General features: G+C 43.1%; 1 protein-coding gene and 1 long non-coding RNA gene across 2 annotated transcripts; one reads left to right on the top strand and one right to left on the bottom strand.

Moving 5' to 3' along the window:
* The first annotated feature begins 51,694 nt into the window (after positions 1-51,694).
* Positions 51,695-76,843, top strand: LOC144752156 (vomeronasal type-2 receptor 116-like). Its single transcript, XM_078640084.1, has 4 exons — positions 51,695-51,739; positions 57,331-57,558; positions 65,598-65,721; positions 75,942-76,843. Exons 1-4 carry the CDS (start codon positions 51,695-51,697, stop codon positions 76,841-76,843), a joined length of 1,299 nt encoding a protein of 432 aa, XP_078496210.1.
* A 323,467-nt stretch (positions 76,844-400,310) lies between these two features.
* Positions 400,311-932,419, bottom strand: LOC144752137 (uncharacterized). The gene is made up of 5 exons (XR_013594033.1): positions 932,103-932,419; positions 414,977-415,087; positions 413,420-413,868; positions 405,032-405,106; positions 400,311-401,310 (listed from the first exon to the last, which is right to left on the bottom strand). It is a non-coding gene; the product is annotated as an uncharacterized LOC144752137 (long non-coding RNA).
* Between the last annotated feature and the right edge of the window lie 221,014 nt (positions 932,420-1,153,433).

The following is a 1,153,433-nucleotide window of genomic DNA, read 5'->3' as shown; positions in this document are numbered from 1 at the left end:
TGAATACCCTATCACATGGTTAAAGAGCCCCTGCACATAAGCAAAGATGTCCCCTGCTTCTGAATTTTTGGCCACCCCCCCTGAATCCTTATGTTGGGCCTCCGGTTTTCAGGATCCTCCAAGTGCGCTTGGAGGTTGACCTGCTGCTTGTGTATACGAATTACCTCTTGCTGAAGCAAGAAGTGTTCTGTGTCCCTATCATCACTGTTATCCTCCAACGACTCAACACGTTCCCCATAGCTGTCAATGTCCCTGCGGATGTCCTTGATCTCAGAGGTGAGATTGTGCTTCACAGTCCGTAGGTCCTCCCGGAGCATCTTAAAGAGGGAGTAAAGGAAGGCCAGGGTCACCGGTTCATCCTGGGTATCTCAAGGCAGCAGGGCGGCCGCAGGTACTTGGGAAGAATGGGCCATCTTGAGAGGGCCTGCTGTGTACGTGAAAAGAGGTCTTTCACTGTGAGTTCAGGTTTGGCGTCTTTCTGGGTCTTATCTCTCCTGGATCGGGTGGAGGACATATCCCAGGCCTGTGCCGAGTGATGGGTCAATCAGGCTAACTCCTGTGATATGGCAGAGTGGGGTCACGCGGGTCAGGCAGGGGCACTGGGGTCAACTCCAATAGCACCTTAAAGCTCAGTCTGGCTGCCACCACGTGCCAGGCCCAGGGTGCGGCAGCCAAAATGCTACAGCTTCGGGCACACTCTGCCTCTCCGAGATGTCTCATAGCAGGTACTCACTCTGCGTGCCCCCAGGCCATACTCATCTCAGGCCACATGTCGCCTACACCCGGAGGGGCAAGCTGCATCTGTGGATGGTGTCCAGTAATGTCCTCCATGCCCAGACAGGGGTCATGATGTCCCTGGAGCCCCAGCCCCCGCACAGGCCCAGCTGTTAGCTGGCTTAGGAGCTTGCTGCACTGACCCTGCCAGGTGCAGCCTACCTCAGCTTGTGTCCTCCTCTGAAGGTGAGTCAGGAGACAGCACTGGGCCCCTTTGCCAAGGCCCTCTGCTTGGTCTACCCCAGAGCAGGTGGCTGCCACCGGCTCCAATCTGGTCGGCCGGAGCTGGGCGGCAACGTGTCGAGTGGAGCCCATCTCTAGGGGGTTCCAGTCATGGTAGGGAGTTCCTCCTTGATGGGTGTAGGTGCGCCTCAGATGCTGGGTAAGCGTTGTCACGCCAGGTCCGGGCGTCAAGCAGCTTACGGTGGCAGGAGGCCGCCTATCTTGTAGTCCCGGATAGTTGCTTTGGGCCAGGGAAGCAGTCAAATCACGCAGCTCGGTCACCGCTGAGTAGTAGGCTCCATTGGGGCTGCCTGGGCATACTCCCCCACCCTCAGGTCCACCCCCACCAACTCTGGTCACAAATCTCCATCGGAGTGGTTGCAGAATTCCGACCACGGCCCCCGGCCGAGCGGTCATCAGGCTCTGACTGCCATAGGAGGAGGCGGCAGGCAGGAGAGAGTCCCCTCTGCGGCACGGCTGCAACATGGAGGCAGGCTGTGCTGCCGCTGTGGGGTCCCTGGGACTCAGCCAGGTCAGCTGGGCATCCGCTGTGGCCCTGGCCAGATTCCACTCTTCCAGCATTCAGCAGTGGCCCCCATGTGAACAGTCCCCTCTGCAACTCAGACCCAGCGGGAAGGTAGACTGTGCAAATGACGTGGAGACCCTGGGGATTGGCGCGATTGGCTGGTTGGCGGCTCCGGCGCTGGCTGGATTTCACACCTCAGGTGTCCCAGCTGCAGGGTCGATGGAGGCAACCTGCACCCCAGAGGATGGTGCTGCGGGAGTCTGCAGGCTGGTGCTAGAAGTCAGCGGTTGGCAGAGAGACAGCGAGGTACATCTCGCCTCGCTGCCATCTTCTCAGACCAATGCTAACTCTTAAAGTACACTGGAGCCTGCCAACCAGGCCCCAGTGCCAGTGCTAACTCCCTAAAATACGATGCATGTGAATTGGCAAGGGTTTTGACTCTCTCCTAATACCGATGGCATGGGAGGAAAAGGGGTCAACAGGTCCTGCAGCACTGATTGTGCCACATTGAGCTACCCAAGTTCAAAGATGACATCAGGTCTGATATTGCTCCCAACGCAATATTGCCCTAACCATGGGTGCAAGGTCACAGCACCAGTTTTAATATATGTCAGACACCCCTAAATGAGGCCTCCTGAGCCCCGGAGGCAGGGTATATTATATTAAATGTGTGAACATGTAATTGCAAGCTTCTATGGCTCTATAGTGCCCTTTTTCCATTAAAGGACACTCTAAGTGATAGACAGTCCATAAGATCACATGTACGAAGACCCAGGACAAACCAGAGGCAGGCAGCTTCATCATGGCACCACCTAATATATAATATTTGGTATCAAAACATGCCTACTCACCCACAACAAGAATCTTATGCCGAGGGTGATGTGGGTCATGCACCTAGGTGGCTACCTTAGAACTTTCCCACAATGTTGCCCAGCTTCGCTGCGATCCGGCTGGCAAGTCCATGATTCTCGAATTTGCTGTCACTAACATAAGATTATATCTTCCTGCCAGGCAATGACATCACTCATAGGAATCAAGAACAAAGACTTGGGCAGGAAGCAGTTCACACACCCTTCCTTCAAAGCAGGCTAGAAAATTGTCACATGGAGGTGGTGAGTTCCAAATGCCGCACTGTCTCGGATATGCATGAAGGCCGAATCCGATGGGATAAAACAGCCCTCCCTCCTGCCCCAGGCACTATTTCACCCAGATAGGGTGGAAATTAATTAGTCAAGGAAGTGTAAACCCACAGAAGACTAGCCACAACTCCAGGTTGAGAAGCCTGGTCTGTACACTACATTAGATTGATACCATCTTTAGGAGAGGAAGAATAGAGGGTTCTGGGTAGAAAAAGTGACCCCCTCCCAGATGTGGTAACCTCAGGGTGGACTAGTTAAAAGGACTAGCAGCTAGTTGGCTACTTGCTCCCACAACCCTAACTTCACTAAATCTAGGATTTAACCCCTTGGCCTCTGCGGTAATTCCTCCGCAGTGCTGGGGGGAGGGGGGCTGCGTGGCGCTGCCATGCTGGAGACGGAACCATTCCGTCACCAGCCATGGGCGCGCTGTGCTTGTGACAGAGTGGTTCCATCACGGCCCTGCCCGCTAATTAGAATGCGCCGTGCAGGTGCGGAATCGTGGCAGCGTGGGCAGGGCGGGGCGGCGTGCTGGAAGGAACCGCTCCGTCACCAGCAGAGCGCGCCCATGGCTGGTGACGGAGTGGTTCCGTCACCAGCACCCAAGGGGTTAAGGGATACCCCTGACACCAGAGCCTCCGTTTCAACACCACTGCATAAAAAAGGACAGAAGAAGAGACCTGGATCTAGAACAATCAATCAGACTTGCACAAAGCAAAAGAGGGCTCCTCTGTACCTGCAGCAACGCTCCTGGAATTTTGCGATTGAGAGTCATCTCAGGCTCTCTCTTGGTTTCCCCAGACAGAGGGACCCCTTTGGAAGCCTATAACATCCTCAGACTCACTTGGACGAATGGCAGTAGCCCCCTGCAAACTGCAGGTAAAACAACACTTGTAATGGGGCCCTCCGAGGAAAAGCCCAAATCCAGTAAGTTTAATGCATTGTAGTAACTGCATTTCGGTGTTATACAAAGTTACAGTCAGCTGCCACATTCCCCAAGACCACTTGACCGTAAAGTTGCTTTCAGCTCCACATACCACTGTTGAGGCTTCTTGGTCAGCAGTCTTGCAACCAACCCCTGGATTTGATGCTGCACCAAGATGGAACTCCATCTGATGTTCATCCGCCATCAGGACTGGCCCTGTTGCTGTGGTTTTGCATCCTTTTCCCTTCAGCACTCCTGCGACTCCAATTCAGTACCAGGAACAGCCAGGCAAAATTAAAATGAAAGTCATGGCTTGATCATGCCGCCTGCACCAACTTTACCCTGCTAGGGTACAATGCAACTAGACCTGCAAGTTACTGTTTGCCACTTGTGCTTTTTAGGTTGAGCCTACAGTCAGTGCGCTAGCGCAGCCCTGGTAATGATCTGTGGCACATCAATACGTGAGAGAAGCCCCACCCACTCCCCTGCCTACATTTTTCATCGGCTTGTGTCTTTGTCCTTTGTAAATGCTGCCTTCAGATTTGTTTATAGGCTTGTTAGTACCTCCTTATTATGACAGTGTTGTCGTTTGTATCCTCCCATGGCTACTAGCCCCTTTACTTCAAGTATTACACGGTATATGCTATTTAAACTGTGAACACCATTTTCTTTAATGTGGTTCTCCTATTGCCTTCTCTACTCCCCCCTCCCTCTCATTGTATGTACCTTCTCAGCCCCTCCCCCAGCCTGCACTCCTGTTGTCCGTACCTTCTGCCCATCACTCCTGTTGCCGTGCGTCCCCCTACCCTCCTTCCCATTGTAAATGATGACTACCATTTGAAATGCAATAGGTCTTGTGTAACTGTGAGTCCTATTGCATTGCAAAAGCTTGTTTTCTTGGTGTGTTTGTGCATACATCCCACAAGGGCTTGTTGACTTCGGCTCATGGTGTGGCTTCTTGCCAGGCTTGTGTGCACGCTGTGGCGATCAGGGTGAATGCAGGTTACTAACCAGTGTATCTATGGAGAGGCTGGTATTGGATCACCATCAGATGTACTGCTGCTACTAGACGTGTGCACTTATTACATTGCATCCATCTGGGCCATGCTTCCAGCACTTCTGCATTGAAAGCCTGTCTGATAACGGGATGTTGATGGGAGAGATTATCGTCTGTTGTCTGCTATTTACGTTTGTGTGCTGGAGGTCATTAGCTCAGAGTTGGTCATCTTGTAGTTGTATCCCCCATGTAGGAGTTTTATTTGCCATCCAGATTATTGTGATGAGACGTGTTTCCAAGCTTTGTATATGTGTGTTAGAGTGCTTGAGTATGTTCGTGAATGCTTTGTGTGTATTAGGCAGGGGTCTCATTGTAATCATTACAACATGTTTTGCTTTCTACTTGCAACTACTTAAGTGACTGCAGATTCCCTGCTGGATGCAGGAGTAAAGAGGCCGTGGGAGTTCATTCACTGATTATCGGTGGTGCACTGAGTTCACGTTGAGAACGTCTTTCCTTCTGGTGCTCATTGTAGTTGCACATGACCCCCATGCTGCTTAACTCTGAAGACTGTAATGTTTGTTTTTAAGCGGCTCAAATTTCATAAAGCAATACAGCGATCTATACTTTACCCTACACCCAGGTACACTGGAGCATGAACGCATTAAATGAACCCGAGAACAAGGAGACTGTAATGGAGTCAGTGATAAGGCCTTAGCAGAGCAGGGACAGCTTCAGCTGCGCATCCCAATGAGCTCCTGGCTGTCTTTGGAAATGCAAAAGCATCTGCTGGCTGACACACTTCTACTGAGCAGATACTCAGCAGAAACGCTGGGAGTCATCAGGGCCTTGAAGGGAGAGACAAAGTCAGGGAAGCCAGCAGCAGGTCGGCCATCTAGAGCCTCGAAGGATATTTACCTCTGGGGCAACTCTAAAGCGCTGGGTCTGTGACGAGTTGAATTAGTGATGTTATTGTACTTTGTGTCCCACTCCACTCCTCCCACTCAGCCCCTCCCACTCCACTCCTCCCACTCAGCCCCTCCCACTCCACTCCTCCCACTCAGCCCCTCCCACTCCACTCCTCCCACTCAGCCCCTCCCACTCCACTCCTCCCACTCAGCCCCTCCCACTCCACTCCTCCCACTCAGCCCCTCCCACTCCACTCCTCTGACTAAGTCCCTCCCACTCCACTCCTCCCACTCAGCCCCTCCCACTCCACTCCTCCCACTCAGCCCCTCCCACTCCATTCCTCCCACTCAGCCCCTCCCACTCCACTCCTCCCACTCAGCCCCTCCCACTCCACTCCTCCCACTCAGCCCCTCCCACTCCACTCCTCCCACTCAGCCCCTCCCACTCCACTCCTCCCACTCAGCCCCTCCCACTCCATTCATCCCACTCCACTCCTCCCACTCAGCCCCTCACACTCCACTCCTCCCATTTAGCCCCTCCTACTCCACTCCTCCCACTCAGCCCCTCCCAATCCACTCCTCCCACTCAGCCCCTCCCACTGTGTCCGTTTTAGCAGTATGTGTCCGCTTCAGAGATTTTTTACATTTTCCATCTGCTCTCTATATAACATCTTTTGTTTCAGAAAATGATTCCTAACCCATTTCAACTCTGTACTAACCAATCACGGCGTACTGTGAAATAATTTTTCGATTCACAAAAGTGTTAAATGACTTGATTTTAGTTGCCTGGTTCAGTAAGAATCAACCTGTTCCAATGGGATTCAGTCCTCGTCCAGACCTTGATGCAACATAGCAAAGGCCTTAAGGTAATCCTATCGCCAAGATTCTTTTGTCCTAGCTCTTCTTGCATGCGAACCGATGGGGTATGTGAGGGGGATGCTCAACAAGCACCTTAAAAACATGTTCACAGCAGTCTGTAAATGTTCTGCCCTCTTGTAGCCGCAAATGTGATTTCCACATGGTGCCTTAGAAACAGGTTTTGCCTCATAAACCTTTAAGGCTTGGGATGGACTGCTCCCCAGTCTATGGGCTGCATTCACCAGACCAAACTCCTCTTTCTTGCTGTTAATGGGGGGTAGTGGGGCAGTTCATCCTGGAGCCAAACAGGACACGAAGATAGGAAAAAAGCCTACACTTTAGACAGGGTATGGTTGCACACCCTACATGTTTTTGTGTATGGTTGCACACCCTACATGTTTTTGTTCTAGTTGAACTGGGCCCACCACCAAAACAAAAGATTTGCTAATATTGGCAGAAGATCCACATTTATACAACATTTATGCACTTTTATACAACATCAGCTGTAAACTGACCGCGGTCCTGGCGGTCCAAACCTCAGGGGTCGCCACGCCAATGTACAAAACACCTTCCTGAGCTCCGGGGGGCTCTGCCCCGCCCGGACCCCCTCTTCCAGGGCCCCCTACCTAAGATCCCTGCCCAGGGCCGCCAAGAGCCCAGAGCCGCCCCTGGTGAAATGTCTTTATCGCCCTTCTTAAATACAAGGATTATGACTGAAGAAGGACGGAGAGCCTTACCTACCGGCTGCATTTAAAACCAACTTCAAAGCGGTCCCAAATCTCACTGCCACCAATATACAAATCAGGGGGTATTCCACCAGGGCTGGGGTCTTATTTATTGACGAAGCCAAGATTCCCTGAATGACTTCATCTAGTGAGAGAACAAGATTGGATCTCATTAGTACTGGTGAACCAATCCATGATTGGCTCGGATAGGCGTCCAATTACAAACCTCTTTAAAATGGGCAGCCCACTGGCTAGCAGCAAAATGATGGCATAAAGTGGGACAATTTCAACAAAAGAAGTCTGATAAATTACATGCCAATTCTACTTACACTTGCTTGCATTAAATCATCCCAAGCTATATCTTTTAAGGTACATTTACGTTTTTTAAGTTCCAATTATTAATACCTACGACAATACACTCATCCCCGGGCACACATTTTAACGCCTCTTTTAACCGTCATGGAGCCAGGGAGCAATTATGATCGAACCATTTAGGATCACGTGAATGGGTATTAGCAGCAAGTATGTTAAGTAAGGCTGTCACCTTATGAGAAGTACCCTCAAAGGCAGCTAAATTGCTCCATTAATGGAGTACAAATCCAGAAAACATTGGAGGCACTTTAATACAACCTGAAAAGAGGGATTTTTAAAAATGCTTTGGCTCCACATGAGACCACCTTAGTCGCCTAGCTTGATCTTGATTAGTCGCCTAGCTTGATCTGTTATAGAACCCTGGTAAATTCTTGGTTCGGAAACTCAACCCGCTTAATGAGAGAGAGCGTAGAGTTTGTTCACTAAACGGGCGTGCAGTATACAAAAATTAGAAATCATCATAGCACACTGGTATTATACAAGGATGTATAGAATTAACCAGTTTATCGAGGGAAAAGACTACGTTGTTGCTTCTTATGATTGCATTAGGTTCTGACCCACCCTAATATCTTCCATACCCCTCTACCAACGTGCATTTAGAGATATTGTTAGTGGGGTTAAGAGGGCTATCACATGAATGGATGCTAAAATCTCCAACTGTAAATAATTTGTCCAGACCAGGCCTTTTCTCCATCCATGTGCCTATAACAGAACTTAACATGGTATGGTTGGAAGACTTGTGTGACCCGGCTGTGCATTATAGGTAATCCGGGCAACTGTAGTACCACCAGCAAAAGTTACCCTCAGAAGAAATTGTAATAAATGTGATCCCAGGTCAACTTACTTAGGGGCATATTAATAACGGCCAGCGATAATCATCGCTGGCCGTGCTTAGCGATAATTTTATTATCGCAGGCTATCTCAGGTATTTATTGCCCTGGTAGCGCCTTATTAACAACGTGTTACTCCAGGGAGATAAAAATTCCAGAGATAGCGGGGTTATCGTCCTTTTGCAGGGAACATCGCTGGGGTCGTATCAGCATATTCCACCCCCCTATGTTAGGGATGGATAAATCAGGATTTTAGCAGATATTAAATTTTGACAAAAATTGCAGCTTTTGCAAAAATCTAATGTTTGCTAAAATCATGTGGGCTGCCATGTAAATATCACAATGTAAACATCAGTGATATTTCCAAATGACATCCACTTTGCATCTCATTAGAGATGCAAAGGGAGGCGTTGGGAAAAAGGGTGCTAACATGAGATGAGGCATGTTAACACCCTCTTGTAAATAGGGCGCTGGTTTTATATCCACTTTTTTGGCTTTGTAAGCCACAAAAACGGAAATAAAGCCCTTGTAAATATGCACCTTAATCTTCCCTCTTAAATCTAGAGAAATAAAGGTGACTAAACTCTCTTTATCCCTCCCAGTTGCCAATGCCACTGCAGGAATAAAATGTCTTGTACCATTCAAGAAAAATAATTGACTCCTCCAATCTTTCTTGGTATTGTGTTATAAAATATAACCAAGTTAAATAATTAAACGTAGACACAAGTCCAGTGATGTTGCATGAAAACAATACAAAATCTTGAGGGTGACTACTTGGCATATCAACGGTATACACTCAAAGTATCAAGTTTTTAATATCGAATTGCATTAATATCGAATTAAAAATATAGAATCGACACAATATCGAATGGACAGAATATAGACTACAAAAATATCGAATAGAATAGCAATAATATCGAATGCAAAATATAGAACGGACACAATATTGAATGGACAGAATATAGACAACAAAAATATCGAATTTAAGGTAAGTAAGTTAATTTAAAGATTTTATTAATATCCAATTTATCTTAAGTGTTTTTTTAATGTTAGTATATGTGTGAAAATTGTATATTCATTTTATAATTTACCTTAATTAATTAATTTTATGGTATTTAATTTTTGCGTAATATAATTCTGTAGCGGGTTGTGAGTTTATAGGGGAATAGGGTGGGAAGTAATTTAATTATAATTAATTAATTTTTAAATGTATTTATTGGTATTTAATTTGATGTCATTGTTAATTAATTGTTAATTGGTAATTAATTAAAATATAATTGGTGATTCAATTTAATTGATTGATTAATTGATAATTATGTTAATTGTATTAATTTATTTTCTGTAGCGGGTTATGGGTTTATAGGGGAATAGGGTGGGAAGTCATTTAATTATAATTAATTAAATGTTTTAATTTTTATTTATTGGTATTTAATTTGATTTAATTGTTAATTAATTGTTAATTGGTAATAAATTAAAATATAATGGGTGATTCAATTTAATTGATTGATTAATTGCTAATTATGGTAATTTCATTAATTTATTTTCTGTAGCAGGTTGTTGGTTTATAGGGGAATAGGGTGGGAAGTAATTTAATTATAATTAATTAAATGTTTTAATTTATTTCTTGGTATTTAATTTGATTTAATTGTTAATTAATTGTTAATTGGTAATTAATTAAAATGTAATTGATGATCAATTTTAATTAATTGACTAATTGATAATTATGTTAATTTTATTAATGTATTTTCTGTTGTGGGTTGTGTGTTTTAATTGTAATTAATTAATTAATTATTTTAATTGATTTATTGTTTTTTGTTGTTGTAATTTTTAATTATTTTTTAATTGTTCATTAATTAATTATTAATGGATAAAAAATGTGTATTAATAGGTAATAATTTGTATTAATTAATTTGTATTTGAACTTTTAATTGATTCATTTTTATATTATATAAAATTGTTCATTACTTTTAATTAATTTGTAGTTGGTATTAATATTTAATGTATTTTTATTTATATATGAATTATTTAGTTTCCCTAATGTTGCACTCTCTGCAGTGGGAATAGTCATTTTTAACCCTACGCTATCCAACGCTTTCCCTACTGTTGCACTCTCTGGAGTTGGAATAGTAATTTTTACCCTTCCGCTATCCAACGCTTTCCCTACTGTTGCAGTCTCTGGAGTTGGAATAGTAATTTTTACCCCTACGCTAGCCAACGCTTTCCCTAATGTTGCACTCTCTGTAGTTGGAATAGTAATTTTTACCCCTACGCTATCCAACACTTTCCCTACTGTTGCACTCTTTGGAGTGGGAATAGTACATTTAACCCTGCCACTATCCAATGTTTTCCCTACTGTTGAACTCTCTGGAGTGGGAATAGTAATTTTTACCCCTACGCTATCCAACGCTTTCTCTACTGTTGCACTCTTTGGAGTGGGAATAGTAAATTTTACCTAGTCGCTTTCCAACATTTTCCCTACTGTTGTACTCTCTGGAGTTGGAATAGTAATTTTTACCCCTACGCTATCCAACGTTTTCCCTACTGTTGAACTCTCTGGAGTGGGAATAGTAATTTTTAGCCCTACGCCATCCAATGCTTTCCCTACTATTGCACTCTCTGGAGTTGGAATAGTAAATTTTACTCTCACGCTATCCAACGCTTTCTCTACAGTTGCACTGTCTGGAGTTGGAATAGTAATTGTTACCCCTACACTATCCAACGCTTTCCCTACTGTTGCACTCTCTCGAGTTGGAATAGTAAATTTTACTCTCCCGCTATCCAACGCTTTCCCTACTGTTGCACTCTCTGGAGTTGGATTTGTAATTTTTACCCCTACGCTATCCAATGCATTCCCTACTGTTGCACTCCCTGGAGTTGGAATAGTAATTTTTACCCTCCAGCTATCCAACGCTTTCCCTACTGTTGCACTCTCTGGAGTGGGAATAGTAATTTTTACCCCTACGCTATCCAACGCTTCCCCTACTATTGCACTCTTTGGAGTGGGAATAGTACATTTTACCCTGTTGCTATCCAATGTTTTCCCTACTGAAGCACTCTCTTGAGTTGGAATAGTAATTTTTACAACTACGCTATCCAATGCTTTCCCTACTGTTGCACTCTCTGGAGTGGGAATAGTAATTTTTACCCCTACGCTATCCAACGCTTTCCCTACTGTTGCGCTCACTGGAGTGGTAATAGTAAATTTTAACCTTTCCGCTATCCTACGGTAAATATATTGTAATGTTTGTATTAATATTATATATATATATATATATATATATATTCACTGAAAAACCATAGGTTTTACACACGTTATAGTTAGGAAGTAGCATTTACACAACCTATGAAATTCACTGAAAAAAACATAGGTTTGACACCAGTTATAGTTAGCTGGAAATTTTACTGATATACAACCAATGAATTCCTGCTTCACTTTCACTTTCACCACTACCACATTTTTCAAATATAGAATTTAAGGAATAGCAAAATGTTTGCTCCTGATTTTCTACAATCTGTTCCCTAACATTTTTTAGAAAAAAAACAACATTAACTACTACATTTGCATAACAGTTGACACCAGACCTGTTTTCAAACTTAAATCCAACAATCTCTTCAATACTAACCGTTTTCTTATGCCTACCAACAACAGCTACATCTTTTTTTCGTCGTTTCTCAACTACTTCAGCACATTTCTCCTCATTTTTCCTTTTCTGACCAACCATACGCCTTTCAATTAAAGGATATTGAGGTAAACTTGGAGCATATTCTCTTCTTAACCTATTATACTCCTTCACACAATTTAAATCTGCACTAATCTTTGTCTCATCATAATCAATTAAATAAAGTCCACATAAAGTTTTAACTCGCGATAAAGCAACATATGCCATACCCTCTTTGAATACAGTGCTTCCAATATTTACCAAAGCACAATCTACACTTAAACCTTGAGATTTGTGAATAGTCATTGCATATGCCAAACAAATTGGAAATTGCTTCCGACGGACATATAAGTCTTTCACAAGCAAAAAACGATTTGAACAGCGACTAATTTGCTGAACTTCCTCAATTCCATCAAATTTTATTCTTAAAAATTCAATCTCATCTCTATTTGTATAATTAACAAAACCAACAACATTACCCATTGCTCCATTTACCAATCCTCTTTCTACATGTAAATTTCTCCTTAAAATTATCCGACAATTTAAACATACATACAGATTTTTCTCTAAACCAGCAGTTTTAGATATACTTTTTTGAAGAGAATCCAATTTTAACTTCAACTTTTCAGACAAAACAATAGTACTACCTTCATGCTCTATTCTTTCTTTAGCTTCCAGTTTCCTAATTTGTTGATTTTCTAAATTCAACATTTTCTCATTAAAAACTGAACATTCTTTCACAGTTGGCATCAAGCATATCACTGATTTATCTGCTACCTCTTTACTATATATTTTCTCAGGTACATTATCTTCATTAGGAAACAGCTTGGAAAGTAATCGTGTTCGTAGAGTGTGTTTCGCATTTTCAGTTAGTTTTCCAATCCTGATATCTTGAAGAATATTTCCATATTTAGTATCCTTTGCCTGTCGCATATTTTGAATCAGTTCAGTATACTTGAAATGTGACCATATATTAACATTTCCAATACTGCCCAGGCACTTTCTAGTATCCTCATGCGTAAGAGTTTCAAATACAGCATGTCCTTTCACTGGAGTTAGTTGGAGTAGATCTCCAAACACTATGACATGTTTACCTCCAAATAACACATCATACTCTGTCTTAAGTATCTGTTGCATTCTTAAATGCACAAAAGCAAGCATTAAATTAGATACCATGCTTACTTCATCAATAATAAGAAGTTTCATTTTTTTAAGCACTCTAGAAACTTCAAAACAAGCTTCTCCAGATAGCTTGTGATATTGTAATTTATTTTCATGTTCAACTGGCAACATCAGTAAACGATGTAAAGTAATACCTTTAATATTATGTGCTGCCAATCCAGTTGGAGCAGTAACAACACACGACAGTGTTGACTGAGTTCTTTGCTGTAAATATGTAGTAATTTCTTTAATTAGGAAACTTTTACCAGTTCCAACTTCTCCACTTACATATAATCGAATAGGTTCAAATGACATACATGAGCAATCTTTTCTCTCATGACGAAAGCCATGCTCAATGTGCTCTGTCACTTCATCATATATCTGTCTTTGCTCAATATTAAATTGCTTCTTTAATTCTTCTAAGTTGATTACTTCCTCTTGACCTTGCTGCATTGCTCTTTCCACCTCATCCATGACAGTGGCTGCTTCATTTTGGATAATTGGTTGTCCCAGTGGATCTTGACTTAATGAAGCCGAACTTTGACTATCTTGTGAACTATCTCTAGCAATCTCCGCTGCAATTGTCACTTCTTGCTCTATTTCATCATTCAACATTTGCAGATAATTAGTAAAAACAGTACATTCAATACTACTTTTAGATGCGTTGAATGAATCTTCATAACTATCAAAGTCCCCAAGTAGTTCCTCTTCTCTACGCCATAGTTTAAAGAGTTGCAAAAGAGCAAAATAGTAAAATTCTCTTTTGTCAGGTGTTTCGCAACTCAGTTTCCGATGATTAATCAAGTGTCCTTTTCTTTGCTTCACCAGACATCCTTCTTGTCCAATTACAGCATATACACCTTTATCAATGTTCCCTGTAACATTCCTTTTAAAAGTGTAGTTTTGAAGTATTTCATACAGACAAATGTTTTCTAAAAGAGTACTTCTATTTGGATAGTATGTATCCAACATATTTGTTTTCAGAATGTCTGTACTGTTTGGTTCTTTCTGGGCTAAATATTCAATTTCTTGCACAGGTTTTAGAACACGGTTTCGTGTTTCTGCAAGACCCAAACTCACCCAGAGAATAGTCCTTGATTTAGCATAAAGACTTGCTGATGATAATCGGTCACAACATTCATATGCTCCAATTTCTCGACGAGACAACATCTTCAAACTGTACGTATACAATTTCTTGCTTAGGCTCTTTTCATGAGAAATGTCTTCCCACATCTCCTTCAGTTCCGTCTTTTCAGATTTTGTGATGTAAGACGTTACATATCGAGCCACAGCAATAGAGTTGTCTGCAACATATTGTATGTCCATGTTAGCATTCCACATGGACAAAATGACTGGGTTATAGTCATTTATATATTTGGATTCTTCACCTCTTCTTAAATTGTACGTATTTTTAGGTGACCTTCTTCTGATGTTATGTCGCAAAGATGACATCAAATTGTTGACTCTTCCTTTTGAAAGTACCGGTCGTGCAAATCCAAAACGACATTTGGTGTAGAATTTACTCTTTGATTTGAATTTTCGCCGACAATATTTTCCACAACGATGACTTTGAAAGCGTAACACTTTTCCTCTTAAGTCCTTATCAGTTGTACTATTAGGTATGTCACAAGTGGCATACTGTTCAATAAAAGAGAGTACAGTCTCATCCGAGTCTCTTCCAAATTTAGGAGCATCCTTGATCCATAACAGCATATGAATATGAGGAGCACCTCTTGCTTGGTATTCCCTTCTCCAAAAGAAATCCAGTACTTCACCAAGAGGCGGATTTTTCTTGTTTGTAAGAAAATACATCATAGCTTCAAATCTATGATTAAAATATCTGCAAACATTAACCGGATCTAACGAACACAGTTCTCCGGGTGTCTTGTAGTTTATATTTTCTATGTTTGCATTCGCCTCCTGAAGAAATTCAAGTAAATCTTCCCAAGCATACTCTGCACAGCTTAGAGTTAAAAACCATGTTGGTGCTCCTAAGTTTCTAAGCATGCACTTCAAATCTCCATGACGACGGTACCAATACTCATTAGTACCACGCTGACAAGCCATTAAATTAATTAGGTGTGAATCCAAAACACTATCTTTCTGTTGCACTTTATCCATAAATTCCTTTGCTGAAATATTATGCAGATGAACTCCACTTTTTAAGATATGATTTACTGCATAAGAGAGACCAGATAAGTCACTCTCAAACAGAAGATGAAACAAATATGGAATGCATTGGCGAAACCTCGGATCTTCTGCATATAATCTTGTTGTCCGGTATTCAGATGCAGGAATCTGCATAGGTCGATCATCATATCGTGTACCTTCACCTGTAGGGAATAACTGTGGGAAACACTGACCTTCCAAACTTTCTTTCCACACACTAATAGGATTTCCTTTCGCCTTTTTCATCTGAAATAATTCAATAGCATTCCCTATTGCTTCTTTGGAATGCAGTGGATGAACACTGTAATGTTCATAAATTTCTTCACTTCTGGATAGGTCAACTTTTTCAATTTGTCCAATAGACAAATCACTCTCCTCTTCTTCACTTACATCTTCTTCTTCTACGTATACATCTTTATAGTACTTATTGTTTTGAACTAAATACAACGTTGCCTTTTTGACTTTTCTAACATCCACTAAATCTTGCCAGATTTTCTTACTCTTTGTAGGTACACCATTAACTAGAATAACTAGAGGTTCCTCTTCTACATTTTCAACACCAATTGTTTCCATATTTTTTTTTAAATCAAGTGGCAAATATACAACTCTACCCTTTAATCCTCTTTGTAAATCTGAAGGATTTAATTTACCAGTCTTAGGCTCCATACGAACAATAGCCTGAAAAGGATGTACACATTTGATCAGAATAGTCTCATAAGTATTTAAATCCATCAATTCTGATGGAATATTTATCAACTCTAGATTATTATGAACAGCTCTAGCAGGCATTTTATTTTCATTTAATTTATTATAACAATATTTACAAATATGTTGCTCAAAACCCAAATCAAAATAGTTTTCCACCAACAAATAAGTTGCAAAATCTTTCCATTGACCATTACTTTCATCTTCACTTTTTAAATATAAATCAACTAACCTAGTTTGACTTTTGTAATGAATGCGTCGACAACAGACACAAGAAAAATTTGGTTTCTCACCTGCAATTACCTTAAACTTTATTATTTCCTGTTCAAAATTTTCAATATTAACATGTCCAACATTTTCTAACACATTTCCTTCTATAATTATATCAGTTTCTGCATTACCTTCCTCTGGACCAAAATAACTTACCTCAATTTCTGCACAAATCTTCTTAACATCTAATTCACATCCATACAAGAGAGCACTATTTAACTGTTTAAAAAATGTGTATTAATAGGTAATAATTTGTATTAATTAATTTGTATTTGAACTTTTAATTGATTCATTTTTATATTATATAAAATTGTTCATTACTTTTAATTAATTTGTAGTTGGTATTAATATTTAATGTATTTTTATTTATATATGAATTATTTAGTTTCCCTAATGTTGCACTCTCTGCAGTGGGAATAGTCATTTTTAACCCTACGCTATCCAACGCTTTCCCTACTGTTGCACTCTCTGGAGTTGGAATAGTAATTTTTACCCTTCCGCTATCCAACGCTTTCCCTACTGTTGCAGTCTCTGGAGTTGGAATAGTAATTTTTACCCCTACGCTAGCCAACGCTTTCCCTAATGTTGCACTCTCTGGAGTGGGAATAGTAATTTTTACCCCTACTCTATCCAACGCTTTCCCTACTGTTGCACTCTTTGGAGTGGGAATAGTATATTTTACCCTTTGGCTATCCAACGTTTTACCTACTGTTGCACTCTCTGTAGTTGGAATAGTAATTTTTACCCCTACGCTATCCAACACTTTCCCTACTGTTGCACTCTTTGGAGTGGGAATAGTACATTTAACCCTGCCACTATCCAATGTTTTCCCTACTGTTGAACTCTCTGGAGTGGGAATAGTAATTTTTACCCCTACGCTATCCAACGCTTTCTCTACTGTTGCACTCTTTGGAGTGGGAATAGTAAATTTTACCTAGTCGCTTTCCAACATTTTCCCTACTGTTGTACTCTCTGGAGTTGGAATAGTAATTTTTACCCCTACGCTATCCAACGTTTTCCCTACTGTTGAACTCTCTGGAGTGGGAATAGTAATTTTTAGCCCTACGCCATCCAATGCTTTCCCTACTATTGCACTCTCTGGAGTTGGAATAGTAAATTTTACTCTCACGCTATCCAACGCTTTCTCTACAGTTGCACTGTCTGGAGTTGGAATAGTAATTGTTACCCCTACACTATCCAACGCTTTCCCTACTGTTGCACTCTCTCGAGTTGGAATAGTAAATTTTACTCTCCCGCTATCCAACGCTTTCCCTACTGTTGCACTCTCTGGAGTTGGATTTGTAATTTTTACCCCTACGCTATCCAATGCATTCCCTACTGTTGCACTCCCTGGAGTTGGAATAGTAATTTTTACCCTCCAGCTATCCAACGCTTTCCCTACTGTTGCACTCTCTGGAGTGGGAATAGTAATTTTTACCCCTACGCTATCCAACGCTTCCCCTACTATTGCACTCTTTGGAGTGGGAATAGTACATTTTACCCTGTTGCTATCCAATGTTTTCCCTACTGAAGCACTCTCTTGAGTTGGAATAGTAATTTTTACAACTACGCTATCCAATGCTTTCCCTACTGTTGCACTCTCTGGAGTGGGAATAGTAATTTTTACCCCTACGCTATCCAACGCTTTCCCTACTGTTGCGCTCACTGGAGTGGTAATAGTAAATTTTAACCTTTCCGCTATCCTACGGTAAATATATTGTAATGTTTGTATTAATATTATATATATATATATATATATATATTCACTGAAAAACCATAGGTTTTACACACGTTATAGTTAGGAAGTAGCATTTACACAACCTATGAAATTCACTGAAAAAAACATAGGTTTGACACCAGTTATAGTTAGCTGGAAATTTTACTGATATACAACCAATGAATTCCTGCTTCACTTTCACTTTCACCACTACCACATTTTTCAAATATAGAATTTAAGGAATAGCAAAATGTTTGCTCCTGATTTTCTACAATCTGTTCCCTAACATTTTTTAGAAAAAAAACAACATTAACTACTACATTTGCATAACAGTTGACACCAGACCTGTTTTCAAACTTAAATCCAACAATCTCTTCAATACTAACCGTTTTCTTATGCCTACCAACAACAGCTACATCTTTTTTTCGTCGTTTCTCAACTACTTCAGCACATTTCTCCTCATTTTTCCTTTTCTGACCAACCATACGCCTTTCAATTAAAGGATATTGAGGTAAACTTGGAGCATATTCTCTTCTTAACCTATTATACTCCTTCACACAATTTAAATCTGCACTAATCTTTGTCTCATCATAATCAATTAAATAAAGTCCACATAAAGTTTTAACTCGCGATAAAGCAACATATGCCATACCCTCTTTGAATACAGTGCTTCCAATATTTACCAAAGCACAATCTACACTTAAACCTTGAGATTTGTGAATAGTCACTGCATATGCCAAACAAATTGGAAATTGCTTCCGACGGACATATAAGTCTTTCACAAGCAAAAAACGATTTGAACAGCGACTAATTTGCTGAACTTCCTCAATTCCATCAAATTTTATTCTTAAAAATTCAATCTCATCTCTATTTGTATAATTAACAAAACCAACAACATTACCCATTGCTCCATTTACCAATCCTCTTTCTACATGTAAATTTCTCCTTAAAATTATCCGACAATTTAAACATACATACAGATTTTTCTCTAAACCAGCAGTTTTAGATATACTTTTTTGAAGAGAATCCAATTTTAACTTCAACTTTTCAGACAAAACAATAGTACTACCTTCATGCTCTATTCTTTCTTTAGCTTCCAGTTTCCTAATTTGTTGATTTTCTAAATTCAACATTTTCTCATTAAAAACTGAACATTCTTTCACAGTTGGCATCAAGCATATCACTGATTTATCTGCTACCTCTTTACTATATATTTTCTCAGGTACATTATCTTCATTAGGAAACAGCTTGGAAAGTAATCGTGTTCGTAGAGTGTGTTTCGCATTTTCAGTTAGTTTTCCAATCCTGATATCTTGAAGAATATTTCCATATTTAGTATCCTTTGCCTGTCGCATATTTTGAATCAGTTCAGTATACTTGAAATGTGACCATATATTAACATTTCCAATACTGCCCAGGCACTTTCTAGTATCCTCATGCGTAAGAGTTTCAAATACAGCATGTCCTTTCACTGGAGTTAGTTGGAGTAGATCTCCAAACACTATGACATGTTTACCTCCAAATAACACATCATACTCTGTCTTAAGTATCTGTTGCATTCTTAAATGCACAAAAGCAAGCATTAAATTAGATACCATGCTTACTTCATCAATAATAAGAAGTTTCATTTTTTTAAGCACTCTAGAAACTTCAAAACAAGCTTCTCCAGATAGCTTGTGATATTGTAATTTATTTTCATGTTCAACTGGCAACATCAGTAAACGATGTAAAGTAATACCTTTAATATTATGTGCTGCCAATCCAGTTGGAGCAGTAACAACACACGACAGTGTTGACTGAGTTCTTTGCTGTAAATATGTAGTAATTTCTTTAATTAGGAAACTTTTACCAGTTCCAGCTTCTCCACTTACATATAATCGAATAGGTTCAAATGACATACATGAGCAATCTTTTCTCTCATGACGAAAGCCATGCTCAATGTGCTCTGTCACTTCATCATATATCTGTCTTTGCTCAATATTAAATTGCTTCTTTAATTCTTCTAAGTTGATTACTTCCTCTTGACCTTGCTGCATTGCTCTTTCCACCTCATCCATGACAGTGGCTGCTTCATTTTGGATAATTGGTTGTCCCAGTGGATCTTGACTTAATGAAGCCGAACTTTGACTATCTTGTGAACTATCTCTAGCAATCTCCGCTGCAATTGTCACTTCTTGCTCTATTTCATCATTCAACATTTGCAGATAATTAGTAAAAACAGTACATTCAATACTACTTTTAGATGCGTTGAATGAATCTTCATAACTATCAAAGTCCCCAAGTAGTTCCTCTTCTCTACGCCATAGTTTAAAGAGTTGCAAAAGAGCAAAATAGTAAAATTCTCTTTTGTCAGGTGTTTCGCAACTCAGTTTCCGATGATTAATCAAGTGTCCTTTTCTTTGCTTCACCAGACATCCTTCTTGTCCAATTACAGCATATACACCTTTATCAATGTTCCCTGTAACATTCCTTTTAAAAGTGTAGTTTTGAAGTATTTCATACAGACAAATGTTTTCTAAAAGAGTACTTCTATTTGGATAGTATGTATCCAACATATTTGTTTTCAGAATGTCTGTACTGTTTGGTTCTTTCTGGGCTAAATATTCAATTTCTTGCACAGGTTTTAGAACACGGTTTCGTGTTTCTGCAAGACCCAAACTCACCCAGAGAATAGTCCTTGATTTAGCATAAAGACTTGCTGATGATAATCGGTCACAACATTCATATGCTCCAATTTCTCGACGAGACAACATCTTCAAACTGTACGTATACAATTTCTTGCTAAGGCTCTTTTCATGAGAAATGTCTTCCCACATCTCCTTCAGTTCCGTCTTTTCAGATTTTGTGATGTAAGACGTTACATATCGAGCCACAGCAATAGAGTTGTCTGCAACATATTGTATGTCCATGTTAGCATTCCACATGGACAAAATGACTGGGTTATAGTCATTTATATATTTGGATTCTTCACCTCTTCTTAAATTGTACGTATTTTTAGGTGACCTTCTTCTGATGTTATGTCGCAAAGATGACATCAAATTGTTGACTCTTCCTTTTGAAAGTACCGGTCGTGCAAATCCAAAACGACATTTGGTGTAGAATTTACTCTTTGATTTGAATTTTCGCCGACAATATTTTCCACAACGATGACTTTGAAAGCGTAACACTTTTCCTCTTAAGTCCTTATCAGTTGTACTATTAGGTATGTCACAAGTGGCATACTGTTCAATAAAAGAGAGTACAGTCTCATCCGAGTCTCTTCCAAATTTAGGAGCATCCTTGATCCATAACAGCATATGAATATGAGGAGCACCTCTTGCTTGGTATTCCCTTCTCCAAAAGAAATCCAGTACTTCACCAAGAGGCGGATTTTTCTTGTTTGTAAGAAAATACATCATAGCTTCAAATCTATGATTAAAATATCTGCAAACATTAACCGGATCTAACGAACACAGTTCTCCGGGTGTCTTGTAGTTTATATTTTCTATGTTTGCATTCGCCTCCTGAAGAAATTCAAGTAAATCTTCCCAAGCATACTCTGCACAGCTTAGAGTTAAAAACCATGTTGGTGCTCCTAAGTTTCTAAGCATGCACTTCAAATCTCCATGACGACGGTACCAATACTCATTAGTACCACGCTGACAAGCCATTAAATTAATTAGGTGTGAATCCAAAACACTATCTTTCTGTTGCACTTTATCCATAAATTCCTTTGCTGAAATATTATGCAGATGAACTCCACTTTTTAAGATATGATTTACTGCATAAGAGAGACCAGATAAGTCACTCTCAAACAGAAGATGAAACAAATATGGAATGCATTGGCGAAACCTCGGATCTTCTGCATATAATCTTGTTGTCCGGTATTCAGATGCAGGAATCTGCATAGGTCGATCATCATATCGTGTACCTTCACCTGTAGGGAATAACTGTGGGAAACACTGACCTTCCAAACTTTCTTTCCACACACTAATAGGATTTCCTTTCGCCTTTTTCATCTGAAATAATTCAATAGCATTCCCTATTGCTTCTTTGGAATGCAGTGGATGAACACTGTAATGTTCATAAATTTCTTCACTTCTGGATAGGTCAACTTTTTCAATTTGTCCAATAGACAAATCACTCTCCTCTTCTTCACTTACATCTTCTTCTTCTACGTATACATCTTTATAGTACTTATTGTTTTGAACTAAATACAACGTTGCCTTTTTGACTTTTCTAACATCCACTAAATCTTGCCAGATTTTCTTACTCTTTGTAGGTACACCATTAACTAGAATAACTAGAGGTTCCTCTTCTACATTTTCAACACCAATTGTTTCCATATTTTTTTTTAAATCAAGTGGCAAATATACAACTCTACCCTTTAATCCTCTTTGTAAATCTGAAGGATTTAATTTACCAGTCTTAGGCTCCATACGAACAATAGCCTGAAAAGGATGTACACATTTGATCAGAATAGTCTCATAAGTATTTAAATCCATCAATTCTGATGGAATATTTATCAACTCTAGATTATTATGAACAGCTCTAGCAGGCATTTTATTTTCATTTAATTTATTATAACAATATTTACAAATATGTTGCTCAAAACCCAAATCAAAATAGTTTTCCACCAACAAATAAGTTGCAAAATCTTTCCATTGACCATTACTTTCATCTTCACTTTTTAAATATAAATCAACTAACCTAGTTTGACTTTTGTAATGAATGCGTCGACAACAGACACAAGAAAAATTTGGTTTCTCACCTGCAATTACCTTAAACTTTATTATTTCCTGTTCAAAATTTTCAATATTAACATGTCCAACATTTTCTAACACATTTCCTTCTATAATTATATCAGTTTCTGCATTACCTTCCTCTGGACCAAAATAACTTACCTCAATTTCTGCACAAATCTTCTTAACATCTAATTCACATCCATACAAGAGAGCACTATTTAACTGTTTAAGTTTAAGTGCTGGACTTTTTGCATAATACAACTTTCTCACCAATTTTCTCATTTTAGTATCATGCACTGCTAACATCCTGAAGTGATGAAACACACTCTGGCATATTTTTTTAGAAAGACAAGCCAGAGAATGACCTTGCAGACCTATTTTTTCTCGCACTCTGCAATGATCTAATTCTTGCAACATAACAATTTTTTTCTAAGACTTTCTTTAGTGTACTTACGTAAGAAATTGCGAAATAAATCAATTGAATCCTGTCGTACACTACAAATGCTTCTACAATTCCAACTGTAAACAGGAACATTAGCACGTCCCCCTGAAGCTTCTCCAGCCATCACCTCTTCTGCATTTCTAACCACAATTTTCTCTTTCTCAATTACACATCACTCCTTCACCTCGTATCCTCGACCACTAGTGTCAACTGCATGCAACAAATCGTTACTTTGAAAGTAACTCTCTTCATTAAAAAATGGTTCAGACGTTGAAGTATGCATCCACTTCCCAGAAAACACTTTACAAAAATTACTCCTATTTATGTGTCTCTTCCATTTACTTTTAGCTTTTAAAACTCGTATTGCCTTATTTAGCGTATTTATTCTGTTAAGTACTAAAATAAATAATTTTCTTTTTGTCTCAAACGCGCGCTCAACAATACCCTCTATATATTGTTTCTTCTTAAGAAAAGCAGATCTTCTTTTAGAAACTTTCTCCTTTTGTAATAAATTCAAAACTACTCTGTTGTAAAACATACGCTTCCTGATTTGGCTAAATTGATTCATCCGAGTTTTACTGTACAGATTTTCCTGTCTCCTGATTCCAGAAACATTTTTATCTTTGGTTCCATGTCTCCCTCTCGATACTGGTATACTTTTTTCCTTGTCCACTTCAATACTAACATTTTTCCTTCCACATATTGCTCTCAAAAACTTTTTGGTTTGCTTACCAGGAGCACTCTTCTTTTTATCCGTCCTATGTTCTTTTGATACTTCTTCAATTCCTTTCTTCTTCAAATTGTAAGTCCGTTTATAGAGCTTTCTTTTTTAAGTTCTGGTCGGCATCTTAATTTAAGATTTTGATGAAATTCTCAATCTGTAAAGCACAAACATAACAAATATTATAGTTGACTGCTAGCATATAACGTACAAATTTAAACCACAGATTCATTTTCTAAGTAGAATAAAGAAAATAACAGAAAGTCTCTGAACAGAGTAGGAAATCCTGTAGTGAATGTTGGTTCTTAATTTTATCACACTCCATATCTGTTTTAACATTATAGACAGTTTTTAATTCTAATTTTTAAAGCATACAAACAGTACACTTTTTTCAAGAACTATGGGTCATCGTAGATGTTTTAATCTTTTTTACTACAATCTCTTTTACACTTCATGAGAACATGTCTTATCACTCTTCTAAAGCACATCAACGACGAATAGGACAAGAAAACTGTCTTCAAGAATGCTTTACTATCAAAAAAAAATGTATTTATTGAAATCTTCATAATTTTGTAGAACTTCCACCATTATATCATCAGGGACTTCTTCAAGTCCAAAGTCCTCATCTCCTTCTACCATCTCTAAGTAAGCGGAGTCTAAAGACATGTCCATAAAATAATTTTTTTCATCTATTTCCTCTTGAAAGACTGCGTCTAAAATTTCCTCCATCACTTCGTTAATGATTTCAAAATGAATTTGTTTGTCTTCTGAGGAATTCTCCATAACTAGACTCAGTTTATTCTTCTGTATCCTTTTAAAAAAATATAGAGACTAAATTATATCTTTTTTTCATAAATGTATAACTTAAAAGTACCTTTACTAATTTTTAAACTACATATATTTTTATAATTTCTAACTTATTAACTCTATATATTTTAAGATACCACGTTCCTCTTGTTTTGAAAAGAAATACGCAATATAACCCTAAACATTAACACTGATCTTTTTTTCCATTAAATATTTACTGTTGTTAAAAGACATTTTACTGTAAAATTTCTTTTTAGATTTTCTAGATATCACAAATATTGATAATCTGTAGAATTAATTTTTAGAGACCCATTTTTTCAGTTCACCAGTACAAAGAGCTATGTAAACTATATGCACTCTGAAGAGAAGGCTCACACTATACAAACCATAGCATTCACTTAACAGATTACTACTTCCCACAGAGACAGTTCCTTTTATGTTTCAACAGCATACTCACCATGTAAAAGTCATAGCATATACAAAATGTCATACTAAGCATGAAGAACAACCTCATAATAAACCTCTGCATGAATATTTAAAACAATGCCTATACATAGTATAATCACAGATATGCAGGAAAGATACCCATCACACCTAGAACCATATGATAATACCTCTTTGTAAATAAAGGAGAAAAACTGCCAAACATAATGCAACAAGATTTCAAAAATCATGAGCACTTCACAAGATTTAAGTAATGGAAACATGAAAGAATTATACTCCAATGATCCGTAAATCTGAACTCCATCAAAAAGAACACATGCACCAAGCCCATTAAAAGATAATTTCAACTGTCAGTGGAGAATATCTCAAAATACATATCTAGTATAAGCAGATACAACCCATGTGAATAATTCAAGATAAAATCATATTCCAAAATGAAATTTTACAAACATTTAAAAAAATCTTCTTCATTATTTTCATGTGCACCCAAAAAAATTGCCTATGCAAAAATACCAACTCACCTGAAAAAAAGAATATAATTCCTCAAATTCTGTAATTCAGAAGGCAGGTTGTTGCTTTTCAGCACCAAACACTGTAAAAAAGAAAATAATAAAATGTAATTAACTTATTACAGACTTATTTCTTACACAACATAGAGCCATTATAGCAAAGAACAAGCATAACAGATAAATTCCCCAAGATTCTCTATCATTACAATAAGATACAAAATGTCTCATTTATGAAACCATTGCGCCACAGATATATCACTATTTCCCATGTTAAAACTCATGCACCAGCGACACAAGGCCTTCATAACTAAAAGCCCATGTGACGGAGAACAAGTGCATAGACAGAAAATACAGGGCCAACCATGGGCATATGCAAGCAGTACACCTGCACAGTACCACCAAACCCCAGGAGCCACCATATTATAATATATATCCTTAATATAATAATCCTCTAAGGATGCATACATATTAACGTAGCGGACCATGGCAGGAATTTGGCGTGCTCAGCCTCTGTTCCACTTCCAAACACCTTGATCCACCCCCCTCTTCAGTGGGCTGCACGCTCTGCCCAAACCCCCTGTTACAGAGCCCCCTACATACACTCCCTGCCCAGGGCTGCCATGACCCTATACCCGCCCCTGGAAAATGTGTAAGACACAGCAACAGTAAAAATCAAAGAATAGGCAACATCTCATGAATCCGTTAATTGATCATGAACAGCTTTGTTGCAACGGAGGGATTATGGCCTTTGCAGCGATACAAGGAGTTCTGGGTCATTGGGATATATTCGCAGCGGCGCAAGATTTCCTGACAGACAGCTACATTGAAAACCCACCGAGCTGTCCTCTGATGGTACTAGAGGCTCCGGTAATAACAGATCATGAATGCTGCTTTCCTCTTTTCAATTGGATGGCTGACATGTTTTCGGATCATAACAGTGACTTCTTGTTAGAAGCAGTTGCTGCCTACTTTGCCTATACAATCCTGGGTTGACTGTTATGCAAGCCATTGACGTCCACATTTCGTTTTGCCTCCCTATATTTTTCACGTTTTCTTGGATACTTTCTTAACATGAACAGACCTATTGGCTTTACTAACAGTGGACATTATGATTTCCTACTGGTTAAATTTTGATCTTTTATGTGGACTAAATTTTTTTTCTTCACCTACTCGATTTTGAACTTTATTTTTTATTAAAGTCTAATCTCAACAATTCTATTGTATATCTTATCTTATGTTATTTCAAACGTACTCGAACCAAAACTCGCTAATATATGCTACATGTGCCCTAATTAATGTGTAAATATAGAATGAGTTTTTTATAACTGTAAACGCAATTTCGCATTTGAACTGCTTAATTCCGCCTCAGACACCTCTGATCATTTAATTTTCCATAAACTGAAATATTTTGATTACATACATGCACCTCTCGCCATTTTGTCCGTTTTGGCGCGTTTTTTTTCCCTTACACAATAGCATAACAGAAACGTGATAGTGCTTCGCATGCAGAGAGCTGATTGATAAAGACATAATGTCTAACCAATAGCATTTTCATGTATCGTTCCTAAACTGAAAGGCCAGAGACCTTCTTCCATTTATTAAAATATAATATACTTCCTCATAAGAGTGTATAATTAATTTTGCAAAACCATATTCATTTTTCATCAACTATACCGTTTGTATTCTATGTACTACTGACTATACCGATTACTTTGTTTTTTGCAATGTCTCTACTCGTATTAGATTAGAAACTTGCCTTGAAAACAGTGCATTTCTGCATAAACATTTCAAATATACACGTTCTCTCTTTTAATCCATAATCTCAACTAAAATGATTGTATACTGAAACAGTATTCATGTGTTCCACGTAACTTCAGCTGTACTAACTTAATATTTTCTTTTGTCGACCTGATTTACTCATACTAGAACCCACAGGCCTATAACAGCCCGTGAACCCTTTCTTAGTAGGTCGCGCACCATGCAGACAGTTGTACCTCTGTAAAAAAATAATTTATTACTCTTCTCAAGCACTACCGCAGTTCCGCTTCTCTCAGTGTTAATCACTGCTCCCACGCTTCTACAGACCAGACGCTATGTCGTATTTCACTCCTTATCACGCTTTAATCTCCACAATAACAAACACTTCTCCGCCAGCCACCAGAGAACAGAGTGCAGATGCAGAGGCACTAAGTAGTGAAATACAACATACCCTCTGCTCTATGGAAGCAACCGAGCGGTAATTCTGAAAGAAAACATTCACTAGCGCTCCAAAAAAGCATTTCAATTATATAAATAGTTTTTTGAAAATGTTCCAACTACTTTGATGCGACTATCTGGGTGTGCCTCCACAGCAAAGTTCCTCAGCCCGGACTGAAGGCAGACACAGACAGACACACACACAATAAGATAACACAGGGCAATGGAGACGGAAAACAGAAGGCAGATGAAGATGCAGTCAAACAGCAGGAGTGAGAGAGATATTTTTATACTCCGTTTGGTACCGCAATTTACGAACACATTTACTGCACAAATCTCTGTACAACCTCATGGTCAGAACTTTTCATTTTATTTTACTCGACCACCTCCCCCTCTCACCCCACCAGTACAAGCCGCGGCCACAAACTACAATGTAATTTTGTCGTCTGTCAGAAAGTTTAAGAATTCATTAAGCATTACCACTTTTTCAAGACGGTATCACCTGTAATGTACCAACTTTTCATTTTATTTTACTCGACCACCTGCCCTTCTCACCCTACGCCCACCAATGCAGGCCGCGGCCACAAACCGCACTATAATTTTGTCGTCTGACAGAAACTTTAAGAATTCATTAAACATTACCACTTTTTCAAGACGGTATCACATGTAATATACCAATTTTTCATTTTATTTCACTCAACCACCTGCCCCTCTCACCCTACACCCACCAATGCAGGCTGCGTCCAGAAACCGCACTCTAATTTTGTCGTGTGACAGAAACTTTACGAATTCATTAACCATTAGCATTTCACTTTTCATTTTATTTTACTCGACCACCTCCCCCTCTCACCCCACCAGTGCAAGCCGCGGCCACAAACTACAATGTAATTTTGTCGTCTGTCAGAAAGTTTAAGAATTCATTAAGCATTACCACTTTTTCAACACGGTATCAAATGTAATATACCAACTTTTCATTTTATTTCACTCAACCACCTGCCCCTCTCACCCTACACCCACCAATGCAGGCCGCGTCCAGAAACCGCACTCTAATTTTGTCGTGTGACAGAAAGTTTACGAATTCATTAACCATTAACATTTTTTCACGACGGTATCACATTTAATTTAACATTTCTCTCTCTATCTGCATTATCTGTCTCTCTGCTAATATAATTTTTTCACTTCATAAACAACTTCTCTCATTATATATAAAGGCTTCAAAATCACACAAATAATTACTATGTATATTAAAGATATTTTATACTTCATATTTCACATTTAAATTAAAAATAATTTTAGAAATACAACACATTATGACAGCCAAAAATGAGTTTAGTTTCAAACTATGAGGAAAATCAATCATTGTTTGTGAGTAAACCATATTTTACGGTACATGACAAAACAAACAGTTACAGACTTACCTTTACCAATGCTTTGTACGATGTACAATAGTGACAGTCACAAAATAGATATTCGTTTCACGGAAGTCTCAATTATGCTGCTATCACTGCAACCAAAATTCAATGGCACAGATATCCAGTCAATACAGACTCATATATGTCTCTTCAGCCAATCATATTTCCTCCCGCAAAATTTTGTATTCAAATTTACATTTCAGTTGGTTGTCCCTCACAATATTTTCAATGTCACATAAAAGTCACCCATCACCCACTGCCATCTCTGGCTGTTTCCATGGTAACACCTCATTCTGCACCTGGCTGAAGGCACAGGTCAAAAGTTCATATCTCAACGTTCTACAGCAAACTAACAACACTGTTTTCCCTCCAGAAACACCTGCCTATCCACAGCTCTGTTACATGTCATTTTTTTCACACCCAATACTACTTTTTCTTTTACATAACATTAACATGCTAGTCTTCAATCTTCACGTATTAGAATCAACCAATCATTTTTCATTTTTCAACCACACCAAGCTTCATCCATTTTTTTATCCTGACTTTCAGCTTCTAACTGCCATTCCACTTCCAGAACCCATCGGAGTACGAGTGCATCTGCCTTGAAAATGAAGGTTTGGCTTTTAGGACACAGCTATATTCACTGGAGTGGAAAATATGCAGCAAGCAGACGAATTTCCAACCTTGATTTACCAAATGTGCAGATAACGTGGATTGGGCAAAGAGGATTAAGATGTCACCAATTAATACCATTGGTGAAAACTTTTATGCATCTCCCAGAACCAGACCTTATAATTGTGCACTGTGGTGGGAACGATCTAGGCACATTGACTGGGGTAGGTCTGGAAATGCTTCTAAAAGACACCTTTCGACAATTGATGACACTTTTTCCTCGAACTCCCTTGGTATATTCCAATATATGCCAAAGACAGAAATGGAATTGGTCCAATCAACATTGTGCACAAATTGAGAAAGCAAGGAGACATGTAAATAAATCTGTTTCTGCTTTCCTCAGAGATTATAGCATGGGTTCTATTTACCACAACAACTTGCGTTACCACATGCAAGACATCTATAGGACAGATGGTGTTCATTTCACGGATGAGGGAAACAGAATCTTCCTCTGCAACATCAGACTCTGCATCGGTACTTACTTATAAATGCAGAAAAAACTCAATTAACACAAGGGCTCTTTTCAGAGCCACCTTATATCAAAGCACTCAAACTTCTGATTTATCTCCATTTTCACACTCTTGTAAATAGGTGTGCGCGCCCGAGTGCGCACACCCCGCAACTTTAAAAAAAATATATATATATATATATTTTCGCGTTTAAGGGCCTTACTGCACACCCTGAGAGAACCTACGCAGCAAAACAATCTCTACCTTCTCCCCTTTCCATGTTCCATCGCTTTGAAATGACAAAATATTTACTCGCAGTGACAAAATGGCGGTCAACACTTCCTGATTTTCTTCGAATAGAACGTTAACAGACGTCACGCAGCAAAAAAAAAATTCCGCTCGCGCGCGCTTATAGATATATAATTGACTTTAACTTTAATTTTCTCAGCAACTATTGAACAGATTTACACCATTCCAAAAAAAGCGTAATCTGCGAGCCGGACTCTACAGTTTTGCCAAATTTCTTATTAATCCATTCAGCCGTTCGACCTGTAGCCGTGTCTAAACGTCCTATGGAAAATAACATGGAGAAAACACGTTTTGGGACCCCCCTTTTATCTCAGCCCCCACTTCACCAATCCCCCCCAAACTTTCAGGGAAGGAGCGCAGCGGACCTATCCATCTTCTTTTAGAACTTCGCAAAGATTCATCCACCAGGGCCAAAGTTAATCCAAATAGAATGTTGAGGATTTCCTATGGAAACTAGGTCCTAACTATAACTACCTACTGGCGACCGCCAGTAGGTAATATATATATATATATATATATATATATATATATATATATTCACTGAAAAAACCATAGGTTATAGACCATATATAGTTAGGAATTAGCATTTACAAAACCTTGAAAATTCACTGAAAAAACCATAGGTTATAGACCATATATAGTTAGGAATTAGCATTTAAAAAACCTTATTTTACTCACACAAAACCATTGAAATTACATATATAGTTAGTTGCACTAACTATATATCGCGCACCTGCAATCCACTGCTGATGATGTCACATATTACATCATTCATGACATGGTCAGTGACATCACTGATGACATCACTGATGACATCTCAAATGACATCACTGATGACATCACTGATGACATCTCATTTGACATCAATGACCACATCACTGATGATATCATTCATATGACAATACAATGCATCTCCTCACATTTTAATATAACCTCTGTTTCACCCAGTGTTAAATACAGAATATAATTTTTGAAACCATTGACACACCAATACTAGTTACTACATACGCACTCACTGATTCCTACGTCTACACACACCTTCACTCATTCACCCATACTATCATTCATACATACAATCACTCATCTTTACAACACTATCATATGCACTCATACACCTATACAGACACTCACAGTCTGCCACTCATCCATGGAGTTACTCACACACCTAGTCAGTCCTGTAAAGAATCAATGACACTTCCATTTTCTTGTCTATACAGTTAAACATAGAGCACCTTACATTTTCAAACATATACTAACACATACTTACCTTGTTATACAATCATTGATACAAGTACACATTGATCTGCACAGAGTCACACACCTCCCAGCCAGCCACACACACACTCAGTCTCCCATACAAATACTTGGACAATCAATCAGTAACCCATATAGTTAATTATATAGCTACTGATCAAAACATGCAGCAGTTTACAGAACAACAGACATAATGATGCACAAATTAAGACACTTTAGTCACTAACCCATGCACTCAGTGAGACACATTTAATCACTCACTCATGCATTCAGTCATGCACCTACTAAATCCTTTGTCCAGACACTTATACTTCCACTCATTCTTCAATATGTAAGACACATTTTAACTTTACAGAAACATACAGTCACTGGATGTTGTCATCAGTGATGTCATCAGTGATGTCATTTGAGATGTCATCAGTGATGTCATCAGTGATGTCACTGACCATGTCATGAATGATGTAATATGTGACATCATCAGCAGTGGATTGCAGGTGCGCGATATATAGTTAGTGCAACTAACTATATATGTAATTTCAATGGTTTTGTGTGAGTAAAATAAGGTTTTTTAAATGCTAATTCCTAACTATATATGGTCTATAACCTATGGTTTTTTCAGTGAATTTTCAAGGTTTTGTAAATGCTAATTCCTAACTATATATGGTCTATAACCTATGGTTTTTTCAGTGAATTTCAATGGTTTTTTAATAGCAAATATCATAAGCTGTCGAATGTCAAGTACGTGGTAAGTGAAAACATTTTCGTGTTTATGCACACTGATCTGCTTTGAATGGTGCCCCCCCCCCTCATTTCTATTAGGAGTACTCTCTCTTTGCAGATAGTGAAAGGTAGTTAACGCAGGCCTTTGCCCCCGTTGTAATCCGTCGTGCCTGCTTCTCTCTCCATTTGATTGATTGTTATCCAAGTATTTACTGTTTTAGAATTAGTTCTCTTTGGTTCATTCTCTATTTACAAACAAACACAGAGTCGCAATACTCTGTTTAGTCTTTGCAGATAACGAAAAATCGTGTAAAAAAAAAGAAAAGGAATCGAGCAAAATCAGTAGGCCACTAATGGGATCTCTTTTTGACCTCGCTAAAATAGAAACATTAGGAACAACCCCTCATGACAAATACAAAACTAGTGAGATGAACTGAACTCCACACAATGATGGCTGCAAAACAGCTCGGCTCCGCCACCCACCCCGCCCAAAATAACGATAAAGAGCGGCTGCCATGATTGGTTGCGGAATGGCCACGACGGAGCTACGAAATGATGCTGCTCTCATGCTAACCCCAGCTTCAGTCTGAAACATCCAGAAACACTGTAGACTACCAATTCGATCAGTTCCGGTAGCGCCCCAATGTAACCCGGTAGAGAAGAACTAGCCCTCCCCTCTTTCACTGATGGTTCTTGTTGCCTGTCCCTTCTGTTCTCATTTAACAGAACTATTTAGCCTGCTGAAAGGGGTTGTGTTCCGACCGCTGGTTGGTGGAGACATTTTGACTATATTCTGGACCTGCGTTGTCGCGTAATGCGTCATATGACGCGCCGCGTTAGCGCATCCGGAAGTCATCCGGGGCGCGCAGCGCGTAACGTAAGCATAACAAGTCATGTGACTTGTTAATAAAACTTTTCATTGGTTCATTTTACTTTTCTTATTGTAATGATGAAAGGCTTGCTCATATGACCTAAAAATTACGCTTTTCATTACTTCCGAACATTATTTTTTCTTAAATATATGTTATAATGTTCCAGGCTAATGTACTTTCCCGGAAATTTTACAACTGTCCTGCAAGTAAAATATATTCTTTTTTCGAGAAAAAGAGCGTTTCTTCGTCCCATGATGGAGCCGTTGAGCAAAAGAGGGTCGACCTGCTGTCTTAGTCGCCGATACGCCTGAATATGAGATTCTTATCGATCACTTTATGTTGCAGGAATAGAAAACACAACAGCCCTTGACCATTTATCTTTACTGCGTTCCTTCGTATTATACCTTTTACCCTTCATGTAATTGGTCTGCTTTATTTCACTTGCCTTTTAATGATTCTAAAACAGTGACTATTATTACAAACTTTACCAATGTATATACTACTACCATGTTTTCTTTTAAAAACCTTTATTGTGAAAATTTCATTATACAAATACGAGCCTATAACCACGTGGGCCGGCCACGGAGCAAACTGTAATCGTATGTGATGAGTAGACATTTACACTGTAGAGGAACGTAACGGGCGGGCCATTAGGTTGCAAGAACTAAGGTGTCTAACAGTTATGGAATCGGTGGACGTACATTTTATAATTAAAATACGACAGGGCCAGTTACAATAAAATTATCTAGATATACATTTGCGGGCAAGTACCATGGGTGACGTTAATTCGAACTTTCAACAGTACAGTAATCAATAACACATCAGAACTTAATATCAATAGGGATGTCGAAATATTCAATCAATTCTCGTCCCCGCCCGCCATGTGCTTCAAAACTGCATACGTATCTCGTGATTTCAAGGTTCTGCAACCAGTACACAACAAGGAGTTACGAGTCCCATTTATTCCGGCGCCATTTTGGGCGAGGACGGGCAGGTCCAGGATATAGTCAAAATGTCTCTACCAACCATCGACTATGATGATGTTCATATGCTGTATTTATTAGAGTAACACTCATCTGCCCACATGAAATTAATTTACCACAATCTAAACATGTCATTTTAATCTTTCCAAAGTTCTTCTAAATATTTGGGACCGTTTCCCTTGCCTCTGAAGCTCTCAGTGCCACTTCTTTGATGAATGTACTAGCAGGTCAGGGGTTCTCCTCCAAATCTCTCTTTTATGCAGCACTATAATTAATTGGTGCCACCTCTCCATATGACGATGCATGGTATAGTTACCACAACTATATATTTTTTCGTTTCCTCTGGAGAGTTCATCGTGGCAGATGAAGCGTGTAACATACCGGGCATTTACCTTTTTTTGCATGTACAGGAAAGGAAAAAAAAATCGAGCGTTCGAGTTCTTAGGTGTCCCAGGGCCATTTTAGTGGACCAGGCCCAAATCCAAAGAACAGCTATCTCACAGGCTAATGGGGCGACCCACGCCGAGTTTCAGCATTGTAGGATGACCACACAAGTACAGCAACTTGCTAGACATCACCTCGGTGCCATCCGGATCTCGGCGCCCCACTGCAGATGAAGTGCCTCTCAACTATGAAACCACCAGAAAACGCTTGAGTCAGCTTTGTGTGAAGCCGCCATTTTGATTCAATCAATAGCGTCCCCCTGCACACATTCAGGGACCTGGTCGTGTCTTCAGGTCAAACGAATTTGGGACAAGATGCAGAAAGGAAAAGGAAAAAAGTTCCGCCGGACCCTGGGAGGTGGCCGCCTATGTCATGGGCGATCTTAGGCCACACCAGGGCAATAGTGAAGCTGCAGCAGGTGCAAATAAGCTTCAGACAGTGTTACAAGCGCTGCTCAGAACTCTCAACTATGACACCACCTCGGTGCCATCCGGATCTTGGCGCCTTGTGCTGGTTCCGGCCTATTCACACATCGGTCCGCTACTGACGCCACCTCACAGGCCAACGGGGCACCCCACGCCGACTTTCGGCGCAGCATTGTAGGATGGCCACACCAGTGCGGCAAATTGCTGGACACCACCTCGGTGCCATCCAGATCTCGGCGCGTTGTGCTGCCTTCGGCCTATTCGCCACAAGTGCGCACGCAACTCAGCTGCATAGCGAGTGAAACACCAAGGGGCGCCCCACTGCAGCCGAGGAACCTCCATCTTGGGGGCGACGCACAGCATCACATTGCTTTCCAATGCAGTCAGATCCTCAAACAGCCCCCACTGACTGACGCGAACTCACAGGCCAACGGGGCGCCCCACGCCGACTTTCGGCGCAGCATTGTAGGATGGCCACACCAGTGCGGCAAGTTGCTGGACACCACCTCGGTGCCATCCGGATCTTGGCGCGTTGTGCTGCCTTCGGCCTATTCGCACATCAGTCCGCTACTGACGCCATCTCACAGGCTAATGGGGCGCCCCACCCCGACTTTCAGCATTGTAGGATGACCACACCAGTACAGCAACTTGCTAGACATCACCTCGGTGCCATCCGGATCTCGGCGCCCCACTGCAGATGAAGTGCCTCTCAACTATGAAACCACCAATGTGACATCCGGATCTTGGCGCGTTGTGCTGCCTTCGGCCTATTCGCACATCGGTCCGCTACTGACGCCATCTCACAGGCTAATGGGGCGACCCACGCCGAGTTTCAGCATTGTAGGATGACCACACCAACTTGCTAGACATCACCTCGGTGCCATCCGAATCTTGGCATCTCAACGCCTAGTGGTATCTTCCATACAGAAAATATTGTTACGCTACCTTTGGCCCCATTCGCACATCAGTCCGCAACTTAGACATCACCTCGGTGCCATCCGGATCTTGGCATCTCAGCGCCTTGTGGTGTCTTCTCGTCAGAAAATATTGTTGCGCTGCCTTTGGCCCCATTCGCACATCAGTCCGCTACTGACACCATCTCACAGGCCAACAGGGCGCCCCACGCCGACTTTCAGCATTGTAGGATGGCCACACCAGTGCGGCAACTTACTAGACACCACCTCGGTGCCATCCGGATCTTGGCGCGTTGTGCTGCCTTCGGCCTATTCGCACATCGGTCCGCTACTGACGCAAACTCACAGGCCAACGGGGCGCCCCACGCCGACTTTCAACATTGTAGGATGGCCACACCAGTGCTGCAACTTGCTGGACACCACCTCGGTGCCATCCGGATCTTGGCGCGTTGTGCTGCCTTCGGCCTATTCGCACATCGGTCCGCTACTGACGCCGCCTCACGTGCCAACGTATTTTCTCCGCATTTTATACCCTATGCCGCATAACAGGTCATGTGACTTGTTTATAAAACTTTTCATTGGTTCATTTTACTTTTGGTTTCCTAATGATGGAAGGCTTGATCATATGACCTAAAAACAACACTTTTCATTGGATGAAAACTTTTTTTTTTTCCAAACGATGAAAGCCCCACCTTGTTTCTGGATGTTTCAGACTGAAGCTGGCGTCAGCATGAGAGCACCACCATCTCGTAGCTCCGTCGTAGTCATTCCGCGAGCAATCATGGCAGCCGCTCCCCACCAGAAGCCTGCAGGAGTCGGGGCCCCCAAAACTTTTGATGAATTCTCAAGGCGGAGGGGACGCTTTCGAGAATGGGGTCCAAGACCTAGCAGACAAGCGTCCGATTTCCAAGGTGTCCCAGGGCCATTTCAGTGGACCAGGCCCAAAAAGGAAAGAGCCTGCCGCCATTTTGAGAGTCCTGTGACAGCCGCCTATCGCTGCACCGCAAGAGTGGGCGCAACTCAGCTGAATTGCGGCTTTTGACACAGTGGACCAAAAACGGACGGAATGGCAACTGAAACGGTAAAGGGGCGCCCCACTACAACAGATGACACTCCACCTGGAGAGGCCCGTTCACGCCGCCTCCCCCGGGGCGCCCCACGCCGTTATTCGGAGCAGCATTGTAGGATACCAAAACCAGTGCGGCAACTTACTGGACATCACCTTGGTGCCATCGTTCTGCTGCCTTGGAACTATTCGCACAACAGTTTGCTACTGAAGACCCACCCCCCGCGACGCCCCACGCCGTTATTTGCTGGGTGGCAACTTACTAGACATCACTTTCGTGTCATCTAGATTTCAGCGCGTTCTGCTGCCTTGGAACTATTCGCACAACAGTTTGCTACTGATGACCCGCCCCACGCCGGAAATCTGGACGTTGTACTGCGTTGGGACTATTCGCACAGCCGACCGCTACTTCGTTGTTTTTCCCTAAAAATGTTTATATGTTATTACTATTTTTGTTTTCTTGTATATATTTATAAATTATTAAAGTTTTATAATCTTACTACTTTGTCGGAGTGCTATATATTTTTAATGTGACACATAATTGTAAAAACTTTGATGTACAAAGAGTCATCCCTGGAATCTTCCGCTTCACGCTCGGTCCCCTCCCCAATCACAATACAGGATGGTTTTCAGATAATAGCAACGCTTCTGCTGTGACGGATCTCATCGAGTGTGGGCCTTGATCTACTATAACTCCTTTGAAGAGGGGTGAATCTTTACAGCTGTGGCCATAAACTACATCTGCAGGGCTAGCTGATACCCTAGGACCAGCCTGGACAATCGGACACAGAGGAAAAGGAGTGTCAGAGGGTGCAGTAGTGAATAGGGCGAAAGGGAGGTGTCGGGCGGGCACAGGGTGTGATTCTCAGGAAAGAGCAGCGCAGATGGGGGGAGGTTTATTACCCATGCATAAGACAGAGAGCGGGGGTGACCACTGCCTGGGGGAGATGCTTGCGAGGGTGGGGAGCCATGCTAAGGATCGACAGCGTGCACAGAGTGGGTCTGGTCAAGGCATCTAAAATGGCTGCCGTGCACGACAAAAGTGTGGCATTTGAAAAAAGACAAGATGGCGCAGACAATGTTTTTCAACACTTCCTGATTTCCTTCGAATCGAACGTTAACAGACGTTGGGGCATATTACCAAAGTTAAGCGATATTTATCCCTAACGATGCATTGCAAAGATTTTTTTACCGTCAGAAATTATCGCAGATAAACCTTGCTATTATCAAAGTTTATCGCAAATACGATAAAAACCGACCGCAATGCATTAATATCGCTGAAAACTCAGCGATATTCATGCATTACCGAGCTAATCCTCTTAGCCATGTTATCCACCTCCCATAGGATAACATGGCTAAGAACTGCTCAGGGCAGCTGTTACTTTTTGGAGATATTCGCGCTTATCTCGAATATTTCCAAAAGTTGATAATAGGAGATAGCGATGTTAGCGACTGTTTCCAGTCGCTAACATCTTGGCATGCCCACTTTGCATGTCATTAGTGATAAATATCACTCACATGCAAAGTGGGGCCCAAGATGGTCGCTATCTCCTACTAGCCGTCGCTAACTGGTGTTAGCAACAGCTAGGTAATACAGATATAATTTTATCTCCGCGAAGCGGAGCGCTGTTACAGATATATATCTTGTTTTTGAACGTTAATTTCTCAAAATGCACTGAAGCACATATATTGAGACCTAGCAAAGGCACATCGGGCTACCAGTCCCTAATATTTTACCAAGTTTCGTGCAAATCCATTCAGCCGTTCGATTATTATTATTATTTATTTTTTTTGCCCCGCGGGGCCCTTTTAAAACCTCCACATCAAACCTAGGGGATCAGCGAGGATCTACTATGCCCCCTTATGGTCATTTGCCCCTTCGCTTTGGCCTCCTCTTGTCTCTCGATCCTACCGAGAGACAAGATGGCGGCCGCTACGGACTGTTTGGAATGTTTACAGACACCGGAGAGCCAATCAGCTTCGCTTCGCAAAGCTCCGTAACGCGAAAAGTACGCGAAGCGGTGCGCTGTTACAGATATATATCTTTTTTTGAACGTTAATTTCTCAAAATCCACTGAAGCACATATATTGAGACCTAGCAAAGGCACATCGGGCTACCAGTCCCTACAATTTTGCCAAGTTTCGTGCAAATCCATTCAGCCGTAAGATTATTATTATAATTTTTTTTTTTTGCCCCGCGGGGCCCTTTTAAAACCTCCACATCAAACCTAGGGGGTCAGCGAGGATCTACTATTCCCCCTTATGGTCATTTACCCCTTCGCTTTGGCCTCCTCTTGTCTCTCGATCCTACCGAGAGACAAGATGGCGGCCACTACGGACTGTTTGCGGCCACTACGGACTGTTTGGAATGTTGACAGACGCCGGAGAACCAATCAGCTTCGCTTCACAAAGCTCCGTTGCGCGAAAAGTACGCGTCCTAGGCCGCTGCCCGGTCCGCGCTTACAGATATATATCTTTTTTTAAACGTTAATTTCTCAAAATCCACTGGAGCACATATATTGAGACCTACAAAAGGCACATCGGGCTACCAGTCCCTACAATTTTGCCAAGTTTCGTGCAAATCCATTCAGCCGTTCGGTCTAAAAGTGAGGCCAACCGCCCTATGGAAATTAACATGGGAAAAACGCGTTTTGGGACCCCCCTTTTTTCTCGGCCCCCCCTTGACGAACCCCCCCCAAATTTTCAAAGGCTGCTCAGAAACAAAATGTGCCATTTTCCTGAAAATTTCAGCCAATTCCGTCCACAAACGGCAAAGTTATTAGACATAGAATTTTCAAAAATCCCATAGAGAAAAAATCCTAACTATATATACCTACTGGCGACCGCCAGTAGGTAATATATATTCACTGAAAAAAACATAGGTTTCAGGTCATATATAGTTAGGTATTAGCATTTAAAAAACCATTGAAATTGCTCCTGTATAGTTAGTTGGACTAACTATATTTCGCGCACCCGCAATCCACTGCTGATGATGTCACATATTACATCATTCATGACATGGTCAGTGACATCACTGATGACATCACTGACGATGCTCTGAGCTCTTACCTCGACAAATTTTTTAACATTTCTAAAACATAATATCTACATTTTTAACCTTGATTTTAAAAGTAGACAATATTTGCTTTAATGTAGAAAATGTTTTTTTAAAACTTTTAACAACAGTATATTACTTTTTAAAGTAGTAACAAATCTCACGAGGATGCGTCGCACATGCACGCAACGTAAGAGCTCCGTCCGCGCAACGTAAAAGCTTCCAGCTCTTACCCCCGAAAGTTTTAAAAACTTTAAATCGTTATATCTACGTATTCATTGCACTATGTAAAGGTACACATTATCTGGGATAATAAAGTTATAAATAAATAAACTTTAAAAGACCATATATAACTTTATTAAAGCATTTATAAATCTCGCGAGGGTGCGTACTACATAAGCGCATCGTATGAAGACGTAAGTGCTCCGTAAACGGAACATAAACGCAACGTAAGCTTACGTAAGCGCTCCGTAAACGCTCCATAAACGCTTCGTAAGCTTACGTCCAACCATGTGACCTCAGAACAAAAGATTCTATTGTTTTATAATACTGCCTACTCCAATTCTGGAACGACCCCTCCCATCTTATTTATTTATTTTATTTATTTAAAGCATTTGTAAAGCACTCTGTAACCCTACGGGCATGCTGGCGCTGAGTACATATAGCTAAGGAACTCTGTGGGGACAGGAGAGGACAGTGGGACATGGTGCTGATCAGATTAGATTTTTTTTATTTTGGTGGATTTTTTTGGGGATTTTTGGGAAAAGCCATGTCTTCACCTTTTTACGAAAGGTCATAAATTTGTTTGTCTTTCTGATGTTGATAGGGAGGTTGTTCCATAGGGCTGCAGCTATACTGAAGGCACGTCCCCCACAGGTGGCTTTCTTGATCCTAGAGATGCTAATGAAGTTTAAAGATGAGGATCGAAGAGATCGGGTGGGCTCATACCAATTAAATTTGTTCTGGAGTGGTCGGGGGCCTAGCCCATGAGCTGCTCTGAAGACGATACATAGGGATTTGAAACAAATCCTCTGATGTATAGGCAGTCAGTGTAGGTCGGCCAGAGCAAGAGTGGTAGAAGATCTTCGCTCACGAGAGAGAGCCAGTTTGGCTGCTGCCGCCTGGACACTTTGAAGTCTGGAAATAAGATAGGCAGGGGATTCCAGCAGAAGGGCATTGCAGTAATCCAGGCGGCTGAGGATGGTACTCCTGACTATATCGGCTCTGGTCTGTGGGGGCAGAAGAGGTAGCAGCCTTCGGAGTCCTCTCAGTAGAGCGAAGCAGCAGCTGACCTGCTTATTGACATTAGTTTCTAGGTTCAGTTTGTTATTAATAGTGACTCTGAGATTTTTTACTGAGTTCACTGGGGTGGGCGAGTCCCCTAACAGCTGAGGCCAGAAGTCTAGAGGTAGACTTTTGGGAATTTTTCCTACTGTGCAGTGCAGTATTTCAGTTTTCTCACTGTTAAATTGTAGTGAGTTCTGGTTGAGCCAGAGTGACATTTCCAGCATGCAGGTGTGGAAAGTATCCAGTGAGTTTGCATGGGCTCCATCGAGCGAGATTATCAGCTGAGTGTCATCTGCGTAATTTGTCACACTGATGCCATGGCTTTTGATAATTCGCATCAGGGGTTGCATATAAATGTTAAAAAGTATGGGGCTGATAGCAGACCCCTGTGGGACCCCATGCGGGACTTCGATAAACTCTGATTGGTACGGAGGGATAGCTACTGCCTGGCATCTGTCCGTCAAATAAGAGCAAAACCAGTCAAGCACGACACCTCTGACTCCGATGTTCTTTAATCTTTCTATCAGGATGCCGTGGTTCACCATATCGAAAGCGGCGGACAAGTCAAGCAGAATCAGGATTGCTGACTCTCCCCTGTCCGCCCTCATTCGCAGGTCATCCATGACTGTCAGCAGAGCTGACTCTGTACCATGAGCTGATCTGAATCCAAACTGCTCCTCTTCCAGAATGTTGCTGGTTTCTTCATCATTCTTCTTTGGCTTTTGAGGAAGAAACACCTTTTTTCATCAGCACTTTGCTCCTGAAAAATCTATTGAAATGTCTGAACAGCAGCAACCTGAGCATTCAGAACATGAGGAACTTGAGAATTCTTCCAGTTCATCTTCAGATGACTTTTTTCCTGAAACCCCTAGATCACCGAAAGAGTCCATAGTTTGGAAATGTTTTCAATTCCCAGATGGACAGAAAAAGGTAAATGCGCCTTTTGTCACATGTAAAATCTGTGACACGGTACTTTACAGAGGGGATCCACAGAAGAAGTACAGCTTTGGAACTTATAGCATGGAACGCCATGTCAAGAATATACACCCATACAATTGGTGTAAAGCTGTAATGAAAATATCATCAGAGGAGCAGGGCTCTGCTCCCAGCACTTCTTCTCAATCAACAGCACCACCAATGGCACACAGATAAGAATATGCATTACGCAAGGGGTTTGTAAATATGCCAATGAAACCATTACACTTTCTCTATACCAGCATTAATGTTAAACATTGCGCAAGGGGCTTGTAAATATGCCTCTCTTTTTTGTATAGTCTATCTCAATTTATGCCATCAGTAAAATCCTTTACGAATCTCTCACAGCATTTCATATTCTTGTCTGTGTGCCAATTTTATTACTATGCATGTATTTTCTGCTTGCACCCATGTCAAACATTGTGCAAGGGGCTTGTAAATATGCCTCTCTTTTTTGTATATTCTATCTCAATTTATGCCGTTAGTAAAATCCTTTACGCATCTCTCACAGCATTTCATATTCTTGTCTGTGTGCCAATTTTATTACTCTGCATGCATTTTCTGCTTGCACCCATGTCAAACATTGCGCAAGGGGCTTTGTAAATATGCTTCTCTTTTTTGTATATTCTATCTCAATTTATGCCATTAGTAAAATCCTTTACGGATCTCTCAAAGCATTTCATATTCTTGTCTGTGTGCCAATTTTATTACTCTGCATGTATTTTCTGCTTGCACCCATGTCAAACATTGCGCAAGGGGCTTGTAAATATGTCAATGAAACCATTACACTATCTCTATACAAGCATTAATGTCAAACATTGCGCAAGGGGCTTGTAAATATGCCAATGAAACCATTACACTATCTCTATACCAGCATTAATGTCAAACATTGCGCAAGGGGCTTGTAAATATGCCAATGAAAACATTACACTATCTCTATTCCAGCATTAATGTCAAACCATGCGCAAGGGACTTGTAAATATGCCAATGAAACCATTACACTATCTCTATACCAGCATTAATGTTAAACATTGCACCAGGGGCTTGTAAATATGCCAATGAAACCATTGCACTATCTCTATACCAGCATTAATGTCAAACATTGCGCAAGGGCCTTGTAAATATGCCAATGAAACCATTACACTATCTCTGTACCAGCATTAATGTCAAACATTGCGCAATGGGCTTGTAAATATGCCAATGAAACCATTACACTACCTCTGTACCAGCATTAATGTCAAACATTGCGCAAGCGGCTTGTAAATGTGCCAGTGAAACCATTACACTATCTCTGTACCAGCATTAATGTCAAACATTGCGCAAGGGGCTTGTAAATATGCCAATGAAACCATTACACTATCTCTATACCAGCATTAATGTCAAACATTGCGCAAGCGGCTTGTAAATATGCCAATGAAACCATTACACTATCTCTATACCAGCATTAATGTCAAACAATGCGCAAGGGGCTTGTAAATATGCCAATGAAACCATTACACTATCTCTGTACCAGCATTAATGTCAAACATTGCGCAAGGGCCTTGTAAATATGCCAATGAAACCATTACACTATCTCTGTACCAGCATTAATGTCAAACATTGCGCAAGCGGCTTGTAAATATCGCAATGAAACCATTACACTATCTCTGTACCAGCATTAATGTCAAACATTGCGCAAGGGGCTTGTAAATATGCCAATGAAACCATTACACTATCTCTGTACCAGCATTAATGTCAAACATTGCGCAAGCGGCTTGTAAATATGGCAATGAAACCATTACACTATCTCTGTACCAGCCTTAATGTCAAACATTGCGCAAGCGGCTTGTAAATATGCCAATGAAACCATTACACTATCTCTATACCAGCATTAATGTCAAACATTTCGCAAGCGGCTTGTAAATATGCCAATGTAACCATTACACTATCTCTATACCAGCATTAATGTCAAACAATGTGCAAGGGGCTTGTAAATATGCCAATGAAACCATTACACTATCTCTCTACCAGCATTAATGTCAAACATTGCGCAAGCGGCTTGTAAATATCGCAATGAAACCATTACACTATCTCTGTACCAGCATTAATGTAAAACATTGCGCAAGGGGCTTGTAAATATGCCAATGAAACCATTACACTATCTCTGTACCAGCATTAATGTCAAACATTGCGCAAGCGGCTTGTAAATATCGCAATGAAACCATTACACTATCTCTGTACCAGCATTAATGTCAAACATTGCGCAAGGGGCTTGTAAATATGCCAATGAAACCATTACACTATCTCTGTACCAGTATTAATGTCAAACATTGCGCAAGGGGCTTGTAAATATGCCAATGAAACCATTACACTATCTCTGTACCAGCATTAATGTCAAACATTGCGCAAACGGCTTGTAAATATCACAATGAAACCATTACACTATCTCTGTACCAGCATTAATGTCAAACATTGCGCAAGGGGCTTGTAAATATGCCAATGAAACCATTACACTATCTCTGTACCAGCATTAATGTCAAACATTGCGCAAGGGGCTTGTAAATATGCCAATGAAACCATTACACTATCTCTGTACCAGCATTAATGTCAAACATTGCGCAAGCGGTTTGTAAATATGGCAATGAAACCATTACCCTTTAAGCATCTCTCACGGCATTTCATATTCTTGTCTGGGTGCCAATTTTATTACTCTGCATGCATTTTATGCTTGCACCCATGTCAAACATTGAGCAAGGGGCTTGTAAATATGACCCTCTTTATCTTATATTCCATCTCAATTGATGCCATTAGTGAAATCCTTTATGCATCTCGCACACCATTTCATATGGTTTTCTATCTGCCATTCCTAACCCTCTCCATACATTCTCTGCTTCCACCCATGTTAAAGGTTGCACAAGGCGCATCAAAAAAAGGAGCATATTTACAAGTCCAATGAAACCATTACACAATTTCTAAACCAGCATTGAATCCAAGCATAAACAAATAATTTATAAAGAAGTATACCTTATAAACACACAGCTATGTCAAAGATTGCGCACGCAGCTTGTAAATATGCCTCTCTTTATCTTATATTCCATCTCAATTGATGCCATTAGTGAAATCCTTTATGCATCTCCCACACCATTTCATATGGTTTTCTATATGCTATTCCTATCCCTCTCCATACATTCACTGCTTCCACCCATGTTAAAGGTTGCACAAGACGCTTCTAAAAAAGGAGCATATTTACAAGTCCAATGAAACCATTACACTATCTCTATACCAGCATTGAATCCAAGCATAAAAAAACAATTTAAAAAGAAGTCTACCTTATAAACTAAAAAATACAAACTGTAACCACACACAGCTAACATTATGGAAAAAGGTAAAAATATAATTCCTTAATTCACACAGACACTCACTGTGATCCTTGTCAAAAATCTTTAAGCCACACATGTTATCAAAAAACATTTAGCATGGTAAATCATTTTACACACAGAGCACAACCCATTTAAATGAACACTACACTACAATGCAGAAACCTGACTCATTTTCAAAATACAACAGGAATGAAGCCCAATATGCTTGTTATGCTTCCCAATACTGCAAACAGTACTCTCGCTGTATATTACTCACCTTTAAAATCGCTTTTGAAAATATAGAACAGTGTCAAACACACAGCAGATTTTCTTAAGCAGAATCTCTGAAATGCACCTCAGACACTGAAACCAGAAATGGCACACTTTCCCACTCATTCTTCACACATTTTTCAGGTCTTAACCAATGAAATCTCTTCCCACACTATTTCAAAACTAAACTAACATTTCAATTGGTTGTACATTCCCACAATTTCAAACTCACATAATATTCACCCATCCCCCTAGTGCTCATTCAACCTGTCACCATGGTAACTCCCACCTAAGGAAGAACAGAGTTTAAAAGTTCATTATACTTTGTTGCAAATGAATCCATCAAGGTTGTTAGAACTTTCAAAATAACAGCTAATCATGTGCAATGTTCCTTTCAATGACCTTTTCTGAACCAATAGAATTGCTTCTTTTAAAAAACAAAACTATGCACCCTAATATGCTCTTTTCCATTTTCAGAAAGCACCAATCATTTCTTAAGCTTCAAGTGCAGTAAATGTCCTCTTTTTTTCTACAATGCAAGCTTTCCAACTGCCATTTCATTTACAGCCCTCATCTGAGTACAACCAGACCTGCATTTAGGATGCCTTCAGTATGGTTTGTAGGACACAGTTTTGTATTCTGGTCTAAAAGGTATGCAACAAACAGAGGAATTTTAAACCTTGATTTACCAAATGTGGATATTTTATGGATTGGCCAGAGAGAATTGAGATGTCACCAATTGATACCACAACCTGACCTTATAATTGTGCACTGTGGTGGAAATGACTTATGCACTTTGACTGGGGTTGGTCTGGAAATGCTATTGAAGGACATCTTTGTACAATTGATGTCACTTTTTCCTCAAACTGCCTTTGTCTATTCCAATATATGCCAAAGACAAAATTGGAATTGGTCCAATCAATTTTGGCCACAGATTGAGAAAGCAAGGAAACATGTAAATAAATCTGTTTCTGCATACATGAGAGACTATGGAATGGGTTGTATATACCACAACTACTTGCGTTACAACATGCAAGGCATCTATAGGACAGATGGTGTACATTTCACTGATGAAGGGAACAGAGTCTATCTCTGTAACATCAGACTCTGCATTGGTACTTACTTGTAGGTACCAAAAAAACACAACAAACACAACAGCTCTTTTTAGAGCCAACTAACATGTAAACACTCAAATATAATTTTTAACTTTATTTTTTGTATTAATTTTTACCGAGGTCCGCGCACCGAGCACTCACCGAGCAATCCCCGTGCGCGGACCTATCGTGTTTTCTGTTATTTAAAAAAAAAAAACACATTATTTTTAACCTTAGGAGTCCTTGAACGACCCCCTGGGAAGGCATAAGGGGTCAGGGACACTCTACCCTACCCCCTTCCCACGTTTTTAAGTTATATTTTTCACTCTCTTTTGGAACCACAAAACACCGTGCATTTACCGAGCACTCACGGTGCGCGGACCTATTGGAATAAAAAAAAAAACTAAATGGAAATGGACATCGTCTCCTCTGTAGATACCTTGTATTTTGTAATGCAAGTTATTGTGGTATATTGAATCCATACTATAGTCTTTCAGGAAAGCAGATTCCGATTTGTTCACATGATTCCTTCCTTTCTCAATGTCTGGTCAGAATTGGCATAGGGGGTCATGAGTTCCTACTCTGGTGAAACACACCTGCTGTTCTATATACTTACTTATGTTGTAAACTAGTGCATCAGAGACAGTCAGTGACAGAAAGGATACAGGACATGAAGAAAACAAAATTGTATCACTTTGCTACTACCTCATAAATTAGATTTAAATAAGTATAATTTTCAAAACAATTTTTCTTTACTAAATTAAAATGTATTTATCAGAATTTTCAAAATCTAAAAGAACTTGTAGCATTTCTTCATCAGAAATTTCATCCATCAAAGTGTCTGAAAATGATTTGTCAAACTCGACAACGTCTACACATTCCATTAATTCCATATCTAGTGTTTCATCAAAAAAATCTGCCATGGTATCTCCTTCGTGTTCTTCATGATTTGTTTCATCTATAGGATCAATATACACCTCAGAATAAGTTGCCTCAATAAACGTTGCTGTTATTTCAAAGAAGATGTTGGTAAGCTCCTCATTTTCATTCATCATTTTATGTTAGTGTATTATTAAAAGAAAGAGAAACAGCGCTTACTGCATGATTTCCTGCTCTGGTGAGACACACTTGCTGTTCTTTAAACTTACTTATGTTGAAATCTTCTGCATCAGGGACAGACAGTGAGAGAAAGGATGCAGGACATGAAGAGGAGATGTCAAATACACATTTAAGAAAATTTTGGGGAAGAACGGAAGTATTTATGAGTAAACTTACTATGTAACACAAAAAATTATCAGTTTGCTACTACCGCATACATTACATTTAGTTAAGTATAAGTTCTCATACAATATTTATTTAAAACTATTAAATTCTATAAGAAGAGTTACTACTGTGTAAATCTCACACCAGAAATTAAACACCAAAATTTCCACACAAAAGTACCTCAGACACTATAGTCACACAATGGCGGTGTTTCCCTGGACAGTGTATAGTATCAAGCAAGAATTAGAAATATAAAACACTGCATCTGATGTTGCCCTACTCAATCCATAAGTATAACAGAAAAACATTAAATAACTAACAGCAAACAGAGTTCTCCTTACAAATTAACAACTCACCTTCTAGAAAACTGTTGTACAGTAAATTCTGTCTCAATCTCACACCTCAGAAGTATACCTCAAACACTAAAATCTCAAAATGGCTGTGTTTCCCTCTCATTTTTCATACATATTCAAATACCCAGCCAATCACATTTCATCACACACAAAATCAAAACCAAAGTAACATTTTAATTGGTTCAAATTATCAACACTTTCAAACTCACATAATCTTCAACCTACCCCCAATGCTCTCTACCAATTACCATACTAACTCTCCACAAAACACCTACCTAAACCCAAAGTTGAAAGAGTCATCACTCAATGTTGCACTCAACCAACATCTAAACACTGAAACTTGTTATTTTAATGTATTTCTTTTTTGTCTTTTTGAGCCGCGGTCCGCATGGTACGTGGACCCTGCAATTTATTTATTTTTTTTAACCTTCGGGGTCCTTTACAGACACCATGACAAAACCTAGGGGGCTCAGGAATCTCTACCCTGCCTCATTGTCAACTATTACACTTCTGTTTACAACCACTATCATCTGCCACAAAAACAAGATGGCGGACAACACTTCCTCATTTTGACTGAATGGAATGTTGACAGACGTCCAACAGCCAATCAGAACTCCACGCACGCACGCTAAGGTCCGCGCACGTGCAAGGACAGTGCAAGGAAGGTGCAAACCCGTGAGCGCACTGTGTCCCGCCTATAGATATATAATTTGAAAAAAGAAGATTTTCTCAACAATTACTGAAGGGATTTTCACCAAATATACAAAAGGCACTTCTGCATACCAGGCTCTACCATTTTGCCAAGTTTGCAGTAATTCCATTCAGCCGTTCGGGCTGTAGCTGTGTCTAAAGGTCCTATGGAAAATTGCATTGGACTCAATTTCACATTCATCTTTCTCATAAACTACTGGAGGGATTTACACCAAACATACAAAAGGCACTTCTGCATACCAGTCCCTACCATGTTGCCAAATCTGGTGTAATTCCGTTCAGCCGTTCGAGCTGTAGCCTTGTCAGAATGTCCCTATGGAAATTAACATGGGGAAAACACGTTTTGGACCCCCCTTTTTTCTCAGCCCCCGCTTGACGAATCTCCGCGAAACTTTCAGGGAAGGAGCGGCAAATTTAAGGAAAATTACAGGCAGATCCCTCAATCGGCGCCAAAGTTATTCCCAATAGAATGTTTGCAATTTCCTATGGTAAGTAGGTCCTAACTATATATACCCACTGGCGACCGCCATTAGGTAATATGTATTAACAATTTGTATATTTCTTTTTACTTACATTAATTATTTATTAATTTTAAGGTTATTTAAGTATTTTAAGTATGTTTAAGTTAATTATATTTATTATTTAAATAATTTGTAATTAATTTAAAGCATTTTAAAAAATTCGATATTTTGACTAACTATATTTTTTACATTAATATTTTTGATTCGATATTTTTGTACTTACCTGTTTGGAGATAGGAGGTCGATATTTTGGTATTCCATATTTTTACCTCGATATTTTTCTAGGTTGATATTTTTGACCTCGATATTGTTTCAGTGATCCCACATCAACAGGGGAGCTTACAGACAAGGGCATATCTGAGCTCAAAAGAGTACCATAATGAACAGGTCAGGCCCATGTATCCAACTTGCTTAAGAAGCATATCTGTTAGCGATCATCAAAGCAGAAGATATAGGAGCCAGTCTATTTTAAATGCTTGACCAACAAGAAACAAGATTTCAAGAGGGGGAACATACCACTTCAGGCTTATAAAAATAACCAAGAGGAAGAGCATGAGTTTTTGAAGGTCTAACATTTCTTAGTGAGCCTTTGTTGGCCAATTCCTGTGCCCCTGTAGTTGGCCAATTGAAATTGATCACCGCACAGTCCAAAGCCCATTTCTTTTCATCGCTACCCACCCAGTTAATTCTTCTCACCATATTAATGTTCTATTAGATATGAGGGTGCACAGTGGAATGCATACCTAACTAATATACAACTTTATTCTTAAGTTCAACAAAGGTTTCTGGCCTGGACTCTTTCAGTGGAGACACATTTCCCAAAATAACCACATACGGGGATGCTTCAGGGGGGTAGATTAATTACAAGCCCACCTTGGGATATCTTGTGTGATCCACGTTGCAAAGGTGGGGGTTGGGATAGCAACTGGGGGCCTGAAAACAATGAAGAAACTGATGGAGTATTATTTCACGAAAATTGAGGCTGGGAATTATCAAAGAGATGTTTCGGCCTCACTGCGTGCCCATGAGGGATCCACAATTGAATAGGAAGGCGTTAGCCAAACTGTTTCGTGAGAGTTTGGATTCAGCTACTGGTTCACTCACTCTGTTCAAGGGGATCATGTTAGGAGACAGTCTAGTTTCGATGGCTGTCAGCCTTAAATTAATTGAGTCCAGTTCATCCCACAAAACGGCATTAAGTTCTGCCTTAAAAACATCAGCCAAAGCATCCTGTGAAATTACTTCTCTTTGTGCAGGGGCGGCTCATCTGCTAAGGTGGGAGAGTGTCGCCCCACTGCCTTGCACCCTAAAAAAAAGAAAAAGGAAATAATAATACCGCAAAGTTGTTAATATTTTATTTTTCCATGCTGAGGCAGTTTTGCAGGGCAGGGTTGGGCTGGGCATCAAAGGGGGGAGGAACGGTGGCACTCTTTAAGTCCCCATGACTGTTTGGCCAACCTCATTCACCACTATCAGGCGCTCCGTGTCTAGAATAGGCTGCACAGGGAGCATGGGGGGTTTCCAAGTGACCACTGGAAGCCTGACAGTCGATGGGGTAAACCATGCCCTCACCGAAAAAGGCAGTGCTACGCTAGTTCAATGTCCTTCAACACAACCCCTACAGCAAGTGCCAAAAAATCAATTGTATAGATTTTAGGGGCCACAGAAGAGGATAATGATGTGGGATGGAGTAGCCTTTCTTTTCCCCATATTTCACATCACTTAACTACAGAAAGGACAAGTACCAGCCAAAGAAGCTATAAGCAGGAACCATACCTTGTCTCAATTCAGGAGAAGCAAAGGAGGTGGCCCAGATCAGTCGAAGCCAGTCAATGATGGGCGAAGATGGGTCAAGTATTTGCCTGGTTGCGTCCCATGACCACAGATCACCTCAGCGTTATATGGGTATTAAGCCCCTCCTTCACTTCTCCTGGGCAATGTGGATTGTAAGCAATGTAGTCCCACACAGCCTCTGATCCCACGCCATTTTTGGCAGCGTCCCGTACTCACGGGTCTCACGCGCTGTTATTTGGGCATCAAGCCCATCTGTGGCTTCTCCTGGGCGATGTGATTTGTGGGCAATGCAGGCCACACAGCCTCTGCTTCCAAGAATGTTGCGGCACCTACTGTCATGATGTTGGGAAAGCAAGGGCTCATTAAGAGCTTAGTGCCAGTGTCCTGTGCTTAAGCATGTAAATAGACACGCCACTCCAAAGAAGAGTTTGGTTTTGCACCAGTCTTGAACTGCTGCCACTGTTCTCTTTGGGTCCCTTGTAGTCAGGTGGATTGAAGTCCATGTTTTTTGGGGAGATCAAAAAGTAAACACTCTGAGTCATCTGTATACAGCAACAATTACAAATAATAGAGACCCTTCACCTAAGACAGTGATTGGAGGTATTGTTTAAGTCAAACTGGTGTCTTTGACTAGGGCAGTAGTCGGTGGCTTTACCTTTAAACCTGGGGGTTCCCCTTTCCTTCACCGTTAAACTCAGTGTTTTCCATATCACTTCCCTCTAGTCATGCATAGTGTCAGTAAACAAACACTCAACTCAGGCCTCTGCTCAGAACAGAGGCTGTGGAGGTCAGGTCTATCATGCCCTTGTGCACCGGTCAAAGCTGCTATGCTTCCATGGTCCTCCAGCCATGAGTGTCCTTCCGTCCGGCTTCTTCTGGTCCTGCTGTTCAAGTGTATCCGGCTCCATGGTCTCCAGTCTCTTCAGGTGGCCCTCTTCTGCATCGTTGTCTCCCATCCTCTTTCCTCAATACTCCAAATGTCCTGAGACACCCACTGTGTTCAATTCATTTATGTGTGACGCTGCAAGGGCACAGATGCAACACAGCTGACAGCAAAGTCTCAGCCTGCCTAGATCAGCCTCGAGTTGAACTTGAACCTGACTAGTGAGTTTATAGACAACAGTGGGTTCATTGCTCTGTTTCCAGGCCACTGGTGATAAATGCTTGCAGAGTGACAAGCCTGCAGGTCTTGACGAAAGCCAAGTCACCTATTTAAGGGTAATAACAGGTTGAAACAAGTAGATCACTTGCTCACGTTTGGGTTAAAGAAGTTTCCCCATTTATTTGAAACAAAACTGGTGCTCATGTGAAGCGCTCTCACACCTGATATCTTCGAGTCTAGTTTGTGCTACATAAAACTGTTAAAAAAAATCCTACCCTTTGGAGTCAGAATAACATTAGTCTTAGTTTCACCAAAAGATAGTCTTATTTTCCACTTCATTTACCATTGCACCATCATGCATACCGACTGCCCACATTGGGGCCATGCATCCAAAGATCTCCTGTCCTGCAGAAGGAGTCGTAGCCCACACCAAAAACGTTGTTTATGGTGCAAAGAGGTACTCTATGATGAAGTATGCCACTTAAGGGTATGTGAGGGTTTTTGTCCTAAACATAAGATTGCTTCTAGAGTCCTAGAGACATATTTCTATGATCCTAGTAGGCATCACTGTGTCACTTAGATAATTAGACGGTAAGTACTTTGTGTGTTGTATGGTGCCACATTTATGCCTGGCACAAGCACTAGCTGGTGATAGTGGGTATGAATGACTCCTGTGCATTCCCTAACCCTTGGGTTAAACGTTCCAGGGGCCAACCCTACCCACATCATTTTCAAGATGGCAAAAGTGTTCATCCGCACTACATTTGGGATCTGAGGGCTAGGGGTGCGTGTGGGAAATATACTATGATATTCTTAATGTTCTCTCGTATAACACTAAATCAAATGTGAAACACCCCAAAAAACGCAGAGGCCAAAGACTTGTAAGACAATGGCAGGGCTCTAGAACAATCAGACAGTGGCTATATAAGAATTGTCTTGGCCTCCTGTTCCCTTCCTTTCAAGTGCACCCAAGTGTTATATGTAATAGGCCGGCACAGAGGTCTGGTACGACAAAACAGGGTCCTTCAGGAACCAGACAGTGGATAGTATTGCCTTGGCATTCTATTCACTCCCTTTCAAGTTATATGTGTGGCTCTGTAGGCCTGTCAAGCAGGATTAGATACCATGCTGCCAAAAGTAGGCCCACCGTCACACCCTACATGTTCTACAGAACTCAGAGGAGTCATCTCTGCCATTCAGTTCAGCCTATTGGCTGGTCCTAGGTGGTATTTATCATCTATCCACACGTATTGAAAGGCTAATCACTGGTTGGGAGCAGGCAGACAACTATGTTAAATAGACTCCTAACAGTTCAGGCATGTAAAGGGTAGCTTTCTAAAATGTACCCTTTCTTTTTATTGACAAAAAAATCTAAATTCACTACTGCATGTGATTTTTATAAATTCTTGTAGTTAGTTGTTGATTTTTTTTTCTAGCTAGTCTGATTCCAGAGATACTGTATCAGTATTTTAATCTGCACTTTGGATCTCTGTATGGGAGAGCCAACCGTCCAACAATGAAAATAGCTTTTGGGTGTTAGTCACCGTAAGGACATTTAAATTTAAATTTCTACGTGTTCAACTTTTAAATACCATTCAAACTGCCTTGTGGGCTACAATATTTAAAAGGGAGATTTTCACCTGTCAAAAAGGGTATATTTTGATGGCCGAAATGCTACAGTCATGCTAGAATGATAGGCCTAAAGCAATGTTTGCACTGCCTCCGTAGTGGGCAGCACAATGGGTGCTGAAGTCCACTAGTAGCATTTAACTCCCACGCCATGTGTAAAGATTGTTCTATATACAAGGGACTTAGATGCAATGTAAATATACCTGTTCGGAATATCCCAAATCAATGAGGTTAAACAGGGGGGCACAACGGCGTTACTAAAGGTTAGCAGGGGTAATGTGCAGAGAGTTATAAAGGCAGTTAAAGTATAGAGTGCAGAACAAGGCATAACATCTTGGGTGACTATACAGAAAACAGAGATGCCCTAGAAACGTCCTTTACGCTGGCTGTGCTGGGGAATTAGCTGTGGCATGCTGCAGTTCATTTGTTGTTGTTGTTGACTTTGCTCAACAAATGCCCAAAGTTGTCCTGATGCTGTAGGGACATGGAGAGGGAATAGTCGGCAGGAAGAATTAGCTGACAAAAAAAAGAGAAAGGTAGAGGGTGAGCTTATCTCTCAAACAGGCATGGCCCATTTTATTGATCACTTTCTGGACACCATATAAAGAGCTTTGAAGATTAATATTAATACACTTTCCCACTCTTTAACCCCACATCTTGCTCCTATTTTTCATTAGTGCATACAAATACATGTTATATTTAAAACAATTACATTTTATTGTTTTAAATATTTTAATGCCATTCATACTAAAATATTCAAATTAGTACCTGAAGTTTTAGTATTGTTCCCCATACCTTGATAGTTTATACATCCTTCATATAATTACTTTGTTATTTTACGTTATAAATTGATATGTTTTAGAAATATTTTTTTTAAATGTAACGGCATTAATTCTCTAGAATTAAAATTAAGATATGAGTATTAATAAACAGCCCCTCTTTTTCTCTCACCACAATTATTACCCAATCAGTATTATGACTTATTATCAAAATGTATTTTAACTTAATGGAGGGGTAATCGCCCAAACCTCCTTTTTCTCAAATACAAGAATATAAATAATACTTCCATAAATGTTGTTTTAAAAGGGTAAACCACCACAAAACCCCCTTTTATTAGTCCCATGTTCTTTACTTTATTTAATAACAATTAGTCTTTGTATGTCAACCACCTTTATACAGTATATATTACCATAATTTTTAAAAATGTATTTAACTAAAACATACTTACTTAAAATGATTACCTATACTTTCCATTCTGTGTAGTAAAGGCATGCATGGTCAAGGAAATACATGGCAGCGGCATGTGTATGGTAAAGGCTGTGTGGTAAAAGCATCGTGTGGAAAGAACTGTGTGGTAAATGCTGTTTCCCTAAATAGAGCCCATGGACATCATTTGGAGGTTTCCAGGGGTCGCAGCTGTGAACTCTAGCTTAGTCCTTGCTCCTCAAAGCACTCCCTTTGCGACTCCCGGCCTTCGAGAAGGCAATGTTTGCCTCCTAGTTAATAGGCCCCTGTGTGTGCTACATAAATACATCACACATTGCTTTAAGTTAAATGACAGACTTTGTCCCAAACTACACAGGGTTAAGCACATGCTAATTTAGTGACTATTTGTGGTTCACCCTGCAAGGGATTGTGGCTGTTCCTTGACAAGGGCTCACACCCCAGTCAACAGAAATTAACATTAGAAAAATGTGGGCTTCAATGGGATAAGTTGCACATATATGCATGTGGGTGTCCAGCAGGATATTCTGCCCCTAAGAGGTTAAACCTCTGGGGGCAGATTTACAACTTCTGGCGCATCTCTGCAAATCAGCAGGGATGCACCAGAACAGATGCGTCACGTAACCCCCCGCTTGCCCCACCACGGATGCGTTGCATTTACTAGGCGGCGCACCATGGTGCATGGCGGGGCAGATGCGTGACACTTCTTGTGGCATACGGGCGTTGCATTGCTTGAATCACTTCACGAGCCTACGCAACTCCTGCACTACACAGGGGCCACCCATACTTAACGTAGTGCGTCACATGCCGGCTTCAAGCAGGCATAAGGATTTGACACAGCAACGTCGTATAAATGACTCAGTGAAATCTTGCAGATTTTACTGCATCAGTTTTACGGGGCTTTCCTGCGAGGGAATGCCCACCCTGCGACAGAACGCCCACATGAAACCTGATGCAGTTTTCATGTGGTGCAGGGCTTTACAACGTGAGGCCTCTGCCTAGATGCATCACGTTGAAAGTAAGTTGCAACATGGCGCATGGTTTACGACGCCGCTGCATCACAAAAGTGATGCAACGGCATCGTAAAAATGTTGCAAGGGACTTGTAAATCTGTCCATCAGTTTGTCAGTCCCAGGGTGGGGAGTATGGATCTCAGTTCAAGTTAAATGATTTTAATTTCTGTGCATAGTGCTCATCATTGTGAAACCAAATCATTAACTAGGCAGGGAAGCAGAAGCAATTTCACTCCTCTAGGTGTTAGGAGCCTATCAGGGTGACACGTCAAGGGCATGGACCAGTGGTTTCCCCATCACGAGGTGCATGAATTAGTGTTCTGTGTATGTTTGGAATTCATTTGCTAGTTAATATTATATATAATATATTGTTAACAATTTCAGATGCTGCACTACGTGAGGAGTGTGCGCTTTAACACCAGCTCTGGAGAGGACATTTTCTTTGATGAAAATGGCGATGTGCCAGCGGTGTTTGATTTTATAAACATCCAGATATCCTCCGAAGGCTCCATGAGGCTGGTGAAGGTGGTGACCTGTGACTCCAGTGCCCCTGAAGGAAGGCAGATCAGGATAGAGGAAGATGCCATGATGTGGAACACAGGAGACAACCAGGTGAGAGTCTTTTGGGGATTACACTGTGGGTAGGGACTGGTAGTACTACCTGATGCAAGGACCAGATAGATGCAACATGTGATCATCCAGGCTCCAACTTGGACAAATTCACACAATTTGAAAAACAAATCCAGCAGTCAAGACTTCTCCTCCATCCCTCCTAAAGTGTGGAATGTCCCACCACTACACATAGATGACTCCTCCTACCTTTTTGAGTTCCACAAATAGCTGAAGACCTGACTTTTCGAGTAGTCCCACAAGGCCCGCGATGTGCCAAGACTTATACCTGCTCAGTTCCTAGACACTGTCCCGGCTGCAAGTATAGTCTACAAATCTGCATAACATTACATAACATAACATGACATAGTAACGCATAGTATAGCATAGCATAGCTTAATATAGCATAGCATAACATAATCTAGCATACAATAACATAACACAACATAATACAACATGACATAACATAACTAACTTCTCAAGTAAATGTTCCTTTATACGGATTATGAAAAAATAATTGGTTTTATTTCTACATTGGGTGTTCTTATGGTCTGTTCAGCTTGGAGAGACTGATCTTCACACTCGCTACATGTGCCATTTGCCTGGAGTTTAGAAATGATTTGTTTATCATATTTTGAGTGCTGAGTGTCATTTAAAATGTTGCTGTTTGCCCTAGTTATTGCGCTGGAAATGTGCCCTTCCTGCATAAACACTATGCTTACCGAAACACAGACAAACTTTCTCTGTGGTCCAAAAGTGTCTGTGTGGTGCATAGCAGCACGAAGAGCACTAGCGGCTGCGAGAGAGCAGAATAGTTCCACATCTTTTGTGTTATGGTGCTGTTTTGCTCTTTCCTCTTCATGCAATGAAGCACATCAACTTTACTTCCTGCGCTTCGGTGTGTCATTTATTTATAAATCTGGACCACTCTCTTCTCTAGTTAAAATTCACAACAGATATGTTTTTATTAGCCTTACGTTAACTTTGCTGTGCCTCTTTTCTATATGCAAAAGAAGCACATCAATGTATAGAGTTGATCTCCCAAGAGGGCTGATCTCTGCAGACATTGCTAGGCATGGGGCATGTCCCAATGAGCTCCGGTATTAAGCAAACGAGGGATTCTAATGAAAACATAGCAAGAAGACCAGCAGCCATATCAGTTGTACTTCCCATAATCTGGAACATTGGCACAAACGAGAAATTAATATCTTTCCCTTAATGAAGAGGAAGAGAAACCTGAACAACGTAAATCCTCTCTCACTTGCAAATGCTCGTCCCACCCTCACCAGATGGAATAAAGGATGTCCATGATGTGACTAATCTCTACTTCCATGCTATGAGAACTTAGCATTAGACAATCTAGCTCCCCTACAACTGAAAAGAGTCACCTCTAAAGTATCAAACCCCTGGTATCTTGGCAGGCTACATCAAGACAGAAGATCACTTCGAGCAATTGCACGACAATGGGGAGCTGCATCATCCTCCGACCACCTCAAACTACTAAAAGCATGAGAAACTCTTATTACGGAAAGATTAGATGATCTAAAGCTGACTTCATTAGCAAATAAGTGGACCAGGACAAGAACTGTCCCAAAAGATTGTTCAAAATAATTAATTCTCAATCTTAGGTCGTCGCCCACTCCCCCCAAGTCGATACAGAAACACTATGCAATTGCAAGGAATTTGCCTCCTTTTTCACAACCAATACAAAGAACATAAAGATTGAGCTTCTTAACGATCAATTATCCCATACTGACCCACACATGCCCATCTCATTGCCCTCCCTGATGACCTCGCTTTCTTAGTGGTGTGGTGTGGCTCACTTGTTAGAGGCGGCAGACCCGGGAGCAGAAGTCGGCCCGGACCAGGGTTCAATTCCCGACGCGGCAGGGTCGTGGACTTGGGTCAGCGGACTCGATAATTCTCTCTTCGGTGCTTACTCTAATCAGGGATTCCACTCTGCATCAATTCCGGGGATGCCTGGCTCCACCTTGGGGACTCCCAGCAGGGACCATCCCACAGGGAAAGCCAGGACGGGTTCCCCAGAGTTATACAGCGCCAGGAAACCTACGGACGGATAGCAGTGCGCTTTACAAGCTCAAATACATACATACATACATACATACATTATCCTGCAAAGCATGACCTCAAAAATAATGCCAACTGGGTCACCTTCAACCGCTACAGCGAAGAAAATATCCTAAAAACGCTGCATGTCTCTGAACCCCTCCAATCACTTTATTGACCCTCTCCCAGAAACCCACCTAAAAGAGTTCATCCCAATGTTAGTGCCTCTATGGACTAGATCATAAACACTTCCCTTCTCCAAGGAGCCATCCCAGATATCCTCCAAACTGGACAGGTTTCCACCATCCTGAAGAAACCTTTGACGAACCCGTCTAACTTGAATAACTATTGCCCTATATCCAACATGCCTACCCTGCCAAACTATTAGAAAAATGTGTTCACAAGCAGCTTAGCAACCACATGGACCATTTCAACTTGCTCAATCAATTCCAATCTGTTTTTCAGACAGAGCACTGTACCAAATCAGCCATCACCCACATTACACATGACACATTACAAATATTGGACAAAAAAGCTTGTTTGCTAATCCTGCTCGACCAATCTTCAGCCTTTGATACCATCAAACACAAAAACCTACTAGACCTCCTGAAACACAGAATGGGACTATCTGGTACAGTCCTAAATTGGATCACTTCCTTCCTCCAAAACAGAATACAAAGAATTAATATCAACCAATCTTTATCCAAGCCCACTCCTGTCACTTTAGGAGTATCCCAGGGTTCTTCCTTCAATCTGACACTCGTCAATTTGTTTATGGAACCACTCACCGAGCTTCTCAACTTCTCAAATGTCCAATATCCCATGTACACAGACAACACAACTCTACATTAAGGTCCACTCACTTGAAAACATCAAGTCCCTCAACTCAATGCTACAGAAAACACAGACATGGTTGACCAAAAAAACACTTAAAGCTAAACACCCCCAAAACAGTATTCCTCCTAATAGCCCCCCCCAGGCAAACAACCATCGTCCACGAGTGGATGAAGTACGTAACTGCACTCGACGGCCAACCCCGAATTATAGACTCTGTAAAATCATGAGGAATAACTTTGGATAATAAGCTTAATATGCAAAATCACATCAGCGCAGCAACAAAAGGAGCAAATTCTAAGATGAATACCCTGAGAAGATTTAAACCCTCCATACCCGCAAATGACTTTAAACAGGCAGTTCAGACTCCTGTAATTCCCATAGTGGACTACGGGAGCATAGCTCCCTGCAGCCTTCCCAGATCTATGACAGCCCCCTTAGAGAATCAATGAACTCAGCCGCTGGACTCATCACAGGCCCCAAAAGAAACTTTCACATCTCCCCTGACTGTCGTGCCCTGAACTGGCTACCTCTTGAAGCTAGAATCCAATTGAACATTTCCTGCATGGTACACAAGGCACTGCACCATAAAACCCCAAGATATCCAGCTGAGAAATTGGTACTATCCGGTGGTATCAGAACAACAATGAGTTCTGATACCTTCTACTGAAACCACAACAATGTTCCAAGAAGAAAACATACAACCGGACCTTCTCAGGAATGGCACCCAAGATATGGAATGCCCTGCCTCCTGACACGAGACTGAACTCCTTTATCACATCTCTTAAAAAAGAAGTGAAAGAGATCGGTTTGGCCAAATTCACTTGAACTATTTTTTTATCCATGTATATATGTGCTTTTCTAAACTAGCTACCATTTCTTTATTTATCTAGCTTGCAGTAGTATTATGCGTGTCCCTACCAACTGTATTTGCCCTGTAAAGCACTCTGATAATGGTGTTACAGGCTAGACACCATGTGTGGGGGCAGTGTAAAAAAAACATGAACTGAGTGTCACTCATTTAAGACGCATATCTAGGGCCTAGATTATTGTAAATTGTAAATTGATAAATTGATACTTGTAAATTGTAAATAGATTATTCAGATGGAGGTGATGAAAATCATAATTAGAATCCACTGAAATGGATTCGGGATGTAGCTCAAATGTGTCTTCAACTCCTTGGAGAGAAGAAGCGGTAAGACCTTACAATCATCTATGGAAAATGTTATACCTGGCATCATTGAACAGTATAATGATACGGTCAAGCGCACTCGAATGTAATCCTAGTTTTCAATCCTTCTGATAAAAGTTGCTGGTGCTGATGAGTTAATCCTTCTGAGAGAAAGGATGTGTCAATGATGAGTAGCGCTGTCCTTCACAATGGAGGGGCATCTCCCACTCAAACTCAGATAAAGCATTTAATCAAGTTCACAAATGTTTCTAATGTTTCAAATAATTGGTCATTCAAATCATATTTCATTCATCTTTTGTTCCCAAAAATGTATTTTCTTGTCATAATGGAAAAGATGCAATGTTGACACAATAGCCGTTGGGTAACTGGTTACCCTAGGCATTTTGGGCCACGGCCCTTCATCAGGGGGAAAATATTTGTAATTTTTTGGAAAGAAACGATCAGTCAGTCGCCGCACATGATCTTCAATCAGTACAATCACTGTGCCAAATATGCTGGGCCAATTATGATCTCTGCGCCCTGCTGGGCAACTTTTGAGCTCTGGCAACAGACCCCTGGGAGCAGAAGAGAAGACCCCCACTCCCGAGGGCCCCCTCGTGAGACACTGGAGATGGTATCACAGTAGCCAGACCCCCCAGTTGCCATAGGGGCTGTGGCATCTTGAAGGCGATGGAGGACTGACCCTTGGCGAGGGAGCACACTGTTGGGATATGGCTAGAGATGAATAACAGATGAGGGATGACTGCTGGGCCTTGAGGCGTCCTAGAAGCCTCAGCCTTGACTAGCTGTCTGGCCCTGATCTCTGCTGCTGAGTTGCATCCTGCTGGGCATCTGTCATGAACTTGAGACAGATTCTTGGGCACAGAAGAGAATGCCCCCCTTCCTCAGGGGCCTGTTGTGAGATACCTGCACCAGGATGACTGCACTGATTTTCCAGGCAACGTAGCAGAGGAATGGGATACATACTTCCCCCAGATGTCAAGGGGCTACAGGCCGCCTGCTTTAATCTCTATGACGGCAGGGGACGAATACAGGAAAGCCCCTGGACTCTGATCCTGGGGCATGACGACACAACTGTGAAGGTAAGAGAGCACAGTAACACTACCACTGAACCCTTTCCTAAACAACGGGCGGTGGAGCTTACCATAGGTGTGCCAGCACCGGGAGTACCACTTTCAAACCAGGGAAGCTGCAAAAGGTTCCAACGCCAAAGGGCGAGCCTCATTAGGAGTGTCCCACATGTTACTCTCCTTCCTGTACTGTGGGGATACCTCCTCTACTTGGTCAGAGTGCGACTCTACATAACAGCACTGTGTCCAACATCATGACACAGCGTTAATGTCCTCCAGACAGCTTCTCTTCACAGAGGTGCTTAAGCAACCACACACCATGGCTATAAAAAATGAAGTCCCTCGGTGAGCGGCCCCCTGCACCCTCAATGGCTCCTACTCCAGGAGTGACCATGGCCCGCATACTCCAGGAAATCCCCTCAGTCAGCAGAAGACTGGAAGGGATGGACCCCAACATATCTAAGCTGGCAGACAATGCCAAATCAATCCAATCGGACATAGAGGGGTTCCATGCTTAAGTCGAGGGGCTGGACCAGAGGCTGATGAATGTTAAGGATCACCTGAATGCAGTCCGTGATAGGGAGCTCGGCAACAAACTTGTCGATCTGGAGGTCCGCAGCCGCTGGGACAACATCTGCTTTTTTGGATTCCTGAGTACATTGAGGGCCGTAATGCCAGCATATTCCTAAAGAACTCTCTCCCAAATTTCATTGGGGCCGCGTTCGACACCCCTCTGGAAATAGAGCATGCTCATTGTATAAGTCCGTATAAGTCCTCTACACAAGGACTCTAACACATACCCGTGCCCACTCATTGTCTGCTTTTGCGCAATGAACAGACAAAGCAAATTAAGGCCAGAGAAGGCACACAAGGGTCATTCACCCATGCTAGCCACAGCATTCGGATGGCTGCGGAGTTCTTTAAAGAGACTAACGAGCGCTACTAAGGCCTTCCTCTCCCTCAGGTCCAGGGTTCATCAGCTAAACATCAAGTACATATTTTGTTAACCTGTAGGGCTTTGCATAACCAAGGACGGCAACTCCGTCGATTTTATGATCAAGAGGTCGTGCACTGGTTCTTGCATGCCATAGGGCAGCAAATAGTAGAAGTCCAATGTGGTGACCCTGAACTTTCCCATCCACCCAGACTCTCTCAGTTGCCGGATGGCAAGAGACAGACCAATGATGGGACTTGGCACCGAGGAAGGCACCAGGACAGAATAAAACACACCGATGACGGTAAAGTCTCAGCCCTCCAAACTTCAGCCACTTTCATATCTGACCAGCAGAGAGACAACTCCTGTTTCCCCCTTAAGCCCATAACGGAGGCTGAACAGGAGCAGAGGGGGTATGGAGGGGATGGTCCAGGCTGATGGCCCCCTCATTAAGCCAGACATGGGCCTATAGGACCAGAGGGACGCCAATCGGATGGCGGGCAGTTGAATATATTCTACACTGTATTACCTGTTACAGTGCTATACAAATTCAAATCTACATATGTTGTATGCACCATTTATTGGTGTCATTTGTATTGCTCCAATAACGTTACCTGTTCTATTATCTGTCTGATAGGCGAAACCAGTTGTAATACCTGCACATACACCTGCCCTCTCCTCACAGCCCCCTCCTGTGTCCTCACAGTGCCATCGGCTTTACTTCGGTACTGACTAGGTGACCATCTTATATGTATGGGCTCTTTAAATGCTCCTAGCGAGGGATCCAGTTGGGACAGGACAGGGCCACTGGACAAGGACAATGCAGCAAACATGGCTCTGATAGAGGATGTGATGCAGGATAATGGCTTGGTGGACCATTGTCGTCTGAGCCACCCCACAGGTACAGACTACACCTCTGCCTCCCCGACTCACGGCACACTTACTCAGATGGATTACTTCCTCATTTCCAAAAGGGTGGTGCAGCTCACACAGGAATCCCAAATCCAGGAAGCAGCCCACTCTGATCACCTCCCGTCCTCCTCGCCCTGGAACTGGGACTGGCCAGTCCTGGTCGCCAGCCCTGGTTGATGAACACCCAGTGATATAGAACCCCTACCGGCAAATCTCACTAGCAGACAGATATCAATTAATACCGCAACGATAACCATGGATCCATTGAATCTAGTAGGACCTTATGGGCTGCCGCAAAGGCTACTCTATGTGGCCAACTTATTCAGGATGCAGCACAAGCTATCAAGGAAAACACAGCTAAGCAAAAAACGCTCGAAGCTGACATTAGGACATACACTCCCTTATATTACATGCATTCTTTTCCACAACACCACAAACCACTTGAGTTGGCCAAGATTGATCTAAATACAAGGCAGAGTACGCCTTGCAGAGGATGAAGAGAGAAATTATAAGCACGTGTAAAAGGCGCGGAGGCTGCTAGCAGCACAACTCTGTCAGCGTGAACCGGCCATGGCTATATCAGCCATGAAGTTGGCATCTGGCGAGACCCTCACCCAACCCCAGGACATTGCAAACAAATCTGCTTCATTTTACATGGCCCTATATACCCCAGACACACGGGGACCTTTTTGCTATCCCTCTTCAGCTGCACAGCCATATCCGTTGCTAATGAATCAAATAAACCAATTTTATTTCTCTATTCTTCATTTGATCCACATTATTTACTCAATCACTTTTCACGTTTCACCTTTTCATCAATTTTTTGTACTCATTCCCATATTCAATTTCAAGATGTTCATAAACAGGAGATGTTTCTGCATGTCACAACTTTTTTTAAAATTCACCTAATGCATTTCGGGATATTTCCCTTCATCGGGGGTATCTATAAAAGAATTCTTAAACACACCATCAGCCTAGATATTATATAGCTATTTGCACTGCACTCTTCACTCTGTATCTGTTCTTTCCCCAGGCTCCCAGTTCCTTCTGCAGCGAGAGCTGCCTCCCTGGGTTCAGACAGTCTGCAAGGAAAGGATGGCCTGTCTGCTGCTTTGACTGTGTTTCCTGCTCTGCTGGTGAGATTTCAAATGAGACAGGTGAGTATCCTGTGAGTCTGATGAACATACACCACTAGTGCCCGTAGTGGGACATGGCCCTGTATGGAAAAGCACACAACCAAGGACTGCATATCTTTTGCTGTCATGACTCAAGCACGTCCAGTGCGGTAACATTACTGTCTGTCAGACTGTCTGTCTGTCTGTCTGTCTGTCTGTCCATCTGCCTTAACTGTGGAATTATTTACAGATTCCTTGGAAAACATTTTTAAATTGTCCTCTTCTCCTGGAGCTCTTCCCCCTTACTCCAGGGGGTTCAGTGACTACAGTACCTGTTTTGGAGTCAGTGGATTAAATGATTAAATACTCATGAAACAGCACCCTGTTTTTTGTCCCATCACTCGAATAGTATACGGAGTGCCATGAATGTCATATACTCAGGACAATAGACCAAAGAACTGATAAGAAAGCTTAGCTTGGCACAGAGTAAGGCATGAGCAAAGTAACCCCTGGATTAGGGTCTCAACCATTCAGAGGGCCCCTGATAGAGCCAGCTGTGTTCTACAGAGTCTTACCCCTGTGACCTTGAACAATTCTTAAACATATTTTTTAAGTACAGTTTATTTTTAATGTGGGTGATGTGTGTAAGATTTCACATCAACAACGACGACACAATCAAAATCATGAACACCTTCCACTCCGGATCTCTGTCAGACCCATGCCCACACCACATCTTCAACAAAGCTAGCGCCACCATCGCACCCCATATCTGCAAGGCCATCAACGTCTCCTTTGAGACCGCGACCTTCCCAGAGAGCTGGAAGCACGCCAAGATCAACGCCTTACTGAAGAAACCCAAGGCGGGTCCGAGGGACCTCAAGAACTTCCGGCCAATCTCCCTGCTTCCGTTCCCAGAGAAGGTCATCGAGAAGATCGTCAACAGACAGCTGACCTGCTACCTCGAGGTGAACAACATCCTAGACCTATCCCAGTCTGGGTTCCACAGCAACCACAGTACTGAGACTGCCCGCATTGCCGCCTCTGATGACATCAGGGCCCTGCTGGACAACGGCAAAACCACAGCCCTCATCCTCTTGGACCTATCAGCTGCCTAGGACACTGTGTGCCACCGCACCCTTCACACATGCCTCCACGATGCAGGAATCCAAGACAAGGCTCTGGAATGGACCACCTCCTTTCTCTCTGGAAGAACCCAGAGCGTCCTCCTCCCCCCTTTCTGTAACGAAGCCTCTGAGATCATAAGCGGTGTATCCCAAGGATCCTCCCTCAGCCCGACACTGTTCAATGTCTACAGGGCACCGCTCGCCCACGTCGCCCGACTGCAGGACCTCAACATCATTTCCTTCACCAAAGACACCCAGCTGATCCTCTCCCTCACGAAGGACCCCTCACCGCCAAAACCAAACTGCAGGAAGGAATGAAAACCATCGCCGAGTGGATGAAGATCAGCCGTCTGAAGCTGAACTCAGTCAAGACAGAAGTCCTCATCCTCTGCTCCACCCTCTCAGCCTGGGATGACTCCTGGTGGCCGCCGCACTGGGAGCAGCACCAACACCACCGACCATGCATGAAACCTGGGGTTTATCCTCGACTCAAGACTCTCCATGACCAACCAAGTCAACGCCATCTCGTCCTCCTGCTTCAACACCCTCCGCATGCTCCAGAAGATCTACAGGTGGATCCCCACCGACACAAGAAGAATGGTCACCCAGACCCTCGTCATACATACATACATTCGATTAAACATTGTTACATAGTACATTTTAGGTAGCAAAATAGTGCCCCATGAACTTGGAGGGGCTGAGGATGTCTCGTATTCCTAAATTTGGGTAAGAGTTGTCCTCACGACACGTCGCCTAAATGGTTCCCCTCCGGACCGCATCTTCTAAATAAAGAAAGTTTTCTTTCCTGCTGATTTTCTAACTCACATTGAGTAAAAAAATCTCTCCTTCAGCTAGATTCTTTTACCTGACACTTCGGGTTGCTTCAGGTCTACTATTACATCAGGAGGGTGGACCTAGCTCATACCTCTACCTCCCCCATTTTGTTTTTGGACTCCCTTTTACCTTGTGAACCCCCTGAGCACGAGCTTCACAAAGAAGAAAAAGGGGCAGGATACAGACACCCTGATCCCCTAGACCTGCTGAGGGGGTCCCACAGGGACCCCCAGGGCCAAAGAAAGCTTTTTTTTTTAAATCAAACCGGCTGAATTTGCGCTTGGTGCGAGATTCCAAATGACATTTTTTTTAAAAACAAGGCCCAGGATCCCTCGCTTCATTATTTTTAAGCCCCCGGGTGGGCCAGGTCCTGGGGGAAATGCAAAAAATTTATAGCAAGGGCCTGTGGGGGCCCCTGCAGCCCCGGGGATGGCCACCTCTCTGGGGCTTTTTAAAATATTTGCGGGGGCACACAGCCCCCCTGACCTCCGGGGACCACGACCTTCCTGGGGCTCTCCTGTTTTATTAAAAAAGGTATGTGTGGGGGGCTCCAGCCCCCCCACATGCCCCAGGGACCACCACTTCCCCGGGGATTTGCCAATAAAAATGCAGGGGCACGCAGCCCCGTGTAGCCCCGGGTTCCACCACCTCCCCGGGGCTCTCAATTGTTAAATTAAAGAACCTGTGTGGGGGACTCGAGCCCCCTCACACGCCCCGGGTACCGCCACCTCCCCATGGCACTTACATGCTTACTGGAGGTACCTGGTGGGGTAGTTGGGCCTTAGGGACCCTCAGGATTCGCCGTGAATTAATCTCCCAACTTAAAACGCGCACGGGTACTTTTGCCAACTTGTCACTTCACGCACCACTCCATCCATTCACCACTGTGCAAACGGGCCCTCTGGAGTGTGTTAAGAAGAAGGATTAATTCCCCTTGAATCCTGAGGGTCTGGAGGCAAGGCACTTCCCAAGCCCCTGTCATCCAAACCCAGACAGCCAATCCACAACCCCAGCAGAGGCCTACTTGATGGCTGAGCAAGAAAATACCTACTTTCTAAAAGTGGTATTTTCAAACACAATGAAAAATCACCTTCACTAAAAGATGCATCTTTAGATTCTGTGTTCAGGCATACGAAATATTATTTTTCTACCTTGTTCCCAGGGCCAGTGATGTTTATAAGATGTTATAAACAAACGCCCCATTCTGTACTATGGGGAACAGATAGCACTAAAATAGTGAAAAACAAAATTGGCAGTTATTCACTATCAGAACATGTCACACATATCAGTACATGTCCTACCTTTCACATACACTGCACCCTGGCCACAGGGGTACCATGGGCCTACCTTAGAGGTACTGATATGTAACAAAAGAGAAGGTTAGGGCATGGCAAGTGGGTACACTTGCCAGGTCAACATGGTAGGATTGTACTGCACACAGGCACCACAATGGCAGGCCTGAGACCTTGCTGCAAAGCTGCTTGTGTGGGTGGCACAATCCGTGCTGCAGCCCACTAGCCGCATTTGATTTTAAGGCCCTGGCACACTCAGTGCACTTTACTCTGGAATGACAAGTAAATCAAATATGCCAATCATGGAAAGACCAATCCATAATACAGCTTACAACAGGAGCACTTGCACTTTAACACTGCTCAGCAGTTAGAAAGTGTGCAGGGATACTAAGTCAGCAAAAAACGAGTAAAAACCAGGAGGTTAGAAAAGAAATGCTCAGGGGAAACACGCCAGAAGATGCCAAATCTAACACGAGGTTCGATTTTTTTCAGAAGAGATAAAATCGAGGCCCACTTCCAAATGGAGGGAAAAACACCTTCTGTGAACATTGAGGTTAAACTTGGGCCAAGGATCTAAGGAGCTTGTTTGAATATCACAGGAGGGAAAGGATCATAGGGAGAGCTCAATTTTGTTTTTAAAATATGAATAGTTATCTCATCCACAGTTACTTCTCTGAATTCTGAAAAGATGGGAGTATTCGGGCATTGTGGCCTTATATCATAAGTATCAGATTTTATCCTATTATCAAAAGTGGCATAGATTTGCTCCACTTTGCTTTGAAAGTGGAGCGCTAATGAATTACACAAGTCCTGAGAGTAATCATTCCCTTTTCTTTCAGGGAGTGTGGGCAGTTTGGTCACCATTCAAAGAGCTCTTTGGAGGAATGTTCAGCCTCCTTGAATATGTTTAGAGAAATACGTTTTTTTTCTGACAAGATCAGTTTTTTATAATCAGCTAATAGGATCTTGTACTTGGCAAGTTCATTATAGTTTGTTCTCCAACATCTCTCCTGTCTTCTACACTCCTGTTTTTTAGATTTAAGGGAGTCCAAAAGGTAGGGGGATGACAGGTTTATCCTAATGCTCAAGATTTTTATAAGGGGAGCTATATCATTGGTTGGTCAGTTGATGTGAGTCATTGATTTCAATGAATATAGATGTGTTCTGACTTTTGAGGTACTTTTGAATGTTGTGAGCAAGAGAGCTGGAGATTGAGACGGTTGTTAGCCTGCTGTTTCCAATTGCGGTATGATGTAGCTGACAAATTGGACAGACTAGGCTGGTCCTTGAATAAGTTGTCAAGCTCAAAGATAATGGCATAATGATCAGGGCAGGTCAGTGATAGAATCTCCTTGATCTTGAGTGAGTCGTAGTTAGTGAAAATTCCATCCAAGATATGACTGGCCTGATGTGTGGGGCCCATGACTCTTGAGCTTAGACCTGCCAATGTCATAGTGTCAAGTAGGGAAAAGGTATCTGGATCAGTGATAGCACTCAATATGACAACAATGTTCTCCGGGGCATAGGTTTCAAGACGTGTACGGGAATGCAGAAATCAGTGTTTGATGCCTGATTGGCCCAAGTGTCTGTTATGAAGAGCATGCCTAGGCCCTGAGAATCTATTAAATCAGCAATGTCCAATTTATGTTTGGGCAGGGATCGTGCATTGATAAGTGCCCCACGAGTTATTTGCCCAGGCTACAAAAGTAAGAAAAAAAAATCAGTTTTAGCTACCGCTAAGTTAGTTTTAGCTACCGCTAAGTAATAACTTTCCAAATTCTCATGAGGTCACCAATTTTTATGGAAAATAATATACAAGTTTAACAATGAATTATGGGAACCTAGCTGGGGGGAGAGATTGTAGGGGCTGTTTTGTAGTTTAGTATTTGCCGAGTTACCACAACCGCGTGGATGCACAGACTAGCGCTCGTTGTTGTTCTGAGGCGTTTGGCACGTTGCAAGCGCCATTATACTCCGGCTCATGCACTTGAAAATGCGCATTTCCTAAATATTCATTTATTGCCCATACCCTGTTTGTTAAATAAAGGATTGAGGGGCATATTATCAAGGGATTTATCTCTGCTTTTTTGGCTTTAAAAGCCAAGAAAGCGTAGAAAACATTATCTCCTTATCAGCAACAGGGTGCTAACACGCAAATTCGCATGTTAGCACCCTTTTTCTCTATGCTTCCCCTTACATCTCTAATGAGATGCAAAGGGGGCGTTCCAGAGAAAAATAATAGGAGAAATGTTGTTAAGCGACATTTCTCCTATTATCAAGGAGTTCGCTAACCCTCTTAGTGATAAAAAAGCAGCACTTACCGCGGTTAGCGCTGCTTTTTTTACACCTGGTATTTTCCTGACTTAGCCATGATATCCTATGGAAGGTGGATATCATGGCTAAGTTTGTGAGCCCCTATCATCAAGCTGACGCCAAACTTCGAGAGATAATCGTTGGTTTTCCAGCGATAATCTCTCATTTGGCAGTTAGCGCGAGGATTTTTATCACTTCTGAGATAAACCTTGCTAATAGCAAGTTATCTCTGTGATAATTTCCAGCGATGCTTAGCGTTAAACAATTTGTTGCTAAGCATCGTTAGCGATGAATTTCGCTAATCGTTGGTAATATGCCCCTTAGAGAGGCTCAGAAAGTTATTTACAATATTGGACAGTGGGTATTGAACCCTGCGCCTGCTTGTGAAACTGATTTCACCTTATAATTGGGGAGAATATTTCATTAAATCAAGCATTGAGAAATATATATACATATGTATGTATTTTTTGTATGTGTTTTTGGCAATCGTTCTTTCAGGGTTATGGAGGCAATGTGAATTGTGTTTGTGTAGACCTGTGTTTGCTTGTGCTAACATGTTAACGTCAAACTCTTGCAAGTTCCAATACTTGTTATTTATTACGGATGATGATTGCGTTGTATGAAGTTTTGTCCAGTAAACTGGCTGGTGCTACATTGCTTCAGTGGAATTCAGTTATTAGAGCCATGTGATGGGTCATTCCAAACTGTTCTTTATTAGGCATTGCCTAAACTGAGCAGACACTGCCTCGTAATAGACCTATTATTACCTCAACGGGGGCCCTAGAAGAAACCCTTTAATCACCATTGGTTGGATTCAATGTCAGTCTCATTATGGTTGCTTCTTATTCGTCAGCTTCTGTAGTCTTCCTTCCTCTTCGTATGTTTGTCCCTTCCCTGGAACAAGACTTGTGTTGTTCAGCTACTCATTTTTCAGGCGCTACTTGTATCTTTTGTTATCACACTTTACAAAAGTGTGTGCGTTTTTCAGCTACCTCCCGTGCATGCTTCATCGCCTCTGTTTACCTCCTCCCTGCTTCTTATGCCTACTCTACGTCCATTGTCCATGTGCTTGCCCCAGCTCCTTGCCTAAACCTCCATTGTCTATGTGCTTTCCTCATGCACCTCCCAACCTCTGTTGCCTGTGTGCTTGACCCAGCCCCCACAGCCTCCTCTCTGAGCAGGTGTGCTTGACCCCGCCCCCATGGCCTCCTCTCTGAGCAGGTGTGCCTGACCCCGCCCCCACAGCCTCCTCTCTGAGCAGGTGTGCCTGACCCCGCCCCCATAGCCTCCTCTCTGAGCAGGTGTGCTTGACCCAGCCCCCATAGCCTCCTCTCTGAGCAGGTGTGCTTGACCCAGCCCCCACAGCCTCCTCTCTGAGCAGGTGTGCTTGACCCAGCCCCATAGCCTCTTCTCTGAGCAGGTGTGCTTGACCCAGCCCCCATAGCCTCCTCTCTGAGCAGGTGTGCTTGACCCAGCCCCCACAGCCTCCTCTCTGAGCAGGTGTACTTGACCCAGCCCCATAGCCTCCTCTCTGAGCAGGTGTGCTTGACCCAGCCCCCACAGCCTCCTCTCTGAGCAGGTGTGCTTGACCCAGCCCCATAGCCTCTTCTCTGAGCAGGTGTGCTTGACCCAGCCCCCATAGCCTCCTCTCTGAGCAGGTGTGCTTGACCCAGCCCCCACAGACTCCTCTCTGAGCAGGTGTGCTTGACCCAGCCCCCACAGCCTCCTCTCTGAGCAGGTGTAATTGACCCAGCCCCATAGCCTCCTCTCTGAGCAGGTGTGCTTGACCCAGCCCCCACAGCCTCCTCTCTGAGCAGGTGTGCTTGACCCAGCCCCATAGCCTCTTCTCTGAGCAGGTGTGCTTGACCCAGCCCCCATAGCCTCCTCTCTGAGCAGGTGTGCTTGACCCAGCCCCCATAGCCTCCTCTCTGAGCAGGTGTGCTTGACCCAGCCCCATAGCCTCTTCTCTGAGCAGGTGTGCTTGACCCAGCCCCCATAGCCTCTTCTCTGAGCAGGTGTGCTTGACCCAGCCCCCATAGCCTCCTCTCTGAGCAGGTGTGCTTGATCCAGCCCCCATAGCCTCCTCTCTGAGCAGGTGTGCTTGATCCAGCCCCCACAGCCTCCTCTCTGTCGTTAAGTAAGCAGGTCCCAGCCCCTCCCAACCACCCTCTGTTGTCTATCTGCTTGCTGCCAACTCCTCCTTCCCACCCTCCCTTGTCTGTGTGCTTGACCCCTGACCCTTCTGTCTAGCCAACATTTCAGAATAGTATGACCTATGTTATGTTATGTTGGATTATATTAGTAGAGCGCCAATCACCAAAGGGCTCTAGGTCCTTGCAGCGTGGACCAGGACCCTAAACATCATCTGACAAATATATTGCTTTTACAAAATACCGCCCTGCCCTTCCATTCCTTCCAAAACATTGTTCCGCTCTTGGAGTTAACCTGAGTTTGGAGTTGCTACCAGGAGCATCAGGCCTACCTCTACTCACAGACGACTGTCAAGTCTTCACCTGAAGTCCTGTCCTTGACAATCCAAGCCCTGGAATCTTTGCCTTACAACATGTACAGTAAGACATAGTTCATAATACATACTTGCCAAAATGAACAAGCATTGCCAAAGCTAATAGGTCTCAACTAGTAGACCAACTGGCTTTGCCAATCCTCTTTGGCAATGCTGTGTCGCATCAAGGCTGCTCTGCAGCATGGCTAGAAAGAAAACGTTTGATTATGGGCCTTATATATACTGTTTTTGATTCACACCTGTTTTTAAAAAAGATGAATGCATCTTTAAAATTGTGTAGGTGTTTCTTATGTTTTTATTTACCTGGCCGAGATGGATTATTACATGAAAAAAGCACAAAACACTGTTTTATACACAGCACAAACATGCTCAAGCAAATAAAAAAGATTGCCAGGTTATGGGAGTCAGATGGGAGTTGGGTGGGAGGGAGGGACAAGTAACATGTTGGGAGGGAGGAGAATCAACCCAAAAGAAAGAGAATTAACATGGACCACAGAGGGCATAACTACTGTCAAGGGTCGCATCACCAGTTCTTGAGGGGGGAGAGAAGCTTATTAGCGAGTGAGAGGACCATGGAGGGGCCGGAAAAAAGCTTACAGGGGAGAAAGGTGGAATCCACAATCACTTTCAAGTAGTACTAAAACAAAAAGGGAAACAGTAGCCTCCTAAAAACAAGGAGTGAAACTGCACCAATCAAAGAGATGGTAAAGAGGCTATTCACCATGGGAGGAACAAAGAGAAGATTGACAAATAGGAACACAAAAAAGAAGCAGCCAAAGAGTTTGATAGCTAAGTCAATTAATGGTAAGCAGTGGTTGAGCTGCAACCCTCAGTCTGTTCTTGTTAACTTCAAAATATATGTTTCATAACTGGATAGCTTGCATTGTCTGATAGTTTCAACCTAGGAGTACGAAAATCGCTTCCTGAAAGCAAACAGGAGGTTTGAGTCACTATGTCAAGAAGCATTCTGAATGCAATAAGCAATACCATGAATTCTGGACTGTCTTCAAACTAAGAAGCTTTGGGCCATATGTATCATGCAAATTCGCATTCGCAAAGGCTGAAATTCGCAGAATTTTGGCCTTTGCGAATGCAAATTTGCTAAATGGGATGTATGAAGGAAAATCCGGTGCAAAATAAGGAATCGCAAATTTTGAGATTCCTTAAATGCAATGTATGAAGTTTTAAAAATATGCAAATTGTCCCTAAGGAATCGCAAATTACCACGGTAATTTGCGAATTTCTTGAAAAATGCCCGTTTTAGCATTTTTCAAAGTGCCGTGTGACGCACAAACATGCCCTTAGATCATGTATGTGCACCACATGTGCACCCATGCTTATTTCAGGGGTGCAACAGGGTGTCCTTTGGACACCCCTGCATTCTTGAAATTATTCTCAATTTGCGATTAGCAAATTGCGAATTGCAAATTGCGAATAAATTCCCATTCCTTCCAATGGGCCTCCTGGCCCATAGAAATGAATGGGAAAGTATTCCTTAATTGCGAATTCGCAATTTGCGAATTCGCAATTAAGGAATATCAAGAAATCACAAAAAAAATTTATTTTCTTGATACATACAAATTTGCGATTCTGAAATAGCGATTTCTTAAAAATCGCTACTACAGAATCGCAAATTAGTACCTTGATACATATGGCCGTTTGTTTAGCCTAGAGAAGATGTGCAGGGAAAGGTATGAGGGAAACCTGGGTATATCAATTCATCACAGCAGAGCATCTTGTGAGAATTGTTAGGTGTGATAAGTTTGTATTAATTAGGAATATTTTTCACATTCACCTTTCCAATGCATTTCAGTCCTAACACGTTAATTTTTATTGTGGTAATTACTTTTTTATTTTTTTATAGACTGAGATAACATATGATATTGATTTGTAGATATATCTTGTTGTACTCAATGACTCTCAGTTTGGCAGGAACCGTTTTACATAAAATCACCCTAATAGTGTCCCTTGTTGGTCTGTGAATCTCCAGTCTGTACCTTGTTCTTACAGTAGCTTTCATTAGGGAGGCTAATGAGACATCCTTCTTTATCATCCAAGAGGCAACTAAGGGGGGTTTCTTTGGGTCACAAAAGCTGCAGTTTCTCCCTAAGATCCATTTAAAACTTCCTAAGTACAGAGGTTTTACTTATTAATCAACTCTCTTCTTTTTTTCAGAGTCCCGTGACTGCTGGCCTTGTCCTGAAGACCACTGGCCCAATGAAGAGCGAACCCGATGTGATCTCACAACTCTCCAGTTCCTCTCCCTGGAGGAGCCTTTGGGAATCACACGTTCATGCCTCACCATCCTCCTCTTTCTAATCACTCTTCTTGTTCTCTGCGTCTTCAAGAAGTACCAGGACACGCCAATTGTCAAAGCAAACAATCGAGGTCTCAGCTACGTGCTTCTCATCGCCCTCATGCTCTGCTGCCTCTGTCCCTTCACCTTCATTGGCCATCCCATGAGGGCCACCTGCATGATCCGACAAAACTCATTTGGAATTATCTTTTCCATCAGCATTTCCACCATTCTGGCCAAGACCATCACTGTGATTATAGCGTTCAATTCCCGCGACCCCACCAGCCGCTCTTCAAGGTGGCTTGGGACCAGAATGCCCAGTGCAGTGGTCCTTCTGTGTTCATTTGCTCCAGTCCTGATTTGCACAGTCTGGCTGCTCCTTGATCCTCCGTTCCCTGTAAAGATCCAGATACGAGACATCACCATCATCCAGTGTGACGAGGGCTCCGTTCTCCTCTTCTATCTGATGTTGGGATATCTGGGCTTGTTGGCAACTGTCAGCTTTGTGGTTGCATTTTATGCCCGTAATCTGCCTCAGAGTTTCAACGAGGCCAAGTTCCTCACCTTCAGTATACTTGTGTTTCTGGCCGTCTGGATATCTTTCATACCAGCGTATCTCAGCACCAATGGAAAATATTTGGTGGCCGTCGAGGTCTTTGCCATCTTGTCATCGAGTGCAGGACTATTGTGTTGTATCTTCATTCCTAAATGTTACATCATTCTTTGGAGGCCGGACATGAATACAAAACAGTACTTAATGCAAAGGGCTATTTCTAAATGAAAAACAAGTTTGCAAATAATGTATAAAATATTCGATGTGTACAACCTCTCTTCTAGGCATGACTGCAGCAGTTGAGACCAACATGGCAAATCGGTCTGGTGGCTTAGTGGATTAATGCTGTTAGGAATGGCCCCTTCTGCAGGGTCACCCCCAAACTTTGTGCCTATTCCTTCCCTTTGTTGCTAAATTCATATGTGTTGGCTGTACGACTCTGTGCACGTTACTTCTCTTCTAAACAGTGCTAAATTGCTTGAACTCTCTTCTTACTTAGTAACATTGGCTTATCCACATATGCATATTTAATCTACCTCCAAGTCCCTAGTAATATACATTGCCTGTGCCCAGGGCATTTAAATGACATGTTGCTAGTGGGCCTGCAGCACTGCTTGTGCCCCCCACTTACGTAGCCTTTTAAGCATGTCTCAGGCCTGCCACTGCAGAGCCTTTGTGTGCAGTTTTAAACTTCCATGTAGACCGTACAAGTTAAATATCTTAGCAAACATAATAAGATGATAAGCGGTGCACCAAAACTTTTCAGGCACTCTCCCCCTGTCACCAGATCTGGGTTGAATCCATCATTTTCGCTACCCCAGTTCAGACCCAGCCATATTCAAATCCGTCTTTCCCCTGTGCCTCATGAGAACAGTGAAGGCCGAACTGCCAAGCCAGGTCTTCAATGGACTGGAAACAAGCATCCTGGGACCATTTTCGGGGTAACACCACTCAACAGCCAGGCTAGCTTGAATCCAATGGCAAAGTAAGCAAGTGTTTGCTAAGTTAAACCTCTTGCCAGGCCAAATCTTCCTTTTTGATACATATAAGTCACCCCTCTTGAAGGTCCTGGAAAGCCCAGAGGGCAGGGTTCAATGTATTTAGAAATCTGTACATGTACGCTATAGTTTTACATATCATGGCAGTGAAAAACATTGGGATACCTTATTACATGTTATAAGTTCAATTTCCAAGTGGGGCTATATACCTGGCTCATGTTTGTTATCTCTGGAATCCTAATTTAAAATCCTAACTTATGGTGACATTGTACTTTCAATTACAAGTCTGAAAATGCCACTTTTAGATAGTTAGCATGTTGTTGCCTTAGCCCTTTGATATATGTAGCCTGTCTCTCATCACATGACTCGGTTTAGTTGGCAGCTGGGCGCTGTGCATTCCTCTCAGACAGACACACACAATGGGAGCTTAGGTGTGACTGAGTTGGCCATTCTGACAGGATTGGTACACTTCTGAACCTATGGATACTCTGCCAGGAAAAAGGACTGACGTGCAGCTGAAAGGACTGCTAAGCTGCTGGACTGCTACTCTGCTCGACTCCTGCTTTATGTGTTGACTTGCAGCCTGCTGCCTTCTTGCCTGGTAGAGAAGGACTGGACATGCATCTCTTAAACATAGAACCCAGAGTGACTCGAAGGGCTAGCTGGCTGTCTCTTGACCTTAGGTGTGACCAGCAGAACCAACACATCTTATGTTCTGGGAGGTGCATCCACAAACAAAACCATGCATCGCTGCTGCTGCATACATCACGCCCCTTCACAGGAGGTCTGCATCACCCTGGCAGCTTCAGAACCAGAGCATTGCCACCAGCATGGCAGCACGACAATGACATCAGACTCCGCATCGCAGCCTTACAGCCCAATGTAATTGACGCATCGCCTCGGCTGTTTGCCATATCCTTGATGCCCGGACTTCTCAACAATGACACCCAGGACCTTGCACGGCAGCATCGCCACATCTCAGAACACACATCACTTTATTTCGCAATGCTTCTTGCATCAGTCCCACTCAACTCCCCACAACTAGATTTAAGGTACTTTGTTCAGCAGGCCTAACCTAGTCCCCATCACCAGCCCACGCTCCACTGAGGTTGATCTGAAGTTGTGGCTTTGTCCTGGTGCGGAGAGTCCAGAGATCCCTTGTTACTGTTGCGTAAAAATTTCAAATACTATCTTTGCATTTCTACTTATTGGATTCATGTCATTTTGGTCTTGTTTTCATTATTAAAATTAAATCTACTGTATTGTTCTATACCCAGTGAGTGATCACTTTGTGCGGAACCTTCACAGTTTTCACTGTTTGTTGAACCTGACTGCTCTGTGTCAAGAACGAGAGGGGAGCACAGGTTAATTTGGGATTGCTTGTGTCTTACACTGACTAGGACTGTAGTTGCTGCTTGACCAGGACTCACACTCTAGTTAAACAACAATATCTAACAACTGCATTCCCTCAATGAAATGGTGTTCAACCTCATGTTTACAGATGGCGGCTTTACTCAGGACTTTAATCATTCTAAGGTTGTTAAAATGATTTGGGTGACAATAATAATCTAATATTCAAGGTCAAGATGCCCTTAGGTGTGCAGTGAAACGTACAAATTCACATGCGATGTTCTGTGCTGTGTGAACCATATTTGATTTCAGAGCTATCTGAAGAAATAAGAGGTCATTTGTAACTGAAGAAAGGACACTGCTAAGTAATGAAAGGACGTTGTATAAGATAATGAGAAAATTTCAAATTGCCCTGTATTAACATGAGAGATGTATAGTGTTTTCAAACTGTACCTGTTTATGTAGATTATTAAAGATTGGTTAAACAAATAAAAAAAGTACAGGAAATTGAACAATTTTGAAAATAGCCATAAAAGCCAATTCACTGAGCCTTAACTATGCTGTATTTCTCTTTTTAGTGCATTCACTTTGTGCAAACAACATGTGCTAATCAATTAATTAAAAGCAACAATCAAATTATCAAGTGCACATTTCTTTTCATATTGTGCTTTTCTACAACTGCAATAATCAAGCTTGTGTAACATTTAGGTTTAAAATCATTATTATGAAAGAACAAATGTTGATGGTTGTGTCTTTCATATTGTTTTTCCTTTCAAAAGAACTTTGTCAATTGAATAAAAAAACAGCTGAATAGGCCTGTCAACATTCTCTGTCGTTTGTTTATTATAACATTTTAGGACAAAGCTCCTGAATTATCTTACAGCAACTGCACAAAGAGCTAAGGATTTGTGTAGACCTTCACTGCTGGGGGAACGAGACAGACACAATCACAGCATCCATTCTAGCTGAAGGCTGCTGGGGGACAATCAGGCTTTGGTGCTCTTATCACATAGCAGCTCCTCTGGGCCTTAACAGCAGGATTTCATTATTGTTCTGATTCAAGTGATTCAGATTTGAGCCACCTTTGAAACTCAGAAAGGGAGTTGTATCTGCTAATGTGCCTAGATGGGGCGAATGAATGTGTTAGTGCTAAAGGTACATAGCACAGTTTATAATACTATTTGCTGTTTACACAATATATGTAAATGTGTTTGCTGCCTTTCTTTTTATCTTATTTATGGTTACAGTTCATATCATGGGCGACAATCTTAGTTGGATTGTTCCACCTCCAGTGCTAGCTGCTGCTCTTAAAGAAGCAAAAACATCTTGGTGTGTGGATGGATTCTGGTCTCTAAGGAGCACCTGCAAAAAGATTGGCAGCAAGTTGCTCTGGTATTCTGAGACTTCTTAGAAAAGTCTTAGAAAGGTCAATGGGGATGCTGCTTCTTTTACTATCAGGACCCCAAAGTCTAGAATTCCCTTCCCCTGAAGTACGCCAGCTGTCCAATGAGATGTCCTTTTGTAAGGCCATGAAACTTGGCTTTTCACTTCACAGTCTGGCTGGTAAGCTAGAAATGTGAGGACTTGTTCTGGTGCTTGGGAGGACCCTGGGTAGCTATGTGCCTTACAAGAACTGAAGAATAGAGTACAATGTGCTCTAAATTAGGATTTTAAAATAAACATTTAAAAATGGATATCCTATTCTCTAGTGAGATTTGAGTGTGTTATTCATTCATGAAAGAGGATTTGTGTTAAAAGAACATAAAAGATGCAAAATATAAAATCATACATTTTATACACATCTGATGTCAATAGGTTGAAGGTGCCGTCTGCACCCACACATTTTAAAATTGGCACACTGTTTCAATCCATAATATTTTCCATGACATCTAAGATAAAATAATTTAAAACCATAAACATTTTGGGTTCAAGAGTTGACAGTGAGATTAGTTACTTGCCCTGTAATATCTTTGAGGGTTAGTTCCATCCCTTTTAGGACAGAAAGTACTGGGTTACACATTTGACACAGATGGACTCCATTAAATCAGTCTTGTCCTCATGTGCAGCAGCCGGAATCAATATGGAGGGAGTTGTGTTGGGTTTGTCAGCCTCTCAAGTGCCTGTGTGATGCCCAGCGCACCTCTACACATGCACAGATTAATTATGCCCTTACCATCCCCAGGGGGCATTAGACCCAGGTCCTCGCTTGAAGTCACCCTGCATGAAGGGCCTTGTGTGTGTCCTGTATTAGTACTAGTGGACAAAGGTGTATCTGGTTCAGGAAAACTACCTGTAGAGGCCATAGCTAGAGCTTGTTTTATGGCATCCAGCCTCTCTTCCACAATCCCAATATCATTATTTATGTCTCCCACGGCATCAGTCAAAAAACATGTAATTGTGTCAGATGAGTGCTGCTGCTTACTTCCCTCAACAGAGACACTGAATGCATCAGATTTCCTCCTAACCCTTGCAGTGACCCCGGCGTAACCTTCCACAAACCCAAGGGGGAGGCCCAGCCCATCCTCTGTCGACCACAGAAGGGCGCAGACAGGCCTGCCCTTGACCCGGGCTTCACCTGGGCGCAGACAGGCCCGCCCTTGACCCGGGCTTCACCTGGGCGCAGACATGCCCGCCCTTGACCCGGGCTTCACTTGGGCGCAGACAGGCCCGCCCTTGACCCGGGCTTCACCTGGGTGCAGACAGGCCCGCCCTTGACCCGGGCTTCACCTGGGCGCAGACAGGCCCACCCTTGACCCGGGCTTCGTCTAGGCGCAGACAGGCCTACCCTTGACCCGGGCTTCACCTAGGCGCAGACAGGCCCGCCCTTGACCCGGGCTTTGCCTGGGCATGGCCAGGGCACTGCTGCACCTGTCCTGCACTGGGGGAGGGGAGTGGTGCCTTTACGGTGTCGGGAGGGCTGTCGCTGCCTCTCGCACTACATGGAATGAGGGGGACTGAGTCCCACCCCAGCCACATGTCAGAGAATCGGGAGGAAGGTACATAAAAAATGGGTCCCAGACGGCCCTGTGCTGGCATCACATTTATTCTAACTCCCACCTTCAATGGCACAATTTAGAAATCACATGTATGTAAGTATGTATTCATGTTGTATTTACATAGAAAAGACCAGCCATAAATCCCCACAGCACTGAGCAGGGTCAGACACAAAGGAAGAGCGAGTGAATTGCAGTGACTCTGGCTTGTGAGAGTGGAGATGGACTGTTATATCGAGCCATGTAGTGTTCTTTAATGAGGATACATATTTTATTGTATATAATTAGTTAAAACCATTACAATTTTACCTTAAAATCATCAATTTAACAAAACATTCATATTTACATTTTCAATATCAGAAAAAAGAAAAACATAAACATCTAAAATCCAAGAGAAATAGAAGCTATTATACTAATTGATGCCAGGTACTGGACCTCCAGCATTTCATATTTTGAGTTCAAGTGTAAAAGTTGCAAATATGTGCCGCTGTAAACATGGCACTGTCTAAAGTCAACTTAACACTAACAAACTCTTGACATAGAGAGAAATGCACTGAAAGCTTGTTAATACCAATTACAAAGTTATACTTCTACTCTGAGCCCCCTATGGCGACCACCAAAATAAAGATTTGTGCAAAATGTACAGATATTGAGGTGGCCATATAATAATACACACTAAAATGAGCATTAAATGATTGTTTTTTGTAATAGTGTGCTGACTAGTTGCAGAAATGTATCTGCCCTACATGGAAACTGCAAGGTCTGGCTGTTTAATAATGCAATTACGGCTGGGCGGAATGATCTAACTTGAAGTGAACGAAAAGCATGGAGTAAAAATTGCCTTCTCAAATTCCTCCCATCTGTGAAAATGCACAAAAAGTGTGCGAGTGTCTCTTCTGCATGTTCGCAAAGTCTGCACTGGGAGGTCGGCCATGTTTCTTTCCATGCTGAGACCAGACCTTTTGATCAAATGGCTCCAAGCCGGGTGTGATATGGCTGTGGGGTACCTATCTCATATGAGGATTCAACCATCCAGTAGTGTTTTTTCTTTGTTAGTTCAGCTTTATCCATTAACCAGGCTTATTGTTTTGCTGCCTTAGTAGCTATTGTTTTGAAAGCAGAGAAGCTATAGTTTGTTTCCCAGGCTTCATGCAGGTTTAGCCTGGTTAGGGCATGTTCCAGTGCTGTTGGCCAGTCTTTCTTGCCTTTTGGCTGGTTCTTCAGTTCTGTCCAGCAAAGCCCAAGCAAAGGCTTTAATGAGGAGTGCTTCTGTTCTTTCCCAAAGTGGAGCAGATGTGGGTGTGTCCTTATGGACACATGGATGTCTTTCCCAATACTAGGTAAATAAAATGAGAAGGCCTGTTATTTTTTCCAAAATGTTTCCTCCCAGTATGATAGCAGCCCAGTTGAGGGTGTGTTAGTGGTGCAGGGATTCTGCGGAGTCACATAACTATGCTTGGGGTTATGGGACTTTAGTAGGAAGGGACTGAGTCATCCTACCACCTTAGTACCCATGAGCCTTGGACCGACTAGCTATAGTGTCTCACTTGCCCTCCTACTCACTCACGGAGGAACACGTTATGAGACACCCCAGCACAGAACACTCCTGACCCTCTCAGGAATTGCATTTGCAGGACAATCTTTTGATTAAAAAATGTGCACTTGTCCACAATAAGATCTGACAGAGACACAAGAAAAGTAGAAATTAATTTTTTTAACTTACATGCTCTAGTATGCAGTATACGTGGCACAACTAGTAGAAAAATGCAAATACGGTCAGCATAGCAGGTAGTCCATAAATCACAAAACGAGCTGTCATTATATATGACAGAATAGACTAACCTCCCTCCCCTTTTATAGAAGAAAGATGATTATATATTAGAAGGTCTGTGTGTGTGAGCAGTAGACCCCATACCTCAGTCCTATAGAAGGAAGATCTATATCACAGGTGCTCTTCACACTCTCTTCTCTGGAAAGATTTCTCTCCAAGTGTCTGCGTTACCCATTTGTGTACCCCCATATGACCAAACAGCGTGTTCCCAAATAACAGCTGCATTTACATAATTTGTCCAGAATGGAGCAACAAGGGGCATTGTTGTTTGACTTTGTCTGCAATGTTCAGACTAAATCACAGGAAACAAAAGAGCACATAAACAATATGTTGTATGTGAAAGTTGCAGCTTGGCACAAAGCAAAATCGGTTTGTGTAGTAATGTGTGCAAAGTAGAAGACATTCTGAAACTTACTCATGCTAACATAGGGAAGACGACAATGCCATTATGGGCCACTTGACACTGGAGCCACAGGCGGGGTTGAGTTGGACAATGAGATAGGAAAAGGGGGAGGTTGTGATGGCTTTGTAGATAATGTAATTGATTTGAAAGATGATGCGAGCTGGCAATTGGAGCCAGTGGGATTTCATTGGATGGGGTGGTAGCGTGGACTTATTTATTCAGTCATTGATGGGGTGTGCAATGGAGAGTACGATACAGCTAAGGGGGTAATGTGGAGTGTATGAGATCCTGAAACAGGCCATTGACACCTTCTAAATAAAAATATGAGGGTTTAGCCTATCTATTCCTTTCCTTTATTTCCTCTGATCTTTCTCCTTTCTGCTATATTCCACCTGAGACCTTCCATTATTTTGCTTCCTCTGATATTTCTCCCTTCTGCTATTTTCCACCTGAGCCCTTCTATTCCCATCCATCCTTCCTCTGATCTATCTCCCTTCTCCTATATTCCACCTTAGCCCTCCATTCTTTTCCTTCCTCTGATATTTCTCTAAGGGGTGGTCAGCATGGCTCACGGGAGGGGCCGTGGGGTGTCATGCAGATGGAGTTGAAATTCCAGGCAACTTCACAAATTTTTTATTTTTATTTTTCCACACGGACCCAGGTTTCGCGCCTCTGGTCGTGCTCCTGCTTTACTGCTTCCGATGCAGTGTTTTGATTGGTATTTGCACTGTGATATGGTGCTCAGCCAGGGAATGTAGGGGTGGATATTATCTCCATGCAGGCTGGAATGCAGCCTGCATGGAGAAGGGGAAAGTATCCATGACTTTTTTGGGGGCCCAAGAGGGCACTAAGTGTTGGGCAAACCACTACTCCACTACCCTTCTCCGGGAGCAGAGCAGCCCCGCTCACCCGCCCACCAACAAAGGAAACATAAAAGATAATATTTTAAAGTTATTAACATTTTATATTTCCTTTCTTTTCCTCTACTCAAAAGCAGTGGGGTGATGCTTCTCCGTCATAGCGGGTGAACCGCCACTGCTTTTTACCTTCTCCTATTTTCCACCTTAGCCCTTCTATTCCTTTCCTTCGCATCTTTCTCCCTCCATCAATATTCCCCTTAGTCTATACATTCCTTTCCCTTCTTTGATCTTTCTCGATCATTCTATATTCCATCATAGCCTGTCAATACTTTTCCATCCTCTGATTTATCTCTCTTCTCCAATATTCCACTTGAGCCCTTCCTTTCCTTTCTCAGATCGTTGTCTCTTCTCCTATATTCCGCCTGAGCCCTTCCATTCCTTTCCTTCCTCTGATCTTTCTCCCTTCTCATATATTCCACCTTAGCCCTTCAATTCCTTTTTATCTCTGATCTTTCTCCCTTTTTCTATATTCTACCCGAGCCCTTCCATTCCTTTCCTTCCACTAATCTTTCTTCCTGCTCCTATATCCCACCTTAGCCCTTTAATTCATTCCTTCCTCTCATTTTTCTCCCTTCTCCTATGTTCCACCTTAGCCCTGCATTCCCATCCTCCCTCTGATCTTTGACCCTTCTTCTATATTCTACCTTAGCCTGCCCATTCCTTTTATTCGTCTGACCTTTCTGACTTCTCCTATATTCAACCTTATACATTCCATTCCTTTCTTTTTCCTGATCTTTGTCCAAGGGGCGGCCGGAATGGTGGGGGGCGGGTGCAGGTGTTGTGGGGTGTCACGCAGGCTAAGTTGCAATTCCAGGGAACTTCACATAAAAAACGTTTTCAAATATTTTATCCCGCGTCTCTGGTCTTGCTCCTGCTCTCCTGCTTCCCACTTAACCCCTTGCGTGCGGCGTGAATTTTCATCCTGTGTGGGCGGGATTAGGACGGCTGGGGGCATCCTGCGCACACGCCTACCAAGACGCGTGACGTCTGCCTGCCGTCGCTAGCATGCAAGGTTAATGAACAGGAAGCAGGCCGGCATGCTCCCTCCCCTAAGGCAATAACAACACTGCAATGCAACTTTCTGATTAGTCTTTGTGCTGTGATGTGGCTATCATGCAGGGGCTGTGGGTGTGGGCATCTTCTCCATGCAGGGAGTAATGCAGCCTGCATGGAGAAGGGGAAAGTGAACATGATTGATTTGGGTGCGCACTTAGGGTTAGGCAAACCACTCCTCCACTGCTCTGCTCCGCCCACCCACAAAGGAAATGTTATTATTTATTTATTTATTTATTTATTTATTAAATTTATATTGTGCACAGCTACCCGTAAAGGGTTTCCCGGCGCCAGGGACAGACAAGAGAAGAGAGACAGGCAATTGCTGAGAAGGAAAAGAACAAGAGCAGTGACCGGACTAAAACAGAAAAGTTTTCAATTTCTTACGAAAAGCAAAAAGGTTGGTCTCTGTTTTTAGCGCCAACGGAAGAGCATTCCACATCTTCGGCCCCAAGTGAGCGAATGAGCGACCTCCCATTTTTGCCAATCGGATTCTTGGAATTACAAAATTGGCTTTATTTGATGACCTGAGAGGACGACTGGGCTGATATGGCTGAACGAGATTGTGCAGGTAAGTGGGGGCAGAACCCTGACGAATCTTAAACAGAAGACACAAGGTTTTGAAAGCCACACGATCAGGGATTTTTAACCAATGAAGGTCACACAGGGCTTGCGTTGCAGACATTCTCCGTGGAATATTGCACAAAAGACGGGCAGCCGAGTTCTGTACAACCTGGAGTATATTCATTGTGGCTTTATCGGCTCCTAGATAAAGCACGTTGCCGTAGTCGATACGGGACATTACAAGGGCCTGAACAACAGTTCTTTGGGTAGACTCAGGCAACATCCATAGGATCTTCTGCAACCAGCGTAAGGTATTAAAGCAGATTGCAGCGACCTTGGTTGCCTGTTGTCGCATCGAAAGTTTCTCGTCGATTAAAAAAACGAGGTTACGAACAACTGGCACGGGGGTAGGCAGTGGACCCATATCACTGGGCCAGTGTCTACGGCCCCACAGATCTTTATGTTTGCCTAGTATAATAACCTCAGTCTTATCTCCGTTGAGCTTTAGCAGATTGACTTGCCTCCAGGCCGCAACACGAGAAAGGCCGATTTTTAGGGCAGAGATGTCCTGAACCCTGCTGCCTGACAAGGAAAACACAATCTGCGTGTCGTCTGCATATGAGTATAGAGACAGACCGGCGTCCTCTACGATAGTAGCGAGGGGTCTGATGTAAATATTGAACAACAGAGGGCTCAATATAGACCCTTGAGGGACGCCGTAAGCAGATGAACAGATCGCCGATTCAGCGTTGTTTGAAAATACCTGAAATGTGCGCTCATTAAGAAATGAGGCCACCCAGGCAAGCGCAGATCCAGCAACACCAAGGGAGTGAAGGGACTCCAATAGAATGGAATGCGACACGGTATCGAAAGCCGCGCTTAAATCCAGAAGGATAAGCGCAAAGGTCTCACCACTATCAATACCGTGTCGGAGTCGCTCAGTCACCCCTAGGAGTGCGGATTCGGTGGAATAGTTGGCGCGAAAGCCTGATTGGGATGGATGAAGATATCCCGTATTTTCAACAAACTCATTTAGCTGGAAGTTGACATGGCGTTCCAGTATTTTGGAGCAAGCTGGCAGCAGGGATATAGGCCTAAAGTTGGCCAGGTTAGTAATGTCCGCACCAGATTTTTTTAGTAGGGGAACGACCATGGCATGTTTCCAATCCTGTTCAACCCGGGATTCACTGAGGGAGATGTTAAGTAACCTCATTAGGAATCTTCGTGGTTCAAGGTCAAGTTGTTTCAGTATCTTCATGGGGACAGGGTCCCGAGGAGAGCCTGACCTAATGCTTTTTAAGCATGACAGGAAGGACACATCATCAAATAATTTCCAGTTGTACAGAAACTCAGTAGGAGGGACAGAAACATTACAACTAAACCCAAGTAAGGAAGGGTCAGTAGAAGGTGGAAGGGAGGCTAGAGATTGATGGATGCCCTGAACCTTCGATATAAAAAAGTCCGCAATAGCATTGCAATGTATACCGTCTAAAGCCGGCAACGCGGGGACAGTGTCAGCACCTGTAAGTTTCTTGACAGTAGCAAAAAGAGTCCGAGGGCAGTTCTGCACTGAGGTGATTGTAGAGGTAATGTAAAGAGCTTTGGCACGTTTACAGTTGGCATGATAAGCTTTTAGCTCAAGCATGCAAGGTTAATGAACAGGAAGCAGGCAGGCATGCTCCCTCCCCTAAGGCAATAACAACACTGCAATGCAACTTTCTGATTAGTGTTTTTGCTGTGATATTGCGCTCATGCAGGGGATGTAGGTGTGGGCATGTTATCCATGCAGGGTGTAATGCATCCTGCATGGAGAAGGGGAAAGTGAACATGATTGATTTGGGCGCGCACTTAGGGTTAGGCAAACCACTCCTCCACTGCTCTGCTCCGCCCACTGCTCTGCTCCGCCCACCCACAAAGGAAACATAAAATGGTGATAATTAAAAAGGGGTGGGGGTGGAGGGGCTGGAGGTTGATTTTTGGTGTTTTTGGATGCTCTGAAATAGCGCTAAACATGGCAATACGATAAATGTGATGAAAAAGAAGAAAGAAGACAATACTGTCTCATATTCTGTTCCACAAACTTACCTAATCGGGATTTGAGGGGCAGCGAGTGCAGGCAGCAGTACTAGGCGGCATTGGGAGGCGGCTGTTTGTTTCCTGTCTTCTCCTACTGGACATGTGCCCTCTGATGGCTAGTGTTTACGGATCAATCTCAGGCGCTCTTGCAGGTTTTAATTACAGTCTGGACGGTATCCAAGATATGGCTCCTCCGAAGACTATGTCTAGAGGCACTCGGGCAGCAGGTCAGCTGCCGGTGAGCACCCTAAGTACAACCGGCGCTGGGCAGAACAACGAAACTGAGGAGGCAGCGTCAGCAACGCAAGAATGGGACAACAGTAACACTATACCAAGACTCGGTAGGTCGCAGGTGCAGCAGGAGAGCAACTTACTAACAAACTAGCAGCGGATATTATGTTGCAAGCGATATATGTGCAACAAAGTAATCATGAGAATACATCTAATTCCCCGAGGCGCTGTCAAAATGCCTTCCGTGATGGACCGGTGGATGCTGATAATTCTAAATCTAACAACGGGCACAGTATTGGCTAGGAGGATAATGTGGATAATGTCGCAAGTGTTGTAACATGCATACCTGAGCCAAGTGTTCAACCAGTAACGGCTGTGAATATTGCAACACTAACGGGTGCACTGAATAAGCATAAGTTGGAGGACGATGGGGCAATGAAGCCACCACAAAATGATTCTATTGTGCCTGGTAGTGCAATTAGTGCTATCAGCACGGCTGGAAGCAGATGCGAAAATTCAGCCATGGATGATCTTTTTGGCTCAATACAAGATCAGGGAGGTACGAACAGTCTCTCTACTACAATTTCTTCTCCAATGCTAGCTTCAACTTTCCTCAATGTTGAGGATTCGCAGTCTACACCCACCACAACAGCAGGAGGGCTCAAATATTATCTGAATCACAAGATGCCATGAAAGCCATTGGAAAATCTGGCAAACCTCCTGAAAAAAGGGCCTCTCCAGTATTCAACCCTTCTGCCAAAAATAAAACCACTAGATCAAAGATAGCGAAAGAGGGAAAGAAAAGTCATACTGTGATGTAACTACAGCAATGTCTGACATCAATCATACAGGCTAAAGACGCTCTATTGGCTAATCCCCTGCATAGCTGGGTTCAAGCAAAAGGAGGAGTTAAAACCATGATATTGCGTTTATCTGGTACAAGCCCAACAGATGAGGGATATTGCAATATGTGGCAGGTCTGGCCTGATAGCCCAGATTCAGGCCTAATATCTTCATCTCGTCAACTACCTACTTGTGACCCTCCGGCTTATCAATGGCCCCCTCAAGATCCGCAAAAGCCATCATTTGAGCACATAGGAGTGAAGGCAGAGGACCAAGATTTGCCGACTATCACTATGATTTTAAAAGCCCTAAAAGATCAGAAAATGGAGGCACAAGAGCATTATGCCCAAACTAGGGCTGACAATCATAGCATTCAGCAGTCTCTGAAAGAAATGTCACTCAAGGTTGGGTCATTGGAAACAGATGTTTGGGAACTTCAGCAGAGGGTTGCTAATACTGAGAAGGTTACCGCCAAAACAAGTAGCTTAGTCCAGCAACATGATGCTCAAATTAAACCTATGCAATCTAAGCTGGAAGATTTGGAAAATTGCTCGTAACAAAGGGTGGGCGTAGTATGCGTAGTGGGGCTACGCACAGCTACGCAAAGTGGGCATGAAACTACGCCCACCCACGCACCTCGCGTAGCCCCACTATGCGCCGCCTGCCTCCCTCTCGCCATCTCCTAAATATCTAATTAAAGCTAAATATACAACAAAAGTATATTAATGGCACTTAGCTGGTCCGCCACGTCCCGGGGCTCCCTCTTCTCTTTTGCGCCACCGCGTCTTCGATCCCAATCTCGCGAGAAATGCGCATGCACGGGCGGCCCATGCGGTGGGCTATGGGAGCGGCCATCTTGTTTTTTTCAATTGTCCCGCCCGCTCGCGTTGCCTTATTTCCTCTTCCGGGTTGCGCATAACGTGTTCGCATTGTGCAAGTCATGTTCGGGAACACATCTACTTGTTCAAGCCGACTAAGTGCGTGTTCGCGAGAAATCGTTTTCGAACTTACCCACGTGGTCGCGATGGGCGCGGCCATCTTGTTTTTCACACTCTATGCTATGGTTCTGGGCCTAGTTTTCTATCCAGCTTTACTTATTTTCACTGTTTTTCTGCCTTTTTTTTACTTATCATCTATCTCTCTCTGTCCTTAAGTTTATAGTTTGCATTTTATTTCTACTTTTACACCTTTTTTTTAACTTTTCTACTGTTTTATTTTACTTTTTTCTTTAAGCTCCTACTTCTTCCCCCTAACTTTTTTTCCTTTTGTTCTAACTTTTCTTTTCCGCCTCCACTCCAGAACCATGGCAAAGGGCAGCAGCAGTACCGGCTCGAAGGGCAAGGCGCCTGCGCCCAAGAGCCATCAGAATGCGACCTGCAAGGGTGCAGGCCCGGCCACTATTCGGGGAGGTGGAGGTGGCCGCCCTGGTTTTTTTCATCCAGCGCCACCTCCCCTTGACCTTGGCAGCAGGCGGCAGGCCAAGCTCCGGTTACCTCTCAGCGGAGCGTCACCGCTGGTGGGCGAAGGTTCGCCAGGCAGTCTTCCGCTGCTCGTGTATCCGGCGCACCCACCAGCAGCTTGCCCACCGGTGGGCAGACATTCTGGACAGGGAGCAGGACCTGTTGGGGTCGTGGGGCTTGGTGAGTAGCTAGTAATATATATATAGTAGTATAAGCATTGTGTATAATTCTTGGACGAATATGTAACACGATTACTGGTGCGCTTAGTTACATTGCAGATCAATTCTGTTTCAAAATCTTCTGTTATTGTATGACACAAGTGCTGCTCCCCACTTCTCTTACTGGTTTGTAACTTTGCGCTAGCTTGGGCTTATTATTGATGTTAGAGTTTACTTTAGAAAACTGAAGTTAGTTAATGCTATTTCTAGAGTCTAGTCCTTCCATTGTCCTTTAGTGAAATAGTGGTGGATGGATATAGGTTTACTTAGTATTAGTTCATATTTTTTAACGGTCTGCATGACACCTCCTCTGTCACTGAATGCTTAGTTAGTTCTTATTTACCCCACCCCTCCATAGAACCTTTTTGAAGTTTGTTTACTAAGTGGTAGGCTTAGCAGCAATAGCATTGTCAAGTCAGTCAGTAGCAGTTCATATGACGCAAGCAACCAACAATTTTGTGTATGCACAAATTTATGCTTGTGTCCTCCATCTCATCTATGCATTTTTGCGGGCAAAAATAAAATGGAAATGCCGACTTACTGAACAATTGACCCATCTGGATTCTGGAATAGGTGGTGTAGGTCAGGTGGTACTGGCTTTGTTAGTATATTCTGCAATCAGAATGATTATGGAACATTTGATTACTGTTCAATAAGTAGACGGTCTGTGAATCCTGCAAGCCAGTAGTCATTTAGAGGTCAATTTTATTGCAATTGTTGTTTCCTAAAATGTTTGAGCGGATTTTTGAATTATGTATTTGTTTCACAGCACTCAATGTTTCTCTTTCTTTATTATTTCTTACATGATCCACACCACCCAGGGGCAAGAAGACGGGTTCCGAGTCGGCGGGACAACCACCAGAGGAGCGCTCCTCTACCGAGGATCCTGCTGCTGGCCCCAGTAAGTCCTACAGTGCTTATATTATTAACAATTATATTTCCCTAACTTTTTAACGCACCTTATTTTTTCCAACCTATTAATTAAGCCTCCTTCCTAATTCAATTTTAGCAAAAGCTTCTTTCGTCTTCAATTTGTTTTCCAAATTTTGGGTATCCAATGCCATCCCTGACTTTCAGTTCCTTCAAACTGCCTCTGCCCGATGACTCTCTTTGCTACTTCTATTAGACTGTATGTAACTAAGCTTGCCCTGTTGGCCACTCTTTAGTTAAGGTATTCTAATGAATAAAGCTGTGATAGAATAGCTGTAGCCACTGGGTTCACTCCTGTCTTTTGCGTTGTCCTCTGTAATCTCTTGGCTTTGTCAATTCCCACCAACAAAATGCGCAACCAGATGTTTGCCTACTAATTTTTGTTTTAGTATACTACTACTACTGTTGTGGTTATTCTCTGCACAGCCACATACAGAACTATGCACAAGAAAATAGGATGTTGGTGATAGGGAGGTTGGACCTTACATACACCCCAGTCACAGAACTCAGAAGTACCCACAATTCATTGACCGACTACCTACCTATAGTGTCTCAGTCATAGTCATTTTTCCCACTCCCGACCCCCCACACGAAGATAGATTAGATACCCAATGATTTTATTATACAAACCAGAACATAAGTAACACCCTTTCGCTCACTCACTCGTGTATGTCCACAACACCACAGACACTCAAAATATACCATAGATTCCATGTGCAAGTTCAAAAACTTTATTTTTTTAATAACAAGCTTTGTATTGTTGTAACTTGTAAGATGTTCCATGAAATACATCCAGCTCCATCATGCAAAATAAAGAAGATTAAATACTATACATTTTGTACAACTAGTGCACGATAGAGAACTGTGGGAATTGTGAGAGACCCCTAACCGTTGAACGTATACTGGTTACACGGTTAGCTTAGAAAGCTCTGCAAATCTCTGGTTCATGGAAGGCAATCTTCTCATCTGCCTATGAGAAAAATGGTGCACGTTAGACAGTGAATACAATTATGCAAGCTTTTTGCAGTCATGCCAAAAATTGTAATATTATGGATAAGCAAAAGGGAGTAACAATGGCTCAGTCTACCTTTCCAAACACTAGAGTAGGAGTAGAGATGAGATGACCTTAGGGACCATCTAATAAATTAATACTAATGTCTGTCTACTGACTGTGCTGTACAGTAGTACGCAATTTGGACTAGTTATGACGATTTATGTTGTACTTAACGTTTTTTTTCAATATTCCTTCCTGGTGAAAAAAGTACAACTAGTAAAATAGGGGGAGGTGTGCAGGCATCTAAAAAGGTGTACTTGTTTTTATAGGTGCACAACCACTACCGATCACCAGTGCCGACGGAGCCAGCGGCGATGCTAATGCTGCCATCCAGGAGGGGACAGTGGCTGCGGCACCTGCAGGAGCATCAGTGGGGAGGAAACATCAGCGGTGGGCGGTGGTAAGTTATATTCATTACTTATTTGCATTACTAGGTGGTAGGGGAACATTTCCATCACTGTGCTATGAGACTTATTAAGAAAGTATGAACTTGAAGTTGTACTGGACAATATACAATGGTTGAAGGAGACACCCTTTGCAGCATTACCAGTGTGAGTTGAGTAAACAAGGCCTCTTCTATCAGACTCCAACTCAGCTGTGAAAGTTATGGAGAAGACTAAAAGTCAGATCAGATGACTTTGAGGGATGTGTTGAACAAAAAGGGAAAGAAGTGAACTAGGGTGGAAGGAGGAAGGACGAAAGAGATGTAATAAGACTACCATAGAAGGATACTTTGGAAGGTTCATGCAGGTGGCTGATAGGAATCCGATGCATGGGTTGTTGAAGGATGGGTGGAAGGAGAAAGAAGATGCATGCCTGGGTGGGTAACACAATATGGGTGCATGGATATAGTGGATAGCTAGAATCATCAGCGGTGTTTGTGTCAAACCCAAGGCAAAGAAGGAGTGGACGCATGGGTGGTTGTTGGTGAAAGTGAAACCAGCTAAGGCGATAATAAAGAATGATAGACATTTACTTTTAATAGGTGGATGCCCCCTGGATGAATTGTATTCATCATAGGTGGAGACTGTCACTGGAAGCAGAGTCTTACTTTGAAAATATAAAAGGAGATACAAAAAAGGCTGGTGTTCTTCTGTGTACTCAAGTCCACCCATAGTACTAAGGTAAGTATAATGCCGGAAAAAAACTTCAACAAATGTTACAGGCAGGGGAATCAGGAGGATAGATTAGATACTTAAGTTGCCACCAATTGTATGTACTGCGCTTGCTAGTGCTACTATGCCACTATGTGTTTAATTAATTTTGAAGAGTTTCAGTTACAATTCTGTTTCTTTTTTTATAGATACTCATACTCTTTCCCAAAAACCATCCCAGAAGGAGTTGGCAGCCAGGGCAGGGCAAAGGAAACTGCAGGCCATTGTGGATGAGTACCGCCGGCTGGTGGCTGAGGCCGCGGAGGAGCAGGAGGAGGCGGCAGATGCTGCCTCATCCAATGCCCCAGTCCCCAGCCAGGCCCCACCTGCAGGAGTACGGCGCCGTGGTCAGGCAGCCGCTCACCGCCGGCATTTCACAACATCTGCCGCCCCCCCACATCATGGATACAAATGTAGGTGCAGTGCATTTCGGCAACAACTTCTCCTCCAGGTGACAAAGCTGGAGGACCAATTAGAAGAACGCGTGAAAATAATAGCGGACAAACACCTCAAAGCCCGCCGACTATAATGGACCCTGTTCCTTTGCCCCTTTTTTAATACTTTTGTTGGTGGGTGGGAATTGGGTGTTGGGGTTTTTGTGTGACATTCTTTGGACTTTGACATTGGTTGGGGTTAGGAAAAGGGGTGGGTGAGGTGTGGGATAGGAAGATATTTTTTGATGGACATGAATAAATGGTTTTTATTTTCAACGTACACATATGATGTTGTTTTGTGGGTGGGGTTACTGTTTCACAAATTAATGTACGTCACAAGGTTTACTTCTGGATGCAGGGCAGAGGCCAGTGTTTGATTTAAATAATTTATTAATTGGCCACATTTGTAACAGGCAAACAGATAAATGCGGTACCCTTAACTGAGTTATATTTGTCCTATTAGAACTACCAGTCTCTCCTCCATTATACCTCCTTGCAAACTTCTCTTCTTACCTGTGATTGATGATGATTAAGTTCGGCACCGCAAGGGCTGCATGGTTTCCCAAGACAATGGAGAATATGCCGTGGTTGTGTGATGGTAGTAGTAGACTAGACACTGGCACTAGCATTGGCAAACAAAAACAAAGAGACAGTCATTTGCCTGAGAGAGAATGTGGGAGTAGTAGAAAAGTACAGTACATAAGACTGACAAAAAAATTAAATATTGCAACTGCTAAACTAAAAGAAATCAATGGTGTTGGGGACTGCCAAGTACAAGAAGATAAGAAGAAGTTCAACTGTAGTTGTGTTGAAGGAGTCAGTAAAACACAATCCTAATTCATAAACTTAAATGCTGTAAAATTTAATTCAAACAATGCCGCCAATTATTTAGATGTATTCGGTGGGTCCCTTTGGAAAATGATTTGCCTTGTACACTAGTACATACACTGAGCTTGGGTGGGCAAGCAGAAGAAGATCCTCGCTCTGCCTCGTTGACATTTAATTAGTGTTGCTTTCACCACATCTGCCCCAGCAAGCGTGTGATCAATTGTTGGAGTAGATTTAATGTAGTCACATCACACCTCAATATAAAACCACACAGCCCGGGGGAAGAGGGTTAGGGTTTGATGAATGGATGGGGGTTTGGGGAAAGGTTTGACAAAGAAAAACAGTACGCATGGAGACAACAAAAGCAAAACAATGAAGACGGTGATTGATGATCCACAACTACCCAATAAATCTAAAGTTAAGGTAGAAATAGGAAATGCATGCATGATGAAGATAAGTTATAATTTATAACTCGATGGTTAATAATATATAATGAGTGGTACTTTACTACTGCAACACAATTCAACAGTACAAGGAAGTATTTCTTATATATGATATGAATATGGCATTTGCCTAGGCTGTATGCCCTCAGAGAAACCGTAATACCTGCTGTAGCGGGCTGAAAGCTAGCAAAGAAAATTAAGAAATAGTTTCAGTGAACAATTACCAAACAAAGTCACAAAAGCCTAAAATAAATGACGAGGAAAAAGGAATCAAATAAATTACGAAAATGATACTAAAGTTACGGTATTATCCAGGTCCAAAATGTGTAGTTGTATCCCGTAATTCATCTTTGTCCTCCCTTCCATGGACACTGTGACTGAATATCATTCTTGGGTACCAGTGGCTGGATGATGATGAGGAGGATTGGTAAGGTAAGTGTGAGTTGTTGCTTCAAGTATAATAGCACTGGGTAAAAGGCCGGCCTGTAAGTGTTGATGGAAAAAAATGGGGTATTACAAAATAACTGAATAAAAACATGAAAATCAATTACGGTGTAGAGCAAAAAGACAAGACTGGTGAGCGAGAAAACTTTCAGACTGGGGCAGCTTGGATACATTGTGTAACTCTACTCTACTAGTTACACAGCATTCATCAAGAAGAACAACAAGATAGGAGCCAGCACAGAACAGTTACAGGACCACGCCACAACACCGGGCCGTGAGTCTGTGACCTAAACTCCATTTACCTAAATTTTTCACAGTTTTAAGAGTCCTAGTGTGGACTCCTGGAGCCCCTGCCATACCGGTGCTAGTTTTACCAGCTGCCCCACCTGACAGCGGGCAGCTGCAACGGTGCCCACAGTTTATTCATAGGGCCCCAGGGAGGGGTCAGGGCACAATGGAGCCCAAATTTGAATTCCTCCTTTCAGCTGCCCTGTGAGAGCACAAGCAGCTGCAACATTTGGGACCGTTCATCTTCTGCTAGAGTCCCAGGGAGGGGCTCAGAAGGCTCGGTGGTGCCAGTGATGAAGCAAAGCTTCGCATATTTTGCGGCTTGCCGAAATCAAGAACCTCGTTTATGTGTAATAAGGTAACAAAAGTGTATGTTTTACTAACATTTATTTTGTTTAGGCAAAGTTCCCGAAGCTTGCCTATGTGTATTTCTAATGAATTAATCCGTGTCCCTAAAAATGGCTGCCGCTTGTATTTTAGTTACTGCGCATGCGTCAGCCACACTCACGTGTCCTGACGCGTCTGCAGAAGTGGAGGGAAAGTTATGCGCATGCGTAATTCATAGCTGTGCTTATCATGTGGTACTGCTCGTGCCACTGCTCTTGTATCTGTATCCATGTAGCTAACATTTAGATGCAATAAGTTTATTTCTTGATGATGAGTTAAAAGTACAAACCCTGTGATGTGTTTTCATAATGACATTATTATGTATTAATTTGTTTTCGCTTACTTTTCATGTACCGCGGGAAATGGGGGTCTGAGTGAGAGGAGAGCCATATTGGAGGTCCCTTCTGCGCCTGTGCGACATTCGGCAGCACGAGGGACCTTGGCTGATGGAACATAGCCAGTTGGCAGTGATGGGCGAGATGCTCTTGAGAAAGTCACCTCTGCCCTGCGAGAACAGCGAATGTTGCTCCTCATATGATACAATGTTAAATTATCATTGTGTTTCTGCACAGCTTCTCCTGGGAACCCCAAACCTGCTAGGCGGTACCCAAATATGTTAATGAAGGCTTCAAATCGTGTATTGTGATTGGTGTGTTACCCAAATCCTACCTTAGGACCAATCGAAATTGAGGGATTCTGACACTTGCAACATTGGGGGGTGGTACACTGTCCCCAAACTGTATATCTACCCTGGGTTCACCTAGTGAACCGTCCGACTTGTCTGGTTTAGCTGACCTGTCACTGACCCAACGCACTCAATAGGTGACTGAAGATACAGAGCGCTGCGGAGCACTCTGTCCGAATTTGACCATAGACTAAGGTTCTACTGAACCTTAAAGTGCTGGCAAGGCACTTAGCTGGGAGTTCACTGACCCAATCGGGGTCTTGATCGATAGCTGCAGAGCGGGTGGAGCGCAGGCGTTGCTTCCGAACTGTGGGTTCCGGTCCTGTCCTGAAGAGGGTCCTGTCCTGAGGGTTTGCTGTCCTGTCCTGAGGGTCCTGTCCTGATTCCTATTCCGAGGGTATCCTGTCCTGTCCTGGGTGTCCATTCTGCACCTGCTGTCCTTTGAGGGGTATCCTTCCTTGAGGGTTTCCTGTCCTTAACTGACCCGTGGCCAGGGTTTGGTTTCCACACCTTTCTAGGTAAATATTGCTCTGAACCTCTTGAAAATCTTGCACCTTCTGAATTTCTAACTTTTGCTTTAATAAAGTTCAACATTGCATATGTGATATTTTCCATGCCTTTCTGCAACTATTGAAAGTCATTTATAATTTTTGCAAAGTTATTCCTATGCCTTCTCATTTGTTAGAAATTATATTTTGCATAGCAGTGTGTCATTTCCTGATATGGTCTAGAACTTCGTTGCCTAGATTGTTCAAAGGCCCCTTCACCTTAAGTGAAGCGTGTTATTCATTATAAGCTCTCCTATAGTCACTCACACTTAGGCTATCCCTGTTTAGATAATACTGACTTGCATAGTATCTTTTCTCATTACATTTTATTAGTACTTTGATGATTACTCTGTCATTATTTCTTTATGCTTATGTGATTTACGTTATCTTGGTTATTGATTGCCTTGTTTTATTGTACCTCATGCAAGAAAATATTGAATTTAGATAAACATTTTAAAACTTCCAGTTGTCCGTGGTCATTTAAACAGTATTTGAATGTTATTGGTTGGGTTTGTATTTTGCTGCCTTTCTTTTACAGCTAGCTCCCTGATTCATTGTGGTCATTAGGCACTCGCATCGGTGGATGGTAAGTCGGGTGCACCGAAAATTGGTAGCAGGGAACACACACACACCAACTTGATAGAGCTCGTGAAGTCACCTGATCGATGTATATGGTGATTTGAAGAGTATATGGGCCCTGAAGCCGGAAACGGCGAAAACTATTGGTCGGGTGGCCTCGCGCGCTCTATCAGTTTTCTGGTAGCTAGAGGATGGTTAGGGACTAGTTGAGAGTAAGGCAGGGATTAGTTGGACTAGTTAAGTCGGAAGCTGCTATTATATTAATGCTGCTATAAGAGCGGCTGTTCTGAGGGAACTGATCACTCTCTTGTGAATACGCTGCTGAAATTCATGAATTACTGTATTGCCATTATTCTTGTTCTTATATTGTTATATGTACTAATCCATGCAATTGTCAATCGTATTGTTTCTTGTTGTCCGAACTCCCCGGGGAATTGAAAGGGCAAGTGGTGAATAGAATCCATTGTCCTGAGGTCACAGGTTCGAGGAAAGTTAGGTGCAGGTTAGGATAACCGGGAAGCACTAACTAGGGTTTTCTGAATACATGTGTGAATAAATGACAGTAACGGGGTTCATTGGCAAAATTCCCATAGTGGCGTAACCTAGTAAGGGTCACATCGGAAGAGTAGCAGGTTCCTCGGAGCTAGCGTGAAAGCAGAGGAGTCCGCTGAGAAACCTTAAACTCGGAATATATCCCGGAAAGAAGTGGATGAGTTTAGGGGAATAACAGGTTCACCGATGCTAGAGTGAAGGGTAGGCGGAAGAGATCTGCCCGCAGCGAGTGAAAAGTAAATGGAAGTAGTTTACTTGCAGTAAAACAATTCTTTCTCTATCTAGACACTTGAGCACTGTGGCGAATGTGTATTTGTTGTAAAATAACCAAGCACTGAGCACTTTAAAAGAAAGAAAGTTTCCGTTACCTTGTGAAGGGAGGGAGTCAGTCGCGAAGCGCCTCTGACGTCACTCTGTGCCGCGCTGGGATTGGTAGAAGCAGCGGGCGGGTAGCGGAGCTGAAATTGTAAAGGAGGGGTGAGCGCCGGAGCGTGGGAACTGTCTCACGAAGGGGCCGCGCACCCATTGGCGGAGCTTATTTTGTGTTGCGCACCCATTGGTTGCACGAATTTTCTGAAGCGCGTTCTGATTGGAGGTAGTTTGTAAACAAAGTTAGCGCAGAAGTCGTATGTGGCACTCGCGGACTACAGAGACTCGACCTGATCCAAGGCATTTAGGGTTTGAAAGGGATCAGTGGAAGGCTAACAGATACGATATTATGTACGGAACCAAGAGAAAAATGTCCCTTGTAAGTAAGGTGAAAAATTATTTTAAAACGGACAAACCGATTAAATCTAGAGAAGGTGTTCTTGTCCCAGCACCCAATACTCCCGCCTCATTCATGATGTTTGACCGAGGGTACAATACCTGTGTGTGGTTGGAGAATTGGGTGAAATACACAAAAGATGACGGAGTATTGGCTTTTCCGTTAGATGGTACTTTCAATGGTAGGATCTTATTTAATTTAAGAACCCGAATGAATGAACTGCATCCCAGACCGAGACTAACGCAGTATGAGGCATTAGAGGAATGGGAGATTGAGGCTTTTGAAAGAGAAAGACCCCGAATGGACAAGGGTTTGACCAAGTGGTACCCCAGGCAGAAACAGGAGTCCAGGGATAAAAGGATGAAACAGTGGAGACAGAGCATGATTGTTGAGGGTCTGTTTCCCATGATGCCGGCATGTCATAACATTGGAGCGGGTGAGAAAAGTACTGAAAAATGTAAGCATTGGGGGGCCCTGGGGGAATCAGATGATGAATTGCTAGATGACATCTGTACCAGGAGTCCGCCACCTTACAATGAGGGAACCCGACCTTTCAGTGTAGGAGATGTTCCCCGACGCCACTTCCTAAAGGAAGAAGACAGGTCCCTGGGACTGGGAGGGGGTGGTCAAGTATTGCCCTATCCTGAAAAACCCGAACCGGCGGAAACAAGGGATATATATCCCAAAGTGCCCGCAAGCCAGGAAGAAAAATATTCACGTACGAAAATCTTTTTTCCCAGACCCTTGTATGAAAGCGAAGAGAAACCATCGAATTCAGGACTGCCTTTTGTTCAACCTCCATATGGGGAAGAGCGCAGGTCCTTTAATACTGGAACTTTATTCCCGAAACCAAATTATGGGGGAGGACCAAGTGAAACGCATCCTACTGCCCCGAGTTTTACTCCTCCGTTGACCCCACAGATATTACATGACACAACTTTAAGAAGGGTACTAGTGGAAAAGGAGCAAGAGGCTCTAGCTAGACAAAGGACAGAAATAATTCAGAAAATTTCCCAGTTAAATACCAGTCCTGAGGCATTGACTATTCCAGTAACTATTGGACCGGTGGTCCCGTTATACGGAAATGGTCAGGGAAATCCGATTACTCCAGTTATGACCCCAGTCATGGCAACCCCGAGACAGGAACCGATCATCATAGATGATCAGTCCAGTGAGTGCGAGTCTGAAGTTGCGTTCTTGGAATTACCAAACAAACAGACTGGAAAGGGAATACAGCAGAGGCATAACCCTTTTAATACAAAAGAAATTAAATTAGAGACAGCAACAGGTACTAGGAATGTCTCTCTGGTAACTCCGGATGAAATTGAGAGTTGGAGTCGTGAATTAGAGAAGCAGACTCCGCAAACAAAACCTTTAGACCTCTACAAGCTGAGGGTCGAAATAGAAGAATTAATGGCAGGAAATGTGGGGTTGGATCGATTGAATACCTACTCTGAAGAAGAATTGTCGTTCATATGTAAAAGCTTTACAAGGAACACCAGAGTGCTCCACGAAAAACTGACCGAAACAGCAGTTAGTATGGGGGTAGATATCTCAAAATCCAAGCCCTTACAGAAACCGTACAGAGCAGACTTCTCAGACAAAGATATAGAACACCTGAATGTGGCAGGGAAGAAGTTGCAGATTAAAGAATTAATGGGGGTACTGCAGAAATGGGGAGATGTGGAAAAATGGAGAAGCAGGTGGGCGAAAAAGAGGGAAGAGGTTCGCTCCCGACAAGTGACTCCCGAGTTTGCTTTAAGAGAGGTAGAAAAACCTGAGCAGTTATGCCCCATGCGCGAAGTTCCAGGAGGGAAATATGTGCATGTCCCCTGGTCTAGGCAGGATATTGTGTCCTTCACGAACGATTTTCCAAAATTACGAGAGAAACCAGTTGAGTGGTACAGGCAAGTGGAGAGGTTCGTGAAGGTACAGAAATGTCTGTGGAAAGACCTGGATGGGTTTTTCGACATTGTGGTTCCAGTAGATTTATGGACCCAGTGTAAAATAGCCATAGACTGGCCCAGTGAGGAGTATCCCAGAAACAAGGAAACTGGGGAGCCATCGAAGGATGTCATGCGAAAATATGAGCAGGTAATTCAGCACTTGAAAGAAAAGGTGCCCGCAAAAGAAACTGATTGGACAAAAATAGATAGAACAACACAAGAAAGGGACGAGACAGTGCACTCCTTCTATGAGAGGTTATTGCAGGTATTTAAAACATACAGTGGTATTGATAACATCGACCTGAAGGATATGACGCACTTTATTTACAGGTTTGTAAATGGTTTAAGACCTGAAATTTGTCAGTGGATAAAAGATAATAAAATCTGTTGGCATACTAAGAAAATGGATGAGGTCCTGCGGTACGCTAAGTACTGCGAGGACGAGATGGCAGAAAAGAAAAAGGCCCTCAAGGAAAAGGTGATGTGGGCTCAGGTGAAGCTCGCAGAACAGCAGGAAAAACAATTGAGTAACATGGTTAAAAATGCTGAGAACAAAGGTCCTGGGGGAGGGGGTGGAGGAAAGCCCCGGCCCAAATTTAGCAGGGAAGAGGCTATGAAGAAATTTCCCTGCCATCAGTGCGGCGAAATTGGACACTGGCGAAACGAGTGTCCCCAATTAGTAGATATTAATGAAAAAACTCCTGATTTAACTCCACAGACGCAGAAAGAAAGACCAAGAAAGACTCAACCCCAGGTAAAAACAGTTCAGGTGCCTCGAGCACCCAAGCAGGTATACAGGGGAAGACAGGCAGAAAATGAAGAGATAGAGGTTTGGGAAAGCGGGGAGAACAGAAATACAGCAACTTCGCAGTATCTGCTGAATGATACCTTCCTTTGTAATGATCAGGACTGACGGGGCCTGAGAGGGGAGGACGAGGAGTGCGTACTTGGCGCTTCCTTGCCGGTAGACCAGTCTGGACCATATATTGAAGGAAAGGTTGACGGAAATGATGTCACCTTTCTGTTGGACACTGGCGCTACCCGTTCTACTGTAAGAACAGTGGACGTTCCAAACCTACCCCTCTCGGGAGAAAATATCCAAGTAGTGGGTGTATCTAATCAATTGATTAGTACTCCTGTTACCGAACCAATGGAGATTTCAATTGGAAATTTTAAACAGATGCATAGATTTGTCGTCTGTGACACCAGTCCAGTGAATCTACTGGGTCGTGATTTGCTGTGCAAAATGAACTGTACCATCTTTTGCACACCAAAAGGTGTTGAAATACAGACCCCAGATGAAGATGGCATTTATAAATTATTGTTGCTTAGACCTGACTCAGAAATTAAAAGATTGACCATGCAGGACTTGCCCCAAGAACTACAGGAAGCCGTAAAGCCAGAGGTGTGGGATTTCACTGGAAAGGATGTGGGGTTGATGAAAGATGTGGACCCCATACAGATAGCCATCAAGGACAATGCAGTATATCCTAACACTAGGCCCTACCGAATGAATGCTGAAGTGAAAGCAGGTGTCACTTTGGAAATACAAAAATTATTAGAAGGAGACATCATACAGGAAGTGATGAGCAGCCCATGCAACTCACCGATTATGGGCATCAAAAAGCCTAGTGGCAAGTATAGGGTAGTGCAGGACCTGAGAAAGGTTAACAAAATTGTAGTTCCTTGCTGCCCTATTGTCCCGAACCCTGCAGTGATATTGTACCAGATTCCTTGGGATGCTGAGTGGTTCACTGTGATTGATTTATGTCATGCATTCTTTTCGATACCCCTGCACCCCGACAGCAAATTTCTTTTCTCATTTGCCTTCGAGGGTCACGTGTATTGTTGGAATCGGGTCCCTCAAGGGTATACAGAGAGCCCCTCTATCTTTAATCAGATCTTGAAAAAATGTCTAGAGACTTTGATCTTACCTGGGAACTCTGTGTTAGTACAGTACATAGACGACCTTCTACTGGCGTCTAAAAGTCACAGGGACTGTGTAGTTGACACCATTGCCCTCTTAAATCATCTGTGTGAGAAAGGGCATAAAGTAGCCCCTGACAAACTACAGTTCTGTGCGAAATCTGTAAAATATCTGGGACATCAAATAGAAAAGGGTGTCAGAAAAGTCACATCAGAAAGAGTGAGAATAATTCAAAAAATGCAGTTGCCCCGCACTCAAAAAGATGTCAGAATGTTCCTGGGTGTATTAGGGTACTGCAGGCAGTGGATTCTGGGATTTGCAGCCTTAGCCAGGCCCTTGATAAAAATGACCACGAGAGGAATGCCAGATGTTGTACAGTGGGACGATGAAAGTCTAATGGCTTTCACAAGATTGAAGAACTGTCTGTGTACAGCCCCTGCGTTGGGAATGCCAGATTATTCCAAAGAGTTTGCCCTTTTCTGTGACACTCGCGATAATTGCGCATTGTCTGTCCTGACTCAAGAACATGGCACGACCAGAAGGCCGGTGGCTTATTTCTCTGCCACATTGGACCCAGTAGCTGCTGGGTTACCAGGCTGTCTGAAAGCGGTAGCTGCTACCTGTGCAAGTCTGGAACAGAGTGAGTCCATTGTCATGGGACATCCTGTGACCGTGTATGTTTCACATGGAGTGGTAATTCTATTGACCAGAACTAAAACACAGTATCTCACCCCTAGTCGGCTGACTAAATACGAGAGGATTCTTGTGGGTGCAGCAAATGTGAGCATTGTTAGGTGCGGTATTCTGAACCCTGCCACCTTACTCCCCGACCCATTGGAAATAGAAGGTGGGGATGATGATGAACATGATTGTATTGACCTGACAGAGTTCAGTACTAAGCCACGCCCAGACATAAAAGAAGTACCATTGCCTGAGCATGATAAAGAACTATTCGTGGATGGTTCCTGTCTAAGACATGAATTAGGAGGCTTGAGTGCTGCTTATGCAGTAGTGTCTTTCACAAAAATTGAACAAGCAGGTTACCTATATAACATCAAGTCTGCACAAGTAGCCGAATTGATAGCCATGATAAAGGCTTGCAAAATTGGGAAGGACTTACGCATAACAGTGTATACTGACAGTCAGTACTGTTATGGCGTTGTGCATGACTTTGGCCAATTATGGCTACAGAGGGAATTCATGACTTCCTCAGGTACTCCCATTCGGAATGCAAAAGTTGTTCATGACCTTTTAGAGGCCATCCAGTTGCCCAAAGAACTGGCAGTGGTAAAATGTACTGCTCATCAAAGGAGCATGGACAGAGTATCACTGGGAAACGATTATGCTGATCGAGTGGCTCAATGGTGTGCCAAAGATCGGTATATTGTAAATCCAAAACGAGGGGGGCCAGGAACCAGCTGCCAGCTTCAGGTGTTTGAGGAAGTGCCTACATGGGATGAGGTGAGAGAGTGGCAGGAGTCGGCTCCTTGGCAAGAAAGAGAGAAATGGAAGGAGGATGGGTGTAGACCGAGACGTGTGGATGGTGTCATCTTGGGCCCAACTGGTATGCCTGTGTTACCCCGACACTTGCTTGGCACAATGGCTAGATTAATACATGAAGGATCACACATTGGTAGGGATGCCATGATTCTGGTATTTCAACAGACTTGGTACAGTAAAAAGTTCAGGAAGGTAGCAGAGTCCCTTTGCCAGAGGTGCCTGTCATGTCAACAGATGAACCCAGGCAAGAGGACAATGGTTGAACTGAGCAAGATTGGGAGATCAGGGGGTCCCTTTATAAGGATACAGGTTGATTTCATCACCATGCCCCGTTGTGAAGGGAAACGATATGTCCTTGTCATTGTTTGCGTATTTTCAAAATGGGTAGAAGCTTACCCTACTCCTCAAAGTGACGCACTGACAGTAGCGAAGTGTTTACTAAAAGAACTGATACCTAGGTTCGGAATACCATGCATTATTGAATCAGATAAGGGTGGACATTTCCAGAATGACATACTGGCTGAACTCTGTAAGGCCTTTGGAATAAGGCAGAAACTCCATTGTGCATACCACCCAGAGGCTTCTGGAATAGTGGAACAAGTAAATGGAACTATCAAAAACAGACTAGCAAAGCTGACAGATGCTACTGGCATGACCTGGGTGAAGGCCCTACCCCTGGTCCTGATGGGACTGAGAAGTGTTCCAGACCGCAAGACAGGCCTAAGTCCCCATGAAATCATTATGGGAAGAGTGATGAGACAAGCATGGGTGCCAGGAAGCAAACTGTTGAGTATTACTGATGATTTGGTGCTTGAATACTGCAGAAGATTGGGTGACCAAGTGCGTTCTATCTCTCGCCAGATTGGAGACGACGGCATCCTCAATCCAACGACTCCTCTCCACAGCTTGGTTCCAGGAGACTGGGTCAAAATAAAGAAGCACACTCGATCAAGCTGTCTGGCACCAAGGTGGGGAAAGAAACGCCAAGTAATCCTGGTGACAACCACTGCAGTGAAGGTCGCAGGTGTTCCTCAGTGGATCCACGCTGGACACACCCAGAAGGTATTGCCAGACAGAGGATTTGAAGAAGAAGGGCAACCAGCAGAGGACCCTGAAGGAGCCAGACCAGAAGCAACTGACAACGAGCAGCCCAGCACCAGTCAGGTTGCAGGAACAGCAGACGTTGGCCCAGGAGTAGTTGACTACGAACTGCCAAGAATCCAGCCTGCTGAAGAGGTCCAGGAAACTGAGCCAGGAGTAGCTGAAGACGAGCTGCCAAGCATATGGCCAGAAGAATGGATACCGATGATTGATCTGACCGAAGATCCTATCAGAACAAGAGAACGACTTAGTGAAGGTAGAGAGTGGACTAGTCAGGAAAAGCAAGGCACAGGCGAAGAACCTCAGCCGCTTGAGATTCAAATCAAAACTGAGGAAGGAGAAGGTCAGACAGGGACCGAGCAGATATTCGATACACCACCGCGAACACCTGATGCAGATAAGGGAGAGATTAGAAATAGAGTGATAGTTCGAGCAGAAGAAAATCAAGAGATCGAAGTGCTTGAACAGGATCAGAGAGGGTTAGGAGAACGGGTTCAGGAAACAGAAACAGAAATAAAGACAATCGAAAGCCAAAAACAAAATATTCCTGAACAAGGCCAGATTAGCAACCAGGCAGAAGAATTTGATGCTAGCCCTGGAACTAGCCAGATAAGGGAAGTAGGAGAAGAAAGTGGAGAAGAATTACCACAAGATAGAGAGAACAAGAAAATAAGAAAAGAAAGTGAAGTCCAAGTACCAACTAAGAGACTAAAGAAAAGAAACAACCTTGAGCCTAGGTTTGTAAAAAGATTAAGACTTAGGATAAAGACAGTGGAAGAAAAACGTGCAGAGGCAAGAAGAAGTGCTCGGATAGCAGAGCAAGAAGAAGACTCTTCCAAAAGAAGGAGTGAGCGAATAAAAAGACAAAACAAAAAGTACAAATCTCCTGAATGGACACTGGTTTTGGAAGAACTTGAAGATCTTGATATAACTGACGTGAGCGACGGGGAGCCTGTCCCAGAGTACTCAGCTGAAGAGGAAGACGAACCACCGTGAATTTGCACAAAGTAAGCTAAGTGTGTAAAGCCAAAAAGGGGGGTTCAAGAGACTCCTTCAGAGCCCAAAATGTCTGATTCAACAGTGAATGGTAGACCTAGTTGCAGCCGTTTCAAAACGTGTTGCAAGGTGTGTATATGTAGTGTAGTAGTACTGATAGTTATCTGGATAGGATTAACAATTTTCATTCCCTTTGCTGTAAGTAAAGATACTAACATTGTCCCTACTGAAGTTGTAAATACTGACAATGAGGAGCTAACAACACAGAGTGTAGAAAGACATGAGAGAGCATTGAGACAAACTAAACGAGACTTAGAAGCATCAGATGAGGGAGGACTACATTATCATGGAATGAAGAACAGGACACATTTAAATGTTTTCGCAAATTTGTTAATACACTATGTAGAGACTATGGAAATTGAAGATTGCTATGTCTGCATGAAGCTACCTACTTCGGTGGCTGAAGGCGTGACATACCATCATCTGCCATTGACATATGGAATTTCCTGTAGCATTTTAGCTAGTTTATTTTACAAAAGGGGACCGTTACAGTATTATTACTCTAACAATGACGTGATTTTTTCTGAACTTCCTATACGTGGGAACTTGAATCCTGTACATACCAAAACTGACACCATAAGATATATGGGAGACTACTTTCTGACTATAGGTAACATTGACATAGCAGACGCACACAGAGATAACTTGACTTGTTCTTTGCGTGAGCAGGAAAAGATGTTCCTGAACATGGCAGAGAAAAGGAGAATTAAAATTCAAAAGAAGGCTAATGACGAAAGTCAGAAAAAGCCAAAGTGGGCAGAGAACATGGAAGGCACCTCATCTGGTGGAGCGGGTCCTGCTCTGTTGCTGGATTTTGAAAAGAAAGGCAAGCTATGTCTTCACCGCGAGAAGACTAGCTATTATAATAATGTTTTCATTGGTTCCAGTGAATGCGAACATAATTACAAGGTAATTGGAGGTTGGGGTTTCAAAAATGGGTCAGAGCCTGTGTTTCCTGGAATTTATTACATTTGTGGGGACAAGGCTTATTTCAAATTGCCGGATCACTGGTATGGAATCTGCTACTTTGGCATTGTTTTCCCGAAAATATACCATGTGAATGGAAAAGCTGGAAGCAATGAAGTTACTAATGGCTTAGTGCGTAGTAAAAGAGAGAGTATAGGTGAAATTATGGGTAGTATTTTCAGTGCACTGATACCTGGAGTGGGAGTGGTTCTGAATACTCACAGAATTTGCAAATTGTCTACTATAGTAGATGTGCTGTCTACTGAAACAGCTCATGGATTTCTGCTGGTCAATACCGAAATGGTTGCGATCAGATCAATGGTTTTACAAAATCGACTTGCTCTTGACACCTTATTAGCGAAAGAGGGCGGAGTCTGCCGGATGTTGAAGGCGCAACATTGTTGCACTTATATTCCGGATAAAAGTGTGCAGATCAAAAGATATGTGAAAAACCTTACTAATTTGGCAAAGGAACTCAAACCACTCGAGGTTGATAGTGCCTGGAAGAGACTGGTAGATGGTCTTTCAAATGTAGGTCATTGGCTTGCTAGCATAGGTAAAAGCTTATTATTCAAAATTCTGATGCCAATTGGTATTATAGGTCTTATTATACTTTCCATTTTCTTATGCTGTAAATACCGCAAGCGCACCAAAAAGCACGAGGTAAATGCAAGAGGAGTGAAACGAAGTGTGGATGAGATTGAATTAGAGGAAGTGAATGATCAGATATACAAAAAGGTGAAGACTTCTCACCCTGCTAAAACTGAAAGAGAAAAGTTAGAACGGTTGCTGGAAGAAATAGAACTTTATAAAGTGTGAAAGAAAGTTGGCATCTGGTTCCATTATAATTTGTGATGATAGTAGATATCATCAAAGAGGGGATTGATGAAGCAAAGCTTCGCATATTTTGCGGCTTGCCGAAATCAAGAACCTCGTTTATGTGTAATAAGGTAACAAAAGTGTATGTTTTACTAACATTTATTTTGTTTAGGCAAAGTTCCCGAAGCTTGCCTATGTGTATTTCTAATGAATTAATCCGTGTCCCTAAAAATGGCTGCCGCTTGTATTTTAGTTACTGCGCATGCGTCAGCCACACTCACGTGTCCTGACGCGTCTGCAGAAGTGGAGGGAAAGTTATGCGCATGCGTAATTCATAGCTGTGCTTATCATGTGGTACTGCTCGTGCCACTGCTCTTGTATCTGTATCCATGTAGCTAACATTTAGATGCAATAAGTTTATTTCTTGATGATGAGTTAAAAGTACAAACCCTGTGATGTGTTTTCATAATGACATTATTATGTATTAATTTGTTTTCGCTTACTTTTCATGTACCGCGGGAAATGGGGGTCTGAGTGAGAGGAGAGCCATATTGGAGGTCCCTTCTGCGCCTGTGCGACATTCGGCAGCACGAGGGACCTTGGCTGATGGAACATAGCCAGTTGGCAGTGATGGGCGAGATGCTCCTGAGAAAGTCACCTCTGCCCTGCGAGAACAGCGAATGTTGCTCCTCATATGATACAATGTTAAATTATCATTGTGTTTCTGCACAGCTTCTCCTGGGAACCCCAAACCTGCTAGGCGGTACCCAAATATGTTAATGAAGGCTTCAAATCGTGTATTGTGATTGGTGTGTTACCCAAATCCTACCTTAGGACCAATCGAAATTGAGGGATTCTGACACTTTGCAACATTGGGGGGTGGTACACTGTCCCCAAACTGTATATCTACCCTGGGTTCACCTAGTGAACCGTCCGACTTGTCTGGTTTAGCTGACCTGTCACTGACCCAACGCACTCAATAGGTGACTGAAGATACAGAGCGCTGCGGAGCACTCTGTCCGAATTTGACCATAGACTAAGGTTCTACTGAACCTTAAAGTGCTGGCAAGGCACTTAGCTGGGAGTTCGCTGACCCAATCGGGGTCTTGATCGATAGCTGCAGAGCGGGTGGAGCGCAGGCGTTGCTTCCGAACTGTGGGTTCCGGTCCTGTCCTGAAGAGAGTCCTGTCCTGAGGGTTTGCTGTCCTGTCCTGAGGGTCCTGTCCTGATTCCTATTCCGAGGGTATCCTGTCCTGTCCTGGGTGTCCATTCTGCACCTGCTGTCCTTTGAGGGGTATCCTTCCTTGAGGGTTTCCTGTCCTTAACTGACCCGTGGCCAGGGTTTGGTTTCCACACCTTTCTAGGTAAATATTGCTCTGAACCTCTTGAAAATCTTGCACCTTCTGAATTTCTAACTTTTGCTTTAATAAAGTTCAACATTGCATATGTGATATTTTCCATGCCTTTCTGCAACTATTGAAAGTCATTTATAATTTTTGCAAAGTTATTCCTATGCCTTCTCATTTGTTAGAAATTATATTTTGCATAGCAGTGTGTCATTTCCTGATATGGTCTAGAACTTCGTTGCCTAGATTGTTCAAAGGCCCCTTCACCTTAAGTGAAGCGTGTTATTCATTATAAGCTCTCCTATAGTCACTCACACTTAGGCTATCCCTGTTTAGATAATACTGACTTGCATAGTATCTTTTCTCATTACATTTTATTAGTACTTTGATGATTACTCTGTCATTATTTCTTTATGCTTATGTGATTTACGTTATCTTGGTTATTGATTGCCTTGTTTTATTGTACCTCATGCAAGAAAATATTGAATTTAGATAAACATTTTAAAACTTCCAGTTGTCCGTGGTCATTTAAACAGTATTTGAATGTTATTGGTTGGGTTTATATTTTGCTGCCTTTCTTTTACAGCTAGCTCCCTGATTCATTGTGGTCATTAGGCACTCGCATCGGTGGATGGTAAGTCGGGTGCACCGAAAATTGGTAGCAGGGAACACACACACACCAACTTGATAGAGCTCGTGAAGTCACCTGATCGATGTATATGGTGATTTGAAGAGTATATGGGCCCTGAAGCCGGAAACGGCGAAAACTATTGGTCGGGTGGCCTCGCGCGCTCTATCACCAGGACGCATTTTTACAGCTGCCCAGTAATTAGAGGGCAGCTGCCACGTTTAGGCCTAAACTCTGGCGCACTCTTCTTTTGCTGCATGCACAGCCAGCACTGACACTCTTGGACAAAGGGCATTTGAGCCCCATGGGAGGCCAGTTTGCCTGGAGTCCGTACCTATGGTGATTCTTGCGCAAGGTGATTAGGGGTACACTGTGTTCATGATGCTGAATACATAATGTATTTATACAGTGATGCCTATTGCATAAATGTGATTTAGGCCTAATGTGATTCTTACCTCAGGTGTTTTTGCCTACAGTGATTGCATACTGTGTTTTAGGCCTGATCCTAATGTGATTATTATTGCATTTATTTTTTGTGATACATTTACAATTGGTGATTTGTGATTGTTCTGACAGTGTCCCAATTGGCACTGTTAGGTGTATATACTACCCTGTAGATACTGCCCTGCGCCAGTTGGCACAGTGTACATCGACCCGCGATCGTCTCCAAATTGGAGACGATCGCGGGTCGAGATACGGAGACGCCGACTTGAAAGTTATCCGAATTGACTAAACAGGCAATTGCCGTAAGGAGATATTCTATGGTTACCTACAGAGAATAGGAGGTGGGACCTTTGTTGACTACACTGAACTAGCCTTGGAATCAAACAAGGTTGAAAGTCCTAATTGAGAATAAAAAGAAATACCTGGGAACCGGTTGGAGTAACCAAATTCCTGGTCCCACACCAGTAGGATAACCGTATACAGAAAACCCCTAAATATATGGGAAGATAGTATCAGAGGAATTCCTTGGAAATCTCGCCATATTTTGAAACATATATTGCGCCCTGAAGAAGTTCTGCTTGGCAGTACGAAACTCGTTGGCTGGTGTCTTGTCTATAAGTGGACCATTAAAAGAACATTGAACTTTGTACATCACGACTCAGCGTCTTTATAAAAGGATACTTCAAAGGCTTATCATTCTCCCATGATTGATGGAGACAAACATTCGTAGTGGTGCTTTTCCACTTAGGATAAAAACAGATTTTCTCCCAAGTTTGGGTGGTGCTCTTGGGACAGGGAGCATGTGGAATGTGCACGCTGATTTATTGGAAATTGAATATTTTGGGTGATATTTGGATTGGTGCTGTGTTCTATGTGTAAGTGGTCCACTGTCCGAATTGTATTGTCACAAGAAACAGTGTACATTGTGTTATGGTAATACAAAGGCTATTTTTATATATAACCTTGTATGGAGTTCCTTTTGCGGTGTGCCTAGTGTGTTGCTGCTGTGTGTGTGTGTGTGTGTGTGTGTGTGTTGTGCAAACGCTTTATACATTGCCTCCGGGATAAGCCTGACTGCTCGTGCCAAGCTACCAAGAGGGTGAGCAGGGGTTATCTTGGCGTGTAACTCCCTTGCCCTGACTAAAGTGGTGGTCTCTGCCTGGCATTGGCGTACGCCTTAGCCAACCAGAGATCCCATTTCTAACAATGACAAAGTTAAATTCTGTGATATCAATGAGGCAAAAAATAGATGATTGCTTTCTTCTTCTTCATATCTGTTAATTTGTATTATTTAAGACAGGGATATTTTAACCTCTAATGTTGTTATTGTGAATCCCTCTGCTACCTATGGACATCCCTTCTTATTTCATTTTATTCTTTGTTATGCTCCAAATCTGTGATTAGCTATGATATCCTCTGGTTAGCAAATAAAAATGTATTTAAAAAGCAAAAACAAAAAAAAATGTTCTAACTGCCAGGACTGAGCAGGCATTGGGCACAAGTTCACTTTTAATTCCAACCTTTAAGACCAGGAGGGGTTACACCGTTTTACCATCCCGGATTAGTTGGAGACAGCGGGTGGCGAAGACACTGAATTGTTAATGAGTCAAGGGTAGGTGTTCCTGGCCCTCTTACGCGCTCCGCCCTTTCGCGTGCTAGCATTCTGTGCGCTGTGCACTTCAGATAAAGAGTCCCCGCGACGGACGTCCTTTCTTTCCGTCTGTTGCCGCCTTGAGTGTCTCCTGCTTGGAAGTGGCTCGGTCTGCGGTACTTCGAATCAGAAGAATAGTGGCTTGCTTTTGACTTGCTTCAGCTTTCGTTCCTGCGAGTGAAAGTCCTATGTTCTCCAAAGTTCCTGTCAGGTACCCAAGTAGTAGTTTTTCATTTCATTCCGATATTCCTGACATGTAAGCGTTAGTCCTAGTTTTACTTTTTGAATTCATTGCGCGTGCATTCATACATTCAGCCTTTGAAAGTAAAAGAAAACTCGCAACACAAAGACTGTTTTCTTTTGACCTTCTGTTATAAATAAAACGACTTTAATTGACTGCAGAAGAAGCCTGCGAGCTGGGACAGGAGTAGGAGTAATTTTGCTTCTTCCTAGTTCATTTTTGTTTTTACTCCACATTGTGTGCCTTGCTTGAGCCTTCTTCTGGACATACTAACTCCTAACATCGCAGAGCCTTTCAGACTGCTGCAGAGTTATGACGGGAAGTAGCTCTAACAAGTCCAGGGCTTTGATGAGTAGAGGTCTCATGAAAAATGTGGAACCACACGTCCCAGAATGCTGGGCGATGCTGAGGAATAAACCAGGTGTGATTTAGGACATCACAAGTGCTGCTTGACTGCCACAACTTCACTGGCAGTCGGGCACGGTCACAGAAAAGATGCTCCGAGCTGCACATTGAAATAGGAAGCATGAATGGCTAGTTAGGTCCTAAACCCATAGAGAGATGCTCCTGCTGGGTAACTATGCAAAGCGTACCCCATATCTGAAAGCTGCCACAGACTGAAGCTTGGTAGGGGGGCTTCAGCCCTAAGTAACTTGTGATGCAATGCAGGCTGGGTGGCTCTCGGCTGCAGACAACGCCACACTACCACTGCAAACCCAGTCTGGCTTACAGAAGAGTCATGCCAATGCCATCACTGGTGTGCTCATTCTATCTCAAGGCGCAAGCCATACCTCAGCATTATGGGTACATGTGATCACCTAGTAAACATCTAGTATACTCTGCAACAGGAAGTCTAGCTGAACCCAGCTGTTGACAAAGTGTGATGATGTGCAACATCTTTGTATTTGGGATGGACTCCGGTAACCCTTTCCCAAACTCCACTCTCCAAGCAGAGAGAGGGGGCAAACTCCGCCTGAGATGTGAAGTTTACCACCCATCCCTAGTTATCATACCTTAGTTGATGTATAGCGTTCTGTTCTGAATGTTCTGTTGCTAAACAAATTCTGTTACATTGCTATTTAAAGAGAGCACTTCCTTGTACTGTGCTTAATTTGGGCAGGTGGTCACAGGTGGGGCCCAACAACTGTGTCTTTTATGGGCTAAAGTTTCTCTTTAATCATGAGTTTGACCCAACACAGGAAAAAGGCACTAGGGTGAAAGTCGGAGACACAGTGGCAAAGAGAGGAAGCAGTGATGAAAAGGAACCTACTGGGTCATGAAAGAGTGGCAAGGAGAACAAGATGAATGAAAGAGGGCTAAAGAGAAAATAATAGGAGACAGCCTTGACATTCGGGAACATAACATTTGAATGCAGTGCTGGAATTCTTCTTAAAAAGATTTGGGTCTCCGCACTTATTCTTTTATAGCACTAAGGGGTATATTATCAACAACTAGCGATAATTTTTGTCTCTAACTTGTTTAGAGACAAAAATTATCGCCGCACATCGGCGATTTTTATCGCAGATAAACCTTGCTATTAGCAAGGTTTATCGCAAATGCGATAAAAAACGGCCGCAATGCATGAATATCGCTGAAAAGTCAGCGATATTCATGCATTACCGAGCTAATGCTCTTAGCCATGTTATCCACCTACCATTGGATAACATGGCTAAGAGCTGCTCAGGGCAGGTGTTAGCTTTTGGAGATATTCGCCCTTAGCGCAAATATCTCCAAAAGTTGGTAATAGGAGATAGCGATGTTAGCGACTGTTTCCAGTCGCTAACATCTTGGCACGCCCACTTTGCATATCATTAGTGATAAATATCACTGACATGCAAAGTGGGGCCCATGATGGTCGCTATCTCCTACTAGCTGTCGCTAACTGGTGTTAGCGACAGCTTGGTAATAGGGAGATCATTTTATCTCCGCTTTCTTGGCTTTTAAAGCCAAAAAAGCGGAGATAAAACCCCTTGATAATATACCCCTAAGTGGCTAAAATATTGCTGCCACCACAAATTTTAGGACAATAATCAGCCCAAAAACTCTGCCTTAAATTAGCGCTTGCAGTGCGCATCTAGGGCATGGCCACACATGACCACATGACATCAAGTGTATGCCACATCCTGGCACACAATACAAAAAGCACCTCACTGAAGATCTAGGGGCACAGTTATACGTGATGTTGTGTCGCTCTTGCACCACTAAATGTGATGTGGGTGCGTTGGACCTGGCCCTGCTTGCAGGGTCATCCCGAAATGTTTTGCCTTTCCCCTACTTTTCTGCTAACTTGGAATTGGTGGTTTGAAAGGAAACATGATAAATATGTATGTTTGATGTGTAAGATGGGAAATAATAAATACTGCGCAATGGTGTACGCAGGTTTATGTTGGCCATTGTGTAAAATGTTAATTTTAAAATAGACATCATTGCTGTGTGCTGGTGCCTGCCTGTCTGAGGAGGGTTACCAGTCTAGTCGTTTGTTTCCCAGCACCCCCAGCTTTTGGAGGGAAGCCTGGTACCCAGGGTGCTCTGTAGCTCCCCCTAAACCAGTTGGGACTGGTTCCCCAGGGACCCTTCCAGAAGCTTCCATTCCTTTCTAGTAGGTGGAGTGAGGGATGTATAAACAGCGTGGCTGGGACGCCATGTGCTCAGACTGAGCGTGGACCTGAATGAGAGGGGACACTCTGCCAGGAGGTACTGCCGCATGGGCCTGTGTGCTGGCCCCGTGCCCAACTGTACCCCTCTGCTGTCCACAGAGCTAGTGAGTCCCCTTTACTAGAGTGTAGACTGCGGTGCCAGGAGGAGTGCCACGGAACGGGGGATGACCGTTCCCAGGAGCTGCTGTCCTGTCTTGATGAGTGCCCTTTGCCTGCTGAACTTGCCCAGTATTGCCTGCTTGCTCTCCCGCCATAGCGCCTCATGACCGCCATAGTTAAAGTGCCTGCGCTACTCTGCACTCTAGCGCATAGGGGGACTATTTGCTTTATTACCAGAAGAGAAGCTCTATATGACCCTTTCCAAAGAGAAGAGGAGAGCTGCCTTGTGTCCCTGAAGCCCCTGGTTGGACCTAGCGCCTGGAGAGAGCTATATTTGTCCCTAGAGCTGTGGTGCCAACCAGCGCTTGGTGAGCGATGTATCTTAATCCTCCCAAGAAGAAGAAGGAGGTGAGGAGAGTGTGAAGCCTGTGGCGCTGTGAGGCCTGGGAGGGCTGCTTATTTAAAAAGAGTGGGTGCCCACCCTGCATTCACGCCCCCAGGAGGAGAATCCATAATCCCAGCGGGTCCCACGTGTGCCAGGGAGTGCCCCACGTTGCAAGGCAGAGCGGGTGCCCATCCCACGTTTGCACCGCACCGGGCTTCTTTACGGTAAACGGGAGCCCACCCCGCATGTGTGTCACCTCTGAATGTTTTAAAACACAGCGGGTGCCTACCCCGTATTTTGGTGTCCTCTAGCTGGTGCCTACCCCGCTTCATTCGAATGTCATCAAGTGGGTGCCCACCCCGCATTGCCACCCAAGAGTGGAGCTGCCTGTAGGCTTATTTCAAAAGCGGGAGCCTACCCTGCACTTTCAAATCACCAGGAATCACTGCCGCAGGCACCGACCCCACGCGGAAGGCAGTCAGCCTTGCCAGGAGGTGGGCAGGGCTTGGTTTACGTTGGAGCCTCGCGGGCTCCGTGCCGAAGTCCTGGGTCCCAGGAGGGGGCTCGGGTGAAGACGGGAGGGGCAGCGGTGTTGGCGGGGCTCTCGTGAGTAGAGGAGAGCCCCACAGGTGTGGTAGCTGCTGCCTGAGGCCCGAGGGCTCTGTGTGGTGAGAGAGCCCTGCAACCATCAAAGGAGACCAAAGGAAGACGTCCGGAGAGGTCCTGGCAGAGCAGGGGACTATCGAGGCACATACCGGTGCCTGTCCCTTGCTGGAAGGAGTCTGATGACTAGAAGAGAAATTCCGGTGAGTGGGGCTCAAGTGGGCAGCGTTGGTCAGCCCAGCTGTACCGCCGTAGCAGACAGCTGCCACCGGGGGCCCTTTTTGTTGATTTTAGAGCCCCAGAAGAGCCACTCCAACGGACCAGCACTTTGTGGGGCCAGTATTCTTTTGGGGGCATTTGTACCTTCCGAGTCCCGGAGGGGGACTCCCTCGTGCAGACTCACCTTGGCTACCCAGCGGCACCGCAGTTGCGGGCCGCAGCAACATTGGGCCTCTTGGATTCCAGAGCCCCCGGGAAGGCGGCTCCAACGGAACAGTGCTGACTCCAATTCCCACAACTGCCCAGCCGGACCGAGGGCAGTTCCAATGTTGGGCATTAATTCTAAGTGTTACTCTGTGTGTACTGCCATGCCAATGTTATGCATATTGTGTTTCCGCGCCTCACGACGGAGCCTTTATGCTTATAATTTATGTCACATTCTAACAGGAGGGTGCACCAGGTATTCATGCCTAGGTGCCTTTATAATAGTGTTGTGATCCTAGCAGGTGTATGCTAATGTGTCAATGCTAACGCTTTTATGCTCGTTACATTGCTGCTTGGGTTTATGCTAATGAAGTACATGCTGCATGTCTATGCCTACCTGATTTATGCTAAGTTCATGGCCTCACCAGCGGCTGATGGCGGTTACACGTTTACGGTTGGTGTTCTGCCTACTCTGATTTCTGCCTCAGGCTAATAAAACAATACCTCTATTCTCACATGCTACTATATACGGTGATCCATTCTAAGAATGTTTAAACCAACAGGTTCACGTCTAATGATAATGCTTTTATGCTTCGTGCAATGTGCTAATGAGATGCCTAATAGGATCTTTTAGGTTGCGTCTAATGTCGGCATAGGAGGGTCTAAGTTTATGCCTCATACTAAGGTGTCCCATGTCCAAGGGCATGTATGATGTGCCTTTCTAATATGTTACACCTATATTACTACTGACTTTCATTTCCCTTGCTTATGTCTTGTGATGATTCTGGCAGCGGCTCGATTGGCCCGGCCTTATAAAAATTCCCCTGTTTATGGCTGCCGGGTGCCAGTTGGCATCGTGTTATCAACTGTGATTACACCCTACTGTGCTTGGTTTCATACACAAGTTATTTTTCATGCAACCTGATGTGGAGTCTCTTTTTGTAGTGTGCATGGTGTGTCGCCTGTGTGTGCTGCGCTGATGCTTTACACATTTCCTCCGGACTTTGGCCCCCTGCTCTGCACCACGCTAGCCATTTCTAACAGGGTGGCTTCAGAAATCTGGAGAAAAGCAACACAGTGCAAATCACAGCATTGCATTACTCGGCCCCAGGGATGCATTTCAAAGGAGTTGCTTTGGTGCTCCTTCGAGACATCCTTGGAGTTGGATGCATTCCCAGATCTATCAGAAGTGGTATACCTGGGAATGCCCCATACGCTACTCTATGCCAGGTGAGGCATAACGAAGATTAATATCTTCATTTCTTCTCCTTTTTAGCTCTTTTTCTGTGTGTTGCATTCTGCAGCACAGATAGAAAGAGAAAAATGCCCCTTCCTGCATCAAAACAATCCTTCTTGCAACGCAGGAACCCTTGAATCATAGTGCAAGGATACCAGCGCTGGCATTGGGTGTCCGAAATGGCATCAGCGCAGGGACAGAGGCAGAAGTGCACTGTGTGAAGTGGACATAAATATGGCTAAAATGGAGATGCTGGTGCAGAGATGAGATGATATTGACTTTATGTCAATAATCAAATCAGCAAAAGCACTATTTCACCAATGTTCAAGGTGTGCGAAAAGTAAATGTAAGTACATTACTATTGGTTCCTCATTTTATGTATCTAATGTACTTCATGGATATTTCTCTACATTCAACGAAGGTTGCTCTGCTCTGGTCTGCATCCTCCTCAGAGAATGAACTTCCAGGTCCCAAGGCGAGAGACACTATTTCTGGAAAGTACAAGTGAGTATTACTTCTCAGAGAGGGAGTTTTGGTCACACCTCTGTAATAACTGTGGCAGCTGCTCAGGGAAATAGGGGCCTCCAATGGGCAACTAGTTGCCCTGAAACCTGTCATTATTTTGCCTTCATAAGATGCTTCCACTGGTACCGGAGAGTTATGCCAATGGAGCCTTATTTTTGGGCGTTTGTGAACCTGTACGTGAACCAGCCATTCTAACACTACTGCCTCGCCCACCTCCTACATCCTCCTCACGGAGGCTTCTCTTGGACTTGCAGCTTTGAGTCACCTCATCAAATGGAGCTCCACAGGTACTTGTACATCATATTCAGCCTTTGCACTTTGAAGACACTGGCGAGATCTGCCTGCACTCTGCAGTCTTGGGAACTGGAAAACCTCTCCACACCTGGGCAGCTTCTCCTGGGGGTCATCACCAAAGTGTACTCTGGAGAGACACTGAGTGAGGTCAGCTACAGGAAGAGACCAGAGAAAGCCACCTGTTATAGGTAAGTAAAGAGTGGTGATGTGTATCTCACTTCTAGGACCATTCCCCACCCTGTGTCTCTAAAAAACATTTTTAGCAATCAGTTCACCTCTTCCCAGGTCCCAAGACATTGTGTGGCACATTTATCGTTATTTCAGGAAAAGCAACATAACAAGACACCTGGCTGTGCTGAGTGGGATGAGGGAAGGAATGTGCTATATCTATCAATATATGGCACATTTATGCTCTCTCCTTGCACTGGCGCACACACTGCTGCTTAGCGCCAATGCTGGCCCCCTTGCTCCAAGGTGCAAGCATGCCTGCATTATAGACAGGATTGTTTTTGAGCATGCAGTGACACCTTCCTGCACAAAAACATTCCTCTACTACTTTTTCCTCTTTCTACATGTGCTGAAATAGAGGTATTTCTCCTTGTTACTCCTCCCCTAGGAAGGCAAAACATTCTGATGCATTCCAACGTCTACCGTTCATGGTAAATCTGTGAGTGCTTCAGAATACATGGGTGGATACGTGGGAACATGCACGCTCCACCTGTGGAAGGCCTCCCTGGAGCAGAGTAATCCACGGCTGCGACTTGGGCCTCCTTTAGTTTCTCCGAATTTACCAAGCCTCACGCGGCCAGGCAAGGTGGCCTCGCATGGCTTGGTAAATATCATTATGTTTTGCGTCACCCTACAGTCCTTTGCTTGGTGCAAGGGTAAGGCAAAATCCTTGACAAAGGTACCCAAAGTCTTTTTTACTATTACTCTTCTCTATGAACAAGCTCTTACAGGTAAAGCAGGTTCCTTTTGTTTATCATTTTTGTGCTTCATGTGCATTGCATTTACCTATGCCAGCGAAATGCACAAAAAAGAAGCTGGGAAAAGAAATTGGAATAGGACAACTTGGGGATGTGAAATAGCACTTCATCCTTAAATCTCCTAAGTTAAAGTTAGTGACTGTTAGAAATTGGGTTTATCGTTGGCAGCGGTATGCACCCTGTCCAAACAGGGACAACAATCCTATTCAAGGTAAGTCACAAACTCACCCTAGGCTCACTGGTGCTCACCATCCAGTAGCATTGCACAGAGCAGTCAGTCTTAAGTTAAGTGACAATTCTTTTTTTTTTTTATTTGTTAAAAACTATAAAAAGTTAAACAGTGAAAACACCATACAAAAATATACCATTAGCTTCTTACAAAAATAGAGCTTCCTTTAATAAATAAAACAAGACCAAAAGCACAGCAATCCAATAAGTAGAAGTCAAGATATGAATTTTTAATTAACCACATGAGCGCTAGCGAAATTCCGCTCCTGTGCTCATGTTTTAAAAAACCCATTATTCATGACGAGCTGGGCTCGTCATGAGCGTGCGAGGAGGCTACCTCATGACGAGCCCAGCTCGTCATGAGCGTCGAAGGGGTTAATAAAGGCAAAATAGTGCATAAACGCAATAAGCTCTTAAATAGTATATATGGCTGTGCTGGACTGGCATGAAGTCAAAAGTTCAGGCTAACAACAATGGAGCACCAGGCAGGATACAGGGAACCACTTGGGCCCACTGAACCAAAGCGCCTTGATCCAGAATGCATGCGCCGGGTCCAGTCCATGTGATGATCAAGATGTGCTGGTTCCGACTCACCCAAATGTGATTATGCACCAGTTTCAATAAGACTGCAATTTGTAATTTGACTTTACCATAAGGTGTGATTTGAAATAGTGAGTTAAGAGACACCAAACTCAACAAACATATCCCTGTCAGATTGGGAATTACACTTAAAAGATGTAGACATAATTTAGCGATAAACAATTAAAGATTAGCGCAGGACACACTGAATTTGTGAAGAGCTGTGTAGAATCTTCTTTGTGGAAACCAAAAAAACTTAGTTTAACCCTTTCTGTAGGTGGGCCTGGATATGCTCTGATGCAAGCTATAAAGCAACACAACTACAGACCCATCTCTCCTTTCCCCTTCACAGCCAAGGTCAAAACAACATCCTGCACCTCTTCCAATTGGGCTTCAGAAGCAACCACTACGCTGAGAGGGCTCTCCTTGCTGCTACAGATGACATCCTCCTTGACCGACCAGAGACTGCATCCCTCATCCTCCTCCTTTTGACACCATGTACCATAACACCTTCTGTGCAAGAATCCATGTTGTTGGCATCCGCGACAAAGCAATAGAATGGATTATCTCCTTTCTCACTGGCTGAAACCAGGGAGTCAGACTTTCACCATTCACATCAGAACCCACAGATATCAGCTGCTAAGTGCCTCAGCGATCTTCCCTGAGCCACACACTCTTTAACATCTACATGACCCATCTAGCAGCCATTATCAAAAGCTGTGAACTCAACAGCGTCTCCTATGCTGATGACACCCAGCTGATTTCCCTCACAGACATACCCACAGTCGCCAAAACAACTTCCACAATGGGATAACGGCAGTCATCCCCTGTATGAAGGATAGCTGCCTCAAGCTTAACTCAGACAAGACTAAAGTCCTCATCCTGAGTTCCTCCCCTCTGCCTGGGATGACTCTTGGGGGCCCACAGTGCTGAGAATCCCCCCCACTCCCATGAACCATGCACAAAACCTCAGCATCATACTGGACTCATTGCTCTCATTGAACCACCAAATCAATGCCGTCTCGTCCTCGTGCTGCCACATGCTCTCCCTCCTTCATAAGCTGTTTAAGTGGAAACCACTGAATCCAGGAAAATGGCCACCAATGCACTTATCAACAGCAGATTCAACTAAAACAATGCAGTCTAGGTGGGCACCACCCAGAAACTTCAAAGAAACTGCAGACCATCTCGAACGCCTCCGCCAGACTCATCATGAATATATCTGGCCGTAATGACATCACCAGCCACCCGAGAACCCTTCACTAGCTATCAGTCAATAAGAGAATCACATTCAAGCTTCTCACACATGCCAACAAAGCCTTCCACAACACCAGACCTGCGTACCTTAGCTACTGCCTCTCTTCTAGACTCCCACCAGATAGCTCCACTTCGCCCAACTGGCCCTGTCCACCGTCCCACAGATCTGCAAGACCACGGATGGAGAAAGATCCTTCTCTTAACTCACTGTAAAGACCTGGAACTCCCTGCCTCTGCACCTCAGTCAATTATCATCGCTGCTGCAATTCAGGAAGGACCTCAAGACCTGGCCCTTCGACTGAACTGCAGACCCAGCCCCCACTCCCAGTGCCTTGAGACCCTCACAGGTGAGTAGCTGCACTTTATAAGACCCTGATACATTGACTGATTGAAGGACATCTAGATGATGTGGAAAAGGGAAAGGGAGACCAGCGGTCATTTTGGAACCTGGTTTCAACAGGTTTTGGCATTGTGGAAACCAATGTCCTTGCTTCCAATTGGCTCACACACTTTTCTAGACTAAACTCTGTTATCGGAGAGGCTAGTTCCCCTTTGGCACTCATAACTGTGATACCTTAGTGGAACTAGGACACAGGCTCGATAGAGAGGAGCCTCCTAGCATTACACCACCAGGTCCTCATAAAGTTACAGTTGACCTCTATCGCAGTGAGATGGACCTTTGCGGTCCTTATTTTACAGTTAATTGTTAATGTTATATTGAAGGGGGTTCCATTCCACCTACCTGGCTGGGGGCAGAAATCTTTCACTTATATAAAAAAGGCTGTCCATCACCTCCATCTGTTAAAGGCATTTAAGACACTTTGACTGTTCCCACAAGTTATTCAGCAGAATCCTCCTATGAAGGTTACAAGAATTCCTAGATACCAAGGTAGTGCTCACACACTGCAGGCCGGCTGCGGGACAGCACCAGCATTCAGGATCAGGACGTCCTCCTCCAAATGCTTTTTCCTGAAGATGGTGGTTATGGGAGGCGGGAGGTTGTATGCATTGTTTGTAGATCTTTATTCTGCATTTGAGCTCAATCCTTGTCACACCACTAGCTCCAATCCAAGGATTAGAGGCTCCTTTCTGGAGTGTTTGAACCCCTTTGAGTACCTAGGATTAACCCTTAAAGAGCAGCTGGACTGGTGATGCCACCTTGACAGTTGCAGACCTCAACTGAAACATCATACTGAGGAGTTGTTAAAAGTACAAAGAAGCTCCAAATTCTGACCAATTTCACCGGTACTATAAATTTATAAACAAAATACCAGTGGGGCTGCCATTTACGGAGTGGTGCACAAGGATGCAGCAGCCCTTACTCTGGCAGGAAATCAACTTCTGCGCGTGCTGACAGGCCTCACTGGCTGCACCTCACTGCTTCCACTCAGGTTAGATATGTGTATTCAGTCGATCTTAGAAGGGATAGTGATGAAACCAATCCTCGATCTGGGCCACTCCCGAGCTTACATCATACTGACAGGGGTTGGAATAAATCTTGCGTCTGCCAGGTTCTGATCAAATCCCATGGATTAGATACATCAGGGACACACCGAGGAAGTCGAGCAATGGAATGTTCTTGGAAGACCCGATGACAGCGGGGTTTAATAGGAATGAATACCATCAAAGCCAATTATGGCAAGTAATCAATGATCCTAATACAGTCACAACCCCTACTTGACCCCCTAACCAACACTTTCCTCTTGGTGAAGGATGAGTTTTGGATGGAGCGGTTCCTTGACGAGATTGAAACTGTGGCAGCTATAACACTATACCTCCAGTTTTGTTACGGCACCGTTCCCCGGATCTCCTTCCCCTCAGGTTAGGGTCAGCCACATAAACAGGATAGGTGGACATGCCCCTCCTGTGTGGCCAGCAATTACACTGTGGAGCATACACTGTTCTTCTGCTCCACCTATGTGAAGGGGAGGAAAAAACGGATACTCCCAGTATGCCAACATTTAGGGTATAAAAGGATGTTGAGGCTCTTCATATTTTAAGATTGACATGTGTTGTTACCTTCTGATGATGAAGAGGACAAGGTGCCCGATGTCCAAGCGTAATGCGGGTCCTGCAATCACAACTGCACAGGGTGCGCAGAGTGTCTCTGCTCCACCTCATGCACCAGCACTTTCATGTTCATGACTGTTTCTGTCTATTATTAACCCCTTTGCCGCGGTGCAAATATTGCCGTGGTGCGGGGAGATGGGAGGTGAGTGCGGCGCTGCTGTGCTTGTGATGGAACAATGCCGTCATGAGTCACGGGAGGTGTGTGCTCATGACGGCGTGGTTCAGTCACAGCCCCGCACACTCATTAATTCACCCGCACAGGCGGGGAATTAATGCTGCATGGGAGGAGCCGCAGCCGCATAATGGAACCACGCCGTCATGAGCAAAGGCCGCCCGGGGCTCATGACTGAGTGGTTCTATCATGTGCATGCAAGGGGTTAACGCATTGGTTTCTTTTTTTCAGCTTTGCACTTGCTCCATGAGAATTAATGGACCAAGACATTCTTGTGTGCACCTTTGTGACTCTTTTTACTAAGTTCACTAAATGTTTTGGCTACATTAAAAAAAAAATGATGATGCATGTTTGATATAAGCAGGTTTTTCACTTATTTCGGTGTATGTTTATTTGATTGAAATATTCAATTCTAGGATTTATTGCTCTTTTATGGCTTAAAGACAAAATAAATATTTGAAAAAAAGTAAACTTGAAAGCTTATTAAAAGAACACACGTCCCTAGCACTAGATAGATCACATTACACCAAAACGTGGATTCTGTTTATGATAGCATCCAAAGACCTGATTGAAAACATAGACATGTGTATATACTTTTAAAAATGAAAATATTTGCACTTTTGAATATTTTCTAATAAACTAAAAAATAAACTTTATTGAAAAAATGAATAGAAACCGTTAGAAAGTGTATATAGTTTCCTTTTTAAAAGTATATGCTTATATCTATATTTTTGGTGTAATGTGATCGGGTGCTAGGGACATGTTGAGTTCTAAGTTGACTTAATATTCCTCCCAAACACAACTTTCACTATCCAAGGAGAATCAAGATTCTGCTTCTGAGGAGGCATATTTTCCCTTTAAGTAATAACGGATTTTCCTGGAGCAAATTATTTATGGTTTTGAACTTGAATTGTGCCATCCGAAATTTCACTCCTCAAGGGTGATGGGAAAAGGAGCATAAGCTCCTCCCATCACATGAAGAAAGAAGACAATAACAGGTAAGATAAAATAAACATGAAGTGGAATGGCAACGTAAATGTTATTTAAAAATGTGTTTAATTTTGCTATAGTGAGTTAGGATTCAGCCTATTTCATATTTGATTTGTAAGAAAGAAATTTATTTTACTATTATTTGTGATAGGAAATTAGTTGTGTAAAACAAGAGTTATAATTTCTATGTTGTCAATTCACACCAAGCAATCCGAATTGTTGAAATTGAAAGAGGAGTTTCATGGTTATTTCCGTTGGTTTATGTTATACTCTAGGCTGCAGACTACCTGAGAAAGATTCTTCTCTTTGATAATTTGCATCAAATGGTTGAACTGAGGATGGGATTTTCCTATAGAATTAGAGAAGCAGTTATGATATCCGTCTAGTGCAATTCTAGCTCTTCATGTCTCTTTAAAAAAGGTTGAGTATAAGTTACACAAGTTAATTTGAAAATGTGGAGCCCTCCTAAGACACAACCTATTCAGATGTCAATCCAGGTCTGTGCAAAATTGTTCAGAAAAGGGATCAATCTTTCTTCATTTTGTGAGTAAAAGCCTGACAGTGTTATCACTGTGTACAAAACATCTTCTGGTTCAGAGGGGACAGCTAACCACTAGTTTTTTCAACTAAAATTGAAACTTGTCTTTCATGCACTCCTGTGCTGCTAAGGATGTTCTTGCAAATATTACACAACATTGCCTGTAGAAAAGAAAAGAAATATGTGATTGATTTTGTTGTGTAAAGATACTTTATTTAAAGTATTTGAAATTCTTACTAATTAAAAGCCAATTGTGGATTTCACTGGGCTTTGGTTATGGTTTGTTTCTGTTTTCCATATTCAAGCATCCTATGTAAGTGTAAGACTGCTTGCCCGGTGGAATGCATATAGTGGAGGTATTTTTCCATGTATTGTGTCATTTTGGAAGACTGGATGGGGCGTTCTTTTAATAGTCTGATCTCTCATCTAATACACAACATTTTCTAACAGTACAGAGTTATGAATTACCCCAAATATTACTATTTTTAGGGTTTTCTTGTCATACAAAAGAAAGGAAATGTTTTTTAAATTTCTTTGGGTATGTTAATTTCACCAACTCTTTTGAAATGGGGAAGGTCTGCATTACCTTCTATCATTTCCTGCTAATAATTCATTTTACATTTGCAATGGTTGTCATTTGTCTGTCAAAGTACACCAGGATAGTGCTTGAAACTGCCCATGGTTACCAAGTGCTGTCTGCGGAATATTTTCTCTTTTTTCCACATCTACTGCAGTGAGAGTGGTAATGCTCTGAGGTCCTTTCAATAGACCCCAGTGTAGGTGCTTTGCCTCTGCAGAGGGTTGAGTGTCAATTTTACAATGAGTCCTGGGTTCAGCCTTGTGATCCTTACATGAAAAGAATGGACAGGTCACTTGCAAAGTGCAACATCTGTTCAAAACTGACATCCCAACACTACTGTAAGAGGGAGGAGGCACTTTAAGAGTGTCCAAGCATTGATTTAGCATCTTTAAAAAAAATGGATTTCAATTGTTTTTTAAAAGCAAATATTATTGTCAATGCCACAGGATGTAACTGGAAGATCATTCAAATGGTTTGCGGCCAAGAGATGATCGGAGGTTAGGAACCTGGGAGGGAATGCAGGAAGTTATGCTCAAAGTGCGTAATCTATGCTCTAGGTTATCTTTAGCAATGACTGCATTACTCAGCCCTCCCTCCATTATTCATCACCTGTCCTCCAAACTGAGCAAACAGAGTTGCACTAGAGTTGTTTTCTTCTGTAGCGGATGTCGGTGCAACTCAGATAGGTCTTCTCCATGGATGACTAGGGTCGGAGTGTGTGTGGTCAAGAGGGTGCAGAGGCCCGCCATCTATGGTGAGCTGGGTGTAGGCAAGCTCCCCGCAGTGCAAATAGTTATCCATCAACAAGGAGGTGCCAGAGTGCATATTTGGTAAGTGTAGAATTGCCTCACAATGTTGGTTGGTGCTAAGCAGTATCAATCCTTTACCTCTGAAACACAAGGAATTTAGTGTATATTTTTGAACAATTAGGGCTGATCATTTCCTTTCTAGCCACGTGAAGCTGTCTAGCTCAGTGTCCTAGTATTTCTGACAATGGGTATCTAGGCTGGCATTCAACCCTTCCCATCTAGACTAATTTCCTCTGGTAGTATCGAGATGAATGGCCCTGCACTGGAACTCTATATCTAGGGTGCTCTTGTTATTAAAGAATACTGCCCCAGATATACTAAGAACGACCCTGCGACCACAGACAGAGGGAGGGGGGTTGGTTGTGGACTGATGCGGTGACTTTGGTACCTCAAAGAATCTCTTCTTTGTAAATATCAGTGCCACACAGTGTCCTCCCTATAGGGCCTCACCTTTACATCCTGTCTAGTTCTGTTTGAATGTCACTAGGCTTGTAAAATTATGTAGCGGTTTGGGTTGCTTTCATACCGGGACATGTTTGCCACTCACTCAATGGAATTCTACATTACTGGTTTGTATCTTGGCCCTAATCCTTCACAGGTAGAGGTGAATGGGACATTGTGCATTCTCCGGGGTTATTTCCTGGGATAAGTAAAGTCTGTCTGCACAACTGAGTGGGGTATTAGTGAGCAGACAAGTCTGGGCACCCGCAGCGGGCATGTGCTGGTACCATTTGTTGTGTGCTTTGTCGTGCATGTGGAATACTAGAGTTTGATTCAGTTTAAGTGTGAGTGAGGTGAGAGATGTCCTATGTGAGAGCTGTAGAAATGTCGAGGTAGGCTCCATGTTTCTTGCTACGGATGGATGCCGACAACCCCATGGTAAATAGATGATGTAAAAAGATGGAATGATACATACGATTTGGAACATTGCAGGTCTGGAGGGATTTTCTGCAGGTTTCTTCCATCCACACGTGTTTGCTTGGCACAGTGTAAAGAGTCTGTTTGTAAAGAATGTCCATAAAAGGTAGTCCGAGGACTTTGTTGGCTTGAACCATCGGTCCTCGTTCTGTCTTTGGAGGTTGCTATTGAAAAGGTTGCGGGCAGCAGAAAAGCTTATGGTCTGATGCCTTGATTGCAGACCGGTTGGTTGAGAGATGTGGGTTTTAGGTTAGGTTGTTAGAGAAATATGCATCATTACTTGGTCTCAGAATTTCCTTCTTGAGACTTTTCTGTGTATCCTTTTTGTATAATATTTGGTGCAGTACTGGATGGGGGACCCCCGTTTGGCCATCTTTTAGGAATCAGTGAGTTTCTGAACATCGGTTGCCTGAATTTTTTATTTTGTAGGTCCTGTGGTCCTCCTTCCTAACCATGATAGAGGTTAGTGTTTTAGTGAGGTGATCTTTGTGTTTGTGGGGATTCTTCTTTTTACTATCTTTTTTTGAAGATCATCAGCCCACTAATAGCCTACTTTCACTAATGTGTGCATGTTTGTGTTATATTCATCTTACAAGCCTCACATTTGGTTATTACACATATCACTACTCTCTCTACAGGTATCTGTACATGTTCATTTTGTATGTTAAAGGACACTTCTGTGGTACTGCCGGCTGGAATAGATGACACTAGCCCTGTCCCATTTAACACTAACACTGGCTGGTGCTTGAGAGATGAGTGGGGTTTCACTTACAGCTGGTAGGAGAGGGTCCAGGGGTCGCCGGGCACTCAGTGCAGGGCAAGGGGAGCCGGAATATACCCAGGCATGACTCCTCCTGTCCCAGAGTCTGGCACAGGGAGGTAAGGGCTTAGACTGGACCAGAGGGTGATGAAGGCTCAGACTGAAGAGAGGCAGTGAGGGGCTGAGTATTGAGAGGGGCAGTGAGAGAGCTGAGAATGGAGCAGGGCAGGAGGGGTTGAGTCTGGACAAGGGAAGCGAGGAGGGCTTAGACTGGGAAGGGACAGTGAGAGATTGAGTAGGGAGTGAAGTCGTGAGGGTGTTGAATATAGAGCAGGGCAGTGTGGGGTTGAGTCTGGAGCGCTGCATTGATGGAGCTGAGTATGGTGCATGGATGTGAGGGGGCTAAATATAGAGAGGGGCAGTGCGAGTGCTGAGATTGGAGCAGGGCAGGGGGACTGAGACTGGATCAGGGGGCGAGAAAGGATCATATTGAGGCGGGACAGTCAAGAGTTAAGTGTTGAACTCAGCTGAGCTGGGAGGGGCTGAGTATAGAGCTGGACAGTGAGAAGGCAGTGGGGGCTCTGCAGCTGGACCAGGAGCGAGGAATGCTCAGACTGAAGAGCAGGAAAGTGGGGGTCTGGAAATGGCACAGGGCAGTGACTTGGCTGAGTATAGGGCAGGTCAGTCAGAGGCAGAGCCTGGACCAGGGGAGCAAGGAGGGCTTAGACTCAAGATGGGCAGTAGTGAGATTTTCAGTGTGGAGTTCAGTTGTAAGGGGTGAGTGTGCAGCAGGGCAGTAAGGGGCACAGTCTGGAACAGGGCATTGAGGGGTCAGAGTATGAAACAAGGCTATGATGGATGAGCGTGGAGCAGGGCAGTAGTTTTGAAGCAGATTGGGAGTGAGGGGGCAAAGCTCCAGTTGGTCAATAGGTGGTCATTGAGGGGCACTCAAATTGTGTTGGTAGACACAGCAGGACAGTGAATAAGCGTTTGCATAGTCAACAAGGGCAGTGAGGATGGTGGCTGGGCCCAATATAAATATGCTTAAACCAGTTAAATCATTTGGCACAGTGTGTACGGAGGGCTTGGAGCACAAGAACGGGGGGAGGGGGCCTGAAGCAGGGCAGTGAGAGAGAGAAGTGTAGAACAGGGCAGTTTCTTTTTGCAGATCTGTTACCTCTTTCTGCACTCCTCTTTTCTCTTTCTGCACCTCTTGCCATTTTCTGTACCACTCTTTCCTCTTTGTGAACATCTCTTGCTTCTCCCTGTACCTCTCTTGCCTGTGTCTGCATACCTGTTCCCTCTTTCTGTATCCCTTTCACCTGTTTCTGCAACTCCCTTGCCTCTTTATGCAGTTTTCTTGCCTCCTTCTGCACCTCATCTGCCTCTTTCTGCATTTCTATTGCCTATTTATGAACCTCTCTTGCTACTTTATGCACCCCTGTTGTCTCTTTCTGCACTCGTATTCTCTCTTTCTTGACCTATCTTGCTTCTTTCTGCACTTTTCTTGCTTCTTTCTGCACCTCTCTCTGCACTTCACTTGCTTCTTTCTGCACCCCTCTTGCCTCTTTTTGCACCCATTTTTTTCTTTCTGCACCTCTCTTGCATCTTTCTGTATCCATGTTCCCTCTTTCTCCTCCGTTCCTGCTTCTTTCTGCACCTCTCTTGCCTCTTTCAGTACCTCTGTTGCTTCTTTTTGCACTTGTCTTCCTTTTTTCTGCACCCCTCCTGCCTCTTTCTGTACTTATCTTGCCTCTTTGTGCACCTTTCCTACTTTTATCTGTACCCCTCTTGCCTCTTTTTGCAATTCTGTTGGTTCTTTCTGTGCTGCTCTTGCTTATATCTGCACCTCTTTTGCAAATTTTTGTATCCCTCTTGCCTCTTTCTGTACCTATCTTTTGTTTTTATTTACCTCTTTTGCCTCTGTCTGCATACCTGTTCCTTCTTTCTGATCCCTTTTGCCTGTTTCTGCAACTCCCTTTCCTCTTTCTGCAGCTCACATACTTCTTTCTGTACCCCACATGCCTCTTTCTGTAACCTTCCCTCTTTCTGTACCTCTCTTGCCTCTTTTTGCACCCTTGTACCGTGTCTGCACCTTTCCTACCTGTTTCTGCACCTCTCTTGTCTCTTTCTGCACCTCGGTTGGTTCTTTCTGCACGTCTCTTGCTTCTTTCTGCACCTTTCTTCATCTTTCTGGACTTCTTTGCATCTTTCTGCATTTATCTTCCTTTTTCTGCACATGTCCTACCTCTGTAAGAATAGTTAGAGATTATCATTTCAAAAACCGTTGTAAAATTCACTGAAAAAAACATCGTTTTCTGGAGCTTTATAGTTAGGAATTAGCATTTAAAAAAACCTTTGAAATTCACTGACAAAAACACAGGTTTCAAGGATGTTATAGTTAGAAATTAGCATTAAAAAAACCTTTAAAATTCACTGAAAAAAACATAGGTTTCAGGGACGTTATAGTTTGTTGGACATTTCAATCGCACAAATCAGAGAAATTCAGCCGTTATAGTTAGTTGAGCTAACTATAAATCACGCCCCTGCAATGCACTGCTGAAGACGTTGCATATTACATCAGTCATGACATTGCCAGTGACATCACTGATGATATCACTGATGCCATCCCAAATGACATCACTCATGACATCACATTACTGATGAGATCATCCACATGATAATCTGATGTACCTCCTCACACCCTAATATAACCTTTGATACACCCACTCTAAAATACAGACTGCCATTCTCGAAACCATAGACACACCAATACCAGTTACTACATACCCACTCACTGATTCATAGGTCTACACACACATCTACTCCCTCATCCATATAGTCACTCATAAATACAATCACTCATCAATACAGCTACTATCAATGTACTCATACACCCAAACAGACACTCACACATGTCACTCACCCATAGAGTTACTCACACAGCTAGTCAATAATGCAAATAATCAATCACACTCCCATTTACTCACCTACACAGTTATACACACACACCTCACTTATTTATACAGATACTAACACATAGTTACTCTCTTATACAATCCCTGACACAAGCACACACTCATCCATGCAGAAACTCTCACAATCACTCACTCTCACATATATTCATTTATATACTCCAACATTCACATGTACTGCCTTTCACATGTAGTTACTCATAGATGTACCACTGAGACACCCATTCACTCACTATGCAGCTATACACATACTCCCCCACCCATATAGCCGCTCACAGATGTACTCTTGAACCCGTACACCCAGTGAATCACCCACTCACACATCCATACAGGGATTCACACACACACCTGCCCATCCACACAGACTCTGACACACCCATTCAGATACTCAAATAACCAATTAAAAACTGATGTATAAATTCTCATGTAGCTACTCATCAATCCAAGTAGACACTTACACACCAACTGACAGACTGATACAGACATACATACAGATTACCAAAGGTTTCAGGGACGTTATAGTTAGTTGGACATTTCACTCATAGAAAACCATAGAAATTCTCCTGTTATAGTTAGTTGAGCTAACTACTCACATCCCTGCACTGCACTGCTGATGACATCACATATTACATCTTTCATTACATGGTCAGTGACATCACTGATGTGTTAGCAACTGATTCAGACATTGACACAGTTTATGTTGTCAGTTGGTGTGTAAGCGGTTGCATGGGTTGGTTAGCAGCTAAATGAGGATGTATATGGGCTATTGATTGGTTGTTTGAGTATCTGTAAGGGTGCCTGCGTGTCTCTGTGGGTGGGTGGGTGCGGGGCGTGACTCCGTGCATAGATCTGTGAGTGGATAACTCACTGGGTATATGTGTTCAAGTTTTTATCTGTGTAAGGCTGCATGGCTGTAGTTCCGCTTACCACTAACAAATTAACATCAACATTTAACTACTATAAGAACGTCAAACATGTACTACATGAATTACATCGAACTCACACCCATGTTTAAAGAGCAATATGTGTTAGAGATTGTAATTATACACTTCCGACACCCAACAAAATCACAATACTCAATGCCACTACGACTACGGCAGCGCCAAACAGGACAACAAACCTTTCCAAAATTATATATCCCCTCAACAGAACACTAGCTTAATCTACAGAGATGTGACAACCAAGTATGTATAAGGGAAAGAACTCAAACATCAACAATAATGTACACCACGCCAAGACTACCGGTGAAATACCATACACAATTCACTATAGAAATCAAAAACTTTTCAGTGTGTGGATATAACATTGATACGTGTAGTGTACTGAATAGTGGACACAACCATATTATCTCAGACACTGGGGAATATTTTGGTCATGTAGCTGTGTTCAACCCCCCTTTGAAACAGAAGCGGAGTAGACTAATCTAATGTAAACAATGTCAACGTACGACTATAAATATTTAGGCTACTCCTTGGGCGTGGTTCACTTCTGCAAAGAGAAGAGACTGCGGCGCCGCACAGGTCCCCACCCTGCCTCGTGGCTGCCACCATGACCATGTGCTTCCTTGATACAAGCCGATTGCAAACTCAGCGCCACAGCACCACAGTCTTATGTCTGTATCGACTAGTGGTTTCCATCGACACTGCGGACAGAAGGGTTCACAACTTGAATTCAACTTTGGATCTACATTTGTCTTCAGTATATGTGCCGAGAACTGCCTTCAATCTATTCTGCGGTCAGTAGAGTTGATACCAGTTGAATTCAGCTTTTCATCAACACTATGGACAGCATTGAATCCAGCATTGCTTTATTTAAGGCAGAGACAATTGTACTGTGACCTCAGATTCTGTTAACTGTGACAAAATAGCATTCATCGATCTTTGTGTTGACTACTGCCTTCAATCTACACTGCGTACAACAGTCTTCACAACTTGAATTCAGCTTTGCATAAACACTACGGACAGCATTGAATCCAGCCTTGCTTTATTTAAGGCAGAGACAATTGTACTGTGTCCTCAGATTCTGTGACAAAATAGCATTCTTTGATCTTTGTGCCGACTACAGCCTTAAATCTACACTGCGTACAACAGGGTTCACAACTTGAATTCAGCTTTTCATCTACACTACAGACAGCATTCAAGATATCCTTGATTTATGTAAGGCAAAGATAATTTTTTTAAAGGATGCCACAAACAACATTGCTCAATGACTGTAGTGAGTTCTGTTTTCAAATGTATACTGCGATCAAAAGAGATTACCGCTTGATACCAGTGGCGCATAAGCACTACAGACAACATAAAATCCAATCTCGATTTATTTAAGGCAGAAAAATAGTACTGTGTCGTCAGATTTTGTTAAAGTATGTAACAAAAAAATAATCCTCGATGTCTGTGTCAACTACAGCCTTCGATGTACTCTGTGGACAGCAGGGTTCACAACTTGAAGTCACCTTTGCATGTATACTATGGACAATAGGGAATTCAACATCGATTAATTTATTGCAGAGACAATTTTATTGTTTGTGTTCAGAATTGTTCAGATAGAAGGACTATTGTACATCACGCATTCCAGTAGACAAGAGACATCATACCACTGCACCCCCCGAACCATAACTCATCACAGGGTACACACACGCTGACTTATTTCGGTAACACTAAATCACTGTACCACAAGTCATTTGCCCGTTGCCCTATTAAAGCAGAATTTACTAGGCAAAAAACATTGCTCCAAGTACAGCCCCCCTGCATTACACATTATTGCAGGGTACATACAAGCTCAGTGCCAAAGATACTACAACTCAGTGCACCATAAATCATCGGAAAGAAGAGTGAACAGTTTTATGTCAGCAATGAGGCATACTATCACTTTAAGTGGAATTCATGCAGAATCCAATCGACAAAAAACATTACTACAATAACTGTGCCCCCTTCTCCCCCAGACCATGCCTCATCACAGAATATGTACACGCTGAGCACCAAAGATACTAGTAACTCAGTGCACCAAAAATGATTATCATGTGGCCTTACTAAGGCACCGTTCACAAGACAAAAAACATTACTATCAGTACAGCCTGCCCAGACCACGCATCATCGCAGGCTCCACAGAACCTTCTTGTTTTAGATACCACTAAATCAGTAGAAATCAAACTAAGTATAACACCCATCAAACCCTACACAATATCCCGTTATTATGCTTCCTTAAAAATCTTATTTTATATCACTTATACATTTAGTTGAATAATAAAATGCACGCTGCATACATGTTCGATCTTCCACTTCCACTATGATTGCTGATGATGCACTCCACCCTAAGATCTACACTGCAGACAGCAGGGTATTCAACTTGATTTCACCTTTGCATCTACACTACAGAAAGTAGGAAATTCAACTTTGATTTATTTAATGCAGAGACAATTATACTGTATGTATTCAGATTTTGGTAAAATAAGTTAAAAAAAACTTTGTTCTATAACTGTACTGACTACTAGCTTCTATGTACACTGTGCACAGTAGGGTGCTCAACTTGAATTTACCTTTTCATCTACACTACAGACAGCATTAAATTCAGCCTTGATTTATTTAAAGCAGAGACAAAAATAGAGCTGTTGCACTGCTAGGATGTGCAAGCACCTTCAATAGCTGCATCATGTGAGTTATGATAAAAAACAATGTACAAGAATGCGCCAAAATGTACCTCCACCACCAGCAATACCAAGTACTTCTGGGGTATCACCATCAACATCGCCACTGGAAATACGTCCCCAATTTGTGAAAGTTACAATGCACTGCATGAAAAGGAATCATGTAATTTGTTATGAGGAGCAATCCTAGTTTTCACAGCAATTGATAACCATCGATGCTAGGTTTTTTTTCCCCCTCAAAGTTCTTATTCTCCAGTATGCAACAGAGAATGATTACAGTGCCGCCCGTTCAGACCACACTTCATCGCAGGGTGAGCACACGATAAACACCAGACGTACCACTAACTCAGTACACCATAAATAATCACCACGTGCCCTTGTTAAGGCAAAATTCAATAGTCAAAGCACATTTTTACAAGTGCGGTCTGCCTGGACCACGCATCATCTCAGAATCCACACAAACTGCACCTACCTCAGTCCACCACAACTTATGAACTCTTTACGATAGAATCTTCTGTGTATTATTTGACATAAAATGCTCCTACCTTCGTACAGCAGAAGTCATATACCGTTAATGATTAAAATTTGTATATGATATCATGATGACTATTCTACTTCTTACCAACAACAACGCAATAAAATGGAGTCGAGCACACGTGCCAGTACCCACTTCAACTATCCATCTGTGTATTTATTGTGTTTGTAAAATGCTGCTCCTCTGCCCTACCATATTATATTGTGCTATAAATAGCATATGCAACCATCTTACCAGTGACAGTAAGTGTGGGCTATTCCTCCTTTTTTTTTAGCATATATATAGCGCAAAATCAACCCAAAACTAATACATTTTCAGGCACGCGTACATTACGTCATTACTCTACAATAACAGGATGTGGACGCAACTCTTAGGCTTGAACACTGATTTCCAGCACCAAGTTCTACAGTGTACCTGAATAAACACATACGTATGTATATATTAGCTGCCCTTCATGTGTCAAAAACTGCAACTTAAACCTTTCACAGCCCTGTATTCCTACAGCTACAACACTCCACTGAATGTACAACAAAAATTAATAATTGCAGAAATGCGTCATGTTCATCATCTTTTATGTGTGCAACTATGAACAAATATAGTGTCAGTAATACCCCGTACCTTACATGTTGGCCAAGTTGTGGGACTTTGCAGATATAATGAGACATTTCTTTTTAAGACCTCGGTGACGTCATCACTACAAAACGGACACCTGAATCACTTGATTTCTCATATAGCTCACTATGGGACCACACCCATAGTACCGGTATCATGGTTCAGAGCCTCGCGCAGCATTGACATACGTCAGGCCAGCCCACTCCACTTATGCTTCCAGGAAAACAGAACAATGAAACAGATTTAATTGTAGTGATTCCTTAGTTCCAGGTCTAGTTGTCAGAACGATACTCACACACTCCCTCATGGCTGGTATACACCCACACCACACCCATCCAGCACCTGCATCACAACACACGTGACCCTACCAATAAAAAAGATGGGGCGCACGTGCTCTACATCATTTTAGAGTTGCTCCCATCCCAAGCGCTGTGATTGCCCGTCCTAGTGATTCAAACGCCTCAAGTAGGCCCGAACCATGAGTAGGGCGGCCCACCACTACGTGTGTGGCCTCTTTGGTCACTGAGCTAGTGGTATCAGAAGCGCTGAGCGGGTGAGGATTCTGCGATGATGATGGGAGCACAAGTATGTCATTAGCCATACCGATATCAATTCTCGGCACCATATATGAGACTTCTTAGTGGCAGATCGGGACTACATGATGCAGAAGTTGTTCTGTCCACGAAAAGGTGAGTAGCGAGGTCTGTGTTTGCATCAGAGGGAGTCAATGAGCTGCAGCAGACTGGTTACAAAAAAGCAACGCAGCGATTTAGACAAACGCAGTCCTATATAATGTATAAAATTACATGTACATTATTTTTTCCAATAGCAGGAACGTTTTTATAACCGCTCAAACATCCGGAATATAAATTATACAAATAGTTCTTTTAAATGAGAGAGGGAACTTGTGTGAAAGGCCGATGTTATTCAACTCCCCATTAAGTAACAATTACCAAACATAACATCTTTCTTTCACTATCTTTTTGATGTAGTGCTTCAGGGTGCATTATGTCCCGGCACTTGGTGAAAAACACACTGGTGACAGAAAGTTGAGCCGCAAATATTCTTTGGAGTCAGTCTCTCATTTCCTCTCTGCTTTGATAAAAAAATTACACACAATGTTAACTTCCTTTTTATCTTACAGGTTGTGTTTCACAAAGTGGCGTCCCCCCCAACACCTCAAAAACTCAACCCACAAGGTTTCTGCGATGATGCGTGTCCATCGTAACAATGTTTGAGAAGGCTGCTAAAACATGTGGTGCACACTCTTTGATTAACGCCAATGGCACAAGGTGAGCAAAAACAGCTTCTTCGCAAAACAACGACAAGTCATCTGTGAATGGAGAGAGTGGGTAGTGTACAGCAGCTTTACTGCCTAGGAATGTACAATTACCTCCGAGCAGTGACAATAGATAGATTACAGCAGTCTGAGAGGCAAATCCACAAGCCCCTAACACACTATTGTATGTACTATACTATGACTAACTCTATATACTATATTTCAGATCACTTAACTGGAGGGTGCACTATGAACCAGCACGTACTTGGACACACAACCAAGACAAAAGGTGAGCTACGAGTATCTTCTCCACTATTAACTGCTCCATCTATAACGTTCACTCTCTCACAGTTTTAATGTTGTTTTCTCTATCTTTCTCTCCCTTTCACATCATTTCGCTTTCTCTTTTAAAGTTATGGATGCTGTTGTCCACTCTGCTGTGACCAACCAAAGCTGAGTTCAAGTTGTGAACTCTGTTGGCCACAGTGTATACCTTACAGCCCCCCCTGCCTTGCCATACTTTTTTTTGTAGCCCCAGTGGGTAACGAGGCCCTTGAGTGCCCCAGTAGGGAAGCCACATAGTCTCCCTCCCACAATACATAAACCCCAGACAGGTGATGGTCCCCGCGGCTTTCAGGACCTTCAACCCCTCCCCCCACATTTTTTTTCTTTTTACCCCCAGGGGGTGTTGCAACTATACTTATGCCATGGAAGTCCGAAACTAGCTCTATCAGATCAAGGCCAGGAGTTTGTGAAAGAAGTGAGTGACCAATCTCGGCCTAACATTTTGATAATGCAAAGATGATATTTTCTATTTTCCTTGCCAAATATATATTACCTACTGGCGGTCGCCAGTAGGTATATATAGTTAGGATTTTTTCTCTATGGGATTTTTGAAAATTCCATGTCTAATAACTTTGACGTTTGTGGACGGAATTGGCAGAAATTTTCAGGAAAATGGAACATTTTGTTTCTGAGCAGCCCCTGGAAATTTGGGGGGGGGTTCGTCAAGGGGGGGCCGAGAAAAAAGGGGGGTCCCAAAACGCGTTTTTCCAATGTTAATTTCCATAGGGCGGTTGGCCTCACTTTTAGCCCGAACGGCTGAATGGATTTGCACGAAACTTGGCAAAATTGTAGGGACTGGTAGCCCGATGTGCCTTTGCTAGGTCTCAATATATGTGCTCCAGTGGATTTTGAGAAATTAACGTTCAAAAAAAGATATATATCTGTAACAGCGGACCGGATGGTTCTCCGGCGTCTGTAAACATTCCAAACAGTCCGTAGCGGCCTCCATCTTGTCTCTCGGTAGGATCGAGAGACAAGAGGAGGCCAAAGCGAAGGGGCAAATGACCATAAGGGGGCATAGTAGATCCTCCCTGACCCCCTAGGTTTGATGTGGAGGTTTTAAAAGGGCCCCGCGGGGCAAAAAAAATAAATTATAATAATCGAACGGCTGAATGGATTTGCACGAAACTTGGCAAAATTGTAGGTACTGGTAGCCCGATGTGCCTTTGCTATGTCTCAATATATGTGCTCCAGTGGATTTTGAGAAATTACCGTTCAAAAAAAGATATATATCTGTGACAGCGGACCGGGCAGCGCTCCGCTTCGCGTACTTTTCGCGTTACGGAGCTTTGTGAAGCGAAGCTGATTGGTTCTCCGGCGTCTGTAAACATTCCAAACAGTCCGTAGCGGCCGCCATCTTGTCTCTCGGTAGGATCGAGAGACAAGAGGAGGCCAAAGCGAAGGGGCAAATGACCATAAGGGGGCATAGTAGATCCTCCCTGACCCCCTAGGTTTGATGTGGAGGTTTTAAAAGGGCCCCGCGGGCCTGGGGAGCGTACTACAAGGAAACAAGAATGATTGACTTTTAACTTATTGTATGTTTATAGACTTTTTTTTTTCTTTTTTTTCTGCTGAGTGACGTCTCGGCCTATCTCCACGGGATGCAGTCCCTACCATCTCTGCGTTTAAGCCCAGGGGACCGGTAGTGTGGTAGAGATAACGTCTGTTAACGTTCGATTCGAAGGAAATCAGGAAGTGTTGATAAACATTGTCTGCGCCATCTTGCCTTTTTTCAAATGCCACACTTTTGTCGTGCACGGCAGCCATTTTAGATGCCTTGACCAGACCCACTCTCTGCACACTGTCGATCCTTAGCATGGCTCCCCACCCTCGCAAGCATCTCCCCCAGGCACTGGTCACCCCCGCTCTCTGTCTTACGCATGGGAAATAAACCTCCCCCCATCTGCGCTGCTCTTCCCTGAGAATCACACCCTGTGCCTGTCCGACACCTCCCTTTCGCCCTATTCACTACCGCATCCTCTGACACTCCTCTTCCTCTGTGTCCGATTGTCCAGGCCGGTCCCAGGCTATCAGCTAGCCCTGCAGATGTAGTTTATGGCCCCAGCTGTAAAGAATCACCCCTCTTCAAAGGAGTTATAGTAGATCAAGGCCCACACCCGATGAGATCCGTCACACCACACGCGTTCCTACTATCTGAAAACCATTCTGTATTGTGATTGAGGAGGGGACCGAGCCTGAAGCGGAAGATTCCAGGGATGCCTCTTTGTACATCAAAGTTTTTACAATTATGTGTCACATTAAAAATATATAGCACTCAAACAAAGTAGTAGGATTATAAAACTTTAATAACTTATAAATATATACAACAAAACAAAAACAGTAAAAACATTTAAACATTTTTAGGGAAAAAAAAGGAAGTAGCGGTCGGTTGTGCGAATAGTCCCAACGCAGCACAAAGTCCAGATTTCTGGACGACACCCAGGTGATGTTGCCTGGGTGCCGCACTGATTTCGGTATCCGGCGTGGGGCGTCGCGGGGGGTGGGTCATCAGTAGCGGTCTGTTGTGCGAATAGTTCCAAGGCAGCAGAACGATGGCACCAAGGTGATGTCCAGTAAGTTGCCGCCCTCCGAATAACGGCGTGGGGCGCCCCGGGGGGTGGGGGGGGTGAGGCGGCGTGAACGGGCCTCCCCAGGTGGAGGCTCGTCTGCTGTAGTGGGGCGCCCCTTTACCGTTTCAGTTGCCATTCCGTCCGCTTTTGGTCCACTGTGTCAAAATCTGCCATTCAGCTGAGTTGCGCCCACTCTTGCGGTGCAGCGATAGGCGGCTGCCACAGGACTCTCAAAATGGCGGCAGGCTCTTTCCTTTTTGGGCCTGGTCCACTGAAATGGCCCTGGGACACCTTGGAAATCGGACGCTAGTCTGCTAGGTCTTGGACCCCATTCTCGAAAGCGTCCCCTCAGCCTTGAGGATTGTACAAAAGTCTTGGCGGCCCCCGACTCCTGCAGGCTTCCGGTGGGAAGCGGCTGCCAATATTGCTCGCGGAATGACCACGACGGAGCCACGAGATGGTGGTGCTTTCATGCTGACGCCAGCTTCAGTCTGAAACATCCAGAAACAAGGTGGGGCTTTCATCGTTTGGGAAAAAAAAAAGTTTTCATCCAATGAAAAGTGTTATTTTTAGGTCATATGATCAAGCCTTCCATCATTAGGAAACCAAAAGAGAATATGAACCAATGAAAAGTTTTATAAACAAGTCACATGACCTGTTATGCGGCATAGGGTATAAAAAGCGTAGAAAATCCGTGGGCACGTGAGGCAGCGTCAGTAGCGGACCGATGTGCGAATAGGCCGAAGGCAGCACAACGCGGCAAGATCCGGATGGCACCGAGGTGTTGTCTAGCAAGTTGCCGCACTGGTGTGGCCATCGTACAATGCTGAAAGTGGGCGTGGGGCGCCCCATTGGCCTGTGAGGTGGCGTCAGTAGCGGACCGATGTGCGAATGGGGCCAAAGGCAGCGCAACGCGCCAAGATCTGGATGGCACCGAGGTGGTGTCATAGTTGAGAGTTCTGAGCAGCGGTTGTAACACTGTCTGAAGCTTATTTGCAGCTGCTGCAGCTTCACTACGCGCCAAGATCCGGATGGCACCGAGGTGGTGTCTAGCAAGTTGCCGCACTGGTGTGGCCATCCTATAATGCTGAAAGTCGGCGTGGGGCGCCTCGTTGGCCTGTGAGTTCGCGTCAGTAGCGGACTGATGTGCGAATAGGCCGAAGGCAGCACAACGCGCCAAGATCCGGATGGCACCTAGGTGGTGTCTAGCAAGTTGCCGCACTGGTGTGGCCATCCTACAATGCGGGGGGCGCCCCGTTGGCCTGTGAGGTGGCGTCAGTAGCGGACCGATGTGCGAATGGGGCCAAAGGCAGCGCAACGCGCCAAGATCCGGATGGCACCGAGGTGGTGTCTAGCAAGCTATGCAGCTGAGTTGCGTGCGCACTTGCGGCGAATAGGTCGAAGGCAGCACAACAATATTTTCTGAATAGAAGACACCACAAGGCGCTGAGATTCGGTTGGCACCGAGGTGGTGTCTAGGAAGTTGCCGCATTGGTGTGGCCATCCTACAATCCTGCTCCGAATGACGGCGTGGGGTGCCCGAAGGGGGGGGGGCGGCGTGAACGGGCCTTCCCAGGTGGAGGCTCGTCTGCTGTAGTGGGGCGCCCCTTTACCGTTTCAGTTGCCATTCAGCTGAGTTTCGGCCGCTCTTGATGCTACAGCGACAGGCGGCTGCAACAGGACTCTCAAAATGTCGGCCTGTCCTTTGGATTTGGGCCTGGTCCACTAAAATGGCCCTGGGACACCTTAGAACTCGGATGCTCGAATTTTTTTTCCTTTCCTCTACATGCAAAAAAGGTAAATTCCCGGTACGTTACATGCTTCATCTGCCACGGTGTACTCTCCAGAGGAACCGAAAAAAAATATAGTTATGGTAACTATACCATGCATCGTCATATGGAGAGGTGGCACCGATTAATTATAGTGCTGCATAAAAGAGAGATTTGGAGGGGAACCCCCGACCTGCCAGTACATTCATCAAAGAACTGGCACTGACAGCATCAGAGGCAAGGGAAACGGTCCCAAATATTTAGAAGAACTTTGGAAAGATTAAAATGACATGTTTAGGTTGTGGCAAATTAATTTCATGTGGACAGATGAGTGTTACTCTAATAAATACAGCATATGAACATCATCATAGTCGATGGTTGGTAGAGACATTTTGACTATATCCTGGACCTGCCCGTCCTCGCCCAAAATGGCGCCAGAATAAATGGGAGTCGTAACTCCTTGTTGTGTACTGGTTGCAGAACATTGAAATCACGAGATACGTATGCAGTTTTGAAGCACATGGCGGGCGGGGATGAGAATTGATTGAATATTTCAACATCCCTATTGATATTAAGTTCTGATGTGTTATTGATTACTGTACTATTGAAAGTTCGAATTAACGTCACCCATGGTACTTGCCCGCAAATGTATATCTAGATAATTTTATTGTAACTGGCCCTGTCGTATTTTAATTATAAAATGTACGTCCACCGATTCCGTCCGTCAGTGATGTCATCAGTGATGTCATTTGAGATGTCATCAGTGATGTCATCAGTGATGTCACTGACCATGTCATGAATGATGTAATATGTGACATGATCAGCAGTGGATTGCGGGTGCGCGATATATAGTTAGTACTACTAACTATATATGGAATTTCAATGGTTTTGTGTGAGTAAAAAAAGGTTTTTTAAATGCTAATTCCTAACTATATATGGTCTATAACCTATGGTTTTTTCAGTGAATTTTCAAGGTTTTGTAAATGCTAATTCCTAACTATATATGGTCTATAACCTATGGTTTTTTCTGTGAATATATATATATACACATTTGTTTTTTTCAGTTTAATTCAGACTCATCAGAGCTCTCAGAAATGGAACGTTATGTAAGTGCGGCTTATCATCCACAGACATGGTTTAGATGAGTGAACTAATTCTACCATTTAAAGGTAGTGCTAATTCTTCTTCTTTAAAAGATTGTAAGTACTTGAGGGGTTGCTCTCATGGCGGTCTTATTGCATCTGTTGAGGGGCGGAAGGGTCATTATGGTGTGACAGAAGGAGTTGTGAGGAAGATGGGAGGGGGCAGGAAGTTGATGGGGTGGTAACAAATACGCTGAGGTACATTAAGTGATAAATACAAAGACTATAATGCACAGCTTTCCAAACTTTTTATGTTGGGGACACACTTTTTGGAGGTGCATAATTTTGGGACACAGTAAGGCAGTGTAGCGAGCGAACGTAGCATAGCGAGCCCAAACTACCTAAAGGTGATGCTGGGGGGGGGTTCTCACTCACTCTGTCTGTCTCCCTCTCTCTCTCCCTCTGTCTTTCTCTGTCTGTCTTTCTCTGTCTGTCTACCTCCCTCTTTCTCTCTCTGTCTGTCTCGCTTCCTCTCTCTCCCTCCCTCCCTCTGTCTGTTGCCCTCTGTCTCCCTTCCTTGGTCTCCCACTCTGTCTCCCTTCCTCCCTCTCTCTCCCTCTGTCTCCCTCCCACTCTCTCCCTCTGTCTCCCTCCCTCTCTCTCCCTCTGTCTGTCTGTCTGTCTCCCTCTGTCTGTCTGTCTATCTCCCTCTGTCTGTCTGTCTGTATGTGTCTGTGTGTCTGCTGTCTGTGTCTGTCTCTTTCCCTCTGTCTGTCTCTCTCCCTCTGTCTGTCTCTCTCGCTCTGTCTGTCTGTCTCTGTCTGTCTCCCTCTGTCTGTCTCTCTCTCTCTGTCTGTCTCTCTCCCTGTCTTTCAGTCTCTGTCTGTGTCTGTCTGTCTCTGTCTGTCTGTGTCTCCCTCTCTATCTCTCTCCCTTTCTCTACCTCTCTCTCTCCCTCCCTCTGTCTCACTCCCTCTGTCTCCCTCTCTCTCTCTCTATCTCCCTCTCTATCTCCCCCCTCTCTCTATCTCCTCCATCTCTATTCCCCCATATCTTCCTCCCTCTCCATCTCCCTCCCTCTATCGATTTCCCTCTCTCTCTCTCCATCTCCCTCTCTCTCTCTCTCTCTCCCTCTCTCTCTCCCCCTCTCTCTATCTCCCTCCCTCTCCATCTCCCTCCCTCTCCATCTCCCTCCCTCTCCATCTCCCTCCCTCTCCATCTCCCTCCCTCTATCGAGTTCCCTCTCTCTCTCCATCTCCCTCTCTCTCTCCATCTCCCTCTCTCTTTCCATCTCTCTCCCTCTCTCTCTATCTCCCTCTTTCTCTGTCTCTATCTCTCTTTCTTTCCACCTCCCTCTCTCTTTCCATCTCCCTCTCTATTTCCATCTCTCTCTCTCTCTCTCTCCATCTCCCCCTCTCTCCATCTCCCTCTCTCTCTCCATCTCCCTCTCTCTTTCCATCTCCCTCTCTCTCTCTCTCTTCTCTCTCTCTCCTTCTCCCTCTCTCTCCATCTCCCTCTCTCTCCATCTCCCTCTCTCTCTCTCTCTCCCTCTCTCTCTTTCCATCTCTCTCCCTCTCTCTCTCTCCCTCTTTCTCCCTCTCCATCTCCCTCTCTCTCCATCTCCCTCTCTCTCTCCATCTCCCTCTCTATCTCCCTATCTCTCTATCTCCCTCTCTCTTTCTCTATCTCCCTCGCTCTCTCCCTCTCTCTCTCCATCTCCCTCTCCATCTCCCTCTCTCTCTCCATTTCCCTCTCTCTCTCCATCTCCCTATCTCCATCGATTTCCCTCTCTCTCTCTCTCTCTCTATCTATCTTCCTCTCTCTCTATCTCCCTCTCTCTGTCTCCCTCTCTGTCCCCCTATGTATCATTCACTCTGTATCCTTCCCTCTGTCTCAATCCCTCTGTATCCGTCCCTCTGTCTCCCTCTCTCTGTTTTCCCCTCTCTCCCTGTCTTCCTTCCTCTATCTCACTGTCACCCTCCCTCTGCCTGTCACTCTCTGGCACCTCACCCCAGCCTCCCGGGCACGCAGGTCTTTTAGGCGTCACTAAGGGGATTGGGGGGGGGGGCGGACCGCACCGGGTGACACCATCAGTGGGGGTGACACCAATCTGTGAGCACAGCTCTCAGTGCTTCCTCCCCTCTGCAGACTGCTTTACTTTATATTTTTTATATTTATAAAGGAGGAACGGAACAAAAGATCACATTAAAAAAAATATTCTTCCTAGTTTAAATACGAAATGGACCAGTGAGGAACATAGAATTAAATGCGCGGCACGTTATAGAAAGAAGCAATTTTTACATAGAAATTTGACTGAGGAAATTGAGTAAATGCCGAGCCAGCAATACATTTCTCTTACCAAGGTCAGACAGGCAGTTTTTAAATTGTCCCACATTTATTGACAGAGATTGTTTTTTTTGTTTTTGCTTTTCAGTAAATTCGTTTTGGGACATGTTTGCATCGATTGGCTACTACGCACTCTCCTTTCAGATGTCAGTACTTTATAATTTAAACATTGAGGGAACAGGTAAATACAAAAAAATCTAAGGATCTCGCGTTTTTGAGGAGTTAAAGGCGTCTTTAAAGGACCATTTACTTGTTAATGGGGCTTTGTTGTGAATCTCCCGGGCCCCCTAGAGCAGAGTGTCTCAGAGTCGCTGCTGTGGCTGACTCCGAGACACTCTTTCAAAGGAATGCCTCCTAATTAGCAGTTATGTGCTAAGTGCCTCATCCTGCGACAGACCCAGCACTTGCAGAGGACACACTACTGTGTTGGGACACAGAGTTTGGAAAGCTCTGCTATAACGGAACCCCATTGGAGACAAGTGGGATGAGTGAGATGCTGTTTGTATGACATTCAGTCAGGCAGCTCCCTGCTGCACCCCTTTCTATATTGTGGCCCTTGTTCGGCCAAACTCACCCATGCACAAAGGCTACACTGTATACTAAGCAAGTTCCGCTGTAGTATTTACTAACATATATATATATATATATATATATATATATTCACTGAAAAAACCATAGGTTATAGACCATATATAGTTAGGAATTAGCATTTAGAAAACCTTATTTTACTCACACAAAACCATTGAAATTCCATATATAGTTAGTTGCACTAACTATATATCGCGCACCCGCAATCCACTGCTGATGATGTCACATATTACATCATTCATGACATGGTCAGTGACATCACTGATGACATCACTGATGACATCTCAAATGACATCACTGATGACATCACTGATGACTACATCCAGTGACTGTATGTTTCTGTAAAGTTAAAATGTGTCTTACATATTGAAGAATGAGTGGAAGTATAAGTGTCTGGACAAAGGATTTAGTAGGTGCATGACTGAATGTATGAGTGAGTGATTAAATGTGTCTCACTGAGTGCATGGGTTAGTGACTAAAGTGTCTTCATTTGTGCATCATTATGTCTGTTGTTCTGTAAACTGCTGCATGTGTTGATCAGTAGCTATATGATTAACTATATGGGTTACTGATTGATTGTCCAAGTATTTGTATGGGAGACTGAGTGTGTGTGTGGCTGGCTGGGAGGTGTGTGACTCTGTGCAGATCAATGTGTACTTGTATCGATGATTGTATAACAAGGTAAGTATGTGTTAGTATATGTTTGAAAATGTAAGGTGCTCTATGTTTAACTGTATAGACAAGAAAATGGAAGTGTCATTGATTCTTTACAGGACTGACTAGGTGTGTGAGTAACTCCATGGATGAGTGGCAGACTGTGAGTGTCTGTATAGGTGTATGAGTGCATATGATAGTGTTGTAAAGATGAGTGATTGTATGTATGAATGATTGTATGGGTGAATGAGTGAAGGTGTGTGTAGACGTAGCAATCAGTGAGTGCGTATGTAGTAACTAGTATTGGTGTATCAATGGTTTCAAAAATTATACTCTATATTTAACACTGGGTGAAACAGAGGTTATATTAAAATGTGAGGAGATGCATTGTATTGTCACATGAATGATATCATCAGTGATGTGGTCATTGATGTCAAATGAGATGTCATCAGTGATGTCATCAGTGATGTCATTTGAGATGTCATCAGTGATGTCATCAGTGATGTCACTGACCATGTCATGAATGATGTAATATGTGACATCATCAGCAGTGGATTGCGGGTGCGCGATATATAGTTAGTGCAACTAACTATATATGGAATTTCAATGGTTTTGTGTGAGTAAAATAAGGTTTTCTAAATGCTAATTCCTAACTATATATGGTCTATAACCTATGGTTTTTTCAGTGAATTTTCAAGGTTTTGTAAATGCTAATTCCTAACTATATATGGTCTATAACCTATGGTTTTTTCAGTGAATTTCATTGGTTTTTTAACAGCTAATATCTGTAGCTGTAAAATGTATTCTTCTTTAAATCCAAAAATATATTTTATATGTTTATTATTAACTTTTTTTTTAATTTTTTTTTTTCTTCGTTCCCGCTTCGCGAATCGGGAAGCTTCCCGTTAGCTGACCTTGATGCCGCGAAATAGACCGCGAGCCGGTAAACGTTTCTTTACCGCAACTGCCGCGTTAGAAAACAACATCGTGACGCCTCCCGTCCGCATGATGTTTCGCGTTGTCGCGTGATACGTCATATGACGTGCTACGTTAGCGAACTGGTACGCTTACCGAGTCGCAAAGCACAGGTTTCTGGAAGCAAACCGGGAGGCCCTGCAAAGCGCGTAACGTAAACACAGCAGGTCATGTGACTTGGTAATAACACTTTTCATTGGTTCATTTCACTTTTGGTTTCCTAATGATGTAAGACTAGGTCATATAATCTAAAATGAACACTTTTCATTGGTTGAGAACTATTGTTTTTCCCAAATGATGAAAATCCCTCCTTCTTTCCTCACTCTGACTTTCATCATTGTGAGAGAAAGACCCTTTGTTACCAGTGAGAAATGGCTTCTTTAGTAGCTTCAGCTGGTGCTTCCCCACCACCTCCACCACATCCAAGGAAGAGTGGACCACCTGCTAAAGTTATAATTCAGCAAGAAGAGGAAGAAGAGGAACAGGACGACCTAGATAATCTCCCTATTATGGCCAGAAGATCTGTTGTACCGGAAGTAACGGGACCAGAGGGCAGGGAGATGGTGCCAAATATACAAACGAGATTTCGTGAAGTAAAACAAGTCTGCGTACATTGCAGTGGAATTATTTGCTACGGAGAAAGTAGCATCACTCTGATCAACAGAGCTATTGACAATCATGCTCATGTTTGTCCGAAACGCCCCAAACAATAAATTCTTTTTTTTTGTTTTGTTGCTCCTGTTGAGCCCTTTACAATGAATCGTTTTCGTTGCCCCCTCCGAAAAAAAAACAAAAAAAATATAAAACTGTTCAGAAAAATTCAAAAAAAGTAAAAAAATGTTCAGAAAAATAATAAAAAAAATATAAAACAACAAAAACAATTAAAAAAAAGTTCTTTTCAGAACTACCTCCCCGTTATTAAAAAATTGGTACAATATTTGGAACTGTGCCAACCTCTATTTCTCTTAGTTCACTTCCCAGTTCGCTCCCCGGTACGCGAACCGGAAGCGAACCCCAAAATTTTTTTTTTAAAAAAGAACAGTAAGTATAAGGGAAGGAAACAGACAGTTATGTTCAAAGAAAGACAGCTATAGGGGAGTAAACTAGAGATACTATTACCCGTAATCCACTGCTGATGATGTCACATATTACATCATTCATGACATGCTCAGTGACATCATCAGCAGAGGATTGCGGGTAACAGTATCCCTAGTTTATTCCCTATAGCTGTGTTTCTTTTAACATAACTGTCTGTTTCCTTCCCTTATACTTACTGTTCTTTTAAAAAAAAAAAATTTAGATCAGTCAGAAACAGTGAAAGTAATGAAATATAAAAGACTACGTAGAATATGAGCACTGTATGCAACAACTTTGACACTTACAGAAGCCTCACCTTCTCCATGCCTCCTACACAGTTCTACATGTACATCATAAATGCAAACAGAACAGAATTAATTATACATGTTAAATGGTTTATTTTTGCTGTTCTCAGAATGTATCAAATTTCACTAAAACAGTGACTTGAAGGTATTCATCATATAACAGCGGGGAAAACAAAACACAATCAAAATGATTGTGTTTAAAAAACCCATACAACATAACAAATCAGAATTCAGGACTCCTTAAAGTTAACTTACTTTCCATGACGGCCAAGGATGTCCTATGAACAGCTTACACTCTGTTGTGCTGTTATTACTTTCAACCCGCCACTTTCTGAAAGAAAACCTCCATCGTTTTCAAAAACATGTTACATACAATAAATGACTTCTCGCTCTCTACCACACGTTTCCACAAGGCCAAATCGTATCTGAGCCATTTATAACTCTTAGAATTCTTTTAAGCCAATCCCGTCATGTTGTATTTCCGCAACTTTCACAATTAAAATGTTGAAGATCATTTTCACAATCCTGGACTAGTAATATCTTCCCCTTCTTGCTCAATCATGTTCTACATTTCCTATCACACTGATACTGCTTACTATGAAGCAGACTTACACTACCTTTATGACTAGTACAATTATTTAATTCTCTACATCACTTTTAATGACAAAGCAATGTAAAACAGTAGACAGCATTGCAGACTTACATTCCCTCTACTCCATGTTTTGATTGGCTGCTTCAATTAGCTTATAAAAAGAAACAGTTTTTCTGAACTCATTCAAAGTGCACGTATTTCTCCATGACGTCCAGTGTTATGGTAAGAAGTTATGTCTCTGTACTACACTTATCCTCAAGGCCAAATCGTGTAGGAGCCATTAGAACTTCTTGAAATTCCTCAGAGCACATCCCGAGATTCTTTCCCTAAAATTTTGGTTTTAAAAACACCAGGTAAGAGTTTTTAAGGTCATACGGCAATTTTTTTTTGAAAATTAAAACAGAATCATTGCAGAATGACCAGCCATTTCTACACTTTAAATAAGCTGTATAATATCCTGATGTTATTGAAGGACCATCATGATATATAATTGCTACAGTTACAAAAGTCCTTCCTGATATTGACAACTGTGAAGCCACAACATTTTTAATTAAAGTTGTCAATTTTGTTCCATCAGGCCTACATCGTCGGAACATTAAAATGACATACTGGCCATATGTTCGTATAAATAATGTGGACATCATTTCAGATTTACATTGGCTACACTCCATGTTGTGATCAGCTGCTTTTACTAGCTTATTAAAAGAGACTGATTTACTGTCTGGCAAAGTTAAATATATAAATCTTTCTGAGTCTACACTAGTAGTACTTGATACCCTACAGTTCTCGCAGTCATGCTGCCATTGATAAGAAAGCCCAAACAGGTGATCTACATCTACACCTTCATCATGCAATACATCAAGCATATACATTAAAAACTCCTGACAATCTTGCTGACTATTTTGAGAGAATTGTGTTTGGCCTGAACATCTGTCTAACAGATTTCGAATTTCAGACACACTTTCTATGTTTGTTCTATCAGTGCTACATTTCTCTAACACAGAATTTAACAAACTGCAAAATCTTTGATCAGAATTGACCTCAATCTCTTCTTTTACATTTTCTAGAGAAAACAAAACATTAACCACTACATTAGCATAGCAGTTGACACCAGAACTGTTTTCAATTTGAAAACCAACAACATCTTCAACAGAATCCTTTTTGTTTCTGCTTATAATTTCAGGTTCATCGACTTTTCGTCTTTTTGCTACAACCTCCCCAGTATTGGTCACATTTCTTCGTTTCCGGCCTACCACACGTTTCTCAAACAAAGGATACTGAGGCAAATGTGGCGCATACTCTCTTCTTAACCTATTGTATTCCTTAACACAATCTAGATCCGCACAAATGTTTGTGACATCACACTCAATCAAGTACAATCCCGATAAAGTTCTAACTCGTGACAATGCCACATATGCCATACCCTCCTTGAACACAGAACTGCCAATATTCACCAATGCACAGTCTACACTTAAACCTTGCGATTTATGAATTGTCACCGCATATGCCAAGCAAACAGGAAACTGCTTACGACGAACATATAAGTCTTTTACAAGCAAAAATCTAGCAGAACAACGAGCAATTAGCTGTACTTCCTCAATGCCATCAAATTTAATTTTTAAAAATTCAATTCCATCTCTATTTCTGTATTTCACAAAATCAACAACATTACCCATTGATCCATTTACCAGACCTCTTTCAACATGTAAATTCCTTCTTAAAATTATACGGCAGTTCAAGCACACATTCAGAGTCTTTTCAAAACCCGCAGTTTTAGATATACTCTTCTCTAATGAATCCAATTTTGTTTTCAGATTCTCAGACAAAATAATTGTTGATCCCATATGCTCTACTCTGTCAATAGCTTCCAGTTTCACAATCTCTTGCTTTTCTAAATGCAACATTTTGTTGTTGAATTTGGCACATTCTGCAAGAGTTGGCATCAAACATATTCCAGATTTTTTCTCAGTAACTTTCTGAAAAATATTCTCAGGCACAACATCTTCGTCTGGATATAAATTTGTCAGTAATCGTGCATGTAAAGCTTCTTTCCCATGCTCGGTCACTTTTCCAATTCTAACATCTTGTAGAATAGTCTTGTAAACTTCATCCTTTGCCTGACGCATATTTTCATGCAGTTCAGCATAATTGAAGTTTAACCATATATTGACGTTGCCAATGCTCCCTAAGCACTTCCTGGTATCTTCATGCGTGAGCATTTTGAACACAGGTTGCCCTTTCACTGGTGTCAGCTGCAGAAGATCTCCGAAAACAATGATGTGTTTGCCACCAAATAACACATCATACTCTGTTTTGAGAACTTCTTGCATTCTCAAATGCACAAAGGCAAGCATGACATTGGAAACCATGCTTACTTCGTCAATGATAAGAAGTTTCATTTTCCTCAAGACTCTTGAAACTTCAAAACAAGCATCTCCAGATAGCTTGTGATATTCTAATTTGTTGTCATGCTCCTCTGGCAGCATCAGTAAACGATGTAAAGTAATCCCTTTAATGTTATGTGCTGCCAGTCCAGTTGGAGCGGTGACAACACAAGACAGCGATGACTCTGTCCTTTCCTGCAAATAACATGAAATTGCTTTAATAAGGAAACTTTTTCCAGTTCCTGCTTCTCCACTCACATACAGTCGGACAGGCTTCAACGACATACATGAGCACTCTTTCTTGTCATGACTTAATCCATGATCAATTTGCATGGTAAGTTCGTCATATATTTTCCTCTGCTCAACGTTGAGTTGTCTTTCCAACTCTTCTAAGTTAACCGCATCCTCCTGAGCATGTGCCATGGCTCTTTCCACTTCATTCATAGCAGTGGCAGCTTCATTTTCGATAAGAGGTCCTCCTAGTGGATCCTGACTCAATGAAGCAGAACTCTGACTGTCCTGAGAACTGTCTCTGGCAATCTCGTCTGCAATCGTTGCTTCCTGCTCAATTTCCACATTCAACATTTCTACATATTTGGGAAAAGCAGGACATTCTATGGTCTCCTTGGCAGCATTGAATGAGTCTTCGTAACAAAGGAAATCTCCAAGCAGTTCCTCTTCTGCACGCCATGGCTTAAAAAGTTGCAAAAGTGCTAAATAGAAAAACTCCTTTTTTTCAGGAGATTCGCCACTCAATTTTCGATGGTTTATCAAGTGGCATTTTCTTTGCTTGACCAGACATCCCTCACTTCCTATTACAGCATACACTCCTTTCTCAGTATCTTCTTTGATGTTCCTCTTGAATATGTAATTTTGCAGAACCTCATACAGACAAACATTCTCGAGGTGACTGCTTCGATTTGGATAATATGTATCCAACATGTTGCTCTTCAAAATGTCGGTACTGTTTGGCTCCTTTTCCGCCAAATACTCAATTTCCCGCACAGGTTTCAGAACTCGATTACGCGTTGCAGCAAGACCAACACTCGCCCAAACGATACTCCTGGACTTGGCATAGAGACTTGCTGAAGACAACCGGTCAGAACTTTCGTAAGCTCCGATTTCTCGATGCGACAACATCTTCAGACTGAAACTGTACAACTTCTTGCTGAGGCTCTTTTCATGGGAAATGTCCTCCCACATATCCTTCAATTCTGTCTTCTCTTTTTTGGTGATGTAAGATGTCACATACCGAGCCACAGCCATACAGTTATCAGCCACAAACTGTATATCCATGTTAGCATTCCACATGGACAAAATCACCGGGTTGTAGTCGTTGATGTACTTGGACTCTTCGTTCCTCTTCAAATTGTATGTGTTTTTAGGTGATTTCTTCATCACATTATGTCGCAGCGAAGACATCAAACTGTTTACTCTTCCTTTAGAAATCACCGGTCGTGAAAAGCCGAAACGACATTTGGTGTAGAACTTGTCCTTGTTTCGGAATTTACGACGGCAGTACTTTCCACATCGATGGCTTTGGAAACGCAGAACTTTTTCTCTTAGGCTTTTCTTCTCCTTTGCGTTTGGAACAGCACACGTAGAATACTGTTGGATGAAACTCATCACTGAGTCTTCTGGATCCGTTCCAAATTTAGGTGCATCCTTGATCCACAACAACATATGTATATGAGGAGCACCTCTTGCTTGGTACTCCTTTCTCCAGAAGAAATCCAACACCTCTCCAAGAGGTGGATTCTTCTTATTCATGATGAAAGACATCATAGCTTCAAATCTATGATTGAAGTACCTACATACATTGACTGGATCCAAAGAGCACAGTTCTCCGGGTGTCTTGAATTCGATGTTATCTACGTTAGCATTTGCCTCTCGTAGAAATTCAAGTAAGTCTTCCCAGCCATACTCGGCACAGCTCAGAGTGAGGAACCATGTGGGAGTACCTAAGTTCCTCAGCATACATTTTAAATCACCATGACGACGGTACCAGTACTCATTAGTACCACGCTGACACGCCATGAGATTAATCAGGTGAGAATCCAAAATACTGTCTTGGACATTGACTTTATCCATAAAGTCACTTGCCGAGATGTTTTGCATGTGTATACCACTTTTCAAGATGTGGTTCACTGCATATGACAGTCCAGACAGATCGCTTTCAAACAGGAGATGAAACAAATAAGGAATGCATTGTCGAAACCTAGCATCTCCTGCATACAATCGCAAAGTCCGGTATTCAGAAGCAGGAATTTGATGAGGTCGCTCATCATATCTTCCTCCCTGACCTGTTGGAAAAAGCTGTGGGAAACACCGAGCTTCCAAACTTTCCTCCCAAACACTAATGGGACTCCCTTTGGCTTGTTTCATTTGAAACAACTCAATAGCATTCCCCATGACTTCCTTGGAATGCAAAGGATGAACACTATAATGTTCATATATTTCTTCACTAGTAGAGGGTTCTACTTTCTCAATTTGACCAGCACACAAATCGCTATCCTCTTCCTCACTTACTTCCTCTTCTGCAACATATACATTCTTATAGAATTTTTTTTTTTTTTTCAAATACAATGTTGCCTTTTTAACTTTCCTAACATCTACTAAATCTTGCCATATTTTCTTATTCTTTGTCGGAACCCCATTAACTAAGATAACCAGAGGTTCCTCGTCCACTTTTTCTACTCCAATTGTGTTAATGTTTTTCTTCAAATCTAGAGGCAAATAAACAACTCTTCCCTTTAATCCTCTCTGTAAATCTGATGGAGGCAATTTCCCTGTCTTTGGCTCCATTCTTACAATAGCCTGAAAGGGATGGATACTTTGAATCAAAATAGATTCATAAGTATTTAAATCCTTCAATTCAGAAGGAATCTCAATCAATTCCAGATTATTATGAACTGCTCTAGCAGGCATCTGGTTTTGATTTAATTTGTTACAACAATAAGTACACACACGTTGATCCAATCCCAAATCAAAACAATTTTCTACCATCAAGTATGTTGTGAAATCCTTCCATTCACTATTATTTTCCCTTTCACTTTTTGCATATAAATCCACTAACTTAGTCTGATTCTTATAATAAGTGCGTCGACAACACACACAAGTGAAATTTGGCCTCTCACTTGATTTGACCTGAAACGTCGCAATTTCCCTCTGGAAATTATCTGTACTGGAAACCTGTACACTATCTTCCACATTACCCGCTTCTTCTTGGTCAATTTCAACATTCTCCTCTTTACTTCCAAAGTAACAAAACTCAATTTCTTCACATATATTCTTCACATCTATTTCAGAACCATGCAAAAGAGCAGCGCATAATTGTTTAAGCATAATTGCTGGACTCTTAGCATAATACAACATTCTAACTAATTTCCTCACTTTATTATGATGCACTGCTAGCATCCTGAAATGATGAAAAACACTCTGGCATACTCTCCTGGAAAGACAAGCCAGTGAATGACCATGCAAACCTGTCACTTCTCTCACTCTGCAAGGATCTAATTCTTGCAACAACATCATTTTCTGCTTCAAACTTTTCTTATTAAATGACCGTACAAAATCACAAAGCAAATTGATGGAATCCTGTTGCACACTACAAATACTACTACACTTCCAGGTGTACACAGGACCCTTAGCACGTCTTCCTAAAACCTCATTACCTAACACCTCTTCTGCCTCTGTTGTCACAAGTTTTTCTTTTTCAACTGGACAACCATCTTTCACTTCATAAGCACGACCACTGGTGTCAACTGCATGCACCAAATCATTATCCTGGAAATAACTCTCCTCATTAAAAAATGCCTCAGAGCTTGAACTATGCATCCATTCTCCAGAAAAAACTTCACAAAAATTACTACGATTAACTATTCTCTTCCATCTACTATTTCTTTTGAAATCATAAATTGCCTTCTTTAGCTTCCTAATTCTATTGATTATCAAAATAAATAACTTACGTTTAATTTCAAATGCCTGATCAATAACTTTCTCAACTTTTTTTTTTCTCTTATAAAAAACCACTTTCTGTTGACCTTTCTTAAATCTTTTTTAACAAATTGCCAATTATCCTGTTGCGGAACATTCATTTACGAATGTCCCTAAACTGTTGTTTCCTTCTACTATCATGCACAGAGTTATCTCTTGCTCTAGCAGTAACATTTTTGATTGGCCTTTCCTTTCCATTTGAATTGCTTCTCTTTTTATGGACTGAAACATTTTCTGTAGTAATATTTTTTTTACTACACATATTTCTTATGAATGTTTTTGTACTCTTACCCGGTGCTTTCTTCGTGACTTGACAAATCTTTTTGTTAGAGGACTGCTGCTTCTTTTGATTGGCCTGCTGTCTTTGACGTTTTGCAGCCTTTCTCTCTCTTTCTTTCGTTGGCATGGTGAAATGTTGAAATGATCTGCAGTTGAATCTGTGGTAACATATATTAAAAAATGTTATTAACCACTATTACCAAACAGTAAATCAATAACAGTGATCAAAAACTTAACACACTACTTGACATTTTAAATAGAAGATTTTTTAGTCCTTGGCAAATTTACAATACAGAAATAGCAGAAAAGAAATGGAATTTATATTCATGTTACCTGTGCTATTTCATATGTGAATCTGATCTAATTTTATGAGCATATTTTAATATTTTATTGAAGACACTACACATAACCTGTTTTTGAAGGTGTCTTTATTTTTAAATTAAACGGTTTACACTTTTACTTTTTATTTATTATAAATTTTAAAAATAAATGTTTATAGTTCCATAGGCTCAAGCAGGTCAGCTTCCCACCCTATGTCATATAATTCGGACAAATCTGCATCCTCATCACGCTCTTCTTCATCCTCAGGATTTAAATCATCCAAGGGATCAACATCCACTGATGTTTCAATTACAAGTTCAATGATGAGGTCAAAATCAACTGATTGCAGATTGTCGCTCATGTTGATGTTGTCTTTATCTTTAAAGAAAGATAACAACAATGAGATGTTGCAGAGTAAGAGACAAATCTCAGAGATTATAATAGTAAAATTGTTTAACAAGAGTAACATTTTGCAGCTATTATTTAGCCATGTCCAGCGATGCTGAGCAGGTGAAGCCTATGTCTAATTTTTCAGTGAACAGGACTCATCTCTTCTTAACCTTGGATAAGCCTCACCAACTCTGTGTCCCCTGCACATACTTAAATGTAAAGGGGCAGATTTATGTTAAATGGCACATCCCCAGGCATGCACCAGTTAACGTGCACCGCTGCTCTGCCACCCATGGTGTGCCGTATTTACAATCAGATAGGAGAAAGCTGCGTCAAAACCCTGCGCCTGCTTTAAGCAGGCATAGGTCTTGACGCAACATTGTGGAGATGGGGCACCCCTGAGCCTTGCTTGAGCTGCATCGCACTTGCGATACAATTCCAGCAATGCGCCACCTTTACAGCACAGATACGTCACGCATCTGTGCCATTTTTGCCCCATGCTGCGCCGCATTGTAAATGCAGCACACCATGGGTGGCGGAACAGCGGCGCAAGATGACTGGCACATCCCTGGTGATGCGCCAGTCATCATAAATCTATCCCTAAGCTTCTTATCTTGTTACAGATGAACCGCCATATGTACCATCAAACTATTTTGCATTTCCTAAATAGCGAATTTTAAGGAATAAATAGCAATTCTTTACCATTCCTAATTTGCAATGAGCAAATTGCTAATTGCAAATTACCCATTCATTTCCATGGGCTAGGAGGCTCATAGGAATGAAGGTGCAATTTGCGATTAGCAATTAGCTCATCGCAAATTAGGAATTTTTCCAAGGGTGCATGGGTGTCTCAAGAACACTCTGCTGCACCCCTGAAAAAGAAATTTGGGGGCATATGGCGCACATACATGCCCTATTGGCGTCATGTGGCACCTTTTGTTTTTTTAAAAAAAAATCTTTTTGAAAAGAATTCGCAAATTACCACAAACTAGAAGTTGGTGGTAGTTTCCAAATCCTTAATGTCATTTTTTACATATTTTTTGTTTGATACATTGCATTTAAGAAATCGCAAAATTTGCAAATCCTTCAGTGCAATCGCAAAATAAGGAATAGCAAATTTTGAATTAAGGACATTTTAAGTCATTTCCACATGTGCAGTGTTTTGAAATTATGATTTGAAAATCGTTTTTGGGGAAAAGGAATGGTTTGCAAATTTATGACAAGGACATAATGGTGTATGCTTCTCTATAAGGCATTTCACTGTCTCTGATGTCATTTTTCCCATATTACATTATAAGACCTTTCCCCATGGAGCACATCCCTTGTAAATATGCTCCCACCTGTGCATGGTGAATTTAGATTTTGACTGTTTGAGTCACATAGCCATGTTAAAAGTGACCCAAAAAAATTGCAAACGCTTTAAAAAAACACATTCATGTGTCTTAAGCACATTTTAAGTCATTTCCCCGTGGACAGTGTTTTGTAAGTGGCGCAAAAGAGGCATACACCTATCATAAATCTGTCCCTAGCATTTTAAATGATTAATTCATGATGACGATAAGGTGTGGCCTATCCAGAGGTTTGTTTAAGGTGAGGCCTACTCAGGATTGCAGATTAAAGTTACGCTTGATGAAGAATACAGAGGACATAATACATGTAAAGCTCTACCAATGAAGTAAGTAATGTCCACTTCATTGCGCCAGTCATCATAAATGTATCCCTAAGCTTCTTATCTTGTTACAGATGAACCACCATATGTACCATCAAACTATTTTACATTTCCAAAATAGCAAATTTTAAGGAATAAATAGCAATTCTTTACCATTCCTAATTTGCAATGAGCAAATTGCTAATTGCAAATTACCCATTCATTTCCATGGGCTAGGAGGCTCATAGGAATGAAGGTGCAATTTGCGATTAGCAATTAGCTCATCGCAAATTAGGAATTTTTCCAAGGGTGCATGTGTGTCTCAAGAACACCCTGCTGCACCCCTGAAAAAGAAATTTGGGGGCATATGGCGCACATAAATTTTAACAACATTCCATTACCTCAAAAACGATTTTCAATTCATAATTTGAAAACACTGCCCACAGGGAAATTACTTAAAATGTTCTTAAGACACATGAAAGTGTTTTTTGAAAGCCTTTGCAATCTTTTTGGGTTACTTTTAACATGGTTATGTAACTCAAACAGTAAAAACCAAAATTAACATGCACAAGTGTGACCATATTTACAATGAATGTGGCCCACGGAGAAAGGTCTTTTAATATAATATGGGAAACATGACATCAGAGACACAGAAATGCCTTATAAAGAAGCATACACCATTATATCCTTGTCATAAATTTACAAACCATTCCTTTTCCCCAAAAACGATTTTCAAATCATAATTTGAAAACACTGCACATGAGGAAATGACTTAAAATGTCCTTAAGACACATGAAAGTGTTTTTTGATTGCCTTTCCAGCATGGTTGGGTCACTTTCAACATGGCTATTTAACACAAACATTCAAAATCTAAATTTGCCATGCACAGGTAGGAGCATATTTACAAGCAATTTGCGCCACAGAGAAAGGTCTTACATTAAAATGGGAAAAATAACATCAGAGACAGTCAATTGCCTTATAAAAAAGCATACACCATTATGTCCTTGTTATTAATTTTAAAAACAATTCCTTTTCCCCAAAAACGATTTTCAAATCATAATTTCAAAACACTGCACATGGGAAAATTACTTTAAATGTCCTTAAGACACATAAAAGCGTTTTTTGATTGCCTTTGCAGCATGTTTGTATCACTTTTAACACGGCTATGTAACACAAACATTCAAAATCTAAATTTACCATGCACAGGTGGGAGCATATTTACAAGCAATTTGCGCCACAGAGAAAGGTCTTACATTAAAATGGGAAAAATAACATCAGAGACATTCAATTGCATTATAAAGAAGCATACACCATTATGTCCTTGTCAGAAATATTATAACCATTCATCTTCCTCAAAAACGATTTTCTCAAGTCATAATTTGAAAAGACTCCACAGCTCCTATGCAGAAAAACACCCTGTCAGTACTAATACTTCACATTTTCTCCAATTACATTTTCTCAAAGAAACAAAATCTATTTGTAAAACACTTGAGACAAAGCAACATTTGAAAAACACAACTTTCTTCATAATTTTCTCCTTAAAGCACACTATTCTCTATCTAAATTAAAGAAATATTTTCTCACCTTACCAAATACTTTGAGTTTGAAAACAGTCTCAGAAACACACCAATTTGTCTTCAGCAGAGCAAAAGGTATGCACTCCAGACTCTGCAGCTATCAAAAGCACAGAAATGCTGTAATTCTTCACACATATCTCTCATGTCACCCAATCAAAACTCTTCCCTCACTTTTTTTCAAATGAAAACCCTTCCCCCCTCTGCCATTTCATGCCTTTTCTGCATAGCAACCACCTCTTGCAAGACCTCTGGTGTTTGCAAGTTCACACAACAATGTTGCAATTGAACTCTGAACTCTCAGTGCACCTGCGTATCCACTGCAATCTTTCATTTAATGATTATTTATTGACCATTCAAAATACATCTTTCAAAGAACTCACCCATGCACCCTAACTTTCTGTTTTCAGCAATCAAAATCCACCAATCACTGTTACTGCTTCATTAACACAGAAACTCCACAGTTTTTTTCATTTTAAACTCTCATTTTTTTCAACTGCCATTTCATTGCCACACTTCATCTGACTGCAGCAGAACCTTCTCTCACCATGTTTTCTGTCTGGATTGTTGGACATAGTTATATCCACTGGGCTCACAGGTATGCTGAGAACAGAAAATTACCTAACCTCAATTTACAAGATGTGGAAATTAAGTGGTTTGGCCACAGAGGATTAAAATGTCACCAATTGATACCATTGGTGAAAACCTTTATGCATTTGCCAAAACCTGACCTGTTAATTGTGCACTGTGGAGGTAATGACTTGGGCACTTTGACTGGGGTAGGTCTGGAAATGCTTTTAAAGGACACCTTTGAGCAATTAATGGCACTTTTTCCTCAGACTGCCTTGGTATATTCAAATATATGCCAAAGACAGAAATGGAGGTGGTCGAACCAATTTTGTCCACAAATTGAGAAGTCGAGGAAGCATGTAAACAAATCTGTTTCAGCTTACATGAGAGACCATGGAATGGGCTCCCTGTACAACAATAACTTGCGTTACTACATGCAAGATATCTACACAGGAGATGGAGTTCACTTATCAGATGAGGGCAACAGAATTTTCATTCTGAATTTAAGAATGTGCATTGGTACCTACTTATAAGTACCTAAATGTACCATAAACCCAAAAGCTCTTCTCAGAGCTACCCTACATCTGATCACTCACAATTATTATTTTACTCTAACTTTTTTCACTAATTTTCAACAAAGTACGCTCCCCGGGGCGCTACCCGGTACGCGAACCGGGAGCTAACCTCGCGAAATTTTTTTAAAAAATGTTTTTTTCCACACATATAAGCCTCCTCAGCCATCCTCACAAAACCTAGGGGGTCAAGATAAGTCTACCGTGCCCCCTTCTACCCATTCTGAACATTATTTGCCCTCCATTTTGTATCTTAATTCGACTGAAACACAAAATGGTGGACTCCCGTAATGCTTAAGGTTCGCGGACCGGGCCCTACCCACGCAAAAAAAACAAAAAAAATGTGGGTTTTTTTTGCCCCACGGGGCCCTTTTAAAACCTCCACATTAAACCTAGGGGGTCAGGGAGGATCTACTATGCCCCCTTATGGTTATTTCCCCCTTTGTTTTGGCCTCCTGTTGTCTCTCAATCCTACCGAGAGACAAGATGGCGGCCGCTACGGACTGTTTGGAATGTTGACAGACTCCCGTAACGCTTAAGGTTCGCGGACCGGGCGCTACCCACGCAAAAAAAAAAAAAAAACAATTTTTTTTTTTTGCCCCGCGGGGCCCTTTTAAAACATCTACATTAAACCTAGGGGGTCAGGGAGGATCTACTATGCCCCCTTATGGTTATTTCCCCCTTTGTTTTGGCCTCCTCTTGTCTCTCAATCCTACCGAGAGACAAGATGGCGGCCGCTACGGACTGTTTGGAATGTTGACAGACGCCGGAGAACCAATCAGCTTCGCTTCACAAAGCTCCGTTGCGCGAAAAGTCCGCGAACCGGAGCGCTGCCCGGTCCGCTGTTACAGATATATATCTTTTTTTAAACGTTAATTTCTCAAAATCCACTGGAGCACATATATTGAGACCTACAAAAGGCACATCGGGCTACCAGTCCCTACAATTTTGCCAAGTTTCGTGCAAATCCATTCAGCCGTTCGGGCTAAAAGTGAGGCCAACCGCCCTATGGAAAACTCAATGTTAAAAACACGTTTTGTGACCCCCCTTTTTTCTCGGCCCCCCCTTGACGACCCCCCCCAAATTGTCAGGGGCTGCTCAGAAACAAAATGTTCCATTTTCCTGAAAATTTCAGCCAATTCCGTCCACAAACGCCAAAGTTATTAGACATAGAATTTTCAAAAATCCCATAGAGAAAAAATCCTAACTATATATACCTACTGGCGACCGCCAGTAGGTAATATATTACCTACTGGCGGTCGCCAGTAGGTATATATAGTTAGGATTGGCCACCATAGGAAATCCGCAACATTCTATTGGGAATAACTCTGGCGCCGGTTGAGGAATTTGTGTGTAATTTTCCAAAATTTTGGCCAGCTCTGCTGCGCTCCTTCACTGAAAGTTTCGGGGGGATTCGTGAAGTGGGGGCTGAGAAAAAAGGGGGGTCCCAAAACGTGTTTTCCCCATGTTAATTTCCATAGGACGTTCTGACAAGTCTACAGCCCGAATCGCTGAACGGAATTACACAAAACTTTGCAACATTGGACTGGTACGCAGATGTGCCTTTGCTATATTTGGTGAAAATTGCTCCAGTGTTTTTTTTTTTAAATTAACTTCAAAAACACATATATATCTATAGGCGCGCTCAGAGCGCTCACTGGTATGCATACCGGGGAGCGCACCAAGCGCGCTACGGAAGTGCGTGAGCGGAAAGCTGATTGGCTGTCGGATGTCTGTCAACATTCTAAACAGTCCGGAGAGTCCGCCATCTTGTGTCTCGGTAGAATCGAGACACAAGAGGTGAAAAAAAATGGGAAATGATTAAAAGGGGGCAGGGTAGATACTCCCTGACCCCCTAGGTTTTCTGAGGGGGGCCTAGAAGGACCCTGAAGGGCAAAAAACGTTTTTTTTTTTCAATTTTCGCGGGGTCAGCGCTGTGTGCGTTCCCATGTACGCTCACCGGTACGCGCACCCAGAGCGTACCACAAGGAAAAACATTGAAAGAAAATAGTGTAAAACAAGAATTTTGAGTGCTTAGAGGTAGGGTAGCTCTAACAAGAGCTGTTGTGTTATGTGGGTGATTTAAGTACCTACAAGTAGGTACCGATGCAGAGTCTAAAATTCAAGAGGAAGACTCTATTCCCCTCATCTGTAAAATGTACACCATCTCTCCTATAGATGCCTTGCATGTTGTAACGCAAGTTGTTGTGGTATATAGAACCCATACCATAGTCTCTGAGGAAAGCAGAAACAGATTTATTCACATGTTTCCTTGCTTTCTCAATCTTTGGACAAAATTGGTTGGACCAGTTCCATTTTTGCCTTTGGCATATATTAGAAAATACCAAGGCAGTTTTTGGAAAAAGTTACATCAATTGCCCAAAGATGTCATTTAAAAGCATTTCCAGACCTACCCCAGTCAAAGTGCCCAGGTTATTTCCACCACAGTGCACAATTATGAGGTCAGGGTGTGGTAGATGCATAAAGGATTTTACCAATGGTATCAATTGTTGACATCTCAATCCTATCTTGCCAATCCACATAATATCCACATTTGGTAAATCAAGGTTGGGATTACTGCATATTTTTCACTCCAGTGAACAAAGCAATGACCCACAATCCAGACATTAGGCATCTTGGAGGTAGATGTGGTTGTATTCAGATGAGTTGTGGAAATGAAATGGCAGTTTGAAAGTAGGAGTTATGAAAAAAAGTGGTTGCGATTCAGTGCACTTGAAAAACAAGAAATGATTGGTGGTTTCTTAAAATTCTCCACTGAAAATTAGGGTGCATGCTTCTGTTTTTTTAAAGAAGTCATTCTAATGGTTGAGAAAAAGTCATAAAAAGAAACATTGCACAGGATAAGCTGCTATATTGAGAAGTCAAACACCCTTGCTGGGTTCATTTGCAACATAGTATCATGAACTTTTCACCTGTGTGCTGAGTTTGGTGGGAGTTACCCTGGTAACAGGCTGAATGAGCACTGGGGGGGTTGGGGAAATATTATGTGACTTTGAAAGTGTTTAAATGTAGAACCAATTAAAATGTCAATTTGGTTTTGAAATAGTGTGGGAAGAATTTTGATTGGTTAAGACCAGGGATGTGTGTGAAGAATTACAGGGAATCAGGGCCATTTCTGGTTGCAGTGTCTGAGGTGCATTTCAGAGATGCTGCTTAAGAAAATAAATCTGGTGTGTGTGACTGACAGTGTTCTAAATCTTCAAAAGCATTTTTAAAGGTGAGTAATGATTCATTTAATATAGATAGAGTGCTGTATGCACTATGAGGAAGATTAAAAAGCATATTGGGCTTCTTTATTCTTGCATTGTGTGTCATTTTTTTTGTAATGCTGGTAAAAAAATGTAATGGTGCATATTGGAAATGTATTTTGGAAATGAGTCAAGTTTGTGCCTTGTAATGTAGTGGTCATTTGAATGGGCTGTGCTATGTGTCTAAAACTATTTACTATGCTAAATGTTTTTTGGTAAAATGTATGGCTTTAACTGTTTTGACAAGGATCACACTGAGTGCCTGTGTGAAATAAGGAATTATATTTTCAAATTTTTCAATAATGTCACCTGTGTCTGCTCACAGTTTGCATCTCTTAGCTTAAAGAGTACTCTGTGCCTATGTCTCATCTCACTCTGTGCCTGTGTATCATCTCACGCTGTGCCTGTGTATCATCTCACGCTGTGCCTGTGTATCATCTCACTCTGTGCCTGTGTCTCATCTCACTCTGTGCCTGTGTCTCTTCTCACTCTGTGCCTGTTTCTCTTCTCACTCTGTGCCTGTGTCTCATCTCACGCTGTGCCTGTGTATCATCTCACTCTGTGCCTGTGTCTCATCTCACTCTGTGCCTCTGTCTCTTCTCACTCTGTGCCTGTGTCTCATCTCACTCTGTGCCTGTGTCTCTTCTCACTCTGTGCCTGTGTCTCATCTCACTCTGTGCCTGCCCCATCTCTTTCTTTGTGTGAGTCATTTCTTTCTTTGCGTGTCTCATCTCACTTATTTTTGAGACACAGGCAAAGAGTGAGATGAGACACAGGCACAGAGTGAGATGAGACACGCAAGGAGAGAGATGGGGCAGGCACAGAGTGAGATGAGACACAGGCAAAGAGTGAGATGAGACACAGGCACAGAGTGAGATGAGACACAGGCACAGAGTGAGATGAGACACAGGCACAGAGTGAGATGAGACACAGGCACAGAGTGAGATGAGACACAGGCACAGAGTGAGATGAGACACAGGCACAGAGTGAGATGAGACACGGGCACAGAGTGAGATGAGACACAGGCACAGAGTGAGATGAGACACAGGCACAGAGCGAGATGAGACACAGGTACAGAGTGAGATGAGACCCAGGCACAGAGTGAGGTGAGACACAGGCACAGAGTGCGATGAGATACAGGCACAGAGTGAGAAGAGACACAGGCACAGAGTGAGATGAGACACAGGCACAGAGTGCGATGAGACACAGGCACAGAGTACCCTTTAAGCTAAGAGATGCAAACTGTGAGCAAACATAGGTGACATTATTGAAAAATGTGAAAATATAATTCCTTATTTCACACAGGCACTCAGTGTGATCCTTGTCAAAACAGTTAAAGCCATACATGTTACCATAAAACATTTACCAGAGTGAGATGAGACACACGCAAAGAGAGAAATGACACACACAAACAGAGAGATGGGACAGGTACAGAGTGAGATGAGACACAGGCACAGAGTGAGATGAGACACAGGCACAGAGTGAGATGAGACACAGGCACAGAGTGAGATGATACACAGGCACGGAGTGAGATGAGACACAGGCACAGAGTGAGATGAGACACAGGCACAGAGTGAGATGAGACATAGGCACAGAGTGAGATGAGACACAGGCACAGAGTGAGATGAGACACAGGCACAGAGTGAGATGACACGCAGGCACAGAGTGAGATGAGACACAGGCACAGAGTGAGAAGAGACACAGGCACAGAGTGAGATGAGACACAGGCACAGAGTGAGAAGAGACAGAGGCACAGAGTGAGATGAGACAAGCAAAGAGAGAAATGACACACACAAAAAGAGAGATGGGGCAGGCACAGAGTGAGATGAGACACAGGCACAGCGTGAGATGATACACAGGCACAGAGTGAGATGATACACAGGCGCGGAGTGAGATGAGACACAGGCACAGAGTGAGATGAGACACAGGCACAGAGTGAGATGAGACATAGGCACAGAGTGAGATGAGACACAGGCACAGAGTGAGATGAGACACAGGCACAGAGTGAGATGACACGCAGGCACAGAGTGAGATGAGACACAGGCACAGAGTGAGAAGAGACACAGGCACAGAGTGAGATGAGACACAGGCACAGAGTGAGAAGAGACAGAGGCACAGAGTGAGATGAGACACAGGCACAGAGAGAGATGAGACACAGGCACAGAGTGAGATGAGACACAGGCACAGAGTGAGATGAGACACAGGCACAGAGTGAGCTGAGGCACAGGCATAGAATGAGATGAGACACGCAAAGAGAGAAATGACACACACAAAGAGAGAGATGGAGCAGGCACACACTGAGATGAGATACAGGCACAGAGTGAGATGAGACACAGGCACAGAGTGAGATGAGACACGCAAAGAGTGAGATGGTGCAGGCAGAGAGTGAGATTAATAATGAAACTGTACTGCACTGTTACTGTGACACAGTTGCAGTCCTATAAACTTACTTATGTTTTAAACCAGTGTTTATATGGTTCACTTATTGTAATTGCTATGTAGTATGTTAGTAGTGGTCTATAATATGTTATTTTTTCTTTACCACAGATTGTAATCATCTATAGAAAGATAAAAGAATATTCCGACGAAGGAAAGAAGAAGAAAAAGTTACAAACATGCTTTATTGGCCAAGAAAACACAATTAGAAGATTCATCCAAAACACAATCTTCAGTGAAAAAAAAGAATGCTCCTGGTAAGCAAACAAACCACTTTTTTAGGAAATTAAGGCAATTAAAAAAACATATGGATGTTGTTTCAAAGAAAAAAAAATCATCTGTAAATACAAAGAAAAAGCAGAGCCCTCCAAAAGATTTTAGACCTGTAAAAGGAGATGATATTCTCTATAGTAATAGACGGAGAAATCAATTTATTGACATTCATAGACAAATGTTTTATAACAGAATTGTTTTAAATTTATTTAAAAATTTGAAGATTTTTAAAAAGAAGACTGCTTTTTACAAGAAAAAAAAGTATAGTGAAGATTGAGGGTCAGGCATTTGAAGTGAAAAACAAATTATACGGTTTAGTAATCAATAGAATTCGTACACTAGATAAGGTAATCAATGTTTTGAAATCAAGATGTAAGTGGAAAAGAGTAATTAATCGGACTAATTTTTGTGATTTTTTTCTGGAGAATGGAAGCATAGTTCAAGTTGTGCGCCATTTTTTAATGAAGACAGTTACTTTCAGGATAATGATTTGGTGCATGCAGTTGACACCAGTGGTCGAGCATAAGAGGCGAAGGACAGTTGTCCGGTTGAAAAAGAAAACATTGTGCCTAGAAATGCAGAAGAGGTGTTAGCTGATGAAGTTTTAGGGAGACGTCCTAAGGCTCCAGTGTACACTTGGAATTGTAGTAGTATTTGTAGTGTGCGACAGGATTCAATTGATTTGTTTCTCAATTTCTTACGGACATATAGTAAGAAAAGTCTAAAACAAAATATGAAGATGTTGCAAGAGTTAGATCCATGCAGAGTGAGAGAAAAAACAGGTTTGCAGGGGCATTCACTGACTTGTCTTTCTAGAAAAGTATGTCAGAGTGTTTTTCACCATTTTAGGATGTTAGCAGTGCATCATAATAAAGTGAGGACATTAGTGAGAAGGTTGTATTATGCAAAAAGTCCAGCACTTAAGCTAAAACAGTTAAACAGTGCTCTTTTGCATGGATCTGAATTAGATGTGAAGAACATTTGTGAAGAAATTGAGATTTGTTATTTGGTTGAAAAAGAGGACAGTGGAGAAACTGATACAGTAATAGAAGGTAATGTGGAAGAGAATGTACAGATTTCAAGTACAGAAAAATCTGACCATGAAATTACAAAGTTTAAGGTCAATTCAGGGAAAGGCCTAATTTTTTTTGTGTGTGTTGTCGACGAACTCATTATAAAAATCAGACTAGGTTAGTTGATTTTTATGTAAAAAGTGAAATGAAAAATAATAATCAGTGGAAGGATTTTGCAACTTATTTGTTGGTAGAAAATTGTTTGGATTTGGGTTCTGATCAACGTATTTGTAAATATTGTTATAATAAATTAAATGAAAACAGAATGACTGCTAGAGCTGTTCATAATAAACCGGAGTTGGTAGACATTCCTTCTGAATTGATGGATTTAAATACCTATGAGTCTATTCTGATTCAATGTGTGCATCCTTTTCAGGCTATTATTCGCATGGAGCCTAAGACAGGGAAATTGCCTCCTTCAGATTTACAGAGCGGATTAAAGGGCAGAGTTATTTATTTGCCTCTAGATTTTAAGAAAAATATTGATACAATTGGTGTAGAAAAAGTAGAAGAGGAACCTCTGGTTATTCTAGTTAATGGTGTTCTAACAAAGAGTAAGAAAATCTGGCAAGAATTAGTGGATGTTAGGAAAATCAAAAAGGCAACGTTGTATCTGGTAAAAAACAATCACTACTACAAAAATGTATATGTTGGAGAAGAGGAAACAACAGTAGAAGAGAACATTGATTTCTCAGCTGTGCAAATTGAAAAAGTTGATGTCTCTAGAAGTGAAGAAATTTATGAACAATATAGTGTACATCCTTTGCATTCCAAAGACGTAATGGGGAATGCTATTGACTTGTTTCAAATGAAAGAAGCAAAAGGAAGTCCCATTAGTATATAGGAAGAAAGTTTGGAAGCTCGTTGTTTTCCTCAATTATTTCCAACAGGTGAAGGTGGACGATATGACGACCGACCTGTTCAAATTCCTGCATCTGAATACCGGACTTTAAGATTATATGCAGAAGATCCAAGGTTTTGTCAATGCATTCCATATTTGTTTTATCTACTGTTTGAGAGTGACTTGTCTGGACTTTCTTATGCAGTGAACCATATACTGAAAAGTAGAGTACATCTGCGAAATGTTTCGGCAAGGGACTTTATGGATAAAGTCAAACTGTAAGACAGTATTTTGGAATCTCACCTAATTAATCTCATGGCATGTCAGCGTGGTACTAACGAGTATTGGTACCGTCATCATGGGGAATTGAAATGTTTGCTAAGAAACTTAGGAACTCCTACATGGTTCCTCAGCTGTGCTGAGTATGCTTGGGAAGACTTACTTCAATTTCTACGAGAGGCAAATGCAAACATTGAAAATATTAAATACAAGACACCTGGAGAACTGTGCGCTTTGGATCCAGTTAATGTATGCAGGCATTTCAATCATAGGTTTGAAACTATGATGTCTTTTATCACAAACAAAAAAAATCCTCAGCTTGGAGAGGTTTTGGATTTCTTTTGGAGAAAGGAGTATCAAGTAAGAGGTGCTCCTCACATACATATGCTGCTATGGATCAAAGATGCACCCAAATTTGGAACATATTCGGATGACACAGTGATGAGTTTCATTGAACAGTATTCTACATGTGCTGTTCCAAATAGTACAGAAGAAAACAATTTAGGACATCAAGTTTCACGCTTTCAAACCCATCGTTGTGGAAAATACTGTCGTCGAAAGTTCAAATCCAAGGACAAGTTCTACACAAAATGTCGTTTTGGATTTCCACGACCAGTAATATCCAAAGGAAGAGTGAACAATTTCATGCCTTCTCTGCGACATACTGTGACAAGAAAATCACTGAAAAATACATACAACTTAAGAAGAAATGAAGAGTCCAAATACATAAATGACTCCAACCCAGTCATTTTGTCCATGTGGAATGCTAACATGGATATTCTAAAAGTTGCTGACAGCTCCATTGCTGTGGCTTTATGCGGGACTTCTTACATCACAAAATCAGAAAAGACGGAACTTAAGGAAATTTGGGAGGAAATTTCACATGAAAAGAGTCTAAGTAAGAAGTTGTACAGTTACAGTCTGAAGATGTTGTCGCATCGAGAAATTGGAGCATATGAATGTTCTGATCGGTTATCATCAGCAAGTCTATATGCCAAATCTAGAACAATCACTTGGGTGAGTCTAGGTCTTGCTGCAACACGAAACCGAGTTTTGAAATCTGTACAAGAAATTGAGTATTTGGCGGAGAAAGAACCAAACAGTACAGATATTTTGAAGACAAATATGTTGGATACATACTATCCAAATAGAAGTAGTCATTTTGAGAACGTTTGTCTCTATGAATTTATGCAAAGCTATACTTTTAAGAGGAACATCACAGAAGATATCAATAAAGGAGTATATGCTGTAATTGGATGTGAAGGATGTCTGGTGAAACGAAGAAATGGCCATTTGATTAATCATCGAAAATTGAGTTGCAAATCTCCTGACAAAAGGGAATTTTACTACTTAGCTCTTTTGCAACTCTTTAAGCCTTGGCGTAGAGAAGAGGAACTACTTGGAGATTTTCTTACTTATGACGATTTGTTCAATGCAACCAAGGATATGATAGAATGTCCTGTTTTTTCAAATTATCTGCAAATGTTGAACGAGGAAATACAGCAAGAAGCTGCAATTGCAGCAGAGATTGCTAGAGACAGTTCTCAAGACAGTCAGAGTTCTGCTTCATTGAGTCAGGATCCACTAGGAGGACCAATCATCCAAAATGAAGCTGCCACTGCCATGGATGAAGTGGAAAGAGCCATGGAACAAGCTCAGGAGGATATAGTTAACTTAGAAGATTTGGAAAAACAACTAAACGTTGAGCAGAAACAAATATATTACGAGCATGGTTTATATCATGAGAAAAAAGAGTGCTCATGTACGTCATTTATGCCTGTCTGACTGTACGTGAGTGGAGAAGCAGGAACTGGAAAAAGTTTTCTGATTAAAGCAATTGCAACTTATCTGCAGAAAAGAACAGAGTCATCGCTGTCTTCTGTTGTTACCACTCCAACTGGGTTGGCAGCACATAACAATAAAGGGATTACTTTACATCGTTTATTGATGCTGCCAGTAGAGCATGAAAATAAATTACAATACCACAAGCTATCTGGAGAAGCTTGTTGTGAAGTTTCCCGAGTCCTGAAGAAAATGAAACTTCTTATCATTGATGAGGTAAGCATGGTATCAAATGTAATGCTTGCTTTTGTGCATTTAAGAATGCAAGAAATTCTTAAAACAGAGTATGATGTGTTATTTGGAGGCAAACACATCATTGTTTTTGGAGATCTCCTGCAGCTAACTCCAGTGTTTAAAATGCTTACTCATGAAGATACCAGGAAGTGACTAGGAAGCATTGGAAATGTTAATATATGGTTAAATTTCAAATATGCAGAACTGCTTCAAAATATTCGACAGTCAAAGGATGAAGATTATGAAAATATTCTACAAGATGTAAGAATTGGAAAAGTAAGTGAGCATGGCAAAGAAGCTTTACATGCACGATTAATTTCAAATTTGTTTCCAAACGAAAATATTCTCCCAGAGAATATTTTTAAGAAAATTGCTGAAAACAAATCTGTGATATGCTTGATGCCAACTCTGCAAGAATGTTCAATCTTCAACAACAACATTTTAAAGTTAGAAAATCAAGAGATTGTGAAACTGGAAGCTATTGATAAAATAGAGCATGAAGGAGCAACTAATATTTTGTCAGAAAAGTTGAAATCAAAATTGGATTCTTTAGAGAAGACAATATCTAAAACTGCTGGTTTGGAAAAGATACTGTATGCATGTTTAAATTGTCGTATAATTTTACGACGGAATTTACATGTGGAAAGAGGTTTAGTAAATGGAGCAATGGGTCATGTTGTTGATTTTGTAAATTAGCGAAATAGAGATGGAATTGAATTTAAAATTAAATTTGATGGAATTGAAGAAGTACAACAAATCAGTCGTTGTTCTGCTCGATTTTTGCTTGTGAAAGATTTATATGTCCGCCGAAAACAGTTTCCTGTTTCTTTGGCATATGCGGTGACTATTCATAAATCTCGAGGTTTAAGTGTAGATAGTGCTTTGGTGAATATTGGAAGTTCTGTGTTCAAGGAGGGTATGGCATATGTTGCTTTATCTCAAGTCAGAACTTTATCTGGATTGTACTTGATTGATTTTGATGAGACAAAGATTAGTGCAGATCTAAATTGTGTAAAAGAGTATAATAGGTTAAGAAGATAGTATGCTCCAAATTTACCTCAATATCCTCTATTTGAAAAGCGTGTGGTAGGCCGAAAAAGAAGAAATGAGAAAAATTGTAGTGAAGTTGTAGCAAAAAGAAAAAAAGTAGATGAACCAGTAATTGTAAGCAGAAAGGAAAAGGATTCAGTTAAAGATGTTGGATTTCAGTTTGAAAACAGTTCTGGTGTCAACTGCTATGCTAATGTAGTGGTTAATGTTGTTTTTTTTTCAACAAACTGTACAAGAACAGATTGTTGAAAATTGGGATCAAAGATTTTGTTGTTTGTTGAAGTCTGTGTTTGAGAAACGTAGCAGTGATAGAACAAAAATAGAAAGTGTTTCTGAAATTCGAAATGTTTTAGACATATGTTCTGGTCTAAATCAATTTTCACAGAATATTCAGCAAGATTGTCAGGAATTTCTAATGTATATGCTTGTTGTATTGCAAAATGAAGGTATAGATGTAGAAAATCTTTTTGTGCTTTCTTATTAATGGCAGCATAACTGCGCAATTGTTCCTTTACAAGTACTACTACAATAGACACTGAAAGATTTATATATTTGACTTTACCAGACTGCAAATCAGTGTCTTTTAATAATCTAGTTAGAGAAGCAAATCAAAACATGGTATGTACTCAATGTAAATCTGCAATGCTATCAACATTATTTATACAAAGATATGGACAGTATATAATTTTATTGTTCCAACGATGTAGAGCTAATGGAACTAAATTGACAACTTTGATTAAAAATGTTGTGGCTTCTCAATTATCAATTTCAGGAAGAACCTTTGCAACTGCAGCAATTATTTACCATGATGGTCCTTCGACAACATCAGGACATTACACAGCTTATTTAAAATGTCAAAAAGGCTGGACTAATTGTAATGATACTCAATTGACTTTCAAACAACGTTTGCCTTCTGACTTAGAAAATTCTTACCTAGTGTTCTTACAACCGAAATTTTAGGAAAGGTAATTGGCCTATGAAGATTGGAGCAGTTAATAAAACTTAGTCTGCTGTTCAAAATTACTTTGTGAGTGAGAGTGATCAAGATAATAAATAATGTATAGTTGTCATAGAGGTAGTGTAAGTGTATCACATAGTCAGTGATATCAGTATTATAGGAAATGTTGATCATGAGTGAGCCACAGGTGAAAACATAAGTATTGTTACATGATGAAAAAGATGTTGGAGCTTTTCTTTCAGAAACTCGCGTAAATGGAAGTTTAAGAGTACTATTGAGCAATTTCCAAAGAAAAGGAGTTTCCATATACTATTTGGCCTCGTGGAGAAGTACGTGGATCACAAATGAGTTAAGATATGTTTTTTCTAAGTTTTGCATTATTTATTGAAACGTTGTATGGGTTTTTTAAACACAATCTTTTTGATTGTGTTTTTTTTTTTGCCCGCTGTCATATGATGAGTAGTATTGAACTCACTGTTTTAAGTGAAATTCAATATATTCTGAGAACAGCAAAAATAAACCATATAACATGTTGTACAAGTTATTTTGTTTTTTGTATTGTGAAATATATATTATACTTCCCTTGTCTCACGCTCACTCACCTTTTCCACCCTCTATCACCTCTCTTTACTCATCCTCACTGCCCTTCTCTCACTCTCCTTCACCACGTTCCCTTAATCCACTTCCCTCACTATCCCTCATTCCCCATTCATTTACTCCCCTTTCCCTCTCTCCCCTCCACCACTTTCCAGCTCTCAGTCACTCTACTTCACTCCCCTTCCTCTTCTTTCCTTCCTTTGCTCCCTCAGTAATTCCCCTTCCCTCACTAACCTTACTCCACTTCACTCACTCCTTCTCTCACTCCCTCTGTCCTCTCACATCCTCACTCCCCTTCCCTCACTCTCTCACTCTTACCCTCACTCCTTCCATCCCCTCACTTTGTCACTCCCCCTTCCCTCACACTCACTCCCTTTAACTCACCAACACTCCCTCATTTACCTTTCTATGCTCCCTCACTTAGTCTCATTCTCTTACTCCTACCTTCACTACCTCTATGTCATCACTCCCTCACTCCCATTGTCTTACACTCACTCGCCTTTATCCACCCTCTATCACTCCTCTTTCCTCAACCTCACTGCCCTTCTCTCACCCTCCCTCACCCCCGTTCCCTTACTCCACATCCCTCACTTATCCTCATTCCCCATCCTTAACTCCCCTTACCCTCACTCTTCTCTGGCAGTTACCTTTTCCCAGTCCCTCTGCTTCACCTCCCTTCCCCTTCTTTCCTTCGCTCCCTCAGTCATTCCCCTTCACTCAGTCACCTTACTCCACTTTACTCACTCCTTCTCTCACTCCCTCTCTCCTCTCACTTCCTCACTCCTCTTCCCTCACTCCCTCTTTGTTACCCTCACTCCCTCTGTCCTCTCACTCTCTCACGCCTCTTCACTCACCCTCCCTCACCCCCGTTCCCTTACTCCAGTTCCCTCACAACCCCTCATTCCCCATCCTTCTCCCCCCTTTCCTTTACTTTCATCCCCTATTCACCTTCTCTCAGTACCTATGCTTCAGTCCTCTTCCCCTCTATTTCCTTCCTTTGCTCACTCACTCATTCCCCTTCCCTCACTCACCTTACTCCACTTCACTCACTCCTTCTCTCACTCCCTCTGTCCTATCACATCCTCATTCTCCTTCCCTCACTCCCTCTCTCTTAGCCTCACTACCTCCATCCCCTCACTCTCTCAGTCCCCTTTCCTCATGCTCACTCCCTTTAACTCACCCACACTCCCTCACTTATCTTTCTATGCACCCCCACGCAGTCCCCTTCTCTCACTCTTTCCTTTACTCTCTCTGTCTCCTCACTCCCTCACTCCCCTTGTCTCACTCTCACTTGCCTTTATCCACCCTCTATCACCATTCTTTCCTCAACCGCACTGCTCTTCTCTTACCCTTCCTCACCCCCGTTCCCTTACTCCTCTTTTCCTCACTTATCCTCATTCCCCATGTTCACTCCCCTTCCCCTCACTCACCTCCCACACTCACCTTCTTTCAGTCCCCCTGCTTCACTTCCCTTCCCCTCTCTTCCCTTCCTACGCTCCCTCACTCATTTTCCTTCCCTTTCTCACTGTACTCCACTTCACTCACTCCTTGAGAATATGTAAGGAATATAGCTCTTTTTGGAGAATTGGAGGTAGTTCTAAAAAGAACTGTTTTTTTTTTTTACTTTTTCTGAACATTTAAAACAAAAACAAAACTACAGAATGCCAAACTGCTCAACAGGAGCAAAAAAAAGGGGGAAAATTAGTGCCGGGTGGAGCAGCGGTGTTCCTCCTTTCTGCGAACAACAAGTTTGACACTATGCTCCCCGTAGCAAATCAGTTCATCGCAGTCCTTGCGGAGCAATTTCAGACCTGCAAAGACCGGCTGCACGTTTGAAATGAGTCTTTCAGGTCTTCCGGAAGGTGTTGCTCCACCAGTCGAGGTGCTGCCGCAATTTCTTTGGGGATTGCGTGCCAGGTCCCTGACACTCTCCCTCGCAAAGTTATTGGGGTGCCTCCTCTCCACATGCCTGATTAAAGTGGCGTTGCCAAAACTGTACTTCTTTGTTGGGTCACCACGTGACAAGGTAGTGCCGCAGATTTTGCAGCACAGATTTGCTGCATTCACCTTCTTTTCACCTTCAGGGAAGGTAACATTTTTCCAAATAAAGTGCTCTTTTACTTTGCGCCGAGGAGGGTCCTCTGGCACAAACTCTTCATAGAGTCACTGGAGGTTGTCTGTCTTCCAGCCATTCTTTAGAAAAAGACAATATTCTGCAGAAGAACCAGGGAACAGCTCTTGCTCTCTCCAAGTTCAAAGTGGTAGTGAGGGAAATGGGAAGGGGCTTTCAATATTTGGAAAAGCAAACTGTTATGAACCAATGAAAAGTGTTGTTTTAAGGTCACATGGCTTGACGCGCTTACGCTACGCGCTCCGGAGCGCTTCTGGGTGCGCTAACGCGGCACGTACGTAGACGCTTACAGAGGCGCTTCCGGATTGGCTTACGCGGCGCGTCACAATGATGTTTTACTTGATTTTCAGAAATGTGTTTAGAGTCAAAATAAGTCTTTTTTAAATCAAAAATACTACTTTTATGAGCATGCTACTGAATGTCTTGCATTATTATTTACTTTAAATACATATTTATATATTTTTTTGCTCGCTGGAATAGCGCTTACGCTACGTGTACGGGTGCGTTTCCGGGTGCGCGTACCCTGAGCGCTCCGGGGTAAACAGATTTAAAAATATAAAAACAGGAAAAATACATTGAAAAATGAATGTTAGAAAAATATACATTATTTAAATAATTTTATAAAAAATATAATAATTAATAGCTATAAAAAATAGCTATTAAAAAAACTTAATAATTCACTTTAAAAACCGTAGGTTTCAAACTCGTTATAGTTACGAATTAGCTTTTAAAAAACCTTTGGAATTCACTGAAAAAACCATAGGTTTAACACTCGTTATAGTTAGGAATTAGCATTTAAAAAACCTTTGAAATTCACTGAAAAAACCATAGGTTTCACACCAGTTATAGTGAGCTGAACATTTTATTCATACAAAACCATTGAAATTCCCACGCTATAGTTAGTTGGACTCACTATAACTCGCGCGCCCGCAATCCACTGCTGATGATGTCACATATTACATCACTCATCACATAGTCAGCGACATCACTCAAGACAGCACTGATGACATCTCAAATGACATCACTGATGACATCACTGATGACATCATCCAGTGAATGTGTGTCTTTCTGAAAAGTAAATATTTTCTATATATGTATATCTAAAGGTCGACAGAAGAATAAATGGGTAAATAAGTGTCTAAATAGATGGTTTTTTTTGTAAAATTGATTGTATAACTGACTTATTAATTGTATCTTAGTGAATACATGTATTAACGAGTAACGTTTTAAAAAAATATATTTCGTTTTGCAATTTGACTGCTACATTGTTTAACAGTGCTCTGTGACCCTTACCTGCTACCCTATCCCTGTCTCTGCCGCGGGAAGTCCCGTTTGTGCGGAGGGAGAACCGGGTTGCTGAAATCTACAAACATCCACACATCGCCGCCATCTTAGGTGTGGGGGAGTGCAGGGACGCGGTCTGGCGCTCACAAGCACCACCCTGACACGAGCCTACTTAGGCAAGCACCACACCAGGCTCATCAGTAGATAGAAGCCTGTTGGAGCAATCAGAGCTCACGCCAGAAACTGTATTTTCTCTGTGTGCAAAGCTTCGTTTTTAAAGATTCAATCCCTCTGCAATTTGACTGATAAATTGTATTTTATTGCTTGCTGAAACCTCGTTTAAAAAAAATATATTTCGTTTTGCAATTTGACTGCTAAATTGTTTAACAGTGCTCTGTGACCCTTACCTGCTACCCTATCCCTGTTTCTGCCGCGGGAAGTCCCGTTTGTGCGGAGGGAGAACCGGGTTGCTGAAATCTACAAACACCCACACATCGCCGCCATCTTAGGTGTGGGGGAGTGCAGGGACGCGGTCTAGCGCTCACAAGCACAACCCTGACACGAGCCTACTTAGCCAAATGCTCTCCCGGCAGCGCAGCGGACGAGCGCAGCAGGCGCGCCGGAAACGCGCCAAAGTTGCGCCAAAGTCAAGCCCGTCTGCGCCCGTCCGCGCCGGGCCAGCGCCTTGCGCCATGCCCCCTGCCTGATCCTTGCCCCTTCGCTACTCAGCCAAAGAGCTATTTCTGCTTAATCGTCCTAGTTGTAAAAATCCGGTCAGAGCTAACTGTTCAGACTCCCTCACAGTCCCTACATGCCTGACCTGTGGCTATCGACCTACCATCTGCAATCATCTGAGTCTGGAAGCCTCTCCTGTTGTCAGGAGAAAGACTCTAAAATGCATTCTATTGAATATTAGATCCATGCCAAAACATAAATACGAAATTGAGGCGTTTATAACCGATCACGATACAGATGTAATGTTCCTTACTGAGACCTGGTCATCTGAGGCCTCTGGTCCAGATTGGAACATAGCAGTTCCGGAGGGATATTTTGTAGAGTACCTTAACCGACCCAGAAGAACTGGCGGGGGCATTGGTATCATCTACAAGTCCCATCTAAAAATATTCTGCCTACCAGAGTTAAATATGGAGGCTGAAGCCTTAAACTTCAAAATCAAATGCAATAACCGTCTGATTTTCGGTGGTCTGCTGCTCTACAGACCCCCAGGGCCAAAAGCTCCCTTCATCACTTCTCTCCACCCATATCTGGAATCCACCACGGACTCCGCCACTTTTACAATTCTAGGAGATTTTAATTTTCACCTCGAAGCTACTAATGATTCTGATTCCCCAACTCTCATTGACAACCTGCTTAGTTTTGATATGATCCAACTAGTGTGTAAGCCCACCCACATTGCAGGACATACTCTTGACGCCATTTTCACCAACAACAATAATTAAAAATTTTCTTCCACTTTGCCTTTTCCATGGTCTGATCACAGGGCTGTCTTCTTTAAGCTAAAATTTAATGACTCTGCAAGACACAGAAGACGCTTCCTGCCCCCGGAAAGCAAGCGTTCATGGAAACACTTAGACTCGAATCTGCTAGCAGTGGCTCTTGCCAATGACCCCCCAACATTTGAGCAATGTAGCATCGACACTGGAGCCTCCAGCTTTAACAGATGTTTTGCTCAGGCTGCCGATGAGCTAGCTCCTCTGGAGTCCGAGTGCCTAAGAAACGGTCGGCCACCGCCCAGTGGTATACAGCTGAGTTGAAATTAATCAAACTCAAATGCCGCAAAGCTGAGCGCATTTGGCGGGCCAACTACTGCGCTCTTAAAAAGGCCGAATACTCCAAAGCTCTGCAGGAGTACAAGGCAGCGATTTTTCAGGCCAAATCCACATTCTACACTACCAGAATCCAAGAAGCCCTAACTCTGCCAGAGAGCTCTTTAAGACTGTTACCCTGCTGGCAAAAACCATATTTACACCGGACCAGAACTTTGTCGGGAATATTGCTGATTTTTTCCAGAGCAAAGTACAGGCAGTTTATGACGGTCTTGGCACCGTAGTCACCAACTTCAATACCAGCCTTAACATCTCGGTCACTCCTATCCAGACCCCGGCAGTGGACACTGAGGAATCTTCACCTCCCATTTTCCCTGTCTTTTCTAGGTTTTCTATGCTAAAGGAGTCGGAGGTCGGGGACCTTCTCCTACAGATGAAATCAGGATCTCCACTGGATTCTTGCCCTCCGAACATTCTGCATTCTATTCCATTAGCTATAACTGGAGTATTGACCTCTCTATTAAACAAGGCTATAGGCTCGAACTCCTTCCCCTCAATCTGGAAGAAGGCCTGTATCCGCCCGATTCTGAAAAAAGACTCACTCAATCCCTCCGAAACTAAAAACTATCGGCCCATCTCCTGTCTGCCTTTACCAGCTAAAATCCTCGAGAAAGCCATGAACTTAGAACTGATGACTTTCCTTACGAAGAATAATCTTCTTGACTCTACACAACATGGCTTTCGAGCATGCCATTCAACTGAGTCTGCCCTTATCATGGCAACAGAAGATATCAGGAAGACCATGGACGACGGTGGAAGAACGGCCCTCATATTATTTGATTTAACCGCGGCGTTCGAGACCGTCAATCATTCGGTCCTACTGAGTCGTCTGGAAAATCTGGGCATCTCCGATGCCGCTCTAGCCCTCCTAGCATCATTTCTGACAGGCAGAATCCAACAAGTCCACTGGGATGGACTTAAATCAGAGGAATTCACTCTTCCCGGAGGAGTCCCACAAGGGTTGGCATTATCACCAACCTTGTTCAATTTATATGTCACCCCCTTGGCGAAACTGATAAAATCCCATGGCCTGAGATTAGTGTCTTATGCAGACGACACACAAATCATAGTGTCCATCGAAGCAACCGCAGGCCGTTTCAGGAATTGCCTTCTCAGTGTTAAAAACTGGGTGAGCCAAAACTTTCTCAAATTAAATACTGAGAAGACTGAAATCATAGAATTCAGTCAAAAGCCTTCGATATGGAGTCAGCTATGGTGGCCCCCGGAAGCCGGCTGTTGTCCTATCCCAGCCGAGAAGGTCAGAAACCTCGGATTCTTACTGGAAAAAAACCTCTCCTGCTCACCGCAGGTGAACCAAGTCACTTCAGCTTGTTTTCATATGATGAAGGAACTTAGAAAGATCTTGCCCTTTATTCCACCTACCTTAAAAAAGACTGTCATTGCTGCCCTAGTAATGTCTCGGTTGATTATTGCAACTCTCTCTATCTCGGTACGGGAGAGAATCAATTGATCAAGCTGCAGGCTATCCAGAAAGCGGCCGCCAGGGTTCTTCTGAACCTGCCAAAACGTCACCCCACCTCCCGGGCCATTCGAGAGCTGCACTGGCTGCCAATTAAGCGCAGAGTCCAGTTTAAAGCCCTCTGCTTGGCCCACAAAGCCGTTCACTGAAAAGGATCAGACGATCTGGCCAAACTTCTCCCGCGCTATGTGCCTAACCGAACTCTAAGATCGGCTAATCAAGACCTGGTCTGCGTGCCTAGAATCCGGAAAGTGCGTTGGGGTGGAAAATCATTTTCTAATCAGGCCTCCAAACTCTGGAACTCATTGCCTGTCGAACTTCGCTCACAAGCCTCCAAACTGAGATTCAGAAAATCCCTGAAAACATGGCTGTTCTCCCTGCCCTGATCTGTCTCACATCATCTTCTATCCTACAGCGCCAAGACGCCGCGGCATTCGAGCGCTTAATAAAAACTTCAGTCAGTCAGTAATGTTTAAATATTTAAATATCTGTATTAGTGTCTCACTTTGTGTATAAGTGGCTGCATACATGAGTGTGTATATGGGTTATTAGATTTTTTTTGGAGTATCAGTATGATTCGGTGGGGGATATTACTTAGCGTATAGATGCATGAATGAGGGACTCACTGTTTGTATGTGTTTTGAAGACAGCATGTGTGCAGGACTGTGTGGGTGGATGAGTCTGTGTATGGGTGTGTTAGTGAGTGCATGACTGTCTCAATAGTGTCTTTATGAGTAACCACATATGTTTTAAACTAGTATATGTGAGTATTGATGTATATAAGTGAGTATATGTGAGAGTGAGAGATTGGAAGAGTTCCTGTATAAATAAGTATGTGTTTCTATAAGTGATTGTTTAAGAGAGTAAGTATGTGTACGTTCCTGTAGAAGTAAGTTTAGTGGTGTGTGTATAGCTGTATATGTAAGTAAATTGATGTTTGATAGTTTATTTGCATGTGTGAGTATGTGTGTGATGAGTATCGGTGTGTAACAGGATGTATAGGTGTATGAGTACATATGATGAGTGAGTACATGTATGAGTGACTATATAGAACTGTTGTTGAATGAGTGCATGTGTATGTAGATTTTGGAATTACTGAATAGATTGTTGTAACTGGTATTGGTATCTCCATTGTTTTGAAATTTGTAGTTTCTATTTTTGAATGTGTGTATCAAATGTTATATTACGCTGAGAGGAGGTCTGCCACTCTTTCACAAGGATGATGTCATCCGTGATGTCATTTGAGATGTCATCAGTGCTGTCATGAGTGATGTAATATGTGACGTCATCAGCAGTGCATTTCGGGCGCGTGAGTTATAGTTAGCTGAACTAACTATAATGGGGGAATTTCAATGGTTTTGTATGAGTGAAATGACCAGCTAACTATAACATGTGTGAAACCTGTTTTTTTTCAGTGAATTTCTAAGGTTTTTTAAATGCTAATTCTGAACTATAACGTGGCTGAAACCTATGGTTTTTTCATTGAATTACTAAGGTTTTTTAAATGCTAATTCCTAACTATAATATAGCTGAAACATATATGTTTTTTTCAGTGAATTTCAAAGGTTTTGTTAATGATCATTTTTAAATGTATTAATCGTTATTTTTTTTATACTAACTTACTACATTGTTTCAAAGTATTTATTTTTAGATATTTTATTTTTTAAATTACATTACATATTTTTAATATAAATTGATTTCTTAACTTCGCCTACGCCTCACTATCTGACACTCCCGATCAGCCACAGGGTGCGGGGATTATTATTCCGACTAGGGGCAGGCTCAATTAAATATGCACTTTGTTTCCCCCTTGATCATCAGAAAGACCTTGATTCCCTGCCTTGCCCGTGTGATGGCCTGAGTGGTCAATCTGCGTTGCATTTTGTATTCTTTTGTACATTTTATATGAAATATATTGAACTGTTGTTAATTCTGTATTTTAAAAAACTTACACCTATTATTTTTAAAAATGTATATCTAATGATATTAACTATGGATAATGATGAACTCATATTTCACAGCCTTTTTCATGTAGATACTACCCCGGCAGAAGGCAGTGGAAAATTTGCGCACTTGCTGCCTTTCTTCGCAGGGGTTATCAATTATTGTTCAATTTCATATTCTGATTCAAAGTCATGGCCCTTTCTCGAGCCTTTTTGTTGTAGCTACTACCCCGGCCAAAGGCAGTGGGAAATTAGCGCACTTGCTGCCTTTCTTGGGTGGGGTCATCAATTATTGTTCAATTTCATATTCTGATTCAAATGCATGGCCCTTTATCGAGCCTTTTTGTTGTAAGTACTTCCCCGGCTAAAGGCAGTGGGTAATTTGCACACTTGCACCCTTTCTTATTTTTTACATTATTCCTCTTCCACTCAATCAACACATCATCCACATTTATACACACCTACTTGCTGCCTTTTTTGACTGGGGTTATCAATTAGTCTTGTATTTCATATTCTGTTTCAAAGTGAGGGCCCTTTATTGAGCCTTTTTGTTAAAGCTACTACCTCGGCCAAACACAACACGACATGGATAGGATTATGAAAAGCATCTAAATCTACAGCACTACATGCCAAAAAGAAATGCTTATTGTGTAAGTGACATTTTCCATCTGTAAGATATACGATCTGTCAATAGAAAAGAAACATGTTCTCAGTGAAGTGAATTGAGTTTTTGTGATATATTGAAACTCTTTTCACAATTTCTTTACTGTTGTTTGTCATTACAGTGTTTTTTGCTCCTCATGTTTATTATTTTAAGCTACACTCCAACTATTTTCACAACTTCATTACTGTAATATCGAGGTTTGTGGTGCTCACATAAAATATTTTGTGATTCCTTGAAACTATTTTTAACATGTGTTTACTATAATATCATTCTTTCAACTGCTTTCATAAAACATTTTTGGATACATTGCAACTATTCAAAAAAATTCTTTACTGTAATATCAGTGTTTGAGGTGGTAACAAAAAATAAATGTGATACATCGTGCTGTGTGGCTCACTACAATATTACAACAGAAGTGTGATAGTGTTTGCTGGTAGTGTAAAGATACAGACTGGGGTATTGAAGGTATAAAACACAAGTTTGACGGTGCATGGAAGAGTCCATGCCCTAAAGCCCACTTTGCATCATGAGTACTTCAGTACTAGCTGAATGATTACAATTCTGCAAGAAGAGTGTCTCAAACCATTTTTATTATATAATAATACATTTATTCTTGTAGTATCTTATAATTTATTAGAGATTCTAAAATAATTTCATCATGTATTTCATTTTCCTGATTATCAATTTCAAAAGTCATGTGATCATATTCGATGTCATCTAATCATTCCACAAAATCAGCATCCAAGATTTCGTCTAGGAAATCACAACTGATATCTGTAGCATTCATTTCTTCCTCTTCATTCTCGCTACTTACAAAAAAGTATGTTTAGCTCTTCCATGACGCTGTTACTAATTTCAAACCGTCTTCCAAATTGTTTTGTTGATTTTCCATACTGAATTTCTTATGTTCTAGATCCTGGTACAAAAACATAAACACTTCATTTCATCCTTACTGTAATATCAGCATACGTGCTGATTCTCATAAAATAAATTGAATTTTCAACAGTTGGAATAGGAACTGTTATGAACCAATACACTACATTACATATACTTTCTGGCTCTTTTTCAGCTAAATATTCAATTTCTTGTACAGATTTAAGTACTCGATTTCGTGTTGCAGCAAGACCTAGAGTCACCCAAATGATGCTTCTAGTTTGGAGTAAAGACTTGCAGATGATAAGCGATCTGAACATTCATACGCTCCAATTTCTCGATGAGATAACATCTTTAAACTGTAACTATATAATTTCTTACTTAGACTCTTCCCACATTTCCTTTAATTCTGTCTTTTCTGATTTTGATATGTAGGATGTTACTTATCGAGCAACAGCAATGGAATTGTTGCGGTAAGGGACGACGGTGGCAGTGTCTCCCGACCCCGCTTGTAGCCAGTAAGCACCTTCAGAGCGGAAGCTCTGCACGAAAATTGTTTTACTTGTTTTCTAATTGATAACTCACTTCTTATGTCACATTTTTAAAATCGAATACAAATTTTAAACTCCACTCACTCTGTGTACCCACGCTCATTCCCGGTGCTGCTAGGGGCTCAATTCTACTCCAGTAGTCTGTGCTCGGTATTCCAGCCTACCCGCCCCGGTCTGACTCGGTAGCCAATACCGTAGAGTGGAGGGCGGGACAGGAAGAACCAGACACTCCCAGCAAGTCGAGCGGTTAGCGCTCTAGATCTTCTGATCAAAGGGCTATTTAGGCAGCGAGGAGGTACCGGCTGATTGCGGTAAGGGACGACGGTGGCAATGTCTCCTGACCCCGCTTGGAGGCAGTAAGCACCTTCAGAGCGGAAGCTCTGCACAAAAATTGTTTTACCTGTTTTCTAATTGATAACTCACTTCTTATGTTACATTTTTAAAATTGATTACGAATTTTTAAATCTCGTACTTTGTGTTATCTGCGGAAAGTTAAAATTGAATACAAATTTTAAACTCCACTCGCTCTATGTACCCACGCTCATTCCCGGTGCTGCTAAGGGCTCAATTGTACTCCAGTAGTCTGTGCTCGGTATTTCAGCCTGCCCGCCCCGGTCCGACTTGGTAGCCAATACCGTAGAGCGGAGGGCGGGACAGGAAGAGCCAGACACTCCCAGCAAGTCGAGCGGTTAGCGCTCTAGATCTACTGATCAAAGGGCTATTTAGCCCCCTCGTCGGGTCAAGCGCGCAGCGGTTACGCGCAGCGGAGCACCAAAGAACGCGACTAAGACCAGCCAAAGACTAGCCCGTCTGCGCCCGTCCGTGACCAGACGGGGCTAGGGGCAATGGCACCTAGATCTGCTAACCCAGAGGTACGGTCCATTACTCGGGCTATTTACACCCCTCAGGTTCTTCTGGGCTTACGTAACAAACCTCTATAGGAATGCTCAAAAGGGGCAGATACCAGCCTGGAGGGCCCTTTCTCTTGCCGTCATTGCAAGACCCAGTTTCAAACTCAATCGGAGGACAGTGACCCTGCGGGTGATCCGCTCCATACACCTATCAAGGGCAGTGATCTTGCTGATTGCCACCCTACTCCAACTAAAAGGGTGGGTGCTAATGTATCACTTGGGAGTAAGAACCTTCTTTGCAACATTAGATCGCTATCGAAACACTCAACTGAGGTATGGGAACTAATTTCATCTGAAGAGCCTGATCTATGTTTTCTGACGGAAACATGGCTAAAACCCCACTCGGTTCCGGCCATAACTTTAGGAATTCCGATGGGATAAAAAATTGTCAGACTAGACCACCCCATTAAGGCAGGGGGAGGGATTGCAATAGTCCACAAACAAGAAATAAATATATATGTCCTAGACGAACTATGCACCCCAGAACTAGAACTGCTGATTTTTAAAACTAATGCTGCACCCAAAGGTAGCCAAAAAGGGGCTTTGGTCTATCGCCCTCCTGGGCCTTGCGCCAACTTCTCCATCACACTAGTGGAAACATTGGCCCCCCATGTAAGCAAAGACAGTGATTTCTTACTTGTGGGAGACTTCAACGTTCATAGCGAAATAAAAGAGTGCATTGAGGCACAATCCCTACTGACGGATCAGTCCTTACTGGGCCTAAAACAAGCTAATAGTGGTCCAACACACCAGGCAGGACACACTCTGGATTTAATCCTGTCCAACTCCCCATCAATCAACTGCCTACCTCCAACACAAGTAAAATGGACCGATCATTTTATTGTAGAATTTTACACCCCTCGCATTAGTACTCTTCCCTCAGGCCCGATTGCCTTGCCGAGTAAACGGAGGCAATGGCACAAAATGACCCAAGCTTCTTTTAAAGAAAGATTTGTAGAACCCTCCCTCACGCTCACTGAAGACATTGAGGTGGCCTTGACTAAATTTGAAGGGGCGCTTGTGACAGCAGTTTGAAGGGGGCAATGATATTGCCCCCTTGAAACTGTTTAAATCACACCCAGCACATAAACAAGAAGTCTGGTTCTCAGAGCAATTAAGGTCCCTAAAAAAAACGCCAGGAAAATTGAAAAGAAATGGAGATTGTCCCATTTGGTTGATGACAAGAGCCGCTACTGGGAATCCCTCTCCACATACCATAAAGCCATTCGCATGGCGCGCAAAAACCTTATTGTGTCCCAACTCGCAGCTGCTGGAAATACTCCAAGGGTGTTATACCAAATCCTGTAGTCATTCGTTAAACCGGTGGCATGCGAGAGCTCAGAGTTAGCGTCTCAGCAACTGTGTGATGACATCTCACAGATTTTCACCAAAAAAATAGATGGGATCTATGAGAAAATCATTAGCTCCAACATGTCCTTTTGTGGAGATAATTCCCAACCACAAATTAAGGAAGAACCTAACCCTACCTCGCACACCCGAGGCATATTTCCTCCTATCTCATTAGAAGAGGTTGTATCATTAAACACGCAAATCAAGAGCAGGTGTCCAGATGACACTATCCCAGCAAGAATTATGCCTAGGCTTGGTAAAGAACTAGGTCCTGGGATTCAGAGATTGGTAAATCTTTCCCTGAGCACAGGTGAGGTTCCCAGGGGGTGGAAAAAGGCTCTGGTAAGACCCAATAGGAAAAACTCCACAATTCCATGGACAGACCTGTCCAATCTTAGACCGATATCCCTGCTACCTTTCCTAGGAAAACTCACTGAAAAACATGTGAATCGCCACTTATCCATCTATATTGAACAGGCAGGAGGGCTGGATTACTCACAATCCGGCTTCAGGCCTAAACACAGCACAGAGTCAACCCTGATGTCAGTCACAGACGACCTACATATGTATCAGGATAGAGGCCACTCAGTCATCCTGGTACTACTAGACCTGTCGGCGGCGTTCGACACTGTGTCACACAACATCTTGGCAAGTCGACTGGCAAATATCGGTCTAGAGAACAAGGCTCTTACCTGGCTAAGGAGCTTCCTATCCAACCACACCCAATGCGTCACCATGGGTGCCTATCGCTCGGTGGAGGAAGAGATCTCTAAAGGGGTGCCACAGGGCTCTTGTTTGAGCCCGACTCTCTTTAACATCTATGTGGCACCCTTGGCTGGAATTATGCAAGCATATGGTTTTATCCCTGTGTCATCATTACGCGGATGACACACAGCTCCTTTTTCCCTTTAAATCTCTCACCACCGAACTCCTTTTCTCAGGGCATGAAAGCTGTGGCTCAGTGGATGTCATCAAACTGCCTGCAGTGTAATGTAAGCAAGACCGAAGTCATGTTGTTCGGGGAGGCAAAAATCCTCTGGACCCCAGATTGATGGCCACATGATCTGGGACCAGTCCCTGAACCCAAACAGATCGTAAAGAACTTAGGAGTCCGCCTAGATCAGGAGCTTTCATTGAAACAACATAGCAATTATATTGTGGGCTCGTGCTTCCACGTGATAAGCCTACTACGCAAAGTCTTCCCTATACTTCCAGACTCCATTAGGAAAACACTGATACAGGCCCTTGTCCTTAGCCACATTGATTACTGTAATGGCTTGCTACTATCTGTAAACAAGGGAGTATTAGCCAAACTCCAAGTGATCCAGAACACTGCGGCCCGCCTGGTCTTGAACGCCCCCCTGAACCGCGTCCAACCTCTCCTGGACAAACTGCATTGGCTGTCGGTCCGGCTGAGGATGAAGTTTAAGACATGTTGTCTAATTCACAAGAGCTTAAACGGACTAGGTCCTGCATATCTGAAAAATAAATTTATACCCTATGCCCCTGCACACTCCCTTAGGTCAAGCAATCAATTCCTATTATGTGTGCCCCGTGCGAAGAAGGCCAGGCACGGAAGCAAAGCTCTTTCTGTGGTTGGGCCATCGCTATGGAACAAGCTCCCTCTGGCTCTCAGACAGTGCTCAGAACATCTGCTGTTTAGAAAGCAACTCAAAACCTTTCTGTTTCAAAACTAGTCCATTTTCGTCTGTTTCCCCTCTGACTGTGTCTTGCTGTGTTCCTAGGGCGCAGAGATACTCCTCCGGGAGTCGATTCGAGCGCGATACAAACCCGCAAATAAATAAATAAATAAATTGGCTGCAACATATTCAATGTCCATGTTAGAATTCCACTTGGACAAAAGGACAGGGTTGAAGTTATTTATGTATTTTGACTCTTCATTCCTTTTTAAGTTGTAGGTATTTTTTTGAGACTTTCTTGTGATAGTATGTCGCAAAGATGACATAAAACTGTTCACTCTTACTTTCGATATTACAGGACATGGAAATCCAAAACGACATTTGGTGTAGAACTTGTCTTTAGATTTGTACTTTTGACGACAGTATTTCCCACAAGGATGGCTTTGGAATCGTTGACTTGTTGTCTTAAGTCCTTATCGTGTGTACTTTTGGGTATATCACTTGTAGCATATTCTTCAATAAAAGACAGCACAGTATCATGTGACTCTGTTCCAAATTTGGGAGCATCTTTGATCCATATTAGCATATGTGAGGAGCACCTCTCGCTTTATAATCCTTTCTCCAAAAGAAGTCCAGAACCTCTCCAAGAGGAGGATTTTTTTATTGGTGATGAAAGACATCATAGCTTCAAATCTATGATTGAAATACCTGCATACATTAACTGGATCCAAAGAGCACAATTCTCCAGGTGTCTTGTAATCAATATTTAGTATATTTGGTTTTGCCTCTTGAAGAAATTGAAGTAAATCATCCCAAGCATATTCAGCACAGCTTAGAGTGAGGAACCATGTAGGAGTTCCTAAGTTCCTTAGCATACATTTAAGTTCTCCATGAAGATGGTACCGGTACACATTAGTACCACGCTGACATGCCATGAGATAAATTAGCTGATATTCCAAAACATTATCTTTCTGCTGTACTGTATTCATGAATTCCTTTGCTGAAACATTTTGCAGATATACACCTGTTGTCAATATAGGATTCACTGCATAAGAAATTCCAGGCAAGTCACTCTCAAACAAAAGATGAAACAAATACGGAATACATTGTCAAAATCTTGGATCTTCTGCATACAACCTTGATGTCCGGTATTCAGATGCAGGAATCTGAACAGGTCGGTCATCATATCATCCTCCTTTCCCTGTTGGAAACAACTGAGGGAAACAACAAGCTTCTAAGCTTTTTTCCCATACACTAATGGGACTTCCCTTTGCTTCTTTCATTTGGAATAACTCTATAGTATTCCCCATGACTTCTTTGGAATGAAGTGGATGAATACTATAATGTTTGTGGATCTCTTCAGTTATGGACTCCTCTACTTTTTTAATTTGTCCAGATGTGGAATCACTATCTTCTTCTACAGTTATTTCTTCTTCTGCCAAATACACATTTTTATAGTATTGATGTTTTTTTATCAGATACAACATTGCCTTTTTCACTTTCCTAACATTCACTAATTCTTGCCAGATGTTCTTACTCTTAGTAGGAACGCCATTAACTAAAACAACTAGAGGTTCATCTTCAACATTTTGTACACCAATTGTTTCAATATTTTTCCCTGTTGTATCAATACAGATATTCTGATACATATTATCCAAATAGAAGAATAATAGATAACCCCAGCCAAGAAAGGCTGCAAGTGATCAAATTACCCAGTGCTTTCAGCCGGGGAAGTAGTTACAAAAAAGGCTCCATAAAGGGCCATGACTTTGAATCAGAATATGAAATTTAATAATAATTGATAACCTCTGCGAAGAAAGGCAGTAACTGCGCCAATTTCCCATTGCCTTCTGCCGGGGTACTATGTACATGAAAAAGGCTCGATAAAGTGCCTTGACTTTGAATCAGAATATGAAATTGAAGAATAATTGATAACCCCAGCGAAGAAAGCAAGCAAGTGTGCAAATTTACCACTGCCTTTGGTCAGGGTAGTAGCTACAACAAAAAGGCTCCATAAAGGGCCTTGACTTTGAATTAGAATATGAAATTGAAGAATAATTGATAACCCCAGCCAAGAAAGGCAGCAAATGTGCACATTTCCCACTGCCTTGACTGTGAATCAGAATATGAAATAGGTGTTATACTTAGTTTGGTTTCCACTGAGTTAGTGGTACTGAAACAATAACAAGGTTCTGTGGAGCTTGCAAAGATGTGTGGTCCGGGCAGGACGTACTGATAGTAATGTTTTTTGTCTTGTGAATACTGGCTTAGTAGGGGCAGTTGGCGATTGTGTGTAGGTTTGAGGGAGGTTACTTTATTTGGTACCGCACTTTATATGTAATGAATGAAGAATCAGTTAAAATCTGTCTGAATACCGCCATGTGGTTATGGCAGGAGGCAGAGGTAGCAAGAGTCCATGACTACATGACATTGATTACAGCTGTAAAATATTGGTAATATAGTGTGTGTGAATGCAGTGATGATAAGTGGTTAGTGGCACCTGAAGCCACAAAGTTCTGTGGAGTCTGCGATGATGCGTGGTCCAAGCAGGACACAATGGTGCACTGAGTAAGTAGTATCTTTGGCGCTCAGCTTGTACGTTCCCTGCGCAGTGTAGATTGAAGGTAGTTGTTAACAGACATAGATGAATGCTTTTTGTCACTTATTTAAACAAAATGTGAAGACATATAGTAGAATTGTCTTTGCATTAAATAAATGAAGGCTGACTTTCCTACTGTTCAAACTTTAAGAAAATCTGAGGACATTGTTCAATTGTCTCTGTTTTAAATAAATCAAGATTGTATTGAATGTTTTCTGTAGTGCTGGTGCTCTTGGTATCTAGTTGTCAATTCAACTGAGCACAGAATTGATTGAAGGCAGTTTTCAGCATAGATACTGAAGACAAATATACATTCAAAGTTGAATTGAAGTTGTGAACCCTGCTGTCCGCAATGTAGATAGAAGGTACTACTCGACACAAACATCGATGAATGCTATTTTGTACAGTTAACAGAATCTGAGGGCATAGTACAATTGTGACTGCCTTAAATAAATCAAGATTAAATTCCATGTTGTCTGTAGTACTGATGCACTCCTGGTACCAAGTGGTAAACGTTGTTGTTCGCAGTGTACATTTGAAGGCAGTACTTAGTACAGACATTGAGGAATGTTTTTGTGGCATCCATTAACAAAATTGTCTCTGCCTTACATAACTCAAGTTGTGTACAATTGTCTCTGCATTAAATAAATCAAGACTGAATTCAATGTTGTCTGTAGTGCTGATGTGCTCCTGGTATCAAGCGGTAAACTCTGTTGATTGCAGTGTACATTTAATGGCAGTACTTAGTACAGCCATTGAGGAACGTTTTTTGTGGCATCCATTAACAAAATTGTCTCTGGCTTACATAAATCAAGGCTAACTTGAATGTTGTCCGTAGTGTAGATGTAAAGCTGAATTGAAGTTGTGAACCCTGCTGTCCCCAAGGTAGATCGAAGGTACTACTCGACACAAACATCGATTAATGTCTTTTTGTCACAGTTAACAACATCTGAGGACACAGTACAATTGTCTCTGCCTTAAATAAATCAAGACTGAATTCAATGTTGTTTGTAGTGCTGATGCGCTCCTGGTATCAAGCAGTAAACTCTGTTGATCGCAGTGTACATTTGAAGGGAGTACTTAGTACAGCCATTGAGGAACGTTTTTTGTGGCATCCATTAACAAAATTGTCTCTGCCTTACATAAATCAATTTTCAACTTGAATGCTGTCTGTAGTGTAGATGTAAAGCTGAATTCAAATTGTGAACCCTGCTGTCCGCAGTGGTGATCAAAGGCACTAGTCAATACAGACATAAGTCTACGATGGTGTGGTATAACATAATGTCTCTTGAGTTCTAATAGATCTCCAAAAACTATGACGTGTTTTCCTCCAAATAATACAAAAAATGTGCTGCATTCTTAAATGCACAAAGGCAAGCATTAAGTTTGATACCATGCTAACCTCAACTATAATGAGAAGTTTCATTTTCTTCAAGACTCTTGAAACTTCACAACAAGCTTCTCCAGATAGCTTGTGGTATTCCAATTTGTTTTCATGCTCTACTGGTAGCATTAATAGATGGTGTAAAGTAATTCCTTTAATATTGTGTGCTGCCAACCCAGTTGGAGCAGTGACAACACAAGACAAATGTGACTCAGTTGTTTTTTGTAGATAAGTTGTAATTAGTTTAATTAAAAAACGTATTCCTGTCCAGCTTGTCCACTCATGTACATTCGGATAGGTTCAAATGATGAGCAAGAGTACTTTATTTTTTCATGAAGTAATCCATGGTCAATCTGTTCTTTCACTTGCTCATATATTTGTTTCTGCTCAACATTTAGTTGTTCTTCTAAATTTCCTAAGTTTGTTACATCTTCTTTAGCTTGATACATTGCTGTTTCCACCTTTTCCATAGCAGTTGTGCTTCATTTTGAACAATTGGTTCTCCTAGTGGATCCTGACTCAACTGGGCAGAAGTTTGACTGTCTTGAGAACTGTTTCTAGCAATCTCAGCTGCAATTGTAGCTTCTTGCTCAATTCCGTATTTCAACATTTTCACATAAGTAGCAAAAACAGGAGGTTCTATAATATCTTTAGTTGTGTTGAACAAATCATCGTAGCTCTGAAAATCTCCAATTAATTCCTATTCTGAACGCCACGGCTTGAAGTGTTGCAAAAGAGATAAATAGTAACATTTTCTTTTGTCAGGAGTATCGCAACTCAGTTTTTGGTGATTAATCAAATGTCCTTTTCTTTGTTTCACCAAACATCTTTCAGAACCAATCACAGCATATATACCATTATTGATGTTTTCTGTAAATTTCTGTTTAAAAGTATAGTTTTGCAGCATTTCATAGAGAAATGTTCTCAAGATGATAACTTCTATTTACATAATACGTTTCCAACATATTTATTTTCACAATATCTGTACTTTCTGGCTCTTTTTCTGCTAAATATTCAATTTCTTTAACAAATGTAAGTACTCGATTTCATGTTGCAGCAAGAACTAGACTCACCCAAATGATTGTTCTAGATTTGGAGATCTACTACAACTTACTCCTGTAAAAGGACAACTAGTATTTAAAACACTTGCGCATGAAGATACCAGAAAGTCTTTTGGTAGCATTTAAAATGTTAACATTTGGTCATATTTTGAAAATAAGGAACTTATTACAAATATGCGACAAGCAAATGATGCTGATTATGGAACTATTCTACAAGATATAAGAATTGGAAAAGTGACTGAACATGGCAAAGAAATTTTACAAAGACGATTACTTTCCAATTTGTTTCCAAATGAAAATATTGTTCCTGAGCTTTTAACTACTTTTAGAATAATTGATAACCACGGCCAAGAAAAGCAACAAGTGTGCACATTTCCGACTGCCTTTGGCCAGCGTAGGAGCTACAACAAAAAGACTCGATAAAGGGCCTTGACTTTGAATCAGAATATGAAATTGAACAATAATTGATAACCCCAGCCAAGAAAGGCAGTAAGTGTGCAGATTTCCCACTGCCTTCGACCAGGGTAGTAGCTACAAAAAAAAGGCACAATAAAGGGCCTTGACTTTGAATCAGAATATGAAATTCAAGAATAATTGATAACCCCAGCCAAAAAAGGCAGCAAGTTGGTGTGTGTATGTGTAGATGATGTGTTGATAGAGTGGAAGATAAAAAAGGTGAAAAATGAGAAATGCTGCAGACGTGCAAAGTACCCACTGCCTTGTAAGGGAAGTGGATCTTTGGATACCTAGCTCATTACACAGACTGTGCGTCGGATTTCACAGTGGGAGCCTGAGAAATGACTACCACATTGAAGCAAGCAATGTAAGCGCACTAAGTTCCCACTGTGGGCAGTAGGGCTGACAAATTACAACACCTGGCCAATTACAGGGCCTCTACTTTGCATTAGAATAATACTTGGAAAAGGCAGCAAAAAAGTCAGCAGGTAGGTGTGTTTCAGGTAGTGGATGCAGAATAAGGTGAAAATTAAGAAAGGTAGCAGATGCGCAAACAGCCCACTGTCTTGTAAAGGAAGTGGGTATTTGGTGTTCCAGTCCATTACAGACTGTGAGTCGGATTACGCAGTGGGAGCCTGAGAAACGGGTATCTCATCTAAGGAGTTAAGCAAGTGCACAAAGTACACACAGTGTGCGGTAGAAAGGATGGAAGAAAGGACGCAACTGTGCAAATTACCCACTGCCATTCACGGGTAGTAGTTACCAAGAACGTTCAATAAAAGGCCTGGACTTTGAATTTGAATTACTTGAAGAATAATTGATAACCCCAGCCAAGAAAGGCAGCAAGTGTGCACATTTCCCACTGCCTTTGGCTGGGATAGTAGCTACAACAAAAAGGATCCATAAAGGGCCTTAACTTTGAATCACAATATGAAATTCAAGATTAATTGATAACCTCGGCCAAGAAAGGCAGCAAGTATGCAAATTTCTTACTGCCTTCGGCTGGGGTAGTTGTTACAATAAAAAGGTTTGATAAAGGGCCTGCACTTTGAATACGAATATGAAATAGAAGAATAGTGATAACCATACCCAAGAAAGGCAGCAAGTAGGTGTGTGTACGTGTAGATGATGTGTTGATTGAGTGGAAGATGAATAAGTTAAAAAAATAAGAAAGGCTGCAAGTGTGCAAATTACCCACTGCCTTTAGCTGGGGAAGTAGTTACAACAAAAATGCTTGATAAAGGGCCTTGACTTTTAATCAGAATATGAACAATAATTGATAATCCCTGCCAAGAAAGGCAGCAAGTGTGCAAATTTCTCACTGCCTTTGGCTGGGGTAGTTGATACAACAAAAAGGCTCGATAAAGGGCCTGCACTTTGAATAGGAATATGAAATTGAACAATAGTTCATAACCCCGGTGAAGAAACGCAGCAAGTGCGCACATTTGCCACTGCCTTCTGCTGGGGTAGTATCTACATGAAAAAGGCTTTATAAAGGGCCATGAGTTTGAATCAGTACATGAAATTCAAGAGTAATTGATAGCCACAGCCAAGAAAAGCAGCAAGTGTGCAAATTTCCTACTGCATTCGGCTGGGGTTCTTGATTTGGAGATCTACTACCACTTACTCCTGTAAATATGCGACAAGCAAATGATGCTGATTATGGAACTATTCTACAAGATATAAGAATTGGAAAAATGACTGAACATGGTAACAACGTTTTACAAAGGCGATTACTTTCCAATTTGTTTTCCAAATGAAAATATTGTTCCTGAGCTTGTAGCTACTTTTAGAACAATTGATAACCCCAGCCAAAAAAAGCAGCAAGTGTGCAAATTTCCTACTGCCTTCGGCCGGGGTAGTTGCTATAACGAAAAAGCTCGATAAAGGGCCTTGACTTTGAATCAGAATATGAAATTGAACAATAATTGATAACCCCAGCCAAGAAAGGCAGTAAGTGCGCAAATTTCCTACTGCCTTCGGACGGGGTAGTCGCTACAACAAAAAGGCTCAAAAAAGGGCCACGAGTTTGAATCAGAATATGAAATTCAAGAATAATTGATAACCATCGCGAAGAAAGGCAGCAAGTAGGTGTGTGTACGTGTAGATGATGTGTTGATTGTGTAGAAGATGAATAAGTTAAAAAATAAGTGTGCAAATTACCCACTGCCTTTAGATGGGGAAGTAGTTACAACAAAAATGCTTGATGAAGGGCCTTGACTTTTAATCAGAATATGAAATTGAACAATAATTGATAATGCCAGCCAAGAAAGGGAGCAAGTGCGCAAATTTCTCACTGCCTTTTGCCGGGGTAGTATCTACATGAAAAAGGCTCGATAAAGGACCATGAGTTTGAATCAGAATATGAAATTCAAGAGTAATTGATAACCCCTGCCAAGAAAAGCAGGAAGTGTGCAAATTTCCCTATGCCTTCGGCCGGGTTAGTAGCTACAACAAAAAGGTTTGATTAAGGGCCTGCACTTTGAATATGGATATGAAATAGAAGAATAGTTGTTAACCATAGCCAACAAAGGTAGCAAGTAGTTGTGTGTACGTGTAGATGATGTGTTGATTGAGTGGAAGATGAATAATGTAAAAAATAAGCAAGGCTGCAAGTGTGCAAATTAGCCACTGCCATTCACGGGTAGTAGTTACCAAGAAGGCTCAATAAAGGGTCTGTACTTTGAATTAGAATAACAAAGAGAAGAATTGCTAACCATAGCCCATACTGACTCTTTTATAATATTGGTAGACTTTTGTTAAGCTTTTTATTGTACATGAACGGCAGTAAGTGTGCAAATTACCCTCTGCCATTCACGAGTAATAGTTACCAAGATGGCTCAATAAAGGGCCTCCACTTTGAATTTGTATTGCAAGAAGAATAATTGATAATCCTAGCCAAGAAAGGCAGCAAGTGTGCAAATTTCCCACTGCTTTCGGCCGGGGTAGTAGCTACAACAAAAAGGCGCGATAAAGGGCCTCGACATTGCATCAGAATATGAAATTCAAGAAAAATTGATAACGCCAGCCAAGAAAAGCAGCAAGTGCGCAAATTTCCCACTGCCTTCTGCCGGGGTGGTTGCTACAACAAAAAGTTCGATAAAGGGCCTTGACTTTGAATCAGAATAGGAAATTCAAGAATAATTGATAACCCCAGACAAGAAAGGCAGCAAGTGTGCACATTTCTTACTGCCTTCGGCCGGGGTAGTTGTTACAACAAAAAGGCTTGATCAAGGGCCTGAACTTTGAATACGAATATAAAATAGAATTGTAGATAACCATAGCCAAGAACAGCAGCAAGTTGGTGTGTGTACGTGTAGATGATGTGTTGATTGAGTGGAAGATGAATAATGTAAAAAATAGGAAAGTCTGCAAGTGTGCAAATTACCAACTGCCTTTAGCTGGGGAAGTAGTTACAACAAAAAGGCTTGATGAACGGCCTTGACTTTGAATCAGAATATGAAATTGAACAATAATTGATAACCCCAGCCAAGAAAGGCAGCAAGTGTGCAAATTTCCCACTGCCTTCGGTCGGGGTAGTTGTTACAACAAAAAAGCTCGATAAATGTCTAATGACTAATGTGGAGGATAGCAATGCTCCTGTTTCCTGTTTTTTATCAGGTTGATAGACTGTTCCATGTAACACAAAAGTTCATCGCAATAAAGGCATAGAAGTTTAAGTTTACCAAAATCAAGATCAATATGTGAGTATGGACTGTTTGCCAAAGATGCTATTGCAGCAGATGTGCTTGGTGCAGCAGCAAGTGGGTTGTCCTGCAATCTCTGTGTTGCAGCTTAAGCAAAGTTGATGGGGTGCAAGTTGTTTACGTGTTGCACTATATTTGCTTTGCCAAAGGAGTCTTTTTTGGATTGATCACCCCTTGAAAGAGTTGTTTGGCAAATTTTACAGGTTACTAATGGTTTCGTGTGTTTCAGTTAGCATGTGTCTGGACTTCGCTGGAATCTTCAAGAGACACATTAGGGCTTCCATAATACAGAAATACTTTGTACTTAGTGACATGCAATTTTATTTTATGTAGAACGGTTGAATGCTACATCCGCCTCTAGGACTAGTAGGAGGGTAGCATTTCAAAGTGTTTGCAAGGTTACACTACATGTGTCCATGCAGCCAAAGAAATCTTAGCATGGTTATGCATGGGCACCCTCTCACACAAAATGCAGCACTCAGCCTTCAAGATTGTAAAAGCTTGCCATAGGAGTGACTGATGAGTTTATATATGTTTTACATTAGAGATATACAGACCTGAAATCTGTTTTTGAAGGTATGGAAGAAAGCAGTGAAAGGGTGTTTAGAAGTAAAACTGTCCAGCATAAAATGTGCATAATTGTTATTTTTGTTGACTCTAAATACACCTTTTGGAATATGACCATGGAATAGTGGTGTAACTATATCATAGATCCTATTGTCTGACGTCTACCTTAGTGATAGTGGAATTACCACTGCTTTTTAGACTACCATTGAACAATAATGTGTGGAGGAGCGGTATTACTTGTTGACCTTCAAAGAGGAGCAAGATTTAAATTTATATTTCAACACCTTAACAAAATAGCTGCTCGATTTGAAAAAGAAAATTAAGTAGGAATGTTAGAGGAAGTCTGGCCCAACTCTAAAAGTATTATGCAAATCATGACAGCTGAAGGAAGTGTATCTCAACATTACTTCTTATGATAATCCGGACACAACACTAGATCGCAGGAGTATGCAAAACATCTAATTAGACATCTTGCATGCGATCACATCTTTCCTTTAAGACATACATTTTGTACATTTGTAACCAGTAAAAGGTAACCAGGATATTACATTTGGTTTGATATATTCAAGGTGGACCCATCTGCTGCATTCGAAACATTGGGCCTGTTGGAAGATAGTGAAAAGTAGCTTGTTATTAACATTGCATTGTTTAAAGGTCAATAGCTTTTTGAATTGAAAACTTTATATGTATTTACATAGTAAAAAAGGTAACCTCTCAACACTCAGTGGAAAGTGGTAATGAGTCCATAAATAGGAAGGGTGCATAGCCAGCTAAGCATCATGGCGGACGTAACTCTGAAAAGACCCTTGCAAATGCCTCAGTTATCTTACTATTAAGTTTTGTATATAAATTGATGAAGTATCTTGGTTGCAGACACCACAATACTTTTGAACAGACTCTAAATGTAAAGAAAGATGTACATTAGCACATTATAACAGCAATGCTAACAATTCAAAACGTATTTTGCAATATATCATGCATGATTCTAGGTGTTTTCAGATACAGGAAAAGAGATAGTCACAACTGTTGCAAACATATTCAAATGGCTTCACTACGAACATTATTGAAAATTCACAACTATAATGACAATATCTTACTATACTATGTTAACAATTAATGATATGTCTTTATCTAAAAAAAGGCCTTCTATGAAAAAAGAAAATACAGAATAATCCAATGTTCAGGACAACACTAGAGTGTGAGAACTTATTTATCATTGAAATGTTAAAGTCAAACCTGATGACTCCATTGGGTCTATTGCAATTTTCAGTAGATAATTCCCTAGAAATATTACATTGGTAAAAATCTCGGCAACTTGCTGCTGAGTTGGGTAGCATTCTTCAAACTGAGAACATAATAAGCAATGTATATGTTGAGCAAAAGTCCAGCCTGAATGTTAATGTACATAAAAACAATTAATCACAAAAGGTTTGAGGTTGAAAAGCAATCATAGGTTTCAGTGCTCTAGATACATTACAAAATCATTTAGAAAAATTAGCATTTAAAATATTTGAAAAACAATTGTTTGACAATTTGAACTATTACAACCAGTCATTTTCCAACAAGAACTTTCAAAATAGATTGATGAATCCACTTACCAAATATGTCCAATGACAATCAGTATTTGTACCAGTAACACTGAAATGTCACATAACAGATATGAATATTTCCCTGAAAAATAGAAGAGCGATATTTGTCGAGAAAGATACAAACAACACTGTTGCTGATATTACTAAACAGTAAAGTTAAAATGAAAGGATTTCAGTACACACATGTATTTGAAATTATTGCTTAAAGATAGGTAACTGTATTCGGAATGGAAATATACATACATTTGGTCTTGACAAACATACTTCAGGGGAAGATATCGATTAGCTGTAAAAATATATGAAAGCACATGGACTTGTTAAGAGGAACCAATATGTACATCATACGTTATTAGCCATAGTATACACAATTTACATGTAGCAGTAACTAACCTCATCAACTATCCCAAAAAAGTAACATTTCTTAAGAAAGAAATTAGTTTAACAACCTACCACAAACCTTTCTCAAACACAAAATGTTCATCAGAAATACCTTTCCTGCATTAAAGTAGTTTGTAAAATATGTCATGTGCAGAAAGACATAATCACGTACTGTTCTTCAACCTATTAACTTTTCACCTATATAGGAGAGAATTACACCAGCCAATGGAACATCATTAATCTAGACATTCAAATTATGTGACAGTACTGAAAAAATTATACTACTGTCAACAGAGAATTTTTTAGATGGTCTACGCAATCCATGCTTCTGGAATTTACTGAGACCATCAGGATACACATTACGGCCTATATCATCCAGAAGCTCTTGGGGGCATATTTACAATAAGTGGCAAGTCCCTGCATATCAGCAGGGATGTGCCACTTATTTTGCGCCATGCCTCCGCCACCATGGATGCGCCGCATCTACAATGCGGTGCACCATGGGGCAAAAACGGCACAGATGCGTGACACATCTGTGCCGTAAAAGTGACGCAGTGCTGGAGTTGCGCAGGAACACCTCCTTCTGGCGCAGGGCTTTACAACGTGACGCATCTCCCAGATGCGTCACGTTGTAAATACCCCGCACCATATCGCATCTTTTGCGCCACCGCTGCGTCACAAAAGTGACGCAACGGCGGCGTAAAAGACACGCAAGGGGCTTGTAAATCTGCCCCTCGGTACCTAGTGGAATTAATTTCTATGGGAAATGAAGATGAACAGGAAAAAACGTTAGAAGAAAAGCATTTTAGATGTAAAGAACAAATTTGATATGTTCACATTCAAGTATAAAGACATAAATTACTATAAAGATGTGTGAATATATAATTAGTAAAACAACTGTCACCCCGTCTTCACAGCTCAATACGCCCACAAAGTTTAAGTGAGGGATACAGAGTATAGTCCATGCAAAGGAACGGGTAAGGCCTGCCAAATGGATGCAGTTTGAAAACATGGCAGTTTTAGAAAGGGCACTCAGGCACTGTAGTGCCAAGTCTGACTTTTTGTATTTAAGGTTACTTGTGTGGGTGGCACGATTACTGTTGCAGGTCCACTAGTAGCATTTACATGAGCAGCCCTGGTATATATAGTATACTTTACTATCAAGTGTAACATAAATATGACAGAAATTCATGCACGCCCAATTTATTAAAAAAGGCATAGGAGGGCCACGTGACGCAGAAGGAAATACTCGGATCTACCATATACGATCAATAAGAATAGAGGCCTGGGAAGGCCACGTGAGGTAGCAATAAACATTGAAAGTTACGGGAGGATTAGGAGGGAGAGAATACAATGAAGCAAAAAGCACGTGGCGCACAAAAATAAAGCAAAACAGAGCTGAGAGGGGCATGTGACGCAGTAAAAAAATAATGCTAATATGAAGACAAAAATTGTAACAATACAGGCTAAAGTACGTAACACAGTTCAAAAATACGACACAGAAATTCATGCATGCACAATTTATTTAAAAAAGTCCTAGGAGGGCTTGTGACGCAGTAGGAAATATTACGATCAACCAAATACGATCAATAAGAATAGAGGCCTGGGAAGACCACGTGAGGTAGCAATAAATATTTAAAGTCACAGGATGATTAGAGGGAGCAAATATGATGAAGCACAAAGCATGTGGCGCACAACAATACAGTAAAACAGAGCTTGGAGGGCCACGTGATGCAGTAAAAAAATGCTATTATGAACGCACAATTTATACCAATACAGGCTAAAGCACTTGACACAGTTCAAAAATACAACACAGACATTCATGCACGAACAATTTATTTAAAAAAGGCCTAGGAGGGCCCTGTGACGCAGAAGGAAATATTACAATCAACCATATACGATCAATAAAAATAGAGGCCTGGGAAGGCCACGTGAGGTAGCAATAAATATTAAAAGTCAAGGGAGGGTTAGGAGGGAACAAATACGAAGTAGCACAAAGGACGTGGTGCACAAAAATAAAGTAAAACAGAACTGGGAGGGGCACGTGACGCAGTAAAAAATAATACTATTATGAACGCACAATTTATAACAATACATTCTAAAGCATGTGACACTCCAAAAATACGACATAGAAATTCATGCACGCACAATTTATTTAAAAAAGGTATAGGAGGTCCCCGTGACGCAGAAGGAAATATTACGATCCACCATATATGATCAATAAGAATAGAGGCCTGGGAAGGCCTTGTGAGGTAGCAATAAACATTAAAAGTCATGGGAGGATCAGGAGGGAGCAAATAAAATGAAGCACAATGCACGTGGCACACAAAAATAAATCAAAACAGAGCTGGAAGGGGCATGTGACAGTAAAAAAATAATACTACTATGAACGCACAAATTGTAACAATACAGGCTCAAGCACCTGACAGAGTTCAAAAATACGCCACAGAAATTCATGCACGCACAATTTATTTAAAAAAGGCCTAGGAGGACCCCGAGATGCAGAATGAAATATTCCGATCAACCATATATGATCAATAAGAATAGAGGCCTGGGAAGGCCAGGTTAGGCAGCAATAAATATTAAAAGTCACCGGAGGATTAGGAGGGAGCAAATACAATGAAACACAAAGCATGTGGCGCACAAAAATAAAGCATAACAGAGCTGGGAGGGCCACGTGACACAGTAAAAAAAAATACTATGATGCACTTACAATTTACAGTGGAGGCTGGTGTTGTGACGGCTTCTCCTACCTTTGCTTTTGTCGTCTCTTGTCTTCAAAGGCTGCTGCTTTGGCTGGGCTTGGGGTGGGCTGGACGCGGGCGCTGCCGCAACTGTGCCTCTGGTGGCCTGGGTGGGCAGCAGCAGCAGTGACACCACGTTGAGTGCCTCGAGTCCTCTTCCTCTCGAGCAAACAGTTCGTAGTACAATCGACGACGACGAGAGTCTGTCTGTTACCGCAGCATAGGCAGGCAAAAGAGAGCGTGCTCACGTCAGTGCCCGCAATATATGGGAACTACGGGGGCTGACCAAACCAAGCCCAGGTAGCGTTTTCGGGCTCTACAACAATGACGGCCCTGGGGGACCTCCCATTGGCTAATGTATTGGCTTCCAGGCTTAGTAATAGCAAGGAAGCTTTGTGGTGACATCTGGGGAGTGTGGCAGGGCGTGGAACGCGGATGTGCAAGTGTGAGTGTGTGCACGACAAATTAAAGAGAGAGACGGGGCCGGGGTTATCATGTGCGCAGAGGCAGGCCCAGAACCAGATCTCCAATGAGTGACCACTTGTAACCATTCGCGTAGCGCGCCCTGTGCTCTGTTTTGACACTGAGAGAGTGATCACAAACTTCTTTGTACTGCTAATCATATTCAGCACGTGCCCGCGCATACGCTACGAATACAGTTTGACGTTACGCATCGCATCAAAGGTTCCGTGTGACGTCATGTACAGCGCCCCGTACGCAAAAGGCGCAAATGTTTTTAATTATTTAAAAACATATATTTATGTATTTAATGTACATACTTACAGAACACATTATCTAGGGTAGTTATGAAAATAGTTTTTTATCTTTTAACAATCATATATTACTTTTAAAAGCAATTACACAAATCGTGGTGGAACGTCATGCCTACTCGCATCGTAAGAGCGCCGTAAGCATGTGATGTATTCCTATAGGTTCTGTATCGATCCCCCTATTCCTGACCCTATTCTGGTTAACAAATTAACTAGCAGCCATCCCATGATGCAGAAACCGTTATCTGATTACGCCAGACCACGGCACAGGAGCGCGTTATCTGATTAGGTCATAACGCTTGCCATCTAATTAGGCAAGCAATATTCCTCCAGCCCCTGATAAGGCATACGGAGTTCTCAAAACAAATCAAACCTATGACAACCTGGGAAAATCCCTGTGGCCATTGTTTTGATTTCTCAAAGAACTTCAGTAAAAGAATGTGCTAACGACCAGCTTGTATGACATCCTTATTGACGTATCTATGTCCATCCTTACGTCAATCTCGGCACCTTACAGGTATAAATATTACCGATATTGCCTTAAGCAAACACACGCGGTGGTGACGAGATCGGAGCAGCGAGACTTGCCGAAGCTCAGCAGAGAGCGAAGCCCACTGACGCTGCCCCGCCTTCCTGACGCGCTGAGAACGAGATGCTGCCTTTCTCCTGCCGAGAAATCCAGCTCCGGCGCTTCCGAGCAGCCCTTGCAGGCAGCCTGGAATATCGAGACCAAAGATCAGAGATACCATCCCTCAATCATCCTAGATTCAAGGTACGGAACTGAATAACCCCTTGCAGAGAATTCTTGAGTCAGTCACTTGGCAAAACAAACTTAACTTAAACTGCTACTTTCTATCCCCGCCCACGTATTAGGCTTAGGTCAGGTACACTGGGGTAGGCGTAGTTAGAAGCACCAGTTGAGTACGATTAGTCAAATGTTTATATGTATGTATCTATTTTATCCATTTTAAATAACGTATGGCTTAGAAACCATATCAATGTTTTTACAGTATTATTTTATAATTCTGCTTTTATTGTATGCACTTTACTTAACCATAAGTATTGCGATAATATCGATCCATTTCTCTTGTACGAGAAAAGAGACTGATCAATAAATAACATCTTTTATTGAACACGCCCGTCTCTTCCTTTTCTCTACAATCTGGTGAAACTAAGAATGCACGTACTGACTGAGTAAAATAAGTTGTCTTTTGTTTTCACACGACTCTAGAGATACACTCTTGATTAGGGGAGAGCAAAGTTGTCATGTTCTATGGTTGTCAGAAACTAAATCCCTTCTTGCCTATCCAGGGAGGTTCAACTCCTCCTTGCCTATTCGAGAAAGTTTCTAGTGAACTCTGAGCTAGCTGGCAAACCCAAAACTTTAAGTCTAATATCGACAGTAGAAGACCTAGTTAACGTCTGGTCTAGGTCTATACTATTGGAGGTATTATTCCAATGCGCAGAGCCTATTGGGATAATAGGAACTACACTACATGGCGCCCAACGTGTTTGGATAGGCGATAAAACTAACGCAAGACTTTAGAGTAACTCAGTCGTGCTCTTTCACTCAGACCCCTTTTTCCCATAATACTCCAAAGACGTCTGGAGTGGGTGAGAGGTAAAATCCGCCAAACCTCGCAGGAGGGAACTCCTATGTAAGGTTCTTGGTTCAATCAGCGTTCAAGGATACACTGTTCCAAAATATTGTGCATCCAATCTTTGTTTCCACAAGAAACCTGATCTGCAAACAAACAGAATAACCTTCCTGACAGTAAAATGCCAGAAAGTGATGATGAAAGAGAGAGAGCTAGAGTAGCAGCTGAACAAATAGAAGCTGATAATACTATGCAAGAAGCGGACCCGGATATAAAACTCATCCCGGTCAACATAAGAAGATCTATAACGTTAAAACTTATAGAAAATGGACTGACACCGAGAGGTGGTACAGTCATATTCGTAATTGAGGCACACGAATATCGGCAGACAGAGGTATTCTATTCATGGATAAACTTTCCAGCAGCAAATGCTGTAACGAAGGAGTTCCACTATTATAAAATAGAGGAACCTCCTAATGAGTACACTCCTGCTCTTGTTTAATGGCGCCCTAAAACACAACAAACACATCACCAGGCTCGGTCCACTAGGTAGACCAGGAGCAACGTGGCCGGTCCTAGCCGGATACACACCACATCCAGACATCGAAAGAATGTCTGCAGCAGATGTTTTAGTACAACTAAAACAATTAATTAAAATATATAGACAACTAGTCCAATATGTAATGCGGACTTCAACAATCCAACCTGTAATTAAAAATCCACAGCTGACCCCACATCAGGGGAACACAAATAAAATTACACCACAGAACATACAGTCCTGCCTAGGTAAAGTACCAGCTAAACGGGAACAAATACCATTCTGGTTAGCACAAAAAATCACCCAAATAGAGGCGGTGTTTCCAGACACCACCCCTGTGGATAAACACAGGATTCTGACCATCTGTCTTCCAATGGGAATCGCACCACACGTGGAGGACTGTGACACTTGGGGTACAGTCTTTGCTTCCATTTACACAAAAACACATGGTGTACCATCCATGTCGGTAATACCAGATGTGCTAAAACAAATTCAAGACAAATACGGTCCAGAACCCGCTTTAACTCTCGGTATGAAATTACTAAAAGACTTCAAGCAGGTCTCGGCAATATTACTAGCCAACATAAAAGGAGAAGCAGCGAATGTGGCGATCCGCCAGAGGTTAAAAGAGACAGATATAGCAGACCAACCAGCTGAAATTGCCAGAATTATAGAAAAATCCTATGAAGAACTAGGTAGAGATAGTTTGGGTGGAATACCAGTGAAGCCCCAACTAATTGAAAGTCCTGAAAAAATGTTTATTAAAAATAATCTAAACAGTCAAAAGAAGAACTGGGATGGAAACAAACAATCCAATCCAAAACGAAAGAGATTCCAGTCCAGAGGAAGGTCTCCTCGGCGGAGAGAAAGATCTCCGGACCAAGGACCCAAGTCTCCCCAAAGGGAGCCCTCTGTGAAAAAATACAACCTTAGAAATAGGGATAACATAAAGAAACCGGATAGATATCAAGATTTTGATACACGTCCCTCTCAATCTTTTCAGACTTCCTCGCAGAAATCGGAAAGAAGAGGACGATCGGAACCCAGGGAAGGGCACGTCAAGTCCAAAGACAAGGAACCTGCTCATCCAAATAAAAAATTACAGTTTCCAAAAAAGAAGGTAGCCAGTATTAAAGTATTCAACAATGCCGAGTATACTGAGGACACAGCTGAAAACGGAGAGTGGGCTCAGACAATGCTAGACAGCGCAGCAGAAGTGAGCATAGCACGCAAAGTCCTTATGAATCATCTGGAGACAGTGGACACGAATGAATACATTCAGGTGGAAACTGCAGACACCAGAGTTAGCAAACCTCACAAAATATATGAAATAACTTTACGTATAGAAGGGGATAAGACTAGGAAAATAAGGGGCCTTTTTTGGGATAATCTCTCCAAGGGCTATGACATCCTTCTAGCTGAAAAAGATTGGCCACCAGAGTTTGTCAGGGAGTGCCCACATGGCGAAGAAATAATTATGCCTGCCTTCTCAAATCATATTCCAATTCATAAAAAATATACACTTGCAAGAAAGTGGGCAGTAGCTCAAGCTCCTGCTTTATATAAAAATCATGTAGGATGGGATGAGGAATCTCCTCCTCACAAAATCCAGTTAAAATCACAACCTACTGCACAAAGGCAGTATCCAATCAAGCAAGAAGCTAAAAAAAAGGTAAAAGAAATTTTAGATCAACTAGAATACCAGGGGTGATTGAAACTTGCACCTCACAAATGAACAACCCTTTGTTTCCTGTCTCCAAACCAGACAATTCATATCGTCTAGTTTTGGATTACAGACACCTTAACTCATGTTGCAAAACTTTTGCAGTACAAAACTCGCATAGTGCTGCACTAATGAATAACATAGTGCGCAAAAAATATAAAACAACATTAGACATCTCTAATGGATTCTTTTGTCAAAATATAGCACCAGAGAGCAGATACTTGTCAGCGTTCTCAATAAATGGCGCTCAAAAAGAATTCTGTCGGTTACCCCAGGGGTACAAGAACAGCCCAGGATTATTCTCAGCGAGAGTAACAGAGTTACTACAAACATATGATGACGAAGCATTATCGTATGTCGACGACATATACCTAACAGACGATGACTTGGATACTCACTTGAAGAGAGTGAACACCATAATACTTGGGTTCGCGGCAGAGGGTTACAAATTCAACTTTAAAAAAATCTAGAATTGCCCATCTAACAGTCCTGTTCTTAGGATATGAATTATCAAGTGAAGGCAAAAGCCTGGCTGACAATTTCCTAGAGAAATGTGCCGTACTCCAAGCACCTAGAACACTAAAAAACCTACAGTCAATTCTAGGCTTCCTAAATTTCGGAAGAACATACATTGTAAATTACGCAGAAAGGGTCAAACCCCTTTATGATCTAATAAAACCAGATTTAAAAAAAAAACAATTGGACTCAAATACACACAGAAATTCTGAGATCCTTACAAACAGATATGTTAATTAAAACAAAACTAGAAACACGTGATAACACACGCAACCTTGTGATTCGAGTCATCCCAGGAAGATGCGGATTCACATACCTGACCTGTAATGAGGGAGAAAAGGTACCAATTGCATTCAAATCACACTTGTACACTAAAGCTGAAAAGAAATTCAGCATTAAAGAAAACATTGTTCATGCAGTTCAAACCGCAATAGCTAGAGAAAAAGATAAAGCTGACGGTAGACACATCACAGTCAGAACAGCAGAATCAGCCTTTGAGGCATTAACAACCCCGTGTAATTTACCAACAACAGCATTGAATCCGGAATGGATACAATGGGTGAATTCCATTACAATGGACAAAGTAAAATACTACTTTGATCCAGAACTAGAGGAACTAAAATATCTAGAATATGAAAGAATATTCCCTCTGCCAATCGACATTCTGCCATTACGACAGTACGCTTGTGTAATCTATACAGACGGACATGCTCAACCATCCGTTTGGGGAGAACAAGCATACAACCCAACATGTGAGATTACAAAAGAAGTGTTGCGCGGAGGTATACTAAGACCTCTATTAACAAAAACACACTCAGTAGACACTAATTCAGAACAACAGACTGAAATAATAGCATTGGAAATGGCGCTAGATAATGCAGATCGCGAATTCCCGACACTCATAGTGTCCGATTCGTATTACTGCGTCAAATCATATAACAGCGATTTACAGAAATGGATTCAAAACGGTTACAAAGATGACACAGGTGCAACAATAAAGCAAAAACTGCTTTGGGAACAAATAGTTCTGTTAAAAAAAGAACTACCGAAGACTCACGTGATACACTTACTGAGTCATCAGCGTGATGGCGTTCACGTTGCAGGGAATTCATTGGCTGAGAAAGCCACAGCGGTAGCAACTAAATCGGCTTCCGTAGCTAGGAAAAAGCGTGCAGTAAAATACATTGACGGTGAAACAATGCTGGCGGTGAAAACGTCATCAAAAGGCGACTGCTCAGCGTTACCGATCAGTTACCCACTCGAATATACATACATAATCGATGCGAACTCCGTTCCTTTTGCTCGAATCCCTGGAGTGGGGGATAGAGTAATTCCAAACAAGGACAGGAGAACTTTGTTAATAGCAGACGCACATATGGGCGAGGGTCTCAGACACCTCAAACTAAAAGATTCTCTGCAAGAACTACAATCAGTGTACTGGTGGCCAGGCATGAGCCTGCATCATCACATTTTTGTAAAAAAATGCCCGGGCTGCAACAGAGATCGCAGCGGCGAGAGGAACGGGGTAATACCATGGCGTTTCACTCAATAAGGGCTAAACAATAATCAGTGAAACAAGTGTAAATAATGCGTCCCATTAACAAATAAAGACTAGTTTCCACTTATAAATGTAGACCCCAGCACTCGCCTGACGTCGGGACTGTTATACAAAGATTTGTGAGTCTAAATGGCATATACGCTAGGAGCATGCTACGTTTGACCAATGTTTTCACTTTAGCCCTCAAGCTTGTGGGAAAGCACGGCCAAATGAGCATAGCGAAGCGGGATTCTTCTCACTTCCTTCCTGAGGGATACGGGATGGTGTAAAGAAAAAACCAAGGCATAAAGCAATCTATAACAGCAAAGGTATTAGGTTCTGGAGCTGGGTGGGTCAAACATCTAATAAGTGTCCAACGTAGTCTAAACAACTTGCTAAGAAATTCTCTGAGGGGATTCAGTCCGTACGAATTACTGTTTGGGACTAGGATGCTAGTCTTAGATCTTGACAGTCAGACTTCAGTGGTGAAAGAAAAAAGCTTTGATATCAAAGATCGTTTGGCTATTTTACAGGACTTAAACGAAACAAGAAAAGACCTGAGCAACATAAAGTTGAAACAGCAGCCAACAACCACTGAAGAACCACCACCTGTCCCAGCAAGACCTGTCTGGATTCCAAAAATCGGGGATCTAGTCAGAGAAAAGATCGCGGTAAAGAAGGAATTTGGGCCTTCTTACAGAAAAGCAGTTCCTGTCTTGTCCATCAACGGGACGAGATCAGTTGTACTACCGCCACTTGATGGTAAAAAGGAGAACCGAGTTGTATCCATCGACCTGGTAAAACCACAATCATGTGGCCGATAACAAACAGTAGGCCAAGTGGACTCCCGGTAAGTATTAGAACACCGAGGTTTGCTACAAGTACAGAGGTGCTAACTAAAAGGCTAATCACATTCGAAACGCCTACAGAACAAGTCAAAACCACTTTATTCGATTTTGTTAAAAATCATAAAAGCATACTACAGACAGTTAAAAACCATTCCAAAATTCATATAAAAATATACATACAGTACAATTTCAGTAAAAAATTATAAAACATTACAAGCTTAAAAATCATCATGTACAAATAGGTAAGGCAAAACAACAATCATCACAAACCCCAATATTACACTTGTAAATTCCTCTTCCTAATTCTAACAGCAGCGACAAGATAATTTGCTACGCTGAACATCACCAAGGGGGATTCAAGCATTTGTAAATACAGGAGTGCTGGTTTTGCCTGTAAAAAAGCTTTCTCTTTCAGTAAGGGTACCAAATACTTCTGTCTTGGAACATTATAAAAAGGACAGAACAGCATTAAGTGCTTGTTGTTTTGCAGGGAAAAGTCATCACATTTACATACAGGTGCGTCCTCGGGCTTAAACCAACCTTCACTATCACAAAGTACCGTATAAATCTGGTTAAATCGAAATTTAACCAGAAGCCACCTGTGAAATGGGATATTAACTAAAGTGAGGTACGGTTGAATAGCTATACATGTTATTGTCATAAAATGAGCTCTAACAGTGGGTTTTATTAATTGATGTTCCTCTCTCTCCAGGGTCTTGAGTTTGAGGAAATTGAGCTTAACCCAATCTAGGTCTGCTTTTATCAAGCCAAACGGGGCGGAAAATATCTCGGGGCGGCCTAGTTCCACTGAACACTTATGAATGTAAGACAGCCAAGCAATATCTTTATACTTATCAAGTTTTAAACAATCCATCAGTATTTTGTGATTAAGACCCAAGTTGTTATTGGTCCAAACCCTAATCCATAGTAGGATAGGTGCCATAGCGAGGATGTCAGTAATATAATCTGCTCCAAACTCCTGGTGGACTGAGAAAGTGGCTGTCGACGGAGGGAGCCCTAACATCGAACGAAGAAACTTGTTAACCTCCTTTTGTATAGTTTCAGTTTTCACATAACCCCAACAGACCTGCTCCATACCGTGCAATAGCTAATGTTTTTGCCCTATACAAAGCTAATAATGCACCACTTGGTTTCCCCCCAAGTCTCCTTGAGAAGCTCAGGATCGCATTTACAGAGCTCCTCACTGCTTTAGTTTTAGCTGTTATTTGTGGGGTCCAGTTTCCCTTGGAGTCAAAAACTACACCTAGGTAAGTGAAAACTTTAACATTAGTAATCACTTCCCCTTTACAGTAAAAGGATTTAATATTATTTTTAGCAGTCCCAAAAACCATTACGTGTGATTTAGCATTATTCACCACTAGGTCAAGAGAGGACATGAAATCACTAAATGTATTTAAAAGTCTCTGTAAACCTAAATGTGTCCTAGCTATCAATGCGGCATCATCCGCGTACAGAAGCACCGGAATATGAGTGTCTCCTGCACGCGGTGTGTCCGCAGAGACTGCCAGGAGGTTATTTTCCAGAGCATTTATGTATAAAGTGAACAGCATGGGGGCAAGGATGCAGCCTTGCCGCACACCCCTGCCTGATTTAAACCATGCTGTGCGATGTCCTACCTGATCCATTCTAATGGAAGCCTTTAAATCTTTGTGGAGTTCAGCTAAAAAATGGACCAGAGGAGGGTCCAATCCCAAACTTAACAACAAGGCCCACAGCTTTGCTCTATTGACTAGATCAAAGGCTGTTGATAAATCCATGTAAGCAACAAAGATTGCCCCCTTTTTAGCCTTTGTATATTTTGAGATGATCATATGGAGATTTAAGCATTGGTCCTCTGTCCCTCTTCCTGAGCGAAATCCATATTGGGCATTGGACAAAATGTCATTTTCTAGTGTCCACTTATTAATTTTAGCCAACAGAACTTTTCCCAGGATCTTCATAGAAGAGTCCAACCGGGATATAGGGCGATAGCATTTAGGATCACTTCTTTGCCCTTTTTTAAAAATTGGGACTATGATTGAACATGCCCATGTTTTTGGAAAACCCCCTATGAGTACATGGTTAAAAACATTCACTAATAACGTTGCCCACATCTCAGGGTTTGATTTATATAAATCCATGGGAACCCCATCAGGTCCTGGAGCTTTATTCTTCGCGGAACCAATTATTGCAACCTTAACTTCAGTTTCACTAAAATTTAGATTTGGCTGGGTAGCAGAATAACAAGGGATATGAAATGTTTCATAGGAATCATTACTCCCATAAATTGCAGAAAAATGATTTAGCCACTCTACTTCTGGAATATTTGCCTCAAGGTCTGTATTACGGGTTTGGGCAAAGAAAGGATTATTTATTATTGACCAGAATTTAGAACTATGTTTAAGGGTGGCCGAATCCATTAGAGAGTCCCAAGCTTCTTCCTTAATGGCTTTTTTACGTGACTTCATCACCTCTGCATATTTCTTCCTCAACTGCGCTACCAAAGACTTATTTCTAGGAGAATGTTTAAGCGCTGCCAACAATGCAGCATGAGCTTTGGAGCAAGCATGGTCAAACCAGCCAAAAACTGGGGCAGGTCCCTTCTTTGGTCTAAGTGCAAGCTCTTCTTCCACCCTGGAACATATAGCCTCAAATGCGACAACTACTTCTTTTCCCCCCATGTCCGGGTCCCTACAAATCTCAAAATCTACTATCATATCTTCTTCGATACGACCTAAAAAATCCTCTGGGCAGACTTTGCACCATTTCAATCGCCTCCCTTGATCTGCACTCTTAACATTCTTCCCAGCGGTGGCCAACAAAGCCCCTTTGAGAAAACCAAGCGACCCATCCATAACCAAAGACACCGGGTTGTGGTCACTAAAACTGCTTACGATGGCGTTGTAAAACAAAACATAGCGGAGGAGTCCCGGAGACAGGAAAATGTAATCAATAATTGATTCACTACCCCTCGCATTATAAGTGACCACACGGTCATTTGGATCTGAGAAGCCTGCTTCATATAAATCATTAGCTGATAGCAGTTCTTCCATAGCTGAACCCTTCAAACTATGCTCAAAATGAGGAATAATCGCAAGATCGGGCCCGTTAGGATCATTGATCTGACAGTATGACCCACACAAGTGAACATTAAAATCACCCATTAATATGAGTTGCACAAAAGTGGTTTGTTTTGACAAATAATCAGTTAAAAACAAAGATAAACTATCTAAAACAAAATTTGGGGGTCCCCCCTGCATTGAATTGTAACAGTTTATTAAGACTGTCTTAATTTTGTCCGGATGGAGAATTTCTAGTAGCTGAAAATAGTGCGAGTGACTAGGAATTTCTCTAACGCTACCCGCTATGTTGACAGACACCAATAGCAACAAGCCCCCTTTATCTCTTCCTGCCGGGGTACACTGTGCTTTAACAAAGAAGGAAGAATAACCATCCAGCCAAAAAGAATTTTCCCTTGACCAGGTTTCCTGCATGGCAACTATGTCATGTTCTTTTAACATTTGTAGCCAAATCGGGTCATCCTGTTTAACGCGTAAACCCGCAATATTCCAGGACAAGACCTTAACATTCCCCCTACCATGTTCTATTGGAGTCTCCCCGTCAATCGTTGGTGTAAGACAGGGTGATAAAAAGTTAGTATTATTATCCAAGCTATTTGGTATCGTATTTATTTGATGTATCAGATTGGGCTCTAGTCAATCCATGTCAGCCTGGTTTGAGAGAACTGAAAATCTATTTGACAGGGTTAGGTCAGCTACGTGCGTATTTCTTGCAGGAGTATCTGACCCACCACCCCTAGGTTTCATTTTCACCCATTCATTCCCTTGTGGAGGCGAAATATATCTACCCTCTGCCCCGACATTCCTATTATGCTGCGCCCTTCTATACCCACCGCCAGTTGTCATATTTGCAGGTGGATAAAAGAAGCCCAAAGGCATGGCACGCACACCCTTGCCCGCAGTATGCAAGGGCGAGGAATCCCAAAATAGACGACTAGTAACATTGAGTGATTTAAAATTTACTATAACACAATCCCCTGCCACACATTTCTTAGTTTTTCCCACCCAATTTACCCTTCTGCTCATAAGTATGTTATCTGCAATATCACCTTCACCCGTACAATTCGCATTGCACCATTTTTTAGTGTGGTTAAGAAGTATTTCATAATATTCTTCTTCCCCAACAGTAAGTTTAGGCACATTTACCAGTACCGCCACAAAAGGAGTTGCATCTGGGGGTAATTGTACCGGGGGCACTCCACGCGCCCGTACGCCCTGCACACCTTGTTGCCCTTCCAAAAGGACTGGATTGGTCGCTGGTTGAGAAATTGGCGTATATCTGCCATTTACAACTTTCCCTTTGTGGTGCACAGGATTTTCAGCGGGCAAATTTGTTGTTGTATTAATCGGAACAACAACAAGGACTATGCAACAATGCAATGGAACTCACACCTCTGAAAACCCAAATAAAAACATTTAGTAGAGACACATCAACCTACAATGAAGTAACAAATGAATATGCTGAAGCTGCAAGAAACAGTAATCCTGAAGCAATTGGAACAATAGACAGAACGGCATCCGGCTACTTCATCAACTTTGATGATTCTTCTGAAGATCTAAGTGAATCAAAGACACAGCCATCAACAAAAACCTTTAAAGACAAAGCTAAGGAACTTTTGAAACAACTGAAAGAAACCTATCTGATTTCTCCATGGATTGAATTTTGGGTGTCCTTTGGTGTATTTATCCTCATAGTTTGGCTCATCATGGTACTATGCTTGGGACGCTTCATTGAGGGAAAATATGCAAAAATGGACACAGCAAGCCAGAAAATCAACTTGATCCTCAAGCCACACACGTCTTCACACGTCGAGAAAAGAGAACTTTCTTCAGTCAACTTCACAGCCAATCCTATACCGGGTGGGGTAGCATGGGACAATACTGACTATGAAATCTATGGTCCGGTTGAAATCCTCAAATATCCACACCAAATCAAGATCTCGTTGAGTGACTTTGTAAAACCAAACTCATTTGCTGATGATTGGGACTTTGAAAGTATTAATGACATGATGTCTGACCTAGTGATGTCTGCTAAATTTACCAAACATGATTATTTGCAGGGTTCATCTAATTATGACAGTATGTACTGCTACAACCACTATGGTAACCATTTTTTACATAAATCAGCACAACCTAGAAATGTTTTAAATTATAATCAATGCGAACATTGTGCAACCCCTCCAAAAGGAAGCTCAAGAACCTTTTATGACAAATATTCATACTTTTCAGGGTTCAACACAAGTAATGCTGAAACATTTTATTTCAAATTGTCAAATAGGACAGGAACAAAAACCATGCTTACAAATACGAAATTGATATATTCAGACTCTGTTTTTGAACAAATGAATACATTTGGTTTTGATTATTGGGACAAAAATGTTGAAGTAAAAAGTGTTTGGGGTACAAAAGAATGGCAAGTACAAGGTATAGAATCATTGTTTAGAGCCTGCATGATCCCAGAACAAATTATATTCTTGAATGAAACTATTCAACAAACTACCTGTCTTGGATTAGCCAAAATCAAAGACTTAAATAAACCGTCTATTCCAAAACCAACAATGAACAGCAATAACTCTGCAGATGAAGAGATAGACGTAAACCTTGTATTAAACCAAAACAGAACAAATCCTGATTGGAAACAATGGTTGATCTGGCCCACAGATACTAATAACTGTCAAGACAGATTCCTGAACAAAACACAGGGGTTCACATTGACCAGGCCAGACCCTAGATATTCCCAAAGACAACACCCAGGGATAATCACCACCTACAGTGTGGGCAAACTTTGCCTTCAATGGCTACAAACTTCCACACTGACAGAGATTAAGCAACACCTAACTTTACTTACTGATGGTGCTGACTTGCGTGATTTCATTATGGGACCGCGCAAACAGCGTCAAAAACGCTTCATAGCAGCCTCTATATATGCAGCTTACAACGAGGCCTGGAAGATAACTCAAATTGAGACAGCAGAAAGTATACGGGAAATTGACCGTATTAATTTGGAAAAATCGCTTTCTGTAGTGGACAATGGGTTAATGACTCTGTCCTCCAGAATCTTTTCATTGGACAGCATTGTGTCATCAGCAATCGACATAATATCGCAAGACTTACTGTTGTTACAACACGGTCAGTCTCAATTGCGTTCTATTGTACAGCTTGGCTGGACGTTACAAAATCTGCGTTCAGGCTATGTGCCTTGGCGTTTAATCAACACAACGTCACTATTCAATATCTTTAACCTTACTGATAAACAAATCAGTATGGCACAAAAGGGTGCTGATTATACAATCCTGAGCATTGAGAAACTTGAGAGATTACCATTGACAATGTCAGAACGACCTGTCATTGAATGGATAATACATGGGATGATTAATATTCCGATATCTACTTTCAGGTTTCAATACTGCCAAAAATATATACAGGCTGGCATGTACGAAAAATTGGGTAAAGGGTACATTAAGACAACATGGAACTTGCCCTATTCACATGCATGTGTCAGTAATAAAGGACAGAAAGTATTTCTTAGTGGCAATAATTGTGCGAGGTCACTAAGCGGTACACTTCTGTGTAATGGAATTAGTTTGCATGGAGCCTGTGAAGGGAATTCAAATAACCTTTCATGTCACCAGCTAGGCACACCTGCAACAGAGATAGAACCATTCTTTAAAAGACTCTATAACGGGAGTTACATTCTAATTGTGGATCGCAGATGTTGTAGTCTACTGCCCGGGGTTCCTTATCTCATTAGTACGACTGCGAAGGTCATGTGCTGTGGACGCTTATTGTTCCCCAGCTCCTTTCCAGACAGGGAGGCAAGGGCATGGCCTAACTTGAAAATTACTTCTATTCGAGTTGATACTTTAAGCAGAATGAAAACAGTGCTTCTTCAGACGCCGACCAGGCTCACGTCATCAAAAGAAACGTATGATCTCCTAGTCGCAAGGACGACTGCAGAGATTCACTCATTATTATCAACTAATTCCCCCATACATTTTGCAGAAATCCTGAATGAAATCTTAAATATTTCTGATACCAGTGGAGTCTCAAATGTATTTAAGACAGTATTTTCGATGGCATTAACACCATTCAAAGCCATACTGGGTATTTTTCCAGACTTCGTCCATTCGATTTTTGGAGGAGTTCCCCTCATTTTGGGACTAATTGCAGGAATCCTATTCTTAGTCCTTATATTTCGTTATGGCAAACCATGTCACAGACAAAACACCCGCGACAAGGGAAGAAACAATCCGAGCCATTGGATACCGGGACCGGATATCAAAAATCCTGGGACTAACCCGGCTTAGAGACCTGAACATGACTTGGTTTCTTTCATTTCGGCCGATATGGCAAAGATGTGTTTTACCTGTACTAAGGTGCATGCTGTGCGGAGAAGAATGCGTGTTGGACACCTGTCTGACGCTACAATCGGATGCGCCAATGGATGCAGAAACATTGTTGGGTCCGGTAAAGGCTCATGCATTGTGCTGCCCTCAACGGCTGCCAATCCTGATGACGGCATTCGTGGAAACTTCACCACTACGATTAAGGGGTAGTGAAGATCAAGATGAAAGCAGCATCGATCAGGTACAACCTTCTGTCAGCAATACTACTCAAAACGTCAATGGAGACAATCATGCACATGAATGCATGGTTACATCCTTTTCCGAGTTAGTGGAACTCTCACAGGAAGCTGTTGACAGCTTTTTCAGCAGTCTCAATGATATGATGTTCTCACCAGAGCAGAAATAATGACTCTTGAACAAGCTAGCACACGGCGTTCCCGACACCTTGAATTTGGCCTTCAACTTTAATAATAAAGTAGCAAGATCAACTTTTCCTCCAGTCCACGGACAGCAATTTTTTTAGCAGCCCCAAAATATTTTTTTAAATTTTACGGGACACTTTTCTTCTGCTTAAAGTAAGAACTATTCTTAGAGAACTAATTTCTATTTTTAGAAACTTCATAGACATTAGCTGCCCGCTGGTATGTTCATAAATATTTTTGAACTGTGATGAAGTGGTCTCGAACTTTTCTTCTGTATTAAGAGCCATTTCATGTGTAAATCTAATATTCAATTACTAATAATGTATACATATGCGTGAATAATTTAGCATTATTCTACTGCTTGAGTGCATATAGTACATATGACTATTTTTTTCCCGTATGTTACATAATTTCAAAATGCATTATGTGTATTTTGGGGTGGTAAGGTATACACGATACTCTACAGTATGTTTTACTATGCCTAGATTCGTAAATATGGCCATAGTTAGCGTGGAGTGGGTGTGATGTATTCCTATAGGTTCTGTATTGATCCCCCTATTCCTGACCCTATTCTGGTTAACAAATTAACTAGCAGCCATCCCATGATGCAGAAACCGTTATCTGATTACGCCAGACCACGGCACAGGAGCTCGTTAACTGATTAGGTCATAACGCTTGCCATCTAATTAGGCAAGCAATATTCCTCCAGCCCCTGATAAGGCATACGGAGTTCTCAAAACAAATCAAACATATGACAACCTGGGAAAATCCCTGCGGCCATTGTTTTGATTTCTCAAAGAACTTCAGTAAAAGAATGTGCTAACGACCAGCTCGTATGACATCCTTATTGACGTATCTATGTCCATCCTTACGTCAATCTCGGCACCTTACAGGTATAAATATTACCGATATTGCCTTAAGCAAACACACGCGGTGGTGACGAGATCGGAGCAGCGAGACTTGCCGAAGCTCAGCAGAGAGCGAAGCCCACTGGCGCTGCCCCGCCTTCCTGACGCGCTGAGAACGAGACGCTGCCTTTCTCCTGCCGAGAAATCCAGCTCCGGCGCTTCCGAGCAGCCCTTGCAGGCAGCCTGGAATATCGAGACCAAAGATGAGAGATACCATCCCTCAACCATCCTAGATTCAAGGTACGGAACTGAATAACCCCTTGCAGAGAATTCTTGAGTCAGTCACTTGGCAAAACAAACTTAACTTAAACTGCTACTTTCTATCCCCGCCCACGTATTAGGCTTAGGTCAGGTACACTGGGGTAGGCGTAGTTAGAAGCACCAGTTGAGTACGATTAGTCAAATGTTTATATGTATGTATCTATTTTATCCATTTTAAATAACGTATGGCTTAGAAACCATATCAATGTTTTTACAGTATTATTTTATAATTCTGCTTTTATTGTATGCACTTTACTTAACCATAAGTATTGCGATAATATCAATCCATTTCTCTTGTTTGAGAAAAGAGACTGATCAATAAATAACATCTTTTATTGAACACGCCCGTCTCTTCCTTTTCTCTACAATCTGGTGAAACTAAGAATGCACGTACTGACTGAGTAAAATAAGTTGTCTTTTGTTTTCACACGACTCTAGAGATACACTCTTGATTAGGGGAGAGCAAAGTTGTCATGTTCTATGGTTGTCAGAAACTAAATCCCTTCTTGTCTATCCAGGGAGGTTCAACTCCTCCTTGCCTATTCGAGAAAGTTTCTAGTGAACTCTAAGCTAGCTGGCAAACCCAAAACTTTAAGTCTAATATCGACAGTAGAAGACCTAGTTAACGTCTGGTCTAGGTCTATACTATTGGAGGTATTATTCCAATGCGCAGAGCCTATTGGGATAATAGGAACTACACTACAAGCACACTCTAAGCGTATGCAAAGCCATGTGACTTTAAAAGAAGAGATTTGATTGGTTCTGAACACTTCCTATTCCAATTGTTGAAAGTTCCGTCCCATTTTAATCATTCTACTTTGACTTTCTAAGAAGAAGCATGTTCGGAGCCCTTCCGACCAAATCGGTCAGTGCCCGCCTGATTCCTTCGCGACGGAGCCATTCCGATGGGCTCGGTCAGGAAGGAATCCAACTTGGATTTCCGGATTGCTGAGAGCCTGTCCACAGTCCAGAAATCCTCCAGTACTCCCCCGGTCGCCTCTGTGCGACCGAGGGAGTACAATGGCAGCTTTTCACTGCCTTTTCATGCCTCTCTGTCCGGCATGAAAAAGCAGTCAGAAGCTGTTAATGGGGGCCCCCAGCAGGGCCCCCATGGGTGTGAGGCCGCCGGATGGTAGCCTGGGGGCACCTATGGTGCCCCTCCGTTGATCCCTTTCACCCGGTGGCAGACACCTTGGGGTGCCGGCCACAGGGTACAGGGATGATCTGCACCCCTGCTTTCTACATTGCAAGCATGCTTTGTGGTCGGAAAGCAAGCTTGCATTGTAAGGTATATGAATGCGACCAAACCCTGTTCGGTCGCATCGTACTAGCAGGGCTGCAACTGATGACAGCAGGTCGGTCGTTTACAGCTCCTGCCCGATGTCAGACGGACTTAGGTCTGTCCGACATCGGAATAAGCCCCTATAAGTTATCCCCTCACCTCAATCCAATTTTATGCATGCTTGTACCTCTGTCTCAAAGTAAGTATTCATTTAAATTAAATTATACTTTGATTCTATCATTTATATCGTTGTACATGGATATGTGCTTATCCTCTCATTCACCAATCTTCACCTCTTACCTGACTAATAACTTTAACCCTTTGCTAGTTTTCAGATACAATACTACAGGAACGTGCTGGGATTACTCTTTGCTGTCACTGAGGTGAATGAGAACCCCTATCTGCTGCCAAACATCACCCTGGCTTTGAGGGTCTATGACTCCTGTCTGTCTGAGAAGAGAGCTGTGGAAGGGGTTCTTTCCATCCTCACTGGACTAGAGAAGCCAGTCCCAAACTTCTTATGCCAGCCTCTGCCCACTTTAATTGGTTTTGTCGGTGGTGGCACATCTTCCACTTCCATCGCAATGGCTTCCATACTAGACCGCTACAGTGTTCCTGAGGTATGGATTTTAGAGATGTTCTAAGAGTCTAATTCTCTTGGTCGTTGTTTAATTTTATTTTGTCATCTTTTGTTGTATTTTTGTGTTTTCTGTGAGGCATAATCTTCATAAGAAATATGGTAGAATAAACAAGAAAATAATCACAATCAATCAATCACTCAGAGAATTGTAAGCAGGCTATTCACCCGTTACGGTCTCAAGGTGCTGAGAGGGGGGTCAGCAGATTTGTTCAGCCAAAGAGCCAGGTTTTGAGGGTCTTCCTGAAGGTGTTCAGGGAGGGGGAGCATCTGATGTATGCCAGTAGCTCATTCCAGGTCTTGGCTGCAATGTGAGAGAAGGTTCTTCCTCCTGCTCTGGCTCTGTGGATGAGCGGGGATTCAGTCAGTGCGAGGTTGGAAGATCAGAGGTTTCTTTTGGGTACGTGGAAGTTGTTTCTGTTGTTGAAGTATGTGGGTCCGTTGTTGTGTAGGCATTTGTAGGCGAGAATGAGGATTTTGAAAGTGACTCTTTTCTCCACGGGGAGCCAGTGGAGACGTCGTAGGTGTTGACTGATGTGTTTGTGTCGGGAGATGCCAAGGACGAGTCTGGCGGCAGTGTTCTGTATTGTCTGGAGTTTGCGGAGTATGGACTTGTTGATGTCAACGTAGCGTGTGCTTCCATAGTCCAATCTGAGGGTGATGAGTGCATGGGTGACTGTCTTCCTTGACACAGGGGGGAACCACCTGAAGGTCTTGCGAAGGACGCAGAGGGTGTTGAAGCAGCTGGAGGTGATGGCGTTGACCTGTCGGTTTATGGTGAGTGATGAGTTGAGTATGATGGAGAGGTTCTTGGCGTGGTCTGAGGGGGTAGTTGGGCTTCTGAGGGCAGTCAGCCACCAGGTGCTGTCTCATGTTGGAAGGGGTGGTACCAAGGATGAGGACTTCTGTCTTCTCAGCATTGAGTTTTGTGCAGCTGTTTGTCATCCATACTGCGACATCTTGCATTGCTTTCTGGAAGTTGAGTTCGGCAGTGGTGGGGTCTTTGGTAAGGGAGAGGATGAACTGGGTGTCGTGGGTGTAGGATAGGATGTTGAGGCTGTGTTGTTGGACGATGGCTGGGAGAGGGGCCATGTAGATGTGAAAGAGGTTGGGGCTCAGGGATGAACCCTTTGGGACTCCGCAGGTGTTTTTCATGGGCTCGGAGAGGAAGGGTGTGAGTCATATCCTTTGGCTTCTTCCATTGAGGAATGATCGGATCCAGCCCAGGGCTGTTCCTTGTATGCCTGCATTATGTATTCTTACGACTAGTGTGTGGTGGGAGACGGTGTTGAATGCTGCTGATAGGTAGAATAGTATGAGGACTGCGGAGTGGCCTCGGTCCAGGAGGGTGAGTATGTCATCTGTGGCAGCGAGTAGGGCGGTCTCTGTGCTGTGGTTGCTTCGGAAACCGGATTGGGCCGATAGTTCTTGAGGCAGGTGGAGTCAGGTGTGGGCTTCTTGAGCAGAGCTCTGACTTCTGCGTGCTTCCAGTTGCCTGGGAAGGTGCCTGTTTTTAAGGTGGTGTTGATGGTGCATTGTAGTTTGGGTGTGGTGGCTGCCGCAGCTCTGTGGTAGATCCGAAGTGGGCAGGTGTCGGTGGGGGCCCCGAGTGTAAGCTTTTCATGGTTGAGGCATTGTCTTCGGCTGTGATCGGTGTCCATTTGGAGATAGTGTGCTGGCTGGTGTTTCTGGGGGGCGGAGGGGTGGTCGGGCATCGATGGCGCCTGGTGGATGGTCGATGAAGTTGTCGTAGAGGTTTTTGATCTTGAGGTGGAAATAGGTTCCAAGCTTGTCGCAGAGGTCTTGGGATGGGGTGATATCTGGCTTCGCTGAGTGGGTTTGTGAATTCTTGAATGACACTGAAGAGTTCCCTGGAGTTGGTGGAGTTGGCCAGGATTTTGTTGTGTATGAAGTTGCTCTTGGTGGCTCTGATCTGGTTGTGGTAGTCCATCATGGCGTCCTTGTAGGTGATGTGGTTTTCAGTTGCCTTGGTGCTTCTCTAGCTCTCCTATAGGCATCTGTAGATGTGTCTGGCTTCTTGAGGAGTGGTGGTGAACCAGGCGGCTTTCCTGGGGCGTTGTCCGTCTGTGTTGCATAGCGGGGCAAGCTCGTCTGCACAGTTGGAGATCCAGGTGTGGAGTTCTCTGGCTGCGGCATTTGCATCGGGTGCCCAGGTGTGGTTGTCTCATTCATGTGAGGGTGGAGTTTAGTTGCTCATCGGTAACCTTGCTCCAGTTCCTTCATGGTGAACGTGGAGCTTGCTTGGGTGCCTTGGGTTTGTTGATGGTGAAGTGTACGCAGAGGTTGTCGGTCCATGGCGGCTGCGTTGTGTGGCTGAATTGGATGCAGTTTCCAGCTGCTAAGATGGGGTCGATGGTGTGTCCTGCCTATGGGTCGATGTGTTGATGAGTTTTTAAGTCCGATGCTGGTGAGGTTGTCACAAAGGATAGTGGAGTTGGGGTTGCTGGGTTGTCGAGGTGGAAGTTCAGGTCTCCAATGAGTATGTAGTTTGTTGATGTGATGGCGTGGGGTGCGATGAAGTTGGTGATGGCGAAGGGTGTTTGGGGGCCAGGGGGTCTGTAGATGAGCGGTCCCCAGAGTGTGGCTTTGGGGGTTGTCTGGATCTGGAAGTGCAGGTGTTCGGTGAAGGGGAAGGTTTTGCTGGAGGTGGTGAGGTGGAGGGTGCTCTTTCGGGCGATGGTGAGACCCCCTCCTGGGTGGTTGGGCGGTCTTTCCTCTGGATCTTGAATTCGTCTGGAACGGCAATGCTAATGTCAGGGGCAGAGAATGCGTTGGTCCAGGTCTCTGTAAAGAAGGCAATGTCGGGCGAGCAAGAGTCAAGTAGGTTTCAGATTTCTATGGCATATTTGTGTATGGGGCGTATGTTGAGGAGGAGGCATTTTAGGGCAATACCGGTGCTGGCGTCGGTGGTGTTGGAGGCCAGGGTGGTCTTGAGGCAATGGAGGCAGGAGACCTGTCTGATGGGTACAAAAACAGTGGCACAACAAGGAAAAATTAAGAAAAAACGTCTGAGAACAGATACTGTGGTTGCAGGTAGTCTGGTCCCTGTTAGAGCGGGCACAGGAGCGAACAGCAGCCTTAAACCTCCCAAGGAGGAGGTTAAGGTCTGGAGGCAAGAAACGGCACAGCAGAGCTGCGGAGAGAGAGTGGACCTAGACCAAGGGTCGGAGGTCTTACTCACAGTGCCATAAATCTCAGTGTACATAACGTAGATAAATGGTACCATTTAAGGCCAAAGGAATTGTGTTTCTGCGGTTGCTAAGCTATTGCTTAATAATCTATCTATCTTTGATAGTTCTTTCATAGAGTCATTATACCTCAGTGGATATAGCCTTATTGCAGCACGGGGTGAAGGGTCATGAATGAAGGAAGGTTGTCGTGACTGCTTTTCCCCCGGACACAGATTGTGAGGTGAAGCAACTGCCAACAATGACATAACTTTTTAAACAATTGGCTTGGGGGCAACTTCATGACTGTGTGCATTATAGTCCAATAATGACTTCTACACCCCCTTTCTCCAACACTCTGCAAACATGCGTCTTCACGTACTGTCAGGGAGGGAATTAATTCCACCTTACTCCTGAGTGCCTCACTGTCCATGGCACTCTAAACTTGGCTGGCCGGCCAACTTTACCTCTGAACGATGCAATGCTGTGTCATCCTTCTACTGAGGCAAACGTCTTAAAAATGTCTTTGAAGGTTAGTTCTAGCACCACTTCTTTTAAGATCTTGATCCAGACTTAATCTTACCCTGCAAGGGAGGTAGCAGTCGAAAAGACTCTACATTTGGAACACATTTCTTCTCAGCTACACTGGTCCTAGAACAATTGACCCAATGTTCTGTATTCAAACCTAACTAATAAAAGCATTTGGTAATTTTGATTGATTTTTAAATCTGTGATCTTCTCGATATCGGAGAAGGACGTGGGCATTGGGTAATCAGCACATGCAATGTATGCAGGGATCAAGGAACACGTTCCCCTCATGAGCAGTTTTCAAATGGCTCATTAGCAATGTTTAATTCCTCGGACATTAGGCCTCAATCTTAATGAATGCAGAAAATTACAGAAAGAGTCAAAGAGGTTCTGTAACAATTTTAAAGACTTCAATGGTGTCCACATCTGCACACATGAATCTTTGGGCAGAAGTCCCAAGTTCAACATGAACCTAGGAAGTCATTACACAAAATCAGGCAGGAACCTTAATATTATACACACAAGGAGTGCAATGGACTTTGGACAAGCACAGACTTCAAAAGCAATTACTAAACATACACATACACACACACATACACTAGCGCACAACTATAAGCACATCTAGAGGGTTCCATATTATAATCTACTGCTCTATATATTCACCAGGGAACTTTTTATAGTAATATGATTAAGAAGGCATATAATATTACGCACATTTATATGAACATCTAAGAGGTTCTGTATACAAATTTTTAAAAATTACAAACAGACCCTGCACCATCATATTATTACTGAGTAGTGCTCTATCTTGTCTCAAAGAATAGGGGGTAAGGTTATAGGAATGAACACTCACACAGTACATCCCTCAACACTAGGCAGTAAGAGAAACACAAGCTCACTTTAAGGCATTCATTGCTTCTCCAGTGCACAAATATTTACTTTGTTTGTGTCAAGTTTGTTTCTATCTTTCACATGTTTTTTTTTAAAGAAGCCTAAGTGACTAAATATTATTTCTAAGCAAAGTGGTGGAACCTCAAGTACTGCAATATCTCAATGGTTTGGATTTAAACTCCTTGCAAGTTCTTTGTTTAATTTTATCCAAAAGTATTGAAATGTGCTGGATTATGCATGGGTCACTAAATCTGTTTGAAAAAAACACCCTCAGGGCCAGATCTTGCCTCTCCAACACATTAAATACAATGCTAAAGAGATATTACTTTGAAGGCACACAGTTGCTCCCCAGTGTGCTCAAGTTTTTTTGCCAGATCATGGTAAGCACAGGAAACACTGACAACAATGTATCAGTGGGTATGCCTGTAATGAAGGCACTTATTGATAGCCGATCTCTACGAGCACCCATGACAGGCTACTAGTTGAGGATGAGGAGCTTAATATAATATTTGTAGGCTGTCCTGTTTTCAGTTTCTATTTTTGGTGGGATTTTTTCAGTGTTTTCAATATCTTAAAAAACAGTTGTTTTCAGTGGTTACACATTTTCACGCCACTAAAAACAACACAAAATGTGTTTTTCCGGTGTTTATGGAACGTTTTGCTTTTATCATTGCTTGCTTTCTGCACTGAAAGAACATGGTATATAGACAGTGTACGTATAGTGTATATGAGGTCCAAAGAGATTTTTGCAAATGAATCTTATTGTAGTACACCATACAATACTTCTTTCCTTCCCATGTAAACTTCTGTGAAAAGGCCCTCTCAGCATTCATAGCCCTTTGGGCTGAGAACCGTCAGCTAAGGGGCACAGTTGGGATGACTCTTTCTTTGATGCCACATAAAGCACGAAATGATAAATATTTGCGTTATAGTTCCTAGGCATAGGAAACCAGTGCACCAGAATGGACTAAAAAATCAATAGCATCCCTCATTAACTCTGAAGATTGTAAAGATGCTTTCAGCATACCATCTAACAAGTGGCAAGGATCTCCTACAGGGAATCACTTCAGCTCGGATATCAATTTTGAAAGGTCATCACACAAATCTTTTATACACGTAGCTGAATCACTACAAATACAAACAATATCACTCCAATCTTTGTTGAATTTGGAAAGAACCTTTTTTGCAGATCATAAGTGACACTGCGTTTCATGTTTTCCAAAAGTCTGAGGTCTCGTTTTCACCACTATCCCGGATGCTTAGTGATATGTATACTTGTCACTATACCTTGCATTTAATGTTTAACCCCTTCGCTGCGGGGGTTATTCCCCCGCTGTGCTGGGGGGGTTATTCCCCCACTGTGCTGGGGGGGAGGGGGTGCACACAGCGCCCCCATGCTCATGAAGAGCTGAGCTCGTCATGAGCTCCGGCGCTCCGGTGCTCATGATGAGCGCAGCTCGTCACAGGTGTATTACCTCCCGTGGAACGCTCAAAACAGGAGGGGAATTCTCCCTGCACCTGAGCGTTCCATGGCTCATGACGAGCTGAGCTCGTCATGAGCACCGGAGCACCGTGGCTCATGACGAGCTTAGCTTGTCATGAGCCTCGAAGAGGTTAAAGCCTGAGGTGTTGGCAATTCACCTACTATCAATACTGACCCACTAGAAACTATGGTCTGATGTATTAAGGGTTTTTACCCATTCTCTGTGGGTAAATGTGATGACACATATTAGGAAAGATTTTTATGTAAGTAGACATTTTATCTATCAGTGAAAGAATCAAATGCAGCCAAAATATCAAATGTGAGTTTGATATGTCCTGATTCTCTACAGTTTATAAAATAATTAAACTAAACCTAAAACGTGAAACTAAACCCTGCATCTTTAGACCAAAGGCCATACATCTGAAAAAAGTAAAAGGAAGAAGAAACAATATTTTAGTGGCATCCCTAAAGAACAAAACTCAAGCAGAATAATGTTAGCCAGTCTTTCTTACTGCTAGCTTGTATAACAAAGTTACGTTTTATTCAGTAAGAACAAAATGACTCTTTCACTTTCTTTTTCCTTTTTTTGAATGGCATTTAGTTTGTGGTTGTGCAGGTGTTTTTTCAGTGTTTATATGTTTTCACCGGTGAGGGCTATTTTTCTTTCAGTGGGGTTTTATCAGTTATTATAGGTTTAAACCTAAAACCCCACAGCCTAAATATTTTTTACAGATACCTTGGTGAAGGCTTGCTCCACACCTGACCTAGTTCAAGCACTCTCTCCAGGATATATGGTCATAAGACAAGATCGGGTAGAAAAGATAGGAGGGGGTGGCAGTCTTATACAAAAACAATTATTATTGTATGACAACACCCCTGACCATCACCAATTATGATACAACACAGTTCAGTATTAAACTATGCCTCAATTTCACCTTTTCATGCACGCTCATTTATTGACCCCCCCCCCTGTTTCCTGTAACACCTTCCTAGAGGATTTCCCTGTAATGGTAGCAACAACTGTAGCCAGTGAAGTATTTACGACCATACTGGGGAATTTTAATCTACATCTCGATGAACTTGATAAGACCTCCCTGAACAGATTTACTCAAGATATGGAAGCCATACAACTTAGACAACTTGTAAGTTCTGGCACATATGAAAAAGGGGACTTACTAGATGCAATCTTCTCCAATGAACCCAATCTAAGAGTAGGGACTCACTTGCCAGTTCCATGGTCAGATCACCATTTCATGCCACTCACCTTAGATAACCCCCACTCACTACCCATATGCAGTAATCCCTTCAAGGCTGGTAGGAAATGGACAATAATTATACCAGCTGGCATGGTCAGCGCCCTGGAAGCCAAGGCTTGGAGACTGACAGATAACCCAGAGGACGCAGATAAGATGTGGGCCGACTGGGTCAACCGAGTAGCAGAGGAGTGCTCTCAGGAAGTCAGACCAAGCACTCACCCAGCCAGGAAAAAGGCAGCTAGGTTAAACACAAACCAAATCTTGATGAAAACAACTTGGAGGAAAAACTATGACACCAACATCAAAAGGCAATATCACTTTGAGATGATACAAGCCCAACCCATGTATTTCGAGGACAAAATCAATTCATCTCATAACTCCTCAAGGGAATTATTTAAAGTGGTGCGCTTTCTAACCTTCCTCCAGAGAGAAATGCGACAAGCTTTCAAGCTTCTTCAAAAATAAGGTAGAAAAGATATATAATTCCATACAAGGGAACACCGACCCAAACAACACTGCTGGTCAATCAAGTACTGGTGTGGGCTTGGGAATGGTAAAATGGTCAATTATAGATAATATTAAATGGCTAGGTGAGAAAGTCATGACCACGATCTTGCAGAGCAATAAATCCCTGTTTCTCCCCATTTCCTATTGCAGGGAGGTTACGCTACAATGACTACAACAGCTGCACTTCTTTTACTCTCACACAAGGGATCATCCCCAAAACCTGGAAACACGGCATTGTTCGACCACTGTTAAAAAAACTAATCTAGATCCTTCAAAGCAGGGGAATTATCGATCAAACTAAATTTTTTCCTCTGTTAGAAGAAATAGCTGGAAAACATGTCAATCAGACCTTGTCACACTTTTTAGAAGAAAATGGGGTGATGCATCACACACAAATGGGTTTCAGACCACAACATAGTAGAGGGTCAGCCCTGCTGAAGTTCACGGAGGAACTCAAGGGAATCCTAGATCTGGGGTGTGTTGCTGCAATCCTGCTTGTTGATCTTACTGCAGCGTTTGACATGGTTGATCACAACACTATGATCCTCAGGCAGGTATTACAGACACTCAGCTAAAACATCTGTCCTCATTCCTAGAAGATAGATCCTTCCAGGTAATGGAAGGCAAGCACCTCTCGGATACCCTATAAATATTGTGCGGAGTCCCACAGGGATCCTCACAGAGCCCCATATTATTTCATCTATACATGCAACCTCTGGCAAAGTTAGTGCAAGAGTTTGTGTCATCTATTGTATCATAAGCAGAGGACACCCAGTTAATACTATCAGTGACAGATGGCCGACAATACAAGCACACCAAATTAGCCCCCTGCATGGTTAAAAGTAGCAGAATGAATGAATAAATGTAGCCTAAAGCAAAATGGAGAAAAAACAGAACTTATTTTCTTGGGAAATAAGGCGGTCCCAAGAAACATCATCTGCTGGCCTCCAGAACTAGGAGACCCCCCTGTCCAAAAAATGTGGTAAAAATTCTGAGAATATGGTTGGACCACAGTCTTTCCCTTGAGACACAGGCCAATAAATTATCAGCCACATCTTTTGGAATACTTTGCATGATCTGGAAGTTCATGCTTCTTATCCCTGAACAAACACAGATAAAGGTGGTTCAGGCCATGGTGATATCACGGTTGGGCTACGGTATCTCACTCTATTTTGGCTCCCCCACATATGTAGTTAACAGATTAGAGCTGGTCCACAATGCCACAGCCAGGAAACTACTAGGCATCCCCAGCCAAAATTCAGCGATGGTCGCACTGAAAATACTGCACTGGCTACCGATCCAAGCCAGGATCAAATTTAAATCAATCTATACTGCCCACAGAGCCATGAACGGCACATTCCCTGTCTCAATAGGAAAGCTTGAAGATCCTCATGTTCTGGGTAGATCTCTAAGATCCTCATCAGATCAGTTCATGAAAAGGACAAGAATAAATAGATCTAGATGGGGAGGGAGATCCTTCTCACATCTGCCTCCTCGTCTTTGGAACTCCCTACCAGAAGAAATGCAACTGAACCGGCATTTAGGAAAAACCTCTGTGCCATGACTGCACTTTCTCTTCAGCTTTGTTATTTGTTTGTTATTTGTTATTATGGGTTTATATAGCGCCGGGTCACCTACAGGTCTCAGGGCGCTTTGACCACAGAACATAACAACCGAGAAAGAGAAGGGGTGGAGTGCCTAAGCTGGACTAAGTGCTGTTCGGAACAAGCTGGTCTTCAAGGCTTTCCTGAAGCGGAGTAGATTCTCCTCCTTTCGGAGTGTTTCAGGCAGGGCATTCCAAAGCTTCGGTAATACAACCGAAAAAGATCTCCCTCCCATTGTGGCCAGCTTAAAACGAAGACATACAAGGAGTTTGGCATCAGAGGACCTGAGATTTCTTTCCGGTCTGTATATCTCGATCCGTTCCTTGATGTAGGTCGGGGCCTTCCCGTAAATGGCTTTGTGGGCTATGCAGAGGCCTTTGAAAACAGACCTCTGTCCAGTTGGTAGCCAATGTAGATCTTTTAATAGTGGAGAGGCATGCGTTCTCCGCGGGAGATTGAAGATAAGTCTCGCGGCGTCATTTAAGACTACCTGAAGTCTGTTTGTTAGTATTTTTGGCAGGCCTAGGTAGAGCGCATTGCCGTAATCGAGTCTTGACACTATAGTGGCCGAGACCACTGTGCGTAGCATCGACTGGGAGAGAAGAGGGACCAGTTTACGCAGCTGTCTTAGAAGACCTGTACAAGTGCCAACCACGGTGGAAACCTGGTTGGTCATTGAGAGGCCACTGTCCAGTTTAATGCCCAGACTTTTAACCGTGGCTGCCGGCTGTGGGGTTGGGCCCAGCTCCTGGGGCCAGTACATATCGCTCCAGGAGGTGCATTTAGATGGTATTAGATGGCTTTGGGAAGCCTTTGGGCAGCCAGGTGCTTTATGAATACATAAACATAAACATACCGATGGTACTACAATATCATAGCTATAGTGCACCTATCAGAATCGAGAGAGTGAGTATATATGGGTAATCATAGATAACTCTCCATAGGAAGAGAAAATGGACTTTACAGAAATCTTCAAGGTATGCAGATGTGAAATTATAAATAGTGTATCTAATTTTGCCTGTGTAAACAGATATTGTTGCTATTCTACTTACAATATTTTCAGAGCACAGTATGTTGGTTCCCTGTTCAGAAATGTAACCCTATCACTGAAGTAAGTGAGGCCTACTCAGAATACTTTCTCAAGAAGTAAAATCTGGAGCTGGTTTTGTACTTTCTGCCAGGGTTGGTTTTGGTTCCTTGTCCACTCTGAAGGATACTAGTCACAGCGTAAGAAATTGGGTTACTCGAAGAGGGGGTGAACCCCTTCTTAAGAAGCAACCAGAATTCTCGGTCAGGATGAGGTCATAAAGAAACCCAAATTACCTGTGCTTAACCGTTTGGTAATTTGGCACAAAATAAATTAGACTTAACTTAGAAGCTGTGTTTAAATCATTTATGCAGTACAATACCAGTAATAAAGTGAAACACACAAGAAAAATCTGAAGCTACTTTTGAACAATTGTAACACATTATTTGGTATCAAAATGACAAAATTCCAATAGTATAACTGGAGCTTTACATTTTTAAAGATTTAGGAGACATTAATGCCAAACAACACAAAGTGCTAATAATGGTCATCTGGTTGGGTGAAAGTCAAAAGTGCATGCTGACAGTGATAGACCATGGGCCTAGTTCAGGGACCAAAGCAATCACACCAAAAGAGTTACCTTCACAGTCCAGCACAAAGAGTTCCATTCACAGTGGAAAGGGCTATGATGAGCAGAGAGAGCATTGCAGATGGCTGCCATGGTAGTGTGAAGAGCAGTACGAAGATCCAGTTGGCTCCTTGGACAGTCGTGGTCTGAGATTCATGTTGGCTGTCGATGCTGTAGCACGAAGAGTTGGTCCGTCAGAACTTTACACTGGCAGGTAGTACGGGCAGCAAAGTCTTGGTGCGAACGGGCATGTTCCCATTCAGGAAGAGCCCAGTCAGTCAGTCAACTGCACTTTATTCAGTTATTTAACATCATAAAAGCATACTACATTAGAAAAACAATAAATAAATTCCATAAAAATAGTACAAAATCACAAACATCACAAAATACCAATAAATCAAAATCTGAATCATCAAAATACATAGGAATTATTCATTACATCTAAAATATACTAATTAATAGTGGTCCTTCTTTCCGTATTCTTACTCCTGTCGTAAAAAAGCTTTTTTTGTTAAAAATTTCCGAAACATTGGTCAACATTTCCAGATATATAAAAGCAGGTCTAGCCTGTATAAAACATTTACCTTTTAAAATGGTAAAAATAAACCGATTTCGGTTGTTCATTGGTTGGAAGGTTGATGAAGTTGTCGTCAGTCCTTGCTTCAAAAATATCACCACATGCAGGTAATTTCTCAATTTTGCTGGCAGCATCTCCATCAAGCTGATTGAGTAATTTACTCTGTCACCCTGCGGGAGGAACAGGCCACCCACCAAATTATAAACCCGACCCATATGGATATATATAGACTACATTTAATTAACACAACATCACGGCACACAACAACAATTTTAGTGTACATTCTTTATTACAATAAAATGGTTTAATTTACATTGAATTGTATTTATTTTTATTTTGCAAAAATATATTTTAACCCATTATTTAAATTAGTTGTATATTTATACAACTAAGGGGCTGATTACGATGTCAGTGAGAAGGGCATCCGAGAGCCTGTCGGAGTCGAACTGTCCGACTGTTTAATTCCTGGATGTGGTTTTTCTGACCGACGTATTATGATGCCCAAAACCCATTGCTTTCTGACTGACTCGGTTACTCTGAATCCGGCTGGATATCCCGACCGGGAAGCCTTCAGAAACTACAAATGGAGCCGCTTGGAGGCACTTTTGAGTCTGAAACTGCCCAACCTACTATGAGGCATATTTAATATGCGCTGAATAAGTCAGACCAACCACCTTGTCTGAGAAGTCAGAAGGGGAGTATTTCAACTCTGAATGACGTCACAACACGCTTTCTGTAACAAGGTCAAACAGCTGAGGTGAGACAAGCCCTGTGCCAAATGTTAACTTGAATGGAATGGAGTTTGCCATTATGACATTCTGTACATCTTTATATCTGTAGTGTCTAGTCCATTCTCACTCATCACCTGTGGAGAACTCAGAATATACCAGTGTCCGATAGCTAGCGAGAAGGTAAAAGTGGGTCTTTCTTCATCTGTCCACACACATCACTAAATAAGCTCATCAGTCTCGAAACTCTAGCCAAGACACGCAGGCCGCAGGTAAGGGGCCAATGTGTACAATTAGTGTCTGTCCCTCTACACATGTGTCACATCTCAGCCACCAGTGTGTCAGTCAATATCATGATCTTCCTACAAGTAGACAAAGGTAATCTCTGTGCTGTCAGTCCTTCCCAACCAGGCTTCAATTGAAATGAGCCAGAAGGTGCAGAATAAGGAGAGTACGGAATCACGTCCCTCAGTAGCCACAGGCCCACTATCCCAAAACACAATTTCACCAGACTCCCAGCGTCACAGGGGAGCTCTGCTTCAGGGAGCAACATTGATGAAAGAAATGAAATGAAATGAAATGTCAATTTGTAGAGCGCGATAGCTGCCCTGGGGCGTCAAAATGCTAACAGCCAGAATTGCTTAAAAAGAGGGGAAACGCTGAAGGATTTAATATGGGGAATTGAACAAAAAAGTTTTCAGCTGTTTCAGAAAAGAGAAAAGATTAGGATTGGACTTAAGTTGAAATGGAAGAGAGTTCCATAGCCTGGCGGCGTTATGAGTGAACATCCTGCCGCCAGCTCTTGCCCTTTTTATTATGGGGATTATAGCCATACATGCCTGGCTAGAGCGCAGATTTCTGCTAGGTTGGTACTGTTTTATTAGGTCCTGGAGAATAGTCGGTCCTGTGTCCCAGAAGGCTTGGTGGGATATACACATCGCCTTGAAGGCAATTCTTTGTCGCACTGGGAGCCAGTGCAGACTGCTCAGTCCAGGTTTGGCTGACAGTCTGCGCAGCAACTGGAGCAATGTGCGAGCCGCACAGTTTTGCACAATCTGAAGCTTGCGCAGTGTATATTCCGGGGCACCGAGATAGAGGACATTGTTAAAGTCCAGACGGGACCAAATCAAACCCTGAATGGCCACCTGCTTAGCCTCCATCGGCAGAAGAGGGAGGACTTTCCTCAACATCCTGAGGAGACCAAAGCAGGTAGCCGAAGGTTTTGGAGCTTGGGTGTTGTGTAGTGTAGTTCCTATTATCCCAATAGGCTCTGCGCATTGGAATAATATCTTCAATAGTATAGACGTAGGACAGAGGTTAACTAGGTCTTCTACTGTCGATATTAGACTTAAAGTTATGTGTGTGCCAGCTAGCTCAGAGTTCACTAGAAACTTTCTCGAATAGACAAGGAGGAGTTTAACTTCCCTGGATAGACAAGAAGGGATTTAGTTTCTGACAACCATAGAACATGACAACTTTGCTCTCCCCTAATCAAGAGTGTATCTCTAGAGTCGTGTGAAAACAAAAGACAACTTATTTTACTCAGTCAGTTTAGTGCATTCTTAGTTTCACCAGATTGTAGAGAAAAGGAAGAGATGGGCGTGTTCAATAAAAAGATGTTATTTATTGATCAGTCTCTTTTCTCATACAAGAGAAATGAATCGCTATTGTTGCAATACTTAGAGTTAAGTAAAGTGCATACAGTAATAACAGAATTATAAAATAATACTGTAAAAGCATTGATATGGTTTCTTAGCCACCTTGGAGGAGGTTGTAGTAACATTTGACTCAGTCAAGAGTGGCGCCCCCAGTGACCCAGTACCCTTAAGAGTCCTCAAAGATATCACCCACACCATAGCGTCCCCGCTGACCGCCCTAATCAACACCTCATTAGCCCAAGGTGAAGTCCCCTCGAGCTGGAAGGAGGCGATCGTGAAAGGACTCCTTAAGAAACCATCACTAGACCCTGAGGATCTATCAAATTATAGACCGATCTCTCTCCTCCCCTGGATTGGAAAGGTCGCGGAGAAACTTGTTAATAAAAAACTGTCTCACTTTCTGGAAACTAACCATCTCCTTAAAAATTCCCAGACGGGCTTCCGACCAGGGCAGGGCACGGACACCGCCATCCTTGCAGCAGTGGAGAAGACCAGAGAAATTCTCGATACAGGAGGATCAGTGGCAGTGGTCCTCCTGGATTTGAGCGTGGCCTTCAACACTGTCAGCCACCAGGTCCTAACCCAACGCCTAGAAAACATCGGAGTGAAAGAGACGGCGCTGAAATGGCTCTCGTCCTTTCTTTGCCAACGCTCTTTCCAAGTCTGGGAAGGTGAAGGCCGCTCCCCCGCCATCCCCCTCCGGTGTGGTGTGCCACAGGGCTCTTCACTAAGCCCCACGTTATTTAACGTGTACATGGCCCCACTGGAGGGGTTGGTCTCCCCATTTGGAGTCACCATCGTCAGCTGTGCTGACGATACACAGCTGGTGGTAACTCTCTCTCACCCGAAAAAAGAAACCTCCAATCTCCATGACTGCCTCTCCAATATACATCAATGGATGAGCGACTCAGCCCTGAAATTAAATGGGTCCAAAACAGAGATTCTTCTCCTAGGTCAAAAAACACTGAATTTACCCCCAAACATCTGGCCCGCCTGTCTGGGTGAACCCCCGACCCCCAAGACAGAAGTTAAGAGTTTGGGAGTATGGTTAGAGAAAGACCTCACCTTCAGAACTCAGGCAAGGAAAACGGCCGGCATTTGTTACGGCCTACTTAAATCATGTAGGAAGGTGCTCCCCCTACTCCCTTTCAAGTCCCGACTACTGCTGATCCAAGGCCTAATTGTGTCCAGGTTGGACTACAGCAATGCCATTTACTTGGGAGCCCCGAAAACCACTCTCCAGATACTACAGAAAACCCAGAATGCTGCGGCCAGGCTGCTCACGAATACCCCAGCCAGAACATCAGCCAAACCCGCACTGAAAAAACTACACTGGCTTCCGATCAGGGAAAGAGTGATATTCAAGGCACTATGCCTGGCTCACAAAGCACTTCACAACGCAGGTCCACCAATCCTCAACAACTGTATTGTACCTTACAGACCTACTAGAGCGCTTCGATCAGACCATGGAAACCTTATTGTGGTTCCCAGGGTGAAAAGGGCCCGGACAGGAGGCCGCCGCTTCTCGGTCCACTCAGCGAAACAATGGAACGCGCTCCCACTGAAACTTAGATCAGAACCTAACCTCCTGTGTTTCAGGAAATCTCTCAAAACTTTTCTTTTCCCTTAAACCACTTTCACCCCTGCACTTTCATCCATCAGGACCACGAGGTTAGCGCTGGGATACTCCTGGGTGACTACGCGCTCTATAAAAACCCAAAATAAATAAATAAATAAATGATACTTAAAATGGATAAAATAGATACATACATATATACATTGACTAATCGTACTCAACTGGTGCTTCTAACTACGCCTACCCCAATGTACCTGACCTAAGCCTAATACGTGGGAGGGAGTAGATAAGTAGCAGTTTAAGTTAAGATTGTTTTGCCAAGAGTCTGCTTCAAGAATTATCTACAAAGGATGATTCAGTTCAGTACCTGGGAGTTTAGAAGGCTGGAGGGCTGGTATCTCTATCTCAGGTCTTGATATTCCAGCTGCCTGCGAGGGCTGCTTGGAAGCGCCGGAGCTGGATTTCTCGGCAGGAGAAAAGGCAGCGTCTCTCTCTCAGCGCGTCAGAAAGGAGGGGCAGAGTCTGTGGGCTTCGCTGTCAGCTGGGCTCCTCGGCAAGTCTCGCTGCTCCAATCTTGTCACCACCTCGTGTGTTTGCTTAAGGCAATGTCGGTATTATTTATACCTGAAAGGTGCCGGGATTGACGTAAGGATGGACATAAATACGTCAATAAGGATGTCATACGAACTGGTCGTTCGCACATTCTTTACTGAAGTTCTCGGCTAAATCAAAACAATGGCTGTGGGGATTTCCCAGGTCGTGGTAGGTTTGATTTGTTTTGAGAACACCGTATGCCTATTAGGGGGCTGGAGGAATAGTGATTGCCTAATGAGATGGCATGCGCTATGACCTAATCAGATAACGGGCTTCTGTGCGGTTGTGTGGCTAATCAGATAACGGATTTCTGTGCAGTTGAATGGCTGCTAGTTAATTATTAACCAGACAAGGGTCAGAAACAGGGGGATGGATACAGTACCCATAGTAAATACACCACACCCACTCCACGTAGTCTATGTCCATATTTACAAGTCTAGGCATAGTAAACATACTAGTAGTGCATGTGTATACCGAACCACCCCAAAATACCATCATTTGCATAATGAAATTTGGAAATGCGAAATACACAAAAAGATGAGTATAGTTACTATATGCACTTCAAGCAGTATAATAAATGCTAAATCTAAACGCATATTTTGAAATAAGCATGAATGAAATGCGGAAATTACACATGAAATGGCTCTTAATACAGAAGAAAAAGTCGAGACCATCTCATCACAAATTCATAATACTCGTGAACATGCTAGAGGGTAGCTAATGTGTCTTGAGTAGCTAAATATAGAAATTTTGTTCTCTAAGAAAAGTCTTACTTTAAGCAGAAGATGAGTGTCCCAAAAAATTCGTAAATATTTTGGAATGGAAGGGGAAAAAATGTCTCGCTCTCTGTAAAAACTGGTGAGAAAATTTCTTATTGCTTTATTTTCAAGGTTCAAGGCCAAATACAGGGTTGTAGGGAACGCCGTGTGCTAGTTTGCTCAAAGTCATTGTTTCTGCTCTGGTGAAAACATCATATTGTTGAGACTTTCGAAAAAACTGTCAACTGCTTCTTGTGAAAGTTCCACTAACTCGGATAAATTGTGTAACATGCATTCATGAGCATGATTGCCTTCATAGATGTTTTGTTCAGCATAGCTGACAGAAGGTTGTACCTGATCGATGCTGCTTTCATCTTGTACTTCACAACTCTTCAATCGTAGTGGTGAAGTCTCCACGAATGCCGTCATCAGGATTGGTAGCCGCTGGGGACAGCACAATGCATGAGCCGTTACTGGACCCAACAAAGTCTCTGCGTCCATTGGCACATCCGATTGTAGTGCCAGACAGGTGTCCAACACACATTCTTCGCCGCATAGCAAGCACCTTAAAACAGGCATAACACAACTTTGCCACATCGGTCTGAATGAAAGAAACCAAGTCATGTTCAAATCTCATAGCCGTGCTAGTCCAAGGACTTTAGTTATGCGGTCCCGGTAGCCAATAGCTCGGATTGTTTCTTCCATTATCGCTGGTGTCTTGTCTGTGACGTGGTTTGCCATAGCGAAGTAACAGGATCAAAAATAGGATGCCTGCCACTAGTCCCAAAAGGAGAGGAAGTCTGCCAAAGATGGAATGGACAAAATCAGGAAAAATACCCAGGATGGCTTTGAATGGGGTTAAAGCTCCTGAAAACACTGTCTTAAATACACTCGCGATTCCGCTTGTATCAGAAATATTTAAGATTTCACTCAGTATTTCTGCGAAATGTATGGGGGAATTGGTTGATAACAGTGAATGAATCTCAGCCGTTGTCCTTGCAACTTGGAGATCATATGTTTCTTTTGATGACGATAACATGGTTGGCGTCTGTAGGAGCACTGTCTTCATTCTGCTTAAAGTATCAATTCGAATAGAAGAAACTTTCAAACTGGGCCACAACCTTGCCTCCCTGTCTCGGGCATCGTTCGGGTACAATACTCGTTCACAGCACATGACCTTCGTAGTCACAGTTATGAGATAAGGTTTTCCGGGCAGCAGACTGCAACATCTGCGATCTACAATTAGAATGTAACTCCCGTTCGAGAGTCTCTTAAAGAATGGTTCTATTTGTGTTGCAGGTGTGCCTAGCTGGTGACATGAAAGGTTATTTGAGTTCCCTTCACATGCTCCATGCAAACTAATACCCTGACACAGAAGTGTACCGCTTAGTGACCTTTCACAATTATTGCCACTAAGGAACACACTTTGTCCTTTATTACTAACACATGCGTGTGTATAGGGCAAGTTCCATGTTGACTTAATGTATCCTTTACCCAACCTTTCATACTGGCCTGCCTGTATATATTTTTGGCAGTATTGAAACTGGAAAGTTGTTATCGGAATATTTATTATCCCATGTATTATCCATTCAATGACAGGTCGTTCTGACATTGTCAATGGTAATCTCTCAAGTTTTTCAATGCTCAGAATTGTATAGTCAGCACCCTTCTGTGCCAAACTGATTTGTTTATCAGTAAGGTCAAAGATATTAAATAGTGACGTTGTGTTGATTAAACGCCAAGGCACATAGCCTGAACGCAGATTTTGTAACGTCCAGCCAAGCTGTACAATAGAACGCAATTGGGACTGACCGTGTTGTAACATCAGTAAGTCTTGCGATATTATATCGATTGCTGAAGATACAATACTGTCCAGTGAATATATTCTGGAGGACAGAGTCATTAACCCATTGTCCACAACAGTAAGTGATTTTTCCAAATTAATACGGTCAATTTCCCGTATTTTTTCTGCTGTTTAAATTTGAGTTACTTTCCAAACTTCATTGTAAGCTGCATATATAGAGGCCGCTATGAAACGTTTTTGACGCTGTTTGCGTGGTCCCATAATGAAATCACGCAAGTCAGCACCTTCTTGAAGTAAAGTTAGGTGTCGCTTAATTTCTGCCAGTGTGGATGTTTGTAGCCATTGAAGGCAGAGCTTGCCCACACTGTAAGTAGTTACTATCCCTGGATGTTGTCTTTGGGAATATCTAGGGTCTGGCCTGGTCAATTTGAACCCCTGTATTTGGTTCAGGAATCTGTCTTGACAGTTATTAGTGTCTGTGGGCCAGATCAACCATTGTTTCCAATCAGGATGTGTTCTGTTTTGGTTTAAAATATGGTTCACGTCTATCTCAGTATCTATAGAGTTATTACTATTCGTTGTTGGCTTTGGAATAGACGGTTTGTTTAAGTCTTTGATTTTGGCTAAGCCAAGACAGGTTGTTTGTTGAATAGTGTCATTCAAAAATATAATTTGTTCTGGGATCATGCAGGCTCTGAACAATGATTCTATACCTTGTACTTGCCAATCTTTTGTACCCCAAACAGTTTTTGTTTCAATGTTACTGTTCCAGAAGTCAAAACCAAATGTATTCATTTGCTCAAAAAAAGAATCTGAATATATCAATTGTGTGTTGGTAAGCATGGTCTTCATACCTGTCTTATTTGACAATTTGAAATAAAATGTTTCTGCATTACTTGTGTTAAACCCTGAAAAGTATGAATATTTATCAAAAAATGTTTTGGAACTACCCTTTGGTGGAGTAGCGCAATGTTCCCATTGGTTATAATTTAAAACATTTCTAGGTTGTGCAGATTTATGGAGATAATGGTTACCATAGTGGTTATAGCAGAACATTTGATCATAATTAGATGAACCCTGCAAATAATCATGTTCTGTAAATTTAGCAGACATTACTAGGTCAGACATCATATCATTTATACTTTCAAAGTCCCAATCATCAGCAAATGTGCTAGGTTTTACAAAGTCACTTAACGAGATCTTAAATTGGTGTGGATACTTCAGGATTTCAACCGGGCCATAGATTTCATAATCAGTATTGTCCCATGCTACACCGCCTGGTATAGGATTGGCTGTGAAGTTCACTGAAGAAAGTTCTCTTTTCTTGACGTGTGAAGATGTCTGTGGTTTAAGGACCAAGTTGATTTTCTGGCTTGCTGTGTCCATTTTTGCATATTTTCCCTCAATGAAATGTCCCAAGCATAGTACCATGATGAGCCAAAGTATGAGGATAAATGCACCTAATGTCACCCAAATTTCAATCCATGGAGAAGTCAGATAGGTTCTCTTTAGTTGATGAAAAAGTTCCTTTGCTTTGTCTTGAAAAGTTTTTGTTGATGGCTTTACTTCTGGTTCGCTTTGTCCTTCTGAAGAATCATCGAAGTTGATGAAGTAGCCGGATGCTGTTCTGTCAATTGTTCCAATTGCTTCTGGATTACTTTTTGCTTTTGGCTTTTGCTTTGTTTCATTAGAAAAGTCTGTAGTTACATCATCGTAGGTTGTTATTTCTTGATGAAAAGCTTTGATTTGGGTTTTTAGAGGTTCAAGTTCCATTGCTTTGTTGCATAGTCCTTGTTGTTTCACTGTAGATTTTCCAAATGTGATCAGTCTTTCAGTTTGAACCTCTGTGGATGTAGCAAACTTTGGTGTTCTGCTACTTCTTGGGAGTCCACTTGGCCTACTATTTGTTATCGGCCACATGATTGTGGTTTAACCGGGTCGATGGATATGACTCGGTTCTCCTTTTTACCAGCAAGTGGCGGTAGTACTACTGATCTTGTCCCGTTGATGGACAAGACAGGAACTGCTTTTCTGTAAGAAGGCCCAAATTCCTTCTTTACCGCGATCTTTTCTCTGACCAGATCCCCGACTTTTGGAATCCAGACAGGCCTTGCTGGGACAGGTGGTTTTTCTTCAGTGGTTGCTGGCTGCTGTTTCAACTATATGTTGCTCAGGTCTTTTCTTGTTTCATTTAAGTCCTGTAAAATAGCCAAGCGATCTTTGATATCAAAGCATTTTTCTTTAACCACTGAAGTCTGACTATCCAAGTCCTGGATTAACATTCTAGTCCCAAACAATAGTTCGTACGGACTGAGTCCTTTCAGAGAATTTCTTGGCAGGTTATTTAGACTACGTTGGACACTTATTAAATGTTTGACCCACCCAACTCCTGAACCTAATATCTTTGCTGTTATAGATTGCTGTATGCCTTGGTTTTTTCTTTACACCATCCCGTTTCCCTCAGGAAGGAAGTGAGAAGAGTCCCGCAATGCAATGTTCATTCTGGCCAGGCACCCCCCATAAGCTGTTTTTTTGAGCTAAAGGAAAGATTTTGGTCAGAACGTAACATGCTTCTAGCGTATATGCCAGTCTAGACTCGCAAATCTTTGTATAACAGTTCCGACGTCAGCCGAAAGTTGGGGTCTACTATATAAGTGAAAATAGTCTTTACATGTTAATGTGACGCATTATTCATACTGGTTTTTATTTTTTGTTGATTTGATACATTCTGGAGTGAAAAGCCATGGTATTAAACCGTTTCTCTCGCCACTGCGATCTCTATTGCAGTCTGGGCAGTTTTTTACAAAAATGTGATGATGCAGGCTCATGCCTGGCCACCAGTACACTGATTGTAATTCTTCCAGAGAATCTTTTAGCTTAAGGTGTCTGAGACCCTCACCCATATGTGCGTCTGCTATTAACAAGCCTCTCCTGTCCGTGTTTGGAATTACTCTATCCCCCACTCCAGGGATTCGAGCAAAAGGGACTGAGTTTGCATTGATTATGTATGTATAATTGAGTGGGTAATTGATCGGTAGCGCTGAGCAGTCGCCTTTTGATGAAGTTTTTACTGCCAGCACTGTTTCACCGTCAATGTATTTTACTGCACGCTTTTTTGTAGCTACGGAAGCCGATTTAGTTGCTACCGCTGTGGCTGTCTCAGCCAGAGAATTCCCTGCAACGTGAACGCCATCACGCTGATGACTCAGTGAGTGTATCACATTTGTTTTTGGTAGTTCTTTCTGTAAAAGAACTACTTGTTCCCAAAGCGCTTTTTGCTTTATTGTTGCACCTGTGTCATCTTTGTAACCGTTTTGAATCCATTTCTGTAAATCGTTATTGTATGATTTGACGCAGTAATACGAATCGCACACTATAAGTGTCGGGAATTCGCGATCGGCATTATCTAGCGCCATTTTTAACGCTATTATTTCAGTTTGTTGTTCTGAATTATTTTCCACTGAGTGTGTTTTTGTAAGTAGAGGTCTTAATTTACCTCCGCGCCACACTTCTTTTACAATTTCGCATGTGGCGTTGTAAGCCAGCTCTCCCCAAACTGAGGGTTGAGCATGACCGTCTGTATATATTACACAGGCGTACTGTCGTAAAGGCAGAATGTCGATTGGCAGAGGGTATTCTCGTTCATATTCTAGATTTTTTAATTCTTTCATTTCCGGGTCAAAATAGTATTTTACTTTGTCTGTAGCAACGGAATTTACCCATTGTATCCATTCTGGATTCAGTGCCGTTGTTGGTAAATTAATGCCTCAAAAGCTGATTCTGCTGTTCTGACTGTAACCTGTCTACCGTCGGCTTGGTATTTTTCTTTTGCTACAGCTGTTTGAACCGCATGAACAATTTTTTCCTTAATGCTGAACCTTTTTTCAGCTTCTGTGTACAAATGTGATTTGTATGCTATTGGTACCTTCTCTCCCTCATTAGAGGTCAGGTATGTGAATCCGCATCTTCCTGGGATGACTCGAATCACAAGGTTGCGTGTGTTGTCACGTGTTTGTAATTTTGTTTTAATTAACATATCTGTTTGTAAAGATCTCAAAATTTCTGTGTGTTTTTGAGTCCAATTGATTCTTTTAAAATCTGGTTTCATAAGGTCATAGAGAGGTTTAACTCTCTCTGCATAATTTATAATGTAAGTTCTTCCGAAATTCAGGAGACCTAGAATTGATTGTAAGTTTTTTAGTGTTCTAGGTGCTTGGATTACAGCACATTTCTCTAGGAAATTGTCAGCCAGGCTTTTGCCTTCACTTGATAGTTCATATCCTAAAAACAGGACAGTTAGATGGGCAATTCTTGACTTTTAAAGTTGAATTTGTAACCCTCTGCTGCGAACCCAAGTATTGTGGTGTTCACTCTCTTCAAGTGAGTATCCAAGTCATCATCTGTTAGATAGATGTCATCGACATAAGATAATGCCTCATCATCATATATTTGTAGTAACTCTGTTACTCTTGCTGAAAATAATCCTGGGCTGTTCTTGAACCCCTGGGGCAAACGACAGAAATTTTTTTGCGCGCCATTTATTGAGAACGCGGTCAAATATCTGCTCTCTGGTGCTATATTTTGACAGAAGAATCCATTAGAGATGTCTAATGTTGTTTTGTATTTTTTGCGCACTATGTTATTCATTAGTGCAGCACTATGCGAATTTTGTACTGCAAAGGTTTTGCAACATGAGTTAAGGTGTCTGTAGTCCAAAACAAGACGATATGAATTGTCTGGTTTGGAGACAGGAAACAAAGGATTATTCATTTGTGAGGTGCAAGTTTCAATCACCCCCTGGTATTCAAGTTTATCTATGATCTCTTTTACCCGTTTTTTAGCTTCTTGCTTAATTGGGTACTGCCTCTGAGCAGTAGGTTGTGATTTTAACTGGATTTTGTGAGGAGGAGAGTCCTCATCCCATCCTACATGGTTTTTATATAATGCAGGAGCTTGGGCTACTGCCCACTTTCTTGCAAGTGTATATTTTTTATGAATTGGAATATGATTTGAGAAGGCAGGCATAATTATTTCTTCGCCATGAGGGCACTCACTGACAAACTCTGGTGGCCAGTCTCTTTCAGCTAGAAGGATGTCATAGCCCTTGGAGAGATTATCCCAAAAGAGACCCCTTATTTTCCTAGTCTTATCCCCCTCTATACGCAATGTTATTTCATATATTTTATGAGGTTTGCTAACTCTGGTATCTGCAGTTTCCACCTGAATGTATTCATTCGTGTCCACTGTCTCCAGATGATTCATAAGGATCTTGCGAGCTATGCTCACTTCTGCTGCGCTGTTTAGCATTGTCTGAACCCATTCTCCGTTTTTCAGCTGTGTCCTCAGTATTCTCGGCATGGTTGATTACTTTAATACTGGCTACCTTCTTTTTTGGGAACTGTAATTTTTTATTTTGATGAGCAGGTTCCTTGTCTTTGGACTTGACGTGCTCTTCCCTGTGTTCTGATCGTCCTCTCCTTTCCGATTTCTGCGAGGAAGTCTGAAAAGATTGAGAGGGACGTGTATCAATATCTTGATATCTATCAGGTTTTTTCAGATTATCCCTATTTCTAAGGTTGTATTTTTTCTCAGAGGGCTCCCTTTGGGGAGACTTGTGTCCTTGGTCCGGAGATCTTTCTCTCCGCCGAGGAGACCTTCCTCTGGACTGGAATCTTTTTTCTTTAGGAGTGGATTGTTTATTTCCATCCCAGCTCTTTTTTTGAGTGTTTAGATTATTTTTAATAAATACTTTTTCAGGTTTTTCTATTAGTTGGCGTTTCACTGGTTTTCCACCCAAACTATCTCTTCCTAGTTCTTCATAGGATTTTTCTATGATTCTGGCAATTTCAAATGGTTGGTCTGCTATATTTGTCTCTTTCAACCTCTGGCGGATCGCCACATTTGCTGCTTCTCCTTTTATATTGGCTAATAATATTGCCGAGACCTGCTTGAAGTCTTTTAGTAATTTCATACCAAGAGTTAAAGCAGGTTCTGGACCGTATTCATCTTGAATTTGTTTTAGCACATCTGGTATTACTGACATGGATGGAACACCATGTGTTTTTGTGTAAATGGAAGCAAAGACTGTACCCCAAGTGTCACAGTCCTCCACATGTGGTGCGATTCCCATTGGAAGACAGATAGTCAGAATCCTGTGTTTCTCAACCGGGGTGGTATCTGGAAATACCGCCTCTATTTGAGTGATTTTTTGTGCTAACCAGAATGGAATTTGTTCCCGTTTTGCGGGTACTTTACCTAGACAGGACTGTATGTTCTGTGGTGTAATTTTATTTGTGTTCCCCTGGTGAGGGATCAGCTGTGGAATCTTAATAGCTGGTTGGACTGTTGAAGTCCGCATTACATATTGGACTAATTGTCTATGTATTTTAATTAGTTGTTTTAGCTGTGCTAAAAGATCTGGTGCAGACATTTCTTCAATGTCTGGATGTGGTGTGTATCCGGATAGGACCGGCCACGTTGCTCCTGGTCTACCTAGTGGACCGAGCCTGGTGATGTGATTATTATGTTTTAGGGCGCCATTAAACCAGAGCAGGTGCTCTTGGTATTTGAGTGGTATTTCCACCTCCTCGAAAGGAGTGTACTCATTTGGAGGTTCCTCTATTTTGTAATAGTGGAAGTCCTTTGTTACAGCGTTTGCTGCTGGAAAGTTTATCCATGAATAGAATACCTCTGTTTGCCGATATTCGTGTGCCTCGATTACGAATATGACTGTACCACCTCTCGGTGTCAGCCCATTTTCTATAAGTTTTAAAGTTATAGATTTTCTTATGTTGACCGAGATGAGTATTGCATCCGGGTCTTGCTCTTGGAGACTATTGTCAGCCGCTAGGAGTTGAGCTGCTATTCTAGCTGTCTCCCTTTCTTCTTCAGTTTCTGACATTCTACTGTCAAGAAGGTTATTTTGTTTATTTGCAGATCAGGTTTCTATGGAAACAAAGATTAGATGCACAATATTTTGGAACAGTGTATCCTTCAACGTTGAATAAACCAAGAACCATACATAGGAGTCTCCTCCTACTAAGTTTGGCGGATTTAATCTTTCACCCACTCCAGACGTCTTTGGAGTATTATGGGGAAAAAGGGGTCTGTGTGAAAAAGCACGACTGAGTTACTCTAATGTCTTACATTAGATTTATCGCCCATCCAAACACGTTGGGCGCCATGTAGTGTAGTTCCTATTATCCCAATAGGCTCTGCGCATTGGAATAATATCTTCAATAGTATAGACGTAGGACAGAGGTTAACTAGGTCTTCTACTGTCGATATCAGACTTAAAGTTATGTGTGTGCCAGCTAGCTCAGAGTTCACTAGAAACTTTCTCGAATAGACAAGGAGGAGTTTAACTTCCCTGGATAGACAAGAAGGGATTTAGTTTCTGACAACCATAGAACATGACAACTTTGCTCTCCCCTAATCAAGAATGTATCTCTAGAGTCGTGTGAAAACAAAAGACAACTTATTTTACTCAGTCAGTTTAGTGCATTCTTAGTTTCACCAGATTGTAGAGAAAAGGAAGAGACGGGCGTGTTCAATAAAAAGATGTTATTTATTGATCAGTCTCTTTTCTCATACAAGAGAAATGAATCGCTATTGTTGCAATACTTAGAGTTAAGTAAAGTGCATACAGTAATAACAGAATTATAAAATAATACTGTAAAAGCATTGATATGGTTTCTTAGCCATATGATACTTAAAATGGATAAAATAGATACATACATATATACATTGACTAATCGTACTCAACTGGTGCTTCTAACTACGCCTACCCCAATGTACCTGACCTAAGCCTAATACGTGGGCGGGAGTAGATAAGTAGCAGTTTAAGTTAAGTTTGTTTTGCCAAGAGTCTGCTTCAAGAATTCTCTACAAAGGATGATTCAGTTCAGTACCTGGGAGTTTAGAAGGCTGGAGGGCTGGTATCTCTATCTCAGGTCTTGATATTCCAGCTGCCTGCGAAGGCTGCTTGAAAGCGCCGGAGCTGGATTTCTCGGCAGGAGAAAAGGCAGCGTCTCTCTCTCAGCGCGTCAGAAAGGAGGGGCAGCGTCTGTGGGCTTCGCTGTCAGCTGGGCTCCTCGGCAAGTCTCGCTGCTCCAATCTTGTCACCACCTCGTGTGTTTGCTTAAGGCAATGTCGGTATTATTTATACCTGAAAGGTGCCGGGATTGACGTAAGGATGGACATAAATACGTCAATAAGGATGTCATACGAACTGGTCGTTCGCACATTTTTTACTGAAGTTCTCGGCTAAATCAAAACAATGGCTGTGGGGATTTCCCAGGTCATGGTAGGTTTGATTTGTTTTGAGAACACCGTATGCCTATTAGGGGGCTGGAGGAATAGTGCTTGCCTAATGAGATGGCATGCGCTATGACCTAATCAGATAACGGGCTTCTGTGCCGTTGTGTGGCTAATCAGATAACGGATTTCTGTGCAGTTGAATGGCTGCTAGTTAATTATTAACCAGACAAGGGTCAGAAACAGGGGGATCGATACAGTACCCATAGTAAATACACCACAGTTGAAAGATAAGGTTTTGTCCAACCAAACACCAAGGCTTTTTATGTTGTCCTTGGGTGTTGGAGGGTCACCAAGACAAGGGGGCCACAAGGAATTAAAAAGAGTAGGGTTTGCAGGACCCAAGAGCATCAGCTCTGTTTTATCCCCATTAAGCTTGAGGGAGGAAGAAGTCATCCATCCCTTTACTTCCTCTAGGCATTTTGCCAGCCCACCTGAGGATGGTAGGCCCGGCTCCTGCACCAGGTAGACCACTAGCTGAGTGTCATCCGCATAGGAGATGATCTTGATGCCATACGGATGGACCACCTCAGCCAGTGGTCTCATGTAGATGTTAAGAAGCGCAGGGCTTAGGGCGGAGCCCTGCGGTACTCCGCACCTTAGTGGCTTGCTTGTAGATACCATGTCTCCATCAAAGATTTGAAAAGACCTGTCACTCAAAAAGGATTTGAGCCATCGCCATGCTCCGCCAACTATTCCGACACTTGAACAACGGCTCAGCACGGTGTCATGATTGACCGTGTCAAATGCCACGCTTAGGTCAAGGAGGATCACTGCCAATGATCCCCCTTGATCCAGGATCTTTCTGGTTTCCTCGGTGACTACCAACAGAGCAGTCTCTGTCCCATGTCTGGGTCTAAAGTCCGTCTGGGTGGCGTCTAGCAGATGGTTATTCTCGAGGAAGCGCCATAGATGAATATTAATGTGCCTCTCGAGAATTTTGCTCACCCAGAGGAGCAGAGAAATCGGACGCTAACTGCTGAAATCACCGGGGTCCAAGTTCTTTTTTTTTAGCAGAGCACGTCCCATGGCCCGCTTCCATGCAGGGGGAACGGTACAGGAGGTGATGGAGGCGTTCAGGAGGTTTAAGATGATTGGTAGGATGACCTGCGGTGCCAACATCATGACTTCTGGGGGTGCTGGGTCACATGGAGACCCAGATTTTACCTTACGGGACATAGAGTCCAAAGATTCAGAATCTAATAGCGGGAAGTGATCTAGGGTGATCAGGGATTGCGAAGGAATATCCCCCAAATTTGTCTGAGCCTGATCTATAGGCACTGGTGCTATAGATGGAAAAAAAGAGGAATAGATTAAGTTAACTTTCTGGTGGAAGAAATCTGTCAAGTTATTGCAGTAGGCCAAATGCGTGCTAGGGGAGGGAAGTTTAGTCAGATTCTTCACAATTTGGAAGATTTCCCTAGGCTTGGACTTAGCTTGCATAATTTTGTCAGAGAAGTACATAGACTGGGCTGATTTATTCTCAGCTTTGTAGATTTTAATTGCATCTCTGTATTGGGCTTTATCGTCCACTGAGTACCTTAAACGCCACCGTCTTTCTTATTTTCCTGCAGTGGCGTTTTTTTTTTCCCTAAGGGCCTCTGAGTACCACGGGGCGGTTTTTGGGGAGCGTTTCAGTGTAGCTTTACGAATAGGGAGGGTGGCCTCATGGGATTGCACAATCCATTCTTCATATTCCTGGTTGGCCACAGCTGGGTCCTCGTTGAAGACGGGCTGGGAAATCGCGAGTCTATTAGACCACACTTCTACTGGTAATCTGGACCAGATTCTGGCATTCCGTACAGTTGGACCAGGGGAAGAGGTGTGAGTGTAGTCCAGATGAAAGGCACAAGGAGGTGGTCAGTCCAAGGAAGTAGAATTGGTGACCCAACCACTAGCTCTGTGCAGTTGCTGAATATAGGGTCCAGCAAGTGTCCCTTAATATGTGTGGGAGCCTCCACTCGTTGAACAAGCTGTAATGCCGCTAGATCATCAGCCAGCGCAATGGCAGTATGATCTGAAGCGGCATCAAATTGGAGATTCAGATCCCCTAATAATGTGAAGTTAGAGGCAGAGGTGATTTGTTCAGATACAATGGAAATTGCAAACACAACAGTGATGGACAGAATGTGGATCAATGTCACACATTCACCCCAGTCCAAAGATCTGGGCCCAAATCCATCGTTTTTCCACTCCGCACCACCCTGGGTTAGACAATGGCGATATGCAAATCAGCGCTGACCCTGTGCCCCATGGGAACAGTCCAGTCCGAACTACAAAAGCCATGTCCTTCCCAGAACGGAAACAAGCATCCGAGGACCGGCCCGGTTTCGAGGTAACATCTCTCATCAGCCCGGCTAGCTTGATTCCAGTGGTGTGGAGGGCCTGGGACTCACGTCTGAGCATCCCCAGTACACTTAGAGCGGTAATTGCAAACACAACAGTGATGGACAGAATGTGGATCAATGTCACACATTCACCCCAGTCCAAAGATCTGGGCCCAAATCCATCGTTTTCCACTCCACACCACCCTGGGTTAGACAATGGCGATATGCAAATCAGCGCTGACCCTGTGCCCCATGGGAACAGTCCAGTCCGAACTACAAAAGCCATGTCCTTCCCAGAACGGAAACAAGCATCCGAGGACCGGCCCAGTTTCGAGGTAACACCTCTCATCAGCCCGGCTAGCTTGATTCCAGTGGTGTGGAGTGCCTGGGACTCACGTCTGAGCATCCCCAGTACACTTAGAGCGGTAATTGCAAACACAACAGTGATGGACAGAATGTGGATCAATGTCACACATTCACCCCAGTCCAAAGATCTGGGCCCAAATCCATCGTTTTTCCACTCCACACCACCCTGGGTTAGACAATGGCGATATGCAAATCAGCGCTGACCCTGTGCCCCATGGGAACAGTCCAGTCCGAACTACAAAAGCCATGTCCTTCCCAGAACGGAAACAAGCATCCGAGGACCGGCCCGGTTTCGAGGTAACACCTCTCATCAGCCCGGCTAGCTTGATTCCAGTGGTGTGGAGTGCCTGGGACTCACGTCTGAGCATCCCCAGTACACTTAGAGCGGTAATTGCAAACACAACAGTGATGGACAGAATGTGGATCAATGTCACACATTCACCCCAGTCCAAAGATCTGGGCCCAAATCCATCGTTTTTCCACTCCACACCACCCTGGGTTAGACAATGGCGATATGCAAATCAGCGCTGACCCTGTGCCCCATGGGAACAGTCCAGTCCGAACTACAAAAGCCATGTCCTTCCCAGAACGGAAACAAGCATCCGAGGACCGGCCCGGTTTCGAGGTAACACCTCTCATCAGCCTGGCTAGCTTGATTCCAGTGGTGTGGAGTGCCTGTGACTCACGTCTGAGCATCCCCAGTACACTTAGAGCGGTTATTGCAAACACAACAGTGATGGACAGAATGTGGATCAATGTCACACATTTACCCCAGTCCAAAGATCTGGGCCCAAATCCATCGTTTTTCCACCCCACACCACCCTGGGTTAGACAATGGCGATATGCAAATCAGCGCTGACCCTGTGCCCCATGGGAACAGTCCAGTCCGAACTACAAAAGCCATGTCCTTCCCAGAACGGAAACAAGCATCCGAGGACCGGCCCGGTTTCGACGTAACACCTCTCATCAGCCCGGCTAGCTTGATTCCAGTGGTGTGGAGTGCCTGGGACTCACGTCTGAGCATCCCCAGTACACTTAGAGCGGTAATTGCAAACACAACAGTGATGGACAGAATGTGGATCAATGTCACACATTCACCCCAGTCCAAAGATCTGGGCCCAAATCCATCGTTTTTCCACTCCACACCACCCTGGGTTAGACAATGGCGATATGCAAATCAGCGCTGACCCTGTGCCCCATGGGAACAGTCCAGTCCGAACTACAAAAGCCATGTCCTTCCCAGAACGGAAACAAGCATCCGAGGACCGGCCCGGTTTCGAGGTAACACCTCTCATCAGCCCGGCTAGCTTGATTCCAGTGGTGTGGAGTGCCTGGGACTCACGTCTGAGCATCCCCAGTACACTTAGAGCGGTAATTGCAAACACAACAGTGATGGACAGAATGTGGATCAATGTCACACATTCACCCCAGTCCAAAGATCTGGGCCCAAATCCATCGTTTTTCCACTCCACACCACCCTGGGTTAGACAATGGCGATATGCAAATCAGCGCTGACCCTGTACCCCATGGGAACAGTCCAGTCCGAACTACAAAAGCCATGTCCTTCCCAGAACGGAAACAAGCATCCGAGGACCGGCCCGGTTTCGAGGTAACACCTCTCATCAGCCCGGCTAGCTTGATTCCAGTGGTGTGGAGTGCCTGGGACTCACGTCTGAGCATCCCCAGTACACTTAGAGCGGTAATTGCAAACACAACAGTGATGGACAGAATGTGGATCAATGTCACACATTCACCCCAGTCCAAAGATCTGGGCCCAAATCCATCGTTTTTCCACTCCACACCACCCTGGGTTAGACAATGGCGATATGCAAATCAGCGCTGACCCTGTGCCCCATGGGAACAGTCCAGTCCGAACTACAAAAGCCATGTCCTTCCCAGAACGGAAACAAGCATCCGAGGACCGGCCCGGTTTCGACGTAACACCTCTCATCAGCCCGGCTAGCTTGATTCCAGTGGTGTGGAGTGCCTGGGACTCACGTCTGAGCATCCCCAGTACACTTAGAGCGGTAATTGCAAACACAACAGTGATGGACAGAATGTGGATCAATGTCACACATTCACCCCAGTCCAAAGATCTGGGCCCAAATCCATCGTTTTTCCACTCCACACCACCCTGGGTTAGACAATGGCGATATGCAAATCAGCGCTGACCCTGTGCCCCATGGGAACAGTCCAGTCCGAACTACAAAAGCCATGTCCTTCCCAGAACGGAAAGAAGCATTCGAGGACCGGCCCGGTTTCGAGGTAACACCTCTCATCAGCCCGGCTAGCTTGATTCCAGTGGTGTGGAGTGCCTGGGACTCACGTCTGAGCATCCCCAGTACACTTAGAGCGGTAATTGCAAACACAACAGTGATGGACAGAATGTGGATCAATGTCACACATTCACCCCAGTCCAAGGATCTGGGCCCAAATCCATTGTTTTTCCACTCCACACCACCCTGGGTTAGACAATGGCGATATGCAAATCAGCGCTGACCCTGTGCCCCATGGGAACAGTCCAGTCCGAACTACAAAAGCCATGTCCTTCCCAGAACGGAAACAAGCATCCGAGGACCGGCCCGGTTTCGAGGTAACACCTCTCATCAGCCCGGCTAGCTTGATTCCAGTGGTGTGGAGTGCCTGGGACTCACGTCTGAGCATCCCCAGTACACTTAGAGCGGTAATTGCAAACACAACAGTGATGGACAGAATGTGGATCAATGTCACACATTCACCCCAGTCCAAAGATCTGGGCCCAAATCCATCGTTTTTCCACTCCACACCACCCTGGGTTAGACAATGGCGATATGCAAATCAGCGCTGACCCTGTGCCCCATGGGAACAGTCCAGTTCGAACTACAAAAGCCATGTCCTTCCCAGAACGGAAACAAGCATCCGAGGACCGGCCCGGTTTCGAGGTAACACCTCTCATCAGCCCGGCTAGCTTGATTCCAGTGGTGTGGAGTGCCTGGGACTCACGTCTGAGCATCCCCAGTACACTTAGAGCGGTTATTGCAAACACAACAGTGATGGACAGAATGTGGATCAATGTCACACATTCACCCCAGTCCAAAGATCTGGGCCCAAATCCATCGTTTTTCCACTCCACACCACCCTGGGTTAGACAATGGCGATATGCAAATCAGCGCTGACCCTGTGCCCCATGGGAACAGTCCAGTCCGAACTACAAAAGCCATGTCCTTCCCAGAACGGAAACAAGCATCCGAGGACCGGCCCGGTTTCGAGGTAACACCTCTCATCAGCCCGGCTAGCTTGATTCCAGTGGTGTGGAGTGCCTGGGACTCACGTCTGAGCATCCCCAGTACACTTAGAGCCGTAATTGCAAACACAACAGTGATGGACAGAATGTGGATCAATGTCACACATTCACCCCAGTCCAAAGATCTGGGCCCAAATCCATTGTTTTTCCACTCCACACCACCCTGGGTTAGACAATGGCGATATGCAAATCAGCGCTGACCCTGTGCCCCATGGGAACAGTCCAGTCCGAACTACAAAAGCCATGTCCTTCCCAGAACGGAAACAAGCATCCGAGGACCGGCCCGGTTTCGAGGTAACACCTCTCATCAGCCCAGCTAGCTTGATTCCAGTGGTGTGGAGTGCCTGGGACTCACGTCTGAGCATCCCCAGTACACTTAGAGCGGTAATTGCAAACACAACAGTGATGGACAGAATGTGGATCTATGTCACACATTCACCCCAGTCCAAAGATCTGGGCCCAAATCCATCGTTTTTCCACTCCACACCACCCTGGGTTAGACAATGGCGATATGCAAACCAGCGCTGACCCTGTGCCCCATGGGAACAGTCCAGTCCGAACTACAAAAGCCATGTCCTTCCCAGAACGGAAACAAGCATCCGAGGACCGGCCCGGTTTCGAGGTAACACCTCTCATCAGCCCGGCTAGCTTGATTCCAGTGGTGTGGAGTGCCTGGGACTCACGTCTGAGCATCCCCAGTACACTTAGAGCGGTAATTGCAAACACAACAGTGATAGACAGAATGTGGATCAATGTCACACATTCACCCCAGTCCAAAGATCTGGGCCCAAATCCATCATTTTTCCACTCCACACCACCCTGGGTTAGACAATGGCGATATGCAAATCAGCGCTGACCCTGTGCCCCATGGGAACAGTCCAGTCCGAACTACAAAAGCCATGTCCTTCCCAGAACGGAAACAAGCATCCGAGGACCGGCCCGGTTTCGAGGTAACACCTCTCTCTGGAGTCAAGCTATCCAGGCTGAATGAAGGCTGATAGCCAGAAACCGGTCCTTGGATGCTTGATTCCGGTCTGGGAAAGACAGGGCTTGGCAGTTCGGACTTGACTTTTCCCATGAGGCAAAGGGTCAGAGCTGATTTGCATATAGCCAGTGTCTAACCCAGGGTGGTGTGGAGTGAAAAAAACGATGGATTTAGGCCCAGATCCTTGTACTGGGGTGAATGTATGACATTGTTCTACATTCTGTCCAAAACGGTGTTTTTTGTAATTTTCACCCCGAGTGGGCTGGGTATGCTCAGACGTGAGTCCCAGGCTCTCCACACCACTGGAGTCAAGCAATCCAGGCTGAATGAAGGCTGATAGCCAGAAACCGGTCCTTGGATGCTTGATTCCGGTCTGGGAAAGACAGGGCTTGGCAGTTCGGACTAGACTTTTCCCATGAGGCAAAGGGTCAGAGCTGATTTGCATATAGCCAGTGTCTAACCCAGGGTGGTGTGGAGTGAAAAAAACGATGGATTTAGGCCCAGATCCTTGTACTGGGATGAATGTATGACATTGTTCTACATTCTGTCCATCAACTGTGTTTTTTGTAATTTTCACCCCGAGTGGGCTGGGTATGTTCAGACGTGAGTCCCAGGCTCTCCACACCACTGGAGTCAAGCTATCCAGGCTGAATGAAGGCTGATAGCCAGAAACCGGTCCTTGGATGCTTGATTCCGGTCTGGGAAAGACAGGGCTTGGCAGTTCGGACTGGACTTTTCCCATGAGGCAAAGGGTCAGAGCTGATTTGCATATAGCCAGTGTCTAACCCAGGGTGGTGTGGAGTGAAAAAAACGATGGATTTAGGCCCAGATCCTTGTACTGGGGTGAATGTATGACATTGTTCTACATTCTGTCCATCAACTGTGTTTTTTGTAATTTTCACCCCGAGTGGGCTGGGTATGCTCAGACGTGAGTCCCAGGCTCTCCACACCACTGGAGTCAAGCTATCCAGGCTGAATGAAGGCTGATAGCCAGAAACCGGTCCTTGGATGCTTGATTCCGGTCTGGGAAAGACAGGGCTTGGCAGTTCGGACTGGACTTTTCCCATGAGGCAAAGGGTCAGAGCTGATTTGCATATAGCCAGTGTCTAACCCAGGGTGGTGTGGAGTGAAAAAAACGATGGATTTAGGCCCAGATCCTTGTACTGGGGTGAATGTATGACATTGTTCTACATTCTGTCCATCAACTGTGTTTTTTGTAATTTTCACCCCGAGTGGGCTGGGTATGCTCAGACGTGAGTCCCAGGCTCTCCACACCACTGGAGTCAAGCTATCCAGGCTGAATGAAGGCTGATAGCCAGAAACCGGTCCTTGGATGCTTGATTCCGGTCTGGAAAAGACAGGGCTTGGCAGTTCGGACTGGACTTTTCCCATGAGGCAAAGGGTCAGAGCTGATTTGCATATAGCCAGTGTCTAACCCAGGGTGGTGTGGAGTGAAAAAAACGATGGATTTAGGCCCAGATCCTTGTACTGGGGTGAATGTATGACATTGTTCTACATTCTGTCCGTCAACTGTGTTTTTTGTAATTTTCACCCCGAGTGGGCTGGGTATGCTCAGACGTGAGTCCCAGGCTCTCCACACCACTGGAGTCAAGCTATCCAGGCTGAATGAAGGCTGATAGCCAGAAACCGGTCCTTGGATGCTTGATTCCGGTCTGGGAAAGATAGGGCTTGGCAGTTCGGACTGGACTTTTCCCATGAGGCAAAGGGTCAGAGCTGATTTGCATATAGCCAGTGTCTAACCCAGGGTGGTGTGGAGTGAAAAAAATGATGGATCTAGGCCCAGATCCTTGTACTGGGGTGAATGTATGACATTGTTCTACATTCTGTCCATCAATTGTGTTTTTTGCAATTTTCACCCCGAGTGGGCTGGGTATGCTCAGACGTGAGTCCCAGGCTCTCCACACCACTGGAGTCAAGCTATCCAGGCTGAATGAAGGCTGATAGCCAGAAACCGGTCCTTGGATGCTTGATTCCGGTCTGGGAAAGACAGGGCTTGGCAGTTCGGACTGGACTTTTCCCATGAGGCAAAGGGTCAGAGCTGATTTGCATATAGCCAGTGTCTAACCCAGGGTGGTGTGGAGTGAAAAAAACGATGGATTTAGGCCCAGATCCTTGTACTGGGGTGAATGTATGACATTGTTCTACATTCTGTCCATCAACTGTGTTTTTTGTAATTTTCACCCCGAGTGGGCTGGGTATGCTCAGACGTGAGTCCCAGGCTCTCCACACCACTGGAGTCAAGCTATCCAGGCTGAATGAAGGCTGATAGCCAGAAACCGGTCCTTGGATGCTTGATTCCGGTCTGGGAAAGACAGGGCTTGGCAGTTCGGACTGGACTTTTCCCATGAGGCAAAGGGTCATAGCTGATTTGCATATAGCCAGTGTCTAACCCAGGGTGGTGCGGAGTGAAAAAAACGATGGATTTAGGCCCAGATCCTTGTACTGGGGTGAATGTATGACATTGTTCTACATTCTGTCCATCAACTGTGTTTTTTGCAGATACAATGGAAGGCAGGAGCATATGAAATTGTTTAGAGGGCCCCGGGGGGCGATATACAACAGTGCCTGAAAAGCAGATGTTGGGGGAGAATTCCATACTAAATGCTAAGCGTGCACAGTCCGGAATAAGTTCAGTAATTACTCGACAATGATACTGTTTTTTGTATATGATGGCTATACCTCCTCCTCTCCCTTCAGGACGATCTTGTCGAGTAATTTGATAACCTGAAGGAAGGGTGGTAACAATATCAGGGTCTGAGTCTGACATAAGCCATGTTTCAGTAAGGAATACTGCATCTGGCATACGATCTTCTAAGAGAAGGGAAAGTTCAGTCCTATGTTTTAGTAAGGATCTGCAATTAAGCAACAGCATGTAGTAATCCTGTTTTGAGGTCCGTGGTTGTATGGGCTTAAGAATCTGTTTGCACCCTGAGCAGATCTCCGGTATCTCTGGAGCCTGGCAAGAATGCAAGCAGCCTTTAGTACCCATAGGCCTCATACTTAGAAGGACTTCCGCACTGTAATACCTACTATTTTTGGGCTGAGATATGAGGGACATGGCCCTTGGCCCGGTCCTGGCGCGGACGGGCGCAGACGGGCTTGCCTTTGGCGCACCTTCAGCGCGCCCGCTGCGCCTGCCCGCTGCGCGGACGGGAGGTCGTCATCTTTTGTGCGTTGTGGAGGAGGGTGGGAGGCGTCCTAGTGCTGGACCGCTACCCTTTCTCCCACAAAGATGGCGTCCACCCTATTTGCCTCCCGGCGTTAGTGTCTCGATCGGCTATGCCGGTTCAGAGGTCGGGTGCAGGGAGCCTCGGTGAGACATGAGTCTCTCACCAAGGGGTCCGAGGTATTTCGTGAGTAACACGCACCACTAAAATATTTACAATATTTAAAAAAATCTGTTGCCAGTAAATTACACAAGATTTAGGAGAGACAGCAAGAAGGGCCCCCGGCTTCCGCCTCAGGGGAAAAGAAATAAGCAAGTTCATTGCATGTTGAGAACATATTCACTTTGTACAACTGCCTACCAAACAAACTTAACGCTGGCCATTGCATTGTTACAGCCACATAACATTCCTTTGAAAATGCACAGCCTTGGCAGCCTTTACTCTGATAGATGTAGCCTACACAGAGCCATGCTTATCATGCCACTATTGCAGATCAAACCTCACAGCATGGTGTCAAACTCCCTGGAGGTTGCACCCGGCACAACCGCGGTATGGTGATGGTAAAACACAATATGTAGATGAGCAAAATCTCCTCAGAAAGTGAAATACAGCCTTGCCCTGTAACTGGAAGAGTGATCATATAAACCATCTGAGGCGGTAATAGGGATTTGTCCCTGCTAGGATTCATATAATGAGATACTTTGCATCATCACGGTTACAGATACATGTGTACCAAAAAACATCAAGGTCATGCATCACACTCCGCTCATAAGCCCTCAGCTCTTGTGAAGGATAATCCACACAGAGGGCAAAAAATACATACTTGGCCAACTTAACACACAAACTCCATAAACCTTGAAAATCTGATTGTCTGACAAAAATATCTGATATGTCCCGGCTGATAAACTGAATCTAGAGCAGCATGTTGTCTGCATCAATGGATACTACATGTACCTCACCACACAGAGGAACTTACCATCGTGAAATGCTAGAAAAGGTTGCTGTGCTACTGGGCAGATCCCCTGCCTGGAAGCCCAAACCTTCATTGATCGAGGAGGATCAAAAGGGCCACAAACCCCCCCACCAGAATGTCTTTTTATTTGTAAAATTGATTTAGATTCCTTCAACAGATTCCCTCAAGGTCGCCACCCATGCAGACGACAACCTCAACACCGCCTAACACCTACACTTCCGGATCCACACTGACCCCAAAACCTCCCTCAGAGGAACACTCATCTACAGACTCACCGGACCCCGAGCTCAGTTCAGCGACTCCATCACCGACCTCGCCAGCACCCACGCACTCGCCTCCACGGACTACATCCTCCTCGGGGACCTAAACTTCCACCTCAAAAACAACAACGACGCTAACTCCGCCACCCTGATCGACAACCTCGCCAACCTCGGCCTCAGACAACTCATCACCGCACCCACCCATGCCGCCAGCCACACTATGGACCCCATCTTTTCCACAAGCACCCACGTCGCCTTCCACTACACCACTAAACTCCACAGGACCGACCACCACTGCATCAATTTCACCTTGAAGAAACCAACCAGGCACCACCGCACCTAAAAGCTGCCTCGCCTCTGCTGGGGCAACGTCACCGAAGACCAGCTGATCACCACCCTCGCCCGGGACCCACCCACCGACCCCACCAACCCACACACCGCATCCCGCAACCTCAGACAGTGGATCGACGACTGCGCCAACACGCTCGCCCCGCTCAAGAAACCCTCCAAGAGCCATGCCAGCAAGAGAGCCACCTGGTTCACCGACGAACTCCAGACCTCCAAACGCGCATGCCTGAAACTGCAGAAAATATGGCTCCACGAACGCACACAGGACAACCACGCAGCCCACAAGGACGCCACCCACAGACATCACCACCTCATCAGACTAGCCAAGAGATCCTCCTTCAAAGACCGCCTGGATAACAACGCACACGACAGCAAAAAGCTCTTCAGCATCGTAAAGGAACTCTCCAACCCCAGCGCAAACACCAATGACATCCCTCCCTCGCAAGAACTATGCGACTCACTATCCATCTTATTCCATCGCAAGATCGCTGACATCCACAACAGCTTCAACACCACGACCGCCCGACTACGCCAGACTCCACCTCCCCTGTGAACACCATCATTGCCATCCGCCTGACTTCCTGGTCCATCGCCAACGACGACGAGACACGCAAGATCATAAACTCCATCCACTCAGGGTCTCCCTCAGACCCGTGCCCACACCACGTATTCAACAAAGCAGACACAGCTATCGCACCCCAACTACGGAAGGTCATCAACATTTCCTTTGAAACAGCGACATTACCGGAAAGCTGGAAACATGCCGAAATCAACGCCCTCCTCAAGAAGCCCAAGGCAGACCCCAAGGACCTCAAGAACTTCCGGCCCATCTCCCTGCTCCTGTTCCCGGTAAAGGTCATCAAAAAAATCATCAACAAGCAACTGGCCTGCCACATGGAAGACAACAACATCCTGGACCCATCCCAATCCGGATTCAGACGAAACCACAGCACTGAGACAGCTCTCATCGCTGCCACAGCTTGTTTCCAGTAAAGAATTGGCTTGGTGGTTTGGTCTGCCCTGTTCCCATGATGCACTGGGCCAGGGACAGACTAATTTGCATGTAGCCAGGTTCTGAACTGGGATGGTGCAGTGAGCTAAAAAACGGTGATGGATCAAGCCCTGATCTTTTGACTGGGTATGAGTGTTCTGCTTAATTCAGATGCTCTGTTCATCACCACCCCCTTTTCTGAATTGTTTTGGCCACCACAAGCGTGGAAGGGTATGCTCAGATGTGAGTCCCTTGCTCACTGCACCATCAGGATTCAAGCAAGCCGGGCCGAAGATGGCTGTAATGCCAGAAACCGGTCCCCGGAAGCTTGTTTCCTTTCCAGTAAAGAATTGGCTTGGTGGTTTGGTCTGCCCTGTTCCCATGATGCACTGGGCCAGGGACAGACTAATTTGCATGTAGCCAGGTTCTGAACTGGGATGGTGCAGTGGGCTAAAAAACGGTGATGGATCAAGCCCTGATCTTTTGACTGGGTATGAGTGTTCTGCTTAATTCAGATGCTCTGTCCATCACCACCCCCTTTTCTGAACAGACCACATCAGGCGCCGAATAGACAATGGCGAAACATCAGCCCTCATCCTCCTGGACCTGTCGGCCGCCTTTGACACGGTCTGCCATCGCACTCTAAAGACACGCCTCCTAGAAGCCGGAATCCAAGAGAAGGCCCTTGACTGGACCACGTCCTTCCTCTCCGGCAGAACCCAGAGCATCCGCCTCCCACCCTTCCAATCCAAAGCCACCAACATCATCTGTGGCATCCCCCAGAGCTCATCCTTCAGCCCGACTCTGTTCAACATCTACATGGCCCCCCTCGCACAAGTTCATCCTCTCCCTCACTAAGGACCCACACACCGCCAAAACCAACCTTCACACGGGAATAAAGGCCATCGCCGACTGGATGAGGACCAGCCGTCTGAAGCTGAATTTGGACAAGAAGGAGGTCCTCATCCTCGGACCCACCCCCTCAGCCTGGGATGACTCCTGGTGGCCGACCACACTGGGAACAGCACCTACACCCACTGACCATGCACGCAACCTAGGAGTCATCCTCGACTCCTCCCTCTCCATGTCTAAGCAGGTCAACGCCGTCTCCTCCTCCTGCTACAACACCCTCCACATGCTCTGCAGGATCTACAAGTGGATCCTGACCGAAACAAGGAACATGGTTACACAGGCCCTCGTCAGCAGCAGACTGGACTACGGCAATGCACTCTATGCAGGAATCCCAGCTAAACACCTACAATGACTACAACGCATCCAAAATGCCTCCGGCGACTGATCGTCAAAGTCCCCAGCCGCAGCCACATCACCACCCACCTGAGAGCCCTACACTGGCTCCCCATCGACAAGAGGATCACCTTCAAGCTCCTCACCCACGCACACAAAGCACTCCACAACGCTGGACCAGCCTACCTGAACAGCAGACTCAGCTTCTACACCCCCACCTGCAAGCTCTGCACCACCAGCCTCGCACTCACTGCTGTCCCCCACATCCAACGAATGACCTCCGATGGCAGATCCTTCTCCCACCTTGCCGCCAAGACCTGGAACACCCTCCCTACCCACATATGACAGATCCAAGACCTACTCGCCTTCAGAAGACTCCTCAAGACCTGGCTCTTCGGGCAGTAGCAGCATCCCCCCTCCCCTCAGCGCCTTGGGACCCTCACGGGTAAGTAGCACGCTCTACAAGTACTCTGATTGATGTTTAAAGGTAATTATTGTTCGCTTGGTTTCCATTATTCCCCTATATAAAGAAGTAGAAAGTAAATAAACTTTATGAAAAAGAATCTGTGGACACTTTGGACACTTCTGCCAAATTGAACATTGAGTGCTAACACTGCTAGACAGCACAACAAAAGTAACAATAGTGCCTCAGTCTCTTTCAGAGTTTTTGGTGGTGAATCCAACTAAGAAGTGCATACAGGTTGAAACTCCAGACAGATATCGAGCCATCCCAATTGCGTTTATAATGTAGCTTTACCAATAGAAGGAGAAATTCTGTGCGTAACGAAAGCAGACTTCTGGTCACATTTTTCTGATGCTTATGACATAATCCTACAATTCCTGGTGGACGATCTGCATTGAAGCCACATACAGTCCCTGATTCAGCCCGATAAAACATGATTAAACTTGAGCATAAGCCCGAATTTGGATTTGAGACAAGCACACATTGTGACAATTCACTGCTAAGTTGAAAGATTAGTATAACTATATCCTGCCAGCATTCCAGATGCTGTGTGGCTAGATCTTAATCGGTTTACAAGGAAGAAAAGTATCACCTTCATTTTGCCAACAGCCAAAAGTCAACTTATGACAACTGTAGCGTTTAGTAAATTATAAAAAGTGTACACTGATGTTACCATCTGTCAAATATTAATACAACATTGTTGCTCCCAAAACAAGAGCAGAGACGGGTATGTGTGTATATTTGGATATCATTCTTCTTCTGTTGTGTAGTTTCTTACCAATGTATAGGGCACGCACATTGTTCAGACAACATGAACCAAGGGCTTGGTATCAAGAGTGATTCCAGACACTCACGTAGGATATCTTGGCCTATAGCCCAGGAAGCTCACAGCGCCACTGTAAGCCCCCGAAACCTACCAGAAAGCAAATGATATCTTGCAACTACTGAGCATGATAACCCTGTCCCCTCCAGGATCGTGCAAACAGTACAGAATCTTTCACTCAGTCACTCATGCTCACTTATTCTCAGAGAAATATACAGAGAATACACAAGACGTTTTCAATAACATTAATTGAACCAATGTTATTCTTCCATAAAATATGTGTTCTGCAATGATTAGGAGACAGAAACAAATAACAGTGATTACAAGCACCAAGAGCATAAATAGTAGGTAGAGTTCTACCATGGTGCTGAAATGATGTATATATATATATATACAGGCAAATAAAACTAAGCAAACAGAGCGAGATGATGGACTGAGCACTGAAACTTTTCAGACATGTAACACTGTTCAAATATGTGGGTTGAATCCATGATTGGTCTTTAGCTCACTTCACCACACAATTTCAGACCCAGTCATATGCAAATCAGTCTTGACCCTGCCCCTAATGGTAACTGACAGGCCAGGTCTTCCCTGGACCAGAGCATTGTGGGACTGGTATCGAGGTAACACCTCTCATCAGTCAGACCCCCACCTCTAAGGAACTCCAGTGCCTCCACTTTCTGGCTGTACTATCTTCAAAACCAACTGCATCATCTATTCAACAAACCCATTACGACAGGCATCCTAGCCCGTCTAGCTGAAATTCCTATGACATCCAGTGTCACACAGCATGCCTCCCTTCAAGATACCAGCAAAAGGGATGACAATAAGTCAACAGGCCTTCTAAACGTTTGGACCCAGAATCTGAATCAACTTATCCATCAGGAATGCTCCATCCCAGCTCCAATTTAGTAAAGAGCTTAAGACACCACTTGATGGAACAATTCCTATACAACAGTCTACTTTTTCTCTTAGTAACCAGTTAGCCCAATCATACATTGACTGTCTGTTTGCCCTTGGCCCCATACAGTGCCTCGTGGCCTAGGTATGTGGTATGTAAATGTATGTTTTTATGTGTTTGGGGCTACTAGAACTCATTCTTTCTCGAAGCAGCAGATAGCGGTACACAAATACAAGCATAAAGCCAAGTAATAGGGAGGAAGCTGGGTGGTGTTTTTTTATTCATTGGGAGGTAGTGTTCATCAAAGAGGTGTGCTTTCCTAAATTAGTACATTGATGAAAAGGGCCTGCTGCATTGCTTTTTCTTTCTCTCAGTCTGCGCTCTGATGGTTTCCTGACTGTAGGACTGCAGAGATCTACCAGAGATGCAGAGCTTCTCTACAAGACAAGTGAGGGTGTGTGTCGGGATAACCTTGTAAATAATGTATCTGGTTTTGAAGATCGTGCGGATCAACAAGAGGAGTCAATGCAGTTCTGACAGAATGAGGGTGATGTGAATATGTTTCTTCAGGTTAGATGACTTCACAACCCAACTCTGTCTTTCACACCGTGCATGGGTGTTAGAGCCTCAAAGGCAATGCATATGTTTGCAAATTAGGGACAAAGATATTGGTGAACTAGTGATACAAAGTCTGTCGCCAGCATGCATGTTTCAGAGTACAGCACTAAAACTGACTCTAAGGCCATCATTATGATGTCAGGCAGACCGACAGGCCATTGGTGGAGCTCTGCCGGCTATCTAGGGCATCGGTCTAAACAACACATTACAATGCAAATGGTCATAGAGCAGAGGTGGGGACAGGACCACCACCTCCGACAGGATTAACCTCTTGGTAATTCTACCGCGGAGCTGGGGGAAGGGGGGGGGGGTCGCGCGGCGCCACAATGCTTGTGACAGAACTACTCCATCACAAGCCACGGGCGGGCTGTGCTTATGACGGAGTGGTTCCGTCACGACTCCACCCACTCACAAATTCGCCCGCACAGGCAAGGAATCAGTGCCGCGTGGGCGGAGCGGCCGAGGCATGATGGAACCACTCCATCATGAGCACACGCCACTCATGGCTCGTGACAGAGTGGTTCCATCACAAGCATGAAAGGGGTTAAAGATCCCATTGAGATGGCGGTTGGATTCCTAATCACTACAGTGGGGGCAATGCCTGTGCAGGGATTCAGATATCCCTTTCGGACTGCCTGAACAGGCAGCCAAAAAGGCACAGTAAGGTCTCCTAGCATGGCCCCTGTCCCCCTTCTGGCAGCGTTATGTAGACAGGGAGGCACAGGTGGTACCCTCCAAACATCCATGCAATGTGTGCCAGGCACTCCATGGATGTTTAAAAACATCCCTTTTTCAATCAAGGCTTGTGCTGCAGCTCTTTTTTGGGTGGCAGGAAAAGCCACAATTAAAAATGGGATGTTTCTGACAACCTACACATTGGTTGCATCCTAATCTGGCTGGTTGGACCACTGACTACTCATCGGCCAGTCTTAATCCTGTATCGAGGGTAGTCGGACACTCACCCAACAGCCACTGTAATGATCTCCTTAGTGTGGAAGTTGGGTGTGTTTGTCTGTGTGTGTGTATGCGTGTGTATGTATGCGTGTATGTGTGAGTGTGTGATTGCACGTATGTGTGATGGAGATGGGTGTGTGTAAATGTGTTTGTGTGTATGTATATGTGTATAGGTGTTTGTGTTTGCATGTATGTGTGCATATGTGTGTGTGCATGTATGTGTGGTTGGAATGTGTGTATGGGGTTGTATATGGATATGACTATCTTAGATATCAGGAGTATTAGCTATGTTCTGGCAACATTCACCTATTCATTAGATTGTTTTATCCGCCTAAACAATTACAATAATTTATTTCAGCACTGAATTTAAATTTGAGGATATGTGATGGATTTGCTTGTAAATGTCCTATCTAATACATAGATACCACTTGCAAAACGTATACTTTATGACACTTTGCATGTTTTAGCTTGTGATACCTCATCAAATACTGAAATTTAAAATGTCACTATCTGCCTTGAGTGAGCAGAGAAATTATAATAGGACACAGATTATTGGTCTGTTCATTGTGCTTCTTTTTTAGATCAGTTATGCAGCAGTGCACGATGTGCTGAGTGACAAAGCAAAGTTCCCGACATTTCTTCGCACCGTACCACCTATGAGACCTCAGTCTACGGCATTTGCACTATTAGTGAAGCACTTTGATTGGACTTGGATAGGAATTTTATTAACAGATAATGACATTAACTACATGTGGAGCAAGGATCTGAGGGAGGATTTGAGGAGAGTGGGGGTCTGTGTGTCTTTCTGGGAGAAAATCCATGCCATGTACCCAAAGGAAAAGATGAGGAGCATCGCCGAGAGGATACAGAGCTCTTCTGCCAGGGTTATCATCTGTGACTGTTCTGAGACGGAACTGAAACGTCTTCTGCAGGAAATGAATGACTTGAACGTAACTGATAGAATGTGGATTTTCCCAGGTTTAGCAATAATTCCAAATTATTTTCCCAGTTCATCTTTGAGACTATTGAATGGTTCTTTGTCAATGGTGCTTCATGCCCAAGACATGACCAAACTCAAGCCTTTCCTAGAGAGCCTTCACCCTCACAGATTTCCTGAAGATATTTTCATCCATTCCTTCTGGGAGGCAGCCTTTGGGTGTAAGTGGTCAAACAATGCCAGCTCTTCAGGATCAGGGCCTGTGGACGCTAAGGATGGGGAGCTGCAGTGCACTGGCACAGAGGTGCTTGAAGATCTTGAGTCATTGTTTGTATTGTCTGATATGAGTTATACCTATCACATTTACCTGGCAGTGTATGCTCTGGCTCATGCTCTGCAGGACCTGATCTCATGCACACCTGGGATGGGTCCCTTCCAGAACAGCAGCTGTGCTGGGGTGGAACATCCAAAGCTGTGGCAGGTAGGGAATAAATATTTATTTATAAGTGTTAATTCACCTTTCAGGCCATTGTCTCCTTTGTGTGCAGAGCTTTATTATCAGGGGCCAACAAAAGTGTTCTACTTTGTAGAAATGCCAAATTCTTCAAGTGTGAATGCCATGGTCACATAGACATGAAGCCTCAATTTCTCATCTATGACAGTGAAAGGCCTCCCTAACTCCCTAACTGACCAAATAATATCCGCTTTGATCTAGTGGGTATTGCAGGGACACCAAGAGGAACAACTCAAGCCTTGAACTGCTCCAGCCTAAGGCCCAAGAATGACTAGTAAACAAACTCCCTCTTCTTTTATCCCTGAGGCAAACCCTGAATGATCCATGGACTTGGGCTGCTCTCATTGGCTGTAACATTGAGAACTGTGCTGTGACTTGATCCCTTGGACCATTTCTAGATATTCACAAGGGGAGAATGTTTTTTCACCACAATTCTTTCATCTATCAAATAGTATTTATAGAGCGTGGATAATCACCCCTCTGGGTGTCCAGGCCCAGAGGTCTCTGAGGACTGGAGTCGAAAAGCAAGGTCTTGAGTCCCTTTCTGAATTCTGCCAGTTAGGGTGATGTTCATAGGTGGGGGACGACGTTTCAGGAATTGGCGGTGAGGTAGGAGAAGGTAAGACCTCTGCTGAAGGGAACATGAAGAAGGGCGAGGGAGTCAGAGCGCAATCATTGGGCGGGCTGGTAGACTTTCAGGTGGTGGCTGATGTAGGCTGGACCCTGGTTGTAGAGGGCCTTGTAGGTGTGGTTCGGCATCTTGAACTGATATCTCTTCTGGATGGGTAGCAGTGGAGGTTCTCGAGTTTGGGGTCGATGTGCGTCTGTTTGGGGAGCTTGAGAGAGAGTCTGGAAGCTGCATTCTGTAAGTTCTGAAGTCTCTGATGAGTTGGGTGGTGGGACCGGTGTAGAGTGAGTTTCTGTAGTCCAGCCGACAGCTCACGGGGTCCTGAGGGACCTTTTTCCTGGTGTTGATGGGGATCCATCAAGAGCTCTTCTAAAGCATGTGAGGGTGTGGGAGAAGATAGACAAAATTGCGTTGACCAGCATTCCATGGTAAGTTTTCTGTTCAGGATGATACTGGCGTTGTGGGTATGGACAGCGCGGGCTAGTGTGGGCCACTAGATGTTGTCCTACAAAGAGGTATTCTTCCCAAAAATTGGCATGCCCATCTTGTCTATGTTTAACCTTCTTCCTATGAAAGAGTAGACAAGGGAAGTGCATAACAGTGAAATATCAATTGCAGCCTCACAACATATCATCAGATAAGCACAAGAGACCTACAAGGTAGCAGAACCTTGCAATCCTTCCAGGGGAAGTAGTCACCTGTCAGAATTACAACTTTGGCCACAAACATCATTTGAGCTGATTTGGGGCACCAGAGGAGATAGGTCAGTGGAAATATCAAAGATTATAATGGCAAATCCATGCTCTACTCACTTATGGGGTCTGAGGTCAGTTAGGGTCATTGGCAGGACTGGGTGTAGTTTGTGGAGTTTTGCTACGTGGAACTCTGCGAAGTGACAAGAAAACTCTGCAGAGTTCTGCAAGTGGCGGAGTGCAGTGTGAACTGCTGTTTGCCTGGTCTTCCTTCTGCTTGGATATAAATTATACCTGAACAATAGTGCATTCTTGCCTACTTACAGTTTGCAAGCACAAGCGGGGAAAAAACTTGTCTGTACTTCTCAAGCTCCATGGAGCACAGAGTGGAGAAAACTCTACAAACTCTGTGAATGGTGCTAAGTTCACCGCCCAGATTTAATCATTGGTAGCAGAGCCTCATATAAGTCCTGTTCCTGGTAATGGATTGTTAGTTGCACCAGCTCTTAGCTTATGATTAAAGTACAACCTTTGTTCCTTCTCACAATATTGTTGTTTTCCTTCTAATCAGTTTTCTTGGTTTTCCCCATCCCTGGCCTTTCTTGTTTCTGTTCTGTTGTGCTCTTCCTTGTTTCCCCTAATTGTGTCCTTACAGTTGGGCCTGTGTGTCGAGAGCAGCATCCTGGAGTGCTCAGCTGGTTTCAAAGCCAGCTCATTCTTGTTGGATGCACACCCCTGTTGAGACCAGTAGGCCTATTGTTTGTTTACTGTCTTTTCAAGGATCTTACTCCTTTCTGTTGTACTGCTTTGCTCACAGAACAACATGAACTGATGCAGACTGGGTTACTGGAGGAGGAAGGGAACAGATGAGCCCCAACCCCCAACCAACATCTGCCAATGTATTTATTCTTTTGTTTATGTATTTATTTACACTGGGCCCTGTTTGAGCGAGAACAAGTTCCAAATTGCAAGTTCCCAATTACATGTTGCAAGGGATTGATCATTTCATAATATAAAAGCACAAATAGAAAAAATAAAGAACGTTGTATGTAATCCTCATGTTAGTGCCACATATGATGGGGGTCCATATAAAAAAAATAAGTGAAAACTAGGGCCTTATTTACGGATTATAATCAAATGAAACTAAAATGTTGAGGCAAATGTTATGTGTCATTAAAGGAGAATGACTTGAAGTCTAACCGGAATGGATTTGAAAACCTACAATCACTTCCAGAAACTGATTGGTTTAGTAAATGATTGTTTCCCTTTGATGGCTAAAATTCAGTAGTTGGGTTTTCCTCTATGTTCCGAGGTAACTTAGAGGATGGTCAATTTCCCCAAAACTCATAATCAGTCCCTATAATCTCCTAAGGTTGTCGCTGCTCTCCGCAGGTGGCTAGATTCCGAGCTATGAATGAAGCGCCTTACGGTTAATACAGACTTCATATTAAGGGGCGAAATAATGAACAAAACACGCTGCGCAGCAAGGACCTTGATGGGCTGCGTGATAGGGAAAGGGCAGGAATGTGCCGGATTTAACATATTATTCATTCTGTGATTCAATGTTCTTTCCTTAAGACTCTGCTGACCAGTCCTACAGTGCTTGGCTCCCTCCACTGAACATGGTAGAATTGGCGTATATCCAGTTGCCAATTGGCATATTTTATTTACGTATTAGTCCCTGGTAAAGTGGCACTATATATGCCCAGGGTGAGTAACTTCAAGGCTAATAGTCAGTCTGCAGTACTTACTGACCCACCCACTTAGGTAGCTCCTTGAAACATGTCCCAGGCCTGTCGTTACAGCTTGAATGCAGTCTTCACCTTTCATGTCGGTTTTACAAATGAACCCTCGTTGCCAAGTCTTAAACTCCCATTTTGCTACATAGACCCCTAAAGTATGACTTTCTTGCTTATGGGCAGGAGCAATGTAACTAAAATGCTGGGCATATCCTTTTACATGTTACATGCCCAGGTGTTGAAAAACTCCTTAGTGCATTTGTCACTGCTTTGAGTCGTACATCTTCTATAGAATAGCATTGGGATTACATTTAATAAGTGCTAAGTATTGAGGGAAACAGATGAACAGTTCATGTTTGGTGTCTTTGGAACTGTCATGAGTAATCCACTTTTATGCTATAGGCAGATTTTGTATCACAGTTTTGAAAATGCCACATTTTTAAAATTGTGTGCCAAAAATGATGAACAGAATGCTGAATGAATCAACATTTAACCCCAGTCAAAAGACCTGGGTTAAATCCATTAATCTTTTGTTCACTCCGCCACCCCAGTTTGGATCCCAGCCATATGCAAATCGGTCTTGACCCTGCTCCTCATGACAACAGTCCAGCCGGAACTGCCAAGATGGGTCCTCCATGCACCGGAAACAAGCATCCTGAGACAGGTTTTGGAGTAACACCCCTCATCATTCAGGCTAGCTTGAATCCAGTGAGACAGTGAGCCAGGGACCTATGTCTGGGTACACCCATTCCACTTAGGGTGAAAAGCACTGCAGCAAAAAATGCTTTCCAGAATGCTGAATGAATCAAACATTCTACCCTAGTCAAGTGATCTGGGTTAAATCCATCATTCTTTTGCTCTCCTTGAATCACCAGTTTGGATCCAGCCATATGCAAATCAGACTTGACCCTGCTCTTCTTGGGAACAATCCAAACCAAACTGCCAAGCTGGGCCCTCCATGGACCAGAAACAAACATCCTGGGACCGGTTTTGGGGTAACACTCCTAATCAGACAGGCTAGCCTGAATCCAGTGGCACAGTGAGCAAGGGACCCATGTCCTGGCATACCCATCACACTATGGGCAGCAACAAATGATGGACACGATGCTGAATAAATCAAACATTCACCTCCGTCAAGTGATCTGGGTTAAATCCATTGTTATTGTGCTCCCTACACCAATCAGCTGTTGCAGCAAATGTATAAAGGTGCCATTTTCCTGTCTTAGCAATTTAGACCCTGCAGTATGTCCTGGAACACCTGAATAAGTGTAGTTGTCAGTTGGATTTTGAATATTTCTATGATAAAAACACACACAATAGGAAGCTTAGGTTTGCCTGGATGGGCCATTAACAGGCCAGATGGGGGTAAATCTGGGCTCTGCCCCATTTGAAACTGAATAGGCTGTGTCCTGCCTTCACCTAAAGGGACGCGTAACCCCTGTAGTAGGTAGGGTAGGTAAGGCAGGAAACCTGAGCACTTTAAAGGGAATTCTGTAGAAGCTTCTCCTACTCTAAAGAAGCCACCAGTTATAAATAATGAAACCTGCTGCTGAAATGACTTTCGCTCTGTTGGACTGCTACCTTGCTGGACTTCGGCCTTGCTGGATTGCTGCCCTGCTGTCCTCCTGCCTTTGCCAGACCGTTTGAACGTGCAGCTGAACCCAGGGCTACCAGAGTTACTGAAAGGGATATTATGCTGGCCTTCTGTTCAAAGTCACAGGACATAACATCTCCTAACACCTTGAACTAAGACCTAGATATTGCTGGAGTGAGATACTGAGCCCCAGGTGATGCCCCTCAGGTCCTCGATCTATGGTGTGTCCTCAGGGAAACTCTCAGTTTTTGGGCTCATCACAAACACAAACTGGCCCTTTTGCACCCAGACCACACTGTTTGCACTGCCCGCCAACATGAGGAGCAGATGATCCAGGTCTTCATGCTATAGCATAAACTGATCATGGGGATCACTATTGCATGATCTTTGTTCCACAGCAATGGCGGTTTGAAATGCATTCCCTGCTCCCCAAAGACCCCTCCAGCTGGAAAAAAAACTCTTTGCACTGGTGGTTTTTAGCAAGACTAAAGTGGTCCCTGTTCCTGGCCTGTGCTCCATTACGGCCGGCCTGCAATGACTTTTGCATGGTCTTGGGCGACCAGATAAATGGAAGTGTGGCTTTTTGTTTTTTGGCTCCATTTCAACTTAAATATTTACGAATTCATAACTCTTGTTCTACTGATTGGATTTTTTCTATTTCATTCTCCAATAACACATTCATTTTTCTCTATTTTTCTAATTTGGGTCGAAATATTTATTGTATTGCACTTTTACTTTATTACTGTTACAGTACCGCATAGATCCTTTACACATTGCCTCTAGATTAAGACTGATTGTGTTTATGCCAAACTACCAGAGGGTTAAGCACAGGTTAATTTAGGGGTTTGCTTGTGTCTTCACTGTGACACGGATTGTAGTTGCTGCTTGAGCATGTTTTCACCCCTCTCAAAAAGTAACTCAGGGGTATATTATCAAGGGGTTTATCAAGGGGTTTATCTCCCTATTACCAAGCTGTCGCTAACACCAGTTAGTGACAGCTAATAGGAGATAGCGACCATCTTGGGCCCCGCTTTGCATGTCAGTGATATTTATCACTAATGACATGCAAAGTGGGCGTGCCAAGATGTTAGCGACTGGAAACAGTCGCTAACATCGCTATCTCCTATTACCAACTTTTGGAGATATTCGCGCTAAGCGCGAATATCTCCAAAAGCTAACACCTGCCCTGAGCAGTTCTTCACCATGTTATCCAATGGGAGGTGGATAACATGGCTAAGAGCATTTGCTCGATAATGCATGAATATCGCGGACTTTTCAGCGATATTCATGCATTGCGGCCGTTTTTTATCGCATTTGCGATAAACCTTGCTAATAGCAAGGTTTATCTGCGATAAAAATCGCCGATGTGCGGCGATAATTTTTGTCTCTAAACAAGTTAGAGACAAAAATTATCGCTAGTTGTTGGTAATATGCCCCTCAATTTCTTACAATCAGTCAAACCGAAATACAAGTAAAATAAAACAATTAGATAGAAACAAAGAAATCACCAACCACAAAGCTCAAAATTAGGAAGAAAATCAAATGGAAGCAAATAAATACAACGGATCACTGACATAATATAGAATGACAAAATATAGAATGCCAAAATATCGAATTCCTATCTACAAACAGGTAAGTACAAAAATATCGAATCCAAAATATAGTTTGTAAAAAATATAGTCAGTCAAAATATCGAATTTTTTTAAATGTCTTAAAAGTAATTTAAAATTAATGAAATGGGGGCGTGTCCGAGATGGCGGCGTGATCGGACGCAGGTTCCGAGTCTCCCTGCCCGATCTCACCGTTCTGCCGAATTTACAGCCTATATCTCTTCCCAGCGAGCCCAAACTTGGGGGAGTACCCAACACTACTGAAGGGCCGAGGACACCGCCGGAAAGCCTGCTCGGCTGGCACGGCGGGAGCTGCTGCACTCTGATGTGCCACTGCCGGTAATGGCGCCCGGGTTGCTGCGCTAGAGCCCGCCTGAAGACAGAGCGGTGGGTGCCCGGCTGCAGTCTGCCCCGGACGTGTGGAGTGAAGAAACGGCCCGGGCGGCGATCCTGTGGCCGGCGGAGTGCGGCGGTGCAGCGCCGCATGGTCACTTCGGCCGGGAACTACGGAGCTCGGCCGGGGCATCCAAAATCGAGCCCCCGGCTTGGGGCCTGGAGCCCGGGCCCCAGCAACCAACGAATAGGTCGCTCGCAAAGTACAGAGGGGCCGGGCGCGCCTAGAGATCAGCGCGACACCGCTACAGTGGAGAAGGGCTCAGAGCTGGGGCTCGGAGCGTGCCCCCGAAAACGGCGGAGTCTGCCATAACAGAGGAGCGCTTGGAGGGACACAGCCGGGGCTGCCGAGTCCGGACGTGGCGCAGCGGCCTGATCCCACCGCATCCCATCTGACGCGGCGGATTCTACAGTGCTGACGGCCCGGGCCTGCTCGGGCCTGCTTCAAGGGGCTGGTTCGAGCTCCCAGCTGCTGAACGGAGGTGAGAGGGACCTGGGCGGAGGTAGAGGCTCTGCTAGGCTCGGGGGGCATAATCGAGCCCCCGGCGGGGGGAGCTGTGAGGGACTGCGGGGGACCGCGCGTTAGGCCTGGAGGCTCCCATGTGAGAGGCACTAGAGCACTTAGTGGGGTGCTGCGGTCTGCGGCCTACACCTCGCCTGGTCACGCCCCGAGGGCGCTGGTCAAGCCGCGCCCATTGCAGACTAGTAACACACGGAGGACAGTGGTGGGGCCATATAACGATCAACAGCACAGGTGTTCTGTATTGGGACCTCGCCACAACGCTTGCTTAGACCCGTGCTGCTGGGGACGCCCTGAGCTGCCTGGCCGCATACAGCACGACCCTGTGGGGGCAGCCCACGAGATGGCGCAAAGGGGGACGAAGGGATCCCAAACACTGCCGGAACTGCTAGCCAAATCGCAACCCAAGGGGAGCAGGGATCCCCCCTCCCCGATACCAGCTAAACAATCACCGACCGCCGCAGATGACCAAGTACCAATCACCAGGTCCTTTCTGGAGGGTCTCTTTAACTCACTTAGGGACGACTTCCGGTCCCTGAAGCAGGAGGTGGGCGGAGAGGTCCAGGAGCTTCGCCGCGATGTGGAGGGCCTTGGGGAGAGGGTGGTCTCCATCGAGGAGGCGGATCAGGCTAGGAGCGGGGAAATCGAGCAGCTCCAACAGGAGATCCTGCGCCTCACTGACCAGCAGGTGGACCTACAGGCCCACACAGAAGACTTGGAAAACCGCTCCCACCGAAATAACATACGGCTCCTGGGGGTTCCTTCAAAGGAGGAGGGGACTGACGTCGTGGGCTACCTGCAGCCCCTCTTCAGGAGCATATTGGGGGAATCAGACGACTTTGCCATTCGAATAGACAGGGCCCATAGGGTTGGACTGCCACGGAGAACCCAGGCCCCACCGCCGGACATTTTGGCGTATCTCCCAGATTTCCCCCTTAAAGAGAGGATCCTCCGGGAAGCCCGGAGATCCCAGCCCCTTCGGTATCGTGATTATCCCATCGCCTTGTACCAGGATCTTGCTGCTACCACTCTCCAAAAGAGGAAGGAATTCAAGCAGGTGACGGACTTCCTGAGGCAGAAGGAGATCCCTTATTCCTGGGGTCACCCCTTTCGGATCATATTCAAGTGGGAGGGCAAGCTACATCAGCTGCGTTCTCTCAAGGACACTTGTGCGCTTTTGGGCCTAGACCTGCTTGACACCGAACCGGTGGTGGGAAGCTCTCAAGGAACACCCAGGGGGGGCTGGCAAACTGTACGTCGCAGGCGTTCACCAACGCACGGCCTTAAGCCGGACGCCTCGGCCATCTCCCGAGAAAGAGAAAATGCATTAGCGGAAGTCGCCAAGGAGACTTCTTCCCCAGAATGATAGCTAATATATCGAGAGGGATTCCTTATTGCACTTACTCTGCCCGGGCGGTGGGTGGGTCGGGCGGGGAGACCGGAAGAGCCGCCGTCGGAGATGACCCCTTCATTATTTCTTGCCACAGCCCTGTGTGGACAAACAGGACTGGGACTATGTGTTTTGAGGGATGTTGGGAAGGGGGGGGGAGTTGGGGGGGTGATGAGGGGGGGAGCTTTTGACTGCCTTGCTCTTAGCTTTTACACACAGGATTGTGGTCACTGAGGGGTTTTGGGATGTTTTTGGGGGGTTTGTTGGGCTGGGGGGGACTTCGGGGTGGGGACCAGTGTGCCAATCCGATTCTGTTGTTGGTTCACCGATCTTGTCAATTCTGCGCCGAATTGGGGATCTCTCACCAGCTGGGGTGGCGAGTCTGCTGATGGGCCACTGTGGTTACCGAGACGACCCAACCTTGCTATCACTGCTGTTTGCGCAATGTCTTGCTGTTCCTCCACCCAGAGTGATGCTGTATACAGATGCACTATGCCTAATGTTGTCCCCTGGATGCTGACCCTCACTGTGTTGGGGCTGATTGCTCCCCTTCAGCGGCGGCCCACTCCTTCCCGCTTAGCGCATCTAGGGGCGGATGTTTCCCTACTGCAGAAGACACACCTACCTGGAATCTCCATTGAGCGGGGAAAGTACCACTGCGTCACATACTTCCTACACCATGACTGACACAACTCTTAAAATAGTGACGCTTAACGTGAAAGGGCTGAACAACCCGATCAAAATGAGGGCTGTGATCTCTTATCTTGAAAACTCTGGGGCAGATGTCTGCCTATTGCAGGAAACTCACCTCCTGCAGAAAGACTGGCATAGAATGCGCTCCCGAGTCTTTCCACAACAATTCTTCTCTTCCCTCCCTACGAAGATGGCTGGGGTTGCCATTTTAGTATCTAGGAGCTTCCGGGGGACTGTGGGGACCAAGGTGGGGGAGATCAAGGGTCGACTCTTGGCACATACATTCCAATTGGGCGGCACAACCCTCACAATCGGCTCCCTCTATGCACTGAACACCGGACAGCAGCCCTTCCTGAAGGGTGCTCTTTCGGAGGCACTTCAAACCCCGCGGACGCCCCTACTCATGGGCGGGGACTTCAACATTGTCATGGACACGAACGCGGATCGATCGGGACACCGCTATGGGGAGACTGGTGCCCTTTCAGCCGATGGCCACGAATGGCTTAAAGATAGGGACTTAATAGACCTTTGGAGGGCCCACCACCCGCACGCCTCGCAATTTACATTTTACTCCCATGCACACCACACCTATGCCCGGATCGACCACTTCATAGGCTCGTCGGTTTTTCTCGAAACCCTAAAAGAGGTCGAAATAGTGCCGGCAGCCATCTCAGACCATGACGCAGTAGAACTCTCCCTCACGCTCCACGCGGACCGCCGTCCCCGTGGCCCGTGGCGTCTCCGCGAAACCCTGTTGCAGAGACCTGCTGTCACTAAAAGAATCAGTGAGTGCATCTCTAACTACCTATCCATCAACGACACGCCTGGAATCTCCGTTACGGCCCTTTGGGGGGCCCTGAAATCGGTCGTCCGCGGGGAGCTCATAGCCATCACGGCGGCGGAGGCCAAAGACCGCAAAAGCAAGCGGCATGACCTCACGGCGAAGGTCGCGGAACTGGAGCGGTTTCACAGCCGCACTTGCGCCCCACGCGTCTGGAGACAGTTGAAAGTGGCCCGGGCCCAATTGGCCAGCCTGGACACGGATAGGGCGGAATTTGCGGCTCTTCGCCTACGGCACACATACTATGTCGGGGGTAATAAGATGGGCCGCTTACTGGCCAGCGCTCTCAAAGCTAAAACTCAGAGAGCTAAAATCAATACCCTTGTGGGAGACGACGGTGCGGCGCTAGCCACTGATACCCAAGTAGCCGAGGCATTTCGCTCCTACTATGCCTCACTGTATGGGGAGGAAGCGGCCTCCTCTGAGGATATTGAGGCCTATTTGGCCACGACGACTCTCACCAGGATCTCCGAGGCCGATGCGGAGGCTCTAGACGCCCCTATTCGCCTAGATGAGGTCCTCGCGGCCATATCACGACTACGCCCGCTCAAATCCCCGGGACCAGATGGATTCTCGGCAGGCTTTTACAGACTCTTTAGCCTGAAGCTGGCCCCAGTACTCACGCGCCTGTTTAATTCTTTTGAAGGGGTGGGTGCCGTACCCCCGGATATGCTGGCCGCGGAGGTGGTGGTACTACCTAAACCCGGCAAGAAACCCACACATTGTTCGGCTTTTCGTCCTATCTCACTATTAAACCTTGACCTAAAACTTTTCACGGGCATTCTTGCTGCGCGTCTTGGCCCGTGCCTGCCGGGACTTTTGGAACCAGATCAGTCAGGCTTTGTCCCCACCAGACAGTGCGGGGACAATACCAAACGGGTGCTACACCTCATTGATAAATCGCATTTTCAGGCCTCAGACTCGGTGCTGCTCGCTCTTGATGCTGAAAAAGCGTTTGATCGTGTCAACTGCACTTTCCTACAGCATGTCCTCCGTCGCTTTGGCCTCGGCGACCGCTTCTGCTCCCGCATAGCGGGCTGTTACCATCACCTCCAGGCCAAGATCCGCCTGGGAGGATTGCATTCACACCCGTTTGAAATCCAGCGAGGTACCCGTCAGGGGTGCCCTCTCTCTCCCCTCCTTTTTGCAATGTATATAGAGCCGCTGGCACAGAAAGTCCGGGATAATCCTCGGATTAAAGGCATTGAGTTTGGGCGCGAGCCCCATACTATTAGTCTCTATGCAGACGACGTAATTGCTGCACTAGACCAGCCCACCTCCTCTATACCCGCCTTTATGGAGGAATGTGCCTCATTCGGAACTGTTTCTGGATTCCGTATTAACATTGATAAATCCTTAATTTTGCCCTTAGGCAGAAATGTGGGCTTACAGACCCCCTCCATGGGCCTGGGAACTGGTCTTCAGATAGCCACTCGAGTGCCGTACTTGGGGATTACCCTTACTCACTCCACAGACCTTACGGTCTCCACTAATTATAATTCCCTCGTCGCCCGGATCCGAACGGACTTGGCGAGATGGTCCAAGCAGCCCCTCTCCCTGCTCGGGAGGGTGGCGGCAGTGAAGATGTCGGTCTTGCCACGGATCTTATACTTGTTCCAAACAATTCCAGTAATGCCTCCGGTGGGCATCCTGGCGACCCTACAAGCCGCCCTGCTTGCCTTTGTCTGGGAGGGGAAGCGTGCACGTATCCACAAGTTACAGGCGTATAGGAGCATGGATGACGGCGGTCTCGGTGTCCCAATCCTCACAAGATACTTTTATGCATCTCAACTTCGGTACCTGGTAGAGTGGTACAGACCTGAGTCAGAGAAGAGATGGCTCTTCCAAGACAGGGCCATGGCACAGATGCCGCTCTGGAGGGTTCCGTTCCTCGCTAGGCGGCATAGACCGAGATACATGCTACGGTTACCTATCACACGCACGACTCTGCGGGTATGGGATATGGTAGCGCGCAAACACGAGTTGACCTCTTTTCCCTCCCCATTCACTCCCATATTCGATAACCCCGATTTCCCTCCGGGCGTCGGCGCGAGCACGTTCCCCCAGTGGCGTGGCATTGCGTGCCGGGCTGCAGGCCACCTCTTTGATCTGCAGGGATTTCTTCCCTTCGCGGATATCAGACAGGGATATGACATAAAGAAGCCTCATCTCTTCCAATACTTCCAACTTCGTCACTGGCTCACCAACCCCGAAATCGCTGCACTGGTGAGCCGCCCCATGTCGACTTTCGAAAAATGGCTGCTAACCAAAGATACAGATAAGCACCTCATCTTTGAACTCTACCACATGCTCACACCACCACACACCCCAGCCAAAACTCCAAGCCAGAGACGTTGGGAGGCTGAATTGGGTAGAGCCTTGACGCCCACGGAGTGGAGACACATCTATCATAGAGCCTCACATACCACTCGTAACACCGCAGCAAGGGAATCAGCAGTGAAATTGGCTATGTACTGGCACCTCACCCCAGTTCGGTTGCACAGGGGAAACCCAGCGCATAGCGAGCTTTGCTGGAGGGAATGCGGGGAGAGGGGCACCCTGACCCACATACTTTGGGACTGCGCGGGTCTTGGAGACTTCTGGAAAGTAGTCTTAGATGAGATTGACTCTACATTCGACACTGAGGTCCCGAGATTTCCTGCATATGCTCTGTTGGGTCTGCCGAATGCACTGACTTTCCCATTAAGGTCGTTGCGAGGCCGGCAAATGGGCATTGCCATGCAGGCGGCCACGCAACACATTTTATCACTGTGGGGATCCACAACCACACCTACGCACACGGGTTGGCTGCATAAGCTTTGGTTCACTCTTGGGATGGAGCGCATCCATGCTACACTCACTAACTCTGAAGAAGCCTTTCGGAAGACGTGGCTTCCTTTATTGAATCTCCTATCCAAAGAGTTCAATGAAATTACATGCCCTAAATACCTCCGAATCCTACGTCTCACCAATACCACTGACGCCTCTCGGTGAAACGCCAGATGGCCACACTGATCTTTCCTGGCGCATTGCTGATTCCACTGTCATTTCAGGGCACACTGGTCGGGGTGGGGGGAGAGTGTCTGGGGGGTGGGGCGGGGAGTTTTTGGTTGTTGTTGTTTTTTTTATGCCATTTGACTGCTTAACAGCCTTGCCGCACTTACGATGTCACAATGCCTTCCTGACATACTCATACTGCTTATTCTTTCATGATAGGGAAGACATGCCTGTCTGTCCCGCCCGCTCTGTATGCCACATGCCTGCACCTAAGATAGAAATGTCTCATTATTTGCTTGTTGCCGTATTCAATAAAAATACATTTGAAACTAAAATTAATGAAATTATAAATATAATTAACTAAAACATACTTAAAAAGACTCAAATAACCTTACAATTAAGAAATAATTAATTTAAGTTATTATTAAAAAATGTACAATATTTTACCGTAGGATAGCAGGAGAGTAACATGTAATATTACCACTCCAGAGAGTGCAACAGTAGGGAAAGCGTTGGATAGGGGGAGGGTAAAAAATACTATTCCCACTCCAGTGAGTGCAACAGTAGGGAAAGCGTTGGATAGCGTAGGGGTAAAAAATACTAATCCCACTCCAGAGAGTGCAACAGTAGAGAAAGCGTTGGATAGCGTAGGGGTAAAAATTACTATTCCCACTCCAGAGAGTGCAACAGTAGGGAAAGTGTTGGATAGCGTAGGGGTAAAAAATACAATTCCCACTCCAGTGAGTGCAACAGTAGGGAAAGCGTTGGATAGCATAAGGGTAAAAATTACTATTCCCACTCCAGAGAGTGCAACAGTAGGGAAAGCGTTGGATAGCGGGAGGGTAAAAATTACTATTCCAACTCCAGAGCGTGCAACAGTACGGAAAGCGATGGATAGCGTAGGGGTAAAAATTACTATTCCCACTCCAGAGAGTGCAACAGTAGGGAAAGCGTTGGATAGCGTAGGGGTAAAAATTACTATTCCCACTCCAGAGAGTGCAACAGTAGGGAAAGCGTTGCATAGCGTAGGGGTAAAAAATACTATTCCCACTCCAGAGAGTGCAACAGTAGGGAAAGCTTTGGATAGCGTAGGGGTAAAAATTACTATTCCCACTCCAGAGAGTGCAACAGTACGGAAAGCGTTGGATAGCGTAGGGGTAAAAAATACTATTCCCACTCCAGAGAGTGCAACAGTAGGGAAAGCATTGGATAGCGGGAGGTGAAAATTACTATTCCCACTCCAGTGAGTTTAACAGTAGGGAAAGTAATGATTTAATATATTATTAAAAATAAATTAAATATCAATACCAATAAAACATTAATTGAAATTAATAACCAATGTAATATTATGTAATAATTAATTAGAAATACAACGGCATATTAGTTTTTAAAAATTAATAACCGATTCATAATTATTTAACAACTAATTAATTTACAATAACAAAAACTAATTAATAATAAAAATTAATACCAATTAAAAATTAACAGTAAATTAATTATCAATACACAAAAAGTATTTTTAATATGTAATTAATTACAATAACATTACTTCCCACCCTATTCCCCTATAAACCCACATCCCACTACAGAAAATACATTAATACAATTATCATAATTATCAAATATTTAAATAATACAAAATAATTACCAATTAATACAAATTAATAGCCAATTAATAAGCAATTAAAAATTAACAATACATTTAAAATCAATACCAATAAATGAAAAAAATATTTACTTAATTACAATTAAATTACTTCCCACCCTATTCCCCTATAAACCCACAACCCGCTACAGAAATTTTTTTTAGAAAATTAACATAATTAACAATTAATCAATTAATACAAATTAATTGGCAATTAATAAAAATTAATTACCAATTAAAAAATAACAATAAATTCAAAATGAATACCAATAAATAAATAAAAATATTTAATTAATTACAATTAAATTACTTCCCACCCTATTCCCCTATAAATGCACAACCCGCTACAGAACTAGAAAGCAAATTTTAATTAACAATTATTAAAAATTGCTAACAATTAATATTTAATTTAATATAATTAAATTACTTCCCACCCTATTCCCCTATAAACCCACAACCCGCTACAGAATTAAATTACGCAAAAATGAAATAACATAAAATTCATTACTTAAAATACATTAAACATACATTACAAGAAATAATATACACTTTTCACACATATACTAACATACAAAACACTTTAAAAAAATTGATATTATTAAAAAATCAATATATTTAATGCCTATATTGTATACTTCGATATTTTGACTTCTATATTTTGAAAATCGATATTACTTACCTTAAATTCGATATTTTTTGCCACTATATTGTGTCCATTCGATATTTTGTCCATTCTATATTTTTACTTCGATATTATGTCAATTCTATATTTTGGAATCGATATTATGACTGTTTACCAAATACAACACATAAAACATAAAATAACACCTGAGAATACAGTCCTGGGAACACGTAATAGAGTTATCACAGTGTTTGAGGTGTCTTGCTTAGCTCGTAATATCTGTGGTCAACACCAGTATGTAATTCAAATGTCTTTAATAAAAGAAAAGAAAACATCCAGCCAACAAGTGTTTCGGAAGGTAGGGGAAGTAACCTGTGACTTCTTCAGGGCTGTGGGGTGAAGCAGGGGAATAATGCAAATTTGCGAGACCGGTGATAATTCCAACCCGGCACATGGGGTTTCAAGGAGGACCAAATCTGGTTGACTTCTCGGTTCCTATTAGGCGAGGGAGGGGGGCCCAGTGTGAGGGGCACCTCCAGGTAAATAAGCACATCATGATAGATGCATGAAACACCCGGAGAACCCAACGGGACCAGAGTTTCATCCAGGTTGTCTGGGTTAAACATCTAGAGAACCCTCTAGAACCAGTGTCTCCTCCCAGATCAGGAGACAGTATTGAGGCACATCTGCCTTTTTGACATTCCTGAGACACTGGACACATCTGAACATAATACCCACGGTTTAACATTCTCGAGAGCTCTACCATTGCATCTGCACGTCGATGCAAGGCTTTCTCACACCCTCATTTAGGACCACATGTAATCGGTGGTCACTCCGCCCTTTGTGCTCATTTACCTGAAGGTTTCCGTCACATTGGGCCCCGTCCCTCGCCAGTGCTTAGTAATGAAGTAGAAGCAGTGCTTGCAGGCACCTGGCATCAGCCCTTTATATGCCGATTTTCAAACGTTAGTAGAGCTGAAGACAGCACACGAACAATTAATCTGCTGATGTTGGTGGCAGGGGGTTGAACGTGTGCAGCGGTAGACCGTGGAACGGTGGTAAGTGCAGAGCAGTGTGTCCTATTTAATTTAAAATGTGGAAGAGCTGAACTGCTTATTTCAACAACTGAGGTTATTACTATGAACGTCACCGGCAGTTTTAAGTCTACAAGCTGTAAAATTGAATTTGGCAAAAAGGAGCTGTGTTTCCCCAGTGGACATTGGGTTGGGTAAGTAGCATCTAACTAAGCCATATCATTGGTTTTCCGTGCCCTGAGGGGGACTAAAGAAGAAAAGAATTTAAAAAGATGGCACCGGCCAAAGTAAGAGCCCGTAAGATTACAAAAACTGGGAAAAAGACTGAGAAGAACATTCCAGAGACTTGGGAAGGGAGTGGAGTAGGTAAATGAAAGGGGGTCCTGAGTGAGCCAGCTGGAAGGAAGAAACAAACTACAAGAAATATACAATCCTTGTTATTAACGCCTAAATCAGCGTACCCAAAAATAGCAAGGGGTGGCTCATCAGTATCTAACTCAATTAAAGACTTCTTGGGAAGACATTTTAAGGGGAAGGACGTGATAAGGAGGCAAGTGCCGTGGCATTCCCAACCTCTGAGGCCAGGAGCGATGGTGATTTAACCTCTTTAAATCAGACTATATTCAATATATCTGGGGTTCCGCTGAATCCACGGTTGTCTTCTTCGCCAAGAATGTTCCAGCGGTCACTTGAACATGAAATTGAGGATGAAGGCGAAGATGTAACCATAAGTAGTAAAGAAATAAGTTCAAAAGACGTAAATGGAATAATGACTCAACCCAAGGAGAATGTGATTGTGGACTGCTCTTTTGGTATAGGAAACAAACAATTGCACTCCCCACTGCATGGGCTTGAGGTTACAGGGACCTCGAGTACTTCCATGCTTGAGGTTATGTGGATCCTCAAAAAAACCTGCAAGGCTTGCTAGAGGTCTCTGTATTAAATATTAATCTTTTAAAGACTCAAGGGGAGCAGTCTAATGCAATTTTGGGTGATCTGACTCAAATTAGAGGTTTAATGCCGGCTTTAGTTAGACTAATTGGTGGAAATCAGGAGGGGGTAGGTAGCACAGAGGAGGAGGAAGCTGGGTTAAGGGCTTCTAATTTAAAGAAAGAGGAACCATCTGTATATATATCTAGGAAGCCAATGATTGTGAAAAAATGGGGTGAAATGAGACACTATATGAGTGGATTCACCAGGTCAAGGGGGGGAGATCGCCCGCACAAAAAGACGTCTATTAAAACACCACGTAAGGAAGCTAAGAATAGGGAAAGGAGAAAAGACGGAACAAGTAGGTAAAGAGAGGGAAAAAATACAAAGACCATAGGAGAATAAGGTAAAGCCCCTAGTGGAACGTGAAGAACATTGGAAAAGATCATAAAGACCAAAGATCAGTAAAAGTGGTCTGGCACCTACAATGAGTGAGATGGAGGGGAAAGAGGGGGAAAGTACAGAAAGGAGGACAATGATATCTGGAAATCCTACCGGCAGCAAGGCCCCCATTAAAAAAGATAAGGGAGATTATATGATAAAGAGAAGGGAACCTAGTTTAAAGGAGGAGACCTATGGTGTAAGGCAAGTTTGTACTCCTGATCTATGGGTTTTTCTAGAACCTGATAGTAATGGCAAAGGCGGGAAAAAAGTTAGAAAACTAAACCCATTAAACCAATCTCAACTTCTTTTCACTATGGCAAGATGTGCAAGTCTCAGTATTGGCACAGAGGACCTCAAAGAAGTAGGGTTCGTTACAAGTAGCACAGGGGGTGATGTGACCATGGTCCTTTTTTACTCTGCCTGGGTGAAAGATGCGGTGGAAAAAACTAGAAATTAGTTGCAAAAGGAGGGGATTAGATTGGTAAGAAAGGAGGAAATAGAGGGACAGTACTTCCTGACGAACCATGCTGGTCTAGGGTTATGGCTGATAAGGTTAATTAACTCAAATTGGAATAAAAAGGAGGATCAAGCAATAACTATAACTGACAGTGAATTTGCAAGATATGAAAAAGATATATTTGCCAGAAATAGGTATAACGCCCTAGCATCCCCAGAATTGAGGGAGTATCAAGAGGAGGGATGTCTGAGCGAAATCGACTAGGAGCATGGGTCGTCACACAGCCTATCATGGAATATATATGGCTAGAAGAAAATATCGGCACAGATTGAGTTTGATAAAATTATAAAGAGTAATGACATTGTGTGCCTCTAGGAGACGTGGCTGTAAGACGATACCCTAGAAACCTTAGTTACAGAAGGATTTTCCCAACACTCCAAAGCAGCAATGAAAAATAACCTGGGGAGGCCATCGGGAGGTCAAGTAACGCTGATCTCCTCACAGATATTCAGGAAGATTGAAAAGTTAAAACTACTTTGTGAGTGGGCATTAGGCTGCAGGGTTCTATTGCAGAAGATAGATCCCCGTTACGATGGAATATGCATCATAAATGTATATATACCGAAGGGAAAGGATCACGAATATAAGGTGAACTTGGGTAAATTGAAAGAAGATTTAGAGTTTGTTAGTGTTAAGCATCAGAAAGACATAGTATTGGTGGTAGGTGATTTCAATCATAGATTAGATACCCGAAGGGTGGATAGCTGGTACAAAGACATTTTAGAATCTTTAGAGGTGAGATCTCACTGCAGGATGAGACTTTTACTCAGTTGATGGGGTAACTGGGTAGGGTATGTGCAAATGGGGGATTGCAACTAGATCGGCCAGCGGGAAGGACCTTTGTGATGGGCCAGCAACTCTGCCCAATAGATTATTTGTTTTGTCAGGCCTGGTGCTTTGATTTATTTAAAAATTTTGAGGTGATGAAAATGACAGGTAGTGACCATTTCCCATTAAGGGTAGAACTACACATACCAAGAAGTAAAAATAGAGAAAGGGCTCTGCAGGTACACGTGGACTATCCAAAACGGTTAACAACTTGTATAACGGATGAATATATATTGAAAAGTTAAAGCTAATCCAGCAGACAATCTCAACTGAAGAAATTCAACTTAAAGTTGGAATTTCTTGGTTTGAATCTATCATAGGTAAGCTGGCGGACTCCCTAAAGAAGAAATTTAAGGCAAAAAAGTCAGGGCTGGGGAGCCATGTTGCTAATAAAAATATCAAGACCAGGTTTGACGAAGATTGCAGGGTAGCCAAGGCACAGATAAGTCAGAAGGAGATAAGACTGAGGGCTATGTTTAAGGTGGACTTATATCAGTCACTCCAGCAACTAAGGTTAAAATATAAAACATTAATTCAGAACATAAAAAGAATTTATAAAGATAAGTGTTGGGTAAATATGTTAGAGGTAATTGAAACCAGAGATGTTAAAGGTTTTTGGAAATTAGACCAAGAAAGTGTTTGTAGGAAAATAGGTTCCTTGGTTTATATGGCCCCTGAAGATGACTGGGTGGGTTACCTGGGAGAAATCTATGGGAAATGGCCGACACAAGAAGCGCCAAGGATCCAAATTTGGCCACAGGTGAGGGATGACATAAATGAATACTTTACCCCAAGAAATATAAAATAAATTATAGCTAGCTTGAATCTTACCCGTGCTGCAGGCCCAGATAAACTTCCGGCGGTGATAATTAAAACAAGACCAGAATGGTGGGCTGAGCTTTTTGTAAAGATGTTCCTAGTAATCTTGGAAACGGGAATTGTACCAGAAAGCTAGAAGGGTACAATTATAAGGCCAATACATAAAAAGGGTGATGATAAAATAGCAACAAATTATAGGTTGATAAACCTCCTATATAGAGGGGAAAAAGTATTTGCAAAAGCCATACTGGATTTAATAAAAGACTGGGCAGAGGAAAACCAGATTAACCCCCGGAAGAGGGGGCGTTTAAAGCTGTCCATTCCACAATTGATCATTGTTTTGCTCTTTGGGCCATAGCACAGAAGTCGACGGTAATACGGGGAAGTTTATTTTGTTGTTTTGTAGACTTCCGCGCAGCCTTCGATTTGGTGGACCGGGAGCTGTTGTGGGAGGCCCTAATTAGATATGGAATCCCAAATGATCTGCTACGTCCAATCCAAATGCTCCATAATAAACACTGGGCCCAGATAATTTTAGATATAGATGGTAGCCTATCTGGAAAAATAGAGATTGGAAATGGACTGCGTCAAGGATGTGTATTGGCTGCCCTGCTGTTTTACTTGTTCTTAGTAGATTTGCCCTCGACCTTGGGGAATGCCATTGGGGCAAGCCTGAAACTAAACGGCAAGCATATTGCATACTTACTTTATGCCGACAATCTGGTGATTATGGACCAGACCGAAGTTGGCCTGCAAAGGAAACTGAATATATTTAAAGATTATTGTTCCAGGAAAAAACTTGTGATTAATATTGACAAGACCAAAGCCTTGAGCGTTGACTGGAGGAAAACTGGGTTCTGATGGTGGATAGGGACAGAGAGAATGGAATTGGTTACTGAATATAGATACTTGCGGCTATGGTTTGAGAAAAGTTTGAAATGGAACACTCACCTAGAGGCGTCAAAACTAAGAACCTCTGCATCAATTAGCGGCCCGAAATTGTTTAATAAAGCCTACGGCGCAATGTCAGATAGACCAGTGCTAAAAGCATATTCGGCTATCGTACCCCCGCAATTTCTTTATGGTGCAGAACTGTTATATTTAAGCGGCAAGGAAGACTGGGATGTCGAGGAAGGTAAAAACTTTAAAAAGTTATTAACACTCCCCTTGTCAGCAATGGTCCAGGCTGTAAGACTGGAATTAGGATTGATTTCATGGGGTATTCTAGCCGGTATGGCCCTACTTCGCTTCTGGCAACGCCTAGGAGTAGGTGTAAACACCAAAATATCTCAATGGTGTAAAAACAAAATACAGAATAGCGAACTAAAATGGTCAAGAAAGATTAGGGTGATTACAACAAAGCTATGTTATAAGACAGAGGTTAATGTGTGCCCCACTATCTCTGTGGTTAACATTGATAAGAAGATACTTAGGTCGTTGGGGAAGGAAATATCTCATGCACAGGACCAAAACGATCTTGTAAATAAAACCTCAGTTCATTTTATGACAGCTGCATGGAAAAATGATCAATGTATCCCCTACATTGATAGGTTACCGGATTGCCGACTACGAAATGAGGTTTTGAGGGTAAGAATTGGGGTGAACCCTTGTTATATAAACAAATTGGTAAAGTGTGCAATGATGGATAAGACGGGAAGATGCACCTGCACTTTGGGCACCAAATGTGATCTGCTACATATTTTAATAGATTGTCAGAAGTTGGCAATTCCCTTGAGGGAAGCCGGACTGGCAGTCTGGGGGGATTTGGTCATAGACGTTTCTTTTGTTTTTTGAGAGAAACTTAGGGATAAAGTGTGTGTTGGTCTTTCTAGATTCAAATATTGTCAGCTAGAAAGTTGGGCTCATTCACACTCTCAAACCATTGGAGGAAGTCTTCTCGGAGGTGACAATTCCATGGAACATCAGCTCGTAACTAAACCCCCAGGGAGAAAGGACGTTTCTTTTTGGTACCAAGCCATCTCTGAGGTGGTTGACAGCGAATTCAGACTAGCCGAGGACTTGCGGGGAGGGCCCTTAGCAGCACAAAACTGCGATACATTATGGCAGAGTTCATGTAAGATTTTATATGAAGTAGGGAAAACTTCATGGCTAAAAAGGAACCACCTGCTCACTATTCATAGGGCATATGTTTCTCCACTAACACTTTCAAAAATCACTAAAGGCTCACCTGTTTGCTGCACGAATTGTGGACTGGTCTCGGCTCCCGACACCCATATGTTTAAGGAGTGTCCTGCCCTCGTCTCCTTTCGGGACAATATCAAAAAAAAATTGGGAAGTACCCAGGGAAGCCCTGTTAACATCGGTTTACCTTTAATTATATTTGTCTTGGAAGACAATGTCAAGGGCCCTGACAGATCACTGCTCTTTTATGCCATTTTACTAGCCAGGAGACAATTTTGCATAAGATGGATGGATTCAACTCCCCCTTCTTTTCTTGACTGGCAAACCTTGGTTTTGGTGGTCGCTAAGCTGGATCTTATGAGATCAGGCAGCAGGAAGAAGAAAGCATTTTGGAACATCTTGCAACCTAGATAGGGCTTAGAGAATTTTTTTTTCTCCCTAAGTCCTATGATTATGCTGCCTTCACACTCTCTGGGCTTTGTTGGAAACTCTGAGTCCGGTACTGGTAGCCCTACGATAAGGGCCATCTAGCTCCTGCAGCTTAGCAGAAGAGCTGTCTCAGCTGGTTACTTCATGTCCACCCGAGGAAGTCTTGGTACCGTTAGGTGGGTCTTTTCAATCTCAGATCCCGATGCCTCTCAGCTTGCTGAGTGGGGGTATAGATAACGTGGGTGCACATTGAAGTGAGATTGGCAGCACATGAGGATTAAAAAAAATAATAATAATAATAATGAGTTTCTTTTGAGTCTAATTACTCATTTGTGTATAATTTGTAAAGTCATTGGTGACCGTTCCCAAAAGAAACTGTTCATTCAATAAGCTCAAAAAATTGCCTTTGCTTACTTTTATGTATATCTAGTCAATAGTTTTCGAGAAATCATTATTAGAACAATGTGGGGGATAGTATTGAAATGGTTTTATGCACATAGATGCATGTTGGCATCCAGCAGGCTTTTCTGCTCCTACGAAGGCAGACTGGGATTAAACCTCTGATCTGTCAGGCTGGGGTGGATGGAGCTCAGTTGAAGTTGAATGATGAGACGCTCTGTGCATTGACTCATCATTGTGAACAAATAGTAATAACTAGGCAGGGGAGCAGGGTCAATTTCACTCCTGTCCGTGTTAGGTGCATGTCAAGGTAACACCTCTCAGAGGTTTCCCCGGCTCCACCTGCATGAACTAGGGTTCTGCATGCTTCTTGATTACATGAGCTGTTGTCTTTTTTTCACTCCCTTTACCCAATAACCATGATACAAACAAGAATCATTTTGACCAAAAATCCGTTGATTTGTTTCACAGGTGTCCTGTTTTTTCTAATTTCAGATGCTGCACTATGTGAGGCACGTGCGCTTCAACACCAGCTCTGGAGAGGAAATCTTCTTTGATGGGAATGGTGATGCGCCAGTGGTTTTTGACTTGGTAAACATTCAGATCTCCTCTGAGGGCACTGTGAGACTGATGAAGGTGGGGACCTATGATTCCAACTCCCCTGAAGGGAGGCAGGTCAGGCTAGAGGATGATGCCATCCTGTGGAACACACAGGACAACCAGGTGAGAATCTTTGGTGATTCATTCATGAAAAGGGGCAGGTAGTAAGGCCTGACACAAGGAACCGATCAATGCAAATTATGAAAATAAATCCATGGAGAGCGATAAGGTGCATTTCTTATTTAATGTCTCAAAGAGGTGTTCCTTACACTGTTAAAATGTCTTAAGTTCTGAAAAGGCAAGCTAAACCTATAGCTGAAGCAGTCTTCAGGTCCAACGGGACTACAATGATGATGTCACTCTTTTAGAGGGGCGCCAATGATACATACGTGACCAATGCATCTACCCATGGAGCACATTTCCAATACAGGCTGATCTAAAGCAGCAATGTGCGCTACTTCTGGATTTGCTCTGCCATGCAGGGCCATGCACTGTGGCTTTTCATGTCCTAGCAGATCTCACTAAATGGCTTTGGCTGCCTTGTGTCACCTTCATGTTACAAGGGCAACGTAAACCCTTTGTAAATCCAGCCAAAGCTTTGTCTCTGATCCCATTTCTTTCTTATGATGCTGTCAGCTGGAGAAGCGTGGCTAAGTGGTTAGAGGCGGCAGACCCGGAAGCTGAGATCGGCCGTGGACCAGGGTTCGATTCCCCGCCTCGGCGGGTCTTGGGCTCAAAAAATTGCACGGACTCGACAATTCTCGCTCCGGTGCCTACTCGACTCACGGGGTCACTCTCTGCGACTCTGGGCAATAGCTTGCTTAATCTCCACTATGGCCCCTCGCGGCGGGATGCCTGGCTTTCACCTTGTGGATACCCTGCCGGGGTATCTCACAGGGGAATGCCAGGATGGGTTCGCTAAGCAAGCGCCTTGAGACCTTCGGGTGATACGTGCGCAAATACATTTACATTTACATTTACATTCAGAGGGGATTGACATCCTCTAGATTGAACCTCTTTTTTTGACATAGTTAGGATAACACATCTTAATAAAACTGGCCTGTGAGGTTACTTTTGAATATTTCACACTATCTGCTGTGCGGGATCTCTTCTAAAACAAAACTGCATGGGGGAACCTTTATTTTACTTGCTACTAATTGTTGTGGGAATTCTTCAAAACAAAACTGCTTTGGGGGAATTCTATTTTACGTGCTGCTATTTGCTGAATACCTTTGCTGCTATTTGCTGAATACCTTTGCTGCTATTTGTTTTTATTTTACCACATGTGGAGTGTGTTATACTCCTTATAATTTAAATTCTTATTGGGACTCGTTTTGTCCCAGGCAGCCATTTTGGGATCCCCACGCTCTGAGTGCGGTCAGCACTCCACTTGTTGCACGCCGCCTGCCCGCTGCCTTTACTTAATGGCCGTGGTCAGGACGCGCAGCGGGCGCCAAAGGCAAGCCCATCTGCGCCCGTCGAAGACCGACCAGGACCAGGGGCCAAGAATGATGCCCACATTTTAGCTCCCGCTGTACAGTTAATTAAATATTCCTCTGACCAACTGCTGAATCTACGCGGTAAGCATTATTTGGATTGTAGCATATTGTATCCTAAAGAGGATACTACCATCTGATCTGGCTGCAATTACACTTTTCGCACTAAATCCAATAGTTCAATTACAGACAAAATTCCATTGCAGCAAAATCATGGCCTCTCTTCTTCTAATAAAGATTTAACTTTTGGAATATTAATTGTCGATCCCTCCCTAAACATAAGCAAGACATGTTTAACTTATTAAGCAGGGACCAACCTGATGCTATTTTTTTAACAGAAACATGGCTGCAAGGAAAGCTCAGGACCTGATGTGGCCACCGCTTTACCTGCCAACTATGCCATAGTCAGAAAAGATAGAAATTCTAGGGTAGGAGGAGGCATTGCACTAATTTAAAAAAAAATGCTACATATCTACGTTTGAGGATCTGCCTCTTGCTGATTGTGAGACAGCTCTTTTCAAACTTACCCTGACTGCTCAGTTTACTCTCTCTGGTGTGTTGATTTATGGACCCCCAGGACCGGCTGGTCTTTGGGCGTTGCTCCTCATCTACTCAAAATGGCTAATTTCACCATTCTGGGTGATTTAAATCTCCATCCTGTTAATAATGAGTGTACCACTAGCAGCGCATTGATTGCAGACCTGTCTGCAATGAATCTACTACCTCATAATAGAGGCCCGACGCATATGGCTGGCCACTTACTAGATTCCATTTTTACCAACTTATCCGATATCCATTGTCCGCCGGCTCTTCCTTTATGTTGGTCAGACCACTTTGCAGTTCAGTTTCAATGTACAGCTCCATTGAATCTGGTTACACCGGTACCTGGAAAACAATCACAATCCAGAAATTGGGAAAAACTGGATATGGCCCTCATATTATTAGATTTGAGTGGTGCATTTGACACGGTTTCTCATACTCATTAATTGAATCCTTGCAGTCTCTTGGCATTATTGGGACAGCACTTGGTTGGCTGTCCTCTTTTTTATCTAAGCGGACATTTCAAGTTTTTTCATTTAAGGATACTTCCAAAATCCGCTCTTCTCCTTATGGGGTACGTCAAGGGTCGTTTTTAAGTCCTCTTCTGTTCAATGTATATGTAGAACACTTGGCAGCAACTGCAGAAGAGTCAGGGTTGTCTCTTTTTTCCTATGCCGATAACACCCAAATCATTTTTTTCTCTTTCTGCGGAAAAGCTCCTTATTTTTGGGAAAAACACAGACCTTTGGGGCCCCAACCTTGGCCCAATGTAATGGGGCCTTTACCCCTACCCACCTCTCAAGTCCGCACCTTGGGATTCATCATTGATATTAAATGATCTATGAAGCAACAGGCAGTAAAACCTGCAGCCACCTGCTTCACCATTCTTAAATGTTTGACGTAAATCGTCTGCATGCTCCCGAATATTATCCAAAAGACTGTAGTTCAGGCTCTGGTAACATCTATACTGGACTATGGGAACATTCTTATTTTGGGAGCTCACAAAGATGTGCCACGTAAGCTCCAGGCAGTGCAGGATTCCGCTGCTAGATTTCTCAGTAGAATCCCAAGAATTTCCCCTTCTTCTAATGCCTTGAGAGATCTGATTTGGCTTAGAGCAGAACATCGGACGAAATGAAAAGCTCTGAACTACATGTTCAAGATCAAGACTGGTACTGCTTCCCAATACCTGCAAAATCAAGCTCGCCATTATCAGCCTTCCCGCCTGTTACGTTCCTCGACTCAGGAAAAATGTGTGATTCCCAGGATCAATCTCACAAGAATGGGTGGCCGCTCTTTTTCTTATCTCGGTCCACTCTTGTGGAATTCTCTCCCCATAGTGATCCGTAAAGAAACAGTTTACTCTAATTTTTGTAAGCTACTAAAAACCTGGCTGTTCAAACAATATATTTTCACTTTCTTCTATTTCTTGGTTCCTCCTGGCTGGCGCTGGGAAACCTTTTTTTTGTAGCTCTGCTCTTTATAAAATTAGTTTAACATAACATAACACTAATCACTGTGTTTTGCGCTTTTTGCGGTGAAATAACAGACAGTCACCTCACTTTATCTGTGTCTCTGTTGTAGCATCTGATGCTTGTACAATCCTTGATGGATGCAGCAATATATTCAAGTGCAAGCTGGAGCACTGTGTTGTGACTTTGCAAGCAAATGAAATGAAAAGTGAACAAGAATAACATGACATTCCTTGCGGCATTGACACTTGTTCAGGAAATGAAAGCGAGTGCACCCTGTGCCTGTTTTATGTGTTTTTTATGAGTCGGCACTATAGGGAAAGGAGTGTCTACCAATAATAAAATCTCAGGGCACTAATTCAAGCCCAGTAGAAAGCCTGGGACCTTAGGTAGGTGTGGAAATAGGCTTAAACAGGTCCACCATGAGTAGGGTGTAGAGTCACTACATTCCACAGACATGCAATCACTGTTGTTATGACAACCACAGACTACTCACAATGCAGGGATAGCTGGGGGCACAAAAGGAATTGTTACCAATTGGAAGACACTGGTAGGTAAAGTGTTCCCTGGAATATGGAATATGGCTGTGTTCATCCAGGTTTATAGGGACGAGAATGAGACCTGATTAAGAGGCACGCAACTTTTGGAGTAGGTGAGGGTCTACAAAAATAACCATTAGTGGTTCCCTATGTGTTCTCTTCCATGGGATCACATTCACTCAGAGTATGCGACCTTTTAACTCTGGAACATACTATAGATTTGTATGTGTAATATTACACTCTGTAGACTGTTATGTTTCATACAGGTACCCAGATATAGGGTCAGGTAGTGTATACATCTTTCACCTACGTTTCCCCTGCCATTACACTACATAATGTTCTTGGTACGGACCTTTTACCTAGTTACAGTAATGCCCAACATGACATGGTGTTTTCACTGAAAACTAGCCTCGTTCATTATGCATGACGATTCTGGGATTCACTGCAGCACACCATCTACTGCATAATAATTCCTTCCATCATCCTAGTCCGACGTGACACAGAAAGGTATATCCCCTGAGGGTACCGCTTTAGGTATATAAACACCACATCTCTGCTGAGACAGGAGAGGAGGAAAAGGACTTCCATGCTGACACCTTGACGCAAGATGCTGAGGTTCCTGCATGCAGACACTCTAGCTCACAGTGGTCTGACATCTCTTGCAGGGTGTCCATATCGAGACCAAGATGGGGTCCCACAGTCTCTCAATTCAGATAATGGGGGTGGCTTCAGCCTAGGGTGATTCTTGGCTCTACACCTACATACATGCTGGGTATACTTAGGTACATCTTGTTAGATTGGCATCTGTCATGTATTCATTGTTGAATCTACCATCCATTTACTCTATTGGTGCTTATAATCATTCATATCTATTTCTGTCCCATGGTTGTTTCAGCACACCTATTTTACATTAGAAAGACGCTGGTTCAATAAATACTTATTGAAAACGTCCCCACTGTTTATTCTGTGTCTTTCTCTGGAACATAGAGAGCACGAGTGACTGAACAAAAAGTGTAAATGTAAATGTATGTATATTTGTAAAGCGCACTATCACCTTTCAGGCATCCTGGCGCTGTATACTGCTGTGGAACCCTTCCTGGCTTTCCCTGTGAGATGCCCCACTGGGCACCCCCAAGGTGAAGCCAGGCATCCTGGCACTTTCAAGGCCGTTGTGGAGATTAAGCAAGCTATTGCCCAGAGTTGCAGAGTGGGACCCATGATTAGAGTAGGCACCGAGGCGAGAATTATCAAGTTCGTGGACATTGAGCCCAAGACCCTGCTGCGTCGGGAATTAAACCCTGGTCCCGGGCCAGACCTCTGCCTCAGGGTCTGCCGCTTCTAATCAGTGAGCCACACTTCTCCACAAAGTAATGCACTGTTCAAGGTTGTAATGTTCGAAAGTTGCCAAGAACTAATCTCTACTTGGTAAGAGGAATTTATAGTCACACTTCGAGCTCGCTGGTATGCAGGCTAACATACTCAGTGGGGCTTTCTGAAATCAGTCTGGACAGCAATTCCACAGTGTACGATGTCTATACATGCACATCCTGTATAGGTTTATAGGAACTACAGGACAAGACAGCCCCTATGAGCAGAACATTTCGCTTTCCCTTGCCCCCTTACCTAGCCTTTGGTTATAACCGGAAAGGGAGCTGCTCTCTCCCCCGTAGCTCCAGCAGCCGTGCCTCTGCCCAGGCAGAACTCAGTGCCGGTAGGTGTTCGAACCTTGGCTCCTGCCTAGGTTGTACCCTCTGGTTTTTCCCCGTTGCCCAGCTGTCTCTCCTGTTGTGTTTCTCTCTTTTCTTCCATTTTGGGCCTTGTTTGTGATGTTGTGCCTGCTTTTTTTTATTTATTGTGCCTTGTTGTGTCTGCTTTTTTTTATTGATCATGACCTGCTTGCTATTGTGCCGTTCTGCCCTGTCGGCCTGATTTTCCAGCTTCTGGCTTCCCCACCTGCCGCTGCTGCCCCCTTGGCTCCTCCCCTCTACCGTCTCCTGCTCCCGCCTCCCAAATATGCCTCCCCTCCCTATTTATGCCGGCCGCTGCTTGGTGAGCACAAGCAGGACCTCTGACCTCGGCCAGGGACCAGATCTCTCCCCCGTAGCTCCGGCTGCCATGCTGTGTCTCTGCCCCAGCAGGTAGGGGTTCAAGCCTCGGCTCCTGCCTATGGCACGCCCTCTGCTTTGGCCCCATTGCCCCACTGCCTCTCCTGTTGTTCTTTGCTCTTTTCTTACATCAGACTGAAACAACTGGTCAACACACTGACCCACAGATCAGGACACACCCTGGACCCCATCTTTGTGGCAGGAAACAGCGTCCACTTCAGCCACACAATGCAACCATCATGGACTGACCACCACTGCGTACACTTCACCGTCTACAAACCCAAGGCACCCAAACCAGCCACACACCCACCACGAAGAAACTAGAGCAAGGTAACCGATGAGCAACTTAACTTGACCCATACCCGAGATAACCAAACCTGGGCCTCTGAAGCAAACAACGCAGCCAGAGAACTCCAAATCTGGTTCTCCAACTGCGTAGATGAGCTCGCCTGCTACCCAACCCCGACATACAATGCTCCAGGAAAGCTGCCTGGTTCACCACCGCTCTCCGAGAAACCAGGCATACCTGCAGATGCCTGGAGAAGAACTGGAGAAACACCAAGACAACTGAATACCACACCACCTACAAGCTTGCCATGACAGACAACCACCACCAAATCAGAGCCACCAAGAGGAACTTAATCCACAACAAAATCCTTGCCAACTCCACCAACTCCAAGGAACTTTTCAGCATCATTCAAGAATTTGCTAATCCATGCAGCGAAGCCACAGACATCACCCCATCCTAAGACCTCTGCAACAAGCTTTAAACCAACTTCCACCTCAAAATCAAAAATCTCTACGACAACTTTGTCAATCATCCACCATGTGCCACAGGTGGGCCCCACCCCCAAGAGACACCAGCCAGCCCACCATCACCAATTGGACACCGATCACAGCCGAGGATACCACCTGGACCATAAAAGGCATTCACTTGGGGGCCCCCACTGACCCCTACCCCCTCACATCAACTACAAAGCCACAGCCACCATCGCACCCGAACTACAACACACCACACCATCAACACCACCTTCAAAACAGGCACCTTCCCAGACGACTGGAAGCGCGCAAAAGTCAGAGCCCTGCTCACGAAGCCCACGACTGAACCCACCAACCTCAAGAACTATTGTCCATCTCGCCCCTCCCCTTCGCAGCCAAATTCACAGAGAAAACAGTCAAAAGGGACCTGGTACGATTCATCGAAGAGAACACAGTCTTCGACCCATCCCAATCTGGATTCCCGAAGCAACCACAGCTCAGAGACCGCCCTACTCGCCACCACAGATGACATCTGCACCCTTCTGAACCAAGGCCACTATGAAGCCCTCATCCCACTCGACCTATAATGCAGCCTTCGACACTGTCTCCGACCACACACTAGCCAACAGACTACATGATGCAGGTATAGGAAGAACAGCCCTGGGCTGGATCTAATCATTCCTCACCAGAAGAAGGCAAAGGATCAGACTACCACCCTTCCTCTCTGACCCCATGATAATCACCTGCGGAGTCCTACAGGGGTCATCACTGAGCCGGACCCCCTTCAACATCTACATGGCTCCCCTCGCAGCCTAAACATTGTATCCTATGCCGACGACAACCAGCTCATTCTCTTTCTCACCAAAAACCCCACCACTGCCAGACCATATTCCAGAGAGGAATGCAAGACGTTGCAGCCTGGATGTCCAACAGCTGCCTGAAGCTCAATGCCAAAAAGATGTCCTCATCCTCAATACCTCTCCTTCAGCATGCCCTTCGAAGCCCTCCTACCCCCTCAGACTACATGAAGAACCTCAGTTTTGTACTCAACTCATCACTCACCATGAATCCAGAGGTCAACATCGTCACCTCCAGCTGCTTCTACACCCTCTGCGTCCTCTGCAAGACCTTCAAGTGGATCCCACCTAAGTCAAGGAAGACAGACACCCACGTACTCATCACTAGCAGACTGGGCTACTGAAATGCACTCTACACCGGCATCAACAAGTCCCTTTCACCGCAAACTCCAGACAATATAGAACACCGCAGCCAGACTCGTCCTTGGCATCCCAAACACGAACACATCAGCTAGCACCTACAAAGACTCCACTGGTACCCTGTGGAGAAAAGAGTCACAAGCCTCACTCACGCCTACAAATGCCTTTACAGTAACAGACACAAATACCTCAATGACAGAATCAACTTCCACGTACCCAAATGAAACCTCCGATCTTCCAACCTCGCACTGGCTGAAAACCTGCGCATCCACAGAGCCAGAGCAGGCGTAATATCCTTCTCCCACATGGCTACCAAGACCTGAAACGAGCTACCGGCAGACATCAGACATGCACCCTCCCTGTACACCTTCAGAAAGACCCTCAAGACCAGGCTGTTCAGCTAGACGGATCTACAGACCCCTTCCTCAGCGCCTTGAGACCATCACGGGTGAGATACACGCTTGCAATTCCCTGATTGATTGATTGATTGATTGAAGTGATACAGTGGGGTACGGCATGGCATGGATTGTTATGGAGTGGTATGGAAAAGTATAGTTTGCTATGGTATGCTATGGCACGGTACAGTACCGGATAGTATCCTTATGTAGCACCAATACATACGTCCTTAATTTGTTTTTCATCACATCAGTTATGGTTTTAGCTCCTCACTCTGTATCTGTTTTTTCCCCAGGCTCCCAGTTCCTTCTGCAGTGTGAGCTGCCTCCCTGGGTTCAGACAGTCAGCGAGGAAAGGATGGCCTGTCTGCTGCTTTGACTGTGTTCCCTGCTCTGCTGGTGAGATTTCAAATGAGACCGGTGAGCATCCTTTGAGTCTGAAGAGCATACGTCGCAAGACCAAGGACTGCATTTCTATTGATTTCGAGACTCAAGCATGTTCATGGAGGTAACATTAACATCTGTCAGACAAGACAGCCGTATCTGTGAAGTATTAGCCGGAGCCTTTAAAGAACATGTTCAAAATGTCCTCTTGTCATTGAGCTATTATCACCTGCTCCACGGGATGCAGTGACCTCTATAGCCTCATATGAGCGTCAGTAGACTACTGTGAGTAACTAACCACTGTTGGCCATATGTATGGCCCTGTGGCACAGCCCAGCAAGTTACCTTGCCACCCTTTATCCCAGAGGGCAAGAATGTACCGTATTTATCCAAGTATGGCTCACATCTGCCCTTTCCCCAATGCTGGTGCACAATGGCTGACTGGCACCCTTGCACAATGGTGTAAGGGTGTCTCTGTTTCATTTAGGAGTGTTTATGTGCAGAAAGGGGAACATTACTACACATGAAATATCCCATGAGGCTGTTTCCTCTTTCTTAGTGAGCTGCAGACTGCAACACACATAGAAAGAGCAAACAATAAGGAAAAATAAAAACATTTATCCTTGTATTGCCTCACCTGCGGAGGAGCATGTTTTTAGAGCAATCCCAGGTCTATCACTTCTGGTAAATCTTGCAAGAGTGATGCAACTCCCTTCGTTGTGATGCCCTTAAGTGTTGTTCCTCATCTGTTCTACAGTATAAGGAGTGCTGTGACTATCATTAGGAGGGGGTGAACCAAAAAGGAATGGGAGTAGGTTCTCTGGTTTTGTGTCATGGCGGACCCTAGGAAATTGATTCAGTTTTAAAGATGTGGACGCCTCTTCACCTGATTAATTGCTGGCTGTTGTATTACAGGGCTGCAGGGTGCCTGTCTTTTTGTGAGATGCAGGTCCTTTTAAATATGCATCTCACTTCAGTAGGGAGCCAGGGGTTGATGTGACCGAAGTGTTTCACTTCTGTAATCGGTCTTGTTGTTCTTCTCAGACCCATGTGTAACTTGTGCGTACCTGTGAGTGGAGCACTTCTATAGACAAGTCTTGACATGAGGACCTCATCTCTGATATTAATGATGGTTTTATCCTCGGTGCCTTCAACAAGAGTCATATTCTAATTCTCATTTGGGGTTTGCTGTTTAGATGTTATGTTCACTGCTAACACGGATATTTTGGGAAATCTGGTTGTTGGCTAAATAGGGTGTGAGCTCTGGTCAAGCAACAGCCACAGAGAACAGTCAGGCTTAAATAAGAGGCAATGTGTGAAGTATTTATGCAGTACACAAACAGTAATAAAGTGAAAACACAACCAGGGCCGGACTGGCCATAGCGGGCGCCGGGCAATCCTCTGGAGCGCCGCACGGGTGGGTGCCGGTTTATGGGGGCCGTTTTTGTTACAGGGCAGTTTTTGCAGCATAGCTGCATAATCGGCCCTGTAACAAAATCTGCTGAAAACCGGCCAAGGCAAAGGGTTCGGCGGCACCTCCAACCCCCCCCCCCCAGTGGGGGGGGTGGGGGCGGCCGAGCTCTTTGCCAGGGCCGGTTGTGGTTCCCAGTCCGGCCCTGAACACAACACAAGGAAAATCCCAAACTAGTTTAGAAGAATAGAGAACGTTTTAATAACTATTATGACATCAACATGACCAAAATCAAATCAGTTAACCAGGAGTTATACATTTTTAAACTTTTGTGTGAAATGAATGAAATGTAGATTCTAAAAGATCAAAGCACCAACTGTGGATATGTGTTTGCACTAGACTCGGTCAAAGTCTAAAGTTAAAGCCAACTGTGCTGGTTCAGATACAAGAAGTCAATTGGGCCGGTCTGCCCTTACCTTCTAACTTGGAGAAATGTCTGATCAAAAATGTCTGAGAAGGTAGAAGTTCAGTGGGCCAAACTGCAGGAGTGTCTGAGGAGCGAGTGTCACTGTCGGATGGCCGTGAAGCAAAGCAAAGATTTTCACCTTCAGACTTATTCGCCAAAAAGAAAGTCAAAAAACCTTGAGTGGGGTAAATTTGAGGGCTGTTGCTGAAGACAGTTCCACGAGATCAGAAACCCCTTTGGTAAAGGACCCCCTGAAACGGATTTGATCTTGGGGAGGATAGCATAGCAGGAGAAGCCACAAAAAAGTTCAACTGGCAAGGTATCTCAGGCAGATAGGTGAGCTGGCTGATCCCTGTTTCCTCCTCATTCTTAGAACACTTTTTGGCCACATATTGCCTCACGTATGCCCAGGGCCTGTAAAGTAAATACTAACGAGGGGCCTGAAGCACTTATTGTCAACCCACTTAAGTAGGAATTCAAAACATGTGCCAGGCTTGCCAATGCACTGCCATGTCGACTCGCACTTAAACCCCATTGCTAAGCCTCAAACTCCCCTTTTATTACCTAAAGTTGCCCTAATGTAGGTCCTAGGTAGCCCATAGGGCAGGGTGCTGTGTAATTGAAAGCTTGCACATGTACTTTTAAGTTTTGAACAGACTCAGATTAAATGTTCTGTGGACATATAATACATGCACGGCCAATGCTTCTAATGATGTCTGATCACCACAAAGAAAGTAATTCATGGGCAACACCAATTTTTATGGGTTTTAGACAAACTCAGTCGGGCTTGCAGAGAATTATCCTGTCGGGAAAGATGAGACGCTTCTTTGTTTTCCAATTCTGCGTTCTTGTAGGTGATGCTAAATTTGTAAGGCCTGATCCACTATTTTGAAGAAAGATGCTGTCTGGGGCAAGTACACCAATTGATTCTCAGGGCCATACATAGGTAAATGTGAAATACCGATTTCTTAATACCGAATTTTACCGATTCGCTATTAAGAAATCTGTATTTACTGATTCGGTAATATTCATAAAAATGATTACCGAATCCTTAATACCGATCGGTAATAGCCAATCTGTATTACCGAATTGGTAAATACCGATTCGGTAATTAAAAATCCCTGCAATTGAGGAATCAGCCAATCCTGTGCATCTGCACCACCTCCCAACCAGGAAGTGGCCACACCCATGCAGGTGCACTGAATCAGAATTTTCAGGACACAAACTGCGGAATGGCCAACAAGGAGAGCCAAAATGAAGGTGCAAAAAAGGAAAAGAAAACTAAAATTTATTGAAAGGAAGCTGGAGGTCCTGATTGAGGATGTGGCAAGAGAGCACACAAAGCTGTTTTGGGAAAAGTCACTGCAAGTGCAGAATCCTAGAAAAGAAAAATATGGACTGGAATACAGGAACATGTGAATGCCATTGGAGAGACCCACCGTGAAATCGATGTACTAAAGAAAAGGTGGTACGACGTCAGGAGCCTGGCAAAGAGGAAGATGGCCGAAAGGAAGAAACAAGGCAGCCTGACAGGTAGAGGATAAAATAGAGCACCTGCGCTGAATCCATTGGAACTGCTGGTGGAGTCTACCATTGAGCCTGAGAGCGGCAGCGGGATCAGAGATGCAGACAGCTCAGGCAGAGCTGGCAACAAACAAGGTAAGATGCAAGCACACTAAGCTGTGCCCCCCCCCCACTCCCTGACCCCAATCCACAATGAGGCACTATGAATCCCACTCCAGTACATGTTTTAGTAAAATCCAGCAATGCATTATGGGAGGTGTAGTCAGGGTTACACTTAGCATAACAGTCATCCCACTGAACACAAAGGCATGTGACACATATCAGTGATAAGCAAGCAGAGGACAGTCAAATAGATTGGCAAACATGAAAATGTATTTTTTCAAAATGCTGCCAGACAAGTGAGCTAATGTACAATTTGTGTCCATAGGCGAGACATCGCGCATGTCTGCAAATGTCAAGGCAGATAAGGCATCCCGGAGGCAGAGAACGGAGGACGCCATTTCATCTCCAGGTCACAACACACCACCACCACCGGAATCACCACCACCACCGGCATCACCACCACCACCTGCAACAACACCACCACCGGCATCATCACCACCACCAGTATCACCACCACCACCGGCATCACCACCACCACCTGCAACAACACCGCCACCGGCATCATTACCACCACCTGCATCACCAGTAGCGGAAGATGAGACACGGGACTGCAAACATGTAGAATATAGAGAAAGGCATCTGCTCAATGAACAGCAAACTGGGTGAGGGCATGAGGGACATGGCTGAGGGCATGAGGGAAATGTCCCAGTCAGTGAGGTTGCTGTGCAGCAAGCTTGATGAGGATAGGATTGCACGGCACAGGGAGAGGCAGAAAATGGAGTCTCATACAAAGGCGGTGAACCGGCTCTCCACTACCACTTTTCTGCTCTGCAGGCGCTCGGTGGCCATGCAGGAAGGGATGGCACACTGCAGCTGTGATGTGTCAAGGCGGCTTGTGAAAGTGACCACTGCACTTGTAGTGCTCCTAAATCATCAGGCTGCGAATACTGGTGCAGGTGATGTGGGGGACAGTGAGGAGACAACAAGTCGCAGCAGTGTAACGCCCCCTGCAACTGAGTCCAGGAGGAGCAGCAGACGTCAAGCTGCTGGCACTGGGTCTGTTGCCAGTTACGAAAGTCTGTAAAGCGAAGGCAGCTATGTTCCATGTGGCCGCAGGCCACACTTTGTCTAGCAGACTGGGTGACTTAACCCATGACAACTTTGTAGGGTGTTTACAACTAGGACTGCCATGTTGAGCCCTTCATGTCGTGTCGTAGTGCCAATATATAAAACTACGTCATTTAAAAATAACTGGCTGTGTCTCCTTACTTACTCAAGAGTAGTTTTGTGTGATCTCTGCCCGTCTTTGTCTCCCATCTGGTGCTGGCACTGCGTTGGGCTCTGGCTGTGAAAATTCATCATCATCGTCCTCAGAGTCAGTTAATTCAACTGCTGTACCTTTCTTAGTGGCAACATTATGCAGCATAGCACAAGTTGCGATGATCTTGCAGCAGATGATGGGTGTGTACTGATGGGCGCCTCCGCTTTTGTGGAGGCAGCGGAACCTGCTTTTTAATAGTCCAAACGTGCGCTCCACAATGTTGCCTGTTGATTTGTGCGCCACATTGTATCATCTCTCACTTGGTGTTGATGGGTTTAGGTAAGGAGTGAGGATGAATGACCGCACAGCATAAGCGCTATCACCTAGGTGGGGAAGACAGTGCCATTAATAACAGTCACCCACACATTCATCTGCAGTATCGTTCAGGGTGTGTCACAGTGATTTACCTAGCAGGTATCCTTCTCTAAGGTATTCACCGATTCCTTATTACTGATTCCTTTCCTACATTGCTGATTACTAAATACTGGTCGGTAATGCTAAAATCTACCAATTTTCGGTATTACGGACCGCTATTTAGCTACCTACATCTGGCTCTTAATCTCCTATTTGACACTTTTGCGTAAAGGGTAATCAAGGTTCCTACGAATGAAGTAGTCTTATTAGCTAATTGATGGAACTGAGTTAGTTATTTCTGAACATCATGTCTGCTTTGCTTACTTTCCCAGAGAACCTATCCATCAGAGATTTTGAGGCTTGGTCTTTGGTACTTCAGTTTATTGATAGTGAATGACGTGGAATAATTTGACAAACACTGTTCCTTGGTGGCTACTAAAGTAGTTGCCCACGTTGCCATCCTTGGGCCTATCTTGTGTAAACTGGACAGAGTGAAATGCAAAATCCACATCATGGAATCCAGGACCTTCTTCAGTTTATTTGGATTCCCAGGGTAACAGGGAGTACCAAGCAAGACTACAGGAACATCTGCACTTCAGGCAGTGAGGGTTTGGCGAAAAATGTCGTACTTGCCGAAGGTGTTGTGCCCACTGTTCTTTGTTCTGGGTAAGATCCTGAGGTTGGTCCATCTTCTGGAAAGTTGGCATTACAAATGTCATTCTGACGATGTCTTGAGGTGCTCTTCAGCTCCGGGCAGTCTGATCTTTACTGACTTGATCTGCTTAAGATAGTGCCTTCAGGAAGGAGCCCCAAGGAGGAAGAAGCCACAGAGGCCAAAATCCAGTAATTCATGGAGGCGGTCTTCTGGATGGTTTACAGCACGATGACAGAGGAACCAATAGCTCCTCTGTAGAGAGGAACCCGGTCCAGAGCTTGGTGTGCTGATGAGGAAGAACAGAAGACAAGAGGGAGGTGCAGATTTCCAGATACTGCACAGGACGGACAAGCGAAGAAGAAACAAATTCAGAGGAAAAGTCACACAATGAAATGCACTACTCAAAATGTTGTGGAGGCTACAGATGGATTTCCTCCTTTTTATAGGAGAAGAGAAGGACAATGGAGAAACGGCAGCCCTCATCTTCCTGGACCTGTCAGCCGCCTTCGACACGGTCTGTCACCACACACATTACAAACACGCCTCCACAACGCTGGGATCCAAGAGGAGACCCTGGACTGGACCACCTCTTTCCTCTCCGGCAGAACACAGAGCGTCCGCCTTCCCCCCTACCGCTCCGAAGCCACCGAGATCATCTGCGGCGTACCCCAGGGCTCATCCCACAGCCCAACTCTGTTTAACATCTACATGGCACCGCTCGCCTACTTCGCCCATCGGCACAACCTCAATATCCTCTCCTACGCCGATGACACCCAGCTGATACTCTCCCTCACCAAGGACCCCCACACCGCCAAAACCAACCTTCACGAAGGAATGAAGGCCGTTGCTGAATGGATGAGGAACAGCCGACTGAAGCTGAACTCGGACAAGACGGAGGTCCTCATCCTCGGATCCAACCCTTTGGCCTGGGACGACTCCTGGTGGCCGACCGCACTGGGAAACGTTTCAACACCCACCGACCACGCACGCAACCTAGGGGTCATCCTTGACTCCACCCTCTCCATGACTAAACAGGTCAACACCGTCTCCTCCTCCTGCTTCCGTATGCTACGTAGGATCTACAAGTGGATCCCCACTGAAATGAGAAGAACAGTCTCCCAGGCCCTTGTCAGCAGCAGGTTGGACTATGGAAACGCCCTCTACGCAGGAGCCTCGGCCAAACTCCTGAGACGGCTCCAAGGCATCCAGAAAACTTCTGCACGCCTGATCCTCGACATCCCTCGCTGCAGCCACATCACACCCCACCTGAGAGACCTGCACTGGCTCCCGGTCAACAAGAGGATAACCTTCAAGCTTCTCACCCATGCACACAAGGCACTCCACAACACCGGACCAAAGTACCTCAACAGACGACTCAGCTTCTACAACCCCACCCGCTAGCTCCGCTCCGCCGACCTCGCCCTCGCTACAGTCCCCCGCTTCCAAAGAGCGACCTCAGGCAGCAGATCGTTCTCCCACCTCGCCGCCAAGACCTGGAACACCCTCCCCATTCACCTACGGCAGACCCAAGACCTGCTGACCTTCAGTAAACTCCTCAAGACCTGGCTTTTCGAGGAGTAGCAGCATTTCCCACCCCAGCGCCTTGAGACCCTCACAGGTGAGTAGTGCGCTTTACAAATGATATGATTGATTGATTGATTGATTGATTGACCCCGCCAACCCAGTTCAGACATGTCCCTAAGCAAATCAGCCTTACCCTGTGCCAAATGGGAACAGTCCAGCGCAAACTGCCAGGCCATGTCTTCCCTGGACCGGAAACAAACATCCTGGGGACCGGTTTCTGGCTAATCAGCCGTCATCAGCCAGGCTAGCTTGAATCCAGTGGCAAAGAGAGCAAGGGACCCACGTCTGGGCATGCCCTGCCAACTTAGGGCGAACAAAGCAAAACCAAAGGGGATGATGGACGGAGTGTTAAACATTGCAAGCACTCACCCCCAGTAAACTGATCTGGGTTTAATCCATCATCATTCTTTAGCTCACTCTGCCAACCCATTTCACACATGGCCATATGCAAATTAGTCTGACCCTGTGCCTAATGGCAACAGTCTATCCCGAACTGCCAAGCCATGTCTTCCCTGGACCAGAAACAAGCATCCTGGGGCCTGTTTCTGACTGATCAGCCATCATCAGCCACACTAGCTTGAATCCAGTGGCAAAGTGAGCAAGGTACCAACATCTGGGCATACCCTGCTGCCAACTTAGGGCAAATAAAGCAAAACCAAAGGGGATGATGGACGGAGTGCTGAACATTGTAAGCACTCACCCCCAGTCAACTGATCTGGGTTTAATCAATCAACATTCTTTAGCTCACTCCACCAACCCAGTTCTGACATGGCCATATGCAAATCAGTCTGACCCTGTGCCTCATGGGAACAGTCCAGCTGGAACTGCCAAGCCATGCCTTCCCTGGACCGGAAACAAGCATGCTGGTACCGGTTTCTGGCTAATCAGCCATCATCAGCCAGGGGTGGGTGGGAGTTTTTTAGCTGCCTCCAGTGTATGCCTCACCCCCTCTAGTTACCTCTTCCCTGCTCCTTATGCCTACCCTATGTCCATTGTCCATGTGTTTGCCCCAACTCCCTGCCTAAACCTCCATTGTCTATGTGCTCGCCTCATGCACCTCCCACCTCTGTTGACTGTGTGATTGACCCCGCCCCCATAGCCTCCCTTCAGTTGTAATTGAGCTGGACCCAGCATTCCCAATCACCCTCTGTTGTCTATCTGCTTGCTGCCAACTCCTCCTTCCCACCCTCCCTTGTCTGTGTGCTTGACCCCAGTCCCTTTTGCCTAGCCAACATTTCAGACTAATTTGACCTAAACACCATCTGACAAATATATTGCTTTTAAAAATTATCATCCTGCCCTTCCATCCCTTCCAAAACATTGTTACACTCTTGGAGTTAACCTTAGCCTTGAATAGCTGCTAGGATCAACAGCCCCCAACTCTACTCACATACGACTGTCAACTCTTTACCTGAAGTCCTGTCCTTGACAAATCAAGCAGTGGAAACTTTGCCTTGCCACATGTTCAGTAAGACAGAGGTCATAATACACACTTTCCTTTTTCACTCCTAACCATTTACCCCCAAGCAAAGTTGCCATGTGCCAAAATGAACAAGCATTGCAAAAGCCAATAGGGCTCAACTTGTAGGCCAATTGTCTCTGCCAATCCTTAGTGGCTATTCTGTGTAGCATCACGGCTGCTCTGCAGCATGGCTAGAAAGATAAAGTTTGATTATGGTCCTGCCACATAATCTTTTTGGTTCACACACATGTTTAAAAAAGATGCATGCATCTTTAAAATTGTGTGGTTGTTTCTTATGTTTTTTTTAACTTACCAAAATGGCTCATTCCATGAGAAAAGGATCACAAAAACACTGTTTTAATACACAGCACAAAAGTGCTTAAACAAACAAGCATTTGCAATGCAATAGGTCTCGCATTTGCAAGTTTGAGCTGTTGGTATTGTAAACTACAATGCCTTAAATTTACTTGTTGGTTTTTAAAACATAAATAAAAGGCATTTCCATTTACAATGGCAATAGCTTAAACTCTCGCAAATGCGAAACCTATTGCATTGCAAATGCTTGTTTAACTGTGAAGTTGATTTTTGTTAAGCCACTAGGTGGAAGGATAGTTTCATAACTTGGCAATGTGCAGATGTAAGCCTGGTATATGGCTCGAATGGTTAATCCTCTTCTGAGACGTCATGGTCATTTGGTGACGTGTCCTTTGTCAGCAGCTGTTTGGCTCCCTTCCGCACTGCTGGTAATGCAAGTTTCTGTAAAGGTGCTGCGTTGTGCAGAAAACTCTGCCCATTCTCTTTGCCTGAAGCCCAGTGTTATCTCCCTCTCCCAGCGTTGTTGGGATTATGTAATAAGGTTACCTAGAGAGTTTTGAAGTAAGGCAAGCCAGAGCAATAAATTACCTAATGATGATTGCAGTACACTCGAGTCTTGTTGGCTGGTTTAAAAAAAACAAAAACATAATCTCACCTTGCACTTATTTCTTTTTAGTATAGGGAACGCTGCAACTTTACATGGCAGATAACATACCCTTGAATTAGATTGGGTACAGAAATGCCAACTTTGAACACAAACTACACTGAGAGAAAATAGGGGCCTTGGAAGGGGCAGGCCTGTGAAAATCGTTGGGGCTTTCACCTCGTCACTGTTTGACCAGTCGTGGTGTGGTGTTGGACCGGCAGCAAAAGACACACACATTGATGGACAGGATCCGGAACAAAATAAACATTCACCCCCAGGCAAGAGATGCGGGTTCAGTCCATCATTCTTTAGCTCACTCCGCCACCCCAGTGTAGACCCAGACTTACGCAAATCAGTCTTGACCCTGTGCCTCATGGGAACAGTTCTGCTAAACTGCAAAGCCAGGTCCTCCCTGGACCAGAAGCAAGCATCCTAGGACCGGTCTCAGGGAATCACCCCATAGCAGCCATTCTAGCTTGAATCCAGTGGCACAGTGAGCTCAGGACCCACGCCTGGGCATACCCGGCGCACTTAGGGCGAGAAAGCGAAAGACAAGCAGATGATGGACGGAGCGCAGAACAAATCAAGGCAGCGCCAACGCGAGGGGTGGGGCATAAGGCCTGTTTTTGCCTCAGCAGCCTCTTCCGTCTTCCTTTTTTTTTTTTTTTTTTTTACTTTTTATTGTAAACAGGCTGACAGAAGAAAAAAAAAATCCAATACATATAAATGTCCAGGACATGGAGAATATTAAAAAAGAAAGAATTGTCACGATATACAAATCAAATACATAGGAAATAAGAAGTACTAAGGTTATCATTAATAAAGCACCAAATTTACATACAAGTTCATAAAACACCAGGTAGAAGGTAGCTAGTATATTTCGTAATGAATCAGATAATGATAAAGCTTAAAAAAGTCATATCAAGTCAAACAAAAAGATCCCCATTTTCTTTCAAATTTGACCAGAGCGCGTCCTCCCCTTGTATTTGCTAAAGCAAGTTCCATGGAATATATTTCCATAACTAAAGCCCACCATTCCCAAATAGTAGGTGGGTCCGTAGCAATCCAAGCTCTTGCAATAGTTAGTTTAGCACAAGAAATTAATATAGTTGCCAAGGGAGATTGAGGGATTAGGGAGGTATTGCAATCTAACAGGATTAAGGGAGCAGAGAGTGTGGGCAACCCAATCTTCTTGAATCTGCATGTGTCTTGGACCTTATCCCAAAAAGACTTCAGCTTGGGGCAGGAGAATAGCATATGTACTAGATTAGCCGCTACTTCAAGACATTTAGGGCATTTTGTGCGATCTGTAAAGTCAGGGTTAGGGGACCACCTGGAAATTCTTGCCGGAGTGTAATATAGCATACAGGTTGTTCTAAATTGCTGTAGCCTAAGGCTGGAAGATCTGACTAGCTTATTAATGTTAGACAGCGAGTTCTCTATTTGCTTCATAGTGACAATTAAGCCAAGTTGAGCCCCCCATTTTTCCATTATTTTAGACAGGTCATTTGTTTTATATTTTACAAGTAGCTTATACGCCCCACTAATAACTGATTTGATTTTTTTAGAATATAAACTAGTCCATATGTCACATTCTGTAATATTTCGAATCTTGTTTTTATTAATTAAAAAATCATGAATCTGTAAATACTTATATCTGAAATATTCTGTTAAATCATATATTGTTTTAAGCGTGCTGAAGTCAACAAACCCCTGTGGGCCATATAAATCGGCCAGAGTATTAATTCCCTTCTCGGCCCAAATGTTATTAGTAATGTCAGAGAATAAGCTTGGGAGACATGGGTTGCCCCAAAGCGGTAGCTTTGGATGGAAAAATGAAGTCCTGCTATAAGTCAATATGTTTTTCCATATCTTGACTATATCCCTGGCTGTCTTGAACCTTACCCTCTTGAAATAGTTTGGGTCATTTACTCTAAACAAAAACATGTTTGACTCTTGTTTCAGCATAAATTGATGAAAAAAATTACTTTCCCCTTTAAGAAGTAGAGAACGTAATCGTAAGACAAATGAAGACCAAAAGTACAACTTAAAATCAGGAAAATTAAGCCCTCCCTCATTCGTGGTGTTTTTCAAGTGTTTCAGTGATCTTCTTGCTTTTTTGTAGCCCCAGATAAAGCTATTAAAAATACCATCTAGTTGTTGAAAAAAACGATTATTCAATGCTATCGGGATCGATCTAAATAAATATAAGAATTTGGGTAATACCTTCATCTTAATAAGATTAATTCTACCTATAATATTCAGAGGTAGCCTATGCCATTTCTTTAAAATTAAAGCCGTAGATTTGATTAATTCGTTGTAGTTGATGTGATATATTTCTTGAATTTTGGCCGTAATCTTGATGCCAAGATAGGTAGCTACCTTACAGATCCCTAAGGTAGCCGTAGAGGTGAGTAATTGGCAATTACTTGAGTCTTTTGTATATTAGGCCTGTAACCAGACCCTTCCCCAAATTTAGTTGCTTCTATTTTAATTCCTCTTAAAGCCTGATTTATATCGTGTGTATAAACAGCAATATCGTCAGCATAAGCAGACAGTTTAAGCTCCTTTGAGCCAGAGCTAAACGGAACAATCAAGTTTTGAGAGTTGAGGGCCATTAAAAAAGGTTCTAAAGAGAGAGCAAATAAGAGAGGTGAGAGAGGGCAGCCTTGGCGTGTGCCACGCAGAATTGGGAAATCTAAAGAAGTTAAACCATTATAGCTTGTACAGGCCATGGGGTTATTATATAGAGCCTGTCTCCCCCTCAGAAACCTTCCCCTTAGCCCTGTTTTTGACAGCGCACTCCAGAGATAGTTCCACCCCACTCAATCAAATGCTTTTTCTGCATCTAATAAGATCATGCCTAGTGGGGTGGACTCTATCTCCGCAACGTCGAACGCCGTGATAGCCATGTTTACATGTGAAGTGGTATCTCTCCCGAAAATAAATCCATGCTGTTGTGTGTTAACTAGTTGGGGCATAACAATTGCCAGTCTGTGTGCAAGAATTTTAGCAAAAAGTTTAGCATCAGTGTTAATCAATGAGATTGGTCGGTATGACCCCATCTCTTCTTTCGGTTTATCTTTTTTTAAACAAAATATTATTTTCGCCTTATTCCATGATTTAGGTGCATTTCCGTTCATTCCTACTGACTGCATAACTTCTAATAATAGTAGATCTAATTCAGGCAGACAGGCCTTGTATAGCTCTAGCGGGATGGTGTCTTCCTCTGCTGCTTTGCCCCCGGGCAAAGAATTGATAGCCTGGTGTAGCTCTATCATTGTTAAGTCGTCCGACAAAAAGCTCAAATCTGGCCTGTCATCATACCTCGGTGTATTTTTATCTATATAGTCCCTTATAAGATCTAAATCCGGTTGATTTTCTGGGGTGTATAGAGTTTTGTAGAAACTAGCAAATTGCTCTAATACTTCATGTGGTTTATTATAAATGTTGTTATCTGACCCCCGAATGTTAGAGATTAAAGAACCTGCTCTAGCCTCCGCCACTTTGTAAGCCAGAATGCGGCCAATTTTGTCCCCTCCCTCATATTGGGCTATTTTATATTTATGAATATTAGTACTGTATATCCGGTAGAGATCTTTCTTTGCATCATTTTTTAATTTACTGAGTTTAAGAATAGTATCCATACAGGTAGGCAAATTATGCCGTAATGCTAGAGCTAATTGCTCTTCTTGGTTAATTATTTGCGATGTTACCCGCGCTTGGCTTTGTTTAAGTTCAGCATTTTGCCTGAGCACATAAGCCTGTGTGAAGCCCCTGATACTTGCTTTGCAGGCATCCCATACTATATGACATGAGGCCGAGTTCTTGTTGATGTTAATAACTTCAGCAAGATGGGCTTTCAGCTGCAAAATATAAGATTGATCTGAGATAAGATATCTGGGAAAAGAAAACATTCTGAGGGGGGCTACACTATGTGGTGTGGAGAATGATATGATTATGGCATTGTGATCAGATGAGATACGAGGGCAGAGGGTCATAGAGCAAGTCTTTAATATATTATCGCTCACCAAGGCCATGTCCAATCTGGAGCATAATTTATGGGGTGCCGAGTAGTATGTATACCCAGGTCGTTTAGCGTAGAGGTACCGCCAGGCGTCTTTAATGTTATGTAAGTGGCAGATGTATAATATAGCTGTCCTCGTCTTATGCATCCGTTGATGACTATTTGGTCTAGTTGTATCCAATTTATAATCCATAATGCAATTAAAGTCGCCCATAATTATAAGTTCTCCAGCCCAGTCCAACAGTTTAATGTTCAATTGGTCAAAAACCCTTGGCTCATCTGTATTTGATCCATATACCACACATAGTACAAATGTATTATTCTCATACTTAAGCTGGACTATTGCCCATCTTCCGTCTTTATCATGAGCAGTCTGCATCACTTCTAACCTAACTCGCCGGTCTTTAAGTATAGCCACCCCTCTTATTGATGTACCAGCAGAGGAGCAAACCATAAATTCGTATCCTAGTTGATTAAGTAGTTTCCTATCTTTCCAAATAAGATGTGTTTCTGATAATAAACAAAAATGTGGCTTATATAATTTCAGCTCTTCGGAGACCAGAGATCTTTTGCCTTTGCTATTCAAACCTGCTTCATTCCAGGCGAGGCATTTTAATTCATGCATTAAAAAATCTCAACAAATACATCGATCCCCGTTCCCAAAAGTCAATTAGTCGTTTGTAGTTGTATATATAAAAAAGCAAAAAAGATGACAAAAACTTTGTAAATTCTTGATTCCTCAACCAAATGATACATCGTCTAATGCAATTCTCATTCAATATCATGACATCCAAGTCTAGTCCATCTCCAGATAAATCTTTGTCAGCCTGTAAACTGATTTTTACCATTCTCCCCTCACCCACCCCCCACCCAACATGACCTGCGGAGAAGGTCCCTCCCCCCTTGCCCCCCCTGATGCCTACCCCAGCCGGGGTGGAACCGCCCTTCAGCTTCGGCTGCCGTTGGTGAGGCAGCTTGTGTAGAGGGTCGTCACTACGGGCTCCCTGTCCCCCCCTTCACAATAGTAAACCATAATAAACCTACGCGTAATCTAATTACTTCATCAGAAAAAATGCTAGAAAGACTAGAGAAATTCCCTACATAACTCTTCTATGAATTTAGTTTAGTTTTTGTCAGAGTTTATATTGGCTAGAAAAGCTTCGGCCTCCTTAAGATCGTTAAGATAATGTGTGCGCCCATTCTTAATAACTTTAAGGCGTGCTGGCTCTTGTAGAAATATCTGGGCGCCGCAAGCTTTAATGGGTTCAATCAATTTTCGGAGATGCCACCGCCTATCCATTGTTTCCTTACTTAAGTCTGAGCGAGTGAAAAGTGACATCTCCCCAACCAAGATTGGTGAATTAGGACGTGCTCTCTGCCAAACAGCCTGGCGTAAAAGAAAATTCCCAAAATAAATTATAAATGGACGAGGAAACTGTGAGTTTTTGTTTTTCTGAAATAGTGGCAGACGATGGGCTCGTTGAATCTGTGAATCCCAGTCCCAATCGGCCAGGTCAGGTAGGGCCTTTTGGAATATACAGACAATATAGGCTCTTGAATCTGACCCCTCTGATTTTTCTGGTATCCCAAAAAATCTCAAATTGGAGCGTCTTTGTCTATTTTCCAAGTCCTCAACCTTCTTAAGGAGCCGAGAAATCTGATCTTCATGTTTCTCAGATGACGCAGCCATTTTGGTAGTGATCTCTTCCACCTCAGCGACCCGCTGTTGGAGCTCTGTTGTTTCTTGTGATATTCCACCAAATTTAGCTGTAAGTTCAGAGAGAGAAGATTGCATCTTGTTATTGTCTTCCCTCAGTTGAAGGTAATATTCTTGTGCTTCCGCTCGTTGGTTACTTAGTATTTGTACAATTTCATCTAGAGGTGATTGGTTAGTCATTGTAGTTCCCGAAGTTGAGCTGGGTGATACTTCAAATTCAGTGCCTTCAAAAGTCATTTTAGTCGATGACGCATTTCTCGACTCGGTGGCTAGTATCTGATGCTCAATGGTAGTGTCACTATTAGCCGTGCCTTCTACTGCTGTGGGTGTCATCGCCAGTGTGTTAGAGGTGGTAGGGCCCCCATTTCCCTTTGCAGTCAGTTCCAAGATCTGCTACACTGACTGTAAGCTGCTATTGCTAGATAAAATACTTGTGGGAGTTGTTTCAGTAGTGGAGGGTTCTGAAACCATAGGGTCTGAGGGGCTCCCCCCTGAAAGTCTTAGTGCAAGGGTTTTAACTATGCCCTTTGCCTCTATCCATTTTCTTAGCGGACTCTTGACTTGTAATAGTTTTTTTTGCGTCTGCGCTAATTTATTGCTGCTTTTGGGTCCTGTTGGAATTTTACAAACCTTGCCCTTGTTTTTTTGAGCTTTCTGCTTATTTTTGGCCTTACAAATGCCCCCCCCTCCCGAAGGCAGTTGGCTTTGGGATCCCTGGCTTCATCAGATTCTGCCTCATAGTCCTCGTAAGAGTCCAGGTCGATATCCGTGTCAATGTTGATATCACCTATTCCATCTATTTCCTCCAAATGCGTGGAGGACGTTGTTTGTTTTACTAGGGGAGAATTCTCCTTGGTTCTGGATGATATGCATTCTTCAGGTTTATTCAAGGATAAGGGAGCAGTGCTGCTATCTTCAGCTAGTATTGGCGGCAAATTAATGTCTAAATCATTCCCCTTATCTGAAGTCGTCACCCCTTGCTGCGCTCCTCCTTGTAATGTCGGGATATCGAAATCTTTAGATGTAAGGGGGTGCCCCTCTTGACCAAGATTTAAAGGCAAAGTAGATGGAGTGCACTCTTTCCCCAGATTAGCGATATTTAAACCCGGACCCCCTCCATTTCCTTCAGCTAAGGGGCCCGTTTTAGCCGTCAATTTATCCCCACCTTTAACAACTTTAGTCTGTGAGTTTTTAATGTCTTTGCCCACTGTTGGTGGTTTCTGTACCTGTTTGCCTTTAATTGGTGCTTGGTCTCCAGTCCGGTTTTGTTTTCCAGCAGCTGTGGGTGTTGATTGTGCTGGTAATGTCACCTTATCTCTTGCCAAATTTCTTGTCCCTTCCTTCTCTCCCCTGTTACCGTTGCCGTTGCCGTCACCGTCATGGGCAATCTCCGTCTCCTCCGTCACCTCAGCATTATGATTTATTGCTGCCGATTCCTCACTGATCTGTGCCGGTATATTTAGCATATTTACAGCGGGCGCGGCCACGGGAGCTATTGCCGGAGTCAATGAGGTAGCTTGTTTGCTACTCCTGGTGGTTCGTGGGAGATTTGGACCCTTGGGAGCCATCCTGCGCCGCCACAACCAACCGCTGGTAGTAGCAACTCTGAGCCTCAGGCCAGTCCAGTTGAGCCCCGAGCCGCTGACCCAGACCCGGAACGCCCGTCGAAGAAGCTCAGCCGGATCAGAGAGGCCGATCGCCAGCATCCGGATGCGCTGCAGCACGTCCCAAATCCGAAACCACGTCTCGCCTGTTCGGCGACGAGAGTGCTTCGAGGTAAGCAGAAGTCAGGGCTAGCGAGACAATGTTTTCCAGTTTAACTTCTCTGTCTTTGAAAACAGTCCGCTGCTGCCGGTGAACCAAAAGTAGCGGTTTTCCTGTTCACTCTCAGCAGCGCTTCATTGTATCCTCATTGTATCTCCTTTAGTCATAGTAGCAATTTCGCCGTTCCTCGGTTTGTAGACTATGGCCTCATGCAGGCTTCCGCCCAGTGTAGAGGAAGGGAAGGAAAGGAGAAACTCAGAGCCTCTCGGACGAGCCGCTACAGCAGACCCTCACTCCGCCATCTTGGATCCCCCACTCTTCCGTCTTCCTCTCTGAAGCCCTCTCCCATATCCTGGGAAGGTTTCAATGCTTTTAGTGTCCTTCAGTGGTGCCCAAACTCCACATGCAAACTGGAAACCCCCCTCTTTCAAGGAGTGTCCAGCTCACTTTGTGACCCCATGTGACAGCAGCTCTTCAGGGGTGGTGCCTCTTAGTCAATGGGCAGGTCTCTAGCTAGATTGGTGACATAATGGTAATAGGCGGTGCGTGTGCACCGGACAGAGGTGCTTGTTCTGGAGGCCCTGCCGAAAATAGAAAATGCACATGTCTATCAGAGAAGCTTTTTTCTGATCCTGGCTATAATGCAGATGCCCCCCATCCAGATTGGCAGGGGGAGGGGCGGGGAACAAGACTGAGTACTTATTTAAAATCATTCATTGCACTTAAAAGAAAATTGATCTTCGGATTCAATATTTTGAGTGTGTTTGTTATGTCCTCTCACTGTACCCACACTGTCTATAAAATATAATAATTCTCTTCAGCCTATATAGAGCACCTAAACCTAAAGAATTATTCAAGTGTTTAATACGCTGCGTATTTATTCCAAAAACAACAAGTGATGGACTGAATGTGGATCAATGTCACACACTCCCCCAGTCAAAAGATCTGGGCCCAAATCCATCATTTTTTTGCACTCCACACCACCCTGGGTTAGACAATGGCGATATGCAAATCAGCTCTGACCCTGTTGCCCCATGGGAACAGTCCAGTCCGAACTACAAAAGCCATGTCCTTCCCAGAACGGAATCAAGCATCCGAGGACCGGACCGGTTTCGAGGTAACACCTCTCTTCAGCCCGGCTAGCTTGACTCCAAGTGGTGTGGAGTGCCTGGGACCCACGTCTGGGCATCCCCAGCGCACTTAGGGCGGCAATTGCAAAAACAACAAGTGATGGACTGAATGTGGATCAATGTCACACACTCCCCCAGTCAAAAGATCTGGGCCCAAATCCATCGTTTTTTTGCACTCCACACCACCCTGGGTTAGACAATGGCGATATGCAAATCAGCTCTGACCCTGTTGCCCCATGGGAACAGTCCAGTCCGAACTACAAAAGCCATGTCCTTCCCAGAACGGAATCAAGCATCCGAGGACCGGACCGGTTTCGAGGTAACACCTCTCTTCAGCCCGGCTAGCTTGACTCCAAGTGGTGTGGAGTGCCTGGGACCCACGTCTGGGCATCCCCAGCGCACTTAGGGCGGCAATTGCAAAAACAACAAGTGATGGACTGAATGTGGATCAATGTCACACACTCCCCCAGTCAAAAGATCTGGGCCCAAATCCATCATTTTTTTGCACTCCACACCACCCTGGGTTAGACAATGGCGATATGCAAATCAGCTCTGACCCTGTTGCCCCATGGGAACAGTCCAGTCCGAACTACAAAAGCCATGTCCTTCCCAGAACGGAATCAAGCATCCGAGGACCGGACCGGTTTCGAGGTAACACCTCTCTTCTTCTCTCTATTTATTCCAGTCACTGCAGCTAATTACAAGAGAGCGGGTAAACAATAAAATAATGGTGGTGGCCACACAGTTCGTGAAAGTGCTTCATTTATTTCAGCAAAATAAGGCAAAACTGAGATAGTCAATGAGGGAATGTTACATGCCCTCAAGATTTAAGTCTGAGCAGGCGTCTTGTGATTACATGGCCCAGAGCGCTTAGAGAATGTGGCTTGCTTAGGGTGGTGTTTGGGATTTGGTAGTCCAGAAACTGTATGCATGGCCAAAAGTTTAATTGTTTTGGTAGAAAAGGTTGTTTTTCAGAAGTGGTTTAAAGGTGAAGGACCTGAGCACCGCAGAGGTATATGGCCATGTAAATGGAAGGCGTAGATGCGGAAACTGTCTTTATACTTTACTGTTAGTGCATTGCTCATTCAAAAATCCTGGGCTGGCTTTTCTTTTTCTGGATCTGATTTTCTTCTGTATCTATTTGTTCATTCTGTTATATTATTGACTTAATTCATCATCCTCATATAAACGGGTTCTTTGTCAAGTGCTCTAATACCTGTCCGTAACATGCACTTAATAACACCTTTGACTGAATAAAATAAATAAATTAGTTACACCTATAGCTATAAAGTGTAGTTGTACTTACTCCCCTGACATTAATTGGTGTAAATATAGCCATTGAAGATGAGTAACAGTGAATTATGTTTTTTTTTTAACCATTGAGTGTTTTTGAGTAATTTGCAATTGGTGACTGTGAAGTTAGAGTTGTCAATGGCTTCTCTCAAAACCAGAGTTTAAAAAGATTCCACTTATTAACTGACAGCTATCTATAGTTTTAAGTTATGTATGTCCTGCCCTTGAACCGCCTCCATCCACCTGCTCCCATCAGTTGCAAGGATTGAAGAGTCTTTTGGGAGCCATACAAAACATGGCATCACATGCCCCAGCTCCTGTCCTGCTAGAACTTGTGGTTCTCATATCCACCCTACCCACCCTTTTGATGTCCCTCTGGTCATTCAACCAAAACAACAAGAGGGGGGATGTGCAGCGCCCCACGAGTTCCCCGCTGCTCACGGGCTGCGAGTTCAGTCGTCGGATATAACAAGAGTAGTGACCGAGACCCACGCGCCCTGCTGCTGGCCTCTATACATGGAGAGGAGCAGCTGTCAATCCACATCGCAGCACTACAGGGAGCCCCGGACCCCCGCAGTACACATGGTAGCGCCTCTCCCCCCTTCACTTGCTGCAGGTAGAGCACCTGCCTCTTCTACAGTGGAACGAGGCAGCACGGGGGCTGGTTTGGCTAATTGTGCTCGCGGGTGGGTATTTTCATGAATAGTAGTCCCAGAAGATATTTCTGACGTGGTCGGAATTTATTTAGACTACGCACTTTACGCTGGTAGGTCGTGTGGGGAAACGTAGTTTTATGCGTGTTTCTTTTGATTTCTTGTATAAGGGGAAAAGGTTTACCGATGGAAAATATAACACATAGAGAGCAGACCAGGTCATGAAGATGGTGTGTGGCCATACCGGAGACCGCGAAGCAGTTAGGTGTGTGTGTGAACAAATGTTGCTGTGTGTCAAAAACTAGAACACTGGCTAGGACACGTCCCATCAGACCACCCTCGTGGTGGAATGTCATCATATGGGGAGTGGTGGTCACTCTTGCCCGACCATATAGTGTCAGGAATCAAAGCCAAAACTCTAGCCATGATGCTCATCAAATAGTGATGATAAATGAAAATGAAAATAATAATAGTAATCATAGACATAAAGTGCAGTGCTTAAGATAATGATATAATGAGGGGTACCGACGGACAGAGCGGGGCCTCATTCTCCCGAGCGGTTGCCGGGTGAGGTGAGGTCTTCACCCAAACAAAGCTGGGAAGAATTCATGTCCTTTTCTCCAGTGAACATTGGATTGTCAAGTTCCTGGTAGATATGTACACTTTATGTTATCTCTGTGTTCACTACTTTCTGTTAGCTGCAGTAGCGTCACATACTATAGGTCCTGAAGAAAGCCGGGGAAATTCCCCCTGAATGGCTGAAACATGTCGACCACTCTACACAGCGCTTTTGAGTAGTTCCAGTTCACAACTACTCAGCGTATTTTTAATTCTTGACACCCAGACTTCAGCTAGAAAGTTTCCTGAGTCTTGGTAGTTAATTTTAACCATCACAATTACTTAAGCACTGCACTTTATGTCTGTGATTACTATTATTATTTTCATTTTCATTTTATCATCACTATTTGATGAGCATCATGGCTAGAGTTTTGGCTTTGATTCCCGACACTATATGGTCGGGGCAAGAGTGACCACCACTCCCCATATGATGACATTCCACCACGAGGGTGGTCTGATGGGACGTGTCCTAGCCAGTGTTCTAGTTTTTGACACACAGCAACATTTGTTCACACACACACCTAACTGCTTCGCGGTCTCCGGTATGGCCACACACCATCTTCATGACCTGGTCTGCTCTCTATGTGTTATATATTGAGAGTAGGGGTTCGAGCAGATAGGTCGTTAAAAAATATTCCCCTTGACCCTCCACACATTCTTGTTTTTAGTACCGATGGAAAATGACAAGGCTAAAACACTAGGGAGGCATAGGTAGAAAATATGTTCTGCCACGTTATGTGATGGGCGGTGTTATTATTGTGTGTAGTTCTTTTTAACGGGACTGACATTAGGGCAGCGTGAGTACTGTATAGCAGAAATGACTCACTCTCACTGGGACAGTACAGGCTCTTCTCACCAAACTGCACCACTGTTACTGGGTCGGTCCTGTGTTACTGACACTGGGACTCTGCCACCAATTCTCAGGAATGCAGTACTACCCTTAGTGGCACAGTATTGCAATGTGCTACCCTTACATGCACAGTATTGGCTAGTGCTACCCTTACATGCACAGTATTGGCACGTGCTACCCTTACTGGCACAGTATTGGCATGTACTACCGTTTCTGGTACAGTATTGGTACGTACTGGGCTTACTGGCACAGTACTAACACTTGTCAGGAACACCGTCTAACAGTTTCATGGACAGTGAAAGTAACAGCCAGCAGGATTATACTTCAGCTGTTTGGGCGGCGTAGGCACCTCTCTGTAGTACTGTCCTTCTACGCAGTTACGGCACTTACTAAACAAACGGCACTCGGTTACCTCGGATAGCACGACTATTTACTCTTCCGTTGACAGTACCGGCACTTCAAACCAGGGCTCCACTGTTTGGACTGGGACAGTGCAGATACTTCTCAGATAGAGGAATAGAAACCAGTGGTGCATGCACAACACAGAGGAGCGGGAATCAAAACCAGTGGTGCACGCACACCACAGAAGAGCGGGGGCTAGGGAATGCAGAAGCGATGCGAACGCGCGGTGTTGCGCATGCTAGACACCGGTGGGAATGGGCAGAGCAAAGGCGGGACATGCGCCCGCCTTTGCCCAATTGCGCCCCTTCATTTTTAAAAAAGAAACACGCGAAACCCATGACAGTCAGCAAGAGCAAAACCACACGCACAAGCGTGTGGTCAGCTTTCAAAACCCCCTTACAAGAGGTCTCGCGCTGCGCGACAGTGCTGCGCACTGCAACGCTAGGCGCGATCCCTAATAAAAATTATGGCCAGGTTGTGGGAGTTGTTTGGGAGAGGGCGTGGGAGACAAGTAACACGTAGGAATGGAGGAGAATCAACACAAAAGAAAGAGAATAACATGGACCACAGAGGGTGTAACGACTGTCAAGGGTCACATCACTAGTTTTTGAGGGGAAAGAGATGCTTATTTGCTAGGGAGTGTATCATAGAGGGATGGGAGAAAAGCATATAGGGGAGGTGGGTGGAGACACATGCACGTTCAAGCAGTCTTAAAAAAGAAAAAGGGAAATAGTAGCCTCCTAAAAACAAGGGGGCAGATTTACGAAGGCCTTGCGCCGCCGGTGCGTCACTTTTTCCCATGTTAAAAATGACGCACCGACGGCGCAAGGCCTTCATAAATCTGCCCCAAGGAGTGAAAGTGACTCAATCGAAGAGATGGTAAAGAGGCTATTCACCATAGAAGGAACAAATAACAGATTGACAAATAGGAACACAAAAAAGAAGCAGGCAAAAGAATTTAATAGCAAAGCCAATTGATGGTAAGCAATGGTTGAGCTGCAACCCCCAGTCCTTGTTAAGTTCATAATATATGTTTTGCAATTGGATAGCTTGCATTGTCTGATAGGCCCAACCTAAGTATAAGGAAAAGGCTTCATGAAAGCAAACAGGAGGTTTGAGTCACTATTTCAAGTAGCATTCTGAATGCAAAAAGCAATAACCAGAGATATGGACTGTCTTCAAACTAACTGGCTTTGTTCAGCCTAGAGAAGGTGTGCAGGGAAAGGTATGAGGGGAACCTGGGCACATCCATTCATCACAGCAGAGCATCATAGGGGATGTTCATTAATGTTTTATGCATTAGGAATATTATTCACCTTAGTAATGCATGTCTGTACTAACGCTTTAATCATTATTGTGCTCCCTACTTTAAAAAAAAGAATTATAGACTGAGATAACATATATGATTTGTGGATATATATTGTAGTACTCAAGGACTCTCAGTCTGTACCTCCTTCTTAAATTAGCTTTCATTAGGGAAGCTAATAAGACATTTTTCTTTGACCGCCAAGAGAACATAGCAAAGACAACTAAGAGCGAATTCTTTGTGTGACAAAAGCTGCAGTTTCTCCCTAAGATCCATCTGAGACTTTTAAGTACAGAGATTGTAATCAGTAAACAACTCCCTTCTTTACTTCAGATTCCCGTGACTGCTGGCCTTGTCCTGAAGACCACTGGCCCAATGCGGAGAGAACCGGATGTGATCTAACAACTGTTGAGTTCCTCTCCCTTGAGGAGCCTTTGGGAATCACACTCTCATGCCTCACCAGCCTCCTATTACTACTCACTCTCCTTGTTCTCTGCATCTTCAAGAAGTACCAGGACACGCCAATTGTCAAAGCAAACAATCGAGAACTCAGCTACGCGCTTCTTATCGCCCTCATGCTCTGCTTCCTCTCTCCCTTCACCTTCATTGGTCATCCCATGAGGGCCACCTGCATGATCCGACAAAACTCATTTGGAATTATCTTTTCCATCAGTATTTCCACCATTCTGGCCAAGACCATCACTGTGATTATAGCGTTCAATGCTCGCGATCCCACCAGCCGTTCTTCAAGGTGGCTTGGGACCAGAATGCCCAGTGCAGTGGTCCTTCTGTGTTCATTTGCTCCAGTCCTGATATGCACAGTCTGGCTGCTTCTTGATCCTCCGTTCCCAGTGAAGATACAGATACGACACACCACCATCCTCCAGTGTGACGAGGGCTCCGTTCTCTTCTTCTATCTGATGTTGGGATATCTGGGCTTGTTGGCCACTGTCAGCTTTGTGGTTGCATTTTATGCCCGTAATTTGCCTCAGAGTTTCAATGAGGCCAAGTTCCTCACCTTCAGCATGCTTGTGTTTCTGGCAGTATGGACTTCATTCATCCCAGCGTATCTCAGCACAAATGGAAAGTATTTGGTGGCCGTGGAGATCTTTGCCATCTTGTCATCGAGTGCAGGACTATTGGGTTGTATCTTCATTCCTAAATGTTACATCATCCTTTGGAGGCCGGATATGAACACAAAACAGTACTTAATGCAAAGGCCTATTTCCAAATGACAAAAGAAATTGTCATTAATGTATAAAATATTCTATTTGTACAACCTCTTCTTGTCATGTATGCAGCAGATGAGACTGGTATGGTAGTTAGGTCTGGTGGCTTATTGGACTAATGCTGTTGGGAATGGCCATTTCTGCAGGGTCACCCCCCAAACTTTGTGCCTACTTTTTCAGCTTTTTGCTAAATTCACATTTGTTGACTTTAGGACTCTGCACTTTACTTTTCTTCTAAACAGTGCTACATTGCTTGTGCTATCTCCTTACATAGTAACATTGGCCTATCCATATTACATATTTATTTTACGTATAAGTCCCTAGTAATATGCACTACCTGTAGGCCTACAGCATTGATTGTGGCCCCAATTAAGTAGCCCTTTACACATGTCTCCAGCCTGCCACTGCAGAGCCTGTGGTTGCAGTTTTAAACTGCCATGTACAGAGCAACGCTCACATCAGGCAGGTGCACTATCGCAGGTTGGGAAACAATGGTTGATTGATTGTGGAGTGAGTGATGTGTGGCGCGTGCAGCACCCTAAAGAGTGCGACTGCTACTCTGCGGCACACAAAACCTATGCACGCTTAGACCCCTTTATTAGCTATATCCTCTCTCCTCCCCCACTTGCATGCAGCAGATATTACTCCATGGTCCCTGTTGGATCATGCCCTCATCTCAGTTCTGCTTACCTCCCATGGCAAGCGCCCACTACCGCCCGGCTGGCATCTTTGCGACTCCCTGCTACACTCGGAGTCGGTCACTACTCGAATGTGAGACACTATAGTTAATTACCCTGCAGACAACGATCAGGAGGGTACACCTCTTGTGGTGGTATGGGAAGCCCTGGAATTAGTAGTGCGAGCGAGTACATCACAATTGCGGCATCCTTTGTGCGGTTACGCAAAGAAAAGCATGCAGAGTTGGAGAGGGAGGTGGGAGCCCTAGCAGCAGTGCACAAGCAGACGGGAGCCCAAAGAGTGTGGAGGGAATTTGAAAAAAGGCGGCGCATGCTGAAACACTTAGACTTAGATAGGGCAGAGCATCCCCTCCTGCACTTAAGACATAAGTTTTACCTTAGCGGGGATAAAGGAGGGAGGATTTTGGCACATAGGCTAGGGTGCGAGTGCAGATGTCAGCTACACAATCCATCCGGGATTCACAGGCGGTGGAGCATACCACAGACACCCTTATTGTTGACACCGTCCGTCGGTTCTGTCAGTGCCTGTACACAGGGGGGGACACAAGCCCGCGGGGTATGGAGGAATATCTAAATTCTTATGGTCTTACTCCTCTGTTTAAATCGTCGGCTGACACTTTAGATACCACCGTTCGCATAGAGGAGGGCATATCAGCGATAGCACGTTTGAAGGTGGCCAAATCTCCGGGTCCGGAAGACTTCTCCACTTTGTTTTATAAAACCTTTTTGCATGGAGCTGTTTACTCTTTTAACGAGAATTTTTAATTCCTTCCTCGATGCTGGGGAGTTGACTCCCTCAATGTCAGAGGCAGCAATTATGGTTATCCTTAAACCTGGAAAGAATGCCGATCGTACCGGCCAATTACCCTCCTGAACATTGACCCAAAGCTTTTCGCGAGTATCTTGGCAGTGCGACTTAGCCCCTTGATAGATGGCCTTATTGACCCGGACCAGTATGGCTTTATTCCGATGCTGCAAGGAGGGGACAATACCAAACGGCTCCTCCACCTTATAGATTTAATTCACAGGTCTCGCGCTAGGGCCTTTTTGCTCTCAATCGACACAGAGAAGTCCTTTGACCGAGTCAATTGGAGTGCCTGGTTGCAGTCTTATGGGCTTTTGGATTTGGTGATAACTTTGTCCGATGGGTCCAGTGTCTCTACACAGCCCCTAAGGCGGCGGGCCGAGTGAACGGGTGTAAATCAGCCCTCTTCCCCATCTCTAGGGGAACGTGGGAAGGGTGTCCCTTGTACCCGCTGTTTTTCACGCTCTATATGGAGCCTTTTGCCCAATGCATATGGTCGAATCTTGACATTACAGGCATCAAATTCGGTACTGACACACAAAATTAGTATGTATGCGGACAATGTCATCCTGTCGCTCACACAACCCCATTCCACGTTGCGGTGCCTGGCGGGAGAGCTCCTCAAGTTTGGAAAGGTCGCAGGGTTTTAAAGTAAACTTTTATAAATCGCAGATTCTCAATATTTGTATCCCTGACGATGAGGTCCAGAACCTACGGCAGGATTTTGCCTTCCAGTGGGTGCACACCGACATTACGTACTTCGGCGTTCAGTTGACTTCCTCTATCGCCAAAACATTGGTGGATCAAACTACCACAGTATTGCCTGATTGGTCCCGCCTCAACCTGGCATGGTATGGGAGGCTAGCGGCAGTGAAAATGACAGTGCTTCTGCGTACCCTTTACCTGTTTCAGATGCTCCCTGTGAGCCCTCCGCCTGGCACCCTTCGAAAATTGCAGGGGCTTCTTAACAAATGTTTGCAGGGCAATAAAAAGCCATGGCTCACATAATCACTCGTCACTTCGCTGAAAGCTGAGAGGGGATGGGATTCCAGCTAGTGGGAGCTTATTATCAAGTGTCCGCCACATCACGGAGTGGAACAGGCCCTTGTCCAGCAAACACAGGAACTTTATGGACCAAACAGTGGCTGGTTGTAATATCGGTCATGAAGTTTGGCTTCCACGTAAACACAGAGCGTGGGGCCTTTACTCCTCTCCGGTGATCTCGCCGACTCTTAAAGTATGGGATCAGTTAGCGCAACACAGAGGCTGGACAATGGTTCCCTCCCCTATGACTCCTCTTGTGGACAACCCCGATTTCCCGCCAGGATGCGGATACCCAGTCTTTTATCGTTGGAGGAAGAGGGCTGTAAAAGGGTGGGCTCCCTATTTGACCTTGATGGCTTGATTCCCTTCCCTCAACTGCGTAAGGATTATTATAATCTGCCAGAGTCCGATGCTTTCCATTACTCACAGCTTGCACACTGGGTGACCCAACCCTCCAATTTCGCTCTAATTTCCTGCCCCTTGACCACTTTTGAAAAGTGGTTGGTCTGCAAAAAGGATGACTGTAAGCTCATATCTGAATTGTACGCAATGATCATGGCGAACCCCAAGAAGCAGCGTACAAAGGCGCAGGTCCGCTGGGAGACTGAATTAGGTTGCCCTTTAATGCACAAAGAATGGGAGCACATCTTTTACCGGGCACACCACACAGCCTCCCATACCGCGGGTGCGGAATCCGCCTATAAAGTAGTCACTTTTTGGAATTATACCCCAGTGCGCATCAAATTCTGGGATGGAACTATGTCAGGCCTCTGCTGGCAGGGGTGTGGTCTTCCTGGCACCTTGATACATTTACTGTGGCACTGCCCGAAATTAGTGCGATATTGGACAATGGTTCTTGATGACCTTGATGCTGCATTTCAGATTAGATTCCCAAGGGCACCTGAGCACACGCTGTTGGGGCTTCCCCATCCTAAGTACTTCCCTTTACGCTCATTGAGGGGTAAGCATACAGCGCTAGCATTGGTTGCAGAAAAACAGGTTATTCTAGTGCGCTGGGGTTCCTCGGCCACCCCTGACCCATGGGACTGGATCCAGAGTTTTTGGTACCTTTTGGCAATGGAGCGCCTCTCGCTTAGCATTGATGGGAGGGGTTCGGAATATGCAAAGCTATGGACCCCATTCCTGCAACTCCTTACTAAAGAAATGAGGGAAGTCATGTGCCCAAAATACCTACAAATCCTGCAACTCCTTCCTTTGGAACCGCCAGGAGCAACAACAAATTTAGCCTGAATTACTCTGGCCTGTGACCGGTTGTTACGGAGGGATAGAAGTGAGGGTTCAAAACTGGTGCGGAGAGGGGCGATGGTGGGGGAATTGGGGGGTGGAGGGTTTGGGTGTTTGTCTATTTTCATGTTCCTTTTGTTCTATATAATTGGTATCTTAGCCAGTTGCTTTGTTTATGCGTTGTGGTCTAAATTTTCTCGCGGGGTCGCCCTCCGGGCAGTAGACCTACACAATGTGTATCGACCATAACATAACGCTCTGCCGGCAACTGGATGTAGGCAGCTAAGCTGTGTATAATGATCCTTTACCACACAAATAAAATATGATTGTCATGTAGACCTGGCAAGTTAAATATCTTAGCAAACACAATAAGATGACGGACGGCGTGCTGAAACTTTTCAGGCACTCACCCCCAGTCACCCGACCTGGGTTGAATTCATCATTCTGCTACCCAGTTCAGACCCAGCCATATTGAAATCAGTCTTGCCCCTCATGGCAACAGTGCAGGCAGAACTGCCTAGCCAGGTCTTCAATGGACCGTAAACAAGCATCCTGTGACAGTTTTTGGGGTAACACCACTCATCAGCCAGTCTAGCTTGAATCCAGTAGCAAAGTAAGCAAGTGTTTGCTAAGTTAAACCTCTTTCCAGGCCAAATCTTCCTTTTGATACATATACGCCACCCCTCTTGAAGGTCCTGGAAAGCCCAGAGGGTAGGGTTCAATGTATTTAGAAATCTGTAAATGTAATTTTAAGTTTTACATATCCTGGTAGTGGACATTCTTAACCTAGTATTTCACTGCAGCAAGGCTTATATCACTCATGGGATACCATTGGGATACATTATCACATGTTATAAGTTCAATTAATTTTCAAGTGGGGTATATGCCTGCTTACAGTTTGTTATCTCTGGAATCCTAATTTAAAATTCTAACTTATGGTGCAGTTGGATTTTTAATTACAACTCTGAAAGTGCCACTTTGAGATAGTTGGCATATTCTTGCCTTGGCCATTTGATACCTGCTGCCTGTCTCTCATCACATGACTGGGTTTAGTTGGCCGCTGGGCTTTGTGCATTCCTCTCGGACAGCCACACACAATGGGAGCTTAGGTGTGACTGAGTTGGCCATTCTGACAGGATGGGAGGAAGGAGCTGGACCTAGCCTCACTTACACCTGTGTCCTGTTCACACAAAACGGGCTGCCTATCATCTGCAGTTAGATATTTATTGTCACTCAACTTATTTTAACAACCTTAGAATGATGAATGCCCTGAGTAAAGCTGCCATTTGTAAACATGAGGTTGAACACCATTTCATTGAGTGAATGCATTTGTTAGAAATTGTTGGTTAACTGGGGAGTGAGTCCTGGTCAAGCAGCAACCACAGTCCTAGACAGGGTGAGGCACAAGCAATCCCAAAACAACCTGTGCTCCCCTCTCGTTCTTGATACAGAGCAGTCAGGTTTAACCTGAAGGCAATGTGTAAAACACTTGTGCAACACTTCAAACTATATAAAGAGTGAAGGCTCCACACAGAGAGACCACTCACCAGGTTTAGGAAAATACAATATATTAGATTTTAATAATTAAAACAAGACAAAAATGACAGAATCCAATATGTTAGAAGACACAAGGGATGTCCGGACGCTCCGGACCAGGACAAAACCACAACTTCAGACCCACCTCAATGGAGCTGTCAGATGGGATTAGGGTAGGCCTGCTGAACAAAGTACCTTAACTCATAGTTGTGGAGAGATGAGTGGGACTGAGGCAGGAAGCATTACGCAATCAAGTGATGTGTCAGTTCTGAGATGTGGCAATCCTGCCGTGCGAAGTCCTGTGTGTCATTGTTGAGAAGTCTGGGCATCAAAGATGTGGCAAACAGCCGAGGCAATGCGTCAATTATGTGGGCTGCAAGGCTGCGATGCGGAGTCTGATGTCAATGTCCAGCTGCCATGCTGGTGGCAATGCTTTGGTTCTGAAGCTGCCAGGGTGATGTGGACCTCCTGTGAAGGGGCGTAATGTATGCAGCAGCAGCGATGCATGGTTCTGTTAGAGGATGCACCTCCCAGACGATAAGATGTGTTGGTTCTGCTGGTCACACCTAAGGTCAAGAGACAGCCAACTTGGCCTTGGAGTCACTCTGGGTTCTATGTTTAAGAGATGCATGTCCAGCCCTTCTCTACCAGGCAAGAGGGCAGCAGGCTGCAAATCAACACAGCAGAGCAGGAGTTGAGCAGAGTAGCACTCCAGCAGCTTGGCAGTCCTTTCAGCTGCACATCAGTTCTTTTTCCTGGCAGAGTATCCATAGGTTCAGAAGTGTACCGAAGTGGTGGTGTCTGAGGTCCAGTACATATACCCAGTAGTGCCTTTGAAGTAAGGGAGACTTCGAAGACAAGCCTTTGGAGTGGAAAGATGCCCTGACTGTTAGCACTGGCTCTAGACTAACTACGTGTTATCCTTCACAGCCAGAGGAATGAGACAGACACAATCAGAGGATCCATTCTAACTGAAGGCTTCAGGGAGACAATCAATCTTTGCTGGTTGTCTATCTGGTTAGTTTGTGTTCTTATCACATAGCAGGTCCTCTGTGCCCTAATAACAGGATTTCATTAAAGTGAAAAATAATCATTATTTTTCTGATTCAAGTGATTTAAGTCTGAACGACCTTTGAAACTCACAATGGGATTTTTATTTGCTAATGTGCCTAGATGTGGCAAATGAAGGTTTTAGTATAAGGTACCTAGCACAGTTTAGAATACTAGTTGCTGTTTACACAATATTTGTAAACGTGGTTGCTGCCATTATGTTTATCTTCTTTGTAGTTACAATTCATATCATGGGCATTATTCTTAGTTGGAATATTCCAACTCCTGTGCCTGACAGCCTGATCTTAAAGAAGTGATAACAGTCTTGGGGGCCTATTATGTTGATGGGCGAATCGCCACAGCCCGGCCGGCGGCGTCAATCCGCCCGCCATCACAACTACATTTATTCCCTGCCACATTACCATGGAGTCTGTCTGCCGCTTTTCCTCCAGTCAGCAATCATCACGATTGCATGCCAGGTGGGAAAAGCCCACAATATTCCTAATTCAATATGGTTGCGGTGGGTATGCCTTTCCATGGCAGAGACTCTGCCTTGGAAAGGCATGTAAAAAATGACTATGGGGCCTGTTGCGGGCCTCTGGGTGTTGGGGGCATTGGGAACTACACGTGGGGGTACCTATGGTACCCCCGTCATTGCCATGCACAAGGTGGCAGGCAACGCACGGTCCTGTCACGTTGTGCATGACCATGCACAGAATGCGTCTTTGGCATTGCGGCGGTGCTGCTTACAGCACCGCCCGCTAAAATGTCAAAGATGCGGAATACGACCGCCAGGGTGGCGGTCACATCCTAATTGGTGGTGGGTGACCACCACACCCCTGGCAGCCAACCCCAGCACCGCTAGGGTGGTGAAGTCCGCCTTCCATCCAAACAGGGCCCTTGGTGTGTGGTTGGATTCCTGCCTCTATGGAGCACCCAGCAAACAGATTGGCAGCCCTTTTCTTTGGCGTTTATAGACTTTTTAGAAAGGCCTTAGATCTGCAACCCTTCTTAGATAGAAGACTCATTGTCCAGGCCCTTCTCATCTCTTGTCTGGACTATGGAAATGTTCTTTGATTAAAAACAGAGGGGCATATTATCAAGGGCTTTATCTCCGCTTTTTTGGCTTTAAAAGCCAAGAAAGCAGAGATAAAATTATCTCCCTATTACCAAGCTGTCGCTAACACCAGTTAGCGACAGCTAGTAGGAGATAGTGACCATCTTGGACCCCGCTTTGCATGTCAGTGATATTTATCACTAATGACATGCAAAGTGGGCGTGCCAAGATGTTAGTGACTGGAAACAGTCGCTAACATCGCTATCTCCTATTACCAACTTTTGGAGATATTCGCGCTAAGCGTGAATATCTCCAAAAGCTAACACCTGCCCAGGAGCAGTTCTTAGCCATGTTATCCAATGGGAGGTGGATAACATGGCTAAGAGCATTTGCTCGAAAATGCATGAATATCGCTGACTTTTCAGCGATATTCATGCATTGCGGGCGTTTTTTATCGCATTTGCGATAAACCTTGCTAATAGCAAGGTTTATCTGCGATAAAAATCACCGATGTGCGGCGATAATTTTTGTCTCTAAACAAGTTAGAGACAAAAATTATCTCTATTGGTTGGTAATATGCCCCAGAATGCCTTCACCCATCTGCTAGGAAAGCATTGAAAGTTCTTCACTGGCTCCCTGTGGAACAGCATATATTTTTAGGGCCCTATGCATTTTGCAGAGTGCTTGTCATAAGATAGGTCCTGCCCTGTTAGGATTGCTAACTAACCCGTACATTCCTGGAAGTTGACTTAGATCACGACTTAAATCATAAATGCAACTGTGACTGAAAGAAAACAAATTGCATGGGCAAGCTATGAGGTCCTGACCACAGCTGGCTGTCTAGGGATAAGCAACCAGAAAGTGTGATATATTGAGATAAAATCTCACAAAGTAATACCAGTATGAACGTGAGCAAAATACGGTTCAATATTTGTCACCAGACTATATAATTTGACTGATCCTTTGCCCAGCTCCCCCTCCTCACTTTATCTCATTGTGCAATTCATCCATTTCTTTTTTACCATGGCCTTTGTGTGCCTTGTGATACTTGTGAGGTTATTAAAAACATATTGTCTCCCCATGAGTTGGAATTGTGTTTTAATATATTCCAACCACTGAATATTACCTGTCTTATCTATCTTTAAACAATCACTGATTACTGCTTTGGTTAATGTTGCTTCCGGAAGATTCTCGATTGAGAACCGTATCATAAGTGGGACTAACAAGACAGTGCCTCGCCCAAGGGCCCGACCCAATTCTACATGACAAAGGTATGCTGGTACTGGCCTCAGTAACTGTAACAGTTTGCGTGCAAATTTGCTTCTAGCAACATGTAAATGGTAAACAGTCAGAATATCGAGTAAAAAATGTCGACTTGCACTAATATTGAGTGAAAAATTTTATGATAGAGAAATATCGACTGCCACGAATATCGTGGTCAAAAATATCGAGTTTAAGGTAAGAAATATTGTTTTCCAAAATATCGAAGTCATTTATATAATTTGCAAAAATATAGTTGTTAAAAATATTGGGGCATATTATCAAGGGCCTTATCGCCGCTTTAATGGAACTTTTTCCAGCTAAAGCGGTGATAATTTCATCGCCCTATTAGCAAGCTGTCGCTAACAGCAGTTAGCGACAGTTTGTAGGCGATAGCGAGCGGTTTGGGGCCCGCTTTGCATGCCATCAATATTTATCGCTAATGACATGCAAAGTCGGCGTACCCAACCTGTTAGCGACTGAAAGCATTCGCTAACATCACTATCGCCTATTATCAACGCAGGCACAGTGATAAAAAAAATCGTGTTAAGCGCGAATATCGCTAAAAACTAATGCCTGCTCAGACCACTTCTTAACCTGTATATCCAATGGGAGTTGGATATTCAGGTTAAGACCCTATTGGAATTAATGGCTGCTTATCGCTGAATTTCCAGCGATATTCACGCATTGAGCCGCTATCACTGGATATTTTTGAGATAGCATATTATCTCTGCGATAAAATCCGGCGATAAAATCCGGCGATGAGCGCTGATAAAAAAAATATCGCCATGCTCATTTAGCGATAAATATCGCTAGTTGTTGGTAATATGCCCCATTGTTTTTTTAGTTAGTGTTATGTATTTTAGTTTGTATTTTAAATGTATATGCTATATTTTTTGTCTACGTATTGCATTTTTTAATGTATGTGTAATCTTTTTAGAAGTTATTAATGTTATTTTAATTAAATTTAGTGTTTTAGTTCTGTAGCAGGTTGTGGGTTTATAGGGGAATAGGGTGGGAAGTAATTTAATTATAATAAATTGAATATTAATTTTATTTTAATACCATTTAGCATTTTAGTTACGTAACGGATTGTGGGTTTAAAGGGGTATAGCGTGGGAAGTAAGTTAATTACAATAAATTTTGATTTTATAGTGTTATGGAATGAAGGCCGTCGCCGAATGGATATGGAACTGTAGTGTGTTTATCTAGGTACCTGAATCAATATTCCTATTCTTTGCCCTTGTCCGGTTATAAATCAATAATATCCCTACAACGGCATAGAAACCCTTTTCATAATTCAGTCATAGCGCATGCTGTCACATTAAGCAAGCCTATTCCTCCAGCCCCCTAGAAAGCACACCGAGTTCTTAAACAAATCCAAGCCTCCAGCAACCTGGGAAATCCCCGCTGCTTTGTTTTGATTTTGTCCGAGAACTCCTGTAAAGCACTGTAAGAACGACCAGTTCTTAGTGACATCTTTATTGACGTCTTATGTCCAGCCTTACGTCAAACCCGGCACCTTTCAGGTATAAATATACCAACGTTGCCTTAAGCAAACACACGGTGGTAATCCTGGAGCAGAGCAGCTAACTACTTCCGAAGAGCCCAGCTGATGCGTGAGCCCACGGACGCTGCGCCTCCCTTTTGACGCGCTGAGAAAGACGCTGTCTTTTCTCCTGCTGAGAAATCCAGCCTCCAGCGTTTGCAGCTTACCCTTGCGGGTGACTGGGATACCGAGTCCTGAGAGAGAGATACCAGCCCTCCTGCCTTCTAATACCCAGGTACTGAACTGACTAAACCCTTACAGAGAATTCTTGAGTCAGATTCTTGGCAAAACAAACTTAACTTAAACTGCTACTTACTTACTCCTTCCCACGTATTAGGCTCAGGTCAGGTACACCGGGGTAGGCGTAGTTAGAAGCACCAGTTGAGTACGATTAGTCAATGTATATATGTATTTATCTATTTTATCCATTTTAAAGTATCATATAGCTAAGAAACCATATCAATGCTTTTACTGTATGCACTTTACTTTACTATAAGTATTGCAATTGTAGCAATTCATTTCTCTTGTATGAGGAAAGAGACTGCTCAATAAATAACACCTTTTATTGAAAACGGCCGTCTCTCTTTTTCTCCGCACCTTTGACTGAGTGAAATAGCTGTCTTTTGTTTTCACACAACTCTAGAGATATACTCTTATTCAGGGAGAGCAACGTTGTCATGTTTTATGGTTGTCAGAAACTAAATCCCGTCTTGTCTATCCAGTAGAGACCTAGTTAACCTCAGTCCTACGTCTACACTACTGAAGATATTATTCCAATGCGCAGAGCCTATTGGGACTATAGGAACTACACTACAGAACAACCGACTGAAGCTGAACTTGGACAAGATGGAGGTCCTCATACTCCGCTCCACCCCTTCAGCCTGCGACGACTCCTGGTGGCCGACCGCACTGGGAACTGCCCCAACATCCACTGACCACGCACGCAACCTGAGGGTCATCCTCGACTCCACCCTCTAGATGACCAAACAGATCAACGCCGTCTCTCATCCTGCTTGAACACCCTACAAATGCTCTGCAGGATATTCAAGTGGATCCCCACCGAAACGAGAAGAACAGTCACCCAGTCCCTCTTCTCCAGCAGGCTGGACTACGGAAACGCCCTCTATGCAGGAACTTCAACCAAGCTCCTGAGATGACTGCAACGCATCCAGAACGCCTCGGCACGACTGATCCTCGACATTCCCCACCGCAGTCACATCACACCCCACCGGACAGGCCTACACTGGCTCCCCGACAACAAGAGGATAACCTTGAAGCTCCTCATCCACGCACACAAGGCCCTCCACAACGCCGGCCCAGCGTACCTCAACAGACGACTCAGCTTCTATGCACCTACCCGCAAGCTCAGGTCCGCCGGCCTCGCCCTCGCCAAAGTCCCCCGCATCCAAAGTATGATCGCCGGCGGCAGATCCTTCTCCCACCTCGCCGACAAACCTTGGAACACCCTCCCCACCAACTTACTGGAGACCAAAGACCTACTGGCCTTCAGAAGACTTCTCAAAACCTGGCTCTTCGATCAGTAGCAGCACCCTCCCCCCACCAGGGCCTTGAGACCCTCACAAGTATGTAGCGCGATTAACAAATGTCCTGATTGATTGATTGATTGATTAATTATGGTAATTGGTTTCTTTTTTATTGTTTAATTATTGTCTGTTTATATTGATTATTTAATTATTTAATTGGTAAATATGTTAATTGTGTCATTTGTTTAGGAGTGTGTTGTGGGTTTATAGGGGAGTAGAGTGGGAAGTAATTTATTTTGAATGCATTTAATAATATTTTGCTTGTAATTTATTTAATAATTATTATTTTGTAGTGTTAAATGTGTGAAATTATTTATTAATAATTATTTATATATTGATTGTTGTTATGTATTAATTAATTAATTGTTACATAATTATGTTAGTTGTGTAAATATTAACATAATTAGTTTGGCATTCATAGCGGAAAATGGTGGGCAGTAATTTATTATTAATGAATTATTTGCTAATTGATGCCAATTAATTAATTACATTTATATGTTGTCATTTGTGTAATAATTTTGATGTCTGAGTCGTGGTGTTTATAGGTGTAAATGGTGGGAAGTGATTTGTTTTAAATTAATTACTTATTTGTTGTTCATTGATATGAATGTATTAATGTAAAATTAGTTATGGAAATTGTGTGAATAATTTTAGGTCCGTGTTTTGGTGTTTATTGGGGTAGATGATGGAAAGTAATTCAGTTGACATTAATTAATCATAACTTGATCATTAATGTTTATTTATTAATTGTTAAATACAATTGGTAATTGTTTTTTGATTATATGTTTGGGGATTTATTTGGTATAGCTGTAATGTTTGGTCACTACAATAATGTTGATCTTTTTTAAATATGTTTAATAATTATTAATCATTTTGTAATTGATAAATACATGTGTTAATTATGGAGGTACACCTTTTTATTTTATTTACATGTGTGTTGTAAATTGTATGGTGTTATAGGCTAGCTAAAACATACGTTTATGCATTATTTTTATTTTTAGATTAAACACATTTTTTGTTACAGAATATTTATTTGCTTGATACATTTTTGTTGAAATTAAAAAAAAATTATGTAAATGTTATACTTTTTCTACATTGTTATATGTTTCTGTGTTTTATAAAAAAATGATAATCGATATGTTTGTTCTTGGGTGTTTTTTTATATGTTATATAGTAGTTGATATTTTGTTTGCTTTTAAATTTGAAAATTTTTAAGTATGAATAGTAATTTTTACCTCTTTGCAATTCAACATTTCCCTACTGTTGCACTTGTTGGAGTGGGAATAGTAATTTCTTCCCCTCCGCTATCCAATATTTTCTCTCCTGGCCAAGATGTAACCCTGGGCAATGAACTCCGCTCCGCTAGCAGAGGTGGCAGGGATTTGTTAACCACGCATTCCATTAAAAACACATCATTCAGGCAAAAACTCCATTCCACGTAGCAGCGGCAGCTACTAAACTACACCCGCAAATGCTTTGATAAAGCAGTTTTACATGCTAAAAATATTGAGGGTTACCTAGCAACGACTAGTTGAACTGCAGCTTCATGAAAGGGTTTCAATGCTTTTGCAGTTGACTCCATAACATTTGAGGGAGTGGCATTGCAATGCAAACAGATTTCTATTTCGGTCTTGCAGCTCCCGGGCAAATGTCTCAGAAGCTCCCCAGGATCCGCCTCCGCCCACTTACATCTGAGTCCCTGGTTTTAAGAGTCGGCTTCACTAGGATCACAGGGGTGCACTAGTTGTTAAGTGGTGTTTGCTCTTCTAAAAAGATAAAATAGCATAATTTACTCTTCTCTCTCTTATCTCCATCAGAACAGCTATAAAACCCATTAGACTTCCAGGATCACTCCCTGTAGATGAGACTTGTTTGTCAGTGGCTTCTCTTGACAAATAGATACTAAGCAACAGAATATAGTGTAACGAGGAGTGTTTAGAGAGGTGCCACACAGACTGTGATGTAGTGTGAGAGATCCGGTGAGACAGTCTCCAACAATCCGCATACATAATTGCTAGTGAATTGACACAGCCTTAAGTTAACATCGGCCCCCACAATATATGAACGTCCCCTGACATGTTCCTGTGACTTTGTTGGAACCAGAACCCAGGGAATCCTTTATTGTTCTATCTCTTGCATCAACATTATGACTATAAAAATTAATCTACATCACTGGGGACATGATTCCTAGTGGAATACATATGATCTGAAAGAAGGGCGAGTCTATAACTATATTCGCTATATGGCAGGGAAAGGTTGTACTAATGAGAGTCAGTAAATCACAGTTCTTATCACAATGCATGGCAGCAAGCACTGAGGTTCAGGTGGCATGACACCCATTCAGCAATGTATGATCACATGCCCAGGTCTCTTAGAGACAAATGATCTGGTATTCACTAATCATATCCAGCCACTCTGGGGCTTGTGGTTTATGCACAATCCCAGCAAAGTTCCAAAATAAAACCTTGGTGTCCCACCCTGTAGTGGAGACATGTATATCTATTGGTATTAAATCAACCCTGGTTTGGGACTCTGGGTCAGTGATGATAGGCAAGACGCCATTACTCTTCCTGCGGTCATCATACACTTTAGAAAGAGAGTTATCCAGTCAATCAACATCTGTAAGTGATGGGAAGTGGTTATAGGTTGGCGCTGAGTATGTGGTGGCCTGGTGATTAACCACTGTGGACCTCACAGCAACATTATGTGAGTATTTAAAGTATTTAAGCTGTAAATAAAGCCAAGTGTGACCGCTGTTACACATTGATTGTAATTATTACAAAATAACCTACAAAAAATGGAGCCAACTAAATGGGCATTTATTAAAACTGACACTAATAGAGTCACCTTCCTCCACTTCTGGCGTGTCGCCTATCCAAGGAGCTCTTCAGACACTGATGATCTTGTGTGAGGCAAAGTTACTACTCATATCTCTGAATGATGAACATCTCCCGTGGATGAACAATAGCCAGCGGAGATGCCCCAGGGGGCAGAGGTATAATAGGGGCATAGAAGAACGATGAGCGCTTGTATTATTAGAATGATGTCTTTCTCGTGGAACTGATTTCTATTTTATCTCTAGCGAAACAATTGGTTGCCATGTGATAGTTGCTTTGGAGCAGCCTTGCCTAATACCAATCAGGATGGCCAGCTTTAGATCCCAATAATACACCTGGGATCAGCCAGGGTTGTTTTGTTCAGTTCGCCGGACTTCATGGCTCGTAAAGTGGACACCCTCCCTGTTGGATTGCCAATGATTTTGGCAGTGAGATCAGTTAGTTGCCCTTTAATATCTTTGAAGGTTAGTTCAATCGCTTTTAGGACAGAAAGTACTGGGTTACAAAATTTGACACAGATGGTCTCCATTAAATCAGTCTTGTCCTCATGTGCAGCAGCCGGAATCAATATGGAGGGAGCTGTGCTGGGTTTGTCAGTCTGATGGACTTCCTTACCCTGGGTCTCTCCTCTCCTCTTGTCTTTTTGTGGTTACAGGATGGTTAGGAACTAGCTCAGAGTGTGTCACACTCAAGTGCTTGTGTGATACTCATCGCACCTTTACTTATATGCTGATTAATTACACCCCTGCCATCCCCAGGGGGCATTAGACCCCGCTCCTCACTTGAAGTCACCCTGCATGAAGGGCCTTGTGTGTTTTCTGTATTAGTTCTAGTGGACAAAGGTGTATCTGGTCCATGAACGCTGCCTGTAGAGGCCAGAGCCAGAGCTTGCTTATGGCATCCAGCCGCTCTTCCACAATCCCAATATCGTTATTATTGGCTCCCTTGGCATCAGTCGGAAAACATGCAACTGTGTCAGCTGAGTGTTGCTTCTTATCTGCCTCACCAGAGACAGTGGATGTGTCTAATTTTCTCTTACCCATTGCACTACAACATCCAAACCGAAGGGAGAGGCCCAGCCCAGCTTCAGCCGACCTCAGAAGGGCATAGACAGGCCCGCCCTTGAGCTGCGCTTTGCCTGTGTGTGGCCAGGGCACTGCTGCATGTGTCCTGCACTGCGGGAGAGGAGGGTGCCTTTTCAGCATTGGGAGGGCTGTGCCTGCCTCCTGCACCTGACGGAATGCTGGGGGACTGAGTCCCACCTCAGCCAGCCGTCAGAGAAGCAGGAGGAGGCTGCCACCGACGGCCCTGCGCTGACATCATATTTAATTTAACTCCCACCTTCAATGGCACAATTTAGTACTCACATTTATGCGTGTATGTGTTCATGTCATAACTAGGTAGACAAGCCTAGCCATAAATCCGCGTGGCACTGAGCGGGGTCAAACACAATGAAACGGTCAGTGAGTGAACTGCAGTGACACTGGGTTCTAAGAGTGGAGAAGGACTTGTCCATCGGTGTGATGTGATGCTCTTTAATGAGGAGTTGTTCTGCTCTTTTCTAACGTGGAGCAGATGTGGAGTAGTCCTGATGGACGCAAGGATGTCTTTGCCAATACTGGGTACATAAAACAAGAAGGCCTGTTATCTTATTTTTCTTTTTTAACAATTTTTAACAGTATGCTATCATACTGGTTAAAGGGTGTGCTAGAGCCACAGGAGGTGTTGAGTTTGACAGTGAGATAGGAAGAGGGGGGTATCATCTTTTACAATTTTACCCTAAAAAATAGGAACAAGTTGTTTATGATCGGTCAGAAAACGAAAAGTCTTGCCCCAACGAAAACATTTGAACCTTTCCACTGCCCAACCACACGCCAACAGCTCATGTTCGATAACAGAGTAATTTTTTTCACTTGGGCGTTGAGCCCCAGATGCAAATCCTACAGTGAATTCTATTTCCTGTTATCTTGCGAAATCATTCTACCCAGATCATATAAACCTGTGTCAACAGACACAGTACACTGATAATTGGGATCAGAAGGTGTGAGAATTTGACAAGACCCCAATTCTTTCTTGATCTGAGTAAACTCGTCCACACAGACATCATCCCAGACAAACTTGACCTTTTTTAAAGTAATTATCTCATGTGTACAGTCTTGGTTGAATAGTTGGGGATCCATTTTGTATAGAACTCACACATTCCCAAGAATGACGACATTAACTCTTTAGAAGAAGGTGAAGGAGCATTCACAATTGCCTCGATAAGCCCCTCTCTGGGAACACTTCCTTCTCCAGATATACAGTGCCCTAAATACTCAATGGATTCTACACCGAAAAAAAAATTAAGTTTATTTGCTACAATTCCCTTAGCCTCTAATTTCTCTAAGACAGTGGCAAGATTTTTGTCATGAGATTCTTTGGAGTTACCAGCCACCAAAATGTCATCTTGAAAAACGACAGTGCTGGTAACACCTTCCAACACCTTTTCCATGATACGTTGAAAAACTGAAGCTGCCGAGGCTAAGCCGAAAGGCATCCTCCTAAACTGAAATGTGCCAATGAGATACACAAAAGCAGTCAAATGATTAGTGGCAGGATCAGGTTCAATTTGATGATACACTGATGCTAGATCGATTTTCGAAAAGTATCTTGCACCTGCAAACTTGGACAGAATATCATCTATTCGAGGAAGAGGATGTGAGTGCACCCAAATCTCCCTGTTCAAGCTGCGTAAGTCTATGCAAACTCTGAGACCCCATTTTTTTCCACAATACGACAAGAGAGGACAATCAGAGAGAGGATTCAATAAGTTCTATGACACCTGACTCACACATTCTCCTAAGTTCAGCCTAAAGGTCATCCCTTACACTACAAGGCGCATTACGTAACTTGTGTTTGATTGGGACGGCACCATCTTGAACCTTCATAAAATGCTTAAAGCCTTTAACGCATCCCAAACTGTCACTAAAAATCTTAGGAAACCTTTTGGACCAAGTAATTAAAGATTCCCCCTGGTGATGGTCATTTACAACGGAAACTTGCTCAGAAGTGTCAGGTCTAAGTGTCATGGCAAATAAGCATTGACGGTACCAACCAAAGATGTTGAGACCTTTCTTAGCCACATACACTTTCCCACTAATGTGCTTGTCTTTAAATATAAGAGACATTTTGAAAAAAACAGATAACTCAATTTTCCTGCCTTCTTAGGAAACTGGACTTCTGCCCGGAGGATTGAGACACCTATCCCCCCACGTCTTTTTGAAATAGTTCATCACTAATCATTGTCATACTTGCACCTTAATCAACCAACAACTCAAGAGGTTTGCCATCAACTACAATCTCCACGACTGGATCAACACAATCCTCAGAATCATCTTTTACCATTACTACTAAAACTGTGAGAGAACTAACAACTTCACACAACTTATCTTCTTCAGCTTACACCACACTCACACTGCCACGAAAAACACACATCTTGGCAAAATGAAATGACCTTGTTTGCCACACTTCTGGTAGGATACATTCTTTGCAGGACAAATCTTGAAATTTGGAAAATAAGAAAGAAAACCACATTTTGTACAAAAGTTTTCTGAATTACCACTTCTCTTCTCAAATTTGTTTGTGACATACCTAACCCCTTTCTGTTCAGATTGAATTTTGTCTTTATCCATGTGCGCTTTCTCAACCTTATCCTTAGCATCCTTGATAACACAACAGCATTCTTCTTTGGTGATAATTTGCGCACCGCTTTTTGAGAAAGGTAAATACTCTTAACCATGGATATTGTTTCTTGTAGCGAAGGATTTTTAGGAGTAAGTCACTTCTCTTGGACTATTTTATCACAACAGTGAACAACAATCTGGTCGCGAATGAGTTGAGAAGTGAAATGCTCAAACTCACACTCAGACGCAAGTATATGTAGAGCAGCTACATATGACACAATACTCTCATCATTATCTTGTACCCTCGTGAAATATGTATGCCTCACTACGGCAAGGCTGCTTTCCACATCAAAGTGCTTTTGCAACATGCTAACTGCTTGTTCAAACTCATCTAATAATCTTCTCCTGGAACTACTTCTAACGGAGGAGATGTTCTAACACAGCTTGCCCCACAAACCCCAAATTGTTTTCTAAAATGAATTGTTTTCTCTGTGCACTAAATCTGCTGCCCCCCCCCACATAGCGCCTAAATATTTGTCAAACGCTCAGTACCAAAACCTTCCACCTAACTGGTGGAACACCTGGAAGCTGTAAAAAGGGGAGAGGAGGTTGTACATTCTGCACGCTTAAAACTTGAAATAGACACAAAATTGAGAATACAGCTGCAAAAATAAAGATTAGTTTTAACAACCACACTCTGTTTTGAACAATGACTAATTACTTTAAAGCCACAGACTGGAAGTCCACCTGCAAAACAAGAGTTATTATAGAAAATAAATTTCAAGAGAAAAACAACCACCTGTAATGCACAAGTTGTTGGTAAACACCTGCACTTGGGAATTATTATTACAAGCATGTTTCATGAGTACAAGTAAACCTGTAATAGAAAGGTTAGTAATGAAAACAAAATTTCCATTATTATTAAATGCAGTGAGTCTTGAACACCACTGACTTCCTTGTAGTACAATTGTCACTTTCAAAAAAACACTTCCCTCTTGCTTGCAGTTACTAAGCACCTTCCTGTTAACTAGCTTGAAGTGCGCTTTGTCACAAATGCATTCGGATGAGCTAGGGTGCTTCCGCTAGCTGTACCGAGTGAGTGAAATTAAGACAACTCACGCGCGATGCGTGGGAATTAGCATAGCGCAATACGGAAGACTACAATACCCATGGAGCTTAGCGCGAGCCGCGCTAGGAACACAGGTGGAATCAATAAGGCAGGCACAAACAATCTCAGGGGCTATAAGTAGGCAGGGACGCTAGAAGCGCTGCCGATAATTGCTTTGCAGTACCGAGGGTCCACAGCGGAGTGTTCTTTGATTCAGCCAAAGTCCCGGAGGAGAGAGCATTCGTCCGGAGGTTCCGGAACCGGCTTCTGTTTTCTTGCTCCGTCGTGATCAGGTAACAAGGCAGAAAGGTATTCTCCTCTGTTGGAAGAAACGCACATTTGCGTATTCGTGCAGAGGAGGAGTGCGCACGTAGAGGCGCTTAGGCTGTTTTTCTCTCTGTTGGAAGAGACCGGCCGGTCTCATGCAGAGAGGTTTAAACGCCTGTATTCTCCTCTGTTGGAGGAGTCGCCTATTTCCGGCGTACTCGTGCAGAGGAGGAGGGCGCACATAGTGGTGCTGGGGAGGTGATACTCTCTGTTGGAGGAGACGGACGGTCTCGTTGTGGAAAAGTAAATTTTGCCATGTTCTGTGTCCCTACGTGTCCCCCATCCTATGTTGTATGTGCATGATTAATATGCATATGTATCCCCGTGATCGATTAAAGACGCAATTACAGTTGTGTCCATCTCTAGTATGTCAGTTTCCAGTTCTCGTGAAAGCTACGAGTATTGAGCCTATGTAAAGCTACGTTGCCACGTTTCTCAGTGTGCACGTTATTTCATTGTAAAGTCCCCGTTTCTAGGCCTCAAAAGGGCCCGGACTCAGATTCAGCTCCTGTCTCCTGAACCCTCGCTGAGGAGCGATACAGCCCCCACCTGTATCCCTGACCCTTCACTTACTTCCTGCCTCACAGTGCCCGGCTCGGCCTGGCTCTGCCTCCCAGTCTGCCAAGAGTATGTTATGATTCCAGTTATCAGTCCAGTCCTCCTTCTCTGCATTCCTAAAGCTACTGAATCGCATCAATAGTTTCCGTCATGGTCTAGCCTTTACGTCTCCATGTAAGAGAAATACTGTATTAATGGTCATTTAATATTCCTCAACACACACTACATGTAGAATAATGCATGCACCAGTCTTAGTGTCTGTTAGCCTTTACCCTGATAACTTTTGGATTCTATCAATATGTTCTCTAAACATCAGATACTAGATAGTGTTTAGGTACATGTCGCTCTGACTCTCCAGACTTCAGTCTCTGCTTCTAGCGCAGAAGTCATAGCCCCCAGCTTCTCCTAGTAACACGTCATTGTCAGTTTGCGCGCACCACTAGGTTAGAGGTCCCGGCTCCTTAGGTAGCCCCCTCCATGTTTCCGCCCCGTTTATGACATATTCTGTTACGTTTACATCACATGTCTATGTATACGCCCTGTTCACGCCTCTTGTTACACCTACTTTCTTCCTTATCTTTCGCGACTGCTACAGGCCCTGCCCACTGCTACGCCTATTGTATTGAACTTCATGTATTTTGTTTAAGTATATATATGCTTGTGCCCTGTTTTTACGTTGTTGTGCAGCGCTGCCATCCTATTCCTGTGCAGGTTGTCCTGTTCCTGTCCTTTATGCTGTATTAAACCTGCAAACTCCTACTACCTCGAATCTTGACTCTTATTTATTGAGCTATCTGTTATTGTTATATCTAGTCAAAAATAGAGGTATTATTTATTTATTTACCACATCGTGCAGAGAGGAAAACACCCCTCATACCTAGCCTAGTGATATCCAGTCATTTTTTGTTCTATGGTGCTTTATTTACAAATCAGTGTGCTAAGGCTTATCAGTATCACTGAACCTTTTTCTGAGTTTGACATTGTTTTCTATCTTGGGGTGAACATTGCTGGGAGTCCTGCGTATTAAGGATTCCGTCTTTCATTTAGAGACAACGTGCGTTAACCGGATGGTAATGGACACAAGTCTCTTTTGGGGATTATTTAGAGACAGAGCTTATTCCAGAGATATTGAACTCATGTGCGTGAATCTATCTCCTGTACAAGTTGTCTGGTTATTAGTTGGAAGAGACCATGCATACAAACAGGTAATAGGCTAGATCTATTGAATATCAAGGTCAGATAGAGTAGGCGGCAGACACAAGGGTTGATCTTTTGTTGTTTACTTTTGTCTCCTTTGCAGGGCACACCCCGGAAGTCCCCGCCCTGGTTCCTGTTTTTTCCCCCGCTCAATCGCGCCCAAAAGTCCGTGCTAGTTGCAAACCGGACTTGGGTCGATTAAGAGGTGGGCCCCCATATAGCATCACACAACCCTGAGGGAAGGAGACCGGAAGGCTACGACACGCTTGTCACACTAGAAATGAAAGCCAAATATTAAACAGACACTTCACCCTTTAGGGAACTACAGACTTTCTTCAAAGCTCCTTAAAGAATCACACAAATGGATTCACCGGTTCATAATTGACTGCCTTACTGTCTCCTTAGACGATACTTGTTTCACCGGTAAATACATAACTGTCTTACTGCCTCATTAGATGACGGCTCATTAGACGGCGCGCCTCCTCTTCTCACTTCTGTTATCGAACATTCACTCCGTGAAGCGCATGTGTGACTTGAAATGCAACGCTACAAATAAAATCGACGTGCGAGGACCTGGAACGCAGAGTGATGAGCGTTGAGAAAGTCTGAATACCACGCTTGCACACCCCACTGTGACGTTGACTCGTCTTCGCTGGCTCCGCCTGTACGTTCTACCACATCATCAGAAAGTGGTAGACGTGAAGGCGAAAAGATCTCCGTGTTAACGAACAGCAACAAGATAGAAGGAGGTCGCAGTGACACACAGGGACTCAGTAACCATCACCCTCAAATACTGTCAGATTAAAAAATCACAGTTGGACTACAGAAAGTCAGCAATCACAACATACAGATGCGGCTAAATGTCTACAACCACACCGAACTCATGTTAGCATAGAGTCTTCCTACAGCTGATGGTCTTACTGTGTGCGTGATGGAAGAAACGCTCGTGTACTTCGCCGATCTGTAGATTCCCTCAACAAACGCCAAGATCCAAGATCCCATCGGTGTGACAGAGTAGCAGGATGAGCAGAAACAAAGGCACCTCGCAGAAAATGGCTGCTTCAGGTAAACTCGATAACAGAAAAGGCAGAACTGGAACAGGAGCTACACACGTGGGTGGAGGTATTTAAAAGTCAGTCATCCTCGTAGCCAAATTGAAGTAATCACTCTGAGGCAGGTAAGGGTTGAGACTTAAGGTTCATTGACTGTTAACCTCCATAGCTCCCATAAACAGAACAGCCCCTGACATTCAAACATGTACATTCCAGTGTCATGACAATGACATCACAGATGCCACTTAAAATATAGGAGAGATTACTACAATATGCAAATCAGTCTTGACCCTTTGCCTCATGGGAACAGTCCAGCCCGAACTGCCAAGCCATGCCTTCCCTGGACCGGAAACAAGCTTCTGAGGACCGGTTTCTGGCATTACAGCTGTCTTCAGCCAGGCTAGCTTGAATCCAGTGGCAAAGTGAGCAAGGGACTCACGTCTGAGCATACCCTGCCAACTTAGGGCGAACAAAGCAAACACAAGGAAATTATGGACGGAGTGCTGAAACTTTTCAAACACTCACCCTAGTCACAGATCTGGGTTGAATCCATCATCATTCTTTAGCTCACTTTGCCACCTCAGTTCAGACCCAGCTATATGCAAATCAGTCTGACCCTGTGCCTCATGGGAACAATGCAGCCCGAACTGCCAAGCCATGTCTTCCCTGGACCGGAAACAAGCATCCTGGGACTGGTTATTAACATATATAAAACCATTTCAACTTCCAATCAATCATTATTGACATAAAAAAGATCCTATCTACATTTTTTCCAGATCCTATCAAAAGTTTGGAGCGAATAAAGACCCCTCGCTTCAGGCAAAGCAAGCTCCAATTCATATATGTGATAAATGAGGGTTCGCCACTCAAAGTCCTTATGAACACTCCCTGAGATCCATGACCTCACAATACAAAGTCGGGCAGAGGCCAGCATGATTGTAATAAACCTCTGAGAGCCCCCCACAAATTCATACTTGATACCCATCATTTTCTCTGTAACGGATACATTTACGGGCGAGTCCAGGATGAATGACATATCATTCATCACCCCTTCCCAGAATTTTTGCAAACAGGGGCAAAGTACAAACATATGTAGGATGAGATTGCACTTAGGACATCTTGTTCTATCTGTACTACCTGTTGAAGCCGTTACTCCCCACTTAACAATGACATTTGGGGTATAATATAAAAGACACATCATGCGCCACTGTTTAAGGGTGACAGAGTGTACCGAAGGATCTAGCAGTTCTAAAACCCGCTGAATTTCTTCAGCCGATACTTCAGATGATAAAAGCCTGCTCCAATAAAGCCAACAGAGTATTTGTTACATATCCCCTTCCATATTATTATTATTATTAATGACATTTGTTAAGCGCATGGTTGCACAAAGAACAGTGCGTCCCCGCGCTGAAAATCCCAGTAATCATCATATCAGCCTAACTCAGAGAGGAGGAGCACTGGGGCCGGGAGGGAAACTAAACTAATTAAATTAAGCCTTGGGGAAGAGATGGGTTTTCAACCTCTGTCTAAACCTAGCTTCAGACGGTTCCATCCTCCATTCGATGGGCAGGTCATTCCAGTCTTTACTGGCCAGGAGTCTAAAGGACCGCCCTCCCATCCTTGCTCTGTGGATCCGAGGAACCACTAATAGCATGCTGCCCATCGACCTTAGAAGGCGCGAAGGACGGTAGATAGGAAGCAAATCCTGGAGATATGAAGGTGCCTTTTTGTGAGCTATGCAATGGGTAATGCACATAGTTTTAAATTTAATGCGTTCCTTAATTGGAAGCCAATGCAGGGAACGCAATGCATGTTTCACAGAAGCCCTCCTAGGGAGGTTCAGGACAAGCCTAGCAGCTGCGTTCTGGATGCGTTGCAACTGCATTAGGCCTTTTTTACTGAGTCCACATAGGAGGGAGTTCCCATAATCCAAATGGGAGGTGACCAAGGCATGAACCATTGTTTTTCTGGTGCTGGGAGGCAGTAGGTCACGGATTTTCCTCAGGACCTTCAAAATGCCATAGCATTTGCCGGCAACATTATCAACATGATTGGTGTAGGCTAGATTAGAATCAAGAAGTATGCCGAGGTTTTTGACTGTATCCACCGGGGCAGGGACAGAGCCCAGTTCTACGGGCCACCAAGCGGATGTCCAGATGGAAGGACGGGGACCAACGATAAGAACCTCCGTCTTATTACCATTGAGGCGGAGATAATTCTGCTTCATCCACCCATCAAGTGCCACCAAGCAGGCCGAGAATTTCTCAGCATCCACAACTGGATCACGGGACAAGTTGATCACCAGTTGTGTATTGTCTGCATAAGAGACAATGGCAACACCATATGATTCCACCAGTTTGGCAAGGGGTTCCATGTACAGATTGAATAACGTAGGGCTCAGAATCGAGCCCTGTGGAACCCCTTGTCTAAGACATCTTATACTGGATTTGCATGGTGGGCAGTGCACTTGAAATCTCCTGTTCTTGAGGAAGGAGCCCAACCACTCATGAGCAGGACCGGTTATTCCCTTCTCATTTAGACGGTCCAGTAATACGGAATGTGATACAGTGTTGAACGCCGCACTTAGGTCCAATAGGACCAGTGCGGCCGTGTGACCCTCATCAGCCCTACTCCGCAACAGTTCCGTGGATAGAAGAAGGGCGGTCTCCGTCGAGTGTCTGGCCCTGAATCCCGACTGAGACGAGTGGAGGAGCTTATTTTCCTCCACAAAGCTCACCAGCTGTCGGTTAACCAATTTCTCTACTACCTTCGCACAATAGGGAAGGAGGGAGATTGGTCTAAGGTTGTCCAGTTGTGTCATGCTAATGTGGGCTTTCTTTTTTATCGGGACAACTTGGGCCAATTTCCATTTGTCCGGAACTAAACATTCATGGAAGGAAAGTGAGGCCATGTTACCTATGTGCTCCGCTACCTGGGGAAGATGACTGCGAAGAATCCTTGCTGGGACCGCATCCAAGGGGGAGCCAGAATGAATATCCAGTAAAATGTTAATTAGCTCCTCTGCTCGGGGGACCACAAACTCCCTAAGTTTTTTCGTTGCCTGTTTCTCACAGCTAGGATCTGGCGAATTTGTGGGTTCTGAGTATATCTGAAAAGATGCATAGATCTTTTCTATCTTCCCAACAAAGAAGTCTGCAATCTCATTGCATGACTCTGTCGAGGGGGGGACTTCCCCTGAACTCGCTAGAGGGGCGGAGAGTTCCTTCAAAATCATAAAAAGCTCTTTAGATGTGTTCTCTGAACAGTCAATCCTCTTATTATAGTAATCTCTTTTCGATTTCCTAATCTGACTGTGATAGGACCTTAAACCACTCTTATAGACTTCACGTAGTGAGGGAGCATAATCCGCTCTCCATCTACGCTCCAAAGTCTTACATTTAGTTTTGGCGGCACGCAGCTCGGCGGTAAACCACGGAGCGGATTTCGAGCTCCGTGCCATAGCTTTTTGAGTCCAGGGGCAACTTTATCCAGTGCACCCCCAACCCAATCATCATACCTCCTGCATGCCTCAACCAGATTGTCGCTGAGCTTTGGGGGTTCCTGTCCTAGGGTTTGACTGAAGACGTCGTGACTAAATTTCCTCCAGTCCCTGCGCCTGATGGCGGGGGTTTCTGTAAAGGCACCCTTTATAAAAATAATATCTTTAAGTAACTTAAAACGCATCCTTTTTTAGTAGATGGGATCATTCAGTCAATCAGAAAATAGACTAGAGTCAGGACCAAGAGCAAACCGGTAACAGAATGGTACAGAATCCGGCTCCCATGAGTCAATAAAATATGCAATCATCCAGTTAAAAGCTGCCCAAAAATAAAGCTTACAATCTGGAGGTGAGAACCCTCCTGCAGACACAGATAAATCTGCCAATCACACCCTCAAGTCTTCTAAAAAAGGTATTGAAATAACTTAGCTGAATTACCCTAAAACAATAAAGAAATTTAGGAAGTACAATATTTATTCATCGTAATACAGGAAGTGGTAGCTTACTCCATGATTTAAATTGAGCAATAGTTGCTGCAAACTATGGTTTGTAGTTTAAGTTAACTATGTTAGAAACCACAGAACAAAGCTTAACGCCTAGATAAACCGCTGAGGTAGTGGTCCCTGACATTGGAGCATCGGGAGAAAAATTCAGAAGAACCTGGGTTTTACATAAACTCAGTTTGTAGCCAGAGAAGAGGCCAAATATGCGTGCTTCGAGGGCAATCTGAGTAATTGCTAATGCTGGATTGGAGGAGAACATCGCCACATCTTGGGCACATGCATTTATTTTCAATTGTTGACCCTTAAGAGCCCAAGGTTGCATATCTATATTCCGAGAGAGTGATTGTAGGTAGGGCTCTATATACAAAGCAAAAAGGAGGGGGGAGAGTGGGCACCCCTGCCTTGTCCCACGAGAGATCTGAAAAAATCCTGAATTGCTCTAGGCGTGTGCCACCCAAGCACATGGTGTCTCATATAGTGGTCAAATCATTTTAATGAAATCTTCCCTTATATCAAAGGCTGTCAATGTGTTCCATACGCAGTCCCATGCAACACGGTCAAATGCCTTCTCGGCATCGAGTAACATCATGCACATATTCATATTGCACTTTTCAGCTATGTCAATGGCAGCAAGTGCTGTATTGATGTGAGTAATAGGGTGCATGCCTGAAACAAAACCATGTTGTTGTGGGAATACTAAGGGGGTCATTAGGATGGCGGGCGGACTTTGTCCGCCCGCCATCCTATTGGAAATGGGACCACCCTCCATAAGGGCGGGGGTCCCGTGGGGGCAATTAGGATGCACCTGCCACAGTGGCGTGCGCATCCTGCATTCCTGTCATTGTGGCAGGCGGGGCACTCAGCACCACCTGCCACAATGCCAGGAAGGCATGTTGGGCACTTCCATGCACAACATGGCAGGTACCACGTGGTGCCTGCCATGTTGTGCAAGGAACTGCAGGGGGTACCTATGGTACCACCCATGTGCACCTCCCACCCCCCAGAGTCCCTAGGGTCCGCAAAAGGCCCCCACATTCTATTCCTGCATGCCTTTCTGGGCGGCGATGCCGCCATGGAAAGGCATGTTACTGCACCCATGGTAATATGGCTGGTGGTGTCTAGCAGACACCAAAAAACGAGGCTTAGGCGCACAGCGAGAGTGGGAATGAACACAAAGTGTAAGAGACAGTAACGGTGGGTTGAAGGAGGGTAAAGGTGCTCCAACAGGTGACGTAACTAGCCAAAATACGTCCAATAATCCTAGTAAAACAGTGTGCTACGTGGTACGTAGACACATCCCTGTGTGCGGGCACACTTGTATAGTTCAGCGTAGCTGATTCAAATAAAGTTCAAATGAGAAGGTGGCTTGTGGTTTTAGAGACAAGCGGGTAGTTAAGTGAAACGGGGTTAGTGGTACAATGTGAAAGTGTCTTACGCTTCCACATAGATGTACAGCTCACATCGGTGCTGCAAAAAACAGTGAAAAGATCGTGAGATATTGTCAACAAGCAAAATGCTTGTGTGAGAGATGAGTAACCGGCATGCAATCGCGGTAACTTACTGTGGAGGTTTCAAAAAGGTGGACTACGTGTCTCGAGCTTCGCGGGGATACTGCGGAGTTCGAGGGGAAAGTGTGTGATGATAGAAATAGAGAAAAGACACTCGGATTGTAGGGAAAAGCAGAGCGGCCATCTTGTAAAGGTGAAGGCACAGGACCAAGATATAATACAGCAAAATTACAAAACACAGGTGGCTGTGACAATAAGAATGCAGAATAAGGATGCAACATATCAAACGGCCTTGTTACAGGTAGCAACTTAGTTCAGTCCGGTCGTTGAGCCCAAATGGCTTCAAAGATTGAAGTTTATAAATCCACGACGTCTCACGCTGTAAGAGGGTTTTATTGTTGTCTCTGCCCTCGCTGTGGGTGACCATTTCCAATACCAAATATTTCAACTGGGCCACACTGTGATGCGCCTCGTTGAAATGCGTTGCCAGGTTAGATTTGGTGTTCTTAGTGCGAATAGTGGATTTGTGTTCATTAAGTCTGATTTTAATTTTCCTACTGGTTTTACCTACGTAGATCTTTCCGCACGGGCATTTGAGTAGGTAAATCAAGTTAGCTGAATCACAAGTAGCGTCTACTTTTAGGTTGATCTCAAAACCTTTCATAGGATGGTGTATAGTGTTACCTCCAATGACATTGTTACAGTTGTTACAATGATAACAGGGACGTGTACCTGTATATTTCCTCGGCGTGTCAGTGGGTTTGGATAAGATTTCTCTGATGTTCATTGGTCGGTTGTAAGCAAAGATCGGGGGTTCTTTAAAAAGATCACCAAAATCTGGTTCCGACGACAAAATCCGCCAGTGTCTTAGTATGATTTTCTTGTAGATTTTACTCACAGTAGAGAATTTGGAGACCAATGTCATTCTAGGATTGGGATCCTTTTTTCTGCTTTTCAGGGCTTCTGTTCTGGAGATAGTGTGTACTCTATCATGTGCCTCTTTGATGATGTTTTCGGGATATCCTCGGGTGGAGAACCTAGAGGCCATGGTTTGGATTTGGGAATCTCTTCTGTTGTCATCTGATACTATCCGGGTGACTCTCAGCATCTGGCTGAATGGGAGGTGTCTTTTCAAAGAGTCTTGATGGAAACTACTGTATAGCAGCGTGTTGTTGCGGTCGGTTTCCTTGCGGTACAAGTCAGTTTCGATGCCATCTGAGGTGATTCTCACTAATACGTCCAAAAATGTGATTTCTTTATCTGAGATGTTCCAGGTGAACTCGATCCGGTCATCTTTAGTATTCAACGTGGATAGGGCTGATTCCAGGTGTTCTCGGGAATCTTTCCAAATGAAGAAAAGATCGTCTATATATCTTGCGTAAAGTTTGAGGTTGTCATTCCAATCCACATTCGTCAAAATGTGGTTGAGTTCGAAGTTGCCCATGTAGATATTTGTGTATGTCGGCGCGGCGCAATTGCCCATTGCCATCCCGGACATTTGTAAATACCAACGATCCTCAAAACAAAAGTAACTATGATACAAAGTAAAAACCATAAGTTCTAGAATGAAGGTTTTCAAAGGGTCTGCAATGTTCGATTCTAATAGAGCTAATTCAATAGCTTCAATTCCCCCGGCATGGGGAATAGAGGTATATAGGCTCTTGATGTTATTGCCGATTCTCCGTGGCTGGAAGGGTGACCTCTACGTACTCGCGATTCTCCGTGGCGGGAAGGGTGACCTCTACTTACTCGTGAGTACGTAGAGGTCACCCTTCCCACCACGGAGAATCGGCAATACGAGGCCACGGAGAGCCCTTTCAGGCACTCTGAAAGCAGTTGCTTGAATCTATAGAGGCGCGAGATTTCAAAATACGAGGCCACGAAGAGCCGTTTTAGGAATATTGCAAGCGGATGCTTGAAACCAGTAAGACGCAAGTATTTGGGTTCAAGCACGTAGTACCCATCCTGATTAGGTCTGGGCTCCTTACACTACGCTCCGGTTTCAACTCATTAGACACTTTGATTTTGTATTTTGAGAAACTGATGAATTTGAGAAAGTGCAATCCCGCTATTGATTAGTGAATGGAAACACCTTCATGTACCATGAAACTATAGTGCACCCTTCGTCACCCCTTTGTCCTGATGAAGACCCCGATGTGAGGCCTTAAGTACGCCTACTGCTGTAGCGTGGGGTCGAAACGTCGACGGCTACCTTCCCTTCTTCTCAGTTGACACCGCCCGCACGTTTAGGATATTATATACCAGTGTCAACATAGACTCTTTTGATAAGTAATTGGATAACTTATGAATCCTCGCTCTGGCTCAGGGATCTGAAGCCGATTCATTGTTGATATAATACTCAACCAATTTAAGATTTTGATATAACTTTTAGTCACGGATGCTATTATTCTTACTTATTCTTTTCTGTCTCACAGCATCACGCTACCCCACTTTCTTTTCTTTCTTTGGGGCACTGATATTGTAACTTGTAATTTGTAATAATTGCTCATTGTGATTAGCTTACAATGTGTCTACTGTTTTGTCATTATTGATTCAAATAAATGTAAAGAATATGTACACAGTTCACAGGGACCCTCATTTTATATATCTATTTTGTGTGAAGCATGATACCACAGACATTTGCCTTCACAGTGTCCCATATTATTGATGGCGATGCTGACCCTCTATTAGTAGTAAAAAATCCCTTAAGAGACCCCAAAATAAGATTGACGTGATCAGTAAGTGGTAAAAGAAAGTGAACGTAGGACTCACAACTTAAGTCTAGGGAAATTTGGAAGTAGATATGATTATGGTCTGAAATTATCCTTGGCATACTGACAGTTCCATAGTTTCAAGCCTCATACACTTAAAAAAAGACCATGCCAATTTTTGAGTATTGTTTGTGAGGATGGGAACAATATGTGCCAGGCATAGCAGATACCATATCTTTTTATTGGGTCACTTAGGGAGTTCCTAGTTCTGAGTTAACTTGTGGTGGCCCTACAGTTAGCACAATCTATGCCATAATGTTTAAAAAGCTTGAAAACATTTCCAAGTCTTACACACAAGTCCACCGGCATGCACCCCATGCCTTAAAACAGATTGTTCAGAAAAGGGGGTGGTGATGAACAGAGTGTCTGAATTAAGCAGACCACTCTTACCCAGTCCAAAGATCAGGGCTTGATCCATCACCGTTATTTATCTCACTGCCCCATCCCAGCTCAGAACCTGGCTATATGCAAATTAGTCTGTCCCTGGCCCAGTGCATCATGGGAACAGGGCAGACCAAACTACCAAGCCAATTCTTCACCAGAAAGGAGACAAGCTACCGGGGACCGGTTTCTGGCATTTCAGCCTCTTCGGCCCGGCTTGCTTGAATCCTGATGGAGCAGTGAGAAAGGGACTCATGTCTGAGTATACCCTGCCACACCTATAGTGGCCAAAAACGATTCAGAAAAGGGGGTGGTGATGAACAGAGTGTCTGAATTAAGCAGACCACTCTTACCCAGTCCAAAGATCAGGGCTTGATCCATCACCGTTATTTATCTCACTGCCCCATCCCAGCTCAGAACCTGGCTATATGCAAATTAGTCTGTCCCTGGCCCAGTGCATCATGGGAACAGGGCAGACCAAACTACCAAGCCAATTCTTCACCAGAAAGGAGACAAGCTACCGGGGACCGGTTTCTGGCATTTCAGCCTCTTCGGCCCGGCTTGCTTGAATCCTGATGGAGCAGTGAGAAAGGGACTCATGTCTGAGTATACCCTGCCACACCTATAGTGGCCAAAAACGATTCAGAAAAGGGGGTGGTGATGAACAGAGTGTCTGAATTAAGCAGACCACTCTTACCCAGTCCAAAGATCAGGGCTTGATCCATCACCGTTATTTATCTCACTGCCCCATCCCAGCTCAGAACCTGGCTATATGCAAATTAGTCTGTCCCTGGCCCAGTGCATCATGGGAACAGGGCAGACCAAACTACCAAGCCAATTCTTCACCAGAAAGGAGACAAGCTACCGGGGACCGGTTTCTGGCATTTCAGCCTCTTCGGCCCGGCTTGCTTGAATCCTGATGGAGCAGTGAGAAAGGGACTCATGTCTGAGTATACCCTGCCACACCTATAGTGGCCAAAAACGATTCAGAAAAGGGGGTGGTGATGAACGGTGTTGGATCTAGCCCTGATCTCTTGACTGGGTGAGAGTATTCTGCTTAATTCAGAAACTCTGTCCATCACCACCCCTTGTTGTTAAAACAGATTGTGGCTGATTAGACACTGGGTACATATAATCGAACTAGCCCAGAGCACACAGGTGCTTGATTGAACAATGGGTGCAGGGAAGTAAATCAGTACTGATCATGTGAAAATCTTAGTTGCACAATACTGGAAACACACAATTCACTTAAATTGCATTCACCATGAAAAGACATACATTCATAAGCAGAAGAATGCTTGTTTGTCAAGCATTGTTGGAGCACAATAAAGACTCTATAATGGACGAGGTTGGAATTCGTGGTTATGCGGTCACATGTCTTCAAATGTTTTATCCATCTTGAATCTGCAACTTGTGAGTTAACTATTGTTTACAGTCCTTTATAAACCCTTGTAATATATTGTATAAAAAAGGATTACCTGTGAAGCCAGTTTGAAGAAGCCTGAGTAAGACTGAGGTGCAGTCTGTGCTGGGTGCTGAAGGTCTTTCCCTGTCGCAATAGTTTTTTAATTTCTCTTTCACTAGTAGTGCCCCTCTAATACAGTGAATATAACCCTCCAATCTGCCAAATCTCTCCGTGAACCATGGAAAACTATCATGTTCACTGACCACTAACACAGGTTCTTGGGAGCATTACACCTTTTTCTGTTACATACAATTTAATGTGCGCTCTTCCTCAAATGATATAACTACTTCAGCATAACCCCTTGGCAGACTCATCAACACTGAGTCATCTTGAGTCATGACATCACCAAACCTCTTTGCAAAATGTTGCTTGGTGATTATTGTCCAAGGAGACCCTGAATCTGCTATAAGCTTAAAATCCTTGTTAAAAATTTGAATCATGCACTTAGGAGGATTACTAACCTTTCCTTCCTCTTCCTTCTCCTCATGAGTGTTCATGGATAATACTGTCCCCCTTTCCTTCTCACAATTTGTTCCCCCCACACAAACACATTTCACACAAGCCATTTCCTTCTCACATGCCACCCTACACTTGGATGGATAACCAATATTTCCATTCTCAGCTATAAACACCCACACAAAATATACCTCTGTACACATTAGTTGTACTTCTTCCCAAGGGTAGGATGTTGAGACAACAAAGCTAAATGGCTAAAACTGTCACAATTATAACAGGTAATAGTTTTGTCATCCTTCCTGCTTGTCATTTTTACACACAGAAATATCCCCAACAACACACCCTTCATCAGTCACGTTCACACTTTTCAGCTACTCTCCGGCATAAATTTCATCTATTTCTCCCACTGTTCAATTGCTTAGCAGTAGTAATGGGATCCTGCAAAATTGGGTCTCCCAATACCACAATTGCTCTTCTGATTTCTTACTTTTTACATTCACAATTATTTGGTTGCTCATCATTTCATCAGTAATATTTCCAAAGTTACAGTGCATAGAAAGTGCCCTTAAGGCTGTAAGGAAATCATCAAAGTTTTCCCTCAAGTTGCGCTCTGGTGTAGAACTTAACCTGTTCAAGTCCACACTTGAAAACAGTTGAAACCTGCGTTCTACTTTCAACGAAGCCTCCTCAGACACATTAGGACCTCCTTCACCCTGAGGAGCGACTTCTGTCAAAGTTCTGAGGGTCATTTGCCTCTTCCGAGCCAGAGCAATGAAGTAACGTCTTTTTCTTTCTTCTTGTCCCCATTCTTTCCCCATCAATGGCTTCATATATGTCAGAAAGTCCTCCTTCCATCGGGCACAAGGTAGGGGGGAAATCACCTTTGTTCAAACTGCATTGTCACAACTGAAATAAGAACACAACTCGCGCTACGCTTTGCCTTGCTCCTCACGTAATTGTTGCCATGCATTATGTGGCTCTGCTCCTGAGCAATGTTACTCCCGCAATGTTACTTCACTCCTTGGCAACTCACCCTGCTGTTGCTACAAATGCTTGCCTCGCTCTCCAGCATGGAATTGAGAGTATGCTTCTCTGCAATTTGAAAGATGCAACTAGCCCAGCTTACTAGGAACATCATTCCAATAAGTACTTCCAATGCCTGACCACGTGAAATTGTTCAACTTCCTCATGAAGGTAGTAGGCCCTGCTTCATATAAAACAGTGGTTGCTAAAATAATCCTTAGAATGGGTTCAAAATAATCCAAGTAGATGACACCATTCCAATGCTGCATAAATAAGTAGATTGTGACTGAAATTCAGGAACTAAGTCCAGATAGGTTTTCCAAGAATTTATTGAAAAACAGCACAGTCAAGGCAGACGACTCATAACTCCCTCCAATTCTAGAAGCAGAACCCTTTACACTAGATAATTGCATGGGGTGCAGGTTGGAATATAAACAATTCCCTTAAAGTAACATGCACAATTTATATATATAACACCCTACAATAGGGGAACGGACCCCGCCAGTTCTGTCTGGAGGGGTCCTCTGAACTCTTACATGAGCAGTTGACAAGGACTCCAACCAGCAGGCTCTATATGTCAGGATTCATCACATAGCTCACCTCTCTTGACTACCACAAATATACTAGCATGATCCATATTACATGCTGTTGGTAATAGCTAGCGGCAGCTGGTGCTCCTCAGTGTGTTTGAAAAGGTTTATTAGCTTTTACAAATGTTTTACCATGCATATGGAATGTCAGGTTTCAGGCACCATGGAAACATCCAAAAAAGTCACCAAAGTAAGCATCAAGAAACCAGCATAAATGACCTCAACCTGAACAGTCCAGAAGACAGGCCTCATCAACTTAATTATCTGCACGTGTTCCTTGTTACAAGCAATTAGAATGTGACCTTTGTGAATGTTCTAAAGCAGTGCAAATAACAATCATGTCCAGAACAAAGACAAGCTGTTTTTTTTAAATTCTGTCCACATTCCTCCCCTTCACTTAGCCTCCTTGCCTGCCACTTACCTGTTTCTCGGCTCCCAGGACTCTGTCTTGCCAGCTCACTTGATCCCCTACTTAGACTTCACTGCAAAGAATGTCCGGCATTAGTCTTGCACCCGATGGAAAAAACAACAAGTGGAAAAGGAGAGACACATAAACAGACTTAATTTTAAAACACCGTGAGCTCAGATTCAAATTTGTGCTGCAAATAAAGGTAACCAGTGTTTTTGTTCAACTTGTCCATACTCTTGGCAGGGTTCTGCCAGAGAGGGCTTTAGTGAAGCTAACCCAGCCCAAATGTGCTTGTGTGTTTGTTGCTTACATCATACACCTGCTCCTTGAATTTCCAAAATACTAACTGGACAGGATGCAGAGGCTGCAATCAACCGCAGCTAAGTTGGTACTAGGCTGGTCGAGACGTTCCACTGCTTCTGTGGCCCTGGCGGAGTTGCATTGGCTCCCTGTGAAACAAGAATCAAGTTTAAATCACTTTGCCCAGTCTTTAAGGCCTTGCATGGAAGGGGTCCTACTTCCCTTCAACGCAAATTTGAGTGGTACGTCCCTCTTCGAACATTGCGTTCATCTGGGGCTAAACTGATAAAAATTCCCCAATTTAAAAAAGTCAGAGCAGGGGTAGGTCATTTGCGATCGCTGTTGCAAAGCTCTGGAACTCCTTACCTTTTGAGCTGAGCCAAATCAGTGATCTCCTGCTATTTAGAAGGAATCTTAAAACATGGTTATTTCCTAAGACTTAGGGATTAGCTATAATCAGGTCCTGCAGAGGTTGCCAGACTGAGTTATGAGCGCCAAGATGCCTGTCAGGTGATAGTGTGCTTTAGAAATGCAATAAATAAAGAAATAAATAATGCATCATAATCACTTGATGAAGAGCTTTAAAGGACTATCTAAAAAACAAACAAAACCAAAGCTATACGTTGGTTGAGATTTGAAAAGCTTTCATGAGGTGATACCTTAAGAGATAGTGTTAATGCTAGACTAAAGCCTTATTATTTGTTTGCTTATAGGTAGCATATATGCCGGTACCATTCATCAGAATTGTGTGAATTCTTGCTGCATTGTCGCTATTGGGTAGACGAGCCACAGCAACTTTTGACCCTCATGCTTTCTCCAGCCCAACCCCTTTCTCCCTGGGATTTGCCAGCAGTGTAGTGTCTCTTCCTGTCAAAACCAAGGGCAAGTCTCAGGAGGATTCAGTAACTATCATTTCTGCCCGATTGGAACCACCTGGGATTGAGGTAGGTGGCTTGTGACACTAGGGGGACAATTAGGATGGCAGACGGATCGACGCCACCATGCAGGCGGTGGCGATCCGGTGCCCGTCCCCACCTATTCCCCCCCCCTCGCCATATTACAATGGCGGGGGGGACCGCGGCGGATGGGAAGACCGTCCATCGCTTTTCCGCTGCGGTCGCAAGGAAAAGGTGGCGAAAAAGGTCTAATATGGCGGCGGTGTATATCAGACACCGCCAGCCATATTAGGATGTGCTGTGGGCAATGCCTTTCCATGGCTGCAATGTGTCCACGAAAAGGCATACGGTCTTTGCTTTGGGGGCCCGTTGCGGGCCCACAGGGTGAAGGCGGGGTGTGGGGGGTGCACATGGGGGGTACCTATGGTACCCCCCTGCGTTTCAAAACATGTTTGTTCTTTGAAATGCACAACATGCATTTTTAACATTGCGACAGGCGGTGCTGTCGCAATGTTAAAAATGCGGGATGCACCCTCCACTGTGGCAGGTGCATCCTAATTCGAGGCACGGAACCTCCGCCCCTGTGGCGGACGGACTTTGTCCGTCCGCCATCCTAATTGACCCCTAAATGTGTACAACAGTTTAACCCCTGCCCTAAATTCTGAGCCACTCTCCATTTTAACAGGACTGCCAAGAGGTAGGGCTACTCCAGTGAGTCAAATGCCTTCTCGGCATCAAAGGCGAGCACTATTGCCGGTTCTTGAATAGATTCTGCCTATTCCACGACAGTATACAAGCAGCTACGTTTCTGATTATTCAATCTATGGGGCATGAACTCTCATTGGTCTGAGTTTATGAGCCTATCAATTGTTGTGTTTATAAACTCATCAATTACTTGGTTTAGGCAAAAGTTTGGCAGACCTAAGTATCCGGTCTTTCCACCATTATCAGTTTGCTCACAATTTGTGCCACAATGCTGCTTGTCGCTGCAGGTGCAGATCACTTACGCATTTGGGTAGGAAGCTTTGCCTCGCACCCCCCCGACTCAAGGAGGTTCATCAGTTGTGGATACCCAGAGCCCAACTCACAAAGGTAAACTTATATTAGGTCTAATGGGAAAAGGTTCATGCAGCGCAAAATGGCAAAGGGCAGGAGTGTGTCATATTTAACATTTGGAGCATATTCTTGTCCTTTCTTAGCACTGGTGCACGTTTGGCTGGCTTGCGTCAATACAGGCACCCTTGCGTCATGTTGCAAAGGATTCCTGCATTGCAGGCAGGATTGTTTTGTGTACAATGAGCCATTTTCCTGAAAAAACAATCCTGAGATGCATTTTCCTTTTGCTATGTGTGCTGCAGATGTAAAACGAGGAAAAGACAGGGAGAAATAAAGATATTTCCCTTCTTACACCTTACCTGGGGAGGGAGAGCATTTTGATGAAATTCCCAGGTCTACCACTAATGGCCAACTGGGGAATGCAGCAAACTCCGCAGGTGGAAGTGTGGAACGCCTCCCGGCGGCAAAGCAATGGAGGGCAGTGACTTGTGCTGCTTTGGAGAACTCTACATGTATCAATCCATGTGGCCTAGAATGGCTTGATAAACTCACATGATAATACAATAATAATTGTAATATTAATAATCCATATTGTAAAGCACAAACATATCAACCCTTAAGGCTTCAAGGCACATGATGCTAAGCTGTGATGCCGCCAGCCCTGGGGATCGAAACGTGAGCCCCACACTCCAGAGTTAGCTGCTCTGGATGCTGCGCCACACCTCTTGTTGGACTTCTAAACTTTAGGTCTATCATCATCCTTGTGCTCCCTTGCGAGGCCCAAGGGCGATGAAAAAACCTTGATATAAGTTTATAGACGAAGTCTTAAGACCTGAAGTCTAAGTTACCTTTGTTAATTGGTCCCTTCTAAACTCATGGCCTGATTCACAAAGGTAAACATGACACTTGTGTGTAAGTTTAAGATTGTTTGCTATTCACAAATGTATTAATGAGTAGTGCCTTTACTAGTGAGAGTCTCCGCACATAAAACAATAGTACTATCCTATCTTTTCAAGTGCTCTGACTCCTACAGGCACATGCATCAAAGGATTTTGCGATCGCAAACGGTGCGAATCGCAAAAATCGGCCGTTTGCGATCGCAAAATCTGCTTTTGGAATGCATGAAGATTTGAGAATTTGCAAATATTTGCGAATTCTCAAATTGCGATTGCATTTAAGGAATCGCATTTTGCGATTCCTTAAATGCAATGCATGAAACTTTAAAAAATTGCGATTTCGCAATTAGGGGGAGAAAATTACCATGAGGTTGAACCGCATGGTAATTTGCGAAAACTTTGAAAAATGCACTTTCGTGCATTTTTCAAAAGTTCAAAAGTTTCATGTTGTGCACACACTTGCCCTTAGGGCATGTGTGTGCACAACATATGTGCACAGATTAATTTCAGGGGTACAACAGGGTGTCCTTTGGACACCCCTGCACCCTTGAAATCGCATTCTAAATTTGCGATTCGCTAATTGCTAATCGCAAATTGAGAATGGCTTCCCATTCATTCCTATGGGCCGCTAGGCCCATAGGAATGAATGGGGAGGTATTCCTTAATTGCGACTCGCAATTTGCGAGTCGCAGTTAAGGAATATTAAGAAATCGCAATTTTTTCAGCGATTTCTTGATGTATTGCATTTTGCGATTCCTTAATTGCGATTCCTTAATTTTCGCAATTAAGGAATCGCAAAAAGCAATATTGATGCATCTGCCTGCTAGAGATATTACATGTAAAACCCTTTATGAATAGCAATCAATCATACATTTATACAGAAGTCTAACTTTATCTTTGTGAATTGGGCCCAAGTATTTTTCACTCACAGTCTTCTGGGCTCTCATCTTGCTGGCGGTGGGCAGGCCACAGTGAAGCACATTTATTGAGATTTAGCAAAGAGCAGCTCAGTAAGTCAACTTGCTGCACTAATCTGTGTCAAAGTGAAAGGGCAGATGGCTCATTCCTGTCCTGATGCTGGTTCAGCAGTCTATCAACAATGCAGGAACACAGGCACCCATTGCACCATGAATAAATTAAGTTCCTGGACACAGCTCAACTGGTCCTCCTGGACAAGGAAATAAAACACTTCCCCACTCCCTCTCGAGTTTGTCTAAATACAACTTGATTTCTACTAACTTGTTAAACCTGTTTGTATGACTAAAAAGTAAGGTGATAGGAGACAGCTTGCAATTTTCATCTTTTATTGTAAAGTTGCAAAGATGCAGTTGTTAAAATACTGAAATGGAAAACCCTTGACATTATGAATTAACAGATGTTGTAAAAAAGGAAATATTATTGGCGTGTTTATGTTAACAACTGGTATCTTATATGTGGCCAAAGATGATGTATCCCTCAGTGTTTTATTTATGCGTTGTCTATTATTCCAAAATGTTTTGGGAGTCACAATACTCTTTTTCTGGCTCATTAAAAAAAAAATTTTCTTTCCACTAATACTCTACTATAGTTTTAACTCATATGTTAACAATGAGCGTCATTGTGCTATGATTAATGGCCCCAATGTATCTTATCTTCTTCAAAAGGATGGCATTCAATAGTTTACTATGTGGCCATACACATTTTTAGCTAATGTCCATTATTAACGAGACAGAGATGATTTTTCTATATAGAACATCAAGCCCTACTCCTCTTCAATATGGCCGCCGCAATATAAACAATCTTCCACTGCAGGAAGCAATCCATCCACTTATTTCTGATTGATGTTCTTTACCCAGAGTAATGATGTATTCAGGGTGATCATTAAGAGAATATGACCAACGAATACGTTATTGTTAACAGCTCATGAATATTTTGTTGCACGATAGGTACATTCAGTATGGTCACTATTTCCAAGTTGCAATAGTACAGGGGCATTGCAGTCCCTGGTTGATGCCTGTTAGTAAATGCACCCCAAAGTCCTATAATATAAGCGAGGGTTGTGGACATGCTTCACGGATGCCGACTGCAGAGACGGTGGTACGTCGATGAAGCTGTGCCCAGACAATATCTAGGTAAGCAAAATTCATGGGATCAGCGTATGCGTCTCTTTCTAATAGCGGATATCTGTGTTATTACAGTGTTGTATCGCACTGTGTCCCTACAGACTAAAGCTAGGTTTTGAAAAAACTGGTGGTCAAGGACTATATCGGGAGGTACATAAACAAACAGAATCTACATGGTAAGCAGTCCCGGTGTGTTATTTAAAACATTACTAGAGTTATTGAGCTATGTCTAGGAATATAACCAATAGTATCTCCATGGCCCCTTTCCCCATTGGCTCATGTATTCCACCATAAGTGACACACACAGAATATGACACTTGTGGATAAAATTATTCACATGGTCAATCAGTTTAGCCATTTCACTATGTTCTTGATCTAATACTTGTATTATGCTTATAATGAGGACAGTGCTTTGGCAGCGTCAATTGTGTCTAGCGCGTAATATCATAGGTTGATACATAACAGCCTAATTTTAGCAAATATGGATAATATAGATAATATCTCTGAAGTTGCATTGCAAACACATGGGCTTACTTTTTAACATTAATGTATAGATACAGTTAAGGACAAGTAATACTATTGTGCAGAAAAGATTTTATATTTGAAAAAGTGGCGGTAAGATAACTTCCACTTATAGGGTAACTTTAAAGTATAGAATAGCTATAAGGTTCATCCTCTAGGATCTTAACAGGTGGTTAGATTTTATGCCACATCGATAGCCACTGTAAAGTCATCCTCTGCATTTCATTCCAGCATGAAGCCTCTTTGAAGCAGTGGTTACCAATTAATAGCCCTCTCTCCGATTTTAAATAGACAAATTTCAATGGATCCAATTACAACTTGAAATCGTTTGTGTAACTTGCTAAGTACGTCTCAGTCACTGGCTCTTTCTCCCCCCTTTTAAAAAAACCTCTCTTTGTTGTTGTCTTAGTCTTCATGGTCAGCAATACTTCTGAGAGGGGACACTTCTCAGTCCCTTTGCTCACTCTGATATGTTTAGAGCTTGATAAGTCAAGCTCTTTTATTCTTTTTCTTCACAGGTGTATCTTCTTTCTTTATTTCATTGAACTTTTTGATCAAATTGTAATTTGTGGAATATTCTATTTTTGCAGAAGTCATTCAATACTTGAATCTACTGTCCTGAAGTTGGTCTAACAGGTGTCTTCACCATATAGACCAAAACATCAACAATCACACCTATTTTTGTTTTTAATTATTTTTCTCAAGGATCTTTTTTCTGTTGGATCAGTCATATATATTGTTTGAAATAAATGTTCACACTTGTAACAATGAGGTGTTTGTAACACCAAATCATCTGTAATCCTCAGTTGCTATGTGTTGTTTTATACAGACATATGTGTCAGTCTTTTGTGCCCTCTGAAAAGTTTTTCATTATAAAATCATGTTTTGAAACATTTACACCTGTGTAAGATCATTTGTAGCAGATTTGTTCTAATGGAAGTGAGTTAATTACAATTTTTAAATAACAAAGTGTAAGCCTCTAGATAGAACTTGCTACCATTATTCGCATATCTAATGTCAAATTGTGTGTAAATAAGAAAATCCCTAGGAGGCATATTCACCTGCTAATTCTTTTATAAAGCTGGCATTTTCCTGCCTCTAGCCTTTTGTGCTTTCAGCCTGATTTGGACCACATTACTGGGTTTAGCTGAAATACTATGTGACTTTCTCCCAGACAGTCAAACAATAGTGGGATTAGGTATGCCTCAAATGACCATCAACTGGCAGGATGGGGAGGAGCTGAGCACAGCCCCACTTTCACCAGAACAAGCTGTCTCCTGTCACCTGACTATAGGTCTAATGACCCTATATTGTCATTGCAGCCAGATTGGAGACAAGCCTTCCAGTTGTACAGCTTTGATTTCATCAAGACAGCATTCAGGGGTGCCACACTTTTGTCATAAATCTGGAATGTTAGTGTCCTAGTTGCTCATTAAAACTCTGTTAAACTGAAGTTGATTCGTAGGGAGTAAACTTGCAGCATGCTGCTGGTATTGAAAATACATGTTTCACACATCATGTCAGAATGGTGTATTGAAATGAATTAGAAGAAATTTGAAAACTCATTGAAAATGAGTCCTCACTTTAGCTTTCAAGAGCCCTAACTTTTCATTACATTAGAACTATTCATTTCTTCACCTTTCTAAAGTAAATCTTCAGGTTTTTCTGCTTTGATTCCATCAAGATGGCTTTGGGTATGACACTCTATTATTAGAAACACAGCACGTTAGTCACTACTTCTTCATTAGAACACCATAAAAGGCATGCAATCCGCTCATAATGTTCTCTTTTTGGATTACCCCGTTTCGGAACTTTTACTGTGGGTTAGTCTCACAAGTGGTGTCTCACCCACTGCAATCAGAGAAGGGATTGAGGACACTTATCTGGTTACAAGTGTAGATCTGTGCACATGTGTGTGAACATGTGTAAGGGCTCCACCTGTGAGACTACAGACAATAAATACACACAGGTAGCCGGGTACTGATGGGCCTCTGCGAGGTTAGATAATGACCTGGGCTAGGCCTTATAATATTAGTGTGTACTGATAGGTCAAGTCAATCAGTTTTAGTGATTTATCAGCAGTCCTACTGTGTTGTATTCCTAGGGGCAGTTTTGTTTTCCTTTGTCAAGTCTAGCAAGATATCAAACTAAGGTGAAACCTGTGTGCCAAGTTTGAATATGCAAGTCAAAAGTAGTATTCTTTATGGGTCATCCAGTGTTCCATATTTCTCTGGCTCAGCTCAAGATCAGAGTCTAGACCTTTTTTTGCACTGCTGGTTATAGTTAATGACACTGATCCCTGGAAGAGGGACCAAGTGCTTGATACACAGAAGAAGAAATTAACAGTGCCCTGAGGACGAAGTGGTGGAGAAACTGCCGATAAAACGGTGATAATGGGCTTGATAATACGCCCTTGTGAATTCCCATAGAAGCCCATGTTCTGATGTTACCATGGGCTTCTATTGGAACTAAAAAGGGCGTATTATCAAGCCCATTATCGCCGTTTTATCTGCAGTTTCCTGCCAATAAAACAGCGATAATTTTAACACCGGTCCTTGATAATATGTCCCTAGTTCACTTGTCGTGGGGCTGAGCCTTCAATTCACAGTGTTAAGTTGACATGAGCTTATTAGAAGTTTGAACGCCATTTTTCCTTTCTGCTGCCTTTGCACACGGCACACACTTTATTAAATGTTTAGAGTTTGGCAGAGTGTTTTGCTTTACACGAGAATAACATGTTTTTCTATATTAGCAGCCTTGTTTGGTAAGCTTAGTCTGAACAGTGAGTGCCGAGGACTTCAAGGTTATTTTAACACAGTGGTCGTTGTTCGGACTGATCAGCACACATTCTAGACATAACATATATGCAGTTGTGGCCACCTCTCAGATAGGCGCTTTTAAGCACTACGTAGGCATGATCGCACACACTTGGAGAACATTCGCATGCTGAGAGCTGGTGAGGAATCTGATGTGATCCATTTGTGCTAGTACCAGAGGTATGGAGCCGCCTTTGTAATCCCAAGAGACCTTCTGTAGATATAAAATAACCTACTAGCAAGGGAGGTTGAAACATAGGGTGTATTTTAAACCTGTTTCCATTTAGCATTGTAACATGCTTTCTCACTTTGTATTTTATGGAATAGTAACTATGCTGATAATCTTGTTGCTTATAATATGTCTGCTTGTATTAGCTAAGATACTGCGCCTGAGAACACGGAATTAGAAATAAATATTTCAAGCTTGCACATGTCTTCTTTTACTCCCTATTTTGGACTGGTATGATAGTATAACGGAAGAGTGTTCATGTGTTCCACATTGCCTGAGGTAATCTAAGTTCCATGTTCTGGGTTGTCTAATCATTGGTGTTATGGAAGAGCCAATGAGACACTGATGCTAGTCTGGTAGGGGATTTTAGGTACTAAGGTGAGTTTTGGCACACCCTAATTTACTGAGGTTCCCAGTCTCTATGCACAGTTCTGTGTAGGAGCAGAATCCTTGCTACATGGTGCCCAACGCTTGTGGTCTTATATCATGACGCTTGAGTAGTACTTCTATCAGTCCTAAGCTCCTTCACTATTGTTTCCGGTTAACAGTAGTGTTGGATAAACCTACCTATAGTTACATAGGTCTTTCAAGCTTGAATCTATGAAAATGGTTTCCATTTGAATTACTACCCAGTTCTGCTACATTGTTTTACATTGTACCCCTTCTTCTCTGGGTCGCTATGGCTAACGTTGACATACCGCAGCATAGTCGCATTGCAGTCCGCAATCATTTGCAGGCTTATAACGTTGGTTTGGAGGGCATGGCAGTTATTTTGTTGGTGAGCGCGGAGGTTGCTTACCCGTTTGAGATGTTTCCTGCAGTGGATGCGGCTACGCAGGTCTTTCACACTTACACTCACACAGCCATGCCCTTGGAATATGTTCCTTATAGGACTCAGAAGATTCCGATTTCAGCATGTCAGCACCATGTTTAGTTTGATGGCGCCCTTCCCCACAGTGTAACGGCGATTAGATTGGGTCCTTTGTCCATTCCAGGTACTTCTCGGCCGGTTTTGCCTGGATTCACCCGCACCCTCATGCGGGGCTAGTCCCCGTTGATGAATTACGGCCCCTATATAACTCTGTAATCAGTGTTATTAGGGCCTTAGTTCAATATATCACGCGCAATTTCCAGGGCGGGGCCCCTGGTGTTGCGGCCCTTCCAGCTGGATCAAGCGTAATGAAGCTTAGTCCTGTGATGGTCAATGAGAATATGGGCAAGCGTCCCCAAGATAACGATGATATGCCTTTTTAGATTGCCGAGAAGTTTGACCAGCTGGAAGCGTTTTTTCCTAATTGGACTCCTGTAGAAAAACACAGGATTCTTACAATTAGTTTACCCAAGGCCTTGGTACCAGAAGCGGGTGACTGCGAGTCATGGGGTCGGATTTTTGCGGCAGTGTACACGAGGTGCTTTGGCACTCTGTCAATGGCTGTTCTTCAGACGGTCATTAAAGGAGGCTGTGGTTGAATTGGGAATGAGACTCGTGGGCTCATTTTATGTAGTTTCCGATCTGGTCTTTTCTAATATAAAGGGAGATGCGGTGAACCTTAATAATAATAATAATAATAATAAAATCATTTATAAAGCACCTGGTTACACTATATCAGTGTGTCCCCGCGCTATGGATACAGACCACTAAGTGAGCATGCCTACCAACCAACATCGCAGTAAAAGGATAGAGAGACTCTACGACAGGGATTAGGCTTGGGGGAAGATGTGAGTTTTAAGTTTGAGCCGGAACCTTGCTTCCGACGGTTCCATACGGAGTTCAATGGGGAGTTCATTCCATCGTTTACAAGCAAGGTACCTAAATGAGCGACCTCCCATTCGCGCTTTATGGATGCGGGGCAGCCGAAATAGCATGCTTCCCATAGATCTCAGATTACGTTTGGGGCAGTGAATAGTCAACAGCTTTTGAAGATAGATAGGGCCTTTTCCTTGAGCAATGCGGTGTGTAATACACAACGCCTTGAACAAGATGCGTTCCCGTATGAGGAACCAATGGAGAGTCGCTAAGGCCTGCTTCCCTGATGCTCTTCTGGGCAAGTTCAGGACTAGTCGGGCCGCGGCATTTTGCACACATTGCAGCTGTTGTATCCCGTCTTGTTCAGACCCATGAACAAGGAATTCCCGTAGTCCAGATGGGGGGTAACTAGGGCATGTATCAAAGTTTTCTTAGTATCACTGGGAAGAAGGTCAAGCACTTTGCGTATGGTTTTCAAAATGACATAGCATTTGCCTGACAGCCTGCCAATGTGCTGTCCAAAGGAGAGGCTAGTGTCCAATAGGACCCCCAGATTCTTCACTGTCCCTGATGGGGAGGGTGTAGGCCCCAGCTCAGGCGGCCACCAGGCCGATGACCAAATAGAAGGTGCTCTTCGTATCACCAATAATTCGGTCTTATTCCCGTTAAGGCGCAGGCAGTTATTATTCATCCAGCTGGCAACAGCCGTAAGACAGGTAGAAAATGTGGCTGCCGCCTCGGCCTGGCCTTGGGCTAAGGTGATCAACAATTTGGTATTATCGGCATAAGTAACAATGTCCACTCCGTATGATTCCACAATTCGTGCCCGGGGTTCCATGTACAGATTGAATAACGTCGGGCTCAGACTCGAGCCCTGTGGAACCCCGTGCCGTAGCCATCGGGTAGTAGATTTAAACGGAGGGTAGTGTACTTGAAAACTTCTGTCCCTCAGACATGAGCATAACCACTCATGAGCTGATCCCTCAACTCCAATTTCAGTAAGGCGAGTCAGCAGCGTGGTGTGCGACACGGTATCAAACGCCGCACTCAAGTCCAATAAGACCAAGGCCGCAGTCTGTCCCTCATCCACTTTTTGCCGCAGACTCTCCGTAGAAAAGAGGAGAGCTGTTTTGGTTGAATGTCTGGCCCTAAAGCCAGACTGTGAAGGATGAAGATGCTGACCTTCTTCCAGAAACTTCATAAGCTGGATGTTAGCTATTTTTTCCACTACCTTCATGCAAAACGGGAGAAGCGAAATAGGCCGGAGATTCTCCAGCTCAGATATATGGAGATTAGCTTTCTTTTTTAAAGGGATAACCTGAGCCCTTTTCCAATCATTCGGCACATGCCTTTCTTGAAATGATAGGGAGGCCATGTGAGCAATATAGTCAATCACAACTTCTAACTGGTTCTTAAAACTCTTGGGCGGGGCAGCATCATTGGGGGAGCCTGATTGAATACTGCACGCAATACTCAGCATTTCCTGTCTAGAAGGGACTTCGAAGCACTTTAAATGGATGTCCTTGGTGTGCTATGTGCAACTCCTAGGATCACTTATATACATGCCGGCCCCAGCCGGAAAGGAGGCATGTATTTTTTACACCTTTTTCACGAAATGGTCTGCAATCAGCTCACAGGCCTCATTGGAAACGGTGTCTTGAGCCACAGTCCTAGAAGGGGCCGTAAGCTCCTTATATATAGTGAATAATTGCTTAACAGGATTCGCTGCTGACTCTATTCTCTCCTTGAAGAATGCTCCTTTCGCTATCCTTATCAATTTATGATATTTCTTCAAGGTATCCTTATATTGCTGTTTGTGAATTAATCCATAGTCTTTACGCCAAATGCGTTCAAGGTTTTTACATGCTGATTTAGCTGCCATAAACTCTTTGTTAAACCATGGAGCAGTTTTATTCTGCCTAACAGGGGCCTTGTTTGTCCGGGGTGCCACATTGTCTAATGCCTTCGCCATCCACTCTTCGTATACTCTTCAGGCCTCGCTCAGAGTATCACTTAACGGTGGAGGTTCTAGCATCAAAGCCAACTTATATACTTCCTGGGTGAATTTTTTCCAGTTCCTGCATTTGGGGAGTAGGGGTTTCCTTTCTGTCAATTATATCGGACGGTGTTTCACGGAAAGCGGTATTAAGCAATGGTCAGACCAGGGAACCCTGGTCAGAGACAGAACCTCCACTCCTTCCCAGTTAGCAAAAATGGGGTCTAATAGGTGGCCCAATTGATGCGTGGGGATAAGTGATTGAAGTTCCAGCATCAAAGGTTTCAAAGCGGCCGTGACCCCCTGCGCCTCCCTGCAGTTAGCATCCTCAAAGTGCATATTTGAGTCCCCCAGAATCAGGAGCTTACTGTAACGTAGAGCAGGCTGAGTGACAGCCTCTACCAGGCCATCTATAAATTGAGAAGCCGAACCAGGGGGCCGATATATAAGAAAACCATTAATAGTGTAATTCGGGGAAGCTTTAATAGCAAAAGATCCTGCCTCACTGTTCGTAATGTTTACTGAATCCAGAACACACTCTAGCTCCTGTTTGTGGATCAGTGCAATCCCCCCCCTCATTGGGCTCCCCTATCAATTCTTAGCAGACCGTATGCTAAAGGCGGGGCTTCTAGGATCTCCGGGGTAGATGACTCGTCTAGCCATGTCTCTGTTAAAAAAAAGTACATCCGGCTGGCGGTCCATTAGGAGTTCACGAATTTCCAGTTTGTGCTTATTCAGAGAGCGGCAGTTCAACAATATCATCGTAATTGTTTCTACCTCCCTCCCTTTGTCCCCCAGTGCTAGGGGATCATAGGCGCATTCCATACAACGAAACGGCAGCATTTCTGCGTGTATCTTGTGCCTGCATTCATCTTTAACCACTTGGATGCTAAGGCCTATTCCATCGATGCCATGTAATTTCCATTGAAATGAATGGCATTTCCATGACGAGCTGAGCTCGTCATGAGCGTCCAAGGGGTTAACATTGGGGCACGTCTCCAAGCCGAGCAGCTCACACCAAGTGGATGCGTCTGTCGCTGACACAGACAGACCTGCATCCACCTTCAGGTGGCTAATGCCTTACGCGATGTCCCCGATGCGGAAAAACCCCGACAGTTACCGAGAATTATTACGGCGGCTTATAAAACCATTGGCCGTAATAGTTTTGGTGTTGTTGGCCTTGGCCCTTTTGGCAGGTTCACCCCTAAACTTTTTGCTTTTATTTGTGACCTGATGCTAGTTATTTTTTACTTCTGCGCACTTTAACCCTGTGTCCCAGTGTAAAGTGTGGGCGCAGTCTGAGTGCGTGTGGTGAGATTGGCCTACCCTCCCATAGAAATGCATGGGAATATGTGTGTCCATGGTAGTTCCTGATGTGAGAGGATTGCAGGATGAGTTAGGTATGTGCAAAATCGTGAGATTAAATGCTGTGCGATGATGTGCGTGGATTTAATGTGTCTAGTATAGAAGTGCCACTTCTAGAAGTTGGCATGTCTGTGTAGTAAATGTGAATTGACAGTCTGGCTTGTGAGTGACAGGGGCTGGCTGGTGTGCTTGGCTCCAGGAGTCAGGATGGGTCTGCCCCGGTGGTGAATGGAGAGATCTGCATGTTGATGCGAGGGAGGAGTGCACCTGGGACCTGAATAGGGCTAGGCCTTCCCTACACAATGCTGGCTCCGCCATCTGTGGTGCGACTGATGACCCTGACCTGTCCTGTGAATGGGGAGAGGGCTGAGCACAACAGAGTGCTCAAGAATCAGTTGTAACTGGTTCTCCCCCTTCCCTACAACCTTAGACAAAGGGATTTGGTGTATAAGAAGGAGCTGTGAACCCATGTTTCTGCGCTGACTGATCCTATCTGGAGGGGGGCCTGCTGCTGCTGCTGGGCACCAGGAGGTACCGCCACTGGGGACTGCCTCCCTGCCTGGAGGGCCCTGTGAGCTGGCCCCTGGACCCAACCTTTGCCCCCCCTGCCTTTCTTTCAAGACTTTCCTGGGACTTTTGATTACGGCACCTGGGAGTGCTGTATTGCACCTACTGAAGATTCCCTGGATCCTTCTTTCCTGAGGAGCGCTGTGTTGTGGTGCTGAGAGGAGCAGCGCTCCTGGTCCCAACTGCAGCCCGGAGCTGCACCTCCCTGCGAGGGAATCCCTGGTGTAGGGATTCCACCATACTTTGTGTCCAGCAGGTGCCCACTCTGTATATGTTAAATGTTAAATGTTGTATACTTGTAAAGCGCACGGCTGCCCCAGCAAAGGGGCGTCCCGGCGCTGTATACCGCTGGGGTACCCGTCCTGGCTTTCCCTGTGGGATGGTCCCTACTGGGAATCCCCAAGGTGGAGTCAGTAATCCCCGGCGTTGATGGGGCCGTTGTGGAGATTAGGCAAGCTAATGCCCAGAGTTGCCGAGTGGGACCCCAGGTTAGAGTAGGCACCGAGGCGAGAATTGTCGAGTTCGCTGACCCTGGTCCACGACCCCGCCGCGTCGGGAATTGAACCCTGGTCCCGGGCCGACTTCTGCTCCCGGGTCTGCCGCCTCTAACCAGTGAGCCACACCACTCCACTCCACTGCCTTTTAAATATCCCTAGCGGGTGCCCACCTTGCCAGGGACTTTGTGGTGAAGCATGTGCCCACTCTGCATTTTGCCCACATTGTTATACTGATTCTTGCGGGTGCCTACCCCGCTTCTCTTATTTAAACAACGATCGGGTGCCCACCCCGTATCACCGTCAAGACCCAGGAGAAGTTCACTGCCAGCCCGAGCAACCAGGAAGCTCTGTGCCTAACCATAGGCGGGCCCTGCAGCATCACTTCCACTCCCCCTGCGCTGCAAAGGAAGGAGGCGAGACCTGGGGAGAAGGCTGCGGTAGGCGCTGCACTGCCGGAGGTGACCCGGAAGAGGACGGGGCCTCGGCAGAAGCTGTCAGGAAGTAAGCGGGTTGACCCGCGGGACTCTGGTGCTAGGGAAGAGCCCATCGGTGTGGAACGCGCCTGCAGATAGAGCCAGGCGGGAGCCAACCCCGCCGTCTGCAGCATTACCGGGAACAGAGGAGCGGACAGGAGCCTAGCCCGCGCTCCAGTACCAGGTGAGGAGGGGCCCGGTGGTAGGAGGGAACACAGGCACGTTGTTGGTGGCTGCCCCCACCTACGGGGACCCAGAGAAATCTTCCCAGTGAGTGAGGGAGAGCTGACTGCACCGTAGTGTTGCTGCCGGTGGCACATTTGTTTTTAGAGCCTGTCGGGCTCCACCAGTGGAGGCAACATTGTTTTTAGAAGTCCCAGGGGGACGTGAGGGCACATTGCTGTTAAGGGAGCCCAGAGGGGCCCTAGATTTTCCCTTGCATCTGCTCCAGCATTGGGGCAAGTCCTCCTTTTTCTTCTTGGGGCAATCGTCTTTAGAACCTACGTGGCTCCACAAAGGGGCCACACCCTTGTTTAATGGGTCCAGAGGGGCCCGGGTCCTTGCCCACATTTTTGCCTCATTACTCTCAGAGCCAGAGGGCCCTACCGCTTGGCGCAATTTGTTTAAAGGGCACTGAGAGCCCTTAAAGTATTTTCTTTCACAGCTACCCAGCAAGTAGTGGGCAGCTGCTACGTTTAGGCCCCCCTTGCGCACTCTTCTTTTGGCTGTGCACGCAGCCAGCACTGACACTGTTGGACCAAGGGCGTTTGAGCCCCCTGTGCGAGGCCAGTTGGCCTGGGGGTGCACTGTGACAATAACTAATGTGATTTTGCTCAAGGTGATTGCCTACTGTATTTGTGATAATAATTGCCTACTGTGATTTATGCGTAATGTGCAATGCCTTTATGCCTGTGATACTTCTAACTGTGTTTATATGCTTAGGAGGTTATTTTGCCTAGTATAGTTTATGCTAGTGAGTTTGTGGTTCCCTGCATGATATATGCCTAAGGTGTTTAGGATTGCGTAGTGTGTACCTACCTTTTACCAGTGGTTACTGGTTGTGCCCTACAATTGATATTTCATGCTACAAGTAGTCTAAGTTCTAAGTGTTATTTCTACTAAGTGTTGACAGTGGCCCACGTGGCCCTGTCCTGTGTATATAATCCCCTGTAAATACTGCCCAGCGCCAGTTGGTACAGTGTACCTGTGTGATTATGATCTAATGTGTTTATGGTAATACAAAGGCTATTTTGTATATATAACCTTGTGTGAAGTTCCTTTTGGTGGTGTACCTAGTGTGTTGCTGCTGTGTGTGTGTGGCACAAACGCTTTACACATTGCCTCAGGGATAATCCTTACTGCTCGTGTCATGCTACCAAGGGGGTGAGCAGGGGTTATCTTGGCGAGTAGCCTTAGCCAACCAGAAATCCCATTTCTAACAGGTGTCAAGCCCTTTTCTGCTAAAGATAAAAAACAACCTCAGGGTCCGAAGTCTGATGCAGACGTTCAACCCAAAGCTCCAAAGCAAAATTGGAACAGAAATTACAAACAGGGGAAACAGCAAAAGAAACAGGAGCCCAGTCCCCCATCACCAGTGCCTGTGTCTACTGAGCGCATTTATGATTTGCGCGACCGCACTATGATTAAGTCACCAGATCGATTTCAGGTTCCAGATCAACACTCTCCTCATTCTTTATCGGACACATCGCCCTCTTTGTCCGGTGGTGGAGGCAGCGGCAGAGGTCGGGGTGGCCAGCAGAGTCGCCCAAAAGACGGAAAAGGCAAACAGGACGATTCTTCTCTGAAAAGACCCCAGTTTCAGAAAAAGAAAGTTGCCTCTTTTACAGCGAGATATGCCACAAATAGTGAGAACGCAGCTTCGGAATCAGACATGGGCGCTAATGCTATTGGACAGCACGGCGGAGATTATCATAGTGCGAGAGGCCCTGCGTCCACTACTGAAGGTGACAGCGACTGACCAATATGTTGTTGTGGAGACAGTTGATACTAGAGTAGCTCCCCTGATAGGCTTTTTGAAATTGTGCTTTTAATTGAAGGTGACATCCAACGTACCATAAAAGGGGTATTTTGGGAGAATCTTACAACTACCTATGACATTTTGTTAGCGGAGGCTGACTGGCCCCCACCTTTTGTTCTCGCAGCTCCGAGAGGGGAGGAGGTAATCCTCCCTAGTTACGTGCACACAGTGTCTAAGGAGCATGCGCTGAATTTTGCACAAGAGTGGGCTTCGGCCCTTGCGCCGGCTTTGTACCGTACTCACTGTGGTTGGGATACATTTTCCCCACACTATGAGATTCCCTTACGGTCTATGCCACAGCCTCAACCTCAATATCCTATTCGGAGTGAAGCAAAGGCTTCCGTTGTGAAAATCCTTGAACAATTAGAGTATCAAGGAGTGATTGAAACTTGTGTGTTATGTTATGTTATGTTATGATTTTATTTATATAGCGCACGGCTACTCAACAAGAGTGTCCCGGCGCTTTCAGAGGGCGGCTCAGCAGTTAAAAAAACATAACAGAGAACAGACAAAAAAAAAAAAAATGATGAATAACCCACTTTTTACTGTGACCAAGCCTGATGGTTCATACAGTTTGGTATTGGATTACCAGCATTTAAACTCGCATTGCCGTACCTGTGCAGTACAGAATTCCCACGGCTCTGCTTTAGTGGATGGTCGTGGGCGTAAACACTTTAAAACCATGCTTGACATATCCAATTGTTTTTTTGCCCACAATCTGTCTGGTCTGAGTTCCCAATGGACCAGTTTTACCAGTGGCGGCAAACAACGGCAATTTAATGGCCTGGCCATGGGCTATAAGAATAGTCAGCGTGTGTTTGCTGCTCATATTATCTCTCTTTTGGAGAGAGTTGACCCTGATGCGTGTTTGTATGTGGATGACATTTATCTCACAGATGCCGACAGACGCCGAAATTTGGGCGCATCTGTGTCTCGTTGACCGCATCATTTTGTAATTTTGCGGACTTCGGTTACAAATTCAACTTTGCAAAGTCTCACATTGCAGAGTACAGTGTTGTTCCTGGGCTATGAGCTCAACAATTAAGTTTGGGGATTGGCTCCTCACTTCTATTGCTCCCTTGGACAATGTCCGTGAGGCCCTGTGTTAGCTTCTTTGACAAGCAGGTTGCAGTCATGAGTGTATCCATGTACCTTGAGTCATGGCTGCACTGGTCATACACAGAATCCATTTCCCTCCAGGTGACTCATTCTCTCTCTCCCTCTGATCCAGGATGGTTTGGGCCTGCCACCCTCAGTGGGGATCAGGAATCTAACCTGATGACACACTACTCTTGCTGATTCGGAAGGGGCATGATCCCATGAGCAGACTTTGGATGCTTGGAAGCATTGGAGGAGAGGAGGAGGCACAATATCTTGCTTATGACAGGAGTCAGGTGGGAAACGGCCACAACAACACAGCCATTTTCAAGCATAACCTTAATCATGCATGCAGTACAACGAGATACATAGTAAAGGCATGGATGTTAAAGGCTACAATTAAAAAAGAGGGCTTGGGGGGTCCCCCCCAAAAAAATGCGTGCGAAAAAAAGGGGGCTTGGGGCGTCTCCCCCCAAACAAAACGTACCTGTTTCCGTTGCAATGTGGAGGCAATCAGCGTCGTTAGAGATAACCGAAAGACACTTCTGCTTCCTCTTTACGACTTGCAACGTCACCTCGGAAGATCTTGGAGAGGAGATGATGTGGAGAGGTAAGGGGAGTTTTAGATTAAAAAAATATATGTATAAGGATTGAGAGGGGTGTGTTACGTAGGGGTCCGATTTTAGAGTGAAGGGCAGGGGAGGGGTATTTGTTAGAAGGGTTTAGGTGTGGGGGAATCGCAAAGGGAAATATTTTAAGGGTTCCTGGCAGGGTTAATTCTTGGAAGGATTGGGGGCTGAGGGTCGGAGGTTGAGCAGGGGAGAGGTATTTAAAAAAAATAATTTGAGAACTAGAGAGGGGAGGGGGCTTGAGAGCACTAATAGCAAATAGGCAATGGGTCTGAGATAACCGTTACCAAGAGTATGCCCTTACCATGTGTGTACTTACAATGAAAATTGTTGTAAAGGTTTGCGTGGTAAAAGAATATTCGTGGTAAAGGTTATGCATGGTAATGGCATTTGTGTTGTAACGCATGCGTGGTAAAGGCATGCGTTGCAACGGAATGTGTTGTAACGTCACACAACCGTGTCAGGTACATGGCTGAGACTTGTCGTATTGCGAATAACAAACTGAGATTGCTGATTTACCTGGTGAATCTTCCTACTGTCTTTGTATCAAATTTTTGTTTATTCCTGCGTGGACTATGGAGTTCTATGTGGGACAGCATCATCTCAATTGCTGGAAAACCTGGCTTCTGGCCACGGAGCATCATCTTGTTTTGGAACTGAAAGGAGGCCTCCACTAGCTGGATGCCTGAGTGGGGTCCTTATGATCTTGAGATAGAAGACTGTTCCTATTGGACTTAGATGTGAAAACCTGATTGCTTGTTATTATGTACTGGGGGTGCATGCCCACGCCCTCATCAGACTGCCTTCCCCCCAGGGTATGTCCAGCGAACCCCACCCAGGGGGACAAGCAGCAAAGTGGGGCCTATACCCCTGCGGGCACACAAATGGTAGATTTCCAATTGACCGAACATACAGCAACCCTGAGTGTTTCCTGAATGCAAGTAAACGCTTGAGTTTTCTTCTAATGCTATGTCAATAGTCTTTTAGCATTGTGGTGAGTTTCCTGAAATTGGTGTGTAGTGGATGGGTCACACTGGGGGCTTGAATTCACTGTGTATTTGGTTTGGGAAATTTTGTGAAGACATTGCCTTCCCAGACAGTCACCACTCCCTGCTGTGGCTATGGCCCTGTTCCTTTATGGGGTTGGTTCCCTACCGGATGCCATGTGTTTGGGCAACCACCTGATCCGTGTTGCAGTAGCGTGTTTGCTGACTGATTTCCTTGCGGCTGATTGTGCTGTGCACTTGGGTTGATCTGGGCATTGTTTTTTGGGTGGGGACTGGCCCAGGCCTGTTAATCTTTACTCATGGTATGCATGTGGGTGGCAATAGTCGGTCTGGTGGCCCATCTTGTTCCAGTAGAAACATGATCTAGACCTGGCTGCTGCCAGCCTTGCTGACCTTTGGTGCCATAACTGAATCAGAATGATCTGGGCTTCACGGTGTAGTCCCATTCAAGACTGGTGCCATTTGCACGCTTGTGGACAATGTGGGCCGTTTAGGGCTGATCTTACTCAGTCTATGGAGGCCCAGCTTAGTTAAGGATTTTTTAGCTTGCTCCTGGTTTTGCTCCTTTCTAGTGGGCCATTCCATGGGGCGTGCACAAGGTGGCCAGCCCCCTTCTGGCTCTGGGAGTCGATCCATGTGGCCCGTGGGGCACTTCCTTTGGGTGGTTTATCATCTTCTCAGTGTGCCAAGTTTCCTCCGATGGTCACTCACTTGGGAAACACATTCAGCAGTAGGATAGCGCAAGGACTCCTCTTTTGGTAACAGCTGCACTCTATAAATGCAATAAACATAAACATAAACAGGGAACTTTGGGCACAGAGGGTGAACCACAATATGCTGGGCAACCTGGTTGGTGCCATGCCTTCACTCGAGGAGGTGCCAGAGTAGCAACAGGGGCTGAGGTTGGTAATCCCGAGGATATGTCTATTCTATTTGTCAACCCCATTGACCCTACACGCCTTAGGCCAGCACCCCAGCTATTCTCGGGGGACTCAGCAGGCATTTACAAGCAGAGGTCCCAGATCTTTTACTCCTTGTGTACCTTACTGGCTAATAACGTTTTCATACTTTTGTAGTTTCCACAAATAGGTGTGTGTGGCATGCCCACAGCTCAGCTATTTCACATTGCTCAAGTATTTTTCCGGTATACTCCAGGACCGCCCCCTGGAACATGTGGAATGAGAGTGTATTGCTTGTTGGTACCCTGTGCGAGGATATCCTGGGGAGAGGCAGGATATAGCCCAATTCTCAGCAAACTGAATTCACATTTTCAGTTTGGTCATTAGGTCCCGACCCAAAATATTGGTCGGGGAAGAAGGAAAGTACAACAATTATTTCCTCACTCTTTTCCCCCTATCTCCAGCTTGAGGGGTTGTGTGAAGGGGATACCTTTTAATGTGCCCAAGAACCCTTGTATGGTGGCAGTACTCTCTGATAGGGAGAATGCCCCCTCCCATTGGCATGACCTTGTTGTCTCTATGTCTGGTAAAAAGTGGTGAGGTTTCCTGCTTTGGGGGACTGAACTGTGGTGAGTCTGGATTTGTCTGAGTTTGTGTTAAGTACGTCAGAAGAGCGCCTCGTGTTCTGGAGTTTGCGGCGGTCAGAAAGGGGTACGGATGAAAAGACTACGAATCCCAGAAGTCTTAGCGACGACCCAGAAGTGGGGGGATCTATATAGGGAAACACTGCCAGTAACCGTTGTCGGATATTTTGGATCGGCGTCCCGGGCAGAGGAGTTCTGCTACTGTTGTGAGTATTTCTTGGTTCCTGAGTATAGGAACGCTTCCTGGCCTTTTTTCTTTGCGTGAACTTCGTGTCATTACAAAGTTCTGCATTTGCGGGCTATTTCCTGGCATTGGTCCTCCGTTGGCGAGTCCTGTCTTGACTCATGCGGAGGACGGTTTGTGCATCGTCAAAGGAGTTGTGAGCCCAAGAGTGCGCCTGCTTTGCCCTCCGTTAGACGAGCCATTACACTCATGGCTCATGCGGAGGATGAACTGTGGGGTATTGTTGGGAAGTCCATTGGTTGTACATCGTGTTGCCCTCCGTTGGAGAGCCTGATTATACTAGGCTCATGCGGAGGACGATATTGCATAACTAACTAACCAGGCTTGGAGTTGCGGTCCTCTGTTGGAGAACCTGCAGCTTGCGGTTCGTGCAGAGGACCTTTAGGAGAAAATTGCGGCTGCAATCTTTTCCAGTCCACAGATGGACATCTGAGTATTCACAGAGGGTGTTGGATCATTTTGGGACATAACTTAAAGGGATCTCAATCGTGTTCCGGTACAGGTACTGTACATTTATATTATACAACTGGGTGACATAACCCTTTAAGGAGTATTGTTTGCTGACAGACATATGTTAAGAGAAATAGGGCTACAAGGATACTGCCATGGAGTTGCCCCTTTCCCGCTATTGATAATTCAATGTGGGGGTATGTATCCACTCTACATTTAATAACAATTGACAAGAAGTATATTGGACAGAGGGTCATAGTAGCTGTTCTTTTTGTTTTGCAGTGGGGAGTAGAGCAGTTCACATCCTTAAGGTGCCCATGAAGGTTGTGAAGAGTCATATCTTCTCTGTTACAGTTGCATTCTTTTATTTTACAGGTAGAGTTTATAATGGTATAGGTATTCTTATATATTGTTGTGATGTGTGGAATGGAATAGGGTATTGAAGGAAGAAGTCCAACATTCCTTTGTTTGTCGTTTCAGGTCTCCCTCCTTGCTGTTCCCTTCCTTCCCTGCCCTCGCTTGATCCTTCCCTTGCCCACGGCTATTATAGCATTCGGGGTTTGGTTAGATCAGGAGGTGGCCCCCATTGAGCATCACGCTGATCCCGAGGACCTGAGGATAACAGATTGCAAATCTGGCAAACTCCCTGCCCTAGATCTTGTGGCTCACTGCCCAGTGGGGGTAGATTAGGCTTCCTAAGCTGGCAGATTGGTGTTAAGCAGTACATGAACAGCAGGGATGGCAGGCATTAGAGAGAGGAGAATTTTAGGCCAGGGCCACCTCAAAGATTTCCCAAAGTTCTAACAGTCCCTGTCATATAGCCTTCTTCTGCCCTACGTCCAAATGTGTGTGCCCTTGTGTGTTATATTATGTTGGTGTTGTGGGCGCTAGAGGGCATGCATTCAATATAGCTGCACTAATGTGAGGCAGCCTGGGAATTTACATCCATCATAATCCTGCTCGATACTTGGCTGGTATCAATTAGAGCAGCAGGAACAGCATTGCAGATCTTGCAGAGCTGCAGGCGTGTACATTTTCAAGGAATCTATCCTCGAGCTTAGTGGTGAGGCATGCTGACAACTGCCCAGTTTTGTTCAGGGCAGAAGTGGCCTTCTGAGGCCTGCGGAGGCTGACAGACACCTCTGTATGAAGTGATAGAGCTGAACAGGAATCAACAGAGACTCCCCCACATGTTTCTGCATGAGCGAGGAAAGGGCCGTGAGAGCAGTGGCCCCATGATGGGAGAGCTGGTCATGAGATGTTAGCAACAGACAGCCTGGCCTACGGTGCGGGTGAAACCGAAGACATACACAGTTCTCCCAAAAAAGTTGTGACGGCGGCAGATATCTATGGGTGGTGGCTGGCTCCATGAACTTTGGGTCCAATGCAAAAATGCAGAGTAAAGGGGGCGTATAATGTGGAAGGAAGTTGTGGTGTGAAGGGAGAGTGCGCCTCACTACAGCACTTATACGGAATAAGCATGAATGACAAAGTGCTTCACAACTCATATTATCTACTTCATATGTGCATTGGAGATAACGGCGTCACACATGTTGCAGTGGTAATGGTAATTTTGTCCTACTATCTGGGCACCCTGGAATTAAACGCTGGTCCGACCTCGCGACTAAGTGCGTACTACTGTGGACTGTGAGAGCAACACCGGCGACAGTATCAAGTCAACGCTGCTGGATGGGATCACAACGTTGTGTTGTTGTAGGCTGCTGGGGGCGGCTTGCAGATCTTCGCGGCAGCTGATGCGTGGAGGGGCCACACTGTCCCGCGCCAATTGAAGCACGTGGCGCAAACACCGTACTCTACAGTGTTGATTTCACCGTCCATATTGCGCTCTTTAAGCGATCGAATACAGGACAGGAGGTACTGGGAACTGGGACGGTACTAGAGGTGTTGCAGGGTACGCTGTCTTGGTTGCCGTGGATGGTGGGGTGCTGAGTGGGCCAGAGGAGTTGTGTACGCGGCACTTTCAGCTGGGGCACACTTACCTGCGCTCTCCAAGGACAGTAACTCCCAGCCACAGACAAGGAGGCAACATCAAGCATGGAGCAGATTACATCTTTCAGCGCGCCTGATCCCAACATGGTGGCTGCAGCACAAAGGCGGTCAAACCCCAGTCACAGAGGCCCAGGCGGCACTAGATCAGTGCGAGGACAAAAGCCAGAGACCTCTGGGTCCGCAGAGGAACAGAGTGAAGACCCAGCCGGACCTTGGACATAGTTCTCCTCGTCTCTACCCCTACCTCTGTTCCCTTACCTATCCCCTCTTCCTCCCATGTCACATTCGTCTTGTATCATGTACCTTTGTAACATTGCTATTTGTTTGTCTTTTTTGAGTATGCATCACCATGCCCCAGTAACTATTTGTAACCATGTAACTGTTACCAAACTACCTACACCCTACTCCTCCCCGCTCAACTCCTCTCCACTTTCCTGCTACTGACCTCTGCCCCCACCTGTTTCTGGCCCTTATCCCCACCCTGTTTACCTGTGAATTTTCCCTCGTCATTTGAGATCTAGCTATTTTTCTGATGCCTGATGGAGCTACCTGGTTTAGCTATAGGGGAGACAGGTCGGGGATTCCCTCCTTGGACGTCACCTACCCAGTCGGTCTTTAGCCAGACTACCTTTCTTCTCTCCTTGTCGTCTCTTACCGCATCCTCCCTCTATTTATGTCTCTCCTTCTCTCCTCTCTCAATGTATTGAGACTGGACTTTTTTGTCTGATGCCCAATGGAGCTACCTGGGTTAACTATAGGGGAGATGTGCGGGGCACTCCCTCCTTGGTCGTCACCTACCCAGTCGGCCTTTAGACAGACGTCATTTCGTCTCTCCTCGTTGTCTCTTCCCCTATCCTCCCTCTCTCACCTTCCTTGTCCCCTCACCTCCACGCTCCATTTATTTTGCACTCCATGTTCTTTAAATGTTTCCCATTAAGACCTAGCTACTTGGCCAAAGCCCGATGGAGCTACGTGATAGCTATAGAGGAGGTTTTGGGACTTCACCCTCGACCGTCACCTACCCAGACGGACTTTGAGCAGACTTTCCTTCGTCTTTATGCCGTATCTCCCTCCCACCCCTTTACCCTTACCCCTTTCCCCTCTACACTTCACTTATCTTGTTTTCTATGCTCTTGTAATTGCTTGTCTAGCAACTGATGTAAATTGGAACTGATGTAATCTTATAATTTTGTGGCACCTCATGTAAAGCGCTCTGATACCTCTGGGTCTAGCCAGCACTATATAAAACTCTTAAACTAAAATAAAATAAAATAAAATAAAATAAAATAAAGGATGGGAGACTCCGGCCCATGCTGGCACTGAGTAACTGGCCAGGACCGGTAGTGCTCTGGGATTTTGAGAAGCAGCGGTTCCTGGTGGCAGAGTGGAAAGGTCTGCAAATGCCGGTTCCTCACCCACAACACAAACAGACCCATTTGGCACTTCCAGGACTACCCAATAGCAGTGCTGAAGATAGGTGATTCTGGATCAACACAAGGCCAGGACACTGCTCGGGGCAGGCCTTTGCTGTGGCTGAGACTGGTTAAGATTACAGGTGGCCTGGAAGTCCCTGTCAAAGTAGGCCTAGTGGGTGAGGCTGGAAGGGCCCTAATAGATAGTCAACCTGTTCTTCCCCAACCACCAAGGAACTGAGCTACATTGGGAAGTTCCACTGCAGGGAAGTGAACAGTCAGAACCCACATACAACATGGAGGCCTCGTTCCCTCCATGGCCAGGCCGCAGTACTGATTGGCCAACGAGCACGGGTGAGGGGCACTGATGTGTGGAGGTTAGGCAGCACATGGGGGCCACATCCCTGACACCAGATGATACCTGATTAATGAGGACAGCCTGCTGAGCCATCCCATTTGATATAGAGGCCCAATTACTGTGGATTTAAAGCCACATTCTGATGCATTTAGAGATAAAGCGTCAGTCCAAGTAGCCCATTGTAATAGTGACTGCAGACACAGGACAATAATTAGAAGGTCTTTTTAGCGAGACGGTAAGGCTGCCTACATCACAAACATACCCTAAAGGCACCTCCCGGCAGGTGCAGGCAACAGATGTCCAGGCGCAGCCTACACACCGGCGGGACTACTACAATCACAGTGGCTACTGGGAGTGTGGGATCAACCTACGGACAAAGATGAGCAGAACAGAGGCAAAGCAGGCCAAACTCCTGTTTGAGCCCGGAAAGTGCCCGCACTCAGGTAGATAGTGATCAACAGATGGTTGACCAATCGTCCGATGCCTCGCAGACCCCATATGAAGATCTCAAAACCATCTTGAAAACCGTGAAGCAAAGCCTCAACTCAATAGAAACCAAACTGGATTCCATGTGCAGCTGCATAGACTTAATGACTCAGAAGTTAGAGAAACAAGACGGATGCATTGAGGAAGCAGAACTGAGAATATCTGACTTAGAAGATACTTCAACGGCCAGAACAATGCAATTAACCCAAATTGACCATCTATTAATATTAAAAGTTATACCTGCCAAAAATGAAGAACTAGATGTGCTCTCCATGCGTAACAATATCTGTATCCTTGGACTGCCGGATAGTGCCAACACAGGGAAAATCGAGGACTAAGTTGAACAAATGTTGCGGGTTACTTTTGGAGCAGGTGCCTTCTCTGCACACTTCATGTTGCAAAAAGCCCACCGATCACTGGAGCTGCGGACACACCCCGGAAAAGCCCCTTGCCCCATCATCACCAGGCTGCTCAATTTTTGTGACCGCAATACAGCCTACTGCTGGCCAGAGCAAAACAACAGCTAATGTTTGATGATCACAGCCTTAAAATATACCCTGATTTTACCATGACAGATCATGAGGCAAAGAGAAAATGTGTCCTGGTGAAGAAGATGCTTCAATAAGTGCAAACCACTATGCGATGATGTATCTAGCACACCTCCGAGTAAACAATCAGTGTCAACAACATATCTTCAAGAACCCACTGAAATTGTAGGACTTCCTAAAATGAACCAAGAAAAGCTCAGCCAGTCGGCAGAGAAGCAGCCAGGGTGGCCGTTCGCCATCATCAATGTCAGGGACTGAATGGCTGAACTCATGGGGGGTTAGTTGAAAGCATCTTGGAGTACAGTGTGAGTGACATCGCCACTGCAGCACCAGGTCCAGACTGCCACTTGAAGAGCATAAAGTTGGTGATGTTAAAGTGTTACGTATTGCTACTCTATTTCTACTCTTTCCCTCAAAGCTTATCAAGCATTCAGGTTCACACATCTAGGGAACCACCCCCCTCTATTCCCATCTTCAGAATGGGAGGGGATGGGTTGTGGTGCCCTCTGGTGTTACTTCAGCAGGAGATCCTTCACTACCTTTTCTTCTATTTCCTTTCTAATGGGTTAATTCTTAGTCTCTTTCTCTCTCTCCCTCTCTTTGGGCATTCCTAGCAGAAATATTACCTCTCACTTATGACTGGGGAGGGGGAGTTGAGGTTGTTGCTTAGCCTGTTGCAAGCTGACACTTCTGTGGGGGGGGTGGGAACAATGACTTTGGCAAGTTTGGGTTGCTGGTGTGGGAGGGGAGAGGCATGAGTTTGTGTTTGTTAGAACACATAGTGTTAAACGTGGCCAGGAATAAATAGCATCAACTGGAGCATGGATGTGTTAAAATGGTTCATTGTTGTCAACGCTTAGATGTATACTCTCTCTTAATACCGTAATGATGGAACTAAAGACACTAGAAATATGTTTTATGACTTGGAATGTGCCGGGTTTGGGAAATCCACGCAAATGCAGGCTGGTCCTAGCATATCTAGATAGGCATCACATTCGTATAGCTATGTTACAGGAGACACATCTCAACCCAAAGCTACCTCCCACATTCACTGCTCGATGGGCAAAACATAGGTTTTTCACGTCTTGCTCTACGTACTCTAGAGGTACAGTGATCTTGGTCAAAAAGCATATGCCATACATACCTATGGGCTCTCTTCAAGATCCTCAGGGCCGTTACAGCATTATGTGGGGCAAGCTGGCTACCTTTTCAATTACACTAGTTAGTTTTACTATAGATAATGGCCCTTGGGTCCACATATAGGATTTGATGAGGAGACTTCAACAAAGTGCTAACACCTACACTTGATAGATCGCACCCCAAACCACATCATTGCACTGGCACCCGGCGTCAAGTACAAGGTATCATTACAGCGCACTGCATTTTAGATACTTGGAGGCACTTACACCAGGGGCAAAGAGAAGGGACTCCTTACTCCACAGTGCATTCTACATGGTCACAACTAAACTACTGGGTGGTGTCTAAGGGGTTGAGCCTCCGCTGTTCCAGGTTGAACATCTTGCTTGCACATACTCAGACCATTCCCCAGTTGAAATTAGACTAACCTCCCCCAATTACATGGGCCCCCTATCTAGCCTGGCGACTGAACCCAACTGCAGTACGAGACATAATCTTACGAACAGAGACATCACAAGAAATCCAAGAATTATTTCAACATAACATAGACTCAGTTGAACACCTGATAACAGTATGGGAGGCTTTTAAGGTCACAATCAGAGGGAGCTGCATTGCAAAGGGAGGTGGGATTTTGAAAGACCTGTGATCCACACTGAATCGGCTAGAAGAGGAAATAAAGTGGAAGGAGCAGGACCTTGTTCATTCCCCAACCACAGCAACACAACTTGGAGATAAAATGACCAGGTATATGGATACTGCAGAGCGTGAATGCCTATTCTGTGGCAAATACTTTACAGCCTGCCAGTATGACAAGGGGGAAATGCCGGGAAGAACATTAGCTTACCAGATTTGCAAACTCAATTCTCTAATTATGTATTGGAAATTCAGGGACCGGTGGACGTGACCCTTCAGGACACTTCCGATATGCTCCAAGCATTCACAAATGATTACTCTTTCCTCCACTCCCCAAACAGACAGCAACCAGTCGCACTGTCGCCATATCTGGAGCAGGTAGCCTAGGGTGGATTGGGAGAGGCACAAAAAGCTTCTCTCTGCAAGGATAGAGAAGGATGAGATCCGGGCAGTGATCAAGCAGCTCAGGTCAAGCTGAGCCTCAGAACTGGAAGGCCTACAGGCTGAATTCTACAAAACGTATGTAGAATACAGAGTCTCCATATTGAAGAAAGTATATGAGAAAACCAATTTTGCTACTAAAGCCGGGGAAGCCCGCTATTAAATGTAAGTCATATAGGCCGCTCTATGATTAATTGTGACATAAAAATCTTAGCTAAAGTATGATCCAACAGGTTTTATAAACTCGCTTGTGCTCACAGATCAGGCTGGCTTTTTATTCCTGGGCCTGCTACCCCGCATAAACTACATACTCTCTTTGCAATAATGCGGGACATTGACCGTGAGATTTCAGCTGTTGCAGTATTTTGGGATGCATAAAAAGCATTCAACTCGGTGGAGTAGGACTATATCGTTAGAATACTCCAAGGAATGGGAATACCACATGAGTTCTTATCATGGATGTGACTATAGTATCAACAACCAACAGTGAGAGACCTCATAAACAGAGTAGGCACCTCCATTTCTTATTACACGTGGCAAACACGTGGCAAACAACAGGGGTGTCCGCTTTCACCCCTGTTGTTTGCACTGGCCATTGAGCCACTGGTAGCTAAATTACGTCAACATCATCGCAAATGGGCTCTCCGCTACCCCACCAGAAACATTCTGGTATCCCTCTATGCAGATAATGCCATCTTATATGTTCCGGAACCACAGATCAGTCTTAATAAATACTACGTGAATTCAAAGCCTTTGGCGCACTGTCAGGGATCAATATTAACTGGGATAAATCTCAAATATTTCCGTTCATGGATACCGCCCTTCCTTATGCACTGGAGTGTCCGAATATATGGTGTCCCTCTGAGGTGAAGTATTTGAGGATAGCCGCCTCTAGGATCAGAGAGGTACTCATCAGATCTAATTAAGGAAGGCCTCCGGAGAGCCTGACGGCATCCATCATGAGATGGATTGCCATTTCTCTGTCTACAGCGGGACAAATCTCCCTGATGAAGATGGTGATTCTTCCTACGTTACTATACTTATTCATCAATATATCTTACAATCAAAGGCTGCAATTTCTTTGAAACTCTGAAATCTCAACTAATAGAATTAGTTTGGGGTGGTAAGCAGCCCAGATTGAACTAGAAACACTGACACTACCCTTCTTGCGGGGTGAGTTTGAAGTTCCTTACCTGGAGTTGTATTATCTCTGTGCTCAGACCCCTTTTTCCCCATAGCTGGCTGTGTTATTTATGGGTTTGTTTGAAGACTAATATATTTTCAACAATAACCCTTTTTCTGAGTACATCTCGAATTGGATGCGTTATATCGACAATGCATTTCTGATTTGGTCAGGGTCAGAGGATCAATTGACGGATTTTTGCCACTTGCTTAATGGAAGAACAGAAGACATCAAGTTCACTTGGAACTATGCAAGAAACCGGATCACATTTCTTGATATTCAATTTTATGCATCAGAAGGGTCATGGGCAACAACGTTCTACAGAAAACAAACAGATAGAAATAAGGCGCTCCATTACACAAGCAACCATCCCAGAAATGTATGGCAAAATCTTCCCTTTGGGCAATTTTTGAGGATACGACAAAATTGTTCTTTTAAAGATGAGTATTTTGAACATGCGAACAATCTATTGGACCGTTTATCTGATCGAGGCTACCCAAAAAAACTATTGAAGCATGCTCTTCGCCGTGCCTAGTGTGTGACACGCGAAACATTGCTCGAAAAGAGAATCAAACCAGAAATGAAAAGAATGGTGTGTGTGACCAAATTTTGTCCAAACGCTAACCAGCTGAAGAAGATCATAAACCAAAATTGGCATTTGGTTAAAAACTTGGATGAAGGGCTGAGACAGCCACCTTTGTTTGCATTCAAAAAAGAAAAAAGCATAGCAAACTATGTGGTACGGGCAGCTTTGCCAAAACTGGAAGGAGTCACACTACGGAGCATGGTAGGGCTGGAACTGATAAAGGGCTACCACAAATGTGGAACATGTGCCTGTTGCGAGCAGACTATAGAAGGGGCAGTGTTTACGCTTGAAGGCATTTATTGGAAACACGACACATTTTCCAACTGCAAATCAAAAAACGTGATTTATGGCATCCTCTGTCCTTGTCCAAAATTGTATGTGGGCAAAAACAGCCAGGAAGTGCATCATCGCATTACCCAACATAAATCAAGATTGAGAAGGGCGTGTTAAACGCCCCGTTAGTAAATCACTGGAAGACTAAGGAACACACAGAGAAAGATTTAAGATGGACAGTGATGTCCAAAGTTGAAGCAGACATCAGAGGCGGAGATATTGAGGCCAACGCGAGGCATTGCTCATTATGAAATTCAACACAACGACACATGGACTTAAAACTTGGACACATGGACTTAATGAGGTGTCAGAATTTTTTTGCACATGAAATATGTATACTAGTTGGACTGGATCATGTTCCTCAGTCCAGCATAAATGAGCTAGAAAGAGACGTGTCACACTACTCAAGAGGACCCTCTCTTTGACACTGCCACGGGCCACTAACATGCTTGACTACTCCCTTGATACACATCGTGTGTTCCATGCATCTAGGGACCTCAGTGCCCTACCGGGTATTAGATGCCTACTACACACCATGCCTTACTCTTTTAAATAGATTGCTTTGTATGGCAAGCACCCCCTTTGTCCATTTGCGCATGTGCTCAGCACGAACAAAGTTTAGTTGGCATCAACAACTCAGCATTCGTTCTCGTGACATGCAGCCAACAGTTCCAATTGACTGTTCGTAATTAAACGATTTTTTTCCATCTGCCCTTATATTCCTTCCTGGCATTTGTTTAAATAGACCTTTCTTGTGAACTTATGGTAGGCACTCTCCTCTTTTAGGGATCTAGAGAGTCAACCCATACGTAGCACCAATAAAGTTCAGTTGGCAGCCATGGTTACCGACACAACGCGGCGTCCGATCATATGACACGCAGCCGACAGCCTTGATAGGCTAATTGCAAAAAAAACACTGTTCCCAGATGCCCCCGAATCCCATCTAGCTTTGCAGGAACGTTTGCTACAAGCCAGATTTTGAGGCGATGTAAGTGTTTGCATCGGGTGAAACGGAACTCGTGAAGGTACATTGTTTTTGCTCCCCCCTCGGCACCACAGCCTTAAATTCTTAAATTCTTGACTTGGGTAACGCCTCTGGAACCAAATTGTTTTTTGTGTGTGTCCCCAGATTTAGTGACGATCGAGCTGAGTCTTCCTCGACCACGCTATGGTCTAACAGCCGACCACGCCTCCGGCGAAGGAATGTTGAAATTCTGGTTCACATAACGAGACTTCAAAAACTGGTAAGAACACTTGGTTCACGCCCCTGCAATTTAACTTAGTGAGTCCAGCTTGACATTAGATTGACCGAATTTGTCGTGTCTTGTCTTGTTTTTTTCTAGATATGTGTACACCTTCATAAGTTGAACCCGGCACTTTTTTCATAAGAAACATGGTAGGCGGTAGATAACGGTGTGGATTTTTGGGAAATAAAGCAAAGTCAGAAGTTGTGTATTGATGAAGGTCATTGTTTTTTTCATTTTCAGAACATTGGTGGTCCTGATGAGAACCGGACAAAGGGTCTGGTTCGAAACGCGTCGATCCTGTTTATTTGTCCCTGTCAAACGAATTATGTATATTGATTAATTATATAACTAAACGACTTAGGAGTTTGACGTTTGGAAGAATGTTTATTTAGTATTATTCCTACATCTGTAGTATAAATAATTTGGATTTGCCATTTGGCGCAGGGATTAGAGTATTTGTTCACCAGTTTTTTATTAGCACTGGTGTGTTGTGTGGATGCTATGAGTGAGAGTGAGTTTTGTCTATGAAAGAATGTCGGATGTCTTGGTTGATTGAGAGTTTTGATTGTTTGTGGGTGTCACACTTGAGTTTAGCTTTTTGTACATAGGATTTTTCCTTCCCTGTGAGATTTAAAGTTTTGTTGTGCATGTTTATGAAGTGTTTTTGATAGAATATGGTCTAAATGATTTTTGAAATAAAATACAATTACAGATGGATTAATTTCTAAGTGGACTTATATGTTTTATTCATATAGCCAAAGGAAAAATTAGCCTCGATGATCGGTGCTCAGTATTGCCAATCGTTTTGTTTTGATGTTATATGGACTCGGACTTACTGAGGTGAGTCAAGGCCCTTTGGCGTTTTCTACAGACCCACTTTGCGGCATACAGGTTCACACACCCTTATACATGCCACATCTTGCAGTTGAGTCATGTTATGTGGAACCAACACAGCTGTTAGAATTTATAGCAATGCAAAACCGGGAGTGAGATGCCAACCCCACTACAGAGGCATGTACTGTGAGGACATGGCAGAAAATTGCAATGAGACTATACACACTAATGTTGTACTCACCCCTTTTTCCACGTTCTCATCATCCTGATTTGAAGGCGACTCAGGAACACTGCGCCAGATTTACAGAACTAACTTAAGACAAAATCCTAAACTTACTACAATTTTCGTATTAACAGAAGGCACTTACTACCATTTTCGTATTCACAGAAGGCACTTACTCATTGATGAGTAAGTGCCTTCTGTGAATAACAAATGAGTAAGTGCACTTACTTGTGTATTTGTGACCAGTATATTTGCGAACAGTGTAAGTGATGCGAACTGGCCTATGAACTTTTAGATTGGTTCATAAAATGCTGAATCGTACTGGGTTGCAATTCAACCTAACTCATGACTATTAAGGAGAAAGGTCACAAATTGTTACCCACTTTGTTCTGCAGTCATTATAGGGATGGTGGACCGCTGGGAAACTGTATGTGCATATTTTTGTCAATGCAGGTATCCGTGCATCATGTTTCAAGGGTGCCTGCATTGTATGCAGGATAGTTTTTGTGCAGGAAGGGACACTGAGAGGCATTTTCCTTTCAGAACGCAGCACACATAAAAAGAGGAAAAAGCAAAGTGAAAAACCAATATGTCTCCTCAATAAGCCTCACCTGGGGAGGTGTAGCATTTTAATGCATTCCATGTTTACCCCTGATGGTAAATCTAGGACCGTACCAAAATCCACCAATGTAATACCTTCCTGCTGCAGAGTAACGCAAAACAACAAGGTGATCGGTGGAATGCTTGAATTTTTATCATCCACTGGCAATCGCTTGGGTTTCAACCCAGGCCATGCCTGGATGAAGAGTGGTAACTGGGGAAAAAACGGTCCAGGGTTGTTTGTGTCCTGCTTCAGGGAGGGCCTGGCCTGGCAGTTCATATTTGACTATTCCTATAAGGAGCATGGTCAAGACTGATGTGCATATGTCTGGGTCCAAACTAACCCTGGTCATAGTTTGTGAAGTAGCGTTACGCGTAGCTACGCGAAGTGCACTTCGCACTATGCGAGTTACGTGTAGCACTACGCGAACTGTGTAGTACCGTGTTCGCGATGATTGCACAGTGCGGGATGCTTGTCCGCACTGTGCAATCATTAAAAATGGTAAGAAGCAGGGTCACTTTGTGTCTAGCATTGTGTTTAACATATTCTGAGTGACAGAAAGAATGTCCTATGCTTTTCTTTGTATATTGTGAATTACTGCAGAGGTGCTGCACTCTGATGAAGGGGGAAAACGCTCATGTCAGCAACAAATTCTTATTCTCAATTAATAATGACAGAAAGGACACCTCAACATCCCCCGAAAGTAATTCTTTTGAAAACACCGATCAGTGAAAGTAACTTTAAGTGATTGTTAGGTCTCGCCTGAGCCAGCGCGCATGTGCTGCCCTGGGAGGCTTTTAGTAAGGTCTTTAAACTCTGAACACACAATTGTGCGTGTGCTTTTATTTTCATCACCCGCTCTTGGCCTTTGCATGCGTCTTTCTAGGAAAGACAGCACGCAATTGGCCAAAGGTGGGTACATGTCCCGCCTTCTCTTTCCCCTGGCCTAGGGAGCTCAGGGCGAGCAGCAGCGTCATCTGTTTTCAATTATTGTCCCTTCATGTTTTGGTTGGGGATAAGTAGAGTGCAAAAACTGTCTCTATTAGGTGTTTATCTGTGAAGCGTGCTACCACTGGCCTACTCACGCAACTGTATCAATACGTACGCTGAGGCTGCTCAGCATCAACGTACACCATCGATAAAGCCAAAGCTGTCATTCCTTGATCTCAGTTTGCAAGCCTTTGCTTGTCCATAGGAATCTCGCCGAGCATACGTTTGTGGCGTTTCATATCAGAACATGCCGGTTCAGTACGTCCATGCACCAGGACGTCACGAGCAACTTTAGCCACACCAGTCACGTTTGCACCAGTGTGTAACTGACCCGGTGCTGGCGGGGGGAGCTGGTCGGCGCTCCTTCACTTCATGCAGCAGAGAGGAAAGATTTGCCCACTTTACCATCAAACAGTGTTGCGAGCTATGTCGGTGCTCAAATAACCTTCGGGGGTGAGTTTAGGGTCACATCTGAGCAGCCTATCCTGGGGGTCGATGAATGAGAAGCAAATATCCCTGTGCAGCCTTCCTGTGTTTGGGTTTCTCGCTGGTGTTTCCTTTTTTAAGATCCGGCCAAGACGTAAACACGTGTGTTCGAGCAGACCAGGGAGTCATAAATCAGGACCAGTTGTCTTTTATGGGATGCAGAATGTGGAGGCCCCAGCACGTCTTCGGTCAGTTTGATTAAACAATTAATTTTTTACTATCGACATAGACGTTTTAAGGAGTGGGCACAATGGTCAATTGCACCCCTCTCCTTCCAGGGGGTTCCCTGAGAGAGTGATTTTTTTTCCACCACTGTCTATTTCTCTACTTTCCTTTCCCCCTGCCTTCCTCTAATCCTGTGCGGTCTTAAGGATTTTTCAGACCTCAGCAAAGACTCATTTCATTTGTTTATGAACAACCCCGTTTAGCATATAATTCAATTTTGTATTGTTCCAAACCGAGGGCTTCAAAATATGTATTGCCCTGACTCTCAAAATCCTTAAGTTGGCACTGAACCTGGTAATACCGACAAGTAGTAACTTAAAACTGAACCAGTTATAGGTTTCTTACAGCAGTTCCACTATTATTATTATTTTTATTATTATTATTTTGTGTAACATTCTTATGCTTTAGTTCGGATTAAAATAATCCTCGCAAAAAGGGCCCTAGCTGTTTTCCTCTTTAAAGTTCCTAACATGACATCTGTGAATCAGGAAGCCCCCCTCTCTGAAGTGGAATTGTGATATGATGAGAACATAGGATTTGTCCATTGCACAGTAAACAATATGCGTGACTGCTCATTTATTAATATTCTTTTTCCAAATGCCATTCTAATAGCCGCATGGATTTTGACTAGAGTGGGGTAAAGCACTAATAGATGTGAAAAGGCTTATTGTACCATATCAGTCTCCTCTTTGCAAATCCGAAACAGTTTTCAGTCTCCTGCTTTCTTATTATGTCAGTGTCTATGGGATTGTGGGACCGTAGCACACGCTCACACACAGATATCAATGGTGGCCGCAACAGTGTGTCGAGGGATACCAGGTTTGAGTAGAAAATGTCTGTTTGCGGAACATGTTCCTTATGAACCAGGCTCCCGCTAGTATCTTACGAGACTTTTTAACGCAAGAAGCATTCTCAGTTAAACAAGTAATGCAAGAGGCAGGCTGTTTACATTTCAGTTTGAAAGTAACATCTAGTGACATTTTCATGGAATTCAAAATGAAAAAAATATGGTTAATCAATACAATAGTTTGCCGAATTGGACGAAGTGACATTTTGTTTTGCCTGTTTCATTAGCACTATGCCTACTGCTCCTTCCACCGCCCCCTTTCCCTGGTTTCCATTTACTCGTCCTGTCAGCTGCTGCCAGGGCCATGAGGGGTGCACACATGTCTGAGTGTTTGAAAGAGTCCATGCCGCCACATCTCTGCTTCACGTAGGCGAGCCCATGGCAGGTTTACTGCCTGTACAGATGCCAAGAGGAAGGGTCGAACACAGACTTCGCCTCTGCACACCAGCAGCTCTTTTGAACTCTACTTCAACTTTCTATGTGGTATAGTATGACTAGTACACTTCTGTCTGTGTTTTTTGGGAGGGGCTGTAATGTACAATGGAGAAAGTACACACAACTTATCTCTTTAGTGAGTAGATTGGTGAGCGGAATGTAGCCTTTTTGCTGCCTTCGAACTTTGCGCAATAACCACTCCATGCTATATGTTAGCATAAAAGGCCATTTTATTAGGACATGGTGTCAACAATATTTAACCAAACATCAATAAACTTATAAACAATCCCAAATCTCATGTCTTTCATTCATCATCCATTCCCATACTCATGTTACTCTCTCCTGTTTCACTCAACGACCTCCTCCCTTATTCCATTTGCTTCCTCACTTATCTTTGAACCTCCTCCAGCATCTCCAGCCATTGCACTATTGCACCCCGCACCCCCATCATGCACCTGTATCCCTCTCCTCAGAGGGTCGCCCCTCTGGGGAGAGGGATACAGGCAGAATGCCCATCATAGACTCCCCACTCCTCCGAGGTACAGCCAACCATGGAACCCCCATGGGGCGGTTACCTACCCCGCCCATCTTCCAGTGCACCTTTTGCGCTCATACCCTTTGACACCAAATGGACTTGTTCCACAGTTTACTAATGACGTCCCTCATTTCCATCATGTAGTATGCATTACCCATGTGTGAAAGGTGCACCCCATCATCACGAAATGGCAATGGCTCTTCCGGCCTGAAACCCACATGAGCAATCACCTTGATACCTTTTTCACTCAAAAAACTCTCATTGTGCGGTTTAATTTCCGTCGCGCTTTCTCCCCTGCAGCTGGCTTCAGAGCCCCCCTCCAAATTCTCTGTGGTACAAACTCAGTCCAAACAACACATGCGCCTGCAAGATTGTTCTTCATTGCCTCCAAATCACATTGCATCAATTGTAACAGAGACACGCCAGACTGCTCTATTAAGTAATTTTCTCCTAGATGTATAACCAACATGTCTGTGCAGCCTCTTTGAGACACCTTTTTCGTCAGGCAACGCTCCCCAGCGCATCCCACTCTTCCACCACCAATGCACCTCACGGTGGCTGCTGCGCAGGCCAGGCTACAGCCATCAACCTGCCTGTCCACATACTTTGCTGCCCAATGCACAGAAGAGTGTCTGACCATCCAGGTAACCGTTTAGCTCCTAGGCCCTCAATGCAACCTATGAAGAGAAACAAATGTTAATACAACTGAACAGAACCCCCAACGGTCCCTCCTGCACCCCTGCTGCCTACCCCCACATCCTTCTCCTGATTCATTTATGCCCATAGCATTCACAGCAGCACTGCCCAATCTATCGTATCTCATCCCAGGACTAGCCCAAGCACGCCGCCGACATTGCCTTGCCAATGCAAAAGGAATGCGTCCCATACTTAGAGGGGCCCATGCCGAGACGCCTCAATGCCATTCACAACACCACCAGTAACTGAAAAGCCGTCACTCACTTCTGGGAAACAACACAAACAATTTCACCTGCTACCCTTGTGTCTCCTAACAAAAACCTTGCCACTCTTCCACCGGACACTCCCCAAGCAGCCACTTTAACCAAGCCACACCCACTTGCCCCTGCCAGCATGGTCCATCTTAGAACGGCCCAACCAAATGCCCAACCACGTCCCCTCCAGACGCACATCCTCATACACTCTACCTGCCCTGCCCCTCGTACCCAACAATTGTGAAACCCGGAAATCCCTAAAGAAGATCCAGATCATGCACAACCTAAACAATGCAACCTTGTCACAACAATTCGATAACTCAACCAACAAACCTTGCAACAGGTCAAAAGTAATTGCCTCCCTAGGCGCCCCCTCTCACCCTGCTCACTCCCCCAACCTTTCAACATCCTGCTCAACAATTCTCTCTTGGCCGGATCAAAATCCACGTGCAGCGTGCTGTCAAAAGAAATCCCTGCCAGTTTTTCCCACAATCGTGTAGTTTGAGACAAACCCCTGTCAATGCAGTCCAAAACAAAATGAATGACTCCCTGTTCACTTTCTTGTCATGACATGTGCAATGTCTCACTGGTCCATCCCAGAAACACGCCAAATCCAGAGCACGCCAACCTGTAACTGTGCCTCGTAGAGTCAGCTATGGATTTCTCTACCAGGCCCACTACTCTCACTCCCCCCAGGCCCAGATACTGTCTGGCACCTTGGTCTTGCAAGCATCCGCTCCCAGCACCAGACATCTGAAACGCTGCCACTGCGAATGAGACATTGCATCTGCAATGTCAATACTTGCACCTGGGACGTGTTGCGTGCGAAAAAGCACATTTAAATGCAGGCATTGGAGCATAAAACTTTGCAACAAGCGCAACACATGCAGATCTCTCGCCTTCTGCCTGTTCACTAAGTCCACTACTGTCATTTTGTCCACGTGGAACAGTACTGACCTGTTTTGAAATTCAGAGCCCCACACTGCTAGCTCTCCCAGAAATGGGAAAAGCTCCAAGAATGCAATACTTCTGCCCTGTCTCTACCAATTTACCGGCCATTGTTCTGTGCACCACCTCCCATCCCTGAAGACCCCAAAACCTGGGGCATCAGAGAAAAGTTGCACCTGCCAAATCGTCCTATCGTCCACAAAATCAAATGAAACACCATTAAAATCTGACAGAAACTTCTGCCACACCCGCATAGAGATCACCGCACTCGACATAGCCATGCTGAGGGGACTGAAAAAGGTCCTCCCGGCAAGCACCACACGGCACTCAAAGTTCAGAAACCTCGATCACTTGCAGCAGGAAAGCCTGCATGTCTGCTACCTTCTGTTCAGGTAACCTGGCCACCCACGCAACCGAATCCAACTCAATGACCAGGAAAGTCTTCCTGCAGCTGGGTCCAGCTGTTTTTTCCGGTGCCAAGAGAACACCAATGTCTTGCCCCAGAACTTGAAACTGACTAAGCGCCCTCCCGCACTCACCAGACTGAGCTCTCCCGATGAACAGAAGATCATCCAGATAGTGAGACACCTCTTGAGGCCTGATCCGTCACGTAAAGTCCCACTGCAGTAAGGCGCTGAATGCCTCAAACAACGCACAGGAAATTGCGCAGCCATGTGAAAGACCTTGTCGACAAAGATGGCCCCTTTGAACTGTTTCCCCAGCAGCGAAAATCCACTGGATGTATGGGGAGGAGGCAAAAAGCTGACTTTATGTCACACTTTGCCAATTCCGCACCCGGCCCACACACCTGTACCAAACTGATCGCATTGTCAACAGAAGCATACAGCACTCTGGGATCCTCCTCGGCAATGAAGTCATTAACACACCTCCCCTCAGGCCAGGACAGATGATGAATCAGCCTCTACTCCCCGGGTTCCTTCTTTGGCACCACCCCCAGGGGCGACATAATCAGGTCAGTAACAAGCCAGTGGTCGAATGGACCCACTTTCCTGCCTTCTGCCTCCTCCTTCTGTAACTTAGCTGCAACAACTCCCGGAAATTCCTCAAATTCTCTGCCCACCTCTGCTCCCAGGGGCCTTGGTAACATCCCTCTGTAAATCCCCAGAGACTGCATATATTAAGCTGCGGGCAGTGAAGTGCCTAATTTTTATAAATGAATAAAAAGCACGGGGAGTGCAGGGTGAGTGAGACATTGCAAAACAAGCATTTGCAATGTAATAGGTCTCGCATTTATGTGAGTTTAAGCTATTGACATTGTAAATGACAATGACTTTTATTTATGTTTTAAAAACAAAAACAAAATTAAAAAGCATTGTTATTTGCAATGTTAAGTATAAGGCTTCACGTTTACATTTACTTCGTATTTACGGTGCAGTAAATGTAAATGTGAAGTCTCCGCTTCAGTTTTTTTTTTTTACTTACAAGGTTCCAAAGGCGAGACCTATTGGCTATACCAATGCTTGTTTAATTCAATCTGTTCGTTACTGATTTTGACCCTCTTGACAGAGCACGTGAACACCCCCTTGTTGATGGTGTAAATTATTGCATATAATGAATGTCAATGCTTGCAAATATGTGAACGGAAAGGAGGAGGATAGCAGCTGTTAAAAGAAGCTTTCAAGACACCTTCAGAGGACGATCACTTGCCCTGAGCAGCAGGATACATGACAGTAGCCAGAGCACTCCCCTGAGCCCCAGACACAAATATCCAGAGACCACGAGAAAAACATGATTATATTGAGAATAGAGAAAGTATTTGAAAGTTAGTGGGAACATCTGTGGTTTCAGTTTAAACCTAATAAAGTAGTTTTCAGTCAAGAGGGTTTCTATCATTTAAAATTGGTTGAAACCCTTAACCAAACACAACTGTTATTGTTAGGGGTGGTGGCACTCGCAGAGTTTTACTCCACATAATTCAGCGGTGTTACCTAAAAACTCTGCAAGATTCTGTGGAGTTCCGCGAGAGGGGGAAAAAGATGTTATAAATGTTATGTATTTTATACGTAGCACCGCCCTCATGAAATATCATATTGTAGAAGATGTGCCAGTTACCATCACACAATGACCTAAAAAACCATTGACATAAGGGAAGCTCATCACAAGAGAACAAGCTTAAAGAGTGAGCCGACCTATTTGGTGCATTTGTCGGTGTTTCCAAAGCATGTCCAGAGGTGTTGGGTACCATGACACTCTGCATAGCAATAAGGGGGCTTAGGCCCAATGCCAGGAGAAAGAACAAAGCACACTCCAATATTATGTGAATGACCTGGCTGCACTTCGCTGACACACATTCTCACTGTGCTACCTGAGTCCTCAACACACAAATGCGCAACTGCCCTTTTCTGGTGGGTGAACAACACATGCTCAGCACAGATGAACAACACACGTGTCTAGCTGTATAACACAAATGAACATTCCTCGATGGCGAGCCCATTGTGGCATTGTTGAATGTGTTTTATCTATTACTGCACCTGTGTACCTGGAATTATCTGGGTGCATGGATGACTTTTCCCTCTCTGGGAGAGCACTGGATGGTCATTGCAGAGAAAGGCATCTGGAGAAAACAAAGAAACAATAAGGTTTGTGAAGTACTTTGGAATTGGAGGCTTGGCTTTGCTTTATCGATGCAGTAGCAGTACCAAGCAGGTGATGCCTCTAACAGGGACGTAGGAGCTGGAGTTTTAAGATCACAGCATACCTGAGACTACCTGGGACCACATCCCTCATGCATCAGCCTTGTATCTAAGCCATGAGAACAATACTTGAGTGTTTAGTTGACTCAGGATTCACAAGGCGTCAGAGCAGAGCTATCTGCAAACTTCTTGACTTTAATTTCCCGACACCCGTGGCAGGGGTTGTATGGTAAACTGATCTTCTTAATTGTCCCCTGACTGGTGTGAAGCATGTCTCTAACAAGTCCTGGACTTTTGTGGGTACAGGTCTCACGACACATTTGGGACCACATCTCGTGCAATGATGGTTGATGCTGATGGTTAAACCAGGTGTGATTAGGAGGTCACCAGTGCTGCTTGGCTGCTACAGCTTTGCTGGCAGTCGGGCACAGTCACAGAAGAGATGCTCTGAGCTGCACACGGAAGCGTTGCTTTGTGTTACTCTGCCCCGGGGATGCATTCCTTGAGTGATGTGTGGGTGTTCCCATGCAGCCTCCATGGATTTTGATGTATTCCCAGATTTACCGGTAGTGGTGGCCACGGAATGTGCCAGATTGCTGCACTTCCCCAGGACAGGCGTAACAAGGAGAAATATATTTATTTCTCCTCATTTTTACCACTTTTAGTTTTTGCTGCATTCAGGGGATTGTTTGTGCGGAAGAAGGTGCCACTTCATGCACCAAAATAATCCTCCTCACAAATTTGAGCACCCTTGCACCATGGTGGAAGGGTACCTCCGTTGGCACTTGGTACCTGAAACGGCACCAGCGCAGGGAAAAAGACTGGAATGCACTGTATTCTTCAAAATACAGTGCAATCCTGTCCTTTCCCTGTCACACAGCACACAGCAGCACGGTGGTTTGCTGCTCTGCGTGATGTGGCAATAAATATAGCCCTTAATGTAGATGCTTGTGCATGGGTGAGGCGATATTGACGTCATAGTATAATCAAATCAGCAAAAGCACTATTTCACCAAAGTGCAAGCAGCATGAAAGGTAAGTATCACTTCATTACCCCCAGGTCCCTTATGTCCTCGGCCCATTCAGAAACTTATGGAGATAACCATCTTCTAGACAGAAAATAAAAACAAGAGGAATGCTGGGATATCCCTACTGCCCCTCCCCCCGGGAGTATAAAGGTAGGATCTACCCAGCAGCCCTCCTGTTCTTTTTTTCTGTCTTCGACAGAATGGCTGTTGGATGCTGTTGGTGATGAGGGGCTGCACCGGCTCCTGCTGGGCTTGAGTGGCGTGCAGACTCTTCTGGCTCCTCCTGCCCGGCTGCCTGGCTTCGCGGGCAGGGGTTGGATTTCCTGATGTGTCTCCCCCCCCGGCCTGCCGGGCTTGCTGGGGGGGGATTGACTTCTTCACGGCCGTTGTTCCGGGTTTCCGGCCCTTTGCGGCTGGTGCGCCGCCTCCCGGTTGCTTCCGGGTCACTGTGCGCGTCTCCCCGAGCCTGGCCGGGTGGGAGACGCGCTGCGCTGGCTCTTCGTTCCCGGATCCGGCTGTTGGTGTGGGGGCCTTTCTGTTGCTGCTCGGGCCCCCGCTCCGGGTGAGTCCCGCTTTGCGGTGTTTTTTACCCTATGTGAGTGTGTAGTGCTGTTTCTCTGTCCATCTCCGCACTTGGGCTGGGTGTCTCAGTACAACGCTGCCGGTCCGGCACCTGCTTCCTCTATACACAACTTCGGTGGTGCTGTTTGTGTTCTATGCCGGATGTCTCGAGGCTGCCGCTGCTGATGTGGCCTGCTTCGGAGCGTGTTGCTCGATCTCGGGCTGCTTTTTCTGCCTGTCCACCCGGTGGCTGCTCAGTTGATGCTTCTCTGCCTGCGGTGTGTTCGTGCAGTGTGGCTTTGCAGTCTGCTTTTACGGCTTGTGTTGACTGTGTTACCAGCGTTTGGATGCCTCCTAGTCCTTTGTTGTCCTGATGCTCATTTTCATGTTTGCAGGGGTGTGACGTTGAATACTACACAAATTATGTTGAATGGTGTAGTTTATTAAGGAACAACATAACAAGGGGCTTTCTGGTCTGCCCTCTTGGCTGCTGGCTCTGGTCCCGGAGGTTTCCTTATGTCCGGAGCTTCCTTTTGTGAGGGTGCTGCGATACATGCTGCCCTGCGCCCCCTCTGCTCACCTCGTCGTGGGCGTTCTTAGTTGGGGGTATGCGGCAGGGTTTTTTTTGCTCCTGCACTGCTTGTCCCGTGTTCTGTTGGGCCCGGGTCTGGGGGGGTGTGCTGCCTGCCGCTGTGGTGAGGGCTGCTCTATCCCTGGCTCACTGTCGGTCTTGCCCTCTTGTCTTGGGCTCTGCCGCCTTTTGTTCTGCCACCCTTGGTTCAGGCCTCCTGTCCTCTCGACACGCTTGCGTTTGCGGCGTGGGGGTTTGGGTCCCGGTTTTCTGGTGTGCTTTCTTGCGCCCGGGTCTGGTTGGGTGTGTGAGCTGCTGCCTGCCGTGATGGCTTGTTTGGCGGTTCTTTGGCGTCTGTATTGTGCTGGGTCTGGTGGCTCTGTGGCCCTCTTCCCTTCTGGGTGTGCGGTTTCCTTTGGCCTTGCTGTACGCTTGTTGTGCAGGGGTCTGGGTGTGTCACTGTGCGGGGTACGTTCCTTGTTTTTGTTGCCTGGCTGTTTCGCTGCGGCTGGGTGTGGGTGCCTTTGTCCTTGTTGTAGGCTCCTCGCTGCCGTGCTGCTGCTCGTCCGCCTCCTGGGTTGCCTTGACTGGCATTTTCTTTTGCTGTATTGGTTGGCGCTTTGCCCTCTGTCGGTCCTCCGGTCCCTTGTGCGGCTTTGGGTCTTGGCGCCTCTGGGGGTGTTTGCCCTTTCCATTTTTGGCTGCCGCGGGCTGGAGGGGGTCCCGGTCGCCTCTATGGTGTCTGGTTCTTTTCGCTGCTCCTGCCTTTGCTTGCTCTTGGGTTCCCTGTATGGTTGGGGTTTTCCTGCCTGCTTGCTTGCGCCTTGCCCTCTGGTGCTCCGGTGTCGATGTCGCTTCTTTTTCTACTGAGGCGGCCTGATTGAGTTGCCTTCTGCTTCCGGCTCTCTGCCCCGTCTGGTGGTGGGTCGTTGTTCATGCTTCTGGGGCCGCTGCGCGGTGGGGGGGGGGGTTCCTGTGGGCTCCCCTCGTTTCGGTGGGCCTGCCGTGCTATTCTTCATTGGTGGCCTTGCCTCCGCTGCGGGCTGGCTGTTGTGGCCTCTGCCCTGCCTGGGGGTCCTGTTTCTCCCCTTCCTGGCCTCTGTGTAGTTGTCCGTTTTTTTGGGCTCCTGGTTCCTGGTCCTATTCCTCCTTTTCCTTGGCTGCGCCTGGTTCCTCTCGTTGGTGCTGTTGGTTCTTTGGGGTGCTCTCTCCCCTCTGCCTCTGCTTGGGTGGCTTGTGCTGCCTTGGGTCCGGCTGTTCTGTTCCTCCCGGCCTGCGCGTGTTGTCGGGCGTGGTGCGTGGTGGGGGCCTGCTTGGTCCTTCTGGTGCTGTGGCCTTCCCTTTGCTGGGTTCTGCTGTTTCCTGGCATCCCCTCCTATGTCTGCTGTGTTGACTGCCTGGGGCCTCCTGACGGCTGCCGGGTCCTGTCATGCCTCCTATTCTCGGGGTTGGTGTGTTGTTCCCGCGCTCCGATGGCTGCTCGGTTGCTTGGTCTGGCCTGGTTGGTTTCTGCCTGGCCGCCTGGAGCTGCGGGGTGCGGTTGGCTTCTTCCTTTGGTTTTCTTCCCTGCCTCTTCTGGTTTTGGTGGTGGTGCGGGGTGGCCGTTGTTGTTGCCTCTCCTGGGCCTGTGGGTTTTTGTCTCGCAGGATGTCTGCTGGGTCTGCCTCCCGGCCTGCCGGGCTTGCTGGGCGGCATGGCTTCCTCCTGGCCGGTGTTCCGGTTTCTCGGCCCTTTGGGGCGGGGGCGCCGCCTCCCCGTTTCTTCCGGGCCGCTCTGCGCGTCTCCCCGTTGCTTGGCCGTGTGGGGGACGCGCTGCGCTGGTTGCTGTGGCCTGCGTTTGCTTCTGCTTGGCTTTCGGCCGTGGCTTTCTGTGGTGGCCTGTTGCCTTGGGCTTCCTCCCTGTTGGCTCCTGTTCTGGGCTGGTCTGCCTTCTGTTTGTGCGTCCTGCTCTGGGTTGCCTGGTTGTGCTCTTTCTGCGGTCCTGGGCTGCCTGGTTGTGTCTCTTCTGGGCGTTTCATGGGTGGCTTGGCACTTCTTTGCGGGTGTCCTGTCTGCCTGTGGGGTGGCTGGTCCCTGTGTCGTGGGGTTCCGGTTGCTTGTGGGTGTGGTGTGTTCCGGTCTGATTCTTGTTTCTGGCCGTCACACTGTTGCCTTCTTGTTTTCCCTTCTTGCCTCTTCTGGGGTTCGTTGGGGCTTCGGCGGGGCTGTTGGCTCTCGGGCCTGTGCTCTGTTGGGGTCTTGCCCTCTTTGTCCTTCCCTTGTTTCGAGTTGGTTCTGCGGGTTGCTTGGGCTTCGGCTTTGGCTTCCTGTCTGTATCCTTGGTTGCGGCTTTTCGCCGTGCGGGGTTCGTCCCCTGTGCGTGCCCTGCCTTGGGTCTTGCCGGGCTGTGGGGTGTGGTTTGCTTGTGCTTTCCTCCCTGGCTGCGGTTGCTTCTGTGGGGTCCTCTGGGGTGGTTTTGCCTCTGTCTCTCTGGCCTCTGGGTTTCTGCCCCGGTCCTTTGCTTGGGCTGTTTGGGGTCTTTGTGCCTGGCCTGTCTCTGGTTTGGCTTGGCTTGGCTGTGGTTGTTGTGTCCTTCGTGGTTCCCTTGCTGTTGTCTTGGGTCCTCCGGGTCCTTGGCCCGTCCGGTCGCACTCCTGCTTTGGTGTTCAGGTTTGCCTTCTTCGGGCTGTTGGTTCCTGCTCCCATTTCCTCCGCTTTGGCTGGAGTTCTGTTTTGGGGTTCCTGGGGTTTCTTCGGTTCCCTTTCCTCTTTTTCCGGGTCTCTTTGTCCTGGTTGGTTGCCCTTGTTGGTTGTTCCTGCTCGGGTTTCCTGGAGGTGCTGGTTCCCTTTGCCTTGTGTCCTCGTCTTGCGGGACCTGGTGGCTTGGCTTCCTGGGGTTTGCTCTTTGTTCCCTGGTGTCTGGGTTTTCTCTCTTTCCCTGGCCTTGGGCTCGGTCTTGCCTGCCGGGTTGGGTTCTGGTGGGCTTCCGCTGTTCTTCTTTGTTGGGTCTTTGGTTCCTCTGGTCCGCTTGTCTCCTGCCTGTTCTTGCGTGGGTTGTCTTCTTCTGCCCGTTTCTGGCTTGTTGGCCTGGTGGCTCTTGGCCTTTCTCTTTGTTTGGCCTCTCTTCTGCTGTTGTCCCCTTGCCTGTGGTGGCTTGGGTGTCTGTGCTCACCCTCTCGCTGGTTGGCTGTCGGGTGTTCCTGCGGTGGGCTGGTTGGCCTCTGTGGTGGCCGGTCTGGTCGTCTGGCTGTGCGCCCTTGCTCTTGTGGGGTGTCTGCTGGTCTGGTGGGGGTCCCTCTTGTCGGGGACTCTGCCTGGGGTTTCCCCGGTTCTTCCTTTTTCCTTCTGCGGTTGCAGCCTTGGTGTGGTTTCCTGGGTTGGCTTCTGTTGGGTTGGGAAGGCCAGCTTTTTCTGCTTTGGTATTTCTCCATAAGTTTCTGAATGGGCCGAGGACATAAGGGACCTGGGGGTAATGCTCTATTACTTACCGGTAATCTTCATTACTCCTGGTCCCGTTGTCCTCGGCCCATTCATACGCCCCTCCCTCCCTCCCGGGCGGCCGGCCTTCCTGTCTGGGCTTGTTTGTACAGGAGGGCTGCTGGGTAGATCCTACCTTTATACTCCCGGGGGGAGGGGCAGTAGGGATATCCCAGCATTCCTCTTGTTTTTATTTTCTGTCTAGAAGATGGTTATCTCCATAAGTTTCTGAATGGGCCGAGGACAACGGGACCAGGAGTAATGAAGATTACCGGTAAGTAATAGAGCATTACTATTGGCCATTCATTTTATGTATCTACCTTAACTTCATGGATTTTTCTCTACATTCAGCTGAGTTTGGGCTGCTCTGGTCTGCACTCCTCAGAGAATGCACTTCTAGGGCCCCAGGTGTGAGCCACAATTCCTAGACATTACAAGTGAGTGTTACTTCTCATGAGGGAGGTTTGGTCACTCCTCTGTAATACCTGTGTTAGCCTCTCAGGGAAATAGGGGTTTCCACTGTGTCATTAGGCGCCCTGAAACCCGTCATTATTTTGCTTTTATAAGATGCTTGCACTGGAACCTGGGAGTGGTGTCATTACAGCCTCATTCTGAGGCTGAAGTGGACCGGTCCAGCCGGTGATAAGATTGGGCACATCTTAGAAGTTAGGCTGTAACTCAGAGACAGGTTTGAGCATCAGTGCAGGCTTTCTTTGAGGTTTCAGTCATTCTGACACTACTGCCTTACTCACATCCTACATCCTCCTTAGAGAGGATTCTCCTGGACGTGCAGCTCTGAGGCACCCCATCAAATGGAGCTCTATAGGTATCTGATCATCACATCAAGCTTTTTCACTTTGAAGTCACTGGTGAGATCTGCCTGCACTCTGCAGTCCTGGGAGCTGGAAACCCTCTCCACACCTGGGCAGCTTCATATCGGAGGCATCGTTGATGTTTACTATGGAGTGACACAAAGTGAGATCAGCTACAGGGAGAGACCAGAGCAAGACACCTGTCATAGGTAAGGAGAGAGTGTTGAGACCCTGTGTCTCTGAGTGGCGGTGTGTGTGTTTAAACTCTTGCTGCATTAAGACCAGGATCCATCCATGTGAGTAGAGATTTATGCTATTTTTCAGGCCAGTGTCCGTCAGGGGTAAGAACAGGATGTGCATGTAAAAAAAATATGATATAAAATATATATATATAAAACGCAGAAAGCAGATAAACCATAAGATGCGGGAGTGCAAGAAAAATGTGTATAACAATAAGTGAATCTCTTTTCAGCTCCCAAGACATTGTGGGCCACATATAGCGATATTTCATGCAATGCAAGGTAACAACACACCTGGCTGCACTGAGCAGCGTGAAAGGGATAGAGAAGCAACACAACATATCTTTCAAGATATGGCATATTCCTGCTCCTCCTTGCACTGTCACACAAACTGCTGCTTAGCTCCAGTACAGGCGCCCTTGCACCACCGTCCAAGTGTTCCTGCATTACAGGCAGGGTTATTTGTGAGTAGGAAGAGACACCCTCCTGCACCTAAACAATCCCTTATGGCTTTTTCCTCTTTCTTCGTGTGCTGAAATAGAGGTACTGTCCTTGTGATGCCTCCCCTTAGAAGTCGTAACACTCTGACACACTCCCAGGCCTTCCACTGATGGTAAATCTGGGAATGCTTCTGAATACACGGGTGGGTGCATCGGTACGCCCACACTCCACCCATGTAATGCCTCTCTGGAGCAGAGTAATGCAAGGCAGTGACTTGGGACACCTTTAGTTATTCCAGATTTACCAAGCCACGCAGGGCCACACAAGGTAACATTGCATATCGTTTTACATCTCATTATCTGTTTTATGTGACCCTGTGAGCCTTTGAATGGTACAAGGGTGACACAAAACCCTTGAAAAATGTGCCCCACAGTCTATTTTACTTCACTCTTCTCTATGAGCAAGCTCATACCAAATGAATAGGAATTGTTGTCCATATACAACATACACAACAAGTAAAGAAGACACTTCCGGTTCACCATTTTTATGCATTCAAGTGATTTGCATTTACCTCTGTCTACCAGAGAAATCCACAGAGACAAGATGGTAACAAACAGGAATAGAACAAGTGAGGGCTGTGAAACATCACTTTAACTTAAAATCCCATCAGGTAATGTTAGTGAATGTTATAAATTTCATTTCTGATTGGCCGAGGTATGCTGCCTGTCCAAGCAGGAACCACAATCCAAATTAGGGTAAGTCACAGACACATCCTAGATTTACTTGTGCTTGCCCTCAGGTAGCATGGCAAAGAGCAGTCAGACCTAACTTAAGAGGCAATCTGTAAGGTATTTGTGCAACACTTCAAACAATAAAACAGTGAAACGACCACAGAAAAATATACCACACCTGGTTAGAAAATAGAGCTTAATGTAATAAATAATTCAATTGTTAGAAGTCAAGTTATCATTTTTAAAGAATAAATGCAAAAATAGCATCTAGAAGCAATTTTTGCTTAAATGGGACATCTGGTCGCTCTGAACCGGGACAAAGTAAAAAAGATCAGGCCTACTGTGATCGAGCATCGCCTAATACAGTGCCCACTTGGGTCTGCAGAACTAAAGTACCTTGATCCGGTATACGCCATCAACAAGGAAGATGTGAGATGCAGCCAAATCAATGCCCTCTCTGCCGAGCCCTGCTGTGGATGAGATGCGTTGATTTTCACCGTGCGACTGTGGCGATGCATTGGTTTCAAGTGTGATGCACTGGCTCTGATTGATATGTGCGGGTCCTGCTGCTGCAGTATGCGATGCAATGACTCTGAAGGCGCTGCTCTAGTTCTGAAAGTGATGCACTGAGTCCGCTTCACGCATCGACAAGGATGTGCTAGTTCCAACTCATGCACATATGAAGATGCAGGGGTTTTGATGAGGATGAATGGATTCTGGTTGATGCATCAATTTATAACTACTTCCAAGAGCCCACAAATGGGTTGGCAGCCCTTGGAAGGGCAGGACTTGCAGCAAGCATAGTTCAGGTGCTGTAGCAGGGTGAGTTGAAGAATTCAGTGTCCCTAAAACGTGAAAAAAAGGAGACTAATCAGCTGGCCCATGGAGTTACTCTGTGGGTAGTTTAGATGAAGGTAACGCTACTTCTCACTCTCAAGGCAAGAGGGAAGCATCCAGCAGGTCAACACAGCTCAGCAGGAGACCAGCAGGGTAGTAGCTCAGAAGAGTGGTAGTCTGTGCGGCAGCACAGCAGCCCTTCTTCCTCGCAGAGTATCCACAGGTCAGAAACGTGTACTAAATTGGTGGTGTCAGAGGTCAGTACTTATACCCAGTAGTGCCTTTGAACTCGGAGAGAATTTAAAGGAAGGTCTTTAAAGTGGACAGAGGTCCTCCAGTCCCTCCCTAGCTCCATACTCACTATTGGGGGTTAATCAGCGCTTTTTGTGGGGACAGCCCCTCCCATCCATCATGCCCTGTAAGACTAATCAGGATGTGGATGGCCCATCAGTCACACATCTGCTCCCTATATGTGTGACTATTTAGAGGGAATTCAACAGCCCAGCTTTCACCCCTCCACAGACATGTATTGGAGATAGGCAGAAGGAATCAAGTGGCTAAAGTAAGAAAATTACAACTTTCTAAAAGTGGTATTTTTGGTACTACAATTTTAAATCAGACTTCACCATCATTGTGAGTTCAGAGACGCTAAACATGGCAAACGTATCTCTTCCAGACTGAGAATTACACTTAGAAGATGTAGTAAGGTTCTCCGAAAGTCATCATAAGGCCTTGCTGAACGAAAAACAACTTTGGGAGTTTTTCACTACGAGGGCATGTAACATTTTAAAGTACATGGTTGACCAGGGCCTATGTTAGGGGAGACTTATACGTATCCTCCAGTGAGGTTTGGGCCTGGCAAAAGGATTTTGCCAGGTCAAAATGGCAATTTAAAACTGCAATTAAAAAGAGAGAGGGGCACATGGAGCTGAATGTAAGTCCAGTGGCTCGTGCTCCCGAATGATAAGTAATTTACAAAAGAGAGAGTTGCTGCTCCTGAGAGTAAACTGCAGGAGAAGTCATTTTAGAAAGGGAGGGAGTCAGAGAGACTTTTACTTGATGCGCTCACACACCCCTCACAAATGTCTTCATTTTGTTATTAATAACACTACTAACATCTACTTGTTCCGAGGGGACAAATAACCACTTGTCTTTTCATCTCAAGATGCAACTTGCGGTCTTTCATGCTGTGCTAAGGATGTTCTTGCACATATTTCACCAAATTGCCTGTGGAAAATAAAAAAATATATGATTGATACTTTGGGTCAAGGTACATACATTGGTTTTTTTATTTGAAATGCTTACTAATTAAAAGTCAATGGTTGATTCTACTGAACTTTGTACAGTTTTTGTTCCGTTTTCAATAGTAAAACATTCTGTGTAAGTGTAAGACTGCTTTCCTGGTAGAAAGGATATAGTGCCGGCATTTAAAAAATGGATTATGTACATTTGAAAGACTGGATGGGATTTTAAATGTCTGATCCCTCATCTAATACACCCCATTTCCCACTAGTACTGTGTTATGTTATTACCAAAAAGTATTAACCTTCTTTGAGGGTTTTTGTTGTCATAAAATAGGAAAAGAAATGTTTACATCCTTTGGGTATGTTAATTTCACCAAATCTTTTGAATTGGGGAAGGACTGCATTAATACCTATATTTCCCTGCTAATAATCCTTTTTAAATGTGCAATAGCAGGCATTTGTCTTTTAAAGTGCACTGAGATAGCCCTGAACACTTTCCTTAGGACTGCACTCAAGTGATCCTTGGACGTGGAACTTAGTTTTCTCCTTTTTCTACATGCGCTGCAATTACAGAGTGGCACTGCTCGGAGGTCCTTTCAGTAGACCCCAAGAGTAAGCGCTCCTCCTCTGCAGTGTGTCGAGTGATAACTTAAACAATGAGTCCTGAGGTCAGTCTTGCTATCTTTATGTGAAACAGATGGAGAGGTCACATCTGTCAATAACTGGCATGCCAGCTCTACAGTAAGTAGGAGCAGGAACTACGAGAGTGTCCGAGCCTTGATTTAGCAGCTCTACAGAGCCAGGAGTTCAATTGTTTTTGGAAGCAAATCTCAATGTCAATGTTATTAAAAACTTCAAACACAGACTCCTAAGATCACACCCTGAAACCCTGGTCTCCGATCCCTATTTCTGCTGAGAAACGGTGAAACTGTAACTGATCTGATCTTCTTTACAAAAAGACGTACTAAATAGAAGTTGGCATTTTACTCACTGCTTCAAATCACCACATCCAAGAAAACCCCTCATGGCATTACACTTTCGGTGATCCCCTCACATTCTTTCAACGTTGAAGCAACCAACTCACTGTATAACAACAGCACCATCCTTATTCAATCATCTGCCCACAGCCTGCCTATCTTTGACTCCATCTTCCCCATCATCAAGAATTCATTGACTAGCAACAACACCGCACCCTCTGAGGATCTCCCTACTTCCTCTCGCAATACACAAAATCCAATAATGGTGGCCTCTCATGGCCTCAGTATATCAAACGATCCTTCCATTTCCCTTCCGAGCTCCACTAGTGGGACAGGTGTCTGAAGAGCAAAGCTGTGATCTTATCTTTCGGACCAGAATCTCTCTCCGCTCATTACCCTGCGAGTCAACATGCTCACCACTCTCTTAGAGCAACTATCTCTGAGAATCACAACTCATTAAGACATAGCTTCATCGCTTCTGCTTCCCTAACCCCATGCTCATTAGGGTGGACATGCCTTCTATGCCCAGGTCTCTTCCCATAGCCACTCCCGTGTCACGCCCTTACCCTGTTCCCCCAAACCAGGTCAGCAATGCAAATGACACGGCCCTTGCACCTCTGCTAAACCAGGCGATCATCTTCCCACCTAATATTTCACCTCACATCCCCATATTGCCCACTCAGCTTTCTATCTGCTCCTCACCTAGCCCACCACCAGCATAGCTCCCTTTACCAAGTATCAGACTTCCAATCACACTCAGTGTTTTTATCTAGACTGGATGAGCTCACGCTTACCCTCCACCAGCTCAAGGTGGATGTTCTAAGCCTTTTACACCTCACTGCTGAGCTATCTGAGAATTAGAAATCGAGTGGACTCCTAAAGTCTGGGTTCATCAGCTACACTCTTTCCTGCATTCATGCTGGCTCATGATCCAGCCATTCTGGTGTTGACTGAAACCTGGCCCAACAACTCCTCTGTATCCATTCTTGACTTACTAGTGTCCCCTAACTTTGACATCATCAGGTTTGACAGATCCAGTGGACAAGGGGGAGGCATTGCTTGCATACATCTTAAAAATATATCAGTTAGACAACTGCATGCTGACCCCATGCCATTATGCGAATGCCTTAGCTTTGAAGAATTATGCAACAACAGGCAAGCCTGTAATTTCCACATGGTCTACCACCCTTCACGAGACAATCTGCCCTTCCTAGAGCAAGTCATTGAAATCATTTCATCAACAGTGCCCTACCATGGCACCCAGATCTTCCTTGGGGACTTTAGCCTACATTGGAATGATAAGAATGACTCGCCAGTCAACACCCTCAAATGTTTCCTATCAGACTTCACTCAAATATGCGATAGTCCTACCCACAGCAAGGGAGTGATCTTAGATTTGGTCATTGGTAAGAGAGGTACTATCCATCTCAAACCTATCACCCCATGTGACTTGAAAGACCACCACTGCATCTCATTCCTGATCTCAGAATCAATGAGACTTAATAAATGTCATCTAAATAAACCTAGACCCTGGCAAAGAAGTCTTAGAAACATTAAACTATATGATCTGACTCCAAGCATTGTAAATAGCCTGCCCCCACTCTTGGATATGTCCGATGTCAAAGAACTCACAGATCACTACAGTAGCTCCATGGCTAACATCCTAGACTCAATGGCACCTCCACAGTTTAAAGGAATTTCTTCCAAAATCTCCAAACACTGCTATGATGGATGCTTAAATTCTGAAAGAAGAAATCTTAGACTGGCGGAAAGTTTGTGGAGATTCTCTTGCTCCCGACCACCTCACTAAGCTGATATCACTGAGAAATCAATACAATGAAAGCATCAGATGCTCTAAAGCCAGTTATTTCAGAAAGCTACAGGAGCAAGCAAAGAACCGACCAAGTAAACAGTTTGAACTCATCAAGATTCAATCTAACAGCCAACACAATCCACAAACAATGGATCGATGTGCGCAGCCAAACTGTGAGGAATTTGCTGCCTTTTTCCAGGAAAATATCACAAAGATTGAACTGGGACTAAGTGTAGCTTTGGAGAACCTTCCTGTCCCCTATCCTACCTCTGGATTTGTGAATCTCCCCACCCAATAGTGGTGTCAATTTATGAATTGTAATTTCCATTATTGGGATTGTTTGATGACAAAAATTGTTTTTATTTTTGGTATCATTGGACACTGTATTTTATGGCAGTTAGCTTTTATGATTGATATAATTAAAATACAGCTTGAATTGAATTGATTCCCCCACCACGCTGGTTTCCCCCCAAAACAAACAATGCTGCTTGGAGCAGTTTCCAAACCTTGAATGAAAGCACTTTTTGCAAAACTCTGGCCTCTCTGAATCCATCGAACCATTTTAGTGATCCTTTGCCATCAAACCTCATCAAGGAAATCATTTAGTCCATACTCCTTCTTTGGATGAGGATTATGAATGCCGCTCTTCTTCAAGGTAGGATTCCAGATTGCCTTAAATTTAGGGAAGGTAATTTCCATCCTTAAAAAACCGACAGCAGACTACACTAACCCTCACATTTTCTGCCCAATTTCTAACATTCATACTCTGGCTCTTAGAGAAATGTGTATACATCCAGCTATGTAGCCACTTTGAACAATTTAACATTTCCACTTGCTCGACCAATTCTATTTGGGCTTCCGTCAGGGGCATAGCATCTGCTTTTACTCACAATACTGACAATGCTCTACAAATGCTAGATTCAAATGATTCATGCCTTCTGATTCTCCTTGCCCTATCATCAGCTTTTGATACAGTCAAACATGATACCCTTATTGAGCTACGATTGCACAGGATGGGGCTATCCGGGACTGTGAAAAACTGGATAACCTCATTCCTTCTCAACAGAACACAAAGACGTAAGGGGAATCAGGCTCTGTCAAATCTTACTGCCCTCACTCTGGGGTCCCACAGGGGTCCACACTTTCACCCACCCTCTTTAACTTGTTCAAGGAGCCTCTAACTGAACTCTTGAAATTGTCCAACAGTCATTACCACATGTGTGCTGATCACATCAGAATGTGCCTCAAAGTGTCCTCCTCGGAGGACATAAGGTCCCTCAACTCAAGTCAACTTTTCAGGAAACACAAAGCTGGTTGACTCTCAATCACTTGAAACTAAATGCTCTCAAAACAGAATTTCTCCTTATCGCCACAGCCAATTGCTCCACAGACATCGAAGAAAGGATGCATCAACACACAGCTCTCGACTGCATTCAAAACATTATTGATTTTGCGAGTTCTTTGGGAATAATGCGAGGTAAACATCTCACCATGCAAAAGCACACTAGTGCTCCCACCAAAGGTATAAACCTCTAACTGAGTCTTGAGGAAAATAAAACCGCTCCTACCCCATATTGACTTGAAAAATGTGGTGCAAGCCCCAGTGATTTCTAAACTGGATGTTGGTACTACCACCCTCTGTGGCCTTCTGAGGGCAAAGACGGTGCCACTTAGGGCCTCTCTCAACTCTGCTGCGTCGCTCATTACATGCTCCAAATGCAATCATCATTTCATGCCTCCTGTATGAGGCAAGGATTCATCTGAAAATTGCATCCATGGCGCATAAAGCTTTACACTTAATCCCGATTGATCTTGCACAAAAGCTCGAGCCCTCTGGGAGATCTTTTTCCTCTACAGGCTCTAGTACCTTACAGCTCAAGCCACCGAAATTCCATGAAAAGAAAACTTGCAATGGAGCATTTTCAGGTATTGCATCAAGAATTTGGAATGCATTGTCACCTGAAATAAGACTTAATAAGTCCAGGGCTTCCTTCAAAAAGGAAGTCGAAGATTTACTGATGAAGACATTTTTGGGCTAGCTCCCAATCTCCTTAAGATGCATTTGCTTTCATTTGTTCTCTTTAGATCTGTTATGTTTATCATGATATCTTATGCTTGTTTTCTTGATTGGTTGTGGCATGATTACCACAGGGTGCGATGTAAAGGCATCTGTTATCCATATGTAGTCTTGTTCACGAAATATAAAACTCTTTAAATAAATGAATAAATAACTGGAAGATAATTCAGATGTTGTTCTGTCAGAAGGGTAAGAAAACCTTCACATTTCTTTACCTGCTCAATCCTAGGCACAGGTGTGCATCTGACAAGATCAAATCCCTGATGAGAGGCTAATTTATCTTGCTCACTGGGAACCTGTATAGAGAGCTGGGTTGAGGTGTTGACATGGACACTTCAAAACCAGCGCAGCAGTGTTATTTTGCACCATTAGAAGCTGCTTAACCAAACACGGAGGAAGACCAAGGTAAAGCGAATTAGCATAATCTAATCTGGATGTCCCCTGAGTACATGCATATGACTGTCTTTTGCATTCATTTAGGCAAGATGTACAAAAATATGTGAAAGCGAACAAAGAAAAACAGATGGCAGCAGAAGCCAATATATGGAGAAGGAAGGATAAATTAGCATCACATTTTACACACAAATTTCAAGTCATGCTTGTGGGGGAAAAAAAAACTTCGAATTTCATAGGCCACCAATGGGAGAATCTGATGGATTTAGGGCCACCAAAGATCAAAATCCTGGTTTTGTTTGTGTTTAAATTCAAACAACTTTTTTTTATCCATTGTTCAACCAATTTTAGATATAACATAAAGGCCTCTTGAAAATGCTTGATTTCTATCAATGGAGAACATAAGCTGCAAAATTACAGAGGCCATGTAGTCATTAAATATTGTTGAGGTTAATTTTGACCAAAAGGGAGAGATTGTAATTGCTGGCCTCAGTTAGAAAGGACACATTTCATGCCCACCCACCCTGACAGTTGTAAGTTGTACAAGCAAGATGAAATGTAACACTGTTTTCAATACAGTGGGAAAATTCACCAGCACCATATGTGCAGCGTGACATTGATCCAAGCTAAACCTAATATATCTGGCACCTTTAAACAATGCTGTTTCTGTACTGTGAGTTAGACAAGAACTTAACCAGGTGAAATGCAGAAGCCCTTGTTGTTCCAAGTTATCTGTCAGCTGACAGTTGATTAACTTTGCAAGAATCTCTGAGCTGAGACAACTGGAAGCAAAAATATTGAGTGATAATTCACATGCTGGACCACATCTTTACCACAAGCCCCCACGTCTCCTCCGACCACACCACCAAACCCCACTGGACTGACCACCACTGCATCCACTTCACCTTCAGGAAGTCCACCACGCACCACAGCACCCAACAAATGCCTCGACGCTGCTGGAGCAAGGTCACAGAAGACCAGGTAACCAACACCCTCACCCAGAACCCACCTGCTGACCCCGCCGACCCCAACAACGCTGCCCGCAACCGTAGACAGTGGATCGACGACTGCGCCAACACCCTCGTCCCGCTCAAGACACACTCCAACAACCACACCAGCAAGAAAGCCACCTGGTTCACCGAAGGCCTCCAGGCCTCCAAACGAACCTGCCGAAAACTGGAGAAGAACTGGCTCCACGAACAAACACTGGACAGCTGCGCAGCCCACAGGAACGCCATCCGCAGACACCATCAACTCATGATAACCGCCAAGAGGGCCTCCTTCAAAAACCGCCTGGATAACAACGCACACAACAGCAAAGAGCTCTTCAACATCGTGAAGGAACTGTCCAACCCAGCTCCAAAACCAACGATATCCCGCCTTCACAAGACTTGTGCGATTCACTGGCCAACTTCTTCCACCGCAAGATCGCCAACATCCATGACAGCTTCAATGCCACGATCGCCCTGACAACCACCGCCCTCACGACCACCACAGGCACCAGCCGCCTGCTCTCCTAGACAAGCATCAATGACGAGGAAACCAGCGAGACCATGAACACCACCCACTCCCGATGACCATTGGACCCATGCCCCCACTACATCTTCAACAAAGCCAGCACAGCCATTGCACCCCATCTTCGGAAAGTAATCAACACCTCCTTCGAGACAGCAACTTTCCCAGCGCGGACCCCAAGGATCTCAAGAACTTCCGACCCATCTCTTCGTTCCCCCAATTCCGGTGAAGGTCACCGAGAAAATCGTCAACAAACAACTGACCCGCTTCCTCGAGGAGAACCACATCCTGGACCCGTCCCAGTCTGGGTTCCACAGCAACCACAGCACCGAGACCGCCCTCATTGCCGGCCCTGCTTGACAACGGAGAAACCACAGCCCTCATCCTCCTGGACCTGTCCAGCCGCCTTTGACACAATCTGCCACCACACACTACACACACGCCTACACGACGCCGGGATCCAAGATAAGGCCCAAGACTGGACAACATCCTTCCTCTCTGGCAGAACTCAGAGCGTTCGCCTCTCCCTTTCCGCTCCACAGCCACCAAAATCATCTGCGGCGTACCGCAAGGCTCTTCCTCAGTCCGACGCTGTTCAACATCTACATGACACCCCTCACCCACTTCGCCCGACAGCACGACCTCAACATCATATCCTACGCCGATGACACCAAGCTGATCATATCTCTCACCAAAGACCCTCACACCGCCAAGACCAGCCTCCACGAAGGAATAAAGGCCGTCACCGAATGGATGAGGAACAACCGACTGAAGCTGAACTCGGACAAGATGGAGGTCCTCATCCTCGGCTCCACCCCCTCAGCCTGGGATGACTCCTGCTGGCCGGCAACACTATGAACAGCCCAACACCCACCGACCATGCACGCAAGCTAGGGGTCATCTTCGACTCTACCCTCTCCATGACCAAGCAGGTCGACGCCGTCTCCTCATCCTGCTTCAACACCCTCCGACTGCTCTGCAGGATCTTCAATTGGATCCCCACTGAGACAAGAAGAACAGTCACCCAGGCCTTCGTCACCAGCAGGCTGGACTAGGGAAACGCCCTCTATGCAGGAACCTCGGCCAAGCTCCTGAGGCGTTTGCAACGCATCCATAACGCATCAGCAAGTCTGATCCTCGACATCCCCTGCCGCAGCCACATCATACCCCACCTGAGAGATCTTCACTGGCTCCCCGTCAACAATAGGATAACCTTCAAAGCTCCTCATCCACTCACACAAAGCTCTCTACAAGACTCGCCCAGCATACCTCAACACTTGGCTCAACTTCTACAACCCCACCGCCCAGATCCCCTCTGCCAGCCTCGCCCTCACCACAGTCCCCCATATCAGAGGAACAACCACCGGTGGCAGATCCTTCTTGCACCTCGCCGCCAAGACCTGGAACACCCTCCCCACCAACCTACGACAGACCCAGGACCTACTTGCCTTCAGAAGACTCCTCAAGACCTGTCTCTTCAATCACTATCAGGACCCCCCACACCACCAGCACCTTGAGACCCCCACAGGTGTGTAGTGCGCTTTGTAAGTGTCATAATTGATTGATTGATTGATTTAAACAGATTTTAGGACTACCAAAGATTTTCTTTTAGCACCAGTGCAACATAGGCGTACATCCAGCAGTCTGCAACAGTTGCAGTTACCCGTGATTGATTAAACAGTACATTATGTTTCAGGTTGGTGATCTGAAGGGCCTTCTCCAGCGTTTTGTGGGTGCTAGAGTCAGAGGAGGAGCCTGACCTACACTTAAGCAAAGCTTGGGTTGAGACCTCAAGCAAGATGATGTTAGATTGAGACATACACGATCCACTAGGAGATAGAGCCAGCTCCGTAGTGGGCAAAGCGTTGATATTACGTAAAAGAACAAAAAAACTAAGTTGGATTTTCTCGATCTTGTTATAAAAGAACTCAGACAAGTGTACTCAAAGGTCTAAGGAGGGAATAATGGCATGTTTACACACCCTAAGATTTAAGTAGGATTTGACAAATGAGAAGATTTCCTTGGGGAAATTTGGCGACTCATTATTATTCTGTATATAAAAGTTGGCCTGTGACTTCTTGACAAATTCATGTTAACTTTTTCTCACAATATTGTGGATGTTTTTATCAAAAATAATTCCTTCTCAATATTCTTACAGAGCTTTGCTCTGGATCATTTGTTAAGACAAAGCCTGCTTGATAAGGAGCTTCAGGTGTTTAAATATTCTGATGAAGAAATATTGTGTCAAGAATATCTGATGTAAAGGTCCTATGGGAATTAACATAGCAAATGCACCTTTTTCTGACCCCCTTTTTTCTCTGCATCCTCTTGACGGATCACCCTGAAACTTTCCATGCACAATGAGGAACGCTGAAGTGTTTGCAGAGTGTTGTAATAAGGGGCGTGGCCTGTGCCCACCACTCAGCAATCCCAATGTGTGGGGTTAACTGGAGGAAGCAGGTAGGCTAGTTGGCCCCTAAGGACCTCCAGCAGTGAATGGGACTTCAATACCCATCCAAGAGCATGCCAGGGAGCGTGTTTGCTCAGTGGCGGGCAACGAGGGCATGGCCTGCTATGAGAACTGACCTGTTTGTGACCAATTGAGTGTTTATATTTGTGCACATTTTTATATTTCATATGGTGTTTTTCAAAGTAATTCACCTTTAGTCTTTTGTTAAAAAGTAATTGTGTTATTTGTAGAATGTTTGTGGTTTGTAGTGAGTATGGTTGTGAGGCTGCTGGAATGAGTGTGGGGAGATTGTAGAGCTGTGAAAAAACAGAAGCAGTGAGTGGAGAGAATGGTGGTGTGAGATATATGTTGAGAAGTGAAAATCAGAAAAAAAAAAAAAAATGGTATGTTGATGGATTTTAATTATTTCCAATAATCCATAGAAATGACGATGAGGATAAATAAATGTTGATTCCCTTAAACGCTGGTTGGAGTCCCAGCCCCCTTTTTCCAGCACTCTGCAAACATGACTACTAGTTAAAGAAGTATTGCAGTGCAATAGGTCTTGCATTTGCGAAACTTCGAGCTAGTGGGGTTGTAAATATAAAAATGTTTTTTTATGTTTTTGGAATTAAGAGGATGTATGTTGTGTGTAGTGGCATTATGTGGTATGTTGTGCAGTGAAATTATGTGGATAACATGCATGTGGTATTTAGTGTGTGGGAATTCTGTGAAGTTGGCTTCCTTCTGCACTCCTTATGCCTGTTTCTGCACCTCTCTTGCCTTTTTCTGCACCCTGTTCCCTCTTTCTGGGATGTATGACATTACAACGCATGCTTTTACATCGCATGCCTTTACAACGCGGTTTTTACAATGCATGCCTTTACAACGCATAGTGCTTTGGGGCGCTGGATGGTGAATTGTTTAATTTACTATTCCAACTCCAGTCCCCGTGGATAGTAGGGAAGGTGTTGGATAGTACATTAAACCTATTCCCTATCCTAGAGCGCCCCCCAGCGCAATGCGTTGTAATGGTTTGCATTGTAAAAGCTGCGTCGTAAAGGAACTGCGTGGTAAAAGTTGCGTTGTAAAGGATGTTCCCCCTCTTTCTGTACGGTTATCTTCCATGTTTCTGCACCTCTCTTGCCTCCTTCTGCAATTCTCTTGCCTCTTTCTACAACCCGGTTGCTTCTTTTGGCACTTTTCTTGCTTCTTTCTGCATCACACTTGCTACTTTCTGTACCCCTCTTGCCACTTTCTACACCCCTCTTTCTGCGCCCCTCTTCCTTCTTTATATACCTCTCTTGCCTTTTTCTGCACCTCTGGTCCCTCTTTTTGCACCTCTTTTGCCTGTTTCTGCACCTCGCTTGCCTAGTTTTTCACTTCTATTGCCTCCTTCTGCATCTCTGTTACTTCCTTCTGCACTTCTCAATCCTCTTTCTGCATTTCTGTTACTTCTTTCTGCACTTCTTGAGCCTCTTTATGCACCCCTCTTCCCAATGTTTGTGCCTCTCCTTTCTTCTTTCTTCACCTCTCTTGCCTATGTCTGTACCTCTGTTGTTTCTTTCTGCACTTCTCTTGCTGAGTCCTGCACCTCTCTTCCTACTATCTGCACCCTCTTGCTTCTTCCTGCATCCCTCTTACTTCTTTCTGCACTCCTATTGCCTCTTAATGAACCTCTCCTGCCTCTTTTTGTATTTCAATTGCCTCCTTCTGCACCTGTGTTGCTTTTTTCAGCACTTCTCTTACCCATTTCTACACCTCTCCTGCCTCTTTATGCACTTATCTTGGCTCTTTCTATACCTCTCCTGCCTCTTTCTGCATATCTGTTGCGTCTTTCTGCACTTCGCAAGTCTCTTTCTGCATTTCTGTTGCTTCTTTCTGCACTTCTCTTGCCTCTTTCTGCTCCGCTGTTTCTTCTTTCTGAACTTCTCTTGCCTCTTTCTGCACCACTGTTACTTCTTTTCGCACTTCTCGTGCCTCTTTCTGCACCTCTCTTGCTTCTTTCTACACCACTTTTGGCTCTTTTTGCACCCTTCTTCCATCTTTCTGCACTTCTCCTGCCTATTTATGCACCTCTCCTGCCTCCTTCGGCAGTTCTCTTGCCTTCTTCTGCATCTCTGTTGCTTCTTTCAGTACTTATCTTACCTCTTTCTGCACTTCATGTGTTTCTCTCAGCACCACTGTTGCCAATTTCTGCAAGCCACTTTCATTTTTCCGGATCCCTGTTCTCTCTTTCTGCACCTCTTGTACCTCTTTCTGCACTTCTTTTGCCTCTTCTGCAACACTGTTGCTTCTTTCTGCATTTTTCTTACTTCTTTCTGTACCACTCTTGCTTCCTTATGCACCTCTTTTGCCTCTTTCTGCACCCTACTTCCCTCTTTCGGTATCTCTCTTGCCTTTTTCTGCACCCCTGTTCCCTCTTTTTTCACTTCTCTTGCCTGTTTCTGTACCTCTGTTGCCTATTTCTGCACCTCACTTGCTTCTTTGTAACGCATCTTGCCACCTTCTGCACCTCTCTTTCCTCCATCTGTACCTCTCTTGCCTCTTTCTACACATCTGTTGCTTCTTTTTGCACATCTTTTTTATGCACCTCACTTGCTTCTTTCTGCACCCCTGTTGCCTGTTTCTGCACTCGTCTATCCTCTTTCTGCACCTCTATTGACTATTTCTGCACCCTTCTTGCCTCTTTCTGCACCTCTGTTGCTTTTTTCTGTACCCTTCTTCCCTCTTTCTGCACCCTTTTTCCCTTTTTTGCACCTTTCATGCCCATTTCTGCTCCGCTCTTTTTCTGTAGCTCTATTGCTTCTTTATGCACTTTTCTTATGCAAATGTCTAAAGCCCTCCTGCCTCTTTCTGCATCCCTCCTTCCTCTTACTGCAACTCTCTTGCCTTTCTCTGCAGCTCACATGCCTCTTTCTGCACCACTTTTGCTTTTTTCTATACGTCTCTTGTCTCTTTCTGCAACTCTTTGTGCTCTTTCATCACTTCTCTTTCTCCTTTCTACACCTCTGTTGCTTCTTTTGGCACTTCTCTTCCCTCGTTCTACACTCCTATGCCTGTTTCTATTGCCTATTTCTGCATCTCTGTTACTTCCTTCTGCACTTCTCAAGCCTCTTTCTGCATTTCTGTTGCTTCTTTCTGCACTTCTCTTGCCTCTTTTTGTATCCCTCCTCGCTCTTTCTGTGCCATTCTTTTCTTCTTTCTTCACCTCTCTTGCCTATGTCTGCACCTCTGTTGCTTCTTCCTGCACTTCTTTTGCTTCTTTCTGCACCTCTCTCCCTCCTATCTGTACCCCTCTTGCCTCTTTCTGCATCGAGCTTACCTCTTTCTGCACTTCTCTTGCCTCTTTTTGTACCCCTCTTCCTTCTTTCTGTGCCACTCTTTTCTTCTTTCTTCACCTCTCTTGCCTATGTCTACACCTCTGTTGCTTCTTTCTGCACTTCTCTTGCTTTTTTCTGCACCTCTCTTCCTTCTATCTGCACCCCTCTTGCCTCTTTCTGCATCGATCTTACCTCTTACGGCACTTCTCTTGCCTCTTTTTGAAACTCTCCTGCCTCTTTCTGCAGTTCTAGTGCCTCCATCTGCACCTCAATTGCTTTATTCAGCACTTCTCATGCCCATTTTCAAAACTCTCTTGAATCTTTCTGCACTTTTCTTTACGCTTTCTATACCTCTCCTGCCTCATTCTGCCCTTCTGTTTCTTTTTTCTGCACTTCTCTAGCTTCTTTCTACATTTCTGTTGCTTATTTCTGTACTTCTCTTGCCTCTTTCTTTACCCTTCCTACTTCTTTCTGCACTTCTCTTGCCTCTTTCTGCACCTCTGTTTCTTCTTTCTGAACTTCTCTTGCCTCTATCTAAATGTATCTTGCTTCTTTCTGCATTTTGCTTGCCTCTTTCTGCACCCCAATTGCTTCTTTCCGTACTTCTCTTGCGTCTTTCTGCACCTCTCCGGCTTCTTTCTGTACCACTTTTGCCTCTTTCTGCACCCCTCTTTGTTCATTCTGCACTTCTCTTGCCTATTTCTGCACCTCTCTTGCCTCTTTTGGCAGTTCTCTTGCCTCCTTCTGCATCTCTGTTGCTTCTTTCAGTACTTCTCTTGCGTCTTTGTGTACTTTTCTTGCCTGTTTCTGCACCTCTCTTGCCTCTTTATGCACTTTCTTGCCTCTTTCTGCAAGTCTCTTTCCTTTTTCTGGATCCCTGTTCCCTCTTTCTGTACCTCGCTTACCTCTTTATGCACTTCTTTTCCTCTTTCTGCAATACTTTTGCTTCTTTCTGCATATTTCTTACTTCTTTCTGTACCACTCTTGCTTCCTTCTGCACCTCTTTTTCCTCTTTCTGCACCCCTCTTCCCTCTTTCGGTATCTCTCTTGCTTTTCTCTGCACCCCTGTTCCCCTTTTTGCACTTCTCTTGACTGTTTCTGCACCTCTCTTGCCTCTATCTGTACCGCTCTTGCCTCTTTCTGTACCTCACTTGCTTCTTTCTAACAAACCTTGCCTCCTTCTGCACCCCTATTTCCTCCATCTGCACCTCTCCTGCCTCTTTCTGCACCACTGTTGCTTCTTTTTGCACATGTTTTTTATGCACCTCACTTGCTACTTCCTGCACCCCTGTTTCCTCTTTCTGCACTCGTCTCCCCTCTTTCTGCAACTCTCATGACTATTTCTGTACCCCTCTTTCCTCTTTCTGCATCTCTGTTTCTTTTTTCGGCACCCTTCTTGCCTCTTTGCGCAACCTTCTTCCCTTTCTTTTTTGCACCTTTCATGCCGATTTATACACTGCTCTTGACTCTTTCTGCAGTTCTGTACCTTTTTCTGTAGCTCTATTGCTTCTTTATGCGCTTTTCTTGCAAATGTCCACAGCCCTCTTGCCTCTTTCTGCATCCCCCTTTCCTCTTACTGCAAATATATTTCCTTTCTCTGCAGCTCACATGCCTCTTTCTGCACTCCTTTTGCTTTTTTCTACAATTCTCTTGCCTCTTTCTGTACCCCTGTTGCCTTCTTGCTGCACTCCTCTTGCCTCTTTCTGCACCCTATGTCCTCTTTCCGTATCTCTCTTACCTCTTCCTATCCCCTCTTTCCTGCCTTTTTCTGTTTCTGCAACCCGCTTACCTCTCTCTTCACCTCTCTTGTCTCTTTCTTCACATCTGCTGATTCTTTCTGCACTACTATTTCTTCTTTCTGCACCTCACTTGCTTCTTTCTGCACAATTGTTACCTCTTTCTGAACCCACCTTTCTTTTTTCTGCACCTCTCTTGACTCTTTCTCAACCATTCTTATATCTTTATCTACCTCTGTTGCTTCTTTCTGCACTTCTATTGCTTCTTTATTTACCTCCTTGCTTCTGTCTGCACCCTTCTTTCATCTTTTTGCATCATTCATCCCTTTTTGTACACCTCTCTTGCCTCTTTCTATAACTCTCTTGCCTCTTTCTGCAGTTCTCTTGCTTCTTGTGCTTCTTTCTGCACTTCTCTTGCTCCTTTCTTCACCTCTGGTGCTTCCTTGGGTACCTCTGTTATACATTTCTTCACCCCTATCGCCTCTTTCTGCATCTCTCTTCCTTCTTTCTGGCCCTCTCTTGCCTCTTTTACACCTCACGTGCCTCTTTCTGAACCTCTTTTGATTTTTTCTGCATGTCTCTTGTTTCTTTCTACACCTCTGTTGCTTCTTTCTGTACTTCTCTTGCCTCTTTCTACACTTCTCTTGCCTGGTTCGGGACCTCTATTGCCTGTTTCTTCACCTGTCTTGCTTCTTTCTTCATTCCTCTTGTTTCTTTCTGCACCTCACTTGCTTCTTTCTTCACCCCTCTTGCCTCTTTTTGCACCATTCCTCCTTCTTTCTGCACCTCTCTTATCTCTTTCTACACCCCTGTTCCCTCTTTCAGCACTTCTCTTGCCTCTTTCTGTAATTCTCTGGACTGGTTTGGCACCGCTCTTGCCTGTTTCTGCATCTCTTTTGCCTCTTTCTGCACTTCTCTTGCTTCTTTCTGTACCCCTCTTGCCTTATTCTGTAACCTTTTTCCCTTTCCCTATACCTCTCTTGCCTCTTTATATACCTCTTTATATACCCTTTCCCTATACCTCTCTTTCCTCTTTCTTTAGTTCTTCTGCCTCTTTCTGCACCTACTTGCTTCTGTATGCTCTTCTCTTGCTTCTTTCTGCACCTCTCTTGCCTGTTTTTTGCCTCTGTTTGTTCTTTCTGTACTGCTCTTGCTTCTTTGAGCTAGCTCTTGCATATTTCTACACCCCTATTGCCTCTTTCCTCACCCCTCTTCCATCTTTCTGCTCCACACTTGATTCTGTCTGAATAAAGGTTCCCTGTTTCTGAACCTCTTTTGCTTGTGCCTGTAACTCTTTTGCCTCTTTATGTCATTCCTCTAGCCTCTTTCTGCACCCCTATTGCTTCTTTCTGCACCCCTATTGCCTCTTTCTACACCACTCTTGCCTCTGTCTGAATACCAGTTCCCTATTTATGTATCTCGTTTCCATGTTTCTGAAACTCTGTTGCCTCTTTCTGCACTTCTCTTGCCTCTTTCTGTACTTCTCTTGCCTGTTTCTGTACATCTCTTGACTGTTTCAGCACCTTTGTTGCCTCCTTATGCATGCCAGTTTTTCTTTCTGCACCTCTCCTGCCTGTTTTTGTTCCTTTCTTGCCTCTTCCTGTACCCCTCCTGCCTCTTCTTGTACCCCATTCCCTCTTTCTGCACCTCTCTTGCCTCTTTCTCCACCTCGCTTGCCTTTTTCTGCACTTGTCATGCCTGTTTCTGCAACTCTGTTGTGTCTTTCTGCATCTCTTTTGTTTTCTTTCTGTACCTCACTTGCTTCTTTCTGCACCCCTCTTGCCTCTTTATGCACTCTTCTCCCCTCTTTCTGCAGCTGTTCTGACTCTTTCTGTATCCCTTGTATCTATGTGTACACCTCTGAGGCTTCTTTCTGCACCTCTCTTGCCTATTTCTTCACCTTTCATGCCTCTCACTGCAGTTCTCTTGCCTATTTCTGTACTTATTTCACTTCTTTCTCTACTTCTCTTACTGCTCTCTGTAACTGTCGTGCTTCTTTTTGCACCTATTTTGCAAATTTCTGCACCTCTCTTTCCTATGTCTGCATCTCTAGTGCCTCTTTCTGAACCTCTTTTGCTTCTTTTTGTATTTCTCTTGCTTCTTTCTGCACAACTCTTGTCTCTTTCTGTACCTCTGGTGGTCCTTTCTACACTTCTCTTACGTCTTTCTCTAATTCTCTTGCAAAACTCTGCACTGCTTTTGCCCCTGTCTGTACCCATCTTCCATCTTTCTGTACCTCTCTTGCCTCTGCCTGCACCCCTGTTCCTTTTTTCTATACCTCCTTTGCCTAATTCTTCAATTCTCTTACCTCTTTCTGCAATTCACTTGCATCTTTCTGCACTTCTCTTGCCTCTTTCTGCACATTTCTTACTCTTACTGCACCTCTCTTATTTTTCTGCAATTCTCTTGCTTTTCTCTGTACTTCTCTTGCCTGTTTCTAAATTCAAATGGAAAGTGCAAGCTGTTATGTTTAAACGTCTGCGTGCTCTCGTGACTGAGGTATATGTCTACTTGCACATGTATTCTCATATGTGTTATATATTTAAAGTTGGTAGCTTAAAAAGCGGGTAGCCTCTCCTATAGGTGGTCAAATCTTCTTAGTTCTGCTCTGTCATTCAGTTGCACAGGCAAACATTTCTTATGAATATATGTATTATAGAGCCCATCAATTATAGGATTGTATACACATATGCCATGTATTCTGAGCAGAACAAAATTCATACATCTTGGGAGAAGGATTAGTGATTAGGCTACTTTGTATGAGTCTGTGGTAAGGTAGAGTTGAAGTAGGCCTTTTATGGCGGTGCACCCTTGCACGGCCAAGAGCAGCCGGTCTTAATCCAAATCACCAAAAAAGCTCTTGCGCTCTCAAGAGGCACAACACGACATCTCTGCAAACTTGCATATTAGCCTCTTGTAGCTCTCACGACCATTCTCCAGACAATAGTTCTGACTCCCGACGCGTTTCGAGGCCACCCCGACTCTTCATCATGGGGACACACAAAGGAATGCAGGAGACCCGCCTTTTGTTTCCTTCATTTTTTAATTATTCAATTAGGCGAACACCGCCCTCAGTGGGCGTGGCTCCACATGTTTACCATCGGGATGTTGGTATTTGTAGTCCATAGGGTGGGTCTTTATTTTCTCTTGCGTAGATAGCATTCTTTTGTGCACAATATAACGTCCTTCATCACATCCTTTAGTAGGAAAGGAGAAACAAAGCGTGAGCGCTATATATTATTATGAAAATGCATGCCGAACGGTGAAGAACTGTTCTCCCCCACAGCTTCTCTGCTCCCGTTGTCCTTCCCAGGGAACAGAGCGGTGCACCCTTGCATGGCCAAGATCAGCCATGTCTTAATCCAAATCACCAAAAGAGCTCTTGTGCTCTCAAGAGGCACATCACAACATCTCTGCAACCTTGCATATTAGACTCTTGTAGCTCTCTCTCCCATCCTCCAGACAATAGTTCTGACTCCCGATGCGTTTCGAGGCCACTCCGCCGCTTCATCATGGGAACACACAAAGGAATGCAGAAGACCCGCCTTTTGTTGCCTTCATTTTTTTATCATTCAATTAGGCGAACACCGCCCTCAGTGGGCGTGGCTCCACACGTTCACCATCGGGATGTTGGTGCTTGTAGTCCATAGGGTGGGTCTTTATTTTCTCTTGAGTAGATAGCATTCTTCTGTGCACAATATAACGTGTACATTTTATTAATAAGCGCTTGGAGATGCTAACTATCTTATCAAGGAGCTGCAGGTGTTTCCCAGGACAGTTAATCAACTGTATGATGTGACAGATTACAATAGTTTAATACTTGTTCATGCTGAAAAAAATGAATCCTAATTGATAGACATAATGTCTACAGAGAGGAAGGGCATAGGTTGTCCCTGCCCTGAATCAAATCCCTTCTGTTTCCTCCTTTGTTGAACCTATTGCTGCCGACACAAAGTGATGCTCTGGTCTCTGCCTCTCCTTACTTCTTGACAACAGACATTTGCTTTTGCTGGGATCCCTTTGCCTTGGCTCTGCCAGGTTCTATTTTAATTAATATCCTCTTGTCTTTTACTGAAAAGTCAAATGGATTGTTGCTCAGTCAATAACTGCTGGGATGATTTGATCATTCATTTGATTCCATGTGCAGCTATAAAGATTATTTAAATCTTACAATAAAATGTTTGTCCATTTTCTCAAAGAAGTTAAACTGTGTGTGTTTTTTTCTGCAATGCTCTACCTCCTTTGTTTGTTTGTGTGCCCATAAATAGATGGTTGAGATGTACAGTGGCTTTTTGTCCTTGGATAATAGGATTTAGCCCTCTTTCCACTATCTATGAATTCTGGATGTGTTTTTCATAATATTTAAAAACAGCTTTAAAACGCACTAGTAAAATGTGTAATAATAGTAATTCTAATGATATATTTTGGTACTTTGTAGAAAACTATGTGATGCTGTGGAGCCATCCAGTTCTGCAGACTTATTTTAGGTTTAAATCTTTTTTTAATAAATATTTCAAAGAAGGTCTAGCAATGGAATTACTATAACAGTGAGGACAGTCCCTTCCACTCTATTCCTTCTGCTCACCCTTCCTTTTCTTTAAGGCTCACTCTTTTTACTCATCACTCCACCCTAGCCACCCTACACCTTTTTATTGACAGTAGTCATGTTATGAATCAAATCTGGGGTGAGGAGTTCACCTAATGGCTAGGGTGGTCGACCTCGAATCTGGGGAACTGGGTTCGAGTCTCGCCAATAACGCTGAACATCCTGTGATTCTGGGCAAATCACTTAATCTACCTGTGTATCAAGTACCACACACCTTCGACACTTGACTTCCACAGGAGCTGATGACTTTGCCTCCTATCCCAATCTCCACTGGAAGCGGAATTAAATCCACCAACAGTAAAGAGGGGGAAAGGGACAGAAAGAGAGACTCCACTGCTGTGCCTGCCTCACAGGCCTTCTAATTCTGCGCAGCTCCTAAAATACAAATTACAACATTAATACATTCTAACCATTTACGTATCTCTCTTATGTTTGTAGCATTTGTGTGGAAAAGGAAGTAGATTGCCTCAGTAGATTGAACAATTAATTGGCAGCTGCGATGGTTAGGTTGGTAAGTATCATATATATATATATATATATTACCTACTGGCGGTCGCCAGTAGGTATATATAATTAGGATCGATTTCCATAGGGAAATCGCAACATTCTATTTGGAATAACTTTGGCGCCGGTTGAGCAATCAGGCTGAATTTTACAGCAACTTTGCCTCGCGGCTCTCTGCTCCTTCCCTGAAAGTTTGGGGGGGATTCGTCCAGCGGGGGCCGAGATAAAAGGGGGTCCCAAAACGTGTTTTCCCCATGTTAATTTCCATAGGGCGGTCTGTCGCAGTTTTAGCTCGAACGGTTGAATGGATTTGCACCAAACTTGGCAAAATTGTAGGGACTGGTAGCCCGATGTGCCTTTGCTATGTCTCAAGATATGTGCTCCAGTGGATTTTGAGTAATTCAGGTTTAAAAAAAATTATATATCTGTAAGCGCGCCCCGGTACGCGTACCGGGGTGCGCTCCGGGCGCGCCACGCGACTTGCGCACGGCAAGCTGATTGGTTCTCGGGTGTCTGTAAACATTCGAAACAGTCAGCAGCGGCCGCCATCTTGTGTCTCGGTAGGATTGAGATACAAGAGGTGGCAAAAATCAAAGGGGGAAATTAGCAAAAGGGGGCAGGGTACACCCCCCCTGACCCCCTAGGTTTGATGTGGGGGCCATAAAAGGGTCCCGTGGGACAAAAAAAAAAAATTCGATTTTTGCGGGGGGAGCGCCCGGTACGCGCACCAGGGAGCGTACCAGGGAGCGTTCTTAGGTGAAAAATAGTGAAAATAATAGTGTAAAATAATAATTTTGAGTAATTACAGGTAGGGTAGCACTAAAAAGATCTTTTGGGTTCTGTGGTTGTTTTAGGTACCTACAAGTGTGTCCCATACACACCCACATGCACACAACCCCACACCCACACACTCCCTACACACACTTCACACATGCACACTTCCACCCACAGTCAAACACCCCACACCCCCACATCAACACCTTACATAGCCACACCCACACCCACATCCCACACACCCACACTCAAACACACACCTCACCCCCCTTCCACCACACACAACACACATGCACATACACACAAATATCTCACAGACACACCTCACACATCCCACACACATATCTCCCCCCCACACTCCCAGAGACCACTCACAGACACATCTACACATCTCACACATACATACACATCCTACACATATACCTACCACACCCACACACACCCCACACACACCTCACACACCCACACTCCCACTTACACTCAAACACCCCACACAGTCACACCCACACACACACGTTACATACCCATATCCCCACCCACATCCATATACCTCACACACCTATACACCTCATCCCATTACTCTCTCTTTCTCTTATTCTCTCTCTCCTTCTCTTGGTTTTTTTTCTTTTTTTTTGTGTTGCGCTAACGGAGCGCTCACCGGTGCGCGTACCGGGAAGCGCACCCATGAGAAAAATGAAGTCAAGAGTGCTAAACATTTTAACAATTTTTTATAAATGGGAGGTAGTTCTGAAAATAACTTTTTTTATTGTTTTTGTTGTTTTATATTTTTTTTATTTTTTTTCTGAACTTTTTCTTTTTTTTTTTGAATTTTTTGAACAACTTTAAATTTTTTATGGTTTTTTTGAGGGGGAACAACGAAAAACAGGCATTAGAAACGGCTCAACAGGAGCAAAAAAAAAAAATCACTTTTTGGGGCGTTTTGAGCACTTGTGATTTTCAAATGCTCTTTTCATTAAAATCACACTCATCTCCCCGTAGCAAAGTAGACCCCCACAATATCTACACACTAGCTTGATGTGTTGAAAATTGCTCTGGATATTGGGGACCGTCTCCCTCGCCTCTGGTCCCGAAAGACTTTCCTGTGTTGAGGTGGTGGCCACAGGAGTTCGTGGGTTTTCACGGAGGTCACGCAGCTCAGCCACACTGTAATTTATTGGATGCCACCTTTCCATGTGGCGATGCATAGTGTAGTTCCCATAACTATATTTTTTATCTGTGCCTCGGGACAGAACTCCTTTGCAGATCAGGCATGTCACATGACGGGCATTGACTTTTTTTTGGCCTTCAGGGAATGTAAAAAATTGCCAAATGAAATTGTCCTTGTGGTGGGATTTCCGGGGCTGTTCAGGCAAGAATACTCTCTCATGTACCTCCTCTTCCTCTTCTTCCTCCTCTTCCTCAGGGTTGGGAAGGAACTGGGTAGGTGGTCCTTCCTTCCTTGGAGGTTGTGGTGGTGGTGGGGGTGCACCAGCTGCAGCTACTATTGAAGCCATCTCCTAATAATGAAAATAGGTCTTCCTCTCACAAAGTTGAAAGTCAGAGTGAGAAAAAAGGTGGGGGCTTTCATCATTTGGGAAAAAAAATGTTCTAAACCAATGAAAAGTGTTATTTTTAGGTCACACGACCTAGCCTTACATCATTAGGAAACCAAAAGTGAAATGAACCAATAAAAAGTTTTATTAACAAGTCACATGACTTGTTACGCTTACGTTACGCGTCCCGCTACGCACCCGGAGCGCTTCCGGAGTGCTGCGCTTCGCGCCTCGGTTCGCGCTCCGGAGCACTTCCGGGTGCGCTAACGCGGCGCATCATAAGACGCATTACGCGGCAACGTGATACGTCGCGCTTACGCGACGCGTCACGATGTTGTTTTCTAACACGGCAGTTGCACTAACGGAACGTTTACCGGTTCGCGGACCGGGTCGCGGCACCAAATTGAGCTAACGGGAAGCTACCCGGTGCGCGGACCGGTAGTGAAACAAAAAAAAATAATAAAGAAAAATATATATACATAAAAAAATTATATTAAAAACATATAAAATATATTTTTCCTTTAAAAGAAGAATACATTTTACAGCTTTTGATATTTGCTATTAAAAAACCATTGAAATTCACTGAAAAAACCATAGGTTATAGACCATATATAGTTAGGAATTAGCATTTACAAAACCTTGAAAATTCACTGAAAAAACCATAGGTTATACATAATAATAATAATATAATAATAATAATAATAATAATAATAATAATAATAATAATAATAATAATAATAATAATCCACATTTGTAAAGCGCAAAATCACCCGTAAGGGTCTCTAGGCGCTGGGGGCCGTCGGGAAGATTAAGCAAGCTTTTGCCCAGAGTCACATGGTGCTGGGCTAATCTGCTGCCGGAGCCGGGGATCGAGCCCTGGCCGCAGCGCCACACCTCTTCCACCATATACCATATATAGTTAGGAATTAGCATTTACAAAACCTTATTTTACTCACACAAAACCATTGAAATTCGCATATATAGTTAGTTGCACTAACTATATATCGCGCACCCGCAATCCACTGCTGATCATGTCACATATTACATCATTCATGACATGGTCAGTGACATCACTGATGACATCACTGATGACATCTCAAATGACATCACTGATGACATCACTGATGACAACATCCAGTGACTGTATGTTTCTGTAAAGTTAAAATATGTCTTACATATTGAAGAATGAGTGGATGTATAAGTGTCTGGATGAAGGATTTATTAGGTGCATGACTGACTGTATGAGTGAGTGATTAAATGTGTCTCACTGAGTGCATGGGTTAGTGACTAAACTGTCTTAATTTGTGCATCATTATGTCTGTTGTTCTGTAAACTGCTGCATGTGTTGATCAGTAGCTATATGAGTAACTATATGGGTTATTGATTGGTTGCCCAAGTATTTGTATGGGAGACTGAGTGTGTGTGTGGGTGGCTCGGAGATGTATGACTCTGTGCATAGATGTGTGAGCAGTTGATTCACTAGATGTATGGGTTCAAAAGTGCATGTGGAAACAGCTGTATGGGCGGTTGACTGTGTGCATGAGTGTATTGGTGAGTGAATGGATATCTCAGTGCTACATGTCAAAGTAAGTACATATGTAAAACACAGTACATGTGAGAGTTGACATATATAAATAACTGTGCATAAGAGCCAGTGAATGTGTGAGTGGCTGTATGGATCATTGTGAACTTGTATCAGGGATTGTATAAGAGAGTAAATATGTGTTAGTATACGTTTGAATAAGTAAGGTGTGTATAACTGTATAGTTGAGGAAATGGAGGTGTGATTGATTCTTTGCATGACTGACTAGGTGTGTGAGTAACTCCATGGATGAGTGGCAGTCTGTGAGTGTCTGTTTACACTGAGTGTATCTAAGGTTATATTAGAGTCTGAAGATGTTCATCGTATTATCACATGAATGATGTCATCAGTGATGTGATCAGTAATGTCAAATGAGATGTCATCAGTGATGTCATCAGTGATGTCATTTGAGATGTCATCAGTGATGTCATCAGTGATGTCATTTGAGATGTCATCAGTGATGTCATCAGTGATGTCACTGACCATGTCATGAATGATGTAATATGTGACATGATCAGCAGTGGATTGCGAGTGCGCGATATATAGTTAGTGCAACTAACTATATATGCAAATTTCAATGGTTTTGTGTGAGTAAAATAAGGTTTTGTAAATGCTAATTCCTAACTATATATGGTGTATAACCTATGTTTTTTTCAGTGAATTTTCAAGGTTTTGTAAATGCTAATTCCTAACTATATATGGTCTATAACCTATGGTTTTTCAGTGAATTACCTACTGGCGGTCGCCAGTAGGTATATATAGTTAGGATTTTTTCCCTATGGGATTTTTGAAAATTCTATGTCTAATAACTTTGGCGTTTGTGGACGGAATTGGCTGAAATTTTCTGGAAAATGGAACATTTTGTTTCTGAGCAGCCCCTGGAAATTTGAGGGGGGTCGTCAAAGGGGGGCCGAGAAAAAAGGGGGGTCCCAAAACGTGTTTTTAACATTGAGTTTTCCATAGGGCGGTTGGCCTCAGTTTTAGCCCGAACGGCTGAATGGATTTGCACGAAACTTGGCAAAATTGTAGGGACTGGTAGCCCGATGTGCCTTTGCTAGGTCTCAATATATGTGCTTCAGTGGATTTTGAGAAATTAATGTTAAAAAAAAGATATATATCTGTAACAGCAGACCGGGCAGCGCTCCGGTTCGCGGACTTTACGCGTACCGGAACTTCGCGTAGTGAAGCTGATTGGCTCTCCGGTGTCTGTCAACATTCTAAACAGTCCGGAGCGTCCGCCATCTTGTCTCTCGGTAGGATTGAGAGACAAGAGGAGGCCAAAACAAAGGGGGAAATGACCATAAGGGGGCATAGTATATCCTCCCTGACCCCCTAGGTTTAATATGGAGGCTTTAAAAGGGCCCCGTGGGGCAAAAAAAAAAATTTTTTTTTTTGTTTTTTTGCGTGGGTAGCGCCCGGTTCGCGAACCGGGAAGTGTTCTGGGGAGCGTACTATAAGGAAAAATGAATGATAGACTTTTCAAATACTGTATGTTAATTGATTGTTGGTTTTGTTGATTATTTTTTATTTTTTTATTTTTTAAGCAATTATTTATTATTGTGATTGTGTTTCAAAATGTAATAACATTTTTAACATTTAACTAGTTTATGAATTACATATAAAAATGATTAAAGACTCAAACAATTTTTTTATTTTACATACAATTTTATTTTTCAGATTGTTTTTCAAAATTTAATAGAACGTCTAGCATTTGACTGTCCGATATGTCCTCTTGTTGAGTGAACATAAGTTCCCACATTTGACCGTCATCATAATGGAGTAAATGATCGACAGATTCTACACATTGAAGTAATTCATAGTCCCGTGACTCATCCATGAATTCTAAGTCATCAATGGGTTCCATAACTTGTTCATTGTTGCTGTCCAGAACAATTTCGAAGGAAACATTCTGCTCACCTTCCATTTTATTGCTGTAATTTGCATAAAAAATAAATATATCAGTAGTGATAGGGCACTGTTGGGTTTAAGTTCAGACAGGTACTTGTGAGTTTATAACAGAGAAGTAATCTATGGGCACTGTATGGTTTCAGGCATGAAGTAGTACTATTAAAAAGTGCCTGTGAAGAAGCCTAAGTAAATTCATAATTATACCACAGAAACCTAAATCAATCCATAATTATAATAAAGAAGCCTTTCTCAATGTCTAACTCTTACAGAGGGATAGTATATAACTATCTGAAAATGTTTTCAAATTTATAAAATAATATCTCACCTTCTAAAAACAAGTTTAAGTTGTGAGTGAAAATGATCTTGCAATGTAATTCAGGAAGTAGTAGTCAAAATGGCTGTGTTTCTCTCTCTTTCTTTATATATATTCAGGTACATAACCAATCAAATGTCAGGTAAAAAAAGTAGAAAATGAAAGTAACATTTTAATTGGTTGTCAATTCCAACATTTCAGATGTGTTTTGAGAAGTAATTTACCTCAGGGTATTTAGAGAGGTCTACAGGCTAAATGGTTAAATGGAATTCCAATCAAATTTGTGAAAATGATAGGGATTGGTATGTAGTATGAGCTAATGTATATTTGGTGAAATTGTCTCCAGTGGCTTTTCTGTAAACTACTTTCCCACCTTTTTTGATGGCGCGCTTCCCAGGGAGCGACCCGGTACGCGAACTGTTGAGCGCCCCGGTTCGCGAACCTTAAGCGTTACGGGAGTCCACCATTTTGTGTTTCGGTCGAATTAAGATACAAGATGGAGGGCAAATAATGTTCAGAATGGGTAGAAGGGGGCACGGTAGACTTATCTTGACCCCCTAGGTTTTCTGAGGGTGGCTGAGGAGGTCCATATGTGCGAAAAAAAAACATTTTTTTAAAAATTTAGCGAGGTTAGCTCCCGGTTCGCGTACCGGGTAGCGCCCCAGGGAGCGTACTTTTTTGAAAATTAGTGAAAAATGTTAGAGTAAAATAATAATTGTGAGTGATCAGATGTAGGGTAGCTCTGAGAAGAGCTTTTGGGTTTATGGTACATTTAGGTACTTATAAGTAGGTACCAATGCACAGTCTTAAATTCAGAATGAAAATTCTGTTGCCCTCATCTGAGAAGTGAACTCCATCTCCTCTGTAGATATCTTGCATGTAGTAACGCAAGTTATTGTTGTACATGGAGCCCATTCCATGGTCTCTCATGTAAGCTGAAACAGATTTGTTTACATGCTTCCTCGACTTCTCAATTTGTGGACAAAATTGGTTTGACCACCTCCATTTCTGTCTTTGGCATATATTTGAATATACCAAGGCAGTTTGAGGAAAAAGTGCCATCAATTGCTCAAAGGTGTCCTTTAAAAGCATTTCCAGACCTACCCCAGTCAAAGTGCCCAAATCATTACCTCCACAGTGCACAATTAACAGGTCAGGTTTTGGCAAATGCATAAAGGTTTTCACCAATGGTATCAATTGGTGACATTTTAATCCTCTGTGGCCAAACCACTTAATTTCCACATCTTGTAAATTGAGGTTAGGTAAATTTCTGTTCTTAGCATACCTGTGAGCCCAGTGGATATAACTATGTCCAACAATCAAGACAGAAAACATGGTGAGAGAAGGTTCTGCTGCAGTCAGTTGAAGTGTGGCAATGAAATGGCAGTTGACAAAATGAGAGTTTAAAATGAAAAAAACTGTGGAGTTTCTGTGTTAATGAAGCAGTAACAGTGATTGGTGGATTTTGATTGCTGAAAACAGAAAGTTAGGGTGCATGGATGAGTTCTTTGAAAGATGTATTTTGAATGGTCAATAAAAAATCATTAAATGAAAGATTGCAGTGGATACGCAGGTGCACTGAGAGTTCAGAGTTCAAATGCAACATTGTTGTGTGAACTTGCAAACACCAGAGGTCTTCCAAGAGGTGGTTGCCATGCAGAAAAGGCATGAAATGGCAGAGGGGGGAAGGGTTTTCATTTGAAAAAAAGTGAGGGAAGAGTTTTGATTGGGTGACATGAGAGATATGTGTGAAGAATTACAGCATTTCTGTGCTTTTGATAGCTGCAGACTCTGGAGTGCATACCTTTTGCTCTGCTGAAGACAAATTGGTGTGTTTCTGAGACTGTTTTCAAACTCAAAGTATTTGCTAAGGTGAGAAAATATTTCTTTAATTTAGATAGAGAATAGTGTGCTTTAAGGAGAAAATTATGAAGAAAGTTGTGTTTTTCAAATGTTGCTTTGTCTCAAGTGTTTTACAAATAGATTTTGTTTCTTTGAGAAAATGTAATTGGAGAAAATGTGAAGTATTAGTACTGTCAGGGTGTTTTTCTGCATAGGAGCTGTGGAGTCTTTTCAAATTATGATTTGAAAATCGTTTTTGAGGAAAATGAATGGTTATAATATTTCTGACAAGGACATAATGGTGTATGCTTCTTTATAATGCAATTGACTGTCTCTGATGTTATTTTTCCCATTTTAATGTAAGACCTTTCTCTGTGGCGCAAATTGCTTGTAAATATGCTCCCACCTGTGCATGGCAAATTTAGATTTTGAATGTTTGTGTTACATAGCCATGTTAAAAGTGATACAAACATGCTGCAAAGGCAATCAAAAAACGCTTTTATGTGTCTTAAGGACATTTTAAGTAATTTTCCCATGTGCAGTGTTTTGAAATTATGATTTGAAAATCGTTTTTGGGGAAAAGGAATTGTTTTTAAATTTATGACAAGGACATAATGGTGTATGCTTCTTTATAAGGCAATTGACTGTCTCTGATGTTATTTTTCCCATTTCAATGTAAGACCTTTGTCTGTGGCGCAAATTGCGTGTTAATATGCTCCCACCTGTGCATGGCAAATTTAGATTTTGAATGTTTGTGTTACATAGCCATGTTAAAAGTGATACAAACATGCTGCAAAGGCAATCAAAAAACGCTTTTATGTGTCTTAAGGACATTTGATGTCATTTTTCCCATATTACATTAAAAGACCTTTCTCCGTGGGGCACATTCCTTGTAAATATGGTTACACTTGTGCATGGTAAATTTAGATTTTGACTGTTTGAGTTACATAACCATGTTAAAAGTGACCCAAAAAAATTGCAAAGGCTTTCAAAAAACACTTTCATGTGTCTTAAGGACATTTTAAGTCATTTCCCTGTGGGCAGTGTTTTCAAATTATGAATTGAAAATCGTTTTTGAGGTAAAGGAATGTTGTTAATTTTTATGTGCGCCATATGCCCCCAAATTTCTTTTTCAGGGGTGCAGCAGGGTGTTCTTGAGACACCCCTGCACCTTATGGAAAAATTCCTAATTTGCGATGAGCTAATTGCTAATCGCAAATTGAACCTTCATTCCTATGGGCATCCTGGCCCATGGAAATGAATGGGTAATTTGCAATTAGCAATTTGCTCATCGCAAATTAGGAATGGTAAAGAATCGCTATGTATTCTTTAAAATTCGCTATTTTGGAAATGCAAAATAGTTTGATGATACATATGGCGGTTGATCTCTAACAAGATAAGAAGCTTAGGGATACATTTGTGATGACTGGCGCAATGAAGTGGACATCACTTACTTCATTGGTAGAGCTTTACATGTATTATCTCCTCTGTATTCTTCATCAAGCGTAACTTTAATCTGCAATCCTGAGTAGGCCTCACCTTAAACAAACCTCTGGATAGGCCACACCTTATCGACATCATGAATTAATCATTTAAAAAGCTAGGGACAGATTTATGATAGGTGTATGCCTCTTTTGCGCCACTTACAAAACACTGCCCATGGGGAAATGACTTAAAATGTCCTTAAGACACATGAAAGTGTTTTTTTAAAGCCTTTGCAATTTTTTTGGGTCACTTTTAACATGGCTATGTGACTCAAACAGTCAAAATCTAAATTCACCATGCACAGGTGGGAGCATATTTACAAGGAATGTGCTCCATGGGGAAAGGTCTTATAATGTAATATGGGAAAAATGACATCAGAGACAGTGAAATGCCTTATAAAGAAGCATACACCATTATGTCCTTGTCATAAATTTACAAACCATTCCTTTTCCCTAAAAACGATTTTCAAATCAAAATTTGAAAACACTGCACATGTGGAAATGACTTAAAATGTCCTTAATTCAAAATTTGCTATTCCTTATTTTGTGATTGCACTGAAGGAATTGCAAATTTTGCGATTCCTTAAATGCAATGTATCAAATAAAAAACATGTAAAAAATGAAATTAAGGATTTGGAAACTACCACCAACTTCTAGTTTGTGGTAATTTGCGAATTCTTTTCAAAAAGCTTTTTTTCCAAAAAACAAAAGGTGCCATATGACGCCAATACATGCCCTTAGGGCATGTATGTGCGCCATATGCCCCCAAATTTCTTTTTCAGGGGCTGCAGCAGGGTGTTCTTGAGACACCCCTGCACCCTTGAAAAAATTCCTAATTTGCGATGAGCTAATTGCTAATCACAAATTGCACCTTCATTCCTATGAGCCTCCTGGCCCATGGAAATGAATGGGTAATTTGCAATTAGCAATTTGCTCATTGCAAATTAGGAATGGTAAAGAATTGCTATTTATTCCTTAAAATTCGCTATTTAGGAAATGCAAAATAGTTTGATGATACATATGGCGGTTCATCTGTAACAAGATAAGAAGCTTAGGGATAGATTTATGATGACTGGCGCATCACCAGGGATGTGCCAGTCATCCTGCGCCGCTGTTCCGCCACCCATGGTGTGCTGCATTTACAATGCGGTGCAGCATGGGGCAAAAATGGCACAGATGCGTGACGTATCTGTGCTGTAAAGGTGGCGCATTGCTGGAGTTGTATCGCAAGTGCGATGCAGCTCCAGCAAGGCTCAGGGGTGCCCCATCTCCACAATGTTGCATCAAGACCTATGCCTGCTTAAAGCAGGCGCAGGGTTTTGACGCAGCTTTCTCCTATCTGATTGTAAATGCGGCACACCATGGGTGGCAGAGCAGCGGTGCACGTTAACTGGTGCATGCCTGGGGATGTGCCATTTAAAATAAATGGCTGATAACTGTATGGCTGTGGCTCGGTATGTGACATCTTACATCACCAAAAAAGAGAAGACAGAATTGAAGGATATGTGGGAGGACATTTCCCATGAAAAGAGCCTCAGCAAGAAGTTGTACAGTTTCAGTCTGAAGATGTTGTCGCATCGAGAAATCGGAGCGTACGAATGTTCTGACCGGTTGTCTTCAGCAAGTCTCTATGCCAAGTCCAGGAGTATCATTTGGGCGAGTCTTGGTCTTGCTGCAACGCGTAATCGAGTTCTCAAACCTGTGCGGGAAATTGAGTATTTGGCGGAAAAGGAGCCAAACAGTACCGACATTTTGAAGACCAACATGTTGGATACATATTATCCAAATCGAAGCATTCACCTCGAGAATGTTTGTCTGTATGAGGTTCTTCAAAATTACATATTCAAGAGGAACATCAAAGAAGATACTGAGAAAGGAGTGTATGCTGTAATAGGAAGTGAGGGATGTCTGGTCAAGCAAAGAAAATGCCACTTGGTAAACCATCGAAAATTGAGTGGCGAATCTCCTGAAAAAAAGGAGTTTTTCTATTTAGCACTTTTGCAACTTTTCAAGCCTTGGCGTGCAGAAGAGGAACTGCTTGGAGATTTTCTCTGTTACGAAGACTCTTTCAATGCCGCCAAGGAGACCATAGAATGTCCTGCTTTTCCCAAATATGTAGAAATGTTGAATGCGGAAATTGAGCAGGAAGCAATGATTGCAGCCGAGATTGCCAGAGACAGTTCTCAGGACAGTCAGAGTTCTGCTTCATTGAGTCAGGATCCACTAGGAGGACCTGTTATCGAAAATGAAGCTGCCACTGCTATGAATGAAGTGGAAAGAGCCATGGCACATGCTCAGGAGGATGCGATTAACTTAGAAGAGTTGGAAAGACAACTCAACGTTGAGCAGAGGAAAATATATGACGAAGTGACTATGCAAATTGATCATGGATTAAGTCATGACAAGAAAGAGTGCTCATGTACGTCGTTGAAGCCTGTCCAACTGTACGTGAGTGGAGAAGCGGGAACTGGAAAAAGTTTCCTCATTAAAGCAATTTCATGCTATTTGCAGGAAAGGACAGAGTCATCGCTGTCTTGTGTTGTCACCGCTCCAACTGGACTGGCAGCACATAACATTAAAGGGATTACTTTACATCGTTTACTGATGCTGCCAGTGGAGCATGACAACAAATTACAATATCACAAGCTATCTGGAGATGCTTGTTTTGAAGTTTCAAGAATCTTAAGGAAAATGAAACTTCTTATCATTGACGAAGTAAGCATGGTTTCCAATGTCATGCTTGCCTTTGTGCATTTGAGAATGCAAGAAGTTCTCAAAACAGAGTATGATGTGTTATTTGGTGGCAAACACATCATTGTTTTCGGAGATCTTCTGCAGCTGACAACCTGTGTTCAAAATGCTCACGCATGAAGATACCAGGAAGTGCCTAGGCAGCATTGGCAACGTCAATATATGGTTAAACTTCAATTATGCTGAACTGCATGAAAATATGCGTCAGGCGAAGGATGAAGTTTACAAGACTATTCTACAAGATGTTAGAATTGGAAAAGTGACCGAGCATGGGAAAGAAGCTTTACATGCACGATTACTGTCAAATTTATATCCAGAACAAGATGTTGTACCTGAGAATATTTTTCAGAAAATTACTGAGAAGAAATCTGGAATATGTTTGATGCCAACTCTTGCAGAATGTGCCAAATTCAACAACAAAATGTTGCATTTAGAAAAGCAAGAGATTGTGAAACTGGAAGCTATTGACAGAGTAGAGCACATGGGATCAACAATTATTTTGTCTGAGAATCTGAAAACAAAATTGGATTCATTAGAGAAGAGTATATCTAAAACTGCAGGTTTTGAAAAGACTCTGAATGTGTGCTTGAACTGCCGTATAATTTTAAGAAGGAATTTACATGTTGAAAGAGGTCTGGTAAATGGATCAATGGGTAATGTTGTTGATTTTGTAAAATACAGAAATACAGAAATAGAGATGGAATTGAATTTTTAAAAATTAAATTTGATGGCATTGAGGAAGTACAGCTAATTGGTCGTTGGTCTGCTAGATTTTTGCTTGTAAAAGACTTATATGTTCGCCGTAAGCAGTTTCCTGTTTGCTTGGCATATGCGGTGACAATCCATAAATCGCAAGGTTTAAGTGTAGAGAGTGCATTGATGAATATTGGCAGTTCTGTGTTCAAGGAGGGTATGGCATATGTGGCATTGTCACGAGTTAGAACTTTATCGGGATTGTACTTGATTGAGTGTGATGTCACAAGCATTTGTGCGGATCTAGATTGTGTTAAGGAATACAATAGGTTAAGAAGAGAGTATGCGCCACATTTGCCTCAATATCCTTTGTTTGAGAAACGTGTGGTAGGCCGGAAACGAAGAAATGTAACCAATACTGGGGAGGTTGTAGCAAAAAGACGAAAAGTCGATGAACCTGAAATTATAAGCAGAAACAAAAAGAATTCTGTTGAAGATGTTGTTGGTTTTCAATTTGAAAACAGTTCTGGTGTCAACTGCTATGCTAATGTAGTGGTTAATGTTTTGTTTTCTCTAGAAAATGTAAAAGAAGAGATTGTGGTCAATTCTGATCAAAGATTTTGCAGTTTGTTAAATTCTGTGTTAGAGAAATGTAGCACTGATAGAACAAACATAGAAAGTGTGTCTGAAATTCGAAATCTGTTAGACAGATGTTCAGGCCAAACACAATTCTCTCAAAATATTCAGCAAGATTGTCAGGAGTTTTTAATGTATATGCTTGATGTATTGCATGCTGAAGGTGTAGATGTAGATCAGCTGTTTGGGCTTTCTTATCAATGGCAGCATGACTGCGAGAACTGTATGGTATCAAGTACTACTAGTGTAGACACAGAAAGATTTATATATTTAACTTTGCCAGACAGTAAATCAGTCTCCTTTAATAAGCTAGTAAAAGCAGCTGATCACAACATGGAGTGTAGCCAATGTAAATCTGAAATGATGTCCACATTATTTATACGAACATATGGCCAGTATGTCATTTTAATGTTCCAACGATGTAGGCCTGATGGAACAAAATTGACAACTTTAATTAAAATTTTTGTGGCTTCGCAGTTGTCAATATCAGGAAGGACTTTTGTAACTGCAGCAATTATATATCATGACGGTCCTTCAATAACATCAGGACATTACACAGCTTATTTAAAGTCTAGAAATGGCTGGTCATTTTGCAATGATTCTGTTTTAATTTTCAAAAAAAAATTGCCGTATGACCTTAAAAACTCTTACCTGGTGTTTTTAAAACCAAAATTTTAGGGAAAGAATCTCGGGATGTGCTCTGTGGAATTTCAAGAAGTTCTAATGGCTCCTACACGATTTGGCCTTGAGGATAAGTGTAGTTCAGAGACATAACTTCTAACCATAAGACTGGACGTCATGGAGAAATAAGTGCACTTTGAATGAGTTCAGAAAAACTATTTCTTTTTATAAGCTAATTGAAGCAGCCAATCAAAACATAGAGTAGAGGGAATGTAAGTCTGCAATGCTGTCTACTGTTTTACATTGCTTTGTGATTAAAAGTGATGTAGAGAATTAAATAATTGTAGTAGTCATAGAGGTAGTGTAAGTCTGCTTCATAGTAAGCAGTATCAGTGTCATAGGAAATGTAGAACATGACTGAGCAAGAAGGGGAAGATATTACTATTCCAGGATTGTGAAAATGATCTTCAACATTTTAATTCTGAAAGTTGCAGAAATGCCAAATGACGGGATTGGCTTACAAGAAATCCAAGAGTTATAAATGGCTCTGACAAGATTTGGCTTTGTGGAAACTTGTGGTAGAGAGCAAGAAGTCATTTATTGCATGTAACATGTTTTTAAAAACGATGGAGGTTTTCTTTCAGAAAGTGGCGGGCTGAAAGTAATAACAGCACAACAGAGTGTAAGCTGTTCATAGGACATCCTTTGACATCATGGAAAGTAAGTTAACTTTAAGGAGTTCTGAATTCTGATTTGCTATGTTGTATGGGTTTTTTTAACACAATCATTTTGATTGTGTTTTTTTTTCCCCGCTGTTATATGATGAATACCTTCAAGTCACTGTTTTTAGTGAATTTTGATACATTCTGAGAACAGCAAAAATAAACCATTTAACATGTATAATTAATTCTGTACTGTTTGCATTTATGATGTATATGTAGAACTGTGTAGGAGGCATGGAGAAGGTGAGGCTTCTGTAAGTGTCAAAGTTGTTGCATGCAGTGCTGCACTTCTGCGTACTCTTTCATATGCTGGACTACATCTGCACAATGAGATACCTAAGCAAAGGAAACACAAGTGATGTGATTGTGAAATGAGCAAAAGAAATTGCACGTATTTCAATTACATCACCTGTGTTTCCTATCATTACGAATCACATTGTGCAGATCAAGTTTAGGTCTGTCCAGGGAAACAGAGGAGGTTTGGCCTTTGTTCAAGAGTGCAGTGGACATGACTCACTTCATTGGTAGACCTTCACATGTATTATGTCCTCTATTCTCTTCAACAACTCGAAATTTCATCTGCAACCCTGAGTAGGCCTCACCTCAAACAAACCTCTGGATAGGACACATCTTATTGGCATCCTGAAGCAATCATTTAAAATTTTAGTGTCTTGCGACACTTTTCTGAGACAACAGCAATGCAAAAGATGCACCATGTTTTAAGATAGGCCTCACTTCATCTGCATCAAGATACTGTTACTTTAAAATGTATATCTTTAGGACTGTGTAGGGGGCCTGGAGAAGCAGTAGCTTCTGTAAGTGTCAAAGTTGTTGAAAAACTGTTTGTCCTTCAATCTTTTCCCTTGTCTTTTGTAATTTTTAAATACATGTTTTAATATTTTTCAAATGTTTGTTCTCTCTTTCACAGATTGAAAGTATAAAAACAAAAAGTGAGTAATTTAACGACAATTATAAGGTAAATGTTTTGTACTCTTTTCGTTACATTTCTATCACATTTAACTTCTATTAGTTCCACTGCTTCATTTCTTTAACCCTCAGTTTCCTGCCTTTGCTACTTCCCTCATTCCTTTCTCTATTACCTACTTACTCAACTCCTTCCACTCTTTTTCTCAGTCCCTCTCTTCTCATAGTTCCTCACTCTTGTTCACTCACTCCGTCTCTATTACTCTTAGTGTCTTTGACTGATCACTCTATCACTATTTGTTCATAATGCTTTCTCTGTGTAGTTGAAGCACACTAAGGGGCATATTATGAACACAGCCAATAAAATTATTGCTGTTTTTATTGGCAGAAAACTGGTGCAAAAGTGGTTTTAGCGGCAGTTTTCTGCCGCAAAAGCGGCTTTAGCGACACATTTCTGCCAATAAAAGCTGCAAAACTTTTATTGCCTATGTTGATGATATGGCTCTATGTTACTTACATTTCTTTGCTGTTTCAATTAATCTTTTTCTGTTATTTTTTGTTTTCTGTTTTCTATTTTTTCTCTCTGTTATTCCCCATGTTTTAATCTTATTTTGAACATTCACTCACATTCTCCAAGAAACTCTTCTTTGTTAATGTTATACTCTCTTTTTTTTTATTTCACTTCCTTATCTATTTTGTTTTTCACAATTATACCCTCTTCCGTCTTTTCTTCGGTAAATAGATCTATTAAACAGTATCTCTTCTTTACTCCCTATAGCTGTCTTTCTTTTAACATCACTCTCTGTTTACTTTCCTTATACTTACTCTTTTTTTTTTTTTTTGGTTAGCTCCCGGTCCGCGTACCGGGAAGCTAACCGGGAAGCGAACCAAAAGAAATAGAGCTTGCCAGAGTGCTAAACATTCTAGCAATTTTTTTTGAAAGGGGAGGTAGTTCTGAAAAGAACTTTTTTTTAAATATTGTTGTTGTTTTATATATTTTTTTTATTTTTTGAATTTTTTTTGTTTTTTTTGTATTTTTGAACGATTTTATATTTTTTTGGGGTTTTTTGGGGGGGGAACAACAAAAAACAGGCATTGAAAAGGGCTCAACAGGAGCAAAAAAAAAATTACTGGGGGCGGTTAGGGCAATTATGATGTTCATAAGCCAGGTTGATAGCATTTATACTCATATTACCACATGCTATCAACGCACCACAGTGCATACAAGTATGTTTCATGTGGCCAAAATTCTCTTGTATGTTTGGCACAGTTTCCCGTGCCTCTGCTGGTGTCAATGATATTGACGATCTTGATCTGGCCACAGGAGTTGATGTTGGATTTTCCTCCAAATCCCGTATTTCCGCCCGGCTGTAATTAAGAGGATGCTTCCTGGTCATGTGCCTATGCATAGTATAGTTCCCATAACTATACTTCTTATCAGTCCCTCTTGATAATTTATCTTTTCAGATGAGGCAGGTGACATACCTCGCATTCACTTTTTTTTGGCCTGGAGGGATTGAATAAAACTGCCAGATGAAACTGGCTTTCTTATGGGAAACCCGGGGCACCTCTTCCAAAAACTGTGGTTCTTCTCCCTCCTCTTCCTCCATTTCTTCCTCTTCCTCCTCTGTGTTGGTCATGACCTGGGGAGGTGGTCCTCTCTTCCCATGAGGAGGTGGAGGTGGTGGTGGGGGTGCACCAGCTGAAGCAACTACTGAAGCCATTTCTGAAGTATTAATAAAGGTCTTCCTCTCACAATGATGAAAGTCAGAGTGAGGAAAGAAGGAGGGGTTTTCATCATTTGGGAAAAACAATAGTTCTCAACCAATGAAAAGTGTTATTTTTAGGTCACCTGACCTAGCCTTACATGATTATGAAACCAAAAGTGAAATGAACCAATGAAAAGTTTTATTAACAAGTCACATGACCTCTCACGCTCATGTTACGCGCTGCGGAACGCGCCCCGGTTAGCTTCCGGGTCGCTGCGCTTCGCGCCTCGGTCCGCGCCCCGGAGCACTTCCGGGTGCGCTAACGCGGTACGTCACAAGACGCATTACACGGCAACGCGATTCGTCGCGCTTTCGCGACGCGACGCGGATCGCTTCCGGGGAGCTGCGTTTCGCGCCTCGGTCCGCGCCCCGGGGCACTTCCGGGTGCGCTAACGCGGTACGTCATAAGACGCATTACGCGGCAACGCGATACGTCGCGCTTTCGCGACGCGTCACGATGTTGATTTCTAAAGTGGCAGTTGCGGAAACGGAACGTTTACCGGTTCGCGGACCGGGTCGCGGCATCAATTTGAGCTAACGGAAAGCTTTCCGGTTCGCGGACCGGGAGCGAAACAAAAAAAATATTTTAAAAAAAATTATTAATAAACATATAAAATATATTTTTGGATTTAAAGAAGAATACATTTTACAGCTATAGATATTAGCTTTTAAAAAACCAATGAAATTCACTGAAAAAACCATAGGTTATAGACCATATATAGTTAGGAATTAGCATTTACAAAACCTTGAAAATTCACTGAAAAAACCATAGGTTATACACCATATATAGTTAGGAATTAGCATTTAAAAAACCTTATTTTACTCACACAAAACCATTGAAATTCCATATATAGTTAGTTGTACTAACTATATATCGCGCACCCGCAATCCACTGCTGATCATGTCACATATTACATCATTCATGACACGGTCAGTGACATCACTGATGACATCACTGATGACATCTCAAATGACATCACTGATGACATCACTGATGACATCTCAAATGACATCACTGATGACATCACTGATGACAACATCCAGTGACTGTATTTTTCTGTAAAGTTAAAATATGTCTTACATATTTAAGAATGAGTGGATGTATAAATGTCTGGATGAAGGATTTAGTAGGTGCATGACTGACTGTATGAGTGAGTGATTAAATGTGTCTCACTGAGTGCATGGGTTAGTGACTAAACTGTCTCAATTTGTGCATCATTACGTCTGTTGTTCTATAAACTGCTGCATGTGTTGATCATTAGCTATATGATTAACTATATGGGTTATTGATTGGTTGCCCAAGTATTTGTATGGGAGACTGAGAGTGTGTATGGGTGGCTGGGAGGTGTATGACTCTGTGCATAGATGTGTGAGCAGTTGATTCACTAGATGTATGGGTTCAAAAGTGCATGTGGAAACAGCTGTATGGGCGGTTGACTGTGTGCATGAGTGTATTGGTGAGTGAATGGATATCTCAGTGCTACATGTCAAAGTAAGTACATATATAAAACACAGTACATGTGAGAGTTGACATATATAAATAACTGTGCAAAAGAGCCAGTGAATGTGTGAGTGGCTGTATGGATCATTGTGAACTTGTATCAGGGATTGTATAAGAGAGTAAATATGTGTTAGTATATGTTTGAATAAGTAAGGTGTGTATAACTGTATAGTTGAGGAAATGGAGGTGTGATTGATTCTTTGCATGACTGACTAGGTGTGTGAGTAACTCCATGGATGAGTGACAGTCTGTGAGTGTCTGTTTACACTGAGTGTATCTAAGGTTATATTAGAGTCTGAAGATCTTCATCGTATTATCACATGAATGATGTCATCAGTGATGTGATCAGTAATGTCAAATGAGATGTCATCAGTGATGTCATCAGTGATGTCATTTGAGATGTCATCAGTGATGTCATCAGTGATGTCATTTGAGATGTCATCAGTGATGTCATCAGTGATGTCACTGACCATGTCATGAATGATGTAATATGTGACATGATCAGCAGTGGATTGCGGGTGCGCGATATATAGTTAGTACAACTAACTATATATGGAATTTCAATGGTTTTGTGTGAGTAAAATAAGGTTTTTTAAATGCTAATTCCTAACTATATATGGTGTATAACCTATGGTTTTTTCAGTGAATATATATATATATAAATATATATATATATATTCACTGAAAAAACCATTGGTTTCAAGCAGGTTATAGTTAGGAATTATCATTTAAAAAAACCTTAGAAAATCATTGAAAAAAACATAGGTTTCAGGGGTGTTATAGTTAGCTGAACATTTCACTTATACAAAACCATTAAAATTCCATTAAAATTCCTCCATTACAGTTAGTTATACTAACTGTAACTCTCACACCCACTGCTGATGATGTCACATATTACATCATTCATGACATGGTCAGTGACATCACTGCTGACATCACTGTTGACATCACTGATGACATCATCCAGTGAATGTTATTTGGTTTGTTATTTAAATATGTATTATTTAGATAGCAATCTGCATTGAAGAATGAGTGGATATATAAATATATGGATGGACGATTTAGTAGCAGTGTGATTGACTGATTACTTGACTAATTTATAGTGTCTCACTAAATATATTGGATAGTGACTAAACGGTGTGAATATCTGTATCACTTTGTCAGTTGTTGTATAAACTGCTGCACCAGTTGTTTACTAGCTATTTGAAAGTCTATATTAGTTATTGATTAGCTAACTGAGTATTTGTATGGGAGATTGACTGTGTGTGTAGTTTGGCAGGGGGTGTGTGACTGCCCAAAGATGTGTGAATAGTTGATTTAGTAGGTATATGATGTTAAGACTATATTTTATAGCAGTTGTTTGGGTGAGTGAATATCTTTATGGGTGTGATGATGAGCAAATATATCTCTCAATGGTACATGTCCAACAAACTAGAAAAAAAAGGCAGTGTATGTGACAGTTGTATATAAATAAGTATACATAAGAGTCAGTGATTGTATGAGTGACTGTCTGGATAACTGTATACTTGTAATAGTGATTTTATAACACACTAAGTATGAGTTACTATCTATATGAATAGATGAAGTGGTGTTTGTATAAGTGTGTAGCTGAGTAAATGTTAGTATGATTGATTGTTTGCATAAGTGAGTAGGATGACTGCATAAGTGAATAGGATGTGTGCTGGTGTGTAATGTCCATATAGGTGTATACGTATATTTGATAGTGTTCTATTGATCATTGACAACATGTATGAGTGAACATATAGGTAATTGATTAGATATGTGTGTAGATCTAGCAATCACTGAATGGGTTTTAAGATACTTGAATTGATGTGTCAATGGATTCAAATATGGTACTCTGTATTTTACAGTGAGTGATGAAAGGTTATACTAGTGTATAATTGGGTGTATCTGATGGAAAACCAACTCAGCATCATTACAAAGTGTCCAGCCTTTGTCACTTTTTAGATAGGCAGTGTAATGTCCAGATGTTGTGGAAGGACCATCATGGAAAATTATTGCTACTGCTACAAACGTCCTTCCTGATATTGATAGTTGGTTAGCTACAAAATGTTTTATTAAAGTGTCCATTTTTCTTCCATCAGCTGTACAACATTGCATCATTAAAATTATATATTGTCAATATATTTGTATAAATAATGTTGATAACATTTCTGGTTTGCATTGGCTACACTCCATGTTTTGATTTGCAGCTTTGACTAATTTATTAAAAGATACTGATTTACAGTCCAGTAATGTCAAATATAGACATGTTTCTGTGTCTACTTCAGTGTTTTCCTCCAAATAACACGTCGTACTCTGTTTTAGGAATTTGCTGCATTCATAAATGCACAAATGCAAGCATTAGGTTTGAGACCATGCTCACCTCATCAATAATTAGAATTTTCATTTTCTTCAAGACTCTTGAAACTTCACAACAATCTTCTCCAGATAGCTGGTGGTATTCCAATTTGTTTTCATGCTCCACTGGTAGCATTAGTAAACAATGTAAAGTAATTCCTTTAATGTTGTGTGCTGCCAACCCAGTTGGAGCAGTGACAACACACAACTAATGCGACTCAGTTGTTTTCTGTAGATAACTTGTAATTACTTATTATAAAAAAAATTCCTGTTCCAGCTTGTCCACTCATGTAACATTCGGATAGGTTGAAATGACGTGCATGAACACTCTTTTTTTCATGAACTAATCTATGGTAAATCTGTTGTCTCACTTGCTGATATATTTGTTTCTGTTCAACATTTAGTTGTTCTTCCAAGTTTCCTAAGTTTGTTACATCTTCTTGAGCTTGATGCATTGCTGTTTTCACCTCATTCATGGCCATTGCTGCTTAATTTTCAACAATTGGTTGTCCTAGTGGATCTTGATTCAGCGCAGCAGAACTTTGACTGTCTTGAGAACTGTCTCTAGTAATCTTCGCTGCAATTGTAGCTTCTTGATCAATTTTATTGTTCAGCATTTTCACATAATTTGCAAAAGCACTGCATTGTATGGTTTCTTTACAAGCATTGAAAGAATCTTCATAGCTCTGAAAATCTCCAAGTAATTCCAGTTCTGAATGCCCTGGTTTGAACAGTTGTAGAAGGGCTGAATAGTAAAATTTCCTTTTATCAGCCTTGTTGCAACTCAGCTTTCTGTGATTTATCAAATTTCCTTTTGTTTGTTTCACCAAACATCCTTCGGAACCAATGACTTTTCCATCATTGATGTTCTCTGTAGTATTCCGTTTAAAAGTGCAGTTTTGCACCACGTCATAGAGACACATGTTCTCAAAATGATGACTTCAGTTTGGGTAATATGTGTACAACATATTCGTTTTCAAAATATCTGTACTTTCTGGATGTTTTTCTACTAAATATTCAATTTCTTGTACAGATTTCAGAACACAATTTCGCATTGATGCAAGACCTATTGTCACCCAAATTTTTCTTCTAGATTTGGAGTATAGACTTGCAGATGATAAACGATCTGAGCATTCATATGCTCTGATTTCTCGATGCAATAACACCTACAAACTGAAACTGTATAATTTCTTACTCACAGTCTTCTCGTGAGAAATCTCTTCCCACATTTCTTTCAATTCCGTCTTTTCTGATTTTGTAATATAGGAAGTTGCACATGGAGCAACAGCAATGGAATTGTCCGCACCATACTGAATATCCATGTTAGCATTCCACATGGACAAAATAACTGGATTGTAATCATTTATGTATTTTGACTCTTCGCTTCAGCTTAAGTTGTTGGTATTTTTTGAAGACTTACCATCAGATTAATGAGCTGAGATTCTTAATAATCATCTCCCTGGTGCACTTTATCCATAAAATCCTTTGCAGAAACATTTTGCAGATGTACCCTTGTTTTCAATATGTGATTGACTGCGTATGAGAGTCTAGACAAATCACTTTCAAATAAAAGATGAAAAATATAAGGGATAACTTGTCTAAATCTTGGATCTTCTGCATATAATCTTGTTGTCCGATATTCGGATGCAGTAATTTGCACAGGTCGTTCATCATATCGTCCTCCTTTTCCTGTTGCAAAACAACTGCAGAAAACAACTAGCTTCCAAGCTTTCTTTCCATGTGACTTCCTTTTGCTTTTTTCATTTGAAACAACTCAATAGTGTTCCCCATCACTTCTTTTGAATGAAGTGGATGCACACTGTAATGTTCACAGATTTCTTCACATCTTAACATGTCCACTTTTTCAATTTGTCCATTTGACGTTTCAGTATGTTCTGCTAAAAGTATTTCTTCTTCTCCCATATAAACATGTTTATAGTATGTATTGTTTTTTATCAAATACAAAGTTGCCTTCTGTACTTTCCTAACATCCACTAACTCCTGCCAGATTTTGTTATTCTTACTCGGCACACCATTAACAAGAATAAATAGTGGTTCACTTTCTACACTCTCTACACCAATAGTTTCAATATTTGTCTTTAAATCTAACGGTAAATATACAACTCTTCCTTTTAATCCTCTTTGTAAATCTGAAGGTGGCAATTTACCTGTGTTAGGCTCCATACGAACAATAGCCTGACATGGGTGCACACATTGAATGAGAATAGACTCATAGGTGTTTAAATCAGTCAATTTTGGAGGAATAGCAACTAACTCAAAATCATTATGCACAACTCTAGCAGGCATTTTATTCTTATCTAATATGTTATAACAATATTTACAAATACGCTGATCAGAACCCAAATCAAAACAATTCCAACAAATAGGTTGCAATGTATCATTATTTTCTTTTTCACTTTTTAAATACAGATCAACACTCTTAGTCTGATTTTTATAGTGAGTTCCCCGACAACAAATACAAGAAAAATTTGGCCTTTCACCTGAAATCACCTTAAACTTTCTAATTTCACTTTAAAAAATATTTGTACAACTATGTTCAAGATTCTCTCCAACATTTTCTTCTATTAATGTCTGAGTTTCTTCACTCTCTTGTTCAGGACCAAAGTAACAAAACTCAAGGTCATCACAAACCTTCTTCACAACTGATACTGACCCACGCAAAAGAGCACTGTTCAACTCATTTAATTTTAGTGCTGGACTTATTGCATAATACAATCTTCTCACTAACTTCCGCATTAGAGTGTGATGTACTGCCAACATCCTGAAATGGTGAAAAACACTTTGACATACTTTCCTAGAAAGACAAGCCAGAGAATGACCATGCAAACCAGTATTTATTCTCACTCTAAAAGGGTCTAGTGCTTAATTTATCAATAGATTATTGTCGTACACTACAAATACTACTGCACTCCCAAGTGTACACTGTGGCATTACGACGTCTGCCTAGAACTTCATCAGCTATAAATTCTTCTGCATTTCTCGGAACCATGTTCTCTTTCTCTATTGGACAACTATTTCTAACCTCATAAGCTCGACCACTGGTGTGAACTGCATGCAACAAGTCATTGGTCTGATAATAACTCTCTTCATTAAAGAAAGGTTCAGAATTTGAACTGTGTCTCCATTGCCCTAAAAAAAATCACAAAAATGACTTCGGTTAATTACTCTTTTCCTCTTACTTTTGGCCTTCATTAAATGTATTGGTTTATCTAGAGATCGAATTCTTTTTAATACTAAAATGAAGAGTTTCCTTTTTACTTCAAAAGCCTTTTGAACAATGGATTCAATATGCTTCTTCTTTTTTATAAAATAGTGTTCTCTTTTTATATTTCTTTGTATCGCTCATCAAATTATGGACTACTCTATTATAAAATATTTTTTTACGGATTTCTTTATATTGATTTTCTCTTCTTTTACTATAAGTTGTATCCTTTTTATGTGTGTTGCCTTTTTTTTCTTTTCCTATTCTATGCACTTTTTTTGTGATTGGAACATTTTCAGTGCTTTCAACATTTTCATTTTTTTCTGAGTCTAGTAATGTTTTTAATAAAATCTTTTGTGGTCTTACCAGAAATGTTTCTCTTTTTGCCACATTATGTTGGTCATCCAATACTTGTGGTTGAGTTTTATCAAGTAAGTATCCTTTTTCTGACCTTTTCTTCTTCTTTCTTTCTCCAGCATGATAACTTTATTTTAATGATGATAAACAGTATCTGTAAACAATAATCATACATAAGTGTGTATTAATAACTTTATCAATTATACTTTTTTATTACTAAACTAACACATTTCATATAAATTCTCACTAAGAAATTGTAGGCCTGAAGCACAAGTATGAAGGTGGTTAGACCACTACATGCATAGTGCATAGCAGTTTGAAGCACTCCATAACACTAAAACCTGGAGCACAGTATGAGTACATGCATATTAACTAAATGATCACAATACTATAAGGAGAGACTCTGAGTGAATTCATAATTGGTTCACTTTTACTTTAGTGAATAGATTGGTACATGGTACATAAACAGTCACTATGGTTTTGCAACAGTACAGATTTAGAGTTTAGGGTAGTGCAGTGGTGTTTGTGTAGTGTAGGGGACGTGCTAGGATAGTGTTTTAGGGAAGTGCAGTAGTGTTTGGGTAGTGTAGGGGTCGTGCTGGGGTAGATTTAAGGTGTAGGGTAGTGCAATGGTGTTTGGATAGTGTAGATGATCATGCTGGGGTAGTGTTTTAGGGTTTAAGGAAGTGCAGTGGTGAATAGGTAGTATAGGGGGTCATGCTGGGTATGGATTTAGAGTTTAGAGTAGTGCAGTGGTGTTTATGTAGTGTAGGGGATCGTGCTGAGGTATTCTTTTAGGGTAGTACAATGGTGTTTGAGTAGTGTAAGGGGTCATGCTGGGGTATGTTTAAGGTTTAGGGTGGTGGAAGTGGTGTTTGGGTAGTGTAGGGGGTCGTACTGGGGTAGTGTTGTAGGGTAATGCAATGGTGTTTTGGTAGTGTAGGGGGCCATGGTTGGGTAGTGTTTTAGGGTTTAGGATAGTGCAGTGGTGAATTGATAGTGTAGGTAGGATGCTGGGGGTAGATTTAGGGTTTGGGGTAGTACAGTGGTGTTTGTGTAGTATAGGGGGTTGTGCTGGAGTTAGTGTCACTGCAAGAGTACATGCACTTATATGTCTGCAAACACATCAACCAACCAAATCATTATCTCTCAATTTTCCCAAATGGACACTGACTCAAAGTGTAATTCTAGACAAAGAACAATATTTCATATACATGAAGTGTATAGATACTGAGTAGGGAAATGTAGGCCTGAAACACAAGTGTGATGGTGATTACTCTACTACTTGCATAGGAGTTTCAAGCACTGCCTGCACTAAAGCCTGGCTCACTGCAAAAGTACATGTACTTATAAATCTTGAAACACATCAACCAACCAAATCATTCTCTCTCAATTTTCCCAAATGGACAATGACTCACAGTGTGATTCTAGATGAATAACAGTGTTTATTATAGATGGAGTATATAGATAGTGACTGGGGAAATGTGTGCCTGAAACAGAAGTGTGAAGGTGGTTAGACCAGTACATGCATAGATCATAGGACTTTGAAGCACTGCGTGCCCTAGAGCCAGGCTCACTGCATGAGTACATGTACTTATGTATCTGCAAACATATCAAGCATTCATTCCACATATTTATACCATAATGTGGGAACACAATAGGTTTTTAATCAATTACATGTCAGCAAACACATGAAATACCAAAATGCCTCTCTCAGAGTGATTACTAAATGCACACAGACTCACTGTGTGATTCTAGACAAACAACACTATCCCTTCCATTTTACCAAAACACATTTCATAGTCTAGAAGGAGTACTGCATTTTAGTGTAGAAGATTGACTCATTTTGCAAATACATAAACAATGACTGGTTCTAATTCTAACAAAACATGAGAACAGCACAGTTATCTGTCTGCAAACACGTGGAATACAGAAATGCTTATCTCAGAATTGTTTCTAAATGCACACACACTCACAATAAGATTCTAGAGAAAAAAGTATTCCATTCACTTTAGCAGGAGAAACCCATTAGTCTCATTAAAAATAAATTGCACCACAGACATCCCCTCACAAATTAATAACTCACCTTTCAAATTAATTTGTAGATTAAGAAGTATGTCAGTCACACACCAGATTTTCTTATACAGAATCTCTGTTCTGTACACCTCTCACCAGAACCAAAGAATGGCAAAGTTTCCCTCTCATTTTGTACACATATACACCTAAATATCAAATCACATTGCTTCCCACAATAATTCAAAAGCAAACCACATTTCTATTGGTTACACATTTCAACCGTTTCCAATCTGCCTTCTGCCTGTTACCGTAGAAACAGTTTATAGAACACAAAACTGAGCAGACAGGTCAAAAGTTCACCGCACAATGTTGCTAATAAAAACAGCAAGCGTGCTTGACTTTTCAACATATCAGCTTTTCATATGTAATGTTCTTTTCAATCAGTTTTTGTTAACCAATAAGAATCATGCTTTTAGAAAACAGAAACATGCACCCTAGTTTTCAGTGTAGAATGTTGTCAAACAACTAATCATTTCTTTTCTTTTTTCAAAACTTTAGAAAAATCTTACTTTTCAAACTGCCATTTCATTTAGAGAGACCATCTGAGTGCATCCAGATCTCCCTTTAAGATGCTTAGATTGTGGATTGTGGGACACAGCTATATTTTCTGGAGCCAAAGGTATGCAGAAAACAAAGGAATTCACAAAGACCTAGGTTTACCAAATGTAGGCATTAAATGGATTGGACAGAGAGGGTTAAAGTGGCACCAATTGATGCCATTAGCTAAAAACTTTTTTGCATCTCCAACACCCTGACCTCATAATTAGGCACTGTGGTGGCAATGACCTAGGCACTTTGACTGGGGTAGGTCTGGAAATGCTTATGAAGGACACCTTTGGAGAATTGATGTCCCTTTTCCCCAAAACTGTCTTTGTCTAATCTAAAGTATGCCAAAGGCAGAAATGGAACTGGTCCAATTAATTTTGTCCACAGATTGAGAAAGTAAACATGTGAATAAATCTGTTCCTGCTTTTCTCCGAGACTATATAATGGGGTCCATTTACCACAACAATCTGCGTTTCAATAGGGATGGCATCTGTAGGACAGATGGTGTAAATTTTACAGATGAGGGAAACAGTGTCTTCCTCTTGAACTTTAGACATAGATACTTACTCCTAGGTATTAAAATCACTCAATAAACGCAAGGGCTCTTTTTAGAGCCACCTAAGAACTAAAAACATAAGCTTGATGTATTTCTAAAAAATACATATTTTTTTTTTGCTGGGAGTCGTGCACCCAATGCGTCACAGTCGTGCACCAAATACTTAGAGGTTGTGCACCAAACACGTTGGTGTCGCGCACCCTCAGATTATGAATCGTGCATCCAATGCATGCACACCAGGGGGCCGCACTGAGCGCCGCACTTGGTGCGCAATTCCTAATTTTACAGTAAAAAAAAGAATAAGCACCTATCAATAATTACTTTTATCCCCGGGGAACCCATCCCCCGGGGCTTATAAATAACATTGGGGACCATGGAGGGAGCCCCAATGCCCCCACGGCATTGGGGCTCATACTTTTTTGTTAATGTTCAGTGCCCCATGAGCTTGCAGGCGGAGGTTGTTTTGCTCGGTCGACTGAAAAAATAAATAAATATTGCCGCAACCAGCGGCAAGCATCACGGAAGAGAACGGTTAGTTATAACTACCCCGCAGACGAGAGACCGACAGTCCTCGGAGCTGCACGGAGGTAGGAATAGGAGGCAAACTCTCACGCCGGTGATGTAAGTACTAGACTCAGACCTCGAGTCTCTAATAAATGGGTCACAGGGGCATTTTGTTGTCAAGGCAGGAACGAGCTATATCTGACAATGGTTGCGGCAATATTTATTTATTTTTTCAGTCGACCGAGCAAAACAACCTCCGCCTGCAAGCTCATGGGGCACTGAACATTAACAAAAAAGTATGTATAAGACAATAATGTTGGCCACCACCGACACTACTATCTCTTTAGAGTACCAATCTTTAAAACTAACGAAATATATGGATCTCTTTTTTCCTATCTGTGTGATCGGATGTGTGAGTGTGTTGAGTCACATTTGTATGGGTGATGATACAATTGCGAACCATTTCAGTTTGGAAGGTTCCGGATGAAACGTCTGGTATATGCAACCAGTCAAGAGAGGTATATATTGACTACTTTGCTGGATACAAGGCAAAAACAACAGCTTCAGATAAGGCGGCAATTTCGCTCTATTAACAATGTTATGAATGCTATATCAGATCAATCATAAACGTATATTGATCGAAGTAAAAACATGAATCTGTTTGTGCTTTCTCCCTCTTTTTCTCCTCTTTATTTACAGAGACCAATGGTCATTCTTGTGGGTACGTATTATTAGTACCACGCTTCACCTGGGCCAGCTCATGCCCCGAAGCCCAAATATTCAGCCTATTTTTGCTGTTATATTTGTAGGACAGTAGGCTTATTACTGTAGAACCGAGCTATCAGTAGTAGGGATCACTATATGGTCCTGATGAGTAGGCAGTTGGGGACTGCCTACGAAACATGTCGACTAGGTAGTTAGCAATTGCTCTACCTCACATTCCCCTTCTTAATGTTCCCAGCTAGAGAAGCTAATAAAGTTTATTTTTTCCACTAGCCAGGGAATTTTTAATTTTTGTATTTTTTGTGCATTCACTAGTTAGGTCCCTACACTTCACTGACACCCTTACACCAACACATAGCCCTGTCACGTCTATAGTGCTCCCGCGTAGTTCGTCTGGTCGTAGCACGCCCCGCCCCGTTATAGGGACGGGAAGACCCCTATGATGAAGCATGACACTAAAGGATTTTTTTAGTGTGTGAGGGGTATTTTAACAAGCACACTGTGCTCTCATCTTTCCACTTTTAAGAGAGAGCCTAGCATTCCACAAAAATAAAAAACTTATAAAATATTTTTTTTGCACCTCTACACATTGATAGAATCTCATTGTTTATATGAACCGTCTAGGAGGGTGATTCTATCTCAACCTCTACGCTTCCCCCTTTGGTTTTTTGTAGTTATTGGCAGCGCACAGCTGCGGAAGCCCAACAATACTTGATAATTTTGCTCTCACCACATAACTAAAGTGATTCCACATTCAGCACCTGACCCCCAGGTGGATTTAGAGACCCTTTTTTTGACAATTATAACCAACTATGGCGGATTTAGGCCTGGCCTTCACCAAAGACGAAATCTCCAACCTCATATCTACGCTGGGAACTTTTGAGGGTCTGAGTACCGCAGGTCCCTCCACAAGGAATAACGATTGGGACGAACTAGAAGAACTCAGAAGAACACAAATAAAGACTGCAATTCATGGCCTATTAATGACTGAATATCTTCAGGCCAATACTGCCCCAGCAGGTCTTGTAGTCCGTAATGAACCCTTCATCTTCCTACACGATAAAACCTTCAAAATTGACTGGTCCAAAATCTCATGGCGATGCACCTGCGACTGGATTGTGCTCATTATTAAGACTGCAAGCAGACTGGCAAGCGAACTCAAAGTAGAGATACAAACTATAGAAGTTCGTTTAAAAAGTTATGAATCTCCAGCTGATCTGAAAAAATACCTTGACGAAATGAACAAGTCTCTGAATGAGTTCGAAACCACATTGAAAAATAATAAATATGAAAAATTGAGAAAAGACACCAGTCGGTGGTCGAAAGAAAGAGTCTACCCTTACATAAAAGATGACTACAAATCAACAAATGAGAACACCACTGATGATGAATCATCGGACACTGGATCTAATGGATCTAACTCAAGTCGCGGTAAGAGCCCAAGGTTCCAAGGCGGAAGGAGGAACTTTCGTAGACCGAACTATCGTGGTTCAAGAGGATGGAATAATTTCCAACCCCACATGATATATCCCCAACAACAACAGTACGGTCCGACCTCCTCTCAACACCCACAGGGACCTTTTCCCGTATGGGGATACCAACAGCAAGACTATGGCTATTTTGATCAATCGGCGCCTTTTTTAGGGGCACGCCAAGGACAGACCAGAGGAAGGAATCGGAGGGGCACCTCAGTACATTGGAACACAGGAGAAGAAGAGACCCCACGGGTCGCCACGAGGAGTATGAGAGGCGCCAAAAAGAACCAGAAGTGAGTCTGGTGGTGAACCTCTCGAACATTGAGCTTACAGAGGTACAAAACAGGGTACTGGAAAAAGGCCTGGGGTATGTGCCCACTGACAACATGGACAAATTCCATCTCTGCAAGGAAGTCCAGGAAATCATGCGACGGTTGAAGTTGCAAGTCTTCTTTAAAGACAGAAAAGATGAAACTGAACATGGAGATACAAAACTAAGACCTAAATCGACGTTCACACCAATGAACAACACCCTCCCAATCGAACTGCTTGCATTTGAGAAGTCAGTAATGAGGGAACTTGAAGATATAAACCCACGGGAAAGAAGCACCTTTCAGAACATAGATAACGAGGAACGACAAGCACTACGAGAACTGAGTAATAACAAATGCATAGTGATAAAGCCGGCTGATAAGGGTGGTGCAACTGTTATACAGAATGTGAAACAGTACGACATCGAGTGTATGAAACTACTCCAGGACGAAAGGAATTATGAGATTCTCCGAACAGATCCGACGGAGAGGATAGCAATCAAGATCTCTACAATGGTAGAGGAGGCCTTAACACACGGTTGGATCACGAAAAAGGAGGGAGAATTCCTTTGCCAAAGAAATCCAAGGACCCCCTACCTGTATACACTACCGAAGATACACAAGAACTTACAGTACCATCCGGGACGACCAATTGTTTCTGGCATTGTGTCCATACTGGAACCCCTCTCAAGATTTGCAGACGCTTTCCTCAGACCAATAGTCCAAAAAACTTCAACGTACCTCAGGGATACGAAGGATGTATTGAATTTATTAGAAAATGTCACCTTTGATCCCAACACTCAGCTATTGATTAGCAGCGACGTGGAAAGTCTTTATACTAGCTTGCCACACCATGCAACATTGGAGATTGTCGAAGATGTCCTTTTTGAAGACTTTTGGGAATATCAGACACCGCGTAATGTGGTGATGGAATGCTGTTCCCTAGCGCTAAGAGAGAACTTCTTCGAGTATAAAGGCATCCTGTATTTACAAAAACACGGCTGTAGCATGGGAAGCACATTTGCTCCCAGCATAGCTGGCCTGTATGTGCACCACCTGGAAGTGACTAAAATACTGCATCCCAATAACCCTTTCAGAGATAACATCAAGATATGGAGACGATACATCGATGATATCCTTATCATCTGGGATGGAGATGAAAGGGTTTCCGAGCAATTCCTAAGTTGGTTAAACTTACAAGATGATTATCTGAAATTCACAAGCACCACCTCCAATAGTAATTTGGTCTTCTTGGATTTGAATATTTTCCCCAAGGATGGTAGATTAATGACAACCACCCACTTTAAAAGTACTTCAAAAAACTGTCTATTGATGTACAACAGCTTCCACCCGAAACATCTGCGGGACAACCTCCCGTATGGCCAGTTTTTGCACCTCCGCAGAAACTGCACAGAGATTAACAACTTCAAACTTCAGTCCAAGGATCTGAAAAAGAAACTGGAAGCTAGAATGTACCCAGATAAGATCATCGATCAAGCATACAAACGAGCCAAGAACAACTGCCGAGAGAGTCTTTTGGACGAAAAAATACCGAAAGAGGAAGACCAACTTGCGTCACCACTTACAACACAAGTTCTAACCAAGTGACAAAGATTATCAACAAGAATTGGAAGATTCTGAATAGTGGTGGTCTGCAAATACCAAAACCAATGTTCTCTCATAAGAAGGCACAAAGCATAAGGGATGTCTTAGTCCACACAAGACCCAAAACAAACAGCAACACTGGGCAAAAGAATCCGAACTTTGTACATGGCCATCATCCCTGTGGAGGCTGCAAAGTCTGTTGTTTAACGAGTAAAAGCAACAATTTGACCTTCAACAATGGGACAGTCTGGGAACAAAGGAACTTCAGTAATTGTAACAGTACCAATGTTGTCTACCTAATCACATGCCCCTGCAGACTGGAAAATGTAGGAATGACGAGTAGGGCAGTAAAAATCCGGATAGGTGAGCACAAAAGTACTATAAAGTGCAGAAAAACAAGTACTAAACTCACCAATCACTTCCTGGAAATGAACCACAAACCCGAAGAAATATCTTGGACTGTGATAGAACAAGTGGGTAACGAAATGTTCCTGCTGGAGAAAGAACAAAGGTGGGTGTTTCGCATTCAATCCCATAAAACGGGTTTGAACGATGACATACCATGGGGACAGCTGTAATCACAATCCCGGTAACCCCTATGAACATCACAAGATGACTGGACGCTGCACAAAGAGACCATATGGCCCTATGCACAATTTGCAATGTATGAACCATGTCTGGCAATTATTAGGTCGTATGAATATACCTAAAAATTCACCATTCAAAATAGATATCACAATCAGCTCTGAGGGCATTCCTCTGCGCCCCCCCCCTCCTTTTTCCTCTTCTTAATAAACAGTGACAAGCGGGAAAAGACTCTATGGGTGCACTGCTCACCCTGCACAAAAATAGCGGGGACAGCTGTAATGACAACCACCGTAACCGCTATGAATATCACGATTTGCCCGTAGACTGAAATAAGAGACCATATGGACCCATGTACCATTTGTGATCGATGATCTATACCTGGCTATTAGTAGAAAACCACAAGGACCCATGAATATTACTAACAATTCACCTTTTTTTAAAAATGATATCATACCAAATTTTGTGCGTATACACGCACGCTCCGTTTTTTTCATAAGTAAGAGAAAGTGTGAAAAGACTTCCGGGTGCACTCCTTACCCTGTGCCGAAAAGCGGCGGCCATTTTTGATGCAGCGCTCTAGTCTTTACTAGGGGCGTCGACCTGAAGCGGCAAGCATCACGGAAGAGAACGGTTAGTTATAACTACCCCGCAGACGAGAGACCGACAGTCCTCGGAGCTGCACGGAGGTAGGAATAAGAGGCAAACTCTCACGCCGGTGATGTAAGTAATAGACTCAGACCTCGAGTGTCTAATAAATGGGTCACAGGGGCATTTTGTTGTCAAGGCAGGAACGAGCTATATCTGACAATGGTTGCGGCAATATTTATTTATTTTTTCAGTCGACCGAGCAAAACAACCTCCGCCTGCAAGCTCATGGGGCACTGAACATTAACAAAAAAGTATGTATAAGACAATAATATTGGCCACCGCCGACACTACTATCTCTTTAGAGTACCAATCTTTAAAACTAACGAAATATATGGGTCTCTTTTTTCCTATCTGTGTGATCGGATGTGTGAGTGTGTTGAGTCACATTTGTATGGGTGATGATACAATTGCGAACCATTTCAGTTTGGAAGGTTCCGGATGAAACGCCTGGTATATGCAACCAGTCAAGAGAGGTGTATATTGACTACTTTGCTGGATACAAGGCAAAATCAACAGCTTCAGATAAGGCGGCAATTTCGCTCTATTAACAATGTTATGAATGCTATATCAGATCAATCATAAACGTATATTGATCGAAGTAAAAACATGAATCTGTTTGTGCTTTCTCCCTCTTTTTCTCCTCTTTATTTACAGAGACCAATGGTCATTCTTTTGGGTATGTATTATTAGTACCACGCTTCACCTGGGCCAGCTCATGCCCCGAAGCCCAAATATTCAGCCTATTTTTGCTGTTATATTTGTAGGACAGTAGGCTTATTACTGTAGAACCGAGCTATCAGTAGTAGGGATCACTATATGGTCCTGATGAGTAGGCAGTTGGGAACTGCCTATGAAACATGTCGACTAGGTAGTTAGCAATTGCTCTACCTCACATTCCCCTTCTTAATGTTCCCAGCTAGAGAAGCTAATAAAGTTTATTTTTTCTACTAGCCAGGGAATTTTTTATTTTTGTATTTTTTGTGCATTCACTAGTTAGGTCCCTACACTTCACTGACACCCTTACACCAACACATAGCCCTGTCATGTCTATAGTGCTCCCGTGTAGTTTGTCTGGTCGTAGCACGCCCCGCCCCGTTATAGGGACGGGAAGACCCCTATGATGAAGCATGACACTAAAGAATTTTTTTAAAGTGTGAGGGGTATTTTAACAAGCACACTGTGCTCTCATCTTTCCACTTTTAAGAGAGAGCCTAGCATTCCACAAAAATAAAAAACGTATAAAATATTTTTTTTGCACCTTTACACATTGATAGAATCTCATTGTTTATATGAACCATCTAGGAGGGTGATTCTATCTCAACCTCTACGCTTCCCCCTTTGGTTTTTTGTAGTTATTGGCAGCGCACAGCTGCGGAAGCCCAACAATACTTGATAATTTTGCTCTCACCACATAACTAAAGTGATTCCACATTCAGCACCTGACCCCCAGGTGGATTTAGAGACCCTTTTTTTGACAATTATAACCAACTATGGCGGATTTAGGCCTGGCCTTCACCGAAGACGAAATCTCCAACCTCATATCTACGCTGGGAACTTTTGAGGGTCTGAGTACCGCAGGTCCCTCCACAAGGAATAACGATTGGGACGAACTAGAAGAACTCAGAAGAACACAAATAAAGACTGCAATTCATGGCCTATTAATGACTGAATATCTTCAGGCCAATACTGCCCCAGCAGGTCTTGTAGTCCGTAATGAACCCTTCATCTTCCTACACAATAAAACCTTCAAAATTGACTGGTCCAAAATCTCATGGCGATGCACCTGCGACTGGATTGTGCTCATTATTAAGACTGCAAGCAGACTGGCAAGCGAACTCAAAGTAGAGATACAAACTATAGAAGTTCGTTTAAAAAGTTATGAATCTCCAGCTGATCTGAAAAAATACCTTGACGAAATGAACAAGTCTCTGAATGAGTTCAAAACCACATTGAAAAATAATAAGTATGAAAAATTGAGAAAAGACACCAGTCGGTGGTCGAAAGAAAGAGTCTACCCTTACATAAAAGATGACTACAAATCAACAAATGAGAACACCACTGATGATGAATCATCGGACACTGGATCTAATGGATCTAACTCAAGTCGCGGTAAGAGCCCAAGGTTCCAAGGCGGAAGGAGGAACTTTCGTAGACCGAACTATCGTGGTTCAAGAGGATGGAATAATTTCCAACCCCACATGATATATCCCCAACAACAACAGTACGGTCCGACCTCCTTTCAACACCCACAGAGACCTTTTCCCGTATGGGGATACCAACAGCAAGACTATGGCTATTTTGATCAATCGGCGCCTTTTTTAGGGGCACGCCAAGGACAGACCAGAGGAAGGAATCGGAGGGGCACCTCAGTACATTGGAACACAGGAGAGGAAGAGACCCCACGGGTCGCCACGAGGAGTATGACAGGCGCCAAAAAGAACCAGAAGTGAGTCTGGTGGTGAACCTCTCGGACATTGAGCTTACAGAGGCACACATTGATAGAATCTCATTGTTTATATGAGGCCCTTGAGTCCCCCAAAAATTATAGTGGGAGGAGCTTTCCAGCCCCTCCCAACAATTTATTTTATATCCCTGGGGGGTGGTGGTCCCCGGGGCTGGGGGGCCCTCTGGGCCCCCTTTAAATTTAATAATTTTGCCAGCAGGATTTGGTCCCTCGGGGGGCTAATTATAAAAGAAACTCTTCTGTATTGTCTGTGTTTTTTCACGGTAGGATCTGTGCACCCTGCACACACTTGTGGTTTTAAAAAAAACTAAACACATAATTGGGGGGGCAGGGAGTCCTTCTGTGACCCCCGTGGCAGGTCTAGGGGGTCAGGGTATTTCTACCCTGCCCTCTTTATACGTTTTGCACACTTATTTCACAGACTTCTCAACCTCGCTTCTACCGAGGCACAAAATGGCTGCCAACAGTTCCTGGGTTTGAATGTTGACCACCACTTGACAGCCAAATAGCATTCAGTGAGAGGGAGGGTACGCGCAGGATGCGCGGATCCACCGCGCCCATAGATATATATACTTTAAACTGTAATTTTCTCGGTAACTACTGAACACATTGACACCTTTTATGCAAAAGGCATGAGTCTGAATTAAAGACTACCTCCTTGCAAAATGTGGAGTAATTCCGTTCAGCAGTTTGGGCTATAGCTGCGGCTAAAGGTCCTATAGGAAATTCGCTTGGGGAAACCATGTTTTGGGACCCCCCTTTTTTCTCAGCCCCTGCTTCACGAATCACCCCGAGACTTTCAGGATAGGAGCGGACCGGAACGTCCCCCACAAAGTTTAAGAATTTCGCAAAGATTCGTGAACAGGCGTTAAAGTTATGTTACTTATTTCCAATGGAATATAGGTCCTAACTATAACTACCTACTGGTGACCGCCAGTAGGTAATATATATATACATATATATATTACCTACTGGCGGTCCCCAGTAGGTAGTTATAGCTAGGACCTAGGGGTATATTATCAACAACTAGCGATAATTTTTGTCTCTAACTTGTTTAGAGACAAAAATTATCGCCGCACATCGGCGATTTTTATCGCAGATAAACCTTGCTATTAGCAAGGTTTATCGCAAATGCGATAAAAAACGCCCGCAATGCATGAATATCGCTGAAAAGTCAGCGATATTCATGCATTATCGAGCAAATGCTCTTAGCCATGTTATCCACCTCCCATTGGATAACATGGCTAAGAACTGCTCAGGGCAGGTGTTAGCTTTTGGAGATATTCGCCCTTAGCGCAAATATCTCCAAAAGTTGGTAATAGGAGATAGCGATGTTAGCGACTGTTTCCAGTCGCTAACATCTTGGCACGCCCACTTTGCATATCATTAGTGATAAATATCACTGACATGCAAAGTGGGGCCCATGATGGTCGCTATCTCCTATTAGCTGTCGCTAACTGGTGTTAGCGACAGCTTGGTAATAGGGAGATAATTTTATCTCCGCTTTCTTGGCTTTTAAAGCCAAAAAAGCGGAGATAAAACCCCTTGATAATATACCCCCTAGTTTCCATAGGAAATCCGCAACATTCTATTGGGAATAACTTTGGCACCGGTGGATTAATCTTTGTGAATTTCTCAAAGAAGATGGCCCGCTCCTCTCTGCTCCTTTCCTGAAAGGTTCGGGAAGATTCATCAAGCGGGGGATGAGAAAAAAGGGGGGTCCCAAAATGTGTTTTCCCCATGTTATTTTCCATAGGATGATTAGACACGGCTACAGCCCGAACGGCTGAACGGAATTACAAGAAATTTGGCAAAATGTTAGAGTCTGATTCGCAGATTGCCCTTTTGTTTAAATGGTGTAAATCCCTCCAGTAGTTGTTGAGAAAATGTAATTTGAAAACACATATATATCTATAAGCGCGCTCCGTGCGCGCACCCGTGCGCGCACACGTGCACGCACCATTGTGCGTGAGCGGAATTCTGATTTGCTGTTAGATGTTTGTCAACATTCTAATCCGTGGAAACCAGGAAGTGTTTTCCACCATATTGTTAGTGCTAGGCAGCAAAGAGGGCAAAATTAAGGTGTAGAACATGAAAAGGGGGCAGGGTAGAGAGTCCCTGACCCCCTAGGCTTTCTCAGGGGTTCCCTGTAAGACCCCGAAGGCCCAAAATGATTTATTTATTTTTTTAAATCACGAGGTGCGCGCACGGTGCTCGCACCCTTCAGCCACCATTTTGTGTAGTTTCAGAAAAGAGTGAAAAACCAAAGTGAAAAACGTATAAAGGGGGCAAGGTAGAGTCTCCCTGACCCCCTAGGCATTCTCAGGGGGTCCCTAAAGGACCCCAAATGTAAATAAAAACTTTTTTTTGTAAAAAATCGCGAGGTGCGTACAAGGTGCTCGCACCCTCTAGCAGCCATTTTGTGTAGTTTCAGAAAAGAGTGTAAAACGAAAGTGAAAAACATGAAAAGGGGCAAGGTAGAGTCTCCCTGACGCTCTAGGCCTTCTCAGGAGCTTCTAAAGGACCCCAAAGGTTAAAAAAAAACAAAAAAAAGAGCTAAATATTAAGTTTGAGTGTTTAGATGTTGGTTGGCTCTAAAAAGAGCCGTTGTGTTCATTGAGTGTTTTTTGTAACTACAAGTAAGTTCCGATGCAGAGTTTAAAGTTTAAAAGGAAGACTCTGTTCCCCTCACCTGTGAAATGTACACCATCTCTCCTATAGATGCCTTGCATGTTGTAACGCAAGTTGTTGTGGTATATAGAACCCATACCATAGTCTCTGAGGAAAGCAGACTTATTCACATGTTTCCTTGCTTTCTCAATCTGTGGACAATATTGGATGGACCAGTTCCATTTTTGCCTTTGGCATATATTAGAATATACAAAGGCAGTTTGTGGAAAAGGTGACATCAATTGCCCAATGGTGTCCTTTAAAAGCATTTCCAGACCTACCCCAGTCAAAGTGCACAGATCATTGCCACCACAGTGCACAATTATGAGGTCAGGGTGTGGGAGATGTAAAAAGGATTTTACCAATTGCATCAATTAGTGACATCTCAATCCTCTCTGGCCAATCCACATAATATCCACATTTGGTAAATCAAGGTTGAGAAAGCATCTATTTGCTGCATACCTTTCACTTCAGAATATAAAACTGTGTCCTACAATCTATACTCCAAGCATCTTGATGGAAGATCTGGTTGTACTCAGATGGGCTGTGGAAATGAAATGGCAGTTTGAAAACTTGGAGTTTAGAAAAAAATGTGGATGAGATTCAGTGCACTTGAAAGAAAAGCAATGAAGCATTGAAAACTAGGGTGCATACTACTGGTTTTTAAAATAAATAATTCTATTGGTTTAGAAAAAGTCATTGAAATGAACATTGCACAGGATAAGCTGGAATATTGAGAAGTCAAACACACTTGCTGCTTTGGTTTCCAACATTGAGAGATGAACTTTTCACCTTTTGACTTCAGTTAGGTGTTCTTTGGAGATTTACCATGGTAACAGGCAGGGAGAGCAGTGGGGGAAGGTTGATAGTGTTGAAATGTACAACCAATTAAAATGTTAGTTTGGTTTTGAATTTGTGTGGGAAGAAATTTAATTGGTCAAGTATAGACATATGTTTCAAAAATGAGAGGGAATCAGGGCCATTTTGTGGTTGCAGTGTCTGTGGTACATTTCAGAGATTCTGCTTAAGAAAATCTGGAGTGTAATTGACACTGTTCTAAATCTTCAAAAGCATATTTAAACGTGAGTTATTAATTTGTAAGGGGATATATGTTGTGCAGTATAAGTTAATAATGAAAATGTGTTCTAATATGGAAGTTACTCATTTTCTCTTTCTTTCACTCTGTCTCACTGTCTTCCTTTCTCTCCACCACTGCTGTTTTTTCTTCCTCTTTTTTTCTATAAATTCTTCTGTTTCATTTACTCCTTTATCTTTTTTCTTAATATGTTTTTTTCTCTCACTCTCCTTTCCTTACCCAAATATCTCTTTCCTCACTGTCATTATCCCTTTCCTTTACTCCTCTTTTCTAACTCCCTCTCTCCATGTGATTTAGTCCCTCTTTCTCTCTCCCTCACCCTTGCTGTCTTGCTGATTTACTGTGGTATATGTGTTTTGGTAATATGTATGGTTTTAACATTTTTGACTAGGATCACACTGAGTGTCTGTGTAAAATTAAAGAATTATATTTGCACCTTTTTCTATAATGTAACCTGTGTCTCCTCACAGTCTGCCTCTCTCTGCTTATAGGGTACTGTTTCTTTTGATATTGTGTCTCATGTTTTGATTAAATGCTGGTATAGAAGTAGTGCTGTAAATTGGAAATGTATTTTCTGTCTGCACCATTCCTCTCCCTGTACCTGCACTCTCTGCCTGCACCCTCTCATGTGCATCTGCAAAAGACCTATTATGATATGGTTTGCTGGTGTGTATTAGATAGGGCTACCATGTGAAATATTTTCCTTGTCTGCCTGTAGTCTCTTTACCATTTTATCTCTCTTCACTATCTGCCCCTCTGTGTGCTCCAATTTGCCTCTGCATGTAGCATTTGTGTCTCTATTTCCAGCATTTCTTCTGTGTTCTACCATTTTATCATCTGAGTGTACCATTTCTGTGTCTGCTTCCACTATCAGTGTCTCTGCTTGAAACTTCTAACCCTCTCTCTGCACCATCTTTTTTCTGACTGCACCATCTGGCCCTCTGCCTGCAGCCCTGCACCATCTATCTTCTGCTTGTACCAGTTTAGTCTCTGCCTGCATTATCTCATTTTGTGTGTGCACCAACCTTCTCCCTCTGCCTGCACCCTCTGCCTGCACTCTTCCATGTTTATCTGCAGAGGCCTATTATGATATGGCTGTTGGTGTGTATTACACAGCAGTATCATGTTAAATCTTTTCTTTCTCTGCCTGTAGTCTTGCACCCTCTGCGTGTACCATTTTATGGCTGTCTTCACTATCTCCCCCTCTGTCTGCTCCAATTTGCCTCTGCATGTAGCATTTGTGTAACTGTTTCCAGCATTTTTTCTGTGTTGTACCATTTTCTCCTCTGTGTGTACCATGTCTGTGTCTGCACAGGCCTATTATGATATGATTAATTCTATTTTGGTGATATTAATGTTCCATGCAGAGGAAAAATGGAGTACACAGAGGGGGAGATAGCGCAGAGATAAAATGGTACACATAGAGGGTGCGAGACTACAGGCAGAGAAATAACATATTTAACGTGGTAGCGCTGTGTAATACATACCAGCAGCCATATCATAATAGGCTTCTGCAGATGCAAATGAGAGGGTGCATCTAGAAGGTGCAGGCAGAGGGAGAGGGATGGTGCTGACAGAAAATGAAATAATGCAGGCAGAGACTAAACTGGTACAGGCAGAAGATTGATGGTGCAGGTTTGCAGACAGAGGGACAGATGGTGCAGTCACAGAAAAGGTGGTGCAGAGAAAGGGTGAGATAGTTCAAGCATAAACACAGATAGTGGAAGCAGACACAGACATGGTACACACAGAGGATAAAATGGTAAAACAGAGAAGAAATGCTGGAAACAGTGAGAGAACTGTTAAATGCAGAGGCTAATTGGAGCAGACAGAGGGGGAGATAGTGAAGACAGCGATAAAATGGGACACACAGAGGGTGCGAGACTAGAGGAAGAGAAGGAAAAAATTTAACATGGTAGTGCTGTCTATTACATACAGGCTGCAGGCAGAGGGACAGATGGTGCCGTAAGAGAAAAGCTGTTGCAGAGAAAGGGTGAGATGGTTTAAATTGGAAATGTATTTTTTGTCAGCACCAACACTCTCCCTCTGGCTGTACCCTCAGCCTGCACCTTCTCATGTGCATCTCAAGAGGCCTATTATGATATGGCTGCTGGTGTGTATTACACAGTGCTACCATGTTAAATCTTTTCCTTCTCTGTCTGTAGTCTCGCACCTTCTGTCTGTACCATTTTGTCTCTGTTTGTAATTTTTCTCTCTGTGTGTGCTAAATCAACTAAATCATGAACTGAGTCATGATTTAGGTGATGTAGTTGTTGAAAGTCATATGCAGTATGTGTTTCAGGCCTCTTAATTTTCAAATTGTGTTTATGCTGTGCAATTTAGACGCTGGGTGTGCTGTTGAAATGCCAAAAACTGTGTCTGTAGCATATAGTAATCACTTCAGTGACTTTTCATTTGTACATTCTCAGTCTCACTTTGACTCACTACACTGCTTGAAGTTCACTTCATTGTCCTAAACTCCATACCTCTAAAAATATTCTACACTCTTGCAACACAACTGCAGTGTTGTAAACCCTAAAAGACTATTCCTAGCCTGGGAAGCATTGGAAATGTTAATATTTGGTCATATTTTGAATATTCAGAACTCATTCAAAATATGCGACAAGCAAACGATGCTGATTATAAAAGTATTCTTCAAGATATAAGAATTGGAAAAGTTAGTGAACATGGCAAAGAAGCTTTACTGGCACGATTACTTTCAAATTTGTTTCCAAATAAAAATATTGTTTCAGATAATATATTTCGAAACATTTCTGAAAAGAGATCAGTAATATGTTTGATGCCAACTCTGAAAGAATGTTCAATATTCAATGAAAAAATTTTAAAAGTAGAAAATCAAGAAATTATAAAACTGAAAGCTATTGACAGAAAAGAGCATAAAGGAGCTACTATTATTTTGTCAGAAAAGTTGAAGTCAAAATTGGATTCTTTAGACAAATTAATATCTAAAACAGCTGGTTTAGAAAAGAATCTATATGCATGTTTAAATTGTCGGATAATTTTACGACGTAATTTACATGTGGAAAGAGGTTTAGTAAATGGAGCAATGGGTCATGTTGTTGATTTTGTAAATTATCCAAATAGAGATGATATTGAATTTTTGAAAATCAAATTTGATGAAATTGAAGAAGTACAAAAATTGAGTAGTTGTTCGATTTTTGCTTGTAAAAGATTTATATGCCTGCCGAAAACAGTTTCCTGTTTATTTGGCATATGCAGTGACTAGTCATAAATATCAAGGTTTAAGTGGAGATAGTGCTTTGGTGAATATTGGAAGTACTGTGTTCAAGGAGGGTATGGCATATGTTGCTTTATCTCGAGTCAGAACTTTATCTGGATTATACTTGATTGATTTTGATGAGACAAAGATTAATGCAGATCTAAATTGTGTGAAAGAGTATAATAGGTTAAGAAGAGAATATGCTCTAAATTTACCTCAATATCCTTTATTTGAAAAGCGTGTGGTAGCTCGAAAAAGAAGATATGAGAAAAATTGTAGCGAGGTTGTATAGAAAAGAAAAAAAGTAAATGAACCAGTAATTGTAAGCAAAAAGAAAAAGGATAGTATTGAAGACGCTGTTGGATTTCAGTTTGAAAACAGTTCTGGTGTCAACTGCTATGTTAATGTAGTTTTTAATGTTGTTTTTTTTCTTCAAACTTTACAACAACAGATTGTTGAAAATCAGGATCAAAGATTTTGTTGTTTGTTGAATTCTGTCTTTGAGAAATGTAGCAGTGATAAAACAAAAATAGAAAGTCTTTCTGATATTCGAAATGTTTTAGACATATGTTCTGGTCTAAATCAATTTTCACAGAATATTCAGGAAGATTGTCAGGAATGTCTACTGTATATGCTTGTTGTATTGCAAGATGAAGGTATAGATATTGAAAATCTTTTTGACCTATCTTATAAATGGCAACATGACTGTGACAATTGTTCGTTTTCAAGTAGTACTGTATTAGACAGTGAAAGATTTATATATTTGACATTACCAGACTGCAAATCAGTGTATTTTAATAATCTAGTTAGAGAAGCAAATCAAAACATGGTCTGTACCCAATGTAACTCACAAATGGTATCCACATTATTTATACAAAGATATGGACAGTATGTCATTTTAATGCTCCAACGATGCAGACCTGATGGAACAAAATTGACAAATTTAATTAAAAAATGTGTGGCTTCTCAATTATCAATTTCAGGAAGAACTTTTGTAACTGTAGCAATTTTTTTCCATGATGGTCCTTCTACAACATCAGGACATTACACAGCTTATTTAAAATGTCCAAAAGGCTGGACTTATTGTAATTATACTCAATTGACTTTTAAACAACGTTTGCCTTCTGACTTACCAAATTCTTATCTACTGTTTTTACAACCCAAATTTTAAGGAAAATAATTGGCCTAGGACGATTAGTGCTGTTAAAAAAGGTTAGTCAGCTTTTGAGAATTACTTTGTGAGTGAAGGTCATCAAGATAAAAAAACTTGTACTTGTAATAGAAGTAGTGTAAGTGTTACATGATAGAAAATAAGTTGGAGCTTTTGATTCAGAAGATTGGAAAAAGGAAATATAACAGTACTATTAAGTAACTTCCAAATAAAGGACTTTACAAATACTATTTGGCCATGAGGAAAAGTATGTGAATCAAAAAAGGAGTATTTCAAGAAAATGTTGTTACTATATGTTGGTACATAACTTTATTTAGAGAGTATACAAAAGGAGTAATAATGTGGTATGGGTTTTTTAAACACAATCTTTTTGATTGTGTTTTTTTTGCCCGCTGTCATATGATGAGTAGTATTGAACTCACTGTTTTTAGTAAAATTCAATATATTCTGAGAACAGCAAAATAAAACTTATAACATAATACACAAAATATTTTGTATTTTGTATTGTGAAATATATATTATAACTCAATTGTTTCTTCTCTTCCACAGATATTATATTTATAAGGTAAGTACGACAAACAAAAAATACTTTTTCATCACTTTCTTAATTCTCTTTCTTTCTATCCTTTCTTCACTCTCTCTCTCTTACTCCTTTACCTTTCCTCATCTTACTCCTCTTCCCTCATTCTACTTTTGTTCACGTTTACACTCCTTCTCTCACCATCAGTACTCTTCCTCCACCCTCACTCATCTTGTCCAACTCCCTCTTTCCCCTTTCTGTCCCTCACTTGTCTTTTCTATCTTCCTCCATCACTACCCTTGTCTTGCTGTATCGATCAGTCTCTTCTCACTGCCCCCTTACTCTCTTTCCTTCACATAATTCCTCAGTGACCTTCACTCACTTCACTTTTTTCACTTCGTCACTCCCTTTCCGTCACTCCCCTTTCTTACATCCCTCTCTAAGTCTGTTCCTCTGTGTCAGTCAGTATAACTGATTTACTCCCTTACAGTCCGTCACTCTACTTCTGTTTCTCTGTTTTACTATCTCCCTCTCTCTCCACCAGTCTTCATTTTCTTTTCTCTCTCTTACCATAAATCCTTCTCTCTCACGTATTTCTTTTTTCTTTCTCCTAATATACTTCTTTTTCCTTCACTTCTCTTCCCTCACCTTTATATCCCTTCACTCACTGTCACTGCCCTTCATTCAATCTAAGTCCTCTTCCCCCACTTCATGTTCTCCTCACTGTGCTTCAGTCCTATTCCCTTTCTCTTGCTTCTATTCTCTCACTCACCATTACTCTCTTTCACTTACTCCATCCGACAACATCCTTCTCTTATTCCCCTTTCACTCAGTCTAACCACTTCACTCCCTGTCAATTATTCGTTCTCCCTCTCTTTCTCTCTTACTCTCATCCTCTCTCTCTCTCCTTCACCCTTCCCTTCTTTTCCTTTATGTTTCCTTCACTCCTACTTTTTTTTGTTTTGTGAAATATATATTAAAACCCAGTTTTTTCTTGTCTTCCACAAATTCTATATTTTTTTTTAAAAGTTTTTAAATATTGTCATTATTTATAAGGTAAGTATGACAAACAGAAAATACCTTTTCATTACTCTATTATTCCTCTTTCTCTCATTCCCTTTCTTCACTCTCTCTTTTACTCACCTTCCTTTTCTCCATGTTACTCCTCTTCCCTCATTCTCCTTACTCTCCTTCATTCACCTTTACACTCCTTCTCTCACCATCAGTACTCTTCCTTCATCCTCACTCACCTTGTCCAACTCCCTCTTTCCCCTCTCTATCCCTCACTTCTCTTTCCTATCTTCCTCCATCACTACCCTTGTCTTGCTGTATCGCGCAGTCTATTCTCACTCTCCCCTTACTCTCTTTCTATCACATCATCCCTCACTCTCTTTCACTCCCATTCCTTTAGTCCCACACACATCTTTACTCCATTCCTCTCTCCCTCTCTCCCTCTGCCTCACTCAGTCTAACCACCTCACTCCCTGTTAGTCACTTGCTCTCCCTCTCTTCCTCTCTCACTCTCTCTCTCTGTCTTTCCCTCACCCTTTCTGTCTTTCTCTTTCTGTTTCTTTCACTTCTACTTTCTTTTGTATTGTGAATTATATATTATAACTCAATGTTTTCTTGTCTTCCACAGATGCTATGTTTATAATAAAAAGTATGAAAAAAAGTATGAAAAACTTTTCATTATTTATAAGGTAAGTATGACACACAATAAATACCTTTTCATCACTCTATTATTTCTCTTTCATTCTCTTTCTTCACTCTCTCTCTTACTCACCTTCCTTTTTCTTCATGTTACTCCTCTTCCCTCATTCTCCTTACTCTCCTTCATTCACCTTTACACTCATTCTCTCACCATCAGTACTCTTCCTTCATCCTCACTCACCTTGTCCAATTCCCTCTCTCCCCTCTCTGTCCCTCACTTCTCTTTCCTATCTTCCTCCATCACTACCCTTGTCTTGGTGTATCGTGCAGTTTCTTCTCACTCTCCCCTTACTCTCTTTCCCTCACATCATCTCTCACTCTCTTTCCCTCAGTCCACTTGTCTCACTCCCTCTCACTCTCTTTCCCCCACTTCATCCGTCAGTCTCCTTCCTTTACTTCCCTTTACGCATTCACTTTTGCTAACTCCCATTCATTTAGTCTCACACTCCCCTTCACTCCATTTCTCTCTCCCTCTCTCCCTCTGTCTGACTCAGTCTAACCACCTCACTCCCGGTCAGTCACTTGCTCTCCCTCTCTTCCTCTCTCACTCTTTCTTTCTGTCTCTCCCTTACCCTTCCTAACTTTCTGTTTCCTTCACTCCGACTTTATCCTTCAGTTCCCTTTACTCTCTCTTAATCTCCTTCCTTCTCTCTCATTCCCCTTTCGTCACTCTTATACCCATTCTCTCACTGTTAGTGCCTTTCAGTCACCCTCAGTACTTTCCTCACTCTCCTTCCTTTACTCCTCTTTCCTCACTCCCTCACTCAATCTCATTTACTCCCCTTCATTTATTCCTTCCCTCACTTTTTTTTCTTCCATGTTTCTCTCCCTGTCTCCCTTTCTCTCACTCATTCTAACTGCCTCACTCATTCTCGGTTGCTTGCTCTCCCTTTCTCTCATTGTGTCTAACTGTTACTGCCCTTCATTCACCATCACTCCCCTTTTCCCACTCCACTTCCTTCTGCCTGTATTTATCACCCTCTCACACCCCCTCGCTCTTCTTCTCCTTCTCTCATTCCCATTTTCTAACTCCCTCCATCCCCTCACTCCACTTCTCGCTCCCTTACTCAACATCTCTCACTTCTGTCACCATCACTCCAGTTCTCTTTTTTTCAATCCCTTTACCCTGCTCTACTTCTCCCTTTCCATCTTTTACTTTCCTTCCCTGTCTCCGTCAACTGCTCCCCTTTTCTCACTTGAATTGTAATGCGTACGCATCTGAGACCCTCACACAAGATAGAATCAAACCTTGAAGAAAGAAAGGAAAGGATTATAAAAGATTACTAATCCTTGCAAAAATTTAAAAAGGAAGACTCAAACCATTGGTTGAGCTATATTCTGAGGAGTCTAATAAAGGACACACTATTTTTTCACTGTGTATGTTGTGTTAGTATTGTTAGGACAGTAGGCATGAAAGTCTGAGTCTGTATGAATGATGGTATGAGTGACAGTAATTGTATATAGATTGTTTAGGGGTTCCTGTTAAGCAAAGTCTTAGCCCTGTATTTTAATTGTTGTATAAATGTTACTAAGTCACAGCATTACAATTCTTGACAATATAATCACAAAAAAATGAAAAAATAATTTGTTATAATGATGAATAAATGGAAAATAATAAATACTATGTCTAAGTGAATGATTCTATGTACCTTGTTGCATCCTGTATGGAATTGCGAACAGACTTAAATGCTATTATGTAAAGATAGATAGGTCAGAATAGAGGTTCCCCCTTTCCATTGCTGTTCGATTGCCACTCCCTCCTCTAGACCTGAAATTACCATTGGGAGTACCCTTTTTACCTATGTTTTGCACATTCTTTAAGTGCCGTATCATTGTGTAGATTGAGAATGAATATTTCTTTTGAGGGTTTCCCCTCGAGAGGACAGATCCACAAATGTTGCATTTCACTTTTGGGGCATTAGCTTTTTTCTGCCCTTCAGGAAAAGTGAAAAATTGCCAAATAAACGATTCCTTCCCCTTCTTAGCAGGTACCTGATGTTCTTGGTCATCTGATTCTGAAGAGGAATCCTGTCTTTGTGCCATGTTTTCAAATCTCTGTGGAAAGCTGGAAAGATTCTTCTCCCAAGAGAGTGAAACAAATAGTGAGGGAAGTGGGTGGGGTTTTTGAGGATTCTAGAACAGCAACTACTATTAACCGATCAAAAGAGTTGTTTTCAAGTCACTTGACTTGACGTGCGCGCACGCATGCGCACAGGGGTGCGCGACCGTCGCATAAAAATGGCGTTTTACTCGATTTTTTTAAAAGTTTCAAAACGTGAAAAGGAGGCAAGGAAGAGACTCCTTGACCCCCTAAGCCTTCTCTTTTTTTTTTTTGCAAAAAACTTGCGAGGTGCACGCACGGTGCTCACACCTTAGAGATACAAGGCACTCAAAAACAGTAGTGCAGAACGTGAAAATGAGGCAAGTTACAGACTCCCTGACCCCCTAGGCCTTCTCAGGGGGTCCCTAAAGGACCCCAAAGGGCAAAAAAAATATTATAAAAAAAAAAAAAATTGCGAGGTGTGAGCACGGTGCGCGCACGTATGAAAAAAACAACAACAAAAAAAACCTATGTTTTTTTCAGTGAATATATATATATATATTTATATATATATTCACTGAAAAAACCATAGGTTATAGACCATATATAGTTAGGAATTAGCATTTACAAAACCTTGAAAATTCACTGAAAAAACCATAGGTTATAGACCATATATAGTTAGGAATTAGCATTTAAAAAACCTTATTTTACTCACACAAAACCATTGAAATTCCATATATAGTTAGTTGCACTAACTATATATTGCGCACCCGCAATCCACTGCTGATGATGTCACATATTACATCATTCATGACATGGTCAGTGACATCACTGATGACATCACTGATGACATCTCAAATGACATCACTGATGACATCACTGATGACAACATCCAGTGACTATGTTTCTGTAAAGTTAAAATATGTCTTACATATTGAAGAATGAGTGGATGTATAAGTGTCTGGACGAAGGATTTAGTAGGTGCATGACTGAATGTATGAGTGAGTGATTAAATGTGTCTCACTGAGTGCATGGGTTAGTGACTAAACTGTCTTAATTTGTGCATCATTATGTCTGTTGTTCTGTAAACTGCTGCATGTGTTGATCAGTAGCTATATGAGTAACTATATGGGTTATTGATTGATTGCCCAAGTATTTGCATGGGAGACTGAGTGTGTGTGTGGCTGGCTGGGAGGTGTGTGACTCTGTACAGATCAATGTGTACTTGTATCAATGATTGTATAAGAGAGTAAGTATGTGTTAGTATATGGTTGAAAACGTAAGGTGCTCTATGTTTAACTGTATAGAGTAGAAAATGGAAGTGTGATTGATTCTTTACAGGACTGACTAGGTGTGTGAGTAACTCCATGGATGAGTGGCAGAGTGTGAGTGTCTGTATAGGTGTATGAGTGCATATGATTGTGTTGTAAACATGAGTGATTGTATGTATGAATGATTGTATGGGTGAATGAGTGAATGTGTGTGTAGACGTAGGAATCAGTGAGTACGTATGTAGTAACTAGTATTGGTGTGTCAATGGTTTCAAAAATTATACTCTGTTTTTAACACTGGGTGAAACAGAGGTTATATTAAAATGTGAGGAGATGCATTGTATTGTCACATGAATGATATCATCAGTGATGTGGTCATTGATGTCAAATGAGATGTCATCAGTGATGTCATCAGTGATGTCATTTGAGATGTCATCAGTGATGTCATCAGTGATGTCACTGACCATGTCATGAATGATGTAATATGTGACATCATCAGCAGTGGATTGCGGGTGCGCAATATATAGTTAGTGCAACTAACTATATATGGAATTTCAATGGTTTTGTGTGAGTAAAATAAGGTTTTTTAAATGCTAATTCCTAACTATATATGGTCTATAACCTATGGTTTTTTCAGTGAATTTTCAAGGTTTTGTAAATGCTAATTCCTAACTATATATGGTCTATAACCTATGGTTTTTTCAGTGAATTTCAATGGTTTTTTAATAGCAAATATCATAAGCTGTCGAATGTCAAGTACGTGGTAAGAATTTTTTTTTTCGTGTTTATGCACACTGATCTGCTTTGATTGCTGCCCCCCACCCCTCATTTCTATTAGGAGTACTCTCTCTTTGCAGATAGTGAAGGGTAGTTAACGCAGCCCTTTCCCCCTTTGTAATCCGTCGTGCCTGCTTCTCTCTCCATTTGATTGATTGTTCTCTTTGGGTCATTCTCTATTTACAAACAAGCACAGAGTCGCAATACTCTGTTTACTCTTTGCAGATAGCGAAAAATCGTGTAAAAAAACAAAAGGAATCGAGCAAAATCAGTAGGCCACTAATGGGATCTCTTTTGACCTCGCTAAAATAGAAACATTAGGAACAACCTGTTGAAAATAGCAATGCGTATGTATATAAGCGGCGTTCATTTGTGTTCACAGTACCCCTTGTTGATTGTTTCAATCGAGCATTGAATTGTTCGAAGTTAATTCTCTTAACGATCTTCTCTACCTGCAAACGAGGAAGAATAGGAATATTCTATCTCCCTTTGCAGATAGTGAAGGGTAGGTAACGCAAGCCTTTAACACGTCGTACCTATTTCATTCCTCATTGATTGATTGATTGTCCGAACATTGACTGTTTGGGAATTAGTTCTTTTTGGAGGTATTCCCTGTTTGCAAATAAACGTAGGAAAATCTTTGCAAGTAGTGAAAGGGTATGTAATGCGGACCTTTCTCCCCCGTTGTAATCTGTCATGCCTATCTACTCCCCACTGATTGATGCACCTTTTTCACCCGGACCATTTACTAGAGATACGTCATCTGGCCCGACCAGAGAGCACCCCTAGTGAAAAGGACATATGCAATAATAACGAAGTGATCACTGTATCCTGTTAACAGAAACTTTACCATGAAACAACCTGGAAAGAAAAAAATAGGAAAACGAAAATCAGTAGGCCACTGATGAACATGAACTTTTATTAAACAACGAACAAAGAAACGATAACATAACGTAATGATAAAACCTATTAATGTCCTAGAAACAAGAAAACGTTAAAATATGCCAGTGGTGAGAGACCAGAAAAACAGTAAGAGAAACCAAATCACCCCTCGCTGTCCCACCGCCTGCCACGCCAAAAAAATCGATAGACTAGGGAAAATGCAAGTCAGTAGAACATCCACCCCCACTCTGGAAACTTCCAAGGTGGGGCAGGGTTCCGGCTACGCCCAGCCGGGAGCAGCCCATATAAGGCAGGTCCTGCTGCCACGCCTCGGCCAGGAGATCCTAACGTAGGGTGTAGCCGGAGAGGCCGAGACCAGCGGGACCCGGCCAGGGGATTGCCTTTACAACGCTGAACAGTTGCAGGGGGGGGGAATGTCTCCTCGACCCTCCCCTCTCTCTCCCAGTCCGGCCGCGGTGGCCCTTGAGAGTTGCAGGTAGTCCCGCCACATGCTCTTCCGGTCCGACCACCAACGGTCGGGGGGCCGAGGCCGACGGGATCCGGCTGCAGCCGATAAACCAAGAAACCCGTTCATGGGGCCAGAGCCAGGGGCGTCCGGCCGACATCCACCGGAAGCCCGGCCCGAAGACGGACGGGACACTTCTTTCTTTTATAATGGCTGCGACAACACTGGAGGGGGATGTCTTGCACATGCCTCCGACCCCCCCCTCGTCCTCATCGCCTGGTCCGGCCATAACAAATCTCAAGCGAGACGCCGTGGGGTGCACTGGGAGGGAGAGACGGTGCGAACAGGCCTCTCCCGCCTCCCCAGGTGGAGGCTTCCCAGCTGCACCCTCAGCGCTCCAGGCGGTGGCATCCTAACAACTACAGTGCTGCACAGTTTCGGAACGACCTAGATAACGGTTCTTCCACTGTGGCCATGCTGCAACGTCTCGCCCGGCAGGGTGGAGCCCGTCCGCTCATGTGACCCCGCGATCGCCGGTAGCTGCCGAACTCTCAAAATGGCGGTCGACCTGGCAAGAGCGGGCCCAACATAAAGAAATGGCCCGGTCACTGGTTGACTCCACCACCGTAGTCCTCCACGACCTTGAAGATTCTAGAGGAGCCGCGGGAGTCTCCGACCCCCGATGGGGAATGACTGCCATGATCGCCCGTGGAGTGACGAAACTGTATCCGCGGGACGTCGGCGCTCCCATGCTGGCGCCAGCCTCACTTTGAATTACTACAATCCTGCAGACCTCACTTCCGGTGAAAGCACAGTGTGACCCGGTAGGAAAAATTATTGCACCCCCTCCCCTTTTTGACTGATAGTTCAAACCACCGATCCTTTCCTTTGCCCTTTTAACGGAACTTTGGACTGCCTCCCCCTCTTTTACATTTTCTAGAGAAAACAAAACATTAACCACTACATTAGCATAGCAGTTGACACCAGAACTGTTTTCAAATTGAAAACCAACAACATCTTCAACAGAATCCTTTTTGTTTCTGCTGTGACCCTGCTACAGCACAGGCATTGTCCCCAGCAGTAATTCTGCAATGCCGGTAAGAATAGCTGTGGTGCCTACTGGACTCACTCACCCCCGCGGCGCCCCACGCCGTTATTTGCTGGGCGGCAACTTACTAGACATCACTTTCGTGCCATCTAGATTTCAGCGCGTTCTGCTGCCTTGGAACTATTCGCACAACAGACTGCTACTGACGACCCACCCCCAGGCAACATCTTCTGAATTTTCATAATTTGAAAGAACTAGTAACATGTCCTCATCAGGAATTCAAAAGAAATTGCCACGGTCTCTTCGTTGTTTAAATGTTTTTACTGTTTTTGTTTTGTTGTATATATTTATATGTTATTAAAGTTTTATATTCCTACTACTTTGTTGGAGTGCTATATATTTTTAATGTGACACATAATTGTAAAAACTTTGATGTACAAAGAGTCATTCCTAGAATCTTCCGCTTCAGGCTCGGTCCCCTCACCAATCACAATACAGGATGGTTTTCAGATAGTAGGAACACGTGTGGTGTGACGGATCTCATCGGGTGTGGGCCTTGATCTACTATAACTCCTTTGAAGAGGGGTGAATCTTTACAGCTGGAGCCATAAACTACATCTGCAGGGCTAGCTGATAGCCTGGACAATCGGACACAGAGGAAGAGGAGTGTCAGAGGGTGCGGTAGTGAATAGGGCGAAAGGGAGGTGTCGGGCGGGCACAGAGTGTGATTCTCAGGGAAGAGCAGCGCAGATGGGGGAAGGTTTATTGCCCATGCATAAGACAGAGAGCGGTGGTGACCAGTGCCTGGGGGAGATGCTTACGAGGGTGAGGAGCCATGCTACGAATCGACAGCGTGCAGAGAGTGGGTCTGGTCAAGACATCTAAAATGGCTGCCGTGCACGACAAAAGTGTGGCATTTCAAAAAAGGCAAGATGGCGCAGACAATGTTTTTCAACACTTCCTCATTTCCTTCGAATCGAACGTTAACAGACGTTGGGGCATATTACCAAAGTTAAGCGATATTTATCGCTAACGATGCTTACCAACCAATTTTTTACCACTAAGCATCGTCAGAAATTATCGAAGATAAACCTTACTATTATCAAGGTTTATCGCAAATGCGATAATAAACGGCCGCAATGCATGAATATCGCTAAAAACTCAGCGATATTCATGCATTACCGAGCTAATACTCTTAGCCATGTTATCCACCTCCCATTGGATAACATGGCTAAGAACTGCTCAGGGCAGGTGTTACTTTTTGGAGATATTCGCGCTTAGCGCGAATATCTCCAAAAGTTGGTAATAGGAGATAGATATCTTGCATGTTGTAATGCAAGTTATTGTGGTATATGGAACTCATACCATAATCTCTCAGGAAAGCAGAAACTGATCCTTTTGGGACCGCCTAAAAAGGCCTAGGGGGTGAGGAGTACTCTACTTTGCCCCCTTTTCACGTTCCGAACTATTTTATTTTACTCTCTTCTGTAATTACACAAAATAGCAGCGATAAGATGCATCGGAGACACACAGTGAGAGAAAGGAGGCCGGAGATGAAGAAGACATGTCAAATACACATTGGAGATAATATAGTGGCAGAAGGGAAGTAAATATGAGTAAACTTACCATGTAACATAAAAATGTTGCACTCTATACTATAAGTCTCATTTTATACTACAATCACTTCGCTACAACCTCATAAATTAAAAATAAAAATGAATAATGTCTCAAACAATTTTTGATTTCTAAATATAAATTTATTCTTCAGAATTTTCTAAATTTGAAAGAACTAGTAACATGTCCTCATCAGCAATGTCCTCATTAAAAGTCTCCAATGATGATTCTTGTAACTCTATGGTCTCCAAACACTCGATAAATTCGCCATCAAGAGATTGATCAAAAAAATCATTCAAGTCATCTCCTCCTTCTGACAATATTTCATTATTGGTGCTGTCAATTTCAATCAATGTAGTGGAATCATTCAAGTCATCTCCTCGTGACAATATTTCATTATTGGTGCTCTCAATTTCAATCAATGTAGTGGAATCATTCAAGTCATCTCCTCCTTGTGACAATATTTCATTATTGGTGCTGTCCATTTCAATCAATCTAATGGAATCATACAAGCCATCTCCTCCTTGTGACAATATTTCATTATTGGTGCTCTCAATTTCAATCAATGTAGTGGAATCATTCAAGTCATCTCCTTGTGACAATATTTCATTCTTGGTGCTGTCCATTTCAATCAATCTAATGGAATCATACAAGTCATGTCCTCCTTGTGACAATATTTCATTATTGGTGCTCTCAATTTCAATCAATGTGTTGGACAATTCAAAAGAAATTGCCACGGTCTCTTCATTGTGAGCCATTTTATTTTGAAATTGCTTGCTGTAAATTGCAGAAAAAAATAATCACTTTCATTTATCGTCTTTAGTAATACATAATATAAAACTAACTTTATCAAGTATTTAGTATAACAGAAGGACTGCAAATAAATAACAGAAAACATTTTTCAAATTATCTTCAAGTGTACAACATAGTTCCCCATACAAATTAACAACTCACCTTTTTAAAAGTAGCAGAAGTGTTAGTACTGTGTAAATCAAACACCAGAAATTCACCACCAAAAATTCCTCACAAATGTACCTCAGACAGTAGTATCACAAAATGGCTGTGGTTTCCTCTCATTTGACATATATACATAACCAATTAACTTTCATCACACACAAATACAAAACCAAAGTAACATTTTAATTGGTTCTAAATTTCAACACTTTCAAATGTGTTTTCCCCATGCAATTTTCCATAGGACATTTACATACGTCTACAGCCTGAATGGCTGAACGGAATTACACCAAACTTGGCAAAATGGTACATCAAACCTAAGAGGTCAGGAAGGATCTACTATGCCCCCTTATGGTCATTTCCCCCTTCGCTTTGGCCTCCTCTTGTCTCTCAATCCTACCGAGGGACAAGATGGCGGCCGCTACGGACTGTTTGGAATGTTGACAGACGCCGGAGAACCAATCAGCTTCGCAAAGCTCCGTAACGCGAAAAGTACGCGAAGCGGAGCGCTGTTACAGATATATATCTTTTTTTCAACGTTAATTTCTCAAAATCCACTGGAGCACATATATTGAGACCTAGCAAAGGCACATCGGGCTACCAGTCCCTAATATTTTTCCAAGTTTCGTGCAAATCCATTCAGCCGTTCGATTATTATTATTTTGTTTTTTTTTTGCCCCGCGGGGCCCTTTTAAAACCTCCACATCAAACCTAGGGGGTCAGCGAGGATCTACTATGCCCCCTTATAGTTATTTCCCCCTTTGTTTTGACCTCCTCTTGTCTCTCGATCCTACCGAGAGACAAGATGGCGGCCGCTACGGACTGTTTGGAATGTTGACAGACGCCGGAGAACCAATCAGCTTCGCTTCACAAAGCTCCGTTGCGCGAAAAGTCCGCGAACCAGAGCGCTAACCGGTCCGCTGTTACAGATATATATCTTTTTTTAAACGTTAATTTCTCAAAATCCACTGGAGCACATATATTGAGACCTACAAAAGGCACATCGGGCTACCAGTCCCTACAATTTTGCCAAGTTTCGTGCAAATCCATTCAGCCGTTCGGGCTAAAAGTGAGGCCAACCGCCCTATGGAAAACTCAATGTTAAAAACACGTTTTGGGACCCCCCTTTTTTCTCGGCCCCCACTGGACGAACCCCCCCCAAATTTTCAAGGGCTGCTCAGAAACAAAATGTGCCATTTTCCTGAAAATTTCAGCCGATTCCGTCCACAAACGCCAAAGTTATTAGACATAGAATTTTCAAAAAACCCATAGAGAAAAAATCCTAACTATATATACCTACTGGCGACCGCCAGTAGGTATATATAGTTAGGATTTTTTCTCTATGGGTTTTTTGAAAATTCTATGTCTAATAACTTTGGCGTTTGTGGACGGAATTGGCTGAAATTTTCAGGAAAATGGCACATTTTGTTTCTGAGCAGCCCTTGAAAATTTGGGGGGGGTTCGTCCAGTGGGGGCCGAGAAAAAAGGGGGGTCCCAAAACGTGTTTTTAACATTGAGTTTTCCATAGGGCGGTTGGCCTCACTTTTAGCCCGAACGGCTGAATGGATTTGCACGAAACTTGGCAAAATTGTAGGGACTGGTAGCCCGATGTGCCTTTTGTAGGTCTCAATATATGTGCTCCAGTGGATTTTGAGAAATTAACGTTTTAAAAAAGATATATATCTGTAACAGCGGACCGGTTAGCGCTCTGGTTCGCGGACTTTTCGCGCAACGGAGCTTTGTGAAGCGAAGCTGATTGGTTCTCCGGCGTCTGTCAACATTCCAAACAGTCCGTAGCGGCCGCCATCTTGTCTCTCGGTAGGATCGAGAGACAAGAGGAGGTCAAAACAAAGGGGGAAATAACTATAAGGGGGCATAGTAGATCCTCGCTGACCCCCTAGGTTTGATGTGGAGGTTTTAAAAGGGCCCCGCGGGGCAAAAAAAAAACAAAATAATAATAATCGAACGGCTGAATGGATTTGCACGAAACTTGGCAAAATATTAGGGACTGGTAGCCCGATGTGCCTTTGCTAGGTCTCAATATATGTGCTCCAGTGGATTTTGAGAAATTAACGTTGAAAAAAAGATATATATCTGTAACAGCGCTCCGCTTCGCGTAACGGAGGTTTGCGAAGCTGATTGGTCATTCTGTCACTGGGCTATAGTTGGGCTACATCTGGCTGATATTTGGGCTACATTTGTTTTTTTGTGTGTCTGGCGGCCATCTTTGGGCTACATTGGGCTACATTGGGCTTCATTGGGCTACATTCGGCTAATTAGCAAATAGCTCATCGCAAACTAGGAATGGTAAAGAATCGCTATTTATTCCTTAAAGTTCGCTATTTAGGAAATGCAAATAACTTTGATGATACATATGGCGGTTCATCTCTAACAAGATAAGAAGCATAGGGATAGATTTATGATGACTGGCGCATCACCAGGGATGTGTTAGTCATTCTGTGCCGCTGTTCCGTCACCTATGGTGTGCTGCATTTACAATGCGGCGCATCACGGGGCAAAAACAGCACAGATGCGTGATGTATCTGTGCCGTAAAGGTGGCGCATTGCTGGAGTTGTATCGCAAGTGTGATGAAGGTCCAGCAAGGGTCGGGGGTGCCCCTGTCGCAGGGTTTCTGTTCTCACACAGAACTGTGGACAGAGGATTGGAACCTCGGCGAATTAGGGTGTCCCAAAACTCACGTTAGTAATCAAAAACTATTTAGCAAGCTAGGTACAGTGTCACATTGGATATAACAAACTCTCAATGTTTAGACAATCCAGAATATGAACTTATAGTACCTCAGGATACGTGGAACTCATGAACAGTCGGTCGTTATATATTTCTTAGAAACCAGAACATGGAGTTAAGAAGAACACATGTGTATTTGAAATGTTTATTTACTAATGCCGTCTTCTCAGGCGTAGTACCTTAGATAATAAAAGTACACATATTATCAGTAGCAAAATTACCAGCATAGTTACTAGTACATAAAAAGTGAATGGTGATAGTATGTTAACATGCTGTAAATGAATAAGAGTTAGCAACACTTATAAGCAGCCGCGGGCCGTGGAGGGAGTTACGGTGAGGCAGGGAGGCGGGGAGGGGGAGAAGCAGGGTGGAGAATACAAGTACACATATTATCAGTAGCAAAATTACCAGCATAGTTACTAGTACATAAAAAGCGAATGGTGACAGTATGTTAACATGCTGTAAATGAATAAGAGTTAGCAACACTTATAAGCAGCCGCGGGCCGTGGAGGGAGTTACGGTGGGGCAGGGAGGCGGGGAGGGGGAGGGGCAAGGTAGAGAGGGCTCCACCCTGCTTCTCCCCCTCCCCGCCTCCCTGCCTCACCGTAACTCCCTCCACGGCCCGCGGCTGCTTATATCTCACCCTCCCTAATACACATATTATATTATTTGCTAAGAAGGTCTCTTTGTGTTGGTTTAGGGCGTGCCCATACTTTAGTGTCTTAGATTTGAAGGAATCACATCAGCATACACCAGCTCTCTCTTCATGTGAACCGCATCAACTGTTGTGTATGTGTGTTCGGCAAAGCAATATAAAACCCGCCTCATGCCCAGAATTGGCAGAAGTTGCACTTATGTTATGAGTATGAAGTCGTGGAGATCAGACCTCATAACAATTCTGTATCGTGTTGTTCTTGAAACTTTAGCACTCGCTGTACAGATATAGTTTAACAAGTAAAGCAGATAGTAGACCAATAACATATTATTCTCATGTAAACCACGATGAACTACTAGGTGGAAAGCTAAAGCAACAACTAAATGTCGTGTGCAGAAGTTGCAAAAAAGGAAAAATGGCGTTTAAACCGGTAATGAGCCCATGCTAACTTAACACGGTGTAAAGATATCCAGGACCTAGATGACACCTCCTCATGATCCGGAAACGAACTGAATAAGATAATAGAAGTGCCATCTCATGAGAGCAGATTGCAAGTTTATATGTGGACGGTCCGCAAGGTAAAGCATTAAAAACTAGGAAAATTCAATGCTAAAGAAAAATAAAACAGCCAAGTACTTTATCGAGTCTTAAGCCAATAGGCAAGGTAAATAATAAAAACTTGACAATTAAGTCAATGAATTGTCAATGAAATTCTAGTACTCAGCATATGAAACATGAAAAAGGTCTATGACATAACTGTGTATGCAAAATAAGCTGCAACAGCCTCCAACAGGAAGTCACCGTCTTCATCCGAAAACAGTTCAGCCATCCAATTTAAAAGCGGAAAAGAACATACGTGCTCTCCCAGCACCGGATCCTCTATCACCATCAGAGGACAGCTCGGTGGGTTTTCAAGAAAGCTGTGTTCCAAGAAAGACTGTGCTGCCGCCAGTAAATTCCAGGGACCAAGTAGTCCATGCATCAATGCCACAGCCATAATCCTTTCGCCAGGACAAATCAACTCGTGAGTAATGATAGGAGTCATCAGCTGATTAAAGTCGACGTCAGGAGAAACCGGTCCGCAGAGACACAAATCAATGGCCCAATCGAAATCACAGGTCAGGCAGTGAAATACAGGCTGGACACAGGTGAAGTAGGAGAACCGAAAAGATAATCCATATGCCGTGCTTAATATCGCCAACGGCATTGTGCCATAATATTCTAGCATGCGATTGCGGAACAGTGTCAGCAGCTGCAGGGTCGGAGGTTGCATAGGAGGGACATCCATATTTAAAAATGTAAAAAAGCACAAGAGCGTCCGCTGGTAATGCAAGTAAAAATGCAATCCACGAACCAGAGTGGAGAAAATGGAATGAAAGGGAGCAGGGATGACTCCAAAGATTTTCTCAAATGAAGTCACGAGACCACTGGTAACAACTTTAAAAAAGTGTGCCAGGGATTTTGTGGAGGATGCGTTAAAGATAGTCGGAAACATGTTGCTGAAATTGAAAGGCAAACCTGTGTACGGGTGTTCGCTATGTGAAGTACGAAAGTTTCACGGGCCGAACTCAAGGCCACCTCTCTCTGAGACAAAAGAGCTCTTATTCTTGTCATGCCGTTGAAACGTGTCCCAAGGTTGGTATTTGTGGCCAGATTGAAAACTCCCTATGTTCATGTGTGGGAGGAAATAGAACATTTCTGCAGCAAATAACCCGTTCACTTACTGTTACGATAAAAGGAATACTTTTAATTAACTCAGAACAATCTTCATTATTGAGCATCAAATAACTACCATTTTCCAACAACTTGAACGTGGGGATGATAGCAGGAACTGGCGTGCCTTGCAACACGCAAGCCATATTTGGTCGGTGTTTGTTGCATGAATCGTGTAACTGTATGTGCCTACACATTAGTGAATGATCTGGCGTCTCAGTGCATTCCTCTCCATTCAGATAAACTTCTTGATCATCTTTGAAACATCTGTATGTGTATGGAAGCGACCAGACCTCATGAACAAAAGCACTACCTAAAGGTTCATAAAGACCTATTGGTATATATTTCATACAATTTGAAAACTTATATAAAGCAAAAGGCAGCGTTATTAAACCGTGGATAAGGCATGTTGCCAAAAAACCCGCAATCCTCTGCTGATGATGTCACTGAGCATGTCATGAATGATGTAATATGTGACATCATCAGTAGTGGATTATGGGTAATAGTATCTCTAGTTTACTCCCCTATAGCTGTCTTTCTTTTAACATAAGTGTGTGTTTCCTTCCCTTATACTTACTGTTTTTGGTTCGCTTCCAGTTCGCGTACCAGCGAGCGAACTAGGAAGCGAACTAAGAGAAATAGAGGTTGGCACAGTTCCAAATATTGTACCAATTTTTTAATAACGGGGAGGTAGTTCTGAAAAGAACTTTTTTTTTTATTTTTCTGAACATTTTTTTAATGTTTTTGAATTTTTCGGAACAGTTTTATATTTTTTTGGGTTTTTCTTGGAGGGGGCAATGAAAACGATTCATTGTAAAGGGCTCAACAGGAGCAACAAAACAAAAAAAAGAAGTATTTATTATTTTGGGCGTTTCGGACAAACTTGCATATGATAGTCAATAGCTCTGTTGATCAGAGTGATGCTTCTTTCTCCGTAGGAAATGAATCCATCGCAAAATACGCAGGTGTGTTTTACTTCACCAAATCTCATTTGTATATTTGGCACCATCTCCCTGCCCTCTGGTCCCGTTACTTCCGGTACAACAGATCTTCTGGCCATAATAGGGAGATTATCTAGGTCGTTCCGAAACTGTGCAGCACTGTAGTTGTTAGGATGCCACCTAGTCATATGGCGATGCATTGTGTAGTTTCCGAAACTGTATTTTTTGTCGGTCCCTCTGGACAGTCTATCTTGACATATAAGGCAAGTAACGTATCTTGCATTTACTTTTTTCTGACCTTTGGGAATTTTAAAAAATTGCCAAATGAAGTTTTCTTTCCGGTGAGACGTCTTGGGCTGCTCAGGCAAAAACTGCCTCTCTTCGTGCTCGTCCTCCTGTTCCTCTTCTTCTTCTTCTTGTTGAATTACAACTTGAGCAGGTGGTCCACTCTTCCTTGGATGTGGTGGAGGTGGTGGGGAAGCACCAGCTGAAGCTACTAAAGAAGCCATTGCTCAGTGATCACAAAGGGTCTTTCTCTCACAATGATGAAAGTCAGAGTGAGGAAAGAAGGAGGGATTTTCATCATTTGGGAAAAACAAGAGTTCTCAACCAATCAAAAGTGTTCATTTTAGATTATATGACCTAGTCTTACATCATTAGGAAACCAAAAGTGAAATGAACCAATGAAAAGTGTTATTACCAAGTCACATGACTTGCTGTGTTTACGTTAAGCGCTTTGCAGGGCCTCCCGGTTTGCTTCCAGAAACCTGCGCTTTGGCACTCGCTTCGCGTACCAGTTCGCTAACGTAGCACGTCATATGACGTATCACGCGACAACGTGGAACGTCATGCGGACGGGAGGCGTCACGATGTTGTTTTCTAACGCGGCACTTGCGGTAAAGAAACGTTTACCGGCTCGCGGTCTATTTCGCGGCATCAAGGTCAGCTAACGGGAAGCTTCCCGATTCGCGAAGCGGGAACGAAGAAAAAAAAATATTTTAAAAAAAAATTATTCATAAACATATAAAATATATTTTTGGATTTAAAGAAGAATACATTTTACAGCTACAGATATTAGCTGTTAAAAAAACAATGAAATTCACAGAAAAAACCATAGGTTATAGACCATATATAGTTAGGAATTAGCATTTACAAAACCTTGAAAATTCACTGAAAAAACCATAGGTTATAGACCATATATAGTTAGGAATTAGCATTTAGAAAACCTTATTTTACTCACACAAAACCATTGAAATTCCATATATAGTTAGTTGCACTAACTATATATCGCGCACCCGCAATCCACTGCTGATGTCACATATTACATCATTCATGACATGGTCAGTGACATCACTGATGACATCACTGATGACAACATCCAGTGATTATGTGTTTCTGTAAAGTTTAAATATGTTTTACATATTGAAGAATGAGTGGATGTATAAGTGTCTGAATGAAGGTTTTAGTAGGTGCGTGATTGACTGTATGAGTGAGTGATTAAATGCGTCTTACTGAATGCACGGGTTAGTGACTAAACTGTCTTAATTTGTGCATCATTATGTCTGTTGTGATGTAAACTGCTGCATGTGTTGATCATTAGCTATACGAGAGGCTATATGTGTTATTAATTGGTTGCCCAAGTATTTCTATGGGAGATTGAGTTTGTGTGGGGGTGGCTGGAAGGTGTGTGACTCTGTGCATAGATGTGTGAGCAGTTTATTCACTAGGTGTATGAGTTCAAGAGTGCATGTGGAAACAGCTACATGGGCAGTTGACTGTGTGCATGAGTGTATTGATGAGTGAATGGATATCTCAATGCTACATGTCATAGTAAGTACATATGTCAAACACAGTACATGTGAGAGTTGGCATATATAAATAACTGTGCATGAGAGCCACTGAGTGAGTGGTTGTATCGATCATTGTGAACTTGTATCAGGGATTGTATAAGAGAGTAAATATGTGTTAGTATATGTTTCAATAAGTAAGGTGTGTATAACTGTATAGTTGAAGAAATGGAGGTGAGATTGTTTCTTTGCATGACTGACTGGGTGTGTGAGTAACTCCATGGATGAGTGGCAGTGTGTGAGTGTCTGTATACACTGAGTGTATCTAAGGTTATATTAGAGTCTGAAGAAGTTTATCGTATTAGCACAAGAATGATGCCAAATGAGACGTCATCAGTGATGTCATCAGTGATGTCATTTGAGATGTCATCAGTGATGTCATCAGTGATGTCACTGACCATGTCATGAATGATGTAATATGTGACATCATCAGCAGTGGATTGCGGGTGCGCGATATATAGTTAGTGCAACTAACTATATATGGAATTTCAATGGTTTTGTGTGAGTAAAATAAGGTTTTCTAAATGCTAATTCCTAACTATATATGGTCTATAACCTATGGTTTTTTCAGTGAATATATATATATATATATTTAACCCCTTCCATGCTCATGACGAGCTCAGCTCCTCATGCAGTACACTGCTTGTGTGCTCATGACGAGCTGAGCTCGTCATGAAGCATGGAAATCTGAAAAGTTCAGCACTCAGGAAAATCTCCTGCAGCATTGAAGGTGTTAAAAATATATATATATATATATTTATATATATTCACTTAAAAAAACATAGGTTTCAAACATGTTATATATTAGGAATAGGCATTTAAAAAACCTTTGAAATTCACTAAAAAAAAACATAGGTTTCACACCAGTTATAGTTAACTGGACATTTCACTCATACAAAACCATAGAAATTCCCCCGTTATAGTTAGTTCAGCTAACTATAACTCGCGCGCCTGCAATGCACTACTGATGACGTCACATATTACATCACTCATGACATTGTCAGTGACATCAGTCATGACATCACTGATGACATCTCAAATGACATCACTCATGACATCACTGATGACATCATTCAGTGAATGTGTGTCTTTCTGAAAAATAAATATTTTTTATGTATGTATATCTAAAGGTCGATGGAAGAATAAATGGGTAAATAAGTGACATCACTGATGCTAATTCCTAACTATAACATGGCTGAAACCTATGTTTTTTTTCAGGGAATTTCTAAGGTTTTTTAAATGCTAATTCCTAACGATAACATGTCTGAAACCTATGGTTTTCTCAGTGAATTTCTAAGGTTTTTTAAATGCCAGTTCCTAACTGTAACGTGCCTGAAACCTATGTTTTGTTCAGTGAATTTCAAAGGTTTTGTAAATAATAATTTATAAATGTATTAATTATTATGTCTTTCTTTTTATACAAATTTCTAATATTTTTAATATAAATATTTATAGTTATTATATTTTTTAGATTATATTTCATATTCTTATTATAAAATACTAACAAAACTAAATTGCAAAATATTTTTGGGAATAATTATTGCTTGATTTCGGTTGCAAGCATAACACAACTCCAGCAATGCTCTCGGGCCGTATGCTCACAATGCTGTATCAATCCTTACACCTGCTTCAAGCATATGCAAGGTTTTGATGCAGCATAACCTCAAAAGTGACTGAATGAAATGTTGTACATTTCACTCAGTCATTTTTAGGAGGAGTTGCTCCACCCCCTCCTGCACAGAAAAGCCTCCTTCTGGCACAGGGCTTTAAAATGTAATGCACCCTCCAGATGCATCACATTCTTAATACAACACACCATGGCGCATCTTTTGCACCACCGTTGTGTCACAAAAGTAATGCAATGGCTGTGTAAAAGAGGCACAAGGGGATTATAAATCTGCCCCTCACACATACAAATTCACCCAGACAGTTTCACCAGCAGCGCAAATTGAAGCACAGACTTTTAACATATTTATGTACATATGTTACATTCAAGTGCTTCGGACATTCTACAGTATACTATAGGTAAACACATTATAGATGTATGCTGTAGCATTTTCTGATAGTTCTGCACTTTCACATTCTCAAATACACTAGTAATACATTCATACATTCATTTATAAACTACACATTAATTCTGACAAACGTATACACACTAACATAGAAATATAGTTCTTTCTTTGACCAGTGAAGGTAGTACTAAAATTAACAGGTTTTTTCTGTTTTTACTTTTCAATTTTTTGTTTTGTCAACAAGTTTTTTTTTAAACCAAAAAAATTGAACTGGAACCCAAAAAGTATCAAACAGGAACAAAATAATGAAAAAAATAAAAACTAATATTGAGGACTGCGATGCTCCTGCATCCTGCATTTCATCAGGTCAATAGACTGTTCCCTATAACACAAAAGTCTATTGAAATGATTGCATACAATTTTAACGTCAGCAAAATCAGGATCAATTTGTGGATATGGACTGCTTGCTGAAAATTCTGCTGCAGTAGTTGATGTCCTGGTGCAGTAGCAGGTGGGTTCCTCCGTCTAGTTATTGGGGTGAAAGTTCTTCACATGTCGCACCATATTTGCTGTGCCAAAGGAGTATTTTTTAGATGGATAACCCCTTGAAAGAGCATTAACATTTTTTTGGCCTTCTGTAAAAGTAAAAAATTGCCAAATTAGAGCTTCTTTCCTCTTCTTTGGAGGTTCTTCAGGAATGAAACCTCCCTCTGAAGAACTGCTGGAAGATGAGTCCATTGCTCTTATAATGATCTTCCTTCTATTTGAAAAAATTCTCAGAAGAAATGCTTCTTCTTAGAAAGTCAAAGTCGAATGATTATATTGGGACGGAACTTTCAATAGTTGCAATAGGAAAAGTTATGAACCAATCAAATCTCTCCTTTTAAAGTCACATGACTTTAGGTACGCTTATGATGCGCTTACACAGCTGTTTCGATACCAGTACGCATGATGTTCTACCGTGATTTGTGTAATTGTTTTTAAAAGTAATATATGATTGTTAAAACTGTAAAAAAATGTTCATAGTTATCCCAAATAATATCTTTCCTCAGTATGTACATTAAATACATAAATATATGTTTTTACCATGTAGAAACATTGGCGCCTTTCGCGTACAGGGCGCCGTTCATGACATCACACGTAAGCTTTGATGCGACGCGTAACGTCAAACCATATTTGTACTCTATGCGCGGGTACACGCTGAATATGATTAGCAGTACAAAGTATATTGCAAGCGTGCTAAGGAGAATGATTAGAAGTGGTCACTCATTGGAGATCCGAATCTGGGCTCTGTGTACCACCAAACCCCACGGACCAGAGACAATTAGATTGACCCTGTCTAGATACTACCCTAGCAACGGTACTCACCGGGCAGCAAGAACGGAAGGCCTCGGACTGGACTGGACTGCTTCGACGCCGGACAGACGGACTTCGGACTTCTGTTACGGGTGCGCCTCCGGATACCTCGGACCTTGGACTCTCGGCTTGGGCTCTGGTCGGGACTCGCCGCGTTCCTCCACCGCCTCGTCTGGATGCTGGACCGCAACCTCCATCTCCTCCGTGGGCCTGAGGGATACTTGAAGCAGAAATATCTGCACGTGGCCGGTATGGTTCCGTCACGGCTGCAGAGGGTCAGGGGGCATACGTGGCTTCACCGGCGCGTGGGGAAAGGGCAAGTCCCTATTCGGGCGCCATTATGTGGTATATAAATAAATAATACCGGATCTAGGTTTGACTGGACATAGCAATAACAGATAGCTCAATAAATAAGAGTCAAGATTCGAGGTAGTAGGAGTTTGCAGGTTTAATACAGCATAAAGGACAGGAACAGGACAACCTGCACAGGAATAGGATGGCAGAGCCCGGCAGCTGCCGGGGCTGGATCTGGGATGAGCGCGCGCTAACTTTAATAACAGTACACAAGCATATATACTAAAACAGTTGCACTACAATACATACAATAGGCGGAGCAGTGGGTGTGGTCAATAGCAGTCGCGAAAGATAAGGGTGAAAGTGGGTGTAACAGGAGGCGTATACATAGACATGTGATGTAAACGTAACAGAATATGTCATAAATGGGGCGGAAACATGGAGGGGGCTACCTAAGGAGCCGGGACCTCTAACCTAATGGTGCGCGCAAACTGACAATGACGTGTTACTAGGAGAAGCTGGGGGCTATGAACTCTGTACTAGGAGCAGAGACTGGAGTCTGGAGAGTCAGGGCGACATGTGCCTAAACAATATCTAGTATCTGATGTTTAGAGAACATGTTGATATAAACTAAGAGTCAGGAGGGGAGAGGTTAACAGACTCTAAGACTGGAGCATGCATTATTCTACATGTAGTGCGTGTTGAAGAATATTAAATGACCATTAATACAGTATTTCTCTTACATGGAGACGTAAAGGCTAGACAATGACGGAAACTATTGATGCAATTCAGTAGCTTAGGAATGCAGAGAAGGAGGGCTGGACTGATAACTAGAATCATAACATACTTTTGGCAGACTAGCAGGCAGAGCCAGGCTGAACCGGGCACTGTGAGGCAGGAAGTAAGTGAAGGGTCAGGAACACAGGTGGGGGCTGTATCGCTCCTCAGCGAGGGCTCAGGAGACAGGAGTTGAATCTGGTGTCCGGGCCCTTTTGAGGCCTAGAAACGGGGACTTTACAATGAAATAACGTGCACACTGAGAAACGTGGCAACGTAACTTTACATAGGCCTGATATTCGTAGTATTCACGAGAACTGGGAACTGGCATACTAGGGATGGACACAACTGTAATTGCGTCTTTAATCAAACATGGGGAATACATATGCATATTAATCATGCACACATAACATAAGATGGGGAACACGTAGGGACACAGAACATGGCAAAATTTACTTTTCCACATTCCCTCCTTGTCACTACGTTTCCATCAGGAAACATCAATATTCATGATACCATCTATCATTTCATATAGTATCATTTGCTCATCTCGAATTTTCTTGGAACTGGATTTAGAACGGGACTTGGGACTAGGAATACAAGAGGTAGCACAAATGCCACAAATCGCAGGGCCACATTGTATACAAAGGCAACAACTGAATATGATCGCTACTGCAATACCTAGAAAGGACAATACTTTCCATCCCCAGGCGGAAATCATATTCCAGAACCAACCGGACCATGTCCAGGTGCCTGGATCTTGGTGTAACATATGGGCAATTTTATGGAGTCTGGTTATAGCTGAATAAACAGACGGCGCGTTATTAGGAATGAAAATGCAGCAACTAGATCCGATGACTCTACATGCCCCGCCCCTATCGGCCAGTATGACGTCAAGGACGAGACGATTCTGGAGCACGACAATTCTCATAAAGGATTGCTCTTCGGTTAAGTTACCTAGAGCAGAGGTAGTCTCAATCACTACTGCTTCAAGGGTTCTGGTTAATCTACGTATCAGTTTACTATTCACGACAGTACCTAAGTAGGGAAAGACACCTTTATTGATATCTATGTATTGTTCTAGAGCAGTTTCAGTATAATCGACAATCGGGAGGTCTCTCTTGTGTCTGATATGTACTAGGTGGGAATTCCTATGGTAGTCAGGTGGGGCTAGAAAAACTGGTGGCAGTAGGAAGGCAATGTAACAGGTTCCCTCCCAATCGAGGGGCAGACGAACATATGCAGTCTGACCACAAACAAAATAAGAATGACGTGAAGCTTTGAAAATCGATTTCCCACTGTCACTATACTTGACAATAGTAGTACAATCACTATGTCCTACATGTACGGAACCATTCTTTTGGACACATAATTCGCCTTTGACTGGTAATACTGACATAGCAGGGAAGTCTGGAGTAGTATCAGACTGAACATTCAGGACCATGAAATTCGAAGAATAATTACCTAAATTATAAACTTCATTTTCTAGATCCAACCCTGTTCTGTGGGGAAGACCTTGCTTGTCTGGAAAACATGTACTGTTAAGAAAAGACATATCTGTTGAGGATGACGTTAACGTGGACCATGCTCCACACGAACCGTTATGTGAAAATGGATAAGGAAACAGTGGCAGAACTCCCTTCGGTGTCTGGAAAGGGGGGAGTCGACTACACACCCAACAATTAGTGGCATTGCTGATCTGGTGTGAATAATGTAACATGCGGATAAATGAGTTGTTACGCATAGCAAGACGATAAGATAGTTCATGAGGAGGCAGATCACTAAACGTGTGCTCTACTGTAGCATTAGAAGACTTATTTACATGAGAAACTGGAAAACATAAATAAAATGCATAACCTGTGCAGGTAATCATGAGGCTGAAAAACAATATGAAACTTAGAAAAACGATATATCGGATTGAGTTTTGACTAACTCTCTCACTATGGGGGTCTATTTTATACATGTCAGAAACCGGTCTAACCGTTTCACCTAGGGGAGGACTTAGACAATCAAACTGGCTGACTTATTTTACTAGACCTTAACTTTAACTTATACTCCTGCTGCGGAGTTTTCTCTAACAGGGAGGGTTTCGTATCAATGTCATTTGCGGGACAGTCCTTGAGAATAGTACTTTGGCAGTCTTTGAAATCGGAAATGTTCTTGGAAACAGTCTTTAGTCCATAAAACTTTTTCACATGAGACAGGTGGACCCAGCCCTTCCTGCCTTCCAGCTTGACGGCAGTACGGGTGGCCAGGAGTACTTGTTTTGGCTCCTTCCAGCGAGGCTCCAGCGGACTTGAACGATCAAAGTTCCTTACAAGAACCAAACTTCCGGGAACGATGTCATGCGGTGCCACCTCGGTATTGTCTGGAAATGCGGCGGCAACCTGTGAACGACAAGAGTGTAGGGCAGACATCAAGGAAGCTAGGTAATCTGTCAGCATATTACTTGAAACATCGGTAATACATCGGGGTCTAGGTGTACCCCACATATTAGGGGGGCGGCCGAATACGACCTCGTACGGGGACAGACCTGATCTGGAATGTGCGACCATGCGCATATAAAACAGAGCGACTGGCAGAGCTACTAACCAGTCTACACCTTTTTCTTTACAAATTTTGGCAATACGGCTTTTCAGGGTCTGATTATGTCTCTCTACGAGACCGGCTGCTTCAGGATGGCGTACACAATGGAACTTCCACTGGTACCCTAACAACAGGGAAACGTGTTTCATCAGTTCAGATGAGAATGGCTGGCCGTTATCAGAATATACGACCCTAGGGAGTCCATAACGGGGGAAGAATTCACGAACCAACTGCTTGGCAGTGGTCGCGGCTGTGTAATCTGGAACTGGATATGCCTCTGTCCACCTGGACAAAGCGCATACAACTACAAGGACATACTTGAAACCTCGACATCGCTCCATCTGAATATAATCCATCTGGAGGACTTCAAAAGGGTGGTCAGGGGGCTGGAATCCACCTTGTTCCACCGGGACACTTTTACCTGGATTGAACTGGCAACATATCATACAGGTACGGACTTTCTGTTTGGCTGCAGCTCGTAAATGCTTATTGAACCAAATGTTCTGGATACTGTCTAACATAGCTTTTTCTCCTAAATGGGCTGGACTATGTGCGGTATTGATAATGACTTGAACCATAGAGTCGGGGAGAAACCATGTGGCTCTACCCTTCGTTACCCATCCCTGATCTGTCTGGACCCCTCCTTGTTCGGACCATTTCTTAATTTCATCGGGAGTAGCATGTAACTGGATATCTATGACATCTTGAGTAGGGTCCTTAACTGTCATACAGGTAGTCGGATCTGGAGTACGTGTCTGTGTTTGATTAACTGAAATGTCTGGAGTCTGTGCTGTAAGCTTGGCTGTGCGATCTGCTAGATCATTACCTTGAGAAATAATGTCAGTAACTTTCGTATGTGCTTTGCACTTCATGATAGCAATAGATGTCGGTAAATGTATGGCATCTAACAGAGCTTGAATAAGGAGACCATGCTGAATCTTGGTTCCATGAGAAGTCATGAAACCTCTCTCCTGCCAGAGCACTCCGAAGTCGTGTACAACTCCGAATGCGTAGCGTGAATCTGTATAAACATTAACTTTCAGGTTCTTAGCGTGTATGCAGGCTTGTGTCAGAGCAACTAGCTCTGCTGCTTGAGCAGACAGGGTGTCAATACGGTGTGTTTCTATAACTTCAGTGTCAGTAGTCACTGCATACGCGGCTACTAGTTCTCCTGTACTTGTTCTCATACATGAACCATCCACATAAAGTGTCAGGTCGGGATCTGGTAATGGAATATCTGTCAGATCTTGTCTTGGCTTTGTCATGGTGTTAACTACTTCCACACAGTCATGTGTGGCAGGATTCGAATTAACTGACGGTAACAGTGTAGCAGGATTTAGAACGTTGCAGCGTCTGATTTCTATGTGTGGCTGGAACAGTGTCAGTTCATAACCTGTTAAACGTGCGATTGTCAAGTGCTGAGTCTGTGTTCGGTTTAAAAGAACTTCCACAGAGTGTGGAACTTGTACTGTCAAAGAATGCCCTAATACTATGGAATCACTTTGTCTGATAGCTAGTGCTGTGGCTGCAACTGACTTAAGGCACGCAGGCAGAGCCTGGGCTACAGGATCTAATGTGCTCGAAAAATAAGCACAGGGCTTGTATTGTCCTGCTTGATCTTGTGTGAGAACAGATAATGCTGTACCTTCGCGTTCTGTGACGAAAAGTGTAAAAGGCTTACTGTAGTTCGGTGTAGCTAGAACTGGAGCTTGGCATAAGGCTTTCTTCAACTCATTGAAACTAAGTGTATGTTCAGATGTCCAAGGGAGGACAGTCGATACGGCTGCCTCCTGTGTCGTTAACTGTATTAGTGGTTTAGCTAGAAATGCATACTGAGGAATCCATTGTCTGCAGTAAGAAGTAAGGCCGATAAAAGCACGTACCTCCTTCTGGGTCTTGGGCTGAGGAAGACTCGTTATTAACTGGATACGGTCTGGTGTCAACTGCCTACCCCACTTGGAAAGTAAGTGGCCTAAGTAGATCACTTGCTGGACACAGAATTGAAGCTTCGAAGGGGACACCTTGTGCCCCATCTCGGCAAGGAAATACAAGACTGTAAGTGATGCTCGCTCGCAAGCAGATTCAGAACGGGCTGTGATCAGTAGATCATCGACATACTGGAGCAGGGCAGTGTCAGTTGGCATGTGAATGTTGTCTAGTTGTCTCTTAAGTGCTTGACTATAAATACTAGGACTTTCTGTGAAACCTTGAGGAGCTCGTGTGAATTTATAGCTCCTTCCATTTAAACAAAATCCGAAAAGAAACTGGCTGTCTGGATGAATGGGGACACTGAAAAACGCGTTCTTGAGGTCTATGACTGTGAAAAATGTGGCTTCGGAATCAATGGCTGTCAATAGGGATGAAATATCTGGGACAACTGGATACTGGGGAATAATACATTTATTGAGTTCTCGAAGGTCAATCACTAATCGATATACTGGGGGTGCATTTGGATCAGTACGTTTCATGACTGGAATGATCGGAGAATTACATACATTGGAGTCAGTTTCTACAACTACTCCTTGAGCCATGAGCTCGTCAATAATTTTGGATAAGGCTGCTACAGCCTCAGGTGGTAATCTGTACTGTCTGATTCGTGGTAACACTACACCTGGCTTGAGAGTCACACGATGGGGTGTGATTTGCATAAGACCTACATCAGTTTGACCTTGCGCCCATAGATGCTGCGGAACATTAGACAATCTCGGATCAAAATCTCGTAATACATAGTGACCCTTGAAGTCACGTAGAAACAGTCGTATTCCCTCGGGGGAACAGCAAATAACTGCACCTAATTCTTTCAGTGTCCTAATACCTAACAGATTTTCTGGACATGACTTCGTAAGTAACAGATCAGTAGTGCGGGACAATGGACCTACTTCTAAAGTAACTGGCTTAGATATCTTGTTTACAATAGGCTTTCCTGAAAATCCAAGGGAAACATTTCTAGAGCCTGAGAGCGGAGCCCCTGGAACTTCGGCGTGACTTATAGTCGTCCTACTTGCCCCTGTATCAATCAGAAACTTTCTGTCTTTCCCTAGTACTTGACTATGAACATAGGGACCTTCTTGATCTACAGGAATCTCGATGAGAGGCAAGCCTACCTCCCTCTCTAGGCTGTTTCATGAATACTGTTGATACTCTGGATACTCAGACTGTGCATACTGGTACATCTGCTGTGTAACATGCTGTGTTGCAGCAATAGGCTGCGGTGCTGGAACTGTCTGTTGTGCATTCTGTGGCTGAGAAGTCTGTGAAACTTGTTCTTGTCTAGGCGGACGTGGTCTTTCTTTAGTTTTACCAGTAGCTATATTGTGTTTCAGAACTGCACACTCGTTTATAAAATGACCTGGCTGTTTACAATAATTGCATGTCCCTTTAACGGGAACTGCAGGATGACTGGCTTGATTCGTACCCCTCTTCTGACTGTCTTGAGGAACAGATTGTGCAACTAGTACTTTCATTTTCGTGTCTTTCATACGTTTTCTCTCATGATCTTGCTCTTCTCTGATTCTATTCTGGTGATATTGGAGCATCTGTAACATCTGGGACGGGGTACTAGCTTGCCATGTACTTTCGACTTTCAAAACTCGATTCTTAACTTGTGGACTTGAATTCTCGACTAATTTAGTAACAAAAAGATGAGGGTATGACTCGCTACTCGTCTTCAATCCACTGTTTATAATAAAACATTTTTCAAATCTAGAATAAAAATCACTAGTATCTTCATCTTGTTTCTGTTTACAGGCTGAGATTGCATCCCAGTCTTCCTTTTTAGTGGCTAATAACCTGGGCAAAACTTGTATTAACAATTCAGGTAATTCTTTACATTTCTCTCCAAGACCGGTACCTGGTACTCGTATCTTCTCTTCAGCTTCTAGAATTGCCCAATCGATCTTTTTCTCTCCCACCTCCCATTCTTTTTCCTTGAGTTTCTCGTATACCCCTGCGGGCAACAGGACCTTTAGCATTTTAATAATATCTGGATACGTGTATTCTCCCATACGGAGCACGTCTTTTAATTCTCGGTGGAACCCTGCTGGATCTTTGTCATGACAAGGAATTAATTTCTTCATCTCTAAGAGTTCCATCTTTGTAATCGGGGTGTAAACAAACACTCGTTGCATTTCACCATCTGCTGTCCTGACTGGGTGTACTTCTCGTAACGGATTCTGTCTGTCTATGTAAAAGGATTTACTTTCTGGAGGTGAGACATGAACAAAATGCGGTTTCAGGAACGTTCTATATTTGTGGCGCTGTTCTAGAATGACACTAATTAAATCGGTACCTAAACCTTTCCATCTATACTGGAGTAACTCGTTCAGGACATCGTGTAACGGACCTGGATCAGAATGTTGACCCTCATACAGAGTAATGAGGTGCTGGATCATATACATACCCACCAGTCGTTGCTCGGCTGGGGGCAGTTTCAGAAACATTTGTGCCACTATTTCGTCTGGAAAAGTGGTAGAATCAGTAATCCATCGGACTGCTGATCGGGCTAGTTCTTGTTCATGCATAGTACTTAACTTACTATAACCGATTCGTGATTTCAGAATATGATCGGTAGCTTGAAATACTTGTTCTAGAGAACCTTGTTCTGGTGCTGGATGAGGAACAGTTTTCTTGTAGTCTAGACGTGAATGTCGGTCGGAAAGTCTAGTTCTACCTACATACGCTATTCTAGTGGGATTCTCGTCGTCTACCTCTTCAGTAGAAGAGTCATTCTCTTTCTCGCTTACTTGTGCTGCTTTACGTTGTTCGTGTAACTTTATTATTTCCTTACGAATTCTCTTGTACATACTCTCTATACTACTGATAGTTCTGTGTTTACCCTCGGCTATATTATCACTCCACCTTGTCAGGATTCTCATTTCGGCCGGATCTTTGGACGGGTAATCTTGTTCTCTTATTAAACAATTAATCAGAAACTTTAATATCATGAGCTGGATCTCAGCTTTCCTTTGAGACATGGCTTCGCCAATACTTTCTGGATCATCCCCTGTACGGATGAAACGATATATTCTGTCTTATCCGGTAGGGTGTCCAAATACCCGGTCACCCGTCTTACACGTATGGAGTATATAACCGTACTATCATCGCCTGTGACTGGATCATATCGGCATTCAGTAAGAGCTCGTCGGATTTCTGCAACTGACTTATATTTGGGCGTACGCTGTAACGCACGTTCATGCAACTCGACTAACGTTACACGTTGGTGTGGTGGCGGGGTACCAGGAGGACCTCCTCCTGCGGCCCCTAAACTAGAATCGTCAACTGATACTCTTCGTGCTGGCGCGGCGGGAAATTGTAATGTAGGCTGGACCGGGGGTACCGTGGCAGGTACTCCGGTGTCTGGAGGAGCAGGAATTGCATTATTTACAGGGACTGACGGAACAGGATTTGCATATTCTGGGACTGTGTCGTCCAAGTAGGACGAGATGAAAATATCAGCTGCGGTCGGTTTGTGACGTAGCTTGGTCGGAACTAATGGTGGCGGAAAATTACTGGATGCCTCCGGGGTCGCTTTTGGCAAGCCCTCGGCAAGAAGAGGATACATACCCTTAATGAGGGCATTCCTCTGTCTGTCTGACTGTTCGGTTTTAACTCGTTCACCTATCTCGATTAATTCCCTTTCTTGGGCTCGTTCTAAGGATTCTCTACTTAATTCTGACTTTCTGATTTCTTTTTCGGTTCTTTTATGAGATTCTTTGCGCCATAACTCGATGGCATCTTTCTGTGACTGTCTGGCTTTCTTTTTCCATAATGCTTCTTCTACTCGCATGATGCACTCGGCATCCCACGTACCTGATACGGGCCATCTATACTTTTCTTCTAACTCTTTGGTGTACTCTACCCATAAATCTAGATATAATATGGCACTTATGCCATGCTTCTGATACATAAAATGACCTGGACTGTCCCTAGGCGGGACAGGAACTGCTTCTTCTAACAGACCTTTTCTAGTTCTTAACTGACGTAGTTTGGAAAACAACGGCATGACTGGACTGTAATCTAGACACAATTATAATACAAAATGAACACGATAATTACACCACTCTCATACCACGACATTAAAATACATGAAGAACATTTAAAATAACAGTTCTGACAAAATACTACCTGGAATACGGAAAACAGAATACATGAATTTTCTCGAGAACAGAACTGGCTAGAACAGAGACTAGATGCACTGCTGAAACAGTACGAAACTTACCGGTCTCATAAAGAGACACGTCAGGACCCGCATCCACCGAAGTGGACACTTCGTTTTGGGATCTGTGTACCACCAAACCCCACGGACCAGAGACAATTAGATTGACCCTGTCTAGATACTACCCTAGCAACGGTACTCACCGGGCAGCAAGAACGGAAGGCCTCGGACTGGACTGGACTGCTTCGACGCCGGACAGACGGACTTCGGACTTCTGTTACGGGTGGGCCTCCGGATACCTCGGACCTTGGACTCTCGGCTTGGGCTCTGGTCGGGACTCGCCGCGTTCCTCCACCGCCTCGTCTGGATGCTGGACCGCAACCTCCGTCTCCTCCGTGGGCCTGAGGGATACTTGAAGCAGAAATATCTGCACGTGGCCGGTATGGTTCCGTCACGGCTGCAGAGGGTCAGGGGGCATACGTGGCTTCACCGGCGCGTGGGGAAAGGGCAAGTCCCTATTCGGGCGCCATTATGTGGTATATAAATAAATAATACCGGATCTAGGTTTGACTGGACATAGCAATAACAGATAGCTCAATAAATAAGAGTCAAGATTCGAGGTAGTAGGAGTTTGCAGGTTTAATACAGCATAAAGGACAGGAACAGGACAACCTGCACAGGAATAGGATGGCAGAGCCCGGCAGCTGCCGGGGCTGGATCTGGGATGAGCGCGCGCTAACTTTAATAACAGTACACAAGCATATATACTAAAACAGTTGCACTACAATACATACAATAGGCGGAGCAGTGGGTGTGGTCAATAGCAGTCGCTTTAGATAAGGGTGAAAGTGGGTGTAACAGGAGGCGTATACATAGACATGTGATGTAAACGTAACAGAATATGTCATAAATGGGGCGGAAACATGGAGGGGGCTACCTAAGGAGCCGGGACCTCTAACCTAATGGTGCGCGCAAACTGACAATGACGTGTTACTAGGAGAAGCTGGGGGCTATGAACTCTGTACTAGGAGCAGAGACTGGAGTCTGGAGAGTCAGGGCGACATGTGCCTAAACAATATCTAGTATCTGATGTTTAGAGAACATGTTGATATAAACTAAGAGTCAGGAGGGGAGAGGTTAACAGACTCTAAGACTGGAGCATGCATTATTCTACATGTAGTGCGTGTTGAAGAATATTAAATGACCATTAATACAGTATTTCTCTTACATGGAGACGTAAAGGCTAGACGATGACGGAAACTATTGATGCGATTCAGTAGCTTAGGAATGCAGAGAAGGAGGGCTGGACTGATAACTAGAATCATAACATACTTTTGGCAGACTAGCAGGCAGAGCCAGGCTGAACCGGGCACTGTGAGGCAGGAAGTAAGTGAAGGGTCAGGAACACAGGTGGGGGCTGTATCGCTCCTCAGCGAGGGCTCAGGAGACAGGAGTTGAATCTGGTGTCCGGGCCCTTTTGAGGCCTAGAAACGGGGACTTTACAATGAAATAACGTGCACACTGAGAAACGTGGCAACGTAACTTTACATAGGCCTGATATTCGTAGTATTCACGAGAACTGGGAACTGGCATACTAGGGATGGACACAACTGTAATTGCGTCTTTAATCAAACATGGGGAATACATATGCATATTAATCATGCACACATAACATAAGATGGGGAACACGTAGGGACACAGAACATGGCAAAATTTACTTTTCCACACCATGTAGAAACATTGGCGCCTTTCGCGTACAGGGCGCCGTTCATGACATCACACGTAAGCTTTGATGCGACGCGTAACGTCAAACCATATTTGTACTCTATGCGCGGGTACACGCTGAATATGATTAGCAGTACAAAGTATATTGCAAGCGTGCTAAGGAGAATGATTAGAAGTGGTCACTCATTGGAGATCTGAATCTGGGCCTGCCTCTGCACACATGATAACACCGCCCCATCAATCTCTGTTGTTAATTGTTGGTGAGCACACTCACACTTGCAAATGCTCGGTGCATGCCCGCCCACACTCCCCACATGCCACCATCTAGCATGCTTGCTAGAAACCAATACATTAGCCAATGTGATGTCCCCCAAGGCCGTCATTCTTATAGACTATGAAAACGCTACCAATGATGTTCCTGGGCTTGATTTGCTCAGCCCCCGCAGTTCCCATATACTTCGAGCACTGACCTGAGCACGCTCTCTTTTGCCTGCTTGTGCTGCGGTGTCCGACAGAGTGTCGTCATCGATTTTACTACAAACTCACAACTCGAGCGTAGGAGGACTCCTGACACTCGACATGCTATCACTACTGGTGCCGCCCAGCCACAATACCATAGGCGCAGAGGCGGCGGCGCCCGCACCCAAAACACCCCAGACCCAGCGAAACCGCAGCCTTTGAAGACACGACACAAGACGACAGAAGCAAAGGGAAGAGAAGCCGTCACAACATCAGACTCCGCTGTAAATTGTATATGCATAATGCTTTTTTTTCTCCATCATATGGCTCTCCTACCCCTCAATGGTTTTAAATTGTATGCACATAGTATGAAAGTTTCTATCTGCGTCATGAGGTCCTATACACCTCTAATTTGATAAATTATGCGTCCATAAATTTCTGTGTCGTATATCTGTACTACGCCACATGCTTAGGCCTCTATCGTTATTAATTGTGCGTCCATGATGACATTTTGTTTTCTGCATCACGAGGCAGTCCCAGGCAGCCCCAGACTGGCCGTTGCGGGCACAGGCAATCCCCCGGTGTGCCGCAAGGGTGGGGGCCGGTTTTGGGCCCCTGGGGGCCGATTTTGTTACAGGTCTGTTTTTGCAGCATAGCTGCAAAATCGGCCCTGTAACAAAATCGGCTGAAAACTGGCCCCGGCAAAGAGCTCAGTCGCACCCCTAACGGCCGAGCACTTTGCCAGGGCCAGTTTTGGTTCCCAGTCCGGCCCTGGTCCCAGGCCTCCATTCTTATTGATCTTCCTTTTATGATTCTAATATTTCCTTCTTTCTTACGTAGCACTCCCATGCCTTTTTTAGAAATTGAGCTTCCATGAATTTCTGTATCCTATTTTTGAAGTGAGTCACGTGCTTTACAATGTGTTCTTTTTATTGTATGTTCGTGATGGTATTCTTTTCTGCATCACGTCCCTCTCCTACCCCTCAATGATTTTGTATGTACATAGTATAAATGTTTCTTTCTGTGTCACGAAGTCCTCCAGATCTGTATTTTTATAAATTCTGCTTCTATAAATTTCAGTTTCGTATGTTTTTAACTGTCATGTGCTTTAGCCTGTATTCTTATACATTCTGCGTTCATAATACTATTATTTTTTTTAATCCATCATGTGGCCCTTCCAGCTCTGCTTTGCTTTATTTTTCTGGAATAAATGCTTTCTGGTTCATTGTATTTGCTCCCTCCTAATTCTCCCATTAGTTTTAATATTTATTACTGCGTCACTTGACACTCCCAAGCCTGTATTTGTTTTAGAATACTTGTAAGTCTAAACGAATGTAATTGGCAGCCACGGCTCGTGCAGGACATTACGCTGGGTGGTGATGTCAGCAGCCATGACTCGTGCAGGGCGTTATGCCAGGCGGAGACGTCAGGCAGAGGAGGAGCAGGGTGGGGGGTTGTAAAATGCGGGATATGAACGATGTCAGGTAAGTAGCGAAAAAAAAAAAGAATTTTGTTGCCCGCGCTGCATCACATTTGGCGATGCAGCGCGGATAACAAAATTATTTTTATTTATTTTTTTCGGTACTTACCTGACATCGTCCATATCTCGCATTTTACAACCCCCACCCTGCCCCTCCTCTGCCTGACATCACCGCCTGGCTTAACGCCCTGCACGAGCCGTGGCTGCCTAAATGCAATTGCAATTTAAGGAATCTCAATTTAGAGATTCCTTAATTGCGATTTTTGCATTTGGGATGATGCATCCCAAATGCAAAAGTACCGGTCACAAATGGAAAGATTCTGAGAATCTGCCCGTTTGCGACCGTTTTTTTGCTTGATGCAACTTCTTTAAAATACAAGTTTTCATGTGTATTTTTAGGAATAACTCCCACCAGCACAAACCCTATGGCTGACAGTTAGCAGTACTACATAATGGGTCAGAGAAGGGCACTGTCTGTAGTTAACGTAATATGTTTACCCATATGTTAATGCTTTTCAAACCTGTATTTATGGTTCATTAATTGTATGCATGTATTACTCGGGCACGCACTCCAAGTAAATGTTGTAACCTATGAGTGCACAACTGTCAGTGGCTCCAGTATACAAAAGCGTGCAGCTCTGAAACACGCCTGACCCTCGTATCCTTATCAGAAATGTCTGCTGCCGAGTTAATATTTGTGTCCATATATTAAAGACCTTCAAACTTGTACAACATTGATGCAATCATTATTATTAGTGACTCTTCCAAATAAATGCTGTAAACTCAGACTGCACTACTGACAGTTTCTGTAATAAAAAAATTGTACACACACTTCCAAAGTTTAGCACTATGAGGCTATGTATACTGCTCCCAGAATGCTCTGCAATTTGATGCAAATAATTGCAGAAGCTTAAAAGCAAGTTTGATAATATTTTTCTTTCAAAATAAAGTGTTCATAAAAAAGAGAAAGCAGGAAAAAAAACATTTTGCTAAACTACTATAAAATTTCTGTTACCATTTTTTAGCAGCATCATTTAATACTGTGTTAATCCACGGTAGTATGGGGAACATCGTTTACAACGAAACTTTTACCCCGCACTACCAGTACAACGGAGGAATTACAACGAAAGGCGTTACAACGACTTTCGCTGGAGGGCACTGTTGGATAGGAAATAGTTTAATTTTCTATCCAACACCTTCCCTACTATCCACGGGGACTGGAGTTGGAATAGAAAATTAAACTATTCCACTATCCAGCGCCCCCCAACGCAAGTCGTTGTATCGACTTGCGTTGTAATCCCCACGTTGTAAAGGCATGCGTGGTAAAAGCATGCGTTGAAACGACATACATCCCGGTAGTATTTCCCAAAAATATTCATTATGGCAAATCTCTGTAACTACTTTCAATAAGATTATGGGAAACAAAATCCAACAAGCATTGGCAAACACAGTAGGTCTGAAATTGATGGTCACCTTTTTACTTTTGTCATTGTGTGACTTGTTTTGGCATTGTGGTTGTAAAACGTTATTGGCATGTAAGCTGCTGCGCCCTCACTATTATAACAAACTTTGGCCAAAGCAAAAAATGTTTTTGGTTTTAAAAAGCACAAACTTCCACAGTAGTTACTGGCACTTAACAAAACTACTTTGTGTGCTGATATGCTCCTTGTGAAACAGCATAATGCTGTGACTCACAGTGAAGCCATCCGATACAAAGACAGATGAGAGTGGAGGGAATAGAGAGAGAGAGAGAGAGAGAGAGAGCGAGAGCGAGAGAGAGAGAGATGTAGAAAATGCAAAAGGTCACGGTTAATGCCAGACCAAATTAGGGGCCCAATTATTCAAGAAAGTCTCAAAAGTGCACCCATGAATATGTCTTAGCATTAAGTGCAGCTATACAGCTTTTGTGAATTCCCAGAAATGTACACAAGTAGGACAAGAAATAGTACCCCTAGAAAATATTTGTGAACTACATTTTAACATGAGCAAATTTGCATGTGTAGATTTGCTAATGCGAAAATCTGAATGTTTACAAATTCACTTTTCCTCCAACACCTTTTTACCCAACTCAGGAAGAAGGTTGATGTCTGCCATTGTTGGGAAGAAATTTCCAACATTCTTCACTATGACAAAAGATTGGAGAAGAGTTGTTAAAAACACATAAAACATGGAAGTTAGTGGGTTTGCACAGACTCAAAAGGCCATTCTGACCCTGGAACTATGTTTACCATGTAAATACATATAACCTTTTTATTTCAAAAAGCTATTCACCTTTAAACAATGCAATATTAATGACAACATACTTTTCACTTTCTTCTCAACAGGCCCAATGTTTCGAATGCAGCAGATGACCACCTTCAATTCACAAAAGCAAATGTAAATCATACTTGCCTTTTACTGCGGGTATATGTCAAAAATGTCTTAATTTTGTTGAGTCTAAAAACACCTTTTGAATTAGGACTATGGAATAGTGGTATACAAATATAATTCATTCTATTGTCAGATATCTACCTTGGTGATAGTGGAATTACCACTACTTTTTAGTCAACAATAATGTGTAGAGGAGCGGTGTCGCTTCTTCACCTTCAAAGAGGAAGATTTAAATGTATATTTCAACAGATAAACAAAATAATTACTCAATTTCAAAAAGAAAATTAAGTAGGAATGTTAGACGAAGTATTCTCCAACTCTAAAAGCATTGTGCAAATCGCAACAAGTGAAAAATAGTGCGTCTCAACATTATTTTTTAAGATAATTTGGACACAAGACTAGACTGCAGGAGTGTCCAAATACTTATGCTGGACAGTATTGCTTCTAAACACCCTTTCACTGCTTTCTTCCAAACCTTCAAAAAAGATTTCATCAATTTACATGCATAGTCTTTCAGGTCTGTATATCTCTAATGTAAAACAATCGTACTTATTTTCTATTTTGTAAACTGACATATGTAAACTCATCAGTCACTCCTATGGTAAGCATATACACTCCTGAATGCTGAGTGCTGAGTTTTGTGTGAGAGCATGCCCATACATAACCAAGCTAAATTTTCTTTAGCTACATAGAAACATGTAGTGTAACCTGTAAAACACTTGAAATACTACCCTCCCACTAGTCCTAGAGGTGGATGTAGAATTCAACCATTCTTCATAAAATACAATTGGATGTCACAAATGGCTTAAAGAGAGCTCGGGTCCAGACATAGCCATGCCACTTCCGGACACTTACGCTATCACTAGACTCGATCGTGATAAGAAACCCGGTGGCGGAATAGCAATTATTTTTAAAAAAACCTTCAGCTGCGAATTTAAACCTCTCTTATGTGGTGGTTGTGAAGCCGCGACCTTCAAACTTACGCTAGCCCCTAATTTCACTTTATCCGGAGTCCTTATTTATCGGCCTCCGGGGGCACCATCCAAATGGATGACAAATATGTCAGAACTCATTGGACCGCTAGTTATGAGAACTGCCAACTTCACAATCTTAGGTGATATAAACTTACATCTAGAGGATGAGGACTGTTCCCTGGCCAAAGATTTTACAACTGACTTAGCATCTCTTAATCTGATTCTAAAGAACTCAGGGCCAACACATCGTGCTGGTCACCTGTTAGATCCTATATTTTCTAATCTCAACAACATCGTCACGCATCCTGCCTTGCCCAGGCCCTGGTCTGACCACTACTTGGTTAAATTCACCCTTCAGGTTGATTTAACAAACAAAGACAATACATCTATACCTACTCAGTACATAAGGAAATGGAAACAACTTGACACGGAAAGTCTTAATGCTTTCCTGGAAGAGCATAGCCCTTGCACCAAGACAACAGTCCAGCAGCTTTCCTCTACAGTTCAAAATTGGCTCTTGGCAGCCATTGACTCCACCCTACCTAAAACAAAGCTAAAACAAAACACCCACCCTTGCCCTGCCCCCTGCTTCAATGAAACTCTAAAATATGAAAAGACCAGATGTAAAAATTTTGAACGACAATGGAGAAAATATAAAACTCAGTTAATAAACTACCAAAAGCTGTGTGGCAAAGCTAAAGCAGAATTTATCTGCACTAAAATCAGGAAAGCCTTAGACCACTCCAAAACACTTTTTAAATTAGTAAAAGAGATGGCTGGTTCTAATACGTTACAACCTCCGCCTGAACTTAATAAAATACAATGTGACCTCTTAGCCGCTTTCTTTATTAACAAAGTTGACAAAATCCACCAAGACATTAATCAAGCTTCTAACAAACACCACTCAGCCTCTGAAGCTACATCCAACTGTGCATCATTTATTCCAGACAATGATACAAGTATTCCTGACTGCTCCATCCTGTCCGTTGCTTCTCTTGTCACACTTGGTGAATGGCCCTTACTGAACCCTGACATGGTTCAAAGGTTGCTCAACACAATTAAATCAGGCTCACCAAAAGACCCACTGCCATGTTCAGTTTTAAAGCAACTTAACAGCAATGTCCTCGCAACCATCACTGATCTTCTAAATGCTTCGCTATTGGAAGAATCTGTACCCAGTGAATGGAAGCATGCGATGATCCATCCACTCCTAAAGAAAGCCGGCGCAGACCCCAAGCTGCCAGCTAACTTCCGCCCTATCTCCTTGCTGCCCACCTTTGCAAAGATTTTAGAGAAGCACGTACACCGTTGCCTTACTGATTTTATTACCACTCACGACCTGTTACCTTCCCTCCAGTCGGGATTCCGCGCAGGCTTCTCTACAGAGACCACCTTGCTGGGCGTAACTGAAAATATCCGTTGTATGGTGGATCAGGGCGAAACTGTGGCACTTGTGCTGCTCGACCTCAGCGCGGCATTCGACAACGTGTCGCATGCGGTCCTCGCCCAGACACTCCACTTCATAGGCATCCGTGGTGCGGCTCTCAATTGGATCAAGTCACTACTGAAAAATCGCACGTTCCAAGTCTTCTCACAAACCGCATGTTCTGGCACTATGACATTTAAACACGGAGTACCACAAGGCTCTATTCTCAGCCCGTTGCTCTTCAATGTTTATATGTGTCCCCTTGCCAAAATAGTGGAGGAAACAGGACTCCTAATGTTTTCTTACGCTGATGATTCTCAGCTGCTCTTTTCTTTATCAGCTGCAGACTCCGACAACTCCTCTTCTCTACAACTCGGACTCAGTAAAATCGCTGAATGGATGCATAAAAACTTTTTAAAACTCAACGGCAAAAAAAACGAGCTAATCGTGCTGGGAAAAAATAAAGAACTCTGGGGACCCCAACATTGGCCATCTGAAATGGGCATCCCCCCTACCCCTGTCACGCACGCTCGTAATTTGGGCGTCATCATTGATGACTCGCTCAATTTGCATCAGCAAGCGGTAAAAACCTTGGCTACCTGTTTCGCCATATTAAAATGGCTAAAAAAAATCTGTTGGATGCTGCCTGAAAACACCAAGAAAACTGTTGTCAATGCTCTAATAACATCGAGGCTAGACTATGGCAACGTTCTGTACCTGGGGGCAAATAAAGCCACTGTCCGCAGGCTACAGACAGTACAAAATGCAGCAGCTAGACTACTATGGAAAATTCCCATCTCCACTCCAACTATTAAATATATCAGGAAGCTACATTGGTTAAAAATTGAAAACTGAGTCAAGTTTAAATCTCTATGCTTTATGCACAGGATTGCCACCAACACCGCTCCAAAATATCTGCAAATCCTGGTGCGCCCTTATCGTCCCTCCAGGCTCCTCCGGTCTTCCACGGCCAACCACTTTGAAATTCCAAAGATCAAGCTGTCACGCATGGGTGGCAAGTCCTTCTCATTCCTTGGACCATCACTTTGGAATTCAATGCCACATACACTGTGGTCTGAGCTGAGCTACATTAAATTCAGAAAGGCCTTAAAAACGTGGCTGTTTAATATTTAGTATTCTGAAGCCATATTAACAATTGGATCGACTGCGCCGGGAAACCCTTTGTTGGGTAGCTGTGCGCCCTATAAATGCAAGAAATAAATAAATAAAATAAAAGTACAAAGTATTATGGAAGCCCTAATGCGTCCCTTAAAGATTCAAGCGAAGTCCAAACACATACTAACTGAAACACACCAACCGTTAGTAACCTGTAGAATTTGCCAAACAACTCTTTCAAGGTGTGATCAATCCAAAAAATACTCCTTTGGCACATCAAATATAGTACAAAACACATAAACTACTTGCACCCCAACAACTTTGCTTGAGCTGCAACACAGAGATTGCAGGACAACCACTTGCTGCTGCACCAAGCACATCAACAGCTGCAACACCATCTTTAGCAAACAGTCCATACTCGCACATTGATCTTGAGTTTCGTAAACTCACATTTCGATGCATTTATTGTGATGAACTATTGTGTTATGCAAACACTATATCAACCTCATCAAAACAAGAAACAGGAGCAGCTCTGTCCTCAACATTAGTTATTAGACATTTATCCAGCTTTTTTGTTTTAAAAACTACCACGTCCGAAGACAGTTGAACATGTGCACACTTGCTGCCTTTCTTGGCTGGGGTTATCAACTATTCTTGAATTTGATATTCTGATTAAAACTTGTGACCCTTTATCGAGCCTTTTTGTTGTACCTACTACCCCGGCCGAAAGTAGTGGGAAATTTGCACTCTTGCTGCCTTTCTTGGCTGGGGTTGTCAATTGTCCTTCTTGTAATACAAATTCAAAGTGCAGGCTCATTATTGGGCCTTCTTGGTAACTATCACTCGTGAATGGCAGTGGGTAATTTGCACACTTCCTGCCGTTCATGTATAAACAAAAGCTTAAAAGTCTAACAATATTAAAAAAAAGAGCCAGTATAGCCTATGGTTATCAAATCTTCTGTTTCTTATTGAAATTCAAACTACAGGCCCTTATTTGAGCCTTCTTGGTAACTACTACCCGTGAATGGCAGTGGGTAATTTGCTCACTTCCTACCGTTCATGTATAAACCAAAGCTTAAAAGTCTAACAATATTAAAAAAGAGCCAGTATAGTCTATGGTTATCAAATCTTCTGTTTGTTATTGTAATTCAAAGTACAGGTTCGCTATTGAGCCTTCATGCTAACTACTACCCGTGAATGGCAGTGGGTAATTTGGACACTTTAATATTTTTTACATTATTCATCTACCACTCAATCAACACATCATCTACACGTACACACACCTACTTGCTGCCTTTCTTGGCTATGGTTATGAACTTTTCTTCTATTTCATATCAGTATTCAAAGTGCGGGCCCTTTATCGAGCCTTTTTCATGTAGATACTGCACTGCCAGAAGGAAGTGGGAAATTTGCTTACTTACTGCATTTCTTCACAGGGGTTATGAACTATTGTTCAATTTCATATTCCTATTCAAACTACAGGCCCTTTATCGAGCCTTTTTGTTGTAACAAGTACCCCAGCCGAAGGCAGTAAAAAATTGCACACTAACTGCCTTTTTAGGCTAGGGGTTATCAATTGTTCGTGAATTTCATATTCTGATACAAACTCGTGCCCTTTATTAAGGCTTTTTCTCGTACCTTCAACTCTGGCCGAAGTCAGTGAAAATGTGCACACTAACTGCCTTTCTTGGCAAGGGGTTATCAATTATTGTTCAATTTCATCTTCTAATTCAAAGTCAAAGACCTTTATCACATCTTTTTATTATAGCTAATACCCCGGCCGAACAAAGTAGGATATTTTCACACTTGCTGCTTTTCTTCACTGGGGTTGTCAATTATTTTAAAAGTGCCTACAATATTTTCTTTTGGAAACAAATTTCTAATTAATCGTCTCTGTAAAACTTCTTTGACAATTTCAGTTGTTTTTCCAATTCTTATTTCTTGTGGAATAGTTCCATATTCAGCATAATTTCCCTATTGCATATTTGTAATAACTTCCTGATATTAAAAATATAACCAAATGTTAACATTACCAATGCTACATTACATCATTTACTTATACTACCTATGGAGCATAACAAAAATGTACAATGCCACAAGATATCTGGAGAAGCTTGTTAAGAAGACTCTTGAAGAAAATGAAACTTCTCATTATTGATGGCATACGCATGGTATCAAACTTAATGCTTGCCTTTTTGCATTTAAGAATGCTGCAAACTCGTAAAACAGAATATGACATATTAGTCAATGTATTTAAGGCACAGACAATTGTACTATGTCCTCAGATTCTGTTAACTGTACAAAATAATATTCATCAATGTTTGTGTCGAGTAGCACCTTTAATATACATTGCAGACATCAGGGTTCACAAGTTCACTTCACCTTTCTTTCTACATTAATGACAGCATTGTATTCAGCCTTGATTTACTTAAGGCAGAGACAATTATACTGTGTCCTCACATTCTATTTACTGTGACAAAATAGCATTCATCGATCTTTCTGTCAACAACTACCTGCATTCACTATTTGCATTGACCGATATTTCTGTCAACAACTACCTTCACTCTACACTGCAGACAGACTGCAGACAGCTGGGTTCACAACTTCAATTCAGCTTTCCTTCTACATTGGGGACAGCATTGTATTCTTCCTTGCTTTCCTTAAGGCAGAGACAATTATACTGTATCCTGAGATTCTATTATCTGTGATCAAATCAACTGCCTTCAATCTATACTGTGGACAGAAGGGTTCACAACTTCAACTCAGCTTTAGAACTAAAATTATCTTCAATATGTGTCCTTACAACAACGTTCAATATATTCTGCAGTCAGTAAAAATTAAAACTTCATAGCAAAAGCTCCACTACTACAGAAAACATTGAGTTTAGCCTCGCTTTATTTAAGGTAGAGACTAATGGATTTTATGTCTTCCGATTTTGTAAAAGAATGTCACAAATAGTATTCATCTATAACTGCTCACAAGAGCTTTCAATCTACACTACGGACAGCTCAGTTCACAACTTCAATTCAGCTTTCCTTCTACATTAAAGACACCATTGTATTGAGCTTTACTTTCCTTATGACAGACACAATTATACTGCATCCACAAATACTGTTCACTTTCACAACTTGCCTTGACAGATCTTTCTGTCAACAACTACCTTCAATTCACACTGCAGAAAGCTGGGTTCAACTCTTCAATTTAGCTTTACTTCTACATTGAGGACAGCATTGTATTCTTGCTTGCTTTTCTTAAGGCAGAGACAATTATACTGTGTCCTTAAATTCTATTATCTGTGACTAAATAGCATTCTTCGATCTTTGTCTCAACAACTGCCTTCAATCTACAATGCGGACAGCCGGGTTCACAACTTCAATTCAGCTTTCCTTCTACATTGAGGACATAATTGTATTCTTGCTTGCTTTCCTTAAGGCAGAGACAATTATACTGTATCCTGAGATTCTATTGTCTGTGATTAAATGACATTGATCAACCTTTGTGTCATAAACTGTCTTCAACAGAGCGGACAACTTCAATTCAGCTTTCCTTCTACATTGGGGACAGCATTGTATTCTTCCTTGCTTTCCTTAAGGCAGAGACAATTATACTGTATCCTGAGATTCTATTATCTGTGATCAAATCAACTGCCTTCAATCTATACTGCGGACAGTAGGGTTCACAACTTCAATTCAGCTTTCCTTCTACATTGAGGACAGCATTGTATTCAGCCTTGCTTTCCTTAAGGCAGAGACAATTATACTGTCTCCTCAGGTTATGCAGTGACAAAATAGCTTTCATCGATCTTTGCGTCAACAACTGCCTTCAATCTACACTGCAGACAGCTGGGTTCACAACTTGAATTCAGCTTTCCTTCTACATTAAGGACACCATTGTATTGAGCTTTACTTTCCTTAAGACAGACACAATTATACTGCGTCCAAAGATACTGTTAACTTGTACAACTTGCATTGACAGATCTTTCTGTCAACAACTACCTTCAATCTACACCCCAGACAGCTGGGTTCACAACTTCAAATCAGCTTTCCTTCTACATTAAGAACAACATTATATTCAGTCTTCCTTTCCTCAATGCAGAGACAATTATACTGTGTCCTCACTACAGACTCTGTTAACTAAGATAAAATAGCATTCATTGATCTTTGTGTCAACATCTGCCTTCAATCTACACTGGGGACACCTGTATTCACAACTTCAATTCATATTTCCTTCTACATTAAGGACCGCATTGCATTCAGCCTTTTTTTCCTTAAGGCAGACACAATTATACTGTCTCCTCAGATTCTGTTATCTGTAACTAAATACCATTCTTCAATCTTTGTGTGAACAACTGCCTTCAATCTACACTGTGGATAGCTAGGTTCACAATTTGAATTTAGCTTTCCTTCTACATAAAGGACAACATTGCATTCAGCCTTCCTTTCCTTAAGGCAGAGACAATTATACTGTGTCCTCACATTCGGTTAACTGTACAAAATAGCATTCATCGATCTTTGTGTCAACAACTGCCTTCAATCTACACTGCGGACAGCTGCGTTCAGACCTTCAATGTAGCTTTCCTTCTACATTAAGGACAGCATTACATTCAACATTGTTTCCTTAACACAGATACAAATCTACTCTGTCCTAAGATTCTGTTAACTGTACAAAATATCATTCATCAATGTTTCTATCGATTAATAACTTCTACATTACAGACAGCAGGTTTCACAACTTCAATTCACTTTTCCATGTAAATTTCTCTTCACTATGTGTGCTGAGAAATGCCTTCAATCAATTCTCCACTCAGTACAGTTCACAACTAGATACCAAGAGCACTAGCACTACAGAAAACATTAAATACAATCTTGATTTATTTAAAACACAGACAATTGGTATAGAAAATATACAGTATGAACATTTAGGTATTCTTGTCAATGGCGTTCCTACTAAAAGTAAGAAAATATGGCAAACATTAGTAGATATTAGGAAAGTGAAAAAGGCAAGGTTCTGTTCTATCTGCTATTAAAAAATTAATATTACAAAAATGTGTATGTGGGAAAAGAATAAATAACTGTAGAAGATACTGGCTTCAAATCTGGACAAATTGAAAAACTGGATGTTTCCATAACTGAAGAAATCTACGAACATTACAGTATTCATCCACTTCATTCTAAAAAAGTGATGGTGAATACTATAGAGTTATTCCAAATGAAAGAAGCAAAGGGAAGTCCCATTACTGTATGCGAAAAAAGCTTGGAAGATCGTTCTTTCCCTCAGTTCCTTCCTACACAAAAAGAGGACGATAAGATGACCGACCTGTGCAGATTCCTGCATCTGAATACCAGACATCAATATTATATGCAGAAAATCCAAGATTTCAACAATGTATTCCATATTTGTTCCATCTTTTGTTTGAGAGTGATTTGTCTGGACGTCTTATGCAGAAAACAATATATTGAAAACACGTGTACATCTGCAAAATGTTTCAGCAAACAAATTTATGCATAAAGTACAGCAGAAAGATAATATTTTGGAATCTCACCTCATGGCATGTCAGCGTTGTAGTAATGAGTACTGGTACCGTCGTCATTGAGAACTAAAATGTATGCTAAGGAACTTAGAAACTCCTACATAGTTCCTTACTCTAAGCTCTGCTGACTATGCTTGGGATGATTTACTTCCATTTCTTGATTACACAAATTCATATGATCATACTCGATGTCATCTAATGCTTCCACAAAATCAGCATCTAAAGTTTAGTTTAGAAAATCACACCTGATATCTACAGCATTTATATCTTCCTCTTCATTATCCCTACTTATAAAAATTATCTTGAGCTCTTCTATGAAACTGTTACTAATGTCAAAACCGTCTTTCAAATTTTGTTGATTTTCCATACTGAATTTCTTATGTTGTAGGTCCTTGTACAAAAACATAAACACTTAATTTTATCTTGATTGTATTATCAGCATATCTGGTGAATCATATGAAATATCTTACAATTAAACCAACAATATTTTGTACATCAGTGTATATTATTTTCAAAATATTCTAAAATTAAAAACTATAAATAAAGTGTCACTCTGCATTGTGTCAAGTGCTTTATTTATTTATTTTTACTACCTACTCTTTTGCAAACTTAAAACAATGACGACAGCACTGCCTTAGTTTGACTCACCCTATTACGTTCTCAATTAGGGTTGAGGGAGGCAAAAGAAAGGAGTAAACTACATATTGACCGATGTACTCCTATATTTAGAACTCTGGATGAAGCACTCAATAAATAAAGTTAGATACAAAAGAACATACACAAAAAAAGCTGCATACAAGATACACAAAGGAAAGCAACACGAATAGGTAATCAAATCTTGAACACAAACTGGTACACTGCAACGGACGCTACGCTGTGGAACTCGTTGTGAAGAAAGGTAGAAACATACTGTAAATAAACCGGAATTCAAATAAAGAAAAAGTAAAAAAGATACATGGATGACAAAATCACTGGAGTAATACTCTGTTCCCCAACACAAAAAAAGATTTTGCAAAAGTTATATGAACAAATGTTTAATGAGCTGCAAAGGGACCCCATGTATATATATGTATATATTACCTACTGGCGGTCGCCAGTAGGTATATATAGTTAGGATTTTTTCTCTATGGGATTTTTGAAAATTCTATGTCTAATAACTTTGGCGTTTGTGGACGGAATTGGCTGAAATTTTCAGGAAAATGGCACATTTTGTTTCTGAGCAGCCCCTGAAAATTGGGGGGGGTTTCGTCCAGGGGGGGTCGAGAAAAAAGGGGGGTCCCAAAACGTGTTTTTAACATTGAGTTTTCCATAGGGCGGTTGGCCTCACTTTTAGCCCGAACGGCTGAATGGATTTGCACGAAACTTGGCAAAATTGTAGGGACTGGTAGCCCGATGTGCCTTTTGTAGGTCTCAATATATGTGCTCCAGTGGATTTTGAGAAATTAACGTTTAAAAAAAGATATATATCTGTAACAGCGGACCGGGCAGCGTCCCAGGACGCGTACTTTTCGCGCAACGGAGCTTTGTGAAGCGAAGCTGATTGGTTCTCCGGCGTCTGTCAACATTCCAAACAGTCCGTAGCGGCCGCCATCTTGTCTCTCGGTAGGATCGAGAGACAAGAGGAGGTCAAAACAAAGGGGGAAATAACTATAAGGGGGCATAGTAGATCCTCGCTGACCCCCTAGGTTTGATGTGGAGGTTTTAAAAGGGCCCCGCGGGGCAAAAAAAAATAATAATAATAATAATCGAACGGCTGAATGGATTTGCACGAAACTTGGCAAAATTGTAGGGACTGGTAGCCCGATGTGCCTTTGCTAGGTCTCAATATATGTGCTTCAGTGGATTTTGAGAAATTAACGTTCAAAAAAAGATATATATCTGTAACAGCGCACCGCTTCGCGTACTTTTCGCGTTACGGAGCTTTGCGAAGCGAAGCTGATTGGCTCTCCGGTGTCTGTAAACATTCCAAACAGTACGTAGCGGCCGCCATCTTGTCTCTCGGTAGGATCGAGAGACAAGAGGAGGCCAAAGCGAAGGGGCAAATGACCATAAGGGGGCATAGTAGATCCTCGCTGACCCCCTAGGCTTGATGTGGAGGTTTTAAAAGGGCCCCGCGGGGCAAAAAAAAAAATAATAATAATAATCGAACGGCTGATGACCATAAGGGGGCATAGTAGATCCTCGCTGACCCCCTAGGTTTGATGTGGAGGTTTTAAAAGGGCCCCGCGGGGCAAAAAAAAATAATAATAATAATAATCGAACGGCTGAATGGATTTGCACGAAACTTGGTAAAATATTAGGGACTGGTAGCCCGATGTGCCTTTGCTATGTCTCAATATATGTGCTTCAGTGCATTTTGAGAAATTAACGTTCAAAAACAAGATATATATCTGTAACAGCGCTCCGCTTCGCGGAGATAAAATTATATGTGTATTACCTAGCTGTTGCTAACACCAGTTAGCGACGGCTAGTAGGAGATAGCGACCATCTTGGGTCCCACTTTGCATGTGAGTGATATTTATCACTAATGACATGCAAAGTGGGCATGCCAAGATGTTAGCGACTGGAAACAGTCGCTAACATCGCTATCTCCTATTATCAACTTTTGGAAATATTCGAGATAAGCGCGAATATCTCCAAAAAGTAACAGCTGCCCTGAGCAGTTCTTAGCCATGTTATCCAATGGGAGGTGGATAACATGGCTAAGAGCATTAGCTCGGTAATGCATGAATATCGCGGAGTTTTCAGCGACATTAATGCATTGCGCTCGTTTTTTATCGTATTTGCGATAAACCTTGATAATAGCAAGGTTTATCTGCGATAATTTCTGACGGTAAAAAAATCTTTGCAATGCATCGTTAGGGATAAATATCGCTTAACTTTGGTAATATGCCCCAACGTCTGTTAACGTTCGATTCGAAGGAAATCAGGAATTGTTGAAAAACATTGTGTGCGCCATCTTGTCTTTTTTCAAATGCCACACTTTTGTCGTGCACGGCAGCCATTTTAGATGCCTTGACCAGATCCACTCTGTGAACGCTGTCGATCCTTACCATGGCTCCCCACCCTCGCAAGCATCTCCCCCAGGCAGTGGTCACCCCCGCTCTCTGTTTTATGCATGGGTAATAAACCTCCACCCATCTGCGCTGTTCTTCCCTGAGAATCACACCCTGTGCCCGCCCGACACCTCCCTTTCGCCCTATTCACTACCGCACCCTCTGACACTCCTTTTCCTCTGTGTCCGATTGTCCAGGCTGGTCCTAGGCTATCAGCTAGCCCTGCAGATGTAGTTTATGGCCACAGCTGTAAAGAATCACCCGTCTTCAAAGGAGTTATAGTAGATCAAGGCCCACACTCGATGAGATCCGTCACAGCAGAAGCGTTGCTATTATCTGAAAACCATCCTGTATTGTGATTGGGGAGGGGACCGAGCGTGAAGCGGAAGATTCCAGGGATGACTCTTTGTACATCAAAGTTTTTACAATTATGTGTCACATTAAAAATATATAGCACTCCGACAAAGTAGTAAGATTATAAAACTTTAATAATTTATAAATATATACAAGAAAACAAAAATAGTAATAACATATAAACATTTTTAGAGAAAAACAACGAAGTAGCGGTCGGCTGTGCGAATAGTCCCAACGCAGCACAACGTCCAGATTTCCGGCGTGGGGCGTCGCGGGGGGTGGGTGATCAGTAGCAAACTGTTGTGCGAATAGTTCCAAGGCAGCAGAACGCGCCGAAATCTAGATGACACAAAAGTGATGTCTAGTAAGTTGCCACCCAGCAAATAACGGCGTGGGGCGTCGCGGGGGGTGGGTCATCAGTAGCAAACTGTTGTGCGAATAGTTCCAAGGCAGCAGAACGATGGCACCAAGGTGATGTCCAGTAAGTTGCCGCACTGGTTTTGGTATCCTACAATGCTGCTCCGAATAACGGCGTGGAGCGCCCCGGGGGAGGCGGCGTGAACGGGCCTCTCCAGGTGGAGTCTCGTCTGTTGTAGTGGGGCGCCCCTTTACCGTTTCAGTTGCCATTCCGTCCGCTTTTGGTCCACTGTGTCAAAATCCGCCATTCAGCTGAGTTGCGCCCACTCTTGCGGTGCAGCGATAGGCGGCTGTCACAGGACTCTCAAAATGGCGGCAGGCTGTTTCCTTTTTGGGCCTGGTCCACTGAAATGGCCCTGGGACACCTTGGAAATCGGACGCTTGTCTGCTAGGTCTTGGACCCCATTCTCGAAAGCGTCCCCTCCGCCTTGAGAATTCATCAAAAGTTTTGGGGGCCCCGACTCCTGCAGGCTTCTGGTGGGGAGCGGCTGCCATGATTGCTCGCGGAATGACCACGACGGAGCTACGAGATGGTGGTGCTCTCATGGTGACGCCAGCTTCAGTCTGAAACATCCAGAAACAAGGTGGGGCTTTCATCGTTTGGGGGGAAAAAAAAGTTTTCATCCAATGAAAAGTGTTGTTTTTAGGTCATATGATCAAGCCTTCCATCATTAGGAAACCAAAAGTAAAATGAACCAATGAAAAGTTTTATAAACAAGTCACATGACCTGTTATGCGGCATAGGGTATAAAATGCGGAGAAAATACGTTGGCACGTGAGGCGGTGTCAGTAGCGGACCGATGTGCGAATAGGCCGAAGGCAATACAACGCGCCAAGATCCGGATGGCATCGAGGTGGTGTCATAGTTGAGAGTTCTGAGCAGCGGTTGTAACACTGTCTGAAGCTTATTTGCAGCTGCTGCAGCTTCACTACGCGCGAAGATCCGGATGGCACCGAGGTGGTGTGTAGGAAGTTGCCGCACTGGTGTGGCCATCCTACAATGCTGAAAGTCGGCGTGGGGCGCCCCGTTGGCCTGTGAGTTTGCGTCAGTAGCGGACCGATGTGCGAATAGGCCGAAGGCAGCACAACGCGCCAAGATCCGGATGGCACCGAGGTGGTGTCTAGTAAGTTGTCGCACTTCTGTGGCCATCCTACAATGTTGAAAGTCGGCGTGGGGCGCCCCGTTGGCCTGTGAGATGGTGTCAGTAGCGGACTGATGTGTGAATGGGGCCAAAGGCAGCGCAACAATATTTTCTACTATATTTCCGGTGTAGAAGAGACCACAAGGCGCTGAGATGCCAAGATCCGGATGGCACCGAGGTGGTGTCTTGCAAGTTGTGGTACTGGTGTGGCCATCCTACAATGCTGAAAGTCGGCGTGGGGCGCCCCGTTGGCCTGTGAGATGGCGTCAGTAGCGGACCGATGTGCGAATAGGCCGAAGGCAGCACAACAATATTTTCTGACTGACACCACAAGGCGCTGAGATGCCAAGATCCGGATGGCACCGAGGTGATGTCTAAGTTGCGGACTGGTGTGCGAATGGGGCCAAAGGCAGCGTAACAATATTTTTTGTATGGAAGATACCACTAGGCGTTGAGATGCCAAGATTCGGATGGCACTGAGGTGATGTCTAGCAAGTTGGTGTGGTCATCCTACAATGCTGAAACTCGGCGTGGGTCACCCCATTAGCCTGTGAGATGGCGTCAGTAGCGGACCGATGTGCGAATAGGCCGAAGGCAGCACAACGCGCCAAGATCCGGATGTCACCGTGGTGGTTTCATAGTTGAGAGGCACTTCATCTGCAGTGGGGCGCCGAGATCCGGATGGCACCGAGGTGATGTCTAGCAAGTTGCTGTACTTGTGTGGTCATCCTACAATGCTGAAACTCGGCGTGGGTCGCCCCATTAGCCTGTGAGATAGCAGTTCTTTGGATTTGGGCCTGGCTCGTCTGCTGTAGTGGGGCGCCCCTTTACCGTTTCAGTTGCCATTCAGCTGAGTTTCGGCTGCTCTTGATGCTACAGCGACAGGCGGCTGCAACAGGACTCTCAAAATGGCGGCCTGTTCTTTGGATTTGGGCCTGGTCCACTAAAATGGCCCTGGGACACCTTAGAACTCGGACGCTCGATTTTTTTTTCCTTTCCTGTACATGCAAAAAAAGGTAAATGCCCGGTACGTTACACGCTTCATCTGCCACGATGAACTCTCTAGAGGAACCGAAAAAAAATATAGTTGTGGTAACTATACCATGCATCGTCATATGGAGAGGTGGCAACAATTAATTATAGTGCTGCATAAAAGAGAGATTTGGAGGAGAACCCCTGACCTGCTAGTACATTCATCAAAGAAGTGGCACTGAGAGCTTCAGAGGCAAGGGAAACGGTCCCAAATATTTAGAAGAACTTTGGAAAGATTAAAATGACATGTTTAGATTGTGGCAAATTTATTTCATGTGGACATCTGAGTGTTACTCTAATAAATACAGCATATGAACATCATCATAGTCGATGGTTGGTAGAGACATTTTGACTATATCCTGGACCTGCCCGTCCTCGCCCAAAATGGCGCCAGAATAAATGGGACTCGTAACTCCTTGTTGTGTACTGGTTGCAGAACCTTGAAATCACGAGATACGTATGCAGTTTTGAAGCACATGGCGGGCGGGGACGAGAATTGATTGAATATTTCGACATCCCTATTGATATTAAGTTCTGATGTGTTATTGATTACTGTACTGTTGAAAGTTCGAATTAACGTCACCCATGGTACTTGCCCGCAAATGTATATCTAGATAATTTTATTGTAACTGGCCCTGTCGTATTTTAATTATAAAATGTACGTCCACCGATTCCGTAACTGTTAGACACCTTAGTTCTTGCAACCTAATGGCCCGCCCGTTACGTTCCTCTACAGTGTAAATGTCTATTTATCATATACGATTACAGTTTGCTCCGTGGCCGGCCCACGTGGTTATAGGCTCGTATTTGTATAATGAAATTTTCACAATAAAGGTTTTTAAAAGAAAACATGGTAGTAGTATATACATTGGTAAAGTTTTTAATAATAGTCACTGTTTTAGAATCATTAAAAGGCAAGTGAAATAAAGCAGACCAATTACATGAAGGGTAAAAGGTATAATACGAAGGAACGCAGTAAAGATAAATGGTCAAGGGCTGTTGTGTTTTCTATTCCTGCAACATAAAGTGATCGATAAGAATCTCATATTCAGGCGTATCGGCGACTAAGACAGCAGGTCGACCCTCTTTTGCTCAACGGCTCCGTCATGGGACGAAGAAACGCTCTTTTTCTCGAAAAAAGAATATATTTTACTTGCAGGACAGTTGTAAAATTTCCGGGAAAGTACATTAGCCTGGAACATTATAACATATATTTAAGAAAAAATAATGTTCGGAAGTAATGAAAAGCGTAATTTTTAGGTCATATGATCAAGCCTTTCATCATTACAATAAGAAAAGTAAAATGAACCAATGAAAAGTTTTATTAACAAGTCACATGACTTGTTATGCTTACGTTACGCGCTGCGCGCCCCGGATGACTTCCGGATGCGCTAACGCGGCGCGTCATATGACGCATTACGCGACAACGCAGGTACAGAATATAGTCAAAATGTCTCCACCAACCAGCGGTCGGAACACAACCCCTTTCAGCAGGCTAAATAGTTCTGTTAAATGACAACAGAAGGGACAGGCAACAAGAACCATCAGTCAAAGAGGGGAGGGCTAGTTCTTCTCTACCGGGTTACATTGGGGCGCTACCGGAACTGATCGAATTGGTAGTCTACAGTGTTTCTGGATGTTTCAGACTGAAGCTGGGGTTAGCATGAGAGCAGCACCATTTCGTAGCTCCGTCGTGGTCATTCCGCAACCAATCATGGCAGCCGTTCTTTATCGTTATTTTGGGCGGGGTGGGTGGCGGAGCAGAGCTGTTTTGCAGCCATCATTGTGTGGAGTTCAGTTCATCTCACTAGTTTTGTATTTGTCATGAGGGGTTGTTCCTAATGTTTCTATTTTAGCGAGGTCAAAAAGAGATCCCATTAGTGGCCTACTGATTTTGCTCGATTCCTTTTCTTTTTTTTTACACGATTTTTCGTTATCTGCAAAGACTAAACAGAGTATTGCGACTCTGTGTTTGTTTGTAAATAGAGAATGAACCAAAGAGAACTAATTCTAAAACAGTAAATACTTGGATAACAATGAATCAAATGGAGAGAGAAGCAGGCACGACGGATTACAATGGGGGCAAAGACCTGCGTTAACTACCTTTCACTATCTGCAAAGAGAGAGTACTCCTAATAGAAATGAGGGGGGGGGGCACCATTCAAAGCAGATCAGTGTGCATAAACACGAAAATTTTTTCACTTACCACGTACTTGACATTCGACAGCTTATGATATTTGCTATTAAAAAACCATTGAAATTCACTGAAAAAACCATAGGTTATAGACCATATATAGTTAGGAATTAGCATTTACAAAACCTTGAAAATTCACTGAAAAAACCATAGGTTATAGACCATATATAGTTAGGAATTAGCATTTAAAAAACCTTATTTTACTCACACAAAACCATTGAAATTCCATATATAGTTAGTTGCACTAACTATATATCGCGCACCTGCAATCCACTGCTGATGATGTCACATATTACATCATTCATGACATGGTCAGTGACATCACTGATGACATCACTGATGACATCTCAAATGACATCACTGATGACATCACTGATGACAACATCCAGTGACTGTATGTTTCTGTAAAGTTAAAATGTGTCTTACATATTGAAGAATGAGTGGAAGTATAAGTGTCTGGACAAAGGATTTAGTAGGTGCATGACTGAATGCATGAGTGAGTGATTAAATGTGTCTCACTGAGTGCATGGGTTAGTGACTAAAGTGTCTTAATTTGTGCATCATTATGTCTGTTGTTCTGTAAACTGCTGCATGTTTTGATCAGTAGCTATATGATTAACTATATGGGTTACTGATTGATTGTCCAAGTATTTGTATGGGAGACTGAGTGTGTGTGTGGCTGGCTGGGAGGTGTGTGACTCTGTGCAGATCAATGTGTACTTGTATCAATGATTGTATAACAAGGTAAGTATGTGTTAGTATATGTTTGAAAATGTAAGGTGCTCTATGTTTAACTGTATAGACAAGAAAATGGAAGTGTCATTGATTCTTTACAGGACTGACTAGGTGTGTGAGTAACTCCATGGATGAGTGGCAGACTGTGAGTGTCTGTATAGGTGTATGAGTGCATATGATAGTGTTGTAAAGATGAGTGATTGTATGTATGAATGATAGTATGGGTGAATGAGTGAAGGTGTGTGTAGACGTAGGAATCAGTGAGTGCGTATGTAGTAACTAGTATTGGTGTGTCAATGGTTTCAAAAATTATATTCTGTATTTAACACTGGGTGAAACAGAGGTTATATTAAAATGTGAGGAGATGCATTGTATTGTCACATGAATGATATCATCAGTGATGTGGTCATTGATGTCAAATGAGATGTCATCAGTGATGTCATCAGTGATGTCATTTGAGATGTCATCAGTGATGTCATCAGTGATGTCACTGACCATGTCATGAATGATGTAATATGTGACATCATCAGCAGTGGATTGCAGGTGCGCGATATATAGTTAGTGCAACTAACTATATATGGAATTTCAATGGTTTTGTGTGAGTAAAATAAGGTTTTTTAAATGCTAATTCCTAACTATATATGGTCTATAACCTATGGTTTTTTCAGTGAATATATATATATATACCCTAAACATCCATATACGACCCCCTGAGCAAGCCTATAAGGTCAGAACGTTTCTACCCTGCCCCCTTTCCTTATTTCTCAACTTTGTTTTATTGTTTTCTTGTGACTCGGTTCTAGCGACGAACAAGATGGCTGCCAAAACTTCCTGGTTTGGAGTGCTGACAGACGGTTGACAGCCAATCAGCATGCAGCTCGCGCTCATAATTGAACTGATTTCCGTACGCGTGCTAAACTCCGTCTCTAGATATTGCTATGATTTTACTTGCAATTTTCTCAGAAACTCGGTTCTACCGACGCACAGGATGGCCGCCAACACTTCCTGGTTTCGAGTGTTGACAGACAGTTGACGGCCATTCAGCATGCAGCTCGCGCTCGTAATTGAACTGATTTCCGTATGCGTGCTAAACTCCGTCTCTAGATATCGCTATGATTTTACTTGCACTTTTCTCAGAAACAACTGAACGGATTTACACAATTTAACAAAACGTACAATCTGCGAACAGAACTCTACCTCTCTGCCAAATATCGTGTAATTCGGTTCAGCCGTTCGGGCTGTAGCCCTGGCTAAAGGTCCTATGAAAAATTGCATCGGAAAGTCACGTATTCAGGTCCACCGGCGCCAAAGTTATTCCAAATAGAATGTTGTAAATTTCCTATGGAAACTAGGTCCTAACTATAACTACCTACTGGCGACCCCCAGTAGGTAATATATATATATATATTATATATATATTACCTACTGGCGGTCGCCAGTAGGTATATATAGTTAGGATTTTTTCCCTATGGGATTTTTGAAAATTCTATGTCTAATAACTTTGGCGTTTGTGGACGGAATTGGCTGAAATTTTCTGGAAAATGGAACATTTTGTTTCTGAGCAGCCCTTGGAAATTTGGGGGGGTTTCGTCAAGGGTGGGCCGAGAAAAAAGGGGGGTCCCAAAACGTGTTTTTAACATTGAGTTTTCCATAGGGCGGTTGGCCTCACTTTTAGCCCGAACGGCTGAATGGATTTGCATGAAACTTGGCAAAATTGTAGGGACTGGTAGCCCGATGTGCCTTTTCTAGGTCTCAATATATGTGCTCCAGTGGATTTTGAGAAATTAACGTTTAAAAAAAGATATATATCTGTAAGCGCGCTCCGGGCAGCGCTCCGGTCCGCGGACCTTAAGCGTACCGGAACTTCGCGTAGCTAAGCTGATTGGCTCTCCGGTGTCTGTCAACATTCTAAACAGTCCGGAGCGGCCGACATCTTGTCTCTCGGTAGGATTGAGAGACAAGAGGAGGCCAAAACAAAGGCGAAAATGACCATAAGGGGGCATACTAGATCCTCCCTGACCCCCTAGGTTTAATGTGGAGGTTTTAAAAGGGCCCCGCGGGGCAAAAAAAACAAAAACATTTTTTTGTTTTTTTTGCGTGGGGAGCGCCCGGTCCGCGAACCGGGAAGCGTTCTGGGCAGCGTACTGCAATGAAAAATGAATGATAGACTTTTCAAATGCTGTATGTTAATTGATTGTTGTTTTTGTTGATTATTTTTTATTTTCTTTATTTTTTAAGCATTTTTTTTTATTGTGATTGTGTTTCATAATTTATTAAACTTTCTAACATTTCATTGTCAGAAATTTCATAATTATCATGGAATATACATTGTAGTCTCTGAGGGTGTAAAATGTCCTCATTTGCAAGGAGGTTATCTACTGCTTGTACACATTGCAGTAGTTCATTGTCCCAAGTTTCATCGAAAAATTCAATGTCAATTTGATCAATTGTATCAATCAATTCTTGGCTGCTCTCTTGCAGGTCCATTTCAAAAGAAACTTGGTTTTCGCCTTCCATTTTGCCTGAAATTTGGATTAAAAAAGTATATATTAGTAGAGATAGGGCAATGTTGGGAATAATTTTAGATAGGCATTTTTTATCAGTGAATTTATCTTTGGGCAGTGTATAGTATCAGAGTGGAAGTAGGAATATAAAAAAGTGTATGTGATTTAACGTAAGTAAATTCATAATTATACAAGAGAAGCCTAACTCCATCCATAACTATAACAGAGAAGTCTCTCTAAATCTATAACTACTACAGAGGGATAGTATATATCTATCAGAAAAAGTTTACCATATTAACTTATAGTGCACAATATACTTCAGTTTTAAAAATAAAAACTTACCTTTAGAAAGAAGTTGAAGGAATTAGTGAAAATACTATTGAAATGTACAGCAAGAAGTAGTAGTCAAAATGGCGGTGTTTTCTTCTCTTCCTTTATATATATTCAGGTATATAACCAATGAAATGTCAGGTAAAAAAAGTAGAAAATGAAAGTAACATTTTCATTGGTTGTCAATTCCAACACTTCAGATGTGTTTTGTGAAGTAATTTACCTCACGGTATTTAGAGAGGTCTACAGGCTAAATGACTAAATGGAATTCCAATCAAATTTGTGAAAATGGTAGGGATTGGTATGTAGTATGAGCTAATCTATATTTGGTGAAATTGTCTCCAGTGGCTTTTCTGTGAACTACTTTCCCACCTTTTTTGATGGTGCGCTTCCCAGAGAGCGACCCGGTACGCGAACCGTTGAGCGCCCCGGTTCGCGAACCTTGAGCGTTCCGGGAGTCCACCATTTTGTGTTTCGGTCGAATTAAGATACAAGATGGAGGGCAAATAATGTTCAGAATGGGTAGAAGGGGGCACGGTAGAGTTATCTTGACCCCCTAGGTTTTCTGAGGGTGGCTGAGGAGGCTTATATGTGCGAAAAAAAAACATTTTAAAAAAAAATTTCGCGAGGTTAGCTCCCGGTTCGCGTACCGGGTAGCGCCCCAGGGAGCGTACTTTGTTGGAAATTAGTGAAAAATTTTAGAGTAAAATAATAATTGTGAGTGATCAGATGTAGGGTAGCTCTGAGAAGAGCTTTTGGGTTTATGGTACATTTAGGTACTTATAAGTAGGTACCAATGCACATTCTTAAATTCAGAGTGAAAACTCTGTTGCCCTCATCTGAGAAGTGAACTCCATCTCCTCTGTAGATATCTTGCATGTAGTAACGCAAGTTATTGTTGTACAGGGAGCCCATTCCATGGTCTCTCATGTAAGCTGAAACAGATTTGTTTACATGCTTCCTCGACTTCTCAATTTGTGGACAAAATTGGTTTGACCACCTCCATTTCTGTCTTTGGCATATATTTGAATATACCAAGGCAGTCTGAGGAAAAAGTGCCATTAATTGCTCAAAGGTGTCCTTTAAAAGCATTTCCAGACCTACACCAGTCAAAGTGCCCAAGTCATTACCTCCACAGTGCACAATTAACAGGTCAGGTTTGGGCAAATGCATAAAGGTTTTCACCAATGGTATCAATTGGTGACATTTTAATCCTCTGTGGCCAAACCACTTAATTTCCACATCTTGTAAATTGAGGTTAGGTAATTTCCTGTTTTCAACGTACCTTTGAGCCCAGTGAATATAACTATGTCCAACAATCCAGACAGAAAACATGGTGAGAGAAGGTTCTCCTGCAGTCAGATGAAGTGTGGCAATGAAATGGCAGTTGAAAAAATGAGAGTTTAAAATGAAAAAAACTGTGGAGTTTCTGTGTTCATGAAGCAGTAACAGTGATTGGTGGATTTTGATTGCTGAAAACAGAAAGTTAGGGTGCACGGATGTGTTCTTTGAAAGATGTATTTTGAATGGTCAATAAAAAATCATTAAATGAAAGAATGCACTGGATATGCAGGTGCACTGAGAGTTCAGAGTTCAATTGCAACAAAGTTGTGTGAACTTGCAAACACCAGAAGTCTTCCAAGAGGTGGTTGCCATGCAGAAAAGGCAGAAAGGGCAGAGGGGGGAAGGGTTTTCATTTGAAAAAAAGTGAGGGAAGAGTTTTGATTGGGTGACATGAGAGATATGTGTGAAGAATTACAGCATTTCTGTGCTTTTGATAGCTGCAGACTCTGGAGTGCATACCTTTTGCTCTGCTGAAGACAAATTGGTGTGTTTCTGAGACTGTTTTCAAACTCAAAGTATTTGCTAAGGTGAGAAAATATTTCTTTAATTTAGATAGAGAATAGTGTGCTTTTAGGAGAAAATTATGAATTATGTGGCGCAAATTGCTTGTAAATATGCTCCCACATGTGCATGGAAAATTTAGATTTTGAATGTTTGTGTTACATAGCCATGTTAAAAGTGACCCAACCATGCTGGAAAGGCAATAAAAAAACACTTTCATGTGTCTTAAGGACATTTTAAGTAATTTCCCTGTGGGCAGTGTTTTGAAATTATGATTTGAAAATCGTTTTTGAGGTAAAGGAATGTTGTTAAAATTTATGACAAGGACATAATGGTGTATGCTTCTTTATACGGCAATTGACTGTCCCTGATGTTATTTTTCCCATTTTAATGTAAGACCTTTCTCTGTGGCGCAAGTTGCTTGTAAATATGCTCCGACCTGTGCATGGGAAATTTAGATTTTAAATGTTTGTGTTACATAGCCATGTTAAAAGTGACCCAACCATGCTGGAAAGGCAATAAAAAAACACTTTCATGTGTCTTAAGGACATTTTAAGTAATTTCCCTGTGGGCAGTGTTTTCAAATTATGAATTGAAAATCGTTTTTGAGGGAAAGGAATGTTGTTAAAATTTATGTGCGCCATATGTCCACAAATTTCGTTTTCAGGGGTGCAGCAGGGTGTTCTTGAGACACCCCTGCACCTTTGGAAAAATTCCTAATTTGCGATGAGCTAATTGCTAATCGCAAATTGCACCTTCATTCCTATGGGCCTCCTGCTCCATGGAAATGAATGGGTAGTTTGCAATTAGCAATTTGCTCATCGCAAATTAGGAATGGTAAAGAATCGCTATTTATTCCTTAAAATTCGCTATTTTGGAAATGCAAAATAGTTATATGATACATATGGCGGTTGATGTCTAACAAGATAAGAAGCTTAGGGATACATTTATGATGACTGGCGCAATGAAGTGGACATCACTTACTTCATTGGTAGAGCTTTACATGTATTATGTCCTCTGTATTCTTCATCAAGCGTAACTTTAATCTGCAATCCTGAGTAGGCCTCACCTTAAACAAACCTCTGGATAGGCCACACCTTATCGTCATCCTGAATTAATCATTTAAAATGCTAGGGACAGATTTATGATAGGTGTATGCCTCTTTTGCGCCACTTACAAAACACTGTCCACGGGGAAATGACTTAAAATGTCCTTAAGACACATGAATGTGGTTTTTTAAAGCGTTTGCAATTTTTTGGGGTGACTTTTAACATGGGTATGTGACTCAAACAGTCAAAATCTAAATTCACCATGCACAGGTGGGAGCATATTTACAAGGAATGTGCTCCATGGGGAAAGGTCTTATAATGTAATATGGGAAAAATGACATCAGAGACACTGAAATGCCTTATAGAGAAGCATACACCATTATGTCCTTGTCATAAATTTGCAAACCATTACTTTTCCCCAAAAACGGTTTTCAAATCATAATTTGAAAACACTGCACATGTGGAAATTACTTAAAATGTCCTTAATTCAAAATTTGCTATTCCTTATTTTGCGATTGCACTGAAGGATTTGCAAATTTTGCGATTCCTTAAATGCAATGTATCAAACAAAAAATATGTAAAAAATGATATTAAGGATTTGGAAACTACCACCAACTTCTAGTTTGTGGTAATTTGCGAATTCTTTTCAAAAAGCATTTTTTTCCAAAAAACAAAAGGTGCCATATGACGCCTATACATGTCCTTAGGGCATGTATGTGTGCCATATGCCCCCAAATTTCTTTTTCAGGGGTGTAGCAGGGTGTTCTTGAGATACCCCTGCACGCTTGAAAAAATTCCTATTTTGTGATGAGCTAATTGCTAATCGCAAATTGCAACCTTCATTCCTATGAGCCTCCTAGCCCATGGAAGTGAATGGGTAACTTGCAATTAGCAATTTGCTCATTGCAAATTAGGAATGGTAAAGAATTGCTATTTATTCCTTAAAATTTGCTATTTAGGAAATGCAAAATAGTTTGATGGTACATATGGTGGTTCATCTGTAACAAGATAAGAAGCTTAGGGATACATTTATGATGACTGGCGCAATAAAGTGGACATTACTTACTTCATTGGTAGGCCTTTACATGTATTATCTCCTCTGTATTCTTCATCAAGCGTAACTTTAATCTGCAATCCTGAGTAGGCCTCACCTTAAACACACCTTTGGATAGGCCACACCTTATTGTCATCCTGGATTAATCATTTAAAATGCTAGGGACAGATTTATGATAGGTGTATGCCTCTTTTGTGTCACTGTGCATCACTTTTATGATGCAGCGGCGGTGCTAATTTGCAATTAGCAATTTGCTCATTGCAAATTAGGAATGGTAAAGAATTGCTATTTATTCCTTAAAATTTGCTATTTAGGAAATGCAAAATAGTTTGATGGTACATATGGTGGTTCATCTGTAACAAGATAAGAAGCTTAGGGATACATTTATGATGACTGGCGCAATAAAGTGCACATTACTTACTTCATTGGTAGGCCTTTACATGTATTATCTCCTCTGTATTCTTCATCAAGCGTAACTTTAATCTGCAATCCTGAGTAGGCCTCACCTTAAACAAACCTCTGGATAGGCCACACCTTATCGTCATCCTGGATTAATCTTTTAAAATGCTAGGGACAGATTTATGATAGGTGTATGCCTCTTTTGTGCCACTGTGCGTCACTTTTATGATGCAGCGGTGGTGCAAAAGATTTGCTATGAGGCGACAACATTACAAATTGATGCATTTAGGCAGATATGTCATGGTGTAAAAAAAACGTACCACATGAAACCGATGCAGCAGTGATGCAAAAGATGCACCATGTCGCAAGACAGGCCTCACTTGGGGCCATATGTATCAAGCTAATTAGCATTCGCAAAGATCAAAATTCTACGAATTTCGGCCTTTGCGAATGTTAATTAGACAAATGGTATGTATCAAACAAGTTTGATGCAAAATAAAGAGTAGCAAAATTTGCTATTCCTTATTTTGCAATTGCACTGAAGGATTTGCAAATTTTGTGACTACTTAAATGCAATGTATCAAACAAAAAATATGTAAAAAATGACATTAAGGATTTGGAAACTATTGTGGTAAATTGGTGGTAATTTGTGAATTCTTTTCAAAAAGCTTTTTTTCAAAAAAACAAAAGGTGCCATATGACGCCAACACATGCCCTTAGGGCATGTATGTGTGCCATATGCCCCCAAATTTCTTTTTCAGGGGTGCAGCAGGGTGTTCTTGAGACACCCCTGCACCCTTGGAAAAATTCCTAATTTGTGATGAGCAAATTGCTAATCGCAAATTAAACCTTCATTCCTATGAGCCTCCTAGCCCATGGAAATGAATGGGTAACTTGCAATTAGCAATTTGCTCATTGCAAATTAGGAATGGTAAACAATTGCTATTTATTCCTTAAAATTCGCTATTTAGGAAATGCAAAATAGTTTCATGCTACATATGGCGGTTCATCTGTAACAAGATAAGAAGCTTAGGGATAGATTTATGATGACTGGTGCATCACCAGGGATGTGTCAGTCATCCTGCGCCGCTGTTCCGCCACCCATGGTGTGCTGCATTTAGAATACGGGGCATCATGGGGCAAAAATGGCACAGATGCGTGACGTATCTGTGCTGTAAAGGTAGTGATTGCTAGAGTTGTATCGCAAGTGCGATGCAGCTCAAGCAAGGCTCAGGGGTGCCCCATCTCCACAATGTTGCGTCAAGACCTATGCCTGCTTAAAGCAGGCGCAGGGTTTTGACGAAGCTTTCTCCTATCTGATTGTAAATACGGCACACCATGGGTGGCAGAGTAGTGGTGCACGTTAACTGGTGCATGCCTGGGGATGTGCCATTTAACATAAATCTGCCCCTTTAGATTTAAGTATGTGCAGGACACACAGAGTCGGTGAGGCTTATCCAAGGTTAAGAAGAGATGAGTCCTGTTCACTGAAAATTTAGACATAGTCTTCACCTGCTCAGCATCGCTGGACATGGCTAAATAATAGCTGCAAAATATTACTCTTGTTAAACAATTTTACTATTATAATCTCTGAGATTTGTCTCTTACTCTGCAACATCTCATTGTTGTTATCTTTCTTTAAAGATAAAGACAACCTCAACATGAGCGACAATCTGCAATCAGTTGATTTTGACCTCATCATTGAACTTGTAATTGAAACATCAGTGGATGTTGATCCCTTGGATGATTTAAATCCTGAGGATGAAGAAGAGCGTGATGAGGATGCAGATTTGTCCGAATTATATGACATAGGATGGGAAGCTGACCTGCTTGAGCCTATGGAAATATAAACATTTATTTTTAAAATTTATAATTAATAAAAAGTAAAAAGGTAAACCGTTTAATTTAAAAATAAAGACACCTTCAAAAGCAGGTTATGTGTAGTGTCTTCAATAAAATATTAAAATATGCTCATAAAATTAGATCAGATTCACATATAAAATAGCACAGGTAACATAAATATAAATGTCATTTCTTTTCTGCTATTTCTGTATTGTAAATTTGCAAGGACTAAAAAATCTTCTATTTAAAATGTCAAGTAGTGTGTTAAGTTTTTGATCACTGTTATTGTTTTACTGTTTGGTAATAATGGTTAATAACATTTTTTATTATATTTTACCACAGATTCAACTGCAGATCATTTCAAGATTTCACCATGTCAACAATAGAAAGACAGAGAAAGGCTGCAAAACGTCAAAGACAGCAGGTGAAAGAAAATAAGCAGCAGTCCTCTAACAAAAAGATTTGTCAAGTCACGAAGAAAGCACCGGGTAAGAGCACAAAATATTTCATAAGAAATATGTGTAGTAAAAAAAATATTACTACAGAAAATGTTTCAGTCCATAAAACGAGAAGGAATTCAAATGGAAAGGAAAGGCCAATCAAAAATGTTACTGCTAGAGCAAGAGATAACTCTGTGCATGATAGTAGAAGGAAACAACAGTTTAGGGAGATTCGTAAACGAATGTTCCGCAACAGGATAATTGGCAATTTGTTAAAAAATATTAAGAAAGGTCAACAGAAACTGGTTTTTTATAAGAGAAAAAAAAAAGTTGAGAAAGTTATTGATCAGGCATTTGAAATTAAACGTAAGTTATTTATTTTGATAATCAATAGAATTAGGAAGCTAAACAAGGCAATTTATGATTTCAAAAGAAATAGTAGATGGAAGAGAATAGTTAATCGTAGTAATTTTTGTGACGTTTTTTCTGGAGAATGGATGCATAGTTCAAGCTGTGAGGCATTTTTTAATGAGGAGAGTTATTTCCAGGATAATGATTTGGTGTATGCAGTTGACACCAGTGGTCGTGCTTATGAAGTGAAAGATGGTTGTCCAGTTGAAAAAGAAAAACTTGTGACAACAGAGGCAGAAGAGGTGTTAGGTAATGAGGTTTTAGGAAGACGTGCTAAGGGTCCTGTGTACACCTGGAAGTGTAGTAGTATTTGCAGTGTGCGACAGGATTCCATCAATTTGCTTTGTGATTTTGTACGGTCATTTAATAAGAAAAGTTTGAAGCAGAAAATAAGGTTGTTGCAAGAATTAGATCCTTGCAGAGTAAGAGAAGTGACAGGTTTGCATGGTCATTCACTGGCTTGTCTTTCCAGGAGAGTATGCCAGAGTGTTTTTCATCATTTCAGGATGCTAGCAGTGCATCATAATAAAGTGAGGAAATTAGTTAGAATGTTGTATTATGCTAAGAGTCCAGCAATTATGCTTAAACAATTATGCGCTGCTCTTTTGCATGGTTCTGAAATAGATGTGAAGAATATATGTGAAGAAATTGAGTTTTGTTACTTTGGAAGTAAAGAGGAGAATGTTGAAATTGAGCAAGAAGAAGAGGGTCATGTGGAAGATAGTGTACAGGTTTCCAGTACAGATAATTTCCAGAGGGAAATTACGACGTTTGAGGTGAAATCAAGTGAGAGGCCTAATTTCACTTGTGTGTGTTGTCGACGCACTTATTATAAGAATCAGACTAAGTTAGTGGATTTATATGCAAAAAGTGAAAGGGAAGATAATAGTGAATGGAAGGATTTCGCAACATACTTGATGGTAGAAAATTGTTTTGATTTGGGATTGGATCAACGTGTGTGTAGTTATTGTTGTTGCAAATTAAATCAAAACCAGATGCCTGCTAGAGCAGTTCATAATAATCTGGAATTGGTTGAGATTCCTTCTGAATTGAAGGATTTAAATACTTATGAATCTATTTTGATTTAAAGTATCCATCCCTTTCAGGCTATTGTAAGAATGGAGCCAAAGACAGGGAAATTGCCTCCATCAGATTTACAGAGAGGATTAAAGGGAAGAGTTGTTTATTTGCCTCTAGATTTGAAGAAAAACATTAACACAATTGGAGTAGAAAAAGTGGAAGAGGAACCTCTGGTTATCTTAGTTAATGGGGTTCCGACAAAGAATAAGAAAATATGGCAAGATTTAGTAGATGTTAGGAAAGTTAAAAAGGCAACATTGTATTTGAAAAAAAATAATAAATACTATAAGAATGTATATGTTGCAGAAGAGGAAGTAAGTGAGGAAGAGGATAGCGATTTGTGTACTGGTCAAATTGAGAAAGTAGAACCCTCTACTAGTGAAGAAATATATGAACATTATAGTGTTCATCCTTTGCATTCCAAGGAAGTCATGGGGAATGCTATTGAGTTGTTTCAAATGAAACAAGCCAAAGGGAGTCCCATTAGTGTTTGGGAGGAAAGTTTGGAAGCTCGGTGTTTCCCACAGCTTTTTCCAACAGGTCAGGGAGGAAGATATGATGAGCGACCTCATCAAATTCCTGCTTCTGAATACCGGACTTTGCGATTGTATGCAGGAGATGCTAGGTTTCGACAATGCATTCCCTATTTGTTTCATCTCCTGTTTGAAAGCGATCTGTCTGGACTGTCATATGCAGTGAACCACATCTTGAAAAGTGGTATACACATGCAAAACATCTCGGCAAGTGACTTTATGGATAAAGTCAATGTCCAAGACAGTATTTTGGATTCTCACCTGATTAATCTCATGGCGTGTCAGCGTGGTACTAATGAGTACTGGTACCGTCGTCATGGTGATTTAAAATGTATGCTGAGGAACTTAGGTACTCCCACATGGTTCCTCACTCTGAGCTGTGCCGAGTATGGCTGGGAAGACTTACTTGAATTTCTACGAGAGGCAAATGCTAACGTAGATAACATCGAATTCAAGACACCCGGAGAACTGTGCTCTTTGGATCCAGTCAATGTATGTAGGTACTTCAATCATAGATTTGAAGCTATGATGTCTTTCATCATGAATAAGAAGAATCCACCTCTTGGAGAGGTGTTGGATTTCTTCTGGAGAAAGGAGTACCAAGCAAGAGGTGCTCCTCATATACATATGTTGCTGTGGATCAAGGATGCACCTAAATTTGGAACGGATCCAGAAGACTCAGTGATGAGTTTCATCCAACAGTATTCTACGTGTGCTGTTCCAAACGCAAAGGAGAAGAAAAGCCTAAGAGAAAAAGTTCTGCGTTTCCAAAGCCATCGATGTGGAAAGTACTGCCGTCGTAAATTCCGAAACAAGGACAAGTTCTACACCAAATGTCGTTTCGGTTTTCCACGACCGGTGATTTCTAAAGGAAGAGTAAACAGTTTGATGTCTTCGCTGCGACGTAATGTGATGAAGAAATCACCTAAAAACACATACAATTTGAAGAGGAACGAAGAGTCCAAGTACATCAACGACTACAACCCGGTGATTTTGTCCATGTGGAATGCTAACATGGATATACAGTTTGTGGCTGATAACTGTATGGCTGTGGCTCGGTATGTGACGTCTTACATCACCAAAAAAGAGAAGACAGAATTGAAGGATATGTGGGAGGACATTTCCCATGAAAAGAGCCTCAGCAAGAAGTTGTACAGTTTCAGTCTGAAGATGTTGTCGCATCGAGAAATTGGAGCTTACGAATGCTCTGACCGGTTGTCTTCAGCAAGTCTCTATGCCAAGTCCAGGAGTATCGTTTGGGCGAGTCTTGGTCTTGCTGCAACGCGTAATCGAGTTCTGAAACCTGTGCGGGAAATTGAGTATTTGGCGGAAAAGGAGCCAAACAGTACCGACATTTTGAAGACCAACATGTTGGATACATATTATCCAAATAGAAGCAGTCACCTCGACAATGTTTGTCTGTATGAGGTTCTTCAAAATTACATATTCAAGAGGAACATCAAAGAAGATACTGAGAAAGGAGTGTATGCTGTAATAGGAAGTGAGGGATGTCTGGTCAAGCAAAGAAAATGCCACTTGGTAAACCATCGAAAATTGAGTGGCGAATCTCCTGAAAAAAAGGAGTTTTTCTATTTAGCACTTTTGCAACTTTTCAAGCCTTGGCGTGCAGAAGAGGAACTGCTTGGAGATTTCCTCTGTTACGAAGACTCTTTCAATGCCGCCAAGGAGACCATAGAATGTCCTGCTTTTCCCAAATATGTAGAAATGTTGAATGCGGAAATTGAGCAGGAAGCAACGATTGCAGCCGAGATTGCCAGAGACAGTTCTCAGGACAGTCAGAGTTCTGCTTCATTGAGTCAGGATCCACTAGGAGGACCTGTTATCGAAAATGAAGCTGCCACTGCCATGAATGAAGTGGAAAGAGCCATGGCACATGCTCAGGAGGATGCGGTTAACTTAGAAGAGTTGGAAAGACAACTCAACGTTGAGCAGAGGAAAATATATGACGAAGTTACCATGCAAATTGATCATGGATTAAGTCATGACAAGAAAGAGTGCTCATGTACGTCGTTGAAGCCTGTCCGACTGTACGTGAGTGGAGAAGCGGGAACTGGAAAAAGTTTCCTCATTAAAGCAATTTCATGCTATTTGCAGGAAAGGACAGAGTCATCGCTGTCTTGTGTTGTCACCGCTCCAACTGGACTGGCAGCACATAACATTAAAGGGATTACTTTACATCGTTTACTGATGCTGCCAGTGGAGCATGACAACAAATTACAATATCACAAGCTATCTGGAGATGCTTGTTTTGAAGTTTCAAGAATCTTGAGGAAAATGAAACTTCTTATCATTGACGAAGTAAGCATGGTTTCCAATGTCATGCTTGCCTTTGTGCATTTGAGAATGCAAGAAGTTCTCAAAACAGAGTATGATGTGTTATTCGGTGGCAAACACATCATTGTTTTCGGAGATCTTCTGCAGCTGACACCAGTGAAAGGGCAACCTGTGTTCAAAATGCTCACGCATGAAGATACCAGGAAGTGCCTAGGCAGCATTGGCAACGTCAATATATGGTTAAACTTCAATTATGCTGAACTGCATGAAAATATGCGTCAGGCGAAGGATGAAGTTTACAAGACTATTCTACAAGATGTTAGAATTGGAAAAGTGACCGAGCATGGGAAAGAAGCTTTACATGCACGATTACTGTCAAATTTATATCCAGAACAAGATGTTGTGCCTGAGAATATTTTTCAGAAAATTACTGATAAGAAATCTGGAATATGTTTGATGCCAACTCTTGCAGAATGTGCCAAATTCAACAACAAAATGTTGCATTTAGAAAAGCAAGAGATTGTGAAACTGGAAGCTATTGACAGAGTAGAGCATATGGGATCAACAATTATTTTGTCTGAGAATCTGAAAACAAAATTGGATTCATTAGAGAAGAGTATATCTAAAACTGCAGGTTTTGAAAAGACTCTGAATGTGTGCTTGAACTGCCGTATAATTTTAAGAAGGAATTTACATGTTGAAAGAGGTCTGGTAAATAGATCAATGGGTAATGTTGTTGATTTTGTAAAATACAGAAATAGAGATGGAATTGAATTTTTAAAAATTAAATTTGATGGCATTGAGGAAGTACAGCTAATTGGTCGTTGCTCTGCTAGATTTTTGCTTGTAAAAGACTTATATGTTCGCCGTAAGCAGTTTCCTGTTTGCTTGGCATATGCGGTGACAATCCATAAATCGCAAGGTTTAAGTGTAGACAGTGCATTGGTGAATATTGGCAGTTCTGTGTTCAAGGAGGGTATGGCATATGTGGCATTGTCACGAGTTAGAACTTTATCGGGATTGTACTTGATTGAGTGTGATGTCACAAACATTTGTGCTGATCTAGATTGTGTTAAGGAATACAATAGGTTAAGAAGAGAGTATGCGCCACATTTGCCTCAGTATCCTTTGTTTGAGAAACGTGTGGTAGGCCGGAAACGAAGAAATGTGACCAATACTGGGGAGGTTGTAGCAAAAAGACGAAAAGTCGATGAACCTAAAATTACAAGCAGAAACAAAAAGGATTCTGTTGAAGATGTTGTTGGTTTTCAATTTGAAAACAGTTCTGGTGTCAACTGCTATGCTAATGTAGTGGTTAATGTTTTGTTTTCTCTAGAAAATGTAAAAGAAGAGATTGTGGTCAATTCTGATCAAAGATTTTGCAGTTTGTTAAATTCTGTGTTAGAGAAATGTAGCACTGATAGAAGAAACATAGAAAGTGTGTCTGAAATTCAAAATCTGTTAGACAGATGTTCAGGCCAAACACAATTCTCTCAAAATATTCAGCAAGATTGTCAGGAGTTTTTAATGTATATGCTTGATGTATTACATGCTGAAGGTGTAGATGTAGATCAGCTGTTTGGGCTTTCTTATCAATGGCAGCATGACTGCGAGAACTGTATGGTATCAAGTACTACTAGTGTAGACTCAGAAAGATTTATATATTTAACTTTGCCAGACAGTAAATCAGTCTCCTTTAATAAGCTAGTAAAAGCATCTGATCACAACATGGAGTGTAGCCAATGTAAATCTGAAATGATGTCCACATTATTTATACGAACAGATGGCCAGTATGTCATTTTAATGTTCCAACGATGTAGGCCTGATGGAACAAAATTGACAACTTTAATTAAAAATGTTGTAGCTTCGCAGTTGTCAATATCAGGAAGGACTTTTGTAACTGCAGCAATTATATATCATGACGGCCCTTCAATAACATCAGGACATTACACAGCTTATTTAAAGTCTAGAAATGGCTGGTCATTCTGCAATGATTCTGTTTTAATTTTCAAAAAAAAATTGCCGTATGACCTTAAAAACTCTTACCTGGTGTTTTTAAAACCAAAATTTTAGGGAAATAATCTCGGGATGTGCTCTGTGGAATTTCAAGAAGTTCTAATGACTCCTACACAATTTGGCCTTGAGGATAAGTGTAGTTCAGAGACATAACTTCTAACCATAGGACTGGACGTCATGGAGAAATACGTGCACTTTGAATGAGTTCAGAAAAACTGTTTCTTTTTATAAGCTAATTGAAGCGCCAATCAAAACATGGAGTAGAGGGAATGTAAGTCTGCAATGCTGTCTACTGTTTTACATTGCTTTGTGATTAAAAGTGATGTAGAGAATTAAATAATTGTAGTAGTCATAGAGGTAGTGTAAGTCTGCTTCATAGTAAGCAGTATCAGTGTCATAGGAAATGTAGAACATGACTGAGCAAGAAGGGGAAGATATTACTATTCCAGGATTGTGAAAATGATCTTCAACATTTTAATTCTGAAAGTTGCGGAAATGCCAAATGACGGGATTGGCTTACAAGAAATCCAAGAGTTATAAATGGCTCTGACCAGATTTGGCCTTGTGGAAACTTGTGGTAGAGAGCAAGAAGTCATTTATTGCATGTAACGTGTTTTTAAAAACGATGGAGATTTTCTTTCAGAAAGTGGCGGGCTGAAAGTAATAACAGCACAAAAGAGTGTAAGCTGTTCATAGGACATCCTTGGACGTCATGGAAAGTAAGTTAACTTTAAGGAGTTCTGAATTTTGATTTCTTATGTTGTATGGGTTTTTTAAACACAATCATTTTGATTGTGTTTTTTTTTCCCCGCTGTTATATGATGAATACCTTCAAGTCACTGTTTTTAGTGAATTTTGATACATTCTGAGAACAGCAAAAATAAACCATTTAACATGTATAATTAATTCTGTACTGTTTGCATTTATGATGTATATGTAGAACTGTGTAGGAGGCATGGAGAAGGTGAGGCTTCTGTAAGTGTCAAAGTTGTTGCATGCAGTGCTGCACTTCTGCGTATTCTTTCATATGCTAGACTACATCTGCACAATGAGATACCTAAGCAAAGGAAACACAAGTGATGTGATTGTGAAATGAGCAAAATAAATTGCACGTATTTCAATTACATCACCTGTGTTTCCTATCATTACGAATCACATTGTGCAGATCAAGTTTAGGTCTGTCCAGGGAAACATAGGAGGTTTGGACTTTGTTGAAGAGTGCAGTGGACATGACTCACTTCATTGGTAGACCTTCACTTGTATTATCTCCTCTGTACTCTTCAACAAGTGTAAATCTCATCTGCAACCCTGAGTAGGCCTCACCTCAAACAAACCTCTGGATAGTAGACATCTTATTGGCATCCTGAAGCAATTATTTAAAATTTTAGTGTCTTGCGACACTTTTCTGAAACAACAGCAATGCAAAAGATGCACCATGTTTTAAGATAGGCCTCACTTCATCTGCATCAAGATACTGTTAGTTTAAAATGTATATCTTTAGGACTGTGTAGGGGGCCTGGAGAAGCAGAAGCTTCTGTAAGTGTCAAAGTTGTTGAAAAACTGTTTGTCCTTCAATCTTTTCCCTTGTCTTTTCTAATTTTTAAATACATGTTTTAATATTTTTCAAATGTTTGTTCTCTCTTTCACAGATTGAAAGTATAAAAACAAAAAGTGAGTAATTTAACGACAATTATAAGGTAAATATTTTGTACTCTTTTCGCTACATTTCTATCACATTTAACTACTATTAGTTCCACTGCTTCATTTCTTTAACCCTCAGTTTCCTGCCTTTGCTACTTCCCTCATTCCTTTCTCTATTACCTACTTACTCAACTCCTTCCACTCTTTTTCTCAGTCCCTCTCTTCTCATAGTTCCTCACTCTTGTTCACTCACTCCGTCTCTATTACTCTTAGTGTCTTTGACTGATCACTCTATCACTACTTGTTCATAATGCTTTCTCTGTGTAGTTGAAGCACACTAAGGGGAATATTATGAACACAGCCAATAAAATTATTGCTCTTTTTATTGGCAGAAAACTGGTGCAAAAGTGGTTTTAGCGGCAGTTTTCTGCCACAAAAGCAGCTTTAGCGACACATTTCTGCAAATAAAAGCTGCAAAACTTTTATTGCCTATGTTGATGATATGGCTCTATGTTACTTACATTTCTTTGCTGTTTCAATTAATCTTTTTCTGTTATTTTTTGTTTTCTGTTTTCTATTTTTTCTCTCTGTTACTCCTCATGTTTTAATCTTATTTAAAAATTCACTCACATTCTCCAAGAAACTCTTCTTTGTTAATGTTATACTCTCTTTTTTTTTCTTTCACTTCGTTATCTATTTTGTTTTTCACAATTATACCCTCTTCTGTCTTTTCTTCGGTAAATAGATCTATTAAACAGTATCTCTTCTTTACTCCCTATAGCTGTCTTTCTTTTAACATCACTCTCTGTTTACTTTCCTTATACTTACACTTTTTTTTTTTTTTTGGTTAGCTCCCGTTCCGCGTACCGGGAAGCTAACCCGGGAGCGAACCAAAAGAAATAGAGCTTGCCAGAGTGCTAAACATTCTAGCAATTTTTTTTGAAAGGGAAGGTAGTTCTGAAAAGAACTTTTTTTTTTATATTTTTGTTGTTTTATATATTTTTTTTTATTTGTTGAACATTTTTTGTTTTTTTTGTAAACAACAAAAAACAGGCGTTGAAAAGGGGTCAACAGGAGCAAAAAAAAATTACTGGGGGCGGTTAGGGCAATCATGGTGTTCATACGCCAGGTTGAGTGCATTGATGCTCATGTTGCCACAAGCTAATAATGCACGACAGTGCATACATAAGTGAATCATGTGCCCAAAATTTTCTTGAATATTTGGCACAGTTTCCCGTGCCTCTTCTGGTGTTAGAGAAATCGGTATTGTTGGTCTGGCCACAGGAGTTGGTCTTGGATTGTCCTGCATATCCCTTATTTCCGCCCGGCTGTAATTTAGTGGATGCTTCCTTGTCATGTGCCTGTGCATTGTGTGATTTCCATAGCTATATTTTTTGTCCGTCCCTCTGGACAATTGTTCTTTGCATATGCGGCAGGTGACATACCTCGCATTGACTTTTTTTTGGCCAGGAGGGATCGAATAAAACTGCCAGATGAAACTGGCTTTCTTTCTGGAAACCCGGGGCAACTCTTCTAAGAACTGTGGTTCTTCTCCCTCCTCATCCATTTCTTCATCTTCCTCCTCAGTGTTGGTAATGACCTGGGGAGGTGGTCCTCTCTTCCCATGAGGAGGTGGAGGTGGTGGTGGGGGTGCACCAGCTGAAGCAACCAATGAAGCCATTTTCCAACAAGCAAAATAGGTCTTCCTCTCACAATGATGAAAGTCAGAGTGAGGAAAGAAGGAGGGGTTTTCATCATTTGGGAAAAACAATACTTCTCAACCAATGAAAAGTGTTATTTTTAGGTCACCTGACCTAGCCTTACATCATTATGAAACCAAAAGTGAAATGAACCAATGAAAAGTTTTATTAACAAGTCACATGACCTCTCACGCTCATGTTACGCGCTGCGGAACGCGCCCCGGTTAGCTTCCGGGTCGCTGAGCTTCGCGCCTCGGTCCGCGCCCCGGGACACTTCCGGGTGCGCTAACGCGGTACGTCACAAGACGCATTACGCGGCAACGCGATACGTCGCGCTTTCGCGATGCGCCCCGGTTAGCTTCCGGGTCGCTGAGCTTCGCGCCTCGGTCCGCGCCCCGGGGCACTTCCGGGTGCGCTAACGCAGTACGTCATAAGACGCATTACGCGGCAACGCGATACCGTCACTAAGTTGATTTTTTACCGGTTCGCGGACCGGGTCGCGGCATCAAATTGAGCTAACGGGAAGCTTCCCGGTTCGCGGACCGGGAGCGAAACAAAAAAAATATTTAAAAAAAATTATTAATAAACATATAAAATATATTTTTGGATTTAAATAAGAATACATTTTACAGCTATAGATATTTGCTATTAAAAAACCATTGAAATTCACTGAAAAAAACATAGGTTATAAACCATATATAGTTAGGAATTAGCATTTACAAAACCTTGAAAATTCACTGAAAAAACCATAGGTTATAGACCATATATAGTTAGGAATTAGCATTTAAAAAACCTTATTTTACTCACACAAAACCAATGAAATTCCATATATAGTTAGTTGTACTAACTATATATCACGCACCCGCAATCCACTGCTGATCATGTCACATATTACATCATTCATGACATGGTCAGTGACATCACTGATGACATCACTGATGACATCTCAAATGACATCACTGATGACATCACTGATGACATCTCAAATGACATCACTGATGACATCACTGATGACATCTCAAATGACATCACTGATGACATCACTGATGACATCTCAAATGACATCACTGATGACATCACTGATGACATCTCATTTGACATTACTGATCACATCACTGATGACATCATTCATGTGATAATACGATGAACCTCTTCAGACTCTAATATAACCTTAGATACACTCAGTGTAAACAGACACTCACAGACTGTCACTCATCCATGGAGTTACTTACACACCTAGTCAGTCATGCAAAGAATCAATCACACCTCCATTTTCACAACTATACAGTTATACACATCTTACTTATTCAAACATATACTAAAACATATTTACTCACTTATACAATCCTGGATACAAGAGCACAATGATCCATACAGCCACTCACACATTCACTGGCTCTTATGCACAGTTATTTATATATGTCAACTCTCACATGTACTGTATTTTACATATGTACTTACTTTGACATGTAGCACTGAGATATCCATTCACTCACCAATACAGTCATGCACACAGTCAACCGCCCATACAGCTGTTTCCACATGCACTTTTGAACCCATACATCTATGCACAGAGTCATACACCTCCCAGCCACCCACACACACACTCAGTCTCCCATACAAATGCTTGGGCAACCAATCAATAACCCATATAGTTACTCATATAGCTACTGATCAACACATGCAGCAGTTTACAGAACAACAGACATAATGATGCACCAATTAAGACAGTTTAGTCACTAACCCATGCACTCAGTGAGACACATTTAACCACTCACTCATACAGTCAGTCATGCACCTACTAAATCCTTCATCCAGATACTTATACATCCACTCATTCTTAAATATGTAAGACATATTTTAACTTTACAGAAAAATACAGTCACTGTATGATGTCATCAGTGATGTCATCAGTGATGTCATTTGAGATGCCATCAGTGATGTCATCAGTGATGTCATTTGAGATGTCATCAGTGATGTCATCAGTGATGTCACTGACCATGTCATGAATGATGTAATATGTGACATGATCAGCAGTGGATTGCGGGTGCGTGATATATAGTTAGTACAACTAACTATATATGGAATTTCATTGGTTTTGGGTGAGTAAAATAAGGTTTTTTAAATGCTAATTCCTAACTATATATAGTCTATAACCTATGTTTTTTCAGTGAATATATATATATATGGACATTTTACTCATACAAAACCATTGAAATTCCCCCGTTATAGTTAGTTGTACTCACTATCACTCGTGCGCCCACAATCCACTGCTGATGATGTCACATATTACATCATTCATGAAATGGTCAGTGACATCACTGATGACATCTCAAATGATATCACTGATGACATCATCAATGTGACAATGAAATAAACCTCATCACACACTAGTATAATATTTCATCACTCACAGTAAAATAGAAAGTGCCATATTTGAAACCATTGACACACCCATAGAAATGTCACCCATGGTGCACGCACTCCGCGAACATTTGTTCATTTAACAAATTCATTTCTGTAAATGTAATGTAAATAATAACCCAAGACATTTTGTGACATAACTATAAAAATAGTATTTTTGACTTTTAAGAACCGTATAATAGCTTAAAAGCATTTACGAAAATCGGGTAAACCGTCATTCATATGCGACTCGCACGCGCCCCGTTCGCGCTCTGTGCGCGCACGCTACGCACACGTAAAGTCATGTGACTTGAAAACAACACTTTTGATTTGTTCATAGTAGTTTCTTTTCCAAATCTTCAAAAACCCCACCCACTTCCCTCACAATCGGTTACACTTCCCTGGGAGAAGCATCAACTGAGATTTCTTCGTGCTTTACAGCATTGGAAAATGGTAGAACAGCAGCAGCCACAGCAATCTTCTTCAGACTCTGATGTGGAGTTTCTGCCAGAACAGCCTCCACAAAAGAAAACTAAAGAGTCTTTTGTGTGGAATTTTTTCAGTTATCCGGAAGGCCAAAAGAAGGTAAATGCCTCCAAGGTGTCATGTAAGATATGTGACACCACCCTTTCAAGAGGTGATGCCTCAAAACATTACTCCTTTAGCATAGCGAATATGACGAATCGTCATCTGCAAAAACTGCATCCGAACAATTACGCTCGGGCATCCACACAACACCTCAGGGACAATCCTCCAGCTGCTGTCCCGAGCACCTTTTCTTCAGCACAGGGCGCATCTCCATCTTCAGCTGGTCTAGATATCCGGCCGGATTTTGCGTACGTAAAGATACTTTGCAACTATTCCGACAAACTTTTATACTATGGAGAGCAAAGTATTGATTTAATCGTGCAAAAGAAGAGGCAGCACAGATGCTCCCGCCATTAATTTTTTTCTTTTATAATTTTTGTTCCTGTTCCTGTTGAGCAGTTTTTGGTTATCTGTTTATTTTTTTGTTACAGAAAATCCCCCAAAAATATAAAATTGTTCAAAAAACACAAAAAATGTAAAACAAAAAAAGACAAAAAAAACAGTTCTTCTAAGAACTAACTTCACTTCTCCAAGAAGAGCTATATTTCTTATATTCTGTGTCATACTTTTTTTGAATGAATGTGTAGTGTAAAATTGAATGACTGAAATGACTGAGTGAAGGGGAGGAAGGGACTGTGGGAATGAGTGAGGAAAGGGGAGTATGATGAGTGAGGGAAGGGGAGACAAAGAGTGACTGAAGAAGGGGACTAAGGGTATGGGAGTGAGATAAGGGGAGTGACAGAGTAAGGGAAGGTCAGTAAGGAAAGGAGAGTGAGGGAGGAAGAGTGAGAGAAGGCGAGCGGGGGACTGAGACAGGGAAGGGGAGTAAGGGACGGAGAGGGGGAAGTAGAGCAGGGTAAGGGGAGTGAAGGTAAGAGAAGTGTAGTGACGGTGAGGGAAGGGGCATGAGGATAAGAAAAGGGGGGTAAGGGAAAGTGAGAGAATGGGAGTGAGGGAGAGAGAATGGGAGTAAGGGGATGGAGGGAGTCGGGGAAGGGGAGTGAGGGAAGGGGAGTAAGGAATGGAGTGAGAGAAGGAGAGCGAGGGGGAGTGATACAAAGGGAGCGGGAAAGGGAAGGGGTGTGAGATACAGACAGGAAGAAGTAGAGTGGGGGAAGGGGAGTGACGGTGAGTGAAGGGCAGTGACAGTTAGGGAAGGGGTATGAAGTTACGGGAAGGGGAATGAGGGAGAAGGAAGAAAATTATGAGAGAGGGAAAGTGAGTGAGGGAGAGAGGAGGAGTGGTAGAGAGAGAGAGGAAAGTAGATTAAGGGTAGGGGAGAGAGAGGGAGAGAGTGAGAGAGATGGAGAGCAAGGGACTAAGAGGGAGTGAGACAGTTAGAGTGAGTGAGACAGAGGGAGACAGGGAGAGAAACATGGAGGAAAAAAAAGTGAGGGAGGGAGTGAACGAAGGGGAGTAAGTGAGATGAAGTGAGGGAGTGAGGAAAGAGGAGTGAAGGAAGGGGATTGAGGGAAGGGGAGTGGGGTAAAAGTAGTGAGGTGAGTGAAAGGCAGTAACAGTGAGAGAAGGGGTATGAGGGTGACGAAAGGGAAATGAGAGAGAAGGAAGCAGATTAAGAGAGAGGAAAGGGGACTGAGGGATAAAGTAGAAGGGAAGGAAACAGAAAGGGAAAGAGAGGAAGGGTGAGGGAGAGAGAGGCAGAGAGTGAGAGAGAAAGAGAGGGGGGGTGAGTGACTGAGAGGGAGTGAGGCGGTTAGACTGAGTGAGACAGAGGGAGAGAGGGAGAGAGAAATGGAGTGAAAGGGAGTGAGGTAGTAAAAGAAGGGAAGTAAGCAAAAGCAAGTCAGGAAAGGGGAGTGAGGGAAGGGGACTGACAGATAGAGTGAGGGAAAGTGAGTGAGGGGGAGTGAGGGAACGGGAGCAGGAGTAAGGGAATGGAAGTGAGGCACAGAGAGGAGAACATGAAGTGGGGAAGAGGAGTGAGAATGAGTGAAGGGCAGTGACAGTGAGGGAAGGGATATGAGGGTGAGGGAAGGGGAGTGAGTAAAGAAGAAGCATATTAAGAGAGAGGAAAAAGGAGTGAGTGAGAGAGAAGGATTTATGGAAAGAGAGAGGAAAGAAAAGGAAGAGTGGTGGAGAGAGAGGGAGACAGTGAGAGAGAGAAAGAGAGGGAGAGCGAGGGACTGTGAGGGAGTGAGGCAGTTATAGTGACTGAGACACAGGAAGAGACTTAGAGACGGATGGAGGAAAGGGTAGTGAGGGAGGGAATAAAGGAAGGGGAGTGAGTGAAAGGGAGTGAGGGAGTGAGAGAAGGGGAGTGAGTGAAGGTGAGTGTGGGATGTGTGTAGGAAAGAGAGTGAGGGGGGAGTGAGAAGAGAGTGAGGAATAGAGCAAGACAAGGGTAGTGAGGGACAGAGAGGGGAAGAGGGAGCAGGAGAAGGTGAGTGAGGGTGAGGGAAGGGTACTGATGATGAGAGAAGGAGTGTAAAGGTGAATGAAGGGGAGTAAGGAGAATGAGGGAAGAGGAGTAAGATGAGTAAAGGAAGGGGAGTAAGGGAGAGAGTGAAGAAAGGGAAAGAGGGAAAGAGAAGTAAGAGAGTGATGAAAAGTATTTTTTGTTTGTCATACTTACCTTATAAGTAATGACAAGTTAATAATACATTTTTCATATATATATTATCTGTGGAAGAGAAGAAAAATTGAGTTATAATATATATTTCACAATACAAAATAATTTGTACAATATGTTATGTATCTTATTTTGCTGTTCTCAGAATATATTGAATTTCACTGAAAACAGTGAGTTCAATAGTACTCATCATATAACAGCGGGCACAAAAAAAGACAATCAATAAGATTGTCTTTAAAAAAACCATTCAACATTCACATTAATAATGTAAAAATTAGAAAAAACATATATTAAATGTTTTTTTCGAACAGCAATTCCTTACGTAAATATAGGACATCTCCAACAATCACAAAGTAACAAAACATTATTACTTCTTTTTTATACACTCTAAATAAAGTTATATTCAAACATATGCTAACAACATTTACCCGAAATAGTAATTTTTTGTTTCAGATACTTTTTCTCATGGCCAAATAGTATGTGTAAAATCCTTAGTCTGGAAGTTACTTAATAGTTCTCTTAAGCGTCCGTTTCCCAACCTTATGAATCAAAAGCACCAACATCTTTTGTACCATCTAACAATGGTTATACCTCCACCCGATGCTATTTATCATGCACATAGAACCTTAAACAACTAGCATGCTATCAGAATCTCAACATCATCTGGTATGCCGATGACACTCTGCTCATCCTTTATCTTCGCAAGGAGCTGAATACCATTAAAAGAAACCTCTACAAGGGAATAAATGTCACCAACATCTACAACAAATACAACAAATCTAAAACACCTATGTCTCACTGATGATCAACATCTCCTGTAATAGCCACATCACCCACGATCTAATACACTTACACTACCTCTACGTCAACTACAAGCATTTTTTTAACTTGATCACAAAGTACTTTTCAACACTAGACTACCCTTTCTTTTTTTTCTTTTTTTTCTTTTTCTTTTTTCAAATTGCAAAGAGTGTTCAGATACAAATTCACATCAGAGATCTAACGAAACCCAGCCCCCCACCCTCCACTTCCCAACAGAAAAAGTACATCGTGTAATTGGAAAAAAGGGCGTAGATGAGCAATAAAAAAAAAATACATGGAATAACAGAGCATGGAAATAAATTCATATATGTTACCATTGTAGAGAGTTAAACACTGCTCAATCAAACAGGTACTGAGTATGCAGTGGCAATAGTACACAATAGTACACCGGCTAATCAGACTGAGTGAGCCAGTCAGTGAGTTTATCCCATACCTCCAGGCCCTTCTTACGACCCCTACGTCCCTTTTTGGAGTATATCGCTATTTCCAAGTGATATGTTGCTATGAATCTAGCAAGCCATTGAGAGAATGAACGGGGCTCTGGGTCTAGCCATGCTGAAGCAACACAAATTCTCCATACAGCCATTGCTATAAAGATTAGACCCTCTTTTTTTCAAATGTGGTGTTTCTGTTCGAGTTCCAAGCATAATGATGGTGGGGTTCAAGGGTATAGGCTGAGAGGTGACTTCTCCTAAAAACCCCTGTATTCGGTTCAGGGTGGGTGAAAGCTTTATACAGGAAGAAAAGATATGTACGGAGTTGACCCCAAATTCAGAGCATCTAGGACAAAGAGTACCTTGACCGTTCCCCCATTTTGCGATTTTGCTAGGAGTGAGGTACAAAAAAAAGATTGTTTTAAAATGTTGAGCTTGTATTTTCGCTGACAGTAAGATGTTTTGAGAAAGAATGAGTGAATTAAAGAAAACATTTCTAGGGGAATCAAGTTCAATATGCCATTTGCCAGCAATAGTCTGTAGGTCATCCGGCGTCTGACTATTTATAATGGTGTATAGGAGGCCAATTCGAGGGGTCAGAGGTTTCCGCAAAACATTAAGAAATTCCACCTCCGTGAATCCAGCGGCGCTCCCAACCTTTCTAGAGAGAATATCGTAGATAGACAGATATTTAAATGCGTCCTCTCTCTTGATACTGAATTTGGCCAATAGATCAGGAAAGGGGATAACTCCCTCGTTGGTAAATAAGTCACCTAGTTTTCTGATGCCTGCCCTATACCAATCAGAGAAGTAGGCTTTTCCAAAGATATCAGGAAGGTTGCTATTATTCAAAGTGGGGGAATAGTAGTTATGCCTGCCTATACCGCAACATCTACGAATGCTTTGGAAAACCCTAAATGAGTTAAGCAAAGTCTTGAATCTAACCCGCTTAAAGTATCCAAGGGATGTTTCTTGTAACAGGCACCCCCAGTGATGCTCCCCAACCAGTAATTGAAAGGGAGAGGGCAGTCCTGTAGTGTAGAATCGCGTTGTTCTTTAATTAGCTCAGAGCTATAATGCATGACAGCGGCCCAATAATACAAAGTGATGTTAGGGAAGGCCCAGCCTCCTCCGTCTTTTGGCAGGCATAGTTGTCTGAGTGCCCTCCTGGGTTGTGAGTATGCCCAAATAAATTGTGTATATATTTGTTGAAATTTCAATAGGCTGACCTTATTAAATTCTAGTGGGATTGTGCGAAAACAATTTAAACGTTTGGGGAAATAGGTCATTTTTATGACATTACATCTGCCAACTAACGTGAGGTATAGGTTATATATTTGCTTCAGTGCTTTCCTGGTTTGTGTGGCGAGCGGTAGTAGATTATTGGAAACAACTACGTCCAAATTAGAGGAAATAAGGACTCCTAAATACTTGGCTTTAGGCACTACCCTGCTGTCGGCCCAGGAGATTTGACTGTTTGTTATTATCTGAGTCTTATTTTTATTAAGAGCATACCCAGAGAGCTTTCCAAATTTACTTGCCTCCCTTTCCAAGCCCACTATGGCACTTATGGGATCTGGTGAGGTGATGGCCAAGTCTTCTGCGTAGGCTAAAACTTTGGTGCTGCGGCCTTGGTAACTAACCGACAAGATGTTATGGTTGTTTTCGATGTGTTTAATAAAAGGGTCTAGATACAGGGCAAACAACAGAGGGGAGCATGGACAGCTCTGCCTGGTGCCACAGGAGATCTCAAGTTGCCTGGTTAACTGTCCATTTATAGAGACACAGGTGGAAGGTTTTAAATAGAGCATTTGTACGGCTTGTATCAGCTTTGGCCTAAAGCCCATCCTCTTCATGACCGCCCAGAGGTATCTCCAGGAGACCCGGTCAAAGGCCTTTTCGGCGTCCGGTAGTGTTAAAGACATGGGGTCTCCTGCTGCCTGTGCGGCGTCAAACAAGGTGATGGCTCTCCTAAAATGCTCTGTTGTGCCCTTTTTCGGGATAAACCCATGCTGCCATTCAGATACGAGGGGTTCCACCACTGAGGAGAGTCGACTAGCCAACACTTTAGAGAAGATCTTGGAGTCACAATTAATGAGAGTTATTGGCCTATATTAACTTATATCCAGTGGGATTTATCTTTTTTAGGGAAGATTGCTATCCTGGCATTAGACCAGGAGGGATGATGTGCAGCCCCATTGAAGATAGATGTCACTAACTCTGTTAATATTTTTTGGAGTTGAGGTGCAAAAACCTTATAAAATTCCACGGGGATACCATCCAACCCAGCAGTTTTCCCGTCAGGAAGGAAGTTAGGAGATTCCTGTATCTCTTCCCAAGTGGGGGTTAGGTCTAAAACATCCCTGGTGTCGGCGGGGAGTGTTTGAAGATTAATCCTGTTAAGATATTTAGAGATGTCATTCTCGAATACATCAGCCGGGTCTTTATTCTCCTCAGTGTATAATTTAGCGTAGAAGTCCTGGAAGCCTTTGCGTATCAGATCGAAATCTTTGGTCTCTTCTCCTGATTGCAGTTTGATTGTGTTTATCTTGTTACTCGAGACCTGTTGTCGCGTCCTAACCGCGAGGTAGTGTCCTATGCGATCGCTACACTCATAATTTTCTTGCCGTGTACTCGCCCATTTTGCAGTGGATTTTTCAGAGAAGATCGTTCATATTCTAGCTCTGACCAAGACAACCTCATCTTGGATACCCTCCGTGTTTAGCCCTGCTTGGATGGCTTGGGTTAACTTAGTTTCAGCATTCTTAACCTTCTCCTGAAGATCATTTATCAAAAGCCTTTCCTTTTAGTTTCTGCCTGCTGAGTAGCCAAACGTCTCGCCCCTGATGCCTGCTTTAAGCGTGTCCCAAACAACTGCCAAGGAAGCAGATCCCAAATTTATGTCTAGGACGTCCCGAACCCAGCCCCGCATGTGTGTCTGATATGCCAGATCCTGTAGTAAAGCTTTCTCAAAGCTCCAGGAAGAGGGCGTTCTCGTTTTACCCAGCCCCTTGATGTTAAGGATAAGAGGGTTGTGGTCAGACAAAAAGCGCGGGGCAATCTCAATAGTTCTGTTATTAATGAGAGAGGATGATATAAGAAAATAGTCTAGCCTGACAAGAGTGTAGTGAGGGGCTGAATAAAAAGTGTAGCAAGGGAGGGAAGGATTCAGGCAAGCCCAAGCATCTTTCAAGCCATGCGCCTCGGCCAAATTAGTCAGGGCCTGATAAACCAGTGGCTTTCTTCCCTTGTACTTCCAGCTGTTATCGGGTGCCCAATTGCTGGGCAAATGTAAATTGAGGTCGCAACAGAGAATTATAGGATTGGGCCAGTGTGCTAGTTCCCCTAATAACTCCAGGATCGTCCGTGTTACTGCCATAGATTGAGCATAGTGTAAAGGGGAGACTGCCGGGGAGAAGGCATTCGGTTATAACCCACCTGCATGGAGGGTCCGCTTTGACCCGAGGAGTGTTAAGAGGGAGTCTTTTTTCTGCCAGGATGCCCACCCCCCCTAGTTTTAGAACTTTGAGTCGTTGCCCCCAATACTTTGAACCCTAAAGTGTCCAGCAAGTATTTCTGTGAACCTTCAATGTGAGTTTCTTGCAGGCAGAAGATGTCGCCCCTCAGAGTTCTGAGACCCTGAGACACACTTTGCCTTTTGGAACGATCATTAAGCCCGCAAATGTTTGCACAAACAATTCTTAAAGTGTCTATGTTAGCCATTCAAGAAAGGATTTAAGGTAGCCACATGGTGCCAAAACAAAGAAAAATAAATCAAATACATTCTACTAGCATGTACAAATGATAACTCAAATGGTGCATTACTACAAGTTTCTGAGCCCATTTTCCCCAAATAAAAGTGCTTGAACCCCCTCTCCCCCAACCCCCCTTCTTTGAGCAATCAGGTAAACCCTGAATGATGGCAATCTACATGAGCCCCAGCCGTCGCCACGCCGGAATAAGAAAGAGAAAAGAAAGAGAGAAAAAAAAGAAAAAAAAAGAAAAACACACAACGGCCCAAGTTAGATTCCTGCTCTAGATGGCCAGTAGTCACATGACAGCTCCTCATGGGTTACTGTATGTACGCTAATAATAAAAAAAGAAAACAGAAGAAAGAAGAGAAATCACTAGAGAAGCATGGCACCACAGAGGCATATATACGTGTGAAAGAGCAGGGAGAGTCAACTATAACTTAGTTCATCTACTGCTGCCTTTGGACTTCAACTCTGCCAGATATTTCCCAGCTTTTACTTCGGAAAGGAAGATTTTGGTTGTGCCATTGGAGGTGACCTTAAGTCTAGCGGGATTCATGAGGTACACGTCCGCCCCTTCCTGCTGAAAAGGTAGAATTAATTGTCTTAGGCGCCATCTGCGCTCCACTGTCTGATGACAGAAGTCTGGCTTAGAAAAAAAGGTAATTCCATTGGCACCTTTTTTAGAGTTGAAGCGGGCTTTATCGTAGATCATTTCTCATTTCCGAAATACACCAGAAAGACCCTTGGGTGCCCTCCAGCTGAATTGTTGTGCCGCTTTAGATGAAAGGGGAAGCGATGAGCCCTCTGGACCTCACGGTCCCAATCCCAACCAGACTCGTCAGGGAAGGACTCTTGAAGCAGTTTGACAATGAAGGGCCTTGGGTATTCCCACTCCTTCCCTTCAGGAATGCCAAGTAAGCGTAAGTTGTTTCGACGCTGGCGATTTTCCTGATCCTCCATTTTTGCCATTAGGTCAACCATGCAGGCTGTGTTGGACTCCCCAAGTTGTTTGGCAGCCAGGCTTTCTGTCTCTAGGTTCTCTGTTCGTGCCTCAACCATGGTTACACGATCGCTGATATCAGAGCAGGTTTTGTTCAGGCGCCTCAACCCACCCTGCAGTTTCTTTGCAGCATTTTTTGCTGCACGGTTATAGGCCCGAACCTCTTCATGGAACTCCTTAATTGAAGCAAATATGGAAGCTAATGAGGGTTCAGATGACTCAGCCAGCAGATTTTTTGTGCTCCCCCACTGAGTTGAATTGTGGTCGTCCTCATCTGCTGGATATGACATTTGGGAGTCAGAATAATCCCACTTTAGCTGGCTGTGCCTCTTACTCCTGCTACTCGGCTTTTTAGTTCTCTGAACAATGTTGGTGTCCTTGTGTGAAACCTCACTGTCTCCTTCACTGGCACCTTCAGATACGTCGTCTTTTGAAGATGAAGGGGTGCCGTCTGAGAGTCTGGAGTAGAAGTGTTCTGGTCCAGCCTCGGGGGTCCAGGGTATTCGAGAGCTAGAGGGTACCACCAAATTTTGGATGACCTTGTCAATCCCCTCAGCTTGTGAGTCTTTTGTCGCCCCAGGACTGATAGCGTGAGATGGGGACTTGCGGTGGGGATGTTTGCTGCCTACGCCCAATGTCTGAGTTACCAAGTGGTCGCTGAGAAGTTGGTCTGGTAGGGAAGGAGTGTCTTGTTTTTTGATAGGGTTATGGGCTGAGCAGGAACTGGATTGCTACATGCGGCCTCTTCTGGGTCGAGTACGGGTTCTCCCCTGGAGTTCTCTTTCGTAGGAACCACCTCTAATTGAGAGGCTGCTTGGGGTTTAGTAATTACGGTGGAGTTATGGCCAATCTTTTTTACTCCCAAAAATATTTTAGTAGGGGAGTGAGCTGAATCTGAGTTCTTTAAGTCTTTAGACACCACCCCCCCTGGCTTGGCCCCCGGTTTCACCTGTTGCTTGGGCCCAGCACTAACCTTGGGTCTTTGGCTGGCAGCACCAACCGGAGCTCCTCCTGATGTAGCAGCACTGACAGCTGCTATTGCCGCGTCTTTGGAGTTTTTAGAGTCATTGGCAGCAACTGGTGTCTTCATTTTGGAGCCTCTCCGCGCCTCTCTGGCGCTCATTGTACTCCTGTGCCGGTTATTTTGCAGGATCTGGCTTCTATTAAATCCGCCTTTAGCCGGGAGTTCAGCAGGGTCATAAGTGGCCAAAAAAAGCTTACTGCAACGAAGTAGCGCAGGATCACTCGAGCCTGTGGGCCATGAATCGCTATAGCGAGGGAAAACAGCGCTTCCAGCACAGCGCTATAAATCTTCAGTTTGCCTGAAGTTGCAAGCAGGGAGCCCCCCCCCTCGGATGGGGAGCTTCGTAGTCCACGCGCTTGTCTGTCCTCGCTGAGCAAGAATCAACCTCTATATCACTCTGGCATCTGTCGGGTCTGCGCAGGGTGGCCGGCCGAGTGTTACGCCTCCAGCGTGAGCGGCCGAGTGACGAGGACTCACACAGATCCCATCATGCTCGGGTCTCCCACAAGCCTCTGATCAAGACAACTCTTTCTTAACAGCAGTATTTTTCCCAGGCCAAATATTTATTCTAAAATGTGGGTTGTAAAAACACTAGGTAAGAATTTGGTAAGTCATAAGGCAAACGTTGTTTAAAAATCAATTGAGTATCATTACAATGAGTCCAGCCTTCTGTATATTTTAAATAAGCTGTGTAATGTCCTGATGTTGTAGAAGGACCATCATGGAAAATAATTGCTACAGTTACAAAAGTTCTTCCTGATATTGACAGTTGAGAAGCCACAACATTTTGTATTAAAGTTGCCAGTATTCTTCCATCGGATCTGCATCGTTGCAGCATTAAAATTACATACTGACCATATATTTGTATAAATAATGTTGATAATTGTAATTGTAATTGTAAGACATACTTTTATAGTGCGAACTGTCACCCAGAGGGTATCCTGGCGCTTTGACTCTACATACAATCACGCAAAGAAGAAATCACACTGCCCTATGGAAAAGGTGGGACTTGAGCCCTTTTTTAAAGAGTGATAATTCATCCATACTCCTCAAGGAAAGTGGAAAAGAATTCCAGAGCTTAGCAGCAGTAAAACCAAAGGAACGGCCGCCATCCGTGACCTCTGGATTCGAGGAACTGCCGCCAGAAAAGCTGAGGAGGACCGTAAAGGTCTGGCTGCTGAATACCAAGAGAAGCGCTCATTTCCTACCAAACAAGAACCTAATAACTTAGGCTAGGAGAGTTGGTTTTATGGAGAGAAACTAAAGACTCACCTCATCATATCAGACCCCCAATAAAAGTCCACAAGTCTACTTGTTGAGTGAGTACATTAAGGAGAGAATTCCCCAGACATTTACAGAAAGAAGTTAAAGAAGAACATACACTTACCTTGTTTTCTCTCATAGAAGATAGAACAGAGAAGGAAGTCGAAGGGCCTGTAAAGAAAAAGAACAAGAGACTTAGTGAAGGCTTCTTTTAGTGAAAATACGCATCTATAAGAGAAGTAAGAAGAGAGGCAAGCCCAAAAGTACTTTCTGGTAAGATAAGTTATTCATGTGTTAAAAATAAAGTAAGTTTTATGCAAGCAGAAAAGGTTATAAAAACATTTGTTCTTTAGCCTGAATAAACCGAAGAAGAAGAAGAAGAAGACGCATGAAGACGCAAAACAGGCAGAGTTTTGGAGCGGTCTCTTCTCTATCCCAATTCCCTTTTACCCCCTTAGTACTTACCTGCAAGGAGTATATCACTTACCTGCCGAGGGCTTCTGTGAGGGGCACTGGGACTTAGCGGCATTCTGCTCATGTGCTGTTTCTTGCTGCAGTTGAGCAGCCCCTTGACATCAGCATCCTTTGCCTGTCGCATATTTCTAATTAGTTATGTATATTCGAAATATGACCAAATATTAACATTTCTAATGCTTCTAAGGCACTTTCTGGTGTCTTCATGTGTAACTGTTTTAAATACTGGCTGTCCTTTCACAGGAGTTAGTTGTAGTAGATCTCCAAAAACTATGACGTGTTTGTCTCCAAATAACACATCATACTCTGTTTTAAGGATTTGTTGCATTCTTAAATGCACAAAGGCAAGCATTAAATTTGATACCATGCTTACCTCATCAATACTGAGAAGTTTCATTTTTTTCAAGACTCTAGAAACTTCACAACAAGCTTCTCCAGATAGCTTGTGGTATTCTAATTTATTTGTGTGCTCTACTGGCAGCATCAATAAACGATGTAAAGTAATCCCTTTAATGTTATGTGCTGCCAACCCAGTTGGAGCAGTAACAACACAAGAGAGTGACGACTCAGGTTCTTTTCTGTAGATAAGTTGCAATTCCTTTAATTAGAAAACTTTTTCAAGTTCCTGCTTCTCCACTCACGTACAGTCGGACAGGTTTAAATGACGTATATGAGCATTCTTTTTTATCATGATATAAACCATGCTCAATCTGTTCTGTCACTTGATCATATATTTGTTTTTGCTCAACATTTAGTTGTTTTTTCCAATTCTTCTAAGTTTATTACATCCTCTTTAGCTTGTTGCATTGCTCTTTCCAACTCATCCATGGCAGGTGCTGCTTCATTTTGGATAATTGGTTCTCCTAGTGAATCCTGGCTCAACGAAGTAGAACTTTGACTGTCTTGAGAACTGTCTCTAGCAATCTCTGCTGCAATTGGAGCTTCTTGCTCTATTTCGTCATTCAACATTTTCAGATAATTAGTAAAAACAGGACATTCTATAGTATTTTTAGTTGCGTTGAATGAATCTTCATAACTGTGAAAATCTCCCAGTAGTTCCAGTTCTGTACGCCATGGCTTAAAGAGTTGCAAAAGAGCTAAATAGTAAAATTCCCTTTTGTCAGGAGTTTCGCAACTCAGTTTTCGGTGATTAATCAAATGTCCTTTTCTTTGTTTCACTAAACATCCTTCAGATCCACTCACAGCATATACTCCTTTATTGATATCTTCTATAATATTCCTCTTAAAAGTATAGCTTTGCAGTACTTCATTGAGACAAACGTTCTCAAGATGATTACTTCTATTTGTATAGTATGTATCCAACATATTTGTTTTCAAAATATCTGTACTGTCTGGTTCTCTCTCTGCTAAATACTCAATTTCTTGTACAGATTTCAAAAGTCGGTTTCGTGTTCTTGCAAGACCTAAACTCACCCAAATGATTGTTCTAGATTTGGAGTATAGACTTGCAGATGATAAGCGATCTGAACATTCATAGGCTCCGATTTCTCGATGAGACATCTTCAAGCTGTAGCTGTACAATATCTTACTTAGGCTCTTTTCATGAGAAATTTCTTCCCACATTTCCTTTAGTTCCGTCTTTTCAGATTTAGTAATGTAAGATGTTACATATCGAGCCACAGCAATGGAGTTGTCTGCAACATATTGAATATCCATGTTAGCATTCCACATGGACAAAATGACTGGGTTATAGTCATTTATGTATTTTGACTCTTCATTTCTTCTTAAGTTGTAGGTATTTTTTTTCGGTGATTTTCTTGTGACAGTATGTCGCAAAGATGACATAAAATTGTTCACTCTTCCTTTTGATATTACTGGACCTGGAAATCCAAAACAACATTTTTGTGTAGAACTTATCCTTAGATTTGTACTTTCGACGACAGTATTTTCCACAACGATGGGTTTGAAACCGTAAGACTTGATGTCTTAAATTATTTTGTTCTGTACTTTTTGGTACAGCACATGTAGAATATTGTTCAATAAAACTCATCACTGTATCATCTGAATCTGTTCCAAATTTGGGGGCATCTTTGATCCATAGCAGCATATGTATGTGAGGAGCACCTCTTGGTTGATACTCCTTTCTCCAATAGAAATCCAGAATCTCTCCAAGAGGATTTTTTTTTTGTTTGTGATAAAAGACATCATTGCTTCAAATCTATGATTGAAATACCTGCATACATTAACTGGATCAAAAGAGAACAGTTCACCAGGTGTCTTGTATTCTATATTATCTATGTTTGCATTTGCCTCTCGAAGAAATGTAAGTAAATATTCCCAAGCATACTCAGCACAGCTTAGAGTAAGGAACCACATAGGAGTTCCTAAATTTCTTAGCATACATTTCAATTCCCCATGACGACAGTACCAATACTCATTCCACGCTGACATGCCATGAGATTAATTAGCTGAGATTCCAAAACAGTATCTTTCTGTTGGACTTTATCCATCAAGTCCTTTGCCAAAACATTTTGCAGATGTACTCCACTTTTCAGTATATGGTTCACTGCATAAGAAAGTCCAGACAAGTCACTCTCAAACAGAAGATGAAACAAATATGGAATACATTGGCGAAACCTTGGATCTTCTGCATATAATCTTGATGTCCGGTATTCAAGTCAAGTCAAGTCAAGTCAAAGATCTTTATTCGGATGTAGAAACATCCATAAAAGTACATAAAATCACATCATCATCCACAACACATAATATCACAATCAAAAAGACACATAATAAAATCACATAATTCATCATAATGTATGTTAAAAAGGTATAAATAATTTGCATAGATGGGTCCAAGAGTAATTTTAAGGCTCACGGTGGTATTACAAGGATTAAAAAAAAAAAAAAAAAAAACACTGCAGAAATGTCAGAAATATGTGCAAAGGGCAAAAGCAGCTATGTGTGCAAATAAGCAATGTGCAAACTAGGCAGTGATAAAACAGAAACTTGTCACGTCATATTCAATGATACTCTTGAGCGAACAGCATTTCTAAGAAAACAACTGACTCTGAAAATCACCTCGTCAGTACCTAGCCTCTGTAAGTCATCAAAGGCTAGGTTAAAATCCAACTGGGCTGTCTTGCGAAGGTATGGCATTAACAGGTGTTTAGTGTATTTTTCATAAAATCCGCAGAAGAACAAAAAATGTAAAAGGCCTTGTTTCCTACCACGGTTACAGGGACAGTTTAAGTTTTCTAAATTTCTATTAAAACCCCTTGGAAAGCATAATAGGTTTTTAATGCTCCCGTCCCTGAACCGAAACAACAGGCTCCTGTTCCATTTGCTCATCTTTCTACACAGGTAGCTCTTCGGTAGGTCATAAGGCCTGTCGCTAGATACCAAGGTGGCTATGTACCTTAAGCTTGCAGGCCTTACGAACTCTTTCTTCTCCCTTTCGTTGTTAAAGAGGTTATACAGGGCGTTTTTACCAAGTTCTTGTGTGTACGATCTATTGTGTGGGGAGATGTAAATAAGTGGCCCTGCTCCACACTCACTAGACTTTTTTCCACCGCCCCGAGCCACGGTATATAACTGGCCCGTTCACTTTTTAGACAATCCTTAATGATGTCACGTGTCAATGACGCAGATGGATTCGTCCATATTTTCAGCCAGGACAGGGCCGGTCTAGATTTGATAAAGTCCTATGTATACTTAAGGCTCAGTTCTCGGTGACACACAAAGGTTGGGGCAGAAATAACCCCCCCCAAGATCTTTCTACAGAACCTATTCTCCATAGTTTGTATGTTGGTACAGTTCATGTAGCCCCACACCTCTGCACCATAGGTACCTGTAGGTAAGCATTGAGTCTTATAAATTTGCAGCAAGGATGTAATGACCTCAGCGTGTGGGGGTTGTCGGAGTGAGGTTACAGAATTTATGGCTTTGCCCAGTTTGTTTCTCCCCTGGTTGATCTTATGTTTTTTTGGGCCACAGCACATTATAAATGATTTGTTAAAATTTGAGCAGAGGCCAAGATCTGCCATGTACGAAACAAAACCGGAAATTAGGATACGCAGGGCATTCAGTGTGCGGGCCATAAGGACAGCATCATCGGCGTAGAGAAGGGTGGGGAATAATTTGCCATTGATTTGCAGAACATCAGTTGTTAATTTACACACGGAACTGCTTAGTTCGTTTATGTACAAGATAAAAAGCAGGGGAGCCAGAACACAGCCCTGTCTGACCCCCCTGCCAATAAAAATGTCATTAGAAACTTCGCCAGAGGTATTCAAACGAACTCGAGCCCTCAAATCACTATGTAGATGGGCCAGGAAATAAACTAAGGATTCATCTAACCCATAATTTAACAAAACTGACCATAAACGGGAGCGATTAACAAAATCAAATGCAGAACTTAAATCCATGAAACCTAAATAAAGAGGGGATTTTTTTGCGATGGTATATTTTGCCATTAATAGATTTAAGTTTAGGCATTGCTCCACAGTGCCGACATGGCTACTAAAGCCAAGTTGACATGGGTGTAAAATGAAATTGTCTTCTGCCCAAACTCTGATCCTGTTAAAAAGGACCCTGCCTAAGATCTTCAAGGTGTTATCTATTAAAGCTATTGGACGATAACAGGCAGGGTCGGATTTATTTCCTTTTTTAAAAATAGGCACAATAGTGCTATTTGACCAAGTTACCGGAGGGGCAGTATGTGATAAGTTATTAAAAATATTACACAGTAATGGCGCCCAAAATTCAGGTTCCAATTTAATTTGGTCAATGGACAGACCATCAGGCCCAGGGGCTTTGTTCCCAGCACTTTCTGAAATGGCATCTTCCACCTCCATTAAAGAAATATTCAATGTAATTGACGGGGGGTAGTAATCATAGGGTCAGAAGGGGCGTCATAGATTTTCGAAAAGTGGTCTACCCACGCATCTCCTGGGATATTGCAATTTATGGGGGTAATATCTGTTCCTAGTGATCTTAAACTCTTAACTTCGGACCAGAACCCAGAGACATCCCTCAGGGAAGCAAAACGCACGAGGGAGTCCCAGTGATCTTTTACTAACTCCTCAGATCTGATTTTAAGAGTGTGCTTATAGCAGGCCCTCAGTCTCCTCACAGCTGACTGATCCCGTGGGACCGCTGTGAGGGCAGCCCTTAGTTCCTGGTTGGCTTTAGAACATAAAGAGTCAAACCACCTCGGTAGTGTGTGGTTAGTTGTTCGGGCTGGTTTAGAGATCTCCTCTTTTATAGCCTTACAGAGGCCCGTAAAGGCCTCGATAATCACATGTTCGGGACTGTCGGTGGATAGACAAACTGACACTATTTGGGGATGTTTTTGGATGGTACGAGTTAAAACTCCCTTGTTATCCACCCCCCGCCAAGCCACCCTAAGTTTATCTGTGGATACCCCTAAATTTTGGGCCCCTATTTCCCTCTTGTTCCTCTGTCTCTTAATGGATTTGAAACTAATAAATATCGGATAATGATCACTATAGGGGACATTAAAAACCTTTGCCTTCAATAGAAGTTCTTCTAGGGAAGAGGATATGAATACATAATCAATTGTTGTTGAGCATCCTCGTCCTACATAAGTTGCCACAGGTTCTTCAGTCCCAGTGATGTTTGCCATCTCCATGGCATTAACTAAATCACGTGTGGCTAAGTGATCGAGCAGTTCTGCTCCTCTTTTGCAGCAGGGGTTTCTTGGATGAATATGGGCATTAAAATCCCCCCTATACAAATACCATCAAAAACACCATATTTGTGACCGTCAACAATTTATCAATAAAATTAAACAGTCTTATAAAATTCGCGTTGGGATGAGTTGTAAAATCATTGTTATAAAAATTGATTAGACATAGCTTTATCTTACAAATGTATATCAGTGCCTGAAAGTTCATATCGTTAACAGGTAAAGTTTCAATTCTGACTCCTGCCGTAATCTTAGTCCAAATGGATAATCCTCCACTTGGGCGTCCCATAGTCGGGATGGGTACAGTCTGATTAAAACAGCTGTATCCTTCCTGGAGTAGTGGACTTATACACCAGGTCTCCTGGAACATCAGGACATCAAAGTTAATAACCCACTCTGTCCACTCCTTGATTTGTGTTTTGGCTTTGAGACCGGCGATGTTCCAGCTCAGAATGGTCAGGTCATTAGGTGATATAAAGGTGTTAGTGACCTGAGAAAATGTTAAACTTATGGTAGGTGATATGAATACACCTAAATCATTAGATTCCCTGGCATTGCGGCAAACAGTTTGTTCAGCTATGGAATCTACTATAAGTGGCTGGTCATTAGATGTTATTCGGTTCAGATAAAACACTGAATCTATTAAATAGGGGAAAAAGTGGTGAAGCTTGGTTGAATGATCTCTGAGGGGGCCTATAAAAGTAGGCCAAAGGGAGTGAAGTTATGACAGTAGATGGTCCAGGATAGTTATTAATGTTAAGAATGTGTTTGGCTGTGCCTGGGTGCCGGAAATTAATTACGATGCAGTCGCCGTTGATGTTTTTAAATAGGGGACCAACCCAACTTACTCGGCGTACTGACAGGATTTCATTAGAAATGTCATGGCCTACCCCTTTGTGTTTGCATAGCCAGTCTATACATTTGTTATTTAACTGGACCCACGACTCGCCTTGGCCTTCTTTGAGTGATGGAACGCCTCCTAAGACCAAGACGTATGGGCAAGCATCCGGTGGAAGATGCAGGGCGGGACCCTGAGATTTTGAGGGCCTTGCTGTCACAGCGAGCCCCTTGTCAGGGGCAGTAGCTGTAATAATCACTGCCCCTGATTTGGGGATAGCTGGACCAGAAACACCCTTTTGCTTGCCACTAACTGTGCTGGGGGTGCTGGAGGACCCAGCTGCCACGGCCGGGTTGTGATGTGGTTTCGTGGCAGTTAGGGTTTTACCAGCAATGTTACTCCCAGATGCAGCAATAGATGTAGGTGTACTGCTACTGGGAGTCTTCGGCCCTTCACCCATATTGGCCTTACAGGCAGACTCTATTTCCTTGAGTAGGCGATCTCCCCTCAACAGGTCTAAACTAATCAACCCCTTCCTTTTTGTGTCATCCTTTTTTACAAGAGTTTCCTGCCTGTCCAATCTTTTAAAAATAGAATTAAATTGCTTGATCATTTGACTTTCTAACTGTTTAAAAATAGTATCTACAATAGTCTCGATAAGATTCCCATTGGTCTTTGGTTGACTGATGCTGTCAAATAGTGAATCAGTCTGTGTGCAAGCAGAGGTGTAGCCGTCAATTGCAGGACTTGTTGGGGGTTCAGCAAAAACCACTTCGTCTTGTAGTGTGGATTCATTCAAAGCGGCCCCACCCCCTGTTAGGTCTTTGTTTCCTTTTGTCCACATGCTCTGTGGAGTAGGTTGGCTCTTATTGCGAGGAGGTTGCTTCCTCTTATTGACTGTTAATTTGGATGCAACTCTTTTCCTTTTCTCACCACCGGGTTTATTGTTTAAGGTCGGGGGAGCGGTAACAGTGTGCACAACTGGGTCCGATGGAGAATCTATTATAATATTGGGGCTACTGCCCCCTGGCAAAGGATCCGAAGAATTGGGGGGTAAAGATGATTTTACTACTATGACCACTGGTGAGAGCGGCAGGGCAATGCTGGAATTTGCCAAAGCTGGCTCAGATTGTGTGCCAGCAAGACCCATTGACATTCTTCTCTCAGTGTTAGCTATTTCATTAGATACCATATTAAATGTGTTTTCTAACATACTTTCCAGGGATGGTTGAAGGACTAAGGGTCTATCAGGTACTTGTGACACGTTGTGGATGTTACGTTTCACCATTGTTTATAATAGTTGGTCTGCCTCACCTGGTGTAGACGACTTAGGGGGGTGGCCCAGCCCAGTCTCCTCAGGCCTCTGAGGGCCACAGAGGGCCCGCCCGCGACGCCGAGGGAGCGTCCTGTTCAAGTAGCGCCTCCGGGCGCGCTGTGGCCGGAAGCAGGAAGTGGCCGCAAGGCTCCCTGGGAGCTGTAGTCTGTAGCCGCGAGGTGGAATGCAGTGGCGGCGAGACTTACAGCGTTTGGGCCCCAGGAGTGAGCGGACGAGCGTCTATCCGGCAGGTAGGTTCTCCCTTCACTGGTCGCTTGAGTTTGCCCCCGCTCCACCGAGGCAGCGTCCTGTTCAAGTAGCGCCTCCGGGCGCGCTGTGGCCGGAAGCAGGAAGTGGCCGCAAGGCTCCCTGGGAGCTGTAGTCTCTAGCCGCGAGGTGGAATGCAGTGGCGGCGAGACTTACAGCGTTTGGGCCCCAGGAGCGAGCGGACGAGCGTCTATCCGGCAGGTTGGTTCTCCCTTCACTGGTCGCTGTCCGGTATTCAGATGCAGGAATCTGCACAGGTCAGTCATCATATCGTCCACCTTTGCCTGTTGGAAATAACTGAGGGAAACAATGAGCTTCCAAGCTTTCTTCCCATACACTAATGGGACTTCCTTTCGCTTCTTTCATTTGGAATAACTCAATAGTCTTCCCCATCACTTCTTTACAGTGAAGTGGATGCACACTATAATGTTCATAAATTTCTTCAGTTCTGGACACATCCACTTTTCAATTTGTCCAGTTGACTAATCACTGTCTTCTTCTACAGTTGTTTCCTCTTCTCCTACATATACATTTTTATAGTATTGATTATTTTTTACCAAATACAACGTTGCCTTTTTCATTTTCCTAACATCCACTATTTCGTGCCATATTTTCTTACTCTTCGTAGGAATGCCATTAACTAGAATACCTAGAGGTTCCTCTTCCACATTTTCTGCACCAATTGTTTCAATATTTTTCTTGAAATCTAGAGGCAACTATACAACTCTTCCCTTTAATCCTCTCTGTAAATCTGAAGGAGTCAATTTCCCTGTCTTAGGCTCCATACGAACAATAGCCTGAAATGGATGCACACATTGAATAAGAATAGACTCATGAGTATTTAAATCCATAAGTTCAGAAGGGATATTTACCAACTCAAGATTATTATGTACAGTACCAAAGTAACTAACCTCAATTTCTTCACAAATGTTGATTACATCTAATACAGATCCATGCAAAAGAGCACTGTTTAACTGTTTTAGCTTAAGTGCTGTACTTTTTGCATAATACAACCTTCTCACTATTGTCCTCACTTGAGTATGATGCACTGATAACATCCTAAAATGGTGAAAAACACTCTGACATACTTTTTTAGAAAGACAAGCCAGAGAATGACCTTGCAAACCCGTTTTTTCTCTCACTCTGCAAGGGTCTAATTCTTGCAACATCTTAATCTTTTATTTAACACTTTTCTTAGTATACTACGTAAGAAATTGCGAAAAAAATCAATTGAATCCTGTCGTACACTACAAATACTACTACAATTCGAAGTGTACACTGGACCCTTAGGACGTCTCTCTAAAACTTCATCAGCTAACACCTCTTCTGCATTTCTAGGGACAATTTTCTCTTTTTCAATCGGACAACCATTCTTAACCTCATAAGCTCGACCACTGGTGTCAACTGCATGCAACAAATCATTACTCTGAAGGTAACTCTCTTCATTAAAAAACGGCTCACAACTTGAACTATGTTTCCATTCTCCAGAAAAAACATTACAAAAATGAATTTTATTAATTAGTCTTTCCCACTTACTTTTGGCCTTCATAACAATGATTGGCTTATCTAGTGTTCGAATTCTATTGATTACTAAAATAAACCACTTCTTTTTTAATTCAAAAGCCTTCTCAACAATAGTTTCAATATGTTTCTTTTTCTTATAAAAAGCTGTTTTTCTTTTACAATTCTTTATGTTTTTTAATAAATTTAAAACAACTCTGTTATAAAACATTCGCTTACGAATTTCAACAAACTGATTTTTTCGTCTTTTACTATACACAATTTCTATACCACATAGTTTTCCATCATTTTTCTTTTTTGTCTGGTTTTTCTTTGTAGTTACAGATAAAAAAAAAATGTTTCCAGATTCTCCACACTTTTTTTAGTTTGTGTTATTTTCCTTATAAAATCCTTTGTTGTCTTACCAGGAGCTTTCTTCTTTTTCTCCACACATTTTTGTTTGGATAAATCTTGTACTTGTTTTTTCTTGGAAAAGTAAGCCTGTTTATATGTTTTTCTTTTCTCACTCTTTGAAGGCATGATGGTTTGTCTTTCTGTAGATAATTAAAATCTGTTGTGAAGAAAAAAAAACATGTTAACTTTTTTTTTACAATTATAGACCAGTACTAGCATACTACATAGCAATTAGAATCACTATATGTTGTAAAGTCTGGTTCCCTCCCTAAGTAAGTTTAAGGTACAGCAGCAGTGTTCGGGGAGTGTAGGAGATCATACAGGGAATGCTGTTTCAGGGTTTAGGGCAGTGCAGTGGTGTTTCAACATTATAGGGGCATTCGCTGAGAATGGTGTTTCAGTGTTTAGAGCGGTGCAGTAGTGTTGAAAGAGTTTAGCAGGTTTTGCTAGGGATGGTGTTTCAGGGTTTAGGACAGCGCAATTCACTGAAATGATTACTACATGCTACAGAGAGAGTTGCTATGGCATTTCTACAGCACACCCAGAATCTTTACAACACAGCATGGAGACTATTTGGGAAATAAGAGGCCTGACACACATACTGCATAGGACTTTCTAGCACTACATGTCCTAAAGCCTGACTCACTTCATGAGTACATGTATTCCCATATTTTTAAACATATCAACTAAGCAAATTATTCTGCCACAATTTTCTGAAATAAATACTGACTCACATTGGGATTCTAGACAAAGCAAAATATCCATTGCACTTCACTGAAATGATTACTATCTGCTACTGAAAGATTTTCTATGGCTTTTGTGCAGCACACTCCGAATGTTTACTGGACAGCAAGGAGACTATCTGAGAATTCTAACCCTGATATACAAGTGTGTAAGTGGTTAAACCACTTCATGTACACACTCTACATTTTTCACAACAGCACTGTACTGCAAAAAAATATCTCCTCAAACACATTACCATACCACATGCTACTATGACAATGTTTTTCCCAAAGCAGACAAATTCAGAATCAGACTCTATACAAATAAACTCCTGCTTCCACATTAGAACACATTTTTCTTATTAACTTAAAGTGCACAACATAGATCCCCTTCCAAATTAACAACTCTTCTTTAAAAATGCTTTTGTAGATTTAGAACAGTGTCAATGACACATCAGATTTTCAAAAGCAGAATCTCTGAATTGTGCACCAGTCACTGGAACCATAGAATGGCATTGCTTCCCTCTCATTTTCCACACATATTCATGTAGATAACCAATGAAATTTCTTCCCACACAAATTCAAAACCAAACTAACATTTTAATTGGTTCTACATTTCAACACTTTCAAACTCACATAATGTTCAACCTTCCCCCACTGCTCTCTCTGCCTGTTTCCATGGTAACACTCCATAGAACACCTAACTGAACACACAGGTAAAAAGTTCATCCACAAACCAAACCAGCAAGGATGTTTTACTTCTCAATATACCAGCTTATCCTATGCAATGTTCCTTTCAATGACTTTTTCTCAACCATTAGCATTACTCCTTCTAAAAAACAGTAGCATGCACCCTAGTTTTCAATGTTGAATTTTCAGAAACCACCAATCATTTCTTTTTTTCAAGTGCACTGAATCTCATCTACATTTTTTTCTAAACTCCTACTTTTCAAACTGCCATTTCATTTCTAGAACCCATCTGAGTACAACCAGATCTCCCTTCAAGATGCTTAGAGTGTGGATTGTAGGACACAGCTATATTTTCTGGAGTGAAAGGTATGCAGCAAATAGATGCTTTCTCAACCATGATTTACCAAATGTGGATATTATGTGGATTGGCCAGACAGGATTAAGATGTCACCAATTGATGCCATTGGTAAAATCCTTTATGCATCTACCACACCCTGACCTCATAATTGTGCACTGTGGTGGCAATGACCTAAGCACTTTGACTAGTGTAGGTCTGGAAATGCTTTTAACCGCATGCGTGCGGGCGGAATTCCGCCCGTATGCTGAGATTTACTCATTCGCATGTTACGTGACGAGCTGGGCTCGTCATCAGCGTAGCAGGAGGCTACCTCATGACGAGCCCAGCTCGTCATCAGCGTCGAAGGGGTTAAAGGACACCTTTGGGCAATTGATGTCACTTTTTCCACAAACTGCCTCTGTATAATCTAATATATGCCAAACACAAAAATGGAACTGGTCCAAACAATATTGTCCGCAGATTGAGAAAGCAAGGAAACATGTGAATAGTCTGTTTCTGCTTTCCTCAGAGACTATGGAATGGGTTCTATATACCACAACAACTTGCGTTACAACATGCAAGGCATTTATTGAGGAGACGGTGCACATTTCACAGATGAGGGGAACAGATCAATCAATCAATCAATCAAATGAATTTGTATAGCGCGCTACTCACCCATAGGGTCTCAAGGCGCTGAGGGGGGGGGGGGGGTCGCTACTGCTCGAACAACCAGGTCTTGAGTTGTTTCCTGAAGGAGAGATGGTCCAGGGTCAGCCGTAGGTGAGTGGGGAAGGAGTTCCATGTCTTGGCTGCCAGGTAGGAGAAGGATCTTCCTCTGATGGTGGATTTGCAGGTTCGTGGGACGGAGGCGAGGGCCAGGCTGGCGAATTGGAGCTGGCAGTTGGGTGTGTAGAATGTGAGGCGGCTGTTGAGGTACTTCGGGCCCGTGTTGTGGAGAGCCTTGTGTGCGTGGGTGAGGAGTCTGAACGTGATCCTGTTGTTGACGGGGAGCCAGTGCAGGTCTTCCAGGTGGGCAGAGATGTGGCTGTGGCAAGGGTTGTCCAGGATGAGGCGTTCTGAATGCGCTGGAGTCTTTTCTGGAGTTTGAATGTGGTTCCAGCATAGAGGGTGTTCCCGTAGTCCAGACGGCTGGTGACAAGGGCCTGGGTGACCGTCTTCCTGGTTTCGGTGGGGATCCATCGGAAGATCTTTCGGAGAATGCGCAGGGTGTTGAAGCAGGATGACAAGACGGCGTTGACTTGCTTGGTCATCGTGAGGGAGGAGTCCAGGATGAATCCCAGGTTGCGTGCGTGGTCCGTTGGCTTGGGTGCGGTGCCCAGGGCAGGGGGCAACCAGGTGTCGTCCCAGGCGGAGGGAGATGGTCCGAGGATGAGGACTTCCGTCTTGTCTGAGTTCAGTTTCAGACAGCTGATCTTCATCCAATCCGCGACGTCTTTCATTCCTTCCTGGAGGTTGGCTTTAGCGGTGGCGGGGTCGTTGGTGAGGGAGAGGATCAGCTGGGTGTCGTCGGTGTAGGAGATGATGTTGAGGCTGTGTTGGCGTGCGATGGCTGCGAGAGGGCTCATGTAGATGTTGAAGAGGGTGGGGCTTAGTGAGGATCCTTGCGGAACGCCGCAGATGACTTCGGTGGCCGCGGATCAGGGGGAGGCGGACTCTCTGAGTTCTTCCGTCGAGGAACGAGATGATCCACTCCAGGGCCGCTCCTTGGATTCCGGTGTTGCTGAGGCGCTGTTTCAGGGTGTGGTGGCATACGGTGTCGAAGGCTGCTGAGAGGTCCAGGAGGATGAGGGTAGCAGTTTCCCCGTTGTCGAGCAGGGACCTGATGTCGTCGGTGGCTGCGATGAGGGCGGTCTCTGTGCTGTGGTTTGCTCGGAAACCGGACTGTGAGGGGTCGAGGGATCCGTTGGTCTCGAGGAAGGCGGAGAGTGGTCTGTTGATGGTCTTCTCGATGACTTTGGCTGGAAAGAGGAGGAGAGAGATGGGGTGGAAGTTCTTCAGGTCCGTGGGGTCTGCGGTGGGATTCTTCAGGAGGGACTCAGCTCGGCATGTTTCCAACTCTCCGGGAAGGTGGCGGCTGCAAAGGAGCTGTTGATGAGGTTCCGGAGTTGGGGTGCGATGATGGAGTCGGCTTTGTTGCAGATGTGGTGTAGGCAGGGGTCAGTAGGGGCGCCGGAGTGGATGGTGTTCATCAGGCGGGTGGTGTCTTTGGTGCTGACAGGGGTCCAGGTGCAAAGTGTGGTGGTGGGGCCGTTGGTTCGGTGATTGGGTGCATGGTCATCTTGCCCAAGCTGTTGTGTATGTCGGCGATCGTGCGGTGGAAGAGCGAGGCGAGTGAGTCGCAGAGGTCTTGCGAGGGTGTGATTTCGTTGTTGCAGGCGCTGGGGTTGGAGAACTCTCTAACGATGCTGAAGAGTTCCTTGCTGTTGTGGGTGTTGTTGTCCAGTCGTTCTTTGAATGTTGTCTTCTTGGTGGTGTGGATCAGCTGGTGGTGTTTGCTGGTGGCGTTCTTGAGGGCGGTCATGTGTTCTACTGTCTGGTCGTGGCGCCAGGCTTTCTCGAGGGTGAGGCAGGTTTTCTTGGAGTTTTTGAGGTTGTTGGTAAATCATGAGGCTTTCCTGCTGCCGGGTCTGCTGGGAGGGTTCTTCAGTGGTGTGAGTTTGTCAGCGCAGTTGGTGAGCCACTGTGTGAGGTTGCGGGCTGCTTCGTTGGGGTCTGTCGTGTTGGTGGGAGGGTTCTGGCTGAGGGCGGTGGTGAGCTGGTCGGCGGTGATCTTGCTCCAGCTTCTGCGGGGAACCTGTTGCGGGTGGTGGTGGCTCGTGGTTCTCCTGAAGTTGAAGGGGTCGCAGCTGTGGTCTGTCCAGTGTAGTTCGGTTGAGTGACTGAAGGAGATGTGCTTGCTGGAGGAGAAGATGGGGTCGAGCATGTGGCCGGCGTAGTGGGTGGGGGTGTTCACCAGTTGCTTGAGTCCGAGGTTGGCGAGGTTGTCCAGCAGGGCGGCAGTGTTGCAGTCCTTGTGGTTCTCCAGGTGGAAGTTGAGGTCCCCTAGGAGGATGTAGTCTGTGGAGGTGAGGGCGTGCGGACTGACGAAGTCTGCGATGGCTTCGCTGAATTGTGTGCGTGGTCCCAGGGGTCTGTAGATGAGAGTGCCTCTAAGGGTGGTCTCGGGGTCTGTGTGAATCTGGAAGTGAAGGTGCTCGGCGGCGGTGAGGGTGTCATCAGAGTTGGTTGTAATGCGGATAGTGTTTCTGTGGATGATGGCGATGCCTCCTCCGGTTTGGTTGACGTGGTCCCTCCAGGTGATCTTGTAGCCCTCCGGGATGGCTATGGCGATGTCGGGGGCTGAGGAGGCGTTCATCCATGTTTCTGAGAGGAAGGCGACGTCTGGTGATGTTGTGTCGAGGAGGTTCCAGAGTTGGACGGCGTGCCTGTGGACGGAGCGGGTGTTGAGCAGGATGCACTTGAGGTGGTTGTTGCTGGAGCTCGGCTTGGCGGGTGCGGTGCAGGTTGGGAGGTAGGTGAATTTGCAGGCTTGGCAGGTGAAGGGTCCGAGGGTGCATTTCCGGGTGGCTCGGTAGCAGGCGGGGTTCCGGCTGGCGTTGAGTGCATGGAGGGTGGCGGTGTCGTAAGTTCATCAGGTGCGTTGGCATCGTTGAGGGCCAGGGGTCCTAGCGCTGGGCGCGGTGCAGGCGCGGACGGGCGCAGACGGGCTTGCCTTTGGCGCACACTCGGTGCGCGTCCTCTGCGCGGTCGCTTTGTGGTCTCCATAAGTAAGGAGCCGGGAGGGAGGAGCAGCTGGGTGGTGGGAGCGGGATGGCAAATGGGCTGGAGGGGGGTGGGGCCGCAGGGAGGCAGCGGCGGGAAAACCAGACAGTGGGCGGCTCAGCGGCGGCTGGGTCGTCCAAGGGGGCAGCGGCGGCGGGATCAGCTGGGCGAGGAGGCAGGTTGGGAGACAGCAGCGTGTGGGCAACCTAGCCTAGAGGCAGGGTCAACGGTCGCAGAGTCTTCCTCTTGAACTTTAGACTCTGCATTGGTACTTACTTGTAGGTACAAAAAGCACTCAATGAACACAACGGCTCTTTTTAGAGCCAACCAACATCTAAACACTCATACTTGTTATTTACCTTTATTTTTGTCTTTTTTTGCCGACGTACGCGCACCATGTGCGTATGGGTGCGTGCACCGTGCGCGTACCCCAAGATTTAAAAAAAAATATATGTTTTTTGGGGCCTTCGAGGTCCTTCAAGGAGCCCCTGAGAAGGCCTAGGGGGTCAGGGAGTCTCTACCCTGCGCCCTTTTCAAGTTCTCCACTTTTGTTTATGGCACTCTTCTGCCTCGGAGGCACAAAATGGCGGCCAACACTTCCTGGTTTTGACCGATTCGAATGTTGACATACGTCTAACAGCAAATCAGAATTCCACTCGCGCACACCCGATATGCGCACCGTACGCACACGGTGCTCGCACGGTGCGCGCTCCTAGATATATATATTTTTCTTCTTTTGATTTTTTCAGGAACTACTGGAGGAATTTACACCATTTAAGCAAAAGCGTGATCTGCGAATCAGACTCTACCATTTTGCCAAATTTCTTGTAATTCCGTTCAGCAGTTCGGGCTGTAGCCGTGTCTAATCGTCCTATGGAAAATAACATGGGGAAAACACATTTTGGGACCCCTCTTTTTTCTCAGCCCCCTCTTGACAAATCCACCCAAAATTTTCAGGGAAGAAGGGGAGCCAAACATCTTAGGGTACAGTGAACCCATGATGGAGCTCGGAAACATTTAATGAGATGTACCCAGCTTATTTACTCTCTATGGCTTCCTGGTGCGCATGATATATTACTCCCTGCCTTAGGGCTGAAAGGTCTGCAGTAGGGCTGACTTAATCATACCTCTTTCAGTATACAGAGGCATAGCACACAGGGTTTTGTGCTATGTCGACTCTCTGTTTTTCTCTGTACCAAGACACAGAGCCTGCAATGGCAGTGTGCATGGTGTTGGTGAGGTGGCCTTAGGGTGGCACAATTTGTGCTGCAGCCCTGGTGGACCCTCTTCAGTACTCATGCCCTAGGTACTAGGGGTAGCATTTACAAGGGACTTACAGGGGTTGCTGAAGTTGGGCAAATTGTGGTACTGTTTCAATTCAAAATCATGTCAGGCATCATGAAAAAAGGGGGGCTAACCATGTAACAAAGATGCACTTTCCTACAACAGATCAGAAGCTAGCTAGCTATACACAGAATACATATCAGCAATGAGCAGAAAAGGATAAAATAAAAGTTTGATCAAGGTCTGATAAAGATCAGATAAAGGTGAGAATCAAGCCAAAAGAGGCAGAATAAAGATCAACAATGAGCAAAAAAAGCAATATAAAGGTCAGAAGTGAGAAGAAAAATGGTCATAAAACGACCAGAGAACGAGCAGAAGAGGGAAAAGAGCACTCATAAAACATTCACCAACCTACTCAATCATTCTCACATCAACTCAAAGACCCACTCAGAGACTTGCTGAAACACTCATGTACTCACTCACACCCTTACGGTCAAAGGTTGGTGGGTACATGTAGAAAATTGGATTTAAAACATCTTTAAAAATTCCTTAAAAAAACAAAGGTTACAGTGATGTTATAGTTAGGAAATAGAGTTAAAACAACCTTCGAAGTTCACTTAAAAAATCCAAAGGTTACAGGGATGTTATAGTTAGGCTTAGATTTCCCTCATACAAAGCCATTGATATTCAGCAGTTGTAGTTACCGAAGCAACTATAGCTACGCCCCTGTAATGCACTACCTATGACCTCACATATTATTACTCTCTTGACATCACTGATGACAGCATTGATGACATCTCAAGTGACATCACTGATGATACCATTCACAGAACTACTCACACATGCACTCACACCCTAAACGATCTCTCATATACCCACACAACCACTCATATACCCACTCACACACCCATGCCACTTCTGAAACACACACTCACTCACTCATACAGCCACTCATACAGCCACTCATACAGCTACTCACAGACTCCTCACACACTCAAGTAACCACTCCCACACCAACTCACAGACCCGTACAGCCACTCACACACTCACTCACCAACCCATACAACCACTCATATACCCACTCACACACCCATGCCACTTCTGAAACACACACTCACTCATACAGCTACTCACAGACTCCTCACACACTCAAGTAACCACTCCCACACCAACTCACAGACCCTTATGACCACTCACATACTCAAGTAAGCACTCTCACACCACCTCACAGACCCATACAGCCACTCACACACTCACTCACCAACCCATAAAACCACCGTCATAGCTATTCACACACCAACAAAGCCACTCACACAACCACTCATTCATTGTAGGAAGCTGGCTGCCTATATAGTGCATGTCCATTTAATCTAAAGTGCAAGGTTCATGAATGCTACCTAAATACTGAAGTTAGGGGTGTTTAAGGGGGAGAAAGGCAGAAGCCAATGAGCAGAATACTTTTAGGGTTGTCTAATAATAACCTGGTTAGATTAGGGTTAGGGCTAGTAATGGCATTAGGGTAATCTATAACCTGGTATTTGTAAAGTGGAACTAATCACCTGTAAGGGTCTCAAGGCACTGGGGGCCTTTGGAGAGATTAAGTGAGATATTGCCCGGAGTCACATGGTGCTGAGCCAATCTGACTCTGGTGCTGGGTATTGAACTGTGAGCCCTGTGCTCCAGAGTCAGCAACCCTGGCTGCTGCACCACACCCTGTAAGTAACCACTTCCTGTAGGAAGGGGTACTACCATAGCCCTAATAGGTTGTTTTCCCATCATGCAGTGATTGTGGGTGTTTTCAAATGTGTTGTGAATATTAAACATATATACTGTGGTACTACTAATGAGTGAGACTATTCATAACATATATTATATGAGGGCCCAATACTACCATTTTGGTATTCACAGAAGGCTCTTACTCATTTTGGTATTCACAGAAGTTAGGAGTCCTAACTTTAGGACTCCTAAATGCCTTCTGTGAATACCGAAATTTTTAAAGTTAGGATTTTTCTCAGTTTAGGAGTAGTAAAGTTAGTACTCCTAACTTTACTACTCCTAAACTGAGAAAGATCCTAACTTTAAGGTGGTGAAATGCAAATGTTTTGTGACCACAATACAATCACAAAACATTCCTACATACCTATGCGATTTCCTTAATGCGAGGAATCTTGGTGAAACAACTGAAATACGAGGACAAGCCCTTCCTCGACATCGGCACCCGCTATGCGAAGTGCGCTCTCCTTGGGGCTGTTTGTTGAAGGATTGTATTGAAGGAGAGGTGCCCGACATCAGAGCCTTAAGTGTGGGGATGGCGGTTCACGAAACCGGCACTGAAACATCGAGCGGTTTTCCTGAGAGCAAAGTTATACGGGGGCAGCGCAGTGAAGGATATTGCCCCATACTATTCAAAGCCGGCGAAGCACTGAAAGCATGTGGTTTACTGAACATGCTATTGAAACCAGGTAATCGATACCTTCCTCTCAAACATGTCTCTCAACACCAACTGCATTTTGTGAGCAGCTTGGGCGAGGAGTCGGAGCATGCCGGATGGGAGACTGATCAGGTAAGAGGCCTCGTAATGAACTTCTCTCATGAATAATTGATGTTGTAGCAAGCGTGAACCAGGCGAGGGGATCCTGATTAGCGCTAACAGAGTCATCAAGGGTGTGCACACCACAAAAAAGCAGACCATCAAGTGTGAGCTCAGAACGGACTTTATTACCGTGTGAGGCTAAATAATAATGAATCATGGAAGCGAGAGCAGCCAAGCGGGTACGACCAGCTGAAACAATATTCCTAAAATTAGAAGTCTTGAGTGAAACTACAAGTGAACAGAATACAAGCCAAACCAAAAAGTCTAAAGCAATTATTCATACAACTGGAAAGATTAATGAAAAAGGAAATAACGAAGAGTAGGGAAGTGATTACACTTGAAAAGTACATAGAATGTGATCGAATCCCTAGAGGCTTGAGGTTCTTGACTTTTCTGAATCATCCTGAAAACAAGTCTGAAATGTTGGCGGAGTGGGGCAATAATAGTATGCAGTGTTCAAGGAACATGCTACTAATCATCATTAAATATGCAAAAAAAGACATTGAAGAATTACACATAGCCATTGGTGACATTGAGTTACAAATTGCCAATCTGAAAAAAGAGGATGAAAGTAAACAACTAAGGAAGGAAATGGAAAAGAATCTTGATAGACATGAAAATGAAGCGGAACAGCGAAAACAATGGAAATTTAGAAGGGATGAAGTGGATTATGCAACAGGAGGAATCTTTACCTTTGCAAGAAGATTTGAGATCCTTAAAGAACACATGGGCAAAACAAAGACACATGAAGTGAATGTGCCAGTGACAAGCGAATCAGAGTCCGATCTGAGGGAAGAAGAAAGAACCACAAGAACCGGACATATGTCTTTTTTAGAGGAGATGAAGTTGATGTATATCGACCAGAAGGCCCCAAGAAATCAAGGGTGGGGTCTAGGTCAAGGGAGAGGCAGAGATTATCAATCAAATTAAAAAGGAGAAAAACATGAAGAGGGGGCGGTAGAAGCAAGAAGCTACCCTTTGAGAAACCGGTTGAAAAAATATTTATCCTTAAAATGAAGAGAGCAAAACTGAATCTGATAGTACATTTGTCAGACTACGAACTACATCTTCATGAACACAATGTTTTGAATAAAGGACTAAAGTTTTGCCCTGAACAACACCACAATCATGTAGACACTCGGATTGACATCGATAAGTTTGTCAGAAAGCTGAAACTTGCTAAATTCTTTAGCAAATTTGACAAACCAAAGGCAAAGTTTGCAACTAAGACACGCTCCAAGATATATTGCAGTTTTTGTTATTCCTATTGTTTCCGATTGGAAATTTGAAATTGTCTGTTTTATTCAAATTTAATTTGTAGCCAGAAAAAGAACAAAAATGCTGGGCGTCTTGTGTACTCTCAGCTATAGCTTTACTGGTCTTGTAGAAAAAATAGCTATATCATCTGCGTATACAGTTAATTTTAATTCCAGACCATTAAGGGACACTGGAGGGATATGAGCATTTTAAAGTTAATGTTTTATAAAGAGCTAATAATAATAGGGATAGCGGGCAACCCTGCAGCGTACCCCTCTGAACATTAAAAGTAAAATCTTGGTTTGCTATAAAGTTTCTGAATCGCCAAGATAAACCTCTGATGACACCTAATGATGACATCGTGAGCCATGAAGCTGTCCAAATCACTCGGTCAAAGGCCTTCTCAGTATCCACCATCAGCATCCCAATCTGCTGATTTAATTAGCCAGAAACATCAGATGCAGCTATTGCTGTATTAATGTGAGCTGCCATGTCCCGGCCCAGGATAAAGCCATGCCGTTGTTCAGATACTAAAAGATGGATATTCGGGGCCAGGTGAGATGCCAGACTTTTCGAAAAAAAATTGGCGTCAGAGTTATTTAAAGGTATTGGTCAGTATGAGCTCCTATCCCCTACCGTTTTCCCCTTTTTTTGAAAAACCATACAGTTAGTAATATTCCGGAGGAGGGGTCTTCCTCCCCTTGCATTATTTATTTACACAGCGCAAGCAGTACGGGAACCAGTATATCTTTAAAAGTTCTATAAAATTATAATGGACTAGTATCCTCGCCTACAGCTTTAGCTGCTTCGTAAATTTCAACTTGCTACACATCCTTTTGCATTGGCTCTGTAAGCAGCGGATCCAAAGTAGACATTACACTCTCCATAGCAATTTGCTGGTAAAAGATGTTGAATCGCCATAGAGCTCAGCATAAAATAGCCTGAATTGTTCCACTATATGTGTGGATTTAGTATAGACGAAAGCATCTGCCCCTTTAATTTGTTTAATATGTGATTTAGCCCTTTGGTCGGCTAACTGATAGGCCAACGCACGGCCAACCCTTTCCCCATATTCATATTGTTTCGTTTTAAACTTATGATAATTGCTAGCTACTCTATTCTCTAGCCTTCTTTTAAGCGTTGCTCTTAATTCCATAACCTGCATATAAATCATTTGCTCACCATTATCCTTGGAAGCAATAGCTTTAGCGTGTTGCTGCTCTAGTTCTATATATTGCCTGTGTTCCTTCTCCACCAAGCTTACATTTTGCTGATTCTGTTTTATAAGATATTGCAATGTAGCCCCTCTCACATATGCCTTTAAACAATCCCAGACTATTACTCTAGAAGCTTTGCCCTGATTATTCTCTATGTACTCCCTCAATATTCCTTGCATATATTTCACGTAATCCGGGTTATTAAGAAGGTGTCTAGGAAAAGAACACTCCCTAACTAGCTCTTTCCCCCCTGGCTGGAGCTGCACTGTCAGCATAACTGGGTTATGGTCTGACATAATTTTAGGAGAAACCTCTATGGATGCATTTTCTAACACAGTATTATTAGTAAAAATCGTATAGATTCTCGAATACGGTTTATGCGGATTTGAAAAAAAATGTATATCCTGGTACTGTTGGAAATACTTTCCTCCATCATCCCCCAATTGATGTATGTGAAGTAGCTCAAATATAGCTGCCCTCGTCTGAACTATTCTGACACGCATTAGAGTATTTGTGGTTTCAATTATTTTATCTAGAATACGATTAAAGTCTCCGATAACTAATAATTTGCCTGCCCATTCCAATAATTCAGAACATAAATAAGAAATGACCTCAGGGCAGTCAGTATTAGGGCCATAGACCATACAAACCGTGACCTTACGCCCAGAGATCTGGAGTTGGGCAATTGCCCATCTTCCTTTAGAATCGGCCATTGTTCAAAGAACAGTACCTCCGCATTGCTTGGACTTTAATATGGTCACCACTTGAAGAGAGACTAATTGTGAAGTACACACAAGTGTATTAGAAAGGCTCTATCATTCAAAGCTAAATGTGTTTCAGCAAGCCCTAATATTTGATGTTTAAATACCCGGAATTCCTCCGTTACCAACCGATGCTTTCCGGCTGGATTGAATACAGATACATTCCAACACATAAACTTAAAATATGACATTTATCAATACTTGTAAAATCCAGTCCAGTCACCTTCCCCCTCATTGTGTGCCCCTTACCCCTGTGCTCCTTCTAAGCAACTTTTACCAAACTTTGGCTATTTATCGCCCTCCCACCCAACCTACCATTCCAACTGATTGACCAAGGGTGGTCGGCTACCATTCTCTGACCCTCCCCAACCCTTCCAGCCCCCCATGCCTGTGAAAAGGAATCGCCCCCTTCCTTGCTGTCCCAAATTGACAGCATACAGAAGACGCCACCTTCGCTCCCCTTCAGGAACCCCGTGAACCCACCACACCCCAACCATTCTACCCCAAGTAAGCATATAGTAGTGACAGAAACAAAGGAAAACATTAAGTTATTACAATACTTTGTAATAGTCATAACTAAGTTATACTATTGTCTATTGTCACAGAAGTGTCACAAAGTGCCCCTTTTACACAACAGATCAATCTTTAGCAGTGGACTGCCACTTAGAAAGGACTTGTTTGGCCTGCTGCTCGTTGAAAAAGAAATGTGTGCGACCATTCTTAATAATCTATAGACAGGCCGGCTCTTGCACAAAAACATGTGAGCACACATATTTCAGAGGACCTATTAAGTGACACAGCCGCCATCGCTTGTCCATTGTTGGTATGCACAGGTCAGAATGCACAAATTTGGACATGGTATCCAGTTTGACAGGAGCCGTTAGACGTGCCTTCAAATATATTGCTTGATGTAGCAAAAAATTGCCCAGATACACAAGATTAGGTTGTGCAAAATTAGATCTGGCTTGATTGCCTTGGGAGAGAAACAGAGGCAGTCTGTGTGCAAGCTGGACCTGTGTGTCCATATAACAGTCAGCTAGGTCGGGAAAGGCTTTCTCAAAAAGAGTGACAATGAAGGCCTGTGGATTCAAAACTTCCTTTCCTTCCGGAATAAAAAAAAGCCTAAGATTCTGGCACCGCTGCCGATTCTCAAGGACTTCAATCTTGGCTTGCATGAGCATCATTTAAGATTCCTGCTTTTTTACCAGGTTCACAGTGTGAGTATTGACCTCCTCTACAGTTGTTGAAGATCAGTAACCTCAGAGGAACGCTAAGTGACCTTGGAAGTAACATCTGACAGAGCTTGCTTGATCTCTCTACTGTCAGCCTTGGCCTGCTGATAATAGTCTTGAGCTTCTGCTCACTGGATAGCTAGCGCCTGCATAATTCTAGAGAGTGAGGGCTCCTCACCATCTTCAGCTGCTTGCTGAGCCTTATTAGTACTTCCTTTTTCTAATGCAGGCAACAATGTGCTGGTAGGGAAGACAGGAGGTTATATGGAAGTGGCAGGCATATTCTCCTCAACTTGAGCTGCAGGCGTAGCTGATGATACCAAAGAAAGACCTTGACATCCACTGTTGGACCCATCTAGCAATCCGCCCTGGCCATCCAGACCCTCAAGGCCATCATTTATCATGAATACACCCTCAGCAATAATTGCAGCTGATGATGCTGGCCGTTCGTCGCCTGTTGGAGCAGTTATCATATTGCCAGGATTAGATAACCTAGAAATAATGGCCTTAACCTCACGCTTTGAAGACACCCATTTCCTCAAAGGGCTTGCCCCAGGACCGACCTTTGCAGTGCTTACTGCTGCTTTCTTAAGACAACCCAATGCGTCACTCACTTGGTTTTTACTCCACAGCCCTGACCTTTGCCTCCTTTACCTGCTGTGAAAGTCTTGGGGTCTTTTAGTTTTGCACCTTTCCCCCCCAAAGGGGTATTGTTTTTTGGGCTACTAAGAGCCCCTGTTTCGCTGTTAAAGCCAGTCATAGTGTATTGCCCCTGACCCACAATAGAATTGGGCCGTGCCACATCTACAGACTGTTCTGGTCATTTGGGCTGTTCTGCGTTTATAACACCAATGGTCCCATTATCAGTAGAATTACTAATCAGTTGCTTGGGAATTTTGGCAATACCATTATTCCCACTGTCAGCCACTATGCCAGTACTCGACAAATTGGTGTTTGACTGCATCAAATTTTCCAAAGAGTACTCCGAAGTCAACACAATAATCTCTGAGGTCTGAACTGAATTAATTCTTAAAGTGTCAGCAGATCGAGCGCTAGCAGCTGGGTCGTATTCCGCCTTGCTTGCAGAAGCTTCCACCTTTTTTTCCAGCGGCTCAGTAGCCATACCAAGATCTTGGCTGATAGAGACGGGGGTATAGAGGATAAAGCTGGTTTATTAACGTGTCCTTCCTGACCCCCAGCCCTCCTGTACCACAACATTAAACAGCTCAGCCATTTGAAAACCCGGGGTGGCAGTCTCTGAACCACAGGACCGGGGCACTCTGTTGCTCTCCCAGAGCGCAATAGTTTCAGGATTGGTTTCCCCAGCAGGGAACCAACAGCAATACCAGAGCCAGAATTACACGGACACCCAAGCGCTGCATCACATACCGATGCTTCAACCATTGGTACTGAGTCACTGATGTCTTCCCCACCATGTAGTGCCTCCACTGCAGTCCATGCTTCAATCGGCATATTTCCGCGACCCCTGCTGAGTAGTTCATGGTGGAGCCATTTTCACTTCTGGATCAGCCCCCAGCCGTGCCTTCAGTACTCGCCTGCTGCCTCACATCAGAGGAGCACCCTCAATATTCAACATTGGCGATAGCAGTAGCAGTAGCGGTAACAGTTGCCAAAGTGAAAACCACTGCACCACTCGACTGGCATACACTGCTGTGCTCAATTGCATGATCTGGCACATCCAACAGGTATGGCACAGCCACGTATATATTTTCCTCCTTCTTTTCTCTGACCGCTACAGCTTCAGAGCATCTCGTAGCTTCATCCCACAGCTGCGAAGTGGTAACGGACGGGTCAGCAGCGGCTCACCCAGGCTCCGTGGAGAGAGCAGAGGTAGGCGTCCTCCAAGCATAGAGTCAATCCGCCATCTTCCTTTTAGGTAGACAAAATGGCATGGTGAACTCAAGTGCACATTGAGGAACCTTGGAACATCTACTTGGTTTCTGATGCTCAGTTGTGCTGAGTTATGCATGGGCTGACCTGCTGGAATTCTTGCATGAGGGTTTTTCAAATATAAAATACATTCATCTGAAGACCCCAGCAGTGCTGTGCTCACCAGGCCCTATACATTTTATATAAATTAAAGACTTCAAGCAATGATGTCCTTCATCTTGAACAAAATAAAACCTCCTCTTGGTGAAGTGACAGATTTATTTTGCTGCAAAGAGTACCAGACCAAAGGTGCTCCCCATATTCACAAGCTGTTTTGGGTTAAAGATGCCCCAAATATAGAACAGACAGTGATGAGTCAGTGTTACCTTTTATTCAGCAGTATATCACTAGCTCAGTCCCAAAGGAGAGTAGTGACAAAATATTAAGACAACACATTGTGAAAAACAACATTTAGTGCTGTGTGTTTCCAGTGTATGTTCCAAAGTGATGCGGTTGAAGAAGGAGAAACGATTGCTCCTGAGATATCAAGAGAGAGAGACCTGTATGCCCAGTAAAAGCAGTTGCTAGTGTCTTTAGTGTATGGAGTACATATCCACAAATCACAAGGGTTATGTGTAGATACAGATTTTTTAAATATCTGTAGTAGTTTATTCAAAGAAGGAATGTCCTATCTAGCTTTGTTGCAAATTAGAACATTGTCTGATGTATTTCTGATTGATTTTCATGAGCAGAAAGTAAGTTCTTATGTGAACTGTAAAAGGGAGTGTAATCTTTAAGAGGTCAATTTGCTCCTCGTTTATTTCAATATCCTGTATTTGAAAAAAAAATAATATGACCAAAGTGGAAAATATCAAAGTAGTCTATCAGAATTTAACAGAAAGATGAAGAAAACAAAAAATGACTCACACCTAAACAGAAAACTGTGACACAATGAGGACATTTAAGGCCATCACTTTGATAATAAATCTAGAAGAACTGTTATGCTCATGTAGTGTTGAAGGGACTGAACCATTTGTCTGATTTTACAAACACAATTACAAAGATAGTAGATAAAAGAATGTCTTCACAACTATGTAGTTTACTTGAAGAATTAAGAAGTGACAGAACTGTTATACATTCTGCTTCTGTAAGAAGAAAACCCACAGATAAGTGTGTTTGATCAGTTGTGTGTTCTCAAAATCTTCAGTAGGATGCTTAAGAATTGTTTATGGTAATCCTAGGACTTTTAGATGAAGAAGAAGTAAATATCAATGAATTTTTGGGTTTAATTTATAAATGGCTTCAGAACTGTGAACATTGTGAATTCACATAGAGCACTGAAATCAATTCAGAAGGATTCCTCTCCTTGATGTTTCCAGATTGTAAAGTTGTGGACTTTAACCAAAAATGCCCATCAATATGTCACCTGTCCAAAATGCAGTTTGGAAGTTAGGTCTATGTTGTTTCTACAAAGGTATGAAAAATATGTCGTAGTCAGTCAGTCAAAAATACTTTATTCGGTTCATATCAAAAACCACAAAAGTATACAAATGTAAACATGAAGGTCCAAAAACACCAGAAGACACAGTGACATTCAATACAATTAAAAAAAGAGTACACAATAGGAAATATATAAGATACAGACGCATAGTGTCATTTTAAAAGTGTGTGCAATATGCCAGGATGTTTAAGAAAAAAGATAAAATCATTTTACACATAATATAAAAGCTTGCCATATGCAATATTTCATCTAAGACCAATTAATCTTTTTGCTAAGTCTCATAGCTATGGTAATAAATGTGGCCACGTTGTAAATTTGCCATGTATTAGACAGTAATTGAAGGTACAGTAATGCGGGCTTCACTTGTCTCAACCCTTTCCCCTTTAATACGGGTATGATAAACTTTTTCCTTATATCTATGAAGTGACCACAGAAAAACAGAAAATGAACAGTATCCATGAGGGAAGAACCATCACATTTACATAGATCCAAATCTGAGGGCTTAGTCCAACAAGGCCGACCCGAAATCAGGAAATGAATTTTATTTAACCAGAACTTTGTTAAAAGATATCTCTGATTGGGAATGTTAACAACCTTTAGATATAATTCCAGTTCACACCCTGAGGATACAATCAACTGGTGAGTTCTCACGGTTGGTTTGACGAACTCCAAACCTTCTCTATCCACCCCTCTGTTCAACATAAAGGTGATTTTAACCCATTTCAGGTCACCTTTCACAAGTTTGGCCGGCTCAGTGAACAATTCTGGCCGACCTAGTGTTATGGATAGTTGTTGGACATATTTCAGCCAGGGGATAAAGTCCCAGTGATCTAATGTAAGACAGTCCTTTAAAACTTTGTGGTTCACCTCCAGTTCCTGGTTCAGCCAAACTGAAGTCCATTTTAGTAGGGGGGCCACTGCGATTCGATCTTCCAAATAATCTACGCCGCATTCTTGGTGTGCTATGAAACCGGCCGTAGATCGTGGCAAGGATAGAATCGATTTCAGGAAATTGTCCTCCGCTACCTGAAGCATCTTAACTGGTCTGAAGCCCCACAGGTCTGCACCATACATGGCAATGGCAATACATTTTGCAGCATATACCTTTAATACTGCCTGCAAGGGTTTTACCCCCAATTTGCGGTAAAAACCCCAAACTGCCAAAATGGAATGGACAAAGGCATTTTTTTTTTCCAACAATTGGGGGTGCCAGGTGGAACTATCATCGAATACAACCCCCAGGTAAGGAAACCTGGAGACTCTTGTCAATTTATGGCCATTATATTGCATTGTCTTTACATTCTTCAACACCCTACCTTTCGGGCCCACCACCATGACATGAGATTTACCATAGTTGACACTTAAATCAAAGGAAGACATGAACACATAAAATGAATTTAAAAGACATTGGAGTCCCACTGCGGTCCGAGCTAAAAGGGCGGCATCATCCGCATATAATAATGCCGGTATTAAAAACTTCCCTGCCCGTGGTATATCCTTGCATGCGCTCCTAAAACACCGCCCAGATCATAAATATATAGTGTAAATAGCAAGGGGGCTAAAATACAACCTTTCCGTACACCATTAGTGATGCTAATCTTGCCTGTGCAGTTCCCTTTTTGGTCGTATCTCACCGTAGCTGTGAGGTCCCTATGGAGGTCTGCCAAGAAGTACACAATATTAGCATCTATTCCTATCTTTAGGAGCAGGCCCCATAACTTGGACCTGTTTACTCGATCAAAAGCCGAGGACAGGTCCATGAATGCAATATACAATGTTCCTGGCTTCGCTATTGTGTACTTCCCGATGAGCAGTTGCAGATTGAAGCTTTGGTCTATTGTGCTTCGCCCCTTTCTGAAGCCATATTGTAAGGCAGAGAGGGTATTGTTTCCTCCAGCCAATCAGTTAGTTTGGATAAGACCACTCTACCTAGGACCTTTACAGCTGAATCAATAAGTGAGATTGGGCGGTAATTACCCGGATCACCCCTTTCACCTTTTTTATAAATGGGCACAATCACCGACTGGGACCAAGTCTCTGGAATGCCTGTTTTAGAGATTCTATTAAAAACATTTGCTAAAATTTTGGACCAAAATACTATGTTAGATTACAAAAGGTCAGAAGGAACACAATCCGGCCCGGGAGCCTTGTTGCTGGTCATTTTACCAATTGCTTCGGCCACTTCACCTTTGTTTACTACTAGAGTGTAAGGGAGCCTGGTAAAAGTGGTCGAAGCCTCAGCCCCCAAGTTCTCCTGTTCGTAGACTGACTTAAAGTGCAAAAACCATTTATCTTCTTGTATCCCACAGTCCAATTCGCTATTATGAGAGTCAGCAAAGTAAGGTTGATTAACCACGGCCCAAAACTTGGCACTATTTTTCAAAACGTCAATTGACGTTAATTCTGCCCAGGCGTCTTCTCTAATCTCCCGTCGCCTCCTTTCAACAGCTACCTTGTAATCTTTTCTGAGAGTAGCCACAAGCAATCTATCCACTGGTTTGCATTTAAGGGCCGCCCTAAGTTTTTGGCTGGCCACTGAGCAATTTTTATCAAACCAGCCTACATTCCCAGGCGCTTTGCCTTTGCTGTTACGTGTCAGATTGGAAACAATTTGGAGGCAAATCTTTTGATACGCCTCCACAACTTCTTTATCCCCTGCATCTATGTCCATACAAAGGTCCAATTCCTCCCGGCTACTACTACAGAGATTTGAGAAAAACTCATCTGGTACTATCTTGCACCATTTAATTTTGCGGGCTTGGTCAGTTAACCGAATATCACATTTCTCGACCATATTCAGCCTACTCTCGGTTATGACAATTACATCTCTCACACTTAACAGAACTGGGTTGTGATCACTAAAATGAGACCACACAACGGAATAACTGATGATATGGCTGTCACAAGTACTACTTAAAAAAATAAAATCTATTATTGAACCACTGCCATGCCCCTTAAATGTGGGGATATCCATGCCTCCCCCAGTGGGTAACATTAACCCGTTTTCAGCCAACATAGCTTCTAAAAAAATGCCCTGGTCCGAGTGCTCAAAGTGAATATCCCCTTGTTCAGGGGGGACAAATAAAACATTTGGTGGACATTTATCTGGGCAGCCATGAATATTGAAGTCCCACATTAACATAATGGTAAATTGAGACTCCGACAACTCTTTATATTTTGTGAGAAAAGAGTTTAACATTGTCAGATTACTGGTTGGATAGGCCCTATCAAAAGAATTATAAAAATTCACAACCAGGACATTATGATGACCTTTACGGGTTATTTGAACTGCCAGACACTAGGCACAACCAGTGTTAATTTCTTTATATATACCTGAAATTTTAGCAGATACCAGAGTAACCAAACCCCCCCCCGTGCTCGTCCCCGGGTGGAAGTAACAGCTGGGAGAAAAAAAGTTGTAAAACCATCTATTGTGAGTATGTTTTGTGTGTCCCAGGTTTCCTGTAGCCCAATAATATCCATGGTGCTTATAAAGTTCATCCATATGGGATCGTCAGCTTTATTCCTAAGACCTGCAATATTCCATGTGGCCACAATTAACTCTCCTTTCCCTCTTATTTTATCCCTTTTTTGCTGGTATTAAATTCGCACCATCTGTACACCAGCTAGTGACTGAAACTGACGGTCCAGTGTCTATATTAGTCACCTGCACGTTCTGAACAAATGTTACATTTTGGGGTAGGGTGGAGTGGATATTTTCCATCAAACCCGACAGTGAGCCCTTTGTTTGTCAATCCACCCAGCCTAGGTCAGACAGACAGTCATATCGATTTACCTTTGGGATGTTAAAATAATTTTCATGACTGAGGGCATTCTGGGCGTAGCTATTAGCGTGGCCATTTGGTGTCACTACGCCAACCCAGCTATTAACCCGAGGGGTTTGGCCATAGGTAGATCTGCCACCTCTTCTGTGAACCCGATTCCAGCCTTCCTCACCACCACCACCCCGCTCGTAAGAATGCAAGTCCCATGGGGGGTCATACCTCCTCCTTCCCTTGTGTTCATTTGACTCCCTTAGCCAGCTCCATCTTTTATCCACTTGCTCCATGGGCGAATAAACATATGACAGTGGCCTGGCGGTAACTATACTAGCATGGTAACAAGAGGTCCCTCTACAAATGTGTTCCACGACCTGCGGATTTTCAAAGGTTACCACTATGCAATCCCCTTGTGTTCTTTTTCTATTTCCACCCACCCAAGGGGTTCTCTCTACCATTAAGATGTTGCTGGAGATATTTACGGGTAGGGGGTGATTGTTAGATAGCCAGTGGCACACATTATTTTTTAGCGCTTGATAGGATTCCACATAGGGAGGTGTTAATTCCGTTACCCCAGTCAGGACCACTACGTATGGGCAGGCATCTGGAGGAAGATGAATATTTTGCCGTGACTCCACCTTTTCTAGTGGGGCTAAATCTGGCTTCGGGGTCAAGGGAACTGAGTCTTTGAATTTAACTTGGGTGGTGTCTTTGGGTTTAGCCGGAATTGGTATTTTATTAAGTTCAGGTGTACTAACATTAACTCCTCCTAGATGTAAAGTATTTGGGGGGTTTATCGAGGGATTTTTTGGCAAGGTGTTTTTGCCCAAGCCTGCATTTTTAGTGGCCGGTGGTTGCTTACGTGCGTTGGACGTTGCATGTGAGGCCTTATTGTTCTGAGGAAAACTAGGGGCACGTATATCCTTATGGATGTCTTTAAGCACAATTTCTAGGGAGTGCAGCCTTGGCTCTAAGGGTGCGAGAAGCGGTTTTAAAATTTCTAGGATGTTACTACTTGTCTGGCTTGCCTCTCCTCCTTCATGATAAGTATCGCCCAGTTTATCTTCTTCCCCACTCACTTCCAGGATATCATACAAGCTACTATCTGGAAGTGTGTCATCAGGAAGGGCCAATGATAAACCAACAATTACCGGCTGGTCGTCCCCTATATCTTCTATTCCTACAGCCAAATCCCCGCTAGCAGCCATGGACTCTTCCCTAATTCTCGCCTGGTTAGGATTGGTATCTGCCTTCCTAACTTTATGGGAAATCGTCTTAATGGGCTTACGTTTGGGAATCGCCCCCTCGATCTGACCTCTCAAGTCGATATCAGAGGTCACAGATCGGGTGTTCGCCTTTATGGCTTCGACGTTATTTCCCAATCGATCTTCAATCGAGGAGTTAGGATGTGGGGAAACACCAGGACCCAGCTGTGGGCTTTTTTCATTTTGTGCATTGACATTAATCTGGGCTAAAGTGTTAATACATGTTGAATTGTCGGGGGTTCGTGCCTGAGCAATAAGGCCTAATGAAGACCTTTTGGCTGAGGCCAAATCTTGGGACACCCTTCTCTCCATTAAGATTATCCCCTCATCAATTAACGAGTTAGTGCGGACTATAAAGTCGTCCAGAGTGCCTGTCAACTTCTTTACACCCCCTGCGGTCATACTTCTCGTCTCACGACAATCCATATCAACACCCCTTCAGAGGAATGAATCTATTGACAGGAATAATTACACAATCTTATCACCCTCAGTTCAGTGACTTTTTAAGTAGCAGGCAATGACGGGTGATAGTCGGGTAGACACACCACTTTTAGAGTTTACAGGAATACTGCATGTATGGCACCTATGCTTACAGTTCAGGTGTCCTTGTGTCCGATACAAGATGCAAGGTGTATGGCCCAGCCCAGGCTCATCCGGCCTCTGAGGGCCACAGAGGGCCCGCCCTTTGCCTGGGCTTGGCCCGGCGCTCCCGCGAAGCGGGTAGTTGCAGCGATTTTTAAGCGCCTCCTGGCGCCTTGTCCGGGATGCGGCTTCCGGCCGCAAGGTCTGTTGGTGCTTCTGGTCCTCAGCCCAGAGTCTCACCCCCACTCGGCATCCGCACTAGTGATGGAAAGGCCGGCGGTGGGGTGTGAGCAACAGCGCCAACACAAACAAACAGGTCCGTGGGAATATTTCTTTCACGGCAGGTACAGGTCACCGGGTCCTCCAAAGGCAAAGCGTCTCGCTCCACCGGTAGTTGCGGCGATTTTTAAGAGCCTCCTGGCGCCTTGTCCCGGGATGCGGCTTCCGGCCGAAAGGTCTGTTGGTGCTTGTGGTCCTCAGCCCAGAGTCTCACCCCCACTCGGCGTCCGCACTAGTGATGGAAAGGCCGGCAGCGGGGGTGAGCAACAGCGCCAACACAAACAAACAGGTCCGCGGGAATATTTCTTTCACGGCAGGTACAGGTCACCGGGTCCTCCAAAGGCAAAGCGTGTCGTAGTCATGCTTCAACGATGCAAAGTGTTTGGTAGTAAATTAGAAATTGAAATTACAAACTTTGTAGCTGGAATAATTTCCATTTCAAAGAGAATTTTCACAATTATAGTAATCATATTTCACAAAGGAGTTAATATAAACTCTGGAAACTGCACACTATATTTAAGGTGTCAAGCAAGATAAACAGAGTGCAATGACATACAAGTATCATTCAAGTTGAGACTATCTAAAAAGTAAAATACTCATATCTGCTATTTCTAGAACCAACGTTTTAAGGATAATTTAGGATTAACATAATGTGGTATTTTCTTTATATGTATATGGGTTACATGTTTCTGAGGCATTCTTTGGCCTATTAAGGATAATTTCTACAGCAGGCTGTTAGAAGTGAAAGAGTATTTTTAACTGCTGGAAAGGAATTTATAAAACCTTACAGGACTACACTAAATGGAGGTATTATAATATCAGCAGCCTTACGTAGTTTCTAATAAGGCTCTTCACCCCTTTTGTTTCTGTTACAATAATTTCTACATACTACTGTGTTTTATGTTTCTTGCAAATGGACAAAAACATTTTAAACATTATTTGGCCTAACAGGTATAATGTTTATAAAAGAATATCTAAATAGGAAGACTGTAATGGTTGGACATTTTGTACCGGATATAAAAATATCAGAAACAGTTTTAAGATATAGTAGCTTTGATTAAGGTCGTAAGTTACAAGCAAGCAACTATTAACAACATTGTAGAGAGTGGAATGCATCGCACCACAAATTTGTAATGTTGTACTGTGCACATTTAGGATATTTTTTTACAATCCAGTGATTATGTTTCCCTACTGTTTGATGATGATGCTCCACACAGACTCCTGTTGAAAGTAAAGAAGTATGAAAGCAGAAAACAGGAAAGAAAATAAAACATGTTACTATGTTGTATTGAAGTATTGAAGAAAGATTACTGTATCTTGATTTAGTTGCCTCAGGTTGAAAACGAAATCACAGTAGTTGCAGATTTGGTTTACTAAATGTGTCACATTACTAATCTAGTGATAGATTCATTGAGTGTCTACTCATATACTCATCTTACTACTGAAAAAGTATACTTGTTCTCATGGAATGACCCATGTGTATACTCACCGAACCATCTATGCACTATGCATGTACTTATCCAATCAACCAATCAATCAATCAATCAATCAGGGGTTTGTAAGTCATGGCTATTCGCCCACGAGGATCTCAAATCGCTGAAATCCAAACCCTACTGATGCACTCATAAAATCACTCAGCACTATCCATGTAGTCATCCAAACACCCAGACACTACTCATGTACTCATCCATTTGCGCAGGCACTAGAATTGCACTCAGCCATTCACCCCAGCCGTACCCATGTACTCATCCAAACACCCAGACACTGCTCGTGCAGTCATCCAATCACCTAGGCACTGCATTTGCACTCATCCATTCAACCCAGCACTACACTTGCACTCATTCAGTCACCCAGACTACTTATGCAATCATCCATTCAACTAGGCATAATACTTGTCCTTAACCAGTGACCCTGGTACTAGACTTGAATGCATCCAATCACCCAGACACTGCACTTGTACTCATCTATTCACCCAGGCACTAAGCGTGCAGTAATCAATCACCCAGGCTCTGCACTTATGTTCCTCCATTCACATAGGAGCTCCACTTGCCTGTATTCATTCACCTAGGCACTGTACCTGCACTCATTCAATAAGCCAAGTGCAACACTCATCCATTCACCCGGGCACAACACTTGTCTTTATCCATTTACCCTGGTACTAGATTTGCATGTCTCCAATCACCCAGACACTGCCCTTGCACTCATCTGATCTTCAAGGCTCTACAGGCACTCATCCTGATGACATCATCCTTGTGATAGAGTTGCAGACCTCCTCTCACCCTAATATAACCTTTGATACACACACTCAAAAATTCAAACTAACATTTTCAAAACAATGGACATAACAATACCAGTTACAACAGACCTATTCAGTAATTTCAAGATCTACACACGCATCCACTCATTCACCAACAGTCCTATACAGTCACTCATACATGTACTCACTCATCATATGTACTCATACACCTATACATACTGTTACACACCGCCACTCATCCATAGAGTTACTCACACACATAGTCACACATGCAAACAAAGTATCAAACATCCATTTGCTTGCATATACAGTTATACACACACCACCACATTTACTTCTACAGAAACTAACAAATACTTACATGTATACTCACTTACATACACCAATACTCACATATACTTGTTTAAAACATATGTAGTTACTCATAAAGACACTACTGAGTCATTCACTCACCAACACGCCTATACACACACTCATCCACCCATACTGTAGTAGCAAGCCTCAGCAAGGCCCACCAGTGCAAGGGGTTCACCCTTCTCTGCGCAAAGTCCTCAGACCGATAGGAAGAAGTTGGCACAGAAACTGGAATAGAAAAGATAACATTTATTACACCTCATGAGGTGGTGCAATGGTTCAGACTGTACCCTTCGGTATTGCAAGAAGTAGCACCTGAACTAAAAGAGCTTGGTCCATTTATACCCACACAGTGGCTCAAAAGAAGGTGGTGCAAACACAGAAGCAAGTTTTATGTACATATAAGGTAATATAGAAAGGCACAATCAATCTGTGGATAGAGCTAACGGTTTTGGGAAATGGTAAACACATTCCTGTCTGGGACTAATCACTAACAGATGTAGACCCTACTGGGCATGCGCGAAAGTGGGGGATGCTAAATATAACTCGTTGCCGGGCAGATTCCAAGCACAGCTTACAGGAAGATAGGACAAAGAACATGGTCGACACGCGACAGTATGTAGCAAACAAAATGGCTGCCATGAATACAAAATGAAATCCACTGAATGTCACGATAATAGCTAAAACTCAGATGTCTTCTGCTACTGCTTAACCTAGTTGCTGTTAAATTACAACAATACAGTCCTGCAGACATGCTGTCTTCAACACATACAAACAGTGACTCACTCATTCATGCATCCATGCACTAGGTAATACCCCACCAAACCACAAAGACACTCAGACACTCATACTGATACTCAAAAAACCAACTAATAACCCATATAGACACTCATGTAACTACTCAACAAACCCATGCAGCTACTTATTCGAAAAGTGAGAGACTGAGACAGATATTTGCACATTTAAAGATCACTCACTAACCCATGTATTCACTAGGATACAATTAATCAGTCAGTTATACAATCAGTTTCACATAAACAAAATCATCCATTTAGATAGTTATATACCCACTTATTCTTCCATCAACCTTGACATATACATATATAAAATATATTTAATTTTCAAAAAAACACACATTCACTGGATGATGTCATCAGTGATGTCATTTGAGATGTCATCATCGATGTCATGAGTGATGTCACTGACCATGTCATGAGAGATGTAATATATGACGTCATCAGCAGTACATTGCGGGCGCACAAGTTACAGTTAGCTGAACAAACTATAACGGGGGAATTTATTTGGTTTTGTACGAGTGAAAGGTCCAACTAACTATAAAACCCTTGAAACCTATGGTTTTTGAAGGGAATATATATATATATATATATATATATATATATATATTCACTGAAAAAACCATAGGTTATAGACCATATATAGTTAGGAATTAGCATTTACAAAACCTTGAAAATTCACTGAAAAAACCATAGGTTATAGACCATATATAGTTAGGAATTAGCATTTAAAAAACCTTATTTTACTCACACAAAACCATTGAAATTCCATATATAGTTAGTTGCACTAACTATATATCGCGCACCTGCAATCCACTGCTGATGATGTCACATATTACATCATTCATGACATGGTCAGTGACATCACTGATGACATCACTGATGACATCTCAAATGACATCACTGATGACATCACTGATGACATCTCATTTGACATCAATGACCACATCACTGATGATATCATTCATGTGACAATACAATGCATCTCCTCACATTTTAATATAACCTCTGTTTCACCCAGTGTTAAATACAGAATATAATTTTTGAAACCATTGACACACCAATACTAGTTACTACATACGCACTCACTGATTCCTACGTCTACACACACCTTCACTCATTCACCCATACTATCATTCATACATACAATCACTCATCTTTACAACACTATCATATGCACTCATACACCTATACAGACACTCACAGTCTGCCACTCATCCATGGAGTTACTCACACACCTAGTCAGTCCTGTAAAGAATCAATGACACTTCCATTTTCTTGTCTATACAGTTAAACATAGAGCACCTTACATTTTCAAACATATACTAACACATACTTACCTTGTTATACAATCATTGATACAAGTACACATTGATCTGCACAGAGTCACACACCTCCCAGCCAGCCACACACACACTCAGTCTCCCATACAAATACTTGGACAATCAATCAGTAACCCATATAGTTAATTATATAGCTACTGATCAAAACATGCAGCAGTTTACAGAACAACAGACATAATGATGCACAAATTAAGACACTTTAGTCACTAACCCATGCACTCAGTGAGACACATTTAATCACTCACTCATGCATTCAGTCATGCACCTACTAAATCCTTTGTCCAGACACTTATACTTCCACTCATTCTTCAATATGTAAGACACATTTTAACTTTACAGAAACATACAGTCACTGGATGTTGTCATCAGTGATGTCATCAGTGATGTCATTTGAGATGTCATCAGTGATGTCATCAGTGATGTCACTGACCATGTCATGAATGATGTAATATGTGACATCATCAGCAGTGGATTGCAGGTGCGCGATATATAGTTAGTGCAACTAACTATATATGGAATTTCAATGGTTTTGTGTGAGTAAAATAAGGTTTTTTAAATGCTAATTCCTAACTATATATGGTCTATAACCTATGGTTTTTTCAGTGAATGTTCAAGGTTTTGTAAATGCTAATTCCTAACTATATATGGTCTATAACCTATGGTTTTTTCAGTGAATTTCAATGGTTTTTTAATAGCAAATATCATAAGCTGACGAATGTCAAGTACGTGGTAAGTGAAAACATTTTCGTGTTTATGCACACTGATCTGCTTTGAATGGTGCCCCCCCCCCCTCATTTCTATTAGGAGTACTCTCTCTTTGCAGATAGTGAAAGGTAGTTAACGCAGGTCTTTGCCCCCATTGTAATCCGTCGTGCCTGCTTCTCTCTCCATTTGATTCATTGTTATCCAAGTATTTACTGTTTTAGAATTAGTTCTCTTTGGTTCATTCTCTATTTACAAACAAACACAGAGTTGCAATACTCTGTTTAGTCTTTGCAGATAACGAAAAATCGTGTAAAAAAAAAGAAAAGGAATCGAGCAAAATCAGTAGGCCACTAATAGGATCTCTTTTTGACCTCGCTAAAATAGAAACATTAGGAACAACCCCTCATGACAAATACAAAACTAGTGAGATGAACTGAACTCCACACAATGATGGCTGCAAAACAGCTCGGCTCCGCCACCCACCCCGCCCAAAATAACGATAAAGAACGGCTGCCATGATTGGTTGCGGAATGACCACGACGGAGCTACGAAATGGTGCTGCTCTCATGCTAACCCCAGCTTCAGTCTGAAACATCCAGAAACACTGTAGACTACCAATTCGATCAGTTCCGGTAGCGCCCCAATGTAACCCGGTAGAGAAGAACTAGCCCTCCCCTCTTTGACTGATGGTTCTTGTTGCCTGTCCCTTCTGTTGTCATTTAACAGAACTATTTAGCCTGCTGAAAGGGGTTGTGTTCCGACCGCTGGTTGGTGGAGACATTTTGACTATATTCTGTACCTGCGTTGTCGCGTAATGCGTCATATGACGCGCCGCGTTAGCGCATCCGGAAGTCATCCGGGGCGCGCAGCGCGTAACGTAAGCATAACAAGTCATGTGACTTGTTAATAAAACTTTTCATTGGTTCATTTTACTTTTCTTATTGTAATGATGAAAGGCTTGGTCATATGACCTAAAAATTACGCTTTTCATTACTTCCGAACATTATTTTTTCTTAAATATATGTTATAATGTTCCAGGCTAATGTACTTTCCCGGAAATTTTACAACTGTCCTGCAAGTAAAATATATTCTTTTTTCGAGAAAAAGAGCGTTTCTTCGTCCCATGACGGAGCCGTTGAGCAAAAGAGGGTCGACCTGCTGTCTTAGTCGCCGATACGCCTGAATATGAGATTCTTATCGATCACTTTATGTTGCAGGAATAGAAAACACAACAGCCCTTGACCATTTATCTTTACTGCGTTCCTTCGTATTATACCTTTTACCCTTCATGTAATTGGTCTGCTTTATTTCACTTGCCTTTTAATGATTCTAAAACAGTGACTATTATTAAAAACTTTACCAATGTATATACTACTACCATGTTTTCTTTTAAAAACCTTTATTGTGAAAATTTCATTATACAAATACGAGCCTATAACCACGTGGGCCGGCCACGGAGCAAACTGTAATCGTATATGATGAATAGACATTTACACTGTAGAGGAACGTAACGGGCGGGCCATTAGGTTGCAAGAACTAAGGTGTCTAACAGTTACGGAATCGGTGGACGTACATTTTATAATTAAAATACCACAGGGCCAGTTACAATAAAATTATCTAGATATACATTTGCGGGCAAGTACCATGGGTGACGTTAATTCGAACTTTCAACAGTACAGTAATCAATAACACATCAGAACTTAATATCAATAGGGATGTCGAAATATTCAATCAATTCTCGTCCCCGCCCGCCCTGTGCTTCAAAACTGCATACGTATCTCGTGATTTCAAGGTTCTGCAACCAGTACACAACAAGGAGTTACGAGTCCCATTTATTCTGGCGCCATTTTGGGCGAGGACGGGCAGGTCCAGGATATAGTCAAAATGTCTCTACCAACCATCGACTATGATGATGTTCATATGCTGTATTTATTAGAGTAACACTCATCTGTCCACATGAAATTAATTTGCCACAATCTAAACATGTCATTTTAATCTTTCCAAAGTTCTTCTAAATATTTGGGACCGTTTCCCTTGCCTCTGAAGCTCTCAGTGCCACTTCTTTGATGAATGTACTAGCAGGTCACGGGTTCTCCTCCAAATCTCTCTTTTATGCAGCACTATAATTAATTGGTGCCACCTCTCCATATGACGATGCATGGTATAGTTACCACAACTATATTTTTTTTCGGTTCCTCTGGAGAGTTCATCGTGGCAGATGAAGCGTGTAACGTACCGGGCATTTACCTTTTTTTGCATGTACAGGAAAGGAAAAAAAAATCGAGCGTCCGAGTTCTAAGGTGTCCCAGGGCCATTTTAGTGGACCAGGCCCAAATCCAAAGAACAGGCCGCCATTTTGAGAGTCCTGTTGCAGCCGCCTGTCGCTGTAGCATCAAGAGCAGCCGAAACTCAGCTGAATGGCAACTGAAACGGTAAAGGGGCGCCCCACTACAGCAGACGATCCAGGCCCAAATCCAAAGAACAGCTATCTCACAGGCTAATGGGGCGACCCACGCCGAGTTTCAGCATTGTAGGATGACCACACAAGTACAGCAACTTGCTAGACATCACCTCGGTGCCATCCGGATCTCGGCGCCCCACTGCAGATGAAGTGCCTCTCAACTATGAAACCACCACGGTGACATCCGGATCTTGGCGCGTTGTGCTGCCTTCGGCCTATTCGCACATCGGTCCGCTACTGACGCCATCTCACAGGCTAATGGGGCGACCCACGCCGAGTTTCAGCATTGTAGGATGACCACACCAGTACAGCAACTTGCTAGACATCACCTCGGTGCCATCCGGATCTCGGCGCCCCACTGCAGATGAAGTGCCTCTCAACTATGAAACCACCACGGTGACATCCGGATCTTGGCGCGTTGTGCTGCCTTCGGCCTATTCGCACATCGGTCCGCTACTGACGCCATCTCACAGGCTAATGGGGCGACCCACGCCGAGTTTCAGCATTGTAGGATGACCACACCAGTACAGCAACTTGCTAGACATCACCTCGGTGCCATCCGGATCTCGGCGCCCCACTGCAGATGAAGTGCCTCTCAACTATGAAACCACCACGGTGACATCCGGATCTTGGCGCGTTGTGCTGCCTTCGGCCTATTCGCACATCGGTCCGCTACTGACGCCATCTCACAGGCTAATGGGGTGACCCACGCCGAGTTTCAGCATTGTAGGATGACCACACCGACTTTGCTAGACATCACCTCAGTGCCATCCGAATCTTGGCATCTCAACGCCTAGTGGTATCTTCCATACAAAAAATATTGTTACGCTGCCTTTGGCCCCATTCGCACATCAGTCCGCAACTTAGACATCACCTCGGTGCCATCCGGATCTTGGCATCTCAGCGCCTTGTGGTGTCAGTCAGAAAATATTGTTGTGCTGCCTTCGGCCTATTCGCACATCGGTCCGCTACTGACGCCATCTCACAGGCCAACGGGGCGCCCCACGCCGACTTTCAGCATTGTAGGATGGCCACACCAGTGCGGCAACTTGCTACACACCACCTCGGTGCCATCCGGATCTTGGCATCTCAGCGCCTTGTGGTGTCTTCTACACCGGAAATATAGTAGAAAATATTGTTGCGCTGCCTTTGGCCCCATTCACACATCAGTCCGCTACTGACACCATCTCACAGGCCAACGGGGCGCCCCACGCCGACTTTCAACATTGTAGGATGGCCACAGAAGTGCGACAACTTACTAGACACCACCTCGGTGCCATCCGGATCTTGGCGCGTTGTGCTGCCTTCGGCCTATTCGCACATCGGTCCGCTACTGACGCAAACTCACAGGCCAACGGGGCGCCCCACGCCGACTTTCAGCATTGTAGGATGGCCACACCAGTGCGGCAACTTCCTACACACCACCTCGGTGCCATCCGGATCTTGGCGCGTAGTGAAGCTGCAGCAGCTGCAAATAAGCTTCAGACAGTGTTACAACCGCTGCTCAGAACTCTCAACTATGACACCACCTCGGTGCCATCCGGATCTTGGCGCGTTGTATTGCCTTCGGCCTATTCGCACATCGGTCCGCTACTGACGCCGCCTCACGTGCCAACGTATTTTCTCCGCATTTTATACCCTATGCCGCATAACAGGTCATGTGACTTGTTTATAAAACTTTTCATTGGTTCATTTTACTTTTGGTTTCCTAATGATGGAAGGCTTGATCATATGACCTAAAAACAACACTTTTCATTGGATGAAAACTTTTTTTTTCTCCCAAACGATGAAAGCCCCACCTTGTTTCTGGATGTTTCAGACTGAAGCTGGCGTCAGCATGAAAGCACCACCATCTCGTAGCTCAGTCGTGGTCATTCCGCGAGCAATCATGGCAGCCGCTCCCCACCAGAAGCCTGCAGGAGTCGGAGCCCCCAAAACTTTTGATGAATTCTCAAGGCGGAGGGGACGCTTTCGAGAATGGGGTCCAAGACCTAGCAGACAAGCGTCCGATTTCCAAGGTGTCCCAGGGCCATTTCAGTGGACCAGGCCCAAAAAGGAAACAGCCTGCCGCCATTTTGAGAGTCCTGTGACAGCCGCCTATCGCTGCACCGCAAGAGTGGGCGCAACTCAGCTGAATGGCGGATTTTGACACAGTGGACCAAAAGCGGACGGAATGGCAACTGAAACGGTAAAGGGGCGCCCCACTAAAACAGATGAGACTCCACCTGGAGAGGCCCGTTCACGCCGCCTCCCCCGGGGCGCTCCACGCCGTTATTCGGAGCAGCATTGTAGGATACCAAAACCAGTGCGGCAACTTACTGGACATCACCTTGGTGCCATCGTTCTGCTGCCTTGGAACTATTCGCACAACAGTTTGCTACTGATGACCCACCCCCCGCGACGCCCCACGCCGTTATTTGCTGGGTGGCAACTTACTAGACATCACTTTCGTGTCATCTAGATTTCGGCGCGTTCTGCTGCCTTGGAACTATTCGCACAACAGTTTGCTACTGATCACCCACCCCCCGCGACGCCCCACGCCGGAAATCTGGACGTTGTGCTGCGTTGGGACTATTCGCACAGCCGACCGCTACTTCGTTGTTTTTCTCTAAAAATGTTTATATGTTATTACTATTTTTGTTTTCTTGTATATATTTATAAATTATTAAAGTTTTATAATCTTACTACTTTGTCGGAGTGCTATATATTTTTAATGTGACACATAATTGTAAAAACTTTGATGTACAAAGAGTCATCCCTGGAATCTTCCGCTTCACGCTCGGTCCCCTCCCCAATCACAATACAGGATGGTTTTCAGATAATAGCAACGCTTCTGCTGTGACGGATCTCATCGAGTGTGGGCCTTGATCTACTATAACTCCTTTGAAGACGGGTGATTCTTTACAGCTGTGGCCATAAACTACATCTGCAGGGCTAGCTGATAGCCTAGGACCGGCCTGGACAATCGGACACAGAGGAAAAGGAGTGTCAGAGGGTGCGGTAGTGAATAGGGCGAAAGGGAGGTGTCGGGCGGGCACAGGGTGTGATTCTCAGGGAAGAACAGCGCAGATGGGGGGAGGTTTATTACCCATGCATAAGACAGAGAGCGGGGGTGACCACTGCCTGGGGGAGATGCTTGCGAGGGTGGGGAGCCATGCTAAGGATCGACAGCGTGCACAGAGTGGATCTGGTCAAGGCATCTAAAATGGCTGCCGTGCACGACAAAAGTGTGGCATTTGAAAAAAGACAAGATGGCGCACACAATGTTTTTCAACAATTCCTGATTTCCTTCGAATCGAACGTTAACAGACGTTGGGGCATATTACCAAAGTTAAGCGATATTTATCCCTAACGATGCATTGCAAAGATTTTTTTACCGTCAGAAATTATCGCAGATAAACCTTGCTATTATCAAGGTTTATCGCAAATACGATAAAAAACGAGCGCAATGCATTAATATCGCTGAAAACTCCGCGATATTCATGCATTACCGAGCTAATGCTCTTAGCCATGTTATCCACCTCCCATTGGATAACATGGCTAAGAACTGCTCAGGGCAGCTGTTACTTTTTGGAGATATTCGCGCTTATCTTGAATATTTCCAAAAGTTGATAATAGGAGATAGCGATGTTAGCGACTGTTTCCAGTCGCTAACATCTTGGCATGCCCACTTTGCATGTCATTAGTGATAAATATCACTCACATGCAAAGTGGGACCCAAGATGGTCGCTATCTCCTACTAGCCGTCGCTAACTGGTGTTAGCAACAGCTAGGTAATACACATATAATTTTATCTCCGCGAAGCGGAGCGCTGTTACAGATATATATCTTGTTTTTGAACGTTAATTTCTCAAAATGCACTGAAGCACATATATTGAGACATAGCAAAGGCACATCGGGCTACCAGTCCCTAATATTTTACCAAGTTTCGTGCAAATCCATTCGGCCGTTCGATTATTATTATTATTTTTTTTTTTTGCCCCGCGGGGCCCTTTTAAAACCTCCACATCAAACCTAGGGGGTCAGCGAGGATCTACTATGCCCCCTTATGGTCATCAGCCGTTCGATTATTATTATTATTTTTTTTTTTTGCCCCGCGGGGCCCTTTTAAAACCTCCACATCAAACCTAGGGGGTCAGCGAGGATCTACTATGCCCCCTTATGGTCATTTGCCCCTTCGCTTTGGCCTCCTCTTGTCTCTCGATCCTACCGAGAGACAAGATGGCGGCCGCTACGTACTGTTTGGAATGTTTACAGACACCGGAGAGCCAATCAGCTTCGCTTCGCAAAGCTCCGTAACGCGAAAAGTACGCGAAGCGGTGCGCTGTTACAGATATATATCTTTTTTTGAACGTTAATTTCTCAAAATCCACTGAAGCACATATATTGAGACCTAGCAAAGGCACATCGGGCTACCAGTCCCTACAATTTTGCCAAGTTTCGTGCAAATCCATTCAGCCGTTCGATTATTATTATTATTATTTTTTTTTGCCCCGCGGGGCCCTTTTAAAACCTCCACATCAAACCTAGGGGGTCAGCGAGGATCTACTATGCCCCCTTATAGTTATTTCCCCCTTTGTTTTGACCTCCTCTTGTCTCTCGATCCTACCGAGAGACAAGATGGCGGCCGCTACGGACTGTTTGGAATGTTGACAGACGCCGGAGAACCAATCAGCTTCGCTTCACAAAGCTCCGTTGCGCGAAAAGTCCGCGAACCAGAGCGCTAACCGGTCCGCTGTTACAGATATATATCTTTTTTTAAACGTTAATTTCTCAAAATCCACTGGAGCACATATATTGAGACCTACAAAAGGCACATCGGGCTACCAGTCCCTACAATTTTGCCAAGTTTCGTGCAAATCCATTCAGCCGTTCGGGCTAAAAGTGAGGCCAACCGCCCTATGGAAAACTCAATGTTAAAAACACGTTTTGGGACCCCCCTTTTTTCTCGGCCCCCACTGGACGAACCCCCCCCAAATTTATTAGACATAGAATTTTCAAAAAACCCATAGAGAAAAAATCCTAACTATATATACCTACTGGCGACCGCCAGTAGGTAATATATATATATATATATATATATATATATATATATATTCAATGAAAAAACCATAGGTTTCAGGCCTTATATAGATAGGAATTAGCATTAAAAAAACCTTGCAAATTCACTGAAAAAAACATAGGTTTCAGGCCTTATATAGTTAGGAATTAGCATATAAAAAATCTTTGACATTCAATGAAAAAACCATAGGTTTCAGGCCTTATATAGTTAGGAATTAGCATTTAAAAAACCTTTGAAATTCACTCAATAAACTATAAGTTTTAGGGGTGTTATAGTTAGCTGGACATTTCACTCATACAAAACTATTGAAATTGCTCCTATATAGTTAGTTGGACTCACTATATTTCGCGCACCCGCAATCCACTGCTGATGATGTCACATATTACATCATTCATGACATGGTCAGTGACATCACTGATGACATCTCAAATGACATCGCTGATTATTATTATTATTATTATTAAGCAGTTTTATAGCGCGCTCAATTACTCCGGAGTATCCTGGTGCGAAAAGAGAGGAATGGAAAAGAATTGAACAGCAAAGCCCTGAACCGACCTAACAAACTAGACAGCCAATCTAAATAAATGGGTTTTTAGCGCTTTCTTAAAAGCCATGAAGTCAGCAATACTACGCAGAGAAGCCGGGAGCGCATTCCAAGCGCGCGCGGCCTTCACTGCCACAGAGTGTCCACCCAACCGGACACGCCGAAAGCGCGGAACCTGCAGCAGATGTTGAGCTGCTGAACGCAATTCTCGGTTGGGGGAGTACCGCACGAATCGTTTCATCAGGTAGGCGGGACCCCGCCCATTGATGGCCTTATGGGCCAGAGTCAAAATTTTAAAGGTGATCCTGTGCGGCACCGGGAGCCAATGCAGACCCTCCAGGTAACTCCTAACGCTAATCCGCCTGGAGATATTCCCCAGTAATCTTGCGGTAGCGTTCTCGATAATCTGGAGCCGCCCTATCAGGTAGGCCGGAGAGCCACTGAACAGAGCGTTGGCATAGTCCAGTCGCGAGAGAATTAAAGCTCTCGCGACTGACTCGCGTGCAGGGGCAGGCAAAAACGGAAAAAACTTTCTAAGAGACTTCAAGGTCCCAAAGCAGCCTCCAGTAAGCCTCTTAATATGCCCCTCAAATCGAAGGTCTTCCCCAAACCAAACCCCCAGATTCTTAGCCAAGGTATTTGAGGTACTTGGAGTGGGGAAGCCGTCTGGCCACTATAGGATCCTAAAATCAGGAGTAAACTGGCCATAGAGCAGGATTTCGGTCTTGTCCTCATTGCACTTCAATTGAGATGACGCTAACCAATTGAAAACAGAGGACAGACAGCTCTGGATCTGCTCTGTTTCCAGAGCCTCTCCAGGCCAGGTGAACAGCCGCTGTGTGTCATCAGCGTATGCTATAATTTTGGCACCCAAATGTTCGGCTAATTCAATCAGGGGGGTCAGATATATATTAAAAAGCAGAGGGCTCAAAGTCGAGCCCTGAGGGACCCCTGTCAAGAGAGGTCTAGCCGATGATGAATGAGGAGGGAGCCATACCTGTGACATCACCCAGTACCATACTGATGACATCATCCAGTGAATGTGGTTTGCTTCGTTATTTAAATATTCATTATATATAGCAATTTGCATTGAAGAATGAGTGGATATATAAAAATAAATATTTGGATGGAGGATTTAGTAGCAATGTAACTGACTGTTTACTTTAACAATGTAAATATGTCTCACTAAATATAGTAGATAGTGACTAAACTGTGTGAATATCTGTATCACTTTGTCAGTTGTTGTGTAAACTGGTTCTCCAGTTGGTTACTAGCTATTTGAAAGTCTATATTACTTATTAATTAGTTAACTGAGTATTTGTATTGGAGAGTGAATGTGTGTGTGGTTCGGTGGGGGGTGTGTGAGTGCCCAAAGATGTGTGAATAGTTGATTCAGTAGATATATGAAGTTAAAACTACATGTTATAATAGTTGTTTGGGTTGAGTGAATATCTTTATGGGAGTGGTGATGAGCAAATATATTTCTCTTTGGTGCATGTCCAACAAAGTAGAAAAATAAAAGGCAGTGTATATGTCAGGTTATATGTCAGTTTTTGTATATAAATAAGTATTCATAAGACTCAATGATTCTGTTAGTGACTATATGGATGACTGTATACTTGTAATAATGATTTTATAATACAGTAAGTATGACTTACTATCTAAATGAATAGATGAAGTGGTGTTTGTATAAGTGTGTAGCTAAGTAAGTATGTAAGTATGATCCATTGTTTGCATAAGTGAGGAGGATAACTTCATATTTTAATAGGTTGTGTGCTGGTGTGTAATGACAATATAGGTGTATAAGTATTTTTCATAGTGTTCTATTTTTCATTGACAGCATGTATGATTGAATCTACAGGTAAGTAATTGGATGTGTGTATACATCTAGGAATCACTGAGTGGGTTTCTAGATACTTGTATTGCTGTAAGACTGGATTCAAATATGATACTCTGTATTTTACAAAGAGTGATGAAAGATTTTACTAGTGTATGAAAAGGTGTATGTGATTGTCACGTGGTACCAGATTCCGCGACTTTTAAAAAAAAATGTGGGACCCCCTGAGCAGGCCCAGGGGGTCAGGGTGCTTCTACCCTGCCCCCTTTTTGAGTTCTACACATTTGTTTTTCTGCTTTCCTGTACCTCACTCTACCGAGGCACAAGATGGCTACCCACAATTTCTGTTTTAGAGTGTTGACAGACAGTGGCAGCCAATCAGCATGCAGCTCCTGCACTTAGGGTGCACGTACCAGAGAGCGCACCTGGGAACGCACCCAGCGCTTACCCCGCGAAAATTCAAAAAAAAAGTTTTTTTGCCCTTCAGGGTCCTTCTAGGCCCCCCTCAGAAAACCTTGGGGGTCAGGGGGGGTCTACCCTGCCCCCTTTTAATCATTTCCCCCTTATTTTTTTAACCACTTGTGTCTCAATTCTACCAAGACACAAGATGGCGTACTCTCCGGACTGTTTAGAATGTTGACAGACATCCGAGAGCTAATCAGCTTTCCGCTCGCGCACTCCCGTAGGGCGCTGGGTGCGCTCCTCGGTACGCGTACCGGTGAGCGCTTGGAGCGCGCCTATAGATATATATGTGTTTTTTAAGTTAATTTTCATAAAAACTACTTGAGAAATTTTCACCAAACATAGCAAAGGCACATCTGCGTACCAGTCCCTACAATTTTGCCAAGTTTGGTGTAATTCCGTTCAGCGGTTCGGGCTGTAGACTTGTCATACCGTCCTATGGAAATCAACATGGGGAAAACACGTTTTGGGACACCCCTTTTTTCTCAGCCCCTACTTCACGACTCCCCGCGAAACTTTTAGGGAAGGAGCGCAGTGGAGCTGGCCAAAATTTTGGAAAATTACACGCACATTCCTTAACCGGCGCCAAAGTTATTCCCAATAGAATGCAGCGGATTTCCTATGGTAGCTAGGTCCTAGCTATATATACCTACTGGCTATTGCGGACAGAGATTGTTAAATAAATCTTTTCAGTTATATAGATATTCATTTTTGATTCTATTTGTATGTATTTTGTTATGTAGCTGGCAGTATGTGCTTGTCTTCAATTTTCCCCAAAAATATATATAAAGAGAAGCACTATCCTGCTTAGTTGATAACTGAAATAATTTATTTTTCAAAATTTCTAGGCTTCCTGCCTTATGTTTTACTATACTTCTGTTGAGAGCGTACTGCTGTGGTAGCACGGTTGTCCTGAAGCCGTGCCTTAATGCAACCTACCTATCTCGAGTCCATGAGACTCGACCACTGTGCACAATAGCTCTGGGAATTCCTTCTTAATATATGAAATTATAACTCTTTAAACATGGGATTATCTTGATCTTGATGTGTTTATTCGACACCAAGGCATATGTTTTCATTGATTATTCAACATAAATACACGAAAGTAAACTGGTAAATAACACGTATATGTTTCAAACTATACAATACAATCATAACATAATCATTTCAACATATTTCATCTGTAAATCTTCTTTAGCTCAATGCATTTTGGGTCCTTGCTCGACCCTTCATCAGGAGCCTGAGTTTATCTAAAAGGAACAATGTATAAACAACCATCAGCACCGTATTTAGCTGGAGAACAAGTCACACTGTATTCACTGGTTTACGTCTTCATGTAATACCGAATAGATTAGCTGAATGAGCTCCCATCACCACACCCAGTCGTAAGTAGTGAAATATTGTGACATTAAAGTAAAAGAAAAACTTCCTCACATCGTCCGGCAATCGGTTGGACTACATCCATCTGTGGATACAAGAACTATATGAGTACCTATAACAACTGATATAACTCATTAAGTACCAGCATGATCGATTGGTCACGTTCTCACCTAAATTTAACACCTCGTGTGAATGTCGGAATCTTCTTCTAAAAGCTTGCGCTGTTTTCAACCCTGCTTCCACTGTATGTAAAAACAAACGTATCCCGTCACTTTAACCTATTCTCAAACGGACACTAAAATCACTGGGTCTTACACATAATCTTAACTGCAAACCATTCTCCCTCACCTTATTTCTCCTCCGTCTCCACTCATTAAACCCCTCGGTGTCTCAGTGTCTGCCAAGTTGCGGTGTAAATGAATAACCAACATCAAAATAGAACTTACTCTCAGAGCCATCTTGGAGTGGTGTTCTACCAAAATATACTCTCTTTCCCATGCCTACTCCTCTCACCAACGTTCGCACGAGGTCACTACAAACCTCTAAAAAAAAATGATAATAACACCGCTCTAAACAAAAGTTTCTACTACCTGAGCTGATCTCATCATCAGTATGCGAACCCTCTCGCGGTCACCACTGAGTGAAAAAACGATAAACATGTGTGTATTGAACATAAAAGTGCACGATGTGTCAATAAAGCATTATTAAAACAAACGAACATTAGTACTGATGTGAAAAATACTGAAACAACATTACCATGAATGAATACATGTCTTGTTTAAGTACATTAAAAACGTTGCACATGTCAACAGATACAGATATATATGCATACAATATCAATCTTAGAAAACACGCAAAATCAATGCGCTCATTTAACCCCTTCGGGTCTTGAGTCCCTCATTTTTTAATCCAGAAGGTTTCTCTTTGAAGGAGGGATCTGGTACGATCCGTACCTTCAGAGAGCAAAACTTGTTCAAGCACTGAAAATTGCATTTGTGCTATGCTATGTCTCTCTTGTGTCCAGTGCATTGCTAGACCACTTTTCATATTCTTGTTACGAATTGTACTTTTATGCTCTGAGATCCTGATTTTAAGTTTTCTCTCCATTTTCCCTACATATAGTTTCCCGCAGGGACATTTGATGTAATAAATCAAGTTCATTGAATTACAGTCAGAATTATGGTACAGTTTAATTTCTTTCCCCGTTTGCGGGTGATGTAAACTTGATCCCATGATTACATTGTTGCAGTGTACACAATTGGTACATTTCCTCATGCCTTTATATGAAGTGTGTTGTTTCTGTTGAGATGAAAATTTCAAAATCTCCTTCAAGTTTTTTGACCTTGTATATGCAAATAGTGGTCTTATCCGGAAGATCCCTTGGAAATCTGGTTCATTTTCTAACAACCCGCAGTGTCTTTCAATAATGTTTTTGATTTTCTGAGTGCTTGTACTGTATGTTGATACAGACACATGTCTGTCTGCTTTGGCCTTAGGTTTTTGTGTCAAAAGATTTTTACGATCCTGAGCGTGGATCCGACTTTTTGCTTGATCAATTAACTTTTTGGGATAACCTCTCTCTTTGTATTTCTGTTCCTGTATAGTTAGTTGTTCTTCTAGATCAGATGGATCTGAGCAAATTCTTTTCAGTCTCATAAATCGAGAGAAAAGAAGATTCTTTTTCAAACTCGGCGGATGGAAACTCTGAAACTGGAGGGCATTGTTGACATCTGTTTCCTTCCTGAATACCGTTGTTAAAATTCTAGACTCATTTAGTTTAATTTGAACATCCAGAAATGCTATCTGTGAATCACTAATTGTGTGTGTAAATTGATTATTTTCATCGTAGCTGTTTAATTGTAACAATTTATCTTCAAGTTTTTGTTTGCTCTCTCTCCATAATATAAAAATGTCATCGAAGAACCTACAAAAGAGTTTCGTGTGGTTTTTCCAATCACCATCATTGTAAATATGATCTGCTTGAAATTTCGCCATATAGGTGTTGGCGTACGCTGGCGCCCTAGCGAAACCCATAAATGTACCCTTCTGTTGAAGGAAAAACTGGCCGTCCCATACAAAATAACTATGGGAAAGGCAAAAATGCAGGATCTCCAAAATGAATATTTTGTCAGTTTTAATTTCAGTCTGTTGCAGCAATGCCCATTCCACAGCTTCAATAACCGATTGATGGCGAATAGACGTGTACAGTGCTTTAACGTCAACTGTACAGAGTATGTAGTTGTCGGTATGAGAGACTTCTCCGATTTTATTGAGAAAATCTGTGGTATCTTCTACATATGATGGCCAAGATTGAACAAATGGTTGTAGAAATGTGTCAATATACTGGACTAGGGGCTCAAAAATGGTTCCACATCCTGTTACTATTGGTCGCATCAGTGGATTGTGCAAATGCTTGTGAATTTTTGGAAGCATGTATAACCGTGGTTGTCTTGGAAAATCTACAAATAGGAATTGTCGAGTTGAAGTGGAATTATAACCTTTGTCAAGAGCATCATCCAGTAATAATTTAAGCGCGTATTTCAAATCAATAGTAGGATCGTTGTCCAAACATAAATAGGTTGATTTATCATGGAATGTTCTGAAACACTGTTTTTGTAAAAGGAAGCGTCCATCACTACAATCGCTCCTCCTTTGTCCGCTTTTTGAATCATTAGTTGATTGTTATTTTGTAACGCCGTCAGAATTTTCCTATCTTGAAATGACAAGTTTTTCTTGGAAGATCTATGCAAATTTAGACTTTGAAAATCTCGCAATACAAAACTCTCAAATGCATCCAAAACTGTATGCTATGTAGGAGCTTGGAACTTTGATTTTGGTCTAAATTCAAGAAACTCTGTTGGATGTTTCTCTTGTTGACCGGGTACCACATTATTATGAAATGCTTGAGGCGGATGATCCGCATAATTTTGTAGAAAGCAACTTCCATTTCTAAGATGTTTGTGTGGTAAGTAGGTACGAAACTTAAGCCTCTGTTTAACACTCTTATCTGATTAGTTGTTAATGTGGTTTTGGAGATGTTGACTACTAGATTTGCTTCTGGCTCCTTAGTCGTGCTTTTACGGTGGCTTCTTCTGGTTTTCCTCCTACTTTGGACGTGCCCGGAGTTTGACTGGCATCCGTGCCCATGGCTAAAAAATCTTTCGTACCAGTTGATCCTTCTCCACTTTTAGCAGATGTTTCTTTTGATGTTGTTTTTTCTCCAATCTGTGTTTGCACTGAGGGTCTACTTGCACTAATATCCGTGTCTGACACGCTACTCTACTCAGACGTTGTAGCCATAGATTTCTTTTTTGGGTAAGAGCGTCTCTGGGCATAGACTCCTGCCCATGTGTAAACTTCAATTTTCACCCACTAGAAGATCGTCATTCTATCCCATCTGATGTCTACAGATGACTGATGACAAAATAGCGTCATGTATTTTAATCATTTTTTTAATAAATCTTGATTTTCTTTGTAAATTATTTCCTGGATTTCCTTTCAATACAAGAGATTTACAGTGAAATAACTCTATATTAGTATTAACAAAGATTTCAATCTTGTTATGTGTGGGAATAGAACGCCCATATCTGTTCAGATTTTCTCAAAAGAAATTAATCATGGTAATTAATATTCATGTATATATTTTAAATATCTATATTAGTAGAGTATCATAATAAGGTGTGTAATTAAAATGTATTTTTTGCAATGATCTGTAGCTAAAAGCATTGCAAAAAGGTGTGTTGTGATATCAAAATATATAGTGATACATTAGAATGCATTGCTTATACATGTTTGGCAAAACACCCATTGTAAGACACCTAGTTATAATGACATACCATGTTAATACTAATATGTGCTCCATGGGGATGGAAGCAACATTAGATGTTATCCCCCTGTCTCAATCCAAATATATCTATATGTTTGCACCTTTGGTTTACTGGCACTGTCTCATAGCAAGTATCCAGTTTAGACTCAATTAAATTAGATTAGACTTCAATTCTATCATTTATATCTGTGTATGTGGCAACATGCTCTTCCTCTCAGTCACCAAACTACACCTCACTACCTGACTTATAACTTTAACCCCTTGTTAGTTTTCAGATACTATACTACAGGGACGTGCTGGGATTACTGTTTGCTGTCGCTGAGGTGAATGAGAACCCCTATCTGCTGCCAAACATCACCCTGGCTTTGAGGGTCTATGACTCCTGTGTGTCGGAGAAGAGAGCTGTGGAAGGGGTTCTTTCCATCCTAACTGGAATAGAGAAGCCAGTCCCAAACTTCTTATGCCAGCCTCTGCCCACTTTAATTGGTTTTGTAGGAGGTGGCACATCTACCACTTCCATCGCAATGGCTTCGATACTAGACCGCTACAGTGTTCCTGAGGTATGGAATTTAGAGATATTGTAAGAATCTAATTTTCTTGGTCTTCGCTTTATTCTATTTTGTCATCTTTTGTTGAATCTTTGTGTTTTCTGTGCAGCATAACCTTTATAAGAAATATGGTAGAAGAAACAAGAAAATAATCACTCTGCCATAAACGTCTGCATAGATAACGTAGATAAATGGCACCATTTTAGGCCAAAGGAATTGTGCATCTGTGGTTGCTATGATATGGCTAAAATAAGCCACCTATCTGTGAGAAAGTCATAATACCTCAGTGGATATAGACTTATTGCGGCACAGGGATGAAGGGTCATGAATTAAGACAACGTTGTCATGACAACTTTTCCCCTGGACCCAGATTGTGAGGTGCAGCAACTGTCAACAATTGCAAAAACAACAGTTGATGGACAGAATGCAGAACAATGTCCTACATTCACCCCAGTACAGAGATCTGGGCCTAAATCCATCGTTTTTTTGCACTCCACACCATCCCAGTTCAGACATGTACCTGTGCCTCATGGGAACAGTCCAGCCCGAACTGCCAAGCCATGTCTTTCCTGGACAGGAATAAAGCATCCTAGGACCGGTTTCTGACTATCAGCCGTCTTCAGCCAGGATACCTTGACTCCAGTGGTGTGGAGAGCCTGGGACTCACGTCTGAGCATCCCCATCCCACTAGAGGTGACAAATGCAAAAACAACAGTTGATGGACAGAATGCAGAACAATGTCATACATTCACACCAGTACAGAGATCTGGGCCTAAATCCATCATGTTTTTGCACTCCACACCACCCCAGTTTAGACATGGCCATATGGAAATCAGCCTTGACCCTGTGCCTCATGGGAACAGTCCAGCCCGAACTGCCAAGCCATGTCTTTCCTGTGATGTGGAGAGCATGGGACTCACGTTTGAGCATCCCCATCCCACTTGGGGTGACAAATGCAAAAACAACAGTTGATGGACAGAATGCAGAACAATGTCATACATTCCCCCAAGTACAGAGATCTGAGCCTATATCCATCGTTCTTTTGCACTCCACACCACCCCAGTTCAGACATGGCCATATGCAAATCAGCCTTGACCCAGTGCCTCATGGGAACAGTCCAGCCCGAACTGCCAAGCCATGTCTTTCCTGGACCGGAATCAAGCATCCTAGGACCAGTTTCTGGCTATCAGCCGTCTACAGCCAGGATAGCTTGACTCCAGTGGTGTGGAGAGCCTGGGACTCACGTTGAGCATAACCATCCCACTTGGGGTGATAAATGCAAAAATAATAGTTGATGGACAGAATGCAGAACAATGTCATACATTCACCCCAGTACAGAGATCTGGCCTAAATCCATTGTGTTTGTACACTCCACACCACCCCAGTTCAGACATGGCCATATGCAAATCAGCCTTGACCCTGTGCCTCATGGGAACAGTCCAGCCGGAACTGCCAAGCCATGTCTTTCCTGGACAGGAATCAAGCATCCTAGGACCGGTTTCTGACTATCAGCCGTCTTCAGCCAGGATACCGTGACTCCAGTAATGTGGAGAGCATGGGACTCACATCTGAGCATACCCATCCTACTTGGGGTGACAAATGCAAAAACAACAGTTGATGGACAGAATGCAGAACAATGTCATACATTCACCCCAGTACAGAGATCTGGGCCTAAATCCATCATGTTTTTGCACTCCACACCACCCCAGTTCAGACATGGCCATATGCAAATCAGCCTTGACCCTGTGCCTCATGGGAACAGTCCAGCCCGAACTGCCAAGCCATGTCTTTCCTGGACCGGAATCAAGCATCCTAGGACCGGTTTCTGGCTATCAGCTGTCTTCAGCCAGGATAGCTTGACTCCAGTGGTGTGGAGAGCATGAGACTCACGTCTGAGCATACCCATCCCACTCGGGGTGACAAATGCAAAAACAACAATTGATTGACAGAATGCAGAACAATGTCATACATTCACCCCAGTACAGAGATCAGGGCCTAAATCCATCATGTTTTTGCACTCCACACCACCCCAGTTCAGACATGGCCATATGCAAATCAGCCTTGACACTGTGCCTCATTGGAACAGTCCAGCCCGAACTGCAAGCCATGCCTTTCCTGGACCGGAATCAAGCATCCTAGGACCGGTTTCTGGCTATCAGCTGTCTTCAGCCAGTATAGCTTGACTCCAGTGGTGTGGAGATCATGGGACTCACGTCTGAGCATACAAATTCCACTTGGGGTAACAAATGCAAAAACAACAGTTGATGGACAGAATGCAGAACAATGTCATACATTCACCACAGTATAGAGATCTGGGCCTAAATCCATCGTTGTTTTTGCACTCCACACCACCCCAGTCCCCATGAGGCACAGGAACAAGGCAGATGTGCATATGGCCATTTCTGAACTGGGGTGGTGTGGAGTGCAAAATAACAATGGACTTAGGCCCAGATCTCTATACTGGGGTGAATGTATGGCATTGTTCTGCATTCTGTCCATCAATTGTTGTTTTTGCATTTGTCACCCCGAGTGGGATGGGTGTGCTCAGATGTGAGTCCCATGCTCTTCACACCACTGTAGTCAAGCTATCCTGGCTGAAGATGGCAGATAGCCAGAAACCGGCCCTAGGATGCTTGATTCCGATCCTGGAAAGACATGGCTTGGCAATTTGGGCTGGACTGTTCCCATGAGGCACAGGGTCAAGGCTGATTTGCATATGGCCATGTCTGAACTGGGGTGGTGTGGAGTGCAAAAAACGATGGATTTAGGCCCAGATCTCTGTACTGGGGTGAATGTATGACATTGTTCTGCATTCTGTCCATCAATTGTTGTTTTTGCATTTGTCACCCCGAGTGGGTTGGGTATGCTCAGACGTGAGTCCCATGCTCTCCACACCACTTGATTCAAGCTATCCTGGCTGAAGACGGCTGATAGCCAGAAACAGGTCCTAGGATGCTTGATTCCGGTCCAGGAAAGACATGGCTTGGCAGTTCGGGCTGGACTGTTCCCATGAGGCTCAGGGTCAAGGCTTATTTGCATATTGCCATGTCTGAACTGGGGTGGTATGGAGTGCAAAAAAACAATGGATTTAGGCCCAGATCTCTGTACTGGGGTGAATGTATGACATCGTTCTGCATTCTGTCCATCAATTGTTATTTTTGCATTCGTCACCCCGAGTGGAATGGGTATGCTCAGACGTGAGTCCCATGCTCCCCACACCACTGGAGTCAAGCTATCCTGGCTGGAGATGGCTGATAGCCAGAAACTGGTCCTAGGATGCTTGATTCAGGTCCGGGATAGACATGGCTTGGCAGTTCGAGCAGGACTGTTCCGATGAGGCACAAGGTCAAGGCTGATTTGCATATGGCCATGTCTGAACTGGGGTTGTGTGGAGTGCAAAAAAACAATGGATTTATGCCCAGATCTCTGTACTGGGGTGAATGTATGACATTGTTTTCCATTCTGTCTATCAATTGTTGTTTTTGCATTTGTCACCCCGAGTGGGATGGGTATGCTCAGACGTGGGTCCCATGCTCTCCACACCACTGGAGTCAAGCTATCCAGGCTGAAGCCGTCTGATAGCCAGAAACAGGTCCTAGGATGCTTGATTCCGGTCCAGGAAAGACATGGCTTGGCAGTTCGGGCTAGACTGTTCCCATGAAGCACAGGGTCAAGGCTGAGTTGCATATGGCCATGTCTGAACTGGGGGGTGTGGAGTGCAAAAAAAACAATGGATTTAGGCACAAATCTCTGTACTGGGGTGAATGTATGACATTGTTCTGTATTCTTTCCATCAATTGTTGTTTTTGCATTTGTCACCATGAGTGGGATGGGTATGCTCAGACGTGAGTCCCATGCTCTCCACACCACTGGAGTCAAGCAAGCCCGGCTGAAGACGGCTGTAATGCCAGAAACCGGTCCTGGGAAGCTTGATTCCGGTCCAGGGAAGACATGGCTTGGCAGTTCGGGCTGCACTGTTCCCATGAGGCACAGGGTCAGACTGATTTGCATATGGCCATGTGTGAACTGGGGTGGCAGAGTGGGCTAAAGAATGGTGATGGATTAAACCCAGATCAGTTGACTGGGGGTGAGCGTTTGTATTGTCAACGCTCCGTCCATCATCACCTTTGGTTTTCCATGGTCCACCTGCCATGAACAGGGAGTAGGAAAGGGACTTTGGGGGCTTCTAGCAGGGCCCCCGTCCCCACATGGCCTCCGCTATATGGCCAGGGAGCACATAGTCACCCCCTCAGTGCTGCTGTGTGGCATTCAACTTCCCATCCAGGTCAGGGAAGAAATCTACTAGGATGCAGAGCATGTGGGGGTGTCAATATTTAGCATACACCCCTCTTGCCTGGAGGTGACAGGCCCATCTTGACTTCCACAATCTTATTTGTTCTACCACAAAGGTCCTGCCACCATTTTTGACAATGGTGGGTGTGCTGATCGGTGACCCCCATGGAGCACACCTTCCGGGCGATGGTCCTCCGCAGCTCAGCCTTCGGTTGGGAGTTGACCTGTAAGGAAGACATGATGACAGACCCTTAGTTCACATGCAACATGTTTCTGAGTCAAAACACTGGTACACATACGTCATGGTGAGATTGGCAACAATGTCTAAGGGTTAGGCAAGTGGCATTGTGTGCAGTTCTCCTGTGTTCAATGATGACTCCATCCCATGGGACCAGTGATAAGATTTTTACCCCAGTACACAGACTTCTACAGCGGGAAACTTGCCCAGAACTTTTATCTACACAAATTTAAACTTTCAGAAAACTTTATATGCTTGTCTGTGAGATCCCTAATGCCAGTAGTGCATGGTCATTGCCCCTGTCAAATGAGAATGCAGTGTGATCTTCACTCACCTGCTCCTCTGGTTTGCCATACTGCTGGCTGTACAGTGGCAGGAGGGTGTCCAACAGGGCCTGGTTCTCCCCCTCACTGAAAGCTGGAGCTCTGTCCACTGTACATGGCATGGAAGCGCCCAGAGGATGTGGACATAGTAGCAGAGAGATGGGGAGATGCAGGAATAATGCAGGGAGTGCAGGGAAGTGAATTCTCTAGGGAACAGACAGACTTGTATCTATGACGCATAGGAGGTTTTCAGTCCATGCGGCCAAAGCAATTTTTTCAAGTCAGTAGCATTTTCGGAATCGGTCCAATGCATTACATTGCTTGCAGACGACACGCCGACTGTGCGGTTTGAACCGTGAGTGACTTTGATACATTGGCAATGGGAGGTTACCTAGCCAGTTTTCATGTGATGCAGGCAAAATCCGAAACATGCGTCTGTCATTACAACAACTAACAGCCAATGACTGTTTCTGAATCGGTAATGATCGGTAATGATGCACCTACCATTTCCTTTGAGTAATCAGTTGGTAGGGCAGATACTTTTGTAAATGTTGCAAACTTATGAATATCCATGGCTGGATGCAGCTTTTACTGCTCATAAGGACTTCCAAATGATACACACACACTCCCATGGTGACCTAACCATGAGGGGCACAGGTTTATTTATTTTATTTATTTAAGAAGTTTATATATATAGTGCTGGCCTGACTCGAGGGTATCGGAGCGCATCAGATACATTGCAGAGATTAACAGCAAACAAAAAAAAAAGAAAAACACATTAACAGTGCAGGACGATGGTTGAGAGATCTGCTTCGCAGTCTTGGGGACAAGGAGGTGTCTGCTTCCCTGCTTCGATTGATCCTATGGAGCGGTTGAGGAACAGGATTTTGAGCTGGCTTCTGATGTGAGGGGGGATAGAGTTCCAGCTTTTAGGAGCAATCCCGGCAAAGGACCGTGTCGCTGTTTTTTGTTTTTGAGTTTTTAGCGGGATAAATAGGAGGGAGTTTGATCTTCTGAGGGTCCTGGCGTGACCAGCTTTTTTGAGTTTGGCTGCCAAATATTCGGGTTTGCCGGTATGTTGGGCTTTATGAGTGAGGCAGGCTGTTCTGAATCTAACCTGCATTTCGACTGGGAGCCACTTAAGTTCTCTTAGTGCAGGAGAAATATGGTTGAATTTCTTGAATCTGGTGACCATTCTGGCTGCCGCATTCAGAGTTGTTTTGATGGGAGCCAGATGTGATTTTGCGATTCCTGAGAGTACTACGTTCCCATAGTCCAGTCTTGACAGCACCAGTGCTTGAGTGGCCTTTTTAAGATCACTGGGCGGAATGAAAGGTTTTATTTTGTTCAATAGTTTTAGGTTAAGAGAAGCACTCTTGGCCGAATTCTTTATGTGTCTGATTATGTCCAGTTTCGGGTTTAGCGTGATACCTAGTGATTTGACAGAGTTGGTCAGGGTGAGATTCCCATTGAGTGCATCGATGGCTTTTAGCAATTCAGCAATTTGGGGGTTCTCCTCTTTGTTCGGGATGAGGAGTATTGCCGTTTTGTCGTGGTTTAGTTAAGGTGATTACATGACAGCCAGTGTTGAACATCTCTCAGTATGTCATTGAGTCTTTGAATGTCTCTGATGGAGGCGTTTTCCAAGTAGATCTGGGTATCGTCATGATAGAGATGGAAGCGGATGTGGGCTTTTTTGAGTAGTTCTGTGAGAGGTTCCATGTAGATGTTGAAGAGTTGCGGGGAGAGCACTATGCATTGAGGGACTCGCTTGTTGACTGGGTGAAGGTCGGATGCAAAGTTTTTAGATTTTTATTTTTTGAGTGTGATTGAGCAGGAAGGAAGAAAACCGTTGGAGGACCACCTCGCAAAGACCGGCTCTATTTCGGAGAGCCCTAATGAGGAGTTTGTGATCTACGGTATCGAATGCTGTTGATAGGTCTAGGAGAATGAGGAGGCAGCATTGGTCAGGGTCTAGTGATTTGTAGATATCGTCGATGATTTGAGGATCGCAGTTGCAGTGCTATAGCCTTTTCTGAAACCAGACTGATGGAAGTCCAGAAGGTTGATGTTGTCCAGGTGTTGGGTTAGTTGTTGGAGTTCGCATCTTTCTAGGATTTTGGATAGAAGAGGAAGGTTATTCAAATCGGTCCAGCAAAGGAGTGACTTGTCCCACTTTAAGGCAGTCTGGAATGACTCCATTTTTCTCGGAACTCTTTATGATCGTGCACCAAAACGGTGCTAGGCAGCGCTTCAGCTTTTTGGTCAGTAGGGGTGGAATGGGGTCTAGAACATGAGATGAGGGTATGGAGGTGGAGATCAGATTGATTATCTCAGTTTCCTGAATGGGGCGGAAGCTTAACCAAGATTTCGAACAGGGACAAGGAGCGATATCATATGCCCCGGACGTGCAGCTCTTTTTGGGGTGAGTATTGATAGTGTCCAGTGAGAGTTCGATCTTAGTAATCTTGTCATTGAAGAAGTAGGCAAAGTTGTCGCAGAGTTCTTTGGACGCCAGTATTGAGGAAGTAACGGGCTAGAAGGTTTGTTGCCTGACAATTTTATAGTGCTCTTTGGGTCTATTTTTTGCGCTGTTCAGGGAAGAGCGGAAAAAAAGTAGATTTCTTGTTCTTGATATGATTGTTGTACTTCCTACAAGCTGTTTTGAGTTGTTCGTGGAGGGTGGAAGTAGGGTTATTCCTCCAGCTTCTTTCTTTGGCTCATAATTGTCTCCTTTCAAAATTGATGTCAGTGTTGAACCATGACCTGGACGGAATGGTTCTGCTTTTTTTTGCTTTAGAGGAGCTAGTTGGTCAAGCATAGCCACCAAATTTGAGTTGTAAAGTGAAGTGTGTTCGGTTGTGGAGAGGTGGTCGCTGATGCAGGGAAGGAGCAAGTTTATCCTTTCTGCTAGGGCTACCATGGGACTCTGGGTGAGGTTACTGGCCCATTTGGACGGGTCTTGCATAGGTGGTTGAGAGAGTTTTTTTTGGTTGATATGAAATAAGATCATGTGATGGTCCAACCAGTCCACGGGGAGTATGTGTTCGATCGTAATTGTGTCTCTTTGAGTGATAATTGTATCCAAGGTTGCTCCTTTGTAGTGTGTTTCCTCTGAGCAGTGCTGGGCTAAGTTGTTGTTCCAGAGAAGATTGGATAGCATTTGAATTAGTGGGTTGTTTGTTTTATTCCACCGAAGGTTTAGATCACCAAGAATTAGGTTGTTGGCGTCTCCGAGTGCACAGTGAGAAATCAGGTTGGATAAATGGTGCCCGAATGCAGAGGTGTGACCTGGAGGGTGATAGAGAAGGTGGCAGAGTAGTGCTCCATTATCTTTAGTCTTTATGTTGTGAGTAAGACATTCAAAGGTGTTGTACTTGATTGAGTGTATTTCCATGATGGCGATGTTGTCCTTATGAATGATAGCTACCCCTGCCGCTCGTTGGTCTTTTCTCTTTGTTAATTATGGAAAAACCTGGGGTACAAGCATGTCTGAGCATCGTGAAGAGAGCTAATTGAGCCAGGCCACCGTGATGAACGCAATGCTAATGTCTTGATAGAGGATGGCTTCTGCTATTTCGGTTACTTGCCTAGAAGCCAATCTGCAGTTGATGAGCATGCAGTTGGTGGAAAGCTCGTTTTTGCTGGGGTTCTTTCCCCTGGGCGCCCTAGGTAAGGTGGAGAGGAAGAGCGGTCGAGGGGGTTTCATGAAAGGATAGTCTCTTCGGAAACCTGTGATCACTTGGATCTTGGATTTTGGAAAGACAGTGGGAGGTGTGTCGTATGAAGAGGCTGGATCGGCTTCTTCTTCGTAAGACATTGCAGCTTCGGTTCTAGTGGGTCTTGAAGTCATGGGCTTAATGTTGGTATTTATGCATCTCTGTACATGTCACACTGATTGGGAGGATAATGACAACTGGGAAACAAACAACTCAATTTATCCTCTTTGGTTTGGTCACAGTCACAAAGCATTTTTTGGGCAATACAATTGCAGTCATTGCCTAGTCCCTGAATTACGGGACAGTGTGACCCTCTATGCAATATGTGTGAAGTAAGACTGGGAAGGTGGGGTGTTTTTCAAATCATTGATAATGCTTTTTCCAAGGAAAGACTACACTGTGACCTTAAATAGCCACATACGCTTAGGTGTGATATGTGATTTTTGAGTGTATCTTTGTGGCCACACTTAACTGGACAACCTCATTATATTGGATTTCTACAAAGTTCATGGTTTGTGTATGTAATTGTATGTGTATTGCACATGACAGCGTCCACCCTGTGACAGTAGTGTGCAAGAGTACCATTGCGAGACTATGTGTATGTGGTGTCCCAAATATCAGGCATTACAGGACCCGATTGTGGGTGGATTTGAAGCATGTCTTGGCTTATTTGGTTGTGAGTTGTGGTGTATGCCATGCTAGCTTTACATGAACAGTGACAGACACTAATGCGGTTTACACGTCTGCACTGTAATTGCTGAGTCACAATAGCTTTGAAACATGTCCAGCAAGGATCAGTATGCTGTGATATGTATGTGAGGACAACCACACATATTGAAATGTATATTTGTGTTGACATCCAGTTTTTTGTGTGATGATATTTGATTTGATGTTTGTGCATGTTGCTTGGGACATTGCAAACTAACACCGACTGTGATTACAGTCTACACGTGGGTATTACAGACAGCCTCCAGTGTACAGGACCTACACGCAATGGAAGAACAGGACATCATCAAGAAGTATCATTTCATAAGGGCAACAATTGAAGAGTTGTGCCAGCAGTTGTTACCTTATTTGCAGCCAGGTCACACTTATCCAACAGCACTGACCCCCAAGGTGAAGGTGATGGCAGCCTAGCATTTCTTTGCCACAGGAACATTCCAGTACACAGTGGCAACGTCAGGTGGAATGTCCCAGCCCATGTTCATCAATGTCCTTTGTGATCTGTTGCAGGCGTTGCTCTGTTACCTGGACTACTACATACAATTTCAATTCAAAAAGACTTTATTGCGGCCATTTGTAGCCATAAAAGCACATTACATCATTTGTATCAATTACAATCCAAACTAGATTAAAGTTACTAGATCAAAACGTACATTGCCATCTAAGCATAAAATAGAAAATAATACATTTAATTAAAAATGTAGAATCATCATTATGGGAATTTCATGAGTTTAAAACATACAATAAAAATATAAATTATAAGTATAAGAATTCATAAAATTCTAAAAAGAGTCCCATGGTTGACATCCGAACACAAACTACATACTACTAAATCTCAATCTAGTTTACCTTGGTCCACCTCGGACTAAAATTAGGGATTCCAGAATTAGTCATAATACTAGATATAAAAAAAGAGGGTATTGGAGAATACTTGTGGTCTGGTCCAATTTTAGCAGGTTCCTTCATGTTAACCACATAGCAAACAAAAATGTTGATATTGCAACCACGTGAACCGGGGAAGTGTCTGTCTTTAGGATCCTAAACAAATCAATATTGCTCCTAATACCCAGGTTCCTACAAAGTTGGATAATCCATTTCTGCCTGGCTTGTTTACATGCCCCGCAGAAGAGCATTACATGAACCATAGTTTCTTCCTCCACGTGGCAGCCAGGACAAAGACAACTGTATACTCTCGCTCACTTATTTGTGGTCACACACAGTGGTAAAGTTCTGTATCTAAATTGTAAAAACAACTTCTTCGCTAACGTCGGTTGAATAGAGTCCAACACCCGCTCAAATTCATAGTGGCACTTACAATCCAGGAACCCATAAGTTAGGCTTGCAGAATTAACTGACTGCAGAATTTTAGTCAGTTTATACTCTTTTAGTGCACTAGCCCAAATTTTCTTAGAAATGGCTGGGCAGGAGACTTCTGGATTCATCCATAGGTTCTCCCTACCAATTGCCCCAAAAGAGTACCTTACAAATGAAAGCCAGGGTATACTACCAGCCCCTAATGCCGACATTACCGTTTTTAATTCTTCCCTATAACATCCCAACTCTGGAGTACTCCACAACCGCTGCCAATAAAGCAACGTGCGTGTCAAGATAAGATCCGCAATAGGGAGGATATTCAAATCCATCCTTAGCGGAACTAATGGTGTGTTTTTCTCTAGGGTCAGAATTTGTCTGATAAAATTATTTTCAGTTGGTGTGAGGGCATTAGAAGATCTATTCCCCCACAATTCCGCCCTATATAGGGATGCTGACCTGGCTTGAACTTTGTATATTTGAAGTGGTGGGCTTATAATCTGTAAAATATAAGCTCCCTCCTTCCAAAACGACATGCTTCCTGTAAATAAGCTGGAGCCTAAATAACTGATCTATAGTAGAGGTTTTGGCCCCAAAACATGCTTGTAATGGGGTCAAAATATCATGGTCTGGAATCTATTCCTGCAATCTTTCTCATAACACCCTTGCGTATATTTTTTGAGATACATTGATTAGGCTAATTGGCCTATAATTAGCCGGCTCCATGGGGGACCCCTTTTTATAAATGGGGATAATCTCGGCCCCTGCCCAAGTGCTAGGAGCCTGGAGGCCCTGAAGGATTGTGTTAAAAAGTAATTGGAGATAGGGAACCCACACTGCCTGTTCCTTTTTATACAGGTCTCCCGGAATCCTATCTAATCCTGGTGCTTTATTCAATTGGAGATTATCTAAAGCTAGTTTGACCTCAGCCTTGGAGCAAGGTGGTATGCTCCACGAGGGATCAGGGGTTTGAAGACACACTGGCGACTCACTTGGTTCAATTGACATAATTGCATATAGTTCCTTAAATAGAGACGCCAGGCTTCCTCAGCAATATTTGGTTCAATAGTAGTATTGCCCTCTGACTTCCCTGTATTGGCCAAATTCCAAAAGGGCCTCGCATCTTTTCGCATCTTTTGCATCTAGGGCAGTCTATCTGCTTCCCATTCTGATTTTGCTTTAAAAACCATGTTCTTAAAATCTAGCCTAGCTTCCTTTATACGGAAACGGTCACCCCCCCTTAAGGGATGATAACAAAGTTGGGAATTAGATAAAGATGGCCGCCAAGTAGGAGCTCTCTTGCAAGAGCTCCAGGGTAGGGGATCTCTGCATCGGAAAATATGCCTTGTTATACCCGCCATCCACCGTTTCCCTCGACCTACAAGCCTCGCTACAAGCAACTGGATTAGCATCAAGAAAAGAAAAAAAAAATACATATATATATATATATATTTTCCACTTACCTGGACGACGCTCTACACTGATACGACTGGGACCTTCCTGCCTCATCGACCCCCTCCTGGCTGGGCACCTCGAGGACGTCTCGCCATTCGCGCTGGAGACCTGATGCTCCTCCTGGCCCGACCGCCCAACGATTAACCCGCCTGCAGGGGTCCGGCCTGGATTGCCACAAAGACCTTAACATCGGGTCTGCGCTCTCTGCTCAGAGGCTGCATGTGCTGGGCAGCATCTTCCTTTCATCGCCGCTGTGCGCCTGGGAGTGCACGGCTCATCCCTGCTTCCTCAGAGTGCCTGTGATCTGCCAGGCGCCTTGGAACGTTCCAGCGCTCACGCTCCTTCCGTGGCTTGCACAGTTTGCCGCCCAGCTCTTCATGCCCATTTCACGGCCTCGATGCGGGATGACCCGACTGCCTGACCAACTTCTGATTGTGCGTCGACCCTCCACCGGATAAAATTGCTGCTGGTGTGGTGATCCCACACAAACACAAGGTGAGACCTGCCTCTTGCGCGACCTTGTCCCAGCTCAGCGCTTCAGAATCCGACATTGCTCACGCTTCTCCCTAACACGCCTCATCTCACCTAACTTTGTGAGATAGGACTCGCAAGTTCAGCTGATTGGATTCCGAACAGAGATTGCAGGATAATTTGGAATTCATTATCGGCACCAAGTGAGGCCTTCCTCGCCAAGCCCTGAAATACCCAAATTTTTTAGGTAATTGATGGTTTAACTTGAAAAAAAACACCTCCTGGGAACGCTGATTATAAATTGCTTAACTTGAGAAAAGACACCTTCTGGGAGCGCTGATTATAAATTGCTTAACTTGAGAAAAGTCACCTCCAGGGAGCGCCGATTATAAATTGTTCAACTTGAGAAAAGACACCTTCTAGGAGCGCTGATTATACATTTAGGGTTTCATATTTATAGTGGCAGGGCAGAGTGAAATTCAGGAGCTAAGCGGCGCTGACATCAATGGAGTAATAACAGCTGCACCAATATTGCGTGATCTAATCTAGCCTTACAAAATGGTGCCAAGACAAGATCTGACGACTTCGAGGCCCCTCAAGATGGACGCGTTGCCACTCGAACAAAAGAGCCACTTTTTCAACTGAAACACTCCTGAGCTATTTTTCCTTGGAATTTTAAATTGCTCCCTTCCTTAGCCTGAAGCTCCACCTTGTGGCCTTCTCCTGAACTTCGTCCCCCTATGTTGATGTATCCTACATGTCCTGTTAAGTTTTCGATCTGCCCCTCATATGCTTTTTTATGGTTTTGACTTTTGATGTTTCTAACTAGCGCCAGTTATTATATGTCTTAATTATCGTCCACTGCTCTATGGCCCATAACCTCCTTTTATGTATCTGTGATATGATTGTTTTGATTCGCTGGACTGTTTTAACAATGCACCCAACTTGTGAATATGTGCAGTCTAATGACCCAGTACTCTTGGTCCTAAATCCCAGCGTTCCTCACCCTGTATAGCTTTGCGGGGATCGATAGTTTGCTGCTTTTGGGGATATTTCAACATTGCCTTAATATTTCTTCCACCATATGCAACGGTGATGTGATTTGTTTGTTTCGCTGGACTTTCTTCTGCTCACTCCCTTCGTATCTTACTTAACTCATATTCTCTTGACTCTGGCCCTTTTCTCTCATATTATTCTCTCATTCCCTTTCCTTGCTCTTCCTTTTCCGAATCCTCCCCTTACCCTTTCCCAACACCGCCTCCTTCCGCTCCTCCCTTTCCAAGTCTCTTCCTCCACAGCCTCAACCCACTGCTCACGTGATTATCTGATTCTCCTCTCCCCTACTTTTTCCTTTGCCCAATATGCCTCCTCTCAATATCCCCTCCCCCTCCCAGGACTTTTCTTTATCTAAACATGGTCCCAACTCCTCGACCATTCCGTACCCTCCCAATCTTTCTAAAAACTCTAGAAAAAAACTTAAAGACAACCTCCTCATTCGAAATCCTGAAACACTTATTGTTGACAACTACTACAGCCCTACCGCCCCCATTAAAACGAATTACATCTTCTACTCCAAACGCCCCTCTAAATGGAAAAGCATTTTCACACAACATCTCCCAGTCACTAAAACCTCCAAAATACCCCATGGCGACAAACTTTCCATCACTCCCTCTCCAACCTTTCGTGGGGAAATCAACATCTCCATATTTAAAACTGGTAACATCCTCATCCAAGCGGCCATACCCCATCTTAACACCTTCGAACTCCATTTCAGATCCTTGACCATCCAACTTTCCAATTCCACCAACATCCTCCCACCTCCTCTCTCCCCTCCGCCCCCGCCCCACCAGCCCACTTCTCCAGCCCCTGACCTTTCAACATCTAATGACTCTATGCAAACGTTGACACCCATCCCCTCTTTTCTCACTATGACCCCCCCTCTCCCAATGATCCTCTCCTCACCCCTTCACTCCCAATCCCCCTTGCACCCAATCAGCCCACCCATTCCCCTCCCTATGACCCATCCCTCCGTGCCCTCATTCACAGTCTCCCCTTCCATTCCTCCTCCAACACCCCTTCAACTCTCCTCTCCCAACTCATCCTCTCTCACACCGTATCACAATACTCCCCACCCAGATCCCCCTTCCTTTCCTCCTCCAACCCCCTCTCACTCCTCCTATCCCAACTCATCCTCACACCCACCGAATCACAACACTCCTCACCCAGATTCCCCTCCTTTCCTCCTCCACTCCCTCATTCCTCCCCTCCCAATTCAGCCTCACACCTTCTAAATCTCACTTCCCCCACACCTCTTCTCCCAACTCATCCTCTCCCTCGCTGAACCATATTCTTCCCATTATCCCCCTCTCACTCCCACACAATCCACAACTGTACCTCCTTGTTATCTCAAAACTTCTCATCCACAGATGTCCCTTCTCCCCCTACCCCAACATGCCACTCCTTCTCCCATACAGCTATAGCCCTCCCTGCTCTCCTACCTGCTTCGGCTCTTCTCCTCCTCAGATCAGGCCTCCTGCCTGCATTTGCTCACTGCCTCCTCAGAGCAGACCCCACTCCGCAGCTAACTCTGAACCCCATTTGTCCTCCTCCCCCCACACCCTATTTACCCCCTCACTCTTATCTCAAACTCCCTTCGCAACATCGAACGTAACCTCACCACCCTTACCAGAGATCTCTCTCGTCTCAGGAACGATGTCCTCAACCTCAAATCCAGCGACCTGCCTCCCCGAAGAAACACCGCCAGCCCTAGACTAATAAACCCCACCACCTCCAAACCGTGGAAAACAAATCCCTTGCTTTGCCGGGCTCAAAAACCACTCCGCACCACTTGCACCCTCTCTCATCAGGAGATATCCGACCTTCAAAATTCCTACCCTCCTTACTCACCAACCATGTACACGCCTCCCACCTTCTCAAGCATCCCCGTCATATTGGGAACCAGTCGTACTCCCCCTTCACCTGTCTCACCTAGACCCCCTCCTCATCTCACCTCCATTCATACTCTCCCATCTCCCAACCCCACTCCCAAACCCCTCACCTGCATGCTTGTTAACTGCCGCTCCGCTGCCCGACATGCCATAGAAATCTCTGAAACCATCCTTAGCGAATCCATCGACATCGCGTTCCTTACAGAATCCTGGCTTAATGAACACTCTACAAGCATTCTTGACCTACTCTCACCCCCGGGCTACTCCATCATTAGGAAAGATAGACCCATCCGTAAAGGCGGTGGTGTAGCTATCATCTTCAAAGACGAACTACAGCTCTCCCTTATCAATAACGCCGAATATGCCTCCTTTGAATACCCTGTAGCCGAACTCAAAATACAGGATTCCCCCCCATTTGCATTCACAATATATATAATCCGCCTGGAAATCACTACCCTTTCATCGACGAGCTATCTAACCTTCTTACGCAATCCTCAATTTCCAAATCTAAAAACATCTTCCTGGGAGACTTTAACCTCCATTGGAATGATACTAAAGATACCTCAATCTCCCGCCTGTATGACCTTCTCGAAATTAATGAGCTCAAACAAATCTGTCAGTCACCAACCCATTCCAAAGGAGCCACCCTTGACGCTATCATTACCAGCAAAGATCTAGCCCTCCTATCTAACATCATTCCCATTGACTGGTCCGACCATCACCTTATCCTGTTCTCCATAAACAACTCTGCCTCCACCCATCCGTCCAAAACTATTAAACCCATGAAACTGATCAGAAATCTCAGTCATATCCCTCCCGACTTACTTGAATCCAAACTTCAGGCCCAGCTTCTCGCTATCCCTCCTTCCCTCAACACGAATGAACTAACCGAACAATATAACAAAGCTGTCACTGCTACCCTTGACCTTCTAGCACCACTCAAACTCAAAAAACAAAGAAATATCCCCTCCAAATCATGGTTTAACACAGACCTAAACATTGAAAGACGCAGTCTCAGACTAACGGAAAGATTATGGAGACAGCACCCCTCTCCTTCTAACCTGGCCAGCCTCAGACTTGCTAGATCGTCCTACAAAAAAACACATCTTTAGACAAAAAACTTCCTTCCTCAGATCACAACTAGATCGAGCTTAGAATATGCCAAGAGAACTATTCAACATTGTGCGCAATCAAACTGCTTCCGCTCCCCCTGTCCCACTGGCCTCGAAGACTAGATGTGAAGAAATAGCTCTCTTTTTTTCAGACAAAATTAAACTAATTGAGCAATCCTTCCTCTACTGCGATCCCTACCACCAATCCGAACACCTCTCTTAATATCCCACCCTCCATCAGAACTCCCCCTACACCCTCTACGGCCCATCATAACTCTGATCTCCCTCACCCCTCCTTGCACCCCAATTTCCTGGACTCCAATCATCCTAACTTGCTTACTAAAGATAATGCCGCTTGGCTTAACTTCCAGCCAGTCACGGAAAGAGACGTCTTTAACATCATTAAACTCAAGCCTTCCTCCCACAGTAAAGACCCTCTTCCCTCCAAACTTGTCCAAAACCTCAAACATAACATCACCCCTACCTGGACCTCTATTATCAACAGCTCCCTTGCCATCGGCTGCGTCCCCACTTCATTGCAACTAGGCCAAATCACCCCCATTATCAAAAACCCTTTGGCAGACCCAAACGACCTCAATAACCTTCGTCCCATCTCCAACCTTCCCCTTCTTTCTAAAGCCCTGGAAAAATGTGTTTTTCTCTAACTACAGAGACACATTGAACACTTTAACTTACTAGACCCCTTCCAATCTGGCTTTAGGAAAGGATGCAGCACTGAAACGCCATGCTAAACATTGTTGATGACATCCACCACTCACTCGACAATGGTGAATCTAGCCTTCTGATCCTCTTTGATCTCTCTGCAGCGTTTGATACTGTTAACCACTCTACTCTACTCAATGTTCTTAGAGATCGATTCGGCCTAAATGGTATGACACACAAATGGTTCGTCTCATACCTACAACACCGTTCTCAACAAATCAAAATCCAAAATTGCCCATCTAACCCTACCTCCATCTCCTTAGGAGTTCCGCAAGGATCCATCCTCTCTCCCTCTCTCTTTAACCTTTTCATGGAACCCCTCACACTCATTCTTAAACAAGCCGGGATCAACTACCATCTCTATGCTGACGACACCCAACTCTATTATAAGATCAAAACTCATGCTGACATCCTTCACCTCAACAACACTCTCATCAAGATTCAAGCCTGTTTCCACACTAACCACCTCAAACTCAACCCTAAAAAAACTGAAATAATTATTTTTCCCCTAAAAACAACCAGCTTCCTATTCAGAATTGGATCTCTGACCTTAATGCCCTCAATGGCTCCTTATCTTTGTCCTCCTCAGTCAAATCACTAGGTATCTCACTTGACGACCTCCTAACCCTCAAGACACACATCAATAATTCTGCCAAAGGAGCCCTCTTCACTCTCCGCCACCTTAATAAAATCGAGCCCTTCATCCCTATCGATGATTTCAAACTAGCAGTCCAATCCCTTGTACTTTCTCGCATCGACTATGGCAATGCCATTCTCACAGGAATTCCCAAGATCCACCTTGCACCGCTTAAATCTGTGCTGTACCTTGCAGCTAGGCTTACCTCAGACTGCAAGTGATTCAACCACATCTCCTCTACCCTTAAAACCCTTAAATGGCTCCCCATTGAAGGTAAATCCACTTACAAAACAGCCTGCATTACACACAAAATTCTCCATCAGAATACACCGACCTACCTCGCTAACAAACTCACAAAAGCCGGTTGCTCCCGTTCCTTGAGAAGCACAAACACCTTCCTTGTTATCCCCCCCCTTCAAAAAAAGAAAACAACCGAGTCTCTGTCCTTTTCCGGCAACGCTCCATGCATTTGGAATGCCCTTCCAACTGACCTTCGTTGCAACCCTTCCAACCCTTGCTTCAAAAAAGAACTCAAACTACATCTCCTCAATAAATATTGGGGACCATAATCCATATCTGCTCTCTTCCACTGGCCACATCTGTCCGACCTCAGATACATCCGCCCTCCATTCTTTTCAGCCTTACTTCGCCCTTCCTTCTCGTCACTTCCACCTCCCTGTCTACCACCTTCACTCCTCCCTGCACCCCCCTTCCCTTGTCCTCCGTCTGCCCTCATTTCTGCCCCTCCTGCTCTCGTCCTTACAAACCCAATCTGGCCACCAACCTCCCTATCCTCCTCTGCAATTTTCCGTCTCTCTTTTCAATGTATGCCTGGTTATTTTTGATTATCACATCTCCCACTTTTCGGTGTTCTTATTTCCCATATTTATCATTTTGAAATATGTCTGGCGGAGACTTATATGTTGTTTATACCCATTTATGCTTTGTATGACCCATGTCTTACTGACCTTCTTGTCTCAAAATTTAAAGCGCTCTGATACCCCTGGGTCCAGCCAGCGCTATATAAAACCTCTAAATAAATACATAAATAAATAAATAAATAAATAAATAATAAAGTTTGCTTTGCCACCCTACAACCCTTGCTAAACCAGAGGGTGTTTTCCCATGTTGTTTGCACGCGATTGGTCTACTACTATAACAGTAGTCCCCCAGAGTTACATGTCCGGTGTTAAGGTTTTTTCTGGAAACATGCTTGCCTTTTCTAAAATGGGGATAATACTATTATACATTCTTGACATTGTTTCAGGGGATTGAATAATTGTCGCCCAGCGAATGCGCCTCCCTTCATCGACTACTCTAAGATCGCTTCTAGGAGGAATTACAATACCTTGATCTGATTTAATCATAACAAAATCCAGCAAAATGACCAAAGGATTATGATCACTTTTGGTGCGCTGCTCAACACTAAAATCTGCCACTTTATGCCAAATTTCAAGAATAATTAAAAAGTAATCAATTGCTGATGCCTGGCCTACCCTCTCAAAGGTTGGGTGCCCTGGATTATCTCTTGGGAATCGCCCATTGCAGACCCTCAAGGAAAAAGTGAGTGTGAGCGAAGTCATTTGGAGGGCTAGTGGGGTCCACCCCTTTATCGGGTATGTGTTTGGCGGTGGAATCGACCAAAATGCATTCTCATCACTGGTAATAGGTTTCATAAAACCACTCAAGGGTTCATAATGGCAATTGAATTCCCCACCAATCAAAAAGGACACTTCACCTGGGAAGGAATTCAAAAGACTCACCAGGGAATCTACTGTCGGGGATATTCCACCATGCTGAACTGGCCAAGAATAAATATTGATGAGTGCCAGTTTTGGTCATTTTCTATGAATCATAACAATACAAATTATGTCGGGAGAATGGGTATCCACGCTTTTCACCACACATCCAAGGTGTGTTCCCACCCATATACATAGACCCCCCGATGGTCTACCTCTAGGGCCCTGAACAGCAGGCTCACAATATGTCACAAACCCGACTCTATGGACGGGGCTTAGAGCCCAAGTCTCTTGGAAGAGGCAAATCCCATGCGAGTCAATGTAATCTCCCCAAATCGGCAGGTCAAGTTTGGCTGCAAGGCCCGCAATATTCCAAGACAACATTTGTAGGCCACCGATGGAACCCTCCACATCGCTCCCTACATTTACCACAGAGCCTGGACAATCTAATGAACCAGAGAGACTAGTAAAGGGGCGGGGAGGAGATACAACTTCAGGGGATGGTGTAGCTTCACTAGGTAGGGTATATACATCCATTCTTGTAGCATGGTTCCCATCCTCTGGATCTAGATCAACTATAGGTGTTTTTCCACTATTACTAGACTGAATTACCTCATTGATCAAAGGGACCCGATACTTCCCCCCGGGATACCCTCTCTACTACATACAGTTTGGGAAGTCTGGAGAGTTGTCTGACATTAAGGATGGATACCACATGCCTTTGGAGCAATCAATGGCACCTATGTTGCTTTGGTCCCACCAAAGGCCAATGAACAGATCTATTGTAACAACCGGCACTTCCCCACCATCAATGTACATCTCACACATCTGTGCCCGTTTCCTTGCCTCGGCACATGACACATACATCATGCTAAACAGCTTTATCCCACATTTGATGAGACAACTGCAACATGACCAGGCCTGGCTTGTTGGTAGGTGATGTTGACTGTGTATGTTGCAGTGTGTATTGGTTGTATGTCAGATAGTGTTGGAGACTCTGGATACCCCAACCAGCCATGGTTGCTGACTCTACTGCACAACCCTGTCACCTCAGCAAAAGTGTGTTTTAATGAAGCTGATGGCTAGCACAGGCATATAGTGGAGTGGGCGTTTGACCTCCTGAAGACAAGGTTCCTCCGTCCGGACAGGACGGGGGAGCCTTCCAATATGCCCCATTGAAGGTGTGGGAGATCATCGTGGCTTGCTGCATGCTGCCACGCAGCACAGAAGGACACCATCCGCAACCACCACCACCTCGTCAGGGCAGCCACGAGGACCTCCTTCAAAGATCGCTTCAACAAAAATGCACACAATAGCAAGGAGCTCTTCAACATCACGGAGGAACTCTCCAACACCAACGACATCCCGCTGTTGCAAGCCCTGTGCGACTCCCTCACCACCTACTTCCACCGCAGGATAGCAGACATCCAGGACAGCTTCAACACCAAGACAGCCCCAACAGACAGCAACACAACAGACCCTCCGTACACCATCGACCACGACCCCCTGCTAGTCTGGGCCACCGTGAGCATCGATGACACCATCAAGAACATGCAAACAATCATCTACGGCTCTCCGTCAGACCCATTTCCGCACCACGTCTTCAACAGAGCAAGCAGCTCCATCGCACCCCACCTGCGCAACGTCATCAATCTCACCCTTGAGACCGCGACCATCCCAGAGATCAGGAAACATGCCGAGATCAACGCCCTACTCAAAAAACCTAAGGCAGACCCAAGAGACCTCAAGAACTTCTGGCCCATCTCTCTTCTCCCCTTCCCGGCCAAAGTCATCAAGAAAACCGGCAACAGACAGCTAACCCAATACCTCGAAGAAAACAGAATCCTGGACCCTTCCCAGTCAGGGTTCCGCAGCAACCACAGTACCGAGACTGTCCTCATCTCCGCCACCAATGACATCAGGACCCTGCTGAACAATGGCGAGACCGCAGCACTCATTCTCCTAGACTTCTCTGCCGCCTTCGACACCGTCTGCCACCACACACTACACACACGCCTCCACGACGCAGGGATCCGAGACAAGGCTCTGGATTGGACCACCTCCTCCCTCTCCGGCAGAACCCAGAGCGCCTGCCTCCCCCCATTCTGTTCCAAAGCCTCCGAGATCATCTGCAGCGCACCCCAGGGATCCTCCCTCAGCCCAACGCTGTTCAACATTTACATGGCCCCGCTTGCACACGTAGCCCAACAGCACAACCTTAACATAATCTCCTACGCCGACGACACTCAGCTGATCCTGTCCCTCACCAAGTACCCCATCACCACCAAAGGCAACCTCCTCGAAGGAATAAAGGCCGTTGCCCACTGGATGAAGACCAGCCGTCTGAAGCTGAACTCGGACAAGACGGAGGTCCTCATCCTCGGCTCCAACCCTTCAGCCTGGGACGACTCCTTGTGGCCGATTGTACTGGGGCAGCCCCGACACCCACAGACCACACACGCAACATGGGAATCATCTTCGACTCAACTCTCTTAATGACCAAGCAAGTCAACGCGGTCTCCTCCTCCTTCTTCAACACCCTCTGCATGCTCTGCAAGATCTACCGATGGATCCCGACAGATACAAGAAAGACAGTCACCCAGGCCCTCGTCAGCAGCAGACTCGACTACGGAAACGCCCTCTACATGGGAGCCCCGACCAAGCACATCAAACGACTACAACGCATCCAAAATGCCTTGGCACGACTGATCCTTGACGTACCATGCCACGGCCACATCACCCCCACCTGAGAAACCTGCACTGGCTCCCCTTCAACAAGAGGATATCCTTCAAGCTCCTCACCGATGCACACAAGGCACTCCTAAAGACCGGCCCAGCCTACCTCAACAGAAGGAACTTCTTCTACATCCTCAATCGCCAGCTACGCTCCGCCGACCTTTCACTCGCCACTGTCACACGCATTCCAAGAACAACCACCAGTGGGAGATCCTTCTCCTACCTCGCCCCCAAGACATGGAACACCCTCCCACTGAGTCTACGACAGACCCAAGACCTGCTGAACTTCAGGAGGATACTCAAGACCTGGCTGTTCGATCAGTAGAGCCCCCCAGCGCCTTGAGACCCTGGTGGGTATGTAGTATGCTTTACAAAAGATTGATTGATTTGAGTGAACAATACGTGAAGGCATACCCTGGATAGTGGATGACTGAGACCAGCAGGTTCCACTGAGGGAGGATCTAGGGCTGGTCCATGATGATGGTGTTGATGATGATGATAGCATGGATTTGAGACAACAGGTAATCCACAACTTTTTCACATGACTGTAGGTATGCAATGAGAGCAGCTGACTAACTCCAATTGTTTGTTGTTGTGTTGCTGGTGTATGTATGCTTGTGAGTGTCTGATAATTGTACTCAGCATTTTTCTATGATGTATTAAATTATACCACAGAGATACCTCCTTTTTGCCAGATGGTTTGTCCAAAAGTAGTGTCTCAAGCTGGTTGCCACCCTCAACTGGAGCTCTAGATCGAACTAAGGCCTGCGAGGTATAGGAATGAGCCCAACTAGCCATCTGAATATACTTAAATTAGGAAACGTTTTGTCCTGTTTTCCCTTTTAAAACTTCCCATGGTAGCAAATTTCCTTCCACAAAGATATCTTCCCATGTCTCCAGCCCGCCATCCCACAAAGGAGCAGCCAGACTATATTCTAGCCACCCAGGGTTTCCAGGAAAATCCCACAGCGTGGCCCTGCTGGAGAAATATCCAAGCTTTATCGATATCCTCACCTTATACCACATTTTTGCCATCCCCTGTAATACCTTCAATTTGATTTTCTTAAAAAACTTTGGGTCTCCAAATTTGAACAAAAAACCTGACTGCAGCAGAACCCGAAATGCATTGGGTTGTTTTGATTTGACTAATATCTTATACTTTTCATGAATCACAGAGTTGGATTCTGAATATCTTTGAATGAACTTATACCTTGCTTTAGGATAATTATGTGAAACACTTGAAATAAATGTGTATAATGAATGTGTTTTATATCAATTAATTTTGGTCAAAATGATGTACTAATAATTCTTTAGGCATGTTTGCCATATAGCTGTGCGTCGCATAGTCCTTGTCTTCAAGTACTCCTTTCATACATTATACCTAGGGAGGGTGGTACCCCCTCTCAATGCTTCGCACGCATACATCTAGATAACTTTTAGTTACAATTTTGAATATACTGATTACATTTAGGTGTGCAGATCCACCTCCTATTCATATTCTTACCTATTGGGTACCACTCTTGTGGACCTTGCACCCTGTCAATATGTGGCAAGATATTTCGAGTATAACCACTAATCAAGCTGCAACAAAAGCTTATTCTACTGATGAGGCCAATACTATATACGCCCTGGTGAAGGGAGCGAGGGAGTTTGGTTCAGCAACTGGATCTACAACCAATCAATTACGACAATTAGAATATTTGATGAAGAAGGAAATTAATCAGCATCTACACGCAACAACTTTGATTGAATATCATAAGGTCAAAAGGATCCCTCGAGGACTACGGATCGCCCTACGTCCAATGTTATTCAAATTTGACAAAGCATTCATGGCATGTTGGTACGCCATCCTCAATAAGTGCTCCCTTGATTTGATTCTATTGCTAGTTGAAGAAATATCGAATGTCTTGAAGGAACTTGAAATGGACATTGATAAACTTAAGGATGAACTATCCAGGAACTTGGAACAAGAGGATTGGACAAAAATTTTAGAAAACATCAATAAGACTTTGTATAACCATGCCCGTGAGGTACACGAACGAAAAACACGGAAATTCAGAAGAGATACGATAGATTATAAATTAGATGAGGTCTATACGTGGGCGGATAATTATGCTCAAAAAAGAACCTTTAAAAAACCAGGCACGGCCTCATCAGAGGAGAGTGTCGTAACGGACCAGGATCTATCCATGCAGAGACCTAGTGCAACATCAGTAGCACAGAATCTAGCAAGAACGAGGGATGAGACATCTGCGAGTACATCTACAGGACAGCCTTTTTTAGAGGCAGGCCAAGGAGAGAAATTACCTCCGGACAAAACTACAACAGGAGAAGCAGGATCCGCAGGGGAAAAAATAAAAAAGGTCACACAGACAGAAACAGGGAGACCAAGGAGAGACACGAAGAAATGATTCAGGACGAATCACTGGTGATTAACATCTCTCGGAAAACGCTAAATAAGACTGAACTCCAAATCCTTAATAAAGGAGCATCTTTCGTACCAACATACACCACGAACCAGTTAGAGACCGAAGTGTCTCTCTTTAAATTTATGAGAAAACTGAGATTACGCTGGTTTTTTTCTACACAGATCACTGAAGACCCAGCATCTTCTTCAGAACGTCAATTCAAACCAAAGAGCAAATTCCTTTCTCCAATATCACATAAGACGTTGGATAATTTTGAAGTTCTAGTCAAAAAAGATCTGGAACAAGTAAAATATAAACCACCAGCACATTGTAACTTCACCCTACAGGAAAGAAGGACTTTGAATAAAATGAAACAAGACCCCTCCATCACTGTTCAACCTGCTGATAAGGGAGGAGCACTGGTAGTACTCGATACTGAATTTTATCACCAAGGTGTGGACGCACATGTCCAGAATGACGATACGTATATCCAGTTGACATATGATCCCACACAAGAATTCCAAAACATTTTAACAAAAATTTTGGAGAAAGGTCTAGAAATGGGAGTCATCAATGAAAAAGAACGGCAATTTTTGTACAACCAACATCCTCAGATTCCAACGATTTACATGTTACCTAAAGTTCACAAGAACAGAGAGAATCCACCATTTCGCCCAATTGTAGCCGGATGCGGGTCAATACATGAAGCTTTAGGATATTTCATTGATTATCACAATGCAAGAGAACTTTCATGAGGAGATACTATTGTGTACCATTGACGTAGTGGCGTTATACACGTCTATTGCTCATGGGGAAGGACTAGAGGCAACAGAATGGAGATTATTGAACTCACAACTCTCAAGTGACAAGAGTGTGTTTTTACTTGAACTTTTACATTTTGCACTCTATCATAGTTACTTTAAGTGGCAGGACAAATTTTATGTGCAGAGGACAGGTACCTCAATGGGATTTCCGGGGGCACCTGCATATGCTAATACATACATGGCTTTCTTTGAGAATCAGTTCATATTGAGTCATCCTGTATGGAAAGAGCACACAATTCTATTCATGCGATATATTGATGACATCCTTGTAATTTGGAAAGGATCTAGACAACAATTGGAAAAGTGTTTGATTGAACTTAACACACATAACAACAGAATCCAATTCACATCAGAGATTGATACAAATAAGGTACATTTTCTGGACATTGAAATTTTGAAGACAGACAAAGGCTTGGAAACAAAAGTGTATCGAAAACCCACAGATGTCAACAGTGCGTTACACTTCTCAAGTGCTCACCCTTTAACTTTGAAACAGCATTTACCAGTCTCACAACTAATGAGGATTAAAAGAATAACTTCAGATAGCACAACATGTGAAAAAGAGAATGAACACCAAATAAAACAATATAAGAAGAGGGGGTACCCCGAGTCAATTCTCAATGAGGCAAAAACAACGGTGTCTACCAGGAAAAGAGATGATCTCTTGAAAAAACAGATGAAATCCTCGGTCAAAAGAGAAGTGTACGTCCTGAAACACTCCGTTCAGGCTCCTAAAATAAAGTCTATAATACGCAAGAGATGGGAACTGATAGAAAATGAGCCTGATTTTCAAAACATTTTGCGCACACTCGAGCCCAGAACCTACGAGAACTTTTAAAAAGTTCTGGATACCGGCAAAGCACTAAGACATTCAAGGGCATGAGGAAATGCCACAACTGTGGCCAGTGTGGAAATGTGATTACAGGAAAGGAGTTTCAACATCCTAAGACAGGTAAAGGGATACCTTTAAAACATACATCTGATTGTACAACGGAGAATGTGATTTATGCAATCAAATGTCCTTGCGGCCTAGTCTATATTGGCAGAACCAGTCGGAAAATCAAAACAAGGATTATAGAGCATAAAAGTCGCATTAGGAACAAAAACATGAATTCATCACTATCTGCGCATTGGGTCAGTGCCACACACACAATCCCCCAATTACGATTTACCATTCTAGAGCATATCACAACACGATTTGGTATGGACATTCACACAACATTGGCGCGTAAAGAAACAGAATGGATAAAGAAGTTGGGGACCATAATCCCGGGGGGTCTTAATGACCATTATGAACTTTTGTGTTTCTTGTGATTTATACAGATTGTACAGGGTTATATTGCATCCTCATGCCATACCGGGTTGAAGGGTCACCCCATTCTAAAATGGGTTTTCTTCTTTCTCTTTTATCACACCACATTGACGCTTTGCATATTTTTCACATTTTTACACATTCATCATTTGTTCATTCATTATTTGTTTATTCATTTATAATTTATAAGTTTCTTATATTGGAAAGTACGTAGGCAGTTTAGAACTCAGCATTGAGATGATCGAGTGTAATCGCCATGATGGATTAGGTTGTTTTTCAGATTAGGTTGAGATATCACCCTTCTCAAGACTTGTTTCCATTTCTTGTTTTCCTAAATACCATATGTGTAGTTTTACTGATTCACCACCATTTAATTGGTGATTGATTTAATTTTTAGTGTTTATTCAGAGGTTTCTTACTCTTATAATAAAGTATAATGGCAGTCTAGAACCCTGCACTGACGAGATCGCGTGATTCCACCATATTGGATCGGGTTGTTCTCAACCTCGAGTCCTTTTACTATGTTCACTTCCGGGTCCGCTTAAGTTAATAGCAGGATAGATCCGGTGGTTTGAAATGCGGTTCGTTGTTTGGAAAGCTGAAACCTGGTACATCGGATAAACGCTGACACGAAGGTAGGGAACGCCACGAGATATTTTACAAAGCAGCGAGAGGCAGATTGCCCCATACAAATAGTTTCTGACAGTTACATTATTTTATTTAGGTAACTTACACGGAGGCGCGAGTACACATCTTTAACCTACACGGACAGACAGGATGTGACTTTAATTGTGCTGCCAGCGGTAAGCGAGTTTGTTTTAGGTTAAACTCACGAGTCCAGTTTAATTAAAATAGTAATTACATTGGTCAATTTTGTCATTTGTGCGTAGTTGGAGATTCACAAAGTTCTCTCAAGGGTACCCGGCAATTCACCAGCTAGCCTGTGGCTCTTTACAGAGACAGTAGGCACATTACCTCCTACTTTTTACTTTAAGAACAGAGGGGTACATTACACATAGATTTATAATCAGGATGATTGTATCATATACAGGACCTTGTGACTCTTGAACGGACTACTTTTTTCACCGGGTTGAGGCGGCTGAGTTATCAAGGTATTTCTTAGCTTGGCTAATTAGATTTGATGCATTGAACATCACAGTGGCTTTACTTTATGGTGTGGTTCACATATAAGTTCCTAGAACAACGTTGGAGTGTTATTATTCACGATGGGTTAGGCCCCTTTTTTTCTTTTTTCAATCACACCACAAGTTCTAACTATGGCATGCATAGATTTATTTTAAAACCTTTTATTGGGTTTTTGGACTTTCTGACTTTTTTCTTTCTCTTTATCTTGATCTTTCACGGAGACTGTGGTATCACAGGAGAATGCAAACCCTTAGGCTACAGTTGTATATATAATTCAATATGTGACACGCATGTAACATTCCTGAAATGTCGTTATTATGTACTTTTGTTGTAGATTCGGCATCTGAACCAGCCTGGAGTATCAGAACGCTAAAGCTGTAAATTTACCCTTGAAAAAGGGTTCAGCAGAACCCGAAATGCATTGGGTTGTTTTGATTTGACTAATATCTTATACTTTTCATGAATCACAGAGTTGGATCCTGAATATCTTTGAATGAACTTATACCTTGCTTTAGGATAATTATGTGAAACACTTGAAATAAATGTGTATAATGAATGTGTTTTATATCAATTAATTTTGGTCAAAATGATGTACTAATAATTCTTTAGGCATGTTTGCCATATAGCTGTGCGTCGCATAGTCCTTGTCTTCAAGTACTCCTTTCATACATTATACCTAGGGAGGGTGGTACCCCCTCTCAATGCTTCGCACGCATACATCTAGATAACTTTTAGTTACAATTTTGAATATACTGATTACATTTAGGTGTGCAGATCCACCTCCTATTCATATGCACCACTGCTTCCCCATTCAGCATAGCTGAAAACATGCTACCAACCCCATGATCTACGGGCATCTTCAACAACATTCGGGCATGACAAAGTTGGAACGCCCACGCATAGATTTGTAGATCAGGAGCTGCTAAGCCACCCTTCTCCCTGCGGCGCCTAACCTTTTTCCATGCAATCCTTGGAATATGTTTGTCCCAAATAAAAGATGTTATATCCCCCTGCAACTTGGATATAGCTGACGAGTCAAAAAGAAGGGGAATAGTATTAAAAAGAAATGAGACCTTAGGCAGGATCGTCATCTTAACTAAATTGACTCGTCCCAACAAAGATAAAGGAAGATGGGACCATGATTGCATGAGTTTACTGCATTCCCTTGCGACGGCGGCAAAATTGGTTTTAGTGACGTCAGACCCAGGTAACGTAAACTTGGAGTGAGCAGAAATTCCGTACCGCAGTCCCTATTATTCCAAACCATTACCTCGGTCTTTGAGGCATATCTCATATCCCGATATTTCCCCAAACTCTAGCGCCAGTTTGATAGCTGCAGGGAAGGCTGTACGTATGTCTGAGGAAAATAACAAGATATCGTCGGCATATAAAGCCACTTTTCTTTCCCACCCTTCATAAATAAATTGCTTGATTGACTCCTCCTCTCTTAACAACTGGGCAAAGGGCTCTACATATAGGTCGAATAATAAGAGGGAAAGAGGACAGCCCTGACGCATTCCCCTTGTGATAGGAAAGGGGTCAGATAATTCGCCATTCACTAACACTCTGGCTGATGGATTAGAATATAAGAGTCTAACTGCTCGATTAAAGCTCTCCCCAATATTAAACTTATCCAAGACCCCGACAGGTATGCCCAATTCACCCTCTCAATGGCCTTGGTAGCATCAAGCGTTAGAACTGCCAGTGGGAGTGAATGAGTTGTCGCCATATCTATGGCCCCTATCAGATCATACGTCAGTTCGTACAATTGACGGCCTTTCACAAACCCCTTCTGGTCATGATGTAAAATGCCTGACGCTACTGAACATAACCTCTTTGCCAGAACCGAGGCAAATATCTTATAATCCACGATCAGGATGAATATGGGCCGATATTACCCACAGGACAGTGCTGACTTCCCTGGCTTTAAAATTAAAGTAATTGAGGCACTATCCCAGGAAACAGGAGGGGCTAATCCTTAATTCCTTAAATGCAATGTATCAAAGAAAAATTAATTAAAAAATGCCCATAAAGATTCGCAAATTACCACCAACTTCTAGTTGGTGGTAAGTTGCGAATTCTTTTAAAAAAGCAATTTATTTAAAATCCAAAGGTGCCATATGATGCTCATACATGCCCTTAGGGCATGTATATGTGACATATGCCCACACATGTCATTTTCAGGGGTGCAGCAGGGTGTTCTTGTGACACCCCTGCACCCTTGAAAATATTCCTAAATTGCGATTAGCAAATTGCTAATCGCAAATTTCCCCTTCATTCCTATGGGCCTCCTGGCCCATAGAAATGAATGGGTTTCCTTTCATTTATTCCAATGATGTTCTAGATCTCACCATATCTGCTTACTGGCAAAAGTATTAATAGAAATTTATGTGCGAAAATAATGAATTACCGTTGTTGAATTTTAGTTTATCAATATAGACATTGTCTTATTTTTTTTGTTTTTGCACTTTGCTACTGTGGAAGATAGGTTGCACTGATAATTGAGGCAGTTAGAGTTTACTGTAAGTTGTCTGGTCCGCTCTTAGGTCTCCAGATGAATGACCTTAAAAAGGAGGTCATTGAGTTGTATAGGTTTTGGGGGGATATTCAGAAGGACTCAACTCCGAATTATCCCCACCATAACACAACAAATGTGGAGCTTGACCCATTCACAAGCTGGTGCAAAATGCAGACATCACCTGTATTCCCACGATAACCAACTAACCCTAATGAGATGCAGAGTAGGCGTTCCGGTGCGAAATGCAAGATCTGCAATGTGAATCACGCCCACACAATAACCTGCAGTAGCAGCAGGTATTTAACACCTGCCTCCTATAGGTGTAAAGCCGGACGACTACCTGCAGTAGGCAACGGATCCTCGCATACAGCCACACCCAAAGAACAAATGATGCCATTGAGCTACTCATCATGCAGCTCGGAGCCCCATCGAGGCCACAACACCCACTGCCACCACCCCAAGGACCCGGACCGGCCCCCCCCGGGACCACCACAGATGAAGCGCAGAGTAAGACAGCAGACCTACTGAAAACGCACCAGTCTCACAGACCTAACGCCTGAGGAAGTCATTGCCCACAACATGCTCAAAAGGACAACCATCATCCGCATCATGACCCACATCACCCATAGGTTGACATCCCAACACAGCAGAGAACCAACATCCCTCCGCAGACAAAGCTGCTGGCTGTGCTGCACCTGTTGGCCTCTGGTACCTTCCAACCAACAACTGCAGAGTCGGAGGGGTCTCACAGCCAGCCCTATCAAAGTTCATCACACCTGTCCTGGATGCCATCCTCAGCTTCATACCCCAGTACCTTCACTTTGCCACACTGCGCAGGAATGGCAGGAGACCAAGCAAGGCTTCTATACGATAGCCAGATTCCCAGCCATGTAGGGGGCAGTAGACTGCACACATTTTCCACTTATGCCCCCTGCGGATACAGCACACCACTACGGTAACAGAAAGTGCACGCATTCCATCAATGTGCAAGCAATAGTGGACCACCGGGGACTCTTCACCAATGTCGTTACAAACTACCCCGGCAGTGTGCATGATTCCTACATCTTCCGACAGTCCATCATCAACCAGCGCTTCCAGGATGGCACATATGGAACTGGACTACTCGTTAGTAAGTGCCAAATCAACACACAACACACCTCAAAGCTCCATCACACAATGCCCAACTGTAGGAATGCACAGGTGACCAAACCACATGGCAGTCAACATGGCCACCTACCAGACGCAACAACACCACTCCATGGTGATCCTGGGCTACCCCTGCACACAATACACCTATATCATGGCACCAAAGCCACACAACAGCTAAACGTGTGTAGATGCGGACAGCAGCCATGTGTGAAGGATGCAAGTGACCAGTGAATGGCAATGTACACAATGACAAGTGAGGCGTGGATGTACAGGACAGACATGGGTAGGCAAACCATAGATATGTCCATTACAGTCCACAACTGCTGGTGACTGGAGAGTAGCAAACAGTGGACGCAACCATGTCACACTATGCGTGAGCATAGTGGGTGAGCTCTGAGTACACCAGGGCTGCCCAAGGGTGTGGACAAAAACCCTGTGGCGCAGAGCGTGGTTCTCTCCCAGAAAGACCAACGTCACTGACACGAGCAGCGGGGCCTGTGACCCTGTGCGCCTGCTACATCCCACGACACTAACACTCATACCAGGCCTGCCCGCCCCAGCACCCTAAGGCTGCAACGCTCTCCTGCCGACACCGTTGTGTGTCAAAGAGGGCCCACCACGAGTCGGGGCAAGCTCCACGCCCCAGTCCTGCAAGCTCTGCACCCTTCGCAGACCATTGCTGGCCCCATGATACTGGCCCACATTACTCCTTTCTCATTGACATCTTCCACCGGCGTCCCCTTTGTCACAGTGGGTCCCACATGTGGAACTGTGTCCTGAGTCTGGAATGGCAGTGATCCCAAGTCCGTGGCAGCGGAAACACTACCAGACTCCCTTCGATCAGTGAGGCATAATTCCATATGGCAAGCCGGCCACACGAGGTGCCACTAACCCTGTTCAATGCAAAAAGGTGACACAAGGTGCCACTAACCCTTTTTAATGCAAGCTGGCAACACATGGTGCCACTAACCCTGTGCGCTGTGAGTGACCGTCATCCTCCGGCGGAACATCGTTGGTGTCTGAACCTGTGACTGAGAGTTGTCATCAGCAAAGGGCAGGTATGGACTTGGTATCTGGCAAGAGTCTGTGTCATTCATATCCTACATGTTGCAGAACACAGCTTGCATGTGCCCCCTGCATCAGGCCCTGGGGGTATACCTTCAACTGTTCACCGAGTCACTCCGCGACATGCTCCTTCAACATTTATGAGAACCTGCTCTGCCCTCGTGACCCTACCCCTGTCTAACACAGGTCAGCGTCGGCTGGCTGTGGGCCCGTGTCAGCAGCTGTGCATCCGGGGCCACTAACCCTGTGTGACTCAAGTCATCCCCCTTGTTGTACATCAATTAATTGTCTGAGTTCCTGATGACTGTTGGAGTTGTTGCCGGCACCAGATACTCCCTAGGGCTGGTTTACACTCACCCCACACACAGCTGGCACAGTCGTCACTGGATTAGTGGGCCTACCATCACATCCTGCCGAACCTCGAATTGACTCTTTTCTCCTTGCACTGTCACAGTTGATCAAGGATATGCACTCTGCCCCTGGATGATGACACCCCTCTGAGAACCGAAGACACCCGCACAGAGGCAGTACAATACTGCCCACAAACGCACAAGGGGTACAAAAGGGGGTGGTGATGGACGGAGCATCTGAATCAATCAAATAATCACACCCAGTCAAAAGATCTGGGTTTAATCCATCACCGTTCTTTAGTCCGCTCTGCCACCCCAGTTCAGACATGGCTATATGCAAATCAGTCTGACCCTGTGCCTCATGGGAACAGTCCAGCCTGAACTGCCAAGCCATGTCTTCCCTGGACCGGAAACAAGCTTCCGAGGACCGTTTTCTGGCATTCCAGCCGTCTTCAGCCCGGCTTGCTTGAATCCAGTGGCAAAGTGAGCAAGGGACTCACGTCTGAGCATACCCTGCCACACTTATGGCGGCCAAAAGCGGTACAAAAGGGGGTGGTGATGGACGGAGCATCTGAATCAATCAAATACTCACACCCAGTCAAAAGATCTGGGTTTATTCCATCACCGTTCTTTAGCCCACTCTGCCACCCCAGTTCAGACATGGCTATATGCAAATCAGTCTAACCCTGTGCCTCATGGGAACAGTCCAGCCCGAACTGCCAAGCCATGTCTTCCCTGGACCGAAAACAAGCTTCTGAGGACCGGTTTCTGGCATTCCAGCCGTCTTCAGCCCGGCTTGCTTGAATCCAGTGGCAAAGTGAGCAAGGGACTCACGTCTGAGCATACCCTGCCACACTTATGGTGGCCAAAAGCGGTACAAAAGGGGGTGGTGATGGACGGAGCATCTGAATCAATTAAATACTCACACCCAGTCAAAAGATCTGGGTTTAATCCATCACCGTTCTTTAGCCCACTCTGCCACCCCAGTTCAGACATGGCTATATGCAAATCAGTCTGACCCTGTGCCTCATGGGAACAGTCCAGCCCGAACTGCCAAGCCATGTCTTCCCTGGACCGGAAACAAGCTTCCGAGGACCGGTTTCTGGCATTCCAGCCGTCTTCAGCCCGGCTTGCTTGAATCCAGTGGCAAAGTGAGCAAGGGACTCACGTCTGAGCAAACCCTGCCACACTTATGGCGGCCAAAAGCGGTACAAAAGGGGGTGGTGATGGACGGAGCATCTGAATCAATAAAATACTCACACCCAGTCAAAAGATCTGGGTTTAATCCATCACCGTTCTTTAGCCCACTCTGCCACCCCAGTTCAGACATGGCTATATGCAAATCAGTCTGACCCTGTGCCTCATGGGAACAGTCCAGCCCAAACTGCCAAGCCATGTCTTCCCTGGACCGGAAACAAGCTTCCGAGGACCGGTTTCTGGTATTCCAGCGTCTTCAGCCCGGCTTGCTTGAATCCAGTGGCAAAGTGAGCAAGGGACTCACGTCTGAGCAAACCCTGCCACACTTATGGCGGCCAAAAGCGGTACAAAAGGGGGTGGTGATGGACGGAGCATCTGAATCAATCAAATACTCACACCCAGTCAAAAGATCTGGGTTTAATCCATCACCGTTCTTTAGCCCACTCTGCCACCCCAGTTCAGACATGGCTATATGCAAATCAGTCTGACCCTGTGCCTCATGGAAACAGTCCTGCCCGAACTGCCAAGCCATGTCTTCCCTGGACCGGAAACAAGCTTCCGAGGACCGGTTACTGGCATTCCAGCCGTCTTCTGCCCGGCTTGCTTGAATCCAGTGGCAAAGTGAGCAAGAGACTCACGTCTGAGCATACCCTGCCACACTTATGGCGGCCAAAAGAGGTACAAAAGGGGGTGGTGATGGACGGAGCATCTGAATCAATCAAATACTCACACCCAGTCAAAAGATCTGGGTTTAATCCATCACCGTTCTTTAGCCCACTCTGCCACCCCAGTTCAGACATGGCTATATGCAAATCTGTCTGACCCTGTGCCTCATGGGAACAGTCCAGCCCGAACTGCCAAGCCATGTCTTCCCTGGACCAGAAACAAGCTTCCGAGTACCGGTTTCTGGCATTCCAGCCATCTTCAGCCCGGCTTGCTTGAATCCAGTGGCAAAGTGAGCAAGGGACTCACGTCTGAGCATACCCTGCCACACTTATGGCGGCCAAAAGCGGTACAAAAGGGGGTGGTGATGGACGAAACATCTGAATCAATCAAATACTCACACCCAGTCAAAAGATCTGGGTTTAATCCGTCACCGTTCTTTAGCCCACTCTGCCACCCTAGTTCAGACATGGCTATATGCAAATCAGTCTGACCCTGCACCTCATGGGAACAGTCCAGAACGAACTGCCAAGCCATGTCTTCCCTGGACCGGAAACAAGCTTCTGAGGACCGGTTTCTGGCATTCCAGCCGTCTTCAGCCCGGCTTGCTTGAATCCAGTGGCAAAGTGAGCAAGGGACTCACGTCTGAGCATACCCTGCCACACTTATGGCGGCCAAAAGCGGTACAAAAGGGGGTGGTGATGGACGGAGCATCTGAATCAATCAAATACTCACACCCAGTCAAAAGATCTGGGTTTAATCCATCACCGTTCTTTAGCCCACTCTGCCAGCCCAGTTCAGACATGGCTATATGTAAAACAGTCTGACCCTGTGCCTCATGGGAACAGTCCAGCCCGAACTGCCAAGCCATGTCTTCCCTGGACCGGAAACAAGCTTCCGAGGACCGGTTTCTGGCATTCCAGCCGTCTTCAGCCCGGCTTGCTTGAATCCAGTGGCAAAGTGAGCAAGGGACTCACGTCTGAGCATGCCCTGCCACACTTATGGCGGCCAAAAGCGGTACAAAAGGGGGTGGTGATGGACGGAGCATCTGAATCAATCAAATACTCACACCCAGTCAAAAGATCTGGGTTTAATCCATCACCGTTCTTTAGCCCACTCTGCCACCCCAGTTCAGACATGGCTATATGCAAATCAGTCTGACCCTGTGCCTCATGGGAACAGTCCAGCCCGAACTGCCAAGCCATGTCTTTCCTGGACCGGAAACAAGCTTCAGAGGACCGGTTTCTGGCATTCCAGCCGCCTTCAGCCCGGCTTGCTTGAATCCAGTGGCAAAGTGAGAAAGGGACTCACGTCTGAGCATACCCTGCCACACTTATGGCGGCCAAAAGCGGTACCAAAGGGGGTGGTGATGGATGGAGCATCTGAATCAATTAAATACTCACACCCAGTCAAAAGATCTGGGTTTAATACATCACCGTTCTTTAGCCCACTCTGCCACCCCAGTTCAGACATGGCTATATGCAAATCAGTCTGACCCTGTGCCTCATGGAAACAGTCCTGCCCGAACTGCCAAGCCATGTCTTCCCTGGACCAGAAACGAGCTTCCGAGGACCGGTTACTGGCATTCCAGACGTCTTCAGCCCGGCTTGCTTGAATCCAGTGGCAAAGTGAGCAAGAGACTCACGTCTGAGCATACCCTGCCACACTTATGGCGGCCAAAAGCGGTACAAAGGGGGGGGGTTGATGGACGGAGCATCTGAATCAATTAAATACTCACACCCAGTCAAAAGATCTGGGTTAATCCATCACCGTTCTTTAGCCCACTCTGCCACCCCAGTTCAGACATGGCTATATGCAAATCAGTCTGACCCTGTGCCTCATGGGAACAGTCCAGCCCGAACTGCTAAGCCATGTCTTCCCTGGACCGGAAACAAGCTTCCGAGGACCGGTTTCTGGCATTCCAGCCGTCTTCAGCCCGGCTTGCTTGAATCCAGTGGCAAAGTGAGCAAGGGACTCACGTCTGAGCATACCCTGCCACACTTATGGCGGCCAAAAGTGGTACAAAAGGGGGTGGTGATGGACGGAGCATCTGAATCAATCAAATACTCACACCCAGTCAAAAGATCTGGGTTTAATCCATCACCGTTCTTTAGCCCACTCTGCCACCCCAGTTCAGACATGGCTATATGCAAATCTGTCTGACCCTGTGCCTCATGGGAACAGTCCAGCCCGAACTGCCAAGCCATGTCTTCCCTGGACCGGAAACAAGCTTCCGAGGACCGGTTCCTGGCATTCCAGCCGTCTTCAGCCCGGCTTGCTTGAATCCAGTGGCAAAGTGAGCAAGGGACTCACGTCTGAGCATACCCTGCCACACTTATGGCGGCCAAAAGCGGTACAAAAGGGGGTGGTGATGGACGAAACATCTGAATCAATCAAATACTCACACTCAGTCAAAAGATCTGGGTTTAATCCGTCAACGTTCTTTAGCCCACTCTGCCACCCCAGTTCAGACATGGCTATATGCAAATCAGTCTGACCCTGTACCTCATGGGAACAGTCCAGCCCGAACTGCCAAGCCATGTCTTCCCTGGACCGGAAACAAGCTTCCGAGGACCGGTTTCTGGCATTCCAGCCTTCTTCAGCCCGGCTTGCTTGAATCCAGTGGCAAAGTGAGCAAGGGACTCACGTCTGAGCATACCCTGCCACACTTATGGCGGCCAAAAGCGGTACAAAAGGGGGTGGTGATGGACAGAGCATCTGAATCAATCAAACACTCACTCCCAGTCAAAAGATCTGGGTTTAATCCATCACCGTTCTTTGGCCCACTCTGCCACCCCAGTTCAGACATGGCTATATGCAAATCAGTCTGAGCCTGTGTCTCATGGGAACAGTCCAGCCCGAACTGCCAAGCCATGTCTTCCCTGGACCGGAAACAAGCTTCCGAGGACCGGTTTCTGGCATTCCAAACGTCTTCAGCCCGGCTTGCTTGAATCCAGTGGCAAAGTGAGCAAGGGACTCACGTCTGAGAATACCCTGCCACACATATGGCGGCCAAAAGCGGTACAAAAGGGGGTGGTGATGGACGGAGCATCTGAATCAATCAAACACTCACACCCAGTCAAAAGATCTGGGTTTAATCCATCACCGTTATTTAGCCCACTCTGCCAGCCCAGTTCAGACATGGCTATATGCATAACAGTCTGACCCTGTGCCTCATGGGAACAGTCCAGCCCGAACTGCCAAGCCATGTCTTCCCTGGACCGGAAACAAGCTTCCGAGGACCGGTTTCTGGCATTCCAGCCGTCTTCAGCCCGGCTTGCTTGAATCCAGTGGCAAAGTGAGCAAGGGACTCACGTCTGAGCATACCCTGCCACACTTATGGCGGCCAAAAGCGGTACAAAAGGGGGTGGTGATGGACGGAGCATCTGAATCAATCAAATACTCACACCCAGTCAAAAGATCTGGGTTTAATCCATCACCGTTCTTTAGCCCACTCTGCCACCCCAGTTCAGACATGGCTATATGCTAATCAGTCTGACCCTGTGCCTCATGGAAACAGTCCTGCCCGAACTGCCAAGCCATGTCTTCCCTGTACCGGAAACAAGCTTCCGAGGACAGGTTACTGGCATTCTAGCCGTCTTCAGCCCGGCTTGCTTGAATCCAGTGGCAAAGTGAGCAAGAGACTCACGTCTGAGCATACCCTGCCACACTTATGGCGGCCAAAAGTGGTACAAAAGGGGGTGGTGATGGACGGAGCATCTAAATCAATCAAATACTCACACCCAGTCAAAAGATCTGGGTTTAATCCATCACCGTTCTTTAGCCCACTCTGCCACCCAAGTTCAGACATGGATATATGCAAATCAGTCTGACCCTGTGCCTCATGGGAACAGTCCAGCCCAAACTGCCAAGCCATGCCTTCCCTGGACCGGAAACAAGCTTCCGAGGTCCGGTTTCTGGCATTCCAGCCTTCTTCAGCCCGGCTTGCTTGAATCCAGTAGCAAAGTGAGCAAGGGACTCACATCTGAGCATACCCTGCCACACTTATGGCGGCCAAAAGCGGTACAAAAGGGGGTGGTGATGGACGGAGCATGTGAATCAATCAAATACTCACAATCAGTCAATAGATCTGGGTTTAATCCATCACCGTTCTTTAGCCCACTCTGCCACCCCAGTTCAGACATGGCTATATGCAAATCAGTCTGACCCGGTGACTCATGGGAACAGTCCAGCCCGAACTGCCAAGCCATGTCGTCCCTGGACCGGAAACAAGCTTCCGAGGACCGGTTTCTGGCATTCCAGCCGTCTTCAGCCCGGCTTGCTTGAATCCAGTGGCAAAGTGAGCAAGGGACTCACGTCTGAGCATACCCTGCCACACTTATGGCGGCCAAAAGCGGAACAAAAGGGGGTGGTGATGGACGGAGCATCTGAATCAATCAAATACTCACACCCAGTCAAAAGATCTGGGTTTAATCCATCACCGTTCTTTAGCCCACTCTGCCACCCCAGTTCAGACATGGCTATATGCAAATCAGTCTGACCCTGTACCTCATGGGAACAGTCCAGCCCGAACTGCCAAGCCATGTCTTCCCTGGACCGGAAACAAGCTTCCGAGGACCGGTTTCTGGCATTCCAGCCTTCTTCAGCCCGGCTTGCTTGAATCCAGTGGCAAAGTGAGCAAGGGACTCACGTCTGAGCATACCCTGCCACACTTATGGCGGCCAAAAGCGGTACAAAAGGGGGTGGTGATGGACAGAGCATCTGAATCAATCAAACACTCACTCCCAGTCAAAAGATCTGGGTTTAATCCATCACCGTTCTTTGGCCCACTCTGCCACCCCAGTTCAGACATGGCTATATGCAAATCAGTCTGAGCCTGTGTCTCATGGGAACAGTCCAGCCCGAACTGCCAAGCCATGTCTTCCCTGGACCGGAAACAAGCTTCCGAGGACCGGTTTCTGGCATTCCAAACGTCTTCAGCCCGGCTTGCTTGAATCCAGTGGCAAAGTGAGCAAGGGACTCACGTCTGAGAATACCCTGCCACACATATGGCGGCCAAAAGCGGTACAAAAGGGGGTGGTGATGGACGGAGCATCTGAATCAATCAAACACTCACACCCAGTCAAAAGATCTGGGTTTAATCCATCACCGTTATTTAGCCCACTCTGCCAGCCCAGTTCAGACATGGCTATATGCATAACAGTCTGACCCTGTGCCTCATGGGAACAGTCCAGCCCGAACTGCCAAGCCATGTCTTCCCTGGACCGGAAACAAGCTTCCGAGGACCGGTTTCTGGCATTCCAGCCGTCTTCAGCCCGGCTTGCTTGAATCCAGTGGCAAAGTGAGCAAGGGACTCACGTCTGAGCATACCCTGCCACACTTATGGCGGCCAAAAGCGGTACAAAAGGGGGTGGTGATGGACGGAGCATCTGAATCAATCAAATACTCACACCCAGTCAAAAGATCTGGGTTTAATCCATCACCGTTCTTTAGCCCACTCTGCCACCCCAGTTCAGACATGGCTATATGCTAATCAGTCTGACCCTGTGCCTCATGGAAACAGTCCTGCCCGAACTGCCAAGCCATGTCTTCCCTGTACCGGAAACAAGCTTCCGAGGACAGGTTACTGGCATTCTAGCCGTCTTCAGCCCGGCTTGCTTGAATCCAGTGGCAAAGTGAGCAAGAGACTCACGTCTGAGCATACCCTGCCACACTTATGGCGGCCAAAAGTGGTACAAAAGGGGGTGGTGATGGACGGAGCATCTAAATCAATCAAATACTCACACCCAGTCAAAAGATCTGGGTTTAATCCATCACCGTTCTTTAGCCCACTCTGCCACCCAAGTTCAGACATGGATATATGCAAATCAGTCTGACCCTGTGCCTCATGGGAACAGTCCAGCCCAAACTGCCAAGCCATGCCTTCCCTGGACCGGAAACAAGCTTCCGAGGTCCGGTTTCTGGCATTCCAGCCTTCTTCAGCCCGGCTTGCTTGAATCCAGTAGCAAAGTGAGCAAGGGACTCACATCTGAGCATACCCTGCCACACTTATGGCGGCCAAAAGCGGTACAAAAGGGGGTGGTGATGGACGGAGCATGTGAATCAATCAAATACTCACAATCAGTCAATAGATCTGGGTTTAATCCATCACCGTTCTTTAGCCCACTCTGCCACCCCAGTTCAGACATGGCTATATGCAAATCAGTCTGACCCGGTGACTCATGGGAACAGTCCAGCCCGAACTGCCAAGCCATGTCGTCCCTGGACCGGAAACAAGCTTCCGAGGACCGGTTTCTGGCATTCCAGCCGTCTTCAGCCCGGCTTGCTTGAATCCAGTGGCAAAGTGAGCAAGGGACTCACGTCTGAGCATACCCTGCCACACTTATGGCGGCCAAAAGCGGAACAAAAGGGGGTGGTGATGGACGGAGCATCTGAATCAATCAAATACTCACACCCAGTCAAAAGATCTGGGTTTAATCCATCACCGTTCTTTAGCCCACTCTGCCACCCCAGTTCAGACATGGCTATATACAAATCAGTCTGACCCTGTGCCTCATGGGAACAGTCCAGCCCGAACTGCCAAGCCATGTCTTCACTGGACCGGAAACAAGCTTCCGAGGACCGGTTTCAGGCATTCCAGCCGTCTTCAGCCCGGCGTGCTTGAATCCAGTGGCAAAGTGAGCAAGGGACTCACGTCTGAGCATACCCTGCCACACTTATGGCGGCCAAAAGCGGTTCAAAAGGGGGTGGTGATGGATGGAGCATCTGAATCAATCAAATACACAAACCCAGTCAAAAGATCTGGGTTTAATCCATCACCGTTCTTTAGCCCACTCTGCCACCCCAGTTCAGACATGGCTATATGCAAATCAGTCTGACCCTGTACCTCATGGGAACAGTCCAGCCCGAACTGCCAAGCCATGTCTTCCCTGGACCGGAAACAAGCTTCCGAGGACCGGTTTCTGGCATTCCAGCCGTCTTCAGCCCGGCTTGCTTGAATCCAGTGGCAAAGTGAGCAAGGGACTCACGTCTGAGCATACCCTGCCACACTTATGGCGGCCAAAAGCGGTACAAAAGGGGGTGGTGATGGACGGAGCATCTGAATCAATCAAATACTCACACCCAGTCAAAAGATCTGGGTTTAATCCATCACCGTTATTTAGCCCACTCTGCCAGCCAAGTTCAGACAAGGCTATATGCAAAACAGTCTGACCCTGTGCCTCATGGGAACAGTCCAGCCCGAACTGCCAAGCCATGTCTTCCCTGGACCGGAAACAAGCTTCCGAGGACCGGTTTCTGGCATTCCAGCCGTCTTCAGCCCGGCTTGCTTGAATCCAGTGGCAAAGTGAGCAAGGGACTCACGTCTGAGCATACCCTGCCACACTTATGGTGGCCAAAAGCGGTACAAAAGGGGGTGGTGATGGACGGAGCATCTGAATCAATCAAATACTCACACCCAGTCAAAAGATCTGGGTTTTATCCATCACCGTTCTTTAGCCCACTCTGCCACCCCAGTTCAGACATGGCTATATGCAAATCAGTCTGACCCTGTGCCTCATGGGAACAGTCCAGCCCGAACTGCCAAGCCATGTCTTCCCTGGACCGGAAACAAGCTTCAGAGGACCGGTTTCTGGCATTCCAGCCGCCTTCAGCCCGGCTTGCTTGAATCCAGTGGCAAAGTGAGCAAGAGACTCACGTCTGAGCATACCCTGCCACACTTATGGTGGCCAAAAGCGGTACAAAAGGGGGTGGTGATGGACGGAGCATCTGAATCAATCAAATACTCACACCCAGTCAAAAGATCTGGGTTTAATCCATCACCGTTCTTTAGCCCACTCTGCCACTCCAGTTCAGACATGGCTATATGCAAATCAGTCTGACCCTGTGCCTCATGGGAACAGTCCAGCCCGAACTGCTAAGCCATGTCTTCCCTGGACCGGAAACAAGCTTCCGAGGACCGGTTTCTGGCATTCCATCCGTCTTCAGCCCGGCTTGCTTGAATCCAGTGGCAAAGTGAGCAAGGGACTCACGTCTGAGCATACCCTGCCACACTTATGGCGGCCAAAAGTGGTACAAAAGGGGGTGGTGATGGACGGAGCATCTGAATCAATCAAATACTCACACCCAGTCAAAAGATCTGGGTTTAATCCATCACCGTTCTTTAGCCCACTCTGCCACCCCAGTTCAGACATGGCTATATGCAAATCTGTCTGACCCTGTGCCTCATGGGAACAGTCCAGCCCGAACTGCCAAGCCATGTCTTCCCTGGACCGGAAACAAGCTTCCGAGGACCGGTTTCTGGCATTCCAGCCGTCTTCAGCCCGGCTTGCTTGAATCCAGTGGCAAAGTGAGCAAGGGACTCACGTCTGAGCATACCCTGCCACACTTATGGCGGCCAAAAGCGGTACAAAAGGGGGTGGTGATGGACGAAACATCTGAATCAATCAAATACTCACACCCAGTCAAAAGATCTGGGTTTAATCCGTCACCGTTCTTTAGCCCACTCTGCCACCCCAGTTCAGACATGGCTATATGCAAATCAGTCTGACCCTGTACCTCATGGGAACAGTCCAGCCCGAACTGCCAAGCCATGTCTTCCCTGGACCGGAAACAAGCTTCCAAGGACCGGTTTCTGGCATTCCAGCCGTCTTCAGCCCGGCTTGCTTGAATCCAGTGGCAAAGTGAGCAAGGGACTCACGTCTGAGCATACCCTGCCAGACTTATGGCGGCCAAAAGCGGTACAAAAGGGGGTGGTGATGGACGGAGCATCTGAATCAATCAAATACTCACACCCAGTCAAAAGATCTGGGTTTAATCCATCACCGTTCTTTAGCCCACTCTGCCAGCCCAGTTCAGACATGGCTATATGCAAAACAGTCTGACCCTGTGCCTCATGGGAACAGTCCAGCCCGAACTGCCAAGCCATGTCTTCCCTGGACCGGAAACAAGCTTCCGAGGACCGGTTTCTGGCATACCAGCCGTCTTCAGCCCGGCTTGCTTGAATCCAGTGGCAAAGTGAGCAAGGGACTCACGTCTGAGAATACCCTGCCACACATATGGCGGCCAAAAGCGGTACAAAAGGGGGTGGTGATGGACGGAGCATCTGAATCAATCAAACACTCACACCCAGTCAAAAGATCTGGGTTTAATCCATCACCGTTATTTAGCCCACTCTGCCAGCCCAGTTCAGACATAGCTATATGCATAACAGTCTGACCCTGTGCCTCATGGGAACAGTCCAGCCCGAACTGCCAAGCCATGTCTTCCCTGGACCGGAAACAAGCTTCCGAGGACCGGTTTCTGGCATTCCAGCCGTCTTCAGCCCGGCTTGCTTGAATCCAGTGGCAAAGTGAGCAAGGGACTCACGTCTGAGCATACCCTGCCACACTTATGGCGGCCAAAAGCGGTACAAAAGGGGGTGGTGATGGACGGAGCATCTGAATCAATCAAATACTCACACCCAGTCAAAAGATCTGGGTTTAATCCATCACCGTTCTTTAGCCCACTCTGCCACCCCAGTTCAGACATGGCTATATGCTAATCAGTCTGACCCTGTGCCTCATGGAAACAGTCCTGCCCGAACTGCCAAGCCATGTCTTCCCTGTACCGGAAACAAGCTTCCGAGGACAGGTTACTGGCATTCTAGCCGTCTTCAGCCCGGCTTGCTTGAATCCAGTGGCAAAGTGAGCAAGAGACTCACGTCTGAGCATACCCTGCCACACTTATGGCGGCCAAAAGTGGTACAAAAGGGGGTGGTGATGGACGGAGCATCTAAATCAATCAAATACTCACACCCAGTCAAAAGATCTGGGTTTAATCCATCACCGTTCTTTAGCCCACTCTGCCACCCAAGTTCAGACATGGATATATGCAAATCAGTCTGACCCTGTGCCTCATGGGAACAGTCCAGCCCAAACTGCCAAGCCATGCCTTCCCTGGACCGGAAACAAGCTTCCGAGGTCCGGTTTCTGGCATTCCAGCCTTCTTCAGCCCGGCTTGCTTGAATCCAGTAGCAAAGTGAGCAAGGGACTCACATCTGAGCATACCCTGCCACACTTATGGCGGCCAAAAGCGGTACAAAAGGGGGTGGTGATGGACGGAGCATGTGAATCAATCAAATACTCACAATCAGTCAATAGATCTGGGTTTAATCCATCACCGTTCTTTAGCCCACTCTGCCACCCCAGTTCAGACATGGCTATATGCAAATCAGTCTGACCCGGTGACTCATGGGAACAGTCCAGCCCGAACTGCCAAGCCATGTCGTCCCTGGACCGGAAACAAGCTTCCGAGGACCGGTTTCTGGCATTCCAGCCGTCTTCAGCCCGGCTTGCTTGAATCCAGTGGCAAAGTGAGCAAGGGACTCACGTCTGAGCATACCCTGCCACACTTATGGCGGCCAAAAGCGGAACAAAAGGGGGTGGTGATGGACGGAGCATCTGAATCAATCAAATACTCACACCCAGTCAAAAGATCTGGGTTTAATCCATCACCGTTCTTTAGCCCACTCTGCCACCCCAGTTCAGACATGGCTATATACAAATCAGTCTGACCCTGTGCCTCATGGGAACAGTCCAGCCCGAACTGCCAAGCCATGTCTTCACTGGACCGGAAACAAGCTTCCGAGGACCGGTTTCAGGCATTCCAGCCGTCTTCAGCCCGGCGTGCTTGAATCCAGTGGCAAAGTGAGCAAGGGACTCACGTCTGAGCATACCCTGCCACACTTATGGCGGCCAAAAGCGGTTCAAAAGGGGGTGGTGATGGATGGAGCATCTGAATCAATCAAATACACAAACCCAGTCAAAAGATCTGGGTTTAATCCATCACCGTTCTTTAGCCCACTCTGCCACCCCAGTTCAGACATGGCTATATGCAAATCAGTCTGACCCTGTACCTCATGGGAACAGTCCAGCCCGAACTGCCAAGCCATGTCTTCCCTGGACCGGAAACAAGCTTCCGAGGACCGGTTTCTGGCATTCCAGCCGTCTTCAGCCCGGCTTGCTTGAATCCAGTGGCAAAGTGAGCAAGGGACTCACGTCTGAGCATACCCTGCCACACTTATGGCGGCCAAAAGCGGTACAAAAGGGGGTGGTGATGGACGGAGCATCTGAATCAATCAAATACTCACACCCAGTCAAAAGATCTGGGTTTAATCCATCACCGTTATTTAGCCCACTCTGCCAGCCAAGTTCAGACAAGGCTATATGCAAAACAGTCTGACCCTGTGCCTCATGGGAACAGTCCAGCCCGAACTGCCAAGCCATGTCTTCCCTGGACCGGAAACAAGCTTCCGAGGACCGGTTTCTGGCATTCCAGCCGTCTTCAGCCCGGCTTGCTTGAATCCAGTGGCAAAGTGAGCAAGGGACTCACGTCTGAGCATACCCTGCCACACTTATGGTGGCCAAAAGCGGTACAAAAGGGGGTGGTGATGGACGGAGCATCTGAATCAATCAAATACTCACACCCAGTCAAAAGATCTGGGTTTTATCCATCACCGTTCTTTAGCCCACTCTGCCACCCCAGTTCAGACATGGCTATATGCAAATCAGTCTGACCCTGTGCCTCATGGGAACAGTCCAGCCCGAACTGCCAAGCCATGTCTTCCCTGGACCGGAAACAAGCTTCAGAGGACCGGTTTCTGGCATTCCAGCCGCCTTCAGCCCGGCTTGCTTGAATCCAGTGGCAAAGTGAGCAAGGGACTCACGTCTGAGCATACCCTGCCACACTTATGGCGGCCAAAAGCGGTACAAAAGGGGGTGGTGATGGACAGAGCATCTGAATCAATCAAATACTCACACCCAGTCAAAAGATCTGGGTTTAATCCATCACCGTTCTTTAGCCCACTCTGCCACCCCAGTTCAGACATGGCTATATGCAAATCAGTCTGACCCTGTGCCTCATGGAAACAGTCCTGCCCGAACTGCCAAGCCATGTCTTCCCTGGACCGGAAACAAGCTTCCGAGGACCGGTTACTGGCATTCCAGCCGTCTTCAGCCCGGCTTGCTTGAATCCAGTGGCAAAGTGAGCAAGAGACTCACGTCTGAGCATACCCTGCCACACTTATGGTGGCCAAAAGCGGTACAAAAGGGGGTGGTGATGGACGGAGCATCTGAATCAATCAAATACTCACACCCAGTCAAAAGATCTGGGTTTAATCCATCACCGTTCTTTAGCCCACTCTGCCACTCCAGTTCAGACATGGCTATATGCAAATCAGTCTGACCCTGTGCCTCATGGGAACAGTCCAGCCCGAACTGCTAAGCCATGTCTTCCCTGGACCGGAAACAAGCTTCCGAGGACCGGTTTCTGGCATTCCATCCGTCTTCAGCCCGGCTTGCTTGAATCCAGTGGCAAAGTGAGCAAGGGACTCACGTCTGAGCATACCCTGCCACACTTATGGCGGCCAAAAGTGGTACAAAAGGGGGTGGTGATGGACGGAGCATCTGAATCAATCAAATACTCACACCCAGTCAAAAGATCTGGGTTTAATCCATCACCGTTCTTTAGCCCACTCTGCCACCCCAGTTCAGACATGGCTATATGCAAATCTGTCTGACCCTGTGCCTCATGGGAACAGTCCAGCCCGAACTGCCAAGCCATGTCTTCCCTGGACCGGAAACAAGCTTCCGAGGACCGGTTTCTGGCATTCCAGCCGTCTTCAGCCCGGCTTGCTTGAATCCAGTGGCAAAGTGAGCAAGGGACTCACGTCTGAGCATACCCTGCCACACTTATGGCGGCCAAAAGCGGTACAAAAGGGGGTGGTGATGGACGAAACATCTGAATCAATCAAATACTCACACCCAGTCAAAAGATCTGGTTTTAATCCGTCACCGTTCTTTAGCCCACTCTGCCACCCCAGTTCAGACATGGCTATATGCAAATCAGTCTGACCCTGTACCTCATGGGAACAGTCCAGCCCGAACTGCCAAGCCATGTCTTCCCTGGACCGGAAACAAGCTTCCAAGGACCGGTTTCTGGCATTCCAGCCGTCTTCAGCCCGGCTTGCTTGAATCCAGTGGCAAAGTGAGCAAGGGACTCACGTCTGAGCATACCCTGCCAGACTTATGGCGGCCAAAAGCGGTACAAAAGGGGGTGGTGATGGACGGAGCATCTGAATCAATCAAATACTCACACCCAGTCAAAAGATCTGGGTTTAATCCATCACCATTCTTTAGCCCACTCTGCCAGCCCAGTTCAGACATGGCTATATGCAAAACAGTCTGACCCTGTGCCTCATGGGAACAGTCCAGCCCGAACTGCCAAGCCATGTCTTCCCTGGACCGGAAACAAGCTTCCGAGGACCGGTTTCTGGCATACCAGCCGTCTTCAGCCCGGCTTGCTTGAATCCAGTGGCAAAGTGAGCAAGGGACTCACGTCTGAGCATACCCTGCCACACTTATGGCAGCCAAAAGCGGTACAAAAGGGGGTGGTGATGGACGGAGCATCTGAATCAATCAAAAACTCACACCCAGTCAAAAAATCTGGGTTTAACCCATCACCGTTCTTTAGCCCACTCTGTCACCCCAGTTCAGACATGGCTATATGCAAATCAGTCTGACCCTGTGCCTCATGGGAACAGTCCAGCCCGAACTGCCAAGCCATGTCTTCCCTGGACCGGAAACAAGCTTCCGAGGACCGGTTTCTAGCATTCCAGCCGTCTTCAGCCCGGCTTGCTTGAATCCAGTGGCAAAGTGAGCAAGGGACTCACGTCTGAGCATACCCTGCCACACTTATGGCAGCCAAAAGCGGTACAAAAGGGGGTGGTGATGGTTGGAGCATCTGAATCAATCAAATACACACACCCAGTCAAAAGATCTGGGTTTAATCCATCACCGTTCTTTAGCCCACTCTGCCACCCCAGTTCAGACATGGCTATATGCAAATCAGTTTGACCATGTGCCTCATGGGAACAGTCCAGCCCGAACTGCCAAGCCATGTCTTTCCTGGACCGGAAATAAGCTTCCGAGGACCGGTTTCTGGCATTCCAGCCGTCTTCAGCCCGGCTTGCTTGAATCCAGTGGCAAAGTGAGCAAGGGACTCACGTCTGAGCATACCCTGCCACACTTATGTCGGCCAAAAACGATACAAAAGGGGGTAGTGATGGACAGAGCATCTGAATCAATCAAATACTCACACCCAGTCAAAAGATCTGGGTTTAATCCATCACCGTTCTTTAGCCCACTCTGCCACCCCAGTTCAGACATGGCTATATGCAAATCAGTCTGACCCTGTGCCTCATGGGAACAGTCCAGCTCGAACTGCCAAGCCATGTCTTCCCTGGACCGGAAAAAGCTTCCGAGGATCGGTTTCTGGCATTCCAGTCGTCTTCAGCCCGGCTTGCTTGAATCCAGTGGCAAAGTGAGCAAGGGACTCACGTCTGAGCATACCCTGCCACACTTATGGCGGCCAAAAGCGGTACAAAAGGGGGTGGTGATGGACGGAGCATCTGAATCAATCAAATACTCACACCCAGTCAAAAGATCTGGGTTTAATCCATCACCGTTCTTTAGCCCACTCTGCCAGCCCAGTTCAGACATGGCTATATGCAAAACAGTCTGACCCTGTGCCTCATGGGAACAGTCCAGCCCGAACTGCCAAGCCATGTCTTCCCTGGACCGGAAACAAGCTTCCGAGGACCGGTTTCTGGCATACCAGCCGTCTTCAGCCCGGCTTGCTTGAATCCAGTGGCAAAGTGAGCAAGGGACTCACGTCTGAGCATACCCTGCCACACTTATGGCGGCCAAAAGCGGTACAAAAGGGGGTGGTGATGGACGGAGCATCTGAATCAATCAAAAACTCACACCCAGTCAAAAGATCTGGGTTTAACCCATCACCGTTCTTTAGCCCACTCTGTCACCCCAGTTCAGACATGGCTATATGCAAATCAGTCTGACCCTGTGCCTCATGGGAACAGTCCAGCCCGAACTGCCAAGCCATGTCTTCCCTGGACCGGAAACAAGCTTCCGAGGACCGGTTTCTAGCATTCCAGCCGTCTTCAGCCCGGCTTGCTTGAATCCAGTGGCAAAGTGAGCAAGGGACTCACGTCTGAGCATACCCTGCCACACTTATGTCGGCCAAAAACGATACAAAAGGGGGTAGTGATGGACAGAGCATCTGAATCAATCAAATACTCACACCCAGTCAAAAGATCTGGGTTTAATCCATCACCGTTCTTTAGCCCACTCTGCCACCCCAGTTCAGACATGGCTATATGCAAATCAGTCTGACCCTGTGCCTCATGGGAACAGTCCAGCTCGAACTGCCAAGCCATGTCTTCCCTGGGCCGGAAAAAGCTTTCGAGGATCGGTTTCTGGCATTCCAGTCGTCTTCAGCCCGGCTTGCTTGAATCCAGTGGCAAAGTGAGCAAGGGACTCACGTCTGAGCATACCCTGCCACACTTAAGCGGGCCAAAAGCGGTACAAAAGGGGGTGGTGATGGACGGACCATCTGAATCAATTAAATACTCACACCCAGTCAAAAGATCTGGGTTTAATCCATCACTGTTCTTTATCCCACTCTGCCACCCCAGTTCAGACATGGCTATATGCAAATCAGTCTGACCCTGTGCCTCATGGGAACAGTCCAGCCCGAACTGCCAAGCCATGTCTTCCCTGGACCGGAATCAAGCTTCCGAGGTCCGGTTTCTGGCATTCCAGCCTTCTTCAGCCCGGCTTGCTTGAATCCAGTGGCAAAGTGAGCAAGGGACTCACGTCTGAGCATACCCTGCCACACTTATGGCAGCCAAAAGCGGTACAAAAGGGGGTGGTGATGGACGAAACATCTGAATCAATCAAATACTCACACCCAGTCAAAAGATCTGGGTTTAATCCATCACCGTTCTTTAGCCCAGTCTGCCACCCCAGTTCAGACATGGCTATATGCAAATCATTCTGACCCTGTGCCTCATAGGAACAGTCCAGCCCGAACTGCCAAGCCATGTCTTCCCTGGACCGGAAACAAGCTTCCGAGGACCGGTTTCGGGCATTCCAGCCGTCTTCAGCCCGGCTTGCTTGAATCCAGTGGCAAAGTGAGCAAGGGACTCACGTCTGAGCATACCCTGCCACACTTATGGCGGCCAAAAGCGGTACAAAAGGGGGTGGTGATGGATGGAGCATCTGAATCAATCAAATACTCACAGCCAGTCAATAGATCTGGGTTTAATCCATCACCGTTCTTTAGCCCACTCTGCCACCCCAGTTCAGACATGGCTATATGCAAATCAGTCTGACCCGGTGCCTCATGGGAACAGTCCAGCCCGAACTGCCAAGCCATGTCATCCCTGGACCGGAAACAAGCTTCCGAGGACCGGTTTCTGGCATTCCAGCCGTCTTCAGCCCGGCTTGCTTGAATCCAGTGGCAAAGTGAGCAAGGGACTCACGTCTGAGCATACCCTGCCACACTTATGGCGGCCAAAAGTGGAACAAAATGGGGTGGTGATGGACGGAGCATCTGAATCAATCAAATACTCACACCCTGTCAAAAGATCTGGGTTTAATCCATCACCGTTCTTTAGCCCACTCTGCCACCCCAGTTCAGACATTTCTATATGCAAATCAGTCTGACCCTGTGCCTCATGGGAACAGTCCAGCCCGAACTGCCAAGCCATGTCTTCCCTGGACCGGAAACAAGCTTCCGAGGACCGGTTTCTGGCATTCCAGCCGTCTTCAGCCCGGCTTGCTTGAATCCAGTGGCAAAGTGAGCAAGGGACTCACGTCTGAGTATACCCTGCCACACTTATGGCGGCCAAAAGCGGTTCAAAAGGGGGTGGTGATGGATGGAGCATCTGAATCAATCAAATACACACACCCAGTCAAAAGATCTGGGTTTATTCCATCACCGTTCTTTAGCCCACTCTGCCACCCCAGTTCAGACATGGCTATATGCAAATCAGTCTGACCCTGTGCCTCATGGGAACAGTCCAGCTCGAACTGCCAAGCCATGTCTTCCCTGGACCGGAAACAAGCTTCCGAGGACCGGTTCCTGGCATTCCAGTCGTCTTCAGCCCGGCTTGCTTGAATCCAGTGGCAAAGTGAGCAAGGGACTCACGTCTGAGCATACCCTGCGACACTTAAGCGGGCCAAAAGCGGTACAAAAGGGGGCGGTGATGGACGGAGCATCTGAATCAATCAAATACTCACACCCAGTCAAAAGATCTGGGTTCTTTTCTCCTTGCACTGTCACAGGTGATCAAGGATATGCACTCTGCCCCTGGATGATGACACCCCTCTGAGAACCGAAGACACCCGCACAGAGGCAGTACAATGCTGCCCACAAACGCACAAGGAGCATCTTTTAATGCACATTTGGCGTGTTGAAGTCACGTTTCAGGTACCTGGACGGCATGGGTGGAAAGCTTCTGTACAGCCCAGAGAGCGTGTGCAATATCTGTGCACGCACCAATGCCCCATGGATCCCAGTTCCAGAAGTCCCGGATGATGATGGGGGCGATGGGGCAGGTGGCCTACATCCCACTGCAGCTGCGGCTGGAATGGCCCGTAGGAACACCATTACTGACAATTACTTCTCATGAGCATGTGACATTGTGGCCATCCTGGCACTCATGGGCCAGTACAAAATATCAAAATATAAAGCATGTGTGAATAAAACCTATTTGCAGGTTACAGGTTGTACCAGTATATTGTGATGTCACAGATCCCTGCTGGCCCAGATGTGATGTGCCATGTGGTGCACGTTTACAGCACCAGTTGTGGCCTGTGTTGTGTTGTGGAGGTGTTGTACCGGGAGTTTCTCAATGTCGAGGTGCCCTCATACTAATGTGCGTATTCTGCTTGGTGGGTGATTCGCTCATGCGGCTCTGATTTGTCTGTCACAGGTCCCTTTCATGCAGTGTACCTGTCAGTTCAGTGCATCCATGGTGCTGAGATGTTGCAGACTTGGGTAACTTGTGCTCTTTGTCGAGTTGTGACTCTTGGGCATGGTTTGTCCACAGATGTGTTGTTGATGTCAAGGGTTGTTTGTGCAGGTGGTTTTGTCCGACTGTGACCTGCTTCATTCTGATTGTGGTCATAACTCAGCCACCTCAGTGTGGACAGTAGGCATGCTACTCGTCATGTGGTGTCTCTTGCATTGTCAGTGTGGCTGATGTATATGCCTGTTTGCTGTGTTTCACACATGTGCATGTGTTGGTTGTGTGCTTGTTGTTGGGTTGTGCCAGTGCCCCTTTGGGCACATGGGGTTCGTGGGACTACTTGGTGTTTGTGTGGTTGCTGCGGTGTTCCCGTGAGATCAGGGACATGATCCTGAGTCATTGTGGATGTGCAATTTGCACTGCTTAGTTGTGCATGTGTGCCATTGGGCCCGTCTCCCCCCGTCCACCCACTCCCTGGTCGGTGCGCACCCTGAAGATGTGGTCTCGGGTGAAGTTGGACAGTGTCTGGATCCCCGACTCTTGTCACCATCTCCCGCCTGGTGACTGTGGCCACCATCGTCATCCATGTCATTCAGCTCCTGGTGTTCTGCTGACCCCCCTCCTCCAAGGTGCGTTGCTGCTTCCATGTTGGCACTTGGCAGCGAGTTTCTACTTGGTTTTGCCTTTCACATCAGTCCAGGGCCTCGTGTGCTCTTCCTTTGGCCTCTACTGCCATGCAACGGCATTCAGATGGTCCGAGGTGGAGTGCTATTTTCGCCTTTATGTTGCCAATGACACTTTGGAGGTGACGTACAGTTGGTGGTGGTGTTCTGGCTCATCCGTGGTGGTACTCGGGTTTTCCTACCGACTGTGCCCCGTCTTCCTCTTCCTCTTCTCATTGGCCTTCCATGGGCCCTGTATTCCTGGGTGTTCCTCCGTGGGGATTGTGAGGTTTATGTTGTCAGGGTGCATCCGTGGTACTCCACAGTTGATATTGTATATTTAGTAGTATTTTCCATCTGCTGTTCTTGTACTTTTTCATGCATTACGTATGGGTATTGCTGGCCTCTCGCTGGTTGTCTCTGGTTTCTTATTGCGTTTGGGTACATCAGTGTTTTTCCGTGTTGTGGTTTGTGTTTTTATCTCTGTCGCGGTGGTTGTATCGTGAACATTGGTCGCAGTTTTGGCAGACTATCGCATGCTACCGCCTTGTTGTGAATTCCACGTTAGCACTGCATTATTTTCCCACGATCGGCTGCGATGTGTAAAGGGGGGTTAGCATTTTTTGGTGATGTTTAGCACACTTTCTTGTGAATACACCCCTTTAAGTTTCAATTTTTTTCTCAGACCTTAAGACACACCACTTGACAGAACATTTTTGATAAACAATCGGAAGAGGTATGGACTACCTATATTCGGGATCTCTACTCAGGGAATGGGAGTTTAATTGATGTTATTACCAACGGTGCTACTATTGGTAATGATACTGACAGCGGTGCCACTTCTGTGGGTCTTATTAATTATCCCGCTGAAAAAGAAATCGAGATGGCTATAAAATCCATGCGTGTCTCAGGGGCAATGGGCCCTGATGAACTTCCAATGACGGTTTTGAAATCTGATCCTGTAAGGTGGAGTAAAATCTTGTATCCGCTGTATAGAGCCTGTTTTTTGTCTAAAATGGTACCTGCCTCTTGGAGGGGAAGTATCTTGGTCCCTATTTTTAAGAAGGGTACTCGGGATAGTCCGAGTAACTACCGTCTGATTGCGCTCCTCGACTCTATCGGAAAGGTATTTGCGAAATGTATTTTAACATCTCTTTCCGAGTGGGTTGAGGAGAACAATATTCTGCCAATAGAACAGACCGGTTTCCGTAGGAACCACGGTACGTTAGATAATCTTACAGCTCTTCATGTGGTTACAGATAAGTATGTTCAGGTGAGAGGAGGGGTTGTGTATGCCGCCTTTATTGATTTTTCCACAGCGTTCGACAAAGTTGATCGCGGAACGCTGTGGAGAAAATTGGCAGTGCTTGGGCTCCCACTCTATTTGTTGGAGTTGGTGAAGGCTTTACACACAGAGACCTGGTGCAGGGTCTTGTTGGGGGGCGAAAGGGGGTTATCTGATACAATTTTAACTGCGAATGGCCTTAAACAAGGCTGTTTATTGGCTCCCCTTTTGTTCTCCTTATATACGGCAGACTTACCTGCCGCCTTGGCTGCCGGGGAGGGCATTGCCCCGGTGGTGGGGGGGGGCACCGATCTCCTGCATGATGTATGCCGATGATGTCCTCATCCTTGACTTAACTCCTAAGGGATTAGCCAATCGGCTTCATGCTTTGCACTCTTTTGCGGCAGCCCATGCCATGAAGATTAACATTACCAAAAGTAAAGTCATGTGTATAGCTGGCAGGAAGAGGTGCCGATCTGTAGATTATGGTTGGTTTATTGGGGATCAAAAACTAGAGGTGGTAAAGTCCTATACTTTTTTAGGGAAAATTGTTACAGCTAACTTGAGTGAGAAGCTCCATATAGAGCATTGTACACGCAAAGCTATTGCCCATGGCAAAGGTTTAAATTCCCTATACCATGCAACGGGGAAACAGCACTTTCCGAGCTTATTGGAAGTATATAGATCCAAAATCCCCGCTACAATATTGTATGGTATCGAACTTATTGAGGTGAAAAAATTGGACTTTTGCCATAAGATTGAGGGGAAGCTCCTAAGATCTCTCACTTCCTTAAATACTGCGTGCTCGCTGGCAGCCTGTAGGCTCGACTTTGGTCTTAGGAGTAGTTGGGTCCAGGGATTATGTGCCCTTGTAAGATGGGTGGCTTGCCTTGCTAGAGCTGAAGTAGGGACAATGAGAGCTCTCCTCCGAAATGAATTGTTAGGTAATTTTAATGAGTTCTCTCAACTTGTTTGTAATTTTAGAAAAGCTGTAACTCTGTTAAATCTAGATGAAACCACTCTTTTTCTGTACTCTCCGTTACAGTTAAAGTCGGTGTTGAAAGCAGCCTCATGGGACCTATGTTTTCTATCTGATAAAAAATCAATTTGTGAAAAAAGGAATGTAGATCTTCTCCTTGATTCTTATCAGTTGAAACAACCTCAACCCTATGTTTTATGGTCCCTACCGCATGGTATACGTAGATTTTGGTTTCTTCTACGCTACGATTTAATACCTCTTAATCGATTGTTATCTAAATGGAATGGTTCATCTCCTCTGTGCAATTTATGTAAAGTGAATATTCAGGACTGTATGCATGTGTTACTGATCTGCCCTGCGCTTCGTAAATTGCGCTTCAGATGGTTAAAAACTATCTGTCTTCGTCTGGGCATTGTCACATTGAATGGCTTCCTCTCTGCACTTTATTGTCCTCCCAATGAAATGTTCTGTTTTCATATTTTTAATTTTTTTAAAGGCTTCCTAGTTATTTATTAATATGTTCCGGGAGATGTTTTGACGTTCCGACTTTGTGTAGTTTTTGTTCACATGTCAGTATTGTATTTATCCTAGGTTTTTCAAACGGTATATGTTTTGTGCTTGCTTTTCTCTTCCTTTTTGTAAATGTATTTGCTGTGTGTTGAAATTTGTACACTTTTATGTGGCCCTCTTTTGAGAGCCAAAAACATAATAAATAAATTGAATTGAATTGAATTGATAAAACAATCTACTTTTGTTCTTAGTAACCAGCTAGCCCCATCGTATATTGACTGTCTGTTTATCCATTACCCCAAACATGGCTTTGGGGCCTTCCGGCCAGGTTTATGCTGTGCAAATATATGTATTTATGTTTTTGGTGCTGCTAGAACTCATACCTATCTAAAAAGCAGCAGATAACTGTGCACAAAGATAAGCAGAAAGCCAAGAATATTAGGGGAGGAAGCTAGGTAGTGATTGGTAATGCATTGTGAGGTAGCAATCATCAATTGGAGCAGTGCTGGGACGGCCCAGGTACCTTGTTCCTGATTGCGGGTGCATTGATAGAAAAGGCTTGCTGCCTTGTTGTTTCTTTCTCTTAGTCTGCACTCTGATAGTTTCCTGGCTGCAGGACAGCAGGGATCTATTTGAGATACTGAGCTGCTCTGCAAGACAAGAAAGGGTGTGCGTTGGGATAATCTTATAAATAATGCATCTGGTTTAGAAGATGGTGCAGATCGACAAGTGCAGATCTGACAGGATGGGGGATGATGTCAATATGTTTCTTCAGCTCCTGGATGACTACGCCGACTCTGTCGACTACACCATGCATGTTATCAGCTAAAAAGCGAAGTGTATACAGTGTACAGGAGGAAGCTGTTGTTTGTCTGAACTATGGCATTGCATCCGCGAGGCCTGGAAGAATTCCAAATCGTGCTCTTATGAACCTTCTTTTTTTTGCGGGGATCATCTAGACTCTAAATAGAACTGTAGTTTAAGGATTTTATAACCATCCAGGCATGTGACATTTATGCAAATAATTATTTATCCTTTAACACAGTCTGTCGCCAGCATTTATGTCTGAAAGTGAAGCTGAGGATTCAGCTGATGTACTCAGTGCATCAACATCTAATTAAAACTGAATCTACTGCTCTCATTATGATGGTCGGTGGACCGCCACCGACAGGTCATCGGTGGTGGTCTGCCCGCCATCTATGGTATTGGTCCAACCGATGCATTACAATGCAAATGATCGTACCGCAGAGGTGGGGGTAGGACCGCTACCTTCGACAGGATCAAAGATCCCTTTGGGATGGTGGTCAGTCTCCTAATCACTGCAACGGGAGTGGTGCCAGTGCAGGCACCGCTGTAGATATTAGGGTATCCCTTTCAGAGTGCTGGTTCATTATATTCCCACCGCCATGAACAGGCAGTCAATAAGGGACCTTGAGGGCTCATAGCTCCCTGTTCTGGTTCCGTTATGTAGCCAGGGAGGCACATGTGGTGTCCCCCAAAAATCGATGCAATGTGTGCCAGGTACTCCATGGATGTTTAAAAGCATCCCTTTTTCAATTCAGGCTTGTGCTGTGGCTCTTGGTGGCAGCACAAGCCACAATTGAAAATGTGATGTTTTTTACCACCTACACAGTGGTTGCATCCTAATCTGGTGGGTGGAACCACTGACTACTTGTCGGCCGGTCTCAATACTGCAACGAGGGCAGTCAGACACTTGACCAAGTGCCATTGTAATGACCCCCTTAGTGTGTGTGTGCATGTATTTGTGTGGGAGCTGGGTGTATAGATATGTGTATGTGCATGTATGTGTATGTGTATGTGTTTGCATGTATGTGAGCATACGTGCAACTGTGCATGTGCGTGTGTATGTGTGTTCGATGAGGCTGTTTGTATGGGATTGTATATGTATGTGACTTTGTTGAATATCAGGAACTTTAGCTCCATTCTGGCATCATTCACCTATTCATAAGATTGTTTTCTCCCCCTTCCCTTTCCTAAACAATTAGATTAATTTATTTTCAGCACTGAATTCAAAGTTGAGGAAATTTGATGGATTTCCTTATAAATTGCTGATACATGGATATCACTTACAAAAGTTATACTTGATAACTCATTGCATGTTTTTGCTTGTGATGCGGGATGCTCACTGGGGGCCAGAGGGAGCTTGGGACTACCTATCCCAGCTGTTCATGTGTCAGGAAAGGCTGCCGACGTGTTTTCTCCGCGCCTGGTGGTGCAGAAAAGGGCTGCCATAATCCCGGAGTGCGGGATGCTCACTGAAGGCCAGAGGGAGCCTGAGACTACCTGGCGCAGCTGTTCTTATCCACCCCCTTTTGTACCGCTTTTGGCCGCCATAAGTGTGGCAGGGTATGCTCAGACGTGAGTCCCTTGCTCACTTTGCCACTGGATTCAAGCAAGCCGGGCTGAAGACGGCTGTAATGCCAGAAACCGGTCCTTGGAAGCTTGTTTCTGGTCCAGGGAAGGCATGGCTTGGCAGTTTGGGCTGGACTGTTCCCATGAGGCACAGGGTCAGACTGATTTGCATATAGCCATGTCTGAACTGGGGTGGCAGAGTGGGCTAAAGAACGGTGATGCATTAAACCCAGTTCTTTTGACTGGGTGTGAGTGTTTGATTGGTTCAGATGCTCTGTCCATTACCACCCCCTTTTGTACCGCTGTTGGCCGCCATAAGTGTGGCAGGGTATGCTCAGACGTGAGTCCCTTGCTCACTTTGCCACTGGATTCAAGCAAGCCGTGCTGAAGACGGCTGTAATGCCAGAAACCGGTCCTCGGAAGCTTGTTTCCGGTCCAGGGAAGGCATGGCTTGGCAGTTCTGGCTGGACTGGTCCCATGAGGCACAGGGTCAGACTGATTTGCATATAGCCATGTCTGAGCTGCGGTGGCAGAGTGGGCTAAAGAACGGCGATGGCTTAAACCCAGATCTTTTGACTGGGTGTGAGTGTTTGATTGGTTCAGATGCTCTGTCCATTACCACCCCCTTTTGTACCGCTTAAAGAAGGAAAGGCCACCAACGTGTTTTCTCCCTACCTGGAGGCACAGAAAATGGTTGCCATACTTCTGCAGCGTGGGACAAGCGTAGGTTGCCCGGGCAGCGCCTGGGCGGGCAGGGTCACCGACCTTGACTTTGCGCTCCAGGGGCCCAAAGTGGAATATTGCCCCAAAACTTAATCTAACACTGTGGACTGAACCCTGGCTGAATTAAATCTTTGAAAACCAAACTGATGGACCATGCTTTTAAATACTGTATGATCCCTATTGACTCTGAAATACGGAGGTTTTGTAAATGGTATGCAGATGTAGTAGGAGTAGATAGGTTTTGGTTGTTCTTAATCCTATTTAGGAATAGTGTATGTATATTCATACAACTCTGAGTGAATATTTCTTTGGTGATTATTGTTATATAGGATGTTTTCTTTTAAAATGTTATCTTGAGGGTCTTAAATTTGTTGGATTTGACCCTTTGTACTGAACTTGGCACTTTACCAAACCATAGTATTTTAAACACCACTCAATCTTTTTTTTAAAGACTATTCTAAAGTTTGTAACTGTTGGACCTAGCCCTCTGTATTGCACCTTTATTAACTCTGAGTTCCTAAAAATGTACGCACTCAGTACTTTAATTTTTAAAACCTTGCACTTTGCACTTCACACTTTGTGAACACTTTGAGGACATTCGTAGGATAAGATTGTCTGCACTAAAGCAGATAACCAAAATGGCGAAGCGTAAAATACAAAAACTGATTGTTGAAACCCATGTTCCACTATTGATTCTCATGTAGTGCGCGCAGTTAGTACGATTAATGTTGACATTGATAGGGAAGAACGCGACCTTTCGTTAGGTGCCGGTATGGTGACCGTAGACATAGATGGGGGTAGTGGGAAAACCCAGCACGAGAACACCGAGGAGGTTCACTGCAATAAACATTAAGGCACCTCATTGATAATAGAGGGTACAGGGAATCCAGGAACAGATCCACACACACAGACCGATGCACAACGATTACATACGCCAAGCGGATCCTCGACCCCCAAAAAGGAAAAGAGGTTCAAAAAAGAGTCAAGCTAAGACACGGACAAATAAGATCAAGAAAGGACGATAGATGAAGCACATAAAGATCCCCCTGAACAAGGGCTGACAATGGATTTACAAACCACACAAATTGTAACTCTTGTAGCACAAAAGTTGGAAGAATGACGAAAACCACTTTATAGTAAACTAGATAAATTGACTGGAGATACAGATATGCTTAGCAAGAGATTAAAGAATGATGTAGATGGTCGGGAACAGACGGATGTAATACTGGGCGGTCTTGCTGAGTAATCACCACAGAAAACAACCACCATCAGTATGGTAACTGGTACAGTAACTAACTATAATGTGTATTGCCGTGCTCGAGGTAGAGCAAGCCCAGGGAGTAAAAATGGTACCATGGGGGTCTCAACCTACCATCGAAAGAGTGAGGCCCTTAACAGCCCACCTTATACCACTAGAGGGGATAGAATTGAGGGGATGCAGATGCCCACGAGCCATAATAAGTCAGGAGAGACGGGGGTGTATATGGGTAGAACTGGCATCTCTATAAATTTACCCCTGAACGCTGCCCATATGTGGCCCTCATGGTGAATGTATCTCAGGTAAAGCCTGAAAAAAGGGAATTGGACCATGCTTTAAAGAATAAAGTGGTTCACTGGTTAAGTAAGAACTATGGCAATCCAGTGTGCTGTGCAGACCTGATACTCTAAACCAGAAGAGTAACCTGGATTGGTCCCCTTGATAAAAATCTGCCATTATCTTATTGGATCTCAGCGCCGCGTTCGACACGGTTAACCATGTCACGCTATTACAACGACTGGCGGACATGGGCGTGTCGGGCGCGGCCCTGGAATGGCTGACATCCTTCCTGGCTGACCGCTTCTTCCAGGTCTTTGAGGGTGAGATGGTGTCTCCCAAACACCCACTCAGGTGTGGGGTCCCTCAGGGCTCCTCCCTGAGCCCCACCCTTTTTAATGCCTACATGGAACCCCTAGACAGGATAGTCCACCCCTTCGGTGTGCGTATCGTCACCTACGCGGACGATACCCAACTGGTTGTCTCCTTAGACCACTCTGAGGGTTCGTCCCACACCCTAGGCCCCTGTCTAGAGGCTGTTGCTAGATGGATGCAATCTTCCTGCCTGAAACTTAATGGGGAGAAGACAGACATCATCCTACTGGGCAACCCTTCTCCCTCTGCCCTTGCATCCATCTGGCCACCATGTCTGGGCCCGCCTCCCGTTCCTAAGTCCCAAATAAAGAGCCTCGGGATCTGGCTCGACAAAGCTTTGGACTTCTCGGCCCAAGCTACTAAGACCGCCGCCACCTGTTTTGGGCTTATGAGGATGTTGCGGAAGGTGCTCCCTCTGCTTCCATTCCAGGCAAGGAGGGTTCTGGTCCAGGCCCTTGTACTCTCCCGCCTGGACTACGGGAATGCTCTTTATATGGGAGCTCCGATTTCCCTCACCCAGAAGCTCCAAGTCACACAAAACAGTGCGTTACAGAAGGGGGGTTGAACCCATGCAGTCACGGGGACCTGGGCGCTATGTGGTACATATATAAGGGGGGTCCCCGTAGATGAGGAGGGTGTATTGCAAATTACATACACTGATATTATTTAAGAAAACCAATAAAGTAAAAATATATATAACGAATATACGATTGGCATTGTGATTTATTAACCAATACTACGTGATTGCAAGTGGCAGTACAAAATCTGTTCTTACGCCACCTCGTATCACATACCCTTCCATCGTCACTTACGACCTGCCCTGTACCTTTCCTATCCGTCCGTTCAAATGTAGCCCCTTTCCTGTAACTGTGGCACGCACATCAGTCTAGACTAAAGGTCGCGCCTTCTTGACTGGAAGGGTGTCATAAATTGTGCATGAACGGCAGAAATGTGTTATTATTGCGCAAAAGGATTTTATTTATGCATGTATATGCCAGTCTGTGATTCTTGTAGCCACATTTATCATACAAGATTAGCATAGCTGTGGCTGGCACTTCCCTTTTCTTCATTCAAAGCCTTAAGTGGTGCTCCGGGGTGTGTTAAAATATTAGAGGGGAACTTGAACTTTAACGTTCGTGAACTTAGCACACAGTAGGGTGGGGGCCTAAATAGGAGTGTGGAGCCTCGCAGACAAGTGGGGCTGGGTGAAGCGTGGGTCTGACCTGCTCTCTGATTAAACTGAGAGAAAATGGCAGCTCTCTGGCCAATGTAACTGAGGCCTACAACTTTAAGGCAGCAGGGCCTACACAGGGGTTCATGCTGGCTAAGTATTGAGAGTGTCCCAGGATATCTATTTGGCAAAATCTTTTCCTCCCTCACTGTGGACTCCTATGCAAACAAGAAAAAGATCCCCCACCATGTCAATACCTCATACCCAGAGACATCCACATTGACACAGCTCGCAAAACCCCACTGGCATATTCTAACGTAGGAAAAGGTAAAAAAAAAAGTATATTGTATGGGGTGCATCTATTAGGTCAGCACATTGGCTTAAATGGGATGTACACTTTTCTTGTGGTCAGAGACAGTTTATCAACATTTTCCATCACCTGTGTCATTGAGACATTAGTAAACCTGGTCTTGGAACCTCTCCTTGCTGCCTTTTAATTTTGCTAATTCATTAGTGTTTAAACTCTGATAATAAATTGTAAAGACCAAGCAGGGCTAAGGTTTTTAACGCATGCAACTGTCTGTTACCATTGTTGGACAGATGGATTTGAACAGTCCATTGTTGTATTTCCTGGATGCAAACGACTCGCTCTTCCTGCTTTTCAACCTCCACTCCGCTACCTCACAAAGCCATTTACTGATAAGCACCACTGTTGATCAAGGACAAAATCACCCTAAAACATAAACTATGTTCCAACCCCACACCCCCTTTCCAATATCTCACTTTAAAATACTCCGCAGAGGTCTGATCCATTTAATGTTTGACAACAGCCCTTGAAACAGACTTCCTCTAGAGCATCAAAACCCATCCAACCTGCTACTGTTCAGAGAACAACATCAAGCATCTCCTTCCAACACCCACTCTACCAACTCAAGACTCATATGTTTCCCCAACTCCTGCCTTGGCGAGCATCAGCCCAAAAGTAAGACCTACCTCTATCTTCAACCTACTGTCCTGCAGAAACAATCCAAGATGGTTTCCCCAAATTTCTCTAAATCGATAAAGACAAAGACAACCAGTCACAAACCTAACCTTTCACACTGTGCAGCTTTCTCATCGCCGGTGCCTAAGCGGCTGACATATAGACACACGTAGAATGTAGAGTGCGCCCAACACTTTTCTTGTCAATTGACAGAGACCATGCATTTGATCGAGTGCACAGGCCTTTTTTTGTGGAAAACACTGTATAAGGTGGGTCTGGGTACACAATTCAAAACATGGGAATTGTGCAACTATTCTTGCCCCGCAGCTCGGAAGCTGAGCTGGACATTCACTTCATCATAAAGAAATGGACTGACATCCTCCACAACGTGCACACCTCCTCATTCTGTGCCTCAGGAAAAGAAGCAATGCTTAGGATGACACACTATTGGTACTACACCCCAGCCAGAAGATGACATGGAAACTCAACACTCCTAATGGATGTTAGTGCACTTCGGGTACCCAGACACACTGACTTGTGTCCTCTGGTTCTGTCCCAAACTCAAATGCTACTGGTATGCCGTCTGAAAGATATCAATGAAATGTTTGCAACAGATATACGCTGTCTTTCTACCTACGTCCTACTGAGCCTCACTGTAGGAAGGTAGATCCCTGACTATGGTTGCCCCCAACTTTTTGCCTGGTGTTTTGCTGGTTTTCTGACTTAGTTGACCTGGGGCCCTGCTATTCAGGACCCCAGGCCTACTGCTCTCTCTGTAAAATGGATTCCATGTACCTTAGGTACATATCTAAATTGGATACTGAGTCACCTTATCAGTCCCTGTACAGTGTACCTTAGGTACCCAGGGCATAGGTGTACCCAGGGCCTACCAGGGGCTGCAGCATGTATTATGCCACCCCTGGCTGGCCATCCAAATCTGACACAACTGGCTGCACGACAGCTGGGGCAAGGTGGTGTACTCACCCTTTGCTTTAGATATAGTATACCTATATCTAACCCTAAAATGGACACACAGATCTCCTATCAGTCACTCCTATGGCAGGCCTTAACAATCCTGAAGGTAGAGTGCTTGGAATCGTGTGAGATGGTGCTCTGGCATGAGCTGAGCCTGTCTGCGGCTTTCGGGATCCATCCCTTAGCCGTTTCCATGATATCGCATACCATATACTCTTAAGTGCATTATAATCCTCGCGGTTATATGCCAACTCTGGTATCGCTTTATCAAAACATGTCGAGTAAGGTGTCATACGAATTGGAATACTAACCCCTCGCCAATTCTGGCGACGGGGTTAGCATTCCACCCTTCTAGAGGGACACGACATGTATGTAACCCCTAACCCCGGTTAAAGTCAAACAGAGCCTCAGCTCCACAAAATGGATGCTGCCACCGAGACACAAGTCTGCCCTCCTGCTGCTGGGAGTCCTCCCAGAGCAGGAGATAAGGACAAAGGGTTTCCTGCCAGGGGCGGTGCCAGCACCGTCCCAGACAGGGTTTTGTGTATTGTAGGTAGGCAGGGCTTTAGAGGAAGGTGACTGCACGTGGCACCCCGGTGCTCACTGTGCATAGGCTGGCTGGAACCAGTTCCAGGGTCACTCCAGACCCTGTGCTGGGGAAAAGCCCGCCAAGGAAGTGGGTGTAACCACCCCCCTCCTAGTCCCACCCCTAGGGCAGGACTTAGTCGCGTGCCAGGCCAGCCCCTTTTTACAGGATAAAGGTAGGAACTGGCCCCCTTCCAAAGCAGATCATCTTTGAATCCTGAAACTACTTTCCACGAAAGGAACTCAAGACTTCTTCCTAAGATTTCTCCCTTGTGACTAAGGAGTAGTCACCCTGCATCCGCAGGCACCATCTTAAGAACACTGCGGTCTGCTGCAAGTCTCTCCTCCGGATCAAGACTGCCCAGCTCGACGAGAACCGGCTTCCCTGGCACCTCTGACCTCTACCTGCATCATCAGTCACGCTGAGATTCGTGGGTGTGACGAGACCTCGAGGGACCGGCCATCTTCAAGACTGCACGACTTCTTTCCAGCAAGCCCGCCGAGTAATTTCCTGGTGAGTGCTTTGGGGTCCGAGAAGCCCCGACCCTGAGCAGCTCCAGCACCGAAGTGCAGCCTCCCAGCATCTCCACGATCTGCGTGGGGCCCTTCTGCTTTTTGCTGCTCACCGCGTTGTTTGGCTACTAGCCCGCTGGCTTGTGGCCTTCGGAACGACGCCCGACGACATTTCTGCTGCTGGTCTGGTTGCTCCAGGCTGGCCCTTGCTCCCTTCCAAAAGAGGAGCACCCCGGACCCTCCTGGTCCACTCAAGACGCCATTTTGAGTCCACCGCGTGGGCTTGAATTAGCCAAGGCTTGTTGCCCAATCCTGGGTAACTTCGACGCCGACAGCTTCATCCATCGTGGGACAGCTCGCCTCTCCATCCTGGTCGCCGACAACGCCTCCTGGTCCGTGAGATCTGCAGAGCCAGCGTCGCCCACTCACCTGACTGCGGTGACTTCGCCCGGTGCCATCCTGGTGCCCACTTAATCACTGGCTAGTGATTCAAGAACTTGGTCCCCTCTGCTTTCAGGTTTCTTCTTCCTTGATCCAGGCTTGGATCCAACGAACTTTCCTTCACTGGTCGCCTGCCAGCAACTTCCTTCTTCCAGGCTCCTGGTCCGGCAACGAGATCCCCGACGTCTTTTCAGACCTATGCAGCTGCAGCCCCTGGGCTAGGTAACTTCGGCACTTCGGTGTCCCAGCATAGCCTCACTATCCTAGGGTCAGGATCCACTGTCGTTTTCTTCCCACCAGGTCGGGTTCGCCCGTGAACACTAACTTTGCCTTTACTAGCTCCCATAGACTTTGTCCCGCATCCCGCGTGAGAGTGCACACTCTGCACCCGAGTCCCCTAGGTCTCCTAGAAGTAATCTAACGATTCTATAGTCAAGTCCTAGCGAGTCCAAAGCCTATTAGTACTGTACTTACCTGCTAGTAATTTCGCATTCCACTTTTTAAGTATATGGTTTTTCGTGCCCCTCGGGCATTTGTGTATAACGTGCTAACTTAAGTATTTTCGTAAGAGTTTTGTTGTGTGCCTAGCACCCTGTCCTCATAAAGAGTACAGGGTTGTTGTGATTCTAATAAATACACTGTTTATTTTCATAACACTTGTGTGGTGTCCTTTCACTGGGTGTTCAAGGGGTAATGTGATGGTAAAACAGCTGGCTTAACACGCCCTCTAGAGTCTTAGCCTTAGACTGCTCGTATCCATGCTACTAGGATAGCTGGTCTATAAGGTTGACTTACAACCAATCATCAATAAGGGTTGTTTGGACTGATATATAGTGATCACTAGAATAGTGAACACTGCACATCAGGCCAACTTCTCACACTCACCAATGCCCAAGCACACCCCCTACACTCTAACAAAGGGAAAGCAATAATAATGGGTTTTGTCTTTGTGTGGGGCTATACATGTCAACAAAACCAAATGGGCCACAGATACATTGTTGTCTCACTTTGACTGGCTGCATACATTGTGGGACCTCACAGGGATGGAGAAGCTTCCCTGCAGAACAAGTTGCTACACCTTGACAAAATGAGGGGCCCATGCATCCAATATCTGGCACAGGACTTTTGGGAACTTACTAGTCCTCTTTACTTATGAGTACACCAACTGACAGGACAAGGGGGCACGTCTGATCAGCAAGACAAAGACGGACCGCAGTGGGTATAACGCACTAAAAGACACAGCCTGCTGACACTGAATACGTTGCAAAAGAGCTAGTTCTGGCAGGAGCGGTAATGCTCCCTGGGGGACAACCCCTGATATTTTATTGCTTCCCTCTTGCCTTTCCCAGTCCCCCTGGTATCCTCCATTCCTTGCCTTCTATCTCCTTCTTCAGTTCTCCCCCTGTTCTACCTCATCTGCCTTTGGATTTAGGTAAGAGTATCTGTTCCTGGATAAATTAATAAAAAGATCTTAACCATAAAAGATCAATGGGTCGGAAAAATATTTACATTTTAACATTATTAATATAATATTCCATCAACACAAGTAAAATTCAAAGTGGCATACTAACTCGCAGCTGCTGTCACCTCTCTTTCAGAACTGCGTGCAGGCTGTTTTTGAGAACTACACCACAAGCTTTGAGATTAGGTAGCAGCGGATAGAGAGCATTGGCATCCTGTCATGGCGGCAGCCCCACAGCGTCATGGATATCATGTGCTGCAGCCAAGGCAACAATAACTTCTGGTGTCTGCGTGAACCCAGAGGGACCCGAAGAGGATGCCTGTCTGAACCAGTACTCCATTTATTATTCGATTATGACTGCCTGGGAGACACCCCCTTTTAAAAAAAAAACTATTTTGTTTCCTTCCATTCCTCTCCAACCGTACACCACTCGGATAGAAGGGGTTAAAAATAGTCTCTGATGACAACATATTAATGCATTGAATATACCAGGAGGCTCCTGGTTTTACACAGAGTAGAAAGAAGCCTTCAAGCTGGCTATGCGCACATGCATGTGACTGGGACCCAGGAGGATGAACACGGGCACTGGAATGTGGAAAAACATCCGCCGTCATTCCTAGTTTACACAGGTTCATCTGTGGCCCTGGGGGTTGTACCCAAAAGACATATGTACACATGCACACGGGACTCTGAGACTTGTACACATAGAACCGTTGCCTGCATGTTTAACACAAAGCCGGTAAGGGGCAACTATCCCTTGTATGAACACATGCTCGTGGATATATAGAGGTCAGCAGGAAAAGGACCTTTGGGGCCTATCTCAGCCTTCTCCACACTCTCCTCCTCACATTTACCTGCATTAACAGGACTTGTTTTAGAGTGTGACATAAGGGTCTTGTTTCGTGAAGAGATAGTAGGAAGATATGGTCATAGCAGCTATAAAGTGACCCTTTTACAAAAAAAACTGTAGGCATCCCTGTGGGTGTTGGGACTTTAGGTCTGCACTCAGCTGAAAGCCTGTCCTGGGATCTGTCTTAAGCTTTAATGGTCCATCTTGGCATCTCCAATACCTCATATTTGGCACCCAACATCCACTGTGTACTCTGGGGGGCGGAGGTCATGCTCTCTTACCCCCTCCTCCCAAGGCCCTGCTATACTAGGTGTTCAACAGTCAGCATGTCACTAACTTTCAGCCTTCCCTGATGTTTCCAACAGTGCCATGCATGCTGGAGGAAAAGTCTGACTCTGAAACTTTAACTTGGTTTCCTAGACCCAAAGTAGCAGCATAGCTCTGCTTTTTAAGCTTTTTAATGCTCGGATTGATAAGTCAAGCTTAGAGTCAGAGCGCTTTCCACTCGCTCTCTGCTGTGCCATTCAGAAATGCTGACCCCCTTTTGGTGGACTGCTTTTCAAAGTCCCCCCTAGGCTGCTTCGTTGATGCCCAGGCAATTTCACTAAGAGAACAATGTTGTTGGCCATTAAAGTATTTTCATGGTTCCTCCTGTTATAGCGTGTAATAGTCCGTCCTCTTATCAGCATTGTGTCTTGCTAAAGCCCCGCCCCCCTGCTCCTCATGCTGCTCATGCGATGGAATTCCGTCACCATAGTTTTGGAAAGGTTAACACGTTGTGCTATGTTTATGGCCGATTAATCACAGATAAATACCGAAGCTATCACTTTAAAAACAGAGAGTGCTAGATATCATGAGGACCAGGGCCGGCGCTAGGCATGGGCAGTGTGGGCAGCTGCCCAGGGCCTCACACTCTGCCTACCAGGATGGGGCCCGCACAATGGCAACACGTATCCTTGTGTACCCCTGCCAATCAAAGTGAAATAAATGCGTCTCTTTACAATTTGGCTCAGGTGATGGGACCCCCCTCCTGGGGCCTCTAAGGGATGGTGTGTGAAGGCCTAGGGGAGGGGGGACACCTCTCCGGCTGCCCATTCAGAGACTCCACAGGACGCCCATTGTCAGCACTTTAGCTCACACAGGTTTAATTTTTAGCCCCCCATGCAAATCTCACACATTCAGTCCGAAATGGGCTGTAAAAGAGGTGCTTGAGGGTGGCTGAGAGGAGGAGCTGTGGCCCAGGTGGAGTGTGCACAAAGCAGCCCCCCAGCCCAGAAGGTGTCAGTTATGTAAATTTCAGGGGCCTCGCACATTCCCTTTTGCCCAGGGCCCCCGAAAATCCTAGAACCGGCCCTTGTATGTAGCTCGACACAGTCCCACTCCAAATAATTCCAGGACACTTAAAACCACATAATTACTATCAACATAATTCCACAGCACCCATGCCACATAATTCCAATACACAAATTCACTCCACACAACACATTCCAAGCCACACAATTACACAACTAACTAATTCAATCCAACCCACATGATTCCACAACAAACCACATGCATACACTCTGTAACAAATAAGTAAAAAACATTGCCATTTACAAAATAAACAAATGCGAGGACTATTGCATTTCCAATGCTTGCTTTCCTTCCAATGCGTCCCAGCAGTGTCCTATTCCCGGAGCTAAAAACCTTCTCCTGGCCAGAGATGTTTTAAGGCATGGGCAAAGTGGGCTCTGGCACAGGGCCCCGGAATTTCAGGGGGCCCCCTCATAGAGCTAGCTCTTTTCTGCAGATTCTTGTCCTGGTGACCTTGGGTAATGCTTAGTTTGTTTTATATTCCATTTTGCTTAAATTTATTTTTAATGTGGCTGATGTGTGAAAGTCTATTGCAGAGATTTTGCAGAGAAATGTTGTGTTTATGTTTCAAGCAAAATCCATAAAAAAGGTTCTTTTAGATCAAAAGGACCTGAAATATGAGAAATGGGAGGGTGACACAGAGGTTATTAGCAGTAACATTAGTGAGCTGCTGCTGTGTTACCATATTAAAAACACAAGTTACTACCCATTAACCCCTTTGCTGCTAGGCCTTTTGCCCTCCTGTGCTAAGCCTTTTTTTGGCTATTTGGGGTAGTGCGTGCTTAAGCCCCTGTAACTCTTTGGCCACATAAGGTATCCACGTCAATTTTGCGTCCTTTTCTTCCAACATCATGGGGATTCTAAAGGTATCCAGGGTTTGTGGATTCCCTTGGAGGGGTTCCAGAAATTAAGCAAAATACAGTAAAAGTTTTGTTTTTTTCAGAAAAATTGGAAAAACGGGCTGCAAAGGAAGGCTTCTGGGTTTTTCCCTGGAAATGTTATCAAAAAAGGGTTTGTGGGGCTGATATCACCATTTTCCAAGCTTTTAGAGAATGACAGTCTTTTGTCAGAGAACCAACATTTTTCACACAGTATGTAGTGTAGTTCCTATATTCCCAATAGGCTCTGCGCATTCGAATAATATAAACAGCAGTGTAGACATAGGACTGAGGTCGACTAGGTCTCTACTGACTATATTAGAATTAATTAGTTTTGCCAGCTAGCTCAGAGGTCACTAGAAACTTTCTCGAATGTTGAGGAAAGAGTTAACTCTCCGGATTTAGGCAAGAAGGGATTAGCTTCTGACAACCATATAAACATGACAACTTTGCTCCCTCAGAATAAAAAGTGTATCTCTAGAGTTGTGTGAAAACAATAAACAGCTATTTCACTCAGTCAATCGTGTATACTTAGTTTCACCAGAGTGCAGAGAAATAGAGAGATGAGCGTTTTCAATAAAAGGTGTTATTTATTGAGCAGTTTTCTTTCTCATGCAAGAGAAGTGAGTTGCCACAATTGCAATACTTATCATAAAGTAAAGTGTGTACAGTAAAAGAAGCATTATGAAATAATACTGTAAAAGCATTGATATGGTTTCTTAGCCATATGATACTTTAAAATGGATAAAATATATACATAAATGAATACATTGACTAACGCACTCAACTGGTGCTTCTAAATACGCCTACCCAGGTGTACCTGATCTAAGCCTAATACGTGGGAAGGAGTAAGTAAGTTGCAGTTTAAGTTAAGTTGGTTTTTGCCAAGAATCTGAATCAAGAATTCTCTTACGGGTTTAGTCAGCTCTGTACCTTGGTAATAGAATGTAGGAGGTCTTGTATCTCTCTCTCAGGACTCGATATCCCAGCAACCCGCAAAGGTGACTGGAAACACCAGAGCTGGATTTTCTCGGCTGGAGAAAAAGACAGCGCCTCTCTCAGTGCGTCAAAATGGAGGGGCGGCTTCCGTGGGCTCTCGCATCAGCTGGGCTCTCGGGCAAGTAGACAGCAGCTCTGCTCCAAACCACCGTGTGTTTGCTTAAGGCAACTGTTGGTATAGTTATACCTGAAAGGTGCCGGGTTTGACGTAAGGTTGGACATAAGACGTAACTAAGAACTAACAGTTCTTTCTGGACTCCAGGAGTTCTTGTTCAAATCAAAACAAAAGCAGGCGGGGATTTCCCGGGCTGCTGGAGGCTTGGTTTGTTTAAAGAACGCATTGTACTTTCTAGGAGTCTAGGGGAGTAGCCTTGCCGTATTTAGACTGCATGGGCTATTACTTTATAAGAATATTATTTATTATAACCATATAAGGGCATAAATCGGGAATATCTAATTAGGGTCCTAGATAGAAACACAACACCCACTTCATGGATTAATGTCCATCATTACTAAAACTAAGCAATACTAAACATATAACGATGCATGTGTGTTTTCCAACCCACCCCAAAATAAATAATTCGCATTTGAAATGGTATTTGGTAAATACACGAAAATGAGTATTGGTACTGTACGCTTTTCAAGCAGTGTCATCATTCAGTAAAATTGCATATATATATCAACTGAATGAATTGCGAAAATTAAACACGAAATGGCTCTGAATACAGAAAAGAAGGTCGAGACCATTCCATCATATATTTATACAAATGCTGTACATGTGCTAGAGGCTGAGGTAAAATATTGTCTCTAGTATCCTAAAAAATAGAAACTCTGTTCTCTAAGAATAGTTCTACTTTAAGCAGAGTACATGTGCCAAAGAAAAGGTAAATATTTTGGAAGTGTAAAAAAAATAATTTCGCTTTCAGGGGAAAAAATAGTTCCAAATGTTTTCAGTAGCTTTGTTTATCAAAACTGAAGGCAGAATTCAGAGTTCAGGGAACGCTGTGTGCTCATTGTTTTTAAAAGTTATTCTCGTTGACTGCAGAGAACATCATATCAGACAGACTCGCAAAAAATTGGTCTACAGCATCAGGTGAAAGTTCGACCAAGTTCGAAAATGCTGAAATTGTGCATATGTGAGAATGATTGCTATCATCAATGTCAGGATCAGCAATGCTCACAGAAGGTTGTACCTGTTTGGTGCTACTTTCCTCTCGTACTTCACTGCCACCTAATCGTAGTGGTGAAGTCTCAACGAATCCCGTCATCAGAATGGTTAGCCGCTGGGGACAACACGATGCATGAGTCGTTACCGGACCTAGCAAAGTATCTGTATCCATTGGTACTGCTGATGGTAGTGTAAGACAGACGTCCAATCCGCATTCTTCTCCGCATAGCAGACATTGAAGCACAGGTAAGATACAATCTTGCCAGATTGGTCTGAATGAAAGAAACCAGGTTGCACTCAGAACTCTTAGCAGGGCTAATCCGAGGACTTTAGTGATTTGGTCTCGGTAGCGTATTGCTAGGATCGTTTCTTCCATCGTAGCTGGAGTCTTGTCTGTGGCTTGGCTTGCCATATCGGAGCAGAAGGATCAAAAATAAAATTCCTGCTACCCGTCCCAATATTAAAGGTAGGCCGCCAAAGATTGAATGGACAAATTCGGGAAGATGCCCAGAACTGTTTCAAAGGGTTCTAACAGTCCAGAAAAAACTGTCTTAAATACATGTGCGATGCCACTGGCATCAGACATGTTTAAGATTTGACTTAACATTTCTACGAAATGCACGGGGCAATTTGTTGATAATAGGGAATGTATCTCTGCTGCTGTCCTTGCAACTTGCAGATCATACGTTTCTTTGGATGACGTTAAAGGCACAGTTGTCTGTAAATGGACTTCATTCTGCTTAAAGTATCAATTTGAATAGAAGAGATATTCAAAGAAGGCCCCAACGCAGCATCCATGTCTGGATTGCTGTGTGGATACAATACTTGCATACAGCAAATGACCCTGGAAGTAACGGTTACGAGATAGGGATTTCCTGGCACCATTCCACAACAGCTGTGGTCACTTATTAGAACGTAGCTGCCGTTGGAAAGCTGTCTGAAAAATGGCTCTATCTGTTTTGCAGGAGTGCCGTGCAGGTGACATGAAAGGTTATTTGAAGACCCTTCGCAGGCTCCATGCAAGTTAATACCTTGACACAGAAGTGTACCGCTTAGTGATTTTTTACAATTTTTTCCACTAAGGAATACCTCCTTTTTCCCTTCACTATAACATTTGTGTGTATAAGGTAAATCCCAGGTTGATTTGATGTATCCATTACCCAACCTTTCATACTGGCCTGCTGGTATATACTCTTGGCAGTATTTAAACTGGAAAGTTGTTATCGGAATTGTAATTGTTCCGTGTATTATCCATTCAATAACCGGTCTTTCTGACACTGTCAATGGTAATATCTCAAGTTTTTCAATGCTCAAAATCGTATAGTATGCTCTTTTTTCGTGCCAAACTGATTTGTTTATCAGTAAGGTTAAAGACAGAGAATAATAACGTTGTGTTGATTAAACGCCATGGCACGTAGCCTGAACGCAGATTTTGCAACGTCCAGCCAAGCTGTACAATAGAACGCAATTGGGACTTACCATGTTGTAACATTAGCAAGTCCTGCTCTATTATATCAATAGCAGATGATACAATGCTGTCCAGTGAATATATTCTGGAGGACAGAGTCGTTAACCCATTGTCTACTACAGAAAGTGATTTTTCCAAATTAATACGATCAATTTCTCGTATTTTTTATGCTGTTTTAATTTGCATTACTTTCCAAGCTTCGTTGTATGCAGCGTATATACCGGCCACTATGAACCGGTTTTGACGCTGTTTGCGTGGTCCCAGAATTAAATCACGCAAGTCAGCACCGTCTTTAAGTAAAGTCAAGTGTTGCTTAATTTCAGCCAGTGTGGATTTCTGTAGCCACTCAAAGCATAGTTTCCCTACACTTTATGTTGTAACTATCCCTGGATGTTGTCTCTGGGAGTATCTTGGGTCTGGCCTGGTTAGTTTGAACACCTGTGTTTTGTTCAGGAATCTATCTTGACAGTTTTTTGTGTCTGTGGGCCAGATCAACCATTTTTTCCAATCAGGATGTGTTCTGTTTTGGTGTAAAATGTGGGATACGTCTATCTCAACATCTGTAGTGCTATTACTGTCAGGTGTTGGCTTTGGAATAGGCGGTTTATTTAAGTCTTTTATCTTAGCTAGGCCAAGACAAGTAGTTTGATGAATTGTGTCATTCAAAAATATTATTTGCTCTGGGATCATGCAGGCTCTAAATATTGCTTCTAGGCCTTGTACCTGCCATTCCTTGGTACCCCAGATGTTTTTTGTTTCAATGTTGTTTTTCCAAAATTCGAAACCAAATGTAGACATTTTGTCATAACATTTTTCTGAGTAAATCAATTTAGTATTTGTCAACATTGTTTTCATTCCTGTCTTATTTAACATTTTAAAAAAAAACGTTTCTGGATCACTGTTGTTAAACCCTGAGAAGTATGGAAATTTCTCATAGAATGTTTTCGAGCTGCCTTTTGGCGGAGTTGGACAATGTTCCCATTGGTTATAAGTTAAAATATTTCTAGGCTGAGCAGTTTTATGCAAATAGTGATCACCAAAATGATTATAACAATACAATTCTTCATAATTCGATGAACCCTGTAAGTAATCATGTTCTGTAAATTTGGCTGACATTACTAAATCTGACATCATATTATTAATGTTTTCAAAGTCCCAATCATCAGAGAAAGTACTTGGTGTCACAAAGTCACTTAAGGAAACCTTAAACTGGTGTAGATATTTCAAGAGCTCAATCGGGCCATAGATTTCATAATCCGTTTTGTCCCATTCTACTTCACCGGGTATTGGATTGGCTGTGATGTTCACTGATGACAGTTCTCTTTTCTCGATGTGAGAGGATGTGTGAGGCTTTAGGACCAAGTTGATGTTCTGACTTGCTGTGTCCATTGTACTATATTTTCCATCAATGAATTTTCCCGAACATAGAACCATGATGAGCCAAAGCAGGAGGAAAAGTACACCTAACACAATCCAAAATTCAATCCATGGTGAAATCATATATGTTTCTTTTAGTTGGTGAAAAAGTTCAGTTACTTTGTCTTTGAAAGTTTTTGTTGCTGGCGTTTCTTCATTCTCGCTTGGATCTTCAGAAAAGTCATCGAAATTGATGAAGTAGCCAGATGCAGTTCTGCGAATTGTTGGAATTGCTTCCGGATTTTCATTTGCTTTTGCATTTTTCTTTGTTTCATTAGCATAGTCTGAGGCTTCATCGTTGTAGACAGGTGTTTCTTGACGAACTGTTGCAATTTGGGTTTCAAGAGGCACAAGTTCCATGGCTTTGTTGCATAGTCCTTTTTTATTCACTGCAGGTTCGTCAAAAGTGATTAGTCTCTCAGTTTGAACCTCTTGGATTGTAGCAAATTTTGGTCTTCTGCTATTTCTTGAGAGTCCAGTGGGCCTACTACTTATTATTGGCCACATGATTGTGGTTTTACCAGGTCGATGGATACAACTCGGTTCTCCTTTTTACCAGCAAGGGGCGGTAGTACAACTGATCTTGTTCTGCTGACAGCTAAGACAGGTACTGCTTTTCTGTAAGAAGGCCAAAATTCCTTCTTCACCGCGATCTTCTCTCTGACCAGATCCCCAATCTTTGGAATCCAGACAGGTCTTGCTGGGACAGGTGGTTTTTCTTCAGTGGCTGTTGGCTGTTGGCTGTTGCTTTAACTTTATATTACTCAGGCTTCTTCTTGTTTCATTTGAGTCCTGTAAAACAGCCAAACGGTCTTTGATATCAAAGGATTTTTCTTCTACCACTGAAGTGTGACTATATAGATCCTGAATGTGCATTCTAGTACCAAACAATAGTTCGTACGGAGTGAGACCTTTTTATAGAATTTCTTGGCAGATTGTTAAGACTATGTTGAACACGTGTTAAATGTTTGACCCACCCATCACCCGAACCTAATATCCTCGCCGTTATAGATTGATTTATGTCTCGGTTTTTTCTTTCCACTACCGCATTTCCCTCAGGATGGAAGGGAGAAGAGTACCGCAATGCAATGCCCATGCTGGCCATGGCCTCCTTGTAAGCCCGAGAGCTAAACGCAGGACCCTGGTCAGAATATACTGAAAAAATATACAATTCACTTACAAGAGACAGCTACACTCACCAGCACCTTCTCTGCAAAGACACAGCAAATAGTAACGATATCCCACTAGAAAGAAGAAAAAAAAACATAAATCTACTCAAAGCAAAATACACAGCAAGCACAAATGCAAAACATGTTTTACAATCACAAAAAACAGAAACCAAACATACTCGTATTATTACACACTTTGCAAAAAAAACATTCACATTAAAACTGTACAAAAAACGTTTCTTACCAAACACATGCAACTACACAAACAGAGGAACCACCAGTAATGAAACTGCATACTGCAACCGTCTAAAGAGCTACATTCTTGAACAAGAACAAAAAATAAAACATTACACTTTACAAGAAAAAAACCACACATTACAACAGGCTATGTCACAGGGTATGTCACAAATGGGGTGTATGTCCCCATGGGGGCAGAATATAAATCTTTTCAAATTTGGGCCCCCTGGAAGCAACCCTTGCCCAAAGGGTCGCTTCCATTTAGAAAAAAAGGTTTCCCTTGTGTCTTGTGGGGTTTTCTGCCCCCCCGCCCCGAGGGCAGAAAGGCCAAATTAAGACACTGATCTGCCTATATTTTTAAACAAATATGGGCCCAGTGAAGCGACCCCTGCCCAAGGGGTCACTTCCAATTTAAAGACCAACAAAATCCCTGGCTCTAGTGGGTTTCTCTACCCCCCTGGGTCCAGAATCAACCAAAAAAATGGCCGATCTGCCCCCAGAGGGGGGGGGGGCGGAAAAGTCTGAAAATGAGTATGCCCCCCTGGAAGCGACCCTTTCCCAAGGGGTCGCTTCCTATTTACAAAGAAACACATCCATGGTGTCTAGTGGGGGCATTCCTGGTGCACGATCGCGATGCTGTGCGCGATCGTGCACCAGGAATGCCCTGCATTGGGACATCAGGGGAGAGGGAACACTGTTTCCTCCCCCCGATGCCTCAAGGCACCGAGAAAAGACCCCCCCCGCCCCACCGGAGAGCCAAAACCTACCTGCTCTCCCTGGACGCGCTGGAAACAAATGGCATCCAGCGCGTCCAGCGCTTCCTGATGACGTTGGCGCGCACTATGCGCGCTGACGTCATCAGGAAGCGTCGGGGGTCCGGGGTGGCAGCGGAAACTCTTCCACTGCCACCCCTGTGTGAAAAACCAAGATCGATGTCCCAGGGGGGGAGCGCCAGCGCTCCCTCCGGGGGCTGTGCCGATGACGGAACGGTTCCGTCATCAGCACAGCCCAACCGATGCTGATGATGGAACCGCTCTGTCATCAGCACCGAAGGGGTTAATATTAGATGAAAACACATTTATAATTTGCAGTAGTGTGCTGGTGCACTGTCAGTGACCAGGCCAAGGGGTGCATAAAAAAGCTGAAATAGGAACATGAATTCAAAGCTGTTCCAAACAGGAGCCCCCAAAATAATTTGGCCTCAGGGGCCCAAAATCCTTATAATGTCCCTTATAATGTCCCTGCTCCTGGCCCTGTCAGCTCTGTGCTGCCTCTTCTTAGAGGAGCAGTGCTCTGTAGGGAATGTTCTTTCTGGGGCCCCCAGCCCCATCCTTTTTCCGTCCTGGCTCGTGGCTCTGACTGAAGAGAAACAATGTAAGTTGTTACTTTGTTTCTTTTCAGTCAGCGCGAGAAGGGAGGAGCAGACTGCAGACAGCCTGCACCTGCTTTAGAGGGAGAGAGGATTGCTTTAGTGCAAGCCTCTCTCACAGCTATCACCAAAGAGCTGAGAGGGCCCCCTTTATGTACTTTAGAGTGGGGCCCCCTGCACCACAGGCGGTGTGGGGTGTTTGTTACGCCCCTGCCTCTGCTTTTTTTATAGACACCTAAGGTGTACACACAATAGGGGAGGTGAGCGGGGGCCGTCAAGCAAGAATTATGTAGAGCCAGCCCATCGACTATACGCATTTTCAGTGTCTAACAGATTTCAAGTCCATAGCACACTCGAAGAAAATGATTGACATTAGGATGCCCGTCTACCGTGTGTGGAGGTCAGATACGATGAAAAAAGGCAGACGGGAGAAGGGGTGATGGGAGACAGAGCATCCAATGTAGATAAGCCGGGCCTAACTACGCTTAACTCAACTTTAAATATAATAAGCCCACCCGTAGTGCTCCCACGTATAAGTGAGGACAATGAAATAATATGCGAACACCTTTATGATAATAATGTGAACTCCCCAATAAATGGCTATACAATTGCTACATGGGCCCGATTCACAGAACTAACTTAAGACAAAATCCTAAACTTACTACTTTTGCTATTCACAGAAGTTAGGATTTTGTCTTAAGTTTGTCTTAAGACAAACTTAAGACAGACTTAAGACAAAATCCTAACTTAAGTCTGTCTTAAGACAAACTTAAGAAAAAATCCTAACTTCTGTGAATACCAAAAGTAGTAAGTTTAGGATTTTGTCTTAAGTTAGTTCTGTGAATCGGGCCCTGAAATATAGCCGGTCAGGCTAATAAAAAGGACTCAGTAGGCTTGGTAGATTTGAATGAATAAACACAGTGTAATTTGCATGTAAAAAACTTGGAGTACAGATCAAGTACACTTTGAAGGGTTTGCCTCTTATGAATGACCAGCAATACCGTCTTCTGTCGGTAGAGCAAAAGGTGGGTTGGTAATTATTTTATCAAATAAACTCCCTGTGATGGTTAATAGAGTGATTAAAATAGGAGATCACTTGCATATATCATAGTTGTGCTGTAAAGACGGAATGGATGTACTCCTGGTCAATTTTTATAACAATGTTTATGATTCAACTTGCCACTATGGAGCCCTGGAATTTGAAAAAGGGTTAGCTAATCTGATCCAAGCAGTAAATACCAATTTTGTCATCACTTGGGTAGGGGACTTTAACCCCTTAAATGCGGGGGTAATTCCGGTCCTGTGCAGGGGAAGGGGGGCCACGTGTGGCGCCGCGGTGCTTACGCGGAGCCCAGCTCATCATGAGGCACAGTGCAGCTGTGCTCATGCCGATCTGGGCTCGTCATGACTCCGCCCACTCCCATAGAACGCCCGCACAGGTGTGGAATTCACCGCATGGGGGAGTGGCGCGACCGTTATGACGAGCCCAGCTCGTCATGAGCACATCTCCACTGTGCCTAATGACGAGCTGGGCTCGTCAACAGCAGGCAAGGGGTTAATATAAAAACATGTCCATTGTCCATGACTAACGTCTGTGGGGATAAGAGTGATGATGGGGACAACTGCATACATTTTCCACATACTAACACTAGAGATACGCTACTCACAATGATTTCAAAATATGTCCTTGATTTGGTACAAAGTGCACGTGATACTAATGGGGAGTGATACTGACTTATACTGGAAGAAATGCTAACAAAACAAATGATCACGTTCCAATATCTACGAGTATTGTTCATTTATGCTCTACGCCGAGGATTGCACAATTGTTACTTAGCGAGCATAATTATACTATAATGCCAATACTGATATGGGGCATATAAATTAGGTTTCAGTATTCAGTCATTGGTAATATCACTCCAATTAGACCTAACGGTGCAAGAATCAAATGGGTAGGGATTGACACAGGCACAGTATTAAGCAGTGCAATCTTAAAATGCGGTGTGGAAATATTTGGTTGCCTCAAACAAGCTGTTGACCCTGCATGGTTACTGACTGGTTTTTGTAAAATATATGAAACTATTGAAATGATAATGACTGCACCCTGTAGAGACAAACCTACCCAAAGTAGGGGATGGTTTAACCATGCATGCAGTCAAGCCCTGAATCAACTAAAACAGGCTCTAGGAAGTAGACCTAGGGATAAGGAATGAGTACAGATATTAAGATCTGACTATAAATCGGTCCTTAAAATGAGGGAAAGAGAGCATCAGGAAGAGGCGTGGGATAAATTATCCCTGGCAGCGAGTACTTCCAATAATAAGCTTTTCTGGGAAACAGTCAACTCACTATTCCTTAAAAATTATTCTCTTCTGGATGTACTGTCCCATATTAGTTGTGAAGAATGGGTCTTACATTTCTCCAGTATTTTCAATCCACTTGATCTGGATGTTTTTAGACCCCCTAGCTCAGGAGATCTTCTCCTAAATATCGCGCTTGATGAGGTCAAGCTGGGAATAAGGGATAGTACTGGAGGAAAAGCCTCGGGTCCTGACGGGTGTACCAATTGATGTCTATGAGATGGCACCGGATCTTTGGGGACGAATCCTCACTAGAGTTGTTACCTCTGCAGTAATTAAGGATACACCCCCCACCTGGGGTAATCGGTTATTATCCCCAGCTATAAAAAAAGGAATAAATCAGAAGCAAAAAATGATTGTCTTATTTCCCCTTTAGACTCCTCAGTAAAAGTGATGAGTAGAGTTTTATTAGCAAGATTGGCGGAATGGGTAACGGAAAATTTGATTTTATCACAGGCACAATATGGTTTTAGAAGAAGGCAAGGTCCGGCAGAACAATGTTTTAAACTAACAGCTTTTAATAGGTAAATACACTTGCGCCAGAACAAGGGAGTCTATTTTATGTCTTGCTGGTCTCAGCAGTGCTTTGATCTTGTTGATCATACTATTCTTTGTCCAATCCTACTTAAACTAGGTGCCTCAGAGTCCATCATATATGTTCTCGCAAGGTTGTCTGAGAAATTAACAACTAGAGTCCGGTTTGGCCAGCGGGGAGAGTGTACACCGAGCTTTAGGGGCAAAAGAGGCATCCACCAAGGCTGTGTCTTAGCACCGTTGCTGTTTACCTTAATTATTAATGACATTGATACAGTCCTTAAGTTAGTACAGGTGGATGCACCACAAGCTGCAGGCCAGGCCGTACTTGGCCGTACTGGTTCTGCTTTATGCAGACGATGCTGTCCTCTCTTCTAGAACCCCGGTCGGCTTGCATCGATTAATAGATAAGTTTGAAGATTGCATTACTAGAAATAAGTCAGTAATCAACAAATCAAAGACATTTACCGTGGTATGTGGCTTAAAGCCTAGGAAGCCCAAACCTTTTTTTATAGATAGTACGAGAGTGGAGGCTGTGAATAAATTCTGTTACTTGGGGATAACTTTTGCAGCAAATGGTAACTGTTCACATGAACTGTCTAATGTTTGAGCAAAGATGCTAGAGAGTGTACATGGGGTCTTACAATTTGCATTCAAATTGGGAGATCACCACATTAAAGACATGCTAGATATCAATAGAGCTAGATGTGCTTCAATCGCATTATAGGGTGTTGGGGCGTGGGGCCACAATACTAGCCAGGCACTGCAAATTGAGGAACATTCTGTCTACCACGTCTCCTATGCTTGCCAGCTTTCACATCCACTGTGATAGTACACCGAGAAGTGGGAATAACTTATTTGTCAGACTTGATTGCTATGCAACCACTTATGCTCTGGAGATCCATCTGGGACAATGATGAGACAAAATTTACCCACACAATTACGCAGCATTGCATGCAGTTGGATAATTGTACATTTATTCCCTGGATAAAGTACATCACAGATCCTGGAAAATCAAACCTATGTGGCAGGTCTGACAAAGCAGAGAATAAAGGATACATTCCTGGCACATAAAAATGAGATCCGCATGAGAATTGTCGGGAAGAAAACTGCTTTTTTGTTTTATCAAACAATTATTGATATTGATGGCTTTTAAAGGTATTTGACAATAGTTACAAAGCCTTTGCACCGCTTTGTATTATCAAGGCTTAGATTGGGAATTGAAAACACCCCGACAATCTTATACCCTTATGATGAGCATTCCAAAAAGAGCACCATGCACTTTCTAATATTTTGTGATTTTTATTCCCATCTTAGACTCGCTTATTTAAAACCACTGCTTAGATAATATACTGTTAGAAGAAGCAATGCTGCTATGGACCTACTAACTGCACTAAAAGACCACACAATCTGTTTTTATGCCACAACATTCATTTTAAATTCAATTTATCTGAGAAAATATATCATGTTTTTTTAATGGATTTATAACCAAACCTAATGTAACTAATCAAATATGCTATGCCTGTGTTATTGGGTTTAATTGTTTGCATATATATATTGGTTGCTTTCCTGGATGTTAATCATACCGAATAAAGCTTGCTGAACCGAACTGAACTGCTTGTGATACCTCGTTAAATACTGAAATGTAAAATGTTGCTGTCTGCCTTGAATACACAGAGAAATTGTTATAGGACATATATTATTGGTCTGTTATTGTGCTTCTGTTTTAGGTCAGTTATGCAGCAGTGAACAATGTGCTGAGCGACAAAGCAAAGTTCCCATCTTTTTTTCGCACCGTACCACCCATGAGACCTCAGCCTACAGCACTTGCACTATTAATGAAGCACTTTGATTGGACTTGGATAGGAATTTTATTACAAGATGATGACATTGTCTACTTGTGGAGCAAGGATCTGAGGGAGAATTTGAAGAGTGTGGGAGTCTGTGTCTCATTCTGGGAGAAACTCCATGACATGTACCCAAAGGAAAAGATGAGGAGCATCGCTGAGAGGATACAGAGCTCTTCTGCCAGGGTTATCATCTGTGACTGTTCTGAGATGGAACTGAGACCTCTTCTGCAGGAGCTGAATGACTTGAACGTAACTGATAGAATGTGGATTTTCTCAGGTTTAGCAATAGTTCCAGATATCTTTCCCAGTTCATCTTTGAGACTACTGAATGGTTCAATGATAATGGTGATCCATTCCCAAGACATGCCCATACTCAAGCCTTTCCTAGAGAGCCTTCACCCTAACAGATTTCCTGAAGATATTTTCATCCATTCCTTCTGGGAGGCAGCCTTTGGGTGTAAGTGGTCAAACAATGCCAGCTCTTCAGGATCAGAGCCAGTGGACGCTAAGGATGGGGAGCTGCAGTGCACTGGCACAGAGGTGCTTGAAGATGTGGAGTCAATGTTTGGATTGACAGATATGAGTTATACCTATCACATTTACCTGGCAGTGTATGCCCTGGTGCAAGCTCTACAGGACCTGATCTCATGCAGACCTGGGATGGGACCCTTCCAGAACAGCAGCTGTGCTGAGGTGGAACATCCAAAGCCTTGGCAGGTGGGGAATACATATCTATGTATTGGTGTTTTTGATATATTCAAAACTAGTATGAGCTGCATTAGAGTGCCTAAAGACTGATCTATAAAAAATCACCATTCATTTTGTGTGAAGAGCTTTTTTACCAGTGTCTCACAACAGTGATAAACTGTGTCGAAATGCCAAATTCTACAAGTGTGGATGCCATGGTCACATAGACATGAAGCCTCCGTTCCTCATCTATGACAGTGAAAGGCCTCCCTAACTTCCTAAATGACCAAAGAATGTCCACTTTGATGTGGTGGGGTTTGCAGGGACACCAAGAGGAACAACCCAAGCCTTGAACTACTGGAGCTTAAGTCCCAAGAATGACTAGTAAACAAACTCCCTCTTTCTTTATCCCAGAGGCAAATGCTGAATGATCCATGGCCTTGGGCGCCCACAGTGGCTGTAAAATTGCAAACTGAGCTGTGACTTGCTCCCTTGGATCATTTCTGGATTTTCACAAGTGAAGACTGTTTTTTCACCAGTCCCTTTCTGAAATATGCCAGTTCGGGGGTGATGTGGGTTCATTAGGGGAGGATGAGTATGAGTCCGGAAGCTGCATTCTGTGAGGTCTGAAGTTTTTTGATGAGTTGGGTGGTGCTACCGGCGTAGAGTGAGTTTCAGTAGTCCAGCCGACTGGTAACAAGGGATTGTGTGACCTTTTTATGTCGTGCACACCCTACAAAACGTATACAGGATCTGCGCGTTCGGATGACATACACTGTAGGATTGGTGTCAGACTGATTTTAAACTCCCCCACCGGGTATTTTGCCCTTTTGTATCAGCTAGCTCACAGTGCCACCATAATCTTCTCTTACCAAGGAGATAATAGTTCTTGGCAACTTTCGAACATGACAACCCTGATCCCTCAGGACCATGGAAACAGTGTACTACTTTTCGATCAGTCACTGGTGCTCACTTGGTCTCGGAGAGATACACAGAGTAAACGGTCTGGACGTTTTACAATAAGCATTTATTGAACAGTTGTTATTCTAGTGTAAAATAGATGAGCTGAAACAACCACTAGGCAGTACCAGATATAAATGATAAGAAGCACTGTGAAAGTAAAAGAATGATAGAGTTCTTCCATCTTTCGATAATGATGAATACATACAAGTATATGCAATACATGATAATACATGTGCGTACTCCTATTATGCCTCCCTAACTAGATGTACCTATGTGTATCTAGCATGTGTGCAGGTGTTAAGCCAGGAAGCCCTTTAGGATAAAGTCAACCCAATTACCTGGATTGGGAGACAGTGGGACCACGTCCTGTCCTCTGGGTGGACACCCTGCAAGGGATGTTAGTCCACTGTGAGCTGGAGTATCTGCACGCAGGTGCCTCAGCGTCTCTGGTCAGTGTGTCAGCTGGGACGTCCTGGTCTCCTCTCCCTGTCTTAGCAAGATGTGATGTACATATACCCGTAGGTCTCCCTGGGGGTTCTACCTCACTGTATTACTTTGTCAGACTTAGGATTCCTGCTGTGTTTACAAGAATCCTCATGCATAATGTATGAGGCTTTTACCAGGAAAAACACTGTGTTCTGTATGCAATGGCACATCTTGGAAAAGGACAGTCCTTAAGAACCATTAAGTTATGGAGAATATAGAGGGCGGGTTATGATGTTACCTGAGCCCATATTAAGGTACCTATGTGGAAAATAACATTTCCAGATGTTGGTGTGGTCCAATAAAAGCTCTGTCAAAGCATGGAGAGGGTGTGGAAGAAGGTGGAGGAAATCGCATTGACCGGGCAACTCATGGTGAGTTTGCTGTTCAGGATGATGCTGGGGTTGTGGGCGTTGATTTTAGGGGTAGGTGAGGGTCCAACTTTAAGGGGAAACTAGGTGTTGTCCTACAGTGAGGTGTTCTTCCCATGAATCATAATTCCTTCTTGTCTATGTTTTATCACTATAAAAAGAGGAGACAAGGGAAGTGCATGACAGTGAAATATCAAATTGCAGCCTGGCAGCATCTTATCAGATGTGCACAGGAGACCTACCAGGCATTAGGACCCTGCAATCCTTCCAGAGGAAGTAGTCACCGGTAAAGAATTATGGCTTCGGGCACAAACATCATTTGAGGTGTTCTGGGGCACTGGCGGAGAAGGGTCAGTGGAAATGTAGAAGATTATAACTGCAGATCCCTGCTCTGCTCTGCTCACTTATGAGGTCTGAGGTCAGTTCAGGGTCATTGGTAGCACCGCCTCATGTAAGACCTATGCCTGATAATGAATCATTTGTTGCACCAGCTCTCAGCTTCCACTTAGTGCACAACCTTCCTATCCTTCAACTTTGTTATTTTCCTCCTGGTCCATTTTCTTGGTTTTCCCAGTCCATTGCCTCTTTTGTGTCTGTTCTGTTGTGCCTGATTTCTCTAAATGTAGTCCTCACAGGTGGGCCAGTGCGTTGAGAGCAGCATCCTGGAGTGCTCAGCAGGTTTCCGGGCCAGCTCATGTTTGTTAGAGGCACCCCCTGTGGAGACCAGTAAGCATACTGTTTGTTTACTGTCTTTTTGGTGCTCTTATTTGCCATTATATTTACCTGCCCCTTCCTATCGGACAACAGGACAACATGAACTGATGCAAACTGGGTTACTGCAGGAGGGAACAGATGAGCCCCAACCTCAGATCAACATCTGCCAATGTATTTATTATTTTGTTTATTTATGTATTTACACTGGGCCCTGTTTGAGACACAGGAAGTTACACATTGCTAAGTTCCCAATTACACGTTGCAAGGGAGTGATCATTTCATAATATAAAAACACAAATTGAAAAAAAGGAAGAATGTTGTATGTAATCTACATGTTAGTGCCACATGTGATGGGTGTGAATATATAAAAACCAAGTAAAGTGATGGACAGGGTGGTAGGCCATAAAGAAAAGTGTAAACTAGTACCTTAGTTACAGATTAAAAACAAATACATATAAAATGTTGAGAAAAATGTATACTTATTGCTATTTAAATGTATCATAAAGGGATAATGACTTGAAGGCTAATGGGAAAGGATTTTAAAACCTCACGCAGTGCAAGAAACTGATTGGATTGGCATCTTTTTAAATGAATATATCCCTACGAGGGCTGAAATTCAGTATTTGAGTTTGACTCCGTGTTTCGATTTTCCTCTATAAATTGGAGGATGTTCAATTTCCACAAAACTAATAATCAGCCCCTATATTTTCTTACAGTTGTTGCTGCTCTCCACTGCTGGATAGATTCTAAGTCACGAATGAAGTGCCTTATGATTAATAGCGTCTTCATATTAAGGGGCATATTAATGAACAAATCGCTCAGCAAGTGTCCTTGATACGCTGTGTGCTGGAGAAAGGGCAGGAATGTGCCGGAGTTAAAGTAGTATTCAGTCTGTTATTCATTTTCCTTGGCCATAGGAGGAGTCTGCTAACCAGTGCTAAAGTGCTTGTGCTTTCTCGACTCAACAAAGTAGAATTGGCTTATATCTTAGTTGTAATTGGCATATTTAAATTACTTATGAGTCAATAGTAAAGTGGAACTATGTGTGCCCATGCCGAGTAACTTAAAGGCTAATAGACAGACGTCACTAATTATTGGCCCACCCACCTAGGTAGCCCTTAAAACGTGTCCCAGGCCTGACATTTCAGCTTGTATGCAGTCTTAAATTGTCATGTCAATTTGACAAATGAACCCTCTTTGACAAGTCTTAAACTTCCATTTTAATACACAGAAGTCAACCATAAAGTAGACCCGAGGTAGCCTGTAGGGCAGGGTGCAATGAAACTAAAATGTTGTCCATATACTTTTGAGTTTTTCATTTTTCACTACTGTGAGGCATGCCGTTTCTATAGGGTAACATTGGGTTTACATTTAGTAAGTATTGAGTGGAAACTGGTGAACAGTTAACGTTTACTCAATCAATCAATCAATCAATCATGCCATTTGTAGAGCGCACTACTCACCCGGGAGGGTCTCAAGGCGCTTGGGGGAGGGGTATGCTACTGCTCGAACAGCCAGGTCTTGAGTTGTTTCTAGAAGGCGAGATGGTCCTGGGTCAGCCGAAGGTGGATGGGGAGGGAGTTCCAAGTCTTGGCAGCCAGGTAAGAGAAGGATCTTCCTCCGGCGGTGGCTCTTCGGATACATGGTACAGCTGCGAGGGCGAGGCTGGTGGACCGTAGCTGGCGGGTGGGCGTGTAGAAGGTCAGGCGGTCGTTGAGGTACTTGGGGCCCAGGTCGTGGAGAGACTTGTGTGCGTGGGTGAGGAGCCGGAACGTGATCCTCTTGTCGACGGGGAGCCAGTGCAGGTTCCTCAGGTGGCTGGAGATGTGGCTGCGTCGGGGGACATCCAGGATGAGTCGAGCGGAGGCGTTCTGGATGCGCTGGAGTCTTTTCTGTAGCTTGGCTGTGGTTCCGGCGTAGAGGGCGTTTCCGTAGTCCAGTCGGCTGGTGACGAGTGCCTGGGTGACAGTCTTCCTGGTCTCGGTCGGGATCCAGCGGAAGATCTTGCGAAGCATGCGTAGGGTGTTGAAGCACGATGAGGAGACGGCGTTGACTTGTCTGGTCATCGAGAGGGAGGGGTCCAGGATGAAGCCCAGGTTGCGTGAGTGGTCGGTTGGCTTGGGTGCGGTGCCCAGGGCTGGGGGCCACCAGGAGTCGTCCCAGGCGGAGGGCGAAGATCCCAGGATGAGGACTTCCGTCTTGTCCGAGTTCAGTTTCAGGCGGCTGTCCTTCATCCACTCGGCGACGTCTTTCATCCCTTCGTGTAGGCAGGTTCTGGCGGTGTCGGGGTCTCTGGTGATGGAGAGGATCAGCTGGGTGTCGTTTACTGTCTCTAGAACTGTAATGAGAAATTCTCTTTAATGGTATAGGCAGATTTTTTTAACACAATTGTTATAAGTTGCTGCAGCTACAAATGATGAACGGAATGCTGAATGAATCTAACATTTACCCCCAGTCAAAAGATCTGGGCTAAATCAATAGTTCTTTTGCTCACTTCGCCACCCCAGTTTGTATCCACCCAAATGAAAATCAGTTTGAGCAGAGTTTCACCCCCCCATCAACCAGTAACCCAATTTCTTTCAATCAGTCACACCAAAATACAAGCAAAATAACACAACGAGATAGGAACAAAGTATTCGCCAACCTCAAAACTCAAAAGTATGAAGAAAATCAAATAGAACCAAGTAAATACAAAACATAAAACTCAAAATAACACCTACATATGACTCCAAATACATGTACATATCAAATGCATGTACATAATAAACTTTAACATTTACTATTATAAAAAACACAAATAAAACTTGCTATTCTGGAGTTGTAGATTTTTGTCCATACGCAAAATGTCAAAAGAGAATCTACCAAAAACAGGAAAAATAATACCAAAAAATCGTCCCAGAAAAATGCACAAAAAAAAAACAGGTCCAATTTAAATCCAACTAAATAATACAACGTCATAAGGAACCATTAAAAACAAATGAGGAATTGGGTGCACCCTAAAAGGGTTACATTTACTAATCCCACTCCAGTCTCTGAGGTCGGAACGGTTCACCCTCCTGGTTGGAGTCCCTCAGGGCTCGGCCCTCTCTCCTACCCTCTTCAATATTATTATAGCTCCATTGGCAAGACTAATTAAAAATCACGTTCTAGCGCTCGTGTTCTATGCTGACTACACACAGCTGGTGGTGTCAGTCACTCAAAGTGACAGTATGTCAGCTGAACGATTCTGTGACTGTCTCTCCTCTTTGATGTCATGGATTAATGTTAATTTTTTAAAAGGTAATACTGGCAAAACCGAGATTCTAGAATTCAGCAAAAAATCTTCAATTTGGAGAAATCGTTGGTGGACCCCGGAAGCTGGAACAAGTTCACTGCCGGTGTCTAAGGCCGGAAATCTCGGTCTCACTTTTGCCCCCCAAATAAATCATGTAGTCTCAGCTTGCTTTTTCACACTAAACGTACTGTGTAAGATCATGCCTTTTATTCTGTTTTCCATGAGAAAAACAGTGGTAGGTGCCCTTGTTCTATCGAGGATAGATTACTGCAATGCCCTGTACTTGGGTGCTGGAGTAAAACAACTTAACAAGCTTCATTCACTTCAAAATGCAGCAGCGCGAATCCTGTATAGTCTGCCCAAATATCACTCCACTTCGGCCATCATTAAGCAACTACAATAGCTCCCGATGAAACGTCGGGTGGAGTTTAACCACATTGGTGCTAAGGCAATTCCCGCTGGGTGCAGATTGATTGAAAATCCCATTGTTCATGACAAGGTCAGCTCGTCATAAGCACAGCTCCAGTCCAGTGCACTGCATGACGAGCTGACCTTGTCATTAGCATGGAAGGGGTTAAAGCTCTATGCCTAGTGCTTAGAGCCCTCTATGGAGCTGGGGTGGCAGACATACAGTCATTATTTCCTAGTTACATCCCATTGCGCTGTCTAAGGTGTATGGACACAAGGCTGGTTCTTCCTCCCCGGATGAAAAAGGTCAGTTGAGGAGGGAAACTATTTTAATTTTTAGCATCAAAATGATGGAACTCCCTCCCTGTCTCACTGTGACTCCAGCCCTCACGCACTATATTTAGGAAGGTCATCAAAACCAGGCTCTTTGTGCAATGCTAATCATGGTGCGACTCTCAGATCACCCTACCTAGCGCCAAGACACCTCGGCATGTGTGCGTTATATAAATACGCTCAGTCAGTCAGTCAATCGCTTAGGTGAAGGCGGGGACACTGATGTGGTAACGCAAACTTTCCCCACTTTAATCTTGACCACTTAGCAGGAGCTGTGGGACACAAAAGGGGTAACACGTACTATTCCCACTCCACTCTAAACCATATAGGGGAAGGTTCTGGACACAAACAGGTAATGATGTACTATTTCCACTCCAATATAAACACTTAGGAGAAGGTGAGGAGGAGACAATTGTGCCAAGGTTCTGGTTACTGAAGAATTGACATTTACTATCCGTACTCTATTCTAACCCATTTCAGAGAAGGTGTTTAAGAGAAATTGGGTGAAATTAACTTAAACTACTCCTACTTAATAAATATTTTAATGTAACTTAAAAAATATTGAAATTATTACAATGTTTAAAAATATTAACATACTCTTCACATGTATAATACATTAAATATAAATAGTGTATGTACTATATAACATACCACATTGCCATAAATGTATGATATGACAAGACAACATATAATATTAGTAAATTATACAGTTATTATGAACATTAATGACTATTATACATATATACGATACAATACTATTGGATTATAAATATGAATCATTTTATGTATTGAAAAATACCTAAATGCACATTATACAAGCAAAACATGTTGGGAATTTTTGTTTAATTATATTTTAATTAATTCATTTAATCTTAGACCAATAATACAATAGTTTATATTATTTATCAAAAATTGAACATGAATGTAATTTAATGCAACATAGATACATACACAATCTTTACAGTAGTTATATAAACATGTGTATTTAAAATGAAGAAGATCATATGTATATATATATTCACTGAAAAAACCATAGGTTATAGACCATATATAGTTAGGAATTAGCATTTACAAAACCTTAAAAATTCACTGAAAAAACCATAGGTTATAGACCATATATAGTTAGGGATTAGCATTTAAAAAACCTTATTTTACTCACACAAAACCATTGAAATTCCATATATAGTTAGTTGTACTAACTATATATCACGCACCCGCAATCCACTGCTGATGATGTCACATATTACATCATTCATGACATGGTCAGTGACATCACTGATGACATCACTGATGACATCTCAAATGACATCACTGATGACATCTCAAATGACATCACTGATGACATCACTGATGACAACATCCAGTGACTGTATTTTTCTGTAAAGTTAAAATATGTCTTACATATTTAAGAATGAGTGGATGTATAAGTGTCTGGATGAAGGATTTAGTAGGTGCATGACTGACTGTATGAGTGAGTGGTTAAATGTGTCTCACTGAGTGCATGGGTTAGTGACTAAACTGTCTTAATTTGTGCATCATTATGTCTGTTCTTCTGTAAACTGCTGCATGTGTTGATCAGTAGCTATATGAGTAACTATATGGGTTATTGATTGGTTGCCCAAGCATTTGTATGGGAAACTGAGTGTGTGTGTGGGTGGCTGGGAGGTGTATGACTCTGTGCATAGATGTATGGGTTCAAAAGTGCATGTGGAAACAGCTGGATGGGTGGTTGACTGTGTGCATGAGTGTATTGGTGAGTGAATGGATATCTCAGTGCTACATGTCAAAGTAAGTACATATGTAAAATACAGTACATGTGAGAGTTGACATATATAAATAACTGTGCATAAGAGCCAGTGAATGTGTGAGTGGCTGTATGGATCATTGTGAACTTGTATCCAGGATTGTATAAGTGAGTAAATATGTTTTAGTATATGTTTGAATAAGTAAGGTGTGTATAACTGTATAGTTGTGAAAATGGAGGTGTGATTGATTCTTTGCATGACTGACTAGGTGTGTAAGTAACTCCATGGATGAGTGACAGTCTGTGAGTGTCTGTTTACACTGAGTGTATCTAAGGTTATAATAGAGTCTGAAGAGGTTCATCGTATTATCACATGAATGATGTCATCAGTGATGTGATCAGTAATGTCAAATGAGATGTCATCAGTGATGTCATCAGTGATGTCATTTGAGATGTCATCAGTGATGTCATCAGTGATGTCATTTGAGATGTCATCAGTGATGTCATCAGTGATGTCACTGACCATGTCATGAATGATGTAATATGTGACATCATCAGCAGTGGATTGCGGGTGCGTGATATATAGTTAGTACAACTAACTATATATGGAATTTCAATGGTTTTGTGTGAGTAAAATAAGGTTTTTTAAATGCTAATCCCTAACTATATATGGTCTATAACCTATGGTTTTTTCAGTGAATTTTTAAGGTTTTGTAAATGCTAATTCCTAACTATATATGGTCTATAACCTATGGTTTTTTCAGTGAATTTCATTGGTTTTTTAATAGCTAATATCAAAACCTTTACAATGTATTATTCTTTAAAAAGAAAAATATTTTTTACATGTTTTTTATACAATTTTTTTTTTATTTTTTTTTGTTTCGCTCCCAGTACGCGTACCGGTTAGCTTCCCGTTACTTCAATCCGGAGGCGCGACCCGGTACGCGAACTGGTAAACGTTCCTTTAGCGCACCTCTCGCGTTACAAAACAACATCGCGACGCTTCGCGTCAGCATGACGTTTCGCGTTCTCGCGTAATACGTCATATTACGTGCTACGTTCGCGTACCCGGAAGCGCAGCGGTACGCGAACCGGAAGCGATCCGCGGCGCGGCGCCGACCGCGTAATGTAAACATAGCAGGTCATGTGACTCGATAATAACACTTTTCATTGGTTCATTTCACTTTTGGTTTCCTAATGATGTAATACAAGGTCATGTGATCTAAAATGGACACTTTTCATTGGTTTAGAACTTTTGTTTTTCCCAAATGATGAAAACCCCTCCTTCTTTCATCACTCTGACTTTCATCTTGGTGAGAGAAAGACCCTTTATTGAGACTTTGTGATGGCTTCATTAGTAGCTTCAGCTGGTGCTAGCCCACCACCTCCACCAAATCCAAGAAAGAGAGGACCACCTGCAGAAGTAATTCTGCAAGAAGAGGAAGAACAGGAAGAGGAGGAAGAGGAGGAAGAGCATGAGTTTTTGCCAGAGGAGCCCAGGAGGTACAATCGACAGGAGAATTATATCTGGCAATTCTACAGAATTCCTGAGGGGCAAAAGAAAGTGAATGCTCGTTACGTGTTTTGCCGCATATGCGGTGACAGATTGTCAAGGGGCACCGATAAAAAATATAGTTATGGGAATCATACTATGCATCAGCATATGAGTAGGTGGCACCCAAATAACTATAGTGCTGCCCAGCTACGTGACCAACAACAACATCCCCTCCAAATGGCAAGAAGATCGGTGGTTCCAGAGGTGTCGGGACCAGAGGCGAGGGAGGTGATTGCAAACATCCAAATGTTGTTTGGGCACGTAAAACAAGTGTGCGTGGAATGTGGCGCTTTCATCTGCTACAGAGAAAGTAGCATCACTTTGATTTTGCGAGCAATTCAAAATCATATTAATGTTTGCACAAAACGCACCAAAAAATAAATTCTTTTTTTTTTTTTGCTCCTGTTGAGCCCTTTATAATGGATCGTTTTTGTTTCCCCCCCCCCAAAAAAACCAAAAAAATTTTAAAAACGTTCAGAAAATACAAAAAAAGTAAAAAAATGTTCAAAAAATACTAAAAAAAATATAAAACAACAAAAACATAAAAAAAAAAGTTCTTTTCAGAACTAACTCCCCATTATAAAAAAATTGGTAGAATATTTGGAACTCTGCCAACCTGTATTTCTCTTAGTTCGCTCCCGGAGCGCTACCCGGTACGCGTACCGGAAGCTAACCAAAAAAATATTTTTTAAAAAAGAACAGTAACTATAAGGGAAGGAAATACACAGTTATGTTAAAAGAAAGACAGCTCTAGGGAGTAAAATAAGGATACTGTTACCTACAATCCACTGTTGATGATTTCACATATTACATCATTCATGACATGGTCAGTAACATCAACAGCAGTGGATTGTAGGTAACAGTATCGTTAGTTTACTCCCTATAGCTGTCTTTCTTTTAACATAACTGTCTATTTCCTTCCCTTATAGTTACTGTTCTTTTTTAAAAAACATTTTTTTGATCAGTCATAAACAGTGACATTAATAGAAACAGAGAGAGTGAACAAGAGTGAAGAACTATGGTCCTCCTCAGCCACCCTCAGAAAACCAAGGGGGTCAAGATACATCTACCGTGCCCCCTTCTACCTATTCTGAACATTATTTGCCCTCCATCTTGTATCTTGATTCGAACGAAACACAAAATGGTGGACTGCCATAACGCTGCTGGTTTGCGAACCGGGCAACTTCCCAGGAAGCGGTCCCCAAAAAAAAAAAGTTGGGAAAGTAATTCACAGACACTAAGAGTAATAGAGATGGAGTGAGTGAACAATACTGAGGAACTATGAGAACAGAGGGACTGAGAAAAAGAGTGGAAGGAGTTGAGTAAATAGGTAATAGAGAAAGGAATGAGGAAAGTAGCAAAGGCAGGAAACTGAGGATTAAAGAAGTGAAGCAGTGGATCTAATAGTAGGTGAATGTGATAGAAATGTAACGAAAAGAGTACAACTATTTACCTTGTAATTGCCGTTAAATTAATCACATTTTATTTCTATACTTTCAATCTGTGAAAGAGAGAACCAACATTTGAAAAAAAATTTAAATATGTATTTAAAAATTACAAAAGACAAGGGAAAATATTGAAGGACAAATAGTTTTTCAACAACTTTGACACTGACAGAAGCTTCTGCTTCTCCAGGTCCTCTACACAATGCTAAAGATATACATTTTAAACTAACAGTATCTTGATGCAGATGAAGTGAGGCCTATCTTAAAACATGGTGCATCTTTTGCATTGCTCTTGTTTCAGAAAAGTGTCGCTTCAGTATGCCAATAACATGTCTCCTATCCAGAGATTTGTTTGAGGTGAGGCCTACTCAGAGTTCAAGATGAGATTTACACTTGTTGAAGTGTACAGAGGAGATAATATCTGTGAAAGTCTACTAATGAAGTGAGTCATGTCCACTGCACTCTTCAACAAAGTAGAAACCTCCTATGTTTCCCTGGACAGACCTAAACTTGATCTGCACAATGTGATTCGTAATGATAGGAAACTCAAGTGATGTAATTGAAATATGTGCAATTTATTTTGCTCATTTCACAATCACATCACTTGTGTTTCCTTTGCTTAGGTATCTCATTGTGCAGATGTAGTCCAGCATATGAAAGAATACGTAGAAGTGCAGCACTGCATACAATAAATTTAACACTTACAGAAAACTCACCTTCTCCATGCCTCCTACACAGTTCTACATATACATCATAAATGCAAACAGTACAGAATTAATTATACATGTTAAATGGTTTATTTTTGCTGTTCTCAGAATGTATCAAAATTCACTAAACACAGTGACTTGAAGGTATTCATCATGTAACAGCGGGGAAAAAAAAACACAATCAAAATGATTGTGTTTAAAAAACCCATACAACATCAGAAAATAAAATTCAGAACTCCTTAAAGTTAACTTACTTTCCATGACGTCCAAGGATGTCCTATGAACAGCTTACACTCTTTTGTGCTGTTATTACTTTCAGCCCGCCACTTTCTGAAAGAAAACCTCCATCGTTTTTAAAAACACGTTACATGCAATAAATGACTTCTTGCTCTCTACCACTATTTTCCACAAGGCCAAATCTAGTCAGAGATATTTATAACTCTTGGATTTCTTGTAAGCCAATCCCATCATTTGGCATTTCCGCAACTTTCAGAATTAAAATGTTGAAGATCATTTTCACAATCCTGGAATAGTAATATCTTCCCCTTCTTGGTCAGTCATGTTCTACATTTCCTATGACACTGATACTGCTTAATATGAAGCAGACTTACACTACCTCTATGAGTACTACAATTATTTAATTCTCTACATCACTTTTAATCACAAAGCAATGTAAAACAGTAGACAGCATTGCAGACTTACATTCCCTCTACTCCATGTTTTGATTGGCTGCTTCAATTAGCTTATGAAAAGAAACAATTTTTCTGAACTCATTTAAAGTGCACATACATCTCCATGATGTCCAATCCTTTGATTAGAAGTTATGTCTCTGAACTACACTTATCCTCAAGGCCAAATTGTGTAGGAGCCATTAGAACTTCTTGAAATTCCACAGATCATATCCCGAGATTATTTTCCTAAAATTTTGGTTTTAAAAACACCAGGTAAGAGTTTTTAAGGTCATACGGCAATTTTTTTTTGAAAATTAAAACAGAATCATTGCAGAATGACCAGCCATTTCTAGACTTTAAATAAGCTGTGTAATGTCCTGATGATATTGAAGGGCCGTCATGATATATAATTGCTGTAGTTACAAAAGTCCTTCCTGATATTGACAACTGCGAAGCTACAACATTTTTTATTAAAGTTGTCAATTTTGTTCCATCAGGCCTACATCGTTGGAACATTAAAATGACGTACTGGCCATATGTTCGTATAAATAATGTGGACATCATTTCAGATTTACATTGGCTACACTCCATGCTGTGATTAGCAGCTTTTACTAGCTTATTAAAGGAGACTGATTTACTGTCTGGCAAAGTTAAATATATAAATCTTTCTGAGTCTACACTAGTAGTACTTGATACCATACAGTTCTCGCAGTCATGCTGCCATTGATAAGAAAGCCCAAACAGCTGATCTACATCTACACCTTCAGCATGTAATACATCAAGCATATACATTAAAAACTCCTGACAATCTTGCTGAATATTTTGAGAGAATTGTGTTTGCCCTGAACATCTGTCTAACAGGTTTCGAATTTCAGACACACTTTCTATTTTTGTTCTATCTGTGCTACATTTCTCTAACACAGAATTCAACAAACTGCAAAATCTTTGATCAGAATTGACCACAATCTCTTCTTTTACATTTTTTAGAGAAAACAAAACATTCATTACTACATTAGCATAGCAGTTGACACCAGAACTGTTTTCAAACTGAAAACCAACAACATCTTCAACAGAATCCTCTTTGTTTCTGCTTGTAATTTTAGGTTCATTCACTTTTTGTCTTTTTGCTACAACCTCCCCAGTATTGTTCTCATTTCTTCGTTTCCGGCCTACCAGACGTTTCTCAAACAAAGGAAACTGAGGCAAATGTGGCGCATACTCTCATCTTAACCTATTGTATTCCTTAACACAATCTAGATCTGCACAAATGTTTCTGACATCACACTCAATCAAGTACAATCCCGATAAAGTTCTAACTCGTGACAATGCCACATATGCCATACCCTCCTTGAACACAGAACTGCCAATATTCACCAATGCAGTGTCTACACTTAAACCTTGCGATTTATGAATTGTCACCGCATATGCCAAGCAAACAGGGAACTGCTTACGGCGAACATATAAGTCTTTTACAAGCAAAAATCTAGCAGAACAACGAGCAATTAGCTGTACTTCCTCAATGCCATCAAATTTAATTTTTAAAAATTCAATTCCATCTCTATTTCTGTATTTCACAAAATCAACAACATTACCCATTGATCCATTTACCAGACCTCTTTCAACATGTAAATTCCTTCTTAAAATTATACGGCAGTTCAAGCACACATTCAGAGTCTTTTCAAAACCTGCAGTTTTAGATATAGTCTTCTCTAATGAATCCAATTTTGATTTCAGATTCTCAGACAAAATAATTGTTGATCCCATATGCTCTACTCTATCAATAGCTTCCACTTTCACAATCTCTTGCTTTTCTAAATGCAACATTTTGTTGTTAAATTTGGCACATTCTGCAAGAGTTGGCATCAAACATATTCCAGATTTCTTATCAGTAATTTTCTGAAAAATATTCTCAGGCACAACATCTTGTTCTGGATATAAATTTGACAGTAATCGTGCATGTAAAGCTTCTTTTCCATGCTCGGTCACTTTTCCAATTCTAACATCTTGTAGAATAGTCTTGTAAACTTCATCCTTTGCCTGACGCATATTTTCATGCAGTTCAGCATAATTGAAGTTTAACCATATATTGACGTTGCCAATGCTGCCTAGGCACTTCCTGGTATCTTCATGCGTGAGCATTTTGAACACAGGTTGCCCTTTCACTGGTGTCAGCTGCAGAAGATCTCCGAAAACAATGATGTGTTTGCCACCAAATAACACATCATACTCTGTTTTGAGAACTTCTTGCATCCTCAAATGCACAAAGGCAAGCATGACATTGGAAACCATGCTTACTTCGTCAATGATAAGAAGTTTCATTTTCCTCAAGATTCTTGAAACTTCAAAACAAGCATCTCCAGATAGCTTGTGATATTCTAATTTGTTGTCATGCTCCACTGGCAGCATCAGTAAACGATGTAAAGTAATCCCTTTAATATTATGTGCTGCCAGTCCAGTTGGAGCAGTGACAACACAAGACAGCGATGACTCTGTCCTTTCCTGCAAATAGCATGAAATTGCTTTAATGAGGAAACTTTTTCCAGTTCCCGCTTCTCCACTCACGTACAGTCGGACAGGCTTCAACGACGTACATGAGCACTCTTTCTTATCATGACTTAATCCATGATCAATTTGCATGGTAACTTCGTCATATATTTTCCTCTGCTCAACGTTGAGTTGCCTTTCCAACTCTTCTAAGTTAACCGCATCCTCTTGAGCATGTGCCATGGCTCTTTCCACCTCATTCATAGCAGTGGCAGCTTCATTTTCAATAAGAGGTCCTCCTAGTGGATCCTGACTCAATGAAGCAGAACTCTGACTGTCCTGAGAACTGTCTCTGGCAATCTCGGCTGCAATCGTTGCTTCCTGCTCAATTTCCGCATTCAACATTTCTACATATTTGGGAAAAGCAGGACATTCTATGGTCTCCTTGGCGGCATTGAAAGAGTCTTCATAACAGAGGAAATCTCCAAGCAGTTCCTCTTCTGCACGCCAAGGCTTGAAAAGTTGCAAAAGTGCTAAATAGAAAAACTCCTTTTTTTCAGGAGATTCGCCACTCAATTTTCGATGGTTTATCAAGTGGCATTTTCTTTGCTTCACCAGACATCCCTCACTTCCTATTACAGCATACACTCCTTTCTCAGTATCTTCTTTGATGTTCCTCTTGAACATGTAATTTTGCAGAACCTCATACAGACAAACATTCTCTAGGTGACTGCTTCGATTTGGATAATATGTATCCAACATGTTTGTCTTCAAAATGTCGGTACTGTTTGGCTCCTTTTCCGCCAAATACTCAATTTCCCGCACAGGTTTGAGAACTCGATTACGCGTTGCAGCAAGACCAAGACTCGCCCAAACGATACTCCTGGACTTGGCATAGAGACTTGCTGAAGACAACCGGTCAGAACATTCGTACGCTCCGATTTCTCGATGCGACAACATCTTCAGACTGAAACTGTACAACTTCTTGCTGAGGCTCTTTTCATGGGAAATGTCCTCCCACATATCCTTCAATTCTGTCTTCTCTTTTTTGGTGATGTAAGACGTCACATACCGAGCCACAGCCATACAGTTATCAGCCACAAACTGTATATCCATGTTAGCATTCCACATGGACAAAATCACCGGGTTGTAGTCGTTGATGTACTTGGACTCTTCGTTCCTCTTCAAATTGTAAGTGTTTTTAGGTGATTTCTTCATGACATTGTGTCGCAGCGAAGACATCAAACTGTTTACTCTTCCTTTAGAAATCACCGGTCGTGGAAAGCCGAAACGACATTTAGTGTAGAACTTGTCCTTGTTTCGGAATTTACGACGGCAGTACTTTCCACATCGATGGCTTTGGAAACGCAGAACTTTTTCTCTTAGGCTTTTCTTCTCCTTTGCGTTTGGAACAGCACACATAGAATACTGTTGGATGAAACTCATCACTGAGTCATCTGGATCCGTTCCAAATTTAGGTGCATCCTTGATCCACAGCAACATATGTATATGAGGAGCACCTCTTGCTTGGTACTCCTTTCTCCAGAAGAAATCCAACACCTCTCCAAGAGGTGGATTCTTCTTATTCATGATGAAAGACATCATAGCTTCAAATCTATGATTGAAGTACCTACATACATTGACTGGATCCAAAGAGCACAGTTCTCCGGGTGTCTTGAATTCGATGTTTTCTACGTTAGCATTTGCCTCTCGTAGAAATTCAAGTAAGTCTTCCCAGCCATACTCGGCACAGCTCAGAGTGAGGAACCATGTGGGAGTACCTAAGTTCCTCAGCATACATTTTAAATCACCATGACGACGGTACCAGTACTCATTAGTACCACGCTGACACGCCATGAGATTAATCAGGTGAGAATCCAAAATACTATCTTGGACATTCACTTTATCCATAAAATCACTTGCCGAGATGTTTTGCATGTGTATACCACTTTTCAAGATGTGGTTCACTGCATATGACAGTCCAGACAGATCGCTTTCAAACAGGAGATGAAACAAATAAGGAATGCATTGTCGAAACCTAGCATCTCCTGCATACAATCGCAAAGTCCGGTATTCAGAAGCAGGAATTTGATGAGGTCGCTCATCATATCTTCCTCCCTGACCTGTTGGAAAAAGCTGTGGGAAACACCGAGCTTCCAAACTTTCCTCCCAAACACTAATGGGACTCCCTTTGGCTTGTTTCATTTGAAACAACTCAATAGCATTCCCCATGACTTCCTTTGAATGCAAAGGATGAACACTATAATGTTCATATATTTCCTCACTAGTAGAGGGTTCTACTTTCTCAATTTGACCAGCACACAAATCGCTATCCTCTTCCTCACTTACTTCCTCTTCTTCAACATATACATTCTTATAGTATTTATTATTTTTTTTCAAATACAATGTTGCCTTTTTAACTTTCCTAACATCTACTAAATCTTGCCATATTTTCTTATTCTTTGTCGGAACCCCATTAACTAAGATAACCAGAGGTTCCTCTTCCACTTTTTCTACTCCAATTGTGTTAATGTTTTTCTTCAAATCTAGAGGCAAATAAACAACTCTTCCCTTTAATCCTCTCTGTAAATCTGATGGAGGCAATTTCCCTGTCTTTGGCTCCATTCTTACAATAGCCTGAAAGGGATGGATACTTTGAATCAAAATAGATTCATAAGTATTTAAATCCTTCAATTCAGAAGGAATCTCAACCAATTCCAGATTATTATGAACTGCTCTAGCAGGCATCTGGTTTTGTTTTAATTTGTTACAACAATAAGTACACACACGTTGATCCAATCCCAAATCAAAACAATTTTCTACCATCAAGTATGTTGCAAAATCCTTCCATTCACTATTATTTTCCCTTTCACTTTTTGCATATAAATCCACTAACTTAGTCTGATTCTTATAATAAGTGCGTCGACAACACACACAAGTGAAATTAGGCCTCTCACTTGATTTCATGTCAAACGTCGCAATTTCCCTCTGGAAATTATCTGTACTGGAAACATGTACAGTATCTTCCAAATGACCCTCTATTTCTTGCTCAATTTCAACATTCTCCTCTTTACTTCCAAAGTAACAAAACTCAATTTCTTCACATATATTCCTCACATCTATTTCAGAACCATGCAGAAGAGCAGCGCATAATTGTTTCAGCATAATTGCTGGACTCTTAGCATAATACAACAGTCTAACTAACTTCCTCACTTTGTTATGATGCACTGCTAGCATCCTGAAATGATGAAAAACACTCTGGCATACTCTCCTGGAAAGACAAGCCAGTGAATGACCATGCAAACCTGTCACTTCTCTCACTCTGCAAGGATCTAATTCTTGCAACAACCTCATTTTCTGCTTCAAACTTTTCTTGTTAAATGACCGTACAAAATCACAAAGCAAATTGATGGAATCCTGTCGCACACTGCAAATACTACTACACTTCCAGGTGTACACAGGACCCTTAGCACGTCTTCCTAAAACCTCATTACCTAACAACTCTTCTGCCTCTGTTGTCACAAGTTTTTCTTTTTCAACTGGACAACCATCTTTCACTTCATAAGCACGACCACTGATGTCAACTGCATGCACCAAATCATTATCCTGGAAATAACTCTCTTCATTAAAAAATGCCTCACAGCTTGAACTATGTATCCATTCTCCAGAAAAAACTTCACAAAAATTACTACGATTAACTATTCTCTTCCATCTACTATTTCTTTTGAAATCAAAAATTGCCTTGTTTAGCTTCCTAATTCTATTGATTATCAAAATAAATAACTTACGTTTAATTTCAAAAGCCTGATCAATAACTTTCTCAACTTTTTTTTTTCTCCTATAAAAAACTAATTTCTGTTGACCTTTCTTAATATTTTTTAACAAATTGCCAATTATCCTGTTACGGAACATTCGTTTACGAATCTCCGTAAACTGTTGTTTCCTTCTACTATCATGCACAGATTTATCTCTTGCTCTAGCAGTAACATTTTCATTTGTCCTTTTCTTTCCATTTGATTTACTTGTGTTGTTATGGATTGAAACATTTTCTGTACTAATATTTTTTTTATTAGAAATATTTTTTATGAAATATTTAGAGCTCTTACCCGGTGCTTTCTTCATCGCTTGAGAAATCTTTTTGTTAGAGGACTGCTGCATTTTTTTTTTCTCCTGCTGTCTTTGACGTTTTGCAGCCTTCATCTCTCTTATTTTTGTAGGCATAGTTGAATCTGAGGAAAAATATAATAAAAATGTTAATAAAAAAATATTATCAAACAGTAAATCAGTAATAGTGATCAAAAACATAACACACTACTTGACATTTTAAATAGAAGATTTTTTAGTCCTTGCAAATTTACAATACAGAAGTAGCAGAAAAGAAATGAGATTTATATTTATGTTACCTATGCTATTTTATATGTGAATCTGATCTAATTTTATGAGCATATTTTAATATTTTATTGAAGACACTACACATAACCTGTTTTTGAAGGTGTCTTTATTTTTAAATTAAACGGTTTACCTTTTTACTTTTTATTGATTATAAATTTTAAAAATAAATGTTTATAATTCCAAAGGCTCAAGCAGGTCAGCTTCCCATCCTATATCATATAATTCGGACAAATCTGCATCCTCATCACGCTCTTCTTCATCCTCAGGATTTAAATCATCCAATGGATCAACATCCACTGATGTTTCAATTACAAGTTCAATGATGAGGTCAAAATCAACTGATTGCAGATTGTCGCTCATGTTGAGGTTGTCTTTATCTTTAAAGAAAGACAACAACAATGAGATGTTGCAGAGTAAGAGACAAATCTCACAGATTATAATAGTAAAATTATTTAACAAGAGTAACATTTTGCAGCTATTATTTAGCCATGTCCAGCGATGCTGAGCAGGTGAAGCCTATGTCTAATTTTTCACTGAACAGGACTCATCTGTTCTTAACCTTGGATAAGCCTCAACGACTCTGTGTCCCCTGCACATACTCAAATGTTAAAGTGCAGATTTATATTAAATGGCACATCCCCAGGCATGCACCAGTTAATGTGCACCACTGCTTTACCACCCATGGTGTGCCGCATTTACAATCAGATAGGAGAAAGCTGCTTCAAAACCCTGCACCTGCTTGAAGCTGGCATAGGTCTTGACGCAGCATTGTATAGATGGGGCACCCCTGATCCTTGCTGGAGCTGCATCGCACTTACGATACAACTCCAGCAATGCGCCACCTTTACAGCACAGATGCGTCACGCATCTGTGCCTTTTTTGCCCCATGCTGCGCCGCATTGTAAATGCAGCACACCATGGGTGGCGGAACAGTGGCGCAGGATGACTGTCACATCCCTGGGGATGCGCCACTCATCATAAATCTATCCCTAAGCTTCTTATCTTGTTACAGATGAACTGCCATATGTATCATCAAAATATTTTACATATTATAAATAGCAAATTTTAAGGAATAAATAGCGATTCTTTACTATTCCTAATTTGCAATGAGCAAATTGCTAATTGCAAATTACCCATTCATTTCCATAGGCTAGGAGGCTCATAGGAATTAATGTTGCAAGTTGTGATTAGCAATTAGCTCATCACAAAATAGGATTTTTTTCAAGCGTGCAGGGGTATCTCAAGAACACCCTGCTGCACCCCTGAAAAAGAAATTTGGGAGCACATGGCACACCTACATGCCCTAATGGCATGTATGGGCGTCATATGGGACCTTTTTTTTTTAAAAAAAAAAATTCTTTTTGAAAAGAATTCGCAAATTACCACAAACTACAAGTTGGTGGTAGTTTCCAAATCCTTAATATCATTTTTTACATATTTTTTTTTTATACATTGCATTTAAGGAATCACAATTTTTGAATTATTGACATTTTAAGTAATTTCCACATGTGCACTGTTTTCTAAATATAATTTGAAAATCGTTTTTGGGGAAAAGTAATGGTTTGCAAATTTATGACAAGGACATAATGGTGTATGCTTCTCTATAAGGCATTTCAGTATCTCTAATGTCATTTTTTCCATATTACATTATAAGACCTTTCCCCATGAAGCACATTCCTTGTAAATATGCTCCCACCAGTGCATTGCAAATTTAGATTTTGACTGTTTCAGACACATAGCCATGTTGAAAGTGACCCAAAAAAATTGCAAACGTTTAAAAAAAACACATTCATGTGTCTTAATGACATTTTAATTCATTTCCCCATGGACAATGTTTTCTAAGTGGCACAAAAGAGGTATACACCTATCATAAATCTGTCCCTAGAATTATAAATGATTAAATCAGGATGACAATAAGATGTGGCCTATCCAGAGGTTTGTTTAAGGTGAGGCCTACTCAGGATTGCAGATTAAAGTTATGCTTGATGAAGAATACAGAGGAGATAATTTATTGTAAAGGCCTACCAATGAAGTAAGTGATTTCTACTTCATTGCACCAGTCATCATAAATGTATCCATAAGCTTCTTATCTTGTTAGACATCAACCGCCATATGTATCATATAACTATTTTGCATTTCCAAAAAAGCGAATTTTAAGGAATAAATAGCGATTCTTTACCATTCCAAATTTGCGATGAGAAAATTGCTAATTGCAAATTACCCATTCATTTCCATGGGCTAGGAGGCTCATATAAATGAAGGTGCAATTTGCGATTAACAATTTGCTCATCACAAATTAGGAATTTATTCCAAAAGTGCAGGGGTGTCTCAAGAACACCCTGCTGCAACCCTGAGAAAGAAATTTGGGGGCATATGGCGAACATAAATTTTAACAACATTCCTTTACCTCAAAAACGATTTTCAAATCATAACTTCAAAACACTACACATGGGAAAATTACTTAAATTGTCCTTAAGACACATAAAAGCGTATTTTGATTGGCTTTCCTGCATGGTAGGGTCACTTTTAACATGGCTATGTAACATAAACATTCAAAATCAAAATTTTCAATGTACAGGTGGGAGCATATTTACAAGCAATTTGCGCCACAAAGAAAGGTCTGACATTAAAATGGGAAAAATAACATCAGGGACAGTCAATTGCCTTATAAAGAACCATACACCATTATGTCCTTCTCATGAATTTAAAAACAATTCCTTTTTCCCAAAAACGATTTTCAGATCATAATTTCAAAAAACTGCACATGAGAAAATGACTTAAAATGTCATTGAAACACATGAAAGCGTTTTTTTATTGGCTTTCCTGCATGGTTGGTTCACTTTTATCATGGCTATGTAACACAAACATTGATAATTAAAATTTTCATGCACATGTAAGAGCATATTTACAAGCAATTTGCGCCACAGAGAAAGGTCTTACACTAAAATGAGAAAAATAACATCAAGGACAGTCAATTGCCTTATAAATAACCATACACCATTATTTCCTTGTCATGATTTTAAAAACAATTCCTTTTCCACAAAAACGATTTTCAAATCATAATTTCTAAACACTGCACATCAGAAAATGACTTAAAATGTCATTAAAACACATGAAATCATTTTTTGATTGACTTTCCAGCATGGTTGAGTCACTTTTAACATGGCTATATAACAGAAACATTCAAAATCAAAAATTTCCATGCACATGTGAGAGCATATTTACTAGCAAATTGCGCCACATAAATCATAATTTTCTCCTTAAAGCACACTATTCTCTATCTAAAGTAAAGAAATATTTTCTCACCTTAGCAAATACTTTGAGTTTGAAAACAGTCTCAGAAACACACCAATTTGTCTTCAGCAGAGCAAAAGGTATGCACTCCAGAGTCTGCAGCTATCAAAAGCACAGAAATGGTGTAATTCTTCACACATATTTCTCATGTCACCCAATCAAAACTCTTCCCTCACTTTTTTTCAAATGAAAACCCTTCCCCCTCTGCCCTTTCTGCCTATTTTCCATAGCAACCACCTCTTGGAGAAACTCTGGTGTTTGCAAATTCACACAACAATGTTGCAATTGAACTCTGAACTCTCAGTGCACCTGCATATCCAGTGCTTTCTTTCATTTAATGATTTTTTATTGACCACTCAAAATACATCTTTCAAAGAACACATCTCTACACCCTAACTTTCTGTTTTCATCAATCAAAATCCACCAATCACTGTTACTACTTCATGAACACAGAAACTCCACAGTTTTTTTCATTTCAAACTCACATTTTTTCAACTGCCATTTCATTGCCACACTTCATCTGACTGCAGGAGAACCTTCTCTCACCATGTTTTCTGTCTGGATTGTTGGTCATAGTTATATTCACTGGGCTCAAAGGTACGTTGAAAGCAGGAATTTACCTAACCTCAATTTACAAGATGTGGAAATTAAGTGGTTTGGCCAGAGAGGATTAAAATGTCACCAATTGATACCATTGGTGAAAACCTTTATGCATTTGCCAAAACCTGACCTGTTAATTGTGCACTGTGGAGGTAATGACTTGGGCACTTTGACTGGTGTAGGTCTGGAAATGCTTTTAAAGGACACCTTTGAGCAATTAATGGCACTTTTTCCTCAGACTGCCTTGGTATATTCAAATATATGCCAAAGACAGAAATGGAGGTGGTCAAACCAATTTTGTCCACAAATTGAGAAGTCGAGGAAGCATGTAAACAAATCTGTTTCAGCTTACATGAGAGACCATGGAATGGGCTCCCTGTACAACAATAACTTGCGTTACTACATGCAAGATATCTACAGAGGAGATGGAGTTCACTTCTCAGATGAGGGCAACAGAGTTTTCACTCTGAATTTAAAAATGTGCATTGGTACCTACTTATAAGTACCTAAATGTACCATAAACCCAAAAGCTCTTCTCAGAGCTACCCTACATCTAATCACTCACAATTATTTTTTTACTCTAACTATTTTCACTAATTTTCAACAAAATACGCTCCCTGGTGCGCTACCCGGTACGCGTACCGGGAGCTAACCTCGCGAAATTTTTAAAAAAAATGTTTCTTTTTCCGCACATATGGGCCTCCTCAGCCACCCTCACAAAACCTAGGGGGTCAAGATAAGTCTACCGTGCCCCCTTCTACCCATTCTGAACATTATTTGCCCTCCATCTTGTATCATAATTCGACCGAAACACAAAATGGTGAACTCCCGTTACGCTTAAGGTTCGCGTACCAGGGCGCTCACCGGTTCGCGTACCGGGTCGCTTCCTGGGAAGCGCACCATCAAAAAAGGTGGGAAAGTAGTTCACAGAAAAGCCACTGGAGACAATTTCACCAAATATAGAATAACTCATACTACATACCAATCCCTACCATTTTCACAAATTTGATTGGAATTCCATTTAGCCATTTAGCCTGTAGTCCTCTCTAAATACCGTGAGGTAAATTACTTCACAAAACACATCTGAAGTGTTGGAATTGACAACCAATTAAAATGTTACTTTCATTTTCTACTTTTTTTACATGATATTTGATTGGTTATGTACCCGAATATATATAAAGGAAGAGAAGGAAACACAGCCATTTTGACTACTACTTCCTGGTGTACATTTCATTTGGATTTTCATTAATAACTTCAACTTCTTTTTAAAGGTAAGTTGTTATTTTTAAAACTGAAGTATATTGTGCACTTTAAGTTAATATGGCAAACTTTTTCTGTTAGTTATATACTATCCCTCTGTAGTACTTATAAATTTAGATACACTTTTTTATATTCCTACTTCCACTCTGATACTATACACTGCCCAAAGATAAATTCTCTGATAAAAACTGCCTATCTAAAATTAATCCCAACAGTGCCCTACCTCTACTAATATATATTTTTTTTATGCAAATTTCAGGAAAAATGGAAAGTGAACAAAACATTTCATTTGAAATTGTCCTTCCAGAGTCCAACACAGAAATCATTGATCCAAATGAGATTGAATTTATGGATGAAACATGGGACCAAGAACTACTGCAATGTGTGCAAGCAGTAGATAACCTCCTTGCAAATGAGGACATTTTACAACCTCAGAGACTACAATCTATATTCCATGATTATGAAATTTCTGACAATGAAATGTTAGAAAGTTTAATAAATTATGAAACACAATAAAAAAAATAAAAAAAAAAATAAATAATCAACAAAACCAACAATCAATTAACATACAGCATTTGAAAAGTCTATCATTCATTTTTTATTGTGATACGCTCCCCAGTACGCTTCCCGGTTCGCGTACCGGGCGCTAACCACGAAAAAAAACAAAAAAAAATTTTTTTTTTTTTTGCTTAGCGGGGCCCCTTTAAAGCCTCCACATCAAACCTAGGGGGTCAGGGAGTATCTACTATGCCCCCTTAAGGTCATTTGCCCCTTCGCTTTTGACCTCCTCTTGTCTCTCGATCCTACCGAGAGACAAGATGGCGGCCGCTCCGGACTGTTTAGAATGTTGACAGACACCACAGAGCCAATCAACTTCGCTACGCGAAGTTCCGTTACGCGTCAAGTACGCGTACCGGGGCGCTGCCTGGTCCGCGCTTACAGATATATATCTTTTTTTGAACGTTATTTTCTCAAAATCCACTGCAGCACATATATTAAGACCTACAAAAGGCACATCGGGCTACCAGTCCCTACAATTTTGCCAAGTTTCGTGCAAATCCATTCAGCCGTTCGGGCTAAAAGTGAGGCTAACCGCCCTATGGAAAACTCAATGTTAAAAACACGTTTTGGGACCCCCCTTTTTTCTCGGCCCCCCCTGGACCAACTCCCCCCAAATTTCCAGTGGCTGCTCAGAAACAAAATGTTCCATTTTCCAGAAAATTTCAGCCAATTCCGTCCACAAACGCCAAAGTTATTAGACATAGAATTTTCAAAAATCCCATAGGGAAAAAATCCTAACTATATATACCTACTGGCGACCGCCAGTAGGTAATATATATATATATATATATTCACTGAAAAAACCATAGGTTATAGACCATATATAGTTAGGAATTAGCATTTAAAAAACCTTATTTTACTCACACAAAACCATTGAAATTCCATATATAGTTAGTTGCACTAACTATATATCGCGCACCCGCAATCCACTGCTGATCATGTCACATATTACATCATTCATGACATGGTCAGTGACATCACTGATGACATCACTGATGACATCTCAAATGACATCACTGATGACATCACTGATGACAACATCCAGTGACTGTATGTTTCTGTAAAGTTAAAATATGTCTTACATATTGAAGAATGAGTGGACGTATAAGTGTCTGGATGAAGGATTTAGTAGGTGCGTGACTCACTGTATGAGTGAGTGATTAAATATGTCTCACTGAATGCATGGGTTAGTGACTAAACTGTCTTAATTTGTGCATCATTATGTCTGTTGTGATGTAAACTGCTGCATGTGTTGATCATTAGCTATACGCGAGGCTATATGTGTTATTAATTGGTTGCCCAAGTATTTCTATGGGAGACTGAGTTTGTGTGGGGGTGGCTGGAAGGTGTGTGACTGTGCATAGATGTGTGAGCAGTTTATTCACTAGGTGTATGAGTTCAAGAGTGCATGTGGAAACAGCTACATGGGCAGTTGACTGTGTGCATGAGTGTATTGATGAGTGAATGGATATCTCAATGCTACATGTCATACTAAATACATATGTAAAACACAGTACATGTGAGAGTTGGCATATATAAATAACTGTGCATGAGAGCCACTGAATGAGTGAGAGGTTGTATCGATCATTGTGAACTTGTATCAGGGATTGTATAAGAGAGTAAATATGTGTTAGTATATGTTTCAATAAGTAAGGTGTGTTTAACTGTATAGTTGAAGAAATGGAGGTGAGATTGTTTCTTTGCATGACTGACTGGGTGTGTGAGTAACTCCATGGATGAGTGGCAGTGTGTGAGTGTCTGTATACACTGAGTGTATCTAAGGTTATATTAGAGTCTGAAGAGGTTTATCGTATTAGCACAAGAATGATGTCAAATGAGATGTCATCAGTGATGTCATCAGTGATGTCATTTGAGATGTCATCAGTGATGTCATCAGTGATGTCACTGACCATGTCATGAATGATGTAATATGTGACATGATCAGCAGTGGATTGCGGGTGCGCGATATATAGTTAGTGCAACTAACTATATATGGAATTTCAATGGTTTTGTGTGAGTAAAATAAGGTTTTTTAAATGCTAATTCCTAACTATATATGGTCTATAACCTATGGTTTTTTCAGTGAATTTTCAAGGTTTTGTAAATGCTAATTCCTAACTATATATGGTCTATAACCTATGGTTTTTTCAGTGAATTTCATTGGTTTTTTAACAGCTAATATCTGTAGCTGTAAAATGTATTCTTCTTTAAATCCAAAAATATATTTTATATGTTTATTAATAACTTTTTTTTAAAATATTTTTTTTTCTTCGTTCCCGCTTCGCGAATCGGGAAGCTTCCCGTTAGCTGACCTTGATGCCGCGAAATAGACCGCGAGCCGGTAAACGTTTCTTTACCGCAACTGCCGCGTTAGAAAACAACATCGTGACGCCTCCCGTCCGCCTGACGTTTCGCGTTGTCGCGTGATACGTCATATGACGTGCTACGTTAGCGAACTCGTACGCTTACCGAGTCGCAAAGCACAGGTTTCTGGAAGCAAACCGGGAGGCCCTGCAAAGCGCGTAACGAAAACACAGCAGGTCATGTGACTTGGTAATAACACTTTTCATTGGTTCATTTCACTTTCGGTTTCCTAATGATGTAAGACTAGGTCATATGATCTAAAATGAATACTTTTCATTGGTTGAGAACTATTTTTTTTCCCAAATGGTGAAAATCCCTCCTTCTTTCCTCACTCTGACTTTCATCATTGTGAGAGAAAGACCCTTTGTTACCAGTGAGCAATGGCTTCTTTACTAGCTTCAGCTGGTGCTTCCCCACCACCTCCACCACATCCAAGGAAGAGTGGACCACCTGCTAAAGTTATAATTCAGCAAGAAGAGGAAGAAGAGGAACAGGACGACCTAGATAATCTCCCTATTATGGCCAGAAGATCTGTTGTACCGGAAGTAACGGGACCAGAGGGCAGGGAGATGGTGCCAAATACACAAACGAGATTTCGTGAAGTAAAACAAGTCTGCGTACATTGCAGTGAATTCATTTGCTACGGAGAAAGTAGCATCACTCTGATCAACAGAGCTATTGACAATCATGCTCATCTTTGTCCGAAACTCCCCAAACAATAAATTCTTTTTTTTTGTTTTCTTGCTCCTGTTGAGCCCTTTACAATGAATCGTTTTCGTTGCCCCCTCCGAAAAAAAAACAAAAAAAATATAAAACTGTTCAGAAAAATAATAAAAAAAATATAAAACAACAAAAACAATTAAAAAAAAAGTTCTTTTCAGAACTACCTCCCCGTTATTAAAAAATTGGTACAATATTTGCAACTGTGCCAACCTCTATTTCTCTTAGTTCGCTTCCCAGTTCGCTCCCCGGTACGCGAACCGGAAGCGAACCAAAATTTTTTTTTTAAAAAAAAGAACAGTAAGTATAAGGGAAGGAAACAGACAGTTATGTTAAAAGAAAGACAGCTATAGGGGAGTAAACTAGAGATACTATTACCCGTAATCCACTGCTGATGATGTCACATATTACATCATTCATGACATGCTCAGTGACATCATCAGCAGAGGATTGCGGGTAACAGTATCCCTAGTTTATTCCCTATAGCTGTGTTTCTTTTAACATAACTGTCTGTTTCCTTCCCTTATACTTACTGTTCTTTTTAAAAAAAAATTTTTAGATCAGTCAGAAACAGTGAAAGTAATGAAATATAAAAGACTACGTAGAATATGAGCACTGTATGCAACAACTTTGACACTTACAGAAGCCTCACCTTCTCCATGCCTCCTACACAGTTCTACATGTACATCATAAATGCAAACAGAACAGAATTAATTATACATGTTAAATGGTTTATTTTTGCTGTTCTCAGAATGTATCAAATTTCACTAAAACAGTGACTTGAAGGTATTCATCATATAACAGCGGGGGAAAAAAAACACAATCAAAATGATTGTGTTTAAAAAACCCAAACAACATTACAAATCAGAATTCAGAACTCCTTAAAGTTAACTTACTTTCCATGACGGCCAAGGATGTCCTATGAACAGCTTACACTCTGTTGTGCTGTTATTACTTTCAACCCGCCACTTTCTGAAAGAAAACCTCCATCGTTTTCAAAAACATGTTACATACAATAAATGACTTCTTGCTCTCTACCACAATTTTCCACAAGGCCAAATCTTGTCAGAGCCATGTATAACTCTTGGATTTCTTGTTAGCCAATCCCGTCTTTTCGCATTTCCGCAACTTTCAGAATTAGAATGTTGAAGATCATTTACACAATCCTGGACTAGTAATATCTTCCCCTTCTTGCTCAATCATGTTCTACATTTCCTATCACACTGATACTGCTTACTATGAAGCAGACTTACACTACCTTTATGACTAGTACAATTATTTAATTCTCTACATCACTTTTAATCACAAAGCAATGTAAAACAGTAGACAGCATTGCAGACTTACATTCCCTCTACTCCATGTTTTGATTGGCTGCTTCAATTAGCTTATAAAAAGAAACAGTTTTTCTGAACTCATTCAAAGTGCACGTATTTCTCCATAAAGTCCAGTGTTATGGTAAGAAGTTATGTCTCTGTACTACACTTATCCTCAAGGCCAAATCGTGTAGGAGCCATGAGAACTTCTTGAAATTCCTCAGAGCACATCCCGAGATTATTTCCCTAAAATTTTGGTTTTAAAAACACCAGGTAAGAGTTTTTAAGGTCATACGGCAATTTTTTTTTGAAAATTAAAACAGAATCATTGCAGAATGACCAGCCATTTCTACACTTTAAATAAGCTGTATAATGTCCTGATGTTATTGAAGGACCATCATGATATATAATTGCTACAGTTACAAAAGTCCTTCCTGATATTGACAACTGTGAAGCCACAACATTTTTAATTAAAGTTGTCAATTTTGTTCCATCAGGCCTACATCGTTGGAACATTAAAATGACATACTGGCCATATGTTCGTATAAATAATGTGGACATCATTTCAGATTCACATTGGCTACACTCCATGTTGTGATCAGCTGCTTTTACTAGCTTATTAAAAGAGACTGATTTACTGTCTGGCAAAGTTAAATATATAAATCTTTCTGAGTCTACACTAGTAGTACTTGATACCCTACAGTTCTCGCAGTCATGCTGCCATTGATAAGAAAGCCCAAACAGGTGATCTACATCTACACCTTCATCATGCAATACATCAAGCATGTACATTAAAAACTCCTGACAATCTTGCTGACTATTTTGAGAGAATTGTGTTTGGCCTGAACATCTGTCTAACAGATTTCGAATTTCAGACACACTTTCTATGTTTGTTCTATCAGTGCTACATTTCTCTAACACAGAATTTAACAAACTGCAAAATCTTTGATCAGAATTGACCACAATCTCTTCTTTTACATTTTCTAGAGAAAACAAAACATTAACCACTACATTAGCATAGCAGTTGACACCAGAACTGTTTTCAAATTGAAAACCAACAACATCTTCAACAGAATCCTTTTTGTTTCTGCTTATAATTTCAGGTTCATCGACTTTTCGTCTTTTTGCTACAACCTCCCCAGTATTGGTCACATTTCTTCGTTTCCGGCCTACCACACGTTTCTCAAACAAAGGATACTGAGGCAAATGTGGCGCATACTCTCTTCTCAACCTATTGTATTCCTTAACACAATCTAGATCCGCACAAATGTTTGTGACATCACACTCAATCAAGTACAATCCCGATAAAGTCCTAACTCGTGACAATGCCACATATGCCATACCCTCCTTGAACACAGAACTGCCAATATTCACCAATGCACAGTCTACACTTAAACCTTGCGATTTATGGATTGTCACCGCATATGCCAAGCAAACAGGAAACTGCTTACGACGAACATATAAGTCTTTTACAAGCAAAAATCTACCAGAACAACGAGCAATTAGCTGTACTTCCTCAATGCCATCAAATTTAATTTTTAAAAATTCAATTCCATCTCTATTTCTGTATTTCACAAAATCAACAACATTACCCATTGATCCATTTACCAGACCTCTTTCAACATGTAAATTCCTTCTTAAAATTATACGGCAGTTCAAGCACACATTCAGAGTCTTTTCAAAACCCGCAGTTTTAGATATACTCTTCTCTAATAAATCCAATTTTGTTTTCAGATTCTCAGACAAAATAATTGTTGATCCCATATGCTCTACTCTGTCAATAGCTTCCAGTTTCACAATCTCTTGCTTTTCTAAATGCAACATTTTGTTGTTGAATTTGGCACATTCTGCAAGAGTTGGCATCAAACATATTCCAGATTTTTTCTCAGTAAGTTTCTGAAAAATATTCTCAGGCACAACATCTTCGTCCGGATATAAATTTGTCAGTAATCGTGCATGTAAAGCTTCTTTCCCATGCTCGGTCACTTTTCCAATTCTAACATCTTGTAGAATAGTCTTGTAAACTTCATCCTTTGCCTGACGCATATTTTCATGCAGTTCAGCATAATTGAAGTTTAACCATATATTGACGTTGCCAATGCTCCCTAAGCACTTCCTGGTATCTTCATGCGTGAGCATTTTGAACACAGGTTGCCCTTTCACTGGTGTCAGCTGCAGAAGATCTCCGAAAACAATGATGTGTTTGCCACCAAATAACACATCATACTCTGTTTTGAGAACTTCTTGCATTCTCAAATGCACAAAGGCAAGCATGACATTGGAAACCATGCTTACTTCATCAATGATAAGAAGTTTAATTTTCCTCAAAACTCTTGAAAATTCAAAACAAGCATCTCCAGATAGCTTGTGATATTCTAATTTGTTGTCATGCTCCACTGGCAGCATCAGTAAACGATGTAAAGTAATCCCTTTAATGTTATGTGCTGCCAGTCCAGTTGGAGCAGTGACAACACAAGACAGCAATGACTCTGTCCTTTCCTGCAAATAACACGAAATTGCTTTAATAAGGAAACTTTTTCCAGTTCCCGCTTCTCCACTCACGTACAGTCGGACAGGCTTCAACGACGTACATGAGCACTCTTTCTTGTCATGACGTAATTCATGATCAATTTGCATGGTAAGTTCGTCATATATTTTCCTCTGCTCAACGTTGAGTTGTCTTTCCAACTCTTCTAAGTTAACCGCATCCTCCTGAGCATGTGCCATGGCTCTTTCTACTTCATTCATAGCAGTGGCAGCTTCATTTTCGATAAGAGGTCCTCCTAGTGGATCCTGACTCAATGAAGCAGAACTCTGACTGTCCTGAGAACTGTCTCTGGCAATCTCGGCTGCAATCGTTGCTTCCTGCTCAATTTCCACATTCAACATTTCTACATATTTAGGAAAAGCAGGACATTCTATGGTCTCCTTGGCAGCATTGAAAGAGTCTTCGTAACAGAGGAAATCTCCAAGCAGTTCCTCTTCTGCACGCCAAGGCTTAAAAAGTTGCAAAATTGCTAAATAGAAAAACTCCTTTTTTTCAGGAGATTCGCCACTCAATTTTCGATGGTTTATCAAGTGGCATTTTCTTTGCTTGACCAGACATCCCTCACTTCCTATTACAGCATACACTCCTTTCTCAGTATCTTCTTTGATGTTCCTCTTGAATATGTAATTTTGCAGAACCTCATACAGACAAACATTCTCGAGATGACTGCTTCGATTTGGACAATATGTATCCAACATGTTGCTCTTCAAAATGTCGGTACTGTTTGGCTCCTTTTCCGCCAAATACTCAATTTCCCGCACAGGTTTCAGAACTCGATTACGCGTTGCAGCAAGACCAACACTCACCCAAACGATACTCTTGGACTTGGCATAGAGGCTTGCTGAAGACAACCGGTCAGAACATTCGTAAGCTCCGATTTCTCGATGCGACAACATCTTCAGACTGAAACTGTACAACTTCTTGCTGAGGCTCTTTTCATGGGAAATGTCCTCCCACATATCCTTCAATTCTGTCTTCTCTTTTTTGGTGATGTAAGATGTCACATACCGAGCCACAGCCATACAGTTATCAGCCACAAACTGTATATCCATGTTAGCATTCCACATGGACAAAATCACCGGGTTGTAGTCGTTGATGTACTTAGACTCTTCGTTCCTCTTCAAATTGTATGTGTTTTTAGGTGATTTCTTCATCACATTATGTCGCAGCGAAGACATCAAACTGTTCACTCTTCCTTTAGAAATCACCGGTCGTGGAAAGCCGAAACGACATTTGGTGTAGAACTTGTCTTTGTTCCGGAATTTACGACGACAGTACTTTCCACATCGATGGCTTTGGAAACGTAGAACTTTTTCTCGTAGGCTTTTTTTCTCCTTTGCGTTTGGAACAGCACACGTAGAATACTGTTCTATGAAACTCATCACTGAGTCTTCTGCATCCGTTCCAAATTTAGGTGCATCCTTGATCCACAGCAACATATGTATATGAGGAGCTCCTCTTGCTTGGTACTCCTTCCTCCAGAAGAAATCCAACACCTCTCCAAGAGGTGGATTCTTCTTATTCATGATGAAAGACATCATACCTTCAAATCTATGATTGAAGTACCTACATACATTGACTGGATCCAAAGAGCACAGTTCTCCGGGTGTCTTGAATTCGATGTTTTCTACGTTAGCATTTGCCTCTCGTAGAAATTCAAGTAAGTCTTCCCAGCCATACTCAGCACAGCTCAAAGTGAGGAACCATGTGGGAGTTCCTAAGTTCCTTAGCATACATTTTAAATCACCATGACGACGGTACCAGTACTCATTAGTACCACGCTGACACGTCATGAGATTAATCAGGTGAGAATCCAAAATACTGTCTTGGACATTGACTTTATCCATAAAGTCACTTGCCGAGATGTTTTGCATGTGTATACCACTTTTCAAGATGTGGTTCACTGCATATGACAGTCCAGACAGATCACTTTCAAACAGGAGATGAAACAAATAAGGAATGCATTGTCGAAACCTAGGATCTCCTGCATACAATCGCAAAGTCCGGTATTCAGAAGCAGGAATTTGATGAGGTCGCTCATCATATCTTCCTCCCTGACCTGTTGGAAAAAGCTGTGGGAAACACCGAGCTTCCAAACTTTCCTCCCAAACACTAATGGGACTCCCTTTCGCTTGTTTCATTTGAAACAACTCAATAGCATTCCCCATGACTTCCTTGGAATGCAAAGGATGAACACTATAATGTTCATATATTTCTTCACTAGTACAGGGTTCTACTTTCTCAATTTGACCAGCACACAAATCGTTATCCTCTTCCTCACTTACTTCCTCTTCTGCAACATATACATTTTTATAGTACTTATTATATTTTTTCAAATACAATGTTGCCCTTTTGACTTTCCTAACATCTACTAAATCTTGCCATATTTTCTTATTCTTTGTCGGAACCCCATTAACTAAGATAACAAGAGGTTCCTCTTCCACTTTTTCTACTCCAATTGTGTTTATGTTTTTCTTCAAATCTAGAGGCAAATAAACAACTCTTCCCTTTAATCCTCTCTGTAAATCTGATGGAGGCAATTTCAATATCTTTGGCTCCATTCTTACAATAGCCTGAAAGGGATGGATACTTTGAATAAAAATAGATTCATAAGTATTTAAATCCTTCAATTCAGAAGGAATCTCAACCAATTCCAGATTATTATGAACTGCTCTAGCAGGCATCTGGTTTTGATTTAATTTGTTACAACAATAAGTACACACACGTTGATCCAATCCCAAATCAAAACAATTTTCTACCATCAAGTATGTTGTAAAATCCTTCCATTCACTATTATTTTCCCTTTCACTTTTTCCATATAAATCCACTAACTTAGTCTGATTCTTATAATAAGTGCGTCGACAACACACACAAGTGAAATTTGGCCTCTCACTTGATTTCACCTCAAACGTAGCAATTTCCCTCTAGAAATTATCTGTACTGGAAACCTGTACACTATCTTCCACATTACTCTCTTCTTCTTGGTCAATTTCAACATTCTCCTCTTTACTTCCAAAGTAACAAAACTCAATTTCTTCACATATATTCTTCACATCTATTTCAGAACCATGCAAAAGAGCAGCGCATAATTGTTTAAGCATAATTGCTGGACTCTTAGCATAATACAACATTCTAACTAATTTCCTCACTTTATTATGATGCACTGCTAGCATCCTGAAATGATGAAAAACACTCTGGCATACTCTCCTGGAAAGACAAGCCAGTGAATGACCATGCAAACCTATCACTTCTCTCACTCTGCAAGGATCTAATTCTTGCAACAACTTCATTTTCTGCTTCAAACTGTTCTTACTAAATGACCGTATAAAAACACAAAGCAAATTGATGGAATCCTGTCGTACACTGCAAATACTACTACACTTCCAGGTGTACACAGGAGCCTTAGGACGTCTCCCTAAAACCTCATTACCTAACACCTCTTCTATCTCTGTTCTCACAAGTTTTTCTTGTTCAACTGGACAACCATCTTTCACTTCATAAGCTCGACCACTGGTGTCAACTGCATGCACCAAATCATTATCCTGGAAATAACTCTCCTCATTAAAAAATGCCTCAGAGCTTGAACTATGCATCCATTCTCCAGAAAAAACTTCACAAAAATTACTACGATTAACTATTCTCTTCCATCTACTATTTCTTTTGAAATCATAAATTACCTTGTTTAGCTTCCTAATTCTATTGATTGTCAAAATAAATAACTTACGTTTAATTTCAAATGCCTGATCAATAACTTTCTCAACTATTTTTTTTCTCTTATAAAAAACCACTTTCTGCTGACCTTTCTTAATATTTTTTAACAAATTCCCAATTATCCTGTTGCGGAACATTCGTTTACGAATATCCCTAAACTCTTGTTTCCTTCTACTTTCATGCATAGAGTTATCTCTTACTCTAGCAGTAACATTTCTCATTGGCCTTTCCTTACCATTTGAATTCTTTCTCCTTTTCTGGACTGAAACATTTTCTGTAGTAATATTTTTTTTACTACACATATTTCTTATGACTGTTTTTCGACTCTTACCCGGTGCTTTCTTGGTGACTTGACAAATCTTTTTGTTAGAGGACTGCTGCATTATTCCATAGTCCTGCTGTCTTTGACGTTTTGCAGCCTTTCTTACTCTTCCTTTGCTAGGCATCCTAAAATCTTGAAATAATCTGCAGTTGAATCTGTGGTAAAATATAATAAAAAATGTTATTAACCACTATTACCCAACAGTAAATTAATAACAGTCATCAAAAACTTAACACACTACTTAAGTATATAATATACTGAAGCCTATCTCCAATTTTTCACTGAACAGGACTCATCTCTTCTTAACCTTGGATAAACCTCACCTACTCTGTGTCCCCTGCACATAATTAAATGTAAAGGGGCAGATTTATATTAACTACCACATCCCCAGGGATGCACCAGTTAACGTGCACCGCTGCTCTGCCACCCACGGTGTGCCACATTTACAATCAGATAGGACAAAGGTACATCAAAACCCTGCGCCTGCTTGAAGCAGGCATAGATCTTGACGCAGGTAGGCTGAAAACTAAAGCAACAACTAAGTATCGTGTACAGAAGTTACAAAAAAGGAAAAATGGCGTTTAAACCAGTAATGAGCCCATGCTAACGTAACACAGAGTAAAAATATCCAGGATCTACATCAGTTTGGGGTTCACGAACCTGGCAGGTACAAGGCACTGAGGCTTTCCACCGTGCATGTCTCATCCCAAATCATATGTTGTTTGTGAATGAAACAATTTCCCAGACCAAATGCTTTGGATTGGCTACTTCTAAAAAATTAAACACCCCTACTATCCCGGAGTTAGAGGAATATGATGGTTGGAGTAATTTTACTCGTTGTCCATTAAAGATTTACAGGCCCTACTCCGTAATTCTTCCTTTAACATTTCCAGTATAACTCCAAAAGGTTGACTGCTTTGCCAACGTGCCTTATCCACGGTTTAATAACGCTGCCTTTTGCTTTATATAAGTTTTCAAATTGTATGAAATATATACCAATAGGTCGTTATTAACCTTTAGGTAGTGGTTTTCTACATGAGATCTGGTCGCTTCCATACACATACAGATTTTCAAAGATGATCAAGAACTTTATCTGAATGGAGAGGAATGCACTGAGACGCCAGATCATTCACTAATGTGTAGGCACATACAGTTACACGGTTCATGCAACAAACACCGACCAAATATGGCTTGCGTGTTGCAAGGCACACCAGTTCCTGCTATCATCCCCACGTTCAAGTTCTTGGAAAATGGTAGTTATTTGATGCTCAATAATGAAGATTGTTCTGGGTTAATTAAAAGTATTCATTTTATCGTAACAGTAAATGAACGGGTTATTTGCTGCAGAAATGTTCTATTTCCTCCCACACATGAACATTGGGAGTTTTCAATCTGGCCACAAATACCAACCTTGGGAGCATATTTCAACGGCATGGCAAGAATAAGAGCTCTTTTGTCTCAGAGAGAGGTGGCCTTGAGTTCGGCCCGTGAAACTTTCGTGCTTCACATAGCGAACACCCGTACAGAGGTGCAGACCCTTTTAAATACAGATTCGACTTTGCATTTCAGCAAGATTACCCATTCATTTCCATGCAGCAGGAGGCTCATAGGAATGAAGGTGCAATTTGCGATTAGCAATTACCTCATCGCAAATTACGAATTTTTCCGACGGTGCAGGGGTGTCTCAAGAACACCCTGCTGCACCCCTGAAAAAGAAATTTGGGGTCATATGGCGCACATAAATTTTGAAAACATTCCTTTACCTAAAAAACGATTTTCAACTCATAATTTGAAAACACTGCACATGGGGAAATGACTTAAAATGTCCTTAAGACACATAAAAGCATTTTTTGATTGCCTTTGCAGCATGTTTCAGTCACCTTTAACATGCCTATGTAACGGAAACATTCAAAATCTAAATTTGCCATGCACAGGTGGGAGCATATTTACAAGCAATTTGCTCCACAGACAAACTTCTTACATTGAAATGGGAAAAATAACATCAGAGACTCTCAATTACCTTATAAAGAAGCAGACACCATTATGTCCTTCTCATCAATATTAAAACCATTGCTTTTTCTCAAAAACGATTTACAAGTCATAATTTGAAAACACTCCACAGCTCCTATGCACATAAAAGCCCTGTCAGTACTAATACTTCACATTTTCTCCAATTACAATTTCTCAAAGAAACAAAATCTATTTGTGAAACACTTGAGACAAAGCAACATTTGAAAAACACAACTTTCTTCATAATTTTCTCCTTAAAGCACACTATTTTCTATCTAAATTAAAGAAATTTTTTCTCACCTTAGCAAATACTTTGAGTTTGAAAACAGTCTCAGAAACACACCAATTTGTCTTCAGCAGAGCAAAAGGTATGCACTCCACAGTCTGCAGCTATCAAAAGCACAGAAATGCTGTAATTCCTCACACATATCTCTCATGTCACCCAATCAAAACTCTTCCCTCACTTTTTTTCAAAGCAAAACCCTTCCCCCCTCTGCCCCCTCTCTGCTTTTTCTGCATAGCAACCACCTCTTGCAAGACCTCTCACACAACAATGTTGCAATTGAACTCTGAACTCTCAGTGCACCTGCATATCCAGAGCATTCTTTCATTTAATGATTTTTTCTTCGCCACTCAAAATACATCTTTCAACGAACTCATCCATGCACACTAACTTTCTGTTTTCAGCAATCAAAATCCACCAATCACTCTTACTGCTTCATTAACACAGAAACTCCTCAGTTTTTTTTCATTTTACACTCTCATTTTTTCAACTGCCATTTCATTTCCACACTTCATCTGACTGCAGGAGAACCTTCTCTCGCCATGTTTTCTGTCTGGATTGTTGGACATAGCTACATCTATTGGGCTCAAAGGTACGCTGAAAACAGGAATTTACCTAACCTCAATTTACAAGATGTGGAAATTAAGTGGTTTGGCCACAGAGGATTAAAATGTCACCAATTGATACCATTGGTGAAAACCTTTATGCATTTGCCAAAACCTGACCTGTTAATTGTGCACTGTGGAGGTAATGATTTGGGCACTTTGACTGGGGTAGGTCTGGAAATGCTTTTAAAGGACACCTTTGAGCAATTGATGGCACTTTTTCCTCAGACTGCCTTGGTATATTCAAATATATGCCAAAGACAGAAATGGAGGTGGTCGAACCAATTTTGTCCACAAATTGAGAAATCGAGGAAGCATGTAAACAAATCTGTTTCAGCTTACATGAGAGACCATGGAATGGGCTCCCTGTACAACAATAACTTGCGTTACTACATGCAAGATATCTACAGAGCAGATGGAGTTCACTTCTCAGATGAGGGCAACAGAGTTTTCACTCTGAATTTAAGACTGTGCATTGGTACCTACTTATAAGTACCTAAATGTACCATAAACCCAAAAGCTCTTCTCAGAGCTACCCTACATCTGATCACTCACAATTATTATTTTACTCTAACTTTTTTCACTAATTTTCAAGAAAGTACGCTCCCCAGACCGCTTCCCGGTTCGCGAACCGGGCGCACTACACGCAAAAAAACTAAAAAAACGTTTTTTTTTTTTTTGCCCTGCGAGACCCTTTCAAAGCCTCCACATCAAACCTAGGGGGTCAGGGAGGATCTACTATGCCCCCTTATGGTCATTTGCCCCTTCGCTTTGGCCTCCTCTTGTCTCTCGATCCTACCGAGAGACAAGATGGCGGCCGCTACGGACTGTTTGGAATGTTGACAGACGCCGAAAAACCAATCAGCTTCGCAAACCTCCGTAACGCGAAAAGTACGCGAAGCGGAGCGCTGTTACAGATATATATCTTTTTTGGAACGTTAATTTCTCAAAATCCACTAGAGCACATATATTGAGACCTAGCAAAGGCACATCGGGCTACCAGTCCCTACAATTTTGCCAAGTTTCGTGCAAATCCATTCAGCCGTTCGATTATTAATATTTTATTTTTTTTTGCCCCGCGGGGCCCTTTTAAAACCTCCACATCAAACGTAGGGGGTCACCGAGGATCTACTATTCCCCCTTATGGTCATTTGCCCCTTCGCTTTGGCCTCCTCTTCTCTCGATCCTACCGAGAGACAAGATGGCGGCCGCTACGTACTGTTTGGAATGTTGACAGACGCCGGAGAACCAATCAGCTTCGCAAACCTCCGTAACGCGAAAAGTACGCGAAGCGGAGCGCTGTTACAGATATATATCTTTTTTTGAACGTTAATTTCTCAAAATCCACTGGAGCACATATATTGAGACCTAGCAAAGGCACATCGGGCTACCAGTCCCTAATATTTTGCCAAGTTTCGTGCAAATCCATTCAGCTGTTCGATTATTATTATTTTTATTTTTTTTTGCCCCGCGGGGCCCTTTTAAAACCTCCACATCAAACCTAGGGAGTCAGCGACAATGTACTATGCCCCCTTATGGTCATTTGCCCCTTCGCTTTGGCCTCCTCTTGTCTCTCGATCCTACCGAGAGACAAGATGGCGGCCGCTACGGACTGTTTGGAATGTTGACAGACGCCGGAGAACCAATCAGCTTCGCTTCACAAAGCTCCGTTGCGCGAAAAGTACGCGTCCTGGGCCGCTGCCCAGTCCGCTGTTACAGATATATATCTTTTTTTAAACGTTAATTTCTCAAAATCCACTGGAGCACATATATTGAGACCTACAAAAGGCACATCGGGCTACCAGTCCCTACAATTTTGCCAAGTTTCGTGCAAATCCATTCAGCCGTTCGGGCTAAAAGTGAGGCCAACCGCCCTATGGAAAGTAACATGGGAAAAACGCGTTTTGGGACCCCCCTTTTTTCTCGGCCCCCCCTTGACGAACCCCCCCAAAATTTTCAGGGGCTGCTCAGAAACAAAATGTGCCATTTTCCTGAAAATTTCAGCCAATTCCGTCCACAAACGCCAAAGTTATTAGACATAGAATTTTCAAAAAACCCATAGAGAAAAAATCCTAACTATATATACCTACTGGCGACCGCCAGTAGGTAATATCACCAAAAACTCGTCCCTGCATTTAGACACGCACTCCTCCAGCTGGAGATTTAACAAAATCGTTTAATTCAAAGGAACAGGCATTGTTATTTCTGTCCTGCTGCCTGACGCGTTTCAGAGATTACAAGCTCTTTCTTCAGAGGCAGTTTGCCTGCACCACCATTCCTCTGCACCCATAGTTCCCTGCGCTTTTAAATCTTTCATTCAGCCTCACTACATAAAATATAGCATATAGTTTAAAAAAAATTCTAAAGAATTAATGAATCAATTATGTGCAGCTGAAAATGCGAAATAGATCCAATGCATGTTGTGCAATAAAATAGGATTCATAGCTCTACCTCACAGACATACAGCATCTAAAATAACTTGTTATGGCTACTAAAGTTCTGGCTAACTCTAATTGTTCCAAGTAAACTATAGCTGTTTTATGATACCAGCCTCTTGTAAAATTGGCATTAGAAAGCGTTTCTGAAAAGATGTGTATAACGTATAAAAAAGAGTCACAGGGAGATTTTGAAAAATCATCAGAACATGCACCTTGTATTTGTATTTGAAAAGACACTAAAAATAATGTGTATTGAAACAGAAGTGAGTCATGTCAAATCCATGCTGTGGAAAAGTAAATTTTGCCATGTTCTGTGTCCCTACGCGTCCTCAATCTTATGTTATGTGTGCATGATTAATATGCATATGTATTCCCCATGTTCGATTAATGACGCAATTACAGTTGTGTCCATCTCTAGTATGTCAGTTTCCAGTTCTCGTGACTACTACGAATATCAGGCCTATGTAAAGTCACGTTGCCACGTTTCTCAGTATGCACGTTATTTCATTGTAAAGTCCCCGTTTCTAGGCCTCAAAAGGGCCCGGACACTAGATTCAGCTCCTGTCTCCTGAGCCTCGCTGAGGAGCGATACAGCCCCCACCTGTATCCTCGACCCTTCACTTACTTCCTGCCTCGCAGTGCCCGGCTCAGCCTGGCTCTGCCTCTGAGTCTGCCAAGAGTATGTTATGATTCTAGTTATCAGTCCAGCCCTCCTTCTCTGCATTCCTAAGCTACTGAATCGCATCAATAGTTTCCGTCATTGTCTAGCCTTTACGTCTCCATGTAAGAGAAATACTGCATTTAATGGTCATTTAATATTCTTCATCACGCACTACATGTAGAATAATGCATGCTCCAGTCTTGGAGTCCGTTAGCCTCTCCCCTCCTGACTCTTAGTTTATATCAACATGTTCTCTAAACATCAGATACTAGATACTGTTTAGGTACATGTCGCCCTGACTCTCCAGACTTCAGTCTCTGCTCCTAGCACAGAGTTCATAGCCCCCAGCTTCTCCTAGTAACACGTCATTGTCAGTTTGCGCGCACCATTAGGTTAGAGGTCCCGGCTCCTTAGGTAGCCCCCTCCATGTTTCCGCCCCATTTATGACATATTCTGTTACGTTTGCATCACATGTCTATGTATACGCCCCTGTTACACCCATTTTCACCCTTATCTTTCACGACTGCTATTGACCACACCCACTGCTCCGCCTATCGTATGTATTGTAATGCAACTGTTTTTAGTATATATGTTTGTGTATTGTTATTAAATGTTAGCGCGCTCATCCCAGATCCTGCCCGGCAGCTGTCGGGGCCCCCCTGTCAGGCCCTGCCATCCTATTCCTGTGCAGGTTGTCCTGTTCCTGTCCTTTATGCTGTAATAAACCTGCAAACTCCTACTACCTCGAATCTTGACTCTTATTTATTGAGCTATCTGTTATTGCTATGCCTAGTCAAACCTAGATCCGGTATTATTTATTTATATACCACATAATGGCGCCTGAATAGGGACTTGCCCTTTCCCCACGCGCCGGTGAAGCCACGCCGGCCCCCTGACCCTCTGCAGCCGTGACGGAACCATACCGGCCACGTGCAGATATTTCTGCTTCAAGTATCCCTCAGGCCCACGGAGGAGATGGAGGTGGCGGTCCAGCATCCAGACGAGGCGGTGGAGGAACGCGGCGGGTCCCGACCAGAGCCCAAGCCGAGAGTCCAAGGTCCGAGGTATCCGGAGGCCCACCCGTAACAGAAGTCCGAAGTTCGTCCGTCCGGCGTCGAAGCAGTCCAGTCCAGTCCGAGGCCTTCCGTTCTTGCTGCCCGGTGAGTACCATTGCTGGGGTAGTATCTAGACAGGGTCAATCTAATTGACTCTGGTCCGTGGGTTGGTGGTACACAGACCCCCAAACGAAGTGTCCACTTCGGTGGATGCGGGTCCTGACGTGTCTCTTTATGAGACCGGTAAGTTTCGTACTGTTTCAGCAGTGCATCTAGTTTCTGTTCTAGTCCATTCTGTTCTCGAGAAATTCATGTATTCTGTTTCCAGTATTCCAGGTAGTATTCTGTTCGAACTGTTATTTTAAATATTCTTCATGTATTTTAATGTCGTGGTATGAATGTGAAGTAATTATCGTGTTCATTGTGTATTGTATTGTGTCTAGATTACAGTTCAGTCATGCCCTTATTCTCGAAATTACGTCAGTTAAAAACCAGAAAAGGTCTGCTAGAAGCAGCAGTTCCTGTCCCGCCTAGGGACAGTCCAGGTCATTTTATGTATCAAAAGCATGGCATAAGTGCCATATTATATCTAGATTTATGGGTAGAGTATACCAAAGAGTTAGAAGAAAAGTATAGATGGCCTGTATCAGGCACATGGGATGCCGAGTGCATCATGCGAGTAGAAGAAGCATTATGGAAAAAGAAAGCCAGACAGTCACAGAAAGATGCCATCGAGCTATGGCGCAAAGAATCTCATAAAAGAACCGAAAAAGAAATCAGAAAGTCAGAACTAAGTAGAGAATCCTTAGAACGAGCCCAAGAAAGGGAACTAATCGAGATAGGTGAACGAGTTAAAACAGAACAGTCAGACAGACAGAGGCATGCCCTTATTAAGGGTATGTATCCTCTTCTTGCCGAGGGCTTGCCAAAAGCGACCCCGGAGGCATCCAGTAATTTTCCGCCACCACTAGTTCCGACCAAGCTACGTCACAAACCGACCGCAGCTGATATTTTCATTTCGTCCTATTTGGACGACACAGTCCCGGAATATGCAAATCCTGTTCCTGCTCCGCCAGTCCCTGTAAATCAGGCACTTCCCGCTCCTCCAGACACCGGAGTACCTGCTACGGTACCCCCGGTCCAGCCCGCCATACAAGTCCAGCCTGCATTTCAATTTCCCACTTTGCCAGCACGAAGAGCATCAGTTGACGACTCTAGTTTAGGGGCCGCAGGGGGAGGTCCTCCTGGAACCCCGCCGCCACACAAGCGTTTAACGTTAGTCGAATTACATGCACAAGCGTCACAGCGTACGCCCAGACATCAGTCTGTTGCAGAAATAAGAAAAGCCCTTACCGAATGTGGCTATGACCCAGTCCCAGGCGAGGATAATATGGTTTTATATTCATTACGCGTAAGAAAGGTGACCGAGTATCTAGTCACCCTACCAGATATGAAAGAAGATCTAGACAGAATATATCGTTTCATCCGTACAGGGGATGATCCAGAAAGTATTAGTGACGTCATGTCTCAAAGGAAAGTTGAGATCCAGCTCATGTTATTAAAGTTCTTGATTAATTGTCTAATAAGAGAACAAGATTCCCCGACTAAAGATCAGGCCGAAATAAAAATCCTGACAAGGTGGAGTGATAATATAGCCGAGGGTAAACACAAGACTATCAGTAGTATAGAGAGTATGTACAAGAAAATCCGTAAGGAAATAATAAGGTTACACGATCAACGTAAGGCAGCACAAGTAAGCGAAAAAGAAAATGACTCTGCGGAAGAGGTAGAGGACGAGAATTCCGCCAGAATAGCGTATGTAGGAAAATCTAGATTTCCAGATCGCCATTTACGCCTAGAACACAAGCCAACTTTCCATCATCCAGCACCAGAACAAGGTTCTCTGGAACAAGTATTTCAAGCTACCGATCACATTCTGAAATCACGAATCGGTTACAGTGAGTTAAGTACTATGCATGAACAAGAACTAGCTCGATCAGCAATCCGATGGATTACTGATTCTACCACTTTTCCAGACGAAATAGTGGCACAAATGTTTCTGAAATTGCCCCCAGCCGAGCAACGACTGGTGGGTATGTATATGATCTAACACCTCATTACTTTGTATGAGGGTCAACATTCTGATCCAGGTCCGTTACACGATGTCCTGAACGAGTTACTCCAGTATAGATGGAAAGGTTTAGGTACCGATTTAATTAGTGTCATTCTAGAACAGCGCCACAAATATAGTATGTTTTTGAACCCGCATTTTGTTCATGTCTCACCTCCAGAAAGTAAACCGTTTTACATAGACAGACAGAATCCGTTACGAGAAGTACACCCAGTTAGGACAACAGATGGTGAAATGCAACGAGTGTTTGTTTACACTCCGATTACAAAGATGGAACTCTTAGAGATGAAAAAGTTAATTCCCTGTCATGATAAAGATCCAGCAGGGTTCCACCGAGAATTAAAAGACATGCTCCGTATGGGAGAATACACGTATCCAGACGTTATTAAAATGCTAAAAGTCCTATTGCCCGCAGGGGTATATGAGAAACTCAAGGAAAAAGATTGGGAGGTGGGAGAGAAAAAGATCGATTGGACAGTCCTAGAAGCTGAAGACAAGGCACGAGTACCAGGTACCGGTCTTGGAGATAAATGTAAAGAATTACCAGAATTGTTAATACAAGTTTTGCCTAGATTATTGACAACTAGAAAAGAAGACTGGGATGCAATCTCAGCCTGTAAACAGAAACAAGACGAAGATATTAGTGATTATTATTCTAGATTTGAAAAATGTTTTACCATAAACAGTGGCCTCAAGACAAGTAGCGAGTCATACCCTCACCTTTTTGTTACTAAATTAGTCGAGAATTCAAGTCCACAAGTTAAGAATCGAGTTTTGAAAGTCGAAAGTACCTGGCAAGCTAGTACCCCGTCCCAGATGTTACAGATGCTCCAGTATCACCAGAATAGAATCAGAGAAGAACAAGATCATGAAAGAAAACGTATGAAAGACACGAAAATGAAAGTGCTGGTTGCACAATCTGTTCCTCAAGACAGTCAGAAGAGGGGTCCGAATCAAGCCAGTCATCCTGCAGCTCCCGTTAAAGGAAACTGCAATTATTGCAAACAGCCAGGTCATTTTATAAACGAGTGTGCAGTTCTGAAACACAACATAGCTACCGGTAAGACTAAAGAAAGACCACGTCCGCCTAGACAAGAACAAGTTACACAGACTCCTCAACCACAGAATGCACAACAGACAGTTACAGCACCGCAGCCTATTGCTGCAACACAGCATGTTACACAGCAGATGTACCAGTATGCACAGTCCGAGTATCCAGAGTATCAGCCATATTCATGAAACAGCCTAGAGAGGGAGGTAGGCTTGCCTCTCATCGAGATACCTGTAGATCAAGAGGGTCCCTATGTTCATAGTCAAGTATTAGGGAAAGACAGAAAGTTTTTGATTGATACAGGGGCAAGTAGGACCACCATTAGTCACGCCGAAGTTCCAGGGGCTCCGCTCTCAGGCTCTAGAAATGTTTCCCTTGGATTTTCAGGAAAACCTATTGTAAATGAAATATCAAAGCCAGTTACTCTAGAAGTAGGTCCATTGTCCCGCACTACTGATCTGTTACTTACTAAGTCCTGTCCAGAAAATTTGTTGGGCATTAAAACACTGAAAGAATTAGGTGCAGTTATTTGCTGTTCCCCAGAGGGAATACGATTGTTCCTACGTGACTTCAAGGGTCACTATGTATTACGAGATTTTGATCCGAGATTGTCTAATGTTCCGCAGCATCTATGGGCGCAAGGTCCAACTGATGTTGGTTATATGCAAATCACACCCCATCGTGTGACTCTCAAGCCAGGTGTAGTGTTACCACGAATCAGACAGTACAGATTGCCACCTGAGGCTGTAGCAGCCTTATCCAAAATTATTGACGAGCTCATCGCTCAAGGAGTAGTTGTAGAAACTGACTCCAATGTATGTAATTCTCCGATCATTCCTGTCATGAAACGTACTGATCCGAATGCACCCCCAGTATATCGATTAGTGATTGACCTACGAGAACTCAATAAATGTATTATTCCCCAGTACCCAGTTGTCCCAGATATCTCTTCCCTATTGACAGCCATTGATTCTGAAGCCTCATTTTTTTCAGTCATAGACCTCAAGAACGCATTTTTCAGTGTCCCCATTCATCCAGACAGCCAGTTTCTTTTCGGATTTTGTGGAAAAGTAAATTTTGCCATGTTCTGTGTCCCTACGCGTCCTCCATCTTATGTTATCTGTGCATGATTAATATGCATATGTATTCCCTATGTTCGATTAATGACGCAATTACAGTTGTGTCCACCTCTAGTATGTCAGTTTCCAGTTCTCGTGAATACTACGAATATCAGGCCTATGTAAAGCTACGTTGCCACGTTTCTCAGTGTGCACGTTATTCCATTGTAAAGTCCCCGTTTCTAGGCCTCAAAAGGGCCTGGATACCAGATTCAGCTCCTGACTCCTGAAGCCTCGCTGAGGAGCGATACAGCCCCAACCTGTATCCTCGACCCTTCACTTACTTCCTGCCTCACAGTGCCCGGCTCAGCCTGGCTCTGCCTCTGAGTCTGCCAAGAGTATGTTATGATTCCAGTTATCAGTTCAGTCCTCCTTCTCTGCATTCCTAAGCTACTGAATCGCATCAATAGTTTCCGTCATTGTCTAGCCTTTACGTCTCCACGTTAGAGAAATACTGCATTTAATGGTCATTTAATATTCTTCATCACGCACTACATGTAGAATAATGCATGCTCCAGTCTTAGAGTCGTAGAGTCTTAGAGTCTGTTCGCCTTTACCCGATAACTTTTGGATTCTATCAACATGTTCTCTAAACATCAGATACTAGATACTGCTTAGGTACATGTCGCCCTGACTCTCCAGACTTCAGTCTCTGCTCCTAGCACAGAGTTCGAAGCCCCCAGCTTCTCCTAGTAACACGTCATTGCCAGTTTGCGCGCACCATTAGGTCAGAGGTCCCGGCTCCTTAGGTAGCCCCCTCCATGTTTCCGCCCCATTTATGACATATTCTGTTACGTTTGCATCACATGTCTATGTATACGCCTCTGTTACACCTACTTTCACCCTTATCTTTCGCGACTGCTATTGACCACACCCACTGCTCCGCCTATCGTATGTATTGTAATGCAACTGTTTTAGTATATATGATCATGTCTTGTTATCTAATGTTAGCACGCCGATTCCGATTCTGCCCCCGGCAGCGCTGCCATCCTATTCCTGTGCAGGTTGTCCTGTTCCTGTCCTTATGCTGTATTAAACCTGCAAAACTCCTACTACCTCGAATCTTGACTCTTATTTATTGAGCTATCTGTTATTCATTTATTCCTTCAAAAATAGAGGTATTATTTATTTATTTACCACAATGGAAGGAGCTATATGTTCACACGCGCTCCTCAAGGTTTCACAGAAAGTCCTAGTATTTACAGTCAAGCACTTAAGAGACAACTGGACAACATTCACATGCCAACTGACACTGCCCTACTCCAGTATGTCGATGATCTACTGATCACAGCCCGTTCTGAACGTGCTTGCGAGCGAGCATCCCTTACAGTCTTGTATTTCCTAGCCGAGATGGGGCACAAGGTGTCCCCTTCTAAGCTTCAATTCTGTGTCCAGCAAGTGATCTATTTAGGCCACTTACTGTCCAAGAGGGGTAGGCAGTTGACACCAGACCGTATCCAGTTAATAGCGAGTCTTCCTCAGCCCAAGACCCAGAAGGAGGTACGTGCTTTTATCGGCCTTACTTCTTATTGCAGACAATGGATTCCTCAGTATGCATTTCTAGCCAAACCACTGATACAGTTAACGACACAGGAGGCAGCCGTATCGACTGTCCTCCCTTGGACATCTGAACATACACTTAGTTTCAATGAGTTAAAGAAAGCTTTATGTCAAGCTCCAGTTCTAGCAACACCGAACTACAGTAAGCCTTTTACACTTTTCGTCACTGAACGCGAAGGTACAGCATTATCTGTTCTTACACAAGATCAAGCAGGACAATACAAGCCCTGTGCTTATTTTTCGAGCACATTAGATCCTGTAGCCCAGGCTCTGCCTGCGTGCCTCAAGTCAGTTGCAGCCACAGCACTAGCTATCAGACAAAGTGATTCCATAGTGTTAGGACACTCCCTGACAGTACAAGTTCCACACTCCGTGGAAGTTCTTTTAAACCGAACACAGACTCAGCACTTGACAATTGCACGTTTAACAGGTTATGAATTGACACTGTTCCAGCCACACATAGAAATCAGACGCTGCAACGTTCTAAATCCTGCTACACTGTTACCGTCAGTTAATTCAAATCCTGCCACACACGACTGTGTGGAAGTAGTCAACATTACGACAAAACCAAGACAAGATCTGACAGATATTCCATTACCAGATCCAGACCTGACACTTTATGTGGATGGTTCATGTATGAGAACAAGTACAGGAGAACTAGTAGCCGCGTATGCAGTGACTACTGACACTGAAGTTATTGAAACACACCGTATTGACACCCTGTCTGCTCAAGCAGCAGAGCTAGTTGCTCTGACACAAGCCTGCATACACGCCAAGAATCTGAAAGTTAATGTTTACACAGACTCACGTTACGCATTTGGAGTCGTACACGACTTTGGAGTGCTCTGGCAGGAGAGAGGTTTCATGACTTCTCATGGAACCAAGATTCAGCATGGTCTCCTTATTCAGGCTCTGTTAGATGCTATACATTTACCGACATCTATTGCTATCATGAAGTGCAAAGCACATACGAAAGTTACTGACATTATTTCCCAAGGTAATGATCTAGCAGATCGCACAGCCAAGCTTATAGCACAGACTCCAGACATTTCAGTTAAGCCAACACAGACACATACTCCAGATCCGACTATCTGTATGACAGTTAAAGACCCTACTCAAGATGTCATAGATATCCAGTTACATGCTACTCCCGATGAAATCAAGAAATGGTCCGAACAAGGAGGGGTCCAGACAGATCAAGGATGGTTAACGAAGGGTAGAACCACATGGTTTCTCCCCGACTCTATGGTTCAAGTCATTATCAATACCGCACATAGTCCAGCACATTTAGGAGAAAAAGCTATGTTAGACAGTATCCAGAACATTTGGTTCAACAAGCATTTACGAGCTGCAGCCAAGCAGAAAGTCCGTACCTGTATGATATGTTGCCAGTTTAATCCAGGTAAAAGTGTTCCGGTGGAACAAGGTGGATTCCAGCCCCCTGACCACCCATTCGAGGTCCTCCAAATGGATTATATTCAGATGGAGCGATGTCGAGGTTTCAAGTATGTCCTTGTAGTTGTATGCGCTTTGTCCAGGTGGACAGAGGCATATCCAGTCCCAGATTACACAGCCGCGACCACTGCCAAGCAGTTGGTTCGTGAGTTCTTCCCCCGTTATGGACTCCCTAGAGTCGTATATTCTGATAACGGCCAGCCATTCTCATCTGAGTTGATGAAGCACGTTTCCCTATTGTTAGGGTACCAGTGGAAGTTCCATTGTGTACGCCATCCTGAAGCAGCTGGTCTCGTAGAGAGACATAATCAGACCCTGAAAATCCGAATTGCAAAAGTTTGTCAAGAGAAAGGTGTGGACTGGCTAGTAGCTCTGCCAGTTGCTCTGTTCTACATGCGCATGGTCGCACATTCCAGATCAGGTCTGTCCCCGTACGAGGTCGTATTCGGCCGCCCCCCTAACATGTGGGGTACACCTAGACCCCGAAGTATTACCGATGTTTCAAGTAATATGCTGACAGATTACCTAGCTTCCTTGATGTCTGCCCTCAACTCTTGTCGTTCACAGGTTGCTGCCGCATTTCCAGACAATACCGAGGTGGCACCGCATGAAATCGTTCCCGGATCCATGGTCCTAGTGCGAAACTTTGATCGTTCAAGTCCGCTGGAGCCTCGCTGGAAGGAGCCCCGACAGGTCCTCTTGGCCACCCGTACAGCCGTGAAGTTGGAGGGACGAAAAGGCTGGGTGCATCTTTCGCACATCAAAAAATTTGATGGATTGAAACCAGTTTCAAAGAACATTTCCGAGCATTTAAAAGACTGCCAAAGTACTATTCTTAAGGACTGTCCCGCAAAAGACATTGCTACGAACCCTTCCCTGTTAGAGAAAACTCCGCAACAGGAGTATAAGCTTAAGTTAAGGTCTAGTAAAATAAGTCAGCCAGTTTGATTGTCTAAGTCCTCCCCTAGGTGAAACGGTTAGACCGGTTTCTGACATGTATAAAATAGACCCCCATAGTGAGAGAGTTAGTCAAAACTCAATCCGATGTATCGTTTTTCTAAGTTTCATATTATTTCTCAGTGTTATGATTTCCTGCACCAGTTATGCATTTTATCTGTATTTTCCAGTTTCTCATGTAAATAAGTCTTCTAATGTTACAGTAGAGCACACGTTTAGTGATCTGCCTCCTCATGAACTCTCTTATCGCCTCGCTATGCGTAACAATTCTTTTATCCGCATGTTACATTATTCACACCAGACCAGCAATGCCACTAATTGTTGGGTGTGTGGTCGACTCCCCCCTTTCCAGACACCGAAGGGAGTTCTACCACTCTTTCCGTATCCCTTTTCACATAATGGTTCGTGTGGAGCATGGTCCACGTTAACATCATCCTCAACAGATATGTCTTTTCTTAACAGTACATGTTTCCCAGACAAGCAAGGTCTTCCCCACAGAACAGGGTTAGATCTCGAAAACGAAGTTTACAATTTAGGAAATTATTCTTCGAATTTCATGGTCCTGAATGTTCAGTCTGATACTACTCCAGACTTACCTGCTATTTCAGTACTACCAGTCAAAGGCGAATTATGTGTTAGAAATTATGGTTCCATACATGTAGGACATAGTGATTGTACTACTATTGTCAAATATAGTGACAGTGGGAAATCTATTTTCAAAGCTTCACGTCATTCTTATTTTATTTGTGGTCAAACTGCATATGTTCGTCTGCCCCTCGATTGGGAGGGAACCTGTTACATTGCCTTCCTACTGCCACCTGTTTTCCTAGCTCCATCTGATTATCACAGAAACACACGTCTAGTACACATTAGACATAGAAGGGAGTCCCCGATTGTCGATTATACTGAAACTGCTCTAGAACAATATACAGATTTCAATAGAGGTTTCTTCTTCTTTATAGGACCTATCCAGAATAGTAAGTTAATTCGTAGGTTAACCAGAACCCTCGAAGCCGTAGTGAATGAGACTGCCTCTGCCCTAGGTAATTTAACTGAAGAGCAATCTGCTATGAGATTTGTCGTGCTCCAAAATCGTCTCGTCCTTGACGTCATCCTGGCCGATAGGGGCGGGGCATGTAGAGTCATCGGATCTAGTTGCTGCATTTTCATTCCTAATAACGCGCCGTCTGTTTATTCAGCTATAACCAGACTTCATAAAATTGCCCATCTGTTACACCAAGATCCAGGCACCTGGACATGGTCCGGTTGGTTCTGGAATATAATTTCCGCCTGGGGATGGAAAGTATTGTCATTTCTGGGTATTACAGTAGCAATCATATTCAGTTGCTGCCTCTGTATACAATGTGGCCCTGCGATTTGCGGCATTTGTGCTACCTCTTGTATTCCTAGTCCCAAGTCCCGTCCTAAATCCCGTTCCAAGAAAATTCGAGACGAGCAAATGATACTGTATGAAATGATAGATGGTATCATGAATATTGATGTTTCCTGATGGAAACGTAGTGACAAGGAGGGAATGTGGAAAAGTAAATTTTGCCATGTTCTGTGTCCCTACGCGTCCTCCATCTTATGTTATGTGTGCATGATTAATATGCATATGTATTCCCCATGTTCGATTAATGACGCAATTACAGTTGTGTCCATCTCTAGTATGTCAGTTTCCAGTTCTCGTGACTACTACGAATATCAGGCCTATGTAAAGTCACGTTGCCACGTTTCTCAGTATGCACGTTATTTCATTGTAAAGTCCCCGTTTCTATGCCTCAAAAGGGCCCGGACACTAGATTCAGCTCCTGTCTCCTGAGCCTCGCTGAGGAGCGATACAGCCCCCACCTGTATCCTCGACCCTTCACTTACTTCCTGCCTCGCAGTGCCCGGCTCAGCCTGGCTCTGCCTCTGAGTCTGCCAAGAGTATGTTATGATTCTAGTTATCAGTCCAGCCCTCCTTCTCTGCATTCCTAAGCTACTGAATCGCATCAATAGTTTCCGTCATTGTCTAGCCTTTACGTCTCCATGTAAGAGAAATACTGCATTTAATGGTCATTTAATATTCTTCATCACGCACTACATGTAGAATAATGCATGCTCCAGTCTTGGAGTCCGTTAGCCTCTCCCCTCCTGACTCTTAGTTTATATCAACATGTTCTCTAAACATCAGATACTAGATACTGTTTAGGTACATGTCGCCCTGACTCTCCAGACTTCAGTCTCTGCTCCTAGCACAGAGTTCATAGCCCCCAGCTTCTCCTAGTAACACGTCATTGTCAGTTTGCGCGCACCATTAGGTTAGAGGTCCCGGCTCCTTAGGTAGCCCCCTCCATGTTTCCGCCCCATTTATGACATATTCTGTTACGTTTGCATCACATGTCTATGTATACGCCCCTGTTACACCCATTTTCACCCTTATCTTTCACGACTGCTATGGACCACACCCACTGCTCCGCCTATCGTATGTATTGTAATGCAACTGTTTTTAGTATATATGTTCGTGTATTGTTATTAAATGTTAGCGCGCTCATCCCAGATCCTGCCCGGCAGCTGTCGGGGCCCCCCTGTCAGGCCCTGCCATCCTATTCCTGTGCAGGTTGTCCTGTTCCTGTCCTTTATGCTGTAATAAACCTGCAAACTCCTACTACCTCGAATCTTGACTCTTATTTATTGAGCTATCTGTTATTGCTATGCCTAGTCAAACCTAGATCCGGTATTATTTATTTATATACCACAATGCGAGGGGTTGGGGAAGCAGATATGGCGAATTTTGCGAATTCGCGATTCGCAAATTCGCGGGAATTCGCAAAAACAATCTGCAAATTCACGGATTTCCCAGCGAAATCGTGGATTTTGTTGCAATTGCACTATATTCAACTGGAGTACTTTCTACTGGCTAATCAGTAAGTGCTACCTCGTTGGGTAAATGTATCGTGCTTTTCCTGCACTACAGCTGTGTAAAGGCCCAGAGGAGTTGTCTCCAGTGACCCTGTGTGTCTGTAACTTTGCCACCGCGCCCATAGGCGCCGAGGTCCCTCGAGTGAGCTGTCCATCACAGTGGGGGAAAGGGTGGGAAGAGGTTGCATAGCCTAGTGTGTGTGGGGCCAGGCTTCTGTGCGAGTTCACATGCCTCTTGTTTATAAAGGTCAGAGGCCAATTAGCGCAGCATATGAGGAGAAAGCAGTAAGTGCTACCTCGTTGGGTAAATGTATCGTGCGTTTCCTGTACTACAGCTGTGCAAAGGCCAGGAAGAGTTGTCTCCAGTGACCCCGTGTGTCTGTAACTTTGCCACCGCGCCCATAGGCACCGAGGTCTCTTGAATGAGCTGTCCATCACAGTGGGGGAAAGGACATGAAGAGGTTGCATAGCCTAGTGTGTGTGGGGCTGTGCTTCTGTGTGAGTTCACATGCCTCTTGTTTATACCAGGATTCAAGGCCTACTGTCAGGATAGGCCCAAACAAAGAGGGGGTGGGCTGGCTATAATTGCCAGAGACACATACCCTGTTAAAACTACCGTCATTCCTTCCACCGCCTGTGAAGCCATGCAATTCTCTATCAACATTTCTCCCTCATTTAACTTTAAGGGAATGCTAATATATCGGCCCCCAGGATCAAAGACTACTTTTCTGTCCAGCTTAAACTCTATAATGGAATCTGTAGCCACAAAAACCACTTTCACAGTCCTCGGTGACCTGAATTTTCATCTAGACCTAGATCACTTAGCTGATTCCGTTGCTCTCACCTCTGACCTAGGCAATCTAGGGTTAAAACAGCTTGTCATGTCCTCCACACACCAAGCGGGCCACATTCTGGATCCTATTTTTTCCAATTTAGAAGGACTCCAAATCACCAGCATTTTGCCCATGCAGTGGACAGACCACTTTGCAATCTTTGCAAATATTGCTACTTGCAATGTTTACAATAACAATTCCCAATCGGTTCCTAAACTACCGTTTAAAGACTGGAAAAACATAAATCTAGAAAATTTCAAGTCTACACTCATACAAACTTGTCCGGATTTTGTTGATGACCCCAATATAGCTCTCCAGCAATTATATGACTGGATTGGTCAGGCATCCCACCAATCAGCCCCTTCCAAGGAACATTCCAGCAACCGAGCTAAACCCTCCGCTCCTTGGTATAATGACAAACTTAGGACACAAAAACAGATAAACCGCAGCAAGGAGAGAACCTGGAGGAAAGATTATGATGCTGTCAGTAAGTCTATCTATCGGGAAGCGGTCGCCCTATATAAAAATATGATAGCGCAGGCCAAAAGAGAATACTATACAGACCAAATAGAGCAGGCCAGGAATTCTAGCAAACAACTATTCTCTATTACTAAAGCTCTATCAGGCAACTCACCGGATCTCACGCCCCCCCCGTCACAATCTCTCTGTGACGCTCTGGCATCTTTTTTCTACACCAAGGTAGACGACATCTACCAAGCTTTTTCTTCCAAATCACTTTCTGTCGCCACATCTTCCGTCACCTCCTCCTTAGTTAATGTTTTTCCGTGCTTTCAATTAGTTACCCAGGAACAAATAAAAAACACACTTCTGACCATTAAATCAGGTTCACCCCTCGACCCTTGTCCCCTATCTGTCCTCAGACCAGCTTTAGAAGTCATCCTGCCGGCTCTCACACATGTCTGTAATCTGATACTGCGGTCAGGCCAATACCCTAATCCACTCAAAAACACGCTATTAAAGCCTCTGTTAAAAAAACCTTCGCTCGATAAAAATGAGCTGAAAAATTATCGACCAATTGCCAGCTTACCGTTCATCGCTAAGACCATCGAAAAGATCATGAACATCCAGATCTCTGAGTTCATTGAGGTTCACCAGCTCCTGGACGATACACAGTTCGGGTTCCGAAAATTTCACGGGACTGAGACCGCCCTGATTAAAGCCGCGGATGACATCAGGGAGATTAGGGACCAAGGTGGCACTGCCATATTGGTTCTGTTAGACCTTTCAGCGGCTTTTGACACGGTCGACCACAGTATTTTGGTCGACCGTGTCCAAGGATTTGGCATCTGTCACTCTGCCAAAAACTTAATAGCCTCTTTACTTGCCAACAGAACGCAGGCGGTCATCCTAGGACCCTTTCAATCAGCACAACTCTCCGCCCCCTGTGGTGTCCCTCAAGGCTCATCCCTTAGTCCGACACTTTTTAACATCTATGTGTCGGACCTAGCTAAGACCATCAAAGCTCATGGGATGAGCCTTACCTCGTACGCTGATGACACCCAACTAGTGCTGGCTATCAAGGGTGACGGAGAGCAAGTAGCTGAAAAATTTAAGAAAGGGCTCCTAGATATAGGAGACTGGATGGAAACCAATTGTTTAAAGCTGAACTCAGAGAAAACTGAGGTGCTGGTCTTCGGTCCTTTGTCCCCAGCCTGGTCCACCAGTTGGTGGCCAGAGACCTTTGGTATCCCTCCTACACCGACCTCGAAGGTCAGGAATCTGGGGGTTATCTTCGACGATGGACTGAACTTTATGGATCACGCCAATAAGACAGCATCCACAGCGCACCTAAAACTAAAAATGATTCGCAAAATTCGTCCATTTCTACCCGAACCTGCGATTAAGACACTGGTCTCGGCTCTTGTCCTTTCATCCCTGGACTACGGTAATGGTCTATTTCTTAATGCGCAATCTCGAGTCATCACAAAACTTCAAACTATACAGAATGCAGCAGCCCGTCTCATTACCGGCAAAACAAAGTTTGAACCTATTGCCCAAAACATAAAAGACCTTCACTGGCTGACTGTACAAAAAACGATCCTCTTCAAGGCTCTCTGTATAGTATTTAAATCAGTTAACAATCAAGGACCACATTTTTTGAGAGACAAACTTCGATTTTACAAACCGACAAGAGCTTTACGCTCTGCTACTCTTAATCAATTGTCAGTTCCACGCACCAAAACAGTGTCCTGGGGAGACCGTCGCTTTCTGGTGGCTGCCCCCAGACTTTGGAACACCTTGCCTCTCAACATCAGACGGAGTGCTACACTGTTTCAGTTTCGTAAACTCCTGAAAACCTGGCTGTTCTCCCATTAATCATGCTTAATTGTTCTCTGTTTATTCTTTCATCCTCTCGTGTCTATTTTTTCTCTCCCACCCTTTCAATAATGGTTTTAGCGCCTTGACGCCTAAGGGTATAAGCAGTGCTTTACAAGTGTCAAAAGTAAAAAAAAAAAAAAAAAAAAAAATAAATAAATAAATAAATAAAATAAATAAAAATAAATAAATATAAAGGTCAAGGGCCAATCAGCGCAGCAGATGAGGAGAAAGCAGCCTCCTGGTCACTGGAAGTACAGGGAAATTGCGCTCGAGAAACTCGTGGATGCCTAGACCTCCATCACGGATTACAGCTATTTGGGGAGAAAGAACACCTGCCTAGCATCGACCGTGCTCACTAGATTCTTGGGCTGATTATAATGCGTTACTGAATTTGAACTTGAACTCGGGCATCTGATTTATATCTGTAAGTGCTTCCTGCTGAGGTTTAATTTTTGTGACAGGAGACTCGTTGCCTAATTGTAACTATTCTCTGACCCTGCTTCGAGGGGCAGAGCAGGGTCAGAGAATAGTTGCAAGTAGGCAACGAGGCGCCGGAAACACTTACAGGGTTACAGCAGGTGCCCAAGTTGAAGTTAATTTCTTTGAAACACTTTTGTAAATGGTTACAAAGAAATTAGCTTCAACTTGGACACCTGCTGTAACCCTGTAAGTGCTTCCTGACAAAATTTGTCCCGCTCGCAGATTCGCAGATTTCGCAGCGATTTCGCGATATTCGCGGATCACGAAATTGCGGAAAATCTGCAAATTCCGCAAGCGGAACGAATTTTCGGCCCATACTTAAAAATGTATACCAGGTAGCTCTTTAGTTTACCAATAATAATATGACATACTAGCTTCAGTATATGTGATGCAATATTAGACCCTCTTTTTGAAATAAAAAAAGCAGGTTTAACTAGGAACTTGAACTTGTTTGATATACTTTTGGGCTGAACGAAAAGTTTAACACACTATTAACATCTTTCTTGACATATGCCAGCCAAGGTATAGCGGCTGCTTTATCTAGGGACAGACAATCATGAATAATAAGTATAGCAGGGGTCTAATCATATTATCTACATACTCCAACGTATCCTCTTTGATACATATATGCGTACAGAATGATTAAAGGACAACTAGGACCCTACCCAAAAATTCATGTTTCATCATGGCAGTGAAGAGTGTCTCATTCTCCCTACTCAACTCATGCAGAGTTTGTTCTTTACTTACTCTCTTTCACTTAACCATAACTCCTTTATTCTCATGACCATCGCCCTGAATCTTCCCACCCCTCAAATTAATCTTAAAAATAGCTATGAGTGGATTGTGTTGGCTGCTACAACCTGCTAAAACAACAAATGCCAGTACAAAATGAGCTAAATTAAAAACAAGAGGGCGTGATCTTCTTTACTACAACTAGAATTACCCTTAAAAGTGGAGAGAAAAGGCAAATCAGAAGATCTGTAATCACTACCAACAACCAGATCCCTGCCCATTAGATTATTGTTTACAATTCTTCCCTGAAACATCTAAAGACCACATGTTGTACACAGATCAGGGCTACATAGACAAATATTGGAAATCCCCAAACCATAATAATGAAATCTCTTTTTTATGCTTGTCTTGAGACAAGAGAATGTCTTCCTCTAAATCATCGATCACACAGGTCACACTAGCATCAAATATATTATCATAAAAGTTGACCTGCAGTTAATCAAATGATGCAAGGATGACAAGGATTAGCATTGGACAAAGAGGAGTGGAACCATAATGATGAATGTAGTTGAGTTTACAGATGTCATTATAACAAACTCTCCTATTGTCCTACCAGCCTTTTTTTTTTTTTTTCTTTTTTTTTTTTCCTAGAAGGGGTGGAGCAAAGTACTTTCGGGAGAATAAGTGTGTTTTCAGATTCCTCCTGAACACAACAGGGTCTTGGATGGAATGTAGGGGAAGGCGAAGAACGTTCCAAGCAGCCGCCGCCTTCGCTGTGAAGGAGCTGCCCCTTATTCTCTGGAGCTTAAAGCGAGAGACCTGAGCATAACAAAGAGACGAGGACCACAGTGGATGTGCGGTAACATAAACAGAAAAACGCCGCTGCAGATAGAGAGGGGCACAACCATGAAGAGCACAGCGGGCCAGGGTCAATGATTTAAATGTTACTCTATCCACCATGGGGAGCCGGTGGAGAGAGCGCAGGTGTTGACGGACACTGTTCCCAGCCGAGATGCCCAATAAAAGTCTGGCTGCCATATTTTGAACCACATGCAACTTTTTCAGCAGGTACCTAGGACTACCACCGTAAAGGGCATTGGCATAGTCCAGCCGTGACAGAATCAGCACACAGATAATCGTTTTACTCGCTGTCTGAGGAATAAGGAGAAAGAATATTCTAAAAGTTTTGAGCAGGCGAAAACAACAACCAGCAAGCTTCTTGGTGTGCATCGTTAAGGAAAGACCTTCATCAAACCAGACCCCCAAGTTTTCCGCTGGTTTCCCTGATGAAGTAGGCGATGGATACTCAGGAGGCCAGAGCTGCTCTCTAAAGTTAAGGGGGAAATTGCCAAATAGCAGGACCTCTGACTTCTCTTCACTACACTTAAGCTGCGCATCTGCCAGCCACCTGAAGATGGAAGATAGACACGTTGGACCAGTAGTACTAAATCCATTACAAGAGAACAAATAAACCTCTTTCGGGAGCTGGGGATATCCATAATAGAGGTCAAGATAGATACATCAAAACTAACCTGAGGGAATTGAGTTTGACTGAGAGGTGGAGCCTTAGCAGGCAGCCAATCAAGTTACTCAATAGACAAGAGTACTTTGTATGTATTATTAGTCTCTAAGCCCTCCAAGTGTTGTTCAGACCCCTCCAACCGTCCTTTGACACCAAATGTAGAGCAGAGGCCTTTTGATATGGTATACACAAATACCCAAGAGGCAAAGCTTTAAAAGATCCAGGTGACAAAAAGACCTTGTTTGCAAGCGATGAAGGACGGCATCTACAACAAAGTGCCTTCTGTAGTTTCTGATTATACGCTAACCTTGGACATCCTTTCCCAATTTCTCACTCAGACAGCTCTTGTACAAGAATATTCTGCCAATAAATCATGGTCCCTGTCTGAGTTCTTTCTAAGACAGAACACTGTTGACTTTTTAAGGGCATGATGATTTTCCTTCTGTGAAGAGGATACCAACAGCAGCACATCCGTCAACACTAAAACGTAGGAAGTGCATTCTGGAGGGTATACATGCCGGTATACATGTTCCGGCTTAGCTGTCCTTACATTTATCATTTGCTTGTCCGCCACCAGAGCATTAGCATTATCGGATGTTTGCCCTGTGAGTAAAGCATTGCTCGCTTTCAAATTATGAATTATGTTGGTTGTTAAGGTAGGAATCATGCATAATCCGTCTTAGCCTCCAGTTCTTTAAGTCTCCCAAATACTGAGACACTTAAATCTTTAAACTGGTTTTCCACCTTGTTAAGACCATTCATAGCCTGATCTGTCATCCTGGATACTATTTTTGCTCGTTTAGGGCAAGTCATAATGCAAGAGCTTTTTCTGTAATGCTTATATTTAAAATTATTACTTGTTGCTATAATAATGCATACATATATTATACTAATTATTATGTTACACAAATCTTTTAAAAAATTGCATTACCAAATAAATACATTACATTTTAAAATTCCGTTTAGAAGCATAAAGCCATAAAAGTTAAATTACATATCTACAAAAACATTATTATTGGGTACAACATTAAAAAAAAATCTCAAATATTAAAACTGTATAAAAAAACTAATAACATCAATTAATTAAATATTATAACTTTAATAAATTTAACACAAACAATAGTTTTCAAAAATAAATTAAACATATTTTACTATGAACCTTTCTTTTTTTAAAACATAGTATTGAAATAATGTGGAAGATAATACAAAATACATATATGTGTAAACAAATCATTAAATATTATTCACACATGTTAATAATCTCCTCACCCTTTTCCCTTATAAAGACATGATCCTGCTCCTATAAAATAATACCATACATATTATTTGAAAAAAGACAAATTATATTTAAATGCTATTTAAAATGTTTGAAGTTACAAAAAACATTAGCAATGAAAAATTAAAAAATTACCATACAACAATGTTGAAATAGTACGAAAAAAGTTCATAATTAATCCACAATTACGATATTATATACAATGTTTTAAAAAACAATATTTTTAAAGCTATATTAAAAACAACACTTAAAACAGTAGATGTGATTTTCAATGAGATAATAGCTATCATAGTCACACTTTTCCACCTCTAAAAAGTTTTAGACAAAAGTCTAACTTTACAATTTTTGGTATACACAAAGGGTACTTACTACTCGTAAATGCCCTTTATGAAAAAAGAAAAGTTGAACTTTATGACTTTCAGTATTCACAAAGGGCATTTACGAGTATTAAATGCTCTTTGTGAATATCAAAAGTTGTAAAGTTAGACTTTCCTCTCACTTTACCTTTGTGGTACAGGCCCAGTGTGGGCCCCTTTTTAGTACCTGGCAAATCTGAGAACATCCTGGAATTCTTGTGCATTACATACTTGCAAGTCTAAGTTGGTGAAGCTGAATAAAAGGGTCTCATATAACCATGACAAATTGAAACATCAAGACAGAGCATTGGAAGGACATCGAAATAATTCAAAGTTTTTATCTCATCATACCACTCAATGAGGCACAATGTTACACGCTGGCTTCCTGCACTCTGTCTCTGCTTCCTAGGAAAACACTACCACTCCCATAATGCAATGGTTTGGGAGATCGAGTTGTGTACCATGACATTTCATGGGGGAGGAGTAGGATCAGGTGACCTAGGTCCTTAAATGAGGCCCGCCCATGAACACAGGTACTTGGCTTACTCTTACTTTATTTTTTTTTACTATTCCCTCATAGGGACAAGACATCAGTACAGGTACACTAAACATGCGATAAACAATAATGTATTTATATCTCATCATACATGCTATTCTGTACTAAATATTCAGTTCTCCAAATATTCTTGAATTACACCCCAAATCAATATACCCAGTCACCCTTTTCTTCCCCCCTTCAAAGAATACAAACTCCATTCCAATTAAAAAATATGGTATAACTTCGCCACCAAAGTTCAAACACGGGAGGTTCTTTTGTAACCATTCCGAAGCAATGCCAAGGCGAGCAATTGTCATAGCCACAAATATCAAATATCGAAATCGATATAAATCAGAATCCTGTGTTACATTTTCACCTATACCTAAGAGCATCATAGCTGTGGAAATTTTTACAGTAAGCTGTGTAATCATAGATAGAAAATTTTCGATATGAATCAAAAAGTGACGCAATTTACTACAATTATAAAATATATATGCATAATGTCCGCGTTATCCGACTTGCAACGGAAACATTTCCCATCATATTGTGAGCCCCACTTTCTCATACGCTCTGGTGTATAATCTAATCTAAACATAGTCTTAAAAAATTGAGCCTTCAAATTGGCCGAAAGATAAGCATCCTTATACATATCAATTGTATCCTTTATTTGTAAACTTGGTTCCCCCAGTTGATTTTGCCAATACAAATTAAATTTCTGCAAATCGTCAGGTCTATATTCCATTAGTAAATTATACAAAACCCCTATTTTCTCGCCTTTGCGAATTGCTTCTCATATCGGGTTAATCTCATCCCTAACCTGTCTTCTAATAATAAAATCTCTTAATTGAAGATATTTAAAAAAGGAGGATCTAGTCAAATGATAATTCAAAGACAAACTCTCAAAGGTAACTATTGATCCACCCAGTTCAAACAGGTCTCCTATTTGTACTATCCCTTGATGTGTCCAATCTAACACTACCCGATTTTGAAAAACAGGGGGTAATATTTTCTCTGCAATAAATGGTGTGGAATATGATACTTTCCCTATATTAATCATTCTTTTTATCTTTCTCCAAACCTTAAAAGCAGCTTCCATTACCTTAAAGCGAGTTCTCTTGCAGTAGTTGCCCTGCAGCTCTTTAAATAGACTACGCCTACTATATGTTCCCAGCATTAAATAGAATATAGAAGGTGCTTCAGCCATATCCTCTACCGGTTCCCCCGTTAACAGCAATCGCAATCTTTGTATAATGCATACATAGAAATATAACAGGAAGTCAGGGATTGCCCGGCCCCCTCTCTCAACTGGGAGAGTCATCAATCTCATTGCCCTCCGAGGCTTCCCTGGAGACCATAAAAATTTTGCGCAGGCTGATTGTAGCTATTGTATATATTGAGGTGGAAATTTGAGAGGTATAGCTCTAAACATAATAAGAACTTTAGACAGAACACACATCTTAATGATGTTTCCTCTTCCTATACTTGATAGTTGCAACCATCCCCACCTGTCTAACGACTGCTGAATATGTTGGTACGTACTGCGCCAGTTGACTTCCACAATGTCTTTCATAGATGTTTAATTAAGGTATGTAAATTCAGAAACATCTCTGGCATCACAAAATCGCAAATTCTCAGTGCATAAAACTTGGGGTTTACCAGAGTTTAATTTGTAACCTGATATGGATCCGAAAGCTGAGGCCAACCTTTCAATCTTCAATAGTGCCTCACCAGGGTTGATCGTCATGACAGCCACATCATCCGCATATGCGAATACTGTATGCGGTATATTTTGCGCAATGAATGGTTTAATCAAGGGATTGTTAGAAAAGCTTTTTAATAACGGATTTATAAATAAGGCAAACAAAAGTGGGGAACAAGGACATCCCTGTCTCGTCCCTCTTGTAATTTTAATAATATCTGATTTCCGACCTAGGGCAGCAATTCTTGCATTAGCAGCAATATATAGTACTTGTATTGCGGTTAAAAAATTATCACCAAAACCTGCTTTTCTCATAACCTCCCATAGATATTGCTATTCTACACGATCGAACGCTTTCTCAGCGTCGAGCAATATTAAGGCTAAATCACGTTTTATATCCAGCAGGGTAATAACTTTATTTATATGCGTCACAGTACCGCGTTTAGGAATAAATCCGTATTGATCTAGCGAGACCAACGGAGTTATAATTTTTGAAATTCGATTAGCTAGTATCTTTAAGTATAGATTGCTGTCGCAATTAAGTAAGAAAATTGGTCTGTAAGATCCCGGAAGTTCCGGGGGTTTACCCTTTTTGTTAAATACAACGATCATTGCATCGTTCCATGATTTGGGGGCATTACCATTCTGTGCCGCTCTAAATGTGTCCAACATATTATATTTTAATCGTTCAAAAAATAATTCATAAATCTCTCCTGGTATATAATCTGGTCCGGCTGACTTACCGGTAGCTAAACTTTTCACCGCCAAATCTAATTCTTCTAGGGTAAATGGGCTATCCAGCCATTCCTTATCAGTATCGCTCAGTTGTCCAAGCACCCCTAGCTCAAATCTTACATTAGTACTTTCTACTGTTTGGGAAGTGTACAATTCCGTACAATACTGCTGAAATGTATCACGAATTTTACCAGGGTCCTGACGTATATTACCATGTTGATCCTGTATTTTAATTATAGATCTAAAAGTTGATTGCATCTTTATCCTAAGAGCAAGTGGCCTCCCATTTGCCTCACCATATTCATGCATTTGTCATTTGTGTACCGTATATTTTTTTGCATTGTCTTTACTCCATACCCCTGTTATCTTAGCTCGGCACCTAGCGATCTTCTCTTCCGGATCTACTAAATTCCGTTGAATCCATGTTTTTTGAATTTCCTTAAGTATATCCTCCTCTGAAATGCTTAGTAACCTATATAGATCTTGCATCTCCCCCCTTGTCTTCTTCTGTCGGTAGTTACCATAGCTCACCACCTCCCCCCTAAAGCACGCCTTAAAAGTTTCCCAAACTATATCAGTACTGGCCGTGGCAGTATTAATACTAATAAAGTATATTATCCAGTTAGCAATGTTTGCCTTAAACTCATCATCATAGCATAATTTTCTATCGAAAGTGAACGTTCTTCCCTGATAAACCATCGTCCGGTCTGGTAAGGTTAAAACAAGTGGCACATGGTCTGATGTTACTTTAGGGAATACTTCAAGATAAGCCTCATCTAATATTGATAGGGGAGAAAAAAAATAATCTAGCCAAACCATTTTTTATGTGGAAAAGAATAGTAAGTGTATCCAGGTAATGTGGAATTCAAATTACCCCATATATCTATGAGACCATGATCAGTTACCAAATTATATAGAGCCTTAAACACCCTTGGTTTACGTCCCAGATAATGATCTGGCCCGCTAGCAAGCTTTGTATTTTTTAGATTTATATTCATATCTCCACATATTATCAGTGGTATTGTCCAACTTGCTAATTCCATATTCAAACTAGTTAACAATTCTGGTTCGTCTAAATTTGACCCATATACTGAACACAACGTTATATGGGCAGACTTGATTTTTACCTCGGCAATATCCCACCTACCCCATTTATCCGTTAAACTGCAAATTAATGTACACACTCGTGGTTTCGCTAAAATCATAACTCCCCTGGTCATTGTGGACTGTTGTGATGCAAAAAGTAATGTGTAGCCCAAATCTCCTACTACAAAACGATTGCTCCAGGGCAAGTGTGTCTCTTTTGGACATACAACATCTGGTGAAATGTACCGAAGCTCTGAAGCAACTTTATATCTTTTTTTCACATTATTTAAACCGGACACATTTGAAGAACATATTTAAATACTGCGAACCATCAAAAAGTATATAACCAAGTACTTCCTGTTGATCATCACCTTTCCTACAAAAATATTTACCTTCCTGCACTGTGTCTTGTCCTCAACCGGGTTTTTTCCCCCATTTTACCCCCAACATGCTCCGATCACCTTCACCCCCCCAGTGCCCTGAATACTCCTCTCCCCGCCCCACCACCCCCCTTCCGCACCCTTTTACCGAGGCTTAAGGACTTATCATCCTTGGATGTGGAGCTTCCCACGCCTCCAGCCCACCTCCTGGAGGGATATTATTATCCTAAGAATCCTAAAAATTCAAAACTGTCTCCCCTTTTTTGATTGTTAGGTCGTGTATTCATATATACATCCTCCCTAGCCATAAAACTGTTGAAAGCAACCAAAATAGGCCTAGGTCTAACCTCAGCAGCCCCCACCTGTAAACGAATGTTAAATGGGAGCCTATGCGCTCTTTCTATTTCTCTGTCCCAATCCCGTTTGGTAATCCCCGGGAATGCTTGATGAAATAATTGTACAATAAATCATCGTGTATCTTGCCCCTCTTTTCCCTCTGGAATTTGCATAATTCTCAGATTGTTGCGGCGAGCGCGATTTTCAAAGTCTGCTATTTTCCATTGTATATCCTCTTTTTTTTAATTCAACAGTTCACTGGTAGTCTTCTGTTGCGCCAACTGATCCTCAATATTGAAAACACGAGTTTCGATTTCCACGACCCTTTCTCCAAAATCAGTTTGTGATTTCGCCAATCGCCTTATTGAACTCTGAAGCCTGCGACAATAATTTTGTATCCTCATACTATCTTGTTCCGTTTTGTCCATATGTGTAAGAATAGTTTGATATATAGTATGCAGGGTGATATCTTCCTCTCCAGATGGTAGTATTCTCCCAATGTTCGCGGCTGTTTGTAGATCATTATCAGGCTCCCTCTCATTCATTGAATGACCTCTTTCCCGTATCATAGCGGGGCCCTCTTCACCAAGATCTACAGAATCCTCTAATTCGCCATCACTGCCGTCTTCCATACTCATTTATTTCAAGTACTGTGCTGTTAAATCCTCACATGAAGAGATCGAGCCTTCCGAGACTGAGTAAAAATCCCCTGACTCGCCTTCTGTTGTAAATTGGCCTTCTGGCAAAGCTTGTACTAGCAGTGACTGAGGCGGCTGGCACTGTGCCCCGTTTTGGACTTTGTCAATATTTAAGCTTTCAGCTTTATTTCCGTGCTGAGAATTAGTCATAGATATTGTATCTATATCAATAGCTGCCTCATTATCTATTTCGACATCTGCGTTAACAATGACCACACTCTCAGTCCCACTCTCTGAATTAAGACTTGTACCCGTACCAGCATTATCTTGCACTACATTTTCATTGTCCTCGTTAGTAGCTTGGACTACCTTCGATTGCGACTGTGGCTGTGTAGCTCATGCCGTAGCGCCTAGCTTCCCCTTACGTTTTTCTTCTGCTGCATTAAATATTGCGGGTATCGTGGTAATTTTAATCTTACCCGCTTCGTTTTTCTTCTCCGTGAGGCTTGTTATTTTACACGGTTTATTACTTTCCTCAACCGGGTTCTCGATACTGCCACCGGGTGTCTCCTGCGCCCGTTTCCCTCTTGCACCTTTGGGGGGCATTCTCTTACCACAAAGTTTCCTGCTCGCGGTTTGCATTCCTCTCATGGCACTCCTCAAGCTCTGTAAACCGGCGGCAGCTGTGCTAACCGCCCGTGACCACCAGCTGCGATATAGCGTAGAGACGCTGTAGGCTCCCCCGAGTGCACCGAGCATCAATCAAAGCAAACTTCTCGGCGGCGGAGCCGTGATGTTTCTCCCACTTTTCAAACACAGCTGGATATCGGCTCCAAGTACTTAGCCACCTTGTTCCCTACGCCGTGTTCCAAAATGCCGTGTAAGCAGAGTTTTTTTTTTCCACGGCGGATTTGTGTTGTTTCTCCCACTCTTCAAACAAAGCGGGATAACGTTGCCGTGCTACAAGCAAGTAAACCAAACTGGATGCTGCTGTCTCAAGTCGCACATAATCCAGGTACAGCGCTAAAACTTCTCGCTTGGCTTACTCTTACTGTGTGGACCTCGCCCCTTTACCCAGATCTGATGGTGTATTAACATCCTGTTTCCTTCCTTGAACTCTGACCTGGATTTCTTGAATCGACCGGAGTTGCCTGTCTTCTTTGCTGTGCCTTTGTTGGACTCTCAACACATTTGTGGGCGCTGGAGCTGTTTCATAAAACCAGAAGGTTGGATCTTTGTGGAATCACCGCTTGGCGTTGTGCGGCTAACTGTTCGTGTTTGTCTCCCATCTGAGCTCCTGTCACACCCCCACGGAGCTGTTTGCTGCACGCGCCTGTACGATTGCTTTCTGCATTTGGCAGGAGAAATCCCATTCTTTAATTAGCTCCTGAACTTCGTCCCATAACGGAGTCACCCTCCAGACCCCGGAAACGGAGAGACAAGTCGCAGTGCTCTCTGGAATTACCCGCGACCTCCACGAGCCTAATGCATTGTGTGGGCACTTTTTCAGTGGCGCGAGAATACTCCTAAGTCTGCCCCCACTTGAAGTTTACTGACAGGACATTATATTCGTGTCTGCATTGTTCTTAATGTGACGCTTATGGAGCATTTAGGAACCCAACGTATACCCGCATGAAAGACTGTTTTTTTTGTTGAATTCTACAAACTTTTTTTAGACTTTCCAGAACACTCTTTCAAGAGTCAGCGCTGACAGAAATGTTTTTTTTGTACAACCTTTCTTTTCTCATCACTCAGGCTGACGGATGCCTTCGTATCAGTACTAAAAACCTCGTTCTACAGCTCTACTTATTCCCAGAACTATTATTTGTTTTCATCAGAATCATTATTCATGATGTACAACCCATGAGAGCAACTATTAGGGGGAGTGTGTAGGAACCACCTACACAACTCCCAATGGCACTCCAGGTAGAGAGAACATCTCCTTCAGAGTTCTATGAGATGATCCAAATAGTTTGTGAGGAATCACACTTCATAAAATGTTCATCTAAATAGTTTTTATTTAGAACGGTCACATATTCTAATCATAGTGATCTCGGTTCAATATGAGTATAAGTTCAACGTGTCACATGTTATCTAATTGCTCTGAAGGTATCCCTATGCATTTCGGGATGAAGTCCCTTCATCAGGGGACATTGGGCAATCTGTGAATAAAAATTCACTGAATCAGGAATAGAGTAAACCAACGCGGAAGAGTGCTAACATACAGAGAAATTCAACTCAATCAGCTAGTAACCAAGGTGTGAAAAAATAACATGGAACTAAATGGTGGTGAAACAACAAATTGGGTGCAGGGTGACAATCCAGGGTATTAAAAACAAACAGAAAACATAATGTTTAGTGATGGGTCGAAAGTAAGAACAAAGGTGCAAGACGTGCATCGAGTGAAAAAAATATAAGTAAGTTCGGGATAACAATCCAAAGTGATATGAGCAAACAGGGAACAATATTTTAGTTCAAAAGCGCGATGCGTGCAACAAGTGTAAAATAGTGAGATAAGGCGTAGGGCAGACAAACAGGTTTCCCAGGATACCAATGAAAACGATGTGCGGTAAAGGGTAATGGAAGTCTTAAGAACCCGATGGGCTCCGTTAGCCCGGTAAGCAAAAAAATCATAGAAGTGCAGGTAGTGTCATTTTACCGGCATAATCCAAGGCAGCGTAATTCATGCAACAGTGGCGTTTGGGTGTCCGTGTGTTCAAACGCGGAAGTAAATCGAGCGGGTAGGCGGAATCACGCGAGAAAGAGTAAACACGAACAAGGGACAAGCAAAAGTGTGACAGTACGGCGTGAACAGATAGAAAACAAACAAAGGACTGACTTAACTGACAGGGACCCGAGGGAAGAGTAGTACATAAAGTCAAATCGGTTAAAGAAAACAAGCCTGTAAAAATACAACATGATAATGATGTGTAAAAAGATCGAGTAATACACGAGGAAAGAATGGAAAAAAGGTAAAAGCGATTAGGTACAGAAGATAGAGTGAGGATATTAGAAGTAGATCTAAAGTGTAAGAAGGGAATGTGTAAATAGTTAAAAAAGGGTCAACGAGTTTAGAGATAAGTGAAACACGAAAAAAAGGAACGAAGAATAGACATGATGTATCGGAAAGAAGTTTCAGCATTACAAGAAACAACTGTATTCGATATGGTAATTAAGACCTTTTGGCTGACAGGTATCAAGTCTTTTCATCCAGATCGTTTCTCTTTGTAGGAATCTTTTTCTACTATCTATGCCTCTACAGTTGTTTCTGTCCCTACAAAGGCAGACTGGTATTAAACCTCTGATCTGTCAGGATGGGGTGGGTGGGGCTCGGTTGAAGTTTGAATGATGAGACGCTCTGTGCATTGTCTCATCACTGTGAACAAATATTAATAACTAGGCGGGGGAGCAGGATCAATTTCATTCCTGTCTGTTTGGAGCATCTCAGGGTAAAACTTATTTTGGGTGGATCAGAGGTTTCCCCAGCACCAGGCGCATGAACATGTGTTCTTCATGTTCCTTGATTTCTTGGGCTATTGTATCTTTTTTACTCCCATTACCCAATAGCCATGATACAAACAAGAATAATCTCGACCAAAAAGAACAATAATTATGTCTGTTTATTTTTTTCACAAGGGTCCTGTTTTTTCTAATTTCAGATGCTGCACTATGTGAGGAGTGTGCGCTTTAACACTAACTACGGAGAAGAAATCTTCTTTGATGAAAATGGTGATGTGCCAGCGGTTTTTGATTTGGTCAACATCCAGATCACCTCTGAGGGCACCTTAGGACTGGTGAAGGTGGGGACCTATGATTCCAACTCCCCTAAAGGGAGGCAGATCAGGCTGGAGGATGATGCCATGATGTGGAACACAGAGGACAACCAGGTGAGACTCTTTGGTAATTCCTTCATTAAAAAAGGGCCAGGTAGTAATGCCTGATGCAGGGAACAAATAGAAGCGAATGAGGGCAATAAACCAATGGAGAGCAATAAGGTGCATTTATTGCTTTACTTTCTCCAATATACTCCTAAAGGAGATGTTCTTTAAAATGTTAAAATGTCTTAAGCTCTAAAATTAGCAGGAGACAATCCATCTGTCACTCCAGTGTAACAAGGACAGAGAAGATAAAGTGAACATCACAACCCAAAAAGAGGAATCAAGTATTTAAATATCCCCTTTTCCACTGCGGCTTGTGATGCAGCCCGCAAAAGGGCTACATCAAAAGCCATAATAGAAAACAGGATGGCTTTTAAACATCCATGCACCGTGTGCCAGGCACCATGTGGTACCTGAAACACGGTGCATGGCTGTTTGGGATACAGTACATGTGCCCCCCAGGCCACTAAGCAAAGGCCTACAGGGGAAGAGGGCCCTTCTAGGAGCCCCCAAAGCCCCTTTCCAACTGATTTTCCATGGAAGAGGGACTAAGATCTGTCCGATGACCCGAGGGGCTATTAGTAGCTGTTGAAGGCATCGATCTATCCCTCTGACTGCTGCAGTCCGACTCACCGCATAGTAATATAGCGGTCAGGAAACTATCTCGGCTGTTGGGCCGACCGCTACCAACAGCCTGTCAGTGGAGGTCCGCCTGACATCCTAATCAGGTCCATAATGTTGTTTCTAAAGACACTCTCTCCCGCACAGAAGATTTCATGTACTAGAATGCAGCTCATCAGACAATATGTGCTCATATCAGGAAATTTCCATTGGAAGAAATTGGGTAACTGGTTGAGGGAGTGAAAACCCTACTCAAGCAGCAATCCAAATTCTTGCCAGGGTGAAGTCACAAGCAAAACCCCAAATTAACCTGTGTTTAACGACCCTCCGGTAGCTTTACTCAGAAGCAGTCAAGCTTAACACGGAGGCAATGTATAAAGTATTTATGCAGCCAAGCTCTCGAGCTGGATGTGGGTTATCAGATCGTGTACATTCCCAGCGACCTGGTGAACCCTTGTATCTATGATTGAGTCTTTGATATTCTACTATTGAGTCTTGGGCTATTATACCTATTTTAAACATTTTAAACATATGAAAAACCTTTTTATGAACAAAGTACCTGTTGTTACTCCTTCTTGTTTTTGTTTTTTCAGTTCCTATTCTATGTATTTGTCTTTTTTAAGATGACCAGTATGAATCAGTTCTTGATCACGATTGTTCATATATAATAACAAATGTTTTTGTACCTTTTATTATTGCTTTGTTCTATGGCTGAAAAACACTCTATTTTACTGTAGACCTCCTTGTATGACAGATGCAGTTGAATTATGGTACACAGATCCACATCAGGCAAAGGCCATGAGTATCTCAAAATAAACTCAATCTCTATCTTCATACCAGAAATCTGAGCTCCAAGGATAAACGCTTGTTCCACCCACACCATATCCAATCAGCCAAACACGGTGTCCAATCCTATTCCCATCTTGGCCGACATAATTGGAACACACTTCCTCTCTAGACATCCATGTGTGCTCTGATAGTGTTCACTTCAAACCACTTCTCCATACGTAGCTTTTCTAACGACTCCTTTATTCCTTTCTTCCTTCTTCTACTGGGTCTGTGTTCCAGCACTGACATACCCCTTCAGGGGTGACTCTCTGTGGTATATGACGTTTTAGTAACATAATATAAAATAACTGGGGCTCTCATCAGGATGAAAGCCAACCAGCCCTTGGAGTCACTCTGGTTATATTGTATTCAAGTTGACTGTCCAGTCCTTATCACCCAGGCAAGAGTAGCAGGGCAGCAGAGTAGCAGTCCTCTTTACAGCAGAGGAGAGTCCTGTTCTGAGACTTGGTGCCTCCTTTTAAGTGGGAAAACGTTCTAGAGAGTTCCCTTCAAAGTGTTTCAGTTTCCTGCCTCTTCTGCCTGACTGCAGGGAGTGTGAAGTCCTTTTAAAAACCACAGGACACAATATATTGAAGTGCAAATGAAGATGCGCCCAACTCTGCCCCTTTATCCTGCCGGTGATGGCCCATCCAGGCACACATAATCCCTATATTGTGTTGCTGTCTAGGAGAAATATACACATTCCATCTGTCAACTACACTGAGTTATATGACCCAGGAACAGGCTGCAGGCACCAAATGGTTAGAACAGGAGAATGCCAACATTGTAAATGTAAAAACACCAAATAATGGACAAAATGCAGAACAAATCAAAACATTCACCCCTAGTTAAGAGATCATTCTTCTGCTCACCATGCCACCCCAGTTTAGACCTGGCCATATGCAAATCAGTCTTGACCTTGTGACTCATGGGAACAGTCCAACCCGAACTGCCAAGCCATGTCCTCCCTGGACCGGAAGAAAGCGTCCTAGGACCGATTTTGGGGATCACCCCTCATCAGCCAGAATAGTTTGATTCTAATACCACAGTGAGCCCGGGACCCATGTCTTGGCATACCCGGCACACTTAAGGCAAGGAAGTAAAAGACACACAATTGATGGACAGATTGCAGAACAAATCAAAACATTCACCCCCAGTCAAGAGATCTGGATTAGATTTATCATTCTTTGCTCACCAAGCCACCCCAGTTTAGACTTGGCCATATGCAAATCAGTCTTGACCCTGTGCCTCATGGGAACGGTCTAGCCCAAACTGCTAAGGTCCTCCCTGGACCGTAAACAAGCATCCTGTTTTTTTTGTTGGCTGGGCTAGCTTGAATCCAGTGATGTCATGAGCAAGACAATTTGGGCTGGACTGTTTCCACATGGAACAGTGTCACAACTGATTTCCATTTGGCTGGGTCCAAACTGGGGTGGTGTGGTGAGCAAAAGAATAATGGATTAAACCCAGATCCTTGTGACTGGGGTTGAATCTTTGCATTGTCCAGCATTCCATCCATCAATTGCTTCTTTTGCATATGTCGCCCTAAGTGGGAAGGGTATGCCCAGACACGGGTCCCGTGCTCACTACACCACTGGATTCAAGCTAGCCTGGCTGATGAAGGGTGATGCCCTGAAACCAGACTCAGGATGCTTGTTTCAGGTCCAGGAAAGACCTGGAATGGCAGTGCGGGCTGGACTGTTCCCACAAGGAATTGGGTCACAACTGATTTGCATGCGGCTGGGTTCCAACTGGGGATGTGTGGTGAGCAAAATAATGATGGATTAAACCCAGACCCTTGTCGACTGGGGTGAATGTTTGCATTGTCAAGCATTCCGTCCATCAATTGTTTCTTTTGAACATCTAAATGTGGAATTTTCAAAATTGTGATTTAAAATCCAACTTTACCATTAAAGAGGATTTTCAAATATAATTTCTCAGACGTCAAACATTGCTTACTTTCCTACATGTCTAAAATCAAAAGTAAGTACTTATTAAATTTAATCTGGCAACCCAATCATATCCTATGGGAAAGGTAGTCTATGGAGTAGTGAAAAACATATTTAGCAGTTTTTCCCTACCAGGAAATGTAAAAATTAAAAGTACACCCCCAGCCTTTTAATGACAATGCACCCTGTTCTATTGCCTACCCAGGACTTATCCTAGGGGTGACTTATATTTAATAAAAGGGAAGTTTAGGGCTTCACAAAGGGGTTGTTTTGCCAAGTAGAATGGGCAGTATAAAGCTGCCAGGCAATGGCACCCCTGTAACATGTTTTAAGAGGATACCTAAGAGGTTGGCACAATCAGTGCTGCAGGGCCACTAGTATAATTTAATTGACCCACCCTGGTTATATGGTGCATCACTTTACTAGGGAGTTATAAGTAAATTAAGTATGTGAAGCAGGCATGAAGCACATTCCACAATGCATTAGTAAGAGGTCATAAGCACTTTAGTAACAAAGTCAGAAAATAGGATGTTGAAGGCAAAAGGTTTGGGGAAGACCACTCTAAGGCCGACAGGTCAAATATATTTCCTAACTGAAAATGGAGAGAGTTACGTATACTCTTGGGAGCCCTCATCAAAAATGTGGAAGGCCCTGGATAGACATGCAGTACAAAGGGAAATGGTCTCAGAACACTGTAATTATTCAAATATCAAAACCTAGAGAGAAAGTATGAAAGAAAGAAAAACAAATGCATACAATTCAAAGCACCATTGTTATTTAATCACAATGCGCTCAAGCAAAATGTTTTAATGTATACATGATTAAACATCATAAACATTGCGTGCCCCGTTGGGATGGAGGAAGGGAAGGAAGTGCGTGAATGGAAGTAGGTGCTGGATTTGTGCTGGTGGTAAAGTGAAGGTCAGACGACCTCAATTACAGTGGTATCTCAAAATGGCTAACAAACAAAGCCAAAATATGTACAGTTCATGTTCCAAAAATAACATTATGCCATGCTTTTACAAGAAAAGAGTCTAAATCACGCTTTGGGTAGAAGCTGGCAATTAGATCGACTGTCAACGTTTCGACCCCACGACGGGATAGGTATAGTGTAACCTTAAAAGTGGGGTCTTCCTCAGGACTAGGGAGGGGTAGAGGGGCCAAGACTTCCTAAAGCCAAAGAAATAAAAAGTAAGAATCAAAATATTAAACGAGGTCAAAACAATCCATATGTTAAAAAACACCGAGGTGGAAAGGAGAATGCTAATATTAATACTAACATGGGTCTCAAGATCACACATGAGTCCTGAAGTAACACGGTGTAGTTAATGGAAACAATATTGATGGACTGTATCTGCAGTGGGAATTAAAGTAGACAAGAATCACCAGCTACTGTGTATAATTATGCCAGCAAACACCGTAAATGCACAATGTCCGCATTAAATAACATTGAATGAGTGGAGGAGTGTGGCTCACTGATTAAAGCGGCAGACCCTGATGGAGAGGTCTGGCCCGGGACCAGGGTTCAATTCCTGACGCGGCAGGGTCCTGAGCCCAAATGTGTCCACGGGCTCGATAATTCTCGCCTCAGTACCTATTCTAATCATGGGGTCCCACGCTGCAACTCTGGGCAATAGTTGCTTAATCTCCACTACGGCGGCCCACCGGCTGCGGGATGCCTGGCTTTCACCCTGGGGATACCCTGTAGGGGTTATCTCACAGGGAAAAGCCAGGACGGGTTCCCAAGGCAAGCGCCTCGATGCCTTCGGGTGATGCGTGCGCTATATAAGTCGCAATACAATGAAAATAAACTTACAGAGGATGGGTTAAGGAAAATCACCGTCCTCGTTGGAGCTCCAAAGCATCAAATGTGGAGGAGCCAACTAGGCACACTGAATCATGCAAGTATCCTACAAGAAATAAATGAATACAGAAAGAGATCCGCCAGTGATTGCGCCCAACCCAAGTACGGGAGATCAATGGGTGGGCAGTGCAATCCTGGGAAAGGATGCCATACCTGCGGGCTGAGTTACAGAAGTCCCGGGGCGGCGTCCGTAGATCAGGAAAGATGAAAAATCGGGCATAATGCAGCAGGGACATTTAAAGCGTACACGCCGGCCGACTCACGCTGGATGCGTGGTCAAAGAAAGTGAAAACATACTGCCTGTCTCTATAACCGGAGCAAAAAGAAATGCCGTATATCTTCAAAAATGACCGGCCAGTCTAAACACATAATCAGTCAAGATTGGCGTACGGTTAAACTGAATAAGGGGGACAGTAGTCAAAGAATGGTCGAGGTGACTATTTAGAGAATATGGGGTAGAGTGTTGCTGTTTGGCATAGATGGAGTAGTGAATTGCCCATCAATATAAATAACATGGACCTCACCGACATGGGAGTCAAGATCTCACCCCATATGGAGGGTAATTATGGTCAAAGTTCGAAAAGCAATAAAGCCACAACCCTACAGGGTGGGCTATGGTTTATAATAACATCGTATAGTAAGTATGGGAAAAAGACGAGGACCTTCCAAACATGGGAGTCAAGTCGTCAATATCAGAATATTGAAAATACGTGAGAAAAGTAGTATCGAATACCACAAAGAGTATTAATAAATACGGAAAACACAAATTATATTTCAATGGAATGCTCAACACAAAATTAAAATAGCGTGTACCTCCCAAACATGGGGGTAAAGGTGCCCACAGATGACAGTTAGAGGTAGGTATAGTAAGGGGTAGATTAGAAAAAGAGATTGTGAGGGGTCAAATGTTTCTGGCGGCTACTTTTGGGCAAAGTGTTGCTAATTGCGAATAGCTGCTGTCCATTTCATTCAGTCCATGTGTTATGGAGTTAAAAAGGACCGTCCACTTGGATTCACGGATGTTGAGTATCTGTCCGATATTGCCATCTCTTGCCCCAAGGATGGCCTTCCCAAGAACAAGCCACTTAAAACTGTCAGGGGCATGACCAGCAATCTTGCACAAGCGGGACGCCCGCTGACTCACAGCGAATTCGACTGCAGTGCTGTAAAATCCTTGCCTTGATCTTCTGTTGGGTTTGGCCAATATAGATCATATCACAAGGGCAGATGATACCATATATTATGTTGCTCGAATTGCAGTTAGTGTGAGCTTTTAAAGTAATCTTATGGTTTTGATATTCAAATTCCTTGGTCTGAATAGTAGTAGAACAGACCTTACATTGCCCACATCTATGGTGTCCTATGACAGGAGGTAGATTCCATAGGGACAGAATCGTAGCCGATGGAGGTGGTTCCAAAAAGGATAGACATACAGCATTAGCGTAGTCTCACCCAGGTCAATCATCCACCAAAAAGTTAATCCCCTGTTGTGAGATAAACCACTCCAACAAATCAGTACTCTCATCCCTCATCTGCATCAACAGTCTGAGGAGCCTGCATCTGGCACAGGTAATTGCACAGACCACAGCAAAAGCTTCTCTCTCAAGATCACTACGGATGAAGGTTGCAGGCTGGTATAGGCCCTCTTCATTTTGCTATGATAACACTGCCCTTTGTCAAGATCTGAGGCATCGGTTTGTACAATGATTCCTTGGAAAAGGCAGGCGCTGTACATCCGGCCTGCTCGAGGGTGTTAACGGCTTTCTGACAGTCTTCCATCCGGATCACCTTCTTGGAATGCTCCTTCGAAAGTCATCTTAACAAACCTCCTGCAATATCCAGTCAGGCCCAGGTAGGCCCTCACTTATGTTTGTGTTTTGACAGAGCTCCGAGGCCAGGATAGTCTCCATTTTGGCCTGGAGAGGCTGCACCTTACCCCTGCAGACACGTTGTCCCAAGTACATAACAAAACCTAAATCTTGAAATTACCGCTCTTGATAGTCAGGCCTTTCTGTTGCAGAGACTGAAGTACTTCCTGGAAGTGAAATAAGTGATTCTCCCAGCTGCTGTTGTAGACAGCTATATCATCTAGAAATGGAGCTCTGAAGGCCTCTATCCCTGCTAAGACCTTGATCACCAACCTCTGGAAGGTGGACAGGAGCATTTGTAAAATCCAAAGGTAAATCAGCCTAAACTGAAAGTAGCCCTAGTCAAGCTATCACCAGTACTCTGATTGAAGTCAAAGTTACACAAGAATTTGATAGCCCCTTGCCCCTCAATGCGCTCATCAGAGCTGGGGATGGGGTGTTCATCAGTATTGGTAACTGAGTTCAACCCCCTGTATTCCACATAGAATCTGAGTTAGGTTGTCGTCCTCGATAGGGTGTATTTGGTACCAGCACCATTGGCATGGATCGGCGACTACTGAAGTGATTGATCACGCTTAACTCCAACTTATTGGGGACGTCCTCTTTAATGCCAGCCCTTACATTGTCAGACAGACTCTATATTTTATTCTTGACCGGCATCGCTGTCCAGTATCAATATCATTAGTACACAAGTGTGCAAGTCCAGGAATGATGGGCAAAAGAGAGGCAAACTGCCCCATGAACAGGTAACGGTCCACGTGTTGTTCTGGGGTCATGGTAGAGGAGATCCATCATTTTTTTTAGATGACAGGGGGTCAGGGAAAGGTTCACGGTACTCTTCCACTCCACCATTTGTCAACGTCTGCATGTTGCTCGACCAGGGCCACACCGTAGCCCTCATCCTCCTAGACCTCTCCGCAGGGTTCAACACCGTCTCGCACCACACACTAGCCACCAGGATCCACAGCAATGCCCTCAATGCCGGAATCAACAGGTCCCTTCTATGCAAGCTCCAAACCATTCAGAACATGCCCGCATGGCTCGTCCTAGGAACACCACGCCACAAACATATGACCGTAAACCTGCTAGAACTCCACTGGCTCCCCGTTGAGAAGAGGGTCACACACAAACTCCTCAATCTCACCTACAGATCCCTCAATGACATCGAATCAACGAGCGTATGTGTTTCCACGCACCCAAGAGGAACCTTCACTCAGCCGACCTCGCCCTTGCAGAGGTCCCCCGCATCCACAGAAGCAGAGCGGGCGGGAGGGCTTTCTCCTATACCACAGCCATAACATGTAACATTCTCCCGGTAGACGTCAGACACTCTCCTACCCTGGACACTTTCAGACGGGCCCTCAAACTCTGGCTCTTTGACTGACTGGAGCAGCCTATCCCTTCCCCCAGCGCCTTGAGACCCTCACGGGTGAGAAGCCCACTTTACCAACCCCTGATTGATTGATTGATCGATTGAACATGGTGACCTCAGATGTCTTATATTTGAGTTTGAGACAATTGATGAGGAGGTTCATTAAGGGGTTTCTGGATGTCTTGAGATCCACCAAGTAGGTGCTTTCCCCTTCCTCTCAGTCACCTCATTGGGCCCTGTACAACAGCCTTGGAGGGCCCTGGGCTCAACTGGATCCATCACCCACACCTTCTGGACAGGATGAAACTCGATCAGGGTGGCCTCCTGGTATACAACTGTTTTATGACTTCTCTGCTAGATTCTTAGTTCGCAGATGCCTTCTTCCAGAACTTGAACTTTTGGTGTTTAAGGGATCACATGTAACTAACCAGATTATGGTGGATGCTTCTTGGGTAACACCCCTCACAAGGAGGAACTAAAATGGGTTAAACCCAACCCCTTTCTGTGGCACCTCCTTGTAGGCAAGAGCAGGCATGGTAATAGGGTGCCCTACTTCTGCCTCATGAGCTCAGGCAGGCCCATAACCATGCCTTTCAGGGTCTTGTTAAATCTTTCAACATGCACATTGGCCTGATGATGTTAGTGTGTATAGAAAGTGTATGTTACCCCACTCCCCTACCACAAGGACTTCATGTACACAGATATGCAGTTAGTGCCCCATTGACACCCCTTCCTTGGGGATCCCCAGCCTGGGTAAAAATACCCATCAGGGCCCTAGACACTGTACGTGCAGTCCTGGGAGGGATGGCCTCTGCTTATCTAGTAGAATAATCCACCAAAACACGATAAACTTGTAGCAAAGGCATTATTCATCCAACGCCACTAAAATGTTGATGTTCACTCTTTTAAAGGGGGTGCCAATAACATATAGGTGACTCAAGGGTGCTGTTTTACCACTGGCAGGTGAGACATGTCATGCAGAATGTATCTGGGGATATAGTCATCCTTGGCCGATAGAAGTGGAATACAAGTCTGGCAAAGGTCTTGTCCTGTCCCAGGTGTCAGGCCAGGGGTATCTCTTAAGCCTGCCCAAGTAGTAAGACCCTGTAGCATTGGGGGACCAACACCTACCATGTTGGATGATATACAGGTGCCTTAGGCCCATTATAAAGAAGGTCATTCTCCCAATAAATGATTTGATCACCAGAGGTATCACCAGCTACCTGGTCTTGTTCTTGCGTCCCCATGCTGTCTAGGATTGACACTTCTTCAGTATATGCAGAACACCTCCTTGGTAGGACCACCTTCAACTTTCCATCCAGCAAGCTCGGTCAGGTCCCGTCGGGAAGAAATGTCACCCCTGGTAGGTTCTAAGATGGTCTCTTCTGCGCCCTATCCACCTGTTCAGCTGGAGTTTCAGGGGCTGGTTTCCAATTACCCCTGCCTTTCCCTTTCTAGGCAGCTGTCTGGATAATTTTTCCAGGCTTTGGGCCTCTTTGTTTCCCATCCTGGGCAGCCATGGACTGAGTGGCCATGCAGATCAAAACAGGAAACCCCAACATTTGCAAGTGTGACCTGAGCTCCACTTCCTTCAAGGCAGTGTGCTCCAGGTAATTTCCTAACAAATGATTCACAGGCATGGCAGGGCTCACAGCTGCCTTAAGAGAACTTAAGAAACACTCATTCAAAGGGAACCAGAGCCACTGGGTAGTGGCTCTTGTGGTTGTCTGCTACTACAACCTAATGGGATATATTGGGGATCACCTGCTCTAAGGACCCCAGATGACACCTGACAGTAGTCATTCTTGTTCTTGTGTCCCTCAGATAATAATGACACACTACTTGAACTAGGAAGAGTAGGGTAACCTAGGCTATCTCTCCCAAAGTAGTGTCCTTCTCTAGTGTCACACTGCCCATTCATTGTGGCAGTACCCTCTCAGGGTGCTTGGCATCCCCCTTGATATACCCAAGCTGGTAACACTCAAAGCACGTGGGGACACATTTACCAGTTTTCTGCTCAATCAACCCATTTTTCTTCTGCTCAAATTAGGGCTGGGTCCCTTTAACCTGTGAATTATTTTGCTTGTCTAGTTTTTTATCTCCTCCTTCCTTTTGCTGGTGGGAATCTTGACCACCATTTTGGTTGTTCTCCCAGAAACATTTTTGGATACTCTGGTACTTACCCAGATGGCTGCCTCTTCAGCAAGCTTCCTAGGGTCAGTAAGGCTAGTACTCACTAAGTGCTGGTGCAGCTCTGTAAAATAAGCATTGATCTGGGGCTCTCACAAGTTGTACAGGCAACACATTCCTCAACATTTCTGTCCCTCACCCAGCCATTCACTTGCCTTGCTGGACTAGTGTAAGATATCCACCTGACTGGTTTGGGAGTTTGTGGCTTTCCTCTAAGGGGTCATTCTGAACTGAGTGATAAGGATGGCCTCCTAGGGATATGCTTAGTCTGGTCACCCATCTCAAGTGTAAGAAGTGTAGCCCTCCCTCGTAGGCATGTGTTTCCATAGGTTAGCCCCCAATGCTTCTCATGGACCTTTGAATTCTCAGGGTTACAGCAGAAAACCATTTGTCAATCTCCCCCTACCATATAACTGCCCCCCAGATTTTGTGATATACATACTCTTACCTCTCCATTGGCCACTGTATATATGCTGACATTATTATTGATACACTTTGCTTACTTGGCTTTGATTTCCAATTCACTTAGTCTTCTATCATTAGCAAGCCTCTTATCTTCCAGTCCTAGTTTTTCCTCCAATTTAAGCATGGATGTTTGTAGCCTGAACTCTCTCTCATCCATCCTGTTTGCCAACTCTTCTGGAGTCAGGCTGTGGGGGGACATACAGCTCTTCTCTTCAACAGAAACCTCTTTTCCTGTAGACAAGTTGACCTTTACTGTGGGTAGTTACAGTTCTCTTTCCCTAGCCATGCCCTCTTTCTGATCCATGTCCGAGTCCTACACCTCGGTATTGTCATCCTCCTGCTCTTCTGGTGTGACCTGTATCCACTTGACCTCCTCATAGGCACAGATGGCTCTCTGGAGGACCAGTTTGTATGCCCTCTTTTGTGCATGTAACCCCTCTTTTTGTAGAGATTCTGCAGCCCAGCCCTGCTGAAGGTATCAACACTGAGTAGCTTTGTTTATATGGATAAAGAAAGGAAGTATATAATTTACATTTCCTTTCTTTCTAGCCCTGACTTCAGAAACGCCACAATGGAGTAATCAACACTCTGTGTGAGCAGAGGACACTGCATAGTCAGGTGTGTCAGCTCTTCCGTCACATACTACACAGGATGAACCATGAGGATACAGCTGGGCACTCAGATACACCTAACCTTTCTTTGTGTGTGGCTGTCTAGAGGGGATGTACAACACCCAGACATGTATTAGAGACATACAGAAGGCCCACAGGGCTGAGAACAGGAACATTCCAACTTTCTTAAAGTGTCATTTTTTAAATTGTAATGATAAATTCAATGTTATCATTAAAAGAGATGTATCATTACAACTCTATAGGATCTAAACATGATAGCCCTACCTCATTCCACTTCAGAATTACCTTTATTAGATGTAACCAGGAATCCCCAATGTTCACCTAGGGGAGGAGCAGGCCTCACAGAAGAACACATTTAGAAAATGTTCACTACCAGGACATGTCTGTCTTTTGGGCTACATATGACTTGCCTACTGTGGTGCTGGAGGCACTCCTATGTATTGAATCTATGTGATGACCTTTAACCACAATTGTTTTAATCGACTTTGGTGATTATTGGTGTTTTACTTTATCCCAGCCTAAATCTGCACATTTCTATTAACCACCTTTGTTTTAATTGACTTTTGGTGATTATTGGTGTTTTATTTTATCCCAGCTTAAATCTGCACATTTCTATGGAGATGTCTTTAGTTTCTCTTTGTTGTTTTAGACGGGGACACCTTTCAAAGAGTAGAACAGCCTTCCCAGGAATAGAACATGTGGGATGTGCATTTGAAAGCATGAGCAAGAGAGAGGTGTGAAAATTAGTTATTGGTCTCGAAGTGCAGTGTTATGAGCAGTGGTTCTCAAATGTGCATTATTTTTTACATTGGGAGATGAAGTATGTGAGGCTATAGGCAGTGGAGCACCGATGTTTATTGTGCTGTATATTGGGAAGCATTATGAAGTTCTTACTATTGGCTTTTACATGCCCTCATGTCATCTTGAATTCTGAGTCTTTCTTGCATGAGCTTTTGCGCACACAGGCAGGCGCCCCAGATTACTCAAGTTGTTTAGGCTATTCATGTTCAAGGTTTTTTTGCTGACTGTACTACTGGAAGACTTTTGTAAGCTTCATTAAGATAAAGGTTATAATATGTGAGAGTGCTGAAGGAACGTGAAAACTATTTTGCCTTTGGAATGCTTGCATGGAAAGGGGCCATTTCCCGTAAGTTTCCTTGGCACAGAGAAGGGCCTATCGGAACATTCTAGTCGGTGTTGAGATTATAAAGCTGGGGTTTGCTAACTTAGAAACTGGGATTTGGAATCTGAATGGAGACGGGCGTGTCTACTTCGGTACAGCAGAACCAGGTTTGCTGAGGCTCTTAAGCCCAGCTGTGAATCCCCAGTCTGGAGTGGGCTAAGATGCAGTGTTTGCAGCCGGTGAGGTGTTTTGTTTAGATTTCCCAGTTGCTCTGTATAGCTTTGTGATTAGTTTGTGTCTCCTTGGACTTACAAGTAGTATCTGCAGTGCGTGTAGTGGTGGTGGCTCATCTGGGAAGGTGAGATAATGTGGCTGGACAGCTTCCCTCAGTCTGCGGTACGTAAACATGAACAGTGGCATCTTATTTTGTATGTATTACAGCCCTTCTGGCATTATGAAAGTACCATTCGGGAACAAATCTTGCATAACTTTTATACCTGCTAGCCTCAGAGAGTGTGCAGCACCCACTTCTTGAATGACTGATAGTGCTGCATGATGTGCAAGGGGGAGCAGGGGCGCATACTGCAGAAGTTTTGCTGCTAGGCGACTTATAGCCTGACAGGCTGATATTGTACAGTCAATAGTATTGATTCCGGTTTTGAGTGTTTGGAGTGCGACAGGATGCAATGCAAAGGAATTGGGCATGCAAACCCATCTTCCACTGCTTTGTGGAGAATAAAAGCATGAGTGTTAAAACAGTAATGGGCATATTGTGCTTGAGCGCAAAGATAATACAAGTACAAGTCTGGTCATTAAAACCTCTTTTTTTGTAGTCCAATATAAGTGTATCCCAGCTCACCCGGGGTTGTCTCCCTCCCCAGTCGATTTTCAGCAATTGTGAGTGTAAATTCTTAAAAGGTTGACTGGACAGCTTGATGAGTATATTGCTAAAAAGATACAGAAAGAACGGAAGCACAATCATCTTATTAAGAGAAATTCTGTTTGCCAGCGATAATGGCTGCCGAATCAACCTTGTCACCTGGTGCTCTAGCTTGCTGTATGCCTTACCATAGTTTTCCCTCACCACTATGTCTGGATTGTAATGAATCCATATGCCTAGATACTTAACAGTGTCGACAGCCCACTGAAGGGGAAACTCCAAAGAGTGGCGAGACGTGTTCTCAGTCAAAGGCACAACAATTGATTTGGCCCAGCATATACTAAGACCCGTAAAGAGCCCAAAGCTAATATATTCCTATAGTATGGTAGACAGGAACCTCTGAGGTTCCCTGACAAACAGCACCATATCATCTGCGTATAGAGAAATGCTGAGAGGTCTAAGCTCAAAACGCAGAGCTGACTCCCTGTGTCACTGCCTATTGATGAAGGGAGAGGATCTTGCAATTTTAAGAGAAGTGGTGATAGAGGGCACCCTTGCCTTGTACCTCTGCAGATCTTTATAGGTTTCGTCAGACACTCAATCCTTATACGCGATGTTGGGTCAGTATATAACAGCCTCACTCACCTACAGAAAAACACAGGAAGCCCTTTCTTCCAAAATTTGAAACATATAGCTCCACTCAATGGAATTTAAAGCCTTGGCTGCATGTAACAAGATTGCCTCCTCCTGTAGCTCATGTTTTAAGTCACGAAACAAGGCAAAAATCATGCAGAGGTTATGCACCATGGGACTTTCTGGTATGACACCGGATTGGTTCGGCACAACCATGTTCGGGAGCAGGGGCTGGAGTCTAGTAGCAAGTATATTTTCCAGAATCATAGAATCTATGTTGATGACTGACAATGGGCGACATGAATCACACCTTGATAGTGGTTTGTCTTTCTTTAAAAGGGCAATAATTGGGTCCTCTCTGAGAGTGGGCAGCAATCTACCTTTTTCATAGGCCTCATCGTACAAAGCCAGCAAATGAGGTACCAACTGGTCCGAAAATTCCTTATAGAATTCGATTGAGAGTCCATCAGGACCCGTCGACTTCCTGTTTGAGAGAGCCTTAATCATATCTCTAATTTTCGTTGCCTCAATCGGTCGAGATAAGTATTCCCATTGACCGTTAAACAGCCAGGCACGGGCAGTGTCCACTAAATATTCATTCAGCTTGTCTTGTTCTGCCCCTCCCTTTAGATCTGCGTAAAACTTTTGAAATTGAGCTGTGACTTTGTGTGGCGTGAAGTGATCCTTCCCCAAATCACTGGTAACTTGAGTTATTGTGTGGTGATCCTGCCTCATCTTTACGAACTGCACGATTGTGACCTGGCCTACAGCCCATATGCCCATGCAACATGCCTCTTTGACAGGTATTTTACCTCATCTACCGCCAATTCATTACATTCTAGCACTAATTCTTTAATTTTGATAGCATAACAGAACTCAGAGCCGCCTCCTGATCCCTTTTGAGCTGTTTTAGCGCAGCCTCCACCCTCAAAAGCCACCCCCTGATATTCTTTAGCGTGCCTGCATTAAAGCTGATGCAAGCCCCTCTAATTGTGGCTTTAAAGGCCTCCCAGAGTGTGGCAGCTCCACTAACCGACCCCTTATTAGATTAAAGTGTTGTTGAATAGCTTCCCTGATCGTGGCCTTGTATGTTGGGTCGAGCAGCGCCTTGGCCTTCAATCTCCATATGAACTGGCGGGTAACTCTGATCAGGATGTGTAGCATGAGTTTGACCGGGTTGTAGTCAGATAACATACTGGGTAATCTAACTATGTTTGACACCCATGCATTGGCACTCAGCTGAGTAGCCAGTAATCAAGTCTTGACCAGCTTCCGTGGGCAGTGAACATGCATGTACCTTCTCGTATATCCACATTCCGAATTCTCCATGTGTCCGCAAAGCCTAACTCTTCCATCTGTTCTCTAATAATGTGAGCAGCCTTAAGGGAGTGCCCTCTCTGCTCAATTGATTTATCCTGGGAGGGATCTAAGTGTGTATTAAGGTCCCCACCCCATATCATTTCTGATTCTGGACACTCACAGAGCACATTTTTTAATAAGCCCTCGAAAAAATCGGGTTCATCCGTATCGGGTCCATATGTGTTCACTAAAATGATGGGCACCCCATGAAGCTTGCCGTTGACTATATCGATCTATCACTGAGTTGTTCACTGCGAAAGGATAAGTATAACCACACCTGTGCATAGGATGAATACGAAGAGCCCATACGATATCCTGCCCCATCCTAACCTCAGTGTGTTTAGTAAGGTGCTTTTCCTGAATAAGAGCTACCTTGATATGGTGTATATCGAGTTGGGCTAAGACTTGTCTAATTTTCTTTGGGCAATTCAGCCTGTGCACATTCCATGTCACACATGGTATTGACACACTATCTATCTTTGCTACCCCAGCCATCTACTAAAAAGGGAACATAGTATGCAACCAGATGCAACCATATACACAACAGGAGATTCCATGACAACAACAATGCATATAAAACAGTCCCACAAATTTATTTATTTTTATTTATTTTATTGAATTTGTATTGCGCTCAGCTACCCAAAAAGGGTTTCCCGGCGCCAGGGACAGACTAAAGAAGAAAGATAGGTAGTTGCTGAAACAGAAAAAGCAAAAAACATTGACCAACTAAAACAGAAAAGTTTTTAGTTTTTTGCGAAAAGCAAGAAGATTGGTCTCCATTTTGAGCGTCAACGGAAGAGCATTCCACATCTTCGGCCCCAAGTGGGCGAAAGAGCGGCCTCCCATTTTTGTCAAGCGAATTCTAGGAATTACAAAATTGGCTTGATTTGATGACCTGAGGGGACGATTAGGCTGGTATGGCCGAACAAGATTGTGCAAGTATGTGGGAGCGGAACCCTGACGGATTTTGAACATAAGGCACAAAGTTTTAAAAGCCACACGGTCAGAAATTTTTAACCAATGAAGGTCACACAGGGCTTGTGTTGCAGACATTCTGCGTGGAACATTGCACAAAAGGCGGGCAGCTGAGTTCTGCACAACCTGGAGTATATTCATTGTAGCTCTATCGGCTCCCAGATAGAGCACACTGCCGTAGTCGATACGGGACATTACAAGAGCCTGGACAACAGTTCGACGAGTGGACTCAGGCAGCATCCATAGGATCTTCTGCAACCAGCGTAGGGTATTAAAGCAGATTGCAGCGACCTTAGTTGCCTGTTGACGCATCGAGAGTTTCTCGTCGATTAGAAAGCCGAGGTTAGGAACAACTGGCACGGGGGTAGGCAGTGGACCCATGTCACTGGGCCAGTGTCTAGGACCCCACAGATCTTTATGTTTGCCAAGTACAATAACCTCGGTCTTATCACCATTGAGTTTTAGCAGGTTAACCTGCATCCAGGCCGCAACCCGAGAAAGGCCGATTTTAAGGGCAGAGGTGTCCTGAGACCTACTGCCAGACAGGGAGAACACAATCTGCGTATCGTCTGCGTAAGAGTAAATGGACAGACCGGCGTCCTCTACAATCGTAGCAAGGGGTCTGATGTAGATATTGAACAACAAAGGGCTCAATATAGACCCCTGAGGAACGCCGTAAGCAGATGAACAAATCGCCGACTCAGCTTTGGTTGAAAATACCTGAAAGGTGCGCTCATTAAGAAATGAAGCCACCCAGGCAAGCGCAGATCCTGCAACGCCAAGGGAGTGAAGGGACTCCAGGAGAATGGAATGCGACACGGTATCAAAAGCCGCGCTTAAATCCAATAGGATAAGCGCAAAGGTCTCACCACTATCAATACCGTGTCGGAGTCGCTCAGTCACCCCCAGGAGTGCGGATTCGGTGGAATAAGTGGCGCGAAAGCCTGATTGGGATGGATGAAGATATCCCGTATTTTCAACAAATTCGTTTAGCTGAAGGTTGACATGGCGTTCTAATATCTTAGAACAAGCTGGCAGCAGGGATATAGGCCTGAAGTTGGCCAGGTTAGTAATGTCCATACCAGATTTCTTCTGTAGGGGAACGACCATGGCGTGTTTCCATTCCTGTTCCACCCGAGATTCACTGAGAGAGATGTTAAGTAGCCTCATTAGGAATCTACGTGGTTCAAGGTCAAGTTGTTTCAATATCCTCATTGGGACAGGGTCCCGAGGAGATCCAGACCTGATGCTTTTTAGGCACGACAGGAAGGAAACATCATCAAATAATTTCCAGTTGTGCAGAAACTCAGTGGGAGGGACAGAGACATTGCAGCAAAAGCCAGATAAGGAGGGATCAATAGGGGGTGAAAGGGAAATCAAGGATTGGTGAATGTCCTGAACCTTCGATATAAAGAAGTCCGCAATAGCATTACAATGTTTACCATCTACAAATCCCCCCGACCCCAGCCCCAACACACCCACATCAGTATCCCAAACATGCAAAAGACAGTTTGTCAAAGAACTCACCCCCTTAAACCTAAAAAACATGCTTTAGGTAAAGCAAAGCAGGGATCACCCACTGGAGGGTCTTTAGGTGCCCAAATAACCTCCTAAACGGAGGTGGGCAGGCAATGCAAATCCCAATCCACCCCATGGCTAACATGTATGGACCTACAGCGTGATCATGTGAATTAGCATAGGCCCATGGTGTCAGCATGTGCCCATCGTCAGTCCGAGTCCTCATTTTACTGGGAACGGTGAGCGTGTTACATTTCAAATTTTTTTTCAGGAATACTTGCACCCCTTTATGGGACTTGAAGATTTTATGTTGACCATCAAATTCAGCCTGGCCGGGTACAGCATGGCATATGTGATGTCCGCCTTCTGCAACTGTTTCTTGACCTCTTGATACTCTCTCCATGCTGCTTACACTGTGGCCATAAAGTCTGTGCAAATGGCAAGCTTGAAGCCCTGGTAGTTTAGATCAGCTTTCTCATGGGCCTGGTGGAGGATTGTGTCTTGATCTCGGTAGTTTAGTAGTTTTGCTATTATCGACCTTGGGGAGCACCAGCGGGCTCACTGCCAGAGATTTGTGGGCCTGCTCGACCACCAACGTCTCTAAAAAGTCTTCCCGGCCAAACAGGTCAATGAGCATCTGCTCTATATACAGCTCCATCTTACTGGTGTTTGTGGTCTCCAGAATGACAACAATCCGAACATTGCTGCGCCCAGAGCTGCCTCCAGGTCTACATTTTTATCTTGAACAATATTGAGGGGTTTTTCCATTTCCGTGCATTTACTTGTTGTGGCTTGTACAACGTCCTCTACATTAAATAGTCTCTGCTCCGCCTCTGCAATTCTCGAGGCTTGTTTGTCCAATTTGGATGCTCTGGAATTCATCCACTGATTTAGCGTGCCCTTCTTACTGTCTATGAAAAGAAGGCTTTGTTGCATGGCCTGAAGCGTCGCTGCAAGTTGCGTAGGGTCCGGCGCGGAAGGGGTCTTATCCTGGTCATTCTGTGCCGTTTCTTGTGATTATTTTGCCTCAAAGGTGAGACGAGGCTGCACCTCATCAGGCTTATCATATTTGTTGGTCGGTCCCAAGGTGGGGGCTGCCTGTGTGCCAGCCAGGGGCCTTTAAATGTGTCAGCCTCACCCTGATTGCATCTCCAGCTTATCACTTTTGATTTTAATTTTTTTATTTTTTTTGTTTGTTTATTTTTGGATTTCTCTATCCACTGAGACGTGGACTTCACATGTCCTCAGCTTCCTTATCACAGCAGCAGGGGGGAATCTGACCCCTTATCGTTTCCTGCTTGCTGTTGTCCCATGGGACTCCCCAGTGCACCGCTGCAACAAGCGGAGACCGCAATATCTGCAAGCCCTCACTCATGCCGAAATATTGCAGGCCTTCACCCAGTTCTACAAAATGGCACCAGCGCAGATACTCTGCATTACGTCTGCCTCAAGCGGGCTGCTGTGAACCCTCAGAATATGTCGCTTAGCACAGAGCAAGCATGCTTATTCAATGATACAACAGTGTGGGCAATTTGGGAAAATTCATGTCTCAAGGTCAAGTAACAAACAATCTTGGGACTGTTTGGAATTTTTCTCCCAAATTACTGATGTAAGGTTAAATAATAGCAGGTCCTTTTCAAAGAAATTGGAGGGCATGGTCAGGATGGGAATGGAGAATGGGAATGGTGAGAGATGTATCTCACCTCAGCTTAGGATCCGCATGGGTCCACATATTGGCTCATGGGCTCTTTGCCACCACTCCGGCTGCTATTGTCCTGGGGCCGCTCCCGCAACTATGTGAAGCAGCTGGTGAGGGCAATTCAAACTTGCTATTGATGATCTGTGGCCCAGAACATCATCTAAAGTTGGTAATTTTGAACAATACGCCTCCTGCACCTCGTGGGGCCTCTGCTGAGAGCCACTTCGATGACTTGTCCTGCCCTGGGTCAAAGCAACAGTAAGTGCAGCCCATAAAGCATACCTGAGAAGGCACCGAGGAGGGCCCATCTTCCTTGCCCTCTTGTAGGAAGCCTTGGTGACATCCTGCCTCAATATTGGGTTGGCCCCACCATACTCAGCCATTATTTTGGATTATGCCTTGATGTCAGAGGTCTGTTAGATTGCCTTGGTGGACTCGGGTGCTGCCACGTGAGGTCATGTGTCACCGGGGGTCACATTACACACTGCACACTGCTGCTGCCCAGGGCCCTGAACTAAATGCTGCACCCCCCGGGGGCTTCCTTGAATGTGGGACAACACATTGCTGTACTAGGCCCAAGAGGTAACCTGGCAGTGTGGAGGGCCTGCCTTTGCCTGCCTTTATTACATGCTGGTGAGGCACCCGGTCTGCTAAGACCCCCTGAAGGGACCACTGCTGGCCTGGCCGCCCTCATGGCTCTTGATTTGAGACTCATCACTCTGGCATTGTTGGGAGGCTCTGGGGTTCAGGTGGAATAACCATACAGATAAATCCAGTGCTACTCACTGAGCCTTGCATTGTGAGTGCCTAGAAGCCTTGAACTGTGAGTACTGAATGGCCAGTGTGTCAGAGGATAGTGACGTGCAGGGCATGTAGGGAGGTTGTCAGAGGACTTGGTGACAGCCCCCCTGGGAGCCGTTGATACTGCCCTGCTATCTAGGAAAAGGGCACCAGTCTGGAGGTGGAACAGAACCTTGGCGAGGAGACCATCACTGAAGGATTGGTGCAGTGGGAGTTTGGGGGCAACGCAACTGTGAACACACCCCAACTCATCTGCTACATTCCCTTTTGGAGATGCCCTGATACAATTGCCTTTTTGTTTAGTCCTCCCAGAATTGTAAGAGGGACACTAGCGAGAATAATTTGTTTAGGGTTATTGTGTTATATATTCATGCTTTTTGGTTTATGTATAGTATGTTGCAATATATGTCACTGTTGTGTTCACTTCATTTAATAGGTGCTATTGTCCATGTAGGTTATAAATATGTTTTGATATATTCATCAAGAATAATAATTGTGGAGAAGGTAATTAAATGTGCTCTACTCAGAAATGATCTTGTATTTATTTCCTTTATACCACTTGTTATTGTATAAAACATTGACTTTTTGTTGCCAAATCTACTGGACCTGGGCCTACCCCTCTCTCGGTGTTGGCAACCTGCATGTGGCTGAAAGGAGAGGCCCTCTCCTGCTGACCTGCTGGTACATAGGGATTTGTCTCTCCACTAGAGTCCAGGGACTAAAGATATGTCATGCAGTCATGCAGAGGGCCTGAACTTGCTATATAGGTGATTGAGGGGTTCGGACACTCTGTAGGCCTTGCTCCAGGGACCCAGTGCCTGCACAATCACAGTGCTACATGATGCTGCGTCTCAAGTCTACCAAGGAGCATTCTGTGACTTTGCTGTGGGGCAAATCTCCTTCGACTCAGGTGGCCACTTGGAAAGCATGCCCTTAGCGTCAACTGGTGGCTCTGCACCGGCGCCTCCATCTCAGGACTATAAGGACCACTTTTATGAGGAGATACACTATGGAATTGGGTCACTCAAGACAGACTTTAAGTTCTGCATCCATGAAATTTGCAGATAAGTTTCTAAAATTGGAGGTCCGGTGTATGATCTGGTGTGGATCCTGGATGCGTGCATGGAGGGACAAGAAATGCTCTGGCATAGAGTTGCAGCACTCAATGATCAACAGGTTAAATTACTGGCCAAGCAAGACAACCTTGAAAACAGGAGTGTCATTAACAACATCTGTATATGAGGTGTACCAAGAAGAGGAGAGGTGATGATGTCATGGCATTCACCACCAACCTAGTTACTCGCTATCGAGTGGCTACGGTGGCTGAGTGACGCAATTCAACTCTGGATATCCTAACACAGGTCCACTTCTTTACTTTGAAAAATTCTATTATGTGTGCCACCAGGGTGTTTAGAGATCATACTATCCATATTTTTTTTAGGACCTCTCCCCGGTCACACTGCAAAAGAGACGCAACTTCAAATTGATTCTGGACCTCTTGAGGGAACTGCACATTCGGTATCACTCTTGTGCACTCCTGGGAGAGGCAACAGAGGTCTATTTGTTCCATGACTGAGGCCGGGCAATTGTCGTGTGTCATGCATGATCCAACTAAAGGTTGATCTTTGCAGCCCATTTGGACCCCTGGAGATGGCTTATGTCATGTCTGGAGAATATCGTAATGCTGCTGATACGACAAACAGCAACAAGAATATGAATCTCAAGAGGCTAAGTAGGGCATCAATACCCATCTACAAAATATTGGAAGGCACCCTTCTCTCACTGTCACCGTACCCTCCTGATCTGGCAGGGACTGTGTGCCTATGGAGTGGCCTGCCATCATCTCCGCTGCTGTGGACCTAGAGGTCCTTGGGGCCCTATCTCATGGAATATCTGATCCATGGGCCTGAATTTAGACTATGAAGCCACAAGAAAACTTCTCTGCAACTCACCTATCCCACCTCACACCCCAGACGGGTGATGCCTCTGGCCATCTGTGTATCTACACACCAATCTGTGCAGGATGCAGATGACTCTATTGGGGCCTGTTGGCCCTTGACGGAATTGATTTTTAATCTTTTTCATTTTCTTGTAGGTCCAGCATTTCTTGGATGAAATGCATCTGGAATAACACAATTCCATTCCCTCCCTTTTTTCCCCAACTGCTCGCCACACTCCCTGTACCACAACTTACTCTGATGTATGGGGATCGTCTTGCATACTAAGTCACTTTCCTTAAATGTCATGTGGTTAAACCCACCTAGTAAGTGCAAGTAGATCAGGTAATACCTTTTACAGCAAGACTGGGATGTCATTCTCCTTCCGGAGACTCACCGCCTGGAAGTGGATAGCTGGTGCATGGCCCACCTGAATTATGTGCATTGATATTGGCACGTGCTTCCACTAATACCCTGAGAGTCGGAATCCTGTGCAAGGTGGGCTTCTGCACTACTATCCTGAAGGTGGCCAAGGAGGAAGAAGGCCGCTTCCTAAGTTTACAGCTTAATATCTATGTCCCGAGCCAGGCACAGGATGCTTACCTCAGGCGGGTCTTGAAGGACGAACTGTCTGGCATAGAGGGGGATATTTTGTGTGAGTTGGGATCTGAACGTGGTGTGGGATTTGGATCTAAAAAGAAGCACAGAAACATACCAGGGTGCAGGTGATGCCTGTTTAACTTAAAAGAGATATTATGCATCCAGTATTGGTTGATGCATGGAGGCACAAACACCCAAACATGTGACTACTCATTCTGCTCTTGTTTCCATGCCTCATACTCACACATTGACTACCTCTTCCTCACTCACTGCCTCCTTTGAATTTAGACACTGCAGACAACTCAGATAATCCCATCTGAGAACATGTCCATGTGTGGTGGGTGTGGGCCAAAACATACTTCTCCAAGAGGCCGCTGCACTGACGCCTTCGCCCACACCTTTTTCAGGACCCAGTGGATGCCGTGGACATCTGTAAGGGCATTGTAGACAATTTTGAACTCAACGTTCTGCCAGACACTCCCCTGAACACGCTCTGGGATATGTTGAAAGCGACCATCGGGGTGATATCTATTTCTGCTATTGCTTAGGAGCTCAAGTCTAGGTTGTTAGGGGAGGGCTTGTCAGATGTGATCAAGACCCTGGAGGAGGGGGATCATGTGGCCACCAAACTCCAATTGGCAATCCTGCGTGGCAGATTTTAAGCGCATAGGACTAACAGGGCTGAGTGTTCTCTCTTAGCCCTGAAGCAGAAATATTATGCTTGTTAACTCAGTCAGCACCAATAAACACAGAGCTAAACTCTAGGACGAGGGACAAGGGTTTGACGTGGCCAACCACTGAGAGTGACAAGCAATGGGAATTATACAATTAGTACCAGAACATATATTTGCAAGATGGCATTCTCCAGAGCCTGATAAATGCTTTACTACATGATTGTGATCGAGATTCCATTGACCTTCAACATGCAGAACTATTTTATGCTTCCATCACTCTGGAGGAGTTGTGCCAGGCAGTTCGGAGCTCCCCCTTGATAAGGCACCGGGGCCTGTCTCTTACTAATGGTTGTTTCTCTGTAACTTCCAGGATTGCCTCTTGGTGATCTTTTTAATTCTTAGGCCACCGGCCTCATTTCTTCAGCAGCTGAAATTGTGCTCATACCCAAGCACCAAAAAGAACCTGCATGCAGCTCCTCCTATCGTCCCATTGCTCTCCACAACACTTTTGCAAACATTTTTACAAAGATTTTGTCTGCTGGGTTGGAGAAGTTCCTGCCTGGCCTTATCAACCCTGACCAGGTGAGAGTTATCTGTTAAACACACAAGATGATGGACAGAATGTTGCACATTGGCAAAACATTCACCCCCAGTCACAGATCTGGGTTTAATCCATCGTTATTTTGCTCACCATGCAACCCTAGTTCAGACATGGCCATATTCAAATCAAAATTGACCCTGTGCCTCATGGGAACAGTCCAGCCCGAACTGCCAAGCCATGTCTTCCCCTGACCGGAATCAAGCATCGTAGGACCGGTTTCTGGCTATCAGCCTTCATCAGCCAGGATAGATTGACTCCAGTGGCGTAGTGAGCATGGGACCTTGGGAGTTATCTGTAATCACAACAGAGAAAATGGTGTGTCATTCTGATGCTAAAAATTCCTACGCTCTTTAGAGAGACCTTGAGGAGGAGGTGCCTTGACCTACTTTCTACTCCTAGAGGCAGATTTACAAGGCACTTGCACCACGTTTACGTCGCCGTTGCGTCACGCAACGGCGCGTAAACATGGCGCATCCCTGCGACCCATTTACAACGTGACGCATCTAGGCAGATGCATCACGTTGTAAAGCCCTGCGCCACATGTGGCCGTTCCGGCACAGGGTGGGAGTTCCGGGGAAGGTGCGCCTCGCAAAAGTGCCTGCGTGAAATCTACAACATTTCAATTCCTTACGCCTGCTTGAAGCAGGTGTAAGGACTGACGCAGCACGTTAAGTATAGGGCACACCCGAGCATTGCTGGAGTCGCATCGCGCTTGCGACGTGACTCCAGCGATGCGCCGCCCTTACGTCACGAGATGCGTCACGCATCTGCCTACCCTTGCGCCACGGTGCGCCGCATTGTAAATGCTAAACAAAAAGGAGGGTCCCAGTGAACCGTTATACATATATCAAATTTAGTCACAATACCATTAGACACATAACTTCATCAAAGCGCATTGCTACTTAATCACAATGAGCTGACTCCACAGTACATTCGGAGACAATACTGGCAATATATTCATCATAGTGCCCCAGGGAGAAGAAGGAAAGAGTAGCGTGATGTAGTGGAAAGGAAAAAAGAATGTGCAAGAATAAATAATTAGTGTAACCACAAATTATTTCAAATTTAACATACAAAAATAAATTAGCTTCAGATCCCTGAGCCAAAAAACGGGATAACTAATTTCCAAAAGTTCATCAGTAATCATGTATATGACGCTGGTGCTCAATATCCGAAATTGGGGCGTCGTCAACTGATGTAGGAGAAAGTAGCCGTCGACGTTTCGACCCCAAAACTACAACTGTAGGCGTGGTTGGCACCTTACACTGGGGTCTTCATCAGGACAAAAACGTGAAACCCAAGGGTACAGTAAGTCTTCTATAAAGGTAAATTGAATCGTATATTAGTACTCCCACAACCAAATTTGGAGAGAATATGCAAACATAACATAAATCATCATGAGCACAAGAGGATTTTACCACGGTGGGTGGAATATATTATTGCCACAGGATAATGGACCAAAGCATAAGGTCAATCAATCCACTATCGCGCTTCTCCGGTGATTAACCCCGACACGATTGGTGCGCTAGCGGACGTTTGGGATATATTCCTCGAGTAAGGTAGGACACTCTTTAAAACTCCATAGGAGACTTTTTCGTTTGGACTCATTGACAGCTGCCCACACCTTTGCATCATCTAATGACAGATCCCTTCAAGATTAGGTACGTGTTATAATGGTATGCGTTTAAACACAGGGTGTGTTTTATTATAAGCTGTTTAATTACTCACTCGCATTCCCTTGTACTATTTTACCTCCAAGATCTCGAGGTGGTGTTTTTAATCGAGAATGGTCTTTACTGAATTAAGAACAGTTTGACAATCTGAAGGTACGAATATTACTATATCATGAGAATATGTTTTCTGCTTTATTTACTTCTGAAATGGGACCTCCCAATGAGAGCTCATGTAATGACATATAAACGATGCGGTCTGCGACAGTGCTATTAGGGGCCATATATACCCTGTTGATTGTGTCTTTAGCCGGTGGTACTGAATCCTGTTGTGACGGTTGATCAGGATCGTAATAGATTTGTAAATGAAGCTTTCCACGGATAAATTAAGGATGATAATCACACGTTATAAATGTTACGTATAACTATTAAATGACCTATGCACTTTAGCTTTTGAAATGTATCATCACGTCAGGAGTGATATGTGGAGTTTGCTTCCATCTTACTGTGTTGGTAGAGTTTTGGTTTACCGATTGTCCTGTGTTGTTTTTAGAAATATTTTTAGAAATATATTTAGAAGGTACATTCATTTAGTTCTCTTATTTTGATAGTTAAAATGTGGTAATTAATGGCCGTGATTGGGATTCTTTTTTTTTTCAGGGACTTGATGACTTGTGAAGCGTCTGTATGACAACGAAGTTGTCTGATTGATTGCCCTTATGCTTTGGTCCATTATCCTGTGGCAATAATATATTCCACCCACCATGGTAAAATCCTCTTGTGCTCATGATGATTTATGTTATGTTTGCATATTCTCTCCAAATTTAGTTGTGGGAGTACTAATATATGATTCAATTTACCTTTATAGAAGAGTTACTGTACACTTGGGTTTCACGTTTTTGTCCTGATGAAGACCCCAGTGTAAGGTGCCAACCACGCCTACAGTTGTAGTTTTGGGGTCGAAACGTCGACGGCTACTTTCTCCTACATCAGTTGACGCCACCCCAATTTCGGATATTGAGTACCAGCGTCATATACATGATTACTGATTAACTTTTGGGAATTAGTTATCCCGTTTTTGGCTCAGGGATCTGAAGCCAATTTACTTTTGTATGTTAAATCTGAAATAATTTGTGGTTACACTAATTATTTATTCTTGAACATTCTTTTTTCCTTTCCACTACATCACGCTACCCTTTCCTTCTTCTCCCTGGGGCACTATGATGAATATATTGCCAGTATTGTCTCCGAATGTACTGTGGAGTCAGCTCATTTTGATTAAGTAGCAATGCGCTTTGATGAAGTTATGTGTCTAATGGTATTGTGATTAAATTTGATATATGTATAATGGTTCACTGGGACCCTCCTTTTTGTTTATCATTCAGCACCCAGGTCCCCAGTGACTTATTTGGGTAAAGCCCCCCTATTTTTACCGCATTGTAAATGCGGCGCATCCGCCGTGACGCAAGGGTAGTTTTGCGTGACGTATTTGTTCTGGCGCATCCCTGCTGATTTGCAGAGATGCGCCAGAACTCATAAATATGCCCCTTAGCTTCTAGAGCAATTCCAAGAATTGGACAAGGATCGCTCACTTACATAATGTGACGTGCTTCATCATTTGCCACCTCTTCCCACCCTGGTACCATGGTACTACCAGGGTGGGCTCAACCTCAGGTTGGGGCTTACTTGAGAGAGTTCTTAGTATCTCCTATCTGGATAGCACTGTGCTCTCGTTGAATGGTTCAAAATATCTTGGGATAAACCACAAAAGTATTGTTTATTCTGGTGGTATCCCAGAAATATTAAAAAGCTACTGGGGGCGTAACCACAGGAAGCACACAGGTTTTATGGCCACTATTTGTTTCTGTGTATTAGTAGATATAAGCCAGCATGTTTCGGCCTTTTGTTGGTCTGTTTACCTATGGCATTCATCAGGGCTGTGTCTAAGAGTCCCTATCCTGCAAGTAGTCAGTGCAGAGTACCCAAGGACAATGAAAAGAATATTTGTATCAAGAGGACGTGCCTCTTGTATTTAGGAATGTTTCCGTTAAGTAAGCAACTTGAAAATACAAAAGGGAAAAGGTGGGGTGAGGAGAGAGAAAGGGGGAAGAAGCTGGCAAGTCATTATTTATCTGTTTTTTATGTGGAAAACACCTCATTTAGTGGACTCTCTGAAGGGGAGCCAAATATTTGTACACCCCGTAGAATCATTGTGTTTAAAAACCTTAGTGCAAACAGTCCTTCCAACAAACGTGATTGGGAAACTCTGAAATCTTATTCATTGACACAACATACATATGTGACATTAAAAAACATGTGAAGACACCAGAAATTAATGTACCTAGTTTTGTTGTGCTAAATGCCTCATGGTCTGTTCTGGGCAGGTATCCCCTGTGGTCACACTCTAACAGTAGGGTTACAGAAATTTGTTTTAAGGTTAGGCATATGCATAGTGAGAGAATAGTTACTTTACCAATAACTGCCCCCTCTTCTTTTATTGAGACAGAGAGGTGTCCTGTGCCTACACCCAATGTTGTTATCTATTATCATCTATTTACACTTACCTGGTCAAGCTAGAGAACCCACATCTTGCCCTACCGTGCTCCTTTGAACAAGCAACTGGAGGAAGCTTCATGCCGGCAGAAGCTTCATTATAAACCACCCCTCAGAGGGCGTGGTCCCAGCGGTTGATTTTTTCCACCTGTTGATCGGGGCGGTTTGGGTAAAAGGTAAAATGCCACAAAGACTGAGATAATTATTGCAATCCTATGTACTTGATGATCATAGCCTCTTACCCTGTTAGCTGTTTCTATCACTGTATAGTGACTGGGAAGCGTGTACTGTGCAGCTCAGCTCTCCATTGGACCCTCACATTAGGAGTGGGAGAGGCATTGACTGCGTGCCGCATGTGTGTATGATCACCAACCGCGTTCATAGCTTGTGCGATGTGCCCTGACGTATACTGACGTATACTGACGTGTGCAGCCATTCTGTAGCACATTGTGTTCATGCCTTGTTGTTTGTGATTCATTGCTCATTGTTGAAAGATAGTGCTATGGCCTTCTGGGACATGTAGTCTACATGTACCCCTTGTTTGGTCCTTGATGATAATTATAACATTTTAAATAAAAAAAAAAAAAGAGACACTAACTGTATGTATCCTGTAATGTGACTTGCACCATCCTAACATAGACGTGGTGGTATTATCCATACGATATGTATCTATATTTAACTCCTTATGTGATGCTTGCTCAGTGTTTGTCCACTGTTAGTGTGCCTGTTGTTTTTTCAAAAGAATTCTTGATATTATCATCCGTGTTCTCTATAGGACGAGAACTGGCCATTCCCTGTATTATGTGCTCATCTTACTTTCAGGATATCATAACACGGCCTATACATTGTTATTCCTCTAGGGCAGGCACAGGGCATTCCTGTACTCTAGACTCCACATTGCTTATTATGATGTTTCACCTGGGAGGTATATACAAAACTGACATCAAACCTGTAATAACAGGGTGTGGAAAATAGTCACCGGGTCACTCACCTGGTGCAAAAATCCCAGCACTATGGCACCTTTTGCTTGATGTAGAGAAGGCATTTGACCGGTTGAGTTGGACTTTTCTGACAACAGTCCTGGACCAGATCGGGATGGGGCTGGGTATGATCCCCAAGCATTAATGGTCAGTATAAATCCACATCTCCAGAGACACTCAACAGGGGTGCCTGCTATCACCCCTCCTTTTGCCTTAGTGGTTGAGCCCTTGACTATTACTGGGTGGTAGATGGTAGATATAGTTGGCATCCCTTTTGATAGCCAAGCCCACAAGTTCAGTCTTTCTGCAGAGGACCTCTTACTTACCATCATCCAACGGAGCCCTCCTGCCGATGATCATTGACTGCTTATTCACCTTGATGGAGTCTCAGGATTTAAAGTCAACATGACAAAATATTTTGTGCTCAATTTCACCATAACCCAGAAGGCTCTCCCTGCATTTCAAGAGTTAGTGCAGTTTCAGTGGGCCCTGGGCAGCCCACTTACTTTGTATCTCTGAATGGGTGATTCACAAGAGTGACAATCACTGGTATCATATGGACTGAGCAGTGACCTGTTCCATCTGTGGGATCTAACTTGGCACCCTAAGCATGCTCAATCAAGTAGCTTCTATTTGCCCACTCGCACTCTAATGGTTTGCATGATCTTGGAAAAGACAGCACTCCAGGGAGGCCTTTCTACTTTCCCCTCCCCTAATCCCTGTACCCCTGAGTTCACCATGGCACTAAGCCCTCACGTGTTTCCTAGCTGGGATGCCAGGAAATGTAGAACACTAAGGAATCCATTATTGAGTGGCACACTTAATTCATTAGAGCGGATCACTGACATAATATCGACAACAACAATATCGACCTTCCAAAATATCATGTCAAGAATATTGATGTGCAGAATATCGGCATCCGATCCACAACATGTAAATATAAATGTAAATGTGTTGGACTTGTAAAGCGCACGGCTGCCCATAAGCGTCCCGGCGCTGGAGACCGCTGGGGAACCCGTCCTGGCTTTCCCCGTGAGATGGTCCCTTCTGGGTATCTCCAAGGTGAAACCAGGCATCCCCGGCATCTGTGGGGGGCCGTTGTAGAGATGAGGCAAGCTTAATGCCCAGAGATGCCGAGTGTGATCCCTGGTTAGAGTAGGCACCGAGGCGAGAATTGTCGAGTCCGCTGACCCTGGTCCACGACCCTGCCGCGTCGGGAATTGAACCCTGGTACCGGGCCATTCTCTGCTTCCGGGTCTGCCGCCTCTAACCAGTGAGCCACACCACTCCAACATGGTCTTGTAAGGCCACTGGCCCACATTGGGTTGGCAGGCAGTGAAAACTTCATATTTGTCTGCCCAACCTATATTGCGAGGCCTTCCATGATCTTAATATTTTCCAGTACTATCTCAAGTAAAGACTGCTTTACTTTTTCTTCACAAACTGTTTCCTGGAGTGGAATCAGTCTTTCAGTTGAGAGTGGGGAGAGGTCATTGTTTCTTAGGACCTCATGTAGATATGTTTAGTGATTCAGAAATTGCTCTCAAATTGATTTGCAACTACGAAAAGTTTTCTAACAATTTATGAAAGGTCTGATAAGGGTAATTTAGTAAACTTGAAATATGGTTTTTCCTGTGTCTTCCCCTCCATGCTTACATGGCTTTCTTTGTAGTTGCATCACATGTGCTGTGTGTGTTCTGTACTTTCCCTGTGAGTAATTCCAGTGTCTCATCCGTGACATTTTGGGCAGCTAAAAACATTGGGAGAACGAGTAGTCATTGTGAGAGCACCCATTTGTATAAGCCCTTTTAATCCAGGAAAGTATGATACCTTAGTATCTGTAATATTAAACTCTGGAGACAGTGTCTATGTACATAGAATTTCTCTTTTCACTCCCCTTTACCTAACCGTTGGTTATAATTGGTGTTATATTGCATATAGGTACCCTGATATAGGTCAAGGGAACACCGTATACTTTCCCTACATCATCTCCTCGTCATTTCATATGAACGAGCCTTATAAGGACATAACTCCAAATAAGGACAGAATGCCTTATACGGACATAAAACCTTATAAGGACTGTAGCCTTTTAAGGAATAAACCTTTCTCCTAGTTTCTATGACGAGAGTGAGTTCTGCCCGATCAATATTGCTAAGACGTCATCCTTAGCACATATGAATAATTTATGACTACACCCTACAGGAGGTACACTTCACCTCTCCTAACTACGCACAAAGGTTTAATCCCCATTGTTATCCTCATACTGAACAATGGGTAACACACATACATAGACTGTACAAAGACAGCATCTATTGCTATCAGTAGTGAGGAGGGAACCAAGACTTCAAGGCTGACACACTGACCAGAGATGCTGCGTCTCTGGCATGCCATCGCTCCAGCTGACAGTGGTCTGACTATCCCTTGCGGGGTGTCCAGCTCAAGTCCAGGATGAAGACCCACACTCTCACTATTCAGGTTTGGGGGTTGTAACCACACTCAACTGTTTCTTCTATGTATCTGTCTGAGAGCAAAACAAGCAAGCACAAGTGACTGGGTGAAAAGTAGTACATTGTTTCCACGAGTCTGAGGTTATTGTGTACTGAAGTTGAGAAAAACGTATCTCTCTGATAACAGGAGATTCTAGTGGCACTGCAAGCTAGCTAATACAAAGACATAGGCTAACATATGGGGGAGGGGTGTCCGGAGTCAATCTGCCACCAGACCCACAGTATATGTTTTCCGTAAACAGCATAGGTCCTGCAGGACAGGGTATGATTGGAACTACACTACATTGGGTAGACGTGATACAGTGGGGTATGGCTTGGTTTCGATTGCTTTGTTGTGGTATGGAATAGTACTGTATTCTATGGCATGGTTCAGTACCCTATGGTGTCCCTATGTAGCACCAAGCCATACGTCCCTCTATGTGATTCATTTTGTATCAAGTGAGTTATGGTTTTAGCTCCTCATTCTATATCTGTTCCTTTCCCCAGGCTCCCAGTTCCTTCTGCAGTGAGAGCTGCCTTCCTGGGTTCAGACAGTCTGCGAGGAAAGGCTGGCCTGACTGCTGCTTTGACTGTGTTCCCTGCTCTGCGGGTGAGATTTCAAATGAGACAGGTGAGCATCCTTTGAGTCTGAAGCGCATATGTCACAAAAACAAGGACTGCATATCTATTGATTTCAAGACTCCGCAGGTTAATGGAGGTAACATTAATATCGATCAAGCTATTGTATCTATGGAAGTATTGGCCAGAACCCTTAAAGAACATTTTCAAGATGTCTCTTTGTTATGCAGTGATTTTCCATTTACCCAAGGAATGCAGAGGCCCCTATAACCTCTTTGGAGTCAGTAGACTACAGTGAGTATCTAACTATTGTTGCCATATTTATTGGCAAGAGGTACAGCGCAGCAAGTTTCCGTGCCACCCTGTATCCCAGAGAACTATAGCTCAACACTGTCCTTTCCTCAGTGCTAATGCACAGTGGACTGCCTAGCTCCAACACTGGCACCCTGGCACCATGGTGTAAGGGTGTCTCCGTTGCTTGCAGGACTGTTTATGTGCAGGAAGGGGCACATAAAAAGTATCTTGTGAGGTTGTTTCCTCTTTCTATGTGTTGAAAGATCAAAAACAAGGGGAAATAAAAACATCTCCCCTCGATATGCCTCACCTTCGGGATGAGTAGGTTTTGGGGGCAATCCCAGGTCCGACACTTCTGGTAAATCTTGGATTGCATCAACAGACCTGGATGTTGCATTGAAACAACCACTGAACACCTATTGAATGCCTCTCAGGGTCAGAATAACACAAAGCAGAGATGTGTGCTGCGTTGCTTTCTAAAAATGCATGACGCCACTCAAGGCTACTCAAGGTGGCCATGTGTGACTTTTCGGCTAACGTCACTCTTGCACTACTTTGCGGGGTGCAAGATCGATGCATATCCATAACTTCATTATGATGCTCTTGTGTGTTGTTCCTCATCAGTCATTCAGTCTAAGGATGAATAAAAACAAGTTGGTTCTGTGTTTTGTACCATGGAGGCCCCAATGAAATTGATTCATAGCATCAAAAATTGTGACAGCCTGTTGACCTGATTCTTCTCCGTGCGTTGTATTTCAGGGCTGCAGGATGCCTGTCTTTGTGTGTGATGCAGGTCATTTTAAATATGCGTCTCACTTCAGTAGGAAGCCATGGCTTGATGTGACTGAACTGTTTCACTTCTGGAATTGGACTTGTTGTTCGTCTCAGAGCTATGTCTGACTTGTGAGTACCTGTGAGTGGAGCACTTCTATGGCCAGGTTTTGGCATCAACACCTCATCTCTGATAGTAATGGTGGTTTCATACTAGGTGTCTGCAACCTGAGTCATATTCAAATTCTCATTTGTGATTTGCAGTTTAGATGATATTTTCACTGCTAATGTATGACATTTGTGAGAAATTGAGTTGTTGGTAGAATAGGGTGTGAGCTCTGGTCAAGCAACAGCCACGAAAAACTGTCAGGCTTAACTTAAAGGCAATGTGTAATGTATGTATGCAGTAAACAAACAGTAATAGAGTAAAAAAACAACACAGGATAAGTCTCTAATCAATTTTGAAGAATAGAGAAAGTTGTAATAACGTTTTTTGACATCAACATGACAAAAATCCAACTAGTAGACCCGGAGTTATACATTTTAGAACTTCTGAGTGAAATTTAGCCTCTAAAAGATCAAAGCAACAACCTCAGACATCTGTTTGTACGAGACTTGGTCAAAGTCGAAACATCAGGCCAACCGCGCTGAGGCATGGTTCTGATACAAGAAGTGGATTGTGCAGGGCAGCGCTTAACTTCAAACTTAGAAAAATATCTTAAGAAAAATGTCTGAGATGGTGGCTTTGATCTTTTAGAAGCTAAATTTCACTCAGAAGTTCTAAAATGAAGACTTTTGCAAATCAAGTTTAATTGATAGAGCTCAGTTATATAGTTCCGAACATCATGTCTGCCTTGCTTAATCTCCCAGAGAATCTATCCAGCAGAGATTTTAGAACGTCACTTTATTGATAGTGAAAGACGTGGCATACCTCGACAAAACACAGGTCCTCGGTGGCTACTAGAGCAGTTGCCATACTTGGCCATACTTGGCCCTACCTTGCATACACTGGACAGAGTGAAATGCAAAAACCACATCATGGAATCCAGGACCTCCTTCAGTTTATCTGGATCCCCAGAATAACAAGGAGTACCAAGCAAGACTACAGGAACATCCTCAGTGAGGGTTTGGCGTAAAGTTGCATTTTCACTCTGTGCTTGCTGAAGGTGTTGTGCCTGCTGTTCGGTGGTCTGGGCACGGTCCTGAGATTGGTCCATCTTCTGGAAAGCTGGCATTGGAAATGTCACTCTGCCAATGTCTGGAAGAGCTCCTGAAGCACTCTTCAGCTCTGGAGGTTCTGATCTTCACAGACCTGATCTGCTTAAGGTAGTGCCTTCAGGAAGCAGCACCAAGGAGGAAAAATCCACAGAGATAAAAAACCTGTAGTCCATGGAGGCGGGCTTCAGTATGGTTTAAAACGCGATGATAGAGGAACCAAAAGCTCCATTGTAGAGAAGAACCAGGTCCAGGGCTTGCCACACTGATGAGGAGGAACAGAAGACTAGACAAAGATGCAGATTACCAGATACTGCAAAGGACGAAAAAGAGAAGAGAAAACTGCCACAAATCCAGATGAAAAGTCATGAGGAAAATAGCCAAAGTTTGTGCAAGTTACAGATGGATTTTCTCCTTTTTACGGGAGAAGAGAAGGAAGTTATATTGGATTGGAAAAAGGCAATTGGAAAGAATTAATGGAGGCCCTCTGGCAAATGTACCGCTCAATACCCAGAATGCCTTGGAATATGATGAAATAGACCCAAGCGTTGAGACGATGCTGGTGTCTCTGCAAGAGACCTGCCTCAATAACCTACCATTGGGCATGCCGACGTAAGGTAGGTGTAGATTACAGTGCCAGTCTAATCCTCCCGTCCCTGCTGAGGATGCTGCAGGACTCGAGTCATGGCGGGAGTGCAACATAAAAGGCCTACTTATAAGTGGCATATCTATCTTAAAAAATAACTTTTTCCCTCTGTCAAAAAACAGGCTTTTTTTGTGCAAATTTCTACCCACAAATGTGGAGTCTCAGCATTCATAAAGTTACTAATAAGTCACAGTTTTGTGAATACTAAAAATGAATAAACGTACAAAACGTGTATGTTTATTTTTAGAATCAGGCCCAAGGAGCTTCTCATTTTCCTAAACACACCTGGCCGGCCCACAGGGTTTCCTAAAGGGCAGCCAGCCTGTGCCAGATTCACTAAGACTGGGGCAAACTGAGCTACAAAAGCAGGAAGGGTTACCCTGAAAAAAAAATTCTCATTGGCTGGGCAGTTTCCAGGAGACAACCTCACTCACTAGCTTGAAAAGAGAGGCAACTCATCCACAGCTGAGCAAAACAGGTTCTCGACCTGTGGAAGAACCTAAGAGGTTTGGACCTTCTGTCCAAAACCTGTGACAATACCTGAAGTCCCCTGACCAAGGAGTGGACTTCAAGACTCAGTTTTCTGAAATGCTCAAAAGACACCAAGGGCTGATAATGCCTTTTCTGCAGTGACCAGTTGCCACTGTAAAAGAGCTGAACCCTGATGGTAGCCTCTCCTGGATTCAATCAATCAATCATATCATTTGTAAATTGGACTACTCACCCGTGAGGGTCTCAAGGCACTGGGGTGGGGAAAAATAATAATAATAATAATAATAATAATAATACAGACATTTCTAAAAGCGCGAACAGGAGGTGTCCCGGAGCTATGTGAACAGCTCAGTGAGACAATAAGTAACGCCAGTGGATCAGATCTTTTGATTGAAGAGCCAGGTTTTTAATTGCTTCCTAAACCCAGTTTCTGATGTTTCTGACTGAATGGTAGATGGCAGGGCATTCCACAGCTTCGCCGTGCCTGCCGAGAAAGTCCTGCCACCCAGACGAGCCTTTCTAACTCGCGGGACGTGTAGATGGAGTAGGAAGTTTGAGCGCAAGAATCTCGCCTGTTCATACCTAGGAAGTCTTGCTTTAAGATAGTTGAGTCAGGTGCCATGAAGAGCTCTAAATGCCAGGGTTAGAGCCTTGAATTTAATTCTGCTTGCTACCAGAAGCCAGTGCAGCTCCCGCAGATGCGGTGAGACATGCTGTTTAAAAGGGATATGTTTTATCTGCCTCGCAGCCGCATTCTGCATGGTCTGCAAACGTTGAATTAAATGTTTTAGGTAGACCCAGATAGAGGCCGTTTGCATAATCCAGCCTTGAGGTAACGGTCGCTTCGACCACCATTTTCCGACAATCTTCCGGTAGAAGCAGGAGGAACTTTCTCAGATTCCTCAGTTTACTTAGGCACCCTGCTGTGACCTGTTGGATGTGGGTGGAGAAGGGCAGGCTCTCATCCCACCTCACCCCCAAGTTTTTTACCTTTGTACTGGGGAGGGGCTCAGGGCCCATCTCAGATGGCCACCACAGATCCGGGGAGGGGCGAAGGCCTTTCCCAAAAAAGATCACCTCCGTCTTGCCAGCGTTTAGTTTTAGTTTGTTGGTGTTCATCCAGCTGGCTACATCGCGGAGGCACCCCTTGAGTTTAACAAAAGCTGCCTCCGACACTTCTTGGTAAGGGAAGACGAGCTGGGTGTCATCTGCATATGAAATTGCTGTGACCCCCCATTTGGCAATCAGAGTGAAAAGTGGTTCCAAATAAATATTAAAGAGCAGCGGGCTGAGTGCCGATCCCTGGGGGACCCCACACCCAAGCCGCTTTGGCTTAGAGGAGAAGGAGCCCAGGCCACTTTCTGTGACCGATTGGTCAGATAGGAGTGAAGCCACCCACATGCTTTATCCTGAAGACCAATGTCCTCTAAGCCCTGCAGAAGTCTGCCGTGGTCGACCGTATCAAATGCGTCCGATAGATCCAGGAGCACCAGCATAGCGGATGCCCCTGAATCTAAAGACCACCTAACCGACTCGGCTACCTCAATCAGGGCGGTATCAGTGCTAAAACCCGACCTGAAACCCGATTGAGTCTCGTGGAAAACCTTATTCTCTTCAATAAAACTATTCAGTTGGCGCTGTATCAATTTTTCCAACATTTTGCCTGGGGCAGCCAATAGGGAAATCGGTCGGAGATTGCTCAGATCCTCCGGATCCCCATTTGGTTTTTTTTTTCAAGGGGAGGAGTGTAGCGTGTTTCCAGCAATCCGGGAACCCCCCAGATGTGATGGACGTGTTCCAAATATGCAGGAGGGTGGTCACAATTGACTCAGCCATCATGTTCCATAGTTTCGGAGGGCAGGGATCATCCGGGGCCCCCGATTTACATCTCTTTATTTCCTGCAGAGCCTCCTTAAATGAAATAAGGTGAAATTGACTTAGGGACAGGGTGGGTGCCCTATTTTCAGCTATGTCTGCCATTACAGTAGGACTAGGGAGGGAGAAAGTACCATACACTTTCTTAATTTTATCATCGAAAAAATTCGAGGTATCTTCACAGAGAGACTCAGATGGAGTGACTTCTGTTTCAATGATTCTAGGCTTAAAAAAAGACTGCACTACTTTAAAACGTCTTTGCTGAATTGATCCGCTTGACGGATAGAGGTGGCAATAAAAAGTTTTTTTGCTTTTTTTATTGATTTATGCAGCTTGCGGAGGGCTGATCTATAGCAGACTTTAGCTGCTTCACAATAGTTCGCCCGCCACACACGCTCCAGCCTCTTGCAGGCACACCTTTCAGCCCTCAACTCTGTTGAAAACCATGGGGCCAAAGGGGATTCCCTGCGAGATAAGACGAGTTTAGCAGGGGCAATAGTCTCCACCACATCGCCTATCCATTGATTCATTGCGGCCGCATCTGTATTTGGATCTGTAGTAAGCACTGGGGCATTAGCTGCCAGGGCCGGACCCACGATGTCAGATCGAAGGTTTTTCCATTGCCTATGCACAAAGGAGCATCTGCCAGAAGCCTGACTGCAGGAAGGCAGTGTGATAGCAAAGGCGATCAAGAAGTGATCCGACCAAAGCACAGGTTGCGGTGTCTCTGCTTTCGTGTCCAGAATATTGGAGACAATCAAGTCAAGCGTATGGCCTGCTCTGTGCGTAGGGCCGGTAACAACTTGTATTACATTTACTGCTCTCAAGGTAGATAATAGCTGAACCACCAAGGGGCAGCTAGGACTATTTACATGTACATTAAAATCACCCACTACTATAAAGTAGGGGTGTGTAAGAGAGCTTTGGACAATAATGTCCATCAGATCACCTGAGCTAACCCCGATACAATGCTGCTACTGCTCAAAAAGCCAGGTCTTGAGGAGTTTTCTGAAGGTCAGCAGGTCTTGGGTCTGCCGTAGGTGAATGGGGATTGGGTTCCAGGTCTTCGCAGCGAGGTGGGAGAACGATCTGCTCCCTGAGGTTGCTCTTCAGAAGCGGTGGACTGTGGCGAGGGAGAGGTTGGCGGAGCGGACCTGGCGGTGGGGGTGTAGAAGCTGAGGCGTCTGTTGAGGTATGTTGGTCCGGTGTTGTGAAGTGCCTTGTGTGCGTGGGTGAGGAGCTTGAAGGTTATCCTCTTGTTGTCTTGAAGCCAGTGCAGGTCTCTCAGGTGGGGTGTGATGGGGCTGCAGAAAGGGATGTCGAGGATCAGGCGTGCATAGGCGTTCTGGATGCGTTGGAGCCGTCTCAGGAGTTTGGCCGAGGCTCCTGCGTAGAGGGCGTTTCTGTAGTCCGACCTGATGCTGACGAGGGCCTGGGTGACCGTTCATCTCGTTTCTGTGGGGATCCTCTTGTAGATCCTCTGGAGCATGCGGAGGGTGTTGAAGCAGGAGGAGGAGACGGCGTTGACCTGTTTAGTCATGGAGATGGTGGAGTTGAAGTTGAGCCCTAGGATTCGTGCATGGTCGGTAGGTGTTGGAGCGGTTCCCAGTGCGGTTGGCCACCAGGAGTCGTCCCAGGCCGAAGGGGTGGATCCGAAGATGAGGATCTCCGTCTTGTCCGAGTTCAGCTTCAATCGGCTGTTCCTCATCTATTCAGCTACAGCCTTCATTCCTTCGTGAGGATTGGTTTTAGCGGTGTGGGGGTCCTTGGTGGTGGCGTAAGAGATGATGTTGAGGATGTCCCGATGGGCGACATAGGCGAGCGGTGCCATGTAGATGTTAAACAGAGTTGGGCTGAGTGATAAGCCCTGGGGTATGTCGCAGAGGAACTCGGTGGCTTCGGAGCGGAAGGGAGGAAGGCGGACGCTCTGTGTTCTGCTGGAGAGGAAGGAGGTGGTCCAGTCCAGGGCCTTCTCTTGGATCCCGGTGTTGTGGAGGCATGTTCGTAGTTTGTTGAGGCAGAACGTGTCGAAGGCGGCTGACAGGACCAGGAGGATGAAGGCCACCGTTTCTCCATTGTCCAGCAGGGTCTTGATGTCATCAGTGGCAGCAATGAGGGCAGTCTCGATGCTATGGTTCCTGCGGAACCCGGACTGGGAAGGGTCCAGGATGTTGTTCTCCTCGAGGTAGCGGGTCAGTTGTTCATTGACGGGAACTCTGCTGGGAACGGGAGCAGGGAGATGAGCCGGACGTTCTTGAGGTCCTTGGGGTCTGCCTTGGGTCTCTTGAGTAAGGCGTTGATCTCAGTATGCTTCCAGCTCACCGGGAAGGTTTCTGTCTCAAAGGGGGTGTTGATGACTTTCCAGAGATGGGGTGCGATGGATGTGCTGGCTTTGTTGAAGATGTGGTGTGGTCATGGGTTTGCTGGTGATCCAAAGTGGATGGTGTTCATGATCTTGATGGTGTCGTCTACATTGATGTTGGTCCAGGAGAGCAGGCGGTTGGTGCGGATGGTGGTCATAGGGGTGGAGGTCTCAGTCGTTGTCAGGCGGTCGTGGCATTGAATCTGTCATGGATGTCTGCGATCTTGCGTTGGAAGAAGATGGCCAGCGAGTCGCAGAGGTCTTGCGAGGGTGGGACGTTGTTGGTGTTGGAGCTCGGGTTGGAGAGCTCTTTGCTGTTGTGTGCGTTGTTGTCTTGAAGGAGGCCATTATGGCGGATCTGATGAGGTGATGGTGTCTGGGGGTGGCGTTCTTGTGGGCTGCGTGGCTGTTCGGTGTTCGTTCACGGAGACAGCTCTTCTCCAGCTTTCGGCAGGTTTGCTTGGAGGCCCGGAGGTCTTCAGTGAACCAGCTGGCTTTCTTGTTGGTCTGACTGTTGGATGTTTTCTTGATCGGGGCGCGGGTGTTGGCGCAGTCGTTGATCCACCGTCTGAGGTTGCGGGCGGCGGTGTCGGGGTGGGTGGGGTCAGCGGATGGGCTCTGGGCGAGGGTAGTAGTTAGCTGGTCTTCGGTGACTTTGCTTCAGCAGCGGCGAGGCATCTGTTGGGTGTGGTAGTGTGTGGTGGATTGCTTGAAGGTGAAGTGGATGGAGCGATGGTCAGTCCAGTGGAGTTCGGTGGTGTGGTTTAAGGAGACATCGGGGCTTGCGGAGAAGATGGGGTCAAGCGTGTGACCGGCGGAGTGTGTGGGTGGTGTGACGAGTTGTCTGAGTTTGAGGTTGGCTAGGTTGTTGATCAGGGTGGGTGAGTTGGTGTAGTTGTTGTTCTTGAGGTAGAAGTTTAGGTGCCTGAGGAGGATGTAATCCGTGGAGGCGATGGCGTGTGTGCTGACAAAGTCAGCGATGGAGTCTTTGAACTGTGGTCGGGGTCTGGGGGGTCAGTATATTAGGGTTCCTCTGATGGTGGTGTTGGGGTCGGTGTGGACCTGGAAGTGCAGGTGTTCGACGGATCTGAGGGTGTCGTCGGTGTTGGTCGAGACTCTGAGAGCTTTCCTGTGGACGATGGCGATTCCTCCTCCTGCTCAGTTGGTGTGGTCCCTGGGGTTGATCTTGTGGCCTTCTGGGACGGCTATGGCTATGTCGGGTGCCGAGGCGGGGTTCAGCCAGGTCTCCATCAGGAAGGCGACGTCTGGGGAGGTTGAGTCGAGTAGGTCCCAGAGTTCAACGGCATGGTTTGAGAAGGATGCATCTGAGGTGGTTGGGTTCTTTTCTGGTCGGCAGCATGGTGGGGCGGATGCTTGTGAAGCTGCAGTTCTGGTAGGTGAAATCTCTGTGGGTATGCTCTGGGGCAGGTGTTACGTGCGTGGAGGGTTCTGTCATCGTAGCGGTGTCGAGCATTTGTTTCATTCGCGGGTCCAGGGGTCCTGGCGCTGGGCACAGTCCAGACACGGACAGGCGCGGACAGGCGCAGACGGGCTTGCCTGATGCGTGCCTTTGGTGCGCCAGCAAAGATCCAGCCGCGCGGGGCCATGCAGTGGTCTCAATACGAGGGGATGTGGGAGGGAGGAACAGCTGGGAGGCGGGAGCGTGGCAGCAAATGGGATTGCAGGGGGGCAGGGCCGCAGGGACGAAGCGGCGGGAAAAACAGTCCGGGCCGCAGGAGAACTGGGAACAGGGAGGAAAAACAAGTTTAGGCAAGAAATCAAGTACAGGCACAGAGGAATAAAAACAAGTCTGGGCAAGTCTAGTCAGGAAAGCAAGTTAGGCACAGGGGACTAAAAACAAGTCTAGGTAAGATAGCAAGTACAGGCACAGGGGAATAAAACAAGGCTGGGCAAGAAAGCAAGTTAGGCACAGGGGAAAATTACAAGATTAGGCAAAACAATGCAGGCAGAGCCGTGCAGCAGCGTGGGGAGCGACCTGCCTGTGAGCAGGGTCAGAGGATTGAGTCCAGACCCCTAAGTGCTATCTTTGAGGTTCTGGGAGCTTTAGTGGTATTCAGCAAAATGAATTGTAAATTCTTTGAATAATTTGGACTTACAAAAATGTTGGACTACCAGACCATGGCGGACAGTAACCAATCGTACACATCAACATCTAATTCCTTCCCTCCAATTAATAATTCAAATTCTTACATCCAGTTTTTAGTTATTTTCCATCCTCAGCTATTAGAATGTTTTTCTGTGGTGTGGGAGAATAAAGTGAGGTCTATCTAGTCATCCAGTAAAGGGTTTAGTAATCAGAACATTATTCTTTGTTAAATAAAGTCCCAGATGGACCTTTCAAATGTGTGGGGATCCTACACAGTTGTATCTTACTGCTTTTATTAGCAATTTTATTCGTTTGAGAGTTATAAAAATGCTTACGGTCATTCCAGTGGATATTCAATCGCCCTAGTCGATGGTATTAGAGGACAACTTCTCTTTTACCAGTGATGAGTTTGGTCACTTATTCAATGAATACACGATTATCACCCAGTGGGTGATAGATAATATGAGTTCAGAGTCCTGAGTAACCGTTCCAGTCTTGGAATGAGTGCCAGTTTTTACCTCACAAATATGTGAAGTAGTTAACATATGTGTTAATGGTGAAAACCACTTCACATCTTCTCCTCTCTGGTGATAGCCCCATTATTGAGCAGTCTTGTGGGGCCCAAAGAGTTAGAACTGATTTAGAGGTTACATTTAGTCATGTTGAGGTGAAAAATAATATATTTAAATCATGTAAATGAATACTGTTTGAGTTTTGCAGCAGAACCAAAAATGAGCAAAAAGGATTGAAAGGAGATCTCTCATGCTTTTAAATAGATTTCTTGGTAAGATGCACTGGGAAAGAGGCCCAGAGGGTGTAATCTTGTTGATGCAGTGATCTTCCCTCAAAAGGTGTAGCTTGTTAGTTGAGACACAATGTTGAGATGCTTCAGCTAAGATGGTGACTTCATGGAAGGCTTTATAAACCAAGGAAAGAGTATAAAATCCAAATATTATTTTGATGGGCCGTCAGTGGAAACTTGTGTGGTCCAGAGTGATATCGTAATAGTCCTGCACATGTTGAGCCCTTTATGATCTGTGTCAAGAGTTTGTCATGAGACTACTTTAGAGTAGCTGATACAAGAGGGAGAGAGGTGGCTAAGGTGGGAAAGTTGTTCTTCAGTTTACAGTAGTGGGAGGATTGTGACAATATCAAAAAGCATGTTGCACACACAGCATTAACCTGAAAGTGGTAAGAGCATTAATTGCCAAGTACCTGACATATTTAACAGGGTTTGATAGGAAGCAGAGTCTCGGGAGACAGCTGGTGGTTATAGTCTCTTTTTGTTCTTGAGGCATAAAATGATTCTCTCAATTCTCATGATTTTGAGGCATGATCTATACTTTGTTGTCCTTTTTTGCATTTTTATTGGGATTGTCAAGTATTTTTCTTCAATGTTCTGGATTTTCATTGACTCTTTATTTAGGTTTCATTGGCATGAATGTATGATACCTATACTGTAGTTTTGTGGATCCCTGTGTTGGGGCATGGATATGTTGAAGAAAGTTTAGGAGAGGGCAGATCCTTAGGAAATACCACTGGTCATATTTATGTTTCACCACCAGTCAACCAAGTGTCATCCTATGAGTGCGGTTGACTCAGAAGAATTTGATCAATTCGGATTCAACATCTCTTCGGCTACTGTAGGACTCTGGATTTGGAAAGAAATGTTTACAGGTAAGTGTATCAAAAGCTGCAGACAAATCCAGATAAATCTGTGTCTTTGGCTGAGTGAGTTTGTCTCCGATGTCCATTACTGCTGCTAATGTTCTCCTTTGACATCTGAAGCCACATTAAGAGTCACAAAGGAGGCAGTTTCTCTAGACATATAATGATGGTTCTGTTTGAAATGTCACCTGTCAGCAGGGACACATTGACAAACCTAGTGATTATTGTAACTAGTGTGGAATAGTCAACATTATTGGCTTCCTCAATTACAAAACCTCTAATCTTTGGGGGCAACATATACATATCCCTTCTTGATAGAAAACCTTAGACCTCCTCATTCTCAACTAAGGGGCTCATTAGGATGGCGGACGGAAGGACGACCGCCGTCCTGGAGTAGGCGGAAAAAGCCTTATTTTCGTCCGCCTGCCGCGGACACTCCGTCCGCCATATTAGGATGGGAAACACTGTCAAATATCCGTACGCAGCGGAAGACCACGCACCGCCGCGGAAGCACAACCGACCCCGCGGCGGACGCACCCAATCCAGACACACCGCCGTACGGAATGACGTCTCCGACCGTCCCCCAAATCACGATGGCGGAAAACACACATAAATTCGCTACGGAAAAACAACCTGCCTGAACACGGCAGAATCACCACAGCGGAGATACACACCACAAGCAGATCCCCGTCATGGACCCAGCGCTGCACGCATTTCTGATACTCTTCGTGCTCCACCACCAGCAAGTCATGGACCATCATCGACGACGACGCAGGTACGCAAACTCACTAATTGCTGTCGGAAGGGGAGTACCTGCCAGGGCTGTGACGTTGGAAGGGGGAGTGTCATGTCACAGGAAAAACATTGACGATCGCACCAAAATATACACATGTGAAGTAAACAACCAGGAATGACAACGACAAACAACAAAACATGATTTATTTGTTTTATTCAACATAATAGGTGTATAATATCAGAATATTCAAGAGCATGGGCACTGGGTACAACAGATCATGTACATCACTGGCAGCACGTGAGAGGACAGAATGCAGTATCAGAACAGCAACAGGACATTGTGGCCAACACAGCAGGTACATCAGAGGCAGTAAATGACAGGGACTAAGTGCATCAGCAGTCCATTGCACAGTACAGCTACATCAGAGGTAGCACATGAGAGGGGGTAAGTGCATCAACAGTCCATTGCACAGAAGAGCTACATCAGAGGCAGCACATGAGGGGGGTAAGTGCATCAACAGTCCATTGCACAGAACAGCTACATCAGAGGCAGCACATGAGAGGGGGTAAGTGCATCAACAGTCCATTGCACAGAACAGCTACATCAGAGACAGCACATGAGAGGGGGTAAGTGCATCAACAGTCCATTGCACAGAACAGCTACATCAGAGGCAGCACATGAGAGGGGGTAAGTGCATCAACAGTCCATTGCACAGAAGAGCTACATCAGAGGCAGCACATGAGAGGGGGTAAGTGCATCAACAGTTGATTGCACAGAATAGCTACATCAGAGGCAGTAAATGACAGGGGCTAAGTGCATCAGCAGTCCAGTGCACAGAACAGCGACCACATTGGCAGCACATGAGAGGGCAGAATGCAGTATCAGAACAGCAACAGGGCATCGTGGCCAACACAGCAGGTACATCAGAGGCAGCATGCGAGAGGGCAGAATGCAGTATCAGAACAGCAACAGGGCATTGTGGCCAACACAGCAGGTACATCAGAGGCAGCATATGAGAGGGCAAAATGCAGTATCAGAACAGCAACAGGGCATTGTGGCCAACACAGCAGGTACATCAGAGGCAGCATATGAGAGGGCAAAATGCAGTATCAGAACAGCAACAGGGCATTGTGGCCAACAGAGCAGGTACATCACTGGCTACCCAAGTACATGTGTCAAGCGACCCGTGACAAGGACAATAATAATATCTATGTGGTTACATCCGTCAATCTACACACAAAGTTAAATAACATGTGAGTGATGGCAACTAAACCTCATACCACAGAATCTGGTGGACTGCTTGAACTACTTGCCTCGGACACACCGCCAGCACCAGCAACAGGAGTGTGAGACACAGGCACCGTTCTACTGACTGACACATGAGCCATAGACCCAGACACACCGCCAGCACCAGAAACATGAGTGTGAGACACAGCCACCGATCTACTGACTGACACATGAGCCATAGACCCAGACACACCACCAGCACCAGACACAGGAATGTGAGACACAGCCAGCGATCTACTGACTGACATATGAGCCATAGACCCAGACACACCGCCAGCACCAGAAACAGGAGTGTGAGACACAGCCACAGCTGTAGTGACTGACACATGAGCCCTAGACCCAGACACACCGCCAGCACCGGAAACAGGAGTGTGAGACACAGCCACAGCTGTAGTGACTGACACATGAGCCCTAGACCCAGACACACCGCCAGCACCAGGAACAGGAGTGTGAGACACAGCCACAGCTGTAGTGACTGACACATGAGCCCTAGACCCAGACACACCGCCAGCACCAGGAACAGGAGTGTGAGACACAGCCACAGATCTACTGTCTGACACATGAGCCCTAGACCCAGACACACGGCCATGACATGTCCCTGTACACTGACCAACAAATACCATGCCTGCATGTGACACATGAGTGTGAACTTCAGCTGACTCACTAGGACCACTGACATGATGAGCCACAGGGCTGTATGGGCCAGGAGGCAGTGTGGCCCTGGGAGCTGGGGAAAGCTGTACTGGAGCGACATCTGGGTGGTCATGGGTCACTGGTGTGTGCCTCCGTTTGTTTGTGAAATGTTGGGGCACCCTGGACATTACTGGACTGGTAAGTGGAGTTGCATCATCAGACATTAAAGGTGGATCATGTGCTGGTGGGGGTCTGCTCTCTGGGGACGTGCTGGACCCTGCCTGCCATTTGCTGCGGGCCTGCCTTCTGCCCTCTGCATCATGTGTAACGGGGGATGCAACAACAGTGTACTCCTTCCTCTGCTTCTGCGGGCGTGGATGGGAGTCGAGGTATGGGGAGACTCCACCGCTGACACATGTATTGTACGTTCCTTCTACATCATCCTCAGTGCAGCCAGGGGTGATATGCCTGTCCTTGATGGTGCTCGTGTCCATGGGAGATCCCTTGGCCATGGGATGTGCCTTGGACGTAGGAGGTATCCTGTCCCTGGAATGTCCCTGATCCCTTGCCGGTGCCCTGTCCCTGGGTGCAGACTTGTCCGTTGTAGTGTCCCTCTCCTTTGAAGCTACCTTGCCCTTGGGAGTGTCCCTGCTCTTGGGAGGTGCCCTATCCTTGGTAGTGTCCTTGTCCTTGGGAGTGTTCCTGCTCTTGCGAGGTGCCCTTTCCTTGGTAGTGTCATTGTCCTTGGGAGTGTCCCTGCTCTTGGGAGGTGCCCTTTCCTTGGTAGTGTCCTTGTCCTTGGGAGTGTCCCTGCTCTTGGGAGGTGCCCTTTCCTTGGAAGTGTCCTTGTCCTTGGGAGTGTCCCTGCTCTTGGGAGGTGCCCTTTCCTTGGAAGTGTCCTTGTCCTTGGGAGTGACCCTGCTCTTGGGAGGTGCCCTTTCCTTGGAAGTGTCCTTGTCCTTGGGAGTGTCCCTGCTCTTGGGAGGTGCCCTTGTCTTGGGAGTCCCTTTTGTGGGGGATGCCTGTGTAGCATGTGAATCGATTTCCACCAACACCCCTTGATGATCCTGTGTGTCAACTCCACTGTTGCTCACGTCGTCTTCAGAGAAAGATATCACAGTCCTAGGGGATGGTGTACGTGCCCTCCGTGCCCTGCCTTGCTGACTGTGGCTGCTCCTAGTGTAATACCCTGAATAAGAGGCCTGGTCTGATGACTCACTCTCCCCTGTAACATCAAGTGGTGTGGATGGTGGTACAGAAGTAGCACCCTGTCCATGCGACTGTACAATGGCTGAGGACACAGTGTTTGCCAATGACTGAACTCTTCTGTGGAGACCAGCAACATCGCCATGCATCCCCTCCATGAATGCCACCACCTGCCCCAACTTCCTATCGTGGTATTGGAATGCATTGATCATGTTGGTCTGCCCTACACACAGCTGTCGCAGCAGATCAACAGCCTCTGCACAAAGTGCACTTTGTGTCACAGGGGCAGGGGCAGCGGTTCCTGCACCGAAGGCAACTCTGCTCCCCCTCCTCTGGCGAGCATGAGCAGTACATGTTGCAGTGGGTGGCAGTGTGGGCCCTGTGTGCTGTGTCCCGACTGAAGATGTCGATTGCCCAATCCCAGTCTGTGACAACACTGCTGACTCACCAACATCTTCTGAGGATGAGGACGATGGTGTCTCTACATGTGAGTCCTCAGGGACGGTTCTGTCCCCCTCTCCGTGGCTGCCCTCTTCAGTGTCAGTCTGCGTGTGTGTCATCTCGGATCCAGATGCATTGCCACCACTCACCTCCGTCGTCGGTGTCTCAGTGCCCTCGACCAAAGCTGGAAGAGAGAGGGAAGAGATGTTAACCTATGTGACACACTCACGTACTGAAGGTTTCAAAGTCACACCGTTCCTTACAGTCGATTGACATGTAGCACCCATCCGGTACACGACTCACCCCTACCACACATCCACACATCATAGATCCGTGGGTGTCTGTGAAACCTGTACATCATACAAACATGTCAAGTGCATGCAGACCAACACACATGTCATGGCATGGGACACCAGACCTCAACGGCATGTCCTGGAACCCTCCAATACTAATCAACTGGTATGTCGACCTGGTGGACTTGGGTGGTACCGCTCACTCAGCTAATTACACCAACATGCAATATATGCTAAAGATACGCACCACGGATGTCACTACTGTGTCTGAGCACGGATACATGCATTCACTCACAAGTTACCGACACATACAGTCTGCTTACCGCTAGTTTGCTGTTGATCCCCTCTCAGCCGGGCGGACAGGTCAGGATGCGTCACAGCAAGTATGCGGTGCATTAGAGGTGTCATGGTGCGTCGTTCAAGGTGGCCTGTTCTCGGAATGATCCCCAGTGTCATCTCTGCAACGTTCTTGCTGAGCCAGGATATGTCGTCCCAGCGCTTGTGGCAGTGTGTGTGTCATCTATTGCACACCCCCACTGCCCGTACATCACGTGCTATGGTCTTCCACACAGCCTTGCGAAGGTGCAGCTTCTCCTACCAGGATGGGAGACAAGAGGGGAACGTCAGTGGACTGTTTGATAATCATATACATTGCATAAACACGTATCTTCTTGTAAGCCTTGCGCAGTACAACACATGTGAAGGTCCCACAGCACAACGCCAAACTTGCAGAAGCAAGGAGTCAGTGTCCACCTCATGCCCACCAACATGTTACCCACTTCACTTACCACCTGTCCGGGGGCACCGTAGAGCCGTTCATAGGGGCTGAGCACACCGTCCACAAGGACATCCAGCTCCGCTGCGGTGAAGGGACGAGACCGGGTCTCTCGCACTCCCTGCATGGCAAGGTTCACGACTGTGGCAATACAGCAGCAGTTGTTGGATAACTCAGGAGCAGCAGGTGGAGGTGACGGTCACAGGCAGCAGTTGTTGGATAGCTCAGGAGCAGCATGTGGAGGTGACGGTCGCAGCCAGCAGTTGTTGGATAGCTCAGGAGCAGCAGGTGGAGGTGACGATCGCAGGCAGCAGTGGCTGGAAGCAGTGAATGTGTGCAGGAAATCTTCACACATATATAGGGCCCTGACCTCATATCAGTGGCACACGTCTGCAGTAATTGGTTTACCCTGGATGCTTCATTCAAAAAGAGCCAATGACTCACATTGTTGTGGCGGTGCACGTCTTCCGCAATGTTTGAATGCGTTTACGCGCAACGCATAACCTGTTCCCATTGGCTACATGTGCACGGACCGTCACGTACACACACCGGCAACCGCATGTGCGCGCTACCGCGACGGTGCATCATTTGAAAATATTCACTCACTGTCGCCGCTATGGCGGTGCACGCTTTCCGCGAGGGCGGTGCAGGCAAACACATACATTTGATGATGCAATCTGAAATGGCAGTTGAAACAACCCCTTACAGTGTTATTACCTCACCCACCACCAGTCCAGGCCGGTCAGCCACCACCAGTCCAGCCCGGTCACCCACCGCCCGGACTGGGCGGTGCCAGGACTGGCGGTGGGTGACCGGCCTGGACTGGCGGTGGGTGTCCGGCCTGGACTGGCGGTGGGTGACCGGGCTGGACTGGTGGTGGGTGACCGGCCTGGCTGGTGGTGGCTGACCGGGCTGGACTGGCGGTGGGTGACCGGGCTGGACTGGCGGTGGGTAACCGGGCTGGACTGGCAGTGGGTGACCGGCCTGGACTGAGGGTGGGTGACCGGCCTGGACTGGCGGTGGGTGACCGGCCTGCACTGGCGGTGGGTGAGGAAATAACACTGTAAGGGGTTGTTTCTTCTGCCATTTCAGATTGCATCATCAAATGTATGTGTTTGCCTGCACCGCCACCGCGGAAGACGTGCACCGCAATAGCGGTGCCAGTGAGTGATTGATTTCAAATGATGCACCGCCGCGGTAGTGTGCACATGCATTTAGCGTGGTGCAACCGGGATGGTCATTGACCATAGAGCATATGTCATGCTTAATTGCTGTGTAATCGGTCATCTCATGTGTTGTTGGAAAGCGTCCCCAGATGGCGTATGTACACACACTGCATGTCTCCGCACACATGTAATCTTCTTGGTTGTACATGTGTGTCAGGACATGTCCGGAATGCTGCAAGATTTTTGATGTGTAGCCTATGGACCATGTCCACGTGCGACAATCATGTCCATTTTTTGCATTTGTGCTCAGACTGTAGACCTTGCCAGTGGTTAACAAAGGCTAGTGTTGTGGGCCAAAGTAACGTCAGTTGTGCATTGCGACGTGTTGCCTTTTTGGTCTTGTGGACACACGTGTTCATTTCTACACATCTACACAGTACCGCAAGCGTGTGGACACACATTCATTATCTGTTGTGAGTGTGTGGTTTGTGTGTGCAAGTAACAATGATGTGTGTGTACATGCATTCTGTGTATGCGTGTCTGTTGTTGTGTGCCCATGCATGTCAGCTGAGGGGGCATTGTATGTGTGTTCATGGCTGCATAAACACAAGTAGGGTGTGTTCCAATTTCATGTTGTTTGTGCACGTACATGTGTGTCTATGTGGAGGCTTGTCCACATATGGGCCCTCAGTCATGTGCTGTTGCAAGATGTTTGAACATGTGTGCACGTTACATTGTAGATGTTAGCCCACAGGATGTTCTTTGTGGCTGTACATTGTGTGTGTAGTCAGCTCTATTTCCTTATATATTGCTCTGGTCACACATATCATCACTGTCTGCAACAATTATTATTATCATTGTGGTGCTCAAGATGTGATAGTGTTGCACAGCTATGCGTTGTTGGTCATTTGACATCTGCTGCCATCTACTCCCACACAGGAGGGCTCCAAATGTGCATCGCCCATACACTGTGCTGAAGGACATGGTTGACGAGGAGGTGATCCGCAAATACCGGCTTGACCGACTGAGATTGCAGGAGCTTGTCACACAATTGTCACCTCATCTGCAGCCATGCAGGACATATCCTGGAGCTTTCACACCCACAGCAAAGGTGATGGCGGCACTACATTTCTTTGTGACTGCCACTTTCCAGTACACCGTTGGTCATGCGGGAGGGGTGTCACAATCCATGTTCACCATGGTTCTGCAGGATGTCCTGAATGCCATGATGCTTTACAAGGATGATTACATCCATTTTCCACGTCAGGCACAGTTGGCAGCAGTCAAAGGGGACTTCTATGCCCTGGCCCAGTTACCACATGTGGTGGGTTCAATTGATGGGACACATATTGGTCTCATACCACCCCGGGCACGTGAAGCTGTATATAGGAATCGGAAGCTCTACCATTCAGTCAACGTGCAAGTGGTGTGCCTGGCTGACAACATCATCTCGCATGTGTGTGCCAGATTTCCCGGTTCCGCCCATGACTTCCACATCATGCGGAGCAGCTTTGTCCCCCAACTGATGGCTAATCTGTGTCCAGAACGTACGTGGCTTGTAGGTGAGTGTGCTTAAAGGACAATTGTGTTGTCAGTGTGTTGTGAGGACAATTGTGTTGTATGTGTGGCATGGTGTTTCCACAAATCATGGTAATGAAATTTGTGTCTGTCATCACAACACCTAGGCGATTCGGCGTATCCAAACAGGCCATGGCTGCTGAGCCCCATCAGGAATCCTACTACCCCTGGTGAATTGTGTTATAATGATGCCCATGGGAGGACACGTCGAGTGATAGAATGTACTTTTGGACTGCTGAAGTCTAGGTTTTTCTGCCTGCATAAAACCGGATGGGCCCTGCCATACTCACCAGGCAAAGTATGCGAAATCGTGATTGCACGATGCATGCTCCACAACCTGGCCTTGCGCAATAGCATTGAACAGATCATGGACCCTGAAGACCAACAGGTTGCTCGGCCTCCCATCCCACCCATGTCGACTGATGAGGTTTGTGGTGAGGAAGAAGGTGTGGACCAGAGGCATCAGCTCATTGATCGCTATTTCCCTTGAATGTGAGTAACTACCGCTTGTACAGCCAGACAATGCGTGATGTATGTTTGGTGGTGGAGTGTGGATGTGGTGTGTCTATGCTGCCTGTTCTGGTATGTTCTGTTTGCAAATGTGTGTGTTAGATGGGGTACATGCTATGCTCCCTGATGTGTGTCCTGTGATCCACTTAATTGGTGATGAGTGTGGTTTGTGGGATGTTGCAGTACAGTGTGTTGTGATGTGTGTAAATCTGTTTCCTGACCTGTATTTGTTGTTCTCTCATTATCCCTAGGTCAATCCCACAGAGGCATGATTCTCAACAACATTGATCCCTGCACCTGGTAACGTTACATTCTAAGACAATAATGTGATTAAAACAAGGAGGCCACACATCATTGAGTGTTTACGTGATGTTTATTTACAGGTTGTGGATTGATGTTGGTGCATATTTACAAAGAAGTGTTGGTGGGGGAGTGAGAGTTGAAGGCCATGGCAGATGAAAACACCGTGGGGACACCACAATGTGTGATGTCCAGCTAGTCCAACAGACGTGTGGCAATGGTTGGCAATGTGGGACAGGATAGTTTTCAGGGTGAATGTCAGGCTCAGACAAGGGTGAAGTCATTGGCGCCCCCTCTTGGAGCGGGTAGTTGGAGCAACACCACTGTTCTCACCTGCATCCAGCCTCGGTCGGCCCCTCCGTCCTGTAGCCGGAGCGGAAACAGCTGTGGGGGCAGGTTGGTCAGGGGCCACTTCCCTGTCCGTGGGCTCAGGTGTGGGTGGTGGTGGTGTTGGGGAGCGGTCCCGCTGGGCACTAGGGTGAGGCGGGGTGGCGTGGCACGGGATAGCCAGTCCCTCCACAGTGTAGTTTGCTGGCCCATGAGGTCCACAATTTGCCCTATGCAGATATCAATGGACCGCAAAAGATTGCTGTTCTCCTGTGAGTCTTGGTGGACCCGTTCAGACTGTTCTTGCGCCCGCTGATAGGAGGCATTGACTCTTACGATGGCTTCCAGGGTTTTGGCAGCAGGATGGGGTGGGTGTCCTTCCTCACCTCGCCGGACAACTGCAGTCCTGGTCGTGTGCTGTGCCCTCACCTGTGTCCTCTAACATCCACTCCTGGGATGTAGATGGTCCATCATCGGCTGATGGGTCAGGCAGGGTGGCACAGGCAGGAGTGGTGGTGGTGGTGGCTGCACAGCTGACTATGGCAGGTGATGGTGTGGTGACACAGGCCAAGGTGGTGGAGGCAGTGATGTCCTGTGAGCCTGATGGCCCTGGAAGTCTGCTTGGTCCCGCTTTGTCCTCTGCGTCTGAGCTGGCAATGGGCTCGTCCCCAGAGAGTCCGTGCTGTGAGGGGGCAACTGGTGCTGGCAGTTGCTGCTTGCGCCAGTCAAGTTGCGATCACCTGAGGGACGAGATTATCATGATCAATGCTGTGGACATAACATGTTTTTGGTAACAACATTACTAATCAATTACCTCTCTCACACACCTCACCCACCGCCATCCCTCCCTGTGGACATGGGGCCTGTTCGGAGTTGTAGTGCAGGTCTCTCTCACCCCACACACACCTCTCGCACCCCCCCCCCACCGCCACCCTCCCCGTGGACATGGGGGCCTGTTGGGAGTTGTAGTGCTGGTCTCTCACACCCCCCACCCACTGCCATCCCTCCCTGTGGACATGGGGGCCTGTTGGGAGTTGTAGTGCTGGTCTCTCACACCCCCCACACACCTGTCGTACTCCCCCCCACTGCCAACCTCCCTCTGGACATGGGGGCCTGTTGGGAGTTGTAGTGCTGGTCTCTCAAACCCCCCACCTACCACCATCCCTCCCTGTGGACATGGGGGCCTGTTGGGAGTTGTAGTGCTGGTCTCTCACACTCCCCACACACCTCTCACACTCCCCCCCCACTGCCACCCTCCCTGTGGACATGGGGGCCTGTTGGAGTTGTAGTGCTGGTCTCTCACACCCCCCACACATCTCCCGCACTCCCCCCCACCGCCACCCTCCCTGTGGACATGGGGGCATGTTGGGAGTTGTAGTGCTGGTCTCTCACCCCCCCCACCCACCGCCATCCCTCCCTGTCGACATGGGGGCCTGTTGGGAGTTGTAGTGCTGGTCTCTCACACACCCTACCCACCGCCATCCCTCCCGGTGTACATGGGGGCCTGTTGGGAGTTGTAGTGCTGATCTCTCACACACCCCACACACCTCTCGCACTCCCCCCCACCGCCACCCTCCCTGTGGACATGGGGGCCTATTGGGAGTTGTAGTGCTGGTCTCTCACACACCCCACAAACCTCTCACACTCCCCCCCCCCCCGCCACCCTCCCTGTGGACATGGGGGCCTGTTGGGGGTTGTGGTGTTGGCTGCTCTGACAACATGCAAGCCTGGGAACGTAGGAGGCAACATTTGTGTTTGGTCATGGTGTATGCATTTGAGCTGAGGACTTCACATTTGGGTGACTGTGTGGTCCACATGCAAGGATTGGGGCCAGGGAGATGTGTGTTGGCAATTGTGCATGGCAGACCATGGCAGTGTGATTGTGGTCATTTGTTTGTACTTACCAGCCTCTTCTCCCTCCTTGATTACTTCCAGGCTCTTAGGGTGCAGTATGCCCAGCACCTTCTCCTCCCATTCAGCAAATGGTAAGGGCTCAGGGGGAGTGCCGCCACCAGTGTGGTGTGCCCGCAGGTGGTTCTTTGCCCTGATGCCTTTCACCCTTGCCTTGAGGTCATGCCACCGGCTCTGGATGTCGTGTTTGGTGCGTGGCACGGTCCCTGACGCATTCACTCTGGTCACTATCCTGTCCCACATGTGGTTTTTGGTTGCCAAGGTTGTCTGCTGGACTAGGTTGCCGAAGAGCTGTGGTTCGACACGGATGATTTCATCCACCTTGACTTTCAACTCAGTGTCAGGTGCCATGGTGTGTGATGTGCAAGGTATTGGTGTGGTGGGGTGGGATGTGCAGGTGTGTGGTGTGTAGGGATGGTGTTGTGATGGTTTGTGTGGTGTGTGTGTTTGTGAGCAGGTTGTTTGTGTGTTTATGTGTGTCTGCTGTTCGTGTTAATGTGGCTCTTGCTTGCAGCTATGCTGTGATGCAAAGGACTGTGGTAGTGGGAGGGATTCTTTTTATACTCTGTGTGGTGGTGTTGTCCCAATGATTGTTGGCAATCAGGTGTCCTGTGGGTGTGGTGATTTAGGTGCTTTTTTCGGAGCTTGGGGGTGGGTGTCATTTGGGCGTGTAGTTGCTGGGGGTGGGTGTTTCAGGTGTTTGGGTGTTCTGTGTAATGTATTTTCTATTTACTTCCGTCTGCCATTTTGTAATCGGTTTGACGGTAGGGATAGTGTTTGTGTGGTCCTTCCGATATCATGGTCCGTTTTTGGAGGTATTATTTCCGCGACGGTTTAGGACGGCGGTGAGTTCCGTTGGAATGGCGGTATTATCCTAATCGCATGGACGGACCCTCCGCAGGTATGGCGCCGGTTGGGCCTGTTCCCTTAGTCCGCGGCGGTGGGTGTTCTTTTGGTTTCGTCCGCCGCGGACTGTGTTAGATGTGTTCCGTCCGCCGCGGACTGTGTTTGATGTGATCCGTACGCCGCGGTCGGAGTTTCCTGACATGAATATCCTAATCGCGAGGTGCTGGCGGGAGAGATTTTGCCGCGACCATGGCGGACGGTACCCGTTTCCGTCCTCCATCCTAATCGACCCCTAACTTGGGGGAATTTTGCACTTGAGGGAAAACCAATAAATCTTCACAGAGTTGTTCAGAAGAAGGTGATTACATGGTGAGAGGAGAGTGTGTGATCAGTTCTTGGTAGACTCAGAATAGTTCTTCTAGAGAATATTCAGTTTTAACAGTATGAAACTAGAATTGTGCTATTGCTGCTTTGATTATGGCAGCTTTGATGCATCTCTCATGGATGTGGCAAGCTGATTTATGTGAGAGCAGAATGGATTGTCCATCTTGCGCTTCATATTGGTGAGTGGAGCAAAATTATCCAAGTTAGTGATGGTGTAAAGAAGGATATACCTTGTCAGAGTCTGAATAGGACAGGAATCCTGTTCCCCTTGAAAATTAGAGGAAAAGAGCTGTTGAGGCCAGAGCCTTCCATTTTAAGATGTAAAGTACAATGGGTGGAGTGCTAGGCAGAGTAGTAGGCATTCAATTTTGTTAATAGTGCACATACGGCTGTAAATTGGAGATGTTCTGTAACAAACCTCAGCAGGGTAGATGGGTAGATTTGTAGGGTGGTTGGTTGTTATTTGATGTAATGACTGTGCCAGAGAAGGAGAGCTGGGTGTGTTGGTATGCTTCAAAAAATGTTCTTTGAATTTTAATATAAGCAACGTGTTCTTTGAAGGTCTTTAGTTTAGCAAAAGTGCCTTGAACCATGATATTGCAATTTCTCTAAATTAAGGTGGATATTTACTAAGATTTTACACCGTGTTGGCATCACAAAAATGAAGCATACCGGCACAAAATATTTTTTTATGATTTACTTCTAGCTCTGGAAATAACGTGAAAGTAAGATGAAGCTGGGCATAGCACTGCTTTGCAGTACTTAGTGCCAAGGAGGCCGACCATGGGTGGTGCAGGGTGTTTCTATTCAACCACCCAAGGTTTCTGAAGCTAACCCCTATTATCACATAAAATAAACATGGTTTACCATCAGAAAACTGGGCCTTTTTGAAGCAGTCACAAGGAAGGAGAAATGTTTTCATTTCTCCTTCCTTTCCCAAGTTTGCAATTGTGCTGCACTTTACACCACACATACAAAGAGCAAGACAGTTTAATGCCAGTTTCTGCATAGCATTTTGTACTGGAAGGGTGTTGCACTATGGCACAAATGTGTCTTTGTGGTGCTCAGCAGATGATGTCAGCCCCGGCACTGAGGAAAAGGGGCGACAATAACATATTTCTGTACATACGGTAATATCCTCCTCTCTCCTTTTTTATGCTCCCTCCCCCCTTTGTACCGCACAGGATTTGCTCTGCATCAGTAAGTGGTCAATCTGGACCTAAGAGTGGTACTTGTAACTTAAATGCAAGTGAGGAGGTTCCAGACAATGTTTTTCCAGCCAAGAGTTGTGCAACTGTAAGCTCTTGAAGAGACATTTACAAAGGATTTGTGTCTGGGTTGAGTCACTTTCATGGCTCAAACCAGACGCAAAATCTTTATGATTTTTTTGTAGAATAAATGTTTTCATTGAAGCACACATCGGCAAAACAGTACAGTGCAGAGGGCCATGCAGGTTATACATTACAGTACGCATGGCTGGATGGATACATTTACTTCATCCTAGAGAGGAACATCATGGGGCTATAGGGTCATCATGCTCAATACTTCGAGGCGGTACACAGATCTTCCCTATAAACATTCCACGGATTCCAGATACTGGACCTTTTCCTAGGACACCCCCTTGCCAAATATACAGTTTTTTCTCTAAACATACACCAATCAAGGTTCTTCCCCCAGGCTTCCAGAGTAGGCGGCTGTGCTGCCCCCCCACAGTTGAGCGATGTTTCCTTTGGCCAACATGAACCCCAGCGTGACCCATTGCATCTGAGAAGCGTTCAAGTCTGTGGGCTCCCAAATATTTAAAATACAGCGTCTCGCCTCCGGGCGGAGAGAGACCCGTAGCACCTCATTGATTGTGTCATGGATTTGGAGCCAATAAGAGCTAATTTGTGTGCATTCCCAGATGGTGTGCATGATGTTCCGGTGTGGCCGCAACCCCTATGCATTCGCCTGTGTCAGATCACCCCATGTGCACTAACCGGGGCCCTGTTATGTAGATCCTATGAAGGATTTTAAGCTAAACCTGTCGCAAGCGTACCAGAAAGCCACCTCTTTAGGGAAGGATACTGCAGCTTGCCAAACCTCATTATCTAGTCCTATCCCATCCTGTTTCCACTTATCCGGCTTTATCTGTAGAGGGTCTGCCATGTGATTGATTAACTTTTTATATATTAATGAGATTGTTTTATCAGGGAGGTGACCATCTAAAACTCTGTCTTCTAGGGGAGAGGCCTTCGGGGGATCGGAACCCTTGGGCAACAAAGAATGGAGTGAGTGTGAGACCTGTGCATATCGAAAATACTCTGTGTTTCAAGTTCACATTCGCTCTGAAGCGTACTGAAGGACTGGACCCCTTCTCTGCCCCAGATATCCTTGAAAGCTGAGATACCGATCATATCCCACCTATCGAAGCCCTTTGTTTTCCATACACTGCCTAACTTCTCCAAGTCACAAAGAGGGGTGGCCAAAGTTAATTTATGTCTCCAACCAAGTGAGTCGGTGGCGTTGTGCCAAATTTGAAGTGAATGTTTTGTGGGGCCCATCAACACAAATCTTTTAGGTCGGGAATTCAAAGCTCTGCCATAAGTACCCCCTGGAAGGAGCCACCTGTCCATGGCGTAGCCTGGGTCGTCCTCACGACCATATGTACAGTGATTGATGGCCGCCAGTTGGGATGCCCAATAATATTTCTTGATATCCGGGAGGCTAATGCCTCCATCGTACCAGTTTAGCATTAGTTTGTTGAGGGCAATTCGGGGTCTACCATCCCATAATAAGTCCCTCTGAAAGGCCCTCGATCTCCCTAAATTAATGAGCTGGAACTAGATCTAAGGTGTTTTGTAGGGCAAAGAGGAATTGTGGTAAGGCCATCATTTTGAATAGGGTGGCCCTGATCAGGAGGGAAATAGGGAGTGTCTTCCAACTAGCAAGGTCACTTTTGAGTCTTCGAAGAGGGGGAAGAAGAATTTGGGCATAACGGACCAAGGGGTCCAGTGAGATAAAAATTACCAAATATTTAAATCTGGCTGTGTTGATTTGTATTTGACAGTCGAGGGGTGGAACAGGGGGCTCCCCGCTCACTACAAATAGTACGGATTTTCCCAAGTTGGAGAGTCCAGAAATCTGCGAAAATTGTGAGGATGTCTAGCATTATCGTAAGAGATTTCTTTTGAGAGGCCAAATAAAGTTCTATGTCGTCTGCGTATAAAGATAAGCGGTCCTCCCATCTGGGGTACCACCGCAGCCCCCTTAACATCAGATCCCAATGGATCCAAGCAGCAAAGGGTTCCAAGGCCATGGAGAAAAGGAGGGGGGACAGTGGGAAACCCTGATGAGTTCCCCGACTAAGGGAAAACATGGCCGAAACTTTGTTATTTACCACCACGTGAGCCATTGGTTCGGAATATAAAAGATGCACCCAGCAGATATATTTTGGACCAAATCCCAACTTCGCTAAGACTGCCCATAACTAGGGCCACTTAATTGTATCGAAGGCCATGGTCCCTTCTAGTGACACAATCACAGCTGGTTCTCGAAGGGTGTGGGCTCTGTCCACCACCCCGTGAATTCTGCGTAGGTTGAAGGCTGTATTACTATCGGGCATAAAACCAGATTGATCTGGGTGCACTAGGCCACTGATCACTTTCACCAGGCGGTTAGTTAATAGTTTGGGTTCTGTGTTTAGAAGAGAGATGGGCCTATACGAGGCACAGTCTGTTTTAGCCTTCCCTTCCTTATGGATAGTGACAATGGTAGCTATTCTCCGCTCCCGGGGAGCATTCCAGCTTCCCTAGATTCTTCAAACATGGCTTGCTGATGGGGGGCAAGTTTATCCGGCTTAAGTTTGTAAAGTTCAATGGGTAGTCCGTTTGGGCCCAAAGCTTTCCCGGAATTTAAAGAACGGATTGCTTGCGCAATCTTGTCAGTCGTAAGAGGGCTGTCCGTAAAGTCTCGATCTTCCACGGAGAGACAGGGGAGCTTACTATCCCATAGCAAGTCTTGAGAGTCTGCTTCTGTGTGGGGGTTCACTGTGTGGGGGTTCACTGACGTGTAGACCCGCAAACCTATCTACTATTTCCTGAGGCTCTGTGATCAAGATGCCACCCTCTACTATAAGCTCCTGGACCAGCTAGATTGCCCATTCCTTTCTGTCCAGCCATGCTATTAGCTTCCCGGCCTTATCTCCCAGATTGTAAAGTCTGCCCTGCTGTTCCCTGCTGAGGGCCTTGGCCCTATCAGAGACTAAAGTTCTGTAGTCATGCTGCCTCAGCTTCAGCAGATGGAGCTTTTCTGGCATCACACCAGATTTCAGGTCGCTTTCTAGCCTATAAATATCAGCCTCAAGCTTGAGTACTTCCTTCTGCTTATCTCTTTTGGAGCCAGATATTAGAGACAGTGCCTGTCCCCGAATCACAGTATTAAACGCTTCCCATAAGGTCTGGGAAGAAGACACAGACCGCACATTTTAAGAGAAATATTTGTCAATTGTCTTAATAAGGACTTTACTGATCTTAGGGTTGCGCAGATACCAAGGGTTAATGGGAGCTAACCTTCCCACGTGCCCGGGCTTATGAGCAGATGAACCCAGAGGGGCAAGTGATCGGAGATACCCCTAGCTAAGTGTTTGATTTCGTTTATATAGGTGGCTTATGCAGCGGAAGCGAGACAGTAGTCTAAACAGGAGAGACTGTGTTTTGCCCCAGAGTGAAAGGTGTGTTGTATCTGGTCTGGATGGTATACTCTCCATCCATCAAGCAGCCCCATTGGCTATAGAAAATCAGGTAACCACTGTGCAGATGGCCTCTCCTCCCGGGGGAGATACCTATCCAATGTACCCACGACCACTGCATTAAAGTTACCCCCTATTACTAAGAGCCCCTCCGGAATGGTGAGCAGGACCGCACTCAAGTTAGCAAAAGTTGTGCCCTGCAAGCATGGAGGGACATAGACGGACATGAGGGTAATAACCCGGCCCTCCCACATCCCGGAGAGAACACGTATCTGCCTCGATCATCCACCCACGTGGAACTTACCGCTAGTGGAAATGCATTTCTCGTCATGATACCTACCCCCCTGGAACCCGAGGTGAACCCAGATTGTGCAACCATTTTATATCCCCCCCGTACACCACCTTACATAGGTTCCCAACAAGGTGCGTTTCCGGGAGTAGATCTACATTAGGAGCATGCCCCTTAATGTACTGGAGAACAACACTTCGTTTGATTTTGTCCCCTAACCCATTAACATTCCAGCTTAAGATTGTAATGTTTTTATCCCCCATCACGCCTGTCCTGCAAGTCGCAAAGCAAAGGGCTGTGAAGCCCATAGGAATCAATGGAAAATACCGATTCGGTAATTACCAAATCGGTAAATACCGAATCCAGCAAGGGTGCAGGGGGTGTCACTTTGACACCCTCTGGCACCCCAAAAATAGGCATGTGCGCCATGTGGCACACAGACATGCCTTAAGGGCATGTCTGTCTGTCACATGGCTAGGTGTGCATGCACACATGTGCATGCACTCCTGGATTCGGTATTTTATCACCCAATTGGATTGGGTGATAAAATACCGAATTTGTAGGGCCTTTGGGACTCAGAAGAGTCCCACCTACATCTGGGATTTACCGAATCGGTAAAAATACCGATTCAGTATTTTACAGAATCGGTAAATTTACCGATTCCGTAAATTTACCGATTCTGTAAAATTATGCCCCTACATGCCAATTCTTAAATAACGGTCGGTAATGGCCGAAATCGGCCGTTACCGACCGGTATTTAGCCTCCTAAATCTGGCCCATAGTTTCTAATTTCAATTTTCTTTTAACATGTACTAAATACATGGCTAAATCTTCGTTCATTTGAATAAACTAAACTTCCGTTTCTGAAATGAATAGATGAAAAAAATGACTTTAAAATTTAAACTCGAGTTTCATTTAAATAAAGTCATGACAAGATAAATGTTAATGTTTTATTTGGATTACTATGATTAAGCTGGTCTTAGTCTCCATCAACTACTACTTCTACTAGATGATCTATTGACCAAATAGTGGAGTGCCTTGGTGTAGTGTTGTCCAGGTAACATGTTGACATATAATGAATAAAGCTAATGTATATTATGTATAGAATGTAAACCTAGGTATCCCGCTAACAAGCAGCTCCACCTTGTTGTCACTGATTCAGATGTAATATGTGTGTGTGTAGGACTGCCAGTGTTGTGGGCCCCACCGATGAGTAGATAGTGATTGCATCTAAATTAAGTAGAATGAGTATTAAAGGTTGTTAGAGAGCTGTGCTGGATCTCTTTTCTTGTTAGCAGAGTTATGGTTTCTATAGGTTAGTTTGGAGATTTTTTGATTTGGTGCTGTATGTTCTAACACTATATGTTTAGTTTGTATTGCGTTATATGTAGTCGGAATTGAACATTTTTGGGATGTAGGAAGTTGGTCGCTCTGTCTGTAGGCAAAGGAAGTGTGACAAGTAAGTCGCACATTACATAGTCTGTTTCAAAGTAGCAACATTGTCGTGTGTTACAAGTTAGGGACATTTTCCGTGCGAAAGTGGTGAATTTATAGCAAAGGCAACCTATGAAATCTTAGCCTTAAGCACAGGAATCAATGTGTATTCTGACTAAAACTTATCACTAGGAGAGTAATAGGTTTCCCCCTAAGCTTGAGAGAAGCGTAAGGTAGAGGGAAGTGCTACTTTATCGGGGCAACTAAAATTCTGTGGTAGAGAATAGGTAAGCGCTGCCTACTTGAAATACAGAGTGCTTGTGAGTTTCGACAAATCTATCATTTTGGTTTAGTGGAACAGACGAATGGAAATGTTTTGTGTTGTATTAACTAACTTTAGTTGTATAAAGTGTAAATAAAATGGTGCCGATACATTTTGTAAATGAGGGGTCAGCAGAAGCAGGAGTAGAGGCTGACGTAATAAGAGTCGCGCTGGGATTGGTCCAAGTGACTGTGACATTTAAGGCTCTGGTTGGTGTGGTAGTGTAAAGATGTGCTAGGATTGGTCCGAAATTGTATGACAAGAGTCTTCCTGATTGGTGTGTTGGTGTAAAACGGGCTGGGATTGGAGAGAACAGCGGTATGAATCTGAAGAAAAATAAATGATGATACTTTAGACAAATTTTTATAAAAATGGATTATTATCCAGAGGAAGAGAGATAAACCTTCATGGTTTAAGAAAATAAAACATTTCTTCAAAAGTGATAAGAAAATAGTGATAAGAGAAGGAAAATTGCTTCCTCAACCAAAAACGCCTGCATCGTGTATGATGACAAAATGTGGCTATCATACTTGTATATGGTTGGAGAATTGGGCAAAAGATACTAAAAATAATGGAGTGTTGGCATTTCCAGAAACAGGTTCATTTAGTTAGGCTGTATTGAAATGAAATTAAATTAAATGAATTGACAAATTTGAGCGAGAAAATGATTAAACTTGAACCGAGACCTAGACTGACTCAGTTTGTAGCCTTGATGGAAACGGAAGATGAAATATATATTAAAGAGGAAGAAAGATTTAGAAGTCTGAATGGTAAACGTGGACATTTTAAAGGATATTGGGGAACTACACACAAGAGTAGAATGAAAAGATGGAAAAGGGCAGATATATGGGATGGAATGTATCCGGTACGGACTGTTGGGGAGACAGTAGGAAGAAAAAGTACAGAAAAGAGAAATAATCAGGTCCCAGATAGGAGTATGTATGGAATGAGTGATACAGAGGATGAGGTGCTGCAAAGCATATAGAATAAAGGACCTCCCCCATATCAATCAAATGCTAGAGAAATAATGCACCGCCTATGGTAGAAAACGTTATGGAAACTCCAAAAAGATATTTAGAAGAAAGGCAACATTTTGAAGAATCAGAATGTGTACAAAAGAATTGGCAGAAACAATTAAAGAGTTAACCAAACATGTCAAAGCTGTGATAGTACCTGTAACAACAGGTCCTGTAATGCCGCTTTTTGAAAATAAGAAGAAAAATGAGAATGAATTAGTTGTCCCTTTAAATTCAAGCGTATATCAAAGTAAAAAAAGGATTTTTCCAGATTTAAATGAAATGAGAAATACTGTTAGAACCTCACCACCTAATTTGACAACAAATAAGAGTCATATATATATAATACTCCTGTAGGTGCTGAATCAGCAACAGTAAGCCCAGAGAAAAGTTTAATTGATTTAGACCTAATAAAAACTCATTTTGGACCGTCAGATGCAGAATTAAATGATTGGTTCAAATTTTTGCAGCAAAAAGATACAAAACCAAAGGTCTTAGATGTGATAACATTTAAAATAGATATGGGACAATGGATAATAGGGATTATTGGAACAGATAAACTAAAAACATATCAAGATGAAGAATTACATTTTATGAGTAAAAGTATAACATGGAGAGCTAAGAATCTTCATTATAGATTGGAAGAGCTTGCAAATGATTTAGGAATAGAATTCACTAAAATATAAATGCTGCAAAAGCCGTATAGAGTAGATTTTTCAGAAAAAAAAGATATTGATAACATGAAAACTGCAGGGAGATTTACCCAAATAAAGGAAATAATTTTGATTCTGAGAAGATGGGTAGATTTGGATCGATGGAGAATTAAACGGATGAAAAAGAATGAAAATTCTAATAATAAAAACCTGTCATCCTTTCCTGTTAGAGAAAAAGAATCAAATGTAGCGATTGAATATCCTATGAGAGAAATACCAGGAGGAGGATATGTTCATGTTCCATGGAGTAGACAGGATATATTGTAATTTACAAATGATTTCCCCAGATTGCGAGAAAAAACAGTCGAATGGTACAGATAGGACCATAGATTTTGTGAAAGTATCTAAAGTACTATGAGAAGACTTTGATGGGTTGTTTGATATAGTTGTACCAGCAGATTTGTGGACAGAATGCAAAATCACAGTTGATTGGCCAAAAGAAGAATATCCAAGAGATGCAGAAACTGGTGACCCGGCTCCAGAAGTTATGGGAAAATGTGACCAAGTTATTACCTTTTTGAAAAATACAATTCCACCAAAAGAAACTGATAAGTATGGGCAAAATCAGCGAAATCGTGCGAAAACGAATTCGCGATCCGCATAATTCGCGAATTCGTGCGAAATTGCGAATTTTTGTTTTTTTGCGTGTTCGCGGGAATCTTTGCGTATTCGCGGGGCTTTTTGCGTGTTCGCGGGCTGCTTGCATGGCGAAGTTACCAATGCTGTTGTGTATGGGCACAAGCACCCTCTGGTTCATCACTGCCACCCTCTGGCTCATCACTGCCACCCTCTGCTTCATCACAGCACCCTCTGGTTCACCACTGCCACTCTCTGGTCCACCACTGACACCCTCTGGTTCACCACTGACACCCTCTGGTTCATCACTGCCACCCTCTGGTTCACCCCTGCCACCCTCAGGTTCACCACTGCCACCCTCTGGTTTACGACTGCCACCCTCTGGTTCATCACAGCACCTCTGGTTCAACCCTGCCACCCTCTGGTTCACCACTGCCACCCTCTGGTTCACCCCTGCCACCCCCTGGTTCACCACTGCCACCCTCTGGTTCATTACAGCACCCTCTGGTTCACCCTGCCACCCTCTGGTACATCACTGTCACCCTCTGGTTCACCACTGCCACCCTCTGGTTTATGACTGCCACCCTCTGGTTCATCACAGCACCTCTTGTTCACCCCTGCCACCCTCTGGTACATCACTGTCACCCTCTGGTTCACAACTGCCACCCTCTGGTTCATCCCTGCCACCCTCTGGTTCACCCCTGCAACCCTCAGGTTCAGCACTCACTACTGCCACCCTCTGGTTCATCACAGCACCCTCTGGTTCACCCCTGCTGCCACCCTCTGGTTCAGCATTCACCACTGCCACCCTTTGGTTCATCACAGCACCCTCTGGTTCACCACTGTCACCCTCTGGTTCACCACTGCCACCCTCTGGTTTACGACTGCCACCCTCTGGGTTCATCACAGCACCTCTGGTTCACCCCTGCCACCTTCTGGTTCACCACTGCCACCCTCTGGTTCACCCCTGCCACCCCCTGGTTCACCACTGCCACACTCTGGTTCAGTACAGCACCCTCTGGTTCACCCTGCCACCCTCTGGTACTGCACTGTCACCCTCTGGTTCACCATTGCCACCCTCTGGTTTATGACTGCCACCCTCTGGTTCATCACAGCACCTCTAGTTCACCCCTGCCACCCTCTGGTACAGCACTGTCACCCTCTGGTTCACCATTGCCACCCTCTGGTTTACGACTGCCACCCTCTGGTTCATCACAGCACCTCTGGTTCACCCCTGCCACCCTCTGGTACAGCACTGTCACCCTCTGGTTCACCACTGCCACCCTCTGGTTTACGACTGCCACCCTCTGGTTCATCACAGCACCTCTGGTTCACCCCTGCCACCCTCTAGTACAGCACTGTCACCCTCTGGTTCACCACTGCCACCCTCTGGTTTATGACTGCCGCCCTCTAGTTCACCACTGCCACCCTCTGGCCTCTGGTTCAGCACTGCCAACCTCTGGTTCATCACATCACCCTCTGGTTCACCACTGACACCCTCTGGTTCACCCCTGCCACTCTCAGGTTCAGCATCAGCACTCACCACTGCCACCGTCTGGTTCATCACAGCACCCTCTGGTTCACCCCCCTCTGATACAGCACTCACCACTGCCACCCTCCGGTTCATCACAGCACCCTCTGGTTCATCAATGCCACCCTCTGGTTCATTACTGCCACCCTCTGGTTCACCAGTGCCACCCTCCGGTTCTTCACTGCCACCCTCTGGTTCATCACAGCACCCTCTGGTTCACCAGTGATACCCTCTGGTTCATCTCTGCCACCCTCTGGTTCATCACTGCCACCCTCTGGTTCAGAACTGCCACCCTCTGGTTCATCACAGCACCCTCTGGTTCATCACTGCCACCCTCTGGTTCATTACTTCCACCCTCTGGTTCACCAGTGCCACCCTCTGGTTCTTCACTGCCACCCTCTAGTTCATCACAGAACCCTCTGGTTCACCAGTGCCACCCTCTGGTTCACCAGTGCCACCCTCTGGTTCTTCACTGCCACCCTCTGGTTCATCACAGCACCCTCTGGTTCACCAGTGCCACCCTCTGGTTCATCCCTGCCACCCTATGGTTCATCACTGCCACCCTCTGGTTCATCACAGCACCCTCTGGTGCACCACTGTAGATTATGGGGGGAAGCACACCTGCCCAACTGAGTTGAATTAATTTGGGGCTGGTTAATGTGTCACTGAATTTGAGCTACAAGTCTGGCACCTGCTTCCTTAGCTGTAAGTGCTTCCTGTTGCAGTTATTTTTTTTTACAGGAGCATTGTGCCATACTTGTAACTATTCTCTGACCCTGCTTTGAGGGTCAGAGATGGGTCAGAGAATAGTTGCAAGTAGGCAACTGAACTCTGAAGGGGCCCCTCAGGGAGCACTACAGGGAATGGTTACAAATTAGCTTGAACTTTTGCACCTGCTAAGTGCGTTCAGTTTTCCAAAATGCGTTTTTCTGCCATTTCGCGATATTCGCAGGGCGCGAATTCGTGCGAAATCGAACTTGCAATCCGTAAATTCGTGCGAATTTGCGGATTTCTTTTTTTTGCATGTTGGCGCGGTTTTCTGCCTATTCGCAGGCCGCTTGCAGTGCACCGACCCTGAGGTTGCCCATGCGGTCGTGTATGGGCGTGGCCATCTTGTTTGCGTGACGTGTTTCCGTTTCCGGGCGCTTGTTGCATGCTCGCGATTACGTGTTCATGGGCGTTTTTGCGTGCTCGCGGGGAAAATATCGCGCCAACTTACCCATGCGGTCCTCTACAGGCGCGGCCATCTTGTTTTTCATTCACTGCTATGGTTTTGGGCATGCTACCTTTCTATCCATCTCACATCTTCGTAATCCTATGTTTTTCTGAACTTTTTTTTGTCTTTTTTTGCTTATTATCTCTCTCTTCAATTTCCTATATCTATATTTTGTGTTTTTTTTTTACTTTTAGTTACTTTATTACCTACTTTATTTCTTTCGCTCTCTCTCCTATTTTTTTTCACACCTATTCTTCTTTCCTTCTTCTTGTGCCCAGGACCATGGCTAAGGGAGGCGACAAGGGCAAGGGGAAGGGCCCAGCACCCCGTACCCGGCTCCCTTGCGGGCGTTTGAGGGGCGAGGAAGTCCAGGCCAGGGAGATCTTCTCCGCGGTGGAGGTGGCCGCCTTTTTTTTTGTTGAAATTTTTTTATTGAGGTACTTTGGAATCAAAATAAACAATCGCATATTTACACTGGGTCAGCAAAAAAGAAACAGAGTAATATCAAAAATGTTATCAAGAATACAAAATAGCAGATAAAGTAACAAATAGCAAATAGCAAATACAGGGAGGAAATTATACTATACTTTTTAGATCTCAAACATAAAAGTACAACTAGTCAAATACTGAATTCCAGATTTTGTCGAACTTTCTAATCCCTCCGATTCTTTGTGCATATAGCAATTCAGTCTTTCTTACTCTTTTCATTTTATTTAACCATTCCTGAAACAGGGGAACATGTATTGACTGCCAGTTCTGAAGTATCGGAGATCTTGCCACAGCTGAGACTATATACAACAGTTTAACCACATGATCTGCCAAACCAAGACCTGAGTCGTAGCCATATAGTGTTATTTGAAGAGTGTGAGTGATCTTAAGATTGTAATTCGAACCAAGAAAATCAAAAATATTGTTCCAAAATGTCAAAAACTTTGGACACAGTGCAATGATGTGGGACCAATTGGCAGGAGCATAATGACTACATCTAAAGCAAGTAGACGACGTATTGGCATACAATTTAGTGATTAGGGCAGGAGTCCGATATAGTAACCATTTATTAAAGAAGAGCATTCTGCGCCAATTGGACCCTCTCAATACGCTAAAGTTTAATTTGTTTAGGACATTTCAAGTATTAAGAGACATATTAGGATTCTCATATTCCTTCCATTTTTTGATTGCTTTTATACTAAGATCTTTCTCAATACATTGAGCAAGACAGCCTTTCCATTCCCCCGGTTTTCTAACTGATGGTGTTACAAAGAGGTCATTCCATATCTGATTTGGGGTACTAATATGTTCAAGGTTTAATATATTCAGCGTTTTGTAAAATTTAATATAGAAGCCATTTAGCAGGAAATTTCCTTGAATCAGTTGTGACATCTTTACCAGGGTTAGCCACCTGCCATCTCTACAGAAATCAGCAAATTTATGGAACCCTGCATGATGCCAATTACCTATGATTTCCGAACTGATTTTTATCTCGGTATGTACAAAAACGTGTCTTAAAGGAGTCGTAAGGTTAAACTGTGGAAGGGAATATCTTTTAAGCATACCATCTCTTCTTTTTAGAAACCAATTCATAGTCTTATATCTGACGAGTTTGGGAGATCTAGGGACTAATAATGGGGAGGGAATTTGAGCTTCAAGACAAATTAAATCCATAAAGAAATTGATGAATAAATCTGGACCTTGTATTTCGGACTTAAATCTATTTAAATATTGAGCCAAATAGGCGTTATAATAATCTTTAATGTTTGGTAACGCAAGAGCTCCTTGTTCCGTATCTGCATATAGTGTCTTTATTGCTATACGAGGAGTTTTCTTACCCCTTATAAACCCAGAAAACAAAGACTCTATTTTTAAGAAAAAAGAACCTGGGAGAAAACAAGGGATCGTTGAGAATAAAAAATTAAAAAGTGGAAGAATAGACATTTTAATCAGGGCGACTCGGCCCAAAATGGATAATGGGAGCGGGTTCCATCTGATAAACATAGAGCGAACTTTACGAAGAAGTGGGTCAAAGTTAAGCCCATACAGATCCGAATCAGACACAGAAAAAAGGACTCCTAGATATCTTTTAGGCCTAGGATTAATACAGTTAACTAAATCTGGGTGTAACTCTGGCGCTACACCCCCACAGACCCAAATTTCGTTTTTTTTCTTAATAATCCGATAACCTCCTAGGGCTTCAAATTCTTCGAAGATCTGTAAAGCTTGGGTCTGAGATTGCAGGTCGGGTTGGATTAATAACATGATGTCATCAGCATACAATTTAATTTTAGACATAGAGGTAATTGGAGACTTAATAGTCAAGGAATTCCTAATTGCAGTGGCCAGTGGTTCAATAAAAAATGCAAAAAGAATAGGTGATAAGGGACACCCTTGTCTAGTTCCACGTTGCACCACAACTGATCCCACCATAACAGAATTAATAATAAAGTTGGCTTTAGCACCAGTGTATACATTTTTGATTAAAGTAATAATCTGTGAGGGGATTCTAAAGTGTATTAAAATAGAAAAAAGAGTGTCCCAAACAACCAAATCAAAAGCCTTTTCTTCGTCTAAAAACAAAATCAGTGCAGGAATACTCCTTACCTGAAAAAAAATCTAATGCCTCAATTAAAAAGTGTGTGTTAGTAATTAATTGACGACCTGCTATAAAACCATTTAGATCAGAGTGTATTAAATCAGCGGCAATGGTGTTAAAACTAATAGATATTAGTTTGGTGGTGATTTTATAATCGGAGTTTAATAGAGTGATCGGTCTATATGAAATGGGATCTTTAGAGTCTTTCCCCTTCTTCAAGAAGCTCACAACCATGCCTTCATGAAAAGAATCTGGAACTTGACCTCCCTTTAACATAGAATTTAATAATTTTAATAGCAGATCGGAAAGGGAGTTAAAAAAAACTTTTAAAAATTCTGAAGTCAGCCCATCCGGGCCGCAGGCTTTACAGAGTGGTAAGTCCTTAATTACTGATTCTAATTCAATTTTAGTAAATGGGCTAAACATTTTCTCCCGCTCAATATTTGAAAGAAAGGGAATTGGGTATCTACCAAGAAAGTTTGAGAGCTTTTGAGAGTCAATGGCTTGATGTTTACTATAGATCTGTTGGTAGTGTGAGAGCATTATGGAGCCAATTGCCACCGGCTGTGATGTCTCAATATTTTGAACGGGCATTTTAAATAGCGTATCTGATTTGCGGCAGCTTGTTCTTTCGCCTGCCAGGCTAGAAGCTTGCCTGTGAAATTGCTTTCCTCGTAGATTTTTTGATTCTGTCTAAGGAAAATTGCTTCACTCTGCGAAAATAGATTAGAACAAAGTTCTCGTTTAGCTTCATTCAATTAGCTCTGAACCTGACTAGAAAAGTCAACTTGTCGTTTTAGGGTTAAAATCTGAATTTTTTTCATGTAGTAAGTTTCTATTTTGCTTAACCTTTGACCATTCCGCTGCGTCCTTACTTATAGCAATTCCAGGGATAAATGCTTTCAGGGAGTCCCAAATTATATGTAGGGGGGCAGTCTCAAAGTTACGGGCTATAAAATCTGAGATTTCTATTTTAAGACAATTAACCCAATCGTTATCTTGTAGGTATAATTTATTAAATATCCATCGCTTCGGAGTTCTAGAATCTTCTCCCAGTACAAACTCGGCTATCAGCATTGCATGGTCTGAAAAACCATTATGAAGAATTCTTTGATGAGAGAATTTTAATTGCCGAGAAGCAAGGAAAAAATCAATCAGTGAGGAAGATTTGAAACTGCCTGACCAGCAAGTAAATTATTTTTTCTGTGGGTTCTGTGTTTGCCAAGGGTCACATAAATCAAGAACAGACATATTGTTATTAATTGATCGACCTGACTTAGGTTTAGGCTGTTTCTTAGAAGATGTGGTAGAATTCAGCTTTGTGTCCATCAGAATATTGAAATCCCCTCCAATGACAATATCCCCCCTACCATAAGTAGTGATTGAAACAAATCTTCATAGTCTTGAAGAGTTATCGTCCACCGGTGCATAGAAGGTAACAAAGGTAATCGGCCTTCGTCTATGAATAACTGAACATGTAACCCAACACCATCTGCCTCCACTACCCTCCTCAGAATGCATAATTTCTGCATTCAGATTCCTATTCAAGAAAAGGGCAACACCTCGTTGAGAAACTGTAGTGGATGAAAATCCACGAAATGTGGCCCATGTCTTAAACATGGTAAAAACATCATTTCTTGCAGCGGAGATATGGGTTTCTTGTAGCATAATGACTGCAGGATTTTCTGTTTTAATCCATAATTCGATTGCTCTCATTTTTTTCCTATTATTTAGGCCATTGACATTAAAAGAGATTATTTTAAGCCCTCTATTGGTAGACATTTGAATCTAATGTATACAAGCTTCCAGTATCCATTTCAACCAAAAATATGTTCTTCCATTCCATTAATTCACTCCCTATGCATGGTATGTAACAGAAAAAGTTTTCGACCAACAATGCAAGAAACGCCCAAAATACATCAACATTTTTTCTTATTTTCCCACCCCCAAACCCCATGGTCCCCCCATACCACCCCCACCCCTATGGCCCTGTCTCCACGCTTTTCATTGAGGCGCCTTGCTGTTGCGTCCCTTATCCTCTCTAGGAGTCCTGTTCTGGTCCTCCATCCCCTACGCTAAAAACCAAATGAAAAAGAAGAGCATTGCGACATTATATTGGAAACCCTTAAATCAAAAATCCCTACAATGCATAAGGCTGAATCAGAAAAGGTTAATCGGAACAGAACAGATCAGAAATCCAATTGAATTTCGCTAGTACCGCTAGTCTTGTGAGATCTTACGAAGCAATGCTTGTGCTTCATCAATATCGGTCAGCATATAAAATTTGCCCTTAACAAGAACTTTTAATTTTGATTGCTGGGCAATCATGGCTTGAGCACCCTTATCTTTAAACAGCTGATCAATTTTTACAAATTCCTTTCTCCTCCTGGCCGCCGCAGCGGACATGTCTGAGAAAATCCTGCATTTCGTGGTGGCATTTGCTGCAAATTGTCTTTGTTTAAAGGCCTCAGCGAGGATTATCTCTTTGACACGAACATCAGCGAAATTCACCAGAATAGTGCGAGGAAGTGTAGAACTTGTAAGGGGCTGCGCCGGGACTCGGTAGGCACGAGTGATCGTAAGATCTCCTTTATATTCTGGTATAACCTCGAGAAGAAAAAAAGAAGTAATCCATTGTTTCATATCTGATCCCTCAATTTTCTCAGGGACTCCAACAATTCTGAGATTTGATCTCCTATTATAATTTTCCAAGTCGTCAAGCTTAGATTCCAATGATTTTGAATTAATAGAGCAGCTTTTGACCTCCTTTCTCACTTCAGTCATGTGATCTTCCAGGCCTGATATCCTGGTTTCGGCCTCTTGTAATCGAACGGGGAGGGAAGACATAGATTCTTCAATTTCATCTAAACGTTGATTAATGATGACAGCGAGTTCGGTCCTTTGAAACTGCTTCATTTACCTCACTTCACCAAGTATCATATTTAGCATGTCTTTGACTGAAATCTGAAACTCTCCTGTGGTCTCAGTTCCCATCTCTAAAATTGGGCTTGGGGAGTCAGTGAAAGGAGGGGATACATGAGCAGTATGTAACACTGCAGTCACTTGGTTTTCTTTACTCTTTTCCATTTCGACCAAATCAACAGAACTGGATAACTGACCCAAGGTTTTAGAGGCAGGTGTAGGAGCTCCAGTGGCACCCAAGTCTCCAGTAGCATCTACAGCTGAGGTTTCCGATAAGGGGCAAGATGTCACTCCTGAGACAGATGGTATAGGAGAAAAAGATGTTGAAGCAATGGTTTTCCTATCAAATAAGGGAAATTGTTTAGAAATTTTGGTAGTTTTAGTGACTGCCGGAATCATCCCTTCTTAAGATACCTGTGCGCCATTTTGAGGCAAGGGTGGTAATTCAATCAACTCTACTGATGTAGTTCCAAGGTTATTGATAGCCATGGCAGATGTCCCTGATGCTGAATTGGTCCCTACATCAGTGATAGGAAGTGATTCTGGAGACTCCTCTTCCTCTTCCCCAGAGTTCTCCGAGATATCGGCCAATGTATCTGCGTCTGCGTTTTTAGCAATATCAGCGTCTTTCATTTGCTGGCGATAAATTTGCGCCTTCGCACGTGCGGTTAGTTGTTTCCCCATCTTTCAGCTGTTTAAAAAAAAAAGGGGGCCAAACTTTATACTCTCCACCTGAGGTAATATGAATTTTTATGCTCAATTGTGTCCCCTACTATGTACCCCAACGGCTCCATGTATGTGCTTAAAGTGCATGTAAGTTCCCTCCATAACCCGCTATGAAGACGCACATACATTTGCGTCCAACATTAACATGTCCTCTTTCTGATCCGCCATGAATGGATCAATAATTCAGTTCCTAAGTGTGCCGGGCCACCGTCTTTACATGGTACACATTCATGTTTTCATGGCTCTGGCGAAGGCCCTGATTTCTGCCATCGAGCCTTTTCCTGACTTCTGCCTCTAAAAACTGCAGCGAGGACCTGCATCTGCATCCCTGAACTTTGACTTACTCCCTGCGCGGCAAGTGGTGCCCGGCTCTGTCTGACTGCCTGCCAAAACTGTATTCAGCCTTCAAGTTATCTGCTCCGCTCCTCGAAAATACATTCCTGTCTAGTAGTTTAGGTAAACATTCCCCCAGCTGCAGAGTAAAGGGCCCGGTTTTTCTGTCTCCATGTACGTAATTCATAGCTCCTGTTGCCATGGTAGGCCCATGACCCTCGCATTACACGTAGACACACATACACGCATTAGCAGTCAGTATAGAATAGCCTCTGCCCGAGAGACCTTTTCTTTTAAGATAATACAGTTCTCCAAACACAAGATACCAGATATGATTTAGGAACAAGCTGATCTGACCCACCAGACTTCTGTCTCTAATCCTAGCGTTAAATGTCAAGTCCCCTTCACCCTCCAGTTCCACGTCAGTCACACGTCATGCTGCTGCGTGCGCATCTCTGCCATATATTTCTGCTGACACTGCAGGATTCTTCTAGGGATCCACCCACTTGCGTCACTTCTATGATTGAAATGCTGAAATATTTCTTCTTCTATGTGACGTTTCTGGCACCCACCTCCGTGTTCACCCTTGTGCACGCCTTCTGATTACATATTGTTACGCACATGTTTCTTATCTTGTTTTCTTTCAGCCGTTACGCCTTCTGAACCCATCACCACTGTAATGATATTATATATACTGTGTGCTGTTAATAAATCATTGTACATGTCCATGATTCCCTTCCTGAACCCTCGTGGTGATGGATCATGCTACCTGGTTCGAACCAATTCCATTTTATGGAATAAAACCCCTTAAAACTCAGACGCCACGGACTCTGTGTCTCTTATTTTGATTGAGCTATTTTAATGAACTTTACCGCATAGAAATTAGATACCAGGTAATTTAATTTACCACAGTGAATGGCACCCCAGATGGGACACTCCCCCACCTTACGCGCCGGCGGTGCGTTGCAGCCCTAGTCCCCTGCCACAGCCGGACGGACACTCATGCGCATCCACAGGATTTCCTGTATCTCCCTCAGGCCAGCGGAGGTGACTGAGACTGCAATTGATACCCAGACGAGGCGGTGAGGAGTGCGGAGGATCCCGACCCGAGTCCAGCCGAGAGTGCAAGGTCCGAGGTGTCTTGAGGCCCACCAGTTCCGAAGTACCTACGTCACGAGTCGAGTCGAGTCCAGTCCAGTGTCGAGTTTTCCGAGGCCTTCTGTTCCGTGCTTCCCGGTGAGTACCTTTGCTGGGGACGCATCTAGACGGGTGCATTAGTTTGCCCCGGTCGAGACGGGTTTTGGGTACATAGACCCGGTCTGCACTGTTTAGCAGTGTATCTGTGCTGTTTAGCAGTACATCAAGTAAATGTTACTAGTTAATATATGGTTTTAATGTCGTGGTATGAGTGATTGTTTGATCTGCATTACTGTGTATATTGTATTTATGGTGTTCGAATTCGAGTAAGTATCAAGTATCAAGGTTCAAAAATGCCGCTGTTCAGTAAGTTACGACAGATAGGAACTAGAAAGGGGATTCTAGAAGAAGCAGTGCCTGTTCCACCTAGGGACACACCAGGGCACTTTATGTACCACAAGCATGGCTTAGGTGCCATACTGTACTTAGACTTGTGGGTCGATTATACCAAACACTTAGAAGAGCAATATAGATGGCCTGTTTCAGGAACATGGGATGCCGAGTGCATCATGAGAGTAGAGGAAGCAGTATTGAAAAAGAAAGCCCGACAGTCACAGAAAGACGCCATAGAATTATGGCGTAAAGAATCACATAGACGCACAGAAAAAGAATTCAGAAAAGCAGAGAAACATAGAGAAGATTCAGAGAAGACTCGAGAAAACGAATTAGTCAAGGAAGGTATACGAGTTCGAACAGAACAAGTAGACCGACAACTGAGTACGCTTAATAAAGGCATGTATCCAGTTCGGGCCGAGGGCCTGCCCAAGGCGACCCCAGAAGTACCAAAGAATCTGCCCCTTCCATTGGTTCCGACTAAATTACGTCACAAGACCGCAGCAGAGATTTTTCTTTCTTCCTATTTGGATGATGCAGCTCCAGCTTATACTCATGCACCTGCCCATGTACCCGTCCCACATGTACCTGCACCCCATAATCAGCAGCCCCCGGGTCCGCAACAGCAGGTCCTCCCACCTAACCCTCCTGTTCCGAATCTTGCACCCCCTATAAATACTCTTAATCCTTTTGGGATGGGCCTAGTTCAGGTCCCAACGCAGCCAGGTTATGGTCAAGCCTCCGGCTCAGGAGGCGCATCCGGAGGTTTTCGAACCCCGCCGCAGTTACATCGAGTGACAATGAGAGATTTCGCAATGGCGCGGACACCTAAAGGTGCCGCAGCAGAACAGCTCAGACAACAGCTTACAGATTGTAGATACGACACTGTGCCTGGTACGTCAGGACCCATGTTGTTAGCGTCCTTACGCTTAAGACGAGTTACAGATTATCTGATAATGTTACCAGAAATGCCAGAACATCTAGACAAAATGTATCACTTTATTAGAACAGGAGAAGGACCCGAGAGTGTTGGTGACGCCATGTCACGTCAGAAAATTGAGAACAAAGGTTTAATTATGCGATTTTTGGTTAATTGTTTGATAAGAGAACAAGATCAGGCAGGATTTCCACAAAGTGAGATGGATAAATTGAACAGATGGAGTCAGAACATGGCTGAGGGTAAACATGACAGAGAGAAAAGTATACATGCTATGGTTAGAAAGGTCCGTAAAGAAATCATAGATATACATGCTCGTCGAGAAACTGAGGAGCCACTCGAATCAGACGATCTAGCCTCCTCCCAGGAGGAGGATGAATCAGAGAAAACAGTAGAAACATCGCAGCATATAAGTCAAGACACGATAGCCTATGTAGGTAAGGGTAGATCCTTTGATAAAACGTTACGCCCAGAAAGCAAGCGACTGTTTCACTCTGCTATGTCAAATCCGAAAACGCCTGAACATCTATTTCAGGCTGCCGATAAAGTACTACAACATCGGATGGGGTACCACGTACTCAATTCTATGGATGAACAAGAATTAGCCAGGTCAGCAGTGCAATGGGCTGACAATTCTAGTATGTATAATGATGACACAGTAGCACAAACCTTTTTGAATCTGTCCCCAGACGAACAGCGACTGGCTGGTATATACATGATACAACACCTTCTTTTATTGTATAAATGCCAACGTTCTGATCCAGGTCCCTTATCTGATGTACTAATAGAACTACTCATGAATAAATGGAGAGGTCTAGGTACCGATCTAATTAAAGTAATTCTAGAACAGCGACACAGATATAGTGCTTTCTTGAACCCACAGTTTGTTTCAGCCCCACCCCCAGAAAGGAAAATGTTTTACTTCGACCGACAGAATCCCTTACGAGAAGTACATCCAGTCCAGAATGCCGATGACACCCTTAGACGTGTTTTCGTGTACACACCGTTATCTAAAATGGAATTATTAGAAATGAAGAAAATAGTGCCTAGTCATGATAAAGATCCAACAGGTTTTCACCGTGAAATAAAAGACATGTTACTTATGGGAGACTATACCTATCCCGACATTATGAAAATATTGAAAGTATTACTGCCTGCCGGTATTTACGAGAAACTCAAAGAAAAAGACTGGGAGGTAGGAGAGCAAAAGATTGATTGGGCTGCATTAGAGAATGAAGAAACGGCTCGAACCCCAGGTCTAGGGCTTGGGGACAAAACTAAAGCATTACCAGGATTGTTAGTACAGGTTCTGCCAAGATTATTGTCTACTAAAAAGGAAGACTGGGGTGCAATCTCAGCCTGCAAACAGAAACCCGATGAAGACACTAGTGATTTTTATTCTAGGTTTGAGAAATGTTTTATTATTAATAGTGGCCTGAAACCGAGTAGCGAGTCATACCCACATCTTTTTGTAATGAAACTAGTTGAGAATTCCTTGCCTCAAGTTAAGAATCGTGTATTAAAAGTCGAGAGCACATGGCAAGCAAACACGCCTTCCCAGATGTTACAAATGTTACAGTACCACCAGAACAGAGTTAGGGAAGAACATGATCATGAACAAAGACGTATGAAAGACACAAAAATGAAAATGTTAGTTGCTCAGTCAGTTCCAGCTGACAGTCAGAAAAACGGCATGACACAGTCCAATAAGTCAGCAGTTCCCGTTAAAGGGACTTGCAACTACTGCAAACAGCCAGGCCATTATATAAATGAATGCACTGTTTTAAAATACAATATAGCAACAGGCAAAACTAAGGAGAGACCGCGTCCTCCTAGACAGGATCAGGTCCACCAACACGCACCCCAGAATGTACAGCCTATGCCTGCTCCACAACAGACAGTACAGACCGTAGCAGTACCCCAGCCACAGCCAATTGCCTCAACACAACATGCAACTCAGCAGATGTACCAGTATGCACAAACTGACTATCCCGAGTATCAGCGATACACATGAAACAGCCTAGAGAGGGAAGTTGGCTTGCCTCTCATTGAGATTCCTGTAGATCAAGAGGGTCCTTATGTACATAGCCAGGTATTAGGGAAAGATAGAAAGTTTTTGATTGATACAGGGGCAAGCAGAACAACGATAAGTCACGACGAGGTTCCAGGGGCACCCCTCTCAGGCTCACAGAATGTTTCCCTTGGTTTTTCAGGAAAACCTATTATTAATGAAGTATCAAAACCAGTTCCTCTAGCAGTTGGTCCGTTATCACAAACTACAGACTTATTGCTTACGAAATCATGTCCAGAAAACTTGTTAGGTATCAAGACACTGAAGGATCTAGGAGCAGTCATATGTTGTTCTCCGGAAGGAGTTAGATTATTTTTACGTGACTTTAAAGGTCACTATGTGTTGAGAGATATTGATCCCAGGTTACAGAATGTTCCTGCACAGTTATGGGCACAAAGCCCAACTGATGTAGGTTGTATGCACATTACACCATATCGAGTTACACTCAAGCCAGGAGTTGTCTTACCCCGAATTCGCCAATACAAGTTACCACCAGATGCTGTAGTGGCTTTACTGAAAATCATTGACGAGCTCATTGCCCAAGGAGTGGTTGTAGAGACCGACTCCAATATCTGCAATTCCCCTATCATTCCGATTCTTAAACGCACTGATCCAAGCGCACCACCAGTTTATCGATTAGTGATCGATTTGCGCGAATTGAATAAATGCATTGTGCCACAGTATCCTGTGGTCCCAGACATATCGTCTTTATTGACTGCAATTGATTCTGAAGCCACGTTCTTTACTGTAATTGATCTGAAGAACGCCTTCTTTAGTGTCCCCATTGATCCGGACAGCCAATACCTTTTCGGATTCTGTTTAAATGGTCGAAGTTTTAAATTCGCACGCGCACCTCAAGGATTCACAGAAAGCCCCAGCATCTATAGCCAAGCATTGAAAAGACAGCTTGACAGTATCCACATGCCTGACAACACTACCCTACTCCAGTACGTCGATGATCTGTTGATCACCGCTCGAAGTGAACACGAATGTGAACATGCCTCACTGACAGTCTTACATTCTCTGGCTGACAAGGGACACAAGGTGTCCCCTTCGAAGTTGCAATTCTGTGTTCAGCAAGTGGTTTACCTTGGGCACTTGCTGTCCAAATGGGGGAGACAGCTAACACCCGACCGTATCCAGTTAATTGTAAATATGTCACAGCCCAGAACACAAAAGGAGGTGCGAGCCTTTATAGGCCTCACTTCTTATTGCAGACAATGGATCCCTCAGTATGCATTCCTAGCCAAGCCACTTATACAGTTGACAACACAGGAGGCAGCGTCATCGACTGTCCTCCCTTGGACTCAGGAACATACACAGGCTTTTGACGAATTAAAGAAAGCTTTATGTCAAGCACCAGTCTTAGCGACACCAAGTTACAGCAAACCTTTTACACTTTTTGTCACAGAACGTGAAGGTACTGCATTATCAGTCCTCACTCAAGACCAAGCAGGGTCACACAAACCGTGTGCCTATTTCTCCAGCACATTAGATCCAGTAGCCCAGGCTTTGCCTGCGTGCCTGAAATCAGTAGCAGCAACAGCTCTAGCAATCAGACAAAGTGATTCTATAGTGTTAGGACACCAATTGACAGTACAAGTTCCACATTCCGTGGAAGTTCTTTTAAACCGTACACAAACTCAACACTTGACTATAGCACGACTAACAGGTTATGAATTGACATTATTTCAGCCACATATAGAAATCAGACGCTGTAACACATTGAATCCAGCTACACTTTTGCCATTAAATATGACAGACCCTTTGGCACATGACTGTGTCGAAGTCATTACCATCATGACGAAACCCAGACAAGACTTGACAGATACCGCATTACCAGATCCAGACCTGACACTTTATGTGGATGGTTCATGTATGAGAACAAGCACAGGAGAGTTAGTGGCTGCGTATGCAGTAACAACAGAAACTGATGTCATAGAAACACATCGTATTGACACCCTGTCAGCCCAAGCGGCAGAGCTCATTGCTCTGACCCAAGCTTGTACTCTAGCTAAGAACAAGAAAGTTAACATATACACAGATTCCCGTTATGCATTCGGAGTTGTACACGACTTGGGAGTCCTCTGGCAAGAACGAGGTTTTTTAACTTCACACGGTGCCAAGATCCAGCACGGTCCCCTCATTCAAGCTCTGTTAGAAGCAATACATTTGCCTACAGCAATAGCCATCATGAAGTGTAAAGCACATATTAAAGTCACTGACAACATTTCCCAGGGCAACGACCTGGCAGACCGAACAGCCAAGCGCACAGCACAGACTCACACACCTGACTTGACAAAGACAATAGTCCCGACGCCAACTCATTGCATGACAGTTAGGGATCCCGCCCTAGATGTAATCGACATACAGACACATGCTACACCAGACGAAATCAGGAAATGGACTGAACTGGGAGGGATCCAGACAGAACAGGGATGGATGACGAAGGGAAAGGCCATATGGTTTCTCCCCGACTCTATGGTTCAGGTCATTATTACCACAGCACATAGTCCTGCACATTTAGGAGAGAAAGCCATGTTAGACTATTCAAAACCTTTGGTTCAATAAACATTTACGAGCAGCAGCAAAGCAGAAAGTGCGTACTTGCATGATCTGTTGTCAGTTCAACCCAGGTAAAGGCATTCCCGTAGAGCAAGGTGGATTTCACCCTCCCGATCACCCTTTTGAAGTCCTCCAGATGGATTATATCCAGATGGAACGTTGTCGAGGATTTAAATATGTCCTCGTAGTTGTCTGTGCACTTTCCCGTTGGACAGAAGCATATCCAGTCCCAGATTACACTGCTCCGACCACTGCCAAGCAGCTGGTACGTGAATTTTTCCCACGGTACGGTTTGCCCCGTGTCGTGTACTCAGATAACGGTCAGCCATTCTCGTCCGAGTTAATGAAACAGGTATCACTCCTGCTCGGCTATCAATGGAAGTTTCACTGTGTCCGACATCCCGAGGCAGCAGGTCTCGTGGAACGTCACAATCAGACTCTGAAAATTCGTCTCGCCAAGATTTGCAAAGAAAAGGGTGTAGACTGGATAGTTGCATTACCCGTTGCCCTCTTCTACATGAGGATGGTAGCGCATTCGAGAACAGGGCTATCCCCGTATGAGGTGGTCTTTGGCAGGCCACCGAATATGTGGGGGACTCCTCTGCCTAGAAAAATCACAGATGTTGACTGTAATATGCTGACAGATTACCTTGCCTCCTTGATGTCTGCACTACAATCATGTCATTCACAGGTTGCTGCAGCCTTTCCCGACAACACCGATGTAAAGCCACATGGGATTATTCCGGGGAATCATGTCCTCGTCAGGAACTTTGATCGGAGGAGTCCGCTGGAGCCCCGTTGGCAGGAGCCGAAACTTGTCCTGCTAACCACGAGGACTGCAATCAAGGTCGAGGGCCGCAAAGGGTGGCTCCACTCCAGCCACGTCAAGATATTTCATGGACTGCTTCCAGTTACAGACTCTCAGCCCTCCCCCTCTAAGGACTGCCCAGATTTCAGTGACTCTAAACTTCCCCTGATAGAGAAAACTCCGTCCGAGGAGTATAAATCCAAACTGAGGTCTAGCAAGTCAGACAGTTTAATTGTTTAAGTCCTCCCCTAGGTGAATCGGTTAGACCTGATTCTGACATGTTCCCGCTAGACGCCGATAGAGAGAGAGATAGAAACAGCTCAAGAAACGTGAATATTGTGAATCTCTCCGCAGTCACTGCATAGTGACATTATTGATTATGTTTTTTCTGAGTCTTATGATTATTGCTGCAAGTATACTGTTAAACTTGTATTACCCTATTTTCAAGCATACACATTCTTCTTCAAATGTCACTACCGAGCACACTTTCAGTGAATTACCCCCGCATGAATTGTCATACAGACTTGCGCTGCGCAACAATACATTCATTAGTATGTTACAACATTCCCATCAGGCCAGCAATGCTACCAATTGTTGGATATGTGGCCGACTCCCCCCCTATCAGAGATACAAGGCAGTTCTGCCCCTCTTTCCATACCCGTTCACAGACAATGGTTCCTGTGGTGCATGGTTTAGTTTAATAAATTCCTTAGATTCTGATTCCGTAGTTTACCAAGGCAATTGGGTATGGGGAAATCTGAACACTGTTCTGCACAAAGTATGTTTCCCTGACAAGGAGGGTCTTCCCAAAAGGACAGGGACCGATCTAGAAAACGAAGTATATGGATTAGGTAATTTTACACTTAACCTCATGATTCTGAATGTCGAGTCCGAAACCAAGTCAGACTTACCCTCTATGTCAGTATTACCTGTTAAAGGTGAATTATGTGTCAGAAAGAATGGTTCAGTACACCTAGGTCATAGCAAATGTACCACTGTAGTCAAATTCATTGATAAAGGCAAGTCTACATTCAAAGCTTCCCGTCATTCCTATTTTGTTTGTGGCCATACAGCATACATACGTTTACCCCTAGATTGGGATGGTACTTGTTACATTGCATTCCTTCTGCCACCTGTTTTTCTAGCCCCACCTGACTATCATAGGAACTCCCACCTAGTACATACTAGACACAAGAGAGAACTCCCGATTGTCGATTATACTGAAACTACATGGGAGCAATATACAGATTTCAATAAAGGTTTCTTTCCCTACTTAGGTACTGTCTCGAATAGTAAACTGATACGTAGATTGACCAGAACCCTTGAAGCAGTAGTGAATGAAACTACTTCCGCCCTAGGCAATTTAACAGAGGAACAGTCTGCTATGAGACTTGTTGTCCTTCAAAATCGTCTTGTTCTTGACGTCATCTTGGCCGATAGGGGCGGAGCTTGTAGAGTCATCGGATCGAGTTGCTGTATTTTCATTCCACAAAACGCACCTTCAGTATATAAAGCCATTACCCGTCTTCACCAAATTGCTAGTCAGATACACCAGAATCCAGGCACCTGGACTTGGTCCGGTTGGTTCTGGAGCGTGTTATCCACCTGGGGATGGAAAGTCCTATCCTTCCTAGGGATAGCCCTTCTCATAGTATTCAGTTGTTGCCTATGTCTACAATGTGGGCCGACGATATGCGGTTTGTGCGCCACATCATGTATTCCCCATTCAAGTTCAAGTTCAAATTCCCGTCAGAAAAAGGAAGAGCAAATGATGTTATATGAACACATAGATGGATTAATGAAGATTGATATATCATGAAGGGTCCGTAGGGGACAAGGAGGGAATGAGGTAATATGAATTTTTATGCTCAATTGTGTCCCCTACTATGTACCCCAACGGCTCCATGTATGTGCTTAAAGTGCATGTAAGTTCCCTCCATAACCCGCTATGAAGACGCACATACATTTGCGTCCAACATTAACATGTCCTCTTTCTGATCCGCCATGAATGGATCAATAATTCAGTTCCTAAGTGTGCCGGGCCACCGTCTTTACATGGTACACATTCATGTTTTCATGGCTCTGGCGAAGGCCCTGATTTCTGCCATCGAGCCTTTTCCTGACTTCTGCCTCTAAAAACTGCAGCGAGGACCTGCATCTGCATCCCTGAACTTTGACTTACTCCCTGCGCGGCAAGTGGTGCCCGGCTCTGTCTGACTGCCTGCCAAAACTGTATTCAGCCTTCAAGTTATCTGCTCCGCTCCTCGAAAATACATTCCTGTCTAGTAGTTTAGGTAAACATTCCCCCAGCTGCAGAGTAAAGGGCCTGGTTTTTCTGTCTCCATGTACGTAATTCATAGCTCCTGTTGCCATGGTAGGCCCATGACCCTCGCATTACACGTAGACACACATACACGCATTAGCAGTCAGTATAGAATAGCCTCTGCCCGAGAGACCTTTTCTTTTAAGATAATACAGTTCTCCAAACACAAGATACCAGATATGATTTAGGAACAAGTTGATCTGACCCACCAGACTTCTGTCTCTAATCCTAGCGTTAAATGTCAAGTCCCCTTCACCCTCCAGTTCCACGTCAGTCACACGTCATGCTGCTGCGTGCGCATCTCTGCCATATATTTCTGCTGACACTGCAGGATTCTTCTAGGGATCCACCCACTTGCGTCACTTCTATGATTGAAATGCTGAAATATTTCTTCTTCTATGTGACGTTTCTGGCACCCACCTCCGTGTTCACCCTTGTGCACGCCTTCTGATTACATATTGTTACGCACATGTTTCTTATCTTGTTTTCTTTCAGCCGTTACGCCTTCTGAACCCATCACCACTGTAATGATATTATATATACTGTGTGCTGTTAATAAATCATTGTACATGTCCATGATTCCCTTCCTGAACCCTCGTGGTGATGGATCATGCTACCTGGTTCGAACCAATTCCATTTTATGGAATAAAACCCCTTAAAACTCAGACGCCACGGACTCTGTGTCTCTTATTTTGATTGAGCTATTTTAATGAACTTTACCGCATAGAAATTAGATACCAGGTAATTTAATTTACCACTCTTGCGCTTGTCCACTGCAATGCTGCAAGGTATGCTGCAAGGTATGCTGGAACTTGAAGTTGACCCAAACTGCGGCCGCTGCCTAATTGTAGACAGCTTCAGCGGCAGAAGGACTCTCAGCACGGCGCTTGGATGGGCCCCAGGGGTAATATGCAGACAGTATGGAGAGTAAGGGCGCAAAGGCGTAGAGCGTAGAATAGCAGGGAGGAGGGGCAAGTAGGAAGCGCCCTAACAGCTTTCTCCGAGTTACCAGAAGTAAAAATAGCGAGGATAACTTCTCCAGTTCTGCGCTGATATAGTAAAGCCCAGATCCGTTATAATGCGGTACAAGGCCACCAAAAATAGAAAACCGCCTTGATGGTGTTTGTGCAAGTCCACCTCCCTAAAACCGTGGCAGCAGGTGGGCGGATTGCTTCTGGTTACGGCCACCGGGAGCGTCGCCAGCTGTGGGAGAAGGTGTGCCGGCGCATGTATAAGGAGTCTGGGGTCCGGCGCACCTACCAGCAAGTGACGCACCGGGGGAGTGACATCTTGGACCGGGAGCATGACATGGTCGGCCTGCTCGGTGTGGAGATCCCTGGCCTTGGTAAGTAGCTATTTAATAACTACTTTTTTTCCTTCTGCTCTGTTATATTGCTAATCTATTTTTTTCCTGAAGAGTACGAATGCTGCTGATTCGATTACATTGCGGGTAAATTAATGTTTAAATAGCTTCTGTCATTGCATGTGCTCGCCTGGTTATTGGCGTTGCTGCTATGCTTACTTGTTTGCAACTTTTTAGTCATTTGAGAGCATCACTGCGTAATGCTAGAGACAGTAGACTCAAGTCTAGTCCTTCCTTGTACTCCTGCTGCTGCCACTTTGAAGAGATAGTGGTGGATTGATACGTTGAGTATATTATTTATTACGTGTTATAGGACATTTGTTAGTGGTCTGCAATCATGATGACGGACTGTGTCTGTCACGCGACGTCTCGTGCTGCTGAGTGATGGCAGTCGTAGAAGAACCTTTTTGTTGTTGATGTAGTTAGTGAATTACATAACTTTCCTATTAGATGGTCTGCGAATCCTACAAAATTGTACTACTATCCTCTTAGTTGACCAGATCAGATGCAATTGATGTTAATTTGTTTCCCCAACATAATTGAGTACAAAGAAATCAAATATTTCCCAAAAAACAATCATGCATGTTGTGTTTCATTATTTCATGATCACCAGGACCTCCCAGGGGCAAGGCGGCGACAGAGACTCCGGTGGTAGAAGGTGGAGAGGCTCAGTCCCTTGCAGGCTCCTCTGCTGGCCCCAGTAAGTTGTTCTATTGTTATATTAATACTTATATTAATATTAATACTTATACTTCCCTAACTTTTAGAGCTCCTTTTCATTACAAACTGGTTCCTAATAATTCTATGTTTTACAAAATAGTCTTTGATCTTCTTCTAATGTAGACTACTTTCTACATTCTTATCCTGCCTCTACGATCACTCTCTGTGCTACTACTATTTACAATTATGAGTCGGTCTGTGTAGGTAGCTAAGCTTGCCCATTCGGCAAACGGTGTGAAACAAAACTCTGATACAGCAATAGCTCTAGGCACTGACTGCAGTCCTCTGGGTTGCCCTTGCTGTCTATTCCAGTCTTCTTAATGTAAGTGCTTTGACAATTTCCAACAACAAAATGTCATTGTTTACACCAAGTAAAAGGTAGCAGGTGCCTTTTTGATTTGAGAGGAGCACATCCCATGCCGCTAGTGTTTCAGGGACTATTCTGCGCACAAAGAAGTATGGACAAGATAAATAGGACATTGTTGATGATAGGTGCAGTTCAACTTTCAACTTACCTCAGTCCGAACAGAAGTTGAACCCCCATTCCCCTGACTGACTATCCAGAATGTCTGACCAATGGTTTTACGACCCAGAAGAACAGAAGACTACCTCCGAGTCCCGGCCTATCTGAGTCACTGAAACATGACTGCCAAGTGCAGTAGTTCAAACCTTTCCGCTCACTCACTCGTGAACAAAAACCACACAGTGTTTGTTAGTTTTAAAGTTTTATTTTCAATTAAGAAATGAAAACATTATTTCTTTATTTTTAATAGCGTAGTATTCTGATGGATGAAGATGACGTTAAAGTTTAAACAACATTCCCATGAATGAAATTAGTATGACTCAAACTTAATAATAGTTAACAGACAGAGGAAATTATTAGAATAACTGTGCGTGAGCCCCCACCTTCTTTAAAGCACTTAAAGTACTGCTGGTGATGACTCAGTAGTAGTTGGTGAATCGTCTGGAAGAAGGGCAATGGAATCTTCTTTCTGTAATGAGAAAAATGGTGCACGTTAAGCAAGCATTCATCAGTTGTCATAAGAAGAAGTGTAGCATTTAATGGAATAAGCATATAAAAGGTTAACACCCTCCCCAACACCGTTACTTTTTTCAATCCCAGTAATAAAAAATGTGTTATGTAACGTTTTCTTCCGTTACGAGACAAAATAGGGGGTTGTGTATATTATCTGAAAATATGACATGTTTTTCCTAGACATCACAACATCTGATGCGGCACAGATGACCACCAGTGCCGGGGCCAGCAGTGCGGAGGGGTCCACTCTGGATGCGGCGGCGCCAACAGGAAGAGCTGGGGGGAAGACTCAGCGGCGGCGGATGGTGGTAAGTTATTATACCCTTACTTATTGAAATTATTTCGAGTAGGCTCGTAAAGGAGTGTATGATGTACTGTACAGTAGTACACAGTACACTAGTATAAGTACACTGTACTGTCAAGAACATTTACTAATTTAAAACTACTTTTTGGGCTATCACGGAGAAGACAGTCAACCTTGACTTGTAATAGCATTACCGGCGGTACTTCTCTGGTAACCAATGGCCCCCTCTATTTCTCTTGAACTCAGCTGGCAAATTTGTATTGTGAAGCCAAGTCATATCAGATCAGATGTAGTTTAAGGATGTGAAGAACGAAAAGTTAAAGAAGGGTGAAACGAAAGACAAGCGAGTCTTAATATTTATTTATGACTGTAAAGAATGGTTTTGTTGAATGCAATTCAACATAAGAAAGAAGACGGCGGTTTCCAAAATGGTGATAGTTGGCTGTTGACAAAAAGAAATGTTGGTACATTTGAGACATTAAGAAGAATCATAGACGTACTTTGGAAGCCTGGATGTTATCTTCTTTATCCTCCTCGTCGATAGCAGAGGTGTATGATGTAGTAGAGCAGACGCTGAGTGGATGAAGTATGGCCAGTGGCATGTCAAAATGTTATACTGTGTTTGCTACGTGCTGGTGTTACTGAGTGTCAAACTTCCGTTGAATTTTTTTGACTTTATGTTAAACACTATTGGATACAGTATTTTTCTTTCTTTCTTCATAGATGCTACTCCCAAAAAGCTCACCCGTAAGGAGATGGCTGTCCGGGCCAGGGCCCGTAAGCTGGAGGCTATTTGTGTCGAGTATCGGCGGTTGTGGGCTCGGGAGCATGAGGAGACATAAACATCTACATCCTCCTCCACTGCCCCCGGCTCCACCAGCCAGAAGCCTCCAGCCAAACGGAGCCGTGTCCCGACAGCCTCCCACCGCCGCCGCACAGCAGCAACAACATAAGCGGCCCCCTGCAGATCCTGGATCGTTCATGTGCGCCGACTACGCAAAAGAGTGGACTACCTGGAGCGGTTGGCCGAAAAACAACAGCGCCAGCTCCGGGACCTCCGCAAAGAGCAGCGGGACATGAAGCAACAGCTTGCAAAACTACGCCACCGGAGGAAGTGACTGTCCCTTGCCCCTTTTTTAAAGACTGTTGGGGGGTGGGAATTGGGTGTTTGGGAAAGGGGATTTTTGGACTTTTGGACATCGGTTGGGGTTAGGTAGGGGGGTGAGTTGGGTTAATTTATTTCATTTTTTGACTACCTCAATATATTTCTTAATAATTATTTTTCATACAAAAACATAGTATACGCGTTCATATTATTTTGTGTGGGGGTGGGCGGTGGTTACAGGATGTTTGGTTTCTTCCAACTTACGAGCATGAATGAAACATCTAGTCCTGAAATGTACCAAATTGCCAGTATCCGAGTTAGTGAATTCAGTAGCCCTACTAGTACTTTACTAGTCGTACTGGCAATCTCTGCTCTCCTCCCAGTCCTAGCCTATTATTCTACCTCTCCAAAATGCTTATATTACCTGTGATTCGTGTTTGAGAATCGAGGTAGCCCCAGGGCTGGCTGCATTGCAAATTGTGATTAAGGTTGGTTGTTGACTTGAATCCTCGACGAATGCAATATCATTGTTGTGCTGGTAGCAGTAGTGGTACACACTGGCAGTATCACCATATGAAAAAAAGAGGAAATAAAACATTGAGTGGCCTGAGTGTAGCATTAGAAACAGTACAATAGATAGTACAGAACAGAACAGTGCCCTAAATTGTAGCCTAAGCAGTGCCAACGTAAAGTAAGCATTAAGCATTAGATTGTTCACGTCGTGTAGGAGGAGGATGTTCTTATTATCAATACACGATGGTGCACATGTACTTCTGGTTGCTTTTACCTTATCCTCCCCAGCAAGTGTGTGGAATTTATTGTTGTTGTCAGTCACACCTCAATGAAATACCACACAGCCCGGGGGAAGAGGGTTAGGGTTTGAAAATTAGATGGGAATAGGGGTTTTTGGGAAAGTTTGGTAGAGAGGAAAATAAACACAGCATGGACAGTCAAACAACAAATGAAGAGAAACAAATCTTTGGATTTGAAGATATTTATAAACCTTTAAAGGGACATAAAGGAAGTGCACTACTGCATGGCAGAAGTTGTTTACTAAATGGATGGTTAGCTTACTGAAAAGTAGTACTACTACTTACTGCAACTTACTAGTAACTACGAAGGAACAAGTTGGCAGTACAGGGCTGCAGTCATTACGCAATTTCACTTGCCTCTCTGCCCTCAGAGAATAAACACTCAGAACATTAAATTAGTGTTAAACATAGCAAAGACGTATCAAATAGCTGGAGGGATGAATTTGAAGCAGAGATCAAACAAACGCACAGAGTCACACTCGTAGAAGTAAGTTCAAGTTTACAAGAATATCATTTAAAATATAAGGAGAATTTTGGATACTGTTGCTGTTTTTTGTAGTTGTCCCGTTGAATTTGTGAAGTTGATGCATCCAGCCATTCCTCTTATTCGCGGTACTCCTTCATTCCATCGGATGCTCCGTCGATCAATCTTGGTGACCAGACACACTGACTGTCCACTGCCTGGCTCTTGCGGATTTGCGGATCGCTAATTGTAAGCCTGAGTAGTACATCGATGGCACAGGGTAAAAGCCTGCCTGTAATTGATGATGGAAAAACACAACAGTAAGTGTGAAAGACACCTCGCAGAAAAAAATATATAAGGCACGCTGTGTAGTGCAAAAATTATACTGTCACTTTCAGAGATGTCAATCCCCAAAATCTAGAACACCCCACATTACCCTCCCAAAAATGTGCAGAATACTGCTGCTACCTCGCAGAGGCCTAATTTCAAATCGTGCCAAAACGCACTCAGAAAGTATGGCCAAAATCCCCCTTGTCCACCATGGATTTTCTTCAAACCACTTGCAATCAAAATTAGACATTCCAACAGGTGTTCCAAGACCCCACCCAGTCATAAAAATCTAGAACCCCCGCCCAAACACATGCAATACAATACTGCTAACCCTAACGAGCCCTAAGTTAAGAATGGTGGCAAACGCTTTCTTGAACTCGGCCAAATCCTCCCTTTCCCACCATGGATTTTCTTCAAACCACTTGCAACTAAAAATTACACATTCCCACGAGTGCTCTAAGACCCCAGAACCCAGTTGCAAAAATGTAAAACACTCTCAAACACATGCAATACTGCTGCCAGTGCTAACCCTTACGAGCCCTAAGTTAACAAAAGTGCCAAAACGCTTTTCAGCATGGATTTTCTCCAAACCACTTTTATCCGTTATTAGTCTATAGACCTTCCCAGCAATGCGCCAAGACCCGCCAACTCACCCGCAAATAAACGGAACAACCCCAAAAAGGCAAAAAGCAAAAATGGAAAATCTCATACATATTGAAAACATGGCAAATTGCGCTGTTCACAAAAAACAAACAGCAATTGGTTTCAACAGAGACAGACAGCCATTGCAGTCCACTGCATGCCATCTTCTCATTATTCATTACCTGTTCTACTTTATGTCTGCATCTTCATCGGAAAGTGAGGGCCCACAGGGCAGCCTCTCCTGTAAATTTCAGAAGTAGATCTGTCAACAATCAGCAAGCATGTAGTCAGTCAGTTATTTCAGTCCCACTTGAGGGGACTCGTCTACGAAAACAAAGTTTGTTTTTTCTCCATAATCCATCCATCTGCCCTGAGGGAAATGGAAGGGGGAGTCTGGAGGAGGAGGATAGAGGAGCATGATTGAGTTGTGAACTTGTGAACATCTGAATGCAGACTGCGGCACCTTCAAATCAATACTGAAAATAAGATGAAGACAGTGTTGATGATGGACTTATTGTGATTAATTGATTAGAGTTTTTTTGTGGCAAAAGTAGCAAAACAAAGAAAGATACACAGGAATAAAAGTGAATAAGTACGTAAAAAAAGGAAGTAATTTTCAGTCCTCGTTGTCAGGGAAGCAGAGCTCATCCTCCAAATCTATGAATTGAGACGGGAGTAGGTCTGGTGACCGAGAAGAACTTCCGTCGTTGTCGTCACCTAAGTCGGTGTCCTCTCTTCCTGCGTGCATTCACGTATTTTGTAACCGGGTGGTATGAAGTGCTGATTCATCTTGATTATTGTTAACCTCTCCACATTTTTGGGCAAAAGCCAGGTCCTTTTTGAAGTAACAATGGCACCAGCAGCACTGAAAACACGTTCAGAACACACGCTTGCAAGTGGGCAAGACAAATAATTTAGAGCCAGGCTGGTGATCAGTCGCCATTTTGAGCTTTTCGTATACCAATATCCCAATGGGTTCTCATTATGACAGACCTCTGTTGGGTCATCCAGATAGGCCTGCTCCACCGACTCAAGGTTCTCCAGGGTTGATCCACTTTGCGTACCATCTGCGACCTTTTCATCTGTGGACCGAACTAACCCTTGCTGAGTTAGCCAATCCCCTTCCTACAATATTGGTTTGCGGTCTGGTGCAGGTGAGGATGATGATATGGTTGCGGGTGTCGTTAACGGCTGTGAGGGAAAGTGCCTCCCTTCGGCCATGGATTGAGAAGTGGAACTTGACGCCGGATGGCCTGCTGATTCAGTTTTACTTGTGCTGCCTCCTTGAAGGTTCTGCCAGTCTTTTTCAAACCGAATGGCTGACACAGCTAGCCAATGTTTGTACTTTGAAAGCTTCAGAAAAAGGAAAGGAAGTATTGGTGGGCAGTGCCTTTTTGTACCGTGGATCAAGAATAGTGGCACAAATGTAATGTTGCTCTGTATGTATCTTTTTAAGCCTTTCATTGTCAAGGAGGCGCCATAATAACTTCTGAGCCAAACCATATGCTTCTCGCTTTTCACCATCATCTCGGAACGTTGAAGACACCTCCTTCAGTTGGTGCTCTAGCATGCGCAACAAAGGGATAGCTTTGGTCAAAGAACAGTCCTCCCTGCTGACTTCACGCGTGAAGAGCTCAAAAGGACGAAGCATGTCTGTCAGGCTTGCAATTAGCTTCCATTCCTCCAACTCTAGCATCAAGTCTTAGTGAGCAGCACCCAGTTTAAAGACAAACTCATGTATTACCTCCCACTGCTCAGACAGACGCTCAAGCATGTAAAGGTTGAGTTCCAACGTGTTGCCACCTCCTGGATTCGTCTTTTGACTGGCAGTTTACGTTCATATTGAAGGCTCCTCAGCTGCTTCCGGGCCTTAAAAGAATGGTTGAAATAGGTGCAGATTTTTCGGCAGGTGGTCAGTACTTTGACGACTGGCTCTTCTGCTTTCAAGAAGGCTTGCACCACGATGTTAATACTGTGCGCCAAACACGGCACTCTGAAATAGCCACCGTTGTCCATGGCCTTAACTATATAACTGCCATTATCCATGGAAACATAACCAACTGTGCGGTTTCTTAGATACAGCCATTCTTTGACCTTCCTGTTAAACTCATCCAAAAGGTTAGGTGCAGGGTGAGATTTCTCCATGGCAAACACGCCTACTGTTGCATGTTTGCAAGTAGCTTGAAAAACTTCCTCCGTGTCAACATCTTTGTGTCTTAACTGTTTTTCGACCCCTGCAAAAGAGACAGTGTGCAGTGATGCACATGTAATCAAGGGCTTGGCAACTGGTCCACATGTCTGTTGTCATGTGGATAGTGTGAACAGCACTCTTCAGAATAGCTGCGCCAATCACCTCCAGCACATCTTGATGTAGTGCTGGAACAGCAACCCTTGCAAAATAGTACCGGCTAGGAACCTTCCATTTAGGGCAGACTGTTGCCACCAATTCACGAAAACCCACCCCTTCCACGAAAGAGAAAGGGAGAAGGTCCAGCGCTAGCATTTTAGCCAGCTTTGCTTTATAGAGACGCACCGTTGGGTGGTTGCGTTCAAATGGCGGATCCGACCAAAACATGCTGCTAATGGTTATCTGGACCGTTTTACGTGATGATGATGATGATGATGCAGACTTCAAACCAGTTAGGCTCATTGATTTACTTTTCTGCATTGGTGTCTCTCCCAGACTCTTAGTGTGCCTCATATATGTTGCAGGGGTAGAGGGTGTGGGCGCTACCACTGCAGTGCTGCTGCCAGGGGTACTGGGTGTACCAGCAAAAAATGCCTGTCGCTTCTTCACTTCCCCCCTGCACGATCAGCCTCTCATCATCATCAGATGCAATATCAAGGGATACATTTGGATTTGTTTTGGCTTCATCGATGTCACTTAGGTGCTTATACCACTGGATAGGGTGGTGTTTTTTGAGATGACCTCTCTGGCCTCCGGTACCATAGTTGGTACCAAGCTTACCCCGACTAACTGATACTTTACAAATCGAACAAACAACCATGTTTTCCGCCTTTTTGCTAACAGTAAAGAAGTCCCAAACTGGGGACTGGAGATGTCTGCTGGTGGTTCTGGAGCTACTTTGACTTCCAATGCCAGATGAAGTGTAGGATGGGCGTGGCTGAATTTGTTTGTTTGAGGTAATGGGGGTCGAGCTGGATGGAGGTCTCTGCCGGCCCTTCTGATGAGAAAATATGGAAGCTGTAGGTCGTGTTGGTGTTGTAGTTAACTGTGTTGGTGGTTGTACCACCAGTGCCGCGCCGCCCACATCCCGCTCAGCAGCCATTCGGGCTATGGTTAAAATGTTTGTCTGCTGCATGCCCGCTGTGGCTGGAGTGATGTCTGTGATGACTGGGTCATCGTCAGACTCTTCATCAGCAGCAGAAGGCACCACTTCTTGTTCATCGTCAGGAACCATAAGTCGAAGCCTTGCGGGAACCTTCCTTTTAGGCTTAGCTACATTTGTCGGCTCATGGCGTGCCTCACTGTCAGACTGCAATGGTAGGTTCCAATCAGGATCAAGGTCATCAGAATTAAGGGGGCTTGAAAAAGAACATGTAGTAGTAGCAGCCCTCCTTAACTTTTTTCTTGCTGGGGATCTGGAAAGCAATGGATCATCCTCAGGAGGAGTGGATTCCTGGGATGATTCTTCCACTTGAATATCAATTTCCTGATGTGCCCCTACTTCTGGAGGAACAAGCGTTGTAGGCAGTTGTGCCGCTCCATGCACCTCTAGTGGCACCTCTCCATACACCTCTACTTGCGCCTCTCCTTGTGCATGTACTTGCGCCTCACCTTGCCCATGTACTTGCGCCTCTCCTTGCCCATGTACTTGAGCCTCTCCTTGCCCATGTACTTGCGCCTCTCCTTGCCCATGTACTTGCGCCTCTCCTTGCCCATGTACTTGCGCTTGTACTAGATGCACTTGTGGTTGTCGTTGCGGCTGTGATTGTTGAACACTCGCCAGCTGAGTTACACCTGGCGTTGATTGGATGGTACTTTCTTGTGATGAGCCAACATCACTGGTCGATGGTGATTGAACATCCAAAGTGGCTGCCTTTGCGGCACTCATGGGCTTGAGCCTAACTTGGCATGGTGGCACTGACCCCAATGAGGCGGAGGTGTTGCTTCCAGCTTGGTCCCCGGCGGAGACCGCTGCTGCTGCAGGTTTAGTTTTTTGTTTCCCAAAAAAGGTGTCGGTGGGCACACCCGTCTCCTTGGTAGGTGGTGCCACTTGCTTCTTCTGCTCCTTCTTACTGGCAGTGGCATTGGCAACTTTCTTCGCGGAGGCGCTACGGCCACCTTTCTTTGGGCCCATCTTCTTCAGATGTCAGAACAGCAGGCCGCAGTTGCACGAGTTGCAGAGTTGTCTTGTCTGTGGCCACACGTGACGTCGCGTGACGTTATGCTGCACACACCGCTGCAGGACTTCTTCCTGGCACTGGTGGTTCTCTTGTGCACCTAAAAGCAATGGAAGACAGATGAACATCAGTTATACACCCCAAAAAGTAGAAAAACACATAATAATCACCACAATCCCATGCCATCCATGCCCTCAATGATGTTTAAATTCAAGACACCCCACAGAAAGACTAGGCCCATGCACCACTGAGTACCCCTGGGCATAATGGATGAAAGCTAGGCAAAATGGATGCAGGCCTGAGAACACTGCCTGCCTTCAAAATGGCCCCTTGCGCCCCAGCACATGGCCAGGCCCTGCCTGTAACAGCACTCAAAATGGCCCCCACCCACATGGCCAGTCCCCAACAACACCCCCAAAAATCTAAAAACACATAAAAATCACCACAATCCCATTCAATCCATGCCCTCAATGATGTTTAAATTCAAGACACCCCACAGAAAGACTAGGCCCATGCACCACTGAGTACCCCTGGGCATAATGGATGAAAGCTAGGCATAATGGATGAAAGCTAGGCAAAATGGGTGCAGGCCTGAGAACACTGCCTGCCTTCAAAATGGCCCCTTGCCCCCCAGCACATGGCCAGGCCCTGCCTGTACCAGCACTCAAAATGGCCCCCACCCACATGGCCAGTCCCCAACAACACCCCCAAAAAGCGAAAAACACATAAAAATCACCACAATCCCATGCCATCCATGCCCTCAATGATGTTTAAATTCAAGACACCCCACAGAAAGACTTGGTCCATGCACCACTGAGTACCCCTGGGCCTACTGGCTAGTGAGACTTTACAGGCACCCCAAAATAAAAAAATACAAACATATAACAGTGCGCTAAAATTCCATGACATAAATGAGAATTAAGTTAAAAAAATCAGAGAAACAGTTGTATCATGCACCCATGACTAACGCTGGGCCTACTGGATACTGTGGCTAGCTACCCATCACAATATATATTTTGTTAAAGTTGTGAAAAAAGTTTTAGAACTGGAGTTGCCTCAACTGCAATGCCCCAAACAAACAACACCAACTTAGTTGTAAAATCTCAAGTCCAAAAGTGATCCAAACTCCAAAGTCCAAAAAGTCCTCAAATACAAATATCCACCAGCAGCAAGAAAAAGTAATCCTTCCAGCTCAACAGCCAAATGAAAAGTGGCCAGTACATGGACAAAGCACTGGGAGGAGCCTGCTGCCCAGGAGCAGGAAGTTGGAGACTCTGAGGCACTTCCTTCCTCCCACCCCACCCCAAAAAATTGACTCCTGCACCAAAAAGTGCAGCCAAATGTCAATCTGAGGAGTTATTCTGATCAGAATCATCATTTTCACAAGGTTTATGCTTCCTGCGGTGGATTTCTTGTGCAGAATTGCAATTTTTGCAATTTCGGAAACTCGAGCTGTTCAAACCTCCCGACGGAAGTCAGCTGTGTGCCGTCGCGGGCATTTATGATGTACTCGCGTTGTCAAACTCTTGCCGTGCAAGATGGCAAGCCGCGATGACGTAATTGCGTTCGAAAAACTCTCGCACGATCACGCAACAAGATCAAAAATGGCGCAGCACACGCAAAACAGGGAGAAAAACAACTCGGCTGGCTCAGAGTCAACGCCGTGCGCGCGATATTGTATTTTTCAAGTGCGACCAAGCAAAATAATTCGTAGCTTGCGAATTTGTAGATTATTGGGTAAATTTGCGCGATTCGTGGATCGCGACATCGTCAAAAATCCGCAAATTCTCCCCCGAAACTGATTTTTCACCCACGCTTAGAAACTGATAGGCTAAAGATTGATAGAACTATTCAAGAGGCAAAAGAATCAGTACATGCCTATTATGAGAGATTATTGCTAGTTTTCAAACAATATAGTGAATATAAGATGATATGAGTCATTTTGTATATAGATTTGTATTTGGCTTAAGACCTGAAATTGGTGACATGATTAGACATCATATGATGTGTGGCAGTCTAGTTCAGTGGACGATGTCCTGAGATATGCAAAATATTGTAGTGATGATAATAGCTGAAAGTTTGTGCCAACGTTGTTTGGTCTGTCAACAATTGAATCCAGGAAGAAAAACTGTTGTGAGCTTGGGAACAATAGGACGGGAGAGTGGTCCATTCACATGAATGCAATTAGACTTTATAGAAATGCCTCCGTGCAACAAGTTAAGGTATGTTTTGGTGATCATCTGTCTATTTTCAAGATGGGTCGAAGCTTTCCCCACAAGGTGAAGTGATGCAGTGACTGTTGCAAAACTGTTATTAAGAGAAGTGATTCCAAGGTATGGATTTTCAGTAACAATTGAATCAGATCGAGGAAGGCATTTTCAAAATAAACTTATACAGTTGATTTGTGAAGCACCGGATATCCAACAAAAATTACATTGTGCCTACAGGACAGAGGCTTCTGGGGTAGTTGAACAAGTACATGGAACAATTAAAAATAGACTTGGAAAAATGTGTTTGGCGACTGAATTGAAATGAACTGATGCTTTGCCACTTGTTCTAATGACATTAAGAAGCATCCCAGACAGAAAGACTGGTTTAAGTCCACATGAAATTCTGAAGGGAAGAGTGATGAGGCAAGCATTTGTTACCTGTCAAAAATTGCTAGCAATAAATGATGATGATATACTGGATTACTGTTGAGGACTTTCTGACACAGTTAATTATGTGTTTCACCAGGTTGGAAAAGATGCGTGTAAAAAAGAAAAAAATCCAACTCATGATTTAAGTCCTGGAGATTGGGTCCAAATAAAAGTACACAGAAGGAGAAACTGTTTGGTTCCAAGGTGGGACAAGCCAAGACAGGTGATTCTGGTTAGTTCAACTGCAGTAAAATGTGCTGGAGTTAAGAGATGGGTGCATGCCAAACACACAATACGTGTACCTGAACCTGAGAATCTGGAACTGCAAGAAGAAGAGTCAGATTCAGATTCAGATTCTGATGCGGAAGAAACCGTTGATAAAGTCCCAGATAAGAAAGATTGACCTGTGAGGCGACATCTGGAAATATCAGATGTAAATGTAAATGTAAATGTAAATGTAAAGATACAAGTTCTGCATCAGAAGCAGAGACTGAAGTAATTGAAATCTCAGATCTTGAAGATCGACATGAAAGTCGAAATCTGGGAAAAGGAGAAGCCAGTTTGAATATTGAAAAAGGACAGAGTAAAACTGGTAAAAGAAAAAGAAGAAAGTTCTGAAAAGAGGACTATTGATCTTGAAACTGGAAAACAAGGAAATAACTCACGATGAGGATGAGATTCCAAGTAACAGTTATAAAGAGATTCCTTGCAAAAGAGCTGAATTGACTGAAAAAGCTCAAGAATCAGAGACTGAATTTGAAACAATAAAGTTCAAAATACGAGGAAGTAAAGACAAATCTGAAACTGAATCTGATGAAAGTGATGGAGAAAGCACTTTGAGAAAAAGTTCAAGAAAAAGAGTGTGGAAAGTTGAAAGAAAATAGATTGAACCAGCAAACAAAAAGTTCAAGAAAGGAGATGTTTTGCCTAAAGAAATTAAAAACTAAAGTTCAAAATTGATAAATGTAAATGGAGTGCCGAAAGAACAAGTACATTAAATCTCTAGCCAATGAGGTCAAAAGGAGAAAAACAAGGAGATTTTGCAAAAAGTAAGGAGTCAAAATCAGAAATATAGATCACCTGAATGGATCTTTATCTCATTATCTGATATACCAGAAATTGAAAGCAATCAAGGAGATCAAAGGGACTCTGGTGAATGAGAGAAATAAAAAAGACATCAAAATGAAAATATTGATTGCAAAGTTAAAGAAAACTTAAGAGACAAACGGAAAGAAAAGGCCGATTGGAATTAAAGAAAGAAATACTTTGAATATATTTTTTAAAAAGGACACATATTTTTTGTGTGGGAAAGTGGCAAAAAAACATTACGAGTAACAAAAAAAAAAAACAACATACCTACTAATAGTTCATCCAAATGTGGGATCATACATAAATGGTGCAGAATGTTTTGGAGTTGCACTGCTTTATTAATGCTTATATGGATTATTTTAGCAATACTGATTCTATTTTATTCAAGTTTTTAACATTCTTTTAGAAATAGTACTGATAGAAGTTAGAAAATACCTGATGTAGTATTGATGGATACAGCAGAATTACACAAAGAAAGATCTATTAATGATTTCTCTAAAAATGTTTTTTCTAGATTGTTGAAAGAATATGTGGAAACTATGGCTGTACAAGACTGCTATGTTTGTATGCAGTTGCCTGCATCTGTATGAGAGGGTGTGATCTATCATCACCTCCCTTTGACATATGGAATGACTTGTAGTGTTATGGCTAGTTTGTTTTATCAAACAGGTACATTTGAATACTACTATTCTGATGTTGATGAAATTTTTGCTAAAGTTCCTGTAGTAAATAGAATGAACAAAGTAAAACCTGGTAACATTTTAGGAGAATTTTTCTTCGAAATTGAGGAATTCACAATAGAATATGCGTACACCAATAATCTCACATGTAAATTGAAAAAGGCAGAAAAAGTATTTTTCGAAATGGGAGAAGACCGAAGGCTACCTCATCAAAGAAAAGCTGCTGCAAGTAAACTAAAGAAATCAAATTTCAGTTTTGATGAAGACAATTTTGTAAAAGGAGATACAAATGTTGCATTGGGAAAAGATCTTCCCCAACAGGGAAAGTTCTGTGTTAGGAGAGACAATACAGCTTATGATAATTATTTTGTTGGAGCAAGTAATTGCAAAGACCCTTACAGAATCATTGGGGAATGGAGATTTAAAGGGGAAAAAGATCCTGTGTTTCCTGGTCTATATTTCATTTGTGGCAACAAAGATTATTATAGATTGCCAGACCATTGGTATGTAGGTTTGGTCTTTCCTAAAAATGTTCATGTAGATAGAGGTACTTATGGAGTTCATGAAATAGGTAAACCATTAACACGTAGGAGAAGAGAAAGTTGTTTAGAGATTGTAGGTGATATTTGTGGTGCATTGATACCAGCAGTGGATGTATCTTTTAATGCAAACAAAATTTGGAAATTGTCAACGCTAGTAGATCGTTTATCAACAAGTACAGCAGGTGGATTTTCAGTGGCAAACACTGAAATGGTTGCTATGAGACCTATGGTAAAGCGAAATAGACTTGCTCTTGATATTTTATTGGCAAAAGAAGGAGTCTGTAGAATATTGAAAGTGCAACATTGTTGTACTTATATTCCTGACAAAAGTCAGAATATAAAAGTATATTAAAAACATTACTTATTTGCAAACGGAAATTATCCCACTGGAGGTTGACGGTGCTCTGGAAAAACTTGGTAAGAGTTTTTCCATTGTAAAGAAGTGGTTTGCTGAAATAGGTAGTTCAATAAAAGGGAAAATATTAATACCTGCAAGTATAATACTAATGATGAGATTAGCATGTGTTTGTACTAGGCGAACAAAAGCTGAAAGAAAACTAAAAAGAAATATAAAAAAGATCACTCAAAGAGAACGTGAAATGGGTGAAATTGAACTTGATGAGTTGAATAACAAAATAATGGAAGATTCAACGGGGCAGATTGTGAGAGATACTAAAGTCTAATACTGTAAAGAGCCTGGAACATGTTCTTAAAGAAAATGTAGATGGGATGATTGTGTGGTGATCAAATCACCAAAGGGGGGAGTTGATGGAGCAGGGGTGAGACAAAAATGTGTTTGTACCCGCTATGAAGTTACACTTGCATAACTATAATCAGATTAATGGTTTTGAAGCATGAATAATTAACCGACAAAATTGCATTTAAACATCAATATTACACGTGGGTACTAATCGCTTATTGTAAAGACTTATTGTCACACTAATATAGTGCTATAATACGGAAACTGAATGTGTGTTTTGCTTTTGTGAATGTGCATGTCTTATCGTGGCAAAGAGAAAATAAACTCATTTGGTAAGTAGGACATGCTATATGTGTGTGTACTTCAGCCAGGTTATTTAGTAATGGGAATATGAGAAAAGTGGGAGGTTAACAGAAACATCTATAATTCTATATTTTAATACTCTATTGTGTTTGTTTTAGCACTAGTTCTCATTGAGGCCTATGTGGCCTGGGCACTGTAAATTGCTGCTGACTGCAATCATGACAGTGGCCTGAAACAAAGAGCCTTTAAGCATGCGCACTAAAGAAATGGTTGGATTAGCAGTGTGCCTACTAGACTGAGCGAACAATGTCAAGGCCAGTCTGACCCAAGAGTGCAAGAGGATGCCAAGAGTTGTTTTGCATCTGAGAACCTGGGAATGGAAGGCCATGTTTCAACTAAGCTGAATGACAAAATAAAAAACGGAGATGACATCTATGGGAAAGGGCGAAATGACTGTGCATTTTGAAAAACCCGTTCTGCCAAGGATGGATGAGGTGATTGCTGTCACCCCTCAAGGAGACCAATCAGAATGGACTATGGACACTGATAGTTTAAATTTTATTCAGATAGTTAGTGAAAAAGGGTATAAAAGATCTTGTCTATAAAGGGTAAAAAAACGTGCTCCTTGGAATTATTTTGCACCATGGCATGCTGTCAATTTGAACTATTTTATGGGGCTAGAGACTTTGAAATATTTTATTTTGTTTTAGAGCAATGAAGATAACTGAATGCAGAGATTTTATTTTGAGGCGTTGAGGAGAATAGAGAGTCAGATTGAGACTCGTGCAACTCTGTTATTTCTTATAACAGAGTTAGGTAATAACATTTCTAATTTCAATTTTCTTTTAACATGTACTAAATAAATGGCTAAATCTTCGTTTGTTTAAATAAACTAAACTGCAGTTTCTGAAATGAATAGATACAAAAAATTACTTTAAAAATTAAACTCAAATTGTGTTTCATTTAAATAAAGTCATGACAAGATAAATGTTAATGTTTTATTTGGATTACTATGATTAAGCTGGTCTTAGTTTCCATCAACTAACTTCTACTAGACCAAATAGTGGAGTGCCTTGGTGTAGAGTTGTCCAGGTAACATGTTGGCATATAATGAATAAAGCTAATGTATATAATGTATGGAATTTAAAACTAGGTACCCCGCTAACCAGCAGCTCCACCTTGTTGTCACTGATTCAGATGTAATGTGTGTGTGCGTATGTGTGACTCGCAGGGTTATGGGCCCCACCGATGAGTAGGTAGTGATTGCATCTGAATTAAGTAGAATATATATTAAAGTTTGTTAGAGAGCCACGCTGGATCAGTACATTTATACAGGCATGGAAAAACCAAATGTCTGAGTTGTGGAAGTTGCACAATATTTTTTCTTAGGGGAGCACACAGGTAAAACTAAGGAAAGCAAACAGCAGTGTTTCTTTTGTATTCGTTTTAGCCCCTGCAAAGTAATAACTTTCTAAATTCTCATGCAGTCACCTGTTTGTATGATGACTTATGACAAAAACCTCCAGATCACTTACAACTGTCAACCATCAAAAATAAGAAGCCACATAGCCTATTGATTGTTTCTGGACTTCTACTTCTGTAGGGTGTCTCTTTCACATAATCACCCACATGGATGACTTGGCATTGAGGGGATACACTTGGCAAGTGTGAGATTGGACCCAAAAGGTGTGACATACAGAGGGTCAATCACTCAGTGCAATGTCAGGCACCAAATCAACCAAACAGAGTAGACTTGTGATACAGAGATGTGGTTCAATAATAAAGTGGCCGAAGTATCATCTGATAAAAAATACATCCCTAGTAGAGTTAATCATAGCAAACCAACAAGAGAATGATGAGAAGGAGGTACACAACTGTACTTTTTACTCCCTGACCACCCAGAAAAGACAATGGGGGTCTAATTAAATGTAAATGTTTCTTTTACAATGACTATAAAGGAACTTAAATGGGGCTGTTTGCCAGTAATGGTTTGAATTCCTTCAGTATCTTTTTGATTTCTGTATTTCCGAAATACACAGATTGTTGTCCTATATAAAAGAATGTCCAGCTATGCACGATATGGTCATTTGACGAAGTCTTTTTCCATTAATGGCTGTATTGTGTTTATGCATAAGTGTATTTTCTTGCGTTAGCATGTTAAAGTCAAACCGGTTGCCAAAGGCAAAACTGTTATTTATTGCAGATAAAGTTTTGACCAGTAAACTAACCACTGTTACATTACCTCTGTTCAATACAGTTATTAGAGCCATGTGAAGGGTTGTTCTAATCTGTTCTTTATAAGATATCGCCAAAACAGCGCAGGTACTGCCTCTTACGAGACCTTTTATCACCTCACCAGGGGGGGGGGCTTAGGAGAAACCCTTTAACTACCATTGGTTGGTTTCCATGTCACTCTCATTATGCTTGCTTCTCAATTGTCAGCTTCTGTAGTCTTCCTTCCCCTTTGTATGTTTTTTCCTTTCCTCGAACATGAACACATGTCCTTACACTGCTAATTTTTCAGGCGCTACTGGTATCTTTTTTTAACACACTTTACAAAAGTGGGTGTGTTTTTCAGCTACCTCCCATGTATGCCTCACCCCCTCTGTTTACCTCATCCCTGCTCCTTATGCCTACTCTACGTCCATTGTCCATGTGCTTGCCCCAGCTCACTGACTACACCTCCATTGACTGTGTCAATGCACCTCCCAACATCTGCTTGACCCTGCCCCCATAGCCTCCTGTCTGTTGTAAGTGAGCTGGACACCAGCCCCTCCCAATCACTCTCTGTTGTCTATCTGCTTGCCTCCAACATCTCCTTCCCACCCTCCATTGTGTGTGTGCTTGACCCCAGTACCTCCTGCCTAGCCAACATTTCAGAATATTATGACCTAAACACCATTTGACAAATATATTGCTTTTACAAAATACCATTCTGCCCTTCCATCTCTTCAAAAACATTGTTACGCTCTTGAAGTTAACCTGAGTTTGGAGCTGCTGCCAAGAGCATCAGGCCCTCCCTCTAGTCACAGACGACTGTCAGGTCTTCAACTGAAGTCCTGTCCTTGACAAAGCAAGCACTGGAAGCTTTGCCTTGCCACATGTTCAGTAACACAAAGGTCATAATACACACTTTGCTTTTTTTTTCTCCTAAACATTTACCCCCAGGCAAAGATGCCATGTGCCAAAATGAACAATCATTGCCAAAGCCAATAGGTCTCACCTTATAGGAGTTCAAAGTTCAAAGTTCAAAAGACCTTTATTCGAATTTCATAAAATTCATAAATGTACCGATCACAACAACAAACCATTTCAATATATATACAAACAAATAAAAAGTGTTATACAGAAAAACATTTCATAATATCATAATATTGGATTCCATACAGTGACAATGCAGTACATTTCATATCATTATATCATTATATATTATTTACATTGTAACACCATTAAAACTAATTACTATAATCAGGGATTTTCCATCGTTTTGCATGCTCGTATGGCCAATCTTAGAAAAGTGCTGGTGCGAAAAGTTAGTTCATCGGTGTCCAGAGCAACCAACATGCTATATGATTCTTTGAGCGTAAGTGGTCTATGTTTTTTAAAATAAGGAGTTAAAAACCATTTAATAAATTTAAGATAAAATTTGCAGAAAAATAAGAAGTGCAAATCATCCTGTATACTCAAACCATCACAAGGACATGGAGTGAAATCAGCACTGTGACGATACCCCAATGGAAAAGACAACAAAAATGTTACAGTACCCGCCCTTAAGCGGAACAATAGTGATCGCTCCCAACTAGTCATAGGAAGGGAGAGATAGGGCGGCAAGGTTTGTCTACACAACTCATTTCCTATGTATTTCGTTACACTTGATTTCTGTGTTTCACTTCTTAACCGTTCATTATTGTAAGTGCATACAGTGCATTTTTGACCTCCACTTTATCCTTTGTTTCAATTATCATGGGATCGGTGAACAAAGTACCTCTGTCAACTTCATTAAGTGATTTAAAAACTTCTGAGAGCCATGGAATCTCCATTCCATGGTCGCAGTTTAAACAGTCCTTTATAATATTTTGTGTAAGGACAGCAGCATCGTTCCTCCAGATTCTAATCCAGAAAATTGCTGGTCTTGCTCTAATAAAATCACTTATATGAGGAAGGTTTAATTCACTATGACAGATAAAATCACATGAGGAGATCGGTGCGCCCAACACTTTTCTGCAAAAGCGGGTTTTCCTCCCTTTGAATGCAAAGACTGCTTCCCGATCCCCATACCTCTGCTCCATACGTGGCAACAGGTGAGCACTGCAATTAAAAAATCTTTAAAATAGCCTTAGTGGCACCAATGTTCTTTGGGCGAGGGAGGCTCAAAACAGAATTGTTGGCTTTCGAGAACTTGCTCGTGGCGTGGGCCAAATGCCCACTCCACGAGCCGTTCGCAGCGAAAGCCAACCCTAAATAGGGGAATTTTGGAACAGATTCTAGTTTATCTGTGCCTATCTGTATAGTATTGAGTTTCCTTTTGCCTGGGCCACAGGACATGATAAAAGATTTTTTTAAATTTACCCTCAAATCCAGACCCTCCATAAAATTAACAAAACTATATACAAGCAGACGAAGAGCATTAGGAGTGCGGGCCATAAGCACCGCATCGTCAATACTCGTTCACAGCACATAACCTTCGCAGTCGTAGTTATGAGATAAGCTATTCCGGGCACCAAGCTACAACATCTGCGGTCTACGATTATAATGTAACTCCCGTTCGATAGTCTCCTAAAGAATGGTTCTATTTGTGTCGCAGGTGTGCCTAGCTGGTGACATGAAAGGTTATTTGAGGACCCTTCACAGGCTCCGTGTAAACTAATACCATTACACAGAAGTGTACCGCTTAGTGACATGGCACAATTATTGCCACTAAGAAACACTTTCCGGCCTTTATTACTGACACAAGCATGTGAATAGGGCAAGTTCCATGTTGACTTAATGTACCCTTTACCCAATTTTTCGTACATGCCAGCCTGTATATATTTTTGGCAATATTGAAAACTGAAAGTAGATATTGGAATATTAATTACTCCATGTATTATCCATTCACTGACAGGTCGTTCTGACATTGTCAATGGTAATCTCTCGAGTTTCTCAATGCTCAGGATTGTATAATCAGCACCCTTCTGTGCCATACTGATTTGTTTATCAGTAAGGTTAAAGATATTGAACAGTGACGTTGTGTTGATTAAACGCCAAGGCACATAGCCTGAACGCAGATTTTGTAACGTCCAGCCAAGTTGTACAATAGAACGCAATTGAGACTGACCGTGTTGTAACAACAGTAAGTCTTGCGATATTATGTCGATTGCTGAAGACACAATGCTGTCCAAAGAGTATATTCTGGAGGACAGAGTCATTAACCCATTGTCCACTACAGAAAGTGATTTTTCCAAATTAATACGGTCAATTTCCCGTATTCTCTCTGATGTTTCAATTTGAGTTATTTTCCAGGCTTCGTTATAAGCTGCATATACAGAGGCTGCTATGAAGCGTTTTTGACGCTGTTTGCGCGGTCCCATAATGAAGTCACGCAAGTCAGCACCATCAGTAAGTAAAGTCAGGTGTTGCTTAATTTCTGCCAGTGTGGATGTTTGTAGCCATTGAAGGCAGAGCTTGCCCACACTGTATGTGGTAAATATCCCTGGGTGTTGTCTTTGGGAATATCTAGGGTCTGGCCTGGTCAATGTGAACCCTTGGATTTTGTTCAGGAATCTGTCTTGACAGTTATTTGTATCTGTGGGCCAGATCAACCACTTTTTCCAATCAGGATGTGTTCTGTTTTGGCTTAATATATGGTTTACGTCTATCTCAACCTCTATAGAGCTATTACTGTTCATTGATGGCTTTGGAATAGACGGTTTGTTTAAGTCTTTGATTTTGGCTAGGCCAAGACAGGTAGTTTGTTGAACAGTGTCATTCAAAAATATAATTTGTTCTGGGATCATGCAGGCTCTAAACAATGATTCTATACCTTGTACTTGCTATTCCTTTGTACCCCAAACACTTTTTACTTCAACATTTTTGTCCCAGTATTCAAAACCAAATGTACTCATTTGCTCAAAAAATGAGTCTGAATATATCAATTTAGTGTTTGTATGCATGGTCTTTGTACCTGTCTTATTTGATAATTTGAAAAAAAATGTTTCTGCATTGCTTGTGTTGAACCCTGAAAAATATGAATATTTGTCATAAAAAGTTCTTGAGCTATCTTTTGGAGGGGTTGCACAGTGTTCCCATTGATTATAATTCAAAACATTTCTAGGTTGTGCAGATTTATGCAGATAATGATTACTATAGTGATTATAGCAGAACATTTTATCATAATTAGATGAACCCTGCAAATAATCATGTTTTGTAAATTTAGCAGACATCACTAGGTCAGACATCATATTATTACTGCTTTGAACGTCCCAATCATCAGCAACTGAGCTTGGTTTTACAAAGTCACTCAATGAGATCTTGATTTGATGTGGATACTTCAGGATTTCCACCGGACCATAGATTTCATAATCAGTATTGTCCCATGCTACCCCACCGGGTATAGGATTGGCTGTGAAGTTGACTGAAGAAAGTTCTCTTTTCTCGACGTGTGAAGACGTGTGTGGTTTGAGGACCAGGTTGATTTTCTGGCTTGCTGTGTCCATTTTAGCATATTTTCCCTCAATGAAGTGTCCCAAACATAGTACCATGATGAGCCAAAGTATGAGGATAAGTGCACCTAAGGCCACCCAGAATTCTATCCACGGAGAAATCAGATAGGTTTCTTTCAGATGTTGAAAAAGTTCCTTAGCTTTATCTTTAAAGGTTTTTGTTGATGTTTGTTCCTTTGATTCACTCAGGTCTTCAGATGAATCACTGAAGTTGATGAAGTAACCGGATGCCGTTCTGTCTATTGTTCCTATTGTTTCAGGATTGCTGTTTGCTTTATTAGTGTGTTTTGTTGCAGCAGCATAGTCATTTGTTACTTCATTGTAGATTGGTGTGTCTCTGCTAAATGTTTTTATTTGGGTTTTTAGAGGTTTAAGTTCCATAGCATTGTTGCATAGTCCTTGTTGTTGTTCTGTTGGCATTTCAAATGTGAGTAGCCTCTTAGATTGAACCTCTGTGTTTGTAGCACACCTTGGTGTTCTGCTACTTATCGGGAGTCCACTTGGCCTACTGTTTGTTATCGGCCACATGACTGTGGTTTTATCAGGTCGATTGATACAACCCTGTTCTCCTTTTTACCAGCAAGGGGCGGTAGTACTACTGATCTTGTCCCGTTGATAGACAAGACAGGAACTGCTTTTCTGTAAGAAGGCCCAAATTCCTTCTTTACCGCGATCTTTTCTCTGACTAGATCCCCGACTTTTGGAATCCAGACAGGTCTTGCTGGGACAGGTGGTTTTTCTTCAGTGGTCGTTGGCTGTTGTTTCAACTTTATGTTGCTCAGGTCTTTCCTTGTTTCGTTTAAGTCCTGTAAAATAGCCAAACGATCTTTGATATCAAAGCTTTTTTCTTTAACCACTGAAGTCTGACTGTCAAGATCTAAGATCATCATTCTAGTTCCAAACAATAATTCGTACGGACTGAATCCCCTCAGAGAATTTCTTGGCAGGTTATTTAGACTACGTTGGACACTTATTAGATGTTTGACCCACCCAGTTCCCGAACCTAATACCTTTGCTTTTATAGATTGCTTTATGTCACGGTTTTTTCTTTCTACGATTCCGTTTCCCTCGGGATGAAATGGACAAGAGTACCGCAATGTAATGCCCATGCTGGTCATGGCCTCCTTATAAGCTCTAGAGCTAAAAGCAGGACCCTGGTCAGAATGCAGCATGCCAATTGCGTATGTGCCGATAAAGACTCGCAAATCTTTTATAACAGTTCTTGCGTCAGCCGATCGCTGGGGTCACATCCATATGAATCTCGTGCATGAATCCACTGCAACCAAGATATATTTATAGTTACCATCCCTTTGTAAGGGACCGCAGTGGTCCAGGTAAACACAGGCTAATGGTTTATCCGAGATTAGAAGGGGCGTCTGCGCTGGTCGTCTCACTGTTGATACTTTCATTTTTTGACATATTTCACATTTTAGAACATAGTTCCGTGTTTGTCTTCTCATTTGTGGCCACCAGTATCTCTGTTTTAATAACGATACTGTGGCTGAGACGCCAGCATGTACAGAAGCAAGTCCTTCGTGTGCCGCTATTATTAGTCCTAACCTATGTTCCATGTTTGGAATTGCCCTATCCCCCACTCCAGGGATTCGAGCAAACGGAACATTGTTTGTATCAGTTATATATGAGTACTTCACTGGAAAGCCTTTCGGGAGTGTTTCTATCGAATCTTTTTCTGTAGCGCTGACAGCTTGCAATATATCGCTGTCTATTTTTGTTTTTGACCGTGTGATGGCAGCTACGGAAGCCGTTTGCACAGCTGCCTTCGCGGCCTCATCAGCCAATGAATTCCCTGCAACGTGAACGCCATCACGTTGATGACTCAGTGTATGTATCACGTGAGTCTTTGGTAGTTCTTTTTGCAAATGAACTACTTGTTCCCAAAGCATTTTATGCTTGATTGTGCCTCCTTTTGCATCCTTAAAACCATTCTGAAGCCAGATCTGCAAGTATTCATTGTAAGACTGAATGCAATAATACAAATTGCACACTATGAGTGTGGGGAATTCTCGATCGGTATTTTCAAGCGCCATCTTGAATGCCAGTAGTTCAGCTCGCTGAGCTGTACAATCTCCTAGAGATTGTGTTTTAGTGACCGCTGGTTTAAATTTCCCTTCGTGCCAGCGACCTTTAACAATCGCGCACGCAGCACTGTAAGCTTGTTTACCCCCAACTGCGGGTTGTGCTGATCCGTCTGTATATATTATACAGCCGTAATGTTCTAGAGGCAGAATTTCGATTGGCGGAGGACATTCAAATTCGTATTGGAGAAATTCTTGTGTTTTTAAGTTGGGATCAAATTCGTATACCACGTCTGTTACAGCAAGAGAATTAGCCCACTGTATCCACCTTGGATGGAGTGCTTTAGCATTCGGAATGCTTGCCTTTGTTACCGCCTCCAGGGCTGGTATCGGTGTCACGATGATTATTCGTTTACCTTGTGCTAGGGCCCGCTCCTTTGCTACAGCAGTCTGTACCGCGGTCAGAATTTTTTCCGTTGGACTAAATTTCATTTCAGCCTTTGTGTACAAGTGTGATTTGTATGCAATTGGTACCTTTTCTCCCTCATTAGAGGTCAGGTATGTGAATCCGCATCTTCCTGGGATGACTCGAATCACAAGATTGCGTGTGTTGTCACGTGTTTCTAATTTTGTTTTAATTAACATGTCTGTTTGTAAAGATCTCAAAATTTCTGTGTGTTTTTGAGTCCAATTGATTCTTTTAAAATCTGGTTTTATTAGATCATAAAGGGGTTTAACCCTTTCTGCGTAATTTGCAATGTATGTTCTTCCGAAGTTTAGGAAGCCTAGAATTGATTGTAAATTTTTTAGTGTTCTAGGAGCTTGGAGTACAGCACATTTCTCTAGGAAATTGTCAGCCAGGCTTTTGCCTTCATTTGATAATTCATATCCTAAAAACAGGACTGTTAGATGGGCAATTCTTGATTTTTTAAAGTTGAATTTGTAACCCTCTGCTACGAACCCAAGTATTATGGTGTTCACTCTCTTCAAGTGAGTATCCAAGTCATCATCTGTTAGGTAAATGTCGTCGACATATGATAATGCCTCGTCATCGTATGTTTGTAGTAATTCTGTTACTCTTTTTGAGAATAATCCTGGGCTGTTCTTGTGCCCCTGGGGTAAACGGCAGAAACTTTTTTGCGAGCCATTTACCGAGAACGAAGTCAAATATCTGCTCTCTGGTGCTATATTTTGACAGAAGAATCCATTAGAGATGTCTAATGTTGTTTTGTATTTTTTGCGCACTATGTTATTCATTAGTGCAGCACTATGCGAGTTTTGCACTGCAAAGGTTTTGCAACATGAGTTAAGGTGTCTGTAATCCAAAACTAGACGATATGAGTTGTCTGGTTTGGAGACAGGAAACAAAGGATTGTTCATTTGTGAGGTGCAAGTTTCAATCACCCCCTGGTATTCAAGTTGATCTAGGATCTCTTTTACCTGTTTTTTAGCTTCTTGCTTAATTGGGTACTGCCTCTGTGCAGTAGGTTGTGATTTTAACTGGATTTTGTGAGGAGGAGAGTCCTCATCCCATCCCACATGATTTTTATATAAAGCAGGAGCTTGAGCTACTGCCCACTTTCTAGCAAGTGTATATTTTTTATGAATTGGAATATGATTTGAGAAGGCAGGCATAATTATTTCTTCGCCATGAGGACACTCCCTGACAAACTCTGGTGGCCAGTCTTTCTCAGCTAGAAGGATGTCATAGCCCTGGGAGAGATTATCCCAAAATAGTCCCCTTATTTTTCTAGTCTTAGCCCCTTCTATACGTAATGTAATTTCATATATTTTATGAGGTTTGCTAACTCTGGTATCTGCAGTTTCCACCTGAATGTATTCATTCGTGTCCACTGTCTCCAGATGATTCATAAGGACTTTGCGAGCTATGCTCACTTCTGCTGCGCTGTCTAGCATTGTCTGAGCCCATTCTCCGTTTTTCAGCTGTGTTCTCAGTATTCTCGGCATCTTTGATTACTTTAATACTGGCTACCTTCTTTTTTGGAAATTGTAACTTTTTATTTGGATGAGCAGGTTCCTCGTCTTTGGACTTGACGTGCTCTTCCCTGTGTTCTGATCGTCCTCTTCTTTCCGATTTCTGCGAGGAAGTCTGAAAAGATTGAGAGGGACGTGTATCATTATCTTGATATCTATCAGGTTTCTTCAGATTATCCCTATTTCTAAGGTTGTATTTTTTCCCAGAGGGCTCACTTTGGGGAGACCTGCCTCCTTGGTTCGGAGATCTTTCTCTCCGCCGAGGAGACCTTCCTCTCGACTGGAATCTTTTTTCTTTAGGATTGGATTGTTTGTTTCCATCCCAGCTCTTTTTTTGAGTGTTTAAATTATTTTTAATAAATGCCTTTTCAGGACTTTCAATTAGTTGAGGTTTTACCGGTATTCCACCCAGACTATCCCTTCCTAGTTCTTCATAGGATTTCTCTATGATTCTGGCAATTTCAGTTGGTTGGTCTGCTATGTCTGTCTCTTTTAACCTTTGGCGGATCGCCACGTTTGCTGCTTCTCCCTTTATGTTGGCTAATAATATAGCCGAGACCTGCTTGAAGTCTTTCAGTAATTTCATACCAAGAGTTAAAGCGGGTTCTGGACCATATTCATCTTGAATCTGTTTTATCACATCTGGTATTACTGACATGGATGGTACCCCATGTGTTTTTGTGTATATGGAAGCAAAGACTGTACCCCAAGTGTCACAGTCCTCCACGTGTGGTGCGATTCCCATTGGAAGACAGATAGTCAGAATCCTGTGTTTTTCTACCGGGGTGGTGTCTGGAAACACCGCCTCTATTTGAGTGATTTTTTGTGCTAGCCAGAAGGGTATTTGTTCCCGTTTTGTGGGTACTTTACCCAGACAGGACTGTATGTTCTGTGGTGTAATTTTATTTGTGTTACCCTGATGAGGGTTCAGCTGTGGAATTTTACTTGCTGGTTGGACTGTTGAAGTCCGCATTACATATTGGACTAATTGTCTATGTATTTTGATAAGTTGTTTTAGCTGTATTAAAAGCTCTGCTGCAGGCATTTCTTCAATGTCTGGATGTGGTGTATATCCGGCTAGGACCGGCCACGTTGCTCCTGGTCTACCTAGTGGACCGAGCCTGGTGATGTGATTATTATGTTTTAGGGCGCCATTAAACAAGAGCAGGTGCTCTTGGAATTTGAGTGGTACTTCCACCTCCTCGAAAGGAGTGTAGGTATCCGGTGGTTCCTCTATTTTATAATAGTGGAACTCTTTTGTTACAGAGTTTGCTGCTGGAAAGTTTATCCATGCATAGAATACCTCTGTCTACCGATATTCGTGTGCCTCAATTACGAATATGACTGTACCACCTCTCGATGTCAGTCCATTTTCTATAAGTTTTAAGGTTATAGATTTCCTTATGTTGACCGGGATGAGTATTGCATTTGGGTCATTTTCCAGCAGAGTATTGTCTGCTACTAGGAGTTCAGCTGCTATTCTAGCTGTCTCCCTTTCTTCATCACTGTCTATCATTTTACCGACAGGAAGGTTATTCTGTTTGTTTGCAGATCAGGTTTCTATGGAAACAAAGATTAGATGCACAATATTTTGGAACAGTGTATCCTTCAACGTTGACTAAACCAAGAACCATACATAGGAGTCTCCTCCTGCGAGGTTTGGCGGATATGACCTTTCACCCACTCCAGACGTCTTTGGAGTATTATGGGAAAAAAAGGGGTTCTGTGTGAAAAAGCACGACTGAGTTACTCTAATGTCTTGCGTTAGTTTTATCACCTATCCAAACGTTTGGGCGCCATGTAGTGTAGTTCCGATTATCCCAATAGGCTCTGCGCATTGGAATAATATCTTCAATAGTATAGACCTAGGGCAGAGGTTAACTAGGTCTTCTACTGACGATATTAGACTTAAAGTTTTTGGTTTTGCCAGCTAGCTCAGAGTTCACTAGAAACTTTCTCGAATAGGCAAGGAGGAGTTTAACCTCCCTGGATAGACAAGAAGGGATTTAGTTTCTGACAACCATAGAACATGACAACTTTGCTCCCCCCTAATCAAGAGTGTATCTCTAGAGTCGTGTGAAAACAAAAGACAACTTATTTTACTCAGTCAGTACGTGCATTCTTAGTTTCACCAGATTGTAGAGAAAAGGAAGAGACGGGCGTGTTCAATAAAAGATGGTATTTATTGAGTCTCTTTTCTCGTACAAGAGAAATGAATCGATATTATTGCGATACTTATGGTTAAGTAAAAGTGCATACAATAAAAGCAGGAGTATAAAATAATACTGCAGAAGCATTGATATGGTTTCTAAGCCATATGATATTTATAACTGATAAAATAGATACATACATATATTCATTTGACTAATCGTACTCAACTGGTGCTTCTAACCACGCCTACCCCAGTGTACCTGACCTAAGCCTAATACGTGGGCGGGAGTAGATAAGTAGCAGTTTAAGTTAAGTTTGTTTTGCCAAGGGACTGACTCAAGAATTCTCTGCAAGGGGTTGTTCAGTTCTGTACCTGAGATCTAGAATGATTGAGGGCTGGTATCTCTCGTCTCTGGTCTTGATATTCCAGCTGCCTGCGAGGGCTGCTTGGAAGCGCCGGAGCTGGATTTCTCGGCAGGAGAAAAGCAGCGTCTCGTTCTCAGCGCGTCAGGAAGGCGGGGCAGCGCGTGTGGGCTTCGCTCTCTGCTGGGCTCCTCAGCCCGTCTCGCTGCTCCGATCTCGTCACCACCGCGTGTGTTTGCTTAAAGCAATGTCGGTAATATTTATACCTGTAAGGTGCCGAGATTGACGTAAGGATGGACATGGATACGTCAATAAGGATGTCATACGAACGGGCTTGTTCGCACATTCTTTTGCTAAAGTTCTCGGTGAAATCAAAACAATGGCCGCAGGGATTTTCCCAGGTTGTCATAGGTTTGATTTGTTTTGAGAACTCCGTATGCCTTATCAGGGGCTGGAGGAATAGTGCTTGTCTAATTAGATGGCATGCGTTATGACCTAATCAGATAACACGTTTCTGTGCCGTGGTGTGGCTTAATCAGATAACGGTTTTTGCACCGTGGGTTGGCTGCTAGTTAATTATTAACCAGAACAGGGTCAGGAATAGGGGTATCGATACAGAACCTATAGGAATACATCACACTCTATTGTAAATTATACGGCCCAACACTTTTAAGGTGTTATCCAAAAGGGAGATAGGGCGATAGTTCGCAGGATCTGACCTGTCTCCCTTTTTTATAGATTGGAACGATAATGCTGGTTGCCCATGTGGTCCGCATGGCTGCTTTTGGAAGACTATTAAAAATGTTAAGAAGTATTGGTGTCCACAGATCGACGTTATGTTTAATAATATCTATGGGAAGACCATCAGGTCCGGGCGCCTTGTTTCCCAGACTCTATTTTATAGCTGTTTTGACTTCATAATCCAGAATTTGTAGACCACCTGATTGTCCTAAAATAGGGAGAGGATGCTCCTCTAAGGGGGCTGCATAAATTCTAGAAAAGTGGGTCTCCCATACTGCACTTGTTATATTACAACTAATTTGGGTGAGCTTCTTTCCCATTTCCCTCGCCACTGCCACCCAAATTTGCGCTAATTACCAAAGAGTCCCATTGTTCAGAAAGTAAATTAGCCTTCCTTTCAAATATTTTGGCTTTATAGTTTTTTCTGGCAGAATGAACGGTGGCTTTACACCTATGTTTGGCAGAAAGTGCCTTTCTTAGCTCCCTATTTGCCAAGGAGCAAGATGAATCAAACCACCTTGGCTCGTTGCCTTCTTTGGGTAATGGAACTGACAGAAGGGTTTTAATAGTTGAGCACAATACTTCAAAATCAGCAATTAATTTGTCATGATTACCACTTGGGGACAAACAAGAATCAATCAGGTGTGAATGTAACGTTTGTAGACTATCTAAAATGGCCCCACAGTCAACTCCCCTCCATTTTAACCGAAGGCCGTCAATTGTCGGAGTAATGTCCCTTGCACCATTTAGATTCATAAAGATAGGACTTGGTGCAAAATTCAAAATTACGACCAGTGGATTATGATCATTAAAAGATGTTTGTACCACAGAAGTTTTTACTATACAATCTGTTAACAGTGGTGACGTGAATACATAATCAATAGTAGAGCTGCTATCCCTGCTAATAAACGTCGGGGCATAAGAAGAGTTAGGGTTATGCCCTATTCTCATGGCGTCAGCAAGGTCAAATTCGGTTAGTATTTTAGACAGTTCCGAACCCCTGCGTTCCGCTGCATCAGAATAGGTCTGATTTTCAGACCCATGACTCTCTGTTAGTTTGGCATTAAAATCACCCCCTATTAAAATACCTGACTCAGTGTCTGCTGATAGGGAACATTCCAATTTGCTTAAAACCTTTGATAATGCCAAAAGATTCTTGTTCGGTACATAATAAAAATCATTATTATAAAAGTTAATTAAATAAACTGTGGTCTTTGACTTTAACTTATATTCAAGAATTTGAATATTGGGGTTATCAGGGTTATCACTCTGCAGGTCTCTAATTTTACCACCTGCCAGGATCTTAATCCCAATGAATAGACCGCCCACTGCTCGGCCAAAACTGGGTTTAGGTGATGTTAAACTAAAACAGTGACAGCCCTCTATATACAGATTCCCAACAGCCCATGTTTCTTGGAACATAAGAATGTCCACATCATGAATGATCTCAATCCATGCAGGGTCCAATAACTTAGATTCCAGTCCAGCAACATTCCAGCTTAGAATTGATAGACCGTGAGTATTACAACATTTGCCTGGCCTGCCCCCAGTGCTCCCTGTTTTATCATAGATTGTGTTGACAACAACAGGCAAAGTACTGCTAGCGTGCATGATTTCCATGATTTCCACAGGACCATTCAGATCCTGACAGTCTACAGCTAATGCTGGATGTCCCTCTTGTTTACTGACTGTGGCGTGGCTATGAGTATTACTATTAGCCATTGTGTCCAGTCAGTCCTGCTCATCTAGATTGGAAAAATATTCAAACCGGTTATATGTGTAGAAGTGTGGCTCAATGGTTAGAGCGGCAGACCCTGATGCAGAGGTCTAGCCCGGGACCAGGGTTCAATTCCCCGCCTCGGCGGGTCTTGAGCTAAAAAATTCCACGGACCTGATAATTCTCGCCTCGGTGCCTGTTCCAATCATGGAGTCCCACTCTGCAACTCTGGGCAATAGCTTGCTTAATCTCCACAACGGCCCCCACAACGCTAAGGATGCCTGGCCTCCACCTTGGGGGTGCCCAAGAGTGGACACCTCACAGGGAAAGCCAGGATGGGTTCCACAGCGGTATTCGTACAAGCGCCTTGAGACCCGTGCGGGTGAGTAGTGCGCTATACAAGTATCAATTTACATTTACCTTTATGTAGGAATGTTAAATGTTGACCTGGCTTCAGTTATCGGTGTGAACTGATGGGGGTCAGGGACAGGGTAAGACCTATCTCTATAATTGTATTGGTGCATAGTTGAGAATTGCGGGTGGTGCGAGGGATGGGAAAAAGGTACTGACATTGGGATCTGGTTCCGCCAGTTGCGGCCATTCAAATGACCAAAATCCTGGTTTTGGGAAAAAAGCGGTGATTCAATCCTTGCACCAAAATTCAGATCTTGATAAGAAGTTGTGGGGTGATTCACCATTACTTGTTTTGGGGGTATCAAGTGTCTATAAAAATAGCCTAGTGGAAGGAGTGTGGCATTGAATTCCCATGGTGAGGGTAATGGGGCACTTGCTAGTGTTTTCTCTGCCCATTGGGGATTCTTAAAATTTATTGTAACACAGTCGCCCTCAAACTTTTTCCTGAGTGGGCCTATCCAGCCCACTCTCTGGGTGTTAATGATCTCCCTTGCACCTTCTATAGGAAAATTGCAATTTGCAATTAACCAATGTAAGGTTTTGTTTTTAAGGGATGTGGGAGTTTCCTCTTGGTCCTTCCTTAATTTAGAAACGTTTACTAGAACCAGCACATAAGCCCTGCATTCTGGTGGAAGATTAATACGGGAAGGAGCTTGTCTAGTTGTTTTTTGTGGCGGTTGAACCATGGGGGAACTACTTGCAGGATTCAGAAATTGACCCACAGTGGGCCCATTCAATTGTTTAATGTTCTGATCCTTCCTTATAACTGAGGCTACATAATTAGTATTAGAATTGGCTGTTAGCTGGCTAACAATTGTCCCTTTAGATGGGACTGATGGGGGTTTAGGTACAGTGTTTATATTTGTAGTTGGTGCTTGTGAGGTGGTGCCTACTATTTTGATAGAAGTAGGTTTGATTGCACCATTTATAGCACTGTCTTTAGATAGACTTTTAATGGGGATACATAATTCGGCTATTTGCTTTTCTATCCGAGTGAGCTTACATTCAATAGGGGACAGATAGATACTAAGTAGCTCACCCAATTTTGCCAACATGCAATCATTTACAGTTTCAGTGTTATCATTAGTTTTGCCATCCATGACTGATGTCCCACCTTGCTGCTCCTCCTCTCTTTCATCATCCCCTCTTTCATCATCCTCAATAGTCTCCTTTGTCCTACTCATATTTTAATATGTGTTGGAGTTTGTACCTTTCCCAATTTCCCTTTGGGACAAGACATGTTTTCTGACCTTTAGAGACCGGAGCTTGGGTGCATGTTGTTTTTGTTTATGGATGGCACCCTCACGTCTGCCTCTTACTTGCCTCGTGTTGTCTGCTAATATAACTTCAGGGGTAGGGTTAATATGCAAGTCTGGGGTCTTCTCCAAATCCATGCTAATATCTGTATCAGAGTCTATCAGGGGAATTGAGGCAGATAAGTTTACCTCACTTGGGATGGTATGAATATCGGCGCATACGTTTATTAAAGGTCTAATATTGATAGGCATAACCTGGTTGGGGGGGTAGCGGAAGCAATAAGACCAAGGGATGAACGTTTTGCATGGGCCAGATCTTGTGAGACCCTACATTCTAAAAGACAAATACCCTGGTTTATAGCATCGTTGGCCTTAATTATGAAGTTATCAATAGGGCCAGTTACTGAACCACCCCCAGCAGCTGCTGTTCTACTGCGACTGCCCCTTGGAGACATAATAGTAATGGCAGGTAATGTACTAAGCCCTTCACAAAATGGGGTCAAGTGTCAAATCTATTAGGCACTTCAATAAACAAATACGTGGGGCAAAATGTAAGTTGCCACACAAACTACAAAGCAAAGCCGAACAGATAACTAAATATCAATATGTTAGTGCTCCCAATGCAAGTGTAGAACAATAGAGTCATTAATCCTCAATACATCTGCCCGGGCACATGATCGGGTAACAATCAGGTACCTTGGAATGAAAATGTTAGGGGGCTGCGACCGTCCCGTCCTCCTTCAGCCTCTGAGGGCCACAGAGGGCCCGCCCTTTGCCCGGGCTTAGCCCGGCGTCCTGCCCTCGTCCCGCGAGGCGGGGTCTCTGGCGTCTTTATGCGCCTCCTGGCGCTTTGGTGGCGTCACTGGGAGCGCGCCGCCGCAGAGGCTGCCGGGATTAGCAGTCCCGGGGCGGCTGCGCTGCTTGCAAAGGTGTCCTCGTGTTCCCCCGCTCAAAGTGACTCTTGGCGGTGGACTCGGCGTGCAAAGCCTCCCCTGTCTGCTGCTAAACCGGCTGGTAAGTTCCCACCTTATAGGACAATTGGCTTTGCCAATACTTTTTGGCTATTCTGTGTAGCATCAAGGCTGCTCTGCAGCATGGCTAGAAAGAAACAGTTTGATCATATGCCTGACTCATAATTGTGTGGGTGTTTCTTATGTTTTTATTTACCTAGCCGATATGGAATATTACATGAAATTAGAAGCACAAAAACACTGTTTTAATACACAGCACAAAAGTGGTTAAATAAATCAAAATTATGGCCAGGTTCTGAGAGTGGGTTGGGGGATGAGGTGGGACACAAGTAACATGTTGGGAGGGAGGAGAATCAACAAAAAGAAAGAGGGTAACATGGACCACAGAGGGCATTATGACTGTCAAGGGTCACATGAGTAGTTATTGTGGGGGAGAGAAACCTATTGACGAGCAAAAATACAATGGAGGTGCGAGATAAATGCATACAGGGGAGATAGCGGGAAAACACATGGACTTTCAAATAGTCCTGAACAAAAATGGAAAAAAAGTAGTCTTCTAAACACAAGGAGCGAAAGTGACCCAATTAAAGAACGGTAACAAGACTATTCTCCATGGAAGGAACAAATACAAGAGAAATAGGAACACAAATAAGAAGCAGTCAAAGGAGACTGATAGTAAAGTCAATTAATGGTAAGCAATGGTTGGGCTGCAACTCCCAGTCTGTTCTTAATATATGTTTCACAACTGGATAGCTTGCAGTGTCTTATAGGCTCAGCCAAGGAGTGAGAAAAAGGCTTCCTGAAACCAAACAGGAGGTTTGAGTCACTGTGTCAAGAAGCATTCTGAAGACAAAAAAGCAACTAACGCTTTAATCATTATCGTGCTCCTTACTTAAAATAAAGAAATATAGACTGAGATAACATGTAATTGTGATTTGTAGATATATATTGTAGTACTCAAGGACTCTCAGTCTGTACCTCCTTCTTAAATTAGCTTTCATTAGGGAAGCTAATGAGACATCTTTCTTTGTCCTCCGAGGGGACTCAGAAAAGGCAACTAAGAGGCGATTCTTTGTGTCACAAAAACTGTAGTTTCTCCTTAAGATCCATCTGAGACTTTTCAAGTACAGAGATTGTAAGTAGTAACCAACTCCCTTCTTTACTTCAGATTCCCCTGACTGCTGGCCTTGTCCTGAAGACCACTGGCCGAATGAAGAGCGAACCCGATGTGATCTCACAACTGTTGAGTTCCTCTCCCTTGAGGAGCCTTTGGGAATCACACTTGCATGCCTCACCAGCCTCCTATTACTACTCACTCTTCTTGTTCTCTGCATCTTCAAGACGTACCAGGACACGCCAATTGTCAAAGCAAACAATCGAGAGCTCAGCTACGTGCTTCTCATCGCCCTCATGCTCTGCTTCCTCTGTCCCTTCACCTTCATTGGCCATCCCATGAGGATGTCCTGCATGATCCGCCAAAACTCATTTGGGATTATCTTTTCCATCAGCATTTCCACCATTCTGGCCAAGACCATCACAGTGATTATAGCGTTTAATGCTCGTGATCCCACCAGCCGCTCTTCAAGGTGGCTTGGGACCAGAATGCCCAGTGCTGTGGTCCTTTTGTGTTCATTTGCTCCAGTCCTGATTTGCACGGTCTGGCTGCTTCTTGATCGTCCGTTCCCAGTGAAGATACAGATACAGGACATCACCATCATCCAGTGTGACGAGGGCTCCGTTCTCTTCTTCTATCTGATGTTGGGATATCTGGGCTTGTTGTCCACTGTCAGTTTTGTGGTTGCATTTTATGCCCGTAATCTGCCTCAGAGTTTTAATGAGGCCAAGTTCCTCACCTTCAGTATGCTTGTGTTTCTGGCCGTCTGGGTCGCATTTATCCCAGCGTATCTCAGCACCAATGGAAAGTATTTGGTGGCCATGGAGATCTTCGCCATCTTGTCATCGAGTGCAGGACTATTGAGTTGTATCTTCATTCCTAAATGTTACATCATCCTTTGGAGGCCGGATATGAATACAAAACAGTACTTAATGCAAAGGCCTGTTTCCAAATAGCTAAACAAACTGTAATTAATGTATGCAATATTCTATTTGTACAACCTCTCTTCCTGTCATGCATGCAGCAGATGAGATCAGCATGGCAGTTAGGTCGGGTGGCTTAATGGACTAATGCTATTGAGAATGGCCCTTTCTACAGGGTCAACCCCAAACTTTTGCCTACTTATTCCCCTCTTTGCTAAATTCATATTTGTTGACTTTAGGACTCTGCACTTTACTTCTCTTCTAAACAGTGCTAAATTGCTTGTGCTCTCTCCTTACATAGTAACATTGGCTTATGCACATATTGCATATTTAATTTATGTATAAGTCCCAAGTAATATGCACTGCCTGTAGGCCTGCAGCATTGATTGTGCCCCCAATTAAGTAGCCTTTTACACATGTCTCCAGCCTGCCACGGCAGAGCCTGCGTGTGCAGGTTTAAACTGCCATGTAGACCTGGCAAGTTAAATACCTTAGCAAACACAATAAGATGATGGACTGCGCGCTGAAACTTTTCAGGCACTCACCCCCAGTCACCCGACCTGGGTTGAATTCATCATTTTGCTACCCCAGTGCAGACCCAGCCATATTGAAATCAGTCTTGCCCCTCATAGCAACAGTGCAGGCTGAATGCCAAGCCAGGTCTTCCCTGGACCGTAAACAAGCATCCTGTGACAGTTTTCAGGGTAACACCACTCAACAGCCAGGCTAGCTTAAATCCAGTGGCAAAGTAAGCAAGTGTTTGCTAAGTTAAACCTCTTGCCAGGCCAAATCTTGCTTTTGATGCATATAAGTCACCTCTCTTGAAGGTCCTCGAAAGCCCAGAGGGTAGGGTTCAATGTATTTAGAAATCTGTACATGTCATTTTAAGTTTTACATATCCTGTTAGTAGACATTCTTAACCTAGCATTTCACTACAGCAAGGCTTATATCACTCACGGGATAACATTGGGATACCTTATCGCAACCTGTAAGTTCAATTAATTTCCAAGTGGGGTATATGCCTGGTTACAGTTTGTTATCTCTGGAATCCTAATTTAAAATCCTAACTCATGGTGAAGTTGGATATTTAATTACAATTCTGAAAGTGCCACTTTTAGATAGTTAGCATGTTCTTGCCTTGGCCATTTGATACCTGTTGCCTGTCTCTGATCACATGATTGGGTTTCGTTGGCAGCTGGGCCTTGTGCATTCCTCTCAGACAGCCACACACAATGGGAGCTTAGGTGTGACTGAGTTGGCCATTCTGACAGGATGGGAGGAAGGAGCTTGACCTAGCCTCACTTACACCTGAATAGGCAGTGTCCCCTGTAGTTACTCTAGAGCCAGTGCTGACAGTCAGGGCATCTTTCTACTCCAAAGGCTTGTCTTTGAAGTCTCCCTTACTTCAAAGGCACTACCTCGTTTACATATTGGACCTCAGACACAACCACTTCGGCACCTATGGATACTACGCCAGGAAAAAGAACTGCTGTGCTGCTGAACAGACTGCCAAGCTGCTGGACTGCTACTCTGCTCAACTCCAGCTTTGCTGTGTTATGTTATGTTATGTTATTTATGTTTTTTATATAGCGCAACGGATACTCAAAAAGAGTGTCCCGGCGCTTTGAGTAAGGGGAACAGATTCAGAATAACATAACACAATTAAAAAGAAAACACCACAACACAGAGAACAAGGAAGAGCGGCTAGGGAGGCCTACAGGGTAAACAACCAGGTTTTAAGACCTCTCCTAAAGTCCAAAAGACTGGTCGCTCCCCGAAGTGAGAGTGGAAGCGAATTCCACATCTGTGGGGCCAGCAGACTGAAAGAGCGGCCGCCCAAACGAGCTCTCTTAATGCGAGGGACGGCCGCCATAAGCAACGATTCGGACCGCAGAGAGCGGCCCGGCTGGTAAAAGACCACTCTCTTTTGGAGATGTTTTGCTCCTACTACGTGGAGTGCCTTATAGGCCAATATCATGGCCTTAAAAGCGATCCGTTTACGGATCGGTAGCCAATGCAAAGTCCTCATTAGCCCGGAGGCGCTGGCGCGTCTGTTTAGACCAAAAATGGCCCTGGCCGCCGCGTTCTGCACAACCTGAAGCCGCTGCAGCAGGTACTCAGGTAGGCCCAGGTAAAGAATGTTGGCGTAATCCAACCTGGAGCCTATCAGGGCCTGCACTGTCAGCCTCCTATGCTCCTCCGACAAAAGAGGCAGGAACCTCCGCAGCATTTTTAAAAGACCGAAGCAGGTGCCGGTCACCCCAAAAATCTGGGCTTTCATTGACAGTCCCCCATCCATCTTAACCCCCAAGTTCTTAGCCATAGGGGAAGAACCGGACGGAGGGAACATGTCAATGGGCCACCAGGCCTGCCAGCTAGGCTCCGCATCGCACCCGAAAAAGAGTACCTCGGACGTATCGGAATTGCACTTGAGGCTGTGCAGTTGGAACCATGAAAACACCGCCCCAAGGCAATTCCGGATACTCTCCCCGTCAAAGTCGGCCCCTCTCTCGCAAGAGAAGAGGAGCTGGGTGTCGTCGGCATATGACACGATCCGGACACCGAAAGACTCCACGATCGCCGCCAAGGGGGTCAGAAAGATGTTAAAGAGGGTCGGGCTCAGAATAGAGCCCTGGGGGACCCCGACTCCCAATGGCGGCATCACAGCGGTGTCAGGCGGCGTCCAGATCGTTTGCCGGCGGTCGGCAAGAAAGGATGAAAACCATTTGAACACCGTCCCCCGCAGGCCAATCTCATAGAGTCTTGCGAGAAGGCCATCATGGGGGACGGTGTCAACAGCCGCCGACAGGTCCAACAACACCAGCATGACTTTACCCCCGGTATCCAACACTCCCTTGATGGTTTCAGAAACCTCAAGGAGCGCGGTTTCGGTGCTACGATTTGTACGGAAGCCAGACTGGGAGTCGTGCAAGATCTCATGAGACTCCAGGAAATTGGAGAGCACCGACTGGACGTGCTTCTCCAGGATTTTAACGAGGGCCGGCAACAGCGAAATCGGTCTATGATTGGCTGGGACCTTCGGGTCGAGCCCCGGTGTTTTTAGCAGCGGGATGACCATTGCCTGCTTCCATCCTGGCGGAACCACTCCCTGGCTCAACGAAAGATTGAGAAGAGGGTTCGCCAGTGGGTTAACCACCTCCGCCAACTTACCCAAAAGCTTAGCTGGGCATGGGTCAAGTGGCGACCCAGATTTTAAATTGCCCATAAGTGCTAGGGAGGCAGAGGCCGGCAAAGATGGAAACTCGGCCAAGACGGCACCCTGCCAGACGGGAGGGGAAAGGCCAGCCGCGGGAGTAGGCGATGTTTCCTCAGGCGCTCCCGATGGGAAAGAGTCCTGTATAAGCTTTATCTTGGCCGTAAAAAAACAGGCAAGATCCGCCGCCCAGGACTCTAAGGGCACCTCATCCGACGTGACGGTCCGAGGAGAAATAAATTCTCTCACAATAGTAAAGATCTCCTTACTAGAGTTCGAGGCTGCGTCAATTCTACCCGCAAGATAGATTTTCTTTGCGAGGCGGATATCCCGATGGTAGGCATTCACCACGAGTTTATAGGCAGACCTGTCCACACTGTCATAGTGTGCCCGCCAGGCCCTTTCGGCTACCTTGCACTGCTGCCGCGTAGCCCGCAGTGCTGCAGTAAACCAAGGGGCCGAGACCCGCTTTGATGTTAAGCGGGGAGGCAGCACCGGGGCCAGATCATCAAGCCTATCCACAAGCCACTCCTGCAGGGACTCCAAGTCTCTCTCCAGGTCCCCGACAAGAGGACAGGGGTGATCCACAGCGGCCTGAGCTAACATCTCAGGGGTCACTCTATTAAAAGCTCTGGCAGCACCTACCCGTTGCTGAGGGACAGGGATGGACGACCTGACAATGCCACTGATAGAAAATTTGGCGAGGCAGTGATCCGACCACAAGACCGGAAGAACCTCTTTCACCACCAAAGGTGAAGCAGAAAAGACCTGATCCAGCGTGTGCCCCTTAGCATGAGTCGGCCCCTTCAAGTAGGGGATAAAACCCAGCGGAGTCAAGGTGTCAGAAAGCTTTATAGCAGCGGGGTCAGACGGATCGTCCATCCGGATGTTAAAGTCCCCCGCTACTATGCAGTGCTCTGCTCTCAGGGCCAGTCCCTGTGTTGACTTGCTGCCTGCTGCCTTCTTGCCTGGGTGAGAAGGACTGGACAAGCATCTCTTAAACATAGTACCAGGAGTGAATCCAAGGGCTAATTGGCCGTCTCTTGACCATAGGTGTGACCAGCAGAACCAACATATCTTATCTTCTGGTACATCCTCAAACAGAACCATGCATCGCTGCTGCTGCATAAATTACGCCCCTTCACAGGAGGTCCAAATAACCCTGGCAGCTTCAGAACTAAAGCATTGCCACCAGCATGGCAGCTCGACAATGACATCAGACTCCGTATCGCAGACTTGCAGCCAACGTAATTGACGCATCGCATCGGCTGTTTGCCACATCCTTGATGCCCAGACTTCTCAACAATGACACTCCGGATCTCGCACGGCAGCATCGCCACATCACAGAACTGACACATCACTTTATTGCGCAATGCTTCCTGCCTCAGGTCCACTCAACTCTCCCCAACAAGATTTAAGGTACTTTGTTCAGCAGGCCTAACCTAGTCCCCATCACCAGCCCATGCTCCACTGAGGTTGATCTGAAGTTGTGGCTTTGTCCTGGTGCGGAGAGGCCAGATATCCCTTGTTACTTCTAACTTATTGTATTTGGTCATGTGTGTCTTGTTTTAATTATTGAAATCAAATCCACTGTATTGTTCTATACCCAGTGAGTGATCTCTCTGTGTGGAGCCTTCACTGTTTTTACGGTTTGAATTGTTTCACTAGTGCTTTACACATTGCCTTCAGGTTCAACCTGACTGCTCTGTGTCAAGAACGAGAGGGGAGCACAGGTTGTTTTGGGGATTGCTTGTGCCTTACCCTGACGAGGACTGTGGCTGCTGCTTGACCAGGACTCATTTCCCAGTTAACCAACAATTTCTAACAAATGCATTCACTCAAAGGAATGGTGTTCAACCTCATGTTTACAAATAGCGGCTTTACTCATGAATTTCATCATTCTAAGGTTGTTAAAATCAGTTGGGTGGCATTAAATATCAGATACTCAGCACTAAGATGCCCTTTGGCGTGCAGTGAAATTCACATGTTATGTTACGTGCTGTGTAAACAAAATAGTATTTCAGAGCTATATGAAGAAAAATATAGGGTCATTTTTAATTAAAGAAAGGACTTTGTACAAGATAATAAAAACATTTAAATGTGCCCCTTATTTACATGGGAGATTTATAGAGCCCGATTCACAGAACTAACTTAAGACAAAATCCTAAACTTACTACTTTTGGTATTCACAGAAGTTAGGATTTTGTCTTAAGTTTGTCTTAAGACAGACTTAAGACAGACTTAAGTTAGGATTTTGTCAAACTACGCAAATAAACTTACTGAAAAAGATGTAGAAATGCAGCAAAAACGTGCTTCTAGAAGTATATGGTGATGTAGGAACCAACTGTTAATATAAGAAAAAAGAGGATTCAAGCAGCGACTCAGCCGTGTAGATATACTTGTGCTAGTGGCAATGACAATAAATACCTTGAAGTTAGCTGAACTTCTCTGTATCACTTCAATGTCAAGAGCGGCAAACAAGTAATGCTGGCTCGGGGCACACCATTAAAGAAACAACGTGCTTCTGGCATACTAAACCAAAGCCTGGAAAAAACGAGGATAACGTGAGGAAATACCTGTCTGCCACCTCTGCAGCAACTATAAACAACTAGTACACAAGTAACATAAACTTACTTACACAGAGGGGCATATTACCAACAACTAGCGATAATTATTGCTATGTTGGTTTAGCTGCAACATTAATATTGCCGAGCTCCGCCGATTTTTATCGCTTAGGAGCCTTGCTATTATCAAGGTTTATCTCCTAAGCGATAAAAATCGGCCGAACGGCATGAATATCGCTGTAATGTCAGCGATATTTATGCACTACCGAGCAAATGTTCTTAGCCATGTAATCCACCTACCATTGGATTACATGGCTAAGAACAGCTCTGGGCAGGCTTTAGCTTTTGGAGATAATCGCGCTTAGCGCGATTATTTCCAAAAGTTGGTAATAGGAGATAGAGATGTTAGCGACTGTTTCCAGTCCCTAACATCTTGGCACGCTCACTTTGCATGTCATTAGCGATAATTATCGCTGACATGCAAAGTGGGCCCCTAAATGCCCGCTATCGCCTACTAGCTGTCGCTAACTGGTGTTAGCGACAGATAGGTAATAGGGCGATACAATTATCGCCGCTTTAGCAGGAAAAATTCCCACTAAAGCGAAGATAAGGCCGTGGTAATATTCCCCAGAGTTCTTTATAACTGCACCAACGGAGCTTGCCCTCTATGCGTCCTATAATCCGAAACCTCTCATGCAAGCATCGAGCCACAGAAAGAAAAATAGGACTCCAAACCGGCAGAATTCTTAAAATGTGCAACAGTGGAAATCTCGAGTGTTGATAATGAATACCAAGTAATGGCTCATGAAATTTGTAAATATATATCGTAAAGGACATAAACACTATTCACACAGTACACACCAAGGGGGAAAGTGAAACCAGTGCTGATAACAATGCGGGTGCGATGGAGGAAGTGAAAAATGAAAACGACTTTGAAGAATAAAAGCATTAATAAGCACAAATCTAGAGAGAAAGACAAAAAAAGGATAAATGCATTCAAGGAAGCTGTAAGAAAAAAAGCTGTGAACAATGAAGCGAAGTAACCTTGTGGAGAAGAGAGAAATAGAAATAAAAATAGATGGAAGAAAGATGGGAAAAGATGGTTATGACCCCACGTGCAAATATAAAACGAAGTTGGCTAAAAGAAGACACATGTACAGACTACTGCATGGCAACCAAAAACAGTGTAGACGAGCCACAGCAACTTTTGACTCTCATGCTTTCTCCAGCCCAACCTGGAAGTTGCAGCTTTGTAGTGTCTCGTCCTGTAAACCAAGGGCGAGTCTCAGGAGGATTCAGTAACTACCATTGTCGCCCGATTGGAACCACCTGGGATTGAGGTAGGTGTGACACTAAATGTATTTCACAGTTTAACCCCTGCCCTAAATACTGAGCCACTCTCCATTTTAACAGGAGTGCCAAGAGGTAGGGCTACTCCAGTGAGTCGAATGCCTTCTCAGCATCAAAGGCGAGCACTATTGCTGGCTTTTGAATAGCTTATTCCCATTCCATGACTCTATACAGGCAGCAACGCCTAGAATGGCTTGATAAACTCACTTGATAATACAATAATAATTGTAATATTAATAATCCATATTGTAAAGCACAAACATATCAACCCTTAAGGTTTCAAGGCACATGATGCTGAGCTGTGATGCCGCCAGCCCTGGGGATCGAAACGTGAGCCCCACACTCCAGAGTTAGCTGCTCTGGATGCTGCGCCACACCTCTTGTTGGACTTCTAAACCTTAGGTCTTGCGTCATCCTTGTGTCCCCTTGTGAGGCCCAAAGGCGATGAAAAAACCTTGATATAAGTTTATAGATGAACTCTTAAGACCTGGAGTCTAAGTTACCTTTGTTATTTGGTCCCTTCTAAACTCATGGCCTGATTCACAAAGGTAAACATCACACTTGTGTGTACGTTTCAGATTGTTTGCTATTCACAGGGGTATTAATGAGTATTGTCTTTACTAGTGGGAGTCTCCGCACATAAAACGATAGGACGGTCCTATCTTTTCAAGTGATGTGACTCTGCACTCCTAGAGATACTACTTGTAAAACCTTTGTGAATAGCAATCAATCATACATTTACACAAAAGTGTAACTTTACCTTTGTGAATTGGGGCCAAGTATTTTCCACACAGTCTTCTGGGCTCTCATCTTGCTGGCGGTGGGCGGGCCACAGTGAGGCATATTTATTGAGATTTAGCAAAGGGCTTTTCAGTAAGTCAACTTGCTGCACTAATCTGTGTCAAAGTGAAAGGGCAGATGGCTCAATCCTGTCCTGATGCTGGTTCAGCAGTCAATCAACAATGCATGAACACAGGAACCCGTTGCACCATGAAGAAATTATGTTCCTGGACACAGCTCAACTGGTCTTCAAGGACAAGGAAATACAACACTTCCCCACTCCCTCTCAAGTGTGTCTTAATACAACTGGATTTCTACTAACTTGTTAAACCTGTTTGTATGACTAAAATGTGAGGTGATAGGAGACAGCTTGCAATTTTCATCTTTTTTTGTAAAGTTGCGAACATTCAGTTGTTTAATACTGAAATAATAAACCCTTGACATTATGAATTAACAGATATTGTAAAAAAGAAACATTATTGGCATGTTCATGTTAACAACTGGTATCTTATATGTGGCCAAAGGTGATGTATCCCTCAGTGTTCTATTTATGCTTTCTCTATTATTCCAAAATGTTTTGGGAGTCACAATACTCTTTTTTCTGGCTCATTAAGAAATTATTTTTCTTTCCACTAATATACTCCACTATAGTTTTACCTCATATGTTAACGATGAATGTCATTTTGCTATGATTAATGACCCCAATGTATCCTAACTTCTTCAAAAGGATGGCATTCAATAGTTTCCTATGTGGCCATACACGCTTTGCTAATGTCCATTATTAACGAGACAGAGACGATTTTTCTATATAGAGGATCAAACCCTGCTCCTCTTCAATATGGCTGCCACAATTTAAACAATCTTCCAATGCAGGAAGGAATCCATCACTTATTTCTGATTGGTGTTCTTTATTCAGAGTAATGATGTATTCTGGGAGATCAATAAGAGAATTTGACCAACGAATACATTCTTATTACCAGTTCATGAACATTCGTACATTCAGTATGGTTGCCATTGCACTCCCTCGTTGATGCCTATTAGTAAATTCACCCGCACTGTTTTCCTACAGACTAAAGCTAGAATTTGAAAAAACTGGTGATCAAGGACTATATCGGCAGGTTCAATAATAACAGAATCTACATGGTAAGCAGTCCCGGTGTGTTATTTAAAGCATTACTAGAGTTATTGGGCTTTGTCTAGGAATATAACCAATAGTATCTCCATGGCCCCTTTCCCCATTGGCTCATGTATTCCACCATAAGTGACACACACGGAATATGACACTTGTGGATAAAATTATTCACATGGTCAATCAGTGTAGCCATTTCACTATGTTCTTGATCTAATACTTGGATTATGCGTATAATGAGGAGAGTGCATTGGCAGCATCAATTGTGTCTAGCGCGTAATATCATAGGTTGATACATAGCCTAATTTCAGCAAATATGGATAATATAGATAATATCTCTGAAGTTGCATTGCAAACACATGGGCTTACTTTTTGACATTAATGTATAGATAAAGTTAAGGACAAGTAATACTATTGTGCAGAAAAGATTTTATATTTGAAAAAGTGGCGGTAAGATAACTTCCACTTATGCGGTAACTTTAAAGTATAGAATAGCTATAAGGTTCATCCTCTAGGATCTTAACAGCTGGTTAGATTTTACGCCACATCGATAGCCACTGTAAAGTCATCCTCTGCATTTCATTCCAGCATGAAGCCTCTTTGAAGCAGTGGTTACCAATTAGTAGCCCTCTCTCCGATTTTAAATAGACACATTTCAATAGATCCAATTGCAACTTGAAATCGTTTGTGTAACTCGCTAAGTACGTCTCAGTCACTGGCTCTTTCTCCCCCCTTTTAAAAAAACCTCTCTTTGTTGTTGTCTTAGTCTTCATGGTCAGCAATACTTCTGAGAGGGGACACTTCTCAGTCCCTTCGCTCACTCTGATAGGTTTAGAGTTTAATAAGCCACTCTCTTTTATTCTTTTTTTACATAGGTGTATCTTCTTTCTTTATTTTATTGAACTTTTTGATCAAATTGTAATTTGTGGGATATTCTATTTTTGCAGTAGTCATTCAATTCTTGAATCTACTGTCTTGAAGTTGGTCTACCACACAACCTCAGTGGTGTGCCCGTGAGGGGTAATTTTTGTCCTTCACATTTTTCGCACTGTTGCAAATGTACTGAACAAGTGTTTTTCAGATATTTGTATGGTTCTTGTTGACTGTCCATTCAAAAAGGTTTCGTATTTTAATAAAGGGCAAAAAACAGTACACACTACCACATAGGAAATAACAATGTAAGGGTCCTTTTGTAACCAAGGAAATAGATGGGAGATATTTCCTGCTGAAATAAATAAAAAATAAAAAATACATTTTGCCTGAGAGACAGGATTTGTGTTGTATTGATGAGTTTTTTGTATATAACAAGTTTTTTTGAAACCTTGCACATATTGTTTCACAAATGTTTCCACATGCTTTGGTTCATAATTTCACTTGGGACACATCCACACCTGTAAATAATTATTGTAGATTTTTTTCTGAATTAACTTTTGTTTCATTCAATACACTAATTGTACAACCTAAACCAGTGCTTTTTGAGTCTCTTTCTATCTGACATCCCACGTAATCCCTGCTTATATTTTGATTATTTGCTGTTTGCATTATTAATAAATAATAAGTATTGGTCCACAGGAACCACTGTCCTTTTAAAATACTTGGTCCTACCCGTGGCACGCACAGTTTGTACATAGCGGAGGCCCTGCAGGGTGGGCCCCAAACCTCTTTTGGACTAACCAGCTTCCCTGCATGCATCCTTTCTCCTCTGGGGCGGTGCTGGAGCCAGAAACACTTCTTTTGTGCTCCTACCAGTGAGAAGCTGCCTTTTTTGTTGTATCCCACGTAGCCGGAGTAACATGCAGTTTCCCGGCCTGTCTTGAGAATGGGCCTTCATTGGGCTATGGGATGGGGTCCCACAGCATAAAAGTTGACTCAGGGAAGGTCCCACACTGCCTTCCTGACATGATGAATATAATATGTGCAAACCCCAAGGTCCGGCACATCCCAGGGGAAATGTTATGAAATAGGGTAGCTTACCACTGTTTTTACATTTTTTTTCTGAGGCCACACAGTAATCCCGTGGGACTTGGAAACTAAACAAAAATGTCCTCTTAAGTCTTTTTTGTAGTACATTTGTAGGACAGGGAACCAAGTCCCCGAGTCCTTTAATGCCCACCACGTTTCCGTTCATGCTGCAGCCAGCCAAGCTGAATGCTCAACCGTAAAAAAACCTCAGCACAATTGGCAATACATCTATAATTTGGGTACCCGATTTTTCCAAAACTGCTGAACAGATTTACACAATATCCCCCATATCCCAAAAAAGCATGCTTTCTAAGTAAAGATATAGCTTTATATCATATTTGGCATAAATTGATTTCAGCTGTTAGGGTTGTAGCATTGTCTAAGAACCCCAATGGGAAATGCATAGGGCAATGGCATTTTTGGCCTGCCCTTTTTAGGTCTCGCCTTCGCACCGTACATGCGCTGCAAAGGCAAAAAGACCTTTTTGGGATCGCTATGGCTTTTCAGCCAAATATGTGCGCACGTTCCATTGCCTTCAATGGCAAAGTGTGCACGTGAGAAGATTCACTTGCGGGAGCCCGCGGTGCCATATAGTCGCAAGCTTCCGCAAGTGAATCACGCAGGTCACCCTCCCTTCCACCTGCTGCCGCGCGAGCGCTTGTTCCACCTTACCTCCTTCAGCTGTTCGCTCTGCCAGCATTTGGCTTCTCCTGTTGCACAATACGTGACGTCACCCACTGCCTGAGACTAAAACGCTGTTACAATATGGACATGCGTTATTACCCAATTTACCAGGATGCTACAAGAAAGATTCCTGCATTCAGTCATTATCCAGGAAAGCTCATTTTCCATCACACAATTATTCTGCAAGCACGTCTTCCAGTGCTGACATGTTATGGTTATATTTGCGTTTCACTGGTGGGTTTTCAAGACGGATATTATAGCAAAAACATAGGACAACCTTGGGAAGTAGAATTAGTCTAGCATTGTTGAGGGTCAGGACATGGGTACGTAGACTAACAGTGTCCATTTACATATGTGCTCCTCAATGTACAGTCACTGAGAGCGGCGATACACATTCCAAGATGGCTGCGGCGCTACTCAATCCAAGTATGACTGGGGTATCCGAAGTCGAGTAGTCTCTTGTCTACCTCTAGCTGCACAGCAACTGGGCTCTAAACTGAAAGCAGATTGGGCCAGGACCTGTAAAGTATGTGGTTTCAGGTAAGTTTGGGGGTGGGTTTGCTGTCATTCTTTATAGCTCGATGACGTGATGGGACACTATTTGAAGGGGCGTTCGCGGGCGTTATTAGAGCGCGTCCATGGCTGCTTGGAGAGGGCAAAGGTGGTCCATCATTGGCGGTGGAGGATAGCAGGGGAAGGGGGGGGGTATTTTATCCAGGGATAGCTTGCTGATGCCCATAAAGAACAGCAGGTATAGCCCTCAACGTTTAGATGGTATATGAGAATGGCCTAAATGAGGCCCATCAGGGAGGGTCTTTGTAAACTAGCCCTGCCGAGTCTTGGAAGAGCTCTACACTATGCTGCTCGCAGATGTGGACACCCAAGGTAGTTCATCCAAAATTGACTTGTGCTCACAAGAGAAACATTCCACACATTTACTTCAGTTTTTCTGTTGTTAATAATAAGTGCAGTGGCTAAAGTGCAAAAAGAAAAGTATGGGAAGTGTGATCCTGAGTACTTCGAGGATGGGGTCAGCAAATGTGGAGGGTGGGCCAGGAATGTAGCTAAAAATAACAAAAGATATTGTAACTATTATTTTGGGTCTTTCATCTGCAAGTAACTGTATATAAAATGTAAATTCACATACTGTTGGATTTGGCCCTTCTTATGGGATTGCCACAAAACCTTTTGCACATATAAAACGTAAGGCTTTACAAAAGTGCCTGGGTATCAGATGCCTTCATTTCCTCTCTAGACTATCAGACATATTATGCCGAGAACCTTAAGCTTCCAACTGTAAACAACTCTAATAAATGATTACAACCCCATACCCCAGAAATTTAAATGGGATGAAAAAAGTCGAACGAAAAGGAACGTGGCATATATAATTAGGGACGTGGCTTAAACACGTAAATTACATTTCTGTGATTCCCATGGTGTGCCGCCCCAAAGGTATTTTGGGTTCTCTCTAACCTTCCTGCTATTATGTCACAGCTGATTTCCTTCCATGTAAATGCATCATTATCTTGTTTCATAGCTGCCTAGGTTTCCGTTTGCTATGTGAGACGTTTTCATAATATCTCTGTAACTATGAGTGACATTTCAACATTCATGATTTACATTTTCTAAAGTCAAAATCCACAGAGCATTAACATCTGTGTTTAGTAGTATCGTACAAACCTTAGTTTCCGCTGTTCCTCCACCTTCGTTAAAAAATAGGTTTTAGCTGCTGTATACATGAATAGCATTTGATTAGTAGTGAATTGGTCCCCTGGCAAGTGGGTCTGTATGTACCTGCTGTTTGCACACCTTAGTTTGGCATGAGGTTTAGAAGCTACGGATTGCGGCCAGGAGTAAAGCGCCAAGTCACTGCAGCGCTTCTGCAAGCCCAGCCAATGCCCCATGCATTTCCTACCGGATATCCTCATGTGACTCCTGAATATTTTACTTCTGAGTGAACTCGCCACGATTGTCCACTAGGTCTCCCGTTACTTCCAGTGGAAAGCTTTAATCCCACTCTGCTAGTATGCAGACCCCCGTGGGAGCCAGGTTGAGACCATTATTGGCCGGATGCAGTTCGCATAAACCCATCTCAAATATACCTTGTGTAGAACTACAGATGCTACTGGAATGCAGCGGCTAATCCACTCATGAACCGTATGCACGTCAATTCATTTTAAGAATAATCAATGCTTTAAATGCAAAATCTTTGCTCTTCCCCCTGCACTGTTGCCCCTTCTGTAGACACACTCCCTCCCATCCTTACCCTCTCTGAACGCTCGCTGTCTTCTGCCCATTCTCGTCACACACTCCTCTCTACTCCCAGCGCCTACTATTCATACACAGATTCTTTGTGCCCACCTGGAACAAAGCCTACCATCTCTGCGCACACATTGCCAAGTCTGTTCACACACTGTCTTCTGTTTACACCCCTTCTACTCACACGCAGCCTGGTCTATTCATACACTGCCATCTCTGTTCCCTACCCCTTCCACTCCCTCTCAATCTGAACACTCCCTGTCCTCTAAGCTTTTTGCCCAATTTCAACAGACTCTTCCCACTCTACTTTCTCTGCTCTAAGTCATACTTTAAAATAATGTGTCACACTTCTGTGGACCATTCTTCTCTCCCTTTTCTCTTTCCCCGCCCCTGTGCTGTGGCTTCTGTCCTCTACCTGTCCAGTCTCATTTCTGTATTCTTTGCACCGTGGCTGTCCCCTCATCCTTTCTCTCAACTCTTGCCTACTTTATTCTTCCCCGTTTAACTTCTCTCTCTTTTTTTCTCTACTTTGCCTCACCAGACGCTTCATTGAGTCACCTTCGCTCTCTATATTCTTTGTTACGTCTTTTTGGACTCTCTTTCTGTCTTACACCTTCTCCTTCCTATCTTCCCTTCTGTCTTAACCTTTCACCTTACCACGCGTCCTCCTTTCTTAGTTGTACCTGCTTCTCGTTGGCGCCTATAAGTTCCAACTCCTCTAATCGACGCGCCCCATTAGCTCTTGTCCTCTCACTTGTCTCGTCTTCCTTTTCATAGCGCATCATTTTACTCTACAGTCTGCATTTGCTGGCATGCTCAGCCCTGTCACTCTCCCCTCTGGTTTTGCTCCATTTTCTCCTCTTTCCTCCCTCTCCCCAGCCCCTTCTGCTACCTCACCTTACTCTTGCTATAAATTACGCTTGTGCCCTATACTTCCACTGCATTCTGCTCTTGAAGCTCTGTTTTGAGTACTATTAATTGTATAATTGTAGCGACCATTATTTACAGCGCTTAGAAACAACTGCAGTATAGTCCGAGACACTATATAAAATCAAGTTTTTTCTGCCTGTCCTTCTCTCAATCCACCTCTTTCCTCACCCCATCTCTCTGCCCCACCCCCCCTCTTCTCTTCATCTCTTGCCCTCTCTTCCCTTCCTCTCCCCATCTCTCTGCCCGCCCCCTCTTCTCTTCATCTCTTGCCCTCTCTTCCCTCTCCTCCCTTCCTCTCCCCATCTCTCTGCCCGCCCCCCTCTTCTCTTCATCTCTTGCCCTCTCTTCCCTCTCCTCCCTTCCTCTCCCCATCTCTCTGCCCCACCCGCCTCTTCTCTTCATCTCTTGCCCTCTCTTCCCTCTCCTCCCTTCCTCTCCCCATCTCTCTGCCCCTCCCTCTTCTTCTCTTCATCTCTTGCCCTCTCTTCCCTCTCTTCCCTTCCTCTCCCCATCTCTCTGCCCCACCCCCCTCTTCTCTTCATCTCTTGCCCTCTCTTCCCTCTCTTCCCTTCCTCTCCCCATCTCTCTGCCCGCCCCCCTCTTCTCTTCATCTCTTGCCCTCTCTTCCCTTCCTCTCCCCATCTCTCTGCCCCGCCCCCTCTTCTTCTCTTCATCTCTTGCCCTCTCTTCCCTCTCCTCCCTTCCTCGCCCCATCTCTCTGCCCCGCCCCCTCTTCTTCTCTTCATCTCTTGCCCTCTCTTCCCTTCCTCTCCCCATCTCTCTGCCCCGCCCCCTCTCTTCTCTTCATCTCTTGCCCTCTCTTCCCTCTCCTCCCTTCCTCTCCCCATCTCTCTGCCCCGCCCCCCTCTTCTCTTCATCTCTTGCCCTCTCTTCCCTCTCCTCCCTTCCTCTCCCCATCTCTCTGCCCCACCCGCCTCTTCTCTTCATCTCTTGCCCTCTCTTCCCTCTCCTCCCTTCCTCTCCCCATCTCTCTGCCCCACCCGCCTCTTCTCTTCATCTCTTGCCCTCTCTTCCCTCTCCTCCCTTCCTCTCCCCATCTCTCTGCCCCTCCCTCTTCTTCTCTTCATCTCTTGTCCCTCTCTTCCCTTCCTCTCCCCATCTCTCTGCCCCACCCCCCTCTTCTCTTCATCTCTGGCCCTCTCTTCCCTCTCTTCCCTTCCTCTCCCCATCTCTCTGCCCACCCCCCTCTTCTCTTCATCTCTTGCCCTCTCTTCCCTTCCTCTCCCCATCTCTCTGCCCCGCCCCCTCTTCTTCTCTTCATCTCTTGCCCTCTCTTCCCTCTCCTCCCTTCCTCGCCCCATCTCTCTGCCCCGCCCCCCTCTTCTCTTCATCTCTTGCCCTCTCTTCCCTCTCCTCCCTTCCTCTCCCCATCTCTGTGCCCCGCCCCCCTCTTCTCTTCATCTCTTGCCCTCTCTTCCCTCTCCTCCCTTCCTCACCCCTTCTCTCTGCCCCGCCCCCCTCTTCTCTTCATCTCTTGCCCTCTCTTCCCTCTCCTCCCTTCCTCGCCCCATCTCTCTGCCCCGCCCCCCTCTTCTCTTCATCTCTTGCCCTCTCTTCCCTCTCCTCCCTTCCTCTCCCCATCTCTGTGCCCCGCCCCCCTCTTCTCTTCATCTCTTGCCCTCTCTTCCCTCTCCTCCCTTCCTCACCCCTTCTCTCTGCCCCGCCCCCCTCTTCTCTTCATCTCTTGCACTCTCTTCCCTCTCCTCCCTTCCTCACCCCTTCTCTCTGCCCCGCCCCCCTCTTCTCTTCATCTCTTGCACTCTCTTCCCTCTCCTCCCTTCCTCGCCCCATCTCTCTGCCCGCCCCCCCTCTTCTCTTCTTCTCTTGCCCTCTCTTCCCTCTCCTCCCTTCCTCGCCCCATCTCTCTGCCCCGCCCCCCTCTTCTCTTCATCTCTTGCACTCTCTTCCCTCTCCTCCCTTCCTCGCCCCATCTCTCTGTCCGCCCCCCCTCTTCTCTTCATCTCTTGCCCTCTCTTCCCTCTCCTCCCTTCCTCTCCCCATCTCTCTGCCCGCCCCCCTCTTCTCTTCATCTCTTGCCCTCTCTTCCCTCTCCTCCCTTCCTCGCCCCATCTCTCTGCCCGCCCCCCTCTTCTCTTTATCTCTTGCCCTCTCTTCCCTCTCCTCCCTTCCTCGCCCCATCTCTCTGCCCGCCCCCCTCTTCTCTTTATCTCTTGCCCTCTCTTCCCTCTCCTCCCTTCCTCGCCCCATCTCTCTGCCCGCCCCCCTCTTCTCTTTATCTCTTGCCCTCTCTTCCCTCTCCTCCCTTCCTCTCCCCATCTCTCTGCCCCGCCCCCCCTTCTCTTCATCTCTTGCCCTCTCTTCCCTCTCCTCCCTTCCTCGCCCCATCTCTCTGCCCCGCCCCCTCTTCTTCTCTTCATCTCTTGCCCTCTCTTCCCTCTCCTCTCCCCATCTCTCTGCCCCGCCCCCCTCTTCTCTTCATCTCTTGCCCTCTCTTCCCTCTCCTCCCTTCCTCACCCCTTCTCTCTGCCCCGCCCCCCTCTTCTCTTCATCTCTTGCACTCTCTTCCCTCTCCTCCCTTCCTCGCCCCATCTCTCTGCCCCGCCCCCCTCTTCTCTTCTTCTCTTGCCCTCTCTTCCCTCTCCTCCCTTCCTCGCCCCATCTCTCTGCCCCGCCCCCTCTTCTTCTCTTCATCTCTTGCCCTCTCTTCCCTCTCCTCCCTTCCTCGCCCCATCTCTCTGCCCGCCCCCTCTTCTTCTCTTCTTCTCTTGCCCTCTCTTCCCTCTCTTCCCTTCCTCACCCCATCTCTCTGTCCGCCCCCCCTCTTCTCTTCATCTCTTGCCCTCTCTTCCCTCTCCTCCCTTACTCTCCCCATCTCTCTGCCCGCCCCCCTCTTCTCTTCATCTTGAGGTTCCGTGACGATTTTACTCGTGTTTGTAACATTGTCGTAAATACATAATTTTGGTATCAGTGAACCGCAAATGATCCACTTAGTATATCCTGGTGTTTTCGCTATGCTACGAGCAAGAGCACTCCAGTTACAAACACATTTCTGTTCTACCCATGGCATCCATCTTAGAACACGGAAGCCATTTTGTATTCCTTGCCCTCACATAGTCAATGGACACGCAATGACCTCTTTTTCATCTAAGGACACGTAGGCTTTACCCGGCGATTCACCTTGCGAGGGACACGTGCACCTTAGGCCAGCAACGCTGTGGCAGCATGACTCGGCAAGAACTGCCTCCCCAGCCTGAGGCCAGTCCTGCTATACTGGTTCTTGTGTTCGTTGGCCTGATCATGATTAGGCGGCCGAAGCTGGTAACCGTGCCCATTTACGACCCACAAACATCTCTTATCCTGTCTTTCTATCTTCTACACCTGGCTCTGCTCCTTTCCTTCTGGGCCTTTATTAGGGGGAGGTAACGAAATTTACGATGAGGCGGTCCGGGTCTTGAATGAAAAATTGACATGGGATTATGATGGAATAGTGGGAACCCCTCATTCGTAATGTTTTGACATCAGATACTGTTGACGATTCCTGTGCAACGCCAAATATTTATTGTTTAAGACACGAATGTTTAGAACTGTGGTAACATGTAAAGAATTTGCCCCAAGCAGAATATTTAGTATATAAGGAACAACCCTCTTTGTACAAATTGAACAGGCTCCTAGATACTGCCCATGTGTAGTTTCTGTGACTTCTGTGTCCCTGCAGTAATAAACCTTTGGTCTATGACGCCACCATCGAGAAGCCCGTGTTTCTGTTTGTTTGTGCACCGAGACAGGTAGAACTCCGGGGTCTTCGGGTGTTATCCCTGACACCTCTGGACAGAACCGAAAAGTCCAGAACTCCAATTGGCGCCCAACGTGGGGCGACGTCATTCGGTACCGGTCCAAAAGCCTGAAGAGTTCGAGGAGCTTCGTGTGAAGATTTCAGAGGGAGGCGCCCCACTTCATCGATCCCGGCATATCGCAAAAGTGGCCCGACGTTCTCTTCCACGAGGGTTCCCGTTCAGACGGCTGCAGTGGTCCGTTGCCTTGACCGTCGCCCTGTCTTGGACCCGAGGTGCAGTCCTTAGTACGGCGAGACGTGACGGGTTTCTCCTTGGTGACGTCTTCAGTACCTCAGTTAAGTATTTTGTGAGGGTTGCTCCTGTTTGGATAATCCTTTTAGTTCTCAGTTCAGTTCAGTTCTGTAAGATTATCACTGGTTATTCTGGTTACGATAATCATTCGGTTCAGTTCAGGTATCGATACATTTATCAGTTCTGGTAGGCCTAAGTTCTTGGTTCAAGTGCGCACCCTTTTGTTTGTATTTTGTCTGTTCTGTGTTCCGGATTATAAAATGGTAAGTCGGAAAAATTGTATGTTGTCTTGTTTTAGTTGCAACAGTGATTCCCAGTTAGAGGACTCGTGTTTGGTTCCTCCGATTGGAACTCCTCTTTATGATCTATATTGCAAATTTGGTGTGGGCCCTATCTCTTATAACGAGGTATGGATCCACTATACAGAGAAAGATGGTGTCCTTAGTTGGCCACTACATGGTAGTTTTGAACCTGAAGTTCTCGATAATCTAGAAAGAAGGTTGTTTAAGAAGAAAGCCCGGCCGGCAATGTTTGATTCTTTCCGTTATTGGCGAAAAGAATCTAAACAGAGAGAAATTAAAAAGTTGAAGAAAGAACAGAAAGAGCAAGAGTTGACTTTAGAACAGTCTGCTAAGCAGCTGCAACTCAACGAGTCTGAAAAAGCGATGGAGGTGGCCAATAGAGAGCGTAATTTAGCGATAGACAAGTGCTATCCTGCTTTGCCATCGAGTACGGCTAAGATAGTAGAGGACCCTGAAAAGGATCCCCTGTTGTCTTACTTGTTACGATCACCCCCACCGTATGCACAGGGTGCTACGGCTCCACCTATACCGAATGTTCAATTACCGGTTGCTGGACAACCTGGTGTCCCTGTTCCCGCTCCCCTGAATCAAGTTCCTGTACCTCCTGTGGTCAATATTAATGTTCCTTCGACAACCCCTCTTCCAGGGTTGCCGGCTTCTTTACCTATGCCTGTGTCGCTCACACCTGCTAGTTCACAAGCTATTTTGCCTGCTACTCCTACTGTTCCTAATCTATCTGTTCCAACTGCTACTCTATTTACTGCCTCTGCTAATATTATGACTCCACTTTCTGTTCGTCGGAGAATCACTGATTCTGTCTCCAATATTCTATCTCCCTTCTATAAAACTCTGATTAAGACTCCTACCTCTGACTCTGTGCAGAGGCGTAGCCAGCTTCCCAGTACTGAAGAAAGAGGAATATTAGATTCCACTGCTCTTAGATGGGTTTCAAAAGTTGGAAGATATAATGTACAAGATGTATTAGATACATTTATGCAATGGAATGAACCGACACAACGATATGTGTTCGATGAAATGTGTTTCCTTCTACGTGAGGAATTGGAAGAGGATGACCCTGAATCAAATCTAGGAGAATTAATTAATGTTCAGAAAGAGTTTGCTGCAGGTATGATAGTCGGTCAAAATATAAAAGAAGCGATGGAACTGGTTCTAAGTTATAGGACCGACACATCCCTTCGTTCACCGAGAGAGTTAGAGAAACGTAGTACGAAACAAAATCGTCAATACCCAATGAGAGAGGTTCCACCAATTTGGCGTGAAGCTGTGCAAGCTAATGCAAACCTTGGTATTGCAGCCGCTCCGGCCCAATTCCAGAGAGTATGGATACATATTCCATGGAAGCGAGCTGAAGTATTAGCAGTGAAACAGGCCTTGCCAGATCCGCGTAAAAATCCTGCAGGGTACTACAAAGAGTTGGCTCAAACAGTTGACGCTTGTGTATTGAATCTTGCTGACATAGATCTGCTATTTGGTAATGTAGTACCGCAACCAATTTGGGCTAAAATTCGTAAAGAGAATCATCCAGTTGCCCTAGGTGGTGACTGGGCAGCTATAATTGCAGCGGATGGTCAACAAATAGGTGGTTCCAAACCAGAACCCCTAATTGCTAATTTGCCTGGTAGAATAATCGATTTAATGAAAACCTTGATGCCAGCATTGCGCGTTAACTGGGACAAATTGTCCGCGTGCAAACAAAAGAAAGACGAAAGCGTCTCCGACTTTTTCACAAGATTCGAGGAGACTTTCGTGGATCATAGTGGTCAGGATATGAGCACAGAAGGAGGCCAGAGATTATTTGTTGATAAATTTGTGCACAATCTGTTGCCAGAACTTAGTGGTAAATTAAAGAATTCTGAAAGTGCGTGGGCTGTCTCTACGACTGCGCAAATACTTGGACTGCCCAGTACTATGAAAATAGGGATAAAGAAGAGAAGGAAAAATCAGATAAAAAGACGAAAGATTTAAAAACTAAAGTACTTTTACAGCAAGCTTATCCGCCTCGCACGAATCAGACTAACATGCAGCAAGGGTCATATCAAAGAACGGATTATAATTTTCAAAGGCCACAATACCAATGGAATCAATGTGCTTATTGCAAAATGGAAGGTCATTACAAAAATGAGTGTCCTGTTCGAACGCAAAATAATACTGCGGCTGCTCAGAGAGGTCGTGGTAGTTCTATGCAAAATTCTAGAGGTCGAGGAAGAGGTGCTATGCCTCCGCAGACGAGTGATCGCCCTTCTAATTATTTCGATCAACGAAATGGACAATCTGCCCAACAGAATAGGTCTCCACAGTATCATGTTGAAGACTATTATGAAGCTAGTGAGGAAGTTCAGCAAAGTGAGTACTAGGACAGCCATGGACAAAGAGAGGGAGTAGTATCAGTTCCAGTAGATCAGAGTGGGCCTTATGTCGCAGTAGCAACATCAGGTATAGTCGAACCGTTTCTGTTGGATACTGGTGCAGCAAAAAGTTCTATCATACATGCGAAACTCCCTGGCGCACCTTTGTCTGGCTCAACAAACGTTTCAGTAGGTTTTTCGGGCGCCCCTGTTCATAACCCTGTTTCTGGTCCTTTGTCTATTTCTGTTGGACCCTGTCAATTGAAAGCACCCCTGATTTTGACGACAGGTTGTAACGAAAATCTGCTTGGTTTAGACTTGTTAAAACGCCTATATGCGACATTGTACTGTTCTCCAGCAGGAGTACAGCTTACGTTGGGTACAAGAATAATCTCTCCGATGTACTTGTCGATGGATGCGCTCCCACCAGAGCTGCGTTCACTCCCTGATACTCTTTGGGCGACTGGTCCTAATGATGTAGGTCTATTGGAAATTCCACCCTATATAGTAACTTTGAAAGCAAATGTCAAACTTCCACGAATTCCACAATACAGAATCTCTAGTGAAGGTGAGCGTGCGCTCCTACTGATAGTGCATGATCTGATTGAGAAAGACGTTATAGAAGAAACTAGAGGTAATGTCTGTAATAGTCCTGTACTGCCTATTTTGAAACGAACTGACCCAACAAAACCTCCAGTATATAGGTTTGTAATTGATCTTAGAGAGGTTAATAAAATTGTGATCCCACAGTTTCCTGTGGTTCCAGACATTACTGCATTGTTAACGTTGATTCCTGCTACAGCAGCATGGTTTTCGGTTGTCGACTTGAAAAATGCCTTTTTCAGCATTCCGATAGCCGAAGAAAGCAGAGATATCTTCGGTTTCTCTCTAGGAGGACGAAGCTTCAGGTTTAAACGCGCTCCACAAGGCTATTGTGAAAGCCCATCCATTTACAGTCAAGCATTAAAAAGCCAGTTAGATTCCTTCGTACTTCCTCCTGGTTCTGCTTTAATACAATATGTTGATGATCTTCTAGTGGCTGCTGATGACAAGGAAACTTGCAAAACAGCTACGATTTCTTTATTGCATCATTTGTCAAATTTGAATCACAAGGTGTCACCTTCAAAAATGCAATACTGCTGCCAAGAAGTGACCTACCTAGGTCATCTCTTGTCAAAGGAGGGAAGGAAGTTGACCCCAGAGAGAATAAAGGCAATTACACAGATGAATGTTCCTAGCACGCAGAGAGAAGTACGTGCTTTTTTAGGTATTACCTCATATTGTAGGCAATGGATCCCAAATTTTTCTCTTTTGGCAAAACCATTGGTAGCCTTGACTGGGAAAGGTGTTCCGAGTCCGGTACCTTGGTCTGCTGAATGTCAGCAGAGTTTTTCTGAATTGCGAAATGCACTGTGTTCAGCACCTGTATTGGGTACACCCGACTACAGTAAGCCATTCACGCTCTATGTCCATGAGAGAGAAGGTTGCGCGTTGAGTGTGTTGACACAGAAATTTGGTGATAAACAACGCCCTTGTGCGTATTTTTCATCAACATTAGATCCAGTAGCTAGAGCGTTGCCTAGTTGCTTGAGAGCTACAGCCGCAGCTGCAGCCTCCATTCGACAATCTGCTGGTTTAGTAATGAACAACATGCTAGTAGTTATGGTTCCTCATGCTGTAGATACACTCATGAACCGAACCAAGACGCAGCACCTTACCAGTGCTAGATTATCAGGTTATGAACTGACACTGTTAGCTAGTCATATTCAGATCAAAAGATGCAATATATTGAATCCAGCAACATTGTTGCCGACTAGCCAAGAGTCGAGTGATTCCGAACCACACGACTGTTGTTTCAAAACTGAGGAAGAAACAAAAGGACGAATTGATCTAAAAGACACTCCGTTATCAGATCCAGATGGAACGTTGTATGTTGATGGGTCTTGCTTCAAATTAGAGAATGGTGATGTGACTGCTGCTTATGCAGTAACGACTTTGAGTACGATTGTGGAGACTGCAAGAGTGAGTCAGAATTCTGCCCAGGCTGCAGAATTGATCGCGCTAACAAGAGCGTGCGTTTTAGCTAAGGGAAAGAGAGTGAATGTGTTCACAGATAGTCAGTACGCGTTCGGCGTGGCCCATAGTTTTGGCCGTTTGTGGAAAGAGAGAGGTTTCATTACGTCCCATGGGACTAAGATTCAACATGGCCAGCTAGTTAATGACTTGTTGGAATCTCTAACCTTGCCGACTGAAGTTGCGATTGTGAAATGCAGTGCTCATAAAGCAATCACGGATGATGTTGGTCGTGGGAATGCTTTTGCCGATGAGACTGCAAAACAGACAGCTAGAAATATGATGAGTAGAATGTATGTTGCAACGTCTGCAAGATGGATTTCTGAGTCTGGAATGTGTGAAGACACAGTGGAAAGCGTGAAAGAAATTCAGAAAGAGGCGACTGAGGAGGAAAAGCTTGCATGGAAAGAGAGCACGGGTAAATTGGACTCGAGTGGGTGTTGGATTGACTTGTCGGAACAACAGCGTTGGATGTTGCCTGATGCGTATGTGCTTGCAGTAGTGACGATGGCACATGGAGCAGCGCACATCAGTTCTAAAGGGATTTGTAAGATGTTGGCTCCAGTTTGGAAGAATGATGGGATTAGTAAGTGCGCAGAGAGAGTGGTGAGGAATTGTATGGTATGCTTGATGCATACTCCTGGCAAGGGAATCCCCACACCTGCAGGTCATTTCGCTCCTCCCTCCTGCCCCTTTGAAGTGATCCAGCTAGACTTCATTCACATGGATCGTTGTAATAATCTGAAATACGTCCTAGTGGTAGTTTGTGCTTTCTCCAGATGGATCGAAGCATACCCGCTAAAGGACAATACTGCCTTATCCACTGCCAAAATTCTTCTTAAAGAATACTTCCCCAGATACGGAATGCCACGGATTGTATGGTCAGATAACGGAAGTGAGTTCGTAGGGAAAGTTATGCAGAGTGTGTGTGCCGGCCTAGGGATTAGACAGAAGTTTCATAGTGCGAATCATCCCCAGTCCGCGGGTTTAGTCGAGGGTTACAATGGCACCCTTAAACTGAAACTTGCTAAGATACAAGCGTCCACGGGTTTGTCCTGGCCAGACGCATTGCCTTTGGCTTTGCTATCAACAAGAGCAACTGTACATTCTAGAGTAGGGCTTAGTCCATATGAAATAGTTTTTGGTCGTCCTGCAAATGTTTGGGGGGTACCTAGACCAAAAGAATTCAAGCAGCTGGAATACCCAATGTTAATTGATTACCTTTTCGACTTGACTGCTAAATTGAGTCTTATTCACCAACAGGTTTTCGATGCATTGCCAAAGCCACCGGAGAGTCCAGGCCATCAGCTGAAACCGGGTGACCAGGTGGTCATTAGAAATTTTGCAAGAACGAAAAATCTTCAGCCCAGATTCATTGGCCCTTTTCAAGTCCTACTAGCAACGAGAACTGCTATTCGTGTGGCCGGAAGGAAGAACTGGATCCATACGACACATGTCAAACGTGTGCCTCTGCCACTTCCTTACGACAACTGGGTAAAGAAAGGAATCGGTGCCTCTGAAACGGAACAAGTCCCCAGGTTCATACCTTTCAGCGATGCAGAACTGATCACGGATTCACCAAATTCTGACTCTCCTCCTGAAACTGCTCTTTTGAACCCTGAACATTTGCCATCTGCAAATGTAAACATTACAACGTCGGCTGAAAATACACTGTTTCCAGATCAGACAGCTCCTGCAAAACTGAGATACAACTTGCGACCTCGCAATATGGACAAATAAAGCAGGAAACTGCCTATTTTCAGATTTGAATTTTCTATACATTGCCTCCAGCCAGGAAGTTTGCTAATACTTTGTATTGTTTCTTTTTGTTTTAAAATTGCCTTGCCGTCTGGGTAGCCGTAGGGTCGTGGCTGTGTGCCTAGTTGAATCTGCGGGGGTCAGACACAAGGTCGATCTTTCTGTTAGTTCTGGGAACTCCCAGGGCTGATAGAGGCATTTTCATCTACGTACACATCATCAGTGGTCGCGAACGGTCGTAGAAGATGGAGCTTCCTGAGCTGCAAAGAAAGAATGTAATTTATGTTCGCAGAAATAGACTGTACCGAATACTTCACAGCAAATGCTTTCTAATGCAATGTGCAGTTACGTTTTTAATCGTTTTGATAACGTTGGTGGGTGGAATCATCTTTGGTGTGCATTTGATTTTCATGCCGGTAACTACAGTACCTCCCCTTGATCCTACTACTTCTACGGTTTCTTCTATGCATTCTTTTCACTCATTTCCTGAACACGAACAAGCTCGACGCTCAGAATTTATTAACAATACATTTGTACAGCTCTTGCATCAACACCAACTGGTAGTTAATACTACAGACTGCTGGGTGTGTGGCTTGATACCTCACACTATGGATAAAGGCATTCCCTATCTAGTCTTGCCTTTAGCTACAATGGATCATTTCAGGCCTTTCAGACCATTTTTTCATATGCCCTTGAGACCTATCCTCCGCGTCCACCACGGTCCACTAAATACAACTCAGCCAACAAAGCTTTAGTCCAGGGAATTATTGACATGATTAAAGACGTCAATAATACTCCATCTTACCCTAGAGATGAATTACGGGTGTATTTGAGTTGGAACTCTACAGAGTATCGCCTTAGTTTGGGAGAAAGCAAGCGTAAAAGCTCCACTTCAGTTTGGGTCGTGCCTCACCGAGGTCAGGTCTGTTTACAAGGAAATGGGAGAAATCTGAGAGCTCAGCTAGGGAGGAGTGAGTGCGTTGAGACTTACGTATTTCCGTCTAACTCCTCCCCTGCCTTCCTGACTGCTAGGGGTACCTACTTCATCTGTCAGGACAGAGCATATACATGGCTGCCTGCTGACTTTTCAGGTTCATGTTATATTGCTCGATTGTTACCTCCGACATACACTGCTTCTTCAGATTATCACAAGACCAGAGTAGCAAGAGGTGTCTTCAGCAAGGAAGATACCGCTGGTCAGGAAGCTGGAGACTTCTTCAAAGGTTTCCTTCCGTTTTGGGGGCCTATGGCCAATAGTAGAAATCTACGTCAACTAACACGGGTAGTTGAATCTACTATTACAGAAACTGTTGGTGCCCTTAGTAACTTAACAGCTGAGCTTCAGGCGGATCGTCTCATGACGTTGCAGAACCGAATGGTTCTAGACGTAATACTTGCAGATCGAGGTGGGGTATGCAGAATGATCCAATCGAGCTGCTGTGTCTTTATTCCAAATAATGCTCCAACAGTCTATGAAGCGATCTCTAAGCTACACAAGATTTCCGACTCTATACACGTAGATAAGGGAAACTGGTCCTTCATGGAGTGGTTTTGGACTCTGGTATCAGCGTGGGGATGGAAGGTTCTGATGGTCATTGGTGCCATCCTAGTATTTCTGTTCTCGTGCTGCCTTATTATCCAATGTGGTCCCGCTTTGTGTAGTCTCTGTGCTGCAACCTGTTTCAGAAAACCACCTGCATTTGGAGAAAAGGTACGAGACAAGATGATGGTGCAACAACATGTCACTGACCTAATGAGCATAGAATTAGACTCTGACTCTGACATAGACTGAGTAATTGCCTATGTAAGGGCAAAAGGAGGGTCTGAGGTTCCGTGACCATTTTACTCGTGTTTGTAACATTGTCGTAAATACATAATTTTGGTATCAGTGAACCGCAAATGATCCACTTAGTATATCCTGGTGTTTTCGCTATGCTACGAGCAAGAGCACTCCAGTTACAAACACATTTCTGTTCTACCCATGGCATCCATCTTAGAACACGGAAGCCATTTTGTATTCCTTGCCCTCACATAGTCAATGGACACGCAATGACCTCTTTTTCATCTAAGGACACGTAGGCTTTACCCGGCGATTCACCTTGCGAGGGACACGTGCACCTTAGGCCAGCAACGCTGTGGCAGCATGACTCGGCAAGAACTGCCTCCCCAGCCTGAGGCCAGTCCTGCTATACTGGTTCTTGTGTTCGTTGGCCTGATCATGATTAGGCGGCCGAAGCTGGTAACCGTGCCCATTTACGACCCACAAACATCTCTTATCCTGTCTTTCTATCTTCTACACCTGGCTCTGATCCTTTCCTTCTGGGCCTTTATTAGGGGGAGGTAACGAAATTTACGATGAGGCGGTCCGGGTCTTGAATGAAAAATTGACATGGGATTATGATGGAATAGTGGGAACCCCTCATTCGTAATGTTTTGACATCAGATACTGTTGACGATTCCTGTGCAACGCCAAATATTTATTGTTTAAGACACGAATGTTTAGAACTGTGGTAACATGTAAAGAATTTGCCCCAAGCAGAATATTTAGTATATAAGGAACAACCCTCTTTGTACAAATTGAACAGGCTCCTAGATACTGCCCATGTCTAGTTTCTGTGACTTCTGTGTCCCTGCAGTAATAAACCTTTGGTCTTTGACGCCACCATCGAGAAGCCCGTGTTTCTGTTTGTTTGTGCACCGAGACAGGTAGAACTCCGGGGTCTTCGGGTGTTATCCCTGACACCTCTGGACAGAACCGAAAAGTCCAGAACTCCAATCTCTTGCCCTCTCTTCCCTCTCCTCCCTTCCTCGCCCCATCTCTCTGCCCGCCCCCTCTTCTTCTCTTCTTCTCTTGCCCTCTCTTCCCTTCCTCACCCCATCTCTCTGTCCGCCCCCCTCTTCTCTTCATCTCTTGCCCTCTCTTCCCTCTCCTCCCTTCCTCGCCCCATCTCTCTGCCCGCCCCCCTCTTCTCTTCATCTCTTGCCCTCTCTTCCCTCTCCTCCCTTCCTCGCCCCATCTCTCTGCCCGCCCCCCTCTTCTCTTTATCTCTTGCCCTCTCTTCCCTCTCCTCCCTTCCTCGCCCCATCTCTCTGCCCGCCCCCCTCTTCTCTTTATCTCTTGCCCTCTCTTCCCTCTCCTCCCTTCCTCGCCCCATCTCTCTGCCCGCCCCCCTCTTCTCTTTATCTCTTGCCCTCTCTTCCCTCTCCTCCCTTCCTCTCCCCATCTCTCTGCCCCGCCCCCCCTTCTCTTCATCTCTTGCCCTCTCTTCCCTCTCCTCCCTTCCTCGCCCCATCTCTCTGCCCCGCCCCCTCTTCTTCTCTTCATCTCTTGCCCTCTCTTCCCTCTCCTCCCTTCCTCGCCCCATCTCTCTGCCCGCCCCCTCTTCTTCTCTTCTTCTCTTGCCCTCTCTTCCCTCTCTTCCCTTCCTCACCCCATCTCTCTGCCCGCCCCCTCTTCTTCTCTTCTTCTCTTGCCCTCTCTTCCCTCTCCTCCCTTCCTCACCCCATCTCTCTGTCCGCCCCCCCCTTCTCTTCATCTCTTGCCCTCTCCTCCCTTCCTCTCCCCATCTCTCTGCCCCGCCCCCCTCTTCTCTTCATCTCTTGCCCTCTCTTCCCTCTTTTCCCTTCCTCTCCCCATCTCTCTGCCCCGCCCCCTCTCTTCTCTGCATCCCTTGCCCTCTTGTGATATGATAAACTGTAGTCGAGTTATGATGATTTAAATAGGGTTTATTGAAGAATAATCAGGTAGAATCATAAAGTCTTTAAAGCCCCACCAGGAGCAGCTCTCCTGCTGCTCAGCCCTCTCTTCCAACTCTCATCCATCCACCAGGCACCCCACACACTCTATATGACCTCACACACTCCAACATTCCACCATTCATACACATAGGCTGAGCAGCAAGACCGGTTATAGAGAAAGGCACATGACATCCAAACCAGGATACCACCCCTCTCTTCCCCCTTAAAAGGAACAAACAAATGAACAGTGTAGATATGAGAATGGGCATCCTAAAATTGGTCATTCTAAAATTGAAACTTCATTGTAAAACTTACGACCACCCCTTCCCCTTTTACACATAACACAGGAATATATTGATAATACATATTTTCACATTGAATTTCACAAGATGTAAGGAATAGAATTCACCGTCACCAACACAACATGCCAGTTGGCCAGAGCAGCAAAGTGAAAGAAACGGAGAAGTCAACAATTTAAAATATGCGAAAAAGAAAATCACAAAGAGTACTTAACTAAATTACAATTCCTAGAAAGTAACGTGTGCACAACATACACTAATTAGGAATATGTAGGTGACTACTCTACAGAGTCACATGCCATATACTATACTGTGAGAAAAACATAATACACTAAAAGTGTAGGTGACAATTCCCTGACAGCAATTTCAGAAAAATTGGAAAATCACATGCTGACATGTAATTTCAAGTATTACAATAAAAGATATCATAAACTAAAATGTGTGAGAGGTGAATCCACAGGGAAAACATCATAAGGAAAGGTGGAAAACACGTGCATAGTAATATGTACGAAACAAATTGGTGACAGGTTCACAGCACTAAATTAACAAATTGTGAAAGTCAAGAACACATATGCTAAAGCATAGCATTTAACTTTCAATTAAACTAAAACGTATATTTACATGTAATAAAGTAACTACAGTAGAAAAATAGGTGGTGCATCCACGAAAAAGTTAAACACGGAACACAGGCTAACAGATGAATATTTTAAAGTGGCAAAACAATTACCTACTTTCCAACTTCCTATAATTGGATAACCTCATGACCGCAATGGCATAAAAACAATTAGCTACTTATAGAATGCAAAACTATACATAATAAAGTCCAAATACAGTCCCCCATAAGTAGACACCGTTGTCATGATGAAGGACTGAGATAACAGGAGGCAAACTTAATTCCATGTAAATATTGCAGATGAGGTGAAATGTTCCACAAACTGCGGAAGAACTTACTAGAAGCTGCTGTCCACCATATTCCATCTGAGCGAAAATCGGAGAAATCTGCCACAAGAAGCTGAGTATATAGTATTTCCATAGGTGAATTCTGAAGAGTCTAACTGAACTAACAACTCAGATAGAGTGCGCATCACTGATCAGATAAAACGCTGTATTAGATTAATTATAGCTAACTTGTGCGTAGTAGAAATATGACGCACCGTATTTAATAATTAACAAATAGCGTGCGCCTCGCTGAGGTAAGATGCGCTTTATTCAATCAATTAAAACGCGTTTTATGCAACTAATGAAAGTCTATCTGCGCCTCGCTGAAATGAGGCACACCGCGCTCAATGAACAGGAGCGCGTAAACATAGGGAGACGTCCGATGTCGTCAGCTTAAGATGGCGGCACGTTAAACACGTAACGCCGGGTGACAACGTCGCTCCGCACGGAAAAGACGTCATAGCCACTGGAGAAGCAACGCAACGATGCTCCGATGGACAATGGCCAGGAGGGGAGTCTGCACGTGCTCGGTGTGCGCGCGCGCGCGGCAGGCAGCTCGCGCGCTGATTTCAAATGAACAGCTGCGGTTCAACGAACAAGTATCCATCCTTCCGCCACCATACAGCTGTCCATGTGCGGTCCGTACAATGTCAAAGTATGCTACACTTTACCCCGGAGCCCTGCAGGGCACATGTAGAGCGAGTGACGAGGACTCTGTGATGCCAGTGGGTGGCAGCCTGCAGCCACATGGCCTGCCAGCTTCCTTCCTTTTGCTGCGTCCTTCGGGCACAGATCAGGAATCATTAGAAGTGTCTTCTTCATGCTCACCCCTCTTTCTGCTTCTTCAGAGGGTGGAAGCAGGCAGCAGAGAAACAAGACAGGCTCCAAAACGCGTTCTTCCCTTTAAAAATGAACGACAGCAGCAAAGCACCAAAGCAGGGACAACTGATGTTTCCCACATTTGAAAGACACCAATTAAAAGGGGAGCAGATCGAGTAGGCAAATGGGTCTGTAAGTAGACAAAGGAGGGGCATACTTCAACCGTATGCTGGCAGTAATTGGGCATAGTAGTAACTGAGGTAGTCCCTGTCGCTCCTCATTGTTAACCAGGTAGTGTCCCCACCGTCGAGTAGCGACAGGCAGGATGAAGCGTTGCGCTGCAAACAGGCAGGAACTGGCATACTGAAGCTGTATGCTTGCAAGGACTGCCACTTCCAATTTGGAGGGCGACCGGTGGTCGGTCACTGGTGGGGCATACTAAGCAGTGCCAGTAAAGCTCGAGTGGTTTAAAATAAATTCTTTTCTCTTACTTGATAACCTGACCACGCAGTTTCCTGAAGATCCTTGATGTTACAAGCCTTGCAGGTAAATCCAAACGTCACCAAATGTGATATGATAAACTGTAGCCGAGTTATGATGATTTAAATAGGGTTTATTGAAGAATAATCAGGTGGAATCATAAAGTCATTAAAGCCCCACAAGGAGCAGCTCTCCTGCTGCTCAGCCCTCTCTTCCAACTGCCATCCATCCACCAGGCATCCCACACACTCTATATTACCTCACACACTCCAACATTGCACCATTCATACACATAGGCTGAGCAGCAAGACAGGGTAAAGAGAAAGGCACATGACATCCAAACCAGGATACCACCTCTCTTCCCTCTCCTCCCTTCCTCTCCCCTTCTCTCCGTACTATCATCTGGCGACACCCAGCCTGACTCATTACACATCATTTACCATCGGCGAACAACATTCGGGTCGGGTATCAGAGCTCTTTACATAGCTACAGTTACATTACATGAGGACACACATTCAGTTTTTTTGTTTTTTTGTTAGGTACGGGGAGATTAAGTGATTTGCCCAGAATCACAGGATGTTTTAGGGTCATTACCGAGACTCGAACCCTGTTCCCCAGGTCCTCAGGTCCCCAGTTCCCCAGGTCCTGTTAAGAGGATGTACTCAGAATTATTTTGGCAAATGCAATAATGCAAATAAAAGCAGTGGATTATGGGTGTGTGTATGAGTGAGTGTTCATGTGTACATGCGTGGCTCAATGTGTGATTATGCATTACTCTGTGTGTTGCTCCATGCGTGTGTATGTATATGTATCTCTGCATGTGTGTGTGATAGATCAAAGTTAAAAACTGAAGCAAAGGTCAGGGGTGTTTGTGAAGATACCTAAAGTCAGAACAAGTGTTTCTCCATGCTACCAAAAGGGCTTTCCTTTTTTAAGTTTATTTGTTTGGGGATGGATAGAAGTAACAGTAACACGAGCATGTGGTGTATAATAAGCTGCCTCAAGTCTATGTCTAGAATATTCTCGACAATGCTGACTTTTATTGAGGACATGTGCAGTCAGGTGTCAAGGATGCCATGCACTCCAGTGCAAACAAGGAAAAGGGGTACTTTGACTGCAGTTATGTTCATAAAAAATAGGAATAATGTGGTTTCAGATGATTCCTATGTCTCTAGGCTCTGGTGTTACTGCACCTGCTACACCAGTGATAGCTACATCCCTAGATATATGTCTTTAAATAAAAGATTATTGAACTTCTGTGTTCCCCTCATCCCGGTCTTGATTTCAGTCCTCATCTTGGTTCGATGTGAGTCCTGTTTCATGATTCTTGTAATATGTGGAGCCCGAGTCACAGGGGCCCTTGTACTCATAAAGTTAAGAGCTCAGAGTACCCCCCCTCCAGTGGGGAGATTCCAAGCTGAGTGCAGAGATTCTGCCTCAAATGTGGAGACTCCTCGCTCATAACTTTACGAGCCGCAAGTCCATTGTGAATAGGCCCGTAGTGTTTGTGTTGCTACAAAGGAAGAGGTCTGCATGGCTCAGTCACTGTGTTTGTGGCTTGAAACGTGTTGACGATTCCATTGTTGCCTAGGTGGTGTTTTGAATATGGTGGCTTCCTTGGGTCAATCTCAGACAGTACTAACTATCTTCTGAGTCTCAGGTATATCACACACCTGGGATCAGATCACAAAACATTTTGGAAAGACACAATTTCACAGAGTAGGTGGTAAGTTAGGGCAGTGCTTGGTACAAACAACTTTTACTATTATACTATGGAAGTGGTAATGTGTGACATGAAGTTTTGTGCATATTTGTTTGGTGGGATTTTGCTGCAGTAGTGATGTCCTCTGTTGATGTTTGAAGTGCTGTGTTTTTATGCTGCATTATTCCCATTTTACGTTTAGGAATTCCCTGTTTTCAGTGTTTATTGCTTTTTTCGGATTACAGGGAGTATTTCCAGTGTTTTTCCAAATTCTAAATACATTTGGATGAAGCAGTGCTTTTCCAGTGCGTACAAAATACATCCCCAGATATTATTTTCATTGTAGCATCTATTAAATGAAGTACTGTACACAGGAGGTTTTTCTTTCAGTTAGGGTCACAGAGGGTAGAGGGTCACAGGCATTCACAAAGCATCTTTATTGATAGCAGGAGGAAGAGGGCAGGGAAGTTACCATAGTTCCATGGTCCTTTTTTTGAGGGACAGAGAGAGACAGGAGGGAGAATAGAACAAAAACTGGGGAAACATGCATTTTAATTTTATTACTCAGTCAGACAGAAGGGTACACATGTGTGTTTCAATGCTTTCAGGCACTACTTTAATCACTCATGGGAAAGCACACATGCAAAGGATGGCATATGTCCCCTTCTCTCATCCGCAAACACGGCTGGCCTCGGCTCACATCCGCAACTACATAGAAACACCTGCACCCCTGTTGCTCAAATATGTATTTACCTTGAAAAAGTGAAAGACACAAGACATTTGACAAAACAGGAAAGTTTGGCTTAATCAAATTCAGCAGCTGGGAGAGCGGGTAACAGAGTCGCGGTCTGAAGTATATCGGTTCTGGTCGTAATTCTTTACATTTCACAAGGTGTAATAAAGCAATTTGTGCAATCTTTTTACAACAGAAATCTGTGTCTTGTCATTGAGTCATAAATCTGGTTATTTGATAAGAAGAGCAGATGGATCTCGACCCTGTATGGAAACAATGCAGAGCCAGTGGGCACGTGTCCAGATGTCTGACATGGGGAGCGGTCGATCACTGCTTGTAGTGTGGATGCTGCATTCTGATTGGCTGATTGTTCCTCATTTTATGTGGCATCTGAATTTGTGGAGCTTTAGGAATGCTCACAACTCTGGCCAAAGATGTTTTGTTTGGGGCCAATCTCCTGAAACCATTGTGGTGTTGCCTCCTATCTGTGGGATAGATCTGGGTTTTCCTGTTCATGCATTTAACTCTTGCTTACGTGTCACCCCACCTGTGATCTGTCGATCGGTTGCTTCGAGCATAGATTGTGGGACCTGTGTGACCGCATACATCTGACTCAAGGTTGAGGGGGGATGTCATATCTGCTGATTTCAACAACAGTGATACGAGTTTATCATTATACATACATATATTGTGATGTGCATTAATATCATATTTTCCAATATTAACATTCCTCCTCTAGTTGACAGTTTGCTGTGTATCTCTTGTGTCTATTACTAATTCCCTAGTTTCTTGCATTCTACCTCCTTGAGCACTGTGTTTTTACTGCAGGAACCCCCCAATTATAGGAAACCACAGAAAATAGCACAACAAGAACAATGGTAAGCAATGGGAGGCACTATCTGGTCACCCATTGTGGGATTCAGAAACCAATTCTGCCCGGGGGCACCTCCCTCCTTCTTCATGTCAGCTTGTAGATAATACAGTTGGCTGATGGCAAGAGTCAGCCTCATGTTTTCTATGTCGTTTTCACACACCCGCCCTCCATGGTCATCAAGTACAACACAAATTGATGCCACATCACCGAGAGGCGAAAGGGTCTTAGTACATTCTTGATAGCATTTAGGCCAAGCTCAGTATTATTGATAATTGTAATCAGCTCCCACCTGGTTACTTGTAACCAGCAGGCATTTGCCTTCGTTTGCAAGGTGAAAAAGGGTAAGGACCCTCATGCATTTACTTAACTGTCTGAATAATTCCAGAATGTCATTACACTACTCCCAGTCAAAGTAATCAGCAGTTCTTCTTTCTCAAGTCGGAGGCAATAGAGTTGTTTCCTTCTGTAATGGATCTAGCTGCAACTCAGATAGATCTTCTCCAGGAATGACCTGGGCGGAGGGTGCCTGTTCAGGAGGGTACAGAGGCCCCACCATCCAGGGATGAGCTTGGTGTAGGCAAACTCCCCACACAGCCAATAGGTATCATCCAAACAGAGGTGTCTCATTGCATATTTGGTATGCGTAGTATTGCTTCACAATGTTGGCTGGTGCTAAGCAGTTTCAATTCTTTGCCTCTGAAACACTAGGAACACAGTGTATGTGTTCATACAATTAGGGTTTGCTCATTTCCCTTCTAGCCACGTGAAAAGATATATCTATGTGTCCCAGTATTTCTGACATGGGGTATCAATGCTGTCATTCAACCCTTCCCTTTGAGACTAATATCCCCTGATATCATCAAGGGGAATGGCCCTGAACTGGAACTCCATATCTGGGATGCATTTGTTATTAAAGAATACTGCCCCAGATATGCTAAGAACAACTCTGGGACCACAGACAGGGAGGGGGTATGCTTATGCACTAGTGCGGTGATCTTCCTGCCTCCAAGAACCTTGTCTCTGCAAATTATCGAGGCCAGTGTCCGCTTCCATGGTACCTCACCTGCACATGTTGCTAGGCTTGGAAAAATAATATAGTGCTTTGGGTTGGTTTCATACCTGGAAATGTTTGCCACTTACTGAATGGGGTTCTACACCACTGGGTTATATCTTGGTCCTAATCCTTCATAGGTAAATGTGGATGAGACATTTTGTTTTCTCTGGAGCTATTTCCTGTCTGCACCCATGACCAGGGGTATCAGCGAGCAGACATAGCATGACTCAGTCAAAGTTGGGCGCCCACAGCAGTCATGTGCTGGTACGATGTGTTGTGTATGAATGCTCTGTGTAGTGCATGTGGAATACGCGAGTTTGTTTCAGTGGAAGTGTGAGTGAGGTGAGATAGGTCCCTATGCAAAAGCTGTAGAAATGTCAAGGTAGGCTCGAAGTGAAATGGCAGATTTCTCCCCACGGTTTGATGCGGCCACACCCATGCTAAACAGATGATGTAGAAAGACACAATGATATCTGGAGGCATCTTCTACAGCTTCCTGGCGTCCAGAGGAATTTGCTCGGCACAGTGTTAAGAGTTTGTTCATAAAGAACTTACATAAAAGGTAGCCCAGAGACTTTGTTCCCTTGAACCCTCGGGTCTTGTTGAGTCTTCCCCAGTGTTTTAGTGAGGCAATCTTTGTGTTTATGTTTATTCTTCTTTTTACCCATCATTTCTTTGGGCATCGTCAGCCCTCTAATAACTTACTTTCCCTAATGTGTGTGTCTGTGTAATTTTAATGATGCAGATTGTACATTTTCACCTAAACATGTGCGATGTGCAGAGAAACAAAGGGGGATGACACTATTTTAGGGTTTGTAGGCAATTGCAACGTGTCCTGAGGAGACATGTATGCCCCTCTGGCCCATGAGCATGGGGTGTAACGAGCATTTCCCTGATAGATTTGGGTGAATTCATCATGCCATGTTTCTGGAAGCTTTGGTTTTGGACTGCTTTTGGGCTGCTTTGTGATTTGATTTGATTTAATATTTCTAAAGCGCAAATGATTGCCCAAATACGTCTTGGCGATAGGCTCCTGTAGGTCTTTGGGCCTCCTAAGATCTCATGTACCATTGGTTTTATTGTGGCTTACTGGCTGGGTTGAAAAGCTGATCTGTGGCCTGTGTGGTTTGGATGTGGCAACGACTTGTATCAGGCCTATTGCTCCCTTGGACGATGCTCATGAGGCCCTGTGTTAGCTGCTTTGTCAAGCAGGTTGCAGTGATGAGTGTATCTGTGCACCTTGAGCGGTCAATACCGTCTCGTCCTCCTGCTTCAACACACTCTGCATGCTCCGCAAGATCTACAGGTGGATCCCCACAGAAACAAGAAGAACATTCACCCAGGCCCTCATCAGCAGCAGGTTGGACTACGGAAACGCCCTCTACGCAGGAGCCTCGGCCAAACTCCGAAAACAACTACAACACATTCAGAATACCTCTGCACGCCTGGTCCTCAACATCTCCCGCTGCATTCACATCACACCCCACCTGAAAGACCTGCACTGAATCCCCATCACCAAGAGGATCACCTCCAAGCTCCGCACCTATGCACACAAGGCACTCCACGACACTGGACCAGCATACCTCAACAGAAGGCTCACCTTCTACACCCCCAACTGCCAGCTACGCTCCATCGATCTCTCCCTTTCCACCGGCCCCCAATCCGAAGAGCGACCTCCGGCGGCAGATCATTCTCCCACCTCACCGCCAAGACCTGGAATACCATCCCCATCCTCCCACGGTAGACCTAGGACCTGCTAACCTTCAGAAGACTACACAAGACCTGGCTATTCGAGCAGTAGCAACATCCCCCCCAGCACCTTGAGACCCCTCGGGTGAGTAGCGCTCTTTACAAATGTTGATTGGCTGCACTGGTCATACACAGAATCCATTTCCCTGAAGGTGCCTCATTCTCTCGCCCCCTCAGATCCAGGATGGTTTGGGTCTGCCACCCTCAGTGGGGATCAGGAATCTAACCTGATGACACACTACTCTTGGTGATTCTGAAGGGGCATGATCCCATGAGCAGACTTTGGATGATTGGAAGCATTGGAGGAGAGGAGGAGGCCCAATATCTTGCTTATGACAGGATTCAGTTGGGAAACTGCCATGTTTCGACGCATAATCTTAACCATGCATGCATTACAACGCATGCGTGGTTACCATGAATAGCCTTTACCATGCATATCTTTTCTACGAGATACGTAGTAAATGAATGTGTGTTAAAGGCTCAAATTAATAAAGGGGGCTTGGGGGTCTCCCCCCCAAAAAACACACCTATTTCCGTCGCGATGTGGAGGCCATCGGCGTCGTTAGAGGAATCAGAAAGACACTTCTGCTTCCTCTTTGCGATTGTCATATCGGAAGATCTTCGAGAGGACATGATGTGGAGAGGTAAGGGGAATTTTAGTTTAAAAAAATATATATATATATAAGGATTGAGGGGGTTGTTTTATGCAGGGGTCTGATTTTAGAGTTTAGTGCAGGGGAGGGGTATTTGTTAGAAGGGTGTAGGTGTGGGGTATCGTGAATGGAAACATTTTAAGAGTTCTTGGCAGGGGGAATTCTAAGAAGGATTGGGGGCAGGGGGCAGGGGGTCAAGCTGGGGTATAGGGGAGGGGTATTTAAAAATAAAAGAATTAGAGAACTAGAGCGGGGAGGGGGCAAGGGAGCAGTATTAGGAAATGGGCAAGGGGTCTGAGATAACGTTTACCTAGAGTATGCCCTACCATGCATGAATTTAAAACAAAAATCGTTGTAAAGGTGTTGGACCTAGATTACCCAAGCCTACATATGGTAGCTTGGCACAGTAGTGGTCTACAGCTAACTCCAGGCGTTGGCTAAGTACTTACACAGCTTACCCACAGTAACACATTGATGAACCACTAAAATAAAGACACAACACCTTTGTTTGCAAAAATACCGTTACCTTTTATAAAAATAATATGGCTCTTTGGATTTGAAAGCATACAGGTTATCACATCAATTGCTTTTAGGAATAAACATTGCACTTTTACTAGAGAAAATAGTTTTCACTCCTCCAGCTGTGGAAAAAGCAGTAAATCATATACTTTTATCAGAATTCAGCAGTACATTCAGAGAACTTCTTGGATAATTAATTGAAGCTCCTAGACTTCACACTCTACAGGGGTATTTTGCATTAATACACAATGACATCAATAACTCTTTACTACAGCCTACCAATTCATTGGTTATGTTAACACATCTAGGGTTACGTTGCCTAACCCCTTCTCTCCTTTGTCACAGAATGAATCTCCAGGGAAGTAGAAAGGTCAAGGCCCTTTTCTCTGCTTATGGACCTGTTTAAAATAGCTGTCAACCTTTTATCCCTTTTTACCCAACACTTCCCTCTTCACACTCCCACTCTCCTTACTGTCTGGGTGGCAGATATGCCACAGTCCATAGGCCTTCAGCTGGTACCCGCCTCTCAAGCTCCCCCGATCAGCTGCTTCCCTGCACTGACGTGGGAAGAGCCTTGCCGGCCTCCTCAGCCCAAGCGCGCGTTCTCCTGTCAGCGCTGGCTAGGGGGCCTCGTTTCAGGCTTAACGCGGTGATTTCCTGCGTTTGTGGATTATCTGGGGTTAGATGGGCGGTCGGTTGCCCAAGCGCTAGTTCCTCCAGCAAGCGCTCACAAGTAGGGGGTTCCGCTGTCAACGCGGCGCTCCGGAAAGTCGTCTGGCGCCACCTCAGGCAACCCGATGGACGCGCTGATCTCTGGGGCATGCGCGTTCCTCGCAATGGCTCCACCTCTCAGGTCGCGCTGCTCGTCGGCGCCTGCGTGTTCCTCCCCGGACCTCGTCACGCAGGGAACACTGCACCCCTGGGCCTGCTCGACCCTAGGCCCCTCCTGCTGAAAGAAGCGGTCGCGCTACTGGCTTGCGCGGAAGCGTTTCCTCGCTTCTCCTGATGCGCCTGGTGCCCCCGGGGTCCCGCAGACGGACCACACTGCGCCGCTCCTCACACGCTGCTGTTTTTCTCCCCCGGCTCCAGAAGAAGTACCTCACAGTTCGGGCACTCGCTCCTCCAGGTGCTCCAGGCTCCACAGTTCCCCAACCACCTCAAGGCGCTCCAAGGGGACCACAAATGACTCGCTACCCTGGTAGGTGCAGCGCTGGGCAGGGCATATAAGACTGAGTTTCCGAAAGCAGATCCTGTCAGTTTCTACAGGAATGCTGATCCAGAAGGGTTTTTCTTCTCACGAAGCTTGTTTTCTTGGTCAATAACTGTTGTCTTGAGAGAGGGATCGGTCAAGGGCTAAAGGGGGAACAATCCTCTGAAGTAACTGTCAGCCTCAAATGACAACTAGCTGCTCTCAGTGTGTCCACCTCCTCTCACCACTGCCTCACTCCTCTACTCTGGGGTCAGCACAAAATGGCTGCTGGTCACTGGCCTTATATAGGGTGGCCTGAGACCTGCAGAATTCTCTAGGGTATTCTAGAAAGTTCCCTAATGTTAACCTATGGACCTGTCCTCCAGTGGTGTCCGTTATGGCAGTTGGTGGACACCATCTTAGGTTTCTTGAGATCCCTAGATTTTTCAAGGGGGCTGACTAGGCCTCACAGGTTATGAGGGAAAAATGGCGTCATCGCCAAGGAGCACTTAGCCTCCTGACAGCATTAAAAAAATTCCTGATGGACATATGTAAAAATAAAAATAGAAAGTCTGGGAGGCTAAGGGGGACAAAAATAAATCATGGTGGTTAGAGTCTTCCCAGAAGCAGACAGGTCTAACACGCGTCCCCCCCAGCTGAAAGTGGGGAGAACTACCCAACCCCTTGGGAGTCCTCATCACTAAGGCGGAAATACCTGGATAGACCGTCTGCATTGGCATGGTCTGCCCCAGGTCGATGTTCCACCCTGAAGTCCATTCCCTGTAGGGAGATGGACCACCTTAGCAACTTGGGATTCTCCCCCTTCATTTGCATCAGCCAACGAAGGGGGCGATGGTCAGTCTGAACTAGGAAGTGCGAACCAAACAGGTATGGTCGCAGCTTCTTCAGAGCCCAAACCACCGCAAAGGCTTCTCTCTCAATTGTACTCCACCTCCTTTCCCTGGGGAGTAGTCTCCTGGACAGGAAGACCACGGGTTGATCCAAGCCCTCATCATTTAGCTGCGATAACACTGCCCCAATGCCATGTTCTGACGCATCTGTTTGGACAATGAATTCTCTAGCAAAATTAGGGGCCTTGAGAATGGGAGCGGAACACAATGCTTGTTTCAAGGTCAGGAAGGCTCGCTGGCAAGCCTCCGTCCAGACTACCCGTCGGGGTTGCTTCTTGGAAGTAAGCTCAGTGAGAGGGGCCACAATAGTGCCATACCCCTTCACGAAGCGACGGTAATATCCAGTGAGGCCCAGGAAGGCTCGGACCTCTGTTTGAATCTTGGGGGGCTCCCAGGCGATGATAGCCTCAATCTTTGCCTGGAGGGGCTGCACCGTCCCTCTGCCCACCAAGTGACCTAGGTACACCACCGACCCTTGTCCGATCTGACACTTGCTGGCCTTGATGGTCAAGCCAGCCTGTTGCAGGGCATGAAGAACAGCTTGCAGGTGCTGCAAATGGTCCTCCCAGCTGCTCTCAGGAAGACTCCGTATCATACCTTTCAAGGTTTTGTTAAACCTTTCCACAAGACCATTGGTTTGTGGGTGATAGGGAGTAGTAAACCGATAGGTAACACCGCACTCCTTCCACATGGCCCGCATGTATGCTGAAAGGAAGTTAGTCCCCCTGTCGGAAATGACCTCCTTGGGGAAACCCACTCTGGTGAAAATCCCCATCAGGGCCCTTGCCACTGCAGGTGCAGTGATGGTCCTCAGAGGTATTGCCTCTGGGTACCGGGTGGCATGATCCACCAAAACCAGTATGAACCGATGTCCAGCTGAAGTTGGTGGATCCAATGGCCCTACAATGTCGATGCCCACCCTCTCAAAGGGGGTGCTAACGACGGGTAGTGGTTCCAGGGGAGCTTTTAGCTTCACCCCAGTTTTCCCACTGGCTTGGCAAGACACACACGTCCGACAATATGTATCCGACGCCACTTTCATTCGAGGCCAGTAGAAATGGGGGACAAGCCGGGCAAAGGTCTTGTCCTGTCCTAGGTGTCCTGCCAATGGTATCTCATGAGCCAGTTCCAGTAGAAAGGCTCTAAAGCATTGAGGGACCACCAAGGCTCTGGCTGAACCGTGGCCAGGTGTCTTGGGCTCACTGTAGAGGAGTCCATCCTCCCAGTAAATCTGGTAGCTCCCCTCAATGTTTCCCGCTGCCTGGGCGTTGGCCTGTTGCCGCAGCCCCTCGAGAGTAGGACACTCTTTCTGAGCTTTGCAGAACTCTTCCCGGGAAGGACCTCCCTCCACATGCCATTCAGTGGGGATGGGTAGGTTTTCCAGGGAAGCAACATTCTCCCCGGTGGACTCCAGATCCACCTCCGCAGGTGGTCCAGTTGTCTCACGAGGTGGAGATGTCGAGGCAGGGTCCTCCGGCCTCCTGTCCTTCTCCTCTCTGGCAGCCGGCTGGGCCATTGTTCCAGGCTCCAGCGTCAATGAACTCCCCCTTCGGGCAGTCGCGGACCTTGTGCTGACACAAGTCCAGTCAGGGGGTCCCAGCATCTCAGAGTGAGTCTGGTACTCCACCCTCCTCCAAGCATTGTGCTCCATATCATTCCCTAACAGGCAGTCAACAGGCACGGCAGGGCTTACGGCAACTCGAAGTGGACCTGCAACCCCTCCCCACTCAAAGGGAACCTGAGCCACAGGATAGTGGCCCAATCTGCCGTCAGCCATTACGGCGGGATGGAGTACATCCGGGATGACCTGCTCTGGAGACACCAGCTGACTCCTTACCATAGTCATGCTGGCTCCTGTGTCTCTCAGAGCCTCCCCTCTTCGGCCATTGATGGTGACCCACTGCTCATACTTAGTAGTATTAGAGGGCAGCTGGGTCTTGGGAACCATCTCTTTGTCTCCCAGGGACACTAAGGTGACACCCGCCCGCTCCCCTCCATTAACCAAAGGTATCTCCTCCCCGAGCACTACACTAGTGATTCCCGGGGCTTTTCCTCCAGTGGGAGGGGGTGGTCTTTTTGGGCACCTCACATCTCCTTTATAGTGTCCCACACCACCACACTCAAAACAATGAACAACCCTTGGCTGCTGGCTTTGGCCAGGGGTAGGGTTGCGAGGGGGGTTACTCTTGGGGATGAATCCTCTGCCCCTTCCTTGCGAAGTATTTTGTGGCCCTTTTGAGAACTCCCTCTTAGTTTCCCCTCCCTCTTTCCTCTGGGGGGCGCCCTGTCCTTGCTTCTGGGAATTCCCTCCAGTCCCCTTAGTCGACACCCGGGTACTAACCCAGATGTCCGCCTCCTCAGCAAGCTTCCTGGGGCTGGTCAGCTTGCTGTCCACCAGATGCTGTCTTAGCTCGGGAAGACACTTCTCGAGTAGGTGTTCCTTGAGTATGAGGTCATATAGTCCCTCATAGTCCCCTACATCGCTGCCTCTTACCCAACCCTCCAGGGCCTTCCTGGAGTAGTCCAAGAAATCTACCCAGTTTTGCGTGCCCAGCTTGTAGCTGCCCCGGAACTTTTGCCTATATTTCTCAGGGGTCAACCCAAACTTCTTGAGCAGCGCTGATTTCATAGCCGGATAGTAGGTCTGTTCACTCTGGTCAAGAGCCAACAAAGTATCCCTGCCAGTGGGGGGCATGTATTTGTATAACCCACCTCCCCAGTGGACTTCCAGAATCCCATGGGCCCTTAGCGAGACCTCGTAGGCGGCTAGCCATTTAGCAATGTCGTCACTGGGTACATAACAAGCCATAATATCTTTTGGTAGGTACGGTCTAGGTTCTTTGATGTTGGTCTGGGTATCGCTGCCACCATTCTCTGATTTGGGGGATCCTCGGTTTAGGGCTTGTAAATCCATCTCTTTGATGGTTCGCTCATGTGCCAACCTCCTATCCTCCCTTTCCATGTCCATCCTGGCTAGTTCTATTTTCAACCTCCTCTCCTCCCTCCTATCTTCCAGCTCGGCTTCGGTTAAGCCCCTGTCTGAAACACTGCTGCTTGCCCTTGAAGGTAACCTGGGACCTGTCAGAAGATTCCCTCTCCCCATTTGGTTCAGCAATGCAGCCTCAGTAACAGTGTCCCCATCACCCACTTCCATTTCTGGTTCCTCCCTTAGGCGAGCTTCTAACCATGCCCTTATGCTTGTCAGCAACTCTCCTTTCTTGGCACCTTTATTGAAAAATACCCCGTTCTGCTGACACCAATCCCTGAGTTGGGCCACAGTATTGGCTTCCAACTCTTTAAGATTCACCTCCAGCTTTGCCATGGTATAAAATTACTCACAGGAGAAACCCACGAAGTGACTTGAGGTTAACCTCCACCCACCACCAGAAGTAAATTTAGAAAAATCAAAAATATAAATTAGGAGGGCCGCAGGGAGAAAACTCCAGGTGGGGTCTCGTGGTTGTCACTGTGTTACTAATAAGTGAGTGTAAGTACAAATCCGTGATCCCACCGCTGAAACACCAATTATGTTGGACCTAGATTACCCAAGCCTACATATGGTAGCTTGGCACAGTAGTGGTCTACAGCTAACTCCAGGCGTTGGCTAAGTACTTACACAGCTTACCCACAGTAACACATTGATGAACCACTAAAATAAAGACACAACACCTTTGTTTGCAAAAATACCGTTACCTTTTATAAAAATAATATGGCTCTTTGGATTTGAAAGCATACAGGTTATCACATCAATTGCTTTTAGGAATAAACATTGCACTTTTACTAGAGAAAATAGTTTTCACTCCTCCAGCTGTGGAAAAAGCAGTAAATCATATACTTTTATCAGAATTCAGCAGTACATTCAGAGAACTTCTTGGATAATTAATTGAAGCTCCTAGACTTCACACTCTACAGGGGTATTTTGCATTAATACACAATGACATCAATAACTCTTTACTACAGCCTACCAATTCATTGGTTATGTTAACACATCTAGGGTTACGTTGCCTAACCCCTTCTCTCCTTTGTCACAGAATGAATCTCCAGGGAAGTAGAAAGGTCAAGGCCCTTTTCTCTGCTTATGGACCTGTTTAAAATAGCTGTCAACCTTTTATCCCTTTTTACCCAACACTTCCCTCTTCACACTCCCACTCTCCTTACTGTCTGGGTGGCAGATATGCCACAGTCCATAGGCCTTCAGCTGGTACCCGCCTCTCAAGCTCCCCCGATCAGCTGCTTCCCTGCACTGACGTGGGAAGAGCCTTGCCGGCCTCCTCAGCCCAAGCGCGCGTTCTCCTGTCAGCGCTGGCTAGGGGGCCTCGTTTCAGGCTTAACGCGGTGATTTCCTGCGTTTGTGGATTATCTGGGGTTAGATGGGCGGTCGGTTGCCCAAGCGCTAGTTCCTCCAGCAAGCGCTCACAAGTAGGGGGTTCCGCTGTCAACGCGGCGCTCCGGAAAGTCGTCTGGCGCCACCTCAGGCAACCCGATGGACGCGCTGATCTCTGGGGCATGCGCGTTCCTCGCAATGGCTCCACCTCTCAGGTCGCGCTGCTCGTCGGCGCCTGCGTGTTCCTCCCCGGACCTCGTCACGCAGGGAACACTGCACCCCTGGGCCTGCTCGACCCTAGGCCCCTCCTGCTGAAAGAAGCGGTCGCGCTACTGGCTTGCGCGGAAGCGTTTCCTCGCTTCTCCTGATGCGCCTGGTGCCCCCGGGGTCCCGCAGACGGACCACACTGCGCCGCTCCTCACACGCTGCTGTTTTTCTCCCCCGGCTCCAGAAGAAGTACCTCACAGTTCGGGCACTCGCTCCTCCAGGTGCTCCAGGCTCCACAGTTCCCCAACCACCTCAAGGCGCTCCAAGGGGACCACAAATGACTCGCTACCCTGGTAGGTGCAGCGCTGGGCAGGGCATATAAGACTGAGTTTCCGAAAGCAGATCCTGTCAGTTTCTACAGGAATGCTGATCCAGAAGGGTTTTTCTTCTCACGAAGCTTGTTTTCTTGGTCAATAACTGTTGTCTTGAGAGAGGGATCGGTCAAGGGCTAAAGGGGGAACAATCCTCTGAAGTAACTGTCAGCCTCAAATGACAACTAGCTGCTCTCAGTGTGTCCACCTCCTCTCACCACTGCCTCACTCCTCTACTCTGGGGTCAGCACAAAATGGCTGCTGGTCACTGGCCTTATATAGGGTGGCCTGAGACCTGCAGAATTCTCTAGGGTATTCTAGAAAGTTCCCTAATGTTAACCTATGGACCTGTCCTCCAGTGGTGTCCGTTATGGCAGTTGGTGGACACCATCTTAGGTTTCTTGAGATCCCTAGATTTTTCAAGGGGGCTGACTAGGCCTCACAGGTTATGAGGGAAAAATGGCGTCATCGCCAAGGAGCACTTAGCCTCCTGACAGCATTAAAAAAATTCCTGATGGACATATGTAAAAATAAAAATAGAAAGTCTGGGAGGCTAAGGGGGACAAAAATAAATCATGGTGGTTAGAGTCTTCCCAGAAGCAGACAGGTCTAACAAAAGGTATGCGTGGTAAAAGAATATTCATGGTAAAGGTTAAGTGTGGTAATGGCATTCGCGTTGTAACGCATGCATTGTAAAGGCATGCCTTGCAACGGAATGCGTTGTAACGTCATACAACCGAATAACAAACTGACATGGCTGATTGGCCTGGTGAATCCTCCTACAGTCTTTGTGTCAAATTGCGTGGACTATGGAGTTCTATGTGGGACACCATCATCCCAATTGCAGGGAAACCTGGCTTCTTGCCACAGAGCATCACCTTGTTTTGGAACTGAAATGGGGCCACCACTAGCTGGATGCCTGAGTGGGGTCCTTATGATCTTGTGATAGAAGCCCGTACCTATTGGACTTAGATGTGAGGACCTGATTGCTTGCTATTATGTACGGGGGGCCTTGCCCACCTCTTCATCAGACTGCCTTCCCCCAGGGTATGTCCAGCGAATCCAGCCCAGGCGGACAAGCAGCAAAGTGGGGCCTAGGCCCCTGCAGGCAAACAAATGGTAGATTCCTGAACGACCGAACATACATCAATCCTGAGTTTTTCCTGAAAGCAAGTAAGTAAAGGCTTGAGTTTATCTTCTAATGCTATGTTAATAGTCTTTTAGTATTGTGGTGAGTTTCCTGAAATTGGTGTGAAGTGGATGGGTCATATGGGGGTTTGAATTTACTGTGTATTTGGTTTGGGAAATTTTGTGAAGGTATTGCCTTCCCAGACAGTCACCCCTCCCTGTTGTGGCTGTAGGCCTGTTGCTTTCTGGGTTTGGTTCCCTGCCTGCTGTGGGTGCCATGTGTTTGGCCAACCACCTGATCCTTGCTGCAGTAGCGTGTTTGGTGACTGATTTCCTTGCAGTTGATTGTGCTGTGCACTCGGGTTGATCTGGGCTTGGTTTTTTGATTGGGGATTTTGTGTGGACTGGCCCAGGCCTGTTAATCTTTACTCATGGTATGCCTTTGGGTGGCAATAGTCGGTCTGGTGGCCCATCTTGTTCCAGTAGAAACATTATCTAGTGGCTGACTGCTGCCAGCCTTGCTGACCTCTGGTGCCATAACTGAATCGGAATGGTTCCGGCATCACGGTGTAATGCCATTCAAGACTGGTGCCATTTGCACGCTTTAAGACAATGTGGCCCATTTGGGCCTGTTCTTACTCAGTCTGTGGAGACCCAGCTTAGTTAAAGGTTTTTTTTCAGCTTGCTCCTGGTTTTGCCCCTTTCTACTGGGCCATTGCATGGGGCGTGTGCATGGTGGCGAGCCCCCCTCTGGCTCTGGGACCTGACCAATGTGGGTGGTGGGGCACTTCCTTTGGGTGGTCTACCATCCTGTCGGTGTGCCAAGTTTACTCTGATGGTCACTCACTTGGGCAACACATTCAGCAGTAGGTAGGGCACTTTGGGCACAGGGGATGAACCACAATATGCTGGGCAACCTGGTTGGTGCCATGCCTTCATTGGAGGAGGTGCCAGAGTAACGACAGGGGCTGAGGTTGGTAATCCCGAGGGTATGTCTATTCATGCACAAACAGAGGTCCCAGAACTTTTACTCCTTGTGTACCTTACTGGCTAATAACATTTTCATACTTTTGTAGTTTCCACTAAAAGGTGTGTGTGGCATGCCCACAGCTGAGCTATTTCACATAGCTCAAGTATTTTTCCTGCTTACTCCAGGACTGCCCCCTGGGACATGTGGAGTGAGAGTGTATTGCTGGTTGGAGCACTGTGCGAGGATCTCCTGGGGAGAGGCAGGACATAGCCCAATTCTCAGCAAACTGATTTTACATTTTGAGTTTGGTCATTAGGTCCCGACCCAAAATATTGGTTGGGGAAGAAGGAAAGTACAACAATTATTTCCTCACTCTTTTCCCCCTATCTCCAGCTGGAGGGGTTGTGTGAAGGGGATACCTTTCAATGTGCCCAAAATCCCTTGTATGGTGGCAGTGCTCTCCGATAGGGGTAATGCCCCCTCCCATTGGCAGGAACTTGTTGTCCCTATGTCTGGGAGAAAGTGGTGAGGTTTCCTGCTTTGGGGGACAGAACTGTGGTGAGTCTGGATTTGTCTGGGTTTGCAAATGTGGCAACCTCCCTGCCCTAGATGTAGTGGCTCACTGCCCAGTGGGTGGAGATTTTGCTCCCTCAGCTGGCAGGTTGGTGTTAAGCAGTACATGAACAGCAGGGATGGCAGGCGTTAGAGAGAGCAGAATTATAGGCCAGGGCCGCCACAAAGATTTCCCAAAGTCCCTTTCGTCCAGCCTTCTTCTGCCCTATGTCCAAATGTGTGTGCCCTTGTGTGTTATACTATGTTCGTGTGGTGGGCGCTAGAGGGCATGCATTTAATATACCTGCTCTAATGTGAGGCAGCCTGGGAATTGACATCCATCATAATCCTGCTCGATACTTGGTTGCGATCGATTAGAGCAGCAGAAACAACATTGGAGATCATGGCAGAGCTGCAGACGTGTACATTTTCAAGGAAGCTATCCTCTAGCTTAGTGGTGAGGCATGCTGACAATCTCCCAGTGCTGGTCAGGGGAGAAGTGGACTTCTGGGGCCTGCGGGGGCTGAAAGACACCTCTGTATGAAGTGATACAGCTGAACAGGAATCAACGGAGACTCTCGCACATGTTTCTGCATGAGCGAGGAAAGGGCTGTGAGAGCAGTGGCCCCATGCTGGGAGAGCTGGTCATGAGATTTTAGCAGCACACAGCCTGGCCTACGGTGCGGGTGAAACCTAAGACATACACAGTCCTCCAAGTAAGGTGTGAGGGCGGCAGATATCTATGGGTGGTGGCTGTCTCCACGAACTTTGGGGCAAACGCAAAAATGCTGAGTAAAGGGGGCGTATAATGTGGGAGGCAGTTGTGGTGTGCAGGGAGAGTGCGCCTCACTACAGCACTTATACAGCATAAGCATCAATGACAAGGTGCTTCACAACTCATATTATCTACTTCAGTGGTTCCCAAAGTTTTGGCTCCTGAGGACCCCCATTAAGTCAGCACTGGAAGCCGAGGACCCCCTAGCAATCTGTATAATTTAAATTTTACACAGTAATCCGACAAAAATAAACACAGGTGTGAACACAAAACAAATAGTTGAATTACTAAGGATTTTAGTATTTTATATTGAAAGAATCTGCAAAAAACTAAAAACTTTATTGGGAAGGTTGGTGCTGCATCTCCATGACTAACTTTTAAATGGTTGATTTTATTTCACACTACAAGGCTCCTGCTCCTGCCAGGGCCAGTCTGGAAACCCAAAGCAGCCCTGGCAAATGTTTTCAGACCAGTCTCCACAGGGTGCACTTCAAGTGCAGTGAGTGAGTTGAACCACTACAAAGGGGACTTTGGTTGGGAGGCTCTCCCCCCCAAGACAATTTAGGAAACAATAGTGCATTCTACATCACATTTATCATTATATATTGAATTGTATTAGCTTTAAAAAGAATAGTAAATGATAACTTTACTATGCACCAGAATACGATAATCTTTGTTCGGGTTCTTCAGTGATTTCCTGTTTATCACACTCCAACAGTGCCTCTCGTCTCTCCATAGTCCCTCTGTCACATGTATTTCATTTATTTTATAGCATCTCTCATACCATTGTAGGATGTCAGAGCACTTTACAACACACACACATATAGGGCAGATTTACAAGAGCCATGCGCAACCGGTGCGTCACAAAAAGTGACGCTCCGGCGGCGCATTTTAGTGCCTCATATTTATAACAACAGGAAAAGCCACCCTGCGTGACTTTTCCTGTCCTTATAAATATGGCCCCTTTGCACACAGGACTTTGCGTGAAAGGTGCGTTTCATGGGTTTTGCTGTGAGTGTTCCCAAGCAACACCCAAGATTTTGTGTAACCTTCTTTCCGTTTATTCTGTTTTGTTTCTGTTTTAAAAGGGGAGATGTGTTACATTCTGTATTTTATATTAATACACTATTTGTATATATTGATGTATGTCTTTAAGGCATGAGACATGTTATCTTTCTGTATGAGTTCTTCATTCTAAACAGAACTGTGCTAATGTAGCATTCTGTACCTGGAAGGCAGTTGTATCCTGCTTCATCATTGACAGGAACTTTGCCGTGCTGTTTCTTCATTAAACTACAAGAAAATCTTATTTTGGACTGATTCTTACAGTGTCCCTGTGAGGCGAAGTATCTGGGGATAGTTGCCTCTAGAAACAGAGCGGAATTCATCAGAACCGATTCTGGGAGGCTTCTGGAGAGCCTGACGGCATCCATCATGAGATGGATTGCCTTTCCTCTGTCTACAGCGGGACAAATCTCCCTGATGAAGATGGTGATTCTTCCTAAGTTACTATACTTATGCATCAATATATCTTACAATCAAAGGCTGCAATTTCTTTGAAACTCTGAAATCTCAACTAATAGAATTAGTTTGGGGCGGTAAGCAGCCCAGATTGAACTGGAAACACTGACACTACCCTTCTCGCGGGGTGAGTTTGAAGCTCCTGACCTGGAGTTGTATTATCTCTGTGCTCAGACCCCTTTTTCCCCATAGCTGGCTGTGTTATTTGTGGGTCTGTTTGAAGACAAATAAATTTTCAACAATAACCCTTTTTCTGAGTACATCTCGAATTGGATGCGTTATATCGACAATGAATTTCTGATTTGGTCAGGGTCAGAGGATCAATTGACGGATTTTTTGCCACTGGCTTAACGGAAGAACAGAAGACATCAAGTTCACTATGCAAGAAACCGGATCACATTTCTTGATATGCAAGTTTATGCATCAGAAGGGTCATTCAATCAATCAATCAATTAATTTATAAAGCGCACTACATACCCGCGAGGGTCCCAAGGCGCTGGGGGGGAGGGAAGCCGCAGCTAGTGGTCGAAGAGCCAGGTCTTGAGTAGTCTCCTGAAGGTCTGGGGGTCTTCTGTCTGCCGGAGGAGGAGGGGGAGGGAGTTCCATGTCTTGGCGGCGCGGTAGGAGAAGGACCGGCCTCCGGAGGTGCTTTTGGAATGCTTGGGATGGCGGCCAGTGAGAGATCGGCGGAGCGGAGTCTTCTGTTGGGTGCTTTTTGCCCTCTTGCTTGGTTCCACGAGGGAACTGGACTTCTGCCTGTGCTGCTGTAGGGGCCGCTTGGACGCTGGGAGTGCCGTGTCGGCTGTGCCGGTGAGCCGCTGACCCCTCCCCACCGCTGCGGGACTGCAAGGCAAATCTACCAGCTGTAGCCTCTTCCCGCAGCAGCCACGCCCCCTCTGGTCAGCTGAGGGCTACAAGAACACTTTGAGCTTTCCGCGAAGCGGGACGCGTGCGGACGTAGCCCGGGACAAGCCCGGGCAAAGGGCGGGCCGTCTGTGTCCGTCGGGGGCCGAAGGAGGCTGGGCTGGGCCCATCCTCTAACATCGGTCTTACGCCCCAATTTCTCCTATTCGGCCATCGTAACCTGAAACGTAAGTTGCTATTATCCTTGTTCTACATTCGCCCAGGATAAATATTAACTTTTGGAGCGTTGTACCAATTTATGTTCATAAACTATCTACCATCTTTTAATCATCTTCTACAACATTGACCCGAGGCATTAGCATGTCTTCGAACGTGCTAAACTCGTCTTTACCTTCCACTGTAGGGGTTAATATATTAGGGCCCCTCGACAAGTATTTTGCTCGGGCAACAAGGGAAATAGACAGAGAGATAATGCTGGCAGAGAAACGAGCCGAGCGTCGCCTCTCTATTGAATTGCTCAAATACAAACATCCAGTCCAGGTACAAAAAGAGGCATTAACACCTCATTCATCAAATAATGTTCTATCCATGGGAGAATCGGATGCGGATTTATTTAACACTGACGACCTTCCTCTGATCTTCCAGGAAGGAACATCCCCAACAACTACAAATGGCCCAACAAATACTGGTAACATCAATGAAATACCATGTACTTCTAAGTGTCTAATTGATCTGAACTCGCCTATAGTGTTGGATCACGCCTCTTATCATAATTTAAGTCCATCAACTCGGGTAGTGAATCAATCTTTGGTGGAGGATATACAAATGGAGACTATATCACCGCAAATAGCCAGCCCTCCCAAGAAGAAGACACAGAAAAGGAAAGGCCAAGAAGTGTGTCATTCGCCACCAAAGAAAAAAAGGAGGAATGCTGTGCCAAGGAAAAAGACTGCAAGCACAAACTCACCCTTAATAACAAAGAATTCCCTAATCAAAACTAGCAAGGAACCAGAGGCAGATGCATTAAGCAACCTACCAGCACACATGAGTATGTTTTCTGAAGCACTGACGCCCAAAGGACTTCTTGAAGACATTGAGCGCCTTTTGAAATCTCTACTGCTGCCACTACTAGAAAGGGTTAAAAAGCTAGGAGAAAACATGGATCGCATCCTACTAGCACAAACACCCAAGGTAGCGTTGAACGAAAAAATTTCAAAGGAAATTCGTCCTTCAAAAATACAATCAGCACAGAACACCTTGACTCCAAGACAGGATAGATCAAAAAAAAAAACACGATTAACAATAATAGCCCTAAACCAGAGGCCAAACAAGTGCTAAAAAAAGGAAAGGTTAACCCAGCGCCTTTGAAAACCATTGTTCCCACAGCCCCGAGGTTAACAAATGTACCACCACAGAATAGGGTAAAAACAAAAATAAAGGGAAACGTTGACTTACCTCCAGAATCATCAAATTATGCGGTAATTTTGACTGGTGTTCCTGCGATAACAGTGGGCAGTGTAGAACCATACACCAGCCTAAAAAATAAGGTTATACATTTGCTGCAGACTAATAGACCTCTTCCACCTCACTTAAATGGGGACATAGCGTCAGTTAGACGGTGTGACTGGGTAGGGGTGAGACCCAAAGATATAGAGGGAGATGTGGTTATAATAAATTTTAGAGACCACAGAGTTGTAACCCACATCTGTGATTGGTTTTCGGGGAGAATGGAGGGTAGTATATCTCCTAGAAACTGATGTTATTTTTACCCTGAAGCCCTGATGAGGCCTCGCACTCACCCCCAAAAATGGGCCCGCCCCGAATACCATCAACCTTCAAACCGCATACCACACCCTATTTTCACAAGACACCATACAAATAATTATCAATCTTTTTTTCCACCTCAATATAGATATGGTACTCCCTTTGACCATGCCCACTACCCCACAAATCCGATTGATTACTGGAATGTACCGATACAATGTCTTTTTGAACCCCTCTCAGGCATGGACATAAACTATTGACTCAGTTGTCCTGCCTCTGAACTGGGTAATAATTTGGATGGGGGGGGGGTAAAGATGGCGTATTTGAGTATCCCGCACCTGAGCAGATGCACTCTATAATCGGCACTTTTACAACTAGAGCCAGGGAACTGGGGTCCAAGGAAAAATATAGGATGTGGAAGGACACCCGGGTAAAGGAAATTTCTATTGAGGGGGTAACTTTGGAGGATGACACGATAGAAAAGATCTCGTGTAAAACAACCAAAAACAAACACACACTCAAACTCAAAGATAAAGGCAAACATGAACGTCAAGTAAGTGTAGTGTCATGGAATGTGTGTGGGCTTGCTAATAAAGTTCAAGAACCAGCATGGGGGGAGTTTGTTAACAACATCGATATATTATGTGTTCAGGAAACCTGGGTGCTTACAGAATTACACATAGATGGTTTTAAGACTTTCCATGTCCCTGCTGTACCCTCGAGTCATGGAAGGCACAAAGGGGGACTATGTGTGTACGTGTCTAATCGCCTAGACACTAGTAGTAGCTATGGAAGACAAATTTCATCTTACTTTCAGATGGTTAACATTCCTCTGAATTCCAGCGAAAGGTTAATAGTGATACATTTCTATAATAATATCAAGAACTCTAACTTTAAGGAAGAACTATCAAAATTGACAAAAGAATTAGGGGAGATAAAACCCATGAAAGGGAAAGACCTAATATGGGTCTGGGTAGGCGATTTTAACGTAAATTTATGCACTAGTGAAATATGCGGTTTTCAGGAATATGGGGAGGGGGAACATGCGGATAGTAGTCACTTCCAACATAATGATAAAGGGGAAATATTCAATGGTATTATGGCCAAGTTTGACCTGGGCTTTGCAAATAGGCTTTGCTTCCCCAAGGTTAAGTTCACTTCGACCTTTCTGGCGAGGGGACTCCATCCAACTATTGACTTTATCATCCTGCAGAATATGTTTGGGGGCCGGGTGGTAAACTATGAGACCCTCACGATCGGTTTGAGTGATCACCTACTGCTAAAAATCCTTGTTAGTGCGCCAGGATCTAAAAATGCCACAATAACTGAGACCCTGGCATGGTCGCAAAATCTAGCTGTAGCGAGGCAAAATGGCATAGCCCTAAAATGGAGTATGGTAGATCCAGTAAAATCCCTTCAGGAAATTGTGGAAGGTGCTCTTCCCTCCTTTTTGGTGTGTCTAGGGGAAAAGTCCTCAAACGATGAAATCTTAGAGGCTTTCAGTAACATTACTAGTACTATTCAGGGTGTCTTGACCAGGACATGCTCTAAAAAAAGCAACAGCTCTACGGGCTGGTTCAACACCCAATGTACTAAGACACATAAGGCCCTTAAATTGGCTCTGAGTGAAATAACAAGGGACCATGCTGAAATTAGGCTACTTAGAGAGGCGTATAAATTAGCTAGACACCAACGAAAAAAGGCAATCAAAGAAAAAGCATGGCAAGACCTAGTGGAAGCAGCAGAGAGCAGAGATGCAAAATTATTCTGGCAGGTAGTTAATCTACCGTTTCTGAATAGTAAAGTGGCAGCAAGGATGGAAATAGCCATCGATGAAAAAACTTGGGTGGATTTCTTTTCAAATGTATATTGTAACACCCAAGAGGACTTTCAACCAGTGAGCAACCAATGCCCAATCCTAATCGAGTTTAACTTAGATGAGGTACTACTGGCAATAAATTCCACCAAGAAGAATAAAGCCCAGGGACCAGATGGGATCCCCGGCGACCTCTACAAAATGAATACTGATCTATGGGCTCCAGTCTGTTCGCGGGTTCTGGGTGCTTGTTGCTCAAAAGGTTTCATCAAAACATGGGCAGAATCGTTAATAATCCCAATATACAAACAGGGAGATAGGGAAAGCCCATCAAAATATAGACCCATATCTCTGCTAGACTCATTAATGAAAATTGCAGGCAGAGTGGTCTTGACCAAATTACAGTCATGGGCAGAGGAAAATGATATATTAACACCCGTACAATACGGGTTCAGGGCCAGGATGGGCACAGTTGAACAAATCCTAAACTTTGTCCTGCTACAAGGGAAGTACACCAGAGCAAAAGAGGGCTGTCTTTATGCAATATTTGTAGATCTCTCCTCTGCATTTGATTGCGTAATACATACCAAACTCTGGGAAACCCTAGAGGAAATGAAAGTGGACCCAGCTATTGTTCTCTTTTTGAGACAATTATATTCAAATGCCACCGCCAAAGTTAGGTTTGGATTGGGGGGGGAATGTACCGGGTCGTTCCACATACAAAGGGGGTGAGACAAGGCTGCGTGCTGGATCCATTCCTTTTCTCACTATATACCAACAGCTTAGAGAAGGAATTAGGAGCCAGTAATATTGATTCACCAAATTTTGGAAGTAGGCAGATTTTCTCACTTTTGTATGCGCACGATGCCGTATTAATGGCTAGAACGAAGGTCGGAGCTCAAAGGGCCTTATTTAAATATGTAGATTACATGGAAGCGAGGGGCCTTAAACGTAATGCTAAAAAGTCCTTTGTGATGCGTTGCGGTAAATGTGAAGCCAGATTTAACCAACTTGATATAGCAGGACTCCAAGTACAAGCGACTAAAACATTTCCATACCTAGGGGTCACAATTGAGGCATCAGGGGCCTGGGTTTCTGAGGTGAAAAATAGAACACTAGCCTTTAAGCGAGCCATTGCGGCCATAAAAAACTTTGCTAGCAAACTGGGCAAAAAAAGACCTGAAATTATGCTCAACATATATGTGGCAAAATGCAGAAGCATTGCACTGTATGGTGCAGGCGTATGGGGGTACCAAGATGTAACATCGCTCCAAATTGCAGAAAATAATTTTCTAAGATATCTTCTGGCCCTCCTGAAAAGCACCTCGGTCTACAATTGCCACGCAGAGTTGGGAGTGGAACATCTTACAGATTTGATTAGAATTCAGCCAATTCTGCTCTGGCGCAGAGTATGGACGACACCAGAATTGGGCCTAAACCGAGGATTAATCAGCGACGCGATGGCCTTAGACAATGCAAAACGTATTAAATGGCTGGAGTACATTAGGAGAGTTCTTCTGGACATCGATAGGCCTGAATGGTACAATAACCCAGAATCAATTGGGGAAATCCCAAAGAAAGCACTGAAAAAACTATGCATGGAGCATTTTAATATACTGAGGTTTGGAAGTGAAGTCAGCAAAAAATCTGTTTTTGATCACCAGCTGTTGATGACTACCCAAAAAATACAACCTTACCTAAAACCTTGTGACTTTGGGGTTTGAACGTTTTATCCTCACTATATTTAGGTTCAATATTTTTCACCACATAGTTTCATTCCCAATCAAAAACGACTGGAGCAGAACTCTGGCTATCCGCCCATGTGACAAGGTGTCCTCCCAGACCACTTTCCACCTGGTTTTGTTTTGCAAATTGTATAACAAAGAACGCTCCAGATGGATAAAACAATATCTGAGAGGTGGGGTCTGGCGACAGTGTAGGCCTGCATATTTGAACTTGCAATTACTGGGAAACCCATTTTGTATAATGACAATGACAATGTTCTTAAAAAGTGTACTGAAACGACGGAGTTTATTATGAACTATTAATTATTTGATTGAATCACTCTAATGGATTTAATACTTTTTTAAAACACTATGTATGCTTGTATGGATACACTTTTTGTATGAATCGCTTTTATGATTTTAACATGTGAAAAAATCTAATAAAGCTTTTGAAATTTGAAATTTTGGGTGCGTAGAATGACAGTCAGTTGTTGAGGTATGCTGGGCCTGTGTTGTGAAGTACCTTGTGTTTACGGGCCAGGAGCTTGAAGGTGATTCTTCTGTCGACGGGGAGCCAGTGCAGGTTTCTCAGGTGGGGGGTAATGTGGTCTCGGCGGGGGAAGTGGAGGATCAGGCGTGCAGAGGCGTTCTGAATTCTTTGAAGCCTGCTGATGAGTTTAGCTGGCGCTCCGGCGTAGAGGGCGTTTCCGTAATCAAGCCTGCTGCTGATGAGGACATGGGTGACGGTTTTTCGTGTGTGGGTAGGGATCCATCTGTAGATCTTGCAGAGCATGCGGAGGGTGTAGAAGCAGGTTGAGGAGACTGCATTAATATGGTTGGTCATGGTGAGCTTTGAGTCGAGGATGACTCCGAGGTTGCATGCGTGGTTGGTAGGTGTAGGGGCGGTGCCCAGGGAAGTGGGCCACCAGGAGTCTTCCCAGGCTGAGGAGTTGGTTCCGAGGATGAGGATCTCTGTCTTGTCTGTGTTGAGTTTGAGCCGACTTTCTTCCATCCATTCGGCTACCGCCTTCATACCGCAGTGGAGGTTGGCTTTGGCGGTGAGGGGTTCGTTGGTGAGGGAGAGGATCAGATGGGTGTCATCGGCGTAGGATATTATGTTGAGGTCGTGGAGTCTGGCGATGCGTGCGAGTGGAGTCATGTAGATGTTGAAGAGCGTCGGGCTGAGGGAGGATCCTTGAGGGACAATGCATATCGTCTTGGTGGCTCCGGAGTGGAACGGGGGAGACCGACTCTTTGGGTTCTGTCAGGGAGGAAGGAGGTGATCCAGTCCAGGGCCTTGTCGCAGATCCCTGCGTCGAAGAGGCGAGTGTGCAGTGTGTGATGGCCGACGGTGTCGAAGGCGGCGGAGAGGTCTAGGAGGATGAGGGCTGCTGTCTCACCGTTGTCGAGAAGGAGTCTGATGTCGTCTGTGGCGGCGATGAGGGCGGTCACAGTGCTGTGGTTCTTGCGGAAGCCTGACTGTGAGGGGTCGAGGATGTTGTTGTCTTCCAGGTGGTGGGTGAGCTTTTCGATGACCTTTGCCGGAAATGAAAGCAGGGAGATGGTCTGGAAGTTCTTTAGGTCGCTCGGGTCCGCCATGGGTTTCTTCAGTAGGGCGTTAAGCTCGGCGTGTTTCCAGCTCTCAGGGAAGGTCGCAGTCTTGAATGAAAGGTTGATGAGGTTGCGCAGGTGGGGTGCGATGAAGCTGTCGGCCTTGTTGATGATGTGGTGGAGAAGAGGGTCGGACGGGGTGCCGGAGTGGATGGTGTTCATTGTTTTGATCGTGTCCTCGGTGGTTACGCTGGTCCAAGCGGTGAGGTGGTCGGTGGGTATCGGTGGGGTCGGGGTGGCGGGGTTGGTGGTGTCCGTCTGCATGTTGAAGCTGTTGTGGATGTCGGTAATCTTGCGGTGGAAGAAGGCAGCGAGGGCGTCGCACAGGGCTTGTGACAGGGAGATGTCATTGGTGCAGGATCTGGGGTTGGAGAGTTCCTTCACGATCATTGGCAACAACGTTCTACTGAAAACAAACCGATAGAAATAAGGCGCTACATTACACAAGCAACCATCCCAGAAATTTACGCCAAAATCTTCCCTTTGGGCAATTTTTGAGGATACGACAAAATTGTTCTTTTAAAGATGAGTATATTGAACATGCAAACAATCTATTGGACCGTTTATCTGATCGAGGCTACCCAAAGAAACTATTAAAGCACGCTTTTCAATGTGCCTGGTGTGTTGCATGCGAGACATTGCTCGAAAAGAGAAACAAACCAGAAATGAAATGAATGGTGTGTGTGACCACATTTTGTCCAAACGCTAACCAGCTGAAGAAGATCATAAACCAAAATTGGCATTTGGTTAAAAACTTGGACGGAGGGCTGCAACAGTCACCTTTGTTTGCATTCAAAAAAGAAAAAAGCATAGCAAACTATGTGGTACGGGCAGCTTTGCCAAAACTGGAAGGAGTCACACTACGGAGCATGGTAGGGCTGGAACTGATAAAGGGCTACCACAAATGTGGAACATGTGCCTGTTGCGAGCAGACTATAGAAGGAGCAGTGTTTACGCATGAAGGCATTTATTTGAAACACAACACATTTTCCAATTGCAAATCAAAAAACATGATTTATGGGATCCTCTGTCCTTGTCCCAAAATTATATGTGTCCAAAACCACCCAGGAAGTGCGTCATCGCATTACCCAACATAAATCAAGATTGAGAAGGGATGTGTTGAATGCACCGTTAGTGAATCACTGGAAGACTAAGGAACACGCAGAGAAAGATTTAAGATGGACAGTGATGTCCAAAGTTGAAGCAGACATCAGAGGCGGAGATATTGAGGCCAAGTTAAGACATTGCTCATCATGAAATTCAAAACAGCGACACATGGACTTAATGAGTTGTCAGAAATTTTTTCGCACATGAAATATGCATACTAGTTGGACTGGATCATGTTCCTCAGTCCAGCATTGAGGGGGCCGCTTTTAAATGAGCTAGAGAGAGACGTGTCACACTGCTCAAGAGGACCCTCTCATTGACACTGCCATGGGCCACTAACATGCTTGACTACTCCCTTGATACACATCGTTTGTTCCATGCATCTAGGGTCCTCAGTGCCCTAGCGGCTATACTACACACCATACCTTACTCTTTTAAATAGATCGCTTTTTATGCCAAGAACCCCCCTTGTCCATTTGCGCATATGTTCAGCACTAATAAAGTTTAGTTGGCATCAACAACTCAGCATTCGTTCTCGTGACATGCAGCCAACAGTTCCGATTGACTGTTCGTAATTAAACTATTATTCCCATCTGCCCACTTTTTCCTTCCTGGAATTTGTTTAAATAGACCTTTCTTGTTAACTTATGGTAGGCACTCCCCTCTTCTAGGAATCTAGAGAGTCAACCCATGCGTAGCACCAATAAAGTTCAGTTGGCAGCCATGGTTACCGACACAACGCGGCGTCCGATCATATGACACGCAGCCGACAGCCTTGATTGGCTGATCGCAATAAACCCACTCTTCCCAGCTGCCACAGAATCCCATCTAACTTTGCGGGAATGTACGATACATGCCAGATTTTGAGGCGATGTAAGAGTTTGTATCGGGACAAACTGAACTCTTGAAGGTACATTGTTTTTGCTCCCTCCTCGGCACCACAGCCTTAAATTCTTAAATTCTTGAATTGGGTAACGCCTCTGGAACCAAAGTCCTAATTGTTTTTTGTTTGTGGCACCAGATTTAGTGACGATCGAGCTGAGTCTTCCTCGACCACGCTATGGGCTAACAGCCGACCACTCCGCCGGCGAAGGAATGTCGAAATTCTGGTTCACATAAAGAGACTTCAAAAACTGGTAAGAACACTTGGTCAACCCTGTTTATTTGTCACTGTCAAACTAATTATGTATATTGATTAATTATATAACGAAACGACTTAAGAGTTTGATATTTGGAAGAATGTTTATTTAGTATTATTCCTACATCTTTAGTATAAATAATTTGAATTTGCTGTTTGGCGCAGGCATTAGAGTATTTGTTCACTAGTGTTTTATTGGCACTGGTGTGTTGTGTGGATGCTATGAGTGAGAGTGAGTTGTGTCTATGAAAGAATGTTGGATGTCTTTGTTGATTGAGAGTTTTAATTGTTTGTGGGTGTCACTCTTGAGTTTAGCTTTTTGTACATAGGACTTTTTCTCCAATGTGAGATGTAAAGTTTTGTTATACATGTTTATGAAGTGTTATTGATAGAATAAGGTCTAAATGATTTTTTAAATAAAATACAATTACAGATGGATTAATTTCTAAGTGGACTTATATGTTTTATTCATGTAGCCAAAGGAAAAATTAACCTCGATGATCGGTGCTCAGTATTGGCAATCGTTTTGTTTTGATGTTATATGGACTTAGCCTTCTGAGGTGAGTCAAGGCCCTTTCGCGCTTTCTACAGACCCACTTTGCGGCATACAGGTTCACACCCCCCCATACATGCCACATCTTGCAGTTGAGTCATGTCATATGGCACCAACACAGCTGTTAGGATTTATAGCAACGCAAAACCGGGAGTGAGATGCCAACCCCACTACAGTGGGCATGTACTGTGAGGGCATGGCAGAAAATTGCAATGAGACTATATACACCAATGTTGTACTCACCCCTTTTTCCACTTTCTCATCATCCTGATTTGAAGGTGACTCAGGAACACTGGGCCAGATTTACAGAACTAACTTAAGACAAAATCCTAAACTTACTACCATTTTCGTATTCACAGAAGGCACTTACTCATTGATGAGGAAGGGCCTTCTGTGAATACCAAAATGAGTAAGTGCACTTACTTGTGTATTTGTGACTAGTATATTTGCGACCAGTGTAGTATGATGCGAACCAGCCTATGAACTTTTAGATTGGTTCACAAAATGTTGAATCGTAGTGTGTTGCAATTCAACCTACCTCTTGAAAATTAATGAGAAAGGTTGAAAATTGTTACCCACTTTGTTCTGCAGTCATTATAGGGAAGGTGGACCGCTGGGAAACTGTATGTGCATATTTTTGTCAATGCAGGTATCGTGAATCATGTTTCGTGGGCGCCTGCATTGTATGCAGGATAGTTTTTGTGCAGGAAGGGATACTGAGAGGCATTTTCCTTTCAGAATGCAGCACACATAAAAAGAGGAAAAACAAAGTGAAATACCAATATGTCTCCTCAATAAGCCTCACCTAGGGAGGTGTAGCATTTTTATGCAGTCCAGATTTATCACTGATGGTAAATCTAGGACTGTGACAAAATCCAACGTGGAACACCTTCCTGCTGCAGAGTAATGCAAAATAACAAGGTGATGGATGGAATGCTTGAATTAATATCATCCACTGGAATTACTTGGGTTTCAACCCTGGCCATGCCTGGCTGAAGAGTTGTAGCTGGGGCAAAACCGGGCCGGGGTTGTTTGTGTCCTGCTTCAGGGAGGGCCTGGCCTGGCAGTTCATACTTGACTATTCCCATAAGGAGCATGGTTACGACTGATGTGCATATGTCTGGGTCCCAACTAAACCTGGTCGTAATTCCCGAAGTAGCGTTACGCGTAGCTACGCGAAGTGCACTTTGCACTACGCGAGCTACGTGTAGCACTACGCAAATTGTGTAGTACCCTGTTCGCGATGATTGCACAGTGCGGGATGCTTGTCCGCACTGTGCAGTCATTGAAAATGTTAAGCAGCAGGGTCACTTTGTGTCTAGCATTGTGGTTAACATATTCTAAGTGACAGAAAGACTGTCCCATGCTTTTCTTTGTATAATGTGGATCACTGCAGAGGTGCTGCACTCTGATGAAGGGGGAAAACGCTCATGTCAGCAATAAATTCTTATTCTCAATTAATAATGACAGAAGGGACACCTCAACATCCCCCCGAATGTAATTCTTTTGAAAACACCGATCAGTGAAAGTAATTTTAAGTGATTTTTAGGTCTCGCCTGAGCCAGCACACCTGTACTGCCCTGGGAGGCTTTTAGTAAGGTCTTTAAACTCTGAACACACGCTTTTCATCACCCGCTCTTGGCCTTTGCATGCGTCTTTCTAAGATAGACAGCATGCAATTGGCCAGAGAAGGGTACATGTCCCGCCTTCCCTTTCCCCTGGCTTAGGGAGCTCGGGCGAGCAGCAGCGCCATCTGTTTCCAATTATCGTCCCTTTATGTTTTGGTTGGGGATAAGTAGAGGGCAAAAACTGTCTCTATTAGGTGTTTATCTTTGAAGCGTGCTGCCACTGGCCTAGTCATGCAACTGTATCAATATGTACGCTGATGCTGCTTATCGATCTCAGTGTGCAAGCCTTTGCTCGTCCATAGGAATTTCACCAAGCCTACCTTTGTGGCGTTTCATATCAGAACATGCCGGTTCAGTACGTCCATGCACCAGGACGTCACGAACAACAGTAACCACTCCAGTCAGGTTTGCACCAGTGTGTAACTGACCCGGTGCTGGCGGGGGGAGCTTGTCAGCGCTCCTTCACTTCATGCAGCAGAGATGAAAAATGGGCACACGTCACCATCAAACAGTGTTGCGAGCTCTGCCAGTGCTCAGATGACCTTAGGGGGTGACTTTAGGGTCACATCTGAGCAGCCTATATTGGGGGTCGATAAATGAGAAGCAAATATCCCTGTGCAGGAGAGGAGAAAGGTGTAGTTTTGTTGCTTGCTGCCTTTCTCACTTCAGCCTTCCTGTGTTTGGATTATCGCTGGTGTTTCCTTGTATAAGATCCGGCCAAGAAGTAAACACGTGTGTTCGAGCAGACAAGGGAGTAATAAATAAGGACCAGTTGTCATTAATGGGATGCAGAATGTGGAGGCCCCTGCACGTCTTCTGTCACTGTGCATTGCAATAATGGGCATACACCCATTGCCAGGAGAGAGAATGAAGCACACTCCAATATTATGTGAATGATTCTGGCTGCAATTTGCTGACACACATTCTCACTGTGCTACCTGAGTCCTTAACACACAAATGCACGACTAACCTTTACAGTGGCTGAAGAACACATGCTCAGCACAGATGAACAACACACGTGTCTAGCTTTATAACACAAATTAACATTCCTCGATGGCGAGCCCGCCCTACAAGGTTCCTACAGACTCAACTTGTGGCATTGTTGAAGGTGTTTTTTAACTCCAAGACCTACTCACCCCTGCATTGAACAGCGTTTCTCAGCGCTGCAACGATTCTTCTCCGCCATCACTGAGGGCGAGACGCGTCCTTAGACACGCCCACCTCAGCTGGCCACGCCCCCTGAAATCTGTTTAAATTGCGCGCACAGCTGACAGCGCGGCATTGACGAATTGTGAGTCTCCTGAGGCGGAAGCCGGGAGTGAACCCTTTGTTTTTAAAATACTTTGTTGTGCTCTGTTTTAACTCCAAGACCTACTCACCCCTGCATTGAACAGCGTTTCTCAGCGCTGCAACGATTCTTCTCCGCCATCACTGAGGGCGAGACGCGTCCTTAGACACGCCCACCTCAGCTGGCCACGCCCCCTGAAATCTGTTTAAATTGCGCGCACAGCTGACAGCGCGGCATTGACGAATTGTGAGTCTCCTGAGGCGGAAGCCGGGAGTGAACCCTTTGTTTTTAAAATACTTTGTTGTGCTCTGTTTTAACTCCAAGACCTACTCACCCCTGCATTGAACAGCGTTTCTCAGCGCTGCAACGATTCTTCTCCGCCATCACTGAGGGCGAGACGCGTCCTTAGACACGCCCACCTCAGCTGGCCACGCCCCTGAAATCTGTTTAAATTGCGCGCACAGCTGACAGCGCGGCATTGACGAATTGTGAGTCTCCTGAGGCGGAAGCCGGGAGTGAACCCTTTGTTTTTAAAATACTTTGTTGTGCTCTGTTTTAACTCCAAGACCTACTCACCCCTGCATTGAACAGCGTTTCTCAGCGCTGCAACGATTCTTCTCCGCCATCACTGAGGGCGAGACGCGTCCTTAGACACGCCCACCTCAGCTGGCCACGCCCCCTGAAATCTGTTTAAATTGCGCGCACAGCTGACAGCGCGGCATTGACGAATTGTGAGTCTCCTGAGGCGGAAGCCGGGAGTGAACCCTTTGTTTTTAAAATACTTTGTTGTGCTCTGTTTTAACTCCAAGACCTACTCACCCCTGCATTGAACAGCGTTTCTCAGCGCTGCAACGATTCTTCTCCGCCATCACTGAGGGCGAGACGCGTCCTTAGACACGCCCACCTCAGCTGGCCACGCCCCCTGAAATCTGTTTAAATTGCGCGCACAGCTGACAGCGCGGCATTGACGAATTGTGAGTCTCCTGAGGCGGAAGCCGGGAGTGAACCCTTTGTTTTTAAAATACTTTGTTGTGCTCTGTTTTAACTCCAAGACCTACTCACCCCTGCATTGAACAGCGTTTCTCAGCGCTGCAACGATTCTTCTCCGCCATCACTGAGGGCGAGACGCGTCCTTAGACACGCCCACCTCAGCTGGCCACGCCCCCTGAAATCTGTTTAAATTGCTCGCACAGCTGACAGCGCGGCATTGACGAATTGTGAGTCTCCTGAGGCGGAAGCCGGGAGTGAACCCTTTGTTTTTAAAATACTTTGTTGTGCTCTGTTTTAACTCCAAGACCTACTCACCCCTGCATTGAACAGCGTTTCTCAGCGCTGCAACGATTCTTCTCCGCCATCACTGAGGGCGAGACGCGTCCTTAGACACGCCCACCTCAGCTGGCCACACCCCCTGAAATCTGTTTAAATTGCGCGCACAGCTGACAGCGCGGCATTGACGAATTGTGAGTCTCCTGAGGCGGAAGCCGGGAGTGAACCCTTTGTTTTTAAAATACTTTGTTGTGCTCTGTTTTAACTCCAAGACCTACTCACCCCTGCATTGAACAGCGTTTCTCAGCGCTGCAACGATTCTTCTCCGCCATCACTGAGGGCGAGACGCGTCCTTAGACACGCCCACCTCAGCTGGCCACACCCCCGTGACGCCCTCTTGCTTGGGTATAAATCATGTGCCTCGCTAGGAGGCGCAGCGGACGGGCGCAGCGGGCGCGCCGTTTGCGCGCCGAAGGCGCGCCAAAGGCAAGCCCGTCTGGGCCCGTCCGGGCCTGGACCGGGCCCAGGGCTTGTCTCCCTGTCCATGCTGCTGATACTGTTCGTAGGTGCTGGTCCAACTCCCTACTCCACTCTCTGAATCCCCCCCTCTGTACGGCCACTACCCCCTGCAATCCTATCCATCTTGAATCAGCTCCATTTCACTGCCCCCAGTGCAACTTCACTCTCCCGTCCTTTCTTTCCCATTCACTTTCTGAGCCCACGCCGCAGCTCTCAACGTCTAATCATCGGACGTTGAAAGCAGGCTTACTCAACTGCCGGTCTCTCCCCCGCCATGCCAATGACATCTGGTTGTTGATTTCCTCCGAGGAGTGGGATATTTTATTCCTCACTGAGTCTTGGATGACTGACTCATCCTCCCCGGACATCTATTTAGCCATTCCATCTGGCTATGACATAAAATGTGTCAATCGTGCAGGGGGAAAATCGGGAGGCGGATTAGCTATTATCTTTAAATCCTATTTCCAGCTGACCATTACCAAACTCACCAACATTGGTATCATTGAAGCCCTCTACTTCTCAGTATCTGATTCCTCGGCTGTCATTCTAGCCGGCTCTCTAATCTATAACCCTCCCACGGCGGCTTCCCTTTCTCTTACCGCTCTCACCCACCAGTTAGCTGATTTAGCCTTGAAACATCAATACTTTTTGGCTCTAGGTGATTTTAACCTTCATATCGATAACTCCCTCTGCGCAAAAGCGAATAATTTACTGGAAATCATGGATAGCCTTAATCTTACTCAACTTGTTACCGGTCCTACTCATGTGGCGGGTCACACCCTGGACCTTATTTTCGCCAATTTCCCCACTATTACTGTTTCTCCCTCCCTTCCTCTTACATGGTCGGACCATTACCTTATCCCTTTTTCTCTGACCTTAGACCGCAAACCTATCCCTCCTGTGCCCAGGAAAGAGCTGGGGAGGAAGTGGCACAAAGTCACATGCGCTTCCCTTGACCCGATATTCCATTTCCAGACGGACCATCTATCCCCGGATATCGATTTTAACATCGCCAGGCTCAACTCCGCCCTTATCAACGCTATTGACCACATTGCCCCCCAGAAACTCATTACTTCCTCTAGATCCCGTCCTTCTTCTCCCTGGTTCTCCACCTCCCTCCGCGAGGAAAAAAGTTGCTGTAAAGCACTCGAACGGAAGTGGAGGTTAAATTACGATCTTGAAGCTAAGCTTGCCTACAAGGCGGCCTTGAAAAAATTTCTCAAACATAAAAAAACAGCCATGAAAGACCACTTCTCGCTCCAAATTGCCAAGGCCCATAATTCTTCTAAAACCCTCTTCTCCATTGTAAAAAATTTTATTACCCCTCCGGCTAGGACCACTCAGGTCTCAGCTAGCCAGAAACTATGTGAAGGACTCTCGGACTTCTTTCTCGAAAAGATCGATAAACTCTGCGTCTCCTTCCCTAAAGAGCCAATGCCTCGGACTGCGTCTACCGATCCCCCTAACTCTCCGTCCCTTCATGCTTTCAATAAACTTGCCCAGGAGGATGCTCTCAGACTACTCATTCACTGCAAGTCTGGCGCACCCACTGACCCCGTTCCGGCCAAAACTATGGGTGAATTGGCTCCCCTGCTAGCCGACCCGTTCCTCTCCATCTGGAATGCCTCTCTGCACCATGGCTTTTTCCCTACCACCTGGAAGGAAGCCTTGGTGATCCCAATTCTAAAAAAGGCAGATGCCGATCCCACTGTATTTTCCAACTACCGCCCTATATCCCTCCTCCCCAAACCTGCTAAGGTTCTGGAAAAAGCCGTGCAGCTGCAACTCACGGAGTACCTGGAGAACAACTTACTATTGCACGACTCGCAATCTGGATTTCGGGCGGGATACAGTACGGAGACGGCTCTGCTGGAGGTCTCGGAGACCATTCGAGAGTGCGTGGACAGAGGCGAGGAGGCCATGCTGGTCCTCCTCGACCTGTCCGCGGCATTCGATACGGTATCCCACTCCATCCTCCTTGACCGACTACGGCAGATGGGCATTGGCGGCACTGCCATCAGCTGGATCGAGTCCTTCCTCTCTGGAAGAAGCCAAAGAGTGCTGTTGCGGCCCTTTAGATCGGAGGAAAAACCCTTATCTTGCGGGGTGCCACAGGGCTCGGCCCTCAGCCCTCTGTTTTTTAACATATATCTTGCCCCTCTGGCCGGCGTGGTGGAGTCCTATGGAGTCAGGGTGGTCTCTTATGCTGATGACACTCAGCTAGTGTTCTCCTTTAGGGGCCACTCTGACTCCGCGTTCTCCAACTTCCGTCGGTGTCTTAACAACATCAGTGATTGGATGTCTGAAAACCATCTAAGACTCAACGCTGACAAAACAGAGGTGCTGTTTTTTAACCAGAAAAATTCCATCCCCTCCCCCTGGTGGTGGCCCACGGCATTAGATCCCGCTCCCTCTCCCGTCCATTCGGCCCGCAACCTGGGCTTCCATTTCAATGACTCTCTATCTTGTAAGACCCAGATTCAAAAAGTGACCTCGGCTTGCTTCCTAAAGCTACGCATGATCCGGAAAATCCTTCCCTATCTCCCTTTGGATTCCCGCCGGACAGTCACCCACGCTCTCATTACGTCCCACCTGGACTATGCTAATAGTCTTTATGCCGGAGCTCCCCAATACCTGACTGACCGGCTTCAGATTGTCCAGAATGCGGCAGCTAGGCTGATTGGTAATATTTCTTATCGTCAGTCAGTTGCCGCATATCGTAGGGAACTGCACTGGCTTCCTGTGGCTAGCCGAATTCAGTTTAAGATCCTCACTCTGACTCATCGAGCCATTAATGATCGCGGACCAAACTATCTAAAAAAACGAGTCTTAATATCCCGGTCCATCAGATCTCTAAGATCCAATGACCTATGCCTTCTGATCTCTCCCCGCTTCAGACTTTCCAGAATGGGTGGCAGAGGATTCAGCGTCATTGCTGCAAAATTATGGAACTCCCTGCCAGTCGATCTCAGATTCTGCTCCTCTGAATCTGTCTTCCGGGCCAGACTCAAAACCTGGCTCTTTTCTAGACTCTGATCTTCTTGTCATTTCCCCTGTCTGTTCCCTTTTTCCCCTCTGAGACTCAGGTTCCAGCGCCGGGACACCCCTCCGGGGGTAGCTGTGCGCTTTATAAGCTACATAAAATAAATAAAATAAATAAAATAATATTGCACCTGTGAACCTGGAATTATCTGGGTGCATGGATGGCTTTTCCCTCTCTGGGAGAGCACTGGACGGTCATTGCAGAGAAAGCCACCTGGAGAAAACAAAGAAACAATAATGTTTGTGAAGTATTTTGGAATGGAAGGCTTGGCTTTGCTTTACCGATGCAGTAGCAGTGTATGTATGTATAGGCATTTATATAGCGCACTACTTACCCGTAGGGTCCCAAGGCGCTTCGACCGCTGCGAAACCCTTCCTGGCTTCCCTGAGAGATGGTCCCTTGATGGGTATCTCCAGGGTGAGACCAGGCATCCCCGGCGGTCTGGTGGGGCCGTTAGTGAAGATGAGGCAAGCTAATGCCCAGAGTTGCCGAGTGTGAACGCTGATCAGAGTGGGCACCGAGGCGAGAGAATTATCGAGTCCGCTGACCCTGGTCCAGAAACCTGCCGCGCCGGGAATCGAACCCTGGTCCCGGGCCGTCCTCTGCTCTCGGGTCTGCCGCCTCTAACCAGTGAGCCACACTACTTCACGAGCAGGTAATGCCACTAACAGGGACATAGGAGCTGGACCGCATCCCTCATGCATCAGCCTTGTATCTCAGCCATGAGAACAATAATTGAGTGTTCTGTTAACTCAGGATTCACAAAGCATCAGAGCAGAGCTATCTGAAAACTGCTTGACTTTAATTTCACGACACCTGTGGCAGGGGTTGAATGGTAATCGTTCTTCCTAAATGCCCCCTGACTCGTGTGAAGCATGTCCCTAACAAGTCCTGGACTTTTGTGGGTATAGGTCTCATGACACATTTGGGACCACATATCGTGGAATGATGGTTGATGCTGATGAATAAACCAGGTGTGATTTAGGAGATCACCAGTGCTGCTTGGCTGCTACAGCTTTGCGGGCAGTCGGACACAGTCACAGAAGATGCTCTGAGCTGCACACGGAAGCGTTGCTTTGTGGTACTCTGCCCAAAAGATGCATTCCTTGAGTGATGTGTGGGTGTTCTCATACAACGTCCATGGATTTTGATGTATTCCCAGATTTACCGGTAGTGGTGGCCACGGAATGTGAGAGTTGTAACAAGAAGAAGTATATTTATTTCTCCTCATTTTTACCACTTTTAGTTTTTGCTGTATTATTGCAGTACAAATACAAAGAGGAAAATGACTCAGGGGATTGTTTGTGCGGAAGAAGGTGCCACTTCATTCACCAAAATAATCCTCCTCACAAATTTGAGCACACTTGCCCCATGGTGGAAGAGTACCTCCTTTGGCACAAGGAACCTGAAATGGCACCAGCGCAGGGAAAAATACTGGAATGCACCGTGTTCTTTAAAATACAGTGCAATCCTGTCCTTTCCCTGTCACACAGCACACAACAGCAAGGTGGCTTGCTGCACTGCATGATGTGGCCATAAAAGTCACCCTTAATGTAGATGCTGGTGCTTGGGTGAGGCGATATTGACCTCATAGTAATAATCAAATCAGCAAAAGCACTATTTCACCAAAGTGCAAGCAGCATGAAAGGTAAGTATCAGTTCATTACTATTGGCCAAGCATTTTATGTATCTACCTTAACTTCATGGATTTTTCTCTACATTCAGCTGAGTTTGGGCTGCTCTGGTCTGCATCCTCCTCAGAGAATGCACTTCTAGGGTCCCAGGTGTGAGCCACAATTTCTGGAAAGTACAAGTGAGTGTTACTTCTCATGAGGGAGGTTTGGTCACTCCTCTGTAATAACTGTGTTAGCCTCTCAGGGAAATAGGGGCCTCCAATGTGTCATTAGGCGCCCTGAAACCTGTCATTATTTTGCCTTCATAAGATGCTTGTACTGGTACCAGGGAGTGGTGTCATTTCAGCCCTTTTCTGAGGCTGAAGTGAACCGGTCCAGCCTGGGATGGTATTGGACACATCTTCGAAGTCAGGCTGTAACTCAGAGACAGGTTTGAGCATCAGAGCAGGCTCTCTTGGTGGTTTCAGCCATTCTGACACTACTGCCTAACTCACTTCCTACACCCTCCTTAGAGAGGCTTCTCATGTACTTGCAGCTCTGAGGCACCCCATCAAATGGAGCTCTATAGGTATCTGATCGTCACATTCATCTTTTGCACTTTGAAGTCACTGGTGAGATCTGCCTGCACTCTGCAGTCCTGGGAGCTGGAAACCCTCTCCACACCTGGGCAGCTTCTTCTCGGGGGCATCGTTGATGTTTACCAAGGAGTGAAACTGAGTGAGATCAGCTACAGGAAGAGTCCGGACCAAGCCACCTGTCATAGGTAAGGAGAGAGTGGTGATGCCTTGTCTCTGAGGGGTGGTGTGTGTGTTGAAACGTTTGCTGGGTTGAGACCAGGATCTATCCATGTGAGTAGAGATTTATGTCTATTCTCTCAGGCCAGTCCCCGGTCAGGGGTAATAACAGGATGTGTATATCGGAGTCTGGGTATATATGTTTCCTCTCAGGTTAACATTCTGTTGGGGGTAACAATAGGATCTGCCCCTGTGAGTGGTGGTGTTTCTCTTTCCTCTCACTGCAGTCTCCTCTGGGTTAAGAGTAGGATCTGTCCCTGTGAGTGGTGGTGTTTCTCTCTCCTCTCACTGCAGTCTCCTCTGGCTTAAGAGAAGGATCTGCCCTCACTGTCCATCATAAACCCACTGGGAGGGTGTTTGGCCATTATTATTCACAAGTCATCAGAGGAAAAGAAGTGTCTAATTACAGCTTGTTGTAAATATGTATCTTAATCCCAGTCTGGTCCCTGATATTTCCTCCTTCCACCAAGTGGACAACACATGGAGAAAGCAGATAAACCATAAGATGCGGGACTGCAAGAGAAAATGTGGGTAACAATCAGTGACTCTCTTCTCAGCTCCTAAGACATTGTGGGTCACATATAGCAATATGTCATGCAATGCAAGGTGACAACACACCTGGCTGCACTGAGCAGAGTGAAAGGGATTAGAGCAGGAATGCACCACATCTATCGAGATATGGCATATTCTTGCTGTCTCCTTGCACTGTCGCACAAACTGCTGCTTAGCTCCAATACAGGCACCCATGTACCACGGTAAAATTGTGCCTACATTAGAGGCAGGGTTATTTTGAGCAGCAAGAGACACCTTCTTGTACCTAAACACTCCTTCAAGGCCTTTTCCTCTTTCTACGTGTATTGACATAGAGGTATTTCTCCTTGTTATGCCTCCCCTCTAGAAGTCATAACACGCTGACACATTCCCAGGCCTTCCCACGTCTTCCACTGATGGTAAATCTGGGAATGCTTCAGAATACACGGGTGGGTGCATCGGTACGCCCACACTCCACCCATGGAATGCAAGGCAGTGACTTGGGACACCTTTAGTTATTCCAGCTGCATCAAGCCACTCAGAGCCACACACGGTAACGTTGCATATCTTGGTTCATCTCATTCTCTGTTTCATGTGACCCTGTGAGCCTTTGCATGGTGCAAGGGTGACGCAGAACCCTTGATAAATGAGCCCCACAGTCTATTTTACTTCACTCTTCTCTATCAGCAAGCTCATACCAAATGAATTGGAATCGTTGTCCTTATACAACATACACAACAAGTAGAGCAGACACTTTCTGTTCACCGTTGTTATGCATTCAAGTGCATTGCATTTACCTCTGCCTACAAGAGACATCCACAGAGACAAGATGGGAAAAAAATAGGAATAGAACATGTGAGGGTTGTGAATCAGAACTTTAACAAAAAATCCCTTAAGTTAATGTTAGTGAATGTTAGAAATTGCATTTCTGATTGGCCGAGGTATGCTCCCTGTCCAAGCAGGAACCAAAATCCAAATTAGGGTAAGTCACAACAACTTTAGGAGTTTTTCACTTCCAGGGCAAGTACATGGTTGACCAGGGCCTACGTTAGGGGTGACTGATACATATCCTCCAGGAAGGTTTGGGTCTGGCAGAAGGCTTTTGACAGGTCAAAATGACAATTTAAAACTGCAATTGAAAAGAGAGAGGGGACATGGAGCTGAATGTAAGTCCAGTGGCTCGTGCTCCTGAATGATAAGCAATTTACTAAAGAGAGAGTCGCTGCTCCTGAGAGTAAACTGCATGAGAAGTCACTTTAGAAAGGGAGGGAGTCAGAGAGACGTGTACTTGATGCTCTCACACACCCCTCACAAATGTCTTCATTTTGTTATTAATAACACGACTAACATCTACTTGTTCCGAGGGGACAAATAACCACTTGTCTTTTCATCTCGAGTTTCATCTTGCTGTCGTTCATGCTGTGCTAAGGATGTTCATGTACATGTTTCACCAAATTGCCTGTGAAAAATAAAAAATATATGATTGATACTTTGGGTAAAGGTACATGCATTCGTTTTTTTATTTGAAATGCTTATTCATTAAAAGTCAATGGTTGATTCTACTGGACTTTGTACAGTTTCTTTTCGGTTTTCCATAGTCAAACATTCTGTGTAAGTGTAAGACTGCTTTCCTGGTAGAATGGATATAGAATTTCTATAGAATCCCAGGTTAGATGTCCTGCACATCCAACCTGGGATTCTATAGGAATTCTATAACGCATATTAGCAAGGCCATTATCGCCGTTTTATCTGCAGTTTCCTGACGATAAAACGGCGATAATTTTAAGGAGGTTCCTTGCTAATATGCCCCATAGTTCCTATACTCAAGTCAACTCTTCAGGAAACACAAAGCTGGTTGACTCTCAATCACTTGAAACTAAATGCTCTCAAAACAGAATTTCTCCTTATCACCCCAGCCAATTACTCCACAGACAAAGAAGAATGGATGCATCAACACACAGCTCTGAACTGCACTCCAAACATTATTGATTTTGCGAGTTCTTTGGGAATAATGCTAGGTAAACATCTCACCATGCAAAAGCACATTAGTGCTCTCACCAAAGGTACAAACCTCTAACTGAGTCTTGAGGAAAATAAATCCGCTCCTATCCCATAATTACTTGAAAAATGTGGTGCAAACCCTAGTGATTTCTAAACTGGATTTTGGTACTGCTACCCTCTGTGGCCTTCGTGGGGCAAAGAAGGTGCCACTTAGGGCCTCTTTCAACTCTGATGCATTGCTCACTACAGGCTCCAAATTCTATCATAATTTCATGCCTTAGCTGATATCTCTTAAATGCCTCCTGTATGAGGCAAATTCATCTGAAAATTGTATCCATGGCGCATAAAGCTTTTCACTTAAACCCCAATTGTTCTTGCACAAAAACTTGAGCTCTCTAGGAGATCTTCTTCCTCTACAGGCTCTTGTACCTTACAGCTCAAGCCACCGAAATTCCATGAAAAGAAAACGTGCAATGGAGCATTTTCGGGTATTGCACCAATCATTTGGACTGCATTGTCACCTGAAATAAGACTTAATAAGTCCACAGCTTCCTTCAAAAAGGAAGTCGAATAGTTACTGATGAAGACATTTTGGGCTAGCTCCCAGTCTCCTTAAGATGCATTTGCTTTCATTTGTTCTCTATGTTTATCATGATATCTTATGCTTGTTTTCTTGATTGGTTGTGTCATGATTACCACAGGGTGTGATGTAAAGGCATTTGTTACCCATATGTAGTCTTGTTCACGAAATATAAAACTCTTTAAATAAATGAATAAATAGCTGGAAGATCATTCAGATCTTTTTCTGCCAGAAGGGTAAAGAAACCTTCATATTTCTTTACCTGCTCAATCCTAGGAACAGGTGTGCATCTGACAAGATCAAATCCCTGATGAGAGGCTAATTTATCTTGCTCACTGGGAACCAGTATAGAGATCTGGGATGAGGTGTTGACATGGAAACTTCAAAACCAGTGCAGCAGTGCTATTTTGCCCCATTAGAAGCTGCTTAACCAAACACGGAGGAAGACCAAGATAAAGTGAAGTATCATAATCTAATTTGGATGTAACCTTTTGCATTGATTTAGGCAAGATGTAAAAAAAATATGTGAAAGAAAACAAAGAAAAACAGACGGCAGCAGAAGAAAGTACATTAGCATCACATTTTACACACAAATTTCAAGTCACGCTTGTGGGGAAAAGAAATCTTCCAATTTCATTGGCCACCAATGGGAGGACTTGTTGGATTTAGGGCCACTAAAGATCAAAACCCTGGTTTTGTTTGTCTTTAAATTCAAACAACTTTTTTGTATCCATTGATCAACCAATTTTAGATATAGCATAAAGGCCTCTTGAGAAATGCTTGATTTCTATCAATAGAGAACAGAAAGCTGAACAATTACAGAGGCCATGTAGTCATTAAATAATGTTGAGGTTAATTTTGACAAAAGGGAGATATTGTAATTGCTGGCCTCAGTTAGAAAGGACACATTTCATGCCCACCCACACTTACGGTTGCAAGTTGTGCAAGCAAGATGAAATGTTACACTGTTTTCAATATAGTGGAAAAATTCAACAACACCATGACCTTGATCCAAGCTAAACCTAATATATCTGGCCCCTTGAAACAGTATTGATTGTGTACTGTTATTTAGACAAGAACTTAACGAGCCCTTGTTGTTCCAAGATATCTGTCAGCTGACAGTTGACTAACTTTGCAAGAATCTCTGAGGCAACTGGAAGCTGGGCCACATATTTACCGTAAGCCCCCACGTCTCCTTCGACCACACCACCAAATCCCACTGGACTGACGACCACTGCATCCACTTCACCTTCAGGAAGCCCACCACGCACCACCACACTCAACAAATGCCTCGACACTGCTGGAGCAAGGTCACAGAAGACCAGCTAACCAACACCCTCGCCCAGAGCCCACCTGCATTCCCTGCCAACCCCAACACCGCCACCCGCAACCACCAACAACCTCATCCCGCTCAAGACACCATCCAACAACCACACTAGCAAGAAAGCCACCTGGTTCACCGAAGGCCTCCAGGCCTCCAAATGAACCTGTCGAAAACTGGAGAAGAACTTGCTCTGTGAACAAACACTGGACAGCAACGCAGCCCACAGGAACACCACCCGCATATACCATCAACTCATCAGAACCGCCAAGAGGGCCTCCGACAAAAAACACCTGGATAACAATGCACACAACAGCAAAAAGCTCTTTAACATCGTGAAGGAACTGTCCAACCCCAGCTCCAACATCAATGATATCCCGCCTTCACAAGACCTCTGCGATTCACTTGCCACCTTCATCCGCAAGATCGCCATCACCCATGACAGCTTTAATGCCACGATCACTCAGACAACCACCGCCCTCATGACCTCCACCTGCACCAACCGCCTGCTCTCCTGGACAAGCGTCAATGACGAGGAAAACAGCGAGACCATGAACACATCTAAACCCGATCACCACTGAATCCATGCCCCCACTACATCTTCAACAAAGCAAGCACAGCCATCGCACCCCATCTTCGGAAAGTTATCAACCTCTCTTTCGAGACAGCAACTTTCCCAGAAAGCTGGTAGCATGCAGAGATGAACGCCTTACTCAAGAAACCCAAGGTGGACCCCAAGGACCTCAAGAACTTCCGAACCATCTCCCTGCTCCCGTTCCCAGTGAAGGTCACTGAGAACATCGTCAACAAACAGCTGACCCACTTCCTTGAGGAGAACCACATCCTGGACCCGTCCCAGTCCGGGTTCTGCAGCATCCACAGTACCGAGACCGCCCTCATCGTTGCCACGGATGACATCAGGACCCTGCTTGACCATGGAGAAACTGCAGCCCTCATCCTCCTGGACCTGTCAGCCGCCTTCCACACGGTCTGCCACCACACAATACGCACACGCCTACACGACGCTGGGATCCAAGATAAGGACCTAAACTGGACTACATCCTTCCTCTCCAGCAGAACTCAGAGCGATTGCCCCCCCCTTTCCACTCCACGGCCACCAAAATAATTTGCGGCATAACCCACGGCTCTTCCCTCAGCCTGACGCTGTTCAAAATCTACATGACACCCCTCGCCCATGTCACCCGACAGCACGACCTCAACATCATCACCTACCGCGACGACACCCAGCTGATCATATCTCTCACCAAAGACCCTCACACCGCCAAGACCAACCTTCATGAAGGAATGAAGCGCCATCACCGAATGGATGAGGAACAACTGACTGAAGCTAAACTCAGACAAGACGGAGGTCCTCATCCTTGGCTCCACCCCCTCAGCCTGGGATGACTCCTGGTGGCCGGCAACCCTAGGAACAGCCCCGACAACCACCGACCATGCACGCAACCTAGGGGTCATCCTTGACTCCACCCTCTCCATGACCAAGCAGGTCTCCTCATCCTGCTTCAACACCCTCTGAATGCTCCACAGGATCTTCAAATGGATCCCCACCGAGACAAGAAGAACAGTCACCCAGGCCCTCGTCACTAACAGGCTGGACTATGGAAAACGCCCTCTACGCAGGAACATCGGGCAAGCTCCTGAAGCGTTTGCAACGCATCCAGAACGCGTCAGCACGTCTGATCCTCAACATCCCCCATCGCAGCCACATCACACCCCACCTGAGAGATCTTCACTGGCTCCCCATCAACAAGAATATAACCTTCAAGCTCCTCATCCACGCACACAAAGCTCTCCACAAGACCGGCCCAGCATACCTCAACACTCTACTCAAATTTTACAACCCCACCCACCAGCTCCGCTCTGCCAGCCTCGCCCTCGCCACAGTCCCCCGCATCAGAGGAACGACCACCGGTGGCAGATCCTTCTCGCACCTCGCCGCCAAGACCTGGAACAACCTCCCCACCAAGCTATGACAGACCCAGGACCTACTGGCCTTCAGGAGTCTCCTCAAGACCTGGCTCTTCGATGACTAGCAGGACCCCCCACACCCCCAGTGCCTTGAGACCCTTACGGGTGTGTAGTGCGCTTTATAAGTGTCATGATTGATTGATTGATTGAAACACATTTTAGGACTACCAAAGTTTTTCTTTTAGCACCAGTGCAACATAGGCGTGCATCCAGCAGTCTTCAACAATTGCAGTTACCCGTGATTGAGTAAAGAGTACATTATGTTTCAGGTTGGTGATCTGAAGGGCCTTCTCCAACTTTTTGTGGGTGCTAGAGTCAGATGAGGAGCCTGACCTACACTTAGGCAAAGCTTGGGTTGAGACCTCAAGCAAGGTGATGTTAGATTGAAACATACACGATCCACGAGGAGATAGAGCCAGCTCTGTAGTTGGCAAAGCGTTGATATTACGTAGAGGAACAAAAAAACAAAGTTGGATTTAATCTATCTTGTCATGAAAGAAGTGTACTCAAAGGTCTAAGGTCACTTCTATTGCCTCCTTCTGCATCTCTGTTACTTCCTTCTGCACTTCTCAATCCTCTTTCTGCATTTCTGTTCCTTCTTTCTGTACTTTTCTTGCCTCTATTTACATTCTGTTGCTTTTTTCTGCACTTCTCGTGCCTCTTCTTGCACCCCTCTTTCCTCTTTTTGTGCCTCTCTTTTCTCCTTTCTTCACCTCTCTTGCCTATATCTGTACCTCTGTTGCTTCTTTCTGCACTTCTCTAGCTTATTTCTGCACTTCTCTTCCTACTATCTGCATCCCTCTTTCTTCTTCCTGCATCCCTCTTACTTCTGCACTTATCTTGCATCTTTATGAACCTCTCCTGCCTTTTTCTGTATTTCAATTGCCCCCTTCTGCACATGTGTTGCTTTCTTCACCATTTCTCGTGCCCATTTCTACACTTCTCTTTCTGCACTCCACTTATCTTGCCTCTTTCTATACCTCTCCTGCCTCTTTCTGCATATCTGTTGCGTCTTTCTGCACTTCCCATGCCTCTTTCTGCATTTCGGTTGCTTTTTTTAGTACTTATCTTGCCTCTTTCTTCACACTTCCTACCTCTTTCTGTACCTCTCTTGCCTCTTTCTGCACTTCTCTTGCCTCCATCTACATTTATCTTGCTTCTTTCTGCATTTTCTTGCCTTTTTCTGCACCACTGTTACTTCTTTCTGCACTTCTCTTGCCTCTTTCTGCACCTCTCGCTTCTTTCAGCACCACTGTTGCCTCTTTTTGCACCCCTCTTCCCTCTTTCTGCACTTCTCCTGCCTCTTTTTGCACCCCTCTTCCTGCACTTCTCCTGCCTATTTTTGCACCTCTCCTGCCTCCTTCGGTAGTTCTCTTGCCTTCTTCTGTATCTCTGTTGCTTTCTTCAGTACTTCTCTTACCTCTTTCTGCACTTTATATGTTTCTTTCAGCACCCCTCTGGCCTCTTTCTGCAAGCCACTTTTATTTTTCTGGATCACTGTTCCCTCTTTCTACACCTCTCTTACCTCTTTCTGCACTTCTTTTGCCTCTTCCTGCAACACTGTTGCTTCTTTCTGCATTTTTCTTACTTCTTTCTGTACCATTCTTGCTACCTTCTGCACCTCTTTTGCCTCTTTCTGCACCCTTCGTCCCTTTTTCGGTATCTCTCTTGCCTTTTCCTGCACCCCAGTTCCCTCTTTTTTCACTTCTTTTGCCTGTTTCTGTACCTCTCTTGCCTCTATATGTACCTCTTTTGCCTCTTTCTGCACCACACTTGCTTCTTTGTAACACATCTTGCCTCCTTCTGCACCCCTCTTTCCTCCATATGTTCCTCTCCTGCCTCTTTCTGCACATCTGTTGCTTCTTTTAGCACATCTTTTTTATGCACCTCACTTGCTTCTTTCTGCACCCCTGTTGCTTCTTTCTGCACTTGTCCATCCTCTTGCTGTACCTCTCTTGACTGTTTCTGCACCCTTCTTGCCTCTTTCTGCACCTCTGTTGCTTTTTTCTGTACCCTTCTTGCCTCTTTCTGCACCCTGTTTTCTTTTGTTTGCACCTTTCATGCCCATTTCTGCTCCGCTCTTGCCTCTTTCTGCAGTTCTCTTGCCTTTTTCTGTAGCTCTCTCGCTTCTTTATGGACTTCTCTTGCAAATGCCTACAGCCCTCTTGCCTCTTTCTGCATCCCGCTTTCATCTTACTGCAACTCTTTAGCCTTTCTCTACAGCTCACATGCCTCTTTCTGCACCCCTTTTGCTTTTTTCTACACATCTCTTGTCTCTTTTTGCAACTCTGTTATCTTTCATCACTTCTCCTTCTTCTTTATACATCTCTGTTACTTCCTTCTGCACTTCTCAAGCCTCTTTCTGCATTGCTGTTCCTTCTCTCTGCACTTCTCTTGCTTCTATTTACATTTATGTTGCTTCTTTCTGCACTTCTCTTGCATCTTTTTGTACCACTCTTTTCTTCTTTCTTCACCTCTTCTGTCTATGTCTGTACCTCTGTTGCTTCTTTCTGCACTTCTCTTGCTTCTTTCTGCACCTCTCTTACTTCTATCTGCACCCCTCTTGCCTTTTTCTACATTGATCTTACCTCTTTCTGCACTTCCCTTGCCTCTTTCTGAACCTCTCCTGTCTCTTTCTGCAGTTCTATTGCCTCTATCTGCACCTGTTTTGCTTTTTCAACACATCTCATGCCCATTTTCTAACCTCTCTTGTCTCTTTCTGCACTTCTCTTTCTGCCTTCTATACCTCTCCTGCCTCATTCTGCACTTCTGTTGCTTCTGTCTGCACTTCTCTAGCCTTTTTCTGCATTTCTGTTGCTTCTTTCTGTACTTCTCTTGCCTCTTTCTTCACCCTTCCTACCTCTTTCTGCACCTCGCTTGCCTCTTTATGCACTTCTCTTGCCTCTTTCTGCACCTCTGTTTTGTCTTTCTGAACTTCTCTTGCCTCTATCTACATTCATCTTGCTTCTTTCTGCACTTTTCTTGCCTCTTTATGCAGCCCTATTGCTTCTTTCCGTACTTCTCTTTCCTCTTTCTGTACCTCTCTTGCTTCTTTCTGTAGCACTTTTGCCTCTTTCTGCACCCCTGTTTGTTCTTTCTGCACTTCTCTAGCCTTTTTCTGCATTTCTGTTGCTTCTTTCTGTACTTCTCTTGCCTCTTTATTCACCCTCCCTACCTCTTTCTGCACCTCTCTTGCCTCTTTATGCACTTCTCTTGCCTCTTTTTACACCTCCGCACAAGTTATAGTTAGCACAACTAACTATAATGGAGGAATTTCTATGGTTTTGCACGAGTGAAATGTCTAGCTAACTATAAAATGCGTGAAACCACTTGACAAATAAAGAAGGGTTCTGCAGTGCTTTAAAAAATGTCTCATCACTGTTCAATGATGGAGGGCATTTAATCCTGATAGCGGGCCTCAATGCCACTTATTACATTGTTGGGTGCTTTAAGTTTCCCCATCTATGTATGGATGAGAGTTTAATAATGAAAGCGCTTGGGGATGCTAACTCTGTTATCAAGGAGCTGCAGGTGTTTCCCAGGACAGTTAATCAACTGTATCATGTGACAGAATGCAGTAGTTTAATACTTGTTCATGCTCAAAAAAATTGAATCCTAATTGATAGACATAATGTCTACAGAGAGGAAAGGAATAGGTTGTCCCTGCCCTGACTTAAATCCCTTCTTTTTCCTCCTTTGTTGAACCTATTGCTGCTGACACGAGTGATGCTCTGGTCTCTGCCTCTCCTTACTTCTTGCCAACAGGCATTTGCTTTTGCTGGGACAACTTTGCCTTGGCTCTGCCAGGTTCTATTTTAATTAATATCCTCTTGTCCATTATTGAAAAGTCAAATGGATTGTTGCTCAATCAATAACTGCTGGGAGGAGTGATTATTTGATCATTCATTTGATTCCATGTGCAGCTATAAAGATTATTTAAATCTTACAATAAAATGTTTGTCCATTTTTTCAAAGAAGTTAAATTGTGTGTGTTTTTTTACGCAATGCTCTACCTCCTTTGTGTGTTTGTGTGCCCATTAATGCCCATAAATAGATGGTTGAGATCTGGGGTGAGGAGTTGACCTAATTGCTAGGGTGGTCGACCTCGAATCTGGGGTCCTGGGTTCGAGTGTCGCCAATAACACTGAACATCCTGTGATTCTGGGCAAATCACTTAAACTCCCCATGTATCAAGTACCACGCACCTTCAACACTTGACTTCCACAGGAGCTGATGACTTTACCTCCTATCCAAATCTCCACTGGAAGCGGAATTAAATCCACTGCCAGTAAAGAGGGGGAATGGGGAAATGGACAGAAAGAGAAACTCCACTGCTGTGCCTGCCTCACAGTCCTTCTAATTCTGCGCGGTTCGTATAATACAAATTACAACATTAATACATTCTAATCATTTACATATCTATGACTTTACTCAAAAAGAAAGCTGACCAAAACGCTTCTCATACCTTTACTTCAGCAGTGTTTAGACTCTCTCTTATGTTTGAAGCATTTGTGTGGAAAAAGCAGTAGATTGTTCAGTAGATTGAACAATTAATTTGCAGCTGCGATGGTTAGGTTGGTAAGTATCACATATATATATATATTCACTAAAAAACATAGGTTTCACAATCGGTAAATTTAGGAATTAGCATTTAAAAAACCTTTGAAATTCACTGAAAAAACCATAGGTTTCACACCAGTTTTAGTTAGCTGAACATGTTACTCATACAAAACCATTGATATTCCCACGTTATAGTTAGTTGGACTCACTATAACTCACTGATGACACCACTGAAGACATCTCAAATGACATCACTAATGACATCACTGATGACATCTCAAATGACATCACTGACATCACAATAAAATAACACTTTTCATTGGTTGTTAACAGTTTTTTTTATAACTAATGAAAACCCCACCCATTTTCTTCACTACCTCTTTCACTTTGGAGAGAGCAAGACCTATTCCCTTCTTCTCTTCAATTCATTGGAAACAATGGCTGCAAGACCACCAAGCAGCAGTGATGACTTTGATGAGTTTCTCCAGGAGGACCCTCCTCAGCCAAAGGTGAAGGAGCACTTCATTAGGAAGTTTTTTAGCATTCCACAAGGAGAGAAGAAGGTAAATGCTCCAAAGGTGGTGTGCAAGATATGCCACACTGTTCTTTCACGGGGTGACCCCACAAGAAAATACAGTTTTGGGAACTCAACCATGATCAGGCATGTGCAGAGACGACACCCTCAGAACTATGCCCGGGAGAGTGTCAGGGACCTGGCACGGAATGCACCAAGATATGGCGCCTCGACTTCCACCGGAGGAGCAACATCATCGGGAAGAGGAAGACCAGTGGAGCTGATACCAAACATTCAGCCTGTTTTTATTGACATTACCATTAGGTGTAAGAAGTGTGACGAACTGCCTTGTTATGGGGAGCAGAGTATCCTACTAATTGTACGAAAAAGGGAAGAACACCGCTGCCCTCCCCAGCCCTAATTTCCCCCCTTTTTTTTGCTCCTGTTGAGCAGTTTGGCATTCCTTAGCTTTGTTTTTGTTCTGAAAAAAATACCAAAAAAACTTAAAAACGTTCAAAAAAAAGTAAAAAAGAAGAAAAAAACCAGTTCTTTTTAGAACTACCTCCAATTCTCCAAAAAGAGCTATATTCTTTATATATTATAAAGGAGTGAGTGAAGTGGAGTACAGTGAGAGAGGAAAGGAAAATGAGTGAGGGAGCAAATGAAGGGACGAGAGGGGAAGGGTAGTGAAGTAGGAGGACTGAAAGAAGGTGAGTGTGGGAGGTGAGTGAGGGGAAGGGGAGTGAACATGGCGAATGAGGATAAGTGAGGAAAGTGGAGTAAGGGAACGGGGTTGAGGAAGGTAAGAGAAGAGCAGTGAGGTTGAGGAAAGAGTGGTGATAGAGGGTGGATAAAGGCAAGTGAGCATGAGACAAGGGGAGTGAGGAAGTGAGGAGACAGAGGGAGCATAGAAAGATAATTAAGGGAGTGTAGGTGAGTTATAGGGAGTAAGCATGACGGAAGAAGAGTGAGAGAGTGAGGGGACGGAGGTAGTGAAGCTAAGAGAGAGGGAGTGAGGGAAGGAGAGTGAGGATGTGACTGGACAGAGGGAGTGAGAGAAGTAGTGAGTGAAGTGGAGTAAGGTGAGTGAGGTAAGGGGAATGAGTGAGTGAGCAAATGAAGGGAATAGAGGGGAAGAGGACTGAAGCATAGGTACTGAGAGAAGGTGAGTGGGGGATGAAAGTAAAGGGAAAGGGAGAGAAAGATAGGGAATGAGGGGTAGTGAGGGAACCATACTAATAGAACGGGAGTGAAAGAACGGCAGAGAGCATGACTAAAGAGGGATTAAAGAGGGTGTATAAAAGAGAGTGAGGGTAAGACAAAGGGAGTGAGGAAGTGAGGGGATAGAGGTACTGAAGGAAAGAGTGATAGAAAGGGACTGAGTTTGGGAGCAAAGAAAGCTAAGTGAGGGAGTGTGGCTGAGTTATAGGGATAGGGAATGAGCGTGACAGAAGAGGAGTGAGAGACTAAGAGGACGTAGAGAATTAGGCTAACAGAGAGAAAATGAGGGAAGGGGAGTGTAGAAGTAAGAGGACAGAGGGAGTAAGAGAATGAGTTAGTGAAGTCGAGTAAGGAGAGGAGGAAGGGAAGAGAGAGGAAGGAAAGTAAAGGAGGAGGTCTGAAAGAAGGTGGGTGTGGGAGGGGAGTGAGGAAAAGGGGAGTAAACATGGGGATTGAGAATAAGTGAGGGAAGCGCAGTAAGGGAACAGGGGTGTGGGTGGGTGAGAGAAGAGTAGTAAGGTTAAGGAAAAGAGTGTTGGGAAAGTAAATTTTGTACGTCAAACTTACCTTATAAGTAATGTAAACTTAATTACAAATTTTCAGAAAATGTAATATCTGTGAAAGAGAAAAAAAAGTAAGTTATAATATTTATAATATATATTTCACAATACAAGAGACAAAGCAGGAGATTAAAAGTCATAAAAGGGTAGTAAGAGATAAAGTAGGAGTAAAGGACTCAGAAAGGAAAACAAAGGAATGGTGAAGGTCAGAGAGAGTGAACAAGAAATAGAGGGAGAGCAAATTACTAGGAGGATAATGAGATGGATACATTTAGTGACAGAGAAGAAGAGAAGGAGAGAGAAATGAAGTGAAGGAGAGTAAGATACTAAAGGAATGTGCATTAGGAAAACTAAAGAAAGAAAGGGGAGTAAAAAAAGGGGAGTGAGTGACAGGGATGCAGGAGTGAGTGACGGTGGATTCATGACAATGAGGGATGGAAGGTGAGTGAGGGTAAATGTAGGGATGTAAAACAGTGAGGGGACAATGGGAGTGAGGGTAACAGAAAGGGAGTGAGGGAAGACAAGTGAGAATATGAGAGAACAGAGCGCGTGAGAGAAAGAGTGAGTAAAGGGGAGTAAGGTGAGTGAGGGAAGGGGAATGACTGAGGGAGCAAGGAAGGAAAGAAGGGGAAGGGGAGTGAAACAAAGGGATTTGGAAAAGGTGAGTGCGTAAGGAGAGAAAGAGGAAGGGGAGTTAAGGATGATGAATGAGGATAACTGAGGGAACAGGAGTAAGGGAACAAGGGTGAGGGAGGGTGAGTGAAGGGCAGTGAGGTTGAGGAAAGAGGGAAGATAGAGGGAGGATAAAGGCAAGTGAGCATGAGACAAGAGGAGTAAAGGAGTGAGGACATAGAGGTAGTGAAGGAAAGAGTGACAGAAAGGGACTGAGTGAGAGAGCAAAGAAAGATAAGTGAGGGAGTGTGGGTACGTTATAGCGAGTGAGCAAGACAGAAGAGAAGTGAGAGACAGAAGGGACAGAGAAAGTAAGGCTAAGAGAGAGGGACTGAGGAAGTGAGAGGACAGCGGGAGTGACTTAAGGAGTCAGAGAATTTGAGTAAGGTGAGTAAAGGAAGAAGAATGAGTGAGGGAGCGAAGGAAGGAAAGAGAGGGGGAGGGAAGTGAAGAAGGCAGACTGAAAGAAGTTGAGTGTGGGAGGGGAGTTAGGGAAAGGGCAGTAAACATGGAGAATGAAAATAACTGAGGGAAGTAGAGTAAGGGAACGGGGTGAAGTAGACTGAGAGAAGGGCAGTGAGGTTGAGGAAAGAGGAGTGATAGAGGGTGGATAAAGGCGAGTGATTGTAAGTCAAGGGGACTGAGGGAGTGAGGTCATAGAGGTAGTGAAGGAAAGAGTGAGAGAAAAGGACTGAGTAAGGGAGCAAAGAAAGGTAAGTGAGGGAGTGTGGGTGAGTTAGAGAGAGTGAGCATGATGGAAGAGGAGTGAGACAGTGAGAGGACTAAGAGAGTGAGGCTAAGAGAGAGGAAGTGAGGGAAGGGGAGTGAGGATGTGAGAGGACAGAGGGAGTGAGAGAAGGAGTGAGTGAAGTGGAGTAAGGTGAGTGAGAGAAGGGGAATTATTGAGGGAGCAAAGAAAGGAAAGAAGGGGAAGGGGAGTAAAGGAATGGGGAATGAGGATAGGTGAGGGAAGTGGAATAAGGGAAGGGAGGTGAGGGAGAGTGAGAGAAGGCCAGTAGGGTGAGTTAAGAGGAGTGATAGAGGGTGGAAAAATGTGAGTGAGCATAAGACAAGGGGAGAATAATATATATTTGATAATACAAAATACAAACTAATTTCTACAACATGTTATATGGTTTATTTTTGCAGTTCTCGGAATATATTGAATTTCAATTAAAACAGTGACTTCAATACTAATCATCATATGACAGCGGGCAAAAAAAACACAATCAAAATGATTGTGTTTAAAAAACCCATACAGCGTTTCAATAAATAATGTAACATTTAGAAAAAACGTATCTTAACTCACTTTTGATCCACGTACTTTTCGACGAGGCCAAATAGTATATGGAAATTCCTTTTCTTTGGAAATTACTCACGAGTATTCTTAATCTCCCATTTACCCGAGTTTCTAAAAGAAAAGTTCCAACATCTTTTACATTATGAAACAATAGTTTTATTTCCACCTCTGGCTTACTTTTGATTAATAATTCCTATAATACTCACATCACACACTACGTGATACACTTATACTACCTCTATGAGAACTACATGTTTTTTATTATCTTGATCAATGATCACTCTCACTCGGAAAGTAATTTTGAACAGAAAACTAAGTTTTATTAACTGCTCCAATCTTCATAGGCCAATTACCTTCCCTAAAATTTCGGTTGTAATAAAACTAGGGAAGAATTTTGTAAGTCAATTGAGTATTATTACAATTACTTCAGCCTTTTTGACATTTTAAATAAGCTGTATAATGTCCTGAAGTTGTTGAAGGACCATCATGGTAAATAATTGCTGCAGTTGCAAAGGTTCTTCCTTAAAGTTGTCAATTTAGTTCCATCAGGTCTACATCGTTGGAACATTAAAATTACATACTGTCCATATCTTTGTATAAATAATGTTGATAGCATTGTAGATTTACATTGAGTACAGACCATGTTTTCAATGGCTTCTCTAACTAGATTATTAAAAGACACTGATTTGCAGTCTGGTAAAGTCAAATATATACATTTTTCAGTGTCTATTGTATTACTACTTGAAAAGGAACAATTGTCACAGTTATGCTGCCATTTAAAAGAAAGGCCAAAAAGATTTTCTACATCTACACCTTCATCTTGCAATGCAACAAGCATATACATTAGAAATTCCTGACAATCTTGCTGAATATTCTGTGAAAATTGACTTAGACCAGAACAAATGTCTAAAACATTTCGAATTTCAGAAACACTTTCTATTTTTGTTCTATCACTGCTACATTTCTCAAACACAGAATTCAACAAACAACAAAATCTTTGATCTCGATTTGCAGCAATCTGTTCTTGTAGAGTTTGGAGAAAAAAAACAACATTAACCACTACATTAGCATAGCAGTTGACATCAGAACTGTTTTCAAACTGAAATCCAACAACATCTGTAACTGATTCCTTTTCCTTTCTGCTTACAATTACTGGTTCATCTACTTTTTTTCTTTTTGCTACAACTTCACTAAAATGTTTCTCATTTCTTCTTTTTCGGCCTACCACACGCTTTTCAAATAGAGGACATTGAGGTAAATTTGGAGCATACTCTCTTCTTAACCTATTATATTCTTTTACACAATTTAGATCTGCATTAATCTTTGTCTCAACAAAATCAATCAAGTACAATCCAGATAAAGTTCTGACTCGAGATAAAGCAACATATTCCATACCCTCTTTGAACACAGAACTTCCAATATTCACCAAAGCACTATCTACACTCAAACCTTGAGATTTATGAATAGTTACTGCATATGCCAAAAAAACAGGAAACTGTTTTCGGCGGACATATAAATCTTTCACAAGCAAAAATCGAGCAGAACAACGACTGATTTGTTGTACTTCTTCAATACCATCAAATTTATTTTTTATACATTCAATTCCATCTCTGTTTTGGTAATTCACAAAATCAACAAAATGACCCATTGCTCCATTTACTAAACCTCTTTCCACATGTAAATTACGTCATAAAATTATACGAAAATTTAAATATGCATACAGAGTCTTTTCCAAACCAGCAGTTTTAGATATTGTCTTCTCTAAAGAATCCAATTTTGATTTTAACTTTTCTGACAAAATAATAGTTGCTCCTTCATGTTATATTTTATTAATAGCTTCCAATTTCACAATCTCTTGACATTTTGTTGTTGAACATTGAACATTCTTGCAGAGTTGGCATCAAGCATATGACAGATTTGTTTTCAGGAATTTTGTTAAAAATATTCTCTGGCAGAATGTTTTCATTTGGAAACAAATTTGAAATTAATCGTGAATGTAAAGCTGCTTTCCCATGCTCACTTACTTTTCCAATTCTTACATCTTGTAGAATCTTTTTATAATCTTCATCCTTTGCCTGTCGCATATTTTTTAGCAGTTCTGCATATTTGAAATGTAACCATATGTTAACATTTCCAATGCTTCCTAGGCACTTCCTTGTATCTTCATGTGTAAGCATTTTAAACACTGGTTGTCCTTTCACTGGAGTTAGCTGCAGTAGATCTCCAAAAACAATGATGTGCTTGCCTCCAAATAACACATCATACTCGGTTTTAAGAATTGCTTGCATTATTAAATGCACAAAAGCAAGCATTACATGTGATACCATGCTTACCTCATCAATGATAAGAAGTTTCATTTTCTTCAAGACTCGGGAAACTTCACAACAAGCTTCTCCAGATAGCTTGTGGTATTGCATTTTATTATCATGCTCTACTGGCAGCATCAATAAGCGATGTAAAGTAATCCCTTTAATATTATGTGCTGCCAACCCAGTTGATGCGGTAACAACACAAGATAGCGATGACTCTGTTCTTTTCTGCAGATAAGTGGCAATTGCTTTAATCAGAAAACTTTTTCCAGTTCCTGCTTCTCCACTCACGTACAGTCGGACAGGTATAAAAAATGTACATGAGCACTCTTTTTACACATGACATAAACCATGCTCAATCTGTTCTGTTACTTCGTCATATATATGTCTCTGCTCAACGTTTAGTTCTTTTTCCAAATCTTCTAAGTTAACTACATCCTCCTGAGCTTGTTCCATGGCTCTTTCAACTTCATCCATGGCAGTGGCAGCTTCATTTTGGATAATTGGTCCTCCTAGTGGATCCTGACTCAATGAAGCAGAACTCTGACTGTCTTGAGAACTGTCTCTAGCAATCTCTGCTGCAATGGTAGCTTCTTGCTGTATTTCCTCGTTCAACATTTGCAGATAATTTGAAAAAACAGGACATGCTATGGTATCCTTGGTTGCATTGAACGAATCTTCATAAGTAAGAAAATCTCCCAGTAGTTCCTCTTCTGTACACCAAGGCTTAAAGAGTTGCAAAAGAGCTAAGTAATAAAATTCTCTTTTGTCTGGAGATTCACAACTCAATTTTCGATGATTAATCAAATGGCATTTTCTTTGTTTCACCAGATAGCCTTCACATCCAATTACAGCATATACACTACTTTATTGATATCTTCTGTGACATTCCTCTTAAAAGTATAGGTTTGCAGAACTTCATACAGACAAATGTTCTCAAGATGACTACTTCTATTTGTATAGTATGTATCCAACATGTTTGTCTTCAAAATATCTGTACTGTTTGTTTCTTTCCCTGCCAAATACTTTGTTTCTTGTACAGATTTCAAAACTCGGTTTCCTGTTGCAGCAAGACCAAGACTCACCCAAATAATGGTTCTAGAATTGGCATATAGACTTACTGATGATAACCGATCAGAACATTCATATGCTCCAATTTCTCGATGCGACAACATCTTCAGACTGTAACTGTATAATTTCTTGCTTAGACTCTTTTCATGTGAAATTTCCTCCCACATTTACTTCAGTTCCGTCTTTTCTGATTTTGTGATGTAAGACGTCACATATCAAGCTGTCAGCAACATATTGAATATCCATGTTAGCATTCCACATGGACAAAATGACTGGGTTGTAGTCATTTATGTGTTTTGATTCTTCATTTCTTCTTAGGTTGTATGTATTTTTGAGTGATTTTCTTGTCACAGTAACTCGCAGAGAAGACATAAAATTGTTCACTCTTCCTTCAGATGTTACTGGACGTGGAAATGCAAAATGACATTTTGTATAGAACTTGTCTTTGGATTTGTATTTAAGACGACAGTATTTTCCACAATGATGGGTTTGAAAGCGTAAAACTTGATGTCTTAAATTGTTTTCTTCTGTACTTTTCGGACCAGCACATGTAGAATACTGTTAAATGAAACTCATCACTTTCTCATCTGAATCTGTTCCAAATTTTGGTGCATCTTTAATCCATAGCAGCATATGTATGTGGGGAGCACCTCTTGCTTGATACTCCTTTCTCCAAAAGAAATCCAAAACCTCTCTAAGCGGAGGATTTTTTTTGTTTGTAAGAAAAGACATCATAGCTTCAAACCTATGATTGAAATATCCGCATACATTAACTCGATCCAAAGAGCACAGTTCTCCAGGTGTCTTGTATTCAATATTTTCAATGTTTTTATTTGCCTCTCGTAGAAATTCAAGTAAGTCTTCCCAAGCATACTCAGCACAGCTAAGAGTGAGGAACCATGTAGGAGTTCCTAAGTTTCTTAGCATACATTTCAATTCCCCATGACGATGGTACCAATACTCGTTAGTACCATGCTGACATGCCTTGAGATTAATTAGCTGAGATTCCAAAACACTGTCTTGCAGTTTCACTTTATCCATTAAGTCCCTTGCCGAAACATTTAGTAGATATACTCCACTTTTCAGTATATGGTTCACTGCATTAGAATGTCCAGACAAGTCACTCTCAAACAGTAGATGGAACAAATATGGAATGCATTGACGAAACCTTGGATCTTCTGCATATAATATTAAAGTCCGGCATTCAGATGCAGGAATTTGAACAGGTCGGTCGTCATATCGTCCACCTTGACCTGTTGGAAATAACAGTGGAAAACAACGAGCTTCCAAACTTTCTTCCCATACACTAATGGGACTTCCTTTTGCTTCTTTCATTTGAAAAAAGTCAATAGCATTCCAAATTACTTCTTTGGAATGCAATGGATGAACACTATATTGTTAAAAAATTTCTTCATTTCTAGAGACATCAACTTTTTCAATTGCCCAGCTGAGAAATCACTGTCGTCTTCTACAGTTGTTTCCTCTTCTCCTACATATACATTTTTGTAGTAGTGATTATTTTTTACCAAATACAACGTTGCCTTTTTGACTAACATCCACTAATACTTGCCAGATTTTCTTACTCTTTGTCGGAACACCATTAACTAGAATAACCAGAGGTTCCTCTTCTACTTTTTCTACACTAATTGTATCAATATTTTTCTTAAAATATATAGGCAAATAAACAACTCTTCCCTTTAATCCTCTCTGTAAATATGAAGGAGGCAATTTCCTTGTCTTAGGCTCCATGCGAACAATAGCCTGAAAAGGATGCACACATTGAATCAGAATAGACTCATAGGTATTTAAATCCATCAATTCAGAAGGAAAGTCTACCAACTCCATATTATTATGAACAGCTCTAGCAGGCATTCTGTTTTGATTTAATTTATTATAACAATATTTACAAATACGTTGATCAGAACCCAAATCAAAACAATTTTCTACCAACAAATAAGTTGCTAAATCCTTCCACTCATTATTATTTTCCATTTCACTTTTTACATATAAATCAACTAATCTAGTCTGATTCTTATAATGAGTTCTTCGACAACACACGCAAGTAAAATTAGGCCTTTCACTTGAATTAACCTTAAACTTTGTAATTTCATGGTCAAAATTTTCTGTACTTGAAATCTATACATTCTCTTCCACATTACCTTCTATTACTGTATCAGTTTCTGCACTGTCCTCTTTATCACCAAAGTAACAAAACTCAATTTCTTCACAAATGTTCTTCACATCTAATTCAGTTCCATGCAAAACAGCAGTTTAACTGTTTTAGCTTAAGTGCTGGACTATTTGCATAATACAACCTTCTAACTAATTTCCTCACTTTATTATGATGCACTGCTAACATCCTAAAATGGTGAAAAACACTCTGACATACCTTTTTAAAAAGACAAGCCAGTGAATGCCCATGCAAACCTGTTTTTTCTCTCACTCTATAAGGATCAAACTCTTGCAAAATTTTCATTTTTTGTTTTAGACTTTTCTTAGTAAATGTCCGTAAGAAACTGCGAAACAAATCAATTGAATACGGTCGCACTACTACAATTCCAAGTATACATTGGAGACTTAGGACATCTCCCTAAACCTTCATCAGCTAACACCTCTTCTGTATTTGTAGGCGCAATCTTTTCTTTCTATACCGGACAACCGTCCTTCACCTCATATGCTCGACCTCTGGTGTCAACTGCATGCACCAAATCATTATCCTGAAAGTAACTTTCTTCATTAAAAAATGGCTCACAACTTGAACTATGCTACCATTCTCCAGAAAAAACATCACAAAAATTAGTCCGATTAATTACTCTTTTCCACTTACATTTTGATTTGAACACATTGATTACCTTATCTAGTGTACAAATTCTATTGATTACTAAACTATATACTTTATTATTCACTTTAAATGCTTCATCCACAATCTTCACTATGCCTTTTTTTGTTTCTTGTGAAAAGCACTCTTTTTTTGATACCTTTTTAAATTTTTTAATAAATTTGAAACTTTTGTGTTATAAAACAATTGTCTACGAATTTCAATAAATTGATTTCTCCTTCTATTGCTATAGACAATATCATCTCCTTCACTGGTCTAACATTTTTTGAGGGGCACAGTTTCTTGTTTCTACTTAGAGATGCCTTATTATTCATTGAAACAACATCTTTTTTTTTTTGACATTTCAATAACTTCCTGAAAAAATCCCTAGTTTGCTTACCAGGAACATTATTTTTTTTCACTGAAGATTTTGTTTTGGATGAGTCTTGTATTTCTGTTTTCTTGGACCTTAAATCCTGTTTGTATTTCTTTTGAGTCTTTCCTTTGATGGCATATTCTTTTATCTTTCTATAGATGATTATAATCTGTGGTAAAGAAAAAATAACATATTATAGAACACTATAAACATACTACATAGCAATTACAATAAGTAAACGATATAAATACTAATTTACAACATAAGTTACTTCATACCACAGCAATTGTGTCACAGAAACAGTGCGGTACAGTTTCATTATTAATCTTACTCTCTGCCTGCACCATCTCATTCTGTGCCTGTGTCTCATCTCACTCAGTGCCTGTGTCTCATCTCACTCTGTACCTGTGTCTCATCTCACTCTGTGCCTGTGTGTCATCTCACTCTGTGCCTGTGTCTCATCTCACTCAGTGCCTGTGTCTCATCTCACTCTGTGCCTGTGTCTCATCTCACTCAGTGCCTGTGTCTCATCTCACTCTGTGCCTGTGTCTCATCTCACTCTGTGCATGTCCCATCTCTCTCTCTTTGTGTGTGTCATTTCTCTCTTTGTGTGTGTCTCATCTCACTCTGGTAAATGTTTCATGGTAAAATGTATGGCTTTATTTTTTTTGACAAGGATCACACTGAGTCTCTGTGTGAAATAAGGAATTATATTTTCACATTTTTCAATAATGTCACTTGTGTCTGCTCACAGTTTGCATCTCTAAGCTAAAAGAGTACTCTGCGCCTGTGTCTCACCTTACTCTGTTCCTGTGTGTCATATCACTCTGTGCCTGCCCCATCTCTCTCTTTGTGTGTGTCATTTCTCTCTTTGTGTGTCTCATCTCACTCTGTGCCTGTGTCTCATCTCACTCTGTGACTGTGTCTCATCTCACTCTGTGCCTGCCCCATCTCTCTCTTTGTGTGTGTCATTTCTCTCTTTGCGTGTGTCTCATCTCACTCTGGTAAATGTTTCATAGTAAAATGTATGGCTTTAACATTTTTGACAAGGATCACATTGAGTGTCTGTATGAAATAAGGAATTATATTTCACATTTTTCAATAATGTCACCTGTGTCTGCTCACAGTTTCCATCTCTTTAACTCTCATCAAATTATTCACCCATATCCATTTAAAATTGAGCTTCACTCACAGTGTGATCGTAGACACATGACCAGGATGTTACATGTAATCTACCATGTCTGTCTCTGCATGCAGTGTGTGTGTCTCTGCTCATATTATTTCACTGTCTCTACTGGCAAAAAACAGAGTACATATATATAAGCAAGACATAACATTCCTTTTTCATTTCAACGGCAAACCCTTTTTCTTCATTGCACAGCTTAGAGCCTACTTGTAAAGTAAGAGGCCTAGCAGACATGCTGCCTAAGATTCCCTACTAGTACATATGCTAAAGCCTAACTGACTTCAAGAAAACATGTATTTCCATATTTTTAAACACATCCTAGTGGATCCTGACTCAATGAAGCAGAACTCTGACGGTCTTGAGAACTGTCTCTACCAATCTCTGCTGCAATGGTAGCTTCTTGCTGTATTTCCTCGTTCAACATTTGCAGATAATTTGAAAAAACAGGACATGCTATGGTATCCTTGGTTGCATTGAACGAATCTTCATAAGTAAGAAAATCTCCCAGTAGTTCCTCTTCTGTACACCAAGGCTTAAAGAGTTGCAAAAGAGCTAAGTAATAAAATTCTCTTTTGTCTGGAGATTCACAACAAATTTTCGATGATTAATCAAATGGCATTTTCTTTGTTTCACCAGATAGCCTTCACATCCAATTACAGCATATACACCTTTATTGATATCTTCTGTGACATTCCTCTTAAAAGTATAGGTTTGCAGAACTTCATACAGACAAATGTTCTCAAGATGACTACTTCTATTTGGATAGTATGTATCCAACATGTTTGTCTTCAAAATATCTGTACTGTTTGTTTCTTTCCCTGCCAAATACTTTGTTTCTTGTACAGATTTCAAAACTCGGTTTCGTGTTGCAGCAAGACCAAGACTCACCCAAATGATGGTTCTAGATTTGGCATATAGACTTACTGATGATAACCGATCAGAACATTCATATGCTCCAATTTCTCGATGCGACAACATCTTCAGACTGTAACTGTATAATTTCTTGCTTAGACTCTTTTCATGTGAAATTTCCTCCCACATTTACTTCAGTTCCGTCTTTTCTGATTTTGTGATGTAAGACGTCACATATCAAGCTGTCAGCAACATATTGAATATCCATGTTAGCATTCCACATGGACAAAATGACTGGGTTGTAGTCATTTATGTGTTTTGATTCTTCATTTCTTCTTAGGTTGTATGTATTTGTGGGTGATTTTCTTGTCACAGTAACTCGCAGAGAAGACATAAAATTGTTCACTCTTCCTTCAGATGTTACTGGACGTGGAAATGCAAAATGACATTTTGTATAGAACTTGTCTTTGGATTTGTATTTTAGACGACAGTATTTTCCACAATGATGGGTTTGAAAGCGTTAAACTTGATGTCTTAAATTGTTTTCTTCTGTACTTTTCGGAACAGCACATGTAGAATACTGTTCAATGAAACTCATCACTTTCTCATCTGAATCTGTTCCAAATTTTGGTGCATCTTTAATCCATAGCAGCATATGTATGTGGGGAGCACCTCTTGCTTGATACTCCTTTCTCCAAAAGAAATCCAAAACCTCTCTAAGCGGAGGATTTTTTTTGTTTGTAAGAAAAGACATCATAGTTTCAAATCTATGATTGAAATATCCGCATACATTAACTCGATCCAAAGAGCACAGTTCTCCAGGTGTCTTGTATTCAATATTTTCAATGTTTTTATTTGCCTCTCGTAGAAATTCAAGTAAGTCTTCCCAAGCATACTCAGCACAGCTAAGAGTGAGGAACCATGTAGGAGTTCCTAAGTTTCTTAGCATACATTTCAATTCCCCATGACGACGGTACCAATACTCGTTAGTACCATGCTGACATGCCTTGAGATTAATTAGCTGAGATTCCAAAACACTGTCTTGCAGTTTCACTTTATCCATAAAGTCCCTTGCTGAAACATTTAGTAGATATACTCCACTTTTCAGTATATGGTTCACTGCATAAGAATGTCCAGACAAGTCACTCTCAAACAGTAGATGGAACAAATATGGAATGCATTGACGAAACCTTGGATCTTCTGCATATAATATTAAAGTCCGGCATTCAGATGCAGGAATTTGAACAGGTTGGTCGTCATATCGTCCACCTTGACCTGTTGGAAATAACTGTGGAAAACAACGAGCTTCCAAACTTTCTTCCCATACACTAATGGGACTTCCTTTTGCTTCTTTCATTTGGAAAAAGTCAATAGCATTCCCAATTACTTCTTTGGAATGCAATGGATGAACACTATAATGTTCAAAAATGTCTTCATTTCTAGAGACATCAACTTTTTCAATTTGCCCAGCTTAGAAATCACTGTCGTCTTCTACAGTTGTTTCCTCTTCTCCTACATATACATTTTTGTAGTAGTGATTATTTTTTACCAAATACAACGTTGCCTTTTTGACTAACATCCACTAATACTTGCCAGATTTTCTTACTCTTTGTCGGAACACCATTAACTAGAATAACCAGAGGTTCCTCTTCTACTTTTTCTACACTAATTGTATCAATATTTTTCTTAACCGCATGCGTGCGGGCGGAATTCCGCCCGTACGCTGGGTTTTGCGAAAGCGCACTTTACGTGACGAGCTGGGCTCGTCATGAGCGTGCGAGGAGGCTACGCCATGACGAGCCCAGCTCGTCATGAGCGTCGAAGGGGTTAAAATATATAGGCAAATAAACAACTCTTCCCTTTAATCCTCTCTGTAAATATGAAGGAGGCAATTTCCTTGTCTTAGGCTCCATGCGAACAATAGCCTGAAAAGGATGCACACATTGAATCAGAATAGACTCATAGGTATTTAAATCCATCAATTCAGAAGGAATGTCTACCAACTCCAGATTATTATGAACAGCTCTAGCAGGCATTCTGTTTTGATTTAATTTATTATAACAATATTTACAAATACGTTGATCAGAACCCAAATCAAAACAATTTTCTACCAACAAATAAGTTGCTAAATCCTTCCACTCATTATTATTTTCCATTTCACTTTTTACATATAAATCAACTAATCTAGTCTGATTCTTATAATGAGTTCGTCGACAACACACACAAGTAAAATTAGGCCTTTCACTTGAATTGACCTTAAACTTTGTAATTTCATGGTCAAATTTTTCTGTACTTGAAATCTATACATTCTCTTCCACATTACCTTCTATTACTGTATCAGTTTCTGCACTGTCCTCTTTTTCACCAAAGTAACACAACTCAATTTCTTCACAAATGTTCTTCACATCTAATTCAGTTCCATGCAAAACAGCAGTTTAACTGTTTTAGCTTAAGTGCTGGACTATTTGCATAATACAACCTTCTCACTAATTTCCTCACTTTATTATGATGCACTGCTAACATCCTAAAATGGTGAAAAACACTCTGACATACCTTTTTAAAAAGACAAGCCAGTGAATGCCCATGCAAACCTGTTTTTTCTCACACTCTATAAGGATCAAACTCTTGCAAAATGATCGTTTTTTGTTTTAGACTTTTCTTAGTAAATGTCCGTAAGAAACTGCGAAACAAATCAATTGAATACTGTCGCACTACTACAATTCCAAGTATACATTGGAGACTTAGGACATCTCCCTAAACCTTCATCAGCTAACACCTCTTCTGTATTTGTAGGCGCAATCTTTTCTTTCTATACCGGACAACCGTCCTTCACCTCATATGCTCGACCTCTGGTGTCAACTGCATGCACCAAATCATTATCCTGAAAGTAACTTTCTTCATTAAAAAATGGCTCACAACTTGAACTATGCTTCCATTCTCCAGAAAAAACATCACAAAAATTAGTCCGATTAATTACTCTTTTCCACTTACATTTTGATTTGAACACATTGATTACCTTATCTAGTGTACAAATTCTATTGATTACTAAACTATATACTTTATTATTCACTTTAAATGCTTCATCCACAATCTTCACTATGCCTTTTTTTTTCTTGTGAAAAGCACTCTTTGTTTGATACCTCTTTACATTTTTTAATAAATTTGAAACTTTTGTGTTATAAAACATTTGTCTACGAATTTCAATAAATTGATTTCTCCTTCTATTGCTATAGACAATATCATCTCCTTCACTGGTCTAACATTTTTTGAGGGGCACAGTTTCTTGTTTCTACTTAGAGATGCCTTATTATTCATTGAAACAACATCTTTTTTTTTTGACATTTCAATAACTTCCTGAAAAAATCCCTAGTTTGCTTACCAGGAGCATTATTTTTTTTCACTGAAGATTTTGTTTTGGATGAGTCTTGTATTTCTGTTTTCTTTGACCTTAAATCCTGTTTGTATTTCTTTTGAGTCTTTCCTTTGATGGCATATTCTTTTATCTTTCTATAGATGATTATAATCTGTGGTAAAGAAAAAATAACATATTATAGAACACTATAAACATACTACATAGCAATTACAATAAGTAAACGATATAAATACTAATTTACAACATAAGTTACTTCATACCACAGCAATTGTGTCACAGAAACAGTGCGGTACAGTTTCATTATTAATCTTACTCTCTGCCTGCACCATCTCATTCTGTGCCTGTGTCTCATCTCACTCAGTGCCTGTGTCTCATCTCACTCTGTACCTGTGTCTCATCTCACTCTGTGCCTGAGTCTCATCTCACTCTGTGCCTGTGTCTCATCTCACTCAGTGCCTGTGTCTCATCTCACTCTGTGCCTGTGTCTCATCTCACTCTGTGCCTGCCCCATCTCTCTCTCTTTGTGTGTGTCATTTCTCTCTTTGTGTGTGTCTCATCTCACTCTGGTAAATGTTTCATGGTAAAATGTATGGCTTTATTTTTTTTGACAAGCATCACACTGAGTCTCTGTGTGAAATAAGGAATTATATTTTCACATTTTTCAATAACGTCACTTGTGTCTGCTCACAGTTTGCATCTCTAAGCTAAAAGGGTACTCTGCGCCTGTGTCTCACCTTACTCTGTTCCTGTGTGTCATATCGCTCTGTGCCTGCCCCATCTCTCTCTTTGTGTGTGTCATTTCTCTCTTTGTGTGTCTCATCTCACTCTGTGCCTGTGTCTCATCTCACTGTGTGACTGTGTCTCATCTCACTCTGTGCCTGCCCCATCTCTCTCTTTGTGTGTGTCATTTCTCTCTTTGCGTGTGTCTCATCTCACTCTGGTAAATGTTTCATAGTAAAATGTATGGCTTTAACATTTTTGACAAGGATCACATTGAGTGTCTGTATGAAATAAGGAATTATATTTCACATTTTTCAATAATGTCACCTGTGTCTGCTCACAGTTTCCATCTCTTTAACTCTCATCAAATTAATCACCCAGATCCATTTAAAATTGAGCTTCACTCACAGTCTGATCGTAGACACATGACCAGGATGTTACATGTAATCTACCATGTCTGTCTCTGCATGCAGTGTGTGTGTCTCTGCTCATAGTATTTCACTGTCTCTACTGGCAAAAAACAGAGCACATATATATAAGCAAGACATAACATTCCTTTTTCATTTCAACGGCAAACCCTTTTTCTTCATTGCACAGCTTAGAGCCTACTTGTAAAGTAAGAGGCCTAGCAGACATGCTGCCTAAGATTCCCTACTAGTACATATGCTAAAGCCTAACTGACTTTAAGAAAACATGTATTTCCATATTTTTAAACACATCAACTAAGCAAATTATTCACCCAGATCCATTTAAAATCGAGCTTGACTCACAGTGTGATCTTAGGCACATGACCAGGATGTTATATGTAATTTACCATGTCTGTTTCTGCATGCAGTATGTGTGTCTCTGCTTATACTATTTCACTGTCTCTACTGGCAAAAAACAGACCACATATATATAAGCAAGACATAACATTCCTTTTATATTTCAATAGCACACCCTGGATCTTTATTGCACAGCTTAGAGCCTACTTGTAAAGTAAGAGGCCTAACAGACATGCTGCCTAAGATTCCCTACTAGTACATATGCTAAAGCCTAACTGACTTTAAGGAAACATGTATTTCCATATTTTTAAACACATCGACTAAGCAAATTATTCTCCCTGATCCATTTAAAATCAAGCTTGACTCACAGTGTGATCTTAGGCACATGAGACACATGTCATGACACACACACAAAGAGAGAAATGACACACAGAAAAAGATAGATTATGCACGTGCAAAGTGACATGAGACACAGGCACAGAGTACTTTTTAACCTAAGAGAGGCAAACTGTTAGAAGGCACAGGTGACATTATTGAAAAATGTGAAAATATAATTCCTTATTTCACACAGACACTCAATGTAATCCTTGACCAAAATTTAAAAGCCAGACATTTTATCAGAAAACATTTTCCATAGTAAATCGTTTTTGACACAAAGCACAGCTCATTTAAATGACCACTACAAAAACAAAGTAGAAACCTAACTCATTTCCAAAATGCATTTCCAATATGCACCATTCAATTTTTAAACAGCATTACAAAAAAACATGACACACAATGCAAGAATAAAGAAGCACAATATGCTGCTTAATCTTCCCCATAGTGCATAGAGCAGTCTATCTTTATTAAAAGAATCATTACTCACCTTTAAAAATGCTTTGGAAGATATAGAACAATGTCAGTCACACACACCAGATTTTCTTAAGCAGAATCTCCGAATAATGCTTCTGTCACTGCAGCCTCAGAATAATGGCACAGATTCTTTCTCATTTCAGACCCATATTCTTCTACATAACCAACCAAAATTCTTCCCACACAAATTCAAAACCAAACTGCACATTTTAATTTGTTGTACATTTCAACACTTTGAAACCCACATAATATTCACCCATCCCCCCAGTGCTCATTCACCCTGTTACCATGGTAACTCCTACCTAACCCAGCACACAGTTGAAAAGTTCATCATACTATGTTGCAAAAGAATCTAGCTAATATTTTGCAATGTTTCTTTAAATGACTTTTTCTCAACCATTAAAATGACTTCCTTAAAAAAAAAGCATGCACCCTAATTTTCAGTGGTGAATTTTAAGAAAGCACCAATCATTTCTTGTTTTTCAAGTGCACTGAATCTCAACCACTTTTTTCATAATTCCAACTTTGAAACTGCCATTTCATTTCCACAACTCATCTGAATACAAGCACATCCACCTTCAAGATGCCAAAAGTCTGGTTTGTGGGTCATAGCTTTGTCTACTGGAGTGAAAAATGTGCAAGTAACAGAGGTATTTACAACCTTGATTTACCAAATGTGGACATTGTGTGGATTGGACAGAGAGGATTAGGAACTCACCAATTCATACCATTGATAATATCCGTTATGCATCTACCACACCCTGACCTCATAATTGTGCACTGTGGTGGCAATGACCTGGGCACTTTGACTGGGGTAGGTCTGGAATTGCTTTTAAAGGACATCTTTGGGCAATTGATATCACTTTTTCCAAAAACTGCCTTGGTATTTTCTAATATATGCCAAAGGCAAAAATGGAACTGGTCCAACCAATTTTGGCCACAGATTGAGAAAGCAAGGAAACATGTAAATAAATCTGTTTCTGCTTTCCTGAGAGACTATGGTATGGGTTCCATTTAACACAACAACTTGGTTTACAACATGCAAGGCATCTATAGGAGAGATAGTGTACATTTTACAGATGAGGGGATAGAGTCTTCCTCTTGAATTTGAGACTCTGCTTTAGTACCTACTTGTAGGTACAAAAAACACCCACATAACACAACAGCTCTTTTCAGAGCTACCGTACGTCTAAGCTCTCTAAATTATTTTTTTACTCTAATTTTTTACAATGTTTTTCCCCGTGGTGCACTAAGGGTGCGCGTATCAGTGAGCGTACATCGGAATACACCCAGCGCTTACCCACCGAAAAAAAAAAAAAAAAGATTTTTTGCCCTCCACGGTCCTTCTAGGCCCCCCTCAGAAAACCTAGGGGGCAGGGGGTGTCTACCCTGCCCCCTTTTAATCATTTCCCCCTTTTCTTTCACCTCTTGTGTCTCGATTCTACCGACATCCGAGAGCCAATCAACTTTCCGCTCGCGCACTCCCGTAGCACACCGGGTGCGCTCCCAGGTACGCATACCAGTGAGCGCTCGGAGCGAGCCTATAGATATATATGTGTTTTTAAAGTTAATTTTCAAAAAAGCCACTGGAGCAATTTTCACCAAATATAGCAAAGGCACTTCTGTGTACAAGTCCCTACAATTTTGCAAAGTTTGGCGTAATTCCTTTCAGCGGTTCGGGCTGTAGCCTTGTCAATTCTTCCTATGGAAATTAACATGGGGAAAACACGTTTTGGGACCCCCCTTTTCTCTCATCCCCCACTTCACGAATCCCCCCGAAACTTTCCGGGAAGGAGCGGAGCGGAGCTGGCCAAAATTTTGGAAAATTACACGCAAATTCCTCACCCGGCGCCAAAGTTATTCCCAATAGAATGTTGCGGATTTCTTATGCTAGCTAGGTCCTAACTATAACTACCTACTGGCGACCACCAGTAGGTAATATATATAGATATATATTCGCTGAAAAAACCATAGGTTTCAAGCAGGTTATAGTTAGGAATTATCATTTAAAAAACCTTAGAACATCATTGAAAAATACATAGGTTTCAGGGGTGTTATAGTTAGCTGTACAAAACCATTGAAATTCCTCCATTATAGTTAGTTGTACTAACTGTAACTCTCATACCCGCAATCCACTGCTGATGGTGTCACATATTACATCATTCATGACATGGTCAGTGAGATCATTCATGACAACACTGTTGACATCACTGATGACATCATCCAGTGAATGTGATTTAGTGTTTGATATTTAAATATGTATTATATATATAGCAATCTGCATTGAAGAATGAATGGATATATAAATATCTGGATGGAGGATTTAGTAGTAGTGTGATTAACTGTTTACTTGATTCATTTATAGTGTCTCACTAAACATATTTGATAGTGACTAAACTGGGTGAATATCTGTATCACTTTGTCAGATGCATAAACTGCTGCACCAGTTGTTTACTAGCTATGTGAAAGTCTATATTATTTATTGATTAGTCAACTGAGTATTCGTATGGGAGAGTGAATGTGTGTGTAGTTTGGTGGGGGGTGTGTGATTGCCCAAAGATGTGTGAATAGTTGATTTAGTAGGTATATAACGTTAAGATTACATTTTATAACAGTTGTTTGGGTGAGTGAATATCTTTAAGGGTGTGATGATGAGCAAATATATCTCTCAATGGTACATGTCCAACAAACTAGAAAATTAAAAGGCAGTGTATGTGACAGTTGTATATAAATAAGTATACATAAGAGTCAGTGATTGTATGAGTGACTGTATGGATAACTGTACACTTGTAATAGTGATTTTATAACACACTAACTATGAGTTACTAACTATATGAATGAATGAAGTGGTGTTTGTATAAGTGTATAGCTGAGTAAATGTAAGTATGATCCATTGTTTGCATAAGTGAGCAGGATGACTGCATAAGTAAATAGGATGTGTACTGGTGTGTAATGTCGATATAGGTGTATAAGTATATTTGATAGTGTTCTATTGATCATTGACAACATGTATGAGTGAATTTATAGGTAATTAATTAGATGTATGTGTAGATCTAGCACTCACTGAATGGGTTTTTAGATACTTGCTGTGTCGTTGCATTCAAATATGTACTCTGTATTTTACAGTGAGTGATGAAAGGTTATACTGGTGCATAATGAGGTGTATCTGATTGAAAACCAACTCAGCATCATTACAAAGTGTCCAGCCTTTGTCACTTTTTAGATAGGCAGTGTAATGTCCAGATGTTGTTCAAGGACCATCACGGAAAAGTATTGCTACTGCTACAAAAGTCCTTCCTGATATTGATAGTTAGTTAGGTACAAAATGTTTTATTAAAGTGTCCATTTTTCTTCCATCAGCTGTACAAAGTTGCATCATTAAAATTATATATTGTCCATATCTTTGTATAAATAATGTTGATAGCATTTCTGATTTGCATATGCTACACTCCATGTTTTGATGTGCAGATTTAACTAATTTATTAAAATACACTTATTTACAGTCCGGTAATGTCAAATATAGAATTTTTTCTGTGTCTACTTCAGCGTTTTCCTCCAAATAACACATCATACTCTGTTTTAAGAATTTGCTGCATTCATAAATGCACACTTGCAAACATTAAGATTGAGACCATGCTTACCTCATCAATAATGAGAAGTTTCATTTTCTTCAAGACTCTTGAAACTTCAAAACAAGCTTCTACAGATAGCTTGTGATATTCCAATTTGTTTTCATCCCCTACTGGTAGCATTAGTAAACGATGTAAAGTAATTCCTTTAATGTTGTGTGCTGCCAACCCAGTTGGAGCAGTGACAACACAATACAAATGCGACTCAGTTGTTTTCTGTAGATAACTTGTAATTACTTTAATTAAAATATGTTCCAGCTTGTCCACTCACATACATTTGGATAGGTTGAAATGACGTGCATGAAGTAATCTATGGTCAATCTGTTGTCTCACTTGCTGATATATTTGTTTCTGTACAACATTTAGTTGTTCTTCCAAGTCTTTTATATCTTCTTGAGCTTGATGCATTGCTTTTTCCACCTCTTTCATGGCGATTGCTGCATCATTTTCAACAATTGGTTGTCCTAGTGGATCTTGAGTCCGCGCAGCAGAACTTTGACTGTATAGAGAACTGTCTCTAGTAATCTCAGCTGCAATTGTAGCTTCTTGATCAATTTTATCGTTCAACATTTTCACATGATTTGCAAAAGCACTGCATTGTATGCTGTCTTTACAAGCATTAAAGGAATCTTCATGGCTCTGGAAATCTCCAAGTAATTACAGTTCTGAACGCCCTGGTTTGAACAGTTGTAAAAAGACTAAATAGTAAAATTTCCTTTTATCAGCAGTGTCACAACTCAGCTTTCTGTGATTAATCAAATTTCCTTTTGTTTGTTTCACTAAACATCCTTCGGAACCAATGACTTCATATTTTCCATCATTGATGTTCTCTGTAGTATTCCATTTAAAAGTGTAGTTTTGGAGCAATTTAAAGACACATGTTCTCAAAATTATGACTTCTGTTTGGGTAATATGTGTCCAACATATTCGTTTTCAAAATATCTGTACTTTCTGTATCTTTTTCTGCTAAATATTCAATTTCTTGTACAGATTTCAGTACACGATTTCGCATTGCTGCAAGACCTACACTCACCCAAATTATTCTTCTAGATTTGGAGTATTGACTTGCAGATGATAACCGATCTGAGCATTCATATGCTCTGATTTCTTGATGCGATAACATCTTCAAACTGAAACTGTATAATTTCTTACTTAGAGTATTCTCTTGAGAAATCTCCTCCCACATTTCTTTCAATTCCGTCTTTTCTGATTTTGTAATATAGGATGTTACATATCGAGCAACAGCAATGGAATTGTCCGCAACGTACTGTCTATACATGTTAGCATTCCACATGGACAAAATAACTGGATTATAATCATTTATGTATTTTGACTCTTCGCTTCTTCTTAAGTTGTAGGTATTTTTTGAAGACTTGCCGTCAGATTAATGAGCTGTGTTCTAAATTATCATCTCTCTGGTGCACTTTATCCATAAAATCCTTTGCAGAAACATTTTGCAGATGTACCCTTGTTTTCAATATGTGATTGACTGCATACAAGAGTCCAGACAAATCGCTTTCAAATAAAAGATGAAAAATATAAGGGATACATTGTCTAAATGTTGGATCTTCTGCATATAATCTTTATGTCCGATATTCATATGCAGGAATTTCCACAGGTCGTTCATCATATTGTCCTCCTTTTCCTGTTGGAAGCAACTGCAGAAAACAACAAGATTCCAAGCCCTCTTCCCATACACTCATGGGACTTCCCTTTGCTTTTTTTCATTTGAAACAACTCAATAATGTTCCCCATCGCTTGTTTTGAATGAAGTGGAAGCAGACTTTAATGTTCATAGTTTTCTTCACATCTTAACATGTCCACTTTTTTAATTTGTCCATTTGAGGTTTCAGTATGTTCTGCTAAAAGTATTTCTTCTTCTCCCATACAAACATGTTTATAGTATGTATCAAATACAAAGTTGCCTTGTGTACTTTCCCGACATCCACTAACTCCTGCCAGATTTTCTTATTCTTAGTCGGCACACCATAAACAAGAATAACTAGTGGTTCACTTTCTACACTCTTTACACCAATAGTTTCAATATTTGTCTATAAATCTAACAGTAAATATAAAACTATTCCTTTTAATCCTCTTTGTAAATCTGAAGGAGGCAATTTACCTGGGTTAGGCTCCATATGAACAATAGCCTGAAATGGGTGCAAACACTGAATGAGAATAGACTCATAGGTGTTTAAATATGTCAATTCTTGAGGAATAGCAACTAACTCTAAATCATTATGCAGAGCTATAGCAGGCATTTTATTCTCATCTAATTTGTTATAACAATATTTACAAATACGCTAATCAGAACCCAAATCAAAACAATTCTCTACCAACAAATAGGTTGCAAATTCCTACCATGTATCATTATTTTCTTTTTCTTTACTTAAATACAGATCAACACTCCTAGTCTGATTTTTATTGTGAGTTCGCCGACAACAAATACAAGAAAAATGTGGCCTTTCACCTGAAATCACCTTAAACTTTCTAATTTCACTTTCAACATTTTTTGTTCAACTATGTTCAAGATTCTATCCAACATTTTCTCCTATTAATGTCTGAGTTTCTTCACTTTCTTGTTCAGGACCAAACTAACAAAACTCAATGTCATCACAAACCTTCTTCACATCTGATACTGACACACGTGAAAAGAGCACTGTTCAACTCATTTAATTTTAGTGCAGGACTTTTTGCATAATACAATCTTCTCACTAACTTCCGCATTTGAGTGTGATGTACTGCCAATATCCTGAAATCATGAAAAACACGTTGACATACTTTCCTAGAAAGACAAGCCAGAGAATGACCATGCAAAGCAGTATTTTTTCTCATTAATGAAAGGGTCTAGTCCTTGCAACACCGTAATCTTTTATTTAACACTTTTTTTTTACTATATTCTCGTAAGAAACTGTGTAATTTATCAATAGATTCTTTACGTACTCTACAAATACTACTGCACTCCCAAGTGTACACAGTGGAATTAGGACGTCTGCCTAGAACTTCATCAGATATCACTTCTTCTGCATTTCTCGGAACCATTTTCTCTTTCTCTATTAGACATCCATATCTAACCTCATAAGCTCGACCACTGGTATCAACTGCATGCAACAAGTCATTGGTCTGATAATAACTCTCTTCATTAAAAAAAGGCTCAGAACTTGAACTGTGTTTCCATTGCCCTAAAAAAAATAACAAAATTGACTTCTGTTAATTAATCTTTTCCTCTTACTTTTGGCCTTCATTAAAAGGATTGGTTTATCTAGAGATCAAATACTAAAATGAAGAGTTTTCTTTTTACTTCAAAAGCCTTGTGAACAATTGATTCAATATGCTTCTTCTTTTTATAAAATAGTGTTCTCTTTTTATATTTCTTTGTATCTCTCATCAAATTATGGACTACTCTATTAGAAAATATTTTTTTACGGATTTCTTTATATTGATTTTCTCTTCTTTTACTTTAAGATGTATCCTTTGTATGTACATTTTCTTTTTTTCCATTCCTATTCTTTGCACTTTTTTGTGATTGGAACATTTTCAGTGCTTTCAACATTTCCATTCTAGTAATGTTTTAAATAAAATCCTTTTTGGTCTTACCAGAAATGTTTCTCTTTTTAGCCACATTATGTTGGTCATCCAATACTTGTGGTTGAGTTTTTCTCAAGTAAGTTTCTTTTTACTGACCTTTTCTTCTTCTTTCTTTCTCCGGCATGATAACTTTATTTTAATGATGATAAACAGTATCTGTAAACAATAATCATAAATAAGTGTTTATTAATAACTTTATTAATTATACTTTTTTATTACAAAACAAACACATTTCATATAAAATTTAACTAGGAAATTGTAGGCCTGAAGCACAAGTATGAAGGTGGTTAGACCACTACATGCATAGTGCATAGCAGTTTGGTGCACTCCATAACACTAAAACCTGGAGCACAGTATGAGTACATGCATATAAATTAAATTATCACAATACTATAAGGAGAGACTCTGAGTGAATTCATAATTGGTTCACTTTTACTTTAGTGAATAGATTAGTACATGGTACATAAATAGTCACTATGGTTTTGCAACAGTACAGATTTAGAGTTTAGGGTAGTGAAGTGGTGTATGTGTAGTGTAGTGGGACGTGCTGGGATAGTGTTTTAGGGTAGTGCAGTAGTGTTTGGGCAGTGTAGGGGTCTTGCTGGGGTAGATTTAAGGTTTTGGGTAGTTCAATAGTGTTTGGGTATTGTAGGGGGTCATGCTGGGTAGTGCTTTAAGATTTAGGGTAGTGCAGTGGCGTTTATCTAGTGTAGGGGGTCATGATGGGGTAGTGTTTTAGGGTTTAGGGTAGTGCAGTGGTGAATAAGTAGTTTAGGGGGTCATGCTGGGGATAGATTTAAAGTATAGAGTAGTGCAGTGGTGTTATGTAGTCTAGGGGATCTTGCTGAGGTACTCTTTTAGGGTAGTACAATGGTGATTGAGTAGTGTAATAGGTCATGCTGGGACTACGTTTAAAATTTAGGGTAGTGGAAATGGTGTTTGGGTAGTGCAGGGGGTCATGCTGGGGTAGTGTTGTAGGGTAGTGCAATGGTGTTTTGGTAGTGTAGGGGGTCATGGTGGGGTAGTGACACTAACTCCAGCACAACCCCCTACACTACACAAACACCACTGTACTACACTAAACCCTAAATCTGCCCCTAGCACGACTACCTAAATTACCCATTCACCACTGCACTATCCTAAACCCTAAAACACTACCCCACAACTCCTAGTCTGATTTTTATTGTGAGTTCGCCGACAACAAATACAAGAAAAATGTGGCCTTTCACCTGAAATCACCTTAAACTTTCTAATTTCACTTTCAACATTTTTTGTTCAACTATGTTCAAGATTCTATCCAACATTTTCTTCTATTAATGTCTGAGTTTCTTCACTTTCTTGTTCAGGACCAAACTAACAAAACTCAATGTCATCACAAACCTTCTTCACATCTGATACTGACACGCGTAAAAAGAGCACTGTTCAACTCATTTAATTTTAGTGCTGGACTTTTTGCATAATACAATCTTCTCACTAACTTCCGCATTTGAGTGTGATGTACTGCCAATATCCTGAAATCATGAAAAACACGTTGACATACCTTCATAGCCGTGTCTAAACGTCCTATGCAAAATACCATGGGGAAAACTCGTTTTGGGACCCCCCCCAAAACTTTCAGGGAAGGAGCGGAGCGGGCCATCTTCTCTGAGAAGTTCGCGAAGATTCGTCTACCGGCGCCAAAGTTATTCCCAATAGAATGTTGCGGATTCCCTATGGAAACTAGGTCCTAACTATATCTACCTACTGGCGACCGTCAGTAGGCAATATATATCCATATATATATTCACTGAAAAAACCATAGGTTATACACCATATATAGTTAGGAATTAGCATTTACAAAACCTTATTTTACTCACACAAAACCATTGAAATTCACATATATAGTTAGTTGCACTAACTATATATTGCGCACCCGCAATCCACTGCTGATGATGTCACATATTACATCATTCATGACATGGTCAGTGACATCACTGATGACATCACTGATGACATCTCAAATGACATCACTGATGACATCACTGATGACATCTCAAATGACATCACTGATGACATCACTGATGCCATCATCCAGTGACTGAATGAGTGGATGTATAAGTGTCTGAATGAAGGTTTTAGTAGGTGCGTGATTGACTGTATGAGTGAGTGAATAAATGCGTCTTACTGAATGCATGGGTTAGTGACTAAACTGTCTGAAAGTGTGCATCAGTATGTCTGTTGTTGTGCAAGCTGCTGCATGTGTTGATCAGTAGCTATATGAGTGGCTATATGGGTTATTGATTGGTTGCCCAAGTATTTGTATGGGAGACTGAGTGTGTGTGTGGGTGGCTGGGAGGTGTGTGACTCTGTGCATAGATGTGTGAGCAGTTGATTCACTAGATGTATGGGTCCAAAAGTGCATGTGGAAACAGTTGTATGGGCGGTTGATTGTGTGCATGAGTGTATTGGTGAGTGATTGGATATCTCAGTGCTATATGCCAAAGTAAGTACATATGTAAAACACAGTACATGTGAGAGTTGACATATATAAATAACTGTGCATAAGAGCCAGTGAATGTGTGAGTGGCTGTAAGTATCAATGTGAACTTGTATCCGTGATTGTATAAGAGAGTAAATAAGTGTTAGTATATGTTTAAATAAGTAAGGTGTGTATAACTGTATAGTTGAGAAAATGGAGGTGTGATTGATTATTTGCATGACTGACTAGGTGTGTGTGTAACTTCATGGATGAGTGACAGTCTGTGAGTGTCTGTTTACACTGAGTGTATCTAAGGTTATGTTAGAGTCTGTAGAGGTTCATCGTATTATCACATGAATGATGTCATCAGTGATGTGATCAGTAATGTCAACTGAGATGTCATCAGTGATGTCATCAGTGATGTCATTTGAGATGTCATCAGTGATGTCATCAGTGATGTCATTTGAGATGTCATCAGTGATGTCATCAGTGATGTCACTGACCATGTCATGAATGATGTAATATGTGACATCATCAGCAGTGGATTGCGGGTGCGCGATATATAGTTAGTGCAACTAACTATATATGCGAATTTCAATGGTTTTGTGTGAGTCAAATAAGGTTTTATAAATGCTAATTCCTAACTATATATGGTGTATAACCTATGGTTTTTTCAGTGAATTTTCAAGGTTTTTTAAATGCTACTTCCTAACTATATATGGTCTATAACCTATGGCTTTTTCAGTGAATTTCAATGGTTTTTTAATAGCAAATATCAAAAGCTTTAAAATGTATACTTCTTTAAATCGAAAAATATATTTTATATGTTTTTAATATAATTTTTTATGTATTCTTTTTTTATTTATTTTTTTGTTGCTCTACCGGTCCGCGAACCGGGTAGCTTCCCGTTAGCTAAATTTGGTGCCGCGACTCGGTCCACGAACCGGTAAACGTTCCGTTTGCGCAACTGCCGCATTAGAAAACAATATCGTGACGCGTCGCGTAAGCGCGACGTATCGCGTTGTCGCGTAATGCGTCATATGACGCGCTGCGTTAGCGCACCCGGAAGTGCTCCGGTGCGTGAAGCGAGGCGCGAAGCGCAGCTTCCCGGAAGCGATCCGGGGCGCCGCGCGGAGTGCGTAACGTAAGCATAACAGGTCATGTGACTTGTTAATAAAACTTTTCATTGGTTCAGTTCACTTTTGGTTTCCTAATGATGTAAGGCTAGGTCATGTGACCTAAAAATAACACTTTTCATTGGTTTAGAACTTTTTTTTTCCCAAATGATGAAAACCCCTCCTTGTTTCCTCACTCTGACTTTCATTTTTGTGAGAGGAAGACCTACTTGCAATATTTGGAAAAATGGCAAGTCTTGCAGCTGCAGCTGCTGGAGCCAATCCACCACCACCACCACCACCACCAAGAAAGGATGGACCACCTCCTCAGGTTATCCTTCATCAAAAGGAGGAAGAAGAGGAAGAAGAGGAAGAGGAGCAAGAGAGGAGGCAGTTTTTGCCTGAAGAGCCTAGGAGGACCCATGTCAAGGAAAATTACATCTGGCAATTTTTCAAATTTCCCCGGGGCCAAAAAAAAGTAAATGCCCGCTATGTTACCTGTCTCATCTGTAAAAAAGATCTGTCCAGAGGGACTGATAAGAAATACAGCTATGGCAATTACACCATGCATCGGCACATGGAGAGGTGGCACCCTATAAATTATAGTGCTGCGCAGGTACGTGACCTGCAGGACAACCCCCCTCCTGTGGCCAGTACATCATCTGTAGAGGCAGTGACGGGACCAGAGGCGAGGGAGATGGTCCCAAACATTCAGTTGAAGTTCGGGGACGTTAAGCATGTGTGCATTTATTGCGGCAAATTAATTTGCTACAGGGAGAGTAGCATAAATTTGATTAACACAGCTATTGATAATCATAATTGTCCAAAACGCCCCAGAAAGTACATTATCTTTTTTTTTGTTGCTCCTGTTGAGCCCTTTACAATGAGTGATTTTCGTTTCCCCCCCCAAAAAACCCAAAAAAAATATAAAACCGTTCAAAAAATACAAAAAAAGTAAAAATATGTTCAGAAAAATTATAAAAAAAGTATAAAACAACAAAAACAATAAAAAAAAGTTCTTTTCAGAACTACCTCCCCTTTATAAAAAATTGCTAGAATGTTTTGCACTCTGGCAACTTCTATTTCTTTTGATTCGCTTCCCGGTTCGCGCACCGGTACGCGAACCGGAAGCGAAACAAAAAATAAATTTAAAAAAAGAGAGAGTGAGTATAAGGGAAGGAAACAGAGAGTAATGTTAAAAAAAAGACAGCTAGAGGGAGTAACACAGAGATACTGTTTAATAGATGTAAGAGGGTATAATTGAGAAAAACAAAATAGATAAGGAAGTGAAAGAAAAAAAGGAGAGTAGAAGAATAATAAACAAGAGTTTCTTAGAGAATGTGAGTGAATGTTCAAATTAAGAAGAAAAACAATAAAGGATGTGGAATGAGAGGTAGGGATAGAACCGGACTAAAAGAACAACCCTGAGGGAAAGTGTTAAGAAAACAGTGAGCGAAAGTAAATAGGAATAAAACAAGATGTATGACAGTGACTAAGGTTAAAACATGTGGAATAACAGATAAAAAAAACGGAAAGCAGAAAAGAAGAAGTGACAGAAAAGGAATGATTGAAACAGCAAAGAAATGTAAATAACATAGTGTGCTTGAACTACAGGGAGAAAGCATAATGAACAAGTAGTGAAAGAGTGATGAGTCAGAGACAGTGAGAGTAATAGAGACGGAGTGAGTGAACAGGAGTGAGGAACAATGAGAACAGAGGGACTGAGAAAAGGAGTGGAAGGAGTAGAGTAAGTAAGTAATAGAAAAATGAATGAGGGAAGTAGCAAAGGCAGGAAACTGAGGGTTAAAGAAATGAAGCAGTGGAACTAATAGAAGTTAAATGTGATAGAAATGTAACGAAAAGAGTACAAAACACTTACCTTATAATTGTCGTTAACTTAGTCACTTGTTATTTTTATACTTTCAATCTGTGAAAGAAAGAACAAAAATTTGAAAAATATTAAAACATGTATTTAAAAATTAGAAAAGACAAGGGAAAAGATTGAAAATCATCCAATTTTACAAAGAAATAAAGTTAGAGATAAACATGCAGAAAGAAAGAGAAAGAAACAGTGATAGACAGACAGAGAGAAAAAGAAATTGTAATAGAGTAAATTAATAAGAGAAAAAAAAGGAAGATACTTTCAGTGACAGAAAAGAAGGATAGTAGAGAAAACTAAATTGAAGTTGTGTAAGCTCCTAAAAGAATGTGAGTAAGGTAAACTATATAAGGAAAGGGTGAATACGGAAAAGAGAGTGAGGGAGAGAGGAGACAGAGGAAGTAAAGGAAAGAGTGTCAGATACAGACTGAGTGAGGCAATAAAGAAAGATAAATGAGTGAGGGTGAGTTATACTAACTGATTGCACCAAAAAAGGAGAACCCAAAAATATTTAATTTAGAAAACAAAGGGAGGAAAGATGGAAAAGACAAGCGAAGCAGAAGGTCTAAAAGCTGGAAAATGGTGCAAGGGAGAAAAGAAAAAAGCAGAGTTGGAATAGGGAAACAGAGGTTGAAAGATAAGTGGAGTTGGAGAACAAGGGTGAAAGAGAATAAAACAAAAGGCAATGTGAGTATGTAAAGAGTATTGATAGAAGGTAGTAAAAGACGAGTGAGCATGAGACAAGACGAGTACAAATTAAATTTCACTATACAAAGTACAGAATTAATTATAGATGTTAAATGGTTTATTTTTGCTGTTCTCAGAATGTATCAAATTTCACTAAAAACAGTGAGTTGAAGGTATTCATCATATAACAGCGGGGAAAAAAAACACAATCAAAATGATTGTGTTTAAAAAACCCATATAACATAACCAATCAGAAATCAGAACTCCTCAAAAGTAACTTACTTTCCATGACGTCGAAGGATGTCCTATGAACAGCTTATACTCTGTTGTGCTGTTATTATTTTCTGCCCGCCACTTTCTGAAAGAAAAGCTCCATCGTTTTGACAAATATGTTACATACAATAAATGACTTCTCGCTCTCTACCGCACTTCTCCTCAAGGCCAAATAGTGTAAGAGCCATTTATAACTCTTGGAATTCTTTTAATCAAATCCCGTCATTTTCTTTTTCAACAACTTTCAGAAAGAAAACGTTCAAGATCACTTTCACAATCCTGTACTAGTAATATCTCACCCTTCTTGCTCACTCATGTTCCACACTTCCTATGACACTGATACTGCTTGCTATGAGGCACACTTACACTACCTCTATGACTACTACAATTATTTAATTCTCTTGATCACTGTTAATCATAAAGCAATTTATTTATTTTTATTTTTTTTTATTTATTGATTTGTAAAGCGCTACAGCTACCCAAAAGGGTTTCCCGGCGCTGGTAGAGAGATTGAGTGCAGAAAAGAAGGAGGGAGATAAATAGCCAGGTCAGGTTTACTGGTTGAACAGCCAAGTTTTCAGAGATCTACGGAAAGTAGCGAGATTAGTTTCAATGCGCAATTCCAGGGGGAGTGAATTCCATAACCTAGGACCTAGGTAGGAAAAGGACCGGCCGCCCATTCTGGAGAGCCGGACTTTAGGCACGTTGAAGAGGCCCTGAGAAGAGGATCTGAGATGCCGACTGGGAAGATATACATGGACTAGGGATTTTAGGTATCTTGGGGCAGAACCAAATTTTATCTTATGCATGAAACAGAGAGTTTTGAATTTTACTCTGCTCTCAATTTTAAGCCAATGCAAAGTTTTTACGTGTTCCGACATGTGTTCTCTTCTATGGCACTTGCGCATTTAAAACAGTACATAAAATTATATCAACTCCTAGAATCGTTATAGGCCAGTTACCTACCCTAAATTCTCTCTTCTGAAAACACAAAGTAAGAATATTTTAAGTCAAAAGGCAACATTGTTTCATAGTCAAATGGGAATCATTTCCGAAACACCAGCTTTTTTTACATTTTAAATAAGCTGTGTAATAAGCGGATGTTGTCAAAGGACCATCATGTCATATAATAGCTGTAGTTACAAATGTTCTTCCTAAAATCAACGGCTGTGTAGCCACAAAATTTGTAATTAAAGTTGAAAACTTACTTTCATCAGGTTTATATAGTTGGAATTTTAAAATGACATTATAACCAAAAGTTTGTACAAATAATGTGGACAGCATTGCAGACTTACATTACCTCTACTCCATGTTTTGATTGGCTGCTTGAATTAGCTTACTAAAAGAAACAGTTTTTCTGAACTCATTCAAAGTGCAGTTATTTTTCTATGACGTAAAGTGATATGGTAAGAACACCGTTTGCTTTGGGAAATACTCTGTTGTCCTTTAACTAATCCGTGCCCACCACTTTCTGTAAGAAAACCTTCTTTTTTTTCAGGAACTACTTAAAACTGAAAAATAACTTTTCATTCTGTACTACACTTATCCTCAAGGCCAAATAGTGTAGGAGACATTAGAACCTCTTGAAATTCCTCAGAGCAAATCCCAAGATTCCTTCCCTAAAATTTTGGTCAAAAGGCAATCTTTTTTTTAAAGTTAAAACAGAATCATTGCAGAATGACCAGCCGTTTCCAGACTTCAAATAAGCTGTGTAATGTCCTGATGTTGTTGAAGGACCGTCGTGATATATAATTGCTGCAGTTACAAAAGTCCTTCCTGATATTGACAACTGCGAAGCCACAACATTTTTAATTAAATTTGTCAATTTTGTTCCATCAGGCCTACATCGTTGGAACATTAAAATTACATAATGGCCATATGTTCGTATAAATAATGTGGACAGCATTGCAGACTTACATTGGCTACACTCTATGTTTTGATCGGCTGCTTTAACTAGCTTATTAAAGGACAGTGATTTACTGTCTGGCAAAGTTAAATATATAAATCTTTCTGAGTGTACACTAGTAGTACTTGATACCCTACAGTTCTCGCAGTCATGCTGCCATTGATAAGAAAGGCCAAACAGATGATCTACATCTACACCTTCATCTTGCAATACATCAAGCATATACATTAAAAACTCCTGACAATCTTGCTGAATATTTTGAGAGAATTGCGTTTGACCTGAACATTTGTCTAACAGATTTCGAATTTCAGACACACTTTCTATTTTTGTTTTATCAGTGCTACATTTCTCTAACACAGAATTCAATAAACAGCAAAAACTTTGATCCGAATTGATCACAATCTGTTCAGTTTCTAGTGAAAAGACAACATTAACCACGACATTAGCATAGCAGTTGACACCAGAACTATTTTCAAATTGAAAACCAACAACATCTTCAACAGAATCCATTTTCTTTCTGCTTATAATTTCGGGTTCATCGACTTTTCGTCTTTTTGCTACAACCTCCCTACTATTGGTCACAGTTCTTCGTTTCCGGCCTACCACACGTTTCTCAAACAAAGGATATTGAGGCAAATGTGGCGCATACTCTCTTCTTAACCTATTGTATTCCTTAACACAATCTAGATCCGCACAAATGTTTGTCACATCACACTCAATCAAGTACAATCCCGATAAAGTTCTGACTCGTGACAATGCCACATATGCCATACCCTCCTTGAACACAGAACTGCCAATATTCACCAATGCACTGTCTACACTTAAACCTTGCGATTTATGAATTGTCACCGCATATGCCAAGCAAACAGGAAACTGCTTACGGCGAACATATAAGTCTTTTACAAGCAAAAACCTAGCAGAGCAACGACCAATTAGCTGTACTTCCTCAATGCCATCAAATTTAATTTTTAAAAATTCAATTCCATCTCTATTTCTGTATTTCTCAAAATCAACAACATTACCCATTGATCCATTTACCAGACCTCTTTCAACATGTAAATTCCTTCTCAAAATGATACGGCAATTTAAGCACACATTCAGAGTCTTTTCAAAAGCAGCAGTTTTAGATATAGTCTTCTCTAATGAATCCAATTTAGATTTCAAATTCTCAGACAAAATAATTGTTGCTCCCATATGCTCTATTCTGTCAATAGCTTCCAGTTTCACAATCTCTTGGTTTTCTAAATTCAACATTTTGTTGTTGAAGATGGCACATTCTGCAATAGTTGGCATCAAACATATCCCAGATTTCTTCTCAGTAATTTTCTGAGAAATATTCTCTGGCAGAACGTCTTCTTCTGGATACAAATTTGACAGTAATCGTGCATGTAAAGCTTCTTTTCCATGCTCGGTCACTTTTCCGATTCTAACATCTTGTAGAATATTCTTATAATCTTCATCCTTCGCTTGACGCATATTTTCACGCAGTTCAGCATAATTGAATTTAAACCATATATTGACGTTGTCAATGCTCCCTAGGCACTTCCTGGTATCTTCATGCGTAAGTAGTTTAAAAACTGGTTGTCCTTTCACTGGTGTCAGTTGCAGAAGATCACCGAAAACAATGATGTGTTTGCCACCAAATAACACATCATAATCAGTTTTAAGAACTTCTTGCATTCTCAAATGCACAAAGGCAAGCATGACATTGGAAACCATGCTTACTTCGTCAATGATAAGAAGTTTCATTTTCCTCAACACTCTTGAAACTTCACAACAAGCATCTCCAGATAACTTGCGGCATTGTAATTTGTTATCATGCTCCCCTGGCAGCATCAGTAGACGATGCAAAGTAATACCTTTAATGTTATGTGCTGCCAGTCCAGTTGGAGCGGTGACAACACAAGACAGCGATGACTCAGTCCTTTTCTGCAAATAACATGAAATTGTTTTAATGAGGAAACTTTTTCCAGTTCCTGCTTCTCCACTCACGTACAGTCGGACAGGCTTCAACGACGTACATGAACACTCTTTCTTCTCATGACTTAATTCATGATCAATTTGGTTGGTAACTTCGTCATATATTTTCCTCTGCTCAACGTTGAGTTGTCTTTCCAAATCTTCTAAGTTAACCGTATCCTCCTGAGCATGTGCCATGGCTCTTTCCACTTCAATCATGGCAGTGGCAACTTCATTTTCGATAACTGGTCCTCCTAGTGGATCCAGACTCAATGAAACAGAACTCTGACTGTCCTGAGAAGTGTCTCTAGCAATCTCGGCTGCAATCGTTGCTTCCTGCTCGATTTCCGCATTCAACATTTCTAGATATTTTGGAAAAACAGGACATTCTATGGTCTCCTTGGCTGCATTGAAAGAGTCTTCATAACAGAGGAAATCTCCAAGCAGTTCCTCTTCTGCATGCCAAGGCTTGAAAAGTTGCAAAAGAGCTAAATAGAAAAACTCTTTTCTTTCAGGAGATTCGCCACTCAATTTTCGATGGTTTACCAATTGGCATTTTCTTTGCTTGACCAGACATCCCTCACTTCCAATTACAGCATACACTCCTTTATCAATATCTTCTTTGATGTTCCTCTTGAATATGTAATTTTGTAGAACCTCATACAGACAAACATTCTCGAAGTGACTGCTTCTATTTGGATAATATGTATCCAACATGTTGGTCTTCAAAATATCGGTACTCTTTGGCTCCTTTTTCGCCAAATACTCAATTTCCCGTACAGGTTTCAGAACTCGATTACGCGTTGCAGCAAGACCAAGACTCGCCAAAGGCTACCCTAGATTTGGCATAGAGACTTGCTGAAGATAACCGGTCAGAACATTCGTAAGCTCCGATTTCTCGATGCGACAACACCTTCAGACAGAAACTGTTCAACTTCTTACCGAGGCTCTTTTCATGGGAAATGTCCTCCCACATATCCTTCAATTCTGTCTTTTCTTTTTTGGTGATGTACGATGTCACATACCGAGCCACAGCCATACAGTTAACAGCCACAAACTGTACATCCATGTTAGCATTCCACATGGACAAAATCACTGGGTTGTAGTCGTTGATGTACTTGGACTCTTCGTTTCTTTTCAAATTGTATGTATTTTTGGGTGATTTCCTCGTCACATTATGTCGCAGTGAAGACATCAAACTGTTCACTCTTCCTTTAGAAATCACCGGTCGTGGAAAGCCGAAACGACATTTTGTGTAGAACTTGTCCTTGTTTCTGAATTTACGACGACAGTACTTTCCACAACGATGGCTTTGAATGCGTAAAACTTGTTCTCTTAGGCTTTTGTCTTCCTTTGTCTTTGGAACAGCACATGTAGAATACTGTTCTATGAAACTCATCACTAAGTCATCTGGATCTGTTCCAAATTTGGGCGCATCTTTGATCCATAGCTGCATGTGTATATGAGGAGCACCTCTTGCTTGATACTCCTTTCTCCAGAAGAAATCCAACACCTCTCCAAGAGGTGGATTTTTCTTGTTCATGATGAAAGACATCATAGCTTCAAATCTATGATTGAAGTACCTGCATACATTGACTGGATCCAAAGAGCACAGTTCTCCGGGTGTCTTGAATTCGATATTTTCCATTTGCCTCTCGTAGAAATTCAAGTAAGTCTTCCCGGCCATACTCGGCACAGCTGAGAGTGAGGAACCATGTCGGAGTTCCTAAGTTCCTCAGCATACATTTTAAATCACCATGATGACGGTACCAGTACTCATTAGTACCACGCTGACATGCCATGAGATTAATCAGGTGAGAATCCAAAATACTGTCTTGCACATTGACTTTATCCATAAAGTCCCTTGCCGAGATATTTTGCATCTGTACACCACTTTTCAAGATGTGGTTCACTGCATATGACAGTCCAGACAGATCACTTTCAAACTGTAGATGAAACAAATAGGGAATGCATTGACGAAACCTAGGATCTTCTGCATACAATCGTAAAGTTTGGTGTTCAGAAGCAGGAATTTGATCAGGTCGCTCATCATATCTTCCTCCTTGACCTGTTGGAAATAGCTGTGGGAGACACCGAGCTTCCAAACTTTCTTCCCAAACACTAATGGGACTCCCTTTGGCTTGTTTCATTTGAAACAACTCAATAGCATTCCCCATGACTTCCTTGGAATGCAAAGGATGAACACTATAATGTTCATATATTTCTTCATTTTTAGAGGCTTCTACTTTCTCAATTTGTCCAGCACACAAATCGCTGTCCTCTTCTTCACTTACTTCCTCTTCTGCAACACATACATTCTTGTAGTGCTTTCATCAAATACAATGTTGCCTTTTTGACTTTCCTAACATCCACTAAATCTTGCCAGATTTTCTTACTCTTTGTCGGAACCCCATTAACTAAGATAACCAGAGGTTCCTCTTCCACTTTCTCTACTCCAATTGTATTAATGTTTTCTTCAAATCTAGAGGCAAATAAACAACTCTTCCCTTTAATCCTCTCTGTAAATCTGATGGAGGCAATTTCCCTGTCTTTGGCTCCATTCGTACAATAGCCTGAAAGGGATGGACACTTTGAATCAAAATAGATTCATAAGTATTTAAATCCTTCAATTCAGAAGGAATGTCAACCAATTCCAGATTATTATGAACCGCTCTAGCAGGCATTCGGTTTTGATTTAATTTGTTACAACAATAAGTACACACACGTTGATCCGATCCCAAATCAAAACAATTTTCTACCATCAAGTATGTTGCAAAATCCTTCCATTCACTATTGTTTTCCCTTTCACTTTTTGCATATAAATCCACTAACTTAGTCGGATTCTATTAATAATAAGTGCGTCGACAACACACACATGAAATTAGGCCTCTCACTTGATTTCATCTGAAACGTGGCAATTTCCTTCTGAAAATTATCTGTACTGGAAATCTGTACACTCTCTTCCACATTACCTTCTTCTTCTGGGTCAATTTCAACATTCTCCTCTTTACTTGCAAAGTAACAAAACTCAATTTCTGCACAAATATTCTTCACATCTACTTCAGAACCATGCAAAAGAGCACTGCTTAATTGTTTAAGCATAATGGCTGGACTCTTAGCATAATACAACATTCTAACTAATTTCTTCACTTTATTATGATGCACTGCTAGCATCCTGAAATGATGAAAAACACTCTGGCATACTCTCCTGGAAAGACAAGCCAATGAATGACCATGCAAACCTGTCACTTCTCTCACTCTGCAAGGATCTAATTCTTGCAACAACTTCATTTTCTGTTTTAAAATTTTCTTATTAAATGTCCGTACAAAATCACAAAGCAAATTGATGGAATCCTGTCGCACACTGCAAATACTACTACACTTCCAGTTGTACACTGGTCCCTTAGGACGTCTTCCTAAAACCTCATTACCTAACACCTCTTCTGCCTCTGTTGACACAAGTATTTATTTTTCAACCGGACAACCATCTTTCACTTCATATGCTCGACCACTGGTGTCAACTGCATGCACCAAATCATTATCCTGGAAATAACTCTCCTCATTAAAAAATGCCTCACAACTTGAACTATGCATCCATTCTCCAGAAAAAACTTCACAAAAATTACTACGATTAACTGTTCTCTTCCATCTACTATTTGATTTGAAATCATAAATTGCCTTGTTTAGTTTCCTAATTCTATTGATTATCAAAATAAATAACTTTCGCTTAATTTCGAATGCCTGATCAATAATTTTCTCAACATTTTTTTTTCTCTTATAAAAATCCACTTTCTGTTGACCTTTCTTAATATTTTTTAACAAATTGCCAATTATCCTGTTGCGGAACATTCGTCTACGAATGTCTCTAAACTGATTTTTCCTTCTACTACCATGCACAGAGTTATCTCCTGCTCTAGCAGTAACATTTTTGAGTGGCCTTTCCTTTCCGTTTAAATTGGCTCTCTTTTTCTGGACTAAAACATGTTCTGTAGTGATACTTTTTTTTCTGGAAATGTTTCTTAGGAAAGATTTTGTTGTCTTACCCGGAGCTTTCTTGGTGACTTGACGACTTTTTATTGTAGAGGACTGCTGCAAGCATGTAGTAAGCTGCTGTGTTTTACGTTTGGTAGCCTTTCGCCTTCTTTGCCTCGAAGGCATTCTTTAATTTTGAAATGATCTGCAGTTGAATCTGTGGTAAAATATAATAAAAAATGTTATTAACCACTATTACCAAACAGTAAATCAATAACAGTCGTCAAAAATTAACACACTAGTTGTCAATTCTACATACAATAATTTTTAGTGCATTGACAAATTTAAAACTCACAAATAGTAGCAAAGAAATGGAATGCTTCTACATTTGACCTGTGCTCTTTTATATGTGAATCTGAACTAATTGTATGAGCATATTTCACTATTTTATTAAAGACACTTCACACAAGCTGTTTTTGAAGTTGTATTTATATGTATTTGTATGTATAGGCAAAAGAGGCACACGGCCATCATAAATCTGCCCCTAACATTTTAAATGATTGATTCAGCTGTTTTTGAAGTTGTATTTAATTTTAAATGAAACGGTTTACATGGTTACTTTTCATTTCGAATAACTTAAATTTATTTTTAAAAGTCTTTATAGGTTAATAGCTCGAGCAGGTCAGCTGCCCACCCTATATCATACAATTCTGACAAATCAGCATCCTCATCATATTCTTCATCATCCACAGGATATAAATCTTCCAAGGGATCTACTTCCACTGACGTTTCAATAACAAGTTCAATGATAAGATCGAGATCAACAGATTGCTCATTATCACTCATGCTTGATGTTGTCGTTATCTTTAAAGAAAGAGAACAACAATGAGATGTTGCAGAGTAAGAGACAAATCTCAGAGACTATAATAGTAAAATTGTTTAACAAGAGTAACATTTTGCAGATATTATTTAACCATGTCCAGCGATGCCGAGGAGGTGAGGCCTATGTCCAGGTTTTCAGTGAACAGGACTCATCTCTTCTTAACCTTGGATAAGCCTCACCAACACTGTGTCCCCTGCTAATACTTAAATTTAAAGGAGCAGATTTATGTTAACTGGCGCATCCCCAGGGGTGCACCAGTTAAGGTGCGCCACTGCTCTGCCACCCATGATGTGCCGCATTTACAATGCGGAGCACCATTGAGCAAAAACAGCACATATGCGTCACGCATCTGTTCCGCAAAAGCGGCGCATTGCAGGAATCACGTCGCAAGCGCGACATGACTACTGCAATGCACAGGGGCAAGCCACACATTGCATGGTGCGTCACTCCTTATGTCTGTATCAAACAGGCGTAAGGATTTGATTCAGCTATGCCATAAAGCTGGCTCAGTGAAATCTTGTAAATTTCACTGTGTTAGTTTTACAGGGCTTTCATGCAAGTGAATGCCCACCCTGCAACAAAACGCCCACATGAAACCTGACGCAGGTTTCATGTGGGGCAGGACTTTACAGTGTGACACATCTGCCTAGATGCATCAAGTTGTAAATATGTCGCAACATAGCACATCTTTTGCTCCACCGCTGCGTCACAAAAGTGACGCACAGCGGCGCAAAAGAGGCGCACGGCCATCATAAATCTGCCCCTAACATTTTAAATAATTGATTCAGGATGCCGATAAGGTGTGGCCTATCCAGAGATTTGTTTGAGGTGAGGCCTACTCAGGGTTGCAGATGAAATTTAGGCTTATTGAAGAGTACAGAGGAGATAATACATGTGCAGGCCTACCAATGAAGTGAGTCATGTCCACTGCACTCTTGAACAAAGGCCAGACCTCCTCCGTCTCCCTGGACAGGCCTAAACCTCATCTGCACAATGTGATTCGTAATGTTAGGAAACACAGGTGATGTAATTGAAAAACGTGCAAATATTTTTGCTCATTTCACAATCACATCACCTATATTTCCTCAGCTTAGGTATCTCATTGTGCAGATGTAGTCTAGCATATCCAAGAGTACGCAGAAGATGAGGACTGTATTCAACAGAGCAATGTACATTACTCACTTCCCTTGACACTTACAGAAGCCTCAGTTTCTCCATGCCTCCTACACAGTTCTAAATGTATATCATTAGCAGTACATATTGTCATTGTCATAAATGTAAAAAGCATTCCTTTTCTTTATGAACCATTTTCATGTTATAATTTGAAAACACAGCACAACTCCTATGTACAAGTACACCCTGTCAGTACTTAGTTTTACCAAGCACACATGCGGGCGTATTTACAAGAGCCTTGCACCACGGAGAAATAACTTAAATTTACCAAGCACTCATGAGGGCTTATTTACAAGGACCTTGCACCACCTTTAAAGTCACTTTTAACATGGGGAAAATGACATGAATGTAGCTCATAAGCTTTGTAAATTTGCCCCATGTTGACTATGAAACTCTTGCAGAACATATTGTGAAACCTAAATGACTTCAAGAAACGAGTTTTTAAACCGACAAACAACCAAATTATTTTCCCATAGTCATGGTGCGAAGTGAAATATTCATTTAAACAAGCAGACACCTTTTTGTTCTTCTCATAAATGTAAAAAGGATTTCTTTTTTTTAAAAAACGATTTTCTGATCATAATTTGAAAACACACCACAGCTCCTATGTACAAGCACACCCTGTCAGTACTTAAATTTGCCAAGCACACATGGGGGCGTATTTACAAGGACCTTGCACCACGAGGAAATGACTTAAATTTGCAAAGCACTCATGAGGGCGTATTTACAAGGACCTTGCATCACCTTTAAAGTCACTTTTAACGTGGGGAAAATAACGTGAAAGTGGCTTAAACATGAGAGTGTATTTACAAGGCCCTTTCATCACTTTAGCGTCACCTTTAACATGGGGAAAATAACGTGAAAGTGGCTCAAAGTCCTTCTAAATATGCCCCATGCTGACTATGAAACTCTAGCAGCACATATCAAAAAACCTAATTGACTTCAAGAAACGTTTTTAAACACATCAAGTAAGCAAATTATTCACCCAGATTCATGGGGAAGTGACTTAAAATGCCCTAACACACATGAAAGCGTATTTTTAAGGCCCTTGCACCACTTTTGCGTCATTTTTAACATGGCTATGTAACTCAAAGAAACCAAATCTATTTGTAAAACACTTGACACAAAGCAACATTTTAAATACACAACTTTCTTCATATTTTTCTCCTTAAAGCATACTATTCTCTATTTAAATTAAATGAATCTTTTCTCACCTTAGCAAATACTTTTTGAGTTTCAAAACAGTCTCAGACACACACCAATTTTTCTTTAGCAGAGCAAAGGGTATGCACTCCAGAGGCTGCAACCAACAAAGGCACAGAAATGCTGTAATTCATCACACATATCTCTCATGTCACCCAATCAAAACTCTTCCCTCACTTTTTTCAAATCAGCACCCTTCCCCCCTCTGCGCTTTCTGCCTTTTTTCCATAGCAACCAACTCCTGAAAGACCTCTCATGTTTGCAAATTCACACAACAATGTTTCAATTGAACTCTGAACTCTCAGTACACCTGCGTATCCAGTGCAATCTTTCATAAAATGATTTTTTCTTGACCATTCAAATTACATCTTTCAAAGAACTCATCCAAGCACCCTAACTTTCTGTTTTCAACAATCAAAATCCACCAATCACTGCTACTGAATCATTAGCACAGAAACTCCACAGTTTTTTTTCATTACATACTCCTACTGTTCCAACTGCCATTTCATTACCACACTTCATCTGACTGCAGCAGAACCTTCTCTCACCATGTTTTCTGTCTGGATTGTTGGACATAGTTACATCCACTGGGCTCAAAGATATGCTGTTAACAGAAATTTACACAACCTCAATTTACAAAATGTGGAAATCAACTGGATTGCTCACAGAGGATTGAGATGTCACCAATTGATACCATTGGTGAACACCTTTTTGCATTTGCCAAACCCTGACCTGTTAATAGTGCACTGTGGAGGAAATGACTTGGGCACTTTGACTGGGGTAGGTCTGGAAATGCTTTTAAAGGACACCTTTGAGCAATTCATGGCACATTTTCCTCAAACTGCCTTGGTATATTCAAATATATGCCAAAGACAGAAATGGAAGTGGTCCAACGAATTTTGTCCACAAATTGAGAAATCGAGGAAGCATGTAAATAAGTTTGTTTCAGCTTACATGAGAGAACATGGAATGGGCTCCATCTACAACAATTGCAAACACAACAATGATGGACAGAATGTGGATCAATGTCACACATTCACCCCAGTCCAAAGATCTGGGCCCAAATCCATCGTTTTTCCACTCCACACCACCCTGGGTTAGACAATGGTGATATGCAAATCAGCGCTGACCCTGTGCCCCATGGGAACAGTCCAGTCCGAACTACAAAAGCCATGTCCTTCCCAGAACGGAAACAAGCATCCGAGGACCGGCCCGGTTTCGAGGTAACACCTCTCTTCAGCCCGGCTAGCTTGATTCCAGTGGTGTGGAGTGTCTGGGACTCACGTCTGAGCATCCCCAGTACACTTAGAGCGGTAACTGCAAACACAACAATGATGGACAGAATGTGGATCAATGTCACACATTCACCCCAGTCCAAAGATCTGGGCCCAAATCCATCGTTTTTCCACTCCACACCACCCTGGGTTAGACAATGGCGATATGCAAATCAGCGCTGACCCTGTGCCCCATGGGAACAGTCCAGTCCGAACTACAAAAGCCATGTCCTTCCCAGAACGGAAACAAGCATCCGAGGACCGGCCCGGTTTCGAGGTAACACCTCTCTTCAGCCCGGCTAGCTTGATTCCAGTGGTGTGGAGTGTCTGGGACTCACGTCTGAGCATCCCCAGTACACTTAGAGCGGTAACTGCAAACACAACAATGATGGACAGAATGTGGATCAATGTCACACATTCACCCCAGTCCAAAGATCTGGGCCCAAATCCATCGTTTTTCCACTCCACACCACCCTGGGTTAGACAATGGCGATATGCAAATCAGCGCTGACCCTGTGCCCCATGGGAACAGTCCAGTCCGAACTACAAAAGCCATGTCCTTCCCAGAACGGAAACAAGCATCCGAGGACCGGCCCGGTTTCAAGGTAACACCTCTCTTCAGCCCGGCTAGCTTGATTCCAGTGGTGTGGAGTGTCTGGGACTCACGTCTGAGCATCCCCAGTACACTTAGAGCGGTAACTGCAAACACAACAATGATGGACAGAATGTGGATCAATGTCACACATTCACCCCAGTCCAAAGATCTGGGCCCAAATCCATCGTTTTTCCACTCCACACCACCCTGGGTTAGACAATGGCGATATGCAAATCAGCGCTGACCCTGTGCCCCATGGGAACAGTCCAGTCCGAACTACAAAAGCCATGTCCTTCCCAGAACGGAAACAAGCATCCGAGGACCGGCCCGGTTTCGAGGTAACACCTCTCTTCAGCCCGGCTAGCTTGATTCCAGTGGTGTGGAGTGTCTGGGACTCACGTCTGAGCATCCCCAGTACACTTAGAGCGGTAACTGCAAACACAACAATGATGGACAGAATGTGGATCAATGTCACACATTCACCCCAGTCCAAAGATCTGGGCCCAAATCCATCGTTTTTCCACTCCACACCACCCTGGGTTAGACAATGGCGATATGCAAATCAGCGCTGACCCTGTGCCCCATGGGAACAGTCCAGTCCGAACTACAAAAGCCATGTCCTTCCCAGAACGGAAACAAGCATCCGAGGACCGGCCCGGTTTTGAGGTAACACCTCTCTTCAGCCCGGCTAGCTTGATTCCAGTGGTGTGGAGTGTCTGGGACTCACGTCTGAGCATCCCCAGTACACTTAGAGCGGTAACTGCAAACACAACAATGATGGACAGAATGTGGATCAATGTCACACATTCACCCCAGTCCAAAGATCTGGGCCCAAATCCATCGTTTTTCCACTCCACACCACCCTGGGTTAGACAATGGCGATATGCAAATCAGCGCTGACCCTGTGCCCCATGGGAACAGTCCAGTCCGAACTACAAAAGCCATGTCCTTCCCAGAACGGAAACAAGCATCCGAGGACCGGCCCGGTTTCGAGGTAACACCTCTCTTCAGCCCGGCTAGCTTGATTCCAGTGGTGTGGAGTGTCTGGGACTCACGTCTGAGCATCCCCAGTACACTTAGAGCGGTAACTGCAAACACAACAATGATGGACAGAATGTGGATCAATGTCACACATTCACCCCAGTCCAAAGATCTGGGCCCAAATCCATCGTTTTTCCACTCCACACCACCCTGGGTTAGACAATGGCGATATGCAAATCAGCGCTGACCCTGTGCGCCATGGGAACAGTCCAGTCCGAACTACAAAAGCCATGTCCTTCCCAGAACGGAAACAAGCATCCGAGGACCGGCCCGGTTTCGAGGTAACACCTCTCTTCAGCCCGGCTAGCTTGATTCCAGTGGTGTGGAGTGTCTGGGACTCACGTCTGAGCATCCCCAGTACACTTAGAGCGGTAACTGCAAACACAACAATGATGGACAGAATGTGGATCAATGTCACACATTCACCCCAGTCCAAAGATCTGGGCCCAAATCCATCGTTTTTCCACTCCACACCACCCTGGGTTAGACAATGGCGATATGCAAATCAGCGCTGACCCTGTGCCCCATGGGAACAGTCCAGTCCGAACTACAAAAGCCATGTCCTTCCCAGAACGGAAACAAGCATCCGAGGACCGGCCTGGTTTCGAGGTAACACCTCTCTTCAGCCCGGCTAGCTTGATTCCAGTGGTGTGGAGTGTCTGGGACTCACGTCTGAGCATCCCCAGTACACTTAGAGCGGTAACTGCAAACACAACAATGATGGACAGAATGTGGATCAATGTCACACATTCACCCCAGTCCAAAGATCTGGGCCCAAATCCATCGTTTTTCCACTCCACACCACCCTGGGTTAGACAATGGCGATATGCAAATCAGCGCTGACCCTGTGCCCCATGGGAACAGTCCAGTCCGAACTACACAAGCCATGTCCTTCCCAGAACGGAAACAAGCATCCGAGGACCGGCCCGGTTTCGAGGTAACACCTCTCTTCAGCCCGGCTAGCTTGATTCCAGTGGTGTGGAGTGTCTGGGACTCACGTCTGAGCATCCCCAGTACACTTAGAGCGGTAACTGCAAACACAACAATGATGGACAGAATGTGGATCAATGTCACACATTCACCCCAGTCCAAAGATCTGGGCCCAAATCCATCGTTTTTCCACTCCACACCACCCTGGGTTAGACAATAACTTGCGTTACTACATGCAAGATATCTACAGAGGAGATGGATTTCACTTCTCAGATGAGGGGAACAGAGTTTTCATCCTGAATTTAAGACTATGTATTGGTACCTACTTATAAGTACCTAGAACTTACACAGAACCCAAAAGCTCTTTTCAGAGCTACCTTAACTATGATTACTCTTTAAAAATTTCAAGTGTACCTTTTTTCACAAATTTTCACTTTTGTTAGCGGTCATCAGTGATGTCATTTGAGATGTCATCAGTGATGTCATCAGTGATGTCATTTGAGATGTCATCAGTGATGTCATCAGTGATGTCACTGACCATGTCATGAATGATGTAATATGTGACATCATCAGCAGTGGATTGCGGGTGCGCGATATATAGTTAGTACAACTAACTATATATGGAATTTCAATGGTTTTGTGTGAGTAAAATAAGGTTTTTTAAATGCTAATTCCTAACTATATATGGTGTATAACCTATGGTTTTTTCAGTGAATTTTCAAGGTTTTGTAAATGCTAATTCCTAACTATATATGGTCTATAACCTATGGTTTTTTTCAGTGAATTTCATTGGTTTTTTAAAAGCTAATATCTACAGCTGTAAAATGTATTCTTCTTTAAATCCAAAAATATATTTTATATGTTTATTAATAATTTTTTTTTTTAATATTTTTTTTGTTTCGCTCCCGGTCCGCTAACCGGGAAGCTTCCCGTTAGCTCAATTCAATTCCGCGATCCGGTCCGCGAACCGGTAACAAATCAACATAGTGACGGTATCGCGTTGCCGCGTAATGCGTCTTATGACGTACTGCGTTAGCGCACCCAGAAGTGCCCCGGGGCGCGGACCGAGGCGCGAAACGCAACTCCCCGGAAGCGATCCCCGGCGCGAAAGCGCGACGTATCGCGTTGCCGCGAAATGCGTCTTGTGACGTATCGCGTTAGCGCACCCGGAAGTGTCCCGGGGCGCGGACCGGGGCGCGAAGGGGAGCGACCCGGAAGCTAACCGGGGAGCGTTCCGCAGCGCGTAACATGAGCGTGAGAGGTCATGTGACTTGTTAATAAAACTTTTCATTGGTTCATTTCACTTTTAGTTTCATAATTATGGAAGGCTAGGTCATGTGACCTAAAAATAACACTTTTCATTTGTTAAGAAGTATTGTTTTTTCCAAATGATGAAAACCACTCCTTCTTTCCTCACTCTGACTTTCATTATTGTGAGAGGAAGACCTATTTTGCTTCTTGGAAGACCTATTTTGATTGTATGAAAATGGCTTCACTGATTGCTTCAGCTGGTGCACCCCCACCACCACCTCCACCTCCTCATGGGAAGAGAGGACCACCTCCCCAGGTGGTTACCAACACTGAGGAGGAAGATGAAGAGATGGATGAGGAGGGAGAACAACCACAATTCCTGGAAGAGTTGCCCCGGGTTTCAAGAAAGAAACCCAGTTTCATCTGGCAGTTTTTTTCCATCCCTCGTGGCCAAAAAAAGGTCAATGCCAGGTACGCAACATGCCTCATATGCAAGGAACAATTGTCCAGAGGGACGGACAAAAAATACAGCTATGGTAATCATACCATGCATAGGCACATGACGAGGAAAACATCCCCTAAATTACAGCCGGGCGGAATTAAGGGATATGATGGACAATCCTCGACCAACTCCTGTGGCGAGACCAACAACATCGGTTTCTTTATCACCAGAGGAGGCACGGGAAACTGTGCCAAATATCCAACCAAATTTTGGGCACATGATTCACTTATGTATGCACTGTCGTGCATTATTAGCTTGTGGCAACATGAGCATCAATGCACTGAACCTGGCGTATGAACACCATGATTGCCCTAACCGCCCCCAGTAATTTTTTTTTGCTCCTGTTGAGCCCTTTTCAACGCCTGTTTTTTGTTGTTTCCCCCCCCACAAAAAAAACAAAAAAATTATAAAATCGTTCAAAAAATACAAAAAAAACAAAAAATTTTCAAAAAATAAAAAAAAAATATAAAACAACAAAAATATTTAAAAAAAAGTTCTTTTCAGAACTACCTTCCCTTTCCAAAAAAATTGCTACAATGTTTAGCACTCTGGCAAGCTCTATTTCTTTTGGTTCGCTCCCGGGTTAGCTTCCCGGTACGCGGACCGGGAGCTAACCAAAAAAAAAATTTTTTTTTTTAAAAAAGTGTAAGTATAAGGAAAGTAAACAGAGAGTGATGTTTCAAGAAAGACAGCTATAGGGAGTAAAGAAGAGATACTGTTTAATAGATCTATTTACCAAAGAACAGACAGAAGAGGGTATAATTGTGAAAAACAAAATAGATAACGAAGTGAAAGAAAAACAAGCATTGGCATAGCCAATAGGTATCGACTTCGGGACCTTCTAAGTATTTAGTTATGCAGCATAATATCCTTGGTGCAGCAACATCAACTGTTGCATGGCTAAACACGTATAAGGTCCCAAAGGCAAGACCTATTGTCTATGCCAATGCTTGTTTCTTAAGTAGAATTGCAATACGTCTGGCTCTTCCATGTGAAAAGATCTTATCTTGTGCTCTAAAGATTGCTAAAGTCTCGACAGAGAACAGGCTAGGCTGTAAGTAGGGTAAATTGCGCTTGGTGATCTGTTTGAGGGAGCGTCTGCTTTGCCTGGTGTCTTTGGAGAGCAATTTTGATTGTTATACTGGACAATATAGCCCTAATGTAAATAACATAGGGGCATATTATCAACATAGGCAATAAAAGTTTTGCCGCTTTTATCGGCAGAAATGTGTCGCTAAAGCTGCTTTTGCGGCAGAAAACTGCCGCTAAAGCCGCTTTTGCACCAGTTTTCTGCCAATAAAAAGAGCAATAATTTTATTGGCTGCATTCATAATATGCCCCTTAGTGTGCTTCAACTACACAGAGAAAGCATTATGAACAAATAGTGATACAGTGATCAGTCAAAGACACTAAGAGTAATAGAGACGGAGTGAGTGAACAAGAGTGAGGAACTATGAGAAGAAAGGGACTGAGAAAAAGAGTGGAAGGAGTTGAGTAAGTAGGTAATAGAGAAAGGAATGAGGGAAGTAGCAAAGGCAGGAAACTGAGGATTAAAGAAATGAAGCAGTGGAACTAATAGTAGTTCAATGTGATAGAAATGTAACGAAAAGAGTACAAAATATTTACCTTATAATTGTCGTTAAATTACTCATTTTTTATTTTTATACTTTCAATCTGTGAAAGAGAGAACAAACATTTGAAAAATATAAAAACATGTATTAAAAAATTACAAAAGACAAGGGCAAAGATTGAAGGACAAACAGTTTTTCAATAACTTTGACACTTGCAGAAGCTACACAGTCCTAAAGATATACATTTTAAACTAACACTATCTTGATGCAGATGAAGTGAGGCCTATCTTAAAACATGGTGCATCTTTTGCATTGCTGTTGTCTCAGAAAAGTGTCGCAAGACACTAAAATTTAAAATAATTGCTTCAGGATGTCAATAAGATGTCTACTATCCAGAGTTTTGTTTCAGGTGAGGCCTACTCAGGGTTGCAAATGAAATTTCGAGTTGTTGAAGAGAATAGAGGACATAATACATGTGAAGGTCTACCAATGAAGTGAGTCATGTCCACTGCAATCTTCAACAAAGTCCAAACCTCCTATGTTTCCCTGGACAGACCTAAACTTGATCTGCACAATGTGATTCGTAATGATAGGAAACACAGGTGATGTAATTGAAATACATGCAATTTATTTTGCTCATTTCACAATCACATCACTTGTGTTTCCTTTGCTTAGGTATCTCGTTGTGCAGATGTAGTCTAGCATATGAAAGAATACGCAGAAGTGCAGCACTGCATGCAACAACTTTGACACTTACAGAAGCCTCACCTTCTCCATGCCTCCTACACAGTTCTACATATACATCATAAATGCAAACAGTACAGAATTAATTATACATGTTAAATGGTTTATTTTTGCTGTTCTCAGAATGTATCAAAATTCACTAAAAACAGTGACTTGAAGGTATTCATCATGTAACAGCGGGGGAAAAAAAACACAATCAAAATGATTGTGTTTAAAAAACCCATACAACATCAGAAATCAAAAATCAGAACTCCTTAAAGTTAACTTACTTTCCATGACGTCCAAGGATGTCCTATGAATAGCTTACACTCTTTTGTGCTGTTATTACTTTCAGCCCGCCACTTTCTGAAAGAAAATCTCCATCGTTTTGAAAAACATGTTACATACAATAAATGACTTCTTGCTCTCTACCACAAGATTCCACAAGGCCAAATCTTGTCAGAGCCATGTATAACTCTTGGATTTCTTGTTAGCCAATCCCATCATTTGGCATTTCCGCAACTTTCAGAATTAAAATGTTGAAGATCATTTTCACAATCCTGGAATAGTAATATCTTCCCCTTCTTGCTCAGTCATGTTCTACATTTCCTATGACACTGATACTGCTTAATATGAAGCAGACTTACACTACCTCTATGACTACAACAATTATTTAATTCTCTACATCACTTTTAATCACAAAGCAATGTAAAACAGTAGACAGCATTGCAGACTTACATTCCCTCTACTCCATGTTTTGATTGGCTGCTTCAATTAGCTTATAAAAAGAAACAGTTTTTCTGAACTCATTCAAAGTGCATATATATCTCCATGATGTCCAGTCCTATGATTAGAAGTTATGTCTCTGAACTACACTTATCCTCAAGGCCAAATTGTGTAGGAGCCATTAGAACTTCTTGAAATTCCACAGAGCACATCCCGAGATTATTTCCCTAAAATTTTGGTTTTAAAAACACCAGGTAAGAGTTTTTAAGGTCATACGGCAATTTTTTTTTGAAAATTAAAACAGAATCATTGCAGAATGACCAGCCATTTCTAGACTTTAAATAAGCTGTGTAATGTCCTGATGATATTGAAGGGCCGTCATGATATATAATTGCTGTAGTTACAAAAGTCCTTCCTGATATTGACAACTGCGAAGCTACAAATTTTTTTATTAAAGTTGTCAATTTTGTTCCATCAGGCCTACATCGTTGGAACATTAAAATGACGTACTGGCCATATGTTCGTATAAATAATGTGGACATCATTTCAGATTTACATTGGCTACACTCCATGTTGTGATTAGCAGCTTTTACTAGCTTATTAAAGGAGACTGATTTACTGTCTGGCAAAGTTAAATATATAAATCTTTCTGAGTCTACACTAGTAGTACTTGATATCATACAGTTCTCGCAGTCATGCTGCCATTGATAAGAAAGCCCAAACAGCTGATCTACATCTACACCTTCAGCATGTAATACATCAAGCATATACATTAAAAACTCCTGACAATCTTGCTGAATATTTTGAGAGAATTGTGTTTGGCCTGAACATCTGTCTAACAGATTTCGAATTTCAGACACACTTTCTATGTTTCTTCTATCAGTGGTACATTTCTCTAACACAGAATTTAACAAACCGCAAAATCTTTGATCAGAATTGACCACAATCTCTTCTTTTACATTTTTTAGAGAAAACAAAACATTAATTACTACATTAGCATAGCAGTTGACACCAGAACTGTTTTCAAACTGAAAACCAACAACATCTTCAACAGAATCCTTTTTGTTTCTGCTTGTAATTTTAGGTTCATTCACTTTTTGTCTTTTTGCTATAACCTCCCCAGTATTGTTCTCATTTCTTCGTTTCCGGCCTACCAGACGTTTCTCAAACAAAGGAAACTGAGGCAAATGTGGCGCATACTCTCTTCTTAACCTATTGTATTCCTTAACACAATCTAGATCTGCACAAATGTTTGTGACATCACACTCAATCAAGTACAATCCCGATAAAGTTCTAACTCGTGACAATGCCACATATGCCATACCCTCCTTGAACACAGAACTGCCAATATTCACCAATGCACTGTCTACACTTAAACCTTGCGATTTATGGATTGTCACCGCATATGCCAAGCAAACAGGAAACTGCTTACGGCGAACATATAAGTCTTTTACAAGCAAAAATCTAGCAGAACAACGAGCAATTAGCTGTACTTCCTCAATGCCATCAAATTTAATTTTTAAAAATTCAATTCCATCTCTATTTCTGTATTTCACAAAATCAACAACATTACCCATTGATCCATTTACCAGACCTCTTTCAACATGTAAATTCCTTCTTAAAATTATACGGCAGTTCAAGCACACATTCAGAGTCTTTTCAAAACCTGCAGTTTTAGATATACTCTTCTCTAATGAATCCAATTTTGTTTTCAGATTCTCAGACAAAATAATTGTTGATCCCATATGCTCTACTCTATCAATAGCTTCCAGTTTCACAATCTCTTGCTTTTCTAAATGCAACATTTTGTTGTTAAATTTGGCACATTCTGCAAGAGTTGGCATCAAACATATTCCAGATTTCTTTTCAGTAATTTTCTGAAAAATATTCTCAGGCACAACATCTTGTTCTGGATATGAATTTGACAGTAATCGTGCATGTAAAGCTTCTTTCCCATGCTCGGTCACTTTTCCAATTCTAACATCTTGTAGAATAGTCTTGTAAACTTCATCCTTCGCCTGACGCATATTTTCATGCAGTTCAGCATAATTGAAGTTTAACCATATATTGACGTTGCCAATGCTGCCTAGGCACTTCCTGGTATCTTCATGCGTGAGCATTTTGAACACAGGTTGCCCTTTCACTGGTGTCAGCTGCAAAAGATCTCCGAAAGCAATGATGTGTTTGCCACCAAATAACACATCATACTCTGTTTTGAGAACTTCTTGCATCCTCAAATGCACAAAGGCAAGCATGACATTGGAAACCATGCTTACTTCGTCAATGATAAGAAGTTTCATTTTCCTCAAGATTCTTGAAACTTCAAAACAAGCATCTCCAGATAGCTTGTGATATTCTAATTTGTTGTCATGCTCCACTGGCAGCATCAGTAAACGATGTAAAGTAATCCCTTTAATATTATGTGCTGCCAGTCCAGTTGGAGCAGTGACAACACAAGACAGCGATGACTCTGTCCTTTCCTGCAAATAGCATGAAATTGCTTTAATGAGGAAACTTTTTCCAGTTCCCGCTTCTCCACTCACGTACAGTCGGACAGGCTTCAACGACGTACATGAGCACTCTTTCTTATCATGACTTAATCCATGATCAATTTGCATGGTAACTTCGTCATATATTTTCCTCTGCTCAACGTTGAGTTGCCTTTCCAACTCTTCTAAGTTAACCGCATCCTCTTGAGCATGTGCCATGGCTCTTTCCACTTCATTCATAGCAGTGGCAGCTTCATTTTCGATAAGAGGTTCTCCTAGTGGATCCTGACTCAATGAAGCAGAACTCTGACTGTCCTGAGAACTGTCTCTGGCAATCTCGGCTGCAATCGTTGCTTCCTGCTCAATTTCCGCATTCAACATTTCTACATATTTGGGAAAAGCAGGACATTCTATGGTCTCCTTGGCGGCATTGAAAGAGTCTTCGTAACAGAGGAAATCTCCAAGCAGTTCCTCTTCTGCACGCCAAGGCTTGAAAAGTTGCAAAAGTGCTAAATAGAAAAACTCCTTTTTTTCAGGAGATTTGCCACTCAATTTTCGATGGTTTATCAAGTGGCATTTTCTTTGCTTGACCAGACATCCCTCACTTCCTATTACAGCATACACTCCTTTCTCAGTATCTTCTTTGATGTTCCTCTTGAATATGTAATTTTGCAGAACCTCATACAGACAAACATTCTCGAGGTGACTGCTTCGATTTGGATAATATGTATCCAACATGTTTGTCTTCAAAATGTCGGTACTGTTTGGCTCCTTTTCCGCCAAATACTCAATTTCCCGCACAGGTTTGAGAACTCGATTACGCGTTGCAGCAAGACCAAGACTCGCCCAAACGATACTCCTGGACTTGGCATAGAGACTTGCTGAAGACAACCGGTCAGAACATTCGTACGCTCCGATTTCTCGATGCGACAACATCTTCAGACTGAAACTGTACAACTTCTTGCTGAGGCTCTTTTCATGGGAAATGTCCTCCCACATATCCTTCAATTCTGTCTTCTCTTTTTTGGTGATGTAAGACGTCACATACCGAGCCACAGCCATACAGTTATCAGCCACAAACTGTATATCCATGTTAGCATTCCACATGGACAAAATCACCGGGTTGTAGTCGTTGATGTACTTGGACTCTTCGTTCCTCTTCAAATTGTATGTGTTTTTAGGTGATTTCTTCATCACATTATGTCGCAGCGAAGACATCAAACTGTTTACTCTTCCTTTAGAAATCACCGGTCGTGGAAAGCCGAAACTACATTTGGTGTAGAACTTGTCTTTGTTTCGGAATTTACGACGGCAGTACTTTCCACATCGATGGCTTTGGAAACGCAGAACTTTTTCTCTTAGGCTTTTCTTCTCCTTTGCGTTTGGAACAGCACACGTAGAATACTGTTGGATGAAACTCATCACTGAGTCTTCTGGATCCGTTCCAAATTTAGGTGCATCCTTGATCCACAGCAACATATGTATATGAGGAGCACCTCTTGCTTGGTACTCCTTTCTCCAGAAGAAATCCAACACCTCTCCAAGAGGTGGATTCTTCTTATTCATGATGAAAGACATCATAGCTTCAAATCTATGATTGAAGTACCTACATACATTGACTGGATCCAAAGAGCACAGTTCTCCGGGTGTCTTGAATTCGATGTTATCTACGTTAGCATTTGCCTCTCGTAGAAATTGAAGTAAGTCTTCCCAGCCATACTCGGCACAACTCAGAGTGAGGAACCATGTGGGAGTACCTAAGTTCCTCAGCATACATTTTAAATCACCATGACGACGGTACCAGTACTCATTAGTACCACACTGACACGCCATGAGATTAATCAGGTGAGAATCCAAAATACTATCTTGGACATTCACTTTATCCATAAAATCACTTGCCGAGATGTTTTGCATGTGTATACCACTTTTCAAGATGTGGTTCACTGCATATGACAGTCCAGACAGATCGCTTTCAAACAGGAGATGAAACAAATAAGGAATGCATTGTCGAAACCTAGCATCTCCTGCATACAATCTCAAAGTCCGGTATTCAGAAGCAGGAATTTGATGAGGTCGCTCATCATATCTTCCTCCCTGACCTGTTGGAAAAAGCTGTGGGAAACACCGAGCTTCCAAACTTTCCTCCCAAACACTAATGGGACTCCCTTTGGCTTGTTTCATTTGAAACAACTCAATAGCATTCCCCATGACTTCCTTGGAATGCAAAGGATGAACACTATAATGTTCATATATTTCTTCACTAGTAGAGGGTTCTACTTTCTCAATTTGACCAGCACACAAATCGCTATCCTCTTCCTCACTTACTTCCTCTTCTGCAACATATACATTCTTATAGTATTTATTATTTTTTTTCAAATACAATGTTGCCTTTTTAACTTTCCTAACATCTACTAAATCTTGCCATATTTTCTTATTCTTTGTCGGAACCCCATTAACTAAGATAACCAGAGGTTCCTCTTCCACTTTTTCTACTCCAATTGTGTTAATGTTTTTCTTGAAATCTAGAGGCAAATAAACAACTCTTCCCTTTAATCCTCTCTGTAAATCTGATGGAGGCAATTTCCCTGTCTTTGGCTCCATTCTTACAATAGCCTGAAAGGGATGGATACTTTGAATCAAAATAGATTCATAAGTATTTAAGTCCTTCAATTCAGAAGGAATCTCAACCAATTCCAGATTATTATGAACTGCTCTAGCAGGCATCTGGTTTTGTTTTAATTTGTTACAACAATAAGTACACACACGTTGATCCAATCCCAAATCAAAACAATTTTCTACCATCAAGTATGTTGCAAAATCCTTCCATTCACTATTATTTTCCCTTTCACTTTTTGCATATAAATCCACTAACTTAGTCTGATTCTTATAATAAGTGCGTCTACAACACACACAAGTGAAATTAGGCCTCTCACTTGATTTCACGTCAAACGTCGCAATTTCCCTCTGGAAATTATCTGTACTGGAAATCTGTACACTATCTTCCACATGACCCTCTACTTCTTGCTCAATTTCAACATTCTCCTCTTTACTTCCAAAGTAACAAAACTCAATTTCTTCACATATATTCTTCACATCTATTTCAGAACCATGCAAAAGAGCAGCGCATAATTGTTTCAGCATAATTGCTGGACTCTTAGCATAATACAACATTCTAACTAATTTCCTCACTTTGTTATGATGCACTGCTAGCATCCTGAAATGATGAAAAACACTCTGGCATACTCTCCTGGAAAGACAAGCCAGTGAATGACCATGCAAACCTGTCACTTCTCTTACTCTGCAAGGATCTAATTCTTGCAACAACATCATTTTCTGCTTCAAACTTTTTTTGTTAAATGACCGTACAAAATCACAAAGCAAATTGATGGAATCCTGTCGCACACTGCAAATACTACTACACTTCCAGGTGTACACAGGACCCTTAGCACGTCTTCCTAAAACCTCATTACCTAACAACTCTTCTGCCTCTGTTGTCACAAGTTTTTCTTTTTCAACTGGACAACCATCTTTCACTTCATAAGCACGACCACTGGTGTCAACTGCATGCACCAAATCATTATCCTGGAAATAACTCTCCTCATTAAAAAATGCCTCACAGCTTGAACTATGCATCCATTCTCCAGAAAAAACTTCACAAAAATTACTACGATTAACTATTCTCTTCCATCTACTATTTCTTTTGAAATCAAAAATTGCCTTGTTTAGCTTCCTAATTCTATTGATTATCAAAATAAATAACTTACGTTTAATTTCAAATGCCTGATCAATAACTTTCTCAACTTTTTTTTTTCTCTTATAAAAAACTAGTTTCTGTTGACCTTTCTTAATATTTTTTAACAAATTGCCAATTATCCTGTTGCGGAACATTCGTTTACGAATCTCCCTAAACTGTAGTGGAGAAGTGTGGCTCACTGGTTAGAGGAGGCAGACCTGGAAGCAGAGGTCAGCCTGGGACCAGGGTTCAATTCCCAGCTCGGCGGGGTCTTGAGTCCTAAAATGTCCATGGACTCGACAATTCTCGCTCCGGTGCCTACTCGATTCACGGGTTCACACTCTGCGACTCTGGGCAATAGCTTGCTTAATCTCCACAACGGCCCCTCGCGGCGGGATGCCTGGCTTTCACCTTGTGGATACCCTGCCGGGGTTATCTCACAGGGGAATACCAGGACGGGTTCCCTAAGCAAGCGCTTAGAAACCGCTCGGTGATTTGCGCTATATAAATTCCTGTACATTTACATTTACATTTCCTTCTACTATCATGCACAGATTTATCTCTTGCTCTAGCAGTAACATTTTTCATTGTCCTTTTCTTTCCATTTGATTTCCTTCTCGTGTTATGGACTGAAACATTTTCTGTAGTAATATTTTTTTTATTACAAATATTTCTTATGAAATATTTAGAGCTCTTACCCGGTGCTTTCTTCGTGGCTTGAGAAATCTTTTTGTTAGAGGACTGCTGCGTTTTTTTTTTCACCTGCTGTCTTTGACGTTTTGCAGCCTTTATCTGTCTTTGTATTGTAGGCATGGTGAAATCTTGAAATGATCTGCAGTTGAATCTGAGGAAAAATATAATAAAAAATGTTAATAAACATTATTATCAAACAGTAAATCAGTAATAGTGATCAAAAACATAACACACTACTTGACATTTTAATTTGAAGATTTTTTAGTCATTGGCAATTTTACAATACAGAAATACCAGAAAAGAAATGACATTTATATTTATGTTACCTATGCTATTTTATATGTGAATCTGATCTAATTTTATGAGCATATTTTAATATTTTATTGAAGACACTACACATAACCTGTTTTTGAAGGTGTCTTTATTTTTAAATTAAACGGTTTACCTTTTTACTTTTTATTGATTATAAATTTTAAAAATAAATGTTTATAATTCCAAAGGCTCAAGCAGGTCAGCTTCCCATCCTATATCATATAATTCGGACAAATCTGCATCCTCATCACGCTCTTCTTCATCCTCAGGATTTAAATCATCCAAAGGATCAACATCCACTGATGTTTCAATTACAAGTTCAATGATGAGGTCAAAATCAACTGATTGCAGATTGTCGCTCATGTTGAGGTTGTCTTTATCTTTAAAGAAAGATAACAACAATGAGATGTTGCAGAGTAAGAAACAAATCTCAGAGATTATAATAGTAAAATTGTTTAACAAGATTAACATTTTGCAGCTATTATTTAGCCATGTCCAGCAATGCTGAGCAGGTGAAGCCTATGTCTAATTTTTCACTGAACAGGACTCATCTCTTCTTAACCTTGGATAAGCCTCACCGACTCTGTGTCCCCTGCACATACTTAAATGTTAAAGGGCAGATTTATATTAAATGGCACATCCCCAGGCATGCACCAGTTAATGTGCACCACTGCTTTACCACCCATGGTGTGCCGCATTTACAATCAGATAGGAGAAAGCTGCGTCAAAACCCTGCGCCTGCTTGAAGCTGGCATAGGTCTTGACGCAGCATTGTGGAGATGGGGCACCCCTGAGCCTTGCTGGAGCTGCATCGCACTTGCGATACAACTCCAGCAATGCGCCACCTTTACGGCACAGATGCGTCACGCATCTGTGCCGTTTTTACCCCATGCTGCGCCGCATTGTAAATGCAGCACAACATGGGTGGCGGAACAGTGGCGCAGGATGACTGTCACATCCCTGGTGATGCGCCAGTCATCATAAATCTATCCCTAAGCTTCTTATCTTGTTACAGATGAACTGCCATATGTATCATCAAAATATTTTACATTTTCTAAATAGCGAATTTTAAGGAATAAATAGCGATTCTTTACCATTCCTAATTTGCGATGAGCAAATTGCTAATTGCAAGTTACCCATTCATTTCCATGGCCTTGGAGGCTCATATGAATGAAGGTTTAATTTGCGATTAGCAATTTGCTCATCACAAATTAGGAATTTTTCCAAGGGTGCAGGGGTGTCTCAAGAACACCCTGCTGCACCCCTGAAAAACAAATTTGGGGGCATATGGCACACATACATGCCCTAAGGGCATGTGTTGGCGTCATATGGCACCTTTTGTTTTTTTGAAAAAAAGCTTTTTGAAAAGAATTCACAAATTACCACCAATTTACCACAAAAGTTTCCAAATCCTTAATGTCATTTTTTACATAGTTTTTGTTTGATACATTGCATTTAAGTAGTCACAAAATTTGCAAATGCTTCAGTGCAATCGCAAAATAAGGAATAGCAAATTTTGCTACTCCTTATTTTGCATCAAAGTTGTTTGATACATACCATTTGTCTAATTAACATTCGCAAAGGCCGAAATTCATAGAATTTTGATCTTTGCGAATGCTAATTAGCTTGATACATATGGCCCCAAGTGAGGCCTGTCTTGCGACATGGTGCATCTTTTGCATCACTGCTGCTTGGGTTTTATGTGGTACGTTTTTTTTACACCATGACATATCTGCCTAAATGCATCAATTTGTAATGTTGTCGCCTCATAGCAAATCTTTTGCACCACCGCTGCATCATAAAAGTGACGCACAGTGGCACAAAAAAGGCATACACCTATCATAAATCTGTCCCTAGCATTTTAAATGATTAATCCAGGATGACAATAAAGTGTGTCCTATCCAGAGGTTTGTTTAAGGTGAGGCCTACTCAGGATTGCAGATTAAAGTTACGCTTGATGAAGAATACAGAGGAGATAATACATATAAAGGACTACCAATGAAGTAAGTAATGTGCACTTTATTGCGCCAGTCATCATAAATGTATCCCTAAGCTTCTTATCTTGTTACAGATGAACCACCATATGTACCATCAAACTATTTTGCATTTCCTAAATAGCAAATTTTAAGGAATAAATAGCAATTCTTTACTATTCCTAATTTGCAATGAGCAAATTGCTAATTGCAAATTACCCATTCATTTCCATGGGCTAGGAGGCTCATAGGAATGAAGGTTGCAATTTGTGATTAGCAATGAGCTCATCACAAAATAGGATTTTTTTCAAGCGTGCAGGGGTATCTCAAGAACACCCTGCTGCACCCCTGAAAAAGAAATTTGGGAGCATATGGCACACCTACATGCCCTAAGGGCATGTATGGGCGTCATATGGGACCTTTTTTTTTTGTTGAAAAAAATGCTTTTTGAAAAGAATTCGCAAATTACCACAAACTAGAAGTTGGTGGTAGTTTCCAAATCCTTAATATCATTTTTTACATATTTTTTTTTTGATACATTGCATTTAAGGAATCGCAAATTTTGAATTATTGACATTTTAAGTCATTTCCACATGTGCAGTGTTTTCAAAATATAATTTGAAAATCGTTTTTGGGGAAAAGTAATGGTTTGCAAATTTATGACAAGGACATAATGGTGTATGCTTCTCTATAAGGCATTTCAGTGTCTCTGATGTCATTTTTCCCATATTACATTATAAGACCTTTCCCCATGAAGCACATTCCTTGTAAATATGCTCCCACCTGTGCATTGCGAATTTAGATTTTGACTGTTTCAGTCACATAGCCATGTTGAAAGTGACCCAAAAAAATTGCAAACGTTTTAAAATAACACATTCATGTGTCTTAAGGACATTTTAAGTCATTTCCCCATGGACAATGTTTTCTAAGTGGCGCAAAAGAGGTACACACCTATCATAAATCTGTCCCTAGCATTTTAAATGATTAATACAGGATAACAATAAGATGTAGCCTATCCAGAGGTTTGTTTAAAGTGAGGCCTACTCAGGATTGCAGATTAAATTTACGCTTGATGAAGAATACAGAGGAGATAATACATGTAAAGCTCTACCAATGAAGTAAGTGATGTCTACTTCATTGCGCCAGTCACCATAAATGAATCCATAAGCTTCTTATCTTGTTAGAGATCAACCGCCATATGTATCATCAAACTATTTTGCATTTCCTAAATAGCAAATTTTAAGGAATAAATAGCAATTCTTTACCATTCCTAATTTGCAATGAGCAAATTGCTAATTGCTATTTTACCCATTCATTTCCATGGGCCAGGAGGCCCATAGGAATGAAGGTGCAATTTGCGATTAACAATTTGCTCATCACAAATTAGGAATTTATTCCAAAGGTGCAGGGGTGTCTCAAGAACACCCTGCTGCAACCCTAAAAAAGAAATTTGGGGGCATATGGCGCACATAAATTTTAACAACATTCCTTTACCTCAACAACGATTTTCAAATCATAACTTCAAAACACTACACATGGGAAAATTACTTAAATTGTCCTTAAGACACATAAAAGCGTTTTTTGATTGGCTTTCCTGCATGGTAGGGTCACTTTTAACATGGCTATGTAACACAAACATTCAAAATCAAAATTTTCCATGCACAGGTGGGAGCATATTTACAAGCAATTTGCGCCACAGAGAAAGGTCCCACATTAAAATGGGAAAAATAACATCAGGGACAGTCAATTGCCTTATAAAGAACCATACACCATTATGTCCTTGTCATGAATTTAAAAACAATTCCTTTTCCCCAAAAACGATTTTCAAATCATAATTTCAAAACACTGCACATGAGAAAATGACTTAAAATGTCATTAAAACACATGAAAGCGTTTTTTGATTGCCTTTCCAGCATGGTTGGGTCACTTTTAACATGGCTATGTAACACAAACATTCAAAATCTAAATATTCCATGCACATGTGAGAGCATATTTACAAGCAATTTGCGCCACAGAGAAAGGTCTTACACTAAAATGAGAAAAATAACATCAGGGACAGTCAATTGCCTTATAAAGAAGCATACACCATTATGTCCTTGTCATGAATTTAAAAACAATTCCTTTTCCCCAAAAACGATTTTCAAATCATAATTTCTAAACACTGCACATGGGAAAATGACTTAAAATGTCATTAAAACACATGAAAGCATTTTTTGATTGGCTTTCCAGCATGGTTGGGTCACTTTTAACATGGCTATGTAACACAAACATTCAAAATCAAAATTTTCCATACACATGTGAGAGCATATTTACAAGCAATTTGCGCCACATAAATCATAATTTTCTCCTTAAAGCACACTATTCTCTATCTAAATTAAAGAAATATTTTCTCACCTTAGCAAATACTTTGAGTTTGAAAACAGTCTAAGAAACACACCAATTTGTCTTCAGCAGAGCAAAAGGTATGCACTCCAGAGTCTGCAGCTATCAAAAGCACAGAAATGCTGTAATTCTTCACACATATTTCTCATGTCACCCAATCAAAACTCTTCCCTCACTTTTTTTCAAATGAAAACCCTTCCCCCCTCTGCCCTTTCTGTCTTTTCTGCATGGCAACCACCTCATTGGAAGACTTCTGGTGTTTGCAAGTTCACACAACAATGTTGCAATTGAACTCTGAACTCTCAGTTCACCTGCATATCCAGTGCATTCTTTCATTTAATGATTTTTTATTGACCACTCAAAATACATCTTTCAAAGAACACATCTGTGCACCCTAACTTTCTGTTTTCATCAATCAAAATCCACCAATCACTGTTACTGCTTCATGAACACAGAAACTCCACAGTTTTTTTTTCATGTTACACTCTCATTTTTTCAACTGCCATTTCATTGCCACACTTCATCTGACTGCAGGAGAACCTTCTCTCACCATGTTTTCTGTCTGGATTGTTGGTCATAGTTATATTCACTGGGCTCAAAGGTACGTTGAAAGCAGGAATTTACCTAACCTCAATTTACAAGATGTGGAAATTAAGTGGTTTGGCCACAGAGGATTAAAATGTCACCAATTGATACCATTGGTGAAAACCTTTATGCATTTGCCAAAACCTGACCTGTTAATTGTGCACTGTGGAGGTAATGACTTGGGCACTTTGACTGGTGTAGGTCTGGAAATGCTTTTAAAGGACACCTTTGAGCAATTAATGGCACTTTTTCCTCAGACTGCCTTGGTATATTCAAATATATGCCAAAGACAGAAATGGAGGTGGTCAAACCAATTTTGTCCACAAATTGAGAAGTCGAGGAAGCATGTAAACAAATCTGTTTCAGCTTACATGAGAGACCATGGAATGGGCTCCCTGTACAACAATAACTTGCGTTACTACATGCAAGATATCTACAGAGGAGATGGAGTTCACTTCTCAGATGAGGGCAACAGAGTTTTCACTCTGAATTTAAGAATGTGCATTGGTACCTACTTATAAGTACCTAAATGTACCATAAACCCAAAAGCTCTTCTCAGAGCTACCCTACATCTAATCACTCACAATTATTATTTTACTCTAACTTTTTTCACTAATTTTCAACAAAGTACGCTCCCTGGGGCGCTACCCGGTACGCGTACCGGGAGCTAACCTCGCGAATTTTTTTTAAAAAAATGTTTTTTTTTCGCACATATAAACCTCCTCAGCCACCCTCAGAAAACCTTCTACCCATTCCGAACATTATTTGCCCTCCATCTTGTATCTTAATTAGACCGAAACACAAAATGGTGGACTCCCGGAACGCTTAAGGTCCGCGAACCGAGGCGCTCAACGGTTCGCGTACCAGGTCGCTCCCTGGGAAGATAAAGGAAATAAAAAATAATCAAAAAATCCAACAATCAATTAACATACAGCATTTGAAAAGACTATCATTCATTTTTCATTGTAGTACGCTCCCCAGAACGCTTCCCGGTTCGCGGACCGGGCGCTAACCACGAAAAAAAAACTAAAAAAAAATTTATTTTTTTTTGCCCCGCTGGGCCCCTTTAAAACCTCCACATTAAACCTAGGGGGTCAGCGAGGATCTACTATGCCCCCTTATAGTTATTTCCCCCTTTGTTTTGGCCTCCTCTTGTCTCTCGATCCTACCGAGAGACAAGATGGCGGCCGCTCCGGACTGTTTAGAATGTTGACAGACACCGGAGAGCCAATCAGCTTCGCTACGCGAAGTTCCGGTACGCTTAAGGTCCGCGAACCGGGGCGCTGCCCGGTCCGCGCTTACAGATATATATCTTTTTTTGAACGTTAATTTCTCAAAATCCACTGCAGCACATATATTGAGACCTACAAAAGGCACATCAGGCTACCAGTCCCTACAATTTAGCCAAGTTTCGTGCAAATCCATTCAGCCGTTCGGGCTAAAAGTGAGGCTAACCGCCCTATGGAAAACTCAATGTTAAAAACACGTTTTGGGACCCCCCTTTTTTCTCGGCTCCCCCTGGACGAACCCCCCCCAAATTTTCAGGGGCTCCTCAGAAACAAAATGTTCCATTTTCCAGAAAATTTCAGCCAATTCCATCCACAAACGCCAAAGTTATTAGACATAGAATTTTCAAAAATCCCATAGGGAAAAAATCCTAACTATATATACCTACTGGCGACCGCCAGTAGGTAATATATCCATATATATATTTTTTTACTGAAAAAACATAGGTTTCAGGGCTGATATAGTTAGCTGGACTTTTCACTCATACATAACCATTGAAGTTTCTCTGTTATAGTGAGTTCTGCTAACTATAACTCACGCGCCCGCACTCCACTGCTGATGATGTCACATATTATGTCATTCATGACATGGTCAGTGACATCACATATTTAAATATCGAACCAAACCACATTCACTGGATGATGTCATCAGTGATGTCATTTGAGATGTCAACAGTGATGTCATCAGTGGTGTCACTGACCATGTCATGAATGATGTAATATGTGACATCATCAGCAGTGGATTGCGGGCGCACGAGTTATAGTTAGCAGAACTAACTATAACGGAGGAATTTCAATGGTTTTGTATGAGTGAAATGTCCAGCTAACTATAACAACTTTAAGGTGAATTTCTAAGGTTTTTTAAATGCTAATTCCTAACTATAAAATGTCTGAAACCTATTGTTTTTCTGTGAATTTTAAAGGTTTTTAAATGATAATTTTTAAATGTAATAATAGTAATATGTATTTTTTATACAGATTTTTTACTGCTTTTTTATTTTTTATTCCATTATATATTTTTTATATCAATGGAAAAACACATTTTTGATATTAAAACACATATTCTTTTATTAAAATATTTTTATTTTTATATATTTATATTATTTGCTTTATTTTTTGGGGGGGAGTTGTGCACCCAAAGCGTTTCTGTCAAAATCGCTGCGCAGAACCTAGGCGCCATTTTAGGAGTGTTGTGAAGGATTCGCATAAGGTGTGAGACAGGTGTCTATTTCCTGAGATGTGAGCAATTGCTATGCAACAGGTACCCAACTCCAGCTCCCGCAAATTAACGACACATGCACATTATTGTACGCAACGCTTGCGCGGTGACGAGTTCCGCGTGACGTCATATATGTGTTGGGCGCGGTGCGTACGCGACTTCTGCAAAATTCTTTTTATGTCAAAAATGATATATACATGTCTTTCATATACATATTAGGGCAAGACGTTCTCTAAGCTATTTATAAAAATAATATCTTTTTACTTGTAACAAACTTATATTACTTTTAAATGTAATTTTGCGAAGTTGCGTTGGGTGTGTGCTGCCTGTGCGCATAGTGCGCGGATGCCATGTGACCTGAAAAAAAAAGATTTGTTTGTTTCATAACATTTCCCATTGTAACTATTGAAGGACCCCACCCATTTCAATTATTCTTCTTTGAGCTTCTTTGGAGAGACATCTCTTTGCTTAAAAGAACGTTTTTTGCATCACGTTTTTTTTGGTGTTTTTGAAAACCAGAACAACATGGTTTCAGGGCAGCAGCCACAGGAGGAGTCAGAACATTCTTCAGAGGAAGAATTTGTAACTGAACCTCCAGGTCCTCAAAGACCTGTGTCGGTAGTGTGGAAGTTCTTTACTTTTCCAGAGGGGCAGAAAAAGGTGAATGCCGCAAAAGTCACCTGCCGGATCTGCAAAAGAGTCTTATCAAGAGGTAGTGGCGAAAAAAATATTGGTGCGGTACTGCCTCAATGAACAAGCACCTTACGACTCTCCATCCGGTGAATCTGGCTCGGGAGGAGTGTAGGAGAGCTGAAAGAAACCCGCCACCTGCAGTTCCTGGAACATCTGGAGCTTCTACAAGTGCATCACCACCGGACATACGTCCTGAATTCGCTTTTCTGAAACAGCACTGCGTGAAGTGCAAAAAACTCTTTTGTTTTGCCCAGCAGTATGTGGAGGCAGTTTGTGCTGCGCAACGTAATCATAGTTGCTAATTTTTTGTTTACTTTGTATTTTGGGAATGAGTTATAATTCCTAAAGTTTCCTGTTTTTTTCATTCTTTTATTTTTTAAACACCAATAAAATACAAAAAAAGAAGAAAACAATGTTCTTTTCAGAATTAACTTCTCTGGTTAAAGAAAGAACTATATTTTTATGGGAATGTGTGAAAGTTTGGTTGAATGTATGCGTAGAGCATAATTGACTGAAATAATGTATTAGTATTATATAGTGAATGTATAAGTGAGGAACTATAAGCAAGTGCTGCAGTATGACACTGTAAGTTCTTTAGCTGCACTGTGCTATGGTACTTTTGAAGCACAGGCATGTGACATATGTACATAAATATGTTGTAACTCTATGCTTCCCACATACAGTGACACAGCCATCCTTGCCCCATGGTGCAAATATGTCTGTGTCATGAAGAGATTGTTTTTTGCATGAAGATACATCTTCCTGCACAAAAACAATCAGTAAAGGCATTTTCCTCCTTCAATGTATGCTGTGAAATGCAGCATTCATTGAAAGAGAAAAAATAAAGAGTAATGAAAACAATTCTCCTTGTTGTGCCTTGCTACATCAACTGGAGAATGGTGCAGCATTCACACACATCTCCAGATTCATGATTTCTTATAAATGTGGAGATGTGTCTTGTTCTATGAGAGTTGTGTGGAAACACCCACAGCAACACCTATGGAACGCCCTTTCAATGCAAAGTGGTGTGTATGAAGAGGTTGTATTTACAAGAAGAAGAAAAGCTTCGCAGGGTGCCTTTTCTCTTCTTGTAAATATGAAGGAGTGTCTGGCGCCATCACTATGTTACAAAAAGTTACATATTGTTGGAACAGGATGCTTCTAAATTTGCCCCATAAGTGCTTAGGTATTGGCAGACTGTTACAATAAGAACAGATTGCTAGTTGGTTGATCGTAGAATTGCATGAGAGTGACAGGAGGTAAGCACAGAGATATCTCTCCAAAGATTCTCAAAGAAGAATGATTGAAATGGTTGCGGTCCTTCAATAGGGACAATGGGAAATGTTATGAACTAATTACATGTTTTTTCAGGTCACATGGGACACACCATCTCACTCACTGATACAACTACTCACACGCTCACTCACTCAAGCAGCCACTGACACACCCACTCACTCACCCAGTAATACAAGAAAAGGGAGTAATACACTTATTTACACATCCAGTGAAATGCTAATACTCTTAGTCACCCATTCAGACAATTATCCCTTTAAAAATGTCTAATGCATGTTACTGCAGATCCTGTGTGTGCTATTTTAGAGCCAGGTCAAATAAATTAGCATTTAAAACTCTTCCAAGGCTTAAACTTCACTTCTCCTAGATATACGTCACTTCTAAGTTAGGTCAAACATACAACATAGGGCAGGGTGATATGTGGTTAAAAGGAAAGACATTTACTTTTAAGTTTCAGTAAGTTACAGGTGCAGTTATACACACAATCAGACTCTCCAGGACACAATAGATACTCTGATGCACTCAGATTCAGATTCAGTGGATCTTTATTCGGTGACTAAAAACACCATAAAAGCACATATATATACAATTTAAAATACAATTAAATATTCATCTGGACCCTGACTGATATTTACACAAATAATTTAAAAAACTTTACAAAATCCACAGTCAGGCCTACCCTCTTCTTTTCCTTAATCTTAAAGAAACTTTCATAAAATTAATTATACAGCACAATGTACGGGAATTATTCACCCTTTCCAAGAAGAGTAAAGCGGCTTTAGCATGTCTCAACTTGGCCTGTTTTAAAATGTCTACCAAAAATCTACGCCTAGGTGTTGCATAAAAAGAACACAAAAAGTACAAAATGAAGGGTGTCCTGCGGAGACCTATTGTCGCAGCTGCAGGCATCCTTCTGCTCAACTGAGAATGTAAAACCTGGTGGATTAGCTAGTAAAATAGGTAAAAGATTAAGCCTAAAACGGGACATTAAAAACCTATCCTGGGCATTATACATGAGGTACATGAGGTAAAGGTACGGTTCCATGCCCTCGGCGATGCGTCTCCCGCGGAGCGGGAGGCGCGAGGAGTTGTTAATGGCCCCGGAGCAGGAAGAGGAGGGGCTGCAGGTGGGCTTCCTGGCCCGCATCCTTCTGGTCACTGTGGTCCGTGCAAGTGCCCCCTGACACCTTCGGCGATGCGTCTCCCGCGGAGCGGGAGGCACGAGGAGTTGTTAATGGCCCCGGAGCAGGAAGAGGAGGGGCTGTGGGTGGGCTTCCTGCCCCACTTCCTTCTGGTCACTGTGGTCCTTGCAAGTCCCCCCTGACACCTTCGGCGATGCGTCTCCCTAACTCTAGAGAAGAAACTGGACCTAGTTCTAACAGATGCTGATGTAATTTGTCGTTGTAACATTTACTCACCAAATCGCTTTCATTATTAATTGCAAAGTCGTTCACAGTCAGGCACATTGTTACCTGTTAACCAACCACCTAGTGTTTTCACTGACAAGCCTACAAATTCAACCCAGAACTGTCTCTGGGTTTTTCAAATCTTCCTGAATTTGATCAGGTTTTCTTAAGTGGTGAGTCAAACCCTCTCAATCAGGGCATTATTTATGAGGCCATAAGCCTCATGTTTTGATCATATATTATTTACAGAAAGCCTTAACCTGGCGTAGGTTACGTCCATGCAGGGGATCAGGTCGAGCTCCTAAGTCTGCTTCTCTTAATCACTCATGGCTTCTAAAGTTGGGATGCTTTATCTTAATTACAGGAAAAAAAACTTTTATATTCCTAACCACTTAGTTTCAGGGAATTAACCAAGGTCATACGAGTTCATTTTAGAAATTTGATAAATTTAGACCAATTTAAAAAAATACACCTAGGCTAAAGACAATTTGTAGATTTACTCATGTGCTCACTTATTGAGAGAGTGTTTTCACCAGTGTAGGATGCTGGCTCTCTGTATACTGAACTACAACAGAGTACATTGTGCAGAGAGTCCAGTGGGTCCCTTATCTGCAAACGTAGATAACACTAAGGGTCTTTTTGTAATAGAACGGGCGAGCAGTTAGACTGATCAGATGATAGTGTCAAGCATTTGGTGTTCTCTAAGAGGCAATAAATCATACACACACCCAAGAATAAATGTGAGACTAATTTGCAAAAATAACAATTAATTTTTATATATTTTTTCAAACCAAGAACTTTATTCTAGTATGATTACTTTTTACATTAAAACTTTTCATAGTGCACAAAGGAATCACTGCTGTGCCCAATTACACATAAAGTATGTCAGCCTGATCAAATTTTAAAAAGTATAGAAACCATCCAGTGTGTCTTCGGGTTCTCCTTCTGGTTTCAGGTAATTAACAAGACCAGGTCCAATGTTTCAGCTGCAGAAGTTCGAGAGCATCCCGTATACGGCCAGCAGCAGGGTGCTGAGGTTTTTGAGAGGAGATACGTGTTGAAGAAGGGAACATACTGTACTAGAGGACTTTAGGGTAAGTACGGGGGGTCCCACTCAAGAGAGCAGGTCACAAGGTTCTCAGAACCATCGAAGGACAGCTGGATTGTTGTTACCTAGGCCGGGCAGACTCAGTGAAGAGCAGATAGTTGAGGAAAATTGAATTTTGCCTTGTCATGTGTGCCTACGTGTTCCCCATCCTATGTTATATGTGCATGATCGATATGCATCTATCCCTTTATGATCGATTACAGACGCAATTATAGTTGTGTCCAACTTTAGTATGTCAGTTATCCGGTCCCCGTGAAAGCAACGTGAATTAGGCTTCTAGGCCTATGTTGCCCACGTTTTACATTATGCACGTTAATTCATCGAACTGTCCCCGTTTCTAGGCCTCAAAGGGCCTGAACACCAGATTCAAGCTCCAGTCTCCTGAACCCACTCCGAGGAGCGATGCAGCCCCTCCCGCATCCCTGACCCTTCGCTTACTTCTTGCCGCGCAGCACGGTGCCCGGCCTGGCTCTGCCTGCCTGTCTGCCAAGAATATGTTATGCCTCTAGTTATCAGTTCAGCTCTCCGTCTTCACATTCCTAAGCTAACGAACTGCATAAACATCTCCAGCTATAGTCTAGTCTCTCTGTCTCCATGCAAGAGAATTACTGTATTAATATCCATAGAAGATTCATAGCACACGCAATACACGTAGAATATATGCATGCACCAGCCTTAGTGTCAAGTAGCCTTTACCCTGATGACTTTTAGATTCTATCAACATGTTCTCCAAACACCAGATACCAGATATGCTATAGGTACATGTCGTCCTGACATCGTAGACTTTAGTCTCCTCTTCTAGTGCAGAAGTCATAGCCCCCAGTTCTCCCTAGTTACACGTCATGGCCCGTTTGCGCGCACCACTAGGTTAAAGGTTCCAGCTGCCCAGGTAGCCCCCTCCATGTATCCACCCATTTATGACACTTCTGTGACGTTTTCATCACATGTCTACGTGCACGCCCTGTGCACGCCTTCTTTGTACGCCCATTTGTTCTTATCTTACGTTTGTCACTTGTTACGCCTACTGTATTCAATGCAATTGTAATGTTTTCCTATATATACTATGTACTGTTAATGAGACGTTGCAGCTGCCAGTCCATGCCATTCTATTTCAGGCTGTTCCGATCCTGTCCCTTCCCTTATGCCTGATTAAAGCCTGTTCGACTCAGATACCCCGGATCCTGCCTCTTATTTATTGAGCTATCTGTTTTATTTAATGTATCCAAAAATAGTACTGGTAATTAATTATTTATTTACCACATAGTACAGCCAAGGATTTTTGCAATGGGATGCTCCTTGCAGCCAGGGGGAGGCAGGTTGCTTTGGCAATACTGGGTTACCTGGGCTACTCACAGAGTGAGTATCAGGGGGTTCAAACCCCTCAAAGGGTGTCTGCCGCCTATGTTGTTGGTGTCCAGATTGAACTCTTTCTTCTTGAACTTTGGTGCAGAGGTCTGGTCCCCCTGGTATTAGTATAGCACAGCTCTGGTAGATCCTGGTCTCCTTCCACTTGGTGGAAAGAAAGATCTGACCTTTTGGAGCAGATGTACCTATTCTTGCTTGAGGGCTGCACCGGAGTCACCGGGGAGCAGCAGATCGGTAAAGCAGACTCTGCAGTTTGGTGCCTGCAGGTCGCAGGGAAGTTGCTCCTCTACTCCAAGGGAAGATCTCTTCAACTTGACAGAGGTTGGAGGTGCACCAGGGTTCTTCGAGGCCTCACGGTTTCAGGACACGGAAGCCGGCAATGAATGTTGAATCCTGGAAGCAGCCAGCCGGGCTTAACACCAATTGTCTGGAGCAAGTCTTTGGTTCTTGTGTCAGCGGCTCTTCTTTGTCAGATGTTCTTCGTAGGTCTGGTGAAAGTAAATTGCAATTTCCAGTGATGTCACACAAATACTGAATTCCGGGGTGTTAAAGGAGAGACAGGTAGTAGCCAATTGGCTGCCTACCTTTAGCGAGCCTACACCTTCTAAGTGACCCCGTCTTGTTGGAAGGGGCACTACCCTCACCCTCATAGGTTGTTTTCTTACCATCTCAATGTGGAGGATTTGCAAAAGTAGTGTTCACATCACCTGCCACACCTTAGGGGTGGTGCTGGCTGAATATTGGCACACCTCCTTAGCTAACTAAATTCCTGCCTTGGTGGGTGTCCAGGGGGACCTTTAAAAGGCCACCTGTGTGAATTTCTTAATAAACGCAGAAATGGCATCAGTGAGGATGTATTAAGACAAGATGTTTGGTACCAAACATCGTAGGGTACAGTGAACCCATAATGGAGCTCGGAAACATGTAATGACAAGTGCCTAGCTTATTTACTCTCTATGGCTTCCTGACGCACATTATATTACTCCCTGCCTTGGGGCTGGAAGGTCTGCAGTAGGGCTGACTTATCTATACCTCTTTCAGTATACAGAGGCATAGCACACAGGGTTGTGTGCTATGTCGACTCTCTGGTTTTCTCTGTATCAAGACACAGAGCCTGCAATGGCAGTTTGCATGGTGTTGGTGAGGTGGCCTTAGGGTGGCACAATTTGTGCTGCAGCCCTAGTTGACCCTCTTCAGTACTCATGCCCTAGGTACTAGGGGTAGCATTTACTAGGGACTTACAGGGGTTGCTGAAGTTGGGCAAGTTGTGGTACAGTTTCAATTCAAAATCATGTCAGGCATCATGAAAAAAGGGGGGCTAACCATGTAACAAAGATGCACTTTCCTACAACAGATCAGAAACTAGCAGAAAGACACCGAATACATGTCAGCAATGAGCAGAAAAGGATAAAATACAAGTTTGATCAAGGTCTGATAAAGATCAGATAAAGGTGAGAATCAAGCCAAAAGAGGCAGAATAAAGGTCAACAATGAGCAAAAAAAGGCAAAATAAAGGTCAGAAGTGAGCAGAAAATAGTCATAAAACGAGCAGAGAACGAGCAGAAGAGGGAAAAGAGCACTCATAAAACATTCACCAACCTACTCAATCACTCTCACATCAACTCACAGACCCGCTCAGAGACTTGCTGAAACACTCATGTACTCACTCACACCCTTACCGTCAAAGCTTGGTGGGTACGTTTAGGAAATCGAATTTAAAAAATCTTTAAAAATTCCTTAAAAAAATAAAGTGATGTTATAGTTAGGAAATAGAGTTAAACAACCTTCGAAGTTCACTTAAAAAAAGCCAAAGGTTACAGGGATGTTATAGTTAGGCTTAGATTTCCCTCATACAAAGCCATTGAAATTCAGCAGTTGTAGTTACCGAAGCAACTATAGCTACGCCCCTGTAATGCACTACCTATGACCTCACATATTATAACTCTCTTGACATCACTGATGACAGCAATGATGACATCTCAAGTGACATCACTGATGATACCATTCACAGAACTACTCACACATGCACGCACACCCTAAACAATCTCTCATATACCCACACAACCACTCATATACCCACTCACACACCCATGCCACTTCTGACACACACACTCACTCACTCATACAGCCACTCATACAGCTACTCACAGACTCCTCACACACTCAAGTAACCACTCCCACACCAACTCACAGACCCATACCGCCACTCACACACTCAAGTAACCACTCCCACACCAACTCACAGACCCATACAGCCACTCACACACTCACTCACCAACCCATACAACCACCGTCATAGCTATTCACACACCAACAAAGCCACTCAGTAACCACTCATGCATTGAAGGAAGCTGGCTGCCTATAGAGTGTAATACAATGAAGTACGGTATGGAGGAGTGTGGCTCAATGGTTAGAGCGGCAGATCCTGATGCAGAGTTCTGGCCCGGGACCAGGGTTCAATTCCCGCCTCGGCGGGTCTTGGGCGCAATTTCCTCAGACCTGACAATTCTCGCCTCGGTGCCTATTCTAATCATGAGCCCCACGCTGCAACTCTGGGCAATAGCTTGCTTAGCCTCCACACCGGCCCCAACAGCGCTAAGGATGCCTGGCTTCACCCTGGGGGTGCCCAGGAGTGGACACTTCACAGGGAAAGCCAGGAGGGGTTCCACAGCGGTATGAGTAATAGTGCCAGGAAACCGCTTGGTGGCAGTGCGCTCTACAAATACCTTGACATTTGCATTTACATTTTACGGTTAGTGTCCAGCGAGTCCCTTATTGGTTTACAGAGGCAAAAGTAGATAATACTAATGCTCTATTTGTGGTAGTGTGGGTGAGCAGTTAGGCTTATCATTTTTTATACTCACAGAGGCAATAAATGAGGCACACCCTCAAGAGAGAATGTGGCCTAATGGCTAGGGCGGTCGACCTCAGAGCTGGGGAGCCGGGTTTGAGTCTTGGCAGGGACGCGCAACATTCTATGATTCTGGGCAAATCACTTAATCTCCCCTAGCCTAACAAAAATGAACGTGTCCTTCTGTAAAATAACTAGTTCTCATGTACAGCGCTCTGATAAATTTGGGTCTGGTTTGCGCTATATAAAACTCAATTAAAAAAAGAATAAATCTGAGACAAATTTATTAAATGAATATTGATTTATTTGCAATATTTAAGACCAAGAACTTTGATTTACTGTAAGTACTTTCAAAGATGCATTTGAAAAATATATCACTTTTGTGGACAATTACACACCTATAAAGTCTATGGAGAAAGGCAGAAATATGCATAGAAAATCAGACAATGCTTTCACAAGGGTCACCTTCTCATTTTAAATTGATAACAGGACCGGGTCAAATCTTCCTGCAGCAAAAATTTGGGACCATACCAAATTCAACTGGTAGCAGGGTGCAGAGGGTGATGGTAGCTGGTGCGCTACGACGAAGGAAGCCACTTGAAAAGACACTTCACAGGAGGACAAGTCCAGTGGGTCCCACTCAAGGGGGGAAGATGCAAGGGTCTGAGGATCATGGGAGCACAGTTGGATCATTGTCATCGAGGTTAGTTGGGGAGGGTGCATAGCATGTATGTCAGTCAGGCGCTCTATGTCAAGATTTCCACATGGTTAAGAGCAGGCAGATCGGAGAGGAAATATAGGGACAGTTGGGCCACCCACAATGCTGATCTTAGGTGTCTATACATCCCTAGAAGGTTGGTTGCTTCTAGGGTAGTTAGAGTCCCACACAGACTTTTAGTCTCACTGTTTTCTGAAGGGGGTGCGTACCCCGAGAATTGGTATGGTATGGCTATGTTAGGTCCTGCTGTCTCCAATCCTGGTGGGGAGACAGGTCTGACCCACCAGTGCTGATGTATTTCATTTGGTTCAGGTGCTGATTCAGAGTCACTCATGAGCAGGAAGTTGACAAACCAGACTTAGAAGGAATCAGTGGGTGTTTACAGTCTGCGGGGGAGTAATACCTTCACTCCAAAGGAGGTTCCCAGTGATTTCTTGAAGGCTGGAGGAGATCGGGGTTCTTTTGACTCCTCTGAGGGTCAGGGCGAGATTTCAAAGCCACTAATGTAGAGTCCTTGAGGCAGCAGGCAGTGTTTGGCAATAATTTTCCCTGCAGCTGGGCTTCAATTCCAGTGCAACAGCTCTTCTTTGTCCATGTCATCTTCTTGTCCATTTAATCTAAAGTGCAAGGTTCATGAATGCTACCTAAATACTGAAGTTAGGGGTGTTGAAGGGGGAGAAAGGTAGAAGCCAATGAGCAGCATACCTTTAGGGTTGTCTAATAATAACCTGGTTAGATTACTGTTTGGGCTAGTAATGGCATTAGGGTAATCTATAACCTGGTATTTGTAAAGTGTGAACTAATCACCCGTAAGGGTCTCAAGGCACTGGGGGCTGTAGGGGAGATTAAGTGAGATATTGCCCTGAGTCACATGGTGCTGAGCCGATCTGACTGTAGTAGACCATTGTACTTACTAAAACTCCTATGTGATTTTAGAGTTTATCTGTTTGTATCTCTTCCTTAAGTGACTTTACAACTTGTACATTTGCAATTTTTTTCTGTTTATATCTCTTATGAAGGCAGACATTGGTTCGACATTGGTTGGACATTGTCCTGGACCCTACTTGAGTTGAGAACGGAGTAACTCTTTTGGAACAGTAGATCTAGCAGGGACAACAAGACATTAGAGGATCTATACCTCACTGCGATAGAGAGCAGGGGGTAACTTTGGTATGTAAATATAAAATACAACCTTAGTACTGTGTACTCATGTTTATTAAATGTATTAATTGTCCTAGGTATAGGGATCTTGGTGTTTATTGATATATCTCTTATGTAACATTTATAATCCAAAGTCCTTATGTAACGTAACTGGTTCTTTTCTAAAGCACTCTGACACCTTCGGGTAATGTTCGCGCTATATAAAATTGCATTAAATAAAATAAATAAAATAGGTTGTTTTCCCATCATGCAGTGATTGTGGGTGTTTTCAAATGTTTTGTGAGTATTAAACATATATACTGAGGTACTACTAATGAGTTAGACTATTCCTAACATATATTATATGAGGGCCCAATACTACCATTTCGGTATTCACAGAAGGGACTTACTCATTTTGTTATTCACAGAAGGCGCTTACTCATTTCGGTATTCACAGAAGTTAGGAGTCCTAACTTTAGGATTCCTAAATGCCTTCTTTGAATATCGAAAGTCCTAAAGTTAGGATTTTTCTCAGTTTAGGAGTAGCAAAGTTAGTACTCCTAACTTTACTACTCCTAAACTGAGAAAGATCCTAACTTTAAGGTGGTGAAATGCAAATGTTTTGTGACCACAATACGATCACAAAACATTCCTACATACCTATGTGATTTTCTTAATGCAAGGAATCTTGGTGAAACCATTTTTATACGAGGACAAGCCCGTCCTCAACATCGACACCCGCTATGCGAAGTGCGCTCTCCTTGGGGCTGTTTGTTGAAGGATTGTATTGAAGGAGAGGTGCCCGACATCAGAGCCTGAAGTGTGGGGATGGCGGTTCACGAAACCGGCACTGAAACATCGAGAGGTTTTCGTGAGAGCAAAGGTATACGGGGGTAGCGCAGTGAAGGATATTGCCCCATACTATTCAAAGCCGGCGAAGCACTGAAAGCATGTGGTTTACTGAACATGCTATTGAAACCAGGTAATCGATACCTTCCTCTCAAACATGTCTCTCAACACCAACTGCATTTTGTGAGCAGCTTGGGCGAGGAGTCGGAGCATGCCAGATGGGAGACCGATCAGGTAAGAGGCCTCGTAATGAACTTCTCTCATGAATAATTGATGTTGTAGCAAGCGTGAACCAGGCGAGGGGATCCTGATTAGCGCTAACAGAGTCATCAAGGGTGTGCACACCACAAAAAAGCAGACCACCAAGTGTGAGCTCAGAACGGACTTTATTACTGTGTGAGGCTAAATAATAAGAAATCATGGAAGCGAGAGCAGCCAAGCGCATACAATGAGCTGAAACAATGTTCCTAAAAGGAGCAGTCTCAAGTGCAACTACAAGTGAACAGAATACAAGCCAAACCAAAAGTTTAGAGCAATTATTCATACAACTGGAAAGATTAATTAAAAAGGAAATAACGAAGAGTTGGGAAGTGATTACACTTAAAATAGTACATAGAATGTGATTGAATCCCTTGAGGATCTTCACTCTTCTGAATCATCCTGACAACAAGCCTGAAATGTTGGAGGAATGGAACAATAATAGTATGCAGTGTTCAAGGAACATGGTACTAATCATCATTAAATATGCAAAAAAAGACATTGAAGAATTACACAAAGCCATTGGTGACATTGAGTTACAAATTGCCAATCTGAAAAAAGAGGATGAAAGTAAACAACTAAGGAAGGAAATGGAAAAGAATCTTGATAGACATGAAAATGAAGCGGAACATCGAAAACAATGGAAATTTAGAAGGGATGAAGTGGATTATGCAACAGGAGCCATCTTTACCTTTGCTAGAAGATTTGAGATGCTTAAAGAACACATGGGCAAAACAAAGACACATGAAGTGAATGTGCCAGTGACAAGCGAATCAGAGTCCGATCTGAGGGAAGAAGAAAGAACCACAAGAACCGGACATATGTCTTTTTTAAAGGAGATGAAGTTGAAGTATATCGACCAGAATGCCCCAAGAAATCAAGGGAGGGGTCGAGGTTGAGGGAGAGGCAGAGGCAGAGATTATCAATCGAATTAAAAAGGAGAAAAACATGAAGAGGGGGGTGGTACAAGCAAGAAGCTACCCTTTGAGAAACCAGTTGAAAAAATATTTATCCCGAAAATGAAGAGAGTGAAACTGAATCTGATAATACATTTGTCAGACTACGAACTACATCTTCATGAACACAATGTTTTGAATAAAGGACTAACGTTTTGCTCGGAACAACAATACAATCATGTAGACACTCGGATTGACATCGCTAAGTTTGTCAGAAAGCTGAAACTTGCAAAGTTCTTTAGCAAATTTGACAACCCAAAAGCAAAGTTTGCAACTAAGACACGCCCCAAGATATATTGCAGTACTTGTAATTCCTAGTGTTTCAGATTAGAAATTTGAAATTGTCTCTGTTTTATCCAAATTTAATTTGTAGCCAGAAATAGAACAAAAAAGCTGGGTGTCTTGTGTACTCTCAGCTATATATTTACTGGTCTTGTAGAAAAAATAGCAATATCATCTGCGTATGCAGTTAATTTTTATTTCTAGACCTTTAAGGGACACTGGAGGGATATGAGCATTTTAAAGTGAATGTTTTATAAAAAGCTATTAATAATGGGGATAGCGGGCAACCCTGCAGCGTACCCCTCTGAAAATTAAAGTAAACATCTCTGTTTGCTGTAAAGTTTCTGTATCGCCGAGATAAACCTCTGATGAGACCTAATGATGACATCGTGAGCCATAAAGCTGTCCAAACCACTCGGTCAATTGTCCTTTCACGGCATCCAACATCATCATCCCAATCTGCTGATTTAATTAGCCAGAAACATCAAATGTAGAAATAGCTGTATTAATGTGAGCAGCCGTGTCCCAGCAAAGGATAAAGCCATGCCGTTGTTCAGATACTAAAAGATGAATAATCGGGGCCAGGCGGGAGGCCAGAACAAAAAAAAATGTTGGTGTCAGAGTTAATTAAAGGTATTAGTCAGTATGAGCTCCTTTTTTTAAAAAAACTATACAGTTAGAAATAGTCCAGGAGGAGGGGTCTCCCTCCCCTTGCATTATTTTGTTACACAGCGCAAGCAGGACCAGAACCAGTATACCTTTAAAAGTTCTATAAAATTCTAACGGAATAGTATCCTCGCCTACAGCCTTACTTGCTTCGTCAATTTCAACTTGCTCCACATCCTTTTGCATTGGCTCAGTAAGCAGAGGATCCAAAATAGACATTACACTCTCCATAGAAATTTGCTGGCTAAAAGATGTTGAATCGCCGTAGAGCTCAGCATAAAATAGCCTGAATTGTTCGACTATATCTGTGGATTTGGTATAGACTAAAGCATCTGCCCCTTTAATTTGTTTAATATGTGATTTAGCCCCTTGGTCGGCTAACTGATAGGCCAACTCACGGCCAACCCTTTCCCCATATGCATATTGTTTATTTTTAAACTTATGATAATTGCTAGATGCTCCATCACTTAGCCTTCCCTTAAGCTTTGCTCTTAATTCCATAACCTGCATATAAATCATTTTCTCACCATTATCCTTGGAAGCAATAGCTTTAGCGTGTTGCTGCTCTAGCTCTATATATTGCCCGTGTTCCTTCTTCACCAAGCTTACATTTTGCCGATTCTGTTTTATAACATATTGCAATGTAGCCCCTCTCACATATGCCTTTAAACAATCCCAGACTATTACACTAGAAGCTGGGCCCTGATTATTCTCAATGTACTCCCTCAATATTCCTTGCATATATTTCACGTAATCCGAGTTATTAAGAAGGTGTCTAGGAAAAGAACACTCCCTAACTAGCTCTTTCCCCCCTGGCTGGATTGCACTGTCAGCGTAACTGGGTTATGGTTCGACGTAATTTTAGGAGAAACCTCTATGGATGCATTTTCTAACATAGTATTATTAGTAAAAATCATATAGATTCTAGAATACTGTTTATGCGGATTTGACGAAAAAAGTATATCCTGGTACTGTTGGAAATACTTTCCTCCAAGCATCACCCAATTGATGGATGTGAAGTAGCTCAAATATAGCTGCCCTCGTCTGAACTATTCTGACACGCATTAGAGTATTTGTGGTTTCAATTCTTTTATCTAGAATACGATTAAAGTCTCCCATAACTAATAATTTGCCTTCCCATTCCAATAATTCTGAACATAAATAAGAAATGACCTCGGGGCAGTCAGTATTAGGGCCATAGACCATACAAACCGTGACCTTACGCCCAGAGATCTGGAGTTGGGCAATTGCCCATCTTCCTTTAGAATCGGCCATTGTTCAAAGCACAGTACCTCCGCATTGCTTGGACTTTAATATGGCCACCCCTTGAAGAGAGACTAATTGTGAAGTACACACAAGTAAGACCCACACCCAAGCTGTTTAGAAAGGCTCTATGTGTTTCAGCAAGCCGTAATATTTGAGGTTTAAATACCCGGAATTCCTCAGTTACCAACCAATGCTTTCCGGCTGGATTGAGCACAGATACATTTCAACAAATAAACTTAAAATATGGCATTTACCAATACTTGAAAATTCAGTCCAGTCACCTTCCCCCTCATTGTGTGCCCCTTACCCCTGTGCTCCTTCTGTGCAACTTTTACCAAACGTTGGCTATTTATCGCCCTCCCTCCCTACCTACCATTCCAACTGATTTACCAACGGTGGTCGGCTACCATTCTCTGACCCTCCCCAACCCTTCCAGCCCCCCATGCCTGTGAAAAGGAATCGCCCCCTTCCTTACTGTCCCAAATTGACAGCATACAGAAGACGCCACCTCCGCTCCCCTTCAGGAACCCTCTGATCCCACCACACCCCAACCATTCCACCCCAAGTAAGCATATAGTAGTGACAGAAACAAAGGTAAACATTAAGTTATTCAAAAAACCACTAAATACACCTAAGTCTCTCTTATATATGCAAAGTAAAGCGAAGCTAAAGAAAAGCCTTAATTACCCTCTCAACTCCCAAAAGGTGTTATGACACAGGGGAAGGCATCCCTAAGGACAAGACCCCTCACTCACCCGAGGGTGACATGCTTCATGATATGGGGCCTACTTACCAGTGGAGAAAACCTGGTCACCACTGGGAGCTACTACTTCGGGGATCTTAAGGAAGGAGCTCAGAGATGTTTTGAAGGTTGTATGGAGTAGGATGGTAATCCCATATGTGTGCTGTAAGGGTTAAGTGAGGTATTTTGCAGCGCTGTGTTTAAGGACGGGTGTGAATAAAAACTGCCTAGATAGAACACATATAAACTTTATTCCTGTGTACTAGTTGACAGGATTAAAAATGTAACAGCACAGTGGTATCGATTTAAACCACTGTTAGTGATCGGTCAACATGTTTCAGCCTCTTGATCTAACTATAGTATCAGCAGCTTTCGTCAGGACCAGGTATTAGTACAATGCTGCTGCAAAATTAGTGAAAAAACATGAAATTGAAAATAAATCTTTATATTACCAGTATTCCTGCTCAATTTTAATGCTTCTGTCAGGTCATACTCTGGATATCCACAAATGTTGGATAGCTCTGCCTCACCTCTACCAGACAAATTGCTCAGGAGGGAGGCCCCGCTCTGTCCGTCGGTACCTCGGCGTGGAGTAGAGCTAACCCCATTAAGTTATTCCAATACTTTGTAATAGATATAAGCAAAGTAGTCACAAGTTATACTATTGTCTATTGTCACAGAAGTGTCACAAAAGTGCCCCTTGTGCACCTCAGATCAATCTTTAGCAGTGGACTGCCACTTAGAGAGGACTTGTTCGGCCATCTGCTCATTGAAAAAGAATTGTGTGCGACCATTCTTAATAATCTTTAGACAGGCCAGATCTTGCAAAAAAATATGTGAGCACACAGATTTCAGAGGATCTATTAAGTGACACAGCCGCCATCGCTTGTCCATTGTCGGTATGCACAGGTTAGAGAGCGCAAATATGGACATAGTATCCAGTTTGACGGAGCCGTTGGACGTGCCTTCAAATATATTGCATGATGTAGTAAAAAATTACCCGGAAACACAAGAATAGGTTGTGCAAAATTAGATCTGGCTTGATTGCCTTGGGAGAGAAACAGAGACAGTCTGTGCGCAATCTGGACCTTTGTGTCCATATAGCAGTCAGTTAGGTCGGGAAAGGCTTTCTGAAAAAGAGTGACAATGAAGGCCCGAGGGTCCGACACTTCCCTTCCTTCCGGAATAAAAAAATCCTAGGATTCTGGCACCGCTGCCGATTCTCAAGGTCTTCAATCTTGGCTTACATGAGCATCATTTGAGAGTCCTGCTTTTTTACCACGTTCACAGTGTGAGTATTGACCTCCTCTACAGTTGCAACTTGTTGTTGAAGATCAGTAACCTCAGAGGAAAGCTGAGTGACCTTGGAAGTAACCTCTGACAGAGCTTGCTTGATCTCTCTACTGTCAGCCTTGGCCTGCTGATAATAGTCTTGAGCTTCTGCTCACTGGATAGCTAGCGCCTGAATAATTCTATAGAATGAGGGCTCCTCACCATATCGAGCTGCTTTTCCCAGCATTATTAGTACTTCCTTTTTCTAATGCAGGCAACAATGTGCTGGGAGGGAAGACAGGAGATAATATGGAAGTGGCAGGCATATTCTCCTCAACTTGAGCTGCAGGCGTAGCTGATAATAGCAAAGAATAACCTTGACATCCACTGTTGGACCCATCTAGCAATCCGCCCTAGCCATCCAGACCCTTGAGGCCCTCATTTATCATGAATACACCCTCAGAAATAATTGCAGCATCTGATGCTGGTCGTTTGTTGTCTGTGGGAGCAGTTATCATATTGCCAGGATTAGATAACCTAGACATAATGGCCTTAACCTCACGCTTTGAAGACACACATTAACTCAAAGGGCTTGCCCCAGGACCGACCTTTGCGGTTCTTACTGCTGCTTCCTTAAGGCAACCCAATGCGTCAGTCACTTAGATTTTACTCCACAGCCCTGACCTTTGCCTCCTTTACCTGCCCTGAAAATCTTGGGGCCTTTTCGTTTTGCACCTCCCCCCCCCCAAAGGGGTATTGTTTTTTGGGCTACTAAGAGCCCCTGTTTTGCTGTTAAAGCCAGTCATAGTGTATTGCCCCTGACCCACAACAGAATTGGGCCGTGACACATCTACAGACTGTTCTTCTCATTTGGGCTGTTCTGAGTTTATAACACCAATGGTCCCATTATCAGTAGAATCACTAATCAATTGCTTTGGAATTTTGTCAATACCATTATTCCCACTGTCAGCCACTTTGCCAGTACTCGACAAATTGGTGTTTGACTGCATCAAATTTTTGAAAGAGTTCTCTGAATTCAACACAATAATCTCTGAGGTCCGAACTGAATTAATTCTTAAAGTGTCAGCAGAGCGAGCGCTAGCAGCTGGGTCGTACACCGCCTTACGTGCAGAAGCTTCCACCTTTTTTTCCATCGGCTCAGTAGCCCTACCAAGATCTTGACTGATAGAGACAGGGGGTATAGAGGATAAAGCTGTTTTTTTAACTGGTCCTTCCTCACCCCCCAGCCCTTATGTACCACAACATTAAGCAGCTCAGCCATTTGAAAGTCCAGGGTGGCAGTCTCTGAACCACAGGACCGGAGCGCTCTGTTGCTCTACCAGAGCGCAATAGTTTCAGGATTGGTTTCCCCAGCAGGGGCCAACAGCAATACCAGAGCCATCATTACACAGACACCCATGCGCTGCATCACATAACGATGCTTCTCCTACTGGTACTGAGTCACTGATGTCTCACCCACCATGTAGTGCCTCCACTGCAGTCCAGGCTTCAATCAGCATGTTACCTCGACCCCTGCCAAGTAGTTAGTTCATGGTGGAGCCATTTTCACTTCTGGATCACCCCTCAGCCGTGCCTTCAGTATTCGCCTGCTGACTCGCATCAGAGGAGCACACTCAATATTCAACGTTGGCGATAGCAGTAGCAGTAGCGGTAACAGTAGCCGAAGTGAAAACCACTCACCACTCGACTGCCATACAGTACTGTGCTCAATTGTGTGATCTTGCACATCCAACAGGTATGGCACAGCCACGTCCATAAGTTCCTTCTTTCTTTTCTATGACGGCTACAGCTTCAGAGCATCTCATAGCTTCATCCCACAGCTGCGAAGTGGTAACAGGCGGGTCACCGCGGCTCACCCAGGCTCCGTGGAGAGAGCAGAGGTAGGTGTCCTCCAAGCATTGAGTCAATCCGCCATCTTCCTTTTAGGTAGAACCCTTTTAGGTAGAACCAATGGCATGGTGAACTCAAGTGCACGTTGAGGAACCTTGAAACACCTTCTTGGTTTCTGATGCTCGGTTGTGCTGAGTATGCATGGGCTGACCTGCTGGAATTCTTGCATGAGGCTAATTCAAATAAAAAATACATTCATATGATGGTGTTGTGCTCACCAGACCCTATACATTTTATATAAATCACAGATTTCAAGCAATGATGTCCTTCATCTTGAACAAAATAAAACCTCCTCTTGGTGAAGTGACAGATTTATTTTGCTGCAAAGAGTACCAGACCAGGGGTGCTCCCCATATTCACAAGCTGTTTTGGGTTAAAGATGCCCCAAAGTTTAGAACAGACAGTGATGAGTCAGTGTTACCTTTTATTCAACAGTATATCACTTTCTCTATCCCAAAGGAGAGTAGTGACAAAATATTAAGACAACAAACTGTGAAAAACAACATTTAGTTCTGTGTGTTTCCAGTGTATGTTCCTAAGTGATGCGGTTGAAGAAGGAGAAACAATTGCTCCTGAAATATCAAGAGAGAGACGTGTATTCCCAGTAAAAGCAGTTGCTAGTGTCTTTAGTGTATGGAGTACATATCCACAAATCACAAGGGTTATGTGTAGATACAGATTTTTTAAATATCTGTAGTAGTTTATTCAAAGAAGGAATGTCCTATCTAGCTTTGTTGCAAATTAGAACATTGTCTGATTTATTTCTGATTGATTTTCATGAGCAGTAAGTAAGTTCATATGTGAACTGTAAAAGGGAGTGTAATCTTTAAGAGGTCAATTTGCTCCTCGTTTATTTCAATATCCAGTATTTGGAAATATATAATAATGTGTCCAAAGTTGAAAATATCAAAGCAGACAATCAGAATTGAACAGAAAGATGAAGAAAACAAAAAATTACTCACACCTAAACAGAAAACTGTGACACAATGAGGACATTTACGGCCATCACTTTGATAATAAATCTGGAAGAACTGTTAGGCTCATGTAGTGTTTAATGGACTGTACCATTTGTCTGATTTTACAATCCCAATTACAAAGAAAGGAGATAAAAAATGTCTTCACAACTATGTAGTTTACTTGAAGAATTAAGAAGTTACAGAAGTGTTATACATTCTGCTTCTGGAAGAAGAAAACCCACAGATAAGTGTGTTTGATCAGTTGTGTTTTCTTAAAATCTTCAGTAGGATGCTTAAGAATTTTTTATGGTAATCCTAGGACTATTAGAGGAAGAAGATGTAAATATCAATGAATTATTTGGTTTAAGTTATAAATGGATTCAGAACTGTGAACATTGTGAATTCACATATAGCACTGAAATCAATTCAGAATGATTCCTCTCCTTGATGTTTCCAGATTGTAAAGTTGTGGACTTTAACCAAAAATGCCCATCAAGATGTAAACTGTCCAAAATTCACAACGGAAGTTAGGTCTATGTTGTTTCTACAAAGGTATGGAAAATATTTCATAGTCATGCTTCAACCATGCAAAGTGTTGGTAGTAAATCAGAAACTGAAATTACAAACTTTGTAGCTGGAACAATTTCCATTTCAAAAAGAATGTTCACAATTATAGTAATCATATTTCACAAAGGAATTAATATAATCTCTGTAAACTACACACTATATTTAAGATGTCAAGCAAAATGAACAAAGTGCAATAACATACACGTGTCATTCAAATTAAGCCTACCTAAAAAGTAAAATACTCATACCAGCTATTTCTAGAACCAGGGGTCTCATTTATGAGCCCTTGCGTCACTTTTACACCGCCGGTGCGTCACTTTTTGTGACGCACCAGTGGCGTAAACAATGCGTCTTGTTGCACCATATTTACAAAGTGACGCATCTAGGTAGATGCGTCACTTTGTAAACCCCTGCGCCAGGTATAATGTATGCAAAGGGGGCGTATTGACGCAAGAAAGGGTCGTAGAAGTGACGCAGTGAAATCTATGAGATTTCACTGCGTCACTGCTAGGACACCGTTGCATTAAAATCTTGCGCCTGCCTCACAGCAGGCGTAAGACTGACGCAAGCCCTTTCACATGGGGCTTGCCCCATGTGAAAGGAAGCATTGCTGGAGTTGCAACACTTTTGTGACACACTCCAGCAATGCGTCACTTTTGCGCTTACAGATACGTCAGAAATACTGACGTATCTGTAAATCCTTGCGACATGATGCCTCATATATTAAGGTATGTCGCAAGGAGTGTGCACTGAGAAGTGATGCATTTCTCATAAATGAGGCCACAGATTTTTAAGGACAATTTAGGATTAAAATAATGTGGTATTTTGTTAATATGTATATGGATGACATGTTTCTGAGGCATTTTTTGGCCTATTAAGGATAATGTCTACAGCAAGCTGTTATAAGTGAAAGAGTATTTTTAACTGCTGGAATGGAATTTATAAAACCTTACAGGACTACACTAAATGGAGGTATTATAATACCAGCAGCCGTACGTAGTTTCTAATAGGGCTCTTCACCCCTTTTGTTTCTGCTACAGTAATTCTGCATACTACTGTGTTTTATGTTTCTTGTAAATGGACAAAAAACATTTTAAACATTATTTGGCCTAACAGGTATAATGTTTATAAAAGAATATCTAAATAGGAAGACTCTAATGGTTGGACATTTTGTACCGGATATACAAATACCAGAAACAGTTTTAAGATATAGTAGCTTTCATTAGGGTAGTAAGTTACAAGCAAGCAAATATTAACAACATTGTAGAGAGTGGAATGCATCGCACCACATATTTGTAATGATGTACTGTGCACATTTAGGTTATTTTTTTACAATCCAGTGATTATGTTTCCCTACTGTTTGATGATGATGCTCCACACAGACTCCTGTTGAAAGTAAAGAATTATGAAAGCAGAAAACAGGAAAGAAAATAAAAAATGTTACTATGTTGTATTGAAGTATTGAAGAAAGATTATTGTATCTTGTTTTAGTTGCCTCAGGTTGAAAATGAAATCACAGTAGTTGCAGATTTGGTTTACTAAATGTGTCACATTACTAATCTAGTGATAGATTCATTGAGTGTCTACTCATATACTCATCGTAATACTGAAAAAGTATCCTTGTGCTCATGTAATGACCCATGTATATACTCACCGAACCATCTATGCACTATGCATGTACTTATCCAATCAACCAATCAATCAATCAATCAATCAGGGGTTTGTAAATCATGGCTTTTCGCCCACGAGGATCTCACAGCGCTGAAACCCAAACACTACTGTGCACTTATAAAATCACTCAGCACTATCCATGCACTCATCCAAACACCCATACACTACTCATGTACTCATCCAATCACCTAGGCACTGCATTTGCACTCATCCATTCACGCCAGCACTACACTTGCACTCATTCAATCACCCAGACTACTTATGCAATCATCCATTCAACTAGGCCAGTGACCCTGGTACTCGACTTGAATACATCCAATCACCCAGACACTGCACTTGTACTCATCTATTAACCCAGGCACTAAGCGTGCAGTAATCAATCACCCAGGCTCTGTACTTATGCTCCTCCATTCACAAAGGAGCTCCACTTGCTTGTATTCATTCACCTAGGCACTGTACCTGCACCCATTCAATAAGCCAAGTGCAACACTCATCCATTCACCCGGGCACAACACTTGTCTTTATCCATTTTCCCTGGTACTAGATATGCATGTATCCGTCACCCAGACACTGCACTTGCACTCATCTGATCTTCAAGCCACTACTCAGGCACTCATCCTGATGACATCATCCTTGTGGCAGACCTCCTCTCACCCTACTATAACCTTTGATATACACACTCAAAAATAACCTACCAATACCAGTTGCAACAGACCTATTCAGTAATTCCAAGATCTACACACACATCCACTCATTCACCAACAGTCCTATACAGTCACTCATACATGTACTCACTCATCATAGGTACTCATGCATCTATACATACTGTTACACACCGCCACTCGTCCATAGAGTTACTCACACACATAGTCACACATGCAAAAACATCCATTTACTTGCATATACAGTTATACACACACCACCAAACTACATTGTACAGAAACTAACACATACTTACTCTCTTAAACAATCACTTATAGAAACACATACTTATTTATACAGGTACTCTTTCAATCTCTCACTCTCACGTATACTCACTTACATACACCAATACTCACATATACTTGTTTAAAACATATGAAGTTACTCATAAAGACACTACCAAATCATTCACTCACCAACACACCTATACACACACTTATCCATCCATACAGTCCTGCACACATGATGTTCTCAACAGATACAAACAGTGATTCACTCATTCATGCATCCATGCACTAAGTAATACCCCCACCAAACCACACAGACACTCAGACAATCATAATGATACTCACAAAAACAACTAATAAACCATACAGACACTCATGTAACTACTCAACAAACCCATGCAGCTACTTATACACAAAGTGAGAGACTGATACAGATATTTACACATTTAAAGATTACTCACTAACCCATGTATTCACTAAGATACAATTAATCAGTCAGTTATACAATCAGTTTCACACAAACCAAATCATCCATTTAGACAGTTATATACCCACTTATTCTTCCAGCAACCTTGACATATACATATATAAAACATATTTAATTTTCACAAAAACACACATTCACTGGATGATGTCATCAGTGATGTCATTTGGGATGTCACCATGGATGTAATATATGACATCATCATGAGTAAATTGCGGGCGCACAAGTTATAGTTAGCTGAACAAACTATAACGGGGACATTTCTTTGGTTTTGTACGAGTGAAATGTCCAACTAACTATAACACCCTTGAAACCTATGGTTTTTGAAGGGAAGATATATATATATATATATATGACCAAGAACAACTTGTTGTTCGAAACGCGTTATCCCTCGACTTTTGTGTTTGCCGAATAAAGACTTTTCGGATGAACTACAGGCTTGTCTGGATTCCGTTACCTGAATTCTGCTTCTGCTTATATGTGTTTTACATATTGAAGAATGAGTGGATGTATGAGTGTTTGGATAATGAATTTAGTAGGTGCGTGACTGACTGTATGAGTGGGAGATTAAGTGTGTCTTACTGAATGCATGGGTTAGTGACCAAAGTGTTAGAATGTGTGCATCATTATGTCTGTTGTTGTGTAAGCTGCTGCATGTATTGATTAGTAGCTATATGACTGGCTATATGGGTTAATGATTGATAACCCAAGTATTTGTATGTGAGGGTGAGTGTGAGTGGAGGTGGCTGGGAGGTGTGTGACTCTGTGAATAGATGTGTGAGCAGGTGATTCACTTGGTATATGGGTTCAAGAGTGCATGAGTAAACAGCTGTATGGGCGGTTTACTGTGTGCATGGGTGTGTTCGTGAGTGAATGGATATCTCAGTGCTACATCTCCAAGTAAGTACATATATAAAATGCAGTGCATGCGAGAGTTGTCATATATAAATGACTATATATAACAGCCTGTGATTGCATAGGTGACTGTATCTATCAATATGTACTTGTATCAGTGATAGTAAAAGATAGTAAGTATGTGTTAGTCTATGTTTAAATAAGCAAGGTTTGTGTGTATAACTGTATAAATGTGAAAATGTGAGTGTGATTGATTCTTTATATGACTGACTAGGTGTGTGAGTAACTCCATGGATGAGTGGCAGTGTGTGAGTCTCTGTATAGATGTATGAGTGCATATGTTGGTCTTGTATTGATGAGTGACTGTATGTATGAAAGATTGTATGGGTGAATGAGTGGATGTGTGTGTAGACCTAGAAATCAGTGAGTGCGTATGTGGTAAGTGGTTTTACTGTGTCAATGGTTTGAGGAATGGTAGCTTGTATTTAACACTGGGTGTATCATAGGTTAGATTAGAGTGTGAGGAAGAGTATTGTATTATCACATGGATGATGTCATCAGTGATGTCATCAGTGATGTCATTTGAGATGTCATCAGTGATGTCATCAGTGATGTCATTTGAGATGTCATCAGTGATGACACTGACCATGTCATGAATGATGTAATATGTGACATCATCAGCAGTGGATTGCGGGCGCGCGAGTTATAGTGAGTCCAACTAACTATAACGTGGGAATTTCAATGGTTTTGCATGAGTAAAATGTTCAGCTAACTATAACTTGTGTGAAACCTAAGGTTTTTTCAGTGAATTTCAAAGGTTTTTTAAATGCTAATTCCTAACTATAACGATTGTGAAACCTATGGTTTTTTGAGTGAATTTCAAAGGTTTTTTAAATGCTAATTCCTAACTATAACGATTGTGAAACCTATGTTTTTTTCAGTGAATTTCAAAGGTTTTTTTAAAAACTATTTCCTCTATATATCAAGTTTGTAACCTATGATTTTTAAACAGTTTTTTTTTATTAGCTGTTTTTTTATAACTATTAATGATTATTTTTTATTTAAAAGAAATATTTTTTCAATGTATTTTTCATGTTTTTTTTAATCATTTTGTCCTGGGGCGCTCAGGGTGCGCGCATTGGTAAGCTTACCCGTATCATTTTGACTTGTAGCGCTCAGGGTGCGCGCACCAGTAAGCTCTCCTGAGAGCGCAGCGAGAGCGCTATTTCTGCGTTCGTAAAATAAATATGTATGAAAACTAAATAATAATGCAAGACATTCAGTACCATACTTATAAAAGTAGTATTTTTGATTTTCCGAATGAAAATGATTTTGCATTTCCGTAAAGCTACCAAAACGTCATTCAGGCACGCCGCGTAAGCGCCCCCGGAATCGCCTATGTTCGCGCCGCGTAAGCGCCCCCGGAAGTGCTCCGGTGCGCGCAGTGTAAGCGCGTCAAGTCATGTGACCTTAAAATAACTCTGTGCATTGGTTGTTAACAGTTTTTTTTACAACTAATGAAAACCCCACCCTTTTCCTTCACTTCTTCTTTCACTTTGGAGACAGCAAGACTTGTTTTTTTCTGTCCTACCATTTTGTGTGAAGAATGGCTGCTAGAGCACCCAGCAGTAGTGAGGAGTCAGATGGTTTTATTGATGAAGAGCCTCCTCAGCCAAAGGTCAAGGAACATTTTATTTGGAAGTTTTTTCAATACCTGAAGGATTAAAAAAGGTGAATGCTCCCAAAGTTGAATGTAAAATCTGCAAAACTGTGCTTTCCCGAGGAGACCCCAGAAGGAAGTACAGTTTTGGAAATTCAACAATGATTCGCCACGTTCAATGCAGACATCCTCAGAACTATGCCCGGGAGAGTGTCCGAGACCTGGCACGTAATTCCCCAAGGGATGGTGCCTCTTCATCAACAGGAGGACCCACAACATCAAGGAGAGGACGTGCAGTGGAATTAGAGATGATTCCAAATATTCAACCCGTTTTTAATGACATTACAATAAAATGCAGGCAATGCGATGAATTGCTTTGCTATGGTGAGCAGAGCATCAAGCTCATTACACGCAAGAGGCAAGAACACCGCTGCCCCCCCGCCCTAATTTTTCCCCTTTTTTTTGCTCCTGTTGAACAGTTTTGCATTCCCTGTTTTTGTTTTTGTGGAGAAAAAAACGAAAAAACAAGAAAAAAAACAGTTATTTTTAGAACTACCTCCAATTCTCCAAAAAGAGCTGTATTCTTAATAAATTCAAAAGGAGTAACTGAAGTGGAGTGCAGTGAGAGGGGAAAGGAAGATGAGTGAGAAAGCAAAGAAAGGGACAAGAGGGGAAAGGAAGTGAAGAAGGGGGACTGAAAGAAGGTGAGTGTGGGAAGTGAGTGAGGAGAAGGGGAGTGAACAAGGGCAATGAGGATACGTGAACAAAATGTAGTAAAGGAACGGGTGTGTGAAAGGGTAAGAAAAGAGCAGTGATGTTGATGAAAGAGTAGAGATACAGACTGGATAAAGGCAAGTGAGTGTGAGACAAGGGGAGTAAGGGAGTGAAGAGACAGAGAAAGTGAAAGAAAAAGTGAGAGTAGAGGACTGAGTGAGGGAGGAAAGAAAGATAAGTGAGGGAGTGTGACTGAGTTATAGGGAGTGAGTGTGACAGAAGAGGAGTGACAGATTAAGGGGACGGAGAGAATGAGGCTAACAGAAAGAGAATGATGGAAGGGGAGTGTAGAACTAAGAGCACAGAGGGAGAAAGAGAAGGAGTTAGTGAAATGGAGTTAGGAGAGTAAGGAAAAGGAAAAGAGTGAAGGAGCAAAAGAAGGGAAGAGACAGGATGGATAGTAAAGGAGAAGGTTTGAAAGAAGGTGAGTGTGGGAGTATGGCTGAGTTATAGGGAGTGAGCGTGATAGAAGAGGAGTGAGAGACTAAGGGGACGGAGAGAATGAGGCTTTCAGAGAGAGAATGAGGGAAGGGGAGTGTAGAACTAAGAGGACCAAGGCAGTAAGAGAAAGAGTTACTGTAGTGGAGTAAGGACAGTTAGAGAAGGGAAAAGAGTGAAGGAGTGAAAGAAGAGAAGAGAGAGAAAGGAAAGTGAAGGAGAAATTCTGAAAGAAGTTGAGTGTGGGAGTATGTCTGAGGTATATGGAGTGAGTGTGACAGAAGAGGACTGAGAGACTAAGGGGACGGAAAGAATGAGGCTAACAGAGAGAGAATGAGTGAAGGGGAGTGTAGAAGTAAGAGGAAGTAAGAGGACAGAGGGAGTAAGAGAAGGAATTAGTGAAGTGGAGTAAGGAGTGTAAGGGAAGGGAAAACAGTGAAGGAAGTGAAGAGAGAGGAAAAGGTCTGAAAGAAGGTGAGTGTGGGAGTATGGCTCAGTTATAGGGAGTGAGTGTGATAGAAGAGGAGTGAGAGACTAAAGGGACAGAGAGAATGGGGGTAACAGAGAGAGAGTGAGAGAAGGGGAGTGTAGAAGTAAGAGTACAGAGGGAGTAAGAGAAGGAATTAGTTAAGCAGGGTAAGGAGAGTAAGGGAAGGGAAAACAGTGAAGGAGTGAAGGAAGTGATGAGAGAGGAAGGAAAATAAAGGAAAAGGTCTGAAAGAAAGTGATTGTGGGAGTATGGCTGAGTTATAGGGAGTGAGCGTGATAGAAGAGGAGTGAGAGACTAAGAGGACGTAGAGAATAGGGATAACAGAGAGAGAGTGAGAGAAGGGGAGTGAGTAAGTTAGAGGACAGAGGGATTGAGAGAAGGAGTTACTGAAGTGGAGTAAGGGGAGTAAGGGAAGGGAAAAGAGTGAAGGAGCGAAGGATGTGTGTGAGAGAGGAAGGAAAGTAAAGGTGAAGGTCTGAAAGAACGTGAGTGTGGGAGTATGGCTGAGTTATAGGGAATGAGCGTGACAGAAGAGGAGTAAAAGACTAAGGGGACAGAGAGAATGAGGGTAACAGAGAGAGAATGAGAGAAGGGGAGTGTGGAACTAAGAGGACAGAGGGAGTAAGAGAAGGAGTTAGTAAAATGGACTAAGGAAAGTAAGGGAAGGGAAAAGAGTGAAGGAGCGTAGGAAGGAAAGAGACAGGAAGGAAAAAAAAGGAGAAGGTCTGAAAGAAGGTGAGTGTGGGAGCGTGGCTCAGTTATAGGGAGTGAGTGTGATAGAAGAGGAGTGAGAGACTAAAGGGACAGAGAGAATGGGGGTAACAGAGAGAGAGTGAGAGAAGGGGAGTGTAGAAGTAAGAGTACAGAGGGAGTAAGAGAAGGAATTAGTTAAGCAGGGTAAGGAGAGTAAGGAAGGGAAAAGAGTAATGCAATGAAGTAAGAGAAGAGAGAGGAAAGAAAGTAAAGACGAAGGTCTGAAAGAAGGTGAGTATAAGAGAGGAGTGTGGAAAAGGGGAGTAAACGTGGGGATTCAGAATAAGTGAGGCAAGCGCAATAAGGGAACAGGGGTGTGGGAGCATCAGAGAAGAGTAGTGAGGTTAAGGAAAAGAGTATAGGGACAGTACATTTTGTACATCAAACTTACCTTATATATAAATAATGTTAGAATATTTATAATATATATTTTACAATACAAGAGACAAAGTAGGAGATTAACAAGGGTGAGGGAGGGTGAGTGTAGGGCAGTGAGGTTGATGAAACAGGGAAAATAAAGAGAGGATAAAAGCAAGTGAGCTTGAGACAAAGAAAGTGAAGGAGTGAGAACATAGAGGTAGTGAAGGAAAGAGTGGCAGAAAGGAACTGAGTAAGAGAGCAAAGAAAGGTAAGTAAGGGAGCGTGGGTGAGTTTTAGGGAGTAAGCATGACGGAAGAGGTGTGAGACAGTGAGAGGATCCAGAGACTGAAGCTAAGAGACAGGCTGTGAGGGAAAGGGAGTGAGGATGTGAGAGGACAGAGGAAGTGAGAGAAGGAGTGAGTGAAGTATAATAAGGTGAGTGAGAGAAGGGGAATTATTGAGGGAACAAAGAAAGGAAACAAGGGGAAGGGGAGTGTAGTAGAGTGACTGACAGCTGGAAAGTAGTGGATGGGAGAGAGGGAAAGGGCCGTGAAGGAGTGGTTAATGAGAATAAGTGAGGAAAGTGGAATAAGGGAAGGGAGGTGAGGGAGAGTGAAAAAAGGCCAGTGAGGGTGAGTTAAGAGGAGTGATAGAGGGTGGAAATAGGTAAGTGAGCATAAGAGAATGGGAAAATAATATATATTTAGTAATAGAAAATACAAAATAATTTCAACAACATGTTATATGGTTTATTTTTGCTGTTCTCAGAATATATTAAATTTCACTTAAAACAGTGACTTCAATAGTACTCATAATATAACAGCAGGCAAAAAAAACCACAATCAAAATGATTGTGTTTAAAAAACCCATGAAATCTTTTCTTAAATAATGAAATTTTTTGAAAAAACATATCTAAACTCACTTTTGATCCATCCACTTTTCCACGAGGCCAAATAGTATATGGAAAGTCCTTTTCTTTGTAAATTAGTCCAGAGTATTCTTAATTTGTCATTTACCTGACTTTCTGAAAGAAAAGCTCCAACATCTTTTACATTATGAAAAAAGAGTTTAATATCCACCTCTAGCTTACATTTTATAAATAATTTGTATAATACTCACAGCACACATTATATGATATACATATACTATCTCTATGACAACTACATGTTTTTTATTATCTTCATCACTCTCATTCAGAAAGTAATTTTGAACAGCAAACTAAGTTATATTAACTTCAGCAATCTTCATAGGCCAATTACCTACCCTAAAATTTCGGTTGTAAGAACACTAGGTAAGAATTTAGTAAGTCAGAAGGCAAACATTGTTTGAAAGTCAATTGAGTATCATTACAGTGTTTCCATACTTTATGACATTTTAAATAAGCTGTGTAATGTCCTGATGTTGTTGAAGGACCATCATGGTAAATAATTGCTGCAGTTGTAAAGGTTCTTCCTGAAATTGATAATTGAGAAGCCACAACATTTTTAATTAATGATGTCAATTTAGTTCCATCAGGTCTACATCGTTGGAACATTAAAATAACATACTGTCCATATCTTCGTAAAAATAAAGTTGATATCATTGCAGATTTACATTGAGTACAGACCATGTTTTGATTTGCTTCTCTAACTAGATTATTAAAAGACACTGATTTGCAGTCTGGTAAAGTCAAATATATAAATCTTTCAGTGTCTACTGTAGTACTACTTGAAAAGGAGCAATTGTCGCAGTCATGTTGCCATTTATAAGAAAGGCCAAAAAGATTTTCTACATCTACACCTTCATCTTGCAATACAACAAGCATATACATTAGAAATTCCTGACAATCTTGCTGAATATTCTGTGAAAATTGATTTAGACCAGAACATATGTCTAAAACATTTCGAATTTCAGAAACAATTTGTATTTTTGTTCTATCACTGCTACATTTCTCTAATACTGAATTTAATAAACAACAAAATGTTTGATCACGATTTTCAGCAATCTGTTCTTTTACAGTTTGGAGAAAGAAAACAACATTAACCACTTCATTAGCTTAGCATTTGACACCAGAACTATTTTCAAACTGAAATAGAACAACATCTTTACCTGAATCCATTTCATTTCTGCTTACAATTACTGGTTCATCTACCTTTTTTCTTTCTGCTACAAATTCACTAAATTTGTTCTCATTTCTCCTTTTTGGCGTACCACACGCTTTTCAAATAGAGGACATTGAGGTAAATTTGGAGCATACTCTCTTCTTAACCTATTATATTCTTTTACACAATTTAGATCTGCATTAATCTTTGTCTCATCAAAAATCAATCAAGTACAATCCTGATAAAGTTCTGACTCGAGATAAAGCAACATATGCCATACCCTCCTTAAACACATAACTTCCAATATTCACCAAAGCACTATCTACACTTAAACCTTGAGATTTATGAATAGTCACTGCATATGCCAAAGAAACAGGAAACTGTTTTCTGCAGACATATAAATCTTTCACAAGCTAAAATCAGGCAGAACAACGCTGATTTGTTGTACTTCTTCAATACCATCAAATTTAATTTTTATAATTTCAATTCCATCTCTATTTCGGTAATTCACAAAATCCATAACATGACCCATGGCTCCATTTAGTAAACCTGTTTCCACATGTAAATTATGTCGTAAAATTATACGACAATTTAAAGATGCATGCAGAGTCTTTTCCATACCAGCAGTTTTAGATATTGTCTTCTCTAAAGAATCCAATTTTGATTTCAACTTTTCTGACAAAATAATAGTTGCTCCTTCATGTTCAATTTTATCAATAGCTTCCAGTTTTACAATCTCTTGATTTTCTAACTTTAACATTTTGTTGTTGAAGATTGAACATTCTTGCAGAGTTGGCATCAAGCATATGACAGTTTTGTTTTCAGGAATTTTCTTAAAAATATTCTCTGGGAGAATATTTTCATTTGGAAACAAATTTGAAATTAATCGTCCATGTAAAGCTTCTTTGCCATGATCAGTTAGTTTTCCAATTCTTACATCTTTTTGAATATTTTTATAATCTCCATCCTTTGCCCGTCGCATATTTTGAAGCAGTTCTGCATATTTGAAATGTAACCATATGTTAACATTTCCAATGCTTCCTAAGCACTTCCTGGTATCTTCATGCGTAAGCATTTTAAACACCGGCTGTCCTTTCACTGGAGTTAGCTGCAGTAGATCTCCAAAAACAATGATGTGTTTGCCTCCAAATAACACATCATACTCTGTTTTAAGAATTTCTTGCATTCTTAAATGCACAAAAGCAAGCATTACATTTGATACCATGCTTACTTCATCAATGATAAGAAGTTTCATTTTCTTTAGGACTCTTGAAACTTCACCAAACTTCTCCAGATAGCTTGTGGTATTGTAATTTGTTATCATGCTCCACTGGCAGCATCAATAAGTCATGTAAAGTAATCCCTTTAATGTTGTGTGCTGCCAACCCAGTTGGAGCAGTAACACAAGACAGCGGTAACTCTGTTGTTTTCTGCAGATAAGTTGCAATTGCTTTAATCAGGAAACTTTTTCCAGTTCCTGCTTCTCCACTCACATATAGTTGGACAGGTACAATATATGAGCACTCTTTTTTCTCCTGAGATAAACAATGCTCAATGTGTTTTGTGACTTTGTCATATATTTTTGTGTCTGCTCAACGTTTAGTTCTTTTTTCAAATCTTCTAAGTGAACTCCATCCTCCTGAGCTTGTTCCATGGCTCTTTCAACTTCATCCATGGCAGTGGCAGCTTCATTTTGGATAATTGGTCCTCCTAGTGGATCCTGACTCAATGAAGCAGAACTCTGACTATCTTGAGAACGCTCTCCAGCAATCTCTGCTGCAATTGTAGCTTCTTGCTGTATTTCCTCGTTGAACATTTGCAGATAATTTGAAAATACAGGACATTCTATTGTATCCTTGGTTGCATTGAATGAATCTTCATAAGTAAGAAAATTTTCAAGTAGTTCCTCTTCTGTACTCCAAGGCTTAAAGAGTTGCAAAAGAGCTAAGTAATAAAATTCCCTTTTTTTCTGGAGAATCATAACTTAATTTTCGATGATTAATCAAATGGCCTTTTCTTTGTTTCACTAGACAGCCTTCACAACCAATTACAGCATATACACCTTTATTGATGTCTTCTTTGACGTTGTTTTTAAAAATATAGGTTTGCAGAACTTCATAGAGACAAACATTCTCAAGGTGAGTACTTCTATTTGGATAGTATGTATCCAACATGTTTGTCTTCAGAATATCTGTACTAACTGGTTCTTTCTCCGCCAAATACTCTATTTATTGTACAGATTTCAAAACTCGGTTTTGTGTTGCAGCAAGACCTATACTCACCCAAATGATGGTTCTAGATTTGGCATATAGATTTGCTGATGATAACCGATCTGAACATGTATATGCTCCAATTTCTCGATGCGACAACATCTTCAAACTGTAACTGTATAATTTTTTGCTTAGACTCTTTTCATGTGAAATTTCCTCCCACATTTCCTTCAGTTCCTTCCTTTCTGATTTTGTGATGTAAGACGCCACATATCGAGCCACAGCAATAGAGTTGTCAGCCACATATTGAATATCCATGTTAGCATTCCACATGGACAAAATGACTGGGTTGTAGTCATTTATGAATTTGGATTCCTCATTTCTTATAAGGTTGTATGTATTTTTGGGTGATTTTCTTGTCACAGTATGTCGCAGAGAAGACATAAAATTGTTGACTCTTTCTTTCGATGTTACTGGACGTGGAAATGCAAAACGACATTTCGTGTAGAACTTGTCCTTGGATTTGTATTTTCGACGACAGTATTTCCCACAACGATGGGTTTGAAAGCGTAAAACTTGATGTCTTAAATTGTTTTCTTCTGTACTTTTCGGAACAGCACATGTAGAATACTGCTCAATAAAACTCATCACTTTCCCATCTGAATCTGGTCCAAATTTTGGTGCATCTTTAAACCATAGCAGCATATGTATGTGAGTAGCACCTCTTGCTTGATACTCCTTTCTCCAAAAGAAATCCAACACCTCTCCAAGTGGAGGATTTTTTTTGTTCAGCTTCAAACCTATGATTGAAATACCTGCATACATTAACTGGATCCAAAGAGCAAAGTTCTCCAGGTGTCTTGTATTCAATATTTTCAATGTTTTTATTTGCCTCTCGTAGAAATTCAAGTAAGTCTTCCCAAGCATACTCAGCACAGCTAAGAGTGAGGAACCATGTAGGAGTTCCTAAGTTTCTTAGCATACATTTCAATTCCCCATGACGACGGTACCAATACTCATTAGTACCACGCTGACATGCCATGAGATTAATTAGCTGAGATTCCAAAACACTGTCTTGCAGTTTCACTTTATCCATGAAATCCCTTGCCGAAACATTTTGTAGATGTGGTCCACTTTTCAGTAAATGGTTTACTGCATAGGAAATATTGATAGTCTACTGCTAAGTGTTTCCACGGTTTCAAATCTAGACATTAATGTAGACATAACTGTAGGGGATGATATAGAGGTCTTCCAACATGATCTAGAGCTAGTCGAGGATTGTATATCTCCACCGGCACCTGCCCTGCGCCAAGAGCAGCCAGAGGGGACACTAAGATTCCCCCCAAAAGAGAAGGGCTGCGGTCTAATAGGAAAAGTATAGGTTGGGACGACGCCATTATAAAGAAGCTCATGGGTATGTTGGACGCTAAACTAAATTGGATAATTAAACCGCTGCTGTCTAAAATTGACCACCTCACTGATAAAGTTAGTAAATTGGAGACCCTCTTAAAAACTACTAATGACAATGTGGGGGAAATACCGAATTTGGTATTAGGTAAAATTGACGAAAAGCAATCTATGGAAAATCCACCAGGGGGAACAGTAGACGTACTAGCTCCCATCCAGTCAACTAGATTAAATCTTGGCATGCAACCAAATAACCCTGTAGCCGTTGGCCCCTCAGTAATTTCAGGGAATATTACAGATCCAGACCCAAACCTAGAAATAGGCCCTGTGGAACTAATCGTTGAAGCCTCACCTCTGATTCTTGTTCTTGCCAACGTGCCACCCCTGAATACAGGCCAGACTGAGCTATCTGAATCCTTGTTAAATAAAGCACTGCAATGGTTGAGCAATAACATGCACATCTCTCCCTGGGGCAAGCAAAAGCTGTCAGAGGACTTGGTAACAGCAAGACGAGTGAAGTGGATAGGGAATAAACCTAAGAAATTTGCGGGGGACTGCGTGGTACTGAACTTTAAGGGCCCAGAAGTACTACCGGAAATCCTGCTCAATCTATTCCCCCCCAACGCAGAACTGCAGAACTAATACCACTCACGCTGGACTTCTTCTATAGCAGAAGAGGACTAGTGGCAAAGCCAAGTGTATTAAGGACCAAGTGGTCAGTTGTGGGTAGTAGAAGGGTTAGGGATGGTCCAATTTGTGACTGGGGGTTGAACCTGGAAAACAGATGTTCTGCCTTATCTAACCTAAACGAATGTGATTGACTTGCAGGGTGTAAACACTTGTCAGCCAAACCGCAGAGAATGCAAACCAATGGAATGGCAGATAATATGGCATGCACACAATCTAATAACCAGACAATAGGATACAGGGAATCCCAAATTTCATATTCTGGAGAGGCAGATAAAGACCCATATGGTAAAAATAGGGAAACGGCAGGGTGTGAGGTAGTATGGGAAGGCGGAAAAATAATAAATGTTGACCCTGTTGAAAATGACGTGGAGATGGGCCACCCAGGGCTACACTTAGGAGAACCTTCTTTGACCCTCATCTCATGGAATATAGCAGGCATAGCGAACAAGATAGCTACAACAGAATGGGTTGATTTTATTGACCAACATGACATTATCATGTTACAAGAAACTTGGTCATTAAACCCAGTTTTCCGCCAGGGGTACTTAAATTTCTACATACCAGCAATCAGAAATCGCGTAGGACGCCCCTCCGGAGGCCTATTAATTTGGATCCGCCAGTCGCTGAATTGCTCAATAACGCAAAGATCTTTACCATCTAATGATATTTTAGCACTTAACATCAGATGGGACAGCGGCCAAGAACTCGCTCTGTTTAATGTTTATGCCAGGGGGGTTGGTGGCGGTAAATCCTCAGAAGTAGTAACTATTCTAGAACAGGATGTTGAACTGTTAACACTCCAACCGCACATTATCGTGGGTGGGGATTTCAATTCCACCTTTGAACCCTTGGGTGAAGAGGATAGTATTCTGTCCGAGGAGGAGGACATGAAGTGGGGAATACCTCAGTTGGAGGTCCCCGCTATTAAAAGATGAAGTGCTGTGGCAATTCAGCTAAAGAGTCTCTGCTTAGCAAGTGGCCTGAGAGCGGTAAATGGGCGCACGCCCTCTGATCTAAAAGGGAATAATACATTTGACAATGGCCGTGCATCTAGCATAATTGATTATGTTCTGGTAGATGTAAGGGCCTGGAGCAAATTGATAGACATGGCTGTGGAAGTAAGATTGGAAAGTGATCATAACCCCCTGTGCATGACCTTTCACTCTTACCATGAGTCAACAGAACATGTCAACAAAAATGAGCGGGTGACGCAAGATGTTGTGTGCTCAAACAACCAGCGCCACTTGAAATGGAGAATGTTGATAGAAGATGAAGCGAAATTAGAGGACCTCAAAAAAGTAGTGACAGAGGAAGTAAATAACATCAAGTCCCACTGTGGGAATCCAAACTTCCAGGACTACATGATGGAGGTTCACAAAAACCTCTTCTGTAAACTTCAAAGCTTCTTCATTAAAACTGTAGATCCAAGCAGAGTTAAAAAAGAACAACCAAGGAAGGATGGTATGATAAGAGCTGTAGACTGGCACGACATAACCTAAGCACTGAACTGAGAACGGGTAACGCCACAGCTGTTAGGAAGGCGAGAGACAGTTATAGATTGACCCAAAAACAAGCCAGGAAACGTTGGGATGAAGAACTCTGGTGCGAGCTGAAACAGGCTTGCGCAGCCAAGGATTCCAAGTTATTTTGGGCCACCGTAAAATGGGATAGGGGAGGGATAGCTGCACAACCACAAAACCATTTTGCTAAAAATAAATGGACCGAGTTTTTCCAACCGCAGTATGCCCGCAACCCAATGCATAGTTCTGATCCCCCCCTCTAACTGTCTTTTTTAAACACCAAATATTTAATGAAAAAGATGTTAGCATGGCCTTGGATTGTGTAGCGGGGGGAAAAGCACCGGGCATGGATGGAATCCCGGCAGATGTGTTACTATCTGACCGGAATTCATGGTGCGCTTATTTTACATGGTTGGCTAATGTAGTGGCTATGGGAGGGGATGTGCCCGCCTCATGGAAGGGAGCGGAAATCATCCCTATATTTAAAAAAGGTGACAAAACTCAGGCTAAAAACTATAGACCCATCAGTCTCATTGACACAGCGCAAAAACTTATGGGGTGCATGAGTCCAGAATAAATTACAACAATGGATTGATGAAAAAAACATACTGTCACCACAGCAGGGTTCCGCCCCTTGACCAGCAGTGTTGACCAAGTTTTCTACTTCATAGCCATTTATTGGAGAAATGTCACATTAAAAAAGGGTACATTGTACGCGTTTTTTGTGGATTTAAAAGCTGCCTTTGACCTGGTCCCAAGAGAAAAACTGTGGCAGACCTTGGCTGATGTAGGCATAAGCCAAGAACTCCTCACCCTGCTTGTGCGCCTCCATGAAAATAACTTCACCAAAATTAGGTGGGGCAAGCAGGGAGAAGTGACTGAGCCCTTTCCGGTGGAGCGAGGGGTGAGGCAAGGGTGTGTCCTGGCCCCGACATTATTTTCAATTTATATAAATGGTATTGTTGATTATTTGAAGAAATCTCCTAGTGACGCCCCAACCATAGCAGGTTTACATGTCCCCGTCCTAATGTTTGCTGACGATACGCTTCTACTTTCACGTACACCGAGTGGTCTCCAAAAAGTGGTTGATGCCTTTGGTGAATTTTGTGATATTCGGGGCCTTGAACTGAATACCACCAAGACTAAATTCATGTGCCTTAACCATCAGTCCACATTTAAAGGTGTGATAATGTACAAGGGTACTCCACTTGAGAAAGTTGATGCTTTTTCCTATCTAGGAATTATTTTGCAGGGCGATATGAAATGGAAATCGCATATCAACACGGCAGTACTAAAGTTTAGTCAGCTTGCAGGCGTAGTCGCCCTCAAACATAGAGCCTCGCTGACAAAACCAATAAACTGTGCCCTTGAAATTTATAACATGAAAGTACTGAGCGCCTGTTTATATGGTTCCGAACTCTGGGGTTTTTCAAATCTAGGAGATCTGGGGCGGGCAGAAAATAGATTTTTGCGAGGGCTTGTAATGGCCCCACAAAGCACACCCACAATCCCATTAAAGTTGAACCTCGGCAGGAATAATGTTGAGGATATAGCTCGGTTACGGCCACTGTTGTATTGGAGGCGCTTGATGGTGACCCCAGAGCTAAGTCACTATGTCACAGCTTTGTCAGATGTCGTTAAGTGTGACCGTTTCCATTGTTTTGTATGGTTAAAAGAACTGCGGGGCCTACTTGCAAAGTTAAAACTGGAACATCTATGGGGTAACAGGGATGAGACTTGCTTTCCATTGAAAACAAAATTGAAAGAAATGTATTGGGAGATGGTGTATTCAACAATGTATTGCAAAAGATCTGTATCCAATTTGTCATCTCGCTTTTTGGACATCAAAATGTTTCCATCGTGCGAAGCATACTGGGACATAGTTGAACGCCCGCATGACAGGAAATTATATTTCCAATTTCGCGTTGGAACACTCCCAGTGAATGCTTTCAAGAAACATTGGTCCCCGCCGCGGGATGAACATTGTTATCATTGCAAAGACCAAATAGAGCACATCTCCCATCTATTGTTTTGTTGCCCTTTATATGCAAGCCCACGGCGTAAATGGCTAAAACCAGTCTGTTTAAACATTGGCACTCGCAGTCATTCGATAGCACTTAGAATATTAGAATCTGACTGCTCTACGCCATTTGTGATTGCTGTAGCAAAATTTCTTGCTTGGGCCTGGGTAATTCGCACCCGTATATTACTGTTAAATGTAACATGATGAAGCATGGTTGCTATGTTTTAAATGCTCTCCCATTGAATTTTTTTTTAAACAATCTAAATGAATTAAGCACAAATTTTATTCGTGTAAAGTATTCAACTGTCACTTGTTTAATATGTTTAATATGTATTTTTAAAAAAAAAGTATTTTTAGCTTTAGTATTTATTGTATAGGGTTAGGTTGGATGCTTTTATGACAAATGTCGAATAAAGCTTTAATGAATTGTGATTACAGTGCTTTGCTTTGTGTCAAAAACGATTTATCTAACATTCTGATCATGTGCCTAGGATCACACTGTGACTGAAGCTTGATTCACCCATCAGTGTGATCTTAGGCAGAGACACACATACTGTTGGCAGAGACAGACATGGTACATTATATGTAACATTCTGATCATGTGCCTAAGATCACACTGTGACTGAAGCTTGATTCACCCATCACTGTGATCTTAGGCAGAGTCACACATACTGTTGGCAGAGACAGACATGGTACATTATATCTAACATTCTGATCATGTGCCTAAGATCACATTGTGACTGAAGCTTGATTCACCCATCATTGTGATCTTAGGCAGAGTCACACATACTGTTGGCAGAGACAGACATGGTACATTATATCTAACATTCTGATAATGTGCCTAAGATCACACTGTGACTGAAGCTTGATTCACACATCACTGTGATCTTAGGCAGACACACACATACTGTTGGCAGAGCCAGACATGGTACATTATATGTAACATTCTGATCATGTGCCTAAGATCACACTGTGACTGAAGCTTGATTCACCCATCACTGTGATCTTAGGCAGAGTCACACATACTGTTGGCAGAGACAGACATGGTACATTATATCTAACATTCTGATCATGTGCCTAAGATCACACTGTGACTGAAGCTTGATTCACCCATCACTGTGATCTTAGGCAGAATCACACATACTGTTGGCAGAAACAGACATGGTACATTATATATAACATTCTGATCATGTGCCTAAGATCACACTGTGACGGAAGCTTGATTCACCCATCACTGTGATCTTAGGCAGAGTCACACATACTGTTGGCAGAGACAAACATGGTACATTATATCTAACATTCTGATCATGCGCATAAGATCACACTGTGACTGAAGCTTGTTTCACCCATCACTGTGATCTTAGGCAGAGTCACACATACTGTTGGCAGAGACAGACATGGTACATTATATGTAACATTCTGATCATGAATCAATCAATCAATCAATCAAAGCATTTGTATAGCGCGCTACTCACCCGGAGGGTCTCAAGGCGCTTGGGGAGGGGAGGTTGGCTACTGCTCGAACAGCCAGGTCTTGAGGTGCTTCCTGAAGGCGAGGTGGTCCTGGGTCAGGCGGAGGTGGGTCGGGAGGGAGTTCCAGGTCTTGGCGGCGAGGTAGGAGAAGGACCTTCCTTTGTGGTGGCTCTTCGGATGCGGGGGACGGCGGGGAGGGCGTGGCCGGTCGACCGAAGCTGTCTATTGGGAGCGTAGAAATTGAGGTGGCTGTTGAGGTATCCTGGGCCTTGGTTGTGCAGGGCTTTGTGTGCGTGGGTGAGGAGATGGAAGGTGATTCTCTTGTTGACCGGGAGCCAGTGCAGGTCTCTCAGGTGTCCGGAGATGTGGTTGCGACGGGGGATGTCCAGGATGAGTCTTGCTGAGGCGTTCTGGATCCGCTGGAGTCTCTTCTGGAGTTTGGCGGTGGTTCCAAAGTAGAGGGAGTTGCCGTAGTCCAGTTGGCTGGTGACGAGGGCCTGGGTGACCGTCTTCCTGGTCTCGGTGGGGATCCATCGGAAGATCTTGCGTAGCATGCGTCGGATGTTGAAGCACAACGAGGAGACGGCGTTGACTTTTCTGGTCATGGAGAGGGAGGAGTCCAGGATGAAGCCCAGGTTGCGTGCGTGGTCTGTTGGTTTGGGTGCGCTGCCCAGGGCAGGGGGCCACCAGGAGTCGTCCCAGGCGGAGGGTGAGGATCCCAGGATGAGGACTTCCGTCTTGTCCGAGTTCAGTTTCAGGCGGCTGATCTTCATCCATTCGGCTACCTCTTTCATCCCTTCGTGTAGGTTGGCTCTGGCTGTGGCGGGGTTGTTGGTGAGGGAGAGGATCAGCTGAGTGTCGTCGGCGTAGGAGATGATGTTTAGGTTGTGCTGGCGTGTGATGGCTGCGAGGGGACTAATGTAGACGTTGAAGAGGGTTGGGCTGAGCGAGGAGACTTGAGGAATGCCGCAGATGACTTAATTGGCTTCTGATCTGAACGGGGGGAGGCGGACTCTCTGTGTTCTTCCGGCGAGGAAGGAGGTGATCCACTCCAGTGCTTTCTCCTGGATTCCGATGTTGCTGAGGCGCTGAACTAGGGTACGGTGGCAGACTGTGTCGAAGGCCGCGGAGAGATCTAGGAGGATGATGGCCGCTGTTTCTCCATTGTCGAGCAGAGCTCGGATGTCATCGGTGGCTGCGATCAGAGCGGTCTCGGTGCTGTGGTTGGCACGGAAGGTGGACTGCGAGAGGTCGAGGGATCCGTTCGTCTCGAGGAAGGCGGCCAGCTGCTTGTTGATGGTCTTCTCGATGACTTTAGCGGGGAACGGGAGCAGCGAGATGGGTCGGTAGTTTTTGAGTTCGGTGGGGTTCGCTGATGGCTTCTTTAGTAGAGCGCTGAGTTCGGCGTGCTTCCAGCTCTCCGGGAAGGTGGCAGTGTTGAAGGAGGTGTTGATGATGTCCCGCAGGTGGGGTGCGATGACAGCGTCGGCCTTGTTGAAGACGTGGTGAGGGCAAGGGTCGGTCGGAGATCCGGAGTGGATGGAGTTCATCGTGCGGACGGTGTCTTCGGTGCTGATCGGGGTCCAGGTGCGGAGGGTGGTGGTGGGGGGCAGTGGTTCGGTCGTGGCGTGCGTCGGTTGAGTGCTGAAGCTGTTGTGGATGTCCGCGATTTTTTTGTGGAAGTAGGAGGCGAGGGAGTTGCAGAGGTCTTGCGAAGGGGTGATGTCGTTGTTTCCGGCGTTGGGGTTGGAGAGCTCTTTAACGGTGTTGAAGAGTTCCTTGCTGTTGTGTGCGTTGTTGTCCAGTCGTTCCTTGAATGCAGTTTTCTTGGTGGTGTGGATCAGTTGGTGGTGTTTTCGGGTGGCGAGCTTGAGGGCAGTCATGTTGTCCGGTGTTGGGTCTCTGCGCCAGGCTTTCTCAAGGGCTCTGCAGTTCTTCTTCGAGTTCTTGAGTTTGTCGGTGAACCATGGGGCTTTCTTGCCGCCGGGTCTGCTAGGCGGGGTCCTCAGAGGGGCGAGGTCGTCTGCGCAGTCGCTGATCCAATTCGTGAGGTTGGTGGGCGCTTGGCTGGGGTTCGTTGTGCTGGTGGGAGGGTACATGCTCAGGGAAGTCGCGAGCTGGTCGGCTGTGATCTTGTTCCAGCTTCTGCGTGCAACCTGTTGCTGTTGGTGGTGGATCGTGGTCCTTTTGAAGCTGAAGTGGACGCAGCTGTGGTCCATCCAGTGGAGTCCGGTGGCATGGCTGAAGGCGATGTCCTTGCTGGAGGAGAAGACGGGGTCGAGTGTGTGTCCGGCGTAGTGGGTGGGGGTGGTCACCAGTTGCATGTGCCTAAGATAACACTGTGACTGAAGCTTGAATCACCCATTACTGTGATCTTAGGCAGCGTCACACATACTGTTGGCAGAGACACACATGGTACATTATATCTAACATTCTGATCATGTGCCTAAGATCACACTGTGACTGAAGCTTGATTCACCCATCACTGTGATCTTAGGCAGAGTCACACATACTGTTGGCAGAGACAGACATGGTACATTATATGTAACATTCTGATCATGTGCCTAAGATCACACTCTGAGTGGAGCTTGATTCACCCATCACTGTGATCTTAGGCAGAGTCACACATACCGTTGGCAGAGACAGACATGGTACATTATATGTAACATTCTGATCATGTGCCTAAGATCACACTGTGACTGAAGCTTGATTCACCCATCACTGTGATCTTAGGCAGAGTCACACATACCGTTGCAGAGACAGACATGGTACATTATATGTAACATTCTGATGATGTGAATAAGATCACACTGTGACTGTAGCTTGATTCACCCATCACTGTGATCTTAGGCAGAGTCACACATACCGTTGGAAGAGACAGACATGGTACATTATATCTAACATTCTGATCATGTGCCTAAGATCACTCTGTGACTGAAGCTTGATTCACCCATCACTGTGATCTTAGGCAGAGTCACACATACTGTTGGCAGAGACAGACATGGTACATTATATCTAACATGCTGATCATGTGAATAAGATCACACTGTGACTGAAGCTTGATTCACCCATCACTGTGATCTTAGGCAGAGTCACACATACTGTTCGCAGAGACAGACATGGGACTTTATATCTAAGATTCTGATCATGTGCCTAAGATCACACTGTGAGTGAAGCTTGATTCACCCATCACTGTGATCTTAGGCAGAGTCACACATACTGTTGGCAGAGACAGACATGGTACATTATATCTAACATTCTGATCATGTGCCTAGGATCACACTGTGAGTGAAGCTTGACATCAACGACCTTTTACCCGAAAACATTTTCAATAGTAAATTGTTTTTCACACAAAGCACTGCCCTTTTAAATGACCACTACAAAGCAAAGCAGAAACCTAACTAATTTCCAAAATACATTTCCAATATGCAGTATACAATTTTTAAACAGCATTACAAAAAAACATAACACACAATGCAAGAATAAAGAAGCACAATATGCTTCTTAATCTACCCTATACTGCATACAGCAGTGTATCTTCATTAAATGAATCATATATCAGATAACACACAGGCACAGAGTAAAGTTAAACACAAGCAAAGAATACACTTTAACCTGATTGACGCAAACTGTTACAAGGCACAGGTAACATTATTTAAAAATGTGAAAATGTTTTCGCTTATTTCAAACAGAAAGGCAGTGTGATACTTCTCCAAAATTTAAAAAGCAGACTTTTTTCCAGAAAATATTTTCTATTCTAAATCGTTTTTGACACAAAGCACGGCTCATTTAAATGACCACTACAGAAACAAAGCAGAAACCTAACTCATTAACAAAATACATTTCCAATATGCACCATTCTATTTTTAAACAACATTACAAATAAACATGACACAAAATGCAAGAATAAAGAAGCACAATATGCTTCTTAATCTTCCCCATAGTGCATACAGTAGTCTATCTTTTTTTAAAAGAATCATTACTCACTTTAAAAATGCTTTGGAAGATATAGAACAGTGTCAGCATGCACCCTAATTTTCAGTGGAGATTTTTAAGAAAGCACCAATCATTCTGGTTTTTCAAGTGCACTGAATCTCAACCACTTTTTTTCATAATCAAACTGCCATTTCATTTCCACAACTCATTGAATAGAAGCACATCTACCTTCAAGATGCCAAAAGTCTGGTTTGTGGGTGATAGCGATGTCTTCTAGAGTGAAAAATATCCAAGTAACAGAGGGATTTACAACCTTGATTTACCAAATGTGGACATTGTGTGGATTGGACAGAGAGGATTGAGATGTCACCAATTGATACCATTGGTAAAATCCTTTATGCATCTTCCACACCCTGACCTTATAATTGTGCACTGTGGTGGAAATGCCCTAGGCACTTTGACTGGGGTAGGTCTGGAAATGTTTTTAAAGGACATCTTTGGGCAATTGATGTCACTTTTTCCAAAAACTGCCTTGGTATTTTCTAATATATGCCAACGGCAAAAATGGAACTGGTCCAACCAATTTTGTCCACAGATTGAGAAAGCAAGGAAACATGTGAATAAATCTGTTTCTGCTTTCCTCAGAGACTATAGTATGGGTTCCATTTTCCACAACAACTTGCGTTACAACATGCAAGGCATCTATAGCAGAGATGGTGTTCATTTTACAGGTGAGGGGAATAGAGTCTTCCTCTTGAATTTGAGACTCTGCATTGGTACCTACTTATAGGTACAAAAAAAAACACATAACACAACAGCTCTTTTCAGAGCTAACTAACCTCTAAACACTCTACAATATTTTTTTACTCTATTTTTTTACATTGTTTTTCCCCGTGGTACGCTCAGGGTGCGCGTACCGGAGAGCGCAACTGAGAACGCACCCAGCGCTTACCCCGTGAAAATAAAAAAAAAAATAGTTTTGGGGCCCTTCAGGGTACTTCTAAGCCTCCCTCAAAAAAACCTAGGGGGTCAGGTGGTGACTACCCTGCCCCTTTTTAATCATGTCCCCCTTTTTTTTTACCTCAGGTGTCTCGATTTTCCCCATGGCAGACTGTCCGCACTGTTAAGAATGTTGACAGACATCATACAGCCAATCAGCTTTCTGCTCGCGCACTCCCGTAGCACTCCGGGTGCGCTCCCCGGTACGCGTACCGGTGAGCGCTCATAGCGCGCCTATTGATATATATGTTTTTTTGAAGTTGCCTTTCATAAAAACCACAGAAGCAATTTCAAAGAAATATTGAAAAGGCCCTACTACATACCAGTACCTATCATTTTGCCAACTTTGGAGTAATTCCATTCATCCGTTCAGGCTGTAGCCGTGTCTAAATGTCCAATGAAAAATTGCATGGGGAAAACACATTTGAAAGTATTGAAATTTAGAACCAATCAAAATATTACTTTAGTTTGGAATTTATGTGTGATGAAGTTTGATTGGTTATGTATTAAATTAGAGGAAAACACGGCCATTTTGTGATACCCCTGTCTGAGGTACTTCTGAGAGAAATGTTGGCTGCTCAATTGCTGGACTTAGAATATCACAGTACTAACTCTTCTACTTTCAAAAAGGTGAGTTGTTAATTTGAAAGGGGAACTATGTTGTACACTTTAAGATAATTTGGAAACTGTTTTCTATTAGTTATTTACAGTCCTTCTGTTATAATTATTGTTTAAGATTGGCTTCATCACATGCAGTGCTTTATATTTCGAGTTCCTGTCTATACACTGCCCAATTAATTGTAAAGAACTAAATACTTGATTAAGCTACTTTTATGTTATGTATTACTGAAAACGATAATTGAAAGTGATTACTTTTTTCTGCAATTTACAGCAAGAAATTTGATATTAAAATGAATCCAAATGAGGAGACCAAGAAAATTTAATTTGAAATTTCCACGATATTTATTGAAATTCAAGATGACACGGATAATTTTTGGGATGAATCTCTTGACAAAGAATTAATAGAATTTTTGGATAAAATAAAATCATCATGGCACACTTTAAATGAGGACATTACTGATAATATTATTGAAGAGGAAATTCCAGATGAGGACATGCTACAAGTTCTATTAAATTATGAAAATTCCGAACAGTAAATCAAAATTAGTTGACATATTATTCATTTTTATTTCTAATTTATAAAGTAGTAGCGAAGTGATTGTATTCAAGTGAATTTTAGACTCTGCATCGGTACCTACTTGTAGGTACTTAAATCACTCACATAACACAACAGCTCTTTTTAGAGCTACCCTACCACTAAGAACTCCAAATTCTTATTTTACACTATTTTCTTTCAATGTTTTTCCCTGTGGTATGCTCTGGGTGCGCATACCGGTGAGCGCACCTGAGAACGCACCCAGCGCTTACCCCGCGAAAATTTCAACCAAAAAAAATAGTTTTTTTGCCCTTCAGGGTCCTTCTAGGCCCACCTCAAAAAACTTAGGGGGTCAAGGGGTGTCTACCCTGCCCCCTTTTAAATATTTCCCCCTTTTTTTTCACCTCTTGTGTCTCAATTCTACCGATACACAAGATGGTGGACTCTCCGGACTGTTTAGAATGTTGACAGACACCCAACACCCAATCAGCTTTCCGCTCGCGCACTCCCGTAGCGCACCCGGTGCGCTTCCCGGTACTCGCACCGGTGAGCGCTCGGAGCGCGGCTATAGATATATATGTGTTTTTGAAGTTAATTTTCAAAAAAACCACTGGAGCAATTTTCACCAAATATAGCAAAGGCACATCTGCGTACCAGTCCCTACAATTTTGCCAAGTTTGGCGTAATTCCATTCAGCGGTTCGGGCTGTAGACTTGTCAGACCGTCTTATGGAAATTAACATGGGGAAAACACGTTTTGGGACCCCCCTTTTTTATCGGCCCCCACTTCACGAATCCCCCCCAAAACTTGCAGGGAAGGAGCAGAGCGGAGCTGGCCAACATTTTGGAAAATTACACGCAAATTCCTCAACCAGCGCTAAACTTATTCCCAATAGAATGTTGCAGATTTCCTATGTTAGCTAGGTCCTAACTATAACTACCTACTGGCGACCACCAGAAGGTAATATATATATTATTATTATTCTTATTACAAACTTGTACCGCGCTGGAAATCGACTCCCGAAGGAGTATCTCCGCACCCCTGGCATCATCTTTGAACAGAGCAGGTCCTACAGTGTAGGATTATTTCCCTTTGTCGGATAAACTAGTATTGGAAAAGGAAAGTTTTTAGTTTCTTCCTGAAAGGAAGATGTTCCCTACACTGTCTGATCTCTCTGGGGTGATTGTTCCACAGCTTTGGGCCAGCCACAGACAGGGCCCTACCCCCTTGCCTGGCTTTCTTAATCCTAGGAACACATAGGAGTTCTTGATCTCCCGATCTAAGAGATCGGGAGGGAGCGTATGCATTGAATTTTTTTGTCAGATATTCGGGGCCTTTCCCTGTGAGGCACTTATGGATGACACAACATGTCTTAAACAATACCCTCTGTTTCACTGAAAGCCAGTGAAGCTTACTTAACAGGGGTTTGGATGGAGTACGTGCAGGGGCATTGAGGACAAGGCGTGCAGCAGTGTTTTGCACAACCTGCAGTCTGGAGATGACCCCCTCGTTGGCAGCTAACAGCAATCCATTACAGTAATCAAGCCTGCTCAACACAAGCGCCTGTACCAAGGTTTTTCTAGTGGTATCAGGGAGCAGGGGGAACACTTTTCGGAGAAGCCCAATGATATGGAAACAGGAGCCAACCACTTGGTTTCCATGTTGTTTCAAGGAACGCTCCTGATCCAGTTTTATTCCAAGATTTTTCATGCACTGTTTAGGTTCAGGGACTGGGCCCAGGTCTTGCGGCCACCAGTCAGGAGTCCACAGGCGTTTAGCTTCCCCAAAGAGCATCACCTCAGTTTTGGAAACGTTGCACTGTAAGAAGTTCGAGGCCATCCACTGGGCCACTTCTGTCATACCCCGGGCAAAGGAATTTGGCACTTCAGATGTCAAAGTTTTAAACGGAAAGAGGAGTTGTGTATCGTCCGCATACGATACCGTGATAAAACCGTGGGATCTCATGATGTTCGACAGGGGGGCCACATAGATGTTAAATAAAGTAGGGCTCAGACATGAGCCCTGTGGCACCCCCTTAGAGATCTCCACCTCCTCTGACCGATACTTCCCCATGATGACACTTTGGGTACGCTTAGTGAGAAAACTCCTTAGCCAGGCCAGCACCCTGCCTTCCAGACCGATGTAAATTAGTCTGGAGGTCATGATGTCATGTGACACCGTGTCAAACGCCACTGACAAATCTAAAAGCACCAGGATAACGGAAAAACTCCCATCCTGTAGCATATGAAGATCGTCAGCGACGGACAACAGGGCAGTCTCAGTGCTGTGCCTAGGCCTAAACCCAGACTGGGAGGGATCCAGCCCCCCTGCACTTTCGATGAAATTTGACAAGTACCGATTGACAAATTTCTCCGTCAACTTCCCAAAAAATGGAAGGAGTGAGATAGGTCTTAAATTTGTCAATTCAGTCCAGGGGATGGTGTTGTTTTTCCTCAGTGGTTTCACCTGTAGCCAAAACATAAGCCACTAACGGCATAATGCGTGCCGGGATGATATCAGAGGGGCACCCGCTTTTTGTCTGGCTAATTAAAGTAATTACCTCCTCCGTTGTTATGAGAGGGAATTCTGCCATCTTGTTAGGGCAATTGATATTCATATGTGCTCCAGTGGCTAGATGAACCATGTTATCCACTATGGTCTTATTTTTGGTGTTATCTTTGGTAGCTATTATTTTGTCATATATACCCTCGATCTTTTTGGTAAAAAATTGGGAGATGTTGTCACAGAGTTCCTGGGATGCTATCTCGATGGTCTCACAGGCAGCAGGTTTAGTGAAGGTTTGAAGAACTTGATACAAAACCCTTGCATTGTTTCCTGCTGCTGATAGTTGTGCTGCTATGTGTTGTTTTCGTGCAGCCCGGATGGCTTTGTGATAGATGTTTTGAGAGATCTTGTAATTCTCCCTTTCCTCTGCCTTGTATATAGATATATATATATATATATATATTCACTGAAAAAAACATAGGTTATAAACCATATATAGTTAGGAATTAGCATTTACAAAACCTTGAAAATTCACTGAAAAAACCATAGGTTATAGACCATATATAGTTAGGAATTAGCATTTAAAAAACCTTATTTTACTCACACAAAACCAATGAAATTCCATATATAGTTAGTTGTACTAACTATATATCACGCACCCGCAATCCACTGCTGATGATGTCACATATTACATCATTCATGACATGGTCAGTGACATCACTGATGACATCACTGATGACATCTCAAATGACATCACTGATGACATCACTGATGACATCTCAAATGACATCACTGATGACATCATTGATGACATCATACAGTGACTGTATTTTTCTGTAAAGTTAAAATATGTCTTACATATTTAAGAATGAGTGGATGTATAAGTGTCTGGATGAAGGATTTAGTAGGTGCATGACTGACTGTATGAGTGAGTGGTTAAATGTGTCTCACTGAGTGCATGGGTTAGTGACTAAACTGTCTTAATTTGTGCATCATTATGTCTGTTGTTCTGTAAACTGCTGCATGTGTTGATCAGTAGCTATATGAGTAACTATATGGGTTATTGATTGGTTGCCCAAGCATTTGTATGGGAGACTGAGTGTGTGTGTGGGTGGCTGGGAGGTGTATGACTCTGTGCATAGATGTATGGGTTCAAAAGTGCATGTGGAAACAGCTGTATGGGCGGTTGACTGTGTGCATGACTGTATTGGTGAGTGAATGGATATCTCAGTGCTACATGTCAAAGTAAGTACATATGTAAAATACAGTACATGTGAGAGTTGACATATATAAATAACTGTGCATAAGAGCCAGTGAATGTGTGAGTGGCTGTATGGATCATTGTGCTCTTGTATCCAGGATTGTATAAGTGAGTAAATATGTTTTAGTATATGTTTGAATAAGTAAGATGTGTATAACTGTATAGTTGTGAAAATGGAGGTGTGATTGATTCTTTGCATGACTGACTAGGTGTGTAAGTAACTCCATGGATGAGTGACAGTCTGTGAGTGTCTGTTTACACTGAGTGTATCTAAGGTTATATTAGAGTCTGAAGAGGTTCATCGTATTATCACATGAATGATGTCATCAGTGATGTGATCAGTAATGTCAAATGAGATGTCATCAGTGATGTCATCAGTGATGTCATTTGAGATGTCATCAGTGATGTCATCAGTGATGTCATTTGAGATGTCATCAGTGATGTCATCAGTGATGTCATTTGAGATGTCATCAGTGATGTCATTTGAGATGTCATCAGTGATGTCATCAGTGATGTCACTGACCATGTCATGAATGATATAATATGTGACATCATCAGCAGTGGATTGCGGGTGCGTGATATATAGTTAGTACAACTAACTATATATGGAATTTCATTGGTTTTGTGTGAGTAAAATAAGGTTTTTTAAATGCTAATTCCTAACTATATATGGTCTATAACCTATGGTTTTTTCAGTGAATTTTCAAGGTTTTGTAAATGCTAATTCCTAACTATATATGGTTTATAACCTATGGTTTTTTCAGTGAATTTCAATGGTTTTTTAATAGCAAATATCTATAGCTGTAAAATGTATTCTTATTTAAATCCAAAAATATATTTTATATGTTTATTAATAATTTTTTTTAATATTTTTTTTGTTTCGCTCCCGGTCCGCGAACCGGGAAGCTTCCCGTTAGCTCAATTTGATGCCGCGACCCGGTCCGCGAACCGGTAAAAAATCAACTTAGTGACGGTATCGCGTTGCCGCGTAATGCGTCTTATGACGTACTGCGTTAGCGCACCCGGAAGTGCCCCGGGGCGCGGACCGAGGCGCGAAGCTCAGTGACCCGGAAGCTAACCGGGCCGCGTCGCGAAAGCGCGACGTATCGCGTTGCCGCGTAATGCGTCTTGTGACGTACCGCGTTAGCGCACCCGGAAGTGTCCCGGGGCGCGGACCGAGGCGCGAAGCTCAGCGACCCGGAAGCTAACCGGGGCGCGTTCCGCAGCGCGTAACATGAGCGTGAGAGGTCATGTGACTTGTTAATAAAACTTTTCATTGGTTCATTTCACTTTTGGTTTCATAATGATGTAAGGCTAGGTCAGGTGACCTAAAAATAAAACTTTTCATTGGTTGAGAATTATTGTTTTTCCCAAATGATGAAAACCCCTCCTTCTTTCCTCACTCTGACTTTCATCATTGTGAGAGGAAGACCTATTTTGCTTGTTGGAAAATGGCTTCATTGGTAGCTTCAGCTGGTGGACCCCCACCACCACCACCACCTCCTCATGGGAAGAGAGGACCACCTCCCCAGGTCCTGACCAACACTAATGAATAACAGAGAGAAAAAATAGAAAACAGAAAACAAAAAATAACATAAAAAGATTAATTGAAACAGCAAAGAAATGTAAGTAACATAAAGCCATATCATCAACATAGGCAATAAAAGTTTTGCAGCTTTTATTGGCAGAAATGTGTCGCTAAAGCTGCTTTTAGCGGCAGAAAACTGCCGCTAAAACCACTTTTGCACCAGTTTTCTGCCAATAAAAAGAGCAATAATTTTATTGGCTGTATTCATAATATGCCCCTTAGTGTGCTTCAACTACACAGAGAAAGCATTATGAACAAGTAGTGATAGAGTGATCAGTCAAAGACACTAAGAGTAATAGAGACGGAGTGAGTGAACAAGAGTGAGGAACTATGAGAAGAGAGGGACTGAGAAAAAGAGTGGAAGGAGTTGAGTAAGTAGGTAATAGAGAAAGGAATGAGGGAAGTAGCAAAGGCAGGAAACTGAGGGTTAAAGAAATGAAGCAGTGGAACTAATAGTAGGTGAATGTGATAGAAATGTAACGAAAAGAGTACAAAGCATTTACCTTATAATTGTCGTTAAATTACTCACTTTTTGTTTTTATACTTTCAATCTGTGAAAGAGAGAACAAACATTTGAAAAATATTAAAACATGTATTTAAAAATTACAAAAGACAAGGGAAAAGATTGAAGGACAAACAGTTTTTCAACAACTTTGACACTTACAGAAGCTTCTGCTTCTCCAGGCCCCCTACACAGTCCTAAAGATATACATTTTAAACTAACAGTATCTTGATACAGATGAAGTGAGGCCTATCTTAAAACATGGTGCATCTTTTGCATTGCTGTTGTCTCAGAAAAGTGTCGCAAGACACTAAAATTTTAAATAATTGCTTCAGGATGCCAATAAGATGTGTCCTATCCAGAGCTTTGTTTCAGGTGAGGCCTACTCAGGGTTGCAGATGAAATTTCGAGTTGTTGAAGAGAATAGAGGACATAATACATGTGAAGGTCTACCAATGAAGTGAGTCATGTCCACTGCACTCTTGAACAAAGTCCAAACCTCCTATGTTTCCCTGGACAGACCTAAACTTGATCTGCACAATGTGATTCGTAATGATAGGAAACACAGGTGATGTAATTGAAATACGTGCAATTTATTTTGCTCATTTCACAATCACATCACTTGTGTTTCCTTTGCTTAGGTATCTCATTGTGCAGATGTAGTCTAGCATATGAAAGAATACGCAGAAGTGCAGCACTGCATGCAACAACTTTGACACTTACAGAAGCCTCACCTTCTCCATGCCTCCTACACAGTTCTACATATACATCATAAATGCAAACAGTACAGAATTAATTATACATGTTAAATGGTTTATTTTTGCTGTTCTCAGAATGTATCAAAATTCACTAAAAACAGTGACTTGAAGGTATTCATCATATAACAGCGGGGAAAAAAAAACACAATCAAAATGATTGTGTTTAAAAAACCCATACAACATAAGAAATCAGAATTCAGAACTCCTTAAAGTTAACTTACTTTCCATGACGTCAAAGGATGTCCTATGAACAGCTTACACTCTTTTGTGCTGTTATTACTTTCAGCCCGCCACTTTCTGAAAGAAAATCTCCATCGTTTTTAAAAACATGTTACATGCAATAAATGACTTCTTGCTCTCTACCACAAGTTTCCACAAGGCCAAATCTTGTCAGACCCATTTATAACTCTTGGATTTCTTATAAGCCAATCCCGTCATTTGGCATTTCCGCAACTTTCAGAATTAAAATGTTGAAGATCATTTTCACAATCCTGGAATAGTAATATCTTCCCCTTCTTGCTCAGTCATGTTCTACATTTCCTATGACACTGATACTGCTTACTATGAAGCAGACTTACACTAACTCTATGACTACTACAATTATTTAATTCTCTACATCACTTTCAATCACAAAGCAATGTAAAACAGTAGACAGCGTTGCAGACTTACATTCTCTCTACTTTATGTTATGATTGGCTGCTTCAATTAGCTTATAAAAAGAAATAGTTTTTCTGAACTCATTCAAATTGCACTTATTTCTCCATCATGTCCAGTCTTATGGTTAGAAGTTATGTCTCTGAACTACACTTATCCTCAAGGCCAAATTGTGTAGGAGCCATTAGAACTTCTTGAAATTCCACAGAGCACATCCCGAGATTATTTCCCTAAAATTTTGGTTTTAAAAACACCAGGTAAGAGTTTTTAAGGTCATACGGCAATTTTTTTTTGAAAATTAAAACAGAATCGTTGCAGAATGACCAGCCATTTCTAGACTTTAAATAAGCTGTGTAATGTCCTGATGTTATTGAAGGACCGTCATGATATATAATTGCTGCAGTTACAAAAGTCCTTCCTGATATTGACAACTGCGAAGCTACAACATTTTTAATTAAAGTTGTCAATGTTGTTCCATCAGGCCTACATCGTTGGAACATTAAAATGACATACTGGCCATATGTTCGTATAAATAATGTGGACATCATTTCAGATTTACATTGGCTACACTCCATGTTGTGATCAGCTGCTTTTACTAGCTTATTAAAGGAGACTGATTTACTGTCTGGCAAAGTTAAATATATAAATCTTTCTGAGTCTACACTAGTAGTACTTGATACCATACAGTTCTCGCAGTCATGCTGCCATTGATAAGAAAGGCCAAACAGCTGATCTACATCTACACCTTCAGCATGCAATACATCAAGCATATACATTAAAAACTCCTGACAATCTTGCTGAATATTTTGAGAGAATTGTGTTTGGCCTGAACATCTGTCTAACAGATTTCGTATTTCAGACACACTTTCTATGTTTGTTCTATCAGTGCTACATTTCTCTAACACAGAATTTAACAAACTGCAAAATGTTTGATCAGAATTGACCACAATCTCTTCTTTTACATTTTCTAGAGAAAACAAAACATTAACCACTACATTAGCATAGCAGTTGACACCAGAACTGTTTTCAAACTGAAAACCAACAACATCTTCAACAGAATCCTTTTTGTTTCTGCTTGTAATTTTAGGTTCATCTACTTTTTGTCTTTTTGCTACAACCTCCCCAGTATTGGTCACATTTCTTCGTTTCCGGCCTACCACACGTTTCTCAAACAAAGGATACTGAGGCAAATGTGGCGCATACTCTCTTCTTAACCTATTGTATTCCTTAACACAATCTAGATCCGCACAAATGTTTGTGACATCACACTCAATCAAGTACAATCCCGATAAAGTTCTAACTCGTGACAATGCCACATATGCCATACCCTCCTTGAACACAGAACTGCCAATATTCACCAATGCACTGTCTACACTTAAACCTTGCGATTTATGGATTGTCACCGCATATGCCAAGCAAACAGGAAACTGCTTACGGCGAACATATAAGTCTTTTACAAGCAAAAATCTAGCAGAGCAACGACCAATTAGCTGTACTTCCTCAATGCCATCAAATTTATTTTTTAAAAATTCAATTCCATCTCTATTTCTGTATTTTACAAAATCAACAAGTTTCAAGTTTTATTTATTATGATAAGGAACTCTTTCGAGGTCCACACAAAAAACCAGAAAATATATACAAGAAAATACATAAAATGTCATTTTAACACTAAACACAAACGAAAAATAACATATTAATAAAGATCCAAGAAACATTTAAAGAAGCCATACAATTTAAAACAAAACATTTCATTAGGAGGGTTAATCAAGGCCATCTGAAATGACTGTGCAGAAAGAATATTAAGTTGTAAGCAAATTGGACGTAACCATCTGCGCCTGTAAGACATCAGGGCCGGACAAACAAACATGACATGATTTAAGTCCTGAACATGCTTTTGACATAGATCACAAAGTGGAGAGTGACCATACCATCTACCATAAAGAACTTTCAGCGGAAGCAGGTTTTGTCTTAATAAGTACACTAAGCGACGAACGCCATGAGGGATGTTCCAGTACATATAAGGTTGCGCTTTCCGCAAAAGGCATGATTCAATGACAGGAGTACAACCTTTTTTTAACAGACGGGACTCTCTGTCATGACAAAACCCCAATTCCCATGAAGAAATCTTCAATATAGATTTTAATTGGAAAGAGGATAATAAAAATAAGGTTTCTTCATCCAATTTCAATTGGGCCACAGCAAATCTAAAAATTTTTACAATCAAAGAATGTTCATTTAGACTTCCTAACAATTCACTTTTTATAAGAAATCTCAGAGTATTAGGTTCACTTTTTACTATGCCTACTACCCAACGAATGGAGCCAGCCAAACCTTGGGCCCAGCTGCTACGCAGGCCAAGTTCCTGTCTCATAGAAACAGTCGAACTTGCTGAACTAACCGATAGTAAGCTGCGCAAGATTTTCCCTTCCGTTGAAGATAAAAAACTCCATTGATTTTGCTCTATTAATTCTAAGCCATATAACAGGGAGGCAGGGACTTTTGCTCTAAAAACATCTAAGAGAATTGAGAAATGCCTTCTACCTGTAGCTTTATACAGGGCTACTAAACTCTTTCCCTGAGAAATAGCCTTTCGGGAGTTATTATCTATATGAGCTTTGTCACTTAGATTAGCTGTGACAATTTTACCAAGGAAGGTATAAAATTTCACAGTTTCCAATTTTTTCTCCCCCACAAACCATGGAAAATTCAGAAATTTAGGTTTCTTCCTGCCGGAGAAACACATCACTTTGCTTTTTGCCGCATTTATCAATAGGTAATGGTTTTCGGCATATTCAGACAGTGCCTGCAAGCGGTTATTTAAACCCTTCGGGGTAAGGTCCAAAATCAGGATGTCATCTGCATACATAAGGCATGCAATTGGAACCCCCCCCAAGGACGGGGCAATACCAGCGCACGCTGAAAGTGCAACAGGTAAATCGACTGTATAGAGGGAAAACAGCAAGGGAGCCAAAAGGCAACCTTGCTTTAACCCATTGGAGGTAAAAATTAATTTGGATAAGTCACGTTCACCTCCCAATAGAACTCTGCACCAAGTATCAGAATAAAGTGCACGAATTAACTTAATTAAATATAAGGGCATGCCCAAATCAGATAACTTTCTCCACAGTAATATCCTATCCACTTTATCAAAAGCGGTGGAGAAATCAATAAAAGCCCCATAAACCTGCCCGCCACGAACTTTAACATATTTTTCTGTAAGGACTTGTAAAGCCGACAGGTTATCTAGAGTTCCATGATTCTGTCTGAAACCTGTTTGTTCAATAGGTAGAATTTTAAAATCAGTTACCCATTGATTCATTAAAATTAGAATACATTTTGCAAAAACTTTACCTATGGCATCAAGCAAAGCGATTTGACGATAATTTTGAGGAAGGTCTCTTGCCCCCTTTTTATATAAGGGGACAATGATACTTCCTTTCCAGGAGGGGGGGACTGTTCCACTAAAAAAACAAAATTTAAAAACTGGAAATAGGATCTTGCTCCAGAGTTCACTCTGTTGTTTTAATACTGAGATAGGGACTTTATCTGGCCCCATCGCACCCGAGGAACGCATGTTCATAATAGCAAATTCAATTTCCTTTTCAGAAGGACAATCAAATACACATGAAACATCATTGAAATCCACCATTTGTACTTGCACATTATTATTACTGTACAGTTTCTCAATGTATTGGACCCAAATCTGTTCCTCAATGGGAATCGGAGTGGCACAGGCTCTGGTCCCACAGCCCTTGCCAATTAAAGACCAAAACAATTTTGCTTGACCGTTATAGGAAGCTTCCCTCAATTGTATCCAGAGGGAGTCTTCCTTATCACGTTTTAAACGGGCCTTAAGCCTAACGCTCCTTCTTTTTAAAATAGACAATTTATGCTTGGCTTCATAAGAAAAAGATAAATATTGCCCCCTTATTACTTTATTAATTTCTATATTTAAAGCCCGCAAAGAAGGGGGGACTGCAAGCGATTTTTTCACCCCAGGTTTTTTCTTTGCTGTTGCAATTACCAAATCTAAAAAATTAGCAAAACTTGACAGCTCTCTTCCATCCCAGAGAGATAAACTCTTAACAGTTTGATTCAAAAGGGGCAACAGACTTTCAAAACAGTGAAAATTCCAGAAACATTTCCCACTATTTGAGTCGAAATTCACCAGATCCCTCTCCATGCTCCAAGAGTCAACTTTCGGCAGACTAACAGAGACTGTAAGCAACAACGCATTATGGTCACTTAGATTAGACTCAATGACCTCCATATTTTTTAACTTGGAAAATAAAGCATAATCAGCCATGACATAATCAATGATTGAATTTCCCTTATGTGATTTATGCGTACAAGCAGCCGGGGTGTCAGAAGGAAGCCTTCCATTTACTATTAAACAGTCAGCTTTATATAGACCTTCTAGAACAAGTTTACCCCTTTTGTTAGTTTTAACTTTGACAGGGAACTGGGCCGATGGGATATTCAAAGATTCTTCCCTAAGTTTATTTCTGAATAAAGCTAGCCCACAATTGGAAATATTACAGTTAAAATCTCCAAACATTAATACATAAGGAGGAGAAATGACATCCATCGCAGCATTTAAGAAGGAAAATAGCGTGTTAATGCCACCATTATAGCAGCAATTTGGGGGGATATAGATGTTTATTATTATCAACGATCTTTTAGGGCAATCCTCAAAAACGTCTTTTAGGGTTATTGCTTGAAACAAATTCCCTGGATCGAGATAATGAGAAAACTTCCATTTTATTCTATTTGTTAACATACATGCTATACCTCCCTTTGCATGACCTCTTGTAGAGGGGATTGCGCTCTTTTCTAAAACAAAAAAATCCTTTTCTAACGCTATTCTACCTTCCACCCATGTTTCTTGTAAACAGATTATATCCACCTTATGTGAATACAAAAAGTCTAATTTCTCCTTACAATCTTTAAAACCTGCTGTGTTCCACGAAATAATCCTCAGCTCTTTGTTAAAAATTTAAATGCGGTTTAGGGCCGGAAGAAGCTTTACTTGCTAAAACTCCCGGGAGCCAACTCCATTTAGATTCATCATCCTTCAACATTTGTTTCAAAGGGGGATTTTTATACAACACTTGCCTTTCATTCCTGGACACACATATTTTTAAATCCTCTGAACCAGAGCTAGACCACTCCGTCAACTTCAAACCCAAATGGGGAGAGGATGACAAATTGGGGAATGCCTGAGAGTTACGTTTTTCCCCAAAATATGGAATAACATCTATTCCTCTAATTTGCAATTCTGCAGCCCACTGTAGAATAAGATTTAACACTACTTTAGAATGAAATTTCACCCTTGTCGATCTCCCTAACAAAGAGTTAAGAAGGAATACTACGTCCAAGTCAGACGTTTGATTTAATTTTAAACCTTCAATTTCTTTGAAACAACTAAGGAGGGCAGATCTATTTAAAATTAAATCAGTATCAAATAAGGGCAAAAAATCAAGAAAAAAAGTATCTACAGTTATTTTTTCTTTGATAGGACTGACTACAGTTGGGGGTGCCTCAGAGAGCGGACGTGCTAGTGGATTAAAAGAGGGGCGACAGGAATTATCAGAGGAGGAAGTAACCTTAGGAACATCTTGATAAGGTACTGCGGATGGGTTAAGACAGGAAAGGAAAGGATTAACAACAGGTGAAGTAACCCTATTGAGAAAAGGATTAGTAGAATTTATAGGACCTAGACCCGTGGAAGTGGACTCCACTTTAGAGGAGGCAGTCAATGCTTCCACGGGAACAAGCAAGTGAACAACTTCAGGAGAATGTTCTACAATTGGTTCCACACTTTTATCAAATAAGAGCTTTCTCTGTCTTTTTTTTGATATTCTTCGAATGGGTTTTCTCTTCTTTATTTTCATCTTTTTATGTTTTAAAGGGATAGATTCATTAACCATTCCTGTATTTGCCATACAAATCTCCTAATTTTTAGACTGAATGGAAAATATTGGAAAAAGAGAGGGAGTATCAATTTTATAGACGATAGAAGACGAAGATACTACCTCTATTTCATCACTAATAGAAGCTATACAATTAATACCAGCCGAAGCCGCTTTGCGGATCAATAGATCAGCCGGGAATGCAACTGAATTCGTAGCTTTTTGGCTGTCCTTGAGGAGAGAAGGGCAAACGGGATCCCGGACTGCTTGTTCGCTTGGTGGACTTTTTTTAGAAGTCTCCATCAAGTTGATAAACATAGGTGGGCAATCAGACACCGGGCCATTCTTATTTTGCAGAAGCACTTTTAAGATTTGATTTACCGTATCAAAAATACATTCAGAACCTCCAACAAATTTTTCTAATAGACTCAGGATCGAAGAAAGAATAGATTCCAAAGAAAACAAAGATTTGGAAAGTAACCTGCCTTCAGCATTTGGTGACCCCTCCGGTACATTGTTCAAACTAGGGCCAGAACAAGAAGAAAAATTTAATTCAGCTGGTGAAAAATCCAATTTGTTAGAGGGAGTGCTACTTAAGGGACCCGTACTTGAAATGGTTATAACTTCATTAGAATTTAGAATAGCCCTGGCTTTCCCCTGAAGAGATATCAACCGATTCTTGTGAGCTGTTAGATCAATGTCAGGTAATGTAAAATCACTGTCTGGGATCGGCAAATTAACTGGCAAAACTGGCAAAGAGTCAGTAATTACTATGGCATTGGGGGCTTCCGCTAGAGACTCTTGGGGAAAATTAATATTATCCAAATTCATAACCTTACCACCCGCAGACTCATGAGGACAAATTAAGCCTGGTTGAAATCCATTTGTCATCAGACATGAACCCCTTAATATTTCGGGACTGAGAGGTAATAACAGAGATTGACTAGGAATCAAACTCAGGCAGGGTGGAACGATACTAACCGTATTGGCCGCTTCCAGAGCATTGTAGTCAGAACCCTCACTCGGGGTTTGCAACTCAGATGACTTATCTTTTCCTTTATCCCACAAGTTAAGGAGCTGACACTGGCCTTTTAATTGCATGGCGGATGTAATTTTATTACGTAAAGGGTTAGATTTCGTTTTTGACCCAGATTTCCCTACTAGGACGCGACCAGAACGTAATTTTTTGGCAGTCATAAGCCAAGTGTAGTGAGGCAAGAACAAAAAATAACACTCCCCAAAAAAGGAATATTTGCCTGCAAGATAAATTACCAAACAGAAATATAACGAAAACAAAAATCAAAGAGAAAGGGCCCAGCCCAGCCTACTGCAGCCTCTGACGGCCTCAGACGGTCCCGCCCTTGTCCCGGGCTTCTCCCGGCGCGCTCCCGCTTTGCGGAACCAAATAAGAGATATATAGCTGCGCTGAGGTGTGGGAGGAGCCAGCAGGGAGAGCGGGTCAGCTGGTGAAGAAGCCGAGGGTAAGGCGCTCCTGGGACTGGAAGTCCTGCGCCTCCCCTCGCTCGCAGCCCTGCTTTCCCCAACACCTCAGAAGCTCAAGCGCCAGAGTTTTCAAAGCGCTATGCCGGGAAGTGCAGGCGAAGCGGGACCCGCGAAGCGGGTTCCGCGAGTAGTGAAGGCTAAAAAGCAGTCTAAAACAGAGCAGCAATCAGGAAGAGCGAGTCCTTGGTGCTCGCAGTCCAAAACGCCTTCAGTAAAAGTAAAATCAGCAGGTGAGCAATCAACCAAGGCAACAGACGAGCAGGCTTTTAGCTGCGCTGAGGTGTGGGAGGAGCCAGCAGGGAGAGCGGGTCAGCTGGTGAAGAAGCCGAGGGTAAGGCGCTCCTGGGACTGGAAGTCCTGCGCCTCCCCTCGCTCGCAGCCCTGCTTTCCCCAACACCTCAGAAGCTCAAGCGCCAGAGTTTTCAAAGCGCTATGCCGGGAAGTGCAGGCGAAGCGGGACCCGCGAAGCGGGTTCCGCGAGTAGTGAAGGCTAAAAAGCAGTCTAAAACAGAGCAGCAATCAGGAAGAGCGAGTCCTTGGTGCTCGCAGTCCAAAACGCCTTCAGTAAAAGTAAAATCAGCAGGTGAGCAATCAACCAAGGCAACAGACGAGCAGGCTTTTAGCTGCGCTGAGGTGTGGGAGGAGCCAGCAGGGAGAGCGGGTCAGCTGGTGAAGAAGCCGAGGGTAAGGCGCTCCTGGGACTAGAAGTCCTGCGCCTCCCCTCGCTCGCAGCCCTGCTTTCCCCAACACCTCAGAAGCTCAAGCGCCAGAGTTTTCAAAGCGCTATGCCGGGAAGTGCAGGCGAAGCGGGACCCGCGAAGCGGGTTCCGCGAGTAGTGAAGGCTAAAAAGCAGTCTAAAACAGAGCAGCAATCAGGAAGAGCGAGTCCTTGGTGCTCGCAGTCCAAAACGCCTTCAGTAAAAGTAAAATCAGCAGGTGAGCAATCAACAACATTACCCATTGATCCATTTACCAGACCTCTTTCAACATGTAAATTCCTTCTTAAAATTATACGGCAGTTCAAGCACACATTCAGAGTCTTTTCAAAACCTGCAGTTTTAGATATACTCTTCTCTAATGAATCCAATTTTGTTTTCAGATTCTCAGACAAAATAATTGTTGATCCCATATGCTCTACTCTGTCAATAGCTTCCAGTTTCACAATCTCTTGCTTTTCTAAATGCAACATTTTGTTGTTGAATTTGGCACATTCTGCAAGAGTTGGCATCAAACATATTCCAGATTTCTTCTCAGTAATTTTCTGAAAAATATTCTCAGGCACAACATCTTGTTCTGGATATAAATTTGACAGTAATCGTGCATGTAAAGCTTCTTTCCCATGCTCGGTCACTTTTCCAATTCTAACATCTTGTAGAATAGTCTTGTAAACTTCATCCTTCGCCTGACGCATATTTTCATGCAGTTCAGCATAATTGAAGTTTAATCATATATTGACGTTGCCAATGCTGCCTAGGCACTTCCTTGTATCTTCATGCGTGAGCATTTTGAACACAGGTTGCCCTTTCACTGGTGTCAGCTGCAGAAGATCTCCGAAAACAATGATGTGTTTGCCACCAAATAACACATCATACTCTGTTTTGAGAACTTCTTGCATTCTCAAATGCACAAAGGCAAGCATGACATTGGAAACCATGCTTACTTCGTCAATGATAAGAAGTTTCATTTTCCTCAAGATTCTTGAAACTTCAAAACAAGCATCTCCAGATAGCTTGTGATATTGTAATTTGTTGTCATGCTCCACTGGCAGCATCAGTAAACGATGTAAAGTAATCCCTTTAATGTTATGTGCTGCCAGTCCAGTTGGAGCGGTGACAACACAAGACAGCGATGACTCTGTCCTTTCCTGCAAATAGCATGAAATTGCTTTAATGAGGAAACTTTTTCCAGTTCCCGCTTCTCCACTCACGTACAGTCGGACAGGCTTCAACGACGTACATGAGCACTCTTTCTTGTCATGACTTAATCCATGATCAATTTGCATGGTAACTTCATCATATATTTTCCTCTGCTCAACGTTGAGTTGTCTTTCCAACTCTTCTAAGTTAACCGCATCCTCCTGAGCATGTGCCATGGCTCTTTCCACTTCATTCATGGCAGTGGCAGCTTCATTTTCGATAACAGGTCCTCCTAGTGGATCCTGACTCAATGAAGCAGAACTCTGACTGTCCTGAGAACTGTCTCTGGCAATCTTGGCTGCAATCGCTGCTTCCTGCTCAATTTCCGCATTCAACATTTCTACATATTTGGGAAAAGCAGGACATTCTATGGTCTCCTTGGCGGCATTGAAAGAGTCTTCGTAACAGAGGAAATCTCCAAGCAGTTCCTCTTCTGCACGCCAAGGCTTGAAAAGTTGCAAAAGTGCTAAATAGAAAAACTCCTTTTTTTCAGGAGATTCGCCACTCAATTTTCGATGGTTTACCAAGTGGCATTTTCTTTGCTTGACCAGACATCCCTCACTTCCTATTACAGCATACACTCCTTTCTCAGTATCTTCTTTGATGTTCCTCTTGAATATGTAATTTTGAAGAACCTCATACAGACAAACATTGTCGAGGTGACTGCTTCTATTTGGATAATATGTATCCAACATGTTGGTCTTCAAAATGTCGGTACTGTTTGGCTCCTTTTCCGCCAAATACTCAATTTCCCGCACAGGTTTCAGAACTCGATTACGCGTTGCAGCAAGACCAAGACTCGCCCAAACGATACTCCTGGACTTGGCATAGAGACTTGCTGAAGACAACCGGTCAGAGCATTCATAAGCTCCAATTTCTCGATGCGACAACATCTTCAGACTGAAACTGTACAACTTCTTGCTGAGGCTCTTTTCATGGGAAATGTCCTCCCACATATCCTTCATTTCTGTCTTCTCTTTTTTGGTGATGTAAGACGTCACATACCGAGCCACAGCCATACAGTTATCAGCCACAAACTGTATATCCATGTTAGCATTCCACATGGACAAAATCACCGGGTTGTAGTCGTTGATGTACTTGGACTCTTCGTTCCTCTTCAAATTGTATGTGTTTTTAGGTGATTTCTTCATGACATTGTGTCGCAGCGAAGACATCAAACTGTTTACTCTTCCTTTAGAAATCACCGGTCGTGGAAAGCCGAAACGACATTTGGTGTAGAACTTGTCCTTGTTTCGGAATTTACGACGGCAGTACTTTCCACATCGATGGCTTTGGAAACGCAGAACTTTTTCTCTTAGGCTTTTCTTCTCCTTTGCGTTTGGAACAGCACACGTAGAATACTGTTGGATGAAACTCATCACTGAGTCTTCTGGATCCGTTCCAAATTTAGGTGCATCCTTAATCCACAGCAATATATGTATATGAGGAGCACCTCTTGCTTGGTACTCCTTTCTCCAGAAGAAATCCAACACCTCTCCAAGAGGTGGATTCTTCTTATTCATAATGAAAGACATCATAGCTTCAAATCTATGATTGAAGTACCTACATACATTGACTGGATCCAAAGAGCACAGTTCTCCGGGTGTCTTGAATTCGATGTTATCTACGTTAGCATTTGCCTCTCGTAGAAATTCAAGTAAGTCTTCCCAGCCATACTCGGCACAGCTCAGAGTGAGGAACCATGTGGGAGTACCTAAGTTCCTCAGCATACATTTTAAATCACCATGACGACGGTACCAGTACTCATTAGTACCACGCTGACACGCCATGAGATTAATCAGGTGAGAATCCAAAATACTGTCTTGGACATTGACTTTATCCATAAAGTCACTTGCCGAGATGTTTTGCATGTGTATACCACTTTTCAAGATGTGGTTCACTGCATATGACAGTCCAGACAGATCGCTTTCAAACAGGAGATGAAACAAATAGGGAATGCATTGTCGAAACCTAGCATCTCCTGCATACAATCGCAAAGTCCGGTATTCAGAAGCAGGAATTTGATGAGGTCGCTCATCATATCTTCCTCCCTGACCTGTTGGAAAAAGCTGTGGGAAACACCGAGCTTCCAAACTTTCCTCCCAAACACTAATGGGACTCCCTTTGGCTTGTTTCATTTGAAACAACTCAATAGCATTCCCAATGACTTCCTTGGAATGCAAAGGATGAACACTATAATGTTCATATATTTCTTCACTAGTAGAGGGTTCTACTTTCTCAATTTGACCAGCACACAAATCGCTATCCTCTTCCTCACTTACTTCCTCTTCTGCAACATATACATTCTTATAGTATTTATTATTTTTTTTCAAATACAATGTTGCCTTTTTAACTTTCCTAACATCTACTAAATCTTGCCATATTTTCTTATTCTTTGTCAGAACCCCATTAACTAAGATAACCAGAGGTTCCTCGTCCACTTTTTCTACTCCGATTGTGTTAAGGTTTTTCTTCAAATCTAGAGGCAAATAAACAACTCTTCCCTTTAATCCTCTCTGTAAATCTGATGGAGGCAATTTCCCTGTCTTTGGCTCCATTCTTACAATAGCCTGAAAGGGATGGATACTTTGAATCAAAATAGATTCATAAGTATTTAAATCCTTCAATTCAGAAGGAATCTCAACCAATTCCAGATTATTATGAACTGCTCTAGCAGGCATCTGGTTTTGATTTAATTTGCAACAACAATAAGTACACACACGTTGATCGAATCCCAAATCAAAACAATTTTCTACCATCAAGTATGTTGCAAAATCCTTCCATTCACTATTATTTTCCCTTTCACTTTTTGCATATAAATCCACTAACTTAGTCTGATTCTTATAATAAGTGCGTCGACAACACACACAAGTGAAATTAGGCCTCTCACTTGATTTCACCTGAAACGTCGCAATTTCCCTCTGGAAATTATCTGTACTGGAAACCTGTTCACTATCTTCCACATTACCCTCTTCTTCTGGGTCAATTTCAACATTCTCCTCTTTACTTCCAAAGTAACACAACTCAATTTCTTCACATATGTTCTTCACATCTATTTCAGAACCATACAAAAGAGCAGCGCATAATTGTTTAAGCATAATTGCTGGACTCTTAGCATAATACAACATTCTAACTAATTTCCTCACTTTGTTATGATGCACTGCTAGCATCCTGAAATGATGAAAAACACTCTGGCATACTCTCCTGGAAAGACAGGCCAGTGAATGACCATGCAAACCTGTCACTTCTCTCACTCTGCAAGGATCTAATTCTTGCAACAACTTCATTTTCTGCTTCAAACTTTTCTTATTAAATGACCGTACAAAATCACAAAGCAAATTGATGGAATCCTGTCGCACACTGCAAATACTACTACACTTCCAGGTGTACACAGGACCCTTAGCACGTCTTCCTAAAACCTCATTACCTAACACCTCTTCTGCCTCTGTTGTCACAAGTTTTTCTTTTTCAACTGGACAACCATCTTTCACTTCATAAGCACGACCACTGGTGTCAACTGCATGCACCAAATCATTATCCTGGAAATAACTCTCCTCATTAAAAAATGCCTCACAGCTTGAACTATGCATCCATTCTCCAGAAAAAACTTCAAAAAAATTACTACGATTAACTATTCTCTTCCATCTACTATTTCTTTTGAAATCATAAATTGCCTTGTTTAGCTTCCTAATTCTATTGATTATCAAAATAAATAACTTACGTTTAATTTCAAATGCCTGATCAATAACTTTCTCAACTTTTTTTTTTCTCTTATAAAAAAACAGTTTCTGTTGACCTTTCTTAATATTTTTTAACAAATTGCCAATTATCCTGTTGCGGAACATTCGTTTACGAATGTCCCTAAACTGTTGTTTCCTTCTACTATCATGCACAGAGTTATCTCTTGCTCTAGCAGTAACATTTTTGATTGGCCTTTCCTTTCCATTTGATTTGCTTATCTTTTTATGGACTGAAACATTTTCTGTAGTAATATTTTTTTTACTACACATATTTCTTATGAAATATTTTGTGCTCTTACCCGGTGCTTTCTTCGTGACTTGACAAATCTTTTTGTTAGAGGACTGCTGCTTATTTTGTTTCACCTGCTGTCTTTGACGTTTTGCAGCCTTTCTCTGTCTTTCTATTGTTGGCATGGTGAAATCTTGAAATGATCTGCAGTTGAATCTGTGGTAAAATATAATAAAAAATGTTATTAACCATTATTACCAAACAGTAAATCAATAACAATGATCAAAAACTTAACACACTACTTGACATTTTAAATAGAAGATTTTTTAGTCCTTGGCAAATTTACAATACAGAAATAGCAGAAAAGAAATGACATTTATATTTATGTTACCTGTGCTATTTTATATGTGAATCTGATCTAATTTTATGAGCATATTTTAATATTTTATTGAAGACACTACACATAACCTGTTTTTTAAGGTGTCTTTATTTTTAAATTAAACGGTTTACATTTTTACTTTTTATTAATTATACATTTTAAAAATAAATGTTTATATTTCCATAGGCTCAAGCAGGTCAGCTTCCCACCCTATGTCATATAATTCGGACAAATCTGCATCCTCATCACGCTCTTCTTCATCCTCAGGATTTAAATCATCCAAGGGATCAACATCCACTGATGTTTCAATTACAAGTTCAATGATGAGGTCAAAATCAACTGATTGCAGATTGTCACTCATGTTGATGTTGTCTTTATCTTTAAAGAAAGATAACAACAATGAGATGTTGCAGAGTAAGAGACAAATCTCAGAGATTATAATAGTAAAATTGTTTAACAAGAGTCATATTTTGCAGCTATTATTTAGCCATGTCCAGCAATGCTGATCAGGTGAAGACTATGTCTAATTTTTCAGTGAACAGGACTCATCTCTTCTTAACCTTGGATAAGCCTCACCGACTCTGTGTGTCCTGCACATACTTAAATGTAAAGGGGCAGATTTATGTTAAATGGCACATCCCCAGGCATGCACCAGTTAACGTGCACCGCTGCTCTGCCACCCATGGTGTGCCGTATTTACAATCAGATAGGAGAAAACTGCGTCAAAACCCTGCGCCTGCTTTAAGCAGGCATAGGTCTTGACGCAACATTGTGGAGATGGGGCACCCCTGAGCCTTGCTTGAGCTGCATCGCACTTGCGATACAACTCCAGCAATCACTACCTTTACATCACAGATACATCACGCATCTGTGCCATTTTTGCCCCATGAAGCCCCGCATTGTAAATGCAGCACACCATGGGTGGCGGAACAGCGGCACAGGATGACTGACACATCCCTGGTGATGCACCAGTCATCATAAATCTATCCCTAAGCTTCTTATCTTGTTACAGATGAACCGCCATATGTACCATCAAACTATTTTGCATTTCCTAAATAGCGAATTTTAAGGAATAAATAGCAATTCTTTACCATTCCTAATTTGCAATGAGCAAATTGCTAATTGCAAGTTACCCATTCATTTCCATGGGCTAGGAGCCTCATAGGAATGAAGGTGCAATTTGCGATTAGCAATTTGCTCATCACAAATTAGGAATTTTTTCAAGGGTGCAGGGGTGTCTCAAGAACACCCTGCTGCACCCCTGAAAAAGAAATTTGGGGGCATATGGCACACATACATGCCCTAAGGGCATGTGTTGGCGTCATATGGGACCTTTTGTTTTTTTGAAAAAAAGCTTTTTGAAAAGAATTCACAAATTACCACCAATTTACCACAATAGTTTCCAAATCCTTAATGTCATTTTTTACATATTTTTTGTTTGATACATTGCATTTAAGTAATCGCAAAATTTGCAAATCCTTCAGTGCAATCGCAAAATAAGGAATAGCAAATTGTGCTATTCCTTATTTTGCATCAAACTTGTTTGATACATACCATTTGTCTAATTAGCATTCGCAAAGGCCGAAATTCGCAGAATTTTGATCTTTGCGAATGCTAATTAGCTTGATACATATGGCCCCAAGTGAGGCCTGTCTTGCAACATGGTGCATCTTTTGCATCACTGCTGCATCGGTTTCATGTGGTACGTTTTTTTTACACCATGACATGTCTGCCTAAAAGCATCAATTTGTAATTTTGTCGCCTCATAGCAAATCTTTTGCACCGCCGCTGCATCATAAAAGTGACGCACAGTGGCGCAAAAGAGGCATACACCTATCATAAATCTGTCCCTAGCATTTTAAATGATTAATCCAGGATGACGATAAGGTGTGGCCTATCCAGAGGTTTGTTTAAGGTGAGGCCTACTCAGGATTGCAGATTAAAGTTACGCTTGATGAAGAATACAGAAGAGATAATACATGTAAAGGCCTACCAATGAAGTAAGTGATTTGCACTTTATTTCGCCAGTCATCATAAATGTATCCCTAAGCTTCTTATCTTGTTACAGAAGAACCACCATATGTACCATCAAACTATTTTGCATTTCCTAAATAGCGAATTTTAAGGAATAAATAGCAATTCTTTACCATTCCTAATTTGCAATGAGCAATTTGCTAATTGCAAATTACCCATTCATTTCCATGGGCTAGGAGGCTCATAGGAATGAAGGTGCAATTTGCGATTAGCAATTAGCTCATCACAAAATAGGAATTTTTTCAAGGGTGCAGGGGTATCTCAAGAACACCCTGCTGCACCCCTGAAAAAGAAATTTGGGGGCATATGGCGCACATACATGCCCTAATGGCATGTATGGGCGTCATATGGCACCTTTTGTTTTTTGGAAAAAAATGCTTTTTGAAAAGAATTCGCAAATTACCACCAACTAGAAGTTGGTGGTAGTTTCCAAATCCTTAATGTCATTTTTTACATATTTTTTGTTTGATACATTGCATTTAAGGAATCGCAAAATTTGCAAATCCTTCCGTGCAATCGCAAAATAAGGAATAGCAAATTTTGAATTAAGGACATTTTAAGTCATTTCCACATGTGCAGTGTTTTCAAATTATGATTTGAAAATCGTTTTGGGGGAAAAATAATGGTTTGCAAATTTATGACAAGGACATAATGGTGTATGCTTCTCTATAAGGCATTTCAGTGTCTCTGATGTCATTTTTCCCATATTACATTATAAGACCTTTCCCCATGGAGCACATTCCTTGTAAATATGCTCCCACCTGTGCATGGTGAATTTAGATTTTGACTGTTTGAGTCACATAGCCATGTTAAAAGTGACCCAAAAAAATTGCAAACGCTTTAAAAAAACACATTCATGTGTCTTAAGGACATTTTAAGTCATTTCCCCATGGACAGTGTTTTGTAAGTGGCGCAAAAGAGGCATACACCTATCATAAATCTGTCCCTAGCATTTTAAGTGATTAATTCAGGATGACGATAAGATGTGGCCTATCCAGAGGTTTGTTTAAGGTGAGGCCTACTCAGGATTGCAGATTAAAGTTACGCTTGATGAAGAATACTGAGGACATAATACATGTAAAGCTCTACCAATGAAGTAAGTGATGTCCACTTCACTGCGCCAGTCATCATAAATCTATCCCTAAGCTTCTTATCTTGTTAGACATCAACCGCCATATGTATCATATAACTATTTTGCATTTCCAAAATAGCGAATTTTAAGGAATAAATAGCGATTCTTTACCATTCCAAATTTGCAATGAGCAAATTGCTAATTGCAAATTACCCATTCATTTCCATGCGCCAGGATGCCCATATGAAAGAAGGTGCAATTTGCAATTAGCAATTAGCTCATCGCAAATTAGGAATTTTTCCAAAGGTGTAGGGGTGTCTCAATAACACCCTGCTGCACCCCTGAAAAAGAAATTTGGGGGCATATGGCGCACATACATTTTAACAACATTCCTTTACCTCAAAAACGATTTTCAATTCATAATTTGAAAACACTGCCCACAGGGAAATTACTTAAAATGTCCTTAAGACACATGAAAGTGTTTTTTTATTGCCTTTCCAGCATGGTTGGGTCACTTTTAACATGGCTATGTAACACAAACATTTAAAATCTAAATTTGCCATGCACAGGTGGGAGCATATTTACAAGCAATTTGCGCCACAGAGAAAGGTCTTACATTAAAATGGGAAAAATAACATCAGGGACAGTCAATTGCCTTATAAAGAAGCATACACCATTATGTCCTTGTCATAAATTTAAAAACAATTCCTTTTCCCCAAAAACGATTTTCAAATCATAATTTCAAAACACTGCACATGGGAAAATTACTTAAAATGTCCTTAAGACACATAAAAGCGTTTTTTAATTGCCTTTGCAGCATGTTTGTATCACTTTTAACATGGCTATGTAACACAAACATTAAAAATCTAAATTTTCCTTGCACAGGTGGGAGCATATTTACAAGCAATTTGCGCCACATAATTCATAATTTTCTCCTTAAAGCACACTATTCTCTATCTAAATTAAAGAAATATTTTCTCACCTTAGCAAATACTTTGAGTTTGAAAACAGTCTCAGAAACACACCAATTTGTCTTCAGCAGAGCAAAAGGTATGCACTCCAGAGTCTACAGCTATCAAAAGCACAGAAATGCTGTAATTCTTCACACATATCTCTCATGTCACCCAATCAAAACTCTTCCCTCACTTTTTTTCAAATGAAAACCCTTCCCCCCTCTACCCTTTCTGCCTTTTCTGCATGGCAACCACCTCTTGGAAGACTTCTGGTGTTTGCAAGTTCACACAACAATGTTGCAATTGAACTCTGAACTCTCAGTGCACCTGCATATCCAGTGCATTCTTTCATTTAATGATTTTTTATTGACCATTCAAAATACATCTTTCAAATAACTCATCCGTGCACCCTAACTTTCTGTTTTCAGCAATCAAAATCCACCAATCACTGTTACTGCTTCATGAACACAGAAACTCCACAGTTTTTTTCATTTTAAACTCTCATTTTTTCAACTGCCATTTCATTGCCACACTTCATCTGACTGCAGGAGAACCTTCTCTCACCATGTTTTCTGTCTGGATTGTTGGACATAGTTATATTCACTGGGCTCAAAGGTACACTGAAAACAGGAATTTACCTAACCTCAATTTACAAGATGTGGAAATTAAGTGGTTTGGCCACAGAGGATTAAAATGTCACCAATTGATACCATTGGTGAAAACCTTTATGCATTTGCCCAAACCTGACCTGTTAATTGTGCACTGTGGAGGTAATGACTTGGGCACTTTGACTGGTGTAGGTCTGGAAATGCTTTTAAAGGACACCTTTGAGCAATTGATGGCACTTTTTCCTCAGACTGCCTTGGTATATTCAAATATATGCCAAAGACAGAAATGGAGGTGGTCAAACCAATTTTGTCCACAAATTGAGAAGTCGAGGAAGCATGTAAACAAATCTGTTTCAGCTTACATGAGAGACCATGGAATGGGCTCCCTGTACAACAATAACTTGCGTTACTACATGCAAGATATCTACAGAGGAGATGGAGTTCACTTCTCAGATGAGGGCAACAGAATTTTCACTCTGAATTTAAGAATGTGCATTGGTACCTACTTATAAGTACCTAAATGTACCATAAACCCAAAAGCTCTTCTCAGAGCTACCCTACATCTGATCACTCACAATTATTATTTTACTCTAACATTTTTCACTAATTTTCAACAAAGTACGCTCCCTGGGGCGCTACCCGGTACGCGAACCGGGAGCTAACCTCGCGAATTTTTTAAAAAAAATGTGCTTTTTTCGCACATATGGGCCTCCTCAGCCACCCTCACAAAACCTAGGGGGTCAAGATAAGTCTACCGTGCCCCCTTCTACCCATTCTGAACATTATTTGCCCTCCATCTTGTATCTTAATTCGACCGAAACACAAAATGGTGGACTCCCGTTACGCTTAAGGTTCGCGAACCGGGGCGCTCAACGGTTCGCGTACCGGGTCGCTCCCTGGGAAGCGCACCATCAAAAAAGGTGGGAAAGTAGTTCACAGAAAAGCCACTGGAGACAATTTCACCAAATATAGACTAGCTCATACTACATACCAATCCCTACCATTTTCACAAATTTGATTGGAATTCCATTTAGCCATTTAGCCTGTAGACCTCTCTAAATACCGTGAGGTAAATTACTTCACAAAACACATCTGAAGTGTTGGAATTGACAACCAATTAAAATGTTACTTTCATTTTCTACTTTTTTTACCTGACATTTGATTGGTTATATACCTGAATATATATAAAGGAAGAGAAGAAAACACAGCCATTTTGACTACTACTTCTTGCTGTACATTTCAATAGGATTTTCACTAATTCCTTCAACTTCTATCTAAAGGTAAGTTTTTATTTTTAAAACTGAAGTATATTGTGCACTATAAATTAATATGGTAAACTTTTTCTGATAGTTATATACTATCCCTCTGTAGTAGTTATAGATTTAGATAGACTTCTCTGTAATAGTTATGGATGGAGTTAGGCTTCTCTTGTATAATTATGAATTTACTTACGTTAAATCACATACACTTTTTTTATATTCCTACTTCCACTCTGATACTATACACTGCCCAAAATTAATCCCAACAGTGCCCTATCTCTACTAATATATTTTTTTTAATCTAAATTTCAGGCAAAATGGAAGGCGAACAGAAAGTTGAATTTCAAATTGTCCTGCAAGAAAGCAGCCAAGAAATCAATGATGAAAATGATATTGAATTTTTCGATGAAACTTTAGACAAAGAACTACTGCAATGTGTACAAGCAGTAGATAACCTCCTTGAAAATGAGGACATTTTACACCCTCAGAGACTACAATGTATATTCAATGATAATTATGAAATTTCTGACAATGAAATGTTCGAAAGTTTAATAAATTATGAAACACAATCACAATAAAAAAAATGCTTAAAAAATAAAGAAAATAAAAAATAATCAACAAAACCAACAATCAATTAACATACAGCATTTGAAAAGTCTATCATTCATTTTTCATTGCAGTACGCTGCCCAGAACGCTTCCCGGTTCGCGGACCGGGCGCTCCCCACGCAAAAAAAACAAAAAAATGTTTTTGTTTTTTTTGCCCCGCGGGGCCCTTTTAAAACCTCCACATTAAACCTAGGGGGTCAGGGAGGATCTAGTATGCCCCCTTATGGTTATTTCCCCCTTTGTTTTGGCCTCCTCTTGTCTCTCAATCCTACCGAGAGACAAGATGGCGGCCGCTCCGGACTGTTTAGAATGTTGACAGACACCGGAGAGCCAATCAGCTTAGCTACGCGAAGTTCCGGTACGCTTAAGGTCCGCGGACCGGAGCGCTGCCCAGAGCGCGCTTACAGATATATATCTTTTTTTAAACGTTAATTTCTCAAAATCCACTGGAGCACATATATTGAGACCTAGAAAAGGCACATCGGGCTACCAGTCCCTACAATTTTGCCAAGTTTCATGCAAATCCATTCAGCCGTTCGGGCTAAAAGTGAGGCCAACCGCCCTATGGAAAACTCAATGTTAAAAACACGTTTTGGGACCCCCCTTTTTTCTCGGCCCCCCCTTGACGAAACCCCCCCAAATTTCCAGGGGCTGCTCAGAAACAAAATGTTCCATTTTCCAGAACATTTCAGCCAATTCCGTCCACAAACGCCAAAGTTATTAGACATAGAATTTTCAAAAGTCCCATAGGGAAAAAATCCTAACTATATATACCTACTGGCGACCGCCAGTAGGTAATATATATATATATATTCACTGAAAAAACCATAGGTTTTACACACGTTATAGTTAGGAAGTAGCATTTACAAAACCTATGAAATTCACTGAAAAAACCATAGGTTTGACACCAGTTATAGTTAGCTGGAAATTTTACTGATATAAAACCAATGAAATTCCACGTTATAGTTAGTTGGACTCACTATAACTTGCGCGTGTAATGCACTGCTGATGACGTCACATATTACATCACTCATGACATCACTGATGACACCATCCAGTGAATGTGTGTCTTTCTGAAAAATAAATATGTGTTATATATGTATATATTATTGAATATCTTAGTGAATACATATATTACTGAGTAATGCTTAAATATTTAAATATATGTATTAGTGTTTCACTTTGTGTATAAGTGCCTGCATGGGTTGGTGAGTTGCTACATGTGTATGTATATAGGTTATTAGATGTTTTTCTTAGTATCAGTATGAGTGTTTGCATGGTTTGGTGGGGGTATTACTTACTAAATAGATGCAAGAATGGCTGAGTCTCTGTTTGTATGTGTTTTGAAGACAGCATATGTGCAGGACTGTATGGGTGGATTAGTGTGTATATGTCTGTTTTAGTGAGTGAATGACTGTCTTATTAGCGTCTTTATCAGTAACTACATATGTTTTAATGTAGTATATGTAAATATTGATGTATATAAGTGAGTATATGTGAGAGTGAGGGATTGTAAGAGTTCCTGTTTAAATTAGTATGTGTTTCTATAAGTGATTTTTTAAGAGAGTAAATATGTGTAAGTTTCCTTAGAAGTAAAGTGGTAGTGTGTGTATAGCTGTTTATGCAAATAAATGGATGTTCAATAGTTTATTTGCATGTGTGAGTATATGTGTGAATAACTTTTGGATGACTGTCGGTGTGTAACAGGATGTGTAGGTGTATCACTACATATGATTAGTGAATATATGTATGAGTGACTATATAGAACTGTTGGTGAATTAGTGCATGTGTATATAGATGGTGGAATTATTGAATTGGTTGTTGTAACTGGTATGAGTATCTCCATTTTTTTGAACATTTTAGTTTCTATTTTTGAATATGCGTTTCAAGGGTTAGATTACAGTGAAAGGAGGTCTGTCACTGTGTCACAAGGATGGTGTCATCAGTGATGTCATGAGTGATGTAATATGTGACGTCATCAGCAGTGCATTACACGCGCAAGTTATAGGGAGTCCAACTAACTATAACGTGGAATTTCATTGGTTTTATATCAGTAAAATTTCCAGCTAACTATAACTGGTGTCAAACCTATGGTTTTTTCAGTGAATTTCATACGTTTTGTAAATGCTACTTCCTAACTATAACGTGTGTAAAACCTATGGTTTTTTCAGTGAATTTTATTGGTTTTTAAAATGCTAATTCAGAAATATCTCGTGTATACAACCTATACTTTTGTCAATAAAGTTCTGGCAATATTTTTTTCGGAAACAAGCCGTTTTCTTCACTGTTCAAGTTGCATAGAGACTCCTTGTAAAGCGATACAGAATTAGAAAGTCTGTACCTTGCCTTTTTTTCAACGCATTAAAATTTGTCTGTAAATAAAAATAGCCTTTCTAAACTTTCGTGCACGACCCGGTGTGCGCACTCTCGGCAACAGTTCTCAATAAAATGGATAGCGCATTTCCAGGCTTTCGTGCGCGACCGTGTGCGCGCACCCACCTATATATTTCGTGAAAACTTTGCAATCTGAACTTATTGAATTTCTTCATAGACCCATCAAAGAACTTATAATACGTCAAACAGACTAAACCTAGGCTTCTTTTTTAATATTATGAAAATTTTCATTAAACGGAGCCGAATGTCTTTTTAAACTTTCGTGTGTGACCGAATGTACACACCTTGGTATTTTAAAACAAAATATAAAAGGTTTTATACTTTAACAATTGTATGCTTGATTCGAGCTCAGAAGATATATTAAATCCGGATATGTTTGGATTTACTCCTTCTCACGTTTTGAAACTTCGCTGAATTAGACCGCTACTTCCAAATGCCGTACGTGACCAGATACTATCACCGCGTACACGTCCTGAGACGCGCATGTGAAGTCATGTGACTTGAAAACAACACTTCCAATTGGTTCTGAGTAGTTTCTATTCTGCAATTTACACGGAGGACTCCACCCACTTTTCTCACTATCTTTTCTACTCTCAAAAGAGAACAACGTTCAACACCCTTCGGAAGACTTTGCTGAAATGGCTGCCGCCCCGCATTCATCTTCCGAATCTGAAGGAAATGAGCGACTACCTTTAAAAAGAAAAAAGGAATCTTTTATTTGGCAATGTTTCACTTATCCTGAAGAACAAAAGAAAGTAAATGCGCCAAAAGTTACCTGCACGATATGCAATTCGGTTCTCTCAAGAGAAAATCCAAGAAAAAAATATTCCTTTTCCATACATACCATGATGCGGCATGTCAAACAAGTGCACCCTGTGGAATTTGCAAAGGCATCGACAAGAGCCCTGGCCACGCTATTACCATCAGAGGTGGCCAGCACATCTTCTGGTGGACGACCTGTATCTCCATCGAGTGCTGTGATGGACTTGAGACCATATCTCGCAAAGGTGCACATGAAATGCAACGAGTGTGGAGAAATTATTCTGTACGGAGAGCAGAGCCTCATTCTTACTAAACTAAAAATTGAGAGTCATAAATGCCCCGAGAAAAGATAAATTTCTTCATTTCATTTTGATCCTGTGTCACACTTGAAAATGTTGTTGCAAGTTTAAAAAATAAAAAACAACATAACAGTTGTTTAAAAAAAAAAAAAAAAAAAAAGTTCTTTTCAGAACTAACTCATTGTACCAAAAACAGCTCCAGGAGCATATTATAAAGGGCGTTTATCTGCCCTTTTTTGGCTTTCGAACGTGCGCGACCGTGTGCGCGCACCCGCCTATATATTTTGGGGAAACTTCGCGATTGCAACTTATTAAATTTCTTCATAGACCCATCATAGAACTTATACTACTCAGAAGATATATTAAATCCGGATATGTTTCGATTTACTCCTTTTCACGTTTTGAAACTTCGCTGAATTAGACCGCTACTTCCAAATGGCGAACGTGACCAGATACTATCACCGCGTACATGTCCTAAGACGCGCATGTGAAGTCATGTGACTTCAAAACAACACTTCCAATTGGTTCTGAGTAGTTTCTATTCTGCAATTTACACGAAGCACTCCACCCACTTCTCTCACATCTCTACCGTGTTATCTGCAATTGTGAACATCAAAAAGAGCTGCGCTACGCCCCTGTAAGAGGCCTCACTCCCACTGCTGCAACGGCTTAGCAGTCCTCCAGATGCACAAGAACAGCCCCTCCGATCCATTGAAGTTCTATGTCGGTCTCAATACCACTTACGAAATGAAAATAAGCACTGAAGAATATTTATGCTGTAGCAGGAGGAGTACTACATGCTTGCAGAATGCATTCTATTACCTATAAAAAAGTGAAACACCCACGCTTCAATCATATAGAATACTTCCTCTAAAGAAACCTATGAATAACTTTCGAACATCAGGTTAACCTTTTTTTACTCTCTCATCATTGTTAAAGATAAGTATTTACAATGCTATATTAAACAATGCCATGGTTTTTCCTTTTTAATTTTAAAAATCTTGCAATCTTTCACAAACCCAATACTCATGGCTTATTTTTCGTGACAAAAATCCTGCAATATTACATACCTACATAGAATAACAGAAAAAACATAAAACTACAAAGGCCAAACAGTCTACTAAACGCGGATTTGTAACCTATGGGGCAGATTTATGTTAACTACTTCATACCCAGATATGCACCAGTTAATGTGCACCACAGTATGCTAGTGCTCCGTTACCCATGGTGTGCCACATTTGAAATGTGGCGCACCATGGTACAAAAACACCATACATGCGTAACACATCTGTGCTGAAAAAGTAATACATTACTAGAGTTGCATCGCATCTGCATAGTGATGCAGCTCCAGCAAGGCTCACCAATGCACTATATTCACAATACTGCGTCAATACCTACGCCTGCTTCAAGCACATGCACAGTTTTGAAACAGCATTGGTCTGAAAGTCACTGAGTGAAATATCAAGCATTACAGTCAGCCACTTTCAAGACGCATTCCTTTAGAGGAACACTTCCTTATGGTGCAGGGCTTTAGAATGTGACATATCTCCTAGATCCATAACATTGTAAATATGGTACATTATTTCCACTGTCATTGTATTAAATAAACTGACGAAATTGTGGCGCAAAGAGACGCAACGTCAACATAAAGCTGCCACAATGTGTTTTAAAGTGCCCTTTAAATTACAACCAACACTCTCTTTGAAGAGACCCCTCAGGTTTTTTTAACACCTGTTAAGTCCTTCCATGCTCATGACAGAGCCGCTCCATCACGAGCATTGCTTCAGCTGTCCTCAGGATAGACCAGTTTTGTCATGGGCTTGCCGCTGTGCTTGCACAACACTAATATTGCGCCTCCATGACACGTTCTATTGACTAAGCAGAGCCATGACAGAACCACTGTATCATGAACAAATCTCAACCGTGGCTCATGAAGGAGTAGCTCTATCATGAGCATAGAAGTACCACTCAGCCCCCCGGCCCCCTAATGCTGTGGCAGAATTCCCACTGCAGCAAATAACTTAAACTCCTGGAGAGAACAACATGTAACATTTAATATCATTTCCCACCAATGTTTTCATATATCAGTGTTGTTGAACTCACTCAGTGAAATGTTGCTCATTTCATTAAATCACTTTTAAAGCATGCCTTATAACAATGCACCCAATCCTATGTGGAAGTGCTTATATTAAACATGACATTGCTTTAAACAGGATAGACAAAGAAATGACACAGTGATGTAAAAGTTTCTTTATTTTTTATACTTACCTAAAAAATAATAAAAAAGTAAAATACATTTCTTTTAAAAACGTAGTACCTGTGGAAGAAAAGTAAAAATAAGATTATAATGTACATTTCATAAAATAAAAAAAAGTAGGAGTCAATAAGAGAGAGGCAGAGAAAACTCTCGGATGTTATTAGTTGTACTTACCTTATAAATATAATATCTGTGGAAGACAGTAAAAAAATATGTTTTAATACATATTTCTAAATTCAATGTAACAAAATAACTCAAACAACATATTAAATGGTTTATTTTTGCTGTCCTCAGAATACATTGATTTTCACTATAAACAGTGATTTCAATATTATTCATCATATAACAGCGGGGAAAAAAAAACACAATCAAAATGATTGTGTTTAAAAAACCCATCCAAAATCTCCATACATATTTTAAATACCTGAAAAAAACATATCTAAATGTTTTTCTCAAATTCGCAATTTCTTGAGTAAGCACACTACATCTTCCACAGTTACAAACTAATTAAACTATACGACCTATTTTTAAATATATCTCAAAAAAACACCATGCAAGTATCTCCTATAAAAATCTATCTTACGTATACATTTTCTTCTCTCATACCTTTCCGCATGGCCAAATTGTATAAGTTAACTCATTACCTTTTAAATACCTCTCCCAAAAAATGGTGTCCATATATGTTCTAAAATAATTATCTAAAGTACTCATTTTCTTCTCTCATATTTTTCCACATGGCCAAATACTATGAGTTAAGTAGTTTTTTTCTGAAATTTCTTAATCTTAATCTTATCTTTTCTTTTGTGAACCTTTACAGTAAAAATGTGTAACATGTTTTATACCATCAAACATTAACTAAATTTCTACCTGATGTTATCACTATACCAAACACAAATTTCATTTATAGATTTGAAGACCCTCAGTCACATGATATTTGTAAACAAGAAAGTTTCATATCTTTACAGTATTAATCTTCCTACAGCAAGTGATTCTACTGAAATTTGGGTTCCAAAAATAGCAGATAGGAGTTAGTTAAGGCAAAAGGCAAACGTTTCTTAAAAGTCAATTGGGTATCATTGCAAAGCGTCCAGCCACTTCCACACTTCAAATAAGCTGTATAATGTCCTGATGATGTGGAAGGCCCTTCATGAAAAATAATGGCTACAGTTACAAATGTTCTTCTAGAAATAGATACTTGAGTAGCCACAACATTTTTAATTAAAGTTGACAATTTACTACCATCAGCTCTGCATCGTTGAAACATTAATATTACATATTGTCCATATCTATGGATAAATAAAGTTGATAACATTTCAGCCTTACATTGAGAACAGACCATTTTCTGATGTGCATCTTTAACTAGTTTATTAAAAGACACTTCTTTACAGTCAGGTAATGTTAAATATATAAATCTTTCACTGCGTATATCAGTACTACTTAAAAATGAGCAATTATCACACTTATGTTCCCATTTATAAGAAAGGCCAAAAAGATTATCAATATCTACACTTTCATCTTCCAAAACTGTAAACATATACATAATAAATTCCTGACAATCTTGCTGAATATTCTGTGAAAATTGATTTACTCCTGCACATATGTCTAAAACATTCCTTAGTTCTGAAACACTTCCTACTTCACTTTCACCACTACTGCATTTTTCAAATATAGAATTTAAGGAATAGCAAAATGTTTGCTCCTGATTTTCTACAATCTGTTCCCTTACATTTTTTAGAAAAAAAACAACATTAACTACTACATTTGCATAATAGTTGACACCAGACCTGTTTTCAAACTTAAATCCAACAATATCTTCAATACTAACCGTTTTCTTATGCCTACCAACAACAGCTACATCTTTTTTTCGTCGTTTCTCAACTACTTCAGCACATTTCTCCTCATTTTTCCTTTTCTGACCAACCATACGCCTTTCAATTAAAGGATATTGAGGTAAACTTGGAGCATATTCTCTTCTTAACCTATTATACTCCTTCACACAATTTAAATCTGCACTAATCTTTGTCTCATCATAATCAATTAAATAAAGTCCACATAAAGTTCTAACTCGCGATAAAGCAACATATGCCATACCCTCTTTGAATACAGTGCTTCCAATATTTACCAAAGCACAATCTACACTTAAACCTTGAGATTTATGAATAGTCACTGCATATGCCAAACAAATTGGAAATTGCTTCCGACGGACATATAAGTCTTTCACAAGCAACAAACGATTTGAACAGCGACTAATTTGCTGAACTTCCTCAATTCCATCAAATTTTATTCTTAAAAATTCAATCTCATCTCTATTTGTATAATTAACAAAACCAACAACATTACCCATTGCTCCATTTACCAATCCTCTTTCTACATGTACATTTCTCCTTAAAATTATCCGACAATTTAAACATACATACAGATTTTTCTCTAAACCAGCAGTTTTAGATATATTTTTTGAAGAGAATCCAATTTTAACTTCAACTTTTCAGACAAAACAATAGTACTACCTTCATGCTCTATTCTATCTTTAGCTTCCAGTTTCCTAATTTCTTGATTTTCTAAATTCAACATTTTCTCATTAAAAACTGAACATTCTTTCACAGTTGGCATCAAGCATATCACTGATTTATCTGCTACCTCTATACTATATATTTTCTCAGGTACATTATCTTCATTAGGAAACAGCTTTGAAAGTAATCGTGTTCGTAGAGTGTGTTTCGCATCTTCAGTTAGTTTTCCAATCCTGATATCTTGAATAATATTTCCCTATTTAGTATCCTTTGCCTGTCGCATATTTTGAATCAGTTCAGTATATTTGAAATGTGACCATATATTAACATTTCCAATACTGCCCAGGCACTTTCTAGTCTCTTCATGCGTAACAGTTTCAAATACAGGTTGTCCTTTCACTGGAGTTAGTTGGAGTAGATCTCCAAAAACTATGACATGTTTACCTCCAAATACCACATCATACTCTGTCCTAAGTATCTGTTGCATTCTTAAATGCACAAAAGCAAGCATTACATTAGATACCATGCTTACTTCATCAATAATAAGAAGTTTCATTTTTTTAAGCACTCTAGAAACTTCAAAACAAGCTTCTCCAGATAGCTTGTGATATTGTAATTTATTTTCATGTTCAACTGGCAGCATCAGTAAACGATGTAAAGTAATACCTTTAATATTATGTGCTGCCAATCCAGTTGGAGCAGTAACAACACACGACAGTGTTGACTGAGTTCTCTGCTGTAAATATGTAGTAATTCCTTTAATTAGGAAACTTTTACCAGTTCCAGCTTCTCCACTTACATATAATCGAATAGGTTCAAATGACATACATGAGCAATCTTTTCTCTCATGACGAAAGCCATGCTCAATGTGCTCTGTCACTTCATCATATATCTGTCTTTGCTCAATATTAAATTGCTTCTTTAATTCTTCTAAGTTGATTACTTCCTCTTGACCTTGCTGCATTGCTCTTTCCACCTCATCCATGGCGGTGGCTGCTTCATTTTGGATAATTGGTTGTCCCAGTGGATCTTGACTTAATGAAGCCGAACTTTGACTATCTTGTGAACTATCTCTAGCAATCTCCGCTGCAATTGTCGCTTCTTGCTCTATTTCATCATTCAACATTTGCAGATAATTACTAAATACAGGACATTCAATACTACTTTTAGATGCGTTGAATGAATCTTCATAACTATCAAAGTTCCCAAGTAGTTCCTCTTCTCTACGCCATGGTTTAAAGAGTTGCAAAAGAGCAAAATAGTAAAATTCTCTTTTGTCAGGTGTTTCGCAACTCAGTTTCCGATGATTAATCAAGTGTCCTTTTCTTTGCTTCACCAGACATCCTTCTTGTCCCATTACAGCATATACACCTTTATCAATGTTCTCTGTAACATTCCTTTTAAAAGTGTAGTTTTGAAGTATTTCATACAGACACATGTTTTCTAGAAGAGTACTTCTATTTGGATAGTAAGTATCCAACATATTTGTTTTCAGATTGTCTGTACTGTTTGGTTCTTTCTGGGCTAAATATTCAATTTCTTGCACAGGTTGTAGAACACGGTTTCGTGTTTCAGCAAGACCCAAACTCACCCAGAGAATAGTCCTTGATTTAGCATAAAGATTTGCTGATGACAATCGGTCACAGCATTCATATGCTCCAATTTCTCGATGAGACAACATCTTCAAACTGTACGTATACAATTTCTTGCTTAGGCTCTTTTCATGAGAAATGTCTTCCCACATCTCCTTCAGTTCCGTCTTTTCAGATTTTGTGATGTAAGACGTTACATATCGAGCCACAGCAATAAAGTTGTCTGCAACATATTGTATGTCCATGTTAGCATTCCACATGGACAAAATGACTGGGTTATAGTCATTTATATATTTGGATTCTTCACCTCTTCTTAAATTGTACGTATTTTTAGGTGACCTTCTTCTGATGTTATGTCGCAAAGATGACATCAAATTGTTGACTCTTCCTTTTGAAAGTACCGGTCGTGCAAATCCAAAACGACATTTGGTGTAGAATTTACTCTTTGATTTGAACTTTTGCCGACAATATCTTCCACAACGATGATTTTGAAAGCGTAACACTTTTCCTCTTAAATCCTTATCAGTTGTACTATTAGGTATGTCACAAGTGACATACTGTTCAATAAAAGACAGTACAGTCTCATCCGAGTCTCTTCCAAATTTAGGAGCATCCTTGATCCATAACAGCATATGAATATGAGGAGCACCTCTTGCTTGGTATTCTTTTCTCCAAAAGAAATCCAGTACTTCACCAAGAGGCGGATTTTTTTTGTTTGTAAGAAAAGACATCATAGCTTCAAATCTATGATTAAAATATCTGCAAACATTAACCGGATCTAATGAACACAGTTCTCCGGGTGTCTTGTAGTTTATATTTTCTATGTTTGCATTCGCCTCCTGAAGAAATTCAAGTAAATCTTCCCAAGCATACTCTGCACAGCTTAGAGTTAAAAACCATGTTGGTGCTCCTAAGTTTCTAAGCATGAACTTCAAATCTCCATGACGACGGTACCAATACTCATTAGTACCACGCTGACAAGCCATTAAATTAGTTAGATGTGAATCCAAAACACTATCTTTCTGTTGCACTTTATCCATAAATTCCTTTGCTGAAATATTATGCAGATGAACTCCACTTTTTAAGATATGATTTACTGCATAAGAGAGACCAGATAAGTCACTCTCAAACAGAAGATGAAACAAATATGGAATGCATTGGCGAAACCTCGGATCTTCTGCATATAATCTTGTTGTCCGGTATTCAGATGCAGGAATCTGCATAGGTCGATCATCATATCGTGTACCTTCACCTGTAGGGAATAACTGTGGGAAACAACGACCTTCCAAACTTCTTCCGACACACTAATAGGATTTCCTTTCGCCTTTTTCATCTGAAATAATTCAATAGCATTCCCTATTGCTTCTTTGGAATGCAGTGGATGAACACTGTAATGTTCATAAATTTCTTCACTTCTGGATAGGTCAACTTTTTCAATTTGTCCAATAGACAAATCACTCTCCTCTTCTTCACTTACATCTTCTTCTTCTACGTATACATCTTTATAGTACTTATTGTTTTGAACTAAATACAACGTTGCCTTTTTGACTTTTCTAACATCCACTAAATCTTGCCAGATTTTCTTACTCTTTGTAGGTACACCATTAACTAAAATAACTAGAGGTTCCTCTTCTACATTTTCAACACCAATTGTTTCCATATTTTTTTTTAAATCAAGTGGCAAATATACAACTCTACCCTTTAATCCTCTTTGGAAATCTGAAGGATTTAATTTACCAGTCTTAGGCTCCATACGAACAATAGCCTGAAAAGGATGTACACATTGGATCAGAATAGTCTCATAAGTATTTAAATTCATCAATTCTGATGGAATATTTATCAACTCTAGATTATTATGAACAGCTCTAGCAGGCATTTTATTTTCATTTAATTTATTATAACAATATTTACAAATACGTTGCTCAAAACCCAAATCAAAATAGTTTTCCACCAACAAATAAGTTGCAAAATCTTTCCATTGAACATTACTTTCATCTTCACTTTTTAAATATAAATCAACTAACCTAGTTTGACTTTTGTAATGAATGCGTCGACAACAGACACAAGAAAAATGTGGTTTCTCACCTGCAATTACCTTAAACTTTATTATTTCCTGTTCAAAATTTTCAATATTAACATGTCCAACATTTTCTAACACATTTCCTTCTATAATTATATCAGTTTCTTCCTCTGGACCAAAATAACTTACCTCAATTTCTGCACAAATCTTCTTAACATCTAATTCACATCCATGCAAAAGAGCACTATTTAACTGTTTAAGTTTAAGTGCTGGACTTTTTGCATAATACAACTTTCTCACCAATTTTCTCATTTTAGTATGATGCACTGCTAACATCCTGAAGTGATGAAACACACTCTGGCATATTTTTTTAGAAAGACAAGCCAGAGAATGACCTTGCAGACCTATTTTTTCTCGCACTCTGCAATGATCTGATTCTTGCAACATAACAATTTTTTTTTTTAGACTTTCTTTAGTGTACTTACATAAGAAATCAATTGAATCCTGTCGTACACTACAAATGCTACTACAATTCCAACTGTAAACAGGAACATTAGTACGTCCCCTGAAGCTTCTCCAGCCATCACCTCTTCTGCATTTCTAACCACAATTTTCTCTTTCTCAATTACACATCCCTCCTTCACCTCGTATCCTCGACCACTGGTGTCAACTGCATGCAACAAATCGTTACTTTGAAAGTAACTCTCTTCATTAAAAAATGGTTCAGACGTTGAAGTATGCATCCACTTCCCAGAAAACACTTTACAAAAATTACTCCTATTTATGTGTCTCTTCCATTTACTTTTAGCTTTTAAAACTCGTATTGCCTTATTTAGCGTATTTATTCTATTAAGTACTAAAATAAATAATTTTCTTTTTGTCTCAAATGCGCGCTCAACAATACCCTCTATATATTGTTTCTTCTTAAGAAAAGCAGATCTTCTTTTAGAAACTTTCTCCTTTTGTAATAAATTCGAAACTACTCTGTTGTAAAACATACGCTTCCTGATTTGGCTAAATTGATTCATCCGAGTTTTACTGTACAGATTTTCCTGGCTCCTGATTCCAGAAACATTTTTATCTTTGGTTCCATGTCTCCTTCTCGAAACTGGTATACTTTTTTCCTTGTGCACTTCAATACTAAGATTTTTCCTTCCACATATTGCTCTCAAAAACTTTTTGGTTTGCTTACCAGGAGCACTCTTCTTTTTATCCGTCCTATGTTCTTTTGATACTTCTTCAATTCCTTTCTTCTTCAAATTGTAAGTCCGTTTATAGAGCTTTCTTTTTTCAGTTCTGGTCGGCATCTTAATTTAAGATTTTGATGAAATTCTCAATCTGTAAAACACAAACATAACAAATATTATAGTTGACTACTAGCATATAACGTACAAATTTAAACCACAGATTCATTTTCTAAGTAGAATAAAGAAAATAACAGAAAGTCTCTGAACAGAGTAGGAAATCCTGTAGTGAATGTTGGTTCTTAATTTTATCACACTCCATATCTGTTTTAACATTATAGACAGTTTTTAATTCTAATTTTTAAAGCATACAAACAGTACACTTTTTTCAATAACTATGGGTCATCGTAGATGTTTTAATCTTTTTTACTACAAACTGTTTTACACTTCATCAAAACATGTCTTATCACTCTCCTAAAGCACATCAACGACAAATAGGACAAGAAAACTCTCTTCAAGAATGCTTTACTATCAAAAAAATTTTTATTTATTGAAATCTTCATAATTTTCTAGAACTTCCACCATTATATCATCAGGGACTTCTTCAAGTCCAAAGTCCTCATCTCCTTCTACCATCTCTAAGTAAGCGGAGTCTAAAGACATGTCCATAAAATAATTTTTTTCATCTATTTCCTCTTGAAAGACTGCGTCTAAAATTTCCTCCATCACTTCATTAACGATTTCAAAATGAATTTGTTTCTCTTCTGAGGAATTCTCCATAACTAGACTCAGTTTATTCTTCTGTATCCTTTTAAAAAAATATAGAGACTAAATTATATCTTTTTTCATAAATGTGTAACTTAAAAGTACCTTTACTAATTTTTAAACTACATATATTTTTATAATTTCTAACTTATTAACTCTATATATTTTAAGATACCATGTTCCTCTTGTTTTGAAAAGAAATTGGCAATATAACCCTAAACATTAACACTAATCTTTTTTTTCCATTAAATAATTACTGTTGTTAAAAGACATTTTACTGTAAAATTTCTTTTTAGATTTTCTAAATATCACAAATATTTATAATCTGTAGAATTAATTTTTAGAGATCCATTTTTTCAGTTCACCAGTACAAAGAGCTATGTAAACTATATGCACTCTGAAGAGAAGGCTCACACTATACAAACCATAGCATTCACTTAACAGATTACTACTTCCCACAGAGACAGTTACTTTTATGTTTCAACAGCATACTCACCATGTAAAAGTCATAGCATATACAAAATGTCATACTAAGCATGAAGAAAAACCTCATAATAAACCTCTGCATGAATATGTAAAACAATGCCTATACATAGTATAATCACAGATATGCAGGAAAGATACCCATCACACCTAGAACCATATCATAATACCTCTCTGTAAATAAAGGAGAAAAACTGCCAAACATAATGCAACAAGATTTCAAAAATCATGAGCACTTCACAAGATTTAAGTAATGGAAACATGAAAGAATTATAACCCAATGATCCGTAAATCTGAACTCCATCAAAAACAACACATGCACCAAGCCCATTAAAAGATAATTTAAACTGTCAGTGGAGACTATCTCAAAATACATATCTAGTATAAACAGATACAACCTATGTCAATAATTCAAGATAAAATCATATTCCAAAATGAAATTTTACAAACATTTAAAAAAATCTTCTTCATTATTTTCATGTGCACCCAAAAAAATTGCCTATGCAAAAACACCAACTCACCTGAAAAAAAAGAATATAATTCCTCAAATTGTATAATTCAGAAGGCAGGTTGTTGCTTTTCAGCACCAAACACTGTAAAAAAGAAAATAATAAAATGTAATTAACTTATTACAGACTTATTTCTTACACAACATAGAGCCATTATAGCAAAGAACAAGCATAAAAGATAAATTCCCCAAGATTCTCTATCATTACAATAAGATACAAAATGTCTCATTTATGAAACCATTGTGCCACAGATATATCACTTTTTCCCATGTTAAAACTCATGCACCAGCAACACAAGGCCTTCATAACTAAAAGCCCATGTGACGGAGAACAAGTGCATAGACAGAAAATACAGGGCCAACCATGGGCATATGCAAGCAGTACACCTGCACAGGACCACCAAACCCCAGGAGCCACCATATTAATATATATTCTTAATATAACAATCCTCTAAGGATGCATACATATTTGCGTAGCGGACCATGGCATGAATTTGGCGTGCTCTGCCTCTGTTCCACTTCCAAACACCTTGATCCACCCCCCCTCTTCAGTGGGCTGCACGCTCCACCCCGCCCAAATCCCCTGTTACAGAGCCCCCTACCTACGCTCCCTGCCCAGGGCTGCCATGACCCTATACCCGCCCCTGGAAAATGTATAAGACACAGCAACAGTAAAAATCAATGAATAGGCAACATGCACAAAAACTGCACAGTAGATAAAGAAACGAGGGACATATTATCAAGGGGGTTTATCTCCACTTGTTTGGCTTTAAAAGCCAAGAAAGCGGAGATAAAATTATCTACCTATTACGTAGCTGTCACTAACACCAGTTAGCGACAGCTAGTAGGAGATACCGACCATCTTGGGCCCCACTTTGCATGTCAGTGATATTTATCACTAATGACATGCAAAGTGGGCGAACAGTTGGAAACATTTAATTTAATTTAATTTAGTTGGAAACAGTCGCTAACATCGCTATCTCCTATTATCAACTTATGGAGATATTCGTGCTAGGCGCGAATATCTCCAAAAACTAACACGTGCCCTGAGCAGTTCTTAGCCATGTTATCCAATGGGAGGTGGATAACATGGCTAAGAGCATTAGCTCGGTAATCCATAAATATCGCTGACTTTTCAGCGATATTCATGCATTGCGGCCGTTTTTTATCGCATTTGTGATAAACCTTAGTAATACCAAGGTTTATCTGCGATAAAAATTGCCGCAGCGGTACATTTTTCTCTATAACCAAACAATAGCGATAATTATCGCTATTGCTTGGTAATATCCCCAATATGTTTAAGATAACCCCATTGAAAAACATGTAGTAATTTTTTTAATCTGCCATGCATCTAGCCCTCCACGACCGCTTTGCAAACTCCTGCTTTAAACCTTTACATTTCATTTTTAAACCATACGCACGTTTTTTTTCAAAGCTGCATATTAAACGCCTAAACATGTATTTAGTCGTCCACATGCAGGCACTTTCAATGACATGACTTATTTAAGTGGAATCCCTGTAATGTTGCATATCTTTCCAAAAATACACCAGTGCCTATTATTATAACGATTTTTTTCATTCTTCATCAGTGATATTATTTTTTACATATAATGAAAATCACTATGACTTTTTAAATGACAAAGCTTACGCAGTAAAAATCACTCTGCATTAGCTTCCCTTTAAGAATGTACTTTATCTACCCCACGCATGTGAACCTTAATGTTTTCATCTGGCAGCGAATTCCGGCCTTGAATTACAAGACATGAACAACAGCCTTATTGTCACAAAAAGAAGTTAGAGTAGCATCTGTTCGCGAACATATCTTTCACTTAGCTAATATTCACAGACAACACCATTCCTTATAAAAGAGTGGCCTTCCTTTACAATTTGCTGAGGTGACTCCCTTAATATTAAACGCATCCTCCACTTCAAGACAGGCTATTTTTTTTATACCTACTAAGCAATGATTTAGTGACCGGACTGCCAAAAATTATATCAAGTCATTCTGCTACTATTCACTCCATGCTCTGCGACCTATTTCTGTGGACTTCCTGTTGAACTGCCAGTGCTGCGACGTTTGTGTTCCCATCTCGTTTATTTCAAAATAGATGTCCCTCCTGTCTTCGCAAACAAGCCGGAACACTTAGAACCAAGGGGCATATTATCAAGGGGGTTTATCTCCGCTCTTTTGGCTTTAAAAGCCAAGAAAGCGGAGATAAAATTATCTCCCTATTACCTAGCTGTCGCTAACACCAGTTAGCGACAGCTAGTAGGAGATAGCGACCATCTTGGGCCCCGCTTTGCATGTCAGTGATATTTATCACTAATGACATGCAAAGTGGGCGTGCCAAGATGTTAGCGACTGGAAACAGTCGCTAACATCGCTATCTCCTATTACCAACTTTTGGAGATATTCGCGCTAAGCGTGAATATCTCCAAAAGCTAACACCTGCCCCTGAGCAGTTCTTAGCCATGTTATCCAATGGGAGGTGGATAACATGGCTAAGAGCATTAGCTCGGTAATGTGTGAATACCGCTTACTTTTCAGCGATATTCATGCATTGCGGCCGTTTTTTATCGCATTTGCGATAAACCTTGGTAATAGCAAGGCTTATCTGCAATAAAAATCGCCGCAGCTCTGCGGTAAATTTTTCTCTCTAACCAAGCAATAGCGATAATTATCGTTATTGCTTGGTAATATGCCCCCAAATGTGTACAACTCGACCGGCTATACATTCCACACGTTGACTCGATAAGAGAGATGTTTTTGTACGACTTGAGTTATGATCGAACAACCGATGGAATGAGGAAAGAGGGGGTCTGAACATGGGGGCATATTACCAAGCAATAGCGATAATTATCGCTATTGCTTGGTTAGAGAGAAAAATTTACCGCAGAGCTGCGGCGATTTTTATCGCAGATAAGCCTTGCTATTACCAAGGTTTATCGCAAATGCGATAAAAAACGTCCGCAATGAATGAATATCGCTGAAAAGTCCGCAATATTCATGCATTACCGAGCTAATGCTCTTAGCCATGTTATCCACCTCCCATTGGATAACATGGCTAAGAACTGCTCAGGGGCAGGTGTTAGCTTTTGGAGATATTCGCGCTTAGCGCGAATATCTCCAAAAGTTGGTAATAGGAGATAGCGATGTTAGCGACTGTTTCGAGTCGCTAACATCTTGGCACGCCCACTTTGCATGTCATTAGTGATAAATATCACTGACATGCAAAGCGGGGCCCAAGATGGTCGCTATCTCCTACTAGCTGTCGCTAACTGGTGTTAGCGACAGCTAGGTAATAGGGAGATAATTTTATCTCTGCTTTCTTGGCTTTTAAAGCCAAAAGAGCGGAGATAAACCCCCTTGATAATATGTCCCTTGGTGCCTCTTTGTTTACGACGAACAAGCATAGATATAACACTCCCTTACTTAGAATGACTCACTCTCTGAACCCAACACTGATTTGCGAACGATCCAACACATTACATACATGCACCTCTCGCCATTTTGTCGGTTTTGGCGCGCTTTTTTTCCCTTACACAATAGCATAACAGAAACGTGATAGTGCTTCGCATGCAGAGAGCTCATTGATAAAGACATAGGGGCAGATTTATGAAGGCCTTGCGCCGCCGGTGCGTCACTTTTTCCCATGTTAAAAATGACGCACCGGCGGCGCAAGGCCTTCATAAATCTGCCCCATATTGTCTAACCACTAGCACCGTCGCAGTTCCGCTTCACTCAGTGTTAATGACTGCTCCCACGCTTCTACAGACCAGACGCTATGTCGTATTTCACTCTTTATCACGCTTTAATCTCCACAATAACAAACACTTCTCCGCCAGCCACCAGACAACACAGTGCAGATGCAGAGGCACTAAGTAGTGAAATACAACATACCCTCTGCTCTATGGAAGCAACCGAGCGGTAATTCTGAAAGAAAACATTCACTAGCGCTTCAAAAAAGCATTTCAATTATATAAATAGTTTTTTGAAAACGTTCCAACTACTTTGATGCGACTATCTGTGTGTGCCTCCATAGCAAAGTTCCTCAACCCGGACTGAAGGCAGACACAGACAGACACACACACAATAAGATAACACAGGGCAACGGAGACGGAAAACAGAAGGCAGATGAAAATGCAGTCAAACAGCAGGAGTGAAAGAGATATTTTTATATTCAGTTTGATACCTCAAATTACGAACACATTTACTGCACAAATCTGTGTACAACCTCATGGTCAGAACTTTTCATTTTATTTTAGTCGACCACCTCCCCCTCTCACCCCACCAGTACAAGCCGCGGCCACAAACTACAATGTAATTTTGTCGTCTGTCAGAAAGTTTAAGAATTCATTAAGCATTACCACTTTTTCAAGACGGTATCACATGTAATATACCAACTTTTGATTTTATTTCACTCAACTACCTGCCCCTCTCACCCTACACCCACCAATGCAGGCCGCGTCCTGAAACCGCACTCTAATTTTCTCATGTGATAGAAAGTTTAACATTTTTTCACGACGGTATCACATGTAATTTACCATTTCTCTCTCTATCTGCATTATCTGTCTCTCTACTAATATAATTTTTTCACTTCATAAACAACTTCTCTCATTATATATTAAAGCTTCAAAATCACACAAATAATTACTCTTTATATTACACATATTTTATACTTCATATTTCACATTTAAATTAAAAATAGTTTTAGAAATACAACACATTATGACAGCCAAAAATGAGTTTAGTTTCAAACTATGAAGAAAATCAATCATTGTTTGTGAGTAAACCATATTTTACTGTACATGACAAAACAAACAGTTACAGACTTACCTTTACCAATGCTTTGTACGATGTACAACAGTGACAGTCACAAAATAGATATTCGTTTGACGGAAGTCTCAATTATGCTGCTATCACTGCAACCAAAATTCAATGGCACAGATATACAGTCAATACAGACTCTTATATGTCTCTTCAGCCAATCATATTTCCTCCCGCAAAATTTTGTATTCAAATTTACATTTCAGTTGATTGTCCCTCACAATATTTATAATGTCACATAAAAGTCACCCATGACCCACTGCCATCTCTGGCTGTTTCCATGGTAACACCTCATTCTGCACCTGGCTGAAGGCACAGGTCAAAAGTTCATATCTCAACGTTCTACAGCAAACTAACAACACTGTTTTCCCTCCAAAAACACCTGCCTATCCACAGCTCTGTTACATGTCATGTCAAACAGAATCTTCCTCTGCAACATCAGACTCTGCATCGGTACTTACTTAAGTAAGTAAGTAAATCGTTTATTGTGATGATTATTTAAAATCTTACAATTATACACATCTCAGACAGTACTTACTTATAAATGCAGAAAAAAACTCAATTAACACAAGGGCTCTTTTCAGAGCCACCTTATATCAAACCACTCAAACTTCTGATTTATCTCCATTTTCACACTCTTGTAAATAGGTGTGCGCGTCCGAGTGCGCGCACCCCGCAACTTTATAAAAAAAAAATATATATATATTTTCGCGTTTAAGGGCCTTACTACACACCCTGAGAGAACCTACGCAGCAAAACAATCTCTACCTTCTCCCCTTTCCATGTTCCAACGCTTTGAAACGAGAATATATTTACTCGCGCGCACCCCGCAACTTTAAAAAAATATATATATATATATATTCGCGTTTAAGGGCCTTACTGCACACCCTGAGAGAACCTACGCAGCAAAACAATCTCTACCTTCTCCCCTTTCCATGTTCTAACGCTTTGAAACGAGAATATATTTACTCGCGCGCACCCCGCAACTTTAAAAAAAAAAAATATATATATATTTTCGCGTTTAAGGGCCTTACTGCACACCCTGAGAAAACCTACGCAGCAAAACAATCTCTACCTTCTCCCCTTTCCATGTTCTAACGCTTTGAAATGAGAATATATTTACTCGCGCGCACCCCGCCACTTTTTTCGAAAAACAAAAATATATATATTTTCGCGTTTAAGGGCCTTACTGCACACCCTGAGAAAACCTACGCAGCAAAACAATCTCTACCTTCTCCCCTTTCCATGTTCCAACGCTTTGAAATGACAATATATTTACTCGCAGTGACAAAATGGCGGTTAACACTTCCTGATTTCCTTTGAATCGAACGTTAACAGACGTCACGCAGCAAAAAAAAATTCCGCACGCGCGCAGCCGCTTGAGTGCGCGCACCCGTCCGCGCTTATAGATATATAATTGACTTTAACTTTAATTTCCTCAGCAAATACTGAACGGATTTACCACCACAAAAAGCGTAATCTGCGAGCCGGACTCTACAGTTTTGCCAAATTTCTTATAAATCCATTCAGCCGTTCGACCTGTAGCCGTGTCTAAACGTCCTATGGAAAATAACATGGAGAAAACACGTTTTGGGACCCCCCTTTTATCTCAGCCCCCACTTCACCAATCCCCCCCAAATTTTCAGGGAAGGAGCGCAGCGGACCGAGCCATCTTCTTTGAGAACTTCGCAAAGATTCATCCACCAGGGCCAAAGTTAATCCAAATAGAATGTTGACGATTTCCTATGGAAACTAGGTCCTAACTATAACTACCTACTGGCGACCGCCAGTAGGTAATATATATATATTACCTACTGGCGGTCGCCAGTAGGTATATATAGTTAGGATTTTTTCTCTATGGGTTTTTTGAAAATTCTATGTCTAATAACTTTGGCGTTTGTGGACGGAATTGGCTGAAATTTTCAGGAAAATGGCACATTTTGTTTCTGAGCAGCCCTTGAAAATTTGGGGGGGGTTCGTCAAGGGGGGGCCGAGAAAAAAGGGGGGTCCCAAAACGTGTTTTTAACATTGAGTTTTCCATAGGGCGGTTGGCCTCACTTTTAGCCCGAACGGCTGAATGGATTTGCACGAAACTTGGCAAAATTGTAGGGACTGGTAGCCCGATGTGCCTTTTGTAGGTCTCAATATATGTGCTCCAGTGGATTTTGAGAAATTAACGTTTAAAAAAAGATATATATCTGTAACAGCGGACCTGGCAGCGTCCCAGGACGCGTACTTTACGCGCAACGGAGCTTTGTGAAGCGAAGCTGATTGGTTCTCCGGCGTCTGTCAACATTCCAAAAAGTCCGTAGCGGCCGCCATCTTGTCTCTCGGTAGGATCGAGAGACAAGAGGAGGTCAAAACAAAGGGGGAAATAACTATAAGGGGGCATAGTAGATCCTCGCTGACCCCCTAGGTTTGATGTGGAGGTTTTAAAAGGGCCCCGCGGGGCAAAAAAAAAACAAAATAATAATAATCGAACGGCTGAATGGATTTGCACGAAACTTGGCAAAATATTAGGGACTGGTAGCCCGATGTGCCTTTGCTAGGTCTCAATATATGTGCTCCAGTGGATTTTGAGAAATTAACGTTCAAAAAAAGATATATATCTGTAACAGCGCTCCGCTTCGCGTACTTTTCGCGTTACGGAGCTTTGCGAAGCTGATTGGTTCTCCGGCGTCTGTCAACATTCCAAACAGTCCGTAGCGGCCGCCATCTTGTCCCTCGGTAGGATTGATAGACAAGAGGAGGCCAAACCGAAGGGGGAAATGACCATAAGGGGGCATAGTACATCCTTCCTGACCTCTTAGGTTTGATGTACCATTTTGCCAAGTTTGGTGTAATTCCGTTCAGCCATTCAGGCTGTAGACGTATGTAAATGTCCTATGGAAAATTGCATGGGGAAAACACATTTGAAAGTGTTGAAATTTAGAACCAATTAAAATGTTACTTTGGTTTTGTATTTGTGTGTGATGAAAGTTAATTGGTTATGTATATATGTCAAATGAGAGGAAACCACAGCCATTTTGTGATACTACTGTCTGAGGTACATTTGTGAGGAATTTTTGGTGGTGAATTTCTGGTGTTTGATTTACACAGTACTAACACTTCTGCTACTTTTAAAAAGGTGAGTTGTTAATTTGTAAGGGGAACTATGTTGTACACTTGAAGATAATTTGAAAAATGTTTTCTGTTATTTATTTGCAGTCCTTCTGTTATACTAAATACTTGATAAAGTTAGTTTTATATTATGTATTACTAAAAACGATAAATGAAAGTGATTATTTTTTTCTGCAATTTACAGCAAGCAATTTCAAAATAAAATGGCTCACAATGAAGAGACCGTGGCAATTTCTTTTGAATTGTCCAACACATTGATTGAAATTGAGAGCACCAATAATGAAATATTGTCACAAGGAGGACATGACTTGTATGATTCCATTAGATTGATGGAAATGGACAGCACCAAGAATGAAATATTGTCACAAGGAGATGACTTGAATGATTCCACTACATTGATTGAAATTGAGAGCACCAATAATGAAATATTGTCACAAGGAGGAGATGGCTTGTATGATTCCATTAGATTGATTGAAATGGACAGCACCAATAATGAAATATTGTCACAAGGAGGAGATGACTTGAATGATTCCACTACATTGATTGAAATTGAGAGCACCAATAATGAAATATTGTCACGAGGAGATGACTTGAATGATTCCACTACATTGATTGAAATTGACAGCACCAATAATGAAATATTGTCACAAGGATGAGATGACTTGAATGATTTTTTTGATCAATCTCTTGATGGCGAATTTATCGAGTGTTTGGAGACCATAGAGTTACAAGAATCATCATTGGAGACTTTTAATGAGGACATTGCTGATGAGGACATGTTACTAGTTCTTTCAAATTTAGAAAATTCTGAAGAATAAATTTATATTTAGAAATCAAAAATTGTTTGAGACATTATTCATTTTTATTTTTAATTTATGAGGTTGTAGCGAAGTGATTGTAGTATAAAATGAGACTTATAGTATAGAGTGCAACATTTTTATGTTACATGGTAAGTTTACTCATATTTACTTCCCTTCTGCCACTATATTATCTCCAATGTGTATTTGACATGTCTTCTTCATCTCCGGCCTCCTTTCTCTCACTGTGTGTCTCCGATGCATCTTATCGCTGCTATTTTGTGTAATTACAGAAGAGAGTAAAATAAAATAGTTCGGAACGTGAAAAGGGGGCAAAGTAGAGTACTCCTCACCCCCTAGGCCTTTTTAGGCGGTCCCAAAAGGATCAGTTTCTGCTTTCCTGAGAGATTATGGTATGAGTTCCATATACCACAATAACTTGCATTACAACATGCAAGATATCTATCTCCTATTACCAACTTTTGGAGATATTCGCGCTAAGCGCGAATATCTCCAAAAAGTAACACCTGCCCTGAGCAGTTCTTAGCCATGTTATCCAATGGGAGGTGGATAACATGGCTAAGAGCATTAGCTCGGTAATGCATGAATATCGCTGAGTTTTTAGCGATATTCATGCATTGCGGCCGTTTATTATCGCATTTGCGATAAACCTTGATAATAGTAAGGTTTATCTTCGATAATTTCTGACGATGCTTAGTGGTAAAAAATTGGTTGGTAAGCATCGTTAGCGATAAATATCGCTTAACTTTGGTAATATGCCCCAACGTCTGTTAACGTTCGATTCGAAGGAAATGAGGAAGTGTTGAAAAACATTGTCTGCGCCATCTTGCCTTTTTTGAAATGCCACACTTTTGTCGTGCACGGCAGCCATTTTAGATGTCTTGACCAGACCCACTCTCTGCACGCTGTCGATTCGTAGCATGGCTCCTCACCCACGCAAGCATCTTCCCTAGGCACTGGTCACCACCGCTCTCTGTCTTATGCATGGGCAATAAACCTCCCCCCATCTGCGCTGCTCTTCCCTGAGAATCACACTCTGTGCCCGCCCGACACCTCCCTTTCGCCCTATTCACTACCGCACCCTCTGACACTCCTCTTTCTCTGTGTCCGATTGTCCAGGCTATCAGCTAGCCCTGCAGATGTAGTTTATGGCCCCAGCTGTAAAGAATCACCCCTCTTCAAAGGAGTTATAGTAGATCAAGGCCCACACCCGATGAGATCCGTCACACCACACGTGTTCCTACTATCTGAAAACCATCCTGTATTGTGATTGGGGAGGGGACCGAGCCTGAAGCGGAAGATTCCAGGAATGACTCTTTGTACATCAAAGTTTTTACAATTATGTGTCACATTAAAAATATATAGCACTCCAACAAAGTAGTAGGAATATAAAACTTTAATAACATATAAATATATACAAGAAAACAAAAACAGTAAAAACATTTAAACAACGAAGAGACCGTGGCAATTTCTTTTGAATTATCCAATAGATTTATTGAAATTGACAGCACCAATAATGAAATATTCTTGTCAGTAGCGGTCTGTTGTGCGAATAGTTCCAAGGCAGCAGAACGCGCTGAAATCTAGATGGCACGAAAGTGATGTCTAGTAAGTTGCCGGCCAGCAAAAAACGGCGTGGGGCGCCGCGGGGGTGAGTGAGTCCAGTAGGCACCACAGCTATTCTTACCGGCATTGCAGAATTACTGCTGGGGACAATGCCTGTGCTGTAGCAGGGTCACAGCAGAAACAAAAAGGATTCTGTTGAAGATGTTGTTGGTTTTCAATTTGAAAACAGTTCTGGTGTCAACTGCTATGCTAATGTAGTGGTTAATGTTTTGTTTTCGCTAGAAAATGTAAAAGAGGGGGAGGCAGTCCAAAGTTCCGTTAAAAGGGCAAAGGAAAGGATCGGTGGTTTGAACTATCAGTCAAAAAGGGGAGGGGGTGCAATAATTTTTCCTACCGGGTCACACTGTGCTTTCACCGGAAGTGAGGTCTGCAGGATTCTAGTAATTCAAAGTGAGGCTGGCGCCAGCATGGGAGCGCCGACGTCCCGCGGATACAGTTTCGTCACTCCACGGGCGATCATGGCAGTCATTCCCCATCGGGGGTCGGAGACTCCCGCGGCTCCTCTAGAATCTTCAAGGTCGTGGAGGACTACGGTGGTGGAGTCAACCAGTGACCGGGCCATTTCTTTATGCTGGGCCCGCTCTTGCCAGGTCGACCGCCATTTTGAGAGTTCGGCAGCTACCGGCGATCGCGGGGTCACATGAGCGGACGGGCTCCACCCTGCCGGGCGAGACGTTGTAGCATGGCCACAGTGGAAGAACCATTTTCCGGGCGCCTGGAGCGCTGAGGGTGCAGCTGGGAAGTCTCCACCTGGGGAGGCGGGAGAGGCCTGTTCGCACCGTCTCTCCCTCCCAGTGCACCCCACGGCGTCTCGCTTGAGATTTGTTATGGCCGGACCAGGCGATGAGGACGAGGGGGGGGTCGGAGGCATGTGCAAGACATCCCCCCCCAGTGTTGTCGCAGCCATTATAAAAGAAAGAAGTGTCCCGTCCGTCTTCGGGCCGGGCTTCCGGAGGATGTCGGCCGGACGCCCCTGGCTCTGGCCCCATGAACGGGTTTCTTGGTTTATCGGCTGCAGCCGGATCCCGTCGGCCTCGGCCCCCCGACCGTTGGTGGTCGGACCGGAAGAGCATGTGGCGGGACTACCTGCAACTCTCAAGGGCCACCGCGGCCGGACTGGGAGAGAGAGGGGAGGGTCGAGGAGACATTCCCCCCCCCTGCAACTGTTCAGCGTTGTAAAGGCAATCCCCTGGCCGGGTCCCGCTGGCCTCGGCCTCTCCTTCGGCTACACCCTACGTTAGGATCTCCTGGCCGAGGCGTGGCAGCAGGACCTGCCTTATATGGGCTGCTCCCGGCTGGGCGTAGCCGGAACCCTGCCCCACCTTGGAAGTTTCCAGAGTGGGGGTGGATGTTCTACTGACTTGCATTTTCCCTAGTCTATCGATTTTTTGGGCGTGGCAGGCGGTGGGACAGCGAGGGGTGATTTGGTTTCTCTTACTGTTTTTCTGGTCTCTCACCACTGGCATATTTTAACGTTTTCTTGTTTCTAGGACATTAATAGGTTTTATCATTACGTTATGTTATCGTTTCTTTGTTCGTTGTTTAATAAAAGTTCATGTTCATCAGTGGCCTACTGATTTTCGTTTTCCTATTTTTTTCTTTCCAGGTTGTTTCATGGTAAAATTTCTGTTAACAGGATACACTGATCACTTCGTTATTATTGCATATGTCCTTTTCACTAGGGGTGCTCTCTGGTCGGGCCAGATGACGTATCTCTAGTAAATGGTCCGGGTGAAAAAGGTGCATCAATCAGTGGGGAGTAGATAGGCATGACAGATTACAACGGGGGAGAACGGTCCGCATTACGTACCCTTTCACTACTTGCAAAGATTTTCCTACGTTTATTTGCAAACAGGGAATACCTCCAAAAAGAACTAATTCCCAAACAGTCAATGTTCGGACAATCAATCAATCAATGAGGAATGAAATAGGTACGACGTGTTAAAGGCTTGCGTTACCTACCCTTCACTATCTGCAAAGGGAGAGAGAATATTCCTATTCTTCCTCGTTTGCAGGTAGAGAAGATCCTTAAGAGAATTAACTTCGAACAATTCAATGCTCGATTGAAACAATCAACAAGGGGTACTGTGAACACAAATGAACGCCGCTTATATACATACGCATTGCTATTTTCAACGGGTTGTTCCTAATGTTTCTATTTTAGCGAGGTCAAAAAGAGATCCCATTAGTGGCCTACTGATTTTGCTCGATTCCTTTTGTTTTTTTACACGATTTTTCGCTATCTGCAAAGACTAAACAGAGTATTGCGACTCTGTGCTTGTTTGTAAATAGAGAATGAACCAAAGAGAACAATCAATCAAATGGAGAGAGAAGCAGGCACGACGGATTACAAAGGGGGCAAAGGGCTGCGTTAACTACCCTTCACTATCTGCAAAGAGAGAGTACTCCTAATAGAAATGAGGGGTGGGGGGCAGCATTCAAAGCAGATCAGTGTGCATAAACACGAAAATGTTTTTACTTACCACGTACTTGACATTCGACAGCTTATGATATTTGCTATTAAAAAACCATTGAAATTCACTGAAAAAACCATAGGTTATAGACCATATATAGTTAGGAATTAGCATTTACAAAACCTTGAAAATTCACTGAAAAAACCATAGGTTATAGACCATATATAGTTAGGAATTAGCATTTACAAAACCTTGAAAATTCACTGAAAAAAACATAGGTTATAGACCATATATAGTTAGGAATTAGCATTTAAAAAACCTTATTTTACTCACACAAAACCATTGAAATTCCATATATAGTTAGTTGCACTAACTATATATCGCGCACCCGCAATCCACTGCTGATGATGTCACATATTACATCATTCATGACATGGTCAGTGACATCACTGATGACATCACTGATGACATCTCAAATGACATCACTGATGACATCACTGATGACATCTCATTTGACATCAATGACCACATCACTGATGATATCATTCATGTGACAATACAATGCATCTCCTCACACTTTAATATAACCTCTGTTACACCCAGTGTTAAATACAGAGTATAATTTTTGAAACCATTGACACACCAATACTAGTTACTACATACGTACTCACTGATTCCTACGTCTACACACACATTCACTCATTCACCCATACAATCATTCATACATACAATCACTCATCTTTACAACACTATCATATGCACTCATACACCTATACAGACACTCACAGTCTGTCACTCATCCATGGAGTTACTCACACACCTAGTCAGTCCTGTAAAGAATCAATCACACTTCCATTTTCTAATCTATACAGTTAAACATAGAGCACCTTACATTTTGAAACATATACTAACACATAATTACTCTCTTATACAATCATTGATACAAGTACACATTGATCTGCACAGAGTCACACACCTCCCAGCCAGCCACACACACACTCAGTCTCCCATACAAATATTTGGGCAATCAATCAATAACCCATATAGTTACTCATATAGCTACTGATCAACACATGCAGCAGTTTACAGAACAACAGACATAATGATGCACAAATTAAGACAGTTTAGTCACTAACCCATGCACTCAGTGAGACACATTTAATCACTCACTCATACAGTCAGTCATGCACCTACTAAATCCTTCGTCCAGACAC

Source organism: Lissotriton helveticus, chromosome 4_2, assembly GCF_964261635.1.
Source record: "Lissotriton helveticus chromosome 4_2, aLisHel1.1, whole genome shotgun sequence".
In the NCBI taxonomy this organism is placed as follows: Eukaryota; Metazoa; Chordata; class Amphibia; order Caudata; family Salamandridae; genus Lissotriton; species Lissotriton helveticus.
The sequence above is the reverse complement of the archived record's forward strand: the minus strand, read 5'-3'. Positions and strand labels throughout refer to the sequence as shown.

Coding starts and splice junctions, on each gene's coding strand:
- LOC144752156 (XM_078640084.1), top strand. CDS start 51,695: ATGGGGGGTTTCCAAGTGACCACTGGAAGCCTGACAGTCGATGGG. Junction 57,559..65,597: donor GGAACACAGGAGACAACCAG/GTGAGAGTCTTT, acceptor TTCTTTCCCCAG/GCTCCCAGTTCCTTCTGCAG. Junction 65,722..75,941: donor TGAGATTTCAAATGAGACAG/GTGAGTATCCTG, acceptor TCTTTTTTTCAG/AGTCCCGTGACTGCTGGCCT.